The 1,153,433-nt window shown below is 48.2% G+C and overlaps 6 protein-coding genes and 3 long non-coding RNA genes across 24 annotated transcripts; 3 read left to right on the top strand and 6 right to left on the bottom strand.

Moving 5' to 3' along the window:
• Positions 1-28,091: 28,091 nt before the first annotated feature.
• Positions 28,092-39,321, bottom strand: Ackr3 (atypical chemokine receptor 3). Of its 2 annotated transcripts, none has more exons than XM_005005701.4 (2): positions 39,223-39,321; positions 28,092-30,014 (listed from the first exon to the last, which is right to left on the bottom strand). In XM_005005701.4, the coding sequence occupies exon 2, from the start codon at positions 29,963-29,965 to the stop codon at positions 28,877-28,879; it is 1,089 nt and encodes a 362-aa protein (XP_005005758.1). In that variant the 5' UTR covers positions 29,966-30,014; positions 39,223-39,321; the 3' UTR covers positions 28,092-28,876. The 2 variants fall into 2 exon arrangements, with proteins under 2 accessions (XP_005005758.1, XP_005005759.1); XM_005005702.3 differs by lacking the exon at positions 39,223-39,321 and adding an exon at positions 38,949-39,194.
• A 63,885-nt stretch (positions 39,322-103,206) lies between these two features.
• Positions 103,207-229,724, top strand: Iqca1 (IQ motif containing with AAA domain 1). 3 transcript variants are annotated; one of them, XM_063237055.1, is made up of 20 exons: positions 103,207-103,476; positions 104,252-104,359; positions 114,919-115,243; positions 119,518-119,637; positions 123,003-123,194; positions 124,298-124,369; positions 136,745-136,950; positions 156,556-156,640; positions 169,605-169,724; positions 179,420-179,495; positions 184,107-184,213; positions 184,393-184,488; positions 188,798-188,859; positions 192,386-192,468; positions 200,099-200,206; positions 203,442-203,641; positions 217,151-217,237; positions 222,910-223,087; positions 224,344-224,582; positions 225,282-225,461. In XM_063237055.1, the coding sequence occupies exons 2-20, from the start codon at positions 104,349-104,351 to the stop codon at positions 225,444-225,446; spliced, it is 2,532 nt and encodes an 843-aa protein (XP_063093125.1). In that variant the 5' UTR covers positions 103,207-103,476; positions 104,252-104,348; the 3' UTR covers positions 225,447-225,461. The 3 variants fall into 3 exon arrangements, with proteins under 3 accessions (XP_063093125.1, XP_063093127.1, XP_063093126.1); XM_063237056.1 differs by lacking the exons at positions 103,207-103,476; positions 225,282-225,461 and adding an exon at positions 229,074-229,724 and having other exon boundaries at positions 104,030-104,359; XM_063237057.1 differs by lacking the exons at positions 103,207-103,476; positions 222,910-223,087; positions 224,344-224,582; positions 225,282-225,461 and adding an exon at positions 229,074-229,724 and having other exon boundaries at positions 103,858-104,359.
• Positions 134,791-149,945, bottom strand: LOC134473263 (uncharacterized). 2 transcript variants are annotated; one of them, XR_010043447.1, is made up of 3 exons: positions 149,710-149,945; positions 135,784-136,106; positions 134,791-134,998 (listed from the first exon to the last, which is right to left on the bottom strand). It is a non-coding gene; the product is annotated as an uncharacterized LOC134473263 (long non-coding RNA). The 2 variants fall into 2 exon arrangements; XR_010043446.1 differs by lacking the exon at positions 149,710-149,945 and adding an exon at positions 136,506-136,723.
• Positions 229,725-265,086: 35,362 nt separating the features above from the next.
• LOC134473264 (uncharacterized) lies at positions 265,087-270,457 on the bottom strand. Its single transcript, XR_010043448.1, has 2 exons — positions 270,335-270,457; positions 265,087-265,472 (listed from the first exon to the last, which is right to left on the bottom strand). It is a non-coding gene; the product is annotated as an uncharacterized LOC134473264 (long non-coding RNA).
• Asb18 (ankyrin repeat and SOCS box containing 18) lies at positions 270,216-329,276 on the top strand. 3 transcript variants are annotated; one of them, XM_003474394.5, is made up of 6 exons: positions 270,216-270,744; positions 290,132-290,254; positions 293,227-293,494; positions 309,965-310,469; positions 326,690-326,803; positions 327,707-329,276. In XM_003474394.5, exons 1-6 carry the CDS (start codon positions 270,540-270,542, stop codon positions 327,890-327,892), a joined length of 1,401 nt encoding a protein of 466 aa, XP_003474442.5. In that variant the 5' UTR covers positions 270,216-270,539; the 3' UTR covers positions 327,893-329,276. The 3 variants fall into 3 exon arrangements, with proteins under 3 accessions (XP_003474442.5, XP_063093128.1, XP_063093129.1); XM_063237058.1 differs by lacking the exon at positions 290,132-290,254 and having other exon boundaries at positions 270,220-270,744; XM_063237059.1 differs by lacking the exons at positions 270,216-270,744; positions 290,132-290,254 and adding an exon at positions 292,197-292,341.
• LOC134473265 (uncharacterized) lies at positions 288,999-292,063 on the bottom strand. The gene is made up of 2 exons (XR_010043449.1): positions 291,928-292,063; positions 288,999-290,353 (listed from the first exon to the last, which is right to left on the bottom strand). It is a non-coding gene; the product is annotated as an uncharacterized LOC134473265 (long non-coding RNA).
• Positions 329,277-346,696: 17,420 nt separating the features above from the next.
• Positions 346,697-349,834, top strand: Gbx2 (gastrulation brain homeobox 2). The gene is made up of 2 exons (XM_063237060.1): positions 346,697-347,643; positions 348,651-349,834. The coding sequence occupies exons 1-2, from the start codon at positions 347,136-347,138 to the stop codon at positions 349,172-349,174; spliced, it is 1,032 nt and encodes a 343-aa protein (XP_063093130.1). The 5' UTR covers positions 346,697-347,135; the 3' UTR covers positions 349,175-349,834.
• A 28,869-nt stretch (positions 349,835-378,703) lies between these two features.
• On the bottom strand, positions 378,704-867,249 carry Agap1 (ArfGAP with GTPase domain, ankyrin repeat and PH domain 1). Of its 10 annotated transcripts, none has more exons than XM_013157544.3 (20): positions 867,074-867,249; positions 704,882-704,940; positions 699,909-699,996; positions 699,205-699,216; positions 673,695-673,780; positions 670,180-670,321; positions 667,877-668,011; positions 634,331-634,458; positions 633,034-633,189; positions 626,515-626,607; positions 562,587-562,691; positions 543,280-543,448; positions 524,468-524,626; positions 497,995-498,156; positions 464,085-464,162; positions 449,157-449,311; positions 446,540-446,630; positions 443,793-444,015; positions 387,022-387,277; positions 378,704-385,248 (listed from the first exon to the last, which is right to left on the bottom strand). In XM_013157544.3, exons 1-20 carry the CDS (start codon positions 867,234-867,236, stop codon positions 385,045-385,047), a joined length of 2,664 nt encoding a protein of 887 aa, XP_013012998.1. In that variant the 5' UTR covers positions 867,237-867,249; the 3' UTR covers positions 378,704-385,044. The 10 variants fall into 10 exon arrangements, with proteins under 10 accessions (XP_013012998.1, XP_063093132.1, XP_005005763.1 ...); XM_063237062.1 differs by lacking the exon at positions 867,074-867,249 and adding an exon at positions 764,680-764,904; XM_005005706.4 differs by lacking the exon at positions 867,074-867,249 and adding an exon at positions 731,651-733,107.
• A 186,687-nt stretch (positions 867,250-1,053,936) lies between these two features.
• Positions 1,053,937-1,058,402, bottom strand: LOC134473266 (ATP-dependent RNA helicase A). Its single transcript, XM_063237063.1, has one exon. It carries the CDS (start codon positions 1,058,290-1,058,292, stop codon positions 1,054,048-1,054,050), a length of 4,245 nt encoding a protein of 1,414 aa, XP_063093133.1. The 5' UTR covers positions 1,058,293-1,058,402; the 3' UTR covers positions 1,053,937-1,054,047.
• Between the last annotated feature and the right edge of the window lie 95,031 nt (positions 1,058,403-1,153,433).

Here is a 1,153,433-nt window from a genome sequence, read left to right on the forward strand (position 1 = left end):
CCTCACCTCTCTTCCTCCCCACACTTCTGGTCCTCTGCCCTCTTCCTGATACCTTGAGATTCCCCCAGGGACTTGTGTCATAGACCTCCTGCCACATCCCTAGATCACCCTCCCCCCACTGCTTCCCATTCCCAGTGTGCCTGAGATAAGGGTGTGCTGTCACCTGTCACCTGTCGGAGTGAATCCACAGGAAGTCTCCAGCCCATCACCCTTGTGTCTTCCTCTGGCTTCTGATGGGCCTCTGGAAAGGCTGTCCCCTGCTCTGTCCCTTCTACTGGGCCTTGGTGGAGCTGGGGCCCTCATACAGTCCTGTCTGGCCTCTGGGAATCCTCCCCGGCCTACCAAGCACCTGCCACCATCCCCAGGCAGCCATGCTGCTCTTTTAACAACTTTGTTGTCACCCTCTTACTTGCAAGAAATGAGACTCTTCCCCATCTGTACCCTCCGATCCTCTGGCAGGGCATGGATGGAACTCTACCCTCTCACTGTACCCAGTGCCCCGTTTGTCCCTTGCTTCTCTATCTGCTCATCTTCCTTCCAAAACCCACAAAATGTCACTCCTTGCTGCCCTACACGCCAGCAGCTCACTGGTCACTTGGCCCATGCAGACCTCATTTCCTGCACTGTGCCCAGGGGAGGCTGTTGGCATGCCTGGCACCTACTGACCCACCAGTCTGAGCATTCCTGGAAGCCGCCAGAGGCTAAGCCCTTTTCATCTGTGAATTCACAGTGCCTGGCACGCAGCAGGCACCCCTGGTGCTTCCTAAATGAATGAATGATGGATTGAGCCAGGCAACGGCCTGGGGTCTCCAATGAGAAGTCAACAGAGAGCTCCACAGAGCCTTCACTCTGTGCTCACTTGCAAACTCTGAAAACTGAACAACTTTCTCTGTGTTTTAAGGAACCCAGGATCAAGGCTTTTCCTGGGAAACCAACACCTGCATGTGGCCAGCAGGCAGAGCATTGACGAAGCTCTGAGTTTCCTACTGTGCATCTTAAGGCCGGAACTTTTTGCAGAGGCAGCACCACTTTTCGCCCCACCTGCCAGAGCGTCTGCTTGTGGATGCTGTGCCTTGCACTGCAAGGTCACGCTGCGGGCAAGCATGATTAACCTGAAGACTTGGGCAGCCTCATGCACACGCGGCTGTCAGCTGGGTGGAGAGAGAGGGGGAGATGGCTTGGAAAATAGCTCAACATGTGAGTTTCCCTGCCTGCCCTTTGATCAGCTGCAAAGGGTTGGGCTACAGCTGCAAAGGTTGGGAAAGCAGGGACAGCTTGGCTCTGCTTCCAAAGCTGGAAGGACCAAGAAGGGGAAAGTTCCTGAATCTTAAACAGTCTGTTCCTTGGAGCGGAGTCTGCGCCCTGCACTCATGGAAACAGTGTTCTGTGTTTGCTGAGCGCCATGGCATCTCCCCTGAAAAGCAGAACCAAACCCAAAATTTTGGACCTGGCACAGTTCCTCACTCTTCACACACACACACACACACACACACACACACACACACACGGCAGTGCTCTGGTCCAGCACCTTCACTTCTGGGTTCAGTGCAACCTCACACCCAGACAGAGCAGGTGGAGATGCTGCTCCACTGGCCCTCATTCTCCCCCACACAGCCCTGCCAGCCTGTGCCTCAGTTTCCCTCAGGGCTTTAAAGGACCCACCTGGAGGATGCTCACCATGAACTACCACCACTGTCACAGCAAATAACGTCACTCTCACATGTCCATCATCTATTGATTTGTTCTGCCAGCACTTACTGAGCATTCTGCATGCCAGGCACAGTCCTGGGAACTGAGGACAGTCCAAGCCTTGACCCTTTCCACCTGGCCATCCTCGCTTCCTGTTCTCCAGGAGAGCTGGGCATCCCTAGGGAGGGCTCCTCTGTATTCTGTGGCTTCTTCTTCCTCCTTCATAGCTCTTTCCCTTCTCCTCCCCAGCATGGTAGAGACTCCAATCCCATTTCTATTCTTTCTCTCTTCTGTTTTGCGTGAGGCTCAGTAACAGCCAGTCTTCCATCAAGAGAAGCACATCCACATCCACATCCCCATCCCTGGAACTTGCGAACATTTCCTTTCCTGGCAGATGCAATCTAGGGAAGTCTTTTAAGACGGAGGTATGATCCTGGATTGTTTAGGTCTACACTTAATGTGACCATCATGTTCTCGTACGAAAGACATGGACAGACAAACGACCATGTTCCTGATGGAGCCTCCCATGGGGATTTCCCCCATGTTCGTTGTGTCTTGAGCAAAGCATTGGACAAGACACACAGAAAAAGAAGTAGAGGTGTACACTTTCAGAAGGTGGAAAAAAAATACACTCTACAGAGTGAGAGTGGGCCATTGAAGAGGCTTGCAACGACTGTGAGGATAAGGGGAAGGGGCCTTTTGCATCTAAAAGTCCTGGGTTATTTCTCTCTCTCATGAAGATAAAGGGTTGAGAAAATCCTCTATGAAACACTCACCAGTGATATCAAGTATAAACTGTCTGATTTACAAACTCGTTTGCTTTCCCATTACATGTAAATGAGGGGCCGGGAACACTGTCTTCTGATTGGTTGTGCCCACATGCAAATGAAGGATTAAAAAGAGTGTCTTCTGATTGGTCCTTCAGTGAAGAATTGAAAATAGTAAATTTCTAGTTGGTCCAAAACAGTGTTTTTCTGATTGGCTCTGTGTACCTCGATGATGGTGTTACTGGAGTCCACCCCACAGTCCTATCCTAACCATAGAGGAGGAGACAGTGATGTGTACATGACAGCAGAGACTGAGGGAGGCCCTTTGAAAATGGAAGAAGGAGCCACAGACCAAGGAATACAGGAGGCCTCTGGACAGGGAAAAATGCCAAGGAAGAGATTCTCCCCTTGAGTACCCCTAAAGGAACCAACCCTGCCAGTAGCCTTGCTTCAACTCAATGGGACTGATTTCAGACTTCCAGCAAGAAGAGAGAAACTGTGAGTTGCTCAACTCCACCGAGCTTGGGGTACTTTGTTATAGAAACTCCACATTCTCTCAGTGACGACCCTGGCCCCAGAATATCCAGACCTGGAAGGGACATTTGGGGCTCCAACATGTCTCCAAATTTGTAATACTCATATGTTCACCGATTGGGTAAACAGCAGGGAGCTCATCTCTGGGTCCCACATAAGCTGCTGCAGCAGCTGGGAACGGAAGTAGCAGGACAAACCCAGCCCTACTAGAGCTCGTCCTATATTGTGAGGACTGGCGCTCGTGTCAGTGATGGGGAGCTCGCTCAGATCCAGAGAGCCAGTTTTATCTCACACAGCACTGCTGTTAGCAAGTTCTTTCTTTGAGTGGAGCAGAAATCTTTGGAAATGGCTTTTTTTGACCAGTTCTGAGAGAATGAACTGTCTAAGAGGAAAACTGTGACCCAGGATCTGTTGTTCCGCTGGACTATTACCCTGTGTGTTCTGGGACTTCCTGGCTTTCTGTCTTCAATCAAGCACCCCTCCTATGTTTTGGTGGAAAGAAAAGTTTCAACCATAATCTCTAACACAGGTTCCTCAGAGCCAGGTGTCTGATGCACAGGCCTGTTCTCCTGCAGGCCACAGGTTGCACACTAAAAGTCCATCAAAGGCTGGGGACCACCTCATGGCCTTCGCTCCCCAGGCAGTGCAGCTTCTGGCCAGGCAGGAAGAGGTTAACGCGGCCCTCATCCACATCCTTCTAGAGCCCGGGAAAGGGGATTGATGTGTGCATTCCGCTGGCATTAGGGTACCAGGCAAAACCCTCACGGAGGATTCCACCGGGACGCCTGGGGGCAGGAGCCTCTGAATCAGGACCCTGGCCTCCCGGGGAGATTGCTGGGGCCTCCCTCATTGGTCCCCAGAACTGCAGCCAGTGACTGCGCAGAGCACACACTAATCCTCCCAGCAGAGGCCAGATATCAGTAATTAGGGGCCTGCCATTCACCAGAGCCAAGGAACAGTATGAGTAAAAGATAAGTTGGGAGCACTGGAAGAGAGCAATCAATATATAATGGGGAGCATGAGCCAGCAGGGGCTGGGTATTCACATTCTTGTCTGATGCTCCCCAACTCTTCCTACTCACCTCGCCCCAACAAAAAAATTCCCCGAAGAAGCAGCCTCCCTCCTGGAGCTTACACCTTCCTTTCTCACACTCTGCACCCAGTTCAAGGAGCAGAAACATCTAGGATCTTTATGTAAGAGATAAGGAAAGTTTTCCATTCACGTTCCTGAAAGCCTCGGCTGCCCAGGTGTAGCCACTATTAGCAGTTCGTGTTTCGTCCTTCTAGATCTTTTCCTGAGCACACCCTCGTAAAGCTATGGTGGAAATCACCTGCATGCAGACAGTTTCCAGATAGCTCTCGGTGCTTCTTCTCCACACGCATGCACCTCACATGTCACATGCTGCTTTGCAACTGGCTTATTCCGGTCAACAGAGCCGGTAGATTTCCTTCTTCATCTGCATATGCAAACACAGTGCTTCATTCTTTCATGTTGCTGCGTGCAGGCTCCTTGTGTCAATCACACTCTTTGTGGCAAACGCCTTGGTTGGTTCTCACTTTTTTCTGTTGCTAAGGGCATTTCCTGAAGCCTCTGTGCACTGGCTACCTCTGGGCCCCTGGGCCTCTCTGGGATTCACCTCCTTTGCTTATCCACATGGAAAGCTACGGGCCACACCTGGAGTATGCTTAGGTCCCTGCTCCCTGGCGTGGCCACACAGTGGTCTCTCCAGGAAGTGCTTGTGCAGCCTCTCAGGGGTCCACCCGATGTGCCTCCTCTGTCTCCCACTCTACCACCTGACCTGTTATTGATGCTACTGGAACCTGGACAGACAGAACCTGCTGATCCCGTTCTGCTTTGGCACACTCAGTAGCACCCAGCACCTGAGCAGAGCAGGCATAGAGCAGAGCAGAGCGGGCGTTCCAGTCCCCTGAATAGATGCAAGAATGAACGACGCTCCTGCCAAGTGTGGGTCCCTCCTGCAGCCCTGGGGCTCCTTACTTCCTGAGTCCTGTCGGCCACCTCCACTCTGAGCACAAACCCTCTACCCTTCATCCTGTCCCTCACAAACTCCTCTACTCACAAAAGTGAGGCACACAGGCCCTGGGGCCCTCAAGAAAGACAGCCAGGCTGAGTCTGCTGCATGATTCGCCGAGCCCAGTGCAAAAAGAAAACACAGGCTTTCTTGTTCAAAAGTTCTGTTCAATTCCGAAGCCTTTCTCCAGAGATACCATGCAGGGAGGGGACCGTTTGCTGCCTCGCAGGCTTGGGCATGGCGATGTTCACAGGGTGACTACAGACATTCACTTGCATTTCTGTTACACCTCATACACTACCTCTATGCAGAGAAAGCCCCTTCCTTCTAAGTCATGCGAAGGGCTCATGTTGTCAGAACGACATTCTCTTCCCTCAGAAGCTTTGTTTCTTGTTTTCCGTGTGAAAGAGGCATATGTGTCTCACAGAGCCACTTTTGGTGCCAAGTACACTGTGCCTTTGGCAGTGAGATGTTCATTTGGTGGCCTTGGCAAGTACCAACCCCGGAGAGGCTTCCAGAGAAAAATCAAGCACAGCAGATGGCAGGGTGGACCCCAAGCCACAAAGCCCAGAGCAGAGAAACCGAAAAGTCCCACAGGTGGGGCTGTAAATGCTTTCCTCCCCCGGCTCAGCTGGCCCAGCAGGGCCCACACACTGCTCTGGCCAGGTCTCTTGGGAGAAGCAGGCAGATAGCAGATGATATAGGGGGCAGCTAGAGCTGCACAGAGATGCCCCAGAGCTGCAGTTGACCAGTTCTGTCTCCATATAGGCAAGGCCACAAGGACTCATCAGTGTGGATGAGCAGCCGGGTGCCCCAGGTCCAGTAAGACCAGCGAGCTGCAGAAGCCCTGGAGAATCTGCTCCTGCAGACAGCCAGAGCCCACTTCTGTCTTCCGCCCTGCACACTTGGAGCAGCCTCTACCCCAAGGCTTGAAAACTGGCTCGTTGCTTTGTAGCCTGTGGGGTCTGGGGCAGCTGTGGAGGAGATGTGGCCGGACATGGCAGCGAACAGACAGAAAGGGACAAGTGTCAGCTGGTGATCTTCCAGGTCAAGCGCATCAGCCCAGACAAAGGTCACAGGGCAAGTGCAGGGAGAGTGACAGCAGGCTGCGTGCAGGCCCTGGGACTCCCCATGTGAGTCACAGTATGGGACAAGTACAAACACTCCATTTGACCCTTGCGGGGAAGGGAAGGCTCCATGGAGGAGCAATCCGAGGGGCTTCCCACCTGCAATCTGAGGGGTTTCCCACCTGTTAACTGACCCAAGACCTGGAGGCCTACGGGAATGTCCTTAAATCCGAGCTTAGCTGTTCCAGAGCCCAGAAGAAATTCCCTACAGGATTCCCTAGTGCTGGCAGGGAAGGAACTTTGCAGGGAGGGCACGGGGGACATGGGGCAAGGAACCCATCCCTAGCTCCTTGCACTGGGCTGCTTGTGCTCACCACCATGGAAAAGGAAATCTGAGCCTGTTGGGTAAACATAGGCAGGCCCTTCTCTGTTCTGCATGAGTAAATTGCCACCCTGACCCCTGGGGCCTCCCATTCTGAGCAGTCACGGGACAGGGGTTTCAGATTCTGCACCACACAGGAGCCATGGAGACCAGTGGGGAGGTGCACAAGGCAGGGCTCCTGCTTGGCCATGTGTAGCGTCCAACACCAAGGACCACAGCCTGGTCACACACAGTTAAATCACAACCAGCTCCAGTCTTAGATCCTTCCAAGACCAAGCTCCTATGCACCCAGCAAGCAACACGTGGCCAGGTTGCCTGCTCCCTACTCTTACATCTGACCCAAGAGGAGGCCCACAGCTGCAGGTGTGGCCCAAGATGGCCCCATGAGTGTCCCTGCTGGGCCAACCCAGCTGACCCACAGTGGATATGAGGACTGGGAGTCAGCCCTGCTGTCCTGCTGGAGGGGAGAGAACCATGGCATAAGAGCTGTGCCTGTCAGGGTCCCCAGAGACCTTAGTGACACCACACACTTTCAGTATTGACCCAGAGAGAGGTCTGCTCAATGGCTTCATTCTGCAGAATGAGTCAACTTCTCAAGGGCTCTTCTGAGTCAAGGGCCACATGGCTCTGTGACTTCCCTGTGTGACCTCCATCCCTGGAGCCAGACCGTGGGTCTCAGCTTATCCTGGGGAGCCTGCTTGACCCCAGGGCCCAAACCACCTGAGCACTGAGATTGTTAGCAAAACAAACATGAGTCTGATGAGTTCACTCAAGCTGTCCACTACCAAAGAACAGGCTGAGTTTGGGCTGCTTGACAAGCGTCACTGATGCTGATTGTAATAAGTTACGCAGTTCTTAGCAGCTGACCTCTGGTTCCTCTGGGCTGATGTCACAAGCCCTAAGCTTTAGCATGGGTGCTTTGGAAAGCTGGTAAGTGGCGCTGCAGGTCCCAGTGTGTGTCTTTCAGGTTAGAACATAGTTGGGTGCAGAAGTTTCTTCACTGTCAACTCTGCATTGCTTTAAAAGAACCGATAGGAGGAAGAGTCCTCTCCTGAGAACCCCAAAGCTCCTAGCACCTTTACACCACACAGCCTTCTGCCCAGGCCCCGGGAAACGCTGGTTGTATCTCTTCTTGCTGCTCTATCTCCATCCCCAGAGCCCAGCTGTCCTCCTCTCTCTGCCCTGTCACTCTGTCTTGTTCCCCAAATGCCCCTGCAGCTGCTGCTGACCTGCAGGGACCCCGTGACCTCCCCTTCCCACAACTGCTCCTCAATCTGCCTCCCGTGGGTGGCCATGGGATTCCACTCTAGACACAGGCTGTTCACAGGGACAGGAATCTGGCCTTGGGCACTCATTTCTCTTTAAAAGTCTATATAGCATGCAGCTGGACTCCAATTCCTGATTTAAGTCACATGGGTGCATGGGGTGGCACCACAGTGGAGGGCTGGGTTTCCATCCTTTGGAGGCCTTGCATGTAGTATACAAAGCACTCAGAAGAGTGCCAAGCTATGGATAAATACGGGTCAGCCTCAGCCTTCCTCAGTGGGTCACAGACCACCCCTGTCTAATGTATCCCAGAGTGCACCATAAAGAAGCCCAGCCTGCCGTATGCCACAGGAAGAGGGACTAGAATGACAAAGCCTGTACTCCTACACCATGCTCACTAGCAGGGTCCAGGGATTTCTTAAGTGCAGGTGGAGAAAAGGGGGAGACTTCAGTTTGCTGATTTTATCTGACCACAAGAGCCTCGGTTCTTCATGTTGTGTTATATTTACTTTTACCCAAAGAGAAGGTCACTCGTGTGGTCACCACTGCAGCTGCTTTGATAATCTACCTTGTCTGCAGATGAGGAGCCTGAGGTTCTCCCCTAGGAACCTGTAGAAAGCTCTGAGCCGGGCCCAGGACCCACACCTCACTCCTCCACTGGGAATTCTTAGTAAAGCATCAGAGAATCATCATGCATTTGAACTTCCTTGCACAGCTGTGATTTCTATCAGTCTGTTCATCATCATCTTATGCATAGTGTCATCCTCACTCCAAAGCACCAGGTATTTTTATTCTACACAATATATAAACTGTATTATAACATGGCAGAACTATGCATTGCGACCTGATATTTTCCCCATAGGAGTGGATGAAAAATGGAGATTTCATCTTTTGAGGCTATTCCAGAAAACATAAGTAACATCAGTGAGTGAAAGGCTATAGCACAGCCCCTCAAGATGTGCTGGCTCACTAGAGCTAGAAGACTTGGCAAGTGTGTCAAATACTGGAAGGTCAGTAAAGTCTGTTAGTGAAAGCTGGGATGCTTTTAACGCATGGGCTAAGACCCGGGCTTTGGTCTCCTGTGAAGTTTGCAGAACTGTCCTCAGAGCTAGCGCGTGAGCAGAACAAGCTGAGGAAGAAGCACTGCAGAGACATCACCTGGGCTCACTGCAGGCGGCCGTGATCAAGCTTCTGGTCACGTGGGGAGAGAGAACAGCATTCACTGGAAATGGGAAAGTGTAAGAACGTCAGCAGCCAGGCCCCACCTCTAGGGACGAGGTCTCCTCCAGAGAAATGTTATTTCAGCAACAAATCTGCCTTCCTGGCGCTTGCAGCCCACATCCATATTGTTGTGATCAAAGCTCCCTTTCAGAAGTGATGCAAGATGTGTAGCAATTCTTCCCATGGGTAGGACGCGCCACTTAACACTCACCAAAGCCATCTGTCTCCCCGCCTCGTGACCCCAGCCTGTGAGGTCAGCAGGCTCCCTGTCAGAAGGTCACACAGGTCCATGGCCTTGGTGAGGTCACCTATGAGCTCTTCAGACTCCTAGTGCAGTCGCTACCCCAAAACCCCCAACCATGACCCCTGAGCATCCCAATATCTCCACTGTGGACTGAGGTGCAGCCCCCACAGAGTTCACATGTTGTAGCCCTGACCTCCAAAGTTACAGCATTTGGAGACTAAACCTTTAGGGAAGTAAAGTTAAAGGCAGGCATGCAGGTGAGCCCCTTAAATGATAAACTGATGGCCTTTAAAGTAGACAGGACACCAAACAGATCTCTCCCCGTGCCATGTGTGGACACAGCAGGAAGGTGGCCAACCACTGGCAAAAAAGAGGCCTTTGGCAGAAGCCAGCCCCACCAGCATCCTGATCATGAACTTCCGGGCTCCCACAGGACATGGCTGCGGTCAGCTACTCACTGCTCTGTGTGGGTGCCCACTGCAGCAGAAGCAGGTGAATCTGCAGTGGCGGGGACAGAGCCAGTTTGAACAGCTAGAAGAGCTAAGAAGATGTCTGGCCACGGACAAAGTGAGAGCAAAGGGTCCTTCTAAGGTTTGGGGTGAAGGGCAGAAACTGCTGGAGACGGCAGAGTAAGAGGGAGAGGGTCCAGGGAAGATTCATGCATTTCATTCTGTTTAATGAGGGGCAAAAGCCATGATTTATGTCCAAAACCCCAGGGTGCTGGTTTGGGGGAGGCTTGGCAGGAACATGGCAGGAGTATAAGCATTCAGTGAGGTCTCAACAGAACACACAAGGGATGCTTGGCCAGGCTGGGGTGAAGCACTAGCAATGGAGCTATGGAGAGAATGGGGGGCCACGTTAAGTGAATTAAAAGGGAGCTGAGATACCCAAGTGCAAAGTCATTACTGTGCAGACCCAGGGAGACGAGAAAGAAATGGTGACACCCAAGCCTGGCAGGAACTGGAACAATGGAGGGAAGGAGCCATTCACAGAAAGGAGCTGCAGGTGATGTGGAGAGGGATGGAGAGACAGCACACCATGCTGTGTCTGCCGCATTCCGATCTGCTGGATGCTCCCACAGCCAGGACCCATTGAGGGACACAGGCGAGATGGCACAGAGATGGGGTGACTCCCACGGTCCCTGTCGTCTGTACACAACAGAGCAGGTCATGGATTTGCGGAGTTGAAGCATGTCTCCCCACCCTTTGGTAAAAGGTATGTTGAGACCCCAATCTCCAATACCAATGTGATCTTACTTGAGAACAGAAACTGTACCAGTGTCATCAGCTAAGATGAGGTCATACTGGAGTAAGGTGGCCCTAATCTAACAGGACAACTGTCATAGGACATGTGAAACCGAGGATCTGCTTTCCAATTAATTAAGTGACTACAGGTGGCATGTGGCTGCCATATTGGATCTGATATGCAATAAAGATGAGGCAAAGCTAGGCCAGTTAGCATCCAGGCACAGGCTCAGGTACTATAGCTGGGCGCAATGAGGCACAAGGTTATCTGGGCCAAGGAACAGTCTAAAAGCATTAAATTTTCTCTTTGCTACACTTAATAGTGTAGTGGGAAATTGGCCACTAGCCTAGAAGTTGATGAGTGAGACCCCAGGCATCTACAGGGAACAAATTTTACTGAGATGTACATCATACAAGATATGGTTAGTTTCTAGCATTCTGTTTCCTTTCTCAACTGGCAGAGGTTACTGTGCCCTCCAAGTTTCTTGTGCTCTATTACAAGCAAGCAGCTTTCTGAAATTCATAAAACTCCCCAGATGTGTCCTGAAGAGGTTGCAGGCATGGTATTTTCATGGTGTTTTATCATATCATAGGATCCTCCTTCCCATGTTTTAAAGAAATCTCTCTGGGGGGGCTAAGATGCCTGTTAATTAATTAAACCGGGTAACAAGCCATTTGCCCTCTTTGGGGGTTTATTAAGCTTCAGATATTCCATGAAGGAACCCCTCAAGGAAGCTATTTAATTACATCAGCATTATCCAGATTTTTTTCCTGAGTTTTCTTGATGACAAATGCATTTTTTGGAAACTTGGTAGTTTTCCCTTGTGCCCATGAGGCATCCTCTCCCTGTTGATTCTGGAGTTCCTTGGCAGGAGAGCTGTGATCCCACCAATATTCAAGAAAGGCAAGTCAGGATGTGGTCACACACCTGTACAGACCCCAAGTCTCTGTTTCCTCTCTCCTATATCTCATGTTATCTCTCAAATATCTTTGACCAGAGCAAAACAGAATATTTTAAACCTATCTTGAAGTTCTGCAGCATTTCCTGTTGAAGTACACATTCAGATGCCAAAGGGATGGAAGGTTGTCTTTACACAGTCACACAAAGAGCTCAAAGGGTAGAGACAAAGCAGTGCTGGACATTGCACTCCTGGTTGTAACCAGAAGATCTCCTCAAGGTCCCTAGAGAGCCTCCGTGGGAGGGATGGTCCCTTAAAGGGAGCCCAGGAAGATTGGCCACAGGGCTGGGGGGTGCGGTCTCCACTAGGCCCATGGCTGCTATGCTCCCAAACTCAGGCTCCTCCAGTCATCACCAATCTCCAAATGCAAGGAGCCCAGGTGGCCCTGCTGCATGCTAGAGTAACCATGTTGAAAGGATTAGCGAGACTTACCTTGCACAATATTTTTCCTGGACTGACGAAAACTTTGTGTTCCACCTGGCTGCAATGTCTGCCCGTACCAGCTCAGGCCACCGTGGCAGGGGTCCTGTGGTTCCATTCCAGCTGGGCCAGCTGTGGCCTCAGGGAAGCCACCCCCATCCAGCAGATGACAGCCAGACCCATAGGGAGATTCCGCACATAATCCCTTGTTGTTCTAGTTTTAATTTTTCTCATTCATTCCAACCTGACTAACCAAACAGTCAGGCAGAGAAACCGTACTGAATACTGTCCTTACAGAAGAGTTTGCATTTGAATATCCTGGTTAGGATGCCATTTGGAAACTTTGAAAAACCATTTTTTTCTAAATCTATGCAGTTAGCTTTACCTTTTGAAGTCTGAGTGTTATCCAAGGAAAATGAGCATTCCTAGACCATGTCCTTAGAGGAAAGGAGCTGTCCACCCATGTACAGATGACCAAAACAGCAACAATTCTCTACAGCCAAACGTCATGCGAGGTTTCACTTAACTAAAGCAACATCCGAAGCTGCTCTTGGCTCATGCTGCTAAAAATCAATTAGAACATCAGTGCAGACAGCAGGTTGGATGACGAATGAGGTCATTCCTCTCCAATTGTTCAGGAACCTAGCGGAAGTCCTTCGTGAGCCAGACAAACAAAACTAATCTGGACTTTCGAGCTGGGTTCTCAGTGGGCAACAAAACATCATTCCAAGTAATGCTTTATGTTTACTCATTCTGAAAGTTAGCATGTGGTTCATTTACCAAGGCATGGGGTGGGGCTGGGATGAGTGGTCTGGAAGCATCCCGTGTCCTCCGTAGTGTCCAGGACACAGAAAGGGGCGTTGTGGCAGCTGGGGTTCCTCCAGATGACTGATGCTATTTACATATCTACCCACACTCAGTGTCACGGTTGGCCCCATGCACTGCAGGTAATTAGAGAGCAGCCCTGCTTCCCCGGGGCTGTCGCTGTGTGTCTTGGCACGATTTATGTTGTTTGGTTTTCATTAAAGAAACCCGCAGATAGTTCTTTCAAAAACCCAGCCTGCCCCTAGGGATAGATGTGGTAAGTCTTGGCCATGTTATGGAAGTTCTGAGCACATGCATACATGGATCCACTGAGCCCGAGGCAGCGAGGTCTCTGTAGGACTGCAGAGGAGCGTGGGTCTTCATTCATTCATTCCACACAGGGGCACGGATCTGCAGGAGGACCCGCAGGCACAAGATGATGGGGCATCGCCTGCTTGGATTGGGTCTGCTGCCTCCCCTCCCCATCTTTCTAGGTGAAAAGTACGGATGTTTCTGAGAAGCCCTTCAGAAGCTAGAAATACCCTCAGCAAAAACGCACCTCTGACCTCTGAGGTGCCGCAGCTGGGCAGCGCCGCACACTGCAGGGTCTGGGTTCCTGAAACCTTTGTGATTCCAGGGCTGCCTGAGAACTATGCTCACAGCTGCTACCCAGCATCCTAAAAAGAAGACTTAAAGATCTAGATGTGGTGGCTCTTCCCCATAATACCAGCACTCCAGGAGGCTGAGGCAGGAAAATTACAAACTCAAGCTCAGCCAAGGGAAACTTACTAAATCTCGTCTTGAAATAAACATAAAGAATACCTGGGCGATAGCTCAAGGTGAAGGCCCCAGACCAACCCCAGTACCTTAGAAAAGAAAGAAGGCAAAGAAAGAAAAGTATACCACATGTTATTAGCCAAGGACACAAGAAGTTCAAAGTATAGTTTCTAGTGACCTCACTTTCTCACCATAGGAAAAATGCAGACACAGAGGTCGGCCGCCTGTACAGTAGAGGATAGAGAAGACACCAGTGAGGGCCATCCTCTTACCATTGGTACCCGCAGAGGGATGACTTCTAATCTCCCCATCCCCTCCCAGGCTCTTCTGGGAAGGCAAATAAGTGGGATCATTCGGACAGCCTGGGACTTAGAGGGTCAGCTAAGGGCCACCCCAGTGGGGCATTTCGGGTGGTCCTGGAGGAATTCCTCCTCCAGGCAGTCCTCGGTGGTGGGAGCAGGAAGGTATTTGGGGTGCTCCCTGAGTTAGCTGGCCTCAGGGACTGCTGCTTAATCACTGCTGACTCAGCCTTGGGCAGGACACAGGGTTGGGAGGGGCTGGTTCAAGTCACTGTAGGTGGAACCAGGAACTTGTTTTATTGTTTTCTCCACTATTACCAATTTTTACAGATAGGTAAATTCCTAAGTAACTGCAGGATGAGGCTTTAGAAACTCATAGCAATTGGCTATTAAAATAGCATTGAGCTTCACCGTGGACAGGTGAGAACAGGCCCTACAGCAAGTTCACAGGACCAGTGCCCACACAGAAGGGATTGTGTAAGATGACCGAGAGGACTGCCTTGCGGAGCTGCTCCTGGAGGGAGCTGAATCTACCCAGCTGGTGGAGGGTGCGTTTGAGCTAACCGAATGACTCATTTAGTCTCCTTCAGGCTTCCTGGTGGGTGGGAGCCGTGGCTGATGGAGACCCTCACCTATGCATGCGTTGAAGATGTTCTCACTTCTTCTCTCAGTTGTCTTTACCAAAACATCAAACACTGCAGGAAAAAAAGTGGCATCTTGGGAAGAGACAGGGAGCTAGGTCTGATGGGCAGATGGCATGATAGTGCCTGTCCTGCAGTGGTCCCAATGACTTCTGCAACATGCTTTGAGAGGGACATCAGAACAGAGCTCATAGTTTAGAATCAAGGCTCAGACAGATTGAGTCATTTGTCCAGAGGAAGAATCTGGGCTGAGGGAGGGTCTGATTTCAAAGCCCACTGCCTTCTCTGCACTAGGATGTAAAGCAGTCTGCCGTTGGCAGGCAGAGCAACCCAGCTTTCTGGGACCCACAGTGTTTGCTTCCACTTGGGCTGGGCCCTTGGAAGTCCACCCTCAGGAAGTCTGAAATGAAGTCTGTGCCCACCAAAGTCTCGGCTTTGCGATTCCGAGCTGGCAGGCTCCAGCAAGCACAACCCTGTTGGTGGTATCCCATCCACAATCGAGCCAGGGAGAACCGAGAAAGTGGTCCCCAGGTGGAGCCAGGGACTTTATTCAGAGCCCAACACCAGAGTGGGCCTGGCCATCCTCTTCTTCTTTGGCTTGGCCAGTTCCAAATTAGAACCCAAATGGGTCTGCTCCATCTGCCTGCTGTGTAAGTGAGGGAAGGGTTGCCAAAAAAAGCAGTCACCCCTGCATTTGCTGACTTGTTAGTTAATGGGGCGCTGCTCAGTCTGTCATGTAGCCAGTTCCATAATAGCCCCAAGAGTTGTGGGGTGTAGAAGGTACCTCCCAAGGAGCCCTCTGTCAGAATGAGGATGAACGAGAGGCATCCAGAACTCTCCATTTGCTGAGTGTTCAGGTCTAGGGATATTTTCTAGATTAAATAGTCCAAAGAAGCAATTGGACCTGGAGAAGACCTCTGCACAGCAATGATACCCTTTTAAGAAGGCAGAGCAGCACTTAGCAGAAATGAAGCAGAAAGCTCCACTCCTCGAGGAAGGACCTCCCAAAGCCTGCACAGCCTCTGTTTGGCTTCCCCTGAAAACAGCATTTCAGGGTTTCCAGCATTTCAGGGTTTAGTACCAAAAGCCAGGCACATGGTTTGGATTTTCCAGCCTTTGTAGCCTATAGTGTCTCCAGCCTGCAAACCAGCTTCCGAGACCAAGTTCTTTATCTGTAATATTTTATGTCCTGCCATGAGAAAAGAATAAAGGTCATCTCGTAAGACCAAAAGCAGCAATAGGAGACAAAGGAGGGGAGAATGAACCTCGAAGCTAAAAGTTTACATATTTGGCTCGATTTTAAATCATTTTTTTATTTCCCCTTTACATTAAATGCAACACACCAAAGGTCCTATTTTCTGTTTCCACACAACACTCCAGGCATGCAATCTTAGTTGGCCTTTGGATGACTTCTGTTTTCTTAAAGAACTCGGCAAAATAAATCTGTATTTCACCAGGTGTATCCACTCCTGAACCAACAGCTCAGGGACTTATGCCCAAACCTGCAACTTGGAAAAGGGGAAGAAAATATAAAATCTCTCCTTTGTGAGCTGGCCTTGGGTTTCTGACAAGGCTGAGTTTGCTCTGGGTGGCTGGAGTCACCATCTCTGAAGGGCCTCTGGTCTCCAGTGTTAGCACCAGCCTGGCCTACTTTCTTCTCCTGAAGGGCTGCAGGCATATGTGTAGAGACAGTGGGCCTTGGGTTCAAATTGGGGACTCCCAGTTGAGCGCTTTCACAGGCCACACTCATGGTGATGCCAGAGCTTGAGCCAAAATGCCAGGGGCGCCTGCTTTTGTACCCCAAGAGCACAGGCGCTCTTTTGTTCCTTTTGTTTGCTCTGTGGGCCTGATTTCACTTTCTAAGTCGAATCCAAGAGAGATGCTTCTGTTCCTCCAGAGAGTAAAAAATGGGCAGGAAACCATTGGACACATTGGGAAGACGAGCCCGGGGACGCGTGCTGCTAAGATAGTGTTGGCAGGCCATTCACCATCTCCAGTGATTTCAGAGTCTGTGTATTGGCTGAGGACAATTGTTTCATTGACTTCAGTCAATTCTGTTTCCTTTACACAGTATTTCTTAGCACCAGAATCACTCTAAAGACAGGTGTGGTGCAGAGAGCCTGGGGCCGGGAGTTAGAGACCCTGGATTTTGCTCATTCACTGATGTGTTTATTCAGCAACTGTGCGTTGAATATTTGGCACAGAGCCTCACCTGTAAAAGGTGTCTGCAGGACCCTGGGCCCAGGGGACCTTCACCCCACTTTCTGCAGATCCCTCTGTGCTGCATGATGATGGGAACCAGTCCAACTACCCCACGGAGTCCCATCTCCACCTCTGCGTGCCATGGTGGAGCCACACTCCCAGGCCTGATTACTGCACTATTAGCGGTACCTTGCAGTTTAGCTTTGGTCCCTGACCTCAGGCTCTTTCTGATGTGCTGCACAAGGGTTTGCACTCTTTGCACGCTTCCACACATGGCTCCAGTGATTTGCTTTTTCTGTGCAAGGTTGAACACATTCCTCAGGATGGGTGGGAATACACTCAAAGCATTTACCTGGAGACCACCCAAGCCGGGACTAGATGAACATTCACAGAGTAGACCGTTTCCTCCCTTTTCCCCCAAGGAAGTTCTGCTTGTCTAGCAGTGCTATTTAAACCCCCGGAGAGCAAACATTTTTCCTCACACCCCCAGCTCTGACAAGGTTGCTTAGCTCAGCCATCCTTCCAACTTTGCAAGGCAAGACTGCAGTGTGGAGCTGCCTCCTAGATGGCTTCCTGTGTGCTCACCCACGGGCTGGGTCTGAGGCAGATCAGCCCCACCAGGGATCTCCGCTGTTTGCCTGTGAAATGCTCAGACTCAGAACAGAGCAAGGAAAGACGCAAGTCTTGGGCTCCATGGCACCCGTGTTCACCTCCTTCCCTGAGTGATGACCACAAGCAGTCACCTAGAGAATTGTTTAGTGCAGGTTGCAGGGCCCACCCTGAAACTCTGAAACCAAAATACTCATTATGTACTCCCAGGAATCGCTTTTGTTTCAAATCCTTTTCAGTTGAGTATTCTTGTTAGAAAATGCTCTGAGTTCTTCATCATCACTGCAGGCTGTACTAGCTCCTCTGGCCAGCTGTCCAGTGTCTAGACAGGCAGGTCCTCCAGAGCTCTCAGAACCTGGCTCTTGCTTGGGATGCAGTGGGAATTTCCCATGATGCAGTTCAGCATTTCTTAGATGCATTTGGCTGCAGAGAGCACAGCAAGGAGTGATGCTCAGGACTGAGCTCAGCAGAAGTTTCTTCCCCCAAAGCCACCCAACCCTTAGCCAAGCTGCTCGCTGGGTGCACCTGCTTCAGGGCCATTAAATGAGCACTGGTCTGCACCCCAAGAGCCTGGCATCAGGGAATTAAGTCAGGAGCAGGGAACTGGGAGCCAGGAGCCTCAGCTTCCAGGGCCAGTCATGAAGGGATGAGCAGCAGGTCCTCTACCAAATCTCCCAGGAAGATAAACATTCAGGGTCTGTGTGGCACGCTGACCTGAGCCCTGCAGACTTGACCAATGCCTGGAGTCATCCAATTATGGCTGCGCACTGGGGCCTGATGTGAGTTATTGGCCTCCCCAGCTCTGGGACTTTAGGGATCACCTGGAAAGGCTGTGCCTGTTCTCCAGGCATCACCGGGCAGGATGCTAACTCTGAGCATGATGAGGGGAGATCAGGGTGTAACAGTGCACTTGGGGAGCAGTAGAAATAACAGGGAGTCCTGCCCACTCTAGGCTACATATGGAAATTGATCCAAAAGAGAAGGAGAAAGGAAAATATGGAGTGGCAAACAGTGGGGTTAGTGGATGGGAGTCAGGAATTTCTCTGGGCCCACCCTACCCATGGGGCTTCATGGAGGGCTGTGGCTAAACTGGGCTCTGGTCAGAGATTGTCCAGGCTAGTCATCACTGAGAGAGGAGGTATCATGGACAGCAGGGAAAGTGCCAGATCCTGAAGCCACTCGGGACAAAGAGGCCACCAGGGCTCTGGGGAAAGAGGAGCTGTTGGGACATGAAGCCCCTGTCCCCCAACATCTGCACTGGTTCACAGCCTCAGAACTGGGATACTCGGGCAGGTACAACACCAATCACTCATGTCACACATACACATAACCCTGTACAACAGGGATAGCACCTGCTACACACAACACACAGCCAACATACACACAGCACATTCGCCATGTGGGTCACACAAACTGTCCTATGAACACACTGCATGTACTACATCCAAAAAACAAGTAACACCTACTACACGCAACACAATCTCCATACCACCCACTCCTACCCAGTACAACACAGGTCAGGTGCATGCCACACACTACACATACAGCACAAACAATGTGGAACACATAGTATATGCATAAACACATATAACACATTTTACATATATCCCACGTACACAACTCATGCAAGCAACATGTAATGCATACTATATACACAGATGCCACACATAACATAACACACACAGCACAATCAGCACACACATTTCCTACATGGACACAGCACACACACTACACATACTTTACACCACACACCACCTGCATACACACACAATGCATATCACACACACATATGCATACCACATCCTACACATACACCACATCCATGTGCATGCAAATGTGCCCTATGCACATATCATGCAAATAGTATACCACACACATCTACACAACATGCACCAACCAGACATCATACACACCACACCACTTACACACGCACTACACACCACACATGCCTGAATACTACACGTGTGACACACTATATAGACCCTTTGCAGACCAGGCCTTACACACAGAAGACTCACACCACGCATGTGGGCACAGGCTCATACAAAGCTTCCTGAGATGTTTGATGGTTCTGCCTCTGGACAGCCTGACAAGTCTCTGTCATCACTGTGACTCTCAGACACTGAGTGGCCTCCAGGAGCTGGCGGAAGCTCCCAGACTCACAGCTACCCGGTGGAGTGGAGAGGAGAGGTGCCCGGGTGGGTGGCGATATCTGTGAGGAGGAGGAGACCAGTGTGGACACATGGACCAAGAAGCACAGGTAAGAAGGCAGGGAAGCAGCACCTTGGTGCTGAGAGAGAGGTGGTGGTGACCAGCACAGGAAAGGTGAATGTTGATTTACACAAGACACCTGCCAGGGCTTCCCATGGGGAAGAGGAACTCGCTCATGCGGCCCCACCTCACGACCATGTCAGGTGGTGCCAGGCAAAAGACAGGAGCTTGGACATGAAGGATTAGGAAGCATGTCCAGGAGTGATGGGCTCATCTTCCCGATAGCCTGTGAGAGGGCAGTGCAGGCAATCGTACAAGACTAGAAACGCATATGCACAGGTATGCACATCTGAGTGTGCTTATGTGTGTGTGCTTGTGTGCCCACCTTCTGCTCATCCTTTGCTCTGTACCTCCAAAGCTGTCATGAAATCTGAAGGCCTCCAGAGAGACAAACCAACAAGAAGCAGACCTCAGGCCACAGAGCCTGAAGAGCCCCAGCATCTTAGCAGCTGGTACCAGTAAGTGGATGAGACTTGATCCATCCACATGCATGCCGAAGCCAGCTCCTGCCAGCCAGTGGCTGCCCCTTCAGGACCCTTGTCAGTCAGTAATGAAATACAGTGTATCAGTCAGCTTCCTGTCACAGGACACATTATCCAACATCCACAAAGGAGGAGAGGTTGAATTTGCTCACAGTCGCAGAGGGTTCAGTCCATGTTTGGCGGGCTCAAGTCAGGATCATGGTTGGCGGATCCAAGTCAGGATCATCATGGCAGATGGGCGTGCTCCAAGTCAGGAACATCATGGCAGACGGGCGTGACAAAGCTGCTTAGTCTATGCTGGCAGGAAAGTATGGCAAGGGAACAGGGCCAGAGAGGAGGGCACCAGGGACTTCCAAAGGTTGCACCTCCATGAGCTACCCGAATACACCCAAAGGTATACTTTACTAATCGCTTGGCCACTCCCAAGCCAATCAACCTGACATAGTTAAGGTTAACCCTCATAGACCACCTTTATTAAAACTTAACCCATATAAACACGGCTAAATAAATTGTCTTAAAAGCAAAGATGAGTACTCTGACTCTACACTTCATAGCTGTGTTGTTCAGCCACTCTGCCATATTCTATGTTCTTCAGAGGCTTTGCATCCACAGGGATGCCAGGCAGTGAGAGCCTCCGTATCACTACCCAGCCCTGCATTCAGTGTCACCTTGTAGGTGCCCTGGAAGCAGCCCAGCTGCAGGTATATACACATGAGAAGCACCAAACTCTACACACCAGGGCTTTTGTTTTTCTTCCATAGAGCCAATTGCTAACAATTTTCCTGCATTCCACCATACAAAACTAAAGACACTGTAGTACTGGGGACTGAACTCCAGGCCTGTGTGCTGAGCTATACCCTCGGACTTTTTCACTTTTTTATTGAGAGACAGAGACTCACTAAGTTGGTAAGTTGCCCCGGCTGGGCATGAACTTTCATCCCTCCTGCCTCAGTTTCCCAGAGTGCTGGAATGTGTGCCACCACATTTGGCTAAGACATAATGATTATGGAGATCCTGGTAAGGTACAGTGAGTCCCACCTGACATCACAGTCAGAAGATGTCCCTGACCTACCAGACCAAACACAGGAAACTTGTGAAGAATCCATGTATACAGCACATGGATGTGTCCCTTCTATTGCTGACTGAATTCAAGAATGTAAGTGCAGGGCCAGGCACAGTAAATGTCCCTGTATCATTGCTTATTCCCTGTCTGTTATGCTTGTGTCTCCCAGTCCCATTCATATGTTGAATCCCCAATCCTCAGAGTGACAGCACTTAGAGATGGACATCTATGGAAGAAACTGAGGTTAAATCAGGTCATGAGGGTGGGGCCCTGATCCAGTAGGATTATTATCCTTATAAGAAAAGACTCTGAAGAGACAGAGAGGAAGGAAAGGGGATAAGAAAGGAATTGAGGTGTGTTAGGTGTATGTACCAACTTCCCAGTGGGAAGGTCATCATTATGTACTACAAATAGGGACTAATAATAAAAATTGAAAAACGAAACATGCAAGAGAGCCAGGGAGAGAGAGAGACTGGAAATTCTGGGCTGGAAACTGCTCAGTGGCTTGGGCGTCACCAAGCTCCCATCAGGCTCACTTTCCTGGATGCTGGGCCAGAAGTCATGCCTGACTCAGGTCACAGCTCTGGTGCCATGTCCTCATAAACAATCAGAGCTTTGTCTACCCTCAAGGAAAGAAGGAAACACAACCTGACCACTGCCCCCTTTCAAGTGAGGAGGATCCCCTGGGAGTCCAGAGTTTTGGGCAGCTTCCTTCATTGCTGAGAGCAGGGGACAAGGTCCCCGGTTGAGCTGGAAAATGCTGTGGCTGGTCTGTCCACTCCAACCAGCCCAACTTCCTTGTCCTGAGCCCCAGGCTCTGACTCAGAGTGGGAGTGGCCATACCAAACTTTGAGTCCCAGGTCACAATAAGCTCCTGCCACACAACGGTTAATCGCGCTGGTGTCCATTATCATCAGACCACTGCTGAGAGGTCTTTGCTTTTCTTTTCAGCATCTGGTCTGAAAAGTGACCATGTCCGGGGAGCAGAGGCCTGCATGGTCCCATTTTTTGTCTCCTGCCCATCCTGGCCACCGTAGGAGGACGCCTTCTTTGTCATCCTTCCCGGTTCCTCTGTCCCAAGGACCTCTCCTTCCTCCAGGGCCCAACTTCTGGCGTCCTTCTCGCCTCTTGCCCATGGTGATCTCTCTGCATCTCACTGTCCATCTCCCCTTCTAGGCTAGGAGCATCCAAAAACAAAAAAAAAAAGGGAAACAGCGAGGCCTGGCCATCTCTGACATTTCAATGACAAGCATGGTGCATGGTGCATGATGGGCACTCTGTGCAATAGTTCAACCAACAATTGAATGGTGTGTGGATGGATGAATAAATTAACAAGAGCAAGTGTGGAATAAATCGCTGAGAAAGACATTCATCACCATACAGCTAGGCAACAGGCGACTTTTCATTGACACTTGAGACTCCACACGAAATTCAAATTCTCATTACAGTACAGCACAGCACACAACCTGAGACTTTTACAAGGGCTCTGAGAAATGCGACCGTGGAGAGACCTTTCATGGGTCCCGTTCTTCCTATTGATCAGGGCCCCGAGAAAGGGGCTGAAAAGATTAGCTTCAAACGCTTTCGTGTGAAAGGCTAAAAGGAAGCAAATTCTGCACGGCTTGCTGAAGCCAAGCTTTTCAGATATGCCACGGCCACCGTCACGACATGCCTGCTGCCCACCACATGGCGTGTTGCCGTGCCAACGCACATTCTGAGTCACCCAAGCAGATTTAATGCCATCGCCGCCACGACCTTCCCTTTGCCTCTTTTCGTGAGATGGTTAAAGGGAAGATTCTGACCCACCTAAGAAATCGTTCTAATCAGTTTTGTTCCGGAAATAACTATGGAAATTCTGCTGCTTCGCTTCTGCCGCCTGTGCACATTAGAGGGTGACAAGCGTCGGATAAGGTCTCCGATTCTCCCCAGCCCGTGGGGGAACCGCATGATTGGCAGCCGTTCCCAATCACACAGGGAAGGGCTGAGACATAAGCATATGAAAAGCTCACGGGAACGAAGCCGCGAAAATGAGAAAAACTTCAAAATGGAGCTTCCCTCTACATCTGCCACACACATAATCACATGTTCCTCCTTCTGGAGTCCTGGTCCCACGGTCATTAATCTCGGAGGTTGGAGGGCATGCCCTTGGGAAAAGCAGGCAAGGTCACACAGATGGTGTCTTGTGGCCAAACCCAGGGGAGCAGATGATGGCACGTGGAGACATCAACAAACCTGGAAAGTGACGGTGTCACCAACAACACATCAGTTAAACACGGAGTGATGGGAGAAGGGGACATGGTAGATTTTTGTAAACATTTATGCACCCTATTTGGGCTTCAAATCATGTCAGGATCATTCTTTTATCGGTTCACTTAACCACATTGATCTGCACCCATGCTATTTCTTTACCTTTGCAGTGGCCCTTCAGTGATTGTGGGACAGTAGATTTGAGGGTGAGGAGACAGAGACTCACAGAAGAAATATTGCCAACCTTCCTGAACTAATGAGAAGCATTGGATCTAGCACCCTGGCTCGGTGCCGACCTGTCCACGGCGGTGGGATATATTGAATGAGATATTTTAAATATTAACATGATGTTTGAATATCCTCAGTGCGCATTACATGTCTACTAGCATTTAATTTATGTGCACACTCGGCAAATTTCACAAGTTCAGGAGTTTTCCACTCCTTTTCCACAAGTACAACTTTTATATAAACTGCAGCTGCATCAGACTCATGTATCTGCAATGCCTCCAGGCACAGTGGAAACATCCGCATGGCCCTGCACATGGACTGGCTGCACACAACGCCCCAGTTAGCCAGCTCGAGCCCTGCAGAGCTGAGGGGAAGAAAAGGAGGAGCAGAACCTGGAGGAGCCTCTTGGACACTTGGGTACTGTTTCCGGGTACCCTAGGATTGTCGAAGCACCCTGCTCAGGCCATGACTAGCATCCAGAAGCCTTGAGTTGTATATGTGTGTGTGCATGTGTGTGCACAAACATGTGTGTAATACTGAACACTGAACCCAGGATCTTCACACTGAGCAGCATCCCCAGCCCTTTTTTGTATTTTATTCGAGATGGGGTATTGCCAAGTCATTCCATGGCCCAGGCTGGGCCCTCATTAGCTATCCTGCTGCCTCAGCCTTCCGGAGTGCTGGGATCACAGGTGTGCACCACCACACCTAGTCTTCCGGGTTTATCCCAGGTCAAGGTGTCTCCACCTCAACTAGTTTGATGCCTGAGGACCAGTAACACTTTGATGAAGGATGGTCTTGTGCTGTGGCCTCCACCCAGTAGACGCCAGTTGCACCCACCCCCACCCTAAGTTGTGACAACCATAAATGACTCCCTCCACACATTGTCAACTCTCTCATGGGGCCAAGTCACCCCAGGCTAGGACCTCTGTCTGGGGCAGTGTGCCAGGCTTATTACTCCCCACCCAGAGGCAGGTACTCCTACTGCCTACCCTGTTGCTCTGGAATGCATTGTTTGTTCTGAAGAATTCAGACTCTGCCCTGAGAGTCCAGGGAGACATAGCTGCCACACTTGATCAACACAAAGTGAGCCCAGGGTGCCAGATAAGCCCGCTGCTGGTATGGGAGCATTTGCACCTTGAAGTGGTTCTATAGACCAAAAACTATCAGAAACTGAGGTTTAGCACAGCCAAAGTGTTTCCCCATTTCCTGGACAGAACAGGGCAGGGCAGGGCAGGACAGGGTAGGAGAAGACAGTGACAGCTCCTTGGGCTACACCCCAAGGCCCGAGCCACCTAGACAGCAGCCCTCAATCTGCAGGTCCTGGTGATCCCCAAGACCATCCCAGACATGACCTCCATTTGTGCGTGTTAACTATGCAGTGGTAGTGAGTCTGGGATGTGCATGTCTGTGCAATGCATGTGACTGGCATGAGACGAGCACACTGTCTTAGAAGGGCTGGCACAGGAGCCAGCTCAGTTCAGCCTTCCCCAAAGCCCATAAGCATGGCAGACCTTGATCGTGTGCAGGTGAGCGGGTTCCCCACGAGACCCTGCTCAGTTCAGTTGCAGCACCAAGCATCTTGAGCCAGCAGGGTCCAGGCAGGTCCTACAGAGCTGTGCACTACCTGGATGGGTGATCCAGGATGAGTGGTTTATAATATGGGCTGATCTGCTCCACCCCACCTGGAGCCTTCTCCCTCAAAGGACTAAAAGCTAACAGATAAACATCAGTAAACACCCCTAGGGCTCAGAAGCTAAATGTGGCCCTCCAGGAGGCACCCATGGGAGCCCGGCTGCTCTCAATGGGTCTTCCCAGCTGGTTTACAGCTCCACGTGTGCCCCCTGAGCTTTGAGAAACCTGTGCTTGCTGAGACAGGAAGTCTCCTGAATCCAATAATTACAGCCAGCGTCCCCAGGGAAGAAGCCAAATAAGGCAAAATTCCCTATTCTTGAAAAGCAGGTTGCACCCCTGAGCAGCTGCCCCTCAAACTGATCCAGAGAAGCCAAGTCAAAGTGCAGTGTTTGCAGTTGCCTGTCAGATGTGAGCACACTACGAGGCTGCTCAGAGCCCCAAAGGCCAGCAGTGGCTTGTGGATCTGAGTCCCTGGTGCTCAGAGGATCCCACTTCCAGCATCCCCCAGGGTACATCCTTCTTCACTTGTAGGATAGGATCCTGGGGTAGAAGAGAAAAAGTTGCTTATACCTCAAGCCAGGCCACCAACGGCTGGAGGGCTATGACATCTCACCCATGAGAAAGGACTCTAGGGCTTAGGGTGGCATGAGGCTCTGGAAAGTGGCACTAAAAAAGCAAAGCACACTCCAAGGTCCTGCCCCATGTCTGGGCTTCAGATAGCCCCCTCCTGGGGTCCAAAGACCATTGGAGGCTGATGCTCTCTGATGTTCCTCTCCGCCTCAGGAGGCCAGCTGGGCTTTTAAAGCTCTGCCCACCAGAAAGATGCCTAAAGAATGAGCCTAGGGTGGAGGAATTTCAGGCCTTCGGGTTTCTAGACTCCAGGATAACCAGAGACCTTCTGTTGGTCCCTTTCTCCAAGCCCCACTCCAAACCTACACCATGCACTCACCTCTTCCATCTCCTCCAAATCCACATCCCTAGGATAGAACCATAGTTTTTCCATACTAAGGGATGCACCCTCTCCTTGCTGTATATTCTGCACCCCAGCTTGGGCCTCTGTTCTCCCACCCCATTGCTCCAAGACAGGATGCTTCAGCCAAAATCAAAGAGAAGATTTTCAAAATCAAAAATCAAAAGAGAAGACCTCAGTCTGAAGGTAACTGGGGACCACTCAGCAGGTCTTGGCGTATAGGTAGGGCAATGAAGGGGGTTTCTAGAAGCAATAGAAAGCACTTAGTTGCTAGAACATCTCCAGAATGAGGATGAGAGGCTGCAAACTGAAAACAGCAGACTCCAGAGATGTTGCAGGGGCTTGAGGCAGTGGACTCACTGTACCTGGGCCCATAAGGAGACTGGAAAATCCCCCTAAAAGATTTGGGCTGGTGAATCTAGATTCCACACAGTGTTCATGCCCTACTGAACTCTATGTGCCTTGCTGTGGAATAGCTGAGTGACCACAACAAGCAAGAGAGATGAGAAAGCAAAGAAGCAGGCCCTCCAGAACCCCAGCATCTCACATTGCAAGGGACAGCAGCTGGGGCTGCTCTAAATGGGTCCACACAGGAGGCCTGCGTGAGGACCAACAAGTAGCAGATACCCACCCGCCCCAGGCAGTATCTCGCCTGGAACTCCAGGAGGATGAGGGGTCCTACACTGACTCTGCTGGAGTCACATGTGGAGTGCATAGATGTGGAGTGCATATCTATGGCACACAGAAGCTTGGAGACTGTGACTTACCCCACACAACCCTTCCCTAGCTTGAACTGACTGTTAGTGTTTCTGCCTGGCCCTGAATCACCAGACCCTTCAGAGCTCGAGCAGAGTCCAATTATCAAGAACACACACTGGGTACTAATCATTGCAGCTTCTGATGCTCTTCCTACTTTCCCCAGTCCTGGTCTTTTTGCCTGTTGTGAGGATAGTACCCCACTTTCTACACCACTGTTATCCGAGGTCTCAGTGTACAGGTGTCCTGACCCAAGGATGGGTATGCACAGGTGTAAGTCTAAGCTGCAGCCTGGTGTGCAGCCCTTTGCAGGGCACAGACGCTGCCCTGCAGCCAGAAGGTCTGTGGGCCCTGGGGACTTCTGGGGCTGTCAGCTGTGGGTTTGTGGGTGACCCCAAGTGCATGGGGTTTTCCTGTAGCACAGATCTTTCCCAAGATCTCAGGTGAGATGGTTCTCTTCTGAGTTGGGGGTGGAAAGAGCACTGTTGAGAGCCGACCCTTCTCTGACCCTGCCCAGGTACCCTGTGTGCTGGCCACCATCCTTTCTGTGGTCCCATGCACAGTGGGTGAGGGCAGTTGCCAGCTAAGCTCAGGAGCTCTTCCAAACTCCTAATGAGGAAGCAGGTTGATCAGGTGACATGCTGACCAGGACGTGCCTCCTTGTGTGGCCACCCCAAACGGGTGGCCTCCTGTGTCCATGGTTTTACTTCCTGTAGATTTGGTCCACAGTCTGAAAATGCTAACTGGAAAATTCCAGAAATTATTCATCAATTTTAAATAACACGTTCTATTTTAGTTTTAGCTATCACTGTTTTCCCACCGTGTCTAATTTATAAACTAAAACAGGTACATGTGTGCAGGAACGGTCATGTGCAAAGGTCCATTCTTTCCAAGGTTCCAGGCATCCGCAGGAGGCCTTGGGCCACATCCACGATGAACACGCGTGATTGTGGAAGCGCACAAGTGTTCAGATGAGGACGTGCATCCTAAGCCTGAGACAGCACATCCTCTGCCCAAACATCCCCTGCACGGTGGCCTCACCGCACCTGCACCCACCAACTATCTCGCTCCCCAAACCATTGGTGCTTGGGACCCATGTTACACAACAACTGAGCCCTGCTGCTCTCCCTCGCACCATTTCAACCAGGCTGAGTCCCTGGAATTCGCTTTACAGTCTTTCTCCTCTCCACACAGGTTTATTCCGCCAGCCCACGCGTGCCTGCGTATCCTCATATGATCACCACGCCCACCCAGCACACTTTCCAAACAGGACAGACGCTGCTTTAGGAAACAAAACAGTCTTTATTTAAAAAAAAAAATAAGTTACAAATTGAGCGAACTCTTTGTTCATTTTGGGCACAGGTTTGCAGTGTGGAACAGTCTGGTTTTAAACATAACTTTACAATACTATGAATATCACAAACTGCGTTATGGGGCAGTTTTCGTTCCATATCCTGTGCAGGTTAAAAAAAATCCCCACAGATATAAAACTATCGTAAATAGAACATTTGAGCCAACACTGGCATATACTTATATTTATTTTTATATACACATATATATATCATTTCAAATCAGCTAACAATGTTGTCATCCTTAGTCAAGACTGAAGTCAAACTAACTTTAAAACTACAATGATTTGGATACATCTGCATTATACCTCCCAAATGATATTTAAAATATATTTTAACCTTCAAATACACTTATAAGGTACAGCAATAGTGGAAAATAAAGTCTCAAAACTTAAATACAAGTCACCATATAAAAAAAGAAACCACTGGAACACAGAGGGGTTCTACGGTATGCCCGGGTGGTCCCGGCCTGTAGACACCTTTCACACACAGCACGGTGAGCACCATGCTTGCTTCCTTCCTGCTGCAAAACCATCAGACAGCTCAGCTGGGTGGCAGCCTCGTTGGCGAGAGAAAGGACACAGGAAGTCACCCCTCTCTGCTGTGCATCACTCAAGCATCCAAGCCCAGAGCTACTCTGCTCTCTCCTTCAGAACCTGGGCAGCCCAATGCCCTGCACCCTGCAAGCACACACGTCCCCAGGCCTCTGCCGTGCAGCTCACTTGGTGTTTTGCTCCAACGCCGAGTACTCGGTCTCTGACACCCTGGAGGCGTCAATGAGCTTGGTGAGGCCTGTTTTGGCTGAGTACTTGAAAATGAAGGCCTTCATCAACTCGTACCTGTAGTTGCGGTTGATGAAGCTGTACAGCACGGGGTTGACGCAGCAGTGGACCAATGACAAGCACTGTGTGACGTGCAGCGCCGTGAAGAGCGCGTTCTCCAGCTGGCAGGTGAAGGGGATGTAATGCAGGATGGAGAAGATGTCCAGGAGCACCACGACGTGGTAGGGCAGCCAGCACACGAGGAAGACCACCACGTAGGAGAAGATGATCTTCCGGCTGCTCTGCTTTTCCTGGTCGCCGGATGCTGAGATGGCTTTGGCCAGCAGGAAGTAAAAGATGGCAATGATGGAGAAAGGGACGGCAAAGCCCAGGATGACGGAGACCAGCTCCATGCCGATGAGCCACTCCTTGATGCTGTGCTCAGGGTAGAAGGACCGGCAGTAGGTCTCGTTGTTGGACGCAGATGTGACAGTCTTCAGGTAGTAGGTGTCAGGCAGGGACACGCAGAAGGCCAGCAGCCACACCAGGACACAGACGACCCGCCGAACCATCTTCTTCTTGCAGCTCGAGGTGCTGGTGAAGTAGGTGATGGAGAGGTAGCGGTCCACGCTCATGCACGTGAGGAAGAAGATGCTGCCGAAGAGGTTGATGGAGAAGATGAGGTGCGTGACTTTGCACGTGAGCTCACCCATGGGCCACTGGTTATGCTGTACGAGACTGACCACCCAGACCGGGATGGTGATTACGACCCACAGGTCAGCAATGGCCAGGTTCAGGATGTAGCAGTGCATGTCATAGCCTGTGGTCTTGGCCTGGATGTTCACCCAGACCACCACGGAGTTGGCAATCATGCCGATGACAAAAATGAAGATGTACAGGAAGGAGAGCGTGTAGAGCAGCACGCTTTTGTGGGGCATGTTGGGGCACTGCACGGCTTCCACCCCTATGCAGTCGCTGCTGTTGCATGGCCAGCTGATGTCGGAGTAGTTCCCGGGCTCCGAGTAGTCAAAGAGATGCAGATCCATGGTCCGGAAGGGGCAGCAGAATGACCTACAGCAAAACCCAACAGAAAAGCTGGAAGAGAAAAGGCACTCCATTAGGGAAGCTCAAGTTTCAGTGCAAACGCTCATCCAAGGCCCTGTCGGGGCTCAGCTGTTTCGCCTTAGCTCTGCGTGTCTTCCCAAAGAAAGTGGAAAAGAAAACAACTGTAACAGAACCACACAACGCAAAAAAAACCCCACCCACAGCCTGACCCACGCAGTGCTCACCCAGAGGAGTGGTGTTTGCTTTCTGTATTTTTCATGGCTGTGTTCTCAGCACATCACCAGCCCGGCTGTGCCCAGGGAGTGAAATCAACATGGTGCGGGGACCAAAGAGATGTCAGACGGCAGAGCCCAGGCCACAGCAAGGCTGATGGGCCACCTGGTCCCAGCAGGTCCCAGCAGTGTCATTTTGCCAATCTCCCCAAGCCCGCAAGTGCTGGTCTGCTCCTGGCATGCATGTGCACAAGTGTCCCGCTTTAGTGTCTTAACAAAAACATCTGAAACCCACTTCACATCTGCGTTTAAGACAGACTCAGGGCCTTCTGCCTTTCCACAGGACTCATTCACACACTTGAGTCTTTGCTGCCTTCCACTTGTGGTCACAGAGACCCTCGAGATAGGGCCAGTGCTTACTTAACACCCTCCCCCCAACTGTGCCCCAAACCTGCAGACTCAGGGTCTGCCTGGGATTTTCAGCTGAAGCCCCCATGCCAGCTGTCTCCACTCCAGGTCCTCACCTGGCTTTCCATTCCTTTATCTATTCAGGAGTCCTGGGTACCAAGACTCACACCCCAGAAGCCACTACCTGCAGCATTTTCGGGGGGCAGACAGTCTGTCCACTGTTTTCCCTGCAGACCTGATGTAGGGCCACACTCAACTGCCACTGGTTCACAGCCACTGAGAACTCAGTCGCAGGTGCCACTGGATTGGATAAGCAGTTTCTCCACAGCGGGGCACACAGGGGTCACCAGAACCTGCAGGCCACAGTCCCTTTGTCCACTAGAGGGCCCTAAAATCTCCGCAGGCCTATCAGCTGTCACCCCCTCACCATATCTCCCTTCATGGCCCGGTGGATACCAAAATGAAGATTGGCCTCCCTTCATGGCCCCACTTCTTTCCACAGTGGGACACTGTGGGGGTCTGTGGGTGGACACAGGAGGCCACATCAATGATGCCAACCACAGTAGGAAAAGCGGCCTTTGCCAGCCAGAACACCACTACCTCAGAGTTCTAACTCCTCAGTGTTTAACGTGAGATCAACTGGTCAACCTCTGGGGGCTGCTGCCCGGGGTCGGCAGGGGGCTGCTGCCCGGGGTCGGCAGCACCCCTCAGGTAACCTTGGGAACAAAGGGCACAGACTGTGGCGGGCAGACAGCAGAGGCCCAGCTCTAGGCCAGGAAGAGAGAGGGCTGGGCATTCTCCAGCCAGCAGTGATCAAATTTTCCCCTTTTAGTGAAAAAAGCACAACTCTCTGGAATTTCTTCCACGTTGGAAACTGGCTGGGTGGCGAGGATCCCAACAGAGGGGGCTGGGTGCTCATGGGAGGACATCGTGGACTGAATCTGCCCCCTCTCCCCATGGCATGTCAGGTGAGGGGTTCTTCTGTCCCCTGACTGGTTTTGGTGTCAGCTAGGGCTGACAAAAGTCCTAACCTTTCATGACAACCACTTCCCCTCCTGGCTCCATAAGCCCTCAGTGGTGGAACCATTGGCCATGCAGCTGGCAACCTGGGTGTCTGCAGAGTCACCCAGCAGGGGCACTCCAAACCTGTAGCTACCAAGCTGTGTGACCTCAGCCAATGTCCCAGGGGAGCAAAAGAGCGGTGGGCACACTGGCCACAGCCTAACGCACAGCTCTAAGGGTTCTGAAAAATGCAGGTCCAACAGGCTGTCCAGGATGCCTCCCTGACTGGCCAGGCGCTTGGAAGTTGCCACTGCCCCCTCCCTTGACTGCCAAGTGGCCTGAATTCAAGGCTTTCTGCTTGTGACCCATGAAAACCCAAAGCCACTGGATGGCAGGACCACTTGAATGGGAATCAAGCCACTGTCCCACAGCCCAGAAGCAGAGGTCAGTGACAGGGACAGAGACGGGCACAGATCCTAGGCTGTAATGCTAGAAATTGGCCAGAGCTTTCAATAGACATGGGTTCAAATTCTCCCCACTGGTCTCCCCACACTCTGCTGTCTCAGCCTCCTTGCCCCAGGCATACCATGTCCCCTAGTGGAGTAAGGACAACCCCACGCAGGGTCACGGAATGAACAGATGCCTCCTATGATGTGAGGCATCCTAGGTCTCCCCATTGTCCCCACGAAACCAGCTCTGACTCTTAGCCGACAGGCTGCCAGTCTCTTGCATCCTCAGAGCCTGGAGCCACAGTGGGGACCAGGAAGGGGTTGGGGACCCCGACTCAGCTCCTTGGCTTCTATCACTGCACTCTGGACAAAGAATGTTTGATTCCCTGACTACTGTCCCCAAAATCACAAGCAGACAGGCACCTGTCCCCACCACCACCATGCCCTTCGCTCTTCTGGGCAGGATCCTAAAAAATACCCAGCAGGGGTACAGCTGCTTGCCCAAGGCAGCAGGGAAGGACAGAGGCTGGGAGGCCCCGGGTGGCCCTGGTGCCCATATTCCGGTTCTTGTCCAGCAGTTCAGCCACCAACCAGCCCAGGCAGCAGGCAATGCTGGCCAGGACTGGCCAGGAGATGAATTTAACAAGCCACACCCTGCCCCCAGCCTCCCCTGGGGCCAAGTGGACCACACTGCAGATGGCATCAAAGGGAAGACAAGAACGGGACACTCAGAGAGAAAGGAGACCGAGCAGAGCACAGTGACCACATCGTCCACTCAGTGGGCAGCGGAGGAAAGCACGGCAAGTGGACACCTGGGTATTTTTCATGCACTAAAGAGAGGGGAAAGAAGCCAGGGCTGTTTCCAGAAAGGAGCGCATTACCAGATCGACAATCCAGGGTTCACATGGGAGGCGCCCCATGCTGTGTGCTCGCGCTGCCTGCCTGGGTGGGCAGGAGCTGCCGTCACCCAAGCCGCTCCAGTTCCCAGTGCACCACTGGAGCAAAGAACACCCCTAACCAAACGGGGCACCTGGGGCATCCACAATGGGGACAGCCTGTGCCGAGCCCCCGGTACGACCTGAGACTGCAGTCAGGGAGAGAGCTGGGAGCCACTGACTTCCTGCAGCCCACTTGGGGCCTGGGCCCTCTGCTCCCCACATGCCACACACAGTCAGCCCCATGCACCTCTCCTCGTGTACAGACTGTGCTCGGGTCTGTCTGTGCTGATGCCCCCCAGGAGATGCCCACATCCACTCACCTGCTGCTAGGATCCACCATAGCTCCATCCCTGGGGGCTCTAGGCCACAGCCTGAGAGAGATTTTGGATGTAAACCTGCACCCAGTCTTACAGTTCAGGGAGATGAAGCCACTCAAGGTTCGAGGCCTTTGTGCAAAAGGTTCTGGAGGAAAGCAAAAGGGGCTCGGAAGAAAGGATTTTTGTTGTTCCATGATTTTACAAGGTCACACACTTCCCCTTTAGAATTTGCACGTGCCCCAATGTGTTTGCTGAAGCAGAATTTAGGACTCAAAAATCGTCATCACCAACAAATGCCCACTGACAGAAGAATGGTTCTGTAAGGTAAGGTGGGCGTGTCTACTGTCTGGAATATTAGACAGCTGTAAAGAGAGAGGGAGAATCAGTTGTGAACAAGGAAAGTTAGCACATGCTACGATGAAATGCATGGGGCTGCGCAGATACATGCAGAGTGGCCTACTGATTATGGGGTAAACAGCAAAGCCATGTGTAGTTTTCTATGGAGACATGGAAAAAGCTCCACACTGACTGCAAAAGAATACAAAGGGAGGGCTGTAGCTTTGACCCAATGACATCTGCAGTAATTGGAGTCTGACATCAAGAGTTATGCAACTATAAAGCAGTGAGTGACCCACAGATGTAAGGGTTCCCGCTGTAGTTTTTGGAGACCGCAAGGCAGCAGAGGCCAGTTTGTCTCCCTCGCTCCTTCATTTGCTGTCCACCAGGACTGCTTGCTTCATCACCCCTACTGTTGTTGCACTGCTGGGGGTTGAACCAGGGTTTTCACGCTGCACTGCCTCCCTGGCAATTCTGTAAACTGCTTATTTTGAGACAAGGTCTCGCTAAATTGCTAGCTTGCCCAGGTTGGGCTAGAACTTGTGATCCACTTGCCTCAGGCTCCCAGAGTGCAGGTTACAGATGTGCACCACCATGCCCACCATCCATGGCTTCCCGAAGAGTACCCCATATCTGCTGTGACCAATGGCCAGTACTTGAGGCAGCCACCCAGCCTCCCTGCAGCCTCTGTATGGGAAAGGCCTCTCCTGCTGCTCTCCATCCCAGATGGAGCCAGGGCCCCTCCGGCAGGTGGTGGGCTCTCTGGGAGATGCATCTCCATTCCGAGGCTCCCCATTTATAGGCTGAGCATCTTTAGAGAGCTGCGGCTCAGCAGCCTGTGGTACTCAGCTGCACCTGGAGGGTCCTCCTGAGCTCACCCAGTGCCTGGGGAGCAGAGCCAGGATTACAAATCTCCAAGTTCAGGGGTGCAATGGGCCTGAGGCTCAGCCCACAATCTCTGTGTCCTCCAGAGGCTCAGGTGTCTGCTCATGGTCCCCAATACTGCCACTACTTCACATCTCAGCAAGGAAGGCTCCTCCCCCATAGCCAGGCCTTCCCCCCTCCTCTCTGACCCCAAATCCCCACCCTGTAGGCATCTGTAACTCTCTCTCTCTCCTCTTCTCCACTCTGCTGCTACTTAACCAGCACTTCCTACTACCGATGTCTCATTCATTCTTTTATTTCTTTGTTTCTTTGCTTATTTATCTATTTATGTTGTGGGGCTGGGGACTGGAGCTAGAGTCTCACGCATGCTAGGCAAGCGTTCTACCACTGAGCTACAAACTGCAGTTTTTCATTTTATTTTGAGAGAGCATCTCACAGTGCAGCCAGGCTGGTCTCAAATGTAAGATCCACCTGCCTCAGCCTCCCAAGTAGCTGAGGTTACAGGCACTGACCAGCATACACAGCGCTCGCTCATCTTTGGAAATCACACCAGCAAACTGAGCTGGTACAAAGGAGAAACTGAATGAATCAACATCCACCAAGGCCAGTGGCCCTGGCCACAGAGGATGTAGGAGTCCCAAAGAGGCTCTTCGGGATCCTCAATCACTCAGCTGGTGTTTGGGGGCCTCTTCCCTAGGGTCCCTGCCCTGGTTCAGGTAAGAACACTCAGCAGGATCATCTCCTGTCCCCAAGCACAGGCCTTGAAGATGGTGGATGGGACGGACTTCCACTGTGGTGGCACAGGGGACATTCTAGGAGAAGGTGATGTCCAAGGATGTTTCAGGAAGGTGCTCCCTTTGAAGAAAGCCACCCAGCCCCACTGAGAAAAAGACCCCACAGAGAGCTCGAGGAACAAGGGGTCAGGCCTGGGCCTGTCTGTGCAGGAGCTATGGGGGTGGAGCAAGGCCTTAGCTCTGGGGCAGAGGGCACACTCCAGGACAGAGATGACACATGCACCTAGAAGGCCTGGCCAGGGGCTCCAGGCTGGTGCACAGCAGCTGCTGCAGACCCTTGGAGGGAGGGCTGACTGTGGCTCCAGAATGCAGATAAGATAACATAGACCAGTCCCTGGACCCAGCTCTGAAGCCAGGGGCCACTGGCCCTGTTGCCGGTCTGGACCTGGCTTCCTTTAGCAGCTTCTGCCACTTGTGACCCGTGGCCCACAGCGGGACTTCCTGGAGGCATTCAGGGCTTCCCCCAGACCCTGCTTAGCCACTCTCACTGCTGCGCACCTAGAAGCTGAGGCAGGACAGGTCAGGCTCAGAGACTGGACAGAGTCTCTGCACCTTCAGCTTCAGAGACCTTGGCTTGCAATGCACCATACTCTGGTTCCTTTTTGACAGTTGAGACAGGACTACCCATCCACACACCTCTACAGATCCACAAGGGACTGCTCATTGTGGAGGTTTTTGTTATTTGTTTGTTGTTTAACCACTTCCTGTATTCAGTGCACTTCAAACCCACCCAGCCAGGCTGGGTGAGGAGCCCAGGGGACATACACCCTACACCAGGCAGGCTCTCTGCAGCCACCCGTGACGCTTGACAGTGGAAAAGGAAACTGCCTGTCCCCCCCCCCCCCCAGCGCACCAGGTGAAAGGAAAACAATACAATCTTATCTTGTGCATGTTATGGACGCTTTCGAATTCTGTGCAACTTGCAAAATTATAAGTACATATAAAGGAAAAAATGCACACCCTGATTGTGAACTAAGCCACCTATTCCCACGGCCCCTGGACAGGGCGACAGGGGATAAAGAGAGGCATATCCAGAAACCCGATCTGGTCCATTGTGCTCAGCTACCCTAAGGAACAAGGCAGTACCCAGCAGAGCGGATCCAGGGCACCACGTCACAAAGGCGGCTGTCGGGGTGGCCTGGCGGAATCAGAGCCTTGGCCTCAGTTCCCACCCAGCTCAGGGCCAGGATGAGAGGCAAGAGGAGGTCACAGAGAGGAGAGCGCTTCACATCTGTGCTTAGCCAGACACAACGTGGTTCCACAACCGGGCTGGCAGAACAAGGCTCCTACCACAAAACCAAGGGGCGCCCTCACCACATCCCCCAGGTTCTCCAGGACAAGAAGGAGGCACAAGCTCTCTGGCTGACACAGCTTCAAATCGCAATCCCCCATCCTGCCCAGGGCTCCTTATCTGTGCCTTCACCCAACAAGTGGTCCAAGGCCACCTAAGATAGACGCAATTCCGTCCACCCTTGCAGACCTACTGGTGACCCCACAGCACTGTCACCGTGAAATTATGCCATCCCTGGACAACTTTGATAACCAAGCAACAGTGGTTGGTTTAGGTGTCTCCCCCCCCCCCGCCATCCCAAATCAGTAGTAGTCACAAAAGCATCAAATACTCCCTGCAGAAAAGCATGAAGCATTGAAAATCAGGGACACACCTCCCAGCCCCGTGCTTTTTTTCTTCTGGCTGCTTAGGTTCATGAGAGTAAATACCAGTGCGCTTTTCTTTTGCGGACTTTTAAAACACTTGCCACAAGACTGTCTGTGGTTTCTTTCTAAATTATTCCTGCACATACATAATCCAACTAGAAGCATCCTGATACTACTCCTGTTCTTACAAGTAAAACTAAGTACCTCAGTTGCCTCATTTAAAAGCACAAAATATCTTCAGGCTCCAAACTCCATTCATGTTCTGTAAAACCTTTGCTTAAAAACCCCTAGGATCTGAGGTCTTCTAGGTCTTTTTCTTCTCTTCAATTGCTTTTAAGGGTTACAAAGTGATGGTCCAAGAGCCTCCAGTTTGAATAACTTCCACCAACTTCCCTCACGTCGACTTCAAAATAGGAGCTCTCTGCCTAACCGATCACACAAAAAGCCACTGTTCTAATTAAGTAGAGTTTTGTGTGTGCGTGTGTGCACGCGCGTGCGTGCGTGTGCGTGTGCATGCGTGTGTGTGTGTGTGTGTGTGTGTGTTTTCCTTTCATCCAGAAAGCCTACACTTGGCCTATTCTGAACCTGATTAGAAATCATAATACCCTCCCAACTCTCCAAGGACTTGCTGTTTGGATGTGATAAACGCACTTCCAAAGCCCTCATTCAGTTAAGCAAATACTTAAAGTTTTTGGAAGTTTTGAAAAATGATGACTGCAATCCTTGCCCCTTTAAAAAAAAAAACACTCTGATGGGCAGCGGCACACAGTGGTCCTCAGTCTCTGGGTCCTCCCTTGGCTGCACCCTCCCTCCCTGCCTGGCTCCCCAAGGCTGTGGCTGAGCCCAGCCATGCCGTGCACACCCAAATGTTTATGGCACAGACGGGAAAGTGCAAATTGTTCCAAGCTGAGTCCCCAACAGCCACTAGGCACTGGAGCAAAGCTTTGCATCCAAGCCGAGCTCGCGTTCTGGTGGGAGGGAGCCCAACCGCCGGCTCTTCATCCATTTAAAACCCACAGAAAAGCCAGGCACAGGACCCAGCAGCCTTGCTCGTCTTTCTAGGCTTACTCCACTTTTCCCGGGACTGAATAAAGGGACACAAAGGCGGCATCTGTGTTTTCAGAGAAAAGAAGAAAGTCGCCACTCTGCAGCTTTGCAGACTGGAGTTTCAGAGGATGACACAGGCCCAGCTACCTTCAAAGGGCTATAAACCATGCCAGGAGGACACTCTGTTCCCATTTCAGGAAATCTAATGGTGCTGTGAGCAGAAGGAGAGAGGAGAGGAGAGGAGAGGAGAGGAGAGGAGAGGAGAGGAGAGGAGAGGAGAGGAGAGGAGACAGGAAAGGAACAAGGGAAAGAGAGAGGAGAGCCAGAGAGGGGAGAGCCAGCCAGTCTGACTTTTACAACTTCTCATTCTCCCTGGAAGTGACACGCCTTGGCAAACCCCCTACCCACCCCTGACCTCACTCCTCACTCTCAGTAACCCTTTGAGTTTCCTGGTGCTACCTAAACTGAACACAATTCTGATTTTACCTGATCCAAATACTTAAGCACATTCAGATTTCAAATACTAGAGTGTGTTTTCCCCACCACCACCAGAAGTGGAACCTAATGCTTGCTAAGAGATCAATAAATACTCAGATTAAGGAGGATGCCATCAGGGGACCAAGGCTAGGGCTGCCTAACATTCGCATTACAGCCTCCCTGCTACAGGCTCTGGCATTCTGGATTCTCAAAAGAGTCTCCGCCGTCTGGTTTTCTGGTTCACTTAAAGACGCCTCTGGAATCGCACCTACAGTTAATTCTATGGATTTCCCAAATGGTACATCAATAGCGGCGCTGGTCAACAGCAGCGCCGCGCTCGACTCTATGCCAATTTTGGGCAATCACGACAGCCAGACCACGTAAGTTCTTGCAAAGTTGCCCTACTTTAGAGACAACCCGGGTCCCCCGCAGTGAATACACACCAGGCTGCTAAATCCAGCGGGTCACGTAGCAACCGCCCTCTGAGAGTGACTTGAGAAAACTTTGCCTTTGCTTTCCTCAGCGGGAGCCCAAGCCCGCGAAGCCGCAAAGCGTTCTGCAGCGGTGGGCGATGCACCACACGGGCTCTGTCACGCACCCGTCTGAGCGCTCCGGGAGGAGAGCTGGGGAAAAGCCCACGGGGCTGAAGCCCGAGCCACAGCCCTGCCCGCCGCTCTTCCCTGCTCCGCGGAGCTGCAGCCCGAGCACCGGCCTTACCTGGGCTGACGGCGGCTGCAGCTCGCCTTCCCAGCTGGGTTCCCTTAGCCCAGAGCGGTTTGGAGCAACTGAACTCCGGGGCTGCAAACTCGCGTTATATACACTGCAGGAAGTCGCCGCTAGGTGGCAGCTTCGCCGCCCCCTTGTCTCCCCTCCCCTGCGCCGCCCTCCCCCTCCCCCAAACCAACCAGGCGGGGACGCGCGCGCGCTCCCTGGCTGCAAACCTCCAACTTCCCCGCCCCGCGCACTCCAGGGAAATCCCTACCTCCCTTCATCAGCGCAGTCTAATGAAAACCACGAGGTCTAGACCCCATGGGGGGAAATGTCAGCAGAAGAAAAACTGAAAGAAATCCCAGGGCTTTGCAAAATCATCAAATATTTATCTGGTCTCAGGTATATCTTTAATAATCTCATTAACACCAGGAGTTCCTTTGAATGCCTCTAGCTCTGGCAAAGACTTTGCTCCCAAGACAAATTACCCTGAACTTCTAAACTTCGGTGTGGATTTAATAAATCTGCATTTTCTTTCCTAATTCCTGCAAAACAGAAGTGACTGGTTTTGGTATGAGCAATTAATCTGCTCTGTGCTATGATAACTCACAAATGAATGAAATCATCTTTATAAACAGATGCTAGTAGATTTTATTTGAAGACTTTCATTTGCAAAGGTCTTCAGGTACCTTAGAAAACCAGTAGAAGTGCCCAGGGCCAAACACAGGTCATGGGCTAATTATATCTTTGATAATGCTCTCCGAGGTGAGTTTAGCAAACACTTTATTATTATGAATTATTATTAACACTAAAATCTACATGCTTCTCTGGAAACACATTGCCGAAAGTCTGCTGCATAGGGAGTTCAACTTTAAAATGCACATGTGATAGTCATCTGCACTGCTCCACCCAGTAGAATCAGCCACAAAATGTGACCTAAACTCTCACTTTTCAGCCCCAGCTATTGACCCCAGCCCTGTGCCACACTGGTTTTCATTTTGCTGCCCAGTCCTCTCGGATTGCAGGACATTTGAAGCAGTGTGTGGAGGCGCCAGCTGTGTGCGCACTTTCTCCTGACCTAAAATTTTCTGAGATTCTTTTATTACACTCACAACAGACTGCTGCTAAATGCTGAACCAGAGTGTGGGGGGCAGGGGATCCAGAGCCTCTTGTGGTTGTAAAGCTATGGGGGGTGGGGGGGGGTCCTTGACAAAAGAAATATTTTGTTTCGTAAAAGCTTTGCATTTTTCCAGGCCTCAGTCAAAGGCACCTGCTTTCCGGAGGCCACCCCAGGGGTCTCCAGCTGCTGCGCCAACCCCGCAGGCTCGTGGGCACTGCAGGCCGGGGCGGTTGCTCTCAGTGCCAGCATAGCGCTGGCTGCACCACCCAGTAGTGCCACCACTAAAAGTCCTGTTGGTGTTTGTGTCCCGGACCAAGAATCTGAGGCTACTCTGCAAGAAGCCTGCCCGGCCTGGTGCACCATTTCTGAGCTCGGGTCTGCTCTTCACACAGGGCCCGAGTGGGTGCAAGGTCAGGACACCCGCAGGTCTGAACTGGCTCCCAAGCGGTGCATGCTCACTAAAAGAAAAACTGCATCCACAGCAAATCAATGAGACTGCAGTTGCTCATGTGGAAGAAGGGAAAGCCCAGAGGAGTTTAAAAATAAAACAAAATAACTGACTTCTCTTTAGGGCATCTACAGCTCGCCTTGCCGGGGGGTCATCAAGCCTGGGGTGGCCTCACAAAGCGGTCACACTCCTCCTCCTACCCTGCACCAGGACCCCCACTGCACATAGCACACCATGCCTGCTACACTCAACCTGCAGCCCCCAGCCCTGGCCCTGTCTTACACCAGCACCTGACCTCAGTTAGCATCCAACTCCTGACCCTAACCCTGACCCTAACCCTAACTCCACCCAGCCTGGCTCCACCTCTCCCTGCCTCACCTACCTCAAGATCCCATCATAGGGCCATCCTGCTCCACTGGCCTGCACCCCATACCCTTCCTTCCAAGGTGCACAGCATGGGTGTTGCCAATAGCAGACCCACCAGCCCTATCAGGACCCCTGGCCTGAGGCTGCTCCCAGGGTGAAGGGCTGGGGACCTGGCCTGGAACCTTGAAGTCTTCCCATATTTCTCAGAAACCAGTCCTGGGAAAAAACAAGAGGATGAACAGATAACTCCCTGTAAGTAAACAAGCCCCTATTGCCCTAGGTCCTGAAATTCTTCTTTGCATGTTGGGAACTGTATCTTGGCTTCTGGTGGAATTGTGTCTGTGAAGCTGTTTTATCACTGCTGAGGTCCAGGTTAGGTCCTATCTACCATCTCTCGTTGGTAGGAACATGGGACTCTGAGAAAGACAGGACCTGCCCTCAGAGCTGGGTCCTGGAATGTCCAGTTCCCAGATGCTCTGGCCCTGAGTGCCTCATGGGACAGGGTCAGGACACTTCCAGATGCCGTCTTCCAGGTCTATGGTCACTCACCCAGTAGCCTCTGGGTCCTCTGAGACTCCACCCATCACTGCTTGCAATGCATCCTGGGGAGGAGGGTTCAAGAAGGACCTAGCAGGCAGTTCCTGGTGAAGGAGGGTAGCTGCTGGGAGGCGTGGTGTGTGCTGGCCTGGAGACTAGAAGTTGCACCATCCCAGAGAGAGGTGCAGTCCCAGGAGCAAGCCTCATGGCCAGTGGCGCAGCGTGACAGGAAGGAGTCCCTGCAGCTAGACCTGAGGTGCCCCTGAATGATGGTGACCCCAGCCCCTTCTGCAGAAGGAACCTAGCTGTGAGGTTGGAGCCCCACCCTGAAGCAAGCCGTGTACAGTGTCTCCTCAGGCAACTCAGCCCTTTTGAGTATTAGCTTCCTGTCTTTGATAATCCCAGTGTACCCCCATTCTTGCAGGGTGTCTAGCAGGACCAAATGAGAGTTTGCACATGAACAGTACCTCAGAGGTCCTCTGAGCAGCTCATGTTTCTTCCACCTCTTGGTCCCAGCTCATGACACCAAGCACAACAGAGTATAACTCATGGCTTGCAACATTTATTTTATGGAGTCTGGTGTCCTTTAGAGAGGTTTTGTAATCACAGCAAAACTGTGGCTGAAGGCGTGCACTGCCTGCTAGCCCATCTCTGGAAAGCCCATATTCTATCATTTAATAGTCATAGCAGCCTTAACCAGTGCCACTATTTTTGTCCCACTTTTGTAACAAGGATATGAAGGCCCAGAAAGAACAGGTTACCAACTCAAAGGTGGTTATATGAGATTTTGCCTGGCTTCAAAGCACTTGTTCCTGACTTTGCTTATGTTTTGCTAAGGTTGGGCACTGTCTCATATATGCATGTTCGCCATCTGAATGTCTGCTGGTAGCATAGGAAAACACAGAAGAGAAAAAGAAAATATATTGGGGGCTGGAAGTGTAGCTCAGTGGTTGAACAGTTGCCTAGCATGCTCAAGGCCTTGGGTTATACACACACACATGCACACCTGCATCGTGTGTCTTAGGTGCTTCCCTAAAAGCAGAGGCACCTGATGGATGAAAGATGGGCTCCCAGAAAGAACTAATGCACAACCCGCAGTGCGCTGCCCAGTGGTCTTGGCTGCAGCCAGCTCCACTGCAGCCATGTGGAGCTGCTGGGAGCCCGGGCTTCCTAATCCCACACCCTTCACCTGATGGATGAGGGCTGCAGGCAGCAAGTGGCAGGTGCAACCCCCTCGGCTGCTGCATGACTTCAGGCCACTGGTGCAAGGCAGCTCCAAGAACCTGGGTCAGCCCAGGGCACCTGAGAGCTGCAACTCCAGCATGCCCAGTGCCAGGCTTCAAGTTTGACCAAAAAAGAGAGCTCCCTCCAGTACTCAGACCAACCTCACATTCTCTCCTCCTACAACGCCCCCCGCCCAGGGACTGCTGTACAGCTGCTTCCCCCCTTATTCCGATGTAGGGAAAATATAATTTCTTTAGGATAAGAAACTGTTTAACATGCTAGCCAAAGTGTCCTCCCCTCCCACTATCCTACTCTCTCCGTGGTTTTTGTCACCACCCAGAGCTGTCACTAGGTCTGACTTCACCCCCTTGAGGATTCAGAACATTGTGACCACATCAGTGCGATCTAGGGGAGTCAACTTAGCGAATCTCACTTCTGAATCAGAGTGTTCCCCCTCACTACATTTCTCCAGGATCTTCCTTCTGGAGATGAGCTGGGACACAGCTAAAAGAGGGTCCAAAGAAAATATTCTTGGAAAAGTTAAAACACCCACAATGAAAATGTTCAAAATATTTCACACAGAGTGAAGGCCATTCAGATGGCGAACGTGCATATATGAGACAGTGTCCAACCTTAGCAAAACATAAGCAAAGTCATTAGCAAAATACAAATCACAATGCCAGACCCCTGCACACCCTCCAGAAAGGCAAAAATGACATCTCTGAAGGTCAGCAAAGAAAGGGAAGAGCCGGAACTTCTGGGCGCCAGTGCTTCTCGAGCTGCGTGTGATGAAGGACAACCTTTGCCCTTTCTTTTTAAATTCTCAATTCATCAGCGTCCAAAACACAGCTGCCCCTGCATCGGCCCAGCTGAAACCCGGACCATGTGATGAATAACAGATAGCTCGCACCTCACACTCTGAACTGCAGTACCTGGCCGCGGAGGGGTGAATCGCCACACCCACCGTGGCGGTGCTGATAATGCTCATTTAATGACCCATCTGTATAATGACTGTTTTGGACTTACGACCCATCTTTTTTTGGTAGAGTTCTGTATGTCTTGTTTCCAGACCCTCAGTGTCTTTTTTTGTGCAGCGCACCTTCCTTTTGCAGCATTCTGATTTTTGCTGATTGGCCATATCGTATATGACTGTAGTTTTGTTTTGTTATACATTACAGTACTGCATTAAGAGTTAAGCAAATAAAAGCAAAATCATCAAGTTGGACTCTCCTTTGAGCATTCTTGTTCTGAATTTTGTTACTTATATACTATGTACAGTTCTTCAACCAATTCAGTTAATGACCTACTCGCGGGAACAGAGATCTCAGCCATTAAACTAGGAAGGCCTACTGCTGAAACCCAGCATGCACCTACCATACAACCCAGAAATTTCAGTGCAAGATGAAATTGCAAACTTAAAGACATGCATATTGTACCTAAAGAAATATTCCAAAATATTTACAGCAGAATTATTTATAACAGGCCCCAATTGATTTTGATTTATTTCCTCAGTCTGCTGTTGGATGTATATGAATTTGAGATAAGCCATCAAGGAAAACTTAGAACCATCACATTTAATGATATAAAAATTGAACTCTTGTAAAATTCAGAACAAAACAAGGCTACCCATCTACGTCAGTTCCTTTCAGCACCAGAAGTCCCAGCTAGCACAATAAGGGAAAAAGAGAGAAAAGGCCCATATGTAGACTGGCAATATGTGAAACCACTTTCATTAGCAGTTGACAGGTTATATATGCAGAAAATCCTGATGAATCTACACCACTGCTTCAAGAAGTAGGAAGTGAATTTGGAAAGGCCACAGAATACAAAGTCAAAGTATGACAGCCAGCTAAATAAGTTAAAAATGTTCTAGGCAGTCAGACGGGGGTAGGCCTGACTTGAAATAGTCAGTGCAGAAGGTAACACATTACAACTATGGCTGGCACTGCATTCGTTGAAGGCCAGGCCTCAAAACAAAGATGAAACAATTACACCTGCATACTTTCTCAAGGGACAAGCAACAATGATTGATATTCTAAATAGGCATCAGTTACCTGGGCGAGGGACCAGGACCCCCGACCCATCTCTTCCAGGAAGGTTCTTGTCCTTTCTATATACATTTGTTACACAACTTGCTTCCCTACTGGATCAATACTAAGTGTCTGTACTTGTAACCTGATTGGTTGATCATGCCTTATATCCACCTTTTGATTTCGCTCTATAAAGCCTCCCCTGAAAAGTGGGATCCTCAGCAACCTACTCAGGACCCCTCTCAGAAGCTGTATGTTTCCCTCTTGATAAATATTTCCTACTCTTAACCTCCACTGCTCTTTAGAATTCATTCTTCAGTTCTGGGGAACATGAACGCAGTAAATTGGATGTCTGGCAGGTTGGGAGTTACAATATTTCCCTTACACCATTTGGAGGACCTTATATCATCTCCCCATCAAAAGTACAGAAAGTCAACTGTATTTCTGAATGTCAGCACCAATTAGGAAACAAAATTTCAAAATTCCTTTATATTAGCATCAACACATGTAAAATGCATACAAATAAATTTACCAAAAGCTATGAAAGATCTCTAATGGAAAACAACAAAACAGCCCAAAGATACATTAAAGACCAAATAAATGAAGAACTATTTCATGCTCAATGGATTCTTTGGGAGATTCGATATTGATATGGCTTTGTTGAGCTTTTTTTTTCTATAATCTTTTAATTTTACTTTTTTCACTTTATCATAGCAGGAACATTTCACATGCTCTTCAATTTTTAGATGCATAGCACACCGTACATGTAGTACAATGCTGTATATCAGATTTCTAGAGCTCATCAAAGGCAGGGAATACAGCTCAGTGATACAGAGCCTGCCTGAGTTTCATTCACTGTACAAATAAATAACACTTGGTCAAGTTGCTGGACAAAAATCATACACCCCTCAATTGGTGACTCCCTAGCCCCCCACATCTCCAATGAGCATCATTGTATGGTAGAGACCTCCAACAAGTGGCATTGCTTGTCTTTCAGGGACAGGGTAATGTTACTTAACATAAGACCTTCAGGGTTCATCCTCAGGTTGGTGAATATTGAATTATTTTCTTCTTTTGTAGGCGAGTGGAATATGCCACTGTACACACACAGCACAAGTCTTTTTTCTTCTTTCTTTACTTTCTCTCGTGTGTGTGTGTGTGTGTGTGTGTGTGTGTGTGTGTGTGTGTGTGTTGGGGCCCAGGGCTCTACATGGCTGAGCTACACCCTCAATCCTTTTTTTAAAAAATTTTTTTTTTAATTTTGAGACAGAGTCTCATCAAATCCTCAGGCTTCCTGGTCTGGGTTTGAACTTGTGGTCCTCCTGCCTGAGCCTGGTAGGATGCTGGGGCTACAGGTGTACCCACCTCATCCAGCTCATACCATACCTTAATACCCAGGCATCTGTCAAAGGGTATCTAGTTTGCCTCCAATCTGGCCTACAGTAAATAGCACTGCTGTGAACTGGGAGTATTAGTAACTCTTCAGAATCCTGATCTCCATTCTTTTTGGATAAATATTCAGACCTAAAGCTGTAAAACTTCTAGGACATGGCACAGGGGGTGCAGTTCCTGAGGTCTTGGCAGTGACAGGGACAACACCCAAAGCAAGGGAGAGCTGCACTGAACTGAAAAGCTTCTCCATAGCAAAAGCAAGACTCCACAAAGTAAAAAAGGGAATCACTGAATGGGAGAAAGCATTTGCGACCTGTATATCTGATGGAAGATTAGTCTCTGGAATGGAAATGGAACTTCAACAACCGAGTAGCCAAAAACCAATCTCAGCTTTAAAATAGGCCGGGGACTTGAACATACATTTCTCCAGGGAAGACACAAAGAGCCAGTATGGAAAAGAAATGTTAGACTCATGACTAATGGCTCAATATCCCTTTACCCAGGAAATGCAAATCAAAACCACGTGAAATAACACCTCCTATCGGGCAGCACAGGCATTTTCAAAACAAAACAAAAAAGTCCAAAGTATGTGAAGAAAGTGGGCCCTTCCTACATTCTCAGTGGGAGTACAAAACAAAGAGATGGCTATGGAAAATAGTATGACAGCTCCTTAAAACACTTAAAAATAGAACTGTCCTATGATCCAGCAGACTGGAGGTCTGGGTGTTACTCTAGCAGATTTGAATTCAATATTTCAAGATCTTGGTTTGCCCCAAATTGGTCTATAAATTCAGTGCAGCCCTAAATTGAAATCCCAGCTGTTTCTTTTGAAATGGGCAAGGCGACTTTCAAACTATCATGGAAATACAAATGACCTAAACATAGCCCAAGCAGCCTTCAAAAGAAAGAAAATTGTTGGAATCACCCTCTGTGATTTCATGAAAGCTCCAGTGAAGGACCTCGTGTTGGAAATGGCATTGTTACAGACAAACAGGGAAGAGAACAAATATACCAGCAGTGAACACACACATGCAGCTAATGAATGTTTGACAAAATCACCTTCACATTTGCCGAATCTGAGAATAGTCGTGTCAATCCATGGTAACAGGAATCAAAGAGTCATCAACCTCATTTCCCACCAGTTACAAAATTCAGCTCTAAGTGAAGAGGTAAGTGAGACCTGCAGCTATGACTCCCCCAGCAGAAAACAGGGGACACTCGTACTTGTCAATAGATGCTGCTTCATTAAAAAAGCCAGTTGAGGGCTGCTCCTACACAGTTACATTGTTCAAGTCAATTTTAAAGTACTCACAGGCAAGCACATTATGTTGGTAGAAATATACCGAAAGGCACAGCAGGCAGGAACGCTACTCACCAGGTCGGGGACAGTGGCCTTCTCTGTGCAGGGAAAGAGAAGTGGGATGGAGCCCGGCACCTAGGAGGGTTTACAGTTTCCGCCATGCTCATATTCCTGTAAGCAAAATACCCACATTTCTTAGATGTTACTGCTGGGGATGTAGATAAAATTCATACTATATGTTGTTCCTTGCGTTTGAAAATGTTCATTCTTAGCTTTCTGGTTTTTTTAAGAAAAGAAGAAAATCTTGAATAGCAAGTTCTAAAGGAAGCTATTTTCTTCACTTTACTTCATTGTAAAGTGTGACAGAAAAAAGAACATCTTCTGATCTCACAGTGAAGCCAGGAAACTTCTGCCGTGAGAACATTTCAAAGCACAGAGGACCTAATGAGCTACCGGCCGCCTCAGGTCAGGCCTGAGTCTCATTTTTCTGAAACTTTGGCAGCATTTACAGCACTGTGATTCCACCCCTCTCAGACTTCAGGATAGGGATTTCTAGCTTCAGAATCCAAATAAAAAAGCATTCAGCTCAAAACTATCTGAGCCCCGAAGGTAATCAAAGGACAAAGATCTGAATATATCTAGTAAAACTATTACAGCTGATCAAGGTTGTAAGCTTTCACTGGTTTTAAGCTGTCTGCTGTAGAGTTACATATTTCCCTTTTTATTTGGGTGTGAAATACCTTTGAAAAGCCTAAAACCGCATGTAAGATAAAATTAGTCAAGGAGACTTTGCCTCTCTTCCCCTTTTACTTTTTTCCTTGTTTTCCACAATAGTCATAAACCCACAGAAGAATTTATTGAAGAGAAAACAGACTTTTCCCTGATCATTTGACAGTGAGTTGCAACCTGATGCACTCATCCCGAATCCTTAGCACAAACCGAGGTTTTCCCCTTCTTGAAACCAGCCTCCAAGTTGGGGACATGAACCACCATCAGCACATTCCCACCTTGGTGTTCCCAAAGCACTGGGGTTGTGTCAGCTCTCCGGGTAATGTCTGTTCCAGGGACAGGCTCTTCCAATCAGGCAGCCCTGTCCCTTGTCCTGTGTCATGTTCTCGTAAGGCAGGCTGGCAGTTTCCCAGTCCCTCCCTGCCCTTCATAGCCAGGGTGTACTTGGAACTAACAGGTTGGTTACGTCACAGGCTGTCACCCAATGCAGATAGGTCTGATGGTTTTGATTTGGGCTTTACAGTTTCAGCTTTTTTATCATAGAAGGACGATGTAGCCTCTTTGAACCCTGTCAGGTGTGAACAATGTCAGTCCATTCCCTTGCTGACCTTCTTGATGATTTGCAACTTAAGGCCCTGTCAGATTTCTCTGCTCTTTCTCTTTTCTTCTATGTAATTAATGAGTGTTTTGAGAAAGGAACTTTTAAATCTATACACAAATCTCATTCTTTCTCAAACTCTCAGTTTCTTCATTTATTTATATTTTTGTGGTTTCCTGACTTACTTAATGAATTGTAATATGTTACTCAGGATGCTTATTTTGCAGCTCAGATTATTCCAATGAGAGCTGACTGTGTCCTTGTACTATATCCCATCTTGTTCAGACCCTCCCCATTCTCCAGGGGAGGAAGCTGGTCTCGCGTCCTCTTCTACTTCCTCTAACCCACCCTGAGATTTGTCTCTCCAAGGAGCCTAGTTGAAAAAGATGTCTAAATGCCACAATCTAAGTGCAAAATGTGCTCAGTGCTAATGGGATGTTGCAATTCCTAGGCTTTTGGTGGAATACACATACACATACACTCACAAACACATACACATACACTCACACACACACACATACACACACTCACTCACACGTGCTGTACCCGTGAGTCCTAATCGGCAACGTGACTGGATTAAGACCCTGAAGAGATGGCTGGATCTGGGGAAGCACTTCTCACTCATGACCTAATTTAGCTGAGGGCACTGTTAAGCGCTGGCCCTGGTTAGAAGCGGGTCAGCAGAGCACTTCCTAACAGTGTATTCCTCACTAGCACTCTTCCCTGGGCTTTGCTTCCCCATCCCATGATCCTCTATCTACCATGCCGCACTACCATGCTATTTGCATTGGAGCTGGAAGACCATGGACTGAACCCCCTGAAACCACAAGCCAAATTAGTCCTCCTTTCCTTTTGCATTGTACATGTTGGGTATTTTGTCTCAGCAAGAGAAAAAGTGGGCCTGGAGGTACAGCTCACTGGCACAGCGGGCCTGGCAAGTGTGATGTCCTGAGTTTGAGTTCTAGGCCAAAAAAGAAAAGAAAAGAAACAAAGAAAAGGTAACCAACACATACACACATCATATATAATGATTGGTTCACCCATCACTTCAAATTCCAATCCAATAGTCAGGCTTCACTCAAATTTTCTCCTTTTCCATATTTAGTAGTTCCCTCCTCATAGTGAAAGACTTGGTCCCCATAATCCTTTCTATGATTATCTGTGTCATGACTCTCTTTGAATGTAGCTGTTACTAGTTTGCTGTTGCTTCTGTGACAAATTACCATAAATTCAGTGGTTAAAGCCAACACAATGTATGTGCTTACTGTTCTGTGGGTCCTGAGGTTAAAATCAACGCCTTAGTTAGACTACTTGCCTTTTAGGGCTGTAGGGCAACATCTGTTTTCTCCCCTCTTCCACCTTCCACCTTCCTGAGGTGTCTGCATTCTGTGGCCAAGACTTTCTTCCTCACATCACTCTGCCCTGTGCCTCCACCCTCACATCTCCCACTCCTAATTTCCTGCCTCACTCATTAAAGACTCTGGGGTCACAGTAGATTACCTAGACAATTTAGGGCCTTCTTGTCCCAAGACTATTACATCTGCAATACCCCTTTCCTATCTAAGGTTATGCTATGGTTTGGAACTAAAATATCCCTCAAAGCCATGTGCTGAAGGCTTGGTTGACAGTTGATGGGCACTGGGAAGGAGATTGAATCATGAGTTTCTGACTTCACAGTGGGTTCATCTGTTGATGAGTTTATAACTGAATGGGCTGTAAGAACCTAGGGCCTAGGGGAGGACACAGGTCACTGGGGGCCCAACCTGGAAGAGTATACCTTGTCCCAGCTCATTCCATCTGTCTCTATTTCCCAGCTGCTGTGAGGAGGACAACTTTTCTCTACGACACCCTCCACCATGGTATTTCTGCCTTGTGACAGGGGCCTGAAGACCCTGAACCCAGCTGACCATGGACTGAACCCTCTGAGTCTATGAATCAAATCAACCTTTCCTACTTTAAGCGATTCTTCTCAAATAATTTGTCACAGCAACAGAAAGCCAACTAGCACAGGAGCTATGCACAGGTTTGGGGGATAAAGGGATATCTTCGGGGTCTTTACTGAGTCTCCCACCATAAATAACTTCTGGTCTCTACAGGAAGCGGCACATTGACAATGAACACACTGCCCACTTCCTGTCTGGGCTCTGCCCCACATCCAAGGGGCCCAGCAAGTTGGGCTGCTGGGGGTGGGCTCCACTGCACCTTTCCAACTTGATGTCTCCCTGTCCCTCTCCCTGCCTTTCTCCTATCTTGGACACATCCCCACAGGCTGGAATCAGGCTGAAGACAGCACTTAGGGCTCAGACCTTCTCAGCTTGATCAACGGGCATGCGCAGAGGCTTCTCTCTCCCAGCCCACTTTGTTGTTTTTTTTTTTTAATTTTTATTTAAGGAGAAAAGAAAAGAAAGAAAAAAAACAGTGAAGGGGTACAAGTTATACAGATTTACAGAATAAAAAAATGCGCAGTAGGAAATCACTAGTTAATGGATTACATATTGCCATCTTAGAAATAATTGTTCAAGTCACAAAATTAAAGCTTGTAGAGTGGACATTCCAACAATGATACTGCAAACAGTTCTGTTCAATGATCCAATAAAACTCTGTGATATCATTTTCTATCTTATACATTTAAATATACATGCAGTTATATAGTTTAGAGCACTTTCTTTTCCTCTCTTTTGTACAGTGACTATTACACATTTTGGGTTTCATTGCTCCCACAGTTCTTGTTGCTTTTTTGGAAGAGAGTAAAACCAAATGTGACATAACAGAACAGAATCGGTCAAGTCAAAAGGGTGGACATAATAGATAATATAAAAACATAATACAAGGTGATCAACAATGGTTACCATAATGCCTCCCGCTATTTCTAATAGAATTGCCTATATCATTAGTTGTAATACAATTGAACAAAACCGTAAAGAATAAAACCGACAAAACCAAAACATTGGAGATATTGTAGGTCTTCAAAAGTAGATAAAAGTCAACGAGAATGGGCGTTATAATGAATCTCATTATCTTCTCAGCTGATGCCTAAACTTTCGAACCTGATACTATCCAGCAAAACAGAATATAGGAACCTCAGTCAAAAACAAGATGGTGAGAGTAATACAGGGCTTCAAATCGAGATAATAGAAAGTCAAAGTGGGTTACTATATTATATCCTGCTATATTTTTTCCTTTAATTAAATGGATAAAAATAAAAAAGTAAATAATGGAGTGGAGATTGAGAAAAAAGAGGGCATAACAGCGAAACAGGGCAGATCAAAACATAACCATTTAAGCAGAATAGTGTTTCACCACCAGCTAATTCTGACCCAAAAATAGTTACCATATTGACTCCCTCCCTGAAGTCCTTGAGTACAACTTCATATACTGTAGCATTAAGTATATCAAAACAATGTAAATCCATTTAAGAGAATGACAGCATTATAGAGTATTTAGAATCGACTAACAGAAAATGAACAATGGTCTCTGTATAATCTCCTTGTCTTTAAAAGGTTTTTTCTTATACTATCGTACATAGCAAAATCCAATAAGATACAACCTGTTTAGACCATTGGAGACAGAAGAACAAAAGCTAGATGAGACTTCAAAACAAGATGGTACTAAATCAGCATTACCTATTAAGATGTCATTTTCTCCAAAAAAAGCTGTTCCTATCATCCAATCTTCTCTGTCTCATTTCTGTTGAGCTCTTTTTCTGTCAGTAGCTGTCAGTTTGTCTTCTTCATTTTGTTCTCTGCTCCGTTCGTTGTGGCCTCCCCGCCCCTATTTCTGGGTTCTTTGTATTTTTCTTTTTTTAGAATATCCTGCAATACTTTCTGTAGGGTTGAATTGGTGGTTGCAAATTCCCCCAGTTCCTCTTTATCTTGGAAGCACCTCGTTTTTCCATCAATTTCCAGGAACAGTTGTGCAGGATATCTCAATCTTGGCTGTAGATTATTATCTTTCAAAGCTTGAATTATTTCTCCCCATGCTCTTCGTGATTTGATGGTTTGTGAAGAGAAATCTGCTGTAATTCTGATGGGTCTTCCCTTGTAAGTGATCTGTTTCTTGTCTCTTACAGCTTTTAATATTCTGTTCTTGTATTGAATTTCTGGAATTTTTATTATTATATGCCTGGGTGTTTCTCTGTTAGGGTTGTAGGTAACTGGGGTCCTGTATGCCTCATACATTTGAGTATCTTTACCTTTTGCTAAATTAGGAAAATTCTCCTGGATTATTTCTGTGAGTAGCTTTTGTAGTTCACTTGTTTGTGTCCCTACTTCTTCTTTTATGTTCTTAATCCTTAAGTTATGGCTCCTCTTATCATCTTCTTGTCTTTGTATTATTGCTGTGTGTTTCTTTGTTATTTTTAAGAAGTTTTTCATTTCATTCTCCCATGTTTCAAGTCTGCCCTCCAATTCAGATAGTCTGTCCTTAGTTTCTTTCAAGCTGTTATGCCAGTCTTGGGTAGACTTCTTGATTTCTTGATAGTCCCTTTGCACCTGCTTCACATACTCAATGCTTTCTCTGTTTTCTCCATCAAGCAATTCTCCCCTCTTTTTCTGTTCTTCCATTTCACCATCTGCTTTTTCCTGGGTGGTGCTTAGCATTTCTCTAACTATTCTGCATACTTCTAGCTTCAGGTCATTGATAACTTCATTCCTGAATTGGTCTATGAGGCTCTCTAAATGGCGCTTAATGTATATTGGTGCAGTGTCCACTATTGCCTGATTCTCAGGATTGGGGGTCGAGGAGCCTTTTTTGTTGCTTCCCTTCCCCATATTTTCTGTTCCTTATAAAATGTAATCTTACACAGGAGGCCCGGCTTCCCTGCCTGTCAGCCACAGCTTGATCAAATTGCGCTGGTTAGTTGTTCCCGCTCACCGCTGCGCCCCAGGGAGTTGCGGAGGAGGCAGCCTACGCGGGAGTCGGTCGCTCCTCCGGGCCACCGTCAGGCTCTGGGATCTGGGTTAGGCCAGCCTAGGGAGTCCGCCAGCAGCGTCCCTCCGGCCAGGCACCTTTCACCAATCCCGTCCGAGAGGGAAACGTGCGGCTGCAGTTGCCACCGCGCCCTGCTCTTACAGGACTGCCCGCGCCCAGAAAAACCTCCGCTGGAGTCAAACTGCGGTAGGGAGTCAGTTCCTCGCTCACCTCGCCACCAGTCAGCCTTCCTCCCTGTCCGTCGCGTTTCCGACTCCGTTCGCAGACTCCCGTTCCCAGAGCTCGGCGGTCGCGTCTCTCCTTGGCCGAGCCGCTGTGGAGGTAGCCGGCCGCCGGGTGGCGGGAAATCCAAACTGCGGTTTCCAATGGCGTGGGGACTCCATTCAGAGACTCCCGTTCCCAGAGCTCGGCGGTCGTGTCTCTCCTTGCCAAGCCGCTGTGGAGGTAGCCGGCCGCCGGGCGGCGGGAAATCCAAACCACGGTTTCCAATGGCGCGGGAACTCCGTTCCCAGACTCCCGTTCCCAGAGCTCGGCGGTCGCGTCTCTCCTTGCCGAGCCGCTGTGGAGGTAGCCGGCCGCCAGGCGGCGGGAAATCCAAACCGCGGTTTCCAATGGCGCGGGAACTCCGTTCCCAGACTCCCGTTCCCAGAGCTCGGCGGTCGCGTCTCTCCTTGCCGAGCCGCTGTGGAGGTAGCCGGCCGCCAGGCGGCGGGAAATCCAAACCACGGTTTCCAATGGCGCGGGAACTCCGTTCCCAGACTCCCGTTCCCAGAGCTCGGCGGTCGTGTCTCTCCTTGCCGAGCCGCTGTGGAGGTAGCCGGCCGCCAGGCGGCGGGAAATCCAAACCGCGGTTTCCAATGGCGCGGGAACTCCGTTCCCAGACTCCCGTTCCCAGAGCTCGGCGGTCGCGTCTCTCCTTGCCGAGCCGCTGTGGAGGTAGCCGGCCGCCGGGCGGCGGGAAATCCAAACCGCGGTTTCTAATGGCGCGGAGTCGAGCCTCCACACCGAGATTTTTCTGTTCCTATTTTAGCCCCAGGACTGTATTCCAAGTTGGATTCTCTCAGCCCAGTTCGTTCCTGAGTCAGCAGAGCATATCTCTACTGGTTCGTATCTCCTTAGTCCGCATCATTCCTGGCCTCTGAGCCGAGCCTTTAGAGAGCGTTCAGTAGTTGCTGTTGTCTGTCCGCCATGTTCTCTCTATCTCCTCCCAGCCCACTTTGAAAGATTTGATTCTGGCATAGATCAGGAGTCACACCTTCCATCGGTCCCCAGTCCCCATGTCCAGTCTGTATGAAATGACAACCAGACAAAATGGTTCTGCTCTTCCCCTCAGAGGGGGCTTGGAGCATGATCTGAGGTGTCACACTTCACCCTTGAGAAAAGAATCACCCTCAGCACTGCCCAGGTCCAGGCCTGGTGGGATGGAAAGGCTGGAGTGTTATGGAGATGAAATGTGGGACAAAGGGGCAGGGCACAGGCTGTTGGGTGGGAGGCACAGCTAGTGATCTGGAGTAGTTTCAGAGGGGTTGCTCTGGGTCAGCAGGAAGCTGCCTGTGGCCTTGACCATGAGGACCTGGCACAAACTGACCGTCTCCACTGGAATGGGAGGATTCAGACTCAAACCTTGAGAGAGAGAGAAAGAGAAAGGGGAGGAGACAGACAGAGAGAATAGAGGGCTGTTAGGACCTCTAAAGTTTTTGCAAATTGGACTTTCCATGAAACCCTGAGATGCTTATCATTTTATTCTTTCTCAGCTGCAGACACACCATTTTTTTGCCTGCTCTGTGAAAACAAATCAGTGTGAATACTTTAAATATTTTTACTCTGATGATGGAATGCATGAGGCTTGTCATGACAAGGTACAGGAGGACACAGCAGGCACAGAGGTCCAGTTAGCCCCAGGGGCTCCCACCCTCTTGAAGCTTCTCTGGCATGGCTTTGGGGCAAATACCAGTTGGGACACTTGCTGGGCCCTGGAGACAGTTTTTGCCACAATGCAGCTGTGACTCTGCTCTGTCCTGTCCTGTGACCTGGGTCAACCCTGGGCAGGGATGTTCCTCCATGCTATGTGTCACCCTAGATCCTGGCTGCTCTAAGTCTGTACATCCTCAAGCCTTCTGAACAAATGCGCTACCACTGAACTACGTCCTGGCCCCAAATGCTTTTAATCAAACTGCATGTTCAAACTATGCGTGGCTTCTCTCTTAGGCTGGGCATGCTCACCTGCAATCTATGCACCCCACCTCCTTTCTGCAGCTTCCTGGCTCCTCTGGCTCAGAGCTCATGGCTCCGCTGCCTGCCCAGAGCACCTGCACTCAGACCTGTGGGCAGAGACCACACATCTCCTCCCTACGGCACTGTGTCCTTGCGAACCGCTCTGATGGACTGGGTCTGATTACAATGCAGAGGGCAGATACAGAAGCCTTTTCTGAGCAAAGGCCCTCCCAGGTGGGACTATTAAGTAACAGTGCAGGATACACATCCTCATGTGAGTGGGACAGGTAGACCTGGGGTCACAGAAACAGCAAATAAAATGGTTTTCCTGCAGCCTTTCTCTTCCCACTCCCTCCGCCATTCCAGTTGCTTATGAACCAAACTTCTTGGCTCCAAGAGGCCACATCAGCCACTCTAAGCTGGCCAGACGGGACCACAACTGCAGGAGGATCCTCCCTGCACAACAGAGTCCCTCAGGCCTCTGACTTCCTTGAAGTGGCTCCATGGGTCACTCCCTGACCTGTTCCAATCTTGCCCAGAAGTTTGCTCTCTGAGTCTCAGACTCTAACCAGGTACTTCCTCCTCTGTGCCTCAGTGGACTGAACTCACTCTCACGCTGCAGCTCAGCCTTTGTCCCTGAGGCGCTGCGCTGGATCTGAGTCCTCCACTGACCCTGTCTTGCTTGGCTTCTCCCTGTCTTGGTCTTCTCTGCCTTGAACAAACCTAAAACATTGCCAAAAGCTGTGAGCATAAACATGCCAGAGGTCACTATGGTGTCTTTAGATCTTGGCTGTGGTGATCACTCCCCCACCTCATGTCCCCTCAGTGGCTACACACTCTGTGTCACCCTGTACTCTGATCTGTGCACCTCAGTGAACAGCACAGCTCCCCCAATTCCCAGAGTCACCATGGGCCATCAGTACTTTCTAAGTATTAACAATAGCAGGGCTTCATTATTTTTCCAAATAAAATACCTGCACCCCCCCCCACCAAAAGAGGGAATTATTTTGGATCCTTGTGGCTTATAGGATTGCTGCCACATGCAGAATAAAACACAGTGGCAGGGGAAAGCCAGGAGCTAGCACAACCCAATCCTAAAGGTGGCTTTATTTGGGCAGTTGAGACAATGCTGCCAGCGTCCCTTAGTTCTGATTTTATTAACATTCTTAAATTTTCTCCATGTACAATAGAAATAAATTACATGAGCTTTAGACAGATGAGAGAACATCTGTCCCCTCCTGCCTCCCTCTCAAGGACTCACTGCAAGCCCCCAGGCCAGTGACCTCTCAGGGAGATCTCCTCCCTTTCCAGTCTCCTTTCAGGATCGCACAATACACATTTCCATCCCAAAAGGCCATCCCCCATGCTGCTCTGGGTCTCCTCTGCAAAAATGTCCAAACTCTGAATCAGGGAGTTAGACAGGAAACCCAGGCAGAAAGCTGTGCAGGGCAGAACCCGTACGTATTATTAAAATGCGGATGCATAGAAGAAAAGATGCAGAGTACAGATGAGGGTGGACAGCCCCTGGGCAAGATGGGACCGGCAGCCAGGCTGCCGGCTGCAGGCTGAGCCTCTGCCCTGAGGTCCTGGGGTCCTTGATCTGCTCTGAGGGGGGCAGAGTGGTCCCAGAGCTCCAATGGGGCCCAGCCCCCTCCCACCGATGGGAAGGGGTCCCAGCTGCACAGGATCAAGGCCTGGGCAGTCTGGGCTGAAATATAAATCACAGCTCATTGACACTGACAATGAGAGGCCATTCCCCTCAGCAGCCCAAGGCACATCTGTCATTCTGCCAGTCGGAAGGCTCAAGACACAGCCTGTTTACACATAGGCACCCTGTGCCCCGGGCATCAGCTGCTGCAGATTCCCTTTCCAAGAGACCACACCCACTTGGAGGCTGATCCCAAAGTGACCCCAGCTGACTCCCAATGTCCTAGCACTGCAGTGGCCAGGCACTCAGAGTGTCACAAGCAACTGCTTCCTGAGTTCACCCTGGGGCCTCAGACTGACCTTAGGGAAGCCCCTTTCAACTTGGAGTCCCCAGTGGTATCCCTGGGGCTGGAACAAGGCTGTTAAAGTGGCCAAGCAGGAGAGGATGGATCCAGAAGGCATGAGGGGTCAGCTCCCTGGCTGGGCCCTGTGCAGACCCCTGCAATGCCAGCTGGCTGAAGGGCATGGCGGTGTGATGGTCAGCCTGCCCTCAGGCTCAGGAGAGAGGCGGGTTACTTTCAGTGTTACGGGGGCAGGGAGACCCCAGTGGAGAGAAGGATACGGCCCCAAACAAGGATCTACGTGCAAGGTGGAGGCTTAGTAATAAAAACTGGAAGGAGCCAGTCATGGTGGCACATGTGTGTAATCCCAGCACTCCGGGAGGCTGAAGCAAAGAAATGCAACTTCAAGTCTAGCCTGGGCAACTTAGCAACTTACTAAGATCCAATCTTAAAAAAAAAAAAAATGATAGGAAGGGCTAGGTTTGAAGTTCAATGTGAAGGCCCTGGGTTCAATTCCTAGTACTGCAAAAAAAGAAGGCCTGGCTCCCCATCTCTGGAAGTAGAAAGGTCTGAGTGGTTTTTTGTCTCCTATGAGTCAGGAGCAGCCTGGACCTAGGTCCCAAGCCATCTGCTTACCCAGCCTCTACCAAGTCACCCCAGAGTGGAGCATTTGCTGGTGACAGTGGTGGTGGGGACTGAGACACTTTCTGGGGTCATTTTGGAGAACCCTGACTTAGCATCCTACTGTACCCCCAGTATCTTTAGGTATCAGAACAATGCCCAGCCTTCCAGGGTAGGCACTGGATGCCAGGGGTAGGCACAAAGGCATATGTCACCAACTTCTCTGTTGTCTCAGTCACTTTCTTGTTGCTGAGACCCAAAACCCAAAACTTAAAGGAAGAGAGGTAAATTATGTTCACACTTCAGAAAAGTCAGTCCTTGTCCTTGTCAACAGTGTGGTCTAGCAGAGGAAAGCTGCTTGAATCATAGTGGCCAGGACACAGAGTGAAGGGAGGAGCCAGAGAGGGAGACATGCTTCTTCCAGGTCGTGCTCCCAGTGACCCTCCTTTTCTGGCCAGATCCTACCTCCTAACACTGACGCAGGTACAGAACCACCATAGTCCACCCACCTTCTCAAGCCCCGCCTCCCAGCACAGGAGGCTTTGGGGAAGACCCAAATATAAACCATAGCAACTGCACAGACTAGCCAGAGATGGCCCACTCTCTCATGGCCACAGGGACAGGGTCCCAATCAAGAATTCAGAGTGCTGAGGCTTGGCTGCCATCAGTAGACAGGGGTCCTCCCTTAAGAGGGAGGCAGCACTTAAAATCTCTTGTCAGACAGGCCAGTGGCCACCCAGGGAAGACAGTGCTAGACTGGATGGCAGGAGACAGGTGACAGACAACAAAACAAGCTTCATTTGTATTTACAGCTGCTCCCCGTGGCTCCCGTCACTGCCTGAGCTCCACCTCTGGAAGACATTAGATTCTCATAGAAGCGCAAACCCAACCGTGAACCGGGCACACAATAGATCTAGTGGCGGACTCCTTATAAGAATCCAATTCCTGATGATCTGAAGTAGAACCAAGGCAGTGATGCTGGCCCTGGGGAGCAGCTGCAGACACAGAGCAGCATTAGCAGAGAAGTGTGACTGCACAGAGACCTTAACAAGCCAGTTGCTTGCAGACTCATACCAAAACCCTGTTGCTGAATAGGAAGTGTCAGTTCAGCCACATCCTGAGGCAGGCAATGGGTCAGAATCAAGCGCTCACTTAGTCCATGTGTGCCCTGCCCACTGTTTTATTGACTGCTTCCTTCCGTGCCTCTGTCGCCTGCTACACACTTGAGTCAGTCACCGTTTTGGCAAACCCACAAGCTGAGCCAAAACGAGGGAAAACAAAGATCACTGGGAGCATCTTTGAAAAGGGGCACAGACCCCAGTGATGAGACAGCAGAAGGCTGTGAGAGACTAACAGAAGGAGAGCTGCGGCTGAAAGTCCTGTTTAACCGATGGCTCATTGCAGCAGGTAATTCACATTCCCTAGCTGTGCTTTGTGTAACACATGGTGACGGGTGGTCCAAGGACGCCAGCAAGCCTGCAAGACTGCTCTATCACATGGAGACCCAGCATCCTGCTTTAAAAGACAAGTCTGGAGATTTTCAAAAGGAAAGAAATGTGAACACCAAGAACAAAACTTAATACTGAAGGGCATGACATCATCAACTGAGAGCACCTGGCCAACCCCACTGCTACAGCCAAGAAATCCTCTGCTGTTGGTGACGAGTCGGTCCTCCCACGACTGAGGATGTTTGCTGTGAACTTTCAGGAGAAGCCTTCATTCAGAAGGTAGCATGTGTTCTTCAGGCTGGCATTGTAACTGGACACATAGATGAAACAACAGAGGATGCTGAGGCACGATTGTCCCACAGGATTGGTGAGTCACTGTGCTACACAATCCAGGTCTACATGTCTGCCGATATGAATGATAAGACTACAATGCTTGTTTTTGTGCCATGTATTTTTGCAAGAGGAAGAATGTGAGGATATGTGTGTGCACTTTTGTTGCCAAGGAATACCACAGCTGCAGAGACATTCAAGTACTGTAGTGATTACGTATCAGGAAAACCGAGTTGGTCATTTTAGGCCAGTAGACACATGGACGTAGAAGCTGTCATGACTGGACAGCTTTCCCCTCTCACTGCCTAGTCAGAGAGGTCAGTTGTGAATGTGACACGACCCACCATGTCATCCTTACAGAGAGTCTGGCTGGCCAAAAAGTGTCACCTGAACTTAACAACAATTGCAGGATGTGATTGAAATTATCAATCACATTAACGTACACACTATTAGCTCATGTCTGTTTGTGAAGCTCTGGGGGGAGATGGACACAGAGCACACACATCTTATATGCAGAAATGGTAAATCACTGGCCAGAGTTTTTGAGTGACAAGAGCTGCTTCAGAAGGTTTTTTCAGAAAAAGTCCCCACTGATAACACATTTCAGTGGTACAGAATGGATTGAAAAACTTGCTTACTCATATAATATATTCAGCCTGCTCAATGAACTCAATCTGTCACCTTGGGGGGAAAATGACAACTGTGTTCAAGTCAACAGATAAAATGGATGTACTCAAAGTCAACTGGAATCATAGGCATGACAAGTGCACATCAGGGTTTATGACAAGGTTTAAACATTAGCAGAGATTTTGGAAGACCCTGTACCAAGGCCTTCTGTCTCCCAGCTGGTGCATGACCACCTATTTCAGCTCTCAAAAGAGTTTATTCATTACTTCCTAACTGCAGAGGTTGCCAAACTGGCAAGGAATGAATCCATGACCCATGTGTGAATTGGTCAGATGAACAGACTAGAAGAGGAACAAACTGCATGAGATTTGAGTCAACTTAGGTCTCCATGTGCTCTGGATTAAACACAAAGTGCAACATCCTGAGATTGCCATGAAAGCACTGAAAAGCTTCTCTAGCATCCTAGAAAGTTTTCTACAGGACAGCAACCTCAATGAGGTTACATAGTAGACTGGACAAAAGCACACACTTTGGATGTCACTGACTCCCATCACCCCAAGATGTGACAGCCTAGTTGCAGGAAAACAAGCTCAGGGCTCCCACTAATTCTACGTTATAGTAAATTGTATAGTTATTTCATTATATAACAACATAATAACATAATAGAAATAAAGAGCACAGGAAAAACTGGCTTTCCACGTGCCAAAGACTAAAACTAGAATCATGTCTATCACATTGCACTAACCTAAAATCAAAATGGATCAAAGATCCAAATATTAAAGCAGGAACACTAAATCTACTGGAAGACAAGGTAGTTAGACATTGTGAAGACATTAGGGTAGGCTGAGAGTTCACGAACAGAACTCAAACTCCAAGACAAGTATTTCAAAGAATCACCAACTGGGATCTCATCTTATTAAAAAGTTTTTGCACATCAAAAAATCACCAACAGAGTGAAAAGAAAATCCACAGAGTGGGAAAAAATTTTAGCCAACTGTCCCTCAGACAAAGGACACATACAAAGGACTTATATCTAGAACATAGAAAGAATTGAAAAAAAATCAAGCTTCCTAAATTCAAAGACCTAATCCAAAAATAGTCATCTGAGATGAATATGCACTTCTCAGGTGAAGAAATATAAATGGAAAATAAATACATGAAAAGATGTTCAACATCATTGGTCATTTGAGAAATGCAAATTAAAACAACACTGAGATTTCATCTCTCCTCAGAAAGAATGGTTATCCTCAGAAATCAACCATAATAATGCTAGCAGGGCTGTGGGGGAAAAGGAACCCTTCTCCACTGCTGGTGGGAGTGTAGACTGGTGCAACCACTGTGGAAATCAGTGTGGAGATTCCTCAAAAAACTGGAATTAGAGGTCCCATTCCACCCAGTAATTTGCCTTCTGGATATCTTTCCAGAAAAATTAAAAACATTATACCACAGTAATATATGTGCACCCATGTTTATAGCAGCACAATTTGTAATAGCTAAACCTTGCTATTCATCAGCAGAGGAATGGATTTTAAAATGTGGCTTTTTAACATAATGGAGTATTAGTCAGCCATGAAGAAAGATAAACTGGACACTTTTATAGGTAAATGGATGCAACTCAACACCATACTTGTAAATGAAATAAATCAGACCTATATGTATAAAACTCACATTACCTCACTAGTGTGAGAAACTATAAGTAAATAGGATCTGAAAAGTACAATAGACATTGTGAATTTGGAAGAAAATGTTCAAAAGACAAACTATGATGGGGAAAGGAAGAAAGGGAAAAAGAAAAAAATACATGAATACACAAGGTATTAAGATACTTATACATCTGGCTTCTCTTTGTTCTTTGAAAAGAGTGTTTTGTGCTAATATTATTTAAACAAGATATTCCTACAGCCTGTGCTCTGAATAACTTCTATGAAAACAATAATACACCATATTCTAACTCTCCTACTAACCTGTTTTGAAACTTGATCTCATTGTTTCTGTTATTTTTCTTAAAATTAAGAAAATGAAACAGAGCACAATAAATGTAATATGCTTGAACCAGCCCCAGACCATCACACACCCCCACCCCATGCATGGAAAAATTGTCTTCCACGAAGTCAGTCCCTGAGGCTGAAAGAAACGGTGATCGCTGATTCACAGGAGACTTTCTTGCTGAAGCCACAGAGGGCAGACACCGTGCTTCCTGGAGGACGGTACCATCTTCACACAGGGAATGTATACACCTCTGCAGATAACCTAGGAACAAAATTCGCCTCTCCGAAGAGCATCTGTCATTTAGGACCTGAGCTTCAGTAACTGCTCTTAGATTTTGATACAGTATGGTTTGAAAGCTGTTAAACAGAAAAAATATAATATTTTTAAACCATAATTACTGCTACATGGAGAAGCTGCAGGCCGTGTGCATTTCCTTCTTTCATGTGCTTTCTGCATTTTCTAGAGTCACTGTTGCTGAGGTCTGATACCCACCTGCCATCCTGACTGTGACCGTGACCACGGGCAGCTGTGGCCAGGGGAGAGATCTCATTTAAGAAAAGCAGAACAAGAAGTGTCCCCAGGCTGCAGTTCTGTACCAGAGTCACTGCGGCGGAACCATCGAGAGAGGCCCTTCAGGGAAGGCCCCCATGGAAAAGACAGTGAGCAGATATGGCTTGGACCCTCAGTAGGAACAGTCCTTTCTCTTCCTGCCGGAAACCATGGCAAGAAAGCGAAAGGGAAGGAGAAGATGGCTTCCCCAGAGCAGAGGGACTAGGTTTAAATGAGCTCCCTGGGTAAAACACAGCTGCTTACCTCCCAGTTACCACATCCCCAGGAGGCCTGGGTGGTGCTGCCCCTGGGCCTCTGTGTGCTGTCCTGTACCCTGGCTGCCTGAACTCTCCTACTTAGTGGCTAAGTCTTTGGTCAGGAGGGGCTATCTGCTCCTCTGTGGATTGACCCCCTTAAACCTAACTTCTCACTGAAACTAACACCCAAGAATTAGCAATGTGATTTATTTTATTGGCAGTGAAAAAGTATCTTTGTAGTTGTGTTAGTATTCCATGCCTGTGATAATACTTGAGAGATATCAATTGAAGAAGGTTCATTTTGGCTCCTGGTTTCCATCCATTCATTGTTGGCTGGCTCCAGACTTTTAGGTCTGCAGTGAGAAAGAACACCTTGGTGGGGAGCTTAGAGCAGAGCAAAACTTCTCACCTTCCAGTAGCCGTGAATCAGGGAGAGGCAGGTAGGGGCCAGGGACCAAGATCCCCTTCAGGGGCCCCATTGACCTGCCTCCTCCCTAGTGTCCACCACCTATGAATGGTGCCATCATGAGCTGCAGGGACCAAGCCTTAACTGGACAAGCCTTTGGGGACAGTCCAGACCCATAACCTAGCAGCCCTGAAAGAGACAGGGTGAGACAGGGAAAAAGATGGCGTGGGGAGATGGCAGGAAATAAGGACATGTCACTGTCCTTTAGACACTGTCCTTCTACAGGGAGCTCTAGAAAATACCACTTCCCTTGTGGGCACTCCAGTCACCAAAGAACCTATTTTGTCTACAACTAAATAGAAATCAATCTTCCTCTCACAAATTCAACACGCTTAGCTGGTGATCTAGTTTCCCATGAGACCAAGAACAGTCAGAGGGAAAATTCTGATATAATAATATAACATGACTTCCCAGTTCACAAAGCCCAGTCAGTCATGGGCTTTCTTCAATCGCACACATCATGAATCTCTGAAAAGGAAGCAGAACTCACTGTGGTCAGAGCTCGGCCCCTCCTTCACAGTCAGGGTGCAAAATAAGCCGGAGAGCAGCTGGCCTGTGGCTTCATTTCCTTTCTCACATGCTACGAGGGCCAGCTACTCGGTACCCTTGTGCCGTCCGCGTCAGGCATGTGAAATGCAGCAGTGATGGACTAAGCCACACAGATAATGTAATAAATAAACATGCCTTCTCTTTCTAGTAATATAAAAGCCCTCAGCTTGCAAAACACATGACCTCTCCCCGTAATAACTGTGAAGTCGATTCACAGGGGTTTTACTTTACAGTCCCGCCGAGAAGAGATCCCGGATTCCATACCATGAAATTGGGATGTTTTATGGCAGTGTTGTAAAGCGCACCATTAAAAGCTGCACAGAGACTTAGAGTCTGTTCGGAATCCCCTGCCCCTGTGCACTGTGGAAGCATGAAAGCATCTGGGAGGGGAAGTGGGTATCGGCCCAGCTGAGCCCCTGACCTTCATCCGGGTGAACTGCACTAAAAAGAAAGATTGACTGTGGCAGCTTCCACATTTTTATTGACAGGTTGCTCACACTATTCGCTCCCTGGAGCCTTAGTATTTTGTCTCCTCTTATTGCTAGACCTTGAGCAACATCATCTAAGTATCCATCACATGGCAATAGGCTCTGGCTCCATGACCACGGGCGTAAACTGTATTATTAAATATGCACCTTCTCTCTTCAATGTGGCCCTGTGAGGACCGGGAGGGGTCAGGGACTACACACATCTGCACAAATCCAAGGAATGTCACATCACAATATGACTCAGAGACCACTCAGGGGAAAGCATGGTGGTCATCTGTACCCTTGGACAGAATGACAAAGGGCAGGGCTGTGGGTCTCTAGCATGGTGGGGCGTCAGAATGGGTGACACTATTCGCCATGAATTCTTAGACTTGGTGATAGAACTGGAAAGCAGAGTGTTTATCTCACTCCCCTCAGTTGAAAATGAAGCCCTCTCAACTAAAGCTCCTAAGAGTGGAGAGTGGCCAGGGATTACCTAGCATGTCCTCCAGCCACCAGACAAAGCCAAGGAAACTGCAGAGCTGCTGGTGCGATGATTCTGGACACAGTGTGTCACCAGCAGTGGTGAACTTGAACCTTGGCCCTTTGTGTCTGTAACCCCACACTGAGCACACCCAGTTCTCAGAACGATGCAGTGAAACCATGGGATCCTGCCATCCCACATCTCTCTGGAGAGGCTGAGGCTCCTGCCCCTGTGGGAACCTGAAATGGGGACTCTTGATCATTCTGATCACCTTCAGCTAATGAAAGTCCCCATCAGAGTCTGTGCTTAAAATTCCAATATATTCACAACAAGGAAATGATAAGCGTTTGAAGAAATAAATATACTGACTTTGATTTGCACATTACACAATGCATACTGTATCAGGACATCACATATTTCATAAATAGGTACAGTTTTTCTTTTTTTCTTTTTCTTTTTCTCCCCCCCCCCCCCGTGGTGCTGGGGATTGAACCCAGGACCTTTGCACTGAGCTACATCTCTAGAACTTTTGATTTTTTGTTTTGTTTTGTTTTGTTTTGTTTTAAGACAGGGTCTTCCTAAGTCACTGGGTTACCCAAACTGGGCTCAAACTTTTGATTCTCCTGCCTCAGCCTCCTAGATTACTGGGATTATAGACATGCCCCACCACACTCAGTGTGTACAATTTGTATTATTTCTGGACTTAAACTAATTAGATTTGAAGCATTCAGGGAAGTGACTTAAGGAAAATGAACCATTTCCCTAAAGCCCCATGCCCTTGCCAGTCTATACCTCCCGTAGGCTGGGCACCTGCTTGGAAGGGTGGGTTCTCACAATGCCCTTTAACCCGGCCTCTCTTGGGTGGGATTGGGACCAACAGCTCATCAGTAGCTCTCCCCTAGCCCTGTCCAGCACCTCAGTGGGGCTGCAGGATGAAGGGTTGCGGAGCTGCTCTTACTCGTACAGCCTCCCCCCGGGGGCTCAGCCCTCCCTGTGGAGCCTGGGTTCACCTCCCTGGGTGTCAGTTGTCACTGGACAAAATTGTTCCACTGTCATACCCTGTTTTTTTAAGATAATAAAATCCAACCAAACAAAACAATAAAGTCAAGCAAAACAAAGCAGTGAAATTGGTACAGAACTTCAAAGCAGGATACTAGGAAAACAACGATGGCTACCATAGTATATCTTGGTATCTTCACAATAGTTGTCCATTCCATCAGATATACCAAAACCAAACCAAAACAGAACAGAATAAAACCAATCAAAGCAGAACACTGAATAAGCCAAAACAATTGGAACAAACCAAAACAGTGAGAACCGTATGGGATTTCAAAGACAAGATAGAAGGAAATTCCCCATATTTGCTATATTGCATACTGTTATCCTCCCAATAGATGTTCAGACTGCTGGCTCCAGACTTGCAAAATCAACCAAACAATATAAGCATTTAGTCACTTTCTGTATGTCAGTTAATATCAACTCAGCCTGTCCTCTGAACCAGTCGACTGCGAGGGGCAGAGGGGATGGTGGGATTCTCAGCCCATGGTGTAGGCTCACAGGAGGTGCTATCTGATTTTCTCTTCCTGGGTGCCACATGACTTGTGCAGCTCACCAGAAAGCCTAGCGAGTTGGCTTCTTGGTAGGCTCGTCCCAGTCCTCGCATGGCCAATTCTTCTCTCGTACCCTGTTGAACAGTAATTCAGAGAATCCACAAAGCACAGACCTCATCACTTGGTCCTTCTGGACAAGCACCTGCTACTGAGCCCAGGGCTCTTTGGTCTACCTCCCTTCCCTCATCCTGAAGCAGCCTCCTTGGCCTACTCTGGTAGGGAAACTCCCACACTGAGTTTTCTTTCAGTGCATCACCGGGTCTGGAAAGATTTCCTGGTTTCTTTTGAGGTTCAGTAAAGCAATTATTACACTGTGGTGTAACTTTTATTTCTCCATCCTCCACAAAGGAACTGCACTCTGAGGGATAGAAACTCTATTCCAGAATGCTAGATGCTTATCTCAGAGCCTGTACACACTGAACAAATAGTTATTAACCCATAGCTGCATGGCCCCAAAGAGAGAGGCAAAGGCATTGTGTAATCAGAGTTCTGGAATATTCTAAGGCTCTACATGACACTCTGGTCACGAAGGGAAAATTCCATCCATAAGCACCGTTCCAGATTGATACTGCTTTCCTTGAAGGTTCACACTGTTTATAAAAAATGTCATCTACCTTTTAGTCGTGTAGAAACTTAATTCAAACTGAAATGCAACTTCTCTGGAACATCACCATCTCAGTTAGGATAAAATCCGCACCCCTCCTTTCTAACCGAAAACACGTGGAAACAGGACCACAAGTTTCTTCCAAGCAATTTGGTCTGATGGCATAAAGGACCCCAAGAGATGGCCCCAATGCTACAGGATCATTCCTGAGCAAAAGCTTGTTGGGAAATTTCCCAGCTTTTCTTTAGGCAGCGTGTCTCTGCATAAAGAGGTACAGCTGGCCTGAACCCAGGGCATCTTCTGCTGCAACTGCGGGAATGAATGCCAGCGTGAATTGGCCCCAGATGGCCACCACAGCCCACGCACACTGATGACACCGTCTACAGAGGGGTCCTCTTGCCCAGCCACAGGCTGACCTGCCATATTTCATCACGTTCCTCCGCATGGTCCTGCAGTTAGGGCGGGCGCTCAGGCAAGGCTGTCCATGGTGTCTGGAGGTGGTTCCTGGGATGACCTCCTCATACTGCCCAAGCCCTTTCCCTATCCATCCAGCAGCAGCTCTGATGGTACTGTGTCTACTCACTGGCAGGAGGACTGCAGCACCCAGGAATATGCTCAGTACTCACTGCTAAGCGCTCCACAGCTGTTCCCCGTTGAGAGGTGGGCTGGGGGCTAGGGGCTGGGGTTCTAGTTCACCGCTCTGGTCAGTTTCTTTAGTGCAAAGGTGTCTTTTAGAGGTGCCGTCAATGCTGCAGTGAATGCTGCTGCTGGTGCATCCGACAGAAAGGTGGCTTGTGGAGGCATCGCTGTGCGCTCTCATAGACCTCATGCACCAGATCTGGCACCGTGAGACTGGGCTCCTTCCCGATGTCAAAACGACCTCATGAATGATCGGTGTTTTAAATCAATTCAGAACATCACGGAGGTGGCCACAACAGTGCAGTGAAAGACACTCACCGAACATATCTTCCAGAACTGCTTCAGAAAGTGGCCAGGATGATGGGATGAGTACATTCAAAGCCAGCGGAAAGATTTTGAGAACAGTTCATGGCAACATGCCTTTTACCATATTGTTTTTTTTTAAACACTCACCATATTCATTGCTCACCTAAATATTCCCAGCATAGTTGACAGCACGCTAGCAACAGTGTCATTAAGGTGGAGTTGGGAAGAGCCCAGTGGCACCCAGTGTCATAAGCCATTGTGACCTGACTTGAGCACACTTGTTGTTGGATACTAATTTTCATTACCTCGATCCACCAATCATATTCTGCTGCTTACTGACTACAGGCACGAAGCCTGCTGAGTGACACGGGCAGTGTGCCGAGCCATGCACAGCACAGGGCAACAACTCGTTCTGAGTGCCATGGTGATGCAGCCATCAGTCACACAGCTGAGGACCAAGCACAGGAGCTGGGAATGATGCAATGAAAACAGGTGACTCCATGGCTTTGATGTAGATGTCCATTTCTAAGCAGGAGAAGACGAGTGGAATCTCAGATATTTATTACTTGAAATGATTCAGAAATCTAAAGAGAGTTCTGGGAATGTATCAAACAGGCAATGTTTTACTTCCCATATGGTTTGTGGGAAGAAAAAAAAAAAGGCCTGGAAACTGCTAGGATTAACACAGAACTCTGGCATTCGTCTGTTGTGGTAACATTTTTTGCAGCAAAAGTAGAAAAGGCCTGAAAGCTAAGAAGTTTTAAAATGTAAAGTAAACTTACTTTTAAGAAATTTCCACAAGTTTTATGCCTCAAAAAAGAAAAAAAAATTATTGCAGAAAGGAAGAGGGGAAACACACACTTTCTATAGCAATGCCACAAAAAGATGTCCTGAGTTAATGCTTTGTACATATCAATACAGGCACGGACTTCAGAAAAAGGTCAAGGTCCATACAGACAGAGAGACAAAGGTGCTTAGTATAGACACAGATGTGGATGCAGATGGAGACACCAAAAAAGAACTCTGCAGTCGCACTTCCCCAGGTGTCCTGGCTTGGATCCCATTCAAAGTTAGTGTCATCTACAACTGGCACTTGGGCACTGGTGACTTAGTCATCTTAGTGACCATGGCACCATCAGATGGTACTGTGCAACGATAGAAAAATGCCACAGAGCAGAACAAATTTGCTTAGGACAGATTTTTGCAAAGACTCTAGTGTAATTAGCAGGGAAAGGGTCATGCAGTATGCAGAACTGGAAACATTTGGATAATCCTGTTTAAAAAATAAAATTTGCTCTGGTTTAGAAATGGTTTGAGTGTGAGTCGATAAATACTTCTTGATAATAAGAAGAAGCCAACTACACCACAACAACGATGAGCCTCGAAATCATGCTCACACCACAGAAGGCTGGCTTCTCCCTGAGTTCCCTCCCTGAAGACCTGAAATCAGACAGCCCAAGAAAGATTCCTATGGCACAGCCTGTCCAGACCTCCTCAGCCCTCAATCTCAGTGGCCAGGGCTGGCAAACAAAAACACACGACATTCGGTTAAGTTTCTGCTTCAGATAAAGCACAAACCATTTTGTAGGTTAAATATGCATCACAAACACATGGGACATCCAGCTGCTACTGAAAAGTCATCGTCCACCTGAAATTCAAACGCAGGGAATGGTCCACATGTTCCTGCCTTGCCATGAGCTGTGCTGTAGTCTCCCACTGGCTTTCTACAGCCCGTGCACACACTGGACAGGCAGTCCCTTGGCCTGGCCTTACCCTGCCACCTCTCCAAGGCAGAACAAGCCCTTCCCAGTCCAGGTCCAGCACCAGACCCTTTCCTTGCTTTTGTCTAAGTTCTGCCTTTGAGGGCTAGAGGATCTGCTCTGCAGGATGGGCCTGGGTGCCACACTTGCTGTTGCCCTAAGACAAGGGTAGTGGACCCACACTCAGGACAGGCACATGGACTTCCCTGTGGCTGCAGACAGCTCAATCTCTGGGGTAGACAAAGCCTTTTGATCACATTTTTGGCATTTCAGATTATGGACACGTGTCATTTTTGCATTGCTTTTTCATTTTGGAAATTTTGTCTGTTCTGCTTTTGTTTTCAGAAGATATCTAAAGCTCCTCTTACCCTGCAAAGCACATTCAATCGAGTTAGGTATCACAGCTGCAGAAGATTCTTAGTGAATTGCCAAGAGCCAATACCAGGTGCAACGCACCCTGATATTAACTGCCCTGCACAAGTGAAGAAAAGTCTCTATCGCTCTTCAGACTAGGAGAAAAAAAAAAACTGAAAGGGAGCCTTCTGAATCAAAAGCTGCTAAGAGTTGTTTTAGGAAATGTTTTTAAAATAAAAATTCTTAGATTACCTACTTTCAACACAAATACTGGCTTAATAAGTCATTTTTATTTTCCTCGCCTGGCAAACATAAAAGGTGTGATCTGCAAAAGCTGATTGCCTGAAAGAACATACTTGTCTGCTTGAAATAACATGAACATGCATTTAAAGAAAAAAGGAAACTAAATCTGGTAAGAAAATTATACCTTTCTTGGGGCAGTACAGAAAATAAGAAGGGTGGCAAGCCCTTTAATATAGATTATTACACATTTTCCCTCCTTCCAGTTCTCTGCAGAAAATTACTAACCTTGACTCATGAGGAATTGCAGCAAAAAGATAAAAGCATAAAATTAAAAGCAGGGGAGGATGGGCTGCACAGGTTTCATCATGTCCAGAGATGCACCATTGACCTCTGTCTTGCTGCTGGAGTGGGCCGTGTGGATAAGAGATGTTGAAACCTCAGGGTCAAGGGTCAGGACAAGACAGTGGAGTAGAAGCAGACTTTGTCAAAGTCTGCAGTGACAGGATTCGGAGCAACAAAGGAGAGATAATATTTCATGGGGATTAACTGAGCTAAAGCTCTGGGAACCAATAAAGATGTGACAGGAAATCAAAACAGCACAGAAAAGTGGGAAGGCAATACAGGGAAAAGCACTGGGCCACTCTCAGTGACCATTCAGTGAGGGCTGGACCAGACACCGTGGGAATAAGAGGGAATGATGAATATTTAAATTTTGAAAAATGTGTTACACTGTAAGAGTCGCATTCTCATCAGTCCCTCTCGGAACACGCCCAGGCACTTTGAATGTGTCCCACTGTTCTTGCCTCCCTTTTGAAGCAGTTCTGGAAGTCCCCTCATATGCTACCAGAGAAGACCATCAATGCAGTTAACAACGGCAGGCTCACTACGCTATCACAGGAAAAGTCTATGGTTCATACCTACTTTAAATCCAATTCAGGGATTTTGTTTGAGAGCACTGTCTCCTGAGGTCACCTGAGCAATATGCAGTGAGAAGGCAGCTCTAGAGAAGAGATTTAATAGACGCACAGCCATCTCTCAGAGAGCTATGGGCGCATGTCATCTTGAGAGGTTCTTACAGCTAAGGATTAAACCATTCTGGGAACCAGAACTCACACAAGTCACAATTCAAAGGCTGAGTGGGCAATGGCTGTCCAGGACTGGCATGGCCTGCCAGGAAGCATGAACAGCTATGGCATGGGCTGTGGTGGAAAGCACAGTAGTTGGTGGTCCTGCCACCTGGTGACAAGAAGCAAGAATTGTCACATGAAGTGTTTCGATGGTAGCCTAAGGCACATCATCAAGAGAAGCCCAGCCCCTCAGAAGGTCTATGGAAAGCTTCTCTCGGACCTCATCACAGTTTACATTTACATTTGTAACCCATCGAAAAGTGATTGGAATTCTAGCAAGTTAACTCTAATCTGCCACATTCAGTGCAACCCACGGTGACAACAAAGATACTAAGACATATTCATAATTATGGGGAGCCAAGGGGCCCTAAGTTCAGCCAAGATAGTGGTTCATCAGGACAAAGGCCTCCACCCAGGGCCCAGCCTGATTTTACTGACTCATGAAGAAGGCTGAGGATGAGTGGCTGTGAGAAAGGCAGGAAATACATGAGTACTGTGAGCTATCCTGGACAGGTGGCCTGAGACCACCTTTGCAATATACAGAAGGAAGGATATGCAGACAAGGTAATCTACATAACACAATGGGGTAGCATCTGATATTTGGGAGCTGATGCTCCATTTATGAAGTGCAAGCTTTTCTGGCCTCTTATCCCAAGACTTGGTCCTGTTTGACAGCGTGGAGTGGTGGCTCTTTACCCTACTTAGCTCTGTCACATAGTTTGGGAGTCATGGGGTGGGGAAACAGCAATGTCGCTTAGCTTATCCGCACCTCATCCAGTCCTATTTACATTGCTTAGAACCGACTGAAGGAATAAAGAAATGACCCAGCCAGCTTGGTACCCATCAGTACATGGAGACAGGGCCAGATTTGGCCAAGGTGGAGGTAACTGCTCCTGGGTGGTCCTCCACAAAGCCCTCACATAAATGTGCAAGACACACTGTCTCCAAGATGTGCAAATCTCAACACAGAATTACAAGAAACATGGAAAGACAAGGTGATATGATTCCTCTAAAAGTTTACAACTCTGTAATAACTGACTGCAAAGATATTGAGGCAGACAAAATGCCAGGTAAATGATTCAAAAGAATGGTATTAAAAATGATCATTAACCTCAAAGAGGATACAAATAAATAGCTGAGTAAATTAAAAGACAATGCAGGATATGAAAGTAATTTGATAAAGAGGTACAGATTCTAAAAAAGACCAAACAGATTATTTGGAAAGGAAAGTCCAATAAGTGAAAAAAAAAAAAAAACCAGTGCAAAGTCTCACCAGAGACAATATCAAGGTTCAAAGACAAGGTTGATTAATGCTTACATTCAGATATTAATAAAGAGGAAAAATAAGAAATGAACAGAACACACAAGACCTAGGATACAAAGTTAAAAGACCAAACCCACAAATCATAAGTATAGATGAAGAAGCAGCTGTACAGACTGACAGCATAGAAAGCTTACTCAGATAAGTCATGACATAAAATGTGTACTTCTTAGGAAAGATATGGATATTCAAATACAGAAGACATTTAGAACCCCATGTAGGCATGGCCAGAAATTATCCTCTCCATGTTATATTATAGTTAAGATACCAAAAATACAGAATAAAAAGTGACATTAAACAATGCATGAGAAGAGGATTGAGTCATTTATAAATCATTAGAATAACTGGCAGATTTCTCAGCAGAAGCTTACAGTTCAGAAGGGCATGGAATGATATATTTTTAACCCTGAAATAAAATAAATATCAGTCTAAATTATTATACCTATCAAAGTTATCTTTAAAAGTAGAAGGAGAAATAAAAAGTTAAGTTAAGAATAATGGAAACCAAAACCAGCAATATGGAAAATATTCAAACAAATCCTACACAGAGAGGAGAAACAGCACAATCACAAGAACACAAGGAAGAATGTGTCTCACTAAAAAGATAAGCAGGCCAGGGACTCAGCTCAGTGGCATAAGCACCTGCCTGGTAAGCACGAGGTCATGCGTTTGATCCCCAGTACAAAAAAAATTTAAAAATAAAAGGATAAGCAAATGAATACCATAAAAGAATCAGCTTTATGCCAGGGATAAAGCTCAGTGGCACAGTGCCTGCCTGGCAAGCATGAGGTCATGAGTTCAATCCCCAGAATTAAAAAAGAAAAAGAATCAATCATTATTATTTCAATAAATGATCAAACCTTTAAGGTGAATAAGTAAGAAAAAACAAATTGAGATTACAATAAAAACCAGAAAAAAATAACAAAATGACAAGTACTACTATATCTTTAAAATAACCCTGAATCTAAATTGTTTTAATTCTCCAATTAAAAACTCTAGATTGGCTGATTGGATTAAAAACCAAGACCTGACAGTTTTCTGTCTGCAAGAAACTCATTTAACCAGCAAACATTGAAATTACAAGAATGGAAAATTATAATCCATGAAAATACAATCCAAGAGCAAGCAGAAGTAGCCAGAGAAACACCAGACAAAACAGAGATTTAGGTCATTACATATTGATAGAAGGACTCCAGGAAGAGAGTATAACAGTTTAAATATAGAAGCACAGAGTACAGGCAAATCTGATCTCATGAAACCGACACTGCTGAATACCAAGGGAGAGCCAGACTCCAATATAGTAACAGTGGGTGACCTCACTGTTCAGCTCATCAATGAACAGATTACAAAGTCAAATAAAAAACAGAAAACAACACTATAAATCAAATGGACTTGAGACATTTACAGAATATTTTACCCCACAACTGAAGAATACACATTATATTTACAAGCTCATGTAATTTTCTCCAAAATAGATCATATTTTAGGTCCTAAAGCAAGTCTTAACAAATGTTGAAATCTTTATTGCATCCAATAAGATCATAGTGATCTGAAGCTAACAATCAACAGCAATGAAACTACACAAATGTATGGATATTAAACAATGCATTTTCAGCAAACAGATCATTGAAGACATCAAAGAATTTCTAGAATCAAATGAAAATGGAGACACAACATGCCAGAATCTGTGAGGTACAGATAACACAGTTCTAATAAGAATCTTTTTTATGATGCAGATAATTTATTTCAAAAACTTACAAGAAAATACATAGGTAGCAGAGGAAAAATAATATATATATTCTAAACAGAGAATCTTATGAATGCCAATATTAAAACACCAGAAAGATCCCAAATAACCTAATGATTTACCTTGATGTCTTAGAAAAACAAAAACAAGTCAAACTCAAAGTCAGAAGAAGGAAAGAAAGGTAAAGAGCAGAGGCACAATATATAGAAATTAAAATAGCAATACACAGAATACATGAAACCAAGAGTTGGTATTGATAATGTAGACAAGACTGATAAATCCTTTGCCAAATTAATCAAAAGGAAGTTTGAGGAAACACAGATAAAGAAAAATAGGACCCATATATAGACAAAGAAGGAAATATCACTGAAATTCAGTTATCACTAGGAAAGACTCTGAAAACTGGTATTTTCCAGATTAAAAATACAAACTAGGCCAGGCACGGTGGCACACACACGTAATTCCAGCACTCAGGAGGCTGAGGCAGGAGGATTGATATGTGTTTGAGGCCAACTTGGCCTACATAGTGTGTTCAAGACCAGCCTGAATTATAGAGTAAGACCCTATCTCAAAAAGACAAAAAATAATCCAGAATAAGCAAAGTTCTAGACATTTATGACCTAACAAAATGGAACAAAGAGATCCAAAAATCTTAAACAGGTCAATAATAAGCAATGAGACTGAAGCAGTAATAAAGTCTCCCAACAAAGCCCAAATCACAAAATTCCACTGCTGATTTTGACCAGAATTTTAAAGAACCAGCACCAATGTACCTGAAATCATCCCATAAGATAGACAGGAAAGAAACCTTCCAAACTCTTTGTACAAAGTCAATGTTAGTCCCACTACCAAAACCTGATAAGGAAACAGTAACAGCAAAAAATAAATAAATGAATAATAAAAAAGACCAACATCCCCGATGATCATACAAATTTCTTCAATAAAACATTTGCAAACTGAATTGATACTGAAAACATCATGCATCTCAATCAAGCCAGTATCATTTCAGCAATGTTTTGGCATATTTGAACCAATAGATATAATACAGCACATAAAATCAAGGAGAAAAATCATATGACCATCTCAACAGATGCAGAAAAGCCTTTGATATATTTGCTACATTTTCATGAGGAAAGTCCAAAGAAATTGGTATGAAAGGATCATACCTCAACATAATAAAGACTGCATACAATAAAGCCATAGTTATTATCTTTCTAGATGGGTGAAAACTGAAAACAGCTTTGCTAAATCAGGAATGAGAGGGAGATGTTCACTCTCACCAGTCTTACTCAACATAGTACTCAAAAGTTAGAACAAAACTGTGTTATGTATACGTACCTACTCTTTAGGATGAATGCAAACTTCATGTAATGCAAAAATAAACTAATGAAATAAATTTTAGCCATAATGATCAGGCGAGAGAAATGAAAGGGATTCATACAGTAGCATAGGAAGGAATCAAATTATCTTTACCTACAGGTAATATGATCTTAGAAAATCCTAAAGACTCCACAAAAACTTTTACATCTGATAAAAAAAATTCAGTAAATTAGCAGGATACAAAATCAACCTAAAAAAATCCACAACTTTCCTATATACTGATAAAAAAAAACTTGATGAGAAAAAAATCAGGAAAACAATTTCATCCACAGCATGTTCAAAACAAATGCCTAGGAATAAACCTAACCAAGAAGGTGAAAAGTTTCTTTGATGAAAATTATAAAACACTAATGATAGAAACTGGAGAAGACACTACAAGATCCAAAGATTTCCTGCACTCATGGATTGGAATAATTAATATTGTTTAAATGGTCATAATATGGAAAACAATCTATAGATTCAAAGCGCTGACATTCTTCACAGAATCAGAAAAAGTGTTCTAAAATTCATATGGAACCACCAGAGATGCCAAAAGCCAAAGCAATTGCAAGGAAAAAGCCACTGAAAGCATCATGGTATCTGATTTCAAATACAATACAGAGCCATAATAACACAGACAGCATGGCACTGGCATAAAAACAGATGTATAGACCAATGGACTAGAACGCAGGATCCAGAAATTAAGTACACATGTATAACCATCTGATATTTGACAGAGGAGCTAAAAACATACATTGAAGAAAAGAAAGCCTCTTCAACAAATGTTGCAGGGAAGACTGGATAACCCTTTGTTGAAAACTGAAACTAGGTCCACATCTTACACCCTGTACAAAGATCGACTCAAAATGAATCAAAGACTTTACTGTAAAACCTGAACGTTTGAAATTGCTGGAAGAAAACATAACGGAAACACATGAACACAGAGGCACAAGCAGTGGCTTCGCCAGAGGAGTTCAATATCTTAGGAAATAAAAGTAAGAACTGACATACGGGACCACCTCAAATCAAAAATCTTCAGTGCAGCAAAAGAAATAATCGCAGGGCAAAGAGAAAACCTGCAGGAGGGGAGAAAATCCTGGCTGCTTTTCTGACAGAGGATTAAAACACAGAATGTTTAACGAATACAAAAAACTCATCATTAAAAAAAATACATGGGCCATTTTATAGATTTGTTAAACAGATATTTCTCAAAATAAGTACAAATAGCCAATAAATATATGAAAAAGTTGAACATCTTTAGCCATCAGGGAAATGAGGATCAAAACTACATTAAGAGTCTACCTCACTCCAGTCCAAATAGCTATAATCAAATTTAAAAACAACAAATATTGGCAAGGATGTGAAGGGAAAAAAAGAAATATTATATGCTATTAGTGGAAATATAAATCAGTAGAGCCACTATGGAAAACAGTATGAAAGTTCTCCAAAAAGCTAAAAATAGATGTATCCTATGATCATCCAGTGATCTTATGATGTCCACCTTAAAAAAAAGAGAGAGAGAGATACATGTATTTCTATCTCTATTTGGGCACTGGTCACAAGAGCTGAATTATGGAACCAGCCTAGGTTCCCATCAATACATAAAGAAACTGAGGTATATATGCACAATGACACTTTATTCAGGGAAAAGGAAAAATGAAATCATCTCATTTGCAAGAAAATAGATGGAACAGGAGATCATCTTAGTAAGTGAAATAAGCCAGACTCAGGCAAGCACCACATGCTTTCTCTCATCTGTAGAAACTTTTTAAAAAATTAAAATACGATCTAAAAGTTGATGAGGGGCTATAAAGGCAGGGAAAGGGGACCACTGAGAGGGGGTAGAGAGGACAGGACCAGAAAGCATAGCGGGACGGTAGGAACAATTGAAGCATGATATATGCATGTATGGCGATGTCACAGTGAATCCTGTTCTTTTATAAATTAGGCATTAATTTTTATAATGAAAACCCCTTCGAGTTATACATTAAAATTCTAATTAAGAGCACACAGAACCCCAAGGGCACTCAGACTAACGGGCCCCTCAGAGGCACAGATGCTGCCTGGCCTGTTCCTTTGGGTTAGCAGCCTCGTGCTTTATAAACCAACACGGGGACAGTTTCCGCCTTCTGCTGGCTGCTGTCCACTGGCCACCATGTCTCGCACTGAGGCAGGCTGCTCTGTAGCGCCTGTTCAAGTGGCCATGTTACAGAAGCACCCTATAGACTCGGTACTTCCGGCAGGTAGGTGGGGCCCCTGCTCCTGGCATGCCCAGACTCTTGGACTTGAGGAGGAGCATCTTGCCAGTGTGGTGCTCAGCCGGGCAGCACTGTGCTTGGCATAAGCCGTGGTGCAAGATGGGCCAGGAGACTGTGGAGGGCAGGCCCCACCATGCCGCTCATTAAAGGACCCCCATCTGTAAGTGCCAGTAACAACTTGGGCTGCAAGGCGGCTCAATAGTACTATGCATACAGATGCTGGACTCACAGCTGGCTCCCTAGAATGCTCCAGGCCATACACTGCCACTGCTAACAGGTCCAGACACACTGCTGCCCACCTTTGTTATGAGTTTACTACCCACCTGCAAGGGCTTCACAGGTTGCCAAGCATGTCCCTTGAAAGGTCATTATCGGTCATTCATGATTAAACAGGAAATACCCAGGCCCCACTTCACAGGTAAGAAATCTAGGTCTTAGTTACATTAAATAAGCTGCTTTCTTAACCCTCAAAATTAGTTCATCCCTCCAGAACCAGGTGACAGGGCAGAAATACAGTAACAGAAGGTTCCCAGTGTCCACTCCTTCTAGTAAAAGACAGAGGTTACCCGCTAGCCACCAGTCAACTTTGTGGACAGCGCAGGAGGCTACCGGGCCCTTACAGCAGACACCAGACAGGGTGTGAGCAGGATGTGAGGCCCTGGGGGGGGGGGGGTCAGTGCCCACCTCCTTCTCTGGCCTCCCTTGCTCCTCTGTGCCCACCTCTTCTGCTGGCCCAGCTAAGGAGCCCACTGGCCACTAAACAAATCTGTTAATACAAGCTGCTATGATTTAGGACTTGGAAGGAAGGGGCTGGGTCCTGCAATCGAGGCTCCATGATGGTGCCCGAGATGACACAGCCAGCCCTGTCTCCCCCAGGGCTTTCTTTGGTCGTGGCCAGTCCAACTCTGGGGAAAGAAGCAATTCTCTTAAGTCCCACTAAGTCCTGCATCCTTCCACCCAAAAAGAGGACTAGAGGAGCCAGTGGCCACCATCAGCTCCCCAGCACCTCCCTCCTTCCTCCATGCCTGACCATTCATGGGGTGCCTGACACCCAGCCGGGATGACCTGGAACAACAACTGGCTGGAGTCAGGCCTGAGAAAGTTGAATCCTGAGGGAGGGGGACGACACAGTCTTCTTAGAGTACCCAGTTCAGGTGGGTTCCACACAGTCTCACATCCCACTCTGGCCCGCCTGTTCCTGGGCAGCTGTCCTACTGCTGGTCTGAACTACCCCATTTGCTGCAGCCTCACCCCTGGGCTTTGCCTAAAGGGCCAACGTTGCAGTGAATGGCAACTGTGACAGCCCTGGCCTGGCCCCACGTGGGCTCTGCTCTAGATCCAAGCCCAATTTCTTGCTGAGGCTCAGCCTCTCTGCCTGACCCCTCAGTGAGTGAAAGGACATGGAATCACAGGCCTGGGAGCGAGCAGCCAGATTTGCTGGGAAGATTCCTCTCTAGATCCAGGAGAGCCTGGAATCTTAGGGAATTCAGACTAACCAGAAATGGATCATTCTTCCACCTAAGAGGATGAAAATCCATGAATAAGAATGATTGGAAGTCCTTACCAAAGTCCTCACAAGCATCAGTGGTTCCCCTAGGAAGGAGATACGTGGGTGAGACTTCTGACACCCGTGTCTCCTGTGGGCCTACCTGAGCTCTTTTTAGTTAGGGTCCTAGCTAACTAAAGGTTGCTTCCCTAGAGGGTGTTTATGCTATTGCCATCTTTTTTTTAATTTTTAAAATTTTATCCAAGGAGGAAAAAAAAAGCAGAGAAAGGGTACAAGTCACACAGATCTACAGAAAAAAATAAACAGTAGGAAATCACCAGTCAATGGACCACATATTGTCATCTTAGAAACAATTGTTCAAGTCACAAAATTAAAGTTTGTAAAGTGGACATTCCAACAGTAAGACTGCAAACAGTTCTGTTCAATGATCCAACAAAACTCAGTGATATCATCATCTATCTTATACACTTATATATACATGCAGTTATATCATTTAGAGCAATTTCTTTTCCTCTCTTTTGTACAATGACAATTACCCATTTTGGGTTTTGTTGCTCCCACAGTTCTTATTACTTTTTTGGAAGGGAGTAGAACCAAATGTGACACAACAGAACAGAGTCAATCAAATCAAAAGGATGGACACAATAGATAATGTAAAAGCATAATACAAGGTGATCAACAATGGTTACCATAATGCCTCCCGCTATCTCTAATAGAATTGCCCACATCATCAGTTATAATAAAATTGAACAAAACAGTAAAGAACAAAACCGACAAAACCAAAACATTGGAGACACCACAGGTCTGCCATCTTTAAGAGCTGGGAACGCTAACTTCTAAGTACAGTCCCATTCTCCATCTATGTAAGGCACAAGGCAACCCCACGCCAAGCCTGCAAGGACAGAGAGCCCCATACAGTCACACAGACAGATCTATGGGGAAGCCTCAGCCTTCACCAGCAAATTCTTACACCTGTGTCCCCCATTGCCTACAACCCCTTCAGCCCCAGCAGAGGGAGGAATGAAGCCAAAGCGGACCACAGCCCTCTTGTCCTCTTCACTGTCTTTACCAGAAGCAGGACAGCCAGAATCAGACTCTCTGAGTCCTCGGCATCCCAAAGGCCAGCTGACTCCTGGAGACACAAAATAAATCACGCTCATCAAGAGAGAGTGAGCTGGGAACGCCTCCGAGGCCAGGTCTTTATAGCAATTCCAGTCAGCAAGCACTGATTGAGAGCCCTTCCTGCCAGCCTCTGTGCTCAGTGCTGGAGGCACACAGGAAGTGAACAGCCCACCTCCAAGGACTGGGAAAGGGACCCTGGTGTGGGGGAGTCCCAAGTCACATCCTGGGACTGAGGCCTGTGTGATAGTGGACCAAGTAAATTAAACCCAACTCACAGGAAGCACAGGGTCTGAGAGTCTGGCTACAGAGTCCATAAGTATCAGAAAGCTGAGCGAAGCTGGTGACTGCCAACAGGGTATCTGTCCATGGGTATCAAAGAGCCAGGACAGTTGAGGGCAGAAAAGCCTGGCATTGGGGGCGACTCTGAACCCCATCTGCCTGCCACTCACTGCCCAGGCACTGATGTTGGCCAGGAGAAGCCTGTGGAGAGAAGCCGGGCTGGGCTGGGGACACAAACTAAACCCAAGAGAAACCTTGAAGGTATATTTGATCATTGTTCATTTTTATAAAATGGGTTATTTTTATACAATCCTTCATGAATGCACTAGGTAGAAGTAATTTTCCAAAATCACTTTTGTGAAGTGATTTTTTTATGACACTTTGCCACCTGATGAGGAAAGCAAAGGTCACAGATGACTCATACAAGAGGGGGCTCTTTGCCTGAAAGTAACCCTTCTCGATGGTTGGCCCCATATGGCCATTCCGGGTCTTGGGTCATTATGTATCATTCTCACAACCCACACACGGCAAGAGCAGACCATTAAGGAGCACAGTAGGGCGGAGCAGGTAGCCATTTCCTCCAGGTCCTGTGTTGCTAAAGCTGGCGATCAGTCCCACCAGCCTTGTCTCTACTCTCCCAGGAACAGCAGGAGACTTGGCACAGCCTGCAGACACTTGGAGATGGACAAGTCTCTTCTGGGCTTCCAGAAAGAGCAGGTTCTCACTGCAGAAACAGCTGACTGAGGAAACACCATTGCTCGTACTGGAAATGACCTTGTTCCTACAGGAAACGGGGTATTGTTGATGAGTGCTGGCCCCTCGAAATGGATTGTTTGATGAGTTGGAAAATGTGTGAGGTACAGTGTGAGTTCTTGGTCAAGCAGCCCCCAGGGGGTAAGTATGAGATCTGCTGAAGAGAATGGGGCTAGGGTGTGTGTGTGTCCACACCCCACACCAATAGATGACTCCACCTTGTTCCCCCAAAACCAAAGCCCATTCTGGTACAGCCTCTTCTCCCACTTTAGAGAACAACCAGAAAAGTTGAGAGCATCTATCTACCGTCCATCACCCATCCATCCTCCTGTCCATCTACTGTCCATTTACTCAACCTTGCGTTCACTCGTTCACTCATCAAGCATCTCAGTCACTTTCCCAGCACTGACTCACAACACCCGACATCCACGACTTACAGAAGAGATGGAGTCAGGCTCCCGTCTCCAGTCTGTGGTCTTCTGGCTCCTGGCAAAGCACGGTGAAGGGAATAGTGGGGAACAGCTGCTCACCCCACGGCCAGGAAGCTGAGAGCAAAGGAAGAGCAGGAGCGGGCGACACACCTTCCAGGTCTCAGCCCCAGGGACCACATCTTCTGGAATCCACATTTAGCTATCAGCTAATGAGCGTAGCACCCCATGACCCAATCCTCTTCCACACACATGAGAACTGGGGGGATATTTTAGCTCTAACACCGGGCATCTATCATTACACAGGCACAAGTCCAGGCAATCACAAACAAGGCAAGTCCCTCCTCACAGGAGGAGGCAGAAGCTGAATAAGTCAAAGACATAGATGGCATAATTTCACGTGACAGTAATTGTTATAGGAAGGATAAGTATGGAAATGTTGGTGGGAGAATGGGAGGGCGTAAGCAGGGATAATTGCCGGTCTCTGGTTTTTCATAATGCCTCTATCTCCGTACACACAGAGCAAACCCATCCTGAGCCTATTCTCTGGGTTGCATCAGACTACTTAAGACTGACAGGAAGGGGTATGCCCAGATTTCCTTTGTTAATGAGATCCAGTCCTAAGTGTATCCTACCAAAATGCATTTCGAATTTGTACTGATTTATAATCTGACCCAGCAGTGCATAACTGAGCAGGTCTCCAGAATCCACTCCAATTCAGAATTTTCTTATTCTTCCCAATCCTTGGCACTCAATAGTCAAAAACTACTCTGTAAAGCCATACAATTATTTTCACTTGCATTTTTTTGTGATTGGCCAATCACGTCCCTTGCCCCTAGCTGCTCCTCATGTGCTATATACCTTCTTTCACTGAGCTTGGTTCACTAAGTCACCCAATGATGGGCATCTCTTGGTCACCCAGGGGTGGCCCCTGGTAAATGCCTGTCACTCTCCAGCTGCAAGTTTTCCCATGTGCTCAGCTGCTTGTGTAGTCCCAATCAGTGACGAGTGGGTATAGGAGGACAAATACTCCACCTTTCTTGGTGTACAGGTGGGATAACACTAGTCCTGGGCATTCTCGATGGGAATGATGATGTCACAGCAGGCACTTGCTGGAAAATACACCTTTGTCAGTGTCACTCTCTTTCCTGTGTCTCCCCCTCTCCCTTACCAGTGCCAGCTGGGGTGATTTCTCCAGGAATCTTCATGGACTTGACTCCTTGTCAGAAGGTCTACTGCAGAACCCAGTCTGAGGTAGAGCACGATGGGACATCTACTGCATGGCCTCTGAACCCACCATTCTTCAGTATCCAAGAGAGAAGCAAAAAACCAAGTCCTCCAGGCTCAGTGCCACCCACAGCCTGGCAGTGAGAGAAAAGCTCCTGATCAGTACTCCAAAGAGAATCAGAGCATGGTTTACGGACCGATGGACCGGCTATACGGATGCTGGTCACCTGGTGTTGGGACCCTCCTGCCAGGGGCTGCCTCAGCATGAAACCCTCTTATGGACTGAACCTAGTGGGCAGCTGCACAATCTGTTCAACCTGGACCCAAAGGCCTGTGGACCCTGTGAAGGTACCGAGGGAGGGACTGTGACAGAGAAAGCCATCAGGAGGTCAGTCTCCAAGAGATCCAGGTGGTGCTGACTTCGAGGTTTCCTTTCTTCCCATCTCTAGAGCGTAAGACAAGAAGGGGCCATGGCTCTGACAGTGTCAGGCAGGCAGCTGGAGAGTTGGGAGAGGAGCTTTCAACTTCAGGAGAGAGGTAGCAACAGTGTCACGCAGCACAAAGCTGACAGGTCGCATCACAGCCTAGCCTAGGGGCAGTGGCCCTTGAAATGTCACCAGAGCCAGGCACAGACCCTTGGCTCCGAAGACAGAGACAAGTGAGCCAATCCTGCTAGGAAACTCTCTGCCCGGCTTCTACCCTTGGAAGAAATACGCATGTGTTAAAAGACAGCCCACATAAAGCTTGCGATGCCGGGTGATCCCATCTCTGCACCTCTGCGCAGGGTCCCTAACACTCGTGTCCCTCTGGTGACCACCTCCTCACTGACCCACAACCCTGCGGCAGCCGGAGCCCCTCTGACTCTGCAGTCCTCTCCCTCATTTCTGTGGGAAGTTGGGGATGTTTCTGACACCCCAGAATTTGAGCAGCTCTCAGCTGTGAGTAACTTTTTTGCATTTCCACTGGATATTCTTATACGAATGTTCTTCTGACATTGAATGTTGAACTTTATCCGAAGATAAACCAGTACAGATAGATTTTTCCCCTTAGGAAAAATTTCCAGAAGTACAGATCATAACATTCTAAATCACTTCCCCTAGAGAGGGGTAGTTTTTTCCCATAATTACTCATGGGGCTGAAGAGGGTTTTTTTCCCCCATTGTTTTTGTGAATTCTCCTCCTTTGTGTAAAGTGTTTGCTCATAATCCTGCCCATTTATAAACACACTACTTGACTACTCATAAGTTTTACTCAGTTGGTGTAGTATGGGGTTTTTCCATGTGATCGTTCCCCTTGTATAAGTTATGAATACATACTGGACTTCTCTGGCTTCAGGATTTGAGAACCACTTTATAGATCCACCCATGGTGGACGCCAGAGAGCATCTTCTCCATCCTAGACCAACTCCAATTCATCATTTCTTCAATGAATTCAAATATTCATTAAAAAAATTAGAAACATGTTGGAGACTGAGTCTCCAGCCAGTGCTGTCTGTTCTGCCATCTTTTCAGATAATCATATTGGAACTTTCTACATGGTACATTGTTGTTTTATAGCCTAATTTTTATTTACTAATTATACTTCCTCTTATGAAAAAAACATCTGTTTTTGATTTGTGGGGTTAATTTAATATTTGATGCTGAGGATCAGTAATTATTCTGTATAATGGAAATCCTGTAGAGAAGATTCCATTAGAAAAATGGAAGGCGATGAAATGCTTTGAGTAATCACAGATGGCAGTGTGTGTATGATATTTCCTATGAAGTGATGCATAAAAATAATTTCATCTTGTTTAAAAATGATTAGTGGTTTAAACTTGGCATAGATTTCCCTGTCATACCGCCTTGTGTTTTTCTTTAGTGCCCTCATGCTTTAGAAGCATGTATTGTATTTCATCTAAAACATGCTTAGTACGTATGAAAAGCTACGGACTGAAAGGCCCAGGGCATGAGATTTGCAGTGTGGCAGAGAGAGGCCAGCACTGGGAAGCAGGACTCCAGGCTCAGGTCCTCAGTCTCTGTTTTGGGGACTCTTTTTGGAACCATGAACCTCATAAGGACACGCTTACCTTGAGCTGTGGATATGTCCTCAAGTCTTCCTAACAAATCTTGTTTTACTGGAGATTCATTTATGTAGGTGTCATTTCCTTTGTCACCTAGTTCCAGCGATGATATCCTCTTCCAAATTCTCTCTGATTCTACTTCTTGTCATGGGAGGTTCTAGACTTTGACAGTCCTGGGCTAAGTTCTGCCCTGCTCCCAGCTAGCTGTGTGGCCTTGAGAATACTGCTTGATCTTCTTTTTCACTGTTGTACAATAACAGTAAAATTTCCTGACTGTGCAGACCCAAGCCTTCCCCCATGAGTCAGCACTTTCCAGTGCACGGGCTGGCAAACAAGAAGAGCCAATCCCCTACACACACACATACACACACACACACACACACACACACACACACACACACATACACACACACACACACCCATAAGCGCCTGGCTGATCTGGAGAAACGCAGGCTGTGATAATGCTATGGAGGTGAAATGCAATTGGATGCCTGTGGGATTGGTGACTCATTGACCTTGTAGGTCTCAGGCCAGTGGCCTGCTCATAGCGTCAGAGGACAACAGTACGCAGTGTGGCATCTGGTGGGGGGGATCTCCTTCTGAGGGTGATAACCATTGTTGATTCCCTATTGTTTTGTTTTGAAGCCATATATCATTCTCATTGTTTCATTGGGTTGGGTTTTTATTGTTTTGTTTGATTTTGTTATATCCAATGGCCCAAGCATAGCAAGATACATTACGGTAGCCATTTTGGACTTACTATTATCTTGTTTTGAAGTCCTTTATTACGTTCATTGTTTTGTTTTTATTGGCTCTATTCTGTTCTGTTCTGCTTGATTTTCACTATGTCTGAAGGTATTTGTAGCTATTTTAAAGACAACAAGAGGCATTATGGTAACTATTATTGATTTCATATTGTTTTTGAAGTCCTGTATCACTTATACTGGTTTGTTTTAAATGATTTCATTCTGTTTTATTTTCCTTGATTTTATCCTCTTTACAATAAAATTTTTAAAAATTTTCCTCATTAGCATGAGCACTGAGATTGGTGCAGAGAGTATTTATAAATGATCACTTGTATCTTTGCCATCTGACCTCTCTTTATCCCCGAAACAACCCTAGATGCCTTATAAGGAAACAGCTACCCCAGCTGTTTTCTGGAGTGATCAGGAGCAGGAGGGTCAGCAGAGCTGGCAGGTGGTAGAGGCAGGGCCGCCTGCATGGAGGGTCCAGATCCAAGCTGCCCCAACAGGTCCACACTGGAGGGGTCAGGTTGCAACAAAGACAGTGGGTACATTTGAGGGGGTTACAGGGCTGCTCCTTCTGGGGAAACAACTGGAAGGAGCAGGCCTTGGGCGTGGCCCAGATTTGCCCACTGGACTGCCAGGCACCTGGGTCCTCCTCGCCCAGAACCACACAGTGTACATTCGATGCGTTACCCACGCACCCGCCATCTCACTCCTTGTCTTCTATTTTCTCTGCCTTCTCTTTCCTCCCTTCGCCTTCTTGGACAAGAACTTAGGTCAGGGCCAGACAGGCTCCAGTATGGAGGTGCCAGGGTAAGGAGGCACTGTCCCTAATGGGGACATCGTGACAAGCTGCTGCACTATATGACTCCAGGACTCAAAGAAAACATGGAATGCCAATCTTTCTGTCCTTTGGCACTGTACATTTCCTTTTTATAGCAATTTTCATCATGAACATGGTTTTAAGGCTGAAGATTCCACACTTCAAAGCTCTGGTTTGACTTGTTAGTGTAGCTTAGCTAAGTCAGTGGTGGAGCAGAACATGGGGTCCTGCTCAAACAGACTCTTATTCACAGCCCCATCGCCTTGGAAAGTTCTGGGACAATTTGCCCACTACAGAGGGACCCGCTTCTGCAGCCAGAGGTCCTGCTCCATCATCAAATGTGGGCTCGCTCTGTAAGATCCTCAGTGTGCAAAGGGAACATAGATTGGGTTCTTAGAAATGATGCCCAGGCCGCAAGCCCATGCTGTCGTATTTACTGCACCGTGTCGTGGTAATGCGCGCTTCCTCCCACTGCAGAAGTGGCTGTGGTTATCGAGGTTTTCTTGTGCACTGAGCAGCCCTACTGCTTTGTTAATCTGTACAACAGTCCAGCGGTGTATCCTTGATGCCACAGATTTGACAGATGGAGAAATCCGAAGTCTGGGGCTGAGAAGACATCTGAACCACAGCACACGATTGGGATTCAATACAACTGGGTCTTATTTTCTGGCAGGGGCTCATCCAAGGTATTGTGGGGCCTTCTAAAACAATGTCAGTTCTGCAAGTGTTAATATGTGTCCAGGTACTGTTTTACATACGTAGTATCTCAAGTGATCAGCAAAGTATCCCAAACAAAAACTTTGTTTTGTTTTTTCCCATTCCCTTCCCCTCCCTTCAACCCCTCTCCCCCTCTTTATTTACAAAAGGTTTGTTTCCATTATTCCTGCTACTCTTTTTCTTGTCCCTTCCCTTGTTCCTTTCTCACTTGAACATTTTTCTCCCAATTCCCAAGCTAAACAGATGCACCTTGAGACTACACTCTTCAGTGAAATAAATCGGATATGCAGATTTAAATATTACAGTGTTTCTCTGGTGTGAGAACTCGAAGGTGTGAATAACTGTACTCCAGCTACTGGGAAATGGTACTGTAAGGTTAGCTGATAAAGATGTGTTTTTCAGTTTAGTGAGAAGAACAGTTTTATTCTGCACTGTGGATGTCAGTCCTTCTCTGACTTCACAGAAAGACAGCATTTTAGTGCTTTGAGTCTCGCTCTCATCCATCAAACTAAATATTTTTATTAAAATAATCAGCAAAGTGAATCATTTCTTTCACATAAACTGGAAAAGACAGGAGACCGTCAACACGCATCCAAGGCTATGGTGCAAATACATGAAAACATCACACACTGTAGGTTTTGAGTGAACTGGGTAACGATGACTTTACACCTTGGTATTCTGCATGGTGGGGTGCTGCTGGGCTGTCACCCCCTCATGCACAGGACCACTGGCAGGGCCAGGGCCACTCCGACAGGAAACTAAGAGGCAATCTAAATGTGATTAAAAAATTGCAAAAATTAATTTTTAAAAAATATATTACAGTAGAAGACGCATGGCCATTAGCTCCCATCACAGTCCTCCGCCTTGCTCCATCTCTCCTGCCGCTTTCTGAAGCAGCTCTGGAGTGCTCTTTCCTGAGTGTCTCAGCTGAGCTACCCTCGCTGCCCTGAACCATCCAAAATGTTGAACTTTCACAGTCACAGTGACTTTTGGGAAGAGTCAAAACGCCCATAGTGCCAGCTCCAGTGAATAGGGCGGATGAAGCCACACCATGGTTTTTTTATTTGATAGAAATTGCCATATATGGCTGATCAGTGTGGGGTGATCACAAAATACAGTGACTGTTTAAATTAAAAATTTTATTACAGTAAAAGATACGATGCCACAATCCCCTCAAAATATCTGAGACTCCCTTCACTCAAACACACTTCTGTCATCATTCTCGGCCATGCACTTTTTACTGAAATAAATTTTGATTAAATTGGTCTGTTGTTTTGTTGTTTTTATTTAAAGGGTTTTTATATTGATTACCCTTTCTGCTCTCATTCTTATAAGTCAGCAGGAGATTGAGGACTTTTCCAAAAAATGTCATCATTTTAAAGTAAAGCATATTCATTCACCACAGATAAGAAAAGTACTAAATTCCCATGAATTGGCTTTATTTCAGACACGTGGAAGGTAAAGCATCTGCCCGGGGCCCCCCAAAACCAGAGGCATCTAGTGCTCAGGCGTTTCTCTCTCTCTCTCTCTCTCTCTCTCTCTCTCTCTCTCTCTCTCTCTGTCTCTCTCTCTCACACACACACACACACACACATACACACACACCACGTAGACCCATCCACTCACTTGCTAAACAGCCACTTAGTAGTTACTCAGTTACTTAGTTAGCTGTCAAGTTTCTTCAGTGCTCCAAATGCAAGTATGTGGACCTGTGGACCCTTACATTGTCTGATTTGGGCAGAAAATAGCCCCCAGAGCTCTGTATGTTAGAGAAAGCCCCGATGACTTCCCAGCACAGGGAATCTGATCACAGAACAAAATTCCAGCAAATGTGAGGAAAGACCGGGCCCTGGGCACAGCTCTGCACCCTGAAGTATCAACCCCCACCTCTCCGGGCTCCCAGGCAGGAAACAGTTCTTCCTGCTAAGCCCTTCGAGTAGCTGCTTCTGATAGCTGCAACCTAAAATAACAAATAAATACATAAACCACTGTAGAGTCTGGGTGAAGGGGAGCTGGCAATAGGCAAGCTGGTGGGAGAGGTCCACAGCACAGGTGGGGTTCAGGGGTGTGGAAACTGCAGGAAGGAGCCAGGCGCTTGTGGGAAGAGGAGTGGGGAGGAGATAAAGTCACTGTACCCAGCCACAAGACAGACAGAGCTCCTTGCTCATGACCCTTACTACCTCGGGGTCAATAAGTGCAGGTCTCAGCTTGACAAGGAAGAAATGGAAGTGAAATTTCATTCTGGAGGAGGGCTGAGACCCGGGAAAGTGCACGTGTGGTGGTGCTGCTGTGTGTTCTGGTTCATCCTTCACCTCGAAGATAAGAAACAGCCCTGGACTGATAAACATTCCAGGATGCCAAGTACCCCACATTATTGGAATGTGCAGTGCGCGTCTGGTTTTCAGTGCAGTGTCAGAAAACTCCTCCTCCAAAGCAAAGGGAGCTTTTAGCCTGAGCCGGGTATGGTGGACAATGGTTACAGAAAGCAGGCCTGGCGTGTTTACATTTCAGGAAAAGGCATCCCACCCGGAGCCAGGAGCAAGAGGAGCGCTATCAATAACACCTCTTAACTTGTTACAAGTGTGTCCGGGGTCAAGGTGCCACCAATAATTCCTTCACCCAAAGACTGATGATGCCCCACTGTTGGTATTTATTTTATGCCACAAGTGGCTCGCCAGCTCTCAGGGAGCCCAGCTAAAAGCCATTGGTGTGAGGATTTGGCCCTCTTGTTTCTGTCAGACTACAGTGCCCTGCACCAGATTTGCGTCCATTGTGGAGGCCACGTCCAAGGGCCCCTGGCCACTCACGTGGTGCGTTGTGACACTGATGTGTGTCTGTGTCTTTCTTTTTTAAGTCCAATTGAATCTGCTCAAGAGGACCCTCGGGACTGCAGCAGCTCCCCCCCCCCCACGACACGCTGACCACACTCAGCCTGGCCACATGCTGCACAGACAGGGCTTTTGTTTCCTTGGACCGTGCAAAGTGATGCATCATGATTGACTCCATCTCAATCTCTGCAGTGAGGGAGGATGCGAAGTAATGAGGAATCGGGCAGCGAGGCAGTGTCTGAGAGCCTGAGTGCCTGAGAGCAACCACTGCCCCAGGGGAGGTGGACAGGTGTGGACCAGCTGCCAGGCAGGGAAGGTAAAGCCACATAGAGGGAGGTAGGGGGTGTATGACAGTGAGCCTATAGGGCATACCTGCCTGCACACGCCCGCACACACCTGCACACTCACATCCATGCACAGGCCACACGCCCACCACATGCCTATGCACATATTCTAATTCTGGAGCGCTGTGCCAAGACTCTTCCACGCGCACAACCCCACTGACCTGGCCACAGACCCAAGTGGGAGCCTCATGTCATGTAGGATCACATGTGATCCCTAAGAGACCTGGCGCCTGAATAATGTCTGTTAGTTATTTGTTAGTAGCCAACGAGTCCATTGGAAGCCACAGGATTTTGTGGTGTGTGACAGGCAGAATTCTGAGAGGCCCAGGATGGCTCCCCATGCCATCCCCTCTGCTTGAACGTGGACAGTCTCATAACTGGGGTGGGACAGTCACTCCCAGGAAAAGACTCTTTGTAGCTGCCTGGAGAGAGGGTCCAGGCTTTGGAGGAGCCAGCTGCAGTGTAGGGAGAAGGACGTGTGCTACCAACCATGACTGGATTCTGCCAACATCGGGCAGGACGAGCCTGTGAGACTCAGCAGAGCTCCTGGCCTCCCAGAGCCAGCCAGATCTCAGCTCTGGCCTGCAGGACCTGAGCTTCTGCGAGCTGCCTCAGACACTGTCTTATGAGAAATCAGCTACACAGCAACAGAAAATGAAAACAAAGCACAAGGCAGATGATTATTTTGCAACTTCTCCTTTCTTCTCTTTGGCTTGTTCTTCACATCTGGCCACTCACTGTCTCCAGTTCCCTCTGCCTCAACACCATATCTGCCCCCTTCTTTGACAGTAACAGAGCCTCCAAATCACTGGTTGGCAAAGGCCAGGACCTCAGGGAGTCAGCTCAGCTGCTCTCATAAGAAGTCTTGAAAGAAACAGAAATCAAGGTAACCTCAATCTGACTGACTTCCAACTCACTCGTGTTCCTGCACTTGTCCTGACACCGTCACAGCCTCTTATTTATGGAGGACCTTTAGGGTTTCCTTGTGTAGTTCAGGTTGGCCTTGAACTCAGTACACAGTGCAGGCTGGCCTCAAACTCCTGGAGATCCTCCTGTTTCAGCCTTCTGCGTGCTGGGATTGTGAAATATTCCACCACTCCCAGCCATAGGACCTTCTTCAAAGAATATTGGTGATGGACCCCAAACACAATGTTGTGCATAGCCAGAAGTCAGAGTACAGGTACTCCAATGCCAGGTCTTCCCAAGGAAGGAGAAGGAATGGAACATGCTCAGGTAACCTCTAACACTGGACGAAGGAGCCATAACAGCATGTAACACATTTAAGAGCTTGATGCATCACAGTTTTTAGTGCATGTCATGAAATGCTGATTCCCAACACCTGGAGACGCACTGCTTTTATGGAATGACTTTAAAACATCATCCGTTACAGTCACCAGAAAATCACTGGAGCAGCCGCATAGATTACTTATGTCGGTTACCACATTGCCCACAACATTAAGTGTAGACGCTGCATAAGGCATTGAGCCATGGAAGCTAAGAAAACAGTTCTGAGCAGGAAGTATAGAGAAAGACTCTGGAGCAAAAAAGCCATCAGTATCAGTGATAAGGAGCCTGCAGAGGTAAGGGCCACTACCTACAATAATAATAACGTTATGCACAATGATGCTGCCCAGTCCTGGCGGATGAGCTAGTACGGGGCCAGCCCTCCACCATACACAACGTATAGCTGGGTCGTATTTGGGAATCCTGTTTTTCAAGCATAGTTAGACCATGAGCAGTGCAGAATCCAAGAGAAGGGGAAAACAAGCGTGGCAGGAGACTCAAGGAGCAATCGAAATGCATGGTTTAAATTTACATTTTAAAAAACATTACAGTGCAAGACACGCTGCTATCAATCCTCCTGGAAACTCACTTCTCCCAGCATTCCTGCCACTGTCCATGGCAGTTCCAAAAGTCCTGCTTCTTGAGTGTGTTTACAAGGTATGATCAGAACTACAGTGAATGCTGAGGCCTACTCCACTGAACAGAAAGGCAGACTCGTAAAAACCCAAAACTGTGTCTTTGGGATCCACCTCATACAGTGGATCTATCACTTCCCAACTTCCAGTTCTTCCCCCAAGTCAAAATGACCGTGGAAGGTCAACATTCTGAATCAATGCAGGATATCAAGGTAGTCACTACAGCCAACTGAAGACACTCACAAAAGATTTCAGAACTGCTTCCAGAAGTGGCTAAGTTCACAGATAAGCGAGTTCAGAGCCGGGTGGGATATTTCAAGGGAAATGATGACAATGTATCTTTTACTATTAAAAGTTTTTAAAAATCTAATCTCACCGTAGTTTCCCATCACACCTCCTAAACTGGGCTGCCAAGTCCCTGCTTCCTCTGTCCCTCCTCCTTGCTCTCTCTTGCTCACCCCTGCTGACAGGATCCCTTGCCTTGCTTCAAGCTACCCAGTAGTAGCAAGGAGCTTGGGGAAGCCTGCAGCCAGTACACACAAAAGAAGGGAGTCCCTGGGTCATCGTTTCACAGGAACATAAAACTAAAACGAGCCACTTGAGTCACCAAGGAAGTGGCACCTCCAGGTCCAAGCTAAGGATGGTCCATGGTGTCAGCGCCTGCTGGCTGCAGCCTGGAGAGCCCTAAGCCAGGCCCCACAGAATGACACACACATCGCTGGCCACAAGGTCAAGGATAAGTGTGCGCTAGGTTAATCCACTGAGTGGTGGGATACCATGTTATAAAGTAATGGGTAACTAAGACAGGAGACAAGAAAATTAACCAAACCAAGCTGCCTCTTTGAGACTATTAATACAATTCATAACTTCCCATAAAGTTTAATGAAAGGAAAGAGTATAAATGGCAGCTATCAGGAATGACAAAGGGGCTGTCACCACAGATTCTACAGTGTTAAAAAGATAATAAGGTAGAGTCTGAACATGAATAAATTCCAGGACTTACAGGAAATGGTCAAATTATCTGATTAAATATACAACTTATAAAACTGAAGAAGAAATGGGAAATCCAAAAGGTGCTAAATTAGAAAATAGTTGAATTTTCTTAATTGAAAACCCTTGCCCACAAAGAAAATGTCAGGCCCCTATGGTTTCTATCAAATATTTAAAAAGATGTAATACCAACCTTATACAAATTCTTAGAGAATACAGGCAAAAGGAATAGTTCCCACCTATTTCATGATGCCAGCTGTGACAATTTAGATCTACAATGCCCCCCAGATGTCTTGTGGTAGAAGGTGATTGTATCATGGAGGCACTGTGTCCCTCAATGTTTCCGTCCATTGATGAGTTTGGGGCTGAATGTGTGATAGGAGGTGGGGTCTGGTTGGAAGGGGGTTCCTGGGGGCGTGACCTGGAGAGATGCATTCTCACCACTGGCTCCTCCTTTGACTCTCTGCTTCCTGATGGCATCGGGAGGGCAGCTTTGCTCCATCGAGCCCTTCCACCATGATGTTGCTGCCTTAAAAATGGCTTACCGTGGACCAAATCCTCCAAAAACCATAAGCCAAAATTCAGCCCCTCCTCCTTCAGTCTAGGAGTGTCAAGTGTTGTGTATAAGAAACAAGGATGCTAACAATATGACCCTGGTAACAATACTGGGTGCACATGCTAAAAGAAAATTATAGACTAATTACCCTTCAGGGACATAAAACTCTCCATTTCTTCACACTGCGATTTAGCAGTGTATCCTAAGAATAATCCATCAAACGCATCTTTCTGCAATTCACGTTGGGCAACTGAGAAGTCAAACCAATAATAGTCCCCACACAGAAGAGATATGCAGAGACTCCCTAGAACACTTGATGGCCACCTGCCCATGAAGGCTTCAGCATTGAAACCCTCCACAGAATGGACAGATCCCACAGGTCACCTTAGCCACTAAGATAACCCCATGAGTCTGGCACTTGAGACTGGGCATCCTCACTCTGATGTAGGGTAAGGTCACATCTAAGGCAGTGTCACATATGTAGGCAGAAACAATGAACAGAAGACAGAGACAGAAGCCTGGAAGATGGGGGAAAGGCCTGTGAAAATTCTTCCTACCCTCCTGTCCAGTTTTTTTAACATTCAACTTGTATTTCTACTACAAGCAGAAAATTTAAGTTTCTATAGCTATATGGCTAGCAGTGTAGTCTGATGAGAAATACAGATTAGGTAGGTGTTTCCTCTGCTCTTGGGTTGCATGTTGCATAGAAGTCAAAGAGCAAAGGATATAAACCTGCTAAGAGCCAAGTCAGGTCCCTCAAGAAGCCTCATTAAGGACTAAATGTATCACTTTTGCTTTATGAACATTGCAGCTGTTATTTGTAATTAGCTGTCTACCCTGGGTAACCAGGATCTATTGTTTTATTATAAGCATTGTGAGAACAAACTAACAAGAGAGGGTATGGGAGGGACAAGTGCCGGACAAAACAGAAGGGGACAGACACGTGCTGTTTACTCGGAAGTATCACAGTACACAAGCCCGTTATTTTTCAGATAGGTTCAAGACTGAATTTATCAATGGCTGTGGAAGCTGGGTTCCTTTTGAAAGAAAGCAGGTGTTAAAACAATGAGAAATGACCTCCTTCACATCTGGGTCACAGAAGCTGCCTGTGTTTGTGAAAAAAACAGGATAATAATAATAATTTAAAAAACACATCCTGCCTCTGTCTGGTTCCTTTTCGTTTTTTTCTCACACTGGGCAGTTTTATTTATAGAGAATAGAGGCTGCTTATAAGAATATCACACACACACACACACAGAGTTACACTCATTTCCCGGTGGAAGTTATGCTCATTGACGTAAAACGACTTTGGTGTTTGCAAGATCTATTCTTTCTGGAACACTTCACACAGTGTAACCTTCATATGGCTCACATCCCCTTTAGCTTATTAGCACATTCACAACCAAATCTACCAGATCCGATTCATGGCCAGTCCAAAACACGCTGTGGGATGTTACTGGGCCAGCTGGAGGAAGTGGAGGTTCACAGTGAACCTGCCTGCCGCTTGGGAATGTGTCTGGGAAAGTGGGCTCAGCTGTGGCAGGGCTCAAAACGGCTCTGTTCTCAACAATACCTGTGTTCCCATCCAGGAAGGGACAGTTAGGGATACAACCCAAGATTTCTGCCAACTGTAAACTAGGAATGCTGTGCATTGTGATGTGGATTTTGAGGAGATCCTTGTGTTTAAGGCAGGGTCCCCAAGCTCCTGGGCCATGGACCCATACCAACCAAGGAGACCACACAGCACGAGGTGGAGGGTGGGTGGGCCAGCAGAGCTTCATTTGTATTCTCAGCTGCTCTCCACCATCGCATCAAAGCCTGAGCTCCACCTCCTGGTAGACCAGGGGGACTTTAGATTCCCAGAGAAGCTCGAACCCTACTGTGAACTGAGCATGTGAGGGTGCTAGGTTACAAGCTCTTTTGAATCATCCTGAGTGCCCCTCCACTCTCTGCTTGTGGAAAAATTGTCTTCTGTAAAATGCCCTGATGCCAAAAAGTCTGGGGGCCTCTGACTTGAGGGACTGAATACCTGCCACACAACGGCAAGTTGGCTGGGATTTGTGGTCCATGCCTTTGGTACATCATTCATAGAATTGACCTCTGAAGTAAGTAGAACTGTGCCTACCACAAGTTATAGCGCACTTCCCAACTTGGGGTTGCTTAGGAAAAGTCAAAACCCTGACCATTAGAGCTCAGGGTCTCCACCAAGGTCCCACCAGAGTTTACCTACACAGGTCTGGATTCATAAAGCTCACGTTCACCTCTATCCCACTTGCATATGCGTATGTAACAAGGTTAGCATGACATCGTTTTCTTTTTACACAGATGTAACATCAGACATGAAGAGACATGTCACTGCAGATCGTTTAATAGCCAGCGTTTTAAATACTGCTCTTGTGTGCAGTGACTTAGAAGCATAGAAAGTGTTTCTTCCATCTGGTTTAAAGCAGAAGGGTTTCCAATTCACAGTGAACTTCCCCCACCTCTCCACTTTCATCCTTCCCAGCACTTCTCCCGCCACAGGCCCACCTGAGAGCACTCCACACTGGAATGAAAGCCCGCCAGAAGCGGCCCTTCCTTCTGTGCCTTGAAGTGCCCATCAATGAAGGCAGGGCGCAGGTAGTCACTGCTGTCAACTCTTGCACTCTAGACTCGGGATCAATTCAGGCACTCACCCTGGGAAGGCTCCACGCCCCCATGGGCAGCACCACCAGCCTTGTCCAGGCTCTGAGTTTTCACACAAAGGCTATGTGAGCTGACTCTCCCGGACATAAACACGGCAGTCAGATGCTCACTGTGGGACTCGCAGCCATTCTGTGTACTTTTCCCAGCGTGTAAGTTTAAAAACCATTCCAGACACGGTATCTGTGCTTTGAGTGGCACAATGGAAGTGAGTCTTCTCACTGTGTAGACGTTGCTGAAGGTGATTGAAGATGATGGCAAAAGCTGATGTGGTGACACTCACCTGCAGTGCCAACACTCTGGGATTGAGGGGCTGAAGCTAAAGGATCACAGCTTTGAGCCCAGCCTGAGCAGCTTAGTAAGACACTGTCTCAAAATAAAAAATTTTTTAAAAAGTGGCAGGGATGTAGCTCAGTGCAAAGGCCCTGTATTCAATCTCTTGCACAGAGACAGAGATAGAGAGGAGAAGAGGGAGGGGACAAAGAGGAAGGGGAAGGAAGGAGGGAAGAAAGAAAGGAAAAAGAGTGAATAATGACCAGTTTTTCCAGCTGCCCACAGCCCACTCATCATTGGAATTAAATATCCACCTTCTATTTCCACAGAAACTTTACAGCGCACCTTCTCCGTCTTCCTCACCAGACAGACCCAGCACCGTGTGACTTCGGCTTTTCTCCAGAGTCAAAATGACCATGGAGCTCTGTTTCAAATTGATTCGGGACATGGAGCCAACTACATACATAGAGCAACTACAGCTTCCAAAGGGGACTTCCAGAACTGCTTTGTCCACCTTAGCTTTTTGTCACCCCTTGGTGTGTGCATATATATACACATATGTATTACAGTGAACCACAGTTTGCCATTTTAATCATAAATATATAATCCTGTGTCATTAATCATGGTATACAACCATCCCCAATATATTTCCAAATACTTAAAATCACTCCAAACAGAAACTGTGGCAGCTCAGCAGTAGCTCCTCAGCCCATCCCTCCTCCTGCCCTGATAATCTCTAATCTGTCTTTCTCTTCTGTGAATCTGCCCACTGGGGACATTCCTGACTGGGGGTGTCTGTCCTTGGTGTCTGGTTTATCTCAACTGGCATAGCATTGTCAAGCTCCACTGTGCTGTATCCTGTGTCAGGACTTCAGTCCTTTCTGTGGCAGTGTGCTATTCCATGGGACATCAAGGTCACATTTTGCTTATCCACCCACCTGGGCTTCTCATCTTCTCATCAATCCCTTGGTTCATGATTGCACCAATTCTCCTGCTCAAAAGCCTCCACAGCTCTCTGTCTCTTATTGGGTGTCCCCAGTCCTTACCAACAAGCCAATTCTAGGTCAAACAGAAATACTGCCTATTGAACACGATGGTCTCTACTTCTCCTGCGTCTACACCTTTGCTGACATTGCCTCTTCCACCAGAAGGTTCTCCTGCTTCCTCAGGTCAAGGTCCTGCCCACCCTTTACACAGCCAGCTCCAGCCCACCTGCTGCATTACTCTGGCTTCTTCCTCAAGCACACAGAGACCCCACTCTACTCAGCTCCCCCAGGCCATCGCAGTGTGGCATCTGATCCCTTCTTTAGTGCCTCTGCTGTCTGTGCTGTACAGTAAATATCTGCCCAGTGGACCCTGTTCATTCAAAGGACAGAAAGTTGAATCAGGCCTGGCAGCCTCACTATAAGACTGTACCAAAAGACATTTACATTTTACATGAATTAAAACCAATTCCTTATGACAAAATTCAGTACTGAGGAGATGATACTGAACCACGGAGAAGATATTAACTGAAAGGGGAATCAGAATTAATGGGATCTCTGATATCTAGCAAAGCACAGAGCATGGTTTCTATTTTTATGCAGAAAGGAAGCACTGTTACGAACACCGCTGAGACTCATGGGATAGTCTCGGGAACAGGGTCCAGCAGGACAGAGCAGAGCACAGGTCTCCCAAGAGGAGAAAGCCAAGCCACGACTTTGGGAAGTCTCCTCCTTGGGGTCCAGGTTGTGGACAGTGCCCTCCCCTTGGGCTGGCTATGACTGGTGTATGCAGCAGGTAGAGTCTTCCCGTCTTGCTGTCTCACTCTTTCTGTTACTGGGGAAATAGTAGTTAGAGAGGAGTCGGAGGAGCTGGCCCTTGCAGGAGGTGAAGAGACCCCTTCTGATTGAGTAGGGAGTGTGCCCACCTTGTGGCAGGAAAAGGCCCTGCTCACCCTTGCAGTCCAAATTGTCCTGGGCAAAGTCTGCACATGCACAGACAGCTATGGCCTCTGAGTGCTTGTGCTTGGGCTCCAACCTTCAGAGGGATGCAGATGTGGTACAGAACCAAGTCTCCTGCTCTGGCCAGACCATTACGGAGCGATGTAAAGAATCTCAGCAGAGAACCATGGGTCCTGAGTGTGTGACAACTCACTAACAGCAAATGTCTCTGCATGACCCCAGGAAATAGTCCAGACACCTTGCAAGAAGGTGTCACCCAAGAGGGCAAGTGTCACTCAACAGCTCGCCAGCGAAGTCTCACTCGCAATGCCTGCACTTCCGCCTCAAGGACCAGGGCAGGGCTGTGACACTACCCCAACCACAGCCGTGTGCAGGACACTGTCCTCGGTGCGGGGAATAGCTGAGGACAGGGAGGAATGTGTGACAAATGATCGTGTGGCCTGTGATCCACCAAGAAGACTGGGGTGGGGTGCACGCACATAAAGATTTAAAAGGTGATGGCATGTGGGTAATGATGGTGACTGTGCCTTGAGGACAGAACTCACCCCTGCCCCAGTGAGCTGGCTCTGTCACACACAGTGGTCTGTGGGGCACTTCATGGCACAGGCATCAGCCAACGTGTGCCCAAGTAACTTCACCCGTGTTCAGAGATCAGAAGACTCATTGCTAATGGCCAGAAGTCCAGTCAGGAGGGTGTACAAGTTAACCCTGGGGATAAGGCTCCCTTTCCTGCCATATCCACTCAGCTTGAGGCAAGGGTTTTTTCTGAAGTGTAAGGGGTTTGAGAACTCCTATGTTTGGTAACATTTAGCTCATAGAAAACTAGTTTTTAAACAACCAAGGCAACTGCTGCTATCAATACAAGTTTAAAACAGTGAAGATAACAGTTAAGGGGGTACAGTCCTTGAAGCCAGATGCCCAGGTGGTTTGAATTCAACTCTGTGATCAGTTTGAGGCTGGCCTTGGACAGAAGTTGCTTACTAACTCTCTGGTTCTCAGCACCCATGGCGTGTAAATGAGCGTGGAAATACTTCCTGGTAATGAAAAGATCACTGAGTGAATATATGCCAGCTCCTAAATGGCCCCTGGTATGTACTAAACGGCCAATAGGTGAAGCAACCAGCAGAGCTCGCAGGACAGGATGAGGGGAGCTATGCTGGTTCTCCTGGGTTACAGAGTTCAGCAGACCTTGCTTCATTGTTGTCTCATCTTGAAACCTGTGCCGGTGTCTTCGGCACAACAGGTATCTTATAGCTGGGCATGGGAGTACACACCTGTGGCCCCAGCACTCAGGAAGCTGAAGCAAGTGGATCACCATGAGTTCAAGGTCAGCCTGAGCTACATAGTGAGTGCAAATCCAGCCCAGAATACATAGGGAGACCCTATCTCAGAAAACAACAAGCAAAAGACGATGCCATTCTCATTACTGCCTGGAGTCCATCATCAAATAACTGGATTTCTAGAGGAGCTCACTGGTGTGGGCGCACCATTGCATGCTGCCTACCCAACATCGGGGGCTGCCTCTGTCCTGACTGGCTCCCTTTATCTCCCTCTCCATCTCCTCCTGCAGATAAATCCAGCTGGTCCTCTTTTGACCTCCAGATGTTACAGGGTTAGAATAGAAAGCCAACAGTTGTTATGGGCATTCTGTGTCCATGAAGAGAGTCAGCCAACATCCTTACTGCGACAGTCCAAAAGATGGACAGGCGATGCTCTGCCTGATCCCCCAGGGTGTCACTAAGCCACCATGGTCATCAGCTGAAATGGCCTCCCATATCCTCAGAGTCTGGGAGGTCAGGGTCCTTTTACTGGTGAAGCCACTGGACATAGGGTTCTCTATGATTTGCATTGTAACATGCTAATTATACATGAGTTTCTGGAGGATTTCAAATTTGGGAACATTAACTTCAGTGAGTTGAAATATTCTTGGATTGCACTTTTCCCCTAGAATTCTGTAATCAGCGATTCCTTCTTTGTCTGACATTAAAACCTACTGTGGGGCCAAGGATTTAGCTCAGTGGTTCAAGCACTTGCCAGGTAAGTACAAGGTCATGAATTCAATCCCCAGTTCCAAAATAAATAAATAAATTAAATTAAAGTGGTTTTTTTAAAATCCGATTATTTAAAAAAAACATTTAAAAAAAAATAAAACCTACTGTGGAGAAATCTGACCTGAAGCAGATTCTCTGAGAAGCCCAATCATGTATGCAGGACATCCTGGTTTTGCTTGTTCTCTATCATTTGTTCTTAGAATACAGAACTGTTAATATGCATATTAATTCCCTTTGTTTTGGAAACATGGATGGAAAAAAAATCAATTGTGAGATTCTCTTTTAGTTGCTTAAATATGTCCATCTTTTTTTTTTTTTTTTTTCCTTTTCTGTAACTGATTCAAGGCTGTCCTCTAAGTCAGAACTCAGCCGAACAGTACCAAGTCTAGTCATTGGTTCTTCTACTTTTCTCTTCTGGACTGCTTCTGATTTTCATTTGACTTCCTTAGCTGTGTCAACCTTCTTTTCCTCCTCTTTTTGTGGTGCTACAGCCTCAGTAATTCTTGTTTTATTAAGTAAATGCTCTGATTAGCGTTTCCTGTCACAAGAAACACACATAAAAAATGTCTTTTCTTTTCTTTGATTCTTCATATGCTTCTCGCAGTCCTTTCTCTTCCAGTTTCAATGCCCTCTGAGATTTGAGTACGCCATTTCGGTGTATTTTATTCGTATTTAGCATGTGTTGTCTTGACGAATCTACCGTTTGCTTATAAAGTGAGTGAGCTCTCTTTGACCCTCTGCCCACTGAGTGATTCCCGAGCTGCCTCACTGTTACCCACTCTTCCACGGCCTGGGCACCCTGGGCACCCAGTGAGGACGAGCCCTACCCGCCTTGTCTGTGCAAGGCCAGCGCTCTGCTTTCTCTCTGAGATCCGGTTTCCAGCAAACTCTTTATCCCACCAGCGCTTCTCAGGGGGGCAGCCTACTCCTACGACACCGTGCCTTTTGGCTTGAATTTTGCCTCATGTCCTGCAGGCTCCTAGAAAACAGCCAGCCACTTCCCCGCTCCCCTCGGATCCTGCAGGTAGGAAGGGCAGCTTTCTATCCCGGATCGGTTTCCTCCCCAGTGGGGTTCCCAGGGCGTGGGCTGAGCTTTGGCCACTTATTCACAGAGCGCAGAGTTTCAGGTCTGTAGTGCAGACTACTCGTATTTCTCACTCAACTCCTCCAGTATTGAGTGTGCGCTGGTTTCCAGTCCTCTTCTGCTAGTTTCATCAGTAACCGTGGTTGGGGGGAGCGAGCCTGTGCCCCCATGCAGTCTAGCATTCTCATGCGATGCCTCACCACGCTCCCCACTGTTCAGTTCTTTCGGAAAGTGCAGGTCCTGGGGTTTCCAAATAAATCTCAACATCGCTAAGGATGAAGAAAGACCAGCAGGGCTGAGGGCGCTGCGGACCAGGCAGCAGGAGGAGCACACGCGGGGACACGAGCCCCTCACCCCACTCTTGGGAAGCAGAGGGACCCACCGCGCGCCCCTGCCAAGCGCTCACAGCACCCGCTCAAGTCCTGCCAGCTGTTACCATGGCAACAAGGTTCAAGAGCGCAGGCGCCAAGCGCTCAGAGCTGAAGCACCGCCCTCAGAGCAGCATTGCGCAGGCGCAGCGTCCCGTTGCTAGGGCCCCTCACGCCAGCAAAGTTGAGGCTCCTCTACCGCTTAGCTCCAGCGAGCGAACTCCGCTCCCTGCCTTTGCGCCCGAACTGTGAGGCGCCCCAGCTGTCGACCTTCCCTACCCTCAGTGGCAGGCTGTTTCTGGTCTCTGTCGGTCCCTCTAAAGAACCGGCAACCCCTGAACCCCTAGGCGCTCCTGGTGGTGCCTCACCTTCGCGGTTGGCCTGTCTTCTGAGAGGAAAGGAAGGATTCCCGGCGGGCCAGGAGAAGACTGAAAGTAGCCAGCCATGTCGAACGCGTAAGTGATGGGCTCTGGCTATCACCACGGGTTGGGATATGATTCCTCTCCTCCTCCTCCTCCTCCTCCTCCTCCTCCTCCTCCTCCTCCTCCTCCTCCTCCTCCTCCTCCTCCTCCTCCTCCTCCTCCTCCTCCTCCTTCTCCTCCTCCTCCACCACCACCACCACCTCTTCCTCCTCTTCCTCCTCCTCCTTCTCTTTCTTTTTAACTGTTAGCAGAGTCAGTATGTCTCAGGTTGGAGTGTCCACTCTTGTGAACAAGACTATTCCACACTTAGAGCTCCGCTCTTTCCTGTGCACACTGCACCCTTGCTGGTGTGTTGCTGAGAAGCTTCCGGTCATCTTCCACAATGATCAATAAGTTGCTTGTGAAAACTCTCAGCTGCCAAAACTTCCGTCAGTCCAGAACTTGAGGAAGCATCGTTTGCTTAAGTCCCTAACTTTAAACCCTACTTTTAAACCCTGCTGCGTGGTTTTAGGGAAGAGACATCGCATCCCCTTACAAGGCGTGTTTAAAATCCAAGGAGCATTTTCACATCCCTTGTCCCCTCCCTCAGGCAGCCCTCGTGTCCAGGGCAGGTATCCTCATGCAAATTTGCCTTCTGGGGAAGCGTGGGCACTGGGCAGCTGGAAATGCCGCAGACAAGCTGCTGCAGGAGGTGGGGTCTGTTTTAAAACCACTGCACCATAACTTTAAAAACCACCTTGCAGTCGTTAGAAATATAAAATGATGCATCCGCGTAACAACGTAATAACGTGCAGAATCCAACAACAGCAACTCTCACAGTGGCAAAAGGGTAGGGACAACCCGGGTTCCTCCGTCACCCTTGGAGAACTGGCTGCCAGTCAAAAGTAGCGGCCATGCTACAGCGTGGCTGTCCTTTGCAAACATGAGCTAAGCTGACGCCTCCAGCCACAAAAGGCTGCATAATCCATGATTCTGTGCACACAGGGTCCACAGCTTACGCTTCCTCTCAACCATGTTGCCAGTGACCAGTTCACCGTGGTGGGGAAGCATGTGGGTTCAGTAGGATTTTCAGCGCTGCTCTTTTCTCTGGCAACACGCACATTTCCCAGTGAGCCCCTTGGCCATGACGAGGACAGTGCACATACCACAGAGTGCATGGTGCTGTGCTGGGATGACCCACACATTAGGACACATTAAGTGTATGAGGTGTGACTGAAAAGTGTAGTGTGCATTTCAGTTTTTTAAAATATATCACAATAAAAGACTTGTTGGCATGAATCCCCCTCAAAATACTTCCTGCTTTGGATTCAATGCAATCCCGATAAAAATACCATCAACATACCTCATAGATCTCGAGAAATCAATCCTAAAATTCATCTGGAACCAGAAGAGACCTAGAATAGCAAGGACAGTTCTAAGCAGCAAAGGCAAGGCAGGAGGCATCACAATCCCTGACTTGAAGTTATACTACAAAGCAACAGTAGTAAAATCAACATGGTATTGGAATCAAAACAGAGCCGAAGATCAATGGAATAGATTAGAAGATACAACCACAACTACAAACACACTCAACCACCTCATCTTTGATAAAGGGGCCAAACAGGTTCACTGGAAGAATGACAGTCTCTTTAATAAATGGTGTTGGAAAAACTGGCTCTCCATATGCCGAAAACTAAAACTAGACCCATGACTGTCACCATATACTAAAATAAAATCTAAATGGATCAAAGATCTAAATATTAAAACAGAAACACTAAATCTATTGGAAGACAAATTGGGTAAAAACCTTGAAGACATAGGGGTAGGTAGAGAATTCATGAACAAGACTCAAACCACACGGGAAATACTTCCCAGAGTCAATAACTGGGATCACATCTTATTAAAAAGTTTCTGTACATCGAAAGAAATCTCTAACATAGTGAAAAGAAAACCCACAAACTGGGAAAAAATCCTAGTGAACTGTCCCTCAGACAAAGGACTTCTGTCTAAAACATACAAAGAATTTAAAAAAATCAGACCCCCAAAATTCAAAGACCCCATCCAAAAATGGGCATCGGAGATGAATAAACAATTTTCAGATGAAGAAATACAAATGGCAAATAAATATATGAAAAAATGTTTAGCATCACTAGTCATTAGAGAAATGCGAATTAAAACCACACTGAGATTTCATCTCACTCCTGAAAGAATGGCCAAGATCAAGAAAATCACCAACAACAAATGCTGGAGAGGCTGTGGGGAAAAAGGAACTCTCCTGCACTGTTGGTGGGAGTGTTGACTGGTGCAACCATTGTGGAGGTCAGCCTGGAGATTTCTCAGAAAGCTGGGACTGGAAGCACCATTTGACCCAGCTATTCCACTCCTAGGCATATTCTCAGAAGAACTGAAAGCATCAGACCACAGTGATATATGTGCACCCATGTTTATAGCAGCACAATTTGTAATAGCCAGATCTTGGAAACAACCTAAGTGTCCATCAACTGAGGAATGGATAAAAAAGTTGTGGTATTTTTATATAATGGAGTACTACTCAGCTATAAAGAATGATCACACTGAGACATTTATAAATAAATGGACGCAGCTCGAGACCATACTTATAAGTGAAATAAATCAAACTCACCTGTATAAATACCGAATAGTTTCCCTAGTGTAAGAAACGATAAGAATACATGAAAGTACGTGGTAATCATGATTCCCAGTCACACTGGTTTGAAGCCATATGATGTTTTCACTCATTCCTTGGAATGGTTTTAATTTGGGTGTTTTTATTTTATTGTCTGTGGTACTACAAATGACTATTTTGAAGAGAATAAGAGCGTAATAGCTAGCACTGATTTAATATCATCCTGTTTTGAAGCCCCATCAAGTTTTTGTTCATTTGTTTCCATCGGTTCTAACATGTGGTACCTTATTACATCCTAATGTATGCGATAGTATAAGCAAGCTTTTTATAGACAAAGAGATAATATAGAAATTGATGTTTGGTTTCTGCTAGCTGGTTCTAAATTCCCTGCAACAATTTCATTCTCTTGAATGGTCTCACACTGTCTTGATAAATTTGAGGCTATAGTATACGAAGTTAGACTCAAATAGTTCAAGGAAAGAGTCACTATGGTAACTACTATTAATGTCAAGCTATCTGGGGGTGAAACACAATGATGGTTAAATTTTTCGATTCTGACCAGTGTTGTTATATTGATACATTCTTTTTTTTTTAATCTCAGTCTCCCCCCGCCCTTTTTCTTTCCTTTTTTTTAAAAAAATTAATTTATTTCTTAGTATCTTTTAACTAAGGGAAAATTAAATTAAAAATAGTGTGATAGATTATAGTAATTTTTTTTGTTGCCCTATTAACCTGATTTGAACCCCTGTAGTGTTCTCCACATCTTGTTCTGACTGATTTTATTATATTCTGTTTCACTTAATAGTATCAAGTTTGAGGGTGTAGGCAACCATTTGGAAGGCAACCAGATATTCTATGATGCCCGTTATTATTTGACTATTATCTTCTTTGAAATCCTGTAAGCTCTCCAATGTGGCTTTATTGGTCTTATGTACAGTTTTGTTCAATTCTTTTATACTAGCTGATATAGGCTACTCTTTTTAGGATAACAAGAGGCATAATGGTAACCATTGTTGATCACCTAGTAATCCCCCCCACTTTATTTTTTATTTATTTTTTTTTTCATTTTATGCTATGTCCATCCTCCTAATCTAAATGACTCTGTTTTGCTTTGTCACATTGGGTTTTTCTTTGGTCCGTCTTGTTTTTTGTTTTTTGGCCTTTTTTTCAATCATTTTTCTTTTCCTCTTCAAAGAAAAAGTTAAAAAAAACTGTGGAAGTAATGGAAACTAAAATGCGCGATTGTTAGTGTAAAAAAAAGAGGAAGGAAAGTGATCTCAAGGATATAACTGCAAGTTTATTTAAATGTGTAGGAAAGAGAACCATATTGCTGAGTTTTTCTTGGATCATTGAACAGAACTGACTGCAATCTCACTGTATTAATCTCCACTTTGTATGCTTTAATTTTGTAATCTGATAGCTGTTTGTAAGTTGACAATGTGTGATGTATTAACTGATGAACTCTTACTGTATGTTTTTTCTCTTGAAATTCTGTGTTGCTTCTAGCCTTTTACTGTCTTGCTTCGTTTAGTTTTGTTTTTCTCTTTTAAATAAAAAAAAATCCTTGATAATACTTCCTGCTTTGAATACATTGATCCCATCATTCTTGACACTTTCTAAAGCAGCTCTGAAGTCTTCGTGAATGTCTTTACTTGCATTCGTATGACTGCCTTGAAGCCCTAGGTTGATTCAAAATATTTGCCATAATGGTCATTTGGACTTTAGGGAGGAGCCCAAAGCCACATGGTGGCAGATCCAGTGACAGAGGTGGATGAGGACCCAGCGTCATGCTTTACAAGCTGCCTTTCCACCAGCTAGTGCTTGGTCACAGCATTCACATTTTTTACCCACCTCATGAAGACACACAGGAAAGAGGACACCCAGAACTGCTGCGGAAGGCAGTGAGGACAAGGGGATGAGTGTGCTTGAGGTCGGGGGAGGGTTTTGAGGGGGATTCGTGGTGGCGCATTTAGTGTAATCATTTTTAAAATGAAACAGTCACTGTGCTTTTCAATCAGCCCTTGCACAAAACCCACTGTTGGTGTGATATTTTCAACTCACAGCAACTTTAATCAAAGTGCAAACCCATACACAGTCAAGGAACACCTGTCTAGGAGGTTTCTGGGCACAGAGAGGCAGAGCAGGATTAGTGGTGGCTAAGGGTCAGGAGGACTAGGGACTGGGGAGGGATCGTATCATGGGTATGGGTTCCTTTGGCAGTGATGGAAAGCTTCTAGAATCAGACAGTGGGGACAGTGGTTCAGTGCGGTGCCTGTCCTGTAAGCCATGGACTAACCCGAGGGGACAGTGCAGCTGACAGTATGCAGGGCGTGTCTCCTGATGCTCTTGTGATAGCCTGTCTTGCCACCCCCCTGCCTTGTGTTGTATCATAAGATGGCCAGGTGGGACCACGTGGAGGTGGCAGAGTGGTGAGGCAGCCTCACAGGGAGATGGCACCAGAGCTGAGGTAGTACAGGCACCATGGCCAGGTCTCTTGAAGTGCAGCATGTGACAGGGTGATGGCCCGTGGGTCCTCCTGTGGAAGGAGACACATGGACGAGGACTTGGCTGGAAGACAGAAAGCTGGAGACAATCCCTAGGAACAGGCGTGGCAGAAAGAGGCAGAGTCTCCTTGCCAGGCTGAGAGAGACAGGAAAAGACACAGCGATCCGTGTGCTCACGGAGTGACTTTGTATTTCCCCACCAGCCAACAACCTTGCCCGCTCTCTCCAAAATGTGCCCTCCCAGAGTATGGCAAATGAGCCAGAGAGAGGCTGGAGCCCAAACAGCAGGACCTGGATGGTTCAAGTCCCCAGGACTGTCTCAGCCCAAAGGCCCAGCTGGGGTCAGCTGGGTGTGGCCATCCTGCCAGGTGACTCACACTGAAGCCGGTGCAGGAGCATGTTTACCTTCCCTGGCTGGGGCTGCCACACCATCATTCCAGGCCCCCTGGGATTATATCCGTATGTGGTATTGGGGTTCCTGGTGGGAAGAGGAGCTCCTCAGCCTCAGTGGGCTCCAGCGTATCCCACTGCACCATGGTGTGTGCAGCCCTCACGGGTGGTGCTCACTGTTTGTGCTCCTTGCAGAGGTAAATGTCCTGATGCATAAGGTGCCTTTGATCTCTTGCTTTCTATTCTGCCCAGGGATTTAAAAATCCCAACAGCACTTACTTAAAATCTTCAGTTTATTATTCGCAGCTTCTTGGTAATAAGAAATCTATCCATCAGCTCAAGATGTGGCTGGCTTTATATCTTGACTCTTGAGATAGGCACGTTCTGCTTGTTTCCATGGTCTGCATCCTGGAATTTTCTTCAGCTAGGTCTTATGTGCCTCCCACCATGATAATTCTCAAATATTGAGGTTCTTTATTGGTACTGCTAATGGGAAATCTTTTTTTCTTTCTTTCTCTTCACACTTTATTTGTATGTTTTAGCTAAATCTTGCAACTTTGCAGTACTGACTGACTCATTGTTTTTGCTACTGATTTCCATAGCTTTTGCCATTTATAAACCGTGGTAGCAAAAATCTCTTGTGTCCATCTCATGTGTGGCTCCTTGGTGCTTTTTCACTCTGAGTTTCCTCTTCGGTGTCTGGTTTTTTCATGACACATAAAGTTCTCACTGTCTAGTGGAGTGTGGCAGGGGTCTCGCTTAGGTGGGGGCTGGCACAGTCTACTCATCTCATTGCCTGCAGCCGTGACTCATGGGTTTGATGCTGTCTTTCTAGGCAAGGTCAAACATTCCCAGATGTAGAGCCTCAGGCAGCCTGGTTCTCCTTCCCTGGGTTGAAAGGAGCAGTGCTTTTGCCCTGACGCTGTGCTCTGTTTGTTCAATGGGATTTCAGCTCAGAGTTCTAAACAAAGTCTGTTTTCCTGCCTGGCTTAGGCCCCAAGCCCTATTTAGTCCAGAAAACAAATCAAGCACTTTTCTGTTGTATGAGAGTGACTGAGGAGCCTGTTAGCCTGCCTGGCCGGGCTTTGGTGATCTGACACACGGTGTTCATCTCTTCTACCCTTCCTGACTTTGCACTCTGCAGGGGGGCATTGATGCGTGGCTATTGTTTGTTGTATAGAGGCTACTGGTCACCTTTCACAGGATCCTTTTTCCTTCTTCTCCCATCTGCTTTACTTTCTCAGGCCTGGCATGCAGAACACTAGAATATTCCAGGTGCTTGAACAGACGTGATATGTTGCTTTTGTTGTCATTCTTTTCTAAGGCATTACTGGCGTTACTGGTAGGGCTCTGATCAGTAGCTCTGGTTATTAATTACTAACGATGCAAAGAGTATCCTGTGCTGAAGGAATTCTAATTTTTTCACAATGTTCTCTTTTATAATGAAGTTGTCTAGCAGAGTTCTATTTCACTAATAATACTTTTCCCCCTGCCCCTCTTTCATTGCAGTACTGAGGGATTAAACCCAGGGCCTTTGCACTAAGACACTTTGGGAACTCTGGTACTTGAATACCCTGGGGATGAGCACCAGGGGCAGAGTTCAGTGTCCTAAGCAGGAGGATGAGGCAGCAAGAGTGTTGTTTGTTTGAGTCACATCATCTTGGACACCAAGTCTGTGCCCATCGGTCCATGCCTGTGCCCCTTGCTTGCTTTCCTCCTGGTGACCAGGAAGTGGCCAAGTTCAGTGGTCAGAGCATAAACTCTGGAGCAAACTGCCTGGGTACAAATCATACATTCAAATCAAACGACATTAGACAATACCTGTGCCTCGGGTTCCTCATCTGTAAATTTGACTGATTAAGGATTTCATTTCCAGAATTTCCTTCTGGTTCTTTTTCAGAGCCTCCATCATTTTACTGAAGTAATCTTTCCTATCCTGTATTGTCTTTCTTAATTTATTCAACTGTTTGTGTCTTCATTGGGTCACTTTAATGATTGATTCATTCAGCTGCTTATTTGTTTCTTCTTTGATTATATTGATTATCTTAAAGAGTTTTTAAAATTCTTTGGCATTCTAATCCACTTCTGTATTTGTGAGATCAGTTTTAGGGAAGTTGTGATTTTTGGTGGTGTTGTTGGCATTTTATTGCTATGTTTTCTCATGAAAGAGAGTAACTATTAGTAACATCAGTGTCTAAGGAACCAGCACATACAAGGCAGAACTGATGGGGCAAGTATATTCAAAGCAAGAGAAAGTATTTTGAGGGCATTGAAAGTATTTTAACAACCACGTGTCTATTTCTGTAATACAATTCAAAATTTAAACATTCATCGTATTTTTAATCAAATCTCATATCAACATATTATTTAAAACTTATGTAAAAAAAGCTGCCAGCTATTTTGCATTGGGTGTTTTTTGGTATTTTTATTTACTTTTAATTAAATGTTTATTTGTGTGTGTTTGCAGTACTCAGTGATTACATCCATGTGGGGAGTTGATACATGTATGTAAACGTGTCTCAATCCTTTTCCCTCCCTTCCCCTCCGCCATTTTTCCATGTGCTTATTGGCCATTCATACTTCTTTTGGAAAGTGTTTGATCAGTTCATTTGACCGCTTTTTGGTATGATTATTTGCTTTGGGTGGTTCATTTATATATTCTTAATATTAATCCACTACCAGAAAAATACGCAGTAAAGATTTTCCCACACACACTAGGTCAGCTCTTCACTCTTCCTTTGCTATAGAAGCTTTTTAATTCGATGTAGCCCCATTTGGTGACATTCTATACTAATTCTGTGATTTTGGTCCTATTTTGGATTTTTTTTTTTTTTCGCTTATATGGTTATATTCAAATGTTTCCCCGTGTTTTCTTCAGAAGGTTCAAGGTCTTCTATCCAGGTCATTGGTCCATTTTAAGCTCAGTTGCTATAGCAAGTTAGTCTTCTACTCTGCATGTCCATACTATTTATCCCAGCACCTTTTCTTAAAGAGGCTGCCTTTTCTCCGGCATATGTTTTTGGCCTCTTTGTGAAAAACTCAGGTGGTCATAGATGTGTGGGTTTGTGTCTATGACTTCCATTCCATTCTGTTAGTCTGCCATCTGTTTTTTGTGCCAGTACCATGTTATTTTTGTCACTTAGGGCCTTGGAGTGTAGTTTGAAATCTGAGCTTGTGCTGCCTGTAGAATTACTTTTCTTGCTCAGCAATTACTTAGGCTATTCTGGTTTTTTTGTGTTTCTGTGTGAATTTTAGGATTTATTTTCTAGCTTTATGAAGAAGGTTGTTTGCATTTTAATAGTCATTGCATTGAATCTGTAGGTTTCTTTTGGTAATGTGGCCATTTTCACAAAATTAATTTTTCCAATTCTTAGCAGAGGAGGGCTTTCCATTTTTCTCATCTTCTTTAATTTCTGTCTTTTGTGTTCAGTAATTTTCATTACAGAGCTTTTGCACCTCCTTGGTTAGGTTGGTTCCTAGATACTTAATGTTTTAAGCTATAGAAAATGGTATTGACTTTTTTATTTCTTTCTTGGTACATTCTTTATTAGTGTACAGTTAAAACTATTGATTTTTCTGTGTCCTTTTTTACATTTTTTATGTTATTGATGCATTTTATATATACACAATGATAACATTCATCATAGGGAATTTTTACCTGTACATGATATATCTTGCTCCTTCTTTCTTATTGATTTTGTATCCTGCCACTTTGATGAATTTATCAAATCTAAAAGTCTTCTGGTAGCTTTCTAGGTCTTCCATATAGAGATGTGTATCATATGCTAATAGTGATAATTTGACCTCCTCCTTTCCTATTCATGCAGCTGGTATTTCTTTCTCTTTCTTGATTGCCCTGGTTACAGCCTCAAGTCCAGTGCTGAACAGGGCTGGTGAGAGCAGATACTCTTGCTTGTTCCCAGTTTCACAGAAAATACTTGCAGTTTTTCCCTGTTCATTATGGTCCTGGCTGTAGGTATGTCATATATGGTTTTTATCAATTTGAGGTAAGATCTATCTAAACCCAATTTCATTAAGGTTTTTTTATACAAAGAATGCTAGATTTTTTTCAAAAGCCTTTTGTGCATTCACTGAGATGGTAATGTAGTTTTTATCCCTGATTCCACTTATGTAGTGTAATTCATTTCTTGATTTACATATGTGAAACCATGCTTGCATCCCTGGAATGAAATCATCTTGGTCATACTGTATGATCTCTTTGATGTGTTGCTGAATTGTGTTTATAAAGATCTTATTGAGGATTCTTGCATTAATATCTATTAATGATATCATTGCCTGAAATTGTCTTCTTTTTCATACATTACTGTTGAGTCCTTGTCTGGTTTTGTCCTTAAGTTAATGCTGTCTGCACAAAACGAATTTAAAAGCATTCCCTTTCTATTACATGGAGAGGTTTGAGGAGAATCTGTGATAGTTTTTCTCTAAAGATTTGATGAAATTCAGTAATAAATCAGTCAGGTCCCAGGATTTTCTCAATTTGAAGAGTTTTAATTAGTACATGAATCCTGTTGCTTGTGACCGATCTGCATACATTTGTTAGAACTTACTAATTCAGTGTAGGTAGGCAATATGTGACTAAAAATTTATGAACTTCTGGATTCTCCAGTAGATTGGATTATAATTTTCAAAGTAATTTCTGATAATCTTATGGATTTCAATAATGTGTGCTATAATTTCCCACAGTAATCATTTGGTAGTCATAGCAGTGGTCATAACCAAATCACAAGCTTGTCAGAATATAAATTGTCTAGAGAGCCTTTCGGCCACGTCCAGTACCCTGAGGTCTTACTTCACTGCATGTGATATTTGGTAACAGCCGATGGCTAGCAGAGTAAGTCCCTGACTTCTGAATACTCAAGTCGGGAACTTGCACAGTGTACTGTGTACGACTCCCAGGTGCACTGCTTAAGGCTCACTGGGTTGGATTACAACAAATTAAATTTACAAACATTTTCCTGGAATAGACGTCATTCATCAATTGGGGGTTACTGTATATAACCCTGTCAAAATCATTTTGACTTGTTAAAGTGTCTACGCTCTGTGTCTCTCCTCAGGATGTATAATAAAATGTGGCACCAGACCCAGGAAGCCCTCAATTCTTTGCTTGATAAAGAATCTCAGAACATAATAGAACCACAAAGAAGTCAAGTCTTCATCTTCCAGATGCTGGCCACCTTCTACATCAAATACGTGCAGATATTCAGGAACCTGGAGAACATCTATGACCAGATAGTCCATCCGCAGAAGCGAATACTGATCCGGAAGATACTGGACAGCGTGATGGGCCGCATCCTGGAACTGAAGAATGACATGGTAGAGTTGGAACTGACTGAGTTCCATTATTTTGATGATATCTTACAGGACCTGAAGTTGGCTCCCGTAAGTACAGCAGAGAACTTTCTTTTTTTGGAAATAAGATACATAGACCTGTACCCAATATGCTTCTAGATTTTCTAGACACATTTACCTACTACTTAATGGTTATATTCAAAGCCTAAATGTTTCCCCACCTCAGTCACACCGTACTATCACGAACCAGGTTTAGGTGCCCTCTGTTTTTGATTCAGGCAAATCTTACACAGTCCTGGGGTCAGTTAGGTACAGGGGTCTGGTCTTATTGGGCCCCCTGGTTTCTGTCCAGGACTTTTGCAGTGGAGTAGGTTGATCTGTAATACTATCCTGTAGCCCAACTCCCCACCCCCAGAGCAATGTCCCCTTCCCTCTGTGTTCCTGGAAGTCTGTCTCTAACCTTGAACGTCCTTGTCCTTGTCTCCTGAATGGGAAGCCTGTTGGTCACTGGGTCTTTCTTCCCAAGTGGGTGGTGCTGCTTCTGTGCGTGGGTCACGATGTTGTATGCTGACCCCTGTTCCTTGGGCTCCCTCTTCCCCTGGACCATTCCCAGCTGGCACCTACTAACCAAGACAGTGTTCTTGGGTGTTCAGCCCCTGCCACTGCCCTTCTGAGCTTGGCCATCTGGTGCCCACCTGAAATGGCTTCTGACATTCGGTCTGGCCAGGTCTTCCAGTGCACCTCCTTAGGGCCTTGGGTTCTATGAGTTCACCTTTCATTTTGTGATGAATATTTCCCTAAAGTAAAATTTTAAAAACACATTTAATGTTTTATATGGAGTTCAATGTTTCTTTGTTTTAAAATTATTTGGGCTTTCATAAAAGTAGTATTTCCTTCAGTGATAAACTCTTCTAGTATAATTAAATGATTTTATTGAATGGGTTGAAGAGAATAACCAAAATGAATTAAAATGTTAAGATCCCTCCAAATTGTGCATGCTTGTTATGCTCATTTATAAGAGCAGGAATTAATTGCCAGACATGGTGGTCAGGAGTGCTCCACTCCACGTGTGAAAATAGAAAGAACCACCCAGGATAAATGTGAAACCATTGGCTATCAGATCACATTCCTAGATCTAATCAGTGAAGTAATATTAAATTTATAGATCTAACTTCAATGATGTTAAGCAGTATCTCTAAACATAAGGACCGATGAGCTTGTCGGATTTATATATAGATCCCTTCCATTTTCCTGCTGTCCACACCACCTTGGCTGACCCCTCTGCCAATGGGTCATCTTCATAAAGGTCAGGGGTTCTTGCTGTCCTCATGGACCCACTGTCACCTGGTGACAGGTGAGCAGAAGGAACCCTTCCTGGCAGGGGATTGCACAGTGCTGGAAATAGTGACTGAGCCATGTGGCAAGGGTCACTGAAGCTCAGGTGGCCAGAGACTCAATCAACAGAAGTGGCTCTTTGAACAGTACCCTGAAGAAGGAGTTACTTGCAAGCCAGCCCTGGGGATTTCTATGCATTTCACAGGGACCAGACCATGGGCATCCTCTGTGACTTGACATCCATGGGCAGCTCCCAGCTCATTGCACAGTGGCACCTGTGTCCTGATACAGCTGGCTGGGGCCCTGGGAAGTTGGGCCACTTGGTCCCTCCCTGGAGGGATTCTGAAAGCAAAACAGAGGAAGTAAGCATGAGGTTCATCTCTGGCCTAAACTGCAGTCTCCTGGACTTCTTAGGAATTGGAGGCTCAGTTATGCAAGTGTTATGAACAGTAGAGAAGACATTTTTTGGTGAGAAACAGGAGATAAAGTAAGGCAGAGAAAACAAAAACAGATTCAGTAAGAAAAGGAGAAGTAAATGGAGGAGCCTTAAATGTCTTGTCATCCTTGTCCCTGCCTCAGTTACTCGTAAGGTTCCCAAAGTCCATCATATTTGGGCTGAACTAGCCCAAGGACTGTTCCTGGAACCTGCCCTGATGGGTCCTCCTTGGCAGAGAAAGTAGGCAAGTGAAGGTTCCTCTACTCCTGAAATTTCTGGGATTCCACGCCATACAGAATGAGAAGCCCCAGGTGTCTGAGTGAACGTAAGAGGTACCTGGGTAGAGATCCAGTATCTCTTTCCCTGCTTCCTTTCTCAACTGCACTGTCTCCTCAGCATTCCAACTATGAAGCTCTTATCTCTGTGTCCTATGTGGCCCAGATCAATAAAGTTGTGTTGGAAAAGTTGGCAAAGTACAACACCTAAATATACTTTTTTAATAAATAATGTCATAGCATCAGATGAGTATAACTGTTCCTCAGTATAACTGTTCCTCTCTGATTTCCCCCCATGCCTTCAGAGCACACTCACCCAAGGGACCCTGGAAGCTCACTCTCAGATTATCCCAAAGGGTCATGGTCCTAAAAAAGGATTGATGTTCAAAAGCCATTGCCACCTCCTAGATTCCTGAGGATACTGTCCTTCTCAGCCATGGGGTGAAACCGACACCCCTTGGGAGTCACCTGTCTTGGTTATTGCTGACAAAAAATACTTGACACTCAAAATGAAGGAAGGAAATGTTTACTTAGCTTACAGTTTGTGGAGGTTTCAGTCCATACTCAGTTGGTTCCAATGCAAGATGATGTGGCAGAGGGCAACTGTTTATGGTGGCCATAAGCAACAAGAATGAAAAGGACAAAAGGGAAAAGCAAACCTCCTTCCCTCCCTTATATTGTATGCTTTGCCCCTGGGTGGGTGCAGCACTCACACCACCAATTCCAATGCTATACAACAAACCAATCACAAACACTAGATTCAGATGCCTTCAAAAGGCGCATCCCCCATGAACACAGAAGACTTTGGAGGGACATCCAGACACAAATGATAGCACACCCTGAATCAAGAAAAAAGAAACTAACTCAGGAGACCCAGCCAGGTGTCCAGGAAGCAACCATCGAGGCTGGTATCATCTAGGATGATGCTTCTCCGCTAGGCAAGGGATGTCTCCACACTCCCAATTGTTAAACTTGGACTGGGAAATATTTCTTCAGCCTCTGCTAACTTGAAATATTTGGCAATACACACAAGGGTAGAGCAAATTTTTATACTTACTGCATAAAAAATGTCTCCCAATAAACCAAATTAATCTTCTAAAACATTTTTGTAATATGCTAATTTGGGTTAAAAATAAACCAAAATTAAGAGAAAAATAAATAAAAAAAAATAGCAGGATACATTATAGTCACCTACTTTGATTTCCTATTAACTTGATTTGAAATCCTATATTGCCCTCACCATCTTGTTTTGACTGATTTTCCCCTATTCTGCTTTGCTTGATAGTACCAAGTTCGAAAGCATAGGCAAAACTATGAAGACAGTAAGATTCATTATGACGCCCATTCTGGTTGACTATTATCTTCTTTTAAAGTCCTGTAATGTCTCCAATGCTTTGGTTTTACTCTTTACTGTTTTGTTCAATTTTATTATAACTGGCAATTCTTCTTAAAATAGCAAGAGGCAGTATGGTAACCATTGTTGATCACCTTGTATTTTGTTTTTACATTATCTATTATGTCCATCCTTTTGATTTGACTATGTTCTGATATGTCGCATTTGGTTTTACTCTCTTCAAAAAAAGTAATAAGAACTGTGGGAGTAATAAAACCCAAAATGTGTAATAGTCATTGTACAAAAGAAAAGAAAAGAAAGTGTTCTAAAGGTTATAACTGCATATATGTTTAAGTGTATAAGATAGATAACCATATTACTGAGTTTTTTTGGATCATTGAACAAAACTGTTTGCACTCTCACTGTTTGAAAGTCCACTTTATATGCTTCAATTTGAACAACTTGAACAACTATTTCTAAGATGAAAAAATAAATAAATAAAACCAAATTATTAGGAAAAAATGTGTGACCATTTTACATCCAAAGTGACAGTGCTGGTGATAAATTATTCAGTTTAACTAAAAGATCTCTGTAGTATGATATGCTACTATCCTGATTTGAGCCATTATTTTAGATATATGAGATAATATTATATTTCTTGAAAGGAAGTCATGAAGTAATACTAATTCTTTGAGACTTGATTGATATGGAAACCAAGATTTGACTTTTTTTTTTTTTTGTACCAGGAATCAAACTCATGACCTTGTGCTTGGCAGCCAGGCACTTACACCACTGAGCTAAATTCCTAGCTTGGCTTTTTGTGTCCCTTTGGTGGCAGTGAGTTCACTCCCTCCACGGGCCTTTATAGAATGGGGCAGGAAACCCAGGGTCTTGGATCTACTCAGTCTTGCTCTGTGTTTTAGGTGGATTTCAGTTCTGGAATCATAACAACCACATTCTTCTGTTTGTTCTTCCTCTTCTCCAGCAACAATTAGATATTCCCATACCCAAGTATTTTTTGAAGGAGAAGTTAGAAGCCATAAAAGAAAGAGAGAAGATCCTCACACAGATATTAGCAGAGAGTGGACTAAATGTTCCTGACATGGTTTGTATCATTTTAATAAACATTTTTTAAAAACCTATAGAACTTCTTCTTCCTGCTGCTCCTGGTTATATGAGAAACAATTAAATTATTCACAATGTAAGAAGCTGCATAACTTTTGGATGTGTCCTCAGTGACACATAATCATTATCTTTTGAGAGTTTAAAAATAGAGATCAAAGAGTAATGTGTTGGTTATATGAGGATGTCTAAGATGGATAGATGAGCAAATTTTCATGTCCAATTCACCTAGCTAAAATACTGTCCATCTAAGATCATTAAGTACCCTCTGTCATCAAAGGAACTTGAAGATGACCACGGTTTCTCAGATGCTTGCTGGCCTTTGCAGGCCTCTGGTGTAGGGATGTGTGGATCACTGGAAAGCAGAGTTTGTAGGGACGAGAAAGAGAAGCTGTCAGGACACAGGCCATCCTTCTGCCTGGCAAGGCTGACATGCATGTAAGAGATGTTCGCTGCCTGTGAAGTGAGAGCCTCGTGCTTCTGCCTGAACCTGCTGGCCTGGCAGCAGTGGGCCCTGCAAGCTGGGCACTGCAGAGCAAGAGGGGCACATATAGGCACCATGCAGAGCCTGCAAAGACAGAGCAGGGTGAAAGTAACAATCGGCATGACGTTCCTCCTACAGATAGGCCCTGCCACACATTGCTAGCCTGGGTCATAGTGTTAAGGAAAATCCAGGCTCATGCAGGGATGGTGGAGACAGAAGTGCCAGGACATGGGTGAAGGCCAGCTGAGCACTGTCTCGCTTTGCACTGGTAGGCTCTGTGCTGGAGAGAAGGGCTGCTGTTCTCGGCACACACCTGCCCACCAGAGTGGGGCTCATTCTATCAATACAGTATGATTGCAAAAGCCCTTCCTGACCACATAAATCAAGCTGACCATAGTCACTCCTTCCCAGGCCCTCCCTAGACCTCTGGCCTCTCATCTACATTATAAGTCCCTTGAAGTCTGCTCCAAGGCTGGATTGGATGTTTGCAGTTGTCCCAGCCATCCCCTCATTGTGCTTTCTGTCCTTGCATGTGGTGGACATCATTTAGTCCCCACAGGAACCCTCAGTGCTGGGCAATGAGGGGCAGTGCAGAAATCTGCCAAGATTTTATAGGAAAGACAGAGAAGGGAGATTGCCTTACCCATTGAGAGATGTCAGGTTCCCTGTAGCCCAAGGGCATTCCTTGCCCCTTTGCTGCCTTCCTGGGCCCCCTGCTCCCCTTAAATTGCCAATTGCTTCAGTTCATGTGCATTTCACACCCCAAGAAGAATTTCGATAAGTGAAAATTACTGCCCATCTCCTATCATTTGAATGCTTAACATCCACTGGTTGGTTTGTTTGTTTGGACAGTGCTGGGAGTCCAACCCATGACCCTGCATATGTTAGGCAAGCATTCTGTCACTGAGCTCCACCTCAGCTCTAATATCCACTATGGAGGTCTCCATAAGTGCTCAACAATCTTTGTCATGCTGAATAGCCTACCCCTGGACAGAATGATTCAAACACGGCTGATGGTATCAGAGTGACAGAACAGAATTAATGTGGATAATTGCAGTGCTAACAGTTGCTAGGTACCCACCACATACAGCAGTGCTCTTGCATATGCTGCTGATTTGACACCAAAATAGCATTTGTTTTCATTCCGATATGCAAAGCCCATAATTCAAAACGTGTGCTCCCTGTGCATTTGAGGCAGTGAAAACAAAACTGGGAAAATCACTGTATGAGCACACTCTCTCCTAGCAACCTCGTTCCTTCTGCCACCTTGAGAGGCTGCAGGGGAGGCAGGGGGTCTCTCAGCGGGAGCTTGTGTGGGTTACTCTAATTCTGGGCACCTCACTTTTCTCGCTCCTGAGGAGTCACAGTGACCCCACAGGTTACCCATGTGAGCCAGAGGAAAAGGATGCAGCCCCTGTGAGACCTCAGCAGCTATCTCTACCTCTCCTCCTCAGTCCTTCCTGTGTCCCCACCACCACCAACAGCAGCACCACACACTGCCTCTCTGGTAGGACAGGGGAGGAAGCAGTTGTCCTGGGCACAGGGTCTGGGTGATAAATGAAGCCTCCACGCTGATGACCCCGGCTGGTCATCCTGAGCTGGCCACATGCCTAGCCCCCTTCTCCAGGGACAGCAGTGAGTCCTCGCCCTGGGCCCTCTCCTGGCACTCACAGACCTCCGGGTGCTCCCAGAACCCTTGCTTGGGTCCCTTTCCCCCCCACACACAAACCAGCACAACTGCACCTGGCCTGAGAGCCTCGCGATTGACGACTTGAGCCCGTTGCTTCTGTTTTAATACCATTCATCAGGTCTGGATGGTTCTCAGACACAAATTCATAGACTGTGGAAGATAATTCACATGTAAAACAAATGCTCCTAAAATGAGTTCACTGCGAGTTGTGTTCACTAAGTCTACCTGTAACTGATTTTAAACCCAGCATTTTTTTGACATATGTTTAAAATTTTTAGTTCTTATATTAGAGGTGTGTTTTGATTTCTGATCCTACTATTAAGTCATTGAAATATTTGGCAGCAGTTTCAAATTTTATTGACTCTTTTGTTGACATTTATTTGTATAAATTGCTGCAACCTGAAATATTGTAGCACTAATTAGTGTTTTGTTTGGAAGAGAAGAAGGAGGTGAGTGGCCTTTAAATTTCAGGTCACACATGCCACAGTATCAGAATATTCATAATTCACTGGGAAGGGAACCAGTATCATGTGGTGACCCTTAGCAGAGAGCGTCACAGTGAGTAATTGATGGGTAAATAAAGTGGGACCAAACTCTGCTGAATGTCTAGCTTGGCTTTTTTTTTTTTTTTTTAACTTATTTTTGTATAAGAGACATTTCCCTGAGTGCCCCTTCAGGTCCTCAGTCTCACTTCGAACACACTACCCTCTCCGTTCTTGCCATTTTCTGAAGCAGTTTCTGGAAGTCCTTTTTCTTGAGTGGACTTGGGAGATGTGATCAAAAATATAGTGACTGCTGCTGCGGAGCACCATCCACCAGAAAGGGGGCTCAAAAACACACTACAGTGTCCTCATCCACCTCATTTAGCTCTCTGTGACTTCCGGTTCTTGCCAGTGTCAAAATGATCATGGAGGATCAATGTTTTGAGTTGATTCAGGACATCAAGGCAGCCAGGACAGGGCAACAAAAGACAGGAAGGAGGACTCCACAGCTGCTGCACAAAGTGACAAGAGCCCTGGGATGAGTGTGCAAAGCAAGGGGAGGATTTGATGGCATTTAATGGCAGTGTGTCCTTTGTTGTGTTAAATTTCTTATTTATGAACCACTGTTTTGATCACACCGTTTGATTACACACGTTAGGATGCTGACACTCAACTTATCCTGTATCTTGTAGAAAATCACCATGAAGCCGATGCCCTTGGAAGAGGCCATTAAGTTGCTCCAGATTGCTGAGCGGGCACGGCAAGGTCGCCTACGAGCTTTGTTCATGAAGCAAATCTATCTCCAGGAGTACAGAGCAAAGCAGGCCAAGCTCCTCGGACAACAAGTAGCAGACGCTGCAGCTGCTGCGGTCCGGATTCAGAAGGTGCGCGCCTGGGACTCACTGGGGGAGCGGGCTGGGGGAGCGGGTTTCCTATGTGGCCTCCCTCCATCTGGGGAACGGATGAGACGTGAGCGCCAAAACCCAAAACTCCGAGGTCCTACTTCAGGAGTAATGGGCTTAGTCAATCAATTCCAGACAGACTCGTTGAGTTGTCCTGGAAAAACCACTAGCTAAATTTGATCATGTTTAAAATTTTCATCCCACTAGCTACTAAACAGAGCATTTAATCAAATATCTTTAAAGACCATTTGTATTTGTTGTAAAGAATGTTGCTAAAATCCAGGGAGGGGATAAATCCTTAAAGAGGTCTTTTAATATGCACGCATGCGCAGACGTGACCTCAGAAGGGCAGAGCAAGGATTCATGACTGAGAGCTTCCGGGAAAGTACGTAATTTTAAAAATCCCAGCAACCGTCCCTTGTAGACAGATCACCAGTGTTCCTTCTAGAAATAGCTGCTTCTCCGCGTCAAAAGAGCCCCACACGTTTAGCCCCATCTCCTTCCCCTGGAGCCCAGGGTTACGTATGGGAAGCAAAGATATAGTGTGGCACAGATTAGAGTTAGGACTGAGAGAAAGCAAGGGTAAGGACGGAAAATGGAGCCACACGATCAGAATTCTGTCCCTAATTATGTCTGATTGGGAGGGGAGAAGGAGGTCGGAAAGATAGACGAAAGCTTATTTTCTTTCAAGTTTCCATGGGGCTATAAAGTTTTAGCATCTGAGTTATAAACTTGGGATGCATAATTCTTAGGATATTTCCCCACATTACTTTGGAAATTTTTCCGTTAAAGCCATGAAGAGGCCCTTAGAACTAGCCCCTCTCTCCTGCCTGCTAAAGTTTCTCTCAAGGCAAACCAGGTAGGGAACTTTCTGAATGAAAGTGAGAAAGTCAGTTCTGAGTCATCTTTTCTTTAAAAACTTGTTTCCTGTAATCCCAGCAGAAAAAAACATTCCATCAACACATTTGTGCCCAGCCTGGAGTTTATGATCATTAGGGCGGGTGGCATGTGACATTTATATGGGGAAAGCTGTGTGGTCAGATTTGCTTTGTGTAGTCATCGAGCAGCCCTGTGTTCTGTTTCAGGTTTGGCGAGGTTTCCATCAGTGCAGGAAAACGGAGAGAGAGAGAGAAGAGGAGATGGTATTCCTGGGAATGGTGAGTTTCCCTGTGGGCAGGATCTGGCTTCTTCACAGTGCCAGATGTCACAAAACTCGCATCTTGTCTGGAGGATTTTAGGGAAAGAAAGGAAACAAATTGGGCAAATGAGTGAAGAGAAGCCCAGGGGGAGGGGATCTGGGGAGGTAGAGAGGCAGGGCTTGGCCCTCCAGAACTCCAGACGAGGTCAGAGCCCTCCCAGCTTGGACAGGGACAGGCAGTGCCATGAGCTGCTCCGGCCCGATGCCAGCTGTGCACCCTTCTTTACTGGGATCCGGTGGTCTTGGGCATGGGTTTCCTTGATAAGGCTAGATCAGAATGGAGCATGGGGAAGTCTCCATGGTGATAACTAAATCATAGAGCTGAGTGGGCATATTAGTTCTCTCTTGCCATACATCCACGTCACCGCAAACGGTAGCTTAGGCAATACCCACCCGTCTTCTTGCAGTCCTGTGCTCTAGCTGAGTTCTCTTCCTGGGGCTCACAAGGCTACCTCGGTAATGTGGGCCGGGCTGATCTCACCTGAGATTTGGCTGGGAAAGGTCTTTGTCCAAACTTGTGTGGTTGTTGGCAGGACCCAGTTCCCCCTGGGCCACCAGACCAGGGGCCTCATTTCCTTACCAGCCCATGAAGGAGGGGCCTCTCTGATGCCCAGGGGCTTCACTGAAGCCAACAGGGAAAGCAAGGATGCTTCCAGTCTTGCTGACTGGCATGAAGTGCCGGCCCATCCCCTCTGCCCTGCTGTGTGGGTTGGAAGCAGGTTGGAGGGGATTCCAGCAGCAGGTGAGGAGCAGGGGGCCGGGTGTACAGGGGGCCATACCAGGGTCTGGCTGCAGCAAAGCAGTTTCCTGTGGGTTCACACCCTGGAACACAAGGCCTTGCACAGGGCTGGCTGGTCCCCACGTGGCTCTTGCTAGCACAGGGAGCTTCTGCTGCCAGGGCAGCCCTCCTGCTTCCTTTCCTACTGGCACTGCTGCCCGCTGGGCTCTCTCCCTGGAGAAGCTCCAAATGCATTGCTGTCCCTTTCTGTAGGATCGCCCTGCATGTGTTCCATGCCAGTTCTTACACCCCTGTGAGCATTTTTTATACCTTTAACTACATATTTGTACTACATAATAATTAGATTCATCACGGGGAGTTGGTGCTTGTACATAATACACCTCAATTCCTTTTATACCCTTGTTCCCTAACCCCATCTCTTGATCTTCCCATCTGAAAAAGATTTCATTCCCTTTGTCTTAACTATCTTGTATTTTGCTCTTTAAATTATTTGTAATTATTATTGGGTTTCTCACATAAGAAAAGTGATGTGATATTTAAACTTGCAACTGGTTTATTTCACTTAACACAATGGTCTCAAGTTACATCCATTTTTCTACAAATTACTCAAATGTATCTTTGTTTATGGCAGAGTAGTACTCTACCATGTGTAAATACCACGTTTATCTATTCATCTGTTGATGGTCATCCAAGATTTGGATACAAGTTGTGCTACTGAGTGCCTATGGGTCTCTGTAATAGGATGTCTGATACTTTCAGAAAGAGACTTAGAAGGAGAATAGCTGGGTTGAATGGGGTTTCTAGTTTTAGTTTTCTGAATCATCACCATACTGATTTCCACTATGGTTGTGCTACTTTATACTCCGACCCATGTAGCAGGGTTCCTTTTCCCCCAAAACCTCACCAGCGTTTGTTATTATCTGATTTCTCCATGATGGTGGTTCCTTCTGGAACAAGATGAATCTCAGTGCTATTTTAATTTGCACTCCTCTCCTGGTCAGAGATGCTGAATATTATTTCTCGTGGTCAGACCCATAGAAACAGGAAGTAGTGGCAGTTCTGTGTGAGTGAGTGGCTCTGAGTGAGAAAGAAACGGAGTTGGTGTTTAATAGAGACAGAGTCTGGTTAGCAGGGTGACAGGGTTCTAGCAATCAGTTACATGACAATGTGAACACAGCAAACAATAGTTAACTGTGTGCTAAAAAATGAATTAAGGTAGTAAATTTTATTTTATGTGGGGTTTTTTAACTATGATTTTAAAATTTTTTAGATTTTATTAGGGTATTAAAATGTGTGCTGATACATAAATCTTTGACTATTTGCTGCTCGTCAAAAAAAAAATACAAGCTAAAAATTAAGAGACTGCTGTCTTTCTTGGACTCCTAAGATGTCATTCATTGTAAAATGCACCATTATTGGTAAGAGCCATTAAGAAAAAAAGATGCTTCTAAATAAATCAGAACACACCCTTGACATACCCACCCCTAATTTAGGTTAAGTTAAACTGTGAGAAATGTGCATCCCGAGATTGGTAAAATAAAGCGATCTGTCTTACTAGCAAAACTAAGGATGAAAAATACAATTATCAACAGGGTGGGATAAGATGCTTATTTTCATAGGAGATGAATTAAATTGAGTCAACTTTTCTGAAAACATGTCGAGATGCAGTGAGATCCTTAAAGTATTTATGAGCTTCACGCTCAACTTCTGTTTCCCTTTTAGTGACTCATCAGAAATAGAAATTGGTGTGCATAGGCATGCTAGGTTCCGCCGCATGAGACTCTGTCAGCCCAGCCAGGCATCTGCCCAACAGATGCTGGACCCTAAAAGTGAAGGTGCATCCCTCCGGTACTATCGCGGTCTTCTTCCAAGCCCGATTTGAACTTCCGGCTTTTCACACAGGTGACAGCGTTCCCCCAATCAGCTGTCAATACTTCACTCTGCCCGCCCCTTCAAACCCCACCCCCTGTCAAACCTAATAAAAACCCACCACTCCTTTGTCTGCCCCAGAGGAAGCTTGCACTCTTCTGCACCCTTCACGTGCCCGCAGTAAAGGCCTTTTTCTTTTTCCTGTCTTGACTTCTCTGCTGCGTCAAGAAAAACCTACCAGGCGTTCTTCATATTTATTCCTTAGATATATTTACTGATAAGAAAATGGAAATAGTAGTTATTATTGTCTTCCCCAATGTCAGATCTTGAAGACCCCTAAAAAGCCTTCATCATCCTGTAATGATTTGATTAGTTCTATAATAGGCAGTATGTATTTAATGTGTGTAACGATGGGGACAACTATTTGGAAGAAACTACAGACAATTAGATAGACAGTGAAGATCTCCAGTGGACTTGCTTTGAAATCTGTATTTCTTTAAACTGTTTTTTTTTAAACTGTTTTGTTCTGTTTTGATATGTTTAATCTTACCCTCTTTAAGATATAAAACAAGTGTGTAGGACTGATATTACTAAGTTTTTGTTAGATCATTGAGCAGAACTGTTAGCAGTGTCACTATTTGAATGTCATTTTACATACTTTAATTTTGTGACCTGAACAGCTATTTCTAAGATGACAATATGTAACTTATCAACTGGCAATTTCTTATTTTTCTGTAATTCTTTATTATTTCTACCCTTTATTATCTCCATGTATTTTTTTGGTCTCTTTCTCTTTAAATAAAAAAAAGAAATAAAAGAAAAAGAAAATGGAAATAACCAACCCCAGTGCTACAGGGGGTATGTGGTGAAATAATTTATGGTGGCCTTACACAATATGGTGGTCAAAATATGTTTATAACTAACTTTCAATGTCATGAAAATTTAGGAGATACAGCTGTAGATATTCCAACTAAGTATATTCACTGAGTGAATGAATCCAACTAAGTATTTTTTAAAAAGAAAGAATGCTAAGCTGGAACCAAGCTCATGTTTTAATGGGTGAACTTTGACTTATTTTTCATTGGTATCTTCTATAACAGGCAAACTTTACTTTGTCAATTAGAAATATCCCCTTTCACTTTTCCCCTCAAATCTCTAATCTGCTTGGCCTATATGAGAGGTACAGATAAAGAGTGTTATGGCAAAAACATGTCTATGTCTCATTTTCTACTTCAAACACTGACATCAAGAGATTCAACCCTGGGTATTCCAAATTTGGTGTGAAATTTAGCATGAGCAGCATTTTTGACTCTGTGCTGCTTATTTAGGTAAATGTCTGTGTAGCATGACTCAGCCCGCGTTCACTGAGCGACTATAAGTCTTCACAAAACATGAGCTCAGGTGGTCCTCAGTGCTCCTGTTTTTATACTAAAGTGTTAATAATCGACACACAGAAAGATAAAATGACCTGTTTTCATGTCTTTGATTCCTGTTTTACTTTGTCGTCTGTATGTGCTCGGCTGAAGTGAAAGTTGTTCCCATGTCTCACTAGCGTTCAGATGATATGAAGAGAAGGAATCACTTATCTGTCATGTTCCCATGTGACTTCTTCAATATCATTTTTCCCAAAGTATGCGTCCTGTAGGCATCACATGTTCTATTGAAATTGTACACTGTTGAGAAATATATGGATTCAATTTTTAAAAGAATGTTATCTGCTGTGCTCTCACCGATGACCATAAAAAATCCATTACCCCTAATCTAAGACATATTTTCAATTGAATAGATTTTCCACTGTGTCACTGATTAAGATATTGCTTGCTCATTTTAAAATTTCATGTTTCCATTAGTTCACTTTATTTCATTAGACCGATGTAAAAACCATCGACTTATCGGATCAAACTGTATTCGTATCTTTATGAGACTGTTGGCACATTTTCAGGAGCGTTTCTGTTTAGTAACAGAACCCAAAATTAGAGCAAGGGACATCGTTACACCACGCCTTCAATTCCTGACCTAATGTTTCCTTGACCATTGCCACATAAATGACTTTTTTCACCATTTTAAATATTTATCTAAAAATCTACAAAGGGAAATAAATAGTACTCTAAAAAATAACATGCGCAGTCATTTTAATTGGCAGGGCCAATGGAGTGGATCGAGAAGAAAGAAACTTAATGAGCGTAATACATTTCATGCTCTGGACCCCTTCGAAGCAATTTGTCCAGCAGTCCCAACCGTCGTGTATTTTATGTTCCTCCGAAGCAATCAGTGTTTGCATTATAATGAAGAACACTGGGGACACTCACTGAAGGGGGAGACCTGCCACTCCTACATGCATCGGCTGGCTCCTAAAAGCACCGTAAAACCCTGCTTACTTTCAGAATCTGCCATGAAACAAGCTATATTCTAGATTGCTTTGAGGCCAATAAATTAGCCTTCTTTCTTATTAACAAAGAACCCCCAGTAGCCACAGGGGTGCCCCAGTGCCAGGAGTCTCTGCCTGAGGCCCAGGCAGAGAGTTCTGTGCTGCTGCCCTCATGTCACTGGGTTCCTCCTTGGGGACAACTGTCAGTGCCATGTGGATGGAGGAGCTAAATACCGTGCTCTTTCATGTTCACACATGAATTTCAAATGGAATTATGTAGGCCAGGTCATGTGTATTGTTCTTCATGTTAGGCTCTAAGTGACTTCCCTTTCCTTTCTCCTTTCTTTCTTCCTTCCTTCCATTATTTTTTTCTTTCTGTAGTACTGGAGACTGAATCCAGAGCTACATCCCCAGCCTTTCTCTATTTTTTGAAGCAGACACTCAACTAAATACTGAATTTCCCAGTCTGGGCTTGAATTTGCAGTCCTCCTGCCTCAGCCTCCTAGAGTTCTCGGATTACAGGCATGGGCCACCATGACCAGTTTCTAAGTGATATTTGATTGCTTCTCAAAATCTTAATTGATTCTCGATCCTCAAAAAATAAATTTGCCAGGACTTGTGGGGTTCTTTTTTGCATCGTATTTGTTTTGTGAGGCCCTTTGCAGAAGAGCTGTCCCCCACGTGTCCTGGGGAAGGCAGAACACCACAGACAGTACACAGCTCCTGCAAAGGTTACCCCACAGTGGTGCTCTGAGAACCCGGCACCTGGGGTGGCCAGCTGGGGATCAGAGGCGGGCAACTGGCCATGAGTATGTAGAGGCAGGCAGACGCTGGTTCAAAGGCCTGCTCTGCACTGCACCAGTGAAGGGGCCCTAAGGACACATATGCTGTCACCGTGAGCCTCAGTCTCTCCCCTGTGAGCTGGGGGAGGTGCTGCTGTGAGAGCTGCTCTAGATGTGGGTGAAGGCCAAGCCTGGAGCGTGAAAGAGGATGCACCCTCCAGGCCCGGTGGGTAGGGTCACCTTGGAAAATCATAATTCACCCTCTCGATGACCGGATGACTTCCAAAACCGAAAAGCATCAGGCAATATAGTTCTTGTGTGTCACAAAACACACATGTTTCAGAATAAATTCTTGACTGAAAATACGTGTATGACCAATTTCAAAATATAAAATCCCTTGGCATTGTTTGCCATTCATTGCTAAAGCCATGAGCCGCAAAGGCGTCTGCTGAAAGGGTGGTATGGGAAAGCCCTGGAGGGCGGGTCTATTATGCATTCACCTGATCCAGCACAGGGGACGCCCTGGAGATGCCCACGGTGACAGGTGCAGCTTCCCGCTGGCACCAGGGAAACAGTGGCAGTCAGAACAAGCATCCCCTCCCGGCACCAATGCACATGGAAGGCGGTAGACACCCTGGGCAGAGGGAATCTGAGAGAGTGACCCTGAGGGGTCCCACGGTCTCAAGTGTCCATGCTGAGAGGCGTTGATTAGAATAAAGCAAGTCACTCTCTGCTTTTCCCTTAAGTGGAATTTGACAACCTAGTTCCCTGGGAGTCTGTGGTTTGACTTCTGTTCTTTTTCTTATTCTTATTTTTATTGTATCTTCTTCTTATTTTCCTGCTTAATTCTCGCCCACCATCTGTGATGATGGGAGACTGGCAGAGTCCTCCTCCTCGTTGTGCTCCTCTTTGTCCCCTGGCCCCAGGACTCCCACATCTCCCATGTCGTGCAGGACACTTGCCTCTGTGTACCTCCCTGAGGGCCCTTTGCAGAGTCGCCACGCGGGCTCAGAGTCCAGTCCTGCTGACAGGCAGTGTGGACCAGCATGGCCTCCACCTCTCTCCCTGTCTCGTAGGTTTCCGTGCTGTGCCTGCGACCTGCAGATGGTAATAGTACCCGGCTTTGTGCTCAGGTTGAGCAAATCACGAACGTAAAGCTCTTAAAATAGCACCCGGATGTAGCAAGCTTAGCTGTTTGCCCTTATTTTTTTTCAAGCATTTTGTAATCATGAGTTTCAATGTTCACATCTTTCATAATTCAAAAAGTGCTTATTAAATTCCCATCTTAAAAAGCTATTTCAAGTGGAAATGATGGTGCAGGTCTATAATCCCAGCACTCAAGAGGCCGAGACAGGAGGAGTGGCACAAATTTGAGGCCAGCCTGTCTCAAAAAACCAAATAAATATTCAAGTTAGAAAATATTTTTTAAAAGCTAATGTCACTACGAGAGCAAGGTATAGGGACACAGGATTGTCATACGCACAGAGGGGAGTGGGCATCGTACACGACGTCACAACTGCACTTTTTTAAAAAGCGTGATTGGGGCACCCGTGAGAAATCATTTTCAGACAAAATAGCTTAAACCCAATGAAACCATCAGCGAGAAGAGGCTGCGATGTGCAGAGAACAAGAGCAAAGATACCAGGAAGCAATGCCTCGGGCTCAATCCCGACCTGCCACTGCCTGGCTGTGTGGCTCTAGAGAAGTTCCTTGACCTTTCTGTGCTTCTGTGTCCTCATATAAAAAGTGAAACTAATCACACTACCTACCCTGAAAGGCTGTGATGAGGAAGAAATGGTTAACCCTTGTAAACCATATAAAATTGTACTTGGCAAACCGTAAGCACCCTGGAAGTGTTTACTTCAAATCTCTGTCTTTAAAGAAAGCAGCACAGAGGCAGCTGGTAAAACCTCCCCCACTAACCAGTCCCAAGCTCAATGAGGCACTGGTCTCCTGTGCTTCTTGCATAAGCAAATTTTTTGAAAAGCCTTTTTTAAGGACTGAGACTTAGCAGACGAGGGCATTTTTTAAAAATTCTTTAATACTTTTGTACTTGCTAAAATCCTGGATTCTGAAAGAAATGTTTGGCCTGACCTTCTGTGCCAGGCAGGCTCTTCTGGCTGGGCTGGGGGGCTACGGTGGATGTGGGAGATTCGGTAGAAACCAGATGCAGACACTGATGTGGACTCTGAAACGCAGTGCTGAAACTGAGTGGCCGATTCCATAAACCGAGCACCAGTGCCAGCTGTACTGTCTGGACGTGGACCAGCCAAGGCGTGGCCGTCTGCAGCGGGAGGTGACCCCTGTGCAGAACAGGACTGGAAGCCCATGGCTCCACCCGCCTGGGACCCACATGTCCCTTCCCCTGGCTGCTGTGGCTTCCTTGGGTGACAACCCGCCCACCCCAGACAAGGAGTCTCTCCAGAAAGCTGCCAGCATTCAAATGCTTATTTGCAAGTATATTTGGGACTGATAAATGGAACGGACTGCCATTTGGACTAATGTCCATTTTCTCTCACTAATTTGAACAAGGATTTTTAAAGACAAAGCCCATCAAACATTAGATAAGCATTTAAGTTAATGGACCGTGTCGTCCTATTTGCCCACAAACTCAGGGACTGTCGTCTGATGTCCTATTTTCACGGCAACATCAATTATTAATATGTATATTTTTGCTGACAGAGGACCTCGCTACAAATGTAGGTTTCGTTATCCTGTTCTGGGTCATTAGCAGTGGAAAGCTTGTAAATATAATGGTTTATTCACACGGGAAGCCTTCATTAAGATGCATTACTCTACAGCTGATGTACTTCAGTATATAGTACATTTCTGTGTTCACGAGCTGCCCTTAATATTAGCAATTTATTTTTAAATGAGTTGCTGTGTGTGTAGTGAGTTAACAAATTCGAATTCCATGTGACCAGCGTTGCTAAAGAGGAAAAGATGTATTAGCCTGAAGGAAATGCTGCTCATTAAAACAGGATTTAAATATGTTATAACCTTTAAATTCAAAAACAGTTGGAGGAGGAAGCTTCAAATGACCCAGATGGGATTTTGCTGGAGAAAGTCTCCATCAAGAAACATGGCTTTGAGTGCCGACATATTCATGGCACAGCATGGGGACACAGTAGTCAAGGGACCCATGGAACTGGAAACTTGCTAGCCACAGAATGACTCGGATTCTGAGCCTCCCTTCACGCATCTGCTTGGTGGGATCCTCATGCAATGAGGGCATTGCTAACGGGTGTATAATGGTCCGCTCAAGAGTAAAATATAGGAAGTGCAGGAGATCTATCCGTAGAGAGGCCACAAGACTCCCTTTTGTCCCGAACACATCAAGTTGACAATGTTATGGGGAAAAGTGCAGGCCTTGAAACACCGCCCCTACCCCAAGGTAAAAACCTGAGGTCCTGTAAGGTAAAGAAGCAAACAAGTTACATAATTTGAGCATGCGCAATTTGAGTTTCTTTGTTCTTTATCTCAGTAAAAGCTGCTTGCTTAGGCTGGCAGGGCAGCAGCCATTGTGCTAACCCTTAGTGTGTGTGACCCTTTATTTTCCCTTTGCTTGTAGAACCCCAACATCTATCCACACACCAAGACCCCCAGAATCCAGCTGAGGGCCTGGATCCCATGGCAGTGCCCCCTATGAGTCCAGCTGGAGGCCTCGAGCCCATGACAAGGTCTCATGCAAGTCTGTATCAAGGATAGGAAGGCCCAAAGGTCAGGTATGGAAGCTAGAAAGTCTGTACCAGAAGGAGCTGTGCCAGCAGCTGAGGGATCTTCACTGGAGCCAGGAAGTGATGCTCAAGATAAGGACCAGAGCTCCCCCAAAAAGTACCATAGCCATCCTCAGTGACAGTGAGGACCTGAGCTCCTCTGATGATAACAGCCAAGTTCTTATCAGGAAAGAAGTTCGACAGTCTCTCCCAGGAGAACTAATGGCAACAGGAGAACCAACAGCACCATGGAGAACCAACAACACTATAAACAACACTACTACTTCCTCTTCCGTTCTCCTCTTATATTGATAACAGTCCTCAGGTGGGCCGTCCACACTCAGGACCACGATGACTGAGCCCAGGTGGTGGTACAAGTCGACTACTAGTTATCAGTCCACCACAGGATGTGAATGCCAGCTGGAAGATACAGGATAGGGATATGTGGGACAGGACATTGCCCCCACGGAGTGGGCAGGAAACCCCACAGAGAGCTGAATGTCTTCTACCTCACGTACAGCTCAGCGAAGTGTTAGAAAGTTTGCCGAACACCTCTTACAGAGCTATAGACAGGGCACAGGTCAGTCCATCACCTGCTCTTCTTAAACATGAGGGATGAAAGGAGAAAGAGCCAGCTCCAATCCAGCTGTCTGCATCTGTGAAGGAAATTCACAAATGACACCAGCACTGATGTCACTGGGGAGGACAGGGCCTTTGTGGAATGCGTGGAGAATCTGAATGCAGAAGCTGAAAAGTTTAGGCCATTTAGGGGCACAGATCTATCTTAGCATCTTCATAAAAGCTGATGAGTTTAAAATGGGCATTGGGAAAGTTGATCAATGTCTGAATTATCAATTTCTGTTTCATACCTTTAAAATTTAAAACCATTACTGGAAGATACAAAGATTGGATTTTATTGTAAGTGATTAAGTAAAAGAAATTTCTTTGCTTGGTTTTTGACATAAAACATACAGTATAAGAAAAAGTTGGGCTTGGTGACACATGCCTGCAATCTCATCCCTCGGGAAGCTGAGGCAGGAGGATTACCTTGAGTCTGAGGTCAGCCTGGGCTACACAGTGGGTTCAAGGCCCACCTGGACTATAGAGCAGGACCCTGAAAAAACAAAACAAACAAATAAAAAAGATCATGTCTTGAGCACCTGGATAGTGAAGTTATTTAGACCATTTTGTCCTAACCTTACCCTTTAAAGTGATTTTATAACCCTCATTCTGTACTCACTCTTCAAGTATATCAGGCTTTTCCCTCCTCTCGTTAAACTGAACTGAGAAGATCATCTCATTTCCTAAATTTGTCTAACGTGAAGTTTGTAAAGTATTCTACACGATTTTCTTTTCTCGTTTGGCTTGGCTTTGGCCTAGGGTGTGCATTCTCCTGCATCCGCATGGTCTCTCTTCCTCCTCCTCCTCCTCCTATGGAGACCACGAGGAGCGCTGTGGAGTTGGGGTGCACAGGTCTGTGGGTATACAACGTGAACTGAATCCTTCCTCATTTTCTTTCAGAGAAGTTGATTTAAATTCGTAGTGCCGCTCATGTCTTTTGTTAAGTCCTGAATGTTGTCACTTTCTTGTTCCGAGGCTTCTGAAATGCACTTTGATTTTGTTCTCATATCCCCAAAACCTCTTTGCACCACAGTTCCTGGCCTTCCTGGGTGTCACCCGCTAGACTGCAGGCACAGCCTGGTATGATAACAACCATCATGGTAGCCACCGTGGCAGGTGCTCGGGGTCGCCGTCTGGCAGGGAGAGCCATCCTGAGCCTTTGTGGCATGATCCCAGGTGCTGTCAACCAAGACTCACCTTCCTTTCCAGCTCCCTTTCCTCCCTCCATCCGTCCCCTCCACACTATGATTAATTACATTGATTTGTATTATTACCCACCAATTTCATTTCTCCGGAGATTTGGAGATAGGATTTATGTTGAAGAGTGGTTTTGTTTTTTCTTGTACCACACTGAGCTGTGGGTCAAAATTTGGTGGCTACTTTGTGATTGTTTCGAGGGAAATCATCTATCAGTGATCAGATGCAATTTCAGAGCAGATATCTGCACCCAGCTGTAGTTTTCCTCTTGCAGCTGTGTAGCAGCAGACAGATGTTTTCAGATTTGATTTTGGTGTTTTCTCAGAATCAGAGCACCCCAACTCCCTTCACCAGGTTTTGCTCCAAATATTTCCTTCCTGTGTAGTCTCTGTCCTCCCACTGACCTGGAAGATTTAGAAAAGTTTTACTATCAGTGGTGCGAAAGAACTTTTCAAGGCTTGTAGAATGTTACTTAGCTTTCTGGCACTATAATGAAACACCTAAGATAACTGACTTTAAAAATAAAAGGTTTACTCTTCATGAAAAAGCTAAGTTTTGGAGCTCCCGTCCATGACTGACTGTCCACCGTTACCCTTGGCGAGGCAGTGTGATGGCAGCAGCCTGTGGTGCAGCACAAACACTCACCTCGTGGCCAGGAAGCAAAAAACGCTGAAAAGGGAGCTCAGATCCCAAAAGCCCCTCCTAGGCCACATCCACAATGATCTAAAGCGCTCCTGCTAGGCCCCACCGCCTGAAGGTTCAGCCACCTCTGAAGGGCACCACATTGGGGATCAGCCCTTTACCTGGAGGCCTCTTGAGGCATTCAATGTCCAAACTATAGCCCTGAATATGAGTTGCTCAGGCTAAGCACCCCCAAGCCTGGGAAATCTTCCCTTGCCGTGGTGGTGAATCTGTGCTTCAAACGCTCCTGCCAGATCTGATCTTGTATTCTGCTCACTACAGGAGAAGATATGGTCACACTCAGGTAACTTTCACAGCTCCATGACTTCTCCTATTTTATACTTCCCATTGCTGTTTTCAGAACCCTCCTCCCCGCTTTGAAGAAGTGAGCCCCACAATTACGCAGGCCCAGAAGGTGGACCGACTTCGGAACGAGATGCAGGTGAAGCACGAGGAGCGCTACAGGGAAGCCCTGGTGACCATCAAGAACGACCTGCAGCTGATCGAAGGCCCAGACATCAAGGAGAACCTCCAGGACCAGATCCGGCACTGGTTCATAGAGTGCAGGTGACCGCAAGCTGCGTGGTGGGTGGAGGGGCCCTCGGCATCCCCTCTTCACTGGCCAAGCTTGTCCTGGGTGTTTAAGCACTGCAGTGCCCCCATGTAGAACCATGAGGTTTCTTCGCTTCCTTTTAGAAAGGGAAACACCAGACTTTTGGGAGCTGCCTTGAGAGGGGTTCCTCATTGTCCACGCCTTAGGTGCCTCACCGGGTAGAGCAGCTTCTGTGCCTATCTTACTTCAGGAGTGAAGGGCAGAGGACAGCTTGTCCTGATGAGCAGGAGAAAGACACTGGGCCAACTCTTGAGTGGGCCGTGTGTGTCACTTCAGGCCCCAAGCTAACCCATGCTGGCCGACTCACAGGCGCGGGGAGTTTAAGGTTGGCCATAGGAAATTCAAACTTGTTCTTAAAAATTGAACAGCTGGGGGCTGGGGATTTAGCTCAGTGGCATAAAGCTCCTGCCTTGCAAGCAGCAGTCATGAGTTCAATCCCTGGTGCCGATAAAAAGGAAAAAGACAAAAAAAAATTTAAAAATTGAACAGCTGTATCTGAGGTGGGCGGGCTCTGAGCCGAGCCCTCAGGGATGGCCCACGCCTGCTCACTGGCCTCCGAGGAGAGAATCCACCAGCAGTGATGACCCCTCGTCTCCTTCCGGCTCTAAGCCCTGTCCACACCACTGGTTCTCCCTGCTGGTCACTGCTGGTGGTCGTGAAAGATGCTCCCCTCCCCAGAGAGGCTGTGACGTGAGTTGTGTTTGTTGCTTCCAGCTGCAAACCTTTGGGGCAGCGTGTGGTCCCATCCATTCCCACTGCTGTAACTCATGACCATGGCCCAGAGCTTTGCAAACAGCCCATGCTGTTTGGCTCTTGAAACTGGAGATCCCAGGCTCCCGGGTTCCGTTTGATGCTGGGCTTTCTGCTGGGGTCTCAGCCTTCACCAGCTCTTTGCCTGAGAAGTTTGGAGGGGAGTGGCCAGGGCCCCTTGGGGCCCACTCACTCCTAGGTCTCACACTTTCCCGCCACCCTCTCACCACTGTGTTGAGTTCAGAGGAACCACAATCCTCCACAATCTTCCCTGGTTCTTTAGACTCCTTCCTGGGCTCCCGGGAGACCCTGCACTCTCTCCCTCCAAGCAGTTTTGCAGAATGGGTACAAGCCCAAACAGCAAAAACACTGTGAAACCAAGGGCAAGAATCATCCTATCTGCGGGGGTTGCTCACAGGCAGTGTGGCCCGGGATTGGTGCTGGCCGCTGTCTATCCTTTGACACTGTCACCTCTGCCTGCCTGTGATGCCACAGCCCGGCCAGCTCCCTGCCTGGCGCCGAGCAGTGGATTCCTCGCCAATCCAGTGAACGGTGCAAGCAGGGGCATGATTCCCCATCCTTCACCAATTCCGTAATTGTGTCTGGAGAAAATATTCCTGGGATGGTTTTGTGCAACTACAATCACAGAAATCTAAGTGGAAAGACGTCAGTTTGGGAGAATTGAGCCTTCCCATCATATCCTGTTAACTTATGAAGCACAAACCTTATTTCCATAGCTAATGGGGATCATATGCACTGTGGTCATGAATCTCTGCTATCAGGAAACCTCTCCCTCTTTGCTCATGTGTCAGAGAGGAGATATTCGAAAATGTGGTTTTTATAAATGAAACGATTCTTTATTCTTACATGGACATTTTAAAATCCAATATATTAAGTGACAAAACAAAGCTAGAAACACCAGCTTCAATTATAACCCCCCAAGAAGTTAAAATGTACATGTACATCAGTCCTCCTTATCCAGCGGTTTATGTTTGAAGCCCCCCAGTATTTGCCTAAAACCACAGATAGCATTGTAGCCTTGAGTCTACAGACTTATAGAACGAAATATAATATATAAGGCAGAAGCAGAAAGAGATTAACAATAAGAAGATAGCATAACACTGCACTTTGATAAGATTACCAGCATCACTATTCTTGAGCTTTGGGAACACTGTAGATAAAGTAAAGGGTACTGAGCACAAGTACTTCTATGTGAGAAAGTCAGCCTGATAACACAGATAGCTACTACACAAGGAACGGGCAGGTAGTGGGTACGGTGTGGGTAAATGGGCACAAGGATGACCCACATCCCAGGGAGATGGAACACAGCACAGAATTCTGTCCCCTCTCCCCAGCAGCACACAGTAAAACTGATAAATCGCTCACCTCTAGAATTCCACACTTAATGTTTTCAGGCTGCAGTGGGCAACTAGTTAAGTAAAACTAAAACCACAGAAAAGAGAACCACTCATGAGGGCAGGGCCTTGGGAGGCCCAGGCACGTTTAACTTATTAACCACACATGTGCACAACGCCAGACCTTCCTAAGGAATGCACCAGGACCAGGGGCCCTGCCACCCCCAGGACAGGAGATGTGGGGTCACAGTGTCCTTTACATTCTTCAGTACGATGGAGTCTTTTGTTTCAATAAGTTTTATTTTGATAAGGAAAACCTCAATTAAAAACCTATTCAAGGAACAAGCAAAAAAGGTAATTACTTTGGGTCTGATTTAAGTTTTTCCAATACCTCTGTCTCAGGGGAGTAGTTGAATGTGACCCCTTTGTCACACTCTGGGACTGGACGTGGCAGGCGGGGGCTGAGTGGGAGTGGGCTGAGCCCCACGCGAGGTGCTTAGGGGCCACAGGAGGCCAGCGTCATTCCGCTTTCACCCCTGGGTGGCCCCATTGTCCCGGGGTTCGTGGGTTTCCTGTAAAGACGCAGCTGGCTGGTCCCCAAAGGACACAGCACCCTGGGCTTCCCAACCCCTTATCTGGAGACTGGGCAGAGACATCCTCATGGCTACATGGTACGTGCTGATTTCACAAACGTATAAAAATATTCTTTTTTTAAATCATTTATGAGGTCAAAGGTGAATTTATTTTCATAATTGGATTATATTCATCTGATTGCCTTTGATTTAAAAAAAAGAAAAAGTTTTCTCCTTGCTTTTTACTATCAAAACCAAGTAAAAAGCAAATATTGTCTTTTGGAACATGAAACATGATCAGTCCTCAGAATAAATTCTGATCAGACACACAAAGACAGCACAGCAAATGATGAGAAATCACAAGTAATATGCATGTCCCAACATGGAATACTCAGCTTGTTCTGAAGGACGTAGCATTCCCAGGAAAGGGCTAAGCCAGATTTCAAATTATTTTAGGTGCAGTATGTTGTAGTCAGGAGTTGTGAGGAAAACAATTGGAATCAGGACACAGAATTTATAGTATTATTTTATGCTGATCACCTAGAGTTAAACACAGGAAGTACAGGAAATCTGCCCACAATGCTAAACACCCATATATTCAGCCAAGGGCCTGGATCCCACAGCAGTGAGTGTCCTGCATGAGTCCAGATGAAGACCCAGAGCCCATGACAATGCCTCCCATGAGTCCAACTGGAGGTCTAGAGCCCACGAAGACTTACGCCAGTCCGTTTTACTGATCTGCGCTGGAAGCTAGAAAGACTGCATCAGCGGGGTGAAGGAGCTGTGCTGGTGGGTTGAGGGTTCTACACTGAAGCCGAGAAGTCATGCTCAAAATCAAGACCAGGCCTGTCCTGAAAAGCACCACAGCCATCCTCAACGACACGGAGGTTCCAAGCTCCTCCAATGATAGACACAGTCAAGTACGTGCCAGGAAGCCAGTGTGATGAGTTTGTCCCGGAGATTAGACGGCACACATCTTCCCCTCAGGAGCCCAGAAGCGATGCTTGATGTAAGGAGCAGAGCTCCCCCAAAGTGAACAGCAGCCACTCTCACCAACAAGGTCCCGAGCTCCTCCGATGACAGTGGTAGAACTCACATTGGGGAAGCTAGTCACGATGAGCTCCTCCAAGAGAACCAAAGGCTCAAACAGCAACACTTAGAGAAACCCACAAAGCCTCATTCATCCTTTCCTCAGGTGGAACATCTGTGCTCTGCACCATGGTGATTAATTCAGCTGGCGCTAAGTTGACCACCAGTTTTTAATCCATAACACAGTATTTTTCCCATCTTAATGGCAATGTATACCCTGTGTGGAAAATTTACAAGGCAAAGTGTAAGGGACAAAATTTAAATTGCCTGCACTTTCATCATATACAAATAGCTACTGAGAAAGGTTTCTATGAATTTCCTTCTAGACCTTTACACACTCTCATCTGCAGTTTTACGATCCTCTAACTTTTAAAACTGTAATGTAACTTTCCTGTGGTCTGAAAATTTTTTCCAAAAGATGCTTTTAGTGATTATTTAGCATTCAACTGCATGGATGCACTAGGTAATTAATTGATTGTAATCTTTTTAATATTTTGTCAGGTTGATAAAAGAAAAATGCTATCTCATGTATCTTTTAATTTGCAGTAATTTTATTAATGAGGTGAAGAGTCACTTTGCATTTTTTGTTTGAAATAGAACGTCTGTGAGCTACTGTGCCATTTGTTTATTTAGTGGCATTTTGTGACTTTTTCTGTAAGTGCTCTCCTGTATATAGCAGACATATGCTACATAATATATAATATATATAACACATAGCATATACATATATATATACTACAGATCCTAGAGCTTCTTGACATCTTACTGCGATAAGCACATCCCAGGCTATCATTTTATTAACTGGCCTAACAGATAAGAGAGAAAGGGAGAGCGAGGCAGCGAGGGAAACCGTGTAGCCCCAGGAGCCACTGCCCTGCTTCTGCTGCTCCTCCACTCCTGCTCCTCCTCCACCCCTGCTCCCCCTCCACCCCTGGGAACCCTGCTTGGTGTCACCCTGGATGTCACCTCTCTGTCATCCCTAAGAGGCAGGCAGAATAGCACAGTCCCTGCCCGTGGTGCTCGCAGGCAGACACGGTGCCTGCACCTGCGAGGTTCTTGTTGGGTTTGTGAATTCTACAGCTCCCTTCCTGATGTGAGTGACATTTTCTCCAGGGAGTATTTTCTAGCACAAGGAGTTATACACTGTCACATCATGTGTGCTGTTCCCAGTGAGCTCTCCAGTTGGTTCTGGTCATTTTCCAGGTCCATCTCCCAGGTTTTCTTGGCTGTGTGTGGCCCTGTGGTACCTGTGGGGAGACTCGGTCTCTGCGTTGACTGTCCCAGCTGCCCAGCTCCCTTCTACCCATGAGCCCAGGGAGTGGTTCCTCTCTGTGGTTCCCCTCACCCCACATGAGCACCCTGAGGCCTAGAACTGTCTGGATGGTGTGGCAGTGGCATGTGTTGTCCCTACCACAGGGGGAGCAGTTTTGTCAGTGCGTGACGTCAGCCAGTGGGTGCTCCAGGTCTCCATCCAGCAAACACTGACCTCCTCAACGTTGCCCTTGTCCTTCTCCTGCTCCCAGAGTCGTGATCACATGTGGGGCTCTTCCTGTTCCACCCTCATCACCCGGCAATCAGAGCCATGTTGGTACATGAGCTATGTGTTCACTAAGAATAATGAATGGAGCCTAGCATGGGTGGAACACATCCTACACCGAGAATTACAGCCTCTGAGCTGGCCTTCGTGTTACTTTGCCAGGAAATAAATTGCCACAAGCTGGGGAGTTTAAAGTAAATTTATTTTCTGCTCTCCTGGAAGTCAGAAGTCTGCAATCAAGGTGTCAGCAGGCTGTGCTCCCTCAGAAGCTCTAGAGGGACCCCCTGCCTGCTCTTCCAGCCCTGGGTGGCTGCCGGCATCCCTTGGCTGTGCCCCTGCGTGGCTCCCTTCTGCCTCAGTGGTCACAATGCCTGCTCCTGCTCTGTACGTGCATGTCCCTTGCTCCTCTCTTAGAGGACATGAATCCGACAGCATTTAGGTTACCAGATAACTCAGGGTAGTCTCCTAATTCTTAACGCACTCCCACCTGCAAAGATCCTCTTTTCATATAGGTACCATGTACAGGCTCTGGGAATTAGGATTCAGTATCTTCTTTATTTTTTTAAAATATTTTTGTTGTTGTTTGTTTTGAGACAGAGTCCCTTGTTATGTCTCTAAAATGCCCAGGCTGGATTTAAACTTGTGTCCAACTCCTGCTTCACGTTCACAAGGTTGGGAAAAGAGGTATGCAGCCTGGGACTTGATTCATTGATTCACAGTTATTAATAGAGATGGCTACATAGATTAATAAATCCAAGGAGGTGTAGATGGAGCACAGTGGTAGAGTGCTTGCTTAGCATTCTAGAGGCCATGGGTTCAATCCCTGGCACCATAAAATAAATAAATAAATAAATGCATGTTTGGTAATCTGGCTTAATAAATGCAAAGTCTAGTGCATATGAAGCCATTAGAATAACACTGAGCACTAAATCCACAATTCCCTCACTCATCTGCAGAGTCCAGTGAGCTGCGTCCCTGGTCCCTGCTCTCATTCTGGGCCTGCATCTCTGTACCCCATGGTCTCAAGGCCTCAGGCCTGGCATCCCAGTGGAGGGGACTGCAAGCAGACAAGGAGAGGAGGCCTGTGAGGAGCAGGGCACACCTGGACCTGGACACTGACCAGCCCAGCCCCCAGAGCCACGGGCACAGAGCGTGGCCAGGTCCCCAAACTAGGGCCCTAGCTGGAGCAGCACTTGTCTCTAGCAGAGGTTTTGACATGCTTTGTTAGTTTTCTTCATTGTTAAATATTTTTAAAACTGAATTTATTAACATACATTTTTTTCCATTTTAAATTATTTTTACATTCGCTATTTAAACACAGCTCAGCCTGCTCTTCTCAGGGTGCAGCTCTGCGGGCCACATGCTGCTGTTTTAGGCTGCAAGACTTAGGGGCACTGGCCCCAGGGTGGAGCCCCAAGCCTGATGCCAGGGGAGCTCCCAACCTGCTCCTGTTCCCTGGAGCAGCAGACAGGGAGCAGAAATCGGCGGAGGATGGTGGTGTCTTTGGCACAAGACAGAATCTCACAGTGAAATCAACCTGAAGGAGCAGATGTCTCAATGCAGGGGTGAAGCTGCCATCTGTATTCCCAGCGCTCTGGGAAACTAAGGCAGCAGGAGCCCGTGTTCTAACCAGCCTGGGCAACAGCCACATAACAAGGCCCATCCCCCCAAAATAAAAAATGAAAGCAGTTAGATTCAGTCCCCAGTGCTGCCCAAAAGAGGGGAGGTCTTGTCTTCCTTCTCTCTCCACTGTGGCCCCGGCACTCACGCCCTGCCAAACCTCAGAGCCTCAGCAGAGCAGCCCCCACCCAGCCTTGCCCTTTGCAGCCAGTCCTTCCCTTCCAGTCAACTGCTGCACCAGGCACCCACGGGTGCTCAGCAGGTACCCCACTCTGGGGAATGCTGACTGGCTTTCTCAGGGTTCACAGCTCCTAAGAGGATCACCTAGGTGATCTCCCCCTTCTGAGTCTTTGGTTCCATGGGGCAGAAGTGCTAAGGTTCAGTGCCACCACATAGGAGCTCACTGTGGGTGCAACAGGCCTCTTGGGTACCACCTGGCAGCCCAAGCCTTTCCTCTCTCGCAATTCCTGCTCTCTCCCCAACTTCTTAGTTTCTTCGCATGGTGTGCTGCAATGGCTCTGTATATTAAAGGAAAAAGACAGAGAGAGAAAAAAAGGGAAAGGGAGAGGAAGGATGAGCCAAAGAGAACCTTGGGCTTGGAGAGCTGCTCGTGGCTGTTAATGAAGGCACCGCAGATTCAGAGGCCTTGGGAAACTCAGGAGTACCCAGCACGGCTCCTGGAGCTAAGACCCGGCACAAAGAGGTGAGCTCGGAGCTCAGGCTTATGGTTGTGAAATTCCTACTGTGACTGTATTTTCCATGAATTCTCGAAAGCAGTCTTCGCAAGTGCAGGGTTCACAGACGTGTGCAGAGACCTCATCCCTCCGCTGTTTGGTGGAAAATATATGGGCTCGAGCGGGGGACATCCAGAGCGGGGATGAGAGCCAAAGGCCCAGGCATTACTCACGCCGGCCTGGGGACAGGTGCATGGCCGCGTGAAATCGTGTGTTTTGATGTCAGTCGTCACAGTAAATCAAATTAAGAACACCCAGCAGCCCTCGGCTCTCTCAGTCCACCCAGGCGCCAGGCACAGATGAAAGACAGAACCGGGGTTCCAGGCAGATTCCTTTTCCCTGAGCCCACAGGTCGTGCCGGGCTGGAGCCTTGGATTTCCTCACCCTCTCCAGGCTTCCGAATCTGTCCTACAGACAAGTGCTGGACACGCTTCCAGGTGACATCAGTGTCCCAGGACTTTATGTGGCCGCAGGCTGGAGTCACTGCAGCCCTCTGCATGCCTTCCAGCCTAGGGAATCACCCTACAATGTGGCTGAGAATCACCTAAGAAATGAAAGGCAGTACTGTGCCAGGAATGAGTGGCCCCTTGCTCTGCCACATTACTGCTAAGGTCGCTGTCACAGGAAGTAGTATGACCTTGAAGCCCCCTCCTTGACCACAGGGAGCAGGGCCAGGGCCAAAGATGCCCTGTTCTTTGGCTCCTAGGCCTTGAGGTTCGCTTGAGATATTTCTGTGTCACCAGTGTTGTTCAGGACAGAACCACCACACCTTGGTGCCTCATAAATATGACAGTCATTCGCCACTTGTGGGACGAGGGCAGAAGAGCTTCAGGATTTACCTTAAGACCCTAGAGCTGCCTGCTCTGTGACTCCCTCTTGCTGCTGCTTGCAAGAGTCCCTGTTCTCAAGAGCAGCTCTTACCAAGAGTTTAAAACCTAAAGGAACACTTAGCAGAGGTCCCTCCCCCCCCCCATTTTCCTGGGCTTTCTGGACTCATGGGGTGGAAAAGGGGGTGATGTGCTCCTTTAAATGAAGCAGGGGTGCAGAGGAAGTCTGACTGGTTGTGAGCCACAGTCAGTGGACAGAAACAAGCCGCTGAGGATGTCTCCCAAGAGGAAAACCTCTCCTTCCCTCTCTAAGTGGCTTGTGCTTGCCTGGGGATTAATTTTCCTCTACAAATAAGCACTTGCAAAAGCTGAAAATAAAGCTGTGTATGTTTTCTCAAAAGAAGCATAATCAACACCAAGATAGTTCATCGCATAATCTATAACATTGTTTCTTTTAATAAAAATTTTAGAAAGAAAGGTTGGATAGGAAGGTTCCTGCGGCATTGGAGAGTAAGCACAATCCACGGTGGTACCTTTGTGCCAGGAAGGAGGCTTTGGGGTCCAATGAGAACTGTTCATCATCTCCCACTAATAAGCAGAACCATCAGAGGATAAATCAGATTTTGTGACGGGCATTAGGAGACTGCATCGCTTGCGTGCTGCGTTCTCCTCTCCTCCAGAACCAGGGTGCCCCCTTGGTTTCCCAAGGAGGCCGAATAATTAGGTCCATGTGCAGTCGATCACCTTTATTGAGTGTAAGAGAATTTATAGGCAGCAAAGTGACACCTCAGGAGGCTTCCGTGCAGTGGCACAAGCTGCTTCCTTCAGAAGGCAGAAGAATTTATGGGCCCGCTGACATTAATGGAGGTGGCGGGATGACTTGGGGGGACCGGCCGGAAACCCCTCCACCCATATATTTTTCATACTTGGTGAAACATAGATAAATCTCTGTCCTGTGAGTATGAAATGGTGGGAGCCGTGGAAGCTCAGTGTCAGGCCTCAGGGGGGGAATTTATCACCGACTTCGTTCTGTTCTAAATCACGGCCAACTCAAGAGCTGGCCATTTTCACAGTCGTGCAAGAATTTTTGACAATACGCATAAATTTTGAATAGGCCATAACTTTACCAATGGCTCCCTACCTCCCAACTGGTCACTGAAACAGACGGCACGGGTGTCTCTCCTCATCAGCTCCCTTGGAGAAAAGGGCAGAGCAGCTCGATGCATTGAATGTGTTTTTACTAGGAAAATAACGGAAGTTGCTGAATTCTAAGAATTAACACTTGCCACCCTAACCCAGCATTTGTCACATATAAATCACAGATTTTCTCACACTAGAAGGAAAAGTAAAATTAACAGGCATGGGCTTATTGTTTAATAACCTAATGAAGAAACCTAGCTCCACTGCACTGATGTGTACAAAGAAAACCACACAGATTCCCACGAGCAAGCCCACGGCAGCTGCCTGGGTATCTTCGGTTCCAGGAAAACAAGTTTTCATTACACATCTATTCTCCCAACTGCTCCTCTAATCTGGCCACAGGCCTTTGTCATGGGCACCTCCACGGAGAGCAGGTGACCTATGCCCACGCATCGAGCCAGCCCCCAGGGAAAAGGCGGGGTACTGACCTCCTCTCGGAGTCCCCTCTCGGACCTTCATGGCATCAACCTTGTCCCGCAGCCCAGTCCTTGAGGCCCTTGGCACCTCAGTAAGCAGCAGTGGGGACAGGTGCAGAGAAAGGGGAAGCTCTTCAGACCCAGTGCTGCACCTGGGGCTCCTCTTTTCTTCTCCTTTTCAGCTCAGAGGCCCCCAAACCAGACCTCTGATCACTCTGCCCTCACTCCGCAGCTAGACTCCCTCGGTCACAGGCCTCTAACTCGATCTGCGTTTCATGGACTCTCCAGTGTGAATCCCATTCCAGATGTGTAAATCCGGCTGCCATTCACTGTCCCCACTCAACTGGATGGCAGATGGCTCTGCACATCCAACGCTGAGCCTTGATCTCACCCCCACCGGCTCGCTGCAGCATTCCCCAATCCAGCTCTCCGGTGAAACCCTTGGCGTCATCCTGACTGCTAGCCTTGCGGCCCAGCAGGCATCAGCTCAACCATCACGGCACCGCAGCTTGCCCCCAGCCCAGTTGGACCAGCCCTGGTGCTGACAGCCTGAAAAGTGACCCCTGGCCCCTCTCCCTGCTCCCTGCAATCAGCAGTCAGCACAAAAGCAGTGTCGTCCACCCTGGTGAAGTCACAGCATGACCGTGCACCTGGCCGCTTTCCGTGACATGCTGTGTCTGGGTGTTCCCTGAGGTCACCCTGGGTACTTAGCCTGTGGGCTACCCTTCCATGGCAGCTTGTGTCAGGGAAGCCAACAAAGGGCAGGTCCTGGAAGGTAGGCAGACGTACAGCCCTAGGTGTACTCCTGGGAGAGGGTCCTGCTGTCACCCTGGCTGTGCTCCATGGTCACAGGCTGCATCCATACTCAAAGGGAAGAAGATAAATACACAGCGCTGTGACCCCAAGAGGCGGGGCCTTGGGGTCGCCTTGGGCTGTGCTGTCACATCCCAGAGTGAGTCAGGACAGGGCGAGGCTGGGCTCACTCAGGGCAGCAGAAGCCCCTGGAGGCTCAGGGGGACTAGGCCGCCACCCCCAGCTCCAGGGAACCTCCTGCAGTGGAGAGGGGCTTTGCTTCCCACCTCAGGACAGCCCCCTAGTGTCCGCACTGCGGAGCCCGTAGGGAGTGGGGAGCCAGTCCTGAGCTTGTGTCCTCGGTCCTCACCCACCTGGGGACATGAAAATCATGTCAGGAAACGTTTTAGTCATTCACTGCTTGCTTCTGTGAGCTTTTTTTTTCTGACTTAGCTGTTTTTTTTAGAAAGTGCTTTTTACCCTTCCAAGCAGCTCCAGATTAAATCACAGATGTTCACCCTCCTTAGCAGCGAGTTGGGCCAGGAGTGAATATTAGATGCCCCTGTAAAAGCCCAGCAATCACTAGAGTTTGTACAGGAAAGGTGTTTTGCAAAATGGAACATCCGCTTCCTGTTTTAAAGTTTAAAAAGAAGAAGATAATACACAGTAATAAAATATAATTTTACCATAGTGAAATATAAGCTAACTTAAAGAGAGATTTTTATATCTTCTGTTAAACTCTCTACCCTTACAGCAAATAGTGTCTGGCACCTACTGAGGTACACACTCAGTGAATATGTTATGAATGAATAAATGAACTCATGAATGAATGAAACATCAAGAATTCTTTAAAATGAGAGTACAATGCCCTTGATGAAGAAACACCTCCCAAGAAAGGAAAGAATGACATGGGTGATCTTTGCCCTTCATAATAAGTACCAAAATATAAATTAGTGTTAAAATAATGATATGAAAAGAAAATATCAGGAGTAAAGAGTTTTTAAAAAGCAGGAGAGTATTTTTAAATCAGTAGTAGACTAACTATGAAAGGGAAATATAAGACCTATATGAAAAATTAAGTCCATGAATGTTAAAAGGAAAAAACAAAAAAAAATCACTTGAATGAATGCTGAGATAAATGGCAAGATAATGAATGTGCCGTAGATAATTTATAGAGATGATACAATTTCAATTAAAATCCCAATAGGATTATTTATTGAACTAGAAAATATAATTATTAAACTCATTAGAATTAACTTAAGAAAATAAGAACAGTAAGGGAGGACAAATGGCACTGTATTTTTAAGCACATACAGAAAAAAATGTAAATGCATTACACTAATGTGAAAGCATGACTGTAGATCAATGAAACAAAATAGATAGCTGATCACAATAGACTGAGCTAAGCCAAGTGTGGCAAATGAAATCAAAAAGGAAGTAATGAGAATTTTTAAAATACAGTTGCAGTAACTAGAGTGCTGTAATTATTAAAGCCAACAAGTAGCAGAATAGGGAATTGAATTCCCCAAAAGAGAGGTCACAGTTTTGTAACTAAAGAAACAAAAAATATTTTAAAAGAAAATTGGACTGAATCCAGTGTAAAAATTACAGGGTCTATTCCATAATCAGTCTCAAAGTCTCTTAAGACATAAAAGGAAGACAACCAATTATGAGACGTATTGTTTTACCTTACTTAATTACTAATGTGAGCTCTTCTGCTGTCCCAAGGGAAACAATACTGAATGAAATAGGGAACAAGAAGCGAGGAGGCTCCCTGCGGGCCTGAGCCTCCGCCTTCACCCATGGTCAGTTCTCGCTCACCTCCAAGCGCCTCCAGACAGACACACGCGTGTGAGCACCCTTGTCCCCTCTTTCTCCAGCCAGAGCAGGGTGACAACTGCATGGTCCAGCGGCCTGGTCTCCCTTAAAGCTTGTGTCATTATTTCAGGAACGCGTCCTCCCTGGCACTCCCATCATCCACAGGAAGTTGCTTGGAGGGGACGTAGCTAAGTATAACCCAGCTTAATGCTTCCCACTGACAGTAATGAGAGCACGGCTCCTGGAGCATGTTTCCCGCAAGGAGCATCTGGTTTTCAAGAACAGATTGCTGCTAGCAGGGATGCCTGTGGGGTACGAACCAGAGAGGCTGAAATTAATTGTGTGGCGCTGTGCAGCAGGTCTAGACAGGACGGGACAGGCCGGGTCTGCACTGCTGTCTCCCTTGGGGCCCAGAGGCCCCTCTCTGTCCCCAGCCATCCTGGATTCTGCCCCCAGACTGTGGACCTGGGGTGGAAATGTTCTCAGGTACATAAAAGCAACAGTATAGCCTGAGCTACCTGAATGGTGGGAAAAATGCTACTCACACAAAGGGAAACCTGCTTTGGGGCTGAGGTGGGGGTGGGGGTGCTGGCCCTGGTCCCCACGATGCCTGGCGGGGCTGTTACTTGAGGCAGAAGTGGGAGACAGGCTCAGATGCAGGAGTGAGGGGACAAAAAAGCAGGGGCAGGCTGGGATCAAGCCAGGACCCGCGATGGCTGGGATTCTGTGGCACCCCCAAGCCTCGCAGGAAGTGGGTGGTGGGGTATGGGCCCAGCTCAGGCGACAAGGATCAGATACCATGACCCCAAATGCTGCAGTCTGGGGGGATGCATTCTTTCTGAGTCCAATCCTGGGACTGAGGAAGCCGCACAGGAACTGTCAGCCCCCAGGAGGAGCCAGTCCACCCAGGTACCGGAACCAGCTCACAGCCAGGGACGGGGACTCCTGGTGGCTCCTGGCCTCCTCCTTTCCTTCCTTCCCTCTTTCATTGTTTTCTTTCTTTCTTATTCTTTTTTTTTTTTTCTTTTTAATATTCTAAGCGTGATCTGGACTTGATGTTACGTTTGCTTTGGAAAAGCATTCATCTCTAAGGCTTGATTGACAAAACACATTTCCTCCACACTTTTTAAGAAGTGTTAATGAATAATTTAAAGCCTGTCTTTTAGGAATTAGTACTTGGTTTCATGCAGATTAAGTATTGTTCCAAGCAGCCCAATTCTTACTATGAAAAAATGTTATCACAGTGACATGTGCCAGCTTTAGCTTGTAGGTGACAAAGTGATGAAGCACGGTTTATAAATAGCTGATCAGCTGACAGTCTTACGAGGGTGGCATGCGTTTCTCAAACTCTGCATCTCTGGCTTCTCTCCTGCTCCGTTCTGTAGACTCAGGCAGACTCAGAACCCTGTGCCGGGAGGGAGTGTGGCTGATTTTTCACGCAGCCATGTGACGAGTTCTATTTTCTGCATGACTTCTTCACTTGGTGGTCCGAATGCCCAGCTAGAGAACCTACTTTGCCCTTGCTCACTGCAGCAAATGGAAGTGGGGCGGGAGGTGCAGAGGGTGGGAAATCTGGGGTGACATTCTAGCGCACGCCGTAAATCAGCAACATGAGGCAAGTTTGAAGATAATCAGGCGGCTTTAGAATTATAATTGAGGGAACTGTGTCATTTAAATAAATTATCATGCACACAGGCAGCGTATTTAACACCTAATAATTGTGCAGGGTATTTTGTGTGAAAATTTAAGGAGAAAAGATCTCTGTGTCTATTAAAGTGCTTTCCAGACTGAGAAGAGAAACTGAGGCAATGTCCCCCAAACAGCCTAACATCCCTCCTTGTCCACCCCAGAGGTACATAGCTCAGCAAGCTCTTCGGTGGTAAGATAAGAAAAGCCGTCCTATTTGGTTAAAAAATGTTGTGGTCACTGGGCATGGAGGTTCATACCTGTAATCCCAGCACTTGGGAAGATGAGGCAGGAGGATCACTGTGAATTCGAGGACAGCCTGGGCTACATAAGAGAGTTCAAGGCCAGCCTATGCTACATAGTGAGACCTTGTCTCAAAAAAAAAAAAAATGTGTTGTGTAGGTTAGCGAAGACCTCTCAGATACTTATGGCAACCAAGCAAACCTTAAAGAAAGTTCAGGAGCCAGCTACCCTGTGGTTTGTTAGTCACCGTCAGACTCTGCAGAGGGACTGGAGGGGGAATGGGGAGCAGGGGGAGGTCAGAGCCGCTGGATCTGGACATGCAGGGTGATGGGTGGCAACAGGGCCAGGGAAGTGATGAAACCACAGGACACAATCAAGAAGACAAGGGTGTGCTGTCATTAACATGAGGAAGCTGGTCTTGTCCTGAGAAGCCCGGGATATGGATGGGCCTGCTCCCATGGGCGAAATAGCAGCACGAGGTGACTGGCACATGTGAGAAGGACCAGGAGCGCAGTCCCCAGGGAGCATCGGAGAGACAGGCTCACCCGGGTACACGTGGTCACGTCCCAAGCCTGTGCAGGCAATGCCAAGTGGTCACACATGATGTGACCTAGAGAGATGGGCCCAACAGAGTTTGCAGATGGACTGAACATAGATGTGAGAGAGAGGGCCAACGTGACTCCAGGTTCTGGTGTCTGGAGTGGCTGGGACCAAGAGTTCCATTTCCTGACGTGGGAAAAGTGCAAGAACAGAAGGAGCAGGAGCTGGGTGAGGAAAGAACAGTTCAGTCTGGAACACCTGAGTCTGAGACATTGTGTTTCCCCCTGTGCTGCTAGGAATTGAACACAGGGCCTTTGCACAGAGCTGTGTCTCCTCCCTTTTAAATTTTTACCTCAAGACAAGGTCTCACTAAGTCACTGAATTGCCCAGGCTGGACTTTAACTTGTGCTCCTGCCTCAGCCTCCCAAAGTGCTGGGATTACAGATGTGCTCCACCACACCAGCTGCAGAGCTGTTACGTTGCTTCCAGGTGTCAGGTGGGCAGTTGAGTTTGAGCCTACAGCTCAGCGCCACAGTGAGGGGAAAAGAGAGCTCAGAAGAGCGGAAGTGCATTGGTGGCATGGAAGAGACCGCCCAGATGTGAGTGTGGGCGAGGGGAAGAGGAAGAGGCCCGAGACCTGGCCCTGAATTCCCGTGTTATTGGGGTGGGAGGGATTGAGACTGAGCTGGAAGGGTAGTGTGGGCAGAGGTGGCCTTCGAGGGAGACCAGCGGCTGCCGTGTCACCAGTGAGGTACTGGAGACCTCAGATGCCACCCGCAGGTCCCATGGTGTGCACTCCAGGACAAAGGCAGAGCAGCAGCTGCTTGAAGAGGACAGAGAAGGCAGGGACAGAGAAGTGGGTGCAGCCAGGGTGCTGAGCCGGGAACACCTTCGAGGACGGCCTTCCTCCCAAGGATGCACAGCCCACAGGTTCATACCCCCAGGACTGGGGACACCGGCTTCTCACTGAACTGTGTGCTGGTGCTGAATACCATGCACTTACAAAATGTAACTTCAGGGTAACTGAGCCCTGGAGCCCAGGATGACCAAAAACAGCAGGAACCAGATTCTTCCTGGAGGCTGGGGACCCAGGTGGCAGCAGGCTGGGTCCTTCTTCAGGCCTCTCTTGTTGGCTGCTGGCGGCTATCTCCCTTCTGTGCCTGCTCATCCTGCATCCCAATTCCTGCTCCTTACGTGGATGCCAGGGTGCCCGGTCAAGCCCACACTATGCTGTGTGCCCTCTCTCAGCTGAGCACCTCCACAGTGATCCACTTTCCAAACAAGTCCTCAGCTCCTCCCACAGTGCTAGGATTAGGACTTTGACCTGTGAGCTTGGGGCCAAGGGAACAGTTCTGGGAGGGCTGTCCCCATGGGGTGGTGACTGCTGACAACTTGGAGACCATGTAAGGAGGTAGAAGCTAAGGCAGAATGGACTCCCAAAGAGTGAGGCTTGTGAAGACTAAGCCAGGCCTTAGGGATGTGCAGTCTCAGGAAGGTGGCAATCCATTCCTCGAGACATGATCAAGCAGAGGCAGCCGAGCTCTGAGTGATAACCTTGGGTCACCGGGGTCCAGAACTGGTCCAATGGCAACTTTGCCATTACTGCTATTTGGATAACCCTAAGCCATGCAGGGCGCCCAACCCTGAGCACAGCAGAGCTTGTCCAGGCCTTTGGCCTGCTTGTTCTGGACCGCACAGACCTGGTGAACCTGGACGGTGGAGAAGACCAAGGCCGGGAGTGAGCAGCCACTGGGGGCAGGGTGGCTCAGAGGGAGCAGGGTCCACCAACATGACAGGCACTTTGGTTTCCGCTTTTAATCAAAAGCGCTGTTTTCCTGACACCCTGTCATTTGGGGTGCTGGGCTCCTCCAGGGAAAGTCGCAGGTGGGTGTCAACCACAGCCAAGGCTGTGGGGCTTCAGCGCTTTGTGCCGGAAGCTGGAATAATGTTTTAGATGCCCTCATCCGGGTCCTCATTTAACAGCATCTCCCCTGGGCTCTGACGTGTCTTGTGCTGCAGGGCTGGAGTCCCTAGCCCAATCCCTCTGTGCCAGGCCCCCACTGTGCAGTGAGGGACACAACAGCTGTGCTCCAGCCACAGAGGGACAGTGGGAACACAGGCCAGACTGCCAAATGTGCATCCGCTTAGGCCATCTCAGTCACAGGGAGCAGGGAAGGGCACCAGAGGGACAGAGGTCCCTGGGAACCACAGATCAGGATAGAGGTGAGTGCAGGAAAGGGGCAGTGCACACTCGTGTTCCCACAACCATGCATGTGTGTCATTAACAGCTGCCAGGAAGCGCTGTCATTTTCCAGATACAAATGGTTCAATGTGCTTTCTACAACCATTTTGTGTTTCTTTAAAAGGAATTCAGTTCCTCTTAAACAAACCAACAGTGAAGAATAGCCAAACATGTTCATTTATCTCCTTAAAAACACATTTCTTAGCACATTGCCAAAATGAAATAGCATTCACCACTAGGTTCACAATTAACAAGATCCGTAATTAAGAAGGAGTCACCTGCCAAGTTAGTTCTAAATGGAATCTGCAAATGTTGGGTTTAACAAGGAAATGCATGTCACTAAGTTTGTTTTGAGTCTGCAAACCACTCAAGCTTGAAAATACGAAAAAGAAAAAGAATGGATGCACGGGGCTGTGGTGAAGAGCATTGGGGAGGCGCGTGAGAGGCGTGAGGAGGAGAGGACGTTGCGGGGAGCGCGGTGTGTCAGGGTTTTCACCCAAAGCCTGGCTCAGCCTTGATGCACAAGACAGAACGCCATCAGGCAGCACCAGGGATTGAGATGGGACCAGGGCCTCTCTTCCGACCCTGGGAGGATCAGCGGTGTCACCCACCGTGACTTCTCCTGGGGAGAAGGACACCAGCCCCAGGAAGGGTGAGGTCCCTGCGATGGTCTCAGACTCCACATCATGGGCCAAGCCAGAGTCCGGTCCATGCCACTCGTCACGATGATCTAAAAGGCTGTTTGCGTCTCCTTCCTCTTCTGCTCGTGCATCTATGGGAGGCTGGCTTTTCCCCACACTTTGATCAAAACTACAGATGGAGACAGACTGGAACCCAGAAGCAGAAATGAGTGACCTGCCTGGCACTGACAGACCACGGAACAAATGAAAAATTGTGACATCCTATATGGGTTTTTTTCCTATGGAAAATGTCTTACTTATAGAAATGTTACATATGCCACCAAAGAGTGGGTTAATTTAAATAAATTAAGTAGTTTCAGAATTTCTAGCCAGGTATAGTGACATATGCTTTCTGGGAGACTGAGTCAGAAGGATGGCACATTTCAGGGTGACCTGGATTACCTGGCAAATTCAAGGCCCGGCTGGGACATAAGAAGACCCTGCTTCAAACGGAGAGAGAGACAGAGAGAGAGAGAAGATTTTAAGATTTAATATCTAATAAATATCAAAATCCCAATATCTGTAAGTCACATAAACGAAAGCTCTTTGGGATCCTCAAAATATATTGAGTGTAGCCGGGTGTAGTGGTGCACACCTGTAATCCCAGCACTCAGAAGGCTGAGGCAGGAGGATTGTTGTAAGTTCAAGACCAGCCTAAGCTACAGAGTGAATTCAAGGCCAGCCTGAACTTCATAGTAAGACCTTGTCTCAAAAATATGTATATATACATATATATATGTATATATAAAATTTATTTATGTATTACTTTTTTTTAATATATATTGAGTGTAAAAGGCTCCTTAAGGCCAAAGTTTAAGACCCACTGCTGTAGAACTGGCCTAAGCATGGAGGTCTCTTTCTAACCACAGGCTCTATGCATTGACGGATTAACAGGACATGTCAGCTAATCTTTTCTCTCCTGTTTGTGCAGCAAATATAACACTCGTCTGAAGTCAATTTGGCTTAGATACATTAACCACATATCCCGTCTGTGATTCTCAACATTAAATCTCAGTGTCTGCTTTTTAAATACAGAAATTATGTGATTATAGAGGAAAAAAAATATTTGGAGCCTGTCAAATCTGCAGGGCCTCAAACTTCCTAAAACCTGAAGCCTGTGCGTGTATTTGAGACACTTTCTAGATAAATCCGTCATTTGCACACCTCCATTCTTCTGTTCCATTTCAAAACCCTGTGTTTGTCCTAAATATTAAACAGAAAGAAATGATTTGTGCCGCTGTCTTCATTCTGAAGCACAGAGCATCTCAGTATTTTGAAAGAGAAGCAAAATGCGGTCTGTCTCAGGTCCCAGACCCACAAGTCCCCAGAGGAGAGAGCCTGCCGTCAGGTGTCCCAGCTCCTCAGGCCCCCCTGACCCCAGAAAGCCTACCCTTAATCACCATTGCCCAGCTAACGGGGAGTTAATGTCTATTTTAATTTGCCTTCTTCTCTCGGCAGACATTTGACTGGCACATTTCCTAACTACCCTGATGCAGAGGACGGAGGTTCGGCTGTTATTTTTTCCAACAAGACCCCAGAACAGGTACAGATACACTTGAAAAACAGCAAGGAAATCTATCATAATCCCATTTCCTTCCACTGCAGAGTTGGTGGGTTCAACGTGCTACTGGGGCTCAGTTATTTCCTGCAGGTTTCTGTGTGGATGTGCCGTGAGGCATACATCAGTGGACATCCATTTTCTTTCGCATTGATTTCAAGATGAGTTCCTCCTTTTCCTGTCTGGTCTCTGAAGGAGGTTGCGCAGGCCTGGAGCTCGTTTTCAGGAGTCCACAGTGTTTGAGTCCCTGCTTACCTGACAGTCTCCTGTCCCTCCCTCCTCATCACCCAGCTATGAACTCCCGGGGTCCACTTGCTGGTCACCCTCACATTTCCGGTGCTGTCTGTGATTTTGCATGTGGTAGGCTCTCTGAGCTCCAGGTCTCTATCACAGCTATATTTCCTTAAACTCTAACAAATGCAGTAAGGTTTTTTTTTTTAAAGAATTATAAATTTTTTTAAAGCAATCATTTTATTACTTTCCAGACTATGAGTTATCTACCTGGAAAACACGATAAACTCCACAAGAAATAATATTGACAAATCAGACAGAGCTGTGGAAAATTATATTGACAACATTACTGAAGAAAATGAAAGACTATTTAAACAAATAGATCAATGGATTATTTCCCGAGACAGAGACCCTCAATAAAGCCCAAGTGCTTCTTAGCTCTCCATTATACAGTGCAGTTCAGATGGTGTCAATCACACCCAAAGGAAACTTTGTACTGACAAATTTATTGTCAAATTTACCTGAAACTATTCATGAAAATAGCTAGAAAGGTTTTTTTTTTTAAGAACCATAATGAAGGGGACCTAATGTTACAGATATAATTCACCTTACATTTTTCAGTTGCCATAAAAAAGAGGTCAAAACTTTTCCACGAAGGGCCACATAGTACATATTGTAGGCTGTGCGGCTTGTTGTCACTAAGCCTTCTCAAGGTCCTCCCCTGCTCCAGGCACACTCATCCCATCACCCTCAACACTTTCCTCCACAGCTCGGAAGCCCTCTTTTGTGAGGTCTTTAGTTGTGCTCTTGTGGCTGCCTCAAGGTCTTGAATCAGCTCAAAACCTGAACCTTTATGGTCACTTGGACTTTGGAGAAAGAGCAGAAAGTCACACCGCGCCCGATCGGGGGAATACGGTAAACCAAGACATCGCGATGATTTTCTGAGCCCACCTTTGCGTGGAGGGTCCTCGGCAGCAGCAGTCAGCTTATTTTTGGTCACACATGGTGAGGACATGCGTGAAAGGACTCCAGAGCTGCTTCACTTAGTGGCAAGAATGATGGGATCTCTATGTTCAAAGTGGGGAGAGGTCTTGTCCAGGGGCTCCACAGCGATGTTATAATAATTTTTTAAGTTTAAATATGCACCTTTTGGAAAATCACATCGTTCACTGCCATAATGGCTCAGCTCTGCCACTGGAGCCAGAAAGCAGCCAAGGGCATAGAGACAAAGATGCGGAGGCCAGCTGACCACTCTGAGCCTTGGGCTGCCCTGCCACAGGCAGCTGCTCATGTCCACCTTGCTCTTCGTTCAGGAAGGAGAAGCAGCCTCATGCCCTTAAGTAGGAAAATTGGTGAGACAAAGCACTCAGGCTGCAGGGCCAGCGTCCCCAACCTCACACAGCCTCTCCCCCACGCTGTGTGCCTCTGTGCCCCCCGGCACCCCTTGCACCCCGGAGAAAGCCAGCCTCCTCCCAGAGCCCCTCGGCCTCCAGATGTCTGGACCACCCGCCTTGTCCCGGAAGTCCGAGAGAACACCAGTTGAGAAGGTGTGACAAAAGTGCTAGGAAGGCCACTGCAAGGGAAAGAGAGGCTGCTAGTTGTGCCGCTGTGACCTCAACTACCTTGGTCACCAGGGATGCGGCACCGTGCAACTTCTGACTCTTCCCCAAAGTCAAAGTGACCATGCAAACTCAGCATTTGGCATCAGTTCGGGACACTGAAGCAGCCTCAAAGGAACAATGAAGACATTCGTGAGAGGACTTCCGGAACTGCCTCAGAAAGCAGAAAGAATGACGGGATGAGGGTGCTCAAAGAAGAGGGAGCTTTTCAGGGGACTCATGGCAATGCGTTTTTAAATTTTATTTATTTTTTATTTCTCGTATCAGGAATAATGCACCTTTTATTGTAATTTTTTTAATGTAAACATTCACCACGTTTCAATCACCTCTTGTCGCAGCCTTTATTTGGCAGTTCGCTGGGCCCTGCTTTGAGAGACTCATTTTACCGTGACGTGATTTCACTCTGATGTGTGTTTAGATCTCGCCCCTGCAGTTGAATCGCCAGTCGCAAGCTGTGTCTTGCAGGCCCAGGACAGGCAGCCAAACATGCTTCGTGTTGATTTAGAAAGGTAGCAATTAAGGGATTAAGAATGTTAGTGGAATGTTAAATTGTCCAGGACAAGCCTTAAAAAGTGAAGTTACTTTCTAGTTAAACGAAAAAGAAAACTGCCATTATCTGGTTAATGTATCGCACAAAAGCCAAGGGGACCACAAGGTGACTTCACTCTAAAAGACAGATGATTGAAGAGAGAAAAGCGATCCGCACAAATCACCTGCGCCCCATGCTGTGTCTGCGGCTTTAGAAGCGACTGCCCCTCTGCAAGCTCGCTGGCCTGTCCTGGAGCGGCCAGAGGTACCTCCATTCCCGAGATACCTTTCTCGGGTGACAGGAGGTGTGGACACACTTGGAGCACCGCAGGCACACTGCTGTCCCTCACAACGTCTCAGCAGTTATTGATCACGATCAATTAGAAGCAGTGGCAGAACCAGCTGGCTGCCTAGTGGCAGGAAGAGAAGACAGGACCAAGTGCAGTCTTACAGTGCTGTGGTGTGCACAGCTGAAGTGATGTTGTGATAACGCAGAAAGAAGACAGAGGCTTAGGGGCTGGGGATTTAGCTCAGCAGCATAAGCACCTGCCTTGCAAGCAGGCAGTCGTGAGTTCAATCCCCGGTACCGATAAAAATGAAAAAGACAAAAAAAAAAAAAAAAAAAAAAAGAACACAGAGGCTTTTTAATGGAATAAGCATTGCATTGACGCCAAACCCAAAAAAGATGGAATACAACCAATAAAACATCCATCTGTCTCCCTTACAAGGATGCATGCAAAAACTTAACTCATTGCCCATTTTTAAAATGCTGCTTGTTCATTTAATTTTCAGTGATCAAGAATTTCTACATTTTGTAAGTGGAAAGGCCACTGATAAAAAGTGTGATGCCTTTTATTTCCAAAGACTAGCAATCCATGAGAGCCACAAGAAAATAATAAAAACAAGATATTCTATGGTGAACTTTGGGAGGAGGCTTAGGACTAATTGGTCCATTGTTGAGATAACTGCAGCCACGAGCAGTGGGCGATTATTCCTAGGGTAAACGGGAAACGGTACGCTCAGTATTTAAACACCACAGTCAACAGTGAGTATTCTGAAATGCAGGAACATTGGAGTTAGGATGGGTAGGAAGGCTCTGGGTCACAGAAGGTGATCAAAAGGAAAAAAACTAAAATTCATCACTGCAGATGTTTAAAAGGCATTCGACAAACTCACCATCCATTCCTGATATTGAAAATCAAGTCCAATAAAATTGAAATACACAGATATTTCTTAGCATAACAAAATGATTCCAATCTTATTTCAAAATGCAATGTCATGCTTAATTAAATTCCCTACAAACATTTCCACTAATGGCAGAGAAAATACAGAAAAGGCCACTGTCACTGCTATTATTAAACATTATCCCACAAAAAAAAATTTTAAACACTGCTGGACAAAAGAAAGACCCAGAGAAAATGGGATGGAGGAGGCAGATGATCATTTTTTGCAGTTGTATTCTATGTACACAGAAGCAAAGAGAATAAACTGAAGAACTACCCAGTGCGAGATGAGGAGATGCAAAATTACTATGCAGACAGCTGTGAGGCTTGTATATGCAAACAGCAGCTGGACAAAAATACAATAAAAATCCATTTACAACAACAGCAAAACACACAACTCCCAGGAATAAGCAATAGTAAATTTGTATTCTGTGTGCAGACAATCTGAGGGATTTGGACAGTGAGGCACAAAAGCAAACATGGTCTTAGGTTGGAATACATAAATGTCGTAGGATCCAAATAAAAGCCCCAACAACATTATGCTGGACCCCTGAAGGAGGACAGACAGGTCTGCCCTGAACTTCAGGTCGGAGGCAGAGAACCGAGGATAACCATGAAATCCTGGAGACAGATGAGTAGGGGGCCAACTAGCCAGCACAGTCGTGTGTGCAAATGTGTTATCTATTAAAAGCCTATTGATTCAGACAAACGACTGCATCAGTGAAAAACAATGGAAAATCAATAAATATACTCAAATACATATGGACATTCGGACTCTAGTACATGAGTGAGAATAAAAGGAAATAAATGCTACTAAAGTAGCCCAGTTGTCACTTGGAAAATACTTAAATTCTTATGTCTTTATGCCTTCCTACAGAATGATCTCAGATAGACCAGAGGTTTAAATGTAACACAAAATCCAAACAGCAAAGGGCTAGAAGATGCCGAGAAGGAACCCATCATAGCCTCAGAATGAGAAAAAACTTCTTAACCATGTGACAAACCCAGGAGTTATAGGATAAAACAGTAGATAAATGCAATTCCACAAATGTTTTCTTAACCTGCAAGGAAAAATGTCCCTAAGTAGAGTAAGTGACACATGACCCACCAGCAGAATCACTTTCAATGAGTATCCCATGAGATCACTTTTCTGATACATAAAGAATTCCTACAACTGTACAAGAGATGACTCAATACCTGATGCCAAAAAATGGCAAAAGAATATAACAGACTCTTCTCAGAAAAGATCCAAATGTGTTTGAAGCATAACGAATGAGATCCAATATGTGAAAAGATAATCACCCACACATGTAAGAGAGACGCACATTAAAATCACATAACAGACAAAACTGAAAATTAAATGTCACCAAAGTTCAAAACTTTTGCACTTCTAAGGACACCATTCAGAAAATAAGGAAGAGAAGTAATAGACTGGGACAAGATGTATACAAGACATATATTTGCTAATGGACTTGGATTTAGACTATACAGTTAAGCCTGCACCTCAGTAAGAGGTTAAAGAGAACCAGCAAAAACAGTCAAAAAGTTTGAACAGACAAACACAAAGGAAGACACTGTTGTATGCTCAATACTGTTTCTCATTAGGGAAACAAAAATTCAAGCCACGGTGGGATGCTAGGTCACACTCAGAAGGACGACAAAAAGACAACACAAATAGGGCTGGAGACGAGGGCACCCTTCTGCACTGCTGGTGGGTGTGCAAAGTGGTCCAGCCACTTTGGAAAACAGTTTGGCAGTTTCTTACAAGTTCAGCATAAATTTACCAAATGATGCAATACTTCCATTCTTTGGACTCTATCCAAGAGAAATGAAAACGTACATCCACACACAGATTTGAACATAAATATTCACAGCAGTATTACTCATAGCACTCTTTGAGATAACCAAATATCTATGAATGAGGGCTGGGGATTTAGCTCAGCGGCATAAGCACCTGCCTTGCAAGCACGTGGTCATGAGTTCGATCCCTGGTACCAGTAAAAAAAAAAAAAAAAAAAAAAAATCTATGAATGGGTGAATGGGTCAGCAAATGGTAGTGTATTCATAAAACGAAATATTATTTAGTAATAAAAAGGAACAGACAGCTGGTAACATACCACAGTATGGAGGAGCCTGGAAAACACTAAGTCTAGGAAAGAAACCGGATACAACAGACTGTATATGATATGCTTCCATTTGTAAGGGATGTCCAGAACATGTAAACCCTTGCAACAGAAATTAGGTTAGTGCTACAGAGGAGAGGAGGAGACAGGAGAGGGATCCACAATCAGTGGACAGGAGACATCTTAACTGGGTAACAGAAATACTCTGAAACGGATTTACAGTGATGGTTACACAGCTTGATGCATTTGTGGCAAACTACTGAGTTATACACTCGGAATGGTTTACTGGGTAGTATGTAAAATGTGTTTCAATAAACTTACTTTTAAAGGTAAAAAACCAAGGAGTAGAACAGATTTTGCCACCAGGCCAAAAAAGAAAAAAAAAAAAAAAGCTGGCTAAATTAACAGGCAGTGATGTGCGTAACTAATTGTGAAAGATTTTGCTACAGTTGAAGAGCATGAGAAGAATTAATTCAGTACTGACATCTCAAAAAAATAAAATGAAAGCTCCAGTGCCGGGCCGTGTTTCACCCGTGTGATTGACAAGTGCAGCCCATCCTGATGGCAAGCACCCGGAGAAACCGCGCTCCCTGCACCGCTGGTGCAAGTGCACACTGGCCCACCCCAGGACGGTATTACAGATGCACGTACTGGTGCCCCAGCATTGCTCTTCTAGGAATTTGTCCTGCACAATGAATTCCACACACTTGTACCTGAAAAATACTATTTGCATTTATTTTTTCATGGCAACAACAATGATCATAGCATGAGATTGGAAATAACCAGCAGCTCTCACCACTGAGGACCTGTAGCAGCTCCCCATCTCTAGTGCCACCCAGAGCCACATGGCTGCTTCTGCTGCTGTGGAACCAGCCCAGCAACGCCTCCCGGGGACCTTCGCACTGTCCAGGTCCCAAAGGGCCCAAAGCAACTGCTATGCACATTGTTGCACACAGTCTGGGACCCCCAGCCCAGATTTCAGCCCCATCACTGCACCCCCCTGAGGCTGACCCTGAAGCCAGGCTCCTGTATGCTGCCAACCCCAATCCCCAGAGCTGACTAAGCTTAGCACCTGTCCCTACCACACAGCCGTGCCCGCAGCCACCATGCTTGCTGCCCTATAACTGCATTTGCAAGCACACCTGCAGTCGACTCACAGCTGCCCACACACAGAGATGGCCTGACAGCTGTCACTGTCCTGCATCTGACCTCCACAATCCCATGCATGCAGGCTGTGACCCCACTGCCACCTGTGTAACCCACAGGTGACCCTATCCCCTGCCTCTGACCCCGGTCAGTCCTCACCACTATGCTCAAGCCTGCAGCTACCATCCATGTACATGTAGCCGGCCTCCACCATGGGGGTGTACACACCACTGGCTCTGACCGCCATGGATGTCCAACTTGGGCCCCAGTCTGGTGGAGAATCCCAACAGCCCTGGCACTGACGACCTCATAGCCATCTAGGAGGGCCATCTAGGCACCAACAGCACAGACTGGCTGCCTGAGCTGTTCAGCAGCTACCCCAATTTGGAGTCACCACAGGCCTCCACACTAACGTCCTGTAGCAGCAGAGCCAGGGCTGCAGCATCTCCACTGTGTTTCCATCCCTGAAAGTGAAGGGAGCTCTGCTGTGAGGTCTGGAAGAGGTGGCTGCAGCTTCAAAGGGATGCACATCTGTGCAAAACGATGAAGCTCATGATGAATCACTGGAGGAGCATGATAAAAAGCTTAGGGCCTGGCCTATGCACAGATTGTATGACAAAGATTTAAAAACAGTTCTTCAAAAGCTCAACAAGCTACAAGAGAACACAAGTAGGAAAACAATACAAGAACAAAGTGAAAAGCTAAACAAAGAGGTGGCAAACACTGAAAGAAATCAATAGAAATTTTGGAGATGAAGAATACAATAACTAAAGTTTAAAAATGCAACAGAGAGCTTCAGCATCAGACTTGATGAAGTAAAAGCAAACTAAGCAACATCAAAGCAGATCATTTGAAATCATCCAGTCACAATATAAAAAAGAAAAACTCTAAAGAACTGAAGAAAGACTGTGGGATCTATGGTGTAATGTAACAGCTGAAAACTCCCCAATCTGAAGATACATACAGCTCAGATGTCCCCAGTCAAATACAAGAGGAGTTCACAGAAACACGTTACAGTCGGACTACAAAAAATCAAAGACAATGAAGGAATTATTGAACTCAACAAGACTGAAAAAGCATATTGTACACAGGGGAGCTCAAAACTGTTATCAGTAGATTTTTTCAATAAAGTTCTTGCAGGCCAGGAGAGAAGGGATGATATATTCAAATTGCTTAAGGAAAAACAGGCCAACCAAGAGTATTTCTCCTGAAAACTGGGAGAAATGGCAGGCTCCTGTGTTTAAAATCTACATGTTAAGTAAGAAGGCAGCTGGTTTGAGGTGAGCAGGGTGTGGCATGGTCCTGATGGCCTTCAGCATGTTCCCTGTGGCTGCTGTGGGAGGATGGATTGGAGGCCAAGAATCAGAGTCCAGGGGAAGTGCCTTGGCAGGGAATTGCTGGGCTGGAGGCCTCACCTGCACAACCTCAGGAAGCAGCAGATCAGATCCCACCCAGTAGGAAAAAGCCCCAGTGGTGTCCAGCAGGAGAAAGTATGCAGGAAAAAAAATGGAGCCAAACTGAACAGAGAGCGTTCAATCCTTGGAGAACTGTGGAAGAGAAACTGGGACGAGACATTCTGGAACTTTCCTTGATGATGAGTAATGGAAGAGTCCGCATGTTACCAGGGCGGGCAGTGAGACTGCTGTCCAGACGCCCGTCCCTGGAACTGAGGGTCCTCTTCATGTGTCTATGCACTCCAGGAAGCAGCAGTGGGCACTCACCCAACTCCGTGAGGTCTTTTAGGAGGAGGCCAGGAACCCTGACTTGGTTGATACACCTCATCCCTGGGGCTATTTGGGAGCCAGAGCCCTGACCCTGCCCGTCAGCTGTCCTCCAACTTCCACAGGGCCAGTTCTAATGAACCTTTTTCAGTGCTCACAGAAGCTGTGTGGCATTGGTGAGCCACCTACTCTCTTTGGGCCTCCAGGATCACCTTCCCTAAAGAGCTTCCCTCTATGCCTTACCTGCTGAGATTTGCTGGGTTCTCCCACACATGAATGAGCAACCATGCTCCACCACTTGTTCTCACTTCGAAGTTGTCTTTAATTTATCAGCCTGTGTGGTATCAGCATGTGTCAAATACTTCCTCTGCCCTGATATCTTAAAACAAGATTGAGATGCAGAGAGAATATGGGCCCATTTTACAGGTAAGCAAGCTGAGGCTTAGAGTTAAAAAATAATTCTTTTAGGTGACACATTTTACTGTTGGGGAAAACAGTCACACCAGACCAGTGCTGCCAGCTGATGACACTGTTGTGACTCCTTGTTCCCTTGGGGCCTGATTATAAACTGAGAACTTAGATGATCTCATGTCCAGCCCAGACAAAGAACTGGGTCCAGAGAGGCAAAGCAGACTGTCTGAGGTATACGCCTCTGTGCTCAAGTGGAAAATAGACATTCCTTAACTATTTTGGAAAGTAGACATTCCTTAACCTTTTTGTCATGGGCTAGATGCTGGGAACATGAAGAACAGAGCAGCATTCTGCCCCCATGTTGGGGTGGGGAAGTCTTATCTATAGTGGCCTCTAAACAGAGGGAAAACCTGACCTACCCAGACCTAACCAGATTCACCACTTCTTAGTTAGACAGTTTCAATGGACTTTCCAATCACCAATTTTAGGATCGCAGATCAGGCCTTAGACATGTGGTCATGATGGCAGCCACTGATGGAGCCTGGCTGTGTACTGGCAATGCACTGAATTACCAGGGCCTCCAGCCATGGTGCCCCAGGCCACATCCTGTAAGCAGCCCAAACCTACCCACGGCAAATGGATCTGAGACGTGCTCTCCATTTCCATGTGTGGATACCTCTTTCTCTTCTGCGAAAAGAGAAGGAATAAATCAAGATCCTAGTTATAACAGCATTGAAAATGAAATTTAGGAATAAATGTAACCAAAGAAGTAAAAGATCTGGACACTAAAAACTATAAATCATTGATGAAAGAAATTCAAGAAAAGACAAGCACATGGAAAAATGACTGGGCACATGTACTGGGCACACTGATGTTTATATAGGTGTGCTACCCTAATGATCTTTACATTCAGTGCAACCCCTATCAAAAGTCCAATAAGATCTTTTAAAGAAATAAAAAGTTCCTAAAATTTTTATGGAACCATAAGATCACAAATTTCCAAAACAATCAAACAAACAAAGCCAGAGACATCACATAGCCTGATCTCAAACTAGATTACAAACTATGCTAATCAAAGCAACTTAGCTAGAAGGGACACAAACCAGTGGAACAAATAGAAATCCCAGGAGCAGACCCACAAGCTATGGTCAGTCTGTTTTTGACAAAAGTGCTAGGAACACCTAAGGCGGAAAGGACAGTTTCTTCAACCAACAGAATTGGGAAAATTGGATAGCCACATGCAGAAGAATGAAATTAGACCCTTAATGCACACCCCTTAGAAAACCAAGTGAAGAAGGATTAAAGATTTGAACGTAAGGCCTGAAACTGTGAAAATACTGAAAGAAAACATAAGGAGAGGCTCCATCGTTAGGTCTGGTCAGTGGATTTCTGGAAATGACCCCAAAAGTACAACGAGCAAAGGTAATAATAGAGAAACAGAATTGAATCATCTAAAAAGTTTCTACACAGCAAAGGAAGCCATGAAGTAAACAACTTGTACACTGCGAGAGAATATTTGTGCACCATGCGTCTGATAAAAGAGGGTCAAACCTAAAATATATAAAGAACTTAATAGTAAGAATACAAATAGCCCAATTTGAAATGGGCCAAAAAAATTGAAATAGACATTTCTTAAATGAGGACATACAAAAATGACCAAAAACATGAAAAAAATTCCCAACATCAAATTAAAAATACAATGCAATGTCACTTCACTTTTTTAAAGATGGCTGTTACCAAAAACAAGAAAGATAGCAAGCATTTGATCTGGGGGTTTAGTTCAGCGGCATAAGCACCTCCCTGGCAAGCGTGAGGTCATGAGTTCGATACCCAGTACCAAAAAAAAGCAAAACAATAACAAGCATTCACAAAAATGTGGAGAAAAGGGAACCCTTCTTGTATATTGTTGATGGGAATGGAAATTATTACTAAGGAAAGCAGTATGGAGAGCCCTCAGAATATTAAAATAGAACTGCCTTATAATGTGTGTTTGTTCCTGTCCAGGTGGTGCCAGACAACACTGCTGTGGCCTTGATTGCTTTTGTTTGGAGAAGTGTTAAAGCTTTGGTTGTCAGTCTATAGCACGATTGGGAGGTGGTAGCAGCTTTAAGAGGGAAACAAAGGATCAAGATGTGATATTTATATGCAGTGATATCCCATGATGAATATATTCATTATGCAAATATATACTAAGAAAGAAAATTGAGAAAGGGAGGGCCTCGTAGCAGGAAGTTAGGTCCCTGGGGTGACACCCTTCAAGAGGATACTGGGACCACAGCCACTCTCTTCTCTCTTTGGTTCCTGGCTGGGGAGGTGAACAGCTTTCTCTCCTCTCACCATGATGGGCTGCCTCCTCACATTTCCAGAAATAATAGCATCACTCGAAGGTGAAAAGAAACCTTTCCTCTTTTTAAGTTACCTTGGGTACTTGTTACAGTAACAGAAAGCTGCCTAACACAATGAAAAAGTTATCTTTTTATACTTTTTACACCAAGATCCTAAGAATGACATGATTTCAGATATCAGAAAATAACCCTAGAAATAAAATGGAGCTCTTTAGGAAATCGTTAGTAAAGCAGAATTGAGTACAGTTTATCCCAGGAAGATGGATTGGTCCAATATAGTAGAGGTAAAATGTATTAGCTTTTATCTTTCTCCCCAGTCCCTGTCTTTTAAAATTGCATTCTTTGCTCTGTCTTCAGATGAACCCATTGTAATGAACTTAGATTTTGCTATCCCTTTGTTATTTCTTTATGCTTGGAATACACACGTATGTGCCAGAAACCATACAGTATCACTCTTTGACCACATGCACTTAATGCTATGAGCTAAGTGGACCCGTCCTGCTCTGCAACTTACCTCTTTTCTACACCGTGAAATTCATGCCAGGCAGCACCTGTTTAAGCCAGCACTTAGCTACTGGCTAGCTTTGCACTGATGGCCCAGTTACCGGCCCCTTTGCATCCCAGTTGCCTCACCTCTAAAATGGGATGGACAGCACCCACCCGTGAGGCTGTGCACAACTCTAACAGTGGCCCCACCTGCCTGTGCTCCGAAGCAACCAAGTTCTGTTTTGGGAGCTCTCTGCACTGTGCTGGGTGCATCTTAAGTGTTGGGAATGGAACGCTGGCTTTGTTTTGGAGCTGCAGAACCCGAATCTCAGAGAGGCTAAGCAGCCTGTCTCTGTCACTTGAACTGTGATGAGGTGAGCCTCAAGGGCCCATCAGAAAGTGTGCCCTGCCATTGGCACTCGGGCATCCCCCAGAATTCGTAGCTCTCAGTGACAGTGAGTAATTGTTCCTTAAATACATGTTATAATAAACTAAATTACATTACTTTTTATAAACCTATACTAATTCTCCAGGGGCGCCCATCCTATGTAGACCAGGTACCTTTTATTAAGCATTTTAAAATTTAGCAGTGCCAAGAATTTAGCTCAGCGACCTGAGTATTTACAGGGTGAGTGCGAGGTCATGAGTTCGTTCCCCAGTACCAAAAAATAAAATAAAATTTAGTAGAAAGAGTGGTCTTTTGTCACTGTAGGAAATAGAGGTTAAATCTGGAGTGAAATAAGAGCTATATAATCATGGGAAAGGAAGTTGTTATGAGAACAACTACCGAGATGGGAAATGGGTCGGGAAACAGGTATGGAATTTGAAACACTGTGGCAGGGCTATGGTATCTAGCTACTGCTGAGGTATGCGGGGAGGCCTAGTGTTCTGTAAATTCCCTGTGAGTCAGAGTAGCTCTGAATTAGGCAGGGGACGGGACTCAGAAACAGCTGATTTCTCTTCTTCTGCCCTCTGAGACCTGGCAGCTGCCTCCCCCTGATGAACCCAGAGAAAGGAAGGCCAACCATCAAAAGTATGTGCTCACAGGCAAGAAAGGTAGCCCTCTTGGTGACAGGAAGTTAGTGATTGCTATGATTATTGGGGGGTTTTTTCCAGGTTATTGACGATATCCTCACAAGCCAAGAAGATGAGGAAAAGAACAAGAAGAAAAAGAAAACGGAGAAAAAGAAAACCAAAAAAGAGAAAGAAAAGAAAGTCGTAAAGGAAAAACCTAAGGTAAAGAACTTGAGGGGAATATTAGAAATTTGATTTATTTTCTTTTTAGTGCCCTTGTTTTGGTTTGGTGTTTTTTGTTCGTTTGTTTGTTTTTGGTTTTCAACCAATAGATTCATCTCACCTCCACTGAGACTGCATCTGCCCGTTACCTGGAAAACCATTCTGCCTGCAGATAGATTTTTCATTGTATTTCATTTGTATTGATCAACATTCAGTTGCCCTCTTTTCCATGACTGGTAAATATCTATTGGAATAAGCGATGGCTTTGACAACTCATGTACTTTATATAGCTTTGAGTTCTAATTCCTCAAAGTAAATTATTCCATTCATTTTTCCTGAAGGGTAAGGAGAAGCAACAATACATGAGGTGGTGACAACTGGAAAGTAATCATATCTAATTTAGCCCACGGGTGCTCATTCACATTTTCCATTGACACTGACACCCTGGGTATATTTCAGCAGGTGTATTTTTTCTTACTATCCCAAGGCAATCAGAGGCCTGCCCTACCGTGGAGGGGTTGGGAGGAGGTGGGGTGCTTGCCCACGCTGTGGTGGGCTGAGTGGCTGGAATCTTCATCAGGGTCATGGGAGAGGCACAGCCTTCTTCTGCGGCGTGTGGAGCGTGGGCCGGAAGCTGGCACCGTGTTTAAAGAGCACAGCACTGTACCACCCAAAACAGTGCCCCTGCTGACCTTCAGGAGTGGGTCATTTTCCATTACTGGATCCCAGAATGTTCTGATTCACTTCAATTCTAATTCCCATCAGTTCTCAAATGTGGCTCCCTGGTGATGCAGAGACCCCGCTGCAGGCAGCTCAGGTCACAGCAGCCTCACCCCTGGAATTCCACGACACGGTGCCAGCCGCACTCAGCCTCCTGGACTCCTCTGGGGACAGAGTGATTAAAGGGGCCCTGGAGACTGTGCCTGGAAATTACAGTGCCCTCTAACAAAGAGAGGGCGGAAGACAGGCTGTGTGACCAAGGAAGACAAGTGACTAGAGGAGCACTGGGCACCAAGAGCAAGGGGAGAAGTGACAGTGACGGTCCACAGAGGGTGGTGAGGTCTGCATGAATGGGAGGCGTGGGCCATGCATTGCTTGTGTCCTGCCCCAGGGGACGCAGCACAGCTGTCCCCACTTGTCTCCTGTCTGTCCATGCCCCACTGTTCCCTGCAAGAACAGAAGGAAGAGATTCCGCCTGCCAATTCAGGGCACAGTCCACCCTGCTGGCAGATACTGCAGTGAGTTCTGGGATGCCCATGTCAGGACCAAGGCAGTAGACCTCACACTGCCCGTAATGTCAGTGCCAGCTCCTCACACCACCTCAAGAACTGCTCGGTCTTGGGAAGACCCCTGGCCCTGGTGAGGTTACACCACACCAAGAACAGAAGTGTGACAGTTCCACAGTCAGCCTCCTCCCTGCCACCTGGACAGCTCTGGCAGGTTCTTTTGGCTCCTGGGCTCCCTGTAGCCTTAGCTGATGGCCAGATTGTCCCTCCTCCCAATGATATTCCCCACCCACCCCTATCCCCCTGCGATGTCTACCCCAGCATTTCCAGCAAACTCAGGCCTGGAGGCCACCTGGCGCCCATCATCCTGCCTGCACCAAGGAGTTCCATGGACCTGGTTCTAGCAGGGGAAAAGACAGTTAAATTTTAAAATCCTCCCCTCACTCTGCATGCAAGATAATTTTGAAGAAACCATAAATGAGGAGAATTGGAAGAATTTCAATTTTATTGTAAGTATCTCTTCCTCTAAATATGCATGAGGGCATTTTACACTTGCAAATTAAAAATTCACTGTTAGGAGCTTGTTCCATATAAATCTGAAATTATCAGCTACACAATCTGGTTATTGTTGGATGAGGGTGTTTTAATTAACTAGTTATTAAAGAATCACTTAATGATGAACAGTTCAGGACAAAAAGCAAAATTTAAGCACATCAGCACTTATGAAGTATTAGCAAATGCAGGAGAAATTCTTCAGAATTATTTAAAATTTAATTTATTCATAAAAAGGATAGATCTACAAAAGACAGCATGATTATTAAAAGAAGAAATGATCATCTGTAATAAAATTGAGATATTCAAATTTTGCTACTGCATGCTCTTTGGAGATCAGACTGTCTTTCCAGTGGACTCTTTAAAATTTTTTCTTAGAAGTAACCCTAGCAAATCTAGAATGATTCCCAAGACCAGCCATTCAGGTCCCGTGTGAAAAATTCATATTTTGACCTACAGGAAATAGCATTGCCCAGCATGGCTAGAGCACAAGGTGGGGGAAAGGGAAGGAGCCCACTCCCCTTACCCACTCACCACCGCCACCATCTGAGCTCTCCCTGCAGCCTCTCAGAAGGTTCTCCAGGTAACCTTGATGATATTCACTGCCTGCCCACCACTAGTCTGAGAGCTTGGAAAGACCTTGTATTGAAAAGGATAAGAGCCTCTCTTCAGCTAACCTGTTAACAGAGAATAGACTCCTTTCCAAAATGCCACATAGATACAGAGTTGAGTACTCTGGAAGTCCACAAGAGAGTAACAAATCAGCAAAAAACGTGAGAAGAGAGTGTTAATGGGCACAAAAAGATGTGAGAGCCTGCTTGACTTATTCTTTAGCTGAATCTTTGTCTCTGGGTTTCCAATTTACTGCAGGGTTAGGGAAATGAGAAAAGTATTGGAGCCACATTTGAATCTATAATCACACACAAAAACATTTAGAAATCAAATGTATGTGATTAGTAGTCTCACATTTTGTTTGATCACTTTGTCAAGGAGTTTAGCAAAGCATCTTAAGGATTAAACTGTGAAAGTTGTCAATTCCTTGTCTAAGACCATCTGGAGCCCTAGCAGGCTGAGATACACGGAAGGATCAAGGCAAACAGCTCAGCCCAAACATTTTCATCTTCAGTTTGGGCTGGTGGAGGGGAAAACATAATAACTACAATCAAGATGAGCTTCCAAAACTGAGCGTCTCATCTGTAGGCGAGAAAATGAATTTCCCATTACACTTCACACCTTACACAGTGTTTAACTCAGAATGCATCATGGATATAAGCATAAAGTTATGAAACCTGTGATTAAAAAAAATCTATGAAAAAGCTTTCAAGACCTACGGCTAGACAAAGAGTTTTTAGATTTGTCACCAAAAGTAGGGTTTAGCCAGGTGTGGTGATGTTTCCAGAATCCTAGTATTTGGGACAGGAGATCACTTGTGAGTCCAGGAGTTCATAGCCATCCTGGGGGATAAAGAAAGACCCCATTTCAAAAAAAAAGAAAGACCCCATTTCAAAGAAAAAATTCATAAAGAGAAAAATTGACAAATTGGACTTCATCAAATTCAAAACTTTTTGTTCTATGAAGGACCCACTAGGTGGATAAAAACACAAGCTATAAACGGGGAGAGAAATATTTGCCACTATCTACTTGACAGAGGACCAATATCTCAACTGCATAAAGAGTTCTCAAAATCTAACAGCAAAAGCCTAGCTTCTGTTGTGGACTGCAGATGGGCAGTGCCCACTAAGCAAGCTCCGCCAGAGAAGGATGCCAGTGGCAGTGGACACTTCCCGCCCACCTGTGACACCTCCACACATGTGCTTTCAATGCCACAGTCACTTCAGTTGCCTCATATGGCCATTGCTAGGAGCAAAAATGGAGCACTATGCCGTTGTCCACTCGGTCAGGCCATGAGAACTCGGCAGTCCCGGCTACTCATTACTCAGCCAGCCTGCAAGGGTGGGAAGCTTAGGGATGCAAAAGACTGGGCCGTGGGAACCACTGCTCCCCAGGAGCCCAGGGCCAGCCAGAGACCAAGTGTGAGTCACTGACATTGGTTAGGTGCTATGGTCTGAACCTTGGTGCCTTCCCAGAAGTCACCTCATTGCGAGGAGCAAGGAGATGCAGCCCGGGAGGCAACTGCCCAGGAGCGAGGGCCTCTCATGACTGGGCAACTGCCCAGGAGTGAGGGCCTCTCATGACTGGGATTAGCGCACTTGTAAAAGAGGCCCAGAGACCTGCCTGGCTCCTTCTGCCGCACGATGACACAGCCAGAGAGTTGGAGAGCAGCCCTTGCAAGACACTGAGGCTGTGAGCAGCTTCATCTTGAAACTCTGGTTTCCTGTTCTGCTGTTTATGAGCCTCACAGCCTAGGGACTGCTGCAGCTGTGGAACAAACATACAAGAGCTGCAGGACAATACAGAGGCAAGAAAGAGCTGCCTACCTGGCATGCAGGGAAGGGGCATAACTACAGGCCCAGAGGGACCTGGCCAGGCCCCCAGTGTAACCATGAAAGTGGCGCCACTGCTTAACAGGACCCTGGCCAACCACAGCATCCCGGAGAAGACAGCCCGGGGGAGAAGAACCTGGAAGGCTTTCTTGGAGCAGGAGACAGAGGAGCTGGGAGATTTCCCCCTGAGCAGACCTTGGTATGAGGAGGACATCGCACCCTGACCCCTCTGGAACCCACTGCTGTCAGGAGATGACCTTGGCACATGCTGCCTGGTCCTTAAAATCTTCCAGGGTGGTTTTAAGCAAAAAGAAATCCCCATGTCCAGTCCCCATTGGAGGAGATTCTCATTTAGCCAGATTGCAAGAGATGGGACATTGGGATTTCTGTTTTTCAGCTCTCCATTGGATTAAGCAAAAAGCTTTCCCAAATGGAGTGGGCCAGTCTACCTCCAGGAGAACTGAGTGTCTGAGCAAGGGAGGTGGCACCCTTGGGCCCCACCTTCCCAAGCAGGTGGGAGCACAAAGGGCCCAGTCAGCCACATCGAGAGGCAAGGAGCTAGAAGGTGACTTCAGTGTCCAAAGGGGAACATGTATGTGACAGTCACATGGAAACCCGGGACCTAGGAGCCCCCTGCTAAGAGCCAACACCAGCAGACCTCAGGAACAGAGCTCTGGTGTGGCAAAATGGGGACCCCAGGGTACCTCAGAGAGCACCCTCAGGAGGTCCAAGGGCCCTTGGGCAGCCTGGGTGGCAGAGCTGGAGGACGAAGCTCCATAATGCTGCCCCCTGGTGGATCCTCCTGTCCTGAGCACTCAGGAAAGATTTTCAGGTCAACAGGTGGCTGGAGGCACAGTAGCTGCCAAATCCAGACAAGCTCAGAAAGCCAGGAATCCAGCCAGGCCAGCTCAAGGGATACAGATCAAAGCCAAAGACCATGTTATGCCTTTTTGCAGGGCAAAATGCCTAAGTCTTTGCCTCTGGGCTACGATATCCCAAACAGAGGTGGTTTGGTTTTTTCCTTCCTTTGATTTTGCATTTTAGAGGACAGTGCGATGGTGCCCCTCGTGCAGTGGATAAGCATTTTTCACACAACATGCAGCACGCCTCTGGATTGCACAAGGCAACAGGAGAAGTCGAGGCTGGGTGGAAGAGCTGGCTGCTGTCTACGCAGAGCGGCCCCCACCGCTGCAGGGCTCTGTGGGTTGAAGGCGGCAGCGGCTCTGTGTGCAGGGTCCATACAAGGGCTCCTAGGCTTGCTGGGTGGCCACACAGGCCCATCCAGGAAGCAGGGTTCAGACAAAGCTGAGGGTCTGCAGGGCTCAGGGCAGAAGCCTGGCTGCCTGGGCTGGAGTGGAAAGCCCTCAGGACTGGGGTCCACAGGCCAGCTCTGCAGGCGCCGGTAGGTGCCTGAGACCCTGTCTCCATTCCCCTCCCAACTGGCCAGTGCACCTGCACTTCCCCATCAGACGCAGAGCACTCTGTGCCTTGGGGCGCCTGTCTGCAGAGGTCCCTCAGAGCTGTCAGGACAGCCTCCAGCCACACAGGGAAGAAGTTTCCATCAGAAAGGACAAGTGTGCAATCCCAGCACTCTGGGAGGCTGCAGCAGGAGGATTGGAAATTCAAATGCAGCCCAGGAAATCTAGTGACTTAAGAACTTATCTCCAAGTAAAAATGGCTAGCAATTTAACTCCATGTGAAGACCCAAGGTTTCCCCTAGTGCCACAAAGGAGTTCTGTCGACATGCTCAGCCCATGTATATGACCCCATCCCAGTAAAAGATTCCTAAAAGGAGAAAAAGACTTCAGAATGAAGATGGCAGTGTCAAACTTCCTCACGCAATCTTTCTCCCCAGCCATGGTCAAAATGGGCATCGTACTGTCAGCCGGCAAACCCCAAGACGTTACCAAAATCAGAAATCTAATTAAAAAGGCAGAAACTTTCCATGGCTCTTTCCCCTCTAGCTAAAAAGTATCCTTGCTGTGGATTAGTATGCAGCCATAAAGGAGAATGGTATCATGTCATCTTCAGGAAATCAGGCAGAGCTGGATTGCGTCGTACTAAGGGACACAAGCCAGATAAGTGTCTGCATCCTCCCTGGTACAAGAAATGGTCAATGATGATGTGAACACAGGAGGGAGACTCTTATCAGACAAAAAGGAGGAGAAGGGGGGGGTTGATATGATTGAAATATATGCACTGAAACACAATATTTTATAAAATTAATGGGCTCTAATAGAAATACACATTTTTTAAAAAACAAGATCTAGTGTAATGAACACACATATCATTGGCTCCTGGAGAGTGGCGCCCTGAGAAGGCCCAGCCTTTGCCATTCTAAATTATCAGAATGAGACATTTCCAGAACTGGCCTGGCAGCACTTTTTCCCTCGGGAACCTGGCAGGTGTTATGGAAATGATGTTGTATGAGCAGACTTCGGAACCTATGTTTACCTACATGCTGAGCAGCTGTTGGTTCTGCACAGAATGGGTGCAGTGCCAGATGAGGTCCTCGAGGGCTGGGCCACCAGGGGTCCCATGGATGGAAAGCCCCATGAATGGCCAGCAGTGTGCACAAGGACACGGTGCCCAGGAAAGGGACTCGAGTCAGTGGGAAGACAGCACAGGGCTCCTGTCCCCCTCCACCCCTGTTCTGACCACAGTGGTCCCCCAGGCTCAGCTCTCCCCAACACAGGGCTCCAGGTCCTGCCAAGGCCTCGCTCTTTCCCTGCCTCCTCGCTGTCTCTCTGTCTCTGCCATCTGTCTCCCTCTCCCCACCCCACACCTCCCTTGGGTCTGCTTGGGACACCCAGCAGAGTGGGCCACCCAGCTGTGACTTCACACCCACTCTCCCCTCTGCTGGGAACATGGCCACCACGGGCTGCTCCTCATCCCCACCTGGAGGGGATCCCAGCAGCCAGTATGGGGCATTCCAAGCATCAGAAAATGCCAATAGGAGGTCAGCATGTTGGCTAGAAAGTGATAAAGATCCGTGAGTCTATAGTGAGTCCTGGAGAGGTGGAAAACAAAGAGGAGACAATGGGGACCAAGGGGAGAGGAGATCGAGGGGAAGGGAGTAAATAGTACCTCTAGGAAGGCTGGTTAGGGTTCGTCTGAATTCCCCTTCTCTCCATGAATCACTTACTTCCTCCACGATGTGACCTTTCCGCCACTCTTCATGCACTTCCTGTGGGGTTTTCTCACAGGACTGGGTCTTGCTGTAGTGAGAGCAGGACCAGTCACTAAGCCCCAGAGGGGCAGGGGCTTCCCAGCACTTGAGGCCTGGTAAACCCTGGCTGGAGGGGTCCTAGAACTCAAAGACGCTCCCAGGGTGGAGCTTAATGGGGTCCAGGCCACTGAGCACAGGTGGGGTCCATCGGGGTACAGGGAGGCACAGCCAGAAAGGCCAGCTGGCCACTGACCATGCCCTGGGGGAGGTGACTGATGAGAGAGGCCCTGGGAGTCCTGGGGGAAGGGGGCCCAAGCCACACTGCAACTTAACCAGCAGCACTGCACTTGTTTCTGAGATAGCTGATAGCCAGCAGCACCAGGCCAGATTGGTTCGCATAGGAGGCAGCGTTGCCCATGACAGCTGGCCAGGGCAGCCCTGGACCGGGCAGGCAGGTGGAGCTGGAGGTTCCTCCTCAGTGCTGCCATGGCATCTTTCTAGCTGCCAGGCTGTGCGGTGGGCAGTCCCAGCCGCCCTGGGACTCTGGCCCTGGGGTGCACTACTAGATGGTTCCTAGGAGCCTCTTCCTGCCCCAGCATGTATTAGGAGACACCTGCACCTCACGGCAAGGAGGTCACAAACACGGGTGTGAGTCAAGAGAGAAGCCGGGAAGTGTGCAGGAGACGCTGCCAAGGCAGGAGGACTTCACATGGGAGCCCAGCCTGGGCACCTTCGCCACTGGGCAAGACCCTGCCTTTACCTTTTAAAAAACATCTCTTTTTCTAAGGGCTGGAGATGCAGCTCAGTACCGAGGGCCTCAGTGTATCACCAGCACTGAAAAGTGGTGGCTTTTTGCAAAAATGAGTGACACTCAACATACACAGTGCTGTGCCCTCTGGATTCTCTCCCAGATGCCAAAGCAAAGACCCAGGCTCAGAGCAGGCAATAATGGGAAGATCGAGTGATTTTCTTTTTGCAGCAGTGCTGGGGACTGAACTCCAACACAAAGCAGGCACTTGGCCGCTGAGCTATACCTGCAGCCTTGGAGTAATTTGTTTTTAATTGGGATGAATTTCACACAACAAAAAACATTCTCAAGGGGACCGTTCAGCAGCACTGGCTTCATCCACACAGTGGTGCAAACATCTTGGTCTGGGCTGAGCCATCCGTGTCACCTCCAGAGAGGATCCTATCCCCGTTTAGGACTTGCTTCCACTTCCCCTCCCCCCCTCTTCCTACCTACCCCCACGGAGTCCCTGGCAGCCTCTGCCTGCTTTCTAGCCCAGTTGATTTGCCTGTACTCAGGGTCTCCTGCAAGTGAGATCCCATATCAGGTGGTGGTAGTGTCTGGCTTTTCTCCCTCAGCTTCCAAGATGCCTCCTTGTCACCGTGTGAGTCCGAGGTAATGAACAGCCCATTTTATGTATCCATGTGTCCATGGCTTGAACGTATGCATCTTATGCTCTGGTTTTGTCCACAAATGTTTGTTAAACACGGTTTATACACAGGCAGAGGGGCTGGCTTCCAGGCTGATGACCCTTGTACTCTCAGCCCTGGCCCATGGTGGGAGGTGTGGGCAGCCCAGCCATCCCACAGTGGGGAGAGCTGCCATAGGAGAGGTAGCTGTCTGAGCTTCACGGCTGGAGCAGATGGACGTGGAAAGCAGGGCTGGAGGGCACCTGGCGGGGGCTTGCAGTGGAGCCGTCCCTGTGCAAGTATAGGTGAGGTGCCATCTTGGTTCCTACCAATGTGACCAGGCTCTCTGTGCTGTGGTCCAGGGCCCCGGAGTGAGCAAGACCCCGTTCCACAAGGAAACTGGGCCCTTGGCATCACACTGTGCTTCAGAACTGGTTCCCGAGCTCAGTGAGGGGACAGGAGAGCAAGAGGAAAGCACATTGCCATATGTGTGCAAGTCTGGAACTGGCATGTGACACAGCAAGACACAGGACGGGGAGCAGGTCCAAGCAGAGTTCAGGGGACCTGGTGACAGGGCAGACAGGAGTCAAGCTGGAAACTCATTCTCTTCAGCTGAGAAGGAGCCAGATCAAGAGAAGACGGAGCCAAACCTGAGCTGTGTCCACAAGGAAGTCACTGAGGGCCGAGAGCAGTAAGGGCAGGGGCCATCTCATAACGGGGTGGTGGGCACGGCCCTGCCTGCTGCCCCAGTCAGTGGATAGGGTGGAAGCCTGGACAGGGTCGTGACACCAACCACTGTCCTGGCAGTTCCAGCGTGTGTGTCTTTTGTGTGACCTTGGCAGACAAACTATTCCTGTAATTAACCAAAACATTGTTCTCGCCAAACAGGAAGAAGATGAGGAGTGGAAAATGTCACCAAGCGTTTTCCTTCAGTCACTGCAGGAAGGAAATAACTTATACAAAGGTCAGTCCAGGGAGCACCCAAAGTAACCAAGGCGTCACTCTGTCCATTGAGCATCACTCTGCCCCTAAGGTCCAAGGATCTGGAGGGAGGACCCAGGAGCGCGCTCAAGAGAAGCCACAGGCCTGTGCTTCACAGCGGACTCTGTGTCTCTGATTCCTGATTCCTGGGGTGGCTGAGAGCCGTACGATTAGTAAAAGAGCAAGATGTGTACAGGATGGGAACGTACTGGAAACTTCTATCCTGTTTTTTGAACGCCTAAGATTTCAGTTGACCATTCACTTGCTCAGTGACAGGGAGGAGATATATTTCCTAGGCTGTTTACACAACGAAATTTGGATATCATAGGCATGGGAGAGTGCCTTCATCCTGTTAGACTAAGACCTGTGCCTGAATTCCAACACTTGATTCTCTCATCCAGTGTTGAGCATGATTACCACAGCCATCGTCCGGCCAGACCTGTGAGCCTCTGAGCTGGTCTTTCAGACAGTTCCATTATACTTTGAACTCCTCCACATCCGCCCCACCCTCTGGACAAATCCCAGCACAGAAGGAGCTATCGGCATGACCCTGGTCATTAGCACTGTGGTGGAGATTCCTGAAAATGGCAGTAAGGACCTGAAAAAAGCATTGCCCACATCAGCCCATGACGCCCCTGCCCTTCCCAGTCAGGTCTGACAGCACTGGTACTGCTACTGAATTTCAGCACGCTCAGCTGCCACCTAATAAGTGAAGCCTCGACCCAAGCAACATCCAAATAGGCATAGACTTGCTGTGTTAATTATGAAAGAGAAGAATGTCTGGGTGCAAACCTGAGTTGTCTCATAGACCGCTGGTGGCAACGCAGTGCAGGAGGTGCTAAACTGAGGCACGGCCCAGAGAGAACTGTGACATGGGCGGGGTTGGGCCTCTCCTGTCAAGGCAGGCGTCCCAGGGGATCAGCTGATATTTATTAAGTGCCCATAACAGGCAAGACCAGCTGTTTCCGCTGTCCATCCCTTTTAAGCTTCATATCCACCAGGAAAGGCACACGGCTCCCCCTGTATGTACAAATAGAAGCCCCATTGTCTCCAAACTCAAGATTCACAAAACATCCGCTTGTATATTCACTCATCAAACATAGACTGAGTGTCACCAAAGTACCCCAGCAGCACTGTTCTAGAGATCCAAGGTGAAAGCTGCTGTCAGCATGCTCGCTCACATTGTGCTAGGTTTTGCACAGTTGTATAAATCCGGGCAACAGCAAAGACATCTACGAGTCCAGCTAGGAATCATAGCAGTCCAGCCTGGGGCTCCTCCACACAGGAGCACATAGGACAGTGCTTGGCGCTTTGTCCTCTCTGGCCCTCACAGCCACCTCCCCTACTCTGCTCTCTGCTCTGGGTCTCCCACCAGCATGCAGATGAGCTGCGTTCCTCACCATCTGCTCTCCACAGCGGCACCCTCCAGCCTCTCTAGCTTTCTTGTCACTCCCACTTCCTCAGAGCCCGTCCTCATGGAGGTCCTGAGAAGGGACAGCCTCCTCGCCTCCTTGGGGGTGTCAGGTGTCCCGTTCAGAGCCAGGCTGCCCACAGGACGGGGGAGGAAGTGAGGAGCCCTGAAGTCTCCTCTGTGTTCCACAGCTCACATCACCTCCTGAGCTGCACTTCCTGTCAGACCAGCGGGACTCTGGGTTCTCATAAGACTACAAACCCCGCTGTGAACCCCGCTGTGAACCCCGCACACCAGGAATCTAGGTCGTGCTCCTTTGAATCAGCCCCAAACCAAGTGCCCCTACCCTAACCATGGAAAAGATGTCTTCTATGAAGCTGTCCCTGATGCCAAAAAGGTTGGGAACTGCTAGGTCTATCCTCAGACTCGGGGTGCAGAAGGCCTGGCTCCTCCCAACTGATAGAGCTCTGGAGAAAACAGGAGGAAGGTTAGTGGGAGCGAAGTCCTTTCCCACTAGGATACAGCTCAGCTGCACAGGAGTCTGCCTGGCAAGTGTAAAGTCCTGAATTTGATTCCTGGTACCAAAAACAAAAAACAAAACTCCTCTCCCATCATTGGACGTCAGGGGCTCAGTCTAAAGCTGATAAATCAAGAAGGGGCACAGAAGCCCATGTGCAGAGCTTAGGAGAAGCCAGCACCAGCTGAGGGAGCCTGGCGAGGCTGGACAAACTAAACCAATACACCCCTGCTGGGCACCATGTCCTTCCTGTACCAAGCCTAGCACCATGCGTTGCCCAGGACACTGTCCCTGCAGGCCTGGGAGCCAATGTGGAATGGCATTGTCCACCTCCCAGGCCACCTGCCCAGCCATGTGCACATTGCATTGCGTGACTCTGGGTGGAGGCCTTGCGCTGTGGCCTTTTAGAGGGCCTAGTCCCCTCTGAGGGCTGAGCCTTCTTCCAGTGACTCGAGAGTCAGGATATAAGAGCCGAGTGTGTCCCTGGCTTCTGTAGTGAGTGCACAGACACGAGGAGGAATGCCTTCCAGAAGGGCCACAGGGAGAGTTTTTTCCTATCCTTTTACCACTCCGTGCTTGCTGCAGACAACATGTGCGCATTACTTTGACAAACAGTAAAAATGTGGAGAAAAATCGGACCTTCCTATGGGGAAGGCAGCTCCCCACAGCCTGCTAGCCCCCCTGGGAAGATTCTCTTTAGAAGAACGTCCTTTCCCTGAGTGCTGAGGAAGGCTCCCCCAGCTGGATGCCAGGACTTTGGAGGTGCCAAGTCTTCCTTACCTTAGAGAAACCAGATCTCTTCTTTTGGAAAGTCTTTTCTTTCAGAGCAAGGGTTTCCCTTTCCAAATGGGACATTAGCATTTTAATCGCTGAGATTAACCCTGGGCCCCTCCCGCGCCAGCTCCTCAACGTGTGAACCAGCCGGCCTGCTTTTCACATTCTTGAGATAAAAGCGCCTTCTCTCTTCAGGAGTAAGGGGGCACTTGCTGCCCTTTGAGGGTCGGGAACAGCTTCCTGTATGTATAAATGCCCATGAAATTCTTCAAGGGATTGGAAGTGGCCTGTGCAGAAGTGTCATGAGAAAAGCTAGTCCGGCGGCGAACTGGATCCATTGAAACTGGCCCGAGGCGGAATCCAGCAAAGTGGCCTCGAAGCACTTTCTTTCACCAGGAACCTGCAACTGCAGCTTGGGAAGGCGCCCTGGGACAGGGTTTTTTCCATCCGTAATCGTGTCGCGGTTTCCTTGCTGTGAAGTAGCTGCACTCCTTTTAGTGCAACCAGGTTGGTCCCCGTTTTAGGGAAAGCTACACCATGAAAGAGAAAAGTAGCTCCCTGTACATAACAGAGCTCCCTGGCTCCAAGCCCCTTCATGGAACTGGTACGTGCCGCTGCTGTCCCTTGAGAAGTTCTGTGCAGGGGAGACCTGCTGAGAAGGATAGCGCATCATAACACATTAAAGCCTTGTCTGCTGTTTTCAAGGGGAACACCTTACCACTTTGAGAACAAAAGAAGACCTATCAGTTATTCCCAGGTATTAACGTGACCTGCGGTTTAAATCCTGGTTCACGTCTTTAGTTGCACTGTGCTGGCTGCCTTGATGTCCTGAATAGATTGAGAACATTGTGACTTCATGGTCATTTTGACTTTGGGGAAGAGCCGGAAGTCGCAGAGTGCCAGATGCCGTGAACAAGGCCAAGGAGGACCTCATCAGGTTTTTATGAGCCTGTCTTTCCGCTGGGTGACATTTGCAGCGATTTTCACCATATTTTTGATCACACCTCAGATGTTGGGGCATCTGAGCGTCCCAGAACTGTTTCAGACAGTGGCAATGGGATGAAAGTGTTTGAAGGGAGAGAGGAAATGTGGGTAGGAGTTCCTAGCAACATGCCTTTTACTATAATTTTTTTTAAAATTTTAACACTCACTGTGTATTTTGCTCACACAACATAGATTCAGGAAGAGTTCATTTTCCGAATGTCAAGGCACCCCTTCGCTCAGGAGGACCCCCAAGTCCCACCTCAGACCAGCCCCCCACACCCCCACATACATTTTGAGTTTCCCTTCTAAAAAATGAGCTCTATTTCAACTTAATTGAATGATACAAACTTCTCCTAATTACTCTCAGGTCATGTTTCTGTAGTTCCAAACTCAACCAATAGGGTAAGACAAAAGGGAAACTTAAAAAACGTGATTGCAAAAATATTCCAGCAGAAATTCAAAAATAACATCATCGAATTGGGGGACAGTACTGGATTTCTGTGTGCATGACAGGGGCCAGGGTAAATTGCTGATGATGTTCAACAGCTAACAAAATCTCTCACTGAATCATATGCACAAAAAAAGTAATAAATATATTGCAAAATACAGACTAATAGTTGTATAATTCCACCGTCAACATACTGCTTCCCCATGGTTATAATTGAAGAGCAGGATGCTGATCACATCACACTTTTTTCCCAGGTGTTTTCACTTTGGCGGTTGCTTCTTTTTTACCAGCTAGCACTCAGCTGTACCTGTAAACCCCAACACTCTCCAGCTCTCTGTATTGAGCTTTCATTCCGTGCTTTAGGACAAGAAGATTAGACATGCGCTTAGGTCACGGGAACTGTCTTCGTGAACTTCCAGGTTTAATTATTTACCGTTTTCTTTATCCTTCTGAAACACAGACATGTGGATGAATAAAGATGAATCCTGGAATTTCCTTCAGGATTATGATCCAGAGCTGATCAGACAGGAGAAGCGGAAGGAACTGGAGACAGAGATAAGAGTGCAGGTACCGTACAGTGTGCTGTGGGGGGAACAAGTCCCTGACTTCAGTGCTGCTTCTCTTTCCTTCTCGCCTACGGATGACCTGCCCCAGAATTTCAATGATCTTCCAGGTTGTCCAAGAAAATCCCAGGCATAAGTCCTAAAGCTCATGTGTTTAAAGTCATATGTTTTGTTTCCACCTAGGTTGACGAGTTGATGAGACAGGAACTAAAAAACTTAAAACTAGCTGTGAACAAAGAAAAGGAACTTCCAGTCAGAGAAGGAAGGAAGAGAGAGAAGGTGAGGCACGAATGAGAGGAGGTGGGAGACTTAGTAATGGAAAGGAGCCCCTTCCCCGAGCACAGCAGGTCCACAGAGGCCACCTGCAAGGCCACCTGGCTGTCCCTGGGATGCCTCGCAGGAAAGCACACCTGCCCTGGTCCATGCAGTTGGTTCACCACTTGGCCTGCAGGGCTGTGGGCTCATAGTGGGCTGAGCCCAGCCCCCCTCGGCTGACCTCCCCGCCCCCACTCAGCTGCAGATTCACGGCACCCCAGGCCCCAGAGCAGGTGGAGCACTGTCCTCAACGTCCCTTATCTCTCCTGAGGGTCGCTCTGTAGAGGAAGCCAAGAGCAATGAGCAGGTTTGTGAGTGGGGGAATCACAGCAAAAGGAGCTGGATAAATCCAGTTCTGAGTTGTCCCAACCCATTTGCAGCTGTACAGAGTAGCCAGCTGCATCCAGGCATTCCGATTCACTCAGTGCCCCTTACCTCACCTTCCTCCCAGCGACAGCCCTGCCATCAGGGCCAGAATGCTCAGAGAAGACAGCCAGGACCCTCGTGCTGGCGGCACTGGTGTGAGGGGGCATTCTGTGCTCCTATAGGGCTTTATCCAAGTCCTATGTCTGGGCCACTCTTCCTGGGACTCTTATGTCACCCCTTTACAGTTCTTCACATGTTCGGCTGCACCCAGGACTGGTTTGGCCAGCTTGGGGCCACATGGTTTTAGCTGACGGTCCTCATCTGTGGTAGGTGGCTCCTAGTGTAGAATTCTGAAGTCGACTAAGTACCCAGCAACCCTGTTCTGACGTGTGTCACTGATGTCCCTCCCTCTCCTGATGTTATGTCCCCTTCCTGGGGCATCTGGTAATGCCACCCTGGCCTCCATGCATGTGAACTTTTTCTGCAAAACAAAGCTACATCTTGGTGACCAAGCGTGAAGACTGAGCTATACAAAATGGGAAATGTAAGTAGCTACCGCTTTGTGGCTGAAAACAGGCTTGTCTTCACTAGCAAAGCCAGCATCAGCCCTGCCCAGGTCTAAGCAGGCTTCCCTGTCCTCGTTCAGCCTGCATCTGCCGTCTTCACGTCACAGGGCGCACCAATGGATTGCGGCTATGTGATTGCGCTATAGCATCTCATGCACCCAACTCTCCAGCCCAGGTTACCCAGGTCAACTTTGCAAGAGAAGACTGAAGTAGGATGCAATCCCATGGACTGAAGCTTCACTGCCTATGCAGAAAGACCACGGGGGAATGAATGCAGGAAGGAGAGAGGGAAGCAATGTGGCAGAAAGTGTCACCCAGCACCTTCCAGAGAAGAGGGCTCAGCCGTGACCCAGAGAAGTCTTTTCCAAACACTAATCTGAGTCTGCCTCTCCCCAATTCAACTCTGCCCTGGTGCCCCAGTCTCCCAGGAATCAAGATTACATTCTCCAGTCAACTGCAGGGACCAGTCCACCTGACTGCCGCCTTTCCTCCTGCCCGCAGTCTTCCACTGACTGCGTCCCCCAGATGCACTGTGCCCCTGCTGACCCCAGAATTTGCCTATGCTGTTCTCTCCCACCTCTACACTCCTGTCTCCAAACTCAGGCCTAGGTAACTCTCTCTCATCTCACAGGACTCAGCTCAAGCCTCCTTCCTCAGTGAGGCCTTCAGAGCCCCCAGCATGGGTCTCGTTTCTCTGTACACAGATGGTCCCGTGCATCATGTCTTCCTCATATTTCATCACAAGGTGAATTCTACAAAGCATATAGAGAAAAATTAACACCAATCCTTCTCAACTTCTGAAGAAGAGGAGGAGGAAGAGGGGAGTTGGGGAGGGGGAGAGCCCAGCAGCACTGTGAAAACAAAGCCAGATAAAAATACTACAACAAAAGAAAACTATTTACCTAATGCTGACACCCCCAGTGAATATGGATAGCCATATCCTCAACAAAAGGCTTTAGCTGATGGTCCTCATCTGTGGTATGTGTCCAACCTGAGCTCGGCAGAACATAAAAGGTTGTATGTTATGAGCTGGGATGCAAGGATGGTTCATTATACGTCAATTGATGTGATACCACATCAACATCATACACAATCACATACAACAACATACAACATCATACACAATCACATATAACAACAGAATGAAAGACAGAAACCTGTATTATCACTATGATAGATCGCATTGATAGTCTATGTCATTTCAGCAGGTGCTGAAAAAACATTTGACAAAATTCACCATTCCGGTTAAAAAATCAACACATTAGGCATAGAAGAAATTTATCTCAGCATAGCTATGATAATCAAGACTGTGCTATTGCTATAGGGAAGGAGGAGAGGCAGAAATGGAATATATATGACAGAGAACTCAGATATGGACCCACACAAATACGTGTGACTGATTTTTAGTAAAGGTGCAAACGCATTTCAGTGAAGAAAGATACTTTTTTGAATACACTGGGTTGGCATAATTGAACAACCACAAGGGGAAAAAAGGACATTGACGTAAGTCTCATGCATTACACAAAAATTAATTCAAAATTGGCCACCCCTTTAAATATACAGTGTAAAATTAGAAATTTCTCAGGCAAAAACATAAAAACATATTTGCAATCTAAGGCCGAACCAAGAGCTCTTAGAATTAATACAAGAAGCACAGTTTATAAAAGAAAATATTGGATTTCATCCGAATTAAAAGACCTGCTAAAGATGAAAGGCAGGTGCAGACTGGGAGGGAACACTGGCGAGCATCGTATCTGACAAAGCTTGTACTCGGAATGGGTCTGTCGTCAAATATTTAAAACACTGGCGAGATTGTGGGCAAAACAAAATGTCTACGCTGCTGGTGGGAATGCAAACTAATACAACCACTCAAAAAACTAAAATTAGAAGTTCTACTTACCCACTTATACCTCTCAGGGTTTGTTCCCCTCAAGAGTTAAAGATGTCGGACTCTAGTGACGTGTGATACCGTGATTACAGCAGTGTTAGTCTCTGGAAGCAGCCTAGATGCCCATTACAGATCGAAAGTATAGAATATATACACCATAGAATTTTATTGAGCCATAAAAAGCAATAAATCTGGCTCATTTGTAGGAAAATGGATGAATCTTGAGACAGTCATGTTGAATGGTCAGAAACAGCATATTAAATATCATGTAGTTTCTTTCAATGAGAAACTCAATTATAAATAAAATCAAAATAAAGGATACAAGAGGCTAAATTCCTTCACACGGTATTGGTGGGAATGCAGCATGGTATGGTCACACTGCCAAACAAGTTTTTTATTAAAAAGAATAAGCATGAAACAGTCATACAACCCAGGCATCGAACTCAGGGGCATTTTCTGTGGTGATTTCTTCACATCTTCTGTCACCTTTGCATAATTTTGAATATAAAATCAATTTTCTCAGACCAGAAGCAGGGCTTAGCAGCCACCCTTGACCCTAAGGCAGAAGGTGATGTAGATAAAGTAGATTAGAGACCAGGCGATAAAACTTAACATGGTAGAATTTCAGCCTCTTCCTGTGGATCATGAGGTGTGATGGATGGGTTTTTAGTAGAACTATAAAGCAGTCCACACTGTTTAAAAGGTGGCATTCAGAAAACATTCCACCAGACTGTCACAAGCGTCTAAATGTAGAGTCCCTTAGAACTGGAGGTGGACAGGTGCCTGGCCCTGAGGACTCCAGATTTGGGGCCAGATGCTAACCGAGAGAATCATCTGGGCTCTGCCATAATCATTTTGTGCTGCTGTACAAAATATCGTAGACTGGGTAATTTATAAACAACAGGAAGACACTGCACACACTGGGAGGTCCCAGACAAGGACCCACCCGAGGCAGCATCTGCTTGCAGCTCCCTCTGCTTCCACTCTCTTTCCATGGGAAAGATGGAGCAAGCTCTTCCTGTCCTCTGTTGGAAGCACCCTAACCCATGCATGCAACCCGCACCCTGGTGACCTCACCACCCTCAGATACTTACCTCTTCACAACCTCCCTTTGGGAGTCAGGAGTGAGCATCTGAATCATGGGGCTCAAACTTTAGACTACAGTGGGTGTCAGAGATGACCAGCCTCGTTCACTTGTGCCAGAGCCCAGGAAAAGGAATGGGATGCCCAGGGCCTGTTGGGAATCCAGCCCCAGGCAGGCTCACCCACAGCGACCTCTCCTCTGTCCCCACAGGCCACGGCCATGGAAGCAAAACACAGCCCAAGTTCAGGGTCATGTAGTTCACTTTCCCACCTCCCAACCCAAGAGATAGTTTGCTTAGCTGACTTTAGGGACGGTTCATTCGCTTGTTTTTACTAAAGTGTTACTGTTTCCATTTTCTTTCTGCCAAAGAAAGGGAAAAAAGGCAAAAGAGGGAAAAGAGGGAAGAAGGACAAAGATCTGACTGATGACAGGTAAGGACTGGGTGCCCCCTGTGGGGGGGGCGGGAAACAGAAGCAGGGGAAGTGGCAGGAAACCACCTGACTCTGTGCCTCAGCTCCCCGCCAGTGCAATGGGGAGGGAAACAGACCTGGGACAAGCCTCTGTGCCCATCACCGCTGAGTTCCTGGAACTTGACATAAGCTTTAGAAATCACACAGGAGCAGGAGGGGGCTGTGATCCTGGAAAATTGCATAGGAAATAACACCCTGATGGAACTCTGAAGCAGGACTGAGGCTCCAGTCCTGTGGGGCAGACGCCAGCCCTGCACACCGCAGAGCTGCGCCCCTGTTGAGAGAGTGGGGGCACCGCACAAGGAGAGCCCCCTACAGAATCTTCCATCCCTTGAGTTTCCTGATTTCCATATGCAACATTCAGTGCTCATTTCTTGTGCTGTGACACTGAACGTGAACAGCAGCCAGGCCTAGTGGCATGTGCTTGTTTGTAATCCCAGCACCCTGGGAGGCTGAGGCAGGAGGATGGTAAGCTCTAGGTTGGGTAATTTACTGTCTTAGTGAGATCCTGTCTTGAAATTTGAATTAAAAAGAGAAGAAAGAGGCTAGGCATGTGACTCCATGTGAGGGTTCTGATTTCAGTCCCCACGACTGCCAGAAATAAATAGCACTGCATTTTCAAACATCATCAAGGAGTTGAGCTAAAGTCCCTAATAAAGGGACAGCAGGAGTTTCCTGCCTTGGGCTCTGCTCTCGGGTGGACATGTGTGGCTCCTGTTTCCAGTCCACTCTGGTTCTTCTCTTCCTGAACCATGCTAGAGTAAGGTCCATTGGCGAGGAGGCCACTTCGAGCTCTCTGGGAATGGAAGGAGAGCAGAGTGCCAAGGTCCCATTTGCAGACACCTCAGGGAGCCAGTGGGCAGCCTCGGGGACTGGGGGTGGTTCTGGGCTGAGGTTGCCATATTTGCGGACAGTTTCAGATTGAGACCCAGAGTCCCAATGCCCGGGGACAAGTATCTATCTGTCTATCTGCACATCAAGCCAGCTGGCTTCCAGGTCAGTTCCTGGGGATGAAGGTGGGTCACACTCACATCCCTAGGGGAGGATCAGGGCCTCACAACACGCCACAGATTTTCAAGGGCACTTTGTTCCTTTGCTGTCTCATCTGTTCCAAAAGATGGATGCAGTGATGACAGAGCTGACAGCACAAGGAACACCGAGCAGCCTCTGAGTTACACGATTCCTTCCCCTCTCCTGCCCTGGCAGTGTGGCTCTGCTGAATAACAGGCTGCTGAACAGCACGGACCGCATACGTGGCTCAGAGGTGGTGGAGGTGGGACGTGACCGTCCTCCTGGCACGCACTCCCCTACTGAGCCGCGATCACAGAGGAGCCGCAGATGGTCCCCCTACGCCTGGGACACAGGGCCCTGTTGTGCTCATTTTTTTGCCCAGAAACACCTGGCATCTTGTTCCTGAAATGCTTTGTATTTCAATTTTAAAGACCCTGTGTCTGCACTCTGGCTAGCCCTGCCGTGGCACCACAAGATATCAATTTCTCTCACCAAAATAATCCCTGGCCCACAGTTTAGAGTGGAAGACCCTTTATTCCATTAAAAGAAAAAGTTTATTTCACTGGGAAAAATCCAAATAGAGGCTTGTGGTAGGTAGGGGCTCCCTAATACATTTTGTTCTGGTAATTTTAGGGACTTGTCTTCAATGTTAGGTGTGGTTACACCTGTGTCATGCATCTACATTAGAGAACTACTCAGGTTAGAGCACTCTAAATGATATTTCCTTGATCTAGAGCAGGTGCTGTTATCCCAGTGTTTTAGTTACTTTTCTTGTTGCTGAGACAAAATATCCAGCTCCTAAAGTTAAAGAGGAAAGGTTTACTTTGCTCACAGTTTGTAGAGGTTTCAGTCCATAGTTGGCTGGCTCCAAGGCAGGGTGGGTGGCAGACAGGCCTCAGGGGGAGAAATATTCATGGTAAGCAAAGCAACAAGGGTCCTTAACAGTATCTTTCTGCCCCTTTTATCCTCTCTCAAGGCTACTGTGATTAGGGCAGTGCCCAACCAATCAGTGGACTTAATTAGTAATCACCCATCCTTAGTCACAGCATGGCACCATCTAGATCCAGCCATCTCTTTAAAAACCCCACTATATCCACATGAGGCTCTGGAGGACATCTAGACACAAGCTGTAACACCCACATTCCACTACAATCAAGCCTTTCTTAATTTTCAGCAGTGAACATATTCTTTTAAAGACTGGGGTCACTGCGTTGGAATGTATCTCCATCAAAAATGCTTGTGTTTAACTGACATCCTTGGGTCTCTTTTAATCACACAAAACTGGATCACAGAACAGTGTGAAAACTGTTTAAGTGGAGCTACATTTACAATGCCCAACCTAAAGAAAGAATAGAAAAAATTTTAAAGACAAAACACCTCAAAAGATCCTGCTGTATAACATGTGAGCTGTCTTCATTTGAATCCCTGCAAGCCAAATTCCAGTCATGTCACTGGGGATCTCATCTTTAAGTGGGACACTATCTTTTTTTTTCATTTGGTCTAAATGATCAAGATGCTGGCTAGATGCCCAAGCCTCTCCCAGAGAAATGGTTTTGACTTTTACACACTGCAAAAAAGTAATCACCCTCCTAACACATCATCTCACACAGCCTTAGATGTTTTATCTTTCACATAAGAATTATCTCCAGTGTAAGCCTTCGTTCCTTTTAGATAATTCTTTTAAACTACTCTACCATTACATTAAAAGGAAACATAAATTTCACAAAGGATTAATGAACTCCTATGACTAGCACATGCTAACTGAATATATAATTATAGGCCGATTGTGTTACTATTAGTAGGTGATTTCTAATTTGTATTTGTGCCAGCCTGCAGACTTGCAGAGTTATTGCTACCCTCAGACACCCAGAGATATTATTCTTATTAATAGGAAATGTCCAGTATGCACATGGGTCAGTGAAAGTATGTTTTTTAAGGCCTAATTTATCCTCAAGTTGTAGAAACATTTCAAAAATCCAGTTGTTGGTGTCTCAGTCACTTTTCTCATTGCTGGGACCAATCACCCAGCACCCACAAATGAAAGGAGGGGAGGTTGATTTTAGCTCACGATGTATAGAGGTTTCTTCCTATAGCCCACTCACTGCCTTGGAGGCAGCACAGCTCTGCAGAGGAGCAGCTCGTGGTATGGAGAAAGGAAACAGAGTCAAGAGAAAAGCCTGGAGGGAAATGAACCCTTCAGGGCCACTGCCCCAGTGACCACCTCTTCCAGCCAGGCTCCACTTCCCAAGGTCACATTTACATATAAACTTGGTGGGTTAGTCCCCCGATGTTTATCACACCCCACAATCCTATGAACGAGCACAGGAGGCTTTGGAGGGACATCCGGGTCTCAACCGCCCCAATTTGCATACACACTCTCAAATCCACCTGTTTCAAGTCCTTGCATTAGTGATGATTGACAGACATACAGCTGATCTCCTGTGTAATGGAGTCTGATGCTCTGCTTTACCCACAGGACCGTCGAATCTCTGTACAAGGAGCTGGTGGAGGAAGGGCTGCTGATACAGTCCCTGAAGGTCAACCTCTCTGATTACATTGGTAAGGCACACCAAGGACAGTGTGTGTGTGTCACACTGCAGCCTGGTCCTGAGGTCCAGCCACTGGACAGACGAGGCCTGGCCCATGCTGTCTCCTGGCCAGTATTGGTGAGATTGAGATAACTTGCATCACTGAGAGGGTGCTGCTATGAACTAATGGGTTGTCTTCATAGTAGCGGTCCCCTTCTCTCCCCTTATGTGGTGGAAGCGGCTTTTCAACCTGCTAGCCATTTCCTTGATGCATTTGGTTTCTTGTTGCTGTTGCTGTCACTCTGTTTTGTTTTGTTTCTTCTGCTGCAGGGCACTGAACCCCAGACCTTCACACACACTGAGCTACATCCCCAGCCCTTTATAGTATTTTAGTTTTCAACTCTTGCTCAATTGTCCAGGCTGGGCTCAAACAAGTGAGCCTGCCATGCAGCCTGCCAGAGAGCGGTGCTCACAGGTGTGTGCCACCACGCAAGCCCCACAGCGCATGCCCTCTGCCCTGACCTAACTGGAGGAAATGAGGAATCGTTCATGGCAGCTCCACAACACATAACGCTTAAAGGAGTGATTCCTTCCAAAGAGACATTCCAGCAGGGGCAGAAGCAGCAGGAGGACAGAGAAAAGCCTTGTTATCTCAGGCTTCACTGATGTATTTCTGTTTATTTAAAGTAAAAGCAACATCATGACCTGGAAATGCACTTAAAGCATAAACTTTCTCAAAACTCTAGCCTGCTACTGCAGATATTATGTCCACTCTTATGAAGAAAATGTCTCCTAGGAGCAGACAGTTGCACTCAGGAAGTCTAATGTTAATTCAAACTCTCTCGCTGAATCCACAGCTAATACCTTTTCACCAGTGTCCTCCAAGACAGTCAGTCTTTCCCAGCCAAGATTCCCAGCAAGGATGTGTGTGTAGCTGCATCTCTTCCTTCTCCCTGATCCCTTTGCTTCTAGAACCCTTTCCCAGGTGTCTGCAAGCCCTCATAGCACTTCGTTGTGGAGGAATACAAGCCGACTGTCAGACTGTCCTCCATTGGGTTGCTTGGATTCCTCCTCTGATTCACAGTGAACATTTTTGATGGGTGACAGCACGTCCCTCTGTTCCCCTCAAGGGCACAGGGTACCACATGCTTACGTCATCAGTGACAGTGAACTGACAAGGCACAGGAGCCATCCGCAGGCACAGTTGCTTCGTCATTGAAGAATCATGGAGGAAGTGATACCATCCTCCACACAGACCTTTCCACTCCCACAGCTGACTTTATCACCAGGGTGGCAGGAAAACGGGGTTCCTTTTCCCCCGACTCCTTCAATGCAGAAGAGAGGGCATCATTCTCCTGTGAGGGAGCTTGGGGCCTCTTGAAACTGCTGATGCCAAAGTAGACACGTAGATCCTCTCTTGAGTTGACCCCTTACACCATCCTGACCCACTCTGAGGTTTCCACTGGCCCTGTGGGGTCTGTGAGAGCACAAAGCCGGCTGTGCCTTCACCCTAAGGTGACACTGGGACCCCTCACCAGAGCTCTGGTTCCATTGTGGGGGCCTAAAGGGGCCTTTACAGGTCTGCAGAGCAGCATCCTGCCAGGCTGCAAATGGGGCTGCTGGATATTTGTGCTTCTTATTTCACTTGTGTGGCAGTGTGCATAGTAAGCAAGTGTTCTGTCCCTAAACTGTACCCCAGGCCCTCGGTTTGTGTTTCTCATTCAAGTGCTGGAGAGTTTTCTCTTGCAGTCTCTTGATGCTGTTCTGTTAATTCTGTTAATATTTTTAAATCACTGTTTTTAACAAAGCCATCTCTTGCTTATGTGGTTTGAAGCTCTGAACAGAAGTGTCTGCTGCTTAGTACAGGGCCTGAGGTGGATTCTCAGTAACTCTGTGTGGACCAGTTTCTGGACCCCTTCCTAACGTCTTACCCATTCTGCACTTCTTTAACGACCTCTCACTTTGCAGAGAGAGAGCAGCATCAGATGCCTCAGGTTGAAAGGGAGAGGTCAGCTACCTACATGTGACTCCAAATTAAAATGAACAAATCTAACAAAATGAGTAAAATTTCCCAGTGAGCATGATGGTACACGCTATAATCCCAGCACTCTGGCAGGCTGAGGCAGGCAGATGGCATGTTCAAGCCCAGCCTGGGCAACTTGGTGACTTAGTGAGACCTTGTCCCAAAGTAAAAAATAAACATAAAAAGTTTGGGGATATACCTCAGTGCTAAGAGTCTGGGTTCAATCCCAAGTACCACCATCAAAAAAAAAAAAGATCCTCCAAAGGCTGGCACACTTTGACTTTGCCCATGTTTTCCTTAATTTTTCCCAGTTAAGATCCATGGCTTGGAAGGTGGCAGTGTCTTCCCAGATAGCCACACGAAGAATAACACAACTAGACAGCAAAACCAAAACCCCACAATGAACACCAAAACAATAGCTCAGTTTACTCTTGAGCCTCAGAGTTCAAGCCAACAGGGACACCAAAGGACCAAAGAACAGCAGAGCCTCACATAGGCAGCACCCACTCACTGGACAGGGCCACGGGCCCAGAGACACAGAGCCAGCCAGGAGCACAGAGCTCAGGCGGGAAGCACCAGGCAGACTCTGAGAATCAAAACTGATAGAGACAAAGAAGACAAAGGGAAAACAGAGACAGAAGAAGCTGGGGAGGGGAGGAGTGAAGACTTCTCCAGAAACAAGCCACTAGGTCTTTAGCATACATGGAGGCAACAGAAGAGGGACCTCTGTAAGGTCAGAAAGGCTCTCTGAGTCAGACCCTCTTCTACAGGTGTGGAATATTCATTCACATGAAATCAAGCAATGAAGAGTCCAAGGTCAAAGCACACACAAAATAAGCCTAAGGAAAAAAATAATAAAGAAAAATTAACATCCCAAAATGTCAACCTCACAAAGCAGATTTTTACTGAAACCTATTATGTCAAAACAAGCTAATTTACATTAAGAAAATTGTAGGTGGCACGTAAGACCAGCAGAAGATAGAATTAGAAAAACTCAGACATTAGGTGATGAAATTTGAGAAATATTACCAAAAAAATTACAAAAAAGAAATATTTTTGAAAACTAAATTATCAAGACTAAAGACAACAAACAATGCTTTTAGGAGAAATAAAAAATGAAAGACATTTTTAAACTAAAACTAGAAATGAAGAAATGATAAAAGATTTGAAGCAATGTGTGAAATGCGGAAATCAGTCAACATGCAATCCGTTGTACAAGGTTTTGAAGAAGAAAACCAAGGCATAGGATAGCAGGAGCATGAGAAACAGAACTCATGAGTGTTTCTTAAAAAGACCCTGAAGCCTCATAAAGAAAGACATGTAGCTGAGAATGCTGATACACCTTTCCTCACACCGGGACCTATTCTAATAAAAGTATTTTTGGACATCTGTGTGAGAAGACCACGTGACTTATAAAGGAAGGACAGTCCAGCTGCCATCAGACTCCTCAACACCAACGCCTCACACTGGAGCTAAATGGAGTGACAAGGACAGTAAATAGCACCCAAGGATGTTTGTAACCAGACAAATTTGCTGTCAACAGTACAGAACACAAGCCTACAATGTGCAAAGTCTCTGAACTTTTTCTATGAGCCCAACCCCAAGGAGCTATAGGGGGTCAAAACTGAGTAGAAAGGTATTGACACAAGACTGGTGGTCAGCTTTCAGTGCACACCCGCAAATCTGTGCAAGACAGACGTCACCAGGCCTGTCCAGGAGAGAGTGAGAGGGCGGCACATATTTGATCATGTGACAGTGCCTGGGACAGCAGCTGGAAAACAACCACAGGACATGCAAGGAAGACCCAGGACCTACAAAGAATGTAACGGCTCTCAGGCACCATAACTGGTAGTGGTTTTGGTAGAGATTAGCCATCAGTGGCTGCTAATGTCACAAAAACCATAAAAGGTGGGGTCACATGCCTCTGACATGACACAGCACATCCTGTAGTCTGGCCAGCAGGACTGAACCTAACCTGTTCAAACCCTGAGCCCAGCTGCTAATTTGACTGCTCATCTGGCAGATGATAAAGAAGCCTCATTCAGCCTTTTCTTTGGCAGGGGTCTGGGAAGTGTTCTGATCTTACAGCCTCCTCCCGATTTGTGTCTTTATCTGTATCTTCAATTTCCTTGATCTGATCTCAGCCCACTTGGTAGAACCGGCCATAGAGGAGGCTGCTTTACAATCCTATCCGTCATTCCCGCACCCTCGGGTTTGGTGAAACAGAGCTGACTGGCTCTAGGGGGCTTTACTCTCTGGATGGTCCTGCAGTCATTGATAGCTGGTTCCTCCAACCCAATTCTGATTTAGGAACAGACTTCCTACTTTCCAGGCCATGCAGACTTCCCACATTGAGGGAATTGGGATCAAATATGTGTATGGAGTCCTCCAGTTGGGATCAAACAGGTATGTGGAGTCCTTCAGATCCCCAAAGGTCTGTGGCCTGGACATTTCCAGCAGACCAAGGAACGCTCTCTCCAGCTGTGTTGGCCACCACTGGGGACACAAGATGGGTTTTAGAGTCTAATGATTTGCAGTCCTCACCCTCCCTTTAGCACCACCTGAATCACAGCCACGCCTCCATCTCTGCCTATATCACAGGAAACAGGGAGAACAAACACATATCTACCCCGCAAGCGATCCTGCCGCACCCGCAACTCAGCAGCTGCCACCCATGGCTGAAAATGGATCCGAGGCCAATTACTGTTCTTCCCTTTGCCTCTGTGTTTGCCCCCTGCCCTAAGAGTAGAAGACTCAGCAGGTTACAATCCGATCCCAGAAGCTGTGATTTGCACACATGCACGTGGAAAACGTCCGAAGCAAACTCATCGCACCATCTGGCGGAGCTGCCCTGTGGACCAATCCCCTAGAGTGCCCTCTCCACTGAGTCATCACGACACTTGCTTTCCAAAGCTGGGGAGCCTGCACCAGATGTCAACACAGTCCTTCAGTATCATAGCCAGAGAACTCTGTGCATGCACCAGCAGCCCTGGAGTATACCTGCACCATGACTCCCTTAGCAGGTGGCAACCATATACACAGTCCCTGCTGCACCACTAGGGCTGTGTAGGTCACCAGCATCCGTGATGGGCCTTTGGAGGCCCCTTGGCAAAGAGCAGTCTGTCTCACAGAACCCCAACTCCTTGTTCTTCTACCCTTTGTCTTTGAGGAATTTACTTAAGCAGCTAGTATTTTTTAATAGACGGCTCGGCTCTTCATTCCTTTCTTAATGCTATGGTTGGGTAGGGTACCAGGGATCGAACTCAGACTGCCTGCTTGCAAGGCAGGCACTTATGCCGCTGAGCTAAATCCCCAGCCCCTAAAGCTGATTGCATTTGTATATCAGATATTTTTCCTTTCTCATGGCTTTTTAAACTGAGCTCTGATGTTCTGTTTCTGCTCTATTATTTTGCTTTTTCTGTATCAGTGTGGTAACCATAACAAATACAGCCAGTAGGTGGCTTCAGCAATGGAAATTTACCAGTTCATAGTTCTGGAGGTGGAAGTCGGAGCTGGAGCTGGAGGTGTGGGCAGAGTGCATTCCTTCCTTCCGGGGCTGTGGGGAAACCTCTTCCAGGTCCTCCTGCTCCTGCTGGCAGCTGGTGATCTTGGGTGTTTGCTGGTGTAGAGAGGTTTGGCTACGACTCTGCCTCACCTCTGCCTAGCATTTTGCCCCTTCATGTCTTTCTCTGTCTCCAAACTTCCCCTTTGCATAGAGGGACCAGCTCTGTTGGATTTAGACTCTATTCTCATGGCCTTGTCTTAGCCAAACACATCTGCAAACAACCCTGTTCCAAGGATGGTCTCCGGCAGAGACACTGTGGGGAGGGGCCCTTTGGGGGACGCAATTCAACCCCCATCATGTACCCTGTTCCTTTTCTTTCCATCTTCTATGATTCCTGGGCCTTTTCCTGTTCTCTACATGAAACACTTTTTCTGCTATTTTCTTCTTCCCTGCTACGGGATCTCTGATGTCCACACAGGGAACCTGGGGCTTCCTGATCACTGAGTGAGGGAAGAAAAGTGATCATGGCTCATGTTCCAGGCAATCCCAAAACACAATAACTGCCTTTCAGAGTGGGGTCTGTTACCTGGCAAACAGCCCGGGCTCATCAGATCTCTGCCTCTTTCAGACCCAATACCACTAATTCCACTTAATACAATTTGTCTGAATAAAATATGTTAGGTCTTAGAGAACATGGCATGTTTGGATATTAATACGGGCTTATGCAAGCAGGAAAATCGAGGTCACTTTCATATCCCCTCTAGTGTCATGTTTACTGGCAATAAGCGCTCCATTTAACGGTTGCCGGATCTCATTCTATCCTGGCGGAAGCTAAATTAACTACCCTCCTATTTATTACCTGCTCATTAAAAGCGTGGTACCCGAAGCTGTAATGGCAGCTTCCATTATCACTCACCCCACAACAATGCCATCGTCCTTGCCAAGGACTTTATACCTTTTCCCTGCGGAGACTTGGGGAGGCCTCCCTCCCCCAGCAAACATGGGCTGAGATCTGAATTTCAGCTCTCATTTTCTTGGCCTTTGAGGACGCTTGCACGCCGTCGATAGCCTCAGTAGTTCACCTACACGCGTGTGTGTGTGTTTGACCTGCTGTGTGGGGGTAGCAGCCGAGGCTCTGCAGGGTCAGTGTTTGCTGGAGGAAGAAGCCAGCCTGGAAATAAAATCAGGACGCTGGAATTCCTTCACTGAGTATTTTCATACCAGGTTTTGATACAAACCCAGAGAATCACATGAGTATATAAAGGTCCATCCTTGTGACAAATGGAGACAGCCAAACTAATTTTCCTGGTGACCTTATCTAAATTAGTTAGAAAATAACACTTCAGATTTATGGCTAGTTACAATTAAGCCCTTTGATATCTTCTAATTAAACCTGTAAAGATTTATTTCTGTATTATTCCTCCAGTAACCCTTAAAAAATGATAAAAATGTAAATGAACACTCCTTTCAAAAGAGATGTTTCTATTTATCCCAAATTAGACTCGTACCTTTCCATTCAAATGGCTGCATTTTACATCCGGAATTTCACTGCTCAAATGCAAATTTCACATGAGTCTTAAATAATTTATTTTTAAAATGTGTGCAAACTTATACATAATCTCTTAGCATATAAATAGAGCAAACCTCCTACGATAACTTAACCTTATTTTATGTCCCTCATTTTAAAACCCTCTCATCTTATGTAGCCCAATATGCAATTGTTATCTTTTAAAAAAAAAAATTAAGCTAAACCAGATGGCACAAGCCTCTAATCCCAACACTTGGGAGGCTGAAGCAGGAGAATCGCTGTGAGTTCAACACCAGCCTGGGTTACACAATGAACTCAAGGCCAGCCTGAACTGCATAGTGGGACCCTGTCTCAAAAAGACAATAATAATAATAATAATTAGGCTAGCATGATTTTCAACATAATTCCCAGGTACTACAGCTAGTACAGCAGTTCTCTTTTGCCTGGTTTTCTTCCAACCTTTATCTGAGAAAAGATGTGCTCCTGCAGTGACTCCACAACCCAGCTCCAGGCGCTGTAAAATGTGTGACTTGTATCCTGTGATAATTTGCCCTTGGGCCAGCACAGTTTCCTTGCCACTGACCCTGGGTTTCCTTCTTCCCCAGGCGAGTACAGCTACCTGGGGACCACACTGCGCCACCTGACCATAGAGCCCATGCCCTCGCTGCTGGACGTGCGGCAGCTCATCACCTTGTATGGGATCTTGCCGCTAGGTGAGCCTGAGGTGCCGTGTCCCCAAGCTGGGGTGGCTCCCCCACCCTTTGCTGCTTCCAAAGTGGGCTCTTGTTTGTCACCAAAAGGGTCATGCAGCTCAGCTTCTTCTGTTGAGAGTTCACAGCCAACCTGGCTCCACTTGGGCAGTGTGTGACCAGCACAGAAGGAGACAGGGTGGAGAGGGAGGTCTATGCCATTTCTGGGTCTGGACTGAGGACCTACGCTCCACTGGGTGAGTTTGGCCACGTCAGAGGGGGGCCAGAGTGCCACCTGCCTCTCACACCCCAGCCTCTGTGACTGGGCCTAGGTCTTAGTACTCACCAGGAGGCTCTGCAGGTCTTCTCTGCAGTCAGTTGTCACTGCTGAGGCTCGCACGGTTCAGACCAAGCCCTGTGGTATGCCCAGCAATGAGGGAAAGGTGTCTCTCTGTGCTGTACAACAGCAGCTCTCCTTCCTATGGCTTTGGTCCCTGTGTGACCAGAACCATTTGCAGCAGGCACCGTCCCCTGCTGAGCTCCATGGCTGCCATGAAACAGAGCTAGCCATTTGAGCCTGGTGTGGTGGAACACACTTGTAATCCCAGCACTCTGGAAAGCTGAGGCAGGAGAGTCAAAATTCTCAGCTGGGACTGGGCAAATCAGTGATTTAGCAAGAACTTATCTGAGAATAAAAATAGTGAAGGACTGGGGCGGTGGCTCATTGCAAAGCCCCTTAAGAGACACACCCATGGTCCCATTTCCCCCTGGAGCTGGGAGGATGGACACTGTCCCCGCTCTTACAGATTGGTAAGTATTTCTGGGATGGTGAGAACAAGGAGGAGGCCAAGCTGGACTCAGCACCCCACACCCGGCCTCCTCCTCCTCCTCCTAACCCTCTAAATATTGGAGGGGGCAGGTTCCAAGAACCAGCAGCGTTCCGGTCTCTCAAAGAGAACTACAGGAAATGCATGAATGCCAGGACCCTCCTGCCCACCAGTGACCTCCCCAGTGCAGCTTGATGCCAGGTGCAGTGTCCAGACTACTCTCCATCCAGTCAGACCCACCTTTTTCTGTGTCTCCTGCTGCTGATCCCACCCAGACTATGTCCTCCACCCTCTGTCTCCTCTGTCCACCTCTCCCAGCCCTGGTCACAGCCAGCACCCATGGCAAAGCTGCAACCCCAGCCAATGTCCAGGAGCCCTGAGGGCCAGCACCAGTCTCCCTTCACCCCTTCTGCCTGCCGTCCACCATCTCACCAATGAGAGTCACCACCATTGCTCCAGGGCCCAGAGCAGCTGTGTCCCCTCCCCTGAGCTTTCCATGGCGCTTCCCCTGCTCCCAGTCTTTTGAGGGCGGCACAGGCGCCCCCAGCTGGCCATAGGTCCTTCTGTGAGACCATAGGGCTTGTGGAGCTGAGCACCCTTTGCCTCCATAGCTGGGTCTCTGCTCCCCTCTGGCTGCAGACTCTTGGCAGCAAATATCCAATCTTTTTTGAATCTGTAAAGACACACGGGTGTGCACACACACATACACATATGTGTACAATCACGCATGCACACACACACACACACACACACACACACACACACACACGGCCTCCAGTCAAGGCCCTACACAAAGCATCCTTTCATACCAGGGATTGGAGGGAGGGCAGGGCCCAGGCCACAGATCCAGGAGCACTTTGGGTGTCTCAGGATGCACACACACGATCTATCACTGCTGGTCACAGACGATCTATCTCTGCTGCCTGGTGGGTGGTGCCACCCCTGACCTTCAGGAGCATTGACTTGGCCTAGTTCCCCATGCCCACCCCAAAAAAACGATTCCCACCTGAGCCCCACAGGATCACTGCCTGCTGGTAGCCGGAAGGACTGCATGGCCCAACAGCCATGAGTCGGCTACAAGGAGGTGGAGTAAGGACACACAGTCACGGGTCAGTCCTGATGACCCTGGACTCCTCACAAGACCCGGGAACAGCACAACCCATGTTGTAACAAACAAACCATACACCAAGTACAGAACAAAACGTTCATGTGTTGTGGCCAGACTTTGAGGACTGTGGATCGACTTGCTGAGAGAATAAAGGATGGATGGGTCTCTCCCACCTCCTGACATCACTGTGCCCCTGGCCAATCAGGAATAAAGGATGCAGATTTGATTTTATTCTTATGACTTGTTCAAAACTAGTTTCCAAATTTATATGGAGAACTATGTGTAATTGTGCAATTTCCAGCAACCGAGCACAGTCATGCCTCCATTCTTGAACACTTCTGGGGCCAACAATTTGGTTCATGAACAGAAGCCTTACACAGAGTTTGGCTTCAGTTCACAAACCTCACATCAAATGAGGAGCACAACTGTGGCCACCTTTCCACCCAAACATGAACACAGGAATCTTCCCCCAGAATCATGCAACAAATTACGTTTGTGAACCAGGTGCCACTGAGGATTTCCCGTACCTTTTCAGTTGTACAAGAAAGACAGGAAAAGAATGATAACAAGGACACGGGCATTTTAACAGCTGATCACAGAAGGCCTGGACGTCAAACAAAAGCAAACCAACATGACAGTAGAGGTTTCTTTCATAAAGCTGGCCAGGGCTGGATTTAGGCCACCTAATTACCCAGTGTACAGTAAGAGCTCTGCCTGTGCTCTCTGAGATGGAGACCAAGTACGGGACCGTGAATTGGTAGAAAGAGGCGGGGCCTCTGAATGACTATGATAATTCTACTCACTTCATTGCCAAGAGTCAGACCAGCTCCTCTGCAGCAGTCCAGAAGGCAGGGCAGGGGGTAGGAGTCCAGGCCTGTTCTCCACCTGAACTGTAGTCTTCCCTTATCCCATGAGCATCACTGCATGCTAGGAAAGAGGGTTCCAGGAAATAAACACTTCTCAGCCCTTATCGTTGGTATATCTGCGTTCCTTTCTGACGATTTCATAGTACTTAATGTTGTTCTCACAAAACATGAAGCCAGTGGTACATAGTTATTGCAGGAATGCGCCTTAAAATTATGAGTTTGGGAAAGTGTTAAGAAAGGATGGGAGAGGAACCCCATAGACCCTAGAGCTGACTTAACAATCAGAGGTAGCGGGGAGCGCGCTGGGGTGCAGGAGGCCGGGCATGTTCTCCACGCACAGCAGCTGTGACCCCAGCATCTGCTGGTCCCACAATGCACTCGCGGCCCACAGGTGTCCCTGGGCAGATATGCAGGCCTTCTTGGCAGAGTGCTAGAGCCGCTGCCTCTGCCTTTTGCAGGCTCTGCAACAGTGCACGAGAAGGCTCCCCTGGTGAAATCGCTGCTGTTGGCCGGGCCATCCGGGGTAGGAAAAAAGATGCTGGTCCATGCCATCTGCACAGAAACAGGCGCCAACCTGTTCAACCTGTCAGCCGCCAACATCGCCGGGAAATACCCAGGCAAGAACGGGCTCCAGATGATGCTGCAGGCTGTGTTCAAGGTACCCACTGCACTCTCAGTTTCCAATTTTAATTCCTGCAAATACCTTTTTAAAGCCAAGAACACAGGTCTCTCTAATGGTCTTCCCATAAATGACTTCTCATCCCATCTGCCTGAGAATTCTGCAACTACAAACAGCCTGTTTTTCCATAAAAATATCCTCCTCTGCCACCCATTCCTGCCCCTCTGGCCACAGGAATCTTCATAGTGAGTAGGAGTCTTGCTGAAAATTAAATCCATGGTTTCTTTCTTCAGCTCACATTGCCATAATACTTGGCGTCAGATATTTGCATTTTGTGATATTCTTTCTTGGTGGCGTGCAGCGCAGGGCTGTGTACCTTGGACACTGCGGTGGAGAATGCAGGAAGTTAAGCAGAGCACAGTAGTGAAAGTATCCAAGGTCCCATCAAGCTCTGCTCCCTAGGGGCTCCACAGCACAGTGGTGATGATGCAGGGAATGGGTCACAGATATGATACCCTGACAGGAATGATTGTAGCTCCCATGAGCTAATGACAAGTCCCAAACAAGTGACCGCAGAAGGCTGTCCCCCTTTGACATGTGGTCCTCTCCCTGCAGCCCCTGGGACACTCCCACTCTCTTTTGCCCCCTAAGTTATCACGAAGGAATCAAGTCCCCAGCATCCAGCTGCATAGCCGCTGTTTTCATGTGGTTTCGGTCCTCGTGTAGCTTCTTCCTGTGAAACATCTGCTAAAGTCATTTGCCTGCTTTTGAAGGGCTTGTGGATGTGTGATTTTGAGAGCACTTAGTATCCTCTGAATGCAAATCTTAGTCAGACACACACACCACAGACGTTCTCTCGTTCCGTGACTCGGCTCTTTGTCTTCTTACTGACTTTCCTTTTGCAATTGCTCTGCCAGCACCCGACCTCCAGCCCTGTGTATCACTGTTTTTCTCTCTACTGGTCTGTCAACTTTGCCTCTTCCATGCTAAGGCACCTTTAGGAGATGCATCCACAGCTAGGATGCTGCCTTCCTGGTCATTGTGTCATTATGAAATGTCTTTTTTTTTTGCCTCTAGAAATAATCCTTGTCTTGAAATCTACCTGGTCTGATATTAATGTGGCCATGTTAGCTTCAAGTTTATTGTTCTTTATGTTAAACGCCTTCATTCACGTAGTTAGGCTGTCATTTCCTATTTATAATCTTCTAGTTTCCTTATTCAATTTCACTTTCCCTGCCTTTTGCGTTTCATGTAAATGTGCTCTGTCTTTTCAGCAATACTTTGCTTTATGTCTCAGTGGTTGTTCTATGGATTTGGAGTCATTCTTGACTTGCCTGTCCTGTAGAATCAATATTGTGCCATTTTACATAAAGTGGGAGAAGCTGGCAATGGTATAAGGCACTTATTATTCCTGTCCTTTAAATTCTCATTATCACACATTTTCTACCTAGAAACATTATAAGTACCACAGTAGAATGTCCCCTTTCATGTGCATCCATGTGTTTAGCATTTCAACTCCCCATCTGTCTTAGTTACTTTTCTCTCATTGCTGAGACAAAATACCCAACACCCAAAATGAAGGAAGGAAAGGTTTACTTAGCTCACAGTTTGTGGAAGTTTCAGTCCATAATCAGCTGGCTCCAAGGCTGGGTGATGTGGCAGCATGGCATGCTTTCATGGCAGTGAAAAACAGCAAAAGCAGCTAGAGCAAAAGGGGAAGAGCTCACTTCCTTCCCTCCCTCAAAGTGCATGTAGGTTACCCTAGGGTAGGGTAGCACTCTCACACCCACAATCCCAGCATTGGACCAGGAGTCAATCACAAATTCTAGAAGCCTTCCCCCATGACTGCGTGAGGCTTTCGGGGGACATCCAGACACAACCCATAGCACCATCCTTCTCAAGCAACTCACTTCTCCCTCTGGCTTCCTTCTTCTTTCAGCTGAAAGACTTTATCATTATTTTAGTGCAAGTTGATGCAGCAAATTTCCTTAGCTTCAGCTCATTTGTCTTAAATCATCTTTACATTTCCTTTACTTTTTAAGGACATTTTTGCTAACACAGAATTCAGGGTTGGCATATTATACACTCAATATCATTCCATCATCTGCTGGCTTCCATTATTTCTGATGAAACATTCCTAAACACTTGAACTATTTATCTCCTACATGTATGGATCATTATTCTCTAATTTTTTAAGGATTTCTCTTTAGTTTGCTTTCTACCCATTCAGCTACGATGTGTTCAGGTGTTCTTACCTGTTGTTTCTCGTATTTGCTCAACTTGTGGCTTGCTGTATACATTGAGCCTAAACATGTATTTTTAAACCAAATTTAGGGAATTGGGGCCATTATTTCCCCCCAAAAAATCTTTTACCCTATGCTCTCTTTCTAAGATCCTCTTACATACATATTTACTTGTTACTATTCTACGAGTCACAGAGTATCTGTTATCTCTAGTTTCCACACTAATAATTTCCATTAATTCATGTTTAAGTCACCATATCCTTTCTTCTACAACCTCCAATCTGTTAGTAATCTCATCTTGTAGATTTTTTTATTTCTGTTATTTTATTTCCTACTTCTAGCATTTGCATTTTCTTACTAGGATTGTTGTTGATTTCTTCTGTTCATTCAAGGTGACCATCTTTGCCTTTAAGTCTTTGATGTTAAAGTTGCCCTGTGGTCCTTATCTGATGATTCTACTAGGGAGCATTTCACTGATTTTGCCTTGAGTATGCATCACATTTTCCACTTGCTCATATGATTAATAAGTTTTAACATGTATTAGATATTGTGCAGAAGCCCCAAAGCAAGCTGGACTTTGTTCTAACCAGCTGTTAAATTGCTGGCTACAGAGGATTTGGTTCCTATGTCATTAATGTCAGTCTATTTTGACTTTGCCCTAGTCCTGGGCAATAACTGCCTTAGACCTGAGACAGGATCTTTACTTCGAGGTTGCCCTGGAAACCTTGTGCACCAAGCTCCTCTGACCTGGCCGTGGCTGAGGTTTGGGCTCAGTTATCTCGCTTCTCTCACTCTTGCTCTTCACTGGGATTGTTGCAGTCCTCCATTCTGTGCACACTTCAGAGATCAGCCAATGGTTTAGAGATGAGCTGGACTTGGAAGCCAGGCGGCCTGCCTTTGAGGCCCTGGAGCTCCTAGCACTAAGATCTTCAGGGGAAAAGTGAAAGAAACCCATCCTCTTGGCAAAAAGAACACCTGAATGTGTTCCTTTGGAACGTTAGGCTTTGTTGACATTTGATACTGTTGGGTAACAGACAGAAGCCCATAAATACAAAAACATCACCAATTTGCGAGCAACTAAATCTCCCAGACACCCAGTCCACACTAACACACTCAGCTCTCACAACCACCTCATGAAGCAGGCCCTGTCACTGTTCACATTTTACCAATAAGAAAACCCAGTGCTGCTGTGGGTCCCTGCAGGACTCATCGCAGAGCCTCGGTCCCAGAACCTCAGGAAGCAGCCTGCATCTGAAAGTGCACTACACTGCCCGTCTCTCTTCCTGCTGCCCAAGTGCCTCACAGCTGCTGGCCTGAACCCAGGGCAGAGTCAGTGCCCTGATCACCATGTCCTCACTCTGGGAGGTTATTCATCCCTGTCCCTGAGAGCTTTTGTCTTGATATCACATGAGCTGTCTTTGCACTTTATTAGAACTGACATTACTCGGACCACAAAATGCTGAATGTCAAATTATTAAAATATGGAACAACACGTTTATCGAGCTAGGCAGCCTCCAGTCAGAGTGCCCAACACACACCTCATTAAGCCTCACCTTTATTGCATGTGCAACTGATTAATGAAGACCCAGAGGTCTCGGGAGTGGGCGCATTCAATTAAAAACTGTGTGCAGTGAGGCCACCATGCCCTGGGGGGCTGGCACACAGCTATCTGCACTGCAAAGAGGTATTTGCTTTTCGTTAACCAAAGGGAAGCAACACTGTGCTGGCACTGGGACATCAGGAGTGGGAAGCTGGCGCTTGTTGTCACTGTGCTGTGGGAACCAAAGGATGCAGGCCAGGGTGGAGGACAGCAAACAGGAGATCTGTGAGAGATGAAACCGCAGCGGGCCTCTCCTCGTAAAGAATTCCCAAGTGTCCGGAGGGTGAGGAACTCACCCACGGGGAGGCCGCTGAGGGATTCTGAGGGGATGCCGGGGGCCTCGCTATAGACAACCCAGGGCAGCTGTCCTTGACTTGTTACACAACCCTGAGTTCAGGCCCCTTGCATTACCATCATTTGTGGAGGATCCTTTTACTTCACAGACAATAATTTAACAGGAGACCAAACGAAGTAAGCATATTTCCTTTACTGCACCAGCAAACAGCTGTCATCTCATGTTGTCTGTAGGACTAAAGCTATGTGGAAAAGGAGGTGAGGGTCTTGGGAAATTGGAAATACACTCATCTAGCCAGTGAATAAACAGGATAAAAGTGATGGCTGCTCAATAAGCGTTTTGTGGACAACAGGAGGCCCAAGGTGGGCACCAGCCTCTCTGGGTCTGGGGGCTGGGGGGTTGTTTTGTTTCTTTGTTGTGATCATTTTGTTTGTTCATTCTGATATTGGTGGCTGAGCCTGGGGAATGCTGAGCTGTACACCCAGACCGTTTGAGACAAGGTCTTGCCAAGACCTTTGGACTGATCTTGAATTTGTGATCTTCCTGTGTTGCTCCTAAATTTTTATAGTAGTAAATCGGGGGACAGAGGAGTAGAAGGGGCTTTTGGTGACCTCCAGCCAGGAGTGAGGCCCATGCCAAGGAGCTGTATATCTACTTTCCCTTTGTATTGTGTCAACACCCTAATGAGACAGGAATTAAGGTCCCCACTTTACAGAAAAGAATATTGAGACAATGCCTAATTTGACCAAAAATACAAAAGAAGCAGAGGGCTAGGATCCAGATTGAAGCCTAGCCTGACTCCCAAGCAATCACATTAGTCCTGGCCAGCCTCAGGGCTCCCTGCCCTGTCTCCCCCAGGAGGGGAAGGTCCTGGGTCGCAGGCCAGTGGGAGCTAGCAGCTCTGGGGTGCTCTGGGTTCCCACTGTCCTGCAGAGTTCCACCTCCCCCTGATACCTGTGTCAGTAATAGCGGCCTGGACTCTCACTGCAGAGTCAAGGAGACCAGGCAGAGAGCCCAGCAGCCTGCACTCTGGGCAGGGGAGATTTCCTGCCTGGGGTCCTGGCCACCTCTTCTTCCTCTTGCACAAGGATCTGACCACTCAGGGCCAGCACTAGAGAGAGGGCCTAGGGGCACAGGGCTGAGGGGTCCCCCGGCCATGGCGAAGGTAGGATGAGTGTGCTAAGTGCACGAGTCCCTCCTGCACTCAGGGAAATTCAGTAGGGAAAAAGACAAGGCTGACACCTGACCCCAAAGCACCCGATCAACAGGGGAACAGGAGATGGCAGGGACTCAAGGGCAAGGACTCAGCGCTCACTTAGATGCAGCAGTAGAGGTGAATGACTCTGCTAGAAGAAGGCCAAGATCATCTCTAGGAAAGCAGTGTCAGTGGAGGGAGGAGGCACAGAAGGACTTTGGACCCTTGTGTTTTTTAAACACAGAGATAATATTTCTGGCAGCACTGGAGACTGAACCCAAAACCATTTCACGGAGCCGCATCCCCAGGCCTTTTAAGATGGAATCTCACTGATTTGCCCAGATGAGGCTCAAACTTGCAACCCTTCTGCCGGAATGCTGGAGTTACACACCTGACTCCAGAATTTATTTTTAGAGTGATTTTATATTCATGGAAAAACTGAGCTGAAAGGGTACAGAGTTCCCACATGGAAGGTGTGGTCAAAAGCTACAACAAATATTTAAACTATAAAGTTTCGTTATGGTAAAATACATGTAGCCACTAATCTCCCTCAAAGTACCTCCCAGTGCTTCCTATGCATGTACCCCATCATTCCTGTCATTTGGGGGAGCAGTGCTGGAAATCTTCTTTCCTGTCTTTGGTTCCTTTCACAGTGCTTTTTGTGTGCCTGGTAACCCTGACCCTGTCTATAGTTAAGATGGACCCAGCATCCCCACCCAAAGTCACAGCCCATCAGATGTCTCGGTGGTAGGGTGCTGGCCTCTGCTGGGACAGGGGAGCTGCTGGCCATGGGTTGGTGTGTTGGAGCACGCCATGGTCCTAGTTCAGGGCAGAAAGAGGCTTCGTGTAGGGCCAGGCTGGCTGCCACAGCGGGTGAAGAGTTTGTGTCCAACCTGGACACACATGGGAAAGCGTGGGGATTCCTGGGGAAGTGACAGAAGGCGGATGCGCACTGGCAGAGCCCTGTGCTTCCCTGGCTGGCCAGGCCCAAAGCAACCCAGTGAGACCTCACCTTGCAGCGACACCATGAGGGGCTGTAAAGAGGGGTTCCCCATGTGCTTAGATGACTGGTGGCCCCAGCGCCCCATCCTCACACCCTGCCCTTGAACCTGGCCCTGGCCATTGGTAAAGCACCAATGCTACCCCGAATGCTACCCATCAGAGCCACTGCCCACCCAACCCCTGCGCCCCTGCTTCCCCAGCTCCCTCTGTTTCCCTCCTCTGCCTCAGTTTACCTCGCTTTCCACCCGAGGTGAGCCTGGCCAGACTCCCGGCTCTAGGATACCTCTGTTCCTTTCTTGATTGTCATTTACAGTTTGCAAGTTAATCAATTAAGCTAAATTCCAGCCACGACTTGAAATAGCGTCCAAGGTTACACTTGAAGGTGTCACAAGGAAATAAAAATTCAGAGTAATTTTTAAGTAGTGGAAATGCAGAAAGAAGCACTTCATGTGCTGAGTGTTAAATAGACAGCAAGGTGAGCCCCCCAGTAACCCGCACCCATCCCCATCCCCCCAGCTCAGCGGCACCTGGGCACAGAGACCAAGGAGACCACACAGGTGTCCCCACCTCCCGGTGTCTCCTGCCACAGAGCCGGGCACACGCACATCCCCCATCATAGGCACTGGATGAAGGAATAAGAGTTTCTTCAAAGTTTGGTAAACTGAGGCACAGTGCCTGGAAAAAACAGCTGGCTTTTCCCTGCTGAGCCTACAGCAAGCAGAATAGACCCCTGTCCGCCTAAAACTTCCAGCGAGCAGACCAGAGGTTCAACGCCAAAACACGCTGTGTATGGAGTTCGAGGATGTCCTTCAGAGGGCGTAAAATGTCAAAACCACAAGGAGGGAAAGGCAGGTTAGGAAATTCGTCTGATTCCATCGTGGCCCAGAAGGCCAACCCATTGATGGGACTAAAGAGCCCTCTGCTGGCAGTTCCTGGAACTGTCCCCTATGGCTTCAGAGAAGTTCAATTATGAATTAATTACATTTAATTGTCCATGACCTCAAACTATCTGTGGGTAATTTAAGAGAAGCCTTTGCATAGCTAAATGAAAATTAAAAGAACAAAGGACACCATTTTTCATTAGCAAATTGGCAGAGCTTTTTATGGTTAATACTCATGGAGGGGAGATGGGGAGACCAGATAGGTCCTCGATTACTGCTGGAGAGGATTAGACAGTCTTGCCCCCAGTAAGGACAGGCAGGCCCCCCCCCAGACCCCTTCTGCCAGCAGATTCCCCTCTACAGTCTCAGCACTGTCAGATTTGAGGGAAAGGCAGGTATCATCTAGATATTCAGAAACAGGAAGTTAGAACCGTAAACTACGGTGCCTCAGGTTAGCGTGATATTGGAGAACAGGCTTCACATGAAGCAGACAAAACCATCAGCATGGGTGGGAAAGGGTTGGATGCCAGGCAGAGGGGACCGGCCTTGCCTCAGTCGCGCTCTGAAACCTTCCCTGGCAGAGGAGCACTGCTCTAGTGCTCCCGGAAGAAAGAGACTGTCTCACCATCAGGCCTCCTCCTGCAGCCACACCTGGGCTCCACACTCCGCCTGGAGCGGCCCCTACCAACCCCTGGGCCCTCAGGCAAGGAGGGTCAGCCCTCCCGCCCTACCCGCCATGTCTTCCCGCCCTCAGCCCCAAACCCATTCGGCTGCTTGGGAAGACGCTGCACCCACCTTCCCAGGCTTGTGTTCCAGGCACCCGCTGGGAAGGACTCTCCTGTCCCCTCTGCCTCCGTCCCTCCTGCCAGCTCTCAGCAGCACATCCCCTGCCCTTTGTCCCTCTGTTTCAGCCAAGGCCACCAACGACCCCCTCATTACCAAGCCCCTAGCTGCACTGTCCACCTTTACCCACTCCGCTATTATTCTGGCTTCAAGGACGGGGCCATCTCCCACAGCCCAGATTCTCGCCTCCACTACCCTGCCCCTCCATCACATCTTCCTGTGGAGTCACCAGGGTACTCAGTCCCCATCCAGCTGCATCCCACTCTCCCTGTTGCCTCTGGGGCCCCCTCCCTCTGTTCCCCTTCTATCCCTGCCTCTCTTGGACTCCTCTGTGCTCCCTCTTGCCCCCTGCCACCAGGATCACAGTGGCCCAAACTGAGCTTGGCACTGCCTCCTCGTCCAGGGCTGTCTTTGGACTACCGTCCCCTTCCTTGAGGCACACCACAGCCCGTTCCCACCAAGCCTGGCCGATTCCTTCCTCATTCCACTCCCTGCAGTCCCCAGCTCCACCTGCTCAGCCTCCCATGTAACCCTCAGAAGCTTCTGGCTGCCCACTGCCCATGTGTCCCCCCATGGCCAGACCAGGGAAGGCCTCACACAGTCACTGGACAGGATTTTTGTATCACAGATGGGATCTAACTTTCTGATTAAAGTCTTTCCAGATTCTCCATCACTGCGGAGCTACCACTGCATAGCCACAACCTTTCTGGGCCTTTCCAGACCCCACCCCCTGCACTAGGTGCCTCATTCCCACTGTCTTCAGTGTGCAGCACACACACACCCCAGCCAGGACCTTCTGAACACCTCGGAAGTTGGGCTCTGTACCCCACCCCTGACTTAGTTACTTTTCTTGTTGCTGAGGCAAAATACCTGGTACCCAAAATTAGAAGAGGAAAAGGTTAACTTCGCTCACAGTTTGTAGAGATTTCAGCTCATAACTGAATGGCTGAAGGCAGGTGGCGTGGCAGAGGGGCGAGGAGGAGGAGAAGTCAGCAAAGCAGCGAACGAACAGAGCAGGAGGCCACAGCCAGGCCATTGTCCTTCTGTCCCTTCTATCTCATCCGGGCGACAGCACCACGCTCAGGGTGGGGATCCTTAATCCTCCCAGGGCTAGGCCAAGCCAGGCAGCAGATTCGTTTGGTAATCACACAGCCTGGGTCCTAGCCTCACATACTGCAGACCAAGCCTTTTCTGAAAAGCCTCACCTATGACCGCATGAGGCTTTGGGGGACATCTAGACCTGAGCCGTAACCCCTCTCTCCAGTCTGTCTGGTCACCCCCTGCTGTGCCTCACTGTCTGTCACTGGTGGTCCTTGCTCATACTTGTCCCTTGAGCTGCCTTCCTCCCTTCCCCTGCCATCACGAGCTCCTTGAGTCCAGCCCCTGCATTACTGCTCTTTATGGCCCTTGTGCCTGGCACTTCCACGCTGCTCTGTTTGGTTTCTGCAGGAAGAGAGGAAAAGGAGCCTTTATTCCACATTCCACCTTCCCTCTCCAGCCAGCTCACCCTGAGAGTCCACATCCTCTAAGGGAGGCAGGCTCGGCTCCTTGGGGCCTTACCCCGGAGGCAGTTTCGCCCATCTTTCATCTACTCCAAGGACGGAGTGTGGTCCCCTAGCCACTCATTCAAATGGGGATAATTTTTGGGACCTTCTTATTGGAAAGAAGATGATAGAGGATGACACAGGTCAAGGTCAAGATGCTTCAGAAAGGCATCTTGTGCCTCATCTATGTAACAGCACAAGCTTGCATGTCAGGCAGACCCTGGTGCTCCTAAAGCTCTAGTCCTTCCCCAGTGATTCTTGGACACACATTCAGCCCTCAAAAGTGTCCCTCTGTCTCGGCGACCTCGCCTGTAAAAGGGACCGTGTGGTCACTGAGACTGGCAGTGTTGTCCTGCATCTGAAAGCACTTGGCCGTCATTGTCAAAGACCTCTCTTGGGAAATGTTTTCTGTTACATTCAATAATAGTTTAGCCCTTCCAAAGCCCTCCACCCAGCCTGTGTGTCCCCAGAGCAGGTGAACAGCCTGGGAAAGGAATCCCTTTGCCGGTCCTGTCGGTGCTAAGAAATGCAGGAAGTGTGGAATTTCCCCTGGGAGGCCAAAGGCACAGGCAAGTTAAAGGAGCAGGATTAACTTCCATGTTCAGCGGAATGGCCCAGCCAAACATCCGAGCAGCCATGTCCCAGGAACTGGACACAGGCCTGCAGGTCTCAGGACTGTCCCAAGCTCGCGGGTCTCCCGTGGTCCAAGCCTTGTGCATTTTATGTAGTTCAGAGTGGAAAGAGGCGGGGACACTAACACACGGGAACTGTGTCTGCAGCTTCAGAGGCTCACAAATGGAAGCTGGGGAAAAATCCACTGCTGGCCAGCTGAACACAGGAGAGAGGGGGCCCCTGCTTTGGTAAGGATGCAACGTAGCCTAGACCAGCCGTTGTTGATATAAGAGCAGCTTATCTGGTGGCCTCAGTTTAAACTCTTTTAAAGGGACTGAGAAGAACTGAGATGTTTGCCTTTGTTACTCTAAACTGAGTTTCTCCCAAGAAGCTTAAAACCTTCTACATACAGCATCTCGCTGTGTTGTTTGCTTTAGGGCCAGGAAGTAAGGAGGTTCTGACATTAAGCTAGGGCAGCTCTTAGTGCACAGAGGCTCCTTGGAGCCCACTTCAGTGAGGGCCCTCTGGCTGCCGCGGGCATCATGGCACCATGGATGACTCTGGGGTTTTAAGCAGAGGAATCCAGGGAGGATACCCACATCTGTGAGTCAGATGGCTGGACATAGGGAACTGGCAGAAGGCAAGGACTTCAAGTCGGAGAAAGGGGAGGTCAGTTTTGGCCTATGTTGACTCCAGAAGCTTCTAGAAGGCAGGCACTACATTGGTATGTGACCCTGGGGGGGCAGGGGGTGGTGCTTCTGACACCAGTTTGGCATCATTGGCACAAGAAGCTAATGGAAGTCCCTGGAGATCTGCAGGAGAAAGAAGCAGGGAAGTGGGGACCAGGAAGGTCAAGTCATATGTGTCCCCACAAGGGCTGGGAGACCCAAGTACTGAGCTGCAGATTCCAGCCTCAGCCACCCTTGAGCACAGGACAGGCAGCTTAAACACCCCTAATGCTGGACAGCAGCCTTGTCCTCCAGGCTGCCCGGGGCTGGTCCCAGCTACAGCCATTGCAGTGCTGGGGACAGGAACACACAGGCCCTCGTGTGGGTCTTCCCACATCTGGTCCCTTGCCTACCGTGGCCCTGTGCCCACACACAGTGGTCTGCACAAGCTGTGGCCAACGCCACCCTGAGCTACCACCTCTAATGGGGACCCCAAGAGGGGCTGACGCTGCTGTGCTTAGGGGGCCCACATCTGTGCCTCTTCCTGTCCTTGTATTATATCAGGGAGCCCAGTGCCTTCACGTGATCCATGTGGATGGGCTCTGGGTGACACGCTGACATGCAAGCCTTCCTTGCACCTCCCTTGGGACCACGACCCTGATGGGAACTTGGGTTCTCCAGCCCAGAGACTCCCTGCATTCTGCACTTCCCTCACGGCCTCCGTGGGAGAATTTTAGCATATTTAAGTTGGAGATTAACTTAACAAGTTGCTTTGACATATCCAAGAGCTGCTTTTATTAAATAAAGGCTCACAGAGGAGGGAAAGAGGAGACAGGAAGAGCAGCCTTTGTCCATGGCGTTTGATAAAAGCTCCGGCAGCTGGTTGTTCTGAGATTGTGAGATTTGCTGGACAGCATTGCCTCCCCCTAGGAAACCATGCACACAGCACCCTGGAGGCAGCACGGGGCAGCACTGGCCATAACTGTTGCTTAGAGTTCTGAGAGCAGAGACCCAGCACACAGACAGGACTGATGGTCCAAACCTTAGCTTAGACGTGCTCTGATGGAATTTGGGCTGGTCTTTTCCTCTAGACATCTTTAAAGAGATAGCTATTCAGATTCCAGTGCCAAAAATAAACTCATTGTGGCCAGGCCAGCATGCAGAGCACCCCAGATTCAGCAGGCATAGGGGTGGACAGGCTGGGGCTTGGTTCCAGTGGGAGAAGCGGTTCCCCATGAAGGAAAAGAGCAGGGTGTTGAGATCAGCAGAGAGGGGCTTGGGTCTGTTTCACACCCCAGGGGCCCACGTTCTCTCTGATGCAGCGGCTCTTGATGCCCCTCTCTGTGTTCCCGGAGAGCAGAGGAGAGAACCCTGCTTGCGGCCCTGCTGGACCTGCCAGCCTGCCCCTCTGTCCTGCTTCTGCCACTTGACAACCAGGTGCCCCAGGCCACCACTTCGTATCTTCAGCTCTCTGGGTCCCCATCTATAAATGCAGTGACAACAATGGGGCACACTCCACAGGGCCAAGCTAGGGGGCAAGCTGTACCACGTGCTTGCATGAAGACCCAGGCAGGAGGTGGCACCTGGAACCTGCCAGCTCTAATGTGGCACCCTTATGCCTCACACCCAGCACACCCCACTCAGTCCCTGGCCACTGGCACTCCCTGTAGGTGTCACCCATGCTGCCTTAGGGACTGAGACTCAAACTTAGGATACAGGAATTCTTAGACTTTGTGGCTTTGGGTCTAAATGCTAAACAGCTCCCAAGGGACGCTTGGTAGAAGTGCTGTTTTCTCCCTGTATGTCCCAGGCAGCTGGGCACCAGGAGTACACTGGCCCAGTTGCTGGGATGCCCGAGGATCCAGTTCAGCCACTGTCCTTTCTGCACTGGAAGATGCATGATCTGTTTTCCAGCTCCGACTTGCTGCTTGGTACATAATGCTGGAGAAAAAATCACAGCCAGGGTGTCTCCAGCGATTTTGTCATCACTCACAGGACAACTGTCTTGGTTTAAAGTCCTATCTGCCGCCTTCATGATGGTTTAGGAAGTATATAAATAGGAGTATTCTCTGTGGCTGAAACAGCTTTTATCTGTCACAATTTTGCACAAAGCACAAATTGTGGCAAAAATACCTGAACTTTGCGCTCACTGGGTGCTTTGAAGAGATTGTTAGGTGTGTGGTAATTATTCACTTGGACCACGCTCAGGCCCGGCCCAGCTCTGTCGCAAAGCCCTGCTTGCCCTGGAGGGGCTCAGAGCCGCCTGCCTTCCCTGGGGAGCCTGGGCCACAAAAGCACAGCCGAACAAATAGCGTGGCAGGGGCCCTCGTGCTGAAACAGGTTTTCGCCTGGTAACAAACTTGAATAAACCCAGGGGTGGCAAGCAAGCTGTGATTAAAACTCACAGCCCAGCTCCCATTGATCTTCAACAGTCAGTCACCGGTTTATCTCAGGCCCGAAGGCTCACGGTTCTAGAGCAGACCGTGTATGCGACAGGCCAGGCCCAAGGTGCAGGGGTGGCCACAGGTGAAGGGAGGCAGGCATGCAGAGGGAGCCCAGTAGGCCCACCGCCCAGGCACCCTCCATGCCCCGATAGCCCTGCTGTTTATGGGAGAGGGGGCTCAGATGCCCGCTCCTCACCCAGGCTGTACCCTCTCCTTGGCAGGTGGCTCGACAGCTTCAGCCATCTGTGGTGTGGATCCAAGACACGGAGAAAACCTTCTACAAAAAAGTTCCCAACACCGAAAAACAGGTGAGGGCTTCTCCTGCCCTTCTCTCTTGGACCTCTCCTGGCTCAGAGGAGGCCTCTGTGCGAGGCACCATCGGCCACTGTTTTGAGAAACTCTTATCTTTTCAATGCAAAAAAGAGACATGGGGCTTTTAAATATCCTGCAGAGTTCTCTCTCTCTCTCTCTCTCTCTCTCTCTCTCTCTCTCTCTCTCTCTCTCTCCTTATCTGCATCTGAAAGGATTCAGGGGTCTGATGTTAGGAGGTATAATTTAGAAGAAAATGAGAGAAAATGGAGAAGAAAGCGGGGAGAAAAAAGTGTTTTGCAACCCAAACATACAATTCAGAGGGAAGAAATCACTTTGAGAACTCTGCTCCGTTACAGCGGATGACACATGTAGGAGTTATTATTAGGATTTCCTATTGTTCATAATAATAAATAGCAAAGGACCTGAAACTTACGAACAAAGAGCGTCAACAGAGCTGCTAAGGGCTGCTTTCGGGGGGGCCCAGGGAGCCCCGTTCGGATTGCTTCCTTCCTCCTTTTCTCTCCTTTCCATGCACCCTCCCCGAGCTCTCCTCCCCCACACACACCGCAAATCACCAGCAAATCTCTCACAAGTTAAAAAAAATCGCGGATACACACGATTGTTATTCCACATCAATTTGGACCAAAGCAAATAGTGGTTAACTGAATTTCTGATTAAGTTCATAAGGATTTTAATCATTTTTGATCTCCATGTATTATACATCATTTTAGCAGGTAGCGATGATTTGGATGGAGAATGAAAGCTCAATCTTTTCTTCTCCAAATGAGCCTTGATTGCTCTGTCATTTCAGAAACTCTCAGCAGAACTCATTTATTATTTCGTCTAGGAATCCAGGGCTCAGCTCCCTCTGCTGGACAAGCCCCTACATTGAGGAAGAAGAGAAAAGGTTCCCGGCAGGAAAATGACAGGGAACCAGATCCTAAGTCCAGAGAGCTATGCGGGGCTGGGCGCAACCCAAGGGTCACACATATGAAGCTCCTTGGTGGACAGGGGAAAAGGAGGGGAGGGAACCAGGTGATGACCACAGACCCCTCCCCAGGTCCCGCCCTCCCCAGCTCTTGTTCTGATATAGGGATTCCTCTCTGATCCCACAAATGCAGTCCCTCTCTGGTTTATTCCAGAGGGACCTCAAGGCCTTCAGGGGACCCAGTTTGCCCAGCTATGGGCAAATTGGACATTGACTCCGATCACTTCCACATTAGAAGACATCCCCTTCGTGCCCCATGGCTATGTGGGGGTCCCATGCATGGAACCATGGGAGTCATGCCCTGGGCACAACCCAGGCACTGGTGCCACACAAACTGAAAGGTTCCCAAGCCGAAACACCCCTAAGGCCCACGGACCTGAGCCATCCATGGGGGGAAAGCCGGGAGGGGAGCCTATATCCGGCCAGACTGCAGGACACTGAGTGCAACCTGGTTCTCACCTTACCCCCAGGACCAGTCCTCCTTGTGTGTCTCCCACCACCCCTCCAACCCCAGGTCCCCTCTGAGCCCTCATGAGGGGTGCCTTTCAGGATGTCCTCAAGCCAGAGCTGGGTTGTTCTGGAACCTTCCATCCTCTTGCCTACCTCTGGTTCCCTGTCCTCCTCCCATTGGCCCTGGAGAAGCCCTCCCACCTTGAGAATTTGGGGGCATCCATCCCCAAGCCCTGCCATCTTCACAAGCGGCTCTGCCCGCTGTGGCCCTGGACGAGCCCTGCCTTCCTTCCCCGCCTCTAGGAGAAGCTCTGCCGCAGGCCGGGCTGCTGTGTGGCCGGTCTGTCTGCCCTTAAGTCTGAGCAGAAGGCAATAAAGGGCCCGGCAGAGCCACCTGCGCCTGCATTTTCTGCATCATTGCTTCTCTAGCAGGAGCCTTCCCGACATGGCAGTGGAGCCTCTGCACAGGAATCGGGCCTTCCTGGTACAGGTGGTTTTATGGCATTAAATGCAGGAAAGCAAACAGAAAGTGCTGTGTGGATGCTGGGCACTCATTGGAAACTGCCCATAGTAATACAGTTGCAAGGGGCTGGCAGGCCTGGCAGTAGGGCGGTGGATAGAGAGGCTGCCAGGAGATTGAGGGGACATTCCTGGCATGACGGATGAGCGTGCAGCAGGAACAGCTCTAAACTGAAAATAACGGTGGCCAAGCACAGGGGAGCTGCTAGCTAAGTGGGTACACCTCCTGCTTCCATCCCCTGCCAATGGACTGCACCTCCCCAATAGCAAGGATGTCACTCTGGATGCAGCCCAGGATCAACATTTGTCATCCAAATAGACTGGTTAATTTTAAGTGGCCCTGAAATGCACCCAGGATATGCATGGAGCAATATCATCTTCTGCCTCAGCAAAGGGTAGAGATCACACCATCACCATGGCAACTGGATTGCAGGGGGACAGGCTCAGACTGTGTAGGTGTGTGTACCCCCGTGGAGTCTCAGTCCAGCCTCTCCGGGGCCCTCAGATCAGTTCTTCCAACAGTCCTTGTGCACCCTGCATGTCCCAGTTCACCCCCACCAAGTTTCTTAAAAGACCTCTCTATTACCACCATCATCTCGAACCATATGTCAGCTTACTGCCCTCACCATGCCACAGAAACTGTTCTCAGCAAGTGCTTCAGCACAAGAGAGGCGTGAGACTCCTCTGAAAACTGCGAAGGCATCATGGGACGTCTTAGAGAAGACCTAAATATATAAGAAGACATTTCATGGCCATGGGTTGCAGATAACTTAACATTGCTCAGACGACAATCTTCCCAGACTGATCCAGGGATTCAGTGCAGTTCTCATAAAAATTCCAACTGGCTTATTTGCAGAAATTAATACACTGATCTTAAAAGGCATATGGAAAGTTAAAGGAGCCAGCCAAAATAATCTTTAAAAAAAAGTTGGGAAAGTCACTTCCCATATTAGTATGACATTGTAGCATAAACCTGGCATAAGGGGAGACAGATCGATGGAACAGAACTGAGGCCTAGAAACAAGCCTTACACTGACAGGCAGTGGACTTTTGACAGAGGTGTAAGACAGCTTGGTGCAGAAATAATCTTTCCAGCAAATGGTGCTTGGACAGCTGGACAGCCAACAGCAAAAGAGGAAAGCTGGAGCCCTACCTCTTGTCATATGCAAACATCAACCCCTAATAAATCAAAGGCCTGCAAGTAAGAGCTAAAATTTTAAAAACTCTTAGAAGAAAACGCAGACATAAATCTTTATGACTTTGGATCAGGCAATGGTTTCTTAGATATGCTTAGATGTGATGCCAAAAGCACAAGCAATAAAAGAAATTTTAAACTGCACTTCATCAAAATGGAAAATGTTTTGCTACAAAGGAGACCATCAAGGAAATGAAAAGGAAGCAGAGTCGGTACCCAAAAGGCCCAACTCAGCAGAGCCGGTGCACGCTGATGGGAAAGGATCCCACAAAATCACCCAGGTGAAGTGATTCTGAGCTCTGTGCTCAGAAGAAGCTAAAGCAAAAGTCCTTGATTTCAGGCCTAATAAAGTAAGGGACCCTTCCGTCACTGGTTGCCACTACTGCCCTTTCCCCAGCCTCATTCATCTCCTGCCTCTCTGGCCTCTGGTCTCTCTGATCTTCCCAGAACTGACCAAGCACATCGCTACTTCCAGTCTTGGCATTCACCCTCCTCTCTGCCCGGAACTCTCTCCCCAGCCTGCATGGCTGTCAGCTCCCGTGGTCACAACTCTGGACAGGTGTCATCTCAGAGCGCATCCCTTCCGCTGGCCTCCTGTGCTCCATCCAGCCCCTCCTTCCCAGCACTTCCCCTTTACCCTCCTGTATTCTTCCTCATCCCCTTCTTCCCTAACATACTAACCAGCCCTTTGTCTACTGGTTTACTTTTTTGCCCCCTTGGTGAAATGTCAAATCCATAAGGGGGTCAGTGTCAGAGCCTTCCCTCCAACCTTTTGTTTTGAATTTCCATACCATTTTAAAATCCCTGGATTTGTATCCAGTGATGGGTCTGCAGGGGGTTGCAACTGTATCTATGTCTAAAATTGAACAGAACTATGAGCTTTCTGGGGAAAACAAGAAGGACTGTTGTAATCCCCCTGAGAGAGCACATATGCATAGCTGGGCACCCCATGAAACTTTTTAAAGTAAATCACCATTGTTATCCCCACTTTACAGATAAGGAGACTGAGACCCAGTCAGAGTTACTAAGTGGCAGCACCTGGATTCAGAACCTAGCAGCTTAAGCACTGCGTGCAAGGGGTGTGGGTGGGGCTCCCAGGCCGAGGCCCTGCAGGGTAACCTGGGAAGAGACAGAGCTTTATGCTTGGATTTTGGCCTGGCCCCAAACATCTCCAAAGGCTGCTCAAAGCATAGTACAGGACTCTGAGGAAAAGGAAGATGGGATGGTGTGGGATGTAGTCTGGGTGCAGGAGTTTGCCTCAGAAAGGGTGAGTCATTGAAGACAACAGAAGTAAAGGATGAAGACACAGAGCTTGGGGAGAATCGGTTATTCGGCAGGCATTGATTGAGCACCAGCTGTATACCAGAGGCCTGGACCGGTACTGAGCTGGTCCCTTGAATCCCTTACATCTGAGTCTCCTCCTTTCTCTGCCCTGTGCTTAGCAGGGCCTGAGGGTAGCCCTGGACAGGGACGGCAGGTCCACAAGGCTCTGTCACACTCCCAAGCTAAAGAAGATTAACACAGAGAAAGGAAACAGAGACAGCATACAGGAGGGAGAAAATATTTACACACCCTAGACTGTGCCTAGGACATAAGGAGTGCCTACAACTCCACCGTAAGGACAGACACCCCAGGGTTTTTTTTAGTGGCCCAGAATCTAAGTAGACATTTTTCCAAAGAATACACACAAGTGAGCAATGAGCCCAGGGAAAGACACAGAGTGTCCTTCGCCATTGGACAAATCGGAGCGAAGGCGGCCAGGGCTGTAGCTGGGGTGTCTCCGTGCCACCCCATCTCCTGCCTCCTCTTGCTTCCTCCTCTCCTGTCTGCACCAGTGCAACTTAATTTACAGTCACCGCATTGCCCGTGGCAATATGCCCTGCTCTGTCATGCCCTGCTCTGTCTCCTACCTCTGGAAGCCGTGTTTGCCCTCCCTGGCACACATCTGACCTCTCTTCTCCCTCCTGAGTGCTGGGATTAAGCTGAAATCATAGAGGTTCAAAGTCCTCCCAAACTGCCAGAGGGCCGGGTTCCAGCATCTTCTGGGACCCAACGTCTCTCTGACATGAGATCCAGGACTGCAGGTCTTTGCACCATCAGCAGGGCAAATCCTGATCACCTCTCCCAAGTGACTCCAGGGAAACATCGCTGCAGGCTCCTTGTAATGCCCCACACGTCTCCGTCTCTTCCTCGTGGGGGTCAGTGCTGTCCTCATCTGAGAGGCAGGTGCCCCCCCCCAGTCAGTCAGGGGCTTCCTTCCTTCCCATGACCCAAATCTGAATTCCAGAGATTCAGGAAAGGAAGCGCTAACAATTAAAATCACCCAGACTAGGAAATGCACCCCAGGGCCGGCCCTGGGACACACTGGAAGGAATTGTGTTTATCGGAACTTTGAAATCACCTCAACAAACATGCACCAGCACCTATTCTGTGGCAAGGAGTCTGTTTTCTTGAGCTCTCCATCCATTCTTTGTTCTGTGTGTGGGCTGATGGTTCCCCTTTCCTCTTTCTCCCAGAATGACCCAAAACGCCTGAAAAAGCAGCTTCCCAAAATCCTGAAACTCCTGCAGCCAGACGACAGGATTCTGATCGTGGGGACAACGCAGCGTCCTTTTGATGCCGAACTCCAATCTTTTTGCAAAGTTTACCAAAAAATCATTTTGGTTCCCAGACCAGACTATGCTTCCAGATATGGCAAGTATCCTAAGCTCTTTCCCACACAGGATGCAGATGCGAGTCAGCAGGGTGTGAGTGCAGGGGTGCAGGGCCAGGAGAATCCTGAGAGCCAGGCTACCTCAGGCTGTGCCCACCTGGTCCCCAAAAGACCAGAGGGCCCTAAATATAAATCACTGGGGCCCAGGAGCAAAGCATCCTGTCTGGATCTGCAGACAGACTTCTTTCCAGCCAAGACAAGGCAACTGGGAGAGACCATCGCTTTTGGCCCTGAAGATTACAAAAGCCCTTGTGGCTGCTGAGTTTTCGTTGGACAGGTACACGAGGCCCACTTATCTCATCCCCTGAGTGATGCTGGCTTCCTCGGAGAACACCACTGCTTTGCACAAAGTTAATTTTTTCAGCCTTAATCGGGTTCCATGTTGACTTCTTTCACAGAAACATTAAAGACAACCTAGGCTTATTTTTTCAAACTGTTTAAATAAAATCAGAATCCATGTCTTTTTCAACACTTTTTGGGGGCATTCTTGAGATCAAACCCAGGGCCTTTGCACTGCATGACGCTATATCCCGACACTTTGTTTATTCAGTCTTCTAAAGAGCCTTGATGGAGTTCTCTGACTGTCATCTTATTTTCACTGTTGTGCAGGATTCATTCTGTATCTAAAGTTATCAGCAGGAACGATTTTTGTAATTCATTTTCACAACCTTCCTGTGTTCAGATTGAATCACTTAATGTGGATTCACTAAAAGTCATTGGGGGAGGAGATAAAGGATCCAATTGTCTGATGAAATCCAACGTACGATAATAAACAAAGCCTGGCAGTGGTCCATGAAAATTAGGATCAGCTTTCTAATTCTAGTTATAAAAATAATTGGAGAAAAAATAATATAAGAAATGAACATAATAACTAAAAACAGTTACACTCTTTTCTAAATTCTCTCAGAGATGTCATTCATATGTACTATATATAAATTTCCAACTTTAAAATTTTCTAAATATTAGAATTCTACTGGAGTCATTTTTCTTGTCCTATCACAAGGGCATGTGGATCTGTAGACCTCAGGATCACCGTTCTGTGTATCACATGGTAGCAATTCCCCAGAGGACTCTGATTTAGTTGGTCACCTTTCTGTCCTCTGAATGACAAGAAAGTTCTCAGTAGACCCCACTTGCATCCCTTTCCTGAGCTGGGGCAGGGCTCCAGGCTAATGTTGCTTGCTCCGCGATAACTCTTAGCAAACCTGTGTCTTTTCTGCCATGTTGGATGCAACAGTTCTCTGGAAACAGATCATCCAGCGCAGAGGAGGGGTCCTTACGAAAGCCTTGAACATCAGCTGCCTGGCCAAGGTCACTGATGGCTTCACCCAAGGACACATAGTGGAAGTGATCAAAAATGTGCTCACAGAGAGGCGGATTCGTCAGCAAGTGCGTAAACCTCTCACCGCGGGGGAGTTCATCACAGCCATCACCAGCATGAGCCCGGTGTACAAAGAGGAGGAAGACTGCTTTAAGGTACCCGGATGAGACACTTGTCATACACACGCCATGGCTTCCCTAGGTTTCTTGGGTTTGAACACTGCCACACTGAAATTAGAAACTTGACATCTTTAGATTACAAAATCTTTTGAAGGCTGGGGGTTGGCTCAGTAATAGAGCACCTGCTTAGTGTGCAAGCGGTCCTGGCCTCTGTCCCCTACATGAAAACCAAAAAAATCTCTTGAGCCTTAGCAGTAAAGCATGTTTTCCAAATTTTAGGAAAATCATAACCTATGGTCTTATAAATGTCAAAACCATTACCTCTGCCTCCCTCTCCCTCCCGTAATTGGCGTAAGGAGGGAAAACATTCCTTAAAGAGTCCATTTCAAGCTCATGCTATTTTAGCACAGATTTCACACTACACTTCACTTTCCAGTACTTGCAGTAGGAAACTACAAGAGAACTCAGCAAAATCTGATTTTTCAATTTTTAAACATCTCTTGACGTGTTCACAGAACTTTTTCATCTTGGAGGAAATGTTGAGATCTCTCTCCCAGCTGACTCTCCCAGCGCAGCATTGCTGAGCGTTCCATACTTCATCCCCTCCCGCAGCTGGCACCAGGCACAATAAGGGTACAGCCCAGTCCCTGATGCCCACAGTGGGCACTGCTCAAACTCTACTTGGCTCTCCTTCAAATCCAAATGAAACCAGTGTCATTGCTTTCTGCACCTAAGGTGGATTCCTTAACTGCGACAGAAAGGGAAGGAGATTATATCCATACAATCGAAGGTCACTGCCACCTGTCACACTCACCAAAAGGAGAAGTGAAATTCTCATCAGAGCCTCTCATTGCTGGGACGCTGGTTAAGACGGGGACATTTTCCCAGGAACATGAATGAGGTGGGAGAACTATAGTGAATGTTTAAATTTTTTATTACAGTAAAAGACACAGTGCCACAGGTGCCCCTAAGGATATTTTCTCTCACTTCTAACACATTTACCCCTTTACCTGCCACTTTCTGAATCATCTCCGAATGCCCTCTTTACTGTACTGTCAGTGAATGAGGTGGACACACCACCGTGCTTCTGTGGGCCCGCCTCTCCTTCAGACGCTACTCAGCAGCAGCGTTCACTATATCTTTAATCACATCTCATAGACCCTCAGAAAAGAGGACTCCCAGAGCTGCTTCAGAAAGCAGTCAGAACAATGAGACAAGTGTATCGGAAGCATAGGGGAACATTTTGAGGGGATTTATGGCAATATTACTTTTACTGTAATAATTTTTAAAATTTAAATATTCATTGTATATTTTGATCCACCTCATATCATCTTTTTACCAATAAAAATATTTCTTTCTTTCCTGATTTCCCCCAATGCTTCCTCAGAAAGTGGAAAATAGTCACAATGACAATCTCAGCAGTAATAGTGTAACATAAGAGTTGATGAGCTCTCTCTGTAATACTTTCTTTGACTACTTTAAGCTTCAAGAGACACACAGCATCTGTCTCAACAGATCAGCTTGTAGCATGCTACCAAAGCATCCTTACACATTATGCAAGCCGGTGGGCGTGGCTAGGTTCCAATAAAACTTTATTTGCAATAACAGAAAATGGATCCTCTTGGACCCATCTGCATATTTTGCTACCCTAGCTTGAGGGAAACTGAAAGAAAAAATCAACTCTAGGTGTTTGCCAGGCATTTGAACTAATGTTCTGTTACCTTAACTGTTTAATTAATATTCTGCTGAATTTAACTGTTTAAATTTTGTTCCTGTTAATACTTAGCCTCTTCAAGCTTTGCCTCATATTCTTCTGAAATTCTCTTATTTTTTTTCACCTTTTTAAAATCTGATTTTCCTCCTTTACTTTGAAAAGCTGGGCTAAGGGAGTTAGGCTAAAGCTGGGTTTGTAACTTTTCAAAGCAACTATCGTTAGGTGTTTTCCATCCATGGCTGTGTTTGAAGGGGACTGTCCCATTCAGGAGAGGGAGAAATCACTATCTTCTCACCTGAGATGAAGAGGCAATCAGTGAGTGCTAGATACCGTTTATGACTGAATTATAAGTGGTATCTAGCATTTACTAGCTGCTTATGGTGTGTCGGGCACTGTATTAACCCATGTAGACCTATTTGGCAAGCTAGGATCCTGAGCCACATAGGGTGGTGTGTCAGGCAAAATAACAGCCCCTCCAAGATGTCTGCCTCCCAGTCCCTGCAGCCTGTAAATGTATCATCTTCAGTGGCAAGGGAAGCGTAGGTTTGCTGGTTGAAATCCATACATGAATCTTGTACTTTGAGGTTCCAAATCCACACCATCTTCCTGATACCAGAATCCACCATAGGTTTTGGAATTTTAACACATTCCAAAAAATGATCTTGTATAATTAAAACTCCTGATGCCACATCAAAAGCAAGTGAAACTTATGGAAACTTATTCAAATCAAGGACTTTCAAATCCTATAGGAAATGCTACCCTTGCTAGAGACAAAGTCATACTAATAATAAAAAATGTAATCCATTAGGAAAAAACCTACCATGAGGACAGTCAACAGGTACAGATAACAGAATTAGCACTACTGAGGACCTGAGATGATAGAGCATTCTGGAACAGACTACACATTAACTTTATTTAACTTATTAAAAACCAAGTGTATTATGGGAGTTAGAACAGACAAACTTGGAAAACAACCAAAAGAACTTCTGATAATGAAAAATATATATAATCACTAAAATTAGAAACTCAGTGAGTAGGTTGTCTATGGATTAGACACAACTAAACGAGAAAATATAGAAACTGGAAAGGTGAATAAGAAAATTGCCTAGTGTGCAGTATAGAGAAAAATAAAGAATGAAAAATAAAGAGAGGTTAGGTAAGAGTCATGGAAGATAAAATGATAATGCCTCCTGCTTTTGTGATTTGACATTTAATTCCCCAAATCACAAGGAGTATTCACTTCAAACTGTGAACGTAAGACTTCATTCTCTATTGGATTTAGAAGATCTTGTTAAAGCAACTGCAGGTTTGCTAGGGTGGGAGACAGAGAACAAAATAAAACTTCCTACTCAGAACAAATCTGAAAATCTAAATTCTAAAACATCTTCGGAAGTTCAGTGTTAAGCACAATCTGATGAAAATGCTTACGTGAATATAATTAAGATGTTTAAGAAAATATATGAAAACATGACTTCAATTAGAATATATACAATGTTTCAAAATAAAGGTAGGGGAAAATTGAATGAGAGGTGGTTATGGAAAAGTCATGAAAAAAAAAACATACAAGCAAAAATACAGTGGTTATCATAAAATAGTTTAAAAATAAGAATTATGGATTCTAGGCTGCACAGGGTCTAAAAGCAAATTGGTAGACACCAAGTTCCCTCAGAAGGTAACACAGATAAACAGAAAGATAAAATCCATAAAAACAAATTTAAGATCCATGAAAAGTGGATTAAAAGATATTAACATCCAATTCATAGAAATTCTAGAAGAAAGGAATGCAAAAAATACCAGAACAGTGTTTTGAAAAAAAATATGCTGGTAATTTTCCTGAATTAGAGAGTTCCCAAATTTAAAACTAAACTGCAAAAAGATAGCAAGGCAAATGTAAATAAATACGTACCCTTCCCAAGAACCAGATAGCAAATAATTCTTAAAAGCTTCCAGATAACACACAAAGAAACAACAGTTTTCCAATCAGACGTCTCTTTGACAACAACAGATGATAGAAGGCAAGGAGATTACATCTGTGAAGTGCTAAAAGGAAATAATTGTCTAACTAATATTTATACCCAGCTAAAGTAACACCAGTGAGACAGGCCAAAACAGACATTTTAAAACAAATGATCAAAATAGTTCACTCACCACGCATCGGAGAGCGATCTGGCAATCTCAGATCAAATCAAATGTGCTCAGAACATGTAATCAAGGAATTTAATTTCTGTACACATGCCCTAGAGAAGTTCTCTCATGTGTACACAAGCATCTGTGTAAAAACTGTGATTTCAGCCTTGTTCCCAATAACGAAAAATTAAAAATGACCAATTCATCCACGAATAAATAATGTGTGATCTCATCACTTAATGAAATATTATTACTGTAAACATTATTACTATAAACCAAAATGTTTCTCAGGGTTCAGGCAAAATGCCATGGTGGGCCAGTTTCAATCACAAAGTACATTTTTGGTTATTTGGCTCCATTATTCTGCCAGTCACACTTCTGGTGGCCGTGTGTGAACCCGGGGGGGGGGGATTTCCCAGAGAACCCATAACTCTGAGAGGCAGTAAGAGACCAGGGAACTGGGCACCTGGCAACCAGAGTTGTTGGCTAAACTTAGTCTGAAATTGCTGACTCATGGGGTAGATTCAAGTCATGTAGAAATACAGACCTGGAAACCCAGGGTGCAGAGTATTAAACAACTGTAAGAGATGGTTCCTTTCTCTGCAGCAGGCTCGCGCTCATGCTGAGCCGTATTCCAGAGCGTTCGTGTCATTCTGATCTTTGCCTGAACATCTGCTCTGTTTCAGGACTGGTATGCCAAAACACCCCTGGGTAAAAGGCGAGCCTTGTCATTCACAGTTGGTGGCAAAGAAAAGGAGAAAGATAAAGGGAAAAAGAAAGGAAAGAAGGAAAAAAAGAGGAAGTAATGCCTTTCTGAGGAGCCATCCCCGAGCCTCTTTGAGATGTCGATGGCCCTGAGTCTCCAGGGAAGAGACTCACCTTCACCCACTGCAGAAGCCCCGAAGAGAAAAAGCCCCAGCTAGTGCTACCAACCACCTACCACTGACCACCGACCACTGACCACCGACCACTGACCACCGACCACTGACCACTGACCGCCGCAGCTCAGGTCTCCTTCAGTGGGCAGACACCAAGCCAGGCATCTGCAACAACTGCTTCCACCAATTGTAATTGTTCCTTAATCTACCTACACTGTGCCTATCACTGAAATTCACTTTCCACATACTCCAGGCCCTTTGCAGGTTGAACCCTTGTCAGTACTAGAGTCACATTTAAAAGTCTGACAAAGACTATGCTGATTCGACAACTAAGCTGGGAGTGTGTTCTCGGTTGTTTACTAATCCATATACGCTGTATATTATCTTGCACATATTTTAATAAATTACTTCTCTGCTCTAGTATTTTATACACTGGAATAAAGCTGTTGCTTGAACTGTCTCGGTCATTTGGTTGCTGGAACTAACCCAGAGTCTAGCGAAGCACTGTTTCAATCTCCTGATTTTGGAGATGAGTCCAGTATCAAGGCACAAACATTTAGAACATGGGATGAGGTCACCACCCAGTCTAGGTCTCTGGAGAACCCCTCAGAAATGGGCAACATCAAAATGGGATGCATGCAGAGCTGAGAAAGCCTAAGTGGAAAATGACAAATAAGAAAAATATTAAAGGAGAGAAAAGGAGTCAAAAGAAATTTGTATTTTGTAAGAACATGAAGGGTGCTTGGTAGAACACAGTAAGTTACCCACCTCTAAATTGTGGCAAGGACACACAGGGAAGGACAAACCATAAACAGAGATGGGATGGTTTAACTCGCATACTGAACACATCCCATCTGACAGTCTGGGGTACACCTGAGAACAGGCCATAGCTCCACATCTTCCCAGGACCTAGTGTCTTGGCTTTAAATGCCCAAGAAGACACAGTTTCTGGCATGCCTAGCTGCCAGCACATCCCCTGGCCTGTCTGTACGGAAAAGGCTGACACAGATGAGAACACCCAGCTATGGTCACTGGCCAGGTGTCTTAGGTGTGTTCTACACTCACTAGAAAATTCAGCTGTTCCTGGCATTCATGCAACACTGGCCCAGAAGTCCACCCCCGACCTGCGAAGCCCAGATGTCCAAGTCCTTTAGTGACAGTGCTGTATTTGCACAGGAACTACACCTATCCCCTGTATACTTCAAAATCCTCTCTGGAGGACTCACGACACCTCGCATGATGTAAACACTCTGGAAACAGCTCTGCTGCTGTCCTGGAGAGAGGATGGTGCAGGAAGTCCGTGGGGGTGATGCACACTGCTTCTAACCATGGAGCTGGGAGTGGCAACCTTCTCCTGAGGAAGCCAGGCAGGGCAATGGCATGGGGTGTAGGGCACCATGATGGGAAGGAAGAAGGGGCCACTTTCTTCTCTGGAGCTCTGCTGGGGCCTAAGCTATTCCTGGGCCATTATATGGCAATTATGCTCTCGAGCCTGTTCTTAAGTGAAGGGGACAGTAATTAACATCATTAACCCTCATTAAGGGAGTGATCTGTGGAATAGAATCTGATTGAAGTAGAATCATCACTCTTGGGCGGCTGCACACCAACTGCTGAATAGCACAACGCTCCTACCAAAGCCCCACAACCGTCAGGTCTTCCATAAACACCTCTGCTAGCAAATACCAAGCTCAAGACCCCCTCGCCTTTACTTCTGAGACTTTTCCTCAACACAGCTCCATGTTGGTTGCCAAGGCAGACATTTTAGGGGGCAGGGAGGGGAATCACAAGGCTGATTCATAAGAGTGACAGTATTTTTAGCCACTAATGACATGACAAGACCCAGACCACTGAGGTAAGTGGCTTCTGATGACCCTGAAAATCTGAAGATTTTAATTTAAAAGAGGCTGGGCTGGTGTTCATAAAAGCAGAAGAAACCATGAAAAAGCATGGGCTTCAAACCACACTGCCAGCCACTTGGGTTGTACTCACACCCCGGTACAAAATCCACAAAGCAAACACCGCTGGTTCACTGATGCAGGTCTCCGTGACAACTGGCTTTCCTTAGACTTCACGGTTGCAGCCTTGCTGTCTTTTGGTTGCTTCTCCAAGTCAATTTGTGAGCCTCTTCAGTGAGCCTGGTGCGGCCCTGGGAGCTGAGCTGGCCTGTGGGCTGGTGGCCAGGGAGACGTCCACCAAATGACCGTGATAGAAGCATGCAAGGCCACCACCCCACACTCCTGTGCCTGGTCTGAGAGACCAAACCCACCACTGCCTAGATTTCTCCCAAGAATCTGAGACCACGATGAAGTGCTAGGCCCAGATGTCTTAGCTCTCCCAAGAGACTGTGCGCAGCACTGCTGCTATCGCCTAAGACAGTTTCCCCACCACGTGGAAGCAGCTGGTAAGAGTTTTGTGCTGTGTGGGCATCACATAAGGACCTTCTGGTGGTGGGCTTCAGGGAGAGAGTGGGGGAGGTCAGGGGCCTGCTGCTGCACGCTGATTCTGTTACCCAAAGACACCTTGCTCTAGACAATTGACCCAGTTCCTCCTCCACATGGCAAGCCCACTGCTTTACTCCTTCTGTCGGGCTCTGAATTGTGCATCTTAGAAACAGTCTACGGTCAGCTCCAGGGATGTGAGATACGGGCACTCACCATGCCCAGCTCAGGATCCATCCCAGCTCCAGCCCTCATGGCTCAGCACATGCAGCATCAGGGGAGGGGCATTTTTGATACTGTTTTTTGCAATGGTGGGGATTGAACCTAGAGCCTTGTGATAGACCACACACTACTCACACACATACAAATGACATGTGATATGCGTAACCATGCATAATTATCCCAAGCAACTGCATGTGTACATACAATACACATGGACACACACATGCACACGCATAGGCATATATACCTACAGGGAGCCCAGATGTACATGCACATACACAGACACATGTGCATATATCCTACCCACTTAGTCCCAGAGCACCCCACCTCCTCAACAGGCTGCCAGCAGGTGCCCCTGGCCCGCACAACCCTGAGCCTCAGGCCACAGCCTCAGTGACAAATGCAGAAGTTGCCTGGGAGAACAGGTGCTCTGGGGGGCTGTTTACTCCACGTGCTCCATGAAAACATCCTCTCCCTGTTCCTCATGGGAGTTAGAGGAGCCCCCAGCTGCAGGAAGGGTTGATGATATCTGGGCTCCCAGCTGCACCTGGAACAGCTTGAGGATGGGGTGGGGCACTGCTGATCCCCAGGAAAACCACACCAGAAATGGATGTCACTACACCAGAAGTGCACCCCACCTACAGCAGAGCTCTGAGAGGTGAAAGGGCTTTCCTAACCCCTGCTGGCTCCCCTAGCTCACCATGAGTCTCCGGAGGAAGAGCAGATGGGGGCCCTGGGGGACCGCTGAAGACCATATCTCCTTTCTCAAGCTTGAGAGACACGGGTGAAGCCTGTGAAGCTTCTTGGAGCTCTAAGCCTCCATTGTGAGGGAGACAGAAGCATCCCCAATACAAGGACTCTTTAGAGCCTCAGCCCATGGTGGGCTGTCCTTGGGGTCCTCAGGGGATTCACGGGAAGGGCACCAGAGTGCTGGGATTTCCACCAGAACCAACGCCAAGGAAGATGATCACAGCTGGAGGCAGAGCTTGCATCCCCACCAGGACCTGGCTGACTCTAAGCCCCAGGGTTTTGGAACCAGAGGTTGCCTTCATGTCAAACAGCAAGGACAATATTTGCTTCTGATCTCTGCCAGCTGCCCACACAGCTACCTCTGTGTCCCATGAGGCCACCCTGCCCCAGGAGGTGGCTCCCAGAACTTGGCTGCAGACCCAGCTGCTCTGGCAGTGCCACACGGTCAGATCTGTCTCCAGCACCAGCTGGCCACCCAGCCCCACCTTATGCCACTGCCTGATGCAGGATCTGTGGCTTTTTTTCCAGCTCTCATGGGACAGCAACCCAAGAACAGGACTCTGCCATCTCCTATGCTAACTGTCATGTCCCCAGAGCCTGGAGCAGGCCAGGAAGAGGTGTTCTAAGGGAAGGTAGTTCCAGCTCTGGTTACCAGTAAGCTCTCAGGGCTTAGGACAGAAATTCCCCCAACGAGTTGGGAGTGGAGAGGACTGCTCCAGGGATTCATCCAGGCCCCCAGGCTCCGATGCCTTCCCCAGGCACCCTGCACATCAAAGTCCAGCCTCAAGAGAGGGAGGAATGAGTGTGTGAAGACCAAGAAAGGTTTTAGGGGCCAGATTCACAGAGCATGTCCACATAGCACATGCCGCACCCAAGAGCAAGGGAAGGGGAATACAGGTTAGCTGTGCACCCAGCCTCCATGGCCAGGGGGGCGGGTGACAAAAACATCAGTGACTTTTAGCTTCAAACTTAAGGAATTTTAGGATTTCCAAGCAAAAGCACTAAAGATAGGTGGGCAGTGGACAGCCAGATAAGTAGGTAGATAAACAGAAAATAGATAGATGATATATGAAAGATGAAAGATAGATGATAGATACATAGATGATACACAGACAACAGAAATAGATAGATGATGAATGGATAATAGATGATAAGTAGATGGTAGATGGAACAGATGCATGACAGATTCCCTTTTGACAGTCCCTTTAATGTCACTCTTAGCATGCCTGAAACACCATTAAAGTCTTATTCTTTGGACATAAAACTTTCTTATAGACTTTTATCAAGATGTGAGTATCCCTGAGAGGGGTACAACCCCCCCCCCCGCTGCTCCTGAGCCACGCGTGCCACAAGTACAGAGAAGGGCTCCCCAGGCAGGGTGGGAAGTGGACACGTGACCACCTCCTCCCAAGCCAATCTCGTCCCTGCCACCTTCCCAAAGAAGAAGGTCCTGACCTCCCACAACCCTGGAGATGTGGGCCTGGTTTAGAGCTTCAAGAAATGGAAAAGCAAGTCTAGGATCCAGCACCATGTGAGGCCGCCACCAGACTGGAACAGACAGACCTCAGCCACTTCCGACACGCACGGTGCCAAACAAGAAGTTCCAACACCTCCCCTCCCCATCTAAGTGACCAGCTTATCCAGAGAAACGCAGGCTGTGATGACAGCTATGGAGGTGAAATGCAATTGGACTCCTGTGGTGCTTTGGGGTTTCACTGACATTGCAGGTCTAGGGCGTGGTCTGATCATGGGTTCAGAGGATAGAGGTACACAGTGTGGCATTTAGGGGGGATCTCCTTATGAGGGTTGCAGCCACTGTTGATTCCCTATGACTTTGTTTTGAAGTCCTGTATCATTTCTATTGTTTTGTTGGGTTGGGTTTATTCTCCTTTATTTTGTTTGATTATGTTAAATCCAATGGCAGGAGCAGCTGTTTCAAAGATAGCAAGATATATTATGGTAGCAATTTTGGATTCACTATTGGCTTGTTTTGAAGTCCTTTATTGCATTCATTGTTTTGTTTTTATTGTTTCTCTTCTATTCTGTTCTGTTTGATTTTTACTATGTCCAAAGTTATCTGCAGCTCTTTTGAAAACATCAAAAGGCACTATGGTAACGATTGTTGATTCTGTAATATATTGAAGTCCTGTATCTTTTTCACTGGTTTGTTTTGTTTTACTCTGCTTTATTCTCTTTAAAATAAAAAAAAATGGAAGAACACAGATCTGTGCCTGGCTTCCTTTACTTAACAGCATAACGGTGAGTCCTGGGGAGATGCATTTCTCTTCCACTGTGGAACAGGATTTTTTGCAAACACTACCACTAGGATTTTCATGTTACCCCCAGTGAGCACCTGTATTTCATTTCGGGGCCAGCATGAGTGATGCTGCTACGGACACCTGAGCATCCCTGTGCACAACAAGTGTGTGTGCTGTCCTGAGGGCCGTGCCTGGGGGGAACCACTGCTCACCGAGCATCAGGACAGATGGTGGACAGTGTTATGCAGCTGACAGCCACCCAGGCTCACCCACACCATCTGTGCATGCTGACTCTCACCACCCCATGCCCTCCCCACACTTGGTGTGGACAGCCACTCTCACTGTCCCCAGGATGGAGGGAGAGCAGCAGTGTCACACATGTAAGTGGCCTTAATAAGTGGCCTTAATTTCCTTTTCTTTCAGGGCTACGAGGCTGCATTTGGATGCAGTCTTTCACCGGTTTTAGGTTTCTTCCCATATTTTAGACAGGAGGATTTTGCAAGTACACATGTTGCAGATACAGTCTCCCGCTCTTTAGCTTCCTTCTCATCTCCATAACAGTGTCATTTGACGAACACAAGTTCTTAATGTGAAGGGCACTTAGTGGACAGTTTTTAACTTAGGGGATCCAGCTTTTTTCGTGTCCTGTATAAGAACCTTTGCCTCCTGCAACATCTTGAAACTATTACTGTTATTTCACTTAGCAAATTCATATCTACCAGTTCACCTGGAAGCAATTCCTGTCTATGGTTTCATTTCATTGCATATCCGTGTAAATGAACCCAGCACCATTTAGTGAAAGGTGTCTTCTGCCCTCTGCTCTGCGCTGTCCTCTGTGTCATTAAAGCGAACATCCAAAAAGAAAAGTGAGTGTTCACATATACAACAATTCGCTTATAAATCCTCCACCCTGACCTTCCACACTCAGCCCTGTCTCATTCAGTCAGTGTCGCCCTGGTGTGGCTGCTGTAGCTCTATCAAAATTCTTCATGCCTACAGAGAAACTCACCCCACCTTATTTTGCTCTAGAATGTCTTACAGTTCGACCGTTTGCATTTCTAAATGAATTTGGAATCAGCTTATCCATCTGCATCAAAAAAACCCTGACATTTTAATGTGCCTTGTATGGTATCGACAAACAAATTTAACAAGAACTGCTATTCTTACATTATTGATTTTAGCTCATTAAAGTCAATTCCTAACATTTATTTCAGTCTTTACATCCTTTTAATAATGCTTTAGAATTTCATGTATAAGAATCTTGTACCTCTTTCTTTAGATTTACCTCTAGGTAGTTTATAACTTTGTATTATAAATTGTATTTTGAAATGTTGTTTTATACTTGTTGCTGGCACACAGAAATAAGTTTCACTTTTCATATTGGTTTTATATCAAGCAACATGTTAACTTACTAATATTAATTATTTATAGGTAGTTTTTTGGGTTTTTATATCTACAATGACATGCTCTTTAAATAATAAGATTTATTCATTTCCAATCATAATTATTATTTCCTTTTCTTGCTTTATTGCACTGGATTCAGTTACAATGTTGAATAGAAATGATAACAAAAGGCATCATTAACTCAAATCTCACCAGGAAAAACATTCACCATGTCACTTTTTTTTGGGGGGGGTACTAGAATCAAACTCAGAACTTTATGCCTGCCAGGCAGGTGTTATGCCGCTGTCGATGTGTCCCTGTTAAGTACAAAGTGTGACACAGAGTTTCTGAAGACATGCTTTATCATATTAAATCATACTTCATCATATATAGTATGCCTAGGATTTTTCTCAGGCTCAGCTATGGACTTACATCAATAACACTTCCGCTCCTATTAAGATGATCACTTGACTTCCTACTTCCTGCTGGCACTGTGATGGATTTGATTGATTTCCAGGTGAATTTCCACTGAGATCATCATTCGTTCTCATACTTATAAGAAATAATACAGAGAGACCCCTGCTCACTCTGCCTGCTCCCCTCCCACTTCATAGGAATGTTTTGCATGGTGCAGTATTGTGTCACTGATAACATGCTGATTTTATTCTACTTCCTGTCTTACTTGTGTTCATTGTGTGTGTGTTGCTTGATGGAGGAAGAGAATAATCTGAATACCACAGGGGTCCCTCAGGTTGCCCTTTTATGATCACGCCACTTCCCCCTCGCTGCCCCGCCTTTAACCCCATTCTCCATGTCTAAAATGCTGTCACATCCAGGATGTGATAGAAACGCAATTACACGGATGGGTGTACTTTGGGGCTGGCTTTCTTCGCTCAACATAACTCCACGGGTCAACTCCCCAATTATACATGGGTCCATGGTTCACAACTTCTATTGCACAGTAGTATTTCACAGGACGGGTGCACCACAGACTATTCATCCATTCACCTGATGAGTATACGTGACTGATTCAGCTTTTAGGTATTACAAAATACACATTTGTGTACAGATTTTTGTATGAACACGAGTTTTCCCATGGAAAATTGGGACAAGTAAAAGCATTGTGTCTACGTGTGTTGAACTTTACAAAAAACTGTCAAAATTATCAAATTGTTTTCCAGCATGGCAACACTATTTTACATTTCCAACAATATATATATATGGGGAATCCAGTTTCCTCACATCTTCTTCAACATTCGTGGCATTGTTACTGTTACGATTTTTATTTTAGCCATTCTGACATGTGTGCAATAATTTATGATTAAAGGTTAAGCTCATCTCTCATTTGTAAGTACACAGTTATGTTTATAATCTATCATCTTTTATGCATTATTTTATTTCATTTGCTAGTTTATTTCATTTTCTAATTGCCTAAAACATTGCACACATTCTTAAATGAAACTGTTAGGTGATTTTTTTCTCTCGTAATATCTTTATTAGATTTTTACCTCATAATATCATTAGAAAACTATTCTTTATTTTTCTGTTCTTTGCAAGGATTTGGAAAGATTAGAATTACATTTCTTTAAAGATTTAGTAACAGTTACAGGTGAATGCATCTGGAGTGTGTGTGTATGTGTAAGATTCTAATTTTCAATTTAATTTCTTAACACATTCCACGCTTTAAATTTTCTGTTTCTTCAGATGTTAGCTTTAAATTCTCTTTTTAAGAAATTTCATCACTTCACATAGATGTTCAAATCTTTGAGCATACAGATTTTTACCACATGCTCTTTCTATCTTTAATATCTGTAAGCTCCTAAGTGGAGCCCTATTTTTAATTCCTGATATTGGCTACTTGTGCCTTTTCTCTTTTTTCTTGATTCATTTCATCAAGGCTTTATTATTTTTAAAAACAATTATTCAAAGAGATAACTTTAGGAATTGATGGCTGTCTCTAATTTTCATTTTAATTTCTGCTCTTTCTCATTTCTTCTGTATGTTTAATGATTTAATCTGGTCTTCTTTGACTAATTTCCTGAGAACACGTAGTTCACTGAATCTGAGCTTTTCTTTTTAACATATTCATCAAGACCTGTAAACTTCCCTCTAAAAATCTATCTCCTAATATTTACTAAACTGAAAAAAATAGCTCCCAAGTATGAAATGTGATAGGTGTAATGCATTTCATGGTTAATATATGCATACACAGATCTGTTTATCTTTGGGTTATAGAAATACTTATTTCTTCACTTTCTGATTTGTATTTGGCTCTGTCCATATAGTACACAGTACATATGCAGTTGTACTTGTGTATTTGTATTTTTTAGGAATATGATGGACAGTTGTACTTTGTGTGTGTGAGTGTTAGGTTTAAGAACTGTGATGTACAAGTATCAACTGAAAGACATAAGATTATAAAATAAAAATAGAAATTTGGGCCACCATAGTGTTAGGTGTGAACACAAGGCAAAGTAAAAGACATGGCTTTTAAAGTGCCATAAGTTTAACAGATATAAGAAACCTGATACAGCACTGCCTCGGCCCTGTTGTCAATCATAATTTTTGTACTAAAATTGTATCCCTCTATGACCTTGGGAGACACACACCCCATCATGTGGAGCATTTTTTGAAAATGGAAAACCTGTCAAGTAATAGGAAACATGAGTTTTAAGGATTTAATTGATGGTGAAATATATAGGAAGCACATATTTACTTAGCTAAACAATGGTCTCAGAAGTAAAGGAACACGATCACTTTCAATTTCCTAGCATAGAAACACCACAAGAGGAGAAATAGGGGGAGGGGGCTGCACAGTGTAATTGCCCTGGAAACCTTCAGCTGCAGTCTCTGGTAGCAGCCACTACTCTCCAGGCCTGGCTCAGTGTCAAGTCACCCATGCTGCAAGGCCCTGACCAGGTGTCCCAGCGCAAGCTCCCCTCAAAGATCAGATTTGTGAAGCTTCCTCCATCCCTCACACCAATCAGGCCACCAAATCCAGAGTCCAGCTCATCCTGGAGCCTGTTCCTTCTGTCCTCTGTGCCATCTTGACCTGGAGCCCGGAACCTGCTACTAGCTCAAGGGTGGCCACGCTCCTCTGCCTCAGCACCCCCAGTCTACAGGGCCCCAGCAGAGGAGGAACCCTGAATGCAGAGCAGACTCAGTAGGCCAGATGAGGCCAAGCGAATGCAGGACAAGGCTCACCATGGTTATGAGGGCCAGAGAGGAGGGGGAGCAGGAGCTGGGTTGGGGGCAGGTTCCAGGCCAAAGCCTCTGCACTGGGATGGGAGTGAATGGAGGGATCAGAACTCCAGCAGACACTGGATGTTGGAGCCAGCCTGCTTGGGAGCACTGTGCATTGTTCTGCTCCGCATCCACAATGCATTTGTGAGCAGCCAGCCACTTCCAACACATCCGCTCAGGCATGGCTTCCCATGGCCACTTCCAAAGCTGTCCATGTGGTGAGACATCACACGTTGCCCCTGCAGGCTCCAGCGCTCACAGGGCTCAGTCAGGCAGGGCATGCAGACCTAAGTATCCATCAGTGAGTCATAGCTAACCATGGGCCAATCATAACCAGACCCAGCGGTCTCTCCAAGCCACACGCTGGGGACCAGGTGGCCAGTCCAGGACTGCTCTAGGCCCAGGCAACCAGGGCCCAAGGTTCCATGAACACAGCCCATCATCCATGGGTAAAGCTGGAGCAACTCAAGCCGCCAGCACAGAGACAACCAACCCCTCCCTCCCAGGGCAGCAGTTCCTCCTAGTGAAGACTAATTGATGTTACCTCTACCACTTTCCCAATTTGCCAGTATCCTACGACTGCCAGAGTCACTGATGGGCCGCTACCTTTATATGAAACAGTTAGCCCCAGACTTCAAAGGTTCTCTAAAGTACATTTAATTACATGCTACCCAACACGGTGTCTGGAATAGGCTTGCTTCGCCTTTGTGTGCGTATTTATCTTAAGCACAATGCCCACGCCCTGTGACATCAGTATTTCCACATTGTTGGAAATAAGAGTACTTCAGGACTGGCTAGAGCAAATTATAATGCACCCAGCCAGGGCCTTTTGTTACGCAGCCCTTAAGCGGCGCTGCCCGCCTGGCCCTCTGAAAGCCACAGGACCACTGGAGTTCATTTGTGAGCACTGGAGCCCAAGTTGGTCTTGCAAATTATTTCTGCCCTATGCAGAGAGTCTTTTTACTTTCCTCATGGCATCAAGGGACTTTGAATCTTGCATAATACATACTCACTCATATGCCGGGGAAAGGATTATTGCACAACCAGTATTATACAACACTTGTAGTAATGAGCTGGTGGAACGTGGGATCACTGTTTGTGTCTGTCCCCGGAGCGCAGTGGCCTGCAGGCCAGCCGGAAGGAACTACAGGACTACTGGGGCCCAGCTTGCTGCTACAGCAACTGGCTGGTGCTCAGGATCTGGCTGGGAGCTGCTGTGGGCTGTGGTAAAGTCAGCGCCTGCCTTTTCCCCTGAGCCCAGGGAAGGAGGAACACCAGCGCTCTCAGAGGCCAGCTCATGCTAAGACGACAAGAGATAGTGGAAGCTCTGCTGCCATGCCTTGGCAAGGGCTTGGCTTCCTAAGCTCTGCAGCGAGTTCTCTGCTGGCCAGGAATGCCAACAGTCGGAGATCTGGGGGGAGGGGGTCCCTGCATTAACCCCAGCCAGCAGGTTTCCTCACATGGGCAGCAGTGTGAGCTAACTGCCCCTGCAGAGAATGGTACTGCCTTCCTTCCCCAGAGCTGCTCCTCCAGGGGCCAGGGACACACAACACTGGGTACAGAGCAGCCCCTGAGTTGAAGGCTTCACCCTGGGGGATGGAAACCTCCTTCATCACTCCAGCAACATTGGGGAGAGCTTGATGCTGAGGTGGACACTCAGGCATCTGCTTCTGGGTCCAACTCAGAGGATACCAACGACCTCCTGCATCACAGTGCCCTCAGGTGGCCATGGGCAGGCTGTGCACTTCCACCCTTCCTAGAAGGAGCAAGCTCTACGGGGCCTGCGCAGTCTGAAATCTGTCCTTCTACACGTAAAGATGGCAGCCTGCCGTTTGGTGGATAAGGGTGATCGCTCAGTAGTGGAAAGGAAGCTATCGCCATCTCCAGTAAGAAATGTTGAGCTAACATTTAAAGGGCACTGGTGCCATCCTGTCTGGGGGACTCCATGCCTCCTCTGCCTTCTCATCCATTCTGCACTCACCCTGAGCTGTGTATGTCACTGTGAGAAAATGGGTTGTCTCTTTGCTGGGGCCCCGGAGCACCTGAGGGTGAGCTAGGACCAGTAGACAAGGGTCAGGGTGACCAAGACTAGCTGGAGGACATTCTCACTAGACATGCATTTTAATTAAATGCTCACTGGAAATGCTCTCAGCACAAGGAAGTTGGGAAGTCACCCTCTCCACAGTTCACCTTGGGGATTAAAAGTAAACTCTCAGGTAAAAGGGTCCTTTGAATAGAATTGTCACGAGGAGCAGAGCACCACGGTCACCCTGCCTGCAGCCCTGCATCCTCTCCCGGCCCATCTCCTTAGCTGGTGCCGTTTGCAGCCTGTCTTCCCTCATCCCTTGTGTCTGGGGCACCCACCCCATGGGACAGGATAAAGAAACTCCCTCTGCATGGGATTCAGGTCATGCTTGATGCCAGAGCGGCCATTCCTCAGCACCTCATGACCCCAGAATCCAAGAATGGGCTGATCCATCTGCATATCTCCTCTGGTGGCCTGTGCTGCTCGAAAGAGTCCTGCATGTGCTAGAGGAGAGAACTCACCTGGGAGGACAAGACTGTCTCAGGACAGACCTCTGATGGTCAGTGCAGACCCCTCCTTCGCTCATCTCTTGTGGCTCCTACTGGTACTCCCACCATGTTACAGGGTGCAGGCTGTAATGATGGTGGGAATAGCAGATCTGGGGGCGGGGAGTAACCCCTATTAGCCTCAGTGACAATACACAGGTTAATGCTTGCAAGTCAAGACAAAGCAATGATCTGTGACCTCAACAGGTATGATATGAACTAGAAAAGCATAACCCCCAAATAGATTTGGAGGAAATGCTACAGAACAGACAAGTTGATACCTGCCTGTTATCTTTCTCTCCTCCTCATCATCAGGGATCTGACAAGCATTTCCCAGTTGCTAAATAAATGTGGGGGCAATCGTGGGTACGTGTGCGTGTGTGTGTGTGTGTGTGCGCATGCGTGGGGGGGGGGACAATTATAATAAGGGCATCACTTGTCAAACTACCATCCCCTAGAAAAAAAAATGCCATGGGCCTAAGGGGAAGCTGAACAGAGTGGCAGTGGGAGTGTATGGCAGGGACCACCCATTTGGTGCAGTCCCCAAGGGCATGACCCCAAAGATTCCCTCCTTTCCACCAGGTCCCACCTCCCGTCACCTCCCCAGAGCCCGTGGATCTATGGATTCACCACTGGATTAGCCCACTGATGAGGTCCCAGCCCTCACAAGCCTATGTCCCACCCCAAGCCCCATCTCTGACAATGCTGAACAGAAACCAAGCCTTCAACACATGAGCCCTTTGAAGACATTCCAGATCAAGCCATCACAACAAGGGTTTAGAAACATAGAATCCTAATGACCTACCCTGTCTGTGGGAGGAAGAATCAGCCCCTTGAAAAGAGGCATCGGCCAAGGCCTCCGCGGTTGCCAGGTGCACCCCTGGGAATGGAGATTGTCTGAATGATAATGAGGAAGCCAAACCAGGAGGGGGGAATTTATTGGGGCCATAAAACCTTGTCGAAGTCTGGTTTCTTGGAGGCACGTTGGGAAGATCACACTGCTCTCTGCCGAGGCGTCCTGCTGGCATTATTAGGTCATTGAAGCCTCCCCAGAGGCTGTCTCCCTGTACAGTACCCCAGGAGCCCAAGCCAAATACCATGGCAAAGGGGAGGGCCAGCAGCCGTGACAGGATGCTATGTACGATGTGTGGCTGCGATGTGTGGCTGCCTCCCAGAGCGTCTTTGGGCAGATGGAGGCCAATAAAATATCCTTGGAGCCTGCCCACCAGACTCCCTCTCTGTCTGGGATTCCTAGGAGGGCAGACAGAACACAGCAGCTGGACTGGGGAGAGACAAGCCAGCTGTGCACTAAAGAATTCCATCACCTAGAAAGAGGTCACAGAGGGCCCCTGCAGATGCCACCAGGACACGGGCCACAGGAATGCAGCAGTGAGTCAACCATGCCACCCAGAAGCACAAAGGATAAAACTGTAGATTGATCTTGACCTGCCAGGGCCCAACCCCCTCAAAGCAGCACCTGTGCACAGGTCACCTGTGGGATGTCGCCTGTGGCTGTAGGACCCTGCGTGGGCCACACAGCTGCACCAGGCAAGCAGTGCCTCTTCATGCAGATGCAGGCTTGGTGGTCTTACTAACAGTAAGTGGATCTTTACCTGTGGGTGGGAGTGAAGTCTGAGATCCCGCGATTCCAGCAAGCCCTTGCTCAGCATTACCGAGCTGCCAGTCCCCATGGATATGGTTAGCGTCTCGGGTCCCACCAGAGGTGACTCACTCCCCACCTGCCACCTTTTCATCCCAGGTGACTCACACACAGTTAATGTCAGAACCTCCACTCCAAACACTGTCTCACACACTGGAAATGAGAAAGAGGCACAGGTAGACAACACCGTGGGCATTCTTGCCATCAGAGGGGAGGCCACCAGCCCCAGACCTAGGAACAGCTGAGACATGTATACACCTGGTGCCACACCAACTGAATGACCTGCTCTTGGATGGAGATCTCAGATGGTCTCTGTGTGCCTTCCCCAAATCAGTCACTGCCAACACAATGGCATCAGAGAAATGGGCATTAAGTACCAATTAGGTCAAGAGGGCTGCACCCTAGGAATGGTATTAGCCACCCTCTCTCCTGCCTCTCCACCTTCCATTTGTGGTGACACAGCAAGAAGGCTGTCACCAGACACCGGAAGCCCTTGCCGACCTCGACTTTGGACCCTTCTCATCTTCTAGGACAATGAGCTGTCAATTTCTATTTATTATTACACATTGCCCAGTCTCAGGTGTTTTGCTATGGCCGCACAAAACAGAGATCAGTGCTGCTGGCCTGGTGGCATCTACAGTGGGGGACTCTACTGCTCCCTGCGAGCAGAAAGTCCACAGGTTCTCCCACTCCAAGGATACCACCTCGTAAGAACACAGATGTTTGCCAGATGGAGGACAATGACTGGAACCCAACATGGAGAGATCAGAGGCGGCGACTGAGAGGAAGTGGGTTCTGCAAGGCTTCCGAGTGCCTGCTGTCCAGAGCACCTTTCCCAGTAGGCAGAACAGAAGGAACCAGTCCCGCTCGGGAAGTTGACCTGCAAAGATGGAGCTCGGGAACAATACCCAGGGCCCACAGCTCTCATCTCCGGAAGGCACATGCTCTGACGCCAGGGCTTGGCATTCGATCTGTTCTAAAAACTGACTTTCTACAAATGCAGTGCAGTGACCCACCATAGCCCCTGAAGCAGAGGACACTGGGGTCTTTGGGACCTCACTTCTCCTCCGTGGGTTTCATACTTAAAATGAGACAGCAAGAGCTTCATGCATTTTAATTGGTTTCTTGTTTACTGTCCTGGAGGTTGAGTATATTTCCTATGTTGTGGAAATATTCTGTGAATATCCTTGTCTGTTTTTCTGGGGGCTTTTTCTTGTTGATTTGTCATAACTCTTTGTATATTGAAATGTCACCCTTTCTGGGTGAAGTGTATCACCCTTTCTCCATCTCTCTTTACTCTCTGACTCTTCATGTGGTTTATTTCACTATACAAACTCTGTCACTGTTACCGGGTCAAATTTCTTCATTTTCCCCAGGAGCTTTGGAAGGCATCCCCTCTATAAATTGAAAAAAAAACTCCTTTATTTTACTTTTGTAGTTCTGTTTAAATGTTGTTGGCACATGTGGGATGTATTGCTGTGGGTGTTATTAATAACATATCTAGCCAAGTGTGGTGGCACACATCTGTAATCCCAGCACTTGGAAGGCTGAGGCAGGAGGACTGCTTCAGGTTTGAGGTCAGCCTGGGCTACATAGTGAGTCCAAGACCAACCTGAACTGCATATCAAGACTCTGTCTTAAAAATAAAAACAATCTGGGGAACTGGGGAGAGAATGAGGAGATATTAAAAGGAAAAAACTGTTCTTTTTTCCCAATGAAGAATCATTCATCTCAATACTGCTGACCAAATTACCTATTCTTTCTCCCACTGATCTTTAATTCCAAGACAATTTAGAAGAAATGAATGTTATGAAACATGTTGAACAGGAAGCTACCTGTAAAATGAACACAAATAAAAAGCACTACTATGGTAGTTACGGGGTAGGATTGGAGGTTTTATAATTTTTGCTGCTATGCATTTTATGATTCTCTGCCCTGAATTTTTAATATGTTTTCATTTATATTTTAGGATTAACACCTCCAAACTTCAGTCACACCAGGAGGTGTGTGTGTGTGTGTGTGTGTGTATGTGGATATAAACACTCAAACACCTGGACTTGCCTCGGTGTACAAACCGCAGTGGGCACTTCCAAGTGCTTCAGGGCAGCATCACACAGCCAGGATGCTTTCTGTTGGTCCACCCTTGTGCTTTCTCATGAGCATCCTGAGGCTGAGTGGATGAGTGCCAGAAGGGCTGCATGGGACTGCAAGACAGTCTGTGTCTACAGTACAAATTCTCTATGATGAGTGTGATCATTACATGCATCTAAAATGTACCAATAAGATTTGGTTAAAAAAAAAAAAAAAAAACAAGACATGAGTAAAAGCTCAGGCTGCCTGGCTGCATACAAACTGTGACAACCCTTCCAAACTGTCACACACTTCAGCTCCACAGGACCATGGCACCGTATGCAATCAGGAGCCCTATTTGTGGACTTTAGTCCACCTTATTGAATAATGGCAACCCGTTTCACTATCCATCCCAACATTATCTCTGGTTTTCCTCTGTCCCCCCAAAGCATCAGAGGTGAAGCTTGTGAAAGATGATAGGATTATGGGGCTCATAGATGGCTTGTGTTTAGAAGGTATGGGCTGGCAGAAGAGGTGGGGTGCTGGGGGCGTGGCCTGGAGGGCTCCTCCCTCTCCTTGCCTCCTCCTCTTCCCCTCCACTTCCTGTCTGCCATGAGGTGAGCAGCTTTTTCTTCCACCAGGCCCACAATGTCTTGGAGGCAACAGAACTTGGATTGAAACTTCTAAAGTATGCACCAAAATAAACCTCTCCTTAGAGTCAAAGGTGTCAAATGTCATGTCTCAGGGATGAAAACAATGACTAAGACAGAAGGATCACCAGGCCAAGCCAGGTGAGTGTTTAAGTCACCCAATGACACATCACAGTTCACATCCCAAGCTGGGGTTTGCTTTGCCTTGCAACTGTGTATTATTCTGCCAGTTTAATTCATTTCACTTTCCCCTCTTCCAAGAAGGATGGCACTAAGAATGCTGTATAGGAAAATATATGTCATCATGTCAAGCAAATTATTAATTCACAGCTGAAGAGGATGCTCAGAATACCATGCTGCAGATTCAAGGGCACACATGTGTTGACACAAGCCACAGATGTGGCGATGAGTCTCCTTAAGAGGCAGAGTAAAAAGGAGAGCCTGGACACTGCAGGACCCTCAGTTTCCACAAGGAAGAAAAATGTGAGGTTTCCATCAGCCCTTCTCAGGTCTCCTTGGTCCTCTGAAAATCTCACCCCCATCAGTATTCATGGTCAAAGAGAAAGCACTTCTCCCAAGCCCTCCACACCACCTGCCTACCAATGTCCTCTGGTCTCGTGGACCACACGAATTCCACTTCTTTCGTGGACAACACCATGGCAATCAGGGTGAGTTGGGCACTGTCCTCTAGGAAGGAGATGACTGTCTCAACCAAGGTCAAGGCATCTGGAGGCTCGGCACCCCTCTCTTCTCTAAATCACGCTTTTCGTCTTCAGATAATTAAAAACTGACTTATTGTGATAAATAATACAAGAGTTCCACTGTACCCTCTACCCAGTTTCTCCCAATGGCAGCATCTTACAGAGCTACGCAGCAAGATCACAGGAATACGCATAGAGGTACAATACAACTGTTCACTCATATTCACGTGTGCATGCTCACTTAGTCAATTGGTCCCATGCAGCTCTGACACCATTATGGGCATGAGTCAATACTGTACCAAAGGAGGCTTTGCTGATCTTTTATAAGTACAACCACCCTCTGCCCATCCCTCTCCATCCCTCAGCCCTGGAATCAACTCTCTGTCCTCCATCTCTATTTCCTGTTACTTTGAGAATGCGGTATTAACCAGGCATGGTAGTGCATGCCTGTAATCCCAGTACCCCGGGAGGCTGAGGCAGCAGGATTCCAGGGTTGAGCCCAGCCTGGGCAACTTAGCAGCTTAGTGAGGCTCTATCTCAAAAGGAAAAGGAAAAATAAAAGGCAGGGGATACAGCTCAGTATGAAGGCTCTGGGTACAATCTACAGTACTGAAAAAAAATAGAATGTGATAGACATAGAAATCTACAGCTTCCTGCCTTTGCAGATTGACTGTTCTCATGCAACATACTGCCTTGGAGGCCCATGCATGTTACATTTATCAGCAGTCTGTTTTTACTGCTGGGTGATGCCCCAGGATGTGGACATACCACAGTCTGCTTAACAACTAACCATTCACCAGTTAAAGGACACTTGAGTTATTTCCCATGTGGAATTATTACCAAAAAAAAAAAAAGATGCTATGACTATTAGGGTACAGGCTTTTGTATGAACATCGGTTTTCATTCTCTGGGATAAATGCCCAGGAGTGAAATTTCTGGGCAGATGGAAAGCGAATGATGAGTTTAATAAGAAATTGGAAGCCGTTTCTCCAGAGTGACCATGTTCTCTTACAAACTCAGCAGCCATGGATGAGCGGTCCAGTGTCCCACATCCTCAGCGTACACGGAGCTGTCGAGATTTTCTGCCTCAGCCTCAGAGGCACTCGCGGCGATCTTTCACTGTTCCTTGCATTTGCATCTCCCCGATGTCTAATGATGTTGAACATCTTCTCATGTGCACATTCGCCATCTGTACACCCTCGTCTGTGATGTGTCTCTTCCTGTCTTTTGCTTGCTTCCCTCCTTTAGCTCAATGTACTTAACTAAAAACTCCAGCACTACTTTCAGAGAAATAACAAGCAGGCATCTCTGGCTGAAGAAATCAGAGATGCACATCCTCAGACACCACAGCATAACCTGCAGGGGCAGCCAAAAGCTGCCTCAAACTTATGGAGCCACTGTGGTCATGAAGAGGATCCAGGCAGCGCAGGCCAGAGCCTCCCTGTCTCCGCCAGCTGCTCTGGAGGCTGCAGGAGGCTCTTCAGTGGGTCAGAGTCTGCACTCGCGGCAGGAAACGCACACACAGGGTGGTAATGTCCCACCCTCACCTGACCCACCGGGAGGTGGTCATCATATTAAGGTTCTGTTTTGGTAGAAGTGGACATCAAGGGATTCCTGGGTCCAGCTTCCCAGACTGCAGTTATTGCTCCTCTGCTCTACATGGCAGCATCATGGAAAGTGCCTGAGGATTTGAAAGGAGTCCCAGCTCGGGGGACAGGAACCTTTGCAGCCCCTGGAGCAGGACTGAGAGGCCCCCAGTGAACGCAAGGCACAAGGTGTGGTCTGCCCGGATGGACAGCAGGGCTCACAGCAGAGCACTCGGCACTCACTGTAGGTAAAACATAGGGGTGACAAAAGCCCTTCGATGGCTAAGTGGGTGGACAAGACTTACACTGCAGTGGAGCCTTATTCAGCTTTAAAAGGCAAGAAATCTCTTTTTTGGTGGGGGAGGGGTACCAGGAATCAAACTCAGGACTTCGCACTTGCCAGGCAGGCGCTCATGCCACTGAGCTCAATCCTCATCTCCTTAGGAAAGAAATCTTGATGTGGCTCCAGGTGAGAGACCCTTGAGGACATGATGCTGAGTGAAGTAAGATGGGAAAGGACAAGTGTGGTTTGATAGCACTCCTGCGAGGAGCTAGAGCAGTCAGAATCACAGAGGCGGCAGGAGCACAGTGGGTGCCGGGGCTGGGAAGAAGGAGTAGCCGTTTGGCTTTTCAAGGGAGAGAGCTGCATTTTAGACAGATGAGAAACGTCCTAGAGACGGATGTTGGTGACAGCTGCACAATGTAAGCCACTGGCTTCATCCTTAAAAATGGCAAATTTTATGTTATATGGATTTTATCATAACTTTAAAACAAATACAGCTCACTGCCTTCCTACACCTCATCTGGCTGCCTGGTCACTTCCCAGGTCTGTCCAGAAGCAGCCTTTGACCTCCCAAGCTCCAGGGAAGAACAGAGTTAAAGCTCTGACACCCGATTCTCATTACCTAGTGTTGTAGTCAGGGGCTGTGAGGAGAACAATTAGAATCAGGACACAGAATTTATAATATTGTTTATGATGGTCACCTAGAGTTACCACAAGAAAGTGCAGGAAATCTGTCTACAACACTAATAAGACATAGAATATTCAGCCAATGTCCTGCACAAGTCCACATGAAGACCCAGAGCTCATGATAATGCCTCCCACAAGTCCACCTGGAGGTCTAGAGCCCACAAGAAGGACTTACACCAGTCTCTTTTATGGATCTGTGCTGGGAAGGCCCAAAGGTCAGAGGTGGAAGCTAGAAAGTCTATGCCAGTGGGGTGAAGGAGCTGTGCTGGTGGGTTGAGGGTTCTATACTGGAGCCGAAAAGTCACATTCAAAATAAGGACCAAGGCTGTCCTGAAAAGTACCAAACAGTCATCCTCAGTGACACAGAGGTCCCGAGCTCCTCCAATGAAAATGGTGGAACTCACACTGAGGAAGCCAGTCATGACAAGCTCCTCCAGGAGAACCAACGGCTCAAACAGCAACACTTAGAGAAACCCACAGTGCCCCACTCTTCTTCTCCACATCTCTATTTATGCTGGCAACTTTCCTCAGGTGGAACATCAATGCTCAGCACCATTGTGATTTAATTCCACTGGTGTTAAGTTGACCACCAGTTTTTAATCTATCACACCTAATGAAGCAAAGATTGTCATTTGTCCCATCAACTAGCAATAGGACACAGCCCAGTCAGGCACCCTGAACTACACCTCTGTCCTTCAGAGCAGCAGAAATGGTTCTGGAGCAGGCTGTGTGGTCAGCTTTCCCACACCCACAATATAAAGAAAAAGAAGATTTATTGGCTCGCGTTTTAAGGGAACTCATCAGTGGCCAGCTGGCTCCAAGTCAGAAGCATCATGGTAGAAGGACATGGAGCAAAGACACTTACTGGCTGGGAAACAGGACAGGGCAGAAAACAGTGCCACAGAGGAAGGTGGCAAGGACCAGACATAGCACTAAGACCTTGCCTCCTTGACCCTCCCAGATACTCCTGTAAGTGTGCTCCACCAGGCTGGGGGGGCAGATCCCAACGCCAATCAATCTGAGGCCATCAAATCCAACCCCTGTTAGTAGAGGAAATGCCTTTTAGCTTTGCATCTGCATCACAGCTCGTGATATGGCTTGGTCCAAGATCAGTGGCTTCAGAACTGGAATGAACGCTGCAGATATGAAGGTGTGATCAAAATATACAATAAAGCCGCAGGGTTAGCTCTGCAGCTCAAGTGCCTGCCTGGTAAGCATGAGGTTGTGAGTTCAAACCCCGGTACAAAAAAGAAAATAGATAGATATAGATAAAGATAAATATATACAGTGAACATTTAAATAAAATGTATTACGGTAAAAGATGCATTATTCCCCTCAAAATACCTCCCTGCCCTTTAGACACATTTATCCCATTGCTCTTATCACTTTCTGAAGCAGTTCTGGAAGTCCTCCTTTGTGGACATCTTTTTGTGGCTGCCTCAATATCCCAACTGGGTTCAAAATATTTAAAGCAATGAAAACATCAAAATAATGTGTCCTTGTCCACCTTGTTCACTGGGTCTGGAATCGTGTAACTTCTGACTCTCCCCCCAAGACAACATGACCATAAAAGATCGACAATTTTTATTGATTTAGGACATAGGATCCTAAAGATCACACTGCAACTAGAAACCCTTGAGAAAGAGGAATTGCAGAGCTGCTTCAGAAAGTGGCCAAACCGATGGGCTAAGTGTCTTGAAAGCAAGGTGAGTGTTTTGAGGGCAATGAATGGCACTGTGTTGTTTACTGTAATTTAATTTAAACACTCATTATATTTTTATCACACTGCATAAAACATTATCCACAGGGAAAACTCATTGGGAAGTGCCACAGGATCTTGGGGCAGTGCCAGTGGGGTGCAGGGCTGGCCCTCAGCAAGCATCTCTTCCTCGCTCTGCTCTGAAAGGTGGCTTTCGTTCCAGTCAACTGTGTCTCCCTATTTGTCTTCCAATAATCACGTCCCCCCACCTTCTCCCAGGAAGCCCAATCCTGGTCTTCTTAGACCTGAGCATTGAAAGGTCTCAGTCCCACCTACAGACTGGTGTCTCCCAAATTCCCATCCTCTGCCCAGAGGTTTCTCTCAGACTGGAGATGGTGGCTGTGCTTCCTACAGCTGACTCATTGCCTCCCTTGGAGACCCCGATGGGCAGCTCCAACTTTAAAGGTCCAAAATCAAACTCGTGATCCTGCCCCCCAAAAGACTGCTTCTCCCACTTTCCCCCAACTCGATCAGCAGAAATATTTTCGTGCCCCAGTTGTTCAGCACAGAAACCCAGGAGTCACCCCTGGCTTTCCTGGTTCCCACATGCACTTCCCTGACCCAAGGGGAACCCTGACTCCTCTGTCTTCAAAATGCACCCCGATTCTGAATTCCTTCAGCCACTGCTACTGGTCTGAGCCACCAATCACTCCCTGGGTGACTCCCGAGATTCACCCTGCTCCTGATATCCACCTTGAGATCCTCTCAGTGACCAAAGCAGGAGCCACCCTGTATTCCAGACCCTCCCAAGCCTTCCACCTCCTCTAAAGAGCCAGCAAACTCACCATGATCTGTCCTTACCGTGACTCTGTGTCACTGCAGTACAGCCCTATGATCTCCAGCTGCCCCTCAAGTGTACCCAGGGTGACCCCCACTCAGAGATCTTCGACCTGCTGTTCTCAGCCAGGAATGATCTCCCTTCCTTTCTTCCCCCAGTGTTTGCTCAAATGTCACCTTAACCAAGAAAGCTCCCCAGTGGTTCCACATCAAACCCAAACCACCTTCATCCCAGCATCCCCATGCCCTTGATCCCGTTACTTTCTCCTTGTGCCCTCTGGAATGTTTGTGTTCAAATCTTCCACAATCCATGCATGTGGGGACCTCAACTCTTGTCCACTGCTGTCACCTGGTACCTGAGACATTGAGTTCCTAAGTCAGTCATCATCTGTTCCTGGCTCTGCACCCCTGCCCTCCTCCCTTGCCCTGCTTCTGCTGGGTTCCGGGGAGCCCTACCCCACTGCCTCTCTAAATCTTACCCTGCTCTATTCAGGCTCAATCCTCGTCTCCTCCAGGGAGTCTTCAGAATTAACCTGGAACTCATGATAATCACATGACTCCTTCATCACTTACACATCATTGCTTCCACCTTTGCCTCTGACATGGTGCATTAAAGATGCTCTCTAGATGTAATTGTCAGGTTGTCTTGGCAACTATATAATTAAGCCCAAAATGGAGGTGGTTGTGTGGTTTCTCTGTCTACTTTCTACCTTCATAAGGTATCCAGAACCAAAAATGCACTGTGTTCACACAGTCACAGAAAGGTGACAACTCTATTTTGCCCCAACATCCACATCTGGAAGGTCCCAAATTCAGGGCTGAATGGACCCCAGGGAGCATTATCTCAGCAGTAGGAGACATGACCTTCAAACTCAGGCCATCTGGCCAGTACCAGGCAGTGGCTTCATCTGGCAGGGAAGCTAGATGAGGCAGTGGGGTGGCCGCTGAGTGATGGACCAGTCTGGGGTCCTCCGTCTGAGGGAAGCCACATCTCTGCAGAGCCCCCAGGTTCCCATATATACTGCAGGTCTTGCATGGCCGGATGTAGGGAAGGGGGGTGAATCCCCTCCTGTAGGGAAGGGGGGTGCTCCCCTTTTGATCCTTCCCAGCTCCCTCTGCAGGCTATGTGGAAGGACTGATGACGCCACAGCTCCCTGCCAGGCGAGGCTGGGCATCCACCCACTGATTGGTGTCCTACACAACCTCGTTTGAGGTCAGGAAGACTTTGTGATGATACCTGGGGTTCTCATTTCTTCTATCCATGGAGAGAGCTGGGCTCTCGTATTCCACTCCGACTACTCTTTGCAAGCCAAAGACTTAGGAAAGACTAAGGGGCCAAACCAAGAGCCCGCCACAGCCTGCACCACAGCCCCTCCAGGAAGGCCACCACCCCTGACCCTGAAAAGGCAGAGTAAGTCCGAACAGCAAGGACACACAGGCCTGGGAGGTGAGGTTCCAGGTAGAAACCAAATATCATCTGACTGTTGACTTGTGCTCCCTCCCCCTTCCCACTAGCCCCCCACTGAGATCGAGCTGAGGCCAGAATACATTTGAATGGTAAAATAATTTATGCTTAATTAGGTGCTGGATTTAGAATTAGCAATTTCACTGCGTAATCACATGGATTGTTTAATCTCGTTGTTTCTCCACTCATTAACGCACTCTCAGTGCGGGCGCACTGGATGTTCCCAGGTTCCCCCTTCGCCTGACTGAAAATGAGGCCCTGTGAGCCCTCCTCACACCACTCTCTGCTCATTGCCCAGCTTCCTCCGAGAAACTGATGAGCTGCCCAGTGTCACCAGCATCTGGCCTTCAGGACCAGCCTGTCCCCCATCGCCCAGGCCCACGGTACGATGGTCAGACCCAAACTTTCACTCCTGCCAGCATGTTTCTGCACATCTGTCTGCCTTCCACATCCCTCTGTTCACTCTCTTCTCTCCTCGTGGCCAAAAGAAACAATTCTCCAAAATTCTGCCCATTCCATAAGACCCGATTCCAAAGCCAGCGAGCTGCCCACCGGTTCTCTGTCACCCAGGCTGTCCAAGTTCCTTCTCATTCATTCCTCTCTCCCCTCTACACACGCAGGTGTCCCTGTGGGCCACGAGCCTTTGCAGCCTGCAGTTGGGGCCCCAGAGATGACGCCTTTGGATGAAGGGTATAGCTAAAATGTGGACCGAGTCTCCTTTATGATATGCGGTATGATTAAAAATTCGGTGGACAATGTCTTTAAATTTATTACAGTAAAAGACACATTGCCATTACTCTGCTTCAAAACCCTCCCTTTGGCTTTGAATATATGACCACATCATTCTCGCCACTTTGTGAAGTGGTTCTGGGAGTCCTCTTTCCTGGTGTCTTTAATTGCATTGTCTTGGCCGCCTTGATATCCTGAATTTATTCAAAATGTTTACCTCTCATGGTCATTTTAATTTGGGGGAAGAATCAGAAACTGCATGGTGGCCTGGTGAGTACGGTAGATGAGGATACACTATAATGTTTTTATTGGACAGAAATAGCCATAAACATTAGATCAGTGAGGTGTGACTAAAAATATAATGCATGTTTAAATTAAAAATATGTTACAGTAAAAGACACATTGCCATGAATCCCCCTCAAAATCCTCCCCGGCCTCAAACATGCTTCTCCTATTGCTCTAGCCACTTTGTGCAGCAGCTCCGGAAGTGCTCTTCTGTGAAGGTCTTTCACACCCGCTGGCTGCCTTAGTGTTCTGAATCGATCCAAAACATGACTGTTCCTGGTCTTTTTGGCTTTGGGGAAGAGCCAGGAGTTGCAAGGGCCAGCTGCAGGGAATCAGGTGGAGTTTCAGGCCTGCCTTTCCCCTGGATAACACGCAGCAGCATTCACCACAGTGCTTATTACACCCCAAAAGACTTGAAAGAGGGCTTCCAGGACTGCATCAGGAAACCATAAGAACAGGACAAGTGTGTTAGAAGCAAAGAGAGATGTCGAGGGGGGCTAATGCCAATGTGCTTTTCACCATACTTTTAAAATGAACATCACTGCACATGTTGATCAAAAGACCCCATTGATCAAGGCCCCATATTTGCTCCTCCAGCCTAGACCCAGAAGACCAGGCACCCTGCCTTCCTGCAGGCACCCGCCAAATTCACAGGCTCTCAGCACCCTTCACAGGCCCTTTTTGCTGCTAGGCCCTGTTCCCACTGCAGTCACGGCTGGGCCTAATCTCCCAGCCCGGCCTTCGCTCCCCTCTCTGCAAATGACTGACTTCTGCATCACCAAAGAGCAGAATCGTGAGAGCGCATGCTCACCAGTGTAGACTCAGAAAACCTGTGTCCCAAGGGGGCTGGAGATTTAGCTTAGCAGCATAAGCACCAGCCTTGCAAGCAGGCAGTTGTGAGTTCGATCCCCGGTACCGATAAAAATGAAAAAGACAAAAAAAAAAAAAAAAAGAAAACCTGTGTCCCTCCCCAGTCCTCCCACTGGAGTCACCAGGTCCGCTCCGCTGGCCCTGGAAGCCGGGACCCCGGCTCTCTCTGGTCCTCTCCCTTCCTCTGCATGCGCCTCAGCATCGCTGTGCCCCAGCTCTGTCCTCAGCCTCTTGTCCCTTTCGTTTGCTGGGTGACCTCTGCAAGACCCCAAGACCTATACTTGGGAATCCTGCCCGCACCTTGACAGACGGGACACGTGACAGCCCCCAGCAGAGCAGCCTTCACCTGTGATGCCGTCCTCATGCTGGGGCCATGAGACCCAGGGGCCAGGGCAGGCAGAGCCTGGACCCCCAAAGTTGCTGGTCCCTCTTGTCTTTGCTGAGGTACCTCCTCCTTATGACCCTGTCCCAGATGTACGGATTCATTCAGTCATTTCAGAGTCACATCTTACGGAAAGAAAACCTGTCCTCTGTCTTGGCCCATTAGCTGTAAAGTGGATATACACTACTCCCAAACAGACGGTCATCATAGAAAAATGAAGACAATGCGATAAAATACATCTTCAAGTCTTTTCCCTAAATATTTACTTTCTTTACAAATACCTATCAGAATATGCCTTCAATTTTGAAAGCAAATTTTTCACTGAACAATACACTGTAAACAAATTTCCATGCCATTAAGCATCCTACCGCCCTGGCATTTCCCTGACTCTGTAGAATTGTCCTGGATCAATGTACCGTCATTTATGGGCCCAGTTCCCTCATGTTGGATGTCTGGGTTGGTTCCACAGCAAGGGTTCACCAAGGGGCCCTTCCCAGGGAAATATCCCACTGGAAAAGGGCTCACAATCCTCCCCATGACACTTTTTCAGCTCCAACAATTTTAAGACCCACTGGACCATCTTTCCTGCTTCATTAGCCGACTAATCCTCACATGACTGTACGCTTCCAACCGCGGCCTATCTGCACCTTCGAGAGAGCCTGTGAATTTTCCTCTCTTCCTCCAGAGTCTCTAAGTCCTTTCACAACTGCATGCTTTTCAAAGTAGCTTTTGAACACAGCTTGACCACAGAACAAGCACCATTTCCTTGTAGAAAACTGCCGAGAGATTTAGCAAAAACCACTGCTAATTTTTGTAATCTGTCCTTCTCCTCTTTCTCTGAGCATAACTGCACATTTATAGGACCAGAAGTAAGATCACATGGTGTGTTCTGCCCCCTGGAAACTTTATACCACCAGAAATGGATGTGAATGCCTCATTCCTTAAAGTCACTCAGCACACAAACACACGTTAAAGTTTTGTTAATTTAGTATCTTCATTTGTATTTTTAATAATAGTGAGATTTTTCAATACTCATGAAATTACTTATTTTTAACATATTAGTGAAATGTAATGGAGCTCTACTAGCATTTTAATGCATTTTGGAGAATTGTATAAATGTCTTTGACCCTTTTGCCAGGATTCTTCACCATTCCCTCCCACACTTTAAGAATTATTCTAGCTCTGTAACATAGCCTGCCACTTGGTAAAGCAGGTTTTCTTCCAACATTCTTCTTTTATTAAATTTCACAGACATTGCTGTGAGTCTATTTTTTTAAATCCCTTCCTCCACACCTGCGCATTTTCTAACTTGGCTGTTCCACAGAAAAGTTGTTAATCTTGTCTTTTGGGAGACCAAGAACTTAGCTTACTGAACATCTGTATAAATTCTACTTAATGTTTTATATTGTTGATTTGCTTGGATTTTCTACAGGTAATGATGAATTGTTTTGATTTTTTAAAAAGATATTTATTGTTCCCATTGCGTTTTCTGTCCTATCACAATGGCTAGAATTTCTCACAGAGAACAGAATGCCACTGGGGGTCTGTGATCACCTGCTTCATGTGACAAAGTTTCCTTTCTGTGGTCTTCCTGGCCGACCTCTAATCCCTCATCCATTCTCCCCTTTGGAGCGTTTTATGGGTACCTTCGGGATAAAGAATTTGCTGGTGTGGCTTACCACCTTTAGGATTCTCTCTGAGTCTGCTGCAAGGAGAGGCATTCTGTGATCTCTGTTTGCTGGGAAGAGACAGCACTGGCTGGGCATGAGTGGAGGACAGGGCACAGAGCTGCTGGCAAGGCGTCTGTAGCAAGCTCTTCCAGCCTCAGGTCTCTAGCTGGGTCCTGCAGCTGGCTTCTTTGGCGACGAAGTGACCTTTCCACCCGGGAACTGACGTCTCCTCTCAACTCACTCCATAACGAGTCATGAGGACAGCCTGCTTGTTTCCTTCTGCATCATCCTAAAAATATCTCCACTGCAGCCTGTAGTTGGGTGTTGGTGATTACTTTTAGACAGAAAATCTTCATCACATAAACAGGTATGCTTTTATCTGTCTTACAAGAAGATGTGATAAGAAATGGATATTAAGTGTTGCTTTCCCACCTATTGCAATGGTCATAATATCTTCCTTTACGCAGATGAGATAAAATATATCAACAAAATGTCTAAAGCTAAACAAATTTTGCAATTTTACAATAAGTTCTGTTTAGGTCTATGAATTATTCTTTCAACAAGTTACTGGATTTAATTTTATAGCATTTTACGTTCCCCTTTTGTCAGTACTAATTACTGTATTAGACCCAGGACCTTCACACGAGCTGCTTCCCGAGTCTGTTTAACTTTGTGTTTTTGAGATACAGGCTTGCTAAGTCACAAGTTGCCCAGGCCGGGCTCAAACTTGAGATCCTTCTGCCTCAGAGAGCTGGTATGACAGGTGTGTGCCACCATGCCCAGTTTACATAGCACTTTTCCAACTGAATTTGTAGTTGTTGTTGGCCTAGCTTATTTCTTGTTATTATTGATTGCCATTGTGTTTGTTGTATTTTATTTTGGCTTTTGTAAGCACTTCTTTAGATTTTTCTGGTTTCTTAAAAAAAAATTGGCATTGTTCAATATTGTGCCCTTTCCTTTTAGCTGTCATTTCTTCTTATTTTCCTGAAGAGAATCATCCAGTTCATTACCACTTTCAAATGAATTAAAATCTATTTTCTTAAAGATTTTGAATTTTACACTCTACTGATCTGTAGCCCCTTTCATCCTAAGGTTGTACATTTGTTCTCAATCACTTGGTTTTTAACAAGGTAGGGATTTTTTACATCTTTTTTCAAAACAATGTTGAGGACAAAAGCCAGTGTCTCCGAGAATCCACCATGCTGGGACCTGGGGGAACAACCAAGAAATCAAGGATCCAGCCTTCCTGGTGAGCAGCTTGAGCTGCACACGCACAGGGAGAGAAAAGCCAGCACCTCCCGTGAGCCTACGGGTGCACAGGTGAAAATCAAACACCGTCCCTTACGCGCACACACACACACACACACACACACACACACACCCTTCCCTCCCACCCCCAGCAACTGGATGATCAGTTTGAGTCAATGCTTGCATTGTTTGGTTGATTTTGCTGGCCTGGGGCCAGCGGTCTGAGCATCTCTTGGGAGGATGACAGTTTGCAACGCAGCAAATACGGGGGATTTCCTTCTGTCTTGTCTTTGAACACCAATATGTTTCCACCATTTTGCTTTGTTCTGATTAATTATTTTGCTTTTTCAAATTCTATTCTGATTGGTTTATTGTGTTTTGTTTTTAGTTTGATTTTGCTATACCTGATTGAATGGTCAACTATTGGGAAGATAACGAGATATACTATGGTACCTATTACTGTTATCCTGGTAACCTGCTGTGAAGTTCTGTACCAATTTCACTGCATTGTCTTGATTGGCTTTGTTCTGCCTTGTTTTGTTGTTTTTTAATATATTTATAATAAAAAAATTTTTTAAACAAAATAATGTTGAATTGTTTAAATTATCTTGACTGTTTTTCTATTTATTTTGGTAATTATATTTTTATTCTTTCTTAGTTTTTTCTTAGTATTTTTCTAAATGTATTATATTTCACATTCCTTCTTAGTTTTCTCTTAGTATTTTCTAAATGTATTACTTTTTACATTTTCTTAGCTTTATGTTGGTATTGTTTTCTCAGTTCTTGAAGCAATTGCTTATTGTCCTTATTTCCTTCTTTTGTTTTTCATAACAAAGGCATTTGAGGCTACTAGAATGTTCTTCTAAAGACAACCCTGACCACCTCCTACAAATTGTCTTCCATTGAAATTAAGTTTCTAGTCACTGATGTGATTTCACTTATAACTGATGAGTTATTCATAAATTATAAAACATTTTGTTTTTAAAATCTAAGTGTTTTGATGAGTTTTTGCTATCCTTAAGGGTTTTACATTTCCATTGTATTCACTGGTGGTCAAAAAATATAAATATGTTCCTTAGGAAATGTATTAATATTTTGCATGGTCTAAGGTATGAACAAATGTCTGTGAGATGACCATTACGGCTGGATTTTGTGGAGCACGTGTTGTTGGTTTGTGTACTTCTCAGTTCAGGATGTGTCCATTAAACTATGTGTGCATTGCATAATAAACAGTGAGCAATGCACCTGCAGCTGCCTGACACACTGGGGCATTTCCCGCTGACTTCTGCCCAGTCTCCCTTGTGCAGGGAGTGTTTCTTTTCTCACTGCTTCCTGCTGCGAGTCTCTTGCTCATCTTTCTGCTGGGACACCTACTTTTTTTTTTTTTTCCATGATGTCTAGCAGCTCTCTTTCCAGTGGGAGCGTTGAGTGCCTACCCTACCAAGAGCAAGTTGCTCACAAGCGACAAGGAACTCGGAGGCAGAGGGAGAGGGAGTCCCCGCCAGTGGATGGCTGATAGACGGACCTCGGTACCCAAAGTCTGGAAGGGTGAGCTAAGGACTTGCTCAGTCACAAGTTGCCCGGGCTGGGCTCAAACATGAGATCCTTCTGCCTCAGCCTTCCAGAGTGCTAGGAGTACATGTGTAATTCCCAGTCCTCTCTCTGGCCCCATCAAGGCTCTCATTTTCACAATGGAAAGTTCTCTCTTCCTACTCTGTCTGGGGCCTTCCCCACATCTCAGGCTCCCTCAACCCCAGTCTTTGGAGTTTAGAAATATGAAAAAGCTCTCAAAAAAATCCTCTCTGAAATTTTCCATCTGATGCCTGTTACAACAGATGTTCCTTTAGATGGTTTCTTTTTATATTATGAGGCAGATGTGTACAGAAAGTTCGCTGACCCACTCTAGATAACCACTGATCAGTCATCACAAATGCCCTGGGACCTCCACCTGGACCAAGAAATCAGACACCACCAGACTCCTCTTTCTTCTCCCCACCTCTCCCCTGCAACGTGATCATTGCCCTGGTTTCCATCCCTGTGCTTCAGGTGTTTTTTCCTCTTACTCTAAATGGCACTGTGATGTATTTGTCTCTGGCAACTTTAACTTATGCCAATGTTTGGGAGAACCAACCACTGGCTACAAATAACTATAGAATATTCACCTTTGCGAGTGCTTGTATCCTTCACAGGTGTGGATCACAACCAACCTATGGTGTGGGGTAGTCTCTAGACTGAGGCTATTAGGAGCAATGTTACTATGAACATACTTGTGTGTGACTTGGACATTTTCCAGGAAGTAAAATTCTGGGATAACTGAATGTAAATATCTTCAACCTGAAGAGACAATCCCAGTTTTCCAAAGTGTATACTTTAGCAGGACATGGAAGTCCATGTTGCAAACTTTGAATCCTCAGGTCTTTGACTGGAACCAACCTTGTGTCTGGAGGTAGAATGACATTATAGCTTGAGTTGGAATTTCTCTAACAGCTAAGGAGAGTCTGCATCTTTCATGAGCTTCTTGGTATTTGGATATTGTCCTTGTGTTTGGTCCCCTCGGGTCTCTTGACCTGGATTTCCTCCCTCTTACTAATGGCCTTGAGAACTTTATCTTTTTGCTTCTCATAATCCACCTGAAAAGTATTTTTGTTTTGTTTGTTTTTAACATAAGGATATAATATTATCTCCAGAAAATTATGCTTTAAAAGTAATCTTCCTGGGGCTGGGGATTTAGCTCAGCGGCATAAGTGCCGCCTTGCAAGCAGGCAGTCGTGAGTTCGATCCTTGGTACCGATAAAAAGGAAAAAGACAAAAAAAAAAGTAATCCTCCTCTCTCCCTTCTGCACTGGTACCATGCCTGTGTATGTCTGGTTTGTGTCTACTGTCTATTTACTGTTCTTGTGCCAGTACCACATGGTCTTAATGACTGTGGCTTTATGTAAGTCAAAATTTTCATTAAATTGTCTCAATTTGTTTTTCATCACATAGGACTCTTGTCCTATTTCTTGTCCTTTTCTTGTTCCTGATTCTTAGTCTATATAAATTCTATAGGTATTTTATCATTTCGTTTCAAAATAAAGCTCATTTGGATTGGATGGGGATTATTATGTGAAGTCTAAAGTCACTTTGGGGGAGGGATGGAGAGTACAGAAATATTTATGGATGTGTATAGATTCTATGACACTGCAGATATTACATCTATTATCTACATGTATCTCCCACAAAACACTGGGAGTCTGCAATCAGTGCGTGCACACAGCGATGGCCCCGGGAGTCCTGGCCCCAGCCCTGCTCCACCATACTGCCCATCTGATGGCCTCACTTGGTGGATGTCCACTTCTGCTGCCAGGCTGCTGACGGGATGCTGGTGCTACCCCTCTGCCCACTTAGTGCTGTCACCCTGCAATTCCCTTCACTTCTCCTGAGGTGACACAAGGGCAGATCACCAAGTATCTGGCCAAACTAACAGCTAAGGAGGGAGCACTGGCCAGCCGTGACTTTTTGCAGCCCCCTTCATCTTTGAGTGATTCTCTTGAAAACGCTTTCTCGGCTTTAGGACTCTATCCATTCATCAACCTCCTCCTCTACAGGAAGAGAAAGACGGCCTTCTCCTTGAGCTCTAGAAAAAGTCAGCTCCTACTGTCCTCTTAATGAAGAGGACTACACGTGCAGTGACTCCCAGCAGCTGGCAGCCTTGAACTTGGGGTGCTCCATACCGCTGTTCTCCACCAGGGCTCCAGTTACACTCAGATCACTTCCTTTTCCCAGGCACTCTTGGTTATTTCCCAACATATTTCTGCTCACTGTCTAGTCCACTAATGCTGGTATAACAAAAACTACAGACTGGATTACCTATAAACAAAAGGGATTCATTTCCTCAGTTCTTGAGAGTGGAAAGGTCAGTTTGTTAGCAGATTCGGTGCCTGGTGAGGCCCAGTCTCTGCTTCCAAAATGGCACCTCCCTGTGTCTCTGTGTGAGGAAGGTGCAAAGGTGAAGGGGCCTCGCTGGTTCACTCTTGCTTTTGTCCAAGGTCATGAAGCCTGGTCATGAAGACTTTGGTATTATGACTCGAATGCCTCATTTCTTAGTACTGACACATCAGTAATTAAATTTCCACAGACGAATTTGGCACACAGAATTAGATGACATCTTTTCTTGAAACCACATCTCAAATTTTGAATTCTTAATTTCAATTTCTTTCAAAAAACTGAAATAATTCTTAAAATAATTTTTCAGGAGGTGACCTGCTTGAAATATTCCCCAAGGCCTTACATGTCTGCAAATCTTTTTCCGATGCCCTTATGGGGAAAACTAGTCTGGTTGAAAATGGAGTTCTTGGGTCAAAATGATTCACCTTCCAAATCTTGCAGGCATTTTCTCTGCTAGTTTGCACTGCTTTGCCATGTGAAGAAACCTGTTGTAATTACTGTAGATATCTTTCCGAGGGTGAAACTTAGGAATTGTCCCTTTCTCTTGGAAATACTGAAATGTCATTTGAATGTGTTCAGGTATGATTCTACCTTTCAGAGACTGTTTTGCAGAAGAGTTTTAATTGAAAGAGACATTCCAGTGTCTAAAAGAACTTGAAGGAAGTTTCGATTTAGAAAAACAACAGTCTTCAGCTCAGAGAACCTGTGTTAATCTATTTTGGCAGCCCAGCAAAGTCCTACAGACTAAAGCTTCCACAGATATGCCTCATGCTCAAGATTGGGAGGTCCAGGTCTTTGTCTTAATTACTTTTCTTTTATTTCTGAGACAAAAATACCTGACACCCAAAGTTAAAGGAGAAAAGGTTCATTTAGCTCACAGTTTGTAGTGATTTCAGTTCACAATCACCTGGCTCCAAGGGAAGACGGTGTGGCAGAGGAGATACCAAAAGCAACAAGAGAGGAAGAGAAAGTAAACCTCTTTCTGACCCTTACATTGTATGTAGGCTGCACACCTTAAAGTGGGTGTAGCAGTTATGCCTCCCAGCACTGGGCCATGAATCAATCACAAACTCTAGATTGAGCCACCTCTAAAAAGTTCATCCCTCACTCTGAATGCATGATGCTTTGGGGGACATCCAGACACAAACCATAACAGTCTTTCTCCAAGGCCTCTTCTCTTGGTTTGCATAGTCACCATCACACTGTATTCTCATGTGCCCTCTTCTTTGGCACACAGAGGAAGATCTTGGATGTCCTTCCCTCTTTGAGGTCACCAATTCTGCAGGAAGCAGGAGACAGACTCATAGGAGACAGCCTCAGGCTCACAATAGACAGGAGACCACCAAGGCACGCTGCCCTCACCACATTTCCTTAACCTTTTTATGTGAAATAAAAACTGTGCTCTTTCCCTTATCAGGCTCCCTTGACCTCTGATATGAGCTGAGGCGCATGCACTGTAATTGTTTAGAGTAACTGAGGATAACCCTTGTCATCAGAAGATAACCAGCCTTGTGGGTCCAATCCCCTGGTGGGATTGGGCAGCCAAGCTGGTTATGCACAACCTCACATAAATTTAAAAGCACTTCCTTCCCATTTGACAGGGAGACTCACAATTAACTGGAAAAGCTCCCAGTAGTTACCACTTCTGATCACTCTCCAAATCCAAGGAAAACAAAAGAAAAGCCAGCCCCAGAACTCACTTTAGTTGTCACCTCTGCCTCTACCCACCCTCTGCTTCACTCCTGGCTCTTGCCACCTCTGAGCTTTGCCTGCTTGAAACTCTCCCAGGGGGACTTTAACCTGCAACCTAAAATAGACCTGGCCACTCAGTGTCAGACATCCTTGAGCTTTTCTGTCCTCTACCTCTGTCCGTGGATCGCACCTTCCTTTCTAAATCTCTGCCTCTCTCACTACTTCTGCACAACCCGCTCAGATCTTCATTCAGGATACGAAGAACCTGGCTATCTGGTGAGACTGAGACCAGCTGCCCAGGAACACACATGACCCCAGGTAATCTGAATCACTTCTGTAAAAACCTTATGTCCATTACAGTGATACCAGCTTCAGGCTTCCCCATATGACTTTGGCAGGATTAGAGACAGGCACAAGCAATCTACATTCTCAGCCAATCCCATATTATTTCTTTGTTTACTTGCTAGATTCTCCCTGATTTCTTTCTCCTGAAAGAGATACAAATTTCCTGAGTCTGCCGACAATGCACATCATTTTATTCTATGTATACTCAGAGTCGGAGAGAATTTCCACATCTGGTCTTTTAAATCACAGCTTTGATTTTCTATCATCTCCAATCCCCATGTTGATTGCATTTTTAAACCCTGAAATGCAGGCCTTCTTCGCAGAGAATTCTCGCTTCTTTCTCTCCTCTATGCTTTTCTCACTGATGTCTTCATCCAGGTTCTCAATGACAGTATAAATTAGAAACTTTCCCAAGTTTTTATTTTTTGCAGCAACTCTGCAAAAAAAAAAAAAAAAAAAAAAAAAAAAAAAGGCCTTTGCTTTGATGACTGCAGACAATCCAGTCTTCAGCCTCAGGAGGCAGCACTCCTGCTTGATAGAATTGTGGTGGCAGCGGCTGAAAAGATAAGAAGTATAAAATATAAATGACCTTTATTTTAAGAATGCAGAGAGAGACCCCCCCCATCCCCTGGGGTGCGGCATCTCCCCCACCCCCACTCCTGGGTCAGTCTCTCAGTGGGACTTGTGGAGTGGAGGCATACTTGTAGCTTAGGTTTGGGGTGGAGCCTGAGGGGGCATTAGGGATGCGCAGGTATATCATTGGTATTCATTTTGCGCCAGAGCAAATTCCTAGGATGGGGAAGATAGAGCTCCTTGGTTTTGTCTGAGACTTTGCCAGCTACAGTGTCCCATCTGGGCCATAACCCTTTCACTGCTCACTTGGCACAGCTGTGACTGGGCAGGAGGGAGAGGGCGAGGGAAGGCAAGGTCTTGGGCTTTCTTCAAATGTAGTCAAGGTGCTGCATTAATTACTCATTATTGCATAACAAATTGCCCCAAACTCTAATGCTTAAAACGAAAGCATTTATGGCATCACCTTTATAATTTGTGGCAACCAGGCCTAGCTCCAGTGGGTGGTCCTGGCTCTCTGGGCTCTGGAGGCCTGGTCAGTCTGCCTATGGGAACTCTGCCCTGAGCAATGGGGTGACCTCAGCAGACCACGCCCCCAGCTGACTTTTCACTCACCAAAACATGACAGAGGTGTCCTTGCTTTGCACTATTATTTTCTCTGGCTTGTTTTATTGAGGCGTATTGACCACACAGATTAATGGGTTTCATTTGCACAGATCTACATGGGATTTTCAAGGTAGGCTTACAATGACCATCTGCAGAGTCACAGGTAGCAAATGACAAGGGGCCTTCTGCATGCAGGATAGCCTGAGGACCCAGACAAAAGTCAAAGGCCTGGAGCTCATGGCAGTGTCTCATGGGAGTCCATATGGGGAAGCATCAGGGTCTGTGCTGGAAACCAGCAGATGGATATCAAAGGCAACGACAAAGACTGGAGCTCCTCCAAAGACACAAAAAGTGGGCCTTCCATCTCCTTTCCCTTTTACTCCACCAAGCTACCAGCTGATTGGTTGGGGCCCACGCCAGGGTGGGTCTTCGTCTTCAGTGGGTCAGTCATTCATACACACCCAGAACCATGCTAATCCAATGAACTAGGTGTTTCTCCTTCAAATTGACACCTCAGGTAACTATCACAGTATAATGTACTTTCATCACTCCCCTCCCCAACCCATCCTCTTAGTTTTGTGGAGTCCAGGGTCAGTAAAAGGACTCCTTTAGAAGGATACCTGTCACATACTACCAGCTACAGTCAGCAAGTAGTGTACTGTACCCCAGATTCTCAGCACATAGAGAAGTGCCTAGGCTAAGTCAGGCCTCCGATAGCCTCTCTGAATGAACTCATTTGCTTGTTATTTTGCCCGTGGTATTTATTTCAGTGGAAATACCCACACCTCCAACTGCACAACCCTGCCCTTGTGCCTTCACACATCATGTCCTGAGAAGGGGGGAAAGATCTTTCTAGAGTTGTCACTGACTGCCATCAAATCTCATTTGTGCTACATGGGGTTCCACTGCTCCCTACTGTCCAGAACACCTGTGAAGACCAGGTGACAGCACCACTGGAGCTGAGAATTAAGAAAGCCAGCACAGGGGTCTGCTTTTTTTTTTTTTTCTATAATGAAATCCCTGAGGCTGTCTACTTGGTAAAGAAGAAAGGTTTATGTTGACTTGCAATCCCCGAGGTGCAAGGTCAGGAAGCCTCATGTGGAGATGGCCTTCCAGCACAGAGGGTCACATGACAGAGGGGAAACGCAGGCAGGTGGTGTGTGTCTGTTGGTCTCTCTCCCTCTTCCTGAGAGCCCTCAGGGTTCCATCATGGGGCTACATTCTGACACCTTTAGTCACTTTCCAAAATCATACCCTGGGATTACATCACCACCTACTTGGTAGCTCACAGGAAGAAGGCAGTTTTACCATAAGTTGAAGAAGACAAATCACATCCACGCTGCAGCTGCACCTCAGGCCGGGGCAGGAGGAGAGAGACAAGGCAACAGCGAGCAACGGGTGGACACACTGCCTGACCTCGTCCTGGGGAGGTCCAGCAGCTGGGCTGGAAGTGAGAGGTGGTCCCATAGGGCCAGGGTGCTCATGGGTCAGAGGAGAGGCAGGAACATCTCAAGCTTGATGGAGATCGGGTCCACCTCCAGGTCACTGCACGTCGACCGACCCATAGTGCACTTGTCATCTACTCCGAGGCCACCATGGGCTGGAACATGTGCCTGTCCCGTTGTCCCAGGCCACCTCCTCCCTTGGCAGCTCTGATCAATGATCTATGAGTCCATGTTGTGGACATGAAACGAGACCCCGATGCTACAACTTGGTCTGTGCAAAATTGTTTCATACCAAAAGTGTGGGGAGAGAAAAGTTTCCAAGGCTGGCCGTCTTGGGAGGCACCCGAACAGCTCTGACTCCCAACACCCAACCTCCTCACCAGCCTGAGCTCTCGGGCTGCTAACTCACTGACAAGGCCTCTCACCTAAGGCACCTGTGTAAACACGAGCTGATGAGCATCAATCCAGCATGTCCTGGCAGTGGGAGGCTTTCTGTCCCTATCAAGGATCATTTCAAAATTAAAACAGAACGAGGCAGCGACCTTTGTCTGATTCAGAGAAAGCCAGGATCTGTGTGCATTGATTGCCTAAGTAGAAGGTGTACGTTCAAGGGCGATCACTGAAGGAGGAAGTCAAAGATATGATTTCCAAGAAGTGGGGGCGGGGCGTCTTTTTGCCAGATTTCTTTCTCCTCAAAACTGCAAATTCGGGGGATCTGGACTTGGGGAGCAGGGGGTCCCATTAGTTAATCCAAAAGAGAAAGAGAAAACCGTAGAGATTGGAAGATTTCATAAAGAAATAAAGAAATTCATATTGCCTTAAATATAATTTGTGTTAGCTACATTTCAATTCCTAATTTATACATAGCAGGGTTGATAAAGAATTACATTATAACAAAATTAGCCCGAATAATTAGCATAGTGTGTGCGCTGCTGATTAAACACCCAACAGATCCCGTGGTAATTAAGATCAGCAAGTGCCATATTTTGAGCCTTTGTCATCTTATTATCCACCTAACAAGTGCTTCATCTTAGCCTCCCTTCTGATTTGGAGTCTGATAGCTCTGCCTGATAGCTCCTTTTATCTCTCAATTGCTTTGCTCTGATTCTGCTTATGTTCCTGCGGTCCCAGCCCTCCCTCTCTCTGTGTTTACACAAATGTGCTGAATTTCCCCCAAAACCTCAACCATCTAATGCTGCAGAGCGTTTGCACTTGGAAATTCAAGCTCAGAACCCTTTTGCAAAACCCTAATTCTTTAGCCCAAGAATGAAACTGAGGCTAAGGACTCAAAACAGACAGTGTTCAAGAAATAAAGATAAGAAATCTGGGTTGGTGGCCCAGAGCAGGGGGGACAGCTCGAACCAAACAGTTCCCCTCATTCTGCTCCACTCTTCTTAATGTTGATCACTCATCTCCTGCATATTGTCTCATGGCTGCAAAGGGACTGCCACAGTGCCAGACATCTAGTCTATGTTCAAGGAGAAAAGAAAGGGAAAAGGAAGTAGCAGCCTCTTTAGTCCTTGTCAATCCCGACAATACATAAATACAGACACACCCTATTTGCTTCCTTGGGCCAGACCCAGTCTGAAATGACTGATTTAAACCAACATTTTTCACTGAGTACATTGCCACAGGAAAACCCAGCTTTGTTGGGTGTGGAGAAGAAGAGCAAAAGTGGGACAGGCTAGAGTGCTGGCATCCCACCAGCAGATGAAACAGCTGAGTGAAGGAGGAGGGACCGTCAGAACCAACAGGGTACAGAGAGAGAAGACAGGGCAGAGGGAGGTGGACAAGATTGTGCAGACTGGCTAAGTCCCAAATCTGCTGGGAGTTAGCAGCCAGCAGCAGGAGACCCAAGAAATAGAGGTTAGAGGATTTTAAACTGAGGTAAAGAAACTGGCAGCTGCCTTAAATACAATTCGTGTTAATTGCATTTCAGCTCCTAGTTCATCCCCAGCAGGGCTGGGTTGGAATCCAAAGGCCGCTTGCTGGCTGAATCCTTCACCGCATGGATAAGGTCTGGTTCTGTGCTCTCTGACCTTCAACTGGTTGGACAAGGCCCACACAGGCTACCCTGACTCCACGCCCACTGAGTTAAGTGCTAACCTCATCCAAAAAGCTTCTCGGGAGCATGTATCAAGGCACTGCGCTGTGAGTCATAAGGAGAGGAGAGACAGGGAGAAGGGCAAGGGGGCAAGACCAGGTGTGCAGTGGAGGGGTCTCCATCAAGCAATGCAGGGTCCCCAGCTTCTTGGACTCAACAGACCACAGCATTCTTGGACTCAACAGAGAAGCTGAGGGAGCAGCTGCCTTGTGCATGGTGCCCTGGAGTGGGGGGCAGGGAGACCAGAGCCAGGGGCCTGGGGAGCAGAGCCTACTCTCCCCAGGAGGGCACAGAGGTCCATACCAGGTTTTGTGTTTCTGCAAGCCAGGCTGTCCCTGGGAGGAGCCAAGTGCACTGGCTACTATCAAGGTCTCCTTGGGGCTCACTTCTGTCATGCTTCTGTAGTCCTGGGCCAGCCTGGCCACCTCTGAACGCAGGAGCCGGATTCCTCTCCTCTTCCCTCAGCTGGAGGCAAGTGGCATTCAGAGGCTTCGGCCGGGCTGTCCTTTTAAAAGGTGGAGCCTGTGGTGCAGGCTATGAGACCTCACGCCTGTCACCAGAGCAGAGGTGCCAAGCCCAGGCTCTGGGAGAAGCTTCTAGAGTTTCTACCTAGAGCCTCGCTGCTATGGAAAGCCATGCTTTGCAGCGGCACCCCAGGAAGCTGCTCCCCTTCCACCCGAAGTCCTCACCTACCTCTGCAGCGTGACCACTGACCCATCTCCCGTCTCCAGGATGATCCCTCTCCCCATCAAGACCCAGTGCTGGCCCTCCCGGCTGACTGTAATCAGAGCCGAGGTCCTGCTATTCATAGCCACCCTCCCACACTGGGGACAGTGGTAACTCTGCACTGGGACTAGAGTCCAAGAAGCCAGCTGATGTGGACACACAGGGTGCCGCTATGTCCAGCCCAGATGCTCTGCCTGATTACCCACTCCACTCGGACGTGGTGAGAAGGCTGAAGTCCGCCTTGGCTGCCCAGGACGTGGAGGCAGTGGGGGAACTGCTCTGCACCGAAGTGGCCCGCGCGGACGCAGTGATAGAGCTGGACAACGACGACTGGATGAAGGAGCCCTGGGCGCAACTGCCCCCTGGCGCCCTGCTAGGTAAGCGGATGGGCGGTGGCACCTGGAGGGAGGTGGCGGGGTCCTGACTCAGGGGGGACGGACCAGAGGTGAAAAGGCAAATGGCATGTTCTCAGACATCAGACTGTCACACAGAAATGCAGTATGGTCAAAATAGCTGGTGGGAGTTGACATTATTTTAATTTCATTGCAATAGAAGACCCATTGCCAGGAATTCCCCTCAAAATACCCCTCACTTTGAACACACTCGTCCCTTCCTCCTTTCTGCAGCCACCCTGGGAATGAACACTACAATGGGACCGGGCGGGCCAGGGTAACCACAGGCTCCAGGGGGCGAAGCCAGGGGAGACTGACAGTCAGTGCAAGGGCGGCTGCACAGGGTGTTTTGAAATGATGGTCCCTGACCACAGGATCAATAACAAGGGTGGCTTCGCCCAAGGTCGGACAGACAATTGCTGGGCAGACAGCTTCCCAGGAGGATTCACTGCATAAGGTGGCGCTGGCTTTTGTGCAAGGCTTTGGGGACAGGTCAGGCAGAAGCGGGAGAGCCTCTCCTTCACAACCTTCCAGCTTTTTAAACTTACTGTTGGGAAGTTTTGACACCAGGGACTCCATTTTGGCTCCAATAACTTTCACATGTGTGCGCACACACACACACACACACACACACACACACATATACACCATGCGCACTGCATGTACTGTGGACATGCGTGTGTTTTTAAGCAACAAGTTACACCAACACAAAATAACTAAGAGAAAAATTCATCTCTGTGTCACCATCTCAACACATCCGGTCTCTGGTTTTCCACAAGTGTGGAAAAGCAAATCCTGGGTATTATTTTGTGCTCTTTTTTGAGACTCGGAAGTCTTTTCTCTATCACTACCTGTGCTTCCTAAGCTCAGTCACCTGTGGAAATGATTGGTCACAAACTACTGGAGCCAAATGTCCAGGGAAGGAGAATCTCTGTTTACATTTTGGTTACTGTAAATAATGCTGTGACTCACACCTGCATTAGCTCTCCTGTGGCTTTTCTTTTTTTTAATCTGGAGTTTGTCCTCAGAGGAGAGTCCCAGGAGCAGTATTTATAGAATTAGAGCACAAAATTTTACAGCGCTGCCTCTGTTCACAAACTTGACTCATCCCATGATTCTGGGGAAGGTGAGCATGGCCATGTTCACCAACTGAAGCAGAGTCTGCAAACAGAAGTAAAAGATCGCCAGACACTCCTCACAAACAGAAGCACTCATGAATCGAGATGCTTCCAAATTATTTTCCAAAAGGACTCTTCTTCCCCTGACCGGGAAATGTTCCCCACCCCAGCCTCTGTGACCCTGAGCTTTGCTGGTCTTGAATATTTGTGTCTGATTTGCCAACTCCATGATTCTTCACTGCCTGCTCACTGGTCCTTTTCTCAGGGAGTGTCACAAAGGGTTTGAGGTTTGTTTTTTTGTCTTCCTCCCACGTGATGCGTCTTTGTGGGTTGGACGGCAGGGTCTCTCCGCTCTCAGAATCCTCTTGTCATGGGATAGGACATCTGCATGTCATCTAGGTACAACCTCTCCGTCACATTTGCCATAAGTGTTTCTCCGCCCTGTGGTGTATTTGTGTAGCTGTTTTCCAGCTGTGGCCCTGTGATGCCAGTCTTAGGTACTGAGGGATCCTGGGGGGCTCCTTGGTGTGCGTGTGTGGTAGTTAGACAGAGGCATGTGCACACACATGGCCCATGCAAGGACAACACCAATATGGAGACCTAGGGACAGCTGGGGACTGACAGTGTCTGCAGGAGGACTGAGTGTCCTGAGGTTGCAGTGTCCAGTCTGGTGCCTGACCCTCGTGGGGTCTGGGCGCCCGCTGCTGGAGCTGCTTCAGCTTGTGGGAGGAAACAGTCCCTGTTTCTCCTTTTCCTTGAGTTTCCAAATATCTGTGGCCCAGGGGTCGAGATCCCAAACTGGGTCCATTGCATCCATCCTGAAGCCAGCCCTGCAGATGGGACTGGGGAGCCGTGGGACTCCAGATGGGGATCCGATGTGGAGGGGTGAACTATAATTTTATACTTGCCTCTAGCTCTGTCCTGTGCCCACCACTGAGGCTGACATTTGTGACTTGGATCCACCCACCCCTTGCCCTGGCTCCTATTTGGGTAGCTGACAGAAGGTTCTAGAAAGAGGGAAGAGAATGATCTTTGTTCCCCAAGGTCCCTCCCTGGTTGAGCCCTGCTGTGACCCAGCTGCATCCTCCTGTGGCCCCATCCCAGCCAGCAGTACCCACCCACTCACTGACCCACCGGGTGCAGAAATGGGGAGCCTCCTCCTCCCTGGCACCTCACCAGTTCTCCCTAACCGCCGCCCTCCTCATGCTTGTGGTCCGACCCTCTGCTTTTCCTGTCACTCGTCCCAATCTTCTCCATCCCCATCACCTTACTGAACACTTGAAATCAATGAAGCTGTTTTAGGACAGTCACAGTTCCTTCCACGGTGCACCCATTGGGTGAAAGATAATGTCCACGTGGCCTCCTCCACACCCAACGGCATCTCTCAGGACATGGACATTGGAGGCTGACCGTGTATTTCAGGTGCATGGCTCTATCCTGGGTTGACAATTTGAAGACAGTGGTTCACTAAGACAGCAATCTAGCAACTTAGCAAGACCCCATCTCAAAATTAAAAATTAAAAGAGCTGGGGCTATAGCTCAGTGCAAAGGCCCTGGGTTCAATTCCCTAGGAAGAAGAGGAAGGGGATGAGGGACAGATGGAGGGCCCTGCAATCCTAGCCAAAGCGGAGCATGCACTCTCAGCAGTGTGGAGAGAGGAGAGCACACATAGGTAGGGTGTGCAAGACCCAGGGTGTGGGGCCAGGACGCACAGTAGCTTTGGAGTGAGACCCTTCCAGTCCTTCCAGGGTTTTGGCACCAACAAGCTATGAGACTGCAAGAACAACACCTCCTAGACCAGCATCTTACTGAGCAGGCTATGAGATTGGACCGGCACTTCCCACAGGTGTCAGGCTTCAGGGCAGAATGAGCTGGAAGGGCTCCCTACCAATCCTGCACCCAAGATGAGTGCACAGGCATGCTAAATGCTCCCCAAAGCCTGACAAAAGGACTTGAAGATAGCAGTCACCTTTGGTTTCCATCCTCACCTCTGCTAAAGACCAGTAGAAGGGGTGTCTGGGATCTCCTGGCCAAGATCACCATCTGCCTCATGTGTCTCTGAAGCTGTGGACCCCAGGACGGGCACTGCCTCAAAGAGGTGTGGGCTCCTTTAACCTGTGGGGGTGAGGAGAAATGGTCCCTTTTCCAAGGTCAGTGTGAATGCAAGCTCTCAGAGAGCATTCCTGCTGGACAGAGCCCTTAGGATTCACAGGGTCTTCAGAACAGTCACAGAGTCATCGGAGTGGTGGCAACAGCCTTGAAAGCTGTGTTGGAAATGCATGCTACAGTGCATTTATGTCTGTGGGAGGAGGAGGAGGAAGATGCAGTCAGCTGGCAGGAAAAAAGGTCAAGCTGGGGGAGCCCACCAGGTGGAGAGAAGGGGCCCCAGGTGACACATTGGCAAAAACATCTCAAGGAAGAAGAGAGAAGGGCTTTGCCTCCAAAGCTCAGTCCCCATTGACAGAATTCACGTATCAATTCAAAGACGGCAATGTGCCAAAACAAGGGGGAAGGAAGTAACCACTGGCTGCTTGTTAAAATGGTCACGCAGAGGCCTTGTGCTAGCAGCAGAATCACACGCTCATCCGTCTGTGAACCTATTACTCCCACCAAATAGAACGGAAGGTAATAATGTGCTTTGCTATGTTCTCAACAGCATCGAAAAATAAAAGATAAACATAAAGAAGAGAGGCACCCCATACACATTCACCTCCCCCGTATGGGCTGAGGAGCTGAGAAATCCAGCCCTTCCTGGAAGACACGGGGAGGGCACACCCACTGAGCAAGTGTAGGGGGGAGAGGAGGAGGTGGCCCCGTGCCCTGGCAGAGACCCCAGCTGTTCACAAGGATGGGCTCAGGATGCCCAAGACGATGCCGGGACGGGCAAGGGGCTGCCTGTGTATGCTCAGCTTGCACATGAGAACCACCGAGATTCCCCCGGCCCCTCTGGGGGAGACCTGAGGACCCACCTGGGTGTTTCCCCTCCTGTCGCCAGGACGGGCTCTGCCTGTAGACCAGGGTCTGCAGGCCAGCTGCAGAGCCAGGCCGAGGTCCCAGACACACACAACCGGTTTCCCTGTTCCAGCTGCGACTCTGCCTCCCTGCTCACCGATGCCACCCCTGCCTCTGGAGCCCTCCGGGAAGGTCACCTCTCTGGGAAGGTCACCATTATTGATACGGTGGTGCCCACATCTTCACCCTCCATGGGAGTTTAGCACCCCTAGCCTCCCAGTGTCACTGTGACCAAAACCCCCGAAGCTGGGTACTTTAAAAAGAAAAGAGGTTTATACCAGCCACAGGTTGGGAGCTAAGCCATACCCTTCCTACCCCCGGGCTGCATCCTAGCCTGGCCACAGCATCCTGGTGGGAGCTCATTCAGGAGGAAGCAATCAGACGGTGAGGAGTGGGGACCAGAGCCAGGAGGGCCAGGCTCGATCTTTTACAAGGATCCCTCACGGGATCTGACTGTCCCTGGAGACACGCGTTAATCCTTCCCAGGGCATTGCCCCCAGGGACCCGATGACGTCACGCCAGATCCTGCCTCTCACGGGTGCAGCCATCTTGCAATATTGCCTCACTGGGGACCAAGATGCTAGCAAGGAGCCCACAGATGTCACACACAGATGATGTCTGAAAAGCCTCCTGGCTGGTGTTCATGTACTCGCCAGATATTCCACACCCACAGACTAAGGCCCTGCCTATCCTTCCTCCTACGCAGAGCCTCACATGGCCTCAGAGACTCAGGGGTCGAAGACTGGCAGCACCTGGCCCAGTCTTCTGCCAGCACCCGCTGCTGGGCACAGCCTGCCCAATCACAGACACCACTCTGATTTGTTTCTCTGCAAAGCAACATTTCATCCTCCTTCCTGCCAAAGCCAAGCCTCTGCTCAGAGGTCAGCACAGCTGTGGTACTTGTCCTTGCCACTTGTCCATCCCCATGGGCTTGCTCACCACGGAGAACACCCAGGGGAAAAAGGGCAGTTGGGGGAGGGGCAGTGAGACCCAGCTCACCCCCAAACACATCAGCCGTACAATTTGGTAGCTGGCGTAATCAAACTACTTAAGGAACAACTGATTACTAATTGCTATTATTAAGGATGTCAGTATTGTATGATTTTGCTGCTGATATGTTATATACAAGTCAAGATGCCACTTGAATTCTTGATTGAAATAGGAAAATAGAGGCATTATATTGTGTTTGGGGTGATAGCATTTAAGCACCCAAAGGAAAGTTAAAAAACTACTAATTGGCTGTTTATTCCCATGTACAGGTGGGAATGAGTGTGCAAGAACACACATTGGATGTGTGCACATGCACAGGACCCAGGCCCAGCCACACGTTAGATCTCTCATCCATGGCCTGGCACTGGGCACACTGTGACCCTTCCCTGAGTGAGTGGAGGGGGCCATCACATGGGACAGGTCTAAGTGTTGTGAGGCCTGTCCTGCCTTACAGGAGCCATCTCCTAGTATGACAAGGCCAGCCTGTGCGTCCAAGGTAGCCTAGAGGCGTGGTGCAATGGACAGGGCAGTGTCCAACCATGAGGTGTCCCAGGCTCCCTCCCACCTGAGCACCACCACTACCTTCTTGACCATAGATGTGTCAGCCCGCTGCTCTGAGATTGATCTCCTCTTTTTAAAAAAAGGGATTTGTCTAGGTTCACTCTGAGGGTCCTCATGAGTTAGACTAACTGGGATGCTAAGACAGACTCGTGTTGGGAAAGGAGCTGACAGCCTTTCCTCCCTGCCATGGTCCCAGGAGCAGCTCATCCTAATGGGCCATGTAGAGCGTACCCCACCTTCCACAGCAGGCTGGGTTTAGAGCAGCGAGCAGTACAAGAATCCTCAGGGAGGCTGCTAGGAGAGAAGCTTAGCACCCCCATGTAGCAGCTCAGCTCAAGGCTTAGGGAGAGTAAATCCTCAAGCCAGAGCAGTCAGAGCTGGACCGAGCCTCACTCTGAGGCAGAGAGAGAAGAATGGCAGTCTAATCCCGACACATTTCCCAAATGCTATAATAGTCCCACTCCTCCAACAGAAGACATCCAGGCTCAAAGAAGTTGAGCGACACACCAGGGGTCTCACAGCCAATGAGCCATGTGATTCCAGCACTGTATCCAGTGTCCCTTGATGCCTCAGTTCCCACATGCCTCAGTTCACCCTATGGCTGCGTCCCACCCTGACGGTGCCCACTTACTGATCAGCAGCCAGTTAGGAGCAGAAGATAAGCCGGGTGTGGTCCCTGTCTTGTGGTCAGGGGTTTCTGCAGCCCGTCCACCCAGCAGCACCGTGTGGGAGCAACCAGACAAACCGTTCCCTCCCTGAAGTACACCTCTCAGAACTAATACTGCATGCATACACAGGATGCATGTTCATCCCCACACAAACACATGTGCACACATCTATGCACATGTGCATGCAGGCATGGTACAAACAGCCCGAGGTGCCTGGCTTCAAATAATTCAGCAAAAGTCATCAGAAAAAAAAAAAAAAAAAAACATGGAGGAAAGAATGGAGAATAAAGATAGAAACCGGATGGAGGGAGGCAGAAGGTGACCCCAGGCACGGAAGGAGAGAGCAGCTCTCCGCCACAGCGCTGCTCACCCAGCTAGAGTGTGGGGGCTGGGAGACCCTGCTCGAAGCAAAATGAAATTAAACCTTTCTAAGTACTTATAAATCAGCACCTAATGACACTATCCCACCACCAGCCTGAGCATCGCTCTTATTACTTTGATTCACAAGCCAGGGAAAGATCCGGAATTATGCACAAATTATTGTCCCATCTTCTTAATTAACGCTGATTGCAAAATTCTTGCTAAAGTCCTTGCTAACAGACTCAATTATGCGCTGCCTGAATTGATTCACCCAGATCAAGTGGAATTTATTAGAAATACACTTTCCTACAATAACATCAGATTATCTTTGAATATAGTTAAATTATTTAGGGATGAAATGGCTGTTGCAGGAGCCCCTGCTTTAGACACAGAAAAATACCTCTCACCACCTAGCATGAGAATATTTCTTTGGTTTCTACAAGACACAAGCCCTAGGTGCTTATTTTTCCCAGAAGCAAGCTGAATCACACTGTGACGGGATGAGATGCATGTCTCAGACCTAATGGTCCAGCTTCAAAGGCATCTGGGCAGGAAGAGAAATCCTACAGGGTCGAGTTTCCGCACCCCCTCTAGGATGAGCCGTCACTGCCTGTGGAACACGGCGAAATTGCAATTAGACTAAATCAGGATATTTTCAGAATCAAAATTGAGAAACAGGCTAATAAAGCAATAATGTATGCTGATGACATCCTTCTATTAGCATTACTCCTGAGCGCATGGAGAGTTTCGAAAGAACAAAAAGGGCCGAGGATAATAGGAAAGAGGTTCTTCTGCCATTCCCAAGTGACAACGGTTCCCGAGATGAGGGGAGGGCTGGACGTCCGAAACAACGCCCCCCAGGGCGTGCCGGGAGTGACGCTAGCTCTCCGCAACCTCATTCTGCCAACTCAGCCCGTCTCCCATCACCTCCAGCCCCAGCATCAGCACCTGGACCTCCGGAAGGGATGAGGCTGACCTCCACACCATGTCCTGCGGAGCATGGGTCTCAAATAAATATTGAAATGGTGTATGAAGGACACTGTCGAGGCCTCCCAAGCTGACCCTAGAAAGCTCAGCAGCTCCTAGGAGGCAGTAATGGGAAGGAAGAAACCCCAAAGTCAGGGAGCAGAGCAGGCACTGTGGTGCCCACGCAGGCCTGGCTGCCGTGTAGGACTGTGCCATGTGGGCTGTGAATTCGAGGCGTCGTGTTTTATACCAAATCCAGGAAGGCAGTGAGGAGCCATTCAGCAGAGAAATGTGGTCTTGTGATGTGGGAGGAAAGACATAAAACTCTTTTACATGGCTAGGAAGGATTTATGTGGAGATGCGACCAGGAGACGTGGCCAACTGGGAGCTCACCCTCACTCACAGAATTCCTAGGGCAACACAGTGTGTCATGTGAGAGCAGGCATGTGCCACCTCTCTTGACCACAAGGTTGATCTCCTTCTATTGCCACTGGGCCAAACAGCAGATGGAAGATGCCAATATAAGCAAAGGACCAGCAAATACATCAAGAGGAGTCAGCTGTGGTGGTGCACACCCATACTCCCAGCACTCTGAGAACTAAGGCAGGAGAATTGCAAGTTCAAGCCCAATCTGGGCATCTTAGTGACTTAGCCAGAAAGTTCCCAACCTAAGGAACAGAAGCAAAGCGATTGAAAATAAAATCGTCAGGGGCTGTAGAGGAATAGGAAAGTTCTGACACACAGAGAAGACTCTCAATGGCCCTTGCCTGCCCCTGCCTAGCCAAAGGCTGCTCCTGGGTAGGGCTGCTTGGGGCCTCCTGGAGTCTGATGTCACCCTGGGACACCCGACACTGACAGTAAGCATTTAGATGTGTACACAGCGATTCGACAGAGTGACATGACACCCACCAACATGACTCACCAACTTCCAATTATGTGTCCACTTTTCATTTTGTTTTTTCTAGTAATTATTTTTTATGGAATCTGGAAAGAGAATCAGTCTGTAATACAGTGAGACTCATCCTCATCATCGTCATCATCCGGGAAACCCTTGGCTCTTCCCTTCTGGCGGCTGAGAAACTGGCATGGACCAAGCCTCAGGGCACCCTCAGTCCCTTCCTTTCCTGGGCAGGCGCCTCTGCTCCTGGCCTGCTGACCACATGCCCACCCTCCTTCCAGGTGGCTCACGGCCCTGGGCTTCACACGGGGGAGCCTGGCCTGAGACTGCCTGAGGGGTGTTTTATAGGATCAACTCCAGAAAGCCTGGCTGGGGAGGGAGGAGGTGCTCTGGGACCCCAGCCTGACCACATGGTCAAGGGCAGCTTTGGAGCCCATGTCACCGCCGTCCTCCATACCTTCACCTGGGCCTAGCACTGGTTCTCCCTCCAGGTGAGATGTCTCCGAAGCTGCCTCAGACCCTGCAGGCACTGACATCCGGGTGACAAGTGCACCCCAAGGTGCAGTCTGTGTCCCCCAAAGGTCCAGGCCCTGCCGCTACTTCAGCTGCATCCCAGACCCACTGTCCCCTGTGGCTTCCTTTCTACCCAGATCCCCTCTGCCTTACCCCCTCCACCCAGTTTCTGTACTGTGCCCTTGTCCCCACTCCCAGAATGACAGGATTGGGCTCCTCATAGCAGCAAGACAAGAGGAGGACTAGATAGATACCCGGGAAGACATGCACCGTTCCACCCTCTGTGTTCCGCCCAAGGGCCCCCAGAAAGGAAACCTTGCTGGCCTGCTCCCCCCACATCATGGCACTGTACCGGGTCCATCCTCATCCGCCTCCAGTGCCCCTATGTAGGGAGAGTTCCATCACACTTGGGAGCCGACCATGACTTAACAGTGAGGTGCTGGGGATGAATCCAGGGCCTTACACACACTAGGCAAGGGCTCTTCCCCTGAGCTACACCCCTGCAAACCTAACACTCCTGAAGACAGCCATTGCTACCCTCTCTCTCTTCACACTTCCAGTACCTAAAGATGACCTGTGGAGATGCTGTACATAGTATTTCCAAGCTAATTAGAAAAGTTCATTCCTACTTGTAAGCTATGAGAGTATCAGCATCAATAAACTTCTAAAATTGATTTTTATTTTATTTTTGAGACAGGGTCTCACTATCTAGTTCAGGATGGCCTCAAATGCACGGTTATTCTGCCTCACCCTCCCAAGTGCTGGGATTACAGGTGTGTACCACCATGCCTAGCTTAAAATTTATTTTTAAAAAGTCACAACTTTATAGTCAAAAAATTGGACATTAAGTATGTTTATCTTTCATTTCTACTTATCATTTTTCTATTTTTCTGTTAGAAATTTAGAGTTCTATTTTTTGCCAGTAAAAAAGCAAACTTGTAATCCTTCAGACAAAAGGCACCTGTCGTGGCCCTTTCCAGGCTTTCAGAGGGACAGAAAGCTACCCGGGGGACCAGTGAACTTGCCCTTTCTGAAAGGCAGGCAGAGAACCATCAGCATAACAATCAGACCAAACCAACTTCAAGAGAGAAGTATTTTGCTCCCGGTGTGAGACTCATAAAAAACAATCAGTCTGAACATGCAATTTGTCTCAAGAGGCAGAAGCTGCAATTTCATCATGTAATTAAATCCCCACGACAGTTGTAAAGCCACTTGGTCCCCTTGATCAGCGAGAGCTTCGAAGCTATGCTTCCAGGCAAAATCCCTAGTACCTCTCCATGTCCTCCCGGGGTGATTTCTCCAGGGCTCTGCACACTGAGGAGGACTTGGTGGCTCTGTTTGACACTGGACCACAGTGGACAGGCAGCACTCAAGGGCACCTCAGTGTCTGAGCTTCCAAAGGAGGCCTCCTGGGTGGCCAGCACAAGCAGCGCTTGCAAGGGTTCTAGATGAGAACCGTTCCCACGGCAGAAGTGGCCGCGTTGTTTGGCACTAGCTGCGCTGGACTTGGTGGCGATGTCATCAGGAAGGAAGTGATGGTGCGGTCGGCCCCCCACCCTGTGTTCTTCCACATGATGGGAATGAGATTTCTTAATAATGTGAAATCAGCGCAGACAATTTAAGTCATTATTAATAGATACACTTGATCTGAGGAAGTAAAATGTTTTAATGTTTTGTTAAATGAGGTGTGCTGTGCTAACATTGTTATGCAGGAAGGAGGTTAGGATACTCTAACATCTTTGATAGTAATGTCTGTGTGACTGATTCTGGTACATGCGTCCTACAAGCGTTTAACGCCTGGAGCTCCTTCCCCGCTTCTTATTTTTAAGAAAAAAAGATTTTTAAGGAAGAGAGGGATGAAACAACCTCTGCAAAGAGGAGGAATGAAGGAAGAGTGGCCTGCAGGAATTACACAGGGAGAATAAGAGCGTGAAGAAAAATCCGCTGCCCGTCTGGCAGCTCTGTGCTCTTGCCCAGCCTGGATTCGTGCGTGGTCATTCACAGAAGCAGTTCAACCAGGATCGATGAAACTGACCCGGTCAACAGCACACAGCATGCATTTCAGGACATGGGCGCAGGATCACAGGCTGCCCAGGTGACTCAGACTCCTTGTCCCCATGAGTTCATCACTTGGACACTGGTCCCAGGAGGAAGCCCAATATTCCTCAGTGGCTCAGGAAAGATCTGAAACCTCGGTCCTCCTTCAGCAATGGGAGAAAGCGGCAGGGACTTCCTGCTGGCCTCAGAAACTCTCCATCTTGGCCAGAAATCCTAGAGCGCTGGGCTGTGGAGAAAGCCGGTGCTACAATCCAGCAGAGTCGCCTCACACCAGGCTGGGCAGGGTTGTCTCATGGCACACGGGTGGCGCTAAGCCTTTGAGGCTGCTGAGGGAAAGATCATTTGTCAGTTCAGTGACAGGAAGCCAAGAGCTCCATATCACATGGAAATAATAATTACCATTCCAACACTACCATTCGCGCCTCCCATTGTAATTTCAAGGTAGCTTTGTACCTTTCTCATCTCATTTCGTCCAGGGGCAAACGTCCCTTCTCATTAGCTGTCTACACTACCAGGCTCAGGTATGCAGAACTAGTTTCTGTGCCTCCTGCAGACAAAACATTATGCGTATTGTGTAAGTTCCAAAAATATTCTTTGCAAAATTGTATTCAAATCTAGTTCCTACCTGGCTCGTTAAGGGGGAAATTCAGTCCTTTCGCTTAGTCATCTGAACAAAAGTGGGGCCTCCTCTCCTGCTTGGATTTTTGGCTTCCTTTTCCTAAATTCATTCTACACTTGGCAATAAGAGCCCAGAGCAATTACATTTGTTTAGCACTCTGCCATGGTCCACCATACAAATGAGGTTCTTCCATCAAGTAGATACCATGTGACAGTTCATCTGAAGAACTAAAAATATTAAATGTACTGAGTTGGAGAAAATTATATAAATTAGAATTCCATTCTTTCCAGGAGGGCCTGGTACTTATTCAGAAACATTTCTCTGACCAACTACCGAAATTGCTAGAGCCCAAGAACACATGGAACCACACTACCAGGGAAAGGGGGAGGATTTTAACGGTGGCACCAGAAAGAGAGGAAGCAGAACCAGGGGAGAGGTGAACAAGGGTGTGCAAAGCCACCCTACTTCTGGTTTAACTGCCAAACTCACTGTGTATAACCTAATTTTGTGTGCTAGTGTGACAGTGGGGCAGGTACACAGCTGGAACAAATACAGAAGTTAAGGAAAGCCAGGGGTCAAGATGCAGGTGCCAGAAACCATGCCTTCCCATGAGCCAGGGGCAGCTGCCATGGGGAGCAGGAAGAGAATCAAGAAGCCAACCCCCTTCCGTGAGCCAGTTGGTGCTCAGGCTGGGAGACAAGAAGAGCACCCACTCCCCACCCCCGGTAAACAATGGGCTGATTCGGAGGAAGTCAGGCTGAGATGAGAGCAACGAAAGTATAACAATAATAATAATTTAATGCTTGTATTGTTTGATTGACTTTACAAGCCTAAAGCTGGTAGTCTGAGCATCTATTTGGAGGATAACAATATACATGATAGCAACTGTGGAGGATTTCCTTCTGTCTTGTTTTTGAAATCCAATGTTTTGTTTTGTTCCATTTTACTGTTTTGTTTTGTTCCTGGATCTGGTAACCTGAGCAACTATCTTTTTTTAAATTTTATTTTGAAAGTAGTAAAAATGCAACAGCACAAGACAGAACAAAGCCAATTGAGACAATGCAGTGAAATTGGTGCAGGATTTCACAGTAGGATACTGGGGTGGTAGTAACAGGAATTATGGTATATCTTGTTAACATCACAATAGTTGTCCAGTCAATTAGGTATAGCAAAATCAAACCAAAAACAGAACATTATAAAACCAATTGAGAATACTGAATAGAGCAAAAGGAACATAACAAAACAGTGAAAACAATTTTGCCTTCAAACAGAAGATAGAAGGAAATCCCCCATATTTGCTATACTGCCTATGGCCATCCTCCCAAGAGATGCTGAGACATCTATCCCCAGTAGCTATGGGATGGGAGGGTTAGGGGAAGGGTGCTTGATTTTCAGCCCACGTGGCAGTAGGCTCACAGGTAATGGTTCTCTTCCTAGCCCATGCCACAGGCACTTACCCAAGAGGGCAGAACAATAAGCTGCTTGAGTCCCACCATGGCTGGATTTTAGGAGCTCTGGTTCTCCTCCTGGGCCACACCACAGGCGCTTACCAAAAGGGTGGATGAATAAGCTGCCTGATCTCACCATGCCCCGATCTCAGGAATTCTGGTTTTCCTCCTGGCTCTCACTGTGGCGCTTACCAAAAGGGTGAGTGAATAAGCTGCCTGAGTCCCACCATGGCCGGATCTCAGGAGTTCTGGTTCTTCTCCTGGCCATCGCCACAGGCTCTTACCAAGAGGGCAGGTGAATAAGCTGCCTGAGTCCCACCATGGCCGGATTTCAGGAAGGCTGGTTCTCCGCTGAGCACCTATCTTGAAGATAACAATACGCAGTATCACGATCATTGTTAAATACCTGCCATCTTGTTTTGTTTTGTTTTTTTTTTTCCATTGCTCCCACGGTTCTTATTGCTTTTTTGGAAGAGAGTAAAACCAAATGTGACATAACAGAACAGAATCGGTCAAGTCAAAAGGGTGGACATAATAGATAATATAAAAACATAATACAAGTTGGTCAACAGTGGTTACCATAATGCCTCCCGCTATCTCTAATAGAATTGCCTATATCATTAGTTATAATACAATTGAACAAAACAGTAAAGAACAAAACCGACAAAACCAAACCATTGGAGACATTGTAGGTCTTCAAAAGTAGATAAAAGTCAACGAGAATGGGCGTTATAATGAATCTCATTATCTTCACAGCTGATGCCTAAACTTTTGAACCTGATACTATCCAGCAAAACAGAATAGGGGAACATCAGTCAAAAACAAGATGGTGAGAGTAATACAGGGTTTCAAATCGAGATAATAGAAAGTCAAAGTGGGTTACTATAATATATCCTGCTATTTTTTCCCTTTAATTAAACGGATAAAAATAAAAAAGTAAATAATGGAGTGGAGATTGGGATAAAAGAGGGCATAACAGCAAAACAGTGCAGATCAAAACATAACCATTTAAGCAGAATAGTGTTTCACCACCAGATAATTCCGACCCAAAAGTAGTTACCATATTGACTCTTTCCTTGAAGTTCTTGAGTACAACTTCGTATACTGTAGCATTAAGTATATCAAAACAATGTAAAACCATTTAAGAGAATGACAGCATTACAGAGTATTTAGAATCGACTAACAGAAAATGAACAATGGTTTCTGTATAATCTCCTTGTCTTTAAAAGGTTTTTGCTTATACTATCGTACATAATAAAATCCAATAAGATACAACCTATTTAGACCACTGGAGACAGAAGAACAAAAGCTAGATGAGACTTCAAAACAAGATGATACTAAATCAGTATTACCTATTAAGATGTCATTTTCTCCAAAATAGCTGTTCCTATCATCCACTGCCATCTTGTTTTGAAAACCTATATAGCTATTGTTGTTTTTTGTTGTTGTTGTTGTTGCTGTTGTTTTGCTTTAGGTAGTTTGTTTGCTTCTTGATTTTCTGGGGTTTTTTTTCTTTTTTCTCTTTAAAATAAAAAATAAAAATAAAAAGACACAGGTGCCTCAGGGACTCTATGGAGGATGTTGGCTTTTACCAAGCTAAGAGTCCCAGTGAGTAAAGGGATTTTATGGCAAATTACTCTTACCTCACACACATGCTTCGAACATCTAAAAACAACCTCACATAATTTGCTGATCTGTGACACTTAAGTTTGTGTACAAGAACCCACTCACCTGGAGCAACCAACGAGAAACAGAAACCTCCCAGGCCAAAAACCAGAGAACCCACAGTGGCATGATCGCAAGAAATCAGAGTCCTATGTGCCTGGAGTGTTTTAACTTCAGCTTGGACATCGATTAAATCAGCCTACCACTCTGGCTTGAGAAGAACTTTCCAATCAGACTCTCTCAGGTTGGGGTGGAGGATCAGTACGTGAAAAGCTCTCAGATGATTCCATTTTGCAGCCAAGGTATGAACAGCTGTTGAAGGGTAGGGCCCCCAGTCCCCACACCCCAGAAACTGGTACCAGAACAGGGCCACACAGCAGGAGGTGAGCAGCTGGCTGTCAAATGAAGCTTCCTCTGGACTGACAGCCGCTCCCCACTTCTTACATTACCATCAGCCTTGGCCTCCTGTCAGACTGCAAGATTCCCCCAGGAGCATGAACCCTCCTAGCAGCTGTGCCTACCAAGGATCTAGGTTACACTCTCCTTATGAGACTTAAGCTCAGAGCCAACCCCAGCCATGTCCCAGGTCAGTGGAAGAATTATCTTCCATGAATCCAGGCTCCTGCTGGACTAGAGGCATGAAGTTAGTATCCGGTTTGGGTTATTGAACCACATTTTGCTAAAGAAAGAAACACAGTTTTTCCATCTTCTCCAAAAAGTTTTCGTAACTCTTTCTACTGCATGGTGAAATGTAGATCATGTTGCCTATGTGCTCACCACCTAAGGAATAACTGTATCACAAGAGAAAATTCCTCTCGTCCACCTTGACTTATCCCTAAGGACCGCCTGAGCTCCAAGAGGTCTTAGTCTTTGTCTAAATATTCCCAAACCATCTTTTCCCTAATCCAGTTAGAAATCTTTCCCAGGCCTGATGTGATCCTTACAGACAGGGGGAGTATAGTTTCTGTCTCTGAATCTCCAGAATCTTACAGCACATCCTAAAACACAATAAAGATCACATCATGTGTGTAGGAGACTAAGTGAATGGATGTGTTGATCTTCGGAGGTGTTTAATGTGATAGTAATGTGTCTACTGTCGTTTAAAAAAGAAAGAAAAATGAAAGAGCTCTCTCCGTGCCTGTAAAGTCGTCTACCTGCCCTATTTACAAAGGCAATGCCGTCTGTCCACTGAGAGCTATTTTTAAAGGTCTCACAAAGAACCAAGCCTGCTCTTGACCACTTCTCCCTACCTACCGGAGCCGGACTTGGATATTTAGGGCCTGTTGACAAAAACACGTGGGAAGCTAAATTTAGCTGCAGACAGCTTCTCTCCCTGGACTCACCGCCAGAGTCCCACCCCTTTTAAAAATACCCGATGACAAATTCTATCAACCTCAAAATTAACCTCCAGTCTAGGGATAAGGCAAACTCCACTTGTATCCCATTGTAGTCACGCTCAAATGAGTCTTCCAGAAATGTATCTAATTACAAAGAATCCCTGAGAAAAATGGTACAATGGCTGGGCTTGGAGAAATGAAACGGCCAAAAGGCTGAACGTTGCCATTGAAATGGAAAACTACTACGACTCATGACCGAGTGGCCCCGACCCACCCAGAGCCACCCTTTACCCCTGGGAGCCCTCTGGTTTTATGGCCCACCCAGAACCCCTTATCTACCCACCAGGACAGAGCAGGGATGGGCCTGTACACTCAGGGAAATCAGCAGGCCTTGGTGACACCACTGAGGCCTGTCATTCTGGGCCATGGCAAGGGAAAATAAACCCACATCTGTATGAAACTATGAATGCCTGTGACTCCTGCTCTGCCCTGTCCCATGCTGCTTGGAGGAGGCATCGAAGTCCTCCTCTGCCGGGCTCCCCTTTGTTACAGAAAACATAGGGGCAAAGGGTATCCAGAAGTGGGGCTGCTCTCAGAAGTACAGCAGAGCAGAAGATAGCTTAGTGGTATGAGCTCCTGCCTGGCAAGTGCAAAGTTCTGAGTTCGATTCCTGGTAGGTACCCTGCCCCTCCACCCCACCCCCTGCCCACTATGGTGTGCAGGGCACAATGAGATCACAGGACGACAGCTAAGAGGACACCAAGAAGTCCAGCTGTGACCACGGAGGCACTGTGCTGCCTGCGAACCCCACTGCCTGCCTTCAGACTCTTCCTAGGACTTCCAAGCTGTCTGTGGGGTTGCAGCACCATGCAGACTCGAGCTCCTGCATGACCCTAGTCTGGAGCTAGTGGCCAGAGGTTGGCAGCTCTCACACCTGCCCAGCAGAAGGTCGGGGCTCCCGTCTCCTGACTGTGTGCTCAGCTCTTCTACCCACTATCCTCTAACAGGAGTCCTGCAACCTCTGCCCTCTCCTCTAGTGTCTTATTCATGCACTATAGCTCAAGTGGATGGAGCAAAGGTGCCTGTAGCAATGGCCATACCAGCATCCTGGTGAGGGATGGACAAGAACTGAGAAGTGTGTCTGTGTGTCTGCAAGTATCTGACTGGCTGGCTGTGTCTGTGTAATATATATTACTGCTTAAAAGGAAAAAAAGAGTTGAATTTTCATATAATAAAATAAATCCCTGAACTAAAGTGCAGTAAATAACCAGAAGTTGAGCATCCTTTATCCAAAATGTTCAAGGACTGAAGTGTTTCAGATTACAGAATTGAGTAGACTTTACTGGTTGAACATCTCTAATCCAAAAATCTTAAGTCTTAAAAGCTCCAAAATCTAAACATTGTGAACTCTAATACTTTCAGATTTTGGAGCATTTCAAGTTTCCAGATTTCTCAATTACAGATATTCAACGTGCAGTAAGTTACAAATTAAAAAAAAAAATTGCTGCTTTTTTAAAAATTGCTGCATTTCTTGTTTTGAGCAAAGGATAGCTATTTGGGGGTCAGTTCTTACCCATGAGAGTAAACTCCCAACCCACCACGGTCTCTGATGATGCCTCTGGGGGCCCCAGGTCTGCTCCACAGGGCTTCCAAATTGAGGGCACTCGTGCAGAGCCCAGCCCTCACAGCCACAGCTGGGCACCCTCCTCAGACTCTAGAGCACACATCTACTCCTAGAGGCTGCTGTGACAGAGAAAGCGATGGAACAGAAAGCAAGAAGCTACTCTTCAGAACCAGAACAAGAAGCCTTGCCTATTTTAAGTAGTAAGGCTTGGTTAATAAAAATAATGGATAAGAATTTGCTGCAACTACATGATCAAGTCTCCTAACTTCTCAACCAAGGCTCAAGTTTGCCTACAAAGAGCTCGATAATAAACATTTCCAATATGGTGGACTCCATGGTTACTGTTGAAACCACTCAACCCTGCCATGAAAAACTGGAAAGCACCAACAGACAGTAGGCAAATCAATAAGCAGTATACTTTATTTATGGCCACTGATATTTGAATTCCTATCATTTGCAAGTGTCATGAAATATTCCTCTCTGTTGACTTCCTTCAAGAATGCATCATTGTAGAAATATTTCTTAGCTCCCAACACCCCCCCAGACACACACACACACATGCAGAGGACCTGGAGACAGCAGGGGACAGCAGGGGACAGCAGGTCCCTTTTTAGCTCTGGCCTCCTAAGAGTGAGTGACACTGTCCAGGATCTCCTTCCTTAGGGGAGAAACTAGATTCTGAACAGCAGACAGCCCTCTCTGGAAAGAGGCCACAGACGCTGGTGTCCCACGTCTCACAAGGTCCCACTGGGCATCTCTGGTGTCCAGGCAGCAAGGGATGACAGATGGAGGATGGATTCCAAGGCAGAGGCTTAAATGAGAGCTCAGCCACTGACTGCAAAGCGGCCCAGGCCACGCCACTCCTCCTCAAGCACACGTTTAGGAGGAAATCTTATAATACATAAACAGCAAGGCTGAACATTCTAAAGGTTTGCTTCTTGTTTCTAAACTTAAGACTTCCCTCCCCAAAATCCTGAGTTCAGCCCATTGCCTTAACCCTAACAGGACATCACTTATTTTCCCTGTGTTTTTGGTTACAGAAATCATGTTTGCAAGTTAGTGTCTTAATCCACACAGACAGCTACATTCAGTGCTGAGAGTCATCCCAACAGCAGATAAAAGAGTGGGTGCTGGGTGTCTGCCACCAGCGTGGACAGGAGGGTCGAGATCAACACATTGTCTTTCTCAGAAGTTAGCTATATAATCACAGAGGTGGCTGAATGCTGTGGCATCTTGTGATCACATGGCTCTAGTCATATCAAGTGACCATTATCACATCAGAGCCCACAGGAGTTATAAATACACCACCGCTGGGCTCCGATCGAAGAACAATTGAGTCATGAAATAGAAATAGCTCCCGCTCCCAAAGACCATCTTCCCCCTCCTGAAGAACCGTTTGGAAATCAGTTGCTTTGCAATGGATAGACGGCCAGAGGTGGTCAGAGGAAAGCTTCAAATCTTTCAGAAGATGGAGAAGGAGCCTCAGTTGCAAACAGGGACCCCCGAGCTTGAGTACCACACTGCACTGATCGAAGGAGACCTGGGCCGCATCCAGCCCCTCATGGACCAGTTCTTCCAGGATGCCAACGTGGTGTTTGAGATCAGTAAGGAAGAGATGGAGTGGCAGGTGAAGTCCCCGGCCACGTTTGGGCTGTCAGGTACCATCACTCCTTTAAAGCTCGGTTGTGCACTTTACAGGGAGCTTCTAGGGGTCCCGCATGTGGCTTGGGGTTGTTCGCAGTGCGTTCAAAGAACGTCTGTAAGGAAAGGATGTAAATGAAATTTACTGTAATGAAATTTACTGAAATTCATTACTGAAATTTACTGAAATCTGCTGTAAATGAAATTTGACCATCATGGGTTTCGAGGTGTGGATTTCTGGTGATGGGCTGTGAGTGATGCAATTGGAAAGGCAAAGTGATGGGTAAGAAGTGGCCTCCGATGACGCTGAGCACACCTCCTGCCTCGAAAGAGGAGCCTTGTGCAGGGTACTGATCTGCCAGCATCTGCACTTGGCAGCCAGGAGGCCCGAGCCGGAAGCGCACAGTCAGGCCCTACACCAGCTCCGTGCGAGATCCTCCTGTGATGCCACAGCTCTGGGGATGATGAGGGCACTGCCTGCATCCACAGAGAGAGGAGCCCAGATCCCCAAACAGAATCTCCTCCTGGAAGCCAGAAGGTCACTCTTTCGAGGCAGACAAGCAGATCCCTGTGGAGAGGTGCCTCCTCCACTCAATCCCAGAATGTGCAGGTCCTTCTGCCCAACCAGCTGCAACACAACACTTTGGGCTGGCAGCCTGCACCGAGCACCCCACTCACCAGGGTTGATGCACTGGAAGCCACCTCAGCTCTGTCAGATAGTAGGAATTTGAGACTCTGCCACCAGCATCTCATGTCCCTGATCTATGAGTCCTAGTAGCCGAGAACCGTGGAAGGGTGATGTCCAGAGAACACAGTTCTGTTTATACCTCCCCTGGGGAGGGGGTCACACCCAAAATCCCTGAGCATAGGCTGAGAAGCTCTGCCACGCTCTGAAGTGGCAGGGGCACTTCAAGGCTGGTGTCGTTGCCCATGGGGGAGGCAGAGCCTCCCAGGCAAGCCCTTCCGGGCTCACTCTCCTTCCCCTTCCCTGGACAAGAAGGCCCACTGTGGAAACACTCAACTGCAGCTCCTTCTCAATCACACACCACCAGCCCTGCCCACACACAATCCAGTGTCGTAACTTCAAATACACAGCAGTTCTAACCCGTCTTCCACATGTTGTCCAAATCTGAAGTCTGTGTCCTCAGTCCTCAGCAACCTTCCCACCCTTACGCCTGCTTCTCCTCCAACAGCAGGACAGGAAGTCAGGGTGTGCCGAGAGCTGAGAGGTGCAGAAGCAGCAGTCCAGTGCAGACGCACTGGCCCCAGGCTTGCTGTGGATTGGGAAGTGGGATGCCCAGGGCTGCCTGGACTCTGGGCTGCCTGCCTTCCATGCAGTAGCAACAGCCCCTGAGTATGAGCAGCAGCCCCACCTCCTCTGCCCTCTCCTGCATGAAGACTTCCTGGTGACTGGCTTCACACTGACTAGTCGGGAGCGTGCACAGGGAGTGCTCTGAATGCTCCCAGCTGGTCCTCGATGGCTGGCCAGCCCCTGTCATCGCCATGGCTGAGTGCTGGCTCATCTGGCTCACAGTCCCCAGTACGTAGGAGGAGGCATCCCATAGAAGAGAAACCACAAGCCAAACTCCTCCTGATGCCAGAACTGGGACCAAGGTGGGGCTCATGGGCAGCTGACTCAGGGCCTCTGACAGAACTGCCTCCAAAACCTGGTTGGTCTGTGGGTACGTACCAGGATCTGCAGACAGTGGCTGGCCTTATGCTGTGAACCAGACGTCCATCCAGCCCTTCTGATGGTCTGCAGGAGACTCAGAAATCCATTGTAGGCGAGCATGGCTGCTGGCAGAGGACGAGTGGCATTGGGAACTTAGCAGGCTTTGGAGAAGGAAGTAAATTGGCCTCATTTCTCAAGAGAGGAAATAGAATGGAAGAGCCCAGAGTTGGCCTTGCAGGAATGTAGGTTACCATCATGCATAAGGACACCTTTACCAGGAAAGGCAGCCCAAACCCATGCAGGGCCCTATGCCCAGGGCCTGTGGCCACCAGGACTCTACACCAGGGACAGAGACCCCATCTCCTCCACCAAGTGGACAGCAGGCTGGGCCTCTGGGACAGGGGCAGGCTGGGGATTCTGCACCACACACAGGTTGGTAATTAATGAGTGGTCTTTCAAACCCACTCAGCATGGGTCCTGGGAAGGAGGTGGCCTGCAGAAAGGGTCTCCTCCGCAGCTCGTTACAGCTGCGGTATCGATCCTGCCATCATTATCAGGAGGCCCGGCTGCCTGCCTCCTGCCCCTTGATGTGTGCTCTCCGGACCACCTCCCCCCACTTCCACGGGGGCCTCTGCCCGCTAACAACCTTCCACGGGCCTCTTGAAAGCACCAAACTTTTCAGAGAAGTGAAATGTAGAGCGCCCGCGCCATTCATCCCTCAAGAAAGAGCAGCCCTCCATGCGCCGCACACACCCTTAAGAAGTGCAAAGACCCCAAGCAGGATGGCGCTGAATGAGGGTCTGATCAAAGCAGCCTTCTGAACCCCAGCCACTCCCAAGGGGCTAAGCTTCCTCAGAGCCCTTTTCTTGAGCATCCTTGGTGCGGTGGCCCGGTTGGGTTTGTCCGTTTGTCTCTTTTAATGATGAATGGTAAACCTGCCTCCCCCCCAAGCTACCCCTAATCCCAACCTTAGGAAGGGTTGGATTCTGCCCTTAGATTCACCCTGCTATCCATGAGGCTCTTTCAGCTAATAACGCCTTCAATCCCATCCCCCTCACAGTCACCCCACATTTGGCAAAACCCCTTGCGTCTCAACGCCCTCACCCCATGTCTCTGTCCGACACCCCCTTCCCAGCGCTCCTATTTTCTCCTCTCCCGCTGGCTCCATCTCTGCCTCCCCTCTGCTGACTCTGCTCTCAGGTGTGTTCCCTTGCGTGCCCACCTGGTCCCCCCTCTGAGAGGACAGTGTCACCCTCCATGAGTTTCGAGGGTCCCCCGCCTGCTCCCCTCACCTGACACCTCGGCCTCGCCTCTCAGGCCTCTGGACCCTGGAGTACAAGCGCGAGCTCACCTCGCCCCTGCGCCTCGCTGCGGCCCATGGCCACACGGCCTGCGTGCGACACCTGCTGGGCCGCGGCGCGCACCCCGATGCCAGCCCAGGGGGCCGCGCCGCCCTACACGAGGCCTGCCTGGGGAGCCACACGGCCTGCGCCCGCCTGCTGCTGCAGCACCACGCCGACCCGGACCTGCTCAGCGCCGAGGGCCTGGCGCCCCTGCACTTGTGCCGCACACCGGCCTCATTTGGGTAAGGCGGGGATGGGGGCCCGCGGGGGCGCGGGGCAGGAAATGGGGATGGAGGTGGGGTGGGGGCGGGGTGGTGTAGGGTGCGGACGGGGGACTCTGACCCCGGACCCAGCGCGCCCGGAGTCGACCCCGTCCTCTCCGCCCCGCCCCGGCCAGGCCCGCGGGGAGCAGCGCTGATTGCGCGCGGGGCGCCACGCCGGGTAATGAGCGCGATCCCCCGCGGCCGCGCGCCGGAGAGTGCTAAAAGGCCGCTGGCAGGGTTGCGGGCTGAAAAATTAGGGTTTTAAATGATAATTTTATGCAGAATAATTGTCGCAGTGTGACATAAATGGTTAGCTCCTCAGGCGGGGGCCTCGGGGCCGCTGGAAGCTGAGCCATGCGCGCCACGCTGGCCCAGGGTCGGGGTTGGGTCTGCTGTGTGTCCCCTAGGTCCGGGTTGGCTGTGTCCCTTGGGATCTGGGTTGGCGGGTCCTCAGGATCTGAGTCTGCTGTGTGTCTTGCAGGTCCAGGTTGGCTGTATCCCTTGGGGTCTGGGTCAGTGGCTTCCCCGGGTCCAGGTCTACTGTGTGTCCAGGTCCGCTCCTTCCTGACCCAAATCCTAAGGACCCAACTGGTATCAGTGAAGTCCTCCAGAAAGCTGAGCTCTGCAACCCTAGGTCTGTCTGCTCCTCTTTGCTGTCACAAGGCCATGGCTGGTCCTCATCTACTAGGACTGAGATGTTCCAAACTGAATTCTATGGCCCATAATTAGTCACTTTCTGTGATATGGTGTAGGATCCAGATTGGAGCATTTGGGTTTTTGGTGTTCCTGTTGCTGTAGCACATGGATTACAGCTATTCCAGAAGTGTTTGTCAAAAATCCCTTCCTCTCATCACACAGTTGCCTTTGCACTTTTATCAAAAATCATTTGACTTTGGAAGGCTGAAGCAGGAGTCTCAATCCACTCTGAGCAACTTAGTGAGCTGTCTCAAAATTTTAGGAAATTTTTAAAAGGGCTGGCAACGCACAGGCCCAGGGTTTACTCTTCATGTTATATGTATCTATAACATGCATGTGGGTTCATTTCTGCTCTAGTGTCAAGTACACATAAGACAGACCGAGGTCTTGTTAATTCAGCTGATAGAGACAGAGGGAGCCACTTTCTTACCTAAACATTGAAAAGAGCAGCCAGAGGCCCAGCCCTCTCCGTCCCTGCACCGCACACCAAGGTTGGCGCCAAACAGGACAGCTGGGAGGCCGCTTTCCCCGCTGCCCCACAGCTGGATCTGGGCTGCGCTGCACAGTTCATAGCCAGTACCTGTGTTCTGAGGCGAGGAGGCCGGAAGCCCCTCGGTCCCTAAGAACCCCGGAGATGACCGGAAACAATCACCTGCAGCCTCCTCGGGACACAAGCAGGCCTGGGGGCAGTGGCTTCCAGGCAGCGCCTGTCTCTGGGAGGACACAGATCTAGGGTTCCCATCTGGAACCGTGGCCTGTGGGGATGTGCACAGGACACCACGGACAAGCCGCGCCCTAGGTGCGTTTCTCTTCAGACACCTCCGTGACACAGCGTCTTGATGCAAAATCTTGAGATCAGGCCTTGTAAGCCCCTGACACTGTTATTTCCTAGCTCATGTGCTTTTCCGTATGTACTTCAGATGCAGTTGGCCGGTTTCTATGAAACAGCCTACTGCATATTGATGGGAGTTGCCATGAATTTATAGATCAATTTGAGGTGAACTGACACTGTAAAAATGCTGAGACTTGAGCCAGGTCTGGTGGTTGCACACCCATAATTTCAGCAATTGAGATTATTGCTGAGGCAGGAGTATCGCCAGAAGTTTGAGGCCAGCCTATATAGTAAGACCCTGTCTCAAAAAAAAACAAAACTGAGATTTCCAATCCATGAATATTTTATACTCATCCAAGTATTTAGGACCTCTTTCATTTCCCTCAGTTATTTTATATAATTTTTTGGTGCCCAGAGTTTACACATATTTTGTAAGATTTATCTCTAATGATTTTATGTTTATGTCATTGGGAACAGTATTGTTTCAATTTCAATTTCTGGTTCTGTGTATGGACTGCATAACATTGGTAATTACTGTTTATTAATCTTGTGTCCTGCAACCTGGCTGATTCACAGATCATTCTAGTAGCTTCTCATAAAAGCATTAGGATTTCTAGGAAGGCAACTAAGGCACATGAAAATAAAAACGGTCCCACTTCTTGTGCAACCTGGGTGCCCCTTGTCGCGCTGTCCTGCCTCACTGCACTGACGACAGCCTCCAGTGTGAGGCTGAATAGAGGTCCGAAGAGCAGGTGATTTTCCTGGCTGCTGATGACGCGTCTTTCACCAATAAGGATGAAATCAGATGCAGTGATTCTGTAGCGAGCTCCTTTATATCCTACTTTGTTGTCAGGTGTCCTCCGGATGGATATCTAGTTCTCTTAAATGCTTTTTTCTACGTATATGGGCACGATCGCATGATGTGTTTGGGGGTGTTTTAATAGAATGACTTACACCAATTGATTGATAATGTTTAACTTTGCATTCTGGGATAATGGCACTGAGTCACGAAGTAGCATCTTTTTTATATAATGTTGGGTTTGATGGGCTGTGATTTTTTTGAATATCTATATTCATTATCTATTCACGTGGTATATGCTGGTCTGTTGTTTTCTTGTGATTTCCTTTTCTCTGGTTTTGGTGTCAGTAATGCTGACCTCAATAATGATTTGAACAATGTTCCCTTCTCTTCTGTTTTCCTAAATGGAACAGTGCAGCAGTGAAGCTCCCTGGGTGTGGGGTGTAACTTGTGAGTGGTTTTTAACGGTGGATCCTATTTCTTTAGTAGACACAAAGATTGTTTCTTCCTGAGTGAGACTTCACAGTCCGTGTCTGTATTTCTTCCAGCTAAGTTTTCCGATCTATTGCCATGGAGTTGATCGTTATTATCCGTTGAGTGGCTGAGGAATCTGCAGTGCTGCCACCTCTCTGGCTCCTGACATTGGAACTTGGCTCCACACTCCAGCCTTGCTTTCAGTTTCACGATTTTTCTCTATTATTTTTCTGTTTTCTATTTCACTGATTTCCATGGTGGCCTCTATTATTTTTCCTTGCTTTGTTTACATTGAGTTTCATTTTCTCACCTTTTTCTTATTTCTTAAAGTGAAAGCCAGTGTTATGGATTTCAGGATTTTCTTACTTTTGAGTATAGGTTTTTAGTGCTAAGCAGGTCAATTCCATACTACTGTAACTAAATTCCACAGGTAGTCTCTGTCAGGTTTTTTTCAATCAGTTTAAAATACTGCCGAATTCTACTTTTTAATTTTTCTTTCAACCAGGGTTATATTAAAGTATGTTATTTGATATTTTCCAAATATTTGGGGATTCTTCAGATACTGTACCTTTTGGGTTTCTTTTCAGACATCTTTGGTGGGCACAGAGTACTGAGAATTACACCCAGAGCCCTTGCCTTTTTATTTTTTATTTTGAAACAGGGTCTCAGTAAGTCACTAAGTTCCCAGGCTAGGCTGGAACTTGGGATCCTCCCGTCAACCTCTCAGTGTGGGAATAGAAGTGTGGACCACCCAGCTCAGACACCTTTCTTCACTTCTGATTTAATCATTATGTGTAGAGAACTTACTATTATTTTGTTCCTCATAAATTTATTGAGACTATGATCCCAAATATCGTCTATCTTGGGCAATATTCCTCATGCACTAGCAAAGAATGTCTGTTCTACAACTGTTAGAAGCGTGGTCTATAAAAGTCAACTAAACCCAAAGAAAAAAAAAAAAAAAAAAAAAACACTTAAAAAGGGGCTGGGGATTTAGCTCAGCGGCATAAGCACCTGCCTTGCAAGCAGGCAGTCGTGAGTTCGGTCCCCGGTACCGATAAAAACGAAAAAGACAAAAAAAAAAAAAAAAAAAAAAAAAAGTCAACTAAACCAAGATTCCTGGTAGTGTTATTTAAGACTTCTATGTCCTTCCTGATTTTATTCATACTTATTTCACAAATTATTCAAAAAAGAATGTTAAGCTCTCTGACTATAATCGTGGATTTGTTTAATTCCCCTTGTGGCTTTATCAGGTTTTTCTTCCAATATTTTAAAGCTTTCTTGTTAGATACATAAATGTTTGGCATTGTTATGTTCCCCTGAGGAACTGGCCTCTGTCATTGTGAAGCAGTGTGTTTAGTTTCTGATAATGTGCTTTGGTATAAAATCCACTTTGATATTAAAAGAACTGCTATGATACTAACATAGATCCCTTCTGATTGGCATTGGTGGTATACCTTTCCCCATCTGCACCAGCTATCCATTGCTGTGTAACAAGTTTGCACAAAGTTAGAGAATTAAAATAACACATACTGCCAGGCCTGGTGGCACATGCCTGTAGTCTCAGCCCTCAGAGGGCTGAGGCAAGATCGCCACAAGTTTGAAGCCAGTCTAGACTACTCAATAAGACTCTGTCTCAACACAGATACAACAAAACAGAAAAACAGCAAATGTCTATCGTCTGACAGTTTCTGTGGGTCAAGAGTTTAGCCATTACTTGGGTGGGCTGTCTGCTTCTGCATCTCTTTAAGACTGCATTTCAGTGATAATCGGGCCTAGCGTATCATCTGAAAGGCTGACTGGGCAAGAAGCCACTGCCATGCTCATACAGTCAAGGGCAGAATTCAGTTCAAGGACAGTTGGGCTGGGCTTCTCAGTTTCTTGCTGGGTACTGACTGAAGAATGTCTTCAGTTCTTTGTTTTCCTAGTCTGTTCTTGCAGCTATGACAACTTGAGTAACTTACAAATAATAGAGATTTACTTCTCTCTGTTCTGGAGGCTGAGATGTCCAGGATCAAGGCACCAGTAGAGGCTGAGTCTGGTTGGGGCCTGTTCTCTGCTTCCAAGATGGCACCTTAGTGCGGTCTCTTCACACAAGAGGAGAGGGGAAGGAAGGAGTGAATTTACACCCTTGAGCTGTCTTACAAGGACACCAAGGCAGGCTGTGAGGGAAGTACTTTTGTGACCTAATTACGTCCCCCACACACGCACAGATACACATGCATGTGCATTAATACTATTGCACTGAGTATTTGGTTTCTATATAAATCTCATGCAGGGATGTAAACATTCAAGCCACAGCCCTCCTGACCCTCACCACAGCGACTGTGAGCACTGCCCACGTGGCCCCCAACATCTATATTTTCTTCATTCTGAAGCTTTTTGGTTTGTTCTTGTTGTTTTTATTGCTGCAGATGGGTTGCAGCTATTCCAGCAATATTTGTCCAAAACCTTCTTCCTTCTTCACTCAGTTGCATGTGCACTTTTGTGTGGTTTGTGCTGCACTGGACCTGGGCTCTGCTGTCAATGTGCTCACAGTTTGGAGGGGAGCAGAGGATCATCATACAGCAGAGAGTGAGCCACACCCAGGCCCAGGAGTCTGCAGAAACACCCATGCATAGTGGGCGAAGGTGTGGGCTGGTGGATTTCTACTGGAAATTTCTAGGACAGTACCATCGCTTTTCTAAGGGATAAACGTCACCCAAATAAATTCTAGAAATCTCTCATCATATTAAAAAAGCAGGCAAAATTACTGGCCAGTTGACTATTGATCACATTCAATTTTGAGCACATTTTCATAATGTAACAGCCACAAGGGCCTGTTTCATCCAAGGAACTTAAGTAAACCCTCGTTTGAACCACAGTCCCCGTACTTAATACCTGTGCCACCACAGACAAAGTGCTTGGTTTTTCTGCATCTCAATATTCTCTTTATAAAATAGGGCAACCATGGTGTTGGCATAGGATGTTCTGAGGATTCAGTGAATTATTACAGGCAAAATGCTTCATAAAGCACTCGGTAGGAATGATGCTTACTATGATTCCTGAAGTCTTGTGTGCAATCACTGGACTTGTTTTGTGGGGGCTGCAACAGGACTTCAGTTTAAAATTAGTCACAGGCTTTGTTTCTTTCTGGTCTCTCCACATTTGTTAGACATCTATGATTTGTGATGTATTTGCTGTAATATCCTTGGTCAAGAACATCACTGATGATTACAGCACATTCCTACAGGAAATACAGCCCACTTGATGATATTCCATATTTAAAGATATACCATGCCCCACTCCCCAAAATCCTGCCTTCATTTCTTTTCTCTTGTTTAAGTGTAAGAAAACTTAAAGGCAACACGATACCCTAGAGCGGGTCCTACAGAACATGGACATTAGTAGACCTGCTAAAGTCCAAACAATGCCTGCAGTTTAGTTCGCTGCACTGCATGAACGTTAATTTCCTTTTTTTTTTTAACTGGGGATCAAACTCACTGCCTCACACTTGCTTGCCAGGCAGGCGCTTGTGCCGCTGAGCTAAATTCCCAGCTCCACCAATGTTAATTTCTTAACTTTGGCAAATGGATCATAAAACATAAGACATTAATTTAAATGGAAGCCAAACCAAGGATATTCGGAAATCTTTCCACTCTTCTGTAAATGCAAAATAACTTTTAAGGAGGAAAGATTTTTAATTTTATTTTATTAGAAACATAATTGCTGTGCCTGAGATTTAGTTCAGAGGCATAAGCAACTCCCTGGCAAACCGGAGGTCATGAGTTTGATCCCCAGTACAAAAAGTAAAAAAAGATAATTGCTTTTTAGTGAAGAATGAGAATGCACCACCTACTCAGAGCACAAAACAAACACAAAATACTATGAACCCTCACCACATATCTTAGAATATTCCAGCAAACTCACCTCTGGACGTCACGAGGAGCATAGGAGCCACTATAGAAATTAATTTCCAGGCTTTGGCGGGGTTCTCAGAACTCACACGGGTCTAGGACATTGTTTGGTAAGGACTCTGAAAATTCTTAGTATGGAGGTGAGGTTTTTAATCCCCTCTCCCTCTTGCCCCCCCCCCCTTTTCTCTCATTTCCTCTCTGTGTTCCTCTGAATCTTTCTCTTTGTTTCTCTCGGGAATCTTGATTCACTTAGACCCTGGTGACTGGGGAAAAGTTTAAGTCAAGTGATGAATAAACCGTAGAGAGCTCACTTAGAACCCCACACACAGCGATGATTATAATGGAGAGAGCCCGTGGGCTCCCCTGAACACCTCCACAATAACCGAGCCGACCGCCTTGAAGGATGAAACGTTAACAGATGTCAGCACGGACTGGAGGGTCCATTTGGGCTTTTCAGCTCTAAAGAGTTCCCTAAAGTTAGACTCTGAGGAGGTCTGGCTTCAGGGAGTATAAACATTATCACTTTGACAAGAAAGAGCCACCTTCTCTGGAATCTTTTTATACATAGTAGATTTTAGGTCATCCTTAATTTTTTTACCTCACAGTAGAGAGGGGGGTCGTTGACCTACATACGGAGTCATTTCATTTTCCTACTCTGATGACAATGGGCTCCACACCTAAGGGACCCGTCTCTGCTCCAGCCCCTTTTAGCTGGCAATTCTCCATGGGCTCAGGACTTTTACACCTTTGAGTCTCTGAGTGCCTGGGATCTTAAAAAAAAAATGATCTGTGCTTCCTTCCACCCAGCAAGCTTCAGAATTCAGAATTCAACACACAGAAAGGAATATCGGAGCTTTAATCTAGGGGCTTTTGAAGAGATTTTCCCAAAAAGAAAAGTTCAGTAAAGTTACTCTCTTCGCATTAGTAGCCTACATGCCAGCCTCACCCTATTTATTACCACCAAATCCTCTCCTGACCCTTTTTTTTTTCATTCTAAAATAATTAAAATAAGAAGAGAATCTGTTAAGTCCTGATTCTTTTTTCTGGAATATAGCTGTCTACTTAAACAAAAGCCAGGACAATTTGCTTCCTTCATGGACATATGCCACAGCATCAGTGGCTATCCTGTTTGTACCAGTTGTGTCAACTCCACGAAATGGGAAATAATTCATAAGCCATAGCTGTGAGAGCAGCTAATTAGCTTAGGGGAAAGCAAACATCACTGAACAAAATCAACAGATGATGCTTTTCTAGTTCTGACCAAACAGGCTGAACTCTCGGCAGAGAGAAATGAATGAAGTCCAGCGGTGTCCTGGACACCACAGCAATCAGTTCTAGGACCTCTGGGCAGTGAACTCTGTGATGCTCAAATCCTTCCTATAAAAACAGTGTAGGATCTGCACCTGAACTGCACATATCCCAACAGACCTTAAATCCTCTCTAGATGACTGATAACACCTAAAACAATGTAAATGCTATGTGAGTAGTTTTTATACATCTTGTCTGCAGAATACTGACAAGGGAAAATGTCCACACAGGTTTCTTTCAGATGCAATTTTTTAAAATTTTTATTTTGTGTTTTTTTTAAACACAAAGAGACAGTATTGCTATACAGTGCAGGCTGGCCTTGAGCACACTTTTTAGCCCAGGATGGTCTCGAACTTGCAACGATCCTCCTGCCTCAACCTCCCGAGTGCTGGGATTACAGGTGTGTGCCACCATCCCAGCAGATACAATCATTTTAAATATCCACAGGTGGCTGAATCTGTGGACACACAACAATGGATGTGGAGGACTGGCTATGTTATTTCCTCTGAGGCAAAAAAAAATAAAAATAACATAGTCCTCTGGTCAGTACTGGAGCTCAGCTCCCTCCCCCCAACCCCACACACCTCTGGCAGCCAGTAGGAGGTTTACCTGTCTTGGATGCCCAGCTCACAAGCTCTGATCTAGAAAAGAGCCCACTCCTTCCACACCCTGGACAAGCCCTTGATTCATTCCTCAAGTGGAAAACAGGAAGACAAAGTCTTATTCATCAGGCATACAAAGCATTGAAGAAATACTGCAGATAACTGACAGAGCTTTGATTAGACACCCGCTGAGAGATACACAGGTGGCCAGCAAGCCAATGAGAGGGTGCTTGGCATCACAGGTCACCCGAGACACAGGAGTCAAAGCCACAGGGAAACATTCACTCCATCATCTGTGGCACAGAACCAACTACAAAAACCTGACAACACTAAGGACTGACCAGAACATGGGACACCTAGATCAATCACACATTGTTGCTGGGTATATAAATGGTATCACTTTTTGGGAAATGTTTTGGCGGTTTCTTATCAACACATACCTACCTGCAGTTCCACAGTTCCACTTCTAAGTCTTTACCTAAGAAAAATGAGAATGAAGGTTCACAGGAATAGCTATACCAAAAAGGTCCACAGCTGATCTACTTTAATAGTCTAAACGCAGACACACCAAATGCCCATCAGTACCACCAGGAAAATGGGTCAGAAGGAGAGGTTTGTCTGTACAATGGAATAGCAGCAATAAAAAAAATAAAAAAAAAAAAGACCTCCTCTGGGCATGCAACAATATGACAAATGTCAGAAACACCGCATTAAGCAAAAGGAGCCAGATGCAAAAATGCAGAAAATTCTAGAAAAGACAAGATTGTTCCATGGTGAGAGAAGTCAGAGCAGTGCTTGCTATAGAGTGAGGATGGAGTGGTACTGAATGCAAGAGGGCTCCCTGGAAAGATGGAAATAGTCTCCACCTTGAGAAGCTTGTCCTCAACTGGTGCCTGGGAAATCCTCACTTCTCAGTCACCTCTGTTGTCTGGGGGGCTTCAGTAGCTGGTGATTGCCTCACTGCTTTCTGCCCTTCCCAATGTTCTAGAAACCCTGCTGAGAAAACCCATCCACCGGCTGGTCCGATGGCAGTGGGTTATCAGAACTTATTAACATTAGTGTCACTAAAGTTGGTATACCACCCCCCCCCACTGCTAAATTTGACTGGCTTTAAAAAAAAAAAAAAAAAGATAAAAAAAAAAAAAAAAAAGAAAAGAAAACCCATCCACCCCAGCACTGGCCTTACAGTCAGGGTGGTTATGCTCTGTGTCCGCCATCTTGGGTGCTCCTGTGACCCAGGACACCACCACCATGATGCCTGCTGGCCTTCGTTATAGCAAACTTGTTTGTGCTCGGGTCTTGTCTCTCAAGTCCAGACCAAACATAGAACCACCCCACACCCAATGGTGTCACTGCCTGCCACACCACAGCCACCAAAGCAATGGGAAATGATTGGTTAGATGCCATTGGATCCAGTTCTGGGAGAAGCTCCTCCTGGACATGCCCTTCAGATGACCCTCAGGTTTGAGGGCTCTAAATTACCCCTTGGGGACAAACTGAGGGTGTTCTCAGTTAGATCTTGGTAATAATACAAGCATCTCAAGCTTATAACAAATTCACATTAGGTGTGCAGATATGGGGTTGGGCTGGTTTTTCTTTTTTTCTGTTTGTAACCTCTTCCCCAATTCTCCATTAGAAGAGTCCCTATAAATAACTTTCATTTTTACCAAGTGCTCTCCAAAAGGGAAAATACATTATATATCGACTGACATGTTGGTTATGCAAGTGAATTCCCATGTCAAATCCACTCAACTGTACTTTTTAAGATCTGTGTCTTTCCCTGAATGTAAGTTTTACTTTATTTTGAAAATACATGCACTCTTTGTCCCTTCCAAGTCAAAGCTCCCCTGCCCGTGCTGTCTTTTCCCTTCTTTTTCCCCCCGCCTCTCCCTCACTCTGAGTCTTCCTCTTGCTGTCATCTGTTGAGGAGGGGACACTGCCCAAGCTTCCAGAGGCCACCTGCTCTCTCTCTAGTGACATGTGGGAGGAACAGTGGAGCAGATTTCTGAAATCTTGATCCCTAAATCATGTCTTGCTTGGCCAGCGTGCAGGGTTCCATTTGCAATCTGGGGATCATTTTCCCAAAATATCATCCTCCACCACAAGTATCTGACACACTGGGAAGACATCAAATGACAGCCCCTAGGCTGGACCCGGAATGCTGCAAGTGGCCGATAAAGTTCTCTGCCATCTCCCCATGTCCCGAGAGGATGGGTCCATTCACATCAGCTGTTTCTCTTGGCAATCTCATGGCTTAGCATTGCAGGAGAAATGGAGAGAGAATACCAAGTAGAAAGTGGGGGATGGCGGATCCCCAAAGGAAAGCCCCAGCAGACGGTCCAGGGAAATAACATGGAACCACAGCTCCATCAACATCTCAGGGATGTGGCTTCCCCGTCCTTCATTCTGAACCAGCTGGGGAATCAACGCACAGGAGGGATGTGGGGTCCAACAGCTTCATTAGGAAACACGGCTGCATTTTCCTCCCGAGCCCCCTGCCTGGGCTAACACCCACGGCATCCAGACAGTGACTTCTGTCCCTGGTCCAGCACCCAGCTGTGTGGCCTGTTCCCCTGAGACCTTCTCCAGCCCAGCTGTTCCATGTCCAAAGAAGCAGTAACAATGAATAGAAAGGATGATCTCCTAACACCATTACTCTGCCACAGGACACGCTGCTTGGCATGACATCCTCTGTGTATCACCAAGGACTCAACTTTGCCCACAGAAGGGCAAGCCAGGCTGTCCAGAGACTCCAGGGACCTGGGCTAGAGAAACCACAGCCCCGGAGCCAGAGGCTTCCTTAGTTTTTCTCACAAAGTACTTCTAAGCAACGTCTCTTTCCCCTCCAAGAAAAAAATTTCAAGTGAAGTTTTCACCTTGAACTTAGCTGTAGTTCAGTCCTTTGTCATCACTGTTGTGTGGCTTATACAGCAGGTGCACACTCATTCCAATGGTGGCCGGCATTCACATCCCAAGCTGGACGCACTGCGAGGCCACTGTCACATCCCAAGTCCTACCCACTAGACCACCACTCAGACTTTGAATCTGCCAGGTAGGTGTGGACGCCTGTCACCCCAGCACTCTGGAGGCTGAAGCAGGAGGATCACTGTGGGCTGGAAGCCAGACTGCCCTACCTATCGAGTTCAAGGCCGGCCTGTACTACATGGTGAAAGACTGTCTTCGATAATGACTGTGGTGACAATTGAAAACTGAATCCACACTGAACACTGGAGAGAATGAATCCATCATGCAGCCCTGCCAGGAGGACTGGGTGAGAGACAATTCCTGTGTCTGGTCCATGCTTCTGTCCAGGAACTCTCAGGAGTGCTAAGAGAAGAAGCCACAGGGTCCATGCTCGCTACTGAAGGCATGAACAGGTAAGCGTGTGAGTGAAGAGCTCAGTGATAACTCATGGGAAATGCCTTGTGGGTAAATGTAGCTGTGCAGAAAATGCAAAGGCGATAGGGGTTTCCCGGGTCCGTTGCACCCCCACAGCACCACCACTACATATGCCTGCCACAGCAAGGTCACGGGAGGCCTGTGTGGGCCCAAGGAAGGAGGCAGCAAGGCAAATGAGACCGACCCAAAAGCCACACGGGGCAGCCCAGGCTTCTGCTCTGCTCCTCCTGGCTGCAAGGCCTTGTATGAGTCACTGGGCTTCTTTCAAGCCTCAGTTTCCCTAAGTGCAAATTCCCCCTGCACCAGAGCTCCTGCAGAGGGTGCATGGGAGCAGAGCAGACTCCTCTTCGGGAAGGAATTAAAATGACATTGACTCGACAGCCCTCGATGGCCCCCTCTCTATCCACTCCTGCCTGTGGTTCAAGTGTCTTTCTTTGTACTGTCAGGCTTGGGACAGGTAATAGCTGTCCACAGTCACTGAAGACAGAGCGAGGCATGTAATGGGGCTGGACTATGTCTGGCCAAGCTGCTTCACACCAGAGGCTGCTGGGAGCATACCATGTCCCCTAAATCTCTGTGAGATGCAGACACAGAGTTCTGACATCCTCCAATGCCATCCTTGGTTCCCGACAGACCCACTCTGCACTGGCACCCCGCCTTTCTGACTTCCGCCTGTCTGTCTGAGTGCCAGGAAACCTGCTCACTGGCCCCACCTGGAGCAAAGGCCTGGGCCATTTCTGCTTCAGCAGAGACACATACACAGCACCAAAAGGGCAAACATGTCTAAGGAAAGCCCTAGGTCCCCAATGGGGTCTAGGAGGCCCCCACTTCTCTGCCAGCCTGGCTTCCGCTCTCCTCTCAGTATCACCAGACCTGTGGCCCAAGGCTGCTGCTGATGCCCAAACCCATTCATTAAAAAGTCAAGGGTTCCATAGCCTGGAAAGCTGGGCTGACTTCCCGAGAGTCCTCGAGCCATCTCAGGCCAGGAGAGGATGCTCCGTGATTAATAATATCTGTTGTCCTTATTTCAAACCATCACTCTGAATTGTTTTGGACAGTTTGAAAACATAGGCAGGCAAAAGAAGTCAAAACCCCTGCGATCCCATCCCCGGGAGAGAAACGCGTATTGCCCACACAGAAGGACGTCAGGGTGGCTTTCTACATCGAGACCACGCCATTGTGGTTTGTAGCCTAATGGCACTGTAAAGCTGCACACAGGTCTTTCCGTGCCATCCCATGGGCACTCGTGCCTTCATTTCCAATGATGCCTTTGTTTCCAATGCCTGCCTGGCACAGACGGACACTAACACACACTTGTCAATTTGTCCTGTTGTTTTTCTCCTCGCCTCTGATCCTACAACAGAAACCACTGCCCACCACCACAAGTGTGAAGGTTTGGGTGATTAGAAGCTCTTCATTAAAAACAAGAAAAGCACACACAGCCCTCTGGTGGGAAGGGGGCAGTACCCCCAACCTTCTGAGAGGGCAACCTGGCCATTAGCCAGTGAGGGAGTACTGGCTGTATCCCCAGTGGACGTCCTCAGAGCAGAGATGCCTTTAAAAAAAAATAATAGAAGGAAAGGTTGTGTAATTGTTTGTGAGGCTCCGCGGCAAATGAGATGGAGCCCTTGATTTCTTACCTCCTGCGGCAAGTTCAAAGTTCCTCCCAGAGAGGCGAGCAGGAAGTGGTGATTGTAAAATTTGCATCCTGTTTCAGCGGTTATTGTCCCAAGGGACGTTCCCCACTACATTCTGTTTGTCTGTAAAGATCTTTCGCCCACAACCTGCCACTTCTCCCAATATTGCTGATATGGAAGCCAGAGAAACACTAAGGGGAGTGAAGAATACTGGAGTCCTAGAACAAATATAAGCAGACGGAAGGGCAGCCACTGTCAGCCCTGGGGCCCTTGGGACAAGCTGGTTCAAAGTCCCAGTTAGGTAAATAAGGGGAAAAGCAGCAAGGAGAGAAAAAGCCGATTGTTGTTAATTAACGAAACCCATTTGTTCCACACACTTTCAGGGGATGCTAATAACCGGTTAGGTGCTGTAGGCATTGTGAATCAGACTAACAAAAGCCCCACTTCCACACCCAAGGCACTAGCAGGGTAAGGCGACAAGATGCCAACAACTTGGGAGACATGGTGTGACAAGCGTCAGGCGGGGGTCCATGCAGGCAAGGCACACACAGAGGGAGGTAGGTGGCACTGGGGAGGCTTCCGAGAGGAAGGATGGGGATGTAGGGGCCATCAAGGGAGCCAGGTGTCCCAGGAAGAAAGTGATTGTGTGTACGGAGTCCCCGGGGCAAGAAATGGCAGGGTGGTCCCAGGAGCCACCCTAGGCAGGCAGCACTGAGCAAGAGGGTGCAGCCTCAGGAGGAGAAGCTGCTGAGACCCAGGACCTGGCACCCTGGGAAGGAGGTGTTTCATGTAGCTGCAAGAGGAACTGCTGGGTTGTAAGCAGGCCGATCCACACTAGCAAGACTCTGGGAGACAGGGAATCGGCCAGAGTGGAACAATAGATAAATGAGTAACTTGTAACACTGCAGCAAATAGTGACCTGGCCTTGAAAAGGACCGTGACACAGCCAATGGGGGAAGGGAGCCACTCCAGGGATTATTAAAGAGATGGTGCCAACCAGGCTATACAGCCAATTGCCACTGGGACTAACGGAGACAGAAGGATGGAGAGAGGCAAAGAGCAAGTCACTGGCAGAACAAGGTCTCCAGGGAGGCTGACAAGGATGCCATGTGGGAAAGGTCCTTCCACAGACTCAGGGCGGGCCACAGAACAACAGGTGTAGAACAGATTCCAGTAGTGCTGAAACAGACTCATCTGTAAGAGGCAGGCAGGCCAGGGAGTCCCCAGGGATCCCACTCCCTAGGGAACAGGAGTACACAGCTGAGAGGAGGACGGCAGGGTGGTAGGCAAGGCTCCAGGATAGAGCACAGGACTGTACCAAAGAACAAGGTTGATCACCACACTCTTCCATCATGCCCTTCTGCCTGGAACCGGCCAACCATGGACTGAACCCACTAAGACTGTAAGCCCAACTAAACCTCTTCTCCACTCAGCTGTGGACGTCAGGTATTTTGTTCCATTGAAAGGGAAATGACTAATACAGTGAGGCATGGGGAGCTGGCCTTCAACAGTGAAAATCAGCAATTAACTGAAGGTCCTTGCAGCCAGCTGAGACAGAGGCCAGTCCCTCAATTCCAGCAGAAGACTTGTAACACTCTACCAAGAGATGACTCATCCTCAAAAGCAGAGTGACAGGAGTCACAGAGGAAGGGAGCTGTGCAGAAGAGTGATCACAGTGCTGTCCAGGAAGGAAGGCAAGTAGGATGGGCCAAGGGAGACAGATGTGAGGACAGGGACTCAGGGCTACTACAGCAGCAGTGGCCACTGTGGCAGCAAGCACTGGTGAGGAAGAAGGGCTATGGACTGTGATCTGCAGTCAGCTGACTGAAGAGTCAGACACCAAACCTGGGGCAGCCTGGAGGTGGTACTGTACAAGGGGTGATGCAAGGTAGCTGACCGAAGTGTCCATGGAGGACAAGGTGCACTGGAAGGGCCGTGACTGACCCCACAGGCCTGGGGCAGACAGAGCTGCCCACTGGGTGCCTGGCCATAAGGTCTTCATGGGCCTGCCTGGCCAGCTGCCACCCTCTGAGCACTGGCCAAGCTGCTGGGGAGCCCACTACTGAGGAGAGGCACTGCTACCTGGAGCCAGTCCCTCTTGGCTCCAGCTAGTGACACTGGAGGCAGCAGAAGACCCAACATCAAGGGGAGACAGCCATCTTGTAAGGGTACCCAGAAGTCTCAAAAGACTGGTGGGGGATTTGAGCCCAGCCAAACTCCAGTCTCATCAAGAGAGTCTGGTTGGAGGCAGGGATCCCCCCTTAGGGTTGGTGTGTCCCACTGATGTTGGAGGAGCTGCCTGAGAATTCCAGCGGGAGCTGGGGCTCAGGACATTGAGTCCTCATGGGGGAGCAAGGCCAGCTGCCTCCCAGAGTTCCCAAAGTCAAACCTTTTCCGAGAGAAGCACAGCTCTGCCAAGAACTTTCGGTGCGACCAAGAGCGTGCAACCAGCCCGTCCACACTCGTGGACCGCATCACCTCCCCAAGTGGTTCCGGTTCATCTTGCCTTGTAACTGAGCTCTCACGAGGTGTCTCCGGCATTTTCGACCCCTGGTAACCCGCAGAGCCCCCTTCCGTGTTCGCCACAATCTTACTTTTTCTCAGCCCAGTTGGAACTCCCACGACCTTGGCACAGGAGCCCAAACTGCACACCCTTTTTCTTGAGGTCCTCAACATTTAACTGGGATAACTTGCCCCATAAATGCCAGCCAGGGGGTAGTGGGTCGGGGTGCAGGAGTGGGTGCTGGGCATAGATGCTGCGCCCTGGCCCTTGCCCACCTCTGTGCCTACCTTGGCCTCCCCACAGGTGTGCACAAGTGCTGCTGGAGTACGGCGCCTCGGTACAGAGAGCTGGGGGCGCGGGCCAGGACACCCCACTGCATGTGGCAGCACAGCACGGCCTGGACGACCACGCGCGCCTCTACCTGGGCCATGGTGCGCACGTGGACGCGAGGAACAGCCGCGGTGAGACAGCACTGAGTGTGGCGTGCGGTGCGGCACAGAGACTCGAGGACCACGAGTGTGGCCTGCACCTGTGCGCGCTACTCCTACAGCACGGCGCGGCAGCGGATGCGCGCGACGAGGACGAGCGCAGCCCACTGCACAAGGCCTGCGGCCGTGCGCACCACAGCCTGGCGCGCCTGCTGCTGCTGAACGGCGCCGACACAAGCGCGCTCGACTATGGGGGTGCCTCACCGCTGGCCCACGCGCTGCAGAGGGCTGCCTGCGCGCCCCTGGCTGAGGCACAGCGCACAGTGCAGGTGTTGCTCAACCACGGTTCCCCCACCTTGTGGCCTGATGCCTTCCCCAAGGTAAGGGCGGTCAAAGCGCACCCTTGGGGTTTTGATACCAGGTCCCGGGCCTGGAGGAGGAAAGCGTGCTGCGCTGTGAAACTTCCATGGGTCCAGACCTCGCCTGGGCAGCTTCTGGGGTGGGAGAGTTTGCACTTACACCAGCCTCCTAGGTGAGGTCAAGGCTGCTCTGGTCTTGGGACCCCTCTTTGAGGTGCAGGGGTTTAGGAACCTCCTCTTGGCTGGGGTCACCCAAAAAGTAAGAGGCTGCATTGCCCATAAGTAGACCAGAATGTGCTCTTCCAAAGTAAGCCCTTGGGGACACCTGGCACTTTCATGTAATGCCCTCCAAATATCCTGTTAGCGCAGCTTTTCAGAGCGATGAAGGTCAACCTTCGTTGCATCTGGCATCTGATCTGGAACAAAATTGCCCCACCTGATTGTCCACCTTGTTAACAGTGGCACTTTACACCTCTGCGTGCGTCTCTCCTTCAGTCCCCGCCCCACAGCCCTGCCGTCCACCTGGCAAACACTGTCCCCCTCTACCGGGGTGACATGCCCCATCCAGGTTACCACTCGGTGGAGACCTCAGCTCTCTGCCTGGAGTTTGCTCTCACAGCTTGACCCTAAGAAACTTGGCACTTTTTCCACCTGCCCGATTTACCCTGAAACAATAATGAGTTGCCCATCAGAAAAAATACCCAAAAGGTGGAATGGGTTTGCAAAAGTTCCCTAAACATTGGCCGGGAGAAGAGAATATCTTCCTCCAAAGAGTTCACTGAAGGGAATCGTTCTATTGGGTCTAAAATTTTGGTGTACTCAATTTAAACATTACTGCTGACACCCAGGACACACCAGTCACCTACAAAAAATGTATTTTGGCCTGGTGATTTTTGAACAGATACCAGAAAAGTGATTACCCTAAAGAGCAGCATTTTCAATGGCCTGAAATAGAGTGATTCCCATGTTTTTCTCAAATGCTTGCTGGGCAGTGTAGACAGGTTCAGAGCAAAGTGCGTGTCTGTACACGGAGCAAGAAAAGTGGAAACCACCAGACCACACCCCAAGTGTCCTCACTTAAAAAACAGTGATCCTCTTCAGATGCTGTCTCACCCTGGCCTTACGTCATGTCCTGTGTGGCTCTGCCAATACACGGATTTCTGTGTGGCAGACTCTGGATCTGGTGGGGAAGATGCCAGCATTCTTGCATTCTGCAAGACCTGCTCCACTCATAACTGATGCCCTAACATTTCCGGTTTCTTAGCTCCCTACCCTGTACCTTGGCATTGTGACTCCTCCACTTCTCAATTCAAGTTGTGTCTACATTAAACCCAGATGTATCCCTCCACCCCTGTTGATACAGAAAACTGCAGGGCTATGGAAAGTGAAATATGCACTCCTCGGGGTGGGCCCCCAGGGGAACTATTGAGGGAGGTCTCTCATAAGGAAAAAGAAAGGAGTCAGTGTGCTTCAGGGGTGATGAAGAACAGTGTTTTGTTAATTAGTTTGCTTGATCTTTGCCCAGGTTTCGGCTTTGAGGGCAGCCTCTCCCTAGGTGTCCCCTCTGGTGGCCTGAACTGTCTCCAAGGCGACAGGAATTCTGCCATGACCTGGAGATGCAGGATAAGGCCCTTTATGGATCGCCCAGAGCTCTGTTCTGGGATCCCTCCCCAGTGCTGCATCAGCCACACATGAAAGACGTGTACTCAGCTCCCACTCGCTGTCCAGGCCAGGCAGCATTGGGGTCTATAGAACAGTGTTAGAGCAGGTATGGGGGGTAGTACTTGGCCCTTTGTGATAGCCTGATTTCTAGTTGATTCCACGCCATTGAGGAAAGAATTGGATTTTCTCTGAGAAACCTGGTTACCCGGATGCTTTCACGAGAAAGCACTGCCCACTACTACCTGCGATGGGCTTAGGACAGGCAGACCTTCAATCAGTGCTGACTGCATGTGGGGGACTCCAGCAGCTCCAGACGGCATGCCCTGTGCTGTCTCTGGACCAGCACCATCTCCCCTCTTTGCACTGACACCCTTGCACCTCTAGGAGGCACCTGGCCAGCATGCCTATCCCAATTGTAAGGATCCTTGGAGAAGTGATGTTCTAACCTTGCTTTGGAACAACCAGACAAAATGCCATGGAGAGTTGAAGACAGCATCTTCCTCTGCTCAGGGTCCCCATGAGTGTCCCCCAGGGAAAGGGTCTGATCACCAGGCAGGACATCAGAGGGACAGTGTAGCCAGAGCCCAGGACACACATGCTCTTGCATGCAGAATTCAGCCACAGCAAGGACAGCCTGGACTCCAGGGTGTCACAGAGCACATGGTCCTTGGACAGCAGCCGTGCTTTAAATAGATGTAAGGAGACACCCGTGGAGCTCAGAATTACTGAGGCAAAAGATTTCCTGGAGAGCTGTGACATAAATCACAGTTCATGCCCAGACAAGAGCGCTGTCCCCCCAGCAGGGGGACATAGAGCCTCCCTCTAAGCCTGACGTGGGGCAGAGCCTCCAGAACCAAAAGGGTGGCCCTGCTTTGGAAGCCAGCATGTTGACAGTGCCAGGCCAGTCTGCCCAGTGCCCACTGGTTCCTGCCAAGGGCAGAGACACCCAGCCCAGGCACCGATGGCCCACTGCAGCTGGGTTTGGATTCTGGATGCTGTCAGGGCAGGACCTAGTGCCCAGGGGCAGAGAGACCCCTGGGAACGTGGGGCCAGCCATGTCAGGCTCTGACCTTGTGCACTTCCTGCCTGGTTTGGAATGAAAGGCGCTGCTCCCTGCTTGCCCCTTCTGACCTGGAAGAGGAATCCCAGAAGCAGCAGTGAGGCCCAAGTCCGTGGCTCTGCTCCTCCCAGCTATTTCAAGAGCGCATCTCTGGTTCAAGCCAACGAGAGAAGGTTGGGGCTGCAGACAGTCTGGGAGGGGCTCATATCCAGTCCTCTCTACAAGGGACACAGCCTCTATGGTCACAGAGCTGGAGGCAACAGCCGAAGTTCCTGGGCCTCAACCACTACCCTCTCAGCCTTTCCTGCTACGTTCAGGTGGGAGCTGCCATTTGTCCCCTGGTACCACCTCTTATCCAGGAGATTGTCATTTGCATTCAACCCATGTGACCAGCTCACCCCCAATGCTCACCCCCAGCTGTGCCCCTGTCCAAACCTTCTCCAGCCTGAGGAGCCACAGCGAGTGGGACTGTACCTACAGGTGGCCCTGAATAACTCAGATGGAGACTGGCCCGTGCACCAGGGGGTTGGGGGACAGCAGCATCCCTGAGTGATTTCCCCCAAACCAATAGGGGTATCCCCTTCCCAGGGCCATCTCTTAAGTGCTTAGTATCCATTCAACAAATGTTTCTTGGAAGCTTCTGTGCTGGAGTTACAATGGAGAATAAGAGTATATGTACTTCCTGCCCATGTGGCGCTGCCTTGTGGGCAGTTAGACACACAGGCATACACACACACACACACACACACACACACACATGTGCACACACACACCCCAGTGCAAAGCTGCCATGGTAAGAAGCATTGCAAAGCCAAAAAGCACATTGTCATGGAGGTGCCAGGTAGGGCCAGATCTGCCTGAGCATGTGGTGACTGACCAGCACCAAAGCCAAAGACAGAACTATGTCCAATGGAACGGGATTCCAGGCAGAAGGAACAGTGTGAGCCAATGTCCTGGGGCAGAACATGGCTTGCAGTATACACAGACAGGAAGAGGACCAATAGCTGGGGGAACCAGGAAGAGGAGCTTGCAGAAACTCTCCAACAAGGGAAGGCCTTCGTTAGAGAATTGGGCCTTTGCCTGGAGGACAGTGGATGTCTGCTCTGTCATTTTAAGTGGAGAAGGTGACATAATCAAATTTGCGTTTGCAAATGATTTCTCTGCTCCAGAGAACACTCAGAAGAAGAGAAAGCCACAGGCAGTGTGGGAATCAGGGGAGGGGGGCAGATGGCTTGAACAGGGAGGGTGGAGGTCGGTGGGGAAAAGGACAGATTCTAGAAGCATCTGCAGACTCCTGGCCTGGTCTCCTACTAGACATGGATGATGCTTAAAAATGAATGGGTATTGGTGCGCACCTCCAATCCCCATACTCAGGAGACGGAGGCAGGAGGATTGACACAAATCTGAGGCTAGACTGGACTACGCAGCAAGACCCAGTCTCCAAAAACCATAAAAACAAAAACACAGAACTCGCTCCGTCTCATTTACGTCTTCATCTAATTCAAGAACGAGGCCAAGTGACTTCACCCATCCACCCCAGACTCACAGTGTCCCGGTGCAGACTCCCGGGCAGTGGTAGTCAAAAGCCAGGCCTGCATTTCCTGCACGGCTCGCTCGCCCCGGGGAGGGGCGACGTGGGAAGATCTCGCCTGTTTTCTTGCCCTTGTTTGATTCCTCCATCTACATAGAGCGCACTGTGCCTGTGTGATTTTTCCCCTTAATTTTCTTTCTGCCGCCTCATTAGCTGAAGAGAGGGCGCGTGGACGCTAATGACATCAGCATGTCAGAGTAATGTGGCAGCCGCCTCTCTGCAGACAGCGAGGAGGCAGCGGAGATTTTTAAACTGTGTTGGCGTAAAAATAATGAAGGCAGCCAGCTGCCTAGCAAACGTGAGGGGCACGACACAGAGGGGCGGGGAGCCCCAGAGAGGTGGAACAGAGGAGACAGAAAATGAATTCCCAGAGACAGGCAATAAGACTTTGTCACAGTCTGTGACCCGGGGGAGGGGGTAGGGGTAGGAGTAGGTAGCGCCACAGCTGTGGCACCAGGGAAACAGCCCTGCCCAGGCGAGGACAGGCTGGGGACAGGCAGGGAACAGCCACACTGCGTGTGGTCCCTGAGAGCCATGTAATGTCTTGCAAAGAAGTGATGGAGCCGATCAGGACCACTGTTTAACGTTGAGGTTAGCAAGGCCTAAGGAGGCAGGAAATGCCCAGGACACAGTCTAAATAGGACCAGAGCAGGACTGGGGGACTGGGGCCATCCCTCCTGGCATGATTCCCCCCCCCCAGCAGAGGAGGGGGTTCCTGAAACAGGAGGAAACGGCGCAGTCTCGAGGCTGCATGTGTCAAGGATACGTGGGTGGCGAGGCGCAGGGCTGCCCAGGCCGGTAAGATGGGCCCAGGGCCCACATGCTCCGTCTGCAGCCCAGCCTCTGTGCTCCCTCTGCCTCACTGATTCTCGGTGGTCTGCTTAAGCCCAACTCGGTGCCGGTGGTAGATTGGGGGCAAGGGGAAGGTTGGGGGAGGAAATGGAGATGATAATTCTGCAGTGTCGATGTGACAACCCATTTCAGAGGAGCAACAGTCTAGTCCTGTCTTCCTAGAAATGTGTTTGAGAACAGAGACGGAAGGAAAAAAGGGACAAAAAAGAAGGCAGGAGAGAAAGGCGGCAGCATCAGCCCCAGCCCCAGCCAGATGCCTCCCATCTGCTGTCGCTCCAAGCACCGCCATGAGTGCCCGAGCATCAGGCAGACCTCACCAGCCAGTAGGACCACTTACGGGGTTGTCATGCACTCGAGGAGGTGGAGCAAGGACAAGGACAGAGGTGGAGATGGGGACTGGGCTGCAGAGCCACCCATGGAGTCTGTTAGGAGGAGGCTGCAAGCTGAGGCCACAGGTGCGCCTGGGAACGGGTCAGTCCTGCTCGGTCAGCGTTCTCCACTATGCCCACCCCAGCCTCCAGGGGAACAAAGAACAGGACCAGGACTCTCCCACACATAGTTTACATCTGGTTCCCCACTTCGTCACAAAACTAAAGAGTGGAGAAGCCAGATGTGACGGTGCACACCTGTAATCCCAGCACTCTACAAGCCTGAAGCAAGAGGATCACAAGGTTCAGCCAAGCCCAGGGAATTTAGGGCAATCTTGCCTCAAAATTTAAAAATATCTTTAAAAGGCTGAGGATGCAACTCAGTGTGGACAAAGAAAAGAAGAAAGAGGGGCCGGGGTTTAGCTCAGCGGCATAAGCGCCTGCCTTGCAAGCAGGCAGTCATGAGTTCAGTCCCTGGTACCGATAAAAAAATTAAAAAAGAAAAGAAGAAAGAAAGTGAAAAGTAGCAGAAAAGGGGCCAAAAACAGAAAAATGGGACAGCAGCCACAAAAGAGAAGAAATCTGTATCTCCCCTGAGAAGATCTGGAAGTCTCAGAGACTGTGCCATCATCCTCAACGGCACAGAGACAGAGCCTCCATGACTCATAAAAACAGCAGGTTCCAATGAAGTCTACGGAATGACCTGGAAAGAGGGAGGAGACAGAGCTGCCCCAGGAGTGCAAGAATACAATCCAAACCCGTACAGGTTAAATTACATGTTAAAGGAACTAAGAGGCAGGGCAGATTCATAAAGAAAAATCAGATCAGTGATGTAAGTCAAGCCTGGTGTGGTAATGCACATCTGTCATCTCAGCACTCTGAGAGGCTGAAGGAGGAAAATCACAAGTTTGAACCCAGCCTGAGCAACTTAACAATTTAGCAAGTTAGTGAGACCTGTTTCAGAATTTTGAAAGGGCCAGGAATGTAGCTCAGTGCGGAGGTCCTGGGTTTATTCTCCAGTTCCACAAAAGAACTGACATTAATCAGGGTGCCGTATGATCTGCCTGTGTGACCTCAGGACCACTGTGTATTATTTCTGTGTCTCCTCTGTGTCCTGAGGGCCAGGGAGAGGGGCAGCCCCTTCCAGTGAATGCAGCATCCCATGACAGTTGCCCCTGTCTGGGCCCAGCCCCTGGGAAACACGCAGGTAACTAAAGTGAGGAGAAGAAAGCCAGCATCTCCCCTCCTCTTCCTCTGCCTGTGCAGCTTTCTTGGCCACATCACATGCCCTTATGACTAAGCCCCTGCCTGATGCCTCTCCCTTCATGGCCCCAGACCCGCAGCCCAGCCCCTGACTCAGCCTCTTCCCTTAGTTCCAACCTCTACCAGATGACCCTGGTCTCAGTACTATGTCAATGTTGTCGTGTCACATTGCCCTCCAGCTCTATGGGGCACAGCAGGCCTCTGTTTTGCTCATCTCCACTGCGATGGTTAGATCTAGAATGTCCCCACAAGTCTCAGTGCTCAGAGGTAGAGCTGTAGGAAGGTAACTGGACCCATCAGTGGGTCCCCCTGTGGATGAGTTCATGGGTGAATGTACTGTTAGGAGGTGGGGCCTGGTTGGAGGTGGCCACTGGGAGTGTGACCCAGAAGGATGCATTCTTGTCCATGGCTCCTCCCTTCTCTGTCTGCTTCCTGGCTGCTGTTCCCTGCCGCCATGCCATTTCTGCCTTTGAGCCCACTGACCATAAGCTGAACCCATTAAACCATGAGCCAAATTAAACCTCTCCTCCTCTAAACTCTTAGTGTCAGGTGTTATAGGAGAGTTTGTCCATCTGGCCCTCCTCCTCTTCCCTGTTGGCTTCTCAGCTCAGTTACCTGGATAATCAGTTCCAGGTGTTCAGTTCCCTCTGGTTGAAAATACATACAGTGGTTTCTTCTGTCCACTTGGGTTCTTAATATAAATGGAAATTCAACTCAAAGTGATTAAAATAAGAAAATGTATCTTGTTACCTCACAAAACCCAGTAGTGCACAAGTTGCAGGCTTCGGGACACTGTTGCAGTGTCCTGGCAATGTCGTCAAACACAGAGGACTGGTGCTTTCCAGCTCTCTCCACCCTGCCCATGGGTCAGCTGTGCCCTTAGAAGGCCTCTTCTATTGGCTGCAAGGTTGCTGCCAGTAACTGAACCAACCATCTTCCCCTTTTACATGCAGTTGCTTTTTGTTTGAAGAAGCTCAACAGAAGTCTCTCTACTTGGTTTAAACCTTCCCTTCCCTGCAGCAGTAAGTGAAAAGAAAAATCACAGAGCCAAGAAAACTAAGAGAAAGTAATGGGTATGAAGAATAGAGTAGCGAGCCAGCCCACAGATTAGTGATTTACTGAAAAAGATCCTAGAACACATGGAACAGAAATCATAATCAAAGATATAATAGAAGAAACCTTAGCTATGCTGTAGGTCTTAACTTTTCGTTAGAAATTGAATAACTATTCTCTACTAATCAATGATGGAGATACACCTACCCACATGCTAGGAAAAATGTCTTTAAAGTACATGGAAAAATCTTGCAAGCAGAAAGATTTTTATCTAAGCAGAAAGCAAGTTATTCCTTGAAGAATAAAAGTCAGGTTGAATTCAGATGTTGCAACATTAACAAAAAACAATGAAATATCAGCTACAGATTTTTAAAGAAAAAATGTAGAATTTTAAGACAGCCAAGAGAGCTTTCATCTTGGTGACAAAAGAAAGACATCAAGGCTGGAGGTGTTGCTCAGCAGCAGAGTGCTTGCCTGCTGTGCATTTGGCTCTGGATATCAATCTTAGTGTTTGTTATGGATTAAAAACTGGTGGCCAGCTTAACACCAGTGGAATTAAATCAGCATGGTGCTGAGTGTAGATGGCTCACCTGAGGAAAGAGCCAGCATAAATAGAGATGTGGAGAAGAAGAGCTAGGCATTGTGGGTTTCTCTAAGTGTTGCTGTTTTGAGACATTGGTTCTCCTGGAGGAGCTTGTCATGACTTCCCTAGTGTGAGTTCAACCATTGTCATCAGAGGAGTTCAGGACCTTGCTGGTAATAGTGGCTGTGGTTCACTGTGGGAGAGCTCTGGTCCCTACACCATGCATCACTTTCTGGCTCCAGAAGGGAAGATGTGTGCTGTTTAATCTCCAGGACAAACTCGTCAAATTGGCTTTGTGGCACGTACTCTACTGTGCTTGTCGGAGGAGCTCAAGACCTCCGTGTGGCTGAAGATGGATGTGGTACTTTTCAGGGCAGCCTTGGTTCTTATTTTGAGTGTGATTTCTTGGCTCCAGTGTAGAACCCTCAATCTACCAGCACAACTCCTTCACCCCACTGGCAGAGACCTTCTAGCTTCCACTGCTGACCTTTGGGCCTTCCCAGCACAGATCTGTAAAACAGACTGGTGTGAGTCCTTCTTGTGGGCTCTAGACCTCCAGTTGGACTTGTGGAAGGCATTGTCATGGGCTCTAGGTCTTCATGTGAACTCGTGCAGGACATTGCTGTGGGATCCAGGCCCTTGGTTGAATATTCTGGGTCTTCAGTGTTGGGGACAGATTTCCTGCACTTTCTTTCTTTCTTTTTTTTTGTACCAAGGATCAAACTAAGGACCTCGCACTTGCCAAGCAAACACTTATGCCACTGAACTAAACCCCTGGCCCCTCCTGAACTTTCTTGTGTTAACTCTGGGTGGCCATCGTAAAATAATATTATAAATTCTGTACCCTGATTCTAATTGTTCTCCTCACAGCCCCTGACTTACAAAAGCATTGCAAAAAACAATCCACAGAAATGACTCCTTTTAACTGTGACAACTTTCACAGAGAAAGAAAGAGTGGAAGGCAGTTGAATTTTAAATTCAACGGGCAGGGCCAGAGACTTTTGTACAAAGACATGTGCGAGATGATGCAGTCATGTGAGGAGCCACCAGCAAAGGAGCAGCCAGCCAGTCTGTGGCCGGAGGTTGGAGCAAACTGACCTGCACATGGACAGACTGGAGACCAGGTGGCCACAGTGCAGAAAGCCAGTGAGAGACAGCAGTAGGAGATGAGGTCAGAGATGGGGCACAGCCTGGGAGGGACCTTAAGGGACACTCCTTTAAGGGTGGCTTTGATCACTGGAGACACTGCAGTGGCCTCACCTGGCTGAAGCTCTGTAAGGTCTTTCTGGCTCCGGGTCATGGAAGTGCTTCCAGAGGAACAGAGCAGAGGAGGGGCGGAGAGTGTGGAGTCCTGTGACCTCGTGTGAAATGACAGTGGCAGAAGAAGGACAAGATCTAACCCAGATGAAAACCCCACTGGCAGTGCCAACAGGACTTCCTGCCCATTGGATATGGAGTGCAAGGGAAACAGGTGCTCGAGCAGACCCTGGGCTTTGGCCCTGGAAACCAGAAAGATGGGTTCTGCCATCTCTGAGATGTGGAAGTTGTGGCTGATGACCCGGGCTCTGCCTCTGATGTGTTGTGGGTGAGATGGAGCCATGTGGGGATGTGGAGCTGGCAGGCAGTCTTTGGCCCAGAGCTCAGGAGAGAAATGTGACACATAACCAGCTCAGAGAGTCATCTTGGGGTGTTGGTGGCTGGTGGGTGGCAGGGAGCTGGCCAGGTCACCAGGAAGGGAGAGTAAACAGGGAAGAGATAGGGATCAGACCATAGCAGTACCCTTCCGACTTGGAAAAGATGGAGATGAGGCAGCCTAGGACATGCTGAGAGTCCCAGCCCCTCTGGAAGCTGAGATCGGAGGTTCACGAGTTTGAGGCCCACCTGGGCATCTCACAGGACCGTCTCAGAGAGAGACCAGCGATCAACAAGACGCAACCATTGAGGTAGGAGAAGATGTGAGAATGTGGTCTCATGGAAGCCCAGGAAAGAAAGAACACATGAGGACGATGACGCCGGCCACATTGTCCAGCAGGCCACAGCGGCCAGTGAGGCCATGGGCTCCAGAGCTCAGGCAATGGCGGTTTGTGAGGAGCAGGGACTCATCACTGATGGGGAGACATTTGCCAACTGACTGACTGTGCAGTAGCATCGAAGAGGGCTCAGGAACAGGGAAGTCAGTGCCCAGGATCCCCCAGCTCTGTCTGGGTCCTCAGCTCCATCCTGACCGCGCCACGGAGTTGAAGCGGTTGAGCCTCTACCTCTTCAGCGCTGCTCCCCATGGGTGTCTAAGGTAGAATCTCACGCGAGGGCTCTTCCAGCTGTGGTCCTCAAGTGTCCCATGTCCTGAGGTGTGTTCTGGTCCCTCGTTGTGGGTGATAGTGCTCTCATAGTCTGGCCCCGCCTTCCTCTCCAGCTGCACTTCTCACCTCTTCCTGTGTCCCACTCCATGCCCAGCTGTGTACTTCAGCTCCCACACCTGGCATAATGTTTCCCTGCCCCGCCCAGTCTGGTCCCCAGGATGCTCCATTTCCTGGTGGCCCACAGCCAGGTCTTGGTGTCACTTCTTCCGGTAGAGACTCATCACTGGCAGAAAGCCTAAGTCCAAGTCAGGTGACATTGCTCACGTCTTGCAGTCCCCCTACCCTGTCACCAGAGCACCTGTGTCATTGTCATGGTCTGGGGAGGTGGGTTATGCAAGCATGATGCAATGCATGGCTTCCAGCAGGAGATGCTGAGCACCCAAGGAAGAAATGGCTCCAGAGACACAGGGGCACACAGCCCACTGCTGCAGGGCCCTGACCCCCTCCCTGCAAGGCTGTTATGGTTGATACAATGTGTCAATTTGAGAAATTCATAAGTTTAACTGAGAGACTTAGCAAGGAGCCAGGATCCTTACTTTGTAAATATCCTCATCCTATGCAAGAGAAGGGCACAGAAATTTTGTGAGTGCCATACTACCGTGGGGGTAGGGGGTGGCCTGTATGCAATATAAGGGAGGAGAAGAGGCTGTCCCCCCTTTTTGCCCTGGCTGCTGCCTTGAACTGTTGCCCATGTGCCATGCCACCCTGCCTTGGAGCCAGCTGATTATGGACTGAAACCTCCACAAATAGTGAGCTAAATAAACCTTTCCTTCCTTCATTTTGGGTGTCAGGTGTTGTGTCCCATCAATAACCAAGACCAGGGCCAACTCACTCCCAGCCCCAGGGCTGGTGACATTCTACCTCCAGGTCCAGTCCCTGTGCTGCCCTGTCACTCCCAGTGTGGTTAGAGTCAGGCCCTGTATTGGTGATCTGCAGCGTATCTGCGATGATCCCACATCAGCGTGCGTCCCATCGGGCCCTGCATGTCACATGCGCAGTGCTAAATTTCTTTAAAGTGAAGACCACTGCCCCCAAAAAACAGATGCTTTGATTGCAGAAGAAATTAAGACACCCAGGCATAGGGAGCTGGGGATTTAGCTCAGTGGCATAAGCACCTGCCTTGCAAGCGCACAGTTGTGAGTTCAATCCCTGGTACCGGTAAAAAAAAAAAAAAAAAAAAAAAAAGTTTTAAGTGAAAAAAAAAAAAGATACCCAGGTGTGGTGGCACACACCTGTAATGCCAGCACTGCATAGACCAAGGCCAAAGGATCACCCCAAGTTCTAGCCTAGCCTGAACTACATAGCTAGAGCCTATCTCAAAAAGAAAAATTATTTTTAAAGAAAAGGAAAGAAATCAAAATAAAATATTCCAGTAACTATAGAAGAATCTAAAGTATCAAATTATTGCTAGAAACTGAATGCAAGCTCTGTTGGATGCTGGGGTTGTGGCTCAGTGGTAGAGCACTTGCCTAGCATGTGTGAAGCCCTGGGTTCCATCCCCAGCACCACCAAAAGAAATCTATTGTTTCCTCTTAATTCCAATAATTGTCTAGTTTTTCAAATCTTCTAGAATATTCAAAAAATTGAAACTTCTCAATTAGCTTTACCAAATATAGTAGGCACAAAATATTATTCAAACCTGATTAAAAATATTCAAGAGCCAGGCATGGTGGTGAATAACTATAATGCCAGAATTTGGGAAGCTGAGGCAGGAGGATCACCATGAGTTCAAGGCCAGCCTAGTCTACATAGTGAGTTCAAGGCCAGCCTAGACTAAGTAGCAAAACCCTGTCTCAAAAAAAAGAAGAAGAAAAGAAATTAAAGTATAAATCAACATCAATTACTAAAGAGATATAAGAATTAGTAAATTAAACATACAATTATGTTGTATATAATAATTACATATATTTATATATACTATAGTATATCTATATGGTTCTATAGTATGTTAATACCTATGATATATAATCTATCTGATATATAATAAAGAGAAGAATAAACAAAGTAGGTCTGTTTTACAAAAGCAAAAATGGGTCAATATTAGAAAATATTCTAAATAAATGTAAAAAAATTAAATCTCAAACCTTGTAGTAATTACTAGAACTCAGAACAAATATTTGTCTAAAAACAGTATCTAGTGTCTGGTTATGCAGAAACATTAGAGATTATCCCATTAAAATTAGAAATAAAACATGATTACCCCTGCTACTAACATTGGTAGTTAACACTAAATATAAAAAGCTCTAATCAGACAACAAAGATGATAAGAAATATTACTATCAAGGAAGAAGTAATACCATTATTTGCAAAAATGCTTACATAACTGGTGAATAAAGTACAGTTACAATTCAGTGAGAAAATGAACAGATCAGTAGAAAAATGAGCAAAACATATCATTTAACAATTCATAAAAGAAGAAAAACAAATGGGCCCCAAACCAAAAGAGAGTAGTCCATATTGAACCTATCAAGTATAAAAATCGGACACCTTGGGGACGGGAGCAAAGCCACTCCTTCACAAAGGACTGGACTTTGTGAAGTCCAGTCCTTCACAAAGTGGGCCAACTGATGTGTCTCTATTTGGCAGTATGCTGTAAAAATCTATAAATATAGGTACCATTTAACCCTGCAATTCTGTTTCTAGGAATTGAATTTAAATATTTTAAAATAACAACCAGGTGTGGTGGTGTACACCTATTAACCCAGAACTCTGGGAGGCTGAGACAGGAGGATTTCAAGTTTGAACCCAGCCTGGAAGATTTAGCAACTTAGGGAGACCCTGTCTCAAATATTTTTTAAATAGCTGGGAAAGTACTCAGTACAGAGGTCGCGGGTTTCATCCCCAATGCCAATAAGACAAACAAAAACTTGGGACAGAAAGAGATAGAATGGAAAGAGTGATACCCAAGGATATTCATTATTATATCAAAAATACTAACGCAAGGCCAGCCTAGTCTACATAGTGAGTTCTACATAGGGAGTTATCATAATGAATACATTATAATAAATTAAAAAATAAAATATATGGCAACAAAAATTGTACTGACGTGGTCATTTATAATGTTTGAATTGTGCACCATTTTTGGTTTTTGTTTTAGTTTTTGAGATAAGATCTTGCTATGTAGTGAAGACTGGCCTTTGAACTCACTATGTAGCCCAGGCTGATATCAAACTTGTGGCAATCCTCCTCCCTCAGCCTCCCAAAAGCTGGGATTACAGGTATGTACCACCATGCCTGGCTGTTTACAACCTAGTGGAAAAACAATCAAGCTTCAAAATGATATACGAAGGAGTCACTATTTTCATTACAAAATGCACCTCAATTTACAGTGGCAGTGCAACCCAATAAAATCATCCTAAATTGATTGTACATCAGAGATACACCGAATGCTCCAAACCCTGCTGAGCACCAGCCCTTAACAGTCTCCTCGTGACCTGCCTGGGAGCCCGGAGCAGGGACTCCACGGTAGCACCCCAGGGAAGGATTCCGAAGCAGAACTCAGTCTGGGTTCTGCTGACTAGACACCGCTTTCTCACTGTTAATAAAGCCAAAAGTCGTTTAAGAGGGCCCTTCCTAAATTAGATCCAACCACATATATATTATTTTTGTCTCATTCCATACAACAGGTTAATTGTAGCTATATCTGAACAAAGAAGTCTAAGTTGTTTTCTTGCTTCTGACATTGTGTGTTTCCAAAGGGTCTTAGATCTGGAACTGTGAGGGCACCAGAAGGAGCGGTTTCCCTGCTCCATTGGGCCCAGCGCGGGGAGGCCTGGAGCAGGTGCAGGTCCAGCCTTGCAGCGGGCTTTGGTCATCCTGTGTCACAGTGCCTGGCCTCAGGAAAACCCCACAACCTCAACTTTCTCAAGAAAGAGAAAGCGCTATCTAATGACACTTGTAGACCTCACATCTCAAAAAGAGAGCTATAAAAAAGCCTGGCCCTCTCCATGATCAAATCTGAATTTCATCAAGCTGCTAAATCCAACGCCCGGCTTGCAGAAGACAGAGGAGGAGCAGCAGGTTCCCAAACCCCACAGGGAAACATTCAGCAGAATCCCACCATGAGGCTCCAGAACAGTGCATCCAGTGTCTGCTGCAAGCCAACCCCACAAAGCAAAAAAAAGACTAAATGTACACTCTGACAACCCAGCCAATAAGTTATTTTACTAATACAATACATATAAGAGAACGCGTGGATTTAAATACTGACTAAACATAAATGACATTAAATAATTGTTAATTCCTTAGGTGTTACAATAACAAATCATGCTTATGTGTCCTCTAAAAGGTCTTTCAACAGACACAGTGAGATAATTACAAATGATAGGATACGTGATGTCTTAGTTGCTTTTCTCACTGCTGAGACAAGATACCTGACACCCACAAGTAAAAGGAGGAAAGGCTCATTTTGGCTCACAGTTTGTAGAAGTTTCAGTCTACAGTCAGCTGGCTCCAAGGAGGGCAACATGGCAGAGAGGCAGCACAGAGGAGAAACAGTCCATGGCAAGGCAGGCAGGGGGCAGCAGCCAGCAGCCAAGAGCAACAGGCCTCCTTTTCCCTTTTATCCTATCAAGGCCACCAGCCTTTTGAGCGGTGCCACCCACATGCACGGTGGACTTGCCCATTACCCACACTCAGAACTGTAAGCCAGTTAGTGGACTAAGGCGGTACCACATACTCAATCCGTGTACCATACTCCCTAAAACCTGCCACCTCCAAAAAGCTCCACCCACATTTCCATATAAGCCACAGCACATGAAATCTGCTTGGCGCCTATGGTAGGGGGTGTGAATGGGCAGGACTGACTCCCGGCAGGTGGTGGGTGCATGGGAGTTTATCATTCTGTTCCATCTACTTTCGAGTATGTTCACATTGCCCCATGATACAGAAACTTATTATTCAAAAGCAAATAGTGTTTTCATCTTTATGATGAAGTCATGGACTTGATTTATAAATTTGCAAATAAGAAAATAGAAATTGTTGCCAGTGGGGACTGTGGAAATACAATGTAAGAGCCAGCCAAGACGAAATTTAGCACCAAAACACATCTTCTCCCCCACCCACCTCAGTTTCCCAACATTAGGACACTGAGGTGTGAAATTAGGACAGTGCTGGTCCTCAGGACTGGGCTCCAACAGAACTGCCTTCCTTCCCTCAGGAGCAGCTCTGCAGAAGAAAGAAGCCAGAGCCTGCCAGGCCAGCAGCAGCTCCCCTGAGGACCGGAGGCCCTGACAGAGCTGTGGCCTTGTGTCTGTCTGCACACTGGTCACTGCCCCTGTGCCAACCCTGCCCTGCTGTCACCTTTGTCTTCCCTGGGTGACCTGGGAATGGAGCCAACCCAGCTGGGGTTTGGGGGCAGCCATGGAATCCATGCCCATTCCCTCATCTCCTGCCCCTGCCATGTGGACCCAAGCATCACCCTTATAGCAGATCTCCCCTCTTCCACCAGGTGCTGAGGACCTGTGCTCCAGTCCCTGTGGTCATTGAGGTCCTTTTCAACTCCTACGCTCAGCTCCGTGTGTCCGAGGCCTGGAAGGAGCTGATCCCCGGTGAAGTCTATCAGGTGTGCGCCTGGCTTGGTTTCCCCTCAGATGCAAACTGTGTCTCCTTTGCATATTTGTGGGGAGTCTTGCACTGAACCTCAGGAGGCATTAAGCATTGGAAGAAGGAAGGAGGAGAAGAAATTGAGGGTGCATTTGTGTAATTTCCATTTTTTCCTGGGTGGGAGGCTGAGGAATCACACAAGCAGGACTGAGTTTCTGCACCCAGCCTGCATATCTGTGGATTGTGCTTCCACGGAGCACACCATTCACAGATCAAAAATACAGGTGAAACTGCATGTATACTGAGCCATGTACAGACTTCTTATCATTATTCTCTAAACAAAGAGGAGCCTTGACACACAAAAGGAACCCAAAAAGGAGGCCTTGCAGCTACCCCAATACACAGATCCTGGCTCCATTTCTGGATGTGCCAGTCTGGCCCTGTGTGTGGTCCTCATCCACTGATGGCTCAGGATGTGGCCACACAGCATCAGGCATCACTTGTTTACAAGACAGAGTTCCTAGGCGATCACGAGAGTGAGAAAGAGTCAGGCATGGTGACCAGCACCCTGGAGGCTGAGGTAGAAAAGCTGAGAGTTCAGTGCCACCCTGGGTTACAGAGTGAGACCCTGTCTCAAAAAACCACTGGCCTGCATCCAGCGTGTGCGGCTGAGCCCTGAGCCTCAGGTTCCTGAGCCACTTCTGGCCCAAGGGAAGGGCTCAGCAGGACAGCTTCCCCCTGACTCGGTGAGCTATGCTTCAGAAAGTTACACAAACCCTGCACAGTGGCCCTTGTGGCCGCATGTTTGCTACCTGGTATCTGTGAGCCACAGAAGGCCAGCCTATCCCATCCACAGCCTGGCTAGGAAGACACCCTTGCTGGTTCCATGCACAGATTACGATCCACCTGCCTTCTTTTCCAGATCCACCAGCCTTTCTACCAGTCTCTCTTCGCCCTCGCCCACACCCCGCGCTGCCTGCAGCACCTCTGCCGCTGTGCCCTGCGCAAACTCTTCGGCAAGAAGTGTTTTCACCTTGTGCCCCTGTTACCCTTGCCTGAGCCCTTGCAAAACTACCTGCTTTTGGAGCCAGAGGGTGTGTTGCACTGAGAACCAGAGCACCACGTGGCACCAAGTTCCCATCCTCCTGTCGAGTATAGAGGAGCGCACCATGGCCAAGAGGGGCACACCTGGACAGGCATCCCGTCCCCCTCATGCTCCCTGTGTCAGGTGGAAGCACAGACCCACAAGCCTCAGACTCACCTTGCAACGAGACTGGTGATCAAACCCCTTTCCGCCCTCAGGGATGCATGTGAAGATCATGTGAATTCGTGGCTATGATACTACCTGCTGTGACAGCAGTGAGTTCACCTGAGATGCAGTTTTCCCAAGGTGGCTTAGCAGCATGTGTCCCCCAGCTCATGGGGGCTCATCCCACAGGAAAGGACTCCCCCCTCCTTCTGGAGCCTGGCCACCTGGAGAGGAACTGTGCCCGTGACCCACCAGAACCTCACATTGAGAGAGGATCCCTGCCTTCCAGAGGAGCACACTTGCCCAGGGCAAGTAATCACAGGACAGTCCAGCACTGCTGGAAGCACATGGAAAGGTGGCAAGCCGGGCTCTCTGACGTCCTCACTGTGACCGCTATCCTGTTGGGTCAGCTTGGCTGAATTAAGAACCACCTGGCACATCAGCAAAGCATACCCCCAGGTGTGTCTAGAAGGGTAGTGGAGGTGTGGCCTTGGGTACTGTGTATGGTCCCAGGTCCCTTCCTCCCTGGCGTTGTTTCCCCGATCTGCCCTGAGCTGCCATGAACTAAGCAGCTGTGCTCCAGCGTGCCTCTCCACCTTGGACTGAATCCTGCCTGGACAGAAACCCTTGAAACCATGAGTCAAGTTACCTCACCTCCTTTAAATTGCAGGTGTTGAGCGTGGTGTCCCAGCGACGAGAAACTGACTAATGCATTCACCCAGTCCCACCTGACCCCACTTGGAGAACAGCCCTGGAAGGCAGGTGCCCGGAGTCCACAAGGGTTAATGGGTGCTACAGCTCAGCCTGAATATCGCACAGTAAGAGACACCTTCTCCTCAAGGACAGTGTTCACCTTGTCTTCTCTGTGCTGATGCTTTAATATTTGGGGCCTTGTTGGTGCTGAAGGACAGTCCATCCCAAGAGCAGCCAGTCCCCAGAGACAATAACCAGCTCACCATCACAAGCCAAGCAGCACAGAGCCCAGACTTAGCCTGCTCTGTCCCAGGCTGTCAGATGCATGGCTACTGTCCTTCCCTGATTGCTCCAGGCAAGTGTCAGACAACTCCTGTGCCCCAGAGCTACGGGGAGTACGCTGACCAGCCAACCTTAGGCCTGCCATCCCTGTCTTCCCACTCTTCCCCACCTCCTCCTGGACATGCCCGGTACTTCCCCGTGTGAGCCCTTGGCATGCTGGGCTCCCTGTTCCTGAAAAGAGTGAATAATAAATAGTCTGCTCTGGGAAGCTCGTCTCCCGATATGTTAACCCTGCTAAACTTGAAATTTTTTCTTAGGACACTTTCTATTTGGCAGTTCTGGGAATTGAACCTGTGGCCTCATGCATGCAAGGCAAATGCTACACCCCAGCCCAGTACTAGAAATTTAAAGCAAAGACTCCTGTGGTTGGCCTCCAAGGATAAGTGCTGGCTTCTTTCCTTTCCAGTTAGTCACAGCAAGGGACTGCAGGATGAACCTGGCAGGTGAGGAGATGGACCAGAAAGGGAGTTTAGACCGCTGTGAACAGCTGCTCCATGAAAGGGGATGAGTATGCACCCTGAGAAGTAAAGCCCAGCAGGCAGGGCCCACCCATGGGGGTGACCATCATGAATGAGGTGGCCAGGCTGAGCCTTGGTAGTAAACGGCTGAGGATGGAGAAGCGTGGTCCAGCTCCTCTAGGAGGTCCATAACATCCCAGCCTCTGGGACAGAAAATTTAGCTGCTCTACAGAAAGACAGGTGTAAACACAGCTTCACACTCCCTCAAACCCCCATCCCAGCAGGCAGCTGTCCTCTACCCCTCCCATACTGACACCCAGGAGTCACCCCTGCAGCCAGAGGAAAACATGAACAAACACAGAGGTGCTGGAACACACGGGCACATGGCGGGACAGGTTTCTGTCCTCCTCGAGGTTCAGGTCCCTTCCCCCACGCATACGCTGACAGCTGGAAGGAGACAGAGCTGGCACAGGAAGGAAGGTCTTCGCCTCCAGACCAAAGAGCCTGGACTTCACTGGAAAGGCCTGAGGAGCAGAGAGAAGGGAACGCAGGAGATCTGCTTTGTCCTGGAAGACCATGCAGTGCACCAGATGGTGAGTGCGGCCCCGAGTGACAGCCAGGAGACGGACTCAGAGCCAGGCTCCTCCTGGAAATCACCTGCCGTTTGCTTACATGAAAAGTGACAGTACGGACACCTCTGTCCTGAGATCAGGAACCTGTAGGATGACTCTTATAAAGCAGATCTTTGCCGGGACACAGCTCAGCAGCACAAGCGCCTGCCTGCAAGCATGAGTTCAATCCCTGATACCAAAAATACAAATAAAAATGAGGAAGGTCTTCTCTAGCCCCAAAGGGTTCGAGTTGAAATGTGGGTTCAGACCCTGCAATCAGTGTGTAGAGAATCCAGATTTTACAGGTTTCACTCTCAGAAATTTCACTCCCGGGCCTGGTAACCTTGGATGTCATCCCTGTCCCTGACTGCCAAGGCCCAGAATCCAGCCCCAAAAAGGCACTCAGTAGACCATTCCATGTCCTATTCAGTTCCTTTTGTTACGAGATGAATACCTTGGAAAGACTGTAAAAAGTGGGAAAGATTGGCCAAGTTATGTCTAAGGACAAGTGACAGTGGGAAAAAGCAGAAATACAGGGTGTCCTACCAGGAAGGAGTCCAGTACTCCCTGAGTCCTGGAAATGAGACTCCAAGCAAGCACATTCCTCTCCCACAGCCCATGCCTCGGCCACACTATCGAGCCCAGAACCTGGTAGAACACAGTTTGGGTTGGCTGGGGCTAGAGCTCCATGCTAGGGAGCTCGTCTCGCATGCCCACCCAGTAAATAAATAAATACTTTTTAAAAAATAAAATAAAAATGTTTTGGGTGTATCTCTCATCCGCATTAAATTTCAAGTATGTTTTTGATGACTCATGGAAGGGAGCCAAGCTCTTCGAAGACATATTGACTTTATGCTTCCAAAAACTGAAAGAACAATAACCAGTTATTAGGTTTCCAAAGCTATATTTCTCCCAAATTACAGCTTAAAAAGCAGCACGGCGAGCCCCAGAGCTGTCTGCGGTTCCACCACTGTGAAAGAATTTGCTTGCTATTTTCACCCCCAAGAATTTTCTTTTAAAACTCACACGCTCCCAGGAAGAGCACATTCTCACAGCTCTTTGGGGAGAAACCACTCACTCATCCATCTCATCATTTGCTCATTCATTTATGAGGATTTCATTTTTATCGTGAAACTGCATGCTATAAATTCATTCTCATAACCGTTTTTAAATATATAGTTCAGTGGCATTAACCAGATCCACATGGTTGCATAGCAGTTCTCTAAAGCCTCCTCGGCTCAAAACAACCGAAGTGGATGAGTAGTAACAGCCAGGCAGGAGGATCACCTGAGGCCAGCCTCGGCAACCCAGCAAGCCCGTGTCTTAATATATTAAATACATGAAAATACTACTAAGACTCATGCTCATCAGACAGCTCCCTGGTTCTCTCCCCGCCTGTCCCATAGCAACCTTTATTCTACTTTTGTTTCCATGGTTCTAACTATGCCAAAGGCTTTGCACATTACAGAATATTTTTTATTTTTTATTTTTGAACTGAGAATTGAACTCACGACCTCATGCTTGCCAGGTAGGCACTTGTGCTGCTGAGCTAAAACCCCAGCCCACACATTACATAGAATCGGACAGTATTTGTCTGTCACTGGGTGTCCCACACAGCACGACGTCCTAAGGCTCATCCGGGTTGTAGCCCTTGGCAGGATTTCCTTCCTCCGCAGGCTGAATGATGTCCCTGGTTCTCTCCCGACTTGTTCCACGTGCATCCCATTTTTTGTGCCTCCTTCTGTCAATGGGACTTGTCACTGCCCAGCTGTTGGAAGGAAGGCTGCAGGGAGAGTGGGCGCTGTGGTTTTGTCTTTGGTTTTTCCCTCCTAGATTCATGCGTGGAAGCTCGGCTGGAGCTGCCTTGGTGTGCTGGCAGAACACACCCTTTAGGAAGGGTGGTGTCCTCGGAGGGGACTAGTGCGGTTCTCCGGGAACCTGAGTGAAGCTGCTATGAGACTAGGACCTTGTGAAGGACCGAGCCTCTGGGTTCCCAGAGTTCCCTCTTTGCAGTCTGGTTTCTTCTGCTTCAGCCCCTTCTCAGGTCTGCACAGGTGTGACACGGCCTGAGGGAGCCCTCGTGAGACCTGAACATGTAGGGATGCCCAGTCCCAGAGCTGCAGCTTCCAAAACTGTGACCTCAGTAAATCCTTTTCCTTTTAAAGTACTCACCCAGGGATCTTGTGCTACCACCAGAAAGAGGATGGGCGAACACCTTTGCAGGACCTTGCTCTCAGCTCCCAGGCATGGGACTGCTGCGTCCCACTGTATTTCTAGTTTCACTTCATCGAGGACTCTGCACTGTTTTCTATAACTGCTGCACCATTTCACATCCCTGCCAGCAATGCCCAAGGGATCTCATTCCCCACATCCACAGCACAGCTTGTAATTTCATTTTTACTTTTGAACCTGTTCACTCATCTAACTGACCCTTCCTGAAAGTCAGCTGGCGCTGGGGTCCCTGGTCATCCAATAGGACTTGGTGGTTGCCCTGTAGCCAAGGGAGAAAGGACAGTGACTCCTCTGGCTGTGGAGAACACGGGTGCGCAGGGAGCATGGGGTTCTCTGTACGTCTGCTTTAAAGAGATACAGAGAAATATAGCTTTGGAAACCTAATAACTGGTTATTGTTCTTTCCGTTTTTGGAAGCATAAAGTCAGTATGTCTTCGAAGAGCTTCTGTACCCCACATGGGTGTCTCCCCACCACCTTTCTGATCATGTTGTACTGCAGGCAGTCATGTGTCCTCTGCATCACTCCCTACGAGCCCACCTTATGTGAGGTGGCATTTGTCACCTCTGCCAACGTGGACACAAGGACAACAGTAACAGCATCAGTGGACCCTCCTGACTCGGCAGAGCCCCTTGCTCTGCCTGCAGTTCTTTGGGAGAGTGGTGTCAAACTACAGGGCAGTGACCAGGAGATGAGCGGGCACTGGAAATGAGTTCTGAGCCCCCTGGCTTTGAGGGGCTGCGGGTGCACTCAGTGCTGTTTCTGGGTTATGATCATGGCCTTATTTTTGTAGTCAGGGGTTACAAGGAGAACAAGACCATACATGACACATAATTTATAGTGTTATTTTATGATGGTCACCCAGAGTCAAATACAAGAAGTACTGGAAATCTGTCCACACACTAAAGACCTTGAGAATCCAGCTGAGGCCCTTGGTCCCCTGGCAACGTCCTGCATGAGTCCAGCTGAAGACCTAGAGCCCAGAAAATGTCTTGTGCAAGTCTATTTCATGGATCTGCATTGGGAAGGCCCCAAAGATCAGCAGTAGAAGCTAGAAAGTCTATACCAGCGGGATGAAGAATCTGTGCCAGCAGGCTTAGGGATTTGCCAAAAAGCACAAAATAAGGACCAGGGTTCCCCCGAAAAGTACAACCATCCTCAGCAACAGTGAGGTTCTGAGCTCCACCAATGAAGAGAAAAGCAGTTCATATCAGGAAGCCAGCATGACAAGCTTCTCCAGGAGACTGAGCAGCATCTTCCCCTCTGGAGCCAGGGAACGATGGTCAACGTAAGGATCTGAGCTCCCTCAAAATGAACCGCAGTCATTCTTTGTGACAGTGAGGTTCCGAGCTCCTCTGACAATGAGAACAGCTGAGTTCATATCAAGAGAGAAACTTGTCAAGCTCCTCCAGGAGAACCCACAGCAACAGGAGAGCCAACAGCACCAAACAACAACTCTTCCTCTCTGGGGCTCCTTTTAATGCTGGTGGCCATCCTCATGTGGGCCCTCTACACTCAGCCCCACGCTGATTCAGTTCAGCTGGTGTGAAGTTGACCACCAGTTTTCCCTGCACCAGCAGTACAGGGGACAGAAATGGCCAGTGTGGCTGGCAGTGTTGTCTAAACCACCGAGTGGAGTGGACTTACCCCACAGCTTTGCAGAAAGCAGTCACCATTGCTTCGTTAAAGAAAGAAATCACACAGCTGACAAACAGTTTCAAGGACTGTGTCCAGCCGTACACTCTGTGCGGCTTGTGTGCAGCGCGGAGATGAAGGGGCTGCATAGATCCAGACAGATGAGAAAGAAAAAGGCAGAGGAGGAGATGGAAGAGTAAGAGAAAGAAGGGAAGAGGAAAAGACAAAGAAGAGAAGGGAGAAGAGAAAGCAGAAAGTTGGAGGGGGGGAAACACTTGTGTTGAGATAAACAGCCAAAAAGCCATTCTGTCGGAGACGAGATTGCAGGCGTCCTACGTCCCTTCCAGGGAACCAAATATACCCGGCCTTTTTCAACTAAACAGTATTTTCTTCCGTTTCTTATAAAGTGCTTACTGAACATCATTACTTTCCTTGTTGACTATATACTATGAACTTAATTCTGTGAGGCCAAATTGTTTTCTCTAATTCCGTGGTTAGTTTTTAATGGTACATTCACCTGGCTCAAAATTCATAAGCTAATAAAAGAGTACTAATACTTGGTACTTTTACCTGATGTATCTATTAAAAGAGAAGATGACGAAAGGGTATTTTCCCTCCTACTTGTATCACGTGTCTTTGATCTTTTGTGTTTGTTTGTTTCATGTTTTTTGATGCAGGTTCTCACTATGCTCGTCAGGCCCTAGGAATGGGGATTCTGTTGGTGTCATCACCACCACCCCCTGGCAACAGGATGGAATGATCCTACCTGGCGTCCCAGGCACTGCACGGTCCACAGCCCAAGGCCAGTTAGTACACAAGCTGGACATTGTGACACGTTGAGGTTTAATATTCTGGGTGCAGCCCTGGACCTGTATTTTCAGTGTGTTAGTGTCTGCTGAATTCCCAGGTTACTTGATAATCAACTACTCAGCATAAATGGAAGAATATCAGAAGCTCCGACTCTGTAGGCCCAAGGAGAATTCACTCTTCTTGGTGCTGTGTGCAATCATTCTGCTCTCCCATCTCTGAAATGACCCTCCAGACCCATGCTGGCGGAGCTGGCTGTTGAACTTTAGCAGAGGACACTTAACCCTCCGTGAAATGGTGTGACACACAGGCTGGTCCGCTCGCCTCCTGCCTGCCAGGAGTGCCTAAGAAGATGTTTAATCACCGCAATTTCCAGTGCTAAGTGCTTTTCCGTCTCTTAAGGGCTGGTGCAGGACGAAGCGATAAGCCAAGATTATTGCACCTTTTATTCCGTTATTTCAAGGATAAATTATTCCTTTCCTCCAATTTTCTATGCGCAACTGGGATTTTTAGAAACCCCAGAGTTGCCACTAGGATTGAAATGCACTTTATTCCTGGGAGCGAAGCGTAGCCTGGCAGCGTCAAACTGCTTGTCAAACTCCCAGGCTTGTTTTGAAACTGTTCATAACTCCCTGTGTTAAAACAGAAATAAACCTCACTGAATTGCTTTTGGTTTTTTTTGTTTGTTTGTTTTGTTTTTTGTTTTTTTTTTTTTTTTTTTTTGGTCTTACTGAATTGCTGAAAAGCAGCCAGGGGTAGGAACCCCGGAGCCCTGCCGAAGCGGCCCAGGCGACGAGATTCCTTCCCTTCGAGTCCTGCAGGTGGCGCCAGGAGCAAACGGTCTCGCCCTCTCCCTCCAGCCTCCTCTGTCCAGAAAAAAAGAGAAAAACAGATCCCCCATGAAAGGGAGAGAGCACAGAAAAACCCTAGGTTTGTAACGAACGTGTCATATAGAATTGTGCTGCTGTAATCCAAAAATTCAGTAATTAAAATATTGATTATGGAATTGCTTGCTTCCTTTCGTATTAAATATGTGCATTTTATAGACAGCGTGTTTATAAATATAATTTTCAGTTGACTCTTTTATGATGCCATAATACAGCCCAATCCTCGTCTCCGCGTTAAATTGTTCTTTAACAGAACCATACATTTGCCATCGCAATGTAGCCTAGCCGGTTTGTAGCCCTCATCTAATCTTCCGGAATGGTATTTCTGCAGTCCTAACACTCTGGGTTTAATCACTCCAATAAAAAGAGTAGATTTCTTTGTAATGCAATTTGTAAGCAATAAACATGATTGAGAATGCAGTCTTTGCTGTCCACGATGCTTAATGCAGGGTTTTAATTTGGTGTGTGATTATTCATTTGGTAGGCACTTCCCCCTTCACGTCTGCTCCGCCTGCTCCGAAGAAAGTTGGTAAATTTGGAGAACGCTGGGCCACTCCGGGCTGGCCCGTGTTATGTGAGCCGAGTGCCACGCAGATCGTAGGGAAGGAGAAATCTTTCTTTTCATCTGCTAAAGACAGGAGGTCACATTACCGCATAATACAGACACATAAAAATGTGATTATGGGATTCCAAACAGAACGCAGTGGGCGCCTAGTTCATACAATGAGATTTCTAGGAAGTGAAGCATAAATTCTTCAAAAATGACACATTTCTCACGTTCTATTCCAATTAAATTACTGAGGCAGCTAACAGCGACGGGCACGCAGTACCAGGATAAAATGAGGGTTTTCTTCTTGTAACTGGATCTCTGTGAAAGTATATTTTTATGAGAAGCAGTTAATATTAAGCTATTATTTTTCAGCTGCGCTGGAAGGGATGTCTCTTGGGTTTGTTAATAGGAAGCGGCAGGGCTCGGCTGGATATCACCCCCACCCGGGTCGTGAGGTGACAGGCCAGCCAGGAAAGGGGTCCCCAGGGTAAGTTCCCAGGGAGAGATGGCTGGGACTCCCGGGCACCCGATTCCAATGGCTCCCTCGGCGCAGAGCTGGGGGCAGGGACGCGGAACCGGCACCCACCCGCGGTCCGTGAACGCGCGTGGCTCCGCGCGCAGGCTCAGACCTAGGGGTCTGCGACACTGCGGATTGGCACTGGGATCGGGGGTGGTGTGCACCCGGAGGTGGTCAGGGCTGCTCTCCGCTTGAAGGAGGCGAGCAGAGGGCCGTCGGAAGACAAAAGACTCGCGAGCTCTGCATCCGAAAGGACGCTGGCAAAAGCCTCGCGCTGGCTTGAAAGGCGCTCGGAGGACGGCGGCGGAGCGATCCCAATCAGAGATGCGATTTGAAGTCCTAATGAACTTGATTGCGTGAACATTTATAATCCCCCATGGCCCTAAATGAAATCAGATATAATCAGGAGATACGGGGAAGGGAGTGTTTACAGCCGACGCCGGGCGGCCGAGGGACGCGGAGATGCGGCCCCGGTATTGATGTCGAAAATGATGGATAACGCGGGAATGGCAAATATACTATTTGTCTAATGGCTCGGCAATTAAATTCCCCTGTAAATGACCCATGCCTCATTTCATCCTAATCTATGGAATTTTGATTGAATTCGTCAGCTCTAATTGAAAAATACTGCACTTTAATGTCTGCATTGCAGTTTCAGGACGAGAGTGGTTTTAATGAGACGGTGCCCCCCTGACCCGGGAATATTTGAGACTTTTATTCGGAATTTAAAGCCAGCAGATTGCTCGACTGAGCCCCGCATTTCCTCTCCTGGATCTGCGTCCATCCATCTCCAGGCGCGATTAATAAACGCACTGGAGGAGAAATGCGCCTCCCGCCGACCCCTGCGGAGAAAGGGGCACGGAGGGGGGAGAGGGCCCGCCCGGGAGAGTGCGGGCCGGGGCTTCCAAGAGCGCCCCTCCTCGGAGCCTCTGCTCCTGGCCGGTCGCAGACTCCAACCTCTGCCATCCCACCGCCAAACCCAGGCGGCCTGCCTGGAGGCGGGAGTTCGTTGACTGCACCCCTAGATGCGCGCGGCCCCCGACGCGCTTTATATGCAAATGGCGAGGCGACGCGATCCTTGAGAAATTAGCTACTTGCTGAAGCGTATTTACTAGATTGAAATGAGTTAAAGAGAAACATTTTAAGTTGCACAAACGAGATAATTGGGTCGCATTAAAACGGGATGTTTGCGACTTTTATTTTTTTTTTAAAGGCAAAATCTAGGGGAAGAGAGGAGCTGTAAAGGCGCGCGGGGCTGCATCGACCCCAGAAAGCCAGGCTAGCGCGGAACGCCTCCATCCGGGCCTCGCTTGGTGGCGCCCCTCTCTGGCCCAGGCTGCTCCAGCCCCGCACCCTAGCCACGCCGAGGCCAGCAGGGGGCGCCCTCGAGCCGGGGTCGCACGGCGGGCGTGACGGGGGAGGGGAGAAAGAGTTGAGGGGGAGGAGTCGTTGGGGAGCATGGGGTAGTGGCGGAGAAAGGGGCGGTGGGGGAGGATGTAGCCGGAGTCGGCCGGGTCACCCCACTGGCTGCGCCCCCCCCCGGCACTCCTTCCCCCGCGGGCGCGAAGCCCGAAGGTCAGTGCGGGGACGGGAGTCGAGGCCAAGGCACACGCGTGCCCACCCTCACCGAAAGGGCAGCGCACTGGGGGTCCGGGTCCTCCGCAGCGTTTGCACATCTGCAGTGACACACGACCACAGCTCCTCGCTGACCAGGGCGCCGGTCGCGCCGTCTTGCGTCTGGCGCCCCCCATGCGGGTTAATGCTCGAGGCTCCTTTGCAGAGTATCCTCCCGCTCTGAGCGCGCGTGGCCCGCGCCCAGTGCCTTGCAGCACCCGGAATGGCGTGCTCCGGGTGCCCCGCGGCCCCAGGGCCACTCGCGGCAGGACGCCACACTCACGATTCCCGAGGTGGGGACTCTCCTGGCAACTGGGGGGGGGCCCACAGGGGTCCAAATCCTCACGCAACGAGCGGACCGAGGGCCCGGAAGTCAGGTCTTTCCCGTGCACCGCCCGCCCTCCCGGACCTGCTGGAATGGATTACAGCCGGAGAGCCTTCCGTGAGTTTTGCAAAGGTCAAAGCGGATTTTCTCCCATCACGCCCCAAATCTGGTGCAATAACGGGGGTTTGTAACAAGGGCTGCTCTTGGGGGCTCTTTATTTTATTCAAGATAAAATAATTGGGCATCTTTTTTTCTTGTCCAACTGTAGGCACGAAAAGGATAGACGCCTCGACCCTTCTGATCCCTGGGGGACCGCAGCCCGGCATCTGGCTTCCTGTATCCGCGGATCTCGACAGCCCTTAGGAGATGCCATTACCTACATGGTCCCTAGAGGGCGCTCTGCACACCCACGGTGCTTTTCAGCCTAATACTTCAGAAATTCTGAAGCCTTACATAAAGCCCTTTCCGGCCATTCTTTCTATAATTCACCAAAATCGATAACACTTATTTGAATTCTGTTTACAAGTTTGAGATATCCTTGTTAGGTGATAAAGATAAAAATGCATAAGGTAGGGCCAGGGATTTAGCTCAATTGCCTAAGCATCTGCCTGGCAAGTGTGAGGTTGTGAGTTCAATCCCCAGTATCACCATCAAAAAAATATATATGAATAATGTAAATTTTGACTTGACTAATAAATTATATAATCATTCAACCCTAAAGTGTACCTTTCCAAATAATTTACAATACACTAAAGGCACCAAATTTGGAGCTTTGTTAGTATGAAGTTGAACATTTGTGTGCTTAGAGCATAGGCAGCCACAGAGGGGTGAGCAGGAGGGCAGTCTCTGACTTAAGTGAATCCTTCCGATGTGGCCACATGATGGCAAATCACCCTTATTTGGGGAGACATCATGATCAATGTCTCCCTCCCAAAGCTTCTTGTTCACTGCTGTCCCCATCTCCAGGGGCCTCTGGTCTGTCCAGGTGAAGACAGGATTGCTTCTCACTGTGGAGAGCAGAAGAAGCAGATAGACAGCTGACACCAGAGTCCCCAGAAGCAGTCTGTGCCCCTCTGCTAGTGACAGTGGCTGTGTCCCCCGCATAGAGCAGTCGCTTAGGGTTGGCTGAGGGTGGCTCAGTGAGAGGTGTTCAGGCTCTTCGGGGACCTGGCATACAGTCTATGCCAACAATTTCCCTGCAGGGTGTTCTGAAGTCACCAAAACAAAACAAATACTAAAGCAGAGCACCAACACCTTTTCTTTGAACATTATTAGGAGGGGAAAAATGCCACTCCCTGGGGTATAGCTTAGTGGTTCAGCTCTCACCTACCCTATGAAAGCCCTTGGTTCACCCCCAGCTCTGAAAAAAGAAGACCCACAGAAATACCCCTAGGGCTATGAGTCACAGTAGTGGGGATTTTCCTTCCCACCCTCATTTAAGAACTTCCTTCACCCCCTCAGCTCCTCTGTGATCTACACCAGCCCTGCAGGATGGGCTCTGGCTGGACTTACCTTGTGCTCTGAGTCTGTTTCTGGATCCTGATTTTCTCTTTCCCCAAAGTCTGAGGGCTACAGATCACCTTCATCAGAACCGCAGCAAAAGGCATTCGGAGTAAGCCCTCTGTATTTTTTCAGGTGACAGAGGAAACTCAATGGTTCTCTGCCTCAAAGGCTAAGATGCCAATGCTCGCTGAGATGGCCCCCAAGCAGGGCCTGTGCATTTATAGAACCAGTTGCTGCAGAACTCAAAGCAAGGAGGGTTCCTTCCTGTGCTGTGCTCTAGACTCCACCTTCTCTGGCAGTGACTGGGAGAACAGACCGTGTGTGTGTGTGTGTGTGTGTGTGTGTGTGTGTGTGTGTGTGCGTGCGTGCACTGGCTAGGCCTTGTGAAACCATGACCTACACCTATCCTGCAGCTAGGCTAGGCAAGGGTCCCAGCAGTCTGCAGGGAACAGGCAAGGTGAGTCCTGCAGCCAGCTGACACCCACTGCTGGCTCTGGGCCTCACTGGCTTTCAAGTCTCTCAACAGAGAGTGAAGATGAACCCTAGGACTCTCCTCTGGTATGGAAATGTGCCTACCTTCAGTGGGCTTGGCATAAGCCTTCTTCTGGTTCCTGATTCTGAAATTTGGGTGCTCTTATTTTTGGTGAAGGATTCCTGCAAAGCAGGCTGGCATCTGTTAGTACCTCCCTTTTCTTGTTGATTAGTAGGATGGAACCCCCCTCCCTATTAACACCCACTCCCCTTTCTCTCTCCCCTTGAAAAAGTCGGTCACTTAGATAGCAACAGCTGTCCTTGAGGTAACCTGACAGGGACCATGTTGGGTAGTTCCAGACACACAGGCCTATGAGGTTTCCAGATGAGGAGATTTCTAGGCAAACTTGTCACAGGGACCTTTCTCTGGGTGTCCCGGTGGGGGGCATTGTTGGGAGAGAGGCTTGCCAAGTTTCCCTCCCCCCTGAGCCACCATCTCCCCCTTCTCTGCCTGCCCACTGCCCTCCCTCTGTCTTGTGCCATCCTTTCTGGGTCACATTTACTTATTAGAGGGGACAATAACCGTAAGATATTGGGACCTTGCTCTGCAGATATTTCTCAAGAAAAGAGAAACAGTAATCGCTAGCACTGATCATTGCTTCTCATCGCTTCCTCTTCCAGCAGAGGTCGAAGCACCAAGGGCGCCCCCTTGATGCCTGAGTGAGTGCTGATGCCAGCACCTCCTCCTTCCTTCCCACAAATTTTCTAAAGGGTTAAACAGATGCACTCCAGGCGAACGGTCCGCTTTTCAAGAAAACACACCGGCGGGGGGCTGGGGGGAGCTGGCAGATGATCCCTGGCTTGGGGGTGCATAAAACCCCAGGGGGCAAGTCGCGCAGAGCTAGAAGCTCTGCCAGAGGACCGGGGCTCGCCGCTGTTCCCCGGCCCTCCCTTGCTGACCTGAGATTCTTCCTTCCCTGGTGTCCGGTGCGGGCCTCTCAGAAGTGCCGGTCGCCTTCCAGGAGCAGCCAGGCGGGATGCGGTGCCCAACCCGTGCAGCCCTGGCCGAGGCCCCTCGCCCGGGCCAGCGCACCTTCTCACCCCTCCTCGCCTTCTGCGCACCCCAGGCGCCCCTGCGGCCGGGATTTGCATGTCTATGAAGTCCCGCAAACAATGCCTGCTGTGCGGGCGATGAAAGCCCGGAGCCTGGTGGCCCGGGCGCGTTTGAAGTCCCCAAAGGTGGGGCCTCTGGAATCCCAGGATGCAGATGCGGGAAGATAAAGCCAGGTGAGCAGCGGCCGCCACAGACCTCCCGGGGTCCCGGCCTGAGGCAAACCCGGCGGTCAGAAATCAGCGCCCCCCCAGGGCCGGCTCCTCCCGCCTGCCCCAGGCCTGCATCCTCAGGACCGCAGCCTCTGGACGGAGCCAAGCTGGGCGCTCAGGAGCGGGCTCCCTCCATCCTCCCCCAGTGCCAGCCGGAGCTGCCAGGCAGACGTACCGCGAGGCGAGCACAGGCTCGCTGCTTCCAGGGCTAAGGCGGTAAAGGACCCGTCACAACTCCCCAGCCCCAACTGTTAGAGCTGCTCCGGAAAAAGCGGGACTCTAGCCTGAGCCCCGGGACGCCTTGGTCGGCGGCACCCGGGGAGTCTAGCCCTGCGTAGGGTGCAGGGGAGCCCAGGACTCCAAGAACTTGCAGCGCGCGCCTGCCTTCTCAATCTGTCGACCCACTCGCGGTCTCCGGGACTCCCACGCGTGCAGATCGCACAACTGCCCGCGTCCCAGGTCCCACGAGGGCTCGCCTCGCAGACCACGAGGGTGTGATTTGCGAGTCCCGTGCGCTGGAGTCGGGGGGAGCGGCACAGGTGTCAAGGGTCACATTTGTTGGCCTTCAGGCTAGGGCAGAGCATTTTCCAACTCCCTGGAGAAAACGCCCAGCGGGAAGGAAAGCCCCTCCCTGTCACATTTCTGGACGGCAAGTGTTCGGTTCTGCTACTTTGAGGTGGGGGAGCAAACTTTTTACACCAGAGAGTCCCAGCACACACAGTCCCGCAAACTGTCTCTTCTGGATGCTTTGGTGGGGGGAGCCCTGGCTTGCTTTCTGCATGGTCAAGGAGCAGAATAAAGAAACCAAAGACTTTTATTTTATACACCACTTGATCTTTGCTTGGGAAACTCTATTAATTGAATGGGTTTGCCTTTTTTGCCAGTCCCCTTTATCATTATTTATGGGCTTTAAATTGTTTAAAGTTCCCTTGACGTTCAATTTACAAGTTTGGGAACTTTTTTTGTTCTGCCTTTTGTCCTGGAGAAAGACATCGTGTTGGAAGTGCTTTGAAAAGCCAAACATGAGAGGCTGGCAGTGAAAGCCGAGCGGGCGAGATCCCTTTTAATTCTGTCCTGTTGGTGAATGGCTCTTTTACATAATTGCAGGAGCTATTTCAAAGCCAGCCAAGGGCTGACTTCACTTAGAACCACATGGAGTCTATTTTGGGCTTTCAGATTTAAAAAAAAAAAAAAAAAGCTGAATAAAATAGTTTAAAAAGATGAGGCTTCAATGCTTTCTGCTACTTGCAAATTGGTGTGTCTGATGGGGAATTTTACACAAACACCCCTTTGTGAGTGTATCTTGGGCTGGGGCGGCACTATTCTGGGTGAGCTGGGTGTGAATCCCAATTGCCCTTCCATAAATAAAACCCATCCCAAGTTATTTCCCAACTATTGCTAGGAGCAAGAGCTTCGGCAATGACCGAATTATCAGGCCACTGGAAACCCCTATAAATAAAAACAAGCTGTTGCCTGAGAAACCAGCCTGTCACTGGGGTCTAGGCAGCTGGTGGGAGAGTGTGGTCCCAAGGCCTGTAGGTTTCTTGAGTTGGCCAGAGACCCAGGGCCCCTTGCCGCCCTCTCCAAGTGCATGGTGCATGTCCCTTCTCCAGCCGGCTGGGATTGGCAACCTTGGAAAGTTTGCCGCATGAATATTCATTGACAGTGTGTTTTACATTTTACACCCAAACTTCATACACCCGCAAGTAGACATTGCCTGGGACAGCCTGGAAGTGTAGAGCCAACTCGAACACCAACACTTTTATTGAACATCTAAGACAACAGAGTGTCCTGGCACTGGTTTGGCACCCATCCGTGGAGTGAAGTGTGCCGGGGCTGGGCTGTCTTTAGTGGGAAAGAAGCTTCACTGTAAAAAGAAAAAAAAGTTTGCAGAAGAGAAATGAAGTCAGAGGATCTCTAGCTCTTCCTTTGGGCGCTCTCTGCCTTTTTCCTAATTGGAGAGGGCAGGGCTCTGCCACCAAAGTTGCAAAGTATATATGCAGGATTGTGGGGTTGTTTTCCCTCCAAGTCTGGGTGAGCCCAGTCAATCACAATTCTTCAGTTGAGCCATGCAAGTAGGAATTCAAAAGATGGATAAACCATGTATACCTGTCGCTCTCTGGCCATAAATCTATTCAAAGAACCGAGGACTCCGAAGACATTTGTTATCTGCGCCCCACATCTTGAATACTTTTGCAGGTAGCAGAGGTGCTCCAAATGGATCTTGCTAATCACACCGATGCATGAGAATCCTTTTATGACAGAACAGTCGTTTTCTAAGCAGTTAAGCATTAGATGAGAAAATATTACTGCCTTGTACTCGAGAAAAGCACACTACTAGTAAATAAAATTCATATTGATGAGAATCATCTGAACTCACTAATAAAAGAAGATTAGTATTATAACCCCTGCAGTCAATACTTTCAGGGCAATTTATGGATGCGAATAATATGCCATCAAATTATTTCAAGTGTAGCTATAATTCCACATACCTAAATCTTTTTGCTGAACTTTAAGAGGCAGAATCATCATCAAAATAATCAAAGGAATCCCTGTCTCTCTCAGGGTAATCAGAAAATGGAAGTCACAAGGACAATATTTTTGTGGCAAAATAACAGTGGATGGCAACTTTGCCCAGGTAAAATGCATAGCAGCTTCCTCTCCTCAGGCTTCTGAGTGGTCAGCAGGGCAGGAACCTCCTCATAGCAATGTAAATCAGGAAAGCATTTATTCTTAGTATTAGAAAAAATAAGGTACTGGCATACGATATCATTACAACAACTATCTCATAATGAGAGAGTACTTACCATTCTCATGAAGAAATCAGCCCTTTGCCCTGGGTTTCAATTTTGTCTATTTTTACTTTTTAAAAAAAAATTTTTGCAGGCCTGTGAGAGGAGGGATAGATAGAGCTTGGAGACCCTACGGACACCCTCTTCCCAGTAGATCCCAAGGGAATCAATTTCTCCTTACACTGCCAAAGCCACCTCCGGGTCTGGGCTTCAAGTGCGCGCAGGCAAGTGCAGTCAGCGCCCTAATGAATTCCTTTCACACCGCCTGCTGCCGAAGCCATCTATTACTGCGGCCTGGAGTGGGGAAAGGCTGGAGACGTCTTTGTCCGGGGGCTGGCAGCAGGGCCGAGAGTTTTCTCAGTGCCCCGGGGTGCTAAGGACACACCCTCCGTCTTACCTGCTGGGCACACTGGGTAGGCAGTGGGCGCCTGGCCACACTCCAGCTGAGGACGTGGTCTGGGATTAAGACGTTCCCGGGGTGGGGGTGGGGGCTTGGGGTTAGAGCAAGAGCAAGAGAAAAAGAAAGAACGGGGAAAAGGGGCTTCAAAGAATCAGGTCGATAAATTCATAAAGATCGATTTATCTTTATCTCCCAATTAAATGTGCTTGTAAGTGATACATAACACACGTCCAGCACGGGCCAACTCCCCAACCACTAGCTCCTCCGCGTGAGCTGATTTCTAATGATGGATGTAACAATGCCCTCGTCTCCTTTTCCGTGGCCGGGTGCTGTCTGCGGGTTCGAGGAGGGTGTCTACAACCGGGGAAATTGAAGCCAAGCCCTTGGAGACGTGTGGAACCTCCGAGAGCTGGTGCGCTTTGCATGGTCTACCCGTGCCACGAAACTGTTCCACGTTTAAAGGGAACTCTGGAGGCGAAAGTTTGTAAAAATGGAAGCAGGGTATAAGAGCATCCCTAGTTCATCCCACCCACCTCCAAATTCCCTTGTTCCCCCTCCTGGAGTCGTTACCATTGTCGAGGACAGGGGAAATATCTTGAGGGAATCAGCTCCATCCAGCAGTCAGCAAAGGGGGACCGTGCGCCCTCGATTCCTTGCGCTGGAAACCGGGTGGCGGCACCGGGGTGAGCGCTCCCTCCGTTCCCAATGTGCTTAATTAGCGCCTATTTACAAAACGCAGCTTTTATTTGAGCAAACATCATAAAGCTTTCATCAGGATAATCTCAGGTTATATAATCCGGAGACCGAACAACTCCCCCCGTCCGCCCCGAGGATGGAGCAGATAAAGGACTCACTTTATTATCATAATTATCGTGGTTGTTATTTTGGTCCGCGTTGGCAAAGTGGGTAAATAGGTGCGATGATTAAGCATGTCATGAAAAATGAGAAGGAATCGCTCATGAGAGTGCCCTGCTCGGAACGGGGGAGCCAATTGCCTCCCTGCCCCGCCGGGAGCGCAGGGACGCCGCAAGCGACTCCGCAGGTTCCCGGAGGCCGCAGGGCCCACAACTCCAGCCCGCACCCCGAGGGTGGATCTACAAGGCTAGGACCCTGCCGCCAACTCCGGGAACCTGCCCGCACCCCTAGTGCAGCCGGAGCACCCAGCACCAAGTGAGCTCAGGCGGGCTTGCTCCGGATAGATAGGAAAGAAATACAACGCTTTCAGCCCTTGCGCGTCGGAGGCGAGCCCGTAAGCTGCCCACGTGGAATGCCGAGCCCTAGCGTCTGAGCCCAAAAGGTACCCTCAGCCCTTCTCAAGTTTGCTCGGTGCGATCCCGGCGCCGGGCTGCGGATCCCAGGCCGGCGCGCTCCGACGGTGGCGCCCGAAGCTTGTTCTCTGCCGGTCAGGTTGGAGGGGCGGGACTCCGGATCGCTCCGCCCCTGACCCTCAGCCAATGGACGGCGGTGCCCGGCCCCACGTGTGGCGAGCTTGCCCCGGCAGCAGGCAAAATGTGAATGAGAAAGAGGAGCGCGATTTAAAGGTGCTGGTGGCGCCCGCCAGAGACAAGTGCGCCGGCTTCGCGCGCTCTGCAGCGGCCCGCGGTGGGCGACGGACTGCGGGACCGACAGACGGACGTACGCACAGCTGCTGGCCAGACGCAGAACCGCAGACGCAACGCTCACAGGGTCCGACAGACAGGAGGCGGTTTTCGCTCTGACGAGCGCGCCAGGCCCGGGCGCCCTCTCCACTTCGGGGCGCACGGCCGCGCCCCGCGCCCAGCGCGCACCCCGGTCCCCGGGCATGCGGCGGACCCAGGACTGAGGGGCGGCGGCTTCTGCTCTCCAGATCCCGCCCGGCCCTGGCCCGGCGATCCCGGGGGTGCTCCCGGCGGCGGCGCGGCGTGGGGACTTTTCGCCTCTCCCTGGCCTCTCCCGAGCGCGTCTATGAGCGCAGCGTTCCCGCCGTCGCTGATGATGATGCAGCGCCCGCTGGGGAGTAGTACCGCCTTCAGCATAGACTCGCTGATCGGCAGCCCGCCGCAGCCCAGCCCCGGCCACTTCGTCTACACCGGCTACCCCATGTTCATGCCCTACCGGCCGGTGGTGCTACCGCCGCCGCCGCCGCCGCCGCCCGCGCTGCAGCCCGCGCTCCCGCCCGCGCATCCGCACCACCAGATCCCCAGCCTGCCCACCAGCTTCTGCTCGGGCCTGGCGCAGGGCATGGCGCTCACCTCTACGCTCATGGCCACGCTGCCCGGCGGCTTCTCCGCGTCGCCCCAGCACCAGGAGGCGGCGGCTGCCCGCAAGTTCGCGCCGCAGCCGCTGCCCGGCGGTGGCAACTTCGACAAGGCAGAGGCGCTGCAAGCTGACGCAGAGGACGGCAAGGGCTTCCTGGCAAAGGAGGGCTCGCTACTCTCCTTCTCCGCAGCCGAGGCAGTGCAGGCATCGCTGGGTGAGTCGGCGGCGCGCGCAGCAGGGACGCGGGGCGGGCCAGCTCCGGGTTCCCGCGGGACCCTGGGGACGATACTGCTCGCCTGCCCCAGCCCCGCCAAAGGGGTCCTTTCGACGCGGGCCCGCGAGGTCCCCGGGGGGCATTTAACGCCACGCAACAAGCAGGGGCAGGAGGGGGACTTTAGCGCCCCCTCCCCCAACCAGCTGCTGATGTGGAGCGTTTGGCCGAATCCGCCCGCCCTCGCCGGGACTGGCTTCCCGGGTCGACTGCAGCCTCAAGGGTGTCCGGTTGGGCTGTGCGTCTGAGCTGTGTTTGTGCTCAGCGGCGCCCACGCGTAGTAAACCCCTTCCCTGGGCTTGCTGCTGGTGCGGGAGCACTGGGATTCCTGAGATGCTATACGACTGCCTCGTGTGTGTGTGTGTGTGTGTGTGTGTGTGTGTGTGTGTGTGTGTTGAGCTCTCTGGTGGGAACTTCTCCTAAGGCTACGAAAAATCCTTGCGACCAACATTATCTGTCTCCAAAAAGATAACAGCCTGGCATCGGCGCGTCCCAGCGTGCCCAGGCTGTCTACGATGAAATTGAATTTTCGCTGTGCCAAGGACGGTGGGGTGGTGGGGGGCGCAGGAGGGATCGGGAATGACCCCTCGGTCCTCAGCCATCCCCGTCCTCCGGGGACAAAGGCGACGTTCTCTGGGGTCCCCGCGTCCTGCTGCTTCTCCTTCAGCAGCCGGAGGCTGAGTGCACAGGAGGCCTCGCGGCCCCTTGAATGATGGTTCTGGGCAAAGGGCTGTCGCCTGTACTGTCTCCTCCTCTCCTTTGAGCTTTCTCACGCTCCCCCCACCCCCACCCCTTCCCTCGCCTCAAAGGCCAGGAAATCACAATGTGTTAATGTCATGGAAAGACAATCCACTGAGTGGGAGTGGGGGTGCCCCAGTGACTACAGCGGGAGGGGACGGGAAGGCCAGTGAGCGAAAGGTAATAAAACGCCGTTTGGTTTTTGCTTTCAGTCGGGGCTGTCCGAGGGCAAGGGAAAGACGAGTCAAAGGTGGAAGATGACCCGAAGGGCAAGGAAGAGAGCTTCTCGCTGGAGAGCGATGTGGACTACAGCTCGGATGACAATCTGACTAGCCAGGCGGCTCACAAGGAGGAAGACCCCAGCCACGCGCTGGAGGAGACCCCGCCGAACAGCGGCGCCGCGGGCAGCACCACATCCACGGGTAAGAACCGGCGGCGGCGGACTGCCTTTACCAGTGAGCAGCTGCTAGAGCTGGAGAAGGAATTCCACTGCAAAAAGTACCTCTCCCTGACCGAGCGCTCGCAGATCGCCCATGCCCTCAAACTCAGTGAGGTGCAGGTGAAAATCTGGTTCCAGAACCGCCGGGCCAAGTGGAAACGCGTCAAGGCAGGCAATGCCAACTCCAAGACAGGAGAGCCCTCCCGGAACCCCAAAATCGTGGTTCCCATCCCCGTCCACGTCAGCAGGTTCGCTATTAGAAGTCAGCATCAGCAGCTGGAACAGGCCCGGCCCTGAGGGCCCAGCCAGGCCATCGTGGAGAAGCCCCAGCCCCAGGGAACACATGGTGGACTGACTACCTTAGGTTTGAAGCAGAACCCAAAGTCACATTCCAGAGGAGGACATCCCAAGTGAGTTGAGAATATATTCGTGAAACAGGCTTAAAGACTGCTTTGGAAGGGGCTACAGCCACACCTGAAGATACACTAAATATTTATTATACTATCCTACTTTGTACATAGATAATCTATCTACACTGGATCTCAGCTGCAGTATTTTGAAAGTTGTAGGACTAAGTTACCTAGTAAGATCCTCCACTTACATTCCAGAAGGAAACAGAACCTTTGCTGTCCTTTGCCACCCTGCCGTTAGCAGTCACCTTTCCATACGTTTCTCAAAGGTAAACGGGAAACACAAGAACAAACACTGGGGTTTCAACTTCACTTTTGTTTCTGTTTTTGGCTTTTTTGAGTTGACTGTAGAGCAGAAATGGTAGGGCAGCCTGGACATTTACTTTGCTTTGCGTTGCTTTTGCCTGGCTTTCTTTCCTGGGCTTGTCCCTCCTATCCGAGGCTTGTCTCCATGGTGTTTAATTTATTTCACTGTAGCTTATGTTCTTATAAGTTATGGCATTTAAAAAAATCTCAGTCTTGTGAATAATAAAGAGTAAAAAACAGATCAGTGCCTGGGCGGCCCTCCTAGGTGTGTCCACAATTGGACCAGTCTGGGCCACCCCCAACCGCAGTCCAGCTGACCTCCCAACAGACCCGAGCCACATAGCACCTTGGCAGGTTTTGAACTGAAAAGCGAGAGCGCCAGTGAGGGCCCTTTATGGGTTTAAGCAAACCTAAATTTTCACCTTAGGCTCCAACACGGCCCCTTTGCACAGCCAGGGATTCTGGCAACTTGTGTCAGAGAAGGAAAGGGTGCCTGGGCAATGAGTATGGGTAATAGTGGGCTTTGCATAAAGTTCGGCGCGCTAAGTCAACTTCAGCAAGGGAAGAGATGCCTTTCCCTACTCGCAACCCGACCGGGAAAGCAGCAGCGGGGCTCGCCCGCCGCCGCCGCCTGGGCCAACGGTCCATAAATCAAGGCTCTCGGCGTCATCTTCAGACAGGTGCAGGAACCCAGCAAGCCAAGGAGGCTTCCCAGCAGCTCTCTGTCTGGAGGCCGGGGCTGGCACCTCCCCTTGCAGGCGGGGTCGAGGGGGCGGGCCCCGAGCACTGCCCCACCCGGAGGGCGTGAAAGGGCAGCGGTGCACCGGTGGGCTGCGGAGGGGACCCGGGGAGCTGGGCGCCTGCTGCCTCCGTGAGCGCAGGAAGGGCGGTACCGGACCTCTCCTCGGTTCGTCTTCCTCACCACGCACTATGCCCCGAGTCCCACGGGCTCCAACCCGCCCCACAGGTTGCGTTCGACTGCCGACTGCCCGGGCGCTCTGGAGGTCTGGGGTGTCCCAGAAACTTGAAGCGCGTGAGTGATGGAGACCTGGGTGCCAGAGCCCACCCTGCCACCCGACCAGAAGCCTCAGGCAAGAGAAGCACCAGTGGTGTTGGTGTCACCAGCCGAGCTCTGCAAGTGGATGAAGGACTGAGAGAGAGCTGGCTGCAAAGCACCCGCGGAACGCTCACCGCGGGTCTCAGCCCAAGGAAGGGGGCGCAGCGCCATGGTCAGTGCCAGTATCGACCTCATTCATTTGCTCACTCACAATCCGTTACCTCCCTGCCTTCCAGAGGCCTGGTAACAGAGGCCTCCACCCCAAATTCTGGGCAGGGTAAAGACCTAGAGCACCCAGTCACCAATAACCGCTGCCTTCCAAACATTCCCGGTGGTGGAAAGTGGCCCAGCCTTGGTGTTTTTGGGTTTTTTTTAAATACAATAAAACGGAGCGGCTGGTCCCCCGAGGGCTTCAGCCTATTCTTCCAGCCGCTTCTTCGGCAGCTCTTGTTGTCCCCACCCAGCACCCAGAGGCCTTGATGCTCCCTGCAGATCCCACCCGTGCATGGACACAGGGCCCAGGTTGGGGGGGCACCTTCTGCTCCAGGCAGGTTGCCCCAGCACTGCAGCATTCGAGACTTCCAGGGACGCCATCCCCTTCTCTAACATACTCTTCCCATCTTGGGCTGCAGCACACCCCGCGGGATGGTGGCTGTTGGTGCATACTCCAGCCTGGGGGCAAGGGACACCCATGGCCTCCCAAAGTCCGCTGGAGAGGCTCTGGGTACTGAGTCCAGCACTTGCTGGGATCCTAGAGCAACCCCATGTGCATTCCACCATAACAGGTGTAACTGCAGCCTGCTCCCCAAATCCAGGCCAGGGCTGAGTGGCACAGGTGACCGGAAGCCCTAACTGTACAAGGTGAAGCTCCCTAGGAATAGGAGGGCCCCCGGGGAGCCCCCGACTCCCAGGTCCAAGCTCCCAGTCCTACCAGTCGTACACCTGGTCCTTTGGAACCCAGGAGTAGAGGGTCACAGAGACCCCGCCACCCTGCTGAGCCATCCCACCTTTTTGGGGATGCTGTTCCCCTGGGTCACCAGCCCTCACACAGGATGGCGCCCCAGATCTCAGCGTGGAGTCCAAGGCCCCGGAGACAGGCCAAGGGGAGGAAGATAAACAAGCAGCGCTTGATGGCCTCTGTCATCATGGCCGTCATCATGGCTTTCATTTGGCTGCCTAATGAGTCACATCACAGGCAGAGAGAAAAATTGTCAATCGCCCGGGCCCTAATGAATTTTTTTGCAAATTGTAATCAAGCCAGGCCGTCTCAGCTGGCTGATTAATGAGACCCACGAGGCTCGGCCAGCACCTCAGCTTTTTATTCCATCCCGTCCTCCCTGCACTAAATTAACAGCAACTTGTCTGAGCTTCAAATTAACTCCCAATGATTAATTCTGATGGGGGGGCCTGAAGAATAGCTTGTTCTAATAGGCTCTGGCCTGAGATGCTGTTGGAAATTAATACACTTCCCCTTTGGCTGCCGGCTTTAATCCAAGGTTGGGTTTTGACATCACTATATTTGTTGTTACAATAAATTCCACTTACATCTGCAGATCAAATAATTACGTGCAGCACCTCGGACCTGAGCCCCCAGCCATGCCTGGGGGCTGCCTGCACCCCAGATCCACTCAACCTAGGCACAAGTCCAAGAGGGGCCACAGGAAGAGCCATCTGACCCTGTTCACCACTGTTCTTATTCCCCTGGGAGGGGAACTGGATGACCCCTCCCCACCTTTGGAAACCAAGCACACTTTGAACCTCACGGTTAGATGTCCATCTTAGTCTCAAGCAGCTGCCCCACGGAAACTAAGTTCCTCTATGAGGCTAGGGGTGCCCTCTGTGGGAAGTGGCCTAGGTCCCCAGGCCTTCTGCATGCAACCCTACCCAGTGTCATAACTCTCAAGACTGAGTAGGCCTTGGCACCTGGTCTGCCTTTCCTAGCTAAAAGGGGATGGGGTGAGGGCCCCAGCTGGAATTGGCCTCAAAGGACTGCCCTGATTCCGTGGCTGTCTGTATATCCAAATTCCACACTTCGCTTTGGGGTCAGCACTTGCCCCCTCTAGTTTCTGTTTGTTCGGACTTAATTAGCTTAATCATTTCAGCTGTGTCTGGCAAGCTCGCACCAGGCCTCTGAGGCTGCTCCTCGTAGCCCCCAGCCTGGTGCCCTGGTTGGTGCAAAGCTGTGTGCTGTCCTCTTGGCTCATGGCTCCCAGGCCTGGGACTTGCTGGCTACCTGGCACAGTGACTAGGTGATAGTCTGGTTCCCATCTCAGTGTTCCCTGTGGCTGCCCTGAGTGGCTCTAGGGTTCCCACGTGCAGGCCCTGGCAGACAACCTGGCCTCTGTGCCCTCTGCTTTTACTGCTGGACCTACGCTACCATGTGGCTAAATGGCCAGCTTGCTTCAGCAGTGGCCTTCAGGAAGAAGAGACCCTGGCACAGGTGCCTCTTTGTGTCCCTGAGACCCTGGGCTTCTGTAGAGGTACACACAGCCAGAGCAGGTGTCCTGCACCCACTCTGATGCCCAGGGCTTCTTCTTTCCACAACTCCAGCAGGCTGTGGAGCAGCCAGGCTTTGGGGTTTGGAAGGGAGCCCCAGCCCAGGTTTACAGGGCTACCCTTTGGAGGCAGCATTAATCTTCATTTCAGGCCCTTATGGTGTAAACAGGAGAAATATGATCTTGAAAACCGAACATGAATGCAAATCACACCATCAGAGTAATAAAGCACCTGAAACCCCGACACACAAAAGCAACACCATATGTATGAAGACAACCTGCATAAATTATAAATTACATCATAAAAATTGATTGCCATTTGAACAGTTTAGAAGGGGGAGACCTAAGTTGACTCTCTTGCCCTTAGTGGCTTTGAGGGAAGGTCAGGCCTTAGGTGTGGCTGGAGGACCTGGGCCCAGACTCTTGTCAGTGCTACAGGTTTGTGTGCAGGGAGGTGCAGAGCCAGCTGGGTAATAGCGGAACGGTCCTCCACCCAGGTGTGGAAGTTTCGGGGGACCTGTGCTTCCTGGGCTGGGGTTCTTGGTTACATTGCTCTGAGCATGTAATTTTCATTCACCTTGGGTTCCCAAAGACACAGGAGCTGCTTAGTGTCCAGTATCCAGGTGAACCCAGGTCTTGGTCTCTGGTATGGCTACAGCAGGGTACTGCTCCCCTGATTGTCTAGCTCAGCCCAGAGCTCCAGAGAGTGCTGTCCTTCCCATCATGGCTAGGAGAGGAGCAGGTGTGTGTGCGTGCATCGAACTAGTGAAAGTATTGGCACGTGTAGTATGCTAGTTCCCTTCCCTCTTTAACGAGTTCCCACACATTCCCAGAACCTCGAGAGCCAGGAGTTGGATCCCACTGGCGGAGCCTTAAAGGCCCTGCTCCTGCTGCAGCACCCTGTGGAGCGGGTCTCCCGTACCCCACAGGGGGCCCTACCAGCCTGTGCCTCCAATCTCCTGACCCACTTCGGTAAAGCCAGAGCTCTGCTCTCAGCCCCCAGCTCGAGGCTGCAGTCCACATCTGCACCCTTGGCTGGGTTTGCTCACCACCACTGCGCAGAACCCAGGCCTCCAGGATGACCTCCTCCGAGTGCCCAGCCCCATCTCCAAACTGGCCTTTGCATTCCTCCTGGGTCTGGTCCCAGGGCCGCTGCATCCTCCACCCTGGGCTATTACCAACACCCTGACGCACACCACAAGCACCTCCCCCCCTTGCCACCTCACGGTTTTGACTCCTGTCCCGGTTTCTGCCTGATCCAACCTGGTCTCTGCTTCAGCCCAACCTGGCCCTGGCTCCCGTCCCTATCCAGAATAAGTGACACCCCGGGCCCCAGACACCGTCCAGTGCTGGGTGTGCCCTGAGGGGCAAAGAGAAGACCAAGCAGCAGGACCATGTGCTCCAGAGACCTGGGGAGATGCATGGGGGTCTGAGCCAGAGATCCAAGGCGGGACCACGAACCCCGGGCGCAGGCCGGAGCTGGGTTGGGGCCCACCCCCAAGCCTTCATCTCTTTATTTCCCGCCACTGGATCCCCAGCGCCCTTTGTCATGCTACTGCATCTCTGGTGTGGCCGCGCCTTGTCTTAAAGGGCCCGGCCCCCCAGCTCGGGCTCCCAGACGGCCGCATGACAATGGCTGAAATGGGATTACACCGACCTGATCCTATTAAGCCTGCCTGGCAGCAGCCAGCCCCAAGCCCCTCGGGACCTTCCCACTCCCCTTCCGTTTCTGCCGGCTCCAGCCGACTTCTGTGGGTGCACCTGGCTGTTGGGGGATCCAGCGGAGAGCTGAACGGTATGGGGGTTTGGAAGTGGCCGCCTGACCCCAGGAAGGCAGCTTGGCCCGGATTCTGAATAATAAAAGCTGAGCCTGGCCGGCCCCTGACTCCGATGGGTAGAGGGGAGGGGCGGACCCCACCCCAGCCTGGGCTGGGCCTGGGGCGCTCTGAGGAAGGTGAAATCCAGGTTGTGGGGGCCATTGTGGGGTTTCACTGTACCTCTTCTGGGGTGCCATGCATGTTGCAGCCTGGTAGCTGAGGCTTGGGGACAAACAGGAAAGAGGCCTCCCTGTGTCCAGTCCTGCACCTCCCCACTCCTATCTCTCCATGATGGGGAGGCAGGGATAAGCACCGGCTGGGGTCTAGGGACCTGGACAGGCCTGGGTCCCCTGCAGCCTGCCACATTCCTGCTCAAGCCTTGAGCTTGAGGCCAAGACCCATGGCACCAGCTTCCAGTGTACTGGCCCATTGGGGAAGTGGGCAGAGAGGCAGCTCGGAACACCTGATGGCAGAGAGGGCTGAGACCCCAGGCCTTTGTTGTGAGTTCTCCTCCTCCTCTTCTTAGCAGGATGCATCGTCTTTATTTAGAATTGAGTTAATCTAGCAGGAGAGGGAACCCTGAGCTCTGTAAAGAGCCCTGGAGGAGAGTCCATCCTAACAGAGGCTCCTCTAAGCCAGCCCTTGACCGAAGCACTCACCTGCTCAGACCTTGGCTTCTTGACTTCATCATGTGTGGCACAGTGACCTGACCCTCAAGAGTCTCACTTCCTGGGCAGTTAATGATGTATTCAAGACCCAGCGCACAATACCATCAGAGCTGCTGAGGCAGAACGCTGGGACCCACGAGCAGAGCTTTGGGTTCAGGTCGCCTGCTTTCCCATCCCTGGGTAATTAGCTCTCTGAGACTCAGTTTCCCCATCGGCTCCTAAGGGACTGACACAAATAAACCACATAGTGCAGACTGGTCCACAGAGTGCCTGCTCCCTGTAGCTGAGGCCGAGCAGGCACCTGGCTCTCTGGGCAGTTCCTCCGAAGCTTTCTCCTTCTTGGCTTGTGGGTAGTTCAAGTTTGCCAACCACAGCCCTCCACCTGCTCAGCCCAGGCTTTTCTTGCCACCTTTTAAGGATGTTCCATTTGGGTCTGTCCTCGAAGAAGTATAGAAGCACTGGTATCCTCTTCACGGGCTGGACTGACTACTCTCAGGTCCTGCCCCCAGGTTGGAAGAGGGCCCTTGGCCTCAGTGGCATGGCTACTGGCTCCTTGGCCCACAGCAACCTCCTCAACCCAAGTTTCCCCATAAAACCAAACAGCTTCGATTAGCCATGGGGTCTGCTCATCCAACCTGCTCCGGTGGCTGAGCCTTGAGGTGGGTGTCCCTTGCATGGTAAAGGGGCAGGAACCGTGCTCTGCCCTGTTCTCAGTCTTGCCCACAGTAGCGGGCAGAGGGAGGATTCAGTGAGTGTGTTACGAATAACGGGGTGTAGCCCCATATTATGGAAAGTCCTTCATCACCCCTTACAGTTGCACAGTCCTTCCTTGGCACACGTTCACCCGTCTCCCCACAGAATAGTAGCCTTAGAGAGCTGGCGAGAGTGCAAGCGTGGTGAAAACGGAGGGAAGAATTTAAATTCTACAGCTGCGCCTGGTGGCACACACCTGAGACTCCAGCGCTCAGAAGGCTGAGGCAGGAGGAGCACTGTGATTTGGAGGCCCAGCTGGGTCACTGCAATTCAGCAAGAACCTGACTCAAAAAAAATTAATTTGAGATTTTTTTTTAGTTATTGCAAAGTAGAAGATTCTTTCTGAAAACCAAGTCACTATATATTAAATGTGAAAATTCTTACACTATACAGGATACTCTTTGGACTCTTTCATTTGTGGATTAAGTGGGGTAATACTTCATTTTGGAATGCTATTTTGGTTTTTTGTTTGTTTGCTTTTGGTACCAGGGATCAAACTTGCAACCTTGTGCTTGCCAGGCAGGCGCTTATGCCAGAGTAAATCTCCAGCAGCCTAGGCACTTTGGATGGCCTTAGAATAATTTCCTGTTAATATGTTACTGACTCCTTCCTGCAAAAAAATGATAATGACCTTTATCCTGTTTTTGTTCCTTCATTTTGTTTTATGCTATCCAATTAAACATGGAAAAATAAAAATTAAATTAAAAAAATTAAACTCTACATTGTCACCAGCCTTAGTCAAAGACTCTCCAAGCTGGGTAAAATTACTGGGTTTTCCAGGAATATGGGGCACTGTGACATCTGGATCCAGAAAGCCCACCTGATATGGTTCGAGAGCAATCACTTAACATGTGTGCATGTGACTGACACTTTAGTATTTATCATTTGAAATGTGTTTCCCAATAGCGTTGAGGTAGATTTCTATTTTCCCTGACCGTAGCTGAGGGGGCCCCCACCCCCAATAATTTTCATATTTGAGCATTTTGAAAGCCACAAAGGATGATCACTGCCCATCTTTAAATGAGGAATTGTTGATTTGGGTTTTACAAAGGACTTAATGAGTAGCAGTGAAGACAGATTTCTCTCCCTGCCTCATTGTGCAAAGTCACATTTGTAAAGTCTGGAGATTTCCATCCTTCCCTGTAATTACTGTCTTTCCAGAGGGCAGATCTGCCGTGACATGGCAGCCACCAGGGTCAAGACCGATGGTGCCCTTGGTTCCCAACACAGTGACACCACGCTCAGGAGGATGTGCTATGGTTGCCCCACTGCCACCAACACATGGAACTCTCCACTTGTGGCAGGACGGTCCTTTGTGGGGTGGCACTGTCTGTGCATACCAGAGGGGTAGCCATGCACATGATATCAGAAGTGCCCCTCCCCAGAAAGCAGGGGTGTCACTGTTTGGGACAAGTGTCTTCTTTTTTTTTTTTTTTTTTTTTTGGTCTTTTTCGTTTTTATCGGTACCAGGGATCTAACTCACGACTGCCTGCTTGCAAGGCAGGCGCTTATGCCGCTGAGCTAAATCCCCAACCCCAGGGACAAGTGTCTTACAGCTTTCCTCATCCCCAGCCAGCAAGAGCAAGAAGCACACAAGGCAGGGAACCCGGTGAGGCCAAATGAGGGGTGGGCCTTAACCCCACCAGGCACCCAACCAGGGGCTCTCAGTACCCCAGGAACAACTGTCCAGGAAGCTGCTCCAGGGCTTGAGTTGACACAGGTCACATCTGGTCCTCACTCACACTGGTTACCTGAGCTCAGTGCCCTCTGCACACAATGTCCCAACCCCAGACATGGACCCCATCCTCCTGTGAGCCTCCTCCTGCCTCTAAGGCCATGGGACCATTTCACCCATCTGGGCCTAGCAAGTTCAGCTGGCCAGAGTGGGCACAGCTGCGTGGAGATCAGAGCCAGCCCTCTGAGCTCCCGGACACCCAAGATTTGACAGTGGGCCCCGGGCAATTCCTGAGCTCTCTTTTCCCAAGGTGTCCCTCTCCCTAGAAATTTGTGGCAGCCCCTAAGTGCCTCAAGATCCCACCCCCTGCAAATCTAGGGAGCATAGAGGTACTCATGCCCACCTGCTTAGCAGGGCAGAGCACCCGAGGGGTGAGAGTGGTCCTCTCCCCACCTGGCCACCGGGAAGCCAGTGAATGGCAGGTGGTTATCATAATAATAAACAATGAAATCCTTCCATCTCACATTACCCAATCCCGACACCTGACAGCCAAGGGAAGGAAGGGGTTCAGAGTCTGGACTCATTTGGCCACCTCCTAGGCCACATCAGAGTCCACACCGTCCCAGTAATCAGCACAGGAGCCCATAGCCTGCCCCTTCTATTGCTTCATCCAGTGCCATTAGCTGAGTTTTTATTTCCCAGGAGTGTGGATGGAACTCAGGGACTTTGCTGCACCCCTATTATCGCTGTTCTGCTGTTGTAGTTGCCTGCACTGCCGTACCTGGCATTTAGATAGCACTCACTCCCTGGAAACTTTCTCACTGGCATGATTTCTTTCTGCTGGGGCCTATCTGGGACTTGAAACTTGGACTGTCATGTAACCCTCTGATTTAGCAAGATATGCCCTTTCCCTAGCCCAGGCCAGCGTCCATTTTCCAGACACAGGCTGGGCTCTGTCCTCCATCTCTCTCTCCTTCCCCCTTCTGGGGCAGATAAATGCGGCTCTGCTGAGCCCAGAGGAGGCTGGCGAGGACCCATGTGCATGTGCAGGGTGGGAGCTTCTGGACTGCAAGGAGGTCAGCGTTCCCCAAATGAACCCATTACATCAGTCCTTATCAGAATCCCAGAGGAGTTATCTCTGAAAGGTGACCAAATGTTCCTCAGTGCCCTGAGAACAATGGCCAATCACTGTAGCTGGGAGATTTTAAAGAGAAGCCTAATGAGGGGCACTTGCTCTCACAAGAGTGAACCCCCAACATCCATGGGCTACAGTTGCCCTCTGAATGCTGGACACTCAGTAACTAACAGACCCCTCCTCCGCCCTCAGAGGTAGGGATTGCATTTAATGCTACAGAAGTGCTGGTGCTCGACAACTTGGGGACCTAGGAAATGGCAATTTTGTATTTTTGTCATCTTCATTTTATAAATGAGAAGAGAGTGGCATAGAGACATTGAGTGCTGGCCTAGTATCACACAGCTGGCCACTGAAGACGCAGGACTCAAACCCAGACAAGTATTAGCCAAGTGTGATGAAGCAGTCCTGTCATCCAGCACTGTGGGAGCTGAGGCAGGGGGATCACAAGCTCCAGGCCAGCCTGGACAACTTAGCGACTTCACCACACCCTGTCTCCAAATTTAGAAATTTTATTTTGGTTTTTATTAAATTTTAAAAGGGACTGGGGACACAGCCCAGTGTAAAGGCCTGGCTCAATCCCTAGTATGCCCCCCACACTCCCAAAACAAAAGCTGCAGCGATTTTAAACTGAAGTGCTTGCTTCATGCAAATGAAGAGGAAAGATGACATCATGCCAATACTCAGAAATACTCTAGACTATATGAAAATTTAATCCGTGATCATTTTGTGGAAAAGGAAGAATTATTGGAGGTAAAGTATTTGGAGAAACTGGCTAATTGGGGGAAAGACAGAGCACATGTCCATCTCCCACCTTACCCCAGACCAATTATAGATGGATTAAAGGGTTCACCGTGGAAAAGGAAATCTTCAAAACTGGTGCAAGGGAATTAACTGGATCATTATCTGCTGAGTGGGGAGGGCAGAGCAGCAAAGCTGTCCACATGAAAACGGAAGTTTCTGCTCATTAGAAACACCATAAACTGGTTAAAATGTGCAAGGATGATTGGAGGAAACGCTTGTCAGTAACGTGGCCAGGAGCGTGAATACACTTCCACACCACAAGCTAGAATGAAAGGGAAAGGACTCTGAGAAGGGGATGGATGGGTAGCTCCTGACAGGGGAAATGTGAACCACTGAATCTACAGATAATGATGGACCCCTCGGTCCTTGCAGGTATGTCCCGGTCTTGGGGATGGAAGACAGTGACATCGACAAATCAACAAATGGCATCTATGCCAGGTGTCATGAGGACACAGGCATGGGGGAAGGGGGAGGGCAGGGGCAGGGGCAGGGGCAGGAACCACCTGCCAGGAAGGTGACTGCTGTGTGGCTCTCTAGAAGAAGTGAAGGAGGAAGAAATGCAAGGATCTGAGGGGCGGGCATTTCAGGACTGAGGCTAAGGTAGCTGGTTTACACTGTGGAGAGGAGAGTGGGGAATCCGGGGTTCACAGTGCAGCCAGGCACTTTACCTTGCAGAGAGCTTGAGGCTCTGGGAAAATCCTTGGAGTGTAATTTGGTACCAGGGATCAAACTCATGACCTCATGCTTGCCTGGCGAGCACTTATGCCGTTGGGCTAAATCCCCAGCCCATATCTTTTATTTAACAATAAACACATAAAAGGTCAGGTTTAAAGAGAAATTAAAATGAAAATGAAGTACCAAACATTTGTAACAGAAGCTGCTAACATAGTATATAGTAGGATAGAGGTTCATCTACGGCCACAGGAAGTAGGTCTGTTAATAAATATTCACGGAGGACCCATCATGAGCTGGACAGTCTTTGACAGGCTTAGGGTAAAGCAGAGATACAAGGGCCTCATGTTCAGGAAGTGGGGCAAAATGGTCTCCCAATCTGCTCTCTCTCTCTCTGTATATATATATATATATATATATATATATTTTTTTTTTTTTTATTTATTTTTTTTGTCTTTTTGAAACAGGGTTTCTCTGTGCAGTTCAGGCTGGCCTTGAACTCACTTTGTAGCCCAGGCTGGTCTCGAACTCGCAATGATCCTCCCGCCTCAGCCTCCGGAGTGCTGGGATTACAGGTGTGGGAGCCACCACACCTGGCTCTGCTTTATATTTTTTAAACAATACTAGCAAAAACAGAAATTTAAAAAAATCTACTACTACCAATTTATTCAACATTGTAACTAGAGGCCCTAGCCAAAGCAGTAAGATAAGAAAAATAAATAGGGGCTAGAGATTTAGCTCAGCGGCATAAGCGCCTGCCTTGCAAGCAGGCGATCGTGAGTTTGATCCCTGGTACCGATAAAAATGAAAAAAAGACAAAAAAAAAAAAAAAAGAAAGAAAAAGAAAAATAAATAAAGGCCTGAAGTATAGAGAGGGGAGAAATTAAAGCATATTATGAAAGATGCACTTAGCATCAAAACTATAAGTTATTTAGGAAAAAATCTATTTCTTTCAGAGGCATTAAAGAACATCAGACTCAATGGAGATAGACACTGTGCTTCTGATTAGAAAGACTCCACGAGGTGAACTTGTAATATTGAAGTGCCACTGGGATACTTGAAGAATTTGGGTTAAAAAATAGCTTTGACCTGTGTGATGGGGAAGATAGGGTGAATTGATTACATACCCTGCTAGGTATCAAGCTTCATAGAGTTCTGCTATTTAAAGATGTAAGACTAGATAAGTTAGATTAAGAAGAAGGGAAGCTCAAGAAATTCTAGAAATCAGCAATGAAGCCAGCTACACAGAAGGTCTAATCAGTATCAGTCAGGGTTAGCAGTTAAGAAGAAGGGGGGGACCAGCAACAGGAAAATAATGCACTGATACAGCTCTCAGTGTGAATGGTTTCAATTCCCCAATCAAGATACAGATTGGCGGAATGAAACAAGAAACAAAATCCAGTGGTATGCAGCACCAAGAAACACATTTAAGCCAAAAAGAAATTCATGGACTAAAAATCAAATGATGGAAAAAAATATTTTATGTAACAGGAAAAAACAAGCAGTGGTAGCTATCCAATATTCAGACAAAGTGGACTTCAAGGAAAAAAACTGATCAGAAGAGGCAAAAAATGTCATTACATATTGGTTAAGGGAACAATTCAACAGGAAGCACAGGAAGCATATGTACAGTAAGCACTGGCACACCCAATTTCACACACCCAAACTCTATTTGACATAAAAGATCAGATAAACAACAAGACAATTGTAGTGGGGGACTCAATAGTCCAATGTCAACAAGGAAATATCAGAGTTTAATCAAATCTCAAACAAATGGACTTAATAGATACCTACTGAGTGTTTCATTCAACAACAAAATACACTCATGCATTTTTCTCACCAGCGCATGGAACTATCTCCAAAATAGACAACATACTGGCCTATGCAGAATGTTTAGGTAAATGTAAAAAATAAAAATTTTCCAATGCAGATGATCAGATTATAGTGCAATGAAACTAGAAATCTGTGAATAAATAACCCACAGAAATTATGCAAATACATATAAATTAAACAGAGTAATCTTGAATAATCAATGGGTCACAGAAAAAATCAAGGAAGAAATTAGTCAATTCCTAGAATTAAGTAATAATGTGGCACAATCTACGAGAACTTATGGGACACAATGAAAGCAATATTAAGAAGGAAGTTTATAGCTGTGGATGCTCACATCAGAAAAATAGAACAAGCTGGGTGTGGTGGCTCACGCCTGTAATCCCAGCACTCGGGAGGCTAAGGTGGGAAGACTGTGACGAGTTAGAGACCAGCCTGGGCTACCAAGTGAGCTCAAGGCCAGCCTAAGCTGCATAGCAAGACCCCGTCTCAAAAAAGACCAAAAAAAGAAAAAAAGAAAAGAAAAATAGAACAATGTCAAATACATAATCTAATGATGTGCCTCAAGTTCCTAGAAAAACATGGACAATCCAAACCCAAAACTGTATAAGGAAGAAAATCATAAAAATCAGAGCAGCAAGTAACAAAATTGGTACAAAAAATACAAAGAATCAATGAATCTAAGACCTGGTTCTTTGAAAGAATATACAAAGCAGAGAAACCCTTAGCCAATCTTACAAAAAAAAAAAAAAAAAAGACAGAAAGAAAAACAGAGGGCTGGGGATTTAGCTCAGTGGCGTAAGCACCTGCCTGGCAAGCACAAGGTCATAAGACCGTGAGTTCAATCCCCAGTACTAGAAAGAAAGAAAGAAAGAAAGAAAGAAAGAAAGAAAGAAAGAAAGAACCCAAATAGGTGCAATTAGGAATGAAAATGGTAAAATCATAATGGACACTGCTGAAATCTGGAAGGTAAACAGAACTATATTGAAAACCTGCATTTAATAAATTAGAACATTCAGAAGAAATGCATAGATTCCTAGATACATATGAATTACCAAAACTAAACCAAGGAGATATTTAAAAAAACAAACTCTGACTAATCCAATCACAGACAATGAAATTGAAATAGTAGGATACAAATTACCAACTAAGAAAATCCAAGGTCCCAGTGGACTGCCAAATCCCGCAAGAACTTGAGAGAAGATCTAGTACCACAATTACTCAGACTTTTTAATGAAATTCAAAGGGAAATACTACTTCCAAAGTCATTTGTAGAAATTACCATTACTATGATTTCAAAAACAGACAAGAATTCAGCCCAAAAAGTGAACTATGGGCCAATTTATTGTATGAACAGACATAAAAATTCCTTAACAAGGTACTGACCAATAGAATACAAGAACTCACCAGGAAACTCACACAGAATAACCAAGTAAGCTTCATACCAGGAATGCAAGGATGGTTCAACACACACAAACCAAATTGGGTGTGGTAGCACATATCTGCAATCCCAGCATTTGGGAGGCTGAAGCAGGAGGATTGCCGTGAGTTCAAGACCAGTCTAGGCTACAGAGTGAGTTGAAAGCCACAGTAAAAAAGTGTGTCAAAAAATGCAAGTTGATAAATGTAATATATTAAATAAACAAAAGACAAAAACCAACATGGTCATCTCAGAAAAAACATTTGACAAAAATCTGATACCTGTCCACTCTTTTAAGACCCTTAAGAAATTAGGTATGGAAGGACCTTATCACAATCTGATAAAAGTCATTTATGACAAACCTGTTGCCAACATCATATTAAATGATGAAAACCTGAAAGCTTTCCTTCTAAAATCAGGGACAAAGATGTCCACTGTCACCACTCCAGTTCAATATAATGCTCAAAACATCAGCCAGAGCAATCAGACAAGATAAAGAAGTAAACGGGATGCACACAGCAAAGGATGAAGTCAGATCACCGTTATTTGCAGGCAACATGATCCTCTCCGTAGAAGACACAAAAGATGTCACCAGCTAGACTCCTACAATTAGTAACCAAACCCAGTGATGTAGTAGGATAAAAAATCACCACCAATCAATGGCATTCCTGTACACCAATAATGGGCTCTCTGATAAAGAAATTAGGAAATGTAGGCCATTCACAACAAGACCAAGAATAATTAAACACTTAGGAATTATCCTAACCAAGGAAGTGAAACACCTCTGCAAACAAAAATGACAGTACTCCGAAAAAAAGGGTCAAAGAAGACATAAGAAAATGGGAAGATATCTCCTGTTCCTGGATAGACAGAACCAACACAGTCAAAACTATCAAAACTCAAAATGCCTATCAAAACTCAAAACCGCAATGATCCTCCCGCCTCAGCCTCTAGAGCGCTTGGATTTATCAGAGTGAGCCACCATGCCTGGTGTATACTTTTAGTGTTAGCCATGTAATTTAAAAATTGAGACTTCAACTTTAAAATTGCAAGTGGATCCTAGTTTTTGACATGTTTTTCAGGGGTACATGCAGGAAAAGTTGGAAGACGGGGACCTGGGGCGGCCTTTGTACACCTGAAATGTGGTGGAGAACATTCCTGGCAGCCAGGCAGGGAGACAGAACCTGAAAACCCAGACTAACAGGAGCATAAATAACTGTGCCACATTCCAGAGTTGTGCAAATGGACGAACTTTAGCGGCACAGTGTGGACAGGTTGTGGGACGTCTGTTGAGCTTCGAAAATTAGAGTTTTAAGGTTGGGCTCAGCGGCTGAGCACTTACCAAACCATGAGGCCCAAGGGCCTGGGTTCATTCTCAGCACTGGAAAAGCAAGAAAAGGGTTAGTGCCAAATTCAGGATAGTGGTTATCTGCACGGGGAGGAGCAAAGAGGGACCCCACCCCTTCCAGCTGTGAGGAGGTGTAGGTGCTTTAACTGTTCACGGTCACTGACACAAATACTTCTTGGGTATCACGTCTTGTTTAATGAAATGTATTTCACCAAGTTTTACTTTAAAAACGCTCAAGCACATAGAAAAAAGAATAGCAACTAAACATTAGTATGCACTGAACTTGCATTTGACAGTTATTTTATTATTGTGAATCTTTTGAGATCCAAGGTATGGTGCTATGGTGCTATGTTGCTCTGAAATAGTACATTTTGAATGGCAATTCACTATTTGGATTTCTTCACTTGTCTTGTACCTTATGCTTTTTTGTTTTGTTTCATTCTTGTTTTTTATTTTGTTCTGTTTTGTTTGTCAGTTTTTGAGGCTGGTTCTCACTCTGTTGTTCAGCCTGGACTTGAACTCATTATGTAGCCCAAGCTGGCCTCAAACTCAAGGCAATCCTCCTGCATCAGCCTGCCAAGTGCTAGGGTTACACTTGTGTGCCACCACACTCGGCCCTTTATGCTTTTTTTGAAAAATAGCATTGTCTTAACTACTTTCTTGTTGCTGAAACAAATACCTGACACCCATAAGTTAAAATGGGGTGACCCATAGTTTGTAGAGGCCCATAATTTTTAGTCCATAATCATTGGCTCCAAGGCAGGGCAGCATGGCAGAGGAGAAACAGTCCATGGCAGCAGAGGCAGGAGGCAGAGAGAGATCAAGGGAGGAGGAGGGAATAGACCCTGTGAGGCCACACCCCAAGTGACCACCCCCTCCTCCCTGGTTCTACCTCCCAGCATCACACTTAGGTACACACTTATCACTGGACTAGTGAGTATCACAGACCTATGATCCAGCCACGCCCCACAAAGCCCCATCTGTGAGTGCATGCTGACATGAGGGACATCTAGATAGAAACCATAACATCATTCCATCCAGTTTCTAAGGAAATTGCCTGTTCAGTTATTGTGAATTTTAACCTCTGTTATCTAAAGTAATCTTCCCCTCCTTTTATCCGGTACTGATTTTTTCCTGGTAGTAAGGATGGAACCCAGGGCCAGAGCATAGCTGGCAATGTGTGCCTGCCGCCCTCCCCTGTTGCAGACTTCCTGAAGGCTGTACATGGACTGGATCTCTCCAGGTATCATTTGTCCTCTCACCTTTGTGCTCCCTATCGGTGATGCTAGGTTCATCCCTTGATGAAGGCACTGAGGGAAAAGGCTGCAAGAAAAGACAAATGATGCATTTTATTGAATAATTTTTATATAGTCAAATCCGTCCATTTTTCTAAGCTTTTGATTTTTATATTTTGATGAATCAAGCCTTTTTCAGCTCAGGAGTTTTAAAAGATTTCACATTTTCTAGTACGTTTTTACCTTTGCTTTACATTTTAGTTTTTTCAGTTTTGGGGGTAGGGACACTTTGCTTTGTGCTCTTATCAGTGAGCTGCACCCCAGCCTCAGGCTTGACTTTCACGTGTGGGAGAAGAGTCTTCGGTATAAGTGTCCCCAGGCAGCTGGCCAGCTGTCCTTCCCCAGTTATTAGCTTTTTTCTCATTGATAGGAAGTATTCTAAATTCGCCTGTGTCTGAAGTTCCCTTTGTAGCAACTACATCTAACTCTGATCTATTTGTTAAGGTGCCCACATCAGTCCTATCACTTTAATGGTTATTTTAATATCTTATATGGTAAGTTTGTCCTCATTGTTTAACTTTTCCTTAGAAATTTTTTCCACATTTTCTCTTCCAAAGGAATTTCAGAGCTCTCCCTCTGCCTCTCTCTCTCTCTCTCTCTCCCCCTTGTTTCAGTTTTTGTGAAACGGCCTCACTATGCAGTCCAGGTTGGTCTTGAATGTACCCTATAGTTCAGGCTGTCTGGGAATATGTGGGGACCCTCCTGCCTTAGTCTCCCAAGTGCCTAGGATTATGGGTGCACAGAATCACTTCTGCCTAGAATCATCCCTTTAAACTATTTTGAAATAGCTGGATTTTCAATGGCAAATATAGTCTCTTATGGCTGGTGTCTAGCTGTCCTCCCAAAGCTTCCTGTGGTCATAGGTGAGGCTCTTCAGAGGTGGTTGGATCTAGAGTGTGTGATGCTGGGACTGTGTGGTTACTAAATTAGTCCACTGATTGGTTTGGCACAGTTCTGGGTACAGATAATGAAAAGGCCCGCCCTGGGTGTGAGTGCTACCTGGCCCAAGGGTGTGTCGCTTGGGTAGAATATAAGGGACAGCTTTGCTGATTTCCTGCCTCCTGCCTGCCATGGACTGTTTCTCCTTTGCCACGCCACCCTGCCTTGGAGTCAGAGGACTATGAAAGGAAACCTCTGCAATCTGTAAGCTGAAATAAACCTTTTCTCCTTTAACTTATAGCATTGGGTATTTTTGTCTCAGCAGCCAGAAAAGTAACCAGAGGTGATGCCTTTATGTCCTGAGTTGTCAGTCGTGGTGCTCTTCCTCCATGGCTCTCTCCTAAAGATTTAAATTTTTCCTCATTTAGTCCTCATTGAGACCTTCTGAGATTTATTCCTGGGTGTTTATAGTGCTCTTAAAAATGGAACTTTTTTTAAAAAATGAAATTTTTTTACATGAAAATTTCTTACTTTAGGGGAGGGTCTTTCGGCTGGGAATTGAACCCAGGCCCACAGGTAGCTGAGCATGTGTTTGTTCCACTTCTGAGCGGCATGCTCAGCCCAATAGTTATGAAGTTATTATCCAAATGCAGTTGGCTTTGGGTGGGTTTCCTCTCTCCTTTTCCAATATTCATACCTTTTTAAATTTGGTTTTTTGAGATGATCTTACATAGTTTGGGCTGTTCTGGAATTCATTATGTAGCCCAAACTGGCCTTGAACTTGCAGCGATCCTCTCACCTCAGGCTCCTGAGGGCCATGCCTAGCTTAGATTCTGGTATTATCGCAGAGCCTGGACTCGCCGGTACCATGTGCAGCGATGGTGATAATGAGCATCTTTGCTTTCTCCTCAGTAGGGAAGGTGCTTCACTGTTTTTCTTTCACATACCGCCGCATCTGGCTTACGTCTAGAGTGTAAACACACAAGCACCTTCAGGCGGGAGTGCAGGTTGCTCACCCCGGGGTTCAGCCAGTGACGTTCCAAGGAGTGAAAAGTTTGAACCCAGCTTGGCCTTTGTACAAAGTGGTACTTAGACCGCAGCCTTACGCAGGATAACACACTTCTAGGCTGTTTCATATAGGGACCTCTGCTGACAGCAACAAGCGTGACACTTGCTGTGCTGCTGGTCAGGTGCCACTTTTCAGGCCCCACCCATGGTTCACTTTTCCTTGATGCCAAAGGCTTCGCTGTTGGTCCCGGGCTCCAGAACAGCCCTGGGAAAATCCACAGGCAGCCGAAGCCATCGTTATTGTTTATGCTTGAAACAGAACACAAAATGCAATTCAAGTGGCTCACTCAGGGAAGTTTCCCTTACATCGTCTTTGGGTACAAGCAATAAAAGCTGTGTCATAAAATCAGCTAAATTAGGCCTGCTTGAGCCATCATTACTGGGAGGTTTCACCAATAGGGCTGATGGGAAGCCATTAGTTCCTGAGGGGCTTGGGGTTCCATGTTCTGCATTCTCCACATGTATGGTTTCAACAGGAAGAGTCCCACAGAGACCCAGGCATGAGAGTACCAACTTCATCAGCAGCTGAAGCCACTGCGCTGGTGAGAGGCTCTGGGCACTGGGGAGCCTGTGGAGGGGGCATCTTTCCTGCTGACTCTTCCTGCTCTCTGTGCCTCCGGCCACCGTAGGGTGAGTGGCTTTCCCCCACCACAATGTTCCTGCCTGGAACCAACTGACCATGGCCTGATACCTTGAAAACCGTGAGCCACACAGATCTTTCTCCTTTGAGTTCTATACCTCAGAGGTGGAGACACCTGAGGTCTCAAGGCAGGACCAGATCTTGGAGGCCACCAGGGGCTTTGGCAAATTCATTTCCATGTCTGGAGCCCACCCAGGCTCCATGTCTGTCAGCCTGGTGGGTTCATCAGGTTGATGAGAGGCTGGCCTCCAGGGAGGTATCTGCTAGGAAGCCAGGGACAGGCACGATAGCCACCAGAACCACTTTTGGAGGGGGCATCAGGGTCCCTTGGTGGGGCTGCCTGATCATTTGGAAAGAATGATCTGAAAAAAGTGGCCAGGATGGAGGGGACAGGTCCTACTCCCAGGTTGAGCCAAGTGCCCCTGTTACACAGAGGGACAGCTCTGCTCAGGCCTGACACGTGCTCCTGTGTGGCCGTGGGTGGGACCCAAATGCTCAGAGGGTGGCAGCAAGGCCATGTCCTGGGAGCCACTGCATGGGAGCTCTCAGGAAGCCAAGGAGAGCCCCTCGGAAGGGAGGCTTGGAGGCAGCTACTTTTGAAGGCCTTGGGTTGCTGAGTCAGGCCTTCCATCACCCCAGGGATCACACAGGGGAGAGAAATCTGAGGCTCGGAAGGGCTGGAAGGTGGTGCAGTGTGGGCAGTGGGGAAGGGCTGGCCTTTTCCTTCTTTGTTGGCCCTGTGGTTTGTTGATTGCATGAGGGATGAATGCTCAACCAGAGCTCCCCAACTGGACAAGGGCGCAGGGACAGGGATGGGATGGGGACAGGAAGCACCCTTATGCTTCTTCCTGAGCCTGTGAGCGGGATGATCCATGGCCAATCCCTTGACCAGCTGTGACCGGCTGTGATGTCTGATCCGCAGTAAGAGGACAGCACTCAGCCTTCTCAGCAGACGAACGTGGCTGCCCACTGGGCTCTGGGCAGCCTAGGGTGGCTGGTCCTCAGGGACAGCATCTAATGCCCCATGCTTTACCTCTTCCCTACCCCTTCTCCAGTGTAGGAGCCCTGAGAATGGGGTCACATCGTGGGGACAGCCCTGGGTGAAAGGGTTCTAGAATTTTCCTGATACATAACTGAACTCCCCTCTAGCTTCCTGTTGTATTGGAACCACCAGAGCGGATTTTGTGGTTTTCTGGTTCAAGCAGCCAATCTAAAATCTACCTATCAGGGTGTGTCTGTGACAGATCCCCAGCCCAGCCCAGCAGTCCAAAGACCACACTGAACAGAATCGATCAGAGTATTCTGGGACAGGACCAGCTTCTGTGTTTCCTAAAGCCTTCCTGGGGGTTGAATGAGCAGTTACAATTAGGAAAGAGTGAGCTACATAAATTTTTTAAAAACAAAAGCTGATAGTGGTGGTGCATGCCTGTAATCTCAGCACTTGGGAGGCTGAGGCAGGAGGATTCCTGTAAGTTCAAGGCCAGCCTGGGCTACATAGTGAGACCCTGTCTCAAAATACAAAAACAAAAAAATGTGCAAAACCGGGAATTCTTGGGCTTGTTTAGAAAGCAACAAGACCAGAGTGCTGAGAGGTCGGGTGCTGCTTCCTGCCCAGGGACCCAAGGTGTTGACATGGGGTGGGGAGCTCCTGACTTGGTTCTAAGGATGCTAAGCAGCTGGCCCTGTCACAGCACTGGTGTGCCTAACCCAGCTTTGAAAGGGTTGCGCTGGCCACCAAGGGAAGATTTAACCTCAGCGAGGACACAACAGGCTGATGGAGATCACCACAAAGTCTAGGAGACCCCCGAGCCTCTGGGCTGGCAGCTGGGAGCAGAGTGGGGGTGGGGCAAGGTGCCAGTTACCAGGTAAATTACCCGGAGAGGGCTGCTGGACACCAGTAGCTCTGCTGCCTGGCTAGGTAGCCCCAGCCCCGTCCCTCTGGTGCCCACTCTCAGAGCGGCTGCCTGCTTTCCCAGCTTCCTTTGCAGGTAAGCACGGCTGTATGGCCAAGTCCCGCCCCCTGAGAGAGTCAAAGCAAGTTTCCTAGAAGACAAGGAAAGCTGGGAATGGCTTGCTTCTCTGATAAAGACTGCTGTGGATGCCGGGCGAGCGGCACACACCTCTGTGATCTCAGCTACTTGGGAAGCTAAGCAAGGAGGATCACAAGCTTGAAGCTGGCGAGGGTGCCTTAGCTAAACCCTGTCTCAAAATAAAATAAAGACAGTCAGGGATTTAGCTCAGGGATGGAATGAATGCTTGCACAGTATGTGCGAGGCCGAGGGTTCTGTCTCCAATAATAATAATAATAATAAACAATTTGGCTAATGCCTTTTAGCCCGATGCATGCTTTGGACACAAATGCAATGTCTAGTGCTATGGCAGCCACCTTTAGACTCTGAGGTGGCAACCAGATTTGCAAACAGTAGTGGGAAAAATAACATTGCGAGTCTCCAACCAGCCCTGGGCTGATTTTTTTTTTTTTTTTTTTTTTTTTTTGTCTTTTGTGAGGCAAGGTTTCATTATATGGCTCAGGCTGGTCTTAAACTCACTTTGTAGCTCAGACTATCCTTGAATCCTTCAGTGATCCTCCTGCCTCGGCCTCCTGAGTGCTGGGATTACAGGTATGCCACCCAGTACTGTGCTCAGCTTTTAATTAAGTCTTTAAAGCAAGGGTCTTTGTGCCCATTATTTGCAGTCAAAACTATTCTTCTTTTTTAGAGATAGGGTCTCGATATGTATGTATAGCTCAACCTCTCCTCAAACTCGCAGCGACCATCCTGCCTCAGCTTCTCAAGTGCTGGGATTACAAGTGTATACCACCACACCTGGTACCCCAAAGCCTTCTTAACTACACAGCACCCTAAATCTCCTGCACTTGTCAGTGGACATGAGTCTAAGACGTCAGAGGAGGCGCAAGGCTAGGAATTGAGATGTGGAAGTCAGCAGCAGACATTGTAAACCCTGGGAACAGGTAAAATCTCCTGACCTTTCGGAAGTCTTTTTGGAAATCAGAGTGGATGGAAAGTGGCCAGAGAGGCCCGGCGGGAGAGCGCCTGCAGCGCGCCTGGGTGCTGGGGAGTCCGGTGCGTGCTGCTCTTATTCCCGAGAGACCGCGTGCTCCTGTCCCGGGTCTCCCTGGACCAGCCACGCAGGCCCACGTTGTCCTCCTCGGCTGGCCGTGCCTCTCCCGTGTTTGTGCCATAGCTCACATGTGCTCCACTGAGAAGGACTCCTTTTAGCATAATGGGCACGCTGAGCTAAGCACTTAGGAGAAGCAAAATGTTCACCAGTGGGCGAAGGATGCTAAATCTGAGAGAAGCGCGAAGCAGCAGACGCGTGCTGGAGAGACGCGGCGTCCAGCGTACCCTCCGGTGAGCAGGGGCCTTCGGCCTGGCCACCGAGGCAAGCGCCAAAGGCTGAAGACTTTAAAGACTGACTTGAGGACCTCGCGGGAGCCTTCGATACATAAAGCAATTAAAAGGTAAAAAGGAAACAAAAAAAGTTAAAGGCACTGAAATGGGAAAAGAATTATAACAGGCTGTAATATATAAAGAGCTGCTATCCTGTAAACTTACGCATCAATTTAAAAAACATAAATAGTCCAGGTGGTGTGGCAGCACAGGCTTGTAATTGTAGCATTTGGGAGGCTGAGGCAGGAGGCACTCGGAGGCCTTGAGTTCAAGGCCAGCTGGGTTATGAAGCAACCTCCAGGTCAGCTTGAATTATAAAGTGAAATCCTGTCTTAACCCCCTGCTCTCACCCAAAACAAACACAAAAAACAAACTCAAAACCAAAAACAACAAAAAAACCACAAAAAAGTAAGTATTCCAAATAAAAAATTAAAATAAAAATTAAAAAAAGAAAACACAAGGGTTAAGGACAGCAACAAAGAAATACAAATTGTAGTTACACAGAAAACTCAGTAGTGACAAAATGCAGATAAACTAGGGAAGGCTACTTTTTTTGCCTTTCAAATTGAGAAAAAAAAGTGCATTAGGATCAGGGTGATAAAAGGACTGGGAATCTAGAAGCCTCGCTCTGGCTGGGATGGGTTTAGTTAGGTTTTTCCTTTAACAGGAAAAGTTGTTCAACCTCATTTAAGTTTAAAGAAGCGGGTTATCATGACAATTAAGGGGTCTGCCAGATTACTGATTGGATCTTGGATAAGGGGAGAATCAGCCGTAGAAGACATTATTGGGACAATCGAGGCAATTTGAATATGGACTGCCTGTTAGATCATATCAATGGGAACCATCTGGAGAGCAAAATAGTCCTGCAGTTGTGAGAAAGTCCTTGCAGTTTAGTTATTTATCTAAGGGTGCGAAATCACTGTGCTGGCAATTTACATTCAAATGGGATGGGCAGAGCTGTCCATCTATCCTCCCCTCCACAGGATGTTGACAATCTAGATGGGCCATCTTTGGGTTTTCAATGGCTTTGCAATGTTTTTTTTATTTTATTTTTTTTGAGACAGGGTCTCACTATATAGTTCAGGCTGGCCTTGCCTTGAGCTCACTTTGTAGCCTAGGCTGATTTTGAATTCGCAATGATCCTCCTGCCTCAGCCTCCCAAGTGCTTGGATTACAGGCATGAGCCACCATGCCCGGTTCTGGCTTTGCAAATTTTCAAAACAAAAATTTGAAAGCAAGTGTGAAGTGCGAGATTAGTTGGACCCACTGTATTGTGTTTAATTCTCTGAATTTTGAGAATCTGCTTCCTTCTGCTCTTCAGGTTGTCCTGGAACTTGCGGGCTCAAAAGCTCCTGTGCCCTGAGTAACTAAAACTGTAGATGCACACCGCCATGCTTGGCTGAGCTGGTGTGTGGTGGAATTCCAGCACTCAGGAGGATGAGGCAGGAGGGTTGCCCGAGATCAAGGCCAGCCTGAATTACCTAGCCAGACCCTGTCTAGAAAACAAACAAACAAAAAATACACAGTTTTTTTTAAAGGTTGGAAGGATCATACAACAAACAGGAAGAGTGCCTCTCTCAGGCATTGGTAATTGCTCATTTCATTTTTTCCTCCGTCTTTTAAAGACTGTAAAAGAAATAATAAATATTCACATGAATCAGAAAATTTAAATAAACCAAAGGAACAAAATGAAATAAAGATTAATCCCAAAGGAAGGCCCATATTAGAGGTTTGCTGTGTTCCTCGGAATGTTGCTGGCTTCTAAAGATTCTGCTTTTTCCTGCCCTGATCCGACTCCCTTGGCCCCGCTGTATCAGCATCTTTCCATCTCCTGCAAACTGACACTTACCACTCACCCTCGGGATGGGGCACTCGTGTCCCACGTAAACTTTCTACTTGGGTGGCTGGCATTTCCGGTGATGACACCGTGACACTCCTGGTACCAACCAGGAGCTGAGCGCTGGTCTACATGCTTTCACCCCAACTCTACCCAAGTGGGAGCTCAGTTCAGACAAGAATGCAGGGGCCAGAGAGCCCAAGCTGTTTCCAAAATACACATTTACCATGAGCAGGACCTCTCGCCAGTGCAAGGTGACACTGCAGTCTGCTATACAGAATCACCACCGGGGACTCTGCCTTTCTGGGAGGGCAGCTTTATTTAAACTGAGTGTGGTTGGCAGACATGTGCCTGAGGCCTCCGAGCTCACACAGGCGGGCACTGCCTGGGGCTGCTCTTTCTCGGCCTCCTGGCTGCCTTGCTGTCACCTGGGTGCAGTGTGGGCATCGACTGCACATTTTGCAAGAGCCCCCTCCCATGAGTGGAGGAGCCCCTTCGTGAGGAGCCACGCAATACCAGGTTCCTACCCTGCCCGGCAGTGTGTGTGTGTGCACACACTGTGTTCGTGCTAGTTCCTCTCAGATGGTAGTAAATGAGCCCCCCCCCTTCCAGTGTTAAAAAATAAACAGATCTTGAAAGTGAGTTGCTAGAGATTGGTCAATACCATATGCAAATAAGTAAGTGCTAATTGCCCACAGTGTCTTTGGGTGTCAGGTGCAGTTATTGGACCACATTTATGGGCCAATTAGGCGCCTTACCGGACTTTAGTGGTGATAAATTGTGGCTCAGCGGCTTCTTGGAACGTGCTGCAGACGGCGGGCCAGCAGTAACTCGTCCCACTCCGCTCAGCTGGGGGTGGGCAGGGCTTTTGTTTGCTGTGTGGCCAAGCTGGGATTTGCCCTGTCACCATGTGCACCAGTCAGGGAGTGGCGGGGACCTGTGTGAGCTCTGGCTGGGACCCACACTGGTTCCTACATATGAGCAAACCTGGCCTGGGATGCCTCCTGGTCCCTGGGACTCAGGCCCTGGCTGAGGCATTGCTGGGGTGCAGTGTGGTCCCAGCACAGACCACTGCGTGCATCCTGAGCTGGGCTCTGGGAGGACAGCAGAGGCAGGAGCATCTCTGAGGAGCAGGAAGGAGGTGAAAGGCAGGAGATGTGACAGAGTCAAGAGGGTATGGGGAGGCCACTGTGAGGAGCAGCCAGGAGAGAACTAGCCATCATGGTGGACTCTCCCAGGTTTGGCAGGGAGCTGAGCAGCAGAGGATAAGTGGCAGGAGCCACTATGTGGCGCTGGGGACTGTGAATGGTGGGGGGTGGCAGAGCTAGGCAAGGCGGGCGACCTCTGGGGATCTGGATGGTGCATTCAGAATCTAGGGGCACTGGGAAGGGGTTTCAGGCAGGGAGTAGCCAGGTCAGGCCCCCTGGAGGGAGGATGGGAGGGCCAGTGGCTGAGAGGGAAGGAGGGAAGGAGGGAGGAGAACAACCCAGGATGCTCGGGCTGCAGGGGCTGTGCATACCCAGGCTGCCTGGGGTGCTGGTTTGACCTTTGTTCCTTCCATTGTGTAACGTCAGGTTCCTTCCTTACCTGAATGCCTCCTAATTTTTAATCAATTCGGTTCAGCATCAAAGTAGTTTATGAATCAATGAGCCAATTGTCTTGCCAATTTCAGCCTGAGTGAACATTATATTAATAAACAACCCAGCCACTTTCTTCAAAGTCAATGGCCAACTGCAAACGCACTTCAACACACACCTGGATTCAAAGGCCAGGCGTGGTGACCCAGGCTAGGCAGGAAGATCTCCTGGAGTTTGAGTCCCGCCTGGGCTACATAGTGAGTTCAAGGCCAGCTTGGACTAGGTAGCAAGACCTTGTCTCAAAACAAAACAAAACAGCATGTGGAGAAAAGTAATATAGTATAAAGTATAATTAATATATTTAAAGAAGTATATAATAATCACCCCAGAGAGACATATCACTATTCACATTTTGGATTTTCTTCCTGGATATAAAAATAATAAGAGATCAGTTTTACATGTACTGCTGTATCCTCATTTTAAAATTTATAGCATTTCCCCAGGTGATAAACATACTATGAAATGATTACATGTCCCTTTTTGAGGAAATCATAGTTTACTTTTTTTGTTGGTTTTTTTTTTTTTTTTTTTTTTTTTGTCTTTTTCCTTTTTATTGGTACCGGGGATCGAACTCACGACTGCCTGCTTGCAAGGCAGGTGCTTATGCCACTGAGCTAAATCCCCAGCCCCGAAATTGTACGTAGTTTACTTAACTGGCTCCCTCTCGTTAAACTCAGTTTATTTCCAATTTTTTGTTGCAAATATCACAGTGGTGAACATCTTGGGTGTAAATGTTGTACACTTAGGTTAGTCCTGGGCCCTGGGACACTTGTCGGGACCCTACTGTGGGAAAGGCTTCCGGGGCCCAAGGATGATATTCTGGTGAATGGGAAAAACTGAACAGGGGAAATCATTCTTTCTAAAACTTTGTTCTTTTGAAACCACCTAGCTCTGTCACTGCTTCAAGGCTCTGTGATCTGTCTTGATCCCAATAACCACAAGAGTGTAACCGAACATACAGGGCACCTGATTGTAACTGATGACCATTAATTCAGGCTTGCAACCAATGATCTCACACTGCAAGCTCATCAAAGAACTGCCGGGCCCTTCTATCCCACCTTTATACCTCCTGCTTGTGCATCACATAAAAGCCCTAGACCACCTGAGATCAGGCCTGATATTGTGGGAATGATGCTCATCGGTGCCCGTCGATGTAAAGAAACCTGCCTCCCAACCCCAGGTGTTTCGGTGCTTCTGCCTGCTGTTGCCCTGGGGCTCTGTGCACAGCCTGGTCTGGCAGTCCGAGGAGGCCTTGTCAAACACAAGCATGGTTAACTCGGTGTAAACTGTGTTACTGATCTGAGACTGTGGTGTGAACATCCTGGCCTGGGGAGATGGGTTTTTCCCTGGGGCGGGAGGGGTGTGGGGCATGCAGGGTGCAGGGGACTCCGAGGGGGCTCAGAGCCTTGGGGGGATGGTAGGGCAGGTGGACAGGTCACACAAGGTGCAGCATAGCCGCCTGGCCTATCTCTGGGCAGGAACATCTGTGGCACAAATGAAGCATTTGCCCCAATACAGGAAGGGAATGGAGCTGACTGGGCGGAGACCCCAGCACCACTTTCCACACCTCCAAACACCAGCACCCACCTCCCAGCAGCCACACTTCCCAGTCTCTCTTGCAGCTGGGAGCCATCCAGCCCTGGCTGAACAGCAGGGAGCGCAGATGTGGGTGGGCAGGAAGCAGTCTTCTGTGTGCACCGAGGAAGCCAACCAACACCACCACCCCAGGTTGACCAGGGATGAGTGGGCTTGGGCCCAGATGGAGTCCTGCAGCTACACAGCTGCCCTCTGCCTCGGCCTCAAATTCGCCCTGAGGAAGTTGTTTCGTACACTATCCCAGCTGTTTTGAGACACATACAGCACCCATTCCTCTGAGCTTCTCTGCACTGAGAACTGGCTTGCTGGGCAACTGCTCTTGTGTGTAGGGTCACGCCCCCGGGTACCCACATGTCCCCTTGTGTGCACTCTGCATACCGAGGGAAGGCTGACAGGTCACAGGAACACCTGCATGTGGTGAGGCCACAGGGCCGTGTGGACTGATGTGAGGTAGCGGGACGGGTGCCAGGACAGGTAAGAAGTGGCACAAGATCACATGGCACCTTGTTAAGTGTGACCAGGGCTCGCCTTCGAGTTTTGCCTTCCTTCTACTTCTTTTGAGGGTAAACTTATAATGTATTTTATTTTACTATTATTATTATTAGTCTCACTATGCAGTTCAGGTTGTTTCTGAGCTCATTTTGCAGCCCAGGCTGGTCTTGAACTTGCAACAATCCTCTTGCCTCAGCCTCCTAAGTGCTAGGATTACAGGCGTGAGCCACCACGCCTGGCTCCTATGATGTATTTTATGCAAGAAAATGACTGTAGTACTCGTGGTAATCCTTGCATGCTTACTGAATTCCTGGGACATCTTCTTTTCTGAGCTGCCTGCTGTGTCCCCGTCATTCACCAGCTGGCTGACCCTCAGGGAGCACCTGGAACTTCTGCACCCAGCTTTTCTGTAGCTGGAGCCCGGTACAGGGCTGGGGCTGGCTGTGGTCTCAAGCACCAGCTGTGTCTCAGGCCCTGCTTGGAGTTCCTGACCCCGTGAACAAAGCGAGGAAGACCCCGATCTCCAGACAAATGAACACCGCCACAAAAACAACATGAAACAAAACCAACAGAGCTCTCGGAAGCGGCATAGACATATTTTCATTTCTTTATTAGAAAGAGGTCTCTACACATAGCCACCTCTCTCCATTACTTTACACAGTTTTCTTTTCCTTTTTTTCCTTTTCCCCTTAGAATACTGTACAGCTGACACAGAAATCCCAAGGCAGGAAAATACAAACTGGCATATTTAATCAAAACAAGGTCATATGAAATAACAAGCAAAGTGAAATGTCTGTCAATGGTTTTAATTACAGTACAAACAATATAAATAAAGCATCATCGAGTCGTTGTGAAACAAAGTTGCTGAATGAGGTAATATAAAAAACCAGAACCAAAACCAAAAACTCAACCAAAATAAACCACCCCATCTCTGGATAAACCCCGGCTGCTCTTCTGTCTTCTATACACGGCTATTTACAGAAACCGGACGGTGTGCTAAAGGGGAGCCCGGACTCCCCTGCTCCCACCCAGAAAGGCGTCTGTCACCCCTGACCTGCTCCCGCAACCATTCTGGGGCTCAGCTCAGGGGCTGTGCAGACAGAACTCAGCCGGGTAAGGCCCGGGAGATCAGGGGTGCCTCCCTCCCCTTCATGACAGGAAGCAGTTTCTGAACCCACCCTTTGCCTCTCTGGTCCCCATTCTGAGGACAAAACTGCTGGGATCCGGAGAGTGAGCTCACATGAGCAGGAAGTGAGCCAGGGTGACCTCCTGGACTGGCCCTAGCTCACAGCACCCTTGGTCCCTTCTCTGTCTTCCTGGCCCAGCAGAGCAGGAAAGACAGGCCTTTTCCCTGGCCCCTTAGCCCCTTTACACTTTGCATGATGGACTGGTCGGTGCAAGGTAGCCCTTCCAGAGAGCCAGGGTCAGCTGCAGCATGAGCTTCCTGTGCCACTGTTCCCAGCAGCTGGTGGGGTATAGGGCTCTGCTCTGCAGGGGAAGATTTCCCAACAATCCCACTGCTTGGTTCCTTTCTTTCACCTGCACCAAGACCAAGGCCATGGAACACCTCAGTTTGGAATTCCAGGTCTGACTGTGTCAGGCGAGTCAATCATATGGCTTGATTTACGACCCACCCCCAGGAGGGGAGGGTCCCCTGCAGACACAGCACGCTAGGCCGAAATAAAAAACAAGCCCTGAGCCGACCTCCCTTCCTCTCTCTCACTCATGTGGGCATCGAGACGCAGGAGCGCTGGGAGCCCACCTCTTGGCGGAGCCAGTTGTGTGGGACCCCAGCCTCATGTGTGAGCACTGTGACAGGCAGGAGCAAACCCAGCCCTGCTACTGGCCCTGCTGAGAGGAGGAGGATTACCCCTTCCGTCACTGTCACTCCTCCAGCTGGGTGGGCGTAGCACTTAAACATTAAAACCCGGGCTTCTAAAAACTCCAGTAGGTAAAGAAAAAGAGTTGCTGGTTGTCTAGGATCCCTTTCTAGAACCCTCCATGGATGACTCTAATTTTCACTGTGACACAGAATGCAAACCCATGTTTGCTGGGAATCCGCTAAGATTTAGAGATGTATTTTCGGACAGTACTTCTTCATTAGAGGGAAGAATATGTGTTTCCCAGCACTAAGGTCCAAGGTGTTATTCTTTTCCCCATGAACTGAGAGATGGGGGCCCAGATGACCTGGCACTTGTTTCTCTGTAGACTCAGGGATGTCACTGTCTCAGGTCCAGCGCTTCCCTCCTGTACGGTGCCTGCAGTGAGAGTAATCCACCTCCCCCGAGACGCTGGGCCCTTCTTCACTCATCTGCTTCACTGCAAGGAATTCCAGGTCTTGGCTGGAAAAACTGCCTAATTTAGACACTTGGTGACAAGGACTTATCCCGAAAGGGCACTACGCAGAGGAGAGTGCAGACTGGAGGGTCAGCAAGGCCAGGAGGGCCACCACACCCAGTATCACAGTTGGGCCAGTGAAGGCACTCAGGAGCCCGGGAGAGACCCACTCCAAGGGTGGTGTGTGGTGGCCGCCTGTAGCCCTGACCGAGCTTCCTGGTGGGGGTGAGACTCTCGAGAACCACCGCAGGCCGCGCCTCTCTGTGACACCAGAAACCAGAATCTACAAGGCAGTGGGAGACAAATTTTGCTCCTCTGAAGGAAAGACGTGCGGCTCTGGAACATTTATACTCAAATTCCTTCCTGACTTGCTTTGCAATTTGTTTGCTTGAAGGCCACAGACACCAGCCAGGAGAGTTCTAGAAGTCTCTGTGACCGTGCGTAAGGGACGGAACAGCACACCAGGGTGGGCAGGAAGAGAGCCCACTGGGAGGCTACAGTTTGCTTTCCTAAAACCTCTGCATCCTGGGTTCTTGAGCCCTGACCCCCGCTCTTTCAGGAGACGCTATGGTGGGCTTGGACTCCCCCAGACAGAGATGTGCGGAGTCTCCTCATTCCCAGAGCAGCCCGAATGATAGGGATGGTGGTCACCCCGGTGAGCCAGGGGCTCAATGTCCTAGTGCACAAGCTCCCTGGGGGAGACAGAGGCAGAGGGGCTGAGACCATACTCAGCCAGTCGGGTATGTGGGTACCTGGCAGGGAAGGAGGAAAAGGGTGGTGATGTGTGTGTGTGTGGCAGCCTCCTGGTGTCCCCTGGTCTCCAGGCAACACTAGCAATTGGTAGGAAAGCAGCTCTCGCCCCCTTCTTTGCCTCTGAAAAGCCAGGGACAGTCTGAGAAGTGAGTGACCTCCAGAAGGGCTCCCACTGACTTTGCTGCTGGCACCCAAGGTCCCAGGAAAGGAAACCTGGGGCTGGGCAGAGAGCAGGCCTAACCAGGAGGGGCTGGCTCATGGCTGTCACCACCTGGCCAGGCAGTGAGGACAGGTGTCAGCTGGGGGTGGGTCCCTGGGTATGTCCTCTGCTCCTGAGCATCTGGCTCCCAGCAGGCCTGAGGCTAGCATTTCCCTGTCTGGTTAGGAACTGACTTCACCGCAAGCTTTGAAGACAAGGAATGCTGCTTGCCCAGCCAGGCTGCTCCCCAAGGAAGCACTGACAGCTCCACGCAGACACAGGTGTGGCCCTAAGGTACAGACAGTACACAGCTGGGAACCCTGGTGTCTGCACTGCGTGGCAGAGGCTGGAACCAAACTTACCTCGCCAATCTGGGCAAAAGCTGGCTACAGGTCTTGCGCATGTGCAGAAGAGTCCCTTTTGGGGGACCACAGGGAAGGGTGATTCGGACTGGGGTTGGAGCTCTGTGGTGGGGCCCTGGGCTCAATCTCCCCACTCCCACAGTGCCTCTTGGTCAGTCTTTCGGGGCCATATAAACATCGAGTAACTTTGCTGGGAGATGCAACACTGCATGGTTTTGGGGCCTGTCACCGCTCACCCTAAAGCCACTGATCCCTGGGACTGTAAGGGTACTGGGCTTGGTGACACCTGTCTGTGCCATTCGGGAGGTCTGCGCCATAGCACTGTTCTTCCTGCAGTGCTTCCCCGGCCAGTAGAGAATCTAGCTACCTCTGTGCCTCTCACTTGCGGTTTGGGAAACAGTAACTAGAAGGGGTGCTGCCTGGACAGGGGGAGATGGACACGTCAGGCAGCTGCATGACTATCCCTGTGTATACGATGCCTGTGTGTCCTCCCGGTCTACTGTTCCTCATCACGGGACTATTTGTATTTTGAACAGAAAAAGGTCTGTGGATTCTGTGGTGGTGGCTTCCCCCATCACCGTCACCTCAAGGAGCAGAACATGGACATGAACCACGAGACCTGACCTCTGTCCCACGCTGCGTGCATCTACAGGAGGCCCTAGGTCCTTGCTCTGCTCAGCGCTGGTGTTAGTGAGCTGTAACCCAGATAGGAGCGTCATGCGCAAAGGACCGGAGTGATGCTGATACAGACACATGGACCACTGCTGGCTCCCTGTACTGCCACTTCTTCTACCGTCTTTCCAGCTCTTGCCAAACCTGGGGCTCAGGAGGGAGAGGTGGCCTCTTGGTGGAAATCAACGTGATGTCACTACACATGGTAGGGAGGGGCCCTAGCCCCTGGGTGGGGTGGATGGGTGGGTGACATCCTGTGCTGGAGGAAAGGAAGGGAAACACCAATCACCGATCTAACTTTCAGAAGGCGAAGTAGAATAAGAAGTCATTTGGGAAAATATTATATTATAAACACATATAATAATATGTACACACTCATATACACCCCAAAGCGAAGCCTCACAAGGAATCCCGTTTCTTTTCAAAAGAAGGCTCCATTATGATAAAGCATTCCTACAGTGGGAATTAACTACAATGAAATAATTTAAGAATTTCATTTATACTCTAGCTGTGTTCTCTACAGAAAGTCTACGGTCAAGGCTATGCAGAGGTGAATGTGTAGGGAAGGATTAGATGCTAATGTGGTCTTCAAAAATAGGCAATGATGGTTTTTTTCTCTCTATTCACATTTAAAATAACTACACAGTGAGAAAAAGCAGAATTAGAAACCCAATGGCAGGGCTATGAAACCGTGGCCGAGGTCCTCAGTCTGGGGCTTCTGCATACTGGTCAGTTCTGCTGAGCTTAAGATGAGAAATCTCCATCCAACACTTACCCACATATAAATTCTGTGTAAAGCTTTATTCTTTCCCCATCTAAATTTTTTTTAAAAAGTGAAAGAAGAGGAAAAGTTCTTATAAAATATAAGGTTCAGTACATAGGAGGAGCAAGGCATCTCTCAGGAGGCTGCCGGTCAAATGTGGCTTCAAGTCCCTGTGCTACGCCAACCCTGGGTCCTCAATTCCCACCATGACAACCTTTCCTCCTCCTCACACCACTACAGGCTCGAGGCCACGCTGCCACTGCCCCTTGTGATCTGATTTTCTCTCTTGGCCCACCTGGCCAGGGTGGCCCTGATGATGGCGGGCCAGGTGTGGCATGTACCAGAGTCGGACTGTGCCTGCCTTCGCACCCATTTCTCAGGTGCCCCTGCAAGGCACCTGTTCTAGGAGTCACAAAAATCACCCCAGCCTGCCCGGGCCCATCACTCTTGGTTAGCAGAAATGTAAATCATGCCTTCGAGAATGAAAATTCACATGCTCCTTCCCCTCTTTCCAAAATGCTTCAATGTCTTTCTTTTTTTTGCCTTTCTCCATTTTAATAAGCAAATTGTACCACCATCTTATTCTGATATGTTCCTCTTTAAAAGCTGTATATCACATTAATGGAAGTGTTTACTGCTGGGAATATTTTCCATGTACAATGATCTGTAACCCTCTTATCTCAACTAGTTGCACATTATTAGTTCACATCCAGTTCAATTTATGAATTAACAGAAGTGCCATTTGTCTTTACAAAAATCAATGCATATTTATGAACTTCTTTTATTCCAATAGATTTTCAGAAGCCTGGCAACGCAGGCTGTGCGGCCCTGGAGTGGCTGGGGCCCAGCACACTCACCTGCACCAACGGGCAGAACATCTTTCTTACATTCAGAAAAAAATAGCCCACTACGTGTTTACTTCCTTTACCAAATGCACTGGAGAAGCTTTACCAGCTGAATCTGCGATTTCCTTCTGAATTTCCAAGTTACATTTATTTATTTTTTTTTCCATTTTGTTTTTGCACCAAGGAGACTGCAGTCAAATAATACTCAGCAACTGATTTCCTCTCTTTGGACTGAAAAATTAAACAGATACTAAATTATGACAGTGAATTTAGAAAGGAGGGCTCCAAGGGCTCGAAAGAACATGTCTGGGATAATATGATGCTTCTAAGAGTATTGCAATCACATCGTGGCAATCACCGGAGCGTGCCGCGTAACTACCTCCTCGGCTAATATGCTTTCTTCTCAGTGATGACTAATCATGTTCTATTAAACAGCGGTAATGCTGGAAGAACTCAACTATACAAGTGTAATGAAGCCAGTATTCTCCCTGGACAGATTAGCTACAACTGATTTGACACATACCATCATAGGGGCTTCAAACCTGACAAACTCTGTGCTTGCTTCTGATTTATGCCGTCAAGCTCCTCGGAGAAGAGATGAAATCCAAGTGCTCCGTTTGGTAGAGGTGAAACGTACTCATGTGCTTAACTGCCAGTTAGGGAGCATCGCCCCTTCTCCTTGTTCCGTGCTCCTCACTCGAGCCCCTCCCCGCCCCGTCCCTGGCCTTCAAGCCCGCTCGGCCTCCAGGCCACCAGGACGGGCCGTGCTGTGTGCTATCATCATCAAACCCCCAGGGCCCGAGGGTCTGTCCTGTGCGCTGTCGCTGGAGTCTGAAAAGGAATCGGTTCCTCGGCCTCCTGGCCTCCTCTTCACCCCTCGGGGAGGTCCGGGTTTGGAGGTTTCATGTGGGGTGAGTAGGCGGCTGGACAGGAGGTGACCACCGGGAAGAGGGAGGGGGATGTGGCAGGACTCACGTGCTGTGACTTCCTGGGTGTCAGATGATGCTGGGCACCCTCCCGCTGCTGTTGTTCCGGTTGTTGTTTTTCCGGGACAGGTTGGGCGTGGCCATGAGCGCAAAGCGCTCGTCCGGGCAGCCGTACTGCAGCAGGACATCCACGCACTCTTGGCTGGACGCCTGCCGGGCGTAGGCCAGCGCCGTGTTCCCGTGCGCGTCTCGGGCCATGACGTCCACCCCGTACTGCAGAAGCGACAGGGGCTTGTCAGTGTCACAGGGTGTGTGTGTCACCGCTGGGAAGGGATGGGCCGTGGGGACTGGGGCGGGGGAGGGGGGCCTGGGTGGGGGACAGCGGCTGTCAAGCGCTGCTGGTCGCTGAGCCTTGAAGGTGCCCTCACCACCCAGAGTCCTGGGTGGTGCGACAGAATCAGGGCATCGATGACTTTGGTTTTTGCTATTTCTATTCTGACTTTCCAGTTAAAAAAATTAACCATCTTTTAAAAAAATCTCAGAGAGAATTCATTTTCATTACAGAAAATAAGTAACATAGGAGGCTGTAAGGGGGAAAAAAATCACCTATAATCTCATCAGAGATAACCTTTGTGGATAACGTAGAATAGTTCCATCTAATGGGTTTCTTTCAATCCAAATGTATAAATGAATAAAAGAGAAGACTGTAAATTTTTCTTTTACTGAATGGACTGTGATCATTTCCTTACATCACTAAAAATTTCTCTAAGAAATGGCTCATAATAGCTGTCTAGTATTCCACAGGATGAACAAAATTCAGCTATTCTATGTTTAATTATTGCACATTTTGCTCAAAAACCGTCTCAAAAGAAACAGTGCTGTGAAGAGAAGCCTCATTTTAATCTTTTGTAGGTTTTCAAAGTGAAGGGAAAATATAAGCCAACACCACGGAACATTATCTTGTGGTTTTTTTTTGGTACCATGAATTGAACTCAGGATCTTGCGATTGCCAGGCAGGTGCTTACGCTGCTGAGCTACATCACTGGCCCCTTTTTGTTTTCCTTTTTGAGAATGAGTCTCATTATGTAGTGCTGGCTGGTCTTGAGCTCACAGCGATCCTCCTGCCTCAGCTTCCTAAGTGCTAGGATCACAGCTGTGTGCCACTATGCCCAGTATCATGGAACATTTTTAAGCTTCTTGCTTTCGAAAAAAGGTAAGTTCACTCCTGCCTCTGCCATTCTGTGTGTCTTTGCACACACTTGTCTGAGTGTAAAGCGTGGCCAATGAAAGACCACCTGAAAGGCCACCCTGAAAAGGACACTGGCCTGCAATTTCTTATGAGTGGAACTGGGTCTCCCAAATTGCTATGCTGATGTCCTCAACCCCAGAAACTTGGAATGTGACTGTCTCTGTCACACTCCAATGGCACTGATGTCCTTATGGGACGTGGAAGCAACAACAAGAAGACACCATGAGGGGACAGTTACCAGCAGCAGGTGCCACTGCTTGCCAAGGGGAGGCCTCGGAGAAAGCAGCCCTGCCCGCCCTGATGACACAGCCAGCTCCAGTGCCTCGGGAGCAAATGTCTGCCAGGCCAAAACTCAGCCTCTGCTGTTACGTGACTGTGGCCCAAGCCAATGGGAGAGTCGTTCCTTAAATAGTACGCAGTCACCCTTGTTACTATCACAGGAAAATGAGGCTGGGTATTTGAGTGACTTTGGGTCAGTATCTGCATCTAATCTAGTTTTCCCAGGGTGCCCACTGCAAAAGGAGATCAGAAGCATGCAGAAACTTCCATTACTTGAGTCTGGACTCCCTATCAGGAACTGTGCCCCATTTAGAGGAGGGCACCAGCAACAGAGTAAGGAGGACAGGGCCCCAGCAGGTCCCGCCCTATGAGGCCCCACCCCCACTGACCACGCCCTACTGGGTCATGCCCCAGCCAATCTCAGGACAGGGTTGCTAGCTCTAACCACCTCCAGCCCCACCCACAGGACACGCCCACTCCTAGGCCCCACCCACTCCCCCACCTCTGCCAGCACCTACCCAGATGAGCAGCTGGGCCAGGACCACGTTGCCCTTGCGGCAGGCCAGGTGCAGTGCTGTGCGACCGTCGCCTTCCCCGCAGGTCTCGTTCACCTCGTCCCGCGAGCCATGTGCCAGCAGCAGGATGACTGTCCTCAGGTCCTCATCGGCTGTGGCACGCAGCAGGTGCTGGCCCAGGGCCAGCTCTGTGCAGGGCAGGGGCGCCAGGAAGAGCTTCTGTTCGTACTTCGCCCGGATCCACCGCTCCTTCTCTTCCCTGCAAGAGTCCCCGGACAGGTGTGGTCACCACTGAGCATGGGAATTCCGACTGCAGCCTTCTGCTGCCAGACCAACAGTCAGGAGGCATGGGAAGAGAAGTGACAGGGCCAGGGTCACCACACAGCACAGGCAAGCTGTCCCCCACCCAACCTTAGGGCATTACCCACGGTTCCCAAAGTGGCACCTGCGTGTCCTGCGTGATTAGGACAGAAGGACCTGGAGCCGGAGTCCAGGGCAGGACAGTAGGTGGCCTCCCCACCTGGGGGGGGGGGCTGTGTGCTCCTGGCTGCCAACTCCTCTGCCACGTGGGGTGGGATGGAATATGTGGTTTCCTTGGGTTGAAGGAAACACCATGGGAGGGAGGGCCATGCGGGAATGGCAGGGGCTCTGGGGGCTAAGCTTGGTGACTGCAGACACTTCTCTAATCTCTTTAGCAGCTTGGGAAAAGGTGGCAGAAGGCCAAAACTTCCTCAGGCAACAAAGAACAGCTGGCTTTTCTGAGGACAGGGGACCCGGGGCCCAGCCTGAGGAACAAGGAGGTAGCCCCCAGGGGACAGAGGACAGGGGAGCTAAAGCAGCCAGGGGAGCTATCTGGCTCTCCTAGGGATCTATGGAGGATCTGGAAAGAGGGCTGGGAAAAAAGAGGAGAGGACAGATGGGACGAGGAGCTGGGGAAAAAGTGGGTTTGGTTTCTCAAAAAGGGAAAAAAAAGTATCCAAAAATAGACACTAAAAACCTGGCAATCTTCCAGATCAGGGATGGCGTACCTTTAGAGACCCAGTGCCCAAACTGTAACTAAAGCCCACTTATTTATTGCAACACTGCAGTTAAACCTGAGTACTGAGGTTGTAGTATAGAAATAACAACCGTTCCCCAGCGACTCGGCTGGTGTGTGCTGACTGACTGGCTGGTGTGTGCTGACTGGTGTGTGCTGACTGTGCGTGCCTATGGTGGCAAGCATACCAGCACCGCCGGGGGGAGCAGGGGAGCAGGGGAGGGCCTGCCCATGTAAAAAGAACAATGTGAGATTGTACAAGTGGCTCTTGAAATTTTACAAGTAGCCTGGGGTGTGTTCCGTGAGGCTGCCTGCGACCTTTATGATGAGGGTGATGAGGAAAAGCCCAACATGTGTGGAGAGGCTGTAATTACAGGAGCTTCAGCCAGACACTGATTCACAAGTGGCCTCTCCGAAAACCCAGAACCCCCTCTGGGGGGACAATCAGGGCGCACAGCTCCCAGCTACTTGAAGAGCACTTAGGCCTTCTGCCTCAGTCTAGAAAGGAAACTCATTACCCGTGACATTTCTGCTTCCGAAGTACAGAGACCAGGCCTTGTTTACGCCTTTTCCTAGTGTTTACACTGTGCCCAGGGATCCAGTGTCGGGTGAGCCCTAATCTGTTTCTAAATACTTAGGCAAACAGAACCTTCCAGGGGTAAATCTGGATTAGTTTTGCTTCACTTCCTGGTCCATGGGAGTGACCCCACAGTGACCCCGGCACTGTTCATTCAGGGATTTCCAGGGCAAACACTCTGCTGTGGCTGAGGGCTGAGCAGCTGTGCGGCAGCCACAAATGCATCCTACACTCCGCTCCACTTGGGCAGAAACATGGGCACACAGTGTGGCAGCATCCAGGAAGCCCCACTAAGGAGAAAGGCAAAAAAAACCCTGGTGGCTCGGAGAGCCTTGAAGAAAACCTATTTATAGCATGTTAGATGTTTGTTGGTGCATTTCATAAATCACAAAGGAGAGAGCAAAACATGAATTCAGTGAGAAAGGATAATGGTGCAGGCTGTGATTTCCCAGTTCCAATTTGCTAACTCTCATTTTTTGGGGGAGGGGGTAGATATTAAAATCAGGCTGTCTTATTCTGCTCCGATTGATTTTAATAGTCATTGCCAAATCATCCAGAGATAAAGCAGAGAACTTAACGCAGGGACTCCAGTCCTAACTGCAGTTACTACATTTTCTTCTTAATAAAGCCAGTGTGAAGCCCTGGCTCTGAACCCACTGCTCTGGTCTCTTCGCTAGAAACTGTGCGTGACTCTGTCCTCAAATGCAGTTACCCCATAGGACGCTCACTGGAATTTAGGGCCGTGCGTGCACAGGGAACCAACTGTTCTTTGCTTTTAAAATTATCAGCACTGTTTTGGACACAGAATGCAGGTGGGTCCAGGTTTCGTAGGGCTGAAAACCGTACGAAGCTTTTGGGAGCCATCTTTGAAAGGAAGGTTCTAGAGTTGCACCCCTGAAATTAGGAAGAAGACCCGAAAAGAAGGTGGGATGGAAGGGCAGGGGGATTTTGGTGTGGACAAGGAAACCCGACTCATGCACAGCAGTCCGAGATGCTGGCAGGAAGTGGAACAAAGGCTGTGTCTCAGCAGGCTTCTCTGCAGAGCTCGCCTCGGCTGGCCCCATGTCCAGAAAGACCTTCATTTTCCACCTGGACGACCCCCAGATCTGCTCGGTGAGTGGCTGTCACTGCTGAACAGAGTGAACACACGCTTCCCTGGAACCTCGTGTGCTTTCCCACTACGGCAGCCTGCGGTATTTCATAGGTTCTCATCACCACGAGGTCGCCAGAAAGCTAAGGGAGGCCACTGGCCTCATGTCTGCATCAGAGGTTGACTCTTGAGCAATCCAGCGAGTATGCAGACCAGGCCTAGCAGGAGCAGTAGGGCTTGGGGGTGCTGAGTACCCCATTCCCACTCAAGCACTTACTCTTGTCAGAAGCCACAGTCCACTGGGGCTACTGTTCACTCCAATAGTAAGGGCTCACTCTGAGCTCTCTGCCTTTTCTTAGGTGGCCAAAAGGAGGGAACAGAAATCTCCCTGTGTTGTAGGCATAGGAGGCTGTGGTTTCCAACTTTACAGGGGATTGCGGTTTCAGCACCACAAAATTGTGGTGCATGGTTTTGCCTTTCCCATAACTTCAAGATGGGTCAAAGACCCTTCTTTCCTCATCTGTAAAATGAGCCGAGAGACATCTGCCCCAGGCAGGGCTTTTTTGGGATCTGAGGTCACATATCTGGACCATGTGCTGGCCACTTTGTGAACAAGTATTGGCACTCTGATGAGACAAAAATCTACTTCTACTCCCTCTGTACCATTGTCAGACACACAGCTGGGTGGTGTGTGTCCCCAAGGTGCAGAAGTACCTGCTGGGTGTGGGGCATCCCAGGTCTCAGCTGGGTCAGTGTGCAGAGGGGGCTCCTTCTGTTCAGGGGTCTTCACAAGCCGCCTGGTGACCTATCAGCCTTCCTGAGGATACAGAGGGCCTGGAGACCCTGGGACCCAGGTTGTGGCCAGCTGTCACAGTTGTTGGGGCCAGGATGGTTTGCTCTTTCCACAGCCTTGAGATCTAGTTTCTTGGATATTATGGTCTGACTTGGGCTCCTCCTCCTGGACTCTACTGAAGCCTTAATCCCCAGGGGGACTAGCTTTGGAAAGAGTGTCTGCAGGAAGATCATTATGATCAAACAGGGATGAATTCTGGGGTTACTTTTCCTATTGCTGAGACAAAATACCCAACACGTAAAGTTAAAGGAGGAAAGGTTTATTTGGCTCACAGTGTGTGGAGGTTTCAGTTCATACTTAGCTGGCTCCAAGGCAGGGTGGCACATGGCAGGTGAGCAACCATTCATGGTGGGCAGAAGGTAGCAAAGGCAACAAGGGACCTTAACAGCCTCTCCTTTTATCTTATTCAGGTGATTTAGAGCAGGTGGCATTCACACCCTTAATCCTAGTGCCCTCAATCCTAGTACTGCACCACGAATCAGTTCCAGTGTCACACACTCTAGATCTGGCCATCTCATTCTGAGTTACCTATGACCGAATAAGGTTTTAGGGGGACATCTAGGCACAAGCTGTAATATTGCCCCAGGGCCCCAAAGACTCATGCATATCCTTTTGTGCAACAGGCATTGTGTGAGTCCACAGGTTGCAGTTTTTAGAGAAGCATATCCAGGGAAGGCAAATCCATGTCCAGAATGCATGTTTATGCCAGTGAGGACAAAGCACAGTCCCTTCCAGGATGGAAGTGGCCCAGAATAATCAACCACCAGGTTGGTCACGCCGGGGAATGGTGCCATGTTGGTCTCTGCAACTGGCATACTGGGCATTCAGCAGTGGCTGTAGCCAGATCAACCTTGGTGAGTGGGAGCCCATGCTGCTGAGCCCATACAAAACCTCCCTCCGGACCACCAAGGCCACTCTGTTCATGGGCCCATTGGGCAGTGACAGGTGGCTGAAGAAGGAGGTTGATCACTATTTACAGAATAAGTCATTTTATTCACTTGGCTATTAAAGTCCTGGTGTGCTCAGGTCACTTTTTGGTGGGTATTAGTTAGCATAGGAAACAAATAACTTTACATACTTTGCCCATATGGAGAGGTCTACCACATATTTCTTCCCCAAATATCTTTGTCACTGATTTTCTAGCTATGTTCCTTTTCAGTTCCTGATCATCTGGCCAGACCACTGGCCACAGCCCATGAGTTCTGCTCACTGTGATGACTTTCCTTTACGCTGTCCTTCAGGGATGTCCCAGAAAGGGGCCTATATGTAATGCTGCAGCTGTCCACTTGCAGGTGGTGCCTGTATAACATGCAGAGCTATTCATAAACCAGGCCCTAGCCTTCTCTTCCTCTGACAGCTGATCACATGTACACCCCACGAGGCCATAGGTACATGCTGGGAAACAGAAGGCAACATAGCAGGGGTAGCAGCCTTAGAATCTGACCAACTTCCTCATGTAATTTACTTGTACCTATTGGAGGTGCTCTGGCTCAATCACATACATACCATTTTCATTTAATGATAGACTAGTGCTGTGTACATCCAATCTTATGACTTGGCGGGTCAGATTATACCTAGATCATGAAGGCAGCTCAGGTTGCAAGGTGACCTGGTGTCCCATAGTCAAGCGTTCAGTTTCCATTAAGGCCCAGTAGGAGGCCAGGAGCTGTTTTTCTGCAGATGATGGCAGAGCCTTGCTCCAGAAACCTAAAGGCCTATGTTGCAATTCACCAATGGGGATGCCAGAGACTCCAAACAGCACCTCTGCCTCACACTGCCTCTTCAAGTACCACTGAATCTGCTGGATCATATGGCCTCAGGGGCAGAGCAGCCTGCATAGCAACCTGGACCTGTTCTGAGCTCCACTCAAAACCAGCAGCTTTCTGAGTCACTTGGTAATTGGGCTGGAGTAAGACACCAAGGAGAGGAATGTGTTGCCTCCAGAATCTAAATAGGCCCACTACATATTGTGCCTCTTTTTTAGTTGTAGGGGGAGCCAGATGCAACAATTTATCTTTTACCTTAGAAGGATAGCTACAGTGCCCCACTCCTGGTACCAAATTCTGTTTTTGTTTTTTCTTTTTTTGTCTTTTTGAGACAAGGTCTCACTATGCAGTTCAGGTTGGACTTGGGCTTACTCTATAGCTCAGGCTGGTCTTGAAATTGCAACAGTCCTCCTGCCTCAGCCCTCTGGAGTGCTGAGATTACAGGAATGTGCCACCAGGCTCAGCTCCCAGATTCTGTCTTAAGTTATTTTTCTCTCACTGCTGAGATCAAATCCCTGACACACAGTTAAAAGGGGAAAGGTTTATCTAGCTCTCAGTTTGTAGAAATTTCAGTTCATAATTGGTTGGCTCCAGGGCAGGGTAGCTTTGCAAAGAACAGTTCAAGGGAGGCAGAAGACAGCAAAACCAACAAGGGGCCTCAGAATCCTTCTGCTGCATTTATCTTATTCAGGCTACTCAGGGCAGGCGGCACTCACACCCTTAATCCTAGTGCCTTTGATTCTAGCACTGCACCATGACTCAATTCCAGTATCACACACTCTAGAACCAGCTACCTCGTTCTGAGTCACCAATAAGTAAGGCTTTGGGGAACATCTATGTACAAGTCGAAAGAGACCCTAATCCACTAGGGCAGCATCCACAAGAGAGGAAGTGATACCAGTCCTCTTTCTCCCCATGTGTGGAGAAGGAGGGTGAGCCCAGGACTCAGTGAGAAGGCACCACTGCAAGCCAGGAAGAGCCACCTTGCCAGAAAGCAAGCTGCTCGAGGCATGATCAAGACACAGTCTCTAGAAACAGGAGAGGCAAAGGCACTTCATGGTATGTCCCTGTAGCCTATACCTCCATTCCCTATTGCTGTCACTGCAGTCAAGACGTGTAGGGAGGGCGTGGTGACAGTGGTTTGTTTACTGTAAGAATATTCTGTCGAACACCATCGTCCTAGAACACCTTGATCCAGAGGTACAAATACTCCAGTTGTGATTCTGATATCCCCCTGTTCACTTCTGGGACGCCAGGCTGGCTTGGCTGCACCTTTCACGTTCCCCAAGGAAGGCCAGTTCAAGAGCAGTGAGCTGGCAGTAGATCACCTCGCCTTGTTCCAATGCCCCGGAGGACCACTGCTCACAGCCTCTGTTAGCTAATGAGCTAAAAAATGAATTATTGGTACAGCCGCCGTCAGCAGAGAGGAGGGGCCGGCTCCTCATCAGATCTCAGTGCTGACACACCTTTACATAAATCAGCCATGGGAGAGCAGGGGGAGGGGCAGTGGCCCAGCAGAGGACACTGACCCCGACCTCAGTAGCAAAGAGAAGACACTTTCAAAGTAGTCAATGTAGACATCTTGTCTTCCTGCCTTGAACAACGTCCCCTTGTGGATGGTCCTCTGCCTCTCTCAGGGCCAGGGCCAGGGCCAGGAGCACTTTGGGTGTCTTGGGATCTGGACAACGACATGGACATGGACACTGGACATGGACGCTCTGTCTCTGCCATCTGATGGGCTATGCCACCCCTGGCTTCCTTGAGAAGTGGGGGCTTGGCCCAGCACCCCATGCCCACACCAAAGAGGATTCCCTTGACTACAGCCCACCTGAGACTGCTGGCCAGGTGCAAGCAAAAACAGAGGGTGAGGACAGACAGTAACTGGCCTCAAGGGTTGGCCTGATGACCCCAGAGCCTTGGGGGATCCCCTGGACATGTCACATGCTATACCAAACAAGCCACACACCAATTACGAAATGAACTCTACATGAGTTGTGACCAGACTTTGAGAGACTCTGGTACCAAGGAAGGGCTCATGGAATTAGAGAGAGGTCAACCTTGTTCCAAGTTTGACAAGGGGGAAAAGGGTGGAGAGCCTAGAATTGACGGATTTCCTCTCCTCGCACACACAGCGTCCTGAGCACCCCAACAGGGCAGGGAACACAGGAAGCTGGGCTCCCAGGCTGGTCTGACCTTCACGTTTGGTGCTAGGTCTGGAAGCCAGGGCTTACATGGGCTAAGGACACAGTCTCCTGCCAAGCCACCCCTAGTGCCTGGCCTGGCCTGAGAGAAGGGCTGGAGACAGAAAGGCAACTGAAAGCCCACATGAGTGGAAGCTCCCTTTTGGGAAGAGGTGGGTGCCAGGTCCCCTTCTGCTTGCCTGCCTCATGGCAGCTCTGCTCCTGGCCTGTCTGGTGCCATACCAGTGGTATCAGGTAGAAACCAGGTGTTGCCACGTGCAGTACAGCTCCCTAGCAGCGACAAAGCCGAGGGTGGCATTCCAAGTCCCCAGCAGAGAAGGGACAGATGTGAGCATTTATGCCTGTGAAGAAAGTGTGCAAGGTCGGGATGGTGGGGAGAGCTTTCTTCCAGTTCTGTTCTGAGCACCCCAGGGTGGATTGGTCACCACATGCAGGCTGTGTGGCGCCCATCCTAGGTCATAGAACCCGGCTCTTGCATGAGATCCCTGAGCCCCGCATGGGAAGACCTGGGCAGGCACTCTCACTGCAGGGCTCAGGGAAGGCAGCAGGGTAAGACTAGCTATGTGACAACACTGCAGTCTGCCACAAGGACAATACAGTGACCAACGACAGAGATTTGTCTGTCATCAGGTAACTGAGAGTCACAGGAAGAAACTGCCCAGGAAGCTGGGACTGGCTCTTATGCAGCAGAAATACTGTATCTGGCACCTTTTCTGTCCTTGGATGTCTGCTGCTTCTGAAGTGTGATGCTCACATTGTTTGTGTCCCCTCGAAGCACCGCTGAAATCTGAACCCTCAAGATGAGGATGTTAAGAGGTAGGGCCACGCCAGGCATGTGGTGTATGTCTGTAATTCCAGGGTTTGGGAGGCTGAGGCAGGAGACTTTCAGGAGACTGGGGCCAGCTAGGACTATAAAACAAGGCTGAGTTTCAAAACAATGACACCACCAAGCCACCTACCTCCCAAAAGATAGGCCGGAAGTGGTGATGTCACAAGGCAGATGGAGCCTCATGAAAGAGGTCTTTCCTAAAGGTAAAGGTGCCACTGGGGGCGCCATCTATGAAGCAGAGGCTGAGCCCTCACCAGACATGGAATCTGTGAGTCTCTTGTGCTTGGATTTGTTGGGCTCCAGAGCCCTGGCCGACCCCCTGGGCTCCTGCTCCTGTTTCTGGTGAGGCAGGTGCCAGGCAATGGGCTGAGTCTTTCCCACAATCACCTGGTTTAGTTCTGACCACGTATGAGGAGATGGAGGCTGTCAGGGCCTCGATTTAGAGGAGAAAGTGAGGCAGGCAGAGGCAGAGGGGACCGCCCAGGACTGATTGTCACTACTGAGTGGCTGAGCCTATGGCTCTGCCCCAACTCTTCCTCAGGACTCTGCTGCCCCCTGAATTTGGAGACTCACTGGCAACTGTCAGACTCCCACCTTCACACTGTCCCATCCACCTCTGCACTGAGCCATGGCAACACTCAGTCTTGTCTCTGTCCTCGGCTTTGTCGCTGCTAGGGAGCTGTACTGCACGTGGCAACACCTGGTTTCTACCTGATATCACTGGGTTAGGTGTCCATTGCTTCAGAGAGGGAAGCCATGGCTGGGCTACCCCAAGGAGTAACCATACGCAGCACAGAGACATCTAAATATAAATTAGTTTAAGAAATCCAGCTCCTTTATCTCATACATTGCAATGTTCAGTTGTCACACGAGGGTGGTGGCTGTTACCCCGAGCAATACAGACCTAGATTTCTGGTCCCAGCAGATCTAGAATAATGGTAACATGGCCAGTCTAAAACATGTCTGGCTCTGAGTTCCCAGAACACGGTCACCACAGCAAATCCACAAAGTCGACATTGCTGCCCAACGAGAAGGCACCACCAACGCCACCCATGCAGAATGGCTCACGGGAAGCTCTAGAATACTGGGTTGCTGCAGACCCCCAGCCAGTCCATCACCATGGTCTAGAACCTTGCTAGGATGGTAAATCTAGAGCTCGACCCCACTACAGGCCCAGGCTGCTCCTATCGCTGGCTCCTCTGCAGCAGGTGGGGAACATTCCTGTGGCTGTAGACCTAGGCCCTCCTGCCTCTCCTACTTCCTTACCAACATTATTGTTAGAAGAGCTGTAAGTTACTACGTGAGTTGTGATAACTTATTGAATAATTAAGAGAATGGAAAGAAAGGAAATGATAGGCAGGGGGAAGGGTCAAGGAGAAAGGTGTCTAGGGACCTGAATGCCGTGGTATGACCTGAGCATCAGTGAGTCCTCAGAGTGACAAAGACCTCTGGGGACACCTGAGCAGGGAGCAGGTAGCAGGGAGGAGGGGTCATGGTGGGACATGGGCCACTCTTGCAGAAAGGCTGACCCAGTGCCCTGTCCTCTCTCTGCCCCTCATGCATTTGAGAGCTGCAGAGACACAGTTGCTGTTAATGGCCATCAGCAGTGTTTTGGGTCTGGCAGGGACGGCTCAGCACACTGCCAAGAGGTAATGAGGTTAATGGGTTGGATTCCCAGAAACGGGTTTTTAACAAATAACCACAAAGCTTCTGACTGGTTTTCTACACTGTCTTGCATCCCATCTAGGAGAGGAGGAGTGAGGCGCAGCCGCAGGGGCGGTGGCCATGGTCTTGGAGTGGTGCAGCGAGCTGTCCCTCAGACTCACCACCTCCACCCGCAAGGCTTTGCAAACACCTCTCTGAAGTCGGGAGCACCGACAGCCTCCCCTAAAGTGACATGTGCATACGCGTGTGTGTGCGTGGGCGCATGCCTGTTGCTCTTCATGTGTTCCTTTGGAACCATCCTCTCTCCCCCTAGGGTACAGGGGGGTTTGCCAGCATCAATCTCAGAGGAGATTCGGGGGTGAAGCCGGGACAGGGGAGCCTTGCCTTGGGGTTGGGGGCAGCAATGGAGGAGACGCAGGATCCTGAACCGGTGATGGAGCTGGGGAAGGACGGAGGAAGAAGCAAGAAGAAAGGGGCTAGCAGCAAGGAATTCCAAAGTGCTTCCTGCCGCCAACCAAACAGGAACTGGGAGGGAGGCATGGAAGAGGGGGCCGAAACAATATCTTAGGGAAAGGGGGGCTCCCTCCCTGCAGGGGAAGCCCCGGCCTTCCGCAGGCTGACCCCTCCTCGCACGCATGCCTTCTCCTGGAGCCTCGTTGCTAGGGGGTCAGCCCGCAGGGCCAGGGCCGGCCAACAAAGAGCGATGGATATTTATTCCTTAATTACTGAAAGCTTTTAGGAAACTGGCCACTGTAAATCCCGCACGCAGAGAGCAGGCGGCAACGGACGAGGATTTATGCTCACGGGGCAAAGACAAAATAAATATCCCGCCTGACTTTGGATCGATATTATGAGTGTTTTTGCCGACCTGCAGGGTGTTTTATGACCGTGGAGAACAGAACAGGATCATTATTAATTAAATAAAGTCAACTATATTAGGCTTATTACTTGTGCGAGCCCAGTTAAAGATGTTGGGCTGCAGTGTGGGGTCAGACAGCCCCGAGGGTGAGGACCACATGTGTGAGTGGTCCCAGTCCACCTGGTTTCTGAGACACTGTATTGCCCTGAGAAGCCCAGCCCCCGATCTGGCTGAGCTGTCGCTGTCAGCGGTCAGCAGGCCTCAGTCTAGCCCTGTGCTTGTCCAGGGTCAGGGTGAGACTTGGGTCCTAGTGGCCTCACTGCCTTTGGCACCAGTAGGCACCTGACACCTTGCCTGTCAGGGACCTTACCCAGAGGAGGAGAACACTCTTGGCAAAGGTGACAGGTGACAATGTAAATACTTCACTCTCCATTTCAAATTGGAGGTGACTGTACCCAGGCAGGCACAAAAGAGGTGGCAGGTCAGGAGTGAGGGAACAAAGACCAGCTCATCCCCAAAGCTATTTGGTATCCATACAGTGCCCAGGGTTCATCCAGCACTGGAGACAGAGAGGGACAGACCTGCAGAGGTTGGGCATGTCCTGACCCTTTCCTGAGTCTCAACTTTCCTTCTAGGGGGAGAGGGTGACCCCAAGATTGCTGCAGGAGAGACCAGGGGTGGGTTCTGTCAGGGGGTCGAGATGGCAGAGGTGCTGGCTGCCCACTAGGACAGGAGAGCTGTGGCCAGCAAGAGGCCTGAGGTGTTGGTCAGGGGTTGCCCAGCCTCCTCCTCCCTCAGCTGTGTTTATTCCCCGCACTAGAGACTGAACCCCGGAACTTCACATGGTGCTACATTCCCAGCTCTTTATTTCAAACTGCCAAATTGCCCAGACTGGGCTGAACATGTGATTTTCCTGCCTCAGCCTCCCAGAGTGCTGTGGTCATACGTGGGAGCTGCCATGCTCAGTGCTGCCTGGGCCTCTGTAAAGCAGTGCCTGGACAGCGCTTTTGGCTTTGACAAGAAAAATTGCAAAAAAAATCTGCCACTCATCTGTAGCCACCTGTGCCCAGTACGCCCTCAAAGCCAGCAATAGTCAGGGGGCCCTGGGATCCCCCCACGCTGGATCCTAGTCGGCAAGCCAGAGCTTGGCTGGTCACTCTGGCCAGTAGCACCTTGACAAAGGGAGGCAGCGTAAGCATCCCATGATGAGGACACGAAGGTAGAGACCCTTTGCAGCCTCCTCTCCTGCACCTGTGAGGAGGTAGCCAGAGGCAGGGACCCTGGATCCCGAGGTTTCAAAAGTGCCAGAATACACCCTGCTGCATAAGCCACCTGCAGAATACACAAACTTGCATAAGGTTACTAGTTTGTGACAGCAGCCAGAAGTGACCTTTGTCCTCCCCAATGTCCTTGGTCACCTGCCCCGATCCATCTTTCAACCCTTCTGACTGCCACAGCAAAACTGAAGCATGTGCCTGTACATGTGTGCATGTGTGCGTGTGTGCATGTGCATGTGGGTGCCCTCTGCTTAATGCTAGAAGCAGGTATGAGGGTGTTTTTACTTCTCAGTTCACAGGAACTGACAACAGACTTGGTGTGACGGTGGCCTTGATGGGTGACACTCTGCTGGCCTGGGCATGGACGGGCAGACGTCTCTCCATGTCCTCAGGTAACTGCTGTGGTTTCCTCCCTGAGCTGCACTCGTGTCCCCTGATAGCAAAGCCACAGCTCCCATGAGACATAGCCGAGTGGCTGTGGTGAGCTCTGAGGAGAGGGTAGGGACAGGGTGAGAGCTGCCTGTCCCCAAGAGCCCTGTGCTGGCCTCCGAGGGCACACCACCTGAGTCTGATTTGATAAGTGGCCGAAGTAGTGTGGCTTTTGACCCTGGACCTGACCCTCACTGCTCTGTCCTGCGTTTAAAGCAAAATGGTTTCCTCACATCCTCTGTGCATGTTCCCTGGGTGCCTGACACTGTTCCCCCTGCGCCTCCTCAGGATGGATTGACCCACCATGCTCCCTTCTCAGAGCCAGGCATGGAGTCGGGGTGCAAATCCCTGTGCTTGCCCAGGAAGGGGCACCACTGAGTGGTAGCGTTTCTGGATTCAATGGAACAGTTTGAACCTGTGAACCCCAGGAATCTGTGCCAGAAGTGAGCCCGAAGCTCTGGTGGGGGCTGTTCTGGACCTTGGTGGCCTCCTGGCTGGCCCAGCACCGAGGCCCCAGCAGAGCAAATTAAGTTCACCCCAGTCTCAGTCCACAGATCGCCCTGAAACAGGTCCTGCCATGACCATAGCAGGGAAGAGGCACAGCCCTCCCTCACTGTTGGGGCCCTCATAAACCGCACACCAGCCCCACCACACGTACACCGGTGCCCCACACAGACGTGGGAAAACCCGAGGCCCTCTCCACAGGGAAAGCCAGGGACAGTGTATGGTGACCACCAAGCGGCATGCACAGCTGGGGGCTTCACTACGCAGCCCTCAAATGCAGCCCTGCAGAGGTCACAGACGCTCACACATCTGGAAGAGCCCAGAAAGTGCCCCGCAAAGTGTGGTGGGAAAAATTGTCCACTGGCTCTAAGAACGTGACAAAAGCCTGTTTGGTACTGGAAAATAAAAGAAAATGTTCTTAATGTATTTTTTCCCATCTGGGAATGGAAAGAGATGAGAAAGGTCCTAACTTCCAGAGAAAGCAAGCATAAGGAAAGAGGATTTTTTTCTATTCAATTGACATAGGTCTTGCTGTATAACCAAGGCTGGCCTTGAACTTGCAGTGATCCTCCTGCCTTGGCCTCTTGAGTAGTGAGGTTGAAGAGGCATACCACCATGCCCAGCTAAGAAAGATTTTATTTTACTTTTTTGCGGGGGTACCAGGGATTGAACTCATGACCTTGCATTTGCCATGCAGGCACTTGTGCCGCTGAGTTAAGTCCCCAGCCCCACAGAAAGATTTTAAGACAAAAGGCCTGAAGAATGTGCAAATGAGAAGATATGCATTTCACTTGCCGTGGTGATGAACACCTATAATCCTGGCACTTGGAAGGCTGAGGCAAGATTGCTGTTTGAGGCCAGCCTGGGCTACATAGAGATTTCAATGGTCATGTAAAATATATAGGAAGACCCTTCCTCAAAGATACAAGCAAAAAATTCATTTGCATTTTTTTTCCCAAAACACACGTACGTGGGAAAGTGCTGAACGATGCGAATGGAATTAGTGGTCCTCGGCCTGCTGGTCTTGTGGGGCCTCGAGCACCACTTACCTTCTTTTGGGGACCAGCTTGGGGGGAAGGGATCCCCACTTGCTAATGCAGTGACAGTTGAAACTGTACCCCAGACCACGGCCTCACTCAGAGAAAGCCCCGTGGAGGAACAGCTGCTGATTTCTGTTTCTGGACTGATTTGAAATGTCAACAATGCTCCAACCCACAGGCCCACGAGGTGACTTTTCCTATGGGTGGCTGTATCACGGTGATGCTGTTTTGGGGATGGTTCAACAGGAGCATTATATGGCACGTTATTCTCTAGAGCGAGGGAAGCATCAGTGTTTCACAAGTGTGGGTGAAGTTTCTTATCATCACCAAACTTGTAATGGGATTGGGAGGTAAGGCTGGTGCTTTGACTCTAAAAGTGTATACCTCTGCCTGCTGGGCTTTCTGGTAGGAAGGGCATCCCAGAGGAGTGGCCCAGAGCAGAGCAGGTCCCCAACTGCAACCTTTGACAGTTCTTGACCAAAGGCCCACGATGCTTGGTGGGTCCTAGACAGTCTGGTCGCTTAAACTGTCAGCTGGTAGCACAATTGTCCCCAGTCCACTGAGCCACGGTGAGATGCAAACTCCACAGTCAGGGTCATAGAAGTGTGTTTTGAGCCCACGTACCCTCCCTTCTCTTCTGAGACATGGCCTTGTCTGAGCCACCCAAGTTCAGGACACTACAGCTGGGGGTTGGGGACCATGGGCCATCCTCTGCCCCTACACCGAGTTCTTCTTCCCATCCTCAGAAATGAAAAAGGCTTTTAGGGCCAGGGATATCACTCAGTGGCGCAGGGCCTGCTTGGGAAGTGTAAGGCCATGAGTTCGATTCCTGCTACCAAAAAAATAAAAAATAAAAAAGAAGGCTTCCACCAGAGACAATTTTGTTTTCTCTTTCTTTCTCTTTCCTTCCTTCCTTCCTTCTTTCCTTTCCTTTCCTTTTCATCTATCTATCTATCTATCTATCTATCTATCTATCTATCTATTTATCTATCTATCTATACTGGGGATTGAATTTGCAACCTTGTGCTTGCCAGGTAGGTGCTTATGCCACTGAGCTAAATCCCGGGCCCTTAGCAGAGATTTCTTTGACACAGTCAAAATGTGCCCTCTACATGTGACGAAAGTCCAGAGTCCGGGGCTACAGATACTGCAACTTGAATCAGCTTGGGGGCCCATGATCCAAAGAGCTGAAAACAGGGACCACAGCCCTGACCTGGGCACCTGTGTTTCCATCGGTACTATTCCCAGTAGAGTATTACGCACTACGTTCTCACTCGGGTCCGACACAGAGGAGTGGATAAAGAAAATGCAGGGCATGAGAGACTTGGGAGTGTCTTTTTTAGAGGGTCTCATTATGCAGTTCATGTTGGTCTTGAGCCCACTTTGCAGCCCAGGCGGGTCTCGAACTTGCAAAGATTCTCCTGCCTCAGCCTCCCAAGCTGATTTGGTTTAGTAGAAAAAAGAGAAAAAATTAAAGTTTTGGTTGTATTTAAAAAGTTTTAAGGAATTTTTAGTAAACTTTCCCAGATGACTGTAGATTCACACACAGTTAAAGAACCCATCTTGCTGCGCTTCCCAGGCTTCCCTGTGGTCATTTGCACTTGTGGCTCTGCATGTTTCATTCTGTGCAGCTTCACCACAAACAAGTTCCTGCATCCACCATCGCAGTCCCTCCGGCCGCCTTTTCCAACCCCAACTCCTGAAAGCCACTGGCATCTTCTTTCTGTTTTTTTCCTTCTCAAGGCATGCTCTTGCCATGTTGCCCAGGCTGGTCTTGAACCCTTGAACTTGAGCAATCCTGCAGGCTCAGCCTGAGTAGTTGGGCCTACAGGGTGCATTACTATAGTCTATAATTTGGTAAAGAGTCCTCAAGTCTGGACTTGCATGGCTGGCATGTACTTTTCTGAGGTTGGCTTTATCCTCCCAACATAATCCCTGTGGGTTCATCCAACTTGCTGTGTGGATCAATGTTCAGTCCTTCTCACTGCTGCGTACTGTTCCAAGGCATTATGTGACATTAAAGGTGCCAAAGCTCCCTTAACTTGGCCTCTAGTGGAGGCCAACTGCGTTGCTTCTGGTATCAGCTGCTCTGTATGGAGCTGCCAGGTGTGTTTTCGTGTGACCTAAAATGCCCAAGAGTGCAACTGCTAGGTCTTGTCAAACTGTTTTCCAGAACAGATGCAAGAAGTTTTAAAAGTTTAAAAAGTACAGTTTGATAAAACCCGAATTCCATCATGAAAGAGAAGGACTTAGAGGAAGAGGAGGAGGACTTGAAGGAGGAGGAAGAGGATGGGGGGAGGACTTCAAGGAGGAAGGGGAGGACTTTAAGAGGAGGAGGTGGCAGCGGCGATCCCCTGCATTTAAACAGCACAGTAGGCCAAGAGTCCCGGGCTGGCAGCTGCCTCTGTCTCCCAAGTCCCCGGGTGCATGGAGAGGCAGGGACGGCTTTGGATGTGTATCTTTAGTAGACAGGACTGCAGGATGAGTCAGATATGCAAATGCGTGTGTGCTGAGAGAATGTGACCCAGAGGTCAGCTGCGGGCTCTGGGCAGCAGGCAAATGGACGTGTTCACAAACTTGTGAAGAGGGGAAGGGTCCACATTGGTCAGTGCATGATGCAGAGCCTCACCTTGTCCAGCTTCTAGCGGAAAAATGTGAGCGACTACGGCAGCAGAAACCCGAGCAGGCTGCAGAGGGTCCCCAGGGTCCCTGTCAGAGGTCTGGGCTACCAGACGCCTGGCTCCTGGCTCGCTCCCACAAGCCTCTCTCTCTCCCTCCTTTCCTCCCTCCCTCTCTTCCCAGGCTCTTTTGGGGCACATTTGGAAATTATTTAAGAAGATAAAATGCCTCTAATCTGTTACCAATTAGAAGAAACATGTGAATATTATTTTCTAATTTGTGGCTCTTGAGAGAGAGAGAGAGAGAGAGTGTGTATGTGTGTGTGTGCATGTCTCAGAAACCAGAGAGAAGTAATTGAAGTAATTATGCCCGCTCCTGAATATTTCTATTATGCTCTTGAAATAAGAGGGTGGATCTGTCTGTGTGTGATGTGCCCGATGGCTGAACATATCTGTAAGGACATCAAAGCCGGACATGGGCTGCACGGCTCCCTGGCCCCGAGGCTCTGCGGCTCTGCAGGGGCAGAGCAGGGTGCAGGGGCAGAGTAGGGGGCAGAAGCTATGGGTTCCCGTGCACATACGCCGCTCCCTGCAGCTCTACTCACCCCAAACTTTCCTGTCCCAGGGACTCAGAGCCCCATGTAGGAATAAGACTGATTTATAACAGGAGCTGTGAGGATTTTTTTTCCTCCCTTTTTTGCAAACCTAGTTATAGTGCGACTTGAGTGACTAACTCCTGAAAATTGGTAATTTCTTGGTGCTTAACAGTAAAAGGCCTGGCCAATGGAAAGTGAGGCGCACTAATAAATTTATAGGGCGTTATATGCCAATTAGACCGCGTGAGCCATTCGAGAGGCAGGGACGCCGACCGGGTTATCATTCCACAGACGCACTCTTTATTACCTCCACTCCTGCAGACCAATCGCTCATTTCTGCCTTTGAAAAGCAGCATATTAATGCTGACTGTACAGGAACCGAGAGCCTGCAGAGGGCTTCTCTGGTGAAACCACCTCCTCCTCTTCCCGGTCGTCCAAACTCCTCTTTGTTCTTTGGTGAGAGGCAAGGATGCTGATGCCCATGTACAGTCGATACAGGATCTGTGTCACTCCAGAATGTTGGCATCACCGATGGGCACAAGGCATCAGGGCATCTTCGGAACACCGATGTCCTTGTGTCCAGCCCAATATCACCTCTTCTGCTGGTGTGTGGGAGCCAGAGGTGCTTTATCAGGGTCACTTGGAAGCAGCTCTGTGTGCAGGAGAGGGCAGAGTGGCACAGACGTGCCCTCGCCCCTCTGAGGGTGGTAAGAACATAAGCAGGGCTGCCCAGGCCAGCAGTGTGCAAGTTTGCCCTCCATATTAAAGCAATCGGCTGACTTTAAATTTGGGACATTTTTGGACACTTCTCAAGTGTGATGCCCCACATCCCCTACCTTCTACACTCTCGAGCATACCAACCCCTTCTTTCCTTTCTCCTTCTCTCAGATGGGAGTAGTTTCACCTTAAACATCTTCACAATCTTCACCTTTGCCATCCCATGCCTCCTGACATGTTTTTCCTTTCAGGAAATACCAGCCAAGGGCTCCTGGGTGCCAGACCACTAGGACAGGCCCTGGCACTCAGGCAGGGCAGAGGCACAGCACCAGGGAGAGATGGTGGGACCAGCGCTGTGATTCAGGGGAATAAAGCCTCGAAGGAAGACTGCATGTTTATGTGGGTTTTGCATGGCTCTGGGTTGATACTTTACAAAAATTAACAAGTAGTTAATCCCGATAAAGACAACACAACTTCCTCAGCTTAAGAACATTCATGCAAGGCACCAAGGACCATCACAACATCTACAGATCCTCGGGCAAATCACTGAAACAGATGCGGGAGATCAGAAAGGCGCCAACCTCTGCAGACACCTGCTGTCTATGGGCCCAGCAGGAGAGGCTCCTCACACGCAAACTCAGACCCCCTGAACCTCTCTGGGAGCTGCCCGAGAGCTGCTGCTTTTGCCAGTTTTAGAGGGAAGTGTAGATAGACTGTATCTCTCAGTAAGGCTGCCGGAGGCCACGGTGCTCTCTGGGACCTGGGGAGGCTCCACACAAAGGCACATGGGCAGGGGATGCCCTCTTTCTCGAGATCATTATGGACCTGAGGTCTTTCTTGGTCCAGACAGGGTTTGCCCAGTTAGCATGTCACAAGCTCGGTCCGCTGGGACATGAGCAGGTCTCATCTGCCCTCCCTGCTGCTGGCTTGCTGGAGCTGATGTGTCATCTGACAGACAGCTATGGCCACTGCTCCTCTGTGCCATACAGAACACCAGCCTGCAAAGACTATATACCTGCTTGCAGGCAAGTAGATGGCAGGTGGGGCTGCTCCACAGCGGGCACTGAGAGTGTCCTCTGCCCACAGTCTCTGGCCTGCCCCTTCTACTGCAGGCCTTCCTGCAGCCTCCTGATGATACTGAGTCTAGTTAAGCTCCTTTGGTGCTTTGTGGACAAAGAAAATGGGTATGTCCTTGGTTGTCATCTAATAGCAAGTGCCACATGGTTCATGGCCTTTGCAGGCTGTGGTGCTATTGTTAAAATGCTGGGGAAGGTAGATATGGTGGCACATGCTAGTAGTCACAACCACTCAGGTGACTGAGGCAGGAAGATCACAAGTTCTAGGCCAGACTGGGCAATGTGTGAGACCTTGTCCCAAAAAATAAAAATAGGCTGAAGATATAGCACCATGTGAAAACACTTGCCTAGCATGTATGAAGGCCCTGTACTCCCATTAGCACAAACAACTACGACCATGCATGACAAGAGTGCTGGGTGGTCACATCAGCACACTTCCAGAAGGATCCATGATCAGAACATCATCAAATCACATGGGTCACAGAAGATGTGAGCCATGCAGGTGGTATGTAGGACCTGGTATGTAGGACCACCGTGGTCCCACATGACACCCACGGTTCTGCAGGGGCCAACCAGCAGATGGGAGGCCTGCATGGTGAGGTTAGGAGAAAGGGACGGCTGGAATATACGAGATAAATGCTCAGAAAGATGAGTTCCTCCTGTAGCAGAGGGATGGGGGGTGGGGTGGGGACTCTGTCTAGGAATCCAGAACACCATCCCCACCCCTGCCCCCACCGGCTTCCTCTGTCCCACCTCTCCCCTCAGCAGCACTGGAATGCCCTGTCCCCTGATGGGCTCCATAATGAGAAGCGCTGTCAATCACAGCTCCATTAGCCTGGACAGACTTTCACTTCCTGAAACAATTTATTGGATTCCCAGAAGCAAATGGGCCTTCTTCCTTTTCAGCTCTGTTTTTAGGGAGCTATTCAGAGGGAGTGTGTGTCCCTCCTGTCCCTGCTGGGAGGCCTTTGTTTCCTTCATTTACTCATGGAAACAGTTTCCTGAGTTTACCTACCTCCTCCATCCTGGGTTTCCCCAGTGTTTGCCAAAACTTTCCACCTCTGCCGCTCAGCTGCTGCACAAAACCTACCAGCTGTCTCCAGCTACTGAATCAGGGGGCTGTGAGGTTTTATTTGCAGATTTTTGGAGGGTGGCAGGGCAGGGAGTGGGGGAGGGGACAGGCACATACTTAAAGAAATTAAATTAATGCAAGGAAAGCAAGCAAGCAAGTGAGCAGGGAATGGGTGCCAGGAGACACCTGCCTTACCTGAAGCTAACTGGCTCCATAGAAAGTGGCTACAGACACCCCAGCCAAAATTTTATCCTATGAATAATGGCTTTTTTTTTTTTTTTAAAACCTGTATTCCTAACACTGATGACAGCCGCCTTGATGATGACTGAAGTTCTGCCCTGCTAAAATTTCCAGCTCTTTAAAATACGGATGCGTCTAAAATACCGTGACACCGCTGCCCACAGAGTTGGAAAGATCAGTATATCTTTTGGGTTCCTGAACTGAAAAAAGAGGATTCGAGATTGCATAAAATAATATTTTCCTTCTGCTGCTCTTCTCAAAGAATAATGGATGCTGAGCACCTGCACCTCAGTGGGAAGGCGACAGACACTCTTTAACCATCAATCAGTTTAACTTTTAACCTGGGAACACAGACTGCAGCAGTGGAGCTATGTCCTGCCATCTGAGAATTTCAAGTCAATAGTAAATTGGGGGGCACGTTAGTGCTGCTGAGATCCAATCACGATAAAATTATGCAGCCATGTAAGAAATAATATCTATTAGGGTAATTGAATCACCGAATACTTTACAGATGAATTAGAATTTAGAATCCAATTATTCCAACATTCGGACTGTCAAGGAGGCCTGGATGGGGGCAGAAGTGCGGGGAGAGGGGAGGAAGCCACAGAAGGTAGAATGGACCCTCTCCTATTCCCCGGCCATGATGATAGCAGACAAGTGACAAGTCTGATCAGGATTTGTGCCATCATGTTGCCCCACCCACGGGGCCCTCTGGATTCTTTATCCCTGATGGCCAGCCCATGTCCCTGCCAGGAGCCGCAGCCAGCACCCCCTCCTGGAAGTCCCTGTCCTCTGCAGAGCTGGCATGCTGATGTCACAAGAAAAACATCAGCTGGCCTGGGCAGCTCTCGGGCCTGGAACTCTGTAGGGCGCACAGGAGGCCAGCACAGAGACCCTGCCCTGCCCTCTGCTAGCTCCCTGCTCTCTTGAAGGCTGCAAAGCTTGTCTGGTGATGAGAGAAAGGAAGGGGACAAGGGCCTCCTGGCCCACGGAGGTGGACGCTGTCTGTTGCCCTCTGAGTGGGGAAACTGAGGCCTGGGGAGGGAGGTAAGTACGAGAGATTGAGTTCACTGTGACCTTGCCGAGTGTCTCAGATCCATGCAGACCCTGCGGTGGGAGGCAGGGGCAGGGGTAGAAAATGAACTTTCTTATCATTTGCTCAGCAGTGATCAAGGAGACTGATACTTCTGAGAGAACTAGGCGTCATTTCCCCACTTCGTTGGCACAGGGCCAGTTCAGGCAGTCATGGAATTGGGCAAGCACAAACTCTTTTAACTGATATGAGTTAGAAGTAGATTTTTTCCCCCCGGAGATTCCATGATTTAAATCCCAACAGATTTTTCTGAAGGAAAATGGCTGAAAAAGGAATCTTCCTTTTTTTTCCCTTTTGTATGGTACAGTTTCTCTAGGGAATAGAAAATATGCAGAAGTCCTTTGGCTATGCCTATTTTTCAAATCTTAGGAATCTCCTGCATTGCCAGCAGCTGAGTGGGAATGTTAGGGGAAAACCACCATTTGTAACTCATCCCAGGATGATCCGTATGGAGTGAAGCGGATGAAAGTACCACGCACTGAAACTGTAATACGCCAGCAGGTTACGGGCTCCATACCATTGTTTAAGGCAGCTGCAGAGACCCCTCCTCTTGGGGACACACTAAACTACAGCAAACCAGCACTAGAGCCATGACCCACAGTGTCTCCCCACCCCCACCCACTCCGAGGGAGGAGGGGACTCTGGTGTTTACAGACCATAGAGGTTTTATGACGGGGGTGCTTCCGCCCGATTGAACAGAGAGCGCCGACCCCCCAGACTTTGTGAGCCCTCCGTGATTTTAGCCCACCTGGCACACAAGGGTCCTTATTATCCCTTTAATTACTTATTGAGGTGGACCACTCACTGCCAGTCCACCAGGACCTTTGTGTGTGCCTGTGTGTGTGTGTATGTATGGGCATGCATCCACATCTATCTCTTTGATTCATTTAATTGAGGGCAGGGCATCTCAGCAGACACATTCCTTGTTCAAGGATGATTTATTGCGGCTCTTAAAAACACCTGTTCATCAGCTTATCCATTCACTAAAAAAAAAAGACTTCACATTGTTTATTTTGAAAAATCTTCCTGAGTCATACATTAAGTAAAAACAAAAGCAACCCCCCCTCCCCGTTCTGTTAAAAGAATAAAAACTCCACCTAGGAATAATCATAAGAAAGCCTCTGAAATTTGGGGTAATCATCTCTTTCCTTTATGTACAAATGTACATGCAATATGCACGCTTACACGCATCTCCACAGTGCCTTCCTACTAATGGACGCCATCAACATGGGAGAGCAAAGTGGGTGACTGCTTGGAAATAACCCAGCTCTGTTTGGATTTAAAGCAATGAAGAATCACCCGTAGCATTTCTATAGCAGTTTGGATGGCTTCAGACCCCCATCACCTCCTTATGACAAAAGGAAAATCCTTCAGAGAGTGTTGTGTTCAAGAAATCTCAGCCTTCGAGGTTACAGTGTCAATGTGACGCCATGAAGCAGACAGGGCTTCCTACAACTTGCACACTCATGATGACAATGATGACATTGCTGGGGACACGCAGGCTGGGCTGAAACTCAGGGCCAAGCCCAGGTCACTGACCACGGCCACGCCTTGGCAAGTCTGTGCACCCTCTCCAACCTCTCCATGGAGGGCAAGGCGAGGCCCTGCTTCTCTCTGCAAGTGACTGTCACAAGCCGCCCGCCCTCAGGCAGCCCCTGGGGGATCACCTTCCTTTCTGGAGGAATTGATGTGAGCAGCAGCTCTGCTTCTGTGTGACCCAGTGGGCAGCAGCCTTGTGGCAGGACCTGGTCCTCAGCGCCCGCCACATGCCTAATTAATGACCCTGCTGGTCGCAGCTGGAAGAGCTGAGCTGGGGGTGATTAATTAAATTAGCTGGCAGAGGAAATTACAGTGGAAAAGCCAAAGTTTGATTGCTCCATAATTAACCGCAGTGCAAATAATATCTGCATCTATAACTTCCAGCGATGAGATCAGAAGCCAATTGAATTTGGCACTGATTGAAGCTGTAAATATCCTGCGGTGAAGACTGATAGGTTTGTTCTAGAGGGAAAACTCCCAGAAATGGACATCTAGCGAATGGGATCAGGGGAAAAGGGCACCAGAGGAAACTGCAGGATGCAACCTTACCTTTCATATGGCCTCTTTCTGACATTCAAACCACCCCTTTTTTCGCATTTCTTTTGGATTAGCTACAAGGCGTGCTGTCCTATACATTCGTCTCCTCGTTTCAGATTCGACTTCCCATGCACAAAGCCTGTGCAGGGTTTCCTGGCCCTGTCTCATTCCAGAGATTAAAACTCAAATCTAAAATAATTTCACAGGTGACTAGGAGGGGACGGCCATCATCTCCTTGAGAAGGATGCTCTAGATTGTCAGATGCGTGCATTTGTGTTGCTCTTTGCCATCATGACATCTCTTTTCCTTCGCAACAATTTCATGTTCAAAATATGGTTTCACGAGCAACAGGGTTCTACGTAAAAGAAGAAAGTGTTTTATACAGATAACGGCCTTGCTCAAAACCAAAACCCCAAACAAAACAAAACCCTGCAGAACTTCCAGCACAGGAAACATTTCTTTTGCTACCAGCTACAATTTTCACTGATGAGTCATTTCAAGGCCAAAGTCATGCATCTCCACCGGAGAAGCCCTCAAAGTAATGACCTGGCGGCTTTGGACCAGGAGGCGTGGCTCCTGTCTGCAACTGGTCAATAACAATCTGGCTCGATCTGGGCATTGAGGCTTTCAGTCAAGTCGAGGAAATGCTGTAGCCGTTGAAATGTGACATCCAGAGTACATGCCCAGGCATCTCTCCCAGCTGAGGCCTGGACAGAGACGTGACCTCAAGTACCCAGAATCCGGATGAAAAGAAAAAAGTGATCAGGACTGTGGCTATCACAGGCTGGGAGATGATGATGGGTCTACAGAGCTCCAAGAGCCAGAAGGATATGCTGGGTGGGATGCTGGGTCCCTAAGATGTCCATATCCTCATCCCAGAACCTGTGCCTGTTTTACCTGTCATGGACATGGAACTGCAGATGTGACTGTCAAGGACCTTGAGGGACAGGCGATCTTGGGTCATCAGATGGCCCCCTGTAATTGCCAGGGTTCTTACAAGAGGGAGGCAGAAGCATCAGTCAGGGAAGTGAGGCCGGGGCCAGGGTAAGTGGGCAGCCTCCGGGAACTGGGGAGGCGAGAGGACATGGTGTTGTGAAGGACACAGCTTGCTGGCCCAGTTTGGGACTTCTGACTTCTGCACTGCCGGCAGGAGTGAACCCATGCTACTTTAGACACCCAATGTACCACTGTAGCAAATGAGGAAGAGGAGTGAGCGAGTGTAAGTGGGGCTGGTGAAACACTGGACACTGCAGGCCAGGCTGGTCATGGTGGCATCCACTGGGCCTGATGTCCTGCAGCCTCAGTCCCTGTTGGCCACATAGTCCCTGTGAAATCTCTTCACTTGGCTTGGGAGGCCTATGGACCTCCTAACTTGTCATGGCAGGAAAGAGTTTATGAGTAGCTCTCTCTCATGTCCCCGAGTTCTTCCAGCAGGGGGCTCTGACTGTCTGTGTTCCTGAGGACCTTTCTAAGGACGTGCCAGTAAACAGCCTAGGACCACAGAGATAGCGTCTTCGCCCATGGCACAGGGCCACTGTGCCCATTAGAAAAGGCCCTCAGCGCTGCAGTGCATCCCCAGCATGCATGGAGATGCCACAGGATCCGGCACAACTGGGCCGTGGAACGGACATGATTACTATTACTCTGGCTGGTGTGATGGCTGTGACCAACTTGGCCTCTGACCCAGGAGTCTCATGTGCCAGCCATCTCCGTGACACTGGGTTGGGGTACTTCGCTAGTGGGGACAACTTCAGACCTTGTACAGTCTCACTTGCCTCCCTCGAACGCTAGTCCTTAGTGTAAGTGAGGAATCAGAACCCACGCAAGACACATACAATCATGGGCTCAGCCCAGCCCCATTGCACTGCAAGTCTCCAGGTCCGAAGGTGCATGATTAAATGACAGATTAACTATGCAGAGTCATGGTGACATCATTATGCTCTGAGGTCTTCGGTGGTATTGGGGTGACTGGTGGAGGCCTGGCACCTGCTGTGTGAGGCAAGTACTCTGAAAAGTGCTCATCCTCAGCTCTGAAAATAATGCTTTCAAAGATACATATAACGACAGGGAAAGATGCTCATGTCAGCCCAGGAAAAGGTTTAAAATTATTTTGAATGCATTTAAAAAAATATGTGGCAAAGGAAGAATATATTATTATCAGGGCTCCTGGGCCACATGGGAGGTGGTGAGCAGCAGGTAAGGGTGGAAAAATTCATCTGTTTTTATAATTGTGCCCCATTGCCTGGATTAGCACCTGTGCTGTCCTTCTGGTCACGATGGCTACCCCATTAGATCCCCTTAGGAGTGTAGATCCCACTGTGACTTCCCCATGCAAGGTATCTAGGCTGGGCGCTCCTCTTAATCATTCTCAAAGCACCCTTCCTTCCCAACCTCATGGGAAAACTGCAGTGCATGAAACCTCTTGGGGACTGCTCCTGCTATATAGGACAGAGAGGACGTCCATTATCTCTAGGGCGGAACACTGGCCCCAGGTCCGCTCTCTGCAGGCCACGGTCACTTCCCAAAGCTGACCTCTGGGAGGTGGTTCTCTGAGAAGGCCTCTGTGGCAGGTATGCATGGGGAACACAGCTGTACCTGGGGTGCTCTGCTTGCCGCATGGGGAGCTGTCCACAGCAGAGAAAAACCCCGTTCATTTTGTCTCCCTCAGTTCCAAGACACACTCCTCTCCCCGCAGCGCCTGCGATCATCTGCTGGCAAGAGAACCCATGGGGGTGCACTTCGAGAGGTGCAGCCCTGATGGGGCATCGGTCTGCATGCCGGGGTCAGGATGCTTAGGAACAGTTGGGAACCAATGTTCTTCTTGAGACTTGTAAGAGACCACAAGACCTGCCCCACAGTGAAAGCCACCTTGCTTTATTCTCCAGGTCTTACTTGGGAGCAGAGTTTCTGGGAGAGGCTCCTGTTGGCCTGCAGCCGAGTCATAGCGCCCCTTGGCCTGGTCACTGGTGCCGCCTCCTCCCTTTGCCTTTGCCCTGGTGGGCTTTCTGTGGCTTTGACCAACTCTGGCTGCTTCCTTAGGATGCTTTCCTCTTCCAGACAGACCTCGGATCCCCGGCCCCTCCTGCACAGACTGAACCTAGGGTCAGCGCTGGTATTGGCGACAGCAGAGAATACTCTCTGCCGTGCATCAGAGGCCGTGCTTGGGGTGCATCAGCGATGTAGAAGGTCTCTGAGGTCTGGGGACAGCATGAAGGTGACAGCTGAGGACAAGGCGCTTGTACAGGGGACTCCTGGAGTCTTTTGGGAAGGGTAGTTGTGGCTATTTGCAAGGTTGCAGAACCCACAGGTCTGGTTTACCCAGCAGGCTTCAAAGCACTAGGACAGCTCTGGGCCCAGTGCCCTGCCCAGCTGGCTACCACAAAGGCTCACGGGAGGGACACTGGGGCTCTTGGCTGCCTCTGTTCATTTTGTTATCTTCTTAGTAAGCTGGGGATACTCCTGGGGTGCAGCTGGGCAGTACAGGGTGTCTTCTTCCTTAACAGCTTGACTGAGGAATAATTTACATGCTATATAATTTGCCTGTTTTATATAGATCATTGGACAATTTTTAATACATCCCCAGAGCAGGGGGTCCCATTGGTAGAACCTGGTTCTGCACACTCAATTAAAGTCCCCATTTCTACACTAGATGTGGTGTGGTCTGCTTTGCCCCTGCAGATTTGCCTGCTTTGGACGTTCCACGTAATGAGAATCAGCAGGTCCTGTGTGGCTTCTTCCACAGAGAACTCAGTTCTAACAGTCAGTCCACATGCAAGGGGTAACCAAAAACTTCAGTGAATATTTAAATTAAAAAAGTAAACCTCATTACAGCAAGACCCATGGCCAGCAACACTGGGGTGGGGATCTTGGGGTGGGGGATATTTTGAGGGAGATTAATGGCAATGTGTCTTTCGCTGTAATAAAAATTTAAAACTATTTACTATTAAGTAAATGAGCATTGGCATTGGATGTAAAATCCGAGAGTGCTTTGCACAGAAGGAGTGTTTGGTCACTGCTTAGTTCACACAAATCAACATTTCATTACCCTTCTACGCTTCTGGTTCAGAAATACCCACTGTATCCAGCTGTTGGGTTTACGCAAAGTGGACTCTTTCGATGTACACAGTGGACTTGAAATGGCTGAGCTTAAACTTAGGAAAGTTAAGAGCAGCCTGTGCTGGACCAGATGCAGACCACTCGGTAGCCTCAGGAGGACATCATGTCCACCCCCAACCGAGCCTCTCTGGATCTGGACCCCAGTGAGGCACAGTCCACTCTGAGGAGACAGTGAGGGCGCTGAGACAGAGGACCAGCGATGTCCCTTTTATATGGTACCCTTTTCTACTCAGTCTAACAAAAGAAATGTCTCGACCTTATACAGCCTATTGGCCAGGTGCGTGTGCACCAGCGGGGAGGGTGGAAGGGGGAGTTACGGCTTCTGAGCTGGCAGAGTCCCTGGTGGTCTCAGTCAGCCTCTCCTGCCTCAGGAAAGAGCAAGGCTGTCTTGTGGCCTATAGGGCTGTGGAGCCAGGTCCCTCCCTGAGCTATCTACTTTGTGGCTGCCCTCTCAGCCGGCTGGACTTCCCATCAAGGACATGAGGACAAAGCTCTAATGAAAACTGTCACCAGATCTTTAATGAGGAGGAGGTTGTCTACTTGAAAGGACTGTCTGGAAGTCACAAGTCCGGCTGCATTCTGGAGCAGCCAATAACTTCCTCTACCACCTCCCTGCTCCCTCCTGGGCTGCCTTGGGCCAGCTTGGGGAGCTCTGCAGTTGGTGTCAGATGTGTGTTAGCACATCTTTGTGTAAAGGGCATTGCAGATGACCTGGGGCCTGGGACTTACGTAGCACCTGGCCAGCGCCAGGGCTGACAGATGCAGCAGGTGAGGTGATTGATGGAGCCCACGACAAGGTTTGAGGCCTGGGAGTGCCTCAGTGACCTGCAAAAACTTGGAACAGTCTGAGATGTGGGCTGCGCTCATGGGTGAGGGGTCAAGAAGCCATACTTGAAGATGTACTAACAGGGCCCAGGCTTTGGGAAAGTGGTCAAGATACAAGGTAAGTCAGGCTGGGGATTTAGCTCAGTGGCCTAAGCCCCTGTGGCAAGCACAAGGTTGTGAGTTCGATCTCCGGTACAAAAAAAAAAAAAAAAAAAAAGATATAAGGTGAGTGACCTGTCCCTGCATGCCTATATAAAATGTGAGTGACCTGTCTCTGCATGCCCATACCATAGGAAGGCTTGCCTCCTGTGGGCAGCCAGTGTGGCCGGGAGAATCAGATAAACATGCCCCATGCACCTGCAGCCACTGGAGGAGTTTCAGTGTAGCCACACAGGCTGAGAGAAGTAGCCACGCGACATGGCCATCAGGGAAGCCTCAGTGTAGCCACACAGGTCTAGAGATGCCCGCCCCATGACCCACTGCCACCCTAGGAACCTGGGTTTAGAGAAACTCAAGTGCTTGTTCCATTCCCCTACACTGCAAAGGGGCAGCCAACATGGGAAGCGCCTGGGACCCCACAACCAGCTTGTTGGGAGGACGAAGGAGTAAACGCAATCTCAAACCTCCAGTACACACAGAACAAGTCTGAGAGATACAGTCATGAATGAAAATGGAAGTCACACACCTGAAATCTCTGAGAGGATACAACTGAGGTAAGGAAACAACTTCATGAGGCTGTAAAAAGTAATCAGATCAGAAATAATATGTCAGATAAAAGAAGAAATCACAGGGCTGGGGAATTTAGCTCAGTGCCATAAGCACCTGCATGGTAAGTATAAGGTTGTGAGTTCGATCCCAAGCATCAGGAAAAAAAAGAAATCACAAACATAAAGAATTGCTGAGCATATCTAAAGGAGATATAGAAAAAAAAGTACAGCACAGGAAAATGATGGGAACTTTGAATGAACAATATAGAAAGGAATTACAATGCATGAAACAGATTCAAAGAGAGATCCAGGAAGTTAAAAACTCCATCATAAGCTGGCAAAACTTAAGAGATTGAAGATAGAGCTTCAGACCTTGATGATAGGATTGCTGCTAGCAGTTGTGAAAGAAAAGCTCTCTTAAAAATAACAAGGAACCAGGAAATAACAATTCAGTGGCTGCAAGACAACACAGAAAAATGAGACTAATAGGTGTCAGTGAAAAACCAGGGGCCAACACAAATGACATAAAAAGACTTCCCAAACATGGGAGAAGGGCCATTCAACTAGCCATAACCAAAATAAATCTACCTGGACATATAATAATCAAGGTCCCAGACATTCAGCACAGCAACAGACTATTAAAGGCCGTTAGAGCACATAAATAAGTGAAAAAATTTTCAACATCCCTGGCCATTTGAGACACGCAAATTAAAACAACACTGAGATTCCACATCACCCCAGAAAGAATGGTTAACATCAAGAAATTAACCAATAAAAATCGCTAGCGGGGCTGTGGGGAAAAGGAACTCTTTTCTACTGTTGGTAGGAATGTAGGCTGTTACAACCACTGTGGAAATCAGTGTGGAGATTCCTCAAAAAAACTAGGACTAGAGGTCTCATTCAACTCAACTATTCCTCTTCTAGGTATCTTTCCAAAAGAATTTAAAACATCATACCACAGTGATATATGTGTATCCATGTATATAGCAGCACAGTTTATAGAAGCCAGATCTTGGAAACAACCGAAATGCCCACTGACTGAGGAATGGATAAAAAAGATGTGATATTTTTATAAAAGCCATAAAGAATGATAAACTGGAGTCTTTTACACATGAATGGATGCAACTTGAGAACATATTAGTGAAATAAATACTACACACATGTGTAAACATCATATTGTTTCATTAGTTAGAAGCTAAAAGAACATGTATATGTATATAAAAATAGTTAAGGTAGTTATATTACTGATTTCTTTGAGTTCACTGAAGAGAAAGATTTGTGCTGGTATTGTTTGGACAACTGAATGCAGATGCCATGTTCTGGGTGAGTGATTTGGGGACGACAATGCACAATGTATGTACCATTGCTACCCCCTAACTGGTATGTTTTGAAATTTTATTGTGTTTTTTTTTCTTGTTTTTCCTTTTTATCCTTGAAATGTAAAGGTGTGAGAGAAAAGAAACTGATCACCTATAAAGGAAAATGCATCACAATCAGGGCAGACTTCTCAACACAAAGGGTCAAGTCAAGAAGAGCTTGGAGTGAAGTTTCAAATTCGGAAGGATAACAACTTCCAACCAAGAGTGATGTATCCTGCAAAACTATCTGGAAAAATAAGATATTTCCATGATAAAGAACAACTTAGGGAATTCATTGCCACCAAACTAACCCTACAAAAAGTGCTGAAGGATATTCTGGAGAGAGAAAGGTGACCATGGTTCTAGGAGCAGCAGCAGAGGGGATCACTGAGCAGGGCAGATAACTGAATGGAGGGGCCAACAGCAGGAGGGCCGCATGGTGGAGATGAGCTAATGTATGCTGGTTGTAACCATTAATGTAAATGGCCTCGATTCACCAATAAAAACAAACACAGGGAGAGTGGATCAAGAAACAAGCTCCACTAATATACTGTACACAAGAAACACATTTAACTCAAAAGGAAATTCATAGACTGAAAGTCAAAGGAGAGAAAACAATGCTCCATGTGAAAGGAACCCAGAAAAATGCAGGAGTAGCTTCCCCATCAGCCACCACATGGATAAGAAAAATATGGTATTTTCATACACTGGAAAGCTACTCAGCTATAAAGAAGGATAATTGCAAAGCTCTTGTAAGTAAATGGGTGCAACTCGAGATCACGCTCACAAGTGAAATGGTTCAGGCTCACATGGGTGAACATGTTATCTCCTAGCATAAGAAACTGAAGGAGTCAGTGTGATCTACAATGTACAATAGATACTATGAAAGTGATAGGGGAGGAATGCCTGTTGGGGTGTGTGCCTACATCCCCAATCCCCAAAATGGGTGCACAGCAAAGGCTCAAAGGAATGAGACAAGTGGCATGATCTTTAGGGCTGCAGGAGGACTGAAATCCTCAGTAGAACTCGTAACTCTGCTAGCCAGCCGACTGATGCTGGGCAGCTTGTATTTAAACAAGCAAGGAGTTGAGTGGACAATGGAGGAAACCTGAGCAGGATCTTGGGAGGGGATCAAGGACCTCTCGGAGCAACAGAGGATGCTAATTAAGGAAAGTTACCCAGAAAGTCTCCAGGCAGCCTCAGCTGCAGCCTCTCTTGCCTCCTGAGGCATCTCCTGGTTCTCAGTTCAGCCATGCCCAGGCCATGCCACAGCCCTGCACTTGTACTCAGCCTCAACGCATGTCTTAAAAAAGGAAGGTGATAACCATTGTTAATTTCCTACTATCTTGTTTTGAATTCCTGCATTGTTTTCATAGTTTTGTTAGGTTTGATTTTACTCTGTTCTGTTCTATTTGATTTTACTGTGTCTGCTGGCCCGGGCAGCTATTTTGAAGATGACGAGATGTATTGTGGTGGCCGTTGTTGATTTCCTCTTATCTTGTTTGGAAGTCCTGTATTGCTCCCATCGCCCTGTGGTTTGGGGAGAGCTCTCCTCCAGTGCTCCCAGGGCTGCACACTGGGTTTTCAGTGTGGGACCGTGATGAGGAAAGGCCTCATGGGAAAACAAGGGGTGCGTCAGACACCACTCTTGTGAATGGACTGACTTCTCCTCCAAGCATAGATTAGACTTCCTAAAGACTGCATTAGGTCTCAAGAGATGGGATGAGACACTATGAGCACGGCTGCTACAAAAGGAACACGGTCTCCCACTGCTTCCTCTGTGTGCTGTCTTCTGCACCCCCATTTACCTTCCACCTCTCCACCAAGAGCTCATGCAGTACAAACGTGTCACCAGAAGCTGAGACGATGGTGGCATTCTCCCTTTAGACCTCCTGAGCTAGATAAACTTCTTTTCTTTACTAAAGTTCCAAGCCTTGGGCATCTTGTTATAATAGTGGAAAGCACAGAAGGCATTTCAGCAAAATTTTACCCTACACATTTTACTGAGGAAAGAATTCTGGGGAACCTGAGTGCAGGAAGCAGCAAAGTCACATACTATTTATGGACAATAGTTACAGCAAGCCAGGCACATGTCTGGGGTTCAGAACAACTGGGGAGGATGGCAGACTCTGTCCTCTGCATGGTGCCTGGAGGGACACCGAGGTCCTGAGAAGTTAAAAGAGCCTGTCTAGACCTGCCGGTAGCCACAGGGAGATGGAACGTGAAGGACTGGCAGGGTGAGGGGACAGGTCTGGAACCCCAGCCCCCCTAACTTGCTCACCTGGCCTCACTGCTCACAGCCCCATGTCTGCTCCCAGCGCTGTAGACTGACTTTCTAGGGAGACCTGGGGACCCCTCTCCCTCGCTGTCTCCCAGCCAGGTGTGGGTTCCACGTCCTCCTGAATTCAGCCTGGGTGAGGCAGAGGCAAGCTCTGCCTAGGCTCTGCACACAAGCCACCTGAGGACTTGGAAGACTCAGGAGGCCAAACCTCACCTATGACCTTGGTCTCTGGTAAGGAGGGAGCTGGGCACAGTTTTTGAGCTGCCAGGGGATTCCAGAGAGTGGTCGGCACTCAGTGCTTGTGGAATAGCCATTCTCACAGGCATGGGCCCTGGCCCAGGAGCCGCAGCCCACTCCCCATCATCCCCCTGGCCTAGTGAAGCAGGAGCCACGTCCCCCAGGTGGGTCTGCTGAGAACATCTGCCTTCGGGAGAATTTTTCAGCCTCAGAGGTGCTGACATTTTGTGTAGGTTAATTCTCTGCCCTTGGGCACTGTGGGCTGTTTAGCAGTATCCCTGGCTTCTATCCACCAGATGTCAGCAACAGCTCCTCAGCCCAAGCTGTGACAACCTCAGATGCCTGCAGACAAGGGTCTGCTGGGGGCTAGCTGGAGATATGCCAGCCATGCCAGGGGGAGGGAGAGGGTTGGGCTCTGCCTAAAGTCTCATCAGGAGGCCAGCGATGGGCTGTAGGCTCCAGTGTGCAGCGAGGGCTGAGAGGCCCTGTGGTAGTTTAAGACGGTCCTTTGGTGACCGAGCAGCAAAGCCAACTCAGAGGCCCAGGTGGAAAGCACCAGTTGTCTACGTGGTCATGGAGAAAGACAAGTCCCAGAAGGTGTAAGTGGCAGGGGTGGACACTGGCACTGAGAAAAGGTTACTCAGTGCACATTCCCAGGTTATTTTACGAGTGAGGTTTTGTAAGTGAACATAATTGTACGGTCCCTATAAAAGGCAACTTGGGACACACTATCTTTGGGGGACATAGAATAAGATGTCCTCACCTGACACCCCACAGCTTTAGCTGTTCTGTACACTGGCGAGCTGACAGCCACTCTGTCCTGACAAGCCGCTCAGACCCCAGTGGCCATGGGGGCCACCTGACACCTCAGCTGTGGCCAGGCCCATCTGAGACATCATATAACACATTGCATTTCAAGGGCTCAGTATGAAAGACGAGCACATGTATTTCTAATACTTTTAAAACACTGGTTATCAGGTTGAAATAATGTTTTAATGAAGCTGGCTCAGTTGATGAGAGTAGGAAAATCACTTCCAGCAGGTTCTTTAAAATGCCACTGTCAGTGGCTTTCTGGCTTGGTTGGACAGTCCTGACACTGGCAGCAGAGATGGCAGGTAAGAAAACAGGGAAAAATACAAGGAAAGACCCTTCTTTGAGGGAATAAAATGTTTCTTATCAAAGGAAATGGCAGGATATTTGACCTTTTAAACAAAGCAGGCCACCACCAAGTGCATCTTGCTGGAGCCTCCAGATGAGCAGCCCAGGGCAGACACTTCCAGGAGCTCCCTCGGCTCCCTGATCCCAGAGCAGGCATGACCTTGGGTACCAGCTGCGTACACCTGCAGCGCCCCAACCGTGCTCAGCCTTGGAGACTGCGGGGAACTCCGCAGAGACCCTAAAGGGGTCTGAGCGCAGAACTCCAGAGGCACAGGGACGCCCCTTCTGCCTGCCACTTCTTCCTCATTGCTGTGAAGCAGCTTCTTGAGACAGAAAGCCTGGTCGACTTCCCTGCGAGGCTGGAGCTCAGGCAGCTACAGATATGGTGGTGTACATGTCCTGCCTCGTGCATGGGTCAGGGGCCTGGCCTGCCAAGATTGTCATCGGTCAGCAGAACTTGTTACCATGCATCCCCACATAGGAGGGCTGCAGACAGCACGGCCCAGGGCAGTGCCGGAAGGCCTGATGCTGAGCAAGCCTCCTGTCCCCAGGACTCCTGATGACAGCCACGCAGTCAGGAGGGCAGCCTTACGTGTCCCAGGTGGGGACATCCGATCCCTCCTGGAGAGGCCAGGAGCAAGGTGCAGGTAGGATGTGACTAGGGTGTCACTGCCTCACACTATCCCCAAGCCCTGCTGTTGACTCACATCAAGCCTTACGAACCGGGCGGAAGCTGTGTGTTCAGCTCCGGAGACCCTTGGGTCTGGAATAATTCCACTGAGACAAGGCAACCGGTGCTGGAGAAATGAGCCTGCCCTGCCTGCAAGCCTGGCTGGGGCAAATGTGTCCCTTTCTCCTCACCATGCAGAAGGCTTGGGTTTCTTTACTACTGAGCTACTGTTCCTCACCTGGGTTACGATGTGTTTGGGAAACATGGTTTCCTCCAGTTTCCACTAAAACATCAGAACACGCTGTCTTGGATATTTCTCACTGATGAAAATACTCTATCCTTTTTTAATTTTTTTTTTAAATTTTAAAGAGACTAAGACAAAAGAGGACATAACAAAGCAGATCAGAACAATGCAAGTAACACAACATTTTACCACAAGACAACCCATAATTAACAGTAACTACCATAATGTCTCTTTCTTTGAAATAGTTGAGCATAGCTTCATATATGATACTATCAAACAAAACAAAACAATATAAAACCATTCAAGAGAGTGAAAGCATTACAGGGCTTTCAGAACCAAATAGCAGAGAATGAACAATGGCTACTACATAATCCTCATTTTCCATAGAAAATTTGTTTATACTATCACACATAATAATATCCAATAAGATGTAACAGGATAGAACCAAAGGAAGCAGAAAAACAAAAGCATGGTAGTACTTCAGAGTAAGATGATACCAAATCAGCTCTGGCTATCCTAATGTCTTGTTTTCTTTAAAATAGCTGTTTATACTATCACAGATTCTTTCTCTTGTAATTCACGTAATCCACCACGACTCATTCATAGCATGCACACATTGGTTTTAAAGTTTTTCATAACATTTATTCAGAGCATGCTCAGCACTCCAAAAGGAAATCCCATACCATGAGCTTTCGCCGTCCCTCCCCGATGCCGACTGCCGTCCCCGTCTCCTCTGCTCCCGCCAACCATGAAATCCACCTCTGTTGATGGGACCTCCGACCCTGGACACCTTGTATTAGGGGAATGACGGGCGGTGAGATGTTTTGTGACCGGCATCTTTTACTGAACTTAACATTAAAGGGTCACTCATGGTGTGCAAAGGGTCACTGTGTCATTTATTTATAATTTTAGAGGACATTCTGTCATATGGACGGAACAAGTCTTGTTTATCCTCTCACTGACTGATGTCTTCAGCTACTGTGGGCACCACTGCAACAAGCACAGATGTAAAAGTCCTGGGGAGACACAGTTCTAACGCACCTGTGCACACAGCCAGGAGTGGGATTTCTAGGCTGTGCAGTAACTCTGTAATCACACTCAACTTTGTGAGGAGTTGTCATTCTGTAGCTGCTCCTCACCTGCCAAGAGCCCTTCAGAGTGAGTCTGATGGCTAGAAAGCAGCTCACTGTCACTGGTACTCACACAGGTGCACAGAGAGCACCTGCTACTGCCTCTAACCACCTGCAATGCCCTGTCCAATCCAGCTGGTGGCAACAGAAAGACATCAGGACCTTTCAGAAATGAGACACTGAGGGCCGGAGAGGGTGAGGCTGGCACAGCAGCATGGGTCAATCAATGCCCCGACCTCCACCTCCAGTGCCCTCAGGTCAGGGATGCTGGTGCCACTGAGAGCACAGCCCTGTTTTCCAGGTGGCACCGATCTGCTGGCTCTTGGGGAGAGGCACAGGCATGCCATTCACGTCAGTGACATCTTTGAAGGCTTCACCTCTCATAAAAATCTCAAGAAAAGTTTTAGGTGGCAGAAAATTAGAAAATAAGGATACACAAGAAATAAGAATGAACCAGAGTCAGGCATGGTGGTGCACGCCTGTCATCCCAGCACTCAGGAGGCTGAGGCAGGAGGATTGTTGTAAATTCAAGACCATCCTGAACTGCATAGTGAGACCCTGTCTCAAACAGACAAAAAAGCAAAACAACAACAACAACAACAACAAAAACCTAGAACACTGGTCCCAAGAAATAGTCAAAAGTGAAAACTTCGGATGCGTCCTAATTTATAAGATGCTTTTAGGTACTGCACCATGACCAGTTGTTCATAACATTACATTAACATTGGTATGATAGCTAATGACTAAAATGTCTCTCTCTAGGCATTATATACTATCACCGTGCCTAAAAACTTTCTATGCTTATGCCACATACAATGCATATGTGATTATATAATTACCTACATATGATATACACATGACCATATATGAACATATATACACATTTTGTATATGTATTTATAGTATCTATGTATTAAAATACGTTATTTGATAACCTACTTTTGTTTTGGCCTTTTTGAGACAGGGTCTCTCTATGCAGTTCAGGCTGGCCTTGAGCTCACTTTGTAGCCCAGGCTGGTCTTGACTTGAAACGATCCTCGGGCCTCAGCCTCCAGAGTGCCAGACTTACAGGTGTGTGCCATCATGCCCGGCTTGGTAACTACTTTAGATCTTTGCTTCATTTAAAATATTTCATTTGGATCAACGATGATATAACTCAATAGTTTTGAAGACATATACTTCTGCACACTTTCTTCATTTTGCGGGGATAATTGCTAACAGCAGACTTGCTGGGTCACAACCGTGTCATTTTAAAGACTGTTGATCACACTGCCAAGTTCTTCCAGAAAGGCTCTGAATTTTTACTCTTACCAGCAGCGGGAGGGGGAAAGGCGTATTTCCAGGAACACTTGGCCAACATCAAGGATTATTTTTAAAGAAATACAACCCACTTGAACTCACTATGGGGCCCAGACTGTGGAACTCAGGACAATCTTCCTGCCTCAGCCTCCTGACTGAGTGCTGGGATTACAGGCATGTATCACCATGTCTCACCAACACAACTTCTTTTGCATTTCTGTTTTGCCATTAGATCACCACAGCAATCCTGTGCGCATCATCTGCAGTCAGTGGAGCATGGGAGGTTTGTCCACTGCTGACCTTGAAACCCTGCAGCGACAGTTGCTCTTCCGGGTCCCCACACATCTCAACTCCACAAACATGGCACACATGCGACCGGGGTGGGAGGGATGCTGCCGCTGAGACAGGATGCTTCCTCCCTGGGCCCAGGAAGAAATATGACCTCATTCTCCTCCTCAGATGTGTGCTAATCTCAGGGTTAGCCACATAATTTAGTTCCTAAGTAACATATATTATTTCACAGCGCTTGATTAGAAAATAATTGAATTGTCTTTCCAGAAGCATCATTCCTGAGCTTCCTGGGGCTGGCTCAGGACGAGGTGTTGCTGCAGCCACTGAAGAGCTGCGCCCACCACTTGATTTAGTGCTGTACGGCAAATATGCCTTGTGTACATGACAAGTTTGTTCCACTGGATTTTTTTTTACAGTGCTGGGTAATTAATCAAACCCTGGGAATCAAGCATGGGCTCTAAATGCCTTACTACTGAGCTATGCCACCAGGCCATCCACTGTTTTTTAAAAAATGTATTTATTTATTTATTTTCAGACAAGGACCTCACTATCTGGCCCAGGTAGGCCTCATATTCCAGGTGACGCTCTTGTCTCAGCCTCTTGAGTGCTGGGATTACAGATGTGGGCCCCCAAGCCCAGCCCCTCACTGTAACTTTTAAGTGAGGTTTCTGGACTTGCCCAAAGGAACTCTTAGAAATTTTCTATCTTTGAAAATTGGGCAGCTGGGTGTCCTAGCTACTTGGGAGGCAGAGGCAAGAGGACTGCAAGTTTGCAAGCTGGAGCCGAGTCTGGACAATTTAGCAAAACCCTGTCTCAAAAGAGAGAGCTGGGAAGAGAGGGAGGGGGAAGGGGAAATCAGAGAGGGAGGAGGGAGGGAGGATGGGGAAAAGGGAAGAACAGAGGGAGAAGAAGAGGGAAGGAAGGAGGGAAGGGTGCAGGCAGAAGAGCTGGATGACCTGGGCTGTACCTCAGTGGTAGAGCATTTGCCCAGCATGCAGAAGGCCCTGGGTTCAATCCCTACCACTGCAAGCAAAGAAGAAAAAACCTTGGTGATTTTTTCCCTAAGTGAACAGACGACTTCTGTGTAGAATTCAGACCTTTATTTAGAAGATGAGTTATTTAGTTATGTCCAGGTTGTAGTAAATGGATTTGCAAATGAGTGACTCTGTCATGGCCTGGGGCAAGCTGGTGGCCTTGGGAAGGCAATGGCACAGGACCAAGTGCCAAGCAGTGGGGGGAAGGGTTTTCAGGATGTCCAGTCCTTCATGGCTAGAAGTGGTGGCTGTCACCTTGCTGGACGTGGAGCAGTCGCAGTGCCACTCTAGCCATGGAGAGCTGCATGTGGTGTCTCCACAGAAGGGGCATGAGGAAAAGCCAGTGCCCTGGTGTTTCCTACTAGAAAGGGTGATGAAGTGCTTGGTGAGCAGTGTTAGGAGCCTCAAGAGGGTCCTCGGCCTTTCATGTCACCTGTGGTCCACCTGGGTATCATTTAAAGTCAATGGCAGGCAACCGCTTGGCAAAGGGCCTGTATGGAAATGACCATTCCAGCCACAGTCAGACCCCACAGCCCTGCTCCCTGTGAACAGGCACACGGGAAGTTGTGTTCCCTTTTCCAGGGCCCTCTGGCCCCTGTCCTTAGGGTCCTTCCTAATAATCAACCCATACCCCTTGCCCCTTTGCAGCGTCTGGGGTGACACTAGCAGTGTCAGCAGAGGATCCTGGGTTGCCACAACTGAGCCTTCTGGTGGCTCATCTGTGGGCTGCTTTACAGCAGGATAGAAACCAGCTCTGGCTGTACTTCAGAAGTAAAATGGGAACTTCTGTTCCCAGAGTAGCAAGCAGGCGGCAACGATAGGGGTGTAAGGGGTGCATCATTTGCCAACTCAGTTTCACAACCCAGTTTGACATCAGGGTGGTGCTTTTGGGATCTGGTACTGGGGCTAGGCAGCTTCCAGGTGGCCCCTGATGCAGCCACAGTGGCCACTGCATGTCCACATCTGGCCTCCCAGCACTGGTGCCTCATGTGGGGAACCTCAGAGCTACCGAAGGACCCTGTAAAAGCCACCACAGAGGCAGTGCTCCTCCCACCCGCCTGGGGTCTGGGCAGCGGGGCCCCTTCTGTCCCCTCCCTTCAGCGTTTCCCACAGCGGGCTCCAGGGTTGCTTTGAAGGCTGCTGGGGTGGCCACATCTGGTTTCGCCTGAGGCTCCTTCCTGCAGCCGACATGCTCCGTGGGTTTCAAGGGAGGACAACAGGCCCAGTGTCTGCAGGGACCCATGGATTCAGGAGCCAGTCCCCAGGAAGGCGGTGTAATTACTATCTGCAGCCCAGGGCGGACAGGGCCAGAGGTCAGGTCCCCTGGCCATCAGAGCGTGCCACACCTGTCCTAGTCACAGCTGCACGCAGCTGCACTCAACAGGTGAGTGTGCCCGGGGCCACTGTGGGCTGCACAGGCCACCAGGGAAGCACTGGCAGCTATCCCTGCCTGTGGAGATGCAGGAGGGGGAAGCAGGGCCTTGCTGGGGATCAGGGCCCCACTCCACCATGGCTCGCTGCTCGGCATGACTGGAGGTCCAGCAGCACATTTGAAGGAGGGCAGGAAATGATTCCGCAAAGTCTGGCTTTCACCTTGACTTGAGAACTGGCTCCTTCCCTCACCCGCACCCAGGGCGATGGGTTTACCCCCCTGCCAGACTTTGCTCTCTGCCCGTGCCCCACATTCTCAGGCAACCTTGGACTCAACTTCCACTGTCCACGGGAAGACCGGTTCTCTCCAGGAAGAACAAGTTGGAGCATAACTGTATTTCCAGGAAGTGCCCCAGTGCCCAATCCATGCTACCCTTGTGTTGGGGCTCACAGGCCCCAACCCTGGCCAGGAGCAGCTCTGAGCCCAGCCCTGTCCCCTACAACCAGCCCTGGGGTGTCCCCCCAGGAGAAGGTGAGCACAGTCATGTAAATGTCACACACAGACAGGGACTCAGCGGATGGACCGGTCATCTTCCCAAGGTACCAAATGAAGCTTTCAGTACAATGTTTCTGGCTATTGGTTTCCACAGCACTCAGATGCTATGTGGTCACCAATGTCATGGGGCTGGGGGGCAGGGCATGGACAGGATGAAACCTAGGGTACAAAGACACGGACCCCGGTCACCACGCATCCTACCACCTGCTGGTCCTGTCGTGCAATCTTGCATGGTGACCCTCCTGTTACAGACCCCTCAGGGCCCAACAGCAGAGCATTGGGGCTCAGGGTGTGGGCAGTGAGAAGAGGCCTGCTCTGTGACTCAGCAATGACACAGGGGCAGTAACTGCACCTTTCCAGAAGGGTTCCTGGGAGACTTGGGCACTGGGGCCCACATAAAGTGTGAGGCATGGCATTAGTCAGCTTTTCCTCCCTGTGACCAGACATGATGCACTCTTAGAAGAGGAAGGTCTGTTCCGGCTCGTAGTTCAGAGGTGTCAGTCTTTCTGGCCTATGGTGAGGCAGAGCATGATGGTGGACGGGCAAAACCGCTCACCTCATGGTGGCCAAGAAACAGAGTGTGAGAGTCAAAGACCAAGGAGCTGGCGATCATATATGGTCCCCAAGTCACACCCCATGACTTACTCCTTTCAACTGGCCTTACCTCTCGTTCCCATCACCTCCCAGTGCCACTGTTGCGAGCCTATGAGTAGATCACTCCTGTGAGGCCTGCGTACTGATCCGGTCACTTCTGTAGGCCCCCTCTCCACACACTGCTATACTGGGGACCATGCCCTTGATACACGAGTCTTTGGGGGACCTTGCACACTTAAACATGACACAGTATCTATCTGTGGGTGTTTGGAAAGGCTACGTGCTGCTGTGGCCTTCATGCAGGATGGTGCTGATGTGCTGTACGGTCATATGCAGGGACCATAGGAAGTGGAGAGAGGAGCCAGAGGTGCTGGCCCAGGCACTGGATGCCACCTTCTAGGTCACACCCTGAGTGCAGCCTGGTCACTGCATTCAAGTGACTCAAGGGGGACTGCCACAGCCTGCTTCTGACCTTGATGCTGTCCCCGTCAAGCACACAGGGCTCACCCTGCAGGACCTGGTGCCAAAGAGGCCGAGGCAGGGTATCATAGACCAGTGGTGCCCCAAATCCATGTCACAGCCCTAACCCTCACTACAGCTGTACCTGGAGACCAGGCCTATCAAAGGTGAGAAGGGTGAAATGAGCCCGTGAGCTTGGGCCTTGGTCTAAGAGACCAGGGCTCTCTCTGGCAGGTGAGGGCACCATGAGAACCAGGAGCAGGAGCAGAGCCCTCATCAGGACCTGAGGCAGCAGGCACCAAGGTCATGGCTTCTGGCACCCCTTACAGTGCATGGGGGTCTGCTGCAGAAGCTCCCCAGCTATGAGTCTGTTTCAGCAGCCTGGGCCCTGGGGACAGAGGCGAGCCCTGCCCTGTAGTCACATGGCTTGGAGCACTGCTGGGCTCTTGAGCTGGGAAGGTCTCTAGTCTTATTAACCTGACACCTGGGTAGGAAGCAGCGGCCACTGTGAATCACTGTTACCCTGAACACATGGGCTGGAATGTGATTGCCTATCCCAGGGGCTACCAAAACATGCGGTGAAGGCTCAAACTGTTAAAAATGATCACAGCAGAAGATACACTGCCACTCACCCTCCTTGTAATCCCCCTCCTCGCTTCCACACCTCCTGCCATTGCTCTTGCCCTTCCTGAGGCAGTTCCGGAAGGCCTCTTTCAAGCTGGGTCTTTATAAGCTGTGATCAAAAATACAGTGAGTGCCACTGCCACGTGCCCTAAAAACCTGACAGTATATTCTGGTGCATCCTACTCACCAGATCTGGCACCGTGGTTATGTCTGGTTCCACCCAAAGTCAAAATGCCCGTGAAAGGCCAGAGTTGTCCACTACTTGGGACATCAAGGCAGCCACCACAGCAACAAGCACAACTCAAAACACTCACAAAGAAGAGTACTTATAATTTTTTAACCACACATGGTAGCTGTGTGGAACTTTCTAGTCCTCAGATCTTAGTGCTCTGTGGTCTCCTGACCATCACCAGAACTTTGTCTCAATCCCTTCTAGTCCCTTCCCGAGTAGAGACCTGGTGCTGCTGGAATTAGCCAACATCCTCCTTGGTGCTGGTGAAGTCACCTCGGCCAGGACCACTGGTGAAACCTCCAACTGTCATCTTCCTATGCGGCAAAGACACTACTTTTGTTGCTCTTTGGAAAACAGGGCTGACCACAGAGGGTTAAAAAAGCCTCTTGTATACTTTGTCATGATGAACCACGCTCCTTAAAGATGAAGCAAACCCAAACTGCCTGCGCACACAAGTGTTACTACGAGCAGTGAGAATTTTAAAATCACATGCCATTTTTAAAAGCACCTCCAAGTTCATCTGAAGCGGGAAGCTGTGTTAGTGGCTCTTTTGTTTTCCTCCAAGCAAAGCATACTTCTAGAGAGAGTGTGAGGGCGCTGGGGTTTGGCCTGCATCTCTGCTGCCGAGTTACCCTCAGCATCTTACATGATTGCTGCCTTTCCCACCCTGGGGCAGGATGCAAAACCTTTTATCCCTGTGCACCCCAGAAGACTGCTTTCGCACACTGGGTCTGAGGGGATCCTGTGCCCCGAGGGTCCCTGAGCTATATTTTGGTTTTGAAATGAGCCTTGTTGTATGCAGTTGTAAGAAGCCCGTGCAGGTTCACGGCGCCACATTCCAAGTACCGGTGGTTGCAGTGTTGTGGACGCAGAGTCTCTCATCGGACTGAGTCCATGGATACTGGGGATGAGTGGGGGGCACATTTACTTTCTGTCATGGATGCTGCTTGGCGTCAGTTTCTGGTAGAAAATTAAAGATTGACACAGTCTGCTCAATATTTACTGAGCATCTACTACAATTCCTCTCTGCTTATTTCTATGTCATGCGTCTAGAAAGGCACAGGCTGCCAGTCTTTCTCTGGTCACCTGTACCATGGCTCTCTCAGGCTTTGGCTCTGGCAATTTGAAGGGCACCGTCCATCTGCCAGGTGAGTTGAATCAGAAGGCCTCGAGTGGTTCTTCCTGTGCATCACTGCTGGTGGATGGAGCCATCCCAGGCTGGGGGTAGGAGAAGGACAGGCACCTGCAGTGCTCCTCCCAAGCTCAGGGTCCTCCAGTGACAGGAGCACAGCTTGGTCCAGGCCTGGTCCAGGTCATGGTTAAAGGACAGGCAGGTGATTCTCCCCGATGGGGTGGGGTGCATCTTCTGTGACTGTAAACGAGATGGCCCAGCTCAGCAAGAAGACATGCATGCTTCTTGAGGTGCCCCTACCTGCTGCTGTGACTGCACACTTGTCCACAGGGGTAGCCACTGTGATCACGCACACGAGTGGGACTTTCACAGGCGAGAGGCTCTCTGAAGGAGCCATGCGTCCATAATACAGGGCTCGTCTCCCAGATCCCAGCAGGACAGACTCTCGTATTGGACACAAGTGATGTTTAATTATTTGAAGCTTTCAAATGGCATCGCCACTGCTGGGGACTCTGGTGATTTCTTGGAAGAATCAGGGCTCTGTACCTGGGGGTTGCTTGCTTTCCCTGCTGGCTTTGGAGGCTCCACCCTTGCAGCCTGGTGACATCACCAGGAAGCCAGCATCAGACAGTCAAGGCTGCCTTCGTCAAGGGACCGGCAGCAGCACAGCTGCATGCAACATCCACCTTCGCCAGTGCGAACAAGTGTCAGGGCCTGGTGACCGGAATTACCTGTCTCCCTGAAGACAGAACTAAATGAACAGCACAGGGAAGCCTGTTTTCCCACAGCCCTCGATGAGGGCCATGAGTCCTGTCCATCTGGGAACGTCTGACTCTGCCTCCTGGTCCTTTCTGCCCTTCCAGTCACCGCTTCCGGGGCTGCTGTGTGGCACCTGGTGGACTCTGGCTTCTCGTTCACAGCCTATGGGTGGGGAAGTGGGGCCAGTTCCTGTGGACACCCTGAGGCAGGGATCCCAGGCTCTGCTTCCGGGGGGTGGTTATCACCGGTGCAGGCTGGCTTCACTCACTGGACACGGGCCCTGTTTCTACCTGCACCAGCACCGCTCTGATCACATGCACAGCCTGCTCAGGGCTGGGGCAGGGTCCACTCCTCCACCTGGTGCCTGTGCCACAAGAGGGGACTCGCCCCGGCCAGCTCCCCAGCACCCAGCACGTTCCCCTGCCCCTCTGCCTCCCTTCGGAAATTCCTACCTCTCATCTTAAATTGGCGCAATTCGTATACCATAGATTCAGTGATCTGATTCAACCATCACCACCACGTAAACCCAGCCCACTTTCATCGGCCCCCAAAGAAACTTCACACCCATTTATCAGACGCTCCTAAGACCCCAATGGACCCTCCTTCCTCATGCCCTGCAGCCGACAGACTTTGGCCCTATGGATTTGCTTTGTGTGGGTTACCACAGGTGAATGGAACCACACATCATGTAGCCCTCCACCCCGTAACATGTACTGATGGTACTTAAGTCCTGTGCATGGATAAATAATCCTTTACTGTGCAGCCAGCCTATCTTTTGTTTATCCACCCCTCAGTTGTTGGGCATTTGTTTTGTTCCCACTTTTTGGCTTTTATGAGTAGTGCTGCTGCTATAAATATTCATGCACACATTTTTGTATGGATATGTGTTTTCCTTTCTCTTAGATAGGGACTTAGGAGAGGAACGGCTGGATTACATTATTATTTTTTTTTTTCCAAGGAGCGTCACCCATTTTCTAAGGTAGTTGCACTGTTTAGCCTCTGAGGGTCCAGCTTATCTGCGTCCTGCCCCACACTGGTGACAGCTACCACTCGGGGCGTGATGTAGCATCTCAGTGTGTTTATAATTTGCAGCTCCCTAATGAGTCATGATGCCAGGGATCTTCTCAGGGGCTTAATGACCACTTAACACACCTTCTTTGGAAGCATGTCTGCTTGAATTCTTCGTCCATTTTAAATCGGATTATCTGCCTTCTATTGGTGAGCTGTAAACATTTTTCACATGTTACGGATACTAGACCCCTAATTAGATACATGGTTTTCAGATACTTCTCCCGATTTTGTAATTGTCTTTTTACATTCTTGATATTGTCTACTGAAACACTAAGACTTTCATTTTAATGAAGTCCAGTTTATTTTTTTGGTGGAGGTTGCTTGTGCTTTTGGTATCATAGCCAAGAAACCACTACCTAAACTGGGCCTGGTGGCACCACCTGTAATCCCAGCACTCTGGGAGGCTGAGGCAGGAGGATCTTAAGTTCCAGCCCAGGCTGATAACTTAGTGACCTGTCTCTCAAAATTAAAAAAAAAAAAAAAAAAAATGGCTGGGGTTGTAACCTCATTTTAAAGGTCTTAGATCCCATCTCCAGTACCGGGAAAAAAAAATTAAAGCAACAAATAACAATAAAACATTGCTTAATCTAGGGTCACAAAATTTTACTTATGTTTTATAGTTTCAGTTTTTGCCCTTAGGTCTTTGATTTATTTGGAGTCAATTGTGTGTACACCAGAGGTATACATTCTTTTGCATGTGGATATCTAGTTGTCTTAGACACAAATTTTGAGATTTTTACTTCTTCATTAAATTATCCTGGCATCTTTGTTGATAAATCAATTTGCCATAGATGGATGGGTTTTTTATTTTTTATTTTTTTTGGTAACAGGGATCGAACTCACAACCTAGTGCTTGCCAGACAGGCGCTTATGTCGCTGAGCCAAATCCTAGGCCCAGATGGGCTTATTTCTGAACTGTCTGTTCAATCTCATTGATTGGTATTTGTATTCTTATACACTAGTGCCACAGGCTCCTGATTTGTTGTGGTTTTGTACTAAGTTTTGAAATCAGAAGATCTGAGTCCTCTAATTTTAAGGCTGTTTTGTCTATTTGAGGGTCTCTTATATTTTCATATGAATTTTTGGATCAGTGTGTCCATTTTGAAAGAGACTGTGTTGACTCTGTACATCAATTTGGGGAGTATTACCATACACCTGACACTAGTATTCCAGCCTGTCCATGTTAAGCTTATTTTCTTTTTTTTGTCCTCTTAAGACAGGGTCTTGCTATGTGGTTTGAGCTGGACTTTGTAGCCCAGGCTGTTCTTCAACTTGAACAATCCTCCTGCCTCAGCTTCCCAAGTGCTGGGATTACAGGTGTGCCCCATCATGCCCGGCTGTTAAACTTCTTCATGAGTATATTACTCTTTTAGATGGCACTGTAAATATAATTGTGTCCTTCATTTTATTTGGGTTATTCATTACTTATATACTGCAACACAACTGCATTTTGCATATTGATCTTGTGGAATTCATTCAACAGTTTTAGTAGTTTCTTATGGGTTCCTAATGATTTTCTACATTCAAGAACATGTCTTCTACAAATACAAACAGTTCACTTCTTCCTTTTGAACCTGGATGTCTGCATCTGTATGTTTGTCTTTCCCAATTCTCTGGTTTGAACCTGAAGAACAATGCTGAACAGAAGCAATGACATTTGTTTTGTTTCTGACTTAGGGGGAAAGCTTGTACTAATTCACAATTAAGTACAGTGTTAGCTGTGGGGTTTTTATTGGCATCCTTTATTAGGTTCAAGAACTGTCCTTTTCATCCTAGCTTGCTGAGTGTATCATGAAAGGGTGTTAGATTGTGTCAAGGGTACTTTCCCCTCTCTTGGGAGGACCACACTGGTTACTCCCTTTATTCTATTAATGTAGTGTATGATGCCAATTGATTTTTTCCGTGTTGAACTAACCTTGCATTCCAAGGGAAAATGCTATTTGACTATAGTGCCTAATCCTTTTCTACTGGAGTCAAAGAGTTGCCCTCTGGCTGAGATGGCATTCTGGATATGCAAGGCAAGACTGTAATCTGATACAGGAAAAAACAGAACAAAACAACCCAACCCAAAGGATCAAGAAGTGAGGAAAAAGGTTCAGGGCTTAGGCTGAGACAGAAAATCCACAGGCAGGGCTGTGGACATACTGCTTGGTGAGACAAAAGCTTCTCCACATTTAACCTCTTTTTTTGTGTGTGCTGGGGATTGAACTCACAACCACGTGCTTGCAAGGCAGGCATTTGCAAGGCAGGTGCTTATGTTGCTGAGCTAAATCCCCAGCTTCTCCACATTTAATGCACAACACAATCACCTGGAATGTTAAAAAAAAAAAGAAAAAAAAAACAAGGGCCCTACCCTAAGGATGCTCATTGGTATAGGCTTGGGGAGGGACCCGAGGATATTCATTTCTAGGTGACGCTGGTGCTGCACACATGCAAAGTGGAGCACATAGAGCTCAGACCACCCCTTGTAGATCATACTCTCACTGGCCTGGGCCGGGCATGGCCACCGGTCTCTCATCAGTAGCAAACAGGACCCAGGCACAAAACTGATTGTACCCTCCAGATAAAAGGAGCCCAGGAAATTTTGTAAGGATTATTTTCTTTTAGCATTAAATCTCTATGATTAAATGGGTGGGGTTAATGACTAGTTTTCCCATACAAATGAGAAAGTACTTGGTTATCAAACTAGAAATCACAGAAGATTTCAGAAGTAGAAATTCCACGGCCTGGTTCTGTATTTCATCGAGCAGATTAAAAAAAAATTATGATAAGGGCTGGGGATTTAGCTCAGCAGCATTAAGCACCTGCCTTGCAAGCAGGCAGTCGTGAGTTCGATCCCTGGTACTGATAAAAAGTTAAAAAAAAAATTATGATAGTAAGGCCTCTGAAATACAGGCTCTAAATCTTCCACCAACAGCCCTGGGTCAGAGACCTGAGCCACTTGGATGGGTACAGTGGTGTGGCGGTGGTTGTGCAGTGTGCTTACTTGGAAAGCATGCCTGCCCTAGTGGATCCTGACAGCCAGGGTTTGCACCTCTGTTTCCTAAACAAGTTGTCAGGTCAGCACCCACTGCAGAGAATGAAGCCTTCAAGATTAGGACCATGTGACTGGAAAGTTCAGGGTTGTCACGTGAACACGAAAGACAAGGACTGATGCTTTGCTACACAGCAGCTGCTGGATTTTGTAAGCAGGAAGACAATGCGGTTGTATTATTGCACTAATATCCACACCCAGACAATGGCTGATGAAGCTGACCCCTGGGCTGTGCTGCAGGCCGAGGGCAGGGGCACAGCGAAGATCCCGGCTTCTTCAGGTGCCGGGTTGATGTGGAGTCCACTGTGAGACGCAGGGCAGAAATGGGACAGGCACAGAACTGAGACGGATGTTGGGAGCCCGGTCCCGGCCCAAGTGGTCTCTGTGGCCCTGGGCAAGCAACAGGCGAAGCTCAACCCTGCCGTGCCCACATTTGGAAGCCAGTGATTATCCGATTTGCAGGAGGGCTTTGTGCTAAGGAAGGCAAAGTGCGCAGGGCCCTGGGAGCACCAGGCAGAGTAGGCTTATCTCCCCTTCCCCTGCATTACGTGGAAGAAGTAAAGGCTCCTCAGCAGAGAGAGTTTCCGATGCAAACACATGAATACAGTGCGGGAGAAAAGCCTTCTTCGGGAGATCACATAGAGGCGGCCGCTGCAGAGAGCCTCTGGTGTCCACAGTGTGTAATTCAACACTAAGGCCCCTCTTCCAGCCTGGCCTCCCCGCACTCCCCAAGCATACCCAGGCTCCATGGGGCCTAGGCACCTGGTGACAGCTGCTGCATTCTGTTTCTCTCGCCACTGTCTCCCCCACAGGGATGATGGAACACCTTAAAATAAAACCCCACGAGCCCCTCACTGGTCTCCATGGCTACATTTCAGAGTGGATGATACAGATTTTCAACGCAAGACACCTCCCTGGTAGCACACTTTGTTTTCCTGTGGGATCAAATAAATACTGGGGGTTCACGTACAGCAGGCAGGGTGATGCCCCCTGATCACCCCATTTTGGCCCATCTGGTTCCTAAGCCGAAATGAGTTCGGCCATCCTTTAAAAGCTGGGCCCCATTATACTTCACCTGATGGAGAATCTTCTTAAAACTGTCTTTCTTCTAATTAGAGCATTATCAGAAAGCCCTGAGCCGAGCGTGAACCCCGCTGAGCCCCCTGACCGAGGCTTGCCGGACAAGGAGCTGCTGCATCCATTGTCACCGTAATCTATCGGTATTAGGTTTAAGGCGGTGATAATGGACTTCTCATTTGTACATTTTCCTAATTGGCTTAATATTTATAGTAGACTGTTTCTGATCTGGGCCCAGAGCTCTAGTAAACTTGAGCATATTTAGCAATGTGCTAATGAGGCCCATCCAGCCACGGTGTCGCTAGGTGAGTTATGGTTCTCTCAGCCCGATTCCAACTCAGCTTGCTAAAAAGAACCCAAGAAAATATCTTCCGCAAAAGCTCATGTCCCTGAGCAGCTGCCACATTTGCAGAGAGGCAGACGTATAAACTTTATCGGCAGTAAATGTCACTCCTGAGAGCAGACGGTGGTGTCCCTGTGAAGTCACGGCTCCTCCGAGGAGTCCGTTGCCCACATTGGGCTGCTGCAGGGTGCAGTCCCTGTCCAGATGCACGGGGACCCGGGAGGGTTGGCCCTGCTCTTGGCTGAGGCCGGGCCATGGCCTTGCACGGGCATGCCTCAGTGACAGAAATTTATTTTGAGTTGCAATTAGTAGCGCTGTCATTTTCGGGGGCCCCTGCCTATTAATTAAGCCTGTCAAACAGGAAAACTGCAGCGTCCACATGATAATTTATATTGGAAGAGACGGGCTTCATGAGCACGGATGCATCCTCTGTGCACAGAGTTCCCCCTCCGAGCGCAGGCGTAAACATGTGAAAATAACGAACCTAAAAGCACATGCAAAAGCGAGCAGGCGCGCATGGGAAGGGGTCCGAGCGGGGAAGAAGAAAGTTAAACTGTCCTTGTTAGAATTGTTCCCTCTGATCGCCGGAGTAGGAGACAGGCTGATTAAAACTCCAAACGAGCCCCCAGCTCCCTGAACCCTCTGCGTCCGGGATGATAGAATCAGAGGAGTTTATTCATACCATTAAGCCCCAGAGAACTTAATTGAAAGAAGAGCACAGCCCGGACCTTGACAAGCGGGAGGTCACAGTAATTGCTGCCGGACATATTTAACATTAAGATAATCAGGCCATTAATTACCCTTTGGATCATTAAATCAGCCAGTTGCAAAATGAAATTTCTGCCTCTATTACTCACTTGAGAGACCACAGGGGTGGCCTTTAATTTATCAGGGAGCTTGAGATACAAAGGCTGGGGCTGGGGGAGGGCAGGCAGGGAGGGGGCCCAGCGCACTGGAGTGGCGGCGGGGCAGGGCATCCATCCGCCATGCTCGGTGATCGTGGCAAATTAACTAGGTAAGATAACCTCCGCTTCCAAAGGCAGAGGCTGGGGGTATGTAAATAGATGAGGGCAGACAGGGACATCAGAATCTGCACACCACTTAGCAGGATAATAAAGGAAATCATCCTTGATTATCAGTGCTAATTTGGACACTGCCGGTAGCTTGTTATGCGTGTTCTGAGTAGCATTTAATTAATTCAATTGCTTGTTAATGAGGGAAGTGACATGTGGGGAGCAGATGCCACCCAACTGCAGATGGACTCTGGTCATCACGGCAAAGTCCTTTTTTCTGTTTCTCCCAGTTCTCCCCCTCCCTGTTTTTTTTTTTCTTCCCCTTAGAGAAAGAGAACAGGAAAAGGTGTCAAGCATAGAGGAACACTCAAAGAGAGACAAAACACTGACCTCGCGGGCCAAGAACTGTTGAAAAATAATCAGAGGAGACAATCCTGGGGCTGCGTGGGCAGCGATGTTCCCTGAGGCCACATTGGGAACACTGCATCTTCAGGCCAGAAATTTGAGCCTCAGATTATGATATTGTGATCTGATGATCAAACCTAACAAGACAAAGAGGCGGCCAAGTGGTGCTGCTTTTAATATCTCAGAGTCGGCGGCAGGGATCCAATTATTTTCAGTTTGGATACATTTCCCCTTTATCAATATCTCCATGTGCATAAATAAGATGAAAGTGGTGTTGTAGAATCAAAAGGAGACGGCACTCCCTGCGCCAGGCGGACTGCTTCCGTCTGGAAGTGCGCGGCCGGCTCTCTCTCCCACGCGGGTTTCGGAGGTGGCCCTTACCAAGGCGATGTCTTTTTATAGGTTAGAGACCAGAAGGGAGTTTAGGCAGGGAGGTGAACTTACAAATAATATTTTAAAAACAAAAAAAAAAAAAGGAAAAAAGGATGCTAAAAAAGGGAAAAGAATGTATACTAAATCAGCCAACTTGTAGTGGCATCAAAGGTGATGGGTGATTTGAGAGCTTCTCTCCAGAGCTTTCAGGGAAATGGAGACACAGCTCTGCACTTCCAGCTTGCTTTGACACCCCACCCCCCTCCCCGCACAGCAGGGTCCCAGGCACCGAGTAAATAGGCTACCTGTGTGGAAATGCAGGCAGCAAGGTCCTTGCAGAATCTCCCTGGCCAGATGCCTTGATGCAAAAGACAAAGATGGAGCAAGGAGCCCAGGCAGCCAAGCAGAGGGCGCTTCTGCCGGGAGGGCTCTGCTAGGGCTTGGGAGGAGACGATTTTCACAAAGGTCAACACACAGGGCTCCTGTGTGGAAGGGAGGTGATAACAAAGAACAACTCGGGGTCATGGTGCAGCTGAGCAACTCCTGGTGGCTTTGCCTGGGCCCCTATTTCCATGAACACAGAGGAAACCTGAGGTCCTGATACAAAAAGGCACCTGACATGTGTGGCCGGATGACCACTGCTCTCCATCCCATTCCTTCGCTCCTGAAGTGCTCACCTGGCTGTTGCAGTGCCTCCGAGTTTATTATTCTCACATGTGGAGCGGTCACCCAGGAGCTCTGAGGCTTCTCTCTGCAGGCGACTATTACCCGTGTCCTCAGACCAGAAGCCAGGGCCCTGCCCGCCTGCCTGGGGCCTCCAGGTCCCATTCTGCAGCATACTCCATCAGGGTCCAACACAGAAACTCTCCTTACCCCTAAAACCCAGTTAATTCTGCCCACTCTGACTACCTCTACACCACTCAACCATTCCCCTTTACAATCAATATTTTAAGTGTGTGCTTAAACGGTATCAATAGCAATTAGAGAGGGGAATTCTGATTCCACCCCAGATGTAGTTAATTGTTGTCTCATTGATCTCCCCTCTAACGTGATTCTTTCTCCAAATTAAACCCCCATTACAGAGGGGAATGAAGGACATCCTCTCCCCTCCTGCGACAATAAATTTAATATCGAATGTGCTGGAAAAAAACTGTCAGCTGCTGCAGAATCCGTCCAAAAAGATTTTTTTCTTCCCCTTTCCTGGGAGTAATTAAAAGATGCTTTCCTTGACTAATGATTCCCCTGTTTGGGAAGGCGAAGTCAATAGTGCTTCAGCCGCCGTCAGCTTCGATTGATCACGATGCTGCTCAAGTTTGAACGGCAGTTCTCAGAGCAGCTGAGAATCCCTGGAACCAATTATGAGCTCTCCTCAGCTGCCCTAATGGGGGCGTGGGGACAACAGGCAGAAGGCCAGCCAGCTGTGCAGGGCGCCTGTCTCCTCAGCTGCCCGCAAGCCTGGGTGACACCAATGAGCGGTTGTTTTGGGACAGGCTGCTTCTTCGGAGAACGATCTGCTATTTCCTCTTCCCCCTGGTCCTTCAATCCCTGTGTGTGTGTGTGTGTGTGTGTGTGCACTTGGCTTTTCCTTGGATAGACATAAACACTTAGGAAAAGCTTTCTTCAGGTATCACCTTTGAGCCACTTTAAAAGATCCCTGGTCTGCTTATGCTGTCTCTGGTTCTACAGAAGGAGCCCACCAGAGCGGGCAGCTCGGTGGGGCAAGCCCCAGACTAGTTCTTGGCTCTCATGCAAGGGTGGGATGCCCTGTGGGGATGGTGGCCCCTGCTGTAGGAAGTGGTAAAAGTGGCAGGTGTTTGCATTGGTCCTGAACTGCTGGACTGTGCTGTTTGTTGTTGGGGACAGTGTTTCTAAGGTTTCCTCTATGCTCCCCTTCAACCACTATCTTAGTTACTGTTCTCTTGTTGCTGAGACAAAAATACCCCAACACACAAGGTCAAAGGGAGAAGGGTTTGTTTAGCTCACAGTTTGTGGAGATTTCAGTCCATAATGGACTGGCTCCAGGGCAGGGTGGCACATTGGCTGAGGGACAATAATTCACGGCAGTGGAAGACAGCAAAAGCAATGAGATAGAGAGAGAGATAGGAGAGGACTCTTTTTGTCTCTTGCATTGTATGCATGCTACTCAGCCTAGGGTGGGTGTAGCACTCATGGTTTAATCCCATCGTTGGACCATGAATCAAACACAAACTCTACATTCAGCCACCTCTGAAAATCCTGACCCTCGGACTACATGAGGCTTGGGGGGGATATTCAGACACAAACCATAACAACCACAGTGGCCTGTAGTCTCATCTCTGAACCTTCCATCCACCCAGCTGGCTGAATGACATCCTCTTGGGAACAAGCAGAATACACTGAACACTAAACAGATCAAACCATTCCCCACATCCCAACAGTGTGTGTGTGTGGTGTTTCTCAGCCTCCCAGGTCTTCTCAAGCCTTCGCTTGGTTTAGACCTTACCACCAGCAAGTCCAGCCCTTTGCGGAGGGATGGGCCAATGTGCACCTGGTTCACACGCTGGGTCTATTCAGTGTGTTTCTACCTTTGCTCAGACCACTCCAACCTCCCAGGCCTACCTCCCCTCTCGAGCCCTGCCCCTGGAAGTCACTCTACAGTTTAGAGACCAGCTCAGCTGCTCTTTCTCCAAGGAAATCTCCCAAAATATGCTGGCTATAAGAATCCCTCCCCTCTGTGAATTCTACCAAGCTTGGGCATCCTCAGTGGACCCTAGGGTCTCATAGCACAGTAGACTTTTCACTTATTGTTTCTCTTTTGCGAGGAAGTGCTCAATGAATATTTGCTAAATCTAATCAAAAGCAACATTCCCTGACAGAATTATTCAAGGTCCAAAGAAACATTCAATTCTCATGCCTGCTTGTTTCGTTGGAGGTGGACAGAATTTAAGAATTTAAAATTTACCTTTGGAAAACACCATGTTAGGGGGACTGCAGCTGAGTGCTGTTCGTTAGGGAAACCAGTATGATTACAAAAGGACTGGGCTCAACAGCAGACACCCCACTGCAATACAGGAAGACTCCAAAACATCTCTAAATTGTAAAGATATGATGTACATAGTACTAGATGGAACCAAAAGTCACAAACTCGAGCTTAAATATGCAAATTAAAACTATAAAATACCGGGGGCTGGGGATTTAGCTCAGCGGCATAAGCGCCTGCCTTGCAAGCAGGCAGTCATGAGTTCGATCCCTGGTACCGATAAAAATGAAAAAGACAAAACAAAACAAAACAAAAACAAAAACAAAAAAAAACTGTAAAATACCTGTAGAGTGTTCACTTATGAGTGAAGATGAAATCAACATATAAGTTTAAAAATTAACCCACGCATTTGTTTCTAATCATTCTCACTGTTTTCCTTCTTCCTGTACTGGGGACTGAACCCAAGGTCTTGGGCATGCCAGGCCAAAGCTCTACTACTGAGCTATATGCACTACTGCCAACAGTTTCTAATTTTAGTGGGTAGAAAAAACCTTTAGATATTAAAAAAATAGTGTATGTGTTCCTTTTGAACCTAAACCTGAGGTTCATAGTTAGTTTTTCAAATGTTTCTTCCTTCACTGAAAACATTTCAATGTTTTCTTCCTTCATGTACTAACTTCACTCTAGTTTCCAATCATCTCGCATTGAAATTCTCTCCATGGTACTCTACCTATGGAAAAAAAGTTGATATTGTATGATTTGGTATTTTCAAGAATTCTCCAGCTGATGACCCAGCTGATTTCTATGTTAATGTTCAAATCAGGGTAAGAGCTTTTTCCTTTGGTTTATAAGAAAGATACATCTACACTGTAGAGTGTAACTCATAATGAGTGAGGAATTTTTAGCAAATACATCTCTGTCCTTCCCAGGGGCTCCAGCAGGAGAAGCAGCCTGGGAACAGCCAGCTGTGTTCTTCCCACCAGCCAGAGGCGGCGCCACACACCCATTCCTTCTGCAGCCTTAGGCTGGTCAGCCAAGGTCCAGCTCTTGCCCAGCGATTATTGCTTAGCGGCAGAACCTGATCCCGAACCCTGTGGCTCACCCATGGGTTGATTACCATTTGGACTTTCTGTCTGAACACCAGCAAAACTAATCAAAGAAACCCTCTGTGACCATGATGGGAGTCATCTCCATCAGCTGGTCAGAAGTCTGAGAAGAGGCCACTGGACAAAACTCTTAGGGTCCTCCTTGGTATGTGGGACATATAACACACGGCTCCTGGCCCTGGGGCCACTGCTTTAGACCCAGAAGGAGACCGTTTCCTTCATGGGGAGGACCCAGCCTTTTCCAACCTGTACGGCCTCATCACCACCTTGAAGTGTGAAATACCCATGCATGCTCTCGAAACTGGTTTCTAATAGCTGCAAATGTAAAATGAGAAACTAGACGGCCTTGAAAATAAACAGAGCATTTTTTGTTTTTTCACTGGATAACAACATTAACGAGGAGTCTCAATGAGTTAGAAACACATTTTCAAAAATAAAAAACATTTTCTTTCCATAGGGGAGGGCACTGATGGTTACCACAGCTACAATAATACAAGAAACAACCAAAAACACAATTAGTGTTCTAATGACAATTAGAAATGTATTGATTAGAGTAATATATTCGTAAGTTTAGAAGCTTCATTGATTACTAAGAGGGAAAAGAGAGATCCCCAAGGCTTAAAACAAACAGAAACAATTAAAAAGTCTGAATCATCCAGGCGGCCAGAAGCCCACGCCAACAGGGCTGTCCCTGGGGTCCTACCTTGTGGAGTCCAGGGAGGGCTTCGTCCGGCCCTGGCTGCTCTCCTCCCAGACGCTGTTGGCCAGCTCGTTCCCGATGGACGACATCACCTTGATCAGCTCCAGGGGCCAGTCGTCCAGGTCGAGGGAGCGTACCCGAGACAGGTGGGTGCCCAGGTTCCGGTGGATCCCCGAGCACTCGATGCACATGAGGGCTCCCAAGTTCAGGCTGGCCCAGTTGGGGTCTAGGGGGAAGAGGATGAGGGGTCACACACAGATAACTGGCTGGACTTCAATGGGGCCACCCCTCCCCACAGATGTGTGACTGCACGTGCTCCCTGGCCTGCTAAAAACTCCCTGCAGCTTGAGGTCTCTAGAAAGACTGGGCATGTAGGTGTTGACTTCAGAGAACCTGGTTACACCAAGGCCTCAAGGGTTCCCATCACATAAACAACGGTGCATGCTGGGTGCCTAGACAGATGTTCTCTCTACAGCCCACAGCAGCCTTCACACGATGCTCAGGGTCCACTCCTGGGAGAGGCCACAAGGAAGGGAGCTGGGACCAGTGTCACGACCCTCAAAGCGTCTTCTGCTACCTAGGGTATCCCTTGGGCCGGTGATGGGAGTGGGTGCAAATTTCTGAGATGAATGCAAAGGTGATAAAATGTGACATCAGGGATTGCATTGAAGGGGCCCCTGGCTGTAGACCATGGCGTGGTTCTGGCCAGCTCTGTCCCAGGGGTTTGTCATGCAAAGGGGGAATGTTCTACACTGCAATACTGCCCCAAGGACAAGGACCCAGTGTAGAGGCAGAGATGAGGCAGTGTTTGGACCTGGCTGACATCCTCAGGAGGCCAGGAATTAGGGCCTAGGGCTCACCTGGTGCTAAAGTCAATCTACAGTGGATGTCCAAAGACGGGGCAGACTCTGGTGGTAGATGGCTTTCGCCACTGACAGAAGGAAACACAGCTTAGCTCATCTGGGGGCAGTCACCACTTACTCCCAGTACCCTACCCAAGATGATGGCAAACTAGGTAGCTGGTGTTGACTACATATGAGTCCTACCTGGGTCTGCTCTGTGCAAGGCTCTTTGGCTGTATGGACCTCAGCTCCATCCGCTGAGAGGGGAGAAGGACACTTCCCATCCCCAGGGGTTGTCACAAGGACTAACAGCTATGAGTGCTCAGCAGTGACTGTCACATGGGAAGCATGGTGCTACCAGGTGTTGGCTGTGATGAGTTTGTTCCTTCTCATATTCAAGGCATGCTCATGTGGCTGCTTCTAGGGACAGAGCGGTGAGCAGGAAGAAGCAAATCCTCGACAGCACAGGATGGGGGTTCTGTGGAGCTGAACTGGGTGGACTGGCCCAGGGCTCCATAGGCGGGGGACAGAAGACAGCAGCAAGACAGACCCGCTGTCCTCCTTCCCAGGCCTGCCCATTCAGGGCCTCTCAGGAATGGCTTCTCCCTTCCTTGTGTCTGGAGCGACCTGGGCCTGGTGCTTCCTTTTGTCCTGTGGAGATGACCATGACCCATCCCAGATGGTCTCCAACTCGCTGTACTCTTGCCCAGGCTATTGGAAATGGACAGCTGGGTTGGTCTGTCTAGTTCAGTTTAGGACCACCTCTCCCTGCACTGACCCTCGACTATACTCTGCTGACAGTGAGGAACAAAGGCTTACAAACCTCACCTGACACCCCAACCCGTCTTGAACCCCTGTCCAGGTTGCTGGCTGTTCTTTTCCCAAATGCACCCAGGGACCCTAGGCTCTGCAGTCATCCCCAGCTATACAAGCTCTTCCTGTCCTTAGGGCCCTGCCCAAATGCCAGCTCCTGCAGGAAGCCTGCAGTGAGGGACCCTACTGTTCCTTCTCCACAGAGCCAGCCGTGTGCTCCTGGCCTTGTCCCTCGGCTCCAGGATGGCCTTGCCCACCCAGGCCAAGCAGCACCTCGCCTAGCGATGGGACCTTGTTTCTGCAGGCTTTCCCTCCCCTCGAAAAGCTAAGCACTCAGAATGAACAGAGCTTACTGAATGTGCCTTCTCGGGATTGGGATTTAAAGAAAGAAAAGTCAGTTTCTACCCTCAATTAGACAGACATTCCTTATTTAACGACCCACCTGGCTAATGACTGTCTGGACCTGAGTTCCCCTTGGCCTGTTCTTTGCTCTGACCATTGTGATGTGCACACTGTGTACAGTACAGCCCTCCACTCAGTGAACACTCCAGCTAACAAGCTGGTCACGGGAACTGAACTCGGAATGTCTGTATAAACACCTAAGGGATGCTCTCAACGGGAACGTTATTTTAGGACAACCGAAAGGACATCAGATTACTCTAATGCATGAAGCAGTGATTACAATTCTATGGGCTCCCTCAAATGCTTTGGGGTATAAAAAATTTAAACTAAAAAAATCACTTGGTGGCAACACTCAGAACATATCGCTGTGACATTAACGACAACAGCAACCAAAACACAGAACTCTGTGGGCAGGAAGGAGCCACCGGCGCTCCACTTAAGGAAATCAGGCAAGTGCCCCCAATCAAGCACAGGTCACCTGCGCTTCCCAGATAAGACACAGGATGTGGGCCCGGGCTCTGATATACAGCATAAGCGGGATGTGCAGCGCTTGAGTGTCAAACGCACAACTGTGTCAGCGAGGTTGGTTGAGGGCATTATGTTAAAGTAAAACCCAAACAAAAACATATACACTCCCCAACCCCTCTCCTCCACACACGGCAGATTTGGGTCCATGCAGCGTCCTACACTTACTCTGGGTGTCACAGTCCACGCAGTGGGAGTTCCCGCGGATGTTCCGGATGGACTGCAGAGCCATGGCCTCACTCTGGCTGGTCAGCCGGGACTGGGAACAGAGGAAGGAGACAAGGAAAGGTGTGAGCAGCCTGGGAGGATTGGACGCCTCTTCTGATCACCTCGAGGAGTAAGGGGAGACCATGGTGGGTGAGGCTGGGAGAAGGGGCAAGCTTCAAGTAGCTGCTACTCTTTGGGCACAGTGAGGGAAGGATACAGCTGAGAAGGAAATGCTACACACCAGGATGTATCAGGAGCAGAGAGGAAAGTTCCTGATCGTGTGACCATGGCCACCTGGAGCAGGTGATTGATTAATATGCAGATTAAAGAATGAGGAAACAAATCTATTCATAAGCCAATCTATTCATCAGCTCCACAGATTCAGCCCCACAGTTCTCCAGAAAGTCCCTGGGCCACTGCCATAAGCCGGGAGATCCACTGTCCATTTGAGGATGTCTTGGGGTGACAATAAACCAAGCCGAGCTAGGCAGAAAAGAATGTGAGTGTGCTGGGGGGTATTTACTCTTACAACTTATACTGTCCGGTTCTCTTTGGAAGGGATTTTAAAGATATTTGTTCACCACTGTGAGTTTAGAAGGTGCCTAGAGGGAGAAAGACATGATTCAGAGCTATTTATGACCACTACACTTAGGTATTAACACTCTGGTCTCTGTCTCTCTGAGCTTTCTGCTAAGCACACTGTGTTCAGGTGTGTCCCCTAAGAGAGCCCGTGTATATCTATTGCTTTGGAACCTGCATTTTTATTTTTAGCCTAGTACTATGTCATGGGAGGCCTCGATATAGTCTCTGCTATCACCATCTTCAATGGCCACAGGCAAATCCACTTACTCGGACTTCTTTATCGGGTCTCCCTGGTGGCTATTTCAGTTGCTTCCACCTTCCTCTACCCTAATCAGTGCTGTAATACCCACACCTTCACGGACCCTCATGATTATTTTCTAGGGATGAGCTGGGAAGGGGCGGTGTTGGGTAAAAAGGACATGTTTGGTTTTTAAGGCTCATTTTTCCAATATGCCTCTAGTAGTACAGTTCAAGCAAAAATCGATCAATTTCAAGAAGACACACAGAATGAACTAGATTTCTAGGGGAACAGTTCATGAGTTGAACCATTTCATGTCAGACTCTTGGATGTAAAACAGTTACTGGCTTGTGGTGGGAACAGTACACTGTCTGCCTGGTTCTTTCTCTTTGTGACTGTGTAACCTCCAGGGCTTGCCCATCTGCCTGTCTGTGTCCACTCTAAAGGATCCACAGGCAATGCCTTTCCTCTTGCTCAGTGCTAGGTCCCTGTGCTCAGGCGTGGTGTGTTTTGCGGCTCCCCATTGACAAAGAGATCAAAGGCTTTCCGTGTACCCTCCAGGAGTGATGGCGTGGCTACCGGTGTATGTGGCTCAGAACAAACGGTAGTTGTTCTTCTCACATCTTCCAAAAGGCACGCAAACTGCGTGATGACAATGGTGACTGTGGTCTGGCCTATGCTGGCTAAAGAAGGTAATAAAATAAGTCCCTCCCTTCTTAATAACAAAGCTGACCATACATCCCCAGTAGACATTTCTTTAAGTGGTAATAAGTAATTGCAGGGTGGTGGGTAATGTCACGTTTTTTTTTCAGTTTCTAGTTAATTTGAAAAGCTCAAAATGAGGGGCTGGGGATTTAGCTCAGCGGCATAAGCGCCTGCCTCGAAAGCACGAAGTCGTGAGTTCGATCCCTGGTACCAGTAAAAAAACGAAAAAGCAAAAAAAAAAAAAAAAAAAAAAAAAGAAAAGCTCAAAAATGTTGTCCAAGAGGTTAAAATATCCCAGAAAGGGGCTTAAAACACTAAAGCATTAAAACATCAAAAGTGAAGGAACAATAACTTCAACAGAAGAAATATCACTAAATAAGCAGTAGCCTAGAAAATATAAGCATATATATATACACATATATATAAAATTTTTGTTAAACAATTCAACAAAAATAACAATACTTTTTGCTAATAATAATTTTGCTAACAATTATCTTTAGCCACTGAATAGCATACATATCTGCTTTATCAGCAGCTTAGAAAACAGAAATTCTGCTTTGCACAAACTTCTTGTGTGCTGCTATCTTATTGCTATTTCCTAATAAGCATGACTTTTCCAAGTCGGCTTGGGCTTTGCATCTATTTATGAGAATAGAACCTGCATCTTTGAAGCCCATATCTCCTTTTTTTCTGACTTATTCTGTCCCAAATAACAACAACAATAAATGTGGACAGAAGCTGTGTGTCCACACCCTGTACTAAGATGTCCGTGCTTGCTATCTGGGGTTGGGCGGATAAAGACTTCTCATTGGGCATCCTGCCACACAGCGTGGTCAAGCAAGGGTACCAATGCGTGGTGCGTGGTGCACAGACACACAGAGCACTCTGATCTTTTCAATTACTGAGTTTTCTCCTTGCAGAGAATGCCTGGTCCTGTCATCCGTGCATGTCATCTGAGGCTTTTGTCCTCTCTGGGGAATCGCTCTGGGCCTTCGTTTTCCTTTAACGATCGGTGGCCTTGATTTCAGGGGGATGGCCTGCTGAGGGCCTTACCTTATTCTTGCTGCTCTCGCAGGACTGCAGGCTGGCGAGGATCTGGCTCTCGATGGCTTGGACCCACGCATCCCGCTCTTCATAGGTGGTGGCTTCAAAGTGCCACGTCTGGCCAGTGAGGGACACAATGATAAACTCAAAGTTTTCTTCTTGTTCTGAAACAGAGTGGTGGGGATGAAGAGTTTACTTTCATGCAGCGGCAGCAGCGCCTCTGCCAGTCCTCTATCACAAAAGTGCCTCTGGGTTCAATGGCACCTGCAGGGGATGGCGGCACACACAGGACTGGACCATGATGGCGGCGGAGATCTGAATCTGCACTCCTCCTGACACTCAAGACTCGCTTCCTAAAGCCAGCGGGCTTAGCTGGGGTTCAATCAATGCTCAGGGGACAGGGAAGAATGAAAAGCAGCAGGCAACGTCAGTGTGTCTGTGTCGGGTGCAGACCAAACAACTTAGGGAAATAAGTTTGTAACTTACTGCTGACATCGTATCTGCGGGAGGAAAGGTGAGTTAGTACTGCTGATCTGGGGCGCAGCTTGCATTTCTACTCAGCCCCTCGTTGCTGATCCAGATGAACCCCAGCGAAGGAAGGCTGGAAGACTGAGGACCTGGCAGGGTAGGGAACTCCAGGTGGCTTGGCAGGGCCTCGGCTGAGACATGAAGGAACCCAGGAGCCCCTGGCTGGGCCGGGGAGGAAGGGACGGTGTCCACACCTTACACTGCTCACTGTTCACCTGACAGAGGCTCCAGACAGGTTCTCCACACCCGAGGCTGGCTTTGCTCACCCATGAGATGCAGACTGCATCTACCTGTGAGATGTGGTGGGTTACCGACTTGGCCCATGAGGACTCTTGGCCATTTACAGCCAGCCCAGCTCAATCCCTGCTGGAGGAGAATGGGAACAGAAAGCCAGTCAGCAGGTAACCTGGGATAGCTCTTAGGTACCAGGTCTCACTGGAGCTCAGTCTTAGGTACCAGGTCTCCCCAGCAGCATGATGATCACCAGGTGAGCAGCGATTCTTAGCAATGCCCACCATCTAGCTGCCTAAGGCTCCTCTAGCCACTGCAAGCCCAGTCCTCCACCCTTCCTGGGCCTTCTTCACTGCAAGCCCTGCAGCCTCGGGTTAATGTCAGGACCTGATACCACCTCCCACTTCCTGTCTCCAAAACACTAGCAGCCATTCCTTCCTCATTCCCTTGAGTCTCAGGAGATGATATGCAGCCCCCTTCTTATAGCCAAGACGCTGTTCTCCTGGTCCACGGCCTCCCCCAGCCTCTCAAAGGCCTGTGACTCGCCTAACCGTTAAACACTGCTGCAGCAGGGCAAAGGTCGGGGCTGCTGGGGTCAGGCCTGGGCTCTGGCAGGTGAGCCTTGTGACCTCCTCCAAGTGGCAGAGGGGTCTGGGCTCAACAAGAGAGTTGGAGAGTTCTTGGCTCCCTTAGGGTGACATATGTGTTTCTGTGTCCTCTCAATCTCTTAGGTTCCTGATTTCGGCAGACCTAGTGACTAGAGTTCACAAAAGATTTATTAGGAACTTCACTCCCATCCACTACCCTTAAATTTGGAAAACGAGTGTTTATGTGTGTGTTTGTGCAGAGGGAGAAAGCTCCACCTGTGCGCAGAGGTTGGGGTAGGGAGACCTGCAGCCCCTCCCTCATCCCCTTGCACACTGGGGGATGTGTGTGTGTTTATTAAAAAAACTTACTATGACTTTCAAACAGGCTCCTTCTGGGATGACCTGCAATTAAACCTTGCAATTACTAGCTAAGGCATCACATCTGTGGGTTTTAAAAGCGTGGCCTCTTGATACATCGGCTTTGATGTCCTAACCCTATGAATGACAACCTCTCCCACACAGATTCTAGTACGACAGTGCCCCCAATTCATGCATTTTATGCAAAATCCTCCTGGTGAATTGACAGGTGGGGGTGAGCAAAGAACCACATAATTCACTGGCCACAAGGAAAACTCAGTAATTCATGGGTGGATTGTGGTGACTGCTCATTAGGAGACCTACTCTACAGCCTGGTATCTTCTTAAATCTGTGAAATTCAAATGGTCCCATAAAAGCTCCTTGTGATCAGGATTTATTGGGTTGTCAGGTGAAAAAATTACAACCATTAGCTTCCCAGTTAAGATGTCTGCATGCTGCTCTGCCACCGAGCTTTGAAGTTCTGAGTTTCTAGCCAGAAGCAAAAGCGCCATTCCCTGGACTTGCTTGATTTGGGTGTGGCACTCGGGCCTTGGCTCCCGGCTGCCCTTCTCACTGCATTCTGAATGCCAGGCTGGATGCCAGGCTGGATGCAGGGGCCAGAAACAGAATGGGCTCTCAGTGCATGGTACTCACACACACACATACACGCACACATATGTGCACACACAGAGGACAAAACACATGCAATAACAACAGCGGAGAGCTGGTGAGATGCCATGGGAACAGCTATCCTGTTTGCCTCATGCTAAAGCAGTGGCTGCTTCCACTGTTAATATGCTCAATACTCGAAGACAAAACCTTTAGATGAAACTGCTATAGTTTGGCTTTGCCCCTTTTCTTAAGTAAACGAAATGCACCTATGCATGCAAACTGACTCAGGACACAGAGCAAAGTGTTCACAGGAACCTCAGTCTATTTCTGTGAGTTTCTCAACACGCTCCCTGCAGTACCTGTGCTGTCCTACTGTCCCACTCACCTTATAAATCTATCCCACACTGCTCCTCTCCTCCCAACCCTGGACACGACATGAGTGTCCTTTCTAGTCTTGTTCACGTCACTAAACATTTCTATCTCTCCTTGCAGGTTCTGGTCCCTTTCCTCCCCTATACTTCCTGCTTCCTTTACTTAGTCCCCTTATGTCCTTTGGGACCTGGGTTTGGCAATGACTTCCTTACTGTTTTGCAAACTGGATGATGTCCCTTATGGATGGACCTCTGTCTGGAACATCTACCCTGCAAGCTGTCAGCTGCCCCAGAGACACAAAGCTGTGCTCTCTTCCCATCTCTGTTCCCAGTCATCTGTCCTAGTGAGACATGGCTTCCTCAGATCACAGATGAATGACCAGCCAGGGGTCACCCTGTGCTCGGTCTTCTTTGTCACTGGCCCTGACACTGCCAATGGGAACTGTCACTTTGCAGCCTCTGCCTCCCCGGTCTTTTGCTCACTTGGATATGCAGGGTGTGTGTGTCAGGATCAATGGAGGGGTGGGGGCTGAGCCATGGAGTCTCTAGGGCAAGGGTCCTAGTGACTGTCACCGAGGGGGCTGGCAGTGCCTGCCACCGGACTTCTGTGTCCTACTTGTTCAGCCTTCTTCTTGATGTCTTAGATAGAGACCCCTGGAGGGAACGTGGGGTGGGTGGCAATCTCAAAGTGAGTTAATCCACAGCATGAAGCTGCCAGTGGCCCCACCCTTGCTCCTGGGCAGCAGGCAGCCAGGGACACCCTGTCAGACAAGTTCTGTCTGCATCTGCTTGGGGCCCAGGAGTCACCCAGGATGGAGGACACAGTGGGGATGTCACAGATGGACCGCTGTGGCCAGTGAAAGGTTGAACAGCCCTAATCTGAACAACAAGATCTGAAAAGCTCTGAAATCTGAAATGCCTTGACCACCATGCATTTCAGACACTCAACCATGGAAGTCTATGCAAATATTCTGAAATTTTCCAAAATACTCCACAATCTGAAATGCTTCTGGTCTCCAGCATGGCAGATAAAGATTCTCAACTGGACTACGAGACGCCAAAAAGGTGTCCGAGGATGGGGGTGGGCAATGGATGCTGGACCCCTTAGACCCCAACTGAAGGTCATCAGCGCACTAGGAAAGGTCTGCAAAGAAAGGCCCAGATGACCCTGCGGCTCACAACTAAACTTCACCTCCCAGATAAGATTGCATGATGGGAGCCCCCAGACAAACTCATCTGAGGCCTCTTTCATTTTGGAGGGAAATCCTGGGATGACCAGAGAGCTAAAAAGACCAAAATCAGAGAAATAAGGAAGATACAAATGAGGACAGTAGCTACACACAATCCACAGTCAGCAGCTGCAATACCCCTGGGAGAAAGTGCCTCAACAGTCAGTTGAACAGTCACTGACCACTGTGTGGGGCAGGTGTGGGATGTATATGAAGCAGGAACGAAGGCCCAGTGGTCACAGGACAGGTCTGAACACCATGAGTACCATACTGATGAACAGTTCTCTGGAGACTTAACTAAATGGTTCAGCCTAGCTGTTATGGTATGTGTCTAGATTCCCCTCCTCCCCAGTCTTATGGGGTCACGGAGTTTTTTTGGAGGTAGCTGAATCTAAAGTATGTGATTGATCCGTAGTACAATGCTGGGATTAAGGGAGCTTGGATTAGGGGTGGGTGCCTGCTAGATCAGTCCACTGATTGCACGGGTACCGCCCTCATCCTGGTAGACTGGATACATTGCAAGGCACAGAAAGAGGCTTGTCCCTCCTTTCTCTTGTTGCTTTTGTCATCTTCTACCACCATGAACAGTTGCTGCTCTGACACGCCACCCTGCCTTGGAGCCAACCGATTATGGACTGAAATCTCCACAAACTGTGAGCTAAATAAACCTTTCCTCCCTTAACTCTGGGTGCTGGGTATTTTGTCTCAACAAGGAAATACCAAAGACACCAGCCCTGCAGCAACAGAAATGGGTGCCCTCTATGCTGTCCTTGTGGGACCCAGGGACACCTGCCGGAGAGCTGGGATACCCCGATCCTTGAGTAAGGCTTAAAATCTGAACACAGAACCACACTGCAGACAGCTCTGCACCAGGGCTCACAGGGAGACCTCGTGAACCCCAAGTTTTATATTTTCTAGAACACTGTCTTTGTGGTTTTTTTTTTTTTTTTGAGGGTAAAATGTAAATATCCACAGTTTAGTGTTTTCTAACTGAAAGACTCCGGCTATATATATGACTTTTCTCGCCTTCCAAGTCCTAGGAAACAAGAAACACGAAGCAACTGCATGTTCAGTCATGTTGCATACCATTTCCATACAGGGATAACTTGTATCCTTGTGAGGGTCTATGTCATGGAATAGTGAAAGCAAGGAACAGGGCTGCTGGGCTTGGCACAAATAGTACCAGGGCTCTGCAGGGTTCACCTCTCTGGTTATGCTGCAATCTTAAAGGGCTACATAGTACTTTTTTTTTTTTTTTTTTTTTTTTTTTGGTACTGGCAATTGAACTCATGATCTCACGCTTGCCAGGCTGAGCTATGTCCCCAGCCCCTACACAGTATTCTTTCTCCATTTTTTTTTTTTTTTTAAACAAATGAAAACCAAGAAAGGAGTTCTGCTAGGGTGGCCAGCAGGGGCTGGGAGGGCCCCCTTTTGGCACTGTTTGGTGGTTTCTCCTGATTCTCAAGGCTGGGAGAGGAAGGTGCTGGGGCCTTAAAAATTAGCTTCCCCTGAAGTCCCTGACGTGCCTGTCCCTAGCACATTATTTCTTTGGAACTCGTGTCACGTGGCCAGATGCATAAGCTGGAGAACCCAAGGGGCGTGATTGGCTGGTGGAATGCACCTCCCTTGAATCATCCTGGCTTCTGTGAGGTGGCACACAGGTGCCATGGTCAGATCTGGGCACTTTGCTTAAGCCACCTTCGTGGGTGCCTGGCTCCCTGGCCAGCATCTGCTCAACACAGGCAGGATGGCTGGTCCTCTGTGTTCCGAGGCAATCAGTGTGCAAAACTCTGATCAGTCCAAGCAGGGGGAGTGTGGCACATGTGTCTCAGTCTTTTGTATCAGAATTGGGGTGCAGAGCCCCTTTCCCAGGTATTCAGTTCACTGATGAAGGTGCCTCTGCGCCTCCCTGCTCTCAGATCCCTACCTGTGGACAGGTAAGGATGCTGCCAGCCTCCAGCAGGAAGCTGGGGATGTGAAGTTTGGGAAGCCTGATGCTTTACAGGCCTGGGGGAAGTGACCTGTAGCTAGCTCTACCTGCTGGCCCTAGGGTTGGTTATGTGTGATGAGCTACTTAAGGATCCTTTAGCCTATACCCCTTTAAGGTGGGCTTCTGCCACTTTTAAAGCCAGTCCTAAGTCAGCAGAGAAAGATTCGCCCAAGTGATGCTCTGCTTATCTGACTGGTCTGCCTCTCAGGCACTGTGGGTTCAATCCACACTTCTCTAGTGGAAGAGAGACTATTTGCTCCCTCTTTGGACCCATTTCCCTCCTAAACTTCAAAGAAGCTTGTTTTAGGCAACACAGCTTGGCTCAGCTCCCTGATGGCCCAGAAGGACGATATCATATTATGAAGCGACACTGGGATGATGTCTGAGCTATCAGCAACTGGAAAAAAGATGACAGCTGCCACCCAGGGAAGTGTGAGGCCAATCGGTCAGGAAGACAGAGCTGAACACAGTCCCACTGTCACCCTCTTGGACACTGTAAAGAATGAGTGCCTCAACCTGGAAAACGCTAGGTTCCTATGTCTTGTTGCCAGTGGTGTCATTCCATTCATCCCAACCTAGCAGTGGTGACTTTCATTGAAGTCACTGTAAAAACGGAACCTGGGGACTGGGGATTTAGCTCAGTGTCTTAAGTGCCTGCCTGCTAAGCATGAGGTTGTCAGTTTGATCCCCAGCACCAAAAACAAAACAAAACCAAAACCAAAACCAGAACCTGGGTGGCAGACGTTCCTGAAGGCATTTACACAAAACGTGTACTCTTGGTTTGAGATGCACACATACAGGCAACTGTATCCCCAATTTTTGAAGAGCCTAGCCAGCCCCTGCCCCACACCGGCCGTGCCAGTTGCTGGGTTTGTTCTTTGGTGCGACATTCTGAGCTTGGCTGTTTAATAAAGTCTAGTGATTGGGCTCCCAGGGACTCAAACAATTTTCCGTGTTTAACAGTGGGCTGTGGAAAGGTCCACTATAATAGTATTTTAGCACCATGAACCTGTCGAAACCAACCTGCCCAATTATTCCCGACGACATTAATAACACAGGATATTACACTAATTGCGTCCAGTTTCTATGCAGACGAGGCCCCAGGGGGCTAATTGTGCCTCCTCTGGGGTAGGCATCTCCACCATCAGGCTGATTTCATGAGGAATCCCTCCTCATTACACAAGTCGGGCTGTCAAACTTTTTTTTTCCTTAAAGGTTAATGGGCCAATCAGTCATTAATTATTTTTTGTGGAATCCTAGCAGGCAAAGGGTTAAAGGACTGAAGTAGTGGAAACTGGTTCTTTAGTTCTTCATGTGGGGTTCTTCTTGATGGGGGCACAGAGGAGGAGGAAGAGGAGGAGGAGGAAGAAGAAGAGGTAGATAGAGGAGGAGGAGGACAGAGCAGCAGGCAAGGGGTGAGATGCAGACAGATACACACCAGTGTGCATCTCAGGGAGGGGTCCAGGAAGAGGACAGTTTCTGGGGATCTTGCCAAGGGAACCCTGACCCTGGTCTCATGTTGCCAGGTAAAGCTGCTTGAAGCTACGGGCCTGCTCCCCTCCTATACCAACAGGTCCCCTGGACACAGAGGGCTGGGTGACAGCCTGTGTCCTGCAGAAAGAGGCAGGTCTCCAGAACCTGTGCATCTTGGAGCCCAGGAGGAGGCCCAGCTAGGGTCTGCCCACCAAGGCTGAGTGTCCTTCCTGACACCTATAATGACAAACGTGTCGGAAATGAACTGTGCCGCAGAGCCCACAGAGATGACAACATCCCGTGGAGAGGACACATGTGTCTGAGGCAGACGGGCCAACAGGGGCTCTGGCCCTGCCCAGCCCAAGACTTCTAGAGGGGCATCACTGAAGGATGAGCTGATCCAAAGCAGCCAAGGCCCATAAGGAAAAAGATACCTGCCCACCATAACATGGGTCCGAGGAGAGCTGGACCTTGTGTCTGAGGGAATGCGACAGCCTGGATTAACACGTGGACAATCACTCTACCTGTGGGCAAGTATTTTTTAAAAAGCTCATTAAGGAGAACTAGCACAAGGATTCCCCTAGCCTCTCTCTGAACGGGAGAGCCCCTCTCCTGCTCTGCAGCCCACTGGCTGATGCCCATATATGGCCCTTACCTGCTCAGCCTTGTATTCAAGAGAGGCCCCAGGCTGGGCCAGGCGAGATGAGGACATGCCGTCCCTCTTTCTCTTCTTTATTTTCTTTATTTTTTTTCGGTACTGGGGATTGAACTCACGACCTTGCGTTTGCCAGGCAGCACTTATGCCACTGAGCTAAATTCCTGGCCCCGCTCTTTCTCTTCTAATGCCAGTCCTCCCTGGGTGTCCCTGAACCTGGTCCAGCTGCGAAATCCCCCTAACTCAGGTCTCTGCATGGCCACTGCTCTTGCCCTGAGCTGGACAGGAAGATGTAAGGTGCCTGCTCCTGTGTGTCTTGTCTGGTCTCTCTGGGTCTTTGCTTCCTGAGATTATGAGAGGTCAAGCCATATGCAGCCCCAGGCTTTTATGCTAATTTCTGAGCTATACATTTGGTAAAACGCTTCAACATTTCTGCTTTAAAAGCATGCACTAAACAGGCATATGTTTTATACATTTTATCCAATTATGATGGCAACCACACATGGTTATGATATCAGCTCAAACCCACCAAGTAAAAAGGTCACTGGGCACAGTGGCTCATGCCAGTAATCTAGCACTTGGGGAGGCTGATGCAGGAGGACTCCAAGTTTGAGCAACTCAGCACTCCTTGATTCAATCCCTGGTACCATACACAAAAAACATAAATTTTCTTTCTTCTCCTTCTTTTCTTACAAATCCAACTTTTAATTTTTTCATAGGAAAAGATCTATGTAAAAGAAAGTCTAGGCGATACAGCCCAGGGCTGCACAGAGCCAAGGCCTTTGGGGGGAAAATGCTTACAACACTCCCCGAGAAATTACTAATTTTAATCAGAGAGATTATTGTTTGTGTCCATCATACATACAGCTCCTGGTTCTTAGGCAAATAATTTTGGAGGCTCTGCACTTGGTGAATACCTTTTTTGGCCAAGGAGAAGGACATAATTAAGTTTGTGGGGAAGCAAATCCCCGGAGGGAAAGTGCTCAGTTAGGAATCATTTACGGCTGGGTCTCAGCGAAGGCAGGGTCGTGAATTCCCTGGAGAGGGTTTTATTTTCCAAACACTTTATAAAGAGCTCAGAGGCAGCTGGAAGCTCTGGTTTCTGGGCCCTTCGGCTGACATGGTGCCGAAAGCAAGGACAGTATCTACAGCGAGGGCCCTGAAGAAACATTTGATCTCAGACCAACACCATTTTTGGGGGCAGATGATGCCCGGCCACCATGTGTGTGGGCTCCTGGGAAGGACTCAGGCCCTTGCTGTGGTTTGTGAGAGAGAAAACCGAGAGGTGTGCCGCGTGGCCACTCTCCTGGTTGCTAAGCAGTGCTGCTCTCAGGTGGCACCCCCCCGCCCCCACGCAGTACCCCTCAGCACCAGCTGCAGGGACAAGTGACCACTGTGGAGCAGCCTGGCCAAGGTGGCTCCTGTGTGGGCATCAGGGGACACGCTGTGTAGGACCCTGGGGAGCTGGTAGGTCCTTCCCAGTTGTGCTTATACTAGGTGACCTTGGACACTGCCATCCTCCCAAAAGTGGGGGCTGAAAAACCACTCTTGCTTCTGCCCCTGAAACTCAATTCTGGAGCTGGTTCCCGTGTAAGGGTTTCCAGATCAGAATTTTTCCACGTCAGTGGCCTTCGCTGCCTGGGGTGCTGGCTCTGGCCCATTCCATCCTGGGCCAGTCCGTCACATGGGCCTGTGAAATGGTGCCAGGTATTCTTGGGGACACCCTGAGCTCTTTTTCTGGTAGGAACGTTCATGTCACAATTCACTAGCTACTGGCATTGTCAGCCTTTCCAATGCCCAGCCCTGCCTGGTCTCCCGTCTTCTTCCTGCTGTGACCCCTCCAGCTAGGTCTGACCATCTCCATGCTGCAGAAAGAAGCAGACAAGGCAGGATGGCTTGGGGGATCCATACTCACTAGGAAGAGGCAGAGCAAAGCCACAGCTGGGTAAACCTGATGCCAAAGCTCCAGCTTTTCCTCAAAATATTTTTTGGTACCAGGAATCAAACTCAGGACCTCGAGTTTGCCAGGTAGGTGCCATGATGCTGGGCTACATCCATGACCCCATGCCCCAAGTTTCTACAAGTGGCGATTCTTTGGGTGATGACTGAATAAAACTTGCGAAGGGTTGGTTCAGGGAAGAAAGAGGAAGCCTGGGTTTTGCATCTTCACTTCCATTTCTCAGTGGCTGCATTTCTTTTCCAGTTTCTGCTCCTCGCCACAGATGTAAATGAGGTTTAGCATTTTGAATCTTCTTTGAAAAGGAGTGAAACTGGGGGTGCGGGGTGCCAGGCACAAGACAGGGACCTCAAGGCACAAGTGTGTGCTGAGAGCACCCAGATATATCAACCCGCTGACCCCAACCTGCTGACTCCCTGCCAACCCTCCCTGACCCCAGCCCTGTGCAGCTGGCCCTGTCACCCTTGTGCAGTCAGGGAAACTGAGGCACACATCAGTGGCTCCATGTTTAGTGCCAGAAAGTGAGTCTCAAGCAAGACCACCTGGCTCTGGAGCCTGGGACAGAAAGCACCAGTCTCCATGTCACACAGATTCATAGTTTGCAAAGCTTCTGATCCAGAGACAAAGCTTGACATGGCCGGCTGGGGAAGATAGATGGGGGCTCCACTCAGACGGTGCAGGGATCCTTAGGAAAGGCATGCAGCTACATGCTGCACTTCTCAGGGCTGCCTCAGGCGCCCGGGCACAGGGAGAAGCGAGCTGCAATCTGCTGGGCAGTCTCTGTACCCATACATGCTGGGATGGAGGGGGGCAGGTGGCTTTGCTCCTGTGTGGTGATGACAGCTGTTGGCAGATCATCTGGTCCCTTCCACTGGACCCCAAAGAGGCATTCTCACCTTTTGCTCCATCCTGCAGTTCCTGCTCGCTCTTTACCAGGTAGGCCAGGTTCAGACTTCTATGCCCACCAGAAATGTGACTGAGTGATGCCAGGCCAGTCTCCATGAGCCAGCATGTCCCTGGGATCTACAATCACCTTCTTTTGGCCATGGCTTCTTACAAAATGTGGGGGATACACCTTCAGTAGATGGTTTCATGACAGGATGCTAGGAAATACTTCATATGGGTGCTGCAGTGGTCATGGCTCCTGTCAAGCCCCACTGTGCCTGTTAAGCTTGATGGTCAAATTGAGTGGCTTGGGTGCTGCTTAGGGCATCAGTAAAGCCCACTTCTGAGTGTTACCAGGTGGGCCATGGAGCTGTGACTGTAGGGCCCATATCTGGTCGCTGGCCCTTTCCTCTCTGGTACTGTTTCCCTGCTCTGCTTGTGGGCCACAATGCACTAAGCACCCGTGGTCCACTATACTTTCCACCGTGATGCTTCCATGTTGACCATGGACTGCATCGTCTAAAACCATGAGCCAAGTAAACCTCTCTTCCTTTAAAGTACGGGTGTCTGGTAATCTGTCTAATACACTCACAGATGTGACATCTTTCCTGACCCCGGGATCAAAGCCCGTTCTACCTCATGGAATCCCCAGAGCATGAAAGATCTCCTTTGCAATGTATCTTCCTCATATCCCAGCATGCGCCGTGGGCAGTGAGTGTGGGTAGCCTCCCCCTGCATATGCTCTGGGAGCATCCCAGAGGAGGGGGACCCTGGCAGGGAGTGGACAGCTGTGAGGAGACTGCTCAGCCTTGGCAGGTTTCTCTGACAGCAGGCCTTGAGTGTGTGGGTGGTGACTGAGCTCTGAAAAGTCTCAGGACCCAGACCACGGGGCTGATGGTGGAGGGCACAGGAAGGACGGACCTTCTCAGCCTTCTTCAGAGCAGCTATGAGCTTCTCAGCTCTTCCATGCAGGAGGTGAGTGTGGGGCTCCGACACAGACCTGAGGCTTTGAGCTCCATCTGTGGCATGACGTCCTCAAAAGGAGACTGCCTGACCCCACCAAGGGCTTCTGGGAACCAGAGTGTCCCACAGACCTGTCACCCTTGTGGGGAGGGAGGACCTAGTGTAGACAGGTGCCCCGAGCAGGGGCTCCCCAGGGCTGTGTCTGGGACAAGTCTTAAATCCACAGAAATGGCGCTTTTCTGACACGACAGGGCAAGGGGGACATCAGGAACTCAAATCACTTTAGTTTGTTTTTAGCCACTCCTGATACCCATCCATTTCCCCTCCCACAGGGATCTGTGAGCAGGGCCCAGGCCAGTGAGACCTGGGCACAGGTCCTGTTTCTAGGATGTGTTAGCAAGTTCAGCAAAAACCCACTGGACTTACGGGGCCTTGACTTCTGTCTGTGACATGACACCAATCTTGTGGGGGACTGTGATGATTAAATGAGATAATGTGGCCCAAGGACTAGAACCAAGCGGACACAGAAGGACAATGGCTCCAGAGAATCCACAGGCCTCAAATCGTGGCCCTGTCCGCTCAGCACTCCGTGTCCCCTGCAGGATCTGGGGACATCAGAGCCATGCTCCAGCTCCTGTGGGTACCTTTCTCACTCCCTTATTCCTGAAACTCAAGTCCTATCATCTGTAGGGAACTGTGGTGCCAACCTGGTTTTGACAGGGTTCACTGGGTGCCTCTGAATACATTATTCAAGCGGAGCATTTGAAAAACATACAGTTTCAGGATGAGAACGTTTAGCATTGCCTCCGGGCCTCAGGTCAAACGCAAATCCCAAGCTCAGCAAACGAATGTTCATAAACGACCCTTTCACAGACTGAATACAAGGGAGTATCTTGCACCAAAACACTGGACATGGGGATACAGCTGGGGATACAGCTCAGCAGCACAGCACCTGCCTGGCAAGCACAGTCGTGAGTTTGATTCTTGTACCAAAAAATGAAGAAAAAAAAAAAAACACTGGAAGTCAGAAAGGCATTTTGATAATGTATATAGTTATATAAATTCTGTAAATATGCTATTAAAAACTTATGAAATGAGATTGTATGCACACAGACATCAACCTTAAAAGAGACCCAAAGTACAACAAAGAATGATCGTGTCACTTAATTGAAGACTTGTAAACATCACTGAACACAGAACAGAAACTTACTGTGACAGAGAAAAATGAAGGAACATATGAAGGGAATCGGTTATGTAGGCATCAATTACTTTGGAACCCCCACAATTCTCTGATGAGGAACCTCAGGCTTGCAAAGCTGACCAGTGATGGCAGAGCGGGCCAGAGCCGGTGACAGATGGATGTCATGAGTTACCTGATCAGTGCTCCTGTCAATCGTGCTATTCAGTCCTGTGCCAGCCTGCCAGGGTCTTCCAGAAGGCCCTCTTGCAGGTCTCAGGTGGGTGCAGTCTGCCCACAGACCTAGGGGCCAACCCTGAGTTTCTTTACTGCCCCCAGCTTGGTATTCAGTGGCATTTAAAACCAGACCTCACAAGTTTGTTTTTTAAGGCTAGAAGTCAATGAACAAATCGGCTATGACAAATCCACACGCATTCACAACAAACACACATCTGATAAGGACACAGGGAAATGATACGCACCCTAGGCTGAGTGGCTAACATTTAAAAACAGCAAAGGAACGGGGGACACTAACACCCTCCACAGTATAACAAAAATGATACTATTTTCCTTTTTTTTTTGGAATGCTGGGCAAAGAGACACTAATGGGCCAAACTCCACCGATACCTTAACAATTTTCTTTTGAGGTATAACAACAATGAAAATTATGATAAAAAAAATGGCTCTGTAACAAGCCATCGTGCAAATGTAGTTTTGTTTTCCAAATTCCTTTTTTTTTTTTCCTTTTTCTGGCCGAGAGGAGGGTTTTCAGCAATGAGACAGGAGTAATTGTGAAAGGAAGGAAAAAAGAGGATGGTACTATAAATCAGCAAAGGTTAATGACCGGGATGTGAAGAAGGGACTTGCTTACAGAAATAGTGTGCAATTTAAAATTTACAAGAGATTTAATGCCACCGCTTGGCAATCGCTAAAATCAACAGCCCAGAAAACAGTGACATTAAGAAAAATATTACAGTTATAATCATCCCCAAATAAGTCAATTAGTGTTAGGGCATGAGCTTGAGATTACGTGACCCATTTGGCTTGCACTTAAGTGAAAAAAAATTTCCCCCTATTATCCCGAGCTCGCTGGATTGTGACCTGTTTTGCATCACACACATTATACACCAGCCTCTCTCCCATGGACCAGGGCTGATGGTGCTGGTTTTTCCCTTGCCTGGCATCAAAATAATTCTGACCCTTGACATTTGTAATCATAAAAAAAAAGGCAATTTATAATTGTGTTGTTCAAATGAAGGTGGGGGAAAAATTCAATCTGCTATTATACAAAAGCAATGACGGCTGTCTTCTGTGGAAAAAAGCAACCCCAGTCAATTTGTGAACTTTGCCACCAGACGACCTTTAGAAACACAACAATATACTGAATTTACAAGCAATAGCAGCCCATGCAAATGGTCCGGGCCGCCCGCCTGCCTCTGGATTAGAGCTGCAGAGAGCATTATGGAGAATGCTTCCACAAAACAAATTAAGACTGTTACTTAAATGTCACGGCACACTATTGTATTTGGCTACAGATCATTACACCTGATACTAACACTTTTAAAAACTGTAATAACTTGGGAAATATTACATTGAGTGCCCGCATGTATAAAGCTAAAGCTAAAGCAAAAGCAAAAAAAAAAAAAAAAATAAAATAAAAAAAAAAAAAAAAAAAGAGAAAATAGGTTTCTGAAGTAATTTAAACATCACTACTCTACGATGAAAAGTAAAGGTCAAAATTTAAGTAAGCTGAAAGGAACATGAATGGTAAAATAAAACACACAAACAAAAAGATGGAAAGACCACAGCGATGAGTCCGCGCACACAATGGGGAGCATGCGGCTGGGCGGTTGAGGTTCCCAGGCTGCAGGTTGGGAGGAAGGGGGAGGGGACAGGGAGGCGGAGGTGAGTGGTGGCATTACCTTCGGTGTTGGTGCTGCTGCTGCTGTATATATTTCGCAGGCTACCAACACGGTTTAGTTTCCATGCTTTGCGTTTGGCTGCATCCCGACAGCAGAGAGGGGAGAGGGGGAGAAGAGAGAAAACAAAAAGAAAAAAAAAAACAAATGAAAAAGGGGAGAAAGGAAATGTCAAAGTAGCCCATGAAGGAGTCTCCGAGCTGCTGGGGTGCACCTGTGGGCGACCCTGGCCTGGCTTGCCATTCCCCTGTGGTCCATGTGGAGGGGCCCAGAAAGGCAGCAGTGCCCTAGGTCTGCACAAAAATCAAAGGTATGCCCAGGCAAAGAAATGCAGGCACCCGCTTCGCAAACGGGGGCCAGTCAAAGCAGGGGTGTATGCTGGCCTTTTCCTTGGGGGCTGCGGCCTCCATTGGGGGAGCTGTGATCCAAGAGCCACGGCCTCTTTCAGGTGGCAGAATCTCAGGAGCATGTCAAACCAAAAGAGACTGGGGATCAGCAGTTTGCACCTACAGGCTGCGGAGGGGAGGTCTTTAAAACTGCGAGCTGCTGAAAAAGGAAGTCGCTTTTACTAGGTCAAAGCTAGGCTTGGCAGTGCCCACAGCAGCCAAGTCCCAGGACATTTGGAGTGGTAGAGGGCAGAGGCCACTGTTTTTCATCCCTGGCAATGTTGTAGGCTAAGGAAGCTCCTAGGAGCCCAAAGAACATATGCATTTGCAGGCTCTCTGCAGGGAGGGAGACAATAGTTACCTACAGGGATGCTGGAGTCTCAGGCTGACAGCAATGACATGCTGGGGTGACACAAATCTCCCCCCCTCCAACCTCCAAGGATACATTTTCCACCCTGTCTGGGCTCCACCCTCCAATCATCAGCTCAGGGATGCCAACACTCGTGACCTGGAAAAGGCTGACCCGAGGACTTCCCTTGGCCCTTCAGGAGACACAGTAGAGAGCCAGTTAAGCTGAGTGGCCCTTGAGCAGCTAAAGATGCAGCCAGACATCAAAGGGCTGGACAGATGGGCCTGCCAGGTGGGAGACACACGGACAGGTTCAGCGATAGTGTCAGCCACTCATGTTCCTGCAGGAGGGTACCATGGAGCCATCGGTTTCTCCAAGGAGACAAACCAGTTGGAATGTGCACTGGGTCCTGTTTGGGTAACTGCTTGTTTAATGTCAGGGAGAAGGAAAGAAGCGGTGACCTGGGGCCATGGTGGTTGCTTGGTGATGCTCAAAAAGTGGCAGCCAGGGGACCCTTGGGCTTCCCATGGCAGGCCCTGGCCCATGGTCCCTTCTCCAGCTCCACTACAGTCCTGATTCAAGATGGTTAACTTTTCTGGCCTGCTGCAGTGATACAGTCCAAATTTTGAACCTTGAGTATCATGGTTTAGATCCTGATTTTGGTCTCTGTGTGTGTAACAAGTTTTGGTGGCCAGAGAGTGACCAGGGGAGTTGACCAGGACTCTGTGATGAGTTCAGCTGCCAACACAAATCTCATTGGGTTTCTTTGTACACATTAGATGTTCTTGTGGCCACAGCACAAAACAGTATATGCATGAAATTCAAACTTTAAAAAGAGCAAATGCAGGCTGGGGGTTTAGCTCAGGTGCACAGGCACCTGCCTGTGAGCATGAGGTCATGAGTTCAATCCCCGGTAATGAAAAACAAAAATAAAAACAAACACAAACAAACAAATACAAAACTGAGCAAAAGCAATTCTGAAACACAGCACTGTCTATAGGTTGCAAATTTTATGTATGTATGTATGTATTTATTTATTTGTACCGGGGATTGAACTGATGACTTTGCACTTGCCAAGCAAATTTTATAATAACCAGAAGAACAAAATCAAATTGGAACTTAGTTTCTTAGTTTAAATCGCTAAAAAGTTCTCTTCATTGAATGCCTAAGAATTACCTCATAGTGTGAGCATCAACACATATTAGGACATGTAATTCCCCAGAGCCAATGATGCAAGCCTTCCTTTCACCATCTGTGGATGCGCATGTGATTTCCTGTGGGTGGGAAAGCCTCTGCATTTCTGCATCTGCAAGGTCTCCTGCCTGTGAGGTCCTCCCTAAGGATCTGCTTCAGGTAACACCGCTCAGGCAAAGGGACCTTTAGGCACTGTCCAAAACAAGTCCCATCTGTTCACAGCACAGGAAACAAGGCTGGTCAACTTGCAGGCATTTATTTTTAGAAACGTCACCAGGCTTTACAGGCATGCACAACAGAGCATTTGTGGAATTAAATGTGCACTTCACTTTCCAACCGCCAATGCTCTGGAGTTTTTAGATTTCACAAGTTCCAGAAAGAGGGAGCACCATAGTTTGAACGCAGGCCCACTCTTCTCTACCTCCTTCTAGAATATTTACATATAAATAGGCAGAATCAGGCGGGGGCACCCCCATGGAAGGGAGCGGGAGCGACGTTCACAGGCAGGAAACCTCTCTCCATGGCTGCCTTATGCCTAGCATTTTTCACACTGCTCTCCCATTACTGTAGGGCACCCTGGTTTTCTATTACCCTATTGATGAAATAATCAATTTTAATGTGTAAAATGTCATGCCTTTTCCTTCCTCTTAAACAAATGGCCATTTTCCGGCTGATACCAAGGTCCTGATATGTGAGTTTGTCTCCCGGGGCATTGATTACTCTAAGCTGCCTTGTTTGGAAGCTTCATGACGAGAAAATACAATCACGTTATCATTGATAACATCTCAGGGAACGCCTGATGCTGCTGTCTGGTTTCACTTCCAGGGGAACTGGGGACACTGTGCCAGAGAAAACTCAGAGCACACCCATCCGCTGGTGTCATGTGTCACCATCATCACATGCCAGTGGTGGGCAGTGTCGTGAGGTCTTGGGCTTTGGCAGCTGGTCAAATCTCTTGATCACATGGGAACCAGCTCAGCAGACTACCCTTCCTGGACAATCTTTATTTTAATTAGTTAAAAAAAAACCCTCTCATGGCCACAGAGTAACTTTTTGACTTTGTCATTAATGTTCTATCTCACAAAAGCTACTGTTCTAATAGAGAAGTCCGGAGCATCATGGGACGAAAAGGCAGTATGGTGCGAGCATTCTGTCAACATTTCCATCCCCCAGTTTTGCTTGCTGGGTAAGCAGGAGCATCTTCTGTACACCTGCTTCCACCCTTTTCAGGCCAACTGAGTAAATGGCACCACTTCTCTGCACCATCTCCAACACCCAAGCACTCAAACACACTGCTCTGTGGACACAAAATCCCTCAGCACTGTCTTCAGTTGGCGTGAGCCAACTACAAAACTGGGAGCTTGATCTCTTCTCACTCTAGCTTACATATTAAACAGAACTTTGCGAACCTCATTCTGCATCAGCAGAAAAGTCAGTGAGAGCTTGGGGAAAGGAAGCCAACGGCAGGAGGATGTTGTCCCCAGAATGGTGCAGAAATATGAGGTGAGGTTAAGTACGAGGCTGCTACATGGCCATCACAGCTACAGGCAGGACAAGTGAACAGAAATGGGCGAGAAATGAAACGAAAAAGAGTGGTCCCATCCATCAGCGTCCTGCTTGGCATATCTCATTAAGGATTAGGAAAATCAAAACTGAAAAACTTGGGGTGACAGTGCAGAGACTCACTCCCAAGTTAAGAAGGCAAAAAGTACACTGCTATGTAATAAAATAAGGGCACTGCTGATTTTCCTTAAAATTAACACAGATTCTTGCAGCTTGCTTGTGGGCATTGGAGCTACTGGCATGCTGAGCTGATAGAGCCATCCCTTCTAGTACCCCCAAATACTCGTGTGGGTCAGGGTACTGATGGCCATGTTTGGTTAGTTATTTCTGCATCACAAGGGGTCGCCAGGTTGATAGATGGGGTGGACAGCACCCTGGCTTAAGCACCTAAAGAAGAAGACTGGTGCGAACCTAATTCACAGAGCATTTCTGGAAGGTGCCAATGACAAATGAGGAATTCTGTGTCTGTGTGGCAGAAGAACGGCACAAGATACTGAATGTCTCGTAATTACTAACAGACAGTCACAATCTCTTGAAAGACAGAGAGAAAAGGGGGAAAATGTGCAAATTATGGCTAAGTTGGAGTAGCTGGAATCATTTAGCGTTAACGGCTCCCAGTGATTACACGTCTCCTTATTTTTGGAAGCCACAGCTTTTCAAGCAGGCTTGTGCAACCACAAGGAACCAAGATATTCAAAAGGGAGTCTTGTGTTTAACCTCAGCTCACAGTTCCACATTTTGGACTGGGACCATTTTTTTTTTTTTAAAGGGGAAATCCCTTAAAGTTTGTTTCTCTAGATGAAGAAAAATTTTTTTACAACAGCATATGAATGCCTGAGAACTAATCAGAGAATGGATCTCCAACACGAGACGAGCTTTTTAGACACGGAGTAAAAATACCCCTCAGTGTGCTGGCATGCTCAAACGAGCAGGCTTTTATCCTAAACTCTTCCTCTGTCATTGTACCAGGAAACCACCGACTTATTAATGTCACCTCTGGTCTCCTCTTGACAGCACTCTTTGTTGATTAAATATTCCTCAGATAGCTGATTAAAAAATGATGCCAACATCATGTGTCCAAGGCTCATCCCCATGTTGGTGGCGCCAGTGTGCATGAATCACTTCCCCGGCATGGACAGAGCGGCCCCGCTCAATGAGGCTCGCTGCAGCCCTCGGAATCAATTATGAGAACTAATGGGCTCTTTGTACCTTCGTGGAGGAAGGGGCTGGGTGGCAGAGGTGTGTCACTCATTTCTAACAATGTCTTGTCTCAGGATGAAACAAATAACTAACTCTCTCCCTTCATGGGCGGTGCGAGCTTGTACCTCTAGGAAAAGTCAAGCCATTGCCTCATCAGATAACACAGTCCCCGTCCACCTCGGAGATGCTCCCTTCTTTTTAAGGAGACCACCGGTTGAAATGCCACAAGTGCAGAGGGCGGCACCTCTGCCCCTCGGCGTGCTGCGTGCTGACCATGGTGCCAGGACTTTTTATAGGAAGCTGCTTCCCAGGAGCCTCCGTGGGCCTGAGCAGACGCCGCTGTGGTTTTGTGTCACTTCCAGTTCAGTGCGACTGGTGTCCCCGTGCTCTTTTGTCCGTGGCGATTGCATTGTGAGGCTGGAGATCGGGGATTTCTTTTGTGCTGGCCACTTGAGCGTTCATTTGCCCAACAAGACTTTGTAAATGTTCTGTTCTCTTATAAAAAGGCAGTGGATTTTTTTTCCCCATAAGATGCAACCCAGAAGATTCTTACGCTATGTGAACTCGCTACTTCAGCTGTGAAGGGGCTTGACATAATGGTCGCTTCCTAGACGACACCTTGCCGAGAAGGACTCGTGTTGAATCGTCCCTCAAAGGGCCTTTGAAAGGATTAAACAAAACCCGAGGCCAAGCAAATATATAGGGCATATGTTCAGGAAGCAAAATAACTCTCCCCTTATCAGTTTGTTGTGAGCCCAGTACTCTGCCTAAGTGGAAGTCCCCTCCCCAATAGGAAAAAAAAAAAAGAAAAAAAGGAATGAAAAATATCCCACTAAATAAAATTTGTGAAGCAATCCTGAAATTTAAGATTTTTAACTTAATTTCTCAGAACTCAGACTGACTCTCTGCAGCAAATACAATTTCCATATTGGTGGCTTCTTTGGCACCCTCGTGGTCTGAACTGAAAACTGCTAATCCCTAGGCAGTGGACTAATATGCAAAGGTAAAGGAATGCACATTAATCTCAGAAAACAGTGAAAATAAAAACTAAGCAAAAACTGTGAGATGTGCCATAAAACCAGAAATTCCAGTTAAAGAGTGAGTCGGTTTTCTTGCTGGCCAAGAAACACACTGAATGGAGACGAAGGGTGAGTGGGTCCCCAGAATCAGCCAGGTATTTCAGTGAAGCTGCAAGAGTACCTACAGCTTGCACCGGGGTCATAGTAAGATGCCTGCTTAAGCAGAATACACCTTGTGACACATGTGTAATGCAGATTTTTAGTTCAGCACACTCTCAGAAATTAGAAACACAATAGCAAACTACAAAAATGTCTCCTCCGCTGTTTTTCTGGGGGCGGCAGTGCATTTTGAGGAGGAAGAGCTGTTTTGGAGGATGGCTCTCAGAGACTCGGGCAAATGAGAAGAGTGTGAGATGGAAATTAGATTTTGCGGTCCCCAGCATTAGCAAGAACCCTCATCCTTTTTCAGGTCTAAGTATTCAACTGACTGCACAGTACAAGTACTCTAATCATTTTGTGTTATAGGGTAGAATACTTGGCATTCAAACTTGAACACACACACATGCCAAATGAGACTCTCACTTGAAAAACAAATGAAGTTCAAACCAGTTTCCCCAAGCTGAACGAGGTATGTAAAACACACTCAATCTGAGATTGGTGATCACACAGCCCAGCTGGAGCAGGACCCTGGGGACCCCTAGAAGTTCCTGTGAGGTGGCATTGGCTGCTCTGGCTGTCATCAGCGGTGGGGATGGGACTAGTGGGGCTGGGAGGGGGCACCCAGTGCTCAGGGATCATCTTTACCTTCTGACCTCAGAAATTCATAATAATGGGTAACATTTATCCTTTCTTCCATCCCTTGATTCTTTTTTTTCTCCTCAATCTCCTCCAAACAGAGTATATTGCAGGTCTTATTGGACAATTTTTTAGAACATGGAATTTTTTAAAAAAAAATTCCAGAAAAAAACAACCATTTTTTAAATAAAGGCCCAAATTGTGTTATCATATTTCAAAGGCAACGGCAGGTTAAAGCAACTAATCAAAGGTGTAATTATGTACTGATGGCTGCTTGCACTGCTGCAGCGGGGCCATAATTGAGGGGCTGTGATCACTGGACCACCAGTCTCCTGGACATCACACACCACCACGGTAAAGCATTTGATCTGCCATCTTTGCAGTTGGCCAGGACACCAGAAGCTGGTGACACGATACATTCCAGCTGTTCCATCCATCACGGTCCCCTCACGCTAACCATTGGGATGGGGAACAGCAGTGACGATGTCTACCGGGAGGCAGTTTTTCCTTTCTCACTTGAGCATTTCTCCAGGAACTCCCCAAAGAATCCTGATTTGTGGGCTGAGAAACCATGGAACCCTAAGATACAGGGTACTCAGCCAGTGAAGCACAAAAGGTCAGAGTGGGAAAACAGGAGGAGATTCTAAACTTTTGACTCTTTGTGCTGTTGCTAAAATGTGCCCCTTTAAACATGGGTTTCTTCCCGTACAGCTGTTGTGACACACCCCCCAACACACGCTCTGTAGTCACTACACATGATCACACAGGGTTCTGTCTGTCCCGAGAGGGCCTGGAATGGTCACACCTGTGCTGAGATGCAAACTAATAAAACATGTATTGTTTCACACATTTAAACGTGAAGGACACTGACTTCATTCAGGGTTAAGCAAGATATATAAGAAGAATAATTCAGTATTATTGCAGAAGCACAGCAAACTTCCTATTAGCTTAATCTTAAGAATAAAAGGTGGCTAATCCAGCCTTTCTGTTTTCCTTTGAAGTTTTTATCTGTACCCATGCATGTTTGTTGTGTACATAGCTGTGATACAGCCTTGTACTGGGCGCTAACATGAGGCGTGGTGTTACTACCATTCCACTGCTCCTGTACAGTAGGGCACTGCATCACAGCTGTGGCCTATGAACACCTAGTTATCTCCAGTCTTCTCCTAGGAAGAACACTATAATCTGTTTCCTGTGGACGCATACTTTGCTATCCATCCCAAGTGCTTACTCGATTGGTGTGTGTACAAGGCCTGGTGCACGTGTATGTGCGCGCGCGCACACACACACACACACACACACACACACACACACACACACACACGCTTGTGCCTATTGCTCTGCCTGCCTAGCACTGTATGAGCACACCCAGCCCCCAGACCATGGTTTCTAACACCATTTCGGATAAAACACAGGCAACATCCCTCGGAGAAATGGCCGACTGTAAGGCTGAGGCAGGAAAGACCCAAGAAAAGCCTAAAGCATTCTGGGGAACAGAGGCGTGGGAAATGGGGGAATAGGAGAAAACCCATACAGACGGCTTTCGGTCTGCAGGGGACCGAACCACCTGTGGGAGCTGCTGGCAGCCACAGCTGGAGGACTCAGGCAACACACCAAGGCAGCGCTGCCTCACAACCTGAAGTATAAAGTCAATGGCCACGTTTCATACAGATTAATAAACAGAGGCGAAGATACAAGTCTCGTCTGCAAAGAAATTCCTAACAACTGTGCAGGTACTCTGCCCCCAGAAGCAGCTGGACATGCCCCACTCCCTTGGGATTCCAGCAGCAGCGACTTCCTTCTGTAGAGCTCAGGTCAAGGTGTGCCGAGCAGCTCCGCAGTGCAGAAACCTGACGCCCCTGCCTCATGCCAAATGGCCAAGGACAACATCCCACGTCCCAGGTGATGGGGATAGCATGTACCCTGGTTAGAGTGTGATGGAAATGATGCTTTCCTTCTGTGATGTTCCTTCTCCACACTCATCGCTACAACTGACCCTGAGAAAGACATTGGACAAACTCTGCAAGAGGGACTAGGAGCAAAGGCCTGACTCACTGGTCCCTGAGGCTGTGGCTTTCACCCAAACCTGGCAGGTCTAAAAAAATGGGCTAGGTAAGTGGAGCCTGGGAGATGCAACAACTGAACTGCAATGTGGGTCCTGGGGCAGAAAAAAACAACAGGTTAAAACTCATGACAGGAGGCAGAGACACAGAGGGAAGGAGATTTTTTTTTTTTAATTGGTACCGGGGATCTAACTCAGGACCGCCTGCTTGCAAGGCAGGTGCTTATGCCGCTGAGCTAAATCCCCAGCCCCAGGGAAGGAGATTTTTAAAGAATTAAGATGTGGTGTGTCCTATACCAGCTCTGTGATCACAAGGGACCTCAAGCATATGCTAATAACAAGTTAAAACTGAAAAAGAACCTTAAGGATTTGAAGAGACTTTAATTATAGTGTATCAAAATTATTTCATCAGTTGTATGACGTGTACCCTACTAATGAAAGACGTGAGAGGGGAGACTGTGTGTACATACGAACACATGAGAAATCTGTACTATTTTCTTAATTTCTCCATAAGTCTAAGACTTTTCCAGAAAATAAAGGCTATTAAAAATACTGTAACAAGCACTCTGCACAGGAACAGGGCACTCCCTCCCGCATTCATTAAGTTGTTTAAATTGTTTCTATAGTGTAAATTGCCAGTAGTAGCAGTGCCAAATTAAGGGCTAGGAATATTTTACAGCTTGGAATACAAACGGAGAGGGAACTACTGCCTCGTCATGATATATCATTCCTTCTACTCACTAAATTTTACAAATTAAAGACAAACTCAGCACCTACTGTGGCTTACACAGCACATATCCACGTGCTACCAGCTGCTTATTAGTACAGTCACAACGTGGCTGGAATTCGTTGTGATTATCTGTTGGACAGCTCTGAATCACTAGTGAGTGGGGCATGCAAGTCTGTCCCACAGAGTGGCAAGGGACAGTCCAGCTGGATGGTACAAGGCACCCGATGGGACACTCAGGAATGCACCTTTGGTGGCCGAAACCGAGGGAATGTGGTAACCATGCCAATGCTGTGCTAACTGGTACTCATGCCTGGAAAAAGTGTTATTCAATTTACAATTGTGAAGCCAGGCTTCAGTTTGTTCCCTGACATTCTTTGGAGGCAACACTTCTTTTTTCTTTTGATACTGTATTGTCACTTTGCATTTCACTAGGAATTGCTTACCTTGTAATTATTATTTTCTCCTTTGCCAGACAGACTGCAGTGCCTGCCTGGTTGAAAGGCATCTTGACTTCCGGGAGAACATGGCGGACAGATAGCAGCAGCTACGGAGGCTCTCTGAAACACCCAGCTTAGAATTCAGGAATGGTGCTGAGTAAGGAATCATAAGCAGGAGGAGATATGCCCCAGTGACCCAAGAACGAACTGGGCTGAGAGAAACCAACTGGGAATGCAATCCTGGTGCTATAACAGGAACAGATAAAGCCTCAGCGTGGAAGCTGGAGCCCGAGCCATTGGAAGCCACGATTTGGGTTTCCCACCGCTGCCGCTGCGTCTGCATCAGCTCGGCAGGGAGAGAGAGGCACGGAAGCTCTGAGAACAGGAATCGGTGAACGGAGTTGAGAGCAGGAGGGGGGGAAGCCGTGCATCCACCTCCGGTGAGTGAGGGAAAACTGGGACTCTGCCACGGTCCAGGAGACTCCAACAGAGGACATTCTGGGACCAGGCAGACTTGTAGGAACAGGGCGCTGCAGTGACTTCAGTCATGTATCCCCCTCTCAAGCGGGATTGGTGAGCAGTACCTAGCCCACGTGACGCTGCTGGCCAAGATCCAGTAGGCTAGCACAGCCCAGGTCCCAGCTCCTGAAGGTAGATTGACCTGGAGGGGCGGGCCCCGCATAGGCTGCCGGTCTGCAACTTCCTGGTGCGCTGCAGTGGGTGGGAACATCTAGCCGGCGCAATTCAATCAGACTGTGGCTGACAGGTAAGGAAGCTGGGCCTCCTATATATCCTTGCATATATAAGGAACAAAGAACATGGGAAGAGGCAGCAACAAGAAAGGGTCCTCGGCCCCCAATCCTGAGAAAGAGACAACAGCAGACACAGCACCAATAGACATAAAGCGCTATCTTGAGAGCCTCGTAGACAAGTTCAGGAATGAAGTTATTAATGACCTGAAGCTAGACATAAGCAGAATAGTTAGAGAAATGCTAACCACCACCCAAGAAAAAACAGATGGTGGAATGGAAGAACAGAAAAAGAGGGGAGAATTGTTTAATGGAGAAAATAGAGAAAGCATAGAATACGTGAAGCAGGTTCAAAAAGACTACCAGGAAACTAAAAAGTCTATCGAAAACTGGCATAACAGCTTGAAAGAAACTAAGGACAGATTATCTGAACTGGAGGGCAGAGTTGTAATATGGGAGCATGAAATGAAAAACTTCTTAAAAATAACAAAGAAACAAACAGCAATAATACAAAGACTAGAAGATGATAAGAGGATCTATAACTTAAGAATTAAGAACATAAAAGAAGAAGTAGGGACACAAACAAATGAACTACAAAAGCTACTCACAGAAATAATCCAGGAGAATTTTCCTAATTTAGCAAAAGGTAAAGATACTCAGCTATTTGAAGCATACAGGACCCCAGCCACCTACAACCCAAACAGAGCAACACCCAGGCATGTAATAATTAAAATTCCAGAAATCCAATACAAGAACAGAATACTAAAAGCCGTCAGAGACAAGAAACAGATCACTTACAAGGGAACACCCATCAGAATTACAGCAGACTTCTCGGCACAAACCATCAAATCACGAAGAGCGTGGGGGGAAATAATTCAAGCTTTGAAAGATAATAATCTCCAGCCAAGATTGATATATCCTGCACAACTATCCCTGGAAATTGATGGAAAAACAAGGTGCTTCCAGGATAAAGAGGAACTAGGGGAATATGCAACCACCAATTCAACTCTACAGAGAATACTGCAAGATACTCTAAAAAAGAAAAATACGAAAAACCCAGAAGTAGCGGCAGAGAGGCCACAATGAATGGAGCAGAAAACAAAATGAAGAAGACAAACTGACAACTAATGACAGCAAAAGAGCTCAACAGAAATGAGGCAGAGAAGATTGGATGATAGGAACAGCTATATTGGAGAAAATGACATCTTAAGAGGTAATACTGATTTAGTATCATCTTGTTTTGAAGTCTCATCAAGATTTTGTTCTTCTGTCTCCATTGGTCTAAACAGGTGATATCTTATTGGATTTTATTATATATGATAGTATAAGCAAAACCTTTTATAGACAAGGAGATTACACAGAAACCATGGTTCATTTTCTGTTAATTGATTCTAAATACCCTGTAATACTGTCATTCTCTTAAATTGTTTTGATATATTTGATGCTACAGTATACGAAGTTATACTCAAAGATTTCAAGGAAAGAGACAATATGGTAACTACTTTCATGTCGGGATAATCTTGTGGTGAAACACTATTTTGCTTAAATGGTTATGTTTGATCTGTGCAGATTTGCTGTTATGCCCTCTTTTATCTCAATCTCCATTTTATTATTTACTTTTTTATCCTTTTAATTAAGGGAAAAATAAATTAAAAAATAGCAGGATATATTATAGTGACCCAATTTGACTTTCCATTATCTTGATTTAAAGCCCTGTATTGCTCTCACCATCTTGTTTTGACTGATGTTCCTCTATTCTGTTTTGCTTGATAGTATCAGGTTCGAAAGTTTAGGCAACAGCTGTGAAGATAGTGGGATTCATTATGACGCCCATTCTGGTTGACTATTATCTACTTTTGAAGACCTATAATGTCTCCAATGTTTTAGTTTTGTTGGTTTTGTTCTTTACTGTTTGTTCAAATTTTATTATAACTAATGATATAGGCAATTCTATTAGAGATAGCGGGAGGCATTTTGGTAACCATTGTTGATCACCCAGTATTATGCTTTTACATTATCTATTACGTCCACCCTTTTGATTTGACTGACTGTTCTGTTATGTCACTTGTCAAGAAAGGCATCTTGTTGGAGCAATTTTGGCTACTTGTAGCACCAGCTTTGAAGGATTACAAATGAGTTTTGACCCACCAAGAAAAACTACTATGGTGAGTTTAAACTCCAGTGTATGTAATCAGTGCAATGTGGCCTTCTAAGGACAGTGACACAGTTTAACAGAAATGAAGACTTGAGCCATGCTAAGCCGGCTTCATGAAACCCAGAGCCTCACAGGTGGAGACACAGGGTCTCCGGGAAGGTCTGAACCTGGGAATGGCCTCAGGACCCAGGGTGCTGTGGACATGAGACAGAGCAACGACAATAAACGTCATGGGACCACGAAGCATGATGCACGGAGAAAATATTGCCCAGAACAGGAATTTTAATTTGTGTCCATTGATCACTTTCACCATAATCCATAAACTGTAAGAAAAAGAAATACACATTCTCTTATTCTCAGAATGACTGAGTTCAGTCTGTGGTCCTGAATCTACACCACCTGTGCACTGTGTGGTTTTCCATATTATTATCTTTATTCCTCCCTTCTTTCCTCTCTCTCCCACTCCGTATTCTCCCTGGTACTGGGGATTGAACCCGAGGCCTGTCCATGCTAGGCAAAAGCTCTACCACTAGCAATACCCCCAGTCCTCCTCTTTTTTTTTTTTTTTTTTTACTGAGGCAAGGTTTTGTTAGGATGCCCTGGCTGGCCTTAAACTTGGTGATCATTCTGCCTTAGCCTTTCAAGTAGCCGAGATTCAGGGCTATGTTGCACTCTCATCCTTCCTTTTTAACTCTGAAGTTCTTGGTACTGCGAAGTGCCAAGAAGAAGGGTGCACGGCAGAAGCATACATCCCGAGACCTGAATGTGGGTGTACGCCAGGAGCTGCTCTGTGTGGTAGCTTCTGTGGTGTTCATCGGCGCCATATGCCAGGGAAGACGAAGGACAGGACGAAGAGAAGGAAGAGGAGGAGGAGGAAAGAGATGGGGGGAGGATTGGTCCCTGGGAAATGCCTGTGACCCTACCTGGTGGTGGCAGTGGGGTAACTCAGGGCTCTGTGCTGTGGGACCCCACACCCTAATGAGGCAGAACCCCAAAAGGGCATACGGCCAAGGCCACCCAAAGAATGAAGATCCGTGAAAGTATCACAGACAGCAAGACGGCAGGAGGGAGGGAGGTGCTGCTGGGGAGTGATTTTCCTCTTGCTCTCTGTGGGGTCCCGTGCCAGCCCCCTGCCCGGCCCCTCCAGCCCCCACTCATGCATGCAGAGAGAATGAGAAGATAAGAAGTGGAGAGAGCTTTCAGATTGCATTGAGTCAAGGCAAGAAGCAGCTAAAACTGAGCATTGCTGAGAACTTACTTCTGGAGCCTTGTGGGACCTAGCGCCTCAGGGTGGGTCGCACAGCTCTGTCCATTCACCTGTCTGTCCTGCACTTGATGAGGGAGGACAGGGGATGGTGAGGAATCCCACCCTCAACACCCAAGTGAGTAACAGATGCGCCTCTTACCAAGGAATCCTCCAGTGAGAGCCAGTCCCATGCGCGACAAAGTGGGATGGGACCTGTTAACACGTCTTTTGGGTCTCTTTCATTACAAAACTGGCACTTTATGAAAGTCTCTCTTCCACTCTCCAGCCACCACCTGCCCAGGGGACAACGATGCCTCCCGGCACGTGGCCAAAAGAAATTTCTTGCTCTTTCCTGTGGCCTTTGGGCATGGATTTCCCCGAATCCAGAAGGTTCTCGTGGGGTCCCTGCCCCAAATTCTAGGATTGTCCAGCTACTAAAGCATGATCGAAACGTGCAAGCTTTGTTTCTGCCATGGCAAAGAGCTGCTTCGGAGAAGTGAAGCAGGTGAGCTTAGGGAAATACATGCAGGAATTTCCCTAAAAAAAAAATAAAAAATTTCAATGCCAACCCAAGGGCGCCTTGTATATTATTAGAGCATCTTTCTCTGCGGCCTACAAGCAGCTGCTGGAGGCCTGTGGACACGGAGACCATGCCATCCTACCTACCTGCCCTCAACCGTTCATACAGAAGCAGAGTAAAAGGTGCAGTCTCTACCTCTCCAGGGATGCAGCTCTGTGGCTCCCACTGTGTCTCCCTCCTTCTCTCCTTCCCTTTCCCAGTGTCATTTCCACCAGCGAATCCTGCCAGCTTTGTTTCCCAGTGACGGCCAGCATCTGCCTCACCACTGTGCCCTCCTGAGGCCACCTGGCCCAGTGGGGAAGCTGCCCATTGTTTCCACTGTCTGTGTCACCCTGGCTTCCATGCCTGTGCCCCTGCAGTACACCCTGAAGGACCATTAGGATACCCTGAGAATGTCACGGGGTTGTGTCACTTCCCTGGACACCCTCCTCTGACCTCATAGGAAGCGAACCATGGTGCCCTTGTGTCCTGTGGCTGCAGCATGGACCAGGACAGCTCTCTCATGGCTCTGGGGCAGGGGAGGTCCTACCCCTGCCTCTCTCTGTCTGTCACTTGGCCACTGACAGTAGCTGCACCTTGCTTGACACTGCTTGCTCTGTGGCTGTCACTCTCATTGCTGTCCCTGTCTTCATGTGGCTGCAGCCTCTGTGTCAGTCTCATCTCTAAGCCTCTGCTTGAGTTCAGTGTGACTAATGACACCTGCAGTGATGTCACAGGCTCAGGTGCTGGGCATCAGGGCTTTGACACATCTTCACAGTGGAGGTTGTACAGTTCAGCCCATGTCCCAAGTCCTCTGACAGACTCTGCCCCGTCCCATGTGGTGCGCACTTCGTTCAGCTCATGCAGGTAGGGACCTTCCTTGTCTGTTGCTGCCTGCATTTGGAAGACCCCTCACATAGGTTGTCACAGCTGGCTTCTTTCGCTGTTTAGGGTACAACTTCCTGGGCAAAGGCTTGGGTGGGGAGGTGCCTGGCAGACTGTAACACTCAGGGCTGAGAGCCCTGAATAGATGAGAGGGACACCAGTGCGATTTTCCCCAAATAACATTTGTTACTAGAGTTGAAGTGTTATTTTTGTAATTGGGCAGATTAAAATAAGAATGCAGTGCGCTGCTCTCCAGCCTGCAGGGAGGTGTCTCTTCTCACAGGCGCTATGCATCTGCAGACAGATGCGAGCTTTCAGAGGGCATCTGCAAACATGATGACTGGTCTGAAAGCATGATTTCTGACAGTACTTAGAAGCAGATCAACTGCCTGCAAGATTATTCTTCTGTTCTTGTTTTGATAAATAAGATGGTTTTTAATCCATAACTGGAAACGACATTCATGTGTAGAAGGTTTAAATTGGGCATATATCGAGATCACCCAAAGGTGGCTTCTCATTACTACATGAGTTTAAGCGATGAAAAGCACAACACTGCCCACTTGATAAGGCTCAGACTTGGTCCCCAGTTATAAGAGAAGCATCCACAGGATCCTCAGCTGCCACCACCACACCTCATCAACACCATCACTGCCATCACTGCAAGACATTGTGATCACCACACAACCTTCGCCCATTACCAGCATCCTGGACTGCCATCATCCTTGTCACTATGGTCACCAGCCCCTCTCATCTTCATAGTCACAGGCCATCCTCATCATCATGTTTTTGCCACCACCGCTGCTGTCATCAGATCACCATCTTCATCTCTAGCCGTCACCACGGCCATTGTGGCCACGATCATCATCACCTAACTTGCGCTGATCTGGGCACTGCGCTGAGCACTTCACGAAGCTCTCTCCGGGTTTGCATAGCCATCTCCTGAGTGAGGCACTCTTCCATCTCCACTTGAGGGATGGAAGGACTCACTTCTGCGCGGTGACCAGTGGCATTGCCACTCACCCGCCTGCATTCAGTCTTGTCCTTGGAATCAGGAAGTCCTCTACTAACTGCAGTGATCGTCAGCGCTTCCTCCTGGATTTTCTGCGCTGTCACAGCACAAAGCTTCCTAAACACACACGGAAGTTTCCACCCACCTGCAGTACGACCAGACGGAGGGGCATGACTCCTGGTGGTGCCCGCCTGTGACCTGTCCTCAGCCTGAACTTTGGTCTCTCCTCTGCTCTCACCACACAATCTTCCTTTTATGAAATTATGGTGATTACTGGTTATTGGTTTGAATACCCTTGCTTGGCAAAACTAAAGCTCGGCCCATATTCTGTCAGTTACTGACAAGATTTCGTTAACCCTTGAAACAAATAATGCCTGGGTTTCACTTTCAGGATGTGAGAACAGGCACTAGTGGATGCATTGCACACCCACGTATCATACTAGCTGCAGGGACCCTGAAACACTGAAGGTGAAAGAGGTCAAAGGCTCACACCTCGAAGAGAATGTCCCACAAGCAAGTGTGCATGTCGCTTCCTTAAGAAGGGGGATTCCCACAGAAGGGATCCAACTACTCTAATTAAGTGGGTAGACTAGAACTTCCCATTTGAGGGGACTTAGAACTCCTCAGTTAGCAAGAAGACAGGTTTTTTTTTTTTTTAGCTCTCCTGGAGACTGACTGCACTGGAGAGCTGATGAGGCTAAGAAGCTCTGAAGCCTGTGTTGTGTTAATAAAGACACCTTGACGGGGGTCTGCCTGGGACCATGGGCAGGCACTGTGCTCCTGGGACAGATGCTGCAGGACAGAAGACACAGAGGATGGCTACTGGGTTCCCAGAAATGTGTACTACGCTGAGAAATTATCCAAATGTCAAGGTAGTGAGTTTATGTGTCTCAGAATACAACCCAGAAAAATTTCTAAAACTGTATTATTTCAAAAGATTTTCTTTTTTAAAAAAGGTTTTTTAATTACAGAGAGAACATATCTTGTCTGCAGGGGATACCATTCAAGATGCCCTGACATGAAAAACACTGAACACTATACTGTGTTTTCTCTTACACATACACACCCATGATAAAACTTTAGAAATCAGACATGTAAGATACCAATAACACTGACTACCACAATAAAACAATCCTGAAAATACACTGTAGTAAAATCTCTACCACCACTACTACTGCACATTTATAATTAAATAGAGGTTGCTCAAATGTGAGCACTGGACATCCTATGGGTTGGTCTACTAACAGAGATTATGAAGTGATTAACGGGCAGGTGCTATACATGGGATGGATACACTGAACATAGAGATCGTTTCTTAGCTGGGATGGAAAGGGGAGGTAATAGATTTTACTGTGCTACTCAGAAAAGTGTGCAATATAAAACTCATGAATGGTTTCCAGCTGGAATTTTCTACTGAGTATTTTTGAAACCACAGACAGAAACCTCACAGGTGAAGAAGGACCACAGTACTACTGAATTGAACATTGTGTGCCAAACGCACATGCCTGTACATAGGTGCACACAGCTCCCCATCTTCTCTACTAGTGGCTGAATCGGGGAGCTCAGGCAGGCTGGTGGAGAAGCATTGACACATGCACTCAGTGATTTCTTTTCCTCTCCCCCACTTAGCTAGCGGTGGCCTTTTTGTCTGATAAAGTAGACTTGGGCAAACAAGTAAATGCTGGCAAAGATCAATCTTCCTTGATGGAGCCCAATTTACAAAAAACGCACAGGTGCCTTCTGATAACCACGAGCTGGTACTGTCCTAAAGAGACCGCTTCCCATTAATCAAAGCCTTACACACTGCTGCTACCCAGACATACACCTGGGCATCTCTAGAGGGCTTCATCTGCAGGAGGGCAATGGTGGCTGCATTTTCTTCTGTGTTGAGAGGCACCTTGGACTGGCAGCCCAAAGGTTGGCAGGGCAGTGCCACAGCCCTAGCCGGAGGCTGGTGATTCGGGGGTCTGTGTGGGAACACCGCCACTTCTCTAATCAAGATGGTTGACATTTAAATTGAAGTGCAAAAAAGGCCCAGCAGGAGGTAAAAGAAAAATGCCCACCCACTTACTACTCTCACAACTATGGCTGAAATAACTGTGTGGCAGAGGAGAGTGAAAACTCAGAAGATACCTGTCTGCTACTTGACTCCAATCTGCTGAGTGGCCATGAGCGGGAGTCCAGTGATTCCTGGTGGAGAGGTGGCCATCCAGTGGTCTCCACCCCCAGTGCAGGTGTCAAGTGGCCACTCTGCCGGCAGAAGCTCAGCGCTGTGACCCGCAGATGACTAAATGACAGTGCTGCCACTAATCGTTTATTGAATAATGAAACTGACAGAACTGATGAAAGGTTTCAATCTTAAGAAAAATGATTTATCATTTCTCAGTTTCCTGCACCGCTATTTGTGTGACAAACGGTTGCAAAGCCCCCAGTTAATCTCTGCAGACCTCTGAGTCCTGCTATGGAGTCTCTGGCATGCACATCTAGATAATCAGGAACGGCTAAAAACGCCACACGGGGCTGGGAGGACCGAGACTGGTGTTTCATCAAGGCTCATCTCCAAACCAATTTGCACAATGGCTTTTTCCAGGGTTGGGTAAGAGAGAGTAGAGACAGGTAAGAAAGAAGGAAAAGCAACACCAGAGACCCCCGAGCTATGGCCTGAAGTCAGACATCTAAAACTCATGTGCAAGGAGAAGAAATAGCATCGCCCATCAGGTCATGGCAGATACGACTTCCGATTGGCTCTGTGCAGCTTACAGATCTTCTCCATGATAACATGTGGTCCCCAGCATCAGAGTGACTATCAAGACCATTACTGTCGTCAGGGCCACTCACTGTGCACAGTGTATCTGATTTCTTCTTAAAGTAGACTTCTTTTTTTTAATATGGAAGACAGCGCATAGCGTACTTTGACATAAGCTGAAGACTATTTATAAACAACACTCCAAAGAGCACATTCGCTTCTATGGCACTATGTATGGTATCTTATTCTTGATTTGTTTAAAAAAAAAAAAAAAGGTCAAATAAATTCATCATGCTTTCCCCAAGGAACTCATGCAACATGAATGCTGCGCTTTCTCTTCCTGTCTGATGCCTGTGTCACCAGGCTGGCAGCAAATCAGCCTCTCAAAATACACCAGGTCTGAAGATGATGGTGAGGACAAAGTGCTGCTTAAATCCTGGGGGAGGAAGAATATGCTTTTACTTGCCCTGCTGTTTCACCGGCAGGTCAACACACAGGTCTGTGACTATAAGCCCTGAAGACCTCAGTCCTGTGAAAAGAAATCAAATCTAAGGTGTGCTTATAATTCACACTATCTCCAACCATCGTGCTGCATGAAAATGACGAAGAATGTCCCTTTGTGTCACCAACTGTCAGGAATGCATGGAACCCAGCCTGGAAGACATGTTCAAGGTCATGGGCTTCCACACAGGAGTCGATTCTGGTCCTCGGACTATGCATCGGGCTGAGATGAGCCAATGAACCATATGGGTACTAAAAGGGACACCCTGTAACTCCGGGTGACCTCTAAAGGGAACCTTGTGGGACCTGAAGGTTGGGTGCACATCTGATGGGGCATCAGCAGCTGGCACTGCAGTGGTCCCCAGGGCTGCCTTGAGACCCACGGAGCTACTTTGAGCTGAGCAATGGTAGGGGCTGACACCTGTCTCCAATGCTCTGGGTTTTCATTTGGGGAAACCCCATCATCTCATGGACTCTCCCAGAAGAGAATGAGAATGAGGAGCCCTCAGAACTTTCTGGATAAGCAACTGAAACAGAAAAAGGTCGGAAGGAAGGAGCCAGTGGGCTCAGATAAGTTAGTAATTTTTTTTTTAAGCTGAGGGTTTCTTTAGTTTGGTAATGAGAATCTCCAACTCCAAAAGGAAGACAGATGGTAATATTCCTCAAGCTCCTCCTTTCAGAGGGTCTCTTGGGATTCTGTTTCTACAGTGTCAACTTAGGGCAGCAATGGCCTTCATCACAGAAAAGAAACACATTGGAGAAAAGAAATATGTCAGAAATTCACTCAGTCCCTCCCTGGGGGCCCCCAGTCTCCTTTGAAATTGGTGTCTCTCAGGCCCATGCCTCAAACCCCATGCTTGGGGAAGTACTAGATTCCAGGAGGTACTAAACTAAGCTTAAGGGACTGCAGCCCTAGGAAATGTTCCAAATAACTGACACATACATGATGCAAGGCCGCCCCCAAGGTGAAGATGGCCTGCCACCCACAAGTGCGTCCCATCTTGAGAGGCAGAAAGACCACCATGCCTTCTCCACAGTGAAGGATCAGGTGTTTTCTTGCAGCTGTGAATCACAGTGCGCTACAAATCCTGCTGTTCGTTCTGTACCACTGCCCATGTGTGCCGACTCACCCACAGGTGTGAAGGACCTCTGTGACTGCCAGTGTCTAGTAGGAGATGTCAAGGACAGTGCTATACCATGTAGACCAGGGCTAATGAAAGCCCAATCTCGGATGATGATGGTCTTTGGCTTTTGAGAAGCACAGCTGGGAACGTGATTCTTAATGTTAGAATGTAACACTCTCCATGAATATTTCTTGGGTGAACCAATGAAATCTGTAATATGCTGCATATAAACTGGCTTCCAAAAGTAAGTATTTATATTGCTGACAAAGGGACTGCTGGTAGACCCTGTCCCTGTGCAGAGGGCAGCAACTGTTTTGCAGCTGAGGTCACCAAGGTGGGAGAGGACTGGAGCCTGCCTGGCCATCCAGCCAATGGGAAGCGGATGCCTGGTTGTTCAGATGATTCCCAGTTGCTGTGGATATCTGCCTGTGTCCCTGGGCACACAGGGCGCCCCACTGCCGAGCAGACCTCCCAGTACCCAGCTGACATCTGGGATGCTCACAATGCTGGCTGACTCAGTGTCACAGCCGGCAAGGGTCTAAGCATTTTCAAGAACCTTGAATCTGTGCAGAAGGAACGTTTTTAAAAATTTTTTCCTGACTCACAATTCAAGAAGACATTATAGGAGACAATCAAGAGGCAAAGAGGACATTTTCGAAAGTTGGAGCAATGAGAAGAAATAAAACCTTAAAAGAAATATTTCAGCAAAGGAGAAATTTCTTCTTCTTCATTAGAATAAGGGATTGCAGAATGAAATGCCTTAATTATCCATGAAACAAGATCGCCTCACGCGACTGCCTTCATTTCAGGAGCAGTAGAAAGGAGTGCCCCGTGGTAAATGCCCGGGTCTTTGTCCAACTGTTGGAGAACTCAGGCAATGTGTCCACCTCTAAAAATTGTCCTGTATAAGAGCTTTCCCAAATGTCATCTTTTTCTTCTTCTTTTTTTTTTTTTGTACTAGGAATTGAACTCACAACCTTGTGCTTGCCAGGCAAGTGCTGTGCCACTGAGCTGTATTCCCGGCCCTGTCACCTTCTTTAAATTGCCAAATGGATACTGGTAAAAACACAGCTGTTTCCCCTCAATCCCTTTATGTCAGATGCTTCTTGGGACTGCTTTCTAAAACTGACTCAGTTTGTGGCTTGGTAACCTAAGGCTTATAAATACCAGCACATAATGATGCGTGATAGGAAATACACAAATATTTTTACACTGACCATTCTAGATCTAAGGATGCAGAAATCTAAAACGAGTAACCTTCTTTACAGCCAGGATGCTGAACTGAAGGTGAGGTGAGCCTGTCTAAGTCCCACAGCCAAATGTGACCATGCACACGGCACACTGTACCAATGAAGCCGGAACACTAAGCTGGTCTGGCCTCACTGTGGTCAGACACGGGTCCTCTGAGGGAAGGCCCCAGCCTGAGAGGCCCCATGATTGCAGCCTCCTCTGTGTGACTCTGTTTCATAGTTTCTCGGGGAGCCGTTTGTGACCCCCTCTGCAGGAAGTAATCCTTATTCTAAGGGGTGCAGTACATTTTCCAGGAATGGCCACAGCAGTGTCTTAGGCCCACACTTGTGCAGGACCTTTACACTCACTATCAAGGGCCACAGCTGGGGTGCTACCTTCCAAGGCACTTGAACTCTGCTGGCCATAGCTATGGTGGAACCACACTGTCCCCCGAGCCTGGGTGCAGACACTGCTGTGGCCATTCCTGGAAAATGTACTGTGCCCCTTAGAATAAGCTGGTCAAGGCAATGGGATGGAGCCTAAGGATTACTTGTACGCTCTGTATCTTCCAAGTGTCGTAAAAATATATTTTGTCAGTCTATTGGTGCATAGCCATGGGTAGGTAAAAGGACAAGGATTTTTATGGACTGAAATATTAACACGTTTGCGAAGCATCCTTCTGACAACTTATTATAATCTTTTCTAAAAACACCAATTTAAAACCATAGAGAAAGTCCTAGATAAGGTGAGACGTAGAGTGTAAAGACAAACGCAACCTTCCACAGGGAGGAAGGGCATCAGTCCGAGGGAGAGACCAGCCCAGTAGTGCAGGCCCCTCCTGAGGGCCCTGGGGCCTCACCGCTTCCTGTATGCATGGCCTTAAGCAAATGCGTTAAACTTTATAACCCTTGGGTCCTTAGTTATGAAAACAGGGATATGGCACTCACCTCCCGGGTGACTGTGCTGGCTACAAGGGGATGCAGGTAGCAGGTTTCACCTGTGCAGCCAAGAATGAATATGTCACTGGCTGCGATATTATTGCTAATAGATGGTCAACCCTGATATCCTATCTTGTGATGGATTTTTTTTTTAAAGAGGCAGCATCAAATCTACATTTTGATAGGAAATATTTGAAAATGAAAAAGGGAAAAAGATAATCCTGTGTATGTTACGTTAAGCTAGGAATCCTGATAAGTTCTCTCAGGGCTGCTTTTGGTAACCATGCCTACCCTGTACCACAGCTTCTACAGAGAATCAACTGAAGGGGAAAGTTATTCCCACCTGCAGGAAGCATGAAAGACCCAAATGAAAATCAAGTAAGAGAACAAAGTTACCTATTTACTTCATTAGGAAGAGTCAAATCAAGTTATTGAAATACCCAGTGGAGAAACACTCGGATTCTCATCCCAGCCCAGAGACAGGGCCCCTGGACACTGTGCTCTTAGCAAATTTAAGACATTTCTAGGAACATCTCATGCTGATCACTTATTGTGGGGTGTCCATTTCTGCAGCCTTGTGCAAAGATAAGAACATGAAAAGGAACTCTGAAATTTTCCTAGTGATTCTAGAACATTGCCAAGAATAAGAATTAACGGTATGACACAAAGAAACAAAACTCTTTGTTTCTGTCTTCTCTTACCGTTTGCTTAATTACATGTTCTTCGCCATGGGCAATGTCGTGCATGATTGTGGGATGAAAACATCCCACCCTTTCCAATATCCCCAGGTCAGAGACCAGAAATGGGACAGAAGCCGTGGGTCAGCCTGGAGGTGACAACCCCTCTGCACATAGAGCGGCACAGCAGCAGGCTCCCAAACCCAGCGACTTCACCAAGTGTAGGAAGAATTCATTACTTATCTTCCTGCAGATGAAAAGACCTTTAGGTAATTAACACTTTTCTGCCGAGGTAGAAACTAACGACAGATCTCCTCCAGGCTGGGGACCACCCTGGGCTTCATCTGGGAACCTGAAAGCACAGCCACACGACTGAACCGGTCCTCGGCACTCAACACGTGTGCTCGGCAGCAAATGCCGAGAAATATCTTAAACAGCATCAAACATTATATCATTAAATAAGAATTAGACGGAAACAAGGGAAGCCTAAAAATTGACTAGGAGTCGGGATGCTCTGCTTGGCTAATACGTCCATTTTTCACCTGAAGCCCTCTCCAAATGCAGTTTTGCTATTAAGCAAAACCCAAAGAAAGGTAATCAATTCCAACTAAAAAGCACTTATCCCGGATGACGGTGTGCGAGGCACTTCAAACCCCTGGCTGGCTGCCAAAACCCAGACCACAGCCATCAATGTTTCTGACTAGCTGAGGAGCACAGGGGCCATGCATAATTGACTAGAAGATGGGCTAAAACTGTGCCCAATCAGTGTGTGATCAAAAACGTGTGGAATATGCAGCGCCACTTGGCTACACGGAGGCTCGTCCTCTCTCTCTCCTCATGAAATCTCTTCAAGGTCCACAGTACTGTAATAAGATCATTACTGTCAAGCGGTACGAATCGCAGGCAATGAGTCTTGGGATAGGGAGTCATACTTCACAGGCTCCCCTGGCTTCTCTCTCCCTCTCTCCCTCTTTTTTTTTTTTTATTTTTTTTATTTTACTGCATGCAGAGGCAGCAGGGCGATGAGGTGGCAGATAATGATCACATCACTGTGTGGCAACTAGAAAGGCACTTTTAAGAAAAAGCAGAGAGAAATCAGCTTAAGAGAAACTAAAACATTTTCCCTTTGCTTTTTTTGCCCCTTAAAAAAATTAAATAGAATTAAACTGTGTGCAGTGGGCGCTTTTCATGGATTCTGATACAATGTCATTGAATCTAACCATTGGATAGATTTTCATACTGCAGTAAAGCCCATTACCCCACAGACAAATGGCCAATTTTCCCCATATCCTGCGTACAAAAGAAGCCCTAGTTAAGTTGTCTGTGTGTGTGTGTGTGTGTGCGTGTGCGCGCGCGCGTATGTGGGGATGTCTGCTAAAGTTTCCTCTGTACCTGCTTTTTTCATCAGTGCTACGCCCAGGGCTTGATACCTGGTGTCTATTATTTGTCTTACACTTGAAGAGGCAGGGTTAAAAGGCAGGAAGGTATTAGCACGATCACTATGTAACCAAGAGTTTATCCCGACCCCGTTTTCTCCAGAGCATTAAAAAAAACATCTCAGTAAAGCGTGAGCCAGGAGCCATCAGGAACTCGGAGTTTGAGAGGCAAACATCTCATTAGTGCTCAAATCAGCAATGCAGGACTTAAATGAATGATGGGAGGACGGGGTAGGGGAGGGTGGGGAGGGGGTCCTTAATGGATCGTTTCACTCCTGCCTCTGCTCCCAACTTAAACAGGCTCAATCTCCTCATCCAAGAAAGAAAATGTGCATTACCCTTAGATGAACACAAAGTCTGGTTCACAGTTAAAGGTCCACAATTTCAAGAAGGATGCCTCCTAAAATAGACCCAACTACTCCTGTGTGTCCCTGCTGCCTGCAGGGCAGCTGGAGTGGGGAGCTGCGTCTGTCATCTGGGAGTACTGGACTGTCCACGTGTGCAGGATAGGAAAGAGCTGTCTGCCCAGAAGCGATTCCCCAACAACACAACCGAGGTCCTGAGGAAGATGGAAAACAGTGCAGGAAGGCTGGCTTGCAGTTCTGTGTGGCACAGATAAAGGTAAGTACAGAGAAGCAGCTCCCGTGTCTCAGGGTTAGAGTCTGCAGCCCACAGGAGGTGCTGTTCCATGCCCAGGTGCATGTGCAGGTGCAGGTGTAGTGCAAAATGCAGACCCCCAAAGTCACCACCCACCTGTTGGGCTTGGGTAAAGTACTCACCTTCACTTCAGACCCACCCCTCATCTGTGAAGACGGAAGAACCCTTGCCCTGTCTGCACTGCAGGGTGGTCTGAGGGACAGTGCTTGTGGAAGGTGGCTTCCTCTGTGACTGATGATGTTCCTCTACTCGTGTCCCTGGGTCCTCAAGGAAGGAATGGGAAGAACAGTGTGGTCTGTGCAGCAGACTCCTTCCGAGGCACAGGGACACGAATTCCCTCAGGTGGTACCAGAAAGCCGCGTGGTTTATGGATTCAGATTCACATGCGATGGTGGCTGGAGACTGGGTCTTTGGGAGGTAACCAGGGTTAGCTCCTCAGGACAGGATCAGAGGTCTCCTAAGGAAGGTGGTACGTACTCTGTCCGTCTCTCTCTCCCTCTCCATGCATGGCACCTTTGTCTTGGACTTCCAGCCAGCAAGAGCTAGCCCTGATTCTTTTGCTGCTGGGACGCTGGTCCCAGGGGTCACATCATCACTGCTGAGTTAAACCAAAGACCTTGAGAGCAGATATTCTGAGATTAAGAAAAGGACTTCTGAGTCCTTTCCCTGAGTCTCCTGAAAGCCTGTTGCTCCAGGGACTCCGTGCTGAGTTAGCTTCCATCCCAGGTCACCCAGAAACGTGTTCTCTGTGAAAGGGTGCTGACCTGACAGAGCCCCACAGATGGAAAGAGCCCCTCTGAATCCAGGCAGAAGACAGGTGCCAAGCTTTGCTGTGAGGCTGCATTTTAGAGGACTTCTGCAAACAGTCTGTGTGCAGAACAGGGCAGGTGACTAGGTGGGGAGCAGGGAGCTTGGATATCTGCCCTGTTACACTTGAAGTTTCCGCATGACGCAGCACGGACCTTAGGCCACTTGTAAAACTGATCTGATGTTCACTTTATGATTTCTTTTCCTTGCAATAGCAGATCTTTCATCCTGTATAAAATGGGATGTGAACCTGCTCCCTGGATGCAACTTCTGGGCGTCTTCACTGCAACACAGACACGTGGGTACCAGGGAACCCCCCTACCCCCCAGGCCAGCTGTCTCTACAGCTGTGTAACGCTGAGGCCAGGGGCCACTTCGGTCATTTCACATGCAGTAGGTGCTCAATGTACTGTCACGGGCTTTGAGCTAACCCCTTTAGTTTGCGTGGACTTAAACATAAAAAGTACCAAAAATCCACTCCTGGCTGCCAGTTTATCGTGATGGGAATCCTCTGTTCTGCTTTCTCCTGCTGTGACCGACTCATCTTTGTTTATTTCCGACCTGCCGACTTCCACAAAGGATCTGAGAGTGCTTATGGCTTGTGTGTGTTTGTGGCAGCCGTGCTGTACCCGGCAGGATGGCTTTTGAGTCAACTGTGCCCCAATCTCCAATGTCAAGGTCTACAGTAAACCCAATCTACTCAGTTGCCGCAGGTTCATCCTCTCACAAGCCAAGAAGTCCCTTTGGAAAACTGCTCTGGTTCATGGGGAGGAGGCCAGTCCACCTCCTGTCACCACCACCATCCCAAGGGCCCAAAGGCCCCGCCAGGAAGAGGTTCTGAGTCTATGAGACCTGGTTTCTCACATAATTAACTGCTCAACACCATGGTTCCGATGCACTGACACACTGTTTGATAAGGACATGTAATTCTGGCCATCCTACTGTATGAAACACTATCGTTGGTTATAGACTTCGTATGGATTGGCAATGGAGGCCCCTCATTCCCTTTCCATTTGGGGCAGTGGCCAAAATTTAAACAAGGGTCCACACAGGGAGTGTTGGTGTTCGCAAAGAGGTGACCAAGGGAATCCCAGAGTGACACAAAGACTTGCACCACTTGTTCACAGCCAACTGTGGACCACTCCCCTGCACCCTGCCACCTAAATGACATCGGTGAGTGCCTATGTGGGCAGCAAACAAGCCAGCCCACTGCAGGGCTGGGCTATGAGTTCACCCCCCCCCCCACATATCACTTGCATCCAAAGGGCAAGCACAGATGAGAATCTCCTGTGAATAAAATACTTCGGAATGTGCTATATTCTAAAGCAACAACAAAAACGAACTGTCCTTTCAGTCCTCGATGCCCAAGTCCCCAAAGGACTCAACAGGAGCCCAAAGTGCACGGTGTCCACCCAACTAAACAGCGGGGAGGGGTGATGAACCAAGAACTTCCGAGCAGCCATGCACAGCTTTCCTGGAGTAATATATGCACACAGGAAACGAACAAACAAAACCCCCCAGCTGCACAGTGTTCACGTGTAATTCTTTATTTCCTCCTAAAGTGCTTTCCAGATCATCAACTAATTAATAAAAAAGTTTCCAAAGGTAAAAGGTAACCGATCGAGAGCAGTGCCATCTGTTTCTCAGACTTTTAAGTGAAAACAAAACCCCATCCATGACTAATTCCAGCCTCTCCACCAGCACTTGGTCTGAACACAGACGGCACTGAATGCGAAAATGACGCTTTCTGCAAAATCCTATTACACAGAAGAACTATTACAGACTAAATCTGTGGAATATAAAGTTAAGTTTTACAATAGGTTGACTGTCCCTGACTCTTACAGCTGAGCGCCTCTCTGCCTTCCAGATACCCACGCCTGATGTCCTGGGACCTGGGTGCACTAGCTAGTACTCGTTTCCCCTCCGTATTAGAGCTCTAAAGTCTCCTGAGACAGAAAGGAACTCAGTTTCTTTCTCAGAAGCTGAACATGTTGTGCTTCTTCTCTAATGGTGGCCTCATACCTGAGGAAAGAATAAAATCACCCACCATCTCAGGGTCCCCTGCGAAAGAGGAATGGGGAGCCCTCTGTAGTGACCTCTGCCACCCTGGAGTTAATTAAATCTGTCAACACCTCAGGGCCTGACCTCTGATTGCTTAGCAAGGGCTGCCGGGATGAGTGATTCATTTTCTACCGAAAGAGTGAGGCCTGTGTGCCACTTACTGTGTCTGAGATAATCTTTCAGTAACCACCCAGGACCCACCACTCGATGATCCAGTAAAGACCCAGAACGAACAACAAAAGCGACGTGATGCAAAGGATGAAATAAATTTTCTTCTGAAACCTTAGGGACAAAGCACCAGGGGGCCCGAGGCTGAGGAGGGACACCGGGATTTCTGCACACCCTCATGTGCAAGTAGGATTAGGTGCATCTGGACAGGCCCTGCACTTTAAAAGAAAGATCTTTGCTACACAACTTCTAGATGTTAGGATCCATATGAAAGTCCATGTCTTTACATGGAATCTGAGAAATATCAAGGAAGCTATTCAGTCTGCTCCACTCCTAGATTCAAAAGCCGCTCCACATACCTCAAAGACTTGCTTTTTGCCTGGTGGAAAGGGTTTGAGGCGGAGAATCAAGAGACAGCTCTGTCACCTACCAGCAACCTGACCCTGGACAAGAAAGGCACTTAACCTCTCTCTACTTCAGCCTTTTCACTGGGGAAACAGGGAAATTAGCACCCGATGCAAACTTGCATGAAAGTTATAAAACTAACGAGGACCACAGATGTGGGGCCCCAGAATGGGAAGCAGCGACTGCAGCTTCACCTCAGCAATGACGGCTTCGCCGGTGGACAACTGATGACTAGATTCCTGGAAGGTGATGGGACTCAAAGACAATGCCCAAGGATGACAGCTCATTAAAGAGCAGGAAGTTCCTCATGGCCCAAGAGCTTTCTGTTGCACATTCCCTGAAGCTTGGGCCTGGCTCTTGGGAGGATGACCGTGGTGGCACCTCTGTCGCAGATCCCCAGCAGCTCCACAGTGGCCAGCCCAGTGCTGCACCCATGCAGAGTAGAGATCACGGACTCCCAGCACAGCGGCTCCCACAGTTTCCTTTCCTCCTCATATCCATCACTTGGAACTTCCACCCATAGGTCCCCCTGACACCCCTGGGCTGCCGGGCACAAGCTGGGACCACCCAGTACTCAGTGGATCCTCTTCCCCCTGGATTGCATCTCAGCATAGCCCTGGCCCTCATCCTTGGTCACCACTCAGCGTCCCCTCACAGCAGGCCTGGATCCAAACTCTCCTGCTCTATGGTCACTCACTGGCCTGCGGTCACCAAATCTGAGCAATAATGTTTCCTCAAGTATATTTAATAATTCTCAACAAATCAAATCCAAATTAAGATCAAACATACTACAGATATATTAATTTTCAATGTCCTCAATGGCCTATTAGCCAGGAATATGAAGAATACAAACAGAAATGGTCAAAAGGCTATTTTTAAATTATTTTGCAGTACAGTGAGAGGATGTTGGTTTCCAAAATGATCTTTCCGCCATCAGTGGCCAAGTGTCCCATTCCTGACATCCTTTAACAGGATTCTAAAAATAGTATCTCTAAGTGTGTTAGAAAGGGGAAAGCATAAAAAGCTGGATCACCAAACCTCATTTCTCCCTGTGATTTTACCGGCCAACTTCCTGGTAGGATGTTAACTTCTTGTCTGAATACAAACCTCACAAAGTTGCATATCACAAAGCTGTGAGCACGTGTGCGCACTTTATACTTGTGAAACACACTTACAGAGGCAACAGAAAGCAAACTCTGACCTGGCAATGGTGGGGGGTGGCCCTGGCAGGTAGACTCAAAGTTTCAGCCCAGCCTGGGCAGCTCAGGAAATCAGAGCAATGAAGCAACTTAGCACCTTAAAGAAGAGGTTGGGACCGCAGCTCAGTGGGGACATCCTAGGTTCAATCCCCAGTACTGACCAAAGTTATTTAGAAGCCCAGTGAGGGGCCTGATCTTCCAAGCGTCCTCTCTGTTAACCATTAGATTTTCGTCAATAAAATTCCTTGCTGGAACCCAAAATAGTTAAGAAGACAAATTCCCCGTAGTTTCTATAATGTATTGGAGCCATCTACTGCATTGTTAGCTACAAATGTAACAAACTGATCATTCTACTTAGCTGTAGTTAAGACCACAAGGTATAGAATGTGATTTGTATTCTCCAGCAGAAAAGACTCATGGGTCTGGGGTAGGCAACAGTGAGGGTGGGTGGGGGTCCCCTGGAGCTCATGTATCAGGGATGACTCTGAGGTCCACACAGGAAGCACCAGGGACCCTAGAAGGGGTGGCTGTGGACAGCACAGACCCCTTGTAAGGATGACCAGTGAGTCAGTGTCCGTATTTCCCTAGGGACATGTGACAGCCCCCCAGGACTGAGTTTGGCCCAGGTTCTCTGGGCCCTGTAGGCTCTGCTTGATCTGGTCAAGGTAAGGCACAGGAAACAGGAAGAGGAGGAACATATGGCTATTGTGCTCCCTAGACTTCTGGTCACAGCTGGACCTGTCCCTCTCTGGAAGGCACAGCCCTCTGTCCTTCCCCCGTCTGCCCCTGGTTCTGCCCTGGACTATCGCTCTTCCCATGTCTGGGCACACAGTTCCCGGGGTGACTCCATAGTACAGTGACCAGTTCAAGGGTGCCGTTGGTGTTCCCGGGTCCCTGAATGAATGACCTGATGGATGACAAGATTTTATTTCGCTTACACTTGTAAGAGATCTGAATCAAGACATTAGTTCTAACAGGGCAGATCAAAACCATAAAGTTCAACCACGGCCTCCCTCTGCAGAGCTGCTGGTGTCTCAGCTTGTGGAATTTCAGCACAAGGCCAGATGACAGGGCCACAGCAGTAGTCACCAACCAGTAAGAGAAACTGAAATCCTTTCACAGAGCTCAACTATGTCCTCCAAAGACAAAATACACACTACCTGCTTTAATTTCAAGAACAGAAATTTTGCACATCACTGAATCTAAAATAAGTTCTGACTTACACAATCTGACTTCAGAAATGTTAAAAATGTGGGGGAAACTTTCCCTTAGAAAGATTAAATAGGGTGCTTGGCAAACTTGACTCATGCCTGATACGTCAGCTTTCCCCAGGGAACAATGACGCTTAGGCTTCTGCATGAAGACCTTCTTACTTCCTTTGATTGGAAAGACATCACTGGAAAGTGAGGAGCAGCCCCTTGGGCCCTGCGCTGCAGCTTCCGAATACGTGACCCATTCTCTCCTCCATGCAAAGATCTGGCTTTCTAATTCCCTGGATTCCATGGTGCAGCCTTTCCGCTAGTATCCCCACTTCAGCAGTGGGACCATTCATAAAAGCAGGTGCCTGTGGAGATGGGGTTCTCTGTGCTGGCCTAGTGACATCCTATCTGGTGCATAACCGGGAGTCTTATGAACTCAGGAAGTGGACTTGGAGTAGCCCAGGAGTCCTACATGCTCATGGCCACCTTTCCAACCTGATTCAGACTCACAACCAGTTGAACACACAGATCCCGATTTCTGGTGAGGCTCCGCCACCTCGCCCACAGCCAGCAGGTGTGGGAGTAGATGCAGTTACGCTTGGACTTGGAAATCAGATTCTGCAAGGTTGTTGTGAGTTTCAAAAAAAGTCACAGCCCAGCTGCAAGCACACAGCATTCGTATGAGCTATTTATGTGTGAAAACAGGTGGGAAGTCCTCTTCTTGTCCCCTGCACAGTTGCCTGGAGGTCAGGAGTGCTGGCAGTGTGGCCACGTGGGAAGAGACTATGCTCCAAACCCAAGCCTGCCATGCACCTCCTGTGTGCCATGGTTGCCTGTGCTGGGTCTGCAGGTGGCTGGGTGAGGGTCACATCAACACTCGGCACCTTCTAGGGAGAAAGACCTTGGTGTCTAGGTGGGTGTTCCAACCTGTAATCATGGTTTTCTATTTTTTGTTTGTGTTTTGATACCAGAGACCAAAATCAGACTTTTGCCGCTGGGCTAAATTCCTGTTTATTTTTGAGACAAGGTCTTGCTATGTAGCCCAGGCTGGACTCCAATGACATTCAACTCTTGCTTGTATGGTCATATCTCAGAATTCGGCTGCACTGAGTTTGGTACCCCTAACATTCTGGGGTGAGAATTTTGTCCCCACCCTTGTCATTTACCTAGTGCCCTGCATGCAGGCTAGAACTTGTCAGTATTGACTGCCTTGGGTCTTGCTAACCTTCCCAGCCCAAACTATCTGTTTGGTTCTTGTTCTTGGTACTGTTTTTGGTCTTGTTTTTGGTACCAAGGATCTACTGTACAAGAGCACCCCCTTGGTTTCGCACAGTGTGAGGAGCTCAAGTTTTGATGGCCAGCTTTCTTAGCAAGAAGCTGTGGGGAGGCAAAATGGGAAGCACTGTACTGAAGGACAGAGAAGGCCTTCTGGCCCATGAGGAACGCAAGCCAGGAAGCTCTGGTCTAGAGGCTCTCTGCACACAATGGGACAACATGGTCCCAGCAGGGTCCCCTCCAGATACAGGAGGAAGCAGGCCACTTCCCTGACAGGTCCACCATCCTACACACGCTAACCAGTACTCAGGAAAAGTACAGTGAAAACAGAGGCAGAGAATTGACATAACCGAGCTTATGCCTGAGCACAGGGAGCGCTTGCTGGAGACCCACTCTCACAGATACTGGTTCACGTTCCACATCTTGTTTCCAGGGGTTAATGTGCCTCCGAAGTGTTTCTGTGCCTTGTTGATTACAGTCACATTCATTTCACCTCTCCTCACGTGGGCAGGTGTGTGCGCGTGTGTGCACCTGTGCCTCCATGGATGTATCCCCATTTACATCAGGGAAATAAAAAAGCATCAACTCATTTGCACGAGCCACTTCAAAAAGATCACGTTCTGTGATCACGGAGACAAAGGACTCAACAAGTCAAAGGAGAATCGAGAGAAACTGATGGCTACAAGGGTGTGGCGCCCACTGAGGACAAAGAGTTAAAAGGTGCTAGCAGAAGAAGCATTTCCCATAACGTGTTGCTAAAAACCAGCATAGAGTTAGTTATTCGGAATTAAACTCAGCCAGGAGCAGGAATGCCAAAAGGAGGGTGACAGCATCTCGAGGACTCCTCACTTTGGAGTGGACACTGGCCCCAGGGCACCCAGGTGGGCTGTGACTGCAGGACCTGACCAAGAGCATCATGAGAAGTAGTAACAATGGCAAGGGCTGAGACCACAGCTGTGGTCAAGTCATCTGAGAGCCAGCTGGGGATGACAAGGTGCCAAGGCCCTCTTGTTCCCCCTGGAAATGGAGAGCACACGAGTGATCTGCCTGTCTGCTCAACAAGAGCCCTAAGGTATCTGACGTTACACACCAGAAACACAAAGAGTGTTTATTAGTGTAGACACCCGTCCCCAGCGTCCTGGGGCCACCTTACCTTCAGCTGTGCCAGAGAGCCCATCAGCTTTGAAGTTGCTGGTACTTTTCTTCCTGCGGTGCTTCTTTCTGTTGGCGTGGGGGGAGGGTGGCGGGTCGAGCTTGGGGCTGGTGGAGCTGGAGATACTTGGGCTGGAGCACACGGAGTCACCCAACCCCGTGTCTGTCACCGGACCGGAAAAGGCAAAAGAATGCAAAGGTAAGCATGGGAAAAATAGCCCCAGCCACAACAGTCAAGCAGTGCGTCTCCGACCTCACAAGGCCTTGCGTGTGGCACCTCTCGATGAGATCACTGGCTGGAGGCCCAGGGCCTCAGGTCTGAGAAGATCAGGGAACCCCTGGCACGTGACACCTGCCACCCAAAAGCAGGCACTTATTTCAGCATTGTTTTACCCCAGGGAGAATTTAAAATTCTCTACTCCCTGTGGTTTGAGTCCTAGGGAGTCACGTTCAGAATCCAAGATCTCTGGAATGGCAAAGTGATAAGCTCATGTTTTTTAATTGTTTATTTTTCTTTTCCCATAATTACCTAGACATGTCAAGAATGAAACAGACGCTTAGGGATTAACAGGATAGGATCATCTTAAACAAACTGCCTTGAATCTGTGGGTGCGTGGGAGATGGGGTGCTCCTTCTGCCCTTCACCCCAGGAAACTGCACATGACCATTTTGCTCCTTTGCTTTATGATGAGTGAAAACCAGACAATGCCGATTTTTTTTTTTTTTTGTCTTTTTCTTTTTTATCGGTACTGGGGATTGAACTCACGACCACACACTTGCAAGGCAGACACGCCACTGAGCTAAATCCCCAGCTCCAATGCCGATTCTTTCAGCAATATCCTGTGATAGCGTCCGGAGGCTTGACAAAGTGGACCTGCCAATTTCGGTTCAGTGAAGCTACTCACAGAGGTTTTTGAAAGCCAGCGCACTGCACTAATACGATGACTCACTGTGAGCCAAACTCCCATTTGTTATTGTTTTATCAGAATCCACCAGGCCGGAAGAGCACATGGAATCGAGCAGAGGGATGACGCTTGTTTCACAAGTCGGCCAGTTCATGATTCTAAAACCTCGGCATTGCACTGCATTTGCTCAGCTCTACTTCCTGAGCCCTGATCAGCTACGTCAGCCACTGTCTGCACAGACAGCAGGGGCATCGCTCAGAAAGCCTGAGCCAGAGCTGGGAGCCGACAACTACCCTCGTGTTCCCTGCCCCGAAGCTCACATCCTTCCACTGCTGCCCAAATTCACCCTTTATTAATAGGGTTGGCCTCTCCACTCACCCCACTCCTACATGAGCCACACTGCCCCTCGACTGGCTCCTTGTGCACAGCTGGACCCTGCAGCCAGGTCAGAGCTGTGTCCTAGGCTTTACAATGCTAAGCTTTCTAAAGTCGTGGTCTGCAGCCACAGAATTCAAATATCACACTGACTGAAGCATCTGATTGAACGGTAAATGCTTACATTTAGAAAAAGTAAAAGACACATTGCCTTCCCATTCCCCTCAAGAACCTCCCCGTCACTTCTAACACACGCATCCCTCGCTCCTGCCTCTTTCTGCAGCAGTTCTGCAAGTGCCCTTTTGTGTGTGTCTTCAGTCGCAGTGTCCTGGCTGCCTTGAAGTCCTCAATCAATACCAGGCATTGACCTTTCCTGCTCACTTTGACTTCGGGAAAGAGCCAGAAGTCACAGGGTGCCAGATCCAGTGAATGAGGTGATGAGGGCACACCTTCATGTTTTGACAGAAACTATTGCAAATGGTTGATTAATAAGAGGCAATCAAAAAGCACAGTAAAGGTGTAAATAAAAATATTTACTACAGTAAAAGACACAATGCCATGAATCCTGAAAATTCTCCCTCAATGGGACCACATAACCCCATCATTCCTAGTAAAGTGTCTTTTACTGTAATACACTCCTAAACATTCATTGTACTTTGCAATCGTCCTTGGTACAGATACTGGGGTGCGGCTATGTAACTACCATTTCAGCCTCAGCAGCTGCAGGTTGCCCTGGGGGCTGGTCCTGGGACCACCAGATTGTTACTTTATCCAGAAATACTCTTCCGTGTGTTACTTGGCACTTGGGCAGTGAACACTTTCGCTCCTTTTAAATTCTTACCACCCCGATTTCAGCAGTCATCAGCCTCTGACCTGTCCTCTCTGTGCCAGGTTCAGTACCAGGCCATGGGAAAGAAGTGGTCGCCGTGCCTGTGCAACCCTCAGCAGCTCATCCCTGACTGTGCAGACTGAGAAGCATCGTGGGCAAATCCAACTGCCTCTGCTGCCTGGGGCCATGGTTCCACCTGTCCCCGGGGTCCCTCGGGCATAATCTCCAGTGGCCAGGTTGTGTCTGTTTCCATCTGTCTTTCCCTCGCCTTCCTCTGGCACCTGGCGTCAGTAATGCTCTAAGCTAATATGGTGCCTCTCTGCACTGCAGATCTGCAGGTAGGGCTCTGCTGTTGTCTCTCGGAACCTAAATAGCATCCCTGCCCCGAGAGCGCTGCAGGGCCCCCGTCATCTGCGTGTCCTGCACTCTAGGCAAATGAGCGACGCTTACACTATGGCTTCTGTTCCTTTCTGTTATTCTTCTGCCCATCTGTGTTGGCCTTGGTCTTATTCCTGCAGTGTCCTAGGCTTACTTGGCATTCACCACCCATCCCAGTCAGTGGGGAGGACCCAGAAGAACCTCATGTCATCAGGTCCATAGCTGCAAGCCTCTCAGCATCATCAGGGTACCCAGCTGAGGTCTAGCTCACATGCCTTGGACTTGGCTAGAAAGAACCCAAGGGACAATCTTGGCCAGCACTGCCCTAAAGGCCAGTAGGCAGACATTAGACTTACATTTCCCCCAATTTAGAAACAAGAAGAGGGTATCTACTGGGCACTTCTCAAGGAGTGATCTCTGCTCAGATTAATCACTGTTCCCCCTCTGTGCACACAAGTGTCTCTTTGACAGTCTACAGCAGAACCCTGTCCAGGGCTGGGGGACCTGAAGCTCACTGCAGGGGGCTCAGAATTCACATTTCTTGGAACCCAAGTGACAGGAACCTGTTTCCAAGCGCATTCCCTTCTGGCTACAGAAAACCTTTTCTAAAATAATTGGCAGGATCAGGGTGCACTTGCTGTGAGTCTTCCTGGTGACCAGGCAACTTCAGAGATCAGGGAGGTGCCCCTGACTCACAGGGAGAACCTGTCTCAGGAGAGTCCACATCTGGATATAATGCCACCTCCTCGCTCTGGGGGACAGCAAAGTGGGCCCAACAGCACTGCTTCTAAAGGCCCACTGGGTCTGAGCTGGGAACACCTGCCCAGGACCTTCTGGCTGTGAATGTGGGGCGGAGGGGCTCCGGTACCAAGAGGTTGCATCCTGAAATGCTGACAAATGTACCCCCTACCAGCTCTGCCCTCACAGGACATCAGTGCCCCTGGGGGATGCAGCCAGCTCTTCTCATCTCTCACTTCCCACACCCTTGGGATACCTTTGAGATTCCCCTCCGACAGTGCAAATTCTCTGTTAGGTTGATACACTGAGTCAATCTAAGAAGTTGAGAAGTTTAACTAAGAGACTCAGCGGGGAGCCAAGATCCTTACTCTGTAAATACCCTCATCCTGTGCAAGAGGAGAGCACAGAGATTTTGTGAGTGCTATACCCACCCTGGGTTGGGGGTAGCCTGTGTACAGTAAGATGGGGAATAAGAAGCTCACCCTTGCCCCCTTTTGCTCTTGCTGCTTTTGCTGGCTGTTGCCTTGAAGTGTTGCCCCAGTGCCACGCCACCCTGCCTTGGAGCCCACGGGTTATGGACAGAAACCTCCACAAACAGTGAGCTAAATAAACCTTTATTTTGAGTGTCAGGTATTCTGTCCTAGCAACAAGAGCAAAGTAACAAGACATTCCCTCACACCAGTATCTTTTGGGGAGGCTAGTCTTCCAAACAAAACTCACAGTCTCCTTGGGACACGTTTTCCAAGAGGGGTGCTATGAAATGCTCCAACCCCAAACTTGGGCCTCCTCCTTGCCTAACCTAATGCTCACTACCTGCAGACCACATCTCCTGTGGGAGGCTGCATCTGGGACCATGCTGCTCACCCCGAGAGCCCCCAGGTCGGCTTGTCCTCAGCTGTGTGCCCTCCTGGTCCTCACAGGTGGCCCGCAGTCCCCATTGTCCCTTGCCAAGTGTTTCAGTCACTCATCACAGTGGTTCCCCAGGACTGCCACCAGCAGGGTCCATGGCTCCCTCTGCTAGCAATCATCCAGCAATCTGTCCCTGCTCTGGCCACTCACACACCTCCCACCCCTCCTCTCCTTATCCAGTGGGGCAGGGATATCCACAATTCCAAATGTACAGCTGCAGACCCCACTCTCTGCTTCCTTCCTGTCCACCCTTCCCAACTGGGCTCAGGCAGAGCAGTGCTACACAGATTTGAGCTCCTCAGTCCCAAGATCCTGCCTTGCTAGCCCTGCACCCTGGGCATGCTCTGGAAGGAAATGCCCTCCTCACTTCCAGGAGCCACCCACGGTCTTCATTTCTCACACATGCCCTGCCTTCCAGTGTCACAGCACTTCTCACTGTACTGACTGGAAAAGTGTCACCTAACAGCAAGCATCCCGGTCCACTGTCCCCAGCCTTCATGGGCTTGACTCTGTTTCCACTTAGGTGGCATTTGTTGGCCCTAGCATGACATGCCCTGCCCAGGTTGCACCCATTGTGACCCGGACCTCTGCCCCTGCAGTACTTGGTTCTGTCCCTCTTGAAGGCACAGCTGCTCCAAAGTCTTTCCCTCTTCACTGATGTCCATGTCCTTAGTCCAGCCAGTGATGTGGCTTTGTCGCGGCCAACAGCGCCTCCCCTCCAGGGATCTCAGCAGGCCCAAGGGCCGTGTGAGTCTTAGGGGACACCACAGAGCTCATCCCTCCCTCCTGTGACCAGAAGCCATGGTGAGAGTTCATACTAGGCACCCGGCAAGGAAACCAGGAGGTGCTGGGTCCTGGAGGCCCTCAGAGGGAGAAGTCTCCCCTACCTGGTCACAGCCCATTGGCCCTGCCCAGCCTCTTCCCCCAGTATCATCCCTTTCTCTGTTGAGTGCCTATCACTTGGACTTGGCAGCTCCAGGTCCCTGCTCACCCTCTGCCCAGCATGTCACTTGTGACAGCCGGGGTCAGCAGTGGGGATCTGAGCATCCTCATCCCAGTGAGGTTTGCTGGGCCTTGCACAGTGGATGGAACTGGCTGGTGTGCAACGGAGAGGCGCTGGCAAGGACAGTGACAAAGACTCCCCAGCTTGAGACGCACTTGAGCCAGCAGCTGCTACTAAAGGGCACGGCCCCTGTTCTGGTGGGGCCGCGGTGGAGGCTGTGAAGACTGCCTGCCTAATCCCCTGCTACATACCATTAGTAAAAGACCCGATTTCTTGAGCCATGTCTCAGGGACAAAGAAGGACAAGCAAATTCCATCTGTGTGGATGTGCTGATAGAGGGGTAGGTAAGCAGATGAGCTGGTGCACATCCACCGAGGAGGACTGTGGCATGGGCCAGGGACTTGCAGAGAAGGAGACTGGTGGGGAGATGAAGTGCCACTGAGTCAGAAGGCCCAGGACTGGTGCTGAGGGAAGAGGGGAGGAGACACACGCTCATCCTGGCTGCTTCCAGGATGATGTAGGGTCATCACAGATGCAGTGCAAACACAGCAATCTCCATGATGACACGGAAAGCACAACTGGCCTTCGAAGGATCCTGACATCTGTTGTCACAGGAGGAGAAGCATACATTAGTCACCGATGGGCACTTGGTGCCCCGGGATCCAGGAAGCACTATCCCCACCCCCATCTGCAGGTTTTAGGGCTGGGGCCCCAAGGCAGGCCCAGGGGGACCATTGTGGTTCTGGTTTAGAGATGAGCAGAAACAGGAAGTGACTTTTCAGGTCAGGCTGCAGGAGAGGTAGGGACCCGTCGCTGCCTCCAGCTGACAATGTCCCAACACCATGGCCCTGGGAGGTTCACCCCAGCTTCCCTGTCAGAAGACGACAATCAGAGCTGCTGCCAGCACTCTGAGGGCTTCATTTTTGCTGTACTGGGAGCACGGGGAGGCAACAAGCCCCCGGGGACCAAATGCTTTAAGAGGGGATGCTGGGTGTGAACAGAGGCAGGAAGGAGCTAATTAATGTTCCCCAGGTCCAAAACAGGAGCACTCACAGCACCCAAAGCTTCTGTGCTCTTCCAACCCCTAGCCTGACATGTCCCTCCACCCTGACTGCAACGCTGTGAGTGCAGCAGAGGCCACAGATGCCCCCACTTCTCCTGACTGCCTACAAAGAATGCATTTCATTTTGCATCAATTACTGGGCAGTGGGACGGATGATGACGAGGACTGTTGGCAGCATTATGTGCAGGCGAGGAGACACAGGGAGAAGCAGGCCATGCCAAATTAAAAAAGCAAGCGCCTCATTTCTCCATGGCTTTGACGCAGGGACTCAGGGTCCCGAGAAGCAGGGTGCCGGGCTCGGGTGTCCCATGCATTAGTGTTGCCATTAGTTCTTCCCAATCGGGCATCAATGTTCAAACCCCTCCTCCCCATATATATAATCGGAGCCATAATGATCACACTGCAGGCTCTCCGAGGTTCGGGCTGTGAAGTATAGTCAGAGACACAGCTTCACTCTTCACTCGCAGGGCTGACAAGCATGACTAGAGGGAGAATAAAATAACATTCCGCACGCATAAATATCAAGCAGCCTGCTCCAGACTGATGGGCCAGGAATGTATTCTTAGCTATCATTCCGGCAGACAGGCCCAAGGACACTCATAACTTATTTTACAATCATTTAGTTTCAGCTCAAGTGGAAAACGTGACAACTTATCTCTGCTGACAAGATGCCATATCGAACCTTACAATTAACTCTCCTCCGATTATCTGCCCAGCCGATCATTAGCTGGGCCATTTTGATGAACTGTTGCAGGAACTCGCCTTGGTGAGAGCCGCTGCCAGGTGTGCCCAGAGGTCTCTGCTTTCTGGGTTGATCTTCCCAGCCCAGGGTCCAGCTTAGGATTCCCAGGGGTTCTGGATGTGTCAATAGGGAATTGTGGGGACCTGGAACCCTCCAGCTCTGGATGGATGGCCCGCTGGGTCTCCCAGTGCCCATGCTCCAGAGGCCCCCACCCCCCACAGCCTCCACTGGCCTGGGAGCCTGTATTTCTGTGGGTGGCCAGCCCTCTGCAGGGACACCTCTGGCCACTCTGCCTCCCTGGGCATCGAGTGGAGAGGGGATACCAGGAAGTTGCTAGAAGGAGCCACCATGCTCTAGAGCAACCGTAGGTGATTCCTGAAAGGCTGGCTACAGACTTCCTGTTTGTTTACTAAAAATACAAAAGCCTTTACAAGACGTGTTCCTAAGTAGCATGCACTTACATGGACACAAAGAAAAGACAGACAACCAGAAAGATAAGCAACAGGATGGGCTTAGGCATATGACCCCAGTCTCTCTCCTATTTCCACACACACCTTACCTCTCTGGTAGTGTTAGGTACGATATGTTATTAAAATCTTTTTTTTTCCTGGTATGAAAAGAATCTTGAATTATCAAAGACAGAGTCATTTGTGGGTGCTGGGGGGCAACTGGTGGAGAGCCAAGGCCTCCCACAAACTTGCAAAGCCATGACTGGGGGAACTAGTAAATTATAGTGCACTTGCTCTGCTCCCGGGCTGATAAGAAGCAGCTAATTTGGATCTTTAATAAGGGCCCTGTCCCTTCTGAAGCTCAGAGAGATGTGGAGGCTGGTAAATAAAGAACGGGCCACCTCTGCCACCCGAGGAAATCACAACATCCCGGGCCCCTGTTGAAAGCGGAGTGTGAAGTAGAGTTCAAACCCGCGCCCCTGCTCACACGCTTTGACGGAGCTTGCAGCAGGAGGAGGCGGACTTGATTCCACCTCTGAAGACGTTTCAGAGACTGGCATTATTGTGCGCTTCCCTTTGCCGCTCGAGCAGGGGTACACAATGTCAGAAGGGGCAGCGGGGACACAGCGGGGGGCCCATGAAGATGACAGGTGTTGGGGGAAAGGAAAAGACAACAGAGTGTTATACTGAGTTACAAAAATGGGCAGAAAGGCGTTCAATAAGGGGAGAATGGAGAGAAAACAGAGGGGAGAAGGGTTTCCTTCTCGGGCCATTTTCAATGACACCAACAGATCTCTATAAATGAAGCCAACTAAGCTGGAACATGAGAAATCCGATCTTCATTTAGAGGAAGCCCTCAATTAACGGAATGATGTTCATAAACTCCTAAAGAAAGCACGTAAGTTCTGAGTGTGAGTTGTGGTAGAGGGATTCTTTGGGGTAGGGGTGTGCAGATCTGCGAATATGCAAACACTTGTAGACTTTAAGTGGGTGACGTGTATTTATGCAACTTGATCTCAAGAAAGCCGGTTTAAAAAAAACAAAACAAAACAGGAGAAAAGGGCAAGGCTGTCGTGTTCAGCACTAGAGAACAACTGAATAAAGAATGAGGCGTCCCTGGGACAGTATTGGTAACAAGGGCTGGGGCTCCGGCTGGGAGCTGAGGGGGACCTGGAAACTGAAACAAAAGGCTGTGGGACTTGGGACCTGCAGCTGGGTTTGGGCTGGGGCCCAGCGTGGGTGCTCGGTTCCAGCCACCTGCCAGGGTCTGGCTCTGTGTCCCGTGGCAGACTCTGCATCCTGTACTGCAACCTGCAGTGGAGGGGAGAGCAGAGCAGGGGAGAAACCCCAGGTGACCACCCTCCCCTTCCCAAGCCACACTCCTCACACCTCCTACTGCTTCTCACAGGGCCATGCCTTGCTGGGCTTCTGGGTCTCTCTTCCTTCTTGCCCACAACCACAGGCTTCGGGAAGGAACCCGGGGCCTCTGAAGCTTTCCTGCCTGGCCATCATCTGATTTTAGGGGACAACAGGAAGTGTGTGGAGAGCACAAGGAACAGAGAGCATCCAAGGAGGCTCGAGCAGGGCTGCATCAGGAAGGAGCTTGTTCTGGAATGCAAGTCGGGATCTGACATTTAAGGGTCAAAAATCAGATTGCTCTCCAGTTGATTTTTCATGAAATGCAAGCGGCACCAAGCTTGAATTAATCTGGCATACTCTGAAGAGTGTAAAGGCACGCTGAGCAGGACTGTTAGGAGGAATTGAAATCATTTCAAGAGATTCCCATTTCTCTCCAGCCTTATCTCTTTTTACATAATCAGCCACAACCATTTCTCAAGTTTGCTGCTTCTAGCTGCTAAATTACAGATTCTGTTTCTTGTGGAAGGCTACCTGGCAGAGCGAGCTGGGGAAAGAGCATGCCTACTAGAAAACTCAATTAAATCAAGAAGCTAATTAGATGGTTGATCGTTCTTTGATAACTTGGGAAACTTAGCTGTTTCCATTAAAAGTCACACGGAGTCGAATTACCAATTGTAGTCCAAGCAGGAAGCAGGTGTCCTAGCTCAGCTGGAGGGCTGCATAGCCCGGGCTCTGTCCAGGGTCCTGAAGGTGTTGGCCCTTCATTCTGTACAAAGCCCAGCAACCCTCAAACAGTTGCTTCTTCCAGACCTAGGCTTGCTATCTGCTGACATCACACGGCTGACCACTGGTGTCTCAGCTTTAAGTAAATGTGACAGGCAGAAGCCCAGATCTAAAAAGGAGCTAATTCGGTTGTGACCTATTATTCCACCAATGCAGGTTAAAATGTCATACAAAGCTAAGTAATGCAATGCACGCCCCTCTCCCTTCCCACTGCCTTTTTTTTGTTTTGTTTTGCAGGGCTCAGAATCGAATCCCAGTCTCTCATATGCAGGCCAGGACTCTACCTGAGAGCTACAGCCCCAGCATCCTCATTCCCTTTCTAAACATGAAGAGCACAATGTGCTTTGGTTTGCACAATTATTTCCCTACTGCTTGCATGGATTTCAAACTTCTGACCATTAACCAGCAGTTGGATAAATTTCCCATATTAAGGGCAATTTCCAGGTTATAGGTTCGAGAAAATAAGCATGTCTGGAGCTGTGGACAAATGCTGCTAGGCTGTGAGTTCTGTGCTGCTCCCACCAGTGGTGAATGAGGAAGTTCAAACCGGTGGGTGCGACCTTCAATTCTTTCAGCCTCAAATGCTTCACCTGAGGGAGGTGACCAGAGTGGCCCTGAGCACCTGCCTCGCCCCACACCTTTTCTCCTTCCCCAGAGAATGTAGAGCCACATACGTCTCCACCATGTAACTTCAGTGTGGTGCCAGATGGACAGCTGGACAAAGACAACCAGACAGACTCGCTCTCCCATCAGGTGGTGCAAAACCAGTAACAGATAAGACACAGATCCCGGCCCAGGGCTGACACCCCAGAGTACAACCTGCACTTGGAGACCTCTACAAGGGAATGGCAAGGACTGCTATGGTCACTGCTAAAGCCCAGGCTGGCAAAGGACCACAGTAGGGCACAGAGGTCACTGACACGTGGGGTCCTTTGTCCTGAAAACCCCCAAAACACAGCTGCATGGGAGGAACCAGCTTCCCCAAACAACAATCACCCAACATAGCGAAAACTAAAGACTTCCCACACTGAACTGCAATACAAAACACAAACACCAAAAGAAGAGCAGATATTTAAGAGGGAAAGTTGTGGGAGGCGCCTCAGATGGTTTTGGGGATTTTACTATTATATCTGCCACAGTCAGATCTGGGTGAACCACAGTGGGGTCATAGACAGCGCTCCTGATGCATACAATGGTGGGAACAGGGGTCCATGCCTCCTCTGCCCCCTTCACGACCTTCTGTGAGCGATGTTCTGATGCTGTGGCCCATTCCCTTATGCTGGAGTATTTCTTTGAGTTTTTAAAAACAACTGTAGCTGTGGCCAATGTACAGCTGTGCCAAACACAGAACATGCGCTCAGTGAAAAAAAAAATCTGTTAAAAAAAAACCTCCAGAAGATTACATCATGGAAGATCATGGTGGGAGCTAGGGCTCCGTCCAGGGTCAGATAAGAACAAAATTTGACTAAAACCTTTGAATGCTGGAGGAAAAAATGTCCGGTTCACCTATGGCTATACAGAAAAGGCCCAAGGGTTTTAAGTAAGGTTTTTTGTGTTTTTTTTTTTTTTGGTCTTTTTGAGACAGTGTCTCTCTATGCAGTTCAGGCTGGCCTTGAGCTCACTTTGTAGCCCAGGATGGTCTCAAACTCACAATGATCCTCCTGTCTCAGCCTCCCGAGTGCTGGGATTATAGGCATGAGCCATCATACCCGGCTCTTAAATAAGGGCTTTAAGTATTATTTAACTACCAACTGAAAACCCTGCCTATTCCTTCTTACAATCTGAGCTCTTTGGAGAATAAATCATTAACATATTTCAATGATAAATTGAGTCCTATTTCCCACTAGGCATCACAGGTAACCTTTTGCTATGTCTGAATTCAACTGAAGGACCGTGGGTTCTTATGACAAAAGTGCTGATGTCCCCTGCGCGGCTGTGTCTGTCCCTGCAGAAATCACATTCTGTAAATATCTAAAGTAGCACCCGAGAGTCTCCGTGGCTACATGCTCCTCTCCTCAGCATGTAATGGGACCCTTGCAGTCCCCAAGCTGCGGCTGCAGGTGGGTGGTGAGGACAGCGAGATGGATCGTATCTCGGTGTCCGGTGCCCTGACGGAAGTCCTGGCCACTTGAAAGAGAGGCCCCAGTCTTTCTGCCACACCTGGCCTCTGACAATTGCCCCAGTCATGGGGCTTGAAGTTACTGAGCAGGACGCCCCTGCCCCTTGGGCCATTGGCTCCCAGGCTGCTTTGAAAGATCTGTTCCACTGGGAATTCATCCGCTGGGACCAGGGACTGAGAAACCTTCGGCCAAGCAGCGACCACCCAGAACCGGCAGGAAGATGATGCCTGAGTCAGGCCCATGATCCCGACAACACCTGGGGACTCTGTGCGTGTGCACGTGTGTGTAAAAAGCCCCGGGATATCCTGATGGGACAAACAACTCCTTGTGCCTACGGAGTGGAAGACACTGTTTAGGGTCCTGAAGAAACTGGAGTACAACAGAATACTAAGGTTTTTAAAACACAGGGGAAAAAATACAGCAAAACCATTAAGAATCCAATTTGAACTGTGTACTGCTATAGACTGATGCTGAATGCAGAGGGACCCAAAATACGATCGCCCAAATCTGCACTCACTCCTGCTCGGGTACCGGGGAGACCTTTAGCAATGTAAATATTCATGACTAGAACAGTCTTTAAAGAGCCCCCACACTTCAATGTGAGGTTCTGTTGTGTGGCGTTTCACAGAGGTGTGAGGCGATTTCCTCACTGGCCCAGGGAGGGGAGCGTGTCTCCACCGCTGTCCTGGGATCTCACTAACCTGCTCCTCGCAGTGACTAAGGACTGCACTGCGGGTTTCGCACAGGGGGTGGGGGTTCCGGATTTCCAGCCCAGTGTCACTGATGGCAGCAGCACATTCCCTTGACGACACCCTGTGCTGGAGTGCAGTCTGTTTTGTAAGGTGGCAGTGGGAAAGATGAACCTAAGGGCCGCTCACCTTGGCTGCATGAGTACAGCGCACAGTTATACTGCACAGGGCCTCCCAGGTCACCTGGGCACCAGAAGGTGGGGGGCAGGAGGTCTCCCACATGGGGAGGGGGTTCCATTCCTGAAAAGCTGCTCAGAGCATGACCTTCTAACCACTTCTTCATTTACCCCTAGTACCACGCGACCCCAACTAACTCGGTCGCTTGGGGAAGTGTCATTTTGACCAGTCGATTCTGGTTTTGAATAAATTTGGTTAAATGGTCATTTTTATATTTCCTGTTATATCATCTTATAAATTTAATGAAAAAATCTAATTCTTGGTCATCTTTTATTTAAAAATTGGAGTGGTCAATGGTTAAAGTAGTTTAGTAACTATCACTAGGCCTGGTATAACACACCTGAAATCCCAGCACTGGAGAGGCTGAGGCAGGAGGATCAGTGTGAGTTTGAGGCCTGCCTGGACTACAAAAGGAGACTGTGTCTCAAAACAAACAAACAAACCAAAACACAGAATTTTGATAATTATAGACATATGTGTTTTTCTCATTTTGTCTTTCCCACACAAATGAAAAACCAGAGTATAATATCTATAATTAATAAAGATGCTTAAACTAGGATTAAGGGCTTAGTGATAGAGGGTTTGGACAGAATGTTGGAAGCCCCAAATTCAATTCCTAGTGCTGCAAAAACATCACACCACACAACATGGCACATAACTGTAATCCCAGCTCTCTAGGAGGCTGAGTGAGGCAGGAGAACCAGAAGTTTGAACCCCGGGTAATTTAAGTCTCACTGAACTCCTATTTCAAAATATAAAAAGGACTGGGAAGTAGCCAGCACAAAGACCCTGGGTTCAATTCTCAGTGCAGCAAAACAAACAAAACCAATTAACCAACCAAACTATGAAAACCAAAACACAAACCTCCCAAACCAACCCTTCCCAGTCAAAACCCTGCAGAATTACATTTATTTTGGCAAACAGCAATTAATAATTCACTGTTAATCCACACCAGACAATTCTTTTTATAAAGAAGGACTCAATTTGCTCTGGTGACGTTTACCATATTGATTTTATCCTGGGGCTGGGAGAGGGGGGGTCCGTGTCGGACAGCCTGTATTGCATCTGTGTGAAGTTTAAAGCATTTTCTTTATCATGGTTAAAATTTGGTCAATGCACTTCAAGTCCGATCCGATCCTACTGGTTGATCTTTGGGGAAAATTGCTTTGAAATAAAAAGAAAGATAAGATTGTGTTGCCCAGAATAATAACTGACATTTTTCTCTTTTTCCTGACGTGTGGCCTGGTGCCCCGTGGCTGGGGCAGGGTCAGCGGTGGGTGCAGAAGTGAGCTCTGCAATCGCCGTCCATCAAAGCTCTGCTCTTTCTCAAGCTGCTTCCCACTGCTGCCTTTGGTACCCTGGGGTGAGGTTAAAAGCAGCCACTCCCAGGGCCTCCTGGCAGCGGCTGAGGCTGATCTCCTCCTCTGCTGCACCCTACTCCTACGAAAGGCTTCCGAGCATACATGATCCTCTTGCCGCTCCTGACATCTGTCCACACCCCCTGGTGTCCTGCTGTCCACCTTTGGGATCCTATGGTGTACCAGTTCATGGTATGGCTGGGCTGGGAAAACCTTGGAATAACAGCCAGGATAGAGGGCTTCCTAAGGGGGTGGAGGCACGGGACCAGGGTACACTGGGGCCGTGGCCAGGCCTGATGCGCATCACTATGCTTCCTATGTTCTCCAATTCCAATGGGCACCTTCCCATCTCCACTCCCTGGAGGGGAAGAGCTCCCGGGAGCAGCTTCTCTGCTGACTGTACTGTCCTACTGGCTATGGAGAAGTAAGAACTAGGTGTGTGCCCCCCTGGAACTTCAGTGTGTATGCTGATTCTAGATCTCACTCTGTGCACCCGAGGGGCTGAGGGTGGCTGTAGAGATAGGTGGCACATTCCAGGTCTGGGGGCTGCTTTGAGGAAGGCTGACCACACCTCTGCTAGGGGTTTGTGCAGCTACAACAGCCGAGGGCACTTTGCTCCTATTTGAGGAAGACAGGAACACTGGTGAAGGGAGCACGGTGCTCGTGGCCCTAACATGGAAAATGTGTACCTCCACGGAACACTCAGGCGTGCTCAGAGCACAAGCTGACCTCCTGTGGAATATTCAGGGACCCAGGAAGACTTGTTCATCTCTGAGGGAGGACAGACAGACAGAGGCATGTTAGGAACTTCTCAGGATCTCTTGGCTCCTTCAGCAGAACAGACCTGCTGCCCCTGTGATGTGCTCACTTCTGACCGGTTCTGCCTGAATACACATTCCCAGGAAAACATCACCAGTGGCACTGCACAGGGAGGCAGGCGCCTTCCCACTCATGTCTGGGGCTTTGCAAACACAAACCTGTGTGTGCAGGCTGAGTGTGCAGGCAGACGGGGTCACGCAACCTTTGTCCCTCAAAGGCAGATGAGAATCTTCAAATACAAATTAAGCCACGCACAATCTAAGTGAGTGCTAAATGGTGACCCAGGCTACTGTGGACATATGTGTCAAAGTGATGTTATTCAACATCACCAGACTTCTGGCTTCTCATGTGAGAGATGGACGCTGGACAATTGCCCGCGGTTCTGGCTGACTTGGGGAAATTGAGTCTGGATCACGGTCCCCCTTTGTCTGCCACCCCTGATCCTGTCTTGGTCTCAGATGCTGCCTTGCTCTGTCATCACCAGTCAAGGACAGCTTCCTATCACCGGCAGCAGGGATCACCGTGCTCACTCTTGCGAGGAATCAGAGTTTGAGACAGAGACTCTCTAGCCAAAGTGTGAGCAAAAGTCCTCAAAGGTCCCCTCTGGATTTGTGGTCTAAAACAACTTCAGTGAGACGAATTTGTACGTGCTGCTCAAGGCCGAATACAGAAGGGAGAAACGGGGTCCTTCCCCCATGGTTCCTTCCCCTCCACACAGATGCGTGTACACAGGGCCCCAAGGGCAGCCAACTCCCACGGCAGCTTGGTGCTGTACACTCGGTGGTCATCAACTTTGAAACTGGGGTCAGAGATTCTCACTTAAAATGAAAACAAGAGCAGGTGCAGGGGTGCACAACCGTAAGGTCAGCACTTGATAGGCCGAAGCAGGAGGACTGGCCCGAGTTCGAGGCCAGCCTTGGCCACAGTGAGTTCAAAGCCAGCCTGAACTACAGTGAGACTTTGCCTCAAAAAGAAAAAAACAAACAAAACCACTTCACAGAATAGATTCAACAACTCATACAGAGGAGCTACTTAATGCAAGGCTTGGTACATGGAAGACAGCCATTGCTTCCAGCCTCTCCAATTGGCCACCCTCAGGAAGCTTGATAGGCTGACTTGACTGAGCCTTGACAGATGCAGACACCATTAGAGGCCCTGAGAACAGAAGGGGTGAACAGGACAGAGTCCCTGCCCTGTGGGAAGCTTGACATCTGGCGGGCGCTGGGGATTGGGAGGACAAGCAGGAACAGGGTAGTGACACGAAAGTGCTGCAAAGCGCTAAGAACTGTAGAAAAATCAAAGCCGAGAGGGAAGAGGGCATGTCTGTCCCCGGTGTTGTGGTGCAGGGACTGAATGCAAGGCCCTGTGCGTGCCAGGTGCAGGTCTGTCCTGAAGCAGCATCCCTGGAGCTGGGGCAGTTTAAACCAGGCCGGCACGGTTCTGACACGAGTCAGGACCGTGTGCAGGGACAGCGCTCAGCTTTGGGTCACAGATGTCCATGAAGCCTGGGCCTGCTGAATGCTTGGGCTCTGGAATGTGGATCCCTGGGAGGACAGGCCCAGAAGAAGGAAGCTGGGTCCCATGTGCCCTTGCATGGGGAGATCGGGACCCCACTGGCGTTTCTTGCTTCACAGTCAACGCAAGGTGAAGTCTTCCCTGCCACAGTATTTGTGCCCCAAAGTGACAGGGCCAGACAACCATGAGCTGAAACCTCTGAGACTGAGTGGAAACAAACCTTCCCTCCTTACCCCAGTTACCCAGCAGAGTGACCCACAGGTGACTCCAGAGAGAGGCCCCCAAGCATGGCAGGTGACAGAGCAAGACCCAGAGCAGGCATGGCAGAGTTATGGGGTTCTGCGAGAGTGCTGCTGCGTGGGCTCACAGGAAAAGACACCTGGTGTCCAGGTGACACATGAAGCCATGGCCGTACCCTGTCCCCTTGGCATGGTCAGCAGCCAGTCTCCTTCCACTGGCCGCGCAGGTGGCCAGCAGTCTCAGAACCGCTTTTGGATGGTGTGGAGATTTGCCACAATTATGCTTTCCTTTCAGGTGACATTAAATAGGCACCTGGGATAATAGTCTGTGACACAGAGAGTTCTAATGGACTTGATTTAACTGGAAAAAGCCCGTTTTTAGGCCAAATTGGTGGGAGTCAGTAAATAACTGCACACTGAAAGGACACCTCTCTGACACTAGCGGCTTTGTGCAATATGCTTTGTTATCTGGAGGTAATGTAAAGATACAGCAAAAATTATTAGCAAAGGGAAAGAGGAGTCCAGCCCCTACCCGGAAGGAAGGGGCAGAGGTACCGCACAGGTAGATGTATGAGCCCAGGCCCCTCTAGTCCCGGCTGGCATGGCTGTCCACTGTAGGACTTGGGCCCCAGTAAGTATATTTCTCATGCTCATAAAAAGGAAAGGACCTTAAAATCACAAAATGTACTATATCAAAGAGAATTTTAAGGAAAATCACTGAGAGGGCAAATTGTTCTTTTCTTGTAAATAATTAATGTGCAGGAAGTTTGGTCTGGATGACTGGACTGCCAATACTCTAGATTCTCCAGGGGAAAGAAAGGCGGGTACCACCCTGGGCTGTGACACAAACCTTGACTTCGAGGATGGGAGGGTGTGATGATAATTCTTCCTGAATGTGTGGTAGAATGGATGCAGCAGCCTTACAAATCTCATCTGGGGGCCCGATCCGCCTGCCTTGCCGCCGCTGCCTCAGCCTCCTGATTAATGGGGGCCTGATGTGTCCCGGGACTTCAATTCCCCCCCATGCTCCCAACATAAAGGAGCCACGTACGGGGACACTGGACCAAGGCTCCCTGGATGCTCGGGAGTGAGAGGAACGCAGCAGCCAGGCAGAGGTGTCTCCGGGGAGCAGAGGGGTTGACCTCGCTTTCTTTATTAATGCAGAGCTCCGCAGAAAATGAAGACAGAGGCTTCAGCTGGCTTAAAGCTGAGGTCCCACTATTGAGAAGTTAAGTTTACAGTTACTCCTTACATACAGGAGATATTTCTCAAGTACAGTGCTCATCTCAGTGACAACTTCCGAGGGCAGCAAAGGATTACATATTCACAAACACCATGAAAAACCAGTGTCCACCTAAAAAGACATGCAGTAAGCCCGTTAACTTGACGGCAGCTTTCACATGGGAGCTGAATTCCTGAACTATAGCCAGATGACGAGATCAGATATCAGAGCTGCAAGACGCATTTACTAGTAAGCAAGCTTATGCCTCCGAGATTCTGCATTTTAAGTGTAATTACAATTGCAATGCTGCAAATAAATACACAGTTTTAGAGGTTCTGAAATACATATAGAAATACTTCCCTGCAAATGCACTAAGACTTTAAAAATCCCACTGCAGAAATAATGTAGCAATTAAAACAGCATTTATAACTAAATATGTTTAACATGCTTCTCCACATAAAAGGATAAAATTTTAAGTCATTTTAAATAACCATCTGCCTCTGTGCCATATAAAATTTTTAGTATCATTGTGTAATTAATATTAATATCACTTTCTGTTAATAATCTTATCTGTCAGATAATAAAGCAAAGATCTAACACACGCTATGTGTTAGATCAGGGTACAAAGCCAAAGACACAAACAGTGATGAAGAAAATGCATGGTGGGTTTGTGCCTGACCCCATGGGCCATGCAGCTGTCACTTCCCTGTGTCTGTTGCTTCCTACTCATGTTTTTTGTTTTGTTTTGGTTTTTAAAGTGACCTCCCCAAATGCTTACTCCCATCCCTTCCTTTTTTCTTGGTACCTTAATCTCTTCTTAAAAGTCTTTTTGGTCTTTCTCCTTTCACATGTATTTGCGAATTGAAGACAGGACGATGGGTGGTTGGAAAAGCTCTGACCAACTTTATGCTAGTAAGTGACAGAAATGACTGAATTTTAGGCAAAGTGCAGACACACAAAGTGAGCATCTTTTGGGCCTTGGAGTAATATCAAACCGTGCCCGGACCATACTGTGTTGCTTAAAATCGGGTGTTCTAAAGCTGCAGAGATCACTGGAAGTTTTCCTTCCAGCTGAAGGAGCAGCACACGTCTCTGATCATCCTTCATGCCACTCTACCTACTTTTGATTTGATGCCGGGGTAGTAACCAATGCTGTCTGTCTTTAGAAAAAAAAAAAATCGAAAAACTCAGCTAAAATGTTGAGACAAAAAAAAAGTTAAATACCTTTGTAAAATTTTAGACTTGTGTATTTTAGGAAACTTAGAAAGTTTCAATTAATATCACATTGTTGTGTTAGGTCACTGAGAAAAGGCTCGACCCAAAAGTGGGCCACATGGCTGAGAAGAAGGGGCTGTGAAGGGTCTCTCGAGATCTACAGCTTCCAGAAAGGGAGGAGCCGCTGGGGGCCTAGGCTGATTGAGGAGCTCCCTTGGGCCCCTGCCCATGCCACTTACAGAAAACAGGCACACAGGCTCAGAGTGACCTTGTGGGATTGTGTTACTGCTCTCTGGAGCTGCTAGGTCTGTAGATGGCTCCAGGCTGCATGGATACTCCTCGCCCACCAGCCATGGTGTATGCCCTTCCTCTGTGCACACAGCACAGCAACAGCTCTACTGCATTTCTCAATGGTGCTGAAGGCCAGTGCCTATGTCATCTGCTCCAGGTTGCTCCCCAGTATATCTCAGGGCCCCACTGCACAGAGAGTGCTTACTGTGTAGTATCTGAAGGTAACTGCTTCCAAGACCCTTTAGTGACGACCAGGACGCAGCCACTGTGTGGGCAGCAGTGAGCTAGCTGCCCTCTAGGGTAATACTCCCTCCTGTCCCTCCAAGGTCTCATGGGTCCTGCTCTTCCTGTGAGGTCCCGTGCCACGCGAGAGGAGAGGGTTCAATGAAACTTCAGGCCATGTCACTGCTTGTGGTGGTGGCATGGTTACCTCTTGGTCACCGTGTCATCATGCTGTCTGCTGGGAGTGAGGTCTGAGAAGCTGGGTTCATTGGAAGCTCACTGCAGACAAGACACTGCCATGGGCTACCTCCATTGCTTTCTCACAGAAGCAACTGGCTGCCCCCTACCAAGCTCAGTGCAGGAGGGATGGGGACAGAACCACAGCCCACAGAGGCAGGGCTGGCTTTCCTGACCTCCAACCACTCAAGCTCTGGGCCAGATCACGCTGTGCATAGTGTGATACATATCAGCACTCCTGACTGCTCATTAGATCTCACAAGTGTGATGACCCTTCCCAATGTGACAGCCAGTACCACTACAGGGGAGACAACGTCAGCCCTGACTGAGAGCTGATGGCCTGGACGCAGATCTGGAACATCAGGTATTTATATCACACCCTGCATCCTCACCACCGTTTGTTTCCAGCCATTTCTAGGTTTCTGTCCAGCAAGGGTGGAGGATTAGTGGCCTTAGGCATGAAAGCCATTGCTTCCTGCTCTGGGAATTGGGCAGCATCTGAGTGTCCTGTTTTCCTGGGTCAGCGGCCATGGCTGGAAATAGCTGATAGGAAGGAACTAAGCAGACGAAGTACAAAGTTTCAACATTCTGATCAGGAGGGGAAAGAAAAATCCAGCTCTCCACCCTGTGGCCAGTTACCCCAGGAAGCTTCTGCTTCCCCGTGGCCACATGCCGAGAAGGAGAGGCAGGCTCTGCAGAGAAGGGAGCCCAGGTCAGCCTTTTAATTAGGCCCACTCGCCTGGAAAGCGGAGCGGCCCCCCAGCGGCTGAGACAGGAGTGGCCAGCTCTGAGAGATGAGAGCGCAGTGGCCCCTTAGTGCAGGGCTACCCTGGGGGAAGGGGAGGAGTTGATCAAGGGAAGAGAAAACGTCTGTCTATTGCTAGGGTGATGCGGATCCTTAAAGGTGAGCACTAGGAAAAGACAAATCATTTCGTGACGCTAGATTTTAACTCTTAGCTTTCCTTCCTCCTTGAGTGATAAGAGCAGAGGGAAAACAGTACAGACTTGGGAATCAGAAACACCTGGGTGTGAGTTTAGACAAATTAGGCAGTGTGCAGTCTTAGTTTCTCAGCCTTTGTGAAATGTAGCAGACCAGGATACTGATTCCCAGGAAAGAATGCCAGATGTGTTGTGAAGGCGATGTCATGTCTCCCTCCATGCCGATTAAAGTTGGCCAGCAAATGAAACCACCCAAGAGGGACTGGGAGCATCACACTACCACCACCTGCTGGCCATGCACTAAAATTGTCAGTATAGCCTCCAGGCAGAAAGGAAAAAAATGCTCTAATTATAAAAATTAAAATTGACCTTCGGGCAGTCCGTGTCTTTGGACCCCACCGTTATGGCATGCCTGCTGTAACTGCAGTCTCAAAGGCAGAGTTGCTGACTTTTCTTGGGTCTGTTCTATGGGAAGGGAGTAACGAAAACCAGCATAGGAGAGGCAGTTAACAGAGCTGAGATTCATGTTTCCTAACCCCACTGTTAAAATGGCCAAGCGAATCATTTCCATCTTGGGAAAAGATACTGGAAAGTTCTCAGAACTCACACGCTTTCCACTCAGGTTCTGCTATCTAATAATTAGAGGTAGCAGGAAGATGCATGATGAAGCAGTTAGAAGGAAACACGCCATACATAAAGCACGCACACGGGCTGTTGTGCACACACACACATGCACACCTGTGAGCGGGCAGGCGGGTGGCGCTGCTTCTATGGGGGAGAAAAGCAAGGTGCTTGGCTCCATGAGGAAGAGTAGGCAGGTGGCCCAGCGGGGGCAGCAGGGAGCAAGCTGAAGCACGATGCTGGAGAATTACTCGAAGAAATGCTGTATCAAGTGATGCTGGCAGTGAGGCAGAAGATAAACTGCTGGACTGAAGCAATCGGAGAGGGGGTGGAGCTATCAGAACAACCTGACAGTCAAGAGGTGGGAAGCACAGCTGCCACGGCAACAACAGCGGAGGCCATCAGCCAAGGCTGGCGTTTGAGGAGGGTGAAGGGGTGGGGAGCAGCAGCCTGGTCTAATCCGACACATGGCAAGCCCGACAGACAGAGGCTGCACCCCCTGACATCAGCGCTGGCTCTCAGCGCACATGAGATGCTCCCAAAACACATCTTGCCTCGAGGTACAACTATGACATCCTAGTGTATGACAAATGGCCCCAGGGGGGCCCTGCTTCCCCAGGAGTGTTACCCCTTGGCTCCTGCTTCTAGAGAAAATGACCTGCACAAAGCATGATTAACCAAGAAAACAAAATGATAAGCTTCCAGTAAGATCCAAGAAAACCCTCAGCCAATAGCTGCTGCAGAGATAATTGTTCTGAATCTATCAATAAAGCTAAGCTGCCCTTTCATTGACTGCAAACACCAATTTCTTTCACCCAGGATTATAAGTTGGTGTTCTCGGGCTCACTCCTGCCATTACGGTGATAAACAGTTTAAACCACAACAGCATCTGACATGGAGATCAATTCTGGGCCCATAAAGAATCTACACAAGAGGTTCTGGGACAGGAATTTACAGCCACCAGTTTTTATTCTCTCTTGCTGCAAAAATTACTTCTGTCAAACACTTAGGAGAGTGAGGAAAAATCTAAAAAAATTAATTTTTCATGTACTACTGGAGCAGCCCTTTTCAATGCAGAGGCACAAGATGAATATGTTCTGCATTTAAAAAATTACGCCAAGCAGCATGGGGTACTTAGCGCGAGTGCCAGCCAATCCTCTGTGTTGTGCGCAAGCCAGCAGACGGCAATTTGAAACCCTGAACGGAGCTGTCGGATTTTCTCTAAGGGCAGATGCGAGGCTCATGTTAGCGATGCCAAATTATATTAGACATTTAATTTTAAACCTCAGGTACTTAAATGTAAAACCTTACAACAGTAATAGTCATAAAGCAGTGGGGCATTCCATTTCACAGAATGGATTCTTCTTTCCTTCTCCTCTTAATTTAGCCGGCACCTCCTGTTTCCTGGGCAAACACCCACTACAAAGTCATCTATCTAATTAGGAGGTGCTCCCAGCTGCTGGAAGGCCGGGGCCCCAGAGGGTCCCTGGGTATCAGGGGAGGGGTAGGAGGGGTTGCAAAGTTCTCTAGAGCCCAGGTCTTAGTTTCACTTGGATGTGGGGGCAGAGAGAAACTGAACCATAATGCTGCTGTTAGTATTAGGCTTCATGATAAAACCGGTGACAATGGCGGGCATACGAGCAGTTAGGGCCAGGTCTATTCCAAGGCTGTGTAGCTTTTCCCTTTGCCTACTGGCACAGTAAGTTCTTCTGACTGTGAAATCCAAAGATGGGCAAGGGCTGCAGGGGGAAAGACAATGATTTCAAATGGAAGCAGGGAAGCTTCGGTGGCCTGCACCTCGCATGGGACAAAGCAGCCACTCCTGTTGGCTTCTGGGGTGATTATTCTCCAAGCACTGCAGGCCATGTATATGCAAAGGCCAAGTCTTGAAGTCCAGGTGTAAATACATCAGACCCCGGGATGAGGCAGTTACTAGAAATAGCTGGGGATGGGCCACTGAAGGCAGGACATAGGGATGTGGCTGGTGGGTGTGGATATGGCCTGGGCAGCTCCATTTCTTGTCAAGGCCCCAGGAGAGGCCAGAGGCCGCCTGCTCCATGGACCACACTTAGAAAGGCGAGGCTTCTGAGCAGTGGATCTTGTTCTTCTTTTTTTTTTTTAATTGGTACCGGGGATCAAACTCATGACCACCTGCTTGCAAGGCAGGTGCTTATGCCATTGAGCTAAATCCGCAGCCCCAGAGCAGTGGTTCTCAAATGCTGGCGTGCAACACGGACCATGGCACAGGCTTGTTGATACACAGGTTCACACTTGCTGGATCCAACGGGTCTGGAACTGGGCCTGAAGAGTGTGCACTGCTGAACAGTTCCAAGGACGAGAAGGAAAAGCTGAGGTCTGAGTCTGAGTCCTGGCTCTTAGTGGCTGCTCCTAAGGAATATCTAACCCTTTGATGCGGGCTTCCTACTAGAAGGACAGTGACAAGAAGAGTCCTTGCTCTGTGAGAAGAAAGGAGATTAAATCCACCTGCGCCTCCATCAGTGTCAGCTCCTACCATCACATTACTGTTTATCCTTTCCAGACATACACTGGGTAGGACACACTCTCAGTACAGGCCCCAGGAAGACCCCAGTAAAGGGTGCAGGAAAGCATGCCTGAGTGCCATTCCACGCTCCTGGGTCCTTGCTCTCCGAAGTGTTCTGAATAAGACGCAAATGGACCTGGCGGTTCTGGCCTCTTGATGCTCCTCCCTCGTCTTCTGCCTCTTCTTTTTGGTCACACTTGACTCACGTGTTTCACTTTATGGAAGTTCCTTAGCTGCTGCGTTTTTCCTTTACTCCTCTGCGTCTTTGCCCAGGTTGCCCCTCGGTGCTTATAATAACTTTTTCCTGCTGGTTTTGTTTTGTTTGGGACAGGGCCTCACTCTGTAGCCCAAGCTGGCCTCGAATTCCTGGGAATCCTCCTGTCTCCGCCTTCCAAGTGCTGGAAATAGAGATGTGTACTACCACATCCGGCTTCTTCCCACTCGTCTGCAGGGAAAAATCACCTGGTTCTTTCAGTACTACTGGAGTATGATCCTCTTTGGGAAGATTTCCTCAAACTCTTGGGTCATGGCTTCTCTTCATCCCACGGCAGACTGACACCGGGGTGGCCAGTGGCTTGGCTTTGGTCTCTGGTGTTTGTAGCTGTAGTTGCATAAGGTCAGGGAGCTCCTGGGTCTCCAAAGGACACTCACATGGGGTCCTGCACTGCTTTGCAAATCTGAAAGCAGCCTTCCCACCTAGGGGACTTTGGTCCCCTATCAACATGAATGTGAACATCTGTGTAACCAATTTTCATGGAAAGTGACTTCCGGCCACACCGAGGGCCTGGCAGTGCAACACATCCCTGGGTAGCTACACATAGCTCTCAGCAGGAAGAAAAGTCACCCTGCGGACCTTTACCAGGTCTCTGTGCAAAGGAAAATCTGCACCAAATGGATTGGGGGCAGATTAATGTTACCACATGAACTGTACAGAAAATACTGGGAGTGAAGAGGTGGCAAAGATTCACAGAGTTGGTCTCTTTCAGGAACTCATTCTTTGTTTTTCTGGGTACCAGGAATTGAACTCAGGATGTTGTGCTGGCCAGGCAGATGCTGTGCCACTGAGCTCCATCCCTCTGATTCCTCTCTTCTCCCCAAAGACAGCCCCTGTGAGGATTAGGGGAACTCCAAAGCTGAGGCTCTCATCAAAGGCTCAGTGCCTCAAGGACACGGACACAAAGAGGGACCAGGTCTGGGAGTGCAGCTGCATACAGGGTGGGACCTGGGGGTCCTGGCTGGAGCTCTCACTGCCCAGCCCACACATCCAAGGTGGCTGTGCTGGGGGAGGCAGCGGCAGAACGAAACTGTACTGGACAATTGTGCTCAGAGACTGCGCGGTACTTGAAAGGGAAGTAATGAAGTGTGGGGTATGTGGCCAAGCTGCTCCTCCCAAGCAACATGACCATGAGGAGAGACAGTCGCTATTCAGTAAGGGAAGCAGGTGCCACAGGTGGGGCCTGTAGCTGGTGACTCCTGAACAGACAAGGAAACTGAGGCTTGGGAGGGAAGCGACATGCAATGTCCATGGATGTGGTTAACTGTTGATAATGATCTAATGCTCCACGGGGACCTGAGGTCTCTCTGGGATGCCACAGAGAAGGGAGAAAGGCCGACAGAGGCCCTGTGGAGAGGGGTGACAGCTGCTTGTCATCTATCAGTCTTCTCTGGAGCAGGCGAGGAGCCTAGCTGGAAGGGGGAGTGAGCTGGGCCAGGCTGCCGGGCAATGCTGCACCTCTGCACACTTGGCCTACAGCTGTTGCCACCAAGACCAACTTCACTCCACCTTCTCCTCCCCCTTCCTGGCCTTGTGGTGTCTACTCCTGTGGCCTATGCATGGCCACCACATGGGAGTATCTCGGAGCAGCAGAAACCGGGACGATGTTTACCAACGCTAAAGCCCGGCCACAGCAGCTGCTGGGTCTACAGGGAGGACCTGATGCTGAAGTTTTTAATTAAAACATATGATGTAAAATTGCTTGGAAGCCCTGTCTGATAGATTACGTACAACAGTGCAAATTCCTTTAAATACCGGTGAGCAGGCCACAGACAAAATGCCACCGGCAGAGCAGGCTGCAGCCAGGCGGCAGGTATGCCCTCCGTGCTGTGGGGTTCATGTTTACACATGTGTGCTAAGACGGTTTCCAGCGTGCACCTTTGTCCCCCCCCAAACAGGAGCCACTTTGTCCAAAAATGTGGGACAATGTATAGGAGCAAGGGATTAAAGACAAGATGCCCTAGAATTTAAAGGGTGCACTAGGAGCCCCTCTAGGAGCCCCAGAAGCCTGACAGGCAGAAGGAATTAGCCCTGGCATGTAAAATGTACAAGAGAGGTGGCCTGTGGGTCCCACTGAGTAGGGCAGCATGACCAGGGACGCAACAGCTGACGCTGTCCGTCAGCTCCACCATCCTATTCCTCACATGATCAACCACGCCTGTGGACTGTTTCCAGATCTGTCCACTGGGGACAAGTGTCCACTCCCTGGCCAGACAGGAAGAGATGAGACAGTGTGGATGAGGCGGCCTATCAAAGACAAAAGCTTCACAGCTGACAGGCAAGACGTAGGCCGCTGTCCTAGCAAGCTCCCCGAGGACTGGGCAGCTCAGGCACCACGCCCGGCCTGGCTACACGAGGATCTGGAGGTGGCCAAGGTCTGCGGGGTTGCACCCCCTCTTACCACTGCTGATGGCCGAGTTTGCAATGACCGTAGCCTCGCTCCACTGGTCGGCACTGGAGACTGAGTAGGAGCGCTGGTGCATGCCGTCCGGTCGGCTGCTGAAGGAGCCCAGGCTGACGCCGCTTGCCATCTGAGACCCAGATGCACTAGTGACATTCCCTAGGAATAAACAAGTCAGGTGAACACCACGGCGATCTGCAGGGCACAGAAGCCAGCACGAGTTAAGTCTACGGGGCCTCAGGCTGGCATGAGACGGAGGGGCCACTGGAAGCCACCGGTGTTCTGCCTACGTGGCCACGAAAGCATCACATGGCATGTGATTGAGAGGAGCAAAGCTGTGAGGCAAAGACGTGGTGGCGCTTGACCGAGTGGTATCAAGGAACCTGGATGGCTGTGCACAGAGCGATCCCAAAGACGCAGACCCTGTCACCATCTCTCTCTAACGACAAGAGACGCAGCCAGTCCTGGGCAGGGAGTCACCACGAGGCAGGAGCAGGTCCTAGAGCCTTGTAGGGCCAACTCATCTATGGGACAGCATGGGTTCACCCACTGGGAGTCAGCTGTCTGGGGCCAGACAGTGAGAGTCAAGGTATAGCTACGCTTAGAGACCAACACACACCAAAGTCCCTGGATGTGTTGTGCAGAGGTGCAGATCCTGACCAGAGAGTTTTCTTTTAACCTTGAGAAGACTGAGCAGAAGAAAAATAACCTTAGCAACTTCCGTGAAAAATGATTCCACTGCAGACCTGATGATTTGGATCAGTTGCTCAACACTGACATGAATTATTACCCGGTCACGCTAATTGTAGACTTCAAAATATAAGGAAGAGCCTTCCTCTAAGGCTCTTGCTGCTTGGGAATCACTCTGGGATCTGGGTGCAACGATTCAGAGTATTGAGTTTTTTTTTTTTTTTTTTTTAACTTTCCTCCAATTGTTTTAGTTTTTCCTAAATCTGGCCAATTACCAGAATTTCCTGCGGAGTTTTATAAGAATGGAGGCCCTACAATCAGCCTTCCGATTTTGATTCAGAAGACATGGGGCTGGGGGTGGGAGAATATGCAACTTGGACAGCATGCCAGAGGTCCGAACGGCAGCGAGGGTAGGAACCAGGGCTCCCCACAAAACAGGCCCCCTTGGCGGATCCGGGCAGCTCCAGAAGTCACAGTAGTCACTCACGGCAGTAGACAACAGCACAGTCATGCAATTAACAAAGATACAGAGTCTCGCTATTAAAAACATAGGTCCCTGCTTTGGAAAAGTAGAAGACACTTGTTTCATGCCGTTGTGGGCATCAGATACACTCTGAATAACATAGGGAAGTTTGTCATCCACAGGTCTCTCTGATTCCAGAAAAAAGCCAGAAGTGACATGGGAGGCTGGGAAGACCTGAAAGCCATGGACCCTTTCGCTCACACAGGAGTGATGCTGCCTGAGAACTTGCCAGAACCCTGTACCCCAGGCTTCCCAGCTCCTGCTTCCTGAGCCACCTCTGTGATCCGCGACAGAGAGGACCTGCTACAGAGCTCAGGTTATTTGAAAAACAACCCAAGAAACAACAACTACAGCTGGATCTCTTCCCCCTGCAAAGTGCTCTTCATGGAGTTAATCAGATGGGCAAAGTCCTGGCTGCAGTCCAGGCTTTGGTCTGGCCCCTCCCTCTTGGTGCATTATCATCAAGGGTGCACCCCAAGGGTTCCTGAGAGGAGCACCCCATGTGGCTCCCATACCCCTGGGTGCCACCACTGAGCCTCCTAGAGCTGCCCTCTGGGTGTGGTGAGTTGTTCCACACTCACAGAAGCAGCATCCTGAGGAGGTGCATGGCAATTGCGTCTGCAGGGGTGTTACACTCCCTGGGTTCACCCTGTACCCTATGCCCTGCTCCCCTCTGCCTACTCCCCACCCCTGGCACCACATTGGCTATATCCATGAGCTCCAGCACCCCTTCCTTCCTCTGCAGCTCAGCCAATGGGTAGCAGAGCAGGAGGACCACAAAATCAGGTGTCAACCCTGGCCTTTCTCCTGAGTGTCCCCTTGGGTGGGCCGTGTGCTTCCCCACTGGCCCATTCCTGCTAGCCCTGCTGCCCACCTTGCGCCCTGTGCTTCTCTCTCCCATGGGACAGCAATGGTACATGAGTCCCCATCAGGACAGCTCCCGAGAGCGGCGCCCTCTTCCACCTCACAACTTCCTAACAGACAGAGGCTGATATTTTTACAGTGGCTTCAAGGGAAAGGGAAAGATGGTTAAAGAATTAAAGAGGAACAAGAAGCTAGATGATTGCTCTTTATGGTGACCCTGGAGGCCATGCACTCCTCCTGCCTGCCCGTCCACATTTGCCATGTGGATAAAATGCCAAGGAGAGGACATTCTCCTCACTGCAACACCCACCCAGACCCTGAGAGGTCAACAAGTGTGGAACCTGTCCGTGGATAGCTCCATCTTCCTCTCAGTGACACTGAAACTTGCATCCAGTGTTTTCACAGAGCTGCATCCCCAGCCCTTTAAAACAATTTTTTTTTGAGACAAGAGTCTCTTTAAGTTGCTAAGTTGCTCAGATTGGCCTCAAACTCATGATCCTCCTGCCTTAGCTTCCCAAGAAGTGTACACTACCAGTTTTAGGTTGACGCAACAGCCAGCCATCTGAAATAAAGTCCAAAATAAAGTCCAAAATGACTTTATTCCAAAATAAAGTCATCGCCTGAGTGTGCCCACCTTCTGGTCCATGATGACAATGGGACACTTGATAGCCACCCCTGCCATCTCCCTTCCTCATTCCTTCCTGCAGTGGCTCCTCAGGACACCCCGTCCAGCAACCTTCCAAAACCTTGACAAGCATAGGAGAGGATCTGAGTGCATTGCCTAGTAACTATGGAAACAAACTCCAGAAAGAAGGCGTGTGCTGAAGGATAGCAAGTCAGGAAATGCAGATACCTGGGACAGAGCTTGTCTTATGGGTCCAAGGTCTTGGAATGAAACAAGATATCACGCTGCTGAATCGCAAGGGTAAGGTCCTAACGGTGTACGACATGAAATTGAAGCACAAGCCCTGCGACACGAGGTCGGTGGTGGCGCAGCTCTTAGGTACGGCTCAGTGCCTGCCTTATGTCTCCAAGAGAGCAGGGAGCACCCTGGCAGGCCTGCACATCCCTGCCACCTTGCTGCTTAGGTCCTTGGGGGGCAGAGTCTCCAGGCCTGGAGGGCCTGTGCAGGGCCCTTGCCCACCCACTCCCACTTCCCAGGTATGGGAACACAGAAATGACAGGACCGGATGTTGGCTGGATTGCTGTCCGCATCATGAAACGGAATCACAAGTCACCTGCTAAGCCAGATAGCTACGCGTGCATAGGCCTTCAAGCTCACAGATGGGTTTTAGTTTAGTAACAACCTTCCCTCCCCGACCAAGTAGAATTAAGCTAAGCGATTCCTTCTGAAAGTCTGTGGTTTCTAGCATCCCTTGGAAAATGACAATGCGAGACAGATGGGGTTCTGGGTTCGTCCTTGAAAACAATGATCTATCCCTGAATGTCAAAACCCACACTGTCAACACCTAGTCACACCTCTCTCTCCGCCTCAGCTGCAGGGTGCCACCGAGCACCCCCTGTGATACAATCGAGGAAAGACAGATGTGGAACCCTGAAGCAGCCATACCACTTGGTGGGCTATAATGCTGCTGGCCATGTGTGCCCAGTGCTGGGCCCCGGCCTTAGTATGCTGATGTGCTTTCCTTCTTTGAGGAAACCCATCAGCCAAGGAGCCCAAAAACCCTCTCATGCTGAGTGAATGTTTTTAATAACACATTTCAAAACTAATCCCGATGGATCGTTGTTCCTAGCACTCTTACACAACACGTACACACTGACAAAGTCGATGGCATGATTTCACCTCTGTCCCTGAGTGACTACTCCTTACTCCTTGGTCCTGTTTCCTGATGTGAGCACCAGCAGTATCTACCTTGGGGTCACCATACAGGGAGTCTTCAGTGCTTCTGAAAATATGTGAAGCACAGAGGGAGGTGTGAGTTTTACGACCACTGTATCCTCTCCAAGGGCTGGAGGGCTGCATTTCTCCATGAATAGTGATCCAGTTCAGTTAATGAGTTATTCACTAAGGCTGAGAAGCTGAGGTTCTCATTTGTGAAAGAAGCTGATGCCTTTATCTGATTGGCTGAGAGGTAAGGACCTTGACCTCCAGGCCATGGAAGACCTGAGTGGGTCTCCATGATGTCCCTCATGTCACTAAGATCAGCCTGATTCGATGGCTCCTCACCAGTGGAATCCACACGGCCATTAGTGCTTGATGGCGCTGGTGCTGCTGTTCTGTGTAGTTACAGACCTGCGACCACAGCTATACCTGGGAGCTAAGAGGATTTAAGCAAAAACCAGAGCTCTTGTTCCCCAGTGCTAGAATTGCAAGAGGGCTGGTAGGACCAGAGCCACAGACGGAAGACAGCAGTAGAGCTGATTCGAGGTATGAACACACCTGAGCCACCGCTCCATGCTGATGGTGTGTGAGACCTGTGGAAGCCCCTGATCCTTGGCCAACCCAGCGCCAAGCTCTGGGGCTTCCTTTCCCAGCAGGTGAGCAGCTAAGCATGCCTGTGTTTTGTTCTAGAATAGCACACTAGAGGAACAAGGTACAAAGCTGGGGTCTCTGCAACATGCAGGAAATCTCTGCTCTGTTCCCAGGGGGGGACATCGAAAGCCAGATCAGACCAGTCCCTTTCCTGCTGGCTTGGGGAAAGGGGGACAAACAACAGGTTCTCACCCAAATCCAGTCAGCATCCCAGGGGAGCCTGGAAAGGAAGTTTCTCCCTAGAACCAGGGACATTGGCTTCCCTTTGAGGGATGGACTCTGGCCCTTCCCCTCCTCTCCTCACCTTGTGGCTTGGCGGTGAATCCTGCCTCCTCTCACTGTTGACAGACAACAGCATTGCCCCCATCTTTGTTTTTGGGGACACCAGAGGCCAGAGAGTGTCTTTAGAGTAGATCTGCCCATCAGCTGGAAGAGTAACACCATCTTTCATGGCAGAGGTGGGGCAGGCTAGTTTGTGCTCCATTATACAAGAATGGGTACCTCAAAAAAAAAAAAAAAAAAAAGACAAAAAACGGGGGATGGGGATTTAGCTTAGCGGCATAAGCGCCTGCCTTGCAAGCAGGCAGTTATGAGTTCGATCCCCAGTACCGATAAAAAGGAAAAAGACAAAAAAAAAAAAAAAAAAAAAAGAATGGGTACCTCAAGCTTGGGATACCTCTGTTGTGGTCTGGATCTACAATGATCCCCAGTGGCCAGCTGCTGGGCTTTTGGGGAGAGATTGGATCCCAAGGGCACATTAACCTAACCCTAAGCCACCGATGAGCTTGCAGTCCATTGGGGCGGGGGCTAGTTAAATGGATTGGGCTACAGGGCCATGACCTTGGGGGCTGGCTGGCTCTGTCTGTCTGTCTGTCTGCATGCTAGTTACCATCAAGTAAGCAGCTCTGCCCTGCCACGCCCTGCCCACCCTGGTCTCTGCCTCATTTCAGGCCCACAAACAATGGTGCCAAACAGCCATGGACTGCAAGCTCTGAAACCATGAGCCCTTTCCTCCCTGAGCTCTTAGGCAGTCTGCTCTGGTGACGCAGAGCTGGCCAACGCATTCTCCCACAGTATCACAGTATGGGTCCTGCGTATGCTGCTTCCCCTCTGTGTAGGTCTTGGGGAGAGGCAGTGCTGATGCCTCTTCTGCCAGTGAGGCACTGTCACTTGTGCTGGCCCACAAATCTTCCCAGCCACATGGCAGGCTGACTGAGATCACAAAAGGGGACCCTTTGCTGTCCTGGTCACCCTTCATGAGGCTGACCCAGACTTCCTTGTCTCGCTGTGCTGGGACAGTGAAGGAAGGCGACAGAGTGCTCTGCCCTCAGAAAACCTACAGTCTTGTCCATGAGATGGGATCACAGGAGTGTATAAGTGGCCCAGATTCAAGGCAGGGTGACACAGAAGACCTGTGACACACTAGGGCAAAAGTGTCCCCTGCTGGAAGACTCAAGAAGGACGCTGTAGATCTCTGGGTTGAGTTAGCAGGAATTAGATTGCAGGATGGATGGAGAGAAGAGATACTCGCCCCCATCCTTCCAGGAGAACCCCAACTGCTTTCTGATGGATGCACAGAGGAAAGACATCCACACATCTCAAGTTCAATTTGTCATTATCTCCCTCGAGATTCCTCTTTTAGCAAATCCATTCAGATTAGAATTACATGTGCCAATGTGCACACATGTGCCCACCAAAAGGCAGAGTCAAGAGGTTCATGGCAGCACACTGGACATCACCAAAGTGCCCACGCACTACAGGCATGCGGTGGGACAGATACCACTGGGGGCAAAGGAGATGAAGCCCAGCTATGCAGGTTGGACAGCAGGCAGATAGCGAAAAAGGTGGTGAGCAGGAGAGCATGGGCTACTGTGGGTCTGGTCAATGGTATGGAGTAATGGGTACATCTCGTCCATGGAGTGACAAGTCCCGGAGTGCTCACCCTTGTGTAGGGGGTGGGCAGTGGCAGGAGAGGCCATAGGGCTTCCTAGGAACTGTTCGGTTCTGGATTTTTGGTTTTGTTTTTAGAGACAGCCTCATGATGTAACCTGGGCTAGTCTTGAACTCTGGGCGATCCTCTTGCCTCAGCTTCCTGAGTGCTGGGATGCCAGGTGTGTGCCACCACACTTTGCATACCTACTGCTTCTTGATCTGAGCCCTGCTCATTTGTCCACTTAGCTATAGCTTTCGCCTCTTCACTTTCTCATCCATGCCATGTTCATTCATTTTACTTCCCTGGAAGCCCTACAAAGTGTCATCTGAAGGGTCGGTGGATGCAGGCATCGGGTCAGGAAGTCTATGCAAAAGCAAGGTTTGAAACAGAAACAGTTTTTCTTGTACCACTTCCTCAGAGCTGCCCAGCCCTGAATAGTATGGGATTCTGGCTTCCATATGAAGGTGTCCCTGAGAGGCCTGTCTAGCATTTGCCTCTGCAGTCTCCCCCAGTATTACCATGGCCACACGGTTGGCTCCCTGGCCCTTCCCGGTGCAGGAAGTGTGTTCCCTTGGATACCCATCTCTGGATCAGCTGGTGCTCGCCTGGTTAGTGGGGGGCGCTCGCATTACCATGCTAATCCGTGGCGTCCCAGCGCCACCCCCTTGATATGGATATGCGTGTGCACAGAGGGCCGCCTTGATTAGTGCAAGCCTCCATGTGTCAAAAGCACCAGATTCTCTCCAAAGAATAATTTCAACCGTACTTACATCCCTACAGTGTAAGAGTTGATATGAAAAGGTACTTACCTCCACCATATGCTATTTTTCTTTAAACAATTTGCATTTCAAAGTGAACACGACATTTATATCTGAATGAATATCAGTATGTTGCCTGAACTGATCTCAAATGAGCATTCAAAAGATGCTGGTTTCCTATTGAACAGGAATGTTTTTATCCACCAAATGACATCAAAGCCAGAGTTCCTCTTTTAAGCAATAGGCTTATTACATTAAAAGCAGCCTGTTCTGATTTTTAAAAAAATATGCTCTGAAATAACAGCTTTTCATGGCATTCACATAAAGATTCATCAACGATCATTTCCTTGGAAATACAAAATTTTGTTTGCAGTACCTTCCAGCTGAGGTTTCTTTGCAAACAAGACTTAACTTTACCAAAGGGTTTAACTAGCAGAATGATATGTGGCAACTGATTTAATTAAAGAAGTCTGAAAAGAAACAAACAAAAAAGCACATAGTTCATACTGATTTTCCCTGTATACAGAGAGTGGGGGGCCCAAGTCAAAAGGAATCCTGTGAATACTGCGTGGAAAATGGACACTCATTCCCCTTGAGGAGTTATGTAATTCAAAAGAACCCCGTGAGTACCAGGGACACGATTGAAAGGACTGTACCATGCTCTCTGGAGGCCTCAGCCTCAGAAACACCTGGAGCCCCCTGTAAAGGCGTACTCTTGCTCACAAGTTCCCCGAGTAGCTCGCTGGCATTGTCAGGCCCTGCAGTGCATGGCTGGCTCCGCATCGCCAGCCTGCACCAGGCTGGCCGAGCTAGCGTGGGAGGAGCAGGCTCCCTGGCGATGCTGCTGGCAGGGGGAGGACCCGCTAAGCCAACAGTCACATCACTTCAAACCAGGCCCTGGCCATCTGCTCATCCTCTAATTACAACCCCAAAAAGTGAGATACAAATGATTCTAGTGCCCGAGAGTAGGGCTCGTTCTCTTCAGTATTTACATTGGAAATCTGTCCTCCTGGCCATGGAGGTTTAGGTGGGGAGAAGCTTTTCCCAAGGACGCATTCAGTCTTAAGATGTGGGCAGCTTTAGCTCCATATCCTGCAGTTCTTGTTTTGCAGACAAATGTAATTTAATACATCTGCTATTGAGATAGGGATCTAGGGGTGCGCAGATTACTGCATGTATTTTTTTTTTTTTTGGTGTGTTTTCCATTTTATGTTCATCGAAGAAAAGGGAACGCAGGCTCCAGACCCATCTGCAGTGATCTATGTGATAACTAGTAACTACAGCAGTGTGACTATGCTCAAAACTTGAAATCCTGGAATTAGGTCACGTCTATTTCCTCAAACGTGAGATTAGCAAATTTTATTCTAATTTTTCTCTGTTTTAATTATGATACAAAAGAATGGGAATGTATTTTGTTGCAAATTTCTTAAAACTTCTGAAAAATTATACAGATATACAAATAATGTTAGTGAATAGTCCAATAAATAGATCGACTTTTTGTTGAATATCTATATATATTTCTTAGCTGTCACTACAGAAAATATTTTGTATTCCACCTCTTTAATATGATTGTCTAACCTCTGTCCCATGGTGTTACATAATCTTCATAATAATTTTAGATGTGTAACATTGTATTATTGATGTAATGTAGATAATTATACTACTGTTGTTAAACTTCTGGATAGCTTTGGTTTATTAGTGTTCCTAATTTCTGATGACTATAAACAACACTGCAAAGGACATCTTCTGCTTTCAGATTTTCTTAGGATAGATTCTCAGAAGAGCAGCTCCTGGGACCAGTGGCATCTGTCTTTCTGACTCATGCTATGTGTTGCTGATTAATTTTCTTAATGAGCAGTGGCTCAAAGAAGATGGAACCTGGGCAACATTAAAACAATTCAGTCCATAATTTGCAAAATGGATAATAATAATGAAGTACTGATAATGAAGACCATAATAATATGCCTCATGTGGTTAATATAATGATCAAATTATGTAAAGCACTCTGTAAACGGCGGAGCCTCTGCACATACTACATGTTACTAATTTCACCGACAGTGGGTTTTCCTTTTCTCTGTAGTTTACTTTGGAGCAGAAGTGTGGAGTGGTGCAACAGTTCATCTTATTTGTGCTTAAGATTTACAAAGTAGGTATTTCCGTTACATTTCTCTCATGTCAGGCTCTCCTGTCCCCTGCCACACACATACCTGGCTTAGTGTTATGGTTAGCATCACAAGGGCTTGCCCACCTACCCCATTCCAACACATGTGCTCTTACTGGTCCTAGTCTATCAAAGGCCCCAAAAGTCAGGTGATCAGTTTTGCCAGGGTCGTCAGAGCTGCGGTTCACAGAAGGAAAGAAGGAAAGGGAACGGAAGGAAGTGCATGGGACATGACGCAGCAGGAGCTGCAGACCTTGAGTCCCAGAGAGTGCAGGTGGGGCTGGATAGCGGGAAACACCACTGGCATCCTGTTCCGGGACTAAGATTCTTCCTTGGGAAAGATGTGATGTGGCATTTGACATAATTCAAGATGAAAAAATATGCACACCATCAGATAGGTTCTCATTTAAGTGATTATGTCTAGAAATGTTTAAACATGCGTTCCCAACACAGAGTCTGACTTTGTTTCAGCTCAAAATTCATCACTGCAATGCTAGCCGCCTCTCTCATTTTGCCCATTTCACTCCACTTAAGGGTTGCTTGCTGCCTACATTCCTGAAGACCAGAGAACTACCATCCTGCTTGCTGAGCTACTACTGGCTTCTTGGTATAAGCTCAAGAGATAACAAGGTGTCACAACATCCCATGAAAGGACAGCGAAACTTAGGATTTTTTAAGCTGATGGTGAGATCATTCAGATATTAAGTTTCATTAAACAGAAAGCCTATGGAGCCCATAGCTTGTCTGCTACATGTATACTTGGTTTCCTTCCCAATAAGGGATGTTCAGTCACATGGCTCCGGGTTTAAATGATTCTTCATATGATGAACACTATAGCTGTGTTTTGCACAAAATTCATTGCGCGTTGACAGGGCTGTTGATTGGAACGCTCTCTGGCCATTGGCCCTCCAAGAAAGGACATGAGGCAGTCACATGGCTCTGCCTCCCTCAGTGGTCACCTGTCTCTCGTCTCCTCCGGTTTTAATGAAACAGCTCTTACAGAGGAACAGAATGATGATTCAGGGACAGTGCGCTGAGGAACACCCTCACTGGGACACTCCTGTGTTTCTTCACTGGCAGACACATTCTGGAGAGACCAAGCCCTCTGAGTGACTGGTAAATACAAAACAATGGGCCAGAAGACAGTTTGGAGATGGCAAAATGGCAAGATTGCTTTGAAAAATTCTCCTTCCAGAAAGAGCTGGCAGAGAGCAGGTCAACCCCAGGCTCAGGCCTGGCCCAGGAGGGCCCATCTCTCTGACCCAGTGTGAGATGCACCCAATGCCCAGGGCCAGCCTGCAGCTCTGGGAAGGCCGCAGAGACTGTTACTGAGATCTTCCCGATGCCCTCGCTTTCCAGTGGCTGCTTCCCTGCTGGCCGCCCCACTGGTCTTGAAAGCACCATTTCATCAGCGGAAGCACTATTCTTCGCCAGAACCACACTTTGGAGATGAAAAAAGTTTCTAAAGCAACTTTTATTTACTTCTAGGTCCACTGGTTACCATAGAGACGCGCAGCTCCGTGTCTCCAGCCTGCCTCTCATGTCTTCGACTGAAACCATCCAGAACCAAGTTGCTTTTGTCAGTTCTTCCAGAAAGGAACACTCCATTTATAGTTCAAATAATGGAGGAAGGCTTCCTTACATTGGAAGTGCAATTCTCATTTATTTTTGAACTGTACCCCAATGGCCTTGGCCACACGAACCCACTATGCAGGCGGTGTTATCTGTGAGACACCAAACAGCTGTCCTGAATCTTTGTGCTCGCTTTTTGTACGGCGATACCATGCCAAGGCCCCCGGTAGGTGACAGCGTGGGAAGGAAGGGTAAGGAAGGAAGAGGAAATAACGACCAGCACCCCCAAGAGTTTGCAGTGTAACGATGGCAACAACAGCGCCTGAAGCCCAGAGGGAGAGTGCACATGCGCAGACCCACTCACAGCAGCTGCAGCTGCCACCATGCTCATGAAGAGCAGGATATGACCATAGTGTTCCAGGTTCAGATTCACCCCGATGCCTGAAGTCTGCAGATAAGAGCACCCTCAAGAAACAGTATTTTCTCCTAAAGTTAACTAAATAGCCATCAAAACCAACTTCAATCAAACCTGCTTTTTTGTTTGTTTGCTTAAAGCAGTTATAGTGCAATTCTCAACCAAAAAGGGTTTCACCCGCAGTGTTCTAAGTTGCTAGGTGGTGGGGTTCAGCAGTCTGTGCATGGCAGGGGTGGGACTTCCTGCCCCAAGTCCTGAGTGTCACAAATTCCTGGTGAGCAGGGGGCAGCCTCATGTCAACACACACGTGTGTGTGCATGCACACATACACAACACGCGAGGACCAGCCCCGCTGACCCCGCACACAGCGCAGACTCTGGAGTTATTAAAATGTTTTCTAGACCATTTGAAACTAAACAAAGAAAAACTTTGTTTCTTAGAGACAACAACGGGTCTCATTTTGATGCTGCGTTATTTCTTTTTTTTTTTAATAGCTATTACCACTGTAACAGCAGCTTAGCGCCTGCGTCTGCAGTGTGAGCAGTTTTGATAAACAGCCTCTGCGGGCCACACAACAGGGATAATGTATCCTTAAGTACCGCCAATGAGCTGCCATTCTGCACAGCCAATTACTTCTGTGCGTCTGTCACTCAAAGGAAAAATGACTGAGCCCATTAGATCAAACCTTTGTCACTGTTCCTAATGCACTCTTAGGCCTCATTAATCTCCGGGAGCAGCAACAGAGCCGCCGGTGCCTCATTGCCTCCCCCGGACAGGCCCACGTGAAGCCTCTCATCTCTCCCCCAAGTGCACGCGTTAATCAAGCTCTCCTTATTGCCCCGTCCCTGTCACGGCGGAGAGCGCTCCCTCTTAAATGCTCTCATTATGACCCATCTTTAGAGCTGGCTAAGTGGAAAAAAAGAGAGAGGGAGAGCGGGAGGAAGAGGACGGGAGAGGAAGAGGGGAGGAGAGAGCGAGTCCGACTGCATTAATATTCATGACGATAATTAGTATTCTAGGTCACTGAATATTCATGCTATTAGTTTGGTTTTTTTATAGGTTTTCTGGATGTCCTGATTGCTGAAGTGTGGAGAAAACAGCATGGCTGGGACTTCGATGTCAATGGCAGTTCAATTCGCAGAACACATTTGCTACCCCCTACCCCCACTGAAAATCAGTTCCGGCCCCCACTCCCCGCTGAAGGCTGGGTCACTTCCCCAACTCGAGGGCCCAGCGTGGGTACAGGAGGGAAGGCGCGCAGGTTCCTGGGTACAGAGGTGTGTGTGCCAGCAATCTGGCGAGAGCAAAAGCCTCCCTAATTGGAGAAACCCAACAAAGACACACGCTCTGGAGATAGGAAAACATCCGAGGTCCCAGTACAAAGACAGTACTGTCAGTAAACACGGGGGTAAAGTGACAGTTCTGGGAGCTGCAGAAAGGGGGAGGGTTCACTGTGAGAAAAGGGGTGTGGTCAGTGGGGAGAAAGTCCATTCCGCCCACCTATAGCCCTGTGATCTCTACAGCAAGGCCATCTGAACACCTTATGGCATTTGAAAAGTAATTTTAAAAAAGATCAGCCCATACTTCAGAACAGAACCACCATGACGCATTAATGATAGGATTCTGGGGAAGTCACAAGAACAGATCGAGGTACCACTTTTCTGGGGTGGCGGCAAAGTGGCTGAGATTGAGATGCACCTGCAGGAGGTCCCACGGTAGGTGATGCCAGCTTCACCGTAGGGTTTCTGACTCCAAAGCAGCTTCTATTCTTGGCCATTATATTTTCCTGCGCTTTATTACCAAAATTACTGTTAAAGAGTTGTATCTCCAGATTCTGTCTTGGTGAATACATTTTTGCCAAACTGGCCCCGCCCCAAGCCAGGTTGGAATGTACCTGTGGGTGTTTTACCTCCTTCTTGGGAAGAATGCTTAGAATTGATGTGGAGTTGCTTCTTCAAAATGTGACTTCCAGTGAACCTTCCTTAGTAGAGCAATTTAGGAAAACACAAGATCCATACCAAGGGAACGGAAATTACGCTTCCTGAGGAGGAAGTGGATGGATGGATGATAAGATGGGGCAGGGGGACTTGGCCAAGAATAAAGAAATAAATATCTTTTGGATTCTTCTTCCTCTTCTAGTTTTTAAATTTTGCTGGAGTGCATCCTTAAGTAATTTTTTCAGAAACCCCTGAAGCGGGAAATATCTTACATCGCTGAGTTCACCTAATGATGCCTTTTTTTTTTTTTAACCTGCATTGGACTGGCAATAATTGGGCTTCGAGTAGGCTTCTAGTTCAAAATTGTCTATTCTTAAAAAGAAATCCTTGTATCATCATTTAGCATTCCATGTTCCTCTTGAAAGTCTACTGTCTGCCAGAACTCTCTTCTTTGTAGGTAACGCTGCTCTCCAATTTTGAATATTCTTTAATATTAAAAATTATTTTTTACAGACCTTCTCCCTTCACCTGGATATCTAACTCTTCACACCCACCCTAAGCATATTTTCTTCTGTTACCTCTTTAATTATCAACATTACCTTTCTTTAGCTTTGTCCTTTACATCATTTAATAGTACCAAATTTTAAAATTCTTGCAATATTTGTTCCTTAATTTCCAAGAATTATTTCTCCTATGGTTTATTCAAGAGTCTTTGTTTCATTTTATGTACACAGTGATTAATCTCTTAATTCTTCCTGGTGATAATAATTTCCTTTAAAGTTGCCTCCCTGAAATTGTATTGTTTTTCTGCCAGGCTCAGGTGCTCTGTTGACCTTTCACAAACCTCCTGCTGCCCACTGGTATGCATGGGTAGGGGCTGGTGGGTTGGCAGGGCACTTGGAGGGTTTTCTCTCGGGAGCCCCATCCTGAGCAGAGGCTGCTGTAGCTCTGGGCAGGCTACGCAGTAGGCATGAGGCCCACAGTCAGAGCTGTCCTCCCTTCCCCTGCACAGCTCGGAGGCTGAGCTTCCTGATCTCTTTTCCTTCCAAGCATCAGCACCCATAGCAGGGGCTCTGCTCTGCCAGTTTTGTTACTTTCTCTGACTGGGCTCAACTTGAGTGCAGACACTCCGAACTGTGGGCTTGGGGCAGTGAGGCCCTTGGCCTTGGTGCTGCAACCTGCTCCTTCATACCTGCTGCATGGTACCTGGGGCTCCCCACCCACACTGCAGCCTCTCCGCTCTGCTCCACCCAAAGGCAGCCCTGGGCTCAGTTATCAGCAGAGAAGTTTGTCATTTTGAAAATATGTTTCTCCTCCTCTTTCTGAAGCTCATGGTAGAAACCAACATCAAGATCACATTCCTGGAATTTCAATGTGTGACACACAGTCATTATTTCAAGACTCAAATCACTTCCCAATACCAGAAATAACACAACACCCCCTCCCTCCTACCAGTAATTTTCCATCCAATGCTCCTTCAGTAACACGTATCACCAGCCACAGTGATGGCGCTGGTGTGCTTATCTTCAGGCTCGCTCTCCCTGAGGAGGCAGGCTCACCACTGAGTGTCTTGGGCTCCTCTGCCCTGAATTAATCAGGGGTGGGCATGCAGGAGCCTCAGTCATAAAGGGAAATGAACGACAGAGGAAGCAAAGCAATAAGATATCCTAATCATTAAACCAGTTGGTAGAAATGAAAGCTCAATATTGATAACCAGTTAGGCATTATCGTATTTGTTTGGAATAACTGTGTTCTTGAAAACATGGAAGAAGCATCCACATAACTATTCCAACCAACAAAAGTGCATGAGATGGCAGGATACACAACACGTAAAACTAGCTTTCTTACATAGTGTAACTCAGAGGCTGTGATATACCCCCAGCATTAGCCTCGTAACACACCCCAAACTGTAAACTAGAGGAAGAGATTAAAAAGACCCATACATGATCTAAATGAAGGAAAACACTAAACTTTACTGAGGATTGTAAAATAAATCTATACATTGGGGAAGAATGTGCTCCCAGATAAGAAGCCTGGCCTAGTAAAGATGTCAGTTCCCTTCCAATTAACAGAAAGCTTAGAAGCAATTGCCAATTAAAGTCAAAATGAGATTATTTGGTTAGGTTATTCTGAAGTTCATTTGAAAACGGCAATAGACAAGAAAATTTGGGCGATGAAACAAAAATTGAAATGCCATGCAACCAGATATAAACTGAATCATGAATCTAAGACATAGGGTGAATCTATGGAAGGTACACAGGTGGCAGGTTGTCATAAATCAACAACAGGTCAGACTGGGAGGACACAGAGCAATGCAACAGACTCACAAGCCCAGAATACAACCAACTGGATTAAACAGTTTGGGTGTCTAATAAAAGAGACACGCAGAATTAACAGGGGGACAGTGGACGGCTGGCAGTTTTTTCACATTTGCTATCACATTGCATGGACCCATGCAAATTAAAGGTGGATTAGAGGTTAATTACATTGAAAAGAGAGGCGGCACTAATAATAAAACTGTAAAACCTAGACATATGTATGTGTTAATTGTAATCTAGTTTTGGAATTAAAGGCTTTCCAAAGGACACACGGTAGAAACCACAGATATAAAAGTAAAAGATTTATGATTTTTTATTTTGGGTACCAAGGATCGAACTCACGACCTATCACTTGTCAAGCAGGCGCTTCCGTCACTGAGTTAAATCCCCAGCCCAAGACTTATGATTTGATTACATATGAAAAAAGGAGAAAAAATATCTCTTATTCAGTAAGATCATATTGGTTAAAAAGCCAGGGATTTAGCTCAGTGGCATAAACACCTGCCTTGCAAGCATGCAGTTGTGCAGTCACGAGTTCAATCCCCACCAGTACCAAAAAACAAAATCCATTCATATTGGTTAAAAAGAAAGCAAATAATAAATCAGGGAAATATCTGAAAAAACATTATAATATACTAAATATACAAAGAATTCTCACATTTCAGTAAGAGACAGGTAGCTCAGGGACAAAATGGGCAAAGAATACGTGTACATGATTACAGCATCTGAATCATTACAGCACATGAGATGCTTGTCCTCACTGCTGGTTAGAGAAATACAAACAGACAAAGCAAGTGGTATTTATCAAATTAGCACAGCTTCTAAACACCATACCCAAAAGCAGCCCCTGTGAGCGTGGAGGCTGAAACTGGCACTCACTGTAGGGCCGGATGGGCATTTTCTAAACATCTCTCTAAAGCAAATTTGGGACCGTGGATCGAATGGTTCTAACTTTGCCTGAGTCACTCAGCGATCACTTACTCTACAGCAGCAATAGCTGTTAGGCACAGAGAGGGAGGTGCGTGTATGTTCAGGTCCATGGGAATGCACAGCTACCGCAAGGGAAGACAGAAGTCAATCTGGTTCAGTAATATTAGAAAAGAAAATGAATTTTTACAAGGCAAGCATAAAGAGAAACAAACATCTCCAGTTTACCTAGAACCCCACCAAACCAAACCAAACTCCCCAAGATAGCAGAATTCAAGAGTCGAGAGGAAAGAACAAGATAAGGTAGGATATTTAAATTTTGGAGAAAGGAGCTCAGAAACTCAGAAATAACTGGTATCTGTTTCTAACTAGAAGTCTGCCACTTAAACATAGCATTGGTTTATTTCAAATTAAATTTGCTGTGTTGGGTGGAATTCTTTGTGAGACAGATGGATTTATGCCTAGTAAGTTTAAACACAGGAAATTCAGTTTTTCTGGTTTCATGGCATTTATGGAAGTGGCTGCCTCTTATGAAGTGTCTCACCTCCTGCCTTGCACTTGACCAATCACTAGCGAGCTACTGCCTGAGGCTCCACCCTTTCTTTGGGATGCACCAGCTGATGGCCTCAGTTGGCCAAGGGAAGAGGCCACCTCCCCAGTCTTAGCCCAGCCACGAAATCTTTCCTCTCCCACAATGGACTACTAATATCACCCCCACTTCCCAGCTTCTTCAGTTCCTCAGGGCTGTTCCTTTTCCCTCCATGACCAGCAAACTCCCACTCTTCTTCAACCTCAGCAAGAATGAAGCCTCACCCACTTCCCTCCTGCCGCCCTGGCTACATCTGCCTCGTGGTCTTTCTCCCCACAGGAGGCTGAGGCTCTCTCGGGCAGGGGCCGGGATACATTAGAGCCTCACTAAATGGCTCTGTTTACCATTCTATAACACACACACACACACACACACACACACACTTCAAAACGCCACGCTGCACATGAGGAGTATGGATAATTTTAGAAGTTAAAAAAAAATGAAACAGTGATACAATTATTATTTGTGTACCAGGAATTATTTTAAGATGGTCCTGGGGACTGAACTCATCAGAGCCTTCACACTGAGCTATGTCCCCAGACCTTTTCTTATTTTATTGCATTTTTCCATTTTGAGACGGATTCTTGCTATGTTGCCCAGGCTGGGCTTGAACTCGGGATCCTCCTGCCACAGTCTCTCAGAGTGCTAGGATTACAGGTGTCTGCCATTACATATGGCTATACACATTTATGAATAAAAAGGAAACGCAATAAATACTCGTTGATTCTAATGAGTAACTGGACTATGTAATGGGTTAGGAGGGAAGTGGAACGTTAGCTGGCTGCATGGTAACTGCTACATCCAGAGATCCTGGAGGTCAAGGATTCCGTGACCACAGCACGAACAATTCCTGAAAGGAAGGTGGGAGAGAAGGAAAGGGCTTTTTGGCTGGAGAAACAATGAGGCTTCTGGGAGGAATTCCAAAGGAAGGAGTCCAAGATGTTGGTGGAAACTCCGGGGTCTGGGCCCTCCCCACAGATAAGGAATCACTAGAAGGTCCACACCACATATAATCACTTGCCCAGATTGTTAAGTAAGAGTCAGCGGTGATACTGAATGACCAGGAACTACACAGAAGCCGGCGACGTCTAACACACAACACTCAGAAAAAACACTTTCTCTAACCCCGCATGGAAAAACCATTCTCCTTTTCAAGAGGGTATGAAAACTGAAAGTTGCATTGGAGATGACAAACAACAGTTAAAATACAAAACGGAAGAGTACTGAAATTGCACAGAGGTCATGCTGCTGTCTTTAAATCTCGTTCTACACAGTTTCCCCACTCTTGGGCACAGTTACCAGACATAGGTTAATCCTCAAACCCTTAAAAACTGATTCTTATTTCTTTGAAAGTTCAGATATCCAACCTACCTGGGAATCTCTGCTTTCTCCTGCCCCACCCTGAGAAAGCAGGGTGCCTCGTCTGTGTAGCTGTGACCCTTTGCTTGCCAGCATTCACAAAAACCAACACCAGAGAGGAAGTGGCAGTATCAGAAGGGACAAGGGTTCCAGATGTCCATGGCGTGACAGCCACTCTCCACCGAGCCTCAGCACGTCAAGCCTGCCCCACGCCGCACCATCTACGGCCACCGCCGAGCTCTACTCCTCCAGGGAGTTTGCTGCCGGCTTACCTGAGTTCGGTGAGATGTGTAAACTGCTCATGTCCTTGGCCAGGCCATTGGTTTTGGGGCTGGAGATGGGCGCACAGGCTGACGTGGCTCGGGGTGGCCTCTTCCCTGGGACTTTCACAGTGGTTCTCAGGAGGTCAATCTCTTTACCGTGCACATTCTGCATGTAATCCTGTTCAAAATGTTAAACACCCAAGAGAGATTAACACAAGGATCGCTACACTCAGGATACAAGGTTCTATGTGACGTCACAGGCTGCAATCCTGCGACTCTTCCACTTGGAAACAGTGGTATTGCCTTTATGGTTGAGGAGAGATTTGTGACAATGTCTCAAGCCAACCCAGGACCAGAAACCTAGGAGGTTGTGGCACAGATTTCCCTAGTGAGGATTAGACAATGTGCATACACACAAAACCTTGTCTTTGAACTCTTTTACTTTTTAGTTGGCATACCCAGTGAGTCCTAGGAATCCTCCACAAAGTGTGAAACTATGGCATCATAACCGTCCTGTCTCAGCTGGAAATGCCAAAGTCTCTGGGTAAGGCTGACGCTGTTGCGGCAGGAATTCAGTTACCACCACATGCAAAGATCAAGAGTCTAACCAAGGAGCCCGTGAGGAGCGTGTGGTGCAACGCCAGGCACCCACAGGAGGAGGAGTGAAAGCTGGATGTTGAAAAGAACGTGCGGCCTTTAGTTCTTGAGTGCTGTGTTTCTCCAAGCAGTTCACACACTGCATTCATGAAAAGATTCCTTGCCTGTGCCTTGAGGGCAGGAGATTATCAGGGGGAAGCCCAGAGAGGCAGAAATGCAGGTCACCTGACTCAGCAGGAAGCAAATTGGCTGATGATGGGGAGAGGTGGAAGTGAAAGCGACAGGTCCATGTGACCATGGTCTGACACCTCTGAAACCATGAAGCACAATAATAAACCTTTCTTACTATTAAGCTGCTTATCTTAGGTCTATTTTGTCATAGTGACAGAAAGCTCACTAATATAGCAACTGAGAGCCAGCGTGAAGGGACTACTGGTAAATCAGGATCTACTGACTTTTCACTCATCTTTTATTATTTTCTTCATTGAACCTTTTTGTCTATAGACACAGTATTTTATGCACAATGGCCACAAATGATACGACATGGGGCAAAAGCATGTGTTCTAAATCACTCTGGATAAAGAATATTTTAAGGGTTAAGGACTAAGCAGGAAGGTAGGAATAAGCCTGTCTTTCCTTGGCAGGTTCTTGGTAGATTTCTTTTAGAGTCTAAATGCCAGGAGTTTGTCTTTTCTCTATGTGATTAAGGTTAGTGTAGTTCTTGGTGTGAGAAACCCAGGCAGACTGGGAGAGTGAGTGTGGGCAGGTGATGCAGAGACAACTAACCCTGAACCAAGGGCAAAGGGGTCAGGTCCCACTCTGCAGGATGAACGAGCCAAGTTGGACATCATGCAGAGTGAGCTATGAGGAAAGAGCCGGGGGGCCAAGGGAAGGCTCCACTGGCTTCCAGCAAACAAGCTGGCTGTCATTTAACTGAAGTATAGGACGATTTTCAGGTTCCCACAGGTGAAGGGAGTTGGAAGGAATCTTTTCTTTGTCAACATTCAGGACATCTCCTGACAGGAGGAATGGCACAAAAGGACATCAAAGGCTAAGATTCCAACTCAGGGAAAACGCCCATGAGATGTCCAGGGCAGAGCTGCCCTTGATGGGTGTACCTGGTGGGGCGGGACAAGGCAGGCTGCTGGGGAGGGGAGTGGGATCCAGCAGCAGAGGAAGGTTGAGACAGGCTTGGCAAAGTGTGGGCACCGGGATGTGGGAGACAGGAATACAGAGCTCTGGGGACTTCCTGAGGGCAGACCTCAAACCTGGTGTTGAACAAGAGCTCAAAGAGCCACGGTCAGAACAAGGAGGTGGAGAAACAATGGCTGAGAAGAGCGGAGGAGCCATCCAGGAGAAGCACCTGGCCTGTGCCCATTTAAGGCCAGCAAGGCGCAGTCCTGCAGCACGGCCTGAAGCCTCCCTACATCCGCAGGATGAGCTGGTGGAAGGGACTCTGAGGTCTGAGGAAGTGGAAGGTCATCCACCGGCTGGGGACAGCAAATGTGATGGAAAAGCTCCTGACAAAGATGTGGCATCCAGGATAAGACAGACGTCTATCTCCTCGAAATCTAATCACCTAGGAAAGAGGCTGGTTTTGAGACGATGTGGACCAAAGATGGGAAAGATGCAATCACTACTCCAGACTGCAGGGTAAGGAAGCTGCAGAAATGCAGGGACTCTGGTGACTGAGCTCAGTCCAGGGGGCAGCAAGGGAGCCCCGCAGTGGAGAAGAATGTGAACTTCGGTTGGTTAGTGCAGGTCACTTAAAAAGAAAGGTCTTAAGTATCTTTAATTTACTTCCATTAATATCCGCCTCAAAGATGCAAGCCCAAATCCCAGAACCAAAGTTAACGGTTGTAAAGAATGAATCTCTCTTTACATAGTGACTCCTTTAAAAGTATCAACTTATGATAACTTTCTCCTTTAATGCCAATTCTTAACAAATTAAAATACAATAACAGGAGTGTAATTGAGCATTTATTGCTTATGAGCTCTAAAATGAGGCTAATCAGAGAGTGACTAAGCCCCAGCGTGGGCTCTTTTTAATAGGCATGTTTTAACATACAATAACCAGGATATTTTATTTAAAATTATTATAGAAATGTACTGTCTGTCTGCTCTCCAGATCTGAATGCACCAAGGAAAGACATTTATCTTGAGCTCAGCATGGGTTGGGGGAATCTGTTTTCTTGCCTGGGTTAGGCGCTGAAACTTCAAGAACTGTCTCTCAAAAGCTAGAATATCCGCCCAGCACTCCTATATTTCAAGCCACTATAAGAATGCGAAAAGCTTACAGAACGTGATTCCCAAGGCATAAAAGCCCTCCAGCCTGGTGTTTCATAAACAGGTACAGTACAAAGACACACGGGTCCATGGCTTCTAGTTCCTCCCAAAAGAACCTGCACCCAGTGGGTCCATTTTGGAAAGAACCCATCCTCTTCATCCCTCCCACAGCTCAGTACTGGAGGAAAGAAAGCTGTAGCCAAGACGCGGATGTTCCCTCCTTAGAAGTCAGATGTGTGATGGGCCTGAGGAAAGGACCTCCCTGGGTAAAATACAGACAGCACGCTTGATTTTGATATGCAAATGCTGCCAATACTACCCATCTCCATGTTAGTTGTAGAAAATGCTGATCGAAGATAAAAGAGGGGAAAAAAAGCCTTTAACAAGGCATAGGGTAATTCAAAGCCAAGTACTTTTAAACAGCACTTAACAAGTCCCCAGGGCCCACTCAAGAGCTGGGCCCCCCAGAGGTGCCATCTCCTGCCCCTCGACAGCTTGAAAAAGTAGTAATTGCAAGCCTATTTGCATTTTTCTTCTCAAGTTGTCCATGCTCATCATGCGGATTATCTTTTTGCCAAGCAGGCCCCAGAGCAGAGGGACCCGTTCCCGAATGCGCCAACAGCCCGGCGACCGCGCCTCACCGTCCCCCTGCACCCTGGCTCCTGCACCTTCACCGCCCCTTGTTTTTTACATTTAGCTCCTAATTATGTTGCATCTATTGCCGTACACTTAATTAGCTGCATTAATGTGATTTCTTTTCACATAGTCAAGCAATTAAGAGCTATGATTGAGTTTCATTCAATTAGCCTCAACAAACATGCTAATTGATGTCCCAGATGCAAATGAGGTGCAATGAGAGAAACCTGCTAGCAATTGAGCACTGTGTCAGAGACCCAGGGCTTTCAGCTTGCTGACAGAAGCACAGCTTAGCTCCGCTCCCGCCTTCTGTGGGCTGCCTTAGGAGAGAGAGAGGCAACCATTAGCTGCAGTATGCGTCCTGAGGTGGGGAATTAATTCATTCGCTGCTGCACGGACCTTCACAGTTACAAGCTCCCAGCACTGGGAGGTTATCAACCGGGTAACACTTTGCTGCAGCAAGAACAGCGGTGCAGAGGCCTCGTCGACATCCGCTGTGAGGCTACCCAGCGACACGCAGGAAGTCTCCCCACAAACTGCAGAGAGCAACTGTGGCCATCCTGGGGCTCTCTGTGTGCATGATGCCCCAGTGGATCTCAGTGAATGCGGAGTTCATCTTCGTCAGCTTGGGGGCCTCTGGCACTTGAGTTAACTTCCAAATACAGCCATCCATCAACAGTCCCTAAAATACCGACTCTATTGATTCTCATGGCCTCCCATCTGGAGGTTACCTTTGGCTGTCTGGTGAAAGATGGTTTGCTGATGTGTTTGTAGGGGAACCAAAAGCAGTTAGCAAGATCTTCAAGCTAAGGTAAAATGCACACACTATCTGCTCAGCATCTCAAAACTAGATCTTGCAAAAAATGTACAAGGTTTTGCAAATCTCAGCATTGAAACTCTATGCTTTTCAAATAGATGACATAATAAATACACTCCCTTTTTTTTTTTTTTTTTTTTTACATATACTGTACTTTTAAAAGAATTAAGAGCTTTTTCTTTTTTGGAGCACTAGGGGAATGAACCTAGGGCATTCTACCACTGAATTACAATTCCAGTCCTTTAACGTGTGTATACATATATGTGTGTATGTATGTGTGTGTGTGTGTGTGTGTGTGTGTATATATATTCCCCCCCACCCCAATTTTGAGGCAGCATCTCTCTAATTTGCCTAGGCAGGATTTGCATTTGAGTTTTACCTGCCTCGGCCTCCCTGAGTGCTGGGATTTAGGTTTAAATAAAATATAAAATATGGAAGACTTGGTGCCAATCAAATGATCCAAATATGTTCTATTTTCTAATTGCACATGTGTGTTTGAAAACTTTAACATTTATATCATTGTGTGATGCTTTAAATTAGATAACTCTTCAGACAAGCTGTAATTTTTTTTTTTTTTTTTTGCCTTAGCCCATCTGAGTTTTTCCTCTTTTCATAATTCAGTTTAGCAATCTTCAGAGCAAGATTGTCAGCACCATACTGCGGGATTCCTGAAAGAAAAATCACGTTCAAAATCATTTTAAGACATGATTGGCCTTCGAAACACTACGTCAAACTTTATTTTGATGGTAAAAAGTGATGGGCCGGGTACAAATGCTGGTGCTCCAGCATGAATCAGAGTGTGAACTCAGATCAACCCTCATTATCCCTGCATTACTCACTGAGATGCTAAGTAAAAACAAACTGAAACAGTTTCATTCATACTTGTTCTTAATACACTGTAATAAAAGCTCCTGCTGATTTTCAAAGTTTCAGCCCTTGAATGCATGTCTTTTTAATTTGCTTGGGGCCAAAATAAGACGTGTGTAGTAAGGCTTTCTCTTGGGGACTGGAAATGGGTGGTAGTGTTGCTGTGGGGCATGCTGTGATTGTTTTGAGTTGCTAGCTCAACTATCCACTCTTGGTAAAGCAACATTTTGAATCACTATGCTACCCACAGACTTACTGGGAGTAACTGGTAACTATCTTTTGAAAGATTAACAAAGTGAGCCGTACAAGGAACACAGATGACAGTTTTATTGGCCAATAAGGAAATCTGAACTTTCTCATGAAATGAAAATTTATAAACTTGTGTGTCTTGGAACGATGAGCCTGACATCCTCTCAATTCTTAGCAGCTTTTCTGACAAGACTGGTGGTGATATGAATAAATGTAATATTTGGGTACTATATGATGAAAAGTGCTCCCATCTGAAATCTGTACAGTTAATTTAAAAAAATTTTGTATATTTAAATAGCCTGTGCATGATATCACATGCCTAGACACATGTGGCTAGGCATGCTTGCATAAAACATGCAGGGAAAAGCAAAGTGCAAAACAGATCATTGGACTTGAATATAGAACAGAAGGAAAAATGTAGTGATGTGGTTTTGGATTCCATGGTGAATTAATGCTTTCAGACACATGCTGGGTTTTGGAGTAGAATGCAAGAATAGCCACAATTATCTGTAATGGCTAGTGAAATACTTTCCCCTCTTCCACTGTATCGCTATCTGTGTAAGTAGAGATTTCTTTCTCATCCTTGAACCAAAACAAAACACTGTAACAGATTCAAGCAGATATGAAAATCCAGGGCTCAGTTTATGGTTGGTATCAAACAGATCTAAAATAAAAGGTAAATAATGTGATTATTCTCATGATATTCTTTTGCTTTGTAAACCATACTTTTCATAAAAATATGCACATTAACATGTAGAGAATGGCTTATTGTGTTTAATAAATCTATCAGTGTTTTAATGTTTGCTGAGTTGGAATTTCTAACCTGATAAATATCAACAGAAAGAATCCTAGAAACAAAGGACGTCTCTTCAGGGTTCTTCCATAATACTGCAGGAAGGAAAGAAGGTTTGGGAGCCAGAATGCCAGGTAAATATTCAGACCCTTGTGCCTTTGATGCACATGGGTAAGTAAGAGTGCAAGTCCTGGTCCTTGTAAAGATGATGCATGTGTAGATCACATTTGTTTGTCTTCTCCTAGAGGGGGAAAACCCAACTCATCAGTCCCCATTTTCACATTTCATGAATGTGTGGGTTCAAAAAGGAAGGGGTGGTTCACTAAGTTCTATTTTTAAAGTTTCACTTCTGGGCAAAAAAGAAAAAAAGAAAAAAGTCCATAAGAGAAACCATTGTGAGATGTGCTGCTATTTCTAAATGCCATTTAATATTATTTTCAAAGGAAACTAATCCTGCAAGACATATATAGTACCGTCCATTCAAAGAGATCAAGCAGATGTTCGAGTCTCACATGTATGAATAATAAACAATAGCCTCATACATAGTCACAGGTATAGAGAAAAGTCACTCTCCTAAAAATATCATGAAAATATTGTAAAACTACGAAGAATCTTCTGGCCACGTCCTTTCAGATCATATAACTCAAAAAAAAAAAAAAAAAAGACAATTTCTCCTTTCTCCAAAGGATCCCAGATACAATAGCAAGGTAGGAGGCAGTTTCAAAGGGAAAAAAATTCTATGAGAAATAATTTTGTTTCCCAAGACAGCCAACAGAATTCTGGTGCTGCACTTTGAGGCCTTCCTAGAGACGAAGGCCTTGAAGTGTGGTGGATGTGACCGGTGTGAACGTGGCCACTGCGGCAAGGTACCCTGCAAGCTGGGTGGCTACGGGTGACGGAGGCAGAGGCAACCGTTAGGAGACTCTGCTCTGCTCTTAATAAATGTTTGATTGGCTCCGGGTAATTATATCACATGTGGTAAAAGAGAAGGTCGGAGACGCATCATTGGGGCTCTCACATACAATGGAGATCGCTCCGCTCCAGCTCAAGCCGACCTTGTCGGCAGTGGGTGGCTACGGCTGGCATCCAGCATTGGTGGGCTAAAGTCCAACATCAGCCCAGGGGGATAGGTTATTATAATATAAATCAAAATAGCAGAAAATTCCAAATTGAATTATGAATATATCTTGTGCTCCTTGATTGTATCTGTCTTGATTGACCTCCTAGATTGAGCTTCACACTGCAAGAAGGATTTTTCTCATTTTAGGTTAAATTGAATATTACCCAGTTATAACCCATGCGTGCTCAAACTTGGCCTGTACAAATGACTGCACCACATATGGGAATGACTGCCTATCTCTGCAGTCACCGTGGGGGCTCTTCCCAAGGCAGGCGCAGTGAAATCTCACCACAGCACACTCTCAGAAGCTAGTGTAAGACTACACATTGTATGTAAATACCGCTCGCAACAACTGTATCAGTGAGTTATATGGAAACATTCACCACGAGGGTATCTGACCAGACTGGATGTCTTGAAAACCTCCAAGCTCTTGGGATAAACTTGCTGGAAAACAGCACTGAAATAAACAGTAGGCTGTTAAGACAGCTGAGCGCACGCACACTGTGCCATCGGGGAGCCCTAACAACAACCGCTGTGCCCGCTGCCTGCCACTTGACCCACGGTAGCACCGAAGACTCCCATGCTCCTTTTGGCCCACTGCACATTTTAAATACGTTTAATTTTTAAACTTGCAAATAGGCTGTTTAGAATCTTTTATTTGTATGTTTCTATGCACTGCTTTTACAGAAATTCTTCTATCTCCCTACTCCTACGGACAATTGAGTTAATAACGTACAGCACCTTGGGTTAGAGTCCACATGAGTGACAGTAGTCAGGTCACACAGCACCTCATCCTCTGGTTTCCTAAACTGAGGATGGCTGCAGAAGAAAACCTTCGGCTTCTGCAGCCAGCCTCTGAGCCAGAGCTCCGGGGACTTTATCTCTGCTTCCTCATCAGGTACAGGCTCGGGGTACATTAGTAAGCATTCTAGGCCTCCATCTCCCCATCTTAAGAAATAGGGAACAGTCTCTGCCTCAAGGGTTGTGGTGAGGATTCACTGAGATGATACATGAGGTGCTCCCCAAAGTACTAAGGCCCTCAATAAATATCAGCTCCAGCACCAGTCCTGCCCAGTAAAAACACAATCTGTTTCCTTTCGGATTTTACAGGGCTCTTTCCTGGGCTAAAGGTGTTGCTCCTGATTTGAGGAAGCAACAGTGACATGGTAGGCCAGAGGGGCAACCTGCGAGGCAGTTTTTCACTTTGTAGCACAGGGAAAAAATGACTTGTCCTTTACAAATGCACTGATATTTTCCATCCACTTTTCCTTGCCTTCCTTCTCTCTCTCTCCCCCGCCCCTCCTCTTTCTTTTTGGTCAGGGAGGCCTGTGTGTGGTAGTCAGACATTTTTATTGCAAAATGCCGTCTGGAAAAGATGCAAAACAAAATTGCTAAAATGCAAGGGGGGGAAAAAAAAACTAAAGGGGGAAAAACAAAAGGCCCCCTTCCCTTTGCTTATTGAGTTCAAAGGCATAACATGCAGCACCCTGCAGCAAATGGGAAGCTACACTAATTTTAAAGCCATAAAATGCTATCAAGTGCCCTGCGGGGCAGGACTACTCTGAAGCTAGTGGCACCTAAATAAGACATGGTTCATTTACTTCGCAGCTTAGCCTAATGTAATCATCAGCGGATTCTTAGCCTAGAGTTGTAACAGCAAATAGCCGCTGCAGAGGCGGCCCTCCCAGCCACTGAGGGGGCTGCCGCTAGATTGCTGTTGATTAGAAAATTTTTCAGTTTTGACAAGCACTTAATGAACATAAATCGCACCTTGATTGGTTTCCATTTGGGGCCACGGGCACACCTGAGAAGAAACAGGCTTGCCAGCCCCGCCTCGCCCTACCTTGCAAGACCCTCGCAACAAGCCGGCAATCAGGTTATGAGCCATAGAAGAAAATATTTATAAAATATAGTAATGAAATTCAATTTCTTTGGAGACGTGGAAGAACATTTCCTCGACACCCCCCACGGCCATTCACATCCGCAGAGACCTCTGTGGTGACTCACTGTCACTGAGGAAAGCAGAAGGTTTTGATTTATTTACCTTTTGCAAGAATTGCTGGCCACAATTTGTAAGACTAAGAGGCTAGCACTGAGGAACAAAATGAGACAAATTGGGCACAAAGGATGGCCAGACGTGAAGTGTCACCCTGGGTATTGATGGGACAGTGCCTCAGAGACTCGGCGGCGAGCACGGAGACTCCAGCTGCAATGCTCAGTGAGTGTATTTATAGGAAGACAGGGGAACTACTTCATTTTACTTAGAAAAGCAAGGCTCCCAAAGGAGAAAACTGGGAAAGTCCAGATTCTCTGTGGTTTAATTTTTATGGAAACATAGAAACTTTATCTTGAAAAGTAGAGTGAACACATACATTTTGGCCACTTCATTTTAAAAAGAATTTTAAGCATTCTATGAACCCAAGAACCAAGAAACACAAACAAAGAATTCTTTGGGTAAAACCTAAGACTTGGACAAAGAAAAGAAACTTCTTGTGTGTATGTGCAACATGATTAAGTTATTCAGTATTCTATTCACTTTTCCCAGCTTAAGTTAAGAGATATTCCCTGAAAATATTTATGCTTTCATGGCAGCATCACCCCAGGGGTTTGGAAATGTTGGGAGAAAACAATTTATATTCTGTCTTTAAAAAGTTAGATGAATGACAAAAATATTTCTCAGGTCATTCAATGTAAAGACAAGAAGTGCTTCCTATGCAAAGACAGAAGTGTTTCCCTGACTCCAGGACAGCCCACGTGGCCTCGTGGCTGCTGGGTGGTTGTTTCTATACTACACGGATTCTGCACCATCATTCAAGCTCTTAAAGCTCTCCAACTTAGTATATCCATGACCAGGTCCAGAAAATGTCCCACTGTTTTACCCCAACTAGGGTCCTGGTATGGTTGAGTGGTTTTAAAATCCATCCAACTTCTATTGTTTTCTCATATTATAGATTTTAATTTAAAACCTCTGGTTTCCAAGGAGGTATTTGTGCACTCATGTCCACTGCAGCGTTACAGTCAAAGGAGGAGGCACCCCACTGTCCACTCAAGAATGAAAGGACAAGCAAACTGTGGTCCATCCATCGAAGAAAGCTGCAGTGTGACATAAGCCTCACTGAAGATGAATCTGGAAGACTTTATGCTCAGTGAAATGTGTCATTGCGAAATGACAAACATGCACAATGCCACTTACATGAGGTCTCTACGGGGTAAAATGGGCACAGACAGAGAGTAGAATGGGTCTGAGGGGAGGCCGATGGGGAAGCAGTTTTTAATGGGTACAGAGTTTCAGTTCTGCAAGATGAAAAACCTTTGGCAAGTTAGCTGCACAAATGAGACGGTATACTTTGTTGTGTATTTTACCATGACTAAAAAGCACAAACAAATAAACAAAGCATTCCAGCTCCTTCCCCATCACAAATCCTATCCTCTCTTGGAGCAAATATGGCCTGGATATGGCTGAGACATTTTTCCACAGCTTAAAAGCATCACAGAGTAGACTCCTTGCCCATGGGCTCAAGAACTCCAGCCCTACAGACTGAAGGACAGGTTAAGTATATCTCCTCCTACTCATCCATCTATCCAGATAGTACTAGATGCCAGGGATTTACTAGTCCAGGACTCACGAGGTCTCTGATTCAAGGAGCCCCTGATCTTGAGAATCAAGTCTTAAACAAAGCCAAGTAAACCCAGAGAAGTGAGTCCAAGGCATCCAAGCAGGCCTAGTGGAGGCCTGAGATGGAGGCCTCCAGAGAGGACATTTAAGACAGGGAAGATGAGCAGGAGTTAGTCTGGCAGTGGAGTACAAGGAAACATTCCTTGCAACTGCTTTTGCAAAGACCTGGAGGCCAGAGGACTCGGCAAGTACAAGAAACTCAGAGAAAACTCAGAACACTGGGGAGAGCTGAAGTGGGACAGGAGAAGCAGTTTGTGCCAGGGACAGCAGGCCTGATAAATCGCATCGAAGAACAAGGACAGCATCCCAAGAGGAGCAGGATTCCTCCCCACCACAGGAAGGTTCAAGAGCAGCACACTGAGGGAAAGAAAATGAAAACATGAGCAAAGTCCAGACGTGAAATTGAAAAGCCACAGAACAGTTGCTGTCCTCCATATGGTGGACACTGGGAGATCTTCACCATGTGGCACCCTGCTAGTGGAATAGAGCAGGGATGCAGATCTCCAAGTGAGGGGCAGTAGGGGAGGTCTGGGAAATTCTGTGTTCCTTTGAAGCCTTCCTGGGTAAAACCCCTGGAGGAGGGAGGGTGAAAACCAAGACCAAGGCAGAGGGGCAGGACCAGTTGAGCAATGCCAGCGTGACTGACCGCGGAAAGCGAGAGGATGAGCACGCACACCGGAGTCCCAGGCCTGCACTAAGCCACTGTGCGGGACCTGCAACCACCACTGCAGGGCCCGGTCCACTGTGCCTCCGAGCTGTACAGCAGACATACTGGCCAGAAGAGGAAATGGAGCAAGGCCTGGAGACCAGTACCAAGTGACAAATGCACAGGACCTGGTTGGAAAGGGACAGATGGATGGAAGGGAACAGATAGATGGGAGGATGGCACCACCTCATGGAAGGGGAACAGGTGAAATAACCATTAATGCAGAGTGGAGGATGCTCATTGCATTGCAGCACGTGTCACACACATGTCACACGTGACACTGTTCTTTGGGGCTTATTGGGATTTCTGGTCACTCTACAACTCTACCTCAGGGAACTTGGGCTTTGGATCTGTCCTCCAGTCACCCACACAGGAGCATCTCTGACTGCTGCAATATTCCGGGGTGCAGTGATGGCTGCACAACCGAATGCTCCCCACCTTGCAAGCCAGGGCCCCTGCGGGCCAACGTGGGAAGTGAGTATAGGCACTGGTGGATCCTGGAGCATCCTCTAGCCCCCACAGTGCCCCCAGTGATAGGAGGACGCCATGCAGTTACCCGTGGCGAGGGCGGCGGGAACAGCTGTGCTGCTGGTGCAAGCTGGGCTTTCTCTCCCTCCTGTGATTTCCTCGGAGGACACCTACTTAGCAATCATTCCCGGCTTTCTGTTGTTTCACCATCAGTACAGAAGTGGATTTTCCATCTGACTCTGATGGGGAATCTGCTGAAATCTGCATTCTGATGGCAACTTAAGAGGCTGAGTTTGACTCTGTTAACTTGGAAAAAACAAAACCAAAGCCCGGCAGCACAGAGAACCCAAGGCTTTGCATGTGGCAGGAGAGTCCACGGCCCTGGGTCAGAAGCGGATCTGCCTTGTAATGAACATATGCTATGGGAAAGTTCCAGCTCTGTGTGTCAGGGAATAAAAGACCAAATCACAGCTGCTTTCACTTTGGGTGACAGGGAGGAGAGGAAACTCATCTAAGGTGTTTTCCCTTTGTTGTTATTTTGTTGAGACAGAATCTGATCATTGTAGTTCAGGCTGGCCTCCAACTAGTGGCGATCCTCCTGCCATGGCCTTGCTGGTGCTGGGATTACAGCACTAGCTGGCTATCCTGGGTATCTGCAGATTTCTAAAGCAACCCACACCCATGTTAGCTGGGCGGCTTCAAAGCAAAGGGCTGCTCACAGTTACCCAAGGGCCTCAGGAGGAAGCCCCAGTTCCTGGAGCCAGGACTTGGCAGAGGGTGTCTCAGGCAGAGCCCGCTGCATCCTTGGCTGGACTGTGTGGCTGCCCATTCTTCCAGGGCTGCTTAGGAATCTGGCTGGAATCTCAGCTGCATACCCGATGGCCGCTCCCCGACATGGAAGATGAATAGGTCCCTACGCTGAACTGTGAAGCCCTGAGGTCTGCGCTCTTTCTCATTATCCCCTTCATTTTTCTATCATGGTGCTCCCCGAGGCTCACATTTAAGTCCACAAGAAGGGCATCTGAGGATCCCAGAACAGGCTGCCCTCCGCCAGCTCCAACTATGATCCAGCGATGTGTCTGAAAAGCACGAGACGCTCATATGTAGCTCCCCCAGGAAAGCCACGCAGGTAGGGCTTTTAAAGGTCCCAGCGACGTACGATTTTTCGGAACAAAGACAGGAAGGCAGCAAGCTGCAGGAGCCAACACACTTGTTCTTTATTCCTTCGGTTTTATTTTAATGCTTGGGACCATCTGTGCCACGAAGGAACAAGTCAGAGAGGTCAGTCCTGGAGCACACATGGTCAGCTTGGCCCGGCCTGCTGGAGACTTGTGTGGGCCTAGCAGGCCAAGTCCTAGGTCCCAGGGATGCCCTCACTCGGGGGTAACGCAGGGCATCTGGTCCCCCTGTTCAAGCACCTTCAGTCTTCCTGTGGTCAGGCTTTCCATCCATCTATTCTTGAAACTGAGTTCCTGGCTTCATTTAACTTAATAAGAGTATCCTGAGAAAGATGTAGAGTTGAATCAACTGGTCGGGGCTTTTCTGGGCCCAGCCTCGGTCCCAGCGGGAACTGGTCCCGCGAGGCAGCTTTCATCTTGGGAGAGGTTCTTCCTTAGAAGTCCAACTAACTCCATTAGCTTGAGTTTGTTAAGAGTTTTTGGTGAAAATTTCAGAGTCCCACACTCTTGAGAGTCTGAAGTGACCTAGAAAAAGCTGTGATCATACTTCTGATCCAGTCAATGAATCCTTTCTCCAGGTTTCCAGAAGAGACACGGAGTACCTGGGCTCAGGCACACACATTTCCACTTCTGGGCAGGCCAGGCAGCCCGAGGTTCTCAGGATCCAGCTGTCAAGCACAGGTTGGTCATTCACCCCCTCCCCTCCTGACTCCACTGGACCCTGTGTTATGGCTTGTGTCCAGATGTCCCCCTAAAGCATCACACAGTCATAGGTGGAGTTCTGTCAGAGGTGCCTGGATGTAGGGTGTGTGACTGATTCATGGTGCAATGCTGGGATTAAGGGTGAAGGGTGGGTGATTACTAAGCACACTGATTGCTTTGCACCCTAATTCCACCAACTTCTTTCTGCTGCCCTAATCCTTGGTAGCCTGGGACAGGAGGAAGCTCATCTCATCCTCCTTGCTTGCTCTGCTGCCTTTTGCCGACCATGAACTGTTTCTTCCCTGCCAAGCCCCTCTGCCAAGCCACCTGGCCTTGGAGTCAGTAGAGTATGAACTGAAACCTCCCAGAACCTTGAGCTAAATAAACCCTTTCCCCTCTAACTTTGGGTGTCAGGTATTTTGTCTAAGCAATTTGAAAAAAGTAACTAAGACACTGTGATGATGGTAGGCACCCAGGGGCCTTTAGGAACATCTAGAGCCCAGGTCCACCACCACTCTCTCCCAGAGCCCTTGCTTTCCATGAGGCAGCCACTGTCAACCCCCGGGCCTTGGGGGAAACCAGATGTGGTGGGGAGAAGACGCACCAGAACCCAAGGTGGAAAATCTGCAAAGCACAGGAATTGAGGGCTCTGTGTCGGGGTCAACTGCATGCTGTCACTTCCAATGAGTTGCCTCTCACAGGCTGCTCCAAGTCACAGCTCAACAGGTCTCCTCCCTGAGATGGCACCAAGGTTTTCTCCGACAGGAAACAGGGCTGGGAAAAATGTTTGTTTCCATGTCTTCTGTGAGGGAGAGTGCAGGTGTAGCCCAGCCTGAGTAAAGGACAGGGAGGCTGAGCTGCCTAAAAAGATAGTTGGTTTTCTAGACCATCTCTGCAGGACCTGAGCAAGGTTAAAACAGAAGATGCTTCCAGGGGACAATGCCACAAAAGGAGGCTGACTGAGGCCAGAGGAAGCAGGTATGGCAGCAAAAAGGATGACTACAAAGAAAGAGGCACTGGAGACATTAGTAGGTGGGGAGTTTCATCCCAGGGAGCCCCATCCAGTGGAGGTTCTTGCTCCTCTCATACTCTTCTGCCTGTACAAACTGGCTCAGGCTCCAGGGAGGCCGCAGGCCTTGGGCAAGCATCAGAGTGCTTCTGGCTGCTGAGCCGTCCCAGCACACAGGGTCTTTCCAGCCTTGTGCCAGGCCCCTCTCGGGTACCCCCAGGTTCATGCCTGTAGGGAGCATGCAATCCACCGGGGCCCCAGGAGCTCAGAGCTCAGAGCCACGCCCCAAAATGATGGCTCTGTTACAAGGCTAGCTGTGCTTTCTGCCACATGGATGTGTGGAGAGTGTCTGGGGTTGAAACTTGGGGTTCATGTCCCAAGGATGTCACCTTCCACACAGACACTTCCGTTGACACCTGTGTAAGAAGCCAACCTATGGAAGGTAGCCACCTTACCTACAGAAGCTGCTGACCCCTCCAGGAGGCCTTTTCCTCAGAGCCTCCAGGAAGAACACATCTCCAAATCCTCACCAGAGTGTCTGGCACGTTATAGATTAAAGACTGGTGGCCAACTTACCACCAACTGAATTAAATTGGGACAGTGCTGAGTGTGGATGTTCCACCCGAGGAAAGCTGCCAGCATAAGGGGAGACATGCAGAGGAAGACGCACTTTGGGTTCTCCTGAGTGTTGCTGTTTAGAGCCATTGGTTTTCCTTGAGGAACCTGTGGAGTTTCTTCTCTGATATGAGCAAAAGTCCACACTTGGCCTTCATATGCCAGGGGGCATATGGTGGGTACTCATCTGGGAAAATACCTGGCTAAGGAGACAAGTGCCAAACACAGCAGCCCCCAGGAGAGACATCGAGCCCCTCAGACTGGGCCTCCAATACAGGCCAACACCCATGGGCACACTAACATAGTACAGAGAGAGAGGGCAAGGGTAGGGATGGCCCAAGACTCCACTTCCTGCATCTGGCCCCGACAATTCTGCGATCACCATGAATGTTTAGTGAAGGGTCACAGGGAAGAGGGGGCAATCACATGCATTTCAGAGCCCTCACTGGGCTGGAGACGCCCACATGAACCTTGTTCAGTTCCCCACTCTCCTTCTGGCCTTGCCTGTGTACTGGGCCCTCCACGACAAGCCTGATAACCAAGGGTGGGGCTGGCAGTGACAGCTCAGCAGGTTGGACCCCTACGCCAGGAAGTGTGCTGGCGCCCCCGAGAGAAACTGGCACAGTTACCCAGCACTGGTGAGACAGGATCATTGAGCCTGGTCCTTGTCCTCGGCTCTCTGGGAAGGCACAGGCTGCGAGACCCATACAGACCCCTACTCTGGGCTCCCAAGGAACCTGGACCCCAAGGTGCTTTTGAGAGGAAAGGTGGGGAAGAGTGGTGCTCCTGTGAAGCAGCTAACATTTTCCTGTGGTACAGAGGAGGAAGGCAGTCTGGTTTACTACCAGGTTAGCGTCTAAGTCTAATGACACCATCTGAATCTGGAGAGGCTGAACACCGGCCCCAAGCCCTGAGAAGCGAGCAGCTTCCAGCAGATAGATGAGATGACAGTGGAGCTAGGAGAGGTCCACCCCACAGCACGGTCAGCCAGAGGGCTGGGGCCCATCTTAAAGGCTCTGACACCCCACGCCATTCCCTCTGGCAGCTCTCCCTGTCAGAGAATCACTTAGCGACCCTGTGTGTGATCCTTGACTTATAGCTGCCTCAGTGACTGGCACACTCTACCTTGGAGACTGCCTGGGAAGCAGGCGTTACCATGTGGTAAGGGTTTGCCTAACATCACCTGGGTCCACCAGGTTTTGAAACTTTCTGAAATAAATGGTGCAAAAATTTTTTAAGACTGGGACTAGCAACACACCTGAACACCCCCCCCCCCATCTATTGCTTATTGAAGAATGTCCGTATTCTTCCCAGAGGCATCTCAAGTCTCCTTCTTATCTGAACAAGAGTAACTCAGCTGTTCCAGACCTGCAGCTTCCAAAACCTCAGAATGAGAGAGAACATTCCAGAACATTCCAGACATCTGACAGCCAACACACCTGGAACCCACTGCCCCCTACATTCACCCAAAGCAAGGTTGTGGGAAGCAAACAGAGAAGGACTTCAGTGATGCCTAGCCATCTCTCCAGGCCCCAGGATATCAAGTACATCCCTGGGGTAAACCAATCCCTAGGGATGATGAATGTGCCCTTGGTACTATGTATAACCCTTTTCCATACTCCAGTGATATCATGGATAACTAGGGAGAAGAGGCAAAATGGAATTGGCCAACACTGAAGGATATCACAAGGAAAAGTGGGTACATAGGTGAATTTTTGAAGAAAGGACTGTGATTTTATAATCAAGAACTTTCAAGGAAACAAGGAGCCTTCACCCTCCTGCAGGAATTTTCTGGCATATGGTGTAGTTACACCTCTGCCCTTGGGCAAGAAACAAACATCCCTTCGGCTGATCTAAGCTTGGTGGGTTAATATGTGGTGATCAGAAATGTTTTGTCAGTCAGATCTCACTTTTTACCAGTCATAGAGCCCCAGCCAGAATATATGGTTGACACAACCCTGGCAAAGGGGCGGCTCAGAGCATGTACTCCAGTTCTGATTTGGAGACCACCTGATGAAGTGACTGTACTCCCAGAGTAAACTGACAGCACAGTAAAGAATGCCTCTCTATACAGACCACATCTCTCTCCCAGTGCAGGTAAGAACATACATCTTCGTGCCTGAGTAAGGTTACACCTACATATCATCGGGTACGGAGACATACTTCTACACATAAATACCTCTATGCAGATGCTCCTTGATGCAACTGGGATGAAACTTCCACAAACCCACTGTTTAAGTGGAAAACCCATCGAACACACCTAACCTGCTGTACATCCCTAGCCTACACATCAGTCATCTGCAGGATACTGATGTTACCTTACACTTGGGCAAAGTCATAAATGCAAAGACCACATTGGATGGAAGTGCTGGAGAGCTTGTGTAACTCACTGGCTGCTGGGCTGAAAGGGAAACACAGGATGGCTGTATGGGCGGAAAACATCAAGTTGGAAAATCTTAAGGCAAAGGAACAGATCAGGGCTGGTCTGTGCAAACCTCAAACCTCTGCTTCCTGGCCAAGCGTGGGTGGCATTGCCAGGAGCAGCAGATGCAAGATAGGGATGCGAATGCTACACCTGCCTTTGTAAGAGGGGTCTGAAAGGTGGAGCAGCTGCTGAGAGACAGGTGGGAAAGGGCAGGTCACCCCAGCAAGCAAATTAAATGAGGGGACCACTTGTGGCCTGCCACATTGGAAAAGACTATTCTAGGTAAAAGCTAAATGTTATTTAGAATGTAGGGTAAAGGCCTTTTGTATACTGCCAGGAGATAAACTAATACCATCGTCCAGGAACTGGGTATCCATACCCAAAGCTGTAATAGCACAGACACTCCCCAAGCCAGGGATCGGGTTATCAAAAATTCATTCCAGGAAAATGGACAAGGATATAGAGAGCTAGAGAAAGAAAAACAGAAGAATCACATGAGCATTGAAACCGGTGTGCGTGTGCTTGTTAGCCTGGAAAGGTGCGTGTAGTCTAGTGATAGCAAAGAACTCAGACTGCAGTCAGCACCCAAGCCTGGGGCAAGGAAAGGCCCCAGCACACAGAGCAGGCTGGGGTGTGACCTCCACAGCGCAAACTCTCAGGTGCACAGGTGGGGCTTCATCGGGACAGCGTTTCTCATTGTCATTCAATATTACAAACCGGTATCTTATCTGACGACAGAAACTCAGTTATGAATTGCATGGGACTTCTTGCGTCTGTCCTCAGGTGCTTGGAACTGAACCCTGGGGTCAGATATAATTGTCTGTTTCATTCTAGATTTTCAGATAGATGCACTCTTTTCTCCTTTCTCTCCTCCCACTGGCTCCTGTCTTATGACGCTCATTTAAATGTTACTTCCTCTGCGCCTTTCATTGGAATTCTTTGTAGATCTACAGAGCTGAGGATCAACTGGCAGGGAGGGGAAAGCAGAGAGAAAGGCACAGGGGCTAGCAGAGTGCAAGGGACAGTGTTATTTATTTCACGACAGAGCAGGAGAACAAATACTCCTTTCACTTCAAAACAGGAGCGAGGCTGGACCGCTGCTCGAGTCAGCCGCCCCCAGCGGTTCACGGAGGGCCGGACCAGGTGACTGCCCTTGCGGCAGCTGTACTCACATGCAGACTTGGATGATAGGTCAGCACGCCATTGTCACACAGGGTGACATATTTCTTCTTCCACTCTTTGTTCAGTGACTTCCCACTTCGCTTCAGCAGCATACCCTAGGACGAAAAAGGATCCAGACATAAAGCCTCGTGTAAACAGAAACCAGCAGCAGGTACAGATGCCACTTAAAAGTTTTTTAAACTTTCTCGGCATCTCTGCCCTCTTCAAAAGGAAACCGCACTCATTTTGGACTGTCAATTCGGCTTTTGCCCGCCTTTTACACATGACATACACGCAGCATTCCGCAGGTATCTGTGTACTGGACTTAACTTGGTGATTCACATGAATGCCGAGAATCTACCATTAACATCCTGAATCTAATATCCTAACAGGCCAGTTGGTCCCAATCATACCATGAAGTCACTACCACACTGGAAATTCCTAAGGGACTGATGCTGTAAAGATACCTAAACTTCCCTTTCTAAGAGAAGCACATTAGCTGTATTCTGATTCTATGTAACATAGTTCATTTTACTATTTCTTTCATTTCAGATTTTTAGTTTATGAAAATGGAAATTTCACTTGTAGACTTTAGTAACAGTATTTAATAGATAACTTCTGTGGACTATAACCCCTTTTTGATGAAACTGGACAAGCATTCAAGCATTCAAATTTGAAATGTATGCATTTTTTTGAAGCCATATTCAGCCCACTGTTCAGCTTTGAACAGCTGATGCAAACGTATTCTTGTTTTAACCAGCAATTCCCAGCAAGATACAAACTTGCTCAACTGGCTTCCCCATATGAAGAAAATGGGACTGCCAATTCCGAGCAGGATCAGGCCCCAGACAAGACCTTGAGCCCTCTTTGCCAGTCTGAGCTTCCTACCAATTCAATTCAACTCCGGCATTCACAGCATGAGTCTGTGTTCGCCTTCTGACTACTGCATTTAATTCCTGTCAACACACAATAAGATGGAAGAATCTACCTGTTCATCTCTTGCCATCTGTTTTTAAGCTCATATGACCACAATAATGACCAAGAAAGCTTATGTTTAACACTAATTGATTTACCCAGACCTAAGCGCTTCGACGTAAAGTTACAAATTCTGAGATATACTCAGTGGCCCCTGAGTCTCCTGCAAAATTTTTAGCAGTTTCCACTGAACTCTGAATCTTTGTTTCCCTCGACAATCTGAGAAAACATAAGGTAAGTGTTCTCTCCCGGTATGACTGAGTTCAAGTTTCAATTATATTGCAAAGACAGTGCTTTTTATTTACTCAGAGCATAACCAAGTTTCCTACACACAACAGATTAGGAGCCAGCTCTACAGAACATTGTTGCTGGGGGAAAATATCTGAAGATATGAAATGAGTCACAAATGAATCTTTGGAAGATCATTGCTTTGCAAGTTCTCGGTGTGTAAGGAAAATACGTGGCGTCTTGATTTCTGGAAATCAAGACTACTCTACACCACGTAGGGCACAGAGACCAACCCAATGAGCCAAGCCTAGAGGCCCATGTTACCAAGCTGGCAAACCGAGGCACAAAAGGCTTTTACTGGCACCAATTAGCGAGAGAAGTAGTCACCACTAGAGACGCAGTAATAAATAAGCAATTGCTTCAAATCATTAAATTTCCCTCCCCGGTGGGAGTCCTACAATTTTGAGACTTAGCATAACAAAACCTCGCCCATGTTCTCCTGTGGGCTCACATTTTTCCATTCCCATTTCAGATAGAATTCCAACAATACCAGGGGCTGGGGGTCACTGTGGCGTCACTGGAAGATTAGAGCTGCTCTGGGCTTCACAAGGCTTTGTTCCTTCCCACTCAAACAAGCGCCAGGCACAGCACACACCCCTGGGGCTCTGCAGATGGACTAGCGCAACTTCTTCGGCTGGCTTTGGGCGCTTTCATGAGCAAATCCCGCACTCGTAATTGCCCTTCTACCAAGGAAAGCTACAAGGACTCACTTATTAAAGGAAAAAGTGTGTGGGGGGGTAATAGTCCAATTAGGTGGCACATAAGGAGATAAGTCCAGGGTTTTCTGGGGGACTAAGGCTGGTTTGCTCCAATGCTAAGAAAACACTGTCTTGCGGAAGGAAAATCCGAATGTTGACAATTTTAAATAAATTCCATGGTTCACTTGGAAGATGCCATGGATTCTGCATTGGACGCCAGTGCTGTGGAAGCCAGCAGGCTGCACAATCCCTGCATCCGGGAGCCGCATTCTCCAGCCCCAGGCTTCCGCAGGCCCTGCATGGGTTTAGGAGGTGATCCTGTCCCCCAAAGATTCCAGGAGACCCACAGTCACCTGCAGCCTTGGCTACCACCAGCAGCTGGGGCTGAGCAAGGCAAAGGCGGGTGGCCTGAGCACCATCCTGCCATCCTGCCTGTTCCTTGGTGAGCAAGGTCACATTTGCTCTGCTTGTAGTGGCAACAGGTCACAGGCAGCAAAGCTGCGGAATCTGTGGTTTCCTCACTGCAAGGAAGACTGAGCTACAGAGGCCACTCACAGGAAGTGGCAAGTCAGTCACCATCCTCTCTGCACAACTGCGATCTGCATTTCCCATGTACCTAGGTGGAACCTCTGAGGGTCCCAGCCACCCTTGTCTGTATGCCAGAGGTCTGGAGCCACTGGCTACCCTCCCAAGGCACAGACATAAGGGCTAGGGCTCAAGACCTCTCCACAAATACCTCTGCAATCCAGGTTCCCCTGCAAGGGAAGCAACACTCCAAGCCTGCAGGGAGGGCAGGCTGTACCTCGGGAGTGCTTCTGCACCTCCCCGTGGAATGTGGCTGGACAGGCGCCCTCTCAGGCAGGCCTGTGGGGCCTGTCTCTCTCTCCTGCATTCCCACTGAGACTACAACAGGAGCCTGGAAAGAATGAGCAACCAGTGCCACCCAAAGATGACACGGAAACACCCTTGCAATGCAATGCACATGGCTCTGGGCAAAGGACTCTTGTTTTCAAACCCCTGAGGAACCTAGGAATGCTCTAAACTCGGTCTCAGCAGCAGGGGACTACGTGATGGGGAGCAACAGGCACAGGTCTCAGTCTCAGTAGTGAGTCCCAGGAATGGGTGGCCAGGGTGACACTGGAGAACAGAGTGTCCAGCTGCTTTTGCCATAAAAGAAACTCGATCTGTACATGATGACTCCTATGTTAAACCCAAAATATGAACAAAGAGCAAAATATAAGATAGCAGGAGAGAGAGCTAGCGAGATCTTTTGCAAAAGGGAAAGGGACCAAGAGATGGAGGGAAGGGAGGAAAGAAGTAAGATATGTGATGTCCCTGGACCAACTCACCTTGAGGAATGGAATCATCAAGTCCTGCAAATACGGACTCAGAGAATAAAAACTGAAGAGACAAAAACAGCACTAGAAAGGTTGGCTGAGGTCAATCCAGACACAGCTGCAGGGTGGCTCATGATGGCGCGATGTCTGGGGGTCGCTTGGGGTCCCCCTACCTTCGGGCAGGTCATGTTCTGGCAGGCAGGTGGCAGAACCCAGGGTCTCCACCAAACCTTGTCCAGCAGGCAGCCTGCACGGAGCCAGCCTGCCTGGTACCTCAGTCGCAGCACTTCTGCTCCACCTCAAAACACCCACATCGCCCATCCATGCTTGCTTCCAGACTGGACCTGAAGGCATCTCGGAGTCCCCACCTGCCACAAGGGCCAAGAGGATGAGAGATGGAAAGACGCTGGGCTCATCCAACCTGTGAAAGACTCTTCTGGGGACTTTGGGGAGAGAGATTTTCAAGGTGACACCCAAGTGAAGCTCTGTGAGCCACCTGCACTAGCAGCTTTGGCCAACCTGAAGCCTCTCTGGCTGCAGGACATCTGGCCCCAGCCCAGAGGGTCTCAAGATCCCCACGGAAGCCATGTAGACATCTAAGTCTGCACAGCGCTGGAAACAGGGCCTAACAATCTCAGGAACAACAACTGCTCTAAGAAAATACTGAAAACCCACATGCGTATTTTAATGGCTGTGTGAAAGTGACCCAGGAACGGTCCCCGGATTCCACTGCCCAGGCTGGTGCTGACAATGGGTCACAAGTGGCACCAATGATGACCGTGCAGTGGGAGACTTAGTGTATAAATAATCCACTTTCCAGCAGAACTGATGCTGGGAGTGGGTGCAGCAAACTGTGTGGGGCAAAGTGACTTCTCGTGAGGATGTGGCAGCATGGGACATGGGTCGCAACACGACACAGGCACGTGAGGAAGACAGACCTGAGGAGCAGGAGCTTAGGTGGCAGCAGTGAGGGCCCTTCACATCCTCTGGGGCTTCTGTCTCAGCCAAACCACATCACCCTTCATGGTGATTTAAATGTGATTCTTTTTTTTCTTTAACGGTCTGTTGTAGTCATTCTTAATTATTTTGGGCTTCACATTTATTTTAGTGCAATCAATACAGAGTTAAAACTTAGTTGTATGTTTGCACATAAATGTCTGCTTATCGGGGGAACAGTTATGTCCTCAAAAGTCTCACGTGTTCAGAGGTGAGGATTTAGGAAGGTGATTGGATCACAGGAAAGCTGTAGTCATCCATAGAATCATCCGTAGGTGAGTTCGTGGCTGAGTGTGTAGTTAGGAGGTGGGGACCCCTGAATACGCTGTTAGAGATGTGGATCACTGGCTGCACCACTTGGAAGGGTGTATTCTTGTTCCCAGCTCCTCCCCTCCTGCTGTGCTTCCTGGGGTGAGCATCTGTCCTCCAGAAGGCCCTTCCACCCTGCTGTTTCTGCCTTGGAGCCATCTGACCACATATGGACTGAACCCATGGAAACCGTGAGCCAAATAAACCTCTCCTCTTCTAAGTTGTGGGCATCAGGCAGTGTGTTCCAGCAATGGGGAAGTGGCTAATATGCTGGTCTAGAGTAGAGATAACCAGGAATATAGTCTCCTGGGGCATGAGAGGTGAAGAAAGATGGGAAGGAGGGATGTAAGTGAGAAGTATGGAGGAGGTGAAGCAGGGAGAAAGTGAGTGAGGGAGATAAGAGAGAAGAAGCAGTGTGACCAACCCCTGGGTGCTGTTATAGCAGTCCAGGGTGTCCAGGTAAGTAGTGGACATGGGACTTGATGACAGAAATGGCAGCTTCCACATTGGCCCCTACGACACAGCTGGTGGTCTGCACAGGTGATGCAGGCCACTTGAGTAAGGGATCTGTGGCTCAGGCAAGAAACCAGGGATAGAAACAAGTACAGCTTGGCAGAGCCGGTAGACAGAGGGAGAAGCTCATGGGGAAAAATGACCACACTTAACAGCCAGATTATTATTTGCTTATCCAAACAGAATTAGAAGCCTGTTTTAAAAACAACTTCTCTAAGGTTTGGCAAAGATTTTTTTGAAGATCGTTGAAATGTACTAGGTTGACTAGTCTTAACTATGCTATTTAAAGTATTTCTAACATTACTTTAAAACTGTCACAGTGACAAGGCCTGGGCCACAGATCTGGCAATGACTGATTTTTGAGGAAACAAACATTAGTTGTGTAATACGGTAAAACAGAATTCTCACCAAATGAACTGGGGTGAATATACACAAACTATATTAAGTTTCTGAAATGAAATAAAAGTACATTTGCCAGTTAAGCCCCTGGTACAAGCAAAATATATTTCTCTAGGCAGAAGACTCACGAGAATCAGGAAGCTGTAAAAACAGCTACATGAACGGTTGGGCTATGAGATGTGTATGGCTCCCTGTGTTGGTTCCTTGGACCCCGTAAGCCAAGGTGGAGGGAAGATGTGAGACGACACAGCTCAGGAGAGCTCTGAGGAGAGGAGAGGAGAGGGAGGGCAGCACCCAGGACAGGGACCATGAGCTGCGATGAGGAAACATAGCAATGCCCTGGGGACCTGGTGGCTTCTACCATAGCCGCCATATTGCAAGACTTCTGGTCTGGCAGAGCCTGGATGCCAAGACCTAGCAAACACAGGTGGATGCTCTTCAGTGATGCCCACGCTCCACCAAGATTTTATGGGAGGTGCTGGTGCACCCTGAGCAGTGAGCACCCCAGTTGTTCCTACAGGAAGTGGGATTAGTCCTGGGAATTCTAAAGAGTGGAAGAGAAGCAGTGAGCTGCTCAGCAGCTTGCAGTCCCAGAGGCTGAAGAGCACCCCTGACTGTCAAAGAGCCTGGAAGCACGGGGTGACCTCCTTCCTTCTCAGTAGCGAGGGTGGCTAGAGGAGGGGGTGACAATCCTCGCTCCATCCTGGGAGCACCAGCATGCATGCCCGGGGCCTCCGAGTTTCTCCTTCACATATTGTCTTCAAAGAATTTTAGCAACCTTTATGGCCCCATGTTGGTGAGTGTTACTCCTGAAGACTTCTTTGATTTTACAAGGCCAATACTCATTTGATAAAAACTGTGGGCTATGACGCAAACATTTACCTTAGTCAATGGGTATTTTAAGTACTAAGCTTTGTGCAAACCCACTTGGTGCGCCTGGATCTATCATCTCCCTCATCCCACCCAGTCTTGATTCTAGGAGTGACACCATCTGTGTAATGAGTTCTAGACTTTGGTTCCTTTCTCTCTGTATCCACACTTCCAGGTTCTGGTGAGATTTCCAGAGAAGGTGAAGACAGAGCCATTGGACTTGGGTAAGTCTTGACTTGGGCACTGTACTCTGCTGCATACTACAGCCACTTAGTCCCTGGCAAGGGCATCCCAGTCTCTCTGCTTCAGGGGAAGCAGCTGCAGCCTACCCTGTCCGTGAGGCAGGGGCTTGGGCAGCCCCAGAGGAGCCACCTTCCTCTTCTGTCACCAACGAACTCAAGAGTATGGGTCTACACTGTGGTTCTGGGTCGCCATCAAGGGTCCCAACACCAAAGATAGCAGGGGCTGGGCAAGGACATGCGTCTTCCATGGTGGGGCTGGTTATACCTCTGACCTCTTTTAGACAACAGGCAGCCACAGACCTGACCCAGGAGAGCCAGGGCTTCCTGGCTGTGGACTTGATGCCACAGGCATTCATATCTATACTCAGAGGTTAGCCTTGTCTGGCGAGGTGGCACCTGGCTGTAATCCCATCACTCTGGAGGTGAGGCAGGAGGATTGTGAGACTGAGCCCAGCCCTGGCAATTAAGGAAGGGAAGGAGGGAACAAAGGAGGGACAGATGAAGGAAAGTATTTGTACCAATAGAGAGCACAGAGGTTCAGATCTAAAGAATCTGTAGAAGTTTAAGCTGCTAAACCAAAGATCTTCTGCCTGAGCCCTGCCCGGGGCCCCTAGACCCTCACATAGTGTCCCATAGACAGGCCCATGGGCCCTGGCAGCCAGATGCCTGGATGTGCTGCCATGTCCTGCTAGGGGGCAGGACTGGTCCCTACCCCAGAGCTGCAATGGGTTTGGGATTCCCCTGAGTGGCCTTGCCCAGTGGCTCCGCTAGCCCAGGCCCTGCTTCGGCCCATGGTCTTCCTAATGCAAACACCCCTGTCACTCTGCTGCCACGGGGTGCCCCTGTGGACATGACTGGGGACCCTCCTGGACATAGGCTGCATCCCAAGAGGAAACCAGCTGGGGAAGCGTAGCTCTCACCTCCTTGGTGAGACATTGGGTGACCCCCAACTTTTTGCACTGGGGTCAGCCCTCAGCTGCACCCCAGCCTCACCTGCCTGAACTCTCACCCTTCTCTACACCATGTACCAAGGAGTGGGAAACCCTGTGAGTCACTGCTTTTAGACTTTGTGAGGACAGGAAGCCATACTCCCACCAGCAATAAGATAACAGAGAGAGGCTGTAAGGCTTTGTCTGTCTAGCGACCATCAGAGGTGGGGTGCGAATGCTCTTCATGCTTCTGTCTCCTTGAGCCCTCCTGACTCAGGGCAAAGCCACAGTGGCACGTCAACATGCATCGGCTGTCCGTCTTTCAGTGCCACTGTTGGACATGTGAAAACTGTCTCTGTCCAGCACTGTCTCCTACTGACCAGCTATGACACGAGCCCGGGAGGCATCCAGTGCCCTCTAACTCGCGACCTGCTGCTTGAAGCAATTGTGACTCTCCGCATGTCACATACGAGGACATTGAGGGATGGGAGGTTGTACAACTGGTCCACCTTGCATAGCCTGTGTGGCTACGCCCTCCAAAGGTGGCTCCCTGTGAGCCGCTCTTCACAGTACTCATGTGCATGTGTGAAAACATTATTCCATTCTGACTCCAGGCTGCCCTAAATTCTCCTAACGCAGCCACCATGGAGGGGACACTGTCTACTGTGGCTTCAGCTGAAGAAGCTGGTAGCTTGGTCTCGCAGCATGCTGAGGGGCCAGGCAGCTTGGCAGGGTTCTGTCCGTGGTTCTCAATCTCAGAGTTAGGAGAAAATGATACAATGATCATTTTTTCAAATCATTTGGTTTGGGGTAGATTCTTGTGCAGCTATTGAAAAGGAAAATGGAGCCAGCATCCTGATTTGCTCCAAGGACAAGAAACACATGGTCGGTTTTGGACCCAGCCACTGGTGGGAGCCAGCAGGGCCCCAGGACATCAGTAGAGGCTGTGAGAAGGGCAAAGAGAGCTGGGGCTGGAGACCAGACTGAGCTAGCCTGGGGGCCCACAGTGAAGCCACTGCTTGGGGACAACCGTGTGGCAGGGGTACCTTGTGTGTCGCACCAGCTGCAGGATTTCACACTGCGTGCTGAGGTGGTCCTGGCTCTGGGAGGCCTGGGAGGGGAGGGGACGGCACAAGGGAGTTTCCAAGCAGAATGAGCGTCCTCGGATCCAGGGCATGTGGGACACTGGCCCCGAGATGGGCTCCCTTCCAGGGTGGCAGTCAGACCCTTCCAATTAGAGAAAATCTTTGCTCAAAGACAGAGATCTGTGGACTGGCTCTTGTTGAATGGCACGGACTGGACCTCAATACAGAAGGCACCCTCAGGGCTTAAGTGAATGTAAGTACTGTCTTGATGAAGTAAAATGGATGGAGAAGGCTCAAGATGGAAAGTGACCCTCAAGTCAGCAGGAAGTGGGGCTGAGAGAAGCTGGAAAGCAGAGCCCAGCACCTGGAGCAGAATTCCATCTCCCTGCCCAGTGCAGGGCACATCTGGACATGTGCCGGGCTGGGGCACAGAATGGCTGTGGACCAGTGACTACCATGAAGAAGAGCCAGGCTGCCGTCCCCCTGCCCAGGTCCCCACCGTACAATGTGTACATGGGGAACAACTGGTGCGCTCAATGTCCTGGGGTTCATTCAGATGGTGAGGACCAGACCCGAGGAGCTGCACTGACTGGAGGGTTCAGTGCAGACAAGGAGACCATATACTCTGAGTCTGCAGCTGGTGCTGTGGAGCTTTGGGATGGGCTGTGGGTACCTAGTACGTGGGTACCCATGATGTCACTAGTCTCCGAAGAGGACACAAAACCCAGTCCCCGGCTGTGCCCTGGATGGTCCTGGGTCCAACTGCACTGGTGGAACATGGTGGAAACGTGGCACCCATTCAAGCCTAACATTGGAGGGGACCTGGCTGCAGCTATGCTATGGGCCTGAGCTGCCTTGAAAGAAGCCATAGTGTTATGCTGGGGAGCCCATGGAAAGATAGGGGATCCCTGACATGCCTTGGGGGTCACCAGGCGCCACCTGGACTGATGTCACTGGCTTTCCCATGCTGATGTCTGGCCATTCCAGCCACTCTTGCCAAAGGCCCAGCTGAAGAAGCTTGGGTGTGATGATCTTGGATGATGAGGGTCTAGAAGATTCTTTGGGCAGCCCAAATTCCTGACCCAGGAAAGCATGGAGAAAAATAAGCTGTCTTACACCACCATCTTGGATGAATTAAGTACCTGGCAATGGCAATGCCCACTCCCCTGTGACCCCCCCTACCCGTGAGCCTTTCACACCTTTTGTTTGCACAATAAGAAATTAAAGGCTTTGTGACACCTCAAATTATTCCTCTTATCTTCCCCCCAAATGGCCTAGATTGATATAATTGCCACCACCTTGTTAATTTCCTGAGCTTCAGAGGGACTGTGATTTTAATGATCTACAACCAAAACATCAGGATGCCCAGACTGGTCTGTCCTGCCCTTGCTCGGGATGCTCCTGGAGCAAGGAGCAGCACAATCTTACAGCTGTGATCTCTGTCTGTCATGTGTGTTCCTTGTCTGGTTCCGAGAGGTCACAGAAAGCCAAAAGCAATGTGAAGTGTACAAGCTTTAAATAACTTACAAAGTTAACGTAATGAATGTAAGTGCTATCTGAAACCCATCACTCTGTGTTTGCCAGGGCCCCAAGCTGTGATAAAACACTGCTCATAAATTTATATTAAAACTCAGCTCGATAGCAATTATTTACCAACACAGATTTATGGACTGCATTAGAGACGGGCAGCCCTAGCTGGGTGAAACCAGTCTTTGTTTTGGGTCTGAGGAGCTGAACGGTGCTGGGCTCTGCTCACACAGTGACCATCTGACATATAAGAGGTGAGAACGGCTGGGTTCGTCTGCAGCAGTGGATATGGGCCACTCGGAGGAAAGCTTAGAAAATGTCTTTCCCCAGCACTGCCAGAATGAGGTCCTGCTTTGGCTCACAGCTTCAGGCTGTTGGCCACTAGGCCAACTTGCTCTGGGCAACGGCAGCATAATACATCATAGCAGGACGTGTAGTGGAAAAAGCCTGAGACAAGAAGTCACCAGGGTTCCTGGGTCCCCTCTAAGATCACACCCCAGTGACCTCACTTCTTCCCACTCAGCCCCATTCCTTAAAGGGTGCCAGGGGAGAGGACTAATCCTTCAACACAGGCCCTCTGACCCATGTGGCTGATTCGTGTTGCTGATTTCAAAAAACCCTAAAAAAGAGCGTATGAGTGGATGGTGAAGGGTCAAAATTTCACTTTTAGAGACCTAGGTGGCAGAGGGTCCTCAAGGATGTTCTTCCTGTTATCACCCATGCCACCAACCTCCCGTCCTGTCCGACTCTTCCAGAAGTCAACCTCTCTGTTGTATGATGCTGACAACAAGTATCTGCTTTGCCCAGATCAGGCCAGGACCCATGGCCTGCGTACCTGTATGTGCCTTGCTCCTGGGCCCTGCGGCTCTCGCCACAGCACATCCGTGCTGGATGCGAGGTCCCAAGGCTATGTGTGATGCAGGCTTGAACAGTCTCCTCACCTTGAACAGGAGCTCACCATACCCCGGCCTCCCACACAGAATGTCAGCGCAAGACCCCAGGGTACCTGGGTACACACTCTTGCCTTGGGCTGGGTCTGGCCTCTGCCTTTGCTGGGCAGTCAGGTTGATCAGCCCAGTTCCTTTGCCTCAGACCCTGACTGCACAGGCACATGACTCAGGTATAATCTCTCTCTGCAGCCTGCAAAGGCTCCAGCACCTCCTCTCTGTCCTTACAGAGCCTGCTACACCCCAAAAGCTGTGTGGAAACAGCCCGTCAACCGTTTCCTTTTAAATCACCAAACTCCATCCGTTCTCCCCAAAATGTCCTAGTCCTTACCCTTGATGCACCTTGCACTCAGCTCACCCCAAACCCACACATGGACTTTGCCTCCCATGTAATGGGGACCTGGAGAGCCACAACCATCTCGTCGAGCTGGTGCTGGCTCCCAGATTCCTGTATCAGCAGCTGCCCTGGGGTTTATCCTAAGATAAGAATCATGCCAATTTATAGAGATTCTTGGTTCTCAGATATATATCAGAGCATTTTGTCCACAATCTAGTGTCACAGTTAAAATAACATGCTGCGGGGCTGGGGATTTGGCTCAGCGGCATAAGCGCCTGCCTTGCAAGCAGGCAGTCGTGAGTTGGATCCTTGGTACCAATGAAAAGGAAAAAAGACAAAAAAAAAAAAAAAAATAACATGCTGCCCTTAAGGTGACACTGGGCAAATGGGGATGAGTGACCCATACCCAGAGTGTAAGGCTTAACAGAAAAACAGCATCACTGACAGGACCTGGGATAGAGCGGGGATCAAGACAGCTTGCCACTCAAGGGGCAGAACATGCCCTTCACCAAATGTAGTCGATTGGTAACACAGAGATCATCTGCTATGTGCCAGGAGGGCACACGCCCAATACCTTCATCCAAGTTTTGGTGGAAGGGCGTGGACCAGGCAATCTGACTGGTAGGTGTGGTTGGGGGGCCATTCACTATAGCCAGGTCACTTTAACTTTCTATCTGGTTGACAATGTTTCCATAGAAACAGTGGGAACCCCCATCAGCGAGCACCTCTCTTAACCAGTGATATTGCCACCCTAGCCCGCCCTGACAGAAGCCACGGCTGCTGTGCCCTTGGAGCTCTTGGCCCCTCCGAAGCTGAAGGAGGAGGGCTTGGGGATGAGGAGATGATTCTGGATCTTTAACCAGCTCCCTGGCGACCCCCTCCCCTTCCTGGTTAGTAATATTTCTGTCATTCTGCCAGGTTGTCAGGTACAAAGGGTTACACTTTAATTGAGCTGTCAGCATCTCCAGCAATCCTACAAAGCCCCGATTATGCACGGCGGGGTTAGTGACACACTGGTTATTGTGGATGCCCTATTTGCGAAACCCAAACCTGCGCCACGCACAGGTCAGCTCACCCGCGTGACCTTGCTGTCATTAGCCGCGTCTATTCCTACCTCACCGCTGAGAAAATCACACGGCGCGGGCTTCAAAGCACCGCCCGGGACTGGATTCGACCAGGAGCTAATCACCCACAAATCCAGCTCAAATGGCAATAATTGGCTAAACTGCTCCCCTCTCCAGAGCACAGCAGTAATTTGGGATAATAAAGAAAAGAATTATTCAGCTAACTGCCCCGAAATGTATGCTTTGTGACCGACACACTTCACATTTTAATAATGATGGACAGAGAATCCAATTTAGTACAGTGTCAACGGAATAACAAGACCAGGGGACAAGGACGGGGAAGAGAAAAAAAAAAGTTTGTTGTGCTTCTGACCCCCTGTTAAAAACCACGGTGACGACGAGTAACGCAGGAGAGATCTGTAGTTCACTTCGGGTCTGGGTCACGCTAAGAAGTCCAGATCAGACCGCGATGCTAATCAAAGCTTTCTTAAGAATGGACCCCAAATAAGCAACGAAGCCACTGTGTGCCAGGATCCAAAACAAATCATGCCACAGAAAAACACAAGCAAAACCCTCTGCGACTTAAATACACCGCGAAAACAGTACCCCCTCCCCGCAGGCCTGACGGTTCTCTCATCTTGATTTTTCTAGTTAATACTCTCACTTGGTCCCCTCGTTTTTCTTCCCTTGCCCCTGTCTCTTCTGTCACTGATTTTCAACATCAGGGATGACAGTATCAGAGCAGCTGCTGCTGGGTGACACCTTGGCGGCCGCCTCTTGCTGCTGCCGCTGTTGCTGCTACCCAGGGTCTGGGCCTCTGTGGGGTGCACTGAAGCAGAACCTTCGGTCCCCTCCTCCTGCCCGCCCTGCAGGGCAACAGCCACAAACATGACCGCGGGCGCTCACTGACTCTGGAAATGGACTCTGCTTCTCCCAGAGCTAAAGAAAGCAAAGGACGTTGCGTGCAGCCGCCTGCCAGGGAGCATGCCCAGGAGTCCAGGTTGGCACCAGATGGACGGAGGCACTGAGGCCAAAGCTGCTGTGGCAGGTGCTTGGAACAAACGCTAAAGATGTGGGGAGGGCATGGTGCCCAAGGGCAGGCAGAGAGGGCCCTTGCAAAACCGACAGCAGAAACCTCCCTGAGAGGAGCCCTCCATGGAGTCACTTCTGCAGGAATCACACACACAGACACAGACACAGACAGACACAGACACAGTCACACACACATACACACACACACACACACACACACACACACACACACACACACACACACACGACCCCGTGGATTCCCATGGGGAACAGCGCGCACCTGAGCTTGGGTCGGATCCATTATGATCAGGCAAGCCATGAGGTAGGTTTCACATCTGCATAAAACACTTAGAAAATATTTAGTCTTCTGCATTACATGTGTCATTCATCCCAAGCTCATTACACACACTTCTTTTTCTCCTTCTCCTCCTCCTCCTCCCTCTTCCTTTTCTTTGAGTCAGCATCTGTCTGTGTAGTTCAAGCTGGCCTCAAACTTTTGGTGACCCTCTTGCCTCAGCGTCCTGAGTGCTGGGATCAGAGATGTGTGCCACGCCACCGCCGGTACCCAACATACTCCACTCATGCCCTGTTCCTGCTTCTCCTGAGTTCCTCCTTTCCATCTCTGGCCTCTGGTCACCTGCCTCACTTCCATTGCTGCACCCACGGCTCACAGGGTTGCTTCTGTTCACCACAGCTGTCCCCCAGGAGCTCAGCCCCTCTGACACGTCAGTGCCCAGCATCCCACAGGCAGCTCGGTGTCACCTGCCCTAACCATGGTGGCCTCACCTGCAGCACCCAGAGACCCCTTCATACTTCACCTGCACCTCTTCAGCCTAAATCCCCTCTAGAAGATGGGGCGTCCAATGGGACCCAGCTGCGTGTGCCAGCTGAGGAGTCCACATGTGGCCCGGGGTTTGTCCTCACACATGTGTGCCATGCTACAAACCACACATCAGCTCCACGGGCTTAGGAGGTTACACACAGCACTCGGAGGCTGAGGCAGGAGGACCAAAAGTAAAGCCCAACCTGGGCCACTTAGCAAGGTCCGGTCTCAAAAACAAACAAGGCTGGGGTACAGTTCAGCGAGAAGACCCTGAGTTTAGTTTCTAGCACCACCAACAACTTAGTGGGAAAAAAGATAAACTTTATACTGACTATATGTTAAGATGATTAAATACGTCACACAGGTACTAGGGAAAGTAAAAGACATCTTTAAAATTAGCTTTGCTTGTTTCTCTTTATTCTTTCCCATATGGCTACAAAAAAAAAAAAAAAAAAGGAAACTGCCCATGTGGTTTGCATCTGTTTCTGTTTGCAACTGCCGCCCAAACCCCACACTGGGCTCCAGGGTCTGGCCCTAGCTTCTAAGTTGTGAGCTCATGGAGAACAGTAGGGCAGGGATCCTCCCGATGCTCATTCTGCACCCCCACAACTTGCCAATTACCACAGCTGCAGGCTGGAAAGGGTGGTGCAGGCCCAAAACCCCAGGCCTGAGGCAAAAGAGTCGCCTCAAATTTGAGCAGCCTGGGCTACTGATGAGTTCAAGACCTCCCCCACCACCACCAAAACCCACACAGCGCAGCAAGTACTTGATGAACAGCTGACCAGGACTCTCACCAAGGTCTCTGGAGGCAAAAAAGTGGGCTAAGGAGTCAGGCCAGTGAGCAGAACTGTATCGGGGTATCTGTGGGACCCACCTGTCTAGTACAGCACCCACACACGGTCTGCGCTCCACAGTGAAGCAGACCAGCAAAAGCACAAGCACATGCATGTGCATGGATGACCTGCAACATAGGCGGCCTGGATCCCTTGGTCTGCATACAAGTGAGGAGTGCATGCAGCCAGATGTGGGCAGCGTACACCACGCAGGGACTCTCGTGCGGGGGGGGGGGGGGTCCAGGAAGGAAGGTGGTTGCTTTCTTCCACCCACAGAAGGAGGTCTATGTAGCTCACCAGCTCCATGTTTGGGTGTCAGGTTTGGGTGCTTCTGAACAATGGAATCCCCTTCTGCACCCGCTGGGAAAGTAAATGGTGCTGGCTAGGCAAACCGGCTGTGTGCTGGGATCGGCATGCAATGTGGCCTCTGTCGGCCCTGTGACCAACAAGCCCACTTTTCCAGAAAGATTCCAAATGTTTCTTGGGACTCTGAATGGCGTCAGATTATACGTCAGAAGGACAGAGATAAATGGGTGCCAGGTTTCCAGAATGAAATAGATCAGTGTCCACGCTCCTGCCCACACATCCACAGAATCACCTGCAAGGGCCTGGGTGTAGCTTGTGAGTTACCCAGGCTTTCCCGTGAGACCAGCATCTGCCAGATGCTGCACGAGCGATGGCAAACCTTTGGGAGCTTTTGATGAGAACAAACAGCCCGCTGTGGTGTGTATGCCATGGCTTCGCCACCACAGTGCAATGCAATCGGGCAGTCGGAACTGAGGTGGGGATCCTGCTCCTGGTCTCGAGCAAAATGCGGGCACCTGAGACCCTCCAGTCACAGGGCAGTGATCTCCACAGCCTGTCCCCCCCCCCCCCAGTAGTTCCTAAAATGTCCGAAGCCTCTTTCTGCCTACCGATGTCTTCCCCAGGAGATGCCAGGTTGCCACAAACTGCAGTGGGTGTAAGTACATATGAGGTCATCCCTACATTCAGTCATCCCTACCTTTAGCCACTCTCAATGAGCAGGAGCCAGGGATTCTGCTGTCCCCCAGTTGCCCAGAAGAGACATGAGTGGGTTTCCTGCAGACCAGGGCTCAGCTTGAGTGTCTAGGGTCACCTGGAACTTGGGCAAGCAAAGATGGCACAGGTGGAGGCTGCCCTGCCCCGAAGAGGCAGCACAGGGGGACGGGGGACAGGTGCCATGGGCCAGCCAGGGTGTGCTTTCTGTGTGACATCCCCTGCGAAAGCCCTCTGGGTTCCGGAGTTGTGGCTCTGAGCGTAGAAGCCATAGCATCACACGGAAAGTATTTCCTTATGTGGAGTGAACTGCAAAGTAGCTGCCATGTCTCGCTAATCTCAAGACCAGGTCAGGTACCCTGCAGCAGCCCAAATCGCACATCTGGAAATGGACCCCACCCTGGCAATGGAATGTACCCCAAGGTCCTCAAATGCCAACAACCACTGACAAAAGGGGAGGAAGTAGCATATGAGAAACCCTTTGATTCGTCACGTGAAAAAAAAAAAATCACTCGAGGGTCCCTCCATAGATGTTGATTGTTAGGTCAACTTTAGGATGAAACACTGCAAATATTGTATCAGCCAGTTAAAAATGGCCTTGTTGTTTCAGGATAAGAATCACTTAGTTCATGCTATATATAAAATACTGCATTTCATGCCTCATTTGCTGTAACATATTAGTGAGTTCATCAAGTAACAATGGCCCCCTTGCCTGGTTCAGATACTCAGAGGCGGCAGTGGGGAGACCCTTGCAGAGTGCACACTGTACCCCAAGTCAGGGAATGGGCACACCTGCTGTGTGGACTGTCCACTAGGTTAAATAATCATGCATCAACCCTTCAGCAAGCACTGTGGACTTAGGAAATTCTCACCCTTTACATACCATGAATCAAACCAGCACTGGGTGTGTTGTTCTTTACTTACTTAGGTTACTAAGAAGGACAGGTGGATCGCAGAGTTTTCCTGTACTTACAAGACTGACTTCATTTCACTATTCCAATGTGAGAAATATTAGAAGGAACACCAGCACCTACACCATCACAAGTTCTCTGCAAATCAAACCAAACCAACACCCTCTAAGACAGACTGCACAACCCATATGACTAGGGACTGCTTGAAATCCCAGGCACTTGTTATGTTAAAAAAATAAAATAAAGTCCTGCAATTGACAAGCAAATTTGTGGACACCAGGCTTGTTGGATTCCCCTTTACTTAATCCTGTCCCAGATGCTACTGATAAAATATTTATCTGTCATGTGAAAACAGAAGGCTTGGAGAAATGGTGGTGACCAGAAACATAAGCAATTAGAAAAAGGCTGAGTCCATGAATCATCTCTTCGAGGCAAACAGAAACAAAATCAAAACGGTATTCATGAACCACGGCTTCAAGTTCTCTGGGAAAGAAAACTTTCCCAGAGGATGGGGAGGATGACTTTGGGTAGAGGACATACTGTATTTTCCTTGTTTCCTGGACTACCAGGATGCTCAGAAATTTAAGTTGAAATTTAAGTTTCTGAGTGTATGCAGTCTGGTATAATGCCCTTTCCTTTGTTGCTTGACACTTAGCTTTTTATTGTTTTAATGAATATTAAGATTTAAAGACACAGGTTGTTAGGAGGAAGAGGAGACTCCGTATCTCAGAGGACCTGAGTGTGCAAGGCTGGCACCAGGCTGGCACCTTACATGGTGTCTGCAGCCCTGCATGAGTTCTGCTGGCTGTGGACTGAGCACTGTGGCATTTGTCTCTTGCATCACTAGCTCTCAGTGCTGAGAGAGGCAGGTGACAGCTCGCACACCATGGTTCACAACTTATGTAGCAGAGCTCAATTTGATTTTTTCTCCTCTTTAAAGGTTGGAGTTTGTTCTACAGATGGAAGTAATGCCTTGGGGAAAATAAGTGACTATTGCGGGAAGAAGGCACAGTTGGCGACGGGAACAGAACTGCTAGAGAAATTGCACGGAATAAAAAAAAAAAAAAATCCAGAAGAATCCTGACGCCAATGAGAGGCTCCTGTCTGCAGCTCGGCAGCCCTGAAAGGGTACACGGATTTTAGAGGGGACACTGCTCCTGCCTGGAAGGGGTGGGGCGAGGAGGAATAGAGGGCTACACATTTTAGGACTCACAATAGCCACTGCTGCTGACCAGAGAATGGTCCCATGGTCCCAGCAAATAATCCTGCTGCCCTGTTCCACTTTTAACAAAAACTTCTTATGGGTGGGGAGGGGGTTAATAAAAGAAACAATATGTATAAAAAAAAAATGCAAGGTGCCCAGAGTACGGCTAATGGGATTTGATGCTGGCTTTAATTTTAATGAAGAAAGTTGCCAGTGGCAACAAGACTGTCAGCCGCCGCTGAACACCATTAATAAAGATCGAGACGACATCAGTGCCCGGCACCAGTACAAAAGGTTCCCCTCGCTTCATGCTGTGCTAAATTGGCTGCCCAATTTTTCTTAAGTGTCCATTCTATTTAGAAGACAATTTATTAATTTTTGCCATTCATTGTCAGTTGACAGGCCATCATTTTGTAGCCCGAATTTTAGATGAAAACTAATTGAAAAGACTGGCAGTATTTATGAGGGGTATTATTTGTCAATTACGGCGGCAAATACTCCTTGCTCCCACCAACTTTGAGGCCTCTGTCCTCTGGGTGGGAGCCCTGGGACTGCTGGCATTAAAAGATGACCGAGTCTCTCCTAGCCCATCAGCCCATCCATTTCACCAGCACAGAGAAGCCACCAAGTTCCGCCTTCTGCGGGCCCCACGAGGGAGATGGATCTACTACGCCCAGTGACAAAGAGGGAGCAGGCTGTGCGCAGCGTTTGGGGTGATGGTGCCGGAGGACAGAATTCACAGGCATCTAATTACACGTGTGTTACTTTTTTTTAATCGTCCCTGCATAAAAGTCATGGCAACTACTTTGAAAGTCTGGACCTCAATTTTGTAGTTTTAAAATGATTCCCCCACGGTAAGGATGTGGCCCAGTAGTAGAATGCTGGCCTAACATGTGTTAGGTCTTGAGTTCAATCCTCAGCACAATAAGCAAAACAAAATAAAACAAAACAGAACAAAACTCCTCCCTAGGCTACTAGTGTATTTTATATTCAGGGGAATATATATATATATATGATATTCTGCATATCAATTTCCCAAATTGAAAGCTTGATGGATTACTTTAAAAATGATAAGCCTGAACAGCGCATGGTGGTGGCACACACCTGTAATCTCAGTACCCAGGATGCTGAGGCAGGAGGACTGCCATGAATTTGAGGTCAGCCTGGGTTGCATGGTCAGCTCAATGCCAGCCTGAACTGCACAGTGAGACCCTGTCTCAAACAAAACAAAACAAAACAAAATGAAACCAAACCAAACAAAACAAAACAAAATGAAACCAAACAAAACAAAAACACAAAATATGTATTATCTTTTATAAGAAAAAATGTTTTTAATTATCGATAAACCCTTCATAATTTCCAGACTAAAAAAATTGGAAAAATGTATTTCTTTAAAAATGTGTTGGTCATATTATCCTAACATTTTTGAAGCTAATCCAAAGCTCTGACAGAACTCATCTAGCAATGGATGAATAGACATCTGCTTATCAACTAAAAAGTTTAGTGACCCTAAACTTTAGCTGGACAGATGCATGTCCAGCTTAACCTTCTTTTCTCTGGTAATGCTGCTGGCAGAATTTGTCAAAGACTACTGCATAGTCTGGATTATGAAGACAGAGTTTGTAAAGCACCGCTACTAAATGAAATGCTGTGTGTGCATGGGATTGTGTAAACTGTCCTGTCTGATGGCAGAATGATGAAAATTCCTGAGGTCCCCCAGTAGCAGTGCCAAGTGTCGCTGCAGGCACCTGAGACTCTAAGTCCAGCAAAACCTCTGACTCCAAGCTCAAGGCCTGGGATTCTCCCAGGGCCTTGCACACTGGTCTTCATACCCCAGGACCATGTACGCAGAGCAGCCTGTTTGCTGGCCACTTCCATCATCTCCCACTGGTCACAAGTCTGTCACTACCTATAGCAGCACAGCAGACCTAGCAGGTGCCTGATGTGTCCTCTACAGGTGGGTAGCGTGCCCATGCTGTATGGGTCTCAGCTTTGACACTTTCTGTTTGGGAAGTGGCAGAGAGGTCTGGAGCATGCCCTCCACAATGCATGGTGCTAGCACCCAGGATGCCCGCGGAGAATTCTCCCACCAGACCCCAGGGATAAGTCACCTCCACTGGCAGTCAACAAGCTACTACTGCCCCGTAATAGGGCAGCTCTGAGAGGGCCATGCACATGGCACAGGGTTCATGTACCTCTCCACCTCCCTCCTCAGGATCCCCTCAGACACTGTTCTCACTCATCACTCTGCCACATGACACGGTGTGTTCTCAGAGGGCTGAGCTTTTGGCAGAGGCTGTATCTGTCCAAACTGCAAGTAGACAGGTCTTAGCGTCAAAGTGGCAGCTCGGTCCTACATTGCAAAATTTAATAGGCATCTGGGTAGGGGCTTTTAGTGGTGCCTGTGGCCATGGGTTTCAGACTTTGCATGATATATTGGTTCTTCCCCATCTCAGCTGTAAACTCCATGACAGTGCATGGCTGAGCCCAGGCAGGGGGACCACTGCGTCCCCAGAATGGCAACTGCTTCACTATGGCACAGGCAGGTGGCTCACACAGGGAACCATCTCTGGGACTCTGCTCGGTGTTCACTGCTGGCTCGGATGTGAAAGGCCTCACATTTCAGGAGCACGTGGAACTGAACCATGGCTCAAGCCCAAAGAGTCAGAATCAAGAGGTGCTCCTAGCACTGCTGTTCAGGCCACCCCTGGCTTCTACAAGCCACAGAAGTCCCTCCTCACTGACACCAGGTGAGGAGTGTTTTCTTATAAGCCCTGCAAGCCCCCAAATTTTGATAACAGCCTCGTGAATGCTAAATTAAGGTGAAATTTAAAAAATACTACTTCTGAGACAAGGCTGGCCCTCAGAGCATCTAGCAGCCTCTGTGAGCCTAAGTGGGTAAAACAAGCCCTTTTCACTAAGGCTTAAAGAGCACGGATGTCTCATCCCTCCTCCCCAGATGGCTGACATCATTTCCCGCTGCTGGGCTCCCACACCAGCCGTAGTCCTCTGCCTTGAGTGAGATGGAAGCGCGCAGGAGGCGCTGTGGCTGGAAAAGCAGGATATGTGCACTCACCACACAAAAACCTAAAGTTCTGGGCAGCGAATTAAAACAAACAAACAAAAAAACGACTGATGCTCTACTTTCCAACCAGGAATTACTATCTTTCACTTAATATAGCTCATCTTTCATGACTTCAGGAACACAGCCAAAAAAAAAAAGTTTTAGCATTGGGTTTGCAAACTGACAAATTGCAGGAGAGCAGAGATAGGATTGAGCCCTAACTGACCCTCACTCGGACACCAAGGCAGGGATGGCGTGCCAGCACGCTGCAGTTTTGGGGAACGGTCAGCATTGCCAGGGTTTGGTTGTTTACCTACTCGCGTGATGTGGACAGTGGGGGCGGCTGGATCTTGTGTGACTCGCATTGTTTGCTCCTGTGCTTAAGCAAATAAAAGCGACGTGAAACAAATTCTCCAGCTAGCCCCTTGCCCTGCCCTCCTCTCTCAAACTCATCTCTGTGTCTTGTCTTGAATCTCCGTTCATCCCCGCCGGTTAGGCATTCCTAGTAGGATGGTTTCTTACACGAAACCTGTAATGGATTTAACAACTACTGTATGTCTAAAAAAACCCACAGCAATATTTAAGGAGTACTATTGCAAAGGGAAGTTCAAATGTCAGCTGATACTTCATCTTGAATGAATTTATTGGCAATTGATTTTGAAATGCCTATTACATGACTCACTCCCCGCACTCTCCAGGTGGACTTCTGTTACCTACCCCACTGAGTCCTTACTTCCGCACAGCCCCTACCACCCAGGACAGTGAGGGCTCATGATAGCAGCATTGGGGTCCTCCTTGGGGACTGACAGAACTGAAGTCAAAAAGTCACAGGTGAATTTTTTTTCACCTTTTTTCCTTCAAGCTTTACCTAGTTTTCTTTTCCCTCACAAATTGAGAATCCATCACTCCTTCCTTCCTAGTTCAAAGTGACCAATGCTAAGATCTCAGAAGTAACAAACGTGAAAAGCAAACCCAATGGTCCAAGCTCCTGTGGCTATTCTGGTACCCAGGGAAAGCTGGCCAAACATTGCGGGGTGGGGGTGGGTGGGACATGAACCTTTGAAGGTATTTTACAGAATATTGGCTGCCAAAAAAAAGATGGGTAGAGGACTGTTCCCCAGAAGGAGGGTGAGTGGAAGCCCAGCTGCTTTTGAGATTCCGCCATGAAACTGCAGTCATCCCAACAACGATAACCAGCCCAAGTTTCACCGAGGTAGGATGCAGGATGGAAACCTGGAGGTCATGAGACTTCCCCAAGGTCACAACTCATTGGTGGAGGGCTGATAGGCTGAACTGGGCTAGAGGCTGCTTTGTCTCCTCCCTGGTTATCTGTCTTCTGGCTCTGGGAAGGTCCAGGCAGGGAACAGAAGAGGGTGGTCTCGGAGCGAGAGAAGGTGCTTCCCCCTAGGGAGCACACACCAGTCTATGTGTGAGCAGGAAGGCTTCAACAGGAAGTAGGGAGGATCTCAGTCTCCTGTCTCCTCCCAGCTGTGTTTTCTGTGCGGCACTGAATGGGGAACTGGGCCTAAATTTTCTTAGCCGTGGCAGAAGCTGACAAGGCCTTATAGCTGGTTTTCAAAATGGGTTTGTGGAGGTGACCCCAGGAACCCTGGCAGGCAGGGGAGGGCTGGGCGGGACGAGCGACGTCCGACACCAGCCACTTGGATTCCAGCCAGGGCTCAATCATTCTGGAGCACACACATCTCAGCCCTTCTCCGCATGGTGCAGAGAAAGCCCTGAATGCAGGCATTTCCTGCTATGTGCTTCATTAAAAGCCCGGAGTCATTAGGTATTTAGGTATGACTCAATTAGGGCAGCCCTCACCTCTGTGCTGCACGCTGACTGCGGAATGTACCAGAGCTGTCTATTACAGCATTACTTCCCCCGTGAAGCCGAGCAGCGTCTACACAGCCTCACAGCCGAAACCAGAACCACCAACGGTTCTTCTCCCCCGGCTGCACACACCCCTGTCTGCTGGCATCGCATCGCATGCACTGCAAAAGATGACTGGCATATTTCATCAGTTTCAGCACTTGTGAACAAATGCTCTGCTGTACTCTTCTTCCTCGATCAGGCTGAAGAACATATTCTCTCTTTAATTCTTATCAGCATTCCAAACTGTCATTCGGGCAGAACCTCTGACAAAACCGCCTGCCTTTTGAGTTCCCCCAGATCATGACCATCCAGTTCTGAAAAGTGATCCTTAGTCCGGCTGACAAAGAAGAAACTGCTGAGGAACGGATGTATAACAGACAGCGACTGCGGAGGAGAGGAAGGGAAGGCTCCTCCCCTGGCTACTGCATCCCTGAGGTACTAAGGGATTCATCTGCACCTGCCCAAAGGCTAATTAGAAAGAAACAAGGAAAATCACAGGGAGCTTGACATGACAAGGCTGAGGTTGTTCTCATCCAGTATCAGACGCAGGAAGAAAGCTCCTTGGAGCCTTCCTGCTACCAATACCTCCTCACTTAACGTATCTTAATCGGGTTTGGAATCTTGCAAGGAGTAGGGGTCAGGGTGGGTGGGGGGCTCTATTGTAACTTAGTGTCCACAGCACCGTGAAGGTGCAGCTTCTCAAATAATCTCAGATTTCCCACACCATCCTTACCTTTTCACTGTTGCATGTTTGCCCAAAGATGCAAAGCTCCCACAAATAGGCTTTTTTTTTTTAAAGGTTCCTCAAAGAAAAGAATGCAAAGACTCATTGATTTCTCCCTTTGTTGGGCTGATTGCCCGCTATAGACATTAAGGGGTCTTTTGTAAGCTGCCCAAGTTTCTGCAGCAGCGCTCCGTGTCTCAGGCGCCTTAACCTCTTTGTGGGAAGGTGTCAAAGGTCTATCGGAGATGCTCTCCAGCCAGGACAAACGGCCTGGTCTAGCTATCGCCGCCAATCTGCAGTTCACCTCTGTGTTGACTCCCACCGCTAATTCATCATGGCCCGGACAGCTGGGCTGATTGTGGGGCCTCCCAGCACAATGCGGGGCTCGGCTGACCACCCCTCGGCCCGGCCAGGGGGAGGGCTGACTGGCACGGGCTCAGGCGGCCGGAGATAAGTGCTGGCTGTCAGCACAAGGACAAAGAAGGGCAGACCCTGGGGAAAGAAAGGAGATAAAAAAAAATTCTCCACAACTGCTTTATCTGATGAGGGTTATGGCTAATTAATTATAAACTCAATTACCTAACCCTTACTTCAGCAGTCTCTATTCATTAAGAGATAAAACTTGACTGACGGCAACTTTCCTCTGCACACGCGTGCACACACACACACACACACATGCATGCACGTAGTGGGCTGGCTTCGATCTGTACTCACTCACACCCCATTTCCTAAAGAGACTTCCCAAGGCATCCATACCTGTCGGGTGCCTCAAAAGATGCCCATTTCTGGGGTCCCCGCTCCCACCTCCAGCCCCTCCGCTGCACGTCAGGAGGGTTCCGCTCCCATGCTGGGCCCTGGCATTCAAAAGAAAACACATGCCCGAGACAATAGAGATCACCGCACATGCCTGCCCCTTGCTGCTGCTCCTGACTGCCTTTAAGGGGAGCCTTTAATTTGGGTGCAGAGATGGTTCCATCGGCTACACAACCGCGTCGCCTCTTCCCACCAGGGCGAGGGAAGAGCCAGGCACCTAGGCATACATTATTTTTAAATACCAATTCCCACCCCCCCTAAATTCTGGACAGTCTGACCTCCCTCATCAGCTTCTAGCACCTGGTTTCTGAGGCGGCAGCAGCCATAGGCCGGTTTCATCAATAGGCTCTATTCAGTGGAGGTTGTTAATCTCTCTCACCCTCTCTCCGCTTTGCCCACTTTAATGTATTTTCATGTCTATAAGTTCTTTTAATAAGCTGGGAGGGTCTGGGAGAGAAATACTTCAGGTTTCCTTACTGCTCGTCGCCAAAATTACCTCTGGCGTACTGCAGATGAGATGTGCGGGTTGTGCATCAAAACACTCAGGTTTATTTCTTTTCCTAACAGGAGGCTCCCCAGACCCCCACATTTAATGTCAGCTCAATTATTTTTATGGCGATGGCTCAGCAGAAGCCTCTCTATCCCCTTGCTTGCTTGGCTCCCAGGCTCCCGGCCTTCGGTGTCCAGGTGGTCCCTGGTCTCGTGCCTTGGGTGGTGGTGGCACCAGGGCTGATCTGCTGAGTTCTGAGCCACACGGGTGCAGAGGATGAATGCACACACTGCTCCCAGGACCAGGCTCTGCCTGCAAAGGCCCTGAGGTGGCAAGGATCCACCTGGCAGGTGACTGCAAGAACCTCCAGCATCCCTTCCCTCATGTCCCCAAGCAGCGCCACTCCCTGGTGCACTGGTGGAGGGTAAAGCTGGGGACAAGGCAGGGGCCATGATGGGGACATCTAGGTGTGGGAGTGGAGACCAGCTGCTTCCAGTGGTCCTAGTGCCTTCCCCCCAGACAAGGAAGCTAAATTGTGGATCCTCTGCTGAGTCTCCCAGGCTACTCCCTACTGCCCCAGGAAGCCATTCTGCCCTGTTGGTGCTGGAAGACATTCATAGCCCAGAGCCACACTGATAACTCATCCAAGGGCTTCTGAGGGCCCCCGATGCCATCCCAGAAGCCCCAGTGGCTGGCATGCTTGGACATATGCAGCATGGAATGCGTATGGAATGCGCATTTGCACTATATCCTGGGAAGCCTAGAGCCAAAGTCAAATGCCCAGGTCCTACAGGGTGGCTGTGTGCAGAGGGTAGACTTCAAGCGGGCTCCGGCGCTGCTGTTGCCCAGGTGAAACCCTGGAGCAGGCAGTTAAGCCACTGGCCACAGCAAACATGGCCCACTGAATGGGCTCGGACCTGGAATCTAGACTCGGACTGTGGCTGGGACACAGAGCTCCCCAGTTTCACATCTTTAATGTGCCAAAGGCCGTCACCCTAATCTTGGAGAACAGTGGGAAGAAGGGTGAGCAGCAGCTTACGCATTCGAAAGCACAGAGCAGCCACTCCCACCTGCCCAGGGGCTTCTTCCCAAAGCCTCACTCTCTAGCAGCTTCAGGTCAGGCTGTTTTCCAAATATGCCCTTCGAAGCTCGAGCTGCTCAGGCCAACTTCCAGGCCAGTGTGTGCGAGCTAACCCAGCAGGCTCTGGCCTGGAGCCCACAACACAAGATGTTGGGGCCCCAATGGAAACCAGGTTAGGCCAGGTCCCCGGGAAGTGACTATTTTTAGGACTTGACAGAGGCCACTTGTTTGTGGGATTAGGAAGTGAGGAAGCTGTTCCGAACTCATGGCTCTTGATATTTCTATCATACTAACATAAAACAGAGATTCCTTACCACCGAGAGCAATCTGCGGCTTCACAGTACAGGGTGAGAACACAAACCTGGCTTTCCTGAGTCGCCACGTTTGGGCCCCATGCGGCAACCTGCCTTCCACACACTGCAATGACCCAGTGCACCTGTGCACTACGACAGCCCGTATGCAGGACGCTCAGCAGGAGGTGGGGAGTGGAAGGGACAGAGCATCCTGGGGACAAGAGAAGGTCTGGGCCGAGAAAGGTGGTACAGAGACAGGGAAGAGGCTGGGTGCACTGGCGCCAGACATAGGTGCCGCAGAGATGCGTCTTGGGACAGGTGGCTTGGGCTAGTTATTGTGAGATGGGAGAAGTGTTGGGCAAGATGGGCACCCCATCTGCCTGCCAATGACCTGCAGCTGAGCCACTTCCCACAGTGCTAGCATCCCCACAGCAAGGTAAGTGAAAGCCACCAAAGCCAAGGAGGAGAAAAACCAGGCTTCTGCTTCCCTGGGAAACCTCCCAGGCCACGCTGAGCTGGTGCAAACCTATACCACGGGCCACCAGCATGTAAAGGGCATTGGGTGCAAAGCTCACATTCACCTTGGCAATGGGCAGCGTCACTCTAACAGAACAAATGTGATTCTAGTTTGAAACTACGATTACTTGGAGAGACTCTTGAGAAATGAGCTGTCCTGTGTGCAGATGTCGTCAAGCCTTGCTGCCAGTAGGAGGAGGACGATGCTCGCAACTTTTCCCAGGAAATTATATTCTGAATCCTTCGTGAGGTGGACCTCCGTCCTTTTCTTCGAAAACTTGATGGCGGTCTTTAGTATTCACTGGCATAATTAGGACTGCAGTTAATTTCATTAAATTCTCTTGCTGCTAAATGAAGCAGATTATGAGACATCTTTTATTGCAAGGCGTGAAATTACAGCCTGTCAGCTGCCAATGGTGGGGTGAAGCTAATGAATTACAGGGTAAATAACACCAGAATTAACCAGCCAATTTAACACAGCACCATGGAACAAAGTCATTTTTACTTGGAGCTTTAAGGAACAACACAGCCAGGAGACCCTGAAGGCACATGGATGAAAAGGAAATCTGTCCAGGGAACTGGGAGACCCAAAACACTGAGAGGGAAGGGAAGAGGTCAGGAAGTGGCAGCTGTGGGTTCTACTCCTAAAGCCCTCCCCAAAGCTGCAAAAGCAGAGTCCAAGTCAGAGGAACTCCCCATACAGTGCAGACTGGGGAAATGGTGTCTTCCCTTGTTTTTCTGTTCAGAGGACCAGGAAAACCTGATCTGTGTGCTGTGCGTGACTGTGCACTGGGAAAAAAGTACCTTGCCAGTGCGCTAACTCAGCAGTGCTATCCCCACCAAGAGGTCAGCACCACTGTGAGTGACTTTCACCCTTTGCTAAGGCCCAGCCCTAGCCAGGATAACAGGGATTTCTTGCCTTCTCTGATGGGGGCGCAGGCAGCCTGGCACCTTCCGGTGTGAGAAGTGGCTCCACTCACTCTTACCCCTCCATTGCTAGACAGGGACAAGATGGTAGGGATGTTCCTTAGAGGCCGACACTAAGGGCAGCACTGACCAGTGCATGGACATACGGAGCTGGGTAAAAAGCAAGGCTGGTGCAGGGTGTCACATGGGGTCATGGGTTAAGTCAGCCAAGAGTCCAGAACCCACCTTGGGGGCAGCAGAGGCAACTCACAGCCCTGACAAAAACTGACTACACCACTGGTTTTCATCACGTGGTTCTCACTGCATGGGCCAGACTGTCATCATACAGGAAATGACAACCCTAGAACAGGAAGTGGTATGGAGGGGGGCGGCAGCTGGTGATGTCTGCCATGCAGAACATGTGCTAGGCATGAGGCTGTGATTGGGGACTTGCTGTCCTCTGCAGAGGGACGGGGGCCTGGGATCACCCTCAGGGCTCTGGCTACCCTGGCTCAGCCCACGCCTCTGCCAGTCTACGCCAGGCCGGGTGTGATACATGGGGGTCACTATGGGGACCAACATGTGCAGGAAGGGTCTATTCCTCAGAGCCTAGAGTGAAACTGGAGAGGCAGACGCCGCTCTTCGGTAGTTGCAGCCGCTAAGGTCCTTGAGTGATGAGCATTCAAAATACTGAAAATTCTTCTTGTTTGATAAAATGACACAGATTAAATTACTATGGCAAGAACAGTTTCACGATAAACTTGATTCATTTTAACCCTGTCATAGCTTTTCAAAGATGTAATTTTCTATACAAAATGAACTTCGAGCTAAATAATTTATGAAGTGATTCACATTACTTATGAATTTAATATAGAGTATGTACACTGTGCAACAACATCGTTTTCCTTGCGAATCATTTTTCTTTTCAGCAAAATGTGAAAGCAAGCATCGAGAGTAGAAAGATTGGACTGCATGTTGGCGAGGCTGTGAGAAGCCAGCCAGCCAGCCAGACTGCCAGACTGGGCTCCGGAGGAAGACGGACCATCTTGCATCGTCCCATGGTTTCCTTTCTAAAGCAGTATTTTTCTCTTCTGAACCAAATCTTTTCATCCTCAGTTTCCCTTGCTGTTAGCAGAGCCACTGTAATTAATCTTCAGCTAACAGCTGAACTACATGCCAAGCTCTCTTTTTATTTATTATTTGGTGACAGGCCCTCTTCTCAGATAGCAGGCTGGGCTCCAACTTGCAATCCTTCTGCCTCAGCCTCCCAGAGTGCTGGGATTATAGCCGTTCACCAACGCTCATAGCACAGAGCTTGAAGGCACAGTTAGGCTTGTGTCTAGAGTCCTCCCACAAAAGCCTCATATGGTCACAGTTGGGGCTCTCAGAGGTGGCTAAATCTAAGGTGTGTGATGCTGGGATTAAGAGGATTAAGGGTGGGGATTACTAAACCAGTCCACTGCCTGGCTTGGCATCCACCCTAATCCTGGTAGCCTGGACATATAGGACAGGAAAAGGTTTGTGACATATGGGCCAGGAAAAGGTTTGTATTCTCACTTGCTTGCTTGCTTTTGCTGCCTTCTGCCTGCCACGGACTGTTTCACCTCTGTGGTGCCCCTCTACCATGTGCCCTTGTGTGCTGGAGGAGCCAGCACATTATGGACTGAAGCCTCTACAAACTGTGGGCTAAGTAAACCTTTTCCCTGTAACTGTGGGCATCGGGAATTTTGTCTCAGCAATGAAAGAACTAGCACAGGCACCTGTTCTCAGAACTGGACATGTCAGTGGATGCTCCATCTCTAACTGCCCAGGTTGTCAGCTGTTGTGTCTGTTCTACCTGCATGCCTGGCAAGGTCCTCCTGTGGTCCTCCTGGGAAGTGTCGAGAAACCCTACTTCTCAACCTCTCGGGTAGGAGGCAGGGAAGACCCCAAGCTCTCTCCTTAAACTGTGGAGCCTCTTCTGAGATGGACACAGCAACACGTTCCAGTGAAGGTTGCTGGGGGCCCACGGACATCAGAGTAAAACCTTCCCACAGCTTGCCTCAATGCCGTCTCTAGTTTGCAAGCCCCAGAGCCAATTGGCAACAGTCTGGGGAACTAACAGGACCTCTCTGCACAGGTGATGGCTTCTGAAGAGAAAGACCCCTGTGAGGGCCTCTGCTCTGCCCACATCACACACACCAGCAGGGTGTCCTGGGGCTGAGAGTGTGTGTGAACAGAGAGGCGGCGGTGGTGCAGGTCTCACTGCAGGCCACACTGGCTGCCAATGTGCAGAGTCAGGTGGAACAGCCCTGTGAGGAACTGGACTGGGGGACTCACACAGATCCCAAGTAGCCAGGGGTCCACAGGGCAGCCATGGACCTGGAGACAAGAGCCCTGTAATGAGGCAGAAGGACCCCCGTGACAGTACAAGGAAGACCCATGGCTCAGGGTGCACCTCCAGATCCACTCTGGGACAGGAGACAGCGAGGGGCTGATGGTGAGGAGGTGAGAGTGGGGTACACCTGGTCTCCAGGGGTTGTGTGATTAAGACTGAGAGGGGCAACAACAGAACCGTAAAAATTTCTATTTTGCTTTGAAGACTTGTTACCTCTAATTTCACATAAAATTTTATGACAGATAAAAACATGTTCAATTTATAGGGCTGATACGGCAGCAGACACCTGCAATTGTTCTTGGCACTTCCCCTACAATGCTTCTCAGAATAATGCCTTCAAATGCAAAGGACTGCAAAGGAATTGATGATACTGAAATAAGGTGCTCCATATAATGGAAATAATAAACACACCTCTTCCAGGTGTGGAAGACAGGAAGATCTGATACCTACCAGACTCCAAACAGTGACAAGCAAAAGCAACCTATTCAATTGGCTGTGATGACTTCAGGATAATGGGAGATGGCTGTGATTTCTGCAGGTGACAAAGTCCATTCCATGAACACTGCTGTGGATTGTTGCTTGTGTTCATATCATATTTTACAGCAATGACAAATCTCAGCAGAGGAAAGCAAGTGAGCTCCTACAGCTCATTCCCAACTCCCTAACTTCCACCTCTGGGGCCTCCATCAGGAGCTCCTGATCTAGGAGGCAAGGTCTGTGCTCTGGACTAAGCAAGCTGCACGTCACAGGTGTGTGCCAGCCAGCAGGACCTCGTCTAGCAAACGCAGGTTACACTCTAGAGCTAGGAAACCCAGAGAAGCAGCAAAGCCTAAGACCAGTGGGTTGGGAGGGGGCAGCCACAGAGCGAGCTTGGGCTTCCAAAGAAAGGGTCTCCTCCATACAAGTGCCGCCTTGCACAAGCAGGTAAATGCGGTGACCAACACCAGTGCAGGGCAATGACCTTAAGGTTTCTTTTAAAAATGGAGACATTTCCCAAACCTACACTCCAGGCAGCTTCCTTGGCACATTAGTGTGTGGGGGGAAGATGCCTCAGAGCTGGTGAGGGAGGAAGATGTACACAGAGACAGAAACTGGAAATTCCAAGGAGACGGCTCTTGTGTGTATGGCGAAGGCCTGGGTGCTTGAGATGAATCACTGTTTCAACACCATCAGAAGATAGCAAACATTTCGAGCTGTCTGGAAGCAGTCAGGTCTTGGTGGAAAATTAAATGCATTCATCAACATAAAGCCAAATTACAATGCCGAGGATGCAGAAATTCCTCAATATTGATAATTCTTTATAAATTGCCAAGTGATAAGTTACTAATTTTAAGATGAATGCGTGTCCAGGCAAGGGTTTCCTAATGAGTCAAAATGCTGGTAACTCAGGAGCAAAAGCTCCCAGTGGTGGATTACTACACCATCCATTAGTGCATGCTCATCAGTAGCTTCTGCACACTTTCCCCTGGCATCACAAAGTGTCATCTGCATGCGGCTTCCCGCACCTTCCTGCTCATTATTCCACAGGTTGTCACCTCTCTCCTCTGTGTGAGTTTGCATCATGCCTTGAAGGCCCCACAAACCAATGGATGTGCCCCCCTCCTTGTCCTATGTCGTTTCCCTCCTTACAAAAGGCATGCTTCTTTGACAGTACACTCTCGGTTTTCTACCTGCCTCCCTGGCCCCTCACTCTCACTTCCAGTGCTTCTTTCTTGCCCCTTCTTAGTTCCCATCCTAGTCCTTGGCTCACTCTGTCCGGACACAGAGCTCATGGGCTCTCAGGCCCTCACTGTACTTCCTCCAACACCAACCTGCAACAGCTCTCCTTCATGCACAAAATTACCCAGCACGTTTGCTTTGGTGATTCGATTCCAGGGCCCTTCACACAGGATGGCTATAGCCACACACACCATTCCTGGGTCCCCTCGCCCTACTTGTTGTTTCCCTTCTTGTTGTTGATGAAAGTGATCAAGCCAGCAACTGCCCTGTCACCATCTTCCTCCTTCTCCTTCATCTTCCACATCTGCTTCACCAGTTCCTGCCACTTCCTGATCTCTCCCAATCCTGCAGCACCCACCTGTAGCCCAGCAAGGTCTCAGCAGGTGGCTGCTCTGCCTGCCCTCCTGACTGTGTTCCAGGACTGAGAGCTCCACTCTGCAGCTAGTGAGGCCGCTCTGGAGGGCATCGAGTCTGCCAGTCACCAACCACCATGGCCTGTGATGCTGAGTTCCAGCCCATCACACTGAAGCCTCCACAGGACAAGCCAGGAAAGGAGGGAGGAAGAGACTGGAGAAGAGTGGAGTTAGCATCTAACGTGGAAACAGAGAAACCACAGACCCCTTTTCTTCCCTTCCAAAGTCTCTTGGCCATACTTCTTCTCTTCATTAATTCGGGGAATGGCAGAAGGCACTTGCAACGGCCACACACAAGTGTGTCCCCGCCACGGAACCTGCCTGATGCTTCTGCATCTCTGTGTGCAAGAGTGGGACCCCGAGCCCTGGGCGGTGGAGAGAACACGAGCTGCCCCGATTGCAATACGATCTGATTACAAACATTCTCTTCAATGTTTAGAATACACAGCTAATACACTCTTTAGGTGGAAAATTATTTTGCCCATAAATTATTTCAGATTTTAATTTTCCCCTTTTCTGGTTATGCTGCCTCCCTTCACTGACTTTCTCATTTTAAAAGAAGTTCATAATTCTTTCCAACTTTCCCTCATCCTGTGCTGGTGACATCTATTTCTGAGTGCAAATCAGCTACAAAAGTGTCTCTTGATGATGATAATTGACAAATAAGGAGTCATTTCACGTAGGAGAACACAAACGCTTCTTCAGATGAGAGGCATCAGCCACCCCTTACACCCGTCTGCAGTAGGTGGTTCTGAACAGGTAGAAATAGACTCACTGTTCAGATGAATTCTAAACCAAGCTCCATGCCCGGGAATATGAATCCGGCTCCTCCAACTCTAGCTTCTAGTTTATTGTTCTAAGCTCTCCAAGTGGATCTATGAACAGCACTGAGAAACACCCAAGTCAAATGGAACCGAACTCCAGGATGGAGTGTGTATCTGTGCACATATGTGCATGTGCGCACATGTACACACACGCACATCACAATGAAGCTGAAATTCACTGATCCGAAGGCTTTTGTCAAGTCCTTTGTATAATATTTCAGTAGAAAAGCACAGCCTTGGCCTTTCAGACACTTTAATTCAATCTTATCTTATTGTTTGTAAGATTCTTCCACCAAAGATTGCTAACTAAACAGTGAAACAGAAATACCATAGGTTTAAATACCCAACATTGTGAATTCACTATTGCAACATCAACAACGTGCCATGTGAATAGATTCCATGTTGTCTGAGCTAGCCTGCAGAATGCCTGCTGTTTCAAACTTGACGTCCTGATTGGCAAACATGAAACCAGAAGAGGCCTAGAAGCTGGATTGTCAATGTAGGTCCAAAGGCATTGTATTCATTTCTAATTCTTGTTTTGTTAAAGCAGTCTCAATCAATTAGGGAACAAGAGAAAGTCTGTTTGAGATCTGTAATTTACAGAAAGAAAGAAAGAAAGAAAAAGCAAAACACCTACAGGCTGAAGGAGGAGGATATCTGCATAAAGTGAATTCTCTTCCTGGGGCCCTGCACACACACACACACTTCCTGTCACACCCCTGCTGGAATCTGACACAGCGGAAGTTCCCAGGATAAGCCCTTGACTTTTGACCTAGGTGGCACGTTCTTGGAGGACAAGACAGCATCTGTTCTGTACTTGTGATGATGGTCAACACCTATACAGTGGGTCAGATGCTGGCAAAGATCATTCATGTTAATCAAGTCTTAGTTACTTTTCTCTCTCTGGGACAAAATACCAGACATGTAAAGTTAAATGTAGATGGCAGACAAGCATCACAGAGGTGAAATAGTTCATGGCAGGCAGAAGGTAACAAAGCCTCAAAGAATGGACCTTAACAGCATCTTTCTGCCCATTTTATATTACAACTAGGCTGCAGTGATTAGGATGATGTCTAAATAATCAGTGGAATGATTTAGATCCAGCCACCTCTGAAAAAGCCCCATCTATGACTCCAAGACATGTTGGAGGAGGCATCTAGACACAAGCCATACCTTCCGTCCCAGGTTCCCCAAAGAGTCATGCATATTCTTTTATGCAAAAGGCATTTAGTCCATCTTCAGGAGTCGCCAAAGTCCTAACATTTTCAGCATTGCTGAAAGTTCAAGTCCAAAATCTCAGAGGAGATTTAAGGTAAACTCTTAGCTTTGACTCCCTGTACAAATGAAAAGAAAGTTAAACACTTCTACCATTCAATGGCACAAGATAGACATTGCCATTCCAAAACTTAGATAGTGGGATATGAAGGGATGGGACCAAAGCAAGTCAACAGGGCAAATATTAAATCTCACAGTTCCACTTCCAGAATCCTGGCCAATCTGTGGCAAGTTGCGAACTCCAAAGGTCTTGGGTGGCTCTGACCCTATGGCACTACTGGTGGTGGTAGCTCCTATGGCTTGTCTCCTGGGCTGGCTGTGCTCCCTCCTTGTAGTTTTCCTCAGATGATCTACATTGCTGGTTTCTCCAACCTTCTGGGGTCTTCAATGCTTCACACTCACAATTTCTCACACTGGTCTTCTGGGGTGCACTGCCTGGCCTCTTCGGGTCCCTGGATCTTCTTCTGAAATCTGCGTGGAAGTCTTCCTGATCCCACACCTCTTACATCCTGTATGCACCTAAAACCAGCACCATGTGGATGACACCAAGGTCTGTTGCCAGCTCGAGCAGTAGCTAGGCTTCCTTCCCTCTTAGCTGCAGGGGTTAAGTGCCTATGAACCAAATCCCAAGTAACAACTTCCTTAGGCCACTGCTGTTCTGGAACATGGTGCTCTGGGACTGTCTTTTCAAAACAAAGTCTTTCACTTTTGTAATTTGAGGCAACAAAAGGTGGAATCTTGCTACTTGTGATGGCCTTGGGCCATCTTTTCTGTTGTCTTCTTCTGAAATACTTGGGCTTTTTCTTGCTAGTCTTTTCAGTGACCAATTTCTCCTTTGTCTCATTCTTGCAGGCTGCAACTTTACTGGCCAAACTCAAGATGTTTTGAATCATTCTGCTGGGCTCCTTGCTCTTGATTCTCAACACAAATCTCACTAAAAGTCCCCAGTGGTAGCCATACCACACCCTCAACTTCCGACTGTCTTGAAATTTTTTCTAACAGATTAACTAGTCTATGTTCCTTACTCTCAGTCTTAGGCAAAGTCTCTGGATGTGAGTAAAATGCAGACGAATTTTCTGCTAAGCTGTAACACATATTGTCTGGAGTCAAACAACCAAAGCAGTCCTTCTTTCCAGCAGAAACCTCCAGATTCCAGTCTTTACTGCCAGAATTTCTGTCAGCATTCCAGTCTTGTGAGCTCTGACCAGAATCTCTCATTAAGTAAGCCTAAAGTATTCCTGTGCCACTTTTCCAGTTGGTATCTCCAAACCTTTCCTAGTTCTTCCCTACCCCATAAACCAGCTCTAGAGGCTCTAAACCACATGATGCAGTCACAGCAATGACCTTACTTTTCTGGTACCAAATTCTGTCTTAATTGCTTTTCTGGAACAAAATACCTGACACCCAAAATTAAAGGAGGAAAGGTTTATTTAGCACACAGTTTGTGGAGGTTTCAGTCTGTAATCGCCTGGCTCCAAGTCACAGTGATGGTTGACAGGCATTGCAAAAGACAAACAAGGGAGCAAAGAAGGGAGCAAAGCAACACGGAAGGGACCTTAACAGTGTCTTTCTGTTCCTTGTATCTCGGCTACTGGGATGAGATGGTGACAAACCAATTAGTGGAGTGATTTAATAATCACCTACCCTTAATCCATGTGTCACTCACTTTAGATCCAGCCAGCTCTGAAAAAGCCCACCTATGACTGCACAAGAGTTTGAGGGGACATCTAGACACAAGCCATAAACTTGTTTCACACTATTTTGAAGCACACTATTTTGAATTCTCTAAGCTTTCTTAACTCTTACTACTGGGTACTATTCTAAAGAAGAATGAAGATTTCAGGAAGTATGGTTCTTATTTATTCTTCCTTCTACTACACAGAATGTTACAGCAAATAAAAAAATAGTAATAAATAAAATTGTCTTGAGGGCAAATATTCGCCAACATCAGCCTGTTTCATAGTACTAATGGTATTGTTAGTACATCCATCAAGATCGCTCCACTGTCAATCCAAATGTCTCAGACAGACATCAGAGCTTAATGAAGTAACTATTATAATTGCTCCAAACACTTCTTTCCACGTGTGCTCCCTCTCTACCTCATTTTCATACTGGCTTTTTTTTTACATTTACCTGGTATTAAGAGTAATAAATTTACTGACAAGAAGAGAGATCTGCCTCCATAGAAAATTACTATAAAGTTAAAAATATGGTGTTTATAGTTACTCCTATGTAAACACAGGGATGAGGATGACAGTAAGAGCTCTTTCTTGAGCTTTACAGATATTATCCACCAGAGGACTCTAGAGAAGAGGACTGATCTATAGCATGCTTTATCCCACAGGAAGGTTTGGGGGTTCTCCTTGAGGCTCATAGCTAAGGGCTGGGGATGTAGCTAGTGGCACAGGGCCTGCCTGACAAGTGCAAGGTTCTGAGTTCAATTCCCATTACCAAAAAACAAACAACAATGACAACAACAAAAAAAAAAAACAACAAAGCTCACAGGTGGGAACCAAGGGCTTGGGCCTTTGCACCTAGCATTCCTCCCCCCCAGCTTTCCAACCTCCTCACTTTTCAAGTAGCGCTGACCCTGCACACTTGTGCCAACATTGGTGTCAACCTTGTGTATTCTGAGCCTTCACAGTAAGTGCTCCATCTCTGGGAACAAGGCTGTACTGTGCCTAATGCAAATGCTCTTCGTGGTATTTAACCCGAGTCATTCTCAAAGTCTTTGCACCACCTGGGTGGTGGCCTTCAGTTTTACACCTGTATGGGGCAGTATCTCAAGGCTGACCAGGAAGGTGAGTGTGTAGAAGGGCAGCCCAGGTCCTCTTTCCCATCACACTCTCTTGCCTGGTTGTAATTCTGTATCCTTCTGCTCTAGTGAAGAAGGTAGCTTTAGAAAACACCCCAGGGACTGCCGGATGCAAACAGGCTCAAGCCTCCTGGGCGACAGGAGAGCCTGGATCTTTTAGAATCATTCATTGCCTTAAAAGCAAACCTCATATTAGCTGAGTTTCCAATCTGAGAGCCTGACTGGGGATGGGGGGGGGGGACCAGAGTCATTAAAGTATGCCCAACACTTCAGTGATAAAGAGTTCAAAAGCAACCCCAGTTGCTATAATGATTCTTTCCAAAATAACTTTTTAAAGAAGTTCAGCAGTATTCCCATAAGGGACTGGGCGTGTATACCAAAGGATGGTGCCCCAGGGTCCTCTAACATTCCCAACTGGGTCCCATACAGCACCCTAGGCTCCCTGTTGAGTACTCAGCCCCACTGCTTTTGATCACTGCACCTTTACCAAAGAATTAAGGTAAGAGAAAATTTACAGCACTATGTATGGCCTCCAAAGTTTGCTTCTTTCGGCTAAAGGGCTTTAGATGCTTGCTGTTCAGTTTACTCTTTTGATTGCTTTGCCGCTATGTAAATCAATTTGTTAATGTTCCTTACAAAATGCATGAGCCAGTTATACTGACAAACACACAAAGCTCATTCGTAATTAGCAGTTAATTAGTAAGAAGGAACAGATGCTGTTAGAGTTTCAGCAGGCGAACAGGTTCTGTAAACAATGCTTATAAATCTAAATGAATTTATTAACCACAATACAACTGTCAACGTTTTGTTGGCAACCACACAAAATATGGCAGAATCCCCAAAATGTCTCTGAGACATATTAATAATCATGGTGACAGCCACCTCCATGGTCTCCCTGAGATGTGTCAAAGTCATTGCTTGCCTGCGACCTTAATCTTCAGCACATACAGATTAGGCAGTGGCATGGACCAAGTTGAACAGGAGGCAAACTCCCTGCATGAGAAGTGAGCTGCTTTTGATGTGCCTAGCAAAGGGCTATGTGCCCAGGATCTGGGGTTCCCCAAAAAGTTACTGCCTCTGGGAAGAGCCAGAGGTGCGCATCTCCCCCTGGGAAAGTGCATGCAATAAGGTACAGTGGTGGGCATGGAGCTAGGAGGATCGCGTGGGGGGACAGCTGATGCCTGAGACCCACTGGAAGGCTTCACAAGCATAGCCTGGAAACTGTGCGATGTTATGGGGTGGCTGGGAGCTAAGGGGGAGGCAGCTCGGGCTTCCAAGTGGGCGCACAAAGGGCTCCTGCAGCTGCTAAGAGATCTAGATGTAGACTACATGGCAGGTAAGCCTGGGAAAGCGTCTAAGCAGGTATGGCAGACTCCTCCGCTGGGCATTCGCTGACAGCTAGCTTTGACCGCAGGGTGAGAAGGCACAAAGGCAGACACCCGGAGAGCAGAAATGCCAGTTTAGGGGCTGCTGTCCATCCAGCAGAGAGCAGAGGGAGGAGGGGAGTGTGCGGCATGCGAGAGGACCCCAAGGTGAGGGGACACGCTCCTGATTGTCACCAGTGTCCACCACAGCTTGTGAATCCCATGCCCTCCTGCCAAGGCATGATCAGTCCTGAAGTTCCACAGAGCATCTGCCTTGCCTGCTGAGTGGACAAGACGCCCACGGCCAACAGGCCCTGTCCCTGCCATCCCGCACTGTGCGGCCCAGCTCAGCGTTCTGCACAAGTCCCCAGAACTCGACACCTGCTTCATTACTGTCTCTCGTCTCAGGGCCTCCTCTTCTTGGTGACCTTTATTTAAATGGCATTTTCCCATCCTCTTGCGGGGACCTCCTCCATAATAGTGTGCTAAATGAATAATTGGTGAAAATGAATGTGAACTCCAGTGGAAGGTGCCAAAAAAATGGACATTCCAGATAAAATATTTTCTCAAGGCAGGCCTGGATATGTGAATAAAGGCTTCTAATTACGAGTTCACTGTGGAGGTAGCGGGAACTCTGGCCTCCCAGCGCTTACACCTTGGGTACACCGAGTGGGGTACCCATCCCAGAACATCGGTGCCCACACCTGATAGGGGCAGAAGCAGGACTCTGGTGGCCAGGATGACACACAACTGGGAGGGGACGGGGCGCGGGGGGGGGGGCAATGACAGCCCCACCCCACATTCTGCTGACCCCGCTTTGTGCTGGAGAAACAAAAGCTTGTATTCCTTCACCCCAGGGCAACGAAAGGCCATTAACACTTGGGCCCGGGACCTGTGTCCCCTTATCTGTGGGGACACAAGACATGCTGCTCCTCTAGACACCTGGGCCCTCAGGAGGACAGTGATGCTGGACCGCTCAAGAGCTTCCAAGGATAACAAAGGGTGCTCTGCGGAGTCTGCTGTGGGGCCGCCTCAGGGTGCCCCAGGGATCACAGGGATCCTGCTCAGAAGCCACCACTACAGATCTCATGTGGGCCAAAGGCAAGTCACCACAACAGAGGATGGAGCAGGGAATCACTGCACGGCCCTGTCATAGCAGTGGGCTCACCCGGGCTGAGAGCAGATAGGCAAACTTCAGCAGGAATTTTAGGGAAATTGAGTGACGGCCATGGGGCACATCACGCAGGGGCCACAGCAGCTACAAACAGCACGTGTTTTTCCCTTGCGGTACTGGGGCTGGAACATAAGGCCTTTACATCGAGCTCCAACCCCGCTCCTTCTATTTACTTTTTAAATTTTGAGAGAGGGTCTAGAGAAGTTGCTAAATTGACCAGGTTGGGCTCTAACTGAGGATCCTCCTGCCTCAGCCTCCCAGAGTGCTGTAAGGACAGGAGAGCGCTACCGGGAAGGGGTACAAATACCACATCTTAGTAGCATAGAAGTGGGTGGATGGGTACCCACACTGAGTTTAGTGTTACTCCCAACTTTTGTTGGATGACAGATGCACGGATCACGGATCCAGGATACAGCTGGTGGACCTCAGCGGGTGGTGCTGTTTGGAAGCTAAAGATACACTGTCCTTCCGCTCACTCACACAGGGAACATTTCCTGAGCACCTGAGTCCAGTCTTCTTCCCTCCTGGACCCAGAGGAGACAGGCAGCAGGCAAGAAGAGGGCAGGGAAGTGAGGTGAGGGCTTCAGTAACCTTGGACAGGCTCCAGACCACAGGGGCAGCTACTGGAGGCCGTGGCAGCACAGTGCCCCTGGTGTTCCTGTCCCTTGATGTTTTCTGACTTTGCCGTGATGCACTATGGCTTGTTCAGGGTGTGTGAGACTGCTGTGCCCAGCCCCTGCTCCTCTCCCAGCCCAGTGCGTGCCACACCACCCCCTGCTGCAGCAGCAGCCTTACCCAGCTGCACTTGCTCAGAGGCCTGCACCAGCAGCCCCTTGCTGACCCACCTGCCCCCTCCCCAGTTGGACCTCCAGAGCCCAAAGCTGCTCCCTCCTCTGGATGCGGTCAGATGTGCTGAGGCTTCAGAGCCAGAGTTCCTGGCCCTGGTCAGCACGAGACCAAGAGGAGCTCAGGCTTTGGGGTGGGCACCTCCTGCCATGTGCCTAGGAAGGAAGAGCACAGCCAGCCTCTTGCAGGCAAGCCAGCACTGCTACCCACCTGCCCTCCACCCGCGGGCTGGGCACCTCCCCCAGGCACAGCAGGCTGGTCTGCACATGGGCACTACAGCCGGCATGCACAGATGCGCTACGGCAGGCAGCAACTCCCTCTGCTGCTCATTACAGACGTGGACAGGGAGAATGATTATTCATAAGGACATCACACATTCCTGAACGCTCACTAATTGGTATGAAGTTTAGAACCCCTACAATAGCAACTCTAAGACGCACCACCTGTTTTGAGCTCCTGAGCAATTATTTCATCCCGAGCACCAAGGATACATTCACGCCAGAGGTTTGCAAACAGTGCAGAAATGGCTTACATTAACACAGGCAGCCTTTTTGGGAGCAGGAGTAGGGGAATCGGTTAATTGGGTATGATTTCCCCTCAAATGAATATATATGTGTTGCAAATATAGACTAATAAAAAATAAATGGCTAAAATTATTTCTACTAAAGTGTAGAGAAAATGCTATTGAAGTATTACAGGCAACGCCAAACAACCCAAGACAAACTTAGAGCAGTACATGAAGGAATGCAGAGGAGGAAAGTTCTCAGAGTGAAGAAGCATTTGGAGGGACGGCATGAGTCACAGACTGGGAGAAAATATTTGCAAAAGGCACTTGTGGGAAGGGAGCATTCTGCAAAACATACAGAAAGATATCAGAAAGAACAGTAGAAAAGGAACCACTCGATTACAGCATGAGCAGAAGATCGGAACGGAGACCTCTCAGGGAAGGCAGGGGTGGGGGAGGTGTGCTGATGAAAACACGTTAAATGTGTATGCCCTGAAAGGAATGCAAACTGAAGCATCCAGGAACACCACTGTACATCGATTACAGTGAGCAAACTCTGCGGTGACAACATCAACTGCTGACGAAGTGTGGAGCAATGGGAACGCTCTGTCACTGCTGGCAGCCGTGTGAGGCAGCGCAGTACTCTGGAAGACAGCCAGGCAGTTTCTGATGCACTCAACTTCTGCACTTGTTTTCCTTCAAAGGTCTCAAGTTTGTCCTTCTGTGTGGCGGAGCTGTGTTCCACTGTGGGTAAACACCGTACCTTCCTTAGCCATTCATCTGCTGATGGGCCTATGGGCTGCTTCCAAGATTTAGCTATCATGATTTGTGGTGCTATAAACCTGGGTATGCATGGGTCACTGTGATACAGTTATCTTTAACTGTTTGTGGAAGATATCCAGAAGGAACACAGTTAATGCTAAGTGAAATAAATCAGATGCACATGCTTAAATATCACCTTGTTTCTCTTATATGGTACGAGAAACGCAAAGCATAAACAAAGAGCAAAATGAAAAACAAGTAATAGGAAACAAGTCTCAAAGCGGGGAGGGGGTCAGTGGATGGAGGGTGGGGAAAGGAAAGAGGAGGAAAGGGGATGAGAAAAGAAGATGCCTGACGTCTACGTACCAGCTCTCCATGAGGAAAGCAATCGGTATGTACTCATTAAATAAGTAAAAATAGTATTGCCATGCAGTGAACAGTCATGTACTTTTGTACTTACGCACGAGCTGAAAACTCAAACCCACCCAAGAACCTGCACGCAACATGTTTTTAGAGTAGCATTAATCCTTACCACTAAAACCTGCCGGAACCCAAGACACCTGTCCATAGGCGGCTGATGATTCTATACTCACCCCTGCAAGAGAACTGCATCCCATACTAAAAAGGCAAGGAAACAACTTTCTAACCAAGGAGACATGCGTGGGAACCTTAAATACCTCTTCCTGCATGAAAGACACCGACCTGAAAAGTCCCACACTGTGCACTTCCCTGGAGCTGAGCCTCTGGAAAAGGCAGTCACGCTAACAGCAAGCAGCCTGGGGCTGGGGCAGGACGGACGAGAAGGCGGAGAGGGGACCTTTACTGCAGGGTGGCCACGTGCTATTACACGTCGATCCAAACTGTAGAATGCATATAATGCAGCGTGTGCAGTGGCATCTGGGTGACAGTGTCGACTGAATCCTGGCTTGGAACTGTGCATCCTCAAGTGGGAACAATTACAAAGAGGCCAAGGGCAACCCCTGCACGGTCCGAGCCACTTCCCTGCGAGCCTGGAACTGCTCTTCTATGACGGGCGCTAGGGTACATTTGGAGCACTGTGACAGTAATGCAGTGCCACGTGGGGGTACATGGCATCCTCGCCTGAAGTCCCCGATACCCCATCCCAAAGGGAGATCCCAAGATCTCTGAGTGCAAAATCACGGGTACATGTCACTCCCCAAGGAAAGGACACACCTGATTGGTGCTGAGTGACTGGACATTTACCCCAATAAGAGTTTGCAGGAAAAGCCCTGGGGAGAGGAGACGGGGTGCCAGGGCCACACCCAGAGGCTTCCTGTGCTTGCTCTTGCCAAGGGGGGCCTATGCACTAGTAAATGGCACATGCACTTCTTCATGGAGGTCACAAGCATGGAAAGAGAAAGGCCATCTCTTAAATCAGTACTGGCTTTTTATAACAAAACTAATTTCCCCAGCAGACCAATGCACCTAGGCACCCAGCAGCAGCACTGAGCCAGGGCACGTGGTGTTTGGAAGACTCCCTCATCTGCCGGTCTCCATGGACCCCACCCTGGTCCCCTCCCCTCCACTGCACACAACACATGCCCCTGAGTCTGGGCCCTGAGTCTGCAGCAGCTTAGCTCAGGAGCCGCCGAGCTCAGACTCTGGATGCTGACCGTCTCTAGGCTAGCAGTGAGCACTCAGACCTGCCTTCGGGTGCCAGCCAGCGGCAGTGAGGGCAGCTCCATCAACTCTGATTGTGACGGGGCCCCAGCGCTGCAATGCACCCTGTGGCTGAGCGCTACCTGCACTTCCCACTCAGGGCACCATCAACACCCAACAGGTTTATGGGGACACGGCCCATTTTAGGTCAAGCAACAGCTGTCTAGATGGCCTCCTCCTTTAGATATCTTAAAAATGGCAACAACTCTGCCTGCCTTGAGGCCCTGTACCACACTGTCCCCCTCTGCTCCGTCTTCCTTCCTGTTAAGTCTGGATATCCTGTTCCTTATCTCCTGAAGCTCTTTCTGTTCTAGGAGCTGAGAGGGAGCCGGGTGACCTCTCCCCATGGAACAGAGAAGGTGTGGATCACTCTCCATACATCTCTGGCTCTCCCTTGGCCCCACCACACCCATACCCCTCACTATGAGCTCCTCGGGAGCATCATAGTGGGAGCATCCCATCTGGCTGTTCCACACAAAACAAGTGTAAGTGGCTGAGACTAAGCCACTCAGCGGTACGAAGATTTCCATCAGAAAAAAAGGGTCCAAAATAGTCTGAAATACTAACAACAGCCAGCATGGTGGTGCACTCCCGTCATCCCAGCACTCTGAGAGGCTGAGGCTGGAGGATCACAAGTTACAGCTCAGCTGGGCAACTTAGTGAAAGCATCTCTCAAAATAAAAAACAGAAAAGGGCTGGGGATGTGTGTAGTTTGACATGAAGGTGTGGGAGAGCAGGGTAATCCTCCCTCTGCCAGGCTTACACTTTCCAAATGCTTTGCAGCACATTCTGTGTGCATGCAAACCATTTGGAGAGGGAGTCTTCCCTGACAAGTCTGGGGAGTGCTGACCAACGCCTGTGGCAGGAGACAGCTGGACAGACATTGTTCTCTCTGGGTCACTAGTGACATATTGCTCAGACAGCACAAAAGGAGGGCACAGGGTCACACTCTTTTCCCTTCCCTTCAAGGTCACAGCAAAGTACCCTGGAACACTAAAGAACTTTTAGAAGTCATTGATAAGGCTCATTAATGTATCAAAATGTCACCTACTCACTGTGAACCATTAAAAATTATTAGCACAAGTATTAGTAGAAATAGTCATTAAAGTGCAGAAATATCATGAGAAATACCAAGCATAAGTACCCATCACCTTGGCGCTTCCCTGGTGACCTCCTCCAAGTCCCTCAGCCTTGGGTGGCAGCTGTGTCCTCTGGTCTACACTTAGGTCACAGCCCTGACATCCCAGCTCATGCAAGCTGGGTGTTGGTGCAGAACCAGTTCACTCAAATGTTTGGAGAACCAGCACAATCACTGTAAGCACAGGCAGCCGAAGGTGTGTTCCTGCACTGGGTATCGTCAGGGCGGAAGATAAAGTCTCATCTATATGCAAAATAAAACATTGACACTTGCATCCTTCTACTCCCAGAAACAGACGGATGATGGGAAACAGGAAGACAGATCTGTGCATGGCAAGGGAACCAAGAGATGGCGGGAGTGAGGGAGGAGGGGAGAAGACTGAGACTGAAGACATTTATGAACAGGGACCGACTCCCAGGATGAGTGCAGGCAGTAAGTGCTGCAAACAGGGACTCAGAAAAAGAAAAATTTAAATTAAAAAAAAAAAAGAGATGTTCTTTAGCTTCTCTGCAACTTGGGGAAAAGCACCTAGGCCTACACACGCACCCCCACATCGGATCTGAATACTCTAGCCAGGTCATTCACTGCATCTGATACCTGAAAGTGGTCTGATCTAACTTCTCAAGAGTAGCAGATCTGGGGAGGGAGAAGCCACTCTTTTTGGAGGTTGTTTTGCTAAATGTTGACCTTTTGCATTCATCTAGTAAAGGGAAGTGATGAATGAGGAGGGTTCCTTTAGTTTTAGGAGAGATGACTTTCAGGATATCGAGGTGTGTGCACAAACATTTTCCCTCTAAAGATAAGGGGAAACGAAACAAAGGCTTAGAATCCAGAATAAGAAATCACTGAACACACAAGGAGGCTCAGAGCTCACTTGTCCTTGAGATGAAAGCGGGGAAGACCACAGCATAGCTCAGCAGCCAACAGCAAGCTGGGGGTCCCCGCCTTCCACATGCACCCATGTCAAGCCTATTTCACCAAAGGGCCTGGCTGCATACTAGCTCAACCCAGCGAGCTGCTTCTGCCCCTGGTTTCAGCTGCAGAGCTGACAGCTTTCAGATTAACCATTACTTCTTACTGTAGGTACTGACCAACATGCAAGTACTTCTCCTAGATCGATGAGGGAATAACTCAAATTTTATAAAGCATCTGAGCTAGCCACAGCCTTATGCTTTTGAAAAAAAGAAATCGCTACATGCAAACATTTTCTGCTTTTCCTAACTGAAAACAAGCTACGATCACATATATTTAAATGGGATAAAAGCACACTGACTTCCCTCATTAAGCAAAAGCACAATGATATTTATATGTGCTAATGATGCTAGGGAAGACAACAGAATAAAAAATAACAAGCTGGCCCATAAAATCAGTAACGATACTCTTCAAGAAGTCTTTCATGTTGCTTTTGGGGCCAAACACACAGCCAACAAAATATTTAGAGTATCTTCCTCGAGGTAAAGCCAAGACCACCAAACCGCCAGCTGTTCCAAGGGTAGCGGTTCCTTCAGCAAAAACTGAAAGGGGTGACTCTTTCTAACTCCTTCACCCACAAGACACCACACATAAGCTCCGGGTCCTTCTCCCTCTGTCTCCCAGCAGCCAGGACACAGGAGGCCAGGTGGCAGTGGCTCCCTGGGATTACCCTGAGGGTCTCTATGTGTGCCTGACACGCATGCTGTGTTCCCAGTGGGTAGATAGGTCTCATTTCCTCCAGATCCCCATTCCCAGGGGCAATCTACACTTTTCTGCAAATGGTCTTTGCATACTTATTCTTGCTGAATTGCAAACAATAAGGAGACTTCCATAAATCCAGTCTACTGCATCTTCACTACTGTTGATTAAAAAAAGGGGGTTTCCCATTAGGGAGGAAAATGGCGCTTGTAATAGGGACATAAAAACATGCTCTCCTTTGGCTGAAATGACTCAACCCTGGGAATGCACTGGTTACCTGGACAGGAATACACCACATAGCAACAGGCCCAGGAAAGAACAGCTGTACTCGAGGCAGGTGTTCTTTGGGGCTGCAAATACGAATGTGGGCAGGTGGAGGCAAGGACATATGTAAGTGTGAAGAATATTTTTATTGCTCTGGGAACAGTCACTGTTAACTGAATGCAACAACAAAAAGGGGCGAAAAGAGCATGCAGACCCGAGGGAATTACCAAATCAATTAACAAGTAATTCAAGGACTAATTTCTATATTGCCTCTTAGCACAAAATTGTATCTTTAATTTCTCCTGCAATAAGCATCTCCATGATGGTCCTAACACACACAGGCGCTGTAAATGAGTTTACAAGTATCTCTTTTTGATTGGCTATACAACATTATTTCTTCACAGTTCAATGCTACTGTAGCCAAGTGCTCTGAAATATTTAATTATACTGGTAGCTACCAGTTACCAATTTGCAAGACCCACAGTGAGTACAGTACATTTTAAAGAACTAGTAATCAACTAATTAAAACCACAGTGAATTCCAGCTACTCCAATTACAAACAACTGCTGTTGAACCCGCTTAGAGGATTTCTGCATTAGGAGGAGGAGGTCTCTGTGGAAGGCTGGCTGCAGCCTGAACAGGGAAGCCGCCTGCTGCAGACCCCTGTGCAGCAGTGCTGTTTACAAAGCACCTGGACAGCTGTCCCCAGGGAGCAGCTCAGGATTGAATCTGCAGTGTGTGCTTGGAGTTACACTGGATGCTCATTAGATGGGGCCATTTGGTGCCAAGACCTTGGGTTTTGGGAACAAGCAGACCTAGCACTGTGTTGAAAGCCTTGGTCTTCTGCTTGTGAAATACAGAAAAAGGTGTCAACTTCCCTGCAGGAGTGCAGGGCCCTGTGAGCCTACCAGAGAGATGCATGCCATCCAAGGTCACCCTTAGAAGCCAGATCTTTGTAGTGGCTGCCCATGCTTTGGAAGCATCCCCTCCCTCAGTGTGGAAGAAAGACTCACCGGTCACCAGCCCACCAAAACATGCTATGTGAAACAGCAAACCAACACTGGTGTTTCTACTTAAAAAACACCACCACCACATGGGAAAGGGGAAGAAGTACATGGCCAACCCCCAGGCCCACCGTCACAGCACAAGGGCACAGAGGACAGCCCTCATCCATCACCCGAAAGGACCTGCAGCACTTCCTGCCGCTCCCCGGACAGCTTCCAAAGGGGCTGGTTGCTGTGGCTGGACACTGTGAGTCCAATGGGAATGCGGAGAAGGGCATTAGGTTACACGGACAGAATCTGGAAGCTCACAGGGAGAAGAAATCTTAATGAATTTGCATTCCCTAACATATACGAAGATAGCTAGCTGTATGCTACATAAATATACATAAACGCATGCATATGTACAAGGGGTATGGTCAGAGTAGACAGTGAATGCTTACATTTTTAAAAATTACACTGAAAGACACATTGTCGTGAATCTGCTTCTAAATCCTTTCCCAGGTTTTGAACACACTGACCCCGCCATTCTTGCTACTTTCTGTGGCAGTTCTGAAAGTCTCTTTTGGATCTTTATGAGGTGTGAGCAAAAACACAGTGAAGGCCTCTGCCCAGCACCATCCAACAGAAAGGTGGGCCCGTAAAAGCATGATGCTGTATCCTTGCCCACGGGATCTGGCATTGTGTGATGGCTGGCTTTTCCCCAAAGTCAAAACAGCCATGGAAAGGAAATGTTTAGAGCCAATTCAGGACACCGAGGCAACCATGGCAGCACAGCTAAAGACCCTCAAGACAGAAGACATCCAGAACGGCTGCTGAAAATGCCAAGAATGATGGGATGAGTGTGTTCGAAGCAAGAGGTGGACCCTAGTAGGGATTCATGGCAGTGTCTTTTACTGTAATACATTTTTGGAAGTTTAAACATTCATCTTATTTTTTAAAAATTGTTTACAGTGTCAGTTTATGCTATCCAGACTGCACATCTAACACTCTAAGTCATTTTCCAGACTTGGAGTAATGAAACTAGATTTTACAGAGAAGATCCTAAAGGTGGCATTAGGTTATAAAAAGATTTTTTTAAAAAACAAAACTAACATCTAAATCTGACTTTACAAAATAACTAGTGATACTGATGAAGTGATAGCCCGTCATTAAAAAGTCTGGGCAAGGCCAGGTGTGGTGGTGCACTGGGGAGGCTGAGGCAGGAGGATTGTAGCAAGGTCCAGGCCTGCATACTGAAGCCAGGTGTGTGTGTGTGTGTGTGTGTGTGTGTGTGTGAGAGAGAGAGAGAGAGAGAGAGAGAGAGAGAGAGAGAGAGAGAGACAGAGAGATAGAGAGAAACAGACAGACAGACAGGGAGAGAAAACAGAAGTCTGGGCAAACTCCTGAGGACTGGCCATCAGAACACTTCTGTATGTATAAAAAGCTTCAGTGTAACACAGCTGATGTCCAAGTTTCCACTTCTCTAAACCACCTCAGCGTGATGTTTAGAAATTTCTAGCAGATGGAAGAAATGGTTTGACTTTTATTAAAACCATTCGGACCTTAGTTCTCTTAGATCTAAAATAATCAGAGGTCACTTTACAGGCCCTGAATAAGGTTTTCTAAATGAAGAATTGTGAGGAGTATACAGGTGGCATGAACACAGCACTATATTCAAATAGGTTACAACCCTGAAAAATGCACTGCACTTGGTTATAAAGTGACCCCCGGCTTAAGTAACAGTAAGAAACTGCTCAAAGAGGAAAAGTAACTGGGATGGGGGAAGAAGGAAAGAAGGAAGGGAAAAGGGAAAAGACATAAATCTGTGTATGTATACATAAGACAGCTGAGATGACTATACTGCTAATTGCATTCAGTACCTAAACTGTTGGAAAAGAACAGTTAATACTCAGATGATCAGATCAATTTTGCATGTCTGTATCTGGTAATCTAAGCAACCTTTTTGGAGGTAACAATATGCAGTATAAGAAGCATCATTAAATCCCTACCATCTTGTTTCTAAAGCCTATATTGTTATTGTTTTGGGTTTGTTGTTGTTGTTTGCTTTGCTTTTTGTTTTTCTTCTCTGTGTTTTTTCTCTAAATAAAAAAATGTAAAAAAAAAAACCTAGGGCTTGGACTAAGTCATAAGATCTTAATTTTTTTTTTAAATTGTGCGTCATATAGTCTTTATTCTCTAGAAAATTATTTAAGAAAAATATGTCTCATCCCACATAATAGAATTTTCAATTCCAATGCAAAAAATACATGTCCTAAGAGACACCTTGGGCTGGGGCAGCCCCTGTGAGAGGCGGCTTCCCGCTATACCGGACGGAAACTGGCCCCTGGGCCCTGCTTCCATCTGATCTATGGAGCCCCAGCACTTGCACCCAGGGCTGCCCTATTCTTCCCCACAGCCTCAGCCTTGCTTCCATAGCAGGAGGCCTGAGCAAGACCTGAAGTGGAGGTTTGCTCATGGGAACCCAAGATCACATAAAAAAAGACAACAAAATGCTGCCACAACTGCGCTTGGAGATTTTTTGAGTTGCATCTGTAACTACACGTGAATATTTTACCACCTGATGAATATTTTTAAAGTTCTAGTTTTATGTGTCATGGTTACTAAATTCCCTATATAGAAAAAGAGAATCAGTTCTACCAAAGACATCTAAGTGCACACACGTTCACAGAGGACATTTTCTTTAAGAGATTTCAGCATATAGAAGTCATTTTTGAGTTTTTAAATCTACTTATCATTAAATACATGCTCATCATTATCTGTGTTAAAGGGCAAAGTATTAAGTTTCCATGGAGAAATCTGAGCAACCTTACTTTATCCAAATGAGTAAGGCCACCCTGAGTATGAAAGGTGGGTAACATGTATCTCACCTTGCTGCAAACAGACAGTTCCTTCAATCTTCCCCCCAGAAAAGTACATCTTTCATCTGTTCAGGAGAAAATACCAGCCAATGGAAAAGCACTAGAAAACAAAAGCAAGGCCAGCTGCAGTGGTGCATGCCTGTAATCTCAGCACTTAAGAGGCTGAGGCAGGAAGATCGCCACAAAAGTTCTGGGCCAGAATGAGCTATAAAGTAAGATTCTTGCCTCACAAATACAAAACAAACAAACAAAAAACCCACGATACTTTCCTAAAATAGTGTGTGGGACACGAAAGGTAAGGATTAAGAAGTAATCCCAGAGTGGAGGCCAGTAGACACATAAAGCAATTAAATGGAGGAAGAAAGTACACTAGATCAGGAGATTAAAAGAATATTAGGGTGATACCTCGAGAAATTTGGATGAGTCCGGGAGACACATTTCCAGCACTTGACTGATACTAGCTGCCTACTCTTGAAGGTGAGTGAGGGTTAAAGTCCAAAGAGGAAGCAGGTAAAAGCTGTGTAAGGACTCCATTGTGTCCTATTTCTTCTGTAACTTTTGAATTTAAGATTACTTCAAAACAAATAAAAAGTTTCCACCCCGGGACAACTGTTTGTGCTCCCATTTCAAATCAAGTGTACATATATTTTAATATGCAAATAGATGTCTTATGCTTTCGATTATGACTTCATAAACACTTCACATCTCTAAGAGTCTTCAATTGATCATGCGATGATCTGCTTACTGTCGCTAACTTAGCTTTCATGTGTTGGACATTTGTAGCCCCCAGAATTTTAATACTATAAACAACTCCTCATGAACTTTTTTATACTTAAGGCAGTCTTTCCTTTCTCCTATGGAACTATTTCTTTTAGATAACTTTCTACAAGAGAGCTGACTGGGGCAAAATGAAATGAATCAGATTTTGATCTTCTTTGTGAAGATGTTGCCACCACATTCCCTTCCAAGAAGGCTGTACCCTCTTGGCTTCAGTTGCATAGCAATGCATTTTAAATGCATTTTAAAACATTTCTCTTCTTCTTTAGACTTGGGTTTGGTCATCTTATGTATGATAAATCTGAGCCTGAAAAGATGTCTCATGGCTCTAAATTTCTTTTACTTTGGATATAAGCAATGAGGTTAAATATGTATTATACTTATAAACTGAATTTCAACAAACGTCAGCTGTTTTTTAGGACTGTTACCATCAGTGGTTCCCACAGACTCAGTAATTGGGAAACACTTGGCGATTACAAAAACAGCCCAGTGCTACTAAGATTCATAAGTTTGACAGTAAAGCCTTACCTATAAACAAAGTTATGAGTACAAAGACATTCATTGTATGAATTTTCTTCCATAAGAATACGGAAAAGTGAAGAATTTTTGGAAGAAATCAATATTCTAAAACGATTTTGGATTGTTGATGAAAGTTTCTTTCAAAATTAAAAAAGCTTAACCACTTTTGAGAAACCTAGGTATGGCCTCTTAGATACATGAAACAATTAAATTTAGAGGATGAATTAAAAAGTGTACTGTTTCTTAAAACTAGAGATTATATCCATGGCCTTCACAGCAAAGAGCATCCCTAGCACAACAAATGCATCCCAAACCTCCTGCTGTCCAGGTGCCCACCAGCCAGGTTGGGGTCACACAGCGTCCTCCTGCCTCCCCCAAGGAGAGGCTTTGAGTGCTTACAAGGTGATCAAAATAGGCGGCAAAGGTTTGAAACTTTACATTTACCACAATGAAGACACCTTGCCATGAACCCCTCTCAAAATCCTCCTCCTGACCTCAACACCACCATCCCCTCATTCTGGTCACTTTCTGAAGCAGTTCTGGAAGTGCCCTTGTGTCTTTAGGAGGTTTGATCAGAAATACAGTGAAAGTGGCCACCGAGGGCCAGCCCCCAGGGGGCAGCACTGTACAAACCTCAAGGTGGCTTTCACCCAGTGTATTCGCTGGGAGACTCCTGGCTCTCTCCAAAGTCAAAAGGACTATGAGAGGGAAACATCCTAAGGTTGACACAGGACACACAGGCAGTCTTAAGGGTGCAAGAAAAAACACTCAGGAGAGGAGACTTCCAGAACTGTTGCAGAAAGCATCAAGAAACATGGGATGAGCGTGCTTGTAGCGTAGGGAGGATTTTGAGGGGGATTCACGGCAATGTGTCTTTTATTGTAGTATTTACAAAAGAAAAACAAAATCAAAGCAGTCACCATGTATTTTGATCACTTAGGTCTTTCTGCCCCAGCCTCGGGTTCCACACAGAATGGGGTGGTGAGCTAGACCATGCCAGCCCCCCACCCCCAAGTGGAGTTTCAGGCGGAGGGAAACACGGGAAGTAACCAGACCCGAAGCAGTGTTGGCTGGTGTGGGTACATGGGGTGTAGACGGCCCTAAGATGCTAGTAGTCTCTTAAAGGGTTTCTGGCTTTACTGGTCTACAAACAGCAGATGCAGGCAACCACGAGTGTCATTCCCATACTCGCACACTGCCCATGCCGACAGCACTGCAGTGGGCTCTGCTGCTGTGCTCAGAGCTGTCAGCTTCTATAACATGGGAAACGGAGGCCTTGGACCCAGACCTTAGCTGTGAGTGAGTCGGGAAAAAACAAACTTCCTCAGGGAGATGGAGGAAAGTGCACTTCAGCCTTTTCAAAAAACCTGACAGAAATAGCTCAGGAAGTGGGGTGGAGGGGAAGACATGGTCTCTATCATCCATGAGCAGCAAAGGGAGCCCGGTGGGGCCCCAAACACATAGCCTCCCCCTGAGGCCTTGGGCTCAGCTGGGCTCTGGGCAAGGATTCAGCCTGCACTGAGCATAGGGCTCGGGAGTGCCACCATCTGCCTGCCAGGTGAGGCTTCCTGCGGGGAGGGGTTTCCCACTCACTGGAGAACAAAACCAGCCCGGGAAAATAAGGTCTATGCCTATTCTTTGTTTGTTTCTTTGCTAGATGTTCTGAGTAATTATATCAATTATTGTTTACATCAACATTACAGGAAGGCATCAGTCCAAATTTATAAACAATGAAGTTTAATCTTCAAGAGGTTAGGTAAGATGATGGAGTGACTATAAGAATATAAGAACAGAGGTGTAAGAACTTTTGCACACTAGAACCTTGGTTCGGGAGCGTAATTTGTTCTAGGAATATTCCTGTAATCCAAAAAGTATTTACATTTCAAAACAAACTACCCCATAAGAAATAATGGAAACTCGAGTTTATTCCATAACTCAAATACAGTCTTATGAAAACGATTACAATATTGTAACATAATACAAAATAATAAAGATAACGAAAAATATAAAGAAAAACAAGTTGACCTGCACTCACCTTGGAAACCCTTCATGGCTGGTGTGAGGGAGTCAAGAGAGAGGAGGGTAACTGTGTGGGACGACTTTCACATCGAGAATGGAATCACTGCTATTTATGGGTGGTTCCATGGAATCGTTTTCCTTTAGTGCAACTTTTAACAAGAAACCTACCTGACAGCACTTGCTTCTCCTCCTCTGGAGGATTTCACATAAATGTGACATTGCACTGACATTAATCAGATTCATCCCTTGCATTGCTGCCTTCATCAGATGGTCCTTTTCTACAGAATTGTGCACCCACTCCCATATTTACACAACTCTCTCACCTCAGTAGAGTGAGGGGTTCCTCCACCTCCTTTAGGGGGGGGGAGATCAGCTCCACACCTCCTCACTGCTGCTCATGACATAAACCCATCAGTTCATCGGTGTCAACTACTAACGTCGCTCTCATTCACCTCCAAGCTCACGGTATTCTCCAAAGACACAATTTCACGGACAACCGGCGGCTCCTGTTGACACACAGGCTCCTTTAAGACAGGCCCGAGAGTACAATTAGGGCACAGTTTCCTCCGAGCAGAATGGAAGGTTCTCTTGATGACCCCATCCCATGCTTTAGTGGTGATCTTGAGGCAGTACATGATGTGGAAATGACTTTTCCAATACTCGAAAAGGTAAGGTTTGCTCCTTAGGTCACCTTGAAGTATCGCTGAAATAGTGCTTTGGTGTGAAGCCTTTTAGAGTTCGAAACCTTCTGCTGCTCCATGGGCAGGACTGAAGTGGTGTTGGGAGGAAGGTACTGGACCTTCGTGAACTCAAATTCTTTGGGTGAGCTGTCAAATCCTGGAGGATGGCCAGAAGCATCATCTACCACTGGCCAGGCTTTGAGAGGAGACTCTTTTTCTAACACTGTCTCCTTGCTGAAGGGACAAAGACCTTGCTGATCCATGCAGTAAACAAGAGAGATGGACCCAAGGCTTGCTATTGGACCTCCACATGGTGCTTGACTGGCTCTTCACAACTTGTGCTTCTGGAAAGCTCACGGATTCTCAGAATGATACAGGAGCAGGGGCCTGACTTTGACAGTTTCCCTTGCATTTGTATACAACAAGAGGATGACAGGGTCTTTCACTGTATTCTCTTCCCTAATGTCGGTTCTCTTGGCATCTTTATCCAAAAAGCCCTATCTGATCAAAATTAGCAACTTGCTCCAGCAGGGAACACGTGGAAACCAAGAGCTTCTGGAACTCAGTAGTGGAGCCTGAGTGTCCAACCCTGCAGCCTCTCTGGGCCTCATGACCGTGTGGGAGCCTCTCCTCCCCTGGAAGCCGTCAAACCGTCCCTTGCCTGCCTGGCAGACTTTGTTTGCCATCGATGCACCGGTCCGCAGCCTAAGGTCACTTATGAGGTCTTTGCCTTCTCGCAGGTAACACTCTTGGTCATGGTACCACCTGCCGGTTGTTTCTCATTTGTCCAAACCAGAAGCAACTTTTCCAGAACATGTGGCTCAGATACTCTCATGACTCCTGCTGCTGCACTGAGCCCCTTATTTCTCCTTTCATGTTGTACAAATAGTTGACACAGACTTCTTACAAAATCTTGCGATTTCAGCCACTTACCTGGTTTGTACTTCTTGCTGATTTTCTTCTTAACTTCCACACCACCATCCCCTTCTTGATGTCTTTCTTTTCAGCCTTTTTCTTTCTGCACAGGAGCCACTGCATACTCTTGCAGGATGCTAACCGCAGCACAGCATTAATAAACTCTGCCATGCACTGTGTGGATTAATGTAATCAGCAATAAGGCAGCAGAGAAAAGGATCTGTACCCACAGGCAGCCTGTCCTAGAGCAAGGCAAACCGCTCTCCTATGGGAAGGCAATGGCCTGTCCATCGGTGCTCTGAAGTGACGAAAAGTACCCTAGTGGCTCCTGTGGGCACCTTCCGACATTCTGAAAAATCGCTGATTCCTGCCAAAAGCCATGGCCTGAGACCTAGCATCCAAGCATGAGGAGAAAAATCATTCACAATCCCAGGGAGAGAGAGAGAGGGAGAGAGAGGGAGAGAGAGAGAGAGAGAGAGAGAGAGAGAGAGACAGACAGACAGACAGACAGGCAGGCAGGTAGACAGACACACACAGTGCAGGGGGACACCACTGGCCCAGTTTTGATCACTTGATGTTTGGCATCTCCCACTACCATTATTTATCAAGTTAAAGTTTATTAGAAACATTTGCTCCTCTTGCGGAACACTGGCAGAGTAAGTTACCCAAAACCCAAGGTTTTACCATATTTGCTCTGCGCAGAGCTGAGCTGACCCCAGGAACTTCTGTTTAGGAACTGGCTGGAATTCAACTGGCTGCCCTTTCTTAGGGCAGGTCCTGGAGACAGCCTCGTCCTGGGTCTGCAGGTTCAGGAGGCCTCAGCAAAAGAGCCCAGGCTGAGTGGCTTGAGCAACAGAAACTGACTTTGCCATAGCTCTGGAAGCCAAAATGAGGGTTCAAGGTCAGGTGCTGGCAAGACCGGGTACTCCGGTGTCTCTCCTTGGCTCACACCTGTTCACAGGACCTACAGAGTGTTCTTGGGAAGGGCTCGGATCAGGAAGCCATGAGTGATGCAGCAGTGAGGTCAGATTTAATTACGAGCCTTGCTCGGAAGTCCTCTGAGACCTCTGCTTCCATGCAGAAGCTGCACTGGGTATGAAGCCTGGTAAGCGCTGCAGGGTTCCAAGTCCTGCAGAGGGGGGTCCAGAGCTAGAACAGTCTGCTTTAGGGATTAGGGAAGGATCTGCCTGAGCATCATCTTTTATGCCTAGAATAAATAAAAGCACATGGCATTATGGGCATTATCCTATTTATTATCTATCTATCTAGCTAGCTAGCTATTTATCTATCTGGGCTACAAGGGGAGCCACGTTTAAGACAAGCTCTAGTGCCAGGCATGGAGGCACACACTTGAAATCCTAGTATGCTTAGAGGCTGAGACAACACAGCAAAACCCTGCCTCAAATGAAAAAAAAAAGACAGGCTCAGTGTCAATGCCGAGTTCAATCCCCAATACAGCAAACACAAACAAACAACTTGGATAAGAATGATGATTGTGGGCACTGCTGAATGAAGGTGCCTTTCCTGGACACTTTCCATTTCTCTTTTCTTTTTTCCTTCTTTCTTTTTTGAGACAGGGTCTTGCTATGCAGTTAGGCTGGCCTTGAACTCATGGCAATCCTCCTGTCTCAGCCTCCCGGGTGGTGGGGATTATAGGTGTTCATCACCAAGCCTGCCAGGAGGGCTGCTTTTCAAATCCAACGTAAGGGTTTTTAACAGGTTTTAAAATCTCTGAACAGTGACGGCATGCACTGTGCATGGCGGGGCTGCCAGTGTCACAGAAGAATTGGACCCCTCAGTCGTATTCCAGACAGTAACACTGTCAGGCACTGCCTGGTACTGGGGCAGGTCTGAGAAACACAGCAGCAGGTGATGGGCGCAACTGTGTGAAGATGCAAGGACATCCTTGCGCACAGCAGGACAGGGATGGTTTCACTGAGTGACACAACCGCAGGAGCCACCACTGCACACGTGGCCACTGCTTCTGAATGTTGTCACGCAGGGTGGGATGCGAGCTGGTGACAGTGTAGGCCAGGGCGAAGGAGAGCCCAGGCAGGAGCTTCTCAATGCTGTGTTTCCTGTCCAGTGCACGGGGCCTCTGACCATGGGTCCCTTGGTTCCCAAGCTTGCTGGACAGGAGTGGCCTTACCTTGTAGCACCAAGAAGGTCCGCGATAGAGGCATGCTACAGATGGCTCCAGGGTCACATGGGGCTGTGCTCCCAGCCCCTTGGCCGCTGAGCTGCTGGTGCTATGTCAGGGTCCCCACCTCCAACTGGACTCTCTGGGAGGCAGGAAATTCAGACTTCTCCAGGTAGGGCCCTCTCCAACCAGGCACATAACCTCCCACAAGGGGGAAGAGACCCTGGAATGCGCGTAGAGGGGCGATCACAGGACATTGGGAGGAGGGGTGGCCTCGTAGTCCCTGTCCCTAGAGCTGTTGGGGGACAGATCTGCATTCCATCACTAGTGTGTGTGCCCTTAGCGTTGCTGTGGGGAAAACACTGCACCCTCTCAAGCCTGGCTTCTGTCACCAGGGAAGGGCAGAGTGGAGCTTCACAGGTCAGAGGACGGCAGCACCTGGCCCAAGCAGAGTCGCCAGCACTCAGTGTAGGGTATGAGAGCCCTGGCTGCTGTCAGCACCATTAGAGGTCACGACCACACTATTGAGCCATGGGGAGGTGGATTAAGAAGAAAGGATGCTAGGAATGGCGGTGCAGGACTCTGGGAGGGAGCACAAGTTCAAGGCCAGCCTGGGTGACTTATTAACTTAGTTAGACCCTACCCTAAATTCACATAAATGAATAAATAATTAACTGACTAAGGATACAACTCAGAGCAGGAGTCCCAGGTCCAACCCCCAACACCACCAAAAAAGGAAAAAGAGGAGAGGGAGAGAGATAGAGATAGAGATAGAGATAGAGAGAGAGAGAGAGAGAGAGAGAGGGTGGAGAGGGTGGAGGAGGGAAGGGAGCCTCCCGGGGGGACAGGGTCACAGCTGCCGAGAGGAGACATCGCTCTGGCAACTTCCGAGGACCTCTGTGCTGGGCGTCCTTATACTGTAGTACTGCCTTGTGGGCCACTCTACAGGGCTCCCCACACTGAAGCAGGGACAGTAGCCCCCACGTAGCCAGCCAGCATCATGGTGAAGCGACACCTGCTTTGCAGGCCCCTTCTTGCTCTGCCTCTGCCCAAGCCCACCAGTGCCCATGCTGCCACCTCTTACCCGCAGGCCCAGCGGGGGGATCTGCACAGGGGCACAGTCCTGTGTTCACCTTGGCTGAGGCAAGAACCAGCCCCCAGCCTGCCCCTGCAGAGGCCTCTAGGGGCGACTTAGCCCTGCCCATGTTGCTCTTAGCATGCTGCCCCAAGGAAGTGCCCGCGTGGCTCTCGTCTCCCGGGCTTGAGGAAGCTCCAGGCTGCCTTCCAGTTTGTGCATTCTGGAGCAGCAGCCGAGCCAGCAGTGGGCCCAGCACTGGCAGTGCCCGACTTTCAGGCAATGTCAAAAGCATCCTGAGCACCCTGGGTGATGCCCATGCCACACAATCCAACCCCTCAAGCTGACCCAGGGACCTGACAAGACAGGGCAGTGGCCTATGCTTGTCAGGCAGGGGATTAACTCCCAAAGTGGCTTTTACTTTGGTAACAATCACCACTCTCCACTCCAAGAAGAATCAAAACCGTGCACAGCCTGAGGACAGGGCGAGGCCTGGTGGCAAACTGACAGGAGAGCTCCTGCAAGGATGTTTAGGTGGCTGCCAAGAGACAAGGGCTCCTCAAGGCTGACTGCACTCTCAGGGTAGCCATGTGATGTGGATAAGAAAGTTTTACTAGGACACGCTGGGCCCGTGGTGGGCAGACTCAGCATCACAAAGGTAAGCATGCCTCATTGCAGGGCTGTAGCGGGACCTCTGGAAGCCAGGAGCCACGAACCTGCCTCGGAGACACCAAGTGTGGCTGGCTCTAGGGTGGGGAGGCCTTGGCACACACCCATCACAGCTGCTTTGGGGCTCACAGCTCTCTGCACACCTCTTTGCCCACATTTTTAAGTATAGAGACCCTCAAAGGGTCAAATAATAGATCAAAAGACAAGTCCAAGACTTTCAAAACTAGCAGGTGGGTGCAGCGCTCAGCCTAAAAGTCTAACAGCTCAGCACAAGTCCTGCTAGCGCCTAAGTCCTTCAAACAAAACCTCCCATGGGCAGGACACTGGGGCCACCGCTGAGCCAGGCCAAGGGGGACCCCTGTGCTGCTGGCATGGGAATGGGGTTTTTGCCAGCCCGAGGTACCCCATGAACACTGCACTCTTGCATTTCTGTTGCTAACCACACCTGGGAAGGGCAATCTCCTCAGGGCGCAACTCAGAGTCCTGATGGGAGTGACAGCCTACAGAAGGAAGCCAAGATCCCAGACTGAAGCAGAGCAAAGACAGCATCTCGACTCTCCGGCCCATCCAGAGACCATGCACTGCCTCCAAAGATTCTGTGCATGAGGAAGTTCTCTTGTTCACCTTCGCCAACTAAAATACACGTTCGAGCATGACAAGACAAACCAATCAGGTTTTTTAAATTTCACAATCACACTGCTGAGCGGGAGGTGAGGCCCTGCGGTCGCCGGCACACAGAGCGAGCGTCAGGAGCAGGAGAAGCAGGCCGGGCTCTGGCCGCCAGTCAGTGGAGGGGAAGAGGCCAAGGCGTGTGGCTATATGTCTGTACTCAAATATAGAGATTAAAAAATGCTAAAGAGAAAGAAAGAAAGGAGCGCACACAGCTGCTGTCCCCCAAACAGACCTCCCATCTGCCACCCACGATTTGCATGTCACCTTCTCCGGGCTCATTTGTACTTCATTAACTGCCATTGACTTAACAAGATTTATGCAAATGACACCACAGGAGCTCCCTAACTCCCACTGCAATCAAGTGATTATGTATGTACAACTCTCCACAGCAATGAAAAATTAATACGTGACAAGCCCACTCGCCATTGAGCCGGGGCTCTTGGCTTTTATTTTTCTTGCTTTGCTTTTTAATTTTTGTTTGAATAGACCTTATCCTTGTGAGTAAGTAGAGACCCAGACCTCTCCAAAACAACTGCACCCAGGACCCCAGAAGAGACCAAAAATACAAGGCAGGCCCAGGTCTGCAAGACAGGCGCTCCGGGAGACAGGAGAGGAGTCAGAGTCTCAGTGAGAAATCTCAAAGGGGAGGGGGCGGGGAATGTAGCGGGGATGATGAAGTCACTGAGTACAATTCGGCTGGGGCCCATACTGGGGCTAAAAGCCTTGGTTTTCAAACAAATGAGCCTCAAAATTTCGGGGGAAACAGTGACATTGATCCACTGGCACAAGTGTGATCTGTATAAAGTTGGTAGTGGGGAGTACAGACCCCCACATTTGAGCCCCAAAGTTCGATGCTTGGGGGTTAAGGTGTGGGGTTTGGGAGCAGAGTCTGCCATGCTCAAAGCTGTGGCCACCACCAGCGGTTCAAAGGCTGTGAGAATCCAAAGCGACTTCTCTCCCCAGAAGTGCATGGCCCCTTGGCCAGCGCTGGACTCCAGCCACAGACCCAACTCTGGAGTGCAGGTTGATGCTGGGACAAACACCCTGCTGCCTGCAGGGATGGGCAGGGATCAGGAGAGCTCTCCCCCTCATGGGAGAAGTGCCTCCCTGCAGATGCAGGCTTACAAATTCCTTCTATACTGCCTGAGGTCAGAGTTCACATATCTCTAGCTTGGAAGAAACTCTGCTTCCAAAGCTCTCTGGGGGCTTTTTGTGGTGGGGCAGGGGAACCTGGTCTAGCTGTCTGGCCTGTAACATGCAGTCTCCTTCTCTAGATTGTGTCTGAGATACGCGTGACACCACCACCTCCACCGTGCAACACCAGGGGAAGCAGGACGCAGTGTGGACAGCACTGAAATAACAATTGACTGCATACACTCAGCACAGAAATCTGTGAGTTCCCAGAATCCTGGGGAAAGATCCCACCAGGTGGACATGCCAACCCATTTCATGCTCATATGGAAGTGACTGCAGCAAGAGGGTGAGTGACTCAGCCGCTCTCAGATGATCTGAGCTCTTCAGAAACAAGCGTGCACATGGGCAGGGATACACAGCATCATGAACCCTGAAGCACCCACCTCTGACCACGGGACCCGCAGGAAGGCTCCCCCGAGGGTGCCCTGAACAGTAAAAGGTGACCCAATTGTGCTGGAACTGAAACATTCTCTGCAGAATCACCACAGCTGAGGATTTCAAGGGGTTCAGATGAAGGAGCTTGAGGCCCAGAGTACTGCCACAGTGGGACAGTGGCAGGCGAGGGTGCACCCCAGGAAGGAGCTGGCCCCTGCTGCCTTCTGGGGAGCACTTTGGAGGGCTAAGGAGATCCCTACATTGTCACTCCCAGGAAACCAGACCACAACCAGACCAGGAAACCGATTCACAATGGAAAGGCTTCTAAGACCTGGATAATGCTCACTGTGTGCTTGGGGGTCTGCGCTTGTCTGAGCGGGTACTCAAAGTCTCGCCTGCAAGGCCAGAGGAGGACAGGAAGCATGGGAAGAGCTCAGGAAAGCCAAGCTAGGAGTCCCTGGTCCCCAGTGTGTAGGACAGGGGAACCGTGGACTTGAAGCTTTACTTTTCTCCTAGGTCAACATGCCGGCATCAGTTCTGCAGACCACCAAAGATAAATAAATAAATAAATGTTAAATAACTGCCATAATTCTAGGTGATGTAACATCTAGGACATAAAAATTATACTTTAAAATTATCTTAAGAGTTGGGTTATAAAATAAGAGAAGAGCGCATCAACCAACTCTGCGGAGGAAGCTGTGAAAAACTTGTTTGATGGTGAAAATCCCGGGCACTACCAGCACAGAGGCAGGCGTTTTGTTTTCAGAGAAATGCAAGGACCAGAATTTCCCATCCTGGGGCCTGTGCTCTCCTGCACATCGGTCACCTGGTATCTGAACATGCACAGAGGTGCGGTGGCCCTGGTCAGCCCCTCCAGGCCTCCTGGTGACTTCATTATGCAGGCAGGGGACTGAAGGAGCTCGCAGAACCACTCAGTCCAGCAGCTGCTGAGGGGGTTGCAAGAGCTCCACCCAGCTCCAGCTCTGGTCTCACCCAAGAGCTGGTGGCCCTCCCTCGGTAGCTTTAGGCTGGCACTGCCTGGGCGCCTGCTACAGCAAACTACAGGCCTGCTCATTTCTAATGGGTGAAATCTCTATTGCTGCAACAGCTCAGCTGTCCCCAAGGAAGGACTTCGCCCCCTCTGCAGGTAGCTGGTGCCTGGAGTCGAGGAGTCTGGGGAACAGATCACTCACAAGCCGCATCCACGGGATGTGTAGCCTTCATCCTGCCTGCAGGCTTTTGTCCCTCCCCTTTTTTTCTCCAAAGAACGCACTCCAAATCAGTTGGCTTCCTCTAACCCACTGAAAGATGACATTTCCAGAGGCCAGGGTGAGGGGCTACATTCTATTCTTATTTCTCCTCAGAAATAAAACACTCAAATACGTCACGTGTGAATGCTGCCTCTTTTTTTTTCCCCTGCAGACAGGAAGTCATTCGGCATCCGATTTCTGGGCTAATGAAATCCTATTTCAGGCTAGCAACATAGGCCAAAACAAATGCTTGAATTCGAGTCCTGTTGTGTAATGAGGAAGTTTAATTAAGGCCCTGCATTACCGCTGTAAATGTTCCTTTATATAATAACGCCTAAATGAAACCGAACCTAATCAAAGTTACAATTCCTTCATTAGCAAATTACAAACAAGAGCGAGCAGCTGACATGCGGGCTATGATTATCACAACTAATTGCCTCGTTGTCGCAGACCAGCCTGAAACAGTGTTCAGATGTCCGTCTGCGAGAGCAAATTAGGGCCACGCCGGGCCATTCCTGTGATCACAAGGGGCTCTTGTACAGTGATCTGATTTACCCCTGTCGCCTGGCGGCCAGCAGCCCAATCAAAGCCACGCTACAAAGGCAGCCTTTGAAGCCAGCGCTGCCTGTGAGCACACTCCATATGCAGGCGGGCAGACTGTACTTCATTAGATCTGTTTGTCACATTTCGTCTTCTTATTCTAATGATCCTGTTTTAATACTCACAGGAACCTCTTCTAATTGATGTCAAGTGAGTGACTCTACATTCATCAACACGGCACATCAAATGGACTCAGGCGCCTGAGCCCGCATCCTCTCGGCCCAGCCAAGGTGCGTGGCCAGTGCAGGCAGGGAGGGGACCATGTACCTGTTTAATTGGGATGGCTCGCCCGCTTCCGATGCTGTCCGCACGGCTCTCCAGGCCTTTCTTCTCTTTGTCTGGGTCGCTCCCTTTCCGAGACTGTAAAGCAAAGCAAAGTCAGCATTCGGGGAAGGGCCATGCTAAGGGACACACTCTGCATCTGCTGCCCGCTCCCCGACACCCCGATGCTGAAGTAGCGCCTGGACCACGTGGTGGGCAGGCGACCCCCCGGGTGGCTCCTCCGCAAGGCCTTGTCGAACCAGAGAGAATGTTCTCAACTTTCCTCTCGACTTTTCCAAGAGGATTGCAAGATTATCTTTTAATTCGTTTTTAAAGAGTTCAGAATTCAATTACTAGAAACCAATGGACCATCGAGGAAAGAAATGCCCAATAAGAACACACACACAAAAGCGGCCGTTAATAGAGACGGGGAAGAAAGGGGCTCCTTGTGGCTAGTTTCAGAAACCGACTCTGTGCATGTACGTATTTAATTCATGTCTGAATGATTGAAAAAAATTCTATTACGACTCAAATGTGCGAGCGAATGGTACGCCCCTGATTAGCAGCAAGGTGTGGGTGATAATTCCGTTTATTGCTTTGGGATGGTCAGGACACAGGGATTTCCAAGTTAGAGCAGTGCACAGTGCCACGACACATAATAAAGGGAGAAATATTGAAAACCCACAAAGTGTCATTGTTCGGGGAACAATGAGCAACTCTGTTTGTTTGCCAAGTTCGCTAGCTAGTTATCTCCAAGGATGTCAGGCGGACAGCTCAAGCTGGTGGCTGGAGGGGACCCGAGGGGGCTGCACATGGCCCAGTGACGCCCCCGCCACTCAAGGTACCCCTCGACCCAGCTGCAGGAGTGCCATAGCGCAAGTCTCCACCTCCTGATGGCACAAGGAAGTGAGCACGATGATTTCCTGACAGATTTATTTTATTATGAGAGAAAGATCTGAGACTCGTCCTCCTTAATAATGGTGCTGACAAGTGACAACTTCACTCCATTACTTTTCAATGGGAACATTACTCACGCAATATTGAAAATGGAGAAACATTTTCATGTGCTTTTCAAATCCGAGATGATATATGAAATGGAGAGACCCGGTGTCCGGTGTCTCAGAGAACAGCTGATGAAATCCCGTTTCAAAGCCATTCGGGATGGAGCAGCTGATGTTTAAAGGAAATATTTGAAAGGGGCGATGGATGTCACAGGGCAGCATAAAGCAAAGGCTCATGGGACAGGCCTAGCATTCCAGGGGCAGCTTCTGCAAAACTAGGACGGAGGCCAGGGAGGGGCTCCCAGGGGTGTAGGATATAGGCTTCCTCGGTGATGTGAAGCGCTCGCAGTTACTGATCACTTATTCTGCACCAGGCACTGGGTACCTTTGCTCATTAGGACAGTAAATGCCTGGATAAAGATGACAGGAAATGGAAAAAGTAACCAATGAGAAGTTGCCACCATATAAAACAAACAAACAAACAAACAAAAAAATGTATCTCTCTGGGCTAGGAGGAAAGTAGATATGTTTACCAACTCTTCAAGAACTTCAGTTTCAGTTTAGGGGTTTGCTTTTCTCTTTCATTAATGCTTCAATTAGTAACATACAGCCAGAGCAACAGGCAGCCTGAAATTCTCTGGTGCTGCAGTACTCAGGAAGTTGACACTTGAGGTTTCTAGGTACAGTCTAAATTTCAGCTCACCGTAGTACACTTAAAAAAATTAAGCCAATAAAGACCATCAATAATCCTCCAGGAATTTTATAAATTCTAAGTTACTAAATTTGGAAATCCATCTTCATTATTCTCTGCTAACCAGAATAATTAACAAAACAAACATTTAAAGAAAGTTAACATCTTCCCCAAGGCAGCGCATCTGTCCCCACAGCCGCCCCTTCTCAGAGCAGGCTTTAGCAGGCACCAGAAGCAGGAAGAAAGGGCTGATGGCACAACTCAGCGTGCAAATGGTGAAGAAGCTGGGCAGGGGACATGTGCCTGTCACCTCAGCACCTGGGAGGCCGAGGCAGGAGGATCGCAAGTTCAAGTAGAGCCTGGGTAACTAACAGAGACATGTCTGACAATAACCAATAATAAAAGGGCTAAGGAGACAGCTCAGGGCAAGGGCCCTGAGTTCAAGCCTTAGTACTGGCAACAAAGGAAGAAAGGAAGGAAAGGGAGGAAAGAAGGAAAAGAAAGAGACAGACAGAAAGGCAGATAGACAGGACAGGAAAGCAAAGAACTCAGTATCTGATCACAAATTAAGAGATGAATAAAACTGCAAGCAGGAGCAGAGGTGAAGGGGAGAGCTCCATGATCGATCCATCAAAGCAGCTTCTCTAATTTGCATCGATAAAGCTGAAAGCCAATAACTAAACCAAGTCCAGGGGACATAAAAGACTCCAGCATGAAGAAATCCCTGGTGAGGTCTCCTTGCTTTCTTGCACACTCCTGGTTTCCACCTGTGGATCAGGACTGACCATGTCCTGGTCAAGCCTGTTGCCCACTACCAGAAACATAACCATCTCAGAAGGTCTCCCTTCTGAGATGCTCAGTCTCCAGAACGGCCAGTACAGAGAGGGAGGTAAGGGAATCTGACATCACCTGCTGCTTTACAAAAATGCTTAACTTCCCCTTGCAAGGTGAAAGAAGCCATCAAGGGATTTCCATGGATACCTGCTTGATACCAAACAGCAGTGTTATAACAAGAGCCCTCCGGACCCAGTGGAAATCTGCTCTCCCCTTTCCCAGCAAGGCGAAGGCCAGCAGAACCCACCACACCCAGGCTCTCTTCTATGAGGGTCCCAAGTGCCATTCAAGTAATTCTATTAACACAATGAACCTCGATGTCTTGTTTTTTCAGGGAGCTCTTATGTTTTCCACCACACATGGATACCGGTGTGTTTAGGTCTGTTTAATGGCATCGGCATCACACAGCAAGCTTTGAAAAACACCACATCAACGACACTGCTGCTGTACAGCTCACAGACAAGCAAAGCAATGCACATATCACACAAGTACACGTGCACTAGACATAGATCCCATACACAGGATTCAGGGACCCGCCTATCTCCGGAAGAGGCAGGAGGGGACAGCTGGACAGCTTGGGCTTTGCGTTATGATTTGCTTCTCTCCTAGAGATCGGCAGCAGTGGCAGCAGCAGCAGAGGTCTGTATCTGATGAACTGTGGTGAGTACACATGGGTTTTTTTATTCCCCAATGTTTGAAAACGTTTTCCAATACAATAGCTCAACCACATGTAAACAGGGGCTCCGAAACTGCCTGCTGTAAGAATCAGTACTACAAAGCCAGGGATTAAGTGGACAGTCTTCTAATGTTAGGGTTTTTTTTTCCCCAGAAAACTAAGTGAAGATAGACTTCTTAACATTTTTGTCAGTAAAGTGTAATTTCTACCACAAAGGTGACACATAGTCTGCTGCTACTAGAGAGATTCTAAGTTTATACCATTTCACATATGGTACACATGCTCTATGTTTCAAAATATGTGTATGTGCAAATAGCAACATCTGGGAGCAGAACATGTTAGCCCAGATTGGTACACATGGTCTAGTTTATAAAACGTGCAAGAAAGGTCTTCAGAAACGATGTGTGCATGACCCAGCTATGGCCCCATGCAAGTCTCTAATGAGTGAGGTGAACAGTGCCTCCCATCTCTCTCCCTACTGCTGGCTACTGTGAAATAAATACCATCAAAGCCCAGGACCACGGACCACCCCAGGGACCCAGACTGTATGAGATTTTACTTATTTGAAATTAGAAGCCAATTGGTGACGATAAGAATTTAGTGTCTTAATTGTTTATACTTCAAAATTAATTTGCCTCCTTTGCTTTCCTTGGATGACACTGACATCTAGTGGAGTTCATGTTCCCAGATCTTCACCTGAAGAATACTCAGGGCCTCCTCTCATGTCGCCATCACCTGCTTCACCCAGGAAGGGCCTGCACACTGCCCTGTGCTGGGGGTTCCGGTTGCTGGCACACTAAATTCTTGCATCAGCCCCAACTTCTGCCCCCGCTGCTGACAGCTGGGCAGCAGGATGCCATTTTTAAAGCTGTTTATTTTCCAACTGTTAGTGACACCAGAGGAGGAGAACAAGCACAGGCAATGCTCAGATTCATAGGCAGCTGTGGTGTGAACAAGGACACCATCAACAGTAACATCCATCACTGTGACAAGAAATTTCCAGTGGCTGATACATGTGCCTCACCTAGCCTGTGTCACCATAGCTTTCTGGATGCCTCTCAGGGTGTGCAAGTGTGTGTGCAAGTACATGGGCAGCTTCCACAGACCTCACCTCTGTGTACTATGTGGGACCCCCTCGCTTTGCTGCCAACTGCTTTCTGGTGAACGTGGCTGACTCCCGCCACCAGCAAGCCTCCTACCTGCTGAGCAAAGCCAGCACTCAGCAGTGAGCAGCTGCTGTGTTGCTGGGCTATTTTCCTTCTTCCTTCCTGAAAATAAAGTAAGTGGTCTCCAACACAAGCCACCAGGGCTGGCAGTTATCTGCTGTCAGGGTCTTGCACACTATTCTGTGGCACATTCCAGCTGCAAGCCGCCCTTTCAGAGATTGGGGACTTGGGTAAGGCCTAAGTCGAAAGAGAATTTCCATTGGGTTTGTTCTTTATGTCTGTCACAGGATAGAAACCAAAGTCCACAAGCAGCAAAACTGGCTCTGAGCAGGTGCCAGAAGCTGCCTGTTCTCTCCCACGCCACTCCCATGGTCACTAGAGACAAGCACAGAAACTGGTCCTGCGGTTCAAGCTGCCCACTGTGCTAGCACCCCCTCAGGTCCCAGCTGAGCTCCAGCAGCTGGCTTCTCAGACCCACTGTGTGCATAGCTATTCTGTATGTGGGTGTGTCCGTGTGTGAGTGTCCCTTCTCCACCATGGGCCCCACCTCGGGTGTAAAGCAGCCTTACAGGTATTTGACAGAGGTAGGCACAGCCATGTAGGTGGCTTCTGTGATGCACGTATCTGAAAGAATTTTACTGTACAGCACCTCCATCAGGTACCATTTATGCAGATAGATAAACATCCGCATCGAGGCATCAAAACAACTCCCTCCCAACCCACTGGGTGGACCTACAACTGTTTTTGCTCAACACTACCACAAGTCATGCTCACGATACTGGTAGTGAGAAATAACAGCAAGGCTACAAAGGCTCCTTTGACCACTGCTGAAACACGCCTGGCCCCAGCTCAGCAAAGGCCCATCCTTTAGCTAAGGTGGAATGGCCACCAGCAGCAAAGGCAGAGGCTGGGCCTGGTCTGTCTGATGTATTCACCTTGGACCTGGGCAGCAGTGCCTGCCAGAGCTGGGTAGTCCAGGCCACTGGCCACCAGCAGGGGATGTGGGGGGTGGCAGGAGGGCAGGTGCTGTCTGCAGGAGCCTGGAAGCCATAACCACCTGTCTGGTGGAGACCACTACAAATGCAGCAGGAGAGGGTGGGGCATCTGCCTGACTTCATAGGACTCCTGTGCCCAGCACAGAGCCAGCCATCCCCAAACAGGGTAGATCACATAATGGACTCCCAGCTACCCCTGGCGAGTCCTCCATTCACGACAAGGAATATTACATCTCCTGTGTTTAAGTCAGTCTCAGTCCACCAGAAGGGGAGACCTAAAGATTTCAAGCAGGCACTACTAGCATTGAGGCATCCCTGGATGCCTGTGGCACCTTACCCCTGCTCACAGGGTGATGGCCCTAAATGTTCCCAGAAGTTACTGGGATAGTCCCTGGATAGCAAAACCATGCTGGCTGAGGAACCACTAGCCTCAAACAATACAATGCTCAGGACCAGTTCAGGGAGGACTGTCCAAGCCACAGGACAGCATTTCTGCTTGGTGTTCTGGGCTCCACTGCAAAGCCTTCTGTGACCAACTGGTGATGTCTGCTCTGTGCAGGAAGAAGGGACAGGGCAGCAGCACTTGGACCTCTTCTGTGGTTCAGGGATTTCTACATTTCAATCGCTCTGGAAACTCTTAAAAACTACACATGCTGGGGCTCCATGTGCAGAGTCTGAGCTTCACAATTTGAGCCCAGGTGTCTGCTGGTCACTTTGAAAATGTTCCCTAGGAAACTCTGGAGAAAGGGCCCTGTGAGGGGGATCTGAGCGAGAGAACCCCTAGGAACCTCGGGCTGGTGATGCCAGCCGGAACGGCCACCCAGCCTCACCACTGGCTGCTGCGCACAACCAAGCACTCTCCTCCTATCTGAAGTCAGTGCACACTCCAGCAGTGTACTGTCTCTTAAAAGTCCTTACGGGGGAGGCCAGGGGAGTCCCCGGATGAGCAGGACCTTTACACGGGTCACTCATGCTTCACCTCAACACATGTACCGCCACCTTCCACCCTGAGAAATTCTATTCCATGGCCAAACCCTCATTTTCTTAGACATCCCAAGAATTCAGTGTGGTGCTCATGAACTTAGTTAGGCTAGAGTCTACGCTCCTCAGCAGGGGAATTCTGTGCACCCTCCTCAGGCGCCTTCGCAGGGCTGACACTCACTGTGAAAAGGTTGGACCGGCGCTTGGACTGTTTCCGGACGGGCGTCGGGGTGTTGGCTGTGGGAGGGACATCGATGCGGAGCTCCTTCTGGCTGGTGCTTGGAGTGGATGGGACGGAGGAGGAATAGTCACTTAAACTCCCACCTCCATTGCTTGTCTGTAACAATGGGAAACCAAGGTTTCGTGAATGACAGGCTCCTGGAGTTTTAGGTCACCCTCTCAAGATGGGTCATAACCAACAAATCAGCAGGTCACACCAAAGGGACACAGGTGCGATAGCCCAGACAGCACCGATGGCTCTGTCCGCTGCTCAGTCCCAAGTCCGTTCTGTCCTTACTGGGTCTTATCCCAGTACCCAGCCTCAGTGCACAGCGGCGCTCTGCCAGCAACAGTGCCCTCGTATGGAAAAGTCGTGGTCTCCTAAAAATTCTAAGAGTTAAACACATAACTATGTTTCTTTTTCCTGAAAAATCAAGCTGCTTAAACTAAATGGGCTCTCTGGTTCCTTCACCATTGGAGTTTCGTCTAGCCAGAACCACAATGAATTGTAAAAAATGACTTTGATTTGGAAATCAAAGTGCTAAGGTGAAAAACACGCATCACACTTCACAGAGATGCCAACAATGAAGATGCAGACCTTGGTGACCGTGCTGCAGCAGAGCCCACCTGAAAACACAGCTGCATGATGAGTTCCTGAGTGTCCTAAAGATGTGGCACTAAGCCGTCTCCCTGCAGCCTTCAGGGGACAGGTGCCAGCAACATACCCATCTAAGAGAGCTTAATAAGAAAACAAGCATAGGCCAAATGAAGGCAACAGTCTTCTTAATAGCTTCTGGTTCCATTCTTGCAAGTGACCATTACATCACTTGTTTCCAAGTAAATAATTTAGCAAACTGTTGTTATGGAAAGATCATTGGATAGGGCCTGAGGGAGATGGTAATTATAACTGAATGATGCTACCAAATTTAAGCCTAAAGTGGGATTCGCTATTAAGATGTACTCACAACTGTTCAACCTACTAGCAGACCAGAGCAGGGTGATTTAAATCAACAGCAGAGACAGTGGCACACACCTGGTGCTGCCCCTCCCTCCCTATGACAGCACGCCTCGTAGCACTCGCAGCATGGAGACAGAAAACGTTAAAGAATGATTCCCATAAAAACCGCTTGGCCACAGCAGTTTCTGAAGGAAACGTAAAGGCAATTACAAGCCTGCTGTTATTTACAAAGTTGCAAAAAATACAATAAACTCGCCCTGTGGACACCACCCCACCCAGCTCCCTGGAGCTGCCAACACACCTGGCTTATGTGCACGGCTGACACCTGTGCTGAGCAGACCGAGGAGTGGCTGGGAGAGTTGGGCAGGGATTTGCAAGGGCCGATGGACAGCTGCTGCTTCTTCCTGGTGGCTACAATCTTCTGGGCCACTGGCAACAGAGAGACGAAAGACATCAATGTGAAGCTGGTCTCCCGGTGATGGGACATTGTAGAGAGTGGACATGACCCCTAGGGCCCACTGTTCCGTTCTTGTGATGATTTTCAGTTGGGCACCTGACTAACTGTCACAGCTCCCAGCACTGCCTCTTGCCCCCAGCTAAATGCTGCAGGACACAGAAGGAACAGGTCATAGAGGGCCACACCCCAGCACTCGGTGTCCTGACCTCACAGAGCAGGCTTCCCAGTTATGCAGCGTACAGACAATCCCAACTGTGACTGGGAATTTCAACCCCTGGGAAAGCCAAAACTCTTTCTCTGTTTATTTATTTATTTTTTTTGCACTGCCTAAAGAATTATTCTTTACAAGTGACAGTATATAGAATTACATTCAAGTACACGTAATTATATCAGAGACCTGTTTTTAAGACTTAAACGTATTACCACGCACACGGCAAGTTTATCTTAATCAATACAAATCTAAATTCAACCAGCCATAACTTCTCTTGGCAAACAGGCTCACTGATAAAGCATATTGAATTTAATTGGAAAGGAAGTCAACGATTAGAAAACTCTTCCTACACCAATAGGTGTCACTGCGGGAGGATAACTACGGTTTTTATTCGTGTGGATGCACGTCTTTGGGGAGCAGCTGTAATTAAGTTTGGTGATGCTCAATCTTGTCTTTGCCCACGGTGTTGCTTTTCCCCGACGGTGCCCAGGAGAGGGCACCTTCATCTCTCCCTGACCAGAGGTTATAAAGTGGAAGGATCCCACATGGTGTTTGGATAATTTCTTTTCCAAATGAACACAATTTTAATAAGGAGCTGGTTTGTCCGCCGCTTATGGTTTTCAAGGAAATGAATGACAGTATAAATATGATTAAGTGAAAACGAGATAAATAAAAAACGGCTCCTGGAGATGAAGCGGCAGCTTCATTAGTTACATCCCACCTCCAACAGGGCCCTTATCATCCTGAAAGGACGGTGTCAATGAATTTATCTTCCCATAGTGTATTGATCATAACCTTCATCAGCTAATCACGTTCAAATTACAGAGGAATATCACGGCACTCTGTCATTTCACCACCATTGGCGTATTGACCGGGCATCTTTGAAGATTTGTATTAGAATATTTTAAAAATCATTACATGAACTCAAAAATAAAATCTAAGATCAGATTCCAAGAGCTGCAAAGCATGACCCAGAGGTGCACTGAAATCCTAAAGCCTAGGAGTAAACTAAATTAAAATCAGATCACCTGGAGGACTGCTCATTTCTTTCCTTTTTTTGCTTCAAAGAAAAAGAGCAAAAAACAGTTTTTTGATTGTCAGCCACTCTGCATTTGGCTCACGCTGCCAGCGTCAGAGTTAAGCTTCCTCTGGGCTTAGGGCAATGTGAATCATGAGACTGGTAGGAAACTTACGAAGCTCAAATCCCACAGAACAGGACGCAGGACTGGCGAGTTTCGTGGACATTTTCTCAACATGCTTCTCATGCTCTGTGAAGATCTGAGAAGCTTTTCCAGACAAGTCAAATATTTGCTTTATAAAATTCCAAATATAAATGAATGCTCTGTCCTTCCCCCAGGGAGGCAGAAGGACGGAGGGAGCTCCTGAGTATAGCATTTGTGCAGAGAAACCTCTGGACAACTGCACGGAGCTTGAGCCATGTGCTAAGCACTAAGATCCTGTCCGTGGAGTTAACCGATCTCACACATGAATTGCACACATACAGAAATGAAATCACAGCATTTCATAAATTGCTATTTTCAAAACAGCAGCGGGGGTGGGGGTGGGTGCACAACCAGGAGGCTGAGGCAGGAAGGTTGCTGCAAGTTCGAGTTCAGACTGAACTGCATAGTGAAATTTTGTCTCAAAAAACAGCAGCCTTTAAAAAAAATTTACTGACTCTTCCTTGTGGCTGTCCAATTTCCCTACTAAGTCCTTCTATGCAAGTGAAAGAAATTGATTTATGAGTATTTTGCTCTAAAACATAGAGACTGTTTCAGAACTACAAGACAATGCAGAACAGACAGAAGGGAGAGGAGACTGTGTGAAGGAGGAAGAGCTGAAGTACAAAGCTGAGTGCCCAGCCCATCACGAGGAGGAGGGAAACAGGCTGTGAGGCCTCGTTCGTCAGGTGTCACTGCTGTATTCCCAGTGAAGGAGCGGCAGGGTGGGGAGAGCGGATAGCAGTGTGGCCCTGGCACTGCTCAGGACCCATCGCATAGCAACAATCACCCTGCCCCTGACATCTCGCCAGCCCACCCCACGTCCAGAACAAGGACCCTGGACCCTTCTGCCCATTCCTTCACCTCCTCCATGCGGGACACCAGGGATGGGCATGGTGCCAGCAGCGGGAATGGCCATCCAGGGCAGCCTCAGTTGGGCTGTGTACCCAGCCTGTAGTATGGGTGTGCCCTGGGACTGAGAGCACCTCCCCGTCCTCCTTATACTCTGCCCCTGCCCCTGGCTGAACCTGCCCTGTAAGGAACCTGGGGTTATGGGTGGCTTCCCGGATGCGGGGTCACATGCTTCTACTTGACCTCTGGGCAGCCCCTGGCATTGTGGGTCACTTCCTCCTCTCACATCTTTCCTTCAGCTTTCAGGACCCCCAGCTTCCCTGGGGCCCCTCTGCAGAGGACTCCTCTTTGGCACCTCCTTTGTGGGCTCCTCTAAGCAGGATGCCTCGCAGGCTTACATCTCAGTCCCCTCTCCGCCCTGGGGAACTGCCTCCACGCTCAGGGATCATGGCGGCCTCGCTGTCCATGACCCCCATGTGAACAGATAGGATGGGGTGGGCACACCCTTGGACCCTCCTGCATTCTAGAACTGGGCCTCCAAAGGCTCTGGAGTCTACCTTGCCCGACCCAGGCTTCATGTCTACACTCTAGCTTGGTGACTGGCACACTGCTGCCCCATCTGCAGGTCTGGACAGAGGCCACCTGGCAGATGATGGTTCTGCCACCAGTATTCTTTTCAGTCTACCCTACTGCCACGGCCTGTATGCAAAAGCTCACCCTCCCGCAGCGGGCTGCTGAAAATGGGCAGCACCTTCCCCAGCTCAAACACAACAGTGCATTGCTGTGCTGTTTTCACAGCTCCCGTGGTGGGGAGAGGGGTCCCAGGGTGCCTGTTCTCTCCCTGCCCTGTTCCCCCACCCCTCAGCTCCCTGGCCTCTTGTGGAATGAGCAGAGCCCTGGGGTGAGCCACATGATTCAGGCTCCATGTGGGACTGGGGGGAACGTGGGGCACAGGGATGATGACCCAAAAGCATCATGGAGGGAGGAAGCAAGGGAGGAGAGAGGGAAGGAGGACTATCACAGCAGAGCCATAGTGACAGCCATGTGGAGCCACATGGAGCCGTGGTGCCCCTGGGTGATTCAGAAGGAGCACCGTTAGGTAAGAATTAGATGTCTGATAAAATAACCCTGCATGTCAAGTGGCCTGAGGTCAATTCTAATGGTCTCACAAAAACACTGCAAAGCAGGACACATGGAGCTAGGAGTCCCAACATACTTGTCTTCATCACTGGTGCCACTACCACCCGAGGCATCACCAACTGCCCTTTTCCTGGGGTGGCCCCTCCTCGGGGACCACCGGGGTCCACCTGCAGGATCCCATAAAGGATAGGACTGTAAAATCTTCCAGGAACAAACAGAAGATCCCCTAATGTTCCCGTGCTCAGTTTTAAATTACAGTGATCATTAACCTCGTTTATTAAGGAGAAATTAATTACCAAATTATCTATGTAGTTGGGAATCTGTGACTTAGGAGTGAAAAAGAAATCTGAAGGTAGCAGTTAAAAAAAAAAATCAGTAAAATCAGAGCAAAAGCCAGAGGCAGCAAGCAGGGGCAGGGACACTGTGTTCTCGAAGGCCTCAGGTGGTTAGGCCAGCCTGGTGACCGTTGGTGAGCCAGGGACCCATGGCAGGGGCTGCATGTCCCAGAGACCTTGCCTGTGTGCCAATTGTGCGCTAACTGTGTGTGTACAAGTCAATGGGTCACAGGCCCTCCAATTACTGTGGACAAGCTTGGGGCTGTCTTTAAGGACATCATGTGCCTGACCCTCACTGGACATACACCAACCAGCGGGTAGAGAAAGGAGATGGGTGAACTAAAGATGGAAAGAGGGTGGAAGGTTATGAGGAGGTAGGGAGAGAAAAAGCTAAAGTGGGCACCTCGACACATTTATTTACATTTAGACAGGGTCTCACCAAGCTCCAAGGCTGGGCTGGAATTTATGATCCTTCTGCCTCAGCTTCAGAGTCCTGGGAGTGTGCATGTGTGCCACAGTGCTGGGCAGGTATTGTTTTGAGATGTCCATACCTAAACTGCTATTCACCTCCCTTTACACAGCATTGCTGTCAGACAGATTACAGTTCAAGGCTGATGACACAGCATCCCATGAGCAGAGGCTGCCCAGAGGAGCTCTTCCAGAGCGACACCAGCTCAGTCATACAGCTTTAGCTAAACCTCAGTGGGGTCTTCCCATGGACATGCAACCCCTTCTCCTAAGGAGAAATTCACTATCTTTGTTCCAGCACAAGCTTTCCTCTTTCTTTCCTTCTGTTTCCTCTTCCTTCCCTCCCCCCCTCCCCCTTTTTGTTTCTCTAAAGTCAGCTTTTGGAGGCTGGGGTTATAGATCAGTGATGGAGCATTTTCCTAACATACGCAAAGGGTGAGTTCAATCCCTAGGACCAGGAAAACAAAACAACAAACCAGCTCTTGGCTGACCTCTTGGTCCAGTCTGGTCACAATCCAAGCCACCCTCAGCAGGACACCTTTCCTGTTTCAAAACTGGGTGCCCGCCGTGCCCGTGTTACATCAAACAGACCCCAGGAGTCATCTTCCAGTGAGAACAAACCCTAATGGAGAAGATAAGGCATCACAAGCAAACACATCACACAGTCAGGCAATGCTTTAGGAGAATGACTGTGAGAGCCAGCTATCCTGCACACACTATGACTCACTATTGACTGTGTATACCTTCCCCCTTCCTCCTTTTTTGTGCAGGGGATCAACCCCAGGGCCTTGGGCATGCTATGCAAACGCTTTGCCACTGCTGTACTTTCAGCCTTAACAAAATTTTATTATAGTTCTTAAAAAACCTAATCTTTTAATCTACCATAAACTGTGGTTTAAAAAAAAAGCCAAGCTTTAATTTCTTCTAGTGAAACTTTCAAGTTTTTCCCAAAGTAATGGAGTGAATTCTTAATCGGAGATTCAGTTCTTGTCTGTATTCTTTTTATCTCGTTGTATTAAAACAAATTTATCTTCATTTATGTCGCAATTACCTATTAGGGTTGTTAATTTGCTGGAAATGAAGCTATTGTTTAATTGCTCCTATTAATCGGGGGATTTAAATGCCGACTGTAATAAACAGTTACCTTCAGGACAGACCAAAGTCAAGGCTGCTAACATTAATTTCAGAATTTTAGAAGGAGGGAAAATTTCTGCCATGTCCAAGGCGGCTGGATTTCCCTTCCCAGTTCAGATAAAAAGGATGAGAACATAAAATTTATTTTGCAAAGGGAACCTAGGCTGAAACAAGTAGGGCTTGTGTGGTATTTTTGTGTGCAAAACGATACAAGCCTATTATTTGTGGCAAAGGGGGCATCAAACCACACTGCAAGAAGAGCACCCTCCTCTCTCACATGACTTTGAGGCATGGAAGTTCCTTAAAATTCGATCCCTATATTCGGACTGCCAAAATCTGGGGGTACTGGGTTCCCTTAGTTGCCTTGGCACTGGATCAGTGGACACCAGAACCACAGTGCTGGCGGCCTGCTGGGGTTCCACGCCCCCAGAGGACCATGGACTGTGCCAAATGCCACATGTATAGAGTGTTCTTGGTCCCCACATGCACCTGGTTACACAGTGGGTCCCAGAATGCACCCGGTCATATGGTGGGTCCCAGAATGAGTCTCAGTCATGCTCATTTATAGAATATTCTTGTTCACACTCAGTTCTAAAATGTTCTCAGTCATGTTCTTGGTTCCAGAGTGTTCGTCGTCACGCTCTTAGTGCCTAAATGCTCTAAACACTCCCACTCGGCCCCAGAATGTTCTTGGTTGCTCTTGGTCTGGGCTTGAATACAGCGAAGAAAAAGAGACCAGGCAAGCGCCCACCCGTTCTGTGTTTGAGACAGATGGAGTCGGCACCTTTCACTTCTTCCCCACTGTGCTGCACTCACAGCACACTCCACTGGTTCCTGACCCTTCCACAGTGCGCCGAGCAGCCGGCATGGGCCCAGGGACTCACTAGACAGCAAGATCTTGGAGTCCCCAGTGACCACATCGCTCAGAAGGCTTACGGCCTTCTCTCCCTGTGTGCCACGGAAGACACTTTCCGCACAGCTCGCCGCGACTGCAGGTTACTGAGGTCTCAGGGAGCAGCACTTGTTAGTTTCTTATTCCCAGAGCCACCACCAAAAACTGCAAACCAACCAAGCAAAAAAACACGAAAACCAAACCCCAAACCCTCTCCCTCTCTCCACCTGTTTTAGAATTCTACACCCTGTCCTGGGCGTCAGATGCTTCACACCCTGCGGGAATGGAGTGCCATAGAGACTGGCACACAAAGGGGGAACCAGGGCTCAGAGGTATAGGGTGTCCTAGCATGTATGGGACCCTGGGTTCCATGCTGGGCACCCCAAAATAGCTGAACAAGTAAACAAGAAAAAGAGAAGCAGGCAGGAAATATGGACAAGTAACGGACATTGGGAAGGTAGAGAATGAAGCCGGAAGCGTTCCTCGGGTGAGTGAGCTATGGGAAACGTATCACCCTCAGAGCCAGTAATGCTCAGCACACGATGATGAACGTCTCCACAACACGGAACACTGGTGTGCGTGGCATGGACGCAGCCGTAAGACATAGCACAGGATGTGCTTGATCCTAAACTGGTGAGCCCTGGGGAAAGGTGTCTAAGAGACTCGGATGGCAGGGCTGGCAGGGCAGCTGCAGGGGTGTGCAAGGCCAGGAGAACCGCAGATGTGGACCCCTGCACTGCTTTCTGGGCTGGGTCTCCAGGACCTTAGACAGAGGGGCTTCCCTTCAGGCTCTCACCCACTCGGAACAAAGGTTGTCTCATGTCTACCTGTAACAGCAAGGGAGGTGGCCAGGGCCCTGTGTCACTCTGCGTCCAGCCAGCTTTCACTCCTCAGTATCCAACCTAATTGAATCAATGGCCATCAAAACAAGCAGGCAGGGTTTGACAAGCACCTGACAGGGCTAATTCCCATGTCTCAATGCTGGCCAGCAGGAACCATGAGCTTTTTACTAATTTATAAGGAAAAACAAAAAAAAAACTTCCCCCAAACCACCAACAAAAACCTGATACGAAGTGGTTAGAGGCATTGGTACCAATGGCAGGTGCCACCCAATGGGACCTCTATGCATATACACCAGTGAGTCGAGCCCTTGGGAGGCTGTCAGAAGCAGCTAACATAGCTCAGCTTAATCTACAACAGAGGAAGAGATGCAAGAAGCATAAGCTAAAACTCCTTCAGAGAGGGATGCATCCTGTTCTCACCGTGATAGCAGCGAACAGGGAGCTGACTACCCTGAGACACTGATTAGAAAACACGTAACATTTCAAATGCTACAATTAAACCCAGAGAGGATCATCTGTTCACAAGGCCAGGCTATGATTAACTTTCCCTCTCACTTACTCTCAGGCTGGATGCAAATCAGACGCCTTCCCAGCCGAGGCAAGTGAATATCCCAATAAATTGGCAATACAATTTAGATGGCAGGGAAGGATCTAAAAGATAAATGGCTTAAACAAAGAGGGGAAAAATGAACCTGTCACTTCTTCCCAACTCATCAAGCTGTCTCTAAGAGAACGCCGATCCCGGAGCAGAAGTGCTTCTGACACCCCAGAAAGTGAAGCGTTTCTTTCATCTGCGTGGCGAGGCTGCTCACCGCACTCTCCACGCCGGGTCTGCATTTCCCATCCGCTAGGTTTTAAAAGGCTAAAGTGCAAGTTACGAAGTACACTGAAAGAGTTTATCAGTGGGAGATAAAAGAGGCCATAGGTAAAGGTAAGGAATATAATGTGCTGTAAACATCAAGAAGAGGAAACAGGATGAAGCCATGAAAACAAGAGTGTATCCAACTGATTTTGTCAAATTATTCAAGCCCAAAGAAATCACCCAAAATCTCAAAGAAAAACAGATGAGAAATCGAGGTCAGATGACCAGGTCCCCAAACAGGAGACTATATGGGACTTAAAGGCTACACGTACACAGCAACCTCAGGAACCTGGAGACAAATACAGTTAAGTACCAGAGTCTGGTGTCTTTATACATAATTAATATGCTTTGTTTAGAATTAGCTTAAGCCAATGTGTCTGGTCTAATATACTTTCCACTGTAAGATATACAAGCTAACAGGAAAGAAAAAAATGTGGCTTCCAAACTACTCTAACAACCTCCCCGTTTGTCACAAGCTCATTCTCTTTTAGGTACTTTTAACCTTTCAAGAAAAATGGACTCAGCTATTGCAACTGAGTTTGTGTCCTATTTCCGGAAATAATTTGCCTTTACAACAATCTCCATAAGAAAGACATTTTCTTCTTAAAGCGGGAGAGAAGACACCCGAGGAAATTTCTCCTCTCCTCTAGGCACTGCCTCAGACTGGCAGCCTCAGCAGAAGTGACAGTGACACACAGGGTGAATTATACAACGTATTGTGATGCAATCAGGAAGAGGGATGAGGTGACAAAACAGATTTCCACTTGGTCCTCAACAGGGCTTTGTGCGTGAAGTCACTGTAATCCTCTCCGCACCTCCCATCAATTATTATTATTTAACCGAGGCTGCCACGCAGACCAGACCGAGCCTTTCCTCACTCACAGCATCTTGGGAGGATGTTTCTATCTTTTATGGGATTAGCCTAACATCAGCCGTTCAAGGTGTGATGGATCTGAGGGCCTAAATAAAATAAAGGATGTGTAATCAGCAGACAAGTCTGTACAACTCTTTCACAGAGGCCTGGTAAGTGAAGAGTTAAGCACACATTGCAGAAAAACTTTCTCTAAGTTTTTTCTCTCTCCTTTAATAAGAAATTAAGTTTATCAATTGCCATTGTAATTACTCACAGCACCTTGGGTAATTAAAAGGGCTCTAAATCTAATTTTATTTACATTTAGAATACCCCAGGTCATCGCCGATCAAGACTTCACATTTGTGACTAATAATGTTTAAGTGTTAATTAGAGTTCAGCAGAGAATACAGATTGATTTTGAATCTGTAATCTGCTGTGATGTAGCAATAGTAAGGAAATCAAAGTGTCCCTGTCTGAGATACAGCAGTTTCTACTAAAATTCTTCATGGAATCTTCCATGCCTTTCCATTCTGCAGTCTCACGTGAGGATGTATCACAGCGACACTGTGTACTTCCTCCTTCAAGTCCTGCCATGAAACCATTTACTTGATCCCGCCTTAGAGCAGGTATTGACGGTGGTCTTTTAGCCACAGTAACAACTGTTTGGCTTTTCCCCTAATTTTTTATAACACACAATTTAGGGAATATAAACACTTCTACCCCGCCTAGGTCTTATAACTACAGCACTTGGCTTCACTTGCTTTTTTCCATCCACCCGCCTCACGTTTCCACGAATTTTCAAACATAGGACAGGCATTAGCTCAACTCATACGCATTGCAGCAGGCACTGCACTGACTGGAGTTTATCACTTTCAAGTTTCTTTTATTTAAGACTGATTGTATGGACTGGGAATTGGAAGTAGTACTATCCCAGAAGCTCTGACAAACGCCAGGGACCCAAGCGTGTCCCCTGCTCCAGGGAAAGCCTGCTGGAAGCCTTCGTGCACACACAACACTGTGTGGCGTCTCTCCACTCACCACGCCTTACTCAAGCCGTCCACAAACACACCGTCCAGGCACAGCAAGGAGCTGGTGCCACCTTAAAGGAGGGGCTCAAGTCTCCATCTCCACGGGCTCTCCAGGGTTCCACAGGAAAGGGGTGATCTCTCCCCAAGGAGAGGGAGAGCGAACCCTGGGCACCTTCTCCAGGCCTGCTCAGGCTGGGGGAGGACCAAAGGGCTCCTGGTTTCCGGACACCGAGTCTACAGCTGAACCTATTTGACCTGGGGGAAGCAAGTGTTAGAAACATTGGGAGAGAAGGGATGATGACGAACTCCAGACGACACATGAAGAGTCCCTGTGTGTTGCTTTATAACCCAACCCTAAGAAAACCTCATCAATAAAAGTAAAACCAAGAAACAATACGCATAATGCCCTCCTCTGTGACACATGGTTCAAAGTCTCTGACAAAAATGGTCTTGAATAACAATCCACAGTGACAATTTGAAGCCAGGCTATAGAATCACGACTAGATCTTTACACTGTCATGCACACATACACTGGCAGGGCAAAAGAAAATATCACTTGTAACTTAACAGTCTAAAACGTGAAAAACTAAGTAATAATACAAAATCATGGAGCCCTTACGGTTGAAGACAGCTGCCCTGCCACACACTGTTCATTCTCTCAGAGGGGAAAGGGACACCCGGACATTCACACCACACCAGGAACCGGACATGTCGCAGGTAGTATTTAAGGGACAGGAGAAGTAACAGTGACTTTGAGGAAGTCATTCCAGTAACATGGATTTTCCTTTTGGGTTTAGAGTTCTTCCATCAGTTTTACACACACTTTTCTAGTGAAGCTTTTGGGAACTCATTTGGAGGTGAAAAAGCAATGTGGGTGAATTAAATGAATTTGCATTTGTGCGAGTTATTAAAGCAAACCATTTGAACCCAGGTCCAGACTGGGAGAAAATAATTTCTATGTATTGCTGTCACTTCACGGAGGACATTCAAAGTATTCCTTTGGATGAGATATGTAAATAAAAGGCAAATTGCAACTTGGGAAATTCCATGTGGCAGATGATAACATCATTGAAACAGGTTAGAATCTGGGTATTTATTCCCCTATTTGGAAAAGAATGCACTGGAGAGGATGATAAAGGTACTGATTACATCTTTCTTTTATTTTTTTAATTAATTAATTTATTTTTTTGGTCTTTTTCCTTTTTTATCGGTACCGGGGATCGAACTCATGACTGCCTGCTTGCAAAGCAGGCGCTTATGCCGCTAAGCTAAATCCCCAGCCCCACATCTTTGTTTTAAAACAGGTGTTCCATTTGATGGTAGAAAGTATAAAATGGGAGAGAATACATCACTCTTTTTTTTTTTTTTTGTCTTTTTCGTTTTTATCGGTACCAGGGATCGAACTCACGACTGCCTGCTTGCAAGGCAGGCGCTTATGCCGCTGAGCTAAATCCCCAGCCCCTAGAATACATCATTCTAACATTATCTTCAACTATGTTAAAAACCCAACTCGCCATGCTCTGAATTGAGGCCCCAGATACAATGGATGGGGCTGTGTGCTCTGCATCCTGCCTGAGGCCCTCCTGGTTTGCAGGCTCTGGCCCAGGCAAAGCTGGGGTAGGTATCCCACTACAGGTCTTGTGACCTGGGACCCCAGCTGAGGCAGCCACTGGACCTTGGGGTTGGCTAATGGCCTAGCAGGTGAGACTATGCACCTTCTAGGTTCCATCCAAACCAGACCACAAACCTGGAGGCCACTTGTCCGAACAAAGAAGACATCGGATGAAAGCCTGGTTCACATCCCCCAAAGCAAAGTGCCGGCTGGAAGTGCTCGCTGTGCATTTCCCAAAGCTTCAGTGGCTAAGGCCTGGCTTGGTGAAGCTTCTTGGTGTTCAGAGACAGCACTGGTGGCACGGGTGTCCCCTGGAAAGCAGCTGCATCCGGGGATTATGATTTAATCTCCCATAAAGACCCGACTCTTCATTTGTGCCTTCCTGGCCTTTCCGAGCATTTAACTGTCATAACACCCATAATTCAGCATAGAAAAGGCATCATAGAGCATTTATTATAAATCTTACAAAACATAGAAGGCCCCTTTGCACTTTAATCATTTGCTAACAGTTACAATAAGATTGTATTAAAAATTTAAACTGCCCTACTTAAGCAATTTACCTTCAAACGTCCATTTCCAGGGAATGAATCCAAGGGATATGAATGTCGAACTCTTGGTCAGATTTACTGCACCTAAGAATATTTCTCCTGATACAGCTCTGATGAGTGAAGTCTAATGACTTTAGTTTTATTACTTTTTAAGCACTTAATGGGGGAATTTAGACATTTTCACAAGAGTGAGCTTCAGCAGGAACGGTACATTTAAAAAATGACAGGCAGAGAAAAGGTTACGGATGACTTTAGACATACACAGGCTCAGCGCAATCACTGGGAATTTAAGGCAATGACTAATACCACAGGCTTGCCTCTATCATTATTAGTTTGAGTTTCATTTTTTATTGTCTTAAATAATAGTCCAGAGAATATTTAGCAGAGTAGCCGCGGAGGCCTTTATTATTATACATGTAAAATTTTAAAGCCATTTAAAAACCCCACAGTATTTAATTTTTTTTTTTTTTTTTTGCACTCTTATAAACTACCTACTGGGGAAAGTGATGGGGCAAATACCTAATTATCTCAGTGTAATTACCCAAGGCTTGGTGAGGATCACCTGCTTCTACCACCAACCACACTGCCAGCAGGAAAACTACCTTGAAAATGCTAAGAAGCAAATCTAAAAGTTTTCCTTGACTTGAAGTAATTTTTCCCTCTAACTTGAGCCTACAGCTGTGATCCCTCAGATTTCAATTAAAGCCCAGGCAGTAATCCTATCAATCACCGAGGACTATAAATTTCTTATCTTTCTCATTAGCTACAACCGTCGCACAGCTTAAATATAAACATACCTTGGCACAGGACTGTAAATTACTCTGTGCCCCGCACCAGAAAGAGCAGAGATGATTGGAGTAAATCCGTGCTGTGCCGGCTACACTAAAGCTGATTTACACGTCTCAAAAAAATAAAAAGCCGCCAAGAATCACCCTGACAGCAGATCTCTTTGAGTTTGTTTATTTGGCTTAAAACTGGTAATGACCTGTCTTTATTAGTATTACTAAGTTTTATGTGCAAAATCCAATTTTCTGTGGAAATATATTTTTGCTGCATCTGCCAATAATATCCTTTGCAGTTACCTGTAGCTATTAATTTTTTTTAAAATCTGGATTCCTCAACTTACTTTTAAAGAGTTGTTAGAAAAAAAAAAACTCCAACAAACTATTTTCTTCTTGAAATAAAACTCAGCACTGCTGTAACAAGAAATGGTAGATACTCAAGGAATGTTCTCTCCTTTCTAAATGATTTTGAGACTAACGTTTGGATACCATTCCTCTGGGCCTCACTGGAACATTTTTAACAAACATTCACCAGGAGACAGCACAGTCCACTCCTGTGATGAAATGCAATGTGAAGCATTTTCCAGGCGGTACACAGACAGTCACATTACACACTCGGGGTACAGGTGGTGAGCCTCTTACAGCCACAGGAGTTGGGGCTCCCATCAAGCATCTGCCCGGAGCTTCCAGCTTCCCAACGCATCTGCTTTATGCCTAGTTTAATTAACTGCACCTTTCGGATCAGAACTGATGCAGCACATGAATTTGGCTGCCACCTTCCACCAGCAACGCCTGCAGGTTACTGACAAGGACCACACCTGAAGGAAACCAAGGCGTGGTAAAGCCTGAGACCCAAACTCAAGGGCGGCTCAAGCTAGGACAGCGCTGCCATCTAGTGTCCTCCATGGGGTTTGCCTGACTCTGGAGGGGCGGCTCTGGCCTGAAGCAGTGACAATCGCATCAGACCCTGGGTCTGGAAAACCCATACAGGGCAGTGTTTCAAGTGAATTCACCTGGACGGGAAATGAGGCCTGCACCCGACAGGAAATGACACAAAATCACACACTACTTTCAGACCCCGAAGAACCCAAGAGAACCAGAGGCAAAAAAGTCAACGCAAAATAAGGTATCCTGAGCCCGTAACAGTGCAAAATCGGACCGTGAAGATTAAGGGTTACACTAAGACAAGAGGAGATTCAAGAGAATATAAATAAAGAGTAAAATAAAAGCGATGTGGTAGGAGATCGATGCAGACTGTAGATGGGAAGGAGGGAGCAGGGAGGATATGAGGTGGAAACGATCAGGGTGTGACCCTGCACCAACACCCCAAGACGAATGCAGTTACTACGCATGGCACACGTGCTAATAGATATTAAAAGACAAAGGGAAGAGCTATCACACAGCTATGTTTGACAACATGTGGATTTCAGCGTAGCTCTGATCCACTAGCGTTTCTATCTAGAAGGATCTTCCTTCTTCTGCAAGTCCTCCTGTCACTGTTTCTCAAGGCCAAAGGATTCTTCATGACACTGGTGAACATGGCACTCGGAGGTCACCTAATGGGGGAGGTCAGGGCAGTGGGAAGCCAGAGCCCACCTGTGGGTGCACCAAATCTGTGGGGTCTCTGACCAGTTCTTGGCCCCGCTGGGCTTCCGCTTCCTATCTGCAAAGTGGATGCCTCAGGAGCAACCGTTAGGAGTGATTCCACTGAGGGCCATGGAGCATACAGCACTGCTGGCCTCCAACAGAGAGGACCAACTTTGTGGTGCAGGTCCAGGCTGGTGACAGCTCCAGGGGCTGGGGTCTCTTTGGGGTTAGGGTACTCTTCTAGGCTTGGCAGATGCTCCACCATTGCTCCTTTCCTGGTGGAACCTGGTGGCTTGCAGGAAGGCAGAGCACAGTCGGAGCTGCTGTCAGTCCCTCCCAGGCCTGGGACAGAGGAGCTGTCATTCCCCACAGGGTTCAGGAACACGGGGACCTCTGTGACATCAAGTACAGTCAGGTAGACAACCAGCAGACCCCAAACCTCTTGGGCAGTTCAGGGATTGTACCTGGAGGAACCCTGAGCACCCACAGACCAACAGATGGACAAAATAAACAGAGATATGCTGTCGGTGATTCTTGACAAACGTTATCCCATACTTGTTTTAGCTCTGTATCTGCTAATGGGGCCAAGTGAGTAATGGACATCCCTCCTTTGAGCATCTCTAAAGACATTTCTGGCATGACTACTGGGTCCCCAGCAATGCTGGGAAGGATATGTGTCTGAACTTGTGCAGTAGAGGCCTGAGCATGTTCAGGTGACACACAGGAATACCGATTGAGAGGTGTAGGTGGGCACCAGTCCCACATCTGCTGGTGCTGCTGGTCAGCTGGAAGCCCGGGAGACATTGGAGGAGAGTGAGCAGGCCTGTGGGCTTGCTGCGCTGGGACCTCTTCTCTCCCCATCTCCTCCACTGTGTCTCACAGGATGCTGACCAGTTAGGATCACACCCAGGCTGCACTGGCTTCCCACTCCGGACTTTGCTGGAAATACCACGAAAATTCACTGGAAACCCAGCTGGACTGGACCCCCTGCCACAGAGCTCCAGGCAGCTGGCTGGGGTGGGGTAACTGGGAGCAACCCAACAACTACTTTAATTACCAGTTAGCTCCCCTCAGGGCCATGAGCTTTACTTCCATTTTAAGGGTACTTTCCTCAGTCCTAGGTGGTGTTCTCATCAGTGATATTTAGGGGCTACCAACAGACTGAAAGGTTTCCATGTCTGAGGCTGATTTTCCCACTATTCTGTGTCCAAATCCACGCAGGTGTGGAGCACTGTGCACCACCATGGGAGACAGGGGCTCCATCCTCCAGCCCCGGCCCACTGAAAGGCAGGACTGGGCAGGTCCACTCGCTGGCTCCTGGAGTTGCCTCTGCAGGTGCCTCTGTCACAGCTCCCCCAGAAGAGAAAATGACACAGGGGCCTGAAGGTGGCTGTGTGTCGCTGGGCAGCTGCATTTCTATTTCATGAACTTTCTCACTGTGGCTTCTCAGACACGCCCCAAGTTTGGGGGGAAATGTACACAACAGCCAGAATACGGACCAATGATGAGGATTGGCTCAGACTTCATAGGAGTGGCTGGTTTGCCCCTCTTTTGTTTTTTGGTACTGGAAGTGAACTCACGACCTCGCGTTTGCCAGGCAGGCAAACTGCTTCACTAAATCCCCATCCCTGATTCACCCATCTTGATATTTAATTGCAGGACATTATACCGAAATGAGCAGGATTAAGAAACTTGGATTCATTCATAGCAGTTAGAGCATTGCTAAGAAATTATCTATTGGTCCTGCTTAGTTTTGCTAAGCATCTTAAAAAAAAGATGCACTGAACTGACCAGCAAGCTAGACAGAGATGCCCAGCTTCAAATAGAAAATCTGTCTTCTAGCAGGACAGAAAAGTCTTGTCGTGAATGTTGGCAATACTTCCATGCAGAGCTTTCTTAGGTGCCAGCACAAGAAAGGAAACAAAGAGCAGCCAATTAATTAGTGAATACACCGCGTGATCCAAAGACAGTGGCCCCAAGTCCCGGCCCCGTGCCAGGGAGCATGAGATTAGCCTCTCAGTCCACTCCATAGACTTGGCGACTGTCTGATGAATGAGTCCATGTCATTATTCCAAAGGATCGGTGTTCACAGTGAGTTCATCTGCTTCCAAGAAAGAGAAGAACAAGAACAGTTACAAAGGACTTGGGCTGACTGTGAGTCCTCGGCCTTGGCCGAAGGCTGAACTCTGCCACAGCCCCCTGGACCTCCTGCTTTTAGCACAGGGAGATACATGGCTGAAAAATATCTACCAGCAGGCTACAGATACATTTCAGTTGGAGGTGTTCTCAGAAGAAGGTGGTAAAGGAAGGTACCTCCGTTTCACAGCTGGGTAAACTGAGGCAATGAGTGGCTGAACCATAGTGTAGGAGAAGATTCTACCATTCAGTCAAGCTTTACCTAATGGATCACAACCCTCAAATGCTCGTTTCTGAGTAACTAGGAAACATTCAAGAGGAACATTCAAGTATCTTTCGGACTCACAGCTTATCCGGAACGGTGGTCTTCCAGGAATTAAACAGAAAGTTCACCAGGAGAAATTGGAGTTTCTCAGTGTGTCACATCATTAACAAACTTACAGGAACAGCTGGGTTGTGGGATGTTTCACCACATTGCATCGCTCACTCCACCTGAGTTTGGCAGCTGGGGTGGATCCATTTCTGCCTTCACAGCCCTCATTTTGAAACAAGTACAGCCTCATGCCGCTTAAAGAGGGGCAGGGAGGACGCGTGATGGCAAAAGTCGCCCTTATGTGAACAACAAAGCCAACTCACACAAACTACAAGGCTGGCGGGTCACTGAGGTGCGTGCTCTTACCCGTGGCTTCATTTTAATCACGATCTGCTTTGAAAAGGCTTTAGGAGGCAGTGCCTTGGTTTGGAGGCACTGTCAGGGCTGAGAGCATCATTTATAGCCAGGGCCTTGTTAGGAAATCCAACCTCTGGACTAGGGAGGCGAACTCTGTATCCCAGAGAGGGCACCCTCATGGGCACACTTGGTACTGCGGAAACCCCTGCTGGATGAAGCCTGGTCTGACCACGGTGTCCCCCCTGTTGGGCATAGCAGCAGTGAATGCAGCACCATGAAACATTCAGTCTGGGTACAGGAAATGACAGAGACCACCTTGTGGAGAGGACACTGGGGTTGGGGCTCAAGAAGCCCATCATGGAAGGAGGACTTGCTGGGAGAAAGAAGCAGCTGCACTGGGATTCATGAGCCCAAAAGGAGGTGGTTGTGCATGGTCTCACATGGAAAGGGCCTGGCAAAAGATCAACAGCGCCGGCTGTGGCCTGAGGCCACTGACCCTGGGGTGCTGAGGGCTGGTGCAGGGCAGGAACAAGCAGAAAGCTGGAAGTCAGCAGCCCCTGGCTGCACACACCTTAGTGACCGTGGTGAAGGGTGCAACCAACACTGCCCTAAAGGAGCCAGGGCTCCAGGCCGTTGTTCCCAGGCTGAGCCTCCTGGGCTGGCCCCACCCTGTTGAAAGGTGGGTCACCTGAAGGCAGCGCTCCTGCAGCCATGTCACCGTACCCCAGCTGGTGACTAGGCCTCAGCTGGAATGAAAAGGGCCTGGATATCCTCGCTTCCACCCAGCCCGTGGTCTCCTGCTGCAGTCACAGCACCCTCAACCATTGCTCTCTGCCCCGCCAGAGCCCCTCAGCCTCCGGTTTATGAGAAGACGGTGATGCATGCAGGGTCCGGGTGCAAAACACAGGCACTCCCCACTCCAGGCCCCTCACTGCCATCCGTGGGATCCGTTTTCCCACCACGAGAGGCTCCTGGCAGAGGACTCTGGACATGAAGGTGTGGCTCTTCTGGCCCCTCTTTCTGTCCACCATGCAGCCCTGGGACTGGGGTTGGATTTCCTAAGCTCTGAGTCTGTCACTTGGAGACGGAGTAGTCAGCACCCTGACTCTGATACCCACCCCCTGGACACTAGGCTGTTCCTGCACCTGTGCGCTCCTCTGAGTCATTTCCCAAGAGTCCAGCCTGATGCCCAGGACTCCCAGACACGTCCTGCAGCAAAAGCCTTCCTTGAATCCTCTTGTACTGCTGGGTGTGCAGCTATGAGGAACTTAGGGATGGATCTTCATAAAATTTCACTTCTGTAGTCTGCCAGCCAAAAGAGGAGCACAAAGAGCCCCAGGGCCCTCTGTAACTTTCACCCTGTAGATGACTTCAGTGATACGAATCCTATTTGCAAAGAGAATCTGACTTAGGAGGGCATGCCTGGCTACTGTGCACAGGAGAGGTGATCGTGACCCGCTAACGCCCACCCATACGGGGATGGGGGGAGCTGTGAGTGAACGATGGGCCGGCAGGTGGACCTCAGTTATTGCAGGCCCTCAAACACCTGCACAATGAACCCCACAGAAGAGGTCTCAAGCCCAGGCTGCATCTTTACGGCTAGTCAATCTGGGGCAGGCAAATGCCAGTTTTGTAAGACCATGAGGTCACAGAAATAGAGGTTTTAGAGGAAATCAAACAGCATAGTAAAGAGTCTCAAGTCTTTTAAAAACAAATGATTAAAAAGGAAAGAGAGCTAAATCCCATTTGTACTGTGAAAGTATTGCAAACTGGTTAGATGGACATTGGTAATGATAGTTTTTACTAGCAGGTGGGATGATGGGTAACTTTTATGCATGTCTGTATTTTCCCAAACAGGTTACATTAATCACCGTATGTCTGCATAAAAATTTGAAACTTACATGAATACTTATTTTAACAGAAATAGATGTGAGCCGTAACTTTGAAAATAACAAGTACACAGAAAAGTTCAGCATGACTTTCACAGTGAGGGCAATGTCCTTGGAATCCACTTCTGCCCAAGCCCAATGGCCTTGGCTTGCTCACCCTTGATAAGCAAGCCAAGCTGGAGACCAAGTACGGGTTGTGAGCCCTGGCCAGGGCTGACCAAGTGAGGGTGGCACATGGTGCTGCCCTTCACGCACAGGATTGCCTATGTTCCTCCCTCATCTTTTTTTTTTTTGGTATTGGGGATTGAACTCACAACCACGTGCTTGCAAGGCAGGCGCTTATGCCGCTGAGCTAAATCCCCAGACTTTCCTCCCCCATCTTGACCATGATTTTTTTGATACCAGGAATCGAACTCAGGACCTTGGACTCACCAGCAGACGCTGTGCCACTGACCTGTATTCTCAGCCCTCTTGACTATGATGTTTCATAGAATGAAGTGAGTTATATATTATGATAAAAGGGATTTCCATGCATTAATTTCTTCACTAGCTTAACTATTCCCACACTCTAAAACGGCACAAACTGGAACTGCTACGTTTAAAAACCCTTTGCGGAGAGGGAGCAGAAACCTGAGGCGTGAGTAAGGTTTGTCACAATCTCTCATGCCCAAGTCTAATTAAAAAAAATCATTTAGGATGTGCCAGTGACTCCATGCAAACATGCAAAAGAGAGCATATAATGCAGGGAGAAGAGGTGAAAGCCCTGAGTGCAAGTCTCAGGCATGACATTTGGCCTGGGGTGGGTCCTGGTTTCTGTGGCTGAGGTCAGCTGTGGCTCCGGGTACCTGGCCTGATGTCTGTGCTGTTCTGGCTGGACACTGTGCCTGGCACAAGGGGCAACATAATGCCCAATGGGGCCTCTGACGCAGCTCTGCCAAGACAGTGTGGAAAACGTGTCAGATTCTGGCTCCCTGGGCACAAAGGACAGAAACCGGCCAGGGTCGGAACCAGTGCTTCGATTTCTAATCCAATCCCATAATCAGTTCACTCACATCTAATTGGAATTACCTGAGTCAGTAGGAAATGTGTTGAGGTCTGTAATCAGGGATCATTATTTACAAGATCGATGTTTTTCCAACTGCACACGAGCAGCAGCGGGCTTGTCTTCTTCCATAAGAAATTAATCATGGGCTCTGGTTAATGAGAGATGGAGGTGGAGCCGGCTACAAAGGCTGCAGTGGCCACGGGCCTGCCAGGCTGACAGCTCTGAGCCCCCCACACAGCACAAGTACATCTGGTGACCCTGTCAACTGCCACAGTCCCAGGGCCTGGGTGCGTCTCCACGTCACAGCCAAGTCACAGTCCCCTTCCGGGTGCCCCAGGGATGCAGCCCACACAGCCACTTACTGCATGTGCTCAAAATGTCACACCCTGGGGCCATGGCTGCACACTTGCCAGATGCCAGGGACAGGGTCTGCCACTAACTTTGCACTCTGACAAAATCAGTTTTTACTGAAAATTCTTTCCCATGTTATTCTGGCAAATTTTTACTATCCCAAGGACTGAAAATGATTAGCCTGTCTAAAATATATGTATTTGCTCCTTTTTTGGTTCCAGACCCTCCATTCCTAAGTACCCTGATAAGAGGAATTTAATTAGAGAGGAATATTTAGTTTGTAACCGGACGTAGTTCTCATGTTAGGAACCAAACGTGTCATGAGGTGCACTTTACAGATAAAGAAGCTGCAATTCCTCGGACCAGAGATGCTAGGATTTCTAAACTTCTACTGGACTTTATACAGAGGAAGAAAAGGATAGAAGGAACAAAAAGCAAATGGTGAAGTAGTGAGGGGAAAAACCCTCTACCTTAGGAGGAAAAGACAGGAGGGGGAGAAAGTGAAAAACCAAAGCCTCAGTAACTCCGAAGATGCTCCAGGACAAACACAGGACAGAGCAGACTCGCTGCCACCACGCCCATAGCACTCTCGCAGAAATGCTGACTGTGATGGCCCCTGGAGGGTCACCACCCTCATCCTACCCAGGCTCGGGCTGGGGCTCTGCTGTGCAGAAGGCAGAGCCCTGCTCCCCACACCATCCCACCATCCCAGGAAGGATTACGGAGCCGTCACATGGCTGTTGTCACCCTCTAAACATCACCGCAAGGAGGCCAGACAGCTGCCCCTGGGGACAGGAAGGAGCCAGGTGGGTGGCAAGGTCAGTGGCAGCCCCTCCAGCCCTGGTGTTGCAGATCCAAGGACGAAGACACTAACCAGACCTGCGTGCCAGGGCTCAGGCAGGGGCAGTCTGGCTGGGTCCTGTGAAAAGACAATGATGGGCCGAGTAATAAATCCAAGTGTTCTTACTCGATGAACAAACAGCTTTCTGCCAAATTTTCTTCCATCTGTGAATTCAAGCGCAGCACAAAAGGAAGAAGAAATCTGACTTCCTTCTTAATTTCATCTTTGTTCTCTTTTCCCGCGCATTCCAGTGAACAAAGCTCAAGATCCTACGGGCTGCTGGCCTAGTACCTCGACATCTTTTACGGAGTGTATCTTATCATGGGTCCAAATGGTCTCTTAAACCCGCAATGGTTTTATGATGTCAGTTTTCTCCATACACTGAAAAGGAAAAAATCCATACACGTGCTTCTGATATCCCCTAGTGGCAGCTCATTGCATTACAGAAGTTCTTTGAGGGCGGGGACCTGGGTTTTGTCACACTGTCATTCTCAGAGACCTGGTCTCAGGTGTGCCCACATGTGGTACGGTGGGGGGCGGGGAGACAGGAGGTGCAAATGCGTTTCCTCTGGAAATTCATGAGAAATAATCTGCATACTGATGACAGCCTCGGATTTAATGCAAGAACTCTTGGCATTGCCTTTTAAACAATCAGGGTGGTGGCGCGTCCTCTAATTCCAGCACTTGGGGAGACTGAGGCAGGAGGATTCTATGTTGGAACCCAGAATGGGCATCATGGCAAAAGCCTGTTTTACAATAAATAGCGAAAGGCCTGGGGATGTGGCTCCACGCTAAGGCCCCAGACACAATCCAGTACCGAGAAAGAACTGCGTAAAGTGACTTCAGGTTCCCACCAGGTTTTTAAGTGCCATCGATGGCTTAGAAGTGTAGAAGTTTTAAAATAAAAGGTAGAACTATGGCCAAGTGATGCAGACGGGCTGTTTTACATTCTGAGCACTCTGTAGCAAGCCCAGTCCCACAGCTGGCTCAGTGTGAGGGAAAGGTAGAGTAAGAGGAGGAGTCATGGGTCTGCCTGCTCCAGGATCCTGCAAGCCTACAGGTCAGGTGAAAAACTAACCCACCGCAGATCCCACCATAGGCCCTGCACCTCGAGCTTGGTGTGGGTGGGGCACCTTCCCAGCACCTGGGCAGTGGCTCAATACTTAAAGCTAAAGCACAGGACAGAAGGTTCAGGGGGCCTCCCAGGCCCTCAGAGCTAACAGGATGCAAAGGGGGGCGGGGTTGGGAGACGGCATTGGGGGCAACATCTAGGAACGGGGAGTTTCTAGCATTCTGGCCCAGCTGGCAATGGGCCTCAGCCCCAGACACCTGTCTCTAATCTGACAATCAAGACGACATGCAGACAACCCAGCGCTCATAAACCAGGAGTGCTGGGGGAGACCTCTGCAGGGGTCAATGCTGCCTCTAAGGCTCCCACCTGCCACACAGACAGGGTGCTGGGTGGCTCCAGCCTCAGCATCCACCCAGTGAACCTGAAAGAGGACATCTGTAGGCACAGCAGGGACTGCCATGTCCCCGAGAGCCACCACTGAGAACCTAGCCGGGACACACAAGATATGGGCTCCCTGCTTACCAAAACGACGGGCTGTGGGGGCTGAATGTCTCTTCCCAGGAGGGGAGACCTACTGGAAATAGTATTTGTTTCTAGTTCTAAACAGAGAGAGGTTTGTAAAATGAAGTATGTGGGTGAGGAAAAGGATGGCTACTGGTGGCAGGGGGTGGGGGGTAAATTGGAAGAAGCTCCCTGAGAGGCCATGGGCCAGCAATATCCAAAGCCAGGTTATCCGGCCTGCTTCTGGAAACAGCTCGTGGGCAACAACCAGGCGCAGGACGAGCTTCGGAGGACGACATCCTCGCACAGTGGCAAGAATCCTCAAAGACCACAAAAAGCAGTGACTAAACAGCTCTAAGGGGACTGGGCCCAAGTGTCGCTAAGGCTGCTATGCAAAAGTAATTATGATGCAGAAAAAGGATACAAAAGTAGGTTGCAATGCACCTCAGTGGGTACACACGCACACACATGCATGCATGCATGCACAAGGCCTTCACGGTAATCACCCCCAGGCGGTAGTTTTTTGATTTCCAAATTTCACATCCCTTGAAGATGACCCTTCTTTGTGCTTTGGCAAGTTTCACAGAAGGCAGCTCGCTCCTCCGAGGTGGTTTCATGCTGCCCTTCCTTCAGACAAATCACCATCTCCTTTCTGCCTCAATCAGGAATCTCAGGCCAGAGCCTCTGCCTCCTCACAGCACTTCCCAGGGCTCTGCACTAAACCCTTGGGGCTCACCCCAGATTCCAGGGCCCATCTTTCAGGGATGAACGCAAGCAGCTCCCAGCCTGATCCCACACACTGCCCGGGTCACCCCTAAGAACCATGGCAGCAAACATCATGTCACGAGTCTCACATCACAAGGTTGATCTCTGGAGAATCCCGTTTATTTCTCTTTCACAAATCAACCAAGTTTGGTGCTGCTAACTGGTGCTTGTGGCTTTACCCTCAGTGAATGAAGATTATTTGAATGGTAATGAACCAGTCAAATGACACCAACTGTAACCCAGCACTCTGGGAAACTGAGGCAGGAAATCTGCAAATCTGAGCCCGGCCCAGGTGATTTGGTAAGACCCTGTCTCATAAAAAAAAAAGGGTTGGTACATACCTCGGTGCAAAAACCCTAAATTCAATGGCCTATTAATGGCAGAACCTGTTACCAATCACAAGAATTTGAAGTAGCTGAGTAACATGAGCTGCATATTGTAGTAACTCCCGACTCTCCCAGTGAAGTAATACTTTCTTATTCTCTTGATCAGAGTCTGCAGAAGGCTAAATAGGTCAAAAAGTACATCACTGTTTAATCATTTTGAAAACATTAGGAAGAGCAGAACGCCATGGCATTATGAACAGATTATGAACAAAAATAAAAGCCATTTGTATGCATTAATAATACATCAAGCTAATTCAAGCTGGCTAAAGTCATTAGGAGGAATCCTGGGGCAAAACGCAGCTATGATGCCGCAGTGCAGAAAAGTATTAAAAACAACCATTTTCTATGTCATTGATAAAATTAATTCCATGAGCCAAAGACATGGGTCTTAACATGAAAATCAAAACAGAGAGCACTTACTAATTGTGTGTCTGGTGACCTAACCCTGGCCAAGTGGGTTAATTCAGGTGTTTCTGCACCCATGTGAGTGTTCATGTCCTGAGAGTCTCCCAGGATAGAAACCATATGAGAAAATCAAGACTGAGGCTAAGAAACTGCCGGAAGAGCGTACAGTCTACATTTCCACAATGCTACAAAAGTCAGCGATGACCTACTGTCTCCAGTGGCGTGAAAGAATATCAATATAGATCGGAGTTACAATGACTTATTATTTCTGAAAGAACCTGTGTTGGTAGCTTTCGGTCTCTGTAATAAAAACCTCACACAATCAATTTATAAAGAGAAAAGGATCCACCTGGCTCAGGGTTGCCAAGTTGCCTGTGGGTATTGTGGCAAAGCAGTACGCTATAGTGGGTGCAGATGGCACAGAAAGGCTGCTAGCTTCACGGCCCAGATCCAAGGGAGCGAGTGGGTGGGGTCCCACGCTGCCCCAGGCCACGCCCCCAGCGACCTAAAGACCTCCCATGAGGCTCCGCCTCTGAATGGCTTTACTATTTCTCAATACTGCCCAGCTGGGAAGCATGATTTTAACATGAGGCCCAGAAGGGAACACATGGAACTGAAAGGTCTCCTAAACAAGCTTTGCACCTGAATCACCACCACAGCAGGACGGCAGCTGTGGGATGTGGGCCTTCCTGAAATCAGGAAGGTCCCCTCTGAAAGGTACTTATCTTGGTTGGGTGATTTTAGGCAAATCAACCGCTAAGGAGAGAATTCCTCCTAAAGAGTCTGCCTCTGGGCTGGGGATTTAGCTCAACTGCATAAGCGCCTTGCAAGCATGCAGTCATGAGTTCAATCCCTGGTACCAAAAAAGAAAAGGAAAAAAAAAAAAAAAAGAGTCTGGCCTCTGGCACCAATGCACAGCTCAACCAAGCAAGGATAACAAGAGCCACTTTTTGTCTAAACAAAGAAGCAGACTTCGTGTTTCTAATGTGAAATAATTGATATAACAATATTCAAAAACACTTGGATTACTCGAGAATAATCACCTCAAATTCTCAAATCAGTACTGAACATGTTTCGTGGAGCTTAGTGACTCTGTCCTAAATATAATGTGGGTTTAGTGAGGATGTCTGAACAATGCTGTCCCCATTTACATGCCAGAGGCTTAGCTCATCTATAAAACGTGCTTTTATGTGAGAATTTTTGAGCACAAGTGTTTTAAAAAAAATACTGTTTTCTGTATTGTGTTAAAACCTCTGACTACAAGGTTTACTATGTAAAAAGTGTATGTCTTCTCATATTATTTCAATTTGTGATTGAACCCCGTTACGTGAGAAAGCATTAAAAACTAAATTGGAAAGCATATATGCAAAGGGCACTGGCAGTGCTGTGTTTTAAAAAGGTGCTCACTTTCCCACTTAGAAGAGGGCTGCACTCGAAGAGAAAGGCCCCAAACAGACCTGCAGCCCGCCTCACACGAACACCTTCAGCCACTGGCTGAATGCCGGACCACGGTCTTTCCCACCTCGGGAGAGACTGGGCATCTGGCCAGCTGCAGCTCCCTGGGAGACCTGGATTCACACCGGGTACCACAGTCAGTGGTGCCTGTGGGGAAGGGTAGGAGCAGGGCAGCCGCCAGGCCAGGATCATGATCTGTCAGCTGGGCAGGACCCGGAAGTGTGTTTCCTTCCCTTTCAGCATGGAAACCCAGCCTAAAGCTAGGTGACTTCTCTCATGTCACCTTTACGGCATATTTTAAAATATGAATCCCTTTTAACAAAGTGTGACTGAAGCAGCTATCCTTTTCTACCTGATCCTAACACAAGCCATCCACTTGCCTGTCCCGTTAGTATTGGAAATACATGTAACACCTCAGCACAGAGGGGTAGTGCGCACCTGTGTGGGTGTAGACAGGGCCAGGGTGATGGTCCTCACAGCTTCTCCTAGGTGACAGCTGGGGCTGTAGGGAGGAGTCTGGATCACAGAGCTGTGATAATTACAGGTGAGTCCACTGAGGAGCTTGCAGCTAACTGTGGGAGGGGAGGGAGGGAGGTGGAGCCTGGTTGGAGGATGCGGTCACTGTGTGCGTGGCCTGGCAGGGCCCGCCACTCTCCCCTTGCACTCTCTTTGCTTCTGGTCCACCAGGCCTAGAGTAACTCCCTCCGCTGCGCCTTCCTGCCTGGAAACACGGCAAACTAAAGCTCACCTCTCTTCATCTGCGGGTGTCGGACACTTGGTCTCAGCGCAAGGAAAGTGACCAAGGCAACTAACACAGCAGCCCTACACAGCAAGCACTGCCTACCAGCTGTAAACTGGGCCTGCTAAGGCCTACTGTCCTACCTCAGGAGCATAACTAACTGGCAGGACAACTGTATTAGCAGACACTTCATGACTCACTGGTTCATCTTTTCAGTATAAACTAAATGCCCAATGCACATGGCTTTGCCTTCAAAGGTAAAAGATCTTAGATCTTATTTTTGAATGTACTCTTTAACCACCCCTGCCCCAATCCAATGTAATTTCTCACATAAAAAAGCAAAGAGAAAAACAACAGCAAGAAAAGCAAATAAGAAAAGCAAATAATACAGCAGGCCAGCCACCAAGGAGAATGAATGATGCTGTCCCGGGAAGGGACGGAGAAGGCCTAATTGACACGTCCTTTAACAGCACAAAAGACAGCAGTGTCAGCAGAACAGAACGGTACAAGATGCTGTGGGGCTCGGAAGAAAGCCCTGGAAGATTGCCTGCCTTTAATGATGCTCTAGCGCATGCAATTAGGCCGCATAAACGGGCTCATTAATACAGCCACCCTTGGTCTGGCCACTCCTATAATTACGGTTGAGCAGCTGCAGATGCTCAGTGTGAGACGGGATATATTGTATACCAGGATCTCAACCTCTGGGAGTGAAGGACAGAAACTAAACTGCGACTCCTGGCTGGCAAATCGATCGCAGATGCCCAGGTGAGGTGTCACCAGGCAGAGGCAAAGCCCAACAGAAGGGCTGCTAGAGAAGTTCCATCCAGAATACTAACCAAACACAAACCTGCCCAGCCGGGTGGCAGGATCAGGGAACCCACAGGCACCCGCAGAACACTGGCCTCTCTGCCACCCACCTGGTGACATGCCTAAGTGTGAATCAGAGGAGGCTAGGACAGGTATGGGGCTGTGGCCATGCCAGGCGCAGGCATAGAACAGCACCCCTCGGTGCCATGGCCCCGCTTCCTCCACTGCATGCACCTGAATCGAACTGTGTCTTTTGGCCTGAGGGACAGCCCATCCTGGGATGCAGGCCTCTCACACAGGGAGGGTCACCGCACAGCCAAACCACCCTTCACAATGTGCCTTTCTCAGGTGTAGCCTGGCCTGCCCCCTGCTGTCACTGCAGAATGCTGCAGGCACCTTTTCTTAGTCTCCGAGAATACAGTTGAAGGAGGTAAGAAGGGCTTACTGCATGTCTCTGGCAAACGAATAGTATGTTGCTTTGTACTGAGACTTAACAAATGAGCAGACACAAAATAACTGACACAATAGCACCACTCAGTGTAACATAAGCAATGCAAGTAACATGGCTTACAACTCATATAAATCTGTTATCAAGCCAGGGCGTGTGAGCATGCCCAGGAATCAAGGTGCTTAGATAAGGGCAAGAGGAGAACAATTCTTTGCACTTGCTACCTGGTTCTGTTTCTCCCTTTATCTAAATGGGGAACACTCTTCTGTAGGTAGGAGAGGTTTTAAAATATCACAAGGAAGTCAGTACCACAATTTAAAAATCGTAATATATGCATCATAAAACTTGTGATCCTAAGTCTTTGGTCTCTCACAGAAAATATCAAAACACGTGGCTGGTTCTGTCTCCCTGCCATGTAAGGACATAAATCACTGTGTTCAGAGCTATGTGGCCCTGTCACCTGAAGCAAAATGAGCTCCAAATAGGGACACTTGCTGAACACTGAGTAATCGCACAAAGTTTGAAAAGGAAACTGAACATCACAATCACCAAACCCCAACACCTGGAGTTACCCTGCGGGAGCACCAAGGCCTCTCCAGATGACACATGGCAAGTTCAAAGGGGCTGCGTGACCCCTGCACACACATGGCTTTTATGATCCTGGCCACTGGTCAGTCTTAAGGAAGAAGCTACTTCTGCAGCTGCGATGTGGCTCTTCCAGGTCACCCTCAAACTCCTAGGTGAATTTCATCAGCACTACCCTTTACCTTGCTGTGGTTGGGCAGAATGCCACTGTGGATACAAGCTCCCAGCAACAGTCTCCCACCCAGGGAGCCGTTCTTTAATAAACTGTGAGTGAAAGAAACGTCTCCAAAGAGCAAAATTTTAGCAAGAGAAATGAGGTCTGCAGACAATGAACTGTTTTTCTGAATCCCTCTATAACCTTTCATCCCATACATTCAGGCCCTAGAAGAAATGACCAGAAACTTCCAAATCATTTAACCATTAACACCTAGGATCCCAGCACTCGGGAGGCTGAAGCAGGAGGATCGTTGTGAATTTTAAGGTCAGCCTGTACTATGTAGTAAGTTCTAGGCCAGTCTGAACTACAGAATTAAGTGCTGTTTAAAAAAGAAAAAAGAAAAAAAAAAAAAACTGTCCTAACACTAACACAGAAATTACCATTAAACCTTAAAAATACAAAGCTCATCTCTCAGACTTCACAAGCAGCAAACAGAAGCATGGAGAATCTGAGACAGAGTTCCAGCTGTGGTGGACCAAGAGTGAGGCAGGCCCTCTGCTGGCCTCGGCTGTCAGAGCCTGAGCATCCGGCCAGCCAGGGCCACTGCAATCCGGGCAGCAGCTCCTGGGCTGCAGAAACAGGAAGCACAACGGTGACACCTACTCAAACCCAGTCACCCACCCTTAAGCCTACTGATCCACCAGAGGACATGTGCAGACTGTCTCGGGCCACTAAGAGGAGGGAAGAGAGTGACAGGGACTGGGACATAGGCACCCCACATGGCAGGAGAGCAGCCTGCTCGATCCATGCGCTCACCTTTGAGCAGCAAGCCCTGATTCTTGGAGGTGACTGTCTAGTGTCTGTCTGTCCTGGCAGAGGGGCCCTCCCTGTGCTCCCGAGCTACCTGTGTGTCCAGCTGCCCCTGGTACAAAGCGTTGCCCCAGGGCCAGAGCCAAGCTGGTGCCAGTGTCCTGGTCTCTGAGGACTGAGACCCTCCCTGCAAAGCTGCCCAAAGGCCCCTTGCCGAAGCTGCCCCAAAAGGCATGCAGGAAGGACAAACAGAGGTGCTTCTTGCCGAGTCTTGGAATCTACCTTTGCTTTGGGCACGCAGTGGCCAGGAGGAAGAATCTGATGTCCTAACACATGGGCGTGTGGGTCAGGGCTCGGAGTAGCATCCAGCATGCTTCTTCCTCTTTGAGGCTACTCACAACGTGCACACAGTGTATACTTCGGCCATCAAGCAATGACAGCAAAACCAAACCCGCAGGGGATAGAGGCAGGCAGAGCCTCCAAGGGCACCCTCAGAGGCAGGCAGTGGTGGGTATGGGCTGGGGGCCTGTAGCCCTGTCACTCCCTGGTGTGTGGCAGGGCCACCACAGGCCCAAGGACCTGGCTGAGGCTGCTGTTGCTGCTGCTGTGATGACAGAATGGCCCCGAGGCTCACGGGCTCCGGGAGTGGGGTTCAGTCCAGGATCTGGGCCTTCGGTCAAACACACCTAACTATTTGATCCTCAATTTGTCTAATCATAAATCCTCCGAGTTATTTCTTCCCCATGGGGGGATTAAAATGGGCCACTGTTCTGCAGGAGGGCCAAGCACTGAGCATAGTACCTACTCATCAACAGGAAGAGTTCATGGCTGACATACATAGAAGATATATTTCAGGCACCCCCATTTTAAAAACTTACCTTACCATAAATAAAAATGTTCTAAGGACCAAAAAACTCCATGTTGGCCAGACATTATAGGACCTTTCCTTCCCAGTCTGTAAAATGCAAATATCTAATGTATTTCTAAAAGAAGAAATATCATGAAGGGAAGGTGCTCAAGCCTTGGAAATAGACACTAAGCAGGGGATGTGGAGGCAAGGGACACATGGCCATCAGGGCAGGGACACCCAAGCCTAAATACTAAACACGGAGCTCTGGAAGCAGTACTCTCCTCCTGCCAGCACCCCACCCTGAAGAGGACAACCAAATGCTTCCAGGTCACAGGTTAATGCTGCGAAAAGCCTTAAGCATTCTCAATGTGATATGGTCTGAATTATCTGTCATCCCAAATTCCCTCCCCCAGTACTGGGGGCTGAACTCAGATCCTTTACAGTGAGCTACATCCCCAATCCTTTTTAAAAATATATTCATATCCGGGTCTCGCTGAATTGTCTAGGAAGGGCTCGAACTTATAATCCTTCTGCCTCAGCCTCCCAGAGTGCTGTGCTGCCCAAGTTTGTGTGTGGAGACCCTTTCTCCTGGGAGAGGACAGGGCGGTTAAGGGTGGCTCCCTCATGGATAGGATGAGTGCCCTTACAGAAAGGGAGGAGACAGTAGGTTTCTTCACCACCCACTGCCATGAGGACACAGGGACACAGGCCGTTAAGAGGGACACAGGCCTAGCAGCCAGGCCTCGCAGCAAAAGGGAAAAACTTCACAAGAGAAATTCTTTAAAACTTTCTTCTCGAAACTGCGAGTTCTGTAACTGCTTCACAGCTCTGTGATCACTGTCCTGACCCGAGTCATGAGTGGTAACTGAACATGCAGGACGCCGGCTGATAGCTAATCACTCATCCACCCCTGTGGGCAGTGATCTCACCCTGCCAGCTGATCGGAGAACTTCTGGGCTGTTCTGTCCCACCCCGTACCTCCTCCTTGTGCATCAGACAAAAGCCCTAGCCCACCGAGATCAGGCCTGATATTCCAGGACAGATCCCGACTGGTGCCTGCTGATGTGAATAAATCTGTCTCCAGATCCTGATAGTCATTCTGGTGCTTCTGCTTGCCACAGCTTCAGAACGATGAGAGGTGAACATGAGCTCTGTGCACTCTCAGCCCTCGGAGGTTTGCTTCCTCATGGGCTTGGCACGATGGAAAAAACGCCATAACTCTGCAGCTGCCTAGCACTGTTTTCAAGAGTTTTTATTTGTGGAGAACATGTCTGCAGACCACAATCACATAGTAAGCAAAGTGGTCCTGAAGGAGAGTCAATTCACCCCTACCTAAGCACGGGTCACCTCTACCAGGGACCAGCAACCCTGCAGAGGGACAGGGCCAGGCCACAGACTCTGCAGGCCGTGCAGCATTAGTCACAGCTGGTGAGCAGCTGGACTCAAGAGAGGCAGGCATGGCTGACCATGGGCCTGGTATGGGACCTTTGTCCACAGTGCATCAATTTGTGATACATTGTGTCAATTTGCAAAATTTAAGGGATTTAGCAGGGAGGCAGAGCAGCTACTTTGTAAATATCCTCATCCTGTGAAGAGGAGGGCATACAGATTTTGTGAGTGCTACATCCATCCTGATGGGGGGGGGGGCTGTGTAAAATAATAGGGAAGGACAAGGGGTTTATTTTCTTTTTTCTCTTGTTCCTTTTGCTCTTGCTGCTGCCTTGAACTGTTACCCATGTGCCACGTCACCCTACTTTGGAGCCAGCTGATTATGGACTGAAACCTCCACAAATAGTGAGCTAAATAAACCTTTCCTTCCTTCACTTTGGGTGTCAGTGATTTTGTCCCAGCAACCAAGACAGTTATAACCTGGACTGTCCCCTAAAAGGCTGTGGTCAGAGGTGAGGCTTTGGAAGGTGACTGGATTTGGGGTGCTGTACTCATCGGTAAAGTCACCCACTCATGCGTCTGTGGCTAAATGTGCTATTAAGAGGCTGGGCCAGGGGCAGTAGCATTCGAGAGGCACTGTTTGAACCAGCTGTGGCCACCGTTCTTCAGGCCAGTGCACACCCTAGGGGAGGGCTCAGGCGTGCCTGTTTTACTCTGCTCCACACAATGCCTGGGCACCAGGGTGGGGACAGCAGGGGATCTGCCACTGTAGATTTAAACCCAACAGGAGGAGTCCAGGGGTGATTTCCCAAGACTTAGCAGAGATGGAACCCTCTGCCCAGACACCAGTCCCAAGACTCAGACTCCAAAGCTAAGGCTTCCCCTGGGCCTTCCAGAGGCCGGGCAGGAGACCACCCCTCCCGCCTGCCTGTTCACAGGTGCCCCTCATCACCCACAGCTGGTACCGCATCCCTGAGGTTCACCCTGAGGCTCCTCCTGGAGAAGCCCACTCCTCTGATTTGTGGCAGTGCCCAGAGGTGGGGCTCGATACTGAATGCAACAGCATAAAACAATGCCTTAATGCTGGTCCCTTGCCCTTGGCCTTGAATCCTAGCCCTTTTTATTTTGTGGGGTTTTACTGGGGGGATGGTGAGGGTCCAGACTTGCCTTCTCCATTCTTTCAACTTATTTTCCTCATGGCCTAATCTTAAATGTTTACAACCTTTCTCAGAGCAGAGACTGGGCTGGATTAGGAACAAGCAGTGACAGTGATTAAAAAGGAGATGCCCGTGGAAGCTTGCGGGGATCTGGGAACGAGTGGAGACAGGTTCAACCTCTGCATAGGAAAGGAGTAAATGGGGAAGGACAAGAACCCATGAAGGAGCATCATCAAGCCGGTGTCCTGCTTTTCAGAAGGGACAGAGAGCAAGGGATAGAGGGAGGGAGGAAGAGCAGACGGGAAAAGGAAAAGAGTGAAGACAGGTGAGGCGCACGCACCGATGGCCCCCAGTGAACGTGATCGTTCCGCACTGCACACAGGGATAAATGAGAATTGCTTCTCCTGAACACACTGCTAAAGTGGGACAGAACTGAGAGTCGCCTCCTGTGCCAGTGCCCAGGCACACACACCTTGGGCCAGGCCCCTGCCACCCATCCACCCCAAGGTGAGGCACCCCCCCCCCCAAGCTCCGAGGCCAGAGTGGTGCTCTGGGTACATATTTACCGTCCTGGAAGACCCGCTCCACGTTGAGCCCGTACGTGGCGCACGTCTCGTAGTACGTGCACCGCTTCAGGTCGTTGGACAGCTTGCGTGCTCTGGCATCATCAATGACCCGTGGGTTCGTGGAACTGATGGCGTCTGCAACAGAAGAGCAGGAAGGGGAGCCTGGGTGATGATATGCACGGGCGACTACGTCCTCCTGGGGAGGCGGGTACCTGCTTACTACTGCCCCTCACCCAGTAGAGCTGTCACCCCTCTGAAAATCCAGAGTTCTGTCAACAGCTTCCTCCCTCCCCGGAAGTGACAGGCTTGGGCTCCAGAGCGGGACGTGCTGAGGGGAGAACTTCTGGAGCTAAAGAGCTAAAATGCAATGTCCAGAACGCCGGGAGGAAGGAGCTGGAGTGAACAGGGGTACGGAAGAAAACCTGGCGAGGGGGAACCTGGATGGACAGGGGTCATGGTCACCTCCTGTCACCAGCTCTGCCAAATGGGCTCCACGACCTGGCACAGCCTGCAGTGTCACCGGTCACCCACTGCCTCAGCGAATGCCCTGCAGTGCCTGGCAGTGGCCCCTGGTCATGGTCCACATGCATGGGTGCCAGGGGGACAAAGCAAAGGTCTGGGCTCTGCAGAGCCAATGCTCAGCCTGGCGCAGGAAAGGCCATGAATAGGGAAGGCACAGTACCAGTGGGGAGAGGGGAATGGTGGCAGGTGTGCGGGTCAGGGCTTTAGTATGCCTGGAAAACAGCGGTCACAGAGTATCCCTCAGCCTCATTTTACCTGGGGCTGGGGCCCCACAGTCCTGCAGCTGCTCTATCGGTGGTACCTGTCACAGCAAGTCCATGGATGGGGGGGGGGCCCTCCTGAACTCTTGCATATGTGGTCTCCACTGATGGCCTGAAAACAGCCAGGCCAGGATCACAGGACAGGTGCCATGGGGACTTCTGCACTCTCTCTGCCTCTGAGGCCAAGGTGAGGAGAGCCGGAATGGGGTCAACACCCACTTTAAATCATTCACTGAGAACTACCAGGTCAGCCAGTGCCTTCGCCTGGTGTCCACAGGAGACAGGTCCAGGTCTCCTTGGTTTGCAAAATCCATGGCTGCTCCACAGCTTGCAGAAAATGGCATAGTACTTAAGCCCGTGTACCCCATGTACCCCAACCATCTCTGTGCTACTTCTGACTCCTAACCCAGCAATTGCTGACACCTGTTATCTTGTATTGCTAAGGAAATAACAAGAAAAAAGTCTGTATATGTTCAATATACAAGATTTTTTTTTTTTTAAAAAGCTGGTTGAATCTTCAGATTTGAAATCTGTAACACACAGAGGGCGTCCTTGTCTCCTGGTGACCACTAGAGGGCGCTGCAGGCACACAGACCTTCTCTGGTTCTCTGGGAAACCTGCCTGGCCTGAAGGCGTGATTACCCATATTTCTGGCAAATCCACATTTTGCAGATGGAAGGGGATCTAGGGATGGAGGAAGAAATGATAAGGGAGGGAAAGGAGATAAAAGATTGAAGATGTACTATGTACACAAACCAGTTCCCCACCAGGAATAGATTTACTATGTATAGCCAACATGCACTAATAAAAAAATCACGAAATAACCCAAAGCCACATTAGAAAGTGGCTTGTACTGAATATTTAGAAACAATCTAGGTGACATTTTGGTTAGAATTCATGGTAGGGGAGGGAGAAAAAAAAAGAATTCAATGGTAAACAGCAGTGCAATCAAGAATCCATGATCAAACACAAGGCTGCTGAATCAGACTGTGTGTGACCGTCACTTTATTAAGAGGACGGAACCTGTGCCTGGTGTGGTTCTGCACGCTGAAAACCTGCCAGGTGCAACATGAGATAATAAGACACTGACAAATAGAGACAAAGAAAACAAAAACAATGAACAGAAATAAAACTGCAAATCGGTATTAAAGGTGCACCGAAAGTGGAAACAGGAATGCTTTTCGCTTAGAACCTGTTTCCGACAGAAGTAAAATAATATAGGAAAACAAAGGGAAAGCGAGCCTACTGTTTCAAAAGCACTTGGCCCGTGTGCCTGTGTGCGCATGCATGTGCATCTGTGTGTGCACCTATGTGTGTCTATGCCTCTTTGTGTGTAAGTTGTTTAAAGGCTGCTGACCAAGCTGCCCTTCCACAGAATTGAATTAAGCAACACTCAAGTCAGTTTCAGGTGCTCACTGTAGAAAATGCACCTTGTGTCGAAGCAGCCTTCTTCAGACACCTGCAAACCCACGCACCAGAGTCGGGGCTGCCCTCCAAAGCCTGATCTGGGAGGCCACTCACCCTGGGTGCCCACCAGCACGAGGGGGATCTCGCTCGTGTTCCGGTAGTTGGCCATCCGGCTGTAGTAGTGGTAGACCGTCTGGAAGCTGATTTCGTCCTCCAAGCTGAAGACGAATATGACAGCATCCACCCACATGGCGAACTGTGGAGAGAGAGGGGCGAGGGCAGGAGCTGAATGTGGGGCAGGGGACACTGGGCACCATGGAATCATCCTAGCAACCAGCGCCAGCAAGCCCCAGATATTCACCTGACTTTTCTAACTATGCCTTATTCTCCCCTCCTCCCCAGGGGACCCAGGAATGTGTCTCCTCATGGTCGCTGCCCCCAATCAGCAGGCAGCCCGGGTGATCAGAAGTCTCTGGAAATTCTTATTTTTATGGCAACCACAAAATTAACAAGCATTACCTGGCAGAGGACCTCATAGGGCGTGCTCTGAGGTCCTGTTATTCTAGCTTTGTGTACACTCCTCCTCCGGCTTCTGTCACCTGCTGTCTCACCAACCATCATCCAGGGCGGGGACAGGGGAGTACGGCTCCCGCAGGTCTGCAGTCCCCACGCCCTCTCCACAGCCCACACAGAACCCACACCGTGTGCATCTGCACCAGAGACCACTTGCTTTCCAAGTGAAAATGAAACAAAATCCTATCTGCCTTCCCTGTGAAGAGTGTCAGTCCCTAGAAGTTCTTGTGGCTGGGGAAGAGAGGGACAAAAGTCTTACTGATTATACTCTGACTTCCACTCACAACTAAAAATGGTTTTCAGGTGCCCGTGAAACAACTCTGCGCTACACTTTGGACACCTGCAGCTGTGATGACGCATGGACAATCAGAGGAGGGAGAACTCGGGCAAAGCATCCTGATGCAGAATCGACAGCACAAGGGACTTCTGTCTCTGCTGGGGTTTTCCTTGCTCTTACAAGAAACAGGGAGAGGGCTTGCATCCCGGCCAGGGAAGCTGGGAGCCAAGTCACTACATCCCCATCCCCTAGAGGATATAACTAGTAAGTATCCCCCCAAAGTAACAGCAGCCCCATCAGGAAACTGCAGGGTTTTTTTTGAAACTGCAGTTTTGAAAGAAGAAAAAAAAGTCCACTGGCCAAGAGTCCACAGAACTTCTGCCACGAGGCTTTCACCTTCAGGCGGATGACAATAGAGCTGTGAGAATGAACAGAATGACATCTTATTCAGTGTCTTAAACTAGGAAAAGCTTGGGACCAGATTGGAAGGAGGATGAGGGGCGCTAGAATGAGGGGCTGCTCCTCAGGGAAACGGAGTCTTGTTATGTTCAGATGACACAGAAACCTGAAAGTCCCAGCTCTTCCCCAGAACTGGAAGGGGCCCCAATCGCTTGTATCCTTGGGGCAAGACCTCAGGGTGCTGGCATTCCCAGCTGGCAGGAAATGCAACTGGCCTGCAGGTTGGTCTTAGTGCTGTGAGACTGCCCAGGCATAGCTCATGCTTCATGGGACACCAGGTAGGTGCGGGGAAGGCACGAGGGAGGCCCGAGGGGAGCGAACGAGGCCACGGGCCTGGACTGTTCCTGTCTTACGGCATAGCCTTAAATGAGAGTGACTGACCGGAAGGAAAATGTTACTTTATCAAATGACACTGCACACCTAGGTGGTTTAAGCTATGCAGGAGATGCACGCTGCCATGGATAGGAGAGGAAAGCTCTTTCTCGGAGGGAAATTTCCACTTGGACTCTGTCCACGGGCACGTGGGGCTGTGGAGACAGCGAGTGGGGGCTTTATGACAGGGGCAACTAAGATATTTTTTATTTTATTTTTTGAAGCTGGGGGGTAGAACCCAGGGCCTCATGAATGCTAAGCAGCGTGCTCAGTCACTGAGCTACACCCCCTGCACCCCCAAAGTGGTCTAAGAAGGGTCCTAGCGGCACTCACAGCAGGGTGAGCTCTGCACAGCAAGCTGCCTCGCAGCAGCCCCAAGCCCCAGCTGAGCTTTCCCGTCCCTCGGGCACAGCGGCACATGTCAGCACTGGCGTCTCCCCTACACCAGCACAGGGAGAGCCATGCCCTGTGTTTGTCTCTCTGCAGGGCGGAAGACACAGCTCCTGCAAAGCGGCGCTTGTGCTGGTCTGCCTGCTCCCCCATCTCATCCGGCTAGGGCTAAATCTCTTACTGTGCCAGTTCCTGGCTGCTCCAAAACACGTCTGTTCTGGGGGAGGTGGAACCCCAACCAGGTGACTTCCATACTCCACCTGCTGCAGTCAGCAGCCTGGACCAAAGACCCCTTCCTGCAGCCAGGGTATTGGCCACCATGTTCCGCCAGCCGAGAGGAAGTGCTTGGCTTTTGTTAACACTGCGTACCTCTGGGATCACAGCAGCCAAAAGCCAAACCCACTTGCTGACTGACCCAGAGTTCAGGGGACAGGCACTCAAACTGCTCAGTAACCAACTCTGCACCGCCAACCTCTCCCCGGGAGCGTCCTCATATTACAATCAAGTATACTGCACTGCCAATGCGAAGGCATCTTGCAGGTGGACTGTACCTGTATGGTACTGATGACAATCTGTGATATAACGGGTACACTTTCCCTTTTAAACTCCGATACATCTTATCATCAGTGATGCTGGAGTTACCGGAAAACAGTGAAAACATGACATTCCTGGAAACCTGTGTGGTCTTCCAGGGCCGACAGCACAAGACCTCTAACAGCCCTATGTCCAGGATCCTCATGTAACCAAGAAAGTGCGTAGCACTCAGCCTGCATAGGCTGTTACCAGCACTGGGGAGCCTTTCAAGTATGTAGTTAATACACTATGATGTACGTAAAGTAATAAATTGGATGAGTAGATAAAAAAGTTTCCCAAATTTATGTTCAGAATCTCCATCGTTCTAGGAATTTCTTTCTTTTTGCATTAATTTCTGCAAACTGGGGACTACACCTCTGCACGGAGCTATCTCCCCAGTGCTTTATTTTGAGAAACGAGCTCACTAAGTTGCCAGGCAGGACTCAAACTTATGACTCTCCTGCCTCAGCCTCCCAGAGTGCTGGGACATGCCCCAGCATGCCGAGCTCTTTCGAGGAATTTCCAAAGCAACCAGTCTGCAGCAGGCACAGGCTAGTTTGCAGTGGAGAAGAAGTGGGTTAAGGCCAGCAGGCTCACGGGGATGCCAAGTCTTGCCAGCTGCCAGAAGCAGACAGAAGATCAGATTCCAACACAACACAACAGACTTGCTGGATCATCTGCCTTTTGGTGAGATCTGGCCAACTCAAGGGAAAAAAACCAACAAACACGAACAGCTAGGACAAGTTCTGGATGTCATTTCAATGGGTTTCCAATCCATGCCAAGTTGGCTTTTCCTTTCTTCTTAAAAATGCTCAAAAGGTATCCATCCTTTCAGAGATTTCTAGTCAGTGAGGTTAAAAAAAAAAAAAAAAAAGTCTGCCAAACCCAAAGCTCTCTGCGGGTTTCCACGGCCCTTCTGTGAAAGCACTCACACAGTTCCTTCAAGCAGAGCCCTGCGAAAGGAGGACAAGCATGCAGTACTCACCTGTGCCTCTGGGGGGCCCCCTTCATCTCTAATCAGCAGCAGATAGCTCTGTCCATCCACCACGATCTCCTTTTTGAACCTGCCACCTGCCACACACAAAACACCTGGTTACAAGTGGAGGAAACTGGGAGGTGGAGGGCAGACAGACATGGGCTTCGCTTGTGGAAAAATACACCTTAGGTGGCTGAGCTCAGACTGAATGAAGTACGTGTCTCCAGAGCCCGTGCTCACTTCTGCTGAGAAGGCACGGCATCCAGGACCAGGCATGGGGTTTGCACAGAGCCTTTACGCAGCAATCACAAAGTCTCACTGGCAGGGACACAGAACGTTAAAATGGTCACGCTCTTGTTGAGAATCACAAAAACGGAAGCAGATGGTTCATGCTTCACAGCTCCCTGGTCTGCAGCTCAGGAAGAGCTAAGGGCTCTGTATTCTCCTCAAGGGAAACCCAGTTCTTGAAAGGAAGACACAGAACACCATGAGTATGGGGGCTCCGCGGCCACGGCGCACAGTTAGGGGACGATGCTGACTATGACACAGGTGTTAGACACAGCTACTGGACGGGGCTCTGCACAGGTGGACAGAGCTGCAGTGGCTGGGGAGGCGGCGTTGGTGGCCACGCTAGGTGAGGGGAGACAGAGACGGGGGAGAGTGGGCAGGCTGGCCTGGACACTGCCCCCGGCTTCCTCTCCATTCTGCTGGGGTTGCAGGCTGTGTCTACTCTAGGTGACCCCCACAGGGATTCTCAACCCCAGCATCCTCCTGGCTTTCCCTTCCCGCTGTTCTGGGCAGGCCATGACCCCAAATGACAACTCCAGAGATCAGCACTTCTCTGGCTCCCTCAAGGTTGTGCACAGGGCCCTCCGTTTCCCAGAACTTCCTGAGGCAACCACCATAGGCTGGGCCCTGCTGATCCACAATTGAGAATTTAGCACCTAAGACGCTGACCTGCTATGATCTCCCTACCCCCACAGAAGAATCCAGGGCCCTTCAGAAGGGTTGGCTAGAGTGGGCCGGCTTGCACACGTACACACATACACACTCATAGTCATGCATGCTCATGCCTATCTAAGTATCACAGAACTATGCTTGCTTTGTTGAGTATCATTTTGCTAAATAACGAAACACAAAGAAAAGCTTCCAGCATTCCAATAAAGCAGATTCACTCCAGGGCTGGTGCCCCCATCACTGTGATGCCACAGAACAGGGTCAGGCGGAAACAAACTTTGGGGGCCGCAGCTGGGGCAGCCAGGCCATTGCACCCACGCCAGCTGAGGTTCACCCATGACCTGCACTTCTCAGCTGGAGGAGAAACCAATGGTGACCTTAGGTCACCAAACTGTGGAAAAAGGGATGGCACTCTTCCCTGCAGGGCTGTCACTGCACACCCATCAAGTGACAAGAGTGACAGCCGTAAGTTCCAACTCTGGACTGATCTGAACCTGGGTGCTGCCCCATACCAGCTGTATGGCCTCCCCCGATTCACATCTCTCTACCTCACTGTCCTCCACTGGAAAATGACAGTGACATCCCAGTGGACAAGGGGTGACAATTTAACACAAAGCCCTCTGACTGGTGTCCAGCCCATGGGATGGCCCTGACAGCAGTCACTAGTGTTGCCCACAAGTTTGGCTGAGGGTTTCATAAAAGAGAGGCCTAATACGTAATAAAACTGCTTATGAGAGGAAAAAGCCCAACTGAGACAGCCACCAATATGAGGCTCTTGTTATTAACTTTTTAAAAAAAGGGAGATGCTGGAAACTTGCTATTTGGGGGGAAAAGGAACAGAATTCTATCTTTTAAGAAAAATAACACCTGAAAAGCAAGTCTGTTCCTCTTGGCAGCAGCAAAGTCTTTGCCTTCACACCCTGACCCCTGACACAGATGAATTACCCTTGTCACGGTCAAGGGGAAGGAAAGCCATCAGAAAGTATGTGGAGGTTTAAATCCCTCTCCTGTGAATCTCCAGTTTCTAGCTGCAGTGGCACCTGACATGGGTGACGCTCACTGTGATGCCACATGAGAAGCCACCTGCTCCGAGAGCTAGTCTGGAAGAGCCGGTTAATCCCAGGGAGATGAGTGGGAGGGGTGGGAGCTGGGGAAGCTTTTCCATGTTGTTCCCCTGCATTCAAGACTGGGCTGGGGCTCTGGTCCCTCCTGGGGTGGGGCTGATATGGGAGGCCCTGTGCCCATGTCTCACCGCAACAGACTCGCTCTCCCAGTTAGGAGAAACTGAGACAAGGCAGAGCCCTGCAGAAAGGCATGTCCTTGGCACTCCAGAAACTCCTAAGAAAACTCGAGCAATCAACACGAGGCCTCCAGGTTCTGACACAGAGCAAACCAGCAGGCTATGCCCAGCAACACTGGGCTCCTGGTATCCAGGCCACCTCTGACCTCATGCAGTATCTGCCCACAATTCCAGGGTGACCGCCATCCCTCCCAGTGGCAGCACAGATGTGTAGCCTACCCCACTCACATCTCAGATGTGACTGACAAATAGGGGCCCTGTGGGTGTCACTAGTTAGGATGAGTTCATGCTGAAGCAGGTAGCCTGGCTCCGTGTGGGGATAGTGGACAGGGTCCTACCCCCCCACCTTTGTGTATGCCCCTGGCTCCAGAGTCGGCAGTGCAGGCTGACAGGGTACCCGGGCTGCACTGGGTTCACATGCTGAGCTCGAGCTGCTTCCACCACAGAGGCCCGCACTGGTCCTGCTCATGGAGTGCCGCTGGGCGCCAGGGAATGCTCTGCCCCAGCCACCTGCCTCCAAGATAACCCCAAGGGGAGACGGCCAATGCTGCAATGCCCCAGACAGTGGGCAGGGAGGACTACGGGATGCTCCAGCCCAACCTGCTCTAGTAAGCAATTGGTGGGCACAGAGCTGGACTCTGGGTTCCAGGCCCCGCCTCTCTGCCCTGACTACTGGAGTGAGCTGCTGAGCTGCCTGTGCGTTTACTGGTCTGGAAAATGAAGGAAATAAGCAGGGCTTGAGTTAATAAGGAAACCTGCTGAGAAGCCCGTTGGGGACCCAGAGGGCACTCGCACCCCTGCTCGGCTCCTTTAGAATGTCTGAAAACACCACTGCCACCTCACACTCTCTGATGCCACCTGAGCTCTCAGCTGTGTCTCTGCACTGTCATCTACCTACCCCTAGCCCGTTCCCAGCTGGGGCCCTGCACCCATGTCCGGAGGATCCTTCACAACACGGTTCCAACCCTGGATGCACTCCTTCCTCCGCACCCTGGGCCTCCCTGAAGCTCCTTGGCACTGGGCACATGGACAGCCCTGGGCCTGGTGCCATCCACCAGGCTTGGGTTCAGTCTCCACCAGGCTTGGCCATCTTTCCCACACTGGTTTCACACCTAGACTCCTCAAAACCAAGGGGGAGAGTTGGAGCCTGACCTGGGGGCCTCCAAGGTGCCTGCAGAAGTAGCATCCTGAGGGTGCCCAAGGCCTCCCCCAACCTGGGGAGCTGGACCGGCAGGGAGGAGCACCCAGCTCTCACTGACCCCCCACTTGCTGATGGAATCACCCACCTGCTCCCTCATCCGCTTCCTCTGATATCTTCAGTCACCCGAGGTAATGCTTCTAGGGGGCTGCACTCCAGTGCTGAAGTCAGGAAGACTCCCGGCCTCCCCTGCCCTCTACTCTCCAGGGCTCAGCTTCAGACTGATGTCCACCACCTGGAAGGGATGGTGCTCCTCTCCCCGCTGGGAAGGGCCCTCTCACCTGACTCTGGGTGACTTTACACCCAGCAGGAGACACACTGCCTCTAGGCGACACAACTGTGGTTATGGGACAGACATGGTCAAGCAGGTGACAGAACTCCACAAACATGTTTGCTGCTGTTTCCCTGAACCACTTTAAACACACAGGAAAACCTGAGGGTGAAGATTCACCGGCAACCGCAGGTGCCATCGACCTCACCTTGGCTAAGCAGCCTTTCTCGGAAATCATGGGAGCAGAGACATTCCACAGCTTTTCAGGTCTGGGGAAATCTGCATAGACTCTGCCAGTTGAGCACCCCTATGATGAAAATCCCAAAGCTCTCAAATTATAAATTTAGAGGATGTTGTTGGTTCTCAGGATGCTTTGGATTTTAGTTAGGTTTCATACTTTCTCATTAAGAATGCTCAACCTGCATTTTAAATTCAAATCTACTCTCTTATCCCAGTCATTAGATCTTATTTCCTACCAAAACCTTAGAGGACATAACAAGCGATTACTTGCCCGCAGGTCCATTTCTCCAACCCTTTGTCCCGAACTGGTAATGCACAGCCGTGCCCCCGACTGCTGTCATGAATGCCACATGAGCAGGCAACAAGCCCTCTGCCTGCCAACTACTGCTACATGATATCAAAGGCAGCAGGGTTAGTTTATTTCCACAAAGTGTCTTTAGTCTCCCCAAATAAATCTGACTCCATCATGGATGCCATGAACACACACCTGCCCTGCACACCTTGTGCAGATGTCAGCAGGTACACGGAGCCCCAACAAAGGTGACCACTCTGGGAACTGCAGTGACCACCGCTGATCCCCACTCTGAGATGGCACTCTATAGCTCCGATCCATCTCCAGGAGATAGGAACAAAGTCTGGCCCTGGTGCCCACCTGCACGCCTTCCCTCCCCCCACACAAAGAACAGCACCTTCCTGTCAGACTGTGCCTCAGGGTCAAGTGCGAGGCTTCTGTTTCACCGCAATGGGATGTTACCAGAGCTTCCAGAAAACTTGGGGAGACACCTTCCGCCCTGTGCACCTGACTCAGCATCTTAATCTCCTCTGGGGCCAGCAGGGTAGTGACCAGGGGACGAGCATACCAGATGGGACACAACCACACAAGACACAAAGCAAGTGTATTCTGGGAGGGACCAGCACAGCAGAAAGAGGAGGAGGCAGGTGTGACAGTTTATTTTAAAAACACCTTTTCTAAAGTCTTAAACCTGTCCTGTTCCATCTGACCGAGGCCGATGTTTTCATTTTTACATTAGTAGGTGCTGGAAAAAGTCATGATCACAATCATCATGGGAAGCTGGTACGTGGGTAAAACACACCTTTATTCTTTCTACGTCCCCTTTCCTGCCCCTTAATGCTAGCCAGTTTCAAGGTCACCATCTTGAGCCTCACAGGATGCCAGCCTGTTCTGAACCCAGAACAGTGGAGGAAGCTGAGGAGCACTGGGTCATTCTAGGACTTGAACTCATACAGCATCTCATCTATTGGGCTAGTTCTTCTTTGAGCATAAAAAGAAATAAATAAAATAAAAAATGAGCAAACTACATTTCCCTACTCCACAAAAAGAGCTGCGCTGGGAGTAAACACAGCCGCAGATGTTTGACATTTCTGTTCCCGTCATTTTTGCTAATTGTACTACAAGCTATTAACATGTCATTAACAGTTCTCCAAACAACAGAAAGCAGGGGCACTGGGGTTGATCAGCCCTTTGCTGCGCATAACATCTCTGTCATCCATACAATACCCTGCAGTGCAGACATCACCGTGACCTCCAGAAGAGCACAGGCCAAGCGCAGACTCCGGTGGGGACCCCAAGCCCAAGCCCCAGCCAGCAGCCTGCAGCATGGAGGCTCAGATGCAGAGGTTCCAACTCCTCTGACTCCTTCTCGCTTCCATGACAACTTCTGTGGCCAGGAGCCCCACAATCCCAAAAGGCCTCCCTGGTCCAGGTAGGGGCCCAGCAGCCTTACCCAAAATATAGCAGCTCCAGAACCATCGCTGGACACAGCAAACCTGAGAACAGCTCTGTGGCCACAAGCACACCATGGAGAAATGGGAAGAGGGTGAGTGGGTGGCCGGCTGGCTGAGAATCCTGGGGACTAAACCCATGGCCTCCCTACCAACTACATCCATAGTCCTTTCTAACTTTCAAACAGGCTTGTGCTAAATTGCTAAGTTGTGTTGGCTGGCTAAAACAGTCTGAGTTTTCCAGGGTGCCGGGGTGACAAGTGTGTGCCACCAGGCCTGGCTGAACCTTAGTATCTGCAGCAGGGGAAAGTCCTTTCCACCTGTGCTCTGGCCTTGCACCTGTCAGCTGTGACAAGGGAGAAGTGCAGAGAAGACCTGGCCGTGGTTTAGTCTCTTCCATGAAGATCTCTCTAAAATTTTCCAGGAATCATGTCTTTCGTTGCTCAGTACCATGACAACGCAGAAAGCGTACCTGTAAATGTTATTTGCTCTTAATTATTTAAGCAGATGATGAAAAGGGTGTATGGAAAGGGGCTTTGAACCTTTCTATTCCTTCCTGAGAACATAAAACTTAATCATAAAAGTGCCAATTCCCTCCACCCCCCGCTAATTTGGCCCTTTAAACATTGATTTTAAAAACACTAGAATCAGTAATTTACAACCATTAAGGCTTTGGAAAACTTTTGTATTGTGACATTTAAAAGGAATTTTGGACCATATATTATTTTTACAGTGGGTAGAAAGTTTTATTGGTAACATTACTTTATATAATCTAATAGGATTCAGGTTTTATTTCTTCTGCCAATTTTTTTTTAACAACTTACACTGGGAAATGAAAGTCACTACACTAACAATGTCCTCACTTAGGGACAGCTGAGAATTGCCAACAACTCCCTCCAACCAGACCCAGGGAAAAGAAAGGAAAGACAGATGGACAGAGGCGAAGCCACGGGTCAGGACAGCACCCATGACAGTCACCGTATGGGGCGTCCGTTCCCCAGCTCCTAACTAAACTGAGGCCTGGGGGACCGGAAAGTGGAACAGGAAAGGAGCATGGCCATGTAGTGACCTCGGGAAGGCTGGCACTGGAGAAATGGACCTTTATACCGACCAAGGAAAGGCACACGGCTCCTAAGTCTCCTCTCACTCTGAGCCTGCAACACCCCTGGATTGCTTCACCCCAAAGTGCCCAGAGAAGGTGCATAAAGTGAACAACAGCAAAGGCCCCCTGCAGGCAAAGCCATTGCCTGTCCCACCCCACAAGCTGGGGTGAGTAACCAGTGCACTGGGGGACCCCAGGGGAGCCACAGTATATGCACCTGGGAGAAGACAGCCACCTGGGAGAGGATGCACAGAGAACTCCGAGGGAGAATAGGACCTGTGGCCCTAGCAGAGACAGCTTCCTTCATCTGGAGGTAATGGGGGGACAGGCAAGATACAGCACACCCATGTGACACTGCAGTCCTTGGGGTGTTGTGACATCTGCCCAAGATCCTCTGGCCTGGACTCAAGTTCACCAATGCCCAGGAGCTCTGCTCCGCCACATCTGATGGGGACATGCTATGGTTCTGCCAGTGAATATGTGATGACACCTCCCCCTTCTCCTACTACAGGAGGTGCAGGGGCAGGAGCAGCCGCCAGCCCAGGTCACCCTGCCTCTGCCACTGTGATCTGTCTACAGTCCCAGCTGGCAGCATCCAACCCCAACTGCCCCATACCCAAAAGGGAGTGAAAAGAGCAACAGGAGACACATGGTGAGGCTGGACATTACCAAAGGGCCCGAGGGAAAGAAAGGGGGACAGGGGAAGAGCTCACAAAACGCAGCCCATGGAGGAGAAAACAAAACACAGAAAGCAGACGGGACAGAAATCCCCATACAGGCTGCCCACTCTAACGTGACCATTCAGTGAGAACCAGAGACCCAGGACAATAAAGTCCAGGAGCCGGGAGAGCAGAAGAGGTGAGGCTGGGGCTGAGGGATGTGGTTGGCTGAACAAGACAAGATGGAAAGTGTCTGGGGAGAATTCAGTCCACAGAAGATAGATGAAAGGACCTAACAAAAAAGCTAAGCGGCGTCTCCCACAACTAATCGCTGAGCAAAGAACTGAAAGGCTACACAAAGGGGCTCTCCAGAGATGCAGGAGGAGCTGAATGTGCAGCCTGAACAGCCTGAGATATTCGAAGCCTAAGATATTGGAGAGAAGGACAATGCAGATTCACAACCCTACATCTGTGCAAGGGGGGGGGAGGGGTAAAAACATCCATGGGTGTGAGGTGAGTGAAGATGGCTTTTCTTATCAGCTACAGGGCTTTTGGCTAAGGGTATCAATGTGTGCAGGAGGAGCACTTTTCCAGGCCTGCTTTGGAGAGTGACAAGGGTGCTTTTGGCATTTTCACATATTCACAACCGTGTCTCAAACTGTCTTCCAACAACCCACATTTCCACACAGCACAGGGACAGGGCTGTGAGTTGCTCACAGTATGAAGCAGACTCCACCAACTGAAATCCTTGCCCTGCCTTTCCTCTCATCTGAAAATTACACAGACAAGCAGAGTGGAAGGTCTTCCAGTTCCTCAGCTGTGACCTAAATCACCCGGGCAGTGCTAACAGCACCTAGAGCACAGTGCTGGACGACCTTGTGGAGTGTGGTATAGCAGGTTTCATGCCCACCACAGGGCAGGAAGCTTCTATCCAAAACCTGAGGAACAAGGAAAGCCACATCCACGGATGCAGCCTGCAAGTTTTAAAGTCCCACTGGTCCTGATCCCTCAGCCTGTGGAATGATTTAATTAAAGAAGACTCTGGAGTTGCAAGCAGGCTGATTTAAGGAAGAAACAGAGGCCACTGACTGGAACAGATCAGGCTACATGACCTGGGCAAAGTGAAAACTGGGTGAAAAAACAGATTTAAAAAAACTGAAACTTGGAACCCTTATTTATACTCTGCATTTGTGAAAACTTACTTCACTATTGTTATTATAACAAATACATTGTCAGAAATTTATCAATCACAGTAAAAATGTTATTAATGAAAGAATGTCAAGTCATAGAGACTTGGTATTTTTGAAAAAAATATCACTGGCTCAAAAAGAGCTGAGAACTAATGTTTGAGGAAATGGTTCTCAGACACTAGTTAATTGATTTCCTTACATCTTAAATTCCAAATGCTTTGGGGAAAACACAAGTCAGCAATTTGATACATGAGATACATGCAAAGATCTATTGAGAGCTCTCTCTTCCAAATAATATTTTTAAAACTAAAAATGACAAAAACTTTGGCCAAGTGGTTTAGGTTGGATGCTACACGCCAATGTCCACCATCAATAACCAACGGCATCCGACTGTCAAAAGCAGCAACATCACCTTCATTGTGTGTCCTTAGCTTTTCCTCCTAAAAATGAACAACACTGCTGGAAGCAGCAAAGTACTGCTTTGTGTTACACAAACTGGGCTCTCATGCAGAATGAAACACACCTTGCACCATGCTGGCCGTTGGTACACGGCTCCCATGAAGTGCACAAGGACATGGTTTTGATACCAAGAACCTCACAAGGGGGTTCCCTCTGGAAGGAGAAGGATATGCAATTCACCTCTTACTTCCCTGTTTGAGGACCCAGCTTTTGGCCCTCTGTAGTGCCCCGGGTGGAAAGCCAAGGCCTCCTATACCCAGAGCTCCAAAGGCCCTTGGCCTGCTCCACGCTGGGGCCTTTCTTGGAAGCTGTTCTTGGAAGGGGACAGTGTGTAGGCAGAATATCAAATATGGAAGACAGTACTGCAATTAGTAATCATGAAAAGAAAGACTTCTTTAAAAAAATCAATCTAACGGTTGTTAGATGATGCAAAGAAGAGTAACAGAAGGCTAATGGAAGTCAACGAAAAAACCAGGGACAGAGCAAATGACATAAAAACATCTGTTCATAGAAGTAATGGCAGAAAACTTTCCAAGCAAGGAAAAAGAATTTGACATACAGACAGACAAGTGAAGCATACAGAAGTCTAATAAGCCATGATCAAAAAATATCCACACCAAGGCATATAATAGTCATGGTTATATTACAATAGTCAGAAAGTCAACACAAGAACAGAATATTAAAAGTGATCAGAGAGGGCCAGCGATTTAGCTCAGTGGCATAAGCACCTGGCTGGCAAGCACGAAGTCATGAGTTTGGTCCCCAGTACCCCCTCACCAAAAGTGATCTGGGAAAAGAAACAAATCACCTAAAAAGGAAAGTTGATCAGACTCACAGCAGACTTCTCAACACAAACTCTCAGGTTGAGAGTCTGGAGAGAAAATCCTAAAAGAAAACAACCTCCAATGCAGACTGATGTACCCCGCAAAACTATCTTACAAAACTGATGGAGAAACAGACACTTTCATGACAAAGAACACCTGAGGAAATTCATGACCATGAAACAGCACTCCAAAGTATTCTGAGGGGCATGCTAGAGAGAGCTAATGAGGACTACAACTCAACCCTAACAAAATGAATCCATCAGGCAAGTAATTAAACATCAAGAAAAAAAATGGAACCAACAATAAGAAAATAACATGGAAGGGGTAAGTCAATACGTATCAGCTATAACCATCAATGTTATTGGCCTCAAGTCACCAATCAAAAGAAACAGAGACAGAAAAGATCCAGAAGCAAGATACAACGATATGCTATATACAAGAAACACATTTAATTTAAAAAAGAGATTCACAGACTGAAAGTCAAAGCATGGAAAACAATGTTCTATGCAACAGGAATCTGAAAAAAAAACAGGGATAGCTATTCTATTTGTAGACAAAGTGGATTCCAAGTCAAAATTGATTAAGACAGAGACACAAGGTCACTATATTCTTATAAAGGGAACAATGCAAAAGAAAGAAATAACAATCATCAATATATATGCATCAAATACCAGCACCCCCAACTAAATATTAATGGACATGAAAAAAATCAAATAAGCACAAAAAAATTGTAATGGGGGACCTCAATACCCCACTGTCATGAATACATCAACAGACAAATAAATCAACAAATATCAGAACTAAACCAAATTTGAACAAATAGACTTAGATGTCTACAGAGTGTTCTACCCCAAACATCAGAACATACATTTTTTTAGGCTGTGCATGGGACATTCTCCAAAATAGACCATGTGCTAGCTCTCAGAACATGCTTAAGTAAATGCAAAGGGACTGAACTTATCTCATGTATATTATCAGACAATATGCAATGAAACTGGAAATCAAAAGCAAAGGAAACCACAAAAATTTCATAAACACATGGAAGCTCAATAACACCCTAATGAACAACAAATGGGTCACAGATGAAATTAAAGGAGAAATTAGATAGTTTCTGCAATTAAACAATAATGCCAGTACAACATACTGAACCTTATGGGATCCAATGAAAGCAGCCCTATGAGGGAAATTTATAGCAGCGAATCCCCAAATCAGAAAAGCAGAGCAAGCACAAATAATGTTGAACCTCGTTTCTACAGAAAGAGTAAGTCAAGCCCAAAGTTCCTATGAGAGAGAAAATTACAAAGATTGAAGCAGAAATTAATGCACCGGAGACTATACAAACAATACAAAGAATCAATGAATTGAAGAGTTGGTTCTTTGAATCGCTAAACACAACTGACAAATCCTTAGCCAACCTTACCAAAAAATTTTTAAAAAGACTGAAATCCATGTAATTAGGAATGAAAAGGGTTAAATCACACAAATCCTAGAGAAATCCAGATGACCATCAATATCCACTTTGAGAAACTATATTTGACCAAGATGGAAAACAGAAGAAATGGACAGATTCCTAAATACATAAGAAATACCAAAGCAGGCTCAAGAAGATATAAAAATTCTAAATAAACCAATTAGTCAATGAAACTGAATATGTAATTTTAAAAACCTACCAACAGAACACAGGCCTTGATGATTCACTGCTGAATGCTACAAGAAATTTAGAGAAGATCTAATGCCATGACTTCTCACACACTTTTAAAAAATTGAAAGGGAAGCAATACTCCCAAATTCCTAGAAGCAAGCATCATCCTGATACCAAAATCAGAGACAGACCCAATCACAAAAGAGAATTACAGGCCAAACTAATGAACATAGATCAAAATCCTCAATAAAATACTGGCAAACAGAATGCAGCAAATCATTCACAAGATTATATGCCATGGCCAAGAAGGATTCATCCCAGGGATGCAGAGATGGTTCAACATACAATGTACAGAAATCAGTACAAGTAATATACCACATTAACAGAGCCAAGGACAAAACCCACATGTTTATCACAGTAGATGCAGAAAAAGTATTTGACAAAGTCCAACAACCATTCATAATAAAAACCCTACAGAAAGGGCTGGGGATTTAGCTCAGTGGCATAAGCACTTGCCCTGCAAGCAGGCAGTTGTGAGTTCGATCCCTGGCACCGGAAGAAAAGGAAAAAAAAAAAAAAGAAAGAAAAAGAAAAAAAACCCTACAGAAAATTTAAATATGTGGTCTTTAACTCAGTCTGATAAAAACCATCTATAACAAATCAACAGCAACATCATATTCAATAGTCAAAACATTAAAGTCAGAAAGAATGAGGATGTCCATATCACCACTCTTATTCAATATAGTTCTGGTAACAATAGCTACAGCAATTAATAGAAAGAAATAAAAGTAATAAAGACAGGAAAGGAAAAAGTTAAATTCTTTGTTTGTGGATGACATAATACCCTACACAGAAGATCCCCAAAACTTAAGACGTCTAGATTTAATAACCAAATTCAGTAGTGTAGCTGGATACAAAGTCAACACTCAAAAATCAACAGCAGTCCAATACACAGTAACAAACAAACTCACTGAGAGAAAAATCAGGAAACGGCGCCTTTCACAATGGCATTAAAAAAAAAGAGAAAAGAAAAGAAAGAAAAAAGAAGTATCTAGGAATCTAACAAAGGAAATAAAAGAAGCTTATACAGAAAACAACAGTACTCTGGAAAAGGAAATCAAAGAGGATATCAGAAAACGGAGAGATATTCCTTGTTCTTGGCAGGAAGGACCAATATAGTGAAAATACTTACAAAATTGTTATACAGATTTAACGTAACCCCAATCAAAATAGCACTACTGCATCTCACAGAGTTAGAGAAAATAACCCTAACGTTCATTTGGAACCAGAAGAGACCTAAAATAGCAAAAGCAATTCTGGGCAACAAAGGCAAGGCGAGGAATCACAATCTCTGATTTGAAATTATAGTACAAAGCTACCCTGACAAGAACAGCATGATACTGGGGTAAAAACAGACTCAACAATCCATGGAACAGATTAGAAGATGCAGAAACAACTGCAGACACACTCTGCCACCTTATCTTTGATAAAGGAGCTAGACACCTTCACTGGGAGAAAGACAGCCTCTTTAATAAATGGTGCTGGTAAAACTGGCTTTCCACAGGACAAAGATCAAAACTAGGTGAATATCTTTCACCATGTACTAACTCAAAAGTTGAAACGGATCAAAGAGCTAAAATTAAAACAGAAACACTAAATCTGCCGAAAGATCAAATATATAGAACTCTTGAAGACACTAGCATAGGCAAAGATTTATGGATAAGACCCCAATTGTACACAAATATCACAAGGAGTGAACAACAGGAAACTCCTTTTATTAAAAAGCTTTTGCAGAGCAAAAGAAAGCACTAAGAGAATGTTGAGACAAACCAGTATGGGGAAAAAGTTTTCATCAGCTGTTTCTCAGACAAAAATAATAATTTAAAACATATAAAGAACTTTTAAAAAATCATACACCTCAAATTTAAAGACCCAATCCATAAATGGGCATCTGAACTGCAAACGCCTCTCAGAAGTAGAAATAGCAAGTAAGTATATGAAAAATGTTCACCATCACTGGTCATTTGAGAAATGCAAATTAAAACAATGCTGAAATTCCATCTCAGCCCAGTAAAAATGGCTGTCATCAAGAGATCAATCAATAACACACACTGGTGTGGTTATGGGGAAAAGGACCACTTCTCCATTGTTGGTGGGAGTACAGCCTGGTGCAACCACTGTAGCAATCAGTGTGGAGAGTCACGAAAAAAACAAAAACTAGAGGTTCCATTTAACTCCGCTATCCCTCCTCCTGGTATCTTCCCAAAAGAATTAAAAGCATCATAACACAGTGATACATGCACACTTATGTTTATAGCCTCACAGTTAGTAATAGCTAAATCTTGGAAACAGCCCTAATGCCCACTGAGTGATGAACAGATGAAGATGTGGGTTTTTTATACATTTGGAGTACTACTCTGCCATAAAGCAGGATACGCTTAAGACATCTCTAGCTAAATGGATGCACCCTGGAGACCATACTCTTTTTTGTTTTTTTAATTGATACTAGGGATCGAACTCATTCACAGCCATGCGCTTGCAAGGCAGGTGCTTATGCTGCTGAGCTAAATCCCCGGCCCCCTGGAGACCATACTCTTAAACAATGGAATAAACTGGACACACATATTTAAATACTGCATTGTCTCTGGTGTGAGGAAGCGAAAGTGTAAATAAGGGCCAACATGTAACAGATATTGGGAAACGGGAAGAAAATGTTCAAATGAAAAAGGGAACAAGGGAGTGGGAGGGGAGGAAATGAAAGAACAAGGGAAAAAAGGGACCAGAAGGAAAAATGGAAACAAAGCTTTTGTAAATCAAGGAAGGGAAGAGGAGTTGAAGGGAGGGAGGGGAATGGGAAAAAAGATATGTACAAGTACAAATGACAAATGTGATTATGTAATCAAAAGTGTACCAATTAAAGTTTAAAAATAAATAGAATGTAATATCAAAACAGAAAAACAACAAATACCAGAGGACAGTTACCCAAACACAAATGCAATGAAAGGAAGAGTGATTGCAACCCTGTAGGTAATGAAAGATGTTCATTTTGCTCTCAAATTCCTGTCCTGACTCCAGGCTTCCCCCAGGATGTCACCATTCCACACTTCCTGGAAAATCCCAGATGCTTCCTCTCTTTCAAGTCAGAACAGCTCAGGAAGTGAGTCTAAGACAAGAGCTTCTCAAGGTGCCCCAGGGAGAACATTCTGGGAGAAGCCGCTAGTAACAGAGTCAGTACAGCATTATCCAGGGGCAGGGCGTGTTTCTAACCTCAGCCCGAAGAGTCCAGGTAAGTGATCACACAACCCAGGGCATAATCTGCTTATGTGGTTCTTAATCAAACTTGGCAAGAGTATTCCCACCTGGCTCCTTACTATGAGGGCGCTGGACTGATTTCTCTCCTTGCTTCTGCCCTGCTCCGGTTAATAAATCTTGGTTGCCTGAAGCATCCCTCACTAGGCAGCAGAGTGACCTGGGCAGGGACTCTATGCCTGGTATAGCTCGCTGTCAAAAGCTAAGGAAAGACAGTAAATGACCACTGAAAACCGGGAGCCAGGCCGATGGGGCTGAGGGCAGCTGGGCGGGGAGCCAGCTCAGTCTGTGTCCCCAAAACCAAAGGGCCATGGGTTACGGGCTGGTTTGTGGTCACCACACCTCTGAAGAAAACAGCCCGATACTGATGGGCCCCGACACGTAAAATCGAAGATGCAAACAAGCAAACTGTTGAAGCAAAGCCTTCCAGTGTCCCCCACCTTGGCACACGTGAATACCCTGCATTGACGGCTGTCTCTGAAATAGCTGGAGTGGTGATCCAAACATATCTATTCATGTATACTTGGTTCGCTGGGGGCAAATGTACTGAAGGTTATGTACTTGTTTTGCTTTTAATATTTTGCACATTTATTTTAAGCACTTACCCTGCTCTAATATATGGGCAAATGGGCCCTTAGCCTCTTATACTACATGTTCTAATCTAGTGCTTTCCCAAAGGAAAAAAGTTTGTATTAAAAAATAGGCTGTGGTACAGAAGCTCTGTTTCTGACTGTGCAATTCTGGAAAGGGATTAGCAGGGACTGGATGACAAGTCATTCGTTCCCATGTAATCCTGTGAATGTAATAAAATGTTTTACAAAACTTAAACGTGGGTGCTTGCTGCTGAGACTTCACAAAGAAAGCAAGGAATCTCACACTAGTTTTCCACCTTATATTCTCATCTCACAATGCTTCAGGGACTTGTATTACAACCCCAAAGTGACGGAATGACCAATGAAGACAGGGAGCCTCAGGGCCACCTGAGAGGTCCAGCACTCAACACCCAAGCAGTCTCCCCCCCTGGAGCTGGCAGAGATGAGAGAGGCACCCCAGTGGCTCTGCTATGGGCCCAGGGGCTCCCAGCTCCTGGTTCAGCCCAGCCCCACCAGGCCCAGGGACTCCCCCAGGACCTCCCTGCACCCAGGACACCTTGGAATGAGCATCACCAGTCAATGATGCTGACACTCCAAAACTCCTGCACATGCTCCAGGTGAGCATGTGCACCTGAACAGACCCTGGGCTCACTTATTCAGACCAAGGAAGTCGCTAGGGCTCCCAGAGGGCACAGAAGGTTTGGGGGTGCTGGACTCTGACAGTTCACTTCACCATCATCAGAGTCTATTCCAAAGCTGAGAGCTAGTCTGAAGGTCCCATTTGTTCCCAGAAGTCCATCCCTCTCTAAGGCCAGCACTCCTGCTGATGACCCCGAGGAGCCCGAGCCTGGCTCCCTGCCTGTCGGCATCATCCCTCTCCCCAGCATCAGCACCTGGCTTCTCCTCCTCCGTCCTTGGCAGTGTTATTGATGGTGCAGGAGCCAGCCTGGCCCATTTCCAGAGGCTGCTGCTCCCCCCTCGGCTGCGAGGTCTTCATGCTGCCACCACTTCTGTCCCACAGCACAAGACTGCCTCGCTGTTGGTGCCTAGCTGTGAAGACTGGTCTGGGCTGCTTTCCGTCACCATGCACTCTCCTCATAACCTCGCAACCTGTCCTCACAATGAGGCTGGCCACTTACTTGGTACCTAAAAAGCCCCAGTGAGTCCCGCCTTTCCTGTTTGCGGTGTTAGCTTTTAACTAAGCAAAACAATGAGATGAGTCTCTGGAATACATCCACTGGCCACACGCACTGCCCAAGGTGTACAGGAACAGGGCATGGCACCCAGGCTCCTTGGAAACTTTCTGATCATAGAGGCCTCCACAGGTGGAGAAAGGATGAGTTGCTGAGTTGCACGTGGTTCCCATTTCCGGTCTGGGTCAGTCAGGTGAATGAATTAGGGCCCACATGGCCCTCACAGAGCTGGCATCTTCTGCAGATTACTAGTAGCTGTGTGTGGCTTAATCTGCACCAAGGCATTGATGCCCACGCATGGACCCAGGAACTGCCAGGTCCACTCCATGCAGCAGCCAGTACCTACCATACCCTTGGCTCTGAGACTAGTGGCAGCCAGCATGGCAGGAATGCGTGGAGAAGTCAGTGAGCTTGGGCACTCTGGCCACATCTCAGGTTCTCTTCCTGTTGTTCTTACAGGCACCACTCTTCAGGTGCCCTTGCCTGTTTCAGCTTCTAGTTCCCTTGCCTCTGTGTCCGAGCCTTCACGGTTTTCCACAAGAGAAAAGCAGAATGGCATGAGGTTCACCCCCCACCACCAAGCAAGCACTATTATCCATCTCCATGGTCCAATCAACGCCCAGCCTCCTCTGAAAGGTGGCGCTCCCTACCCATCCAGCTGGGTATCTCAGGAAGCTCCACACACCTCTCCTTTACTCTTCCCCTTGCCCTGAGGCTGCTTCCTCTTTTCCATAGAAAAACCCTGTAGCCCAGAGGGGAGGCCTGAACCCAGGGAAGGATGAGGATGCATCATGCCGGACACAGGTGCCCCTGCACCAGGCATCTCTCCCACCTCACAAGGGAGCAGTGGTGGTCACTGAAGACAGTGGGCAGGGGTACAGGACAGTGGCTCATGAACTAATGTCTTTAGACCCAGATAATGCAAATCAGTCTCTGCTCCAGTGAACCAAGAAGGAAAATACTTCCTGAAAAGTCAGGGGGAAGAGCCTAGGTGGGCCTGGAAAGGTCACAGAGATACTTGCCAAAGGTAGCTTTAAGGTGAGTTCAAAAGGCACCTGGACACCAAGGGAAACTCGTTACATTGCAGACAAAGAATTCCGATCTCCCTACAGCCCCTTTCTTGGGATCCACCTTCTCTCCATCCCTTTTTGGATACTCTTACCCAAGCCTCATCACCCTAGCCCAAGAGACCAGCCAATAAGAATGCCACCACCAGATGCTGACAACCTTGATTAGTCCACAAAAAAGCATACATGTAAATGAGGTCCAAACTGTCCACTGAAAACCACTGAGAAAAATAATCCCTTTTTTTCATCAGGTGTGAGCTGCAAGGATCACCTGCTCAGAGGCACCAAGAAGTGCCCAGCAGGAAGCACAGAGCACAGCTGAGCAGCCAAACACTGGCTAAAGGACAGGGGAAGGGAGATGGGCTTCAGGGTGGATCTGAGTAAGATTTCTCCAGGAGAAATGACTTGTGACTGCAACTGTGAAACTGTGGACTCAGTCTCTTTCTCCTATCAGAGACTGGTTTTGTCAAAACTTTCAGTGCTGTGAGGTTTGTGAGAAATCACAGCTGTGTTGAGAGGGAGCCCTGTGCTATTTCCTGGCCAGGGGACACTGTGGCTACAGGGGAAGAAGACTTTGCCCGGCAGACCCCCGCGGGCCTGCCCTTGGTGGGGAGCTCCAGACTCCAATCTACCCCAGTGGACGTCACCACCTGGAATTACAGTTATTTATGAGGAAACTTCTTCCATTGATGCACACAACCAGCTGCAGGCCCAGCGCCCAGTGCCCGGCTTTCAGTAAGCCCTGATTTCTTGTCCAATGAAATGATAAAAATCTGGGACAATGTGTTCCGAGTTCCAAACCACCAAGTGAAAAACACATTTTGTCCTGCCAGGCTGTCAACGCCAAAAACATGACAACCTCTTTATCCCGGTATTACAGCCTTAGTTTCTTGTTCAGAATGAAGCAGAGCATGCTGTTTTCCTTAATGGCTTTTTTTGAAATTCTAGTAATAACCTGAGTCTCCTTCACCTGTTTTAAACAATATGACCTGGTCCCCAAGCGGCTCCTGAGCTGAGTGGGAAGAGGCGAGTTGCAGACTGCGCTACCGATGAAGATGGTGACAAAGCTTAGTGGTATTTCCAGGTTAGGATCAGGTTAGGAGCCAGAGTCACTGTAGAGATCGCTGAACTGACTTCTGCCCCTATCTGTTAAATCAACCTACCAGTAAGCTCATAATCCTCAGGATTACAGATAATCCTTGTTAAAAAGTTATCATGCATTTACAATCACTTGGTTGCAAGTAACATGGTAAAATCCATGTCAAAAAATTTAAATGGCTAGCTTTCAAAACAACTCAAATTTTATTAGTGTTGTATAGACCCACCCACTCCCCAGCTGGAACAAGATTCAGGAACAATTTTAGAAATAAGCCTGAACATCTGTGGAGCATTGGTAGCTGACTAAAGTTTTTCAAAAGTTCACTGGATTTGGAAACGGTTTCTGGAGCTGACAGCTTAAATGTATTTTGGAGTCTCAGAAAAATCAGGCTGGGTGTTTACCTCATGGTTTTGTTTCTAGGAGACTAAGTAAACAGTCATTAACAAAGGATCTGAGATCATGTGCTTCTGGGAGCAGCAGACACATCTGTTAGAAGCAATTCTGGCCAGGTCCTGTGGTGAGGAGATGGCAAGACTGACCCTTGGGCCAGCAGCCTGCAGGCCCTCGCAAGAGTCAAGTGACCACCAGAAGGCTTGGCCCTCGGCATGTGACGTCAGCAGCTGCACAGAAAGAGACACAAAGCAAAACACAGTGCAAACCCCAGGGCCCCACCATGTGCAGGGAGCAATCCAACCTCTCCCACGCCAGAAAGGAGGAGACAAAGATGCTGCCCACCACCATGGGCACCTGCCAACCTTGCACCCGGTGTCTCTCCCACCAAGGCAGCCACAGAGTCAGCCCACTTCACAGCCTGTCCTCTGCTGTAGGTTCCACAGGGTAAGGAGAGGTCCCAGATCACCTAAGCTTCACCCTGGGCAGCTGGGATAACCAGGGACACCCAGAGACCTACGATGGCCTCACGCAGATAGGAGTTTTCTACTCCTACGGACCCAGAAGCTGATTGTGGAGTGTGATCAGAGTTAAAGTCAGAGGTGAGTCTTCTACCCCTACACGGACCCAGGAGCTGACCGTGGAGCACTGAAGTCACATCTTGCGAACAGCAGATGAGGCGGGGCTGCTGCAGAAGCAGAGGACTGGGAAAGAGCAGGGACTTGGGTGGCACCACATATGACAAATCTATTCCGGGAGGAAGACACTCCTTCTTCCATGGCAACATAGGGCCAGAGCAATTCTCCAAAAGCCATATTCTCTTGGGCTAGTCACCTGGATAGCACCAAGCCTGACCTGCAAACTACCTGTGCAGTAGACTCAGCAGGGTGGTAACTGGTTCAACATCACAAGACTCTGGAAGAGACAGGCCCTAACCTTGATGGCAGTGTGGGAGATGCCCCTTGAGCTCTAGGTCCTGCCTCCCAGAACATTTCCAGGTCACTATGTACCACTGTGTGTCCCTTTGGTCAGTGGCCAGTGGATTCCTGGAACCAGTCAGTAACCTAGCAGGTTATAGCTCACAATCACCAAGGTGCACATCCCACGTTCCGAGAAGACGTCCCATCTCCCTCTGGATGCAGAGCCGCGTGTTCCTCCCCATCCAGCTAAGAAGTCCTCATCAAACTCTCCAGACTGACGCCACCAGCCAAACTGCTGCTCACAGACAGGAGTCAGCGACGAGATTCAGCACAAAACAAAGGACACTGCACTCAAAAAATGTCCTCTCCTACCTTGAACTGCCTATGGGATCACCTCGCTCATTTTCTTCAGTTGGCTCCCCACATCCACAGATCCAACCCACCGAGGATCAAAACGACTCCTGCTTCTGCACTGTGTGTGCTGACTTTTTTCTCACCTCTCTTCTCTAAACGATACAGCAGGATGATGATTCACACAGTGTTTACACTGTCCCAGGTGTCCTAAGTCATCCAGGAATGGTGGGAAGTATATGGTGGGATGTGTGCAAACACCGTGGCACTTTATAGAGGGACAGGACCATCTGCAGACCACGGAACCTGAGGCAGTCCTGCACACAGTCCCTGGTGGACACAAGATGATAGCACCACACCCATCTTCACCCAGCAGCTGTAATTACTCTGAGCGCCTGAACAAATGCTTGTTCCCGACTTGTCCTCCCGGGCAGGACATTCAAGCTTCTCCATTCTCCCTCCTCTGTTTCAGACACCTGGGAAAACAGCCAGGCACCTTCTCACCTGGCAGGCAGGCTGCCTCCCCCAGGCCCTTGAGCGAGCTCCCTGGTAGAAGATCTATGGCTGATTCTTTACCTGTGATTCTTCTGAATCTCAGTCTGTACTGTGGGTAACACCGGCTTCCAGTGATCAGTTACTGTTTTCCACCCCACGGAGAGAAAACCAAGGGACTAAAGAGCTCCAGGCTGCCACTGCATGTGCATCCAAGAGGAGGACAACAGAGAGCAGGGTTGGAGCATCGGCCACTGGCGAGGCTTCCCACTGCATGTCCCCAGCACCAGGCTCCTGGCAAGGCACAGGCTGGCCATCAGCCTAGACAGATTCAGTGTGGCCACAGCCTTGCAATTTTCTGCAAATACCTCACAGTTGGTTAAGGGCCAACAAGAAGCTGGAGAGTCAATTGCTGATGCTCAGGAGGAGACAGCAAAGGCCCATGTCTTCATCGCTTTTCTGACCACTGTGACACAATACCCAATGCCTGCAAATTAACGTTTTCATGATGGGGCATCATTTGTGTCTCACTGGCAGGCAGCTCTGAACCACCGGTGGCACATGCATGACTGTCCCATCAGGTGGTGTGGGACAGTCCCACTGGGTGGTACAAACTCTCTAAGGGGACAGTCATCTGTGTACCACTGGTGGCTCGAGGTGGTGGGGACGTGTTCAAGGCAGAAAGGTTTATTTTGGCTCACATGTACTGCGCGGTTGGCTGCTCTGAGGCAGGATGGAGGGCTGCACACAGGACAGAAAGCAGAGCCAAGGGAAGACCTTCCAGACCACACCCCCAGCCTTCCTCCCTTCAACCAGACTCCGACTTCAGGCATTCAGCTATAAACTCAGCAGTGGACAATCCATGAGCCATAATCCATCATCTCCAAAAGGCCTGAATACAAGTACACAAGGCTTAGGGGAACATCTATATAGACCATAATGCTCCCACTCCACAGGGCCAGGGACCAGGACTGCCCAGGGAGAAGGCCCAGGGGGAACACCTCACCAACTCTGAGGGCACTATGGGTCTGAAGTGTCTCCGAGTGGGTCCCAGTGCTCCCACATGACACCACAGAAGCTATGTGTCTTCCGCTTGACTTTCTCCCAGAGGAGGGATTTAACACCAGGACATGTAATGTGGCGCTTCAGAGGAAGGCCAGATGCACACTGAGCACTAAACCCCCCATGCACGGTGGAGAAACTGGAATGATATGGCCAAAGCATCGCTCCTGATCCAAATTAGCAGCTATTCATAGAGCCCTCGTGGCAACAGCATCACTGCCACCCAGTTCTCTTTCTGGGATGCGAATGACGACTGTGAAATTTCCCACCGAGGTGTCAAGGTCACACATAGGCTGTCATTTCTGTGAGGTTGTGCAGCCAACAGTGCTGGCAAAGTCACAGCATGATGGCCTGAAGGGACAGGGCCAGCACCAGCCGCAAGATTCCCGAGCACACTGTTCACACGTGCACTGCCCAAGGTGAACTGTGGCCTTACACAGAAGCGCACTGGTCCTCAGCCCTGGCACCTGCGATACAACCTGACTTCCCAGCAGGCTTTTTGGAGCTGCAGCTGGTTGAAAAGACATCACACAGGCAGAGGGTGAGCTGTACTGCATGGTGTGTGGCCTGAGGCAGGGCTGGGGCGTGAAGTTTAGAATCCAAAGACACTAAGGATGACAGGGGTCATGGGATTCTCCCTGAGCCTCCTAAAGTAACTGATCCTGTTAAGACCTTGATTTTGGAAGTTTAGCCCCTAGAACAGGAAGAGAATAAACTGTTTTAAATCGTCCCATCAGGGGAAGTCCAGTGGCCCTAGGACTCTGAGACATAATCATACATTACATGTATGCAAATACACACACACACACACACACACACACACACACACACATACACACACACATACACAAATGGGTAGCTGCCTGTACAAACCTGTAGTCTTTGATCTACTTTTACGGGATCACAAACTCCCCACTGAGACACCCATTTTTGCACTAACTGCACACAGATGTTTCCCCCAGAGGTGACTCTTCCTCCACATTGCCCCCAGCAATCTGAGTGTCACTGGTGGGGTTGGCATTGGGACGAAGCACATTTGCCCATTAATTAAACCAGAGGACTGTGTACAGACAAGAGGGTGAGCAGAGAAATCTAACAGGCGACGCTGGGACAGGCAGGTCACACAGCCTTGCCCCAGCACACCTCCTTTCACCGGAAGCAGCAGTCTCAGGAGCCTAAGGAAGTAGGCAGATGTTTACTAGCTGGGTCTTGGTGCTGGGTGATCAGGCATCGGTGGCACCACCCCCTGGAAGGATTAGTGTCACCCTCCTGGGACCCTAGTTAGGTCTCCTAGGGGTTGCTATAAAAGCAAGACAGTCTCCTCCACTGCCCTCAGGATTCCTGTCTCACCACTTGAGCCTTCTCCTGTGTTCCTGCCTTGGCAGTATCCAACATGAGGCCCAAACCAGGGACCAAATAAATGGGGCCATCTGGCCTTGAACTTTCAGCCACAACACTGTGTGAGCTGAGTAAGCCTCCTTTATTTATAAAGTCTGCAGCCTGAGGTATTTTGCTAGAGTCACTGAAGATGGCCTAACACAAGACAAATCAGAAGCAATACCAAGAAATGGAAGCTCAAACCAGACACTGGCCAGGCCCCCAGTCAGCTATCATCAGCTTTGACTCATGCCACCCAACACTGTATGCACATCTGGGTGACAACTCTGTAACTTGCATCCCAACTTCAGAATGTTCTAACACACACCACCCCAATTCAGGCATGCACAGGCAATGTGTTATGCTGGTTCATGAGACAAAAACTGGAAGCCCTGCTGAGCAGCAGCAGCTCCCTACCAGACAAGAGGCTTGAGGACAGTAAGAGGAGGCACAGGGGAATCTGGCTCTCCTCATTCATGCCCTTTCCAGCCAGCCCCAGTTCCCACTGTCAAGAGATAGGACCAAGGTCACAGGTAATATGAGAGGGACGCCAGTGCCCTGCTGTAAGGAAGAGGAGAAAGAGGGTCGTGGCCTGCCTAGATATAGACAGAATAGGTGGCAACCACAGGAAAACACAGGTCTGAAGGGCTGAAGGGCCTCAGGCTCATGGGGTACCTCTGTGACCTTGATGCATCCCTTGGGTGCACCTGGGCATGGTACTGGCACCTGGGCATGGTACTGGCAACTCCCTGTTGACTGGAGTCAAGAGGCCAGGGGACAACTGGCCTGAAAGTGCAAGGGGAGAACCAGAAAATCCCTTTCCAGATCCCCAAGCCTATGGCCAGAACCCCCGGATGGCATGAGAGGAAGCCTGCAGGGGAAGAAAAGGACTTTTGAAAACCACGTGTACCCTCTGAAATTCCAGTTTAATGAAAGGTATCACTTAAAAAAAAAATTCAAGAAGTGGGGCTGTTAGTGATCACAGTTAGGTCACCCCACTGGATACAGTTTTCACTGTTGTTGTGGAACTAAGACCAATGGTCCCTTGTTGAACAAAACACAAGGGCCCATTATGCAGTGCAGAGAAACTACAGTTCAATACAAACATGATGGGACCAATAGGACAGCCAAAGGGAAAGAGCAGAAGCCACGAGAGTGGCCCAACAGCAACTGGAGGAAAGTGCTCTCGAGGAAGACATGGTCCTGGCCATTCCCCTAGCAGGACTCCCACCCAGCCTCTGAGGTCTGGGGCACAAGCACAGGGCCACACCTAGAACTCTGGTAACCCCAGACCAAAGGCTGGAAAGCATGAGGGGCTCTGAGGCACATTTCCTTTCCCAATGGCTGGGGAGCCGCAGACGCTCAGTGGCTGATTTATTACTGCCCCCACTGGGAGCCCCAACATGTAAGTGAAAACCTCGGACAGCAACTGGACAAGACCATGGAGGTATAATCAAGTCGGGTGACTACCACTCACACTCAGACCCAAGGGACAAATAAACACACATGCCCAGCCCAGGGACAGGTCCCGGAAAAGAACAAGAAGGACGGGGAGATGCTAGCCTTTCTCACATCGCCATACCCTGGGAGATCTGAGCACCTGCTTCTCTGCTCATGGACAGCCTTGCTGCTCCCCGTGTGTGCCCACACACAGTCTCTGTGCTGACTCTCTTGTCTTCCTAAGCCATGTGCCATGGGGAGAACTTAAAAAGTGGGCCTTTTTCTGACATGGCTGCCACAAGTTCTGCAGATGTGACTGCAAAATTCCGCAGCATGGTGTGGGTGCCCTGGGCAGAGCCCCTCGAACTCTCCCCTCTCTGCAGGGACCTGCAGTGGCCAGGACGAGCGTTAAGTGCTAGAACATGTTACAAGGGACACAGGAAGCTACTTACAACTACTGCTCGAAAGACATCTAAGGGACAAAACAGGATGGAATGGTAAACTTAAAAAAAAGGTAAAAATGAAACAAAATAGGATGAGACACAGAACAGGAAGGGAAGGGAAGGCTACAGTACAGAGCTGTGTCTCTCCTCTCTCTCCAAAACAAGACAAGCGCTGCCATGAAGAAAATGTATAATTACCTGCATCCATATCTGCAAAGAATGGAACAGCCAGTAAGAAAAGGAAGGAACCAGAAATTCAGTGTCTCAGAATTGGATTGAAAAGGTTACATGGAGAGAAAATATAATTTAGAAAACTGCCTGGGAACTACACCTTCACTAAGGAGCTAGGTGGTTTCCTATCATTATTATATTTAAAGCAAAAAATAAAATATGGGTATGTTAACGGAAGAAGTAAATGTCTTATGGCAAAAGAAATACCTAACTCACATGCAAAATGATCATTAAATGTTCATAATACAATATAAGAGGGAAACATACTCAAACATATGGCGGTGATAATCTGGAATTCTTATCTAGAAAAGCTTCTATCCATGGCTAAGCAATGTTGTGTATAAACTCAATATTCAATCAGGTGAAACATCCAACCAATATTTAGGAGTAACAGTGGACTAACATTGGAAAGGACAGAACCATCAGATAGGAAATAAATTCAACAGCACTTCATGGTTCCACTCTCTTGTTCCAAATGCCAGGGCGAATGTAATTGGTTTGCTACAATTCCTACAGAACCACAATGCACTTAAAAGATTTGTACTGCTTAGTATGTTTCATTACTCTCTTGGCAAATGATACCTCGAAGCAATGACTCAGGATATGCTAATACAAAATGTAAGAGCCTAAACTCTCCTAAGCTGTGACTCACTGCCTGCAATGCAGCATACCTTCCGGAGACTCCTCCTGGACGTATGTGCCCGTCAGGTACCGGTGCACCAGGGCCGACTTGCCGCTGGCCAAGTTACCCACAATTCCCTGCAGCAAAGAAATGGACAAACGTTAAGGGTCATTAAGTCACGGTTTGGCGTTCTGCACACAGAGGGGTGAAAATATCCGGTAACCCCAAACACGATCATAACCAAATGTCTGTGCCATGGCCAACAAGCTCGTTAAATCCTGTGGGACAAGAAGGAATCCAACACTGCTGTCACCTAGCTACTCATCAGCCTCCAGAATGGTGTGGGGAAAAAGCCTGCTGTTCATACGCCACCCGGTTTATGAACTCTTGCTGCAGTAGCTAGTGCAGACTAGAATACTCAGTGCCACAGCCACAATTGGTGACGCCCCTGTACCCCACTGACCGCCTGGGATTTGGGGCTATAGGGCTGCCTTCCTTCAATGCCGATGACTCCATATGATCTGAGTCTCTGTTCTGTCTTGCTTTTCACCCCAGCACAGCACGCAGCCTGAAGAGCCCTGCGCGGCACAGGAGGAGCGAAGAAGTGAACGAATGAGCAGTGCTCGTGGGTCTCTGGGGCGAGAGGCAGGCACAGACCCAGACCACGGGGACAGATCCTACAGAACTCCGCTTCCCGTCCGGATTCAACTATTATCTCTCACCTGCGGCCTCTGTAACTTGAGAATATCCTCCTCATAATTACTCTTCCACTCAAGGGCAAGTGCTGTTTGCCAGCTTCATGCTGAGAAAATCCAAAACAATATGCCACAGAATTAAATTTTTAATTAAGATGAGTCTCTCTACCCCGAGGAAAGAAACGCTCCAAGTTGAGCTCTGCTCAGCCTCACTTTCCGGGCAGACAGATCTCCTGTTCTTTCATGGGCTGCTGGGTAAGGAGCAGGCCCAACCCGCAGCAGGACCACATTGGTCCTTGCCTGACGCGGGTGGTATTTGGTCTGCACAACCATCCTGCAGACATCACGGGTGCGACTTTGGAGTGGAACCAGTAGAAAGCAACAGCTGAGTGTCGGAAGGAAAGAAGAGCGGCAGGGAAAGGCTCATCAGGCTACAATGCCCAACTGGGAAGCTGAGGGCCTGCTGCTCGAGACAGCCAGAGATTAGGGAATCGATCGAGTCTGGGCCAAAGGGCTTTGTCAGAGAAACGAGGCATTTGCATGATGAGAAAGCTGTGTGCCAGGCAGGAGTTTGTCACCCGTGACCCCGCACTGTTTGTGCAGGCTCCGAATGATCCAAGCCATGCGCTCTGATTCCTTGCCTTGAAGGAAGGAAAAGCAAGGCTCTGGTGCGCCACACGTCTGCATTTACCTGGTAACCATGAGTTTGCTGAAAAGGAAATGGAGCCTTTTAGTCCGACTCTCAGGTGGGAGCTCAAGGAAAACAAGAGTGGGCTCTGGTCTGTTTACGCTTTCCACTCACACGCAAGCATGAAGCCATTGCTGCCTGGCACAGATCTGCAGCCCCAGAACCAACTGGTCTCAGATGATCGGACCACAACACAACTTCACAGAACCTCAGGCATGGTACTACCACTGTCTCGAGGAGAGCACACATTGAACTGTGTTCTCTGACAGATTCCCAAAGATCCGCTGCAAAACGTAAATAAAGGGCCCATTGGAGGCCTGCCATTACATCATCCGTGGCTGAGCCCAAGAAGCAGAGCTGGGGTCCTAAGGCGCTGACTGAAGGAGCCACCTGTCTAGGGCACTGCTCCAGACAATTGCAGCCCTGTGAGGACTCGGAGGCTGCCTGGCACAACAATGAGCGCTTCTTCAGACTGCAAGCCTCAGCGGCACACAAGGGACCTGAGGAGGTACCAAGGCGGGTATGCAGGGTCACAACAGTGCTGGTCATCCTGCCAGGTGATGGGGGCTGGGAGGGGGCTGGACTCACCCTGCAGCCACAGACCAGCACCTGGCCGGAGACACAGAGCCAATCTTGGCCATGGACCTGTCTTGAGAAAGTTACCTCCTGGGGATGAATGGAGGCCCACCCTTCGGCCCCTCCCCACGGCACCTCCCTTGTGCCTGCACTCTGTACTCTAGATAACGACGTGCTTTGCAAAGACCAGTGGAAAAGCAGGGTTTTGGTAGCTAATTATTATGAGCTGGCAGGGGAACACATAGGTCTCTTGGGTGGGCTCTTAGGAGGGTGGTCCCTACCTGATGGACACAGGCAGACTATGATGTTTAACTCTGACATGTCAACTCCACTGGATTAAGAAATGCCTAGCACACTGGCAGCCCATGCTCCTGGGGGTATCTGCTGGGGGCGTGGGGTGGCTGGAGATGTGGCCTTGGGATCTAGGTCTAGTCCTCTGCTCTGCTCCGCCACACCCATGTACTGTGATGTTTCTGCCTTGGAGCCAGCTAACTATGGACTGAATCCCTCAGAACCATAAAATTAACCTTCTATCCTTTAAACCATGAGCATATTATGTCCAATAGTAGGAACACTGGCTAAAAGCCTGCAGTGCCACAGCCGCCTCTGATGTTTTAACTTAAACAGAAACTCAGTATCTCAATCAAAAAATGTACATTTCAGTCCTAGACAGCCACATCAGCACTTATGTCAATCATTCAACAGGTATTTTGGGAAAGTCCCTAATGTGCTAGGGACTGTAGTAACAGAACACACAGAAGAAAGGGCAAGTGGCAGTCTGGAGGTTAGTCCTGGGGAATCCTGGGCTTCTAACCAGGGTCAGACACCCGATCAGAAGGATGCTTTATCTCCTGTGAGAAGAAGACACCTGCTGGCAGGTGCTACAGAAAAGGGGAGGAAGGGAAACAGAGGCGAGGACTCCAAGCATGGCATCCAGGGACAGCGGGGCGGGGGGACGACTGACACACAGGAGAGGAAACACAGGCACCTCCCACACACTGGTCTTTATTTCTTAAATTTGAAAACATGCATTTTTTGTGGTAACAACTCCTATATGCTCTCTTTAAAGACCCTGAAGCTCTTTCCTGCTGCACTTCCTGTCTGAGACCCCTGAAGGGTCCTGTGATAGTTGATACATTGAGAAGTTTAAGCAACTCAGCAGGGAGCCCAGGTCCTCACTTTATAAACATCCTCAGCCATGCAAGAGGAGGGCACAGGGATGGTTTGAGTGTTCTACCAGCTCTGGGGTGGGGGAGTGGCTGGCTTATAATATAAAGGAGGAGAAGAGGATGGCTCTCTCCAGTTCTTTTGCTCTTGCTGCTTTTGCTGTCTTCTGCCATCCTAAAGTGTTGCCCCTGTGTCATGTGTCACTCTGCCTTGGAGCTAGCTGATTTCCTTCGTTCATTTTGAGTGTTAGGTATTTTGTCTCAGCAACGAGAGAAAAGAACCCAGGACACACCCTGCCCCCACCTTCAAGCACTCTCTGAAGTTATGCTCAGTGAGAAAGGTCCAAGGGACTTGGGAGAAATAGCAAATGCAGCAGACTGAGAAGGCGGAGCAGAAGCCACACGCGCAGGAACTTTCCAGCCACCCCTCCACAGTCAGAGCTCACCACCTGACAGGCGGTACTGCGTGTGTTACACATGCACACCCATAGGCCCTGTATCTTGTGACAGACACATGGTATAGTCTTACTTGTCTCATTGCTAAGACAAAATACTTGGCACCCAAAGTTAACACAGTCCGTAGAGGCTTCAGTTCACAGTCAGGTGGCTCCAAGGCAGGGTGGCTTGGCAGAGGCGATCACACAGGAGAAACAGGTGAGAGCAAGCAAGGGGCTTCGGTAGCTTCCCCTTTCATAGTCTATCTGGGCTACTGGGATTAGAGCAGCTCCAAATCATTAATGGACTGATTCAGCAATCACATCCCCCTAATCCTAGCATCACACACTCTAGATCCAGGCCCTTCTGAAAAAGCCCGACCTATGACTGCAAGAGGCTTGTGGGAACATACAGGTACAAGCTGTAACAATTACTTAAAAAGTGGACTTGCCCCTTCCTTCCATCCTGAGGAATGGGATATGTGTGAAGCAGGCTTCCAGAGGTGACCATCACAGGCTTCTTCCACATAAGCCAATCACGTTAGCTAATCTCGACTATCAACTTGATTGGGTTGAGAAACACCCAGGAAATCAGTCAAGGGCACTTCTGGGTGTGGCTGTCGATACTTTTAGATACAATGAGATCTAACTTTATCACCAGATCAATTTGCCAATGGGATCAGAATTTGATGGCATTATTGAGAGTTGGTGGATAGGACCTCGTGGAAAGGAACAGATCACAGGTGCATGGTGTGGGACATAATACCTGGTCCCCAGCCATTTTCTATCTGGCTTTCTCTTCCTCCTTCCTGGGTGTCATAAGCTGCAAGGCTTTGCTGATGGCACCACATCCCTCCATTATGATGCTCTGCCTCATCTCAATCCACAGCAACAGAACTAGCTGACCATAGACTAACACCTCTGGAACCATAAGCCAACATAATAAACCCTTTCTCACCTAAATTAGTACTCTCAGGTATTACATCACAGCAACACAAAGCAGACGAACACATAGATCTAACATTTTACTCCACTGAAAGGGTAAAGTTTACAGTAAACCACAAAACTCTTTCCTTTTTTGCCAATGTTTCATAATACAGTAAAGACAACTTTTTAAGAACAATGAATAGCAAAGCTCACAGGCTCACTGGAGAGCTCCTTGTGTTGCCCTGCTGAGAACAGATAAACCTACAGTGGTGTGTGTGCCTGCACATATGGGAAAGAAAGAAGAGTGGGTGCTGAAGGCTTTGCAATACACCCAAACACGAATCTGCTGGGTGGCGGCTGGGGCTGGGGCTGGCACACTTGGGGCCCCAGCCTCCAATCACCAGGGACATGTGACCCTTCACAGGGACACACCTCAATGCACACCCCCTGCCTCTGCACATCCAGGTTGGCCGAGGTGCAGCCTCCTCCCTTCCCCCCAGCAAGGACAACGCACAAGGCTGGAAGGAGTCACTCACCACTTTGAGCTCTGGCACAGATCGACTCAATGTCCATTCCTGGCTATTCACGAAGGCATCTGAAAAAGAGGAGGCAAAAAGCAAAGTTAACCATTGTGACTCACTCAAAAGCAAGTTCAGGTGCCCCACCATGTCATTCTCAACAGGAGGGACATGGAAGGCAATGCAGACCAGCCCTTCTGTGCCACTCTCAGCCCCTCTAGAAAAGTTCCAACTAGTACAAATTTGAGCAGCTCAGAGGGCAGAGGCCACTTGTATTATATAACACAAACCCAGGGCCAGCAACTCTGCAGGTCTCCGGCACCTTTTCCTTCTCCCCCACTCAACTACAGGCAAGTCTTCCCGGTATACACAACTGGAAGACATCCTAACTGCACAGCTCACGGTGTAGAGATGTTTCCACAGCTCCTGGCACTTGTGGAACTGACCCTGAATCAGTCAGCTTTTGTTCTTTATTCAGTGTGCTAAAATTGTCACACTTCTGAAACTGTACCAAGAACAGGCATGTATATGAGCAGCCAGGCAGGCCAGGAACACATGGTCAACAGGACAAAAGTGGCATGGACAGACAGCCAGACTGTGGACCAGATGCTACTGGTCCAACAACTTGGGGAAGGGTGGCTCAAGGGAAGAGTGGCTGGGAGGCTCAGGAGGACCTGGTTGGCGTAAGAAGCCAAAGACACGAGGCTGATGAAAAGATCTTGAGGGAAGCCGGCAGGACTGTGTTAGACAGCAGAGATGCTGAGCTCCTAGGGAATAAAGCACATGTCCAGAGTACAGATGGCAGGGCAGAGGCTGGTCTATAGGCTCTGGGAGCAGAAGTCCTGAGGAGAATGCCTGGGCAGGAATGGACACCAAAGACTGACATCCAAGTCATGCTCCCTGCAGAGGCAGGTAAGATGGGGGCTGAAACCACAGGGTACCACTCAAACCTTGCAACTGGACATCCACACTTCAGCCATCCTAACTCTGCACAGGTATAGATGTCACCTGTGACCCTTAGAAGCCTGCGCCATGACAGCCCAAGCCTGATGCCCATCAGCACAAAGTAAATGGCAACCAACCCTGGTACTTAACTACATCACTGTCTAGGTGGTAAAGCCTTATGTATGCCATCAACTGCTCTTTCAGGCCAATGAGAATGTGGCCTTACATAACCGGTGGAGAAGGGCACAGTGCAAGATGACAGAAGATACTTGACAGGGGTGTTCCCAGTGCACACACCACATCACCAGCACTCAGTCACCGCTGCTGTACTTCCAGCAAAGCCCAATACTGGTTAAGTAAATCTGGGTAAACTCACACGTAAATACTAACTGGCCAATAAAAATGACAGAGGCCTCAATATACAGAATGCACCCCAGTACCCCAAAGCTCTCAAAGGTGATGAGAGGAAGGTGCACAACAGACACACACAGGACCTAATGCAAGGCAGTGTATGGTGTGTGTGTGTGTGTGTGTGTGTGTGTAAAATACATGCATATTCATGCTGTGACTTTTTGGGAGGTTTAAGAGCTTAGCAGCAGCTGACTTAGGTTTGGGGCCTATGTGGCAAAATTCCTTTCACCACTCTTATAGTCAAAATTCTTTCACCACTCAGATACCATCTGGCAGGTAAAAACCTATATAGTTTTTCGTGTGACTCTTAATAGTAAGACAGACGCAAAAGCTTGTTTCTTACGGCACAGCTGATTCTAACACAGGCATCACACTCTTAGATTACACTTACCACGAACATATTCATTATGTCTTAAGCAAGGCTCCATTAAACACAGACACATCATATAAATACTGGAGCACAGTGTGGCATCTCACATATTTCCTCAGTCAAAAGTAATATACTTTTTCTTTGTGGTGGCTTTATTAATAAAATATATTCCTGACACAGAAACAAACCTCACTTTACATAAAACCATTTATATAATAGACTTTCACCAACTCCCTTCTTGCCCTCCATGAGGACTGGCCCTCAATGACCGGAGTCTCTGGTGGTGGTGGCAGTGAGACCCCTGCATGGGGACTCATGGTGTCAGTCAGTGCAGGAAGGGGCCCGGGCCAGACTGACTGCTCATCTCACTGAGCTCAGGTGCTGCAAAACATACAAGGGTCTACCTGCTCTGAGACACACCTGGTCACAAGTGTGGATAGCTGCACATGGCTGGCAAGACTGCAAAGCCACAGAAGATGGCCCTCATGTCCCAAACTGTTCGGTGTCCCCTCAAATGCCCACTTGGGAAGAATGAGCTGAAGGCGCCGCCCTCAGGAGTCTGGTGCAAATGCCACCGGATGGGGATTAAAATGACACACAGACAGCCACTGGCTGACTGTTTCCAGCCTGCGGGACAGACAAAAACTCCCTGCGTGCTGGTGGGTGTGAGGGCAGGGCTGCAAGCTGCCTGCTTGGCACCATGGGCATCCACAGGGCAAGTTAGGAGTAGAAGGTGTTTCATCATTTTGCGCTGTTAACACGACGATATTAGTTCCAGTTATACTTGCATTTGTATGCTGCCAGCCAGGCTAGGCAATGCCCCTACCTCTGGACACCAGCCTTGTTAAATCAGAGCACTGATCTCTCCAAGAACCCCTAGGTTAGGAGGCGTGGAGTGATGGAACCTCTACCTGGAGTCAAACCCCAGCTCCTGGTTCCCTTTACTGGAGAGACAAGGAAAATCAGACTGAACGCCGGAAGACACTTTCTCCACTGGAAAGACTGATTCAGCCCTGGTTTTTGAAAGGTTTTTGCAGCAGTAGAAATTATGGCAGTGGTCGAACGGGGCGGAAGGCCAAAGCAGGAATGCCTACCACTTCCTGCTTCTTCCCCAGCTCCTCCATTTCCTTGTCACATGGTGTTGAGTGGCTGTTTTATAGCCAATCATCCTTTAGACTTAAAGCTATACACTTACCCAAGATAAAAACCAGAAGTCTTGTGACTGGGGAGGAGATAGATACCTTCCACTGTGGGCCAGATCCCAAGACAAAAGGCTAAACTTGACCCTCAAACCCCACAGGGAAACCTTCTTAATATGGATTTTCATGTTTTCAACAACAGAAATAAAAATCAAAAGGAAAAATAACAATCTGATCTTTTAGCAGTGGCACTTGGGAGCTCTGAGACAGGTAAACTGACACAAGGTGGAGCTGCCTGAGCCCCTCCCAGACCATGCTTCAAGTGCAACAAAAAAGGACACTGGGCAAGAGAGTGCCCAAGCCCGGCATTCTTCTGGGGCCTCCCCCCTACTGCAATCTCAAGGGCCATTGGAAGAGGTACTGTCCTAGCCACCAGCAAGCGGGTAAGCCACCCTCTAACTCCTTGCCCTCATAGGAGATCTCATCACGGCCGGATTCATCGCTGACTGATCTACTCGGACTTCCTGCTGAAGACAATGGGGCTCAGGGTCCACAGCCCCGCATTAAGGTGTCCTTTTCAGAGCCCCAAGTCCCACTAGAGGTCTCAGGTAAGACATTCTCTGTATTTGTAGACATAGAGGCCATGTATAGTGTTCTTCCTGAGTTTTCAGGCTGCTATATATTAAGTCCTCTGTCTCTATAGTGGGTGTTGATGGTTAACCTACATAGTCATGCAGGTTCCAGACTCACATCTTCTCTGGTTGAGCCCATAGTTTGAGATACCTCCAATATCACCTGCACTACTCATGCCATGCCCATTTTAATTCGTCTCAGGAATCCTCCAATTTTTCCTTGTGTTCCCCAACATCCCATAACTCCCAAACATTTACAGGGACTTAACCCTATAATTAAATGCCTTTTAGACAATAGTTTTCTTAAACCTACCCATTCACCCTATAATACTCCCATTCTCCTGGTACTCAAGCCTGATGGGTTTTATCGTCTAGTGCAGGACCTTGGAGTAATCAATAGTGACATTACCCCAATCCACCCAGTGGTGTCAAACCATTATACCATGCTCTCTCATATCCCTCCCTCCACCACTCGCTTTACAGTCATAGATCTTAAAAATGCCTATTTATTCCTTTGTATTTATGCAGACTGACCCAGACATCCTGAGGTCTCAACAACTTACACCTCTCCTCGGGGACACATAACACCTCCTTCTTTTCCTATTCATCAGTTTCTCAAACACAACCCTGGTCAGGACTGGAAGGTAGATTTTACACACATGCCCTGCCACAAATCTCTCAAAGATCTTCTCATCTTTGTTTGTACTTTTTCAGGATAGATAAAAGCCTTTCCCACAACCAGGGAGACTACTGATATACTTACTGAAGTCCTGTTATAGGAAATCATCCCAAGGACTACAACCAAGGTGGAGTGGCCCCTACCTAGGTCTTCTTGGCAACTCCAACAGTGGTCAAAGTTGCTGGACTGCCATCCTGGTTCCACATAACTCAAGTTAAGCAGTGCTCTCCCAGCCCTAAATCTAACCATCCTGAGTGGTCATCTCATCTTCTATTGCCCACCCATCTCCATCTCACCAAGGCCTCACAGCCACAACTCTCAGGCTAAGTCATTTTTGTTATCCAATTTGGTTCCTAATTCCTTATACTCAATTAATTACCTTTTTACAGCAGGTCTCTTCAATAGTCTTTCCTAAAGACTCCCACATCATGCATAAGATCACCTTCATGTTGTTCTACATGACAACTGTCTTAGTTCTCTCTATCCTCAGCTGTTTACTCAAACATGAGATCCCTGTGGGCCTAGGCTCTTATCTCTCTTATAGTGACACAGCCATGGCCATCCCCACCCCTCTTATTCTTTCCAGCTCAACTCCTGGACCAGAGACAAGCCCTACCTACCTACACTTTTAACTGTTACTCTTTCAGACAGGGGAATAATCACCTCTCATAACTTCACTCCTCCTAACCCCACACTTTGTTTTTCAGAATCCTACTCACCGTGGCAATGATTCTACCTCAACATGGTCCTGATAAAATGACATCTAAATCAAAGGCACCTCTCCTTCTACCTCTCCTGGGTCCTTAACTTTGATAGTGGCCTGCCTCCTCATGGCACTTTGTCTGTTTGTTTTTCCAGTCTAACATGCAGGCATTCACCAACGATAAAGTTATCCTGGCTAAATCATCTGACACCAGCTTCTGCATGGGCGTCAACCATCATCTAGTCAACCTTCCTAAACCCCAATAAGGCACCCCCTTTCAGTAAGAAGGAGTTGAGAGAGACTTTGCCCTTTTCCTAACAATACAAAGACAGGAATGAAAGGTTCTTGCTCAGTAGAAATTATGGCAGTGGTCTCACGAGGCGGAAGGCCTAAGCAGGACCACCTACCATGCTGCTTCTTCCCCAGCTCCTGTCTGCGCGTGAAGAAAATTCCAATCAGCTGCTCATGCGTCAGCAATGCCCACCCTAAGTGCCACCCCAGTCAGAAATTATATGTATATCCCATGCCCCTCCCACCTTTCTGGCAGAGAAAGCCAGGCCCCACCAGCCATGAAGGTCTCTCCACATCCTCAGAATAAAGGCTATTTTTTACTTTATATTCTCTCTTTCATCACACTGAAAACTCTTTCAGTTTTATGGACAAAGGAACCAAAACACCAAACGTTGAAGGAAAACACCAAGTCCCTACTGTCAAATTCATCCTGGTCACAGCACATTAGCATTTCAGAATTGGGGAATGTCAAACCGCACAGCCACATCTTACCCCATGACAGGGCTGGGGCCAGAAGCGATGTATGCTCAGCGACAGCAGAGTGAAGCCAAAGTATAGTGTGAGGCTGGTTTCCGTATTTACTGCAGTGCTAGAGAGTTCACTGACTGGTGGATGGATCGTGGTGCTGGATAGCAGACCCCGGTCCCCATGTACCCTGCGGCAAGTGCTCTGTCACTAAGCTACAGCCCCAGTCCTTAATTCCTTTTTACAGTTTCAGTTAGTGGAGGAGTCACTATGCCCTGAACTCCAGGCTGGGTGTGTAACACTGCACCCTAGTCCTTTCTTTGTGTCTAACAAATGCACAACTGATGATAAACACTAAGGCCATGGGTGGAGGTACAAGGCCATGAGGGCCACCACACTCCAGATGAGCAGACCACAGGGCCAGCAGCTGCAGCACCTTGAGGACAGCAGCTGCCATGCCCAGCAGGGGACGTCAAGCACTACCACCAGGGCTGCCTGATCTAGAACTGCAGCAGTGCCATGGACTGACTCCACGCACAGCAGACCACTGTCCTACACTCACACCTGGCCACCCCTCCCAACTCTGACCCACCTCCCCCCCCCAACTCTGTTACAAAGGAAGCCAAAGGGCCTTGGACCTTCCCTGATGGAAGTACAGCACACAGATCTGACATAGGCAGAAAACCAAACCCTAGTGGAACAGCACAGACCAATTCAGGAACCAGTGGAAGCCACGCTGGGCCCCAGGTCAGCAGGTCCAGCCTGCCCTATCCTCCCGGTGGCACTGCACCAGGACTAGCACTGTCATCTCCTACTGGTGGCAGAGGCAGCAGAAGCCTGAGGTGCCTCAGGCATCCCAGAATCCCCACCCTATCCTTTAAGGAGAGTTGAAGCACCTCTCTCTAGAGCACAAGCTTCTTTCCCAGTCTCTCAGGAGACAGAGCAGGGACAGGCAGCCAGCTGAGCTGCTGGCACTTGAGGTTCCCAGGGCCACCCCTGCCCTACAGACTTTGAGACAAGATCCGTGATGCTCAAATACACTCTGATGTTGACAGATGAGAAAGCAGTCCTGGGACCATGCAGGGCCAAAAACTGCAGCAAAACAAAAATAAACACCAACTAGCCATAGTTTTAGGTTCACTCTCAGGAGAGTTGCTCCTGTGTTCACAGCCCGGACTTTAAAATTCCCCAGTTCCCTGTACTCTCTGCTGACAACCGCCTCAGGGTACTGATGGCAAGCTGCTTCAGACCCAGTGCAGCTCTAGGCTCCTAATCTAACCAAGCTATTTCTAGAACTACTCCTAGGCAGAATCACACATTTTTTCAGGAAATTTAAGGACCTTGTTATACTACAGAGAAAATATGGGTTCTGATCTGAAAAAAAAACCAGACGTGTTCGTTTTCTGGATTGGAACAAAGGGCAGAAGCATCTGGGACCATGGAGGATGCATGCCCAACCCCCAATGCTTAGCCATCTACCTCCCTTTGGCCCAAGGGGAAGCCAGATAGTTCCCAAACTCCTGCACAGACAGTGTATAAGAGCAGAAATGTCCCTGCGCACAGTTGGACCAGGCAACACAGCTCTGCACTGGACACAAAGTCCAGCTTCACAGCACCTCCTCCACCTCCTTTCCCTAATGTATCAAAAACCAAGGCAGGCACACACCTGTCATCGTAGGACACTGGGATGCGGAGGCAGGAGGATCCCAAGTCAAGTCCAGCCTGGGCAGTTCAGCAACTAGGGCAATTCAGCAGGAAGGGAAAGCAGCTCAATGCAAGGTGCGGGACTCAACCCAGGCAGGCAAACAGGAGAAAGAAACCATCCAAAATTCAAGCCCTGAAATCGGTGAGATTTTGCAAGGTGTGAAAAACTATCCTATTTTCCAGCATCTCCTTCCCATAGCAAGACTTAACTGCCTTCTGGTTCTAGGAGTAAACCGGACCAAGAGGCGAAATTCTATAGTGGGGTGGCCCGTGCAGTGGCCCCATTTTTGTCTAAGCTTGCACTGAGGATTCCACTCACAGGGTCAGTTGTCCAGTACCACCTTCTTGCCAAAAATAAGAATTACATAGAAATGGACAGGAATCTGCCGGGATAATAAAGTATGATTCGTTTATCAGGGACAATGTTACTAACACTTGATGGGGGGTTGGTATTATTAATAAAAAGGGAGATGTGTGTTACTTCTCTCTGGTTCTCTGCCCTCTCCCAGAGTACCCCTGGTCACTGATTCTCTAAAAGAGAGCGTCAAAGGTTTTCCAAGACCACAGGAAGTACAAGGAGTAAAAACACAATCACATCTCTTCACAGTACAGACAGACAGTGCAGTTTTCCCATTGCCACTTACAGGGTCTTGTGGATAAATGATGCCAGTAACTAACTTCAATAGGCAAAGTTCCATAAGCACCCGAGAGGGAAACCTGCCCACCCTGTGTAGGACTTTCCCACAGGACACAGAAAGAGAAACGGGGCCTCACTAACTTTGAGTGGACGCACAGAGAAATAGTGGACAGTGACTAAACAGGGGGACCTAACCATCATTTCACGAGAGCACCCTGTGCCGGATCGTGAAGTCCCACCACAGCCACCCCTGGGGCTCAGGTACATGGTGCGGTTCCCTTGGGAAGGACTCGGTAACAGTTCCAGGTCTAACTCCTTCCTTGCACCTGCCTGGGTTCATCTGGATACCCAAGGACTCTGGCTTGCCACAGAGGGGCACAGGAAATTGGAGCCCTGAAATCTGCATTTTTAAGAAGCCTCACTAGGCTCCTCAGCTCCCACTTTTTGATGTGACATCTTTCACTGTCACAAGTGGGTGATGTGGATGTGAAACATGACGCCAGCAACATCTCAGATCTAGGATTAGAAGCGCACAGGTGGGCCTTACAGGTGGGTCTGGGATTACTGGGACTAAGGGCTCGAAACACTGACCAAGGCTCAGAGCTCTGCTCCTGCCACTAGGCCCCACCATCACCACCAGGACCACCAAGAGGCACCACCAAGAGGTGGCAGGGAGGAGTAGGGACGAGCTGACTTCACCCTCGATCATCTTGCTGGTGTCGCAGGCACCTGGTTTCCTTGCTGTCTCTCCCTCCTGGGGGTTCCTGGGGTTTCAAAGCAGACAAGACCACTACAGGGCCAGGGAAGGACCCACTGACCCACAATGCAAGCCCACTTACTGCCTCTGAGTGCAACTGAAGAGCAAGGCTCCTTCCTGATGCCCCATTTCCGGGGTGATGCTGCCTCATGGGGGACATGAGTGTGTGCCCCCTGAATTCACTACTAGGCTGGAGCCACTGATGACAGTGAGACATGTGTGGACTTAAGTAAAACAAAGACAGACACTGATGCAGTACGCACACCATGGAACAGAGAAAGCGCAGGCATTGGGACTCCCAATCTGCAAAAGGAGCAAAATGAGCTAAAAGGAATCGCTGCAGGCTTCGCCTGTGGTGGACAACTGGGGGACGGCATGGAAGGTGCAGCTGAACTGACTCAGTGGGTGCTGGGCGCAGAACGCCCGCCTGAGGATCTCTGCCAACAGCATAAAAGGAGAACTGGAGGGGAAGATGGGGTGCTGTCAATCCTCATAAAGACGACTGTCACACTGGCTTTCCTGATATGAACCTGGCTATTATGGTTGCAGGAGTTCGGGGCCTCACTGTCACTGAGGATGGCTGTGGTATTTCTTGGGAGAGCTCTGGTCCTTACTTTGAGCATCACTTCCTGGCTCCAGTGCAGATCCCTCGCCTGCTGGTACAGATCCTTTACTCCACTGGCGCAAACTTTCCATCTTCCACCACTGACCTTTGGGCCTTCCCAGTGCAGATCTTTGATACAGACTTGCATGGGACACTGTCCTGGGCTCTAGGTCTTTCTTCGGCTGGACTTACGCAGGACATGGCATGGGGTTCTTGGCTGGATTCCTTGGGTTTCAGTGTGTGGACAGATCTCCTGAATTCTTGCATTTAACTTTTTGGTTGAATATTATAGAATAATCCTGTATATTATGGGTTCTGCATTAATCCCTTTCCCTCACAAACCCCTACAACATATCCCAGACCCATTTTTAAGGACACTCAACCGTGCGCCAGAGCCACGTGTTCAAAACTGCCAGATGATGATCATTTCACAACTCCAGCTACAGCAACATGGTGGTGTGATTCCTGCCACATCAGAAATTCAGCAGGGTCCTGCAATAACCATCTCCACTCCTCCAGGGGCCCAGCTCAGCGCAGCACAGCAGAATTAGGAGCAGAGTGAGGAAGGAAGACAGAGGCCTCACCTGTAGCGCCTGCTGTTAACAGCTCACCAAGGAGAGCTGAAACCTCATCTTCCAGATATTAAAACAGCCATCATCAGGCTGGTGGACTGGGGGACTCTTGCTTCCCTTTCCGGATTATGAATCAGAAGCACAGCGGGGAGCTGCAATGCAATTAGAGGAGGAGAAGAGAGGAGGGGGAGGAGGAGCAGGGAGAGAAGGTAGGGGGAGAAGGAGAGGAGTGAGAAGGGAGAGAGGGAGGGGAGGGCAGGTAAGAGGAGGGGCAGGGGGAAAAAGGGGAGGAGGACGGGAAGAGGGAAGATGGGGAGGGAGAAAGAAAGAGGAAAGGAGGGGAAGTGAAGGGATGGGGGGGGCGGAAGAAAGGAGAGGGGAGCAGGACAAGAGGATTGCCCTAGGGCAGGATTCGGGTACCTGGGCAGAATGTCCACAGTTGTAGCCCTTGCCTGCCCAGTGCAAGACAGCACACAAACACCTCCACTTCACTGCGGGAGGCCCTCAACACACCTGCTGCCTCCACCTCCTGAGGGGGCTCCTTAACAGCCTGGATTCCCAACCTCGACTGTGTGACAGACAGCAGACCACCACTGCCTGTCTGAGATGCTGGAGGACACAAGGTCCTTGAGCCTTGGCCACTGACCAAAGTCCCGGACAGAGAATGGGATGGACTGCGTGGATATTGGTGAAAAAGAATTCAAGCGCCACTGTGGAACCGCCATCTGCATTAGCTCCTTCCCCATTGCTCCCAAACTCTGGCCCAAAGTGGAGATTAGGGCACATGTGCGGTGTGGTCTGGGGCCACTTGTGGGCCATACATGCTGGCTGCAGTGGCAAAAGACACTGGGCCTCTGTGACTGATGCATCCCTTCTTCGGGCTGGCCAGGAGCACAGGGTGGCGGGACTGAGGGAAGCACACCCCTCGGGAGCCCATGTGCAGAGTAAATGCCGAAGGATACTGGACATGCGCACTGTACTCACAAGGCTCGCTTCAATCCACATGGGTCACCTGGGCAGCAAAGTGTCTCTGGAGCCTTGGTCATTTGAACAATAGGACAGGGAGGGACCAAAGGTGCGCAGTGTGGAGCTCTGGCCCAAGACACCAAGATGTGGGCAAGTGAGTGGCTGTTTGTACACATGTCCCTGCCCCCACCACCCGTGCTTAAACGTCCTGCACTGTCTCAGAGGATTCTTAATCGCTAATATTCTGGTAAGTGAAGGCTCCAAGCAGTGGTTTGAAGACTGAAAAACAAAGCCACCATCAAGATGCCAGTGACAGCAGTGGCAGGCTGGCATACATCCCAGGTGTCCCGGCCATGCCAGTGCCATCTGGATGCCCTTGGTCTTGGCATGTAACGGCTGTGCTGGGGACAAATGGAACCTGAGGTCCCCCAGAGGGGCTGCCAGAGGTCACAGACAGCATTAGTACTAGCCGTGTCCACTCCTGAGGGTGGATAGTCACTGTCCTCCACCAACCTTCCAAGGCCGGTGACCCAGGTCCTGCCTAAGCATACGTGGGCATCTCCACACTGCCTATACCCCTTACACTGCTCACTTCCTGACCCTAGCAAGGTGCCCCAGCCTCACCTGCCGGTGCTCTGCCAGGCACTTGGTGACAGGGTCTGGGTGCCATTTTAACAGTCACATACTCAGGGCAGACCTTGCCCCACAAAGCACCACACTCTGTGCAAAATCCAGCTTTTCAGGGAAAAAGCTCCAGGATCCATTAAGCATAGTACACTGAGCGTAAAAACTGGGTCACAGACCACAGTAAACTGCACTCGTGCGCACGTGGAGATGCTGAGAAATTAATCAGATAGCACACTAACCACAAAGGAGGTGGCATTCCCAGTCCTCCCCATGATGGCTACATCTCAGGATTGCAAGGTCAGCCTCGGCCTCTGAACACTGACAAGCTTGATCAGGAGAAAACGGAGAGGGGACATCCCCATTGCTTCTCCACATCTCATTCCATGTCACCAATGCCAGAGACTGGCTTTGAGATTACAAGATCTGGTTAAGAGAAAAGTGACTGTCGTGAGATGGTTTACACACACACACACACCCCTCCCAATTTCAGGGAGGCTCTGTATCTCCCCTGCCACCAACGCTGGAGCCCATCACACCCAGATTGGCATCCCTTGGAAACTCAGGGAAGAAACACAAGTCCACACACAACCCAGTGTCCCTGAGTGCTGGTCACCTGTGCTGCCAGCCTCTGCTCACACAGGACTCCTCAGAAGAGCACCCCACGGCTCCACACAAACTAGAGGAGGGTCCCAAGGATGGCAGGATTGGTTCTGGAGGTGCCAGGGGAAGACATGGCACTGATGCCGTTGGGAGTGAGAATTTGGCTAAAGCAAATCTCCTGGCCACGCTACTCCTCCTGCATGTCACTGAACTCCAGAACTAATGGGCAGCCTCCTAAGTGGCTTCCAAAGGAAAGCAATGGTTTCTTGGCTTGTTTTAGTATTGAGACTGAACCTGGGGCCTTCACACAGCTACATCCCCAACCACTCCCTTTTTAATTTTTACTTTCACAGGGTCCCATGAAGTTGCCCTAGCTGGGCTCAAACTTGGAATCTTTCCACCTCAGCTTCCCATAGTGCTAGCAGCACAGACGAGTACATTTCGCTTTGCTACCTTTCAGAAAACTAGTACAAGGCCAAACTGCCGTGTGTCTGAATTAGAAAAGCCATTAACTGCCAAGCGTAGCAACCAACTGCGGTGGATGGACACGTGGTGGGCATCTCAGAACACACAGCAGAACTGAGCGTGGTGCTGGATGTGGAAGGCCCATCTGAAGATTGCTGTCCACCACATAAATGGAGAACTGGTGGGGAAGATGGTGGTGTGGATTCTCCTGGAGAAGCTTGTCACCTTGGTTTTCTTGATATGAACTGTTCTCACTGTCAGAGGAGCTCGGGTCCTTGCTGTCGCTGAGGATGGCTGCTGATCTCTTCAGTGGAGCTCTGGTCCTTCACTTCCTGGCTCCCTCAGCCTGGGGGCATAGATTCTTCACCCCATTGGAGCAGACGGTCTACCTTCTACCGCTGACCTTTAGGCCTTCCCAGTGCAGATCCTTGATACAGACTTGCATGAGATACTGTTGTGGTTTCCAGGCCTCCAGCTGGACGCATGGAGGACATTGCCATGGTCTTCAGGTCTTCCGCTGGACTTGTGGCACAACACTTCCATGGAGTCCAGGCCCTCTGCTAGATTCTTCGGGTCTCTAGTGTATGGACAGATCTTCCACTCCTGCATTTAACTCTTTGGGTAACTACTATAAAATATTACTGTAAATTACATGGTCATATTAAATCCTTTCCCCTGTAAACCCTGACTTAACAACTTACCCTGACTTTATGTGTCAAGTTTACTTGGGGCAGATATGACTTTCTGTGTGTCACAAAAGCTATTAAAATCAATTCACAGTCAACTCTTCCATTTCACGTAGGTTCCCTCCTACTGCAAGGTCCAGCACTGCTCCTGAAATGTGAGCTTTGAACACCTGTGGGTGACAGCAGTGGCAGGGCTGACACGTCAGTGCCTGGCTACAAGGGTGTGAGGCTTCATGGCTAGAACACAGTGGAGCCCCAGACACGACTGCAGGACAGCAGAGCAAGTTCAATCTCAAGCTCATAAAGGCCCAGTCCCAGTCTCACTGAAACAACTCTGAAAGCCACCCCAGGGGCTGGGCTGGCAGCAAGCTGGCCCCAAGGGGCCCCAAACCCCAGCTAGGGGGTGAAAAGTCTGTGTCACAGTCCAAAGCTACCCTCCTCCTGCCCCTGCCACTGAATCCACAGGTGGGGGGCTAGGGAGCTGTCCTTGGGGATGCCCTGCATGCGACCCTCCCTCCAGACCCTCTACCCTCTCTGCCCAGCCTGCTACCTGAGCAGCTGACCTCTGACAAGAGTGAGAGTCCCCACTGCAAGTCCTCTGGACCAGGAAGCCCAGCTAAAGGGTGAACCAGGGAACGCTTTAGTCCAGCCACTGGCAGGTTGGCAAGAGATGACCTTCGCTCTCCTGTGCTTAGCTCCTTGGATGGTCCCATCCACTGAAGGTAGAGCTAGGCGGGCTCACTGACTCATTCATTCACGAGATGTTTCTGGAGCCACGCCCCTCCCTGTTACTACTGAGACACTCACGACCCACGCCAAACAGATGCTGGCTTTGAAACGGCATCATGTTAGAGATGCCAGACTGTGGCAAGCACCTTGTAACCAACAAGCATGGGTGAGTGGGAGCAGGAGCACACATCAAGCAACACATTCCCTGAGGTGTTGGTACTTTAGAAACTGGCTGGGATGTAGGGACAGCCAGGCTCAAGTACCCAGGAAGGAGGCCAGGAACAGGACAGGAAGGACCACCTGGAAAAGAAGCTGGGGTGGGTGGGGGTAGGAAGGGATGCAGGAGCACTTCACTGTGTTAGAATGGCAGAGGGAGTCAACTCAAGCCCAGAAGGGCACATCACACATTCTGGGTCAGTGGGACCCTGCTGAGCCCTTGTAAGAGAATGCCACGTGGATCCAGGTCCTGGAGGGGCACAAGGTGGGAAGGGGCACACAAGTGTGGAAGGGGACAGAGAGGGATCCTGAATGGGCCAGGTGAGGCAGAGTGCTGGTGGACACAGAAGGGCAGACAGGACACGGACTGATGATCTAGGACAAGGCCAGAGACAAGGTGCAGGGAGAAGGTGTGCACCTGTGGAGAGGCATCCCAGCTACAGCTGGGGACCATGGGCAGATGCGGGGGGGGGAGGGCCTGCAAGGGTGCCCTCTGGGGACCCCCCCCCTTAGCTCTGGCTTCGAGCCTCTTAGTTGGATGTACAAAACCAAGGTCAGTGTTCACACTCGGGCTCTGACTTAGCCCACTTCCTTGGTTCCCATCCTCTTCAGAAAGCTCTGAGTTTTGGCAATAACTCACTAGTAACGATATGAGGGTTGTTTTTGTTTTTTTTTAAGTTTTGCAACACACTGGTGTTTGCATCTATTGCCTGTCACCGGCTGTGGTCCCCAAGTTTATCCCTGTGCTTCCTCCTTGGAGTGGTGGTGACAATGATGAAGGTCGTGTTCAGGGGACAGACGGGAGGGAAGGGCCAGATGTAAGTCCGCAGGGCAAGATCCCCAGGCTCAACCTTGCGGGTCGGATGAATAAGTAACTAACCCCTGGGTCTACGTCCAGATGTGATCAGGTCACATGTACAGACAACCTCGGCTCTCTGGTCACTGGAGAGCCAGTGTGGCTATGCGGAAGAGAAAGAGGGTAACAAGTTCCTGGAGCCTGATGGGATGGGGTACACCTCTCAGGCGATTATCCTCAGACTGGCATGAAATGTGCCATCTCCGATTGCTGAGTGCCATGGGAATGTACTCCAGTGCCCACCCCTTTTCCCTAGTTTGAAAAGGGCAGCAGCTCCACTGGCAGTGGTGCTTTCCTTGGATGTGGGCAGGAAGGCACCCAGCACCCAGAAACTTGGAGCCAGCTAGGTGCTGTTCCCCAGACCCCACCAGGCCTAGACTACAGAACTGGGTTGGAGATGAGGACCCGCTTATGGGAGAGCCCAAGCTTGCAGCCTAATTGGAGAAGAGCCGGCAGTGTGCGACTTCCAAGGTTTCTCATGTACTGAAAATAGCAACCTGGAGTCTGCGCCAAACCCTCAGGCCAGACCTGAAGTGTTTATGCTGCTGCATTTAGAACTCCAAAAATAAAACCATTGATTTCAACTTCTCAAAACCAATACTATAAGGAGACCTGAGGGGAAAAAAAATAATAAAATACAAAGGAGAAATAACAACTTCACTCAAAGACAGTGAAAAAGCAACAAAAGTCCAAGACCAGAATACCTACCCTGCACAGACAGGAGTCTCCCGAGGGCCAGGGCTGACAGGCCTGCACTCAGGGAAGTCTGACCAAAGCAGAAAACACCAGTCACAGCTGGGCTGTGGCTCTGGAGACAGCCAGCCTCAGACCCCTCATCTGATCCTGCAATTCGTGCCCAAGTGGCCCAGGTGGCTTGGATGTCTGTGTCTGCTTCGTGCCCAAGTGGCCCAGGTGACTTGGATGTCTGTGTCTGCTTCACGGAGAAGCTAAAAGTCAACCACTGTCTTTCTCAGGCAGCACTTTTATTCTGTGTTAAAAAGCTGCACTTAAAAGTTCCAAACACAGTTGGGCGTGGTGGGACATACCTGTAACCCTAGGGTACTGGGGGGCTGAGGCAGGGCTCTAGCTTTGGCAACTTGGTAACTTAGCCAGACCCTGTCTCGGAATAAAAATGTGAGGTGTGAAGGCCCCAGGTACAACCTCCAGCACCATAAAAACACAGTAAAAGTTTCAAATGCTCCAGTTGGGGTCCCTTTCCACGCGAGACAGTTTTAACCTGGGGAGCTGCTCAGCCTCTCTCTTGCTCACAGATGCAGTACTGTCTGCACACACGCTACGCTGCCTGCCTGCCTGCCCACCTCAGTCTGCAGTCCAAAGCCTTCTGTTCTCTGCAGAAACCCACAAACCGGCTGACTCAGTCTCACTGAGCTGCTCCACACTGCACCAAGGGTTCCAGGAGCCCAGGAAGAGCTGCATGGGGCTGTGTGCACGCAGCCACCTCTCTCCTCCCTCCACTCCTGCTGTGGTTCCCACACACTTCAGCACAAGTATGAGTGGCAACTGCAGTAGCCAGCTGGGGGCAGAGCCTGCTAGGTGTGCCCGACTCATGGGGGTCCCAGCTTCTCCTCCATCTTCCTGCAGATACCTCTGTGGACCTTTGCACTCAGATCTCTGAACAGAGCGCGGTAACCCCATGGTTCTATGGGACAGTCGTCCCGCATGCAGGGTTGCTGCTGGAATCGGGACCACTGGCCCAGTCAACCACATGGAGCTGTGGCTGCTGCCACTGTAAGTGCATCACTAGGTACAGCAACAAAACCAGGCTAAAAATAGCCCAGCAACTCAGCCCTCAAAAGCACAGCCTGTCGGCAGGAGGATCAGACTGAGGGGCAGGAGTGGGGACCCGGGCCTGGTCCTGCCATTCACCTGTGCTCCCTGAAGCTGTCATCACTCATCCCAAGGCTCACGTCCTCCATGCAGGAGGAACGGACAGTGGTTTCCATCCCCATAGCAGCCACGTCCTTGTCCAAGTCCTCACAGACACACTCAAGGTCACAGCAAGAATCTCCCCCAGTGGAAGACTTCCAACACCCACTTGCCCACTCACATAGAAACAAAAAGTGTAGCAGCAGCTTCCAGCCGGGCCTGGCTCTGCTGCAGGGGGCTGCGGCCATTTCTGACATCAGCCTGCACCTGCAGGGGTCCAGGCCAGGCCGAGCAGAGGGGCAGAAAGTTTGGGCAGAGTGGGGCACAGTGAACCGCCAGGGGCTTCTGAAGAAGGATCTCTCACCTCCTCCAGAAAACAGTGAAGGGACAGTGCTGAAACAGGAACAGAAAGAGCAGTGGGACTCTACCCACATAGTCGGGATCACAGCGAATACTTGGGACCCCAAACCTAGGAAGTCAAGGAGCAGGCTGGGCATCCAGAGCAGTCACACCTCCACCAGGCTCAGCCAGGATGAGTGAGAACAGGGCTCGGCCTGATGCCCAAGATCAGAACAGAGGAGAAAAGGAAAACCCCAGAGAGCATTTTCCCACCAGTGAGTCCCAAATCCCTGGAAAGCAGGCTTTCCCTCGAAAGAGATGTGCAGTGACCTAAATCACTCAGCCTGCCTGGAATCTGCCAGCATCTCAAAATAAACCTCTGGCTGCATCCTGAGAGTGAAGCCCAGAGACCTGAACAAAGGGAGCATTTAAGAGACAAAACACCAGTCCTGAAAAACCACTCTCTCTTACCGTATAACACACTTAATCGTCATGTTTTATTATGTTAAACTGATATTTATACAATAAATCTGTTTGGAAACTCTCACACCATGGACATTAAAATAGTAATCAAGATGAGTGACCTTTCCATGATTCACTTGGCATTACATATCAAATTGTCATCCCGCAAGCACAGCTAACATAAATGCAAAACCAAGTTTCTACGACCTGCCTGTGGCGGAAATCCCTATAATCAGAAGGTGCAGATTCACACTCACCACTGAGGAATATGAAAACTGAAACTGTTCTGCTTGACAGAAACTTTTAAGAGCTTCCTCTTCTTCCAAAAGATTAGTATCAGCTTTAGTCTTTAAAGAAAAGGGAAAGGCCACAAAAGACCCCTGCAGTGTGGAAAATTAACTGCCTTAAGGGTATAAATCTGACAGCAAAAGCCCAAACTTTTCTGCTAAGAATAAGGTGGCTTGTGGTCCAGGAAGACACTGAGGCCCAAAGGCTGCTATCAGCAATCCTGTGAGTAATAAAGTCCACCAGAGTCAGGAGGCCTCAGATGGGTGAGGGGAAAGACAGAGAGGAGGGCGGAGATCAAGAGGGGAGGGCAGGAACTAGGATATGGAAGTCAAATTTGCATCTGCTGATCTCTCTGGCCAAGCCTACACTCTTCTGTATGATTTACCCTCAGGACATCACACAGGTGACACAATTTTTATGCTGGAAAGCAAAACAAAGCAAATTGACAGCATTAAAACTTTGCCTACCTAAACCATGGGTAAAGATAAACTCCTGAGTGCGTCCCATCACTAAGCCATGCCCGCCAAGACAGGATCTGCCTTTGATGCCATTGCACCTCTGACCTCCTGCTCACCTGAAACAGCAACTCCCCCTTCCTGCTTGGTCCCCAGCCCAGCAGCAGCCCTGTCTCCACCAGTTACCACCTGGAGACGTCCACTTGAGCAGATCAACTCACAGCTCTACGACTCCAGGAAAGAGCTGTGGCACTAGTCATGGTTTTCTAATTAAAAAAAAAAAAAAATCAAGGCTGCTTGCTACCAGGATGGTACAACTGGCTGTTTTTTCCAGAACAAAAACATGATGGCTCATGAGTCTGTGACCGTCCAGATGCCAACACCTTGCTTAAGTGGGGGCCCTATTCCCCCACTGTCCTCCCTACTATCCTGTTCTGGTGAGAGTACAGAGGAACACTGCAGCCCCTTCTAGGGGCCACCGGAAACCAGACTAAAGACACCTAGAGTGGTCAGGGGCCATGTGCTTGCCCATGAGAAACAGCAGGAAGCATTTGGGACCTCCAAGGGACAGCCATACAGAAGAAGGGTTAACAGGGCTCAGTGTGACCCAAAGAGATGAGAACCCTGTCCTGGGGGGCAGGCATCTGAAATGAGGGATGAAGTGCTGAAGAACATCAGATGAAGGGATGGATGGGCAGACGGATGGACAGACAGATGAATGAAGAACATTCTCAGGTGAATGGCCAAACATGACCGGGGTGGGGACTTTGATTTTTTCTTAGTGGTTTTTTATTGGACAGAAAGACAGGCTCTACCCCAAAGGATGCACTCCCCAGAGTTGGGAAGGAGGAACCTTGACACTGGGTTCCTCACTGACCCAGTCCCAGCTAACTGCAGACCCAGCACTCAGCCTGGGCTGCCAGGCCCCAGCCAGCAGAGCCAGAGCAGTCAGGCCAGGAGCACAGAGTCCCCAGAGCTCTTGATGGGCACAAGTGTCATCCCCAACCAGATGGACCCAAAGACTGAGGTAAACCCCACTGCATGGCATCAGCACAAATGCGCCCAAGCCAGTATCCTACGTGTTTCTGGTAGTTCCAGAAGAGCCTCCACTGAGGAGGAAGTCCCCTAAGTCCTCCGACTCATGAAGGCAGAAACTAACAGCAAACAAAGTAGCTGTCAGAGAAGAGGAGGCAGCATTCCCTTGTCACAGTGTCCTCCCATCCAGACTCAGGAAAGGCAGCCGTGCACTCGGGCTCAAAGGAACCCCAGGCCTGCCTGCCGCATCCCCACCACTCCTGACAGTGAATGCACACAGGCTGCTGCAGAGGGGATAGGTCTCCAAACCATACTGGAGAACCAACACACAGGGACTGGGTATGGCCTGCAGGAGCACACTGACCTGGCCAGTGGGATGTCCTAAGCAATGCCCATCTCACGAACTGGGAGTGAATCTAGGTGGCATCCCTCATTGGGACAGGGGCAGGAAGGCTGCCTGTGGTCTCAAGCCACTTGGGGGGGTCATTTGCACTTCTGCCAAGTTTACATTTCAGCAAATTTAAATTAAATGCTTAAAACCACTATCCTTATTTTATCATCTATAGGTTTACAGAAGCACAGTGTATGTAAAATCTGGTGAATGTTTCCTTCAGCCCCAGGTTCCCGCTGCTAGCCGTCTTTCTGTCCATTCATTTGTCCCTCCAAGAGGAAAGCACAGGTCCATGAAAGGCGGCATGAGGATGCACATTCAGATGAGCTTGCTGGAACAGACACGTACTTGGCTTGCATGGGAACGAGACAAACCCACAGACATGGCCTGCAGGGGAACGAGAGAAACCCACAGACAGAGCTCTCCTCTCTGCACAGAAAGGCCAGGGAAGGGGATGAAGCCCAAGGGGGAGAAGAACAACTGCTCCTCCCATTTAGCATCCCCAGGTGCACTGGCCAAGCCCGTTAAAAGAAGCATTAAAACAAGATCATGGAATATACAGGGGCAAATGGGAAAGACAAAGCCCAGGGTGAACTGTACCCGAAGCTCCAGCAAGGAAGAGCTCCACCTGGCCGTGTGTCAAAGGGCCCACAGGCAGGGCACACCATAGCGCTACAAGCTTCTGTCTTCGGGCAAATGCACAGTGTTGGGCTGCCCAGCTCAGAACAGGCTTCCATGTCCACGTCTGCACCTTGCAGAGAATTTGCCAGGATGTGGTGTGAAACAGGTACTCAGGTGCCCGGTGCAGGCAGGACTCGGGGAGGCCCCTCCCCAAAGGACCCTTGGTCAGGGTCCCCTCACCAAGGCACTGCTGCTTGGGTTTCTCCATGGGGCCATTTTACAGTTCCCATATCACAAAGGATGTCCTTTGTTTCCTGCTACCAGCATGGTAACTCATGCACGTGAAATCTGTTTTTGAGTCCAGGTGCCAGAAAGCAAGAGATCTATAATTTGTAAGAGACTCTCAAGGTCATGGCTGGCTGTCACCCACCACCTAGACGCCAAAAGGACAATGGATCAGGAGAGTGAGGGCTTCACTGCCCAACCTGAGTCCAGAAGCACTGCCCCTATAGGGGCAGGGCCAGGCAGGACACAGGACAGGTGAGAGCAGAGAGGTCTCACCAGCTCCTTCTGGCAGGCACACAGAACTCTAAGTTTCAGCTGCACCTGTAAAAGTGATCAGGAGCCAAACACATGGTGGAAGGGGAGCAGGCAGAAGCGTGGTGCAAAGAAATCCCAGACAAACTTCCTTTCACATGTGGGAGAGAGGACTGGGTGCAAACATCATCAAAACCCCAGGACGGCAAGAAAATCAGGTCCACCCCAGAGGGCAAACCCTCCAGCCTCTCAACTGCCCTGACACCTGTATGCTGAGGGCCCGAAAACAGGGACCTTGAACCTGTGAAGGCGGCCTCATCCTAAGCAGGAAGCTCAGCTTTCTACAGTGTCTCCCCAGTTCTGAGTCAACACCTCTCCAGGTTTCCCTAGTCTGTGTTCTACTTATATCTGCTTCTCAAATACCTGGGAAGTCTCAGCTTTCCCATCTTCTCTTTCAAGTTACACATCCTCTGAGGCCTCAGTGTGCCTGCCGTTTCCAGCCCTGCATGCACCAAATCAGGAAACCAGGGCTGAAACCCACTTGTACAACCCAAAGATGGCAGGCAGGCTCAGGAACGGCTGAGGTCTAGTTTGGGAACTAAAATAACCAAGAGAAAGAGCTATGCAAGTGTTTTGGAGCTGCCTGGTACTAGAGGAGGAGCCAGCACCTGTGTCCATCTCCAAAGCAGCAGGTAATCAAGGTAGAGTGTTTTCTTTTAAATAGCTTATTGGAGCACAAAGGCAAACTAAATCAACAGCCCTCCTCCACCCCACCCAACAGAGTGTGTGGCATCTGAATGATGCCAATGTGACAGAAGAAGTACAGAGGGCAGAGGCTGCACTAGAAAGGCTGGTGGCATGGTTTAGAGTCAATTTTTTAAAACCAGCCACAGGACTAGACATGCACTGACCTCTTCTCACTGCTAGGAGAGTCTGCATTCATCTCTCCAGTGAGTTAGCAGCAGAGTGGGAGCTCAGGAGGCTGATACCTTGCCCATACTGGGCGACGTGAAGGGCAGAATTTCAGGGCTGCCACCCCCAAAAAAGGAACATGTCAACACTGCAGCAGCCTCCTATTCAGGTTGAACAAAATCACCTGGAGTATCGAAGCCATCACGAGCAGATGGCCTTTCGCTCAAAATAATAAAAAGACAAATAATCTCCCCTCTTTCTGCTAATCTGCTGACCTTAATACCAATTCTGGTTTTAATCACCGGGCCAGACCACTCCAGATGTACCTCCCCCATCTGGACCATGAGAGTCCTTTCAACAAAGAAAACACCCCCCATATTGCTCACTACAATGTGTTAATACAACTCTCAAGTCATTACAGAAACAATCACACTGCAAGGTCCCGTGTTAGAGCCCCAGCATGGTGCTGAGACAACAGCAGCACCTGAGGGAGGAGGGAAAAAGGAGGAGGGAGGGGGGAACAGGAAGGGGAAGAGTAGGAGGAGGAGGGACCACGGCTGCTTACAGGAGGATTCCTATCAGAAACAAAAATCTCTTCAAAAAAACAGCATACAAACAGTAACATCCTTTTATGCCTCATGGTAGTACTGGTCACACAGATCTGGAGACAGCAAGGATTGCTAGGGGTGACGATAGAGATCTCAGTTTTCTTGCTGACACAGTCCTTTCTCTACCAGGTAAACTCCTACTCATCCTGAAAGGTCCAGCTCAATTTCATGGTCTCCATGAACCCCTTTCCCTAGTTGTCCCTTTGTTCACTGGTTTCCTTCCAACCAAGAGTCTAAGATCCACACACAGCGTCCTTCACTCTGGAGTAGAACAAGGACCTTGTGCCCAGAAGGGACTTGTTAGGGGACAGGGACTGGAGGTCATCACCACGCACTGCAGCGAGTCTCTTGTGAAGGGAGCACAGTACAGAGCTATGGCCACAAGGCCCTGTAAGGGTCCCATGGAGCTGATTCACCAGAACTGCCCTCCCTCCCCCAGTAACTTGCCACTGGCCGCTGAGACAGGAGCTATGCCTCCAAACAAGAGTCACTTGCTACCTGGGTAACCGGTCCCTACGGCAAGTCTGTGCAGAAGGGGAAACCTGGGTCCGGGGTGCACTTCCTGAGTATCCCTTTGGTTGCGGGATACTTCAGCCCAGGCTGTTGTGAGGGGAGATGCTAGGACGTGATCCATGCTGAACCTGGGCTCCAGCTTGGGGAGGGAAATGGGCACAGCCAGCTGAGGCCCGAGCCACCAGAGGTCCCCCAGCAGGGTTCCTGGCCAACCTTCAGGGTTCCTCTTCCTCAAGCTCCAAGGCAACTGCCACTCCTGGAGCAGCGATTCTGACCCTATAACAAAAATGATGGCAGCTTTCCAACCACTGTCTGGAGCCCTGATAGAAAGCAAGCAACTCCTTGAACTTCAGCCTTTAGTAACCACCTAGCCTTTAAGACTAGTTCAAAATGTTTCAATAAACTCTGAATAACACTGTTTCATTAAACCCCAAGTGATGAGTCAAGTTTAAAACAATGTATCAGTTACAACTCTAATTTGTTTCTCTTGCCCACTAAATTTTTTTTTTTTAAACTAAGCCCATGCCTACTGTAATTACAAATCATGGAAATCAGAAACTATAAAACAAAGCCACTGATAAAATGACCTATCAAGAATTGGTTGTAAATTACTAATTTACAAGTCAAAGTCATCAATGAATCACTTTATTGCTATAATCAATCCTCCCAGACAGTAAAAGAGCATCCTCAAGACAGCTCTGAACTGGTGGCTGGTTCCAAGGAGTGAAGTTTGGGTCAGAGGCATCAGAATCCTTTGGAATGTGAGGAACATGCACCGCAGACCAACATACAACAACACTGCTGATCATTTATTGCTGCTTCCTTCCTTGTATGAAATTATACCTTGGTTGGGCCAGGAATATGGCTCAGTGGCAGCACTGCCCAGCAAGCACAAGGTCATCGAGTTCAATCCCCAACACTAATACATATATACACATATGTATGTATGAATGTATACCTTTGTCAACAGACTACTATGTAGTATCAGCGAACAGGAAGTTGCCCTCAATGGAACACAGAGTCCTTCTGAAATGTTCACCAGCATGCTAAAAGCTGGAAGCCATGCTGGAACTAGGGTCAGTGCTGGAACTCAGGAGGCTCCTGTCACTCATTAGCAGGGCAACAGGAGAAGGGAGAGGAGCCTAAACAGGATTAGAAACAACAAGGGAATCAACCCACAAGACAGAGCACCTGACGGCACAGTGGCCTGCACCTGTCATCTTTAACACAAGAGGCTGAGACAGGAAAATCGCAAGTTTGAGGTCAGTCTGGGCTATAAGAGAGAGATAGAGACAGAGCACCTAAATTAAGAACGCAGTTAAGACTACTGAACTTGATAAGACTCTTATAGTTACTTTTTCTATAACCAACTTCAAACCTTAATTGCAATTTTTTTTAAAGAAACACAGGTAACACACACCATTTTATTTCCTAAACCCCAAATGTCTAAGCCTGCAGACCCACCCCACCCCTTAAGAGCATGCACAGGGAATCTACAGGAGGCCTTAAGGATGGGACTTGTACCTAAATTCACTCAAATTTGGAATAATCTGTAATAGCAAGGAAATGCATAAAAACTGGAGAAACCTAACAAAACGAGAAGCCCTGAACACTGGGAGGTCTGTCACAGGCACATACAACATTACTGGCCTTACCAGAAGAAAGGCTTTATATTTTTGCCAAAAGCAAATATTTTTACCCAGGTGAAAAGGGTAGTTTTTTAATAAAATAAAATGATCACCCAGAGCTGTAAGTGAGGGCCTGGAGAGTACTCAGTGTGGGCGCCATCATCCAGCTCATTAAAGCACTCAGCTCCTCTGCAGAGTCCACAGATACCAGCCACACTGCTAGGTCTCCAGCCAACATAGCTCCATCCTGAGAAGCTATGCCCACAAAGGACAAATAAACTGAGTGTCCCTATAATTATTACTATTATTAACTTACACGGCCCTGCAGGGAAACATTTCAACACACTTCACACCCTTATGGTCACAAATCTACTGTCCCAAAAGAAACCACCAAAACCTCAAATGCTTTTAACTGCTGTCAACAGGTACATGATGAGGCTCCTTCCCTCTAAATCATGTCTGCGCACCTCCTTTCCCCCATCTCTCTCTCCCCTGCTAAGATAGGGACATGTCTGGAACCCAGGCAGCTAATTACTATTTTCCACGAACTCCACAAGAACAAAGATGCAAGCCTGCTATTAGAGGGAGAACTGGGGCCTTCGGATTTGAACTTCCGGTGAACGAAAAAGGCAGCAAAACAACTCCATGCAAGCCTGCACGTCTAAGGGCCCCATGCTATTTTCCAGGACTTCAGGAGCTAAGGAGGAGGGGTGGACTAATGGCTGGAGTCAAGCTCTGTCTTTTCCAAGGTCAGTGCTCCAAAACACCTGAAAGCAAGATGTTAGTGGCAAATGGAAGCAATCAAGCCTCACGGCAGCTCAGTATAGACGTTAATCCTCAAGTACGAAGCCCTCAGATGTGAATGGCACTACACAGTCAGCTGCTTGGCTTCAGGGATCCTCTACTCCCTCCTGAGACCCATCTGATGATTATCAGAACATGACCATTTTGTCTGCAGTTTGCCTTCATGTTTACGAAAGGGCGGCACATCCTTCGCCTGGCTGATTTTAATGCAAACCCTGTGTCAGTAGGCGAACTTGTTAAGCCCATCTGGGAACTGGCTGTACAGCAGGTGAAACCAGCTAACCAAAGCCACTGCTTCTACTACAATTGCCTCTATCTGGCATTAGTGTTCGGAAACGAGGTTAAAGATAAGATTAAGGGCATTTCCTTGCAGGTGGCCCACCTACCTGTGGGTAGAACAGTTTTTAAGCATACTACCTCCCATCCCATGAGTAAAGGGGAGCCATCTGGCTGTCCCTCATGCCCCAGCCTTTCTTCTTCAAAGGATACACAGATGGGATCTGTTTTGCTGCTTCTGACCCCCAAATGCTATGGCAAGGTTAACTGATTCCTGCCAGGCACTATTACCATCCCTGCCTCTATTGCAAGGGCCCTAAAGACAGGAGAAAACTGAGGTTGCCTTGCCTGCAGAGGAAGTGTTCCACCACATTCCCTAGGAAATAGATTCCTGTTCTGGACTGGCCTTCTCCATTGAGCCCCCACTGGGCAGAAGCCTTGCCCTCCACAACTCACCCTTGGTTGTGAACCTGCTTCACCAAAAGCTCTGCAGGTGGAAAAGCCCAGATTACCCAGGACAGGCTGGGTATTCACAGATGGGAAAGCCCAGGGATGAGATGCAGGGAAAGAGCAGGGCGCAAACCCAGAGGCCTGCTGACTTCTCGACAGGGCTGCACCTGGGAATGTGGCCTGGGAGCAGCCCAAGGAGCAGGGCTGCAGACATGCAGTGGCGTGCTCACAGCCTAATGGAGGGGGCTGGGCCAGCACCTGCTGGAGACCAGTGGAACTCTGGCAAGTGACAGACCAGTAAAGGTACAGAGTACACAAAGCCAGGGAGGGCAGGGCCAGGCTGCTGCAGTGCCGCTGGGCAAATCCGCAGTACTAGAGTTCACATCCCGTGCAGCCACTTGCCGGCCAACTGGAGATCTGGGCGCACAACTCCGTATGCGCTACCCGGGCCCAGCGTGCATGGCGGGCCAGGCCGCTCAAGTGCTATGCCACCGCCCCCCTACCCCCCGCTTCGCCCCAGAGCCCACCTCTGCGCGGGGACCCGTCGATGCTCTCTGCGCTGGAGGAGTGCGCGTCAACCGGGGCCCGCCGCAGGCTGCTGAAGTAGCCGCGTGTCCGCGGGGCGCCGCTCCGGAGGGAGGGCGCGCCGTCCCTGCGCGCAAAGATGCCGCTGAAGAAGCGCAGCAGCCGGTGCTCCGAGGCCGCGGCCCGCGCGCGCTCCAACCGCTGCAGGTCGCTGTTGTCCAGCGTGCGGTTCTTGCTCTTGCTGCGCTCCCAGCGCTCGAGGTCCGAGAGCGCGTCGTTCTTGCTGAGCACCTCGCCTACGTCCAAGGTGTTGCGCTTCTCCGAGGAGGGCTGCAAGGCGGTGGCGGCGGCCTCTGGACCCGTCTCCGGCTCCTCGTCCGGCGCCCAGGCCAGGCTCCCTGAGCTGCTGCGGCGCCTTCCACTATCCAGGACCGGGCCTTGAGGCGCCTCGGGCGCGCTCCAGTGCCTGAAGCTTAGGCTCCGCCGCAGGGTCTGGGCCCGTGGCCCCTCTGCGCCTGGGCTATCAGGCGCGAGCGAGCTTCGTCCCTCCAGGACCGGGGGACTGCCGGCCACGTCCACAGGGTCCGGGCCGCGCGCGCAAGGTCGGAGGCGCCCGAGCTCCAGCTGCCCGGTGCTCCGGGTACGGAATGTGCGCACGTCCCAGGAGCGCGGCGAGCCGCCCTCCGCGTCCTCCTCGGGCTCCTCCAGCAGCTGCTCGGGCGCGTCTGGGGAGCGCGCGGGCCGAGGCCGCCGGGCAGAGCGCAGTTCCAGCTCGTCGGAGCCCGGCGTCGCCAGCTGCTCCTTTCGGACCATAGTCACCGAGATGCGGTAAACGGTCTTCCTGGGGGGCGTCCCGCGTGGCATCGAGTCTTCAGGTGGAGGCGCGGGCTCGCCGCCGCCGCCGTCCAGCAGGTACATGCTGCCTTGGGCGCGGGCCAGCGAGGCGCGGAGAGGGGCGCGCTCAGGCTGCGGGGACGTCGGCCCTGGGGCGCGCCCGCCCGTACGCTGCGCGGCCCGCGTGCCGGGGTCCGGGCCCGGGGCGCCGAGCCATGGGCCGGGGGCGCGCGGGGCGCTCAGGCGCGGGGACGGCCTCGCCGACAGGTGCGGGCGCAACGCGCGGGGCCCAAGGCGGGCGGCGACACCCGCGGCTTCATTGTCTACGGCGCAGGGCCCGTGCGCATCGCCGAGGGTTTTCAGCACAGCCCCGCGTGTCCGCAGTCTCCACCACTCCCTGGGATCTGGACGGGCTGGCAGGAGCGCCGGCAGTGGTCGAGGGGCGGGCGGCGGTTTAAAATGGAAATGCGCGCCGGGGCGGGGCAGGCGGGCGGGGGCCGACGTGCAGGACCGTGGGCCGCGCGCCCAACCCCGCCGGTTGAGTCCCGGGAGCGCGGCGGCGGAGGCGAGCGCGGCGAGGCCAAGCGCCGGGGTGGATCGCGGCCGCGCGGACCGGAGCCGCCAGCCTGCTCTATAGAAACCTACTCACACTGATCTCAGGGCTTGAAAGGCAAAACTCAAGCACTTGCTGCAGGTTTACTTGAGGAACCTCTCCTAACCACGGAGCTGTGCAGAGGCTGCTACTCAGGTAAAAACCAAAGTCTCACTGGTACCTGTCACCCTCGCCACCTTTACAAGGAGCAGGTGTGCGCCAAAGGGGCCCGCTCAGCAATTCTCGGAGATGGCTCCATGGGTCTCAGAAAGGATCTTTCTCCCAGCGCTCCGGGTTAGCACCCAAGGCCCCTACAACAGGCAGGAGACGTCATGAGCCAAACCCAGCAGACTCGGGCCCAGACCAGGCTTGTCCACTACTGGCCACCTCTAAGAGAACAATGGAGATAACGACAACCACACTTGGAGCACTTCTCAGCACGTCTCAGCCCCCAGAGATGCTGGTCCTAGATGCCACCTGATGCAACACTGCAGTTCTAGGTTATTGATGAGCCCGTCGAGCTTCCTGCTGGCCTGACCATAGGTGTGCCATTCCAAAACTGGTGTGTATGAAAGTTCCAGATGGAAAATTCAACACACACTCCTCCAGGCCTGAAAATGCCAGAGATTGCAGGAGCTGTGTCTAGGTGAGGGGCTGGTACCAGAGGGCACTCCCAGAGTGCAGGCACAGTCAGCTGCCACTTTCCCCTATTTGAATCTTTTCACAAATACTCTGTAGGTATTAACCGTGTTCACAGCACTGACAATGACATAAGAATGAATGGGATATGGTCGCCTTCCAAACAAGCTGTGGCCTTAGAAAATCTGGATTTTTGCCCTGGTGTGAAATTATATTCTCAGGTTTAATGAAATAAATGAGTGGCCCCTTCCTTGACAACAAATTTCTACCACCACAGGTCACTCAGTCCACATATACACTGAACTCTCGAAGTGGCATTTCCATAAGTGGTATTTCCTACACGAACCCCCGGAAGGTGAGGCCACCAAGGCAGATCTATCTCACCTTCTGCATTTCAGTGAAGCAGTCTCTTTAATAACCAGCTTCTGGAGTGGGAGCCGGACAGGAATCATGTATCAGAACCCCATTTCTAAAGCCCATTTGACTGGGATGCAGAGGTTCAGAGAGGTGGACACATCCCCTAAGGCTCATCCATGAGAGGTGAGCCTGGGGTTTTGGGGTCAACAGTACTGATGGCCACTGCTGCCATCATGTCATTTCTTTAGCTTTAGCAAGCATTCTGCTTTGTTGATAATGAAGAGCGGAAAAAAGGTGGATATTAGCAGAATGGACACTAATCCAAGGTACCTGCTACCCTGGTATGTCCAGGATACATTTGTAGTGAGTTTTTAGTTCTGTGATCATTTGACTACTGCAGTGCTACCCAGGGACAAGGAAGAGTCTCTGCTTCCAAGAATTGACAAACTTGAGAGAAATGCTGGTGTGAAGTGATTTCACCATAAAAACACAGGGATAAAATCATGGGTGATAACCTGAGAGATGGCCATGATTCCCAGCATGCTGTCTCTCTCATGAATGAGCACTAGCTCTCAACTTTACAGCTGCAGCTGCAGAGCCCTGCAGGTGACCAGGTTGTAAGCTGAGAATCCAAGCTGCACTGCAGAGAGACTATTGCTGGCTTCTCACTACCAGGGCTTCTCACTTCGCTGGGCGCCTGGTCCCACCACTGGGGAGACAGCATAACTTTCAAAAATGGAGATGAACTTTAATATGAAAGTACCTGGTCCACCCTGAAGACGGGTAAATACACTCTGCTTGTTTCCAGAGCCATTCATAAACCCCAGAGGGGAAATAAATTAAACCGCATTTCATTAGCAATCCAATGCAGGGCTGTTAGTGTCACCCAGTTTCTGTACCTTTCCTGGAATCCTCCCCGGGTTTTGTGCCTTGCCATACTAGAATGCAGGCTGCAGAGTAGAAGAATCCATTTGATCCACCTTAGATGGATGGCACAGGCTCATCCAGGGAGCTGCGTTCACCCACAGCCAGTGTATTGGCTAGCTTTCAGCACTTTCCAGCCTAGAAGGAAGCGCTGATTTTCTACCCCTGTTATGAGGGTTTCTCATCTGCCCTGACACTGTGGCCTGAAAGCCCGGGTGACAGAGAATCGCCTCTCCCTACCCCGAGACATGGGCTCTCCCGCCTGATAGGATGAGCCGAACAGTTGCTCCCAAGCCTGCTCTCCAAAATCTAAATCCTCTCTCCCAAAGCCAGACTTGCCTTCTCTGAAAAAGAAAAGGGCCATTATAGCACACATGTTGGCGCGTCTTTCTGCTTTATCTTCCTTGGTTCTCTAAAAAACAGATCCCCCTGGACAACATTTGTTCAGTTTTCCACGCGCTAGAGCACATCACCATTTTGGTTTTCAGATGAAAAGTACATAGATGGTCTCGGGGCTGCACCCACAGCAAAGGGCAGTGGGCACAGAGCCTCTGCCCAGCAGGGACTCCTACTGCAGGGAGGAAAGAGGCAGAGGGGTCCCAGAGAGCCTGACCCACCCCCTTCCTCCCTCCACAGCTGGCTTCTCTCCTGGGTCCAAGCTTTGAGCCCCTTTGGCTACCGTCCCTGACTCAGCTCGGGCCCACTTCTGGCTGCCTCTAAACATCCTGCATGTGAATATTATTATTTCACAAGCATTAGTTAGGAGAGCTGATAAGCCTTATTTAAAGGAAACCTCCAGTAGTCAGCAGAGCCATCTGCTTCGCAAGCTGACTTTCCAAATAACACAACTTGACAGCTAGTAATCATGTTCACAGCCTCTTACAGAACCTGTGCGGCTGGCAACAGAAGCCAGCCAACCAGGAAGGCTCCCATCCTGCCCTCAGCATGCCCCTCCCGGGGCCGACAGGGAGGCTCTCCTCCACTGGGGTCTTCACAGGTGACCCTCCCACGCTGGTGAGCTGGCAGACACAACAGCAGCAGAAACAAAGACATCAAAGACATGTGCATTTCAGGGACACTTACATTTCACCTTTCAGCATGTGTCTCAAATCCCGTGATAAGAGCGGAAGAGCTTCTGATCTAAGACTTACTGTTGCCATGGGCTTGTACAGACCGACAGTTCCCAAGCTAGAGACACCTCAATTGAATTCCTCCCTAGGTCCCCAATTTTCTCACTGTATAAAGGAAGGTGAGGAGTGGAATTGTAAAAGAGATCTTGACCCTGGTCTGCCAGTCATCCAGGAGGGATAAGTGTGTGCCATCCTTCAGGAGGAAAAGGACACAGGAGGTCCTGTGGGCTCCTGCACCCCACCCTTTCATGCTGCTCCTCAAGGACAAACCACAAAAGCCACCTGTGGTGAGGGGCAAGGGCAGCACAGGAACACAACACCACAGGTGGCATCTGCCCTTCTGCTCTTGTCAGCTGTGACAGAGGCTCCTCAGCGTCACCTGGAGGACACCATCACACTTCAGGTAGAACAGAGGACAGAGGCTGTCTCTCAAACCCCAGATTTGGCTTGACCTCAGAAAAAACGGTTTCCACAGCCCACTTCCAGTCAGGGGCATCCTCAGACCTGGAAAGGGTGGTTGGCTTTATACTCAGGTGGGTAGGAAGGACAGAGGTGGAATGGGGGGTCCCTAGCTCCCCAGTGGCATCTTGGGTCCAGCTCAGTATCATGTCCACCAAGGATTTCTCTGGGCCTTCCCAGAGAAGGTGACAGGTGGGAGGACAAACACACCTGTGTGATGCAGAGGCAGGGTGCTCCCACTTCCCCTGCAGAGGATCCCACCTGTGAGGCAGAGCTGGCGCCTCAGTACCCTGACAGTGTGGACTTCAGGGGTTCCACCAGAGGTGCACATGCACTTGTTACCTGCTGCTGGAGGGTAAAGACAAGCTGTATGGGGCCTCAGCCACGCCCAGCACTGTGCAGAAAACAAGGGGCACTGGCAGGAAGGAAGGTGTCTGGCGTTGACAAATATCATAAATACCAACACCAGAAGAAAAGGTTTCTATATGGGGTAAGAAAGAGGCTGATAAGAAGGCAGAAAATGATGCTTTAAAGCTGAAGCAATCAAAATCAGCTTCGGAAGAGAGTGTCTGAAACCTTCCCCCAGGGCAGGTTGGCACTGCAGGCGTTCATGTTGTTCAGTTTGCTGTAGGACCGTCCTAGGCATTACAGGATGGGGACTCCTATCCCTGCCCTCCAACCCCTCTGCACAAGCCGGTAAGACCTTCCCCAGGCTCCTGGCCAAAAAAGACCTCTGCAGAAGCCGCCACTGTCCCCTGGGGGGCAAAACTGCCACAGTGAGAACTTCCGCCAGCCACACTCAAGTGACATTTCCCAACCTTTAATTTTTGTTTTTTTTTTCCTTTTTTTCCAAGTTCAACCATTCCCTCTTGTCTCTGCATATATTAGCAAAAAGCACCAGAAGGTCTCTATAAAAAGAGAAGAGACTATTTCCAGTAATCGTTCCCAAAATAGGAAGAGTGGCAAATTAGATGAGGCCACCGATCAGCATGCATCCTGAGAGAAACAACTTGTTCATTAAAGTGATTTTAGTCAGACAGATATCATGGACATGATTAAAATATTGGAAGGGTTAAAAGAAAAAAGGTCCATAGTGAAGCAGGACTGCGCCAATCAGTGAGGGGTGCAAAGGTGCTGCCCATGAGGCCGAGTGAGAGGAGGGCAGAAAGCCCAAGACCACACTGCCCCAGCATGTGCTACTCCAGCATCCTCTGTGCCTGGGAACCATCAGGTGACAGAAGGAGACTCTGTGATGGATGGAAAACTGGTGGTCAACTTGGCACACCCAGCTGAAATACATCTGTGTGGTGCTGGGTGCAGAGGGTTCAGCTGAGGATGGCTGCCAACAGCAAAAAAGCAGAACCAGAGAGGAAAGGTGTTGTTTGGTGCTGTTGGTTCTCCTGTTGCCGTGGGTTCTCCTGGAGGAGCTTGTCAGACTTCTCTCCTGATGTGAACTTGGCTATTCTCATTGTCAGAAGAGCTCGGGACCTCACTGTCACTGAGAATGGCTGTGGTTCACTTGGGGGAGCCCTGGTCCTCATTTCCTGGCTCTGAAGGGAAAATGGTGCTGCTCAGTCTTCTGGAAAAGCTGATACTCTACTGTTGTCATCACTGGAGGAACTTGGGTCCTTGCTGTCATTGAGGATGGCTGTGGTACTTTTCGGGGGAGCCATGGTTCTTACCTTGAGTGTCACTTCCTGCCTCCAGTTCAGATCCTTCAACCTACAGGCACAGATCCTTCACCCCACTGGCACAGACTTCCTAGTTTCCACCACTGACCTTTGGGCCTTCCCAGCGCAGATGAAACACATTTGCAGGAATCACTGTCATGGGCTCTAGGCCTCCAGTTGGGCTGGAATGAGGGGAACTTTCATGGGATCCAGGCCTCAGCTGGATTCATTAGGGTTTCGCGTGTGGACAGATTTCCTGCACTTTTTTTGTATTTGACTCTTAGGGAGACCAGCATAAACTAATACTATAAATTATGCGTCCTGTATTAAATTGTTTTGCTTGCAAACCCTGATTACAACAAACCCCATCAGCCTCAGCATCAGCAATGGAGGGGCTCAGTCGGGTCCCCTTTTCTCCCCACACCACAGGACAGCAAGCCCAAAGCAAATACCAAAGCTAAAACCTCATGTGCACCTAGGCGGCAGAGGGAAGCCCTCCTGGTTTTACAGTAGGGCTCAGCAGCCAATGGAAAAACCATCTCCCACATGCAGGCAAGTGTCAGCTATCTCTTGGCAGTTTTTCTTGCTGAGTTTCAGGCAAAGAGGACTTAAGACAGTAAAATCATTACCTACTCATCACTTTATGGAAGTGAACACAACCAATCCTTGATATAAAAACCTCAGCAGCTCCTCTCAAAGGTGACAGGCACAGCCATAGCCAAGACAATCCCAAAGGCTGCCCCTGCCCCCTCTGGCTTCTGCTCTCAGTGCTGTGGACGTGCAGACAAGGGACCAGAAGGATGTGATCAAAGGGACACAGAGCTCTTCTCCTGTCCCTTCAAAAGCTGCCAAGCAGCTCTGGAGTGTACAAGTGGACACACTCCTACCAAGTACCCAATCCACCTGGTCTGGTAAGTGCAGGGGACTGAGCCGACCTGGAGCCCGGACCTCAGGTGCAGGCAAAGGTAGGATCTGGGGTTCTCCTAACAGTCTCCTGGAGGAGAAGAAACAGATGCCACAACCCAGGCTATCCAAAGGGCATGACCTAAATGTGTTCTCATGACAGCTGGGTGTCCAAGCATTCCTTTGGATCCGATGATCCCAAAGATTTAGAAAATCCAGGATTTACATGAAAATCAAAATCAAAGCCACACACAATGCTCAGGGTCTTAACTGGGGCCTGTACAAATCCCAGCTCCCCACCCCTACACCCCATGCTAGGAACTGAACCCAGGGCCATCACACTGAGCTGCATCCCCAACCCTTTTTAATCTTTACTTTGAGACAAGGTCTCATAAGTCACTAAGTTGCCCAGGTAGGACTTGAATTCCTGACCTTTCTCCCTCAGCCTCCCAGAGGACTGAGATTATAGAGGTGGACCACCAAACTTTGCTAAGCACAGATTTTAAAGAGGACAGTTTTAGAGAGTGAACATTTCTGTGACCCAGGTGGCATTTGATAGCAGAGATACCTGGAAAGCGCTTATCCATGTCAAAACAAAAGCAAAATGTCTAAGATGCCTATTCACTGCCTGATTACCCACCCCCCCCCCCAGCCCTGAACAGAGGGACACACAGTCACTCCCTTCTGTTCTCCAGGCTTAAGCGGAGCAGCACACCCAGCCTCCATCTCCAGGAGGGGCTGCAATTTGCATTCACGCTTTTGGGAAAGAACTGGGTCCTCAGGCTCATGTCTCACACAGTAACAGAGGGGAGCATCTGCATCTCCTCATGTGTTTGCCACATGCTGGCCACCAGCAGTCAGCGGCCAAGGGTAATTGTGTCCCTGCAGGCTGGGGGGATGGCGTGGGGTGTGGCACAGTGGAGGGCTGGGGCAGGGGAGGGACACAGGGTCCCAGGGGAAGCCCAGAGGACTCCACAGCTGTGCGAATCCTTCACCAAGCAACAAAGCAAGGGGACATTTGCCTCTCTCCACAATCTTTCACGAAGACAGACCAAGAAAGGGAATGAGGAAATAAATGCTGATGGTCATGCAATGCATAGCACCCCCAAAATCTTCACGAACTCTCCCCACCAACACCACACCCCAGCCCCAGGGGAGCTGCTGGAGATGGAGGCCAGGCTGGTCACACACCAAGACCAAGCTCCCCAATCTAGAAGAGGATACTGCAGCCCCCAGCACCCTCGCTCCCAACTTTGTGGGAGCAAGAACAGCCTGCAAAGTCCAGTCCCAGCCCAGGACACTGCTACCTCACCTGGCAATGAGGGCCACACAAGTGAGGACCTGGTCCCCTTTCCTAGGTGCTGTCCTTGGAGTAGTCACTTCCGCAAGGCCACTTCAAGCCAAAGTAGGTGACCGGAAGTGTCCACCCTGGGCGCCTGGGCTGTGATCCTCCCTTCCCAGACTTCCCGGCCTCCAGCCAGAGCCACAACCTATGCTTTCCCTGGGGCTGACCACATTCTGCAGCCTGGGCCATGCAGCCACTGTCTCCTCTGGGCTCCCTTGCTGGCCAACCTTTCTTTCCTGAATTTCCCTCCAGCACTGGGCGGCTCATTCCCATGCATCTTTCCACCTCCACCCTGCAAAGCCGCCTCCTGGCTCTCATGTGTCCCTAGGCCATGAAAAGCTACTCCACCCCACGCTAGGCACGCTTCAAAGTGGGAGGGGACCCAAACAAACCCCACCCCCAGTCCAGACCCCCTCAAACATGGTGCTTGGACAAGCACATGGGATCACCTGGGAACCTAGCCCACCTGAGCACTGCTAGGACATGCATGGTAGTATCCAGCCTGTCACCAAGCCCTGCTGCTCACAGGACTGGGGACTGACCCCAGCATCCCAGCTGTACCCTCTCCCTCTCCAAGTACCCTCAAAGCTTCTCTTGAAACTGTGAAGGCCTCCTCTACCCTACCCCAGGACCACTGCTGGCAGATGTAGCCATCAATCACAAGCCTCTCCTCTCCATCAGACCCAACTATGTGTCATCTAATAAAACACAGTAACAAAAGCCCCTCCGCCCATCTGCCACCACCCCCACAGGCTGCTCCCACCTGCTCATCTGCCTCAGTCCCCTCCTCCACCTGCCCTCGCTCCTGCTCCCAGCAGTGGTGTCCTGCTTCTCCACTGCGGGACTCAGTGGGCTCTTAGGAAACCCCACCCCTGCGAGCCAAGTTTCAGGGTTCGGTTCAGCTCAGACTCCTTATGGACTCCTTGTGTCACCTGAGAAACAGAGGGCTCACTCCTTAGCTGGCTCTTGGGCCCTGGCAGCACACAGTAGCTAAGAGGCTGGGCCTTGAGGCCAGAATGAGGCAGCTCACATGTGACCCTACAACAGGGCCCTTGAGCCTCTGCATCCGGTTCTCACTTCTGCAATCAGCATGTAACAGCGTGGCTGTGAGCGGCAGCATGAAGCACTTGTTCCAGGGTTTGACCAAGTGTGTGGCGTCTGTCGCATCTCAAGATCCTGCTCTCAAACACACCAGCCTGCTTTCCACTTCCTGGCCATGCGGGGTTCAATTCCACCGGGATCTCCTGCTCCATTCTACGCAGCAGAAGACCCCAGCCTCATGGTGGCCCTGCAGACGTCAGTCAGCCACTCCCCACCCATACCCCTGGGCACACCTGGCATCTGTCACCCTGCCCTGACCCTTCCCATCAGCCACTGCCCAGGTGGAGCTGTATCTCCACACACACACATACACACACACAAACACACACACACACACACACACACAAACACACACACCACCCTTCCTGTGTCCTGCTCAACAGCGTTGCTGGGTGGCTGGCCCCAGCAGGCCAGGTGGAAGACTCAAGACTGATTCCAGAAGGGGCAATCCGGCCTCAGTCACGCTGCCCAGGAGAGGGTCAGCTGTCTCACTTAGTGCACCCCCAGGACATGCCTGTTTACACCCCTCCCGCCCAGCAGCACCCTGCCCCCCAAGTTTATCCATGAAGTCCAGCGGTCAGTGAGAGACATCAAGAAGAGGGTGATTCATTTCTTCCCCTGACCACAAGAATCCTCAGCTGCAGCTGATCTTGGGTGGCCGCCCTCTGAGAAAGCCTGGCCTTTTCTTGGCAGAAAACAAGACACACTGATGGCGTGTGCTGGGGAGGGACCTTCCCAAGTCCAGCACCCTGGATGGAGGGAGCCAAGGGGCGGCTGACGCCTGCCTGACCACTGGCAGGACGTGCTCCAGGCTCACGGTGTAGGGGAAGCAGCCGCTGAGTTGCAGAACATGGTGAGCTGGTCCACCCAGATGTGTACACAAGGGCTTCATGTGGAAAGGAGGCTGGACTGCAACATGAGGAGGTGGACACTGCGCCCAGGGGCTCAGATGGTCCACTGAGACAGGATCTGGAGTAACTCAGTGCTATTTAAAGGAGGTTAGTAAGTGGCCTGAAGCCACTCAGTACCTTAGCAGAGGCAAGGTGCAAATTCTTAATGTGATCACTGACACTTCTCAGTGGGTACCTTCAAGGCCAGGCTGGGATGAGACCCCCAAAGCAGCCCATTGAGGGTGGGTAATACCCCCAGCCCCACCCCAGTGCCCCAAATGCTGAAGATTTCCAGGGAAGCAAAAGTTGTCATCAGGGATTTGCAGGCTTGAGAAAGGCGACACTGGGAAACCGTGCTTGTCCAGAAGGACTTTTTCTCAGCCAGACTGCTCTGGGAAGTAAGAGTTTCTATCACAGGAAATCTAATACTTGACACAGGTTCCATGACAAACAGCAAAGGGAACATATTTCACTCAGGAAAAGCAAGCTTCAAAAACTCCCCATTCTCCGGGAACTTTCCATCAGGGCTGTCATCAAATGCCAGTCCAGGGGGGTAAACTGAGGGCTGCCTGCTTGTGACACTGCTGCTGGCTAGCCAGGGACAGACCCCAAGGAGAGGCAGCACATGGTCATGTGTTCTAAGCCGTACTTGGAGCTGTTCACCTGTCCCAGCTCAAATATGACACAGAAAGGTGATTTCAGCTGAAGATTCACACAGCCCCCCAATGCCAAGCTGCATGGCCAGCAGCAAAACCAATCATCTCTGTAACATGGGGCCACCATCTTCCAGAGGTCAGCAGGGTGGGGCACCCCTATCCCACCCTTCTGCTCAGTGTCCCAATCTTTAGCTCCCCAGTATCCTCTGTGGTGCAGGAGGGACTCAGCCACCCTTCCTCAGTGACCACATGCTAGAGGACATGTCACAGCCAGTGGAGTGGGAGGCCTGTCAAGGATGTTAACTCAGGGAAGCTGTTCAAATCCCATCCCAAAGCACCCTAGAGAGTGGGAACTATTATTATCCCTGCTGTACAAATATAGAAAGGCGGTCACAGGTGACAGTGGTGCCCCAGATCCCAGCACACGGTGGAGCTGGACAGGAGACATGCAAAGGGTAGACAGAGCAGGAGTGAGGCCAGGGAGAAGAGATGCAGGGGCTCCATACACGGGCCAGGGCTTCTCCTTGGTGACTGCAGGACCACCACACACCTGCGCAACATGCAGAGATGCACCAATCTCTTAGATAGAACAGTACCGAGTTTCCATGGAGCCTGGGTACAGTCCTCCACTCTGTGCACTGTAAATACCGCTGGAATACTTATGACACCAAAGACAATGTCAATGCTATGTAAATAGTTGTATTTTTTAGGAAATGATGACAAGAAAAAAAAAATGTCTGTAAGGCTTGCTATGGATAAACATTTTTCCCCCCAAGTACTTTGCTCTGTAATTAGCTGAATTCTCAAAGACAGCGCCTGCAGAGACGGAGGGATTACAAGTCATTTTTCTTTGCTTCTCCAAGTAGCAATAGGAAAGAGGGGAGAGGAGGAAAGAGAGGGGGCTGGGGGAGCAATGTGAGATAAGAGCAAGTTGGCAGAAACGCTGAAAAAAAGGAGAAAACATCAAAAGCAAGAACAGAAGGCCCCTCACCAGAATCTGGAACAGTGCCAGAATTTGGAACCCAAATTCCGACCTGCTCCAGTTCCGGCCACATCTCAGGGGCAGGGCCTGGGTCCTGAGGCAGGTACCCCGAGTCACACCTCCAGACTCATCCTCCCCCTTCTTCCTCAGCTTCCTTGCTCTGGCTCCTGCCTCCAGGGGTCTCCAGAATAGTGAATGGGGCCCAGACTGCCATGCACACCAGCACCCTTACCTCACCCACCTTGCACACATCCTCCAGCTCCTAGCCTGGACACTCGCAAACCAAGGGAAAGTCTCTTACTGTAGGCTTCCATCTGTGATGTGGAAACGGTCTGTTCGTTAGAAAGCCATAAATTCTGAGCACCAGAGGCATTCCGGATATAATTAGATCCATGCAAAGGCCTAGACATGAGAGAAACTACTAATTCCTGAGCAGACACCCGGACTTCTACAGGTCCGACACCCAAACCCTCCCAGGGGTGGCCACAGCAGGTAACCAGGATTAAGGTGACAGACACACAAAAACACACTTCCCAGAAGGGAAAAGAACAGGCAGCTGAAACCCTCCACAAGGTTTTAGTGCCTCCACTATCCAGTGCGACATCTGCATGTGTTTATTAGCACCTGGGGCCACCCCACCCTTATTTGTTAGAACTGTCCCGTGATAAAGTGCCGCAGGCCAGGGGCTTCAAACACACAGATTTGTTGTGCAGCTGAGATCAAGGCGTTAGCAGGGCAGGCAGCTTCTGGGGCCTCCTCTGCTCCCAGCTGGTGGACACCATCATCCACCTGTCTACACTCCTTGAAGCACTCTCAGCCTCACCTCCTTAAGAGGACACCAGCTTCCAGTCAGGCCCCCTCATTTTAACTAAATCGCCTCTTTAAAGATGGCCTGCAAACACTGTCACAGGCTGAGGACTAGGGGGGTAGGAGGTGGGCACATGAAGCTCAGCCTCACCAGGTACCATGCTGCTACCCAGCCATGTGACACCCAGGACAGCCTTAGTGTGACAGGAGCACCCGGTCTGTAACTGTGCCATCCAGATTCACAAAAGGCCTTTCTGAGTAAAGACTCAATGAAATGGTGGCATGAATAAGGCCCTGCAAAAAACAACAAACAAATAACAACAGTAAGAAAATAAACAACCCAAGGCCATGCAGTACAACAGGTTCCTGGGCTCCTCAGAACCCCGGCAACTACACCTTAATATTCTGAGACCCAGCATCTTGCAACTGGACCTACCCTGCAACTGAGTTCCAGCACCCCATGACTCAGTCCCAGCACCCAAAAACTGCAGTCATTGTCCCTGCCTAGGACTGAGGGTGAAGTCCAGCCTCTGGAAGAAAGAGGCAGAGGCAAGGCCCCACTGCACAGTGTCCCACAAGTGCCATCCCCGGGGATCAAAGGAGATGAACTAACTGCACAGGATCGACCCAGATCAGTTCATCTGGGCCTCTCTGCTACTCCCCTGGGGATGCGATAGTGGATTCACCTGCATCTGTGGGTGTCTTGCTTAATACCAAACCACGATCCACACCAGGGTGGGAGGGTGTGTCAGCTAAAGACCCCAGTGCAAAGCTGAAGTAAGCCTCTCTCTCTTCCTTTCCGGTTATGAGGTCAAAGGGCTGCTTCTTACTTTCACGTGAATCAAGGCCTTGGGCTTGAAACTCTGTTGTTCCAAAAACAAGCACACAGCGCCTGGCTGCTAAGGAGCTATGATTTCTCAGAAGTGGGGCATCTGCCTCAGCAGTGGTAAAGACACAAAGATAGATGAAAGCAATATTCTCTACCCGTGCTCAGTCTCATTTGCAATCTGTAGCAGGCGCGGCACTAGAAGCCACGGGAAAGGGGACCGGGGGCACAGGAAGGTCAGTCCCAGTGTCCTTGCACAGGGGAAGAGGCATGCAGTGACCTGTCTTTCCCAGGCACCACACTCGTGCCAGGCAGCCTTGCAAGTTTCTTAGTGGAAACATGAGAGCTCCTGACACCACCCGGCTATGTTGCACCCCATCCCCCAGCCTTTCCTAGCCTAGGAACCTCCACATCAGAACCGGGCTCTCGTCCTTATACCCACCCTGCCCATGGCAGCCAGGCCAGCACCCCTGGGAGGCCAGGGTGGGGGACCACCTGGCAGGGCTCCTCTGTACAAACTGGAGCATCAATGCATCATGCACCCAGAAATGTTAAAAACACACGCAAGGTGCTACGGACGATTTCCTCACAAAGTTCTGCTCCATGCGGCCTTGCAAAACAACACAAGGTGACAGCTCTGCTCAGGACCTGCTCGCACAGCCTGCCCCAGAAGCATTTTAATCGCTAGCTCCTCACTGATCGCTGGTCTGATATCCCCATTGTTTTAGTTACTTTTCCCTTTGCCAACACCTAAAGTTAAAAAAAGCAAAGGTTTATTTAGCTCACAGTTTGTAGCAGTTTTGAATCATCACTGGCTGGCTCCCACAGCCAGGTGGCTTGGCAGACAGGCACCGTGGAGAAGAAACAGTTCATGGCAAGCAGAAGACAGCAAAAACCAACCAGGGATGCCCAAGGCTCTTTCTGTCCCTTAGCTCTTATCCAATCTACTGAGGGTGGGTGGCACCCATACCCTCACTCTGAGTGCCCTTGATCCTGACATTGCACCATAAATCAATCCCTGCATCATGCACCGTAGATCCAGCCACCTCTGAAAGAGCCCCACCTATGACTGCAAGAGCTTTAGGGGGACATCTGGACACAAGCCGTGACGCCCATCAATATCCTCTTTGGAGACTGAAGGTGGGAAAGGTAATATACAAGAAAAAGGATCAAAACAAACAGGAGGGAAATGACATAAGCACTGGTGACAGCTGTCCAGGTAAAACTCTGTGCCTGACAGAAATACCCAGACTTCGCTGATCTTAAATTACCTATAATCAAAGTCCAGCCACATTACTTTCCAGCCTTGTACCTATTAGCTTTTCCAACTGCTCAGTGGACTAATATGCTCTGTGAAGAATGCACGTGCCAGGACGTCAAATGCTGACCTCCCAAAGGAATAGATCACTTTAAAGAACAAAATCAGAAGCAGCGACATGTCTGTCTTCCAGCTTCTGTACACTTAATTAATTCCATGTTCTCCATTCCAGCATGAATAAATTTTCAAAGCTCATGTGTGCTTTTAAATCTATGCTGACCTTGTACCAAATGTACAAATGTTGCTATTAACACATGACACCCAAAAAAAAGAGGGTAGGGAGGAGACTCACTCTGGATATAGTAATTAATATTCTTTCTTCATGAAAGAGCTTTGTTTGAAATCACACGATTCAATCAGAAAGTCATTTTCTTTCCAAGTGTGCTGGGTTTTCTATATGCATGCAAATCATAGGGACAAAGACAAAACAGGGACTGAAAATATATTGCTTGTTCCCTATAATTGCTTAATTTTGGCCCAGATGTAGCTGGGAGGAATGGTTCAGAGATTCTAAGAGACTATTTGGGATTTTTTTAATTCTAATTTTCTTGAGATAATTTGCCTATATGAAAATACAACAGCGATCCAAGATGGAGCCCTTTCCGATGAAATTATCATCAAGTAGAGCCATCTGGGAGAGAGAAGACGACTCCTCAAAATCCAGAAGGCATAATCAGAAGCCTGTCAACTTCAGGAGTGGCCGAGGGGACACTGACTACGAATAACTACTAGTATCTAGTTCATGTCACTTTAAATGTGTCACCGCCCTGAGATCACTCTATCTCCAACACAGGCGCCTACACACAAACACACAAAGGTGACCTTCACCGGAGGTGACCCTCTTGGCCTCCACGCTGGGAGCGGGATACACTTGGTAAGAGCCCTCCATGTCATCGCTTTAATAGTGGCAGGTGTAACACAGATGCCTAGGCCATCTTTCAGTCCATCACTTACTAACACACAACACTGGAAAATCTGTTTCCTTCACTTGCTATTGTTGTTGTGCCATCCAGTGACCCCAGCTGTCCCGGAAATGCCAGGGTAGTGACACCATCCTGAGTGTGGAAGAATCCACAGGGGTTCCTGTCAAACATTTCCATGTTGAGGAGGTCAACACCCACAGGGCATTAAATACTGAGCTGTGAATCCGATCCCTTGGCCATCTCTGTCCCTAATCACAGCCCACACACAAACGAGCACGATCCCCGAACCTGCGGGACCTGAAGCTGCTGAGTGACTGCTCCAGGTTTCTTCTGGGTCGTCTTCTACATTTCCTGCAACTGACATGCATGGCTCTAAGAAACGCTAATTTTAGTTTTCAAACTTGGCTTTTGGACAATTTTGTTTACACTCTGAGCAGAACATATGTGACTTTTTAACCTATCTTTCTCTCCAACTCTGTGGGTTGCCCAGAAAAGCCACTTTTAAATCCATTTTGGAAATGTTTCCCTCCGTGACTTAATTCGCCCCATAAGAGGGCTGTGCAGAACCAGGCAGAAGAGACCAGGTGACCAGTGGTGAGTCTGCACCCCTTTTCCTTAGGAAGAGAAGCAGAAGTGGCCCAGGCACACCACTGAGGACTTTCTCCTTTACACAGGAAGGAATGCATTTGCTTGGAGAGGTCAGGTGACGTGGCTAGGCTGCAGGGCCACCACAGGGCACGCTGGTGGATCTAAGAGCAGCTACTGGGATCTTGGTATCTTTTAAAGATGCATGGGGTAGCACTGAGGATTGAACCTAGTGCTTTTGCACTGAGCTATATCCCCAGTCCCATTTCTACTTTAATTTTTAGATAAGGTCTCAAGGTCTGGCTGTCATTAAATTGTCCAGGCTGGGCTCGGGCTTTCCATCTTCCTGCCTCAGTCTCCTAAGAGTGTGATATTACATTTGTGCACTGTACCTGGCTACTTCTGGTACTCTTTATGCCTTTACTCACCTCTAGCTGTCATCTCTCTTCACAAGAATTCCAGCAATGTTTACAAAACATTTCAGGGTCCCCTGGATCACCTGAGTACCATGCCACCAGGAGAGCACAGTTCTCTTCACACAGAGGCCAGCACTATCACCCCCACAGGCAGATGACCAGGTGACTCACCTAAGACATTCCTCTGGGCTGAAGAATCTGCCAGGGCCAGGGAGGACACAGCCAACAGTGTTCAGCAAGCAGTAAGCCACCCAGCTGAGGGCCTCGGGTCTGGGTGGACAAAAGGCTGGGAATGGCCAGACAGTCAGGATGGTGTTCCTTGATAAACACAAAACACAGGGCCAAGTGGTGCCAGGCAGGCTGCTCCAGAAAGAGCAGCTGAACCTCGAGCAAGCTGATGGTGCCCTGTACCACCTGGAAAGCCAGTCTCCTGCCTGGCCCAGGGGTCTTTAAATTCAACATAAGCCAGGTACCCACTTCACTGTGGTCTACAGGCTCCCAATTAACCACTTTTTAAAAAATAAAGAGTTCAGAACCAGAAGGAATGTCCACACAGCCTGAGAATGTCACACTAACCAACCCTTGGGGTAACACAAGGCTTCTGTCGGGATACAGTGTCATCAGGGATGGTGTCTTGCCTTATCTGCCTAACCTGTAGCTGGCTCGTCTTTTCTGGAACATAAACCAATCTGTCAATCACTGGGAAATCCATCAGTTTAGATTCCTAGAAACATCACTGCTGGGTTAAAACCGTTCATACATTCACATCTCCAGCTGACTTTTGGCACAGGTAAACCTCTTTCACTCACACCATCATTTTGGGGTTTACCAGTGCCTGCCTCCATGCCCACTATCAGCACCCAGGCTGCTTCCAGTTACAGCTGATCCTAACCCACACTATGCCCAGAGGCCTGAGTTTGTGTGTCATACCTGACATAGCCCAGAATCTCTGCTTATTTGTGTAATAATAGCACCTCAGATTAGCTGGGTTTTGTCCTTTGGAAGTAGGGGTCTTGTGTTTTTGTCATCTATTCAAATGAGCTCTTTAAGCATCAGCATGCAATTATGTTCTGTGAAACTTATCAGAATGGGGATGAGAGTGCCTGGAAAAGAGTTTAAGAACATTGCTGACTGCAGACATTCAGGGTACAATTCTCTCAGCCCTCCACCCACATGGTGTCATCTCCCACCTTGTCCACCAGATTCCTTGGCCTGTGGCCACCTTATGCAGGATGCCCCCATCCGTGTTGTCTCTCCGTGGTGCCCGCCCAGCACACAGGCTGACCTGACCCTCCCAGTGCTTCCGGAGTGCAGCTGGCTTTTGCCAGACTCATGCCTTTCTAGACTTTTCACTTAGCTGAAGCTAAGCTCAGAAGTCAGTGATAAGCAAACCCCACACTTTGTCACTCTGAAAAATGGCACTTCTTTCTTAATGCTGAGTTTTCTGGACCCTACCGCCCAGGATTCTTCAGAATGGGGTAGAGGAAACCAAGTACCTGGCACCAAAAGGCATGGCCACTGTCAGCCACGAGGACAGCAGAGTGCAAAGTGCTATGTTCTTTCTCCTCCACTGCACCCCCAGTACCCATAGAGAGAACGTCCTCAACTAACATATGATGTGTGCATGGGGATGCAATGGGAAGAAATAGATGGATGGATAGGTGGTTGGATGAATAGATGGATGGATGGATGGATGGATGGATGGATGGATGGATGGATGCTTGATTGGATGGACAGCTGGATGGATGGACAGATGCTTGGATGGATGGATGGATGGATGGATGGATAAATTAATGATTGGATGGATAGATGGTGGGATAAATGGATAGATGGATGACGGTGGAATGGTTGGCTGGACAGATGGATAGATGGATGGATGAAAGGATGGATGAATGGATTGATGGATGGATCAATGGATGGTAGGTTGGATGGATGGATGGATGGATGGATGGATGGATGGATGGGCTGGCAAACAGGGGTGTGAGGTAGTAAATATCTCACAATCTTTTTATTCTTTGTGTGTCTGCCAAAGACTGACCACCCTCTAATCAAGTGTTCTGATCACACAGCATGGTTTTCCACTCCAACTTGTTGAAACACTGTAGCTAAAATGAAGTGAAAGATTAAAAATGCCCCTACTTTGATGTCAAGACACTGCACACACCCAGGCCTTCCCATCAGTGATCCCTGTGCCATGCGTCACACAGAACTTGACAACCACAGGCTCTTCGGGACAGTAGGGCCCAAGGGGACCGGGTCAGCAGCACAATGGAACCCAAGAAAGTCCTGAGTGCAGGTCCCTAGTGCGTCCCAGAGAACTCATTCACCCACTCCTTTGTACACGCTGCCAGCTACTTCTCAGCCTTCTACGTGATACGTGTAGTTTTGTGAAACTGACATTTCGGATGTCACAGACACATTTTACAGAAACATTTTAAATGCCTCAAAAATGACTGTTTTTTAGCAAAGAGCCAAATGTTCCCCATTCTTCCTCAAACTTTGGAAGACAGGCTCACCATTCAAAGGCTCAGTGTAGTAACACATTTCACACAGGTTCATACAAGTGTGAGCACTTTTCCAAGTGTGGCAGAGTCAACGAGGAACATGAAAATCCTTTGGAAGGGGAAGCCAGACTGCACAGGATAGAAAACGGGCTCCTTCTACAGAGTCCTCCTGAGGTCAGCAGTGCCATCACTCATCCTCTCCGAAGTCTTCCCACCAGGGGACACCTGTGCCCGCCTCCTCATGCACCCAGCCTGTCTGCAGAACAGGGGAGGGCCCTTCTGTGGCTGTAAATGAACCTTCACACAATCTCTCACCACCTCACTGGACCCTCAGGAAAGCCACACACTTGGAGGAACCACTGCTCTGTGTCCTCTGAGATGAACTAGCAGAGGCCATCCTGGTGGCCTCAGTGTCCCACTTCTAGCATCCTGGCCACCTCAGGCCTCTTTGCAGCCCCCTCTGCAGCCTCTCCGTGATGCAGAAGGAAACTCAGGTTAAAGTGGCCCTTCAGGGAGCCCGGTGCAAGCAGGAAGCAGGTCCATGGCACCTCTGAGATCTGCGCTCACCTGGCTCGGGGCCTTGGCAAAGAGAGCTCATCATACCCCAAGGTAGAGACAGTGCCTCCTTCTCAGGGTGACAGGGACCTGCCCCTTTCGCACATGGCTGTGATCAGAGCTCTTCCTGCACCCTTCGCAAGCCAAAAGTTGCACTTCCTGCACCCAAGGGACACACTGACAGTGAGGACTCCCAAACTGCCATACCACACGAAGGGACTCCGACTTGTCATGGCCCCAGGTGTGTGTAGGGGCCACACCCCAGGCAGGGACCTGAGCGGGCTGTCTGCTTGGTTTCAGCCTGGACCTTGAACACGGCTCTCTGCTGCCCAGGGGATGAAAGACACACAAGTGTGGGCAGGCAGGAGCTCGGGGAAGGGGCGACCAGGAGCGGGCAGAACAAGTGAAAGGGCTCCCCAGGCAGGCCCTGGCGTCTGCCCCATTCCTCCCACCTGCATTTCAAGTTCTGCAAAAGCCTCCAGTCCTCTTAACAGAGTCATCTTCGGTGGTGAGGGCTTCTATTCACAACTGTTACATAAAATTCGTTAGCTTGAAGTCAGGCATGGTGGTACCTGCCTGTAATCCTGTGCTCATGAGAGCCTCAGGCAGAAGGACTGCCACCAGTTCAAGGCCAGCCTGGACTCCCCAGTGAAATCAAAGCAAAGCATTATTTCACAATGGAGCCTCTTCTGTCGTCAGGCAGAATACCCTTCACAACATCAATCCAGAAGCTGACAGCCCTGGTGGTCACCACTTAGGATTTGGGGAAATCGTAGCAGTGGAGGGGACAATGTTAAGACTCTAGAAGTCCTTCAACCAAGCTATCATTTTTACATGAGAACCTCACTCCAAAATTACACAAGCTCTTGGAGGCCCTGTGTGGCTGAGTGGAACGGTGCTTGCCTAACAGGGGTGAGCCTTAAGTTCCACCCCAAGGGTAAAAGGAAAAAACAAGGGAAGGAAAGAAAACATTCCCTCAAATATCTGACAGGCAGGCAGCTGCTCTGGCACCAGCTGCCTTCGCCCTGAAAGACTCCTACGGGCCAGTTCCCCATCCTCCCTCTGAAGGGGGGCAGGTGCCCAACTAAGTGACATGGGACTGGAGGGAGTCAGGGACATCCCCACTTGAGCTGTGTCCCTGTGCAGGCCTTTCTCACACAATCAGTGCTCCTGTGATCCTCAGGGCTCTGCTCCATGCACCCTGACTTCGGACAGCTCAGCCTGAGTGCAGAAGGAGCCCCTCAGCACAGGGATACCTCTTGGAACTCTTGGAGAAATGGACAAACAGCTAAGCTACAGGGCTTACCTGTTGCTACCTCATAAGGAACACGAGTTGGGCCCTTCACACTGGCTGAGTCTATGTTCCTGGGCAACCCTGGGTCAAGGAGGTCAGCTCGCCTTTTTTATTTCATGCAGAGTCGATAGTTGTTTGCTTGGAGGCAGGACACAAGTTTGAGACCAAGGTCCTCCCCGTCAGGGAGGTGCCCTACCCAACGTGTTCTCTGAGAGTCACCTTTCAAAGAAGCAAAGCTGCTGAGAGGTTTCTATATAAAAGATCGTGGGGTCCCCTGGAGGTGACACCCCTGACACAACTGCACCACGAGGTCTGCCAGCCAGCATATTAAATCTAGAGTCCCACAGCCCCTAAGGTGGTTTCCCCCAGGGCCTGCGGGTCTGACTCAGGGCTTCCTTGTGCTAACTTGATGTGGACAGATGAGCGGTCCCCTCCCACTGTAGCCAAAGTCCGATTCCAGGGATTAAGATCCCACATGCTGTTTATCCCAGAGCGCAGAATGTTGATGAACTGCTCTCGGGTAAACATAGGCGCCCCTCTGTGGGTTCAGGCTGTGGATTCCTTGTAAGCCAATGTGTAAGCACCAGCATATCCAAGGAATAGACACCAGCCGAGGACTCTCAGAGGACGTCCGCACAAACAGACACACAGCCATGACGGCACCCCGTGACCAGGAAGTGGAAAGACTGCTGGCAGCATGTTCTTTTCCCTCCTCTCCACTCTTCCTCTCATTACCTAATCAGGAAGAAATGCAACTGTGCTTCCAGACTCTTCTCCCATCCTCTCCTTTTGCCTCCAAGGACTGCATCCAGTGCTTCTCCACCACCTGTGGCGGAAGCAGCTCCGATCTTCAGTGACCTCTGCAAAGCTGCAGGGCCAATTTTGTGATGCTCACAACAGCCCCTGTTTTGCACAGTGGAAGCTGCTTTGCAGTGCAGTGGCCCCTTTGTGGCCAGGGGACCTCCTCTACAACAACACAGCCACAAGAAAAGGGCAGCCCACGTCACGGATTCTGTCATATACTTCCTTTGATTAGATAATCAGTTTTCTCTCTGAGGCAGACCAGCAGACAGAGAACTGTGTGTGTCTGGGCTTAGATACCAGGGACCCTACTAAGAAAAAGCACGTGGGAAAGATAAGCACTGTCACACAAAGTGTGTTTGCAGGCCATGTTTCAGCAGCAAGCTGCTCAGTTTCTGACCTTCTTTTGACAGGAAAGCAAACAGGGTTATGTTCAAATGATCTCATCTCACTGCTCCAATGGAAGGGGTCTATGTTCAAATGATCTCATCTCAGTGCTCCAATGGAAGGGGTCAGCAGCAATCTCTAGTGGGGATGTTTGAGTCTTGCTTGGCAGAATTAAGGTTCATATCACACTAAGAGTGTTCTCAGTTTCTTCCTTCTGCACAAACCCACTAAGATAACTGAGCCTTTGGGGACACAGAAAGAGATACAGACTGCAGGTGCAGCTCAGTGTAGGCTGCACACTTAGTGTGTGCAAGGACCTGTGTTCACTTTCAGCACCAAGGAACGATGATGATAATGTAAGGAGGCTGTGAGGTTCTATAGATTTCCAGAGAACCTTTGCATTCGGGGTCACTTGTACTGCTTGAGCATCAGTTTCCTCCTCTGAGTAGGAAGAAGCTGCTTTTTTAGGTCTGGTCAAGCCGTGTCTCTCCACATCCCCTGGGCACTGCTGCAAAGCTGAGACCAAACCCAAGTCTCCCTTCCACAAGCAGTACCTCACCAAATCCTAAGGCTGTCCAGTCCTTGCCCTGTGCAGCAGGGCTATACACAATGTCACTGAGTCCAGAGCCCTGGACTGCACCTGGTATTTGCAGAACAAGTTGATCTTCACAGACTATGCGGCAGCTCCATCTCCAAGGGCTTCTGGGGCTCTTACCCGTCTGAAAGTGAGACTATGTCTATGTGTCTCTCAGAGCTTGCATCTTCTGCTGCTGTCACTTCTGGAAATAGAAGGACTTGGAAAAGCAGCAGTCAGGGCTCCACTGATTCTCACAGGCTGGCTTCGGCGGCTGGCTGGCCACCATCCAGGATGCTGGCTGGCCCCAGTGGATGCCTGGTAGTAACTATCAAAACACACAGAAGTGGGGCGGGCCAGTCAGGATCACTGTCTGCTGGAGTCTCAGCAAAGTCAAGACCCAAATGCTCATCCAGATGCCTGCTGCTGGGGTGAGGCTGTCTTGGACCTGCAGGGACATCCAGACAAGTGTGGTGTGCCCTCCAGGACCGCTGAGGTCAGGCTCACCTCAGTCTCTGGACACTCTTCCAGTCACTACTGAAGCTCGTGGTCTGAGAAGGTGGGTATAGAAGGCCCGAGCCTACAGTTTCTTTGTACACCCTTCCCAGTGGGTGCCCCAGTACTCAACGATGCACATGCAACATCTCAAGGATGCCTCCCTAGTGCCAGGCAGGCACCCTTCGGGAGACCCTCTTCTGCAAGGCACAGTAAGAACACAAACATACAATGCACTGGACCCAGGAATCTCTTTTGGGGCTCCATGCTGAGTGAAAAACGGAAGCTGCAAAAAGACACCTGGAAAAAAAGGGCACCCCCAAAGTAAACAACTTAGATGCTCCCTGAAAGGGCATGATGACAGACAATGGGACAATTTGAGGGAACCTTGTACCACTGGTCAAACAATCACTGCACAGGTTAAGCAGCAATGCAGAAAAGTGATTGAGAGTTTTTATCAAGCTCCACGTGAAGGTGGACCATATGCAGAGATGAGGTTGGCAGTGACTGAAATTAATGAACATGGGTAATCTGTTTGGACAGTAGAGCTTGGAAGAACCATGTTTAAATGGTTATTTTCCATAACGCAATAACATAGATGAGTGTCATTATTTGTAAAAGTAATAAATTTTTGCTTTTCAATGAAGAAGACACATTGTCCCTGAAAGTTTTCAGGAGACAGACAGGAGGACCCGGTTTCTGAGCAGCCACGTGGGCAGAGGAAAAGCTCCGCGGGCGCAGGGAGGCAGGGGACACGGAACAACACTGTGGCTCCAAGTTTTTGACATTTACCAAAGTGCCGCTTGAATTATGCCCTGGAATGCAAGGAAAGCATTCTACCCAAAAAAGGGGATGAGGTGGGTGGGGACAGTTTTTTGCTAACCTCAAAGTTTCCCTGAAACCCAACCATGAAGCAGTCTGAAAATGAATTGGGGACACATGCCCTTCTGTACAACTTTACTTGCCTGACTCTAAGAGGACAGAGTATTTTTTTAAGCATTCAAAATTCCCTTCATAGAGCCTTTCGAACAAGGTGGAGGAGTGCCCAGCTACACTGCTCTTGCTGGTTGGCAGAAAGCACAGGTTTCTGGCAACTTATGCAAAAGACCCATCTAATCTTAAATTATACTCCGAAGGGGAAAAGAGCTCCTGCAGGTAAAAAACAGTAGGCTGGTCCCTCCAGCAAGGCAAAGTGCAGGACACAGTTATCAGGTGGGAAAAGCCGTGGAGGCGGACAGAATTGCTGGGTAGCCCTCCTCAGCCCCCAGCTGGACTGATCAGGACTGCTGGACTTCTCTCTCCAATTATTCCACCAAATTGCCCACCAAACTTGCCTCACACTTCCCCTTCAAGGGGAAAGAAAAAAGATCTGCCTCCCAGACTCACTCTACTGGGCAGGTTTCCCAAAGTGAAGTTCAAAGAGTTTGCCTACCACTAGTCTTTAGAATTTGCCCCCAAGCCATTCTTAAAAGATGACAGGAGAATAAAAGAGGAAGAATGGCTGCAGGTAACAGGCAGCAGACAAATGGGTTACAGAGGAGGCGTCTCCATCCCATTCATGGTTTCTCCTGCAGTCATTCCCAATTAGACAGCTTAATTACAGACTTCGGCTGTTTATGGGCCAGAGCAGCCAGTAAACAACTAGGAAATGCAACTCCATCCAGGTCTCTAATTAAGCTGGGGTTGCTGGTGGGGGAAAATGGTAGTTGGTGAGTTTAGGATTTCCTTCTTGCTGAGTTCTGAGAAGAGGACTTGTGTTTGGGAGGAAATGCATAGTTCATTCCTTTTCTGGAACTGCACTGGGCCAGCCTCTGGGGACCCTGAACTTTTAGGGAAAGGAGCAGAACCTTCCCTCCTGGCCTGGGGCCATCATGGCCATTAACAATCATTTTTCTTCCCTAACCACCAAGTAGAGCAGCCAGGATCTAGGGAAAGGAGCCAGTTTGAGTCAGCAGAGGGCAGGAACTGCTATGGAGTCTCAAGCTTGCACCACCCACTGCCCATCTCTATCTGGGAACACAATGGGAAACAGCAGTGAGAGTCTCTGGACACAGCGATGGCACCAGTGTGCGAGGGCACCCCAGCCACCTGGGCTGAGGCAGCTGCCCTAGACACTGAGGGTCACCTACCAAGGGGAAACGAAACACAAGTGGACATGAGTGGAGATGGAGCCTGTAGGAAAAACAGGCTATTTCTGAGCAACATAGGTCTTTGAACCCTGAAACAGACAAATCACAATTCTAAAGCTGCGGATTTCCCAGAAGAGAAAAGATCTATTCCTGATGACATCATCAATTCCTGGATTCCTCTAGACCTTGAAAGTAATCCAGAAGGTCCTCTGAGAACTACTTAACCTGCCCGAAGGGGTTTGTCTCAGGCTCCATGGAGCAGAAAGGCATGGCCCGGCTTGCTGGAAGCCAGATGTAACTGATGCACATCCAACCAGCTGGTGTACAGCAAGCAGGACTCTGCCACCTTGCAAGAGCAGGACAGACTCCAGGCCCCTCCTGCACAGGAAACACATCAGACAGCCTGACCAATGAGGGTAGAGATGGCCTTAGGACAAAAACAAGCCACACCCATCATGAGGTCACTGCTCCTCTCCACATCTACCCTCAGCCATGGCAGCCTCCAGGCCAGCAGTTGCTCAGCAACAGTGGCTGGAGAAAGAAAATAACTCCCTCGCTAGCCTCTCCATCTCTGCCTACTCTGGAAACACTGGGATTCCCCAGGATTCTGTCCCAGGTGTGTGGCTCGCAAGCACACAATCACCCTCTGGCTGAGTTCACCCATGCCCATGGCTGCTCCCCGACTTCCTCGACCTTCACAGGGCACCCCACTCACCCCTGGGCTCCGGTGCTGTTCACCCCCACAGGCCTTCTCAGCACCCCACACAACTCATGCAACAAATACACACCCAAACTAAGCCTTCTGCAGTCCTTGCTGTGCTCAGTGCAAATATCCAGAGCTCCCAAGGGCCCCCAGCTGGACCTCCAAGAAACCCCATCTGCCTCCCAGGCTTGCAGGAACTCCCTGGCCTCCAGCCTGGCTGCAGTAGCTCAAACCAAACATACTCCAGGGGCAGACACTGGGCCTAAAGGTCTGAAGACCTGCCTGGCCATCACAGTGAAAGAGGGTATCCTGGTGGCAACCAACAGGCCGAGGATGCTGCCAACTCCATGCACAGGAGAGCCTTCAGGAAAGGACTGTAGGGACCTAAAGGTCCATCCCACCAAAGGCGAAGACCCCAGAGACCCCCGAGACCATAGGTGCCGGGTCCTCCAGGGTGAGTCACAGCACCAGCTGGTTTTCTCCTCTTTGAGTCTCTCATTTGCCATCTCGTCTTCTCTACCAGGAAGACAGATAATCCTCTGACTCCCAGACAGTGTTATTCCTCCCCAGGTTCTAGAGACAAAGCCAATGGCTTATGATGTCCCCACTCACTGGAGATACCATAAATACTTGGTATTCTTTTCTTCTTTTTTCTATACATCTCTAACCTTAGGGGAAGAGGTGTTGGGTTTTATTATTTTTGGTTTTTGTTTTAACAAAACTGAGATCATATTCAATCTGCTGTTTGGTAACTTGTCTTAATAAAATAAGCATTTTCAGTCATCATTTAGATATCTACTTTTAATGGTGCTATTGACAACTTTTGCTTGGAATATACTCCAGCTTTCTTCCCTGTTGCAGTTTTATGTTCATAAAACGCCAGTCAAGACTAGGCGTGGCACCTCAAGGGACCCCTCCCCAATCCTGAGTCTCTGGTCATCTCCGACATTCATCCAGAGTTTCAGCTCCCCACCATGGTGATCTTTTCCACAACTGTGACGCATTCCATCTGCATTCTCTCCTCTATTCACAGATCCCATGAAAACTCAGGGAAGGAGTGTGTCCCTTTTTTAGTGGTCGCCCCAACGCACAGTGTATGGAACACTACCTGGCCTGCTGTATGTGTCCAGATAAAGTCCTGGAGACCACAGCCCAGGGAGGGAGACTCATTGCCCTTGCTGAAGAAGAGACAAAAACAGTACTGAGGGGAAGGAAAATCTAGGGCCACCCTCATTCTTTAGAATCCTTTGCTGCCTTTTCTTCTTGAAAGGAAAAATGTCCACCACCTGCTGGTCAACCTCCAAGGACGATGGGGCTCCACGCAGCACAGCTTGGGAGAAAGTTTGGTAAGAACTTCTGGGAAAGGCCATGGAAAACTCTTATTTTTGTTCTGGAAAAGCATCAACCCAGGGACTCTTTCCCAAATAAAACCCAAGTGTGTTCTTTCTTCTGTCTTTGAGACTCAACCCAGAAGCGTCCAATCACATTTCTTGACCTCGGACATCATAACTGCTTGGATGATGGACAGAAAGAACTAATCCATTTTAAAGATCTAAAGACTAATAGGTGTGAAGCAACTGGTTTTCCAAGGGGCCTAGTAGGAGAAGCTACAGCCTACTAGGCAAGAGAAGCTGCAGCCATTTATAGGGAGCACGGCGGTAGGCAAGGCTCCCTCAGGGACCTGCATGGCCTTCTCCCTCGTGTCCCTAGCACAGACATCCTATTCCCATCTGATGACCGGAAGTTGACGACTGGAAGCTTCAGTGACTGACCCATCACCACACATCAATCAAGGCAAGGGCACAGTCAGTATGCAAACTCTGCACACCTGTCTCCGGGTCCAGGGCTGGATCCATTTATGCCCAGGGGCCTCTGGGCCACCAGCTCCTCGTCAGCTGAGTTTCTGACTATGGGAAGATCATTCATGAGTTTTGCCAGGGAGAAAAAAATCCACATAGATCTGACAACACACAGTTGGCCACCATCCACAACAGCGGGATGGGGTTCAGAGTGAGAACTAGCTCTGGGCGCTCAGGCATCCACAGTAGTGTGCCAGGCACCAACCAGACAGAATTTGGTCTTCACAGTAAGTCTCCTTTGGGGTAGATAAACTCCATTCTCTCTGAAAATTAAACCTTTCAACACTTTGAAAATATTATTTTGACTAAAATAAAAAACAGCAATCTCAGGTTTAAGATAGACAGCTTCTGGGACTGTGGAAAGGCCAGTGAGCAGAAATATGCAAAAATACAACACGCAAGCCTTCCTAACACTAAGAACGAGCTTTGGGATGCCTCCAATACCGCAGGAGGCATCTAGTCCACAGTTCAAGGTAGCTGGATTGGTTAGGGATGGGCTCACTTTGAAGCCAGAGAGACTCAGTTCTGACACAAAACATAATTTCCTGATTGAGTTTCGAAGCTCAGTGCCCAAGAGAAGTTGCAGAAGAGCTGCTTGAGTGGTGGGGACCTAAGGAACCTTCCGGAGCCTCGGCTCTCCCAAGGGACCCAGCCCCACACTCAAGGACTGTAATCATTACCATGTTGGTGGTGTTTGCATTTAAGGCTCCAAAGGTTTTACTGAGGAAACATAAACACGTGCAGAGAACTTGTTTATACACAGAGCGGGGAGACACTGAGCTTTCATCTGTCAATGCACCAACACAAAATCAGGCTTGCACTCCAGAACACACACAATAAATGATTAACGGGACACAAAGAAGGAATACAGAAAGCAGCCGGGAACCATCATGGGGGAAACAAATGAAAAGCTGCGCCGCTTGTCTTCAAGATGTCCACCACATCCCTGTGGACCCAGTTACTTGAGCCTTGAGCACGGCAGAACTCAGAAGCCCACCAGGCGGGCCTAAGTGAGGGACTCAGAAGCTGTACCCCAGGCTTCAGATTTTTTAAAAAGCTGAGATCCCTCCTGTAAGGTCAAGGCAGCTATCTTCTTCGAGCAGGAAGCTCCTGCCCCTCCCCAGGAAACAGCGATGCAAAGCTAGACAGGAAAATCAAAGCAGCAGAGCACGGTTTACAAACCTGGCACCAAAAAGCAACCAGGCAATCTAAAAAGAAAGCCAAGCAAATGAGCGCACAGGTAGGCTCTCAAATCTCTGGATTAAACCACTCAGCACTGCTTTGCATGAAAAAGGTAACTATAGGACCTGGAACAGAGGAGGTCCCCAGAGAGGAGCTAGAAGGAGCAAGAAAAACAGAAGCAACAGAAAAGTCCCCTGCTGTAGCTAGATCTGCGTATCCTTGTTCTACTTCAGCTGAAAAACAGTGCCCACTGTGAATGGCCACGGGATGAGCCCAGCTCTATTTCCCATTGGCCAACTCATGAAAGCTCATAGTCCCTCTCAACAAAGCACATCCCTGCAACTGTCACCAAGGTGGCTAAACAGGGGCTTCTCACTAGGAAGACAGAGCAATGAATAGGACCTTGGTGTCCCAAGAGCTTTGCCAGAAAATCCATCTCATCCACCCCACCCCAGCGTATGGCCAGTGGCCCTTGGGTTAGAACTGACTTTATCCCATGATGGCGCCTGGCCAGGCAATTTCCTGGGAACACTGCTCAGGGGGTGACAGTTGAATTCAGAAAACCAATTGGGTAATTCTACCCCAAACAACTGCCAGGTCAGCTCAGCTTGTAGGTTCTTAATGACAATACATCTTATTCTTGCTTTGTGTAATGATTTTCACATGCATGACCACAAACCTAAGATAATGGTGGCTCCCACAAGACAGAAAGGTTGTTTCTCACACAAAAATGAAATCTCAGGGTAGGTGGTCCCAGGAGGCTGACACTCCGTGAGACCAGATCTGACTCCAATATGGAGCTCCTCGTTGTGAGCTGAGATGAGCTAGCCACGATGTACATGTGCAGATAACAGATGGAGAAAGCAGGGAGGACGGGGAAAGGGATCCATCACTCTGTCCACGTGGCCTTGCAGAAGCTGCCAAAAAAAAAAAAAACTCCTGCCACAGATCTCACAGAAGTGGTCACATATGCAAGCAGGAGAATGGTTTGCAGGTCTTTATTCTAGGCAACCCAGCTGGGGACTACACTGACATCGACCTGAACTTAATTAGCGCTGCCCACCTGCCACAGACATTTCTAAGGACTTTTCCACGCATCGTCTCACTGAATCTTCTTCACCACCTATGATGTGGAGGAGGCATTACCATACCCATCTCCTGCCAAGGACAACAAAGCACAGCAAGGCTACTAAGTGACTAGCCTAGACTCATACAGAAGTCAAGGCCAGAGAGGCAGGCTGGCTCCAGAGGGCTCATGGAGAGCCCCAGTACTGCTGGTCCTCCTGGAAGAGATAGAAGGGAGAAGGGCGGGTCACCTTCACAAAGAGGGGCCTTGGCAGACTGACCTTTGGTGGACAGACTCATCATGGCAAGCATAACAGAGACCACTCAGTAGTCCCTAAGCACCAGCCAGCAGGCCAGCCTTCCTCCCTCACCTCCCTGGCTATCTCACACAGCCCAACTAGTCCTGGTTGGCTGATGCACCGTTATTTCTTGCACCACAGCTGACCTGTGAATTTTCGTTTAATCCTCCTAAAGCAGCCCTTCCCAGTCCACAGAGGACACTCTGAATTGCCCCTGGGACCTGGCAGCTTAATTATCATCAAGTCTGCCATGTATTTATACACTGGGAGGAAAACACTCAACATTTTCAACATGTTCATCTGCAGGAGTAATGAACCCTGCTTGCGCCACTCTCCTGGTCCTGTGCTGCAGGGGCATCTGGACATCTTGGGTACATTTGCATACGAAGGAGCGTGGCTGTGGTCCTGTCAAAATATTTTTTGACAGGCTAAAGATTCGTTTGACGACACGGTTCACAGTTACCAAGGAATGTGTTCACAATATGTTTCCACAATCTGCCCATCTTGCAGAGGCGGCCTTGTTTTGATGGGGCTGCGGCTGGCTGTCACTCGGCGTTCATATATTATGCAGACCCGCACCGGCAGGGCCAGCGCACAGACTGCCGCTCAAATAATTAGGAAGAGGCTGCAGGGCTGAGCGTTGCCATGGTGGCACCAGGGACGGCAATCACATTGCAAGAAGGACAAATTTGCCCGTGCCTAAGCACATTACAACAGCATATAAGCATAAATACTTAGCGTGAAACCTGAAGCATAAATCACAACCCCCACACACACCAGTCCTCTCACTCTCTATCAAATACAGCTTATGAATAACCTAGTTTTGCTGTATCCTTAACACGACATGGAAAAATGCTTATGCCGTAAGCTACAAGCTCTATCTCAAACATCTTTAAAAATAATGGACAGGAAAACGCTGAGGAGGAATTCCAGTTAAATACTAACAGTGATGTGTGATAAGCCTCCAGGCTTTCCAAAAATAATTTTTCTTCCACTATATGTTTTATTTGGCACAAAATCTTTCCACACATCTATGGTTTGAAGTTTCACATTCGTGCGTGACCATCTTACTGTAAAAAAATTAAAATGCAATGCGATATAAAGGGCTGAAGTAATTAATACCTGCTCTGGAAAAATCACACTTTTAATAAGGCAACTCCCCTCAGCAGGGGGCATTTCAAGCCATCCACAAGGCCGACTTGGCTCAGATAATTATTAGCAGTCCCAGCTTCCTCTTAAAAATCCAGAGCAGAAATTTGGTCTCCACGCTGGACAACCGCTTGATCCCAAGGCTAGACAACTGCTCCCAGGCTGGGCACATGGTTCTCAGTGGCTGATCTGCCTGTCTCTGTTCTGTTCTTCTCCTGGTCCGGGGAACCTGGCTATGGCCACAGCATCCCCAGCTGCCCACCTCCCTCCTTATCCCCCAAGGGTCTGGTCATGTGGGTCCCACCTGAGGGCGAGGCCAATTTCCTCACTATGTCCAAGCAGCTGAGGCGCCACAGCTGCCACCTCCACGTTTCCTGCAAGAGGCCCCCAAGGGTGGTAATGAGAGCCACTTGCTCCTGGGTAGCACCTTCTGTGAAGTCCACTCCTCAAAAGCCACATGAAGAGCTCTCTCCCTCTGCCCCCAATCCTGGCCCCATCATGTCAAGCACAGCACATGGCAGTGGTCCGAGCTAGCATCCCCTTGTTCAACAGCAGCCCAGGGAGAGCGAGTGCAGGGCCGCCCTCCGCCGTTAGTTAGTTGGACTTCGGGGACAGCAGAAGTTCTCACACAGCCGTGCCATGGAGGGGCAAGCCTGCCCCTGGCTGCTCACAACTCACCTGTCCGGACCTCCCGATGCATCTGACTCACTGGGGCTTGCTTCTCCTCCAACGGACACGGACACGCACTACCGTGTCCCAGAGTGGGACACGCTCAGCAGGCAGGCAGCAAGCAGAGCCCCTCTACGCTGGCCAGCAAAGGCAGCAGCCCACGCTGCTGCCCGCCACCACAAATGTCATTTCCTCTCCTCAGCTCACACTCCTGGGGGTCCTCTTCCTCTGAGTTGAGAAGACTCCAGGACTTATTTTTCTGGTTCTGACCTCGTCCCCATCTCCACGTTGGCTGTTATTCAAAAATAACATTCAAATCACTGAGAAAAATTAGCAAAAAAAGCTATTTCTCTGTCAGCCACAAACAAGAGCCTTCCTATTGAGTCATCTGGGAATATGGAAATGGGAGGCCAGGGCTCTTCTGGGGACAGAGCATTTCACTGTGACAACCCTGGGAACATACAGGTCCCAGTGGCAATGAGAGTGGCCACCTCGCTCACACTGAGAGACCCTTGCCCTGCACCAGCAGTGATGTGGAGCCCTGGGTATCAGCTACCTCCTGCAAGAGCTTCATCTAACCCCGGCTACCCCTGAGACCCAGAGGAGACGCACTGTCCCCAGAGACTGGCCTTCTCATTAGGGATTCCAGTGTCAGTCCAAATAACAACAAAACCAGAAATCCACATGTATTACTTCCCAATTTAGGATACCTTGGTTTGAAAATGTACTTTATGTGAACAACGGAAAACGTGTACCCTTACCCAGGGGTTCGGACAGTACTAATGGATTTCAGATACTGAAGAGAGCTCAACATATCATGGTCCATGGGCCATCCCTGCCTGGTACACACTTCTGTAAATGAAGTGTTACTGAAACAGGCTCAAGCATCCACTTCAGCCCTTGCTACCACACAGCTGTGACGCAGCCATGAAGCCTGTTCCATCTAGAACCAAAAATCAGCCTTGCTGACTTCTGTACTAGGACCCTTTTTTTGAGTACACTTTTTCCTTTTGGAAAACAGAACTTTTTACTGTCACTCATGTGACTTCTTTGTAATTATTTTGGGGCTTTGTTTTACAGTGCTGGAGACTGAACCAAAGGCCTTACCTAGAGTGCTAGGTAAACTACTGAGCTACTCCCCAGCCTGAGTTACTTCTTTTCAAATGACTTTATAGGTAATATGTATTCATTGAAGAAATCTTCCACATACATGCATATGTGTAGATATAAATTTATATAATATTTATATGTGTGTACACCCATGTATGCCACACACTTGCAGTATGAAACTAGGCACTGACCTTCAGGCCTTACGAAGGTCTCACCATTTTGCCACCAAACATTACAAAAGAGAATATGCAAGCCACGTATACCCACCAATGTACACTACCTGCCAATGTAACATCTGGAGACAAACTGGGATACGGACATTTTCCTAATATTTTATTAGGAAATTTCCTAATATTTTATTTTATTAGGAATATTTCCTAACATTTTAGTTTTATAAAATGTAGCAACAAGACCTGCATCACTTGAAAAAATTTCTGCTAACGCTCTACTGTCCTATATCTTTCTAGATGGAATGTGTGGACAGTTTTAAGTCTTGTGGTACATGCTGCCTTCCAGGGACACAAAACAACCTCCTTCCCTATTTTGATCTTCTGATCAAATCCTGAAGCCACGAATACAACAAAAAGTACACAGTGAAACTAAAAATGGCTGTACTGCTGCAAGCCCCGTCACAGGCAGCTCCACACAGAAAAGTGTCACAGAGGCCACCTAAACACACACCTGCCTTCACTCGTGTTCTCATGATCTAATTCCCCTTGATGTTAAAGTTTATAAAAGCTGAAACTTGGAGCCAGATGTACAGGTCTTGCCTATAATTTCAGCACGCTAGGAGGCAAGTATGAGCCCAGGCTGGGCAACCCAGCCAGATCCTGTCCCCAAGGAAGGAATGAAAGGGTCAGGGGTGCATGCAGCTCACTGCAACGGCCCCAGATTTGAGCTGAACAACGCCAGTAAATTCTGGTGACTTGTATGTGGGAAATCAGAGATTTAATAGGGTCATTAACAGTGTGACTGCAAAGCTCACTTTGCCCTGCCAGACCTCCAACACGAAAAACTCTTTTCTCCTGAGCACATAGCATGCTCCAACCTCCGCCCCACTAGCTCTCATAGTTTCCTTTGCACTGCCCATGGACAGACAGACGATGGATGCCCCAGGTTGGCAAGCCCTCGGCCTCTCTCCACCTCGGAGCACAGTGTCCGGACATGCCCTGCTGCTCACAAAGGCTGCATCCCTGGGGCAGCAGACCTGGTAAGCCGCCGGGTATCCCAGTGCAGTCAGGGCTATGTGATGGTCACTGCCACCATCTGAACTGTCAAAATAGTGGAAGAAAGGAGTGGTGTGAGGATTCTCAGCCCTGACAATTCCAAGAGCCCGATCGGAGGTCACACCTGTGATCACTTGAGAGGCCACTCCTGGGGCCCTCTGGCAGGACCAGATCTCTAAACTGTGTCCCTCAGTCACACACACACTTTAGAACACACACGTGCTCTGGAGAGCAGAAAAACATACCTTGAAACAGTTAAATAATTCTTTTGAATACTTCCTTTATATAATGAAACAGAGGGAATCAACCTAAAACAGGAAAACAATCGAAGAATCAGCAACATGGAGCCAAACAGTTGTTTTCTCATTCATACCGCAGAAGGACATCTTAGGCACAGTTCCACTGTAGCCTCCTGCCTCTCATCCACCTACTGTCAAAGGTACATTCTCCAGTTTTTGGGACAGTGGTAGCAAAGACACAAGCCATCTCCAACAGAAGGGAGGAGGCTCGGGGGTGCGAGATCACCCCGTACAGAGGTGATTTCTTTCACACACATATAACATGCAAGAAAGAAAACATGGAGAATGTTACATCAGGGAGGTGCACAAGGACCCCCATCACGGTCGCCTTGATACAGTCAGCAACCCAGATGCAATGGCGAGAAGTTTACTTTTGGCAGAGGATCCGCGGTGGCTGCAGAGCGGATATCTGGCCTATGGCTCCTCCAGACTCCACCTGGGAGTGGGCTGGCTGTATTTCGAGGTTGTCTGTTAGCAATTAACAGTGATGGATCCTCCAAGACTGCTCACAGACACACTTGGTATGATCTAACATACCATGAGACGGCTCAGATTGGAATTATCTTTAAAACGGAAACAGAAAATCTTCCTCCTGGGTACTACAGCTTATTAAACACGACCTTCTGTTACCTTACAAATACCTGACAAAGACTGAAAAATAATGTAATACTTTCAAAAAGAATGTGACACAGAAACTAATGACCTGGGAGTAGTGAAGGGCAGAGTGTCATCTGTTTTCAGAAAATGGCTAAAGGAAGGAAGAAAGGAAGAATGTCACCCACTCCAGCCTACTCCACAGCACCCCAAGCCTCTGGCCGGCTCTACCAATAGTAGGGCACTCTGGTCAGCAGCACAGGGTAGCAGCCAGGGGTGAGACAAAGGCCCCACCTGAGCTTAAGCCCTGACACAGCAAATCTCAAAGCCTCTGTGCGAAGAACAAGGAAGCCTAACAACCTGCTATTTCCAAAGCAACTGATTTTCCATCCCTGGAAGGTGTTCTGCTGATGTTTACTAGGGCGGGCGGCGATACCTCCACCTGCAAGTTGATGCCCATCGACACCTTTGCTGTGCTCAACACCCAGCTACGTGAACAGGCAGAGGCCAGTTAAAGCACCAGTGCCTGTCCAGCATCTGTCCCCAGCACGGTGACTGCTTGCACCCACACTCTCCGCAGCTGGGTTCCAAGCTCCCGCCCGACAACGGAAAAACACCAGGCAGCCAACAGGAAGGTGAGCTGAGGTCTGTTACCCACAATTGATGTTCACATCTGCTTCACCTTTTCCATTTTCCTCAACCCAAAATACTGCTGTTCTGCGATGGTCGTGAGCTGGCTCACTGCTCCCCACCTGTCACCCTCAGGGGTACGTGTAGGAAGCATGAGGAGCTCGTGTCCCCAAGACCTCACACTCCCCCAGACCTGTATCCCATCCTGGTCATCGACAGGGCCTGAAACCTTCATGTCTTTCTTACATAGACCACCAACGCATACGTGCAAGAAGCACATGTGCACGTTCCCTGATCTCCTATGAGGAATAAGCTTGGCTGAGCCATGGCGTGGAGCACACCGAGGCACTCAAGGCAGAGTCCTGACTGTGACCCCAAGGCCCGAGAGGACTACTAGAGTGTCCATGGAACCTCAGCACTGACTCGGCCAGGGACATCGAAGGTTTTCAGAAGTGACATGAGCAGGGGTCAGAGCTGACCTGCTGAGCACACAGGAAGAACCTGAGTTCGGGACCTCACAATCCTGCCAGGCGTCTCTCTTAAACCCATTTGCCTGTCTGCAGAATGGGTCCAGGCCCTTGGTCAAGCCCAAGTCACAGCCCCAGCTGCGTGGACAGACACACAGCAAGCAGGATACCTGGCACAGTTGGCCAGAGATGGAAAGATACAACTAATCGGCTCTGGAAGGCTGATGCAGCTGTTCACCTCTCTGCGGCCCTGTCCACGCTTACACAACAGCCCTAGACACACAGGACAGCCACAGGGAACGCAGGGAAGAGACCTGGCTGGGGCTACCTGCAGCGGAGCATCACCGCCTGGGGCCTGAACCCAGCTCCAGCACTTACCCAGCTGTGTCACCTGCACCCCATCTTCCACTTCTCTGAGGGCTGTTCCTCTTCTGGTCACAGGAAGCCACTGCCTGCCCTGATTCTGCTGGCTTCCTCTTGCTGTGCTAACCCCAGACCTGGTGGCTGAGCAACACGGACTTCTCATCTCCCACCCAGTCACAGTGGGCTACAATCAAGGTGTCTCAGGGCTGTGTCCCTCAGGAGGCTCTAGGTGGATGTCTGTTTCCTGCCTCGTCCTCCTTCCTTGGCTTGTTGCCCCTTTAGCCCCCAACGTTGCATCCATCCTCACACCCTCCTCTTGCTCCAACCCCAGATCACATGCTCTGTGCCTGCCTTGTACAGAGATCCCTCAGGTGACAGCTGGGCCCAGGCACATAATCGGCCCCTTGTACCCTGCCAAGTAACATATTCAAGGCTTCCGGGGATTAGGAGAAGGGCGGTTCCTGGGGGCCATGAGTGGTGACCCCAGTCACCTGCCCAGAGTTGTTTCTGTTTTGATAATTAAATGAGATTATACACGCCACACAAAAAAAAAGCGCAATGCAATTTAAGTATTACTATCTGCTGCTTATTAATAATAGTGATTAACAGCCACTATTAAAATGTAAAGTCTCCCAATCTTAAGCTTTTACTGTACATTATCTAAATGTGAGCCTAATAAGGGATCTTATTAAAGAACAGAAAGATAAAATAATTGAAGCCTTCTTAGAGCATAAATCCTTTACTTGAGGTTTCATGCCTGAATTGGGGCTGCACATTTTTGCATGAATGTAAAATGGGTCTACAGGAAAGTAATGGTTCAGAGAAGAAAAGGCCGGCAGGAAGCCAATTAAACTGGACAGATCCGGGCTTCAAATTGCCAGAAGAGCCCAGGTGCCCCAAGACAACAGAACCATTCACAGCTGCTGGCAGAGGAGGTGTGGAGACCACAAAAGCCAACTGCTCCCAAATCGCCCACAGAAACCCACTAGCATTTCCCAGCTCTGTGCATTTCGGTAACAATGAGCCCGAAGTTATTAACATCTCAGGGATCTGCAGCTCTCAGTCCCAATCAGCACACAGTCCAAAAACCCACAGTAACCCTTGGGGATGATGGCATCGGCATCACAACCGCGGGAACGGTCAGAGGAAGCAAACACCGTGTGTGAGGACTGAACGGATACAACCCTGGGTCACACAAAGCCCCTTTCAAACGCCAAACCCTCAAAGCTAGACCAGTCCCATCCTCTGGGCTGCGGCTCCAGGAAATACCAGTGACATTTTGTTTAGCACATTCTCTCATTTCCCAGCCTCAGATACATCGTTCTACCAAGGTCACTTGCTTAGCATTTCAATTCAAAATCACAGCCCCCTAGCCCATCACTATTGGCACTGATGCACTTAATAGAAGAAATCTGATTTGAGAACCTTGCTTTTCTTGTTTTCCATCTCTATGGAAGGTAAGGTACTTTTGCCATCCCAACTTCTTAGGCAGGTCACAGAAACAGAGATTATAACTCAGAAAGGTTCTTTCCACCAGCGGCAGCCGCAGATACACGGCTGATACCAGGCCCAACTCCAAATGCTTCGCTGCTTAACATCAAACATTTTTTTAAAATGCTGGCAGAAAGAGTAAATCTCTGTGCTTTGGATACAACAAAATCTAATTCTCCCGACACTGTAACCTAGTCTTTTAAAATGGTAACTGCGGCTCCCCATCTGCATACACGTTTGTTCTATTTTCCCCCTCATATTACAATTAAATCTTAAAAATCACAATTCCCTGGTAAGGCCGCTCCAGTGCACCAAAAAAAAATGAAAGCAAATGTTTCCCTTCTTTGCTGCAAATTGGTAAAAATGTGAGCCCTGCCCAATCCCCAGAGAGCCAGTATGACTTTGACTTTTCAATTCATTCAAAGTTAAAAAATAATAATAAAGATCCACATTTTTTCGCGGCATCTCTGGGGAAGTTAATGATGGCATTTAAAAGTTACGTAATATACTCCCCTTGCCCCACTGGTGCGACCCAGGGGACGTCTTTCCCCAGCTTTTGTGAAACTATAATGATTTTATCTTCAAGCATACACTGAGAATTCTTCTTTTATTCTTACTTTTTTTTTTAAATCTCTTTAAAGCACAGCAATTTGTTAAAGATCCACTCTGCGCTAGGCACCAAGTGATCTCAACTTGAACTCAACTAGGCAAGGTGGGGCCACGAACTGTAAATCCGTGACGGTTTCTCCCCAGCCACGCCTGTGTTTTACCGAATAGGCTGGAGTAATCTAGGCTTACGGGAGGGAGAGAAATGAGGCCGCAATAGCAAAGGCCACATACAACGTCAAGCTTTCCATGTGTTTACCCAGTTTGTCTCTGGAGAGCTACCCTGGTGAACGTTTCTTGCTTTGCATGTCTCTTTGCTAGCTCAGGCAATTGATTTTTAATACGGATCCAGGAGACTGAAGTAAAAAAGAAAAAGTCACTTCACTTTAACTATTCTTTAATAAATGAAGTCAAAAAACATTTAGTATTTGTTGCCACTTCTCTGCTTTTACAAATCCTGTGTCCATTGCTTTTTGTTGGGGAAGTTGTTTTTCTCATTGTTTTACAAGAACTGTTTGCATGGAAAGAACCATTCTTTAACATATGTGGTGAATAATTCTTATTTCCCTTCTAATTTTGCTTGAAGTGTATGCGACTTTCAAAAACAAACCTGTGTCCTTTGTTTCGCCGCTGATATCCATTCAAGAACATACAACATTCAAGAAGTTTCATTTTTCTGAGGTGAGGATTCTGTCTTTGGAATGGTCATGGGCAAAAAGAGAAAAATAATAAACTGACCCAATTTCACAATAACTGATCTCACCAAAAGGCAGAAGGCATAGCGATCCTGTGAGGTCAGAGAGGCGGAGGCGGCTGACCACTGCCTTAAAATATTTTCTCTTAACATAAAAAATAGGCTACAATGGCTCACACATGAAAGTAACACCAAATGGACACTGAATCCACATTTACTGATAAATTCAGGCAGCGTGTAATAAAGTCTTTGCCTAGAAACGCCAGCGAGATAATGCTCCGGGAAAGCTGTCAGGCTGGGAGATGGGCTCTCCCCAACCTTGGGTCACCTGTGATCGTCCCCACTGCATAACACGGGTGGCTCCTCTGTACCAGGCGTCAGGTAGGGTGGACACAGGACGGACGCTATGCTCTGGTGTCCTCTGGAGTCGGCCTGCAGCTCCAGGCTGAGTGACCTCGGGTGACACAGCTGAATGGTAGAGATGCCAGGAATGTGAGGCCCAGGCGGCAGAAGTGACCCACGGGCTATTGTGCCTGTTGAATGAGTGGGCAGAGGCTGCGCAGAGCAACCCTGGATGCTGGCTCCTCACAAGGGTGAGGGCCATTTGCATTTTAGGAGAGTGGGGAGAAAAGCAGAACGAAACCGCTCACCTCCAGGAACATTCTTTATTAGAGCACATCACACAGGGCAGAGGTTTCCTTGGACTTGGCTACCCAGAAAGTTGTCCTGGGGTTACTGAAGACAAGGGAACTAAGGCTGTGCTGAAAAGTCACATATGGCACTATACTCAAAGTAAAAAACTAAGCTAAACAATTAACAGCCGCTGAATCCCCTACCAGGAAAAAAAAAGTTTGTTCTGTGTCACATGAAAGACTGGTGAGTACTGGGATGCCAGCCTGGCTTCTTCCCGCCCATATGAATAAGGTACCTTTTCCCTGAGCTGGCCACAGTCCCTCTCCAGGGGAAAAGAGGAGCAAGCCACATGCCAGCAGGGACCCCTCACAATCTGGATGTAAATAAAGCCAAGGAGGGATTTGTACCAGAAGCCCACTTCAGTGACACCCAACTGTCATGAGCAAATGAGGGAACCTTGCCTCTTGCCTTCTCTCCTTCCTCAGCTACAAAAGCTTTATCCTTCCTAAATCCACCCCACCACAGGACCTTAGCATATGCTGCTTCCTCTCTGGGATGGCACACATTCCTGCCCCAGTGAAACTGGAGGAAGCTTGCTACTCACATCCTCTCCTTACCTGGATCAGCTATGCCCCTCTGAGCTATACTACAGGTCTTACTTTTCTGGTTGCCAAGACAAAAAACCCAAAGCCTACAGTTAAGGAAGGAAAGGTATATTTGACTCACAGTTTGTAGTGTGGCATAGCTGAGAATAGTTCATGGAAGGCAGAAGACGGCAAAATGGGCAACCAATCCTTACCAGCATCTTCCTGCCCCTTCTATACTCAGCCCAGGCTACCAGGATTAGCGTGGTGCCAAACCTGCCCTCAAACTGATCACACCCTTAACCCCAGCACCGCACAGCCCAGACTGAGCCACCTCTGCAAAGCCCTCACACCCCATGACTATAGGTGACTTTGTGGGGACACCGAGACATACACAACACGACACTGCACACTTTAGGGTGACGAGTGACTCTTGCCCATGTCACCTTCATTCTAGACTCCATGTGCCCCAAGCCCAGAAGGCTGAAGAGGAAGACAGCAATAGACACTGACAGAAAACTGCGGTGCTTCGAGAATTACTCAGCACAAGCACATAGCCAGAAACACCAAAGGTCCCGATTCAACCACTGCACTTCCGATGGACAAAGCATCCTCACAGTCCACACGGCCAGGGGTCACCAGCTCCCCACGCAACAAATGGATGAAGGCAGCCTCGGGGACACCAGGGACACTGCACTGTGAATAGGAATTCACTGTTAATTACACCTCTCCTGGCACTGCAGGCCGGCAAGGTGCTCTCAGAGGACTCGCCAATCAGGCTGCTTACAAAGGAATACTGGAGAACTGCTAGTTTTAGTTCCTCCTCAAACTTAGCCAGTCACCTGCAATAGTAAGCCAGCAACTGGTTCTGTTTACCTGTGAGATAGATCGGGGCTCTCTCACCCTCTCCCTCTCTTGCATTCAATTTTTACATATTCTTAGGCAGAACAGAAAAAAGCAAAGTGTCCAGAGGCAGAAGTGCATTTGTGTGTAGTGAAAATTCTTCTGAGACAGAGAGAGAGAGAGAGAGAGAGAGAGAGAGAGAGTTCTGCTGGTTTCTGAATCCAGTCTCTCTCCCAGCCAATGTATTATTTCTCATTCCCAGAAGCTGAATGTTTTGGGAGGCAGAGCTCCTGATGTGAATGTTAAGTGAATACACACATAGGCTGCAAGGCAGAACCCACCTATAAAAATAGCTGTCAAAGGGGCTGGGGATTTAGCTCAGCGGCTAAGTACCTGCCTTGCAAGCAGGCAGTCGTGAGTTCGATCCCTGGTACCGATAAAAAATGAAAAAAAAGACCAAAAAAAAAATTAAAAAAAAAAAATAACTGCCAAGGCCAGGCACAGTGGCACACACCTATTATAAACTTGGGGAGTTACGGCAGGAGGATCATTGCCAGTTTGAAGCCAACCTGGGCTACAAAGTAAGTTTAAGACCAACCTGAACTGCAGAGTAAAACCCTGTCTCAGAAAGACAAAAATAGCTGCCAAATTATATGGTCCTTATAGCCTTAGGTCTGTCTACCTCAAAAATGTCTTATCAAAAGTACTAAACACAAAATCTGCATCGTTACAATTTACGTTTACCAGCCAATCTCACCTCGGGGAACCAAGTACAGTTCACTTTACAAGAGCAACCTGAACCCTGGTCAGAGATGCCTCGCGACTGAGAAGTGACGGGGGCCTCTGAGCTAAACCTGGGGACAGAGGATGTGGCGATGCTGGGCTGTGTGTAACCATGAGAACATGGTGTCAGCTGGCTGGAAAACCAAGATCTGGTGCTGAAATCTGTCCCAGGACACAAACCCACATGGAACCCATTCCCAGGACTCCTGCCTGGGCCCCTGGTGCTGAGTGTCACCAATGCACTGGCTGAGCATTCCCAAATTCTACCCAGCAATCCTTATACAAACTTCATGCACCCGCTGGTTTTAGAGTCCTGGGAAACCTGCAATGAGCCCTGCTTGTTCCCTCTGCATCTGAATACCATCAGCTGTTAGGTATTTGTCAGCTTGAATCAGTGCAAAGGCAAAGACCAATTCACAGACCATGTGGAAGGGTCCCGGCACGCAAGGTGCTGCCCCTGAGAGCTCATTATGGAGCCAAAGGCCCCAGATGACATGAATTATTCACCACAGCCCTGGCCTGATTACACACGAGCATCACATGCAGGAGCAGGCACCTGGGCCCATTTAACCAGGCTGCCATGGAGGCACCGCCTCTGGGCCAGGACAGAGGTGCGATCAATTAAGGGGCACCTGCGGGGATGAGAGGCCGCCCTTGAGCTGGTGCGGCCCTCCCTTTCTGTCAGAAAACCCGCCCCATGCATGCCTGCCTGGGAAGCAAACTACCCAGGCTTGCTGAGAAAAGAAGGCGTGGGAGACAACAAGCAATTTGGAAAACAAAGTCCTGAAACTGCGCTAGGATTACAATTAGAAAATAAAGCATGTCTGATTGTTCTCCAGCGAGGCTGCAGGCCACAGACCGGAATAATTTTGCATAATTATTAACATCAATATTGAGGGAGGGCTACGCCCGCTCTGCCTGGTGCCTGACCAAGCAGCCCAAAACTGGGGCCTCAAAGGCTGCACCCAAAACACACACAGGCAACAATGTCGCCCGAAGAGCCCAGGCTGCCGGGTTCTGAAACTGGGACAGGCAGGGAGCGCCTGTTTGTCTCCTCCGTAAACATTATTTATTGGAAAGTCCTACAAAGGTATGAAATGCAAATCGTATTTATAATTCATGAGCGTTCTTTAAAGAGATGAAGAAGGCATCTCCACCAAATCTACCTGCTAGCAGAAACCAGAGGCTGTCGAGCACATGCAGCTGTCCGCAAATGGCTTGGCCTCCTGAGCAGAGAACGCACACTGCTCGGGAGTCTCTAATTACACCCGAGTGCGCCTCTGCAGGCCTGGGCACCGCACTAAGTACAGCGGTATCATAAATCACAGTGTGACGGGAATCTGGACCCCCTGCCCCGCATGACCATTCAAGTGTGCAGATGGAGCAGACCAGCTCATTAAAGATGAGTGCTCATTACAGAGTGCCCCGGGCTGCCTCAGGATGACTCCGCTGCCAGCTCCATCTCAGAGGCAGCCTTTTCCATCTCTGTTACGTGGGTAACAAGAAAACCAAACCAGGTCCACCTTACAGGCACCCATGGTGTTAGGGGAACACACTATGGAAGTGGTGTTCACGAGTTGGGTGTAGAGACATTGCAGCTGGCCATGTGACAAGAAAGGCAGGAGCAGTGTAGAAAACATGCTGGCCCCATGGGGACTCGGTGTCCAGGGCTAAAACAGAGAAGTGGAAAGATGTCTGAACTGGAGTCAACTATGTCCCCACTGAGCTTCCCCAGGGCTGGAAGAGGACTCAGGCAGTGCAGCTGACAAGCCAGCCCCGGGACCAGAATGAGAGCCCGAAGAGCAGGGCCCCACCAAAACAGGGGCCACAGGGGACGCCTGAGCCCTGCTTCAGCCACCTCCTCCCTAGGCCTTCTCTTGCTCCGGGCAGGAGGCCCAGGACACACCCTGCTCCTGAGGAAGTCAAAGGCTCAGGTGGACGTGGGGAAGTGGCCTGCTACAGACTGAACTGAGCCTACCCTGGCCCTAATACAAGGTGCTGGAGATGGGTTTAGGATCTGGTTAGGTTTAGCTTCTTCCTGAATCTAGGGTCTGCAACCATCTATTGTAAGAAGAGATGCCTGAGCACCGGTGTGTGTGCACTGCCATCTTGCTTTCCTCACCCCTGCCCACAAGGGAGGACACAGCAAGGTGAATGCCCAGAAGCTGGCAGGGACCCTTATGAGGACAGACTGTCTGGTATCCAGATCTTGGACTCTCAGCCTTGCACATGCGGGAAGATAATTTTCCACTGTTTAGACAGTGTCTGGTAGTTTGTTGAAGCAGCTGTGCAGACTAAGACTCAGGCTTGAGGTAAGTGATGGGGCACAGAGCATCTCCCATCTGGCAGAGACAATTATGGTCAGCAAAGGAGAAAGGGCACCAACACAGGCAGGGCACAGAGGACCCATGAGATTCCATCAGGAACTGAGGTCCACACAGCAAGAGCTGGAGCTGGGTCAGAGCTCATTCCAAAGTCAGGGACAAACTGGTACTCTATCAGTCCCATTATGTCACCTGTGACCACAGCCCACCTGACCCTGAGCTCACAGAGGCAGGAAGGGCATGTTCACAGCAAACACGGTCCCAATCACCCACCCAGGCTGAATGGAGGGCGTGTATGTGTTTAGCTTCACCTATGCAGCACCTCCTAATGGCTGAGCCCTCATGGAGCCAGGCAGCAAAGTTACACCTCATAAATAGCTGCTTCCTATTTATTCCAATTCAGAGTCTGCATCTCTAAATGAGAAGCAACTTTCTGCATAATCAAAAATCAGGCGACCCCAGCATTTAGACTGGCAAGTTGTTTTTAATATACATTTGTAGCTGTCAAGGTTTTGACCTCAAATGCTTTTCCTGCAGGGGCCAAGCTCAGATTCCAAGTCACCATCCCTGCACGAGACCACAGAGAGTCCATGTTATAAGCCAGGTGCCCACTGGGGTCTGGTTTGGGAACTGTCCACTGACGGCCAAGAGCCTGCTTCCTGTTAAGGCAACAGCCTGGCTCTTAGGCATTGTCTCCACATTTTTTCTTTGGCTTTACTGAAAAGCAAAAAAGAAGCATGAACCTGGACTTCCTTTTCCACCTGTGTAGATGGTACCAGAAGCATCTTCTGACTCAGGATCTCAAATGGCTTTTCAACTTATGTCAGTTCTTATTCCTGATTTCCCAAAGAACCAGATTACCCTCAATTTTTCGTGAGATGAATCTAATAGGGGCAATGCAGCCAACGGCCACACACTGAATGTCTGTGCCTCCAGCACCTCCGCCCTCTGCCACAAATCCCTGTGTTAAAGTTCTAACCTCAGGGTGATGGCATTATTAGCAGGCCCTTAGCTGAGGGATTGGTGCACTTATAAAAAAGGTCCTGAAGAGTTCCCTCACCTGCTCTACCAGGGAGAACAAGCAAGAGACACTGCTTATAAGCCAGACTCTACTGACACCCTGATCTCGGACTCCAGCCTCCAAAACTGTGAAAAATGACTTTTTGGTTTTTTTGAGACAGGGTCTCACTATGTAGTTCAGACTGGCCTTGAACTCACTATGCAGCCATGGGTGGGCTCAAACTCACAATGATCCTCCTGCCTCAGCCTCCTGAGTGCTGGGATTACAGGCATGTACCACTACAAACAACATGATTTTTGTTTCGAAAATCTGGTCTATGGTGTTGTTCTAAAGTACTAGCTCAAATGGCGTAAGGCACAGGTACAGTACCTCAAAGCTTCATGCACTGGAAGGTAAGGCTTTGGGAGGTGGCTGGATTGTAGGTGTGTGATGCTGGGATTAGGGGTGTGTGATAACTGAACTGGTTTAGCATAGTTCTCGGTATGGATAACTGAACTCCCACCCTGGGTGTGAGTGGAACCAATCAATAGGCTTGTGGCCTGGATGGACTACTAAAGGACAGAGCTCATTCGTTGCTGCTTCCTGTCTGCCCTGCTATGGACTGTTTCTTCTCCACCATGTCCCTCTGCCATGCCATTCTGCCTGGGAGCCAGGCAACTATGGGCTGGAACCTAGATAAACTGGGTTTTCCTCCTTGTAGGTGGCTGGGTCTTGTGTCCCTGCAACATGAAAGTAACCAAGATACATGGTAAGGTGGCCATAAAGAATCCTGTGGTCCCAAAGTTTAAAGCTAAAGGTAAGACCCCTGGAAATCCACAAAGGGCCCTGTACACACATACATCTCCCCTGCCCAATCCTTCTAGTCCTCATGAGAATCACTGACAGAGTAAGTTCCACTGTGGGCTCTCCCTACACGGTCACAGAACCAGAGAAGGGATTCCACGGCCACGACTCAGAGATGTGGCTACTGCATCTCCCCACCCACCACCTCTGAGGAGTAGGGATGGCGGGTCCTGTTGCTGTCACATCCTCAGGTCCAGCCCCGAGGCAGTGGGTGTTTGAATGCTGGGTGAACGAATGGATGACCAGAAGGCTACGAGTGGACACTAGTGCCCAGGTGATGCAGACGGGTAAAATAAACACTAACGACTTGAGGCAGAGCAGGTTCTTGTGTCCTCTAGAAGATTATGCTGGACTGAGATGAGCTCTTTCCTTACGGTTTTCCAGGTGACAATAACCTATGAAACAATCAGCTGGCTTCCCAGAGTCACTCATGCATGGTGTGAACATCACCACCATCACAGCCTGGAGCCATGAGACACCAAGCTGGGTGTCTCATACCCACCAGAACCTCGGGGTTTTATGTTCCACAGGTTGTGAGTACTGATACTCTTGATGCACGGTGCCAACCTGTCCCCAGGGCAGGAGATGCTCTGTTACCGTAAGGTGTTGGTCAGCCAATCATGTCCTGACACCTGACTTGACAACTGCACCTTATGCGACTAGCAGGCAAGCCTCAGTTTACTTGAACGCAAAGCCAGGAATCTCGTCTTTGATCCTGCCATGCCCTGCCTGGTGTGTTCTAGCTCTCGAGGTCATGCAGGACCAATCACCTGTCAGGCAGCCACTGTGGACATAGGCAAGCATGCCACTACATGCAACTCCTCTTTGGCAATCAAGAATGTTCAAAGAGAATGTCCCACCAGCCAGGCACCCGGGTGGCCCAGAGGAGGAGAAGCCCTCAGCTGTTGTTCATGCATGTGCAGACCAGGGACAAGGCAGGCAACAGCTCCTGGCTGCTTGCACTCCAACTCAGAATGGTCTGCTATAGGCACGGCCTGGCCCGCCTTCTCATCCCGCCTGCTTCTTGTCTTCAGTCCCAGCCAGCCCCCAACCCTGAGGATATACACTCAGCTCTGGCTACTTTCCCTCCTGTTGCTGGGGGCTTCCTGCTCCTTCCCCAACAGCCCCAGCGCCTCGCCCTCCTCATCATCCCCAGCCCCTTGTGGGCTTTCCTAGCCAGGAGACACTATGTCCCCCTGCCCCTTCCCAATGCCCCTGGACACTTCACCTCCTAGGTTCCCACAGCTGTCTAATAGTGATCAAGAAAAAGGGACTGGAGCCACGTATAACCTGATCACAAATTTTCCTTCCCTGGTGAAAAAAACAAGCATCCAGAATGACACAAGGAAGAGAGGCCACCACAGGGCCCTCGGTATAAGCACCCTTTGAAATGGCCATGCTCAGTGCTAGCACACTTGTGTGTGGAGTCCCACAGCCATTTCCTTCATCTGCAGCCTCTGAAAGTGTGTTCTCCTGTCATTACTGTGACTGTTGCTATTATTATGACTGTGGCTACAGCTGCTTGCATTGCTGAAGCTATCATAGTCCTTCACAGGGTCCCTGAATTAAAGGACACCAGGACAGTGAGAAGCAGGACCCCTTTCCTTGCATTCTGCAGAGCTCACTTCTTGCCCATCTCTCCCAGGCCTCCAAAAGACTGACCTCAAATCCTCCCATCTGTTTTGTGTCATGGAAAATTGCTCTTCTCTTTTCCACTACAAAAACAAATAAAAGGACAAAAATAAATTTGGGGTCAGAAGCCAAGTAGCAGTAGGTCCTCAAGACTCAGGGGACCCCGTTTCTCCCTGAGTACCCAGCAGCAAGCTCCCCAACATCTCCCGTCCTGGCAGGAGAGGGAAGCCCAGCCCAGCACTGAGCAGGGGTAGTCACTGCACCCCCATGGGACACAGGACTGGCCACTCTGCTTGCAGGACATCTTGAGGTAGCAGGCCTGGGGCAGATCTACCACCAAGGGCGCCCCTTAGGACCCTGAAGTGGGGGAATTAAAATTTTAAATAAAAGCCTGCCCAGGGTGCCCACCCAGGACCTAACAGACATATCTGGCTGGCCCAATAGCGAAACATTTCTTCATTTGTGTAAACCTCTGTGTTTGCTTCCCTTGTGTAACTGCTGGCCTTACAATGCAACTTAAAATGTAACAGGACGTGCCTTCCTTTGTGTAAGTAATAGCCTTAAGATGTTAACCTAAAATGTTTATATTCCCTTAGCAACCCATGATGTTACTCAACCCTCCAATCACATGCACAGAATCTGCCTACGTAACTCCCCATTCATTTTCCCTTTAAAAGCCTGAAAGCAGCCTGGCAGGGCTCTGGCTCTTTGCAGAAGACCTTAGTCAGAAGCCCACCCATGTGATACATGACTGCCTTGGTCTCCTCAATGTTGTTTCTTCCTAATATCTCTGCTGACCCTCCCAGCCCCAGTAACTGCAAATGGCAGGCCCCTGCAAGCTGGTTACAGGGCAAGGGAAGACACAATGGAACTCCACTGACTCCAGCCCCCAAAACAACTGCTCTGACCAGGATAGCCACTGGCATCATCTTCCAACCCCATTTCCCTGTGAGAATGACACTAGAAATGCAGCAGGATGACAGGCTCAGGGTGGGGTGGGGGGCTGAAGTGGGGTTTGGAGAGGTGCAACTGCAAACCCCAGAATCAAGGTGAGATGGCCTAATCCAGAGGATGCTAATGTGAGACTCACACGCCAGCGCTGCTGCCCATGCTTGGAGTGTCCATAAGGTCAGGGGCAACACCCAGAAGTCACCACATGTCCAGAAAGCCATAGATGCTCATGCAAGGTGTTTCTAGGGCAAAGTAGGCTGAGTTACGGGCGCTTTTATGCTTTCCAAGAAGCAGTATTAGATGTAGTACACACGCAGATATTATTTACCATTTAAAAAGAAAAATCTGAAACACCAACAAATCCTCAAAGAATGCAGCCTCCGAGGTGCATGAGCCTGGACTCTGGCCTTCCTCTGCCTGCAGCTTCTCACACACACAGAGAACTCTGCTCAGAACGGAACCCCAAACTGCCCACCCCAACACGCCCAATCAAGGGACTGTGCAAGTCCCAGACCTAGCCCCACTGGGTGACAGAAGAAACCAGGCTGAGAGAAGACTCAGGTCACCCTGCATGCAGATGGCCGGTATCGACCTGGCACCAGCACAGCCCTCCTCCCACCCTGGCTTGGGGGCTTGTTTCAGACTGGGGCATTCAAGGAAGACAAGAGGACCAGGACAGGAGCTGCATTTCTAGCCAGAATAAATGTGTAATAAAATTGCACATAAGTCTATAAAACCTGCAGATCCTGCCTAGCTCCATCTTCCACGTGGCTTGGGTGGAGCACAGGTCCAAGCCGGAAGAGGGCACTGGACTCAGGGGCACACACCTGCCACTTGTAAAGCCGGGAAACCTCCCCCGCACATCCAACCCTGTTGTGTGTGCAGGATGGAAGCAAAATCATCACACACATCCCTCTTCCTTGCTGGGCCACCAGCCAGATGAGAGAACTTGTGTGGAACAGGTCTATAAAGAAGTACAGTGTAAGACAGGAAGCCAGCTGGGGACACAGCTCAGCGAGCGGCACAGTACTTGCCTGGCAAGCATGAGGCCCTGAGTTCAATTCCTGGTACCAAAAAGAAGGAAAAAAATGACAGGAAGTGCTGGCTCCTCCATTAACATCTCTGGACACCCACAGTTATATCTGATATCTAGGACTGGTTTCAAATTCAGCTATTTCAATGCAGGATTTCAAATGCAGGATTTGAAGTGATGGGAAATTTAGAAAAAAGGCTCCTTTTAGAGTGAGAGCCAGATCTTCAGAATGGCAGCACAGATGGTCCAGGGCTCTGAAATGCTGCGTGCCCTCCAAGGCCACACTGGCCACCACCTTTCCTCTAAATTGGTCCCAGGAGGGGAAAAGGGTGCACTGACCACGCTCAACAGGTTCTGCTCATCTTAAGCACAGCAGAAGAGCTGCCCTGGCCCCTACATCAGAGTCACCAAGCCCTCTGGGCAGCTGCAAGCAACATCTGGATGGTCATGCTAGGGTGCTAATTGGTAAGTGAGCCTCCATGCCACACCCATAAGGCTGGGAGCCTGGCTGAGGCCCAGAAGTGCCGGAAGTGTATCCATGTCCGCAGAACTCCTCTCTGCAGACATAGGACTTATTTGCTTATTCTGTTGTTTTTAGGATAAAATGCATGTTTATTAAAGCCCAGGAAAGCCTCCAAAGTAGAAAGAACACCCTCATTCCATAAGGCATCCCTCAAGTCTGCAGACAGCATTCAACAACCGAAGCTCTGTTAATCCCCAACCTGGAAAAAGGGGGGGGGGGGCGCATGCACGTGCCAGTGTTACCATGGAGACAAGGGCAAACAGGGTATCCCGGCTTACTCTCTGCTGTTCACATCTGCACCTGGAATTCTGCAGTCACTGACTAATTGCTGGCTGAGAAGAAATGTTAGACAACAAACATGTGCTGACCGGCTCCAGCTGGCCATTTGTTAAAAGCAAACTCCTCACAGATTTCCCCATCTCTGATGAAGAATGAGTCTAAAATGCTAAGAATCTGGTATGTGCACTTGCATTTCTGCAGCGCTGCTTTCTCGAGTTCTCCTTTAGGTGGCCTTGAAGGTTTGGTGCATCCACCTGTTTCATACCCATGAACTCTGGGAGGCCAGAGGGGAATAAACAGGGGCTGACACAGATGACCAGGCACCAGGCTGAATGGCAGGCCAGAGCAGACAGTGGTCAACTGAAGGACACACTCCAGGCTTAAGCCAAATGCCATGAAATAAAGCTTTGTGGAGGATTAACTGGGCAGACCTGAGACCCTAAACCTCATGTTGTCACCTGTAAAGTGGGGCCAATAACAGTAACAATGCTAATGAGAACCACTGATTTCAAATACAGAGCACAGCACCTCATAAAACCTAAACCCATTTTTCAATGTTATTGGTATTATTATTCACCTGCCGAAAGAAATAACGTGCAACCTGGAACAAAAATGAAAAAGTGTCAGGTTATATTCCTTTTACATTCATCAGCAAAGAGTGATAAATCTGAACTGCAAATATTTTTAAAATTCTGTTCCTAATGAGACTCTGTAAATTGCCTCCATTCTAAAGGCACTCATTAAATTTATCCTGAAAATAAGCAAATAAGGCTAGAGGCCCTGGGACAAGGTCCACCTGCTATGTAACAGACTCTTTACCTCAGCTCTTCAGACTGGGAATCTGAGCTGAAACGCAGCTCACAATGGTGGGAAGAAACGGGGTAAACAAAGCTGGCTCCTCCTGGGGTCGCCCATCTGGGCTGCACCTCTGTCTGTGACAGGACACACCAGGGGAATTCCACACACTGGCGACTGACAAACAGGAACCAAACCGAGCTGGCCAGCTGCCATGGATTCCAGGGCTCAAGTTCCCTGGGAAGCGTTTTGTGGCTACAACACCCACCAGCAGCTGGGCTTGGCAGAGAGAAGGGAGCACTCCTCTCTCACGGGGAAACACAGTTCCCCAGGAAGAGAGTGCTGCCAGCGGCACTGGAGGATGGGAAGGGAAGCGGCCTGCGCGGGGCTGGACAGCAGACACCAACATACCTTGGCCAGGGAGCAGGAGAATCCCAAGCCACTGCAGCACAGCAGGAGGAAATGGGTTTAGGGCACTCAGCCCTTTATTTCAGCACAGCGGGATGGCAGACTCAGAAGGCTCGGGACACATGGTATGAATGTTCAAGGTGCTGACCACTAATCACCCTGACCTAATCATTATGTACCATATATGTGCATCCAAATAGCACCGTGTACCCCCTATCTTTCCAGCTATCATTTTAAAAGTTTTCTAAAAATTGGGCATGGGGGCACGCACCTGTCCATGCACTGGGGAGGCCGAGGCAGGAGGACTGCCTCGGGCTCCATGGTGAGTTCAGAACCAACTTAAATTACACAGCAAGATCCTGTTTCAAAAACAAAATGAAAATTTAAAAATATCTGAGAGTTTCACACTTTCAGCATCTAACATATCTGCTTACATACAATGGAGAAGGGATTGAATCTATGCCCCATTTGCTGATGTGCCACATAGTTTTTAAGGGTTCCTCCCCTGAGCATCTGAACTGTGCAACCATCTACTCCTCATGAGGTCATTCAGCAAACACAGTGCATCCCCAAAGCACCCTGTTCAGATCTCAGTGTTTGGGACACATCGGGGTCCTTGGGGACCTCCCAGTCTAGCACTGGGGACCAGGTAAGAAACAAACACCCCGAAGTATGCAACAGATCTTGGTAAGTGCTTCAGAAAGTAGAACAAGGAAACACCAGGGAAGGTGGGGGGCAGAAAGAAGCCACCAAGCACTGCTCATCTCCGGCCCCACTGTGAAGCTGCGACAGGAAGGGAGCTGAGGATGCTGAAGAGGAGGGCATCTGGCAGGAGGAGGACAGGGGGACTGTGGTTGTGGGAGTCACCTGGGAGTCTCCTTTGGGACTGGGTCCCTGGGGAGAGGGGCAATGGGGAGACCAGCTCAGAAACCAGCACAACTGTCCAGGAGAGATGCAACTGCTGTCACGTGCAGAACTGTGTCACAGCCCCGAGTCCCAGGGTGACTATCAAAGGTACAGCCTTTCAGGGGGAAGGGGCCACAGTGTGATCCCAGGGACTGATGTCCTTGAGGAGGAGGAGACAGCAGACGCCCCTGCCTCCTCCCCACACACCTTGAAGGCCAGGTGAGGACTGCAGGAGGCAGCCACTATCCCCAGACTAAGGAAAGAGGCCCTGCCAGAAAGAACACCTCAGTCTTAGACTTTTCTCCCCTTTTCCCCAGCTGGGATCCATCTCAGTGACGGTTCTGCAGGGAGTCAGTGATGTTCATGAGCAGACATGAAGCAAATGGAAACGAGGGCTTTGCTGAGAATGAGTCACAGAGATCTCGGCTGCATGACTTTCTAGATTTCAGAACACAGACCTGAGCCTGCACTCCATGGAGCTCTGAGGGACCCCAGGCAGGGAGAAAGGGAGAGCGACCCTTGGAGGTTGTATGTCCTCCCCAGAGAGGTAAAGCCCACAGGTGGCCCGCCAGCTTCTCTCCAAGGACTAGGAGAGCCAAAACTGACAGGTTCTGGAGATGCACATACAATGAGGGGAAAGGAGGGGTCACGCATTTCCTAGTGCACAGAGGCTGCCCTGTGCACACCTCAGCTTTGGATGAAGTTCTGCCTGAACTGATCTTTGGAGTCACTGGGTCATCAACTTTGGGGTCATTCTCTGTATCACACATCATGCCCTCCACAGCCAGCTGGTCAGGTCAGGCAAACGCTGGTCCCAGGGCCCATGACAGTTCACCCCATGGTGCCCATGTCCCTACCCCCTCCCCTAAATGGAGCACCAGGGTGACAGCACAGCCCACTACCCAGATGCCAGCTCCTCCTGGGCACAGCAGGGACAGGGAAGAAAAACATGGCCTGAGCATTCTGGAAGGCTGGAAACGGGGACTGCACAGGACTTCAGTGCACACACAGCAGGCATCGGCTGCCATCCACAGGGTACCTCCACAAGACCTGGAAGCCTCTGTGATGCATCCACAACGTGACAAGGGCAAGAGGGCAAGCACTTCCAAGTGACCTGTACCAGCATCCAAAGGACACGAATGAATGCACCTTCACCTGCTGCAGGGAGATCATGAGCATCTGTGCACCTGCCATGCCAGAAACCTCAAAGAGGGGACATGGATCCCCCACACCCAGCCCAGGCAAACTCCCAGACAGCTGAGTTCATGCATGGCCCAGGATATTGATCAGTGACGAGGACATCTGTCCAGTGTTCTCTAGATAACACCAGGACCCTGGACGCACAGTTGCACAGCTCTGCCCACAAATGAGATGTGGCCATGTGAGGCCCTGTCCTGGAGACCCTGTCCAAGGGTGCTGTGGGGACTCTGAGGAGTTTGCAGCTCCACACACTCTAGCCTCCAGCTCCTTGAGCCCTGGTGGAGGCAAACACCCTCCTCCAGCATGGCTCCATCACCCTCCCAAGGCCGTCAGCAACTGGGCTGTGCTGCCAGGTCCTCTGTCAAGGGCTTCACCTCACATGGTTCCTCTTGTGCAGATACAAGCTGTGCAATCACCAAACCTGAGCTCCTGGCAGCTTTGTTTTTTCAACGCAGGCCCTTGTTCATCAGCAATGCACGGTGTGGGAAGCAGAGCATAGACGGGGCCACGCCAGGACCCCCAGAGCAGCCACTTCCAACCAGACTCCCCGAAATGGCAAGTCAGCTCTCGCCTTGTCAGGGAGGGGTACCCAGCCCCAGGATACCAGCACCTCCCAAAAGGCCCACTGAGAAGTGCACAGGTCCCTTGGGGGCCATCTAGGTCTAAACCACAGCAAGTGTGCTCCACCTCGAGGGGGCCTGGGCCTCCATCCTGTACAGCTGTGTGCAGAGGATGCATAGCTCAACACACGCACAGAGTAACCTGTCATGGCTTTGACAAACCAGATGCTTTTTCAGCTCAGTGCATTCAACTCAGCAATTCTGAAGTCAGAGCTCAATGAGCCACAAGCCAGGAGTGGAAGGACATGGAACGGGCTCTCAGCAGCTTGTCACAAGCTCCCATGGAGGGAGCAGAGGCGAGAAGGTCCCTTCTTGGGGCGAGGGCCCAGGAAAGACCTCCTCCACAGCAGCCTGGATGCAGCTTGGAGCTGGAGCCACAGCTCTGGACCTTGACCATCCCAGGGTGCAGGGCTCTCACTCTAGCAAGTAGCTTAGGAAAGGAAGGTGACACATTGCCAGTCAAGGTGAATGGCTGCAGGAACTTCACTGTGTGTGGCCCAATCCAGGAAGGGCAGCAGCATGGCTCCCCTTGGGACAAGGCAGGCTGTTGTGGCACCGCAAATCATACCACCATTTCCAAGATAATTACCACCAGAGTTTGAGAAACGCCAGCTCTGTGCTATACAGCTATGCAAAGGAACACACAAGCAAGTCTTCTAAAACAACCTGATCTTGTGGTTCTCCATCAGATTTCTAAATCCTACCCTAAGGCACACTTATTCTTAAATGGTTGTTAGCAAAGCAAGCAAATGCAGTCCTCTTCAAAAAGGACTAAAACTTTTGCATATAGCCTCTGCCATTCCATACGGCTGTCAACAGCTGGTGTCTGCTGGCTGCACACAAATCATCAAGCTATAAAGTGCGCTGGCTTCAGGCACAGACAGAAGGGTGTGTGCGGACACATACACGTATTCACGCACAGGCCCACACAGCCCAGGCAGGAGGAGGGGTTATACTATTTGTGCGTCTCACTCCCTCCATCTACTGGCAGCTGCTAAAAACAAATTTCCCCACCATCCAGGCTTTGGATTTAAAACCACTGGCACTGACGGAGCTATCTACCATTACTTTACTTAGTTATTTTTGGAAATAGGATCTTGTTATGTAGTCCAACTTGGCCTTAAACTCATAACCCTCCTGCCTCAGCCTCCCACAATGTAACATGCCACACTCATTTACCTACATCAAAACATGAGCAGGCACAGAAACAAGAGTCAATCTGCATGCAAAGGTGATGTCTACGCTTCCACCACATTCACCTTCAGAGAATGGATTTCCGCACTCCTGGGCAAGGGTGTGGTGGGCTGCTTTCACCGTTTCTTAGCCCTGCGGGGCCTGTTCCCAAGAAGCGGAGTTTCTAATGTCAGCTCCCAGCAAGGAGGAGCCAGGCAGTTGCTTCTGCACCTCGTAAATCATGCCAGCTGGCTGACAAATCCGTCCAGCTCCCTTCCTGGGGAAATCAGAGCAAGCTTCTTTGGGCCTGAAACAGGTCCCTGGTGCCACACCTGTCCCCCTCCGCCGGGCCATGCCATCTGCTGGTCTCTGTGCTCTGAATCTCTGTCTACCCAAGCTCCTGACTCCAGCTGCCACTTCTGGAAAAGCAAAGATTAAACTTTCTTCCTAAAATGTTTCCATGCTCTCATGATCAGGGCTCTATCTTTTAAAACTAGAAACCTGGAAAAACACAAGTCACATCCGCAATTTCCCTTTGAAAGAGCAGAACTATTTCATCTCATGACACACCAGACACAGTGCCGGACTCAGGGCATCAGGTGAAGGAAGAGCAGAAGAAAAGGCCAGAAGAGAAAACATTATTACTTAAAAAGTACAATGCTGGAGAGACTACCAAGTTATTCTTATTTCAGTAGGAAAAAAGGAGAAGTACACAAAAAAAAGACCACCTCTGAGTCTCATTTTCTTTTTCATTTTTAATAACAAAATAACATTTAAAGAAAATAAAGTAACAGTTAATAACATTTAAGTATTTTTTTTACAACACTGTCTATTGCTACTAGCAAAAGAGGACAAAGCAGTGGCATCTTTCGAATCACCAGCAGGGGGCAGCATCTTAAAGATCATTGGAGAATCTGGTCAAACCCTGGAGGACCAAATTCTCAATCAAGACCCACAGCTCACAGTCTCCGCACTCCCACCCCCACCTGCCACTTAGCATCTCAAGCCTGGCTTGCTTTTACTGCTTGACGAATGTCTTACTACATGCGTCTGATTACTGCAGAACAAAATTTTAAATTAATCCATGTCTACTCTTCTACTCCTCTCTGAATCTGATTCATTTTATTGGAAGATGCATTTTTAAAACCTCAAAGAGAAACGCAGTACATCCACTTAAGCGTAGGTCTCAAGAAATACACTGATGTCAGACAGCTAGCAAACATCATTTACTTAATGAAGCAAAATCTTAAGGTTCTTTATTTTAAACGCAAAGTTCATGAGAAACATTTAACTTGCAGATCAAGCAGGTTAAAATCTCTGTAGTCTAAAATAACTAAACTTCAACACACTCCCCGAAAGTTTATGGCTATCAATGTAATTCCCACTAAAATAAACCACAGCCACTGCTTCTGAAACCAGGCCATGGCTCTGCATTGCTTCTCCTGGAGGACAGGGGACCCAGCTCCTGCCCCTAGGAGGACCCTGATCAACCTCAGCTCCTCCCCAGAGCCTAGAGAACCCTAGCCTCCAGAATGACATCCGCTGGTGGGAGAGGAATGCACTGGCTCTGACTCCCTTTGGAGGCCCCGTCACTTCTACTCAGCATCCATGTGGGCTTGGCTGCCGACAACCATGAGGACAACCATGATGGGCCTGGGGTACCCCTGAGAGGAGCTGGGCTGACCCCCTGCAGCTCCAACCTTGGGCTGAGGCCACACTCACAGGGTACCAGGTGAGCTACATCGAGAAGAGTGGTATGGACTTCCCAGAACCAGATCCTGGCACCCTGCCCAGGGCTGCGGATTCCAGACCCAGCACAGGGGGCAAAGGCAGTCACACTGCTCCCTTCCGATCCCTCCTCGCTGAATGGATTAATTCCTATCACTGGGCACAGGATTAATAGCAGCACATGAAAATGACACTGCCTAATCGCTCCCAGCTCCCTCCCTGTCCTGTTCCTCTCTGGGCATAGCCTGCACACCTTCCGTCTTTCTGGAGATGTAGGAGCTCAAGTGACCACTGCTTTTTCCTCTGTCCCAACAGCTCCTCTCTTATCAGGCTGTTCTTACAAAGCAGCCTATGGAGAGGATTGAGCTCTGCCCTGGGTGTGGCCCGTGCACTGGGCTCCTGGCCCTGGGGAAATGGGGACAGGAAAAAGTACCTGGAAAACATGGCAGCAATGTTTTCAAGATCAAGAAAACTGGGGCTGGGGATTTAGCTCAGCGGCATAAGCGCCTGCCTTGCAAGCAGGCAGTCATGAGTTCGATCCCTGGTACCGATAAAAAGGAAAAAGACAAAAAAAAAAAAAATCAAGAAAACCCAGCTGCGTTTCCACTGAAAAACAATACTTAAGCTCGAGCTTGGGAACTGCAGGAAACCCAGACTACTGAGAATGCCAGGAACCACGAGCGCTAGTGGGAGACAGAAACAGGCCATGGGGGGCCTCTCTTCTCTGCTGGAAGAGTCCACAGGGGTCCCCTCAGGCGGCCCTATCCCCAGGGTACTGAGTGGCAAAGCCACAGCTGCGTGTACAGAAGCCATTGCTAAATCTCAGCTTATCCTGGCATTTATGGAGTCCTTGGTCTATAATTTACAATGCTCACTAAATAAAACACAGATCCTTGGAAAGCAAACTAAATACCTAAGACACTCTGCGAACTTGAGGAAATCCTAAAAAGAGTTAAGGAAGCTGAATAAATGCACGGCACCCCAAGCAGTCAGCATGGAGGTCTGTGAGCTCCACGCAGAGCGGAGGTGGCCTCAGCACCTGGACACCAGGGTAGTCACACTCACCTGCTAGCAGCAGACAGACCGTGAGCCAGCAACAGAGAGCCCCAAAGTGGAAGGATACCCCAATATCTCAAGCCTGGGGAGGAGGGGACAGGGAGACATAGAGACTAGAAGAACGTCACTTCCGCTCCAGCCACGCTTTATCCATGTATGAATTCCAAAAGCCTCCTTCCCTACCACCATCTTCACCCAGCAGCAGGGCAGAATCAAGCAGTCCACATGGCAGGAGCTGGTTCCTCAACGTCCGCCACCAGCAGAGAAATCCTCTTAGCTCCCCAGGGGTCATGGGGGTGAGGAGAGCAGGCCCTGGGGACCCTCTGCCCCAGTGCAGGCTCCAACTGCCACAGTGACTTGGCCCACTCACTCCACAGCCCCCAAGTCCCCATGCGCTCCTCGAGTAAACCAGGTTTATGCCATCAGACTTGGCGGGGACGCTGTGTTTCCATGTGTCCTGCACGGCAGGGCTCACGGAGGCTAGGCCACAGCCTCTGCCTCACGCCCACCAGAGCTCCCTCCTCTCCAGCGTCTGCAGCACTGTCTGCTCCAGACACCCTGGTCCTTCTGCAAGGGACTGCACTCCTTGTTTCCCAATCAGAAGACTCTGCACTAGACAAGGAGGTAACAGGCGCTGGCTCAGTTAAGAGGGAGATAAAAGCGGTTCGGTTATTACTGCCATTTGTGTTTGGGTAAGACACATTCCCTACAAACGCCTCAAAAAAAAAAAAAGAAAGAAAGAAAGAAAGAAAAAGAAAAAGAAATCTTTCACTTTGAGCCACTGACTCATCCGTTCGAATGAGTATTCAAGCGTAGATCCACCTGGAACTGCACAGGTGTGAAGTGGATGGGGCGAGCAGACCAGCACCTCTGTCCACATGAAACTCGGGCCCGGCACCGATGGCTCCCTGCATCTTGGTCCAGGAGCCAGCTGTACACAGAAGATCCACAACACTGCCCTTCAAGAGACTGAGCACTGCACATGGACCATGCTCCAAGACACCTGAGCCACGGGAACATGCTGTTAAGTCTGAGGCTCCGGGAGGGCTCCAGGTAATGCAGTGAACCTCACAGGATCACAAGAGACCCTGCCAGGGAGCAGTGGGTGAAGGGCTGAGGCCCAGGACGGACAAGGTGGGGGTGGAAGGGCAGTGGGGCCACCAGCCGAGGAGTACAGGAGCCACTAGAGGCTGCAAAAGGGTAAGGACTACAGTCCTTGAGTTTAGCCCTTCTAAAGCCTGGCATGGTGGTGCACTCCTGGAATACATAGGAGGCTGAAGCAGGAGGATCACTACAAACTTAAGGCCAGCCTGGGCTTTAGCATGAGCTCAAGACCAGCTGGAACTATATACCAACATCCTGACTCAAAAGCGCAAACAAACAAAACAGACCTATTTTGGACTTCTGGTTTTCACTCCCCAAATCTGAGCTATTTTAAGCCACAAAGTATATGGCAGTTTGTTAAGACAGCAACAGAACGGAGACGTGCAGGTTCAGACACTGTGGGAGTCTCTCTCTACCCCAGTAAGAAGCTTCTGGATGCTGACAGGCATTAAGTGGGGAAGAGGAGATGTCTACAAGGAGTTAAAATCAAAAACAACAGAAAGACAGGGCCGGGGCTCCACAGTGCCAGGTCTGGGAACTACAGACGACCGCTGACCTCAGAGTTTCCACCAAGAAAAGAAATAAACACTGAGCCAAGGAGCAGGGGGCGAGGGACACGTGGGTATCAGGGGAATGCTCCCAGAGCCTGGGGGTCACTTTGGGCAGTTTTAGGGCCACGCATTAAAACTGGGGGCTCCGGAGTATAGCCGCTATGCTGCACAGACCCTCCTGGGTCTGCAGCCAGAGGTCTGCAGTCAAGGCATCTGCCAAGCCAGGCTCCTGTGACAGCCCGAGGCAGGGTCCTCCAGCTTCCCTGAGGACTGGCGCCCCGGCTGCGTCTCTGCCTCCCTTGGCATGGATTTCCCTGGGATCGCTGTCCAACTTTCCCTTGTGTGCGACACCAAGCCCTGGGTTAAAACGCTGCTCCTCGGCCAACTGCATCTGCAAAGACTCCAGCTCACCGGTAGCAAATGAGGGCGCCAACACACTTCCAGGGGTCACAATGCCCCCTCCTCCATCTCTCTATCCTGTGCCTGCAGGAACAGAAGGCTGAAGCACTTTGTGCTTTTGTTAATCTAATTCTTATTCACAATGCCAGCCTCATTTGCCAGCCTTCCCCACCCCTCAACCCGAGTTTCCTCCTGGACTTCCGCACCAGAGAAGCAGCTGGCTGAGGATCACACCGCTGGTCACACGTGCATGCCACAGGGTTGGAAGGTGGCCTGACTCTGTGACATCATGGGGTCCAAAGCTCTGTGGCCACTGCTTACAGCTTAGAGGGTGCAACGTGGGGACTTCGGCAACTCCTTAAACCCAATCCCTGCCTTAGGCCCAGCACTGAGATCAGAAGACAGGAAAAGACACAGAGGGGCCACAAGACATCCAGAAGGGCAGGTCCTCAGCTGTGCATGGCTCCGGAAACTGAAGCCAACTCACATCTTTCACAGACTGCGTCCTTTCCAGCAGATAAACTGCTAGCCTCCAACAGTTACAGGGCCCACACATGCTGCTCTGCTGCAGTGGCTGCAACCAGGGCCTTGTGACAATGAGACTCGAGAAGAGCATCTGGTGTTCGGGCTGGGGGGCCTGCCTGCCACGTCTGAGTCAGGCACACACTAGGGATACTTTGGAAAAAGGAACTACTTCAATGTTTCAGCCGAGGGAATGGGCGGGTTTGAAGCCAAACCCTACCAAGATTTCAATATGAATGGAAATTTGTTTTAAATGCTTCTTCCCAATTCCAGAAACACCTGCCATAGACAAGACTATTTAAACCCCGCCAGAGCTGCCTCTGAGGATCACTTTGTGTCAGAGAGCAAAGGCAGGAGATGGGATTGGGATGAACACCATGACCCTGAGAAGCCAGAAGGGAATGACCCAAATCCTGCTAGCAGTGATGGGGAGACAGGCGGGGTGTAAGTGACCTCTGCCTGGCTTCTCTGCACTGGTAGCTGTGTCCTGGCAGCTGAGCACTGCTGCGAACTGTGTTCCAGGCTTCTGTCCTAAGTTGCTTTTGAGAACGGTTATAGGTCCTCCCCAGAGCTGTGTGAAAAGCCCCAGATTTGGCATCTGCTTATCTCAAGGCTGCCAAAGAAACATGACCACGTTGCTAAGCACATAACTGGCCCGTGACCTAATCTGCCAGGCTCTGTAGGTTCCGCCAGCTGGGGTGGCAGCTGAGGCACCACGGGCCTTTGGGATGGGACAACCCTGCACCGGGTGCCCTGCATTCACCCACATACCACAGAGCTGGACAGCCATGGACAAAGAAGCCACAGTGTGACAAGCAGAACGGCCACCTTGCATGGCCACACTGCTGGGGCAAGGGGCACCAACAGTGTGTATGTGCATGTGTCAGGGACAGACAGAGAGACAGAGACAGACTGACAGAAAAACAAAAAGAACTGCATACACCTTGACCTGGGGCCAGTACAGGTGGAACCACAGTCAGGCACTCTAGGCCACCTTGGGGAAAGGTATCCCTAGCACAGAAGGGACACTGCATGCTCCTGGAAGCTGCTCCGTGAAGCTAGGCCACTAAAGGACACCCTGGGGATGTCCTGGGATGAACAGGGCACGGAAAACCTTCTGCAAACACTACTCCAACAATCCATGTCCACAGCTGTTTTCCAATGCTGCTGGCTTTGACACCAGTCACCACCCCACTTCAGGATGTCTAGGTGACCACAGGTCCTGTGTTCCAACATAGGGGTTTTCTTTTTAAATGGTGTCCCGTAATTTCATACTTGGTCCCTTAAAACCAGAACATCAGCCAGGTGTGGGGCTGCATGCCTGCAATCCTGGCTACACAGGAGGCTGAGGCAGGAGGATCCTAAGCTTGAGGTCAGCCTGGACAACTGAGCAAAGTACCTGTCTCAAAGTAAAATGTTTACAAAGAGCCAGGGATGCAGCTCTGTGGTACAGTACTTGCCTAGCATGAGAGAGGCCCTGGGTTCAACTTCCATACAACAAAAAGTAAAATCAGAGGTGAAGAACCATCATACACAGGGAATCCAGGGGGAAGAAGGAGTCTGGGTATCTTAGGGGACCCTCATTCCATGCCACACAGGTAGCCAGGAGGAAGTGGGCGTCCATGCAAGGGTGCTATGTAGACAGGAAGGTGTGGTCTAACCACAGGGCAGTATGATTCACCAGAAGGGCAACCAGGCCCTCTGACTCCGTGAGATCTCCAGCAGGGAGCCACAGCCCCGAGTAACCATGGCCTCTCACATGAGACAGAGTCAGAGGCTCTCTCTACAGTCCCGGACACCCTGTGGCATCTTCCCATGAGCTGTGGCCCAAGCACCACCATCTAAAGAGCAAAGGTCAAAGGTGTCGTCAAAGCAGACATAAATACCAAGACGACAGTCCTTGATGCTCAACTTACCCAAATGAGTTCTCTACTGGAAGACGCTCATAAACATGGGCACTCAGGTACATATCTCCTTTTTGCTCCATGCATGGTGGGCCACACTGTAAGCCCAGCACATGGGAGGCTGAGGCAGGAGGATCCTTGTAAGTTCAAGGCAGAGTCTGTGTTATACATCTAGACTCTTCTCAAAGGTAAACAAACAAACAGTATTTGATTTTTTTTAAAAAGCAAGCATTGCCAGGCATGGTGGCACACATCTGTAATCAATCCTAGCATTTGGGAGGCTGAGGTAGGAGAATACTTGCAAGTTCAAGACCAGCCTCGGCTACAAAGTGAACTGTCTAAACTTCATAATGAGACTCTGTCTTATTAAAAAGGCAAAAAGAAAGAGAGAAAGAGAGAAGGAGGAAGGGAGGGAGGGACTTATTCTAAGAGGGGCACTCTTGGATTCCCTGGATTCTGCCTCCCAAAGACTACAGAGCTGAGAGTGAATATGCCCCGCCCAGCTGCCCTCTCTAACCAGTACTGACGAGAAAGCCACAGACCTTTCCCTTCCCAACAACACACCAGCACCAGCATCCTTCCATTCAGGCCACTCATAAAAAAAGAACAGGGAAAACAGCTTGGCAGTTCCTTAAGTGTAGAAGACGACTGGGGCACCTCTCTTTGAATAACAACTGCTACAAGACTGGTTAAACTGAATCTTATTTCCATGTACTGATTCGTGCAAAGTGGACGGTGCTGCTCCCTTTACCTTTGCCCGGCTCTGAATGATGCAAATGCTGACATGTAACCCCAAGGCCAACCCAACCTGCCAGCCTCCAGTTTCCTTGCACAGAGCTCTGTGTAAAGGACTGAAAACACTGGGATGGCAGAGCCCGGCAGCTCCAGGAATGTCAGCTGGATGTGGGCCTCAAAAGAGGCTGTGACTCCCCAGGGCACCGAAGTTTACAGATCAGAAACTGAAGCAACAGTCTCCTAAAACCATTCAAATGCTACACTAACTGAGTTATGCACACTGAACCTTCTGCATGTCATTCTCCCTGCATACTGAAGAGATGCTTTTCTCCTCACCTGGCCAGCCAGCTCCAGTTACTTATGCAATTCCCACCACCCTTCCTGTCACTCACCCTTGAACCACCCCCTTCTTTATGAGATAATAAATTCAGGGAGAGGCCTCAAGGCCTCTGTCTGCACACCCCCTCACTTGGATTGGACTTGGTTCCCTTGGCTGCCCTTAACTTTGAACCTGAAAATAAGCAAGGATGTGCAAACCCACACCCTCAACAGCACTAGGCACGGTAGCCGAAAGACAAAGGGGTCAGGAACAGATAAACAATGGCTGATCTCTCTGCAACGGAGTACTAGTCAGAACAGAGGCCTGCTATGTCACAACCGCAAAGGAACGTCAGGAACGTGAAATGAAAGAAGCCAGACAGATCTGCAAGGCCACCATGTGCCTGAGTCCATTTCCAACCAATGTCCAGAGCAGGCAAATCCAGAGGCAGGAAGCAGACTGGGGCTGCCGGGGCTGAGAGAGGTGTCAGGCAGTGGCCGCTCCTGGTTCAGGCTCCCTGCGGGCCACGGAAGTGGCTCCAGAACTGGAGAGTGCATGCATGCGTGACAGACAGAAGCCAGTGAGACGGTTCCTTCTATGCTTTGTGAAATCCTCAACAGTAATTTTTTTTTTAAATGACAAATTCAAAAGGCCTCCCTAGCCGGGGATTTAGCACAGTGGTATAAGCGCCTGCCTGGTAAGCACAAGGTCATGAGTTCAATACTCGGTACCAAAGGAAAAAAAAAATCAAAAGGCCTCCCTGGAGCCCTGACCCACAGTGAACCCAGATCCCATAATGAACGCTTCTGCCCCAGATTTTTTAAAGGATGAGGTGGGTGGCCTAGGGACACAGAGGGACAATGGAAGGTCCCCTTACTCAGAAGAGGTTTCAGACAGCAGCACTGGGGAGGGTGGAGGCCCAGAAGGCTTCCTGCCTGGCAGCTGAGCAACCGGAACTGAGCAACCTGTCACCCTTCACAGTGGTTGAGCTCCTGTGGTCCCAGGGCAGCCCTGACTCAGGTTTCTCCCAGGCCACGTCTGCCCAGCAAGAAGCCACAGTAGCCCGCTGCCCCACTACCGTGCTGATGCCTCCACCCTCCCGCTGACGCCTCTACCACAGAAGCAGAGGGAGACTGTTCCAGAAGGGCGACTGCTTTCTGACTTCCTTTCCAAAATGATGAAACTGGACACCTTCTAACTTCAGCCAGTGAGGGAGCCCTGACTTCCAGGACTCAGACTTCTAAAGCAAAGAAACAGGGTGACTCAAATCATGCATCTGCATCCATCTGGGGGACAGACAGGCAGGCAGACAGCTACGCACCAGAGATGGATGACTCTGACCCCAAATGCTGGAAAGCCATCAGGCTATCACCACAGAAATCATACCAGGCTGACCATTTTTTGCTATGCAGTTTAGCGACATGAACTGCATTAATACTGCTTTATGTTTACTGTAATACTTTTTTTCTTTGTCTTTTTTGAGACAGCGTCTCACCATGCAGTTCAGGCTGGCCTTGAGCTCACTTTGTAGCTCAAGCGGGTTTCAAATTCACAACAATCCTCCTGCCTCACCTCCAGAGTACTAGGATTACAAGCGAGTGCTACCACACTTGGCTATTTGCTGTAATTCCTAAAAGGTCTTAATCATGTCACTGGTCTCTCCCAGCACCCCTAGAGAACAGGATGAGGGAACGGGTGCCACTTCTCACCCTATGGCACAGGAAGCCAAGGTTCGTCCATGTCTGAGAAGGAACAGGGCTCGGCTCAGGCAGCAGGAGGCGAACACTGCATGGCAGCACATGGCGCAATCAGTTCCCAACGGTGGCAGCTTCGTGACCAGGAGGCCTCTGTGCCTACCCAGGTGACAGCGAAGTCCTTGCTGGGTGACCTTTCCTTCACAGCTCCGCCAGTCACCTCGATGAAGTGGATCCCAAGACCTCACTTCCTGGGGGCACCAGGCTGATAGCCACAGCTGTCCTGCCTCCCAGAGGGCCCCCTGCAAGTGCTGCTCAGCTCCTTCCCCTGCACCAGGAGGAGAACCGCAGGTGGCCCTGCCCTGACCATGCTGGTTTTTTGTTTTTTCCCTCAGGACAAAGGCAATCTATCAGGTCCCAACCCTGCAGACATGGGGCTTTGTCCAAAGCTGAAAGAGGCATTAGATTTCAGGAATAGCAAACCTACTCTCTCTTGGAGGCGGCTGCCCGGGCTGTGGTGAATGAACTTTTTGTTCCCGGCTCCAATTAGCAGAGCCACAGCAGGGATGAGGACACACACTCCGGTGAAAGTTACAAATGCTCAGAATTAACCGGTCAAACAAAAATAACCCGAGGGCAGGAAGGGGCAGCAAATGGCCTGGCCACCCCCCAGCCAAGCAGACAAGCTCTAGCCAAGCCAGGGCTCTCGGCCCCACAGACCCAGCAAGCCCCAGTGTGGCAGCTTCGGGTGACTTCTGCACTGCACCCTCAAGAGACAGGAAGCACTCATCTGGCAAAGACTCAGAGCAGGAGGTCAAGCAAACCAGGTTTAAATTAAAACCAAGACTCTATGTCTTGCTGTCCAACATGGGGGCTCCAACCCTTGAGATGTGGCTGTGCGCTGTGAGGCAGCACTTCACACTGCAACTCAAACAGTCCCAAAACAAAGGCAACACTCGCCTATATTTATTCTTTTTTTTTTTTCTTTTTCTGGTACTGGAAATCGAACTCAGGATCTTGTGCTTGCCAGGTAGACGGTTCCCAGTCCCACACCTCACCTATAGATGCCACCAGTTGCAGTGCAAAGGGTCATATTCTGGATATGTTGGATGCAGCAGATTTTTATTTAATTTCTCCTTTTTTTTTAAACGCATCTACTGGAAAATGGTAAATGACCCAAGTGGCTTATATGCAAGGTCTGGGGGACCTCAAAGAAGCCCAGCATTTATGATGATGTGAATTGTGAATTCTTTCCCCATGCAGATGCAGGGGTGGAGGTGGTATTTGAAGTGGCTTCTTGTGAAGTGGGGAGGAAACCCAACATCTGAGCCAACTGCTGGGGGCTCTGGAGTCCAGGGGCCCCAAAACTGTCCTGATGGTCCTACATGGCCCGACTTTCACAGCCTTCATGCCCTGGCAGGGTCAAGCCTTGCAGGAGTATCTGGAAACCAGGTGCTTGAGCTGGACATCTCTCTCTTAAAGGGCTTTAGCTACAGCCTCCAGGCAGTATATCCCTCTCCTCTCTGAACGTCCATCTCATCTACAGTACCCGAGCCATGCTCTTCAGCCTCGGAGGATCTCATGGCTTCCTGCATGGTGTACAACTGCTAGTGATTTTGCAGTCAGTGAGAGTCCTTATCAGGTTCTTCAAACTAGACGCTCACTAGGGAGGCAGTTCATAAGAGGAGGGGGCAACCATTCCGAGTCACTCAGAGTAAACAAGCTCTGGGCACTGTCCACCTCCGCTGCTGGAATATGCCACTCTCCAAGCCTCAAGGACAACAGCAGAGGGGGACTTGGTGCACAACACACACACACACACACACACACACACGAATCATAAATGCATATACTTGTGTTGACCCGGGTGAGCATCTCCCAGCCCCCAGACAGCAGTTTAATACAAGAGCCCAGAGAACACAATTAGCAAGGAGATGTGCAAAAGAGACAAAGACTCATAGCATGTGAGTGACTGACGCCCCACCCAGCCTAGGTCAGTAGGGAAACCGAGGCCCAGTGGTTCCCCAATTACAGACCCAAACCGTTGTCCCCCTGTTGTGCTGAGGTCGCTGCTGTGGTCTCTGCTGTAACAGTGGCTTCTCACAGGCTGTGCACAGTGCCCACCAGAGAAATGCGGGTCCCAGGAAGTTGCACAGAGGATGCAACAGGTCTTGTAAAAAATGCCATTGTTCCAGCCCTCCTCCCAGGTCTTCTCTTTAGAAAAGAGAACAAACCAGAAGCACAGAATGGTCTATTTGATACCTGCGGCCATTCAAAGGGTAGATTCCCTTCTCCAGCCACTGGGAACGGGTATTTTACAGAAAGAAAAAGAACATTAGAGACAGAAGAAAGCTAAGATGGAGCTACATTTTCTTTCACAAAAATCTGAGGGGAAACCTCTCCAACAGAGGAATATAGCATCTTCAACGTGCAAATCTGTGCATGCAAACCTCTCCCCAGGTCCCAGGCACAGAGCCAAGTTTATCTACAGATGGTACCCGGCCTGGCCGCCTGCAGCACACTCACCACACCAGATGAGGACCAGGGCAGGTGAGGTGGGGCGGGGCCAGCACCTGCAGGCAGCCCTCCCAGACTGGCACCAGACTCTTCTATCATGCTCCCTCAGGTCTGCTTTTCAAACTCCAAGCCTTTGAACTACCAACCTCACAAGTCCGCCCACTCAAATAGCACCCACTCATCCCTGTTTGGGTCAACCTTAAACTCTGTTAAATCTCATATGCATCCTATTTATGAGTCACACCTTTGATATATCCCTAATACACATCAAATATATAAACATTGCATCTAGCAACAATTTAGGAACACTCAACTGTACCAAGTGACAGCTTATACAACTATTAAGCAGTAGGAAAAACAATAAACTGAACCCTCTCTATATCATTTAATTCACTCATCTAAAGTTTAAAAACTGAAGCTCAAAGTGGTGGCACACGCCAGCATCACAGCACTCGGGAGGCTGAGGCAGGAGCATTGCTGTGATTTCCAGGCCAGCATGGAACTTGCCACACAGCTCAAGGTCAGTCTGATGTATGTAGCAAGACCTTGTCTCAAAACACCAAAAACCTGGACCAAAGACTTCCAGAAAGACTCAGAACTAGTTACCTGTCTTAAGTTTTTCTTCTTGTTCCTTCTGGCCTGGTTTACCCAGTCCACGATGTTCTTGATGAAGCCTCTAGGGAGAACAAGACTGACCACCACTGGAGTTCCGTGGTGCAGGTCTAAAAGGGGCGTGTGGGGTATGGTTGGGCTTGCTGACCCTCTGATGAGAAGGCTCAAACGCAGCAACTTCAGTAGTGCAAGTGTTAAAAGACAGACAATGCACCCTAATCAGCTACACCTTGCTATAAAGCTTGTGTGTTTACAAGTTAAGTAGATAACTACAGCTTGCAGACTCACTCGCTGCCTTAACACCTTTCCATGAAGGCTGGGCCTCCTATTCAGTGGCTGATCAGATCTCCATGGCTGGTGACAAGGACTGGGCAGGGTAGCAGAGGAGCTTACAGACGATTTCCACAGGCGAATTCAGGGTTACACTGAAGAGTGACCTCAGGGTCCCTCCACCCCATGTCAGGTCTCAGAATGCATTCAGGGGCCGATTGCTCAGCGTCCACAGAGCAACACGCAGCTGCGAAACTCTCAGAGTGTGAGGGCTGGGGAAGAGGGGGCTCCCTCAACACGAGAAGGGCAGGTGAAGCAAAGAGTGGTGGGGAACCTGCCAACCTGCCAGGAGCCCTGGCCAGAGCTCGGGGAGTTCCCGGGGCCTCCCGCTCCCCGGGCTGGTCTCAGCTATATGTTTAAGGGAGGCTGCAGATTTTCGAAGACAGGCTCCACAGGGTGACAGCCCTCTCACCCCGCCAATCCTGGCTGGAGTGTCTAGACCTGAGGCACCCTTGTCAGGCCACCCATACCCCCTGTACCTATCAGAGGTGGCCACTGCCCTCAGGCCCACAGTGTCCTTGCCCAAGCCTCCATCACTGCCTCTGACAGTGATGACATCACCTGATTCAATGTCATGCAAATCCATCCAGTGAGTGTTAATCAGAGTCACTGTAATGACATCATTTGGTGACACAAGTCATCCACTTTTTAAATAACATTTTCAGTAAGAAAATCAAGTCAAATGTCTTGAGAAACCCCAATGAGACAAGCCATTTTTCTGCAGCAAACAAAAGCACCACAGAAGGAAACACAGGCAGGCCAACTAGTTTAAAGGTGGGGATTAAAGGGGAGCCTGGGACAGCCACTGTGCCCCACTTCCCCATTCAAAAGCATCCTTTCGTGTCCCAAGAAAAGTGCTACCTGGGACATCCACCAGCCTATCCCACACTGACCCACATCAGAGAGCTCCCGGGGACCAGGCCTGGACCCGTCACATTTGCAGGCCAGGTGTCCTCTCACTGGGCACACAGTGGGTCATCCTGAGTGAGTGCAAGTCAGTGAAGAACAGCAACAACCCACAGGGTGGAACCGCAGGGGACTGGGGCAGCTGTGGCACCTCACAGAGAGGGGCACAGGAAGTACTGCAAGGGTCTGGGGTGTGTACAGTGGTACATGCAGCAGCTGCCTGTGGCCACCTGCGTGCCGTTCCTAGATGGGACACATGCACAGAATGCCAGTCCACAGGAGTCACAAGGCACAGCTGGGGAGCAGGGGCCCAGCCAGCTGACGTGGAGGGCATGGCACATTCCCCTCATGCCCAGCTCTCGGGATGCTGTGCAATTTCCACTGCCTCTACTGCAGCTGTCAGGCAGAGTGCAATGGAGTCTTGGATCCAAACCGAAAACTAAATCTCACCAAAGCCAGGAGCAGAGGTAAACCCAGAACTTGGACCTGCAGGTATCCAGATCAGGGAGGAAGAGATGCTGTGTCTGCTGCTTCTCTTTCAGCAAAATTCTTCTGCCAGAGTTGTCTTTAACACAGAAAGTCACAGTTTTTTTCTAACACAGGGAGTTCTCCAGAGACAGCCAGGCAAGGAGTTTAGAAGCACTGGGGGTTCACTGTCCAACCTCTGCATTATAAGACGGCACCTGCAGCAACTCCTGACTCTTGGACACTGACACTACTCAGGAACTGCATTTTCAATTTCAAAAGCCACAGGGGCCATGGCCACCCCGATACAGAATGCAGAGCTAGGTAACATAGATTGCCACAGTTCAAATAGTGCACCACGACCGAGAAGCCACCTAAGATTTCCCAAGCAGGACTCCTGCACTGTCCTGGGCACCCCTTCCTTCATCACACTGAGTCCTGCAGGAAACCAGGCTACCAGAGGTTAATCACTTCCTTCACCCCACAAATGCACACCTGAGGCTCACAGAAGCTGGTATCTAAGCAATCAGGGGATTCAAAAATCTCAAGGGACACATAAAGAAACTGAATTGTAAAAGACAAAGTCTAAGGGACTGGCCGAAGACCAGCACTTGCGATCCAGAGGCTGTGAAGTCACCACCACGCTCACCTAGCGAGAGATAAAAAGACCTGTGCCCCACCACCGCACACACCTTCCTCAAAGGCTTTGCGGGGGACAGGGATGAGAGCGGCACACTCGGCGGTCACACTGAAGGGACCTGAGTATGCTCGCTGCTAAGTCTCTGTCCCTACTTAGGAAGGGACTCTCTGCACATAAAGCACTGGCCCAAACCTTCCTGGCCAACAAGAAGGACGAGGGGCTTCCAGAGCTGCCGTCTCCTTCTTCAGGAGTGTCCTGTGCCTACCCCGCCCCTGACACACTCAGCTTCCCAAAGGGCACAGAGGCTGCGATGGGACAGCGTGATCCTCTCCACCAGCACTAGGTAGGTGACAGATCTGATCATCGCTTCTCCTCCGGCTCAGCCCAGCAAGGAAAGCACAGGCAGTGTGGAGGGGAAGCCTGCAGGGTTATTCCAGAGAAAATAAAACATAGCTTCCCATTGGCTTTCTCCACAAAAAGAAAGTGAAAAAAACACCAAAAGAGAAAGAGAAAGAGAAAGAGGACCAACCGAGAGGGGAGGAGAAGAAGGCAAACTCTCCAAGTAGCCTTAATCAAGACTGGCCGGTTGGACCAGTCTTCTGAAATAGCCAGTTCCGGTTTCTGTGAGCAGCAGTCTCAGCACTTTAGATCTGCACGTTCTGGAAATTCTGGACCTGGGAGAGCTAAGAAATAAACAGGTCCGTGTTGGTTCTCAGTCTCAGAACTACTGGGCTCCAGGAGACCCGCAGCATGGAGACCCACCAGACCCAGGAGGTGGAACAGCAAATAACCATACTTGGGCACAGCCGAACCTCCCGCCCCAGCCAAGGATTTCCCCCTGAACCCCAGCTGTGTCCCCAGGAGTCCAAGGTCCAGCACCTCAGGCTCTTTACGACCTGCAGGCCCTGCAAACAGTGACTCTGAGCCTGTTCCTTATGCTGTGAAGACTGAAGGAGGACAACTATAAGGAGATGGCTGTCCCCAAGGGGCATATACATGGGGCCATGAACATCCCCCAAGACCTGACAAATGACAGGGTCTCACTCCCAGAATGTGAAATCTTAGAGCAAATGGGACTCAGCACATGCGAATAAACCACAGCTCCTGAGAGTGGAGTCTCCTTTTTTCCCAGGTGGCTCCGATGCTTATCCTGGTACTGGAAGCAGCAGAATTAAGCCAGGCAGGCAGACATGTGATAATGGAGCAGAGGCATGGAGAGCCCAGAAGCTGCCACGCTCCGGGCTCTAAAGACAGAGGAGGGACCACAAGCCAAGCAATGCAAGCAGGTAACAGAAGTTGGAGAGGCAAGGAAGGGGGTTCTCCCCAGAGAAGAAACAGCCTGCGGTCACATTTAAAGACTTATTCCCAACCTCTAAGAACCCAGAGAGAACAAGCAGGTTGTTTTAAGCCACTAAATGTATCTTTATTTGTCACAGCGGCAATAGGAAATTCACCCTCCTTGTGCCCAACCCACAGCCTCCCCCCAGGAGCACACGTAGAAGAACATCTCCCTCCTGGACCTCAGTCTCAGCCCCGCTGCCCTGTGTCCACGTTCACTCATCAGGGACCGAGAAGCCGGCCATTTCACTGGGTGGCTGCGTGAACCAGGAGGAAGGAGTTTGGATGTGTGGTGGGTCTTCAGGCACTCAGCAGGTGGCCATCGAAGAGCACCAAGGGAGCCATCTACTAGGAATTGGATGGGGGACTTTAGCAAACTCCACTTGGGATGAGTACTACCTGGGCCTCGAACTGAGTGCTCCCTGCTTTCATCTGGTCCCCTCTCTACAGGGCTCCTGCTCACCAGCTGTCACCCAGAAGTCTCACAGGGCAGAGCCATAGGGGAGACCAGAGAGGACTGACAGCATGGCAGTGTCGTGGCCCATACTCAGTGCCCACCTCCCAAGGGGCATCCACCCTGCATTTCTTGAATACCAGCAAGGATGCTGTCCCCAAAGCCTCCTTCCAGAATTCCTCAGTGCAGGCCCACTCACAAGCCCCAGAATCACATTTGAGATCACAGACCTCGTCCTCCAGCTCCCCCAGCACGCCCCTCACCCAGGACCCCTACCCTATGGCTCCTCCAGGGCACATCAGGCACTCCTGCCCCACCCCACCTCACTCTGGATCTGGCGAGAATCCCACGATACACAGTGGGCTGAGAACCCAGATGCAGATGGAGCTTGGGAAACATGAGGTTCAGAGCTGCAGCAAGATGCTGCCGCTCAGGCTGACAGCACAGGGAAACGGGGTGAAGAGGGGTGCAGCACCCCAGCGTGGGCACAGAGCCTGGGCCCTACGCTGGGGACAGTGACAGGAAGCGAGGAGCCAAGAGGGTACTGGGTATGGAGGACAGAGAGGCAGGCGATCAAGCCACCGGGCTAGGTACCCTGGGAGTGGGAGGACAGACCCAGGGGCCAGGTATGCAGCTGCTGCAGCCTGGCTCAGGTCAGTACTGAGCCCTCCCCACTCTCACCCAGCCAGAGGAGACACAGAGACAGCGAGCTGTGCAGACATCAGGGGACAAAGGTGGAAGGACATTCAAAGCTCAGGAACTCCACAGACTGCTGGGGCCACAGAAGCTGGAAGAGTAGAGCAGAGATGGCCTTCCAGGGCCTCTGTGGGGACCAGCATGACTGTGCGGGCTTCTGGCTTCCAGGAGCACAGAGAGTGAATCTCTGTGGTTTCTGGCCACCTAGTTTGTAGCACTTTGTCATAACAGCCACAGGAAACTAACAGGGACCCTGGGGTTTCCTGGAGGGTAACCCTCACGGTTTCAGGCCTCGATCAGCACCCACACAAGCTTGGCTCAGCCAGTTCTCTCTGTGTGCTGATGGGGGACCGCAACATGAACAGAAGGCGCAGCAGGGGCGGCACACTGGTGAGGGAGCCACATGTTGTAAACACAAACCTGGCCATAACTGGCAGTACATCTATGCTCTGCACGTTTCTCTGCCCAGGAATGCTCTCCAGAAAGCAGAAAGCAGACCAGCAAGTCAACACCGAACATGTGCTAACTACAGACACATGGTGGGGGCGGGAGGAGGGGGCAGATGACGTGCAAGCAGCAGCTCTTCAGTCTGGCCCTGAGTTTTAAATGCATGGAAAAATGAACAGTTAGGAGGTGGACAAGTTATAAAACAAAACCATTACACATTATTTGCACCATCAGTATTCACTGTAAAACTCTCTCTGCTTTGTTATGTTTGAATTTTTTTTAATAAAACACTGCAAAATAACAGGATTTATTTGGAATAAAACACTGTAAAATAACTATTTCAATAGCCAAATGTCCTTCTAAAGTCTTCAAATTAGGCGAGAAGATTTTGAGATATACATCTCATGTCAGGCCTTTGTTTCCATCACAAAAAAACAACAAAAAAGTGCTTTCAAAATGACACTCAAACACAGTGCGCCCTGGTTAGGTCCCTGAAATCTCCCCCTTCCGCACGTGGGACCACCTGGAGACTCCCCTTGAAAGAAGAGCAGTTATCCCCTGGCCCTGTTTCCAAGTAGTGCTATGTACAGAGCTGGCCAGGACTTTTCCTTTCTCCTCAGTTGGCTTTAATGCAAGGAGGTGCAGATGGGTAGTCTTTGAAGCAAGGTGACAGTCAGTGTTGGGCCGCCCTGGAGCTCCCAAAAAGCATGTGTGAGCCGACGGGAGGGGAGGGAGAGCCATGTTGCACACTGTCACTGTCAGCTGGTATTAAGCCTTGAGAAAAGAGGCTGCGCCATCTCAGGACATAAAAAACTGCACATCGGAGCAGAAGCACCAACCCCAAAACAGTAGTTGCTGCTTCCAATTGTGTTATACAAACTACTCTTTCTGTGTATCTCTCTCTCTCTCTCTCTCTCTCTCTCTCTGAACATTGCGGAGGTGATTTCAGGCCTCCTACCTAGCCCGGCTCACAGCTCTCTCCTACTTCCATCCACTCTCACACTCACTCATCCTCCTCTCTTCACAGGTTAATAAAACCCGGACTCAGCCCTGGGTCGAGGTCTTTGTTCTGGTTAGCCATCACCCTAGCTGGACTTGGCACCCCCTTGGCTCCCCATAACTACAAACATGTCTTACTGCCTTTCTTCTCATCATAGGTTGCACTGGAAGTGGTAGACTGGAACTGACTCACTACAACCCCAACAACTTTTCCATGGGATTACAAATGTAAACTTCCTGGACCACAGCAAGACACGGAAGGGCACTCTACACACCCTTTGTTATGCCAGGCAGGCTAGAATCGAGAAACTGTCACACAATACTGTAGAAAAGAATGCTAAAAGACAACTTTTGAAAGTGTCCCCTTCACTCCTGTAAGAGTGATGCCACCAAGCTAAATGGGACTTCTTCACCTTGACTTTAGAAGCTGGCAGGGGCACCCAGCCCTACATGGCAGAGGCCCGGTACAGGTTAATGCCCAAGCCATGTCTGCTCAAGTCCTCAGCTGCTCGCTCAGTGGCCGCAGGGTGCAGGGTACGAGGCATAGGTAGCTCGGGAAGGTACGCTTGGAAGTGTCAACAATGCACTGGGAATCTGGGGGAGGCTGGCCCTAGATATGTGGCTCGAGTATTCTGGCTAAGGTCATTTCCCTGCGAGGGCACCCTCGGCCTCCTTTGCCTACTGTATGCAAGCTGAAATCGATTTCTGACACAGTTGATGCCCAGGGACAGTAATAGCATCCCCAGAGGCATTGCTCAAAAGCAAGGAACAAGGTTGAAACTTAAGCCCAGTTGATGCACCTCAGGAAAGCACCCGATCACATCACACCAAATCCTCTCCTGCATGGCCAGCCCCTGGACAGCATCATGAGCTAGGGCGAGGGGACCAAAGACCCTCCATTGCCTGCCTGCCATGGGACCCAGAGCAAGCCTCTTCACCCACCTGAGAGTACCTACCGATCCCCACTTCGCAGAGGTTATGGGGAGGATTTGAGTCAAATACACAGCTCAGCCCCTGGCCCGGTGCCTAACACACTCCAGGAACATGGGTTTCCGCTCTGCCTACAAAGGAGCCCCTTCCAAGTCCCAGTGAAGTTACTTATGACAAATTCCTAGAATTCACCCTGAAGTCAGAACTCACCCTGCCCAAGAACAAGATGATGGCTTTATTACCCACGGAGGCTCCTCGTACGGAGGACGGGATATAGTCACAACAGGAGGAGCAGGAGGAGGGCTGTGAGGGGGTAAATATGAGGGCAAGGAAAACACGCCGGAAAATACAAAGAAGCCGGACTGCTGTGACTGGGGACCCCAGGGAGAAGTGGGAAAGCCCCCCGACCCTGTGTCAGGGGTAAGCACCTTCCGGTGATGCAGAACAGCATCGCTGAGGCAACCAAAAGGCCTGGCGTCCCTCCCTGCTCCTCAGCCTGAAGCACAAGCGGCACCCTCGCCCACTGCAATCACTTGATTACACTCATAATACGTTACAATCTGACTACACTGCTTGCTTATTATGTCATGAAAAAACAGAGATACAGTTTCAAGTACACTTCATGCAACAGAAGACTGAAAGGACTTGCTCTCCAGCCTGCTCAACAGTTGTGACAGTTCCCCCAATACTGACTTCCTCCAAGAAGACTGCTGGAGACAGGCAAAGGTTGGACACTGTCTTTGCTCCAGTCTTGCAGCATATTTTGCCATCATTTGTGACGATGAGCATTTTTCTGCTCCTCTTCACCATGTCTAGGTATTCACTGGTCAGCTCCGGCGAAAAGCCTCATGCTAGTCATCAAAGAACCCTGAATGTATGTTCAAGTCAGAAGCTTTATGTTTTTTAGAATATGGCGAAAGCCAAACTTGGGAGGGTTAAAGAAAGTCGTGTTTTAACCCAACTAAAAGCTGGCGATTTGCTCTGCAAATAGGAGTGGCTGGGGCTCCAATCTGTCATCGGCTTTTAAATCAAAGGTCTCAGTTTCTGCCTTAAATGCTAAGTCAATTATGGGTCTAATCCAAAAGAGGAATTTAATGGGCCTTTATTTAAGTTCACAGATATTTTTCCAAGGAGTGAATTAGTTATTTAATCCCTTCCACAGCCTCACCAGATAGGCAGATAACTATAAGCCTCAAGGACACTTTGCCTGGGCGGGGACTAGGGGGGTCAGCACTGGGCTCAGAAGGAGAGGTGGGGATGGGACCCCGAAACCGCCCTCCTCCGTACCTACCCTGTGCCCTCCAGCTCAGCAGCACACTGGCTGAGACTCAGAAATTCCAAAAATTCCACCTCAGTCCATGGCCCTAAAACCTGGGTGCAAGCACTCATGTGCCTCCCACACCACCTGCAGGTTTCTACAGGTCATCTGGCTGGCTGAAGGTAAGACCACCGGATGCTAACACCGGAAGCCGTGGCCAGGTCCCCAGCCCATCACACAAGGAGCCCCTCGCCTACACTGGTGCAAAAATCCCATGTGCTATTCATGCAGACCTCAACTGCACCATACAAGGGCCCCACACAGCAGCCCACGTTCCCAACTCCACAAGCTACCCTTTCCTCCATGCGGCCCAGACACCAGCAGGCAGCGCACACTGTAGGACACTTGCGTCCTCGCTGTTGCTGATAGCTTTTCCATAGAACACAGGAATCTCAAACAGCCTGTGCCTACCTGCTACAGCCTTGGGCCAGTGGGAAGGTGACACAGGGAGCTCCTGACACCCAAAAACAGAGGACCCTGAGCTCGTCTCCTTTTGCCTCAATGGCACACATTCACCTTGTTGTCACAGGCCTGGGGCAAGTGTGACACACTTGGGCATCACCAGGCCAAAGTCTGAGGCCCACAGGGCCGTGCTGCTCTCTGGGGGGACTTGCACCCCTCAGATTCCCCAAAGGCTCCTCGCAGCCACATTCAGCCTTTGTTCTATGGTCCCCCTCACCACAAAAGCCACAGCCACAGGACCGCACATTGGTGTGGCCCTTTTCCAGAGATCACGTCTTGGCCCCTCCTACTTCCCCTTCTGCCTTCAAAGGTCCTGTGCTGACTCCAGGCCCATAAGGCCACTGATCGCAAAGCCCTTGAACTTAACCCATCTGCAAGTCCCTTGGCTATGACATCAGAGGAAAAGGTTCTGGGCACTGAGATGGTGACAACCCTGGGGGCCATAAACAGCCCATCAGAGCAGAGGAAGAGGGAGGGGAAAGCCAGCTAACAGCACACCCAAAACACTTTGCAAGCAAGGTCCTGTAGCACTGCTTGTAAACTGGGAACAAAAGAGCCAGACCAAGGAGCCCAGAGCGGGAGGCTGCTGAGATGGATGACAGGGACCAGGGTCTAGCCAGGTGCATGGCTCTCCCTGGAAGCCCCATACCATATAGCAGAGGTTGAGGCAGGGAGATTCGAGGCTAGGCTGGGCACACAGTGAGTCCAAAGCCATCTGAACTACAGAGACCCTGTTTCAAAAGAAAAAACTCCAAAACAGAAATTTAAGCAAGCCAGTGTGGGAGAGGGCCAAACACCAGCAAGGGTAAAAACCAAAATGAAGAACAGTATTTGCAAGACTCCTTTTAAAATGAATACAAACAAACAAAAGTGGGCAATCACTTCCTGTATCATACCATAGACAAAGAGAAACACAAAATAGATCAAAGACCTAAATGTAAGAGGAAAAGCCACAAAGCTCTTAGAAGAAAGTACTGGAGTATGTCTTCCTGATCTTGGATTAGGCAGTAAATTCTTAAATACGACATCAAAAGCCCAAGAAACTAAAAGACAAAAAATAGGTAAACTGGATTTCATTAAAATTAAAAGACTTAGTACATCAGATAATGCTATCAGCAACATGAAAACCAACCACAGGATGAAAGAATGCACTTGAGAATCATATATGGAACACACATGTATGATTATATAGAGAACAGATAAAGAGCTCCTACAACGCCAATTTTAAAAAGGGCAAAAGGTATGAACAGGCATTCTTCTGGGAAGATACACAAAATAGCCAGTAAACACAAGAAAAAACTGTCCAATTCCATTAGTCATCAAGGGATTGGAAATTAAACCACAATAAAGTAACACTTCCCACCCACTGAGAGGGTTGTAAAGCAAAAAGATAGATGCAACAACTGCCCAGTGAGGATGCAGACAAAGAGCCCGCACACTCTGCGGGAAGGAGCTGACACCAGCCAGAACACAGAAACGACTCCAGTGTCCACAATGAAAATCACACCACTGAGTAAGTCTCATTTAGTCTCAAAAGTCAGAAAATTCTGACCCATGCTGCAAAACAAATGAAGCCTGATGGTGGTCTGACCCCTGAAAAAAGCCAGCCACAAAATCCCACACAAAGGACACGCCTCCATGTATATATCAAATGGCCTGAAGAAGCAAATCCTCAGAGATGGAAATTAAATTACAGGTTACCAGGACTGGGGAGAGGCAGAAATAGAGAGTGTCTGCCCAGGGGCCAGGGGTTTTTAGGGGATGACAAAAATGTCCTAAAATTAGATGGCAATCGTGGTCATACAACTCTACGAATATTCACCCATACACCAAAAAAAAAAAAAAAAAACACAAACCACTGAATTACACATTTTAAAGGTAGTGTACTTTATGATATACTGATTATATTTCAATAACCTGCCATTTTTTAAGAGTAAAGCTGACAGCCGGGAGTCATGGGTGCTCCAGCTTAGATCTTAACCTTCCCCCAAAGGTGAGGGTCCCCAGGCGAGGCTTCAGGAAGGATGAGGAGTGTTTAGGAGGTGAGGAGACTGCTAAGAGGTCCTGAGTCACCATGTGCATTGGGGGTGCCCCGTGCTCCGGCTTCCAGGCCAGGGAAAGAGTGGCTTCCTCTGTCGAGTTCTCCTACCACGGTGTGCAGCAAAGGGGTCGGGCACGATGGGTGCAAACTGCCCAAACCATGAGCCTAAATGAACCTTCCCAAGCTGGCTGTCTCTGCTGTTCTGTGGCCATGATAGAACACTGGCTACAGGACAAGCTCAGGACATTTCCAGGCGGTGTCACACAGCCACCTGATGGAGGTGGAGTCTGTGGAGCTGGGTGGGGCCTCCAGAGTCCCATCCTTTCCTGCTTGGTTTTTTCATGAACTTTTCTGGCACCGCACATCCTTAACTCTCAGAATGAAGATCCCTGGAGATAATGTCCACAGCAAGGCCGACGCCAGTCTGCTGTGATCCCCTACTCAGCTCAAGGTGGTGCCCGCCAGCCACCAGCAGGTATGCCAATCACTAAGGCCCGGTGGTCTTGTCACAGAGAGGCACACTGGGACCTAAGACATTAGCACCTGCTCTTGGGACCATTTCCCCAATACTCCTGGGGCAACCCAGCCACCCCCCTGCCTCGTCTAAATCACAGGCAAATTGTTAATAAACAGATAATGACCTTTTTCTTCTCCATATTAAAAGCACACCTACAAGGTAAAAAGCACACTACAAGCACACTACAAGGGAACAATTTCACAGGGCCCCAGTGTTAGAGGCTCTGCTCCTCCCCTGGGTACCTAAGGGCTGCTGGGGGTACTGGTCTGTCCAGGACATTTACAACTGCAAGCTCAACCCTGCTGCTGTGAGCTGAGGCTGCACCCACCCATAGCAGGCATCTCTGGCTGAGTCCTTAGTGGGGAACGCAGCCCAGGCCTGCAGGGCATAGTTCCCATGGGAAAGCCACACAGGGCTTCCTGGAGCTGCACTGAGACTAAGTGGGCTGGCCTCTGGAGTCCCCTCACTTCTGAAGGTCAAGAGGAGAGGAAGCTGTGGGAAAGCAGGGAGGGAAAGGAAGTGGAGGGAGATGTGAGAACATTCTGGAACGGCTCAGAGCACTTTCAAGGGCTTCGGCGATCTTTTCTCATCACACTTTATTCTCAGAATCGATCGCGTGCATCAAGAGATACAGGGAGAGGGGGAAACTGATACTGAGAGAGACACAGAGACCCATACAGAACAAAACGTGCTAGAGACAGATGGCAGAAGGCAAAGTAGACAGGGGACAGAAAGGGGTCCCAAGGGGAGGGAGGGGAAGTGTTTTAAAAGGGAGAAGTGGCACCATTTGATATAAACACGCAATGAATAAAACAACCAAGTCCTGAAATGCAGAAAGGGGTGGTCATGTCTGAGGACACCCAAGCCCTGGTGAAGCCTGCCGCCAACCACCGTGGGCGGGGCCATTGCACTCCCCATCCTGATGTGGGGCCACTCAGTGGTCTTTATATGGCTCCATCCTGATGGGAACCATGGCACAGCGCACAGGATGGGAAGCAGCACCTTGCAATCTGGCAGCCCATCTTTGCCTCAGTTTCCTCATCAAGACAGGCAGGGTGCATCGAGGTTGGGAAGCTGGGTGGGAGAAGGGGACTCCTGCAGGTTATGTACTTGGGAGCACTCCGAACAGAGAACAGGACAGCACATGGCACCTGTGATGACAGCAGTGTTTCCCACATCCTGCAAGTTCTCAACAGTGGGGACCTCGGGAATGAATCGCTCCCCATGCCTCCAGCACATCACAATGGCCCCATGCTCCCAATTCCTGGGGCTAACTGCTTTTTCCCACTAGAGTTCACCAGCACAGTGCACCAGTTCCAAGTGAAAGCAACCCCTGCCAAAGGCAGCTCTAAGAGAAAGATGTCTGAAAACCATAAGAGGAGGCCAAGGAACCAGTGATTTGGGGTGCTCACTCATCTTGTTCCTCCTAAACTAGAGGTTCTCATGGGCCCGCTGCTCACAAGCAGGACCAGATGGACTTCTGGTTCTGCAACATCTGACCTGAAAGCACACAGGAAGCTCCAGACCCAGGTTCACGGGCTTCCCCTGGACCCAACACACTAATCCAGGCCACAGTCCCAGCTGGGAGGCCAAGCCTGCCTCCCACCCTCCCCTGCAAGCTCCCAAAAAGCTCTAGGCAGCCACCAGCCTGCATGATGCTCAGTGTCCTGGGCAAAAGATCCGGCCTGGATGAGAAACAAGGCAGCCCTCAGCTGAAACCTGATTTCCATATTTCCAGTGCAGAAGAAGAGAGATGATCACATAAGCCTGTGTCAAGGATTCAGCTGGATCTACTTCCAGAAGCAGTCACTCAGAGTGACTGTGTGCACAGTCACACAGAGTGAGTGTGTACATGATCCCAGGGGGGTGTGTGCGCACAGCCCCAGCAGGGTGCACATTGTCACTGCTAGGCCACGTAATGAGAAACGACTCCCAAACTGAAGCTTTATGTCACAGTAGAGAACGTGTACATATTTGGCCACCTGTACTTTATAAGGCAGTTGGTAGATAAATATAGATGCAGACATGCAGATCGAAATACGGATGTCAGAGCAGATGCACACGATCAGTACTGACTTCCATAGAACAGCTCATTATTTACACACACTCAGAAGCACCGCACAGAAACACTGTAACCAACGCTCTCTCCTACTGAGCTCAGCCAGAAGCAGAGGCTGCGACCCAGCAGTGCTCACCTGGCCAGTACCAGGTAAGCAGAGTGAGGCTCACAACCTCCACAATCCTGGCCTCTCCAAGAAACCATTCTTTGGTTCATCATCTGACTCCCACGAGGCTCATCTGCTGGGTGGGCCCGGGCTCCACATTCCCCGGCAAAAACCTAGGGGAGGCATCAGAATGAGCATGCCAGGGACCCTGGGGTCAGTGTCCCCTGCGATCACTGAAGCAGTAGCTGAATTTCAGCATGCAGAGGGCAGCTGCAGGTCAAGGACAAAGCAGACCCACGGCGTTGCAAGTCTGTTCTTAGATCCAGACTCAGGGGCTGATTGCTGTCCTGGACGGAGGAGTTTCCTGTGATTGGCTGAGGTCGCCAATCCTCAGAACTGGCCAGCTGCCGTGTGCCAGCCAGTGTGGCCCTTGGCTGGCTCCCCATCCACACCGCACCTCCTCCAGGCCACCTGCCTCCAGTAAGACTTCGCAGCTACCACCACTCTCACTGCCCCCACGCAGCCTTAGAGCAAACCTCAGACAGCAGCAAGTGGAGAAGGTTCTACTCCTGAGGACTGGGGGCGTCACCTCTGTTTGTCACAGCACCGCCAATCAGTCACTACTACACCCAGTCTCCTTCCCACGCCTGCCAGTTCCAGCACTCAGACAAGTGCCATGCGCCTGAGCAGCCACTTGCCTCCCAGGATAATTCCATACCAGGACTTCACCCAGAACCGAAGAGGGCGACAGTCAAGAACAAAGCAGTTCATGAAAGTGGCTGGGGTAGACCCCCTCATATTCCACCCAAGTGGAGGGGAAGACACAGGCCTGAGCCACTCAGGGCTCCATGCAGTCTCTCTCCTCCCTCCCCACCCCATGCTGACCACAGGGGATGAGGCCACCCTGCACTGGCCTCATCTGCCCCATGCCCTGAGCTGGCCTCCAGAGTGCCACCACCTGCTTGGTGTCTGGGTGTTACTGGCAGGCTGGCCGGAGGCTGCCTTTCCTCAGACACAAGAAATGGACACTGATTGTGCACAGTGATCAAGGAGCTGGGGGACAGGGCATAGTGGCCATGTCCCTCACAGAAGCACTGGAGATAGCAAGAAAGGTGGGGTTGGGTGAGCACGCTGCAGGCTGCTAAGGAACCCAATCCCCCGAGATCCCCCAAAAGCAGAACAGAACGGCAGACTCCCGTGCAATTCAGCCAAGGACACGGCGGCTGGCAGAGCTGGTAGCCCTGCCACACCACCCCCACTTCAGGCCCTGGATGGGTCAGGGTCCGGAAGCTGCATCTCCACCTGCTCCCCACCTTGAGGAATCACCTCTCCAAGGCTCCTCTACCATTTCCAGGGTGGGAAGCAAGGTGTCCTTTGGGAAAAATCTCAACAAAACAGATCCAAATGGAATGGGGGGGGCACTTGGAGCCCCCTTTCTGCCATCCTGGCCCTCTCCTCACTGGACTTCCCAGCTCTCAGCTAACGGGCTCCCAGAAAGGCCCCAAATGCTCCCACAAGGCCCTCAAAACAATGCCTAGCCTGAACCCAGGGAGGCAATGAAGCACTTAGCACATGAGGACCCCCAGGGACAGACCCCAAAACCAATGCCCCCTGCCCTGTGATTTTCATGTAAGAAGCCTAAATAAGCCAGACCTATAATGTACACACTCAGGAGGCTGAAGCAGAAGACTCACTGTACATTCAAGGCCATCCTGGGCTACAAAGAGAGTTCAAGGTCAGCCTGGGCTACAGAGCGACCTTGTTTCAAAAACCAAAACAAAATAAACCTGAATAAAAGGAGAGGGGCATGCTTTTCCTCGGCATAGGCAGCAGGGCACAGCAGGCTGGACCTGTCCACGCTAATTAAAACACTAGGGAGCAGGTCCCTAATTACCCACCAGTTAACATGCTGTCCAACAGGCTTGCTCTGCCTTCTCCCAGAAGTCTTTCCTTCATCAGCCCTTTCTGCTTCTGAAGGTGGAGACCCCGGAGCCCTCCACTGTTCTCTTACAGTCACTCAGCGTACATTCTAAACCAGCCAACTCAAAAACTCTCCAGCCAGGTAACTCAGGGCAAAGCCTCTCTCCACCTACTCAAGGGCTGACCTCAGCCCAAAGCCCCCTGGGAGTGGGAGGAAGCAGAGGAGGCAGGGGTATTTTGATCCTGAGGTCAAAACACTATGGAGAGGTGTTGTAGTTAGGGTTTTCAGGAGAAAGGATTTAATACAGGACACATGTAATTCATAGGACTACTTTATAATGTTCACCCAGAATTAAATGCAGAAGAGCACAAGACACCTGTCTGCATACTAAAGACCCAAAGAAACCAGCTGAGGGCCTGGGTCCCATTGCAATGTCCTCCACAAGTCCAGCAGAAGACCTAGAGCCTATGGCAAAGCCTCATGCAAGTCTGTATCAAGGATCTGTGCTGGGAAGGTCCAAAGGTCAATGGTGCAAGCTAGAAAGTCTGCACCAGCAGGATGAAGGATCTTTGCCAGCAGCTGAAGGTTCTGCACTGGAGCCAGGAAGTGACACTCAAGGTAAGGACCTGAGCTCCCCCAAAAAGAACCACAGCCCTCCTCAGTGACAACGATGACCCAAGTTCCTGCGATGATGAGAACAGCTGAGTTCACATCAGGAAAACCAGCCCTGTCCCCTCTCCACGAGAACCAACAGAACTTCCCTCCAGTTCGCTTTTTATGCTGTTGGCAGCAAAACTCAGGCAGGCCCTTCGCATCCAGCGCTGCACTGACTCAGTTCAGCTGGGCGTTACCAGCTGGCCAGTAGTTAATCCACCACAAAAGGAAACACTTCAAGTGCTCAGCATGGCAACTAAACTCTGCAGTACTGGAGTTTGAACTTATGGTCCTCATGCTGAGCTGCAGCTCTAGTCCTTTTCTGTGTTGAGGCAGGGTCTTACAAAGTCACTCTCAGGCTAGGCTCAAACTTGCAGTCCTCCTGACTCAGCCTTCCGGAGTGCAGAGATTACAGATGTGTGCTACTTATGCACCCACCGTGGGCTCACCCACCCTCTCCAGTGACGTCTTTGCACAGGCTCCCTCCAAATCCAACGTGGTAGGAGGTGAGTGGCTCACTGAGGGTTTCACTGTGGCTCTCAATGAAGACTGTTAACTAGAGCCCTGGGGGACCAACCAGACTCCACACAGGGAGGCTAGGACCCCCAAATGCCAACCATGCAAGCAGGGAGATGCCAGAAAACGCAGCACAGACTCAATCGCCTCATCAAAGCTGACAAAGATGGTGACCCCAGCAGCAGCCCATGCCTCCCAAGCACTTACTTCCCAAGTGCTAATGATCTCAGATCAGGTCTACGGAACTAATCTTAAGGCTGCAAGGCAGGGATCAATGCTACTCACTGACAAAATAAACAGGCTCAAAGGAGCTGTTAGGCTGGGCTTGGGGACTGATGAAAAGCCAAACCCTCACGTGGGTGCCTCCAATGAGCGCTGTAGCACCACATGTATAACCCAGCACTTGTGTGAGTATGCATGTGCCCACTGGTGCACATGAGCGGGACTCAGCACAGCTTGGCCTCTGCACTGCTGTGTCTGAGCACACATCAAGGCCCCAACCCTGCAGTCAGTGCTGCGCTCAGGTGAGCGCAAGACCTTCTGCCTTTGTCACCTCCAGCAGGCGAGCTCCGTAGCTCAGCCCCTGGACCTGGCCACGGCTGGCTCTTCCCCACCTCGCTGAATCCTCTCCTCCCTAAAAGCTAAGCAGCTCTGTACCACATGCATCCCTGCCCACCCACTGCTACCCCCTCCCCACCTTCCCACTGCCTCCAGGTGACACTGGGGACGGGATGAAGGTGTGGTGACAGGAATCCCACACATTCCGAAGTCCACTCCCCAGCACTCTGCTCCACTGGACCCAGTGGGCCTTCCAGGTGACAGTGCCAAGCTTTCAGCCTGCAACGAAACCCTCAGCCTTCTAAGAGTCTCAGGGAACCATTCCAAACCTGGCTTGCTAAGCTATCTCCAGTTACAAAACATCCCCCGACGCAGCTTCCTGGCGCCAGTCCTCTCTCCTTCCGGGAGTCATTGTTTTTTACTGAGCAACGTGTGGAATCACAAGTGGATCCAGAGTGACCCGTCCAGAAAGATGTATCCGCAGCCGGGAAAAGTGGGACAGCGGTGGAGACAGCTCAAGCCTCTTGCCACTCCCTCTCCATTTCCCCAGGAAACCCCAGACTCTGCGCACCTCTCTAAAGCAGGGCAAAATCAACCAGGGACGGTGGATGGAAGTCTTGCTCCTTGTAGCAACCCCCCCCCAGGGGTCACTGGAAGCCCTGGGGTGCAGCAGTGTCTGCTGCATGACCTTCAGGGTCCCCTTCTTCTCCTCTAGCCCCAGTGTGCAGCAGGCTCTGCTAGCCTGAGACTGTAGTGACCTGCTTTCCCGCCAGCCTGGAAAGCAGTTCAGCCCGCCTCCCGCTGCAGCCACGGTGTCTGCTGGAAACCCTGTTCCAGAGGGCTGGATGAGGCAGGAAGCGCCACACATGTGGACAGGGCTCAGTCTTTTCAGGTGGTCTCCTCTCAGGTGATGCCGGAATAATTGACTCAGGCGGCCGGAGGCCAGTGGGGTCCTGGTGCTTTCCATGTAGAGGTGGCTATTTCTGTTTTCCCTAAATGTCCCCCTTTTTTTTCAGTACTGGAGACTGAACTCACTCAAGACCCTCACACTGAGCAATGTATGCTCTCAGCCTTTTTAAAATTTTTAAACCATAAGACAGGATCTCAGTAATCACTAAATTGCTCAAGCTGGTCTTGAAACTCATGATCCTCCTGCCTTAGCCTCCCTGGGTGCTGGAATTACAGACCTGTTTCACCATGCTGTTGCCAACGGTGCTCGCTTGTATGTAACACTAGCTCTCAACAGATTCAGTGCTCTCTCTTTAGCGGCAGGAACTCTGGGCATCTATCGTCACATCCTGGGGCACCTGCACCGGGGGTCAGCCCCCAATGTAAGGTCCTGCCAAGGTCTCTGCACACAGAGGCCAACACCATCGAAGCTCAGCTGCAGGCTGCAGCACCTTGTCAGCTCAGAACTGGAGCTAGTAGGACCAAGGACCATGAATCCGAATTCCTAAAAGCTCCCGAGCTACTCGGATACTGCTGGAAGTGACATCTGGGGCAAAGAACGCAGAGCTGGACCATGGCTGGAGAAGCTGCTCTGCACTCTCAGCTGACCTTTGTAGGATGAATGGCTGCCAAAAAACTGCCAGCAGCAAAGGGCTCAACCTTCCAAGGGCAGAGCACAGCTGGTAGGGAGGAAGCCAAAGAAGTCTGACTTGGGTGCATGTCCCTGTCCGAGACCTCTGAGGAGGTCTCAGCAGCTGCACAGGGCACGCTCCACCAGAGTCCACCAGGCCAGGCGGAGGGTGCAACGCTGCATCAGGATACTGGACAGACCCCACCCAGAGTCCGCCCAAAAGCGGACACCAATGCACCAGCAGATCTCCCAAGGAACAACCACCTGGTCTTCCCTACAAACACACCCAGTGTCATCAGTGACAAATACCAAGGTGGTCACCGCTTCACACGGCTTCGATCAGCAGTTAGCTGAGTGCACAAGTACTCAGGATGACTGTCTTGTTTACTTTCCTCTCATTGCTGAGACAAAATACCTGACACCTAACATGAAGGAAGGAAAGGTTTACTTTGCTCACTGTTTATGGAGGTTTCAGTCCATGATCAGCTGGCTCCAAGGCAGGGTGGCGTGGCACTGGGGCAACACTTAAGGCAGCAGCCAGCAAAAGCAGCGAGAGCAAAATCAGGGGGAAGAGCGAGCCTCTTCTCCTCTAGTATATTGTTCACAGGCCACCCCTCCACCCAAGGCAGTTGGTAGCACTCACAAAACCTCTGTACCCTCCTCTTAACACAAGATGAAGGTGCTTACAAAGAACAGTGGCTCCCTGCTGAGTCTCTTAGTTAAACTCAACTTCTCAAGTTGATACAATGTATCAATCATAACACTGACCCAGCCCACTGTGCCATCTGTGAGGCCCCCTCTCAGGTCACTCACCAAGACCCCACCCAGCCTGTTGCCACCCTCCAGTTGGGCAGTATTCATGTCCCGTTCATTCTACCAACCAAGTTCACCCTTTCAGCTGACAAAGCTAGGGGGAGCTGCACATCTCACAGCCCAGCCTGTCAGAGAGATGCTGCAGAGCTAACACCGCCTGCTTGGGGGGGGGGGGGGGGTAACTAGCACAGCAGGCAGAGGCAATGCAAACCAGGGGACATGGATCTAGCACAAGCTGGGATAGTCAACAGGCCTTGCCCAAGAAGAGGGAACTCTTGGTGGCAGGGACACTCTGGCTGAGGCTGGCCACAGACAGGGGGAAGATGCAGCCCATGCAAAGCCCCCAGGGAGGAGGGCACAGTGCCACACCCAGCCCCACTGGCCCAGCAATGCTGTGGGTGGTGCCCATCACCCTGGCTGGGGTAATGCCACACCTGGGGGGTGGCTGAGGGCTTCAAGACCTGCCGATCTCCCCTCCTGACTCTCTTCAATCCCCTTCACACAAGAGGATGGATCAGACCTTCTCACACACAGCTAGCAGGGAGGGGGACCCCACACCCCACATTCCAACCTCTCCTGGGGATGGCTGGAGCCCCTGTGAGCCACAACCAGGGTGCTGTCCACATTCCCTACTGTGTTTCTTGAATTAGTAATCCTGAGTGGCCACAAAAAGAGTTTGAATGTGTTGCCTATTAAAAAGAAAAATATCATCGCTCAAGGATGCTGCCATGTTTCTGCTGATTTGAGCGTTACAAACAAATGCACAGCATGAGAGCACATGGTACCTTGTGCATACATACAATCTGTAAGGATCAGTTAAGTGTTTCAAAATAAAAATAAGTGAAACCTTCACATTCAAAGAGCAAAACAAGAGCAATTAAAGGGTGCTCTGTACTAAACAGGAACTGCTCAGAGTCCTCATTACGTGGACTCACGTGAGCCTCAGAAACATCAGTCCTTTAATATTACTCAGATCAGATGCTACAATGTACACAGCACTGCAGGAGTCTGGCTTTTAAGAACTCGAAGACCAAAAGGATGTTTAATACCCAAACACAAGAAACAGTGTAAAGCAACAAAAGCTGCCCACAGTCTGGCAACGATGATAAACCAGCAATGCCACCCACCAGGGGCAGCTTCCCAATCAGCGCAGGAAGGCGGAGCTAGACAGAGGTGCCCAGCATCTCCTCCAAGCCTCCAAGCAGCTGTGAGGACGCTGTCCAGCTGTGAGGGCTCAGCACTTAAGCAGCGGCATACTTGGACCCTGGCTTCCGAAGGCAGGTGCACATATGGCTCTCCCCCAGCAGGTTGGTCCTCCCAAGTCCTCCCCTTACTGTCTACTGGCTCAGCCTCCTCTTCTGGCCACATACTTTAAATAACACAAGTGTAAAAAAACCCACTCCTGTAGCCTACAGCCCCCAAAGAACCGTGCAACCTGAAACACAGAAAGAAAAGAAAAGGAAGCCTTGCACCCATCACTGGGCACTAAGGGCTTAAGTGCCCTGAGGCTGCTCCTCTCAGGACAGCCAAGTACCAGTTTCTCCACAAGCTCCACCACAAGGCTCCCTTAGACCAGGGCACCTTTCTGCAAAGAGCCAGATGTGAGAGCACCGTTGCCACAGGCAACAAGTAAAGCAACAGATGCAGAAGACTGCAATGACAAGACAACCTGGCCACACTTGGAGCCCCTCAGATTCAAGTGCACGACAACCGGCGTACACTGCACACACCTAGGGCTCTGCTGCGAAGGGAGTGTGCTTCCATCCCAAGAGGTGTGGAGTTTTCAAAATGCAAATAAGGACCTGGGGACTTCCAAAACATCCTTTGGGACACTCCTCCTCAGGGAACCAGAGACAGCGTGGGCTGAGTTAGTGCCCTAACGGTGTGACTCCCCTCTCTGCCCCACAATCAAGAGAACCCCAGCAACTAACCCATGGCATGTTTGTTCTCTTGTTCTGAAACAGACAGGACTATGTCTCACATCTGGGGAGACCCGGCAGCCAGAGGCCAAGCTCCCCAAGGATGGAGTAACAAATATGAAGCATACTCATGAGCACTGAATGAATGGTTTGTTCACCACCACACATAAATGTAAAACTTCAGAGAGACCCCAGGACCTGCCGCACACCATCACATTTACCCCACATCCACAAACTCAGCGACTCATGGGAACAAGGAGAAACAAGGTCATCTCACAGGCAAAGGGACTCGTGCAAAGAGAGACGCTGTTACCTGGCAAGTCGGGATCATGGGGATTTACCTGACTCACAACGGAATCCTGGAAGACTCAGCTTTCTTGCTGCATAGCACACAAGCTGTGTGTCTGCCCTAACATTATGGAGCAAGCCACACACACAACCCTAGGTGCATCCACAGGCCTTGCAAAGGAGCAGGGTGGGGTGGGGGACAGAGAGGTCCTATTAAAGTGAACATGGGGAGACAGGGTCATTTAAGGCCCACTCCCCAGCTCAAATAGGCTCAGCTGCCTATAACAAATTTACACAGCACCACGGGTATGGCCTGAGCTAGGGTGAATATCCGACCTTACACGCCTTGGGATATTCGCCTGTACACAGGGCTATGGTAGCTGACAGAAAGTGCCGAAAGAGCGTGGCTGGCTTCTCTAATTTTGCAGCTTTGTCCCAATAACCAGGACCAGGAGGCACAAAGGAGCCTAGACACAGCCTCTTGAGCTATGGAAGTCTGGAAAGCCATCAAGAGACCTCAATGTGAGCCGCATACTACTGAGTTGTGACACTTCAGGTGCTTGGAGGAAAAAATAGGTTGAAATGCAGCAAAGATTTGCTAAAAGATTTCCTGAGGATCATAAAACGTGAAGCGCATGATTCTGCAAATGGCATCACATGGCCAAATTATGCACTGACTCTGTCCCACACACACGCTGGGGAGCAGGGGCATCTGTCCATAGTGAGCTGATGTCCACATCCTGAAAGTGATCTTCTGCTGAAGAGGCAGGGGCTTCCGGACGTCAGCAGGAAGCTGTCTGTTTGTCTGTCTAAAGTGGCTCTGAAAAGCACACTCTGAGTTCTGGCAGGTGCAGCTCACTCTGAGGCTCGGGAGAGAAGCGCTGATGCGGAGCGGCTTCTGCACTTGCGCACACCACTAGGCTTTCTAGAACCTGCTGTCAATCCACTTCACAGCCACATCAGCATCTGGACAGTACCTCTGCATGTAGCTAACAAAGAAGAGAAAGGTCATGGAGGGAGCCTGTTAATTGTTACGGTTCAGCTCTCAAATGTCCCCACAAGTCTCTGGGGTGCGGAAGGCGAAAGGATGACAACATTGTCACCAATGGACTGAGTCACCATGGATGAGCTCAAGGCTGAACGCTATCCGGAGGCAGAGCAATCTCTGAGTAGAGTGGCTGTGACCTGCAAGGTGCATTCTTTTTTGGGTGGTGGGGAGGTTTTCAGGGCCCAGTCTTCCTCTTTTGCAACCCAGTTGGGGTTGTCTTGTGTGTGTGTATGTGGTTTTTTTTTTTAAATTGGTACATTTTAGCTATGCACAATAATATTCACCATAGAGAATTTTCATCTGTACACAGCATATCTTGCTGCTTCTTTTTACCATTCTCCCTCCCCCCCGCTCCCTTCAACCCAGGCTGCTCCCTCCTCTCTGTGCTCCCAACTGCCTCGGGGTACACAGCGGCCCTCTTCCAGGCCCCTCTACCACTGCCAGCCCGTGGTGCCACAGACCGAACCACACTGGAAACCGTGATCCAAATGAACTGCAGTTACAGTGTCAGCTATTTTGTCCCAGCCACAGGCAAATCATTAATCATTAGCCACAAAAGAGCCACAGAGCAGTCCAGGCCGCCCATTCCTGGTGTTGACTGCCCTGGGTCACGCACGTGGCTCTGGACTCAGGGAGCGGTGGCAAAAGGCAGTGCCACCATCGCTCCCAAGATGCCCACACACCCACACCCCTATGTCCCATTGGCTTCGAGGGAGTGAAATGCTGGGCAGAAACCAGAGCTGTCTTAGAAAGACCCCCGCCCACCTCGCTTCCCAGCAGAGCCTTGTGAGAGCTCTGCAGGCGCCAGCCTGGCTCCAGGGATGGGATGCCTCCTGTGTAGGAGGCCAGGAACCAACCATCAGGATTCAGTCTGACTGATCTATAGCCAGTGACTTCCAGGCTACAACCTATCCACTTCTCATATCCGCCCTTCCTTACAGGAAAAAAAAAACCAAAAAACAAAAAAACCCTAACCCATTTTATTAGGATATAAAGGCTGAGGCATGCAGTCCCACCCTTGACTACCATGACAGACAGTTACCGCTAGTGACAAGAAATCAATAGACTTCCAGTGGCAGACAAGCCACTGATTTGGCCCGCTTTGGGGCCCACACTGCCGCCTGTTACCTTCCTTCATCGCAGGAAAGTGGTGCCAGGCCAGTGTGCCAAGTGCATGACAGAGCCAGGCACAGGCCTGCTCACTGCAGAAAGCAAAGCCTGGACAGATCTCGAAGAACAGCATGGCCTGCAAGTGGGGACCCAAGCTGGGAGCCTCATCCTGTGACTGTGAACAGCAAAGTTACACCACACTACGCACTGTGTGCGTCCTGCCTCAGGTCCTCTAGGTGGCCATGAGCCCCTGATACCCGGGATCCTCACCCTTCCTGATCCAACAATGGACTCCCACCTCCTGGTGACCCTCCCTCACTTCCTGCCTGGTGGGCAATCATCCAACAGGCTGCTGGCAAGAGCCTGCAATACTGGTAACTGACAGGTAACGTAACGTGGTGTGTCAAAGGAGTCCCTCTGAGGGCCAGAAGAACAAAACCGAGTCCTGCCACATGTGTCAGAAACACAGCCCAAGGACCAGAGTAAGAGCGACTCTGCAGGTGATAGGGAAGAAGATAGGGCCTGCAACCAGCACAGACCGCAGCACCAAGTAGAGAGCATGAAATTTCCAGAGCACGCCCCAGGAAAAGCCAAGGGGCTAGACCCCCCAGGCCAGAAGGATGCACACCTCTAGTGACAAACGTCTCAACGCTCAAGCCACCAGAAGTAAATGACTTCAGAAGTAAATGACTTCAAAAAACAGGGATACACTCTTGACTGAAGCAAACTGAGCGTCAGAAGCAGAAAACCCTGCATGCCACTTTCCTTGCTTCCTTCTTGAAGCGGCAAGAGTTCCGGATAGGTTCGGGTTCAGTCTGGAATTCGCTGTCCTGAGACTTTTCATCCCTCCCTTTCAACAGCCAGGCCGTCTGCTCACATCCAGGCTGGTAGCTGCAACGAGACCCTGAGCACTGCTGAGTATTTATACTTTTCTCCACATGCTAAGCAAGGGACAGCCAAAATAATTTTAGCCCACAGCACCATTACTACGGAGCCCTCTAAACCCTAGAGCAGCTGCTCAGAATGGCTCAGGGAGCGCCCACAGAGCAGGTGCAGGGATTCACATTTCCCCTAAGGGGCTGTGGCTGAAGCCACGCACTAGCCACCACAGGCAGAAAGGACAGGTGCATATAGCAGTCTAACTGTACAGTCCAGGGCGTAAAACGGGGACCTCCAATATCGGAATACTGCTCACCGGGAGGAGCCACAACTTCAAACAATGCAACTACTGCAACACTTCCTCCCACAGAACACTGGCCACTCAGAAGACCTCAGGGTGACACTGGATCGGGCAGAGCCAAAAGGACACAAAACAAAACAGCTCTGAAATCTGAGACAGAAGTTTCCCTCCCATCCACATTCCAGGAGGAAGCCAGATTTTTCCATTCCATCAGCCTGGAAATTCGAGTTTGACAGTGGCGGTAAGGCAGGGCCTGGGCCAAGAGCTTCCTAAGGTAAGGGTGATGGCTAGTTCTCAGGTATCTGCCTGCAAAGGGAGCTGCCTGGCAAGCCTGCCCACCTCCACCACACGCAGGCACACAGCAGCCCCTGGAAGGCCAACACAGGCTGAGCAGCCACGGGGAAGTCCCCAGGAGGCTCTGCTCGGAGCCAGGTCTTCGTGACACATGGACACAACTGCCAGGGGGAGGGAACACATGTCCATCCCAAGACCACCAAGAGCATCCTCTCCTCCTAATTGCTGCAAAAGAACCAAACCCAGACACTTCCTTGAAGGGACAGACACAACTGAAGGGGGATCTTCACGGCCATGCCAAGGGACACAAACCCCTGCTGGTCTTTTCACAGAACCAAGGTGTGCAGGGTGCAACCCTATTGGCTCTGTCCCATATGGCCAATTCAGCCCAGGCCTCCCTACCTGGACCACCAGACAGGAGCTGACGCCACACCAAAACCAGGGAAAGTCATCCAAGTAATCTGTCACCACTCAGGATGCTACGTGGCCCTTGGCAGGTAAGATGCTGTACCAGCAGGAGTGCGTCTGCAGCAGTCACCCTTGTCCCTCGGTCTGAAAATGTGCTTCCTTGTTTAAAGCATGCACAGTAGAGTACGCTGAGGCCCAGGCCAAAGTGGGCTGAGGCACAGGTGAAAGACACCTATGTCTTCCTGTCTGCTGTAAGCCAGAGCCCAGCGGTCATCCTAGAAGCTGCCCTGCAGTTCCCTGTTTGGCTAGGCTGCTCCAGAGCACCTTGCCAGGCTGGACACACCGGGGTTCACCTAGGAGGACCAGTGTGGGCTCAGCATGGAGGCCACCTCAGTACCGAGGTGCACTGAGGAGCCTGGCTGCTCTCTGAAGGCTGGCGCAAGGCTGCTCCAGCCTGGGCCACCGCACACACTTCAAACTTATTCCAGGGAGACAGAGGCTCCGACTTCCTTGTTCATGCCTCTGTTATCAGACCTGGGGGCACAGCTGCAGACCAGGTGAGGCCCTGGCAACACCCAGGAGCCCAGGACCACCCTGTGTGGTGACAAGCACAGCCCTGGCTTGTTTGTGTTTTTATCTGGATGTTTGGACAGTATTCCTGGCTAACACTAAACCAGTAATTCTGCCCAGTTTTGGGGAGAAAGAACCCCAAATTCCAGACCAATTTCAATGGCCATCTATGCAGCATGCCCCTCAAACACTTGCCCTGTGTGTGTTTCCCACCAGCCTGCCCCCAGCCCCACGAAGGTCCCACTCAGCACCCATAGGTGTCACAGGAGGTTCGGCTGTCCCAACATGGCAGACCACCTTCCAGCTTGGCCTCCTGCCCATGGCCTCCTTTCTGCAGGAAGGTGGTACCCAGGCTCCTGGACCCTCTGCACTAGGCAGGGCAGCCTGAGAGTGACTGTATTCAGCTGGCACCCTCATCCCCACCTGTGTTAAAGAAGAACAGGAAGGACTCTGCTGGAACACTCCAAACCCAGAGCATGCAGGACAAAATCCCCCCTGCAGGTGAAGACAGGTGCAGGGAGGGAGCTCCTTTACAAGTCAGGGAGCCACCACTGGGCTAGCAAGGGGCAGTCAGGAGGATGGGGGAAGAAAGAGGTCCTGTTCAAGCACAGGGACAGGGCAGGACAAGAGGAGGCTGAAGGTCCAGGCCCCTGAAGGGCTCAGCAGCATCAGAGTGGAAACACACACACACACACACACACACACACACACACACACACGACAGCAAAAGCAAACCCTGGAGCTCTCAGTCTCACAGAAAACCAAACTTTCTCCCTAACACTATACGAAGAAAACTCTCAGAACATCACACTTGCTGCAGTGATTTCCAATGTAAAATGTAACTGTATGGGTATTTTTAAAACTCTGAGTGAGCACATACTTGTGCTAACACCAGGGAGCTAGGAGGATGAACAGGTTTGGGTTTTTCCTGGTATTGTTAGTTTTGTTTTTTTTTAAGGCTGAATGAGGGTTCTATCAGAGAGCGCGGAAGATTTTATTTTTCGATAGTGGAGGCTGAGACCTGATGAGCTCTTTTGATCTGCTAGAGATGGCACTGCCTCCACTGGCGGGAGAAAAGGAGTTCACTGATTGCTTCCTTTCATGTAAGGACTCCATCCAGCTATCTATACAAAGAAGGGCTCCCCAAGGCCGAGGCCAAGACCCCAGGCTGGGCCCTTGAGCTCAGAGGTCTCCACTTGCTGGCTTAAAACACCCAACCCCAGGCTCTCTGACACATGGGTCCACAGGGCCCCACTGTCTGAACACACCCTGCTGCCTGGGCTCTGCTCTAAAGTCTTCCTACAATAAATGAAAGGCACAGACACAAAGCACACAAACAGCTCCAGCTTAACAGCAATCATCCTGTTTCCACAAAGAATTATCAACTTTATTCCTGGAACAAAGCGATCATTCACGAGGTAGGGAAATGTCCACAGCCATTTAAAATGTCAGATACCATCCAGTGTTAACTGAGAAAAAATAATGACAATGCAGGCTCTTGGAACAAGGCAAAATCACACTGGTAGTCAGACTGTGTCGATTAGAAAATGGAGCACTATACAGCAGTGAAAATGAATGGACCCCATCCACCTGCCTTACGACTCACTGCCCAAACATCAGCCAGTAAATCAAGCCCTAGAACCACACGCAGGTTCATGGTAAAGTTTACCAACACAGGGAAAACAGTAATATATAAAATTTAAAAATGTGAATGCTAAGTGGCAAAAATACACAGAGGGGCTGGTGGATAGATCAGGACGGTAGCTGTCCCTGGTATGGGAAGGGAGGCAGCAAATTAATCAATGAGGCACCTATGACATTGGGAGGATATGCAATCAGGGTTTACAAGGGAAAGGATTTCATACAGGACACATAATTTATAGATTTATTTCAAGAGTCAAATGCAAAAGAGTGTGGGAGATCTGTCCACACCCTGAAGACCCAAAGAATCCAGCTGAGGACCTGGTCCTAGGCAATACATTGCATGGGTCCAGCTGAAGACTCAGAGCCCATGGCAATATGCTGCACAAGTCCAGCTGGAGGCCTAGAGCCCACAGCCATGCCTCATGCAAGTCTGCATCAAGGATCTGCACCGGGAAGGCCCCAAGGTCAGCGGTAAAATCTATGAAGTCTGCACCAGCAGGATAAAGGAGCTGTGCCAGCAGCTGAGGGATCTGCACTGGAGGCAGGAAGCAATGCTCAAGGTACGGACCAGAGCTCCCCCAAAAAGAACCACACCCATCCTCAGAGATAGTGAAGAGCTGAGCTCCTCCAATGATGAGAATAGCTAAATTCATATCAGGAAGCCAGCATGGCAAGCTTTCCCAGGAGAATCTGCAGCACCACCTTACCCTCCAGCTCTTTTTTTAATGTGGCTGGTAATAATCCTCAGGTGGGCCTTCCATACCTAGCACCATGCTGATTCAGTTCAGCTGGATGTTCCAAGTTGACCACCGTCAACCCACCTCAGAAGGGCCCCCTAAAATACTTCTTTAGTTGAAAAAGTACTTCTTCAGTTGGATGGGGGAAAGGCAGCCCGGGGTGTCACCCTGAGTCTGTGTCTATCCAGTGTGTCCACCACTGTTCTTGCGAAGGGGATACCGAACCAGGTCACAGTGATTATTAAGCAGAGTGACTATGTTTAGCCATCTTTGAGTAGAAGATGCATGCTTATATAAAAACAGAATATTCCTGGAATACTCCAGAGAAAATCACTGACTATGAACAAACACAAATTACTATTACTATGAATACACTCTCTTCTAGTCTGTGTCCACATAGATAGTCCATGCTGCCAAATGACAGCACAAAGAACCCACCCTGGGTAAAACTGGCTGCGAACACCTCTCCAAGCTGCGGAAGTGCTGTATCCGTATCCCACACCCTAGGCATGCCAGGAGTCATCAGTTCCTACAACTCAGGGTCTACACGCCAGCCCTGAACCACCTCCTGCTCACTCGGCCTCCTCCCGGACTCAGAAGGACGTGGGAAAGGGGCCTGGCTGGGCACCCTGCATCCTCTTTCCAGGATCTCTGCAGCCCATCCCATCTCTATGCAGATCTGCCCACCACCGTCCTCTCCCCTTCCCTGGGGGGAGCCATCCAGGCTTCCCCTTCCACTCCAAAGAATCAAACAGAGCATCTCAGCATCTTAGAAATGTGCATTTCTGAGAGCCAGGCTCTCTTCTCTTTGTGGCACCATTAAAAAAGGGGGAATAAAAATTATGTTCCCTTCTCATCAAGAACAGAGAAAGGGACAGAGCCAGGACAATGAGGGTTAGGAGTGCCCCCACCTGCTGGCCCTGCTCCTCCATCTCAGGGGTCCTGAGGGAAGAGGGAGCATCCTGCATAGGGTGGACCCCAGGTTAAGAAGCTAACATCCCCTCGCCCACACTAGAGGCTGTTAATTTGCTGCCCAGGACGGCTGTGGAGAGGAACCTGCAATCCCTTGGTCCCACTGTGTCTATTCATACCCGCTGTGTCTCCTGTCCCTCACATTGACACCCGGAGCTCACGTGCTCCCCGAGCCCACCTCGGCCCCTCCTAAAGCACCTCATAACTAAGGCTGTCCTCAAACAGCCTAGGAAGGTGTCTGACTAGTCCAAAAACCCTTCCTGCCTGAGTGACCTCCTCTCCGCCTCAAAGGAAACAAAATCTCCAAGTATGCAACAATGTATCCAGGTAAGGCTTAGGCAGCCCTGGGAAAACAACTGCAGAGGTCAGCTACCCACAGTACTTTTTCTGTTCTCCCTTCTAAATGGTGCCTGTTAAGCAAAAGGATGCAATGCATCCTAAAAACTGAGCCACAGAAGGTGGCCACATTCCTCAGGTATATTTTTCCTAGTGGAGGTTGCGCAAAACATAGTCATTACGCGCAGCGGGGCTTGTCACACCAATAGCTGACTCGCTGCGTGGGCCTTGGACCAGCACAGGCCAGCACTTGAAGGAGGAAAAGTAGGCCTGAGCTCTTGGTGCCTGACCACCTGGAAATCCGGTAAGAACGTCCTCTGCAGTGAACAACAGAGCGGAATGTAACACTCACCCGGAAAACCAGTGAATGAGACATGACCAAGTTTCTCACTCTGCCTCCCACCAGGAAAAAAAACGGCTTTCAAACATTATAATAAAGTAATAACGGGTTCAAAGACCAGTTTTCTGCTTACTTGAAAAATGGTTTGAAATGTTGTAATAAAGTAATAGCAAGCTTTAAAAACATCTTTCCTCTGAGGAAGCTGAGTTTGCCACCCTAGGATTCCAAGCCCTGCAGGGAACGCTATCTGCCAGCTCTGACATCACACTTCACAAAGATCCCCAGGAGATGGGCAGAAATGGTTCTGCGTCAAGGAGGGGAGCGAGGCTTTCCAGAGAGACCAGGACCACAGGTATGACTCACTCTATCCCCTCCACAAGCAGGGGCAGCAGAGCGCAGTCTCCCTGTGCAGGGAACTTTCCAGAGACCCCTGGGCTCAGATGCAAACCTTCCACCTGTGTACCCTGTATGGCACGTGCATAAACACACACACCCACACCAACGCTGAGGGGAGCCTGGGGAGACAAGCACATCATGCTCAGTTGAGGTACCACCTGAAGGGTCTGTGATCAGACAGTGCCCCTCCCAGGAAAGCAAGCTGCTCCTGTTTTCTCGACAGCCCCATAAACACAATATTCCTCAGCCAAAGGCAGGGCTTGCTCCTGCTCTAGAAATTCAGATTCTTCCTCCCACGTCAGTAACACCCAATCAGAGAACTGTACACACTCGCAGCTCGCAGCTCCATCCATCTGGATAACCCTATCACATGGCAGCATGGGTATGTGCCTGCAAAGCTGTCCTGGAAGATGGGTGTAAACTGAGACTCTGCTTTTACCCCGGGAGCCAGCGCAGCAGTCAGGATGCCGCGGGGCGTATTAGCTGCTGCAGAGGATGGGAATGAGGAGCGAACATGACACCACCCAGGGTGGCTGGTACAAAACTACACAAAAAGACTCCAAGCCTGCTATTTAGGGGAAGGCAAGTCCCACCTCCTTTTTTTTTTTTTTTTTTTTTTTTGATGATGGAAGCACAAAATTTTCAATGTGGCTGAGTCGACTTAATACTACACCGAGCAAATGAAGGGCAAGGGAGGAAAAAAAACCAGAAACCAACAGGAGTGTCTGCCAGTTTCAAGTCCCCCGATCATCCAGTTACTTTAGTCTTAAAACATCCATGACATGCAGCCAATGGCATCTCAGTGCCCGAGATAATCGCCGGCCTGGAGTCAGATCTGACAGTGTAAACCAGGATGCACCTACAGAAGAAGCGCCATGCTGCACACCACTGCAGCAGGAAGAGATGGAAACTGGTGACTTTTACATGTAGAGCTGTACTTTCCTAAAGAGTTCACTTTCCAGCAAGGGGGGAGCCACGTGAGCCAGAATCACGGTGCTGCCCGCGTCCCAATCTGCAGGAGAGTCTACCAGGACCCAGCTGCCCCTCTGCCCCAGACCCTGTCACACAGCCTCTCCTTTCTCTTCCTGCTGTCTGCAAGCAGCAGTCACATCTTCCTCCTTGCTTCCTGTTTTCCAGCCCTATGTTCAGATGTCCCTTCTGGCCGGGGGGACCTGGCCCTGCACCCACCGCACCCACAGTCCTATCCCTTCCCTGCTGTCCGTGTCTCCCCAGAACATCTCCCCAGCTGTCTTTCAGGTTTCACTAACTCTTGCTTATTATTTGCATCCTCTCTGCAGGCTGTGTTTGTGCTCGTGGTGCTTCCCTGAGGGCTATCTGGAGCCCAGCACTTAGGGGCAGCTCAATGGGGATCTGCATCTTCGAGGATATAAATAATCAACCAGACAGAAAGACGGACAGACAATGGACAAATGGAAAAATATTGATGGTTCCGCACCGGCTCCCATCTGAGAATCAGGAAGCTGTCAGTCTGTGGGGCTGCAGCGTGTGGGGAAAGCAGGGAGGAGAGGACCAGAAGGAGAACAGCCATCAGGACTCAGGAAAAAAAATACGATGCTTGAACTGGGCAGACACCAGCCTGTGAAACTCAGGTGAAAGCTCCACTTTCCTGGGGTGCAGGGGGTCACTGCTCCCTTCAGGGGATACCACCCAGGTTGCAGTGCAGGGCACTAGCAGGAACCCCCAAACAGACCCAGTGCCTGTGAGCGTGGGCTGCACATGCATGGGCACAAACACAACACTCACACCCAGGGGCCCTGCATCCATGTTGTGATAGCAAAGAGAGGCCCGAAAAGACGGCCAATGCCCTGGCCTCCTCAGGGACTGGAAGGAGCGGTTTCCATGGAAAATTTCACATCAGCTCTGCCCTCCGATGACCAGCAGGACTTCAACTGATAGAAACGGAGACCATTCTGGCTGGTGGAGAAAGACACCCCAAAAGTGAGGCAAAACTAAGCACAACTCAGACGCAATGGCTTTGAAAGGTGAAGTGCACAAGAGGACCAGCAAGCAGCAGGGAGGAGGCAAAGGTAGGGAGGCCACAGGCCAAAGCCCCAGGGCAGACCAGCCTGGACCAGACTCCGCACACTCTCCGGCCACTGTGTGTCCCGCGGTCCCTGATCACGCTTGAAAATACACGTTTTGTTCAAGGCACAGAAAAGCTTTCCTCTCGGAAATGAAAGCGAGCACCGAGCAGCAAAGAGCATGAAAGGGCTGCAGGCCGAAGGCCTTGAGGAAGCCTTCTGCCACCACGCTCTCACGCCTGCCGGGCAGAACAGAGAGAGGGAGGATAAAGCGGCCTGGACTTCGTTTCATGCATTTTTTTCACATCCAAAACACTATCCTGAGATCAATTCCTCCCGGGCCTCGACGGGGGGAGCAGGCAGTGAAGTTCTAATTTCATTCAGGAGTAAGAGACATAATGAGGGTCAGGCGCGGGCGACCCCGCTTCAGTGCGCCCGCTCCTGCACGCAGTACACTTCATCTTCCTGATCTCGGCTCTCCCTGGAAGCTTGCGTGCACACACATGCATGCTGAAAAGCTGCACTGACGGAGCAGCCCAGAGGCAAGAGGGGTACCTCTGTATCCAGCAGAAAACCCAGTCCCCCGGGCAACGGAGGCTTCTCCCCTCCAGATGCTTGAACTCCAGGAGGTGGCTTGGACGTGGGCAGATGGCAGCTGCAGGGAGCGGCACCGGGGGCTGCTCCCAGGCGGGCTGGGGTCCTGGTGCCCACTGGTGCCCACTGCACTGAGTCCCACCGCACTAGGTTGGAGAACATGTCCAAACTGCATCTGATAACTCTTGGGGAGAGGGTCCTGAAGGAGGAGACCACAGTGAACCTCAAAGGGAACAAAAAGCCGGCTATGCCCCCAGGCACTGATCCAACAGCACCTCCAGTTCTGCTCTGCAGAAGTCCTGCCTGTTCCCTCCCCTGCACCACTGAGGAAATACCCACAGGGTACCCTGCCATGATAACAGTGTGTATTATGAACAAACTAAGTTGATATACTTTATCTGTGGTAGGTGTCTGAATAAATCTCCAACTCAACTAAGCCTTATGCATCCCCTAAAGCCCTTACGAAAGGCCCCTTGAGCCTCCATGTTTCACAGAGATGGGATTGTCCAAAAATGTACCTTCAAACAATACATGTGACACTACTGGGCACCAAGGGCAGAGGCCACATTACCTTTCAGGTGTATGTTTATCCGAATGAGCCCTGGCACAGACATTGGTCTAAAGCCATCTCGCCCAGCCCCATCACCTAAGCAGCCACCTCTTGCGGAGCATGTCAAGATGCACCAGGAATGGCGTAGCCAGCACTCTACTTTTTGAATCTCCACCTCCCCCCAACATACACACACACAATTTGCAAGTTTTCTACCTTACTTTGCAAAGGGGAAATCATGACCTGATTAAGGCCTGTGCCCTGTACCCAGGGGCCAGAGGGAAGGCTGAGATCTGGGTACCGCACCCTGCCTCAGGTACACTGGCCCTGCAGCCCACAGGGAAAGCTGCAGGGCTAGCTGGCAGAGACCTCACCAGGCAGAGCCTCCAGCTCTCAGCGGGTGCTTCAGAAACCCTGAGGGTGTGAGGCCTTGACCCACCACACCCCACCCCCTGCCTGCAGAAGTTCATCAAGTTGGCTCAGGGCACTTCCAAAAAGTCAAAGTCAACAGAATTTGAGCAATTATTGCCTGCCTAGGCCACAGCACAATCAGCTGTCTTTCACAACTGCTAGCAGCCGAAAAAGATGGTCCAACACAGGAGCAGGTGGGGCAGTGTCCAAGCCTGAGAAGCACTTGAGAGTGACCCCAGGGGACAAAAGCCATGGACAGCTTGTCACACATTTGAAAATGCCAACACTGACTTCTTGCCAGCCTTCCAATGCCAGCAAGAAAATGAAGGAAAACATTCATTTTTTATTAGGGCAAAAGACAAAAGAACAAAGACCCAGAAGTATGTAATAAGGCCTGGCTGATGATTTTTCAAAGTGGAGTAGGAAGCCTGCCATGTGTTTCATCTCAGCCAGTGAGTAATCCCGTTTGACATTCCAAGCAAAATCTTTGTTTTCATCTTCTGCACAAAATGCCACCCAGTTTCTAGTTATCTGACATGCTTCCACTCAACAGTAATTACAATATAGTAAACTAATAAGTAATGGATGTACACATTTCCCTCAAACCATTCTCCACTTGTCTGATCCAGAAAAATTAAGTCATTAAGCTTTCTTACATAATTTCCTATTCAAATCTGCTTGATTTCCTACCCGCTACAAACATTTGGATGGTCATTATATCTACAAAGAAGTCAAAATCTCTTTCATCAGAATGTGTTTCCCAGGGGTTTTAGTGAATCTGACCATTTCTGGTTTTTAATAGACAATTACTAGCTGGAAAAAAAGTTTTTTTCCTTAGGACAAAAATGTCCACAGCTGGGCTGAAACTATACTTTCTCTTTGCTCTTAATTTAATGCAGTCATAACTTCTTCTGTATCAACCCATGTCCAATGTAGCTAGCAACACACAGGCTTTGTGGGGTTTTCCCCCTTTCTAAAGATCAACAGCAATTTATCAGTAATTACTGGCTAAATCTTCCCCTTCAAGCAATACTGTAACTACTAGTCTGAAATACGGACAACTATAGTACCAAACCAAGAAAAGCAAACCTGTGTCCACTATCTTGCAATGAAGATAGGATAAGGGGATTACAGCTGCACACATCGAATACCAAGGATTATGCCAGCCAATCACAGTTATGGGGAGCAAGCTGAGACTTTTAAAACACTAACTTTCATCAATCACTATGTAAAGCATTCAAATTGGCTTTTTTTTTTTTTAACAAAATTTGTTCTGGATGAGTCCATACTTACCCGTATGATTAACTACCATACACCATTAAAAAACAAGCAAAGAGATTGGTGAGGATGCAGAAAAAGCTCACAGTAGCAAAGAGGATGTAAGAAACATGCTGAATGCACTGCTGTGTGGAGACAGACTGGAACTCTCAAAATGCAAAGGCTGAGAGCAGAGAAACACCTCCACCCCAACAGCTAGGTGAAGTATAGTGACTTGATTTCTGTTTTGTTTTGCTTTGTTTTGAATCAGGAGCTTGCTGTATAGTTTAGGCTGGCCTTGAACTCACTGATCTAGCCCAAGCTGGCCTAAAATGCACGGCAATCATCCTGCCTCAGCCTCCCGAGTAAGTCACACAGGGGAGCATCCAGCAGGCACAGATTAATGCAGAGGTGAAAATGACGCATGAGCAAATGCTCCCTGTACCCTTCCAGATCTCGGATGCTGTGATGTGGGCAACCCAAGCTCTCCAGCATCCCGTATTTGCTGACGGGATCCAACCCGTATGTCTGATGCTGGCCGCACACCTCTGTCCCTGCCCCTTGGACACGGGACATTTACCCATAGGCTCTGGCTCAGACAGCTGGCTTCCCCACTGGCCACCTGCAGGCCTTTGGTGATGCTCACGAGCTCTCTGGGTCTCTAATCCCTACCATGGCAATCATAGGCCTTTTCAGATTCCTACTGGACACAGCACTCAGCACGCAATGCACTCACACTCAAGTGCAACCATCACAGCCCCCAGCACAGAGCAGCCCAGTGCTCACTACAGAAAGGCCAGCTCCCCGGGGGCACTTCAGACACGAAAGAGCATCACAACACCGACTATGCCAGGGCAGCGCCCACAGGCCACAAAGACTTCACCGAAAAGCAGGGCAGGAAGCCTGCTTCTGCCCGACTTTCCTCTGCCAGGAAGCAGGGCAGAGGCTTGGGACCAACCCACGCTGTTAGGGGACTAGGCATCGTGTGGCCTTCGGAAACAAATGGCACCGCAGGCAAGGACGAAAGTCTTTTTAAAAAATACCACAGGCCACTCAAGTAGTAACAAATAGTGATATTTTACAAATCGGTCATACACTGAAGTTCACAGGAGAAGGCTGGCGAGTGGCGAGGTGCATGTCCTTCCAAGGAGACGACACAACCCAGGTAGGTCCAAAGAATCTGCTGTGAGACCAGACCTTCAGCTCATTCTTTCTCTCTTTCTCTTTCTCTTTCTCTTTCTCTTTCTCTCTCTCTCTCTCTCTCTCTGTCTCTCTCTCTGTCTCTCTCTCTCTCTCTCTCTGTGTCTCTCTCTGTCACACACACACACACACACACACACACACACACACACACACCACTTGGCACTGCCACTCCCCCCAGTGCTTTTGACACTTTTCCATTTCACTAATGACTGACCTGAAATCAATCAAAAATGCATAATCAATATATCCTTATGTAGCCTAAGAAATAAAAAACCTGGCTGGACCCTGGGGAGGGGCCTGCATGTGCAGACATCGACTGACCTGGTCAGGCTCATTGGCAGAATCCTGATGTGGACAGGGACTCGGTCCCCTTCTCCGGTGTCCCTCTCCAGTGCAGCGGCCCTTGTTCAGGATAAGTGGGTGAAGGAGGATCTGCTCTCCTGCTTGGCAAGCCCGTAGGTGGGAACTTTCAGAAGCCAATGCAACACTGTTATTCTCACTTTTAAAATTCTTAGATAAAATCAATTACCCAGGGGGATAGTATCACAAAGATAGGCTCAGAGAGGTCACTATGAAAATGTCCTTTCTGCATTGTTTACAATAGTAAAATTGAGAAGCAACTTAGTAGCCAACAGTGTATAAGAAGCCTGGCTCAGCAGGAAGACTGGGTTCAGAAGATGTTCTAGTTGCTGTTAAGCTGCTGGGTGTAAACAGCTGCAGTGAGAGGCTGCCACAGCAGGCTCTCTACCAGTGAGCAGAAGCAAGTGAAGGAACATCTACAATGGCACAGAAACCTGTATGCTGTGACTCAAAATGCTTGGCATTTTTTTTTTCTTGTCTCTAGTTTCAATAGTCCTACAATGAACGCAAATTACAGATGTTTAAAATGAAGGTCTGTTTCAAATAAGAGGATGGATGGCTCTTCCAGGCCACAGTAATTGAGGGGTATTGTTCAGGCATTTCCCTGCTTATTAACAAGTTCTTGATTTAGGTCAATTTAAATGTATAACCGGCCACACCTCCACACTGAGCACTGCCTGTGGCCAGTGGCTAGCTTCTCTCTCTGAATATTCCTCCAATCACACTGCACTCACCACTTCCCGTTTCCAAGAAATTTTTCCAATATTCCACTCCTCTTGATTGGTGTTTGTCAAGAACAAAGCCTTAACCTGACACAGAGCAGCCGGCCTCTTATTTCTGCAAGAGACAGGTTTCATGGGAGACTCTCGGCTGATTTCACTTCAAAAGACAACCAAGGACCCTTCCCTCCACCAAAAGCGACAGAGAACGGCTCTCAAAACCAAACCACCCTATCTCTCCCACAGCTCTGCTGTTCTCTCCCACAGCTCTGCTGTCCCCACGGAAGTCTGCCTGCATGCGTTTTGGACAGGACCCACTTACAATCACAAATGGTTAGAAGGTAAAGCAGTGTCACCTTTACCTGTAGGCTAAAGCCAAACTAACTTTTCTCAACTTAATAAAGCAACAAGCACCCACCTTCAGGGAGGCCACACCCACTCCACCTCATTCTGCATCTCCCCTGAGGTTAATTTATAAATAATAACCTGATGCTCCCATTGCTTGTATGACTAAGGGGTGTTTGCGGCTTGTTTCCTCCACCAAATAATTCACACCTTGTCACTCTAACTTATTTACAAAAAGCTTGTTAAGTCTCTTTTGTGTTACAGGGCTGCAAGAGGCATGTGCTGCATTTTTTGAACTACTTTTTTTACTGCAAAAACTAAAAAAAAAAAAATTTTTTTTGAGTCTCCCAGTAAATTATAAGCAAAGGCAACAGCCATGCCTCAGCATCCCATGGCAGGAGCAGCCAGGACATGAGTACCCCTGAAGTCTTGCCCAGGTCCTCCTCCACAGATGGCCCCAGAGGAAGGGGACACTGCTTATCTACAGGTCCCCCACCAGCCCAGAGAACCCAGACACACCCACCTTCACCTGACTGAATGGCCTGACTCTGAAACTAGCCACCAGTCCACCCGCTCCCAAGCCAGTCCTCTCTGCTTCTCGTTAACAGAGAGGTTTGCTTAAGATCCCATCTATATCTTGACTTCCAAAGGAGGCTCTGACATGAAATGTGAATTTAACATTTAAACAATTACCACCCCAACAAGGGGAGAGTAAGTGAGAGTAATCAATCTTGCTTTTCTTGGCTAACTCTCATGCCTGTCTCCTCTACTAACCATAAGAAATTTAGCCATGACATTTCAGGTGACCCTCACATTCTGCAAGCTAGGAAGGAATACAGGATACCAAAATTTTCTGCCAACCAGGACATCAACTGCCCCCATCAACTCAAACGAAGATGGGTGTCACCACCCTCCTAGACTGGCCAGGGAAACAGAGCACAGTGCACCATTTACCCAAGGCCATCGGACCACCGGAAACCGACCCTGGCCCACACACCCCCCTATCTCCTGGAGGGCTTTTTTTTTTTTTTTTTTTTTTTTTTTGATAGTTTGCAGTAGTTTGATTTGGATTCTTTTATTTTTGGAGACAAATTCTACTATGTGATCCAGGCTGACCTTGAACTCACTAAGTCATCCATGCTGCCTCGAAGCGATCCTGCCTCAGCCTTCCATGTGCTGGAATTACAGGTGTGCACCACTGTTCCTAGCTCTGAGGCTGCTTGTTTACAGAGAGATGAGCACTGCTGTCTCCTCTGCGCATGGGACAAACCGTTCGTGGTTAACCCTTCTGACGGTGGCCCAGGGCTGGCAGAGAGCTCGGGGACAGCTCCATGCACCGAGGGCACAGGAAACTGTGCCAAGGAGCATCACCTTGTGTGGAAGGAGTGTCCAGGCATGGAGTCCAGATTCTGTCTCTGGTGCTGATCCAACTCTGCTACTGGGAAGTGCTCTCTGACCGGAAACACATGACAGTGGCCATGCTTGAGCAGTTATGGGTGCACACTTCTGTCCCCCAAATCTACACAAGGAAGGAATCCCGAACCCACGAAGTGTGCACCAGGAAGTGGGGCATTAGTGTGCTCAAGTGCAGATGAGGCCCCAGGCACCTGTTCATGGACTGGGTGTGAGTATAGAAATGGGTTGCCTCCATCCCAAGCAAGTACACAACCATGAGCAAGCTAAAAAGAGAATCCTCACCAGAAACCCGCCCTGATCAGTCTCCTAACTAAGAATCATGCAAGGTTCATGTCTGGGAAGCCCCCATTCTGGTGTCTTGTTATGGCACCAGTGCAGAGGAACACAGCCACATCACATCCACCATCCCAATCGCCCATCCCAACAAAACCAGCATAATGCACCCTCTCCTCCCTTGCCCGCTGGCTGCCCAGGATGCACACAGATCTCTCCAGCAGTGTACCACATAGGGCATCATAAAATTCAGCTTCCAGCCTAGGCTGCACCCTCCACGGGGAAACAAAACAGGCTCCACACAAACGCGGCGCGTGACTCTCCCTCGCCTCCTCCTCCACATGCTCACTGTCCCCATTCTGCCATCTGCACTCCCCCTCCAGCCTTCTCCAGGGGCCAGCGCGCCCCTCTCTGCAGCTCGATTCTTCCAGCCCTCTCGGGGTTCTTGCACACCCTCCCGCCCCCTTCTACAATCTCTCTCTCCAGGACCCATGTCCAAGAAGTGCCCCCTCACTCAGTCTCCCCCAGCATCAAGCCCAGCCTTCCTCATGAGATGACTCCCTTCCTGCCCAGTCCAGCTTCTTCCGAGGCATGTAGGGTCACCCTTGCGGCTGTCACCATCAACATCGCCACCCCCCACCATGGGCCACAGAATGTCAAGGCACAACAAGCTGAGCTTTCGCAGCTGAGCCGCCCCAGATCCAGTCTCAGCAGATGCCAGCCCAAGAGGCTGAACTACTCCTGATCACTCTGTGAGTCCACAGTCTATGGGTGGCTGACCCCCAAAGCACTGAGCATCCCCTCCTGGGGCACACACACAGGCTCAAATGACACGTGGCTTCTCTAATATGGAAAACCCAAGCAGAAATAATGAACCAGCAAACTAAATGGTAACGGGAAATGGGGAGACAGACAGAGAAAGAGAGAGAGAGAGAGAGAGAGAGAGAGAGAGAGAGAGAGAGAGAGAGAGACCTTTGCACATAGGAAGGGGACCAGGAGATGGAGAGAGCGGACAAGGAAAGGAGAGGAAGGGGACATTAAAAGAATTCAAATGTGCTATGTACATGTGCCAACTCCCCTCAAGGAACAGAAATGTTACACAATGAACACATGCACTAATAAAAATACGCAGTTTTAAAAAGTGAGTGACCAATTTTGGCAAAGCCAGAGTCCCCATTCAAACCCCCCAACCTGACCTGGTGCCCACCCTGGGCTCTACACTCATCTTGGTACCCACCGTGGGCCCAACTCAAGGTGGACAGGGGAATATCCAATGTGTAGGAAGGCAGGCAACAGATGAGGTCACCCAGGCTGAAGCAGGTGAGGCAGGGCGGCTGCCCCTCAGCAAATGACAGCTCCCAGGGGAGACATGTGTGGCCTCCACATAGACCCATGCACACCTCTGCCGTGGCAGCTATCCAGGCTGGTGACATTGGAGGTGGGAAACACGCTCCTGTCTGACATGCACAGGGCTTGGTACAGTCAGGGACGTGACTATAATTCCAGGCACATGACCCTTTCAGCTTGGCAGTGTGACCTCCCAGCATTCTATCCCCCAAAATAGGAAATAAGAAAAAGGTTAAGTGCACACACTACGGCACTATTTCTGAATAGCAAGAAACAGAACAGAAAAGACATGGGTCGGTGCTCACTGGCAGGGCCTGATCCATCAGCTGGGAAGAAACCACAGCAGGCACACACTAGAGGTCACACAGAGAGTGCCCGACAGAACGTGGGCTTCAGCCTCCCCCCAAAAAAGGCAAGGGGCAAATGGCAAGCTAAGCCACCCTTCCCTAAGAAAGAGACTGTATGAAGATCCCTACACTGTTTGCTTGCATTTAAAAGACATAAGGACAAACAATACTTTAAAAAAAAAATTATCAGGCTACGGGTACCGCTCGACAGTACCGTGACTGCTCATCACACAAACAGACCTGGGTTGGAGGCCCCATGTGTACACACTCATGCCAATTTAATTAAACGTGAAGAGAAGCACCCCAAGTGGAGAGACAACAAAGATGGATTATTTGAACTTACCCTTAAGAGGGAAAGCCAGAATTCTTCAGGTTGTTCTGATGATGCCACACTGGGCACCCTATATTTTATCTATTTATAGCTATTTAAAACAATCCCTAGAAATTGAAACTCAAGGAAATGAACCTAACTATGTACACAAGTGTCAGCATGGACCAATTCCAAGATACTTCAAGGAATCAGCATTTACAACCAAGAAGGGAGACACAACCTTAGAATGAGAAGTTTAAAAAAGAAAAAATACCTTTAGACTCTCTCTGGTCACCAAACTGCAGGCACAGTCACTCTGAGACCCAAGTGAGCACCAATGTCACTGTCCCTGAAAAGTCTGTGTCCCAAACATGTCAGGAACTTTGCAAAGCAGGCAAGCACGCAGTCAGGTGGGAAGAACCTCAGGCCTTCTTTGTGAGTTATTTTAGTCTGCGTTTGCCATACATCATAATAACATTCACTGTGGAGAGCTGGTACCTGGACAACCAATCAGTACAACAAAGAACAGGGCCCTAGTCACACACCCCGCAAACAGAGGTCATTCATAGCACTAGTTTCAAGTATGTCCAAGTCTGCTCTGACAATTCCACAGTCCAAGGCGGTGCGAGGCCAAGGTCTCCGAGGCCCAAAGCTTCCTTCTTCTGCAAGAAGAAGGCACTCAGCACTCGATAGGCGCACCCTATTTGCCAGCTCCCCATCCCAATGTAAGGGTTTCCATCCCAGCTGCCTACACCTTGTCCTCCTGGTCTGTGATACAGAAAGCGAACAGCACGCTGAGAATTGGAATATGCCATCTGACTATTAATATCTTGCTGATCTGAGTGCAGGAGGAGATGGCTTTCCCAAGACTCCTTCCAGCTTCCTGTACCCTACACACTCTCCCGGCACCATGGTAGGCAATGCTGGCGCAGAGACAGCTCCCAGCTCAGCTAGGGCAGCTGACAGGAGCTGACCTGCAACTGCCAGCCTGGCTCTGGTGTCCAAAAGGCAAGATCAAAGTGAATGCAAGGTGGCAAGACAAGGAGCGGGAGTCATCATCACACCAGGCCTGGAAAGAGGAGCTTCACGGTAGCAAGGGCGATTTGGTGGCTTGCCCACTTCATGCCTACTGCTCATTAAAGGCATTGTCTAGAAACATATCTGAAAGCATCAGAGATCACTGTTAGTGGGAGAAATAGAAATCAAAGTCCTCTGCCCAGCCAGGCAGGGCTGGATGTTGAGGTATTTGATCTGATTCAATCAATCAACTGGTATAAACACCCATGTGGGGTTTCTAGATATTCAAAAAGAAGTGAAGGGAGTAAAAGAAACATAGAAAAGTTGTCATGGGGCAAGGGGACAGCTCGAGTCCAGGCCATGCAGTAGGGTCAGAGTCCCTGCTCTGTGCCTCTGGGACAGACGACTCCCAGCGGGGCTTTGTCCTCCCCTGCAAATCAGGGAGCAACAACCCCAAAGCAGAAAACCTCTGCATCTAATTCTTCTTTTTTTTTTTTTTATCGAATTTTATGTATCTTTTCATACTCTATTTTCTATTTTTAAAACACTCTTTTGATCTGAACATTCTTTTCATTTTGTTATGAAAGAGTAAACCTTACAGTCTTACTCTTTCCCAGTTAAAAGTTAGTCCTTGCAACCTCAACTAGAATAAAACTATGCTATAAAATGCATTTATTATATATAATATGAAAGTATCTTAAAAACATAAACATATTAAAGCACAATGAAGACAGAAAACAACCAGTTCCATTCGGGGTCAGATATACCCAACCCTTAGCCCCACCCACTTGGGCTGTCCATCACAGCAGAACTGCCCAACAATGCCCTGGCTGGATCAATGACAGAACCTGTGAAGCCCTTACAGCAACCCCAAAAACCACACCCAGGGGTCTCTGGGGTAAGGAAGGACACTTCTGGAATGACAGATCCTAGATTGAAGTTCTAACACCCCAAAGAGACTGTAACTGGAAGACAGGTAACCAAGCAGTTAAGTGGGTAACTAGATCATGATGGTGGGGCCCAACCCAATATGATTAGTGTCCTAATGACAGAGAATACAAAGACACAGGAAAAGGCACCTTCTGCAAACCAGCAGAGAGGCCCCAGCACAGTTATATCTGCCAGCACCTTGCTGTTACACTGCTGGCCTCCAGAAATGTTTGCACTCAGCAAGCCGCCCAGGCTGATAGACCCTGGGCCAAGTGCCTGACGTGGATGCCATGCTCTTCAGTGCCTCATGGCAAGCAAACCACCCTGCCCTGCCAGTCACCTGCCGGCGCTACAAACACTGCTGCCTGCATTGCCCCTAGTAGTGCATGAGTCACTTTGTGGGCAACCAAATTACAAAGGCTCAGTCCCACGGTAGCAGGCACCAGTGGAGCAGAACTCTGCACTGCACCACAATGCTGGGCAGCTGCCTTACCAAGCCCCACAAGACCTGATATTGCCCACAGGAGCTGAGTGAGTCCACACATATCTGCTTGACGAACGCATGTCCCAGTCCCTGCAGGAGTGATGGGGGGCCAGTACACAAGACAAGAGGTGACACAGGCTCGGCTCTGCTGGGCCCAGCATGGAGAGAGGACAGCCAGAAACAGAGGCAGCATCCACTGTGCAGAGTGCCCACCTCTCACACTCATTTCCCGTGGATTCCAATTAGATGCTTCTAGATCTGAGAGAGGGAAAGACCAGAGTGTCTATTTCTAGGTTTGAAGAATGCTGTAGAACACCCAGAAAATTTGTTCCACTAGCACTGGTTGGGCATTTATTATCACCAAGAGTGCCTGGAAAAGGGATGCCAAGTGCCAGAGAGCTGTAGAAAAAGTGGGCAGAGGAAGGCAGCACCCTGGAACCAGCACATCAGCAACAGCAAAGCTGGCAGGGTAGGAACCAGACCCTGCACCGAAGCATGATACCACCTGCCACCATCCTCAGGGTGACGAGCCCACAAGGCCACACGGTCAGCCCTGCAGCTGCCCCCTGCTCCCAGAAGACTCATTAGTCCTTGCCCCAAGGCCACCCCCTTTTTCAAAAGTACAGCATCCCATTGCCAGTAGGACCCCAAAGCCAGCACCAGCGCCACCTGCTAACACTTTTCTTGCTCTCCATCTGCTTCCTCTCCCTCCCTTACATTTGCTGGTCTGCACATATTGGCACAGCATGATCACCGGTGTCCAAAGTCACCAACGCACACATCATGCTCTGCCCCCTCACACACACACATCCGCTCTGAAATACATTACAGCTCAACACAACCACCCAGGTGGCAAACCAATACCAGATGGGTGCAGACACACAGATGAAACTCACCGCTCATCATAAGCATCCTCACCGTGGGGACCACAGTCCAGCACCTTCTCCACCGGGAGGATGTTCTCGCCTGCTTGACAGCAACATCCCCATCTCTGGGAAAACCTTCTCCATATTCCTCTCTTCCATCCTGACAGAGTTATGAATCAAGGTCTTCTGACCTCCCCAGCCAAGCTGTGGTAGAATCCAAGCTAAATCAGAATCAGACACTACAGAGGGAACAGAAAACCCAAACGGCACCATTGAGACACAGGCGACCTGGGCCCCAGAGTTCAGTCCATTCCAAAGTTTCTCCCTGGCAAAGCCATCTCCATAGTCTTCCAACACATCCCAGATTTGCCTGAGTTTTCTATAATGGGATTCAGTGATTTCCAAGCAAAGATCCCAATCATTCCTAGTGTGAAAGGCAAACAAACAATAGTTCTAAAAGACAAAGGCAAAAGCTGCCTAACTTTAAGAACATTTTTCTCAATGCCCTAAATTCTCATGAAAACTCACAAAGAAAAGCATCCCCAAACAGCCGCCATGGTGATCCCCGTGTGCTTAGGGATGCAGCCTCTCCAACTGATCCCCAGGGCTGAGGGCCACCCCTGGGAAATCGGAGGCCGTGAGCACCTAACAAGCTCCCACAGTGCACAAACCACACGGCATGGCAAGCCCAACCCCAGCACCATCATCAGGAGCCATGCGGGGGACCCACAGCATCGAGGACTCTGGATCTGAGCTGCAAGGTGGCCGTCAGGTGAAGAAAGAAGCCAGCCACGGAGAGGGCACAGACCACCCAGAGCCCACAGAGGAGTCTGACACTAGCCAGGGACTGGGAACAGATACCAGTAGGTACTGGTGCCACCTATAGTATCCACAGGCAGCAGGCAAGACCAGGCTGGTGGGCAGGCAGGTCGCCGCAAAGGCCCTGGGTGCTGAGCCAGGCAACTCCGTTTTTACTCCTTTACTGATCCCGTCTTATTCCCAAACGGTTTCAGGGTGAGGTCAAGCAATGGAGACTTCATTCTGAAAGCCCTGGTGGGCCAACAAAAGAATCAGTGCTCTGGGATCTACTTACAGGTGACGCAAGCTGCCAAACACGATGTTCTCCGAGGATCAGGCAGCTGGGTGTGCAGACCACACCTGGGAGAATTACCATGATGCGTTGTCTACAGGATTCTGGGACTATACAATCTAAAACTTTAAAAAGCCACAAGTTTTATTTGGAAGAGCCCAGCCAGGCTTGGGGGATGGAATGGGGTGGGCTGCTTTGGATGCTATCAAGCCTTTTGGTTTTAATTAAGAAAAACCTGGAGACTCCAAACTGCCTGGTATTACACAATGACAGAGAGCTAGAGATGCTTCTTCTATTTTTTTCCCCAGTTGTAGGGACTGAACCCAGGATCTCGCACACAACACTAGGCAAACACTCCTCCCCTGAGCTACCCCGGGCTTTTCATTTTTATTTTGGGGCAGTCTCACTACGTTTCCCAGGCTGATGTCCAACTTGTGATCCTCCTACCTCAGGCTCTGAGGAGCTGGGATGACAGACATGTGCCACTACTCCTAGCAGCGCAGGTGTGAGCCTGGCGGTGGTCTCTATCCCCCCAGCAGAAAACAGGTCCAGATGTCATCCCTGTTCCCTGTTCCAGGACCTAGTTCACTGCCCTGACATCTGCCAGAGAGAAGCCTAGAGCAGCGGCTCCTAGGATGGGGAACCCAAGCCAGCAGGAGCCATATCACAGGGCGAGGAACAGAAGACAGAACAATCTTCCTCTCCCGAGATCCAGTGGCATCAATCCCAGGAAACAAACACCCACCTGTGCCCAAGGATCTTCTACAAAACGATATCACAGAATCCACATATCCACTTGTATACTTTAAGTCATCTCTAGATTGCTTATAATATCCAACACAATGTAAATGCTAAGGAAGTAGTGGTTACACTGCATTGTTTAGTGAACCATAAGAATAAAGTCTGTAACGCAGTGCCACTGCTGTTTTTTTCCTGAGTATTTTCAGTCTGCCTTAAATCTCAGAGGAGACTTTGGACTTGGACTTTTCAGCAATGCTAAAAAGGACTTTGGCAATGCTTGGCAATGGACTAAATGCCATTCACATAAAGGGATGTGCCTGAGTCTCTAGGGGGTGGCCACGGACAGAATGTATGGCTTGTGTCTAGATGTCCTTCAAAGCTTCATTCGGTCATAAGTGGGGCTTTTGCAGAGGTGGCTAGATGTAGAATTCGTGATGCTAGGATTGCTTCATGACACAGTGCTATGATTCCGGGTGTGAGTGCTACCTCCCCTAGGTAGCCTGGATGAGACATGAGAAACAGAAAGAACAGCAGTCACCCCTTGCTTCTTTTGCTACCTCCTGCCCACTATGAACTGTCCCTCCTCTGCGATGCCTTTCTGCTATGCCACCCAGCCTTGGAGCCAGCTGACTATGAACTGACTCCTCTACGAACTGTGAGCAAAGTAAACATTCCCTCCTTTAACTCTGGGTGCCAGGTATTTTGTCTCAACAATGAGAAAAGTAACTGAGACACACACTGTGCCTTTAAAGGCACAGTGTGGTGTCCAGTAACATCCAGGACACTTGGAAGTCCCACATTTTCAGTCACGTGTCTTAACAACATCCAGGAGACGAGCAAAGGGTAGGCTCCCAGGCAGCGCAGAGGTCACACACCCACAGAACAAAGGGGCCATAGCAGAATGGCAAGCAGCATGGGAAACCCACTGGGTCTCTCACTTCTGGCCACACAGCAGCGGAGTCCTGACAGCAAAAAAAAAAAAAGCCATAGACCAGGGAGGAAATGTGTGGGGTCAGCAGAGCAGCAGTTCATATCCATGGCATTCTCTCCCTCAAAGTTAAAAAACAGACGCTCAACTCTCAACCAAAATCAGAGTTCACTCCCTAGCACTCTGCAAATGCTGCATCAGAGTACAGAGGTAGAGGTGGACCAAGCCTCCATGCTCCTGAAGCACTCACACCTGCATGCATACGCACACACACATGCAAACACACACACACACACACTCTCAAGCCCCACTAGGCACACTTCTGTGAGAAGCTCTGGAGGAACAAAACTGCAATCTGGGGAAATTACAGGGGTTTCTCTCCCCGCCCTGTGAGTACAAGAACCACAGGGGAACTGTCTGGAGTGCCATTGTCTGGAAGATCCACACGGAAGTGTTTCTAGGCGGTGTTCTCTTGGCCGGAGAACAAGGGAGCAATTTCCCTGAGCCACGCGAAGGTGAATAATCAGAGGAGTCTGTTGAGGGCCCCAGCAAGGTGGAAGTTGCCACTCCAGCAACCACAGGGGAGACAATCACACGCTCCGCAGGAGACCAGTTCCTGGAAAACTCTGGGGAGCACTAGAGAGTTGAGCCTCCTGGTTCAATTCACACAGCTCCCTGGTCAGGCCCCGGAGAGGCCCAGGGCACAGAGTACCCTTGCCAATGAAAAAGGGCTCAATCTCTCAGGTCACGCAGGTGCACACACCACCTAGAAAACTGCGCTGGTTCCTGACTGAAACACAGTGGTCACTCTGGGTGAGCACACAGCTCAGTGCTGCCGATCAGAGGCTGGGAGGAGGTACAAAGGTCCCCCCACCCCCACCCCAGCTATCTGATTCGGGGCTTTCCCCAGGCATTGTAAAAGCCTCGGCAGCATCCTTGGTTCTGCCTACCAGATGTTGTGCCCGAAAGACATGCCGACACTACCAAAGGTCTGTGCGACACAGCTTGCATGTCTATCTCTACTCTGAACATAGGTTACAGCCAAACACCTGGGTTCACAGCAAGGAAACTGGGTCGCAGCCAAACACCTCAGTTCACAGCAGGGAAACTGAGGGAAGAGGTCACAGAAGCTCTCTGGTTCCTCTCCTTGGGCTGTGTAACCTTGAAGGCAGGCCTATGTCTTTGCTGATCCTTGACTGCTCCCTTACAGCCTTCTGGGCCCACTCTCCAGCACACAGCACACGGCAGCTGTAAGACAGTAGCAAAGCCTTTCCCCAGGACAGGTGCAACCCCGTCCCCAAACAGTCATTGCCAGAAGCCAAACTGGAGGCTCAAACACACTGTTGGGGAAAGTATCAAAGCTCATCACTGGCCCAGAAAAGTCAGGCAGTTTTCTTAGAAGTTAGACACTCATTGGTGCATCTCCCAGCCATCCCACCCTCACTTATTCATGCAAGAGAAATGAAAGTTTTCAATTACAGAGCACTGCACCGGCCAATGTGAAAGTGCACAATGGCATGACATGTAAAAGTTAAGACTCTCACAGGAGAGGTCCCTCCCTCTCCCGTACGACACCCTCCAGGAGAGTCCTGCAGGTAGGAACTTGGGTAATTCCCACACAGCTCACAGGCAGGAGGCCAGTGAGGAGCTCTGAGCAGCAAGGCCACCACCATGCTTCCGCTAAGTACATTACACTCCGCCCCTTTCTGTCTTGTCACCTTCCTCCATCTGACCTCAGACTCCTTCCTTTGCATCTAGGGCACTGATTTCTCTCTAGTATGCTAATTACAGCTCAGGAGGAAAGTAACTTCTCTTAAGGTGTGTAAGAAATTAACTGCTTGCCAGTACCTTCATCACTGAAATGCCACGGAACCTCCTGGCTCAAACGCAAGACCTATCTTTCCAGGCAGCTCGGGTTAAAGGCGCTGCAGCTCTGCCTGAAACCCAGGTGAGTCTTCACAGCTCACTGTTTGGAAATTCTCCCTCCTCCCCGGCAGGAGGAACCTGTCATTGCAGGCAGCCTGCCTACCACTGCACCTCCCTCTCATGCAATCGAAACCATCACTCAGCATCTGTCAGGATCCTGGCCACCACCAGGCCTCAGCGATGAAGTAACTCAGGGAACCAGCAGCTGCTGTCTGCTTCATAACCTCAGTGAGTGAAAGACCAAGGCTTCCTGTGAGTTCTGAATCACAAACTGTACTCCGCAGGAGCAACCAAAGGCAGCAGCTCCGCAGTTCCATAGGCTCCAGGCTGAGAGGACAGGAGCTCTTTTTGACTTTCCTAAAATACAAAACCAGGGGTGCCTGGCAATGGCTGGTCCTGAGTTCAGATCCTGACACTATCAACCCCTGGAGCTGGTGGATCCAGGTCAGACTAAGTTTTCCAGGCAGGAACGAACACTCTTGCCTTGCAAAGTGACGCTTCTACCACCTCTGTCCCAGGGCAACCAGGGTGACAGTGACATACAATGTGTTCACTCCTAATACCAGTGTTGTAGACAGCAACCGCTCAACAGAAATTTCTAAAATCTGGGCAGAAGCAGCTGTCAGAAATGTCTGCAGGGAATGGCAGTGTCACTTACAAGGCAGAGTAGGGCCATTCCTGAAGAGCCACACCGCACTCCCACCTCCTCTCCAGCTCACCTCTCTTCCTACAAGTGAGTTCACTGCTTATGTTGGGGCGGCACCACTGGGAAAAGGAGTTCGTGAGGGGTCTCAGCCCCTTCCGGGGAGCAGGACAGAGTCAGGAAAGCTGCATCCCTGCAAAGGGAGCCCAAGTACTCGGGAAGGGTCTGCCTCACACCAACTGCAGCTTCGTTTCAGATATCCTAACCAAGAAGGAGTCCAGCAACAGAGTCTCAGACCAGGAGAGTGACTCCTGTCAAATCAACACAAGTCTAAGGACTATTCCTCATCTGCTGTCCAGAAAGATGACACCTGTGTCACCACGGCTTAAATCAGCTTTAAAAAAAAAAAAATCCTAGAACTCAAGCTTTAAAAAAAGCCAGTTTCTGAATCTAACAGGAGTTATGTAACAAGAGCCAAGGTAACAGTAACCATGGAAAATGGATCTTTTGAATGCATGGATCTGGACAGGTTCACTGCACTCAGTTCTGCAGGGCATTTTCCTACAGGATTCCTGGGCAGGGGCTGTCAGCGGCTGCAGGAGGAGGGAAGAACCCCAGCCAAGAAGGCCCGTGCAATTCCTCCCCTCACTACCCACCAAGGAGGTCCTCCAGGGTCCAGGGAGAAGGCTGAGCACCAAACAGACTCGCCCCATTCGGTGGGCAAAGGCACTCACACATCCTAACACCTGCGAGACCAGTCACACATGCATCCCAGTGCCTCCTAACCACCAGCAGAATGAGTGAATGAGTGAATGGATGAACAGATGGATGAATGATGAATGAATGAGAATGAACAGAGAGGGGTAGCCAAGGTGCAGCTGTAAGAAGGAGGAGCAGCCAGGCCAGGGCTGTGCTACAATTGTCTCGAGGCTGTCTGCAGCTATAATTACCTGACGACAAGGACACACAGGTTGTCTTTTGCTCTTTCCACCATGAGCGTGTGACAGCAAGGCTGGGACATCCCCTTATGCATGTATCTGGAAGAATGAGATTCCCTGTCCCAAAAGCAGAGCTGGCGCTCAGAAATCCAGCTTTCCACTGTGGCGGGGACCAGAGACAGTGAGCAATGATGGGGGCAGGCGCTACACAAGGCACTGATCCATCAAGAAAGGATGAACCCTTTCTTTGCAACTGCAGGCGAGATTCGATTTTGCACTTCTAGGTTCCCAGTGCTCTGGGATGCTGAGGCAGAAAGATGGCAAGTTCAAATACAACCTGAGCAATTTCAGGATTTCATGAGACCCTGTCTCCAAATAAAAAGTAAGAAGGGGTGGGGATGTAGCTCAGTGCTAAGGCCCTGGGTTCAACCTCGAGGATGGGTTGGTGGGGAGTGTGGGAACCCAGCTTGAACATGGAATAGAAAATCATGATAGAATGCAAATCAGAAGCCAGACCCTGGATAGAAACTGCAGACCCACAGGCTCATGAATGGAAATCTGGAACAGATGCTAAGCCTGTGCTGCATGCTCAAGTGGCTTGGAGTCCAAAAATGGGGTCCAACTGGCCAGCACAGCACAGGCACAAGAAGTTTACTGTGACCTGCAGACAGAGGGAGACAGCCCTGCTGACCACACACTGGCACACCAAAAAGGCTGTCTGGTCACAGCCAGCTCTAGGCTGGGTGGGGAGAGCCAGTCCGTCTGCTGTGGGGAGCTGGAGACCATCTGCTTGTGAGGTCAGCACCAGCTCAAGGACATCCCCAAGGTGAGCCCAGTCTGGGTCCAGTGTGGGGAGCAGGAATGGGGCTCATGCTGGAATGAACACTGAGGGATGCCAAGCTCAGCTCCCCCACCCCATGCTGGAGGTGGAGTCCCTCAAACTTCTAAGAGCCGGAGGAGATGCCTGGCTGATTTACACAGGCCCTACACACAAACAGCACTCACTGATTACATGTGTGGGATTTACCACAGGCACACAGTACAACAGGGACAAAACCGCAACACCAGGTCACATAGGTCCTCGGTACAGTGCAGGGGAATGGGTAGTAGAGATGCTGGTTATCACAGGGTGCCTCCTCCCGCAGGCTCCTAAAACATATCTGTGTCACACACCCATGTCACACAACCACTGGGTTAGGAGGACCCCAAAGACAAAGGTCCAAGTGCATGGATTTTAGACGCTAAAGCTAAAGTCTGGAGAGAGGAGCACTTTGCCCAAGGGTCTGAGAGTGACTCAGTAGGCAGGAGTGTCAGATCCATGGGTCACAATTCCCTGTCCCCAACGGGGGTGAGACTCTATGTGACATCATTTACCTTCCAGAAAGCAGCCATGATCTCATATGAACACCTCTGTGTTCTGTACCACAAACGAAGGCCCAGGACACAGGACATGGTGCCCACCCCAAAGCCCCAAGGCCCAACTGCATAATGCTCATCCAAACACTGTACAATGCAAGCCAGCCTTTGGGTTCACCCTCGAGGGACAGAAAGCTGTCTTGAAGCACAAGCTAAGTCCACAGTCCCTAAAGAACAACTGGACGACTGGACCCCCAGTGAATGAGTACATATCCCCACTGCACCCACACGACCCCGGACCTCACAAAACACCCAAACTGTGCTGTCCTCAGAGCCTTTGAACCCCAAGCTCAGGCTGAGTCAGTCTCAGAAAATTCTGCTCTCTGTAGAGTCTGTTCGCTGGCCCATCTGAGCAGGTTTTCGAGCAGTGGGACTGTGAGAGTCCACATCCAGCATTCGTGCACCTCTTCCACAAGTCTGTGAGCTTGAAGAAAACGGACCCCCTTGGGATACAGCTAAATTTCACCTCTTTTCATCATCAGCTGTTTTGATCCTCCTCCACAGGGGAGAGGACACCCTGAGAACCACCCTGAGAACACCTCAAATGGCATGAAGCACCCCAATGTTTCTCGAAGTGAGTGGAAGACCACCCATTCCCAGACAGGTAAGACTGTAATCTCTGACCAGGCCACCTGCAAACTGAAAAACCTGAGAGCGCCTATGTCTACATTTCTGGGTTCTAGAAAAGCTACCCAAGCTCCACCTGGAACCCTGCAGCTGGGCCAGGCCCAGGTGGCATCCGGAAGGGCATCTGGCACATGCAGCAGCACTGAGCACAGCTGCCCTCAGTGCAGCAGCACCCAGTGATTTTCCTGTGAGCCTGGAGCTAGGGCAGACTGGAGGCTGCTGGGGAAGGGGCACCCTTTGGATTCAGTAATCAACAGAAAGAGATTCATTGCCCAGCATGAAATGACCAATGAGGTGAGGACACACAGAAAATACAGGTAAACTTTAAAATAGGGGCAAAAAACACAAACTGTCTTCCCTGTGCAAGGACAGTGGGCTTCCCAGAGCAGTGGGGCAAGTGCTTGGCATCTCCTGCAGAGGTCAAGCACGTTGCCTGCCAAAGGCTAGCAACACAGTGACGCTTTTACCCACTGGGACCCCTGGGCCTCTCTGAAGCCAATCTCAGAGCCTAGACACCTGGCCTGGTGCAAGCACCTGGTTCTCTAATCCCATGAAATGAGACAAATATAGATGGACAAACACAGGGATGCACTGATTGCAGAGGGCTGCTTGGCTTTACAAGCAGGACTCACAGGATGCCTGTTTAGGCTCTGCCGCAGGCCCTCTATTATGGCACGGTGCTTGGGAAGGATCTGACCAGAGACACACACAACTCAGACCCCAGGCAGAAGACACATGGAGGAAGTGGTTGCACTAAGATCCCAGCTGTGATCAACTCAGCACTGGACAACAAAGCACTTGTCAAAGGAACTGCCACCAATTTCAGACCCTCTAGGCCATGTCCATGTGCCAGAAACCATTCCTCTACCCAAAACCTGGGATGTCCAAAGTGGAAGTCTTGCACACCCCACCCTCTAGTTCCCAGGAAGACACATTACCTTCCCCCGCCCCTGCACCCGCCTCAGGCTGTGCCTCTGCCATCTTTCAAGATGTCTGTTCTCCACCCCACCCCTGGTCTCTCACCTGCCCTTCAGATGCCCTAAAGTTGCCTCCACCCTTTATAAGAGGTGTAGACCTGGGTCTTTACATCTCCAGCCCTTTTTATTTTTAAGTTTGGAACAGGGTCTCCCTAAGCTGCCAGATTGCCCAGACTGGACTCAAACTTGCACTCTTCCTGCCTCTGCTTCCTAGAATACTGGAATCACAGGTAGGTGCCACCACACACCACATCCAGTTTACTCCCAGTTTTGAACTCTCCCTTGGCCCAGACCCCATGTCCACAACCATTTCTGTACTGCACAATAACAGCAAGGCACGAAGCAGCTTTCCCTGGGGGAACCTCTCACTGCAGGCTGGCTGCCCAGTATAGGCACTTGCGGCAGCTCTCCCCTCCCACATGGCCAGGTCTCCCTGGAGGCGTTCCTGCTACTCACTGGCCTGGACTGCTGTCCTTTGCATGCCTGTTCCCTCCCTGGCCTAAGACCTGCCTGACCACAGGGCATCAGCTGATCCCACTCCTTGGACCCTAGATGCTGATCTGTTCTACTGTGGGCTCCAGGATTCAGGGTGCAAGGACCCCAGGAGAGGCCAGCATTCCACACACCCACCTGCCAGAATAGCTTCGAGGCCTCAAGCCTATCAGCTGCAAGGGCAGGATAGCATCTCATCCACTGATTATCATGGGAGCCACTTCCCACAGCGCACATGGCTAGCCTGAACAGGGCCCTCCCACCACCATCCCTCAAAATAAATATTTGTCTTTGCAAAGCCACTGTAGAAATCCACAAGGCCCTCCATCCACAGTCCTTGGAGGACCTTCCAGGTCAGCAGGCTCAGCCCCGCCTGTGGGAGGGTGATGGGTAGCTCCCAGGACACCACGGCAAACAAAGACAGCAATCCCCAGAGAGCAGGGTTGCCAGCAGTTGGCTCTTCATGTTGTCCTTTCCTATCTTCACCGGCACTGCACCAACAACAGAAGCTGGACAGCATTAATGTGTGACTACTACAGTCCTACAGAGGAGGCCAGGGGAGAGTGAGTTTCTCTTCCAATACCAACTGGGACCCAGCAGTGTTGGAGAGCACAGCAAAGCCAGTGCAGCCCTGGGGCTGGAACCCCACAGGCTGTAGGACTCCACCACTGCCCCAACAAAACCTAATGTCCATGATAGGGCTAGAAATGGATGCTGTATAATCACAACATACAAGGACTGTGTAATGTCTTTTTAAGTTTTAGTACAGTAAAGGACACATTGCCATGAATCCTCCTCAAAACCCTTCCCCTCACTTTGAGCACACTCATCCCATCATCCCTGTCTCTTTCTGGAGCAGCTCTGGAGTCCTCTTTCTTAAATGTCTTCAACTGCACCGTCGTAGCTACCTTGATGTCCTCAATTGATTCAAAACACTGATCTTTCGTGGTCATTCTGATTTGGGGCAGAGCCAGAAGTCACCCAGTGCCAGATCCAGTGGAGACACGGACATCAGGGTCCATGAGCCTGGCTTTCCATTCGATGGGGCTCAGAAGCAGTCACCAAACTTCGGATCACATCTCACGAAGACACTCATGAAGAGGACTTCCAGAACTGCCTCAGACAGCAGCGAGAACGAAGGGCTCCATGAGGGGAATACTTCGTGGAGGACTGACGGTCATTCCTCTTTCACACGCCACCTGTTTTTAAACATTCACTGCACATTTTGAGCATCACTTGAATGAGCCACTTGGAACTTTGTTTATCAGCAAATAATGGAAAGGCTGAAGGTCGGAGGGGAGAGGCCCCTGAGAGTTACAAAGTGAGTGGTGGTGGCCATGGAAAGGCTTCCCGTCCAGACACCTGTGGGCTGAAGCCTCATCCTCAGATCAGTGCCCAGCAAGGGACAAAAACCAATGTGATCCACTCCTCCCCTCCTGGTTTGGTCCTGACAGAAAGGAAGGCACAGGGTACCTGAAGGACACAGCAGGGCTGATAGCTGAAGGCTCCCCCACCCTGCAGGTGGGCACAGCACCCAACTGCAGGGGTACTACCTGGGGGTTGGAGGATTCCCATGCCCAGGTTCTGCCTCTGGATCTGGAAACCAGCAGCACTGCGAAGATGGATTTGCAAAGCCTTGCCCTGTGATGTGGGCATCTTTATTTTTATGTCACATGTCAGAAAAGGGACCCCTAAAATGAGTGTTTGATGTACTCTCCAGCACACCACTCCAAAATCCAAGTACCAGATAGCCATACTGGGATCCTCACAGGATGGCCTGATTCGCAAGGCCAAAATCAAGCTTTGGGGCCAGAGCATAGCCTCAGGACTCAGTCTGGAGACTCAGAACAGAAGCGCCTCCTGGAGGCACCTTCCCTGGAACACTCAGGACCTTCTCCTCACAAAGCAGGACGACAGGGACAATCCGTGCAAAGGCTGCTTTCCAAATCGGGTTACAAAAGCCGGCCAGTAGTTACAAGAACACCAGATTATGCTGAAGGCCAGCAACACACAGAGACCTAGCCCCAAACCTTGAGAGCAGCTGCCAAGCACGGGTGAGGTCCCAAGTTCAATTCCCAGCACCACCAAAAGCAAGAAGAGCAAAAATTCCTTCAGGAAACTAAAAGTCTTGTTAGTTGCTGTACACACAACAACCCCCCCCCAAAAAAAAAACAAAAACTGTTTAAAACATCCTTCCAACAGGGCTAGTATGCCCATATTAAGTAAAACTAAAAATCACTCCATCAAAACTAAATTCTCTTCCAAAAGCCAGCACACTCCCTGGAAGTCAAGATAACTAGGCGACGGTAGGTTTCGGGAGGCTCTGGGAATCAACATGGTGCTATTTGTTTGAGCTTGTTCAGTGTTGACATTTCTGAGACCAAACATAAACCGTTTGTGAACATGGCCAGTAATTATTTGAATTCTCCTCCCAGAACCATGAAAAGTATTTCCCACCCTTAAGAGGGAGAGAAAGAGAGAGACAGAAGCTTCTAGCCATGATGCTAATGACAACCAGCCGGCAGTGAGCCGTTTTAAGGCTGAGACAGTTGCTTGTGTAGAAACACTGTACAAACACTCCAACACTGCAGCCCAAAAAAGACAATCCCCCATCAAACAGCGGGAGAAGTGTGAAATGTGCAAATGAGCCCCTGGTTAAACAAAAACACCAAGCTGTTCCCGGAGAGCTCAGGGTGGCCACCTGTTCAGGGCTGGTGGAGCCCTGATTACCAGTGGAAGAAACAATACCAGCCCGATGACAGCCCTCCTCCTGGGCCATTGCGTCCCCACCCTCAAGTCTATATTTAGTCTGCTCTCTGTGGAAAATGTCCCGACCTTGCACACAAACAAGCCATTGGGCTGGTTATTCAAAGGGTTCAGGAACAGCCCCTTGGGCTGGGGACGGCACTGGATCTTCCTCCTCCCCACCGCAGACACAACCCAGATGTCCCTCACCTTACTAGCCCTGGTCACTTCTGAGCAGACGGCAGTGGAGAATGAAGGGAATGGACCCAATACCAACACCAGCCCAGAGTAGGAAGCTCAGCGTCCCAGGAAAGGCACAGCTCTGGGAGTCCTCCCACACTGCACAACAGGAAGCAGCAGCCCCCAGGCCGGGGAGGCAGGAGGCTCCCCAAGGGCAGGCGGCACATACAAAGCCATGCCTTGGGATTCTAGACCGAAAATAACAGATGCTGCAAAGATCAGAGATTAACATCTGTAGAGTGCTTTTTGTTTCTCAGAGAAAGGTACTTAACAAAAGGAAGGAATTATGTAGCTAAGTGCCAGATCAGAACCCCAAACCTGGATTTTAAAAATAACTAAGCCTCATCCGGCTTTGCCAGACTCAATTGCTAAAACCAAGGGTGGAAGGTTCTGGGATACCGGGAAGTGGGCAGGAGGGACCCGGACTGGGCTTGTCTGAGTGCAGAGAAACTTGAGACAAACCAAATCTGCAGTTAAAAAAAGCCAGAGACGCACAAATCAGCAACACCCTCGGGGTACACAGGGAAAGAGGGGAGGGATGTAAAATAAGAGAGTTTAGTCCCAGGAGAAGCAGAGGTCTGCTCCGGACAATACACAGGTAGTAGTAATGGAGGCCACGGGGACTGTTTTAGAGATTCCTGCAGTGGCGTGGCCGGCCCCTGTCCCCCAAGTCACTTCCTTTGGGGTCTTCCAAACCCTGTGAAGCTGCCAGGACCATAGAGCCCTATCTCACCAAAGCACTCTTCTCGCCTGAAAAAGGCAGCAACACCCACCACGTCACCACAGTAAGCGAATACTGGAGGTCTCATCTCAGCATGCCTAACCTTATGCTGCACACAAACGCTCTCCAGGAGGCCAGGTCAGACCAGAGGGCAAATCCACCGGACTGCGGCCTCAGACAGAGAAGGAATGGGGACATCTGGCACTTCCCTTCTTTTGGCAATAACAGGCCGCTTGACCGCTTCCCAGCCACTCACAGGGTGCTGGGCAAGCACGGCTGTGGGCCCGAAAGCATCTGACTTGGGGTTAAAGTCCCGATCTGCTACACTTATGCTCTGTGACACACGCATCTCATCAGGCTACCCTTGGCCCTGGGTGGGTATGCTGATGTGCTCTCAGCAAGGCACTCAGTGCTAAGTTAACATACACGGTGAGTATGTAATTCTTTAAGACAAGACAGTCAAAGACGTTGCAGTGAATCGCCTTCCAAATTCCCCCAGCCACTCTGAATACACTCATCGTTCTTGCCACTTTGTGAAGCACCTCTTTCCTGAGTGCCTTTACCTGGGACATTGCAACTGCACCGTGGTCTGCACTGATGCAAAACGCTGACTTCTCATGACCATTCTGACCTTGGGGAAGAGCCCAAAGCCACACGGTGCGAGATCCGGTGAATAAGGTGGAGGACGATGCACACTAATGATTTTACAGGCTCCCCTTTCACTGCACAGCACTCAGAAGCTGCACTCTGTATTTTGGACACAACTGGTAAAAACACTTACGAAAGAAGGCTTCCAGAGCTGTTTCAGAAAACAGCAAGCACAATAGGACGAATATGTTCGTAACAAGGGAGAGTGTTATGAGGAAGATTAAAGGCAGTGTGCCTTTTACTGTAATAAACTTTTTAAATATAAATATTCACCATATTGTTGATCACACCTCCTATATGATGGCGATGACTGTCATTTGCCCCACCCCCACCTAGGGACACTGACATTTCACCTGGAACTTACATGCATCTGAACACAAAAAAAGTCAATCTTTTCCACACCTCTAGTTTGAAAGAGTTGCCAAGATTTATAAGCAGAATTCTTTCTCTTCCTACTTGGGCTAAAGAAAGTCGCATTTCCAGTCCAAAGACCACTTGATTTATCAGTCCCATCCAAGCTAATCCACCAAAGCCAAAAGGTGCCAAGCCCTAATTCCTGCATGCTCTGGGGACAAGTTTCAGAATGCTTCACTTCTGCAGGAGGATAAACCCTGTTAATTTACACCACCAATGAGGTGCAAAAGGCCTCACACTCCAGAGAAAAGCAAACAGGTCCCCAAACAGATCCTGGCCAGGTGCTGCACCACAAAACCTCAGAGTCACAAAATAAGCAAGACCTGGTTTGTGTCCTCTGAGAGCTCCCAGCCTGTGTCTCAACTCTGCAGAGCTGAGGCCAGCTAGGGGTGAGGATGCTCACTCGGGTCAGTCCTCACAGGGCAAGTGGCATTTCAGAAAAGGGGCCCACATGCCACAAGGGTGAACCCAGATTATTAAGGGAACCCAGACTGTGTAAGGCCTCAGAGGCCAGAAAGGCATAAGCTTGTCATCTAGAAGAAACTACTATGCTATGCAGCATTGTTTTTATGGAGGAGGCTGTGACCCACAACCTTGGATTAAACTTCAGATACTACCAACATGGCAGCTAGCGACCAGGGAAACTGGCACAGAACCCATAGCACAAAGATGAAATCTGTTTCCCTCAACGCACACACCTGCAACAACCAGATGAAATAAACTTCTAAACAGAAACAAAGCCTTTCAGGAGTTTTGCAGCAGCAACTTTCTGAGGAACAAAGCTCTCCTGGTTCCTTGGGGCGCAGGGCGCAGGCGCACATATATGCACACATGCAAGCCCTTCTCAGCATGGCCTGAGGCACACACAGTGGGGATGGCTTGCACATAGCCCAGCTGATGGGAAAGAAGACCAGCAAGGGCTGCCTCTCCATCTCAGCTCATCTCTAGGCTCAGGTCCCACCTCTGGGCTGCAGAGCTGACATCTCAGTTACAGGATCACCCTGAAGGTTCAGGCTAACACTCAGGACTCTACCAGGCACAAGCTCCGTGATGCAGTCGTACCACAGGATTAAGTGGACCCCCGCTCCCATCTTCCCAGGTCCCCTCAATGGCAGGTGTCAGATGCTACTAAAGAGCCCTGGAACGTACTTCTGGAAAGGCCCTCAGACAGTGGACGGTCCAGGTGTCCTTGGGTCAGCTGCTGGTGAGGATGGAGACAGGAACGTCAACTGGGGTCCCAGCTCCAGACATTGCCCAAATTTCCCAGCAGTGCCTAGGAATCTAGGAATTGTACTGCCTGGGGTGAATGAACTGGCTGGGCTATTGGTTGCATCATAGTTCTGCTGCTGGCAAGCTGAATTACAATGTGTGATTGCTAATAAAGGTCCTAACCTTAAAAGAACAACGAGCTTTATTTAACAAGAAAAGCAGGCTGACTCACCTACCTCAACCCCAGCCACCCCAGATGGACTCTTTAAAGGAAAACCGGAGACAAACCTGAACAAGCTGCTCCAGCTTGAGGCCAGACAGGTCCCAGGCTCCTCCGAACACAGTGGCAGGGGTCACTTGCCTATGGCTACACTATGGGCAAGTATCTTCACTACATCCTGCCGTATGCCTGAGGTCTGATCAGCCCAATGTAAACACAATCAGCAGCAGGTCCTGGAACCCTAGATCCCTTCACTTACCCGAGGAGCCCCAGAATACTAGGCCTGAGGCTCAGGCTGCACTATGCCCTGTACCATGAAGAGAAGAGCTATTCTCATGAGGGAAGGAGCCGGCACCCAGCCCTCATCCTCCCACGACCTCCCCTCAACATTTCCATACTCCCAGGAGGCCTCCCTGGTCTACCTCAGACCCCTCCATGCTGAAAAAGCTGCCCTGAGTTTGGTCCTATGGCACCTGCTTTGGTCAACACAGGCAACAGCTACTGGTGGACCACTTACTGGGCTCCAGGGTCTATCCTGCTCCATTCTAAAAGACCTACTTTCTGCGAACCCCAATGCACATAGATACTCAGAAAAATAATGTGCTTTTTACCTTTGTCCCCCCAAAATAAAGAAAACACTTCTTTTAGTGGGTGGGTGGACTACTCTCAAGACTGAGGGCAAAAATCACATTTCCCATCCCTACACACAAGATTACTGACCTATTTTTATTCGGGTAACTTGGGGAGCGCTTTCAACTAAAACGCATTAAATTCAGTCCATCATTAAGAGGTTTTCCAACCCTGACCCATTTCAACCGCCTTGGAACCGAGCATCAGCCAAAACCCCCTTGACGAGGCTGCACCCTCTTCAACATCAGACACCTCAGAAGATGCCAGAAAATGGAAACTTCTGGAGAAATTACAGGATGACCAAATGCTATTATTATGTATTATTTTCAGTAAGAGAAACGATGTCGTGGAAAATTCTTCATAATACTGAAAAGGGCTCACACTATGGAAATTGAAAAGCTCTGTGAAATAAGCCCCCAAGGGGTGTGTGTGTGTGTGTGTGTGTGTGTGTACAGGTAGAGAAAAGTCTGACTGTCACTCTCTAAAATGACGACAGTTTCCTGTTTTGTGCGACAAATGATTTTTAAATTATGTGCTATGATACACACAAGCCTTCCTGATTGGAAATTGTTGTATTTTGAAATTTAGAAAGATTTACATGCATGTCAATGTGCAGAGTCAGTTCAGTTACTTGGGTGCTCCCAGGTAAGCTCCCTGAGGGTTCTGTGAGGCATGGGAGACCTCTGTGCCCCTCCAAAATGGTCTCTGTTAGTAAACAGACAGCCATGTGAGAGTTTTCACATAGTTCTCTTCTCCAGAAATGTTGTCCTGCCACAACTGAGCAATTCTCTCAACTTCCACAGCATCAATGAAGCAGCCATCAGCCCCATCAGAATCTTACCATTGGCACAGACAGGGAAAACATTTCATTACAGCAACTGAACTTCAATAGAGTAAGAAAGAAGGGAAGGTCCTGAAAGAGTATGGTTTTGAGGAAGCCAAGACCTGGATTCCAAATCATCATTGGTTCAGACCAGACTTAGAGCAATTTGCATCAAATATTCATGGTGTCACTGACCACCCCCAAACCTCCACCCTGCTCTATAAAGATAATAAAGTTGGCCCACCCTGCTCCACAGGGCTGACTCCACCAAACAATGAGATTATGATGCCCCAGCATCTATGCTATGCTAGTGTCATTGTTGATAACAGTGCCAAGAACAGAGTCATATCTGAATGTGTCTCAGGGCTCATTAAATTAGCAACAGCTGTGACATGCGACAAACATTTCTGTTTTTAAGGAAAAAGAACAGCATTATCAGAGCACTGTACAGAATCTGTCCACTGATTCTGAACCTTATTAAAAATGACAGAGTCCAGCCAAAGAGAAGCCTAAAGTCTCACTTGGTAAAGGTAGGCATCAAGCTGTTAAAAAATCATCAACTTGGAACCACATGAATTTAAAAGGCAGGAAGAAAATGAAGAAATACAGCCACATCTTCCTGCTGGAAAGTCAGACCGCTTTGCTGGAAGTGCCCAAGACCCCTGAAGGCGAATGCGAACAGGAAATTAAACCAGGGGCAGAGTCACCCTCGGCTACAGCTCTCCCCTCTCTCTGCTGCAGCAAGGTATATGAGGCCAGGTGCACTGCATACCTGGAACCGGCTTTAAAGTTTTTCATCAGACTTCTGACTTCTGTGGATGCAGCAGAGAGCTGGGAAGAGGAAGCAAGACCCCTTCCATTACTGCAGCACTGACCAGGCTGCCGGCTGCAACATGCCTCTATTGCCAGATGACAGGTGCAGGTTCCAGGGTCTCCCACCACGTGTCACAGAGGCCACAGGCCCTGCCTCTTGATGAGTGGAAGCAGCTTAACTTGCCGGTGGGGTACCTGGCCTCACTGCGGTGGGAAGGATAGGTCTGAGAGCCAGGCCTCCCAGGCTGCAGCAGGGCCCTGATCCTCCCCTACAATGAACAATTCACCTACACACAGATTGGTGGTGGGCCAGTCAGCCAGCCTGCCTGGGATGTGGTTCAAATCCATGCTGACGCCAAATGCCCAGCGTGACAGCAACACAACGTCCACCTTCTGCACCTAACTGGCCAAGTGGACATGTTAGGCTAGTTGAGACTGCGCAGTGAAAAAACAAAGCCTTCCTGTGGGCAAGGCTCTCTCACCCTGGTTGGGCGATGCCCACACCTGCTTTTAGGCATTCTCTGGTCATCCTTGACTGGACCCAGCATTCCTCAGTAGAGTTCTCCCCAGCCACTGGGCAGGACTCTATTAGGGACCAGCCTTTACCATCACTGCTCAAAAGAAGGTAACCACATTATCCCCGTGCATTGCCACCTGCTCCCCCAGGTCAGTCCTCACAGGACCAAATCAACAAAGCAAGGAAAACAATCCCGGAGGGAGCTCCAGAGCAGAAAAATGGGAGGCCCTGGTAGTCCAAGGAGAACACAGGCCCAAGAAAGGCAGCGGCACTGTCTCAGCGCTCCCGCAGGGATGCAGCTCTGCCGGCAAGCAGGAGAAGAGTTCCGCCCAGCCCCAACATCGTCCTTCGATATCCCTCACTTGGATGGCCTCAGGCTGCCACGGGTGTGAAAGTGGGACCTTTCCGCTGGGGACACCCTGTTCCTCTACTAGAGCTCTTTTAACTGAAGCTGGAACTCGAAACATAACATGTGCACGGGGCAGGAGACAGGGACTGTGCACCTGAACAAGATGCTGTCAGCAGCCTGGTCTGGCTCTCTGCACAGCCTGAGGCCAGCGAAGCCTGTGCCCATCAGGTCAAAGGTATTCGGGGGCAAAACCGCAGCGCCCTAGCACGCTGGCCAGAGCAGCACTTCTAGTAGCAGCGCCTCTCAACACATGGTCAGCGTCCAGCAAGAGCTTGGCCTGGTAACCTGTCACGGGTCAGGTGGCGCCACTCCCAACCAACTGCCCCCAGGCGTCGATCCAGCCAGGACACTCAGGCGACTTTCCCCAGGAGAGACTATTGTCCATTGACGCCAACGACCTGTCTTCTCTGGCAAGCTCGCGGCTTGCCCCGCCTGGCAGGACAGGAAGCAGCACCGCAGTGCTCCCTCCCCTGGCGGGGCAGCCGCGTGCCTCGGCCCGGCGCGTGTGTACACACGCACGCACACGCGCGCGTACACCCCGCCGCGCCGGGGTCGCCCTCTCCCCCGCGCTCTCCGCCAACTCCAGGCGGCCTGGCCCTCACCTTCGATGGCGATGACGTGCTCCCGGATCTGGTTCTGCAGTACCGGCTCCTCCACGCGCTCCAGCAGCTCGTAGATGGAGTAGATGTTGGGGTGGACCGATTCGAAACGCTGTATCTCGGCCCGGATGGCAGCCGAGTTGGCCAGCTGCTGCTGGTAGTTCATGGTGCAGGCGCCGCTCCCGGAGCCGCGCACCCCCCGCCGCCGCCGCCGCCGCCTCGCGCCCCGGGGCCCCGCAGCCCCCGGGGAGCCCGGCCCGCTCGCGGCGGCCGGAGGAGGCTCGAGAAGAAAGGCGCGGGCGGAGCAGGCGTGGGGCCGGCGCCGGGCTCAGTTCATGGCCCGGACGCGCGCTGGCGAACGAGCGGACCCCGGGCCCCGGGTCAGCGGGCCGTCCGCGGGGAGTGCGCCCCCATGGAGCGCGCCGCGGCGGGCGCGGCCGGCCCCGAAGGAGGCTCGCGCGCCTTCCTGACCCGAGCTAGGCGCTGCCCCGCCGGGCAGCCATTAACGCCGCGCGGCCGCCGGCCAACCAGGGCCCCAGCGCCGAGCCCGCCGTGCGCCGCGCGCCGAGCCGGGTCCGAGCCGCAGGCGCCGCGCAAGCCAGCCGCGGAGCCCGCTCGCAGCGCCGCCCGCCGCCCGGCCGGCCCCTCGCTCCCTCCCTCCGCACGCAGGGCCCCGGCCCACGTCGGCCCCGCCCCCGCCCGCCCGCACGCTCCGCCCGCCCCCCGCCCTCGGCCGCCGCCGCCGCTGCGTGCTCCGCGGAGCTTCCCAGCGCGCCGGATCCCGGGGAATTGCGCCGGCCCGCCCCGCGCCGCCGCGCCGCCTCTGGGCTTCCTGGGACTTGTAGTCCGCGCCCGGGCCCGCGCGCAAAGCGCCGCTCGCCGCTGGCGCAGGGGCGTGCGGGAGGGCCGAGGCTGAGGCGCGGGTGCCGGCCTCCCGGACCCGGCGAGGCGCTCTGCTGCCTGGCTCCCCTCGGCGTCCCCGAGCTGCCCGCGCCGACCCCGCGCCTCGGCTCCGGGACCCCCCCGCGCTTTTGTTTCCGAGCGCCTGGCCAGAGGCACCTCCGCGGCGCCCCGTCGGTTGGTGGCCTCGCTCCCCGGGTTCTGGACTTTCTGCCTTGCTTTTGTCGATGCGGCCCGAGTGCATCCCCTTAGTGAGTTCTCTTCCCGAAGACCAGGGCTTTTATGAGCCCAATCACTGTAGGAGTCCGGTCTCCACCGGTAGACCGAAGTTTTCGGGGGTGTGAGGCATGGCGAGATATCACCGAGGCGTCCCCAGAATCCTTTTCTTCTGTTTCTGTTTTTTGTTGTTGTTGTTGTTGTTTTAACTTTAGCTGTCTGTGTCGCGCTATGCGAGATGTCCCAACCCCTGTCCTCTGACCCCACCCTACCCTCCTGTAAACTAAACCAGAGGCTGTGCAGGGCTTGGACTGCAATGCATCCTGATGTCCTGGTGTGGGGAGGGCTCTACCCACCGGCTTGAAGAAAATGCAGTTGTTAGAGTTTTGCTGGAGCAATGGGCCCCGTTTCGGTTGTTCTGAAACTCAAATCAAACTGGGCCAGCCCTGCAAGTAGCCCCTGAAACCTTTCCTGATCCCCAAGCAGGCTGTGATGTCCATCTCACTTTGATATCCAGTCTCTTGGGTTCCCAGGATTTCCCAAAGGAGTGCACTGACTGTTTTTTTAGCATTCCAGGCCTTACAGTTGTCCTTATCCTTAACACTGGGTGGGTCCATCTGTGATACACCTCTAACTACGCACTTAGAAGGAATAGTAATAACAAACATGCTGTGTCCTCGTGTTACTGTTAGGAGCAATTGATGGCTTCTCTACCTTAAAACCCCTTCCCCACGCGACTGGGACGAGATCTCACCAGGCCTTCTGTGGTTGCTTTTTATTTCCCTACCCGCAAAAGACCCGGAAACACCGTAAGCTCCTTTCTAATTATCTGAGCTTCTCTTACAGCTTAGCTCACCATACACAGGTCAGTCATTCTCAAGCCTAGACCTCTCCTCTGAATAACAAAGCCATGTCCACCTGCCTCATCTTCTCTTAAATGACTCGACTCAGCTTGTCTCAAGCTCGAACTGAACTCCTGCTATCCCTTTCCCTACTCCTGAAAATCTCTGTCCCAGTACTGGGCGATTCCATTCACCAGGATTAAAAACTTGGTGGTATCCCTCTTGGCTCTCCTCTTCTATCTTAAAGTGTCAGCTCCACCTTCAAAACACCCAGAATCCCAAAATTCCTCCCCACCCTCCACAGGTTATGATCATCCAGCCCTGGATTTATACTAAATGGTTGGTCAATCAGTTATCTCCTTGCTTCCTGCCAATTCCCTTACCATCTCAAGAAGGCAACCTGTTAAAGCTGGACATCCTATGCCTCTGTTTACAATCTCCCCAACAGTGCCCACCCCAGTCTGGCCTCCCAGGTCCTCGAGGCTCAGGTGTCTATCCAAAGTGGGGCAGACCCCCAATTTTCTCCCTTCCTGGGACCTAACAAATTGGCCTACCATATTGTCTAGCAGCCTAGAGGAGACCTGAGACTCCTGGATTAGAAACAAAGGACTCATTGTTCCTAACAGCAGCAGTCACCAGAGGACCAGCACTTTGGGTACCAGTTCCTGAGATCCAGGTCTCCCAGCACGACCTAGGGGCCAGCTGAAGAGGAGAGGAAGGCTGAATGTAGAGCTCTTAGTTCTCGCAGGGACAGCAGTGTGCCTGCCCTTGTCTCTCAAGAGAGGGAGGCACTGTCTTTAGGACTGTGAACAGGAGACGCCATCCTTGTCTCCCAAAATTACTTGGTCTTCTGCATCCTTGGCAAGGCAGCTCATGGGTGTGCAGAAGCAGCACACATCATTGAAGGGTCCCCAAGGGCGCCCTGACACCTTCATCTGTCAGCTGCGGCTACCATGACAAAGGGCATGGTGTCTGTGATATAAACAACAGAGACTTGTTTCCTGGACATCCTGCAGGCTCAAAGTCCCAAATCAAGGCTGGTGAGATTGGATCCTCCCCTAGTTCCCTTCCCTTGACTTGCAAATGGCTGTTTTCTTTTTTTCTTTTTCTTTTTTTTTTTTTTTTTGGTACGAGGGATTGAACTCATGATTTAGTGCTTACCAGTCTGACGCATTCACCGCTGAGCTAAATCCCCAGCCCTAAATGGCTGTTTTCTTGATGTATCTTCACATGTTTGTCTCTGTGTCTGTGTCCTAATTGCCTCTTTTCATGTTGGCTTGGCCCCCCCAGTGACCTTGTTTTACTTTCATTACCGTCTGCAGTCCCACTGTGATGTTGCTGTGTGAGTTTTGGGGCACACAGTTCACCACAACAGGACCTGTCTTCGTCAAGCAGCTCTGCTTCCAGTGCATCTTGTCTTTTGTGGCGTCACTGACCAGCTCAAGGCTCCCCATGTACACATGTCAGGGACAGTAAATGGGATTCCTCTGTGAGGATGGCCCCTCCCTCCCCAGCACCCTTCCTCAGCCCCATCACTGCTTCCTGTTTCACCCTTAAGCCACCTGCTCAGCGAGACCTTCTTTGTGCCTTATCTGAAGTCGCATCCCATCTCACTTCTTACTGTGGTAGGAAAAACAGTGGTCCCTAAAGACACACTCATCTCATTGCCTGTGAAGTGCAAATGGGTCACCTGAAATGCACAAGGGTCCCTGTAGCTGTGACTGCATTAAGGGTCTTGGGACAGAGGAGATCATGGACAAGTCCAATATCATGGCAGGAGTCAGAGTCAGACAAGGAGATGTGATGGTAGATGCAAGGTGCAGGGCAGAGAAACTGATTGCACAATACTGCTGTGCCAGCTTTGAAGATGGACCAAGGGGCCACGAGCCAGGGAGTGCAGGTGGTCTCTGAAACCAGAAAAGAAAGAATCTGTTCTGTCCTGGAAGTTCCAGAAAGAGTACAACTGTGTGGACCTGTGTTGGGCTTCTGACCTCCAGAACAACATAATAAACTCAGGTTGTTTAAACCACTGGAACTTGTGCAAATTTTCTACAATAGGAAACTAGTTTGCTTCCTTAATTTTTTTTTCTTAGCACTTATCCATGTCTAAATGGCTTTTTGCTTATCTTGGATACATCCCTACTGCCCACTAGAACATAAGTTCCCCATTGGCCAGGGGCTTGTCTGCTTCATTCTCCATTTGATTCTCAACCCCAATAGCATAACAGGTACATGATAAATGTTTGCCAAACTAGTGGCTTCCCTGTTAAACTCTTAATTGACACATAACACAAGGACCACAGTGCATTTGTGAATGCAGAGACTTCTCTCCATCTATAGAGCTCCCCTCTCTGCATATCAGGCACATAGTAGGTGCTCACTAAAACCTAGCTGAATTGAAGCAGAAGGTGCACAGGACTGGTTCTTAAAGGCTCTATGTCTTTTTTTTTTTCATTTTTAATTCAATGTTTAGGGTTCCAATGATTATCTTCCTGGTTAGCGAGCAAAACAAGCAGTAGTATTACTTAACTTAAGATGGCTTTTTAAAAGATTTTCATATTTATTAAAATTAATGGAATATATAAATTGAGCATCACTAATCCAAAAATCCAATACCTGAAATTCTCCAAAGTCCAAAACTTTTTGAGCATCAATATTGAGACCACAAGTGGAAAATTCCACACCATGAAACTTTAGTTTCATGTACAAAATTATTAAAAGTGTTGCATAAAGTTACCTTCAGGCTATGGGTGTGAGCTTTATATGAAACATAAGTGAATTTTATGTTTAAACTTGGATTCCAACCTCAAAATTTCTCATTTATGTATGTACAAACATTCCAGAATCTCCCCACCTAAAAATCTGAAACAAAATACTTCTGGTCCACTTGGCTTAAGGAAACTCTACCTGTATAGCTTTTATCAAGATTTTTAAACTAGCCAAGTGTGGTGGCTCACACCTGTAATCCTAACACTTGGGAGGCTGAGGCAGGAGTTCAAGATCAGCCGAGGCTACAAAGTGACCTCAAGGCCAACATGAAGTAAATAGCAAGACCCTGTCTCAAAAAAGACAAAAAAAAAAAGAAAAAAAGATTTTTAAACTCAGGCTGGGGATATAGCTCACACAGCACCTGCCTAACAAGCATGAGATTATGAGTTCGATCCCCAGTATCAAAGGGAAAAAAGATTTTCAAAATCTCATCAAAAATGCAAATAATTTCTAATTGAAATCCAGGTTTATCTTCCCAAAATAAAGGTCCCAAAGATGCCCTTGAAAATTCACAGAAAGCGTTAGATGGTGACAGGAAATTGGATGCAGGTACATTAGGGTTCATAAAAGATGGGTACAAGCACAAACGGAACACTGCATGTTACTGTTCGGGAAAGTTTCTCTGTCCTAGTCATCCACTCATCATCAGCTCCTGTCTGACCTTTGTTTCGGGACCCAGCTTCTACCTTTGTCCTTTCGCGTCTCTTTCCTAAGAACAGTTATAGCTCTTGCAGTCTCAGCCCTCTTCAATTTCCAGGGAGAAATCTGCTCCATACCATGCTACTTTGTAATAATCCTTTCTTGATAAAGAAGCTCACGGGTTTAAAAAAAAAATCCTCCATCATATTTTCCCTAAATTAAAGGATGGTCCTCAGACCTGAACTCTGTTGGTCACGATTCTTATTGGGTTGAGAAATCAATTTACCAATAAAGCAATTGGACAGGACTAGACAGCACAGGACAGGCGAGGGTGAGAGATCAGGTGGCAATTTTTTTGTTTCGAGAGTGAAAGCTTCGTGCCTGAGGGAAGACGGGAAGTCCTGGTTCAGTCATGCTCAGCGCGCCTGCTCCCTGCCTGCTGGCTGAGCCTTTGTGGACTCTACCCTTCCAAGGGGCCCACCCGAGTCACATCAGCTGCCTGTTGCTGCCCTTGGATCTGGATGATGACATCTGAAATGGGTCCCCTAGGCTGAAAGCAGGCACCTTTCTTTCTCGAGGCTCCAAGGGGGCCCCTGTGCCCTGCTTTTCCAGCACCTGCGCTTCCTGGTTCAGGGGCCTCTTTCCAGCCTGGCAACGTCGGAGCAGCTGCACATCTCTCCCAAACCTCCCACTTGTCTCTTCGTGCCTATACCAGGAGCCCCGACCCCTTCCGATATCTCTCCATCAACTCAAGGCTAAATTTAATGACATTTGCAAAGTTCCTTCTGCCTTCTTGGGAGAGTTTCCATAAGTTCTGAGCATCAGGTCAGCGACCCCTTAGGGAACATTTCTCTGCCTCCCACCACACTGAGAATAAACAGAAATACACACATGGGCTTCGTATGGTTCACTTAACTACATCGCAAGACATTCCATGGCTATAGCCACACCGATAAGTATTGACAAGCTAATAAAAAAGCCTGTCTATAGAAAATCCTAGCACTATGAGCTTTCCTCATTTTCATTTAAAGCACACGATTTACTTTAATGTGTTAAAATTCATTCAATAAAATCCAGAGGATTAGGAGGGAAACCAGTTACACTGAAATGACGTTATCAATATGTTTTGTAGTTTATGATTCAGGGATAGATGTGCTTCTTTATTAACATATTAATTAACAAGACATAGCAGCTGTCTACCATCTTCCATGACTTTCAATCACAGAGAAGCTAAAAATGCTTTGAAGATTTCCACAGTTCTTAACTGTGATGGGCGAACATCTTATTTCTCTATGGACAAAGGTGCGGGTGTGGGTCTAGACTTGTGTGAGCGGTGGCCTGTGTTCTCACTGCAAGGAGCAACTGCCTTTCAGCTGGACATGGATGCAGTCAGAGAGGGCAATCTACACATTTCAGAAGCATTAAGTACGTTCCTGTTGTCACTCACCAACCCTAGAATTCTTTCACCACCCTGCAGAATGGAAACTCTCTATACCTTAAACACCACTCTGGTCCCTGCTGTCCCCAGTCCTGGCCCCCAGCATTTGACTCTGTTCCTGTGAACCTATTGGACGCACCTCGCGAAAGTGGAGTCTTGTGGTATTTGTCCGCGTGTTTGGCTCCCTTTGCTTAGTTTCAGGTCTCCGGGCTCCTGTGTGCTGTAGCATGCACCAGCTTTTTGAAGGCTCGCTAATATCCCATGATACAGAGATGCCACATTGTATTTATTTATTGTCTGCTAAAGGTTCAAGGGCACCTCCAGCCTTTGCTTGTTGTAAGTAATCCTGCTATGAACGTGGGTGTCCACAGGTCTCTTGAAGCTCACATCTGCACAGTTCGGTCAGACACAGGCCAGGGTGACAGGGCCTGAGATTTATGCCCAGAGAAGTTGAAGGATGAATTCTCAGTAAAAGAGGGCTGGTTGTGGTAGGTGGTGGGTGTCTGCAATCGCAGAACTCTGGGAAGATGAAGCAGGAGAACTGAAATTTTGTGGCAATTTAGCAAGACTTTGTCTCAAAATTTAAAAAATAAAATAAAAATGTCTGGCAATGCGGCTTAATGCAAAGGTCTTAATTCTCAGTGCTAAAAAGAAAAGCAGCTGGGTGTGTGACACATGCCTGGAATCCCAGCACGTAGAAGGTGAAGCGGAAGGATCGCTGTGAGTTTGAGGCCAGCCTGGTTACATAGTGAGTTCAAGGCCAGCCTGAACTACATAGTGAGACCCTGTCTCAAAAAGACTAAAAGAGAAAAGGACAGAAAGGGCACTGTGAAACGGACCTCAGCATCTCTTTTTTTTTGGTCTTTTTCGTTTTTATCGGTACCAGGGATTGAACTCATGACTGTCTGCTTGCAAGGCAGGTGCGTATGCCACTGAGATAAATCCCCAGCCCCGTGGACCTCAGCATCTCTTCCCCGGATCGTGAGGGAACTGGCCCCCAAGGGGAAGTGGCTCACATGATCTCCCACTGCTCCCAGGAAGCAGAGGAGCCTGGGAACCCACCCGAAGCTGGGCCAGCAGGGGTGGAAACCAACTGGCACCAGAGAACAGAGGACAGCCCTGTGACAAGGAAGAACAAGGTTCCGGGAACAAACCCTGCTGCTGAGTGGAAGCCCAGCCCTGCAAGATGCATTTCCCTCTGAAGTTTCCATGGAACCAGCTGCTGCCACCCTTTCTATGTCCAAAAGAGGGTGATAGGCAAAGCTGCTTGATTCTTCAAACAGCTGCCCCGAGCCACCTTCTGCACGTATCATGAAAACCCAGGGCTTGTTGCTGTCGGTTACCGGGGTACTAATACTCAGCTATTATTTGCACACCCACCTCTGATCTTCAGTGTTGAAAGTTAGTATTGATAGAGACACACGTACTAAAACAGTCATGCAAATCATTTCCTCGGCGTGCAAAGTGCAAGATTCATGATAATTCTCAGCAATGCATTCTTTTCCCATAAAATGGAAGATTAACTTGGTTACACAAATTCTGCGAACTGATTAAAACACTGGTTTTATATACATAGATTTGGCTGCTGAACAAATTAGACACTGAGAAATCAGATGCAAATGAGTAGTTTACAGACGCTTCTGAAATTATATAATCGTCTCCCAGATCACGTGAAGACCAGGCAACAGCTTTAGAGAATGGATCTATTGAGGCAGCTCAAAGGAGGATTTCTGTAATGTTTATCAACTTTATTTTCCTCTCAGTGTTTGCCATCTATTTTTGTGAGCATCTCTGTAATTTAGCCTTTGTGTGTTTTATAGATTGGCTACTACTGTATCTTTGGGGCTTGTTGGATGGGAGGATTTACTACGTTTGGCAAACTTTCTTTTTGATGTATCCTCTGAATGGAGAAGATGCAAAATGATAACCAAAAAAGATTACTCTTCTGTTCTTCAATTTTTATTTGGCAAAAAATAGATTTCAATTGTAGTTTCTGAATATAGAAGCAGTACAAATATTTACCAAACTGCCGTTGCATACTACACTAGGCTCCTTCTCTCATCATCACGTAATCTTCTGAGACTCCGTGTGTGGGCTTTTACTGTCCATGCCGGGGCCAGGCTACATGGACTCACCCAAGGCCACAGCCAGAAACCATTCACCATGAATTGCAAACCTAGAGGTTGTACTGTTAGGGGTCATTTCTACAGTATGTTACCAGAGAAGTTTCCTCTGATCATGTCTAAGAATTGAAAACCCAGTTTTCTGAGTGGGACTGCCCAGGCCTTCCTCCCAGTCCCAGTTAATGTTAGAAACTCAGCAATGTATTCATACACAATGAGTACTGCTCTGCATAAGGAAAGACAAGCTTCTATTGGATGTACCTTGAGATGCAATGAGAAGTGAAATAAAACAGACATAGAAGCTCAGATGTTCCATGGTTTCTCCTTTATGGGTGACCCAAAGTTTAGACAGTGGGAAGCAGGGAGCTACATCTTTCTCAAATGGGAAGGGAAACATCAAATGGACAAAGAAGGTGGGGTGGAGAAGGGTGTGTAAAGGAATTAGGATGTGTTATGTGGTGTGCCAACTTCACATGAGCAGGGCAAACACTGGACAGCAAACATGGACTAATTAAAATTAGAAATAAAGTGATCTGTTTGTACTTTCGGTTTCTCATATAGGAAAAACCTTGTGGTGTTTAAAGAATAAAAATGTCAACGGGATATCCAATCAGCATGACCAAAGGGACTTCATGTGACGTGGAAGATGGGCCTATCCTAGATCGTATCTAGATTGATATGCAGGGTCCCTGTGCGACTTAGAATTCATACAGCCCTAGACTCTGTGTTCCCAAAAGGCCATGTTCTTTCCATCTGGCTCCACATGATCACCCAGATGTAAGTATGCACAGCAGAGGTCCCTCCACACATGCCCCATAGGACATGCCACCACACTGTCACACTGTCACACCCAGGTGAGCTGACATAGCTTATGTGGTGTCCGAGAGGGGCTGGTTCCAAGAACAACAAAACTCCTGATGTTCCAATGCTTTATGTAGAAGGGTGTGGCGTTTGCATGTAACCCATGAATGCCCTCCCATACACATTCAGGCATCTCTAGGTTGTTTATGATATTAACACAACATAAACACCATGTACATAGCTTTATTTTACTGTATCACTGGAGAAGAGTGACCAGATGAACGACATATTTGGCACAGTGGCAACCATTATCCATTAACTACACAGCCCGAGACCAAGACGCCAGGCAAGCAGTGCTCAAAGGCTGCAGGCTGGAGAGGCTACCTGGGTCCAGCCTGCACCGCAGTCCACTCACCTGGCTTCAGGGCACTGCTTAGCATGCGGCAACCTCGTTTTGCTTTCTGGAATTTTTAAAAATGTACGTTTGGACCATGATTGGTTGAATCTGCAGATGCAGAACTCATGGAGATGTTTTTCTAGCCATGGGGTGCCATTTTGTCTCCTCCCGGGTGTTGTTCACTCAGGGCATTTCAGCTGTACCAGTCACAGGAGGAGACACAGCCTGGCTGGCGTGGGCAGAAGGCACTGGAGAAAGAGACAGACACCCCTTTGTCTTCTTCTCGACTCCTCCCTGCAGTTCTAGTTTCCTTCGCTCCACCAAGAGCTCCCTGTCCCTTCAGCCTCCTGGCCAGCAAAGTCCAAGCCCCTTCCCTCCAGTCTCTGTCCAGCAATGTCCCAACCCCTGCAGACAGGCGTGTTTTGTGTGCTTGCAGGCTGTTGCTCTAAGGAGTCACTGAGCCCTTTTATATTTTTTATTTTAAGACAGTGTTTAAACTAAGTTCCTCAGGCAGGGCTGGAACTTCTGATCTTCCTGCCTCAGCCTCCCAGAGCACTGGGATTACAAGTGTGTACCACTGTGCCCAGCTTGTTCTAAATTTCTCTCTAGAGTGAAGTGTAGAGCTTAGTGGTAGGGTGTTTGTCTAGCATGCATGAAGCTCTGGCTTCTGTCTTTTTGGAAAAAAAAAAGAAACAAACAAAACACAACAAATATCTCTCTAAAATTCTGTAGCTCACAGCCCTGTTAAAGGAATCCCACTGCATGTCTGAAAGCTGAGGTAGTTTCTCGAAGCTTCTTACAAAAGAACACACTCCATTTCTTTCCTGGAAAAGGCATTTCTCTGGGACCAAAGGTCTTGAATGTGCCCTTTCAAGTCATGTTGTCTGACTGGCTACTAGCACAAGAAAGTCACTCTCAGATTTAGGGGGTCAGATGTCCTCACAGGGATGAGGTGGATATTCCAGTCACTTCTCTGCCATGTGGTCCTTGAGCCCTGGCAAGGTCACACACTTTCCTCCTTGCCAGTAGCCTGGACCATGACATGGGCACACTCTCCACCCAACTGCCCATCTTGGATGTGATGTTTAGTTCAGCCAGCCTGAAGGGTGGAGAAACCCAGCACAGAGTGCCAGAGTGGCTGCTCCTGTACTTCCCCCAAATGACTCTTTTGTGTTTGTGGGGAACTGGAGGCTCCCGGCCAGTCTCAAGTCACCCACAGGTCGAAGGCAGTGGCAGGACCAGGGACTTCTACAGGGAAGCTCTAAATCTCACCACATGCAGAATGGTGCACCTGCTCACCCTCTGGACTCAAGTTCTGGCTCTGCCATGATTAGCTGTGTGAGGAGGGGGTGATCTGGTTCTGTTTCCAGGAACTGGTCCACCCACAATCTGACCGGCAGCCATTGTCACTTTGATCTACATGTGTGAAATTTTCATGTTTGATGTCCTTTGAAATTGTTTCTCAAACACCAAGTACATCCAGCTGAACTGGGTTAACTCTGTGCTCTGAAATCTTATTTTCTTTTATCAAGATATTCACAAGATATTTGCAGCCTATGTCGAGGTAGGTGGAAAAATGGGAACCGTCAGCCAAAGGACACATGTCATTGAGCATATGCTCTTTGAACAGTGGTGTACTACAGACTCTGGGCACCATCGTATGAGACATGGAAAGAGTTACTCTTTTCTCAGAGCTGCCAGAGTAGACAGAGAGCAAGTTAATACTTTCTCATTACTAATTAACTCACTTCAAGGGTCACCCGAGTGGACTTAAGTCACACTTTCTGTTGTAGTCACACTTAGATGCATATAGTCCAAAGACCTGAGCCAGCTCTTCCCTCTCCTGGCTCCTAGATTTATGCACTTAATACTCCTGTGGCACTTTTCTTCATTTTATGAGATGAGCTGAATGAAGCCTGAGAGAGAGAGAGAGAGAGAGAGAGAGAGAGAGAGAGAGACAGACAGACAGAGATAGAGAGACAGAGACAGAGAGAGCAAGCCACCAACTAGAAATTGGTCAAGCTTTGGCATATGACAAAGATGTTTGTTTGTTTGGAAGAGAGAATGAGTGTTTGCATGATAGAACTGAAAGCCTTGGATAATTTTTAAAAGGGTTTTCAGGCTCTGTATGAAGACATGAGGAGAGGGTAGGAGACCTGTAATGTGCAGCCAGCTCTAAAACTAGAAAAAGAAACAATATGACGAATGGGAAATTTTCATTAAATTTTACTACCCGGCTTATGATCCTTTAAAAAAAATATGGCATTCTTCTCTTTCCGTGGAAAATCAGTGACATCTACATTCCTTGCACATATGTTAGACCTGGTGTAGATTTTGTTTTGGATGGAAGGAAGGGAGTGAGGAGCAACCTTGGTGTGATCCAGCTGCCCACAGGCACAGGCGGATGGTCTGGACAGGAGCACTGGTGTTGGCCTCACTGAGCTTGCTGGAGCTGCTTTCATGTGGGGTCCCTGCAAGAATTCCTGTGGCCAATCGTGGACCCAGCCTGGGCTGCCCAGTGCGGCCGAGAATGAGGCATGGGCAGGGATACATGCACAGACATGTTTCGCTTTGAAGTGAGTCTCCTTTGCTAGAAATGAGCTGGTTGGTGATGGCAACAGGAGGGCTGAGGACAGACATGGAGGGAAGTTTGGGACTAGCAATGCCTTGCAGACTGACTTTGTGAAGCTGACTCCTCTGAGCTTGGCCTTGGCGATTGCATCAATGGTGTCTAAGGGGCAGCAGGTGTCAGGAAAGCAGCAATGCTGCTCTTCAAGAGAAGCAAGCAGCCCACCTTCATAATCCCAGAGCAGCTCAGCAGGTGCTGGTAATGGTCTCAGGTCAACCTAAGATCCAAACAGACTATAGGTAGCAATATTCTGACAGGTGACACTGAGTGGCCTACTGAAGGCTTGCCTGTAACCATGTTGTTTCCGATCTACTTCAGCTTGGGGCATATGCAGTGACCATGTGCTTCAAACCAGGTGAGACTCAGTCATCCGGTCTCCATGTGGAAGCCTGGCCTTTCCTGGCCATAGTTTTGTTGACTTTCTCCCAACTCTGTTAAAGGTGCAGGGCTCATGTTCCTTCTGCAAGTGACACCCCAGCTTTTCTGCAGATTAGGAACTGGCATGACAGGGTCGTCCTTGAGTGGAGCCAGGCTCAGAGTGGACCAGGAGCTTCCTTTGGGCACAGGGTTATTGTTGTGGACTGTATTATGTCCCTCCTCAAATTTGAATGTCAAAGTCCTAACTAATCCTCTGTGTCACACTGTTTGGTTTTGGGCTTTTAGGTGGTATTTAAGGTTAAAAGAAGTTATGACACGATGTGCTCAAGATTGACTGGGGTCCTGATCTCTGCAGCACAGACCCCAAAAGGCCATGTGAATACATAGCAGAAAGACAGCCACTTACAAGCTAAGGAAAGACCTGATCACACTGGCACCTTGAGCTTGGTTTTGCAGCTTTTAGAACTACAAGGAGAAAATTTCCGATTTTTAAGGTTCTACACCTGTGGTGTTTTGTTACAGCAACCTGAGTTAAGATGGCCTTCCTGGCTCCATCCTTCTCTAAGCCTGTCTCCCCAGGAGCTCACAGGCATTAAGCACAACTGTAACTGGCCCAGTAAATGTGGCAGCGATGTGTTGTGAAAATGCTGGTGACTTTGGCTTTGTGATTCCAGTCCTGAGAATTTTTAGGACACCATTTAATAGAAGGAAATGACAGCAGACATCAAAGATACTTATTGGAGAATATGTCTAAGAGTCTCTGGTATGGAGCCAAACTACAAGAAGAAATAGTGCATCAGTGTGAGGAAACTGGTGTGGTAAAACTGTGAATAGGAGAGTTATGTGGAGATTTGGAAAATGCAATTGGTGTTGCGTGATTTTAAAAGGCAAAGGTGTTATCTTTTGTGAAGAGTTTGGTTCGAAACATACAAAACATGTACCCCTGTAAAGGAAGACTGGGAGAGAGTATGTCATAATAAAAGTAATTAATTCAGGGTGGTGGGATGTTAGGGAATTTCAAGCATTTCCACTTATCATTGAAGTTGCTATTATTTATGCAAAGAACAAAACAAGGGCTATGCTGGCTGCATGGTCCTCAGCAGCAGTGTCTCTCCAGCGTGTCTGTCTGCTCCAGGCTGGCTCCAGACCCATGCGATGCCTTCAGTGCTGCTGTCCCAGAGGCTCCACTGATAGAGGAGCACACCCACCCATGACAGGGGCCAAATCTTCCACCTCTGTGTAAACCAGTACAGCGGCCCCGGCATCCTCTCTGCTCCTTTCCATTAACTTCACATCTGAGCTCCCCTTGGTTAATAGAAAAACCTCCAAGGAGCCTGCAGCCAAGACCGAATGCCATTCTCTGCAGTGCTGCCTGGGCCAGCTGCTCCTCTTGCCTGGGCATCATGTGATTTTCTCCCAGGACAGAATTCCCTGGAACCAGATCCTTCTCTGAGTCAGAGCTGAATCCTAGGGTGCAGTGTCTGGGATGCAGAGTGACTCCTGCCTGCCTGGCTGTTTTCATACAGGGGTGAGCTGCATGGACAGCCCAGAACTTGTAGGACAGCTGGAGTGCATGCTGATGTTTGAGTCTGTGCAGGATGGGGTGACTGTTTTCCATTTGCATAGTATCTATGTTTATTTTGAACCAGTTTTCTTTTTTAATGCAAACACACAAATGCATATCATAGAAAACCAGTGAGCACAAAAGCATCCAAAGAGAGAAACAAAACTATGCTCTCACCCAGCAGTCTGGGAGTAATTGCTAGCCAATTCTTGGCTACCTTTGTGTATGATGTATCTGTGTATGTGCAGAATGTATATGAATATTCTGTAAATTTTAAGAACAAAACAAGACCTAATTAAGACTGCATGGGGGCTGGGGATTTAGCTTAGAGGCATAAGCGCCTGCCTTGCAAGCAGGCAGTCATGAGTTCAATCCCCCGTACTGATAAAAAGGAAAAAGACAAAAAAAAAAAAAAAAAAAAAGACTGCATTGTGCATTGTTCTAGCTTTACATTTTTCACTTATTACCTTGGAGATCTTACACATGAGCATACATTTTTAATAGGTGCATAGTATCTCACTGCACAGCTATTGTTATGGTTTGTGTTTAAATGTCCCCTCAAAGTCTCATGCATTCATGAAGGTGGCTAAGTCTAGTGTTTGTGATTGGTTCATTGTCTAGCACTGGGATTGGTGGTGTGAGTCCTGCACCCTCCCAGGGGAGGGTAACTGACATACATATATATAAAGGAGGGAAGGAGATGTGATTTCTCTTTTTTTGCTCTTTTACTCTTGTTGACGGCAGCCACCATGAACGGTTCCCCTCAACCACACTACTCTGCCTTTGGAGCCAGGTGAGTATGGACTGAAACCTCCACAAACTGTAAGTTAAGTAAGTTTTTCTTTCCTCATTTTGGGCATCAAGTATTTTGTCTCAGCAATGAGAGAAAAGTAACTGAGACAGCTGTAATGTGATTTACCTAAACAGACCCTTTGGGCTGGAGATTTAGCTCAGCAGCATAAGCACCTGCCTTGTAAGTGTGCAGTCGTGAGTTCGATCCCCAGTACCAAAAAAACCCAGAACAAAATAAATAGACCCTTTTGCAGACATCTTGGACCTTTTTTGTGTGTTTGTTTTGCTGTAATAATCCAGTGAGCATTCTGCACAAATAACTTTGCAAGTGCATTTGTAGGGTAAATTCTTAATGGTGGGGAAACTGGGTCAAAGGTAACATGAGCTTTAAATTTTGATTTCTGCTGATGATCTGCCTCTGAAGAAGTTGTTTCAGCTTATTGCACCAGCAGCAGTGTATAAACCTAGCTAGTGTCCCACATTCTAGATAATGATGTTGTGCAAATGCTTCCATTTTGCCAGTGGCACTTGAAAAGTGACCTCACCCATTATGTAGTGATGCTACTGTCATTATTTAATTTGCATTTCTTTAACTAGGAGGGAGGTTAAACATTTTGTTTAATATGTTTGTTGGCCATTTATACCTTTGTTCCCATGAAACAGTTTGGGTTTTTTATTGTTAGATTAAGAAAATTAATTCTATATGCTGATAGGTTGTGAAATTTCCCCCTGGTTCTTCACTACTTGAAATTTTGATTAGTCAAATTTTTTTCATATGATGAACATTTGAAATCTTTTACTTGGTGATTTGAACAATTTTCTCTAGTTTCTTGCATTATTTTTAGAGACATTTTATTTCAAGCCTTTAAAAATCTATGTTCATTTTTTTTCCTACTGCTTTATTGAAGTAAGTTTTTATGTGAACAGTCTAGAAGAGCTTTGTTCCATGGAACTTTCTGTGACAAAGGAAGTCTCCTGAGTGGTCAGGGTGGTGGCCACTACACATCCGTGACTCTTGAGCTCTTGACTTGTGACCAACACTGGGTAAAGAGCCTGCACTCCCTCACTAACCTAAGTAGCTGCCTGTGACCAGCAGCTATTTTATTGCAAAGAACATACCTAGAGTCTCTTTCAGTGTGAAGATTGCAGCAAGAATCACTTTCCCTCTGCTCCCAAATGCCTCACCAGTTGTTCTTATGTCTTCAATGGAGCCTACCTTTCCCCTAGATTGGGAACATCTCCATTACCGTGCACTCACTTCTTGCATGGGTTTGGGTCTACATCTGCACTGCTGCTCAGCACCATTGGTTATCCAAAGTTTGTGACAAGCAGCCAAGGGGCTCTCACACAGACACAGCATTTCCTCGGCCACAGCATGGAAGGTGGCGATGGATTTTTCCCATTCATGGTTCCCTTCTATTTTTGGCTTCAATATGTAGCCTAAACTAATGATGATGGCAGGGGACATAGACAACAGCTAGAGGACAGACGGATGTGATTTTAAGAAAATGCACACAGGTTTCTCAGCAGTTCATAGGCACCCAGCTACAGGTCAGTGGGGTGTGGATGAATCTGGGGCAACTACTGTAGGATTCATTCTGGAGCCCCACCCCACCCCAACAGTTCTTCCTCACTTATCCCAGGCCCCTCATATCTGCGCCCACCGCACTCTGGAAGGGCCTGGGTTAATTCCTTCTCATGAAAAGCCAAGAGGTGCTTCCTGGATTAGACTGAACTTTTTTCTTCTCCTTTTTCCTCCTCTTTCTCCTCCTCTGCCGCTTCTCCTTTTCTTTTCACCTCCTTTTTCTCCTCCTCTTTCTCTGTCTCTCTTTCTCACTCTGCATCTGCTTCCAAGAGTGCTGGGATCACAGCTGTGTGCCAGCATGCCTGGCTATGTACTTTCAAAGGGAAGAGGAAGATCCATCCTTGACTTTGTAATAAGGCTGGTTGCTGTGGAATTTCTGTACGATGATGGAGGAGAGACTGACGGTTGGGGGCTCCTTGTCTCCTAGGAAACTGGATTTCTTAGATCTGAGTGAAGTCCAGTGAACCTTCCGGAACGGTCTTATTCTCTGCCTTTCTGGCCTGATTCTTACAGTGCCCTCCCTGCCCTTGGTGACTCCTCTGAGCATTGCCACCTCTTTTGGTTTATCTCAGCTGGCACAGCGGGTCACACTGAGTCCCTCCTCAGGACTAAGAGCTCTGGGCCGGTCTGGTGCCCTCATTGATGTTTCAATGCTGGGTCTGCCAGGCCCCTCCGGCTCAGCCACCCTAGGAGAGGTGCGGTCCTTGTCCCTCTCAGCCCTCCCTCTGTGCTCTCCCAATGGAGCCTTTTAGGGTCAGAGCAGGAGGAGCCACTAGCAGAAAGGGCAGCACTCCTCCTTTGTGGGTCATCTGTTTAGTTCTCTCATGGTTCTTCAAGCTCTGGGCCAGGGCAGGCATCCAATTGTGTTTCATGATAGGATCAGTTTGAAGAATCAGCTCTTGGAAGAAGCTACGCTCTGCTAACTTATTGCAAGTCCTGCCCGAGGAGTTCACCACACAGTCCCCTGAAGCTGAGATCTCCATGCCCTCCTTGGCTGTCCCTCTTGGGTAGGTTCCCATCATGTTAGTTCCACTAAGGTTATCTTTTTAACATCCACTTGGCCCTCCAGCTGACGCATCCATTCTATACTACCGTTGAGGTTCCATGCAACAGCCAGCTGTGCAGTCTGCTAGTCCTCTTCCAGGCCCCTAGCTGAGCCCCTGTGAGGCAGGCTCCAGTCTCCCACCTCAAACCCACCCCCACTGACTCAGCCACCATGAGAGAGGAGGCTCGGGCACCAACCGTCTCCCTCAGCAATTTGTGAGGGCCTTGAGCAGGCAGAGCAGAAAAGTACTTTAATCCCCTCCCTGGCTGCAGTTCAGTTTTGCTCCGGAAACTTTCCTAGACAGTGTGTGCCTGGGAGCAGGTTTCAGACCTCAGAACCTAGTGATCAGGTCAGGGTGACGTCCCCAGGGACATAAGGCTCTGCTGTGGAACCCAAAGTATTGATTTCCTGTTATCTTCAGGAATGGGGTTGTCCCTGGATTTCTGAGACAACAGGGAAAATGTCCCACGAGGGTGGCAGGAAAGTGCCTCCTGCAGCTCAGAGCCTGCTGTCCACCTTCCCTGAATTTCTTTTTCCTCCTCCCTCTCATCCTTTAAACACAGCCATGTTCTTTCCCCTAGAGCTTCTGAGACTATTATAGAATGAAAGACTAGGGCAACATTTAGTTAAATAAAAAAATAAAGTTTTTAAAAGTTGGCCCATTTGGAAGTCCTTTGTTTTCCTTTCTGGTGCACCCTGGAGGTTTATTCCCCAGTCTGGCAGAAGCCCCTTCTATTCTAGCTCCAGAGAAAGGAATGCATGACAGCCAGAAGCCTACCTGGCCTGGATAGTGGCTGCTAGTGGGCAGAGCCAACCGTGCCAGGCGGATGCTGCTGCAGAGATGCCCATGCTTAGCACAGTGCAGGGGCTTCTCATGGGACAGGTGGAAATGATACCATGCTCAGATAAGAGGTGTCTAATTAATGAGAACTTTAAAGAAATCCAATTTGTGCTCCACATAGAGTCATCTCCTTTTACAAATTCCACAGAACCATGGCCACTTAGGGACCACATGGCCACAATGGACCTAATTGTCCTTTTTTTGAAAAACAGCAGGGCACTGCTGAGAGCCAGGAATCTGCTTCTGGGAAATAGGTATCACCGGGTCCCACATCCATTCTTCTCCATTGTTTGAGCAGAGAAATTTTCCTTGCAAATGAAACACAAAGGATTCCTTTCCTCCCTGCCAACAGTGGATGCTGAAAGTCAGGCTGGAGGCCTCTGGGATTTGTGTTTACCACCGGCAGGGTAAATCTGTAACTGGAGCTGGCCTGACCACTCCTCCGCAGTGGGCCACATGAGCTGGGGTTCATTGACACTCAATGCCCCAATTCTGAGCATCAGCATGTTTTCACTAATGGAGCAATTGCTTTGTGTGAGCCACATCTCCCAAGAAGTACTGAGAAGTACCTACAGGCACAGGCGGGGGAGACCAAGGGAAGGAAATGTGAGTTCTAATCCCTGCTGTGGGTCCTACACTGAATATTCCATATTCGTCTTCTTGGGAACGTACCACTAATGAGTGGCTTAAAACAACAGAGGTGTGTTCTGTTGTGGTTGCAGAGGTTGGAGATCCCAAATCAAGATTTAGCAAGAGTGGCTGCACCGTGGGGGCTCACAGATGGAATCTATACCATACTGCCTTCTCCGCTCTTGGCTCTGCTCTCTGCCTCTGTTGCAATCTCTTCTGCTCTTCCTGTAGAGACACCAGTCATGTTAAATCAAAGGTCCACCCCATGCCAGTATGAGCTCATCTTGATTAGCTTCTTAATTACTTCACAGGACTATTTCCATTGAGAGTTGTAATCATAAGTACCAGGAATTAGGACTTCTGCCTTTTTGTTTGGTAGATACAGTTCAAACCACAACACTTTCTAACTTTGGCTTCTGCTGTTTGAATGCTTATATGTGCGCATCATAAGGAAAATTTCTGGAATGCTATGCACCCTGTTAGTACATACTGCATCTTCCCCAGTGTCCCTAAGACCACTCCTGGGGCTTTGACATCGGTTCAGTGCTTCTAACACACATTCTTCATTTGGTGTTGTAGTCAGGGTTTGCCAGAGAATAGATTTAATGCAGGAAAGTAATTTATAGGACTATTTTGTAATATTTATCCAGAAAGTCACATGCAGAAGAATACAAAAGATCCGATCAGACTCAAACAATCCAGCTGAAGGCCTGGATTTCACGGCAATGTCCTGCATGAGTCTAGCTGGAGGCCGAGAGCACATAACAATGTTTCATGCAAGTCCACATCAAGGATCTGTGCTGAGGGCGCTTAAAGGTCATTGGTAGAAGCTAGAAAATCTGCGCCAGAAGGATGAAAGATCTGTGCCAGCAGGCTGAGGGGTCTACACTGGAGCCAGGAAGTAAACGCTCAAAGTAAGGATCAGAGCTCCTCTGATAAGTACCACAACTGTCCTCAGTGACAGTGAGGTCCTGAGCTCCTCAGGTGATGAGAACAGCTGAGTTCATATCAGGAAAACCAGCCCTGTCCCCTCTCCAGGAGAACCAACAATTTCCCTCCAGTTCTCTTTTATGCTGTTGGCAGCAATCCTCAGGCGGGCATTCTGTACCCAGCACTGCACTGACTCAGTTCAGCTGGGTGTTCCAAGTTAACAGTTAGTCCACTGCAATTGGTCCCACAAAACCCAAATCGATGTATGAAAACCACGCCTAATGTCACAACTACTAACTGAACAAGTAAGATCTTTTAAAAAACAAACAAACAAGGAAACAAAAAAATGCCTCGCCACAAATTCTAACTTCTTCCTTACCACTGATTTTTGGTGCATTTGAGTTGTGCTACGTAGTCCATTGCTACATTTATTTCCTCCCAAGAGCCAAATGAGTTCCCTGTGAAAGCACACATTTGCCGTGTTTCTTCTGACTTCTGGTCCTTTAATTTCTAGTCCTCTGTCACTGACACCCATCCTGTTTCCTGTGCTAAGAGACCAACAGCTCTGCTCTTATCTCTGTTCCCACAGCGTGACTGTGAGCTGTGTTCCTAGATACGGTGCAGTTTCCACCATGCGGGTGGATACATCTATCCGTCCTGTCTCCCGCCTGACTCCACTGTGATCTACTTGAGGACTTCAAGCTGGCTGGCAGTGCTCATGATGCTGAGTCACCTTCCTGCTGTGATTGCTTCGTTTTCCTTTGTGCAACCCTGGATCTCAATCTCCCCGTGGGCTCAGTGCCTTCCGCTTAGCTCTTCTAGCTGCTGGGCAGCATGGTCAGATGTCTTGACACTGAAGTCTTTGAGCTGCTTTTATGGCAGCCTGTAGCATCCTGCCCAGAGCTGAGGTGCTGCAGCCCACGCTCAGGAGCTGTTGGAGCTGAAGACAAGATCTTAGCACCCAGAAAAGATCACACTCTGATTTCCCTATGTTCCAGAGGCGGTCGGTGCTGGACGGAGCCTGTACCCTGGCCCAGACAGCACTTGCTTTGCTCTTTCTGGAAACTCTGCTTTCTCCACTGAGCACAGGTTACATGAACTCTCATCCTCTTCTCCCTGAGTTATGTCTGCACCAGCTGGCCCTGCTGACTGCATCTCCAGAGGTACCTATGACTCTGATGCCCAAGCCACTCTGGGATTCTGCACCTGGATCTTGAATTATTCCCCTCTTCAGGGCTGCTTTCCAACTTCTGAGTCTGATGTCTGTCATTTAGTCCTCTATGTTCCTCACTCTTATGCCTTAAGAAACATTTTTATCTTATTTTATCTGTATCTGTGTCTGTATCTGCTGTATGACTCTCACAATGCACAATAATGACTACTGTTTTGGATATTTAAATTGTTTTCATTATTTTGCAATGGGATTGCACTGAACAGACTTGTACATATTTGTTTATACAACACAGTCATTTGTTTTACATATATTTCTTTTTTGTTCAAATAAATTCTTGTAAGAGAAGTTGCCACACACAGGAGCATACGCACACATACACATACCCATTTACTAAATGTGACAGACATGTATCAAGACTTGTGAGTATATGCACCCAATTTGTAGAGTAACAGAATTTGATACATATTGCCCCAAAGTGGCTGCCTTTCAAATATGCTTTTCTTCCATTGTCTTTAGAGTTTGGGGATCAGATTCTTTGGATTCAAAACTCAGCTCCTCCTTCCCATCAGTTTAGCATCTTGGACTCTCTGGAGCTTGGTGTGGCTCTGTCGCCTGCGTGTCAGACAGCGCTGGGGACTTGGTATAGTGTTTCTTGGGCTTTTTCTGGCCCAGGCCTGAGCTAACACTTGGGAAGGGTCAGCCGTGTGGGCTTTCGGGTCAGGAAGAGGCATCCCCATCCCACTTGATTTGGGAACACGGTGAACTGAGTCCAAAGGAGCAGCAGGCTGAGACCTCAGTCACCTTTCTGGCTGACACTCCAGATGCCAGGAGCAGCCAGCCGGCTCCCTGCTGTAGTCTAGACAGGCTTGGGAGGCGTCGGAGGAGTTGGGGGTGTGCCCAGCTGGTACTCAGTCTACACTGACTTGAGCAGAGGGAGGATGGAGGGGCGGAGTGCAGGACCAAGGCTCCCGTAGATCACTTCCTGCAGCAGTGCTGGGGCCTCAGCACTGTTCTTGTGCTGTGCACGGGGCTGGTCCTGGAGTGCTGAAGGTGGCTTCTGTCCTCTGCACACTCTGGGTTTCCCCCCAAGCCAGCAGTGAGCCAAGGGCAAGACTCACAGCTCAGGTAGATGGACCCCCAGCTGGCCGGGGCAGCCCCTCCTCACTTCACACATTGCTGCTCCAAGCCAGGTACTGGGCTTTTGTGGGTTTTCTTAGGAGCTCAGAAAGCAGCTCTGAAATCAGCCAGACACTATAAGACTTTAAGCAACCCAAGGTCACTTTGTCCCCAAGGTGAAATCCTCACTTCATCCTCCACTTCCCATCTCAGTTTTCATCTAGCTGTGCTGTTGGACACTGTTTTTCAGAGCTACCCCGGTGAGATCAACAGCATCTTGAGGACACTCCAAAAATTAAGGGGCAGGAAGAAGTTGCCTCATATTTGAATATAAGTCCTCTCTCTATTAAGATGTTCCAAGGGATAAAATAAAACCAGAAGATCAGGTTCCCTCACTAATTAAAATTCAAGGAAGTGAAAGTCTAAGGGAACCAATGTTGGAATTACATTTTTTTTTTACTCTTTTGAGGTCAAAGTCAAAGAAAACACAGACCATACAGCAAGCTTCCTTGTTTCTGATATGAATTGGAAACCAGGGATTTTTGCTTGCCCTTGTCGTTCTGGAGATGGAACCCAGGGCCTCACACATGCTGGGTGAGAACTGCACCTGAGCCACACCCTCCCTGCCTGTTAGGGCTCCTCTGTTGGAAGGGCAGAGGGCATCACCTGGTGTTTAGTGTCCTGAGCTGCCATGACAAAGGAGCACAAGCTGAGAGCTTATAACAACCCAAATGTGTGCTCTTGGCTGTGGAGGATCTGATTCAAGATGTCATTGGGTTGGTTGCTTCTGGAAGCTTGGAGGAAGAACCTACCCCAGGCCTCTGAAGTTTCTGGTGGTTGCTGGTGACCTTTGGTGTCCTTGGCTGGGCCATGTGTTCCTCCATTCTCTGTTGCTATCTTCGTGTGGCCTCTTCTGTGTCTCTGTGCATCCTCCCTATCTTATCAGGACACTCCTATTGGATTAGGGCCCAACCCAATTCAGTACCTCTTGTCTTGATCCTTGACCCTGTAAAGACCCTAATTCCAAATGAAGACACATTCTGAGCTTCTGGGTGTCCCACTACCCTCAGGGCTTGTCCATGCCTCCCAGCACTCAGGCCATGTCCCACAGCTGGTGACTTGGAATGTCTGGGGTGAAGCATGGGCATCAGTGCTCTTCAAACCTTCCCTGAGTGATACCAATGTACAGCTACGGTGGAGAAACTGATGTGGGCATGAGTCCCTCATGTATGCATCTTTTCGAAAATTCCAGGAGCTAAAGAAACCCAGGGCACACCCCAGCCTTGCAGAAGCAAGACAGTACCTGCCTTGTATCCACCCAGGAGCGTCCCTGTCCCCACCTCTGAGAATCCCCATCTGTCTATGGCAGTTGGCTCAAGTCCTTGACCTTGGAGTTCAACTCGAGTGTGAGAAACTTGCACCAAGACACCATGATGATGCTGCCTCTGCCCCATCTGGAAGAAAATCCATCTGTTCATCAGAACAGAGACTTTGCTGCCTGCTGGCAATGCTGACAGGTTTACAGCAGGTGCAGACTCTTATCCCTGCTTGGACCAAGACAGTTCCTTCCTATGTTCTGTGTAAGGACACCTCTGATTTTGCCTTTCTTTTTGGGCTACACTCTGAGCCAGTTCCACTGTTTGTTATTCCTAGCCTTGAAGTGCTTCACTGGTGTGAGCTTCCTGGGATGCAACCTTTCTTATTTTTTCCTAAGTTTCCTTTTGTTTCCTTCAATCCTCTTGGATGTGGAGGGAATGCTGTCCTCTCTCCCACCCCTCAGGGAAATCTTATTTTCCATGCTGATTTATTTTGTTTTTATTCTTCCCAAAGCTGCTGTTCTGATTTTAAGCTGGTAGCTTTCATTTTTTTCTTGTTTTTGTTTATTTTATTTTAAAGAAAATAAAACATAACAATAAGATGAAACAAAACAAAACAGTGATAAGACAGTAGGGAATCCACAATAGTTATTATATTGTACATTGTCCTCTAAATAGTTGCTCAGACTACCAGCTTTAGGCTTACAGAGTCAATCAAACCATACAAGTGTTAGGTAGTTCTTTAGGTCAATTTTTATCATCTCAGCCTGTGTTCCTCCGAATCAGCCAATTGCTTATAGGATGGGGTGGGGATGGGGGTGGGGTGGGGTGAGGGGTTCTTCTCTCCAGCCCACATGCCACCTATCTTACCAGGGTAGGAGGACATGACCTTCATCCTGTTTCTCTCCAGCTGGTAGGACCACTGTTGGTGTGTGATGGGGGCTGTGTACCTTCCTCCTTGGTCCTCTCTGGCCTGCAGGACTGCCCTCAGTCTTTTCTCTTAAATGTTACTCTATTTTCTCCTTGATTTTCTGGGCAAACATAATTCCTGCAGACAACATACAACGAACACATGAGTTTTTCTTGTTTTGGATTATCAAGCTGTTCTCTACTTAACCCCAAGTGGAAGCACTTAAAAAAATAAGAGAAACCACTGTTTCTTTGCATTTGTTTATTATTAAAAATCTACCACCATCTAAGAGTGAGTCTGTTTGGGTCTACAAAGTCTAAAGCCAACATCACAACTTAGACAATGGTCAGGTCCAGAGCTTCCTCTGTTCAGGTTCTATTCGATCATGAGTGTGGAAGAACAAGGAGACCACTCAGTTAATGTCCATCTCCCAGGGCTCAGCCCCACGTCCAGAACTAGTACTATCTTCAACTGCCACACAGTTTCAAAGCAGAATGTGATCTGTCTGCCGGGGTTGAGAAGGATCCTCTCCAGCCTTACCTGCAAGACTAGCCTGTATGTCTCAAGGTGATTACACAGCATAGCTCAAGGTCAAGCTACAGCAGCTGGCATACCAAGGCCAGCCACGCTGCTTGTGTTTACTTAACACACCTGCTCAATCTCTGTGGCATACACCTTTGCTAAGGCCCAGGTTCTGTGCAGCTTCCCTGTGGCTGGTACCACCTGCCAAGGCTGCTTGCTTAGGCTGTCACGGTGCTGGCAGCTTGGGCTCAGTCAAGGTCAGGGCCTGCCACTCTCCCAGAGTGAAAACAAAGCTACTCTAATGACTCACCAAAGTCAAATCACACTTGGACTATTTTATATGGGCCAGCCTGAAGAATTTACTGTAAACCTTTGATACTCTAAATCTACAAGGCTGATTCTTGCTGATGCCTCAAAAGACCTATGTGTTTTACAGTCTTCAAAAAAAAACCTTGTAGGCCAGACAACAAGCAGTAGATGTAGATCTACCTGCTCAAACGTAGGAGAAGACAAAGAACAGCCTCTTGGGGTTAGGAATGCAGAGCAGCAATAATTTTCTCATTGAAGGAAGGGGAAAGAGGGCTGAGGAACCCATGCCTGATCTCTTTCCAGACTTTTCTATCCAGTCATGGACTCTAAGTCCCTTGGGGAAAGAAAGGGGCAGGGCCAGGAAAGGGGTGTTTAGGGAAATCTCTTCTCATAGAAACCAGTGCAATGATGCTATTATTAATAATAAATGTTGTTATTTGCAATGAGGGGAGTTGACTGCTTAGGAGAGTTTAGCACTATTCTGGGAGCATCAGTCACAAGGGCTAGGCTTCCTATCAACACCTGAAATGTAGGGTTTCCCATGCCTCACTTGAAGCGTCAAACACAACTCTTCCACCTGAAGTTCAGTTGGTTGTTATGGATTGATGGAGTTCCAACACGCACGGAAAGTATAGCTTTAGGAACACCATACACCATGGTGTTGGTACCTTAATCTGTCTGAATCCTTGCAGTTATAGTGCTTGTAGGATAGGCAATCATTATGAAGTCATCTGAATTCTACTTCGTGTTTTTGACTCTAGGATCAAGCAAAGGCCAAAGGTGGTTTTTTCTTTCCATTTGAGGCTGAGCCCCAAAGCTGCTTTAACTTAAGACAGACCTTGAGTAGAGTATGGCCCAGAGGGGTATCCAGGAGCCCCTGAGACTGCAGGATGGGTTGGTGGCTTCTGGAGGCACAGGTTTTGCTGTCCTTTCCCATGATGGTAGGACCTCCCTTGTGCTTGTTGGAGTATAAGTGACCTCAGATTACAATGACCCGCACATTCCATGATTATAGCAGCACAACTCAGAGCTAAATCTTGGATGTGACCTATATGTTCATCAGCAGATGAATAGACAAAGAAAATGTGTATTTATACACAGAGGAGGACTACTCTGCCTTAAATAAGGATAAACTTGAGCCATTTGTAAGAGAATGGATGCACCTCGAGGCCATAATGTTGAGTGAAATAAATCAGTCACACAAGCTTAAAAATCCTATCATTTCTTCCACATGAGAAACAACAGAAAATAAGAAGATGTATCTTTGGTAAATGAGAAGGGAACTAAGAGATAGAGGGGAAAGAATAGAAAAATACATAAAGATTATTCTGTACATATACAGTGGATGTATTCACAATGCACTGAAAACATGTATTAATGTGATAATCAGAATAAAGAGCCCTTCATGTCACAAAGTGATCAGTGGCCAAGGCCTTAGACGAGCTGCAGACTGGTTGACAGGATTAATTTCAAGCAGCCAGCTGCCAAAGCTAGAAATACCCTGCTATGTACAAAAGTCACCACAAACCAGATAAACATATCCATAAATTCCATCTAGATTTATCACCAAGGCAACTTCCTCTCTGTCGGGTCCCAAGCTTCCCGCAAAGTTACGATTCACCGAGGTTGAGGGGATGGTGAGTGAGGGAGATAGTGTGGTCAGGCGCACTGCTGCTAATGTGTGTTAATGCCACAGAGCTTTTCCAACATTCATAACCATGTTGACGTGCTTCCTGGCTCCTCCTAACCCCTGGGAAGTGCCCTTCATGCTGATGGCTTAGGAGTTATTAGCTTCCGGTAGTCAGCCTATGTCTTCTTCCCCTCAAATGAAAACACACTTTTGCTTCCTTTTTATTCTTTAGTTAGTGATATGCAATACTAGGGATTGAACCCAGGGTTTTTGCACTGGGTGACAGTCCCATTTTTAAGTTTTTAGTTTGAGACAAGTTCTCACTTAAGTTCTGAAGTTGTCCAGGCTGGACTCACACATGTGATCCTCCTGCCTCTCCCACCCAAAGTGCTGGGCCCATAGCCATGGGCTACCTTGTTCAGTTAGACACGGATGTCTCTTTCACCATTCAGCTCCTCCTCATCCCCAGAATGGCCCCTTCCCAAATGGGAGCCTCCTGTGCCTCCAGTTGCGACTGCCTCTTTTCTTGTCATGCTTTATTGGGAGCGCTCTGATTCTCTGGCTTCCTTGATGTTTCTCTTCAAGATACTGCAAACAAGAATCACTCTGCCCTGGAAAAAGAAGGCGGCAGGATTCTGCTTCAGCACGCTTGTCTATTGCATGCTGAGGGGCAGGAACTATCATAACCACCATTCATTACTGATGGTTTCTTGTCCCAGGGGCTAGGCGCCCTGTGTGAACATCCTTATGGAATAAGCAAGGATGATACTCAAATTATTTACCCTTGGTAGTGTGCATTAGCAGTGATTGATCAAATGTAGATGGATGGTGGGGAAGAAGTGGGCCTGGGGGCTTCCTGACAGCCCAGTGTAAACCTGTGAGCTGCCACACTGTGGAAATGGCAGGAGACTCTGGGGCAGGGGCTGGGACAGTGGGCAATGGAGATGGCCATTCACCAATGGGCACAGAAACATTTGAACATCTCATGGCACTCCCAGTGATGAAATCGAAAGAGCAGCCCCAGACATAGGACTCACTTTGTCTTCATTTGAGAGAGAGAGAGAGAGAGAGAGAGAGAGAGAGAGAGAGAGAGAGAGAGAGAGAGAGAAATCAGTTGCAGTCAGGGCAGTTTGCTCCAGCTTGCCCAGTCATAGGTGGTGGAGGTGGAAGTTGGTGCCCACTCCCTCACCATTCATCTTGGAATCTGCAAATGAAGGCATGATCCTGGTTCTTCTGCCTCTGTCCTTTATTTTCTCTCTGCACACTGCTGCACAGAGCCCCCTGCATGGCTGGGATGGTAAATAACATAAGCATCCCTCACTGGGGACCATCAGAGACAGGCTCGTAGCACCTGAAAGAGACATTACGAATGACCTACCACTGAAGACCAAAGCAGAGTCTTGCTTGTGCCAAGAACGCTCTGACCCAACTAGCAAGGGAACATCTTAAGCATGATGTTCCTTTTAGAATGATGTTTGCTACCTCACTGTCACCAAGAGTTGTCTAATATTTGGGAATCAGGTAGGTGTCAATGGCAATGTTGTTTGTATTACATGTTGCAAAAGCACTGCGGTGTATGCATTGTTGTTTTGACTTGCATTTCTGTAGGAGTAAGATTGCGTGCTTTCAGAGCAAATGTTTAGAAAGGAAATTTAACTGTGTGAAACAAAGTTCTAAATGTTTTTATTCTTTTACACATATGTTTTACTTCTTGCAAAAGAACGTAGAGGCTTATAATAATATTTTACAGTTATAGAGTGCTTGTCCCAGGTGCTTCGCATTATTGTTTCCTCTTCTCTCACAGTAGCCTAGTAGGGAGGCGCTCTACCCATCCCAGCTGAGAATGATGAGATGGAGAGATCAGTGTGCCCATAAATCACAGAGCTGACTTATTACAGCACTTTCTGTCATTGCATCATCAGGAAACAAATTTTACACACTACCTTTAATTTAGAGAACTGGCTTAATGAACCTTAGAAAACTTTCAGTGGACAGTTACAAGGGTAAGCATGTCATTGAGAAAAATACCGTAGGATTTAGCCTGACATCTGAGTCAATATCTTAGTTTTGCCAGTCACGTGTGTGACAGTGGAGAAGAAGATACACAAGTCTCAGCACTCCGTGAAAATCAATTAGCTAACACATTCAAGGAAAGGCCTTTTGTAAATTGTAAAATACTACATGTAAGATTGGAATTTACATTTGAGGTATGTAAGGTATCACACAAAACAAAACATGCAGTTCCATATGCTGTCACATTTATTGAAAAACAAAACTAGTATCCAAGAGTGTGCAAAGAAACATATTACACTGAATAGGTTTAAGTTTGAATAAACTTTTTAAATTTTAATAATATTTATAATTTTTTTGAAAAAATGGTGGACTTTGGTACTGTTTAGGATGTAGAAAGGTTGAAAGATAATAACAAGACAATTTTTGCAACAACAAGGTGATCTATTAAACTGCAGTTTTCCTTAAACCCAGCTGAGTACCAAAGTCCAAGCACAAACAAGAAGCTGGACCTCTAAGGAATTCCAGGGCTGGAAGACGAGACATGAGCACCTGCTTATCCCAGACAGAGTATGGGAGGGAAATGGAATCAACTTACAAACAGGTACAGACGATGTCCAGCTTTCAAACAAAAATCACAATATACACAAAAAGAAAAAGAAAACAACCAGATTAACAATCAGCACAGTCAGATTTAGATGATCCCAGAAGTTGAAATTAGCAGGGAATCTCATATAACTACATAAGTCTGATTAGCATATAAAATTATACAACATATGTGAATGGGATTGAAGACACTCAAGATATGTTTTATACACTTACCAATTTCCCAAAATGAATAAAACTTTCATGTTTTGCAGACATACACTAAAATCCCCAGCATTTTGACTATAAGAAAATTAAAAGTAGGGATATTACCATTATACCCTATAAATTGGTTAAACATGCTCTATGAATAAAGACAGCATTAAATTTTTTTCAAAATTCATTTAAAACAAATTCAGGTTACACAAAAATTGTCTAAACATAGCTTTGTATTTTGAGGTGTTTTTATGTAAATACATTTTAAGTCTGTAAATTGAAAAATACTTTATTAAAAGAAGACATTAAAAGTAAAACAAAACCAACCAGCAAGCAAACAACCCCCCACCCCCGAGAAATGGAACCTGTAAGAAAAAATTGAGTGGAAATCCTAGGGAAAAGAAAACCCATGAAGAGGTTTTTGTCAGATTCATCAGACATAGCTGCTATGGCTGAGAAAAAATGCAATAAACATGGAAATAGGTTACTAAAAATTGAACTGAAACTGAAAGATAAAACTTAAACCAAAAAGAACATCCAAAGACAATAGAACAATGTCATGTAGTCCAACATACATGTCATAGGAATCCCAGAGAGAACAGAAAAGCAGAGAGGCAGGAGAAACATTTATACAGCTCAGAACTTTCCCAGAAGAGTCACAGACTTGCTTGGTTTACACAGCTAAGAAGCCTAGAGTACCAAGCAGGATAAATGATAAAACAAAAACCCCACTAGATATATATATATATATATATATATATATATATATATATATATATCACATTCATACCACTGAAGACCATAGAGTGAGGAGAGTACCTGGAACACCCCTGGGGGCCAGTGAAACCTGAGCTAAACCTGATTTCTGCCCCTACCTCAGCAGCCTCCCCTTCCAGGCCTTTTGGGTGGGTTGCTGAATCTGTCTGGTCAAGAGTAAAAAGGGCCTGTTTTCCTTGTTGCTATGGTTACCTTCAGTGCATTATCAACTCTGGAATCACTTGATGCCCAGGGTTGGGGCTGGGTTGCTGAGTAGTCTCAATGTTCCTTATCCAGTCTGAGTGTTAGGTGTTCCCTGTAAGTGACCCCGCCTGGGCTTGTTCCATGGGAGCTTGTGTCTTCTAATTGCCCCCTTCACTTTTCTTATAATGGGTGACTCATGAGTCAGAGGAAATTCTTTGGGGTCCTGTGCTCAAAATATCTCACCACAGCCTTGGACTTCAAAGTTTTAGCTAAAATCCTCTCATGTGATTGTTGGCCCTTGTATGAAGAAGACAGAACAAAAGCAGAGAATTCATCCCAACAGAACTTGTACCAAAAGAAATGCTACAAGAAAACTTTCAGACTGTATTATGACAGCAGAAAGCAACTCGAGTCTACACAAGGAAGTGAGAAGTGATGAGAAGGTAAATGCAAAAGTAAAGATAGCATTCTTATTTTTTTCTTCTTTTAAATTATGCTGAAAGATGAAGTCTAGAGTCGTGGTGGTGAACCTATGACACACGTGCTGGAGCAGGCATGTAGAGCCTTCTCTATCAGCACGTGAGCCAACTTGCCTCCAAGGTGGATGACGCCTGCTGCTGACACCCCAGCTGGTCAGTCTTCTGCTTCTCAGGGAATGTACCCTCCCTCTCCTTTTCCTCCTCCTGTTCCTTGTCTTCCTCTTCCTCTTCATTCTTCTTTTCCTTCTTGTGGCCTGGGGCTTGAACTGAGCTATAGCCCCAGCACTTTACAATTTTTAAAATTTATTAAGAAGATACATTGACCATGCTGGGTTCAAATTTGCAATCCTCCTGCCTCAGCCTCCCAGAGTGCTGAGAATACAGGTGCACGCAACCCCCATGCCTGACTGCAAGTTCCATTCTTTGGTAGAGGTTACATGTACATGGGCTCATGCTTCACAGCCTTTCCCTACCACTGAAAACACTACTGCTGTGGCTGATGAGTTCACTGATTCTATGCAAGTGAAGCCGGAGGCTGCTGCTGGGCTCATGTATGAGCCATCTAGGGAACACCAGTAAGAATTTCATTTCTTTTGACCACAGTGACAGCTTTCTACACAGCTGAGGAGTGTAAAAAACTTTTGTGTGCACATTGTTTTAAAAAACTATTTTACTATTTGTGTTTCCTGGCTTTTGAAGATACTTTTTTTCTTCCTCCTCAGCACAAAAAGCCATCTACGTGCACTTCTAACGTGTGGGATATGAACAGAGTAGGGAGAAGACTGCAGAGCCAGCTCCTTAGTCCTGTCTCGAGCATCCACAATCAGAAGCCAGGCTGTCTTTCCTGGTTCCTAGTGGACATCTCTGCTGCCAGCCCAGGGGACCTTGTCCTGAGGCCTTTTTCCCTTGGCCTCTGCCTGCTGACCCTGAGTTTTCTTGCAGAGAACATGCAGTTTAGTTTGCTTCATTGCTCGTCACATACGCATGCATCTGTAACCTGGATGTTCTATTTTGATCAAAGCTTTGGATTTCAGTGTAGCCAAGCCTCCTCCCCCGGCAGGAACAGAAGTGGCAGACATGGGTATTTCAGACCCCTGTGGGAAGACATAGAGCAGAAGCAGCAGCTCTCAGCTCTGATTCAGAAGGCAGGTGGTGCTGCAAACAGGAGATGCTTCTCAGAAGCTGGAAGAGATGCTCAGCGATGTTTCACCTGCTGCTTTTTTTTTTTCTCCTCACCCTAGGGATTAAACTCAGAGCCTCCACACTGGGCCACATCCGAAGTCATTTTCTATTTTGAGGTAAGGTCTTGCTAAGTCGCTAAGTTGCCCAGGCTGGGCTTAAAAACAAATTTTAATCCTCCTGTCTCAGCCTCCTAGAGTTCTGGGATGACAGCATGTACTCCTGGTCTTTCAATATCTCCTTTCAAACTCGTTCCCTAGAAGGGGCCCCATGGAATGGCTGCTATCTGATTCTGCCAATCATCTGCCCAGAAATGATGCTGTATCTCGTTACTGCAGCTCAGGGCTGTCCTGGGCCACACGGCACCCCTGTCATTGAACTTGTGCTCAACCCCAAGAAGGGTGGCTGACAAGACATCATCATGCATCTTGGAGCTGGAGAGAAGATCCCAGAGCTCATGGCTGGACACTGCCTGTCTGAGAAGGAAGCACTGATAGAAAGCTACAGTGCAAAATTATTACAGTCAACTGGAATGGTGAGTGGACCTAAATCCATCTCAGATGGGTAACTGTAAAACCGCATGTGTAGGGTCAAAGCAGATCTGGTTCCTGATTAAAATATTGTGCTTCGAGGAGTTGATTTGCTCTACTTGGGCTTTGTGAATTTCATGTTCCAACGCACAGAGCAAACTGGAGAGGGTATCATAGGGTCAGCATGGTGAAGAACTGCCGTCCTTTCCACCACGAAAAGTAGAATGATTCACAGTGGTGTGTGTGTGTGTGTGTGTGTGTGTGTGTGTGTCAGAGTTTTTCCATCCTTAATTTCCCAGCAGGGTAACTAAACAGGACAGGAATGTTCTCAGACTCCAGCTGATACCCCTCATGTTGCCCAGGAGTGCATCTTAGTTAGATCACTGCTGCATCTCACACCTTCTGGGACCCAGGGTCCCAGTGTACTCAGTAGATTCTCTGCTCAGTCTCTCACAGGGCTGCTGTGGAGATGGCAGCTGGGTTTCATTCTCATCTGCAGGCCTGACTGCTGATAACCCACTTCTAAGCTCATTCAGGATGTTGGTAGAATTTATTTCCTTGTGGTTGTAGGACTGGGGTTCCTGATTTTCCATTGGTCATCAGCTCAGCTCTTAGAGAATGTCCTACAGGCCACTTGAAGGTCTTGCCTAAATTGGGCTTTCCCAAGGTGGACACTGAGCCCATTGATCCCAGTGAGAGCCTTCAGCTGAGACTGCAGAGATGGAATCTTATTTAGTGTTGCATATTCTGATCAACTGGAAGCAAATCACAGCTCCTGACTATGCTCAAGCAAAGATGACCCACTGGGAGGCTGAGACAGTGTGGCATCTTGGAGCTGTGGATTAAGGACATATTCCCCAGGGGTTAGATTGCAGGCGATGATCAGAAATCCACATTTCTGACAACAGTCCATCAAGTATAGGACACTTTCTCTGCCATGTCTTTCTTGAGGGCAGGGATCCCTGCCTTACATGTCCCAGTATATTCAGATTCTAGCTCAGTAAACTGTTCAATCTGAGAAGTCAGAGTGGCAGGAATGTTGTCCTTGGTGCTGGCTTCCTGCTGTGCCCTTTTCTGGTCTTCCCTTGGGCCTTTCCAACAGGATGGTGTGGGCATGCAGGTGCCAAGGGACCCAGGAACTGAGGCAGTGAGCAGAGAAGTTGAAAAACCACTTCATTCCCACTTGGCCCTCCAGATATCCCAGGTCACCCAGGTGGATTTGGAAGATGGTGCAGGAAGAAAACCTGCCCAGTGACGTCACTCTCACCAGTGACTGCTATCCTTTAGCTGTTCCATCATCCAGGGAAACACTGGTGGGTCCCGAGACCCTCACAGTGCAGAAGAAGTGAAGGTACACTCTGCAGGGCAGGGGAAGGCCAGTGAGAATAGCTCTCAGCCAAAAGGGGCAGCTACTGCTGGTACCCATAGGATGCTGGGGGCTGAGGAATTCACTCCTCCCTTGCAGATGAGATCACCATCCTAAGGCCACAGCCCCACAACCAGCCCTCTTCACCCACTTGAGCTTGGATGCCACCTTCCATCCATCGCTTATAACTCCAGACCAGTGTATGTACAGTCTCTCTCTGTTTTTTTTTCCTTTCTCACCCTTGAGCCCAAGAGCCTGATTTATCTGCTCCCAATGCAATGTGCCTTTTTGTCAACCAGGCACAAGTTCTCTATTTGTAACCTTCAATAAAAGTAGCTATTTCCCATGCCCACCATTGGGTGTACGCTTTGCAATTCCTTGCTTTCCATACACAAGAACATGGGATCCATCTGTTATATCCACCTCACAGTGACAGGGGAACTTCTAAGGTCTGGGATTAGAGGAGGATTAGAGGGGGATGTATAATCGGGGCTGCATGAGTCATGGCCCAGTGGGAACCATGCTCTGCCCATTCACTCGCAGGAAGAGTTTTTGACCATACAAGGAAGTGTCATGGATCCAAAGCCCACAGCGTGGAGAGAGGGAAGTGGAGGCGTGGCCCAACCACAAGGCAGTGAGATTGGGGGCAGGCCAAGGTCATGTACTCTTGCTTCTGCGCATGCCTAAGGGTCTCAAGGGGCCTGGTGACTGTCTATCGGTTTCTTCTGCTTCAGCATAGCCATCCTTGCTCTCCTTGCCCTGAATTGTTTCTCAGTTCTTCTGCACAGCTTTCTGTCGGTTACTTGTCTTCACTCTGCCTCCTACCTCATGCCTAATAGATGCACCTTTGGGAGAATTCTTATTTCTTTACTGTGCATGTGGCCTATGTCCAGTGCTACATCTTAGATGATGTGGACAGAGGAGGATAAAAAGCAGGGAAAATGCTTGTGAGCCCAGATTAAAGATTCACTACACTTCCCTTCAGAACATTCTCAGTGTTCTGAATCAGTCAATCAGGCTGCTATTTATAACTGGCTTTTTAACTTAATACATTATGAATTACCTTCCATATCGATTAATGCATTTCTAGGGTATCATTTTAATGGCTGCCTATTATTTCATCAACTAGATGTAGCATCATTTATTTGATTGATCCCTTTCTTCTGGGATGATTTAAGTAACTTCTGATATTTCACAACTGTTACTGTAACAGTAGTTGTGTATAGTAACAGTTTTTGTTCATTTTGTATCATGGGTTCACAGAATTGCACTGGATGGCATCCCCAGCTCAGTGAACCCTGTCTTGTACATTTATAAAAATACTGTATTACTGTTTTTTTCTTCTTTACACTCATCTTGAATCTTTTTTATTTTTCCTCATAGCTTGTTCTTTTTGAGTAATTTAGGTGTCTTTCTGATCTAGTTTCTAGAACTTTATACATACATGCATACACATATGTGTATGTAATTTGGTGACCTATACTACTTTATATGCTTCTAAGTCGCTTTTCTTGATTTGTATTTAGCATCATTGCTGAGTGTTTTGCAAACTGATCTACGCAGCTTCATTCCTCTCCTTCCTTTTCCTGGGCTGTGTTCCATGTGCAGGTATTAAGTGCCTTGAATTTATTCCTTTAGGTGCTGGACTTTTAGCTTATTCCCAGCCTGATCATTGCTGCTGCAGGGTACATTCTCAGTCATGCATGTTAGTGACCCCAGGAGGCAGTTTCTCTACTCCAGAGTGAACTTTCTGGGGTAGCATATATATGGATTAATTTTCACTAATTACTTTCAACTTAGTCTCTGAAAGATCTTTGCCAGTTTATGCTCCTCCTAACGATGCATGAGGACTCTTTCTGTGAGTGCCTCTTCCTCCTCAAAACTGCCTCATTTAAAATTTGGGCCAATCTGACAGGTGCGAAGCGACTATTTTATTCATTTAATTACTGATTCCTAATGAGATCATTTCATTTTAAAATTATGAGCTATTTGGTGAATAAACTTCATAGTCTTTTTCCATCATCTTCTATTTCTTCCTTGTATGTTCTACAATGAATTTTTGAAATACATGTTACCGTGTCATGATCGCTATCTGCCTGTTAACTTTGTATATGAATTGAAATCTTTATCTCCCAGTTCATTTTCAAGCCTGTATGTTGCTGTTATTGTTTGATCATTCAGAATCTTGAGTGATAAATAATTTCTCACCCTCTGTTATGGCTTGTGTTTAGATGTCCCCACAAAGCCCCATGCAGTCATAGGTGGGGCTTTTCAGAGGTGGCTGAATCTAGATTATGTGATGCTGTAATTAAGGGTGTGTGATTACTAAATTAGCCCACTGACTCATGCGATACAGTTCTGGGTACTCTCAGTGGTGCCCCATCCTGGGTGTGAATGTTACCTGGCCGACCTGGATACAATATAAAGGGATCAAACGAGTCTGTCATTTGTCGCTTGCTTCATACTGCTGGCTGCCTTCTGCCTGTCATTGACTGTTTCTCCAGCCTGATGCCCATCTGCCATGCTAACCTGCCTCGGAGCCAGCCAGCAGTGAACTAAATCCTCTACAAACTGTGGGCCAAATAAACCTTTCCTCCTTTAACTTGGGGTACCATGTATTTTGTCTCAGCAGTGAGAAAAGTAAGTAAAACTTCCTCCATATAACAAAATCTCTTTTTAGTGAACTCTTTCTGAATATGGATCAGAACCTTTGGTCCACAACAGAAATAAATTCAGCTCAACACAACACTATGCAGAAAAGGAAGTATATTGGCTTAGCTGACTGAGAGCCAAAGGTGTGGGGTTAGTTTCAGGAAGAGCTGGATCCAGAAAGAGTAGGATCAAATATTGTAATTATGGTCTTGGGTCTGTGTCTTCCTATCTTTTCTCCTTTTTATTTTGTGAGAGCTTGATTTTCTAGCAGGAATTCTCTATGTGCTCTATGTGGGGACTTAGCTGTTGTCTGGGCCCAATTTTGAACTAGATGGATGGGTCCCAGAGAATCTGATCATGTTTTTCGTGGTAGTTCTGAAGAGGTCTGGAGGTAGTCTTCCAGGAGTGGTTTGAAACATACAGCCACTCCTGGGAGTAGAGTCTTGATGTAGAACACTCTAGAAATGTTCAGAAAGAACTATATCTTCAAAGAAGAACACATGTTAGATGCATGACACATCTACCCATATTCCTTATATTTATTTTTTGATACAATCAGTTCCAGAATGGTGAATTAAATAGTTTGCATTCTCAGAAGTAGTCATGAGTGTCTTTTTTTGGCTTTAGGCATTATCATTTTAAGAACTTTTCACATTCAACAGAAAGACATGACTTGATGATTCACTTACTTGCAATGATTAAGAGGCCAAATGAATTTTCATGTATTTACCAGCTATTTCCTCTGGGAAGCTGTGGCTCAGTGAGATATTTTCTTGTCCCTCTCAGGACATAGCACCATGGGGCAAAGAAGAGGTGTTGATTCTCTGGCTGGGACACCTACATGTGAACCTGGGGCCAGAAACAAGTTCCAGTCTTTATTTTATTTTATTTATTTGGTATTAGGAATTGAACACGGGACCTTGTGTTTTCCAGGCAAGCACTTGTGCTGTTGAGCTATATTCCCAGCCCCCAGTCTCCATTTTATGAAACAAACTGGGTCTGCCATCAGTCAAACCCTTGGGATAGCCTTATAATTAATTGCAATCCTTTACCCCATCCATAGTTTATACTTGGAGTAATAAAAATATACAGCGGCTATTTAAATAAAAAAATTAGCTGAGTAAAAGATACATGTCATGAACCACCTTCAAAATATTCAATCTTGATTTGAATACACTAATCTCATCAGTTTTGCCACTTTCTGAAGCAGTTCTGGAAGTCTTCCTTTACGAGTGTCTTTATAAGGCATGACTAAGCCAGGTGTGGTTGTGCACACCTATAATCCCAGCACTTGGGCGGCTGAGGTGGGTGGGCCATGTGTTTGAGGCCAGCCTGGGCTACAAAATGGGTTTAAATACAGCCTGAAATGCAAAGCAATTCACCCTGGCTCCAAAAAGACAAGAAAAGGAAAGGAAATAAGAAGGCATAATGGTTTATACATTGCACCAACTTGTGAAGTTTAGAAGCTTAACTGATTCATCAGGGGCCAGGGTCTTTACTTTGTAAACATCCTCAGCCTGTGCAAGAGCAGGGCACAGAGACCTGTGAGTGCCACCCCTGCCCCAGGGTGAGTAGCTTGCATAAAATATAAGGGAGAAAAAGATGCTTGCTTCCTTCTCTCTTTCACTCTTGTTACTTTTGCTGTCTTCTGACACCATGAACTGTTCCCCTCACCTTACCACCCTGCCTTGGAACCAGCTGATTATGGGCTGAAACCTCCACAGATTGCAAGCTAAATAAACCTTTTCTTCCTTTGTTTTGGGCATCAGGTATTTTTGTCTTGGCAAAAGAGGAAAGTAACTAAGACATGAGATGTGATTAAAAATCCAGTGAATCCTGTTGCTGAGTGCCATGAACAGAAAGACAAGGCTGTAAAAACATTACATTGTGTCCTCATCTCCCTTATTCACTGAATCTGGCACCCTGCAACTCCTGGCTCTTCCCTAAAGTTGAAATGATCATGAAAGCAAATGTTTTCGAATTGATTCAGGATATCGAGGTAGCCAGGACAGTGCTACTAAAGACATTCACAAATGGCAATATGTCTTTTTCTTCAGTAAATATTTTTAACTATTCACCATAGAGTTTGAGCACAACTCTGTATTGTCATTTTGAAAATAAGAGTCAGTCTGAATCCTCTTTCTAGACGTACCAAGTTAACTAGCTGTGTTCATGGAGCACTGAATCCTCTTTGCATGTCTTCATGGAAACTTAGCTGTTATCCGGGCCCCATTTTGAACTGGATGGAGGATGCATGAAGGTTTTAGGTCACATGGACTTTTCCTTTGATCCCCTAACAAGTCCCAGGCATGTGGTGGACATTAATGCCTCTCCAGTCCTCACTGGGGCCAGGTGGCTCCTGTCCTCTTGATGCCCTTCTACACCCTGTGCAGTGAGCCTGTTCTGTGGGCGTCTTACTGTGTTTTCTCCAGGCAAACCCTCAGAATAACACATTTCCTGCGCTCTAATCACCTTCCCTGTCCACTGCCAGCCACCCGCCGCCTAGCTTCCTCTTTGGCCATGAGGCAGCCACTCCAGCGAGGTCCAGCTGGACGCTGGCCCAGTCTGGCTCCCTCTTTCCATGCAAGATCTACTTTCTCATCAGGGCCAGCTGGGGCCTGTGTCAGAGAGCGAGGCATGAGCAGCCCATCACTCTGCACTGGTCAGGAGCCTCCATCCTGCAAGGGTGCTGGTTCAAGTGCACCCGAATCATAGTTCCCATTAAAGATTTTCAGAGCTAACTTTTGTTTTTGATTTTTAGGAGAGTTACCCTATACTGATATTTAATAAAGTATTTTGTTTTCATTCTCTTTTCACACTGTGAAATTGTTCTTGATTCTTTTTCAGACCCTACCCAAATTCAAAGCAACATCAGAACCCACTTATCTAGAAAACCAATCCAGAAACCCTTGGGCCCCACTGTCCTATTTGTGCTGCATGTAGTTGACTATGAGGTTGATAAAGCAGTGGAGGAAGTGGTCTCTTCCCTCCCAGAACAGGTGACATCAGTGGCAAGGGACACCACACATAGGTAGGAATGCACTTGGTTGTTGCATGGGTTAGCACCCACAGAGCCACCCTAGCAGCCAAGGATGGAGTGGGACTCTCAGACCACTCTTCTTTAGGGCCCTGCTCACATCAGAGAAAAGAGCTCTTGGTGTTCCTGAGGGCCCACCCAGCTCCTCCAATTCTGGGGTGGATTTTTTCTTTCTTTTTTCTCATCAGTTCTTTGTTCACTCTGTTTTCAAGTGAGCATGGTTATTTATTTTAGCTATTCTTTTTTTACAACAGACTGTTTAAAGGTCTATTGTCCACGCAGTGAAGTTCAGCCATTTCGAATGTATAGATGCCCTCAGTAACTATATCACTTACGTAACTCTTGTACCAATCAAGATATAGAACGTTTCCATCACCCAGAAAGTTCATCTCCCCCCCGCATCCCACCCCTCAGGTAATCACTGGTCTGGTATTGGTCATCCTCAGGTCGCTTTGGCTACGTGTAATTTCACATAGGTGGTACTACATCACGTGTATTCTTGTGTGTTTGACTTCTTTTGCTTAGCATGATGCTGGAGCTGTGTATTTGGGCTGTGGTACTTAGCAGTTTATTCTTTCCCTGCAATTACAGTCATTCTTGTTTTTAAATTTACACACTACAGTTGGATGAGCTTATCTGTACATACTTAGGAAGTTGTGGCTGTTGGTTACTCTTCTGTGGGCTGTTAGGTATTCCCTTAGCTGGTCTTTTTTAGCATGTGATCTTTCTAAGAATCTTTTTATTTGTTAGCCTATGTTTGTGCTGCATAACATCTGCATTCTTTGTGAGGAGGTGGTGGCTGGACATAGTATATCTTAATTGCTCTCCCAATCCCCTTTATCTACCCTCCTTTTCCTTTCCTCCATCTCTTGTTCTCCACTCCCTTTGAGAAAGATCTATCTCCCTACTTCCTATTTTCTATCTTTTATTTTGCTCTTTATTTACACTTTGGTTTTCCTATGTGATATTCAAGCTTGTGTGTCTGATTTATTTCGCTTAACTTTATGTCCTCAAGATGTATCCATTTTCCTACAGATGGTTCAAGTTTATCTTTCTTTATGTCAGAGTAGTACTCTGTGGTGTATATGCACCGCATTTTCTTTACCTAGTCATTTGCTGATGGACATATAGGCTGCTTCCAAGATTGAGCTACTGTGAGCTGTGCTGCTGTAAACATGGGTGTGCTTGGATCACTGTGATGTGCTGTTTTTAACTCTTTTGGGAAGATACCTAAAGGGGAATAGCTGGGTTGAATGGGATTTGTTCTTTTAGTTTCTTGGAGAATCTCCACACTGATTTCTCTGTGGTTGTACTAGTTTATATTTCCACATGCATGGGTTACTATAAACATGAATTGTTACTACCCCATTGCTAAGCCTGGTGTGTTAAGATTCTGTGAGTATTGATGAATTTTGTGTCTCAGTAATTTGCAATAGTGTGGTGAGTACCCTGAGTATTCTGTTATTTTTAATTTAAAGGCTATTATTTTATAGTGGAAAGTTATGGGAAGATCCACGTTCTCCCCGTTTGGCTGACTGTGATGCACTCTTGTCTCTCTACCCTACAGTGGGTCATCCTCAATTTTAGCGTTGTGTGCTTTTTGAGCCACCAACAGCCTGCACATGCTATGTGTGGTGGTGCACACCTGTAATCCCAGCACGCAGGAGGCTGAAGTGGGAGGATCTTGAGTACAAGGCCTGCAAAACCCTGTCTCAGAAAACCAAAACTAACTAAATAAAAAAAGGGCTAGAGATATGGATCAGGGCACAGTGCTTTCCCAGTATGCAGATGCCTGGGTTCAGTCCTTATTGCAAGAAGGAGGAGAGAGAGAGAGAGAGAGAGAGAGAGAGAGAGAGAGAGAGAGACAGAGAGAGAGACAGAGAGAGAGACAGAGAGAGCAAGAGAGAGAGATAGAGAGAGCAAGAGAGAGAGCAAGAGAAAGAGAGGGGGGAGGGAGAGAGAGAGACAGAGAGAGCAAGAGAGAGAGACAGAGAGAGAGAGCAAGAGAAAGAGAGACAGAGAGAGGGGGAGGGAGAGAGACAGAGAGAGACAGAGAGAGAGACAGAGAGAGACAGAGAGAGAGAATATGCTGCAAAAAGTGTTTGTCCAACCACATTTTTTCCTGCCTTGGGAGTGACCTTTGCTTGTGTGTCAGGAGTCGTGAGATCAATTCAGAGGGCTATGTTCTGTATTTTATTTTATCTTTTTTTATTACTGGATTTTACTTTAGCAGGTTCATATATGCATATAATGTAGTTGGATCATTTTCACCACCACCTCCATCACCCCCTTGACCCTCCCAGTTTCATATTTTGGAGACTTTCAGTGTGTATAATTATTTTGCTCACATCCATTCTCCCCTGGACCTGCTCTTACTCCCCCTCCCTCTCATTCCCTAATCAGACATATTTATGAACAGAAATGATCATAGCAATTATCATGTTGCAACTTTGCATTCTAAAAAACAAACAAACAAATAAACTGAAGCTTAGAAAGCTGAGTTCTTTTTTATTTTAAAGAGGATAAAACAGAATAAAACCAATCAAAACAAACTGGTGTAAGAGATACAGAACCTCACAACAGTAGTTACCATAACGCCTTTTGATGTCTTCAAAATAGCTGCAGATAACTTTGGACACCTAAAAATCAGATAGAACAGAATAGAAACAATAAAAACAAAACAATGAATGCAATAAAGGACTTCAAAACAAGCCAGTAGTAAATCCAAAATTGCTACCATAATATATTGCCATTCTTGAAATAGCTTCTCCTCTCATCAGACTTAACATAATCAAACAAAACAAAAGAGAATAAAACCCAACCCAACAAAACAATGGAAATGATATGGGATCTCAAAACAAGACCATAGGGATCAACAATGGCTACAGCCCTCAAAAGGCGATCCGTGCTGGATGCCACACTGTGTACCACTATCCTCTGAACCTATGATCAGACCACTGCAGGCTCAATGTCAGTGAAACACCACAGCACCACAGGCACCCAATTGCATTGTACCTTCATAGCTACCATGGCAGCCTGAGTTTCTCTGGATCAGCTGATCACTAATTGAGGGGCAGTTATTGTACTCTTTGTTTGCCTCGGGCTTGGGTCTAGCTGTTCCCAGACCGGCAGCAGCTCATGCATGATGCTTGTTCCTAGACTGGGCTTGTTTGCTGGTGCAATATTGTTCTTTCTCTCCAGTCTGCAAATGGCTGTGTTTTATATATTAAAGAGTAAAATAGAGAAAATTTCAGAGTGCATGGTACTAAGGAAGAGTAACCCAAGTTTCATGAAGCTTTCGTCTGTGTGTGTGTGTGTGTGTGTGTGTGTGTGCGCGCGCGCGCGCGCGAGTGTGGCCATCCTGTAAGGTACATTTTACTTTGAGTCATGAACAACACTGAATGTGAGAAATGCTGTTCTAGAAGAGGCATGTGCTGAATGGAGCTAAAGAGGCCCAAGAAAGGCTCTCCTTCCTCACAACAGACCGCTTCCCCATCTCTGAAGCCCCATTCCAGAGCTGGCTGGTGGTTGCCAGGCTTAGCTCCACTCCTCCGTGCTCTGCAGGTGGATTTCACATAGCAGCACCCTGCATCTGATGCTTGCCGCCTTGCTGGGAAGACAGCTCCAGTGTGGATGCAGCTCCTTGCTGGGCAAGTGGGCGTGGGTGCTGGGCAGAGCCCAGAGCAGGAGGGAGCTGCTCAAACATCAGGGAGCAGGATGCTACAGAGTCACTGAAAGGCCAGGGCAGAGGCTGTGGCTTTCCATTTAATTAAGAGGCTAATTTGGTTATAGTGATGGTGAAGAGGGTGCACTGGCCTGGGCCTGCTGCCATGGGAAGGATGGGAACTGGTACACTGCAGTGTCACTGGTAGCTGTCACTCTGCCTGTACCTGAGCATGATGGCTGAGAGGCAAGTGACCACATGACCATGTGGGGTGGGGATAGAACAGTTTCCTGAAGTCAGGGGACTCAGGATATAGCCCCTTGGCGGCTCATTTCACATCTCTGCTATCCCATGCCCTCGTCTATCAGAGTGTCAAATGCATGGCCCTGAAGCCCCTTCACCAGGACCCCCTGCTGGCTCCGTCAGGTGGGCATTAATGGGGTAGCTGTGGCACAGAAAGGAGACCCACATGTCCCTTAGCACGCTCACAGTTATTCAGTGGCATAGCTGCTGAAGACATCAGTGAAAAACGTCCTATGTGAGCCATGCACCTGTCTTGGATACTGAGGTTTAGCGTTGCACACCTCCGTACACAAGGTGGGCCCTGGAAGAGCCATGCCCGTTCTACCCCAGGTCTACCCAGTAGCTTTCTTTCAAAATAGAGCCCCCAAAATAAATTGCGTTGGATGCAGACAAATAATATCATTCACATTCAAATGATATGCAGTGTTGTGAGGAAACTGTGTTTCACGAAAATAACTTCAGTGAGACACACTTCTTTCCACCCCCTTCCAGTCCTACCCAGTCACAATCACATTTTCTCCATGGGGGTGACAGCTAATCACTTCTCCAGCTCAGGGTCCCTGGAGCCTGCTGGGCAGCAACAGACTCCTCTGGAAAATATTTAAGGGATCAACAATTCCTGTCATTTGGAAAAAATGTAAGTTTTAAATTATAAAATTAACATATCATTTGGGTATATTATACAGTTTGAAGTTGAAAAGCAGCAAACTGAAAAGTATTAAATATTGAAGGTTTGGGTGTGTGTGTGTGTGTGTGTGTTGCTAGGGCTCAGACCCAGGGTTTTTATACTAAGCTTCATCCCTTGCCTCTTTATTATTTATTTTGAGATAGAATCTCACTGATTTTCCAAACTGTCCAGGCTGGACTTGAACTTGTGATCCTCACAGCTCTTCCTCTCAGGGTGCTTGGGTTGCAAGTGCACCCCACCTCACCCAGCCTTAGCATCCTCATACACAGAAAAGTGCAATCATAGTGCTTCACACAAGAGTGAGAACTCAGCCACAGTTGTTGCAAAGCACGTGGGCCCTTCAGTTACTTAGAAGGTTTGGACACAACCTTCTACTGTGAACCCCAGACACGGCCAGCTGTGATGATACCATATGAAATGAACTCAGACAACACTGCCAGCTCAGAGGGGATCATTTACCAGGTGGTAGGTACATATGCTTCCCAGGAAGCAACTTAAAATTAGCAGTTTAAAAGCTGATAAAGTATTTACAAAGAAAAATAGGGTTTTTTTTATGCCTATAATAGAATACTTCAACAGTTTTGCCAAGAAAAAACTTTTTGTGCACAGATGTTCTGTAACTCATGACAGGATTATATTCTCAAAAACCATCATAACCTGGAAAACACTGCGAATTGAAAATGTACTTAATGCTAGCAGCCTTCTGAGTATCCCAGCTCAGTCTCATCTACTGTAAACACTCTCAAGACGCTGACATGTGCCTACATGTGCACAAAATCATCTAACACAAAGCCCATTTTATATACAGGGTTGAAGAACTCACGTGGCCAGCTGGAAGCTGTGGCCTGCTGCTGCTGGGCAGTAGCACAAGAGAGTATTGTAAATATCGCCAGCCTGGGAAAAGATCAAAATTCAAATCTGAAAGTACCATTTCTATCCCATCCGAGTCACTTTCACACCATCGTGAAGGTGAGGCATCCCACTGAGCCATTGTCAGGTGGAAACATCTGCCTGTCATCTCAGTTCCCGTGGCTGCCATAACAAAATACCATGGACCGCCTGCTTGAAAAATAGATATTTAATCTCTGACAGTTCTGAAGGCTGAGAAGGCCAAGGTCAGGGTTCTGGGAGCGGGGTTCTCTCCAAGGCCTCTTCTCCTGCTGCGAAGGCTGCCATTTCGCTATGCACTCACACGACCTCCTCTTTGTGTGCACTTGCAGAGCGGGGAGCTCACCGGTCCCTCTGCTTTTCCTAAGGGCACAAGTTCCAACATGAAGACGCCTCTCTCACAAACTCATCTGCCCCCAACACAAAGGCTTTTTCTTTAACTCCTATGACCTTGGAGATTGGAGTGTCAGCACATGAATTGTGCAGGACATGTTTAGTCTGTAACATGTATTTTGCATACATATATGTATTACTGAAAAAAAATATATGTTCTAATGCTATGCATCTTCCAGACCAGCAGACATCACACTCAGAACTCCCAGCCAAGGCAAGGGACTGCCGAAGAGCGGCAAGAGGGAGAAAAGAGGGAAGACCTCAGCAGAGAGCCTCCCTGGCCTGGCAAAGAGCTTGAGCAGACACTGAGCTCAAGGGCAGCTTGGTGGGGCCTCTGCTTACCCCGCAGGCTTGCTGTGTGCTCAGCATCCTTGGGGAGTGGAGAGGGAGAAAGGCTTGGCTGTCCTGTTGAAGATCCACCAGTGAATTTACAAACTGTGTGACAGTCATTTGAAGGTTAAGGGCATCCTTCTAGGAAGCTTCTGAGAGTCACATTTTACCCAGCAAGCAAGGAATCTGAGAGGCCTTATCCTGCCTGGACCTCCCACTCTGTTCCTTGGCTACTGCTCAGCCAGTGTTTTCACTAATTCCCTGACCCCTGACATGTTCCATGCCAGGTTTTGCTGTCTTCGGGGTCGACAGTTCTCCAACACTTCAGCCATCCAGCTCTTCCTTCTTGCCCTGGGCTCAGAGACCACCTCTCGTTTGCCTTCCCAGAAAACTTGGGTTTCCAGGGCCACCCATTCAGCCTTGTCCGCAGCATGTGCTCTTTCTTCCCCACTGGCACCATCTTGCCAATCCCTGTGTTGTCTGTGTTGAGCCTCTAAGGTCCTCAGGTCAGAGGGAAATGCAGCTGACTTTGCCTAGCTGCTGAGAACCAGGCTAGGAGGAGGCTCGGCAGGTTTGCTGGTCAGATCAGGCCCTCACATGCCAGCCCTTATCGAACTGCACACATAGGGGTAGGAATTCTTTCCTCATGCCAAGGGGGCATTTGTTGTTGCTATGCAACATGTAACATACAAAATTCATGACAAGGTCCTATGGTGAAACTGTCTCCTTTCAAATATTAGGAGAAAGTGAAAGGGACCAGAACTCATTAAGTGACCACCAAGTGATATGTTCTTTTACAACATTTAATTTCATTTAGACAATAAGCTTGTAAGCTGGCTGTTTCTTTCTCTATATTATAGACAAGGAAGCTGGGCCTTTGCATATGCTGCTTTCTTACAGCCATAAAATTATCAGTGGCAGAACAGGAGTAACATTGGGGTTTTCTCTGGAAGGCTATGCTTTCTGAAAAACATATATTAAGAAGCCTTCCAATATATTCATACAAATATATTTAATCATGGTAAATTCCAGATTACAAACGTCTTTGTAACACCAGAAATTAAATACACCCCAGGGCTTTTCGAGTCTCCTTTTTTACACTGTATAGTGGCTCTTTATAGTTTGATGCTGGTGATCAGTTGTCCTATCATTTCTTGGTGGGATAACATTGATCTACCCAACCTAAATTGACGTTTCTCATCCCCTTAATGCTACTTCTTAGGAAGCAAGGCATTTACTGAACTTCAAGGAAAAACTTTTTATGAGTTAAGAAAGCATACATGAAAAAAGCTAGATGTTATATCAGAGAACCAAACATCAAAACCACAAAGAAGTATTACTTCACTCCCCCTAGGACAGCTATGATACTGGATTAAAATAAAATGTTAAGTGTTGGCAGATACACGAAAAAATTGGAACTCTTATTCCTGGTGGGCTGTAAAATGATACATGCACTTTAGAAAATTGTGTTGCAGAGCCTAACAATGTTAGAGTTATTGCATCAAGTAGAAATGAAGTACCAACACATGCCACAACATGAATTAATTTTGAACACATTATATTCAGTGAAAGATGAGACCACATACTGTAGAATTCCACTCACAAAGTGTCCAAGTTGGAAGATCTATAGTGACAGGAAGTAGGTCTTGGTTTCCAGGAACCGGAGAGAGGAGGGAACAGATTCTCTTTTTGGGACGTTGGGTTTAAATTTTTTTTTTACTTAAAAGGAAAAAGAGAAAAAAAGCAAACAAAACAAAACAGTGTAAGGGTGCAAGTAATACAGAACTACAAAAAAAAAAAAAAAACAAAACAGTAAGCTATCACCAGTTAATAAATTACATGCTATCATCTTAGAAATGGTGTTTCAGGTCAGAGGATCAAAGCATACAAAGTGAACATTCAAACAGTGAGACTGAAAATAGTTGTGTTCAGTAATCAAATCAAAAATATTAATATGGTCATCTATTTAACACACCTAAACACCCTTGCTGTTGTATCCTTTAGGGCACTTTTTTTCCCCCTCTCTTTATTACAACAAAATTTACACATTTTGGGTTTTATTGCTCCCTTAGATCTTACTACTTTTTCTGTAAGAGAATAAAATCAAGCATGATAAAACAAATCTGTCAGTCAAAACCAAGCAAAGACATAGCACATGATGTAAAAACAGAGTACAAGGATATCAACAATCGTTACCATAATGCCTCTTGCTTCCTTAAGGAGAATTGTCTATCTCATTAGGTATTATAAAGTTGAACGAAACAGTAGAGAACAAGACCAATAAAACCCAAACATTATAAATCTTACAGAACCTCAAAAGAGGATAATAGTCAAACCAGAATGGGCCTCATAGTGAATCTTATTGCCTTCAAAGTAGTTGCCTATACTCTGATACTTGATACTTTCATACAGAGCAGAATAGAATCTAATCAGTCAAAACAAGATAACGGGGGTATTACAGGACTTCAAGTTAATAGGAAATCAAAAAAGTTACTATAATATATCCTGCTAGTTTTTTTGATTTTTTCCCCTTAGTTTAAAAAAAATTTTAAAAATTAAATAATTTTTAATGAATAAGGGAGAGGTTGAGATAAAGGGGGCATAACAACATAACAATACAGGTTAAAGCATGACATAAGCATGACACTTTCAGCAACCTAGTGCTTCACCACCAAATAACCCGACTTAATAGTAATTACCATAATGTCTTTTTCCTTGAAATATTTGAATATAACTTCATATGCTATAGCATCAAACATATCAGGACAGTGTAACACCATTCAAGTGGATGAAAGCATTGTAGAGTATTTAGAACCAGCTAACAGAAAAATGAACAATGGTTTCTATATTGTCTCTTGCCTATAACAATTTTTGTTTATACTATCACATACGATAAAATCCAGCAAGATACAACATGATAAAATCAATGGAGACAGAAGAGCCATAGTTTGGTGCGGCTCCAAAACAAGATGGTATTAAATCAGCACTAGCTATTATGATGCCTTGTTTTCTTCAAAATAGCTGTTCATTGCATCACACGCCATAATATCAAATAGCCCAAAATAAAGCCATTCCAATTAATGAGTGAAAACTTTATAAGGCTTCAAGGCCACATAATGGGGAATCATGGTTACCACATACTTTTATATATTTGAATCATTTCCTACACTAGGGAAACTATTTGGTGTTCACAGATGAGAGTTTGATTTATTTCACTTATGAGTATGGTTTCAAGCTGCACCCATTTATTGATAAATACCTCAATGTGATCCTTCTTTATAGCTGAGTAGTACTCCATTGTATAGAAATACCACTACTTTTTTATCCATTCCTCAGTTGATGGACACTTGGGTTGTTTCCAAGATCTGGTGATTAAAACTTGTGCTGCTATAAACATAGGTGCACATATATCACTGTGGTATGATGCTTTCAGTTCTTCTGGGAATATGCCTAGAAGTGGAATAGCTGGAACAAATGGGACTTCCAGTCCCAGCTTTTTGAGAAATCTCCAGACTGACCTCCACAAAGGTTGTACCAGTCTACACTCCCACCAACAGTGTAGGAGAGTTCCTTTTTCCCCACAGCCTCTCCAGCACTTGTTGTTGTTGGTTTTCTTGATCCTGGCCATTCTTTCAGGAGTGAGATGGAATCTCAGTGTGGTTTTAATTTGCATTTCCCTAATGACCAGTGATAATGAACATTTTTTCATGTATTTATTTACCATTTGTATTTCTTCCTCTGAGAAGTGTGTATTCATCTCAGATGCCCATTTTTGGATTGGGTCTTTGAATTTTGGGGGTCTGAGTTTTTTTAAATTCTTTATATGTTTTAGACAAAAGTCCCTTGTCTGACCGGGAGTTCACTAAGATCTTTTCCCAGTTTGTGGGTTTTCTTTTCACTATGCTGGAGATTTTTTTTGACTTACAGAAACTTTTTAATAAGAGGTGGTCACAGTTATTGATTCTGGGAAGTATTTCCCATGCAGTTTGAGTCCTGTTCATGAATTCTCTACCTACCCCTGTGTCTTCAAGGTTTCTACCTAATTTGTCTTCCAATAGATTTAGTGTTTCTGTTTTAATATTCAGATCTTTGACCCATTTAGATTTTAATTTAGTACATGGTGATAGGCTTGGGTCGAGTTTTAGTTTTCAGCAAATGGAGAGCCAGTTTTTCCAACACCATTTATTAAAAAGACTGTCATTTTTCCAGTGAAGCTGCTTGGCTCCTTTATCAAAGATAAGGTGGTTGAGTGTCTTTGTAGTTGTGGTTGTATCTTCTAATCTATTCCATTGATCCTCTGCTCTGTTTTGATTCCAGTACCATGTTGATTTTACTACTGTTGCTTTGTAGTATAACTTCAAGTCAGGGATTGTTATGCCTCCTGCATTGTCTTTGCTGCTTAGAATGGCCTTTGATATTCTAGGTCTCTTCTGGTTTCAGATGAATTTTAGGAGTGATTTCTCTAGATCTATAAGGTATGTTGATGGTATTTTTATAGGGATTGCATTGAATCTGTATAACAGTTTTGGGAGAATGGCCATTTTCACAATGTGTTTATTCTTCCTATCCATGAACATGGGATGTCTTTCCATTTTCTGAGATCATCTTCAATTTCTTCTTTCAGTGTATTATAATTTTCCCTGTATAGGTCTTTCACTTCTTTCATAAGAGTAATTCCTAAATATTTCATTTTTTTGCTTGCTAGTGTGAAGAGTGTGGTTTCTCTTATTTCTCTCTCTGTGATTTTGTTGTTAGTGTATAGAAATGCTATTGATCTCTGAGTACTGATTTTGTATCCAGCTACATTACTGAATTTATATATTATATCTAAGAGTCTTTCAATGGAGTTTAGGGGGTCTTCTACGTAGAGTATCATGTCATCTGCAAACAATGACAATTTAACTTCTTCTTTTCCTATCTTTACCCCTTTTATTTTTCTCTCTTGTCTAATTGCTCTGGCTAGTACTTCCAGTACTATATTAAGTAGGAGAGGCGATAAAGGACACCCTTGTCATGTGCCTGATTTTAAAGTAAAGGCTTTCAATTTTTGGCCATTTAGTATGATACTGGCTGTTAGTTTGTCATAGATGGCCTTTATTATATTGAGGTAAAGACCATCTATTCCAATTTTCTGTAAAGTTCTTATCATGAATGAATGTTGGACCTTATTGAAGGCTTTTTCTGTATCTATGGAAATGATCATGTGATTCTTACTTTTGGCTCTATTGATATGGTGGATTACATTTATTGATTTACGTATGTTGAACCATCCCTGCATGCCTGGGATGAATCCCACTTGGTCATGGTGTATAATCTTCTTGATGATTTGCTGCATCCTATTTGCCAATATTTTATTGAGGATTTTTGCATCTGTGTTCATTAGGGAGATTGGTCTGTAGTTCTCTTTTTCAGTTGGGTCTTTCTCAGGTTTTGGTACGAGAGTAATATTTGCTTCCAGGAATGACTTGGGAAGGATTGCTTCCCTTTCAATTTCATTGAAGAATTTGAGGAGTGTCGGTATTAGGTCTTCTTTGTATTTCTTGTAGAATTCTGTAGTGAATCCGTCTGGGCCTGGGTTCTTCTTTGTAGGTAAGGAATTAATTACATGCTCAATTTCATTGATAGAGATTGTGTTATTCAGCAGTTTTACATCCTCTTGATCTAGCTTTGGTACTTCATATGTTTCTAAGAATCTGTCTATTTCTTCTGTGTTATCAAATCTTTGAGATTAGAGGTTTTCAAAATACGTGTTGATGATCTTCTGTATTTCTATTGAGTCTGTAGTGACTTTACATTTTTCATTTCTTATTGCATGAATTTGAGCTCTTTCTTCCCTTTTAAAAATAAGATTGGCTAGGGGCTTATTGATTTTATTTATTCTTTCAAAGAACCAACTTTTTGATTCATTGATTCTTTGGATTGTTTTCTTAATCTCTATTGCATTGATTTCTGTTCTGATTTTTATAATTTCCTCTCTTCTTTTGGCTTTGGGCTTGACTTGCTCTTCTTTTTCTAGCTGTTTGATGTGTAGCATCATGTTGTTTATTTGTATTCGTTCTGTTTTCCTGATGTGGGAACTCAGTGCAATAAATTTTCCTCCGAGGACGGCTTTCATTGCATCCCACAGATTCCAGTAAGTTATATCTGTATTTTCATTTGTTTGTAGGTATTGCTTAATTTCTTTTTTAATTTCCTCTGTGACCCACTGATTACTCAAGAGTGTGTTATTCAGTTTCCATGTGTTTGTGGGATTTTTGCAGTATCTTTTATCGTTAATTAGTAATTTCATAGCGCTATGGTCTGATAGCATGCAAGGGATAATTTCAACTATTTTGCATTTATTTAAATATGTTCTGTGAGTTAATATATGGTCTATTTTAGAGAATGACCCATGTACTGCTGAGAAGACTGTGTATTCTGTTGTTGTTGGGTGGAATACTCTGTATATGTCTATTAAGTCCATTTGTTCACAGGTGCAATTCAGTTCTTTTATTTCTTTGTTGATTTTCTGTTTGGTTGATCTGTCCATTGGTGCCAATGGTGTGTTAAGATCTCCTGTTTGAATTGTGTTACTGCTGACTTGGTTTTTCATTTCTGTTAGTACTTGTTTTATATAACTGGGTGCTCTGGCGTTTGGTGCATATATACTTAAGATAGTTATCTCTTCCTCTTGGAGTTTTCCCCTAACCAATATGTAGTGACCTTCTTTATCCCTTCTGATCATTATTAGCTTGAAGTTGACTTTGTCTGCAAACAGAATAGCTACCCCCACTTTTTTGGGGGTTCCTGTTGCATGAAGTATTGTTTTCCATCCTTTGACTTTCAGCCTGTGAGTATCCTTTTGGGTTAGATGGGTTTCTTGTAGGCAGCATATGATTGGATTTTGTTTCTTGATCCATTCTGCCAGTCTGTTTCTTTTAATTGGTGTATTGAGACCATTTAAATTAATAGTTAGAACTGTTATATATTGGTTTATTGTTGACATATTATCTTTCTGCTGTTGCATGTTTATCTTTCTGCTCTGTTTAATTGTCTGTTTTGTTTAGTGGTTTTTTCCTAAATGTATCTAGGCTTTCAGTATTCTTTGCAGGATTGGCTTGGTGATCATGAAGTTTTTCAGCTGATCTTTGTCATGGAAGTATCTTATTTCTCCATTGAATTTGAAGGACAGTTTTGCAGGGTATATCAGCCTAGGTTGGAAATCATTTTCCTTTAGGATCTGAAATACATCACTCCATGCTCTTCTTGACTTTATTGTTTGTGCTGAGAAGTCTGTTGTGATTCTGATAGGTTTTCTTTTATAGATCATCTGTCTTTTCTCTCTGACAGCCTTTAATATTCTATTCTTTTGTTTGATTTCTGGGATGGTCATTATTATATGTCTGGGTGTAGATTTATTTTGGTTATGACTATTTGGAGTTCTATATGCTTCATTGATCTTGATGTCAGTTTCCAATCTCATGTTTGGGAAATTTTCAGCTATTACTTCTCTAAACATCCTCTTGACATCCTTTATGTTGTCCCCTTCTTTTTAATTTATCCCTATCAACCTTATGTTGTTTCTCTTTGCATCATCCTGTAGGTGTTGAATTGTTATTTCCTGATTTCTTGTTATTTTTAAAAGATCTTTTCTTTGCTGTTCACTGGCTGCAATCTTGTCTTTGAGGTCTGAGATTCTATCTTCACATTCATTGAGGCGGTTTTTACAACTTTCAATGGAGTTTTTGATTTCCTGTATATCTCTTTGCATCTGTTTTATGTATTCTGTTTGTTTCTTATATTGTTCATCCAGGGATTCTATCCTTTTGTTTAGTTCCTCCAATTTTTTAACTGCATCTTCTTTAGCTATGGTTAGCATCTGCTTCATTTCTTTTATCATTTCTTCTTTTATCTGAGAGATTATTTCTAGTTTGAATTCCTTTAAGGCTTCCCATACTTGCTTCTTCATTTCAGTTACCATTATTTTAGGTATTTCAGTTATGTGGCATGTGTTTTCTTTTATGCACATGGCTCCTAGGCTTTCTTAGAATGGGCTGGATGTTTGAGATTGCATTTTGGTCTTTTGTTTTGTCATTTTCCTGTATTTTGGAGTGTTGTTCCAGGTGTGGGAGAGAGTTCCGCCAGCCTGGGATGGGGTTACCTGTGATGGCCCCACTCAATGGACCCGGCAGGGAACCATGGCCTGGTCCCCAGGCCAGGAAGAGTGTCCCCTCAGGCTGGGTGGGATTCCCAGTCCCCTCTGCTCCTCTCACAGGTCCAGTCAGTTGGGAACTGGCCCAGTCCCCAGGTCAGGAAGAAAGTTCCCGCATGCTGGGTGGGAATCCCAGCTGCCACTGCTAAGTCACTGATCTGGCCTGGTCTCCGGTCTGGTGGGGAGCTGGGTTTAAAAATTAGATAGTGGTGACAACCGCACAAAGTTGTGAGTGTCCTAAAAAATCACTGATGCATATACTGCATGAGTAAATGTTATGGTATGTAAATTGTATGTCAGTGAATCTGTAATCAAACAACAACAGTAACAACAAAACAAATGAAAGAAAGAGGAAAGAAGAAAGGCAGTCAGGCAGACATTTGTATATGTATGTATGTTTGTATGTATTTGTCTTTTTGAGACAGCATTTTGCTATATAGTTCAGGCTGGCCTTGAATTCATTTTGTAGCCCAGGCTGGTCTTGAACTCACAGAGATCCTTCTGCCTCAGCTTCCTGAGTGCTGGCATTACAGGCATGCACCACCACACCTGGCTAAGGCAAGAATTTATACCCCCTGTCCTTCCAGGACACGGTAGCTGGCTTACCAGGCACTGGTCCACCAGGCCTCATGCACCTCTCATCCCTGTGTGTCTGCTCACCCATCTTGTCCTCCTGAAGGCTCACTCTGCCCTTGTCCATGGCAGATTCCCCCCTCCATCCTTAGGGCTCAGCTCTCCCCTCTCTTTCTGTGTCCTCTGTGGATCAGCCTGGCAGGTTGCCCTGCTGTCTGACCTGTGTACTTAAAGACCAAGGAGCTCTTTTGGCTATGATGTCATGGCTCCTGACCACTTGTCCAGCCTCCTGACTATAAGGCTCTGAGAGAGCTGGACATGATCACATTTACTTGAGGACCCAGTAGCTGGCACAGGGCTTGCAGACAACAGCAGGGGGTTAGTGTGGATGGAATGGAACCACCTGTGCCCACCTCAGCCCCACCTGGAAACACAGGTTCCCAGGAGCAGTCAAGGCATTCACAGAATTTATTTTTAGCCAGTTTCCTCCTTCCGCTAGGTTTCAGGCAAATGATCAGGTGTGTCTGTTCTCATTGTGGTTAAAAAGCCCCAGCTTTGAAATTCAGGAAATGGAAAAGTGTATTAAGTAAGGACTGAGAGACTCCAGGAGCTTTTGCTAGAATTCAGCATGCTGCAAATGTCAAAGGCAATTACCTTAAAAATAGCTGTTTGCTGTGTACTGACAATGCATTTTGCTTTGTGTACTGTAAGAGAAATTGGATTAATTTAAAACCTTGCCTGCCTATTCTAAGAAAGCTTGGTAAGAATATGAAATACTTTTGTGGAAGATAAATATTGGCTCTCTGAATACCCCATTATTTTGTACACAGTTTAGAAAAATTCTATAAAGCTCTTAAGAGTATTGATGGGAAAGTTTGATTGCTAATTGATTGGTCTGGTCTTCTTCCATTTGTCGTATTAAGAATTTGGTTTCAGAACATAGAAAGTCAAGAGAGCTGCTTAAGCAAGGAGAGAAATGCCTCCTAATGGCATAGGGGACTCCCCAAACCCAAGCCTCAAGGTGTTATTGAACTTTACAGTAGAATTTAGCCAAGCCCTGGGCTGAGAGACACCCCAGGGGAGATCACTGCAAGTCTAGTTTCTGCCCTCCTCAGTGTCTCTGTTAGCCTTTCCTCAGCTACAGAAAGGCCATCGTTGTGTCTCGGTCACCACTATTCAACATGGCACCCACAATGGCTCCCAAGTCCATGTTGGCTCCATCCAAGATAAGAATAAGGCTGGTGTAGAAATGGGCTCATCTCCAAATGGCATGCCCATGCAGATTGAATCTTAGATGGTTTTAGATTACCAACAATCTCTTTAAATATACTAATAGGTATTTCTCCCCACAGGAAGAGGTCTTGGATGGCTTGAGTCAGGTACCCAGGATCATTAAGTGTGAGAGTATGTTCTGGAGATGGACAAAGCAGGTAGTCCCAGCAGAACGAAGAGGCTGCTGAGCCCATGAAACAATAGGCTTCTATTGTATCATGGAGAAATGGAGGTCTTTGTTTCTCCCTCACAGATTCTGATACCATCTCTTCATAATCATTCTAGAATTTCCATCCATGCTTTCCTACTCAGGAATGATAATTTTATTAGTATAATAGTAAATAGTCATGTTTTATTCTATTCAAATTTTCCTAAATTCCTTTTTCAGTCTACTTATCCTTTAAAAAGGTGAGTTTCCCCCCTAGCAACTTATAAATCTCTGCATTGCAAAATGGATTATGAGGTATGATAAAAACATTTTGAATGCTCAATTTCAAAATTACAGTAAAACATACTGTCATCATTTCTCCTCACTTTGGACACACTTATCCCTTGGTTCTTGCCAGGTGCTGCAGCAGTCCTGGAAGTGCTCTTTCCTGAAGGTCTTTAGTTGGGTTGTCGTGCCTGCCTTGGGGTCCTGAACTTGGTTTTCTTGTTCTTCTGACTCGCCATGCATTCGATTTTAGTTAGCGCTCATATCATTTGGATTTTGTGTGATTCCTTATTCAAAATTATTTTAAAAATTTTCATGGTAGTGAAATATACACAACATAATTAACATCTTGACCACTTAAAAACGCACAGTTGAAGAATGTTAAGAGCGACATGTGCCATCCACCCACAGAATTCTCCATTTTCCCAAAATGAACATGTGTGGCCATTAAACAATGATTTTCCTTTTCCCTGCTTCATTCCCTGGGAACCACCATTGTACTTTGTCTCTGAATTTGACTATTCTAAGGACCTTGTATAGGCAGAATTGTATAGTGTGTCTTTTTGTATCTGGCATATTTCACTAAATGATGTTCCAAGCCTCCTGGGTATTGTGGCATGCATCAGAATCTCCTTCCTTTTGAAGGCTGAACGACATCCCATTGCATGTATGCTACCTTTTTTGTTCATCCCGTCTTCCATGGATGGACACCGGGGTGACTTCTATCTCTGGGTCACTGTGCCGTGAACAGAGGTTTGCAAGAATCTCCAGGAGACCCTGGTGTGTGTTCTCTTGGATATTTACCCAGGAGTGGAACTGTTGGAACATATGATGATTCTATGGGATTTCCCCCACCTCCTTGTTTTAAGGAATCTGTATACTGTTTTCCATAAGAGCTTTACAATTTTATATTCCCACCAACAGTGCACAAGGTCTCTGATTTCTCCATGTTTTTGCTAAAACTTGTTATTCTATTTCTTTTTAGCAGCAGCTACCGGGTCTGAGGTAGTACCTCACTGTTTTGATTTGATTTCCGAAACACTTAGTGACACTGAGCAGCTTTCCCTAGGCTGTTGGGCCATTTTGTATCTGCTTGGAGAAATCTCTGTGCAAGTCCCTGGCCCATTTTTAAATCAGATTGTTTGTTTTTCTGCTTTTCTTCCCTTTTAAGCTAAACACATGCAGAAGTGAGGTGGGGGACTTTTGCAAGATGCCTTGAAAGCTTTTACTCTGACACATCAGGCTCTTCTCCTGACCCTGGGTATGTTCTCTAACTGCAGGGGAAGCATTTCACTTACAGTTTGGGGAGTTCGACACTCCAGTGTTGTCCTCAGAGTTGTGATCTCAGGCTGTCCCCCTAGGACTGCAGGGACATTGCCCCCTGCAGAGCCTCTCTCCTCCAGCCCCCTCTCTGTGTGCAGGGCAGTGACCTGGGGAGTGGACGTGTGTGACAGGTGATCTCCTGACCTCGGACCCTGTGGGACTCCCCTTCATGATCCCACTCACTCCCCACGGTCACCTGGTTTCACAGTCTCCTCGCAGGAGAGCAGCTTCCAAGTGACCTTGGTGTCTCCAAGGTGTGGACCCCCACTGCTTCCTGCTCTCTGGTGCTGAGAGGTAGCATATGAGTCACATGGAAACTTTACCCCACGTTAGATGCTGGGGGTGGTGGCGGTGCAGTCAGCAGCAACAGCCCTTCCAGTCAGAAGGCCACTCACTACTTTCAAACCCTTCAAACTGCCCGTCCTCACCTGGTCATTAAAACTCGTAATAGGATTTGGGGGCAGTTGAAGAGTGGGAACTAGAAAATGTGTCTTGGGCGCATGTTTATCTGTGTTCTGTCTTACTGGAGACTCTGGTAGGAGCCAAGTATGGATTTTTATTACAAAACCCACGCCAATAAAGCTTTCAACATGGTGTGGGCATCGCAGGTGCCATTTCTGTCTGGGGAGGAACTTACAACTGCAGAACTGCAGCGTGGGCTGGAGGCACTGGGGTTGAGTTCCTTGATTCCCTCTTCTCCCTGTACTGCAGGCTTATTGCGGAGTAAATCCGGTTTCTTCCATCCCTTTCTCGTAAATGTTGCATTTATTCAATTGTGCTTTGAAGATACAAAGCTACAAAGTACATAATACGCTTCATACCAACCACCTGGGCTTTTGTCATTTTAAAGCTGAGGAAATGGGGGAGATAGGGCGACTGCTCTTCCCCAACTGGCATAGATGCCTGGCTGAAATGTCTTGAAACTGTGAGCCAAAATAAAGTTGGGAGTGTCTGGGTATTGTGTCTCATTGATGGACAAAATGACTAACACAGTTGTTTTAAATAATCCTCTGAAAAGCTTGTTATAGCTGTCACAGGAAACTAACACACAAATCAAGCCTCCCCTCTTTCTAAATAAGAAATTCTAAATTGTCTGCACAGAGTGGTGAACACCTGTACTCGTAGCATTTGGGAAGCTGAGGCAGGAGAATTACAAATTTGAGTCCCACCTGGGCAGCTCAGTAAGGCTGTGTCTCAAAATAAAACGTTTAAAAGGGCTGGGGCTGTAGCTCAGTGCAGAGGCCTTAGATTTGGTACCCTGTACAACACACACACACACATACACTGTGCACATGTACACATGCACACGCGTGTGCACACACACATGATATGTGGATACTGTGAAAGGGAATTTGTAGCTGTTCTGAGTGACAAAATGTGCTTGAGACATTCAGAGAGGTTTGCATGTCCTTTAACACATGATCACTTATGACACACCCTCCCTGTGTCTGCGAATGCTCAGTGACTGCAGCCTGCATCTGGGTGGAGTACTGTGTCTGTTTGTCTTCCTGTTAATCTCAGATCCTCAAAGTACCCCTCAGATCAAGAATGTGTCCTGAGTAACACTTGTTGAGCAAATGAATGGCCATGAGCCTTTCTCTTTTGAGAAATCTACAATTCGAGCAAGGTTTCAACCTTGCATATTCCTTTAATATCAACTCATTTTAGAATTGGCTTTAAGGTGTTCATTTTGCTGAGACCCTGGGGCCTTAGGGACGGACCTTAAGGTATGACACACATTTCCTCAGTGCCTGTAGGTAGGAAATGCCATGAACTCAGCCTCCTGCAAGTGGGGGAGAACACCTCTGGATCACGTTAGGATGGGCAGCGTTATTTTTAAGAACAGGAGCATCTGGCTCACCTTGCAGGTGGACGGGAGCTTGCAAACCACAGCAGCTCTGTCCCTTTTGTGCATAGAAAGTTGAAATAACTTCAGGGTGCAAAAACCATTTATTATCTAGGAAAGAAAGGAAAACAACAACACAACAAAAAACACAGACTCCAGGCATTCTAATAGTAATGTCCTTAAAAGTTATAAAAAATGTTTTTAAAAGGGAAATTGTTAGTTTCGTTTTTGACCCTTAAAATTTTTTCCTTATGTATCACCCACAAAAGTAACAAGCTCTATTAAAAAAGAAAGCAAACAACTTGTAGCCTAAGGAGGTTGTTCAATAGTATCGGGAGGTTTTCCCAGGGGTGGGCTGGGGGTGGGGTGTGCAGGGTTAGAGACTGACGGGAATTTTTTTACTTCCTGGATCTGTTCATTGCTTGACTTTTCTAAAGCAGGTTTGCATTACTTTTGTGATCAGAAAAGCAATAAAGAGAAATTATTTCCTTAGGGTAATATGTTGGGAAGGAATGTTGGGAAGGAATAACCGTCCTCTTGAAAACAATTTGTGGAAAGCCTTATAAAATTTCAGGTACGCGTCTGTTGCTAGGGGGTTGCCAAGGAACATGGAGTTTCTGGAGGAATCTGCTGAACAGTGATGGATGGGAGGGTGGAAGACGGTGCCCCCCTCCTGGAGGGTGGGGGGAGGAATATCATGTCCTGATTGGAAGCCATCCAGGCAAAGTGCAGGGTTAGAGGTTCCTTGGTTCGTTGGAAAGCAAGTGAGAGGGATTTAGGCAGAGGGAGTAGGAAATAAACCCGACTGCAAGCACAGGTGCAGAGCGTGGCCTGGTGCAGACACACACATGTTAATCCCTGAAAGCAGGTATGTATTCATCAGGGAAGGAAGCTCAGAAATAGTCAATTATTTTCCACCTTTTATAACTATTAGTTTTAGGCCTGAGACTCAAACCCGAGTCTGACTGACGATGAGGTTAGGATCTTTTCATTGTGTTAGCCTGGCTCTTACAAGAGGAATGCTGTACAGGCGGGAAGATTTCTGATAGAGAGCCAAAAAGCCCCGCTGCAGGAGTGGCTGAAATGGTTGCACTCAGCAACCACCAGCTTTGGTCTGGTACCACTCTGATGTCACAAGCCAGGTGAGGCCTTGGAGTGCTGCATCACCTACCGCAGATCACAGGGGTGGGTTTTCATCTGTGTCTGCATCACAGGCTGGGCTTTGGTCATAGGGGTTAAGAAATCCTGATCCACGCCCCCAGAATAAAATCAGACATTGTGGAGTGATTTCAGTCATTGCTGGAGGAGAAAGCTGTGAATGTTTTGAATCCGTTTTTTTCTCCCCCATTCCCATTGCTTCTGGTGCTTCAGGAGTGGTTAGTGACAAGCGTCATGGTCAAAGCCTGATCATTGCTCCAAGTCGTCCTAAAGGGAGAGCAGGCTGCTGCCTAGAGCTCAGGCAATGGCACAGGGAAGGAGGGAGAATCTCAGCAGAAACAATACTGGGAGACCAGATTCAAATGGTGGGCAGTCAAGGGTCTAAAGTCCATGCAGTAAAACTGAGAAACAATACTGAAATGTTGAGCACAGGGATTGAGCATGAGATCAGGGTCATAAAAAGCAAGGGAATCCAGGGCAAGCATCGTGGCCATCTTTGCCTAGCCACGGCCCTCCACATGCATGTCCTGGTGAGCTGGGAAGCTTTAATGGGGAGATACAAGGGAGGCTGTTCCCAAGGGCTCTCAGTGACGGTTGTAGACTGGTCTCATGGAAAGACTCCACAGGAACTCCTGAAGCTGCTCCACAGCCAATTAGGTGTCACTTGATATGGGCCCAGTTCCACTCTGGCCCTAACCAGTCGGCTCTGCTGCCTGTGAGATCATTTAGGTACCGGGCTGATGGTTCTCACTGGGGAAGAGACAGGTCTACCTAGACCTCCATACCAAGACTCCCACACCAAGACTCCCATCTTCAGATGTTCCCAAAGCTGTGGCTCCGAGTGCCACTAGTGGAATTGGGTCTAGTACTTGGCCCCTTACTGCAATACCAGGCCCCAAATATCCCAGAATTCTTCCATAAAAGTGGTCACATTAGCTCCCAGACCTGGCTGTCTACACACAGATCCCCAATGTGACTCAGGGGACAGTTGACCAGTCAGGAGGCCACATTCCTCTTCTTCCTCCTTTTTGCTGTGGTGATGCTACTCTAACTAGCATCTTCTCTCTGCAGCCTCATTACTGAGTGCTGGTTTCTTTTCTTTTTGTAATTTTTGCACATGTTTAATTGACAAAAGTGATACATGTTTATGGTATCCATTCTGATTTTCTGAAATAGGTATATATGGTAGAATGGCTTGTATTAGTTTCTTATTGCTGATGTAACAAATTATCACAAAATCAGTGGCTTCCAACAAGAGGACTTAATTTATAGAATTAGGATACAGAAAACACAGAGGGATTCCAAAGTGAGTCCAACTGGCTAAGACCATATTGCTGGGAGCTACGTGAACTTAGGGGAGAACCTGTTTCTGTCTTTCCCAGATTCTTTGCCCTGTGTTCCTCAGTGCTCTTCAAAGCCACAAGCATCTATCTTTCTCAGGCCATGTCATAGGACTCAGCTCATCTGCGTCTCTCTCATTTAAGGACCTTCATGATTACATGAGACTCATTTCTCTGTGCCGGGATTTCCTCTGTATTTTAAGGTCAGTTGATGAACAATATTAATTCCTTTTTTGCAAGTAAAGCATCATATTCCCAATCCTGGGGATTAGGATGTAGCCCTTCCTACATGGTGGTTATTCTGCCTTTCATGCTATACAGAAGTCTTCACATAATTCTAGCTGCAAACAACACAGGTAGCAGCACTATTGTCTGCACTAAGAATCTGGCCCACCGCAGCCCACCAGCATTCCTTGAGATGGTCGTGGTTCTTGTTGTTCCCACTGCACAACAAGCACCCTTGTGGAGGGAAGACCTGTGGACTTGTCTGTCCAGCTCTCTCCTCATGCCCGCCCTTCCCTTCCAATGTGTGGGTGGCCTGGATCCCAGTGGCTGGAGGCAGCAGGGCTGACACACTTGGACCCAGGGCAAGGCTGATGGGCTCGCTCGAGTGTGAGCCACCCAGACACACAGCATGTCATTGTAGAATGTCAGCCTGCACCTGATGGTAGGAGGTCCAAGGCGAACCTGGCGACTAGGAAGTGCGGCCACCATTTCCAGCAACACGGGGAAAGCCAGCTCAGACGGAGGGGAGATGAGATGAGAGCAGAGCGGGAAAAGCTGTGCAGTGTTTGGCCCTGGGTTTTGTGGGCTTAATGCACAATGCCTTTTCCGTGCTCCATTCATATAAACCTGTTGTATGACTAGTAGCATCTTCTTTCCATCCATGCCTCCCCTTTGTCCAAACTACTAGGTGTTCTGTGTCTCTTTCTTTTTTAAAGCTCACAAGTATAAAAATTTTCAGTAATGCACTTATATTAGAAGCAAAGACTAGAGGCGTAAAAGGGACCTATAGTTAATTTAAAAAGGTGTCTAAGGAGAAAGAAAAAAATGCAACAGAAAAGCAAGACATTTTGAGTATGAAAAAGAGAAGAATAAGTAAGACATAGAAAATCAAAGAGTAGGAAGTGTGAACATGGGAAGAGGAGTTCTTCCCTCGCAGGGCTCCAAGTAGGAGCGGATGTAATGATAATGCATGGGTCTGTCAGGAGTCAGACAATGACATTTCTGGCCCTTTATGTGTCTGGAAATCTATGACGAAGATACTCCAGTGATCCAGTTTCTGTCTCCTGTTAAAATTGTTGAGGGATTCTAAAACTAAACAAAAATCACAGAGCAGAGGGGAAGAAAACAGCTCTAGGAAGAAGAGCTATAAGATCATTCTTGATGTGTGGTTCAAGACAAATGAGACTCTGGGACCTGCCCTCCACACTGGGAGAGGCTGTGCAGGATGCAGACTGTTGTTGGTGAGATCCTGCCCATGGGGGTCCATCCCAGGAGCGGGCATACCGCACAGCCATCCTGGGAACTGAGGAGCTGGAGAAGAGGAAGTCAAGCCCCTCAGCAAGAGAAACCACTGCTGCACTGAGTGGAGGGATTGCATGGGCACCAGGTGCATGGAACTTGGTGGAGACAGAAACAGAGCTTTCGTGGAGAGCCTGGAAGAGAGGAACCCAGGACATGGGTCAGAGTAAGGGATGCATCCAGGTTGCTTCTCCAGCTGGAGGCAGGGTGGGTACAGCTGTGGCAGAGGGAGAGACACATGGTCCTGCTGCTAGTGCAGTCCACTGACCTAGAGCTTAATGCTTTACCCAGTGCTAATTGGATTCTCTAGAGAAATTGGTGTTACTCAATTTCTGGTTCATATTTTCACTGTGCTGCTCCATAGCAGGAGAAATACATGAGGGAGGTCCAAGTGAATGAGGGGGTCACCTTCTAAGGAAAGTGCGACATGACAAAGTTGCATGAACTCTGGATGAGGGGCAGGACAGTGAGTGACAGAGCTGAAATCAAGGTGAAAGCTGTTTGGGGAAAGCTAATTGGTCAGCAGGGCCACCCGTGGGGATAATCGTTCTGTCAATGGTGAAAACCTACAATATTGTAAATATTGGTAATGTTCATGGCCCTCAGGAATGGTTTTGTGACAAATTTTTAGCTTCCCGGACTTTTCTCATTTAGTTTATCTAAAAGACCTCATTCTTATCTGCAGAGTTGGGTTGGGCGAAAGACGGTGTATCTGCCAGTGCTCTCTGGATTTAATGCACGATAATAATCCGTAGCAGCAAGAGGTAGGTGAGAGGTAGATGGACAGGAGATGTCCACATGGCATCGGCCCAGATGTGACTCCAGCCAGGACAGCAGCTCCAAGATCCAGGGCCACCAGCCTAACAACTGACAGTGTCACCAAGATACAGAAAGACAGCAGCCACTGCTCCAGTGCACCATGATGGAGTTTTTTCTTTCCTTTTTGCTTTTTGTCCTCTTTCCTTTGCTTGCATATACTGGAGTCTGAGCCCAGAGCCTTTGCACAGAGCTATGTCCCTATCCCATTTTTATTCTGAGATGCAGTCCTGCTAAGTCATTAAGTTGCTGGGCTCCAACTTGTGATCCTCCTGCCTCAGCCTTAGAGTGCTGGAAATATAGGGGTACGCCACCACAGCTGGCTTGTCATGGTATTTTTCACTATTGCTGATGGCTGCTTCTCTACCCAAAGGTATCACAGATGACTGCACAGCAGGAAAATCATGGCTCTTGTGACTATCAGGCTGCTGGCATCTGGAGAGTGTTCCTTTTAGCCACCTTCCTTGGGCGCCCACCTCGCATGCCCAGTACTTCTTGTGTGGATATGACCCTGTCTTTCCCTTTAGTAAATTACAGTTCACCAGGAGAGGAGACAATCACATCCGGGTATGGTTTCATTCTCCAGCTGCATTATTGTTCTGTGACAGTACGTAAAGGTGTGGCTTTTAACCCCCAACTTGACCATGGGGTTTCTCCACTCCACAGAACCCAGGCAGAGCCAAAGCCTGGAACATGCAGCTGTTGGTTGCATTTCCTGTCACTCTGCAGAAGTCAGAATGATGTCCCGGGGAGCCCAGGTGACACTCCCCCCAGGGTGCCAAGGAGACTGCATCTTCACAGTGTTTCATGTGTCTACAGCAAACAAACATATGGCTTCGTGGTGTGTCACATATGTACCGCTCATCTCTCTTTACCTACTTTGTGTCTATATCTAACACCATAGATTATTCCAGTTGAAGCAGATGGTGGCAGACATCCTTAGGTAGGTTTCATTCAGCTTGACAATTCATTTTGAATGAGAAAAATTCATTTTGAATGAGAAAAACAAAATCCTGAAGAAAAAATCCCCAAAAGAATAAATGCGTTGCTTTGACCCCAGGAAGGAAAGCAGTTGGGTGACACAGCAGGGCTGAGAAGCAGGGGGCTGCTTGGTCATAGGTCCTACTACCCAGCAGAATCCACTCTCTGTCCTCTAGGTCCCCCGAGAGCAACCCCTGGAGTTGCATCTTCTGGCCTTCTTTCTGGTTAGTGTCTGAGCGGCCCCAGTGTGAGACCAGAGGACCACAGGAGAGAGTCCATGGGCTCTTTCTCCCCCCACCACTCACTCCTGTGCTGACGTCCTGTCTCCTTTGCCTGATCCTTCACGATGATAGCTCCTGCCTCTAGGATCCCAGTTCTCACCTGCTTTTCCTTGTCCCTTTGGCCCTAGGGGTGGTAATGCTCCTACTGTGGCCAGTCTCTGGTGCCCCACTCCTTCAATGGGATCCCCTAGTCTTGCTATACCTTTGTAGGGAATCCTGTCTCTAGGGCCTTGTCTTAGTTACTTTTCTTTCCTTCCTGAAACAAAATACCCGACACCCAAAGTTAAAGAGGAAAGGTTTACTTAGCTCACAGTGTGTAGAGGTTTCAGTTCATAATTGACTGTCTCCAAGGCAGGGTGCATGGCAGAGGGGCATGCAGAGGAGAAACAGTTCATGGTGGGCAGAAGGTAGCAAAGCACGTGAGGGACAAGATGAGCCTCTTTTATTGTATGCAGGTTACCAGAGATTAGGACAGTGCCAAAGCCATCGGAGGACTGATTTAGTAATTACCCATCCTAGCACGCTTATTCTAGCATTGCTCCGTGGACTGATCACATACTCTAGATCTGGCCACCTCTGGAAAAGCCTCACCTATGACTGCTCTAGGCTTTGTGAGGGACGTCTAGACACAAGCAGTAACAGGTCTCTCTCTTTCCTGCAGGCAAGTCCCTGGTGGAGACAACAGCTGTCCCTGGCCAGGTTTCCTCTGACTTTTCTGCACTGACTTTTGACATCTCCATGTTCAGTAATGAATGTGCCCACGTGCTACTCAGTGCCTGCGGAGAACAATTAGGAATTCCAAAACAGGTGACGTTGGCTTATATTCGAGCCAAGTGCCTCCATTCTGAAGGTTTTCTGAAGTTGGGAAACAAAAGCATTGACACATGGTGCTCTGAGGAAGTACAAAGCCCATTCAGGAAAGCCTGGGCCCTAACCCAACCCAGCCAGCGTGTGCTCTAGGCTCATGCTGCACGGCAGCTGGTGACCTGTCTTTGTGAAGCAGATGGGAAATTGCCCTCTGAGTGCAGCTAACCACACGCCACAAAGGAAGAAATTCTGTGGGGTCTTAGAGGTCTTCTCCTGCTTCCTCCTCGCATTGAAGATCTGTGGTCTCGGGAAACAAGTGGATGTGGGCGGCTGAGTCCTGGCCACCGAGAGGAGCACCCTTTAATTCCTGGCTCCATATGTGCACACATCCCTTGATGTGATCAAAGAGCCCACACAGATGGGATTAGGTGAAGGATCCTGAATGGGGACGTGACATTGGATTATTCAGGTGGACCAGGGCAATGCCAAGGATTCCCATGAGATGGAGGTACAGAGGAAGTCAGAGAGTAGAAACCTGCAGGGAAGAGCTGTGAACCACGGATCACACCTTGTATATCACCCAGCCCTAGCAAACACGTGTGGGATGAATTAGCCAATGCACCCACGGTCCACTCAATGCCTGCAGAAAAATCCAGAAAATATGTGGAGAATGTTTGGCTATCAGTTGAGCAAAATGCATCCATTCAGATGGCTTTCTAAGGTTGGAAATGGGATGCAGGTGGTCGCTGGAGTCTACTGGATTTTACCCTGAACCACCAGATAGGACACAGCCTTGCTGAGACCTTGATGTAGACTTTGGCCTTCCAGGACTGTGGGATAGTAAACTGGTATCATTTTAAGCCACTAAATTTGTGGTTATTTGTTACAATGGCTCTGTGGAATGACTCAGGTCCCCTCCTCCAAATTCATATGGTGAAGCTCTGACCCCAGTGCACAAGGATTTGGAGATTAAGTCTCCAGGAGTTAATTAAGGCTAAGTGAAGGGATAAATGTGGGGTTGTGATCCTATGAGATTGGGTTCTTAGCAGACAAGTCCCAGGCAGGCCCTTCTGTGTGCAAAGCAGCTATCAGAAGAACTTCCAGACTCTAGAACAGTGAGTAACAAATTTCTGTTGTCTAGGGGACCCTACCCATGGTGCAGCCTGAGCCCAGGGGTAAGTTATAGAGCGGAAATATGGAGCTCTTTCTCTAGTTCTGTCCATTGCTCCAGGGCTGTGGGTGATTTTTTCCTTTGTTTTAATGAAGCCAGCAGTGTAGGTCCTTGTTCACTCCTCAGCAGGGACCACGGGTCTAATGATATATTGAGTAAATGACGCTTTACCTTGCACTCAGCTTCACAGCTGAGGTTTGAGAAATGCTGTGCCGCCCTGCCCTGTCCTGAGGGTGCTTCTCAGGGGCTGGTATCTCACCTGTGAAAACACTAAAGATGCCAGAATGCCCAGGAACTGTGCCTGTGCAGACTTCATGGACTTCACTTACTGAGCCCATCTCCTCCCTCTTCATAGCCCCTGGGCGCTGGAGAGCCTATTTCCGGCACAGCTGGTGTCTATGGGGAGCGCTGCAGATTTTTAACAAAGTCACGCTGTGATTCTGACACAGGTGACCCCTGGTACATGTGGGTAGCTGCTGGAGACAGACTTGGATTCCTCCCTGGTTGGAGGTGGCGGGAGGGTCAACTTCTCAAGGGACTAGACATTAAGTCATGCTTCACAGATGTCCCTGCACTGATGCAATCGGTAGACTATTTGAAGCCAGGTTTGGCTCATTAAAGCCATCAGCTCTATTAAAGCCAGAGCACAAATCATAAGCTCAGAGCAGCTTCTCCCAGGCTGGATGATGACGAGCCTGAAAGACTGGGTGTACCAAGGTGACTGTTAGGTCTGAGAAGAAGGGAGAGGAGGATGGGAGAAGAGAGGGAGAGAGGTGGAGGTCCGAGGTCGAGGTCCGTGGAAGGAGTGGAGTGGACGGCGGTGAAAGTAGTGGGCAGCGGTGGCTTTATTTCGGGAATGCGAGGAGGGGGGCCCCCTCCGCCGGCCCCGGGCGCAGCCTCTCCACTGCACCCGGGGCCGTGGTTAACACGGGGAGAGGAGACTGGCGCGCTGGCTGCTGGAATCAGGCGATCTCTCTTTGGCGATCTCTCTCTCTCTGGCGATCTCTCTCTCGGACACATGGCGTGGGGGAATATAAATAGCCTAAGCTTAGGGCAGTGCCCTAAGGCCATTAGAGATGTACCGGTATCTCATTGGCGCACAGGTTTAGCGCCAGAAAGCAGGTTCCTAGGGAGGGGGTATAGGGTTACAGTCAAGTCTATAGGGGGCGGGGTGGGGGGAGGCAGGAGTTTCTAACTTAGCTGCAGCCTTTCCTGGTTACAGTGTTTGGTCTGGGCCAGCAACTCTTTCAGTGACCAAGGTCCCGCACGGCCATGCAGCAGACAGTGAAGTGGGGGCACACAGAGGGAAGCAGAGATACTTCCCAGGAGGTGGAAGATCAATCCTCCGGACTGAGAGGTTCCATGGAAGCAGGGTCCTTCAGACACTGCTAAAAACAGCACAGATATAAGAACAGACCAAGGAAATAAAATCAAATATTCAATGACAGACATGACTGTGCATGGAAACCTATTGTGTAGTGAAGATGGGCAAGTGAACCAATGGGATCACTGGAGGAAGATGGGTTGGTTTGTAAATAGGGTCAGCAAAACTGGCCATCTGTATGCAGACAATGAAACTGGCTTACTACTTGGCCTCACATAAATGGGAAAGGTAAACTATACAATTAATTGTGTGTGTGCATGTGTGTGAAAGCATTGTTATGTTTGTGCCTGTCACAGGGACCTAGAGAGGGAAAGGGGTTTTTAAACCAAATTTCAGCACCATAAACTATAAAGCCAAAAGAGAACAAAACAACTGATATGATTATAGCACATTCAGAGCATTATCTTTTGTTATTCAAAAAGGTACACTTAGTTGAAGGTGGTGGTACTGGCCTGTAATCCCAGCATTCTAGGAGGCTGAGACAAGAGGATCATAAGTTACAGCCCAAGCTGGGCAACTTAATGTATCAAGACCCTGTCTTATAATAAAAATAAAAAAGGTTGAGGAGATAGCTCGCTGCAGAGGCTCTGGGTTCAGTTCTCAGTTCTAAAAAAGAAAGCACATTAAAATCTTAACACCCAATAATAATTTGAAAATAGAGGTTGTGAATAGGCATAAAGAACGTATACAAGTGGCTGGGAAGAGCATGAAAAGATGATAATATTACTAGTCATTAGGGAAATGTAAGCCAAGACGATGGAACATCATGTCTATTAACTAGGTTGACTGATTTAATAAATACAGTCCAGCAGGAGGAGAAACTGGAACCTCAAGCACTGCCCTTGGCAGGGTAAAATAATGCAGCCTGAATGGGAACCAGTTTCAGAGTTCTTACAAGCATTAACCATGGAGTTGCTGTGTAATTACTCTCCTAGGTGTCCCCGAGAGAAATGCAAACATGTGTCCATATGGTACCACATGCATAAGTGTTCATAGCAGAGTTACTCATAATGGCCAAGAAGTGGAAATACCCAAATGTTCAATAATAATGAATGGACTCACAAATGTGACAAATCCATCCATTGGATGAATATTACTTGGTGATAAAGAATGAAAAATTGGTAAGTGCTATGATGCACATAAACCAAAAGATGTTATGCTAAGTGGAAGAAGCCAATCACAGAACACCACATGTGGTGAGAATCCAATCATACATGATGTCCAGAATGGGCCCCCTCTTCAGACAGAAAGTAGATGAATGCTTGCAGGCAAGTGGGAGACCTGGAGGGCACAGGCAATGGGAAGTGACTGTTAATGGGTGTGTGACTTCTCTGGGAGATGATGAAACTCTTACTAAAATAGAGTGTGGAGATGGCTGTGTGATCCTATGGAGATTTACTAAGAATTATTGAATTGTGCACTTTAATTAGGTAAATCGTACAATATGAGATTGATGCCCCCCCAGCTGTTTAACAAATATGCCACAAAGTTAATAAAAATACATCAAAGATGTGGAAGACATTTATTTATAACCGCAAAAGAATTGCAGATCAACAAGGAAAACAGATGAACAGGCAATTTATAGAAACCTCAAAGAATAACCATCACATGACGAGATCCCCAGACACTTGTAAAATCAGAAATGCAAATTAAAACCATAAGACCTCACTTTAAATCTTCAGGAAAAAAAAAATAGGAGCTAGATCCTGCTGATGCTGGCAGGGCTGCTGATGCCATGGGGATTTGATGGTAGACTTATGTCCCCAGGAGAGTGGTCTGGCAGTTAACTGACTGTGACTTCTCTTTATAGACACACACTCACAGCCCTACACACACCCAGCAAGCTCCCATCTGTCAAGAGGGCCAGGCTGAGGTGTGTGTGTAAGTGGGCATCCTTGGAGGCGGGTGATAAAGCCAACTGGAGCACCCATCACCTGGGGGTGGATAGAAACTGTGTTAGAGACCCATCAAGAGCCCTGGCAGCACTGAAAAATAACGGAGGAGACACACACTGAACTTTGCTTAGTGCAGTAGGAAAAAACGAAGCAGCAGCTATGTGAGGCCATCCTTTATATAGAAGTCAAACCTGGAGGCACACACCAGGAAACATACAAGGGCTAATCCAAAATAGCATGTGTTTAAACATTTATTGCAGTAAAAGAAATGTTGCCATGAACCCCTCTCAAAACTCTCCCCCTTGCTTTGGATACACTTCTCCCACCGCTCTTGCAGCTTCCTGAAGCAGTTCTGGAGGTGCTCCTTGGTTGGAGTCGTTGAAGCTGAGTACATGTGCAAGGCTGTGGCATGGTCTGGGCATGGCTGAACTGAGAATAAGGAGATGTCTCGGGGGCAAAACAGGCTACATCTGGGGGCACCTGGAGACGTTCTTCTAGGATAGTTCTTAATTAGCATCGTCTATTGCTTGGAGGGGTTCTTGAACCTCACCCAAGATTTTGCTCAGGTTTCCTGCATTTTCCACTCTAACCCCTTCCTAGTTTGAATAAATATGGGCCACCCACTGTCTCAGCTATCAGAGTTAAGAACTCTGCAGAGGGCTTGGTCCTCCTGGACCCTAATGATCACACCACTTGCCTCATTCATTTGGGCCTTTGCTGTGGACTTGTTTGGCAGATTGAGGATCTAGGCATGGATCTCAATACTCTTTTGTGAGTGTCTTTATGAACTGTGATAAAAAAAACATGGTGACTGTTGCTACCAAGTGCCAGCTTGAGAAAACATTATGGCATGTCCTCACCTACTTAACTCACTGGATCTGGGACAGCTTGATTTCCAGCTGCTCCCCAAGGTCAAACGCCCATGAAAAGTCAATGTTCTGGACTGGTTCAGAACCTTGCTGCAGTCGTAACAGTGTACCCAAAGACACTCATGAAAGGGGACCTCCCGAACTGCTTCAGAAAGTGTCAAGAACCATGGGACAGGTGCATTGGGGGATTAACAACACTGTTTGTTATCCCAGTAAATTAAAATTTTAAAAACATTTACCATGCTTTTGATCACACTGTGTATGGTTTTTAAAGGAAAGGTGGAAATTGAAAGGTACCTGTTAACCCAATGGCATGATGGTCTGTGATGGGGTGGCTGAGACAGGAGAGCGAAAAGGGACCAAGGAATAAAATAAGAGGTGGATTGAAAAAGCCTGTTTCTGGTCTGCTCTCTGCAACCTATGAACGTCTCCCAGCCTACATGTTCAGATTTAAACTTTAATGAGGTCCTGCCCCCCTTCAGGGCCTGGTTCCTAGGCCAGAGCTTGAGGCTTTGGGAACTTAGACTGGTTATTTTCAACCTAGTCTATTTGAACAGCTGGTTAAGACAGAGCTCAACTCCTCCTGGCTTTGGACATTTCCTCCTTGCCCTGAACTGTTTATTTGACCCTCCTTCGACCTGTGGGTTCTCAGTCTTGCCCCACAAGATCTGCTGTCTGTTCTGTGCTAAACTGATCGCTGATCTTGTCCCACTCAGGCCTGGCCTGATCAATGTGATGTTGGTCCCTGTCTTAGTCCATTTGCTACTATTATAATCAAGTACCTGAGACTGAGTAATTTATAGTGAACAGAAACTTACTTGGCTTGTGGGTTTGCAGGCTGGGAGGTCAAGACCTCAGCACCAGCGTGCAGCAAGCACCTTTGTGCTGCATTGTCTCCTGGTGGTAGGTGGAAAACCAGAGTGTGCATGCAAGAGGGGTAGGGAGGAGGGGCAGGGGGGAGGGAGGAGGGAGGAGTGGACACTGGTCCACTCCCTAGTGGCAGTGTTAATCCATCCCTCACTTCCAGTGAGCTTTTAAAATCTTCACCAATCAACACTGGAGATTTGTTTCCAACACATGAGCTTTGGGAGAGACATCCCTGCCACAGAAGCCCCTGCCACTTTCCTCACTGGCCCATATCTGGGTCAGCACCCCTACCTAGTGCTCAAAACTCTGTGACCTCCTCCCCAAGAGCCAAGGAAGCAACACCTTAGTGACAGACAGTACATCACACATCACCAGGACTTGAAGTGAGAGCCACTCTGTGCTTCTTATGGGCTGGGTCTTGACGGTCCCTCCAGAGCTCATGGGTGGGGGCCATAGTCTTGAATTCAGAGTGCAGAGGTGGGGCTCTTGGGAGGGCTCTGACCACATGAGTGGATTAATCCACTTATAGCTTGGTGGGTTTTGGGGAGAAGCTTTGCTATAAAAGCCAGTAGTCTCTCTGCTTCTTAGCTTTTCTCCCTGCCATGTCTCACCATGTCATCTACCTCTACAGTCCTAAAGCATTGAGGCAGCTTGCCATGGACTGAACCTTTGAAACCACCAGCCCAGATAGGTCTTCATTCCTATTAAGTTGCCAGTCTCAGATGTTTTGTCACAGTGACAGAAAGCTGACTCGTACAGGAGCTATAAGTGACCAGGGACTTCTCTGTGGAGGATAGGCAGCCATGATTGAGTTGCACAGCCGGGGGGAAGCACGAATTAGGGCATTTCTTTGTGGGTGGCTCACCATCCTGGCAGAGAGGCAGTGGGTCAGCCTGGGGCCACACAGCCCCAAAGCCATTCAGAGGGCAGGAACAGAAATGCAAAGTCCCCTCTCAGAACTGCCAGGCCAGATGACATGCCCCACACAGTTGCGACTTTATTTTTGAGGAGCAGAGCTGCATAATGCACATCCTAGCATCGAGTCCCATCACCCAGGGAGACAGAGGCCTTTTCTTTTGCAGTGGGGTGACTTCATTATGCATTCCCTGACTGTGCTACCCCAGAGAAGTGCCCCCTCTTGCTGGGCCCCGGACAATGCTGGGAAAAGAGAGAAGAAAGTGGGCTCTGGATGAGATCCAGCCAGCGAGAGACCAGGCAGGAGGGATTCTCCCTGGTCATGTTATGCTCCGGATGACCACAAAATGCCCTCTGTGTATGGCAATCAGCAGGGGAGGTACCGATTTCCTGTCACATCTCCCTGGGGAAGACATGGAGCTAGAACAAGGTGCCTAAGGTGAAACTAGGTAGAACAGGGGCAGATGAGCATGGGTCTAGCATTCCATCAAATGCTGGTTGTTCCCTGGCGTGCAGTGGACTTTACGCGATGAGCTCTCCAAGCTGTGAGACTGTGTCCCCAACGTCCACCCCATAAAATGGCCAAGGGTGCACTATGTGCCTAACAGTTCTGGCTGAGACAGAAGTTAGGAACTCTTCACAGAACATGTGATCAAAAGTCTGCCATGGGCTGGGCAGTTAGACCCTAATACCAATGGTCATAATCTAAGAGTTTCCTGTTTTCCTGTTTCATCCTGATGACCACCTCAGTGGGTGGGTAGCATTATCCCGTTTTACAGGTGAGTCAGTTGAAACTCAGGTATTTCAGGTGACATGACCACCAGCCCGCAGTCAATGGTAGATCCTTGTCTCCAAGCCAGGTGACCCTACCTCTAGGTCAGTAATGTATAATGTACCTTCTAGATCCCAATATTTTACCCAACAAGGAATTCTACTTTTTCTGGAGAGCTTAGCTAACCTTTGATCTGCACAGAGGTGACTTCTTTTCAGATTACTGTCTGTGGATAGCCCTATACTCAGTTTGACTCAGCCTCTTTCTCTTTTCTTCCAGTCCATTGCTCCTCCAGCATCCTGACTGGAGACACTCTCTGCCTCACCCCTGCCAGGCACCTCACACTCACTGGCCAGCCATGTAGGCAGGTGGTCAACCACACCATGGACTCCAACCAGCAGCTGTTTATCCATGCAAGTGGTGGCTTCGAAGACCAGAGGCTAATGTCTTTCAGTGACCTCTCCTAGCATATGGCAGTGTGAGGGTCTCAGTACAGTGAACCTGGACACTAATCTGTCTTGCAGTACCCACAGCACATCTTAAGGATGTACATGATGAAGTAAGAAGCTGCAGCCTCTCATCACCAAGATTTTGGGCCCTTTCTTTTCCCATAAAGAGCACAGGAGCCACCTGGACAGTGGTTGATTGACAGAAGGACTTCAGAGACGTGGTCAACAGAGGACAATGTGGGAGCCAGGTGTAATTTTAAGGCAACACATAGCTCAACAGGAGCTTCTAGGAGCCCAGAAATGCACATTCTGACCATGTAGGTAGCTGACCCCACCTCTGTCAGGTGTGGGGAGCTGGTATCATCTGAGGTGCAATGGGGGGTCTCCAAGAGAGGGGTATCTTTTTTCATTAAGGAAAGTTACACACCCTCCCTGGGTCTTTTTCTGTCTCTAATGGATCACTTTCGATGATCATCATGCATTGGAGGATAGGGGAGCAGATATCAAGGTAGGGTCCATATTAGGTCAGAGGAGTGTCCACCAGGACCTTGGCGCCAACACAACTGTGTGAGCTTTGCCAGCCTCTTCAATTCTCTAGATCCCAGAATTTTCTTCTGTAAAGTGAGAGCACTTTCCTCTCTTCTTGCTGCTTTGAGGTTCCCGGGAGAAACACAATTAACAAGATGCATGTATTCATACACACCAGCATGAAGACACTTACGTTCAGGAGTTAGTCAGTGTGACTATGAATTCTGCCCAGTCCCAAGGTATGCAGTCAGCAAGCTGGAGACCCAGGAGAGACACAGGTGTGGTTCCACTTTGAGCCCAAAGGCCACTGGACTCCAGCGTAATGAGCAGCTGATGTTTCAGTCTGAGTCCAAAGTCAGAAAAAATCAGTGTCTTAGCAGGAGAAATTCTTCCTTCCTTGAGGGAGAATTTTTTTTTTTTATGTCTACTCAGGCTTTCAACTGATTGCATAAGTCCCACCTGTACTAGGGAGGTGATATGCTTTATTTAATATTCATCACCTTCAGAAACACTCTCAGTGACACACCCAGAATAATAGTTGACCAAACAAAACATCTTGGCAATCCAAGCCCTTGTCACGTGGACATGCATATTAGCTTTTCCGTTGCTGGGCCAAACACCTTACAGCACAAATTTTAAAAAGGAGAAATTTAATTTGCCTTATGGTTTCTGATGTTTCAGTCCGTGGTTGGCTGGCTTCAAAGCAGGACCATCATGATGGAAGGGCATGATGGAGCAAAACTGCTCATTTCATGATGGCAGGGGTACAGAGCACAGGGAAAGTGCACCAGGGAGAGATAGACCCCCCCCTAGGCACACGCCCACCACCCTCCTCCAGCTGGCCCCCACCTTTCAGCGGCATATTCAGCTACAAATATGAGTGAATTAACCCGGTGATGAGTGTATCACCCCATGATCCAAGCACTTCTCAGGAGTCCCTTAGCCCATTTAAGTTGGCAATTAAGATTAAGTGACACAACATCCAAAACTAATTCTCACACTAACTGCCCCTAAGAAAGTAACACTTGTACTGCAGTTTCCCTCGTCCTTTTTCTGGTGAGGTACTAGACATGTCAACCAAGAGCCACAGATAGACACACTAGGCACTAAGAACTCTAGCTGGGTCCAGAACAGATGGGTCTGAGGAAGAAATTATCCTGCAGGCTGCACATTCTTATTCTGAAGGGACAGACAAAGGTGGCACTGGAAAGGGACCAAAGGAAGTTGCAAAGTTCTACTTTGGAGAGCAGGAGGTAAGTGGGAGAGAATGGGCAAGAATTTAGGTCACAGTTTTGAGAAAACAAACACCCTAGCCGACTGATCAGTCAATCAGTCAAGCAGGCAAGCAACCACCCACCCATCACATTCCAACCAGGCAGCCACCCCACGCAACCAGGAGCTGTTGCTAAGCAGGAAGTACTGGTTACCTCGTCAGTTTTCATCCTTTCAAATCATGCCCAGCAGACCACAGAAATAGGAATATTTTGGAAGTTCACTAAAGATACAGCATGCCAGTCGCCCATTCTCTGAAAATGGGGCCAAGGATCTGCAGTTGTGATGGTCTCCCTGGTGTTCTGAAGGGAGCCCTTTTTGAGTACTGTCCAGTATCTCCTGAGTGTCCTGGAGCCTGGATGCACTGCAGGGCTGAGAAGGTTTTATTTGGTCTGAACCTCCTCATTGTTTTGAAATGAGCAGACTCATTGTTACAAAGGAAAGACTGCGTCACATGCACAGCCCCTTCGTTAGTCGCTAACTCAAAAGGATATTGACTCAAGGGAACATATTTAGGTGGTTGTTCTCCAAAACACATTAGCAGTGGACATAAAATCCCAGAACAAATCCTCCTCCGTGTACACTGTGTCTCTGGTTACTCATCTGTGTCCAAACTACATCCTCAAATGGGACAGCAGGTTTACCTGTGCCTTAATGAGTGAAGAGGGATCCTCCTGAGCTGCATATAAAACATTCAGCATAGCTAATGCCTATCGGTAATGCATTCCCTTTTCATTTACATTTGTAGAATGATAACAAAGCAAGTTCAACCCATGGGTCAGTCTGCCAGTGACAGTTGGATAACTGGTAAACTCTTCAATATTCCAGCTATATTTTCTGTCTTGGAATCCAGTTTCTGTCAGGATGCTCATTTGGATTTTTATCAGGGAACAAAAGCTTTTTTATTCTATGTAGTCAGAAGGATGTGAAAATGCTTATTATTAATGTGGTTACAAACCTTCCTATTTATTTGGGAAAGTGGAAAAGTTGAGACACATGGCACTCACTTTTGTACTGTGTAAAATTAACGATTGTCAATATTTTGATGTACTTGCCTCCAGTGTTTACTCAAAACCCCGTTTCAGTTCCATGACTTGCTCATTGGTCCCCAAAGTCAGCTACTCTCGTGAGCTTAGTACCTCTCCTTCTGTTTCATTTGGAAAGTATTTTTTTTTATTTTATTTAAGGAGAAAAAGAAAAAAAACAGAAAAAGGGTACAAGTTATACAGAATTTCAAAAAAATAAACAGTAGGAAATCACTAGTTAATAGATTACATATTGTCATCTTAGAAATAGTTGCTCAGGTTACAAAATTAAAGCATATAAAGTGGACATTCAAACAGTGAGACTGCAAACAGTTCTGTTCAATGATCCAACAAAAACTCAGAAATATGGTTATCTATCTTATACGCTTAAATATACATGCAGTTATATCCTTTAGAGCACTTTCTTCTCCTTTTTTTACAATGACAATTACACATTTTGTGTTTTTTACTCCCACAGTTCTTATTACTTTTTTTTTGAAGAGAATAAAGCCAAATGTGACATAACAAAACAGAGTCAGTCAAATCAAAAGGATGGACATAGTACATAATATAAAAACAGAATACAAGGTGATCAACAATGGTTACCATAATGCCTCTTGCTATCTTAGAAAGAATTGCCTATATCCTCAGTTATAATAAAATTGAACAAAACCGTAAAGAACAAAACCAATAAAACAAAAACATTGGAGACATTACAGGACTTCAAAAGAAGATAATAGTCAAACCAGAATGGGCATCATAGTGAATCTTATTGTCTTCACAGTTGTTGCCTATACTCTCAAACTTGGTACTATCAAGCAAAACAGAATAGAGTAAAATCAGTCAAAACAAGATGGTGAGAACAATACAGGGTTTCAAATCAAGTTAACAGGAAATCAAAGTGGGTTATTATAATATATCCTGCTATTTTTTAATTTATTTTTCCCTTAATTAAAAAGATAAAAATAAAAAAAATAATTAAAAAAGGAGATTGAGATAAAAGAGGACATAACAACAAAACAGCACAGGTCAGAACATAACCATTTAAGCAAAATAGTGTTTCGCCACAAGATATCCCGACATAAAAGTAGTTACCATAGTGTCTCTTTCCTTGAAATCTTTGAGTATAACTTCATATACTGTAGCATCAAACATATCAAGACAATGTAAAGCCATTCAAGAGAATGACAGTATTACAGGGTATTTAGAACCAACTAACAGAAAATGAACAATGGTTTCTGTATTATCTCCTTGTCTATAAAAGTCTTTGTTTATATTATCACATATAATGAAATCCAATAAGATACAACCTGTTAACACCAATGGAAACAGAAGAACAAAAGCTTGATGGGTCTTCAAATATTAAATATTAAATCAGCACTAGCTATCATGATGTCTTGTTTTCTCCAAAATAGCTGTTCATACCATCCAATTTTCTCTGCCTCATTTCTGTTGAGCTCTTTTTCTGTCATTAGTTGTCAGTCTGTCTTCTTCATTTCGCTTTCTGCTCCATCTATTGTGGCCTCTCTGCCACTGTTTCTGGAATCTTGTTATTTTTCTCTTTTAGAATGTCCTGCAGTATTCTCTGTAGAGTTGAATTGGTGGTTGCAAATTCCCCTACTTCCTCTTTATCCTGGAAGCACCTTGTTTCTCATTAATTTCTAGGGACAGTTGTGCAGGATATATCAATCTTGGCTGAAGGTTATTGTCTTTCAAAGCTTGAATTATTTTGCCCCATGCTCTTTGTGATTTGACGGTTTGTGCTGAGAAGTCTGCTGTAATTCTGATGGGTGTTCCCTTGTAAGTGATCTGTTTCTTGTCTCTGACAGCTTTTAATATTCTGTTATTATATTGTATTTTTGGAATTTTGATTATTATATGCCTGGCTGTAGTTCTGTTTGGGTTGTTGGTGGCTGGGGTCCTGTATGCCTCATAGATCTGAGTATCTTTACCTTTTCTCATATTAGGGAAGTTATCCTTGATTATTTCTGCGAATAGCCTTTGCAGTGCATATGTTTGTATCCCTGCTTCTTCCTTTACATTCTTAATTCTTAAGTTATAGATCCTTTTATCATTTTCTAGCCTTTGTATTGTTACTGCTTGTTTCCTTGTTATTTTTAAGAAGTTTTTCCTTTCATGCTCCCACATTACAAATCTGTCCTCCAGTTCAGAAAATCTATCCTTAGTTTCTTTCAAGCTGTTATGCCAGCTTTCAATACAGTTTTTAGTTTTCTGGTAATCTCTTTAAACCTGCTTCATGTATTCTACATTTTCTCTATTTTCTCTATCAAACAATTCTCCCCTTTTTTTCTGTTCTTCCATTCCACCATCTGTTTTTTCTTGGGAGGTGCTTAGCATTTCTTTAACTATTCTACTTATATCTTGCTTTACTTAGTTAAATACTTCACTTTTGAACTCGTCTATGAGGTTCTGGAGATATCACTTTATGTCTATTGGTGCTGTGCCTGATATTGCATGTTTTCTGTCCTCATTCTCTTTTGCATTTACCTTTCCTGGATCAGTGTTCTCAGGATTGGGGACTGAGGACCCTTTCTTGTTGCTCCCTCTTCCCATACTTTTTGTTCCTTCCATACAAACGTATATAGGAGGCCCAGTTTCTTTCTTTGTGGGTTACAGTTTGTTTGAATCGTGCCAGCTAGGTGTTCCCATCCACTGCAGTGTACTAGGGAGACACAGACCTGAGCAGCCTATGCTGGGCCCATCCTTCCAGGTCAGTCAACCTGCTGAAGGCTTCACTACATTAGGGTGCACTGCCAGGTGCAGGGACCTGGTTTGGGCTAGCCTACAGGTCTTAGTCCACGGCATCACCCAGGTCAAGCACTCCCCACCAATCCTGCTTGAGAGGGGAATATGTGACTGAAGTCACTGCAGCGTCCTGTTCCAGTTAGTGTGCCCGGTCCTGGAATGTCCTCTGTTGGAGCCTTCTAGTCTATGGAAGGGTCCCCATTCCTCTCACTCACCGCAGGTCAATGCAGGGCTCCCCGCCAGCTCTGCTCTCAATTCAGTTTGCCAATTCCTGCTCTCAGAGCTTTTGCGTCTCTATCCCTAATCTGCCAATTCAGATGCAGCAGCAGCAGCAGGAAATTCAAGCCACGGTTTCCAGAGGTGCGTGTTCCTGTGGTGACACTGAGACGTTAGCTGTTCCAGTCATAGCACTGGGATTGCATTTCCAGTTAATCTCTCTCAGCTTAATTCATTCCTGGGTCGGCAGAGTATGTCTCCCCTGCTTAGGACTCCCCACACCACACCATTCCTGGAATCTAAGTTGGCTATCTCAGAAAGCCTCTGTAGATGCTGTTATCTATCTGCCATGTTCTCCCAGAAGTCCTGGAAAGTAATTTCAACATGTATATCCACTGGTTAACAGTGTCTTGTTACTGGTTTTGTGTTTTTAAAAAGCCTCATGCATGAATGACACGATCTCATTGTTACTCTGTGTCTTGTGTTTATCATCCACTCTGGTTTTAAGCCTATGCTTGTAGACTCAATGCATTATTTTAACAATTGAGTCTTGGAGATTTATATTTGTTTATCCATCCCAACACTGTCCTTCTCCCATCCTTCCCTCTCATCCTTCTTTCCTCTGTCCTCCCCACTCTCTCACACTCTTCCTCCCTTGGTTATTTTCACCTCCCACCCCATTTCTTCTTGTAGCATGGGGGATTGAACCACCTACTCATCCTAATACTGACGGAAGTTGGCTTCCAGGTTCTGCTATTACAGATAACGCTACAGTAAATATCTCGGTGCCCAGTTTCCCTAGAACTAAAAGTTAAATTGCTGCATTGACATATTTTTATTGTAATAGATGTTATAAAAATACTCTTCAGAATGGCCAACATAATTTATTTGCCAATCAACAGTATAAGAAAAAAGTCACCCCCTGTCTTTGTTCATGTTACATTAACTTTACCTGATTTTTGTCAGTCTGATTAGCAAAAATGGTGCCTTACTTTTGGTTTAATTTTCAGGGTTCACTAATAATTATTGAAACTGGCATATTTATTTTATTATACATTTTGATGAGTAACTTACACATCCACTCCTATAGAGTATGAATTAAGGACTATTTAAAGAAGGTGAAGAGTTTAGACACCCAGAGGCTCCTCCTATCAGTGTTTTTAGATCATGCGCCCTCCCTGCCAGCTGCCTGACCCTGGCATTCCAGGAGGTGGCTGTAATATCATCGCCCTGCCCTGCATGAGTAATGGGCCTCAAATGGCTCCCAGTGTGTGGCTGTTAAATGGGATGATGCAATCAGTGTGACAAGTGGAGGTGTAAACGTTAGAAAAATTAGAATGCCTTTCACAAAGACATGAGAGAGAAGGAAGAACAAAGCAGGAAGATGTTTTCACTTAAGGAGATGTCAGCTGACAGCTCCTGGAAGGATGTTGAGCTTCAGTGGGGAACAGGACATGGTGGTGAGGACACAGTCACTCTCTTCACAGGGGAGGGCCCATTAGAGAGAAAGGACTGGAGGCAGGGGGGCCCTGGGAGCATCCTCAAGCAGAGCGGGAGGAGCAAATCACAGCCTGAGGGAGATGGAGAGGTAGTGGTGGGATAGGAAAAAGGGCAGAGAAGCTAGAAAATTTAGAAGTGCTGAACACCCATGCTCCTCGGAAACCACTGTCAGTGAGAGAAGCCAGTTACAAAGGACTACAAGCTGCACTGCTTTTAAAATGATATATCCAGAACAAGACAGAACATAGAAGGGGGCCCAGTTAATGGTAGCAAGGAAGAGAACAAGACAGCTGGGAATAGAACCTGACTCATGCCTACCACCTGCATGAAAAGAGCCACAAAATCCTCTTGGAAAACATAAAGGCAGAATTTAAATGAATAGAAAGCTATACCTGTGCTTGGATAGGACAACTCAACAACTTAAAGACAAAATTAGTTCATGCATGTAACACAACACCAATAAAAACATCTATAGCTGCTGCCTCTTCCCCCAAAGTGAAAATCATTGATTATGAAGTTTGCTGGGAAGAAATAAGAACAGCCTTGGAAATCCTCAAAATGGTGGCTTCCATCATGGGGATATTTTTCCTGAGTGCCTGTGAATTTGACAGATTGGTAGGAAGATGGAAGTAAAGGATAAAAAACACCTGGAGGAAGGAAGAGAAGCAAGAAAGAGCACAGAATGCCATGGAGATAAAGGTGAAAGGAAATTTCAAAAAGAGTTCTAAGCCCTGATGCTCACTGCACAATGCTTCATCTAGGTCTGTGGTCAGTCCTCAGTGGCTTGCTGACTTTGTCACCTCTGTGCAGAGGCAGACCCATCGATAATCTCACCAGAGATAACTACTGAATGCAATGTCTTCGTGACCTGCCTCCTGGTGTGGCCCTAAGGCTGCGCACCTGTCGCTTCTGTATGCACAGATGATGGATCGCACAAGGTGGGGTTGCTTTACAATCTACTTTTCTCCTCACTCAACAGTGTGCTGTGAAGTTCATGAAGTCATGCTGTAGTCATCTTTCTAAGTCTGGCTTAGCACAGCAAAAACTTGGTGGACGTGGACTGAATCAGATGAATTCAGTCATTCCCTTAAATACTTAATGAGTGTTTCCCTTAGGTTAGGCATTACTCTCAGCATTTGGGTAGGGCAACGAATAAAATACTCAAAGATCTCACCCTTACACCTTAGTCCAATTTATGTTGTGAATACTACAGCACTACAGAGTGGGTAAGTGCTAAAGAAAGAGGCTCATTGTGATTCACGGTTCTGGAGGTCCAGGGTCAAGGTGTCACATCATGTGTTGGCCTCTTTCTGGTGACCTTGAGAGGCATGGGGTTTCACACAGTGAAAGACAGGGAGCCTGCATGTATTTCCTCTCCTTTCTCTCCTCTTAGAAAGCCACCAGCATTCAATCCTGGGGATTTCACCTTGATGACTTTTTCTAATCCTAATCACCCCCCCCAAACCGTTGTTGGATGAAGTTTAATGAGAATGGGAATTAAATTTTTGTTAGTTGAGAGATAGTGGCTCCTGGCTTCCTCAAGGTTCCTACCATCTCATTAAAATGTATTTATAGAGGAGATCTGGGAAGATGGTGGATCAGTAAGCAGCAAAATAGAGGGCCTCTCTAAGAGAAACAGCTCTGATGCTGGAATAAAACATCTTGGAGAAGACCAGATGGAAGGGGATGGATCCTCTCAACCCAGGAAGTCACTAAAGGGAAAAAGGAAAAGAGGAGAGAAAAAAGAGGGGGAAAAAGAAAGAAAAGAAAGTCATGAATGGAAGGCTGTAGCCAGATGCGTTCTCACTGGAGCCTGTCTCACTGTGTATGAAAAGCTGCTGGAATCATGGTGAGGCTGGGGGTGGGACGAGCCTGAGGGCCTCCGTGGGAGGATGTGGTCTCCGAGGGGGGCAGCAGAACGGAGAACAGCACTTGACTTGGAGATCTGTGCCAGCTGGAGGTGAGCACGGGGAGGTCGGTCCTCTTGTGGAAGTGGGTGACTGGCCAGGCAGCATTTTGGAGTTGGGCAGGATAAAGCCAGCACCAGAACTGCAGCGGCTTCAGTCAGCCACTCCTAGCACAGAGCAGACTGATGAGAACTGCTCAGACTGAGTCCCGCCTCTGTGTGATCCCATAGCAAAGGACGAGGTCTCCCTGAAGCTATCCCTAACTGGCCCCATTTGCATGGTACACACTAATGTGGTGAGGACTCTCAGAACTTGATCAGCTAAGAAGGAGGGGCTAGCCCGTCCTGCCCCTGCTTGTACTTCAGTAGTCATCAGCAGACTGGGGAGGGCAGAAATCTCTAGGCAGCATGCTTCAGAGTAATTGTAGCCAATGCAGGAAGTGCCGGGGACCCCCATTATCCACTCCTCTGGAAGAAACCAGAATCATGACAAGAGGAAGTCTCCAACCCTCAACCCAACCAACACTGGCCTAGGAGAGGTAATCATAGAAGAGAGTGGGGTTGCACACCTGCAGTGCCTCAAAAAGCAGCATCTGACATAAATCCAACACAAGGACAAAATATTAAAAGCTATCAGAGAAAAGAAACATCACCTATAAAGGAAAACCCATCAGAATCACGTCAGACTTCTCGACACAAACCATCAAATCAAGAAGAGATTGGAGTGAAGTATTCCAAGCCCTGAAAGAAAATAACCTTCAACCCAGATTGATGTACCCTGAAAAACTATCAAAATTAATGGAGAAACAAGATGCTTCCATGACAAAGAGGAACTGGGGGAGTTTGTGACCACCAATCCAACCCTACAAAAAATACTGAAGGACATTCTAGGGAGAGAGAAAAAAAGACCATGCTTTCAAGAACAGTGACAGAGGAGGCTTACCAAACGGGGCAGACAATGGAATGAAGGGAAAAAGTAAATAACCAACAGCAGAAAAATAGCATGGCAGAAAAAATTGGCCATAATCACTAACATGGATGGTCTTGATACACTAATAAAAAGAAACAGGCAGAGTAGATCAGGAGATAGGATCCATCAAGATGCTCTACATAAGAAATATATTTAACCTAAAAGAGGGTTTGGGACTTAAAGTCAAAGATGAGAAAACAATGCTGTATGTAACAGAAAAAAGTGGAGGTAACTTGCTCATTAGCTGCAGATTGGTTGGAAAGAGGTAACACTTTTATACAATGGAGAACTACTCAGCTATAATGAAGGAAAACCTTGAGGCTCTTGTAGGTAAATGGATACAACTTGAGACCAAGCTCAGAGGTAAAAAGGTCCAGAACCATGTAGGTAAATCGCAGACTGCCTCCCTAACCTAAACACTAATGGGATACAAACTGTACAACGCACCCTGGGAAAGTGAAAGGGGAGGAATTGTCTAAAAAGGGAAGGCAGAGGACATTGGTAATCTTGTATCATGATTTGAAACCCATATTGCTTTCATAACTCTGTTTAGTTTGGTTATATTCTGTTTCAATTTGTCTATTTGTACTAGAAAAATAGACAACTATTCCAAAGATAGCAGAATATACTATGGTAACCATTTTTAATCTATTAACTTAATCTGAAGCCCTGTAATGCTTTCACTACTTTGTTTTGACTGATGTTATTTGAATCTGTCCTGTTCGATAGCTGTCTTGACTAATTTTATTCAAATCTGTTGTTTGATAGTATCAAGTCTGAGAGTATAGGCAACTACTCTGAAGACAATAAGATTCACTATGATATCCATTCTGGTTTGACTATTACTCTCTTTTGAAATCCTATAATGTCTCCAATGTTTTGTTTTTATTGATTTTGTTCCATACTGTTATGGTCAGTTTTATTATACCTGATGATATGGGCAATTTGATTGAAGATAACAAGAGACATCATGGTAACCATTGTAGATCACCTTGTATTGTGGTTTAAAATTATGTACTATGTCTGTCCTCTTGTTTTGAATGACTCCATTCTGTTTTTCTTTTCTCATTTGGTTTTATTCTTTTCAAAATAAAAATTTTAAAAAAAACTTGTGTTAGTCATTTTTCTCTTATTGCTGAGACAAAATACCAGACACCCAAAGTTACAGGAGGAAAGGTTTATTTAGCTCACAGTTCGTGGAGGTTCTGGTCTATAATCAGTGAGCTCCGAGGCAGGGTGGCCAAGGGGTAACAGTTCATGCTGGCAGAAGATAGCAAAAACAAGAGCAAAAGGAGAACAAGCCTCCTCTCCTCCCTTATATTGTATGCAAGCCCTCATGTGGATGTGGTACTCACGCCATTCCCATGCCTTTCTCTTGCACAGGCTGAGGATGTTTACAAAGTGAGGACCCTGGTCCCCTACTGAGTCACTTAGTTAACTTTCTAAACTTCTCAAGTTGACACAATGAACAACATCCTAGGACTGGCTTTCCCTTACAGCCTAGGATGTAGAACTACTGAGTAATTTAGTTAAGCTTGCAGACTTAAGTTAACACAATGTTATCAACCCTTACAAAGCTCCAACCTGAGTTTCAGAGGAAAGAAACTAGAACCTGGAGTATCCATTCTAGACAGTGCACAGCAGATGCAATGAGTAGGTAACTATGGAGAAGGTGGTAGGCACCTCAGGGGAAAAAAGTAGGTAGGGTGGGGGTGGGGGGTTGGGAGATGGCTGATTGAGAACCATGAGGGCCAGGATGCAGGAGAAGGCAAGGTCTGAGCAAAGCCTGGGAGGAACTGAGAATCCCTGAGGCGCCATACACTGATAAAAAGGTAACCACGGTGGTGGGCAGGGGTTGCAGATACAATGACATTGTCCTCACCTGGAGGAATCCAGGTGCTCATTAGGCATTAGAGATGAGCTGTCTTGTGGAGAGCTTACTGTGTGGCTTCCAGAAGATGTTTGGCTTGGAAAGCACAGATTGGAAGTTTCAATGACAGGACACTTGAGCAGTGGTTTCCAAACTTCAGCATGATTTGGCTCCTGTTTCAGGGTTTCTAATTCACTAGTTTAGGGTCAGGCCTGAGAATTTGCATTTCTCGCAAATCCCCGTTAGTGCTGCTGTCCTGGAGCAGGACTGAAAAAGCTAGGCTTGGAATTCTTGAGCAACAGTGAGATGGATGAAGAGGACTTTAGTGAAGGGTAGGAGGGGCAGGAATAGTCAAAAAGTGTTGGTCACAAAAGCAAAGGGAGGAGAATGCAAGGAGACCAGATAGGGCCACCAAATCAGAATCCATGATCAGAGACCGGCTAGCAGAATCGGGCCACCGGAAGTGTCAGTGGCTTGGGAATTGAGACCAAGAAGAAATCAGTTTTAAACCAACAAGAAAGGAGGGGCTATTGTGAAAGTCAAGGGCACAGGGCTCTTTCTGTCCATTTTATTTCCTTCAGTGCTTGCTGCTTCGAAGTGGATGATGACTCCACTTCTACAAGACTCCATTACAGAAAAGAAGAAAAGTTCCTGACAGACTGCTAGGTTTACATATCTGTCCTTTCATGATGATTGTTGGAGCTATTGGAATGGACATCTGACTTAAACCCAGCTGTAATGTAGGAACATGTTTTCTGTATTTGCAGATAATCAATTCCTTTGGGCAAGCAGTGCCAAAAATTATGCAGTGACAAAAATTTTGATGTGCTAAAATGGCCCGTTAAGAATGGATTTAATCAATGTTTAATTACAACATATACTGATACGACATAAAATATGGGACAAGATAGCAGAAGCTATTAAATACACAGCAGTTTAAAAATGTAATTTAGCAATGAGGAATTGTCAACCGAGGCAGAAATCATAAAGCAAAACACTGGCAGATTTTACTACATGCACGCACAAAAGATTTCATATTTTCAAATATACCATGTACAAAAATAAAGAGTCAACACATTTCTAAAAATTAAAAACATCACAGTTGTGCAACAAAGGGTCAGTATTTTGTAAGGCTAAAAACCTTCTTGAAATCAGTAAGAAAAAGAGAAATATTGCAACCAACAAATATCAAAAGATTAGGAAGAATCTCAGATGAAAAAATAGAAATTGCCCAGGAACATTTCTCAAGTTATATTTTTATTATTTTTTTCTCTTTGTGGTACTGCAGATAGAACCAAAGGCCTTTGCACTGTGATACATCCCAGTCCTTTTTATTTTTTATTTCGAGGCAGACCTTGCTTTGTTTAGACTGGATTTGAATTTGTGATCCTCCTGCTTCAATCTCCCAGAGTGCTGGTATTACAGCTGTGTGCCACCACACCTGGATTTTATTAATATTCTTGAAGGTAGAAATAAAATTAACATTCAAAAAAATTTTTTTTGCCTTCCACATTGACACAGATTAAGGGAGTATGAAAATTTAGTATTGTGACCTGGCAGTTATATATCATGGAACTTTCCAGAGAGAAATATTTTTATATTGTGAATATAATGGATGAAGGGTAGAAAAAAAATTAGATATTAGATACTAATAGTTAGATACTAATAATTAGATACTATCTAAATATGCAATAATAACAAACTGATTTTCTAAACACAGGAGGCAGCTTGACAAGTTGCCTTTGGTGGCCTAGAATCAGGCTTGTGGACCGGAAGGGGTTGGTGTGCGTGGGCGACCTTGACGCAGTGCATCTGCTGCAGGGCTTCCGGCTGCAGTGCTGGCCACAGCACTTCCGGCTGCAATGCTGGCAGCCGTCTTTTATCTCCAGGCCAACTCAGCCTATTAGCTTTTCCTTTGCTGAGCTCTAATGGAACTTTGATCATTATGTTGATGGTGACCATTTCTCTTTATACAATAATTATTCTTATTTCTGTAATTTGTCTTTGACAGTGAGTTTTTTCATGGAAGGAACTATCGTTTCTCATAAATTCTCTCTTCTCTTTCATCCACGTCTGGTCCTTGGCCATCTAAGGCACTGGTTCCGTGCGCAATGAAGAAATGAGGGTGGAGGTGATGTCTCACCTTTGTGCCAATGGCAGAGGGCACAGAGGTCAAAAGTCAGGATGTAGAACACAGGCAGGGCTGGCAGATGTGCCTGCAGGTGGGCATCTGCAGAGGTGCTTTTGAGTAGAACCATTCCGGGGCTCCATGTCATAGCATTTATGGGCCTGGAAATCTGTATTTTCATCTCTTTTGTTGGTTAGAAAATGATGTTACCAAATGAACTCAGTCTCAAGAGCAGCACTCGGAAAGCCCTGGGTTGAAAGTGCCATGTAGACCTGGACAGGCTTGGAGCTTTCCCTGGAAAGAGGTTGCAGATGAGTGCCAAGCTGGTGAGTGGATGGCTAAAGAAGGGTACCAGGTGAGCTGCTGGTAAGTCCTAAGCTGGGCTGCTTTAGCCTCTCTTTCTTGTGCTCTGAGATTCCAGGGAGGGGACCCCATACCTCCTCATGAGCAGGTGTGACACAAGCAAAATTCAAACCATCCACAAGTTTGGAAGCAACAGGACTCAGGGCATGGGTGATGGATGGGATGAGCAGTTTGAGGAGGCCCTGCCTGGGGGCACTGGATCACAGTCAGGCCTCAACTGACCACTAGTGCCAACAGCATGCTCTAGGACTGCTTCTGGCCTTTGAGTTTCATTTAAGCAACACTAACAAGTATAGTAGTTGCAATACTTAATGTAATTGCAAAATAATCTTTGAATAATTATTTCCATTTTCCTAGATTGCTCTAGTCCAGGATCAAGGTCCGTCAAGTCCAGTCTCTGTGCTATTGTATGGCTAAATCAATAACTATCATCTCCCTTCCCATTCCAAGGGAGGACTCCAGGAGAGAACTGGGGATTAGGAGGGCCTAGGGCTCTGATGACAAGCCTTTTAGAGATGGAGTGCCTAACATTGCCCTATTATTTATCAAAAAGGGCCAACATTGCAATTAAACTTGAATGCTGAGGTTTCCGTTCAGAAAAAACAACTCTTATCTGATGCTCAGCTGCTAGGCTGATCTCACATGCTTGGCTCACATCCTGACAGAGAGGGCTCTGTATGCCCAGGGCAGCACACGTGCCATAGGTTCGTCACCACTGGCCCAGGCTGCACACAACAAGAGGCCCACAGCTTTGAGTGGATGTGTAGTTATGGGAGAAAACAAGGGTCAAGAGCTTTCCTTAGGGCCTGGCATTTAGACACAAAAAACTTAAAGGGCTTTGGGAACTCCTAAGAAGGATGCATTGCCAGTGTTTGGAGAGAGAAGCCAATGTCTGCTCAGTTGAGTCTCACCGAATAAACAGTTTTACCAGCTTGGGTTACTGTGGGCTCAGAAGTGTGGTGATGTCACTTATGCCAGTGAAGGTCTTGGGATCCTCTGGGGTCTCCTCTCTGGGGAGATCAGTTCTGTGATGCGTAGTCTCCAAGGAGACGAGGCCTTAGATACTAGTCTCCAGGGAGATGAGATTGGATTAGGTTCATGTTCAACAGCATCATACCCTCAAGGCCTCACTGCTCGGGGCCAGGTCTCTTCCTGCAGGTCTCTTCCTCCTGCCTCTCTTCTTCAGGGCTCTCACACTACTCGTGGCTAGGAAAAATTAGCACTCTGCAGGTGCCAGTGCTCCTTGCCTCTCACATTCACAGCCCTCAAGCCCAGTCCTAGATCTGGGCCCTTCAAGTCATCTTCCTGCAGCCCTGTAACGGAATGGAGCCTTCCCTTCCTCTGACCACTTGTATCAGTCCATTGCTCTTCCATACCTTGTCGCACTGTGTCTCTGCTTTCTTTCCTGGGTGAGGGAGAGCTGTCTGCCTAGATTTTGGAGTTGATGTCCCTCTTTCTTGTCTGATGCTCTCTGCCTGGGACACAACTGGTCCACTGGGGAGGGGGCAGCCCAGGAAGGTGAAGGGCGGATGGCACAGGTATGGTCCTGGTTAAGACTGGGCCTCCAAAGGAAGTTGTGGAAGCTTCCAAATGTTTAGTAAGTCTGTGGACTTGATGATCACAGCTCTGTATCCCTGAGCACCCCTTGAGTGTGGAAGGTACCCAGCTAGATTTTCTTTCCTTTTTTTCTTTATAAACTTTTGAGTCAAAGCAAGTTGCTCCTTCTACTTTAAGCTGTTCACACCTATTTCAGCATTTCTCTCCTTCCCTGTGGTGACGCCTCTTGAAAGAAAATGTGCTACTGCTTTGCTTTGAACTCGCATGTTGAGTTTGTAATGTGTTTAAACCTTGATTTGGGAGCTCTCATTGGGAATGCTCCTCCATGTTAGCAAAATGAGCAAGGATCTAAGTTAGTCAAATGCGTTTCTCCTCCTTCAGTAAAATTCTCACAGATTTAGTTTGCTGCTCCTTTTCGCTTTCTTTCAAAACGAAAGCCTACAACTGTTGACAATGCCTGTAAAAAATGCATCTATTACCCAGCTCCAAAACCAGAAACTGTGTTTTCTGTTTTAGCCATAGAAATTGAAAGATGCTTTTCCTTGTAATGTTAGCAGGATTTTCCTGAGTGGTTTTGTGTGACATGTAATAGAGCACATTTTCCTTTGTCCTTCCTTTTCTTACTCCAAATCATGTCATCGATTGCAAGTCATTGACAGTGCCAGCCACTGTCGACATGAGAACTCTCTTCTTGTATCTGACCCTCCCACGAAAGTACAGAGTGGAGAAAGATGGTCCCCTCAGTGGCCACCGTCTCCTTTTTGCCTGCTTTCATGCTGGACAGCACAGTAGCTTTTATAACTAGCAACACTCATGTATCACTGTGCCTGCTGTGGGCTTGTCACCAGCATGTCAAACTGAGACCTAGAATATTTGAAATCTATCTGTAATCTCCCCTGCAGCCTTCCCTACCCAGTGGTTCTGGAAGGACAGCACACAGAATTAGTTTTTGAGATGTTAGAGCCGACATACACCAAAGGGGATTTTTATAGATGAGAAAACTGTAACCATGAATCCTGTTGTCACCTTCATTGGATAAAGAAATGCCTTGCAGCTCAGAAGAGCCTGCTCTTGAGCATGTCTGGGTGGGTCATAGAGATGTGGCCTTGGGCCCTGTTTAAGGTCTCTGGGCCTTTTCTCTTTTGCAGTGTTCCCCTGCTCTATGTCCTGTTTGCCATGAACTACATGGCTTTGGCTTTGACTTGCCCTAACCTTTTGCCATGATGTTCCAGCTCTGGAATTAGCCAGCCATGGACTGGATCTCCTGAAACTGTGAGCCAAATTAAACTTTTCCTCCCTGGGTTTAGGCCCTCCCCTGGTCTGTCTCCCTTCCCCCAAGCCACCCACTTCCTCCCCGTCCCTTTCTCTCCCTTCACTTTCCTCTATCCAAAACTATAGCACTGGAAATGGAACCCAGGTCCTCTGCAGTGAGCTACAGCCCCATCCCTTTTTTATTTTTTATTTTGAGACAGGTGCTTGCTAAGTCACTAAGTCATCTGGGTTGGGTTTGACCTTGTGATCCTATTGCTTCAGCCTCCTAGAGCGTCATGGACCCTGGCTTCAGTCGGCACTTTCTCAGGCGCCCACAAGTACAGTGTAGCTCCCGTTGTTAAAAATGCTTGTGTTTCCATCTTGTTTTAAAGCCCAGTCCTGGAAAGGAAGTGTTGCGTGGCTTCCCCACACAGGCTGTGCAGGTTAGGTGCACACCCCCATGCCAGGGGGCTATAGATAGGGGGACCAGAAGCCGCAGGCCCAGCCCTCACCCTGTGGCCTGGCTGTCCCTGACTTCTAAGCTTTCCTGGACACCGTGTCCTTTCCCTGTTTCTTGGGCACCGTGGCTCTGGACCAAGCAGGAAATGCTGCTGCATCCATTTAGTAAGAGCTTGCTGCTGTCAGTGGCTCACGGTCAGCAGTAGCTCATAGTCACCAAGAAGGAGGACACTGGGGAAGAAAGCGGGCACTGTGCCACCCCTCTGGGGGGACTCTCCCCTGAATAAAAGGGAGCTGCAAGTCACTGCTGTTATTTGCCTGGAGCCTAGTGAATAAAAGTAACTGGAGTTCTACGTGCTTAGGAAGGGGAACTCTTACACGAAAATGAAACGGGGCATTCATGTGCTATCTGCGAATCTTGAGGCTTTCCCTGCCGAGCAGCCAGCTCTGCTTCTGAAGCTCAGAGAAGAGAAAAACTGCACCAGCGTAGTGGAAAAATTATGTGCATCCCAAAATTCAGGTGCTTCTTCACCCCCATGCATTCTGAAAGGGTCCCTTGTGACCACCTGCTCTCAGTCACCGAGTGACACCCTCTGGGTCTCTCCAAGACATTCTGGGTCTCAGGCCTTCTCACTGTGCTCAGGCGAGGGTCAGGGACAGTTTAACAGCTTCTGGGCTGGAGTGCTGGAGATCTCCGACTGCTTTCTGCGCAGCAAGCCCCCCACTGGGGGGCTCCTGGCAGAGGCAGTGTCTTGGGCAAACGCCATCACCAGAGGCATCTCCAGATCTTTCCTCTCAGCCTCACCCATGCTGCCCTTTCCCCCGGGGCCATGGTTAGATAATGACACCATTCCATGGCACCACATTCTTTCCAGGACAAAGAAGTCACTGTAGGGTGATAGGATGGCTGCCATCCCTTGATTTAGGGAAGCAGTTGACAGTCACTTTGGAATCCCCTCTGCCCAGCTAGGTCCCCACCAAAAACAACAACAGAGGTTAGATAGTGCTAGCTCTCTGACCGTCCACTGACAGGCTGAAGAAAAGAGGGCTTTTCAGGCCATTTAAATCTCAGACTCTGTTTATAGGAGCAGCTCATGGTCCCCGAGGCAAACAGTACTTTACCAAATTAGGGGAAATAGCCCCATTCTAGGCCTGCAGAGTGTTAACCGCTTGTTATCCTTGCTCCTTTCCCAAATAATTTTCCTACCTGTGAGAAACAGGCTGTGATTCGCAAATTAAGATGATTTAGTTGGCAGCGTGAGATCTGGCCTCCGTCTCGTGTTTATTAATCCCTATAGAAACTTAATTCTGATCTTGGGTGTTCCTGTTTCAGAATGGGGAAATCTGCTCCTCTCCTGCCTTTCCTACTCAGCATCATAAATTCTGCACTTGGAGTCAGGTATGGGTGCAGACACCTGTAATTCTGGCACTTAGGAGGCTGAGGTAGGAGGATCGTAAGTTTGAGGCCAGTCTGGGCTACTTGGTGAGACTCGCACTCAAAAAACCAAGTAACCAACCAACTTGTGTTGGGCTTTGCACTGCTAAGCAACCAAGCTTCCTGGGGACAGTTAGCTAAGCATTTCTCAAAGTATGTCTTGTGGAATCCTGGTTTGATGAGATGTTTATGACCCCCTAGAAACACATAGTCATTTGGGATGTGCTGGGTTAAACAGGTCTGCTGTGACAGGACCACTAGGAGTCCTTAACTGTGCGTACAAGTATGTCTGTGCCTTCTAAGGGAGGAGGAAAGTATGTCCCAGAATTACTTGATACAGAACTCTTTGAGTGGAAAATGCCCCACAGGATTTATCTTCTTGGGAATCCATTTTGGGAAATGCTGCTATGATAAGGATGATCAGGTCTTAGCCATTTTCCAGACCAGTGCTGTCCAATGGCAGTGTGCCGTGAGCTACACAGGCAAGCTACACTGGTAATTTTAATTTTCCAGTAGCCACATTAAAAAAAAAAAGTGAAAAAAGTGGGATTGATTATAATAATGTTTTATTATATCTGAGATTGCATAAGTCTTCTGTGATGTTTACACAGTTAAAAAAAATCATCCACCCACACATTTCGCAGACTGCATCCCTGTTATTAAGCAATGAGTGTCTGTATTTTCAATCTTTTTTCCATCTGAGTCCTCAAAGCCTGGTGTGTACTGGCCCCGGGAGCACATCTCGGACCAGCCAGTTCTGCATGCCCACTGGGCACCCAGAGCTCAGGGCACTCATGTTGGGCAGAGCGGCCCCATTTGATCCTGACCCAGCACAGGCCCCAGTCAAAGTGACACCCCATCAGAGGCTATATGGACTTGCTGGACCCTTTTAGAGGTGCAGTGTGGGGCTCGTGGCTGCCTGAGGCTTATGCGCTGTTGGTTTTTGGCATGGCCCTCATCCATCTGCTTGAGGCCCCGCTTGGTTCTGGGAAATCTGCCATGAGATTTCAGGAAGCAAATACAGTTCTCTTTCTTATTGTTTTACAGCAGCTTTCTGTTCAGAAATAGATCTCTCCCTGCTGATGAGGGTCGTCAGACAAACCTCAAGGAAACCCCGACACTGGCCCCAATGGCATTTGGACGAAGGTGCCCAGCAGTGAGCTAAGCCCCCAACAGGAATGATTGCACTTAAAGCTGTTACACCTGTGTGGCAGATGAAGTCGCTGAGGTTGAGAGAGGCTGGGCAGTGTCTCAGGCTGCACAGCTGGCACATGGGGCTCAGGCCCAGGTGGTCTCTCTCCACCGGGTGGAACACAGCTCTCGGCTCTTTACCTTCTCAGGCTCCTAGGCACACAAGCAAGGCTCAGGCCTCTCGCCAAGATGAACCTTCAGGTGTTTGTCATCAGGCCTTCCCTGGATGTCCTGTTTTACGGTACAGTAGTCATCTCTATTTGGCGAAGGGAAAAGGATGGGAAGACCAGCCTGCTGGCAACCCTTGCCATTGCCTGTACTTTCTGTAAAGCTGACAACGGCAGCTATGATGTCCAGAGCTTTGGCATGAGCAGAAGCCCCATCTCACATGCAGGGAGCTCTTCTTGCATCCTGGCCCAAGACAGCATGGTCTTCACAAACGGTGTGTCTTGAATAGGTGCCTAGGAGTAGAGCTGGGCAGGGTACTGGTTCCCTGCTGCTGGTGACTGAGAACATGCTGCTCTCAAAAGACTGTGTCTGCTTAGTGTAGAATTCAAGGAAATGTCTGTTTTGTTCTGTAGAAAAATCTCGCACTAAAAGTAGAGTTGAGAGTGATGGAAATAACCACATGCAGTCAAAGACAAGTCCTTGCGGGCATCAGACAGGGCCACCTGTATTTTCAGCAGGAGCTGCTGGGCATGGGCTTCTGCCCAGCAGATCCATGAACTGGAGGACCTACACACCAGGAAGATCCATGGACTGGACCTGCACACCAAGCAGCTGGGGCTATGAAAGGCCAGGAACCCCATCTCGGCTGATGTACTGATCATTTAAAGGTTCTAGTTTTATGCACAGTATGTGATTCCTTATCCTTTGGGGGTGCATTCCAACCCTCTAGTGGATGCCTGCACACTCACATTGTCTGACCCTTACATACCTGTGATACAGTTTATAAGTTAGGCATGTCAAGAGATCAAAAACAATAAGTAGAGTAGTACAATATGATGCAATAAAAGTTATGTGAATACAGTATCTAAAAATATCTTTTGTTTTTATTTTCTTTAGATAAGGTCTCACTGTATAGCCCAGGCTGACCTTGAACGTGCTGCAATTCTCTTGCCTCAGCTCATGAACCGTGGGGGTACAGGTGTGTACCACCGTGCCTGGGTGTCTAAAGATATCTTAATTTACTGTCTCTATGCTTCTACTTGTGATGATGTGAGCAGATACAGTGCCCACATGGTAAGATGAAGCTAGGTGACCAATGCCTTAGGACGGTACGGAAGGGTTACTTGAACAGAAAGAAGCCAGTGGTACAGAAACAGTCAGAGCCCTCGAGGGCCACCAAGTGACTGACAGGTGGATAGCATGTACAACACAGATGTGACAGAGGGATGACAGAACTGGACAGAGGGATGATTTTTATTCCAGCAGAATGGAGCAGGGCATTGTGTAATTCCATCATGTTACACAGGAGAGCATGCAATTTAAAACTTGTGACTTGCTTATTTCTGGAAAGTTCTACTTAATATTTTGGGGCTACAGTTGATCACAGTTGATTGAAACTTCAGAAGACAAAGCCTCAGATAAGGGAAAATGACAGGAATTGGTTTTCCTCATTTGCTTGCCTTTGATGCTTCCCCAAAGCTGCAGTTTTCAGACAAGTTCGGGGGCTGGGGGCATGGAGATATCTGAAAGATGGTTAGATATTCAGATTCTTAGGCCACAAGGACTCTAGAGAGGAACCCACCAGCTGTGGCTTAATGAACCTCCTGGGCATGCACTGTCTTACGTGGTGGCTGCTGGTTGCTGTGGCCACTGAGCACTTCGGATGTTAGATGTGTTTTTGTTTTGCAAGCTACCATGAAAAAGTGTGTCAAATATTATCTTAATTTTTTTGTGTTAATGATTCATGGAAACCATGGTATTTTGGGTATGTTGGGTTAATTAAAAATTATTATCAAAGTTAACTTCACTTGCCTCATTTCTTAAACATGGCTGCAGAAAAACTTAAAACCAAAGTAGAAGATTGCTCCAGGTGAGCTGGTGGGATGTAGGAGAGATGCTGTTCTAAAGTTTAGCGCTGGAGGAAATTCAGAAACAGGGGAACTATTCCTGGGAGTGGGGGAAATGGACCACAGTCAGGAAAACGGAGGAGGATCACTGACTACCATCACCAGTGTCTTCATCACTTTCTGGTCACTGAGACAAAATACCTGACACCCACATCTTAAAGAAGGAAAGGTTAATTTTTGGTTTACAGTTTGTGAAGGTTTCAGTGCATGATCTGCTGGCTCCAAGACAGTATGGCATGCAGAGAGGCGTGATAGAGGAGAAACAGGTCATGAAACTGCAAACAGGAAGCATAAAGGGATCAAGGAGGAAGGAGGGAGAGAGATCCTTCTGGTTCATACTCCCAGGGACCCACTTCCTCCAGTCAGGCTCTATGTCCCATATGTTTAGCAATAAACTCATCCATGGACTAATCCACTATTGAGTCCTGTGCCCCAAGATCTAGTTTACCCCCCTATCCAAGAGCACCAGCTATGAGCACATGGGAGCTTGGGGAAACCATAAGAACCAGCTTAGAAGGAGACAACTGGAGCATTATGTTTTGTATCTTTTGATACAAAAGTTTTGGTTTTTAATCACTATACCCTGGCAAAACTAAACAAGTCTCAACTAAATAAATACCAAAACAACAACAAAAGATTAAAAAGAATGTGAAGACTCGAACAACATTTGGTTGAAAAGACAGAGGAAGGAAAGAAATCCACTTTCCTTACTTTTCACACAAGTGGCCATCGCTCTTAGATTCTGCAAATCTCCACAGGGCTGGAAATAGATGCCAATACCAGGTTCCTGCTATGCAAACCAGTCCTGTCTCTAGAATCAATGCCTTCAGAACCAACTTATCAACAGGGTGACCTGGGGCCATCTGAGTTGTTCCTCCAGGTCATCACATCAGCCAAACACTTTATATAGAATCCTATAAAACAGGTTTCTCTGGGGAGCAGGAAGAAGCAGAGAGTAAGAGCTGGGCAACTTTGTGTAGATAAGGATGTCAGAGAATTTGGTGGAAGTTGACATCTCTGCTGAGCTTGCACTGGGGAACAGCTCTCAATGGAAAAGTTGCTGCAGAGATTAGCAGGTAGATCAGCCCCAGCCTCCAGTGACTATGCTGAGTGCAAAGGCATGAGGAGATTTATGCACCTGCCTGGCTGGGCTGTGGGTCTGGAGACCCACAAAACCAGGGCATGTGTGCAAGAATGAGAGGCTCAGTGGCAGGAGTGCTTTGCCACATAGTTTAAAGGAATCTCTCTCTCTCTCTCTCTCTCTCTCTCTCTCTCTCTCTCTCTGCCTCTCTCTGTCTCTCTGTCTCTGTCTGTCTCTGTCTCTCTCTCTCTGTCTCTCTCTCTCTGTGTCTCTCTCTCTCTGTGTCTCTCTCTCTCTCTCTCTCTCTCTCTCTCTCTCTCTCTCTCTCTCTCTTTCTCTCTCTCTTCCCCATTTATGGGCAAACCAGATGAGAAGGGAGTTATATGAGGGCATATACAACCAAGGGTGGCAGTCACTGTCAGGATGATTTGGGAGCAGGAAAAGGAATCATATCTTGATGTGGAAGGAAGCGGAAACCAATGGAAGTGGTCTTTCTGCTTTTACATGATTCTTTCATTCCAGCACAGTCTTCAAGGGCACATCCTGTGAACTTTGGAAGAAAGAGAACCCAGGCCTTTCATTTCTGCTAGCTCTTCAGCATTCTTGTACACTGATATCCTCAGTGGAGGTGCCCAGGATAGGCCAGCCCAGGGGCAGCCTGTTTTCCTCTTGATCACAGCCTATTTACAATCTATTTTTAAAAACTTCTGGCTAGCACAATGAAGCTTCCAAAATACAGCAAGTGGAGTTGAAGCCATGGAACAGAAAACCTACTGTCTGAGGTTTGTGTTCTGCCTCTGGAGCCAGGTGACTGTACCTGATATTCACAGCTGAGCTTAGCTTGCAAGCATGGGATGATCTCCTTCTGTGATCTTGAAAACCCAATGTATCAGTCAGGGTGCCCCAGAGAACAGAATCAATGGGATGCGTGTGCGTATGTGAGCAGAAGAAGAGACCTTTCTTAAAGAATGTGATTAATGGAGGCTCATGTGATTAATGGAGGCTTCCAGGTCCCAGAGGTGAGCCGAGGGTGCAGTTCAATTCCAAAGGCCATTGGCTGCAAAGTTTCTTCTTGCTTGGGGGAGGATTTGCTCAGGGAAGTCTTTTTGCTTTATTTAGGACTTTGATAGACTGGGTGAGGTTCACCCACATTCAGGAGGGCAATCAGCTTCATTCAATGCACATTGATTTGGTGTCACTCTCATCACACCCAGTCTCACAGATACACCTAGATAATGTTTGGACATATATCTTGGAGGCACCCAGGGCCGAGCCATATTGATACAGAAAGTGAATCATTACTTGGTACAACCTGGTGCACCCCTGGAGGGGCTTTTCAAGTGGTATTTTATGGGGTCCCTTTGTGTTAAGGAAATGAAACGTTGGGAGATTTGAGCCATTTGCCCAAGTGCCCTCAGCTTAGACCTGCCAAACCTAGTGTTACGGTTTAGGACTAGATGGCCCCTCAAAGTCTCAAGCACTCATAGGAGGGCATTTAAGAGATGATTGGATATTAAGTGTGATACTTGTGGTTTAGTTCACTGATAAGTTTATAGCTAAAATGTGAGATAGGGAGATAAAGCCTGGCTGGAGGATGGGGGTCACTGGGGGTGTGGTCTGGAAGAATCTGTCTCTCTCCTGCTCCCTTGATCCTTCTCTGCTTCCTGTCATGAGCTGTATCTCCTCTGTCATGCTGCCCTGCCTCAGAGCCAGTTGAGTATTAGACTGAAACCTCTACAAACTGAGCCAAAATAAACCTTTCCTTCTTTAAGTTGTGGGTGTTGGGTATTATGTTCTGCTGACAAGAAAGTACCTAAGACACCCAGTGTTCCCTCAACACCAGAAGTGTCTTTGTTATAGTTTCCCATTCCTGGTTACCATAACCAACCCTTAAAACTGGAAGGAATTGGGTTTATTGTGGCTCATGATTTCAGGAAGGTTCAGTCCATGGTCAGCAGCTCTAAGGTGGAGATGGCATGGTGAGAGAGCCAGGTGGATGAAAGCTGCCCACATCGTGGCAATCAGGAGACAGAAACAGAAAGGAGAAACTGGGGTGGGGGAAGAGGATACACTCTTCCAGGCCATGCTCCCAAGGATCTGCCTCTTCTGACAAGTTCCATGTCCCAACAGCACATTTAGTTATCGGTTTGCCATCCACTAATGAGTACAGCCTATTGATCCAATCCTCTTTCAAAAGTCCAACCTCTGAACATGTGAGTTTTTTAGGGGGACATGCTAGGTCTAAACCTTAACAGTGAGGTCACCTGTAGTGACCAGCTGTTCAACAAGTATGGAGATGTGTGAGAGGTCTTGGCACTGTTCTGAGAAGGGCTGAGAGCCTCTGTGGCAGAAGGAAGCCGTTGGAAGCCCTCTCCCACACTGCAGAGTGTGACATCAGTGGAGTATGCTGTTTCAGTTGCAAGCATATTTCAACCTTAAATTTTCATGGAGCTTTGGTGTCTGCCTCTCTTTTCTGTGAGTGGGTTGCATGTATCCCCACAAACAACAGGTTGTGTGTTCATTCAGAGAATTGAGCCCAGCATGGTAGCGTGGTGATACTTTATGCTTGTTTCCTGGAACAGATTGGAATCCTAGTCCCGCTACCTATAGCCATGTGATCCTGTCCAAGTTGTTTAATCTCAAAGTACCTGCAACAGTTAAACTTGGTTCAGTCTACTTGACTGACTTGGGGACTTTCCAGAAGATTAATAGAGTGCACTTCTGAGTATGTGTTGGTGGGTTATAGAAGCATAGCCTTGGGGACTGTATCTGGTCCCTCATCTTTTCCTCTCTGGTGCTGTTCCCCCACTCTGCTTCTTAGCCACCATAAACTAAGGTTCTTTTCTTTACCACATCCTTCTACCATAACGTTTCTGCCTTGAAGCCAATAACCATAGACTGCACCCCTGGAAACCGTAAGCCAAATTAAACCTCTCCTCCTTTACTTTGCAGGTGTAAATGAGAAAATGACTAAGACAGTGCCTTACTCTCCTTCTCCATAAAGGAGTCTCATTCTGAGGTCTGTTGGGAGGAGACTGTGTGCCCAAGTGAGCTTGGGGGCCCTCTGTGCCCACACCTGGCCTTGCTTTCTGGCTGCAGGGTTCAGTGCTGGCTTATGCTGGAGGCAGATGCAAGAAGCTCACACAGGCAGTTGCATGTATCCCCACAAACAACAGGTTGTGTGTTCGTTCAGAGAATTGAGCCCAGCTGCAAGAAGCTCACACAGGCAGTTGCATGTATCCCCACAAACTGAGGGCAGGCAGGGCCTGACAGCTGCTTTCTCATGGCTGGGACTTTGCTACCTGCACCCATCGCAGGGCTCCTCTGTTGCCACTGAGGTTCCAGAGCCCACAAAACCTTGTAGGTACCTAGGTACTGCAAAGAGAGCACTGTCCTTCTCTGAGAAGTGGAAGGGCACTGCCTGTCCTGACTGTGGGGACTGAGCCCCTGTGGGAACCAGCTCCCTGGTAGGAACAGTCATAGGCACTTACCCAGCAGGACAATGTGCACCTTATCTCAGTGATGGGAACCCAGACCTCAAAGGTCAGCAGAGGCCACTGACCCTTGGCGATTTGTTGCTGACAAAGGTTGAACATCCTTAATTGGAAAAGCTTCCAAATCTGAAACTTTTTGAACACCACAATGTTACATATGGGAAGTTGCATGTACACAATTTAAAACTATTATATAAAATGACCTACAGGCTGTGTGTGTAAAAGCATATATGAAACATGAATGAGCTTCATGTTTAGATTTGGGTGCCACCTCCTAAGAAATCTTATTACACATATGCAAATATCATAAAATTCATAGAAATCTGAGCCATTTCTTGTCCCAAGCATCTTAGATAAGGGATACTCAGGTTGTAAAATGGAGCCGATAATATTTTTCTTCAGAGTGAGGGAGATGGACAATCATGCATTGCTTGATTTATGTGACAAATAAGTGTGACTAGCACTGTGTCCTTAAACATGTGCTAAGCCCTCACCCCAGTCCCACGAATGTGACATTATTTGGAAACAAGCTTTGCAGATGAGTTCAAGTTAAGAGATGAGATCATCTTGGATTAAGGTGGGCCCTAAATCTGATGACTAGTTGCCTCATAAGAAGCCATTGGAAGACAGAGACACGGGGAGCAGCGACACCCACAGGGAGGAAGGGAAGATGGTAACAGGGACAGGGACTGGAGCTGCATAGCTGTAAGGGCATGCTGGGGACTGCCTCCCTCCAGCTAGGACAATCAAGGAAGGACATTGAGACATTATAGAGAGCCTGGCCCTGCAGACCCCTGGACTGTAGGCTTCAAGCATCCAGAACTGAGAGCGGATTCAACTCTATCGTTTTAAGCAGTGCAGTTTGCATTAATTTGTTTTGGGGACTTTGGGGGCTGATGAACTTCCAAGAAATGGTGAGCAGGAAGGGAAAACACACCTTCTCATCTACGAAATGTGATAAGGAAATATGGGGAATGCTTCAATTACAAAATCATCACAGTAAAGGACACATTGCCTCAAAATACTCCTCCTTGCTTTGAACACACTCATCCCAGCATTTTTGCCACTTTCTCAAGCAGCTCTGGAGTCCTCTTTGAGTGTCTGTAGTTGTGCTCTTGTGACTGTCTTGATGTCCTGAATTCATTCAAGACATATATTTTTCATGGTCATTTTAGTATGAGGGAAGTGTCAGAAGTCAGAAGACTTCCTTCCAGAGTCTCTACAGACACAGCCTACCCTTCAGCAACAACAAGGCCGAGGAGCCAGAGTCCCTTAAATAAGTCCTACCAAACCCCCAAAGCAGACTCCTCTTCAACCATATTCACGGTGCTTCCGCAGCCAGCAAAATCCAAAGGCAAATCCTGACACACACAACCCACAAACCTGAAAATTTCCTCAGCCCACCAATTGTGTGGCATAACCTTAACCCAGAGCTTAGCTGCCATCGGGGAAGCAAGACGAACAGAGGACACATGGTTTCTGCAATCAAGGTTCTCCTAATATTTTACCACATTTCTCATAGCCCAGGAAGCCTTCATAATGAGCTACTCCTGGCCCGTAAGGCAGTTTTCATGGAAAAATCCACTCTGACCCTGCATTGATTTTAATTTAGACTTCCACTGACTATGGTACTGATAAGATACTAAAAAAGAAATCAACCTGGTATCTTATTAAGGTGTCCAGCCAGTTTCTTCCCCTGTTACTCTGTGGAAAACATGAGTTAATCTCCTAAAGGATGTCACGGGCCAGCTGTCACTGTCACTTCCCTTGTAAGTACCTGCCAGGTGCCGGTCCTGGACAGTGTCTATGTGTTGTTAGCAGAATCATTCCTGGTTCCAATGTGAGATGAGATAAGATGGCAGCTAATGGGGCAGAAGGTTTGTGTAAAAATGTGGTGCTGCTGCACAGTTGTTAAGCACAAAAGTCTGCCCAAGGTTTGTTGGCCTCTCGTTCTCCCCTGCACACTAACTTGTCTTTCCAGTGTCCTACGGTCACAGTGGACAGGAAACCTTAGTAACATGAGTGCTGTTGAAATCAGTGAGTAGAACCAGTATTTGTAAATTAGCTTGCATTCAAGTTTTTCTCCAGGGCTCATAGAGATTTGTCTTGCTCTGTCAAAGTAATAATAAGGATAATAATAATGACAGTGATGATGATGACTTGACCTAATTTGGCCCTACTGACTTTGTGGGCCTTGTTGGGGGTTGCGCAGTCCATTGCAGGGTGGCCAGCAGATGTTTTAGTCTTTTTCCTTGTTGCTGTGAGAAAGTTCCCAACACCCACAATTTAGAGGAATGGGAGATTATTTTGGCTTACAGTTTCTAGAAGATTCAGTCCACAGTCAGTTGACAGGGACAGCACTGTGGAAGGGCCTGCTGTGGAGGAAAGGTGCTCACGTCATGGTGGCCAGGAAGCAGAAAACGGAGGGAACACACTGTGCCAGGTCAGGTGCTGAGGGACTCCCTCTTCTGACCAGGCCCCACTTCCTAACATGTTCCGCTATGGATTTATCAGTGGTATAGTCCACTGGTGAGCGTAGTGCCACCATGATCCAGTCACCCTTCAAAAGCCTCCCATAGCTCATCAAAGGTGAGCTATGGGAGGCTTTTGGGGGACATTCCAGGTCTAAGCCAAAATGGCAGCACTCCTCACCTCTGTCCAAGAGATGCAGCCACTACCCGCAGCTGAGATGACGGAAGCGATCTCCAGATGTGGTCAGGGTCCCTGTGTCTGGAGGGAGACTCTCCAGACCATGGCCTTGGACTGAAATGGCTGCACTAATTTTAGAAGGACGCCCTCCCTTACTTTCCCCTTAACAGTGTAGGTTTCAAGGTCAGCGGGGCCAACGCATGGGTTTCAATTCTCGAATTTAAGTGAGAGAAGTAACCTCTGCAGGGATCTCTCCACCCAGTCTTTCAGGCTACTCCTTGCTTCCTGCATCATATAACCTACTTTTGCTGCTACCTTGAAGTGAAAACATTGTCATTATTTTCACGTAGGCCTTTTTGATTTCAGTTAGCTCTTTAAAAAAACAAAAATAAAAACAAAAGGCAAGGTGTAAAGTCCTTTCTGATCATTTGAGGACACAGGGTTGTCCTCAGTTGACAGGTGACAGACCGGATCTTTGCTCCAGAGCCATCAGGTCTGGACATAAGTCTGCAATCTCTTTCTCTCTGTTGCTGCTTGCTGGGGATTAGTGGGTAGTGGGCTCTGTCAATAACAGGGTGGTCACTGCCCTGTGGTCTGTCAGGAGGGCAGAGGAGGCAGTTAGACTGATTGCATTTTTCCTGGCTGTGCAAACAGCCAGGCACACTTTTCTAAAGCAGGGTGGAGATGCAGCCCCCTGGGACAGCAGTGCTGATACTCCCCCAGGAAGCCCCTGTCACTGTGTCTGTGTCCTGCTCTCTTCCCAGGCCATCCCAGTGTCTCCCAAGATCAGGGCCTAAGGAGAGGCTGTTGTCCAGGCCCTCCAAGTAATGATTGGGCCACCTCAGAGGCTTGCTGGCCATCCACCTGCGACTGCCTTCAGCCCATCCTGACCCCGTAGGCAGGTCCAGATGTGTGGACGGCTTCCTAGCATCCACGAGAGGTGACAGCCCTGGGCTCTTCCTCTAGGTCCTCCCTCCTCCCAGGGCCAAGTGTCCCCTTCATTGTGTCTCCCATCATTCTGGGTTGGCTCTGGAGGTCTCTGGGCTGCAGCATGAGTGACGAGAGCCCCCTCACTTCTGGAAGCATCTAAAATTTCCTCTGGAGCTCACAGGCAGGGCTGGGCTCAGGGTAGCATCGCCAGGTGGAAGCTGGGATCTCAGGGTCCAAGCTGCTCCTGTCCTGTCTGCCCCGTCTGAGCCCCACCCAGGGTCCTGCCGGGCCCTTCTACTTCTGAAGGTTTGCTGCACATGGGGTCTTAGTCCCCCCGCCCTGCCTGCCCATCCTCTGTGGTACACTTCCTGTCCACCCCCCAGCTTTCCAGGGTCCCCAGATCCACAGCTGGTCCAGTGGGGTGGTTCTTCCCACCCTCCCTGCTGTGCCCCCAAATGCAACATTTAACCCCTGAGGCAGCAATCTCTCTCCCTCTCCTTCCCTTTTCCTTCCCTCTCTTCCTCTATCCCACTCCTCTCCTTCCCTCTCTGTGGGGTTCTGGTCAACCTCTCTCCTGTTTCTTGAGGCCCTGCAATGCCCAGACAGCCTCCTGTCTGTCCCCTCTCCTCCGTGTCTGTCTCCCCAACATTTCTGTGCTCCTGAGGACCTGCCCAGCCGGCCTCCCCCTCCCCAAGTTTCTGCTGATTTCCCTAAGGCACAGCTCAGACTCTGCCTCTTCCTTGCTCACAACCCTCGCCTGGAAACTGGAAGCTTGCATTTGGACGGTTTGTGCCTCCCAAGGCCTTGTGGGGTGCTGCGCCTCAGCACCCTGCCAGCAGGAAGCTTGTTAACTAATGCAGCCGTGCACCTTCCCACTGCTACTCACCTCCATCTGCTGTGGGCCTGAACCCCAAATTATTTTTCAAAAAAATCATGGGTCGGTGTTTGTAGTACATAATGATTTGGCTCGTGGCAAAGAGGCAGTGGGTGCACACAGCAGTCTCCATTCTTCCCTTCCCTTCCCTTCCCTTCCCTTCCCTTTCCTTCCCTTCCCTTCCCCCATCTCAGTCTCTTTTTCCCTTTCACAAAAGATCTATTTCTCTCTTTCCTGTTATCCATCTTTTGTTTTGCTCTTTATTTATACTTTGGGTTTCTCATCCAAGAGAATCCATGTGATATTTAAGCTCCTTCCTTCGTTCCTTCGTTCCTTCCTTTCTTCCTTCCTTCCTTCTTTCCTTCCTTCCTTCCTTCCTTCCTTCCTTCCTTCCTTCCTTCCTTCCTTCCTTCCTTCCTTCCCCACAGCATGATTCTGTCTCCCTAAGAGTCTCCTTTCTACAGCAGGAGAAAAATTGCCCTCCTAAGGAGCCCAAAGCATTGTTTTATCAGAGACGCTGCCCTAAGTCACAATGATAAAGGCAGGAACTCTGGCTCTTTCATCTTTTTAGATATTCCGGAATTCTGCACCATTCCTCTTGAAAGGAACAGCATGGACTCAAAATCAGATTCATAATGACTGCAGAGCTTCTGGAAGACACCATGAGCCAAGATGCCCAGTCCTTCTCCGGCTCTAACCGCATTCCATTTCCTGTCACTAAACAAACCTTTGGGTGCTGTGCAGAGTCTGTTGGTGAAATATTTTATCTTAAGTTGGTATGGAAAGTGGTGTCTTTTCTGACCCGCTAGCAGTTGCAGGGACATCTGTCCAGGGCATGAGCCACAGAACCTGGGAATGTCTGAGGCTGTCTCAAGAACACAGCTTGGTGACACTTTCTATAAAGTAAGAAGAAAAATGAGAGTTTGTCAAAGACTGACCGACTGTAGCAGAGAATTCGTGAGTCAGCTAGGGGGTCTAGGTCTGCATTAAACAAAGGGACATTTGGACTTTGGTCATAGTGGTGCAGGTTGGGACTGAGGACAGATCACCTAGCTCTGGTCTGTAAAAGCACCCAGATCATCCGCATCATTGTGGTACTGGGAATTGGACTCAGGTTCCCTGGGTGATGCCCCCAACTTTTTTGTTATTTGAAAAAAGTTGAGATAGGGTCTTGCTAAGTTGCCTAGGCTGGTCTCAGACTTTATACCTTCCTGCCTCAGCATCCGCAGTAGCTGAGATTATAGATGGACAGCACCACACCCAGACCAAATTGAAAAATTAAAAGAGGATTATTTTCACACCACTGTAGAGTCAGAAATAGCCAGTGTGACCTGCAGAAGTGCAGGTCCCTTAGAACTCTGCCACAGTAGCTGGATCTGACTCCCTAAGCATAGGGTAGCAGTGATAAATGTCCTCCACCCCTGCCCTCTGTTCTCTGTCCCTGCCTTGCTCCCAGCTCCCCAGTGGCTGAGCCTTGCAGAATCCAGAGGGTCCCCCCATTAAATAGGGTCCCCTACACTTGCTTCCTGGGGCAAAGATCTACCAGCCAAGGCAAGGATGACCAAGGGTGTGACAGGGGCAAAAGTTGCTGGACTGGCCACTGGCCCTGGTGACGCAGACATCATCAGCCCTCCTGTCCTCCTCCTGACACTTTTGCCCTGTGCTGGCTCTGCTTTTCCTTCCTAGGCTGGCATCTACCTGGGAGTGGCTCCTCCCTGGTGTCTGTCTGCTACGCTCACCATTCTGCAAGGCAGCTGGCCAGAAGAGAGGGAAAGGAAGAGAGACAGAGAGACTGGCAAGGGTGGCCCTGCTGTCCCTGCCATCCCCAGTCTGCTATCCCACAGATAGCGTCCTGCCCGTTGCTCTGTGGTGCTTCCTCATTTCTACTCCCCACTGTCCTTTGCAGAGGTGTCTGAGTCCCCACACACACTTAGCAGAAGAACCCACTTTCCGGGAGGAGCAGGGCTCTGGCTCTTTCCGGGAGGAGCAGGGCCCTGCCCTCTGCAGGAAGGTCTGAGTTCTCTGCCGCACCCCCACCTCACACTCAGCCTGCCTTGATGGCCTGATCAGGAAGCTCCTCCCTAGAAAGGTGAGAGGCTTGCACTGTGTTGAGGCAGCTTGAGCTGTTGTGACACTGAAGACTGCCGTGTGCACAGGAGCTGATGGAGAACGTGAACTTTAATCTGCCCTCAAACTGCATTTGCTGATGTTGCTCAGAAGTGTATTGATTGGATAATTTCTATTTCCAGAAAAGAAATTCAGCACTGAGTTAGGGCCAAGCTGGGAAAATGACAGTCAGAAGGCAAACTTGAAAAACTGGAAAGCCAGGAAAATTGCACTTGGGGGGAAATGTACTTCTCAGAATTTCTTGGACCTTGTTGTTGTTTACATGTGCATGCATCGACCACACATGTCACAACATCCATATGCCACACAGCCACACATGTACATTCACACATGTGCACACATGTGAAGCACCACATCCCATATATCATGGCACATGGACTCACATCAAATATCACGCAGTCAACCACATACGCAATCACACACACACACAACTACACACAGATGGCACATGTACACCACTCCCCACACTCCCTCCAGCCCAGACCACGATCGGATACACCAGGCAGTTTCAGCGGCCCCCCACAACATCCTCCACGTGGCCTCCTCCTCGCAGACCCCATCCCTGAGCCAGAGCTCATCAGGAAGCTGTGGAGGGAGGAGGGATGGTGCTCACGCTTGGGGACAGCGGGGCACAGTCAACTCCGTGAAGGAGGCGGTGAAAGTCTGTTTCTAGAAACATGCATGAGTAGATGCTGCTGTTTGTGCTTCCTTTGGAAATCTAGTTTTAAAAGTCCAGAGGCACCATGATATCAAATTGCTGGATTTAGACTCTTGTAGTGTCCTCCACCCCTGATCAGAATTTTCTGGGTGTGGAAGCCCCAAAGCGTCATCTGCTGGGGACATGGGGGCATCTTGGCAGAGGGTAGAACCTCCCAGCCATGGCAGAAGCATTCTGAGGATGGAGTAGAGGATCACTGCCATGCCCTGGGGATCTGAGAGGTCCTTGTGCGGTATGTGAAGCATTTGGCCCTGACTGAAGAAGCACAGTCCTGGTCTTCGCCAGCTTTCTCCGCCATTGAACATGGTCTAGTCTGCCTGGCTTATAGGGTGTCTCCTTCAGAGGGGCACCCCGAAGTAGAGAGCGATGATTCCCAGACTGGGCGAGAGCAGATTACATGAGCCACCTCCAAGATGTGCAAACTCAGACTTTCCAGAAGTGGATCTCAGCACAAAATCCCCAAGGGCGGGTGAGACAAACATGAGTATGTCTTGAGGTTTCTCTATGGTTCAGTCTGCAGGCAAGCAGGGATTTGGGGCAAGGTTTCCATCTAGAAGGAAGTGCTTTGTGCACTTGTGCCTGGTCTGTGGCCCTTGTGAGACGCTTCCTTCTATTCCTCCTCTCCTTATTTTTGGGCGTGCTTTAGATCTGACTTCATACTTTACCACCTTTTCTCACCCCACCGCCTGGGCTAGGTATCCTATAGCAATGTGGCATTTCTCTGTGATAATCCTGACTTACTGCGTTATTATTTCTTGTTAGCATATCCATAACTTTTAGCAGAAAATAACAAGACAAAGGTATTGTACTGTTTAATGTTATTCCTAGGTCTCTGCAGAGAAGAAGCAGTGAAAATTTTGGGGGGTGTTGGGACCCAAGCACAGAGGACTAGAAAGGAAGTAGTTGTGTGGAAATAAGACAAAGAAGGGAGAAATAAGGCAAAGATAGAAAACATGACTGGTGACTGAAAAGCTTCCTTTATTCCAGCTTGGACTCACAGTAACATCACTGCAACATCTGTCAGCTACTGAAGTGATAATGCTATGTAATAAGTCACCCCAGAACTCAGTGACCTAAAAGCAATAATCCTGTAGCCTTACACTTATGGACTGTAACCCAGCTGGGCAAGGTTGGACTTGGGCTTCAGTTGGGAACTGGGCTTGTGTCTGAATGGGTAGGGAGTGTGGGCAGGTTCTTCACCTGGTGGAAATCAAAGGTCTTCAGAGACAAAGCCAGACCATGAAAGCAAGTTTAAAGTTTCTGCATGTGTCATGTCTACTAACATTCCATTGAGTCACCCAGCCAAGTTCAGTCTCTGTGGCAGAGGCAGGAAGGGGAGGCATCCAAATCATCAAAGAATTTAGTTCCATTCTCTTCCTATTTTGATCACTTCCTGTGAAGGAGAAATGACACTAACCCTTGACACTTACTGAGCCCCTGGGAGGACACAGTGTTTCTGTGGCTCACATGAGTTCCAGGCTGGGCAGAGTAGTATGTGAAGCTGGACTCTTCTGATGTCCAAGCCTAACTCATGGCCCTGCTCTGTAAGGTCCTCGTCTTTCATTTTTAAACTCGGGGTTGGACAAAGCTTAAGTGATTCCTGGTATCCTAACCTAGATGATCTGAGCGAGACGGGAAAGAGGAAGAAAGGAGGGCCCAGGAAGAGACTGGGGAGAGTTGCCAAGTGTCTCATTGTTTTGTGTTGCTCTCATAGAGTGTTTGAGGCTGGGAAAAATATAAAGAAACCAAGTTTACTTGGCTCAGGAGTTTGGTGGCTGGAGAGCACAAATGACATGGCATTGGTACCTGGCAGGGGCAGATGGCATCTCATGGTGGCAGCAGTGAATGGAGAGGAGCTCACAGGGTGAGAAAAGAAGCAAGACGAAGCTGGACTCACGTTCGAGGTACACAGTTCAGCCCCACGACACTAGCCCACAGCCTCCACCCAGACCACGTTTCTTCCTTTCAGGGGTGGTGCCGACAATGCCCTGATGATTTTCCTTGAAGTCTCTGCCACCTTCATGTGAGTTTTGCCTGGACAAAGGGCAGTAAACCATAGGGCTGAAGCAGAGATGGGGTGGCTGGAAGTCAAAGACAAGCTTTCCTTATCCCACTGTCTGGCTCTGTGTGAACTCACAATGGACACGTGCATTTCCAAAAGAGGCAATGGGTAATTACCAAGAAGATAAGCTATGACAGATGCAGGTGCCAAGATGATTCACTTGTCTCACCTTCTCATTTTACAGACAAAAACCCAGAGCCCAAGTAAGGGGAAGGGGCTCACCCAGGATATACGGCTACATTAATGGCAGGCTGGATTTGTTATTCCAAAGCCCGTGCCCTGTTCCTGCCTGCTCGGAAGGAGGCAGGAAGGTGTTATGGGTACCCTGTCCTGGGAGGGTGTTCAGGTAATTGCTCATGACAGGACATTTCACTGATGCTACAGAGGCAGTGAAAACATTTGCATAGTTACGTTCAACCGAGCAGGCAGACTGGGGTTTTCAATTTACAGCTAGTTGCTTGGCATCCAGGAGGCGCCGCCTTGATGAGCTTTATTTAACAGGCAGTCGGCTGGCATTTGTACAGCCCTACAATTTATGTAGCAGTGGTGATGTAAATATTAACTGTCAGTCGATCTATTTTACTTAAGAGTGAAAGGGTGCAAACCAAAGTGAACGATAGGTTTAAAGAAACAAAGCTGCCTAGAGGTAGATTTTATTAATATTTTTACATATATTATCAGTTGTTGATAGCTCTCTGTGTATCGTGAATGATGAGATTATTGGGTCCACCTTAATTGTAGTTCTTAAAGGCAAAGAAAGTTTGGGGAAAATAAAGAGACATGTAATATGTGGCCAGATCAAGGTTATATAAAATAGGCGAGTGAGACAAAAATGGCAGGGAGTGTGTAAAAATGTACTCACTCATAACATAAATTAAGTCTAATGGATTCATAAAAATCTGCTCTGGGAAGTAGCAGCCAGCTTTTCTTACCCATAGTTTTCAATTGTTCTGGAAATATAGCTGTGGTGCTTGCTGTTCTGCTTTGGAACTTTAATCTTTGTTCACTGCTGTATCCTGAGCAGTGGGCATCGGATCTGGCACGTGACAATCTTTTTTATAGTTTTGGAGGTTTTGGTCCATACTCAGCTGGCTCCAAGGCAGGATGGTGTAGCTGAGGGGCAGCTGTTCCTGATGGCCCCGAAGACAAGAGCTAAAGGGCAAAAGGGAAAGAACACACCTTCTTCCTTCCCTTACATTATACGCTGGCTCTGCCTCTGGGCAGGTGCAGCACTCACACCACAAATCCCAGCACTAGACAGTGAACCAATCATGAACACTAGATTCAGCCACATTCATGTTTGCATGAGGCTTGAGGGGGCACCTAGACACAAACTGTAACATTGGGCAAACCCATATGCAGTCTTTTGCAATCCTGTAGCATTGCACCTGAGTTTGTACCTGCCTGGGTGGTGCCCAGCATCTTACCTGCTACAGGTGAGCAGGTGCTGCATCTTATCCTGGAGCTAACTTCCTTTCCTTAGATTTCAGATGCTTGACTGCTCTGCAACTTCACGTCTCTGATAGGCTGAAAAATCTCATGATTTTGTAATTCATTTGTCCTTCTGTCACCAGGACAGAGTGACATTTTTTGTAGTTTTTTATCACCCAAAAGGAAGTAGACTACTACATTATAAAAACAATCCATTCAGCATTTATCCTTGTTTGAGATTTTTCTCTAAGTGTTTGTGAAAAAAAAGTCTTGTTTTCTTCCCCAATTTGATTTTCAGCCCAGGGGAAGTAGGTTTTGCTTAAAGTTTTGGGGCCTGATTGGACTGGCAGACAGCTTCTGATTTGCATGCCTTCTTGAAATTAGTTTTTAAAACTTTGCAGCATATTGTGCTATAGGAGGACCCCAAATATCTTTTAAACTTTATTTATTAGATTGAACTGGTCTATTGGCTTATTATGACAAGATCTGATGTGTACTATATGAGATTTCCTTCTTCCATGCCATGCCAGTCCCCCAAATCAGACAAAATCATCCTACTTTTACTTTAAAGCTATGTCTTCTTGGAGTTATAGATATTCTGAGAAGTTTAGACCAAAACTAACTACCCAGAAATCACAACCTGACAAGGCCTCGTTGACCTGGATTTTCCAGAATTTCAAAGTGATTGTTCATGTTCTTTCTGGGACAAATTGCTTCTCATTGCAATGCTGCTTTTGTGATTTTCTGTGTTGTTAGCGTACACAGCATTTCGCTCTACCTATGAGCAAGGATTCCAGCAGGGGACACAGCGTGCGCAGGGCAGGCTCAGATCCTCAGGTCTCCTCTAAAACCAGCTTCCTATGAGCCTCAGTGAAGTCTCCATCGGACGGCGGCCACTGGCATCATGTCCATAATGGACTATTTAGGATGGTAATTAATTCATGGTTAATTAACTCTGGTGCTAACCACCAAAGCTTCAGTTTGGCAATGGTGCTTGAAGTTTAAAGAGGGGAGAAAAGTGGCAAAACAGGGATGGGGAACTCACAGAGGTCAATCAAAGGAATTTCTGTGGCTCTCATATTAGGATCCTTCCTTTAGATTCATACAATCAAAGTGGCACCCAAGCTCCAATGCTTGACTGTGGGTACTGGCTCTAATTAGCGGTGGGATGAAGAGCTGGGTGGTGCTCTCGTTAGGCGGGGAGACTCATTAATAACATCATCCACTGTTCCAGGCTCCCTCAAAGAGGGGGTGACTTTGCGATGTGTGCATTCTTATCTCAGTGATTCTTGAGGACCCCAAACAGCTTGCAAGTGCTGGACTGGGCAGGAGGTCTGGGGACGTCTGGAGACTTCACTCTGTGGGGGCACAGAGGTGGAGTGAGGACAGTAAGGAGCTGACGAAATGACAGCTAAGCAAGTGGACCCTTCTTCTCCCCACGGTCCAGAGACTAGTGCATTCCTTTGCTCACTCACTTAGCACCTTCAGACAGTGAGGAGCCCCACAGCAGGAATGTTCTCAGTGGAGGCTGGAAATCTACATGGAGGGAACAAACCCAGTCCACTGCCTAATTTATAAATAAAGTTTTATTTACAACCAGAACACAGCCACAACTACTTGTTCAGGGTTATTTATGGCTGTTTTCACACATTGTGGCAGTGTTTGGTTATTGTAGCAGAGATCATATACATGATCCACCAAGAAAAAGCTCATCAACCCCTGTTCCACATCGCTGAAAATGAAAATCCTTCCAAGATGCATGGGACATGTGACCTTTGTTTTGAAGGTGAGGATGCACGGATAATGATTTCATTAATGAGAAGCACGGGGGCCATGAGCCTTCAGCATGGGGGCAAACATCTTCACATTGCCAAGAGTTCTAAGGACCTGTCATGCTCTATGTTCCCAGGGGCAGTCTGAAGCCACTGAGGGAGCTGGTATGCCTTATTCTTCCAATTTCAGTATTTTCTTTTTCCCTGTTAGGCTATGTGTGTTGATCATTGGTGCTGTGGTGTGCCTGCCTCTGGTGCCCCAACTCCTCAGGTGAAAGACTAATTTGATGCTCCCTGGCCATAGCCACCCAAGAATCAAGCAAGCACTCCTGTGGGACTCGTGTGTGAAGTCATCGTGAACTGGGTGCTTCTTATGCATCTATTCCAGTGGCCCCTCTGTGGGTCAATGTGGTCCTTGCAGGGGTGGCTTCTCCAGTCCTGAGAGCAGATGGCTCTGTTTAGGTTCTGTGATTTTGCCCCAAGTCTCACTGTGAGTTGGGGGCCCTGCTGAGCCCTGCATACAGACCTGGGAGTCGCTCTGGCAAAAGGTGCACTGTCTCAGCAGAGCAGGTAACCTAGAACTCTGGCCTCTCCTGGAAGGCTCTGCAAGGTGGCCCTCAATGAGCTGCAAGGCTTTTTGGGAAGAGATGGCCATGAGGTCTCCCTAGTGGGTGACTCACCTGGCTTTCCCAGGCAGATGTGGATCTCTTACCTATAGTTGGTGTAACAGGGATGCAGATGCATGCAGGTGTGGGCATAGATATTTCCTTGTGGTTGTGTGCATGTTTGGACATATATGTGTGGATGCATGCATGTTCACAGGTATGCACGTGGATATATGTGTGTGTGTGTGTGTGTGTGCATGTGTGTGCGTGTGCTTGCATGTGTTGACAAACTTGTGCTGGCATAACTATCAGGAGAAATGAACCCCTGGAATGAATGCTTGGGACATCTGTACAGTCTGATTCTTGTGTCACTTCAGGAGCTGTAACCAAGCATGTGGCTTCTTGCAGCTCAAGCATGAAGGAAACCACTGGATCTAAGGAAGGTGACCTGAGTCACTGTCACCCAGCTTGGGGGTCCTTATCAGACATGTTTCCAGGGTCCGTGGTCCTGAGCTAGGGCTGCCTACCAGGGTGGAATAGGCTGGGGTCCAAGCAACGGACATTTATTCTCTCACAGTCCTGCAGCATGGGGGTCCAAGGTCAAGGTGTCAGCAAGATCAGTCTCCTCAGAAGCCTCTTTCCGTGGCTTGCTTATACGTGGCTATCTTCTCCCACTGTGTGTCCATGACCTCATGTAACTAATTATCTCTTCAAGAAGCTTGTCTTTGAATAAGTCCCATCCCAAGGTGCCAGGCCTTAGGAGTGTAGTATATGGGATTGTGGGAGATCCAAGCCAACCCACACCAGGATCAAAAGTAGAACACCAGCGATGTTTTGTGTAAGAATCTCCTTTGTTTTCCTCTTCAAGTGCCATTTCTTTGTTCAAACATACTTTTATCCAAATGAGTTTATTTCTGTGTATTCCTCACGAGCCACAAAGCAATCCTGTCTTCCTGAGATTTCTCCCAGTGGTTTTTCCGAGTGTCCCCAGGTGAGCCATCTCCCAGCTTGTTCTCACAGATGACTAATCACACCCGTGTATGGGAGGCTGATTAATTGAGCTCAGAAAGTGGGGTCATGTGCAAGCTCTTTGGGGGTACATTTCTATCCCCTCTCCTCCCCTTCCAGAAACTGCCATAGCCAGCAGATATGACTATATTTCTTGTAAACAAGGCAAGGCATATTAAAAAAAAATTATTGGATGAGGGCCATGGAAATTGCAGAAGGAAATATGTGGGCAAAGAAAACTACTGCTGTGGGTGACACAGTGTTGGGAGAAATCCAAAGCTATCTTGACAGCCGGGAGCAGTGGACTGACTCTAACAAGATGATGTCTGAGTGAAGCTAATTGTGCAGCCCGGTGACCACAGTAAGTGGGCCCAGCTGTAAAACTCCAGACGAAGGCGCTGTGGCCTGGAGACTTGGGCTGGTAGGGGGTTTGCTGTGAGTCACTGCAGTCTCAGCTCCCCGGGGGCCCTGATGAGCCCAGTATCCGCCATGGGGGTGGGGTGGGATTTGTTTAAAACGAGGGAAGAAACAGTCTCATTTGGAGTGGGGGGAGGGGGACAGATCGGATCCCTAGAGGGCTGAGTCTTCAGCTGTGGGCACCATCCTTTAAAAAGATGATGGGAAATGGCGCGATGGCTCCTGAAGCTATGCCTGGGATAAAAGGGCTGGAGGATTGGGAACCGGAGAGAGAACCCTTGGGAGAGAAAGAGCGTGCTGGACAGATCAGGCTTTGCAATGTTATCATGTACATGACAGATGGGGCTCATTCTGCGGGGACACAACGTGAAGGCCACTAGGCAGAAATGAAGGGGAATCTGATTACACACCAATATATTATCCAAGATCTGCTTGAGGTTGGTTCCTACTCTTAAACTGGAGATGCTTGCGTAGAAAAGGGGCATGGAGAGAAACCTAGCGATGTTACAGAGAAGATTCAGTTATTGAGAATAAAGGAAAAAGTATGGTTAAATACATAGAGAACAATATGGAAGAAAGAAATCTGAAGTGTATCAGTGATTACAGTGAGCATGAATGTGTGAAGGCAGCTGTTGAAAGATGCGTAATACAAATATATATTGTTTACAGGAATAAAATACAAGCTGACACAACACAGTGGAAGTTAAAGTGGCAGAAAAACTGTACTAGAAAAGCACTATCAGAAAGAAAGCTAGTAGCTGATAGTTAGGAAACAGTAATGCTGATTTTGGGGAAAATGCCATGGTGCAAAGTTCCCTTTATTCTGTCCTTTTAGCTTCCATTAGCACTTAGTGTTGATATTTTCTGTCTCTCTTTACCGTGCACTAGAGTATAAATTCATGGAGAACAGGGACCTCCCGCTCTGTGTATTGCTGACCCTTGAGTTTCTAGGACCATTCTTGGGCCACAGTAAGAGCTCAAAAGATACCTGTCGACTCTGACACCTTTCAGAGTATCGAGATTCTGTCTGGAGGATGCTCTTATCCTGGGTATCCGCTGTCATGCAATAAACCACTCTGCCACTTAGTGGCTTGAAACACCAGCTTCTTATGATATCTACTGTGGTTCTCTGTGTCAGCTGGGCTCAGGTGGGTGGTTCTCCCCTGGGATCTTTCATGCAGCTGGAGTCTGCATGGCTGGAGTTAGAATCCTCTAATGGCTCAGCTGTTTTGGACATCCAAGATGGTGCCATACATGGTGGAGTAGGTGGCCCTTATCAGCTGGAAGCACAACTGGAGAGCTCTCATGGGGCTTTGGTTTCTCACAGCCAGGTAGCTGGACCCCATAGGGGTTTGGAAAAGACAGGAAATAGAAACTGCCAGTTTCCTTAGGCCTGAGCTTGGAGATGAGACCAAGCTACTTGGATCACCATCTACTGTGCTCTTCAGGCAGCCATGGAGCCTAACAAGGTCCAAGAGCAGGGACACAGGTCCTGTCCTTGATACCTCTTCCAAGCTAAAAATGTCAGAGAATTTGTAATCATCCTTAATCTATCATAGACTCCCAGGTGAGAGGAACTTTGTTTTTTCATTTCTGCAAATGACAAACCTTGACAGATGTGGTTTGCCGAGCGTGAGGCACACCTCTTCCCAGGGAAGGAAAAGCTTACGGCAGCAGAAAAGACTGCTCTGCTAGAGTCTCTGCAGGAAGGGTGGGCTCCTCAGCCTCCTAGCACCGACCTCTCGGAGGGGAGCCCCGTGAGCAGACCGGGGAGGGAGCCATGATGATGCAGTGAGACTGGGAGAGAATGTGAAGGTCACCACTAAGAACTGCACTTTTCCTCTTTCCATGCCTCGTGCACGGAGCACTGTTTCCCAGAGCCACTCTTTGGAATCGATGCCGAGAACAGTGCTGTTGGCCGTGCAGCCCATCTTAGGGACTGGGGTACCTCAGAGACGTCCTGTATCCACTGCATCTGTTCCTGGAGCATTGCAGAGAGCACCTGTGATTCATAGTACTTTTTTTTTTTTCCCCAAAGCTATGGTGAGATAAAAGTTAATGGTAGGGTTGTCCATGTGTCTGGTGTGGTTAATTTTTCAAGGTTGGACAAAGTGGGGAGATTGCTAATTAATTCTCTTTCTTACCACTTTTCTAAGTGCGTTCCTGGAGCAAACCCCCTCACAACCTACAGCTTCTTAATGGGGTTTGAGTGGAGTGCCAACCCCTGGCCACACATAGCAAAAGAAGGACACTTCCCTGTGACCCTGGCCCACATTCTTTTGTGGCGTAAAGACCTTGAGCCCCCAAAACTCATGCTGCTCTTACACATGCTGTCTGCTCCCTGGCTCCCCAGAACCTGCATTGGTGCCACACAATGCCTAGGTCAGTTTAGGGCAGTGTGGGGGCCTGAAGAGGCTCAGAATGCCAGCTCGTAGGCTCCCTTTGCAATGGAAATGTTTGCTTCGTGCTGTCACTAATTGCTGTGGGTCCTGGAACACTGTAGAATCTGAAGAATTATTTCACAAATTCCCATCGATGCCCCCCTCAGTCCTTAAACTGGACCCTGTAGGCAGCTGGTAGAGGTTACAGACAGAGAGCTCACAGTTCTGATCAGTGCTGTGTTAGTTTTCTAGAGGCAAAGATCAATGAAATGGGAACTTAAGACAACAGAACCTTCTGTTCTCCAGCCCTGGAGGCCAGGGGTCCAGCACCAAGGTATGGGTGGATTGGTTTCTTGGGGAGGCTTTTGGAGTGACCCCACTCAATGCCTCTTCCTGCTCTTGCATTTGCCAGCAGTGAACCCCCTCAGCCTTCAGGTGCATCACTCTGGTCTCCGCTATCATCTTCATCCTTGTGTGGACTTCTGACCTGTGGGGTCTTCCTGAGTGTTTTCTCATTATGATGCCAGCCGTTGCATTTTGGTCCCACTTTCACCCCATATTATCTCATATTATCTAATTACAAATGCAAAGATCCTGCCTCCAAATCAAGTTCTCTTCTGCAGTTCCATGGACATGAATTTGGGGGCAACACCACTCGGGCCTCTTCACGTGCAGTAACACAGATGAGTGGAAGAGCAGAGCAGAGGTTATGTAGAAGCAGGAAGCAGGATGCTACCTGATAGTGGGTGCTGAGAAATGGGTACCATTCAAATGGGGAAGGAGGGAGAGGAGAAAGGGTTCACCAAGCAGCAAGAGCTTGCCATGCAAACAGTGCTGCTTGATGGCCCTGCTGGGGTGTGTTTCAGACAACAGCCAGAGGATGGGGCGGACTCCCCAAAAAAACTGAGAGGGAAGGGAGGGAGGCTTTGAATGCCAGGCAGGGCCCATGAGACCAAGGCTGCCTCCCCCATCCCCGGAGCCAGGTGGAGCTCTGCTCTGTCCTGGGAGACACCCCCAGATTCAACAGGTCATGGGTGCCAAGGTAACTTAGATGACCTGTGTGGGTGGTGCTCAGTGAACTAGACACCAGTCCCCTGCAGCTCTGGGAACTGGGGCTGTACCCCAGCAGCGGGTGATCAAGACTTCAAATGGACAACACCTGCCCTCTGCCTGGGGCTGAGATCATGTATTCCAGCCACACTTCCCTGCCCACTACATGGGGAGAATGGAAATTCTTGAAGATTTGCACTTATTTTGTTCATGAGCCGCCCTGTGCCGCTTTAAAAAGAGCAGAAGATTTTGCCCAAATATCCAGTAGCAGGAAGATGTGAATTTTCCTACAACCCCCAAACTCATTACTCTGAACATCCAGCCCACATACAAAGAAGTTGTTAGGTTTCAAATTGGCAGTTTCAATCAAAGATGAATAAAAATAAGAGAAGGCAGTAGAAAAATCTAGGGAAACAGTCACGGCACACATAACACATGTCTTCTTGTCCTGCCCCTCCAGAGCTGCTTATTAATCTCATTACTGTCCTAACTTGCACCATTTCCGCAATCAGCTGGAACTGTCAAAAAAGAGACCCCTCTTTCCCCAGCCTGGTGGGGCAGGCGTGAGGGAAGCAGCCAGGCACCGACCTGTGGGGTGGAACCTGTCCCCGCCCTCATGTCTCCCCTGCTGCCCACTCCACCTCCGCGGCCTGAGCTTTTCCTCCTGGTCCGTGTGCTCCGGGCAGTGGCACTGCCTCCCTCGTCCCCCTCACCCCGTCCCCATGCCTGGGCTCCAAGAGGACTCCTTCAGAGTGGTCTTGGCATTTTTGGATGGCAGCGTGGGTGCTGATGCCAGTACCATCCCAGGGCCTCTGTCTCAGTCCACTTGTGAGACAGGAACAAGGGTCCATCTTTTCAGGCTGTGCCAACATGGACAGCCTGGTTGCCTTGACTTCTGCTCTGAAAAGTTAAGCATAAAGTATTTTATGATTCAGGAATAAACCCTCCCTGCGGTGTCCTGCTCAACCCCAGGCTGCCAAGTGACTCAGAATCGGGTTTTGGGAGATGAGCATCTCCATTTCCCCTGTGGGGTGGCTTGAGGTAGGGGCTTTCCACGAAATAACAGCCTAACCGCTGCCAGGCCCCTGTCCCAGGCCTCGGGCAGACCGGGCAGAGATCTCAGATGCCTGTGAGGTTGGCAGCGCACCTCTTGGTCTGTGTAGAACTTCATGGCATTGGCTGAGTACTTACAATTAGTGTTCATTAGGAGCGCAGGGGAGAATAAAGACATAAGTGTAAAGGAGAACACAAAACCCAACTGCCAACATTTACAAAATGCCGTCTCTCCTTTCAGAGTGCTTTGGAAGAAGAGGTACAGGAAACCCAAAGCTGGGAAGAGGAAGCCCCGCCCCATTTTGGGCGGAGCCTGTAAAGTCAGGGGTGAAATCAACCCTCAAGGGCCTACAACTGCTCAGGAAAGCTGGTTATGGTGGTTCAGGCCTGTAATCCCAGCACTTGGGAGGCTGAGGCAGGAGGGTTGCTGTGAGTTTAAGGTCAACCCAAGCTATATAATGAGACCTGTCTCAAAAGCAAAACAAAAACTGTACCACATAAGACACAGATTTGCACTGTGTTATTTCATGTACCAGCTTGTATAAAGGGTTGCTTCAGGATAAAAAATACCAGCACTCCTCCCCTGCCGAGCCCAAACCATCATCTTCCCTGACACAGCACGGTGTAGATTCTTTTCAGTTTAAGATTACACAGAATATACTATGTTTATCACCTGTTTTGCTGTGATGATCGTGACACCACGGTCCCCAGCCAGCCTCGAGTACCAGGCCTATGCAGTTGGGGTGACTCCTGAGCTTCCAGGTTCTCTCTCTGTCCTCTCTCCCATCAAGGGTCTTTTTGGATCCTGGGAATCCTGTGTCTGGATCCCACCACACACAACTGTGTCACTGTCCTCACCTTCCTCAGAACCCTGGGCTCCACTGCCTGCCAGTGAGCCATGGATTTTCATGCACCCCGTTTGTTTGGTGTTCCTTTTTCAAATGGCCTTGACTCTATTCCTTGATAGCTCAGCTCTGCACGGCAGATATGGTTGACTGATTGACTAACCAATGGCACAAAATCTCAGTATTTTAAACTCCACTCTACATGTGACAGTTCTGTGTTCCTGCGGTGTTACATGAGTTGATACTCAGTGCAAACCTAGAAAAGGAGGAAAACCCGGAGCCTTCCGAAATGGGTCCTGACTCCTCCTCCTGGAGGCTGCCGCAGGCCTCCTCCTCCATGGCCCATTCTCCCTCCGCACCTGCAGCCCCTTGCCTCCCCCGCCCTCACCTGCTGCCCTGCTCACGGTGCTGGCTCTCACCCGCTCTCTGATTCCCCTGTGCTATTTCGCTGTTCAGTCATGATGTGATTAAATCCTAGCCGATGCCTCTTTATATCAAGGTTTTGTTCTTTCCTTGTGTTTTTGTCTCCTCCGGCTGTTTATCTTCATGGTTTGATTGCAACGCTCATCTCCTGAGTTTCCGTCGTTGAACTTCTTTTTATGTTCTTTTGGATTTCAAACTCCTTTTTGGTGGTTTTATTTTCTTACTCCTGTTGAGCCCGCCAGGTTTCCTTTTTCCCTCCCAATTCCGTGAGGCACGATTGACAAACAAAAACTGTGTGTACTGAAGGTGAGCAGTGCTACGGTTTGTCCCTGCACTCTTTGAGAAATGGCCACATAAGCTGATAGTTAACACACCTACCCCCTCGCCGGGGCAGCTGCTTTGTGTTGAGAACAGTTAGAGTCCATTCTTCTAGTGAGCTTCAAATCCACAATGTGTCATTATGAACTGTAGTCACCACACTGTGACTAGATCTCAGAATTCATTAATCTGCAACTGGTGTTTATGCCCTTTGACCCATCTCCCCCGCCCCAACCCCTGACAGCCAGGAGGTTTTTCTGATTCCCTCTGCCCTGTCACAGCTGTGTCACTACCTCATGCCATTGTTTCCTCCCATTAGTGTCACCTTTGGAGTTGCATGTGACTATTGATTTCATAGTCCCAAAGCAGCAAGGGGCAATGGTGTGGCATTGCCACTGCTGGGGGGACATTCTTGCAATTGTACATCTCCTGGTCCTTTTGGGGGGCTGGTTGCTACATTTTTCCAAGCCCCATATGGACCAAGCCCTGACTCGATGCGAGGATCTCAGCTGTCACTTCCCTCATGGGAGGCCGAACCAAAGTGTGTCCCCTGCCCCCTTGAAGCCTCATACACTACAGCAGCGGTTCTGGCTGAGGATAGTCCTGTCCTCCCAGAGAGCAATGGGCATCATCTAGGGGCATGACCGGTGCAGGGAGCATGACCGCTCTGAATGTCCAGCCATTCAGCCATCTCTAGCCCCATAGCACGTGGATGGGGAATTTTTTCTTAGCTGACCAGCAGTCAGCACCTTGTGGCCACTGTCTGCACCCTTGCCTGCCCCGCCATGTGCTGGGTATGTCCCCATCAGGGTGGCTGGCTCACCCCCGGTGTCTGGGAAGCTGTGGGTGACACTGGGAGCAGGAAGAGAGGTCCGCATGTGTCTCCCCAGACTGCCTTGCTTGGCGGTGGCAAGTTAGAGTTCTTTCTGTGCACTGCTTCTCCACAGCTTCCCCCACCCCCGGGCCCTTCCCGGGGGGCCAGCTCAGCCCAGGCTGTGTCCTGCCGCGCTCCTCACCTCTCCTCCCACTGGCTGGGCTCTGGGGCCCTCTATGTTCCTGCGCTATCTGCTCACCAGCCGCCGGCTCTGTGAACAGCTTCATTTGTTTGGTTTCATCCTCTCTGTGCTGGGCTCTGCATCCTGCCCGGACTCAGACAGACGCGGTCACTATGGTTTCCTTAACTGCAGGGCACGGTGACCTCACTTAATGTCCCTGCTTGCTTTCATCTGTCTCCTGCGTGGCTGCTGCACTGGATTCATGCCACCCTCCTCCGTCGCAGAGGCCTCAGTCTTCTGACATTATAGTGACACTGTTGCATCTACCAGCCAAGGGGCTTCGACCCAGATTTCTGTTCGTGCAAAGAACTAGGAGATGGAGCTGAAGGCAAAAATGATTTGACTTTTGGGAGCTGAAGACAAGATGCCCAGGGAGCGGGGGTCACTTTCAGCTGCTTGCCTTTTAATTCTACCCCATCACGTGGTGCTTTGCATGATTATTTTGCGTTCACCCCATGCTGATTCCTTCCATCCTGGGAATTACAGTCCATTCCAAGTCAGGCCTGGGTATGTGCCTTGCCCCTAGGAGGTGGCTGAGCTGTCCCTTTTGATGTCCCCTAGAGGTCTTCTCAGCCAGGAGGAGAGGGGCTCTTTTGTCCCAACTATGCCAGGGGCAGTGTCATGTTCTGTGGCCCAGGGCTTGGTGGGACCTGAGGGGAGGACTCTGCCCGAGGGACAGAGGCCTTTGAGGTGTGCAGGTGTCTCTGATCCTTCACACTGACTTTAGTGAGCCCAGTGTACCTCTCTGAGTGTGACCCTTTCTGCGTGTGACTCTGGAGAGGTGCAGAGCCGTTCCTCTACTCTTTATGGAGATGGTGTAAGGAGGAAGCCACAGGACAGTTGCACCTGAGTCAGGAGAGGTGGGCGGTGGTGGGCAGTGAGGGGGTGTAGAACAAGCACAGATGAACCCCAGTGATGCTTTGGCTCTTGACCTGGGTGTGGAGGGGACAAGCAAGCACGTGCATCTCCCCCTGGATCTTTGACAGTTTCACTGTCCCAGAGTGACCGTGCCTGTGGTGTTGCACTAAGGAGCCATGGGCCAGGGCTGTCTTGTCTTACCCCATGGAAACGAGCCAAGTTCTGTTTGCTCAGAAGAGTCCAGGTCACATTAATCATGGCTCTTTTCCTCTACCAAGGTCTGTAGGAGTCGAGGTCCAGCTGTTTCTGGGGTCAGGGTCAGGCCTGGTCATAACAGGAATATTGTGCCCCATGAGGGTTTGGATGCCAAGGCAGGAGGCATGTGGGGCAGATGGCACCCAATTGATGCTTGACAAGGATGAGCTCTGCTGAACTGCAACAAACAGCTGCCAGAACCCGGGGTCCTGCCAGGACAGAGGACAGGGGCTGATTTTCTGGCTGTGTGGAGGCAAAGGCAGGGAGGAAGGCCTGGAGGGCTCAGCCACCACCTCCCAAGGTTTAGGGCTCCTTAGGGCACCTGTCCTCTCACACACCACTCAACCTTAGAGCAGCAGTCAGTCAGGAAAGGATGGGGCAGGGATCAGATGTCCTAATAGGCTTCTGTCCTGCCCCAGGGTCCTCCTTTCCTCTTACCTCCTTGGAATCTCTGGTTTCTCTTGGGCACTTTCTATGGTTGCCTTGCTATTTAAAGACTTTGATTATGTCATGATGCTTATCAAATTGTAGTGTTGGGCTTAGGAAGTTTAACAGCTCCTGTTCTTCACTTTAAATTAATTCTATTTTATAATTTCTTTTAGATTTTCTCCTATCAACTTTTGGCACATCTTAAGTTTGAGAAGTTGTCTTTTAGTTTTAGGTGTCCCCAGCCCCAGGGTCACAGGAGGTGAGTGGTTGACTCTTCATCTGTACTGGCAGCTGCTCTCTACCACTCCTGTCACCTCTTCCTGTCAGATCAGCCTGGTACCAGATTCTCACAGGAACTCAAGCCCTAGAATATGGGAATCTAATGCCTGACAATCTGCAGTGGGACTGAGGTGGTGATGCTAGCACTGGGGAGCAGCTGCAAATACCGATGATGGCCATCAGCTGAGACATTTAGCTGTACAGAGGCCATAATAAGCCAATTGCTTACAGACTCATATTAACACCCTATTAGTGAGTGGCAAGTGACAATTAAGCTGCACATGGTGGTGGGCTTTAAACCAGAATCTAACACTTAATTGAGTCCACAGATGTGTCCACTTTTTTATTGCCTTTTCCATCGCTGCCTCTTTCCCACACTGTGCACCTATCACCGTCACAGTTTTGGTGAATCTACAAGGTCACCGTAGCCAAAATGAGTAAAAAAAACAAATACTGGAGAACTTTGAGAAAGGGAAAGACATAACAATGGGACAGCAGAAGACCTTAAGATGACAACAAAAAGAAAGCTGCATTGAAAAGAAAATGCCCAGAACCCTGTGGGCTCATTGGAAGAGGAAGTTCACTTTCTCTAGGCCTGTTTTGTGGCTGTGCAACAAAGCTATGAAGCCCTCAAAACTGCTTCACTGTGTGGGGACCAGGCATTAAAAGACAAGACTCTAGGGTTTTTCAAAAGGGAAAAAATATGGGCACAAAAAAAGAAATAATTATTGAAGGTCAACACTTCAAATGTGTCTGCTCTGAGAGTGGCATTCTCAGTGGCTGAGCCCTCTGCTGAAGCTAAGGAGCTCTCTACTGTTGGTGAAGAGCTACTCCTCCCTGCGACTGAAGAAAATCTAAAATCTATGGTTTGTTGTGAGTTTTTAGGAGAAGCTGCTGCACAGGAGACCTGTGCTCCTTTTTGGGGGGGCACCATAACTAGGTGGATTGAAGCAGCCAAGGAGATTGAGGGACAATTGTTAGTCAATGAGTCATCACGTTATGCAGCTGTTGATGTATCTACCACCACTGAGGAGTGGGGAGAATGAGAAGTAAAGGATGAGGGATGCAGCTCAGCGTGAAGACCCTTGGATCCGTTTCCAATCCTGGGTGGAAAAAGCAGTGGGATGCGCTGGTTTTGCATTGCTGTCTAACAGTGCATCACAAATGCAGCAGTGTCCAACAGTGTTCTTACCAGGGCAGGAGGCTGAGGCAGAAAGGTGACTTCAGCCTTGGAACTGAAGAGTAGCTTGTGCAACACAGTCAGACCTTTTAGCGGAAACAAAGCAAAACCAACCTGCTCTCATGGCCTTGCTCCTGGGTCTGCGGTTGAGAGGGTGGCTGGGTTCTCTGCCCTGGCCCTGCTGAGGCTGTGGTCATTCTGGCTGTGGTCACTTGGAGGTCATGAACAGGAATCACTCCTGGGATTTTTCAAGATGCTAGCTATGTGGGCCCCTTGAGAACCCGGTGTGGGACAGCAGCCCCTGCGTCCCTGCTGTCTGCCTTCTGTTCTCAGAGGCCGCCTTCCCGCGTTGTTCCCCTCTGCCTTCAACGCAGGCAACAGATCCTTCGTTCTGAATCCTTCTTTTCAGGAACAGCCGGGTCCCTCCGTGTTCCGAAACGGGTTTTATTGATACATACAGTCCACACTGCACAAGAGTCATCCACTTAACGGCACTACCTATTGGCCTTTAGTATAGTCACATAGTTGTGTAACCATAATCACACACTAATTTTGGGATATTTTTATCGTACTATCCCAAGAAAACCCCGTACCCTACTATTAGTCACTCTCCATTTCCCCCTAGTCCTCAGCCCTAGGCAGTCACAAATCTACTTCCGGTCCCTGTGGATTTGGCAACTGTGGACATTTCATGTAAATACAGTTTTACAAGGCGTGGTTCTTGTGGCTTTCTTCTTTTATTTCTTTCACTGTTACCCAGGAACCCTGGCAAGTAAGCTTCATAGATGAGGCAACCTAGGTGCTGAATATTCTCACACCAACTGGTTGATCCCTGAGGCTCTGACTTCCTAGCAAAAGCCCTTAGGCAAAGGGAGCACTCAGGAGCAGAGCAGGGATTCATTGCAAGTGCAAGGCCACGGTCATATGGCAGCTAAGCCCTTCAGCCTTATCTTGCCTGTAGCCCAGCAAGGCTGTTAGTCTGGCTTTCACCTGGAAGTGCTCGTCTTTCCCAGAATGCAGAGCGGCCTTGATAATCACTTGCTTCACCTTCACCGTCTCTGAGGCTGTCGTGTGGGTTCTCAGAGAAGCAATATTGAAAATGAAAGAAAACTGAGATGCAGCCTTTCTACCTGTGCCAGCCTTTATCCATCTTTACTCAGTGAAGGGTGACAGAAGTGACTCTTGCTGCCAGGGGCCACATGGAGGAATCGTCTCTGGCAGAGCCCCTGGCTGCAGTCAGGCTCTCCTCTGAGAAACCAGCTGCCGCCCAGTGCTGACTTCTTGGCCTCCAGCAGCCTCAGGTGCAGTTAGAACTCTTTGTCAGGTGTTCTCGGTAGCCAAAAGATGACCTGGTTTGGGGATATGATGGCGAACGTTTAATAATGATTTCATAATGGTTTCTCGGGGGTGAGGGGAAGGAAATATTCAAAACCCCAGAGCCTGAGTTTTAGCATTTGGTGATTTTTGTGGTGTGAATGTTCCTACTTCGAGTGATTTCTAGATGCCAGTGCTGGACAACAGAATTTGCAAAATCCTAGGTGACGTACTGACTGCCTTTTCCCACCATGGTGAGCTGGCTCCAGCCCTTATCAGGCCTGTGAACCACAGCTCTCCTGGACCCCTGTGCTTCTGTGCCCATCTGCAAATCCTGCGAGACCTCGACAGCAGGTGCAGTCCCCGGAAGCTGGGTTGGGCTGTTCCTGCTGCAGGGGAAACCAGCACCTTACAGAGCCCTGCCCTGACTATGCACACACGCTGGTCAGTTCCCTGGTCCAGCTCCTGTGGACAATGACGGCGGGAAAGATGGCTGCTCCTGGCCATTGACGGAGTCCTGGGCTGTCCTTCTTGATCTGCACGCTGGGTTACTGACGTAGCCTTCGCCCCAGTACAGCATTCACACAGCCACTCTTCCTGGGTGCTTTTGGTTTTCTTTCATAGAAGTTGAAGTAACTTTTGAGTACTGGGTAGAGTACAAGGCCTGAGAAGAGAGTGAAGGGAAATAAAGAGAGACGGAAGCTGGCCAGGGGCAGGAAATCTACACTCTAGGAAACTTCGCGTTCCATCCAGTTACATTAGTTGACCAATGATAGTTAACTATTAATCTAAACTGATGCTTTATGACTGCTCCACAAAAATGTAGATTGGGAAAGGAAAATGGAGTTACAAAGCTTTTTTTTTTTTAAAAGCATGTCCAAGTTTAGAAGAATTCTGTAAACTTTTCTTTGAGAATCATTAGAAAAAGTGTATAGTTAGAGCACGTGGCTCTTCATTTGAATCTAAGTTTCTTTTTTCTAACAGCTACATTGCTTTTATTAACAGAGGTTAGTAGTGTATACTGTGGGATTCAGTGTGATATTTCCATATATGTAGCATACGCTGATCTTTTGATATGGCTAATATATTTGCACACAAATATACCTATCATATCGAATTGCCACAGCAGAGTATTATGTATTTTTTTAATGCTACGAGGAGGAAGACTTAATGTCAGATATAAAATGTTTTTTTCATACTTTTCAATCAAAATAATTCAATTATTGAGTTCCACATGGGGAAAAAATGTACTCTTAAAACACACACCCCATGTTGTATTGATTACAAGAGACCTAATTCCACCACCGAGGAACTAGCATTGCTTTTCAGTCCAGTTTCAGTGTATGTGCAGCCAGAGTGAGTGCTCCAGTGTTGCTTTTCAGCTACTGATGTTAGATGGAAGATCTTCTGAAGCTTCCTAGTTCCTGGCTGAGGGAGGGGGGCCGTGGCCCACAGAGCATCTCTCTTGTTTTCCATCACAGAGGTGAGCATCTGCATTGTGTCAGTAGCTTTTCTCTCTAGGGAAGAACAAGTGGTCCTGATCACTTTCCCTTGATGATATCTCAGTGCTTGCAGCCTGGAGCAGAGCAGTGTATGAGACAGGAGAAGGATGTTCTTATCCATCACGTTCCTGGGGTGATGGTTCCGTTGTTAACTCAGAGCACAACCAGGTAAACAATGTGGTCCATAGAGACGAGCCTGGGGGATCTTGCTGCAATGGGTCTGTTTTAAAATTGATTTTAAACGCATATAACACTAATTGAAAAATGCTGTTTTTCTTGTAGATATTTTCTGCCTTATTGTAATTATTGTTTTTTGCTTACAAATGAAACCTGCCAGAGGTAATTAAAAACAATTAGAATCATTGAAAAGCTGTCTACTTCATCCTCAAATACATATACCTGGAAAAGCTAGAGAGAGAGAGAAGACAGAGAGAGAGAGAGAGAGACAGAGAGACAGAGAGAGAGACAGAGAGACAGAGAGATTGAGAATCAGCATAGGAATCACTTTGAGAATCTGAAGACAGCTATGAACATTCTAGAGACCCAGCATCAGCAGTATCTGGAGCAACATCCAGAGGCCTCTTAGGGACCAAAGATGCCACATTAAGACCTACTTCCCTGGAATGTCTTGTCCAGGAAGACTGGAGAAGGGATATGTGTAGAAATTCTCTTTTGCTCAGAGTTCTCTGGGAATCAATGAGAGAAATGATAAATTGCTTGAATCTGGAAGCATTTTCATTTCTAGAGGAAAGTCAGTGTGATGTGAACACATTTCCACTTTGAGGAGAGAGCCACTGGCTGCTCACTGCTGGGCGAAGGGTGGCAGGGCAGAATGGACTTGGGCTGTGTGCACCCGAGCAGGGAGCTGGCGGTGTGAACCACATGGCTGCTCTGCGTGGACACGTGCCAAGAATGCTGGATGGGTGGGAATTTCCACAGGCATCCTCTGAAGCCGTGTCCTTTCCTGGGTTTGTGAATTCCTTCGTTCCCGTGTTCATGACCTTTTGCCAAACTTCGCCTTCTAGGTGAGAACAGTGAGTTGGGAGTGTGGGGACAAGGTCAGGGGGTGGAGCTGCTTCTTTGGGGCCATGATACATGGAATGTTGCTTGGAGGGAATATTTAAACCCAAGTTTCCCACTGGTGCCGATTGCATAGTCTATAGAGAGCTCCTAATAAGAGAAGCTTGGAGAAAACGAACTTAAGATTGTTACATAGTTCTTTACAAAAAAAGAAGTTGGAAGAACTCAAGAGTTGCTGAAGACAGGACCTATGAGGGGAGAGCAAAGGGAGGAGAGAGGAATTCCTCCCACCCAGCACCTTCCCACCCTGTGTGGGAACTCTGCCCATCTGCTCCTCGTCCCATTTCCTGCTCCTCACAGCAGCTGCTGTGATGGCACTGCCTCCTGCACCTGCTGGCTGCCAGCTTGTCAGTGGCACTTGACTCAAGGTGGGCAGCGGCTTCCTGACGTGACACTGAGAAGGAGAGGTCTGCCTCCCCCAGGTGCCCAGGTTTTACTCTGAACCCTGATTTCTGCCACGTGGACCAAGGAAGAGAGGGGAGCAGGACAGGGAAGTAAGGAATTTACAGTGATTTCAGAGTCCATTTCCCTACCCCACCTCCCGGTTTACTTTGATTTTTGAAGTCTACATAGAGTCTTACTGCTGAGTTTTTGAGATACCCCAAGATTCTGCCCATACACTCCCCCTTTTTGCTTATTTTTCTTTGGGTTGCCTTTCCATTGCTTGCAGCTCAAAGGATTTCCACTGTTGAGTTCTGAAGATTCGGGGTGCAGAGCAGAACCCCAGCCCAGCTGAACAGAGGACCACACATCAGTGCATATGGTGAGAGGCGGGGGTGAGCTGGGGGTGTGAGATCTCTGGATTGCTCAAGGTAGGACAAGGAAACAGGAAGCACCAAAGGGCTGGAATCTGTCAATCATCTATCAAAGAAAACAAAGAACTAACTGGGAAGAGGGCGGGTGAGCAAGGCTTCTGAGGGCAGCAGTAGCAAAGCCCTTAAGTTCTAGATTGCTCTGACCCCCAGATCCCAATGGAAGGTTCCCAGGCAACTTAAGTTTAATGTTAAACTTAAGGAAGGGTGACGGCTGCATAGCCTTGTGCTTTTTTTACCTGGGAATCAATGAATAAATAAAAACTCCCCAGGTGCTACAGTGGAAGAAGATGTAATGCTCATGATAATGACTTCCTATTAAAAATATCACTCACCAAGTTATACGTAAATATTAACTCATTACTCTCCAAGTATGTTCCATATGACAGGTTGTTTTTAACTTGAAAATTATACTCTTTCTTCCATTAGACTTAAGGCCTCTTAGGAGTTAAAATTCATAATCAAAACAAAATACCTAGAGGTAAATCAGCTACTGTAGCTAACAGGGGAAAATAATCTAAAATGAATCATTTTCTTTCTTTCTTTCTTCTTCTTTTTTTTTTTTTTTTTTTTTTTTTGTGGTGCCAGGGATTGAACTCATGACCTTGCGCTTGCCCAGCAGGCACTTATGCCACTGAACTAAATCCCCAGCCCAAATGTATCATTTTCTACACCTGGGCGCCGGGCTTGGCATTAAGATTCCCAGCCCCAAAATCAAATAGGAATCAAAATTTCCATTTTCCACTCACCTATGGACAAACTGGTCTCATGTTCATGGTGCCACAGAGCTCTTGAATGATTAACGTGGCCAAGCTCCCTTGGTTCACCTGGTTATAGCATGAGGACAATGACAGTGATGTCCTCCCCCAGGGGGACCAGGAAGGACTGATGAGCGACATCACCAACACAGTGCCATGCAGCTAGGCCCTCTAGGCGGTGGGAGAAAGTAAGGGGATTTAGGGTGCTTGTGAGTATTTTCAGTAGCTCATATGGTTTCTATCTGACCAGAGGCATCTGCAGAGATCAGCCCGCATCTAATCTCAATTCTCAGGGACGCAACTCCATTCCGGTTCCTGCTCTTTGGCTCTTCCTCTTGGCATAGCAGATGACACCTGGACACTCTGTTTTGATGGCTGAGCATTGTGGCCTCACATGGCAACCTACCTGCAAGATAAAGCAGGATGCCTCAGTGCAAGAACTCCATGAGGAAGTGCTTAGGGCCATGTCACTGCTTAGCGAACTGATGCCTGATGCCAGTCTTTCTTCCTTAATATGCTTTCAATCCCCCAAATCCTGCCAGGTTTCAGTCTTGAAACCTGGTTCTATCAGCTCACTAATTGAAGAGGCCCCTGGCTTCCCAGACACAGGGACCTTCAGTGCTTCCACTGTGCTGTAACAGACTTCCCAGTCTTTCCCCAAAGAGACACAGAGCCATTTGCTCAGTTTTCCACAGACCGCAGAAAGGAAATGCCCAGACTGTTTGAATACCATTAGCAGAAGAGTCTGTGTTGACACTGAGACTCAGAGATCTGAAGTATCATCAGGGCCCTTGTTAGAATGGAGACATTGGGATAAAAGATAATAAATGAAATCCTGGCAGAGTGCAACTTCCAGTGTCAGTTAACTTGGCAAATCCATCTGGTGGTCATTTTGTTAGTTCTTCCTTTTATCACTGGGGCTGATTTTTTTGTAGTTGGAAGAGCTGCATTGGTTCCTTCATCTATAGCATGAGGACCCTCTCTCCTGCCCAAGATAATAGATACAAAATCATATTGCATCTTATGGGAGAACCCAGGACAGTGCCATCATCAAGTGTAAAGTACTGAGACGGGGTGGCAATCATAATTCCATTTAATTTACTAGACTGGCTCCTGCAGAAATCAGACAGCTCAGGAGAGTTATACTAGACTCATTGCAGTAACTGCACAACATGGTATCATCCTTAGAGTAGGGAAATACAGTCACAGGTATGTGCTGCATGGCCGCCAGTGTGGAGGATGTATGCTTTCTCTTCTATCTCAACCAGAGAAAGAGGCTCGCAAACCATCAACACCCATCTGTTATGATCAGTAATATGCAATTTTTCCAGGAATCTATGTTACCCAATGCAAGATATTAACAGCACATCCGGGACTGAGCCTGAGAGCAGGACCATAAAGCTGAAGATAACTGTGGACAGGGAGCCCAGACGTCTGTGCCACCTACCAGAGCACACCAGCATTGCTTCTGTGTTAATACTCCTGGTCTCTCTCACAATAAGAGGTAAAAGGCTTTGGACCATTTGTATATCTTAAAGATTGTCACATTGTTAGGTGGGATCATGTGGTGCTGGAGAGCTTGGTGTGACATATCTGCTCTAGGGGCAGCAGGTAAGCACCATGAAGACTCAGGGACCTGTTACTCTAGTATAAACTTCCAGGGCAGGGTAGCTAGGAGCACTTAGGAATTTCCTGTTGCTGTAGTCAGGGTTTTCAAGGGCAATAAGACAACACAGGACACATAATTAATAGTATTATTTTATAATAGTCCCCCAAAGAATCAAATACAAAAGAAAGAGTGCAGGAAATCTGTCCACACACTAAGACTTGAAGAATCCAGCTGAGGGCCTGGGTCCCACAGCAATATCCTGCATGAGTCCAGCTGAAGACCTTGAGCCCATGAGAATGCCCCCCACAAGTCCAACTGGAGGCCTAGAGCCCATAACAAGGACTCATACAAGTCTATTTTATGGATCTGTGCCGAAAAGGCCCAAAGGTCAGTGGTGGAAGCTAGAAAGTCTGTGCCAATGGGATGAAGGATCTGTGCCAGCAGCTGAGGGGTCTGCACTGGAGCCAGGAAACAATGCTCAAAGTAAGACTAGGGCTCCCCTGAAAAGTTCCACAGCCATCCTCAGCAACAAGGTCCAGAGCTCTTCCGGTGATGAGAAAAGCTGAGTTCATATCAGGAAGCCAGCATGACAAGCTTCTCCAGGAAACTGAACAGCACACCATCATTCCCACTAGAGCCAGAAGCAACGCTCAAAGGACCAGAGCTTCCCCAAAGTGAACCATGGCCATTCTTAGCGATAGCAAGGTCCTGAGCTCCTCTGATGATGACAACAGTCAAGTTCGTATCAGGAAAGAAGCTCAACAGCTCCTCCAGGAAAACCCAATGGCAACAGGAGAATTGACAACATTCAGGAGAACCAATAACTGCACTCTTCTTCACCAGGTCTCCTTTCTGTGTTGGTAACAGTCCTCAGGTAGGCCATCTACACTCAGTATCACGCTGATTCAGTTCGGCTGGCTACCAGTTATCAATCCACCCACACCTCCAAAGTGGAAGATACATTGCTATATCTTGCATCCTTTTCCAAAATAAATATATGCTTGGTAAGCTCTTTCCAACTCTGGAAGCACCACATCCCTCATCTAAAAATATTATCTTGGTCTGTGTGCAGGATGACATGGAAGGCCACCAGCACTTGAGGGGACTCAGAGCAAGAAAGGGGTCTTCAGGAGGTGCAAGGATCAATGATGCTTGGGCTAAGGTCTTGTAGACATGCTGAGGTAGGAGGTTTCTGTGGTAGAAAAAGATGCATTGTCCTTGTGATCAAGGTGGCAACCTCTTGTGGGAGAATCACAGTAGAAGCCCTCCGAATTCTGTAGCAAGATCATGCCACATTCAAGAAAGAGCTGCATGCATGTGAAAATTAGCTCCAAGGAGGTAGTAAACCTTGGTGGTGGGAGAGCTCTTGACCATGGAATACCAGTAGGGCAGAAGGGATTCCCAAGACCCATGATTTATAGAATAAAGCTGACAAACTAGACACATCTGGAGAAGTTGGTTATCTCTGGAGTTACCATGTATTAAGAACCACTGATAATAAGCTGGCTTTTAGTGGATTGGAGGAATCATAAAATGGGCAAGCCCAGTAGCACTCCAGTGCAAGATGGTAACAACATGTCCAGGACTGAGCCTGAGAGCAGGACCATAAGGCATAAAACAGCTGTGGACAGGAAGCCCAGAACTCTTGCCACCTATCAGAGCACTCAAGCATTTCTTCCATGGTTCTATTAGAGATCCAGGTAGATAGCAGAACTCACCTGGTGGACACAGCCATTGGCCACCCAGAACTGGTATGGAGGGCAGCTGGGTGCAAGGCTCTGGGGCCAAGAAGAGGCTAGTACACACACTCAAAAGCAGAGACCTCACCTACCTTGGACGTTCTACTGCTGCCTCTACGTGGCCAGCAATGGAGACCAGTCTGGCCCTCAGTATGGCCCTGACCCTGAAAAAGACCAACTGCCATGGGCAGTGATTTAACTCTGCGATTTGTCCACGTGGGCATGGACATCTATTTCAAGTGTGGCTTTGCCCTTCCTGTCTCCAAAGCCTCTCCCTCTTCCACTCTCTAGGTAGGTTAGAAGTTCCTACAGGCACAGATCCCGCATGACATAGAATTTGCCCAGGACCCCTGAAGGAGAAGTAGGCGAGTGTGGGATCTTTGGGTGCAGATCCTACCACTTGGGAGCATCAGCCTCACAGAGTGCATGGAAGGTTTCACTCTCCAGGGTAGGGTAGATGTGCTGTGCTGCACAGGATGGTGACAATGTCCTGGAACCCAGGGGGACCCAGGGTGGCTTGTCTAATTATAATTTCCACTGACCCACCAGGAGACTTGGTGATTTCCATCCTATCACTATGGGGATTAGATGTTCTGGCCCCTAGAGGGCACAGGTTCTTGCCAGGGGACACAACAAGAGTCCCATTGGACGACACCCTATGCTTGCTGCTTGGGTGCTTTGGACTCCTTGAGCCCCGGGGTCAGAAAGCAGGAAGTGTTACCTTGCAGGAATGTCCAACTTGAACTCACAGGGATAGGTGGGGCTGCTATTGCCCAGCAGGCAGGAGGAGCCAGGTGCACCTAGGTGATATAGGAGGGAGCTTGTCGTGGTTCGGATCTTAAATGTCTTCCAAGGTCCATGGCCCTGTGGGGAAGTGGAGGAATCTTTAATAGGTAGGGCCTAGTGGAAGGAAGTGCGTCATGGGGGCGTGGCCTAGAATGGACTAGTGAAACCCTGGCTCCTCCTCTTCAGTTTTGCTTCAGGGTGCCAGGAGGTTAGCGGCTTTACCGCACTATGCACTCCTGCCATGATGTCCTGCCCTGCTACAGGGCCAAGTCACCAAGGACTGAAACCTCTGAAACCATGAGCCAAAGCGAACCTTTCCTCCCTTGAATGTATTTATCTTACATATTTGCTATAGCAGTAGACACTAAAGCATGGCTCTTGGTGTTTCCTTGGGGGACAGGAGCTCAGCCACCCCAAAAATAACTTCCACAGGAGCAAAAGAATTAAAAAACATGTTACAAAACTCAAAGAAAGTTGCAAGAAATTAAAATTAACGACTGTGGAAGAGGGGTATTTTTTTTTTTTTTAGTTTAAATGTGCTATCTGAAAGGATAAATGGAAAATTATCAACATAAAATATGTACAAAACCCAACAGACAAACAACAGGCTGGGCTGACAATTTAAACCAATACCAAACATGTGTTTTGTGACATTGTGGCCGTGGATCATATTTCTGTTTTCTTTGGTTTCCCCGACATGGTTATGCAACCCTTCCAAGAAATCCATATATTCATTTTGAAAGGAGAGGCAGGGTTCACAGTTTTCCCCCGTTCTGCAGGCTCTCTTCACTTGGTTGTTTTCTTTGCTGTGTAGAAGCTTCTCTCTTTGATATAATCCCATTTGCCGAGGTCTGCTTTTGCTTCCCAGGCTTTTGGGGTGTTGCCCATCAGTTTTTACTGTTAAAATAATGCTTTAAAAAATGTAAAAAATTAAGAAGAGAGAAGGACAAGCATTTTTGTTTTGCCTGAAGAAGTAAAACATATAAAACTGGCAGTTCAGGTAAATATTGAAAGAAATGACTAGAACAGGAAGAGGAGAGAATCTACCACCTCTGACCTGTATCTGTACTGAATTAAAGCAGAAGTGTTCAGTTTGGGGTTGCTTTTCTTTCCACTGTTTGGAAGGATGCGCTGCACACAGGTATGACAGACACAGTTGTCTTCCCCTCTTAAAGACAGGATCAGAAAGACCCTTTCAGTAGACACATAAATGCTCCCAGAAACTAAACATGGAATTAGAGTGTGTGTAGCCTTTTCTCTAAACAGATGGTAGCTGGTGAGTAGACAAGAAAATGGAAATTTTGATTTGATAAATGAACCGAAGCAAAACCTCCATCTTTCCTAGCTTGAGCAGCAGTGCTGGTTACACGACACAAAAGCGATGAATGGGAACCTGCAATTTCCATTTCTCTCTGCGGCAAATCTGTTTTCTCAGTTTCCACGACTGAGGAAATTGTTCTGCCAGGATGGGTCATTAATTGAATTCCCTACTAGGTTGACTTCAGGCTCCGAGAAGCCTAGCGCTGGGATTAGCAGCGGGGGATGTGCTCGGGCTGTGCGATTAAAGTGATTTAGCCAGGGCTGGCAGAATGTCATTCCTCTCCTTAGTGAGGTGCCCAGGGCTGTGGAGACGGGCAGGCTGGCCATGCAGTGCCCACCCCAGGACAGGGTCTATTTGGAAGGTGACGAGGTATAGCCAATGTAAGGAAAACACCTGAGTCACAGGACACCCTCCCTGTGCTGTGACTTGGGAGTCAGAGCGGTGCTCCGCTGAAGAGCTCAGGTTGCTGGTGCCAGGGAATCTCGAGGACACTTTCCTAAGGAAGAAGGCTCTGGGGGCTACTCAGTGGCTAGTAGGAGAATACTGTCTCCCATGACCTTTGGTGTCCTTGCAAGTGACCAAACAATTCTACTGGCCTGGCAGCGGCTGGGTGGGCAAATGCCCGCAGCCCCAGAGTTTCCTGGGTGTCTCATCCCATGGGCTGGACCGTGACAGGGACAGAGAGGGAAAGGGGACTCTCAGGCCCGGGGTCTATCCCATGGTAGGGTTTCCCAGTGGGACAGCCTTCGGACAGCTGTTGTTCTCACCATCCTCTTTCCCTCTCTCTGTTTCTGACAATGTTTATTATTGTTTGGATGTGTTAGTGGCCCCGAATTGGGCTGGGGGGACGACACCCAAGATGGCCTGTATCCTCTGACTTGTCCCCTTGCTGTTCCTACTCAAGGGCAGCAAGAGGTTCCAGATTTACCCTATTGTTTCCCATCTGCAGCTCTGAAAACTGTCATTTCTCTAGGCAGACTGGCTCTTTTTAGTGAGGAATGGTGTTTGGAAACCAAAATCTGGGAGGCGAGGTTTCTTCATTCCCTTGGTGTCTTTACTTTTAACCCAGCTCAATAGCCAGGGCAAAAGAAATATTTTTATTAATACTTTATTAATATTTACCCACTCATCTATCATTTCTCTTTTCTCATCTATCTATAATCTATCAGTTAATCACCTATCTATATCCATCATCTATCACCTATCATCGATCACCTATCTCTAGTCTCTGTCTTTCCATGCACCTTAAAGACCTTACCAGCTGGGTAGTGTGGCATTCTGGGAGACCGAGGCAGCAGAATCAAAACTGGAGTTCAGCCTGGGCAAACTGGAAACTCACTGAGAACCTGTTTCAAAATAAAAATTAAAACCAAACAAGACAAAAAAAGGGGGGAGGGGTGTAGTTTAATGCAAACGTCCTAGGTTCAAGCCCTAGTATTGCAAAAAAACAAACAACATACAAAAAGCATGTATTTCCTTGATACAGCAAATCCATTCCGCCAGGGTTCACTCTGCCCTTCCCATCCCTGTGTTTCTAATCTCCTTGGATAATAAGAAACCTTGCCCCTATATATTCGTGTTTCTTCATTGTTAGACTACGGAGACTAGTTTCTAAAGTGCTTGTCCGCACCAGCGAGGAAAGCAAACTTTCTCACGAGACTCTAGTGTTTATCTTGCTCTGTCTGTAGCCCAGAATGAGCGGCTAAAATACTTCCAAGCATTGGGGTGGCATTAGGCTTCGTCCTCCTTGCCCTTCAGCGTGGTGACGTTATTCCTCTGAAAGGACAGAAGAGTTAGGCTTCCTGGTTTCTGTCTGTGTTCCACTGTTAGTTTTCTTTTCTCCTCCTTGGTGACTGGAAATACATGAAACATTTGTTCCCGCAGTCAGAGCTGCGCTGTGGAGGGCGTCGCCCCCTCCCACCTGCTCTCCTGTCCTTTGGATGTGACCTGTGCTGGTGGCCTCTAATTTATCCCTCCTGGGTTTCTTTTTGCACTAATGAACAGACATGTGTATTTTCTGATTCTGTTTCTTCCCCCTTTTGTCCTCTTTTTAACCTTTCCTAAAAAACAAAACAAACCTCAATAATGCTTTCTGGAAATCCCTCCTTATCATTATATATATATTTTTTCTTCCAGTGCCTTCCACTGAACCATAGCTCTAAAGACATTTTTTTAAATCAGTGTGTATTTGTAGTGCTTAATGAGTAGGGGAAGTGGTACCTACTCATAGCACATCTCCATCCTTGTTAATTCCCTTCTTCCCTCCTTCCCATTTCTCTCCATTCCCATCTCACCTCACTTCTTTCTTATTTGTTGAGATAGTGTGTTGCCACATCACCAAGCTGCCCAAGCTGGGCTTGAACGTGGGGTTCTTCAGCCTTACTTCTCAGAGTGTGGGATGGTAGATGTGTGCCCACCACGCCCAGCTTTCTGTGGCCCCTTTGTGCAGCCACGTGCCCCTCCACAGGTGTCCCTGCAGCCCCTGTCTGTCCACGGTGGGAAGCGTGGGCCTCTGCAGTAGGGGTTTTGTTTGTTACAGCAGAGCTGGGGTGGGCAGTCTTCACTTCAGACTGGCCAGTCCCCAGTGCAGAGAGACACTGCCTAGGTACTGTCCCCCGTGCAGGCTGCCCTGGTTTGCACTCTCGTTAGCATCGTAGGGGAGGCCCATTTCCTTGTGTCATTCCCACGACCGTCTTCACAGTAGAATGTGCTGGCATAGTTCTGAATTTTTGACAATCTGATTTGTGAAGAGCACATTGTTTATTTGAAGTGTAAACTTCCTTTGTTTTATTTTAAAAAGCCAAACAGAAAAAAAAAGAATAGAAATGATACGGAATTTCAAAAAAGATGAAGTGTATATTTCCATTTATTTCTCACAGCAAAATTTTGCAGTTGGAGTGGGCGAGCCTGGCAGATGTTTGTTAAACTTCTCAGTCAGCGTTTGTCTCTTTCTCTTTGTATTTTGGGACCCCCCACGCCCCTGATGAGCTTTGGGATGTTTAGTTACAGCCTGGAAGAGAGCAGTCAACAGTTTTCCCTCCTAAATCAGAAGTGCTCCCCAGACCCCATTCAGCTACACCCACCGGACGCTGCTGCCGCTTCTCTGGTTGTTACCGTCTCGCTCTGTTTTCATCTTCCTCTTTACCAGGTGAATGTTATCATTTTATCAAAATACCTGAGTTCCTGCTTTGCTATCCATAGAGACAAACAGGGGAGAGCTCTACATTTACCAGAAAAATTATCCTTAAGTCCCAGGATCAAGATTAAATAATATTTTTTAGTTATTTTATTTTACTTGCTTTTGCATTGTCCCTCCCATAAGGGTAACCATTATTCCAATTGCCAGCTTTTTGGCTTTATTTTATGTATTTATTTACCTTTTACATTGTTGATTCCATCAGTCCACCTGTGCAGTACACAGCGATGACATGCATCATGGGGGTCAGTCCATGGACATCACTCATCTGAATCCACGTTTGGACATTATAATAACCTTCATATGACACAGTGCCTTTTTTTTATGTTTCTCAATTCCTTTCTATTTTGTCTCAGTTTTTTAGACTGAATTTGGAGTCAATTACGAATTGTTCTATGTTGAGGCTCCCAGGCAAGATCACGACATATCTCTCTACTGGTTAAAGAATTTAAAAATTAGAGGCTGAACTTTGCTTCCAATCATAACTTTATGATCAGTCAATATCGGAAAAGTGTACTGAACTTATGAGCACGTGATGGGTAGCTGAGGGTGGTCTAGGTTTCACTTCTTTTATTATGAAATTGAAAAGTCTCATTTTTGTGGGTCATTTTAATAATTTTTCATAAATTGTTCATTTTTCTGTCAACTTTTTAATCATGTTCCACTCAATTTTTTTAAAGTATTACTTTTATTAATGATATTACCCATCATCCTTCATATATGTACAAATATTTCCCCCCAAGTGCAATTTCCCAATTGCCAATAATTTCCCAATTGGGAAAATAATTTCCCAAGTGATTTTTGATCATTTTCCTTTCAATGTTAAAGTATTATTTATTAATGGTATTACTCATTGTCCCTCCCATAAGGGTAACCATTATTCCAACTGCCAGCTGTCTTTTGGCTTTATTTTATGTATTTATTTACCTTTTACATTGTTGATTCCATCAGTCCACCTGTGCAGTACACAGCGATGACATGCATCATGGGGGTCAGTCCATGGACATCACTCATCTGAATTTCTTTATCATCAGCTTCCCCAACTCCTCCTCCCCTTTCCCCCACCTCTTGCTCCCCTCTCATTTGCAAAACATCGATTTCCTATTATCTTTTATTATTTATGAAGATTTTTGCTGTGTAAAGACTTTTTATGTTTATTGAGTCATGTATCACTCTATTGCTTTTGCAGTGTGTGACAGACCGAGGAAGCTTCTCCTCGTACTAAGAGTAAAGAAAGATTCACCAGTGTTTTCATATCTTTGGCTTCCACTTCACATTTAGATCCCCAAGGCATGTGGAGTCCATGAGGTGTGGATCCAGCCTATCTCTTTCTGAATAACTCCCTATTCACCCTAGCACATTCACTAGAAAGTTTGTCTTTGGTCTGGAGATTTCAAATCCTTCCTTAGTCTTTTCTGTCCTTTTATTCTGTCCCACTTCCACCTCTCTGGTCCTCTGGCTGTCTTCATCTCCTAGTGCTACTGTGTCCTTCCAGAGCCTCCTGGAGGATTTGTGTATCCAGAAGAGCCAGGGCCCCTCATAATTAAAAAAATTACCCCCTATGTTTCCTGTATATTTGACTTTCCAAATGAATTTAAGCATCAACTTTTTTAGCTTTACAAACTACTTGTTGATATTTTTATAGGGTGTTTTGTTACAATTACTAACTGAGGGAGAACTGAGACCTCGAGGGTACAAACCAACCCCTCCAAACCTCCTTTTAGTGCCTGCTGTCTCGGACACCACTGAGGCCACTGTGCTGTTTGGTCCTCGGGGAACAGATGCTGAGGAGGCAGAATTAGGAGAGAGGCTGAAGGGGGTCGTGTTTACAAAAGAGACCGAGTTGGATGGAGGCTGATGATGTCATGGGATCCAGCATAACAGAGAGCCGGCAGCAAATACAGAGCTCGTAAGTCAGAACCCAGCACTGTGTGCACCATATTTAAAAGTGCCGGGAAAAATAGAACAAAATGTCCGACAGCATCATCACCTCTGGAGCAGGTGAAGAGGAGAAAAGCATGGAGCATGATCTCATGGGCTTCCACTACTACTCTGAGAGAGCTTCTCCATTCATTTAAACCCACATCCAGGTTTGGTTTTATTTACCAACGAATCACCCAAAGACATGCAATTCCATGCAGAGGAATAATGCCCCAAACAACCCCTGGAAAGAGAACCCACTAAGCACTGCTAGAAATAACGTCTAAGCACACAGGGAAAGTGCCAGTGCTGGCAGAGAAAGAAGGGAAGGAAACGGTTAATTGGGAAGCTGGTTTTGATGCCAAGAAGAAAATGCATTCCACGCACCAGTGTTCCAGAGGGAGAGGGGATTTGTCAGCCCGCATCAGCTGGCTTCTTAATTACATCTTTTCCTCTCCAAGACCCATGGAGGTGTCACTCACTCTCTGCCATGAAGTCATCTCTAGTACAAAAAGTGCATTATGTAACCAGCGTTCTTTATTTCCTAAGGATCTTTATAGGTTGTCAGTCGACAAAATAAGTTAATGGGTTAAAAAAAAAAGACTGCCGTGGCTCAGCAGCTGTTTTGTTTGTGATTGCTTTCGCTTATTATCCTTCAAGGTTATTTTGATGGCAGGTAGCTGTGGTCTGTGAGTCCCTAGGTGGCTCAGTGTCAAGTGGTGTCAGGCAAGCCCAGCAGCTGCAGCTGGCGTGGTGGGAACCAGAGGCTCCCCGCTGGGGTGACAGCAATCAAGGAGGCTCAGATGGAACTTGGAGAGGCACTGTGCAGGGCCGCAAGGGCCAGCTAATAGCCATCTCCTTCCCTGGCAGTGTCAATCCTCTTACGGTTTATTAAGGGAAGAATCAGCCTATGAAAATTCGCCCTGCAGGGAGGGCGCTGAGCCGAGAGGCACACCCATCTTTATATGCCTAGCATGTCCCGTTGGGTTCCTTTCCAGTGCCAGCAGCCCTCAATTTGCAGTAACCGCCTGGAGTGCAGTTTGAAAAGGGCCTGGATTTGGTGTGTGGTGGGGAGAACAATGACTCCAGTGTCCACACTCCAGTCCCCTGGGAAACCTGACATAGTAAAAAAGGACTTTGCTGATCTGATTAAGGAAAGGGCTTTGCAATGGGCAGATTATCCTGGATTATCCAGGTAGGCTAAACTAATCAGAGGAGCACTTAAAAGTGGGAGAGCAGGTCAGAAAAAAAGGCAGCGTGAGCAAGATTGGAAACCTTGATGCGGAGATGCAGGAGGTCGGGTGCGCGGGTCAAAGGAGACCACTAGTGGCCAAAGGGACCCAGCTGAACACTGGCAAGGGACAGGGACTCCATCCTCACCCCTCACCACAGTATGGGACTGCATGCTGCCGATAGGCAGGGTAAGCAAGGAGACCCCTAGGGTAGTGGCAGGGAACCTATTGCAAACTTCAGGTTTTACTGCAGCGCTGCTATTTCGCATTAAGTATGTGGGTTTGCGATCGAAATTCAGCACTCACTTTCTAAAAGTTACACTACCATTCGAGACTCATCTAGGGTCCAAGGAAGTTGTCCATAACAGATCGGCCAAGGTAAACGAGCCACCTATCCACGTGAATAAATAGGATAAAGGTATTCTATTGTGATACATTCCATTTCGAATTTAAGGTAAAAGTCATTAAAAGGATAAAAAGAGATTTTTTGTTAAGAGTAGGTGCAGTCCAAAAATGTAAGTGCATAAGTCTTTCTGTGTCCAGCATAGCTATGTTTATAGAAAGTACAATAAGAAGTGAAAGAAGAACTTGATGCAACTTTTCATCACCCTGGAACACAGCACTCGTTAAGTGGATCAGATATGAAAAGTGATGCAAGCCTTTGAACAGCACCGTTATCAAGCACATAGCAAGTGTGTCTGCTTCTTAATTAACTCTATCAAATTTTTCTGAGCACCTGCTTTGTCCTATCTTGAAAGTCAGCATTGTGTAAGATAGAGTGTCTAGCTCTGGAGGTATTATGTCCTGCAGGCTGGCTCTCTGAGTGTCACCCAGCCACCACTGAGCTGTGATGGAGAATTTTCAGTGCTCATGGCCAGGGCTGGCTTCTTAATTTGTATGACTTGATGCCAAACCAAAACCCAGGGCCTCTTGCTCAAAAAGCCAGGCATGGGGCGGAGGGTTTAGCTCAGTGGTATAAGTGCCTGCTTGGCAAAAGCGAAGTTGTAAGTTTGATCCTTGGTACCAAAAGAAGAAAAAAAAAAAAGGCTGGGGATTTAGCTCAGTGGCATAAGCACCTGCCTTGCAAGCAGGCAGTCGTGAGGTCGATCCCCGGTACCGATAAAAAAGAAAAAGACAAAAAAAAAAAAAAAAAAAAAAAAAAGCCAGGCATGGTGGTCACTATTTGCAGTCTCAGCTGAAAGACTGAGGGAGCAGGATTATAAATTTGAGCCCAGCCTGGGCAACTTAGACTATATCTTACAGCAAAAAATAAACAAAGGGTTGGAGATTTATCTCAGTGCAAATATCCTGTGCTTGATCCTCATATGGCCACTGTGGAAATCAGTATGGAGATTCCTCAAAAAACTAAAACTACAAATTCCATTTGACTCAGCTTGTCTCCTTCTAGGGATCTTTCCGAAAGAGTTAACGACGTCTGCTGGGCATGGTGATACATGCCTGTAATCCTTGAATTTGGAAGCCTGAGGTAGGAAGATCACCAAGGGTTCCAGGCTAGCCTGTACTACATGAGTTTGAGGCCAGCCTGAACTACTTAGTGAGACCCTGTCTCAAAACAAACAAACAACAATTAAAGACAACACATTGTAATAATTCATGCCCATGCTTATAGCAGCACAACTCATATTAGCTAAATCTTGAAGCAGTATGTATGTCCATGAATGAATAAAGAAAATGTGGTATTTACCCATAATGGACTATATTATAAATTCTTATTGATTTTCATTCTGGGCTAAGCTGGAAAATTACTTTAATACTGAAATTACAAAGAGTTTGACTCAGGCATCTTAGACGCTTGGTCCTGAAGACTGGCTTGGGTAAGAGCTAGTGTTTGGGGCTGGGATCTGTAGCTCCAGAATCTCTGCTCCTGCCCTGGGCAGTGTCTTCTCTGGAGGATGCAGAGCCCAAGCCCCACGCCCTTTTAGAGTGTCCTCTGAGAGAAGCATGAGCTGAGCAAGAGAATGAGCTCATTGTCAACCTGGAGATCTGTTTGCCTTTCAAAGCCAAACAATGCCATCGCAATCCGTTTATCCAGCTTGTGTAAGTGGGGTACAAATAACAACATCAGCGCTGTGGAGGGACCCTCGTGGGAGGTTCTCCTGCCCTTGCTGTGGCTTCAGATCCATCTTTGCCGTTCACCCTGAGGTCAGGTCTGTAGTTCTGCTCCCACCTCAAGGGAGCAGGGATGTGGACTTGACTCTAGCCAGAATGCTTTGTGAAGAGACTGTAGATGGATATAATTTTGGAGGTTATGCTGGACAGACTTCAAGATAACCTAAGAAGTTCCTGTCTCCTCACATGCACACCCTTGAATGATGTCATCCTCTTGCGTATGTGCTGGGCCAAGGTACTTGCTTCTATCCAGTAGAATAAACTAAAATGATGTCACGGCACATCTAGGTTACAAGAAATTGTACCCTTGGGGACTGGAGATTTAGCTCAGCGGCATAAGCACCTGCCTTGCAAGCAGGCAGTTGTGAGTTCAATCCCTGGTACCGATAAAAAGGAAAAAGACAAAAAAAGAAAAAAAGAAAAAAATGTTGTACTCTTGGTGATAGATTGCAACTGGTCTTGCTAAGGATTTTACTCTATTTAAACTGTTCCTTGTTGGCTTCGAGGAAGAGATGTGGACAGAGGCAAATGGCCAGGATCTCAGAGCAGCCAGCAAGAAAAGGATCTCAGTCTAGGCACCTTCAAGGAGCAGATTCCTGACAATATCATGCCAGCCTTGATTAGGTCCTTCCCCCATGGGCCTTCAGAGAAGGTTCCACCCTTGCCAGCACCTGGCTGCAAACCAGAGTGTGACAGTTTAAACACAGGATGCTGCCAAGCCATCCCCGGCTCACCATAGATGCCATGGGGCCAGGACTGCAAGTTGTCTTGACATACTAGGTCTGGAACAGCTTATTGGTTGGTGCTGCCCACATCTGGGGTGGGCCTTCTCTCTGTTTTCTGACCTGTACATCAATTACCCACAGACCTCCTAATATGCTGGGAGGCTCTTACCCCCATCAAGTTGACACACTGCATTTAATGGTCAGAATTGTCTTTGCATACAAAATGGTTAATCTCTCCTTTGAGGTGTATGCATGTCTCAGAAAAGAGTGGCTTCCCAGGGCTCTTTTTGGTTTTCATGAAATGTCCCAGATTTTTAAAGATCTCTAACTTAATTCCTAAAAATAATGAGATTTCACCCTCAGAACTGTCACCTCTAAAGCTTTCTTCTCAGCATGAATTAAAAGTAAGAACAGGCAAACTCAGAACCGCTCACTGGTGGGGTGGTGGCTTTTGTAGTCTGAGCCACAGACCAAGCACGTTCTGGTCACTAAAGCGATGTGTAAGTGGCTTGGAATTTCCATCTTACGTGCAGCAAGGTTCCAGAAATGACATCTGGTCTCTTCCTGTGCTCTCTTTGAATGTTCTTGCTCCCCATTATGGGATGGGCCATTGAGTAAGGGATTTGGTTGTCTGTGACCAAGTCCGAGAATCAAGCAGAGTACAGGTCTGGGCACTATAGACATTCTCCAGACAAAGTTACAATCACACAGGCACATATTTTGGAATGAGTTCCTTATTACATTTTTGGTCTCTGTGACCTTCAGGTTCTACAAACCTCAGGATAGGAAAACCCCAAATTAGGAAAACTCTTACCCCTGGTACACAGCTACTCTAGATGGCTCTTGGGGCCCTTAGCTGTGACACAGAGGTCCACGAAGAGTATCCCCTTCATGCTGGGCACCCCTTCCCTCCACCTCTCCCTTACCCTTTTCCTTTTATTCAAATTGATTTGTTATTCATGTCTGCATAGAGAGAGGACGTGTCTGACATTTACTATATGAATCATGATTTCATTCAATTTAGTAACTGTTCCTCAGAGTAGATAAATAAATTGACATTAGAGCCACATGAATCACCTGCTATGAGCCTGACTGATCTTAAAAATCTTTATGGAAATAGCGCTATGATCTGGATGGGGGTCCCTCTGGCACCCATGAGCTGAAAGCTTGATACCCAGCTTGAATCCATGGGGAACCATTGGGTCATATTACCCTGGGCTCTGTGACCCAATCTGAATACAAGTTTTCCCCTAGATTCATTATTTTGTACGTGACACCCAGTTGTTCAGCTCCCTTGATTGAAAAATCTGCCCTTTCCCCACCAAGTCGCCTTTGCTCCTTGTCAAAGAGCATTTAACTGTATTTGTGTGACTCTTTCAGGGTTCTCTATTTTGTTCCATTGATCTAATTTTTTCTTTTCCTTTTGCCAATACTGCACAGCATAGCATATGACAGCTTTATCTTGAAACCTGAGTAATGACTGTTCTCTGGCTTTCTTACTTTTTTCCCCCTCAGTATTGTGTTGGCTATTCTGTGCCTTTTGATTTTCCAGTTAAATTTTAGAATCTGTTGATGGCACAACAAAAATTCTTCATCAAAATTTTGCTCTGGTCTTAATATCTATCATAGGTTCTTTCATGATCCAGTCTTTATCATGCTTTTCATGAGCTCTTCAAAAGCATTGAAGAATAATGCAAAGAAAGTAATACAAAATAAATGAAAATAAGTGATAAAAAAAGAAGGGGTTAATGTGTAAATTTTGTTGTAAAAAAGAGAGGAAAAAAGTGCTCTTAAGGATACAACTGCAAGTGTGTTTAGGGGTGTTAAATAGATGACCATATTAATGTTTTTGGTTGGATCATTGAACACAACTGTTTGCAGTCTCACTGTTTGAATGTACATTTTGTATGCTTTGATACTGTGACTTGAGCAACTATCTCTAAGATGATAATGTGTAATCTATTAATTGCTGATTTCTTACTTTTTTTTGTAGTTCTATATTACTTGTACCCTTATACCGCTTTGTTATGTTTTGTTTTTTTTTCTCTTTTTCCTTTTAAATAAAATTTTTAAAAAATTTCAAAAAAAAAAGAGGGGGGAAAAGGATAACACATAGACATTGTAATCTTATCTTGCATACTCTCAGAGAATAAAAATTTTAAATAATGACTTATAAACCCCAAAGAAAACCAGCCTATTGATGGATATATTAGGTCTATGTGGAGACTTTCAATAATAGAAAGTTTCTTGTGGTTTCATGTAAATGACTTGTAACTTCCTCCAAGACTCTTAAGTCTGTGTGGCTGGCCGTGGTGGTGTGACAGTGTCACAGCCACTTACATTTCTGTTTTGTAATTTCTCTGGCAATCCATGTTATGGCCCAATACCTCATAAAAGTTAATACTACTAATCAAACTGCATTCTTTCCATTGCTAAGGTTTTAAAAATGAAGCAGAGATCCAGGAGGAAGCTTTCCCAGTAAACATCCAATGGGACCATAGTTAGGAAAGAAATATTACCCTCAGTGGCTCCAAGTGGATTGGAAGGAAGAGGCTGCTGGGAAACAATGTTGGTGGCTGGTGTTTAGGGCTGGCTCACCTTTCAGGTCCTACCTAGTCTTCTGGCTCCTGAGGCAGGAGAATAGCAAGGCTCTGTCCCACTGCATGGACAAAGAAAGGGCTGGTGTGGATAGAATGAGTATCTGCCCCAACAACACAGGCAGCCAGGAAGCTGGGGCTGTGTGGTCTAATCTGTGCTCATGTCAACCTGGAGAGGCATTAGGACCCAGAAAAGACTGTAGGATTCCATCAAAGGGAGTTTAAGACCCATGAACAAAGAGGGATAAAATTCTTATTCTACAATGTTTCCTTCCTTCCCACATCTATCCATCCATCCATCCATCCATCCATCCATTCATTCACTCATGGAGTCACGTAATAAACTTAGACTCAATACTAGATCTCAAGACACTGGGCATGTGTTTGTGGAGGTCCATCAAGCTGGATGTTGTGACCACACACTCTCACTACTCCCAGGAGCACTACCTCTGAGCTTGGTGGCACCTTTTACAAAGGCCACTTTAGGAGACAGAGAATTGCTCAAGGTCATGAGTGAAACTCCACAGAGTCTTCTTTTCAGCTCACTAGTTTACCTCACTGGATTAATCCAACCCTAGGAAAAGACTTCCATTTCCAAGCTGAGGTGTTCTTTTTTCCATTTTGCAGTTCAATGTTATTTTCTTAACTGTTCTGGAGGGAAGATAAGTTATTTCATGTATTAAGAAGGTGTTAGTATTGGACATTGGAAGCAGAAGGGATCACTGATGAACTCTGTGACAGAGAAATACTCAGTTCAGCTTGGATACTGGGGTGCTGTGTACACTCTGGGATCCAGGATTGAGCAGTCCTCATTGTCCTATGGCACACAGGCCCTCCTGGATCCCAGCTATGCCCCCTTGCGAGGTCTTTACGGTGACTCTTTGGCGAGGCTGCTGGGAAGTCAGGTTGTCCTTCAGGGGGTGTGTTCACCTGACAGAGGCCCAGGTGTATTCAAGGTACTCAAACAGGGCAGTCAGCACTTCCAAGTGAGGCATTTACAAAGAGATGTGTTGGGGTGGTGAAACTGGGGTGGGATTTGGGCAGAATGGGCTTAGTAAGAGGTGGAAATAACATTACATATACCAGACGGGCTAATTAGATTCTCGGAAATGGCTCACAGAATATATAATTTGATTCGGTGGCTAAGAGCAGAGGAGAAACTGCATGATTCGTAAAATGGTATTTTGATTTCTCAAAGTCCTCTCTCCCCTAAAAGTAAACTGACAACAAAGATGGAGAACTGGAAAGAATACAGTAAGTGACTTAAAAATTGAATTTTGATGGAGATAGTTTTCAAGGCATTTTTAATCAGTTGGAAAAATCTCATTTCTCAGTTAATCAAAACAGAAAAGGGCTGGACCCGAGTAACTATTAATCTGCTAACAACGTGACCATGGATTTATATTTAGCTGAGAGAAGATGAAAAAGCTGAATACACAGAAAAATCACCTTAAAAATAGTAGCTGAGAGGTGGAGGAGGAGAAAAACAACTGGAAGATATCTCCTAGCCCTTCTTGCAAGCTGGAGGAATTTTTGGTATTATGTATGTTGTAACAGGAAGTTGAAAGAATGTCTGTCCGCTCCTCCTTAGACTCAAAATGTAAACATGGGGTTCCTGCCAAGATAAAGCCTAGTGGCTTCCCTCACAGCCTGCCCTGCTCCGGACCGCATCTCCATGATGCAGCTGGGTCCTTGGGGTGCAGATCTGGTGGGGACAGAGCTGTGGTCCTGGTGGCTGTCATCACGATGAGCTCAGGTGGGGGCCAGGGTCTGCAGATGCAGAGATGCGAAGAAAGGACCAGAGGGAAGGGAAAAGCACTGGCTGGGCTCAGCATCCACTGGCATTATCTCCTTGGACCCTTCCCTGCACCCCGAAAGCTGGCTGTCCTTACTGCACTTGGAAGAGAGGAGTGTGAGGATCTGGGAAGTTAAAACGCTCACCCCAGGTACCTGGTGAGGGAGGGGCAACAGCAGTGTCTGAAACCTGGCACCGAATGGCACCATATCTGTCGCCAGCTGAACTATGTTCCTGCTCCTTGCTGCATATGTGTAATCCCCACTTGCCAATCCTGCGAGGCAGGAAGTGAGCCAGAGGGGAAGTGGAGGACCCCAGGGGAACCCTGGGATCTGGGGTGGGAAGCAGGGCCATGAGGACACATGGCTAGGCCTGCTATGTGGCGCCTGGGCTATTGAGCCCCAGCCAGCCCGCCCGCCTGCCTGCTTGTGACCTCTGTTTGTGGAGTGACACCTGGAGAGTCAGCTTTGTTCTTCTGCCAAGGAATTGATACCAGCAGGTCTCACCTGTCCTGTGACCTCACTGCCCTCAGGGACCCACGACCTGGGAAGGCTGGCGGTGGGCAGCCTGAGCAGCGCTTTGGGCCTCCACCAGCAGGGAGGGCTGAGCACTTTCTGGGGGAGCCAGGGCCAAGTTCCCCTGGGAATGATGATTGCTCTTCCTCTGAGTTCCCAGGCCAGCTTCTGGTTTGATGAATCTGAGGTCTTCGCTTAGAGTGAGATCTTGCTCTGGTTTAAAATGAACCACGAGTCTGCTCAGGGGCTTTGGGTCTTCTGGGGACCTGTGGGGCCCTGACAGTGAAGGCTGTGGGTGACACATGGACATGTGACCCACTCGCTGTGTGTGTCACTGCCTGGGAGCTGATGTGGCTGACGGTCTGCAATGTGGCCAGGCCTGGGGCTTCCTTTCCTAAGGATCACGGCAGATCACCCTGCATCATCAGGATCACCATTGGTGAACTTGGGGACCACAAGAGGGGACTAGAGCTGAGCCCATGCTGGAGGGCAGAAAGGGACAGCAGGGGCTGGAGTGTAAGCAGGGAGATGGCACGGGAATGGGGAGAAAGAGAGGAAGGGCAGAGGCAGGGGTGTGGACTGCGGCAGGAAGATGGAGGGGGGCCCAGGCTTCATGCCTATCTTCCACAGAGAGCGGAGGAAGGTGACTGGTAGAGGGACCTAGAGTGGCCCCAGCCAGGTCCCTGGAGTCTGGCACTGAGAGGAGTAGAAAGAGAGGAGCTGTTCCCCTGGAGTCTGTCTGGCCACGGGTGGGAGGAATAAGTGGACAGATGAGTCCACAGAGGCTAGTGGGACCCTGGCCTGGTCCCTTCCAAGTAAGGAAGGGGTGTCTGGGACGCAGAACGGGGGACCGCTGGGCACTGTGCACAGAGAACTAGAGGAGAGAGACTTAGCACAGGGGGTGCTGAGAAGACGCTAATGGGGGCTGGGAACTGGGGATGCTCACTCACTGCGGGTGGAGGATGGAGACTGAGGAGGGATGAAGGACACTGTGTCCAGTGAGGGGCAAAAAAATAAATCACAAGAAGCCGGGTGTCCTCATGGCCCCGAACCGTCCCCTTGCTCCCAATGGAGACAGCCAGGAAGATTCTCACAGGCCCCGCCATCACTGCGCGTCACCGGGGGGTGATCTCCCTGCCCCACCGCACCTGTAGCTCATAAGGCAGATGTGACACTTCTCTCCCTGCCTCCAGCACTGTGCCCGATGGGCATTCTCCATCTTACAGATGAGAGCAAGGGAGCCGGGTATGTGGGTAACATGCAGAGGCCACATAGGAGGCTGCATCAGGGTGCAGCTGGCCTAGGCATTACTGGTCTCGCCACTACCCCAACCCACTACCGCCATCTCTGGTGCCGCAGAGCTCAGCTGCCTGGGCTCTTGGTTTGCCTTCCTTGCGTTCTCTCTGTCTCTTCGAGTGTGGTTGAATTCACCCCTCGTGACATGAGTTCTGTCCTATGATCCACGGGGACATGGGGGCTGAGTGCAGCAGGGGTAGTTGGTGCTGTCAACGGGAAGGGGTAAGGGAGGGTGTGGAGGAGTGAGCTGCAGGGAGAGGGTGGATCCAGGGTGCTCTGGCAGAAGGGAGGGCCTGGCCCGGCTGTCTGTGGCTCTGGGAGTGATCACCAGGCCAAAGCTGTGTCCTGGCATGGAGGGAATTCAGCTGCACCAACCATGGCTGAGCAAGCCGAGGCCAAGAGCAGGGCATCCGGACCCTCTCCTATCCTTGGAGGTCCTGCGGGTGCCCTGGGTGTTATACTCATCCCAGAAAGCCACGCCCACTATGCCTGCTGGGGACCCCAGCTCCCACTTTGAGGCTGCGCCTTCAATCCAGTTATCTCACAGCTCTCATTAGGTTTCAAAGCACCCGTATGTTCCATCCACATTTGCTAGACTCCTCATCCTCTTACAAGCATTATAAATATAATACTCAGTCTGGATATTGAAGGTTTTCATAAAGCGCCTATTCTATCAGAGCCATCTGGCTTCTAAATTCTTCTCTTCCTGCTGCTGGAACCCTCAGGGCCCCCAAAAGTTTCTGAAGGAGTCACATTCATGTACCCAGCATTTTGTTCATGTAGGCCTATGCCCTGTAACAGAAATCCAGTTCTGAGCGTCAAATGTGGGTTACCTGTGCAATTTAAGATTTTGGGAGAGCCACATGGAACTTGTGGGAAGGGGCAGGTGTGATGAATGGTAATGATGCATCCTACTTACCTGAGTGGCCCGAAGACCATGTCAACATACAGTGACATCAAGCAGTTCTGGGAGCGACATTTTGTGGTCTTTTTCATGCTAATTCTTCGAAGCCTGGTGCACCCATTACCAGGATGGCCTGGCTCAGCTGGCATATGCCACGTGCAAAGTAACTACATCCCCATGTGGCCAGTGGCCGCTGTGTGGACAGCACAGCTGAGCTTCTGTTTCTGATTTCCATCTTCTCTCCATCTCTGGGGTTAGCTGCTCTCAAAGTAGGATTCCCCACCTGTGTCACAAAAGGAAGAAACAAAACAGACTCAGCTGAGAGTCTGAGGCTTTGGCTTCTCTGGAACAAAGGTCCAAGCAGTTAAATGAGACAGGAACACAGAGAATTTGGGTTTGAGAAATCTCATTGAAGTTGGGTGTGGTGATGTCACAAGTAATCCCAGTACTCTGGAGGCTGAGGCAGGAGGATTGCCACTGCAGTTCAAGACAGACTGGGTGACGCGGCAAGTTCGAGGCCAATTTGGACTCTATCGTGAGGCTCTGTCTCAAAACACAAAACAAAAACAGACACAAAGACAGACATCTTTCTTTGAAAGAAACCACAATGACAAGATTAATTCTTTGCATCCTACAAGGCTCCTCTACGCCCTTCCCTGAGAGCAAAGGTACCATGATTCTTCTCTTCTCCAAGTCAGACCACTGTAGGGTGGGTGGGTTGTGGTGCCCTTGTGTGCTTTGGGCCGAGACAAAGGGCTAGGGTCCGGTCCTGTATTCAGCGCCATGAGCCTGGCCTGGCCAGTTATCCTGACTCCAGTGCTTTACTCTATAAAGCAGGAAGAATGTACCTATTCTTGGTGGGGCTTGTAATAAGTAATGAAATTAATGTACCAAATACAGTCAGTGCCGATCCAGCAAGTGGTGGGTGCTGCTGGACTTCAGTGAGAAGGTTCTAGACTGAAGGAGACCGAGTGTGTATCAGACTCATGCTCTTACTCGCTGGGGACCAGCACAGATGTTCTCAGTCCAGCACAATGACAGGATGAAGTGAAACAGCTTGAGTGGGTGACAGTGGCCCTTGGCTTGTGCATGGTGGGCGATCTGAGGGGTGGCCCTGCACTGGGATGAATCGTGAGTATCATGACAGCTCAGAGGAGCAATGGACAGCCCAGCTGCCAATCTCTGTGCGCTGGATCCAGTACCAAAGATCAGCTCTGTGTGCTGGATCGGGAGGCTCCACTACCAAAGATCAGGGCCCATTTGGAAATGAAAAGAGGGCAAATTACAGAAAACATGAGTCAGCCACTGATTGTCATCTGGAGCCCTGCTCCCCGCAAGGAGCCCTGCCACTTCCCCAGAACCCTGATCCCAACCAGAGCCATAAGCCGTTTCTCTTTTTAACCCCTTGGGAGGGAGATGCCACAGGCCTCTTTAAAAATTAAAGGGCAGTCGCCTCTGACTGGAAAGAAATCAATCAGGACTTCGGGGGGAAAGAACAGTTTCCTGTGATTCAATAAAAGATGAGTAATAGATGTGAAGGCTGGTTTCAAAATTGACAAATAATGAACTCATGGTTGAAGCCTCATGGAGAGCAGAGAAGGGAGACCAATGTGGGGAAAAGGAGAATTATAAAAATACAAAAGGAATAATCCTTAAATATCAGTTCTAAATTGTCCTTTCCCAAGTGGCAGAAATCCAACTTCAAGTAACAGAAGAGAGGAGACATGGCCTCCACAGTGTATTTCCTGTGAAGTCTCAGGGGCCAGGGGCTGCCTCAGGCATAGTCGTGTTCAGAGGCTCAACCCTGCTCTCAGTCCATGCTGGCTGGCTTCCCTTCCTATCCCCTGTCCCCACCTCCTGGCCCCATGGCCCACTGATGGGGCTGTTCTCCGGCAGGAGAGGACAGCTAGGGAAGGGGCTCCCGAGGTCTTTGGAGCCTTATCCACCCAAAATGAGAGCAGCTTCCCCGTCTCAGGACAGCTGTGTCTAAGCACCAAGACAGAAGAAGGAGGCTTTCCCACACTGCCCAGAGCGGCTGGTGGAGTGTAGCGAATCCATGTGGAGCAGTGGTGTGTGGTTAAAGCAGGGGACTCCAGTTCTGTACCAAAGCAGGATGCATCAGGAGGAGAAAGGGAAGGAGTGGGTGGCCCTGGAAGTCCCTGTGCCTATGGTCCCCAGGGTCATCCAGGGTCATCATCTCCTGCTGCCTTCACTTCCAACACATTGTATAGATTTAAAAAACGGAGAAACCCATAAAATGGGAAAAAAGTTTGCCAGCTATTCCTCAGAGAGAGGCCTGATATTTAGAGTATATAAACAAAAAGTTAGGATCTTCCCCCAAATAAAACACTCAATCAAAAAATAAGCAAGTGAAATGAAGAGATGCTTCCTGAAAGAAGTATCACAAAGTACAAATGGCAGGTCGCTGGCCATTAAAGAAATGCAATATAAAATAACACTGAGGTTGCATCTCACCCCAGAAAAAACAGTTATCAAGAAATCAAACAATAACAAATCCTGGTGAGGTTCTAGGGAGAAAGGAATCCTTCTATACTGTGGGCAGGAATGGAAACTATTTCAGCTACGCTAGAAATCAGTGTTGCTATTTCTGAAAAAAATCTAAAAGTAGGATTTCCACTGGACCCAGCTATTCCCTTTTTAAGTATTTAGTGATATGTGCACACCAGGTTTATAATAGCACAGATCATAGTAGCAAACTCTTGGAAGCGGCCTGTATGTCAATCATCAGATGAATGGGTAAAGAAAAGGTGGCATTTATGCAAATGGAGCACTGCTTCACTGTGTCTTGAGTCACTGGCAGGAAGTAGATGCACCTGAGGTCATGTGTGAAATAAACGAGGCCTGCAAGCTCACATGCACGGTTGCTCTTATATATGAGAGACCCAAACTACAAATAGAGATCAAAACAAAAGATGGGGAGCAGGAAGCAGGGAGACAGGTCTTTTGCCAGTGGAAAGGAAGCCAAGAGATGGAGGCAGGAGAAAGGGAAGAGATGGAAAGAGTGTCCTCTTTCACAGAGAAAGTAATTGAGATGTGTCATGTTCTGTACCACCTCCACATAATGGATACAGACACTGTGTACAAGGAAATACAGATTAATTTAAAAATGGAGGAAAAACAAGACTGGGACCAAAGTAGAGACACCAAATACTGTTACTGGGACTCCTTAGTCATGTTTTCCTCAATTGTAACCCCAAAATCAGTACTCCTAAATTTGCACAGAATGGCAAGGTTGACTCTGGCACCTGTTTTCCCACCTGCGGTGGAGTAAGGGCACCATCCTATGACGGGTGCCTCCACAGTCTAGTTAGCTCCCTTTTTCCATATTTTGGCCCTTTCTGTGGTCAGTTTCACTGTTTTGAAAAGGTTCCTGAGCACAGTGCTAATGAGTTGTCCGGTGTCGTAAAGACGGAAGGCTGTGATGTGCCTGGGGAGAAATTCCAAGTGTCAGGAGAGCTTGGGGCAGGCAGGACTTTTGGTGTTGTTGGCCATGAGCTCAGTGCTAATGAATCAAGAGAGCATACTAAAAAGCTGTCCCCCAAGATTGTGCACTGATTAGTTGGTGTGAAGACAGGGTGACCACAGTCTCCAAGGTACTTCTGCCTGTATTTCTCCCCAGAACTATGGTTCAGCGTTTACTAATTCTGTGTTCACCAGTTTGTTCTCACTGATCTGGAGTTTGTGGAGACTTTATAGGGCATAACTGCTGCAGACGGTGAGCACTGGCCCTGGCTTCCTCCGGACCCGCCCAGCCTCCTGGACTGAGCCAGGGCTCCAGGGCACGGATGCCCCTTGCATTCTTGTTCTGCCATCTGTGGTGTGGGCCAGAGAGAAGGAAGAGAGGACAATGCACAGCTGAGAGGGCTGAGGGGAGAGAAGACACACAGCGAGGCTGAGGGGTCAGCAGGATCAATTTCCAGTGCAGAGTGGTAGATCCAATGTGCTAGGCTCACTCCTGATGATTCCAACGACTTTGAATACAAGTGCAAGATTTGCACAAGGGGGAAGACTCTCATCAGCTTCAGATACCGTGACAGGGACTTAGTCACAAAACCATGCAGCCCCAGACCCTGAATCACATTAGAACTCTGGGAGAAGCCCCTCCTGATTCTCACAGGTGCTTGTCACCATGCATGATCAACACTCAATGGTTTGAGAAAACAAGAGGGGAGACAATATACATAATGTAAATCTTAACATTTAAATTCAGTATGAACTCATCCATCTCATCACCAGAGAGCTTTACAAAAGGGGCCAGCCCCTTCTTGGTTGTATCATGATCTTGGCATTTATATTTACTGTCAAAGTGGAGCCTGAGACCGAATAGAAAGTTCTAGAACCTGCATACTGCTCAAATGCTCCAAGGGGTGACGTGCATTTATTAACTTCCTGCTGTAAATCACACACATTACAGGAGAGTGAACTTACTCGGGCTGACAGGTGATTAAATCACTTTCTGCCTCCGCCGATCCTGCAATGTTTAACCCACCAACTCATCAAGCCTGGGCGCTGCCGTAAATTAGAATCTCCCATGAGAGCCTCCTCCTTCGGAAAGTTATTTTGACAAGTAAATAAGTGAGTGATGCTAACAGATTATTACCGGAGGGTAATTTACATTTGTGGAGCGCTTTGCTTTTATACATATTTCATCTGACTCTCTGCTCTTGGAAGTTATGATTCTGATGTTCAGATCCCAGTATCTTAGAAACTGTCCTTTATTTACCCCGAGGAAACTGTCAGCTATTATGTTCAGACTTTACAATTTATTTTTAAAAGAAAATAGATGATGTTATTCAAGGGGTTCTAAAAGTTTGGAATATGCATGAGTGGAAAATTTAGGCTTTTGCAAGGTGTCGTGCGGGGTTAGCATCCTCCAGCCCATTAATAGACATATTTGCAGGTCTCTCCTGACATACACAGGCTGTTACAGGGGCTTTATCTTTGTTGTTACGGGATTTGTTGTCCAGTATCTCATGTTTGGCTCAGCTGAAGATGCCTGTGGGCTGTATTTCAGGACTTAGCCTCTAGGTTAGTTTATCAGGATCCTTTCTGAGCAAAGTGAATCTTGGTTTTGTTATGCATTGGCTGCAAATGGGAAGCATTTTGGAAAATGCTCGTATTGATGCTGTGTGGGTTTCAATTAAGGCAAGCACAGCCCTCCTGGTCACCCTGGGTTCCGGGTGTCCACCCTTTCTTGGGCTGCCCACCCTGGGCTGGCTGCTCCAACAATGCCTCATTTTTGAGCATCTCCAGCCTGGCTACTCAACTGGCTGCCACCAACCCAGGTATTGACAGGCCAGAGTAGGAGGTCTTTCAGAACACATAAGATCATTCAGGAAAGCTATTAGGGGAAAAACACTGAGGAAACTCAACTGCCAAACTGGGGGAGAAAAGAAAGTGCATGAGTTACAGCCTGCCCTGTAATGCAATCATTAACTGAATAAAGGTCACGCTTCTCACTGGCCAAGGCACTCGCTGGTGCTGGCTGCTTCTCTTTCTAGGATTCAGTTTAAAGGACAATTTTGATTGCTGTTTTTCTAGCAGTGAAAGAGAATAATTAATTTTGCCTTTGTATCAGTTACCAATTGCCACATTGATGCTGTTTAACAAAAGAACTTGTAAAACCTCATCAGCAAACAAGAGGTTCCTTTTCTCATGTGGATAGGGTCAAGTTTGGAACAGTGAGGTCACTCTGATGGGACATCTGGAGACTGGGCACTGCCACCAATCCAGGCTGGCCATTGTCCAGGAGACAAGGGCAGTGTGGCCTCAAACGTTTAGAAGAAATTACCATCTGGGGGTGGAATTTTCTATGCAAATAGTTTAAAAATGGATTAATTATATTAAGGGAATAGAAACCTATTTGTATTTTTATACTTTCTATTGATTTAACTAGTTTTGCTTTTTTTTCTTCTTAAAATTTTTTCAACTTAAAATTTGTCAACTTGAATTGTTTATTCTTTTAAGATATTTTTAATGTCTAAAGGATCTTTAATGACAGTCTCCACTTCATGATTGATGTGTATTCGTGTGTGTGTGTGTGTGTGTGTGTGTGTGTGTATGTGTGTGTTTACCTTTTCCTTTTTCTCCACGACTGGTGAGGATTTACGAATTTCATCTACCTATCTATCTAAATATTTTATTTTAAAGAGGATAAAACAGAATAAAACCAATCAAAACAAGCCAGTGTAAGAGATACAGGACTTCAAAACATTAAGAGATCAGCAATAGTTAACATAATACCCTTTGATGGCTTCAAAATAGCTGCAGATAACTTTGGACATACTAAATTCAAACAGAGCAGAATAGAATAAAAATGATAAAAACAAAACAATGAATACAATAAATGACTTCAAAACAAGTCAATAGTGAATCCAAAACGGCCACCATAATATATCTTGCTATTTTTGAAATAGCTGCTCCTTCCACTGGATTTGACATAATCAAACAACACAAAAGAAAATAATACCCAACCCAACAAAACAAAGGAAATCATATAGGACCTCAAAACAAGGACTACAACCCTCAGAAGGAGACGCCCCCTAGATGCTGCACTATGTACCTCTATGCCCTGAACCTATGATTAGACAGACCACTGGCCCTAGATCTGCAATGTCAGTGAACACCACAGCACCACAGGCATCCAATTGCATTTCACCTCCATAGCTGTCACGGCAGCCTGTGTTTCTCCGGATAAGCCGGTCACTTAAGGTGGGGTGGGAGTGGGGGACTGGTACTTCTAGTTTGCCAGCCCACATGCCAGAAGGGGCTGGTGTCTGTCTGCTCCAGTCTGGCAGTGGCCCACGCGTGGCACTGGTTCCCAGACTGGGCTTGCTGCTGGTGTGGCGTTTCCTCTCCCCTCAGCCTGAGAATGGCGCTGATTCATGGGCAGTGGCTGGCGCCTGGCTGTTCCAGGCCCACCTCATCTATATTTTTAAAGAACTACCTTTGGCTTTATCAATTCTTTCTTCATTTATTTTCTCTTTGATTAAATTCTGCACTTCTTATTACTTCTGTCTTTCTACTTTTCTGGGGTTTGCTTTGTTCTTCTTGTAACTTCTTGAGATATTGATTTTAAATCTTTCTTCCTTTCTAATACATTTGCTTAGGGTTATAAATTTTTCAACTATGCACATCTTAAGATTTAGCCCATAAATTTTGTTCTGAAGCACTTCTACCATCACTCAGTTTAAAATGTTTTCTCATTTAGATTAGATTATAATTTATTTTTTGACTAATGACTTATCTAGAAGCATACGGCTTATGCTATAAATTTGTATTCAGTTATTCTTTCATTATTAACCTTCTGGCCTAGATCTTCTGTGAGCAGAGAATACTCTATATCCTACTTCATTTGAAAATTTGAACCTTACTTCATGGGCTAACGTGGTCAGCTTTGCTGGATGTGGTGCCACGCACTGGTAATCTCAGCACTCAGGAGGCTGAGATAGGAGGATCACTGTGAGTCCAAGGCCAACCTGGGCTACATAAGTGAGTTCAAGGCAGGCCTGAACTACATAGTAAAGCCCTGTCTCAGCAAAACAAAACAAAACAAAACAAAACAAAACAAAACATCAACAAAACAAAACAAACAAGCAAAAAAAAAAAAAAAAACCCCACCCAAAACCAAAACCTAATTGTCAGTTTGGGAAATGTTCCACATAATTAAAAAAGAATATGTATTTTGCCAGCGCTGAGGGAAACTCGGGCAAATCTGTTGCTAATATTGCTTAAATCCATGTGCTTCTGATCTGAAGGGATGTGCCTGGTTGTTCTCTTAGCTTCTGAGAAAGGCGCTCATCTACCCTGCATTTCCTTGAAGTCTGTCAGTTTTGCTTGTAACATTTTGAATCTATGCTGTTTGGTGTCTTCAAATGTAGGGTTCTTACATCTTTCCAGCAGACTGAACATCTTCCATTATGACATAAGCCTACTTTTCTGCAGTGATGCTTCTTGTGGCACTGTGGAACATTCACAGGTAAGTGGCACCTTTTCAATAGAATAAATGTCCCTCAAAAGCCAGGAAAAGGAATGATGTTCTCAGATTGACAAAACAGTGGTCCTCAGCTTTCCAAAAACTCAGAGAGGTGGGTTGATTACTCCCCTGCCCCTGGAAGGCAGCCTGTTGTCTCAGCTGGTCTGGGGTGAAGTTGACTGCTTTTTGTGGCTGGTCTCTATCCCACGCCCTTCCTGCTAGGGTGCAGTAACCAGTGTCCCAGCTGAAAGCCTATGTGTTCATGTGGGCCCTTTCCCACTGCTGGGCTCTAAATATCAATATTTGCCCTTTCCATAGCAGACACTTCTCCAGGTCCTGGGTGGATATTGACTTCATGTCCTTGCAGAAAAGGGAGCCTGGGTCTCTCCTTTTGGACAATAATGAGTGCCATGCAAAGGCTGGGCTCACCCCTCAGCCTCAGAAGTTCTGCTCTAGTGGGTGTATTAATCACATAATCCCAGATTATCTGAAATGATTGTTCCACTCTTTTGTCTCTTCTGTCTACCCTTTTCTTTCTGCTCTGGGTTTTTCTTTTAGTTGGTGGCGCTCCAAATGTGTACAGTGATTTCCAATAGTTGCTTAAATTTGCATTTTTCTGATTAAGCCTGATGAATTAGAGCCTTTGGGTTTTTCCTTGTAATCTGCTTGTTCGTATCTGCGATGGCTTGTCTAGGAGCTCTCCCAAAGCCTCACGCAGCCACAGATGGGGCTTTTCCAGAGGTGGCTGAAACTAGAGTGTGTGGCTGATGCACAGTGTAATGCCAGGGGATTAAAGATATGAGGATTAAGGGCGGTGATTACTGAATCAGCCCCCTGATTGCTTTGGCATCCTCCTAATCTCTGGTAGCCTGGATACAATGTAAGCGACAGGAAGAGGCTTCTCACTTGGTTCTTACACTGCTACTGTCTACCTGCCATGAACTACTCTGCAATGCCTATCTTCCATGTCACTCCGCCTCAGAGCTGGCCAATTACAATCTGAAACCTCTACAAACTGTGAGATAAATAAATCGTTCCCATTTTAACTTTGCACATTGGGTCTTTTGCCTCAGCACTGGGTGAAAAATAGCTAAGACAATAGCTTTTGCCACTTCATTTTTGTTGCTGTATTTTCCTAGTAAATTGGGAGGATACCTTGGTCACTTTCCTCACTGCTGGGGCAAAATATCCAATACTCACAATTTAAAGAAGGAGAGGTTTATTTTGGCTCCCAGTTTGTAGGGATGTCAGTCCATAGTCAGGTGGATCCAAGGCAGGACAGTATGGTGGCAAAAGGGCATGACCAAGAAAAGCTGTTCACAGCAGGGTGGACAGGAAGCAGAGACAGAAGTGAAAGACCTGTCTTCCAGGCCACGCCCATCTTGGACCACACCCCAGGCCACACCCCCAGTGATAGGCCCCACCTCCTAATCAGAGGTCAGCTAGCAGTCTCCACAATTCAGCCCCTTGTCAAAAGCATCACCTTTGAGTGGATGAAACTTTGGGGGACATCTAGATATAAGCATGATGAAACACTTTCTAGTATGTTCTACACGCACACCACTTGTTAGCTTTAGTCACCGCAGTCCTATTGCCTAACAATTTGCTCTACTGTGTTTTTCGTTGAATACAAGTGCTTACTTTTAGTGTATTTTATTTTTTATCAGCTTTAACACAAGATTTATGCTGTCGAAATTTTGTATTGAAAGATTTTTCTAACCCAGCTCACAATGCATTAGATTACCTTTTCTTTCACTAACTTTACAATTTTATGTGTAACTTCTTTAATAAAATCACTAAGTCATTAAATTGCCCCCGTTGGTCTCCAGCCCGTCATGTTCCTGCCTCAGCCTCCCAGAATGCTAGGATGACAAGTATGAGCCACCCTGGCTGCCTTACATTTGATGTTTAATCTGAATACAGTGCAGCTTTTTATGTGCTTTAGTGTAGGCATCCAGTTTAATGTTTTTCACTTGGTGAGCTGGTTTTCCCAAGATCAGCTGTTAAATGGTTCTTTCTCCACGGATGTGTGCCACTAACACCCATTTTCCATAATACCCTGTTTTTCCTGAGCTCTCTACTCTCAGCTATTTGTCTACTGTAGACTCAGTGCCCTGTTCCCACGAATCTGAAGTGTGTCTTAACATCTTTCAAGGCAAATCACCTATTTCTTGAAGACAACAATATGCAATATATTAGCCATTGTTAATCTCCTACTATTTTGTTTTGAAATTCTGTATCATTTTTATTCTTTTTTCATCTTAAAATAAAAAGATAGACAAGTGTTAGTGCACTTTTATTTCTTCATATGCTTTTAAAATAAATTCTTTAAAAGATCTAATTGGAGTTTTGATTGGGATTGCAGAGAATTTATGCACTAATTTTGTGCTAATTAACATCTTTATAACTTCAAATCATTTCATCATGATGTAGCGAATGTCTCTTCATTTACTCAATTTCTACTGCCTAAACATAATTTTGAAATTTCACCACAAAAGCATTGCATATTATTGGTTATGGTGGTTCCTAAATATGCCAGAATGCAGTACATTGCCCTGGGAATGCACTTTCCTTGACTACATTTTCCATTCTTATGGCTGATGTAGAAAAACAATGTGGCTTTTGAGGATTGGTCTTGTAGTCAGACTCTGATGAACAGTCTTTTCAGCCCTATTACTTTTTGGATGCACTGGGTTTTGGGGCAGATGATCTTTCAGTAACTATGGTTTTTTATTCTTAATCTTTTCCTTATAACTCTTCTATCCTTTATTTGTTTAATTTTCTTGTAGCATTTCCCGAGACCCGTGGCAGAACTCTAATTTCAGTGCATATGAACTTTGTTGTCTTGCTGTCTTAACAAAGAATGTGTCTACAGTTTTTTCATGCAGAATATACAGTTGTCACAAGCATCTGACATAAAACTGCCAAGCTAAGGAAGGTCACGTCTGCTGGCTTGCTAAAACTTGTTTTCAATATGATCGTATCGAGCATTACTAAATTCTGCTACCGTTCAGTTGCGATAGTTGAGTGTCTTTTCTCTTCTTTCCTCTATTTCTGATCTGAATCATTGTCTGAAGCTGCTTCTGGGGCCCCGTGGGAGGCTGACAATGGCAGCGTTTCTTTCCTTGGTACAGATTTGGATATGTGATGTGACTAACTGGCCGAAACTGTCCTTATCTTTCTCCTCCCGGAAATCACAGCATTGAACTTCTGTTCGAAACAGGGCTCTGCAACCTGGATGAAATGCTTTCAAAATTGTCTCAACTATTGTCATTTTGAAAAGTGTTACACCGTTATCTCTCTGCCTGAGAACATCCTAGCAATTATTGTTGGTATGAAAAAAAATTGCAGAAAAAAAAAAACCCATGCGAGATACATTTTGCAGTGCTGTGCATAATGTCAGCTGAGCACTTTTCATGTTACCTGGCCTTCCAAAAACTGGGGATCGCAGAACATCTGTGCTTATTTTGGGTTTATCTGCATGTATTTTATGAACTGTGTCTTTGAATGTCCCCTGGGTCTCCTTTGGTCACCGTAACCAGCTCGTAAATTAATCTCATCAGCTATGGGATTGCTGGGCATCGGTGCCACTCAACTGCGAACTCTGAAACGTGGCTTCCTCTCTCGGGGGGGGGGGGGCTAAAATCACAGTGGTGACCCTGACTGCAGCCTGAACCATGCCAGTGAGAGGTAGAAGGAAATCTGTGGCTCTTGATTGATGTTTTAAATTTCCCACGAGGCCAAGTTTAATTTAAAACACAATAAAAGCAAACCCTTTCTGTTTAGTTTTTAGTGCACAGATGCTATTTCTTGTTGTTTGTCTATTATCAAGGCCAGTGAGTCATTCTTGGGGTGACATTGTATGTCACTGCTCCCATCTTTCATTACCCTTGGTTGCAAAGCCTCATGGGCTCCGCCTGCAGCATTCCTGCAGCTTAAGGCCTTCAAAGGACCACTCGGTTTGTCCTGTGGAGGGTGAAAGCATGACAAGACCGTGGGACCTGCCTGTGCGTATAGAGATGTGTCCTTCCCTCCTGGTGGGGACCCATCAGAGAAGCCCCGATATTCTCCCGTGTTGGCAGAAAATCTCTTTTGGTTTCATTTCTTCCTACTGCGGTTTCCTACTGCGTGGTTTTTCAAAGAGAGCAGAAATGTTCAGCCCTTCTGGTTTCCCCTTTTTCTAAATACCCCACTATTATCTCTCCACGGACCAGCTCTTGGTGGAATTCGCCTTTGGAAAGGGTTGTGGGTTGTGAAATGCTTGTGGATGTGTCTGGAAATATCCCTTGGAAACAGAGGCTGCCGGGCACCAGGAAGCAGCTGTGGCCTTTGTTTCTGTGCCTGCCTCTTTGTCCGTGGCCAGCAGATGGGGCATCTGGTGACCCAAGGGACCCTCTTTCCCCAAGGCTGAGCTTTGGGTGAATGGAGAAGCTGGTGGAGAGGCAGGCTGCAGTGAGTGGGTCACTTCTGTAAGCTGGCAGCCTGGACAAACAGTGTCATTTTTCAGGCTTTTGACTTCATTCTTGTTTTTTATTTTATTTTATTTTATTTTTATCTGTACCAGGGATTGAACTCATGACCATGTGCTTGCAAGGCAGGTACTTATGTCACTGAGCTAAATCCCCAGCCCCTCGACTTCATTCTTGAGGTATACAGGACTGAGCCACCCCCTTTCAGCTCTCAATTTTTATTTCATTTCCTTTGCAAGATCATTGCTTTTCTGTACTAGAGGATGCACTGATCTCCAGAGGAAGCAGCATCTGGATGACAAGTTGTTCCCTCATCTCATTTCTAGAGTGAGGTATTGGGGCTTTGGGAAGTGGAGTTTAAGTCCTAGTAGCGGGGCCTGTGTAAAACTCCTCTGGAGACCCATGTGTAAGAGCTCTGAAAGCTCCAGCAGATGGTTCTATAGGGTGGCACAGGGACTTCCTGAGCTCCGAATGCTGGTTGTCTCCATGCTGTGTTTCCCCATTCTTCCTGCATGCCAGGGCGGCAGCAGCTCTGGGCATCCAGCCCTTGGCCCAGGTGTGGGACAGGGTTCCCCCACACTCTCTCCCAATTCCCTGCTGGTGTTCTAAGGGGCATGGAGGGACACACATCCCTCCCTGATCAGAGATGCTCTGTGGGGATCCTTCCAGTTCCCTGCCACCCAGGAGCCTGAAGAAGTCCCCTACAGCAGCCAAGGAGAGGGGAAGAGGTGGAGCAAAGCTGGGAAGGCAGAGGCAGGCTGATATCTCTGTTAGGGGGCTCATGACTGCTGTGTCAGGCAGTCTCAGGACACACGGCACTTGTGGCCTCTTGGGGCTTAATCTTGGCTACCATCCTTCAGCAGCTGCAGGGGCCGCCCAGGGCACACTTTATTGCTGATGTCTGTGAGAGACCCTGACATAGAGGATCCAGTGAAGTTCTATCCAGGTTTCTGATCCACGGAAGTCATAAGAAGTACAGTTTTCTAAAATACTAAGCTTGGGGTGATTTGCATGTGGCACTAGGTAACTCACCTGGATTCCTTATGCCTCGTTGCTTTTCCTCGGAGCGAGGTTTAGACCTGTTTTCCTTCTCTAACGCATACGGTGATCTGTTGTCCAACTTCGTCACTCTCGCACCTCATTTGGGGGAGTACTTGGGGCTCACAACCCTCTCTTCTAGGTTTCTCTACTTGTGCTACTTGTAATAGAGCAAGGTGCGATGGTGCTCGCTGTGGGGGATAAAGACACCGAGGTGTAGAACTCCTAACGGAAACACAGCCTGCCAGAGAGAAGAATCGAGAAACAGCCTGGAGAAGGCGCACATCTGCCCAGCCTGAGCCAGCTGGTGGCAGCCGTGGCAGGACCGACGACTGGCTTCTGCACTCTTGTCCGATGTGCTTGTCCTGGAGCATGATGGGCAGCTCTGCTGGGTGCCGTCTAGCTCAGGAGGTCTACGGGATGGGGACACTGTTGGAGGGAGGCTTGTCCCAGGGCTGCCATGCTTGGCTTTCCACCCTTGACCCCCAAGGAACCCCGAATGGTCCCCATCGGAGCACAGGGCCTTCACCTGTGTCCACTGCTTCCCAGGCAGGGGGACCATCCAAGGGCATTCAGTTCATCAGTGTCCTCACCTACCACAAACTCGTCACCACAAGCAGTGGCATCTTTTCCTGATCAATGGTTTCTGCAGCTTCTTTTGTTCTAAGGCTTTTGGTGACTGCCCCTAGTTTATCGCAGAACCTGTTCACCAACCCCCCGGGGGATTTTTGCATCCTTTGCACAGAAATGCTGATGTTCAAGGGCCATAAGGGAGCAAAAGGGTGGACAGCGGGCAACCTAACTCTTCCAAAGCAGGCTGTCAATGCTAGCAATGATGCGATGGATAGGGTTGTGAGGTGCTGATTACCCGTGTCCCTTAGATGAGCCTGGTAGTTTTCTCTGAGTTCCGAGTGTGGTTCATTCCCATGACTGGAAGGTCGGGGCTGTGAACACAGTTTGCATTACACATACGCTGCGGCAAGAGTGTGGTTACCTTCAATCCCACTGGCCCATTTATCCACTGGAAATATTCACTGGGCAGGAGACACAATGTCGTGCCTGATCAGAGAGGTTTAACCCAGGCACTTGCAATTTAGCTGGGCAGACAGATATTAATCAATATTTGTGCCTTACCCTCATGTGGCCTGAGCAGTTCCAGGGTCCCAGGGACAATGTGACCCAGGGTGCGGACCTTGGGCTGAGTGTGAGCAGTAAGAGATGATATCATGCAGAATGGGAAGGGAAGAATGTTCTCAGTGGAGGGAAGCATGGGCAAAGGCCCTGTGGAGGAAGAGGGAAGTCTGTGTAGATGTAGCTGGAAGAAGGCTGGATCTCTAGACAGTGAGGGGAGTGTGTGCATGAAGCCAGGATGAAGGAGGACCCTCACAGAAAGTTTTATACAGCTTTACGTTTAGAACTGACACACATACTTGGTAATCCTTCTACTGAAAAAGCACTGAGTTAATTAAAAAAGGCATAAACTCACAAAGTTAACATAAAAGAAGAGAGCACAGCAATAAACTTGCACACACAGGCCATACAGGGAAATGCGATCTGAGGTGCAGTGCAGCTCTGGTTTCTTGGACCCCCAAGCCCCAGGTTTATTCTTCTCCTGATGCCAAGAGAGGAGACCTCGCTGGGGGCTCAGGTCAGCCAGTGGTGAACGCTGAGAATGTTCATCTCGGGGACAAACCTGTCGGTGGGTCCCTGTGACTCCAACGGAGGTCACCCTGCATTGACCCTGCCGCTGGCAGCCCCTGTCTGTGCCGTGGGGCTGGCTCTGAGATGGAGCTGATGGCCGGGATGGTCACGCAGGCAGGGGCAGCAGTTGCCAGGCATCTGGGAGCTGTCAGCACCAGCAGCGCCTGGCACAGCCTGCAGCTCTGGCTCTGTTGTCTGGGGCTGCAGCCTGCGCAGCGGGGCTGGCTGCTTTGCATTTTCTGGTTCAGCGTTGATGAGTTACTTTCCAACTCTGTAGTGACTGGGTGTCCAGGCCAGACTGAGGTTGGTGGCGGGGTTTGTAGAAAGGTATGGAAATGAGTCAGCATACCAGGTACACAGGGCTGTCCCACCTTCAGACAGCTGTCTGTCATCTATCATCTGCCTATCATCTATCTATCTATCTATCTATCTATCTATCTATCTATCTGTATCATCTATCTATTTATGCATCTATCATTTGTCATTTATCATTATCTCACCTATCTAGCATGTCATCTATCTTTATCTATGTATCATCTATCATTATCTACCTATCATCTATTAATATCTAACACTATTTCTATCATCTATCATCCATCTAACATTATCTATCTAGCTATCTATCTATCTATCTATCTATCTATCTATCCATCCATCCATCTATCTTATCTATCAATGTTAATCTAGGAGCGCAGACATCTTACCAAGAGCCACAGGGGCCCCTCCGGAATACTTTGTCACCAAGCACCCCACTGACACTTTGTTAATGATCTTGGCATAGAGGCCGCATGACACTCTGTCCAGATTTCTGATCCAGGGAAATTGCCTGTTTTTCCACAATGATTTCCAACTGCCTGGAAAGTTAGCAGGGGCTGCGGAGCCATGAAGAGTGTGACCCTGAGAGAGGCCTGGTAAGGTACGGGGCACAGGGACGAGGGCAGGAAGGAAGGGAGGGAAACAGTTTAGAAAGCAGAGACTGAAAGAGATAAAGATGTGTGTAAGGTAAGTAGAGGCAGTGAGGACACAGAAGTGCGTGAGCACAGATGTAGGCAAAGGTGGTGCAGGTGGGGATGTGGAGATGGAGATGGATGACGATGTCCAGAGGGCCCTGCAGATGCAGTCTCAGACATGATGAGTCATTCCACTCCCCACCCTGCGGTCCCCATCTGTAGACTGGGAACAATGGTGCGATCTACTTAGAGGGCCGCTGCTCCACAAATCAGGGCTGAGGACGCTGTCCAGCACACGTGAGAAACTACTAGCGTTTGATTTTACTCACGTTTCCCTGGCACCAAATAAAGTATGTGCCGTGGATTGAAATCCTTTGCACCCTGACCTGTTGCATCTCTATTACTTTTTCCTAATTAATTTCTGTAAACTTCATAGACTCTGGATATTTTATGAGAATATTTTATCTTAGCCTGTCATGACATAGAGCCTAAACATTTTTTAGTGCCAAATGTTTTGAATGTCTCGTGTGATTTTTCTTGTATATTCAAATTCTAACATTTAACTCTATCCAGAGAATGATTTTATTGTTATAATTTTATTTTAATGTATAGGACTTTTCCCCATACTTTCCTAATCACTATTAAAATTTTTAATTTGTCTTATGAGTATTATCCAAGAGAATACTTACAAATGTTGGTGGGGGTAGAGTTCTCTAATTTAAAAATAGATAACCGATACAGGAATATATTGTATTGGGATCACAAATACTGATTGGAATATTTCTACTTACAGAGAATTTCTTTAGCAGCATGCAAAAAATATAATCACTGCCCATAAATGCATTGCAGCTTCAGACTGCTCAGAGTTTATCGAAATGCTTTGATGTCACTCATGACCCCTTTGACAGCCGTCTGAGGGGCTGGTGTCGTGTAAGTGTGCACACCCTTGAGTCACACTCCTATAGAGCAGCTCTATTTCTGGCCCTTTCCCTCATGTGTCTAATAAATTTTCCTTTGCATATTTTGTCACCATGCCACTCAGCCTAGGAGAAGGAAAGGAATGCCATCCAGTAGCTATTTATACCATTATTGCTCAGCTGCTTTCCTTTCAGTCCAAGCAGTCCCCTGTGAGGTCACCAGTGGTATTTCCTGTTGTTAGGGACAGAAAAATAGCCCAGAGAGAGGCTGGTGTCCCTAAGTCCTCTGGCCCCAGCAGGTTGGTGTCAGAGCTCAAACCCATCTGTCCTCCAGGACCCCTGCCCAGGTCTCTTTCTGGTTAGTTCTGCTTCACACATGACAGCATTTCTCTCACTACCAGCCCTGTGTAGATTTGTGTTCTGTTCAGTTTGGAGACCTGCCTTCTTTCTTGATTTCTACTTCTTTTTTTTTTTTTTTTACAATCTCTGGTCATGTTGTTTGTGTTTTATTGTTATTTTTTCTTTCTTTTTGTATTACTTTTCATTTAATCTCACCAGAACACTTCTGTTTTTAATATTGGGATCCGGTTTATTTAGATTCATGGCAATCTATGGTCATTTTTATTTTAATACCTCAACATGTGCCTTGGAGAAGTCTGCAATTATAAAGTCTTATCACCAGAGAGTATGGTAAACACCGCAAGCCACCGAGGATCCTTCCTCCCGCTAGATAGATTCAGTCTGAAACGTTTCTTTGTCTCACACACAATAGAAAGCAGTTTTATGACACCATCCCATTTTGCATGACTTCATGAGCTGCTTATTGAACTATTTATTGAGCCAATAGGAACGTGGAATTTGCAGGTGGCATAAAGGAATGCATTACCATTTCTTAGCCATCTCCACTGTTCACGTTACCTAGGCGGTTTCCAATTTCTGCATGCATTAAGCTTTTCTAAGTAAAGCTGAAACAAACAGCCTTGAAGTTAAGGCTTTGAGGTTTTTCTCAGCAAGTCCCATTGATAAGTTCCTGGAAGCGGAATTAGGCAAAGGTCACGAATATTCTCAGTGTGGTGATGTATTACCCAACCACTGCTCCTTAAAAAATAACTTCCTTGCTTATAAACTCATTCTCTGTCCATGAAAAAGTAACCTTCCTTAGCAGTCCCTTCATACCCCAAACCTACACAGATTCTAAAAAAGCCCTGGTCATTTTCTACTGCTGCGGACAGATCACAGACTCACACCAGGAAGGCCCAAGGTCCAGGCTCAGATTTAGGACTGCCCGGAGCCCCAGCGGTTCCTCCACCAGTGGCAAGTCGGCCAGATGGCAGTAAGTGCTCTCCTGTCGCCCAAGCAGATGGCGGAGAGGTTTCAGACATGTCTGGTTACATGTCCAAAGCTTACTTAGGGCTCAAATTAGGGGTCCACAGACATTCTGGGAGCATGAGTAGACTTCTTGGTACCAAGGACCAAACCCAGGGCCTTGACTCTGAGCTTCATTCCCATACCTTTTAAAATTATTTTTCTTTATTTTGAGACAAGGTCTGGCGAAGTTGCCCAGACTGGGATCCAGTTTGTGATCCACCTGCCTCAGCCATGCAGAGCACTAGGATCACTATGGGCTACACCTGGCTATGAGCAGCGTTCTGGAGAGCAGAGGGGTCCATGACCTTATTGTAAAATCTAAAGAGCCCCCTTTGTGAAGTATGTTCAAAGATAAACCTGTGTCCCTGCATATGGCTGTAGGACCATCTATGGGGTATGTATGCATTGAGCCAGCATCCTGCATGGAGGAAACTGAGATCTGCTCAGGGCTGAGACTGGAGCCAGGGTGGGGACACCAGGGACAGCATGATTATTGTCCAGACCCCGCTGGACAGGCCAGACTATCCTGTCCCATCTGGTCCAGCTCACTCCCAGAATAGCACATATCTACTGGGGTCACTGCTGATTGATGGAACCTGGTCATGTGACCATACCCTAATGCAAAGGATGATGGGAAAGACAGAATCTAGGCCTTGGGCTTCTGTTTCATATTGAGATTCCTGAAACAAAGGATTCCTAAAATACAGAGACGGGTTTTAGATTCTAGAAGACCATTAAAACAAACTACAAGTACCTAATTCCCCTGCAAAATTGAAGAACACTTTATGCCTATCTATGCGTAAAATTCATCTGAGTGATATGAAATAAAGAAAGGCATATAAAGCATCCTCTTACTCTCAGATGATGAGGGAAGAAGAGAAATGGGGGTTGAGAGACCAAGAGAGCTGGACAGGCCCTGTGTGCATCTCTTTTCCATGGGCATCCAGTGTGTCATTCTGTAGTTTGCAAATGGCCTTGGGGAGGGAATTTACACCACAGGAACTGGCAAACACCTTTCCCTCACCAGCCAGATTTGACAGCATTTCTAGTGTGCTGGGAGGCCTCTGCTGACTCCTCTCTCATCTATATCTCCAAGTCCAGCTAGGAATTCTTCCCTCTGTGTCTAAAGATGTCAGCTGGTGAGTATCCACCAAGCAAAAACTATGCAGAGACATTATCAAAACCATGGTCCTCTAACTCCCTTCCAGTGTGTGCCACCTGCACAGAGCACAGTAGACATGATGGACATCCCTGCAAGGTTCAAATGTTATGACGGAGGCAGAAGCATTCGTATTTTAGGAAGTCAGAGCTTTGGAAAGCAGTCTACAGTGAAAGACGGTTGTAGATTTCACAGTCCTTGGAGCCCAGACAGCAGATCTGGAAGGGAGGGGAGAACAAAATGTGAATAAATATGGGGGGAAACAATAGCCCTTTGGGAGCCAAGGCTACTTCACTGGTCATTAATGCAGCTTGTGGTTTCCAGGCCCAATTGCTTAACAGAGCAGAAAGAAAGGGGGAATAGTTCTAAGTAGAACGTTCCAGCAGCATCTGGGCGTGGCTGCTGCAGCCACCCTGGCCCCGGAAAATGCCTTCTTTTTCCTCCGAAGACTGAACTGTCCCGTGGGAACTGATTGCCCAACAGGGAATATTTTCCCCTCCTTGTGTTCAGAACATTTTGTGAAATAGCCTCTAGCTAGGTTAGGGACACACAATAACTTTTTCGGGGGGTATCTGAGTCCCTACCATCTCTGCAGATGCCCCAGTGCAAAAGGGCTGGACTGGCCACCCGGAAACAGAAGGCTCCAACCAGGGGGTACCACAGTCTTGCATTTCACGCTGGTGGTAGCTGATTGGCTACTGGATTTCCCCATAATTACTACTGAACACATAATTGCCACACAATTAAAAAGGAATTATGCTGTCAGAGAATAATTCCACCGTTACTCTAGCATAGTGATTTACAAAACTGAAGACGTATTTTTAAAAGAATTCTGAAAGTTCTTTTCCACACAGGGCATCTCTAAATCCTCTAATAATTGGTGACTTTCTGGGCATCTCTCCAAGAACTTCTTAGCTGTCACATTTCTTAAGGTCACCTGTACAAATATTAGCTTATCATCTTCTTGGGTCTTCTGAAAACATGGTATTAGTTATCTGGAACGATTTCCTTATTGCTTTGTTTGGAAAATAGATAAAATTTCTTCATGCTTCTAAAACATTGCAGGTGGCAGGAGCTCAGAACCCTTACCAGGGTCTCTTGGGTAAAGGATTATCGGCTCTGAAGAAGGGAGAGAGAAGGAAGGGGAGGAAAGAAGGAAGGAGGAAGGAAGGAAACAAGGAAAAATGGTAAAAAGCACAGCAAACAGGCTCTGTGTTGAGGTTCCAAGCAGCACCCCGAGGTGCCCTGTCTCCTCTCTTTCCCTCTGTCCTGATTTTTTGTCACCTTCCATCCATTCCAGGCTCCCACATTTCCCATTCTTCCTTTACCTTTTTTTTCTTTTTTTAGTACTGGGCTTTGAACTCAGGCTTCTGCACAGAGCTACATCCCCAGCCCCCTCTTTTTGTTTTAGAGTCTCCCTAAATCACTAAGTTGCCCAGGCTGGGTTTGATCTTGCAGTCTACCTCCCAGGGTGCCGGGGTTACAGCAATGCATCACCATGCCTGGGGAGATGGTTCTTGCTGACACCCACGTGGCTCATCCCATAGCCTGTCCTGCACAAGGCTGGTCCTGCTCCTGTCCTGAAAGACTGAGCTCGTGACACAGGGCCATCTTCAGTGGGGACCGGAGGGGACTCTGGGGTGATCCTGAAATCTGTGCAGTATGAGGGCTGTCTGGAAGTTGCCAGGAAGCTGGTCCTCTGCAGGTGACAATCTGGCTCAGGTCGGGTCAAGTGACGATGCCACAGCCCCCCAGCACAGCTGGGAGCATTGGGTCAGGGAAGCAGAGGCTTCCCCGGCTCAGTCAGCCCCCACGCCAGCTGACAGTGCCTTGTGTGGCCGGGACAGGATGACACCATCTTGATAAAGCTGGCCCAGAACCAGTGGGACCCAGGGTGGTCACTGTGAACACTTGGAGCCAGAAACCAGCCCTGGTCCTCCGGCAAAACCCACACAGGATTCACAGCAATTTTCACTGAAAACAAGCAAACTGAACCTCTCCTGCTGAAGGACCGAGCACCATAGAGACTCAAGACTGTAATTCCTCAAAATCTTGCAAGCAGTCTGCTGCGCCTTCTTAACCGGAAGAGGCTGTAAATAAGTGGTGCTTCCTTTCCTGAAGTGCGGAGATGATGTCATGATTTAGAGTCATCGTAGCCTCCACTGCTCAGCCCGTGCGTGGGGCGGAGGATGGTGGCCGTGCTGTTTAGGTTGCACTTGGCTTCGGAGTCTCTGTTGTTTGTTTTTATTTATTTAGTTTTTGAAAACATGGTTTTTCCTTTGCTTTTTAAAGTCTACATTTTTGTGAGTACATGTTTAAGGTATGTAATAATCACATTCATCACAGGGATGCTGTGTGTATAACGCAGAATCATTCTTTTTGCACCCCCACTCCTTGGTCCCCTTGCCCACTGGCATTTGATCCTTCCTCTCTCCCTCCCCTCTGTCTGTCTGTCTCTCTCTGTCTGTCTCTCTCTCTCTCTTTCTTTTGACACAGAATCTCTCCATGCAGTTCAGGCTGGCCTTGTACTCCCTGTGTAGTTCCAGGCTGGTCTCAAACTCAAGACAGTCCTCCTGCCTCAGCCACCCAAGCACTAGGATTTTAGGCGTGCACCACCATACTTGGCTTGCGCTTAATTCTAAAAATGCACCCATGGTGTTGTGAGTATCCTGTTTAGTTTGCCATGGAGGAAGCCAAAACCCAGGAGACCCTGGATGTGGGCAGCCAGGGTTAGGAGCCCGGATCTCATTCCAAGCCTTCTGGTTGACCAAGGACAAACACTCTTGAATAGCAGCACACAGGAAAGCAGGAGAGGCTGGGGCGGAGTCCTGGGTCCTGGGACACCTCCAGTGCTCTGGCCTTGCTGCCACTGTGAACGGCTCCTGACAGATGAGTTCTTAGAACCTTGCAGGCAGTGGTGCCAGAAGAATCTGTTGCTCAGGTATTTGGTCTGTGCTCCCCATGGCTGACACAGAGCTCCTAAGTCCCTGGGAATTTGCTGGGCAATAGCAGCCCCTTACTTTATTTTTAATTTTGAGGCAGGTCTCACTAAGTTGCTAAACTGGGCTCAAACTTGTGATCCTCCAGTCTCAGCCTCCCCAAGTGCTGGGATGACAGCTGAGCACCACTCAGCTCTTTGGGAGCATTTCTCCTTCCAACCAGATGACTCTTGGTGGCTTCTGGTGAGCTGCAGTATGATTAAAGGGCTGGACTTCCTGCCTGGCCCACATATGGAGGAAAGGGCTGGACATCTGATCGCTTGATCACCAGTGGCCAGTGACTCCACCTGGAGTGCCTGGGTAAGGACAAAACCTCCCCCAAACCCAGTGGTGTCCTCAAGCTTCCAGGTGTCGGAACACTCGCAGGTATCCGAGGGTGCCATCCTGGGCCACATGGAGGCGCTGTGGCCTCCCTGACCCCTGGACCTGCACACCTTTCCCTTCTGCCGGTCCATCCCTGCATGAATAATCAAGTGAGCTGCTCTGGCAAAGCCACTGAGTCCAGGGCAGGGCTGGAGGGAACCTGGTTCACAGCTGGTGGCTCAGAAGCATGGGACTGCTGCTACCCACACCCCAAGGCAATCCTGGGGACCTAAGGCTCCTTCTGGATGCCTAGGCTAGTGTCAGAGCCAAATGCAATTTGAGGCTCCAGCTGGCAAAGGGTGGAGGACTGGCCTTGGGACAGCAGAGTCCCTGCAGACGTTTTGGTGTTGAGAGGTGAGGTGTTCTGTGCTGAGTGAGGCTCAGGAGAGATTTATTTTTCACCAGACTCCTAGCAGGCTCTGTTCTTCATCCTGCCCTGAAGGACTGGTCCCCAGGAGGACAGCTTAGAGCCCCGCCCACCTGCTGGCTTCGTCCCGATCCTCCTCTCTCCGCACTGGCATCTGTTTACCGATCTGCTTCCCTTACACACTTTGCCAAGTGGTCTGTCTTCCTTCTTATTTGACCACCAGCAGGAAGGCTGGCACCAGGCACGGTGTAATAATTGGTCAATAAAACTCTACACATCCTTGGTAGCAGGAACAGAAGCATGACTAAGAGGAGCCGGGGAGAAATTAGCAGGGCAGGAGCCTTGGTGGAAAGGACACGCTTTGCCAAGCATGGAACAGCACAACCGAAATTTGGTCCACAATGAAAAAAACAAAATATCCAGGCAGCGCTGCCCGCCCGCGCACAGCGCCACCACGTGGCCACGCAAGAACAGGCTTCCAAAGGGTCGGGCTGGCCGGCCCAGAAAACCCCGGGTTTGGCCGCCTTTCCGAATTTTGGGGCTAGATTTCCAATCCAGTTTTAAAATAGTACATTATCTAAAATCTGAATAATATTTCCAAGCAATGTTATATTATGGTTGTAAGCGTCCCTGACCGGCCACGCGCTCCTAATTCCCGAATCGTGCTGGGAATGTTCGGGTTAGACTCAGCTGCAGGCAGCACATTTTCCTCGCTGTCCTGGGGAGCATTTCTGCCACACCCCACAGTCACCGTTCAGGAGCTCACGTGGCCCAGAGCGGGCTTTGCCTCGCTGGGGTCACTTTGTGGAGCTTGAAACAAAGCAAAGCAAGAGCTGCTGAGGTCTAGAAGTCACTCGCGGTGGGCGGGCACAGCCTCTACCCCCGGACCTTGGACAGGGGCTGCCTGAGCCTCTCAGCTACTGCGGTCAGTTCTGCCGCCCTGCAATTTCCTCCGCTGGCTGGCATGGCTGCGTCACAGTGGGACAGCCTGCCCCGAGTCCCCAGGCTGTCCCACCCAAGAGAAGTGGTGGCTCTGCGGACGCGCAGGCTCAGTGCTGCCACGGTGAAACAGGACCCCAGCTCCCGCCAGCTCCTGGAAGAGTCGCTGGACAAATTGGCAGCAGCTAGAATCCTTAATGACATGATCCAGGCATCTAGTCAACCTCAGTCTCTGGAGGAAGATTTGCATTGAAGGCTCAATGATTAGGATCAGAGCTGGCCAGCGTTCAGGCAAAGGCCTTAAGGGGAAGCTGGCTCGCCTGGAGTCTCCATCTCCATCCACAAGTCTGTTCTCTGGTTTCTCAATCACAAACCAAACCAAAATAAAAGCATCTATTTTCCATTAAGATATTTCTGAAAGCTGAAACTCCCTCAATGAAAGGAAGGAGGACTTTAAACCAAGCGGGTTATTGATTGGGAAGGTAGAGATGGTCGCTGTTTCTTGGGACAGGAAATGTTTCTCGGTGACTGAAAGTTGATGGCATTGGATAACCCAGGGAAGAGGGAGAGCGAGCACCTCTGCTGAGGACAGGTGTGCGTGACCTGGAGGACAAGGGCCGAGTGGGGCTTCAGGACGTGACCCTGGTTTTTATGTCAATCTGATGTCTTCTTCAATACTACACGAGTTCCAGCCTCATCATCTGCAAAATGGGTAGAACAATTGGAAGCCACTATGCTGTATCTTTTTACATCATGAAATGATTGGAAAGAAAAACTCCACCAGGTTATTTGTGCAATTTAGAATGTTTCAAAACTCTCAATGATAGGACAAAGGATTAATATGCATATACACAGCTCTTAAAGATAAATAATAAAAACAACAGTAGAAAAATGGACAGTACACCCGAATGAGCAATTAACAGCAGAAATGCAAGTGACTGTTACATTTAGGAAAACGTTTAGACTTACTAACAATTAAATAAATACTAACTAGAGTAAAAAATTTTTTTCCAGATAAAAACATAAGCATGGATAACATCTAACACAGGAGGGTGTGAGAACACAAACCCATTCACACACTGAATGTGTGGCTTGAGATAAGCTTTCCCAAAAGCAATTTAAAATTACATACCAAGTACTTAAACTTCTGGTCCTTTAGTTAGAGAATTCCATTTCCACAAATCTGTGGTTATGGAATGGAAGCCCAGGCACACAGACAAATACATAAGGATTAAAAGCCAGGTTTTGTGGAAAAGTGATGTCTGGACTGAAAAAGAGATCTCTTTCTTTATCTCTCCAAATTCTGTGGAATACCAGACCCCAGAAGTGGATGGAGAGGGACCCAGGGATGCAGAATGGATGAATGTCTCCTGGGATGGGTGACACTCTAGTGAGCAAGGCAGAGTACATGCTGCTTGGAAATTGTGCCAACTGTGGTCGAGTCTTTTCATCTCTATAGCAAATTTTTGTGGGGAAGAAAAGGGGCAGATCTTGCCAAGGGTGAAAACTTGTGCCTGGGTACAAATTAGACCCTGCTCATGCTGTTACGGTAAGCCCGTCATTTAAGAAATTGTAAACTAATACCTTGGAAGAATTAGTAGACTCTGCGAAGGGGTGGATTCCATTGGGGAAGAGGTCCTGGCAGAGGCTCTGAGGACATCAGAAATGGCTGAGCAAATTGATGTCTGCAGGCCATGTGGTTTGCTACAATTTGGTGGTTAAAGAGATTAGAACAGAGGCAGTTAGCTGTCCCACTGCTTGGTCTGGAAATGAGGAAAACATAATACATCTCTTTAGCCCTTATTTTTGTATTTTATAAACAATGCACTTGTACATGTAGAGTTGTGGATCTTTTGCTGCGCCGATAGCACGGCAGTGAAGTATGCACCAACACAAATCATTAGGATCACTAGAAAAAATCGGCAGGCTACAGTGATAGTAAAAGACGGCAAAAGGAGACAAGAAATCAGGCAAGAAAAGAATTTGAGCATTGTAATTAACACATTTATTTTAGCAGATGCATTGAATGAAAAGAGTAGGCTTTTATCTCCCAAATAAACACAGACTGCTTACAAAATGCGGTTATATGTAGGCTAAACTAAAACTTGATTATATACCTCCAAGCAAAAACTACACAGGCCATGTTATTTACCACAAATACATTAAATCTCGATAGGCTACAAATAAATAATAGAGCATAAATTCTAAGAATACTGGGGCATTCAGAAAGCATCTTTCAAATAGTTTTGAGCCAGAAGTTAAATCAATCTACTCCAAAGTATATTGGCAGATCACTAGAAGTTAATAACAACGAGAAAATTACAAATCAAGTCTATGAATTTAAAATTCCAAATACAGTGTTGTCAAGTCCAATGTAAAGTTTTTTGTTTGTTTATTTCAAGATAAAGTCTTGCTATGTAGTGCAGGCTGGCTTTGAAGGCAAAATGATCCTTCTGCCTCAGCGTCCAGAAGCCAGCTCAGAGTGGGAGAGTTTTGTAGTTTGCTTCATAGCTATGGAGATCTCTGTGAATTCCAAATGCTGCATTTAATTTCTTTCTTCTTCTCCTGATCATGCTTCTCAACAGCTTCTCAATTTTTAGTAATCTTGGGAGAGACCTAGATCTTGATTTTATTATTACCACACACTTTTACTGCTAGCTTTCACTGTCCTTTAACTGGTGGTATTGCTTTCGCTCTTTTGTGTTTATGTAATTTCTTGAGATTATTATTTTTTAATTTTTAGGAATCTTTTTCTTCCAACAGTAAAAATTTAAAAATTTTAGATTAGCTGGCATAAAGGCACACATCTGTGATGCTAGCAATAAAAGTGTGTAGCAAACTACAAAACTCTCACGCTCTGAGCTGGCTTCTGAGACTGGAGCTGACAGGACCTGTGCTCTCCGCAGGGCTTCACCCAGCAGAGGCGGAACCTGGCCCTTCTGGTCCATGAGACAGCTGCCATCCGAAAGCCAAGCCCTCTTTCCTTCACCCTGCAGGCTCTATCAGACTCAGGAAAACACTTTGCCCCACCCAGCCTTCCCCGAGACCCAGAGGTGCTTCCCCAGCCTCTCACACCACTCTGCCCATTTGGGGGCTGCCTGGACCTCAGCAGGACCAACGCCGGCCTGACCCAAGCGACACCCCACCCACGCTCTGCTGATCATTTTCCTGGAGTTTCCCTGGTGCCCCACATTCTCCAGAAATATTATGGAATTGTTAGCTTTAAATTAGAAATTGTATGAGCTAGATCCCTTCTTCCCTTTAAGGCTAGAATTAGCCATGTAATAGATTTGATATACTCCCTTACCCTGTAACTCCAGTACTTGGAGCCACCAAGGCTCTTGGGACCTGCACTCTGGTGGCCTTCAAAGGCTGAAGTGGTCTCTGCCTTTGGTTGAATCTCTTTGTATGTCCTCTGAACCCAAAGGCGTAGTGGGGAGGTGTGCGGAGCTTCCCGTTCAGGTCTGCCCTCTCTGGCTTCATGGCTCTCTGTGAGCTTCTGAGTCGGCAGAGACAGAGGCAAAGGCAAGAGGAGTTTTAATAAGTCAGGCTGCAGACAAGGCTCGCTTTTTCCTCCTGGAAAAGATACAGACTTCGATGGATATTTCCTTTTTCCTGCTAATGTCACAACATTGTACAAGATAGGATCAAGGCTCATGGTTTGTGCTAAAATTTTAAAAAGTTGAATACAATAAAATACACATCACTGTTAACCCTCTTCAGAATCTTGCCCCTTGCTTTGAACACGCTTCTCCCATTATTCTTGGCACTTTCCGAAGCAGTTCTGCAAGTCTTCTTTCGTGAGTGTCTTTATGAACTGAGATGAGGGACTGGAAAGTCACAAAGAATGGGAGAGTCATGAGAAGGACCCGGACTTGTCTGCAGCCAGCATAGAGCTGGGCAGAGCTGCGAGGGGTCTGAACCTTTGCTCTTTGTCTGGATCTGGTCTTCACTGATGTCTTTTGGGGAGCTGATCTTAGCAGCTAGATCTGAATTGAGCCACGGTCAAAGCAAGGTCAAAAGGCCTGAGTCTCTACCCAGCTCTGCAGACCCTGTAGCAGGGCTGCCTTGTGTGACACCTTCTAGGCCTTCCCAGGTCACCGGAAGACACCCCTTTCTGCCTGGGTGGACACTGGCTGTCCTTCATGGGGGCCCTCCTGGGAGGTCCTTTCTCTGATCACAGGTGAGAAAATACCAAATCCATGACAGCATTTGCATAATCTGTCCTTTGAGCTGCTGAATTGTCTTCTTCAAAAAATGCTACCATGCCTAAGTTCTTTATCCTTAACCTTTTGCAAAATGGAAGTGTTTTCAAAAATTCTGGAGCTGGTGTGAGATAAACTTGAAGAAAGGGCCACCCCAGAGGCTGGGCTCCCTACCAGGGTGGATTTGTGCTGGGTTCGATGGGTGGCTGTAAAAGAGCTTCCTGAGACTGCTCAATAAACAAGGCTGCAAACTGTCTATCACCCTCAGGACCGTCCCTGTCTGGAATACTCCACACTGCTCTCCAAGGCCCCAGTCCACTCAAAAACAGAATGGACAGTTAAATCAGCTGGAATTGGGGGTACAGAATGTCTCTGCACTTCATTTCTTGTCTCATCCTGTGCTGCAGTGCATAAAACCCAGGACGTTCGAAAGGACAACTCAGATAGATTCTAAAAGCAGACACCCCCCCCCCCTTTTTTTGTCTTTTTGAGTCAGGGTCTTGCTATGCAGTTCAGGCTGACCTTGAGCTCACTTTGTAGCTCAGGCTGGTCTCAAATTTGCAACAATCCTCCTGCCTCAGCCTCCCAAAGCAGATTCTGTTAAATCAACCTCTCAAAGTCATTTTTTAGATAGAGACATTTGAAAATGAAGTAGGTATCGGCCTTCAAGGAATCATTTATCATGCTAAGTGTTAATAGCATTGTAATTAGAAAGAAAATTTCTATAATTTTATTTTAAAAAAAAATACATGCCAAAAAAGGTAGGAATGCAGTGGTCTAATATCTAGACATTTCTTTAAGACAGAAAGAAAAGAGGAAAGAAGGTAACCAGATAAGTGTGGTGCAGTAATGTCTTGGTAGTCTGCATCTGAGTGGTGGGTGGAGGAGATGGCCACAGAGATGCATTTGTGATGTTTGATAGTTTTCATAATCAAAATAAGCAGGGATTTAGTATTGCTAAGCTGCAACAAGAAAACATCTATGTTTCAAGAAGAGACAGTCAGATGGACAATAACTCCAAGGAACAAGGACCCAGGGTCAACATTTGAGACATAAAAGGCCCATCGGTAGATAACAACCGGGAAGAAAATCTCCACCCTGACATAGATTCATTTCATGGAACAAAGGCAAGTCTTCTAACAGGGTGGTTTTCTATTCCCACAGACAGAATAAAAAGGATATGAAAGGACATGTCGGCTTTCAAAAAGTGTGACAGGGAAAGGGAGAATAAAGCACAAAATAAACGAAATGCCGTCATTGTTAGGCAAATTTAAAAGGAAGCAGGCACTACAGCAAGTTAAGCCAGCAGCATGGAAAGTAAAAACAAAGCGAAATATTTAAAACCTTGAAATGTTAAGGCACAGCAGAATGTGAACACAGGCAACACTTCTTTCCTTGTTGGATTTGATGCTGTCCAGTGCTGGCCCTGAGATGTGAGAGCTAAGCACTCCAGTTTGTCCCTGGAAGTTGACTTAGTACGTTTGAGGGCCGTTGAGCACTGTCTGTGGGCCTTGGAGTGCGCATGTCCCGACCTTGTAGATCTACTTGTAGGAAAATATTCTGCGGAAATGCTCACGTGCATGCCGCAGGGTCTGTGCACCGAGGCGCCCAGAGCAACTCTGTAAGAGTGAAACAGTAGCAGCCATTTAAACTTCAGGGCCCACCGGGAAATGACAATAAAACTCCTTATGTGTGTGGTGACTGTAACATAGTCATAGTGAATGATATCAGCCGCATGCGGTGTGATCAGAAAATACGGTGAATATTTGGATTGAAAATAAGCAAGTCCATTACAGTAAAAGGCTTTTACAAAAAGAAAGAGGACCAAGAATGGCCAGGAATTAGTTCTCACTTTAAACACACTCAGCCCAGCATCCTTGCCACTTCCCCACATGGTTCTGGAAGTTCTGTTTGGTGTCTTTCTGGCTGCTTCAATATCCTGAATCAATCAAAAATGTTTATAGCAGTTTCTCTCACACGGAAACATTACACGTGTCATCCACCTCACCCAGTGGATCCGGCACTGTGCGATTTCTGGTTCTTCTCCAAAGTCAAGATGGCCGTGACAGGTCGATGGTTTGAGTTGAGTTAGGACACTGAAAAAGCCAGAACAGCACAACTAAAGATGCTTGAGAGGGAAGTTCCGGAACTGCTTCAGGAAGTGGGGATGTGACAGGATGGGTGTGTTCAAAGGGAGGGGAGTTCACAGCACTGTGCTTCCCACTACAATACAGTTGCTAAAAATGTCAACATTTATTTTATTTTCTGTCACGCCATATATGTAGAAATGATGGGAGAGTTTCATTTTACATTGCTTGCCTTTTCACTAAAAAGCACTAGGAAGGTTGTCACGTGTGTCATTTTATTAAAGACAATGCAAAAATGCAAAAGCAATGAATGATTATGGAGAACAAAGGCTGGGAAAAGAGTCTCTGCCATGGGCTCAGGAGTCAAAGGTGTAACATAACTGATATAAATGGGAACAGAGCTCACTATATTCAAGGGAAAATAAACAGAAATCTTTCCAAAACATGCTGGTAGTAGACGTGAAGATGGAAAAGAAAATGTTTTTCTATCCAAAAAGACTCAGTTACTATGATTCACTCAACAAAACAATTAACTATTTCTTTCGTGTAGCATTCTCTGTTCTAAAAACTGGAGGTGAGCAGCCAGGAGACATTTGGGGGAGAACCAGTAACCAAACACACAAGAAAAAAGCATGCATGATATAGAGAACTAAAATATAGAACTGGACAGAAAGAATGACATTTCTCTCAATTTTTGTCTTTATCAGTCCATTTTGCAGCACACAAAATCACAACCCTGGTGGAGATTTGGTGCACGTCCATTACACATTTACTTCCTGCTTTCATCCCTTTCTCGTCCTCTCTCCCTGATCTTCCATTTCTTGGTCCTCTCTCTTTTTTGTAAAAGTGCTAGCTCCCGTTTATTTTGCTCTTTATTTAGATTTTGGGTTTCTAAGAAAAGAAACCATGTGACATTTAGGCCTGTATGTATCTGGTTTATTTCACTTAACATTATGGTCACTAGGTACATATATTTTCCTTCAAATGACTCAGTTTATCTCTCTTTCTGCCAGAATAGTACCTTACTGTGTGTAAACGCTACGTTTTCTTTATGGATCCATCTGTGGATGGACATGTAGGCTGCTTCCAAAATTTAGCTATTGTGAGCTGTGCTGCTATAAACATGGGCGTGCGTGTATCATTGTAAAATGAGGTCTTTAACTACTGGTAATATACCTAAGAAGGAAATACCTGGGCCAAATGGAATTTCTATTTCTAGTTTTTTGAGCAATTTCCATAGTTTATATTCCCACCAACAATAGAAAAGTGTCGACTGTTCTCTGTAACTTCACCAGCATTTGTTATTATTTGATTTTTTGATGATGGTCATTCTTTCTAAAGTAGGATGGAATCTTGTGTAACTAAAATATACCATTAAAATTAACTTTTTTTTTTTTTTTTTTTTTTTTTTTTTTTTTTTTTTAGTACTCAGAGTAGTACTTTTATTTCCTATGGTATTAAACAAAAGCCAAGAAAATATCAAGTTAGTTTAAAAGGCAAATCTTACTCCTGAACGAAAAAATACAAACTGGTACTTTTATAATAGATCATTGTATTTTACATAATATGAACAAAATCACTAATGTATCTATATGCTTGGTTTCCTTAAACTACAATGAACCACAGAATAAAAGAAAATGGGTTTATTTGGGGGGAGCAAATAAACATTTTGGGGAAAAACACATAGCATGCTTTGTATTTTTTAAATTGTCTATGCATCGGCACTGACATGTAAAGTTTTAATAGCCACCACCTCCTCTTCCTTGTCCAAAATAGCCGCCTCCAAAGCCTCCTCTGCCACCTCCTCGCTGGAATCCCCCAGACCCTCTGTAGCCTCCTCCACCATGTCCTCTGAAATCTCCCCCACCGGGTCCTCTGTAGTCTCCCCCACCGGGTCCTCTGTAGTCTCCCCCACCGGGTCCTCTGTAGTCTCCCCCACCCGGTCCTCTGTAGTCTCCCCCACCGGGTCCTCTGTAGTCTCCCCCACCGGGTCCTCTGTAGTCTCCCCCACCGGGTCCTCTGAAGTCTCCCCCATTGGGTCCACGGAAGTCTCCCCCATTGGGTCCTCGGAAGTCTCCCCCATTGGGTCCCCGGAAGTCTCCCCCATTGGGTCCCCGGAAGTCTCCTCCATTGGGTCCTCGGAAGTCTCCTCCACTAGGTCCCCTGTAGTCTCCACTAGATCCCCTGTAGTCTCCACCAAAGTTGCCTCTATAACCCCCCCGGAAACCTCTATAGCCTCCACCATATCCTCTTCGATAGGAATTGGAGCCCCCTCCATATCCTCCACCGCCATATCCTCCACCGCCATATCCTCCACTACCATAACCTCCACCACCACCACCATAGCCTCCAGTGCCATAGCCTCCACCACCATATCCAGAACCCCTTCTATATCCACTTCCATTATCATATCGAGCCATCTTGGGAGGACGTGGACCATCTCCATACCGTGCAGCACCAATCATAAGGCTTATACCAGCTGCTGAGGGCCGAGAGATTTGTCGGATCATGTTCAACATATGTTCATTTACAGGGTCCAATTGACTGATGATGTTAGGTTGTTTGGTTACTTCAACAACCAGAGCTTCCATGGCTGCCCGGAGGGCAGTAATACAGGCAGCTGCAGCATGAGAAATTTGCAGTCTGATCCAGTCATCTACAAACACAATCTGTCCATCAGACTGGACTTTCTTGGAGGCAAACAGAAGCAACTGCAAGGGAGTAACTAAGGTCATGCCTTTAGCAGAGATGGCTCGGGTTCGAATCTTTTCACCAAATACAAAGAAGGGAGAAGGGTACTTCATGTCTTGGCTGCTAAATGGACAATTAACAGATGACTTATGGATAAGTGCGTTACGCCCTTCAGTGGTAAGAATTTTTCTCTTTTCCTTATGATAGCACACATTGGGGTATACACCAAAAGCCAAGAGAGAGATAACAACATCCAAATTATTATCTGGTCCAGTGTTAGTAAACACTTGTGTCAACAAACACTCTTCTGGAAAACCAGAATTAAGCAAAATTTCTTTAAGTTGAACTTTGGCCTCCCAAGTCATTCTTAATGTAGCCATATTGAGTCTTTTGTGTTCACAAAAACGTATCTCTGCTTCTTCTCCACCCATTCTAGCATCATCCCAGGCTTGAAATACTGACAAAAGTGCCACATGGTCAGAAAATCTGTTTCCTGCAAAATTTCGATGGATATAGCCCAGTCTCTTCCCTTCACTGATGAAAGGCTCTGGAAAGCAGGTAGCAGCAGCAATGGTACAGACAGCATCTCCCACATAGAAAATACATCCCATTATCATCATTTTTCCAAAACGGGGCTCAATGGGGAGTTTAGCCAGGATTCGTCCTAGAGGAGTCAATTCATCATTGATATCTAATGCATCAAGCTCTCTAAGAGTATGCTCTGCTTCAATCACAGCATCCAAAGGTGGAGGTTCAATTGCTTTGGCCAAGAACTGGCCAATTCCTCCCAGACGCAGAAGTTTTATGCTCAAAGCAATTTCATGCAATGGTGTTCGAAACATCTCTGGTGTCATATGGGTTTCGAGTCTCTCAAAACGGGCTCGGCTACAGAGGTGAAAGCAAAATCCAGGCCGCACACGACCAGCTCGGCCTTTACGCTGTTCAAGGTTTGTTTTGGATGCCCAGACTGTAGCATAGTTGGTCATGTTGTTGTGAGCCGTAAATAGTTTCACTTTTTGTTTGCAAGAGTCAATGACATAAACAACATCATTTATGGTAATGCTCGTTTCAGCAATATTTGTGGACAAAATAACCTTGGTTACTCCAACTGGTACTGGATCAAACACTTTGCGCTGTTCTTCTCGTGGAATCTGAGAATGCAGAGGTAGAATCTGATACCTATGGCTTCCAAAATGTGGATTCATTTCCAAATGCTTCTGCATAGTACAGATCAAGTTCCAGCCAGGCAAAAAAGCCAACACAGCTCCAGGAACATTAAGGGTTTCAATGTACTTAAGAAGAGCTTCAATGAGTTCAAAAGGAGTTTCCTTTTCATTCAACTGAGACATGCTCAACTTTGTTTCTGGACCATATTCATCACCACAGATCAAGTTGCAATTCGCATCATCATCCTCACCACTATCCTCTTCCTTATCCTTCTTTTTCTTGTCCTTTGGTGGAGGAACAAACTGGGTCATCTGAATACAGTCTTCCAAAAAATACTCTTGAACTGGGAAAGTTCTCCCATAAACTTCAATGATAGGGCAATTGAAGAAATATTCACAAAACATACTGGTGTCAATAGTAGCAGACATAAGTACAATGCGAACTTCAGGATAAGCCAGAACCACATCACGCAAGACCACCAAAAGAAAGTCAGTATTAATGTCTCTTTCGTGTATTTCATCAACAATTACATGACTGATTCCTCGAATGCCTGCTTCTAATTTTCTCAATAGAACACCTACAGTACAAAACATTATGCTGGCATGAGGACGGGGAAGTATAGACTCAAATCGAACACTGTAGCCACAGCTTTTTCCAGGCTCCTCTCCTCTTTCATACGCAACTCGCTCTGCCACAGAGACTGCACTGATCCTCCTAGGCTGAGTTACTACAATATTACACTCTGCTGCTCGATCATTCTGGATAAAGTCATCCAGGATAAACTGTGGAACCTGTGTGGTTTTACCACATCCAGTAGCCCCTCGGATAATAACAACTGAATTTTGATTAATTGCTTCCAGGATTTCACTTTCAAATTTCTTCACAGGTAGAGACTCTCTCTCCTGTAAGACTGCTTGCAAATCTTGATCATGTTCTAGCTGGCACATTAATTCATTCTTAAGATCCATACTTATTTGTTCTGGAGTAGCATAAGCCAGGGGCCCCTCATCAATGTTACAACTAGTCCAAGGATTCCAGTTGGATTGTGGAGGTGACCAAGGAACCACACCTATTTGGTTTTGTCGTTGAGATGGTTCAAAGTGAGCCAGTTTCCCAGTGTTGAATAGAACTGGCATAGAAGGATCAATAGGTGGAGGCACAATTTCAAGATTTAGCTCTTGAATCACATTTATCAACTGATGCTCTAAATCAGGAGAAATGTTAACTCTGTAAGGCTCCACTCTCTCTCCTTCTTTCTTCTTTGTAAGTCCAGAATAAGCTTCAATTACTTCAAGATGATAGAGCTGTCTGACAAGTGACAGAGCACAGGACTGTGCTGCCAACTTTTTATTTGATCCATGTTCACGTGCAAAAATCCTTCTGCCCAGTTGCTTGATATAAATGGTCATTTCGGCAATAAAGCTCCTGTTGTGATCAGGACCCACTTGGGTGTACTTATATTCCCCTTGGATCTTTTCCTTTTGGAAATATTGGTTCAGGCGAGCCTTAGCGTTTTCTAAAGTCCAGTTTCCATGAAGCCCAGCATTTAAATCCACTTCTTCTGATTCTAGAGTCGCTTCTACTTCTTGTTCCTCCTTTCTTGAGTAGTAGTCCTTCATATTGGTTCCCCGGCCTTCTCCGTCTGGGTCCTCCTTTTTTGGGAAGAAGTCCTTCACATCGGTACCCAGTTCCCAGGTGGATCCAGAAGCAGCACCAAAGCCAGATGCTCCAGCTCCAGAATCATTTTCTGCCTTGAGAGCCAGATGTGGTGGAAGAGGTCCTCCCATGGTGGTTGGTAAACTTTCACTGTTTTTTCCAGCATCAGTAGTAGCAGTGTCAGTAGCTTCAGTAACTGGAGGTGGGGGAGGTGCAATCCCAACAGTTGGAACTTCTTCACTCTTTACTTCATTTATTCGAACCAAATAGTTAACAAAGTCTCTGGCAGCATTGCTCTGTGCATCTTTTTTATTAGTAGAATTGCCCATGCCAGTATAATTAAACCCTTCTACACGAACCTCACACATGAACTTCTGACGGTTTTTGTTCCCTACTGCTCTAAATTCATAGGCTGGAGTCATCTTCCTTTTGCCACACCAGGCATACAGAAAATTTTTAATGTCACCCATGATTCACGAGTTTTCTTCAGACCCGGCCCCTGCTTCCCGGTGCCTGACAGTACAGCCCTCTCGCGACCGTCCGTCCGTAGCTCTGGCCTTCCACAGAGAAACTGCCAAAATTAACTTTTAAAAAAGGTGGGATCTCAATGCTGTTTCAATTTACATTTCTTTAGTAGCCACAGATATTGAACATTTTTTCGTGTACTTATTAACCATTTGTACTTCTTCATCTGAGAAGTGTCTGTTCATTTCAGTTTTTCTTTTTTGATTTGTCTTTTATTTTGGGGCAACTAATTATTTTGAACTTTTCATGTATCTAGATACTATTTATACCCAAAGAAAAACAAGTAAAATTTTCCCATTCTGGACAGAAAATATTTAACTTTATTATAATAATGACTAAGAAAGTTTTAAGTCTTTCAGTGTTAAATCGGATAAGGATTTGAGACTGAGTAAGTTATGGTTGAAAAGAATTATGGATAAAAGTCTCAAACCAATAACAATAAATTATTAGAGAAATATACATACTGATGACTCACCAAAAAAACGGTAAAGATCCCAAATAAGAAGTTCTGGGAGAAAAAATGCACTGAAAGAGATGGGCAGTGCTTAAAAATATTTTCCAAGTTAATTTAGTGCAAAATGAAAAAAAGTAGGCAAAACCCAGTAAGAAAAGACTTGCATAGACACTTGGGTCACACTGAATCCCTTCAAATGTCCAAGTGCAAATGTCCAGTAAACATGAAAAATGGGCTTGAGAACAGGAGTCACCCAGAAAGCCAGAATTAAGCCTGGGTGCTATGTGACTGTACTCTGTCCCTTCCTCCCTTTAGTTTCTGTCCCCCAAGCTTGGGGATAAAAGAGAGTAAAGAGGAGCATTTCCTTGGTCCTCACTTTTATTTTGGGGTCACTCTGTTTTATTTTTGCTTTGCTCCTAACTGATCTCAGAGTAAGTCATCTCTCAGTGTGGCATCTTCTGAACCGTTCACAGACCTTTAGCCAATACTGCTTGGCTGGTGCTTCCTTATCGGAAAGCTGGCGGGTTCCTCCCAGTCCACCTTCCGACTGGATGTTGTAACAATTCACAGTGATCCTGGGGGAAAAATAGGTCCTCTGAGCAGAATTTCATCATAAACTTGCCAAGAGGAAAGCTATGCTCCGGATGTGACAGATACAGACTGCCTAGATTATTGGATCAAGGCACTTATTAGATGGGATCAAAATGTAATTTATCCCCTGCTGCAAAATCTAAGTACAAAATCTGCAAAGGAACGTCATCCAGTTCCACTTCATCTTACTCCAATGACTGTCCCTCTGTGACCCATGATCTAATCATAAAGGGAGACTCAGAAATTCTATATAAAAACCAATCCAGTTGCTTCTGGATTAAAAGCAAATCATGAGAGAAGGTTCCTGGTGAGGGTTCCTGACAGCCTCTGTTGTGGGTGAGAGAGGACAGGGCACTGGTGCTGCAGTGCACCCAGCCTGTGAGAGGCACCCTGCACTGGGAAGTGCAGGTCAGCCAGCCACAGGCAATGCACAGGCTCAGCTGAGTGGAAACAGGACTTCCAGCCAGGTCTGAGCTGAGTTGCTCCAAACTCTACTGGGCAGAAAGCACAGCCACATCCATGGTGCCTGTGGATGACAAAGGGTGGCCACAAATACCACCGGAATTTGTCTCCACCTCCTTGTCTTCCTCCTCACTGCAGTTCTGGGTGAGGCCACAAAGGAATCCCTTCTCACAGCCCTCTGGGAAATTCTGTCTCTCTCTTTTCATTTCTGCAGTAGCACTGGGCCCAGGCGTCCAGGGAAAATACTTTCAGGTTTCTACTTTCTGAGAATAACATAGCAGTCTCAGGACACCCAAGCTGTGGGCACCATTCCTGCCTTTGTGCCAGGGCCTTTGTGCCATCTCTTTTGGCCCGTGGTGGGTGGGAAAACGCCTCCAGCTGGTGGAGCTAAAAAACCCGGATCCCAGCCAAGACTCGTTGACTTGCTTTGAGAATTCTTCAAAAGTAAGTTTCTCATGATTAGCAATTTAATGAGTTTGTTTATTTACTCTGGGTCTTTATGGGAGGTGCATATGCCTTTCCTCAAAAGCACATGTGGGTCTGTAGTATCAACATATGAGGGTTTATAATTTGCTTTTTGTCCTGCAAGAATAATTTGGTGGCTAGCATGAGAGGTGGTAGCAGCCACCATTTGCAAGCTGTCCTTGGTCTGCAGGATGGAGCAGGCCCTCCTCTGAGGAGTGTCCGAGAACCTATGACCAGCCAGAGCAGTGTGTGCTTCTTGGGAAAAAAGAAAGCCTTAGAAATTCCCAAGGCCGAGATGTCACATCTGCTTGGCATTCTGCTGTTTCCACTGGGATTCCCGGGACTATGTGGGCTTCTTGAAACAGCAGTGTGGAAAGATGCATTGTAGGCCGGGGCAGCAGGCTGGGTTTTTGAAACAGCCCTGGGGAGGAAGCTGTGAGGGGTGTTTAATGGGTCTCTAGAGCTGCTGCTCTACGAATGCTCTCCCCACCCAGCTGCAGCCATGAAGAGATCATTCGGCCACCCTCCCTCCCTCACTGAACTCTTTGGGTGCTGTGTGTTTCTGACCTGGTTTCATCTTCCCAATCAATGTTGGGTGTTGGATGGACCCTTGCTGAACAGAGACACATGGTCTCAGACCAGAACTCTCTCCCGTGCCACCCTCGGAGTGAAAATGCTCTTGGTCCATATCCTGCCCTGTGTTCTGATAGGCTCTGTGACACCCAGGTTTGCCTGTAAAAGGAGAAGGGGTAATTATACGCTTCTGTTCCTTGTGCATAGAACCAAAATGTGTTTCATTTTGGCTTTGTTATAAAGGGACCTGAGGGTCCACATGCGGGGATGGCCCCTCAAAGAAGAAAATGTGCGATGGTTAATCTTGAAGGTTAACTAGGATAGGACCATGCATCCAGTCTCTGGCTCCTTCTTTTCTGACGCTATCCCTGTTTATCTGCTTCCTGACTGTGTGAGCTGGGCAGCTTTACCTCATCAGGACCTTCCACCACGCTGTTTCTGCTTTGGAGTCAGTTGACCATGGGCTGAACCCTCTGCAACCATGAGCCAAAATAAACCTTTCCTCTTTTAAATTATGAAGGTCAGGTATATTGCCTTCACAACAGAAACCTGAAGGAAAATATGTCTATGCATTTTGCCCTGCCTGGACTGACTGACAAGCTCTCATGCTAGAAAGACTTTTTTTCAGTGGAATTATCTTTGAAAACATTTGGAATGTGGATGACATCTCAGAAAGTATGTTTTCCATTGAAGAAGCTGTATATTTTGGTGGTCTGTGGACATCAATTCATGAGGAAGGAGGGATTCTTGGGGGATCCACCTATCTATAAACTGGTCTGTGGGGTCCTGGGCTATAACCTGGAAAATTAGGATTAGGATATCAAGCTGTAGCTGGTGTATTAACAGATGTCTGATGTTCTGATAGGAGTGAGTGATATATTGTTAGAGAAACAGGAAAATAAAGGATTGCAGAGAGATAGGAGGTTTTCCAAAATATATATGTGGTGTAAGACTCATGTAGAAAATATAAAGAACTCCTACATACAGTTAAAGAAAAGAAAAAAACCAAGATAAGATGGGCAGAAGATGTCACTTGGTATTTCACTAGAGAGGTCATCAAAATGGCCTCCCAGGGACCACTCTTTAGTCACCAGGGAAACGCAGCATAAATCCACAAGCAGTGTCCATCACAAATCCACACAGTGGCTGCCACAAAACATACAGCACCACGCTCAGAGAGGATTTAGAGCTGCCAAACCCCTCGCATATGGCTGACAGGAGTGTGAAAGGGAATCCAAAGTGCACACACCCTGTCACGGCCCCTTACCCAGCAGCCCACTCTTGGTAGGCGACCAATGGAAATGCACATGAATCTTCCCCAAACAACATTCCAAGCAGCCGTCACAAAATAAACTCAACTCAAGCCAAAAGCCCACCCAGAGAAGAAAAGGTAAATGGGGTAGCGTGGCATCTCCCATAGCAACGGAAATGGACAAATTGGAAGTCTCCACGCAACTCTAGAAATGAATCCTGCAGGTTCAGTATGAAAGGACAGACACAAAAAACCAAAGTTATAAGCTGAGTGATCTTGTTTACGAGGTGTTGAAAAGCAAACAAAGCCAGTCTTTGGTTTGCAAAGTCTGAATAGTGCTAAGAGAGGGTCATTAATGGAAAGGGACGGGAGGAGAGGGAGCTACCTGTGCTGGGGTTGTCTGTTTCCTGACCCTAGAGACACTCTTTTGGTGATCTATGTGGTAGTTGATTATTTATGGAAATCCACTCATCTGACTGCTTATTATGAGCACGTCTATCTGCATGGTCATTATTCTGTAGTGAAGCTTGTCAAAAGATTTTATTAATAAATACATAAAACAACAATGGCAAAAGAATTAAGAGCAGCCTGCTGGAATTTAGCCTACTAATTATTCCTAAGCCTTAAATCTCCTGTGAGTTAAAAGCCTGCTGAGCGATAAGACAGCAGTAAGTTTTGGAGTCAATGAAAGGGATTCTGTGGTCCTGTGAGGTGCATGAGAGGTGAGAATACACCACAGAATCCGGTCAGGAGTCAGGGCCTACTGGGCTTCTTGTTGGCCCCTCTCCCATGTGCTGGCTCACGTGGAGGAGGAGGGTTGGGGTCTGCAGAGCAGGAAGCTCAGGGTGTCCCCCATCTTGGGAACAGATGGGGATGGAGGTCTTGACCTGCATCTACACCTCCTGTGATTAATGTGCCAGAGGGGAGTTGAGATCACACTGTGGCCTGTCCTCCTTCCACTTAGAGACAAGTGACCTGAGAAAGAGTCTCTCCCAGGCCATCCCTGCATGGAGTGGCCAGTAGGGCCATTTTCAGCATTCTGGCCACCTGGTAGGATCATCATTCCCTGTCACATGCAAGGTTAGTGTGGCTGGTGATAGTCTTGGGCTGGTATTGTGGTCTGTGTGCGAACTCTGGGCAGAAGCGCTTGAGAGGTGTCTATGTGTTACTGTGTAACTAGCGACGTCCCAACAGTGGAGCCCAAGTGACAGCAAAGTGGAGAAAAACATCTGCCCAGACAGTGATGGCACATGGAATAATCCAGACGCAGCCATCATTTAAGCCCCTGGGATTTTTACACCTGTTTATTACTACTGCAGAACCCAACCCACGATGACCAGTACATGACTGACTCCCCACAACAAAAATGTGAGAAAGGAAGACTCATGTTCACCTTGTACTTTATGCTCTCAGTGACTTGGGCTTATGAGTCTGGCTCGGGTTCTCCAGAGCTTTGCGGCTGGAGCCTTCTGGAGAGAAGAGCCATCCATCAGAGGCTTCCCAGCCAGCCCTCCTGTGTGTGTCCTCCCAATGTACAATTCAGCCTCTTCCCAAAGACAGCTTTAAAAAAGAGCTGAACAGTGTTTTAATCAAATCTTCCTGTGACACACTGTGCCCGAGGTGGCAGTGTGTGCCGCTCCAGGACCTGTGTTCCATTGCGTCCAGCTAGATGTCCAGAGCTGTCCCCAGAGGCTCTGCCAGTGTGACCCCAGGACTCTTCCAGAGCTGCATCGAGATGCTCCAAAAACACAAGGAGAGCAACATTTCCAAGGCCTTCTCCCAGTGAGAAAGCGGACAGGTAAGATCTAAAGGAAAGCTCTTCTTGGTGTCACTTGGCCAAGGTTGTCGGAGTCCTGTGTCTGTAAGCTCAGGGACAGCTCTGTGCTGTTTTAGACAAATCTCCTGCTGGGAAAGTGGCAAGTTAGACTAAGGAGCACAGGACTCTCCCCCCGTCTGCAGTGCATTATACACCCAGTGCTTTCCACGAAACTCGGTGCTGCCTGGAGGAGGGCATGGAGGAAAATCTGCCTCCTGTGATTGTTGCTTTGTGGTGGGACTTGTTTTGCTGACCAGTGGACATCTGCAGATGAGGTGCCAGTGGGGGTCTCATGTGTGCCTGCAGGCTTTGACTTGGCTCCCCCAGGAGGGACTTGCTCCACCAAGGGGCTGTTCCCAGGAGCAGGAGATCCTGGGAGCAGCACTGAGCCACCCCTACCACCTGGAGCCCAGCAGAGACCCAGTCGGCATGAGATCTTGGGAGCAGAAAGTTAAAGCCGAAGTTCTGGGCCTGTTTGTTAAGTATAATTATAGCAACAGCTGTCTAACACAAAGGATAAAAGTGAAACAGATGTTTGTACTACAGAGAAGGGACATCTGAAATAAACTCATTTCCTTGCAAAATTTGGGAAATTAGGGTGACACACCAATCACCAGATCTTAGATTTGGATTTTTTTTTGCACTTTTTTTTCACTTCTCTTTGAGCCCATTCTTCTGGAACCTGGACGCTGCACTGAGGGGCTGGTTGGTGGCACGGTGGGCCACACAGTTCTTATATGACCTCCTGCAGCAGAACTGCTCCAGAGGTGACTCTGCCTCTCATTCTTAGCACTGACATGATAGGAGAATCGCTCTTAGTCCAGTTCTGGGTAGCAGCTTTTGCTGCTGGTGTTGGAGTCCCTGCTGGCCGGTGGGCACCACACCTCAGCCACCTGCTCTTCCCTCTTCCCTCTGCTCAGCATCCACTGCAGAGCCTGAGGGCCAGGGCACACGTGGCTGGGCTGGAGCTATTCCCCTCTATGTGTCCATCACACTCTGAGTGTCCTACCTGTGGCCCTGGCCCTGACATGTCTGTGTCACCCCTGCCCCTGCTGGATGCTCTGGAAGTGTGTTTTGGGCTGGGATTATTTCAGTGCTTAGATTTACATTAATGTCATTGGATTCATGTTTCCATTTCCCTCTCCAGGTCTCTGCAAGGCCCTCTCTTCTCACTAACAAAATCCACATCTCCTGGGTAAAGATGTGCCTTGATTTTGAAAATCCTGAATCACAATCAATATATTTCTGAAGCTCAGAGTGAGTACAGAAAAGCAGCATAACTGCTGGATGAGTCGCCCTCAACCTCAGTGAAGGTCACAGAAAATGAAGAGGAAAGCACTCAAATCTCGCCTAATATAAATCACCTGCCCCTGCTTGGAAACTGGAGGGAACTAAGTACAGCACCCGTGCTGTGCTGACAGCCAGTGAAGGTCAGAGTTCTGGTTGGCAGAGCACAGACTCTGCTCTGCTCTTCCAGCCCCTGCGGGACGGTTGCACTTTCATAGATCAGGTCATGAGACCTGGGTGGATTTCTTGTTCAGGTCTTTCCCTGTTACTGGCCAGACATAAAGCACCCAGAGCAGCCGGGCTCAGTGCCTCGGCCCCACCTTAACCTATATTAGCTACCTTTGCATTTCTGGGACAAAATACTTGGCACTTTCAACTTAAAGGAGATAAGTTTACTTTGGCTCACAGTTTCAGAGGATTCAGTTCATGGTCAGCTGTCTCCAAGGCAGAAGACGTGGCAAGGCTTGGGTGGAGGAAAGTGCTCAGAAAGCAGAGTGAAGAAATAAGAACCATTTTGCCAGGTGACAGCCTAGTGGTCACCTCTTCCCTTCAGGCCCTACCTCCTCACAGCATATGCAGTGGCCCCATGACCCAGTCACTTTTCAACAACCCCACCTCTAACTTAAGGCTTTTAGATCTAAGCCCTAACAGAGTCTTGCTTCTTCCTTCCCACAAATCAATTCCTGCAACCATGTATCTGTTGCTCCCGGCCATTTCTCCAGGTTCACTCACGTCCAAATCCGGAGCCAGTAGGAGGCCAGACACGGGATTCAGGACAGGATGTAACAGTTAGTCTTTCTACCTCTGAAGCTGCGCTAGAGACTTGAAGTTGGCTCCTGGAGCCATGCTATGCGTACCGACTTTGTGGCCTCTATCTGAGCTCCGGACCTTGCATAGGAAGGGCTGGGTACCTCTGAGCAGGTTGCTGACCAGGCCTGAAAGGGCAAGAGTGGGCTGAAGACATAGAAACAGGAACTCTGCTGAAGATGCCCTTGCAGAAAGGAGAGAACAAGAAGGGAGAAACTGACAAATTATTAAAATCTGTGTAAAGAACTATAAAAGATAACCTTTTGTTGGAGAAAATATTTTTGACACCAGCAAAAAGCAAGCATCTGTTTTTTTTTTTTTTTTTTTTTTTTTTATTTAAGAGGAAAAAGAGAAAAACACAAAACAAACCAAAGCGGCGTAAGGGTACACGCAATACAGAACTACAAAACAAAACAAAACAAAACAAAAAACCATAACAGTAAGAAATTACCTGCTAGTAGATTACACACTATTTTCTTGAAAATAGTTCCTCAAATCACAGTATCAAAGAACACAAGGTGGACGTTCAAACAGGGAGACTGCAAACAGCTGTGTTCAATGTTCCAAAAACATTGATAAAGTCAGCTATTTAACACCCCCAAACACACTTGCTGTTATATCCGTTAGAGCTCCTTTTTTTTTTTTTCCCTCTCTTTTTTACAACAAAATTTACACATCTTGGATTTTATTACTCCTTAGTGCTTATTACTTCCTTTGGGGGGGGGAAGAATACAGTCAAATATGGCAAAACAAAGCTGTCAGTCAATACCAAGGATAGACGTAGCACATGGTGTAGAACAGAGTACAAGTTTATCAACAATGGTTATCAACGTTGTCCCTTGTTTCCTTAAAAAGAATTGTCTATCTTATTAGATATTATAAAGTTGGACAAAACAGTAGAGAACAAGACCAATAAAACTTAGGCATTGTAAACATTACAGGACTTCCAAAGAAGACAATAGTCAAACCAGAATGGGTATCTTAGTGAATCTTATTGTCTTCAAAGTAGTTGCCTATGTCTTCAAACTTGATACTATCATATAGAATGGAACAGAGTCTAATCAGTCAAAACAAGATCGTGGGAGTACTACAGGACTTCAAAACAAGTTAATAGGAAATCGAAAAGAGTTACTATTTATATATCCTAATTTTTTTGAATTTTTTCTTTAATTAAGACAAACATAAGAAATGACTAAATAATTTTTTTTGAAACAATAAGGGGGAGATTGAGATAAAACAGGACATAACAATATAACAATAGAGGTCACAGCATGACTGTTTCAACAACCTAGTACTTCACCACCTTATAACCTGACTTAATAGTAGTTACCATAGTGTCTTTTTCCTTGAAATATTTGGGTAAAACTTCATATACTCTAGCTTCAAATATTTTCATATCAAGAAGCCCAGAATAAAGCCTTTCTAATTAATGAGTGAAAACTTTATAAGGCTGCAAGCATCTGTTTGATCTTCTTTTTCAGAGAACTGTAGTTTCTGTTATAGAAGTCCTTCCCTTTCTTGGCTAGAAACCTAAAGTTTAAAGAATTAAAAGGTAAAAATAGATGACAAGAAATGGAGATAGATCTATTGCAAGTGGAAGAAGATCCAGTGATGGAAGAAGGGGGAAGAAAGGGAAGAGAATAAAAGGAATGAGGATTGGGAAGTATGTGTGCCTGCCCTCTCAGATGAATGTGAGCACCCCATAATAATATAAATACCTCCACAAATCAGTCAGAGGCACTAGTACACTTGTACGTGAGTGGGCAAAGCCCATGAAGAATTCTGTGGCAACTATGGAAATGCATCAGCATTTCCCTTCCAGCTGGGAGAATAACATGGTGAAAGCTGTCATCACATTCACCATGAGCAAGCGTCCCCAGTGGTGACCAAGGATGGCAGGGATACTGAGGCAGACCCTCCCTGTACATGAAGATCCTGCCGGTGGGAAGCAAGGGCCCAGTGTCTTCCTGGATTCCCCTGCAGCTGGAAGCATTTCCTCCAGTTCTTGTTTCCCGCTGCACTGAGTTAGCTCTGCTCTCAGGACAGCATGAGGCGGTCCCTCTCTGACTGTCTCACTGAGCCAAGCCTAAGAGGTACCTCGCAAGGTCAGTTCTGTCTTGGAATCTGCCTCTTGCAAAACAGATTCACGCTGTTTTTGTAAAATTACTACTGACGGAACACCATTGAGAAAAACAATGCCTCGCCTCTTCATGCTTGAAAATCCCACTCATGCTGCAACTGATACTATGAAGGAAAGCCCCATGGTGTACTAGTCTTTCTTTAAGCCCAAATATGCCATGCTGGTCTTTTGCAAGGAGGTAAAAATGTTTGTATTTGCTGGGCACAGCACAAAATGGCTCAGATGGTGTGAAATAAAATAGGCACTACATGCCAAGACTATTTTGACCCAGGAATTTTGCTTTGAAGGAACTCTCCTGACGAATATAAATACTTATAAATAGGCACACGAATGTTTAACATTCTTTTATTAGTCATGAAGAAAACAAGCAGTCATTGAATGTCTGTTGGCAATGCCAAAGAAACTGGCTGTTTTCTAATGCCAAGTGTGGCCTTCCTAGAGCCACACTGCAGCCTTTTGGAAAGGGCTGAACTGTGACAGCCAGGAGAAGCACAGCCACAATCTCGCTAGGTGGGTCAACTTGACATTTGGCTCATAGGTACAGCTGTGTCTCAGGCTCTGCTTCTAAGAGAAGCCTGTGCTCCTTCTGGACCACCCCAGACAAGTACTGAGCTCCAAGGGGACTAAATCCTGGCAGAGAGTCCTCTTTGTATCTGGCAAGAGCTGTACCATGATCTCTGGGCTCCCTGTCCAACCCCACCTCTCTCTCATCTGTTCCAGGCACCATCACCCATAAGCCCCTTTGTCTCTAATTTCGTCTTAGCAAACACCTCTCCAAGGACCTAGCTGACACACGGAGAAAACTGGATTTGGCAATAAAAGAAAAAATGCAGTCCCCATGCCTCTAATCCCAGTAGTCTGGGAGCTAAAGCAAGAGGATCACAGCCTGGCAATCAATGACTGTCTTTGTGACTTTCTGGTCATTGGGACAAAGTGCCCAATACACAGATTTAAAGGAGAAGAGGTCCATTTTGGCTCATTGGAGGATCGGCTCCATAGTCAGCTGGATTCCAGGCAGGACGTGCTGGGTGGAGGGGTCTGGAAGAGGAAAACTGCTCTCAGCATACTGTTCAGGGAACACAGAAGGAAGAAAGGAGCCAGGACAATGGCACACACAGTGTTAAGGTTTGGATCCCCTTAAGGCCTCATGTGATTATGGAGGGGTGGGCTTTTTGGAGGAAGCTGAACCTAGAGTTTGTGAATGGTTTATTGTCCAGTGCTGGGATCAGCGGTGCAAGTGCTACACACGCCCTAGGGCAGGCAGCCTACATGCCATGGTAAGGGAGAAAAAGAAGTTTGTGCCTCCCCTTTTGTTCCTTTTGTTTCTGGTATCTTCTACAGCCATGGACTGCTGCCCTGTGCCATGCCACCCTGTCTTGGAGCCTGTTCAGTGATGGACTGAAACCTTCACAAACCGGCAGCTAAATAAATCCTTCCTCCCTTAATTTTGGGTGTCAGGTATTTTGTCTCAGCAGTGAGAGAAAAGTAACTAAGAGTAAACTCTTCCTGGGACTCAGCTCCAACCAGGTCCCATTTCCTGACAGCAAGTCAGCTACAGCATCCCTATGGCCCAGTCACCTCCCACTTGCCTGATGACTTTGAGGGACATTTTGGAACTAAACCACTACAGAGACTTAGAGAGATTCTCTCCCTCTCTCTCTGTCTCTCTTTTGACAGTTTCACCACAGTTCAGGCTGGCCTTGAGCTCACTTCGTAGCCCATGCTGGCCTCGATCTTGTAGCAATCCTTCTGTCTCGCCCTCCAGAGTGCTGGGATTACAGGCATGCACCATCATGCTGGGCCCAGACTGTCTCAAAATGAAAAATAAAAAGTGCTGTTGATGGCCCTGAGTGCTACTCCTGTACACAAACAAACAAGCAAACAAGTAGAACAAACATGTAAGTGACAAAAGGAAGCCAAAGCCACACTTTCAGATGGTACCAGCGGTCCTCTCTGAGAAACTCTTTCAAATCAGTGAGGCATTTGTCAAGTTTCTGTGACAAGGAAATAAAACAAGCAGTCATCTGGATTTTAAAAGTAAATCCATATAGCTAGAACAGCTATTTCCTGAGAGCCCACTATGCTGGAAGTACTTCAGATGTCATATCTGATTTCGATTTCATATCATCCTTATGAAGCAGGTACTAATTGTTACTCTTGCTTTACAGAGTGTTAGGCAAAGGTGTAGGGAAGTTAGGGAATTTGCCTGCTATCACAGGCATAGAGCGTGCTAGATTTAGGTCCTGGTTTATTTGACTTTTCTAACTCACCCAGCACCACACAGCTTTTCTGTGACCCTGCAGGTCAGGCACCTGCACACTTTCACAAAGGTCAACACAATGAAGCCGCGTGGTCTCTGCCAGTTTATTCTTTTTTTGGTGGGAGCTTCCTTTGAAAAACAAAATTTAAAACAATTCTTGACCCTCAGGCTGTGCAAAAACAGGCAGCAGCCGGAGTCACCATTTGCTGTCCCTGATGTAGCTTGTTTTTTCTATAAACAGACGGTAAATGAGTTTTATTTCCTTCCCTATGTAGCCCAGGCCTAAGTGGTAATATCTGTGAAAGTCAGGTTGGAAATTCCAGGTGTATGTGTTTTCAATGCACACAGAAGACACACAGGCCTGCTAAGATAACGCTGTGTGTCCCTGCTCGGGACAGCTTGGCTTTGGCTGCTGTGTCTCTGATGTTAGAGAACACCTGCCAGGGGGCAGTGCTGGCCCAGAAAGGCTGCCTGGCAGAGGGAGCCGGAAGTGACTTGTTTCTGGTTGGAGCTCTGAGCCGTTTGGCTAGGCTGAAGGTGTGTGGCTGCTGGCCCACAACAGAGCCACGCTGCTAAATGCTGACCACAGCTGAAAGGCAAAGGGAGTCCTTGCTCCATTAAGACTCACTGTTTTCCTGGAAGCAACACCACTGAGACAGCCAATTCCCTCCCTCTGCTTCGAGGCACTGCTCAGCACTTACTGTATGCCAGGCGCAAGTGGCAAGACAGCTCCAGGGGTTCATGGCAAGGAAGAGAAGGTCCTGCCTGCTGGGATGAGGCTTGAGAGACCAGAAGCGAATCCCACAGAGCCTGTGGCTACACCCCAGCTGGGATTTGCAGATTGATGCTGAGGAAGGGATCCCAGCAGGGAGCTCCAAGCAGCATGACTACACTCCTCCCAGACCTCTCCTGGTGCAACAGGGAGGGTCACCATGCTGGAGTACGCAGGTGCAGGAGAGATGGCGGAGATGTAGGCGTCCAGGCAGGACCTGGCGATGGCCAGGGAGAGCTGTGGCAGTGCTGGTGGGGAGGGAAGAGACTGAGCGGTCCTGGGATGGCATGAACATGGCTGGACTGGTGAGCCATGGACACAGAGCTCGATGGAGAGAGGAACAGGTCACTGACCACCCCCGGTGTCTGCTGGAATATCCATGGTGAGGGGAGAGTTGGAATTTTAAACATAGTGACACACCCCACTGAGACAACTATAGACCATGTATCCAGTGGTGGCTGTAACATGCTGTCTAGGGGTCCTAAAGGCTGTGCTAAGACTGCATCAGTGCACCCTGGGATATTTGCAAGACGATAAAAACCGCCGAGTGGTGCATTGCCTGGAATGCATCCAAGGTTAATGATTGTTCTCTACTCCAAGCTTTTCCCACATGGAGACCCAAGCACCAAGCACCCCAGCTTTCTGCCTGCATTTCTTCACCCCCCTCCAACCACTTTTGGTCTCACACTCAATTCTTCTCTTGGGAGCCGCCTTCTTCCAGATCACCTGCTTGCCACCCAGCTTGAGGTTTTATGCATGGCCCTCAGACCTCTGCAGAAGCCCCAGGCGGCCTCTGATTTCTGGTGCTCTACCCTGAACTCAGCAGCAGAGGAACAGGGCTTTTCATTACCACCTCACACCTGCCAGCGATGTGGGCTCCCATGTGTCAAGCGGTGGAGCAGGGAGATTTTGCACAGGACTGGTGTCCTTAGGAAAAATTATCCTGAACTAGAACTAGACAGTCTCACCTTTAAGAACAGCTTGTTTTCTCTTGGCAGAGGCCCTTAATTATCAAATAGCACAGACTAAACAGCAGCAGAGGGTGGGAGCAGGTGTCACCATCAGTAGCAATACAACACACACACACACCAACACACACAGAACCAGACACAGCATGTCCCTTGCCAGGGATGCATGAGCATAACATAACAGTGCTTTTGTTCCCAGTGATTGGTGTTTTGTTTGTGGTTCTTTCCTGTGTTAAAACGATGGTCCATAGTGATAATGGTATGATGCCGGAGTCACTAACCTGCCCACATGACCAAGGGGCTTTGTTTTGTGCACAGGAAAAGAGACACAGTTACATGGAAGCTGGACTTTGATGTCTACACAGAGGGGCTGAATGCTGGCTCTGTGGGCCTCACTGGCAGCCTCAGGAAGTCAGGCACTTTGTTTCTGACACTCTGTCCCTTATTGAAAGGCTTTTGGCTTCAGGGAAAGAGCATGAGCTCAGGACCCTATGCAGAGAACTGTACTATAATGGCCTCGTGACCTTGAACAACGGTCTTGGCCCTTTGAGCATCAGTGTCCTCATCTGTCCAATGGGCCTGGCATCACCTGCTATATATGAGGTTTGTGGTAAAGATCAGGAATCCACTGGTGGCAGAAGCTCTCCCCAGGGGAAGCATAAGTACCTTTATGAGATGTGGGTCTTCTCGGTTCAGTGGCTGCTCAGTGGAAGGCAGGTGAGAAGAGCTGTTGGCCCTTCCTGATCCTGCTGTGACCTTAGGAGGTGATGTCCCCAAGGTACCACACTGGCCCGGGCTATTGCGATCCTGCCTGGATGTGTGTTTCTCCTTCCACCCCACTATGTGCACACTTCTGCTCACTGCCTGGAGATCCCTGGAAGGAGAAAAAGCATTCAGGTCAGAAGTCACTGGTTGCTGGAAATTGTGTTGTGTAGCCCACACTTTTCTGTCATCACTGCCCCCAATTGGGAAGATGTTAGCGTGGCATCTTGAAAAGGAGCAAACTTAGAACAAATTGCAATGAAGTAGCCACTCATCAAAGAAAAGGAGCGGCTTCCACCTCACCAGCTTGGACTCAGCAGATCAAAGCACGTGGAGCAGCTTTGAAATGGCAGCAGCAGCCAAGTGAGTACAACTGTGTGCAACCTGCTGGGTCACAGCTGAGAAGAAACCATGTTTATAAAGCCCGCATGGGCTATGTGGCTCCTTGCGTGGTCCTAAGTCCTTGGAGAGGCACTGGAGACAGCCCTGGGCATGATGAGGCTGTGTCCCCCTGACAGCAGAAAGACGGCGTCTGCAGCTGCTTAGGGTGGTAGGAGTCCTTCTTGCCTCTCTTGTCCCTTTCAGAGGACAAGCCAGGAATGCCAGCATCCTTGGAGCAATGAGAGTTCTTGGTTTGCTGTTTTTTCTTTAACCGCTTTATCAAGACGTAATTCACACCATTCTCCCATTTACAGCATGAGAGCCAGAGGCTTACATAGATTGCCTCTTTAATTCTTAAAACCTGTTATAAACACACGCATAAGCACACACACACACACACACACACACACACACACACACACACACACACGTTTTCAAAGCTGGTTCACACAGTACATAGCAGCCAGGGAGGCACGGGCCACATAGTGGTGTGCTGAGGGGCTTCGGGGATGCCGGGGTGGGACGCAGCAGGGTGGGCTGCAGTGGGGACCTTGGAGGGTGTGAGAGCAAGCAGAAGCCAGGTGTCTGGGGGTGCTGGGGGCAGGGGCAAGAGTGGAGTCCTGTTCTAAGAGACACAAGAAGGTGTTGGCCTTGGGGGCTCCAAGGAAGGCAGTGCTCTAGGGACCCCACACAGGGCTGAGCATGGGAGTAGTGGTGTCCAAGCTAAGGGAGCTGCATCCCAGTTGATGGGGAGCCCAGGCGGGGAGCAGCTCAAGGAGAACAATCGATGCAAAGGGGTGATGAAAGGGAGTGGAGTCTGGGCTCCCTCCCGACAGGGCAGAGCTCCTTCTCGTGCCCTGCCACCTCATCCTAACAGGACAATGCACTCGGCTTCCACTGATGTCACAGTACCTACAGAGCTGCAAAATGCAGGCTGTCTGCTTGTTTTCCCGAATTGAACCTACTGTGTATTTAGCTCTGCTACTGTAATTGTCTCAATGTACTGAATTGACTCAAAACATTGATCAGTCACAATCATTGTGGCTTTGGGAAGAGCCAGGAGTCGTACGGTGCCATATCTGGTGAGCGGGGTGGCTGAGGACTCAGCACCATGTTTTTGAGCTTGTATTTCTTAAGGGTGGTGCTGAGAAGCAGTGTTCAGCATATTTTTGCTCACATTTTGTAAAGACACTCAGGAAAGAGGATTTTCAGGACTGCTTCAGAAAGCAGCCAGAATAATGTTTGAAGTAAGAGGGAGGACTTGGGGGGGGGGGGTCATGGTAATGCGTCTTTCACTGAATGTTGGGATATAATTATAATGTAAAAATATTTGTGGAAAATAGCAAACTTACAGGCATTTCATGATCAATTAGAGTCTCTGAACAAGTTTCTGTTCTGCTGTTTCTGCTGAATTCGGTTGACCCTGATGGTGTCTACAGCCCAGCTGCACACCTCTGATGAGCTCAGAATCACAGTGATTGTCTGTATTTTAAGGCTCCCTGGACTAATTCTAGGGCTCCTCCCCAGAATGCTCCCCTATTGGGGTAATGCCCTTAACTGTGCTCACTCCGTAGGGCCCCTCCCTTTGTTCCCGGCGTGTTTCTGTATTATAATAAACAATTCCTTTGTTTCAAGACTAGGCTGCCCCTCAATATATGACTCAATGTGTGTAACCAATTGTGTAACATTTAGTCACTTGCTTTGAACCTCCCACTCCTAAGTTTCACATAAACCAAACTCTTCCTAAATTCAGTGCTGTTGCCTTTAAGGAATTATCCCACAATGGTCTGCTGGTGTAAAGATTAAATGCTGCCTTCTTATCTCCTTAGTGCAAAGGCTTCTTTTCAGTTTGGTTTGGTTTGACTCGGCTTGGGAATTTTTCCACAACACAATTAATTTTTTTATATTTAAACATGCATGGTGTATTTAGATCACACTTTATGACACATGGGCCAGGGCAGAGCCCAAACAAAGCCGATATTGCCTGAACAGCAAGAGGACTCTCGCTGCCTGCTACACTTCCCTTGTAAGGAGACATGGTCCTATTTGGAGTCTTTTCCTGCTCATTGATAGGTTTCTCCAGTTCATTTCCTCTTCCTTAGGGCCACTGGTCTTAGTGGTAACGAGAAGTGTCTCTGGCCACCTGCACACACCATTTCAAGGTCTGGACTCTGTACCACTTTGTGTTTAGCCCAGAGTTGGCTCCCCATTCCAGAAATGCTGGTGTTAGGGCAGAAGGCATGGGAACCTCAGCTGTCAGGACCAGAGGTGGTACACAGTGGGGCCAGGACTGGCCAGGAGTACAGAGTTCATGGAGCAGGGAAAGGAGGAGCTGCCTGCCTGGGAGTGGTATTCTGGGACAGCTGTGACTCTCAGGGAAGTGCCCACATTCCTGACATGCCTGGCTCCAAGAAGCTGTCTGGCAGGACCAGGATAGGATGCAGGACCAGGATAGGATGGCTCAGAAACAAGAGAGAGCAATAGGGATTCTCATCAACTCCTGTCACCCCTGCCTGGTAGTGGGGTTGAGCCTGGTGGCCAAGGATGGGCACCCAGTGGCATCTGGTTGGTTTACCTGGATGCTGCTGAGAGTTGGTGCCATTTAGGGTAGAACACAGTGTGCTGCGCAGGTGTGTACTAAGTCTACACCGCTGCACACATTGGAGGGACAAACTAAGCTCTGTCCCCTGCAGAATTGGAGCTAAGGTTCTATCTAGGCTCCAAGCCATTTTGATGGCTCCTTGTGGGCCAGGGTGAAGATGGGCTTTTGCTGTCCCTGCTTTTCTCTAATATTTGCTCAACCAGCACTTTGTGAGACTGAGGCAAGTTTTTGCTCCCTAAGTTTCAGCAACTTAGGCAGAACCTATCTCAAACATAAAAAATTAAAAAATAATATGATGGAGGTTGTAGCTCAGAGCAAAGGCCCTGGGTTCTATCCCCAGTATTACATAAAGGATAAAAATTGCTCAAAACAAATTCAAGGAGCAGCAGGATTGGAGAGGTCTTTAGCAAACAGGATTGCTAGGGTAGAAGGGAGGGCTGGGAGCCCTTCCTCTTGTTCCCAGACAGCTTCATTCTTCAAGCTCGTTAAGCCTTTATCTCTGACTTGCCCCCTTGGAGTTGAGACCAGCTGACACCCAAGGATCCTCGCTTCTGGGTCTTCTTCAAGAGGTCCCATCCCCCTGTGAGATGATGTTTCAACACATCTGAGAGGCAAACACACTAGGGACAGAAGTTTTACAGGATGATTAGTTACCAAGGAGCTTGGGAACATTTGTTCCTAGAAGCTTCCTAGGAAGAAACAGAGAACTTAAAGCACTTAAGCTTCATCTCACCAGAGAGGCCTGAACATGCTGCTCCTTGATTCTGCAAAAAGCTTTCTGGGTCCGTAACTCTGGCTCTTGGTTTTTCCAGGAGGGCTGAAGACAACATCTAGGAATCCCATTTGCCTTTTGTCTCAGTTACTATGTGATTCCTGGGACAAAATACCTGACATCCACAAGTTAAAGGAGGAAAGGTATATTTCAGCTCATGGTTTATAGAGTTTTCAGTTCATAGTTAGCTGGCTCCTAGGCAAAATAGATGACAGAGGGATGTTGCAGAGGAGAAACAGTCCATGGCAGGGCAGGCAGGAAGCACTAGCTCGTCTTTCATGTTTTCCTGTATAGTCCATCTGGACCACAAGCCTATTAGTGCCACTGAGACTCAGGGTGGAGCTTCCCATTATCCACACTTAGAGATATGCTAATTCAATTAGTGGACTAATCTATTACCATACCCATCCTTAGTCCCAATATCACACACCATAGATCCAGCTACATCCAAAAAAGTCCCACCTATGAATGCATGAGAATTTGGGTGGAGCTCTAGATACAAGCCACAATACATTTGGAAACATTTAATTATGCTGTGCATGCTGTGGGACCCACATTCCAGAAGGACACAGTCCCTGTCCTGCAACACCATAGAATCTAGGACCAGGCTCAGGACAATGACATTTTCTTCCCTGACTTGCTGAGGATGTTCAATTGTCCCCTGATGAATGAACTGATTATCTAGCCTTCAGTGATGTTAAAACTGTGCATTTTGATGATGTTCCTAGTGTTTGGTAGTTACTATGTGAATTGTTTAATATCCTCTAGAAAATTAAATAATGATCATTTTAATAAACAAACATTGTTTTGAGAAATCTTGCAAAAAAAGGTCTTAATCCAAAGATCTCAACTTTTAGATTTTATTAGGTTGAATGTTGCTGTATTTATTTACTGTTAAATAAACGAACAAACAAGAGTATAGCAATGTCAAAAAGCAAGACTTCAGATTGCTAAAGGACCAGTGATCAGCAGAGGTTTAGGGGAAGTTATGAGGGTTGGTTAAGCGCAATCCAGGAGGCTTTCAGGGAAGTTAAACTAGTGTATGAGACTGCCATGGTGGGCATACATTGATCAATTATGCAGCACTGTGTGAACTAGATGAAAACTATGGATGTTAGGTAAAAATTAGTCACTTTTTCATCTCTGAAACACAGTACCCAGCATCCATAACTTAATGAAGGATATTTTACTTGGCTCACATAAAGTTCTCATTGCATAATTAACTGGGTCCAACGCACGACTGCACGATGTGGTGGAGACGCTGCTCACCTTACAGATTAAAGGAAGCAGAGAGTGAAGGGAGGCTCCTGGGAGGGAGACAGAGTCTTCTAGGCCATGACATCAGTGACTTGCCTGTTTGGACCTGACCCCACTTCCTAGTGAGTCAGCTCTGAGGCCCCATAATCCATTCATCTTCCAAAAGCTCCTTCTATGATCACCTGAAGCTTGTGGGACATCCAGATCTAAACCATGACAACAATAATGGTATTGAGTCACTGTTATCTCATCAGCTCTAAGAATTGCAGCACACCAGTATATAAAGTCAAATGAAGACACCATGTGTACATGGAGAAGGAGGGTACACAGGAGCTCTGCACTTTGTAGCAAAGTTTTTCTTGTAAACCTAAAACTCATCTAAAAAGAAGTGTATTCCCTAACAGCATTTGAAAGTGCATATAAACAGTGAGCATGGGGAGAAATTAAGAACACAGACAGATCTCTTGATTTGAGTTCTTCTGGTTTGTTTTCATTTCATTTCACCTGGAGGGTGAGAAGTTCTATGACTGTGTCCTGGTGTTCAGGGCCTGGAAGGGTGGCAAGAGACTCTCTCTCTGCTGTCTGGGAGAACTAATAATGTTGGTGCACACCACAAGTCCTCTAGCAAGGACGTGGTCATTAGAAAGATGTGTCACTACCAGAATTAATTTCTCCTTCATTCTCCAGGAGCCCAGAAGAGCAGGGATGGAGGAGGCTGAGAGGAGAGTCACTGGTCACGTGACTCTAGAAGCCATCACCCTAATCTCAGAATTATCTTCTTACTTTTGGGCTGAGGGTGTCATCATCTGCCTTGTCTCTCTTTGGGGAACAGTTTGTTTTTTCCTGAGAACACTTCCATCCATGGGAAAAACAGGGTGACCTCCACAGCTGTTCCCAACGTGCTATCCCCAGACTTCAAGAGGATGACAAACCCGTGTGTGTGTGTGTCTGTGTGTATGTGTGTGTGTGTGTGTGTGTGTGTGTGTGTGTGTGTGTATTCTCCTGGGAGAAAGGCAGGAATGCTATGTCATCCATGAGCTTACACACCTGTATCTTACATCCATGACTTTCTGAGATACATAGCAAGTGTAAGTCACTATTTAATGGTTCCTGCATGTGCAGTTCGGAGACATTAAAAACAGACATCACCACCTTCCCTCTCCAGAATGCTTGTCATCTTGCAAAACTGAAGCTCATCCCCATTTAGCTTTTGAAAGCTTCTTTATTTAATTTATTCATTTTGTGGTGCTGGGGATGAAACCCAGAGCCTTGCACGTGCAGGGCAAATGCTCTACCACTGAGCCATGACCTCAGCTCTGTCCCCGTGAAACACTAACTTGCCACCTGCTGTGCACTGTCCTGCTGTGTATCTGCGAATCTGACCCTCTAGGGACCCCAGATGAGTGGGACCACACAATGCCTGTATCAGTTCCCTTAGCACAATGTGCTCAAGGCTCATCTATGTTGTAACATGGGATAGGATTTCCTTCCTTTCTAAGCAACTGGGGGAGTATTCAACTGAGTGGTCATCACACCTCTGATCCTCCTCTTACCCATCATGGACCTTTGAATTCTTCCAACTTTGGCCCTCGTGAGTAACATCTTTATGAACAAGGGCACACAAATAAGGCTTCAAGACTCTGATTTCATGCTTTTATACAGCTACCCAGAAACTGAATGGTTGGGTCACAAGGTGATTCTATTTTTAATTTTTTGTCACATTGCCATATTGTTCTCCACAGTGGTGACACAATTTTGCATGAACAAAATGTTCAGATTTCACCGTGTCCTTACCTGCCATTGTGTCCTGGCCTTGCCCTTGGGTGCGGGCCGTGGCGTCTCACTGTGATTCCATGGCTCTGAGTTCCCGATGATGAGTATCGTACTGGCAAGGTTGCCCTTTGGCTCTGATCCTCCCGTGTTTTGAGGAGGAAAAGCTAAGCAGATCCTGGAGGACAGCAAGGGCTCCCCAAACCTCTGCCTGCTCAGGGTCTTCTAGGGCTTGGTTCCTTGGGGGGGCACAGTCTCATCTCTACTGCCTGTCTGACTCCTACCTTTGGGACCAACTGAGGCAGGCACTGGGTCCCATACTGTGCCATTCCTCAAGCTGGGCCCAGCCCCCAACACACAGTGGGTGAACAGGGTCTGCCTGGGTCAGGTCCTGCAGCACTTGGAGTCACAGTGCCAGCCTGAAGGCGAGCTCTCCAGTCTAGGAAACTGTGCTCCTCACTGAGCTGGGAACCCCGCCTGCTCTGCCTTCTTCCTGTGAGGATCTTTCATATCTTTTCCCAGCCCTGCCGCCTCACTCTCCTCCTCTCCAAGTCTTCAACTTTGGCCCAGGAAAAGACACCTGGGGGCTCCTTGGCAGCTCCTGGGGCCATGCTGCACTCCCTTTATCCAGGCAGTAGTATCTGCTTGCACAACCTTCTTCCACACGCACCTCTCTTCTGCACTTCCAGGCCAGGGACTGGCGACAACCACAGGAAGACGCAGCTAATTTCCTCTCCTTAGTGCCAATTAGTGGTGGCGCCCAGCAGCCAAGGTTGCCTGAGAAACGCGCCCTTCTCCTCTGTTCCATGCATCTGGTTCCAACACTCCAGCCTGAGTGATTCGGTCCAGGGGAGCCTGTGCTCTCTTTGGGGGCTCCTCATGGTGCCCCAGGGTTACAGTGAGACCTCTTTGCATGCACTGTGAATGTCACCCAAACGCTGAGCACTTAGAGACTCGTGCTTCATAGACAGCACGCAAGTTATTTCCACTTTGAAAACAATCCACGTGGCTCCTACCTGCAGGGTCTTTGGAAGGCATAAATTAAATAACAACTGTACAGTATTGGGCAAGCTAAATACTTGGTGCAAATCAAGTTTCATTTGCCAGCACAGAAAACATCAAACTTAACACTGAATGGCACATGACATTAAAGGGGAGCTTTCTCAGGCTCTTCCTCACTGCATCTGTGGGGTGACCAAGTGGGGCAGGCACGGGAGAGAGTGCTAATTGCTGGTCACCTTGAGTCTGCCCTTAAACATTCACATTTCAAACAGGTGCCCTTTCTCCGTCCAAGGCACAGCGCATGCGCCATGTGCTCCCCCCCCCCCACCCGCACCTGACCCGAGTTTACAGCCAAGGGCTTTGGACCGTGGGCATCGCTGCATTCTGATGACCCTGTGTGTAGGCAGATGGAGCTGGAGTTTGGTTTACTTTAGCCTTCATTAGGTACCATCTTTTCCTCCTCCCTCCCATTTTTCTTCCTCACATTCAGCAAAGCAATTTGTATTGGATGCTCCTCCCCCTGGGTTGGACCCTGTCTTGTGGGGATGGAGAGGATGCAAGAAACACACAAGATTTCTTTCCCTTTCCCTCCTCACTGTCTCTCTCTGTCTCTTTGTCTCTGTCTCCCTCCCTCCCTTTCTTTTGAAAGATCCCGAGGTCTTTGTTTTGAGCAACATCCCCAACCCTTTATTTTTATCCTGAGTTAGAGTCTCCTTAAGTTGCCTAGGCTGGGCTTGAACATGCGATCTTCCTGCCTCTGCCTCCCAGAATGCCGGGATGACAGGTGCCCATCTTTCCTTGAGAAACGGCTCAGGAATCATCTGATCCTATGATACTCATTCACAGTTGGGTTCCTCGGGGATCATCTTGACATAGAGGAGAGCTAAATCTTCACCCCATGTGTGTCACAGTGCATGTAGTAGATACAGACATTTCTGGAAAGTTAGAGCATGTTTTGGTGAAGGTGCTCTGGAGAGAAAGATGGAAAGAGGATAAACTTTTCAGTCCTGGAGTAAGTGGGCCTGGCTGAAGTTGGGGTAACCCAGGCCTTGTCCGCAGGGAGGGCCTGGGGCACCAGAAGTCCCGTGGAGCCCCCCGATGGCCTCTTCTGTGAGCTGACCATCATGCTGGAGTGTAGACAGATGACCCTTTCTTCACCAGAATGGGCAGGGGAGCAGTGTGTGATCCATGCCTTCAGAACAAAGAAATGACATATGTGGCTTAGCTCAGAGAGCAGTGCTGACCATAAGGGGAGCTCAGCCAGCAGGGCCAGGCCACTGCTAACAGATCCATTCTCGCTCACAATATTGAGCTCCCTGGCCTCAAAACCCAATGTGGCAACACAGAGTATCAGAGACCGGTTAACAGTTTTGACTTCTATGTGAGACTAACCAAAGAGCCTTCCCTCTAAATGCTGGTTGGGTGTGCACCACTGGCCCCTTAGAAGACATGATCGAGGCCAGTAGAAGTGGGACCTAGAAAAGCCTGCACCTGTCTTTCGCTTCCCACTGACTGAATCTTCTGACTCTTACACAGTGATGGTGGGGTGAAGCTTTCCTGACCACCTTTCCAGGTGCCCAGGGACATCGATGAATTGATCCAGAGTCTCTGTAGCTCCCTGGGTCTAAAGAAGCAAGAGTAGACTTCTGGCTGGACCTTCTCATGCCCTTCACTCCCAGATGTGCGTTCTCTTCAGAACATCCCTCCTGACGCCTGTTCTGCCTCTTCCTCTTCCTTTGGGTAGCAAGTTTCTGCCTGTTAAAGTTCTATAATGGACAAGATATCACCTGAGAGCTAATGGCAGTCTGGCCTGACAACTGCTAGCTAAATGCCCAAGACCCAAGTGGCTTGCAATTTCTGGGGGGCAGCTAGGATGTGCAGAGTATGAACCGTTTTACCCCAGTCTTGTTAAGGGGTGGAGAGCTCCTAAGATGAACCTGCACCCCGTCTTTCCTTCTGCACCCTCAGGCCCCGAGAGGCCTGAGTAATTCCGGGACTAGATGATGGTTTGTCACCCCGATAGCAATGAGAACCCAACTGGGGTACAAAGCAAACTGTCTTCTCATCTTTCCCCTTGGGTTAACCCATCTTGGGATTCATTTGGACAAAGCAGAGTGAACAAGTCTAGGGCTTGAGGGCCCTTTACTGGTTAGGGGGAGAAAGCAACTTTGCTGTCCTGAGATACTTCCCACACCGTCCAGGGGTATAGTAAACTTTTGTTGAGGAATTTTACATTTATGTTGGTAAAGGACATTGGTCTGTGGTTTTCTTTTCTTTTCCTGTGACCGCTTGGTCTGGCACCAGAGTCACTCTGGTGTTCTTGGTGGAGGCGGAATCCACTGCTGTCCTTGCTGCCTGAAGCTGACTCTAACTTTAGCAGCTCGTCCTGAATCCAGTCATGTCCCATGCTGACCCCGTCTCCCACGGCCACTCGGCCCTCACCATGCACAGCCTCCCGGTGCCCAATGTCTATATCTGGGCCTCCATCTCAGGCCACCTGTCCCTTGCTCTGTCTGCAGCCACCTGGGCTTTTCAAAGTCCTTCTCACCTGTCTTGCTATTTCCCCCCTTGACACCTTTTCCCCCCAGTACTGGGGATTGAACCCAGAGCCTTTGCACTACTGAGCTACATTCCTAGCTCTTATTTTTCACTCCCTGACTCACAAGTTGCCCAGGCTGGGCTTGAACTTGCGATCTGATCCTTCTGCTTCAGAGCCCAGAGTTCTGGGATCACAGGACAGGCTTTCACTACCACATCTGACTGTGCTTTTGTCATCTTATTTCTTCTGCCTGGCATGCCATGGGGGACACCTTCCCCCATGCAGGGGTCTAGCCTAACATCTTTTTCTTCTAGGACTTCTCTGAAGACCCCTGAACAGTCCTCTTCCACACTCTCTCTGTTTCTGTTATCTTTTGAGCACTTAAGATCTGACACCACATTCTTTGTTCACCATTCACACCTAACCTCCCTGCTATCACAGGTCCACAAGGTGTAGGTTTGTCCTATTCCCTGTTGGGTCCCTTATAGCTAAAATGAGGAGAGGTATTTTTGGAAGTCAGGCAATGTGTGTGAGTGAATACAACTGATGAGAAATTCATCCAGTGTTATTTTTTGTAATAGTAGCACACTGAAATCTGCGAAGATGCCCAGTAGCAGAGGACCAGCCAAATAAGCTATGGTATCCAGAGGAGGGAGCATCGTGAAGTCATTCAAGATGATGCTTAAACATTTGCAATGACATAGAAAATGTGCCATGGAAAAGAGGGAGTCATACAAGATGTGATCGAAACAGGGTGACTGCGTAGTTCTCTAAAAATGTATCACAGTAAAGGATGCATTGCCACGAGCCCCTGTCACACTCCCCCTCCTCACTTTGAACTCATTCACCAGATTGTTCTGAACGTTTTCTAAAGCGGCTCTGGGAGTCCTCTTCGGTGAGTATCTTTAGTCTCATGATCACAGCTGCCTCAATGTCCTCAATCAATTCAAAGCATTTACTTTTTGTGGTCATTCTGACTTCGGGTATGTGGCTCAGTGCCAGTTCTGGAGATAAAGGTATCTGGGGACAAATGGTAAGGTTTTTAGGAGCCTCCTCCATGGCATGACATGCGGCCACAGCATTCACCATATTTTTGATCACACCTCACAAAGACACTAAGGAAAGAGAACTTCCAGAACTGCTCCAGAAAGTGGGATTAGTCCATCAGAAATGGTGGGATCAGTCGATTCAAAGTGAGCAGAAGGGTTTCAGGTGTGTGTGTGGTTAATGTGATGTGTCTTTTACTGTAAGAAATTTAATACATTTCATTTAAATACACACCCTCTGTCTGCCGGCCCTTTTGTCTGTATGACTTTAGCCTAATTATATTTTCTACTGTAACTGTATACTTACGAAAACAAAAAGTGACCAACCACCATCTTCTCAGCAATGTTCTCGGGATGGCAGAGCATGAGTGATGAATTTCACGATTCATTTGTACCATCCTATGTGTTCTAAACTCCCCCTTTGTGCATTCGTGCATTATTTAGTGACAAGCATGCATTCTGAGAAATTCACCTTCAGGTTTTGTCTCACAAGCACTGCAGGGTGCATGTACACAATGCATGTGTACATGGTGTGGTGTGTCCAGCCACGCCATGTCACTGGGTGTGTGGTCCCAGGGGATCGAGCTCCTGCCCTCCTCCACCTCTGAAGAAAACACCCTTTCATGGCTACGCTGCTGTAATAACCAGATTGATTGAAAGGCATGACTGTTCTAGAATAAATTCAGCTTAGTCAATAAATGTGTAACTTTGGAGAATACAAATTTTCAAGTGAGAACAGAAGCTCTTTCTCTTCTGCCAGTGGTTTTCTAGGTCGTAGGTACATTCATGGTGTGTTGATTCTTGTTCCTTGTGCTTCCTTCCATGCCAGGTTGGAGAGTGTTGGCTTTGTCCTCTTTGGGGTCCTAACCAATCCTTGTGTCTGTGTCCACCCTCTGCCATCCTTCTGCCCTCAGATGCTCATAAGCTGAGATGGACCCAGCTCCGTGCACCTCTGTCTTCTGCAGAATCTCCCCAGTGCCCCCCGCAGGTGACTCTGGTCACTTGCAAGGCAGATGTCCTTTTGGGGCCCTGTGCCCTGAGGCTTCAGCCTGCCCAGGACAGAGAAGGCAGCCACCCTCCCATAGAACTCGAGGGCTTTCAGCAGCAGCCCGAGCTTCACCTGTGCTCCCAGGACAGCAACTTGAGCTCCTCCTCCTGAGCACACATGCCCCACCCCTTCACCTCGCTGACGTGGGCACACAGCCTCCCTGATTCCCACCCAGCTTTCGTATCACTGTGCCTAGCCCCCAAGGATACCATGGAAACAGATGTTGGCAGTCGCTGGAGTAGGAGCTCTGTGTTCCCCAGGGAGAAGCCCCGCAAGCAGCCATGCACCCAGGATGCCAACTGTGTGCAGTGGCCCCTGTGTGGCTCTGAGGGCTCCGTGGCAATCACAGGTCCCTGCCTGGCGCCCAGGCTGAACTTGAGTTTCCTGATGTGGCTGGGCATATAAATAAACACTGAATGCCCACTAAAATCTCACAGATCCTCTCCCTCCCTCTTCCCCGCCTCGGAATGCTTTCTTGTGCAGCAGTTGCCCAGGCCCTAGAATTCCTGGAGAGTTTGAAGTCTTCTGGGGGGTGGCCAAATGGCTGGTCAAGCCCAGAGCAGAACCCAAAAGGACTAGGGATTCCCCTTTGCAGCCCCCAGTTCTCAGCCCCCAGAGGCACATGGGCAATTTTTAGTATATTTTCACCCAAGACTCCTCCTAAATCCCCTGTGCTGCTAAACTTGCTGAGATACTTTCTCTCAGATGAACACAAGAGGTTAAGAATGCCATCCAGAGACACTGATTAAGCACTTTCCATGCTAACGGCTGTGCTAACCCTTTGTGTGCCACCCAGTAAGAACTGGGCCTCCCTTTGGACCTGAAGTGTTGTCCCTATCCTCCTGCCCCCTCATTCTCTTTCTTGTCCCTCTCCATTGTCCGGAGTTTCTTTGTCTTGGAGCACACACCCGGCCCCTGTGCACTTGTTCTGACCTCTGCCGCAGGCTCCTCCCACATCCCCCACCCACAGAGCCCTTCCCACACCCACAGAGCCACCTCCAGGCTCCCTGCAGACACCTTCCAGCATCTGGGTCTCCAGTCTGCCCAGTGGTTTCCATAGCAATCGGAACCCCAGGATGATTTTACATGGGCTGGTTTCCACCAAGCAGGAAGTCTAGCTGGGAAGGAAATGTATGTCACTTGGGCTACATCCCAGGGTTTAAGACCACATCAGTCCAAAGATGACAAAAAAAAAAAAAAAAGGATAGGGCACCCGAGAAAGATGTCAAGGTTCCTAACCATCAGAGAATGCAAATGGGTGAGATGGTGACACATCTCATCCATTAGCGTGGATCCTATTAAAACAATGGAAAATAAGAAGTGTGTGTAGGAGGGGAAGGAATTCAGGCCTTTGGAAGGTCAGTGGGATGCACAATAGCACGAAGGCTTCAGAAAACAATATGAAGGCTGTGAGGGAAATGAAACGCGCGAGTCCCGCGCAGTCCAGCAATCCTGCCTCTAGGTACAGGTCCAGCAGAACCGGAGGCAAAGCCATAGAGATCATGCTCCCCTTACCCACAGCAGCAGTGCTCACAATTGTCGGAAGATGCAGGCAGCCCTTGACCAATAAAGAGACAAATAAATGTGCTGCACATGAACAATGTATATTTTTTAGCCTTGAAAAGGAAGGAAATTTCGTGCTGTGAGAACCTTCCTCCGAGCGCGTGTGTGCTCGAAAGACCACATGCCCTGGCGTGGTCCTGAACCCCACAGTTACTTGGAACATTGGAGCACAGCCTGGTGACTGGCCACTCCCAGACATCAAAATCAGAACCGAGGGGTGGGAGCCAAACTTAGAAGTCCTTAAAGCTCTCTAGGTGCAACCAAGTGTCATAGGGGGACACTCACAAATCCCAGCTACTCAGGAGGCCTAGGCAAGAGGGTCTTAAGGTCAAATCCAACCGTGGCAACTTAGTGAGAACCCATCTCAAAATAAATTTGTTAAAGGCCCAGGGCAAGGGCCCAGTTCAGTGCAAGGGCCCAGAGTTAATCCCCAGCTTGTCCCCAAATAAAATCAAATTAGAAAATAAAAGGGCCAGGTTATAGTTCAAACATAGAGCATTTACCATGTGTGCAAGCCCTGGGCTCCACTCCTGGCACAGCACACACATGTACACACGTACACACATGTACACACACATACACTCACAGATGCCGCATCCTCCTGGCCTTGCTAAGGGGCAAGGAAACCTGTCTCCAGACTTGGTGAGGGAGACTTAGTTCGCAGTGCTCAGCATAAAAGGAAATGCAGCTCCTCATCGACAAGTACAGAGAGAAGCATTAAACACAAAATGCTTCCCCTTCTTATGTTGTCTCCTTTCTTTCTTTCTTTCTCTTTCTTTCTTTCTTTCTTTCTTTCTTTCTTTCTTTCTTTCTTTCTTTCTTTCTTTCTTTCTTCTTTTCTTTCTTTCTTTCTTTCTTCTTTCTTTCCTTTTTTTCTTCCTCTGTGTTGGAGATTGAACCCAAGGCTTTTGCAAATGAGCTATATCTCCAACCCTTTTTCATATTATATTTTGAGACAGGGTTCCCTAGGCTGCAGTTAAACTTGTGATCCTCCTGCCTCAGAATGCTGAGATTGCAGGCGTGTATCGTATTCACTCTTGTATTTTGTCATTCAGATTTATTCCCTGTGTCAGCTGGACCCTCTGAGAGGCAGATGCTGTGATGTAGTTAGGGACAAGAGAGGATTATTGGAACTGATGCCAGGGACAGTCAAGAGATGCTAGACAGAGACCCAGATGCTACACGCTTGAGACCTGGAGTGCTGGCTTTATTTGCTTTTGAACTCCACTTTCCCTTAGCCCAGGGATACTCTCAGGACAAAAGTCACTGACCTGTGCAGGTCTGGTCTGAACCTCATTGGGATCCCCTCTGTCCTGCCATGGACAGATGTCCAGAGCCCCATCCAGGAGCAGGAAAGTCATTCTGTCCCCAACCCTGCTGTCCAGCCCATAGTGAACACTGACTTCACAACACAGCAGCCCTAGGGTGGGGTGTCCTCAGTGCCCAGGGGAGGGATGGGCGAGAGACCTCCACCAGCTCCCCCTAGTGCAGCGTGGCCCTGCTGGCTGGGCCAGGACAACCTTCAACCCTCCCTGTGTCCACACCTGGAGACCTGCAGGGGTGAAGGTGACAGTGGTCCCTTTGCTGGAGCAGGGGATGTGTGGTCTGAGGGTAGAGAAGGAGGCTGGGCAGCTGAGACCCACACCAGGTGAGTAGGGAAAGGGCAGGAACATGAGTGATCAGAAGGCCAATCTCCATCGTCCCTGCAGACTATGTCTAAAACGCTTGCAGGGAAAGTGATAAAGAAGTTTAAGGCTGCGTGCCCAGAACATGACACCTCAGTCCAGGGCCCTTTCGAGTTGGGGCCCTGGTCACATGAACCCAACCCCCTACAGCAGATCATCAGCCTCTCTTGCAGGTACTTGCTAAATATTAGATTTTTTTGACCACCCCAGACCTGATTGCAAACCTGCTTCTGGCTTAAGAAGTGTGAAACATCTCCTGGTCCCAGAGCCCTCCACTTCACCTGTGACTCCAGTACCTGCAGCCAGATGGGTGCAGAGATCGGCACGTGGCCTGGAGTGACCACCTGGAGGCTGGCCAGGGTTCTCCGATTCGGCTTCACCTGGAGCCCTGCAAGCAAGGGTGGTGGGATTCTGTACTATCAGAAGGGTTTTTTTCTCAGAATCGCAAACATAAACACACACACACACACACACATGCACACACACACGCACACGCACACACACCACACACATGCATGCTCACAGAAATTAGCCAAACACATTAATGTGGAGCAGCAGGTTGCGGCAAGGGACACGCCCCCTCCCAGGCTCTTGGAGAGTCAGCAGTTCGGCCCTTAGACTCAGTCCTATTGCTGAGGACAGGCACAGTGGCACACACCCAGCACTTAGGAAGCAGAGGCAGGAGGACCGTATCTTGGTTCCTTTTCTCTCGTTGCTGAGACAAAATACTCAACACCAAAATTAAAGAGGGAAAGGTTTATTTAGCTCACAGTGTGTGGAGGTTTCAAGCCATAATCAGCTTACTCCAAGGCAGGGTGGCATAGCACAGGGGCAACAGTTCAAAGCAGTAGAGGACAGCTAAGCAATCAGAGCAAAGTGGGGACAGCTAGCGTCTTTCCCCCCTTGTGCTGTAAGCAGACTCTGCCTCTTGGGTGGATGCAGCACTCACACCATCTCTGGCCCTCCTTTTACACAGGATGAGGGTGTCTACAAAGTGAGGACCCTGGCCCCCTGCTGAGTTGCTTCATTAAACTTCTCAAGTTGTTACCATGCATCAAGCATCACAGGCCTCCATGAAATCAAGGCCGATTTGAACTACATAGTGAGATCCTGTCTCCAAACATTCAAAAAGCCAGGCATGGGGGTCTGGGGATTTAGCTCAGTGGCATAAGCGCTTGCCTTGCAAGCAGGCAGTCATGAGTTCGATCCCTGGTACCGATAAAAAGGAAAAAGACCAAAAAAATAAATTAAAAAAAAGCCAGCCATGGTGATGTACTACTGTAATCCCAGTGCTCAGGAGACTGAGGCAGGTGGATCACTGAGAGTTCCAGGCCAGCTTGAATTGCATAGTGAGACTCTGTCTCAACAAAACAAAACAAAACAAAACAAGACACCTCCTAAAAAAGAAAAACAAAAGAACTAGAGCCTGGAATGAACAGTTCTCTAATTCATCCTTCCACATGGGGCCATCAAAAGGGCAAAATGACCCTATGTTCACCCCCTCGTCACCCTTATTCCCAAGACCGTTCCTGTCTCTTGTACATAACCTAAAAGGATCCTGTTCTGACAAGAGAAGCAATTATTCCCAAGTGACAGATGAGAACCGAGGTTCACCATCCAATCTCCCACAGATATAGCAATGTCAAAGGTCACTGTGGGCGTCTCCCTGAAGGCAGAAACTCCTAGACTTTGCATGATTCCTGGGCTGCAGGGTGAGAGGCAGAAGACAGGAAGTGCCTGGCCTTCCACATCTGGTACATGCATACCCTCTGGAGGCCAGAGACGCCCCTGTACTGCAACTGCCACCGCCCAGGCGCTGCTTCTGTGACTCTCCTCGGAGACTGTTTGCTGCCTGCCAGCCCTGTCCCAGCTTGGTGGGGTGCCAAGGGGGCCTCATGTACCCCAAGGCAGCAACAGCTGCAGCTTTCTGAGGACACTGCTGAGAAGGAATTAGCTGGTTCCTTTCCAGGATCAAAAGGAGAGAAGGCGGTGCCCCAGGCTGAGTGAGGAACAGGCCTTGGCACCCCTAGAGCAGACCAGCGGGAGAGAGCCAGCATTTCTTATGGGTCTGAGCTCCAAATCTCACTCCCGGCCATTTGTGGTGTTTGCACACCAATGCCAGCGTCTTCATGGAATTATTCACTCCCTGCATCTTGTCCCTAATGCTGTGGACCAGGCTTCAGCTACAGGGTGGGGTCGAGGAAGTGATTAGCAGGATTTCTGACAGGAGCCCAGGGGGCTTGTCTTAGGGAAGGATTTCTATGGGCTGCTCTGAGTGTCCCGCCCCATTCAGAAGCCTGGAAGCCCATTCCCATCTGTCATCTTTGGCATGATGTTTGTTTGCCCTAACTAATGGCTCACCTCAGGCCATGGAGCATTTGTTTTCAATTTTCCTTGGAGGGGGCTTGTTTAGAAAACAGGTTCTAGGAATATTCCAAAAGTTTGCCTTTGTTCCCATGAACCAGTACATTACAGTCTATAAGGCAATTAGCCTTAAAATATGTGATGCCCTTGTGAAAATGAAGCAGCTGAGTCAGGCACAAGGCCTTCAGAATTTTCCTGAAAAGGCCAATGCAAATTGAGTGACAGTGTTTTCCTGTGACAAGTCTCAGGTTTCTAGGTTTCTAGGACAGAGGTAAAGGGCATTGCCTAAGACTGCTCATCACTCTTTAATTCATAAGAATGTGCAGCTTCCGTTCCTGCTGGCTGAGGTGAGGGTACCACGCACTGGGGGCCTGGGGTTTCAGGAAGCAGCTAGATTTGGCCTCTTCCGCAGGAGAAAGTCCTATGCCGCTCACCCAGTTCTACCTGCACTGGGTCTCTTCTAGAAGCTCAAGGGCGGTGCAGGGGAAGGCACCTCCTCCCAGTGTGATGCATACAGATGTCCGGGGATGGTGTCACTGCTTCCATGTGTCCTGAGCTGTCCTGTCTTGGCCACTGTAATCAGGTAGCCTGAGGCCATCACTCACATAGAAGGCCAGATAGTCCGGAAGGTAAGATGCACTGTCTTTCTGCATTTCTGGCCAAGTCGCTTTCTGAGCATTTTGGAGACAAATTTAAAACAGTGATGAAATTTGAAGTTCTCAGCCCAGAGTGCACTTCTGTCTCTGTGTTCTTGGAGGGCTGCTTCACCCAGGTTTCCTCGTGAGTGGTGAAGCACAGATACGACGGATGTCGCTCATGTACTTTCTCCCTCAGTGCACTGATAGTACTCCGAAAGGGTTCCACTTTGGATAAAAATCACGTGGCTACCGAGAGATGACTAAGGAATAAACTGGAAGGGAATAAACTTACATCATATTGAAGAAGGAGGCATTCCCTACTGGGCGTCTGTAGTATCAGGACCTCACCAACAGCATCATCAGCCCCACTGTTGTCATCATTGCCACCCCCACTATCATCCCTTTCATCATCATCATAGCCAGCACCATCATCACCACTATCACTATCCATCACCACTACCATCATCACCATCACCACCATCATCATCACCACCACCACCACATCATCACCACCACCATCATCACCACCATCACCACCACCATCACCACCATCACCACCACCATCACCACCATCACCACCATCACCACCACCATCATCACCACCACCATCACCACCATGATCACCATCACCACTACCATCACCACCATCACCACCATCATCACCACCACCACCACCACATCATCACCACCACCATCATCACCACCATCACCACCACCATCATCACCACCATCATCACCACCATCACCACCATCACCACCATCACCACCACCATCATCACCACCATCACCACCACCATCACCACTATCACCGCTATCACCACCACCATCATCACCACCACCATCATCAGGACCATCACCATCACTATCATCATGACCATCACCATCACTGTCATCACCACCATCACCATCACCACCATCAACACCACCACCATCACAACCATCACCATCACTGTCATCACCACCATCACCATCACCACCATCAACACCACCACCATCACCATCATCACCACTGTAAAGTTACTACCATCATGGCCAATATCATCATCATCATCATCATCATCATCTCCATCACCATCTCCACTGACACTCTGACATTCTGGCCCATTTACAAAGTATTATTCAATACCTGAATCAAATTCATCCTTGTTCCAGCTGTATACCATCCAGCAGGGACAATTGTACCGCCTGAGGAGAGGCAAGGAGAAAACTGAATGAAGATGGTGAGCTGGAGTCCTCCACCCGAGCTCTCTATGCACTCTTGCACGCGTGTCTGAAAAGTAGCCCAGCTACCTCATCTTGATCCCAGCAGCCAACAGCTTAAAGCAGCTCTGCACCATTAATCCACATTTACCAACAATTAAGGCCCCCCAGTCAAGCAAGTGCTTGGCATAGTGCAGACACTTGCTTGTAGCTACATGCAAATAAAGCTTTTGTGTTTTAAAAGTGAGATGAAAGTAAATGTTTCTTGTAGAAGAATAAAAAAAAGGGGGAGTAGGCCCCCAGGGTGGACAGCTCATCCTGAAAGCAGGGTCTCAGGTCCCCAGGGCTTGGAGGCAGGCTCCTGTGCCTGGTCATAGCTGAGGTCCTCTCTGGGTCCCATCCCCAGGGAGCCTCTGTGTGACCCACTCACAGCACCACAGCCTGGTCAGGTGGTCTGGACATGGCTCTGTGTGAACCTGGCCACCGGAACACACTTCATATCTTTTGGTGGCTTGTCCTGTTCTGGGAACAGTGTCTCCCAGCAACCTTCCATGAGCATCTCCAGGAAACATCGGCCTCCCCAAGGGCTTTCTCCACTTCCCTGTTAGAGGCTGGGGCCAGGTCTCCCTCCCTGGATGACCTGAGATTCCTCAAATGCCCTGACCCATCTCTCTGGGGTGAAATGCTCAGTTTTGATGCTCCGGAAGTAACAATTCCCCATGTGATGATTCTCTGTTCTCATCGGTTCACAGTTTGCAGATGCATTTGGACAGGAAGCTGCCCTTTAAAGTGTGCCTGTCTCCAGCAGAGCCATATCTCTGAACTCCCGAAAGACTTCATTCAAGTACCCGAAGGGCAGCTGACTCTGATGGAAGCAGGAAGGAAGTTCTGTGCAGACAGATGTCTTGGAAAGCCGGAAGTCAGTTCAAGGATGTTAGCATCTTGGAGAGGGGAAAGGAGGCAGGACGGGCAGGGAGGGTCAGAAGGGGATGGACAATCTCCATTCTGTTGCCTGCTGGGGCTGTGGTGGCTGCAGGGCTGTGACATGGGTTGGGTCTTCCCTCCAGCCTCAGTGACTTAGCTGTGCCCTGCACTGGGGTTCTGTCCGTGGAGAGCGTGGTTGTAGGCCAAAGTTGCCCGGTCTTGGTGCTGTCTCAGCGCTGGTGCCACTGTGGTTGCATTGGCGAAGTTATGAGGACCAGGGACATCTGGAGGGAAAAGGCCATTCTGGGCTGTGCTTTCTGATTTGGATTTAGACTCCACGTAGAGCTCCTGAGCGCTCTAGTGATGCCAGGCAGTTTCCGGCTCTCTATCTCTCTGTGTCTCTGTCTGTCGGTCTCTCCTGCTGTCCTACCAAACTCCCATACTTGGACTACAGCCTCATTAGCACCTCCTCTCCCGGCACCAACTGGAACATGACTCTCATGCTGCCTGCTGCCCACTGTCCACAGAGGCGAAGGTTCTTTCATGTGTCCCCGTTGCTAAAGCAACCACTTCCTCAGGATCGGAAACATGTGTCTCTCTCCTTATATTTGTTTCCTGATCAGATTTTTTCCCTGCAGTGACATCTAGTGACCAATGATGGGGAAAAAAGCAAATGATTTATGCCCAGCTGAGACGATGCTATTAGAACAGGAGCTATGTGCCCCCAGGAGTGAGCCTGCTGCCACTGGCCCCGGCCCCAAGGTCTCAAGGAACACCTTAGCCACCTCACTGGAGGTGTTCAGTGACCATTCAGCCTGCGGTTCTCTGGCACACTGCATCTACAGAGGCGCCCCTCCTTGGACGCCTGTCATGGTAACCGTAGTCCTTCCTGTGTTGTGCAGTCTCAGCTTTGCAAGGTGACTTCATCATTGATCCTCCAGGAGGTGGAGCCACTGGCTTTCCACTGCCATCCGAACGGTACTGAGCGAAGGGTGCGCCGTGCTGGGGAAGGCGTCATGGGCGTCATGGGGACAGGACATTCCAGGACTGGGGACTTCAAGAGAGAGAGGATGTGAGGTGGCAGGCAAAGGCGAGAATCCAGCTGAGAAGGGCAGCAGGATTGAAGTGGGGAACGGAGCGCTCCTTTCCGCTTATCTGCAGCTTGATTTATCTGCCATCAGCTGAGGTCCAATAGTGTTACATGAAAACCTCAGATGCAAAAGATTGGTCACTTCTAAACTGAGCCGGTCAGAGGAGCACGGCCAGAGCTGTGCAGCCCCTCCTGGGTGCTAATCCTCACTATGGATTCCCACGAGTACAGCCTGCCCTTTTAGTCACTCAGCAGGCATCTCTGCCATATCACAGTAGGCATGTTCCAGTTTTCTTACCTAATAATGCAGCAGCTTTTGTTACAGTGTATCCTTATCACCGTTCTCTTTTATTAGTTGATCTCTGTAATGCTTCAGATGGAGAGTGCCCTGAAAGGCGGTGCTTATAGGTGGGCTTTGGAAGGTTATTGGATTATGGGAAGTCACAGCTGGCTTGCTATTGGGAGGAGGAGGCTGTCTGAAGAGGTGCTCACTATAGTGGGGGCCTGAAAGAGTTCATCTCCCTTCCTAGCTCCTTGCTACCTGGAGTGACATGAAACACTCAAAGGCGACACACTCAGCCCTGTGTCTCTGGACACCTTCTGTTGTAGGACCTCATCTTTCCTTCCTATAGTCGCATCCTGCCAGGTGTGCACTCACAGGGGCCCCTTTCACTCAGAGACATGCTGTGTCATTTTCTATAAGTGGTCACCCAGGCATCACTGAAGTCACTGCCCTACAATGCAACACACAGACCTCTGTCACCCAGCTGACCTCTGCGGTCTACATGGGGCCTTCGGTGAGCTCCATCTACGGTAAAGTCCACAAGATGGTGTGGCTGGGCACAGCCCTCTGGAGAGCGCTGATTACTGTGGTGTGAGGCTTGCATGTTTATTCCTAGCTCTGCGTGATGTTCCTGCCTTGGAGCCAGCTGACCATGGACCGAACCCTCTGGAATTATGAGCCAAATTAAACCTCACTTTCTTCAAACTGGAGAGTCAGATACTTTGTCCCAGTAGCACAGATGGTGATTCATCACAGGAAGCCGTTGTTGACTAAGCTGAGGCAGGTTAAAAAAATTAGAAAGAAAGGTACGAAATGGGGTTTCCAAAAGCTTTCCTAAAAAAACAAAACTATAAATCATGTGGCTGTGAATTTCAGTGCTATTAGGACAACAAGCTTATCTCCTCCCTTATTCCTCGGTTGGGAGACAGCTGCCCCTTGGTGCGCTGTACTGAACAGGACTTGGACAGCCAATGCAGGAACAAAGATGTAGTAAGATTTGGAGAGGAGCCCTTGGGAATGAGCACCACATCCTGAAGCAGAAGACAGGAGTCTGATGGGGTCACCCAAGGAGACTCCCAAGGATGCATGTTTCGACCACTATTGATGAATTTACAAATTGTACCAATTTGGAGTCTTTAATTGGTTGGTTGGATGTAACCTAAAAACTGGATTTGGATTTCTAATCATTGGAAAGAAATAGTCTAGCTTTTCAATCCAAAGTTTCAAATGGAGAGTTGATGTGACAGTTTATAAAATCCCTCCCAAGTCCATCTGGGCTGTGTTCACCAGTTACTGAGGAACTCCTGTCCCAGAATCAGGAAGACAAGCTCGGAGTTTTTGTCTTGGCCACTTTGGTCATCACTGAGATACCATACAGCACCCACATCTTAGAGGAGGAGAGGTTTATTTCATGGTTGCAGTCCATGTTTGGCTGACTGAGGACATAAACACCAAAGCAGAGCAGCACAGCATGGGGAGGCTCCTCACATTGTAGCAGAGAGGAAACAGGAAAAGAAGCCAGGAGCTGGGAAGGGAGACACACACATCTTGTCTATATCTAGTGACCGGCTCTTCTGATCAGACCCCACCTAACAGCGTTCTCAGCGGTAGCTTCACCGATGAGTAGTGTATCCCATGACACAATCAGCGTCTAAAAGTCCTGCCTCTGAGCACATGACAGTTTTGGGAACTCTAAACCTGGACAGTTTTCCTTTGTTAAAAAAAAAAAAAAAAAAAAAAAAAAAGCATTTGGATAGTTCTCCACTCAGGTCCTCCAAGACCCATTTTCACTCTCGGGAGTTATTTAGGACACACATTTTTTCAGAACCATTCATTCTAGAGCATTCCTGGGGGCTCCTGAACCAAAAGCTAAAAATTTAGAAATCCACCTGAGACCAGTGCAGTTTAGGGATGGAGTCAGACACTCAGACCCAAGGAACTGAATGGAAGAAGATAAGCTGCTCTGGGTAAACACTGAAGGAAACACTGAGCCGGAGGCTTTTGGTTTCCCAGGAGGCAGTCAGCCGTGTCCTGGCCTGGGCCAGCTTACCGGAGCTTATTGTTATATTTTTAGGAATTTTTCAGACCAGCTGTTAAACCCAATTGTTATTAAAAAAAAATAAGTGCGTTTACTTAGAAATAAACTATTTAAAAATAAATGAATAGATACGTAAAGCACATCACTTCCTGCTTATTTCACAATTCTCTGGAGGCTTTTGCAGATCCTGTTTCCATGATGAGCTGGGCGCATTTTTCCAGCCCCACCACAGCCAGTGTTTTCACCTTGACGGTCTGGAATTGGCTGTAGGGGGCCGTGTTCACATCAGGGAAATAGGCAGGTGCTGATTGGTGCTTTTCCCACAGCAAAAAGCTGGTTGGTTAGCATTTATTTCCCAGCAGCCTCTGCTTTTGACTGCACAGAGGGAAATGGGAAATTGGACACAGGGAGATGGTAAGGGGAAGATGCAGAAGATAGAAGCAGGAAGGTTTGCATGCACACACGCACACACGCACACTCTCACACATGTGCATGTGCACACATTCTCCTGTTGTAGAGAAGCCCTTGGCAAGACTATTCAGCACCCGGCTGTCTTCTCCTTTTCAGAACACGTGCTCACAAGCAGCTCTGTGCCTGCCCTTCCTGGCCACCAGAGAGGAGAGACAGAGACAGCTGATGGCATCCCGGGAGTAGACACTGCAGAAGGCTCTTCTCCCCCAAGTTCTCAGCCCATCTGCAGTGAGCTCTGCCTGGCAGACGCTCCACCTGGCAGTATGGACTGGATTTGGGAAACAAGAGTCCAGGAGGAGCAGTGTGAGCTGCAGCAGGACAGAGGTGTGTCCCTGTCCATCCCAGGGAAGGACTTTTCAGGTGAGAGCCAGGGCTGCAGACCCGCCTGCATACTGATTCAGTGCTGTTTTTAGCTGTGACTGGGAAGGAGGTGGCAGCATAAGCAACCCCAGCGATGGAATGAATGACACTTTCAGCTTAGTAAGAATCCAACTTCACATCCTGGCATTTCAGGAACCAGACAAGCAAGATCTCAGAACAGAATCCAGATGGAGATAGGAGCAGACGGTCTACTGAAGTGACAGCCAGACAGCCTGCAAGGGACCTAATGTGGAGTCAGGAAGAGAGGACTTGAAAACACTAAGTTTCAGAAGAGCAGGAACAGGAGGCTTTACAGCAACACCAACTCAACCTAAAACTTGAGATACTTTTTGACAAGTGGCCTCCATGGCAAACATAGCCACACATGTTTGCAAAGGCAAGAAAAATAACTCCAGCAGAAATGGTCCTCAATTAGGATTCATGTATCAAACAAAAGGAAATCCCAGAGGTCCAAAGAATGTTGCAGATTTGTAATTCTCCCCTTGAGGAAATGTCCTCAAAATGGTTCTGAAATATCTGAGAAAGACCAAGTATGAGAGGATGAGATGCAGACAGCTGCTGGACACTGGAAAGTATCCAGTACAAGAAACTGCAGAGTCGCAGTGTCACCTGGAGAGCAGGTCCTGACATGGTGCTTGCTTCTCTGTTCTTTGGGTCTTTGATGAAAGATTTGAGAGTGTGGGTAGAGTTTATTGCAAAGTGATCGATTTTCAGAGACAGAGAGAAAGAGACAGAGAGGGAAAGAGAGGGATGGAGAGAGAGAGAGAGAGAGAGAGAGAGAGAGAGAGAGAGAGAGAGAGAGAGAGAGAACACACCTCCAGGATTGCATGTGGGCAGTGCCTAGCTGGCCTTGCACTGAGAAGTTACTTTGATGGGATTAACCGGGTCTTTCAAGGAAATCTCTTCCTTCCTCCGAAGCCATTGTTCTTGTTCAAGGAAAATGGGCTGTTTTGACCAACTTCAGAGGGAAGAAGCTTCCTGTTTACTGCCTAGGCGGAAGGTTTCTGTTTAGTTTGTTCGTTAGTTTATTGGTAGACCTTGAAGTCTTCCCCAACTCCTCCCCCACAGTCTCTACTCTGTCTTTGTCCAGGCCCTGGACCTTGTCAGGGCGCTCAGCAGAGGTTACTGCTCTTGGGCTAACATTTGAAACCAGGAGATACCTAAGTTTCATCTGTAGCTAAGGATTCAGGAAACAAAAGAAAAAGGAAAACAAAATCAAGTCTCCTTTGCTTTTCCTGTGGCTCCCGGGCACCCACCTTTAGCCTGCTAATATCTAACTTTTACCTAGAGAACCTGTGTGCATCTTTGGGATCCAAGATGGCACAAATCCACTTTACTGTCTGTCTTCTACACTTCTGAATTGTAAGGGTATCCTCTTTGTTGCTGAAAAACTTCAGGAACAGAAAATAAGAACAGTGTTGCTTGCATGGCTGTGAATCTATCTACTCAATTCAGGAGGAGGCTTCCTTTCCCCTTGCCTGGCCCAGGGCAGGGTGCAGGATGGAGCAGGTGCTTAGTGCACCATCCTTCTTGTTTCTCCACTAATTCCAAGACCCAGAAAATCTGAAGATAGCTGATACCTTAAGCACTCAGCCCTGTTTCCCTCTAGGAAGGTTAAAGGTAACTTTTCAAAAAATAGGACACAGAATGACTTGTTAGCTTGAGGACACAAGCCCACCAGAGGCACCTGGAAGCAGCACTCCTGTTCAGGGTACAGAGGAACAATCCTGAGTGGGGGTGCTGGTACCTGTGCTTGGAAAATTCTGGCCTGGCCCAAAGAGAGCACAGAGCTGCTTACAGGAGACCCCACCAGACCAGACTGCCTTGGCAGTGTCAGCCAGCTCCAGGGAGCACAGTGCTGCTGTCCTTTGCATGTGAAAAGCCCTGTTCCGGAATCCTCAGGGCGTAGGTTGCTGTTATAAAGATTACTGTGCACTTAAGAGGTTAAACCAACCCCAATTCACTGATCCCCGGTTTCCAGAGATAGGCGAGCCACTATCCTGAGTTTCACAAGGTCAGAGTCAAGGTCAGACGCAGCAGGCTGTGTCCCCCGGAGGCTTAAATTAAAAGGAGAAGCTGCTTCCAGGCTCATCTGCAGTGTAACCAAATCCAGTTTCTTGCAGTCCTGAAGCTGAGGTCCCCGACTGCTTGCTGGCTGTCAGTTGAGGGCTGGTTCCAGCTCACAGAGACCACTGCAAAACCAGCACTGGTGGTCCAGACTCGGGTGCACTTCAAGTCTACTGCTTCCTCTTCCATTTGAGGGGTCTCTGAGGGCACCAGGCCCATGGGATCATCCAGGGTTTTCTGAGAGTGTCCCTTACACAGCACCAGTGCCCCCTTTGTCATGTAAAATAACATGGATATCTTGGGGACCATTGTTCAGCCCCCAACCCCCAATGGGGTTCTCTGTCTGCAGGGTGAAGGAGAACGGGGCTGACAGAGAGGACCTGGTGGCCGGTTAACCCACTGCCTCTTCTGCCAGGACCCAGATTCTCAGCTTCCAAGTCCATGTCAGCCCTCCATGGCTTCTGCCAAAATGACTGCAACCACCCTGGAAGGAATGAGGAAAAATAGAAGCCAAAAGGCCTTGAAGAAAACATTTTTCTGGGGCTGGGGCTGCTTAGAGATGGGGAATCTTCGGAAGTGCAGATTTCTAGCTTAGAAATTATGTGTGCATTTAATTATGAATCAAGACAGTTGGCAATAGAATTTTTCCAGATATTATTTATCCAGTGGGACAAATGTAATCAGACAAATAAACCACCGCAAGCAGGAAAACAATAGATTCATTACTCTTCACAAACATAGGACCAAGTGAGTTCATCCACCTAACTCACACATACATTTACAATATAGTTAATTGGTAGGGTGGGTAAGGGAGGTGATATAAAATTCAAACACCAGAAAATGAACGCACAGAAAATGTCCAAGATCTCTAATGAAAGCAGCCATGACATCCACACTCAGTTTGCGGTGCATTTCACCTTATTCCAGCCCACAGCTAACCCCTGCCCCTCACCACCCCCATCAGTGATTCCTCCTTTCCCTCCACTGGATCATTTGCACCTGGTGTATTTACCTGATAAGTGGTCAGATAACAAAGGTCATCATTCAGCACGCTAGAAATGGACAGTGTATTTAATCGGTGGGAATAAACCTGTCATTAACTACAAGGCTGTTTGGTTTTTTTAAGGAAGGTAAAGAAGCAGTAGACTTGTGGTTCCTTGCAGTGGACAGTACCCTGATTAATTTACCAAGGAAGGCAAACTCTTCTGTGTTCCTGTTCTTGGTTAGTCCTGTTCTTGGTCCATGCAGCCAGTGGGGTTCTGAGAGGGGGCGATGGGAGATTAAGAAAAAAAAGACACAAAAAAAAAGCTGGGACCAGGTGGGACCTGACCTTTCTGATGGAGAGGCAGCGACAACCAACACAGTCTGTCTCTTCATTTATATACAGTGAAAATCAGGAAGCATAAGATGGGACTGAAAATGAATGGTTTTAGTGTTTTGCTGAGAACATGGAAAGCGAGACATTTTCAGAGCTCTCTGTACTGTAGTTAACAGGGAGGAGCCGCACGGTAGGATGCTTGTTCATATGTCACTGAGCTGGAGGTCAACTTGTTTATTTGGTCTGCATTTTGTGTTTTGGGGACTGGCTTTGCTCTAGTCCCAAGGAGTTTGCCAACCTCCATCTCAGCCATGGCTCTGCTGCCCCAGTGAAGTTAGCTGTGTAATAAAGAGATTCCTGACACTTCCACCAGGTGACAGCAAAGAGGAAGTGATGAAAAGGACAATCTCAGTCCAGGGTCTGCAGGCACTGGCACATCTCTCCTTCCATGACTAAGCCTGAAGAGTTTGGAGTGATTTAATAATATGCACTGTTTGTGCTCTGAGCAAAAAAAAATCACTTTTATCATCTTCAGCAACACTGATCAGTACATTCCTCAAGCCTAAAAAGCCTCAAAGTTATGACAGCCAGGATAGGCAAGGTGAGAAGGAGCTTAGACAGCTCAATCAGATGCTTCCATTGGGTGGAGAAAGGGACTGAGTTGCTATGCTGTAACTTAGCCAGAGCCCCCATAGCTCACCGCCCATCTGGTTTCTAAAGCAGAATAATAAATAATTCACCCTTTAATTCCACAATTTTATTTGCAAGTTTAAAATGTATTCACTGCTACCAATTTGGAATTCCATGATGGAGGAACTGTAATAAAGCTTTTGGGCAGCAAAGCCAGTATTATCAGCTGTTGTGGTAGTGGTGATGATGGTGTTGGTGTTGGTGGTGATGGTGGTGGTGACAATGGTGTTGTTGTTGGTGGTGGTGGTTGTAGAGATGATGGTATGTTGGTTACACTTCTCGCATTACTGGGACAAAATACCCCGCACCCAAAATTAAAGAAGGAAGGGCTCATTTAGCTCACAGTTTGTAGAGATTTCAGTCTATAACCACTAGTTCCAGGGCAAAGTGGTGTGGCTGAGTGATGGGCAGCTGTTCATGGGAGTAGAAGATTGCAAAAGCAACAAGAGCAAAAGCGGGGGATCAAGTCTCTTTTCCTCCTTTATATTATGCATAGGCTACCAGCCCTTGGGTGGATGTAGCATTCACATCACCAATCCCAGTACTCAATAATGAACTAACCACAAACTCTAGATTTAGTTACCTGTGTAGAGCCTGCCCCCATGACTGCATGAGGCTTTGGTGGAACATCCAGACACAAAACAGAATAGATGGTGATGATGCTGATGCTGGTGGTGATGATTGTCATGATGGTGGTGATGGTGATGGTGATGGATATGGTTATGGGATGATAATGCTGATGGTGGTGGTAATGATTATAATGATGGTGGTGATGATGGTGGTAGTGATGACTATAAGGATGATAGTGGCAAAAGTGATGGTGGTGATTCTGCTGATGACACTGATGGTGTGATGGTGCTGGTTAATTGGATTTCTATCAGCACTACTAACCAGTTACCCAGTAGGCTTGCCTTGGTCCCTCCAGGCAATGAGGAGTGAAGAGGCCATAAAATGCATAATGGCCACTCCAGCCTAGCCTTTTTTGTGTGTGACAGAAACATATTCAACCTGTCTAAGTGACAGGAATATGGAGAGGTACTTCCAGGAACTGGCAATAGTGTTGTAATCTTTCTTACTTCATTTGCTCTCAAAGGCACAGCTACCAAATGTGGCAATGATAATCTGCACCTATAGATCCTCGCTCAGTCACATAGTCTTCAGTCGCTGGCATATCCATCTGCTACTTTTGCCTACATGACATCTGCTCTCTTTTACAAGCCAGTTTCACTTGGAAAATGATTCTCCCCGGCTCTAATTCACAACATTATATGCTGGTCAGTTCCAGGATTGGATGTGTGACTCTTGCCCGAGCTGTCAGTGTATTCTATTCCTCTTGCCACAGACAGGTGTGCGGTCCATACCTAGCCGATAAAACACATTCCTGAGTGTTGCTGTGATCACAGGAATCCCTGCTGGGGCACTGATGAAACCTGAGCTCTCCAGGGAAACGTTTAGTGAAACTGTACCTGATAGTGAAGCCAAAGTAGGGGAAAGCAGGGCTCAGCTGGAGAGATGGAAACAGGCTGAGACCCAGAAATCCACAGACTGAGCTCCTGGCAGCAGATACTCAGATGTTTTCTTTTTCACTTCAACTTCTTTGAACTGAGTCTCCATTACTTACAATGAATAGCATCCTGATTAATACACGAGGGAAGGAAACTCTTCAGTGTTTCTGTCCTTGGTTAGCTGCATAATAAAGAAGCTCCTGACAGTTCCAAATGCTTTCTTAGGTCCACCCAGCACAGCAGAGCAAGGATAACACCTCATGAGTTCTGGATTCAAGGGTGCTCTCTTTAGTATCTTTTACTGAACCTTTCCTCTGTAACAGCTGCAAGACTTTACCTACATAATCGTATTTCATAACCCTCCCTGTAATTCTATGTGGTGGTTATTAGTGTTGTCTTTTAATAGATGATGAAGTCAAGAACCAGGGATGGTAAGCAAGGTACTCTTAAGCACACACTAGGAGACAGTGAGTTCTTCCTTCTCAGTTCTTGTTATTTCCAGCTGCACCTTCCTCACATAAGTCACATTCTCTGTCACTGAGATGCAATACCTGACATGCCTACTTAAAGGAGGAGAGGTTTGCAGCTCACATGTTTAGTCCATAGCTCATTGGCTCCAAGGCAGGAAGGACATGGTGGAGGGGTCTGGTGGAAGAGAGCTGCTTCACAGCATGGTCAGGAAGTGGAGAAAGAAGGGAGGAGCCAGGAAGGGAGATATGCTCTTTCAGATCATGCCCCCAGCCCACCTCTTGTAACAAAATCCTGCCTTCTAATAACACGCTCAGCTGCCAAACTCATACCGTGTGTAAGTCTAGCACACAATGGTCCAACCATCTTTCAAAAGCCCTTGCCTATAAGCTCCTGAGGCGTTGAGGGAACATTCTTGATTCTAACAGTGATAGGTGAGCATTAACTGTTAGCTGATCTCCACTTACATAAATCACTCCTCCACTGCCTCTTGAAACGGGGGCAGGTGATTCATGAAACATGGTTGAGTGTGTTCCATGGGCAACAGCTTCTCAAAAACGCTGGAATAGCTGGGATGCTAGGAATTTCAGGATGGAAACCTATAATCACACTGAGTGCTATTTTATTTAGGATTGCACTGGAGAGAGCCTGAGCTGCGTGGCAGAAATGGATTGACTCTCTGACAGGATTTTTCATCGGTGCAGTAGAAAAGCAAGAGCAAAGAAAGGAAAATAGAAAAAGGCCTTTACTGCGGGCACGGGAGGGCTACAGAAGAGTGCAAGATCCCTCTGGGGCAGACAAAGAAGCAGCAGGCTTTTACTAGATTTGACAGTGGTGAAGTTTGGAGGGATGGGCAGAATGACGCATTGGCAGCTGATTGGGGGAATACTGGAGCATGCGCAAAAAGCAGAGTGCAATTTTCCCGTCTGCAAGGAGAACATGGAAGTCAGCAATGCAGGGAGGCAGTGTCCAGCACCACGTTGGACAGGCGCCATGCAGAGCCTGGCCTCTTTAAAGGCGGTGGAATCCATCACTCTCCTCCAAATCCTACTTGAAGGTCAGAAGAAATATTAAATCACGAAAGCCTTTGACACTTAATTGTGGACACACAAGTATTAGTTTATCATTTTCTCAACATTCATGTATCTTTAGGAACTAATATGAATGCATACAATCTTTATGTACTACAAACATGACTAATAAATATTAAATTAAAAAGGAAGTTATTATGCTAACAGTTAAGAAGAAGGAAAAAGGAGCTCAGTCATAGCAATGCTAGAAATTATGGTGAAGTATCAATAATTCAACAAAAATATCTATAACAATATAAAGCAGAGAGAGAAAGTAATAAAACTTAATTAGAATTGAATGTACTGCCCAACTGGGGCTGCAAGGAAAATGAATAAACAACTTGCCCCCACATCACCTACTACCTTCCTAAGGTCAAAAAGCTGGCATAGGGAGCAGTCAGGGCAGTGAGCCAGCAGCCAGATTCTAGGAGGGTCCAGATGCTGCGTTAGGGCTGAGGTCCTTGTGGGAACATCAGCAGCTTCCTGCCACCAACCCCAGCAGGAGGAGTGAAGAGCAAGACCAGGAACATTACCCTGAATTCTGCATCTCTCCAAGAGTCCTTCCTGGACCAGCAGCTTCAGCACCCACTGGGAAAGCATCAAAAATGCAGGCTCTCGGGCCACACCACTGAGACCAGAATGAGAAACTCAGCAGGTGAACCCCAGGGAGTGACCCTGAGAAGCACTAACTGTCCCTGCTTCCAGGGATCCTCCATATTTCTTCCTCCTCCATACAGACACCCCAGCCCAGACCCCACTTCCACGTCCACACCAACTAAGAGAAGCCCTCTTGGCAAATATTCACTTTCTGTTATGGCCATGGAAGCTCTGACCCCTTGAAGCCCACAGCAGGCATGCCTTCTGGGGATGTTCCTAACTACAGGGTGGAAACAGCAGTCTTCAGGTTTTCAAAGGATGGTTCTAACAGTTACCAATATTGATTATAGGCAGACATGCCCCATGGTGATAAAGAATAAAACCATGGATGAGGAGGTGGTGTGCATGAAAATATATAAAGATATAAAGACAAGGAAGCACAGCTTCTACAAGCTGCGAGGAGGTTCTGAGTAGGACACCTAGGAGGGCTCTTTGTCCGGGGGTTTTATTTAGAAGGGACCTTGGGCTGTGGTGTAAGTGATACAATCTCCATTGTACAGAAGACCATGTACTTTCCAGGGTCCAAGCTGTGTAGTGGTCACATAGCGCTCATGAAGGTTGTATGTGTCCTTGAGCCAGTGGTCGCCTGACTCTGCTCTGGAGAGGTCCCAGATGGCTGCAGGACACCCATGATTTTGGAAGATTCCTGGAGGTTTGTGACTCAGTAGACTCCTCTGTTTTGGGCTTGCTGATTCCGTTGTTCTTACTGGCTAATGGAATGCTAATTCGCATCTCATTAATTCTTGTTATAGAGCTTTACTGATAGATACAATGTCACAAACAAAAATATGAGACAGTGGAGGAAAAGGACAACAGAAGTGCTCAGCATGGCAAATGTTTAGCAAGGAGATGTGGTTAACCAAAGAAAGGAAACATGTTTTTAAAAAGTCTCATTACTATCTGCAGAGGATGTTGGGAATCAATATTGTATCCATTAAACAAGAACAGGCTGCTATGAAAATGGTCCATGACAGGAAAATAAATAGCTCTTGGAAACTAAAAGCAATAAAACAAGTGGTAGTAATCTATCTAAGAACTCATACTAGATTGGGCTAGTGAATTAAATGTAGTTGAAAAACAAATTTGTGTTTTCAGACATTGAATATAAAGCCAAACTAAAAAGAAGCAAAGTTTTGGTAAATGATCGGGAAAAAATTCATAGCTAAAGGGTAAGAGAAGCCTTTTATTTTCAGATGATTGAAGTTGCTAACCATGAGCCTGGGATATGTTGTAACTCTAGAAAATTAAATTAGAGTTTTGTGATCCCCTGGATGAATACTCTGTGTGTTCATACACCATGAGGCACATCAAGGTTATTCACCAAAATGTTAACAACTCTTTTTTCTATTTATTTAATTTTTTTATTATTTTCAAGGTAATAAAATACAACAGAACAAGACAGAACAAAGCCAATTGAGACAGTGAGGTGAAATTGGTACAGAACTTCACAGTATTACTGCTATTGGGATAACAGTAATAAGTATCACAGTATATCTTCACAATAGTTGTTCTTTCAATCACGTATAGCAAAATAAAATGAAATACAGAACATTATAGAACATATCAAAGCAGAATATTGAATAGAGGAGTACCATTAATCAGAATAAAGCAAAACAGTAGTAAAAATATTTGCCTTCAAAGAGATGGAGAAGGAAATCCCCTTTATTTGCTATAGTGCATTGGTCAACCTCTCAAGAGATGCTCAGACCTCTGGCTCCCATTTGCTAATGGAGGGCAGGGGAAGTGGGATGTTTGACTCTCAGCCTGAGCACCGGTAGGCTCACTATTACTCAGCAGGGAGGCAGGCTGGTTGCTTGGTTTCCCAGCGTCCTAAGTTCCACCATGACGCAGCTCTCAGGAGACACTGGTGGTTCTCACCCTGGAGGGGCCGCAGTCTGCCAGACCACAGATGCTTACCAGGGAGGCGAGCTGGTACAACTCTTTTTTATTGGTGGTGAAATTTGAGAGTGTACATCGGCTTCGAGAAGCAGGCATTAGGAATTTTCTAGAAAATCCACACTTAATCAGGTTTAAATCTGGATGTTGCCTCAAAGCCTCAAAAGTTGGTGAGCTTTTGGGTAGCAACTGGATCAGGGGCCATCAATGGATTAGTGAACTGATGAGTTTGTAGCAGACTTGCTGTTCAAGGCAGAGTCTGGTCAGACGGGAGGTCACTGTGGGAGGAGTCTGGTCAGAGGGGGTGGTCACTGTGGGCGGGCCTAGGAGGATCTATGTCCCTTCTGCTCCTTCTCCATCTCTCTCTGCTTCCCTGCTGCCGGGCCGGGCCAAGAGTAGCTCTCCTCAACTCTCCTTCGCCATAGCCCTCAACACGCCATCCTGCCTTAGAGCCAGCCGACTACGGATTGAACCCTCTATAAACTTTTCCTTCTTTAAGTAGCGACTGTAAGAAATGTTGTCCAATGACAAGAAAAGCACTTTGCACCCTCGCTGCTACTGGTCAGTGTGCAGACCCAGCGGTTCCTCTGTCAGGAAGCCGGGAGCTGCAGCCTTGCTGGGGCCAGGTGCTGCACACTGCCTGCTGGTCTTCGGGATGGACTCCAAGCCAGAGTTCTTCCTGACGCTTGATGGGGCCTTGCCAGTGTGGCCTCTCTCCAGATCCTGACAGATTCCGAGGCAAGAGTCATCCTGTCTTCCAGTCCCCTCCACTGCTAGTGATCTTGCTTGGGACAGAAAGTAAAGGCCTCAGGTTCACTCACTGTACCCATGGCGACAGTCATAGTCTGACTGTGTTATTATTGTAACTGCAAATATTGAATATGGCAGTCCACGTATTGCAACCCCTTTTTCAGTCCTCCTCACAATCTGAAAAGTTATATTTACAATCCCATTGAGACATTATTGGAATCCCAGCAAATTAATTCCAATCTACCACCTCCAATGCGACCCACAGTGAGGGTAAAGACACCAAGACATATTCAAAGTGAAGGGCAGCCAAGGGGTCCTAAATCCAATCCCTTTGAGGATGTGTGGACAAAGGACCTGATCCTAGGCCTTGCCCAAAATTTATTATCTTGTGAAGAAGGGGGATGGCTTGAGGATGAGTGACAGCGAGGATGGTGAGTAACTTAAACTGGCCAAGTGGGGAGAAAACATCTTTGCAAAATGCAGGGAGAATGACATTCAGAAAGATAAATTTGTGTAATTCAATTAAGGAAGTTGAATTGTTTTTGGAGGCTGTAGTTTCAGTTTCCGATATGTAAATCTTTATGCCCTGGGAAGTCATAGCCTCTTTACCTTGAGGCTCAAGCCCAGTCGACATTCCTGGAGGTGATTGGCTCTGCCATCCTGCTGTGCTCATATCTTTTACAGAGAACATTATGCAACGAAACAGGAGACGGTCTGATGGTTTTAGAGATTACCACCAGTACCTTGCTAGCCTTATTTGCAATGCTTAGAGTCAGCTGCTTAGAGACAATTGAAGAGAGAAGGAAACACCATAGCCAACTCTGAACATAGCAGCACAAGCAAGTGAGTCTTGATATAATCAAAGTTGCAGCAATTGTTCTACATTCAAGGAGAGACATTCAAATTGTCCCCTACAATGATGATTTCATCCATCTTCCTCTGTTCTGTCTTAAGGATGCTTCCAAAGAGTTCTTAGCTATTGCTGGATAACAAGCCATCCCAAACAGAATGATTCAAAGAAGCAACCTGCATGAGACGTCTCACCGTCCTGCTGTTTGCCTGGACAGGTTCCCTAGGACCTGCTCACCTATCTGTAAGCTGGCTGGAGGTCATTGCCACTATAGTGGTCCCAGTCTCAGAAACTCAGCCCTCTGTCCACATGGTGCCCCCTCCTTTGGTGGCTTAGCCTGGGTTCATTCCCCCAGGGAGACAGAGTTGCAAGGGAGAGGGCAGAAGTGTATGGAATGTCTTAAAATCTGGCTGCCAGCTGGCTTCAACCCACCCCTTCCGCTCGATTCTGTTGGCCAAAGCAAGTCAGAGCAGCAGTCAGGACCAGAGGATGCAGAAAGGCATTATAACTCTGGGGGAAGAGACTGCAAACACACTGCAAAAAGCTTGAGAATAGAAATGTGCAAAGAATCGGGCTGCTTTTATGAGCGGCCCTGCAACCCCACTGGCATGCCACAGCCTCTGCCACTGCACAGAAGAGGAAAACACAAACAGCCACGCCACCCGGTCACGCTGTGAACTGGTGCTTTGCCATTGGGTGGCTTTGGGTGCACAGAGTTAAATCCTGATGGAACCGGAGAGCCTTTGTCTGGCCTGGCGCCTCACCCTGCATCTGTCTGCTATATCTGCTTTCTCTTTTCTGCCGCTCTCCCCAAGAGTCTTTTCTTGAAGGACCAGGGAGACTTTAGTCACCCGGATTTGTCCTGGGAAAGTGTGCTGAGCCCTGATACTGGTCCCTGGCACTGGACTGTGGTCCCCTTCAGCTTCTTCATAAGGAGGATCTGTGTGTGACACAGGCATCTTCCCTTGTGAATCCTGAGCGTGTCTCTTTTAATCTCTTGGTTGCTATAAACAACTATTCCACTAAAGGCGTAGCAGCCAGGAACCGTGACCTGAATACGTCCCTCTAGGTTCACCACTCTTAAAAACCAAGCTTTTTTATGGGTGTGTGTGTGTGTGTGTGTGAAAAGAAAGCAGATGGCAGCCAGTGGGATGCTCTTGGATGTGGGGGTGTGGTCACAAAGCCAATCAGCGGATCCCTTCCCTTACTATGTAACTTGGGGGCCAGTCATGGACACGCCCCGTTTTCCCCCTAAGCAAAGGGCAGGGCCGCCCCCTATTCAGGCAGTGCCCTGGAGAGTGGTGCCCTTGGTTCTTTTCTGAGCCAAACGATGACCTCACTAAAGCTTCTGGTTTTCTGTGTCCATAAAAGAAGATTAATGGCAGAGACCACAAGAGGGAGTGTTGTTTTGGCAGCTTTGTTTACAACAGTGATTAACATACTTTTCACAAAATGCAACACTGCCCCCAGCTAGGAGGAGCCTTCACTTCTCAGAAGGACCACACACAGGAGCAGAGCCAGGCCTCCATGGGGCCCGGCCACCCTGGTCCAGATTGTCTACCAGTAGCCTCAGCTGCCAAGAAATCAGAACCACACGGGGAAAAACTGAGTCAAGCAATCTTGTTTGGGCCATGGTCAGAAAAAAATTCCGTGTGTCGAATGCTAGAGTCTTTACTCAGAGAGCCAAAGATGCTGGAACGGGAGCTGTGCTGGGTCACCGCCAGGCCCTGCCCTGCACTCTGCCCACAGGGCTCTGTGCCTTCTCATCCATGGTGATGGACAGAGCAACTGAGCAGCGATGGACTCAGCTTAGGCAGAGACCGTGGTTCTGAGCTGCTTGTTGCGTCACTTGTCATGGAGACCCCATGAGTCTCCCTGGTGGAGCTTGCAGAGAAGTTGAGGGTGGTGGCCCTGGCACTGGCTGCTCTCTGCAGGAATGGAGGGGCAGTGACTTCTGAGCAGTCAGGCTCCCATGTCCTTGGGCTGCTGCAGTGCTCGGCCTGCAAAGCTGATAGCAGCTGAAGCAGATGGAAGCGGGGCTCCCCTTGTTACCCGATTAGGCAGGGGTGTTACTGCTTGTGCAAACAACAAAGAAAAAGACTGGCCAATTAAAAAAGTCTTTTATCCAGAACAGTAAAAAAATACCTTTTCTTCCGAAACTCCTCCTCAGCGATGTTCAATCAGAAGAAACTGGGCTGAGGATGGAAATATGCTGCCTGTGTATCCCATGGCCACCGCTCTGAACTTGAAGTGAGTGGGTCTTGAACATGAGGTCCTGCAGGCACTGTCCCTCCCACCTCTCTCAGCCAGGCCCCTGGTGACCCCTAGTTGCCAGGGTGAGAAGCCTGTCCCTTCAGCCAGCTGCCCAGGGCCTCTTCACCTTGTCTCAGTGTGTGTCTGTTTCAAGTCTGCTCCCACTTAGAAAAGAAAGAGCAGGAGGTCCTGGTGACAGGGAGCGTCAATACTTTGGTCTCTCCTTTGCTTTCCCACTCCTTCAGAGCCACCTTCAGTTGAGTCCAGGTGCTGTCCATGCAGCAGGTGGGTTAGGGAGGGTCAGTGTGGCCCTTTTGGTGACTGTCTGCTTGACAGGGTGTTTTGTGTTGTGTCTAGATGACCCCCTGAGGTCTCATGCAGTCACAGGTGGGGCTTTTCATAGCTGGCTGGATCTAGGATGTGTGATAATTGCTTTGGGATTAAGGATATGTGGTACTAAATTGTTCCACTGATTGGAATTAGCATAGTACTCATGTGACTGAATGGATCTGGTGAAGACTGAAACTCTACCCTGAGTATGGGTGGCATCACCCAAAAGGTTTGTAGCTGAGATGGAATTAAAGAGAAAGGCAGTCTTGCTGCTCCCTGCCTGCCTTGCTATGGACTGTTTCTCCTCTGCCATGTTCCCATGCCACACCACCTGTCCTTGGAGCCACCTAACTGTGGGTTAACCCTCTAAAACTGTAAGCTGAAAGCTTCCTGCCCCTCTTTAACTTGTGGGTGTTGTACATTTTTTCCCAGCAATAGAGTAAAGTAAGACACAGGCCAAGGAGGCTCAGAAAAAACCCCAAGAGTTAGCATCCTCTGAATTCACCATGAGTTACCCATTTCCAGACCTCCCAGGCCACCTTAATCCTGGATACATTTTTCTACTAAAGTTCATGGAGACTGTGTGTGGCAAATTTACTTCTGGAAACTTTCCATTAGAGTTAGGTTTAATTATGATCACTACTTCTATACTATCACAAACAGGACAGCATATATTGGTGGCACCATAGTCACTCTGTGTCTCCAATGATGGGGACAGCTTTGACACACAATAGGTGCCTTTGAAGAAGTTATGATCAGCCCCAAGTGAGTACTTCTCTTCCCTTCCAGGAAGGTGACACTGGAGAGAAACACAGTTTCCAGGCCGCATGACAATGATCTTATTTAAGTGGACATCGTATGCTCAGCCCCTGCCATCTTACCTCGGGACAGAGAGAAAGAGAGCACAGTTTAAACTCTGGGAGTATTTGTAGGAAAAAAAAAGGTGCACCTTGAGACTGGAATGCACAAATCAGATAGAGAAGCGAAGTAACAAATTCAAGTAGGAGAGGAAGACTGGAACAAAACCAGTTGAGCAAGTAGGCATGACCTGTCCTGGAGACCGAGGGCTGTGTGCAGAATACAGAACCCAGGAGGGCTCCCGAGCCCTGGGACCAATCAGAAAAATGCCATTTTCAATGCTTCATTTTCATCTGGTGAAAAACCAAGTGGGCCTTTGACAGAATGGCTTAAATCTCATGTCAAGTCAAGTGAGTTTCTGATTAGACCACCGTCCCAAAACACCTTGTGTACAGAGAAGACGCAACCTGGGAATTGTAGTACAAAAGAGTCTGGCCATTCCTCCTTCTGGCCCTGGGGAGCCTTTCACTGACCCACTGGTACTCTGCAGAGTACACCACTTTTCCACCTTAATAAATGCAAATCCTTGTTACCTTTCCGTTGTGTTCTGTCCAGTTCTTTGCTCTGGACACCAAGAATCTGGAAAGAATCTCTTCGGGATCCAAAACACAATGGTTTTTCTTAAGTTAGAAACCCAAGGTATAACTAATTTAAAGAGCCAAAACAAAAGAGATGATAGAGAAGAGGAAGCCAGGTTATGTGGAGACAGGAAGAGATCTGGGGAGAAGGAAGGATGGGGTGAACACCTCAGTAAAAAGCATCAAGATGTGATTTGCATCTGTTCCACAATGCATGGATTTACGTATGTCACAAACATACGCTAATGAAAAAGGGAAAATAAAAATGAGCAGGTGTGGGCCGTTCTTGTCCCAGGACTTCAGATTCCTGGAGGGAGACTGGCCAAAGAAACAAACTCTGGCACTTCTAGGGGGCAGGAAAAATGTGCTCAAGTCCCTAGAGATGCAAAGTGCTTCTCCATCACCCAGATTCCTCTGTGGTGCTGCAGGAAGGGTCTTGAGAGAGATGGGAAGTGGATGCACCATCGGGCACATGGGAGAGAAGTGAAGGCTTGGAAGGCCAGACCGGGGGAGGAACAGACACTGTACATAAACTCCAGAGCATCTTGGATCACAGGGAGAGTCAGGGACCCTGGGCCTGCTATACTTGCAAGCTTCTGTAGCATCACTCTGTGTCATTGTGTGGGTCAGTATGTGCATTAGTCAGCTTTTCCTTGGTGTGGGAAAATACCCAAGATAAACAACATGAAGAGGAAAGGTTTATCTTGGCTCACAGTTTTGGAGGGTTCAGTCTAGTTGCTTCTGAGTCCATGGTAAGGCAGAACATGGTGGGGAGTATGTAGCAGAACAAAGTGGCTCGCAGGAGACAGAGAGGGAAGGAGATAACCTGGGGCAAAAGGCACCCCACCATGGGCAGACCCACTGAAGACTGTACCACCTCCCAACAGTCCATTCGATCCTGGATATATCAATGGATTAATCCACTGATGACATCAGAGCCCTGATGATCCATTTGCTAAAATGCTCCACCTCTGAACATTGCTACACTGGGGAGCAAAACCACAGAAGTCTTTGGGGACATTTTATGTTTAACCCAGGAAGTTACATGAGCTGGTAGGATCAACAGTGGGTAGAATGCAACCAAGCTGGGAGCCCTGGGACATAGAGGAAGACACAGAGCAGGAGCAGGGCCGGGGACCAGGCTGGGCTGGAGAAGAGCAGAGAACAGGTGGAGTCAGGGGCTGAGCTGCAAATTTCCCCCTGCAGGATGAGCTGTGTTGGGTACTTGGTGCTGCTGAAACCTGCCCATCTCCAACCCAGGAGGGACAAACAGCCTCCACCAGAGAAGGCAGAGGGGCTGCTGGATCCGGGAGGCTCAGTCTAGGCCAGGCAACAAGGAGACCACAGCTGCCTTCTGGTTGTCATGCTGGACCAGAGCTCCAGGGTCAGCAGAAGGCAGCTGGCCACCCAGCAGGGAGGAGAGTTGTGAGGAGGAGAGAAGGCTTGACTGGGGGGACAGTGGGGGGAAGATGGGATGAGACAGGGTGGGATTATCTGGTCATGAGACTCAAGTGGATGGGACTAGGTGGAGAAGGCTGTGGACACCACAGGACAACTGGGTCTCATCCTATACCATGCACCTCTGGGAATCCAGGCTGCATAAAGGACCTCATGGTTGTGTGAGTCCCTTTGCCTGTAGGAAACGCGACCGGAAAATGTAGATGTGTTCTTCTCTTAACCTGAACTGCAGCAGCAGCCGCCCAAACCACCTCATGCCATACCGGTGGTCCACATTTGACATCTGCTTGTTTCTTTAACTGAGTCTTAGGTGGCTTTAATTTTCTTCATTATGTTTGCAAACAACCTCAAATCACTTTTAAAGACCTACACAAAGTCCAAGTAAAAATAATGAATGAATTATCTCCCACCTTTAGCTCAGTGAATAAGGACAGCCCAGTCTCAAATGAGATAAAGGAGTCTAATAACCAGGAGTTATTATTTACATATTGAATTTCTGTGGGATTTTAGACAGAAACAGAAACAAATTGCTCTAATTTAGAAGACAGAGAAATGAGCAGCCTAAATCTACCATGTTCTAAACTTATTTCCCCAAAAAACAACAAAAGCCCAGTAGTGGGCAGACAAGTAGCCTTCGCCTGTAGATTTCTATGACCTGATCTCTAAACCCAGGGCTGTCCTACTTGCATTTGGACTTTGCAGACATGATAAGCTGAGGAACTTAGAGGCGAGGTTATCCCAGGGTATCTGGGTGAGCCCATGTCACTGCAGGGCTTGTAAGAGGGAGGCGGGAGGTCAGAGTCGGCCCTGGATGACAGAGGCACATGGAGAGCAGAGGAGATGGCCTTGGGGCAATAGCACAAGTGACCTCTAGATACCAGACAAGGCAAAAAGTGCATTTTCTTCCAGGACCTCCAGGGGGGCACAGTTCTGCTGACACTGTTTTTAGCTTGTGTAATTCGAGCTGGACTTTTCTCCCCTGACCTGTAAACTGAGGAGTTTATGTAATGTTAAGCCACTAAATGTGTGGTCATTTACTACAACAATAATAGGCGACACACACAGGCCCCTATGCTAGTCAAATATTAAAGATCAAAAGTCCTGGAAGTGTGGTTAGCCTGAGTGTCTCTCCAGTCCTGGTGCATTATGGAACTACAGCTAAGGAGAGCATTCCTCTCCACCGAGACTGGGCACAGCCTTGGTGATGAGATGCTGGCCTAAATACAAGGCCCTGGTCCTGCTCTCTCCCTGCTCTGTGAGGTTGGAGGACTCAGGGCCCCAGTCAGAGCCGAAGTGCTAGGGTCTAGGTCTTTCTGTGTCTGGGCTTCCTGCTGCCCAGCTCCTTCCTCCCTGCCCAGCTCCTTCCTCCCTGCCCATTACAGTGGGTTGTGAGTTCCTGGAGCTGGCTGCTGTCCTCCAGCCCTTGCCGTCATCATCTGTTCTGGACACTGTGAAATGGACATCACTGAGGCATGGTAAGGGATATGGCAGGTTAAGTGTCCCTTATCTGAAATGCTTGGTACCAGGAGTGTTTTGGATTTCAGAATTTTTCCAGATTTTGGAATATTTGCATGTGTATAATGTGATGTTATGGAGGACGAGACTCAACATTCATTTGTGTTTCTTAGGGCCTTTTGTGGAGCTCCTGCTTAATGTGATTCTAGCACCTTAATCATAGCCACCATTTTCCCCTCCAGGTGACCCTGGCATGCAATTCAAACCCCATAGAATGAATGAAGCTTTTAAGGTGGCTTAATAGTCCTGAGCATTTCATTGGTTAAGAGGGAGGTCTTCCCTGATGTTTGGTAGGTTGATAATTTATGAGAAAATTCATGTGGTTTCCATTTGGCCATGGCCCACCTTGGTCTAGCTTTGCATATAAATCCTCCTGCTGTGGGGTGCAGGGACCCTCCTGTCTTCCTGCCACCCAGGATGTGCTTCTGTCTTAAGGCCTCTAGGGAAGCAGTCATAGCTCTCTCTGCCTCTCATTGGTCTCACAGTTCTTTCTGCCTTTAGTGGCTAGCTCATGAACACTGAGTTCCCCAAAGCAGTCATATACACAGGGCAACAGGTAACTCTACAGAATGTCTTTAATAATTTTGTGCATCAAACAAATTCATAATGTGGAATTTTCCACTTGTGGTGTCCACTTTTTTTTGTATCAGGAATTGAACTCAGGACCTTGCAATTTCCAGGCAGGCAATTGTGCTGATGAGCTATATCTCCAGCCTGGTATCCACTTTTAATAACCAAAAAGTTTCAGATTTTAGAGCATCTTGGGTTTCAGACTTTTGGACTTGAGATACTCAACTGTACTCTGTTTGCCACAGGCCTGTAATAATACTTTTGAAAACTAGTAACTTTCCCTATATAAAAAAAGCATGAGGTTGGTATATTTATGTGTCTCCCAAATTACAGCAATTTACTCCAGTTTATGTTTCACTTTCATCTCAAAGAGTGAGATGTACGCAGCTGAGGATTATTAGCTATTATGCTAATTTTTCATTTGGCATTTGGAAGGCTTGGAAAGAGTCCATGGGAGCATGAATGAGAATGAGGCTTTCGAGCATGTGGACACCTGTCTGGGGACCGGGAGGTGAGGAGAGGGTGAGCGGCTCAGTGCAGTAGCAGCAGGCCTTGGGCAGTGCTGCAGGGAGCTCGTGACTCAGCCAGTTCAAGCTGTTCTGAAGACCAATTGCCACGAGAGGCTCTTCGTGTGGTGGCTGCAGGGGTTAACAGTGCTGGCGACCTCACGATGCCCTCTGTCCCTCAAGTAATAAAGCCATTGACAGGGTTCAATCTATTGTCTTTCCCTATTAAAGGAGCCAGGTTTCATGTCTCCCCCAACCATTTGGACTTGGGGCTTGGATGCTACAGGCTTGCTCCAAATATCTTTATCTGGGAGGATGACCCCCAAAGAGGAAGGAGGCTAAGACCCCACCCCTTTACTTCAGACTCAAAGATATTAGAACCATGTCTTAGGGGTGGGTAGGTTCAAGGAAGGACTCCAAGGAATGAGAGGAAACTCATTCCAAGAAAAGGGGGAATCAGGAGTTGGGGGTCCTGATGACTTTAGCCACCAGTTTGAAAGCTTGCTCTGGGTCGCTAGGTGATATAAGGCATCATTCTGACACAAATCTCATACCATTTGTGCCTGGTGGAAAAGACTTACCTGAGTGTGAATGGAGGGGTTCACCCAGGTGTGAACAGGAGGGGCTCACCCGGGTGTGAACTATAAGAAGATGTGCTTTGGGAGCTGAGCAGTTTTCCTGTAGGACTCTGATGACTCAATATACTCTAATGATTCAGTATACTCATTCTCTTGAAGAAGCCTCACTAGTTATATCAAAGCATATGCTCTGCCACTCAGGAAAGCAGGGAACTACCAGCTAACTCAGATGGTAGACTTGTACAAGCACTTCTCAGCTTATTTGGAAATACTTAAGCAAAGAAGTAGACACTAAAAGGTTAGATCCATTTCAGAAGTGCCAGTAGGGAAGATCTGAATCTGGGCACAAATGTCAATCTGACCTCATTTGTAAGCCATCAGCGAAGTCCAAGTCACAGTGGCAAAACCAGCCATGAAAGGAATAGGATCCTAATAACAGTGTCTATCACAGGGCTGAACTGCTAATAGGAAGTAATCCACTTAGTTTTTTGCAACCCAAAGCTGTATGCATACTTGCTTTCTTAAAATAATGCAAACACATGTGATTAGTAAGTCAGACTGCAGTCAGAGGAATGTCAGAGCAAAGACTTCACTGATAATAGTTTTTTGAGAGATCAGAAGCAGAGAAGGAGTGTGTGCATGCATGTGCGTGTGTGTGCACTCGTGCACATAAAAAGAACTGAGACAATCACAAGTAGAATAGCTGAGCTTGATGCTGTTTCCCCCACCAGCATTCCTGGGGCAGCCGTGCCCAGGGGTCCTCAGGTCAGTCTGCAGAGCCATCGTCAGTCCCAGCAGCACTCCCTTCCCTACTTCTAGGTTCCTCTGACTCCCAGGGCATCTGCTGTAATATCAGCCTTTCATTCTCTTCACAAGAATTCCCTCCTCCACCAAAAAAGACATCTACTCAGATCAACATCCTCACCCTGCAAAACCCCATCTCAAATTGTCAGGGCTCATTTCTGCCTAACACTTTCTAATCATTCCCAGATGCTTCTGAGCTTTGCATGGATTCATGCAGAGCTTAGGGACAGAGCTAGCTCAGGGGGAGGGACAGGAGGTACCCTTAGCAGGTCAGTGGGGGCACCTTTAGAGCCTCAGTCTCCCTACTGAAAAGCTTCTGTCTCCTTACTATCTGCCAAGCATGGTTTGAACAAGAGCTACCATGAAACCCTAATTCTAGTGATGACCGAGGGAAGTAATGAGCAGAGTACATGTGTCCAGTGGCCACAAAACACAGTAATGAATGAAACGAACACTGGTACCACGTGAAGGATGAATAGAACAGATGGCTGGTGACATTTGCCATGGTGTCTGTGGGGACACTGGCCACACCCACTAAAAGTGCTTTTGTTAAGACCCAAGAAAAACAAAAGCAAACAGCTTAAAGTAAGAACTACTCAGTTGCATGTGGCTTGCTGTGTGCATGTGATGATGACCTTTGACATCACATGGCCCTGTTCACTCATCCCAATCTTCCAGAATCTTCCAATGAACTGGGGCTTCCTCCACCAGAAACTGTAGCCTAGGGAAAGAAAAGAGATAGAAAGGAAGAAAATAATTCATGTGAGCTCTGAGGGAAACGAAAGAGGTTATAAAAATCATTCGGTGCTGTTTTAGACTTCCTGGTGGGGGCTGGCATAATGCTTAGAGCAATTCATGACTTTAATATAGAAAGCAGTTGCCACACCTTATTATTATGCCTAGGAAAACAGTTTTATTACCAACAACCAGTTAGCAACTGAAGCCCACTAACTTCCCATCTAAGAAAATAGATGAGCTATGAATCCACGGTCTCTCCTGAGCCCTTGTTGTCACAGGTACCTCTGAGTCAGTTGGTAAACTCTAATTAGCTGTAGGACTTTTTAAGTAGTAATCCCAAGGCTAACATTTAAAAAAGTTTTAAATAGTCTTTATTCAAAGAAATTACCAAACATTGTGTTTCCCTTCTGTTCCTGTGACAAAACACCAGAGATAAACGGCTTAAAAGAGAAAAGATTTATTTTGGCTCAAGGTTTCAGATGCTTCAGTCCATGGTCACTTGGCTTTGCTGCTTCTGGGCCTGTCGGGAAGCAGAATCATGGTGAGGATCATGTGGTGGAAGGAAGCTGCTCATCTCACTGCGACCAGGAAGTGGAGCAGGTGAGATAATCCCCAGCCTTATGGAGCCATGGTTGATTTTCTTCAACTAGACCCCAACTCATGTGTCTATCATCTTTCAATAACACCATCAAATCATGATTTTCATAAGTGAATCAATCCATTGGTCTGGTTATTTATTTTTTTTACCAATTACTTCCTAAAAGCCCATCAGCAACTGATCCTTCAACAATAAAAGCCTTTGGGAAACACATTGGATCCCATCCAGGACAATTATGATACCATTCATATCTGTGACTCTCACAGAGCCCTGGTGTCAGCCTGTTCCAGGCAGTCTTCAATGATGTGACTATGGTGCATCCGGTGCTCTGGAGATGGCCTCAATCATGTCTCATTCCACAAGCTCTTCGGTGCTAGATGTTGTTGTTCCCCATCAAGAAGGAAGAGGAGTCTCAGTCTCCTCCCTGGGAATCTAGGCATGTCTGAGTGACAGTCTGGTCAGTGTCATGTGGTGGAAATGAAGTTTGAGGCCCAGTAAGCAGGAGTAGAGTGTGCGCCCATGACTCACTTGAGGTATACTCTTGGTGGTCATCTCTACTAATTCAGCTTCAAGCTGAGAGACAGGGCTTCTACCAGCAAGCTCTGGACCTCGCCAGTATCAATGAGGGCACCATCTGGATGGCCACCATGGAGTTCCGCAGATGGCCACAGCCAACATCTGATCATGACCACAGAGGAGATTCAACCCAAGAGCTATTCAGCTGAGCACCGTCAACTGCAGAGCCAGAGAAACACTAATTCGGTAAATTGTTGGTTTAAGCTGCTAAGATTTGAGCTGTATCTTATGGGGTAATGGCTCACTGAAATGGGGGCGCTGAGAAAGCTCTGCAAGCACTCAGGTCCTGTTTCTGCATCTGCTAAAAGGGGTGTGGGGTGGAGACGTAGCCCGATGGTAAAGGCTTGCTCAGTATGCATGAGATTCTGGGTCCCATTTCTAGTAGCACCAAATAGACCAGAGAAAGAGAGAGAGAGAGAGAGAGAGAGAGAGAGAGAGAGAGAGAGAGAGAGAGAAAGAGAGAGACAGAGAGAGACAGAGAGAGACAGAGACACAGAGAGAGACAGAGACAGAGACAGAGAGAGACAGAGAGACAGAGAGACAGAGAGACAGAGAGACAGAGACAGAGAGAGACACAGAGACAGAAACAGACACAGAAAGAAAAGAGGAAGAGTGGATGAATAATCTCTCCCCCTTTCCTGGACATATTAAGGTTATGAACTCATTTTTAAGGTGTTGAGATCAAATAAAAGTCCTTTAAGACTGTCAAGTTCTGTAAATGATTATGGCTGTTGTCTCTTGAGTATTTCTTATTTTTTCCATTTAAAAAATGCTCTCTGATTATAAGCATGATACAAATTTGCCACAAAATTTACCAAGTAGACAAGAGTTGTAAGATTTTACAGCTATCTATAATCCTTTCCCAGAACTAGATCTACTTGTTAATATTTTAGCTATTTATCATCAGTCTTTCCTGTAGATTTATTAATAGTTACACATAGACGGTAAATGGCATCTTATCTAAAGAGGTAAAATGGTTCATTGATTAATCAAAAAACTAAAAGAGTTAAATTATTAAAATATACAAATACATCTATGCTTTAAATATTTAAGTTTAAAGCTACAGTAAAGTGGACAACTTTTAATGGCACTGGTTGGAATTCTGAGTCATTTTTGACTGTAAACCACACCTAGGACACATTCTTTGTGATGTATCATTTTGTTTTCTGTGAAGTCAAGTAAATCCTCAAGGCCATTCATGAAAAATCTAAGCACAGAATCTACATTTTATGCCTTTCCCCGCAGCTCTCACGATTTTCTGTACCTCATTATTGAATTCCATATACCAAATAAGCAAATCACTCCTTTGTCTCTCTAAAGGAATCATTTTTGGTTTCACAGAAAGCTATTTTGATAATCATATTCCCTTGTTTACTTTATATGTAAATTACTTAATAACAATAAAAAGTGCAATCAACCAAAACAGATCTGGGAACAAATAAAAGGCATTAGTTAAATTTAATTAGAACAGCTGAACAAAGCCATTATTAAGCTTGAAATGTTTCCCCAGCACTAGCAAAAACACAGCATTTTAAAATACTCATAAAATATCCACAAAAACCTTGTTTTAGAAAACAAAATAACCATAAAATTTTTAATAATAGGATAAATTTTGGATTAAGAAATAAAACCTAAAGAAATTCTTAAAAATACAGCTCCAAACTAAAGAATATATTTCCACATAAAGATTGAATTTAAAGGTAAGCATCTCTAATGAAATAAAATCCCTTTTCCTGAATAACAATGCAGTAAGTCAACACATTGAAAATTAGAGAGGTTTGAATTTATGGGAAAATGTATAAAATATCTACTTGGAAACAAGGGCCGGGTATGGTGGCACCTTCCTGTAGTCTCAGCACTTCGGAAGGCTGAGGCAGGAGGAAGATTATTAATTCTTGCCTAGCCCGAGCAACTTATAGACTTTGAAAGACCCTTCCTCATAAATTAAAAGTAAACAAATAAATAAAAAAGAAGGGGAAGGGCCGGGGATGTAGCTAGGTGCAAAGTTCTGGGTTCAATCCCTGGAATTGTAACTCATCAATCAATAGAAAAAGAAATCTAGTGGCTGTCTCAAGCTCTCCTCTATAGGCTGAGAATGCATCAACCTGGTACAGAGCTCACCAGTGCATGTTGGCTCATGACAGCGCAGAGATAGCACACATGGGGAGAGAGCTGGCTTCTGTTACCAAGCCACTGCCTGGATAGCAGTAATTGTTAACCCACAAGTGGATTAGGAGAGTAAAGCCCCCAGGATGCACTCATTCTCCAACAACTACACCTCCAAAAACCTTCCACATGAGACTTTGGGGACTGAAGTTGCCACTCCTGAAAATGAGGGAACACATTCAAGCCACAGCAGGGCACTGCTTCCCAGCCTCTGGGGTGCCAGAGCTTAACTGTGATAAAACCCGGGAACAGACACAAATGCCCTGACATTCACCAGCCCCTCGCCCTCTTTCTTCATTTTTCTGGGATTCTGGAGGGTCGAACCCAGGGCGCTTGAGGCATGGTAAATGTGTGATCTACCACTGAGCTGCACCTGAGAGAAGTTAGGGAAACAGCACAGTGAGATACCACTTTAGTCTCACCACAGCGTAGAATCAAATCTGCATGTGGTGGTTTGTGAAAAAACATACATGGTGGGGCTGGGGATTTAGCTCAGCGGCATAAGCGCCTGCCTTGCAAGCAGGCAGTCGTGAGTTCAATCCCTGGTACCGATAAAAAGGAAAAAGACAAAAAAAAAAAAAAAAAAAAAAAAAAAGAAAAGAAAAAGAAAAAGAAAAAACATACATGCATGTTCTTCTGGGAGAGAGGCAGATGCCACATTCCGAACAGCAGAGTTTAGGGCTTTTCCAAATCACATGGGTGCATTAGTGTGAAAACACACACACACTCACACACACATACATACTCTCTTCTACCTCACAGTCCCATTTGCACACACACATTCCTAGGTGAGTGTGACACCAGCCCAAGAGGATCATGGAGAAAGTTGTTCCCACCATATTTGGGATAAATGAAGTCAACTGAGACACCCATCACTAGCCGGACAGAGAGCGCAGGCGAGACCTCCACAGGGATTGTCAGATTTACAGCAGGGTTCTAGGTATCCCCACAGTGACACAGAGGTCCTCCAAGACAGACTGAAAAGAAGGAAAACCATTTAATGCAAAGAATTTACAGTTACACGTTTTCCTCTCCTCCTACACATTTGCGAACACACTAGCCAGGGACGTGTGTCCAAGCCAGCAGGGCAGCTCTGTCTAAGGGCAGAGGAAACAGCTCACTAATGAATAAGCAAAACCCACGAGGGGGCTTGGAACGCTGCTGGGGGAGAATGTGAGGCTGTGCCCTGGGTGGGGGAGGGTGGCTCGCTTATATCCCGGCACCCACAGCCAAGAAGGAAACCAGCAGTGCTACCTGTAGCTTAGGAAATGTGTATTTTATGAAGTATGGTTCTTCTCCAAACAAAATAAATCTCATATTTACTTTTTCCATTTTATCTATGGGGATTAAATTTTTAGCAGAATTCCTAATATTGGATATATTTATGTCCTCTCAGTTACACACACAGATGGGAAGTCATATTGTTTTAATACCCCACTGCTTGTGATTTTGTCATATCAGCTTCTTTCTTTTCCAATATCCGGCTTAGGTAAAAGCACATTTTAGCTTCTGGTAGTATTTGGAGGGTAAAGATGACATGAATTTCCAGGCTGTCTGAATGGAAGCCACAGAATCTGCTATGTTCGATTTCTGCTTTTTTTGGAGCTTAAGTGTTTGCTTCCTCGTGGTTACAACCCAAGAGTTTGAAAACAGATAAGCAAGAGGCATTCACAGGGACCAGGTGAGAGACATATCTGTGATTTACTTTTTCATGACCTTGTGATTGGCATCCAGCCCGCTCTTACAAAGTATTCAGTTGGTAAACTTCCAGGCCAAGGAATCTTTGCAAGGAACACACTGTCTTGGAGACACCACAAGGTCAGGTAGTGGCATGTGGTCAGCCTCTGCAGGAATCTCCATGGTTTCTCAAAACACCTCCCCACACATAACCACACTGTGAATTTCCAAATGCTTTTTACATTCTTTAGGTGCCTTTGAGTTTTATACAGATGAGATCATACCACTCTTTAGTGCGTGGCTGACTTGTTTTGCTCGTTGCTTTGTTGGTGAGTCTCATCTATGTTTTATATAGCAGCATGCTTACCTTTTATTTTTGTTTTCTGTCTCATCGTATGACTATACTACAATCCGTGTACACTGCTTCTAAAGGGTATTTGTACTGTTTGGGTTTTCAACTTTTTGTCTAATGCTGTTATGGACACTTGCTTTAATTGCTTCTTGTTATTAATACCCATTTGCAGTACATAATGATTGCATTCATCGTGGGGAATTGGTAGGTTGGTCATATCTTAATTCTTTTAATCTCTCCCTGCCTTTTCTCCTCTCTTCCCTTCTTGTTATGACTTGTGTCTGGATATTCCCCCAAATCTCATGTGTTCCTAAGTGGGGCTTTTCAGAGGTGGCTGGATCTAGGGTGTGTGACACTGGGATTAAGGGTGTGATCACTAAATTAGCCCACTGATTGGTTTACAGTAGATCTCAATGGAGATACTGAAAGGCCCAGTTGGTATGAGTGGTATCTCCGAAAATGTTCATAACCTGGGTGGGATCAGAGGACAAGGGGAGTTCACTGCTGTTTGCTGCTTCCTGCCCGGCCTGCTATGGGCTGTTGCTTCTCTTCCAGGCCTCTGCCATGCTGCCCTGCCTTAGGGCCAGCTGACTATGGACTGAAACCTCTACAAACTATGAGCTAAAGTAAATCTTTCCTTCTTTAATTAAGAGCAGTGGATATTTTGTCTCAGCAACAAGAAAAGTAAAAGACATTTCCCCTTCTCTCCCCACCTTCTTCCATCTCTTGGTCCCTTCCCTTTGCAAAAAGATCTACATCTCTTTTTCTTATTATCTGTCTTTTGTTTTGCCTGTTTTTATAACCATGCAATATTTAAGCCTGTGTGTCTCACTTATTTCACATGACGTTATGGTCTCAGGGTGCTAAGAGCACTTTTGCATATGTGTCTTGACCTACCTGTGGATGTCATCGGAAAGATGCATAATCAGTTTTAACCAGTAACAGTAGGCAGGTTTTCAAAGTGCTTTTACCAACTTTTTACCCTTCTCCTAACAGTGCATGAAGTTTCTGCTTCACATTCTCACTAACACTTACTAGAGTTGATCTGAGAATTTTAGCTAATCTAGAATAAATGTAAAAATTTAACTAACAAAATAAGGGTATCTTGTATTTTTAACTTTCACTTTCCTGATAATTAATAAAGTTGAAGTTTTTCTTAGACAGTTTTGAAAAGTTCTTGATTAAATCTCTGGTACAGTTTCCATTTTATTTATCTTGAATATTAGCTTTTGGTCAATTACATGTTTTAAAAATATAAACATGTTTTTTTTGATATTTCACATGTCAGTCTTTCAAAAATTATTCTTTAAGATTTATTGTAGTACAAGTCTACTGGATACAATCTTTTTTCACCTTTTGTTTGTCTGAAAATACCTTATTTTGCCTTTATTTTCAGAGTGTATAGAATTTTAGGTTGGATGATACTAATCTTTTAAACATGCCATTACAATGTCTATCTGCTACCATGATTTATGGTATAAAGTTAGCCATAAGCTTATTTTTGTTCCTTTAAAAAACAGTGTGCCTGTCTCCTGTTTTTAAGGCATCTTCTTGTCTTTGGCTTTCTGCAGTTTGGCTAAAGTGTTCAGTCATTTTATTTATTGTTGCCTTTGACTCTTGTATCTGTAGATTGATGTCTTTCATTAGTTTTAAATTGTATTTAAAGCATTATCTATTCAAGTACAGTGGCACTTCGATTTGTTAATTTATTTTATGATTTTTGGAAAGATGGATGCATTTGTTTGTGTGGGGAAGACAGCCATGGTTGTGTTTGTCATCTGAGTCCAAGTTTGTGAGCAGAAGCAAAATTTTCTGAACACTTTTGTTTTTGATCAGATTGTTTGCAAAACACAAGCATTCACAAGCTGAGGTATTACTATATTGCTTATATTCTTTTTCTCCCCTTTAGAAATACTAGTTTTATTATCTTACATTCTGTCCTGTTCTTCTTATTATCTTTTTCTTTTCTTTATGTGGACTATATTTTACTCACCTGTCTTCTGGTACATTCAATGTACTGTTATACCCATCCAGGAGATTCTTATTTCAGATATTATATTTTTAAGTTCTAGCTTATCCATTTGCCCTTTTCCTATATGTTGAAGTCTGCTTAAATTCCCCATATTTTCTTTAATATTTCCATGTTATCTTTTATTGGCTTGAACTTCCTAATCTAACTTTTAAAAATTTCTCTTTGAAAACTCTAGAATCTAATTTTTTCTCTTAGTTTTTGGCTATTCTGTTTCTATTTTTAAAGAATGCTTTGCAATACTTAAATTTTATTCTGCCCAGCATAATGAGAAACTGTAGACTCTGATGATGTTTTTCTTCAAAGGTTACATATCTTCTGTTGCATGGTCCAGACCACCTAGATCCTACCTTGATGTAAGTCTCTACTCTGTGACAGCTGATCTCTGGTCCTTGTGAAGGTTTTATAAAACCTTTGGGGATGAGCCCCAGGGGCTGATGTGAAAATCACCTTGAGGCTTCCTTCTCTCACACTTATACCCTTCAGTAGGGACAGTAGTAGTTGCTGCCCATTGCTGTAAGCCATTATTTTGTACGTTTTATTCAGTTTTTAGATGATTTTCCCCCACCCCACAGCATGCAAATTAGCCCAATTGAAGGCACTCTATTACGCCTGGAACCAGACATCTGATTGATCTGAATTAGACATATTTTACAAAGTTTTAATGGCCTCAGTTTTAAAATACTTGATTGGCCAGAGAATGTTGGGTGTTTTAGATATATATCAACCAAGAAGTGCTACATGACAGCCCTTTGGTCAACATTAGAGCATATACATGATGATATCCATCAGGTACCCAGGGTATGGAGTCGGCTACACCAATCCAGGTCTGTATGAATGAACTCTGCCATTGTAGGACACACTTTGAGCAGCTCCCCTTGAATGCAGAACAATTGCTTCAGTATTATTTAAATCAAGTCTTGTTTCCATGCACTGATATGTACAGAGCTGGCTGTGCTATTTCCTTCTCCCTTCCTTTGGCTCTAAGCAATGCAAATAAGGCGATCCAAGGTACTGATATGTAATTGCTAAAGCCAGCTGAGTTTCCTGTTTCCTCACATTGTGTTCCCTGTTAAAACATTTGAATGCAGTGGGATGGCAGAGCCAGGCAGCTCCAGGAATGTCAACTGAATTTGAGACACAAGATAAGAGGCTCTGATTTCCCAGGGTGCAAAAGCTGACTATCAGAAACTGAAGCAACAGCCTCCTCAAACCATTCAAATACTACCCTGAGTTCTGCAGACTGGTCCTTCTGCATGTCATTCTCCCTGTATACTGCAGAGATGCTTTTTTCCTTCCCCACCTGGACAGCCAGCTCCAGTTACTCAAGCAATTCCTCCCTATTACTCACGCTTGAACCACCCCCTTCTTTATAAGATAATAAGTTCTGGGAGTGGCCTTGAATCAAGGCCTTTTTCTGTATATCCTCACTTGGATTGGACTTGGGACCCTTTGGATGCCCTTAACTTTGAATATGTCTTGGTGTCTTTACCCTTATCATGGGTTGCATTGGAAGTGGAAGATTGGAATTAACTTGCCAGGAATCCAATAACATTTCAATGGGATTACAAATATAACTTTGTGCATTGTGAGGAGGACTGAAGAAGGGATCACAATACTTGCATTATGATGTACAATATTTGAATTACAATATGCCATGTTCACACAATGATAGAGTTTGGAACACACCCCACTGCTGAGTGATGTGTGTCCATGTGTGTGTGTTTCTCCTGCCAACCTGCTTCTGTTGCTTTCTCTTCTCATTCCAAATGGCTTTTTCTTCATGGGATTTTAAAGCTGTGATAGCGTTTTCTGCCAGTGTAAATGTCTTGATTTTGACTCAAGCTTCGAGTTGACCTTTGCTGTCATAAATCATCTCATCTCTTCAGCTTTCATTAGTCCCGGAAGACAAGAGCAGCAGTGACAGCAGAGCCAGGCCCGAGAAGCTCTATCTCATACCGCTGTGTTACTGTGGTTCTAGGGATCGAACCTGCGTGCCTTGCTCGAGCTAGGCAAGCGCTCTGCCCTGAGCCACACCCCAGCCCAGCACTGCTTCTCTGATGAACTGCCCCAAATTTCCCTGGTTGTTCACATTGCCTGTCATATTTCCCATAATTAGTAACCTTTTACTGTTAATTTACTTTTAGAGCTGTGATTTGTCTGCCTTTATGCTTTAATAGAAAGTAAGATCCTTTGTCTTTTAATACCGGTACTTGTGACTTTTCAGGCTTTATTTCACCTCATCGTCTTGATATTTTCTTCTGTTCTTCCATGGCTGTAAGGCCCTGCATTCTGCGCTGTAATAAAACTGCCTGCCAGGCACACGGCCTGCTCGTTAGACTCTTACCAGTGACCTTCTGGTCTTAAGAGAGGGAGTTTGGCAATCATTCCTGATTTTCAATCAATTAGCACATTTTCATTATAGTTGCTTTGTAAGAACCATTTTTCATGTCCTCAGTTTTGTTACCTATACAACAAATCAGCCAAACAACTCACACAGCAGTATAAAAGTTAAAAACAAGATGGTTCCATGAGGGTTTACTGGTTTTGGCTTTTTTTTCCTTAATGAAAATATTTAAGCCTAGTACAGCTAAAGCTGCAGGTTTCAGCTTTGTGTAGAATGGTACCAAGCAAAGCTTCTATTTAGTTTACACCGATCCCCTTGGATAGATGAGTTATGCCTACCACTAGCTCCCCAAGGTGAAAGCATTATAGATTGATGAAACCTTAAGAAGTTCATTGTTTTATTTCTAGACCAACCCTCCCTGTGCAGTCTAGGCTGGCCTTGAACTTTCAACAATCTTACTGCCCCGGCCTGCCAAGTGCTTGTACTACAGATATGGCCACCACACTTTGCTGAAATCTTAAGAAGTAAAACATCTTTCAAAACCTTTGTCTCTTCATTTGAGTAAGGTCATAAAAGAACTGAAGTTGGAAGACTACAGACAACATCATATGAAAGAAGGAAAAAAGAGTAACAACACACTGCAGACACAGGATCAGTGGGAAGGGAAGTATTAGTTTGGGGTAAGAGTCTGCAAACTAAGCCTTGATTTCGTTTCCTAGTCCACCATGGATATAGGATGAGGAATAGTGTATGTTATGGCCTGTTTATTTCCACCAGGGGGAAGTATAGTATTGGAAGTAAAGCGAAATAATTTTATAAAGAGGATAATGACATAGCCATGACTCAAAATACAGCTTTTCTGTCCAGGGAACGTAGGGAAGAATAATTCTAAGTTTATAAGAATTACCTGTTTGTGTTTTTTCCTTCATGCACAGTGAAGAGAAACCCCTTTGATGGAGGTTATCTTGCTTGCTCAGAAAAAAAATCATGCAGTAATTTTGAGAAATAAAATACATATTGATGGAAATTCCACCTTTGTGTTATCTCTAAGACATACAATATTTTCAATGGAAATCAACTGAAACTTTCACCAAGGCTAATTGAACTGGTATAATCATGGATTTTCAGAACTCGTTTAAACAATTTAAAATTCATCAAGTGTCAATATGTAAGAGAAGACATAAACAGTACATGGATGAGGGTTGGTGGCTGGGAAGCCTCACAAACAGAAGGCTGAGATAGGGTTGTTGGACTCTAAAGCAATGAGTCAAGCATGGTGAACCACACCACGTCAGCTACTCAGGAGGCTGAGGCAGGAGGATCTCAAGGACAAGTCCAGCCTGAGCAACTTACTGAGCTGTCTTAAGATAAAATATAAAAAAAAAAAATTAGGGGAGGTAGCTCAGTGGTAGAGCACTGGTAGGCTTAACCACCAGTAATGTGGAAAAAAAGAAAAGAGAAAAAAAGGCATGAAAACAAAATGTTTGGGGCAGAGTCGTGGAGACTTCAGAGCCAAGTGGCCAGGGAGCTCCAGGGGCTGGAGAGAGGGGAATAGAGGGTGCAGCCCCAGATGGGAGTGCAGTGGTCCCCACTGATGACAACCCCACTGATGGAGCGTTCTCTCTGCTGGTCTGCTGTAGTTACAGTGTGCAATGCTCAGTGGCTTTTCCCCCTTAATCTTGAGTGTTTCGAATTCCATCTCACTGGAGTGAGATTTTATTAATCTTTTCTGTCATGCATTATTTTTATTTTCATAATTCAGCCGTGCAGAGGATACATGTGTGCAGGGCACCCCTCCCTCTGTGACACGCAGGGTGCAGGAATAGGGAGGTGTGGGACTGGGCCCGAGTCAGATCACACTTCGGGCTCAGACAGACAGGGTGGGGAGGTCAGCACTGTGCTCAGCAGGGGCAGAGAGAGCCCCAGGACAGCCCTGCAGGCAGCTCTGGGCAGTTGAAGAAGGGCCCTTCCCATCCCACCCTATCGCTGCAGCGGGGCCAGGTGGTGGCTCATCATCGGTGTGCTGGCCAGAAGAAGCCCAGCTCCACCGTGGGCAGTGGGCTGGCCCGTGGCCGGCCCTGGTGGAGACATCCCCGCTCACCCATCCCTGGCACAGTCTTGGCAGACAGGAGTGGCTGGTGTGGGCAGAGTTCAGAGGAGTAGGAAGGATGGGCAGAGCTCAGCGGCCCCAGGCAGGGCCAGGCCCCTCCATTCCATGAAGCCAGGAGAAATCCCTGGGCCCTCTGCTGTGAGTCACTGAGACAGAACAGCCCTCCCCGGCCAGAGCTGGCACCTCCGTGGGAGGACGGGGAGCACGTGGGCTGCAAACCTGGACAGGAAGGGAAGGCACCCAGCTAGGGACAAGGAGGGGTCAGAGGAATGGAGCCAGGAGGGTGGGGCGCAAGGCAGGAAGTGAGGGGGAGGGGGAGGTGTCCAGGGGGGCAGGAGGCTGTGGTGGGGAAGGCAGCCCCTTGCTCTGTGAAGTCCAAAAGGGTACATGGGGGCTAGGGAAAGTTCTAGAACTGTAGAATATCCTGGATGAAGTAACAACTGCACCATTGATAGTAAACAAATTTTATCAAGGAAAATGCCAGCTACAAATCAGTTACAGTAAATAAAATCAAAATCTTCACAAATACTAATAATTAACATCCAAATATCTTACTCAAACTTCTGCAAAAAAAACAAAAACAAAAACAAAAACAAAAAAAAAACCCCAAAAACCCAGAGCCAATAGTGATATAGGGGAAATGAAACCCCCACCTGCTAGACATCCAAAACACCAAATTTGTGTTCTCTAAAATCGAGGAATGAATTCTAGGAACAACGGAGGTTAAGAATAGGAAGAATCGGGGCTGGGGATTTAGCTCAGCGGCATAAGCACCTGCCTTGTAAGCAGGCAGTCGCGAGTTCGATCCCTGGTACCGATAAAAAGGAAAAAGACACACACACACACACACACAAAAAAAAAAGAATAGGAAGAATTTATTGAGAGGAAGAAAGCTGGTGTCTCAGAGAGACAGAGTGAGGCCTGGAAAGTGGGTGGCCCTCTAACCCCACTTCTCAAGCGTGTTTTGTTGAGCAAAGGCATGAGGGGAGGGAGGTTTAAGGGGGCACAGAACTATAATCAATCGATAAGATTCCAAATACAGTTGCTTGTAACCGTGTAATCCAATGGGAAATCAGCAGGTGGGTGTGAGGTGGGACCAGACCAGGGTGGGACAGTAGGGTTACAAGTATAGTCACCTGGGTGACACTGATCACACATGCATCAGATTGGGAAACAAGTCACAAAGAAAGTGCACATGGGCAGACAGGACTGTCCTGTCCTGGAGGGCTGGGTAAGGAGGTCTGGTCCTCCAACCCGAGGTGACGGACACCTGCTTAGAACATCAGTCACTACCGTTCATCCCTAGGAGAAGTGTGTTTGTGAGCAGTTCCTTTCCTCTTGAAGTGTGTCCTTCAGTGAATGTCCCTCCAGCCACAATTGTCTTCCGCACTGACCTCTTGAGGGACCAGCCCTGTCTGACTGCCTTCAATATTTCTGCCTAACTTAGCAGTCTATAATAATAAGATGTATATACACATAATGCACATAGGCATATGCATACAAACCCATGTACCTGTATACAGGAAGCACATATGTATGTATAATGATATACACATAGACACAGGCACATACATATACCCAATGTACATGCATATACAACATATATATTAATATAATCTATACACACACTTTACAGACACCCATATACAGTACATACGTGCATGCATACTGACATACATGTGTTTATAGTACATATATATGATGTCTACATACCTGCACACCCCATACACAGGGACACATAATAACACATGTGTATAATAATGCACACATGTATAGTATACTGGACCCTCTGTGTTATCAGATTCTACTGATCATGGTTTGAAAATATTTGAGAAAGAAAGCCACAACCACCCTGAATGTGTCACCTTTGCTTTCTTGCCATCATTCCCTGAATGATTAGCACAGCACCTCTGTACCTAGCGCGTATACTGTGCTCAATCTTAAAAGTGAATTAGAGCTGACGTAAGGGACGAGGAGGACACCTGAAGGCTGCATACAGATATTCTGTGTACATAAGGGACTGGGGCACACGTGAAATTTGAAGTAGTTCTGAAACTAATGCTTCCCGTACATGGGGTAGATAATAGATACAGACAACTGGGAAGGAAAGAGAACACACACACATGAAAAGGTGGTGAGTTATTTAACGGTCTGCTCCCCACCATGGCCTGGGAGGCTGCAGTGGAGACCCGGGAGGAGCGGGTGCTGCTGTCTTGAGGGAAGCCCTGGGAGGCAGAAGCCTCCTATCAGAGTGACCTCGGTCTTCGTCAGGCCTCCAGGGCCTGCATAGTGCCCTCACATGGTGGAGGGACCTCTGCTGCACTCAAACTCAGCTGATTTTGATGTCAACCTCCTAAAAACATTGACCAAATAGCAGCCCCACTGTTCACTGAGAATCAGCCCTTGCATGAAGCAAGTCTGTTTCCAATACTTTGTCATTTAACGCGTCAAGTAACTTTGTCACTTTCCATACTTTGTCACCTCCTCAGTCTGAATTTTCATAATTGTCCAGCTTTGGGGGAACTCAGCACAGCACTGTGAAGGCGCAGGGGGACTGTACTTGAGCCTTAGCTCCAGACGATGTTCCGCAGATTCCTATTTCCGGGAAGCGCAAAGGATTCATTTGCATTTTTATCCTGCATACCATAAAGACTCTGCCCTGCTCTAGGGAATGAAAGGTCATTTGGTTTTCATTAAGATCACAAATCTGCACCGAAATGCCAGCTTCTCCCTGAAACGCCTTTCTGTGAACAAGCTAGGAACATGGTGGCAGGGCTGCCTGAGGGGATTAACAGGGAGTTTACATGGCTGAGCGCTCTCTCTGGGCCTCTGGTGTCCATGGGACACATGGTCAGGGGGTGTGGGCTCTCCTGCCCTGTCTACCGTGCTGGCTAGCACTCTCCTACAGAAACTGACCCTGCTCCCAGGACAGCTCCCTGGACAGTCTGCTGGGCGATGCTCATGTGCCACTTACAAATGAAGAGATGTGACAGCCACCAGCTACCTAGTATGAGAGACCATGGCTTGAAGTGGGCTTGGGCAGCTCGCAGGAACTCCGTCCCAGCGTGGCGTCCCCTGAAGCAGCTGCCATCCTAGCCATACCTGGCATCCTCTTTCAACCTCAGGTTCCACGAGATTTTTAAAATTACACCAGGCCAAAGGTTGAAGATTCCCTTGAGTTTATTTCTGGATATCATTCATCTGGGATCTGCAGCTCTGGGGCCTTGTGGCCAGCTCGAGCCTGGCTCATCTCCGAGTCCCAATCTGTTGACACAGGGCTTTTGGTTCCCCCAGCCCATTACCACAACCTAGGACCCCACGGAAATGTCTTCTGATGGAAACATTTTTTGCTGAATGAGTGAACACACACGTGAATTAGTAGAAATAGGTTTTGTTTTGGTTTTATTGTAGAAAAATACATACAATAAAATTTACCATTTTAACCATTTTTGAGTACAAGGTCCAGTAGCATTAAGGACATTTCCATGGTAAAGTTTAGGGAAAAAAAAGTCTAGAGTCCTGAAATAGCTCTGTTGAAATAACAAATTCACCATTTGTACCGAATGTGTTTCCTCAAAGGAAATGTCAAAGCACATGTAGATACTGATAGATGAATTCCGGTGTTGTCACTGACGCGTGTGACCCATCTCAGTGATTGCCAATGATTAACCTTCCAGCGGCTCCCCCATCACAGCACACGCAGGAAGGTCCTTCCTCTTTAAGCCTTAATAGTCCATCGTGTGTGTGCCACAGTGTGCATCCATCCACGGGTGGCCACTTACACAGTTCCTACCTTTCAGCCTTTGCGAATAGTGTTGCTGTGAACACGGAGATCCCGGGGCTGTTTGACCCTGCTTTTGATTTTTTGATATTTGCCAAGAGCTGGAATTGCTGAACCACACAGAGATTGTATTGTCAGTTTGGAGGAATACCTGCAGGTGATCGGTGCTTTTGATCATAAACTGGTTTAGGAAGGGGTGCCCCTTGGCAAAGCTAGACTCTGAGTCCCCTAGACAGGGACAAACCCCGTATCATGCGTGTGAAGGCCTGGAGATGCCACACCACCAGGACTCCACATTCTGTTCTGGAGAGCAGAGGGATCTCCCCAGAAGCTAGCTTGGAAATTAAAGCTCTGGTTGCCCCTTCTTCTCTAGGACACTCCCTGGACTGAACCCCTTTATCCCGACATTGTTAGCCATTCCTGAAGGGTCAACTTCAGTAACAACTCACCCTCCTAACATTCGTGGGCTCAGGGTAAGACTGCAAAGAGGACCCACATAGACAGACGCTGCATGGACAGACATATTTACAAGACGTAGATCAAGTTAACTAATAAACATGTCCTATCATTCTATCTTGGAAAAACAAACCTTCGGAACAGCAAAACTTGCACAATATATATGAATGCTGTTATTTTAAATGCCTGAAAGTTGGTAAAGTGTCAGATCTAAGTGTAATCATTATTGTGCATGCCTGAATCACTTGTGGAGTGGCTATGCTATTTGAATAAGTCATTAAAAACATCATACATAATTCATGTTATATATTATTCACGATTTTTGTCTTTTCTTCATTTCCGCAAAAAAAAATAGCATCAATATTTTCATAACATTTGCAGTCTGTTGATAGTTGTGACAAGTGAGAACTTCTTGAGTTACTTAGGTTCTCTGATTAGATTCTTCTTCAAAGTTTCCCTTTGAAGAAACTTCAGTTTGCTAAAACCGTAGCAATCAGAATTGTTAATAAAGGTTTTAGAGGAATATTTAGCAGCAGAGGCGTGCCAGGGATTTACATATCTTACTCAATACTGCCATAGGAGTGCATAAAAGAGATTATCATTGTAGCGTAAAAGAATACAAAAAGGTTTGAATTGTATCATTTGAATTATTACCGCTTGCATGGTTTTCAGTGTGCCTGGGAACAATGAGACTCACAGAGAAATGTAAGAGACTGGCTCTACCCTCACATCTGGTCCCTCTGGGCCACCTTGGACACAGTTTAAAATGGGGACACGGGGTTCCATGGTGATAAATCTTCCTCACACACCAGGCACCGGAGCTCTGAGGAGTCATCCCTGTTTGAGAATCTCTAACAGGAAGTGGGTGCTGGCATGGCTGGAAAACGATACTTGGACATGCAGGAACTGAGTGCATCCATGCTAGCTGCAGGGAGGAATTTGAGGAGTGAGTTATCTTTTGTCTTCTCCCTAAATGTGCAGGGACCTTCTCTCATGGCTATATGGTCATTCAACCTGAGTGCCTTCTCACTGTGGATAAAACTCCTTTGATCTCAGGGTCACAGACTGATGGGGAAGCAGTTCCCTGGGACCTGTGTGATAGTATTCACCACAGTGGATGTTTGGAGTTAGGGTTGCTTGGGCCAGCCCTGAGGGTCAGGAGAGCCGGTGTGAGCTGTAGCTTGGACGTCGGGAGGGAACATTTCCCATTTCATATCTAAAGATTGGGGCCTGCGGTTGGCTCCCTCTTGCCAACATCAAAAGGCAGAATGGATAAGCAGGGTTGCCCAGGAGTTAGATGCGTGGAAGTTCCAGGCACTCCTGTCCCTCAGCACCAACCCTGGCCTGGGGCCTGAGCTTCTGGGATGGGCAGGTGGTGCTTGCTTTGCCACCAAAGGCTCTGCCTCTGCTCCTGCCACGCCTGGGTCCAGGTAATTTCTAGGTCCTGTTCCAGACACAAAGACACAGTGTCTCAGCAGGGAAGGAGAATGGGGAAGGGCAGTCACTGTCCAAAGTTTAACCTGCTTAGATCCCAGTTGTACTTTACCATTGTGAAGCTGCCCAGCAGCACATGAGACACCTGTGGAACCCAGCACCCGATGATCCCACTGTTCCAGAGGTGAAAATCTGGCTGGAGATTCCCAGTTTGATTCTCATACCTGGGTTGGGTCTCCCCTTGGTGTCCACTGAAAGAGGAACATTTTTAAATTTCCATTTTAATTGAAAGACAGGGTTACCTACAGTGCTAGGGCCAGATCTGAAGTTCCAAAACCAGGTCCAAAGGATGCTTATTCTGAAAGAGAGATCTAAGGAAGTTCTGGACCATTTGGTCTCTTAAATCACGTGAAGGAACATGGGTAAAGAGCCTGGGATCCCAAGGAAGCCCCACCCACAGGACAGAAAGGCACCAACACCATAGGAGTAATAATTCCCCAAGTGCCAAGCTCTGCCATACCCTGGGCATTTTGCTTCACAAAGACGCGCCCTTGGGGATCCTCACACAGTCCTGTAAAGTACATCCTGGGTCAGTAGTCACCCCTTCCGCTCAGGAGGCCCCTCATAGATGCCTGAAACCACTGATACTGAGTCTTATGGAGGCTGCTTTTTCTTCATGAAGTAAAAAATGTTGACCTTGTGGTTTCTCCTTCTCATCTCCAAATTGCTAGCCTCATTAGTCTTCCAATTTGGAGCCATTACACGGCACTGTGATAACTTGATGGCTGACCTGGCATCTGAGATGGCTAAGTGAGTAATGGGCTGGGAGGGTACACAGCATAGACACCCTGGGCAGTGGCTGAGACGGAGTGGGAAAGTACGATCCTTCATCACGTGATCAGGGGTGTCAGGCAACTTTTATTTTTATTTTGAAAGAGGATCTCACTGTGTATTCCAAGCTGGCCTTGAACTTATAGTGAGTCTCCTGCCTCAATCTCCCAAATGCTGGAATTACAGGTATGCACTGGCATGATGCCTGGCTCCTTAAAACTTTCATTGCTTATTTCTGTTATTTTCCACTTTCAAAAGTCCAGCTAACAATGGTAGCTGAAGATGGGGAGGCGATGGCTACATTATCACCCCTATCAATTTTACCTATCATGCATTTTACCTATCAATCTGCCAGGTTGGAAGATTTGATTAAGTGGTCCCTGTGGAACTGAAACCCAGATCCAAAGTCTGTTCTCTCCATGACCTAGTGATTGTCCCAAACACAGGTAGGGAGAGCCAGGCAAAAAGACAACAGCAACAAGCCAGCAGGACAGAGACGTGCTCCACGTGGGTGAAAGGCTGCTTCTACAGCTAGTCATAACCACTGTCCATAAAATAAACTCCAGTGTGAGCTGCAAGCATAAATAAAGTTTTCACCACAGATCCAATTTCATGGAGTCTCCCAGCCTGCCAGCATTTCAGTCTCCCCACTTCTCCTCTCGCCTTCATCCCTCGACAAATGGTCCAGAAACCGCAGCTCCCACAGGTGTGCTGGCCCAGAGGGACAACCTGGCCTTGTGATAGGCCACACTGGCAGGTGAATGTGGGAGACAAATCCAGTGACTGAATGCAAAACAATTACTGTGACTTTGATTATTTGGAGACTCATTTCCTTATACTGATATGTAAAAAGCTGACTAGGATATTTCCTTCTCTCTCCAATTGGCTATAAGCATTGCAGATAAGGCTAGCCAGGTGCTGGTATGTAACCTCTAAAGCCAACAGACATTCCTGTTTCCTCGAATAGTGTTCTCCATATAGAATATGTACAGGATAGAGCCAATAGCTCCAGGAATGTCAAGTGGGTGTGAACCTCAAGATAAAGAGGCTATGATTCCGTAGGGCACAAGAGTTTGCATATCAGAAACCGAAGGGACAGCCTCCAAAACAATTCCATTAATACCTTAATTGGATTATGTAAATTGATCCTTCTGCATATCTTTATCTCTGCAATTTACAGAGATGCCATTCTTGCACCTGGCCAGCCAGCTCAAGTTACTCTCATGATTCCCCCCATCCTCACTGTCACTCATCCCTGAGCCACTTCCCTTCTTCACAAGGATAATAAATTCTGGGAGAGGCCTAGGATCAAGGGTTTGTCTGCATGTCCTCATGAGGATTGGGTTTAGGACCCCTTGGCTGCCCCTCACTTGGAATATGTCTTGGTGTCTTTACTCTTGCCGTGGGTTGTGTTGGAGGTGGTAGATTGGAATTAACTTGCTAGGATTCCAATAACATTTCAGTGGGATTACAGATATAACTTTTTGGATTGTGAGGAAGACTAGAAAAGGGATTAAAATAATTGAATGACTGAACTCAATATTTGGGATTACAGTAGGTGATCCCTCTCCAGATTACCTGATGCAGGTGTCAACATGAGCACAAAAATGACCCTGCCGCATGTCTCCGGTAACGCCACCAGGAGTTGGCACAATCTAACTAGGCTGTTTATTCATAGGTCAGCAATAGGACAATAGCTGGGCTGAGAGGAAGTCTGGGGACAGCAGGGCTCTGAATCCTCAGGTGGCAAAACACACCCTGATGCTGGGAGGAGCCCAGGGCCCTGGCTGGTGGGATTGTGATCTCTTCTGAGCTGGCTGCCTGCAGAGCCGGGCTCTGGTCCCCTCAGCTGCCTGTATCCCTGGCCTCCTAACCCGGTCCCTCCCACAACAGCAGTGGAAGTCCTTCTCACACCAGACCCTTCCTGGGCTGTAGGGTCTTGGGACTCCAACTGGAGCAGGCTCTCGGCTTTTAAGTGTTCACATGAGGCACTGGGCTCATCCCTGGGAACCAGGATGACAATCCCACATTTTAAGTCCATAATCTCAACTACATAGGGAAAATCCCTTATGCCAGGGGACATCACAGAATAACAGACCCTAGAGACGGGTGAGGTCACTTGTGAGAGGCATTCTGTCTGCATGTGGGGCTGGAGGAAGGGCTGCGGACGTTATTATTATTGTTAGGATTATAAATGTTACCACAGCCAGCGACCAAACCCAGAGCCCCTCCAGCCCCGAGCTACAATCTCAGCTCTTTCTATTTTATTTTGGGGCAGGGTGCCCCTAGATGGCCCAGGCTGTGATCCTCCTGCTTCAGCCTCCTGAGCCACTGGGATACATTGAGCCAGGAACTTCCTGACTTTAGATGCTTAATGATAAGCGATCAGTTACTTCTGAGGTGAACGAGTCCTGGAGGATTTCCCTCAATGCTTAAATCTTTTTCTCCTATACAGATTCTAGTGGTCATGGCTGCCCCGGAAAGGAGGCTGTGCCCTGAATGGGGTTTGGGTGCAGGCAGACCTCTTTTCGCCGCTTTACCTCCCGTAGCTTTGACTTGCCCCATGGAGCCCCTTCCACCCATTAGAACATCGTTTAGTGCATGTCACTGTCTCCATGGTGACCATCCCTCCCCACTGACCATCACTCTGCACCACCGGCCCACTCTGCCTACTGTTTGGAATTGAAAGCTGTTCATGGCCATAAAAACTGCAGTCTGGTGCTGTTTAGTTGTTTCCTGACCGGTAGGTATTGAGTCTCACTTATCAATCACTTTGGGAACTCACTGCACCTGCAGATTCTGGGGCTTCCTTAGGCCTCCCTGGAATTCCGAGGCAGGGGCCCACAGAACACTCAGCCCAGCCCACCCCTGGGAAAGCTGCTTAGAAAAGCACTTCACCCTTGACCCCAACTAGCAGCGGGGCCAAAGTCAACATGGCTGCATCTTGGGGCCCAGGGCCCTTTGCTGAAGTGCTGAGGTTAAACTAAAGTGACTGAAGCAGGGGACGAGCCTGTGGCCATGGGTCTCACAGCTCAGCCCGCATGTGCTGAGCTGTTGTCCCTACATTTCCCACGTGCTAAATCAAGGATTGGGCCCCGGTGTGTGGATCATTCTCGAGATGCTTAAAAGAAGAAAAACCTAGGAAGAGCAGGGAAGATCTAGTGGTAAAAGCCCTAGTGGTTCGTGGATGGGCAAGCAATCACTAAGAAAGGAAGATGGGCCACGGGCTGGGGATGTGGCTCCATGGTAGAGCGATTACCTAGCATGTGCAAGGTTCTGGGTTCAAATCCCCGTACCACAAAAAAAGCAAAGAAGGAAGGGAGAAAGAAAATAGCAGGCACACTCAACTCAGACAGCTTCAGTGAAGACAGCACATGCACTCTGGCTGACCTCCTGATGGTCAATGATGGCACCATCTTCCCGGCCTCTGTCTCAGTATGTCTGTCTGTGACCAGGACCCTCTCTGCAGCCAGGGAAGTAGCTGACACCAGATTCCACGCATATGTGACTATGTAAAGGGTCTTGAATGCTCTGATTAGAACTTCTCCCATTTATCAGATGAGGACCAACATGAGAGAAAGGGAAAAAGCAAATGAAAACTTTGAGAGAAGACTGGCTCCAGGCAAGCTTCCCAGCACAGGAACTTCTGTTAATATAAATGGTGGAGAAGGTTCTGGATGCCACGTCCTGTCAGTGATAGAGGAATCAGCCAGCAGTGTCTTCCAGCAGACAGGGATGCGAGAGCCACGACCCCAAACCCAGGAACCCTGCCCTCCCACTCAGAGAGACAGTGCCCCTTCCTGACGGCAGCCCCACATCCCTTGCGATCTCCTGGACTTTTTCATGGGCTACAGTCTCTTGTCAGGAGAAACAGGAAGACATTTGCAGTTCCTGTCTGGCCCTGCAGAGGTTCGGTTGCCACAGAAATTGAGATTTCAAAGGCTTGCAGTGAGGGCTGCCCAGTGACTGTTGGGAGTCACCCTTCCTGGTTCTCAGTCCTGGGAACCAAGCGAGGCCGCTGGCCCCGTGGAGAGCATTTCTACCCAGGCCGCCTCCCTCCAGCATATGAACCGGTGGTGGTGGTGGTGGTGGTGGGGCTTTAGCTACGTTGCTCTGACAGCTTCAATGTCCTGAACTAATTCAGAACATTTGTTCTGCGGGGTCCTTTCTTTGGGGAAAAGCCAGAAGCCACACCATGGCAGACAGTGGCAGAGGTGGGCGAGAACTCACCATAACGGTCTCACGAATCTGCCTTTCTGCTGGGAGACACCCAACAGCTGCGTTTACTTTGCTGTCATTTTGGACGTGCCCTTTAAAGACCCCAAGAAAGGTGGACGTCCAGAACTGTTGCTGAAAGTGGCAGCACTGTGGGAGAAGCGCACTCCACACAAGGTGGAGTTCTCCAAGGAGGACTCAATAGTGCCTTTTACTATAGTAAATCTTTAAAATTTAAACAACCACTTTATTTTTATCACACCTCTTGCACACAGCCACAACACACCCATACTTACAGCTGTACACATTCACACATCTCTACACAGGCACACTCTCACACTGGTGCACACATCCACACGCACACACACATCTGCATCCCCACTGATGGACCGTGTTACATATACACACAACGTACACTCACACGCCCTCCTCAGAAGAGCAACACGCCCCTCCTCAGAAGAGCAGAAACCCTACAGATGGCCCTGAGTTCCCCGAGAGAAAGGAAGTCCCTGTCTAAAGGCGGCTTGAGCTGGAGGATGGGCAGAGCCCAGCCACGGTCTGCACTTCTGCTTTTCCATGCCCTACCCACCTCTAAAGATCCAAAATCTGGGGTCTCACTGCATTCCTTCTTTATGGAGAAAATCTCACGTCTTCCAGTGCAGTCTCTGAGCAGGAAATTACTGTCTAGGTATGAGTCCTTCTCCTGCATATGTGTGGCAGTAGGCTCCAAGGACCACGGTGGCTTTCTCAGAGTGGCCTAGCAAGTCAGTGACACTGATTGTAGCCCCTTGGGGCTACTCCTCTGAAGAGACAAGTGCACCCAGGAATTGCCCCATGGCTGGCCTGGAGGCTGATACCTAAGGGTCTAGAAGGGCGGGAATCCGAGTCCTCCCTGGAGTACAGTCTAACATGAACGCGATTCAAGGTGACCAAGCAGCACCTTTGTTACGTAGCAAAACCCAAGCAAAGAGTCTAAAGCACAGGGGCAGGGCTTCTCATGCATGGTCCTAAACGCAACTCTGAAATCCAGCCAGGGCGAACAGGCTCTCAGCAAGGCAGGACAGCTCCTCACAGGCTTAGAGCACCACCTGTGTTTTCTAGATGAGAGACAGGAAGCCGGCCTTGGGCCACTTGCTCTGTGCTGTCAGGGCTGGGCACCACCCAGTGATAGGTGGCCTCCAAAGCTGTGAGCTGACAGTCAGAGAAAGGGAAAGATAGAAGACTCGAGACAGAAGTGCTGCCTGGCGAGCCATGCATGGCTCTGCTGTCTGAGTTTCTGCAAGGAGCAGATGCTCATCTCTGTCACATGTCTCCTGTCTGAAGTCACTTGTGCGTTCCCAACACAAAGCCGCTCTCAGCTCCCTGGGGATTCTCCCCAGGGCGGTCCTGTGGCCCTTTGCCAACCCCAGCTCTGGCCCAGCTGTGGGTTTTCAGTGTCTCATCTAACATGAACTCGATTCAAGGTAACCAAGCAGCACCTTTGTCACGTAACAAAACCCAAGCAAAGAGTGTACCACTCCCTTGTGGTCCAGAGGAGCAGCAGGACAGGGGTCTACAGGTCACGTCAGAATTCTGTGGCCACACTGTTCCCCTGCAATGACGCTTCTCTTGAATTCTCTTTTGTTTGAACCTGTGTGATTTCTGAGGGAAAAAAAAAAAAAAACCTCACAAATGTGTAAAGACCTTTGGTTTGACCTTTAGATATTTCCCAGCTACTTAATCTCTAGTCCGGACATGACGCAGATTGCCTCTGAACCTGGCTTTACGGAATATATTTCTTTTCCACCAGAAGCGGCATGCTTGGAATGTGGTTTTGGTTTACACTCATCTCCTCCCTAGCCTTCAAAGCAGATAGGGCTGGAGGTTACGCAGATGCTGATCCTCCAAATTCTCTTCCTCCACACGTACCACTGTGAAAGAAAAGTCCCCACTCATTATGCTGGCTTCTGGGACTCTGCCTCCCTGGCTCACCTCTGACTTCCTTGGATGGTAGATGCCCTGGAAGCTGCCAATGGGTTAGAAACAAAGAGCTTCTAGAAACTTCTTGGTCCCTTGAATGTTTTTAAAATTCCAGGATTAAAAAATAGACAGTTCCTTTGTTTCTAGGGCTCTTGATTGATGGAACATCACCAGGAGGCCAGACTGTGGGATTAAATCAACAAATCCCAAATCTCAGAAGCGGATGCTGTGTGTTTATGCAGCACACGCAGGTGTGGTGTCTGTGACCATAGATGCTCGTCCAAGAGGGGAAATCCTTCTCCCAGGGATTTTTATACAGGAGGAGGAACAAACACCTCCTTTCCTGCCCAGATTGCACAGCCTTTACTTGAGGCCTTAACCCCTGACTCTTTCTCCTCACTCTCCCTGAGGCTTCTGACCTTCTGGGGCCAACCATGAGTTAGATGAACTCCTTGGTCAGCGACTTAGGTGATAAATTATCCCCTTCTGCTTATGTGTGCGCCGGCTACTGTAATGTCTCTAAGAAGAAAGGGTATTTTGCTATTAAGGGAAAATGGCCTTGTGCTGAGATATTATTCTTTCACCACCTTCCTCCAGATAAATTGCTTTTATCAGCATACTAAACAATGATTTCAGAAAGCTGCCGAGATTGGAGTGTGCAGCTGCAATGAATGCATTGACGTGCACTTCTGGCTTGCTCGGATCCCGGCCTGTAACAAAATGAAACTGATTCTCAGAATGCTTCAGGAACCGGTGCTTTTGGTTAATTTAATTTTCTGGATGCATAAAAGCCAATTCAAATGTTTGTTTGGGCTCTTGTTGAAAATCATGGTGAAATGTGATAGCTGGTAAACAGAGAATCCATTTTTGAAAAGAAAATGTGGTCAATTCTACTGCAGTAATAAAGTTATTGAATCAAATATGAGCATTGTAAGGACTTCTGGGGTGCATATATTTTGGGATGCCTGCGCTGCTCCAAAGAGCTCTTTAAATTGTCTTCTGCACTGTGATAAAATGACTGCGTCTTTTGGCCACACTGGACATGGTAGCCAGCCCCGAGAGAGCTGGGGAACAGGGGGCTTTTCCTTGGGCCACTGGGACCAAGGCCAGTAGCAAGAGGTAATCTCTCCCTGTGGCTGGAGTTATAGCCCGAGAATGTGGGAGCTGGGGAAAGACGTTAGAGAAGCACCACGTGGCCTGTGGAAGAAAAGAAGCTGGAGGGGCTGGGGATTTAGCTCAGCGGCATAAGCGCCTGCCTTGTAAAGCAGGCAGTCGTGAGTTCGATTCCCTGGTACCGATAAAAAGGAAAAAGACAAAAAAAAAAAAAAAAAAAGAAAAGAAGCTGGGGTGTTCACGAGGCGTGGAGAGCAGGCATAGTCTTGCTCTGGGTTATAGAACAGCAGCCTCCAGGCTGGGCCCAGCCCTGGTGGAATCATTATACTAAGCAACTGTTGACCTGAGTGACTCCATGGTTCAAGCACAAAGAGATGGGTCACTTATTTGTGCCAATAAAACCTTCACTTACCAAATTAAGTCAGGAGCACCCAAGCCAGGCACGCTGGTGTGCTTTTGCAATCCCAGCACTCTTCCAGGTGAAAGGCTAAGGCAAAAAGGGCTCAAGATGGAGCGCCGGCTAGGCAACTTAGCAAGAGCTGTCTCAAAGTGAAAAAGGGCTGGGGATAGAGCTAGGAGCAGAGGCCCCAGGTTTAATCCCAAGTACCACACACACCAAAAAATATCAGAAGCACATGGACACGTGGGCGTATTATATCATATCAGAAATGGCGGGTTCACAAGACTGTCTAACACACCAGATGCCCTTCTCTCCTCTCTCCTGAGACCTGTAAAATGAGGAGCACCTCAGACCACAAGCAGATGGCACTACCAACTTATCACCTGGTCTCTGGTCTGCAGCCCTGCTTGGGAAAATTGCCATCAAAGGGCCTCAGGCCATCCCCAGGGTGTCCGCCCAGTGTGGCTTCACTCCGCCTGTCTGAGGACCAGCCCCCCCCCCCAGAGCCCTGTGCCTCTGTCTCTCACCTCCATCATCTGACACCTGCGGGGGACCCCTCTATGTCTGTGTCTGTGCTCTCTGCCATCCTTTAGAACCCCAGGGCTCTGATTTTACTTTATTCTGTTCTCCAAGTGATTTACACTTTGGTCTCTCGGGGGAGAGAAACCGTGTGATATTTATCCTTCAGTGTTGGATCTGTTTCACTTAGTATTACGTGGTCTCAAGATCCACCCAAAAATAATAGAGAGGTGGGCTCAGTGGGGCTGGAAGGAGTCTGGGGAAGAAGGGACAAGGGGAGGGGACGAAGACAACCCAGATGGCATGAGTATAGGCACCAGCTACCCAGGCGAAGGAAGGTAATTATTATGTACTGTGACCACACACTGATGAAAAAAAATCTTAAGCCCCTGGGCTGTTTTTAACCCCTTCTTAGCCTTCCATTGCCTGCATATTATTATATGAAGTGTTATATGAGGCTCGAGGGCCTACAGATCCCAGTAATTAAAGTTTTGGTGGAACAAAAGGACCCGTGGTTGCTTCAGTCTGACTCCAAGTGAACTTAAGACTCCTCTTTAGTCAGAACAGATGAAATTAATGTAACCTGTGAATTTATTGTTATTCAGTAAGTTCTGACATTATAAAGAGAAACAAATGTGTCCCATCTTGCTCACAATGGTGTCAAGGTAAAAGAATTAAAATGGAGTCACATTGGTGTGGGGCGCTTGAAGCAGGCAAAGGGGCTCTGTACATCAGATTCAGAGAGGCTGGTCTGAGCCTGGAACTGGGGTGCAGATGTGCCGCCCTGGACTGTTCATCCCTGCTCAGCTTCAGTGCCAGGAACCCCAGCCACTTTCCCACCAAGCAGCTTAGCTTCTGCCTGCACCAGGCATGGTCCTGACTAAGGAGTGTCGAAAGTCCCCACGCCCTGGAGGTATGGTACTGAAGCTCTGAACACAGTTGCCCTTGCGCAAACCCTTGGAGCACGTGGTTTTCAAGATTGTTTGAACTTGTATTTCTCCAGACTGAGATCATAATTACTGCCAAGCAAATGTAATTTGGTCTGTTCTTGAGCAGGTTCATTCAGCCATCACTGAGCAGAAGCAAGACTGAGATAAAGGAGAAAGACGGAGAGTACCTGCCCTGGAAATGCTCATTGGTCTCTTGCATCCAGCGCAACCCCTTCCAGCCACTGGTCTCTGACTTAGTCCCTTTCCCATCACTGGGACCAAATATTCAACATGTACAACTTAAAGGAGAAGTTTCTTTTGGCTCATGGTTTCAGAAGCTCCAGTCCATGATCAGCAGCCTCAAATGGAGAAACAATATGGTGGAAGGGCCATGTGCAGAAAAGCAGCTCAGGGCAAGCTAGCCAGGGAGCAGAGAGAGAAGGAGCTGTGGTCTGTCTTCCAGGGACTGGCCCAGCTCCACCAAGCCTCTTCTGCTAGAGGCACATTGAACTGTGACTAGTCCACAGACTAATCCACCCACAAGCACAGCATGCTGGTGACCCAGCACCTTCTAAAGGCCCAGCCTCTGACCATGGGAGGCTTGGGTGGGGAGTATTCTGGATCCCAGCTTCTGTGGCTCTCCCCACTGGCCTCATGGGAAACTCCCCACTGCATGAAAGTGAGCTCCAGACTATGCGTTATTGCATCTTGAGCCTCCAGTACTGAGCCACCATGGTGAGCCCTGGTCTTGCCAGGGGTGAGCTCCCTCCTTGCTTCCAGTCCTCTCAAGCTCTGTGTCTGTCTATCTCCCATTGTCCAGGCACCAAGTGCCTCCTTCTATCCTGCAGTCACTCAGATGACAGCCCCTGTGAACTCTTCCTCCCTGTCCTGCCCTATACCAGCTGCTTCTTTTAAAGGAACAGCTCTTTAGCTGGGCGCAATGACATAGTCATATGCAGCTGTATGAAATAGTACAGGTCCTGTGTACCCTACCCCAGTTTCTCCCAGGAGGACCTAACTATAAGGTCACCGAGGTCAGTTCAGAGTCACCGAGGAGAAGCCACGTGATGGCAGGGGCAGCGACCGGAGGGGTCTAGGAAAGGCCACGTTTCCTCCCCAGAGCTTCCGTGGCAGCAGGGCCAGCTGACACCTGGACCACAGGCTTTGGTCTGTGGACCCAGAGGGGAATAAACCGCTGCCCCGTGCTATGTAGTTTGTGGGCATTGGTTACCGCAGCCCTAAGAAAATGTACCTGGGGTTGACTCCTGTGTTTCACATTGAGCTATTGTGCAGCTGAGCTTACACTTGCCAACCTCCGGCCTCAGCCTCCCAGGGTACTGGGATTACGAGGTGTCATCTGTGGAATGCAGCGGGTGTGAGTGTGTGCCCACGTGTGCGTGCTTACTTCTGTGTGACTTGATCACATCTGTAGACACATATGACCACTCACGTCAAGACACAGACCAATTCTATCACAGTGACCCCTCAGACAGTGCTCGTGGCCAGCACCGCACCTCTCCTCTCACCATCACTGAGCTCTGAGAATCGCTGATCTGACAATCAATGACCTCTGTCTCTGCAACTCCACCATTTCTGGGATCACTAACAGACTCAGGTCATACAACCCTCAGAGAGCCATATCACATGTGCAGACATACCACAGTGAACATTCACCCTGAGGAATGATTTTGGTTGTCCCCAGATTTGAGTTACATTGAATCAACCTATGGTGAACATTTCTGGAGACTTTCTTCTTTGTTTTTGCTGTACTGAAAACTGAGCCCGGGGCCTTCACACTGAACTACACCCTCAGCCCTTTTGTACTTTTAATTTTGACACAAGGTCTCACTAAGTTGCCCAAACGGGACTCAGCCTTGTGGTTCTCCTGTCTCAGCCTCCCAAAGTGCTGGGATTACTACCAGCTCTGTCACAGAGATGTGTTTGTGTCATAACCATAACTCTGGAGTTATGGCCAATAGCAGGCCACTGACCCCTGAGAGGAGCATCTGTTTAGTTTAGAGAGAAACGCGCTGCAGGATCTGCCAGGGCAGCTGCAGCGTCTACGCTGGCGAGCGATCCAGGTCCACCCCCCTGTGAGAACCAGAGTTGCCCTTTTTTATTCCCGCCCTTGGCACAGTGTGGTCTCCTGTTTCTGCACATTTTTCTTGTCCGGCTGTGGATTTTGTCTGCCCTGTCATGTTTTGTCTGCCCTGCCTTCTGCTCAGCCTACTCCTCGACTGGGAAACTCCTATTCCCTTCTTCCACGCATTTCCTAACCAGGCTGTTTGTGTTTACTAACTAACCTTGAGGATGTACCCTGGGTGCAGGTCCTTGGTCAGTTCCATGACTTGCAAATGTTTCCTCTCAGTCTATCACTTGCTTTGCTGTTGTTTTGAAATAAGGTCTCACTGTGTGGCGTAGGCTGGTCTTGGATGTGCTGCGATCTTCCTGCCTCAGCTTCCTGCATGCTGTCAATGCAGGCAAGCGCCACCACGTCTGGCTCTTAGCTTTTCTCTTCAGTTTCCTAACAGGGTCCTCCCCGAGCAGCAGTGCTTGATTTTGATGCGGTCTGCTCGACCCACTGCCCCTTCCTGGAACATGAGACCTATGTGCCTCTCCTGGGTCCCCAGCCTCTCTTCCTCCACTTAATCAGAAAGTCTAGGCCTCTCGTTTTACATTTACATTTAGGATCAATTTGATTGTTTTATTTTTCTATCTACAGATGTCCAATTTCCCAGAGCTGACCTTTAATAATTGACTCACACCTGCTGGGGGTTCATTTCAAATGTTGTCTCCACCAAAGTCCTGTGCAGATTGGGGCAAAGGTGCCCCTGCATGGAACAACTCTGATAATGCAACTCTCAGACCCCAGCCATGCTTGGCCTGTGACAGTGTTTGTGAGGACTGCGTGGCAGATGGAGGTCACCTTGAGGCCACCGTGCCCCAGTATGGCCAGGGCCCTGGTGTAATTTGCACCTGTGTATTCACGGAATGTTTTCTCCTACAGGGTTACTACGTACTGCCTATCTTTCCCCTCGCCAGTATTTATTAATTTTCATTCCCAACTACTAAGCCTGTTAGTCATCTGTCTGTCCAATGAACTGACATTTATGGAAAATTTTATTTGCACTGCCAGTGAAAATAAAAGGCAGAGGAAATACAGGCGGAGGAAGCAAAAGCATAGATCTTAACAGAAAGAACTAGGGACAGGACCAGCTATTATTTTATAGTAGTTGTTCAGCACCCACTTTCCCTCAGCACCGGGGAAAACTGGCCTCGGGGGACAGCTGAAGGGCCCTGGGTGCCCTGACTGTAAAAGAAACACATATTCATACATGTGTAGAAAGTGCCATAAAAATACGGTGAGTTTAAATGAGTGTTTAAATTTTTAAAAAATGTACTATCGTAAAAGACACGACTCCCTCTCAAAAATTCTGCACCCACACTGAACACATTGATATGGTAGCTCTGGCTACTTTCCAAGCGGCTCTGATGTCCTCTTCCCTGAGTGTTTGTTGCTGCCTCGAGGCCCTGAACTGATCCAAAACATTGACCTTCCATGGTCATTTTGCCCTTGGGGAGAAGCCAGAAGCCCCGCAGAGACAGATCCACTGAATGAGGAGGATGAGGATGCACTACCGTGCTTTTATTTGATGGAAATTTCCACACTGGACATGGTGTGTGACTTGGGACATTGTCAAGTAACATCCAACGCTCACTGGGTACACATTCAGCTTGCACAGTTCCCTCAAGATCAGACACAACCAGCACAACCTTCACGCTGGACCTTGCTTGGCACATTTTTCACTCATGAGGAGACCTGGGGACTTCCCTTGGGGAACTCTGAGACCTGGTGCCAGGCTCTGCAGACTCAGGTTTCACCTCCTGGGATGACATTTCCTACAAAGCTGGAATCTTTAAAAAAAGTAGTGCTGTCACTCCGCTCCAGCACAGCGCGCTTTGTGGTCCCTGATTTACTGTACACTTAAAATATTCCTCTCATGTGAAGCTCACAACTGACTCACTGCCTGACAAGGTGAAGTTTGTCACACCCTGGTACTAAGCTGCGTTTCCACAAGACGGGCTTCAGTAACAGCGCTCCCCAGCTATTTTAAATCACACTTTGGATGCATTCATATTTATAGAAACGTAGTCTATAATACATCAACACATGTCCTATTACAACATCAACTATATATATAATGCATACAGATTACATTATGCATATATGTATATATGTGTGCATTGTATACATGAGTGTACATATGTACATCATATACATACATGATGTATACTACATATATATATATTGTATATCAAGTATGTTAATTAACTAAACATCCACACACACCCCTGAACAATGAGACCTTGCAGTGGAATGTTTGGAAGTTGCAGGTACCCTGACACTTCACTCTCAAATCCTAAGAATCGGGACATTTTCTACATCACCATTACACCACTCTCCCACCCAAGTCATTCAGTATGACAGTGCTGCTCACTGCCCATCCCTATTCGGAGCTCACCCTGTCCTCCATGAGTTTCTGAGCCCAGGGTCAGCCCTCATCAGCAATGGTGTCCACAGCTGTACCTGCCTCGCCTCTTCGGGTGTCAGGCATCTGTCCTTGTCATCTTTTATGTTATTTACAGAGAGGCCATGTCAGGAGCTTCTCTTTTTCACCCTCCCATACCTTGGCTTGGATTTGTCTGTGTTTTTTCAGCAGGGATTGCACCTGGGTGGACCAGTGTATCCTAGCCAGAGACTCCGGACAACGGGACTGGGTCCAGTCACCCCTGAAAAGCCACCTTTCCCCTCAGGACACAGTCACAGGGGCTGTTTTGTGACTGTTAAATCCTGTTCCCCACAGCCCTGCACCCAATGACCTTCACCTCAACAGATGACTATTTCACTGGTGCCCATGAAATGGTGGTTTTTCTAATTCTATCATTTTTCCCTATTAAGTATTAGTGCCATTCCATAAAGATGAACTTCTCCCCCATTTTCTTCTTTTCAGTCTTATTTGGATTTGGAAATACTCCAATGGTCCCACATTTGAGTAGCAGGAGGCACTCAAGCCAGCCCTTCTCACGAGGCTCCACATCTTTGGGAGGATGCTTCCTCCTTGAGATCATGAAATACCCCAGGCTCAGCCTGTGAGGCCCTGCCCTGGGCCAGGGATGGCTGATTTTCCCTTTGGTAGAGATCAGGGTTTAGAAGCCAAAATCCTGGGGGTACCTGATATGCTGGCTGCTGCCTATATCACTGCTTCGGGGCCTTTTCCATGGACAGAGACTTAAAGTACAGTTTTTAAAAATCATGAGTTTGCATGATGTCTCTGCCTCCCTCCCAGCACTGGCGGGGTTCTGCCATATACCTGCATGCCCCGTGTTAGCTTTTCTCTCTCTCTCTCCACTCCAAAAACTGGCATTGCCAACAAATGTGGATTTAGTCATTTGCCCAATCCTGGAATACACGCAGAAGAGCCCTGTAATTACTACATCAATGCCACCACTGAAAACAAAGCTAGGAAGGAAATCTCAATATTTCTTTTTGTCCTTAAAATATATCCCAGCAAACAGGTCACTAAGTTAACCACCTGAGTTCCTATATTCTTGGGTGGCTGTGATATCAATGTGATGCATAGTTACGTTCACTTATTTCTGCTTCTAGCCATATAAAAAATAAAATAGAAGAGAGTTACTTTACAAAGACCATGTATGAAGCCTCATGACAATGGAAAATATTACTTAGGATATTAAAATGCAAATTTTATTTTAATTAAAGAGATGACATTGCCCAAGAGACACAGGCAGCATAAAATTGACTGGACTCAGAGATGTTGGGACTGAGATTTTCCATCACTGAGCACTCTTCAGAGAGCTAAAGAGGCTTCTTAAATATGCTTATTGTAAACATTCACTGAGATGAGTCCTTGATGGGGTTAGAGTCACCCAAGCAAAGAAAAATATTGTCTGCTAAAGGAAGACAAAAGCACCTGATGATTTCCATAGATTAAAAAATACTATAAAAATAAATCCTTGTGTCAGTCAGGCAGGGTGCTTTCTGCAGAAAAGAGGGTCCCAGTTCAAGTCAGCTCTGATGCAGTTGTTGTGGCAGATGGCACCACATGGAGAGGCAGCTCTGGAAGAGGATTCGGGGAGCTGCTGGGCTCCACTGCAATAACCCATTCTTTCAGGAGAGAGCACAGCAGGGCGGCAAACAGGTGGATGTCCTGGCCTTTCTCATGGTGCACACTTATCATTGCTGGGCTTGACTGACAAACAAACCGGACCCAAGTTTGGCTGCTTGGTTTTTGCTTTAAGTCTTTATTTTTCCTCTGTGTAAAGCATGATATTAATGAATGCTTTGATTGCCGTGGGAGCCACAAATTCCATAATTTTTAAGTGTTGTGTAATTTCTTCCATTGTGATTCAAATGATGCTGAGCTCCCCGAGGAGTTAGCAAGCACAAAGC

This window comes from Cavia porcellus, unplaced genomic scaffold (assembly GCF_034190915.1).
Source record: "Cavia porcellus strain 051 isolate PalLab524CR breed Dunkin Hartley unplaced genomic scaffold, mCavPor4.1 scaffold_26, whole genome shotgun sequence".
NCBI classification, from domain to species: domain Eukaryota; kingdom Metazoa; phylum Chordata; class Mammalia; order Rodentia; family Caviidae; genus Cavia; species Cavia porcellus.

Excerpts from the sequence above, each read along its gene's own strand:
- Ackr3 (XM_005005701.4), bottom strand. The coding sequence starts at position 29,965 with ATGGATCTGCATCTCTTTGACTACTCGGAGCCCGGGAACTACTCCGAC.
- Iqca1 (XM_063237055.1), top strand. Across the intron at positions 124,370-136,744 it reads AGATGGTATTCCTGGGAATG|AACCCTCCTCCCCGCTTTGA; the intron begins GTGAGTTTCCCT and ends TGCTGTTTTCAG. Across the intron at positions 156,641-169,604 it reads CCAACAAGACCCCAGAACAG|GTTATTGACGATATCCTCAC; the intron begins GTACAGATACAC and ends GGTTTTTTCCAG.
- Asb18 (XM_003474394.5), top strand. The coding sequence starts at position 270,540 with ATGTCCAGCCCAGATGCTCTGCCTGATTACCCACTCCACTCGGACGTG. Across the intron at positions 293,495-309,964 it reads CGCACACCGGCCTCATTTGG|GTGTGCACAAGTGCTGCTGG; the intron begins GTAAGGCGGGGA and ends GCCTCCCCACAG. Across the intron at positions 310,470-326,689 it reads GGCCTGATGCCTTCCCCAAG|GTGCTGAGGACCTGTGCTCC; the intron begins GTAAGGGCGGTC and ends CTCTTCCACCAG.
- Gbx2 (XM_063237060.1), top strand. The coding sequence starts at position 347,136 with ATGAGCGCAGCGTTCCCGCCGTCGCTGATGATGATGCAGCGCCCGCTG. Across the intron at positions 347,644-348,650 it reads GGCAGTGCAGGCATCGCTGG|TCGGGGCTGTCCGAGGGCAA; the intron begins GTGAGTCGGCGG and ends TTTTGCTTTCAG.
- Agap1 (XM_005005706.4), bottom strand. The coding sequence starts at position 732,566 with ATGTACCTGCTGGACGGCGGCGGCGGCGAGCCCGCGCCTCCACCTGAA. Across the intron at positions 670,322-673,694 it reads GGGGCCCCCCAGAGGCACAG|TTCGCCATGTGGGTGGATGC; the intron begins GTGAGTACTGCA and ends CTCTCTCCACAG. Across the intron at positions 524,627-543,279 it reads ACACATCTCACCGAACTCAG|GGAATGTCACTAGTGCATCT; the intron begins GTAAGCCGGCAG and ends GTTTATTCCTAG.
- LOC134473266 (XM_063237063.1), bottom strand. The coding sequence starts at position 1,058,292 with ATGGGTGACATTAAAAATTTTCTGTATGCCTGGTGTGGCAAAAGGAAG.